At 37.3% G+C, this 1,153,433-nt stretch overlaps 2 protein-coding genes, 1 non-coding gene and 1 pseudogene across 4 annotated transcripts; 3 read left to right on the top strand and 1 right to left on the bottom strand.

The window, feature by feature from the left end:
- Positions 1-107,784: 107,784 nt before the first annotated feature.
- On the top strand, positions 107,785-107,877 carry LOC138989267 (small nucleolar RNA U3; annotated as a pseudogene).
- Positions 107,878-192,897: 85,020 nt separating this feature from the next.
- On the top strand, positions 192,898-812,290 carry PTPRK (protein tyrosine phosphatase receptor type K). Of its 2 annotated transcripts, none has more exons than XM_005897592.3 (30): positions 192,898-193,208; positions 336,309-336,431; positions 428,002-428,273; positions 514,235-514,316; positions 516,795-516,910; positions 538,515-538,689; positions 571,620-571,913; positions 682,955-683,257; positions 691,184-691,293; positions 692,516-692,717; positions 695,436-695,541; positions 703,064-703,337; positions 706,055-706,091; positions 766,689-766,824; positions 775,550-775,710; positions 781,902-782,086; positions 783,782-783,869; positions 784,984-785,060; positions 787,766-787,802; positions 789,799-789,896; positions 790,329-790,445; positions 797,238-797,392; positions 799,462-799,597; positions 799,813-799,962; positions 800,842-801,015; positions 804,209-804,340; positions 804,483-804,608; positions 807,341-807,504; positions 808,025-808,160; positions 811,305-812,290. In XM_005897592.3, exons 1-30 carry the CDS (start codon positions 193,112-193,114, stop codon positions 811,356-811,358), a joined length of 4,317 nt encoding a protein of 1,438 aa, XP_005897654.1. In that variant the 5' UTR covers positions 192,898-193,111; the 3' UTR covers positions 811,359-812,290. The 2 variants fall into 2 exon arrangements, with proteins under 2 accessions (XP_005897654.1, XP_005897653.1); XM_005897591.2 differs by having other exon boundaries at positions 192,899-193,208; positions 766,686-766,824.
- On the bottom strand, positions 485,755-485,862 carry LOC138989294 (U6 spliceosomal RNA). The gene has a single exon (XR_011465531.1). It is a non-coding gene; the product is annotated as a U6 spliceosomal RNA (small nuclear RNA).
- Positions 812,291-895,792: 83,502 nt separating the features above from the next.
- On the top strand, positions 895,793-1,093,728 carry THEMIS (thymocyte selection associated). The gene is made up of 6 exons (XM_005897593.2): positions 895,793-895,973; positions 934,028-934,186; positions 958,064-958,522; positions 982,844-983,892; positions 1,079,779-1,079,914; positions 1,091,808-1,093,728. The coding sequence occupies exons 1-6, from the start codon at positions 895,883-895,885 to the stop codon at positions 1,091,837-1,091,839; spliced, it is 1,926 nt and encodes a 641-aa protein (XP_005897655.1). The 5' UTR covers positions 895,793-895,882; the 3' UTR covers positions 1,091,840-1,093,728.
- The last annotated feature ends 59,705 nt before the right edge of the window (positions 1,093,729-1,153,433 follow it).

Below are 1,153,433 nucleotides of genomic sequence, written 5' to 3'. Positions count from 1 at the left end.
TGGGTTGCCATTTCCTTCTCCAATGCATGAAAGTGAAAAGTGAAAGTGAAGTCGCTCAGTCTTGTTCGACTCTTAGCGACCCCATGGACTGCGGCCCACCAGGCTCCTTCGTCCATGGGATTTTCCAGGCAAGAGTGCTGGCGTGGGGTGCCATTGCCTTCTCCGAGTGACTTGGCTAGTAGTTGTATTAAAACCCCAATAGGAAATTTGGGAGAAGACACTGGATGGTATAGGAAAAAAGATTACAAACTTAATCCTAAATATGTTACTGTACTATACTGAATGCCTAAGTACAATGCACGTCCAGTTGACTTTTTTAAAGTGCCAGATAGTTGGAAACTGAAAAATATTAATTCAGGAGTCTATTAAATGAGTATAATAATATCTACCTCACAAATTCATATTGAAAATTAAATATAACCATACAAACAAAAAGCCTTTAAAAATGGGAAGCCATTGATTTTTTTAAATAATTTTTCAGAGAAGAGAGAGTTGTAGTCCTGGGGGAAATGAGATTTTTGAGGTGTACTGTTTAACAGAGAACACAAAAGAGAGCACAAATATTAATATAACAATATTAATGTTATTATCACAATATAGAGGAGTGAAAAGAAATATTTTTAAAAGATTGAGCATTTATGGGATAAGAAGAGAAGAACTTGAGAATTGCAGAGCAATGTAATGCACTTTCCCAGAAGTCAAGGAAGCACAGTTTTAAAGAGTGAAATGCGTTAAAGATTTAAGTAGATTGAGAGTGAATAAATGGCTATTAAAGTTGACAATGAGTCGATCTTGAGATGGTGATCCCAACAGAATGAGAGAGAAGAAAAAAACAATTACATGAATTTAAGTCATGTGAATAGACCTGAAAGGCACACTGAAGACGTTCCTGTAAGATATTCAGCAGTAAAGGAAAAGAAGGAAAGAGGACTGTAGCCAGAGAGGGATGTGGGAACAGCTATGAACGTTAGAAAGGCTGTGTGATTCTAGTCTGGAAAAGAGTATCTGTAAGAATAATACTGCTTATGAAATTGAAAGAACTGGGTCAAGGACAAAGAGATGGTTTGGTTTTATAGTATAAAACCTCTCTTTCTCTTAAATTGAAAGGAATCACAAACTGACAAACAGAGAAAGAGGGAAAGCGTCCTGAATCTTTCCAAATAAATAGGAAGAACAATAATTTGATGAAGACTAAGAATGGAACTTGAGGAAGAAGAGACTGTGAAATTGGAAAGATAAAGGGAAAGAACAAAAAACCCACAGCAGTTATTCTTTTGAATATTTTGTTAGAGAACCATTAACAGGTAAATTAAAAAAAAAAAAAAGGCAGTGGTATGGACGCAGTTAAAATTGGCATGCAATTGCAGTAAGCAAGAGCTGAAAAATTCCTTGTGTTTTTCTCTCCTATAGAGTTGTGCAATTAGGGATAAGAATCAGATTACACAGGGAAAGCAAAACCCTGGTAAATAAAAAAATCAAGAGTGCTTCAACCCATTTTTTTCCCCTGCAAACAAAACAACACATTGAAGTTGTACTATAGAATTCTACACTTCAGCTTCATTATGAGATAAATAAACCAAGTTTGGAGATTGTTCTTGGACCAAATCCTACTCCTTTAATGTTGCTGTGGTGGGAAAATTACCTCCAAAATTTGTAAACCATGATATTATACATGAAAAATTTTTAAATCTCATTCATTAGTCATTGATTGCCTGTGCTAAAGAAGTTAATTTTTGACATAGACTGTTGAATAAGCAGTTGAAGAAACTAGTCATAATGTTTTCATACTTGCAGTTCCATAGCTGGAACACTGAGGAAAGAACCATAGGAAGATCTACTTGTAGCTATATTTCAAATTAAAATAAGTGAATATTGACATTTCTAGTAAGTAAGAAATTTTAAGGAAAGACTATGCCACAGAAATTCTGAACAGTTTAGTTTATTTCTGAAACTATGTAGAATTTGTATAAAATGTTAGGCAAAAGACAATATATTCAAATTTCTGTTTTAAATTTCCTTACAATAAAAACTTCTAAAACACAGAGACACACCACACACACCTTGCACTTGTAAAACTAAATGTAAGGACACTGGCATTCTAAAGATCTGCTCAGAGTACAAACGTTTCTTGTTAGTGTAAAAAAAAAAAAAAAATTGGTGGGTAAAAGGAGAGAAAAGACATAAGGTAATGATAAAGGAGAGGAGAAAAGAATAAAAGAGAAAGAAAATGAATAAAGGGAAACCAAAGATAAAAAATTATAGTTTAAAACATGTGTAACACTTGTCAAACACACACTAAGTTCAGTTTTGGCCATAATATTTATTTCATTTTTATTTTTTCCTCAAGTTTAGTTTGTTTCTAAGTAGTTCACTAACATTCCCACATTTTCCTGCCCCATACTTATTTTCCCAGGAAAGGTTGGGGGTAGGAGGGGAGGTTGGGGGGATACTTGATCACTAACATTCCCACATTTTCCTGCCCCATACTTATTTTCCCAGTAAAGGTTGGGGTAGGAGGGGAGGTTGGGGGGATACTTGAGTATAACTAGTTAGTCTATGGATATAGGCTTTTGAAAATTTAGCACATGTACTAGTATAAACCAGCAAGCTTATGCAGTACAAATATTAAGTATAAAGTTCTTTAAACCAGGCATAGTTCTAAAGTTTGAAGGTTTTTTAAAACATAAGCTCAGAACATTTTCTTAATTCAATTCTTATAATACTTATGTAACATACAACAAATAGAGAAACATTTCCTAAAGTGAAAAGAAGGAAAGAAGGGAAGGAGGCACGGGAAGAGAAGGATGGAGAGAGGGAGGAAAGAATGAAGGCAAAAGAAGGAGAAAGAAAAAACATACCCGAACCTTGGATTTTTAAAGGTTGCAGAATATAATGGAAGCCTTATGTACAAAATATTAACTATGAGTCCAATACTTCCTTTTAATCTCAGAAAAATCAAATATTTTAATTTAATAGCTTCCAGATAACTAGCTTATTAGCAAATGACATAAAAGTAAAAAGCTTCAGGCATACCCCCAAGCCTTCTCAAATGATACTTTCCTTTCAGATGGCTATTAACTCTGACCCAGATGTAGTTCTCAATTCAAATAAAGGAATCACTCTCACCATTTTCAGCTTTTTGGAAAATGATAATAAATTAATCTGGCATCCAGAAATGACAATGAAGCTTGTTTTTATTATAACAAGCTTACTCCTAGATTATGAAGTCTGATTGCCTTTAAGCTGTTGATATATGTTTTTAATCATATCAGCATTAAATTTTAAACAGGAAATTTTCTTTATTGCTTTATTTTATTTTACATCTCTTCATGCATATGTTTTAGGGGATGGATTGTTGGTAATTTAACAGCTTTAAACTCATAGTTAAGCAGCTATGATTTACCAAGACCACAAAATAAAGCACTTACTTGCAAAAACTAGCACTAAAGGAAAGCATATCTGTAAACACAAAATTCTCACCCTTAAAGTTTTATTTCTCTTAGTGTTTCTTTCACTTTTACTTTCTTTTTCTTTTGTATGGACAATTTCTGCCTCTCCTGGATGAAAACAATCTCTTCTCTACAATCACATATTGGACTGTCCACTTATTATCCTGTCACAGGGCTTGGCTGTTAAATGGAAAAATTCCAGTGGCACATCTATGAGCTAAAATAAAGGCTAGACATAAGAACGAGAATCTCAGAAGATGATGTTGCTTACACCTGATATGAGGAGCAATTACTCAAATGAGATAGCAGTCTTATCACTGTGCCCAGGTCTTGAATTGTGACTTACATTCTGCACATTCTTGCTAGTAGTAATAAGTTGATATTTAAACTTTCATCTATTTGAGAGAACTATATGTGCTTTAAAACTTTTATATATATTTATAAATTTATATATATGTAAGCTTATATCTTAAAGTTATACCATCATTCATACACTGCTTTATTTCAAAGATCACTTAAAATAAGCATTATATTTGAAGAGCTGAACTCCCTGTACATATTTAAACATTCAAATTTATAACGAAGTTTAGTCTGTTCAGTTTTCTAGTCCATTCACTTTTATTTTATGGTGAAGGCTTACTGTCTGACCAAAATGTATTAAAGTGAAAGTGAAAGTGTTAGTCGCTCAGCCATGTCTGATCTTTGTGACCCCATGGACTGGGGCCCACCAGGCTCCTCTGTCCATGGAATTTTCCAGGCAAGAATATTGGTGCGGGTTGCCATTTCCTTCTCCAAAAGATATTCCTGACCCAGGGATTGAACCCAGGTCTCCCACATTGCAGGCAGATCCTTTAACCATTGAGCCACCAAGGAAGCTCAAGTTTCTTGAGCTTTAAGGAACTTTAAGAAAAATTCATATTGCCCAATGAGTTTGCAAACTGGAAAGATAATTTTCAGTTATATTCCCATCATTTCTGTCATTAAAAAGAAGTCATGTATGTGTTGAGCTACACATTTTTTCTATGCAGTTATGAGACTTTCTTTTTTTTTTTTTTTTAAATTTTATTTTTAAAAAAAATCACATGCTCCCATCCTGAACCCTCCTCCTCCCAACCTCCCCATACCATCCCCTGGGCCTTCCCAGCGCACCAGCCCCAAGCATCCAGCATCGTGCACTGAACCTGGACTGGCATCTCGTTTCATACATGACATTTCACATGTTTCAATGACATTCTCCCAAATCTTCCCACCCTCTCCCTCTCCCACAGAGTCCATAAGACTGTTCTATACATCAGTGTCTCTTTTGCTGTCTCGTACACAGGGTTATCGTTACCATCTTTCTAAATTCCATATACATGCGTTAGTATACTGTATTTATGTTTTTCCTTCTGGCTTACTTCACTCTGTATAATAGTCTCCAGTTTCATCCACCTCATTAGAACTGATTCAAATGTATTCTTTTTAATGGCTGAGTAATACTCCATTGTGTATATGTACCACAGCTTTCTTATCCATTCATCTGCTGATGGACATCTAGGTTGCTTCCATGTCCTGGCTATTATAAACAGTGCTGCGATGAACATTGGGGTACACGTGTCTCTTTCCCTTCTGGTTTCCTCAGTGTTATGCCCAGCAGTGGGATTGCTGGATCATAAGGCAGTTCTATTTCCAGTTTTTAAGGAATCTCCACACTGTTCTCCATGTGGCTGTACTAGTTTGCATTCCCACCAACAGTGTAAGAGGGTTCCCTTTTCTCCACACCCTCTCCAGCATTTATTATTTGTAGACTTTTGGATCGCAGCCATTCTGACTGGTGTGAAATGGTACCTCATAGTGGTTTTGATTTGCATTTCTCTGATAAAGAGTGATGTTGAGCATCTTTTCAAGTGTTTGTTAGCCATCTGTATGTCTTCTTTGGAGAAATGTCTATTTAGATCTTTGGCCCATTTTTTGATTGGGTCATTTATTTTTCTGGAGTTGAGCTGTAGGAGTTGCTTGTATATTTTTGAGATTAGTTGTTTGTCGGTTGCTTCATTTGCTATTATTTTCTCCCATTCTGAAGGCTGTCTTTTCACCTTGCTAATAGTTTCCTTTGATGTGCAGAAGCTTTTAAGTTTAATTAGGTCCCATTTGTTTATTTTTGCTTTTATTTCCAATATTCTGGGAGGTGGGTCATAGAGGATCCTGCTGTGATGTATGTCAGAGAGTGTTTTGCCTATGTTCTCCTCTAGGAGTTTTATAGTTTCTGGTCTTATGTTGAGATCTTTAATCCATTTTGAGTGTATTTTTGTATATGGTGTTAGAAAGTGTTCTAGTTTCATTCTTTTTACAAGTGGTTGACCAGATTTCCCAGCACCACTTGTTAAAGAGATTGTCTTTAATCCACTGTATATTCTTGCCTCCTTTGTCAAAGATAAGCTGTCCATATGTGCGTGGATTTATCTCTGGGCTTTCTATTTTGTTCCATTGATCTATATTTCTGTCTTTGTGCCAGTACCATACTGTCTTGATAACTGTGGCTTTGTAGTAGAGCCTGAAGTCAGGTAGGTTGATTCCTCCAGTTCCATTTTTCTTTCTCAAGATCGCTTTGGCTATTCGAGGTTTTTTGTATTTCCATACAAATTGTGAAATTATTTGTTCTAGCTCTGTGAAGAATACTGTTGGTAGCTTGATAGGGATTGCATTGAATCTATAAATTGCTTTGGGTAGTATACTCATTTTCACTATATTGATTCTTCCAATCCATGAACATGGTATATTTCTCCATCTATTAGTGTCCTCTTTGATTTCTTTCACCAGTGTTTTATAGTTTTCTATATATATTGAAACTGTAATCAAAAATCTTCCAGCAAACAAAAGCCCAGGTCCAGACGGCTTCACAGCTGAATTCTACCAAAAATTTAGAGAAGAGCTAACACCTATCCTGCTCAAACTCTTCCAGAAAATTGCAGAGGAAGGTAAACTTCCAAACTCATTCTATGAGGCCACCATCACCCTAATACCAAAACCTGACAAAGATGCCACAAAAAAAAGGAGACTTTCATAATACATCCCTGACCCAAAGAAAAAGACCTAAAGGAAGGATCATTAACACCTTCTTTCAAATGACAGTGAACCTGGGCCTCATCCTGAACACTCTGCTGTCTTCTCCATTTCCTTCAATTACATATACAGAAATACTTAATACTTTGACATTTTAGTACCAGCTGTTCTCCTCTTAAACCTTGATTGTTCTTAAATGTTCTTTCATGTAACCTAGGCTTATATCTCTAACCCACTATACTTGGAAAATGGGCCAGACCACCAACATCAAGGGACCAAAAATGAGGTTTTTTTTCCCCGCATTTGTTCAATTGAAGATAAGGAAGTGGGAAGTGGAGATGATTGCTTTTACTGAAATATAAAAACATTTATGTTCTTTAAGGTTTAATTTAAAATCTAAAAGTAATAATATGTATGAAGGAAGGATTATGAAAAAACCTGAAACAAGGAAAAATGACTGTTCAAATTCCAAACTTTTAAACACTTAAAAAAATAAATGCATTATAATGAAAATATTGGTTATAATGAAAAATTTTTTCTTCATATTACATCTTTCTAATAAGAGGACTCTTACTGAAATCCCACAATAAATAATTTCTCTAAACTTAACTTCCAATCAATATATCCTATTAAATTATATGATTAAATATATCCTATTAAATATATCCTGAGTGATTTCTTAACATCCACAGTTTGGTAGTCAAATGACTTCAGAAAAATTAAAAGAAAAATTAAATCAAACTAATTGCTGTATGTTCAGTCAGTTCAGTTCAGTCACTCAGTCGTGTCCGACTCTTTGTGACCTCATGAACTGCAGCACGCCAGGCCTCCCTGTATATCACCAACTCCCAGACTCTACCCAAACCCATGTCCACTGAGTTGGTGATGCCATCCAACCATCTCATCCTCTGTCGTTCCCTTCTCCTCCTGCACTCAGTCTTTCCCAGCATCAGGGTCTTTTCAAATGGTCTTTGTATCAGGTGGGCAAAGTATTAGACTTCCTGCTTCAACATCAGTCCTTCCAATGAACACCCAGAACTGATCTCCTTTAGGATGGACTGGTTGGATCTCCTTGCAGTCCAAGGGACTCTCAAGAGTCTTCTCCAACACCACAGTTCAAAAGCAACAATTTTTCGGCACTCAGCTTTCTTCACAGTCCAACTCTCACATCCATACATGACCACTGGAAAAACCATAGCCTTGACTAGACGGACCTTTGTGGACAAAGTAATGTCTCTGCTTTTCAATATGCTATTTAGGTTGGTCATAACTTTCCTCCCAAGGAGTAAGCGTCTTTTATTTTCATGGCTGCAGTCACCATCTGCAGTGATTTTGGAGCCCAGAAAAATAAAGTCTGTCACTGTCTCCACTGTTTCCCCATCTATTTCCCATAGAGTGATGGGACCAGATGCCATGATCTTCGTTTTCTGAATGTTGAGCTTTAAGCCAACTTTTTCCCTCTCCTCTTTCACTTTCTTCAAGAGACTCTTTAGTTCTTCTACCCTTTCTGCCATAAGGATGGTGTCATCTGCATATCTGAGGTTATTGATATTTCTCCTGGCAATCTTGATTCCAGCTTGTGCTCCCTCCAGCCCAGCGTTTCTCATGATGTACTCTGCACAGAAGTTAGATAAGCAGGGTGACAATATACAGCCTTGACGTACTCCTTTTCCTATTTGGAACCAGTCTGTTGTTCCATGTCCAGTTCTAACTGTTGCTTCCTGACCTGCATACAGGTTTCTCAAGAGGCAGGTCAGATGTTCTGGTATTCCCATCTCCTTTAGAATTTTCCACAGTTTATTGTGACCACACAGTCAAAGCATAGTCAATAAAGCAGAAACAGATGTTTTTCTGGAACTCTCTTGCTTTTTCCATGATCCAGCAGATGTTGGCAATTTGATCTCTGGTTCCTCTGCCTTTTCTAAAACCAACTTGAACATCTGGAAGTTCATGGTTCACGTATTGCTGAAGCCTGACTTAGAGAATTTTAAGCATTACTTTACTAGCATGTGAGATGAGTACACCCACTCCAGTACTCTTGCCTGGAAAATCCCACAGACAGAGGAGCCTGGTAGGCTGCAGTCCATGGGGTCGCTAAGAGTTGGACACGACTGAGTGACTGCCCTTTCACTTTTCACTTCATGCATTGGAGAAGGAAATGGCAACCCATTCCAGTGTTTTTGCCTGGAGAATCCCAGGGACAGTGGAACCTGGTGGGCTGCTGTCTATGGGGTCGCACAGAGTCGGACACGACTGAAGTGACTTAGCAGCAGTAGCAGCAGCAGAGATGAGTGCAATTGTGCAGTAGTTTGAGCATTCATTGGAATTTCCTTTCTTTGGTATTGAAATGAAAACTGACCTTTTCCAGTCCTGTGGCCACTGCTGAGTTTTCCAAATTTGCTGGCATATTGAGTGCAGCACTTTCACAGCATCATCTTTCAGGATTTGAAATAGCTCAACTGGAATTCTGTCACCTCCACTAGCTTTGTTCATAGTGATGCTTCCTAAGGCCCACTTGACTTCACATTCCAGGATGTCTGGCTCTAGGTGAGTGATCACACCATCGTGATGATCTGGGTTGTGAAGATCTTTTTTGTACAGATTTGTGTATTCTTGCCACCTCTTCTTAATATCTTCTGCTTCTGTTATGTCCCTAACATTTCTGTTCGTCATTGAGCCTATCTTTGCATGAAATGTTTCCTTGATATCTCTAATTTTCTTGAAGAGATCTCTAGTCTTTCCCATTCTATTGTTTTCCTCTATTTCTTTGCATTGTTCCCTGAGGAAGGCTTTCTTATCTCTCCTTGGTATTCTTTGGAACTCTGCATTCAAATGGGTATATCTTTCCTTTTCTCCTTTGCTTTTCTATCCTCTTCTTTACACAGCTATTTGTAAGGCCTACTCAGACAGCCATTTTGCTTTTTTGCATTTCTTTTTCTTGGGGATGGTCTTGATTCCTGTCCCCTGTACAATGTCACGAACCTCTGTCCGTAGTTCATCAGGCATTCTGTCTGTCAGATCTAGTTCCTTAAATCTATTTCTCACTTCCACTGTATAGTCATAAGGGACTTGATTTAGGTCATACCTGAATGGTCTAGTGGTTTTCTCCACTTTCTTCAATTTAAGTCTGAATTTGCCAATTTAAGGAGTTCATGATCTGAGCCACAGTCAGCTCCTGGTCTTGTTTTTGTTGACTGTATAGAGCTCATCCATCTTTGGCTGCAAAGAATATAATCAATCTGATCTTGGTGTCAACCATCTGGTGATGTCCATGTGTAGAGTCTTCTCTTGTGTTGTTGGAAGAGGGTGTTTGCTATGACCAGTGTGTTCTCTTGGCAGAACTCTATTAGCCTTTGCCCTGCTTCATTCTGTACTCCAAGGCCAAATTTGCCTGTTACTCCAGGTGTTTCTTGACTTCCTTCTTTTGCATTCCAGTCCCCTATAATGAAAAAGACATCTTTTTTGGGTGTTAGTTCTAGAAGGTCTTGTAGGTCTTCATAGAACTGCTCAGCTTCTTCAGCGTTACTGGTTGGGGCATAGACTTGGATTACTGTGATATTGAATGGTTTGCCTTGGAAACGAACAGAGAACATTCTGTCGTTTTTGAGACTGCATCCAAGTACTGCATTTCGGACTCTTCTGTTGACCATGATGGCTACTCTATTTCTTCTAAGGGTTTCCTGCACACAGTAGTAGATATAATGGTCATCTGAGTTAAATTCACCCCTTCCAGTCCATCTTAGTTCTCTGATTCCTAGAATGTCGATGTTCATTCTTGTCATCTCCTGTTTGACCACTTCCAATTTGCCTTGACTCATGGACCTAACATTCCAGGTTCCTATGCAATATTGCTGTTTATACCATCGAATCTTGCTTCTATCACCAGTCCCATCCCTATGTTAGATTGACCAAAAATTGTATTTGAATGATTTCATGTTTTGTTAATATCCAAATTTATTATACACACATACATTAAGGTTTTCATCTTTAGTAAACCACATAAAACAAAATTAATAATATATAAACAATTCATAATAGTAATAAAAGACAAATAACAATTGTTAAAATGAACAAGAATCTGAATACACATTTTTCTAGAAGATATACAAATGGCCAACAAGTCCCTGAAAAGACATTCAAAATTGTCAGGAAAATGCAAATCAAAATCATAATGAGATATCACTTTATTCTCAGTAGGATGACTATAATAAAAAAGACAAATAAGACAGATGCTGGCAAGGATGTATACAAATCAGAACTTCATATGCCATTGGTAGGAATGTAAAATGGCACAACATAGCAGTTCCTCAAATGACTATCCATAGAATCACAATATGATCCAACAATTCCACTGCTAAGCATATACACAAGAGAAATGGAATATATACCCACTTCAAAGTTTTTACAGGAATGTTCATAGCAACATTGTAATAGCCAAAGAATAGAAACAACCCAAGTGAACTTCAGTCAATGAATAGATAAATAAAATGAGCTGCTAAGCTGCTAAGTTGCTTCAGTCGTGTCCGACTCTGTACAACCCCATAGACGGCAGCCCACCAGGCTCCCCCATCCCTGGGATTCTCTAGGCAAGAATACTGAAGTGAGTTGCCATTTCCTTCTCCAATGCATGAAAGTGAAAAGTGAAAGTGAAGTCGCTCAATCGTGTCCGACTCTTTGCAACCCCATGGGATCGCCTACCAGGCTCCTCCGTCCATGGGATTTTCCAGGCAAGAGTACTGGAGTGGGGTGCCATTGCCTTCTCAATAGAGTATTATTTGGCCTTAAAATGCTATGACATACTGATACATGCTACACACCATGGATAAACCTTGAAAACATTATGCTGAGTCAAAGACACTAGTCACGAAAAAAGACATATTTGATAATTCCAATTACATGAAATGTCCAGAAAAGGCTAATCTATATAAAGACAGAAGTTAAATTAGCTGTTGCTGAGGGTTAGAGGGGCTTTCCTGGTGGCTCATCGGTAAAGAATTTGACTGCCAACTCAGAGGCCGTGGTTCAAGCCCTGGCTCAAGAAGATCCCCTGGAGAAGGAAATGGCAACCCACTACAGTATTATTGCCTGGGAAATTCCATGTACAGAGGAGACTGGCAGGCTGCTACAGTCCATGGGGTCACAAAGAGTTGGATGTGACTTGGTGACCAAGCAACAACAACTAGGTTTAGGGTGGCAGAATGACGGTTGGGAGGAAGTGCAGAGTGATTGCAAACAGCTATGGGGTTTGTGACTGTAATTGTAAACAGCTATGGGAGGAAACGCAGTGACTGCAAACAGCTATGGGGTTTCTTTGGGGGATCATGAAAGTGTACTAAAGTTAATTCTGCTGATGGTTGCATAACTCTGTGACTAGATTAAAAGCCACTGAATTGTATACAAGTGGGTGAATTATAAGGTATGTGAATTATATATCAGTAAGACTGGAACAAAAAAATTATTAGAACGATAGTGGTTGAGAATAACACATCACTTAATATTCACAGAAAGGGATCTGGCTAGGTACAACACACTAAATAACAGTGTCATCCAGCACTCTTATTATTACCAATTTGGTGAACAATCCCTCTACTTCCAATAAGAAAACCAAAAGATAATGTTTAGAGCAACTTAAATTGAGTCCTGAAGTTGTTTACTTGCTCAGCTAGATAAACAAGAATTTTTTTTAACAAAAGCTTTAACTAGGCATCTCTTGTTTCAATAAAGTCCAACAGACAATTTAGTCTTTAACTTAGAGATTATTTGTAGTAGTAGAAATAAAATTTCTGCCCTGCATTGGTAAGTGTGACTTCAAACCAACACTCTCCAGTGTTATCTCTGATAAAGTAATTTGGGACATGGAACAAGATCAGAAACAAACATTTATTTAATAAACACATATTAAAGGGATATAAAATTTTATAATTGTTATAAAATTCCTCTAGCCTACTTTTCAGAATTCATGTGTGCACGATTAGTTTACTCCTATTACGATTAGTTCTTTATTTTAAATATTCAATATATCATTCACTTTTCTTACTAAATAGAGTGATGCTGTTTGGATTTCCTTCATCCAGCAAAAATCACAGTTTTACAATTTATGATGAAGTAAAGGAAACTTCGGAGAAGGCAATGGCACCCCACTCCAGTACTCTTGCCTGGAAAATCCCATGGATGGAGGAGCCTGGTGGGCTGCAGTCCATGGGGTCGCTAAGAGTCGGACCCTACTGAGTGACTTCCCTTTCACTTTTCACTTTCATGCATTGGAGAAGGAAATGGCAACCCACTCCAGTGTTCTTGCCTGGAGAATCCCAGGGACGGGGGAGCCTGGTGGGCTGCCGCCTATGGGGTCGCACAGAGTCGGACACGACTGAAGCGACTTAGCAGCAGCAGCAGGAAAGGAAACTTAATAAACAAAAACACAATGGACTTTTATTCTCTTTTTTCTTAAGAAATACTAACTAAGGAGACTAATGTCACAAATTTTTTTCACACTGTACGCAATTATTTTGATAGGAAGCAATTCATAGAAGACTATTAAATACATATCAATGTTTTATATTAAAACTGTGAGTTAATTTAAGTGACTAAAGTAATTTGCAAGAAAAAGTTAAAATTTTCACTCTGAGTAGTGTCAACTCTTATTAAGTTATATTAAAAATCACTTATCAACATTATCTTGGACATATCTGCCCTTTAATAACATACAGTTTATCTACCAGTAATATTTTATGCAAACTAGGCTTTGAAACAGTCTGAGAAATATTTGGCAAAAAAAAAAATCTAATTTTTAATTATTGTGATATAAGCAACTGAAACTGACTTGAAGTTATATTGTTGAGCTGTGAACTAGCAGAGATCTGTAGAGTTAAGTATAATGTGACAACTGAAAGAATATGAAAATTAAATTTTTGTAAAAAGTCACAAGGATCTATAGAAATTTTAAGTACACATTAACAAGGAACTGTAGTTTTCAGATGTCTGTGAATTTATTTAAATAACAACCTTTTCCCTTAAGAAATAATATAGCCTTTTTATTTTTATGCATTATGTACAATATAAGAAAGAAGTACTGTGCAGTGATGTGGTTGAAAGGTTATTATTACTCCAATGACAGAAACAAAAGTATATTATCACTTGGATGATGTCAATGAAAGGGTATCATTACTATTTCTGAGGAGAACATTTTGGTAAGTAAACACACAAGTACAGTATTTATTACATTTTAGTCTACATGTGTCTCCAAGGAAATAAAAAAGAAAAGCAATTAGTTTGTGTTGCTGGGGAAAAAATCTTTGGTTTCATTTGTTCAAGAAAAATCTCGGAATCAATTATACTTTTATCAACTTTTCCTTCCCATTCTAGCATTCTATTTTGCCATCCACTCTACAATTCTCACACATATCTATCTCAAAGTTAACTTATAAGGAAGAGTGAAAACAAAAATCCCAATTCTAAAAGAAAGCGTTTAAAGTTTTCAACGTTAAGTCTATTCACAGTTATGTATATTAAACAGAATCATATCTATTGCATCCTTATAAGCCTCTGAAAGTGAGGATATTTAAGATACGCAAATAAATTTTTCCAAAATTTAATTACTGTAAACTAAGATTAAGTTAATCTGTTATTTAAATGACTACTTATTAGCTCCTTAGAAATCAGTGCTCATTGTTCTTTGCATTTGTCCAAGTAAACGGTCAGGTGTAGAAACTTTTGAATACTATTAATGACATACAGATACAACAGATCACACCTAAAGCAATATATTTCAAAAGCAGAATTATCTTTGCAGAAAAAAAGATTGCAGCTGGAGTGTAACATATGCTAACACTACTGTTTCTCTCATCAAACTTTTCTCTTCAAATATAAATAATATTAACAAAGGAAAAAAACAGAAAGAAATTAGATACTCCAAAATCCACGGCCTGTTTTACCTCTATTGTCAGTCAGGTATATGGGATAAAATATGTAGTCTCTACATAAACAAAGCTTCCACCATGAAAGTAAAGGAAGATCCAGCTGGGGATGCTGGCTACGTGGCATTTTCTTGGCAAAATCACTTTATTGGCAATGATTTATATATGTTATATTACATAGCAGAGAACAAAAATTGTCAGATCATCCCATTTTACCAAATACTGAGACTGTCTACTTGGTTGGAGTGGTAACTGACAGATCTTTTCATACTAAAGGTATATTTTCCCTTTTGCAACTAGCAAGCAACCTGTGAAGTGATGACTTGTGTGTGCACACTCACTTCAGTTGTGTCCAACTCTGCGACGCCATAGACTGTAGTCCACCAGGCTCCTTTGTCCATGGAATTTCCCATGCGAGAATACTGGAGTAGGTTGTCACACCCTCCTCCACATATCTTCCTGAACCAGGGATTAAACTCGCATCTCTTGCATCCTCCTGCATTGGCAGGCAGATTCTTTAGCACTGTGCTACCTGGGAAGCCTTATCCTTTTCCACAGTGATGACTTACCACTGTGGAAAAAAATGTATGAAAGTTTAAATGGGAGTTAATAGATGAACAAGTCCAAACAACTATAATTATAGTATGTATACCAAGTATGTATACTAAGTATGTATACTCAGTTGCTCAGTCGTGTCTGACTCTTTGCAACCCCATGGACTGTAGCTTGCCAGGCTCCTTTGTCCATGGAATTCTCTAGGCAGGAATACTGGAGAGGGTTGCCATTGCCTTCTCCAGGGGTTTTTCCCAACTCAGGGACTGAACCTGTATCTCCTGCACTGCAGATAGTCTTCCACATTGCAGGTGGATTCTTTACTGCTAACCCACCAGGGAAGCCCCAGGGAAAACGCCAAAATTTGTTAGTCATCATAGAAATACACATGCTCAATTACCTTCCTCACTGGCACACATGTTTAAAGGGATATCTCTCTGACTCTTATGGATATGGAAGAAGAGATGCTCGGATCTTTGTTAGAAAAGTAAATTATCACATCTATTTCAGGAAGCAATCCAGCAACAATTATCAAAGTAAAACATAAACAAAGCCTTTGAGCCACAAATCATATTACTGTGCTTCAAGCTATAGATATAAAGGCACCATGGACTTCCTGGGTGGTACAGTGGATAAGAATCTGCCTGCCAATGCAGAGGACATAGGTTTGATCCCTGCACAGAAGATTCCACATGCCATGGAGCAACAATGCCACCACTGAGCCTGTGTACTCCAACTACTGAAGCCCGCGTGCCTAGAGTCTGTGCTCCGCAACAAAAGAAACCACCACAATAAGCCCATATTCTACAACAAAGAGCAGCCCGTGCTGGCCACAGCCAGAGACAGCCCACGTGCAGCAAAGAAAACACAGTGCAACCAAATATAAAAGAAATCAATTAATTTTAAAAAAGAAAGAGAGGCACCAGTACTTAGAATACATAGTTATGGGCATGGGTGTGGTTGTTGTTTTACTGGCTGTTATGAAGGGAAAAAAATAAACCTAGAAACAAACTGAACACTCATCAATGGGGAAATAAATGCCAAGGAATCGTAAGCAGTCATTAAAAGTAATGAATTAGAGCGAATGGAAGAAATTCCATGAGGTAACGTTGAGTGAGAAAATCAAAGTACTAAAAGTTGTGCAGAGTTAGATTTATTTAATAAAACCAAAAGACCAAATAAAATCTCTACATATGCACATGTGTATGGATACATATGGTTATATATCCGTGGCTTTAGGAAAACAAAAAGACAAGAAACAGGCTGAGAGAAAACATATGCAAGTTATACCTGATAAAAGTACTGTGTCCAGAATATAAAAAGAACTCTTACAATCCAATAATGAGTCTTTATATAAAAGGATATGCAAATATCTAATTAACCTCCCCAAAAAAGATCTTCAATGTAAGTAGCCATTAGTAAAACAGATACTTAACCACAATGTGATACCACTATATATCTACTACAGTGGCTATAATTAAAACAGCTGACAATCTCAGGTATTGGTAAAATGCAGTGAAACTGACATCTTGCATTTCTGGTCATCTTGTTGTTCATTCGTGTCCGACTCTTTGTGACCCCATGGACGGTAGCCTACCAGGCTCCTCCATCCATGGGATTTTCCAGGCAAGAGTACTGTAGTGGGTTGTCATTGCTTTCTCCAGGGGACCTTCCTGACCCAGGGATCAAACCCGTGTCTCCCTCATTGCAGGCAGACGCTTTACCCTCTAAGCCACATATAATGATACAGCTACTTTGGAAAACTGGTAGTTTTTAAGTTTGTTAAAAAGTAAAATGTATACTTACCATATAACCCAGAAATATGTATCTTATGTATCTACCCAAGAGAAATGAAAACATATTTACACAGATACTTGTAGGCAGATAAATACTATTTATATTCCTTTGCTTAGAATAATTCACAATAGCTAAAAACTAGAAACAATCCATACGTCCATAAACTGGTGAATGGAAAAATAAAATATGATATACTCAAACATGAAATATTGCTCAGCAATTAAAGGAACAAAGGTCAACATTATAGAGATAGAAAAAATATCAATGATTTTTCAGGGACTAGAGTAGGAGCAGAGGTTAACTGCAAAGAAGTACAAGGAAATTTTTTTAGTGATTAAATCTTATAAAACCAGACTGTGGTGATGACTTGCATAATTATATAAATTTACTAAGCTTCATTGAACTGTATACTTTAAATGAGTGAATTTTTATATGTAAATTATCCTTCAATGTTGCTGCTACTGCTAAGTCGCTTAAGTCTTGTCCGACTCTGTGCGACCCCATAGATGGCAGCCCACCAGGCTCCCCTGTCCCTGGGATTCTCCAGGCAAGAACACTGGAGTGGGTTGCCATTTCCTTCTCCAACGCATGAAAGTGAAAAGTGAAAGTGAAGTTGCTCAGTAGGGTCCGACTCTTAGCAACCCCATGGACTGCAGCTCGCCTGGCTCCTCCATCCATGGGATTCTCCAGGCAAGAGTACTGGAGTGGGGTGCCATTGCCTTCTCCCATCCTTCAATAAAGCCATTAAAATATTAGATATGTAAGTTACTGGGGAAAGGGAATGTGTTTGGTTATGTTATTGAATTGACGGAAAGAACGGTTGGGACAGCAATTGAAAAAGAAAAAGCTTGATGATAAAATTCATATCTTCAAAAAAGATGTTATATGATATCAATTTTTCAAATACTTATCTGAGTGCATCAGATATTAGGCAATATGAGAATTTTCTAATACTTTAAATTTTCAAAATAAAACAAAGTGAATAACAGACATTTCAAGAATCAGAAATGTATATTTTGGGCTAAAAATGTTATTTTTTTTTCAATTCTGTAACTTAAATAGACACTAGCCTGACCATAACTTTGTTATACAACCCATTATAATCCCTCAGAGGGACAATCTCAACATTAATTTAAAGGAAATGCGATTGGAAGAAATAATAAACGCCTTCCTAGTTTGGCCCATAGAAGAGAGTATCTCCTGATGGAAGGGAATCACTGGATCACTTTAACCATATTTTGTTCTGAGATTCACACTGGTTTTTTGTTTTGCTTATAGATTGTTGCTGTAATCACCATGCTAGCCAAGGAGGATCTTTTTTTTTTATATCAGGTTGGATAAATGAACATTTCTTGGTTCCCCACAGCACAGTTCAGACATAGTTAGAAAGTTCACAGAAGATTATTTAAAAAATCCTTGAAGAAAAGGGCCATATCTTATCATTTGTATATTTTTAGAACTGCTGGCAAGTATGCTGCCCAGTAAGTACAAATTAACTAAACAAAAAAAGAAAATATAAAGAGTATCATTATACAAGTTAAACTGGTTTGCATCAGATACATTTCCCCCCTCCTCTGGAGTGTAGACCTGTTTCATCCAAGTAGGACCTAGGACAAAGCTGAGATTTTACCAAAGTCTCCTTGTAGTCTCTGGTTTCTCTCCATGCGGTACACAAAATCCATCACAGATCCTTCTTAATGTAGAGATACTTTAAAGATCAAATGAAGGAGATAGACTCCCTGCTTCATTCTATTCAGGGTCTGACTTTGAAGTTCAAATTCCCTGTAAAAAGAATCACTTTTTCTCCAGTTAACTGACACAAGCAGTTACTTTTCCAATTAAACTGTCTCTGTTTATCGTCATCTCAAAAAAACTCTAATCTCAATATTCATGAGATAGACATGAGAGCTATAAAGGAATTGGGGTGTGGAGTTTTGTTTCTTTGCATCACGTTCTACATTTTCATTATCGTCTTTCTCTGAATATCTCACATTGGCCTTCTACACTATCATATCCAATAAGCTTCCAAGCATTATCATTTATACTAGCAGAATACCTTTTTCATTCTTGCATTCCCTGTCAATGCTAACTCTGAGCTATTATTTTGACCTCTTAAAGTACATCTTCATTTCTTGAGAATTAGAAAATAAAGAAAAACTTGAGGTTGTTGTTGTCGTTTACTCAGTGGTGTCCAGCTCTTTGTGAGGCCATGGACTGCAACACGCCAGGCTTCCCTGTCCTTCATCATCTCCCAGAGTTTGCTCAAACTCATGTCCATTGAGTTAGTGATGCCAACCAACCATCTCGTCCTCTGTTGTCCCTTCTCCTCCTGTCCCAGCATCAGGGTCTTTTCTAATTAGTCAGCTCTTTGCATCAGGTGACCAAAGTATTGGAGCTTCAGCTTCAGCATCAATCCTTCTAATGAATATTCAGCAATTAATTCCTTTAATATTGACTAGTTTGATCTCCTTGTAGTCCAAGGAACTCTCAAGAGTCCTCTCCTATACCACGGTTCAAAAGCATCAATTATTTGGCACTCAGTCTTCTTTATGGTCCAACTCTCATATCTGTACATGACTGCTGGAAATGCTATAGCTTTGACTATACAGACCTCTGTTGGCAAAGTAATGTCTCAGCTTTTTAGTACACTGTCTATCTAGATTGGTCATAGCTTTCCTTCTAAGGAGCAAGCATGTTTTAATTCCACGGCTGCGCTCACCATCCAGGGTCATTTTGGAGCCCAAGAAAATAAAATCTGTCACTGCTTCCACGTTTTCCCCTTCTATTTGCCATGAGATGATAGGACCAGATATCATGATCTTAGTTTTTTTATTGTTGAGCTTCAATCAGCTTTTTCACTCTCCTCTTTCACTCTCATCAAAAGGCTCTTTAGTTCACATAAAGAATATCAAAATGGTTCTGTGAAACAACTGAACCTTTGAGATATGACACACTTAAACAAACTAGTAAATAAGTTAATATGTACATTCTTCAATAGACTCTTTTGGACTCAAAAGTTTGGACTCCCAAACTTTTCTGGACTCTTTCCTTTGCAGAAGTCTTTTTGTCAGCAGCTACCAAATGACCATTACCCAAGTCATGTGTTTCATAAATAAAAATGAGGTCCTAGATGGGTAATATGAGCAAAGCTTAAAAAGGACTTTTATTAAGTGTAGATAGGCTCATAAAGAGAGATAGTGCAGAATCAAAAGGCTTGCAACAGGCTCAGGTCTGAAGGGGTTATGAAAGGGAGCAGTTATAGGAACTCAGAGAAAGTAGCTTTATGAGAAAGCCCATCTGAAAGGAGTTGGGGGCTTCAGTTGAGGGAGCAGCTAATCTGTGGTGACCGGGTTATCTCGAAAAGGAATAAACATCCTAAATACTTTCTCCTCTCACTCTCACCTTCTGAAAGTACATGTGTCCCAGATGGGCTAAATGTAACTGAAAGCAAACACAGGGGCTCTCAAGCATGGTACCCATAAACATGAGCATCCTGGACCTATGGAGCAGTGTGAGGAAGAGTGGAGAGTGAATCTGGAAGGGTCAACAAGGCATGTTTCCAACATATCACAGGTTGCTAATAATTATACAAAAGCAAAGAAAAGGTATGTTGGCAAAATAACTGCTTGCTAAAATTAAGTCAGATCCTAAGCATGGGAAGAATATAGTGTGTACTCTTTTCAAAACTTTAACTGAACAAATTTTAAAGACAATAGAATTGGTGTCTCACAGAAATCAAAATCAAAGATTCAGTAGAATCTTCATACAATCATTCATACAATGATTAGTATACCTGACTCTCTCCAGCTATCCTGTAAACTTGAGAGCAGAAACTTAATTATTTTTCTGTCCCCATTGCCTGAGATATATTTATTGAATGTATAAATGAATGAAAAGAATGAATCAACTCTATAGTCTAAACTAATACTCAAGGCTTGCCTAGTAACACTTTCCTTTTAAATTTATTTAACTCAAGTACAGTTGATATACAATATTATGTTAGTTTCAGGTATACAACATATTAATTTGATAATCAAATACATTATGAAATGATCATCACAATAAGTCTACTAACCATCACCATACAAATGATTATTGTATTAATAACTATTTAAATATTGAGACTAAAATGAAAGTTAATCACTCAGTCGTGTCCAGCTCTTTGTGATCCCAGGGACTGTATCCTGCCCGACTCCTCTGTCTATGGAATTCTCCAAGCAAGAGTACTGGAGTGGGTTGCCATTTCCTTCTCCAGGGCATCTTCCCTACCCAGGGATTGAACCCAGGTCTCCAGCATTGCTGGCAGATTCTTTACCAACTGAGCCACTGGAGAAGCCCAATAATTTCATTATTACCTACCTCTATTTCTCTACTCTTGTCAAACTAATTCCAAGTATCCTATTTTTTTTTCCATCTGATAACTTTGATAGCCTTGTGTTCTCTTCAAGAACAGAATTTCTCAAACCTGATTCTTGACAATAAGATCTGATTGTTATTATTATTTTGGAGGGGACTGTCCTGTACATTATAGGATGTTTAGCAGCATCCCACTAGGTGTCAGTAGCACTTCCCAAGTTGTGACAACCAAAAATCAAAAATGCCTCCAGATATTACTAAATGTAACCCTGGGGTGGGAGGAGGAGGTAGGAAAGTGGGATTGTCCCTCGTTGAACCACTGTTTTACAATACCATTTCTCCCTTTTTTTCCCCCAATAAAGCCACTTCTAAGATGCCACCTTTACAGAAATTTTATATTTCCTGAAACTATGTATCTCCCTTTCCTCAGCCATTATAATAATGACTTTTAATCTTATCCAGAGACCCTATCACTTTCCACCTTGAATTGGTTTGCCTGAATTCTTCTATTAAATGTAATTGCTATGAGAATGAGAACATTTCTATATTTTTCAATACAATTTATCTTTTGTAGTATAAATTCAATAAATATTTTTAAATGAATGGTTTTGTTTTTTCTATATGCAGAGTTACCATCAGATAGTCAGTTTCTCTTTGCAATTAAGTAAAGGGCTTTAGAGAAAGGTAAATCTTTGAGGCTCTAACATGGAAAATTTCTTTTCATAATAAGGAGTTAGGAGCAGTATTTACTCACTTCCTAGGGTATGAAAGAGGCTTATGACCATGAGAAAAACAAAATTTAGAAAAACTAACTATCCATGATTTCAAACATCAAAATTCAGTGCAGGATTTCAGATGCTTTTTATAAACGTTGTTTCTTTTTTAAGATTCCTAATTAACATAGGGGTCCAAATTAAGCATTTAAAAAGAAATTAAGTAGACCAAATGTGTGGTTTTCATTGGTTGATATTTACCATAAAAAATTACCTTTAATAATGAGGCCTATAAAGTTGTTTTCATCTTCAAAGTGCTTTAAGACATTAATTACTGTAAGACTCCTATGCAATGAATAATTAAGTATTATTATCTCTCTCTTTATTGATGGGAAAATGAAACAAAATTGTTTAAGAACTTTCTCCAACTTATTTAGGTCAGGTACAGTGTTAAATATGTAACTCTTTTCAGCACATCTTTTTTTACTTTAAAAATATGATTTAAGAATGATCTTTACAAAATATATTTTACAAAGTTTGGTAACAGAAAATCTCAAATAAGTTTTAATATCAGAGATATAAATAATAAACTCTCCTCTTCCACTAAATATTAAATCAAACTTCAATTTTCAGTGTTCCAGTTTGAACTATAAAACTTTAAAAAGTGGTAAGTGATTTCCAGAAATAATATTTCCATTCCTTCAGCATCACTATTAGTAATTGGATGAACATTTTCTTCAAGAAAATATGTAGTCTTTTAAAAATTCTAGCTCAAACAGATAATACAGTTCAAAACATAGTCCGATCATATTCCGGGATTTACAAACCTAGCACGTCCCTTGGGAGATAAATGACATGATATTTACTATGTTGTCGTATTTTATAATGTACTTGGAAATAAACTGTTGGAAAGTTTTGCATATTTCTGTCAATTTTGTGTTTGTGAATTTGCAGTTTCACATGAATTATAGGATATGTTCACAGATTTAGAGAAACAAACTGCTTGTCCTCTTCATTCCATAGAGTATGGATGTGTCTTTGTATGTGCACCACTTACTTATAATACAGGTATTCAAAATGACATCTATATCTGCCCAATATAAATTTATATTTCCTTGACACTGTTGACCATTTCTGTGCTTCTTTTCCAAAGTGGTCACTTAAGTAGCAACTTCTCAACAAAACACCCACTTTCTACAATCATACCTTGTTTTCTGCTGAGCAGTATTAATTTCTACACAAGAGGTCAACCTATAACTTCACTTCTTAAGAAAATACAAACATTTACCAGTTTTACAGTTGTATCCATTAGCTGCTTAATAGTTTAGGATTGCAATGCAGGAAGCATTTAGGAAAGGAAGGAAGCCAAGAGAGCCGATGGTGAGAGGAAATGTGTCAGTGTTTAACATTTCAAATAAAGGTTGTCTACTCAGTGTAAAGGAAGTGAAGGAGAAGAAGGAACATGATAGAGAAGTATTAGGAGTTTCTATAACAGCAGAAAGGAGAGATTCTAGGAGCAATCACTGTCAGTGCCATTATGCTGTCACTTTTAGCTGCCATCTCTGGGGTCGCACAGAGTTGGACACGACTGAAGCGACTTAGCAGCAGCAGCAGCAGCAGCAGAATGACTCAACTCATATCATGGAAGTCTGGAACTCCAGCAGGACAGAAATATGGTTAACCCCTGAAAAAACAGCCATTGAAAATGTTGCCCTGAAACAGCATTTTTCTTACTGTGTATACATTTTTTGGTATCTACATGCTTGTCACCATGACATTAATCAGAATGTGTGGGTGAGAGAAATCAAAAGAATAAGAAAATGCCTCTGAGAGGAAACAGAAAGCAGTCAATGCTAACATTTCTCCTAAATTCAAATGGAATATGCGAGTATAAAAATACAGTCAGACAGTGAAAGAGACACAGATGTAAAGAACAGACTTTTGGACTCTGTGGGAGAAGGCGAGGGTGGGATGATTTGAGAGAATAGCATTGAAACATGTATATTATCATATATGAAATAGATCGCCAGTCCAGGTTCAGTGCATGAGACAGGGTGCTGAGGGCTGGTGCACTGGGATGCCCCTGAGGGATGGGATGGGGAGGGAGGTGGGAGGGAGGGTCAGGATGGGGAACACATGCACACCCAGGACTGATTCATGTGCATGTATGGCAAAAACCACCACAATATTGTAAAGTAATTAGCCTCCAATTAAAATAAATAAATTCTAAAAATTACAGTCATGAATATTTCATTTGCTCCTTTGTTTTCTTGCAGAAGTTATTTGAGTCTCCAGTGATTGAATAAAAATTTGGCAAAATATGACTTAAGAGGTATATTAAGGTTAAACCTTAGATTAGGTTATGGTTGTCTTTATTAAAGTACAAACATTATTTTGAAGAGATGAAGGCAAAAAGGGAGCCATGGAAGGATGGATGAACATAAGAAAAAGGACATAAAAAATGTCTTCACTGACTACATACTACTCTGTAAGATGCACCTGTTAATCATTTTTACATGCATCATATTTAATTCTCACAGTATACCTATAACATGTGGATTTATATACTAATTTTTATAAATAAAAAAATCTATTGTTTCTATCCATTTTCTTTATCCATTCCTTTATCTCAAGGAATGGATAGAAAAGACTGGTATACATACACAATGAAATAATATTCAGCCATTAAAAATAATTAAATAATGTCATTTGCAGCAACATGGATGGGCCTAGAGAGTGTCATGCGAAGTAATTAAGTCAGACAGAGAAGGAGGAAAATATCATATTATACCCCTTATATGTGGAATCTAAAAAGAAATGATACAAATGAACTTACTTACAAAATAGAAATAAACTCACAGACTTAGAAAATAAACTTATGGTTGACAGAGGGAAAGCATAGTTAGGGATTTGGGAAGGTCATGTCACACTGCTATACTGCTATATTTAAAGTGGATAAACAACAAAGACCTCTGGTATAGCACATGGAACTCTGCTCAATTTTATGTGCCAGCCTGGATGGGAAGGGGGTTTGTGGGAGAATGGATACATGCATATGTATGGCTGAGTCCCTTCATGGCTCACCTGAAACTACCACAACATTGCTAATCTGCTACACTCCAATACAAAATGTTTTTGGTTTTAAAAAATTAAAATTAAAAAAAAAAATCTTCCAACAACAAGAGCCCAGGGGCAGATAGTTTCAGAGGTGAATTCCACCAAAAGTTTAAAGAGCTAACACCTACCCTGTTTAAACTCTTCCAGAAAATTGCAGAGGAAGGAAAATTCCCAAACCCATTCTATGTGGCCAGGATCACCCTGATACTAAAGCCAGATTAAAATGCCACACACACACAAAAAAAGAAAATTATAGGCCAATATCACTGATGAATATAAATGCAAAAATCCTCAACAAAATTCTAGCAAACAGAATCCAACAACATATTAAAAAGGTTATATATTATGATCATGCCAGTTTTATCCCAGCGATGCAAGGATTCTTCAATATACACAAATCAATCGATGTGATACAGCATATTAACAAATTGAAAGATAAAAACCGTATGATCATTTTAATAGATGCAAAGAAAGCCTTTGACAAAATTCAACATTCATTTACAATAAAAACTTTCCAGAAAGTAGGCACAGAAGGAACATACTTCAGCATAATAAAGGCCATGTATAACAAAGCCACAGAAAACATTATCCTCAATGGTGAAAAACTGAAAGCATTTCCTCTGAAATCAGGAACAAGAAAGGGTGCCCACTCTCACCACTATTATGCAACATAGTTTTGGAAGTCCTGGCCACACCAATCAGAGAAGATATAGAAATCAAATGAATCCAAATTGGAAAAGAAAAAAATGCTCACTGTTTGCAGATGACATGATTCTCTACATAGAAAACCCTAAAGATGTCACCAGACAATTACTAAAGCTAATCAATGAATACAATAAAGTGGTAGGATATAAAACTGATACACAGAAATACCTTTCATTACTATATATGCCAATAATGAAAAATAAGAGAGAGAAATTAAGGAATCAATCCCATTCACCATTGCAACAAAATAAATAAAATACTTAAGAATAAATTTACCTAAAGAGACAAAAGACTTGTATGCAGAAAACTAAGATACTGATGAAAGAAATCAAAGAAAACACAAACAGATGGAGAGATATAGCATGTTCTTGGATTGGAAGAATCAATGTGGTGAAAATGGTTATACTACCTAAATCAATCTACAGATTCAATGCAATCCCTATTAACAACCAATGGTATTTTTCTCAGAACTAAAACAAATAATTTTACAATGTTTATGGAAACTCAAAAGACCCCAAAGAGCCAAAGCAATCTTGAGAAAGAAATATGGAATTGGAAGAACCATCTTTCCTGACTTCAGACTATATTACAAAGCTACAGTCATCAAGACAGTATGGCACTGGTACAAAAACAGAAATATAAACAAATGGAACAAGACAGAAAGCCCAGAGAAAAATCCACGCGACTATGGACACTTTATCTTTGACAAAGAAGACAAACATGTACAATGGAGAAAAGACAGTCTCTTCAATAAGTGGTATTGGTTGGGAAAACTGGTCAACCACATGTAAAAGAATGAAATTAGAACATTTCTTAACACTATCCACAAAAATAAACTCAAAATGGATTAAAGATCTAAACGTAGGTCTTTAAAGAAACTATGTAGGTCAGAAACTATAAAACTTAGAAAAAAACATAGGCAGAACACTTTCTGACATAAATCACAGCAAGATCTTCTATGATCCACCTCTTAGAGTAGTGCAAATAAAAACAAAAATAAACAAATGGGAACTATTTAAACTTAAAAGTTTTAGCAAAATGAAGGAAACTATAAGCAAAATGAAAAGACAACCTTCAGAATGGGGGAAAATAATAGCAAATGAAACAACTGACAAAGAATTAATCTACAAAATATACAAGCAACTTATGCAGCTCAATATCAGAAAAACAAACAACCCAATTAAAAAATGGGAAAAGACCTAAACAGACATTTATCCCAAGAATACATACAGATAGCTAATAAGTACATGAAAAGATGATCACCATGGCTCATTATTAGAACAACACAAATCAAAAGTACAATGAAGTATCACCTCATATCACACAGGTCAAAATGACCATCATTATAAAGTCTACAAACAATAAATGCTGAGAGGGTGTGGAAAAAAGAGAACCCTCTTACATTGTTGGTAGAAATGCAAACTGATACAACCACTGTAGAGAACAGTATGGAGATTCCTTAGAAAACTAGGAATAAAACTACCATACAACCCAGCAATTGCACCACTGGGCATGTACTCTGAGGAAACCAGAATTGAAAAAGATACATGTATCCCAATGTTCATTGCAGCACTATTTACAATAACTAGGACATGGAAGAAACCTAGATGTCCATCAGCAGATGAATGGATAAGGAAGTTGTGGTACATATACACAATGGAATATTACTCAACTATAAAAAGGAACACATTTGAGTCCATTAAGTGAGGTGATGAACCTAAAGCCTTTTATACAGAGTGAAGTAAGTCAGAAAGAGAAAGACAAGTATCATATATTAATGCATATATATGGAATCTAGAAAGATAATACCAACAATCCTACATGCAGGGCAGCAAAGAAGACGTAGACATAAAGAACAGACTTCTGGACACATTGGGAGAAGGAGAGGCTGAGATGATGTGAGAGAATAGCACCGAAACATATACATGACTGTATATAAAATAGACAGCCAGTGGGAGCCTGATGTATGATACAGTGAACCCAAAGCTGGTGCTCTTAGACAACCTGGAGCGATGGGGTGGGGAGAAGGGTGGGAGGGGGGTTCAGGAGGGAGGGAACACATGTATGTCTATGGCCAATTCATGTTTATATACACCAGAGGCCATCACAATATTGTAAAGTAATTATCCTCCAGTGAGAATAAATAAATAACATTTTTAAAATTCTTAGGGAGTACAACAGTCTAACATATAACATATATTTATTTATTCACTGGTTAGAATACTATATAATATGATCCTTTCAGAAGACTAATAAAAATATAGTGAGAAAGATTTGACATAGACAGAAAAGACAGAGAAAGAGAAGAAAGAAAAAAAGGAGAACATCATAGCACAGACTTATTTCTGGATAGCTCTGCCAAAATTTAATGCAATGCCATTAATCTTACCATGTATTTATCATCAGACAGTTTTCAATTCATTCAATGCCACTCATATCTCAGCCATAATGACACAGTGCCAATTAAAATTAATTTTTCATATATTTCTTCAGATACTTTTAATGGTTTATTAAATTCCAGAAGCTACATATTACATCTACTGTCTTCTATTCTCAAAGTTTGTAATTCGACAGGAAGCTATCATTCTTAACATAATTTATCCTTTGTAAAACCATGTTACTTATTGTTCACTGATTCCAGTGCCCTCTAAAATTCCCAGATGCTATATATATATCAGTTTATAGGAAAAACTGGTTTATCAAAATCAATTAAAATTTCTTTATGATTACATACTCTTTCTACTTCACCTTCCACAGTATCTATATATTTCATATAAAGATCTAAAAGTGGAGTACTTTCTGTTTCTTTGCATGGTTATTTTCTAAAATATTGTTTCCTTAAACATTTAGAAAGTCAAAGAGGTTACTTGCTTTGCAGAAAGGAAAATAACCAAGAGCTCTAGCCTTTTTTTCTTGCTAAAATAGATTATAATTTTGAGTAGTTTGAGAATGACAAAAAGTCAGAGGTTACAAATTTTATTGATTTTTTTTTTTTGATGCTTTTGCTATCATGAAACTCTGATGTCTATCTGGAAAGAATGAGAAATATAAAGTATCAAATCTAGATTCATTGGGCTCTGGAGTTATTTGTGCTCAATGTGGGTATCCCTTCATATACAATTTAGGATTTGAACAGCTGCATAAGACAGAAAACAAAAATTACTAATGTCTTGAACAAAACCATAGTATAATTCTCTCTCGTGTAAAATAATTTTGGGGTAAGGCAGTCAAGAGATTTCAGAGACTTGTGCTTCCCATTCTAAAGGTCAATTATGGTTTGAAAAAAAAGGAGAGGAAGACAAAGAGCATATTTCCTCTTTTTAAAGAAGACTGCATAAATCCCACAAAAATGTCCACTTATATGAATGAAAAGAAGTCAGTCACATGATCAAACCCAACAATAAGATAGGAAACACTCTTTTAGCTGGTGAGAAAATCAGAATTCTGTCATAAAAGAAGCAAATGGACATTAGGAGGCAATTAAAAATCCATGACACAGCAGTGTTCCCTCTTTGTCCCTCATTTTTAAAAGCATTCTTTAAATACTTTTAAAATCATCAGCTATATTCTTTTCTTTGAGTAACGGCTTTCATTATCTAGTACCTAACTTATCAACTCTATGTAGTTGTCATTGTTTTCAAAGTTCTATTTATTATTCAGTTCTGTCTCTAAAGTTCTTAATTTCCAAATGACTACTGTCTTTTCTGGGGGACTTCCCTGGTGGCTCAGTAGCAAAGGATCCATCTGAGAATGCAGGAGACACGGGTTTGATTCCTGGGTTGGGAAGATACCCTGGAGGAGGAAATGGCAACCCACTCCAGTATTCTTGCCTGGGAAACCACATGGACAGAGGAGCCTAGCAGGCTAATTCATGGGGTTGCAAAAGAGTTGGACACAACTTAGCAACTAAACAATAACTGTCGTTTCTACTCGACTTTTCTACAGTGTGACAGACACACTGCTTTGCACTCATCTCACCAAACCCCTATTCTATTTGTTTGCAGGGGGATGCAAGGGGTGTACAGAAGACTATATTTACCAGTCTCCTTTACTATAAATTAAAACCATATGACTAAATTAAGGCCAATGGAATACTGAAAGAAGGGATATATTCTTAAAAGATCCCCTCTGATAGTTCACTCTTTCTCCTATATCTGAGACATGTGTGATGGAATCCAAGATGGCAGAGCTAAAGGTCTGAAGACGTCTACAGGTGTAAACCATATTTTAGAGATAAACAATCCAGGAAAAATTACTACACAAACCCCTATCAGACTTCCTGTTAAAATTATGAGATTTGCCATTATTTATTCCATAAAGCATTAATTATACTGATTAACACAAACAGGTATCAATAATTTTAAGGGTTTATTATATTTTCTAGTGAATCAAATACAGTTCATACCAGATTAGCTCTGTTATGTGGACGAATTGTGTTTAAAATGGTAGGTTTTCTTGATATCAACCAGACAGATTAAAATCCAAGGTTAATCAAATTATGAAAGAGGAATTATATATAATAGCATGAAGGAGAAAAATCACAATCAATTAGGGAAAATTCTGGAAACTCTTCAAATAAGTCTAATGATTTTGACTAGCATTCTTTCAATGCTATGTATACCCATTGTCTCTATGATCACAGCTGTTGTTTAATCTCTGTTTTAGCACAAACACAGAGCATCTTACTTTGTACAGAATAAGTGTTCCATTATAATGATGATAATGTTAATGATTAAAGTCACATGGAAGATGTATGATGAGAGGAATGAAGAGAAACTTTTACAAATACAATAGGACCCCTTCTAAAGTTTTTAGAAAACTTCAGTATATTGGGCTTCCATGATAGCTCAGTTGGTAAAGAATCCACCTGCAATGCAGGAGACTCTGGTTTGATTCCTGAGTGGGGGAAGATCTGCTGGAGAAGGGATATGCTACCCACTCCAGTATTCTTGGGCTTCCCTTGCAGCTTAGCTGGTAAAGAATCCGCCTGCAATGTGGGAGACCTGGGTTGGATCCCTAGGTTGGGAAGATCCCCTAGAGAAGGGAAAGGCTACCCACTCCAGTAGTCTGGTCTGGAGAATTCCATGGACTGGAGAGTCCATGGGGTGCAAAGAGTCTGAGCGATTTTTCACTATCACCAATGTTAATGAAGCTGATAGTAATAATGACAGTATTGATAAAGTTGAAGTAAAAACTGTACATTGGTGTCATTTTATTAAGACTAGCAATATATATAATACTTACTAGCATAGAAATACTTTCAAGTAGTGAGTTTGGAGATGGCGTAGTTAAAGTGATTCTCTCTTCATTTAATATTTCCCATTCCCAGTGCAGAGTTTCCAATAGTGCTAAATTCAGCTCTCTTTATTTTTTCCCTTTAATATCTGGTTGCCTTACATCTTGTAATAGGCGCCAAGATTTATCATATGGTCACTTTCACAGAAGTTTTCATTTTTGAGCTTTCTTCTACATATGTATTTGTGAAAATGAATCAACACATTTAAATCCTAATTGGCACCCTCACTTTTCACTAAAAATAAACTGTCCTCCTCTGAAATCCAAAAGTCAACACTCATTTTGTTCTCTGATGACACGTGAATATTTAGCCTTCCAATGCCTCCACACCTGAAAGAAGTCACAAGAAAGATTCTCTACCCAAATAAGACAGAATTTGAGTAAATAAGCAACAAGGCTGAGGTAAGGCTCCATCTACAGTTACTGAACACTTAAAACATGAATTGCAATATATGTAAATGTTTTTAGATGACAAAGTACAAGGACAGAGTCTTTCTCATGCTGTGTAGTCTGTGCAGAAATAATGATGATATTAATTCTAGTTGTTTGAGCAGAGGTCACATTAAAGTCATATGGAAGATGTATGATGAGAGGAATGAAGAGAGACTTTTATAAATATAATAGGACCCCTTCGAAAGTAGTTTTAGAAAAACTTCAGTAAAACTGGTACTGTTAATGATGACAAGACAAAAGAGAAGAAAGGGGGGGAAGGTATTCAAAAGAAAAAGAAAATTATGGACTACAGTTTTTTTTTTTAAGTAGTGCAGAAAAGAGAAAGAAAAAAATTATGAGATGCAACAAAGAGCACAAAATAACACAGGTTTATCCTACGCTACTTTCTTTCAATTTTCTCTGAAAAGAAAAAAATGGTCCTGACAACAGAAAAGAGACAGGGTTATCTCAGATGGGAAACCATCAGGAAACCATGTGGAGTACAATGACATCAACTATGGAAGAAGATTGTTGCAAGTACAAAGGAGAAAATAATCTGACTTATTTGATAACAGAAAACTTGCCCTCACCTCCCAAAAAGATTAAAAAAATTTTTTTCATACTTAAATAGAAATAGATTCAGATTACAAAGAATTGAAAAGGACTCAAAGTGCTTTTTTTGTGAATGTTTACATTTGTATTCATTTTCATGTCCTCATCCCCAGTCCCCAGCCTGAGCTCCCACCTTACAAAGAGTGTCTGGCACAGAATGAACTGTCATTAAATGTCTGATGAAATGTTCATGAATTCAAAGTGCTGTTCTACAGAAGGGTACAAAAGTGTTCTTTATGTCCAATGATGTTTTATATGTTAGAAACTGCACAGAACTTAATGTTACATTTATGTACTTAATTTTCACACCTTTGATGGAAACCCTTCTCTATCTTGGAAGGTATCTTTAAACTATCCAAGACTGCAGTTTGGTATTCTTATACAAAAGGAGCAGCAGAGGAGAAAGCAGATAACTAGAAAACAAATTAATTCACCAGATCTTCCTTAGTGATAAATGGACTGACAGATGTCAATGCCAAATTACCCTTATATCCATAGACTCTTAAGTGTTGCTTCTCAGGAGATGTGCTACTGCTAACAAAAAAAATATACAAATATTAAGGAACCTATTTAGATGTTTATAATACAATGACTTTTGACCTGAAGTGAGTGATCTGTAGGTAGGGAATAAATACCATGGTTGGCAATTGCAGCAAAAGAACCTACCAATTCTAATATAATATGTTTCTTAAAAACCTAGAATATCAGAACACTTACTGATCAGACATGGAGGAAGATAATAGGGAGCTGTAAAAATTTTTTTTCTTCCTGAAATAGATGATAATTTTGAGAGGCTTGAGAAATGATAAAAAGTCATGAGCTACCTCTTCTCTTGATTTGTTATGCTTCTGCTGTCAGGTACCTCTTTTGACTACTTGGAAAAACTCGGAAATATGCAATATCCAGTCGTGTTTTAGTGTGCCACAGAGCTAGGTTAAAGGAAATGTGTTTGTGTGTTTGTTCAGTCATGTCCAACTCTTTGCAACCCCATGGACTGTAACCCACCAAGATCCCTTGTCCATGGGATTCTCCAGGCAAGAATACTGGAGTGGGTTGCCATTTCCTTCTCCAGAGGATCTTCCTGACCTCAGGATTGAACCTGTGTCTCTTGCATCTCCTGCATTGCAGGCAGATTCTTTACCACTGCACCATCTGGGTTTATACAAAGGAAATGTAAGAGCTATAGAATTTAATCTTTAAATTTAGAAGAACAACGCATGCAGAATATAAACAGGAAAATGTGAGGAAAAGCATGAAGGAGTAGATAACAATATAGAATCACCTATTTTAAAAAGTAAGAAGGAACAAAATCTAAATCAACAAAGATCCCAGACATAGGCCTTAGGGGCTCCTCAACCTATCTGACTTTTAGAGAAGTCATCATTACCCACTGGAGAGATGATCTTGCTGTCCAAAAGAGCAGGGGAAACCTGAGGAAGGGAGATAGGCGAAATAATTTCTCTGAAAAAACAGATTAGAACTTAAAAAGGGGATTATTTCCACTGACTTGTGCTTCTATGAAAGGAGCTGAATCAGGACTTCCACTTCTGGTCCTATGTTGTGTCTTCTTGCCTATGACTTCTTAGGAAATTCTGCAGTCTGTTTCTATATCTACTATTCTACCGACCTGTACTAAAAATAAAAAAATATCTACTATAAAATGCTTTTGTGACATACTTGCAATAATAACCAAAGTATTGACCTTATCATAATAAAATCTGTATAACAATTTTGTTCTGCAAAGGATGTTCCTGGACCTAGTACTTTTAACTATTATCCTATAACACTGTGCAACTTAAATCTATATAATGTTTTTTTATTTTTCAAGGCTCTTCCATTTATATTGATTTCTTCTGTTCAGTTCAGTCACTCAGTCGTGTCCAACTCTTTGCAACCCCATGGACTGCAGCACGCCAGGCTTCCTTGTCTATCACCAACTCTTGGAGCTTGAATCAAACTCATGTCCATCGAGTTGGTGATGCATTCCAACCATCTTATCCTCTGTTGTCCCCTTATCCGCCCACCTTCAATCTTTCCCAGCAGGAGGGTCTTTCCAATGAGTCAGTTCTTTGTATCAGGTGGCCAAAATATTGGAGCTTCAGCTTCAGCATCAGTCCTTCCAATGAACACCCAGGACTGATCTCCTTTAGGATGGACTGGTTGGATCTCCTTGCAGTCCAAGGGACTCTCAAGAGTCTTCTCCAACACCACAGTTCAAAAGCATCAATTCTTCAGTGCTCAGCTTTCTTTATAGTCCAACTCTCACATCTATACATGACTACTGGAAAAACCATAGCTTTGACTAGACAGACCTTTGTTGGCAAAGTGGGGATCTGTTCTGTGAGATAAGACATAACTTCTGGCTTTGAAGATGAAGAAAACAAAGTATCAAAAGGTCACACAGCTAAATCTAAGTGCAAAACATACTTCACAAGTCCCAGCTCATTGAGAAAAGAAGTTAAATTCTCTGTCCTATATTTACCCTACCCCATATTGAGGTGTACACATATTTCAACACCTATTTAACCTAGTTTTTCATTAAATATTAGTGAGATATTTTAATTAATATCTTATTCCAAGAATAAGCTCCATAAGTCTCTTTTTGTTCATCATAACTCACACAAATCATGGTCCCCGGCACATTTGAGATATTCAATAGATTCTTATTGCAGGAATGGATGGATGATTTTCTTTTCATTAAATGGTACCTAATCTTTGTGCCTTCATTTAATTGTACTTCAACTATATCACTTGCAGCTCTCTGTTACACTTGGTTATCTCTGCATTTCCTTCTGCTAGATTGCAGATTCTTAATTATCTATGACCATCAAGACCTAGGAGAGATCTCTGTCCTGCTGTGGTAGCCAATAAGTGGTTGAGAAAATTTAATTTTTCTCCATGCAGTCTAGGAAGTTTGCTAGTATGATTTTTTAAGTGCCATGGTCATTTATTAGAGACAAGCCACCCATGCAGTAAGCCCTTGATGAATTTCAGGACTTACAACATTTTCCAAGTGAGTAAATAATTCTTTCTTGGTCCAGAGCCATGACACATATTATAGGAACCATGAATGGCTGCCTGACAATCCATGTAATATCACCTTTTTCTTTTAAAAGACAACCTTCTTAAGCCAGTATCAGAGAACAGGTAAAAACTGAACACTCAGACTAGCCATTTGAATTCTGACATTTCTTGCTAATATGTTAATATTGCCAGTAATTGCTCTCAGTTGGGGACCAAATTCCCTAAAACAGGTGGTAATTTTTTGTGGGTTCTGTTTCTTGTTTTTACATGAGCATCAAGCCCTTACCCTTGAATGTGAGGAATGCCAACGGTTAAAAAAATAATAATAATACTGACCTAACATTCTGTACAATTAGAAGCTGCACTTTGCCAAACTAGAAAACTAAACATTTTTAAAAGATTTCCTGCACATCTCACACCTAAAGGGAGAAGTGACATTTTCAGTTCTTGTGTCTCAATCAGGAATAAAGTTCTCCCAATTCAAGAAAGGAAACCAGCCATAATTCAGAGACATTTTAAAGGTCAGTAATATATGACATAGAGCTGAAGTCTGTGAAAAAAGTCACTACTTTTAAACGATGAAACTATCCACTCAACCTTCAAAAACACTAATTAAAATGATATCTTCATAAAGAAAAAATGCTAAGTCAGATATTTCACAAAATAAGAGCCCAGTTTCAATGAAATTCAACTTCATACAACCAAGAGGTTCTTATTAATAAATGTCATTCAGATCCCTACCCAAATGATATCCACAGTGACACAGAGACAATTTATTGATCATAATAATTCAAATCTCTGAATCTCCTTACTCATAACCTTTATTTAAGGATTAATTTTTGTTTCACTTATATGCCTTTGTAAGGGACAGCTAAAGGTCATCCCAGGTGGCACAGTAGTAAAGAATCAGCCTGCCAATGCAGGAGATGCAGGGGACACGGGTGTGGATGATCCCTAGGTCAGAAAGATCCCCTGGAGTAGGAAATGGCAACCTACTCCAGTATTCTTGCCTGGAAAATTCCATGGACAGAAGGAGCCTGGCAGGCTACTACCTATGGGGGTTGCAAAGAGTCAGACGTGTGTGAGCACAAGAGAGAATGGGAGAGAGGTCAACCGTTTCCTTAAGTTTCCTACAGAATTGCATTTATTTTCATACCTGAAAAATAGCTATCTGCCTGATCTATTTCTAGTTCTTAATCACTTGCTTTTGGTCTTTCTGTTTTTGCTCTTAGTTATCCCCAAAATAAGAAAAGTGTCTTAATTGTAAACTATGAAAGCCTGAGTTGAAAACCTGCCTGCAGAATTTTTGTAAATCATTTTAATTTTGTTTATTTCTCAACACATTTATTATCTCCAGTTTTGCCTTAATGATGCTTAAGATTTGGTTTTAATATAACATAAAAATTATAATTTATAAATACATCTAACATAAAAACAAACCCTTTCCAATCTGCTTTAGCCTCTAGAGAACACATCAGCTTGAACAAAAGACTCTGGGAACATAAGAATGGATGTCTGAGTTAGCTCTGGCCACTACAACAAGAGACCATAAGTTAAGTGTCTTATAAACAACAAAACTTTATTTCTTACAGTTATGGAGATGGGAAGTCCAAGATGAGGGTGCCAGCATGACTGAGTTCTGCAGAGAGGCCCCTCCTGGGTTGCACACTGTCAACTTCTTGTATCATCACACAGCAGAGAACAGAGAGAGAAAGCAAGCTCTCCTTTGACTCTTATAAGGGAACTAATCCCACTCATGATAGCTCTACCCTCATGACCTCATCAGCTCCTAAATATCTCCCAAAATCCCTACCTCCTAAAACATCATTTAGCGGGTAGGGTTTCAACACATGAATGTTGGGGGAACACAACATTCAGTCCTAACATGAAATATTGCTATATCATGTAGAATGTCAAAGGGGAATAGAATATGCCACTTCAACATATGTCATTTGGCATAAGAACTATTTTGAGCTGAAGGCAATAGAGAAGCAGCAGATATAAGTAGAACTCTCTGCACTTCCCCCTTTTTCCTAAAACAAAGCATAAATTTCCATCTGTAAATGTGTTCCCCTCTCCACAAAGAGGAAAACAATTATTTGCAGAACAAACCACACTCAATAACCCTTATCTACTATACATTTTCTAGTCATCTTCCCATAATTTACTACCCCCCGTAGTCCAAACTCCCTTTTCCTTTGTTAAAATGGTATATATGCCCTGAACCTAACTTTCTCTTTATGCTTTCTTTTTTTTATCTATGTGGGCTGCATACACATAAAATATTAATATCAATAAAGAAATATATTTCTTTCTCCCATTGATTTGTTTTTTGTCAATTTAATTTGCAGACTCTCAAACTTTGATTCTAAGAGGGAAGAGAAGTTTTTCTGTCCCAGCAATGCTTTTGGCTGCAAGAAAGAGAAAAGTCACTAAAACAAAACTGGCTTCAATAAAGACATTTGTTATGTCATATAGAGAGTTAATAGATATAGCAGGGTAGGAATGGTTAGTTTGTTAATCTTGTCAGTCCATTATATCATGAACAATTCAGGTTCTTTCCATCTCTTCCCTACTGCCATCATCTGAATGTAGACATATGTCCTTAAGCTTGTCTTCTCCTGATAATGAGATGGTTGCAGTAGCTTCAAACATTGCATCCTTACACAACAATATTCCAAAGCCAGAATGAACAGAGGACATATTTTCTTCTTCACGTCTCTAAATAGGAATGGCTAAAAGTGTCCCTAAAGCTGTCCAACTGATTTCCCTTTACATATCACTTGCCAAAATTCTGTCACATGCCCTGGCCAGAATGAATCACTTGGCAGGGTATGGAATTACCATAATTGGCTTGGACTAATCAAGCTTCACCCTTGGAGTTGGGGAGGAAGCCAAATTCTCTTGATACTCAACACCCCTGGGCAAAACATGAACAAAATCAGTGAATGTTTGCATGTAGGCCCCCACCTGACACTATCTGTCATGGTTTCTAACGCTATCTCTTTGTTCTGCTCATTCACTTCTTTTTCTTTTACTTTTACTGTATGCTTAAGATGCCTTACTTGTTTTATTTTTCACAACCCCAAGTTTGTAGCACCAATTTAAAGAGATTCCACTAGACAACTTTGTGGCATGTCTTATAAATAGGCTAACATTCAGTTCACTTACAGACACATTAAGAAATGCAATTGTCCATTAACCTTCCGAATCTTTGAAGATCACCAATATAATTCACTAAAGATACCTAGGCGGCAGGAAGTAACAACATCATTCAGCAGGTTCTATTACTTTAGTTCCTCGGACTCAAAGATCATGATGTTTGTGGAAACACAAACTCCTCAAGACCAAGACTGTCATATCCCACAGTGTTATATTATGGGCAGTTAATATTTATTAGCTAAATTAATAAGTTAGAATTATTCTTTTTGTGACTCTCTTCTAAAGTCTGACTAGATGAAGATTGCCTTTTAGAAGTTCATTAAACTTACCCTATCTATTTATGGTCTGATTCTCCTTCACCCCAGAGAATTTAGGTTCACCCTGCAAAAATGACCACTTGCTATACCTTAGACTACACCATTCTACTTCACTTCACATATTTGTGTTATTACTTGACATAAATGTATATTTAGGGATTATAATGACAGCATGATTTCTTCTCACATTATAGGGTTCAGAGGACTCAACAGAATGCTCGAATATGTGCTGGTGGGCAAGGCCTTTCAGCGGCTAGCCTTTGGCACAGTCCGGGGTCATGTCATGCCTTCTGACAACTCCGCCAATATTCTACCATTCAGTTTTCCATTTCTTGAGCATGCTCATCTTTATACCTCTTTAGTGCAATTGCCTGTAAAGTTTCCTATGACAGAAAAATATCCTTTCTCAATTGGTCAACCTTTGAGACATCTTGAGATTCACTCTTCGGGCATAGCTTGACAGATAACCTCAAGTAGAATTAGACATCCTTTTACTAAGCTCCTTTAATCATGTTTTGCTATAATTTTGTTATGGTTTGTTTGAACTTTTAACATGCTTGTTTCCCTATTTAGGTGGCAAATTTATTGAAGACAAATTCTCTATTTTATTCATTTTTTAAAAACTCCATTACCTTTTGCAGTACCTTGAACATAGAAAGTACTTATTAAATACTCGTTAAATTAAAATTTTGAATTTCACATAAATCTAAAACAACCAAAGAAATTTTCTGCTATCATTATAATGCCGAGGTCCTGTGTGAATTGTATAACTTACTGTCAGTCTTTTCTTAGACTATAAGTAGTCAGCCTCACTGACAGAAATACTCTCGAAGGAAATACATTCTCAGGCTTAAATCTCACTATTACAAACAGGAATGTAAACTGCCATATGTTGAAGATTTTTTGTTTTATACTATGTTTAATACCCAGTCAATTCAATGCTTCTCTCCAGCTATCCAAAGTACTTCAGATTTTTCCAATTCTTTTTCCTTCTTTCTTTTTTTTTCTTTTCTTTTTCCATTTCTGTCAGCTCATTGTAGAACTTTCAGCTAAAGTATAAGATGGTTCTGAAATGTTTAATTTAAATATTCTTCAGTTACCTTATTCCTTAGTTCAAATAGAATAGTAATGACATGTAATATTGTCTCTTTCAAATTCCAAGGAGCAAATTTCTTGTGTACTATTTTAGCACAAAAACTTAGAAATACTTCCACTGATTCGTAACGTTTCCCCTTTCACAACTAGCACTTTTTGGTGCCATAACTGTCCCATTCACTTAGGATTTCTGTATCATCCCCTAAAATGTAAACATCTCAGCAGTGGTAACGATGCTTTTTTCACTGATGTGTTTCAAATTTCTGGAACAGTGCTGGTTCATACCACAGGCACTCAGTCATTTCTGCGGGGGTGAATGAATGTATTTATAGCTCCTATATCCATGCACATATGGCTTCAAAGACCTTTCCAGGTCTGTTTTTATTTTCTCTCATCCTAATTTCTTCTTGTTCTTATTCCTATTAAATTTTACATAAACTAATATATGCAAGAAAACTAAAACCAACTTCATCTGTTTTCACTTCCCAGTCTGTTTTATACACCACAATCACCTTTAACTTACAAAAGTATTTGAAGATCCCATTCTACCAATAATATCTTAGTTGGAATCAAAAGACTTCTATAATTTGGCTTAACTTAATTCAGCTCTAATTCAATGTGGCTGCTTACTTATCATTTCTGAATAAATTTACTTTACATTTTCCTGCCTTGTGTCATCTCTTGTACTGTTGATCTCTCATAGAATGCTCTCCTTTTATACATATGTGTCTCCACCCACAGACATCTTACACAACTGTTAGGTGCTAAGTTTATCTTACTTCCTCCAAAACATCACCCCTGATTATTCCAACAAGTCCCCAACAATGAAAGTAATTATGGTTTCAGAAGTTTGAGGAGAAACTAATAGAATGTACAAATACTTTCTTCAGAGAACTATGAATATATACTTCCACACATGTATATGAATATTTACATCCTCTCCTAAGGAATCAAAAATGCTTTTGGTGGTCCTGTGCCACTCACAAGCTAGCTTATATCTTTAGGTATCAATATTTTTCTCTCCAACCAAGTTATAAAAACCTGAAGAGAATGTGTGTGTGTGTGTGTTCAGTCACTCAGTCATGTCCAACTCTCCGTGACCCAATGCACTACAAACCAATAGGCTCTTCTGTTCATGGAATTTTATAGGCAAAAATTACTGGAGCCTGTTGCCATTTATTTTACTCTAGGGGATCTTCCCAACCCAGGGATCAAACCCATATCTCCAGTGTATCCTGAATTGGCAGGCAGATTCTTTACCACTGAGCTACATGGGAAGTTCCTTGAAAACTATAAACAATGTTATAAATGTGTATTTGCTGTTGTTGTTCAATCAATAAGTCGTGTGATCTCTGTGATCTCATGCACTACAGTAAGCCAGGGTACCCTGTCCTTCACTATCTCCAAGAGTTTGCTCAGATTCATGGCCATTGAGTTGGTAATGCTATCTAACCATCTCATCCTCTACCACTCCTTCTCCTTTTACCTTCAGTCATCCCAGCATCAGGATCTTTTCAGATGAGTCAGACCTTCATATCAAGTAGACAAAGTATTGGAGCATCAACTTCAGCATCAGTCCTTCCAATGAATATTCAGGATTGGATTCCTTTAGGGTTGACAGGTTTGATCTCCTTGTTGTCCAAGGGACTCTCAAGAGTCTACTCCAATACCACAATTCAAAACATCAATTTTTTGGTGCTGAGTCTTCTTTATGGTCCAACTCTCACATCCATACATGATGACTAGAAAAACCATAGCTTTGACTGAATGGACCTTTGTCAGCTAACTAATGTCTCTGCTTTTTAATCCCCTGTCTAGGTTCACCACAGCTTTCCCTCCAAGGAGCAAGCGTCTTTTAATTTCCTGACTGCAGTCACCATCCATAGTGATTTTGGAGCCCAAGAAAAGAAAATATGCCACTGCTTCCATTTTTCTCCTTCTATTTGCCATGAAATGATGGGACCGGATGTGGTGATCGTAGCTTTTTGAATGTTGAGTTTAAGCCAGCTTTTTCACTCTCTTTCTCCCTCATCAAGAGACTCTAGTTTCTCTTTAGTTTCTGTCACCAGAGTGCTGTCATCTGCACATCTGAGGTTACTGATATTTCTCCTGGAAATCTTAATTCCAACTGGTAATTCACGAAGCCTGGCATTTTGCATGATTTACTCTGCAGAAGATAAATAAGTAGAGTGACATATACAGCCTGGACGTGCTCCTTTCTCAATTCTGAACCAGTCCATTGTTACATATTCGGTTCTAACTGTTGCTTCTCAACCCACACACAGGTTTCTCAGGAGCCAGGTGAGATGGTATGGCATTCCCATCCCTTTAAAAATTTTCCACAGTTTGCTGTAATCCACACAGTCAAAGGCTTTAGCATAGTCAATGAAACAGTAGATGTTTTTCTGGAATCCCCTTGCTTTCTCTGTGATCCATGAATGTTGGCAATTTGATCTCTGCCTTTTCAAAACCCAGCTTGTACATCTACAAGTTCTCAGTTCATGTACTGTTGAAGCCTAGCTTGAAGGATTTTGAGCATAATCTTGCTAGGATGTGAAATGAGCACATTTGTATACTAGTTTGAACATTCTTCAGCATAGCCCTACTTTGGGACTGGAATAAAAACTGACCTTTTCCAGTCCTGTGGCCACTGCTGAGTTTTCCAAATTTGCTAACATATTGAGTGTAGCACTTTAACCACATCATCTTTCAGAATTTGAAATAGCTCAGCTGGAATTCCATCACCTCCACTAGCTTAGTTTGTAGTAATGCTTCCTAAGGCCCACTTGACTTCACACTCCAAGATGTCTGGCTCTAGATGAGTGATCACACCATCCTGGTTATTCGGGTCATTGAGACCATTTTTGTACAGTTCTTCTGTGTATTCTTGCCACTTAATCTAAATCTCTTCTGCTTCTGTTAGGTCCTTATCGGTTTTGTCCTTTATCATGCCCATCTTTGCATGAAACGTTCTCTTCATATCTCCAATTTTCTTGTAGAGATCTCTAGTCTTCCCCATTCTATTTTTTTCCTCTGTTTCATCACACCATTCATTAAAGAAAGCCTTCTTATCTCTCCTTGCTCTTCTCTGTAACTCTGCTTTCAGTTGGGTATGTCTTTCCCTTTCTCCTTTGCCTTTTGCTTAACTATTTGTAAAGCCTCCTCAGACAACCACTTTGCCTTCTTGCATTTCTTTTTCTTTGGGATGGTTCTGGTCACTGCCTCCTATACAATGTTATAAATCTTCATCCATTGTTCTTTAGGCACTCTATCTGCCAGATGTAATCTCCTGAATCTATTTATCACCACCACTGTATAATCATAAGGGATTTGATTTAGGTCATACCTGAATGGTCTAGTGGTTTTCCCTAGTTTCTTCAATTTAAGCCTGAATTTTGCACTAAGGGGTTCATGATTTGAGCCACAGTCAGCTCTAGGTCTTGTTTTTGCTTACTGTATAGAGCTTCTCCATATTTGGCTACAAAGAATATAATCCATCTGATTTCAGTAATGACCATCTGGTCATGTCCATGTGTAGAATCGTCTCTTGTATTGCTGGAAGAAGGTATTTGCTATGACCAATGTGTTCTCCTGACAGAACTCTGTTAGCCTTTGCCCTGCTTTGTTTTGTACTCCAAGGCTAAATTTGCCTTTTACTCTAGGTATCTCTTGACATCCTACTTTTACATTCCAATCGCTTGTGATGAAAAGGACATTTTTTTTTTTTTTTTGGTGTTAGTTCTAGGAAGTCTTATAGGTCCTCACAGAAACGGTTAACTTCAGCCTCTTCAGCATCCATGGTTGGGGCACAGACTTGGATTACTGAGATACTGAATGGTTTGCCTTGGAAACAAACCAAAATCATTCTGTCATTTTTGAGACTGCACTCAAGTACTGCATTTCAGACTCTTGTTGACTATAAGGGCTACTCCAACTCTTTTAAGGGATTTTTGATCACAGTAGTAGATATAACGGTCATCTGAATTAAATTCTCCCATTCCTGTCCACTTTAGTCCACTGATTTCTAAGATGTCGATGTTCACTCTTGCCATCTCCTGCTTGAATATGTAGTGTTTACCTTGATTCACAGATATAACACTCCAATTTCCTATACAATACTTTTACCACTTTCAAAAGACTAAGATCATGGCATCTGATCCCATCATGTCATGGCAAATAGATCGGGGAAAAATGGAAACAGTGACAGACTATTTGCTTGGGCTACAAAATCATGGCTGTGACTGTAGACATGAAATTAAAAGACGATTGCTTCTTGGAAGGAAAGCTATGACAAACCTAGACAGCATATTAAAAAGCAGAGACATCACTTTGCCAACAAAAGTCCAACTAGTCAAAGTTATGGGCTTTTCCAGTAATCATGTATAGATGTGAAAACTGTACCATAAAGAAGGCTGAGAGCTGAAAAATTGATGCTTTTGAACTGTTGTACTGGAGAAGACTCTTGAAACTCCCTTGGAGAGCAAGGAGATAAAACCAGTCAATTCTAAAGGAAATCAACCCTGAATATTCATTGGAAGGACTGATGCTGAAACTGAAGCTCCAGTACTTTGGCTCCCTGATGCGAAGAGCCAACTCACTGGAAAAGACCTTGATGCTGGGAAAGATTGAGGGCAGAAGGAGAAGGGGGCAAGATGGTTGGACAGTATCACCAACTCAACAGACATGTGTTTGAGTGAACTCTGGGAGATAGTGAAGGACCAGGAAGCATACCAGCATACCAAGAATGGTATACTGCCATTCATGGGGTTGCAAAGAGTCAGACATGACTGAATGTCTGAACAACAATGCAATATTGTTTTCTATAGCATCTGACTTTACTTTCATCACCAGACGTATCTACAACTAAGCATCATTTCCACTTTGGCCCAGTGGCTTCATTCTTTCTGGAGCTACTGAATAACTGCCCTCTGTCCCTCCCCAGTAGCATCTGGACACCTTCTGACCTGTGGGCTCATCTTCCCAGTGTCATATCTTTTTGCCTTTTCATACTGTTCATGGGGTTCTTGAGGCAAGAATACTGGATTGGTTTGCCATTCCCTCCTCCAGCAGACCATATTTTTGTCAGAACTCTTCACTATGACCCGTCTGTCTTAAGTGGCCCTGCATGGCATGGCTCATAGCTTCATTGAGTTATGTGAGCCCCTTCACCATGACAAGACTGTGGTCCATGAACGGGTAAATGCATATATATTCTTATATAAGTTCCACAGTGTCTTGCTGCTGCTGCTGCTAAGCGGCTTCAGTCATGTCTGACTCTGTGCGACCCCAGAGACGACAGCCCACCAGGCTCCCCCTTCCCTGGGATTCTCCAGGCAAGAACACTGGAGTGGTTTGCCATTTCCCTCTCCAATGCATGAAAGTGGAAAGTGAAAGTGAAGCCGCTCAGCCACGCCCGACCCTCAGCGACCCCATGGACCGCAGCCTTCCAGGCTCCTCTGTCCATGGGATTTTCCAGGCAAGAGTACTGGAGTGGGGTGCCATTGCCTTCTCCGTCCACAGTGTCTTAATTAGAGCTAAAATTTTTTTTAATTTAAAAATCTCTGTTTTATTGAAGTCCATTTTATAAACAATTGTAATAAAAATTAATGACAACTAAGATTGTATAAATTTTCTACTCATGTTGCCTATTGCAAAATTGTTTATGCATGTACTCATAACTAGAGTTTAAAAAAAAAATCTCCAAAATTATTTAATAACATTCCAATTTGAGAAATTCCAAAAACCTAAATATAATTTTCATCACACTTTGATAATGTAAGAAGAAAAAAAAAGCAATTTTCCAGAGAATTTTGTGCCTTTGTTGCCCCATACATTCACTTTGCCCTACACTTTCTACTCCAAAATCAACCATCATATATATATTTCATAATGTATTTTATAACTATAATATACTGTGAAAACAATTGGATACCTCCCTTAAGTCAAAATTGTATTCAAATGTTTAAGTGCCAAAGTGCAAAAATGTGATAGAGGCCAGAGAAGAGACTCAGATGGAGAGAAAGTATCTCCAGGAAGGAGAAAAATAATTACATGCCTTTAAAAGTTTCATAGAAACATGCAGAGAAAATATATTTTCAAATCTCTAAATGGAGTTATTTTATGTTATGAAATACTCTTCTCTAGAAGAAACTAAAATCCCTTCTCTATTATAACTTGTTTCTACAATCTTATCTCTATTAAAAACATGAAATACTGTAGCTTTTTAATATACAGCATTCAATTTACAGAGAATTTTTACAATCAAAGATAAAGCCAATTTCAAAGGAATAGGTAACCATGTTAGGATTCTTCTGCAAGAATGTACTTGTTTCACTCAGTTCTCCAGAGGAAATAAACACATTTCGAATATACAAAGTACCATTCATCATTTTGTTAAAAGTATAAATAATCCACCAGGGGGAAATGTGGAGGGAAAACACCCAAGAGCAATATATGACTCTGGAATGCAAAATTAGCTTGGACAAATTATTAGAAAACATACTGTAAAGAATAATCCTTTGCTCTCCACAGGCTGAACAAAGTGACACAGAGAGAAATTCACATTTTTTTTTATCCAATAAAACACTCCCTCTAGAATAAGTGAAAATATGAGTCAACCTTTCAATAGTACAGGTAATCATGCCTAATTCTCATTGTTCTCCAGCTTCTGCAAATATCTTCACATTTTTAGGACTCTCTAAATGGGTATCACATGCATTCAAAGATGGAACAAGACTTTCAAATGTCAGAAAGTCCCAGGTGCTACCCAGAAAAACAAAAACAAAAAACATGCAAATCACAAAAACCAGCTATTCATTAATGCACAAGACTGGTATAATAAACAGCCTCTTAACCAGCTCTAAAATCCTTTCAGCCTTTGTGTTTGGCCTGTTTGTTCAGTCTGCAGACCCATGTAGACTGTGTGGTATGATATTTTTATCAGAAGCCCTGAAGTTTCTAAACCTGAAGACAAAATTAAGTCCCACGGAAAGAGAATTTTGATCCAAATTTTGCTAACTCAGGAGTGGATTTGGGAGTCTCAACAGCTCTTGTCTCTTCAAGTAAGAATTTGAAATCTTAGATTGTCTTTAATACTTACATGATTAAGCTCACAATACATCCAGGCTAACTTGGCATGTCTGGGCAAGAAATGGATTGTTCTTGTAAATAATCCAAAACAAGATTGTTCCATCTTTTAAACAATCCAAATGGATTGTTCTTGTAAACAGATAGATCACACTTCTAGTTCGAACCCTAATTACTTCGTATTTGCCTTTTTTCCCCTATAATGGTAGTACTTATAACTTGTTATGAGCTACTCATGCACACAGCCTTTATTAGATTTAATACATTTCTTTTAATTTCATAAAATAACATAATAAAATGTATTTTGACAACTACTTACTTTGGCCAGTTATTATCTTAATACAAGTATCATTTCAATTAATCCTCATTACAGTTCTATGAGGTGTGTACTACTGTTTTCATCATTTTAAAGATAAAGTACAAAGAAGTTAAATAATTTGCCCAAAGCCACATAATTTGTAAGTAATGAAGCTAAAATTTGAATCCAGGCAGCCTGACTTCAAAGTGCATGTTCTTAATCACTATGGTCTCTGAAATATTCTCCTTATACAAACATTTTTATTCTACACTTGCCATATTCCTTCCTTGAGAAAAAAGGAGAAAAAAAAAAAAAAAAAACAGCTAGCCAATCAGTTTAAATGAATACTCTTGACAAGGGCCCACTCTTTTCAGCCATCTCCACCATGGTACAATGCTAACCAATGAAAACAAGGGATTTGCTTTCTCTTATAGTGAATGTTTTCCTTGACAGCACAAGCCACTTACTTGTGCCATCTTCCTCCTTCAGTCCTTGCTTTTTCTGCACCATGCACCTTTCCCTCATCAGGTTCTGCTAAAAGACCATGTGAAGCTGTAATTTGTTTGCAGTTACCTTACCTGATTCTTCATCTAACAGAACCTCCCCCTGCTAGGCAGAACATGACCTCATGGCTACTAGAGGACAGTGGCTATAGGTTTCTTCTACAAACTGGACTTTGGACTTGATCCTAAAGAGCCAATTTTTCCCTGATATAGTCACTGCTCACTCATGATATCATCCCTTCAAAAAGTATGGCTCTTTTCTCCTTCAAATATTGCTTGAGACTAATCATAACAGTATTTTTAACCTAGACAGCATATTAAAAATCAGAGATATTAAATACTTTGCCAACAAAGGTCCATTTAGTCAAAGCTATGGGTTTTCCAGTAGTCATGTATGGATGTGAGAATTGGACTATAAAGAAAGCTAAGCACTGAAGACTTGATGCTTTTGAACTGTGGTGTTGGAGAAGACTCTTGAGAGTCCCTTGGACAATGAGGAGATCCAACCCGTCCATCCTAAAGAAAATCAGTCCTCAATATTCACTGGAAGGACTGATGCTGAAGCTGAAACTCTAATACTTTGACCACGTGATGCGAAGAACTGACTCATTTGAAAAGACCTTGATGCTGGGAAAGATTGAAGGTGGGAGGAGAGGGGACCACAGAGGATGAGATGGTTGGATGGCATCACCAACTCAATGGACATGAATTTGAGTAAACTCCAGGAGTTGGCAATGGACAGGAAGGCCTGGTGTGCTGCAGTCCATGGGGTCGCAAATAGTTGGACACAACTGAGCAACTGAACTGAATTGAACTTTTAATCTAAGAAATATCTGCATTTGTTTTTATGGCAACATTTTTGTCATTACACTAACACATTCTATACTCACTCAGTGAGCTCTCCATATACATTTGTGGAAGGAAAAGAAGTTAGGAGGAAGAAGTAATAATGGAAGTGGAAGTAGGCTGAGGGCAAGAAATGGCGAATAACATGAATTACTTATTTAAGGTATTGTTTCACTAAGTTGCTTCAGTAGTGTCTGACTCTCTGAAACCACATGGACTGTAGCCTACCAAGCTCCTCTGTCCGGGGGAATCTTCAGACAAGAATACTGGAGTGGGCTGCCATGCCCTCCTCTAGAGGATATTCCAAACCCAGGGCCTGAACCCACATCTCTCATGTCTCCTTCATTGGCAGGTGGGCTCTTTAACCACTAGCACCACCTGGGAAGCCCTAGGGTGGTTATTCAGTCACTCAGTCGTGTCCAGCTCTTTGCGACCCCATGGCCTGCAGCACATCAGGCTTCCCTGTCCATCACCATCTCCCAGAGCTTGCTCAAACTCATGTCCATTGAGTCGGTGATGCCATGCAAACATCTTATCCTCTGTGGTCCCCTTCTCCTCCCGCCTTCAATCTTTCCCAGCATCAGGGTCTTTTCTAGTGAATCAGCCAGCTCTTCACATCAGATAGCCAAAGTATTGGAGCTTCAGCTTCAGCATCAGTCCTTCCAATAAATATTCAGGATTGATTTCCTTCAGGATTGACTGGTCTGATCTTGCAGTCCAAAGGATTCTCAATAGTCTTCTTCAACACCACAATTCAAAAGCATCATTTCTTCGGTACTCAGCCTTATTTATGGTCCAGCTCTCATAATTTTAAAGCAAATTTCTTGTGCCTTTACATTTTGTAATCTAAACTTTAGCTTCCAAAAGACAATTATAACAATTAACTATTTAATTATATCTAGGGCATAGCAGACCAAAATAATATAAACTAGGATAATATATATACCAGCAGCCCCACCCATAAGACTTTATCTAATAACCTTGGATTTCATTTTTAAAGCCCAATCTTTTAAGTAAGGATTTATTTTTTATCATTCCTAAAAATGTTATTCCAGGGGGAAAATGAGATGCAAAAAGATAAATGTTAGCAATTAAAGTAGAATCTTCTATCTTATGCTAGATGGTACATTTATAAAGCCACAAAGAAAAATATGAATCATCTTTATGACAATTGTTAGAAGAATCATTAGTACTAGTCTTGCACTAAGTAAGGAAATAAATTGCTTTGCTCAAAATTTAATCTATTTCTTTACATATTTGCTAAAGTGAACAACACTTTATATGCTAGAAGGGCAGCTAAGGACACTAAACTTCAAGCAAACAATTAGTATGCTTTACTATTATAAAACATCTAATTGTTGATAGTATAATTAGACTAGATAAAATATAGAGGCTTGTTTTGATTGACCTGACTTGTGAAATGAAGTCAAAGCCATGAAATAATACTTGATATGGACAAATAATCACAGGCACATGAATCCCATTTCATAACCCATTACAGTAGGGATTTTGAACAGCATAAAAAAGAGAGTAGAATTTTAATATATATAGCAATAACAATAATCATTTTCACAGCAAGAGTTCCTACTTTTTAAAACCCATGACATCTTATCAACTATCAACTATACAAGAATTATATTCTGTTATGTTCCTTATTCACATACTTTCTACTTCTCTCATTAGCCAGAACCCTATTAGACATTTACCTAACAATTTACATTATATCTGCGTTTGAAGGAGAGTCAAGTAAAGGAGACAAAAGACAGATCAGTACCTTGTACTCTTGGATAACTGCAAAATATTGATAAAGGAAACAGATACTATTGTTTAAAAAAATAGTTTTGAGGGCTACCATGGAGTTAATTTGTCAGCCTGATGGACCTCTCCAGCAACATGTATCACTATCATTTCTGCATAATTGGCTCCACTGCATCTGTTCCTGTTTGGTATAATACTACCTCCACAAGTGTCACTTTTTAATTTTTTTTTTTTTTTACCAAAACCTACCCATTAATGTCAATCCTGTGCTTTAAAATGGTGCTCTCCATGCTTATAGAATAATTCTTTATCAATCCAACAATATTCTTAATAATTTGACCTTAGAGAGGTTCTAGTCCTTTATCCTTCTTCTCCATCTTGTTCTGTTACCCAACTCGATGAGCCTCAATCACTCAGCCTTCTCTTAATTCACTATAGTCTTTCATACCATTTTCATATCTCACAAAGTCTTATGCATTTGTCAGTGCCCACTATAAATGTTATCCCCTCTGTGAAATCATTACCTACTATTGAAGGAAGAGGAGGTTGCTTTCTCCTCTATTTTCCAAACAGATATTTATTCATAATTATTATATCACGTATGAAGTTAGGCCATGAATATTTGCTTACATGAGAGGTATTATGGTATACCGACAACAGTTTGGCATCTAGAGTCAGCCTGTTATCTCACTGGGTTTTTATATTAGACTACGTAGTTAAGTATTCAGTCCTTCACATGTGTTTTGTTAAATGAACAAGTAATAAAAAACTTTCACTTCTCTTTATATGAAGTGATAACCTATGGATATCCTTCAAATATATAAAATAATTTATTTTTAAATGAAGTGAAAAAAAGCACAAGAGTAATTATATGCCTTGGTTTTTTTACATGTTCAATGTTAATATCTATAAAGAAGGGCTTTCAAATTCCATATATTGACAGTAATGTCACAGAATTTAAAAGTATAACATGTCATCTCTAATGACTTTTTAAAAGTTTAAGGGTTAATAATGAGTCTTTCATTGACAATCTGAAGTCTCTTTTTAAATATACTTTTGCTTAGATTTTACATTTTGAATTTTGAATTCAGTCTTTTTTCAAAATCTATGATTTTGAATAAAAGGCAAGAAAAGCTATAAAACTAATAAAAAATGTGATTAGTATAAGAAATACTTGTTATTCCAGGGAAAAATTCCACAAGTGGCACTTTAAATTGAGTAATAAAAGGAGTACTAAGATAAGAAAAGACTAGGGTAAGCAGATGCAAAATACGCCATGTCCCTGAAAAAAGTGGACTGAAGTGTTCCAGAAAAACTACTACTAATTTAAATATTCAATATTTTTGGTTTCACAGATCCAGACGGAAATATAATCTTTACACAAATTCTTTTAATATGTATTTCCTGAACAATTTAGAAGTTTCTACTGTAGAGAACTGGGGGTGGGCAAATCTAACTTGTACGTGCAGGATAAATACATACTTTTCCCATAAATTATATTTGGATGGGGTTACATAATTAAAGCAACATCACTTGAAATAAATAGCAGAAAGCAGATTCTGTGTTTTGCAATAATTTTACAGTGACTGAAAAGCTATGAAGATTGGATCATAATCACTGAGACCTTGGGTAGAGCAGATGGATCATTATCTAAGCACACAGGCTGGAACAGTAGAGCTCAAGCATCTTTCGGTCCATGGAGCTTTACAGGCCTTGTTAAGTAGGCAAATTTTCTATATTATTCACAATAAAATGTCCTCACAAACAGCATTATAGAAAAGGACAAAATAGATGTGCACTTATATGTATATATTCTCTACATACAACATTGCAAATTTATTCCTTGCAAATCATTTAGAGAAAAACTATATTATAATTCCAGATGGCTGCTTAATTTTATCATGAAATTTATTTCAAAATATTCAAACATTTTACCACTGATATACTATATTGGCAAAGATATATGTGATTGATTAAAATTGATGTTTATAACAGGTGGTCAAATTACACAAATCTGCTTTGCTGTGAAGCTGTATTAAAAACACCACTCATAAAACTAATCTGCCATTTTAAGGAAACAGTTCAAGCCAATCCAGTAGCTGTTGCTTTTTAAAAAAAAAAAAAAAATTGACCATGCACTACCAATATGCTAATACCCATCTGGGACATAATCCATTAAAATAATCCAAAGATGCCAAATGAAATGATGACTAGACTCTCTCATGTGATGACTGAAAATAAGCTGAAAATATTCTGAAAGCTCTATTTTTCTCACTTATTTTATGTTGTTTTATATTATGTTGGAAATTTGTGAGCAAAATGTCATGCTGGGACACAGAAATATCTAAATTCTCTTGTATTAGGTTCTTGAGTAAGACAGGTGAATGTTTCCCAATACAGCATCTGCCTACTCTGTAGAACCCTACAGTATTTACAAAGATGATACCTAGGGGATAACTAAATCATGCAGATGATAATGACTGGAAAACAAATCACTCACGTTGACCATCTCATGTTTGGTAACAGTGTTGATGAGAAAAATGTAGTGGCAGGACTGGATAAGCAAGGTATGTCATCTACAGGTGGTTAGTAATATGCTGACATCAGCTGTGCCACGAGCACAACCAAGTGGATCATTTTGTTAGAAGTCATTACTAAAGATAAAATAAAAATAAATCAAAAGAAACTAAATAAAATAAATTGGTTTATATTTTAAGAATCACAGATCTGACTTCAAGGAATACTTAAAAAATCTGGATTCCTATCAGAAACTCGGATTGTTGGGGATAGAAGAAATGGGTGACCTATTTTTGAAATTAATTTTAGTTTAAATAAATTGAATTTTTAAAAAGAAAAAAACTCTAATGACATAATTTTTAAGTTTTCAAAATTTCATCTCATGGGATTTTTAAAAATCTAGTTAATACATGTGTATGCATAGCATTTATATATATAGCTATATATATTATTTTGGTGTATACATTTGCATGTATATTCTTAGATGGAATTTTGGGTTTAATCACTCTAGCAAAAGTTAATATTGTCACAACATTTGCTGGTATAATTTGAAGTCTTTAATGTTACAGAAAAATAAAATTGCTATTAGGCTTTGGGAAAGATGGATTGGTTACAGTTCATAGGATACCGAACTACCAAGTTTATTTCCAAATACAAGATGTTTTGAAATTTCTTTATCATTTATTTGACTAACTCCTTCCACTGCCTGGGCTTCCCTGATAGCTCAGTTGGTAAAGAATCCACCTGCAATGCAGGAGACCCCTATTCAATTCCTGGGTCGAGAAGATCTGCTGGAGAAGGGATAGGCTACCCACTCCAGTATTCTTGGGCTTCCCTTGTGGCTCAGCTGGTAAAGAATCTGCCTACAGTGTGGGAGACCTGGGTTGGATCCCTGGGTTGGAAAGATCCCCTGGAGAACGGAAAGGCTACCCATTCCAATATTCTGGCCTGGAGAAGTCCATGGAGTATATAGTCCATGGGGTTGCAAAGAGTTTCACATGACTGAGCAACTTTCACTTTCACTTTTCCACTGCCTGTGGGCAACTTCACATAAACTTAAATATGTACAATATTGAGTAGGATTTTCTCTTTAAGGCTAAAAAGTTGTTTTAGTTCTCATCCAAGAACTTGCAACTTTGCTATATCAAAAGAACTCTACCATTTCTGATCACAGAGTGGGAAACAATTTACACTCATGATATCTTCTTGGGACCTACAGCATGAAGATTCAAATCTTCTATTAGGTATTCAAGATTCTTTTTCATTCAGTCATTCAACATTCATTGCACAAAACTGTGTCTGTTACTATGCAAGACTATCTACAATATATCCAATTTTAATGACTCCTACTTTATTTTACACCAGATTCATAAACACACACAAACACAGCACTCAACTGGACTGTCTTGTCTACTCCCTCAAATACACTCTGCTCCTTCCCATTGTTTGTTGTTTTCCACACAGCATTTCAGGTAAGGATGACACTAAGCTAAAACACTCAGAATTCCTATCTTCAAGAAAACCACAAGTTTCTAAGGGTAGAGACTTTCTTTGTTAAACTCTTAAAATCACTCTCTCCATAGTTCTCATTATTTCTCAATTACTACTTATTGGAAGAAGAAATACTTACAATATATAAGATGATAAGAAGCTAATTTAATATGATGCATGGATATATTTAAATGAGCTCTTCTACATTATAGACCATGGTACTACTACATAAAAATATTTTGAGGGTTTATATAGCATAATACCCCTTTTGTTAAACTGATAAGAAAAGATACTATACTTAATTTTAGCCAAAAGACCAAAAAGCAATAAATAACGCCTAAATAGCAGTTGAAGTAACTGTTCTGAAAATTGCAAAATCCATAGGTTTTCACTGTCCGTGTTCATGAGATTATTTTTCATTGAAAAGAGTAAAATAGTCTTCAATGCACATTTTAAAAATTCTAAATTTGCTTAATGCCATGAGTAACTGTATAATCCAGCATCTCTAGTTTTAGGCCAAATCATTTCTCTGTGCTTCTAAAAGTCAAATCTCTCTGCTATCCCAGCATGATGAGTAACATCTATTAGTTTGGAAAGGGCAAAACTGCATATATAATAGTAGGCTCTGTTAAACATTCAGTATTCCCTTTGGCAAATAACCAACAGATCGGTTTATCTGGCTCGGAATATCAGATTCTGAAACACAGCAGTACATTGGAATGGCCATTACTTTTCCAAAGCAAGTCACTTCTCTTCTCTTAGCCCATCTGTACAGAGCACCCACAGGCCAGTACTCCTGAACCATATCTTAATCTGCTTACTGGTGCCCATTTTTGAGCCTCAGAAGGCAAGGAGAGAGTGTCAACAGAGATCTATATCCCTTAAAGTCAAAATTAGAAGAGATTAAGCAGAGTTTAAGAATAAAACCCTTTAAAAGACATATTTCTTTACCCTTTTTCTTTTGTTAAAAGAGGAATCCATGTAAGTTATGAATGAGGCAAGAGGGAAGAGGAAAGGAAAAGGATGCCTTCACCCTAGCTGTTTCTCTCAATGGCTGCTGCAAGTGCTTACTTGACCCAGACTCCCCAATGGCAACCTTATACAATGTTGTATAGCTTTCATGACAAAGTGTCTTACACCATCCAACTGCAAGACTGAAAATTTAATATAAAAATGCTCCAGAGGGAACGCAGAGTAGGGATGGGTGAGTTCCTGTGTGGGTGACAGGAAAAACAGGTACTGTTATAAAAAAAATATATCCGTGCAGTTTTAGGTTTAAATCCATCTATGGAACTTCTCTCACATTTCAGTAGGCCATTCTGTTGTTTTAAATCTCTGCCAGCAACTAATCTATAATCAGGATGTGTAAAAGTCAGGATGGCAGTTAGCTTTGGTGAGAAAGAAGGTACATAGTGACTGAACAGAGGAGTATGGGGTACCAGGCATGTTGTGTTTCTTGATTTGGGTGGTTGTTACACCAGTATGTTCACTTCGTAGGAATTCATCAAGCTTTTTGCTTGTGATTTGTGCAGTTTATGTGATATATATTTTTTAAGCTTTCTAAAAATAAAAAAATTAAATCTGCTACCAAGTTAAAACTCAACAATTTCCCTATTGTCAAATGACTTACAGCCTTCTCACCTTGACATTTTATTTGCCAGTACAGAAAAGGCCTTCACGCTAAATCCTGAGAAGAGAAACATGATGCAACAACTTGAAAATTAATAAGGAAAATAAGATACTGTCTGTCCTAGTGTTACAAATAGTATGTATCATCTAATATAATTAATGTCTAGAGTTATGAATTTATTTCTTTAAACTACCAGAATAGTATTATAATATCCCAGGATCTCATAAAAAGATTCCCCTCCAGGGAGAGGACTCAACTTTGGATATCACAGACCATGACTTTTCAGTGGGGCTATCTTTCTCTTATTCACTTCTTAGTTTAGCAAGAACAAGTGATTAGCATCCATTAGCCCTGCAACATTAGCCCTGCTACATGGAAAGAAGAAGGTAAAAAGGCAGCAATTTCTACACTAGCATTCCAATTGGGCAGCCTAGAAAGTAGAAGTGTCATTTTGTTCCTTTCTTTTTGCAACCTTCTGGGCTCTACTAAAGGATGTTGTTAGTGATCTCTCTTAAAAAGTATCAGTTTTTCACTGCTATTCACCATAGAAGAAATTCTAGTTTAAGTCCACCTTGTTCCCTAACAAAGGAGGGAAATATTTATTATTATGCTATCAGAAAATGAGAAATGACCCATGGTAGCCATTTGTGCAGCATGCCAGGCTGACTGGCTGGCCACTCATGCCTGCCTTCACTGCCCATTCTCAGGTGGTAAAGGCAAAAGGAAGTGGATTCTGGGTAGGATACTCACCATTTGAAATACAGAAGCACCCAAGCTCCTCTACTGGTATGGAAGTAAAACACATTACCTAGGACTGTTTTAGTTATGAGTAACGGAGAAAGGCAAGTCCTGGTGGCTTGTGGGAAAGAAAGGGGGTAAGTAATCTATAGGCTTAAGAAACTGAACACTCAATAGGTGCTAGATCCAGAGGCTCAAACTATATCAATAAGTAGCTGCTCTGTTCTCTCTGGTCTGGTTTTCTTGGCATGGACTTCATTTAATCAAGCTCATCCCAGGGAGTAACAAAACAGCTTCTAGCAGCTCCAGGCTACACGTTCTACTTTCAGAAACCACAGTGGAAAGAGCTCCTTCTTTACAGTAGTTCAACTCTAGGATTGCTCTGCCAAGTATGGTTCTCACCTCACCCCTCAGAGTTTAAGCTCCATAGGCACAGGAACTAAAGTCATTGTTTAGGCCTGGATCACAGCCATGTAAGGATCTAGGTAGGTGCTTATCTCTTTCAAAATATAAGCCCTAAAACAGGAAGCAGGATAGTTGTCCAAAGGGTGAAAAAAAAAAAAAGGAGAGAGAAAGGTAATGGGTTCTAGGTAAGCAAGAGAAATAGATATTCAGTAGTAGGTACATTCAGTAATAGTATTTTAAAATAAAATGTCAATATCCTAAGGACAGTAGAAAACACATGTATACCTGTGGCAGATTCATTTTGATATATGGCAAAACCAATACAATATTGTAAAGTTAAATAAAATAAAATTTAAAAATAAATAAATAAAATAATTACAGCTTTGTTCAGTGTCTTATGCCTGTCTGAACTAGGGTTCCCAGTTCACACTGTCTTTAATGAAGACACTAGTCTGCCTCTGTAAGAAGCCTCCTCTGAAGACAAAGTTCCATTTTTCTCTTATTAAACTCCCACTTAAACCCTTTCTCACTCAGCCCACAGTTTTCATCCAACCTTTATTCTACTATCATTCAAAATATTCTCCTTCATTATTTCTTCTAAGCTTTGTCTAAAGCCAAAAGGAGTGCTATGTAGAATATATAGATCTGGGTATACAAGCGTATACTTTAGATAAAATTAAGAAAGAAAATATACACAACACTTCAAAAGAATAAACACGTTCTCTTCTTCCCAAGGTCTATTAGTTAAAATTCTAGAATGACATGATAATAACATGGGCTGTTGACATCCTATGCTAGCAATATATTAAGAGAGACTTAGAAAAAGCATAATCTTTGAAAATGTATCTAAAAATAGCCTGCCAATCAGATGCTTTCTACAGAGCTTACAAAGGAAAGGTTATCGCCTCTCCTTGACAGAAGATTTTTAAGAACCAAAAGAGAAATGTTTTAGGTTAGTTTGAATGCTATTGGGCCTGGAGTCAGGAAAACAGACTCTCTATATGGCTTCCCAGGCTATAATTCACTGACAGTCAAACTACTCAATGATGGGAACACCTACAAACCAACTGTTATATAAAACATTCAGGAACAGGCTAAGTAAAAAACTTAAAGACAAATTACAGGGTAAAATCCTGGACTGCTAGAAGATGGAGTGTTTTATCCAATTTTACCTGTTGTTCTTGCTATTTTACTAGTTGTTATACGGTAGACTCTCTTTGAGGAAAAAAAATAATGTTCACTATAAAGTATTGCAAAAATAAAATGCTCCATAAAATCTGTATGGTGGTATCCTTATTTCTTTAGGGATCTAGACATTATAAGCTTTTAAACTTTTGTATGGTTTTCTAACATAAATGGCTTTCTAACCCTTTAAAACTGTGTCATTAAGATCTAGACTTCCTTTTTCCCCTATAATCTTTATATTCATCTTTTTGCCAAATTTCTGTTAATTTTAACTTTTACTTATCAATATTAAAAAATAATTTTTAGCCTCATTCTTGACTAATTTTCTATTTCTCAGATTGCTGTTGGATTTTGATTTTCCTAGAAAACAAACCGAGATTAAGGGTTTTTCCTCTCCTTTTATTCAAAAGAACTTGGTAAAAAATTCCCAGCCCAGCAACTGTCATCAAATGATTTAAATTATTTATTTTATTTACTATTAGCTAACATTTTAATTTCCTACTCCATCTGCTTGAGCCACTTTGTAAGCTTTGTTCAAATTATATTGCCCCTTAATTTTATAATATAAAAGCTACTATATGCATCAGTGCTCCATAAGACCGTATTACTTCCTGTACATTATTTCTAATGAGCAATACTGTGATTACTATTCATTTGACTTCCCAACTGTTACATAAATACTTTGAGGGTAGACACCGTGTCCAACTTGTTCACTGTGGAATACTGAGCTTTGGACATAGTTCCCAACATATTTAGTAGTATATATGCTCAATGAATATAATTTTCCTTAAACAAATTAATAAATAAATGAATGCATTAATATATGATTTCAGTGTTTGTCATAGTGTAGTATCTCAATCATTTGTTTAGCAAATGAAAGTGTTTTCTATATATGGAAAACAATTCAATTACCAGTATGTAATATAAATATCGTGGATGATATATGGGCAAATTATGGGCCCATATATGGGCAATGATATAGTGAGGTATCTCAGCAAGATATTAAAAATAAGAGGAAAAATGCCACCTGAGAATAACTATAAGCCAATTCATAACTGATTCAACTGACAAAGGAAACTAAAAGGAGAGTAACTCCAAAGTTGGCCAGTTTTGATAGGCATCTTGTTGAAAGTACCAATCCCCTGGTAACTCAGATGGTAAAGAATCCTCCTGCAATACAAGAGACATAAGAGACTCAGGTTTGACACCTGGGTTGAAAAGGTCCCCTGTATATTCTTGCCTCCTTTGTCAAAGATAAGGTGTCCATATGTGCGTGGATTTATCTCTGGGCTTTCTATTTTGTTCCATTGATCAATATTTCTGTCTTTGTGCCAGTACCATACTGTCTTGATAACTGGCTTTGTAATAGTAAATAGATTGTTAAAGACAATCTCTTTAACAAGTGGTGCTGGGAAAACTGGTCAACCACTTGTAAAAGAATGAAACTAGAACACTTTCTAACACCTTACACAAAAATAAACTCAAAATGGATTAAAGATCTAAACGTAAGACCAGAAACTATAAAACTCCTAGAGGAGAACATAGGTAAAACACTCTCTGACATACATCACAGCAGGATCCTCTATGACCCACCTCCCAGAATATTGGAAATAAAAGCAAAAATAAACAAATGGGACCTAATTAAACTCAAAAGCTTCTGCACAACAAAGGAAACTATTAGCAAGATGAAAAGGCAGCCTTCAGAATGGGAGAAAATAATAGCAAATGAAGCAATGGACAAACAACTAATCTCAAAAATATACAAGCAACTCCTACAGCTCAACTCCAGAAAAATAAATGACCCAATCAAAAAATGGGCCAAAGAACTAAATAGACATTTCTCCAAAGAAGACATACAGATGGCTAACAAACACATGAAAAGATGCTCAACATCACTCATTATCAGAGAAATGCAAATCAAAACCACTATGAGGTACCATTTCACGCCAGTCAGAATGGCTGCGATCCAAAAGTCTACAAGCAATAAATGCTGGAGAGGGTATGGAGAAAAGGGAACCCTCTTACACTGTTGGTGGGAATGCAAACTAGTACAGCCACTATGGAGAACAGTGTGGCGATTCCTTAAAAAACTGGAAATAGAACTGCCTTATGATCCAGCAATCCCACTGCTGGGCATACACACTGAGGAAACCAGAAGGGAAAGAGACACGTGTACCCCAATGTTCATCGCAGCACTGTTTATAATAGCCAGGACATGGAAGCAACCTAGATGCCCATCAGCAGATGAATGGATAAGAAAGCGGTGGTACATATACACAATGGAGTATTACTCAGCCATTAAAAAGAATACATTTGAATCAGTTCTAATGAGATGGATGAAACTGGAACCTATTATACAGAGTGAAGTAAGCCAGAAAGAAAAACACCAATACAGTATACTAACACATATATATGGAAATTAGAAAGATGGTAACAATAACCCTGTGTACGAGACAGCAAAAGAAAAAAAAAAAAAGAAGAAGAAGAAAAGGTCCCCTGGAGAAGGAAATGGCAACCCACTCCAGTATTCTGGCCTGGAGAATCCCATGGACAGAGGAGCCTGGCTGGCTACAGTACATGGGGTCTCAAAGCATTGGACATGACTGAACTACTAACTCTTCTTCTTCTCTTACTGAAAGTATTAATATATCAAAAGATGGGCCATCATAAGTGAGGATAATTAGGAATGTAACCCTAGAAAATGAAGTGTCTCGGAGACAAATACTGGCAGTGTTCATCTAGGTATTGTTCAGGAAGAAAATGATGGCTCAAAGATGTGACCTGCCCAATTCAAGTAGAAATATCCCTATTGTACAGATGGGTGCATCAGATTCTCCTTGTCAGATGCCGTTAAATATCATACTACATAACTCACTCTCTTGTCCAAGTCAAGTAAGTTCTTAAATTTCCCATACCACACTGGGATATGGTATCCAGAGAGTCCAAGATAGATATGGGGATTGAGCTGCAGTTTTTGAAAATAAAATAAGTCAGTTGAGAGGAAAAACTTCAGGGAAAAGGTAAAAAGAATGTCAAGTCAGACACCTGAGTAAACTGTCAATTAAAGGGGTTAAAGAAATGGGTTTGATCCCTGGATCAGGAAGATCCACTGGAGAAGGGCAAGGCAACCCACTCCAGTATTCTTGACTAGAGAATTCCCATGGACAGAGAGGCCTGATGGGCTACAGTCCGTGGGGTCACAAAGAGTTGGACACGACTGAAGTGACTTAGCACAAGCAAAAAGGAAGAATTAGAAAAGGGGCATAAAAGCAGTCTTGAGAAAGAAGAATGGAGCTGGAAGAATCAACCTTCCTGACTTCACACAATACTACAAAGCTACAGTCATCAAGACAGTATGGTACTGGCATAAAAACATAAATATAGACCTATGGAACAAAATAGAAACCCCAGAAATAAACCCACACACCTATGGGTACCTTATTTTTTGACAAAGAAGGCAAGAATATACAATAGGGCAAAGATAGCCTCTTCAGTCAGTGGTGCTGGGAAAACTGGACAGCTATGTGCAAAAGAAAGAAATTAGGGCACTTCCTAACACCATTCACAAAGATAAACTCAAAATGGATTAAAGACCTAAATGTAAGACCAGAAACTATAAAACTCTTAAAGGAAAACATAGGCAGAATACTCGATGAGTACACTTGATGAGAACAATTGTCCTGTGTACTTGAGGATGTGTGTTTGATGTGTGTTTCAGTATGGGCTCACTGCTTGACATTGATCTGTTCTTGATGTGTAATGAATCAGACATCCTTGCCTGAAATGAACAGACCTGCTGTGGTAATGACTGTATGATACAGTGCTGCCCTCTGGGTCAATAGCCAGAATATCCTTCTCTGACAGCAAGTCTCTGTGTCATCTCCTTTTTACCATAAAGGAAAATGGAGTCTAACTTTTGAAACTTTTTCACTGAACACTGATGATGCAATTAACTTTCTCCCTATTCTTTCTGAATCTTCCAACTTAAAATTTCTCAGTGACACAAAATTCACCCCAATACCTCCATGGCCTTCTCTGATGTAATGATATTAGGTGAAGGCAATCATCAGGAGAGGCTGCATGGAGAAGCACTATTAAAGGGAGTTTCTTTTAAAAGATCTAAACCCTGATTGACTTCCCTGGTGGCTTAGACGGTAAAGCGTCTGCCTACAATGCGGGAGACCCAGGTTCAGTCCCTCGGTTGGGAAGATCTCCTGGAGAAGGAAATGGCAACCCACTCCAGTGTTCTTGCCTGGAAAATCCCATGGACAGAGGAGCCTGGTAGGCTATAGTCCATGGGGTCGCAAAGAGTCGGACACGACTGAGCGACTTCACTTTCACTTTCTTTCAAACCCTGATTACATAAGAGGACTACCACAGGAGCTGGTAAATCCATTCTCTTCCAAGATGGTAACCTGCAAGACTGAACCATGGTCCAGAAGGAGCCTAACACTACAGCTATTTAATTTATCTAGACACCCAACCAGGAGAGTAATTCTGGGAGAGGGTGAGCACAGAGAAGTAGGCTCTCAGTAGGCACTCTTTTTCCTTTCTTTTTATAATTGTGGAAGGAATGCTTAATTTGGTTGAAGTTTGTAGTTGAGCTATGAAAATTTACAAATTAGTTAATGGTCAAAGAAGTCATTCTGCAAGAAAAAGTCATTTGTCACTATATTCCAGTAACCCATTCACCTCAACTTAGCAAAAGCAATGGAGAAAAATGTCAGAATGTTATTCCCTGCACTTGATATATTTATAAGAACTTTCTGATGGAAAGAAAAAACAAAAGCCCAAATCAATATACAATATTCTGTATGTAAACTCCTTGCTTTAGAATCTTGAACACTTTAACAAAATATGGTAAAAAGAAAAATAACAAAACAATGTTTCCAGTAATGAACTAGTGAAAAATAATTAGAAAATTCTTATTTGTACAGTGATACATAAAAAGAAGGCATAAAGCTAAAACATAACAGGCAGTTTATCTTTCCTCCAAAATATACCTTTCTTTATTCCCTTCTTCGGAGAAGGCGATGGCACCCCACTCCAGCACTCTTGCCTGGAAAATCCCGTGGATGGAGGAGCCTGGTAGGCTGCAGTCCATGGGGTCTCGAAGAGTCGGACATGATTGAGTGACTTCACTTTCACTTTTCACTTTCATGCATTGGAGAAGGAAATGGCAACCCACTCCAGTGTTCTTGCCTGGAGAATCCCAGGGACGGGGGAGCCTGGTGGGCTGCCATCTATGGGGTCGCACAGAGTCGGACACGACTGAAGCAACTTAGCAGCAGCAGCAGTAGCATTCCTGTCTTCTCATAAGAAAGAAGTTTTAGGGGAAACATTGTGTTCATCTAGATGAATATTGTTTAAATGTTGTTCATGCAGTACAGGTCTTTATGTAAACGTTTTTTGGAAATGTGATAAATTTTTCTTACAAGAAATTTAACTTAGTTCCAGTTCTAAATATACCACTTGAAAGTGGAATACAATCTCAAAATTCAAGAGAATAAATTGTTACTAGTTTGATACAGGAAGGAAAAAAAACCCCTCAATTTCAGTTTCAGCTCAGATAATAATATAAATGAATCTCACACTACAATCTTTTGAGATCATTTCTGCAACACAACTGCTTTAAAAAAAAATCCTATCTTTGCCATCAATCTCCTTAGCTTCTTATTTCTTCTGTCCTATTAATGCCTATTAATGGAGATAAACGTAATCAGCCCTGGGGACGTTTATCAAAACTTTTAAAATAATGGAAAGAAGTTAAAGCATATGTGCTTTTTACTTGATTATTTAAACCCATTTTATTTGTGGCTAATCTTTTCTGTTACATTTACTTTTTCATTTCAATCAGATTCAATACAAATACGGATACAGTACTGTGTTATTCACTGACTCAATGGACATGAGTCTGAGCAAACTTCAGGAGATAGTAAAGCACAGGGAAGCCTGGTGTGCTGCAGCTCATGCGGTCACAAAGAGTTGGACACAACTTAGCAACTGAACAATAACAAATTGGGTTATTTATATTATGCAAAAAATATAAAAGCTACACAAGTACTTTACTAGTTTCTTTACTAGTGGAAAAGCCATCCAATGACTGTGTGCATTAATATTTATTACCTCCATTATACAAATGACATAATGGAGACTAATAAAGAAATTATTTTGCCCAATATATATCCAAGCCTCTATGATTTCAAAGTCTTGTTACTGTGTTTGAGATTCTAAAGCAAAACAATAAAAAGTTTGAATGCTTTTAAAGTGTGAGAGGCTATTCTAATAATATTGTTAACATAACTGTTAAAATTTCACTTGTCTCAAAAACTGCATCCCCTTTTAAGCATCATCTCAGCTGCTATATTTCTTCCTTAACACTCCTCCCTTTCTTTTCATAATGATTTATACTTTGCTTCACTTTCTGTAATGCTATATTTTCAAAAACGTATCTTTATCCATTCTAATCTGTCCTTTCTACTTGAACATCCTTCATCCCCAGAAGCCGAATTTCTACCCACTATAATTTATATACCTTACCACTTGGTTAGGCTTGACCCTGTTTGTCACAATTTTTAAGAGGCCACAGATAATATTCATGTTGTGGTGCTCTGTAGCCAAGATAAAAATAGTTCAGAACTTCTTTAAGTCTGCTATGTGCAGTTTATGATGGTGTAGTACTGTATACACATAACCAAAAATCAATAGAAAGTTAATGGAAAGCAAATACCATAGGAAGAATCAGGCACTATACTTAATGTACTTACAGAGCAAGAAAGAAAACATTTCGAGCAAATGGATAAAAGCAAGTGTGGAAAGTTGAAGAAAAAACGGATCACTTGTTTTATATGATGCTTACCTTTCTTTAGGGGATCTATAACTTGGCCTTAGATTCAGTATGCTTTTACTTTCTCATCCTATAAAAAAATGTCTGTTTGGAACACCTTGAGGGAAACACCAGATTAAGATGATTCACCAGGGTATGCAAAGAGGTTCATATATCTTCTCATTTTTATAAGTCTAAGAAATGAACTCTCAAAGGCTTGAGTAGCTCTCAAAAGACAGATGTAATAAACAGCTAAAATATAAAAAGCCAAGCTCTAAGTTGCTCCAGCCACTGATACCTCTATTTAGGGAGGTAGAATAACTCCAGCCTCCTGAATATTTCTAATGACCAAAATGCTGCCCTTTAGAAAATTAAGAATTGGGTTCTAATAGAAAATGCAATTTATAATTTTAATATGAATTGTTCATAAGCATTTCCTGAGCACTTCATTTATGTTCCATGTGTACCTAGCTTAGTGTTGCATATCTCAATTATTCATTCAATGATTAATAAAAGAGGAGACTACAGTACAGTGGTTATGACTATAGGCTCTGGAGTAAGATAGAGCTTGATTCAAAACTGCCCTTGGCCTTCTGCTATAAAAGTCTAATTCATAGGTCGTGTGAGAACTAAAAAAAAAAAAAAAAATGAATATAGAGTATTTAACCAACTAGTTTGTGCACAGTATGTGAAAAATAATGTAACCCAATGTTATTATTTCTACCTGATAGTGTATATTAAGTTTACTGTTAACAATCACTGCAACAAATTACCATAAATTTAGTGACTTAAGTCATGCTGATTTATTATCTTAGAGTTCTGGAGGTCAGGAGTTTGAAATGGATCTCAGTAGCCTGAAATCTAGGTGTCAGCAAGGCTGCATTACATCTGAGGCTCTAGGGGAGAATCTGTTTTCTAGCTTTGCCAGCTTCTGGAGGCTGCCTGCATTCCTTGGCCCATGGCCCTCTTTCACGTTCAGAGCCAGGAATAGTCTGGCGAGTTTCTCACATCAAATCACTCTGACTCTAATCCTTCTGCTTACCTCTTCCATATTTAAGGGTCTTTATGGTTACTTTGTACCTATCCTGAAAATACAGGATAATTTCCTTATTCTAAACTCAGCTGATTTGCAGCCTTGATTCTATTTGCAACCTCTTTCCCCCTGGCCATGAAATAATTATGCCAACAATTTATTCATAGATTTGAGGATCAGCAGGTGACTGTCATGTGGGGGGAGGTAATTTTTCTGCTTACCGCATACTGAGTGGTATTTAAATATTATTTACTAACCATAGCATTTTTTAAACTTAGGCTTAATAGGAAAAGACTGATATTTACAAGATCTCTTTTCAAAATAACACAGTGACATTAGATAACAACAAAGTCAGTACACTGTAAATGTATTGTTCATTAAGCTAAACATATTTTATGATTCTTTTTATAAATTAAAAATTTCTGTAAGCAATAATCATATCCACTCTTAAACTATAGAAATGTAGAAGTATGTGATGATAAATGAAATCTCACTGGGAAATTTAATTTTTTATAATTTAAAGAGGCAACAATATATGTTATTCATGAACAAATTTTTTAACTAAACTTTAAGATTAAACCCTTGAGCTTGAAATGAAAAGGAGATACAAGAGGCATAAAAGAACTATGCCAGGACTTCTCTGGTGGTCCAGTAAATATGCTTGCGATGCAGGGGACGTAGGTTTGATTCCTGGTCAGGGAAGTAAGATCACACATGCCACAGGGCAACTAATGAGGCCACGGTCCAAAACAAGAGAAGCCCACATGCTGCAACTAGAGAAGCCTGGGCACCGCCATGAAGAGCTGCGTGCTGGGATGAAGACCCAGCAAAAAAAAAAAAAGAATAATGCATCCTGGAATTGTCTATCTGATCTGTAAGATAAGCCATCATTTCTCAAACCAGTAAGTAGCTTGTGAATCAGTTTATATTTAAGTACGTTAAGTTTCAAAACTACTTCCGGAGTGAGATCAATGTGGACTAGGTGTCAGGGACTAAGCAGGATTTTTGATCAGCTACTTAACAATTCTGACTCATTGTTTTCCCTTAAAGCTGGTAAATATTACAGACTCACTTCTCTTGCCCAACCCTGACTCTGAAATACAATTCTAAGCTTTCGTTGACCCTGTGAAGCCTATATACAAACACCAAATGTGTCCATAGGCTTGGTAAAAAAAGGTCTGTTCTATTAGAGAATTAGATATGATTAGACTGATCAGCAAAAAAATAGGTTTTCAAGGGCAAAGGAAACAGCCAGAAATGGCCAAGCACCTCCACAATCTGGCACAAAATTCATGCTAAATCTGGTAAATTTTCCTACCTTCTTTCTCCTCCCAGTGACTGAAGGTTTGGAGAAAGGTCTGAGCAATGTCAGTTGGGTGGAAGAAAGAAAATAAGTCTCACTGACACAGAATAAGGAAATATATATAACCAATGTAAAGTTGATTTGATAGTTAAAGCCTCACTTACAGTAGTAGATTTCTTAGGATAATTCTTTGCATTCACTGCATCCCGCTGACAAAGCCAGACAATGTGTATTATGCTCTGCATTTTAAGTCACAAGACTAACACTTATTTCAGGAAGAAAATTAATGTCAAAGGCATAAAAAAAACGCACTCGGAAATTTAAACCCATGCACTTTTACATGTATCCACTTTTTTATTACAAGTAATTATAAACTGATTTTTCTTCATTCCATGGGCCTATTGGAACAAGTCTGCCAGTTTAATATCTGGCTCATAAAATATATGCAGAAACAGTTTATTTCAGCTCCTTAAAGAATCAGTTCATGTATCCAGACTTGGTCAAGTCCCTTCTCTTAATGGTTCTCCTGAATAGCACTCATAGTAACAATGAAGTAAATGTGTAATTACATAATGTTTTTTTCTTCCCTCCCCAAAGAATATAAGTTCCATATGGAAAGGGTGGTGTCTGCCTTGGTTTCTGCTAGGTGTCCAGTACCTTCCACTGCCATAGCTGTCCTGTGAAAAAATTAATGAATAGCTCCTTTTCCTTGAGATTCATCTTAGATTAATTCTGCATGGATTACCTCACTGTCGTAACGTTTCTGCCAGCCTTCTTCTATCACCTGCTATCCTGCATGTGTCCCATCTCCATCTCTGGATACTGGTACTTAAACTTCCCCCAAAGAATTTTTTAAATCTAGATGAAGTCTAATCTTCTTAGAAATGGAATTTGATATAAATCTGCATTACCAGCCTCTGACTTGACCTTGGCATCTTTCTTCTGCAAACTACCTTTCATCTGCTGCCCAGAAGATGGTATACAGTTTATTCAGTTTAGGGTAGATGTTGGATAACATATCTGATAGTTTGTACCAAAACATTACAAAAAAAAAAAGTTAAATATTTTATAAGTTGAAACTGTAGCCTTACATGCATTATAAACTAAATTTAGCCTGATTAAACAAGAAAAAGAAGGAATTTATTATAAGGATATAGATATATTTCATTAGTGCCTAAGGACAGGAATGTAGGCTGATTTTAGAGAAACTCTGGGACAAGAAAAGTGGAAGACATCAAAAACCTGGAACCTTTCTCCTCCCCACTGCTTCCTGCTGAGTACTAACTTCATCTGTTCATCTCTCTCTGAAGGTTACAGAGATACAGTGAAGCAAGATGTCCATTCTACAGCATCCTGATTGCATCTTATCTATTCAAGTGGCTCCCCTACTTTTCAATTTTAACTTTGGGCCAAATCTAAAATCCCATGAATATCCATCTTGATCCAGGTGATGGGTAAACAAATTGGTTATGGGTAAACAAATTCAAAATAGATGGGGAAACAGTGGAAACAGTGTCAGACTTTATTTTGGGGGGCTCCAAAATCACTGCAGATGGTGATTGCAGCCATGAAATTAAAAGACGCTTACTCCTTGGAAGGAAAGTTATGACCAACCTAGATAGCATATTCAAAAGCAGAGAGATTACTTTGCCAACAAAGGTCTGTCTAGTCAAGGCTATGGTTTTTCCAGTGGTCATGTATGGATGTGAGAGTTGGACTGTGAAGAAAGCTGAGCACCAAATAATTGATGCTTTTGAACTGGTGCTGGAGAAGACTCTTGAGAGTCCCTTGAACTGCAAGGAGATCCAACTAGTCCATCCTAAAGGAGACCAGTCCTGGGTATTTATTGGAAGGACTGATGCTGAGGCTGAAACTCCAATACTTTGGCCACCTCATGCGAAGAGTTGACTCACTGGAAAAGACTCTGATACTGGGAGGGATTGGGGGCAGGAGGAGAAGGGGATGACAAAGGATGAGATGGCTGGATGGCATCACCAACTCGATGTACATGAGTTTGGGTGAACTCCGGGAGTTGGTGATGGACAGGGAGGCCTGGCATGCTGCAATTCATGGGGTCGCAAAGAGTCAGACACAACTGAGCAACTGAACTGAACTGAAACAAATTCTGGTATAGTCACACAATGAATACTGTGAAACAGAATGAACCATTGAAACATGCAGCAACATTAACAGATCTCAGAAAAAATTAGAGAGTGATATATATAAATGTCAGATCACTGTGTTTTATACCTGAAACTAATATAATATTTCATGTCAACTGTATTTCAATTAAAAAAAGAAAAAATATATTAGATGGTTAAATGAAAAAGTTATATAAAAATGAAATATAAATATATATAAATATACATATAATGTATACATATATTTATATAAATATATATTATAAATAAATATAAATATAAAAGTTAAAACGAAAAGTTATATAAAAGTCTATATACTGCTTGATTCTACTTATATGAAATTCTAGAAGAGCCCAAACTAATCCAAATTACAGTGTTTGTTTGGAAGGGAGGTTAAGTGGAAGTTTTGACTGCAAAGAGTCACAAGAATACTTTTGGGGTGAAGGAAATATTCTATATTTGTGGTTTTATAGAGGTTACAGTATACATAGTTTCCAAAATTCATCAAATTATGCATCAAATTATCCAGAAATGAATACATTTGTGTAAGTAAGTTAATGTATTCAATTGTTCACTTCTTCTTCAAAGAAATGGTTGGCTTAAACCATGAAAAATAAATAACAGGTTACCTGCTGCTAGGATTTTGAAAAAAATAAAGCATTTATTGTAAGACCTGAATAAGAACTGATAAGGGAATGAGTAAGAGTTTTAAATTATTTGTGCCCAAATAAATGTTCACAAACAGGCATCAACTGCAAAGAATGTCCCCAGTAATAAAGTGGAGAAAAGAACACTTTCTGTGGATATGAGCCACCCTCTCTCCCCAGCCACTCCCCGCTGGACCAATGGGCTCATGAACAAAGTACTCAAGGCATCAGTGATAGAGGCTATGCATGGGTTAAAAACCATAGTCTTCCCTTCAACAAGAATAATTCTGACTGTTATTATTGCTAAATACCTAGCATGCCATCAGCTGAATCTGATGTTAATCCTCTTTTGTGGCACTGTACCCAAGGAGATTAGCTAGCCAGGATGACCACCCCGTCATAGAGGAGGAAGCAACATGTCATGAGAATAAACACAGTAGATATGGCTGCACGTTCCCTGTCTGCACTATTTGGTAAGCACCAGGACTCACAGGTTAATGAAATTCCTGACTTTCAACCATGATAGCCACAAAACTGCTTTTAGTCAAAGAAAACATTTGCCAGCACAAAATGAGGAAAAGCTTCACACCCATGGAATTTATTGGTTTTATGATATGCCACATCACATCTCCTTGCCTGATACAAGTGGAATACCCTAGTAAGGACAAGTAATAATACCCTGTTCAGCTAGATGCTATCCTACAATATTTTGTGTGTTTTTAATCAGCAAACAACACTGTACTAGAACCAGAAGACACTGATCAAGGAACTAAAAATTGGGCGTCGGAGTGTTTCCTCTCACTGTTATTCTTAGGGACCCAATCATGAACGCTTGTCTTCCCATGTCCCATCTTTTAGCTTTATAGGTTTAGAGGACTTAATTCCTGAAGAATAAATGTTGCCCTAGTAGACCTAACCATGATTCCACTGAGCTTAAAGTTTAAACCTGAACTCTTCATGTCACAAAGCCAACAGGCAAAGAAGGGTTTACTACACTCACCAGAGTAATGGATCCTGATAGTTACTGCTACATAATTAAGGTAGAGAAGATTCAGGGGATTTTCCGGATTGTATCTTAGTTAGCACACATATGTACACATAAAAATGAAGTGTTACATCACCCCATCAGGTAAAGAACCATAACCAGCTAAGGTGCTAACTGAAGGCAAATGGAATGGATAGTAAGTGAAGGAAATTATAAACACTGACTATGCCCTCTTATTTACTTGTTAAAATGAGGCAGGTAGAATAAGCTAAGCCCATTTCCTTTTCTGATTTATGGTATACATATTTGCATATATCAGTCAGTTTGTTTACCAACCTTCCTTTTCTTCTGTTTAATATAAAGTGTATTAGTAGAGATTAACCTTACAGCTTAGTCTATAAGTTATAAGCTATCAAAAGAGAAATAAATTCAATTAGAAAAGGAATGTTTATCACCTACAGATAGATAGCGATTCATGGAATTATGTCCCCCAAAAGGAATTACCTTTTTGAGGAAAGGGTGAGCTATATAAGGCCAGATGTATATGTGGCTATATAAAGCAGAGTTCATGCTTCATGTAGAAGCATGAAGTTGAATGGTTGTTGTTTTTGAAATTAAAATATGAGTAGAAAGGCGTATGTAGACTTTGCGTTGACAAAGTGCAAACTATGCCAGACTGTGTTCAACTTGGCACCACTCCGGTTCTCACTTGCTCTGGACTGAGTACGTGCACCTGAAATTTGTGTGTTGAAGCTCTAATCAATGATGTGATGGTATTTGGATGGGTCCTTTGGGAAATAATCACAGTCGGATTAGGTCATGAGGGCCCTGCCCTGATAGGACTAAAGTCCTTATAAAAAAAAAAAGAGACATGAGATCTCTCTCATTGCCATGTGGGGACAGCATATGCAGAGGGCCATATGAAAACCAGGAAGAGCTCCCTCACCAGACACTGGATCTGCCAGCACCTTAATCCTGGACTTCCCAGCCTCCAAAACTGTGAGAAATAAATATTTTAAGTCACCAAGTCTAAGATATTTTTGCAATAGCACCCCAACTAAGACATCATTTTAACTTTTAACTGCTTAAAGGAGAAGAACTTGAAACTCCATTTCCCAGACCTCCTTTAGCTAGATGGTTCCAAGTTAGTCTGCAAAGGGCAAACAAGCATTACATGCAGAAGATAGTAAAGAAAAAAAGCGTTATTTCCTGGCAGCCCTTATAGAAATATGCATAGGTAGGCCCGGGATTCTATGATGAGAGCTTCAAAATCATCCACTTGGGGTGCCTCAAGCAACAGGAACATTAGTAGCCACTGCTTACAGGTTCTTAAGATTCACAGTGGTCAGATGAACTCTTGAAAATCCTCTCTAGGTCTACTGGCCACAGACTTGGCTTCACTACCCTCACTTACCAGCCATAACTATGGTTCTGTCCGTAACTGTTGTGTCAAACCCCTTCCTATTGAATAATCAGAGAGGTTTCTGCTTTTTAAACCTTTGAATCCAGGAAAATACCACAAGTTTGAGATGGTCAAAAAGTAATTGAGAAGTATTTTTTTAATTATGATATCAGTTCTGATGAAGTCATAGATCAGAAGATTTTGCTACACAATAGTCTAGCTTAAGGGCTACTTGTATGGGAACTAGCAGGGCTATTGTTATCTTCATTTACTACAAGAAATTTTTTATAGTAAATTTTTTTGCAGTTATGCATTTTTTGATAGGAAAAGGAGGAAACGTAGTTCACTGCATAACTGTGAACACAAAGCTTTAGTCAAAAGAATGAACCACCTTTTTGACTCTTACTCTCTAGGCAGGATAATCCTTCAAGGCAAATCTCTCACCCAGATTTAAGTTAATCTCAGTAAATTTATTAGAGGTGAGGTCATATTACTATACATATACAATATATCACATTTAACGTAACAATAGAATTGAAATATTTTGTAAATTACACAACTTTTTAGATCATTGAAAATATGGCATTTAGTACCAGAGGGCATCAAATGATGAATGAGTAAGTGCTCAAGGAAAACAAATTCCAGTTTCCTGCTCCAAGAAACATTTCATGTCAGTGACTAAAACTGGGGGTTTTGTTTCAAAATTAATCATAAAACTAATGATGATTCAGAGGAGATTCTTTTGCATGCAGCAGTTAATCTGAACAAAGGCTCACTTCTAAGTATTAAAAGTTCAAATTGAAAGCTCTCTTTGTTTGTGATTGTTACATTTAGCTTAAAAAAGATTACTCTCACTTAATAGAAAATACTTATGGTTGTCAAAAGAAACATAATGGTCGATTAATGCTGCTGGTAAAGAGCATTTAAATATTTCATTGTTACAGAGAACTCATCATTCAAATCACTGCATATTTATTCCTTTTTCATGTGTTAAAAACAAGGCTAAATTAAAGAAGTTATTCATTAAATATCTATTTAGCCTATAAGAACTAAATAAAACTTTTCCAACTAAAAATAATCCTTGCCTCTTGCTACAGTTTTAGCATGCTAGCAAATGACATACTGACATTCAAAGAGCTAGACAGCTACAGTGAACACAATGAGCTTTTGGCACAAAGTCAAACAACATTCTATCAAGCAACACTACTGTCTACTATATAATGTGACACCTAAATCTATCAGTAATATCATATCATATTACCTAGATACGTTTCACTGTTGACATGTTCCTCTTAGCATTCAGTGACAAGAGAAAGTGTCCAGTAAAAAGTTCTGAACTTCAGGCACTCTGGAAGCATGACAACCAAATCTACAGTCAACTAAGCAAAATGCTTACCAAAATGGTAAACTGATAAAAATGTAACAAGTGACAATCAATTGAGAAAGAAGTTGATTCTAAGGCAATTGCTCACAGGGCAGGATACCTGAAATGGTTCTAGAACATGTTACAATCCAATCTGAAACAATGCGTCAACAGGACAAGAGCCAGAAAGTGATAACAGCAGAGCAGCTACAGCTGTCAGAGATGGAGCAGCGGAGAAAATGTAAATTTAGGAAAGACTGAATAAAGCTACAATCTATAAATGATCTCCAAATAAGCAGCATTTTCTAAAGGACAGAAATTGGTACAGAAAAGACAAGAGTTAATTATTTTTAGGCAATACTGTTTAATCCTCTGACAATATAATGTTATTTATGAGAAAATGAAAATAGTTGCCATTTGTTGATACTTACTAGATGCCAGGCATTGTACCAGGCCCTATATTTCTTTATCTTATTTAATCCTGGTGATAACACTTTAAGATAGTCAGTATTATCTTCCTTTTATATATATAAGGAAAGCAAGGTTCAGAAGTTAAGCAACTTGCCCAAGATCACACAGCCAGCAACTAAAAAAGCCAAAATTTGATACCAAATTTATGGGGCTCAAAATCCAAGCTCTTTTCCTATTCAAAAAATTGTGAATCCTATATTTATCAATGCGATATACATATATAAACACATGTAGAGAATTTGAATATACATATTCTTGTATGTTGATATACATATTATCAAGAATTCTTATACAAGAATATACATATTCTTGTATACACGTACATCATACATGTATCTTAGGACACTTTGATAAATGTACTAGGTGCGAAAAGGGAGGAAAAAAAACGTATGCTGACCATTTCTCTGTTCATCCTACTCACTATCTGAAAGACTAAAATAGCATAAAATCATGGGGGGAAATGGAGACCTTTAAAGAAGAAATGGTAGTTAGCACTGGTTAAGAATACATTAAATTATTTTGGTCAATTTACTGGGATTTTTTGAAAAGAAACTTCTTAAAGAAGGTTAAATATTAAATATGTTTTTTATAAGATACAGAAATAAAGAGGCTTTCATAATGATTCTTTTAGAGGCAAAACCTTAGCATTCAGTGAAATTTCAGATATCTCAGAGAAAATTCAAAAATTCTTTTATATTATTTGCCATAAAATAAGCAGATTTAGGGTGCTACAAAGGATAGATTAGGAGGATGTAGAAATTGGCTAAAATGATTCAGAAACTGGAGGTTGATTTCGTAGAGAAAGAGCTAAAAATATATACTCCTGTATTAAACAAAGTTCCAGAGATTATAAATACTATATTGTAATCATGTTTTTTCCTCAAGTTTAAAAACTAGAATGCAGCCCTCTTCAATTAATTGAGACTGATAATTTAGTCATATGCTACCTTCTCCATATAATTTCCTCTCTCTCACTGTCTTCAGCTATTTTTAAATTTCCTTCCTTACTTTGTTTGAATCAACCTAATAGCAAACTAAGAAGATCTAGGATGTGTTTCCCTAGTGGTTTAACAGAAAATTCAGATTAATAAAATCATCTATAGGTGATGTAAGAGCAAACCAAGACCTTTTTCTAATTATTAACAGCTGTGCAAACGTCAACTCAATAGCTTTGTTTGTGCCTCATTTCCCTCCACCCTAAAGTAAGGCAACTGAACTGAACGACATCTAACAAATTTATCAGATCTATATTCTACATTTTTGTACAAGTTAACTCTTAACTGTGGCTGAGGAAAGGACATCCATGGGAATGTCTGCCTTTATGACAACTCTTGTTTGCTTTCCTTCTTAAATAATATGTAGTACTTTTGTAAACAAACATTACTACAGATTTTTTAATCCAATATTTTGTGATAATTGACATAACAGAATTAGCTCTATTATCTTTGGCAAATATCCACTAAGTGTCTTCTAGAAATAATCCTCTGTACACACATTTTAAATACGTAGCAGAGTATCCTCCACCCTTCCTCCTTTTACACTCAGGGGAGACTGATTTCATTGGTCCTCCCAGTAACTAAATACCCATTCTTTTCAATTTTTTCCTTTCTTTCCCAACTTTATTTTACATACTCTAACAAGTGACTTGACTGGGCCTCTCACACTATCTGACCAAACTCAGTATGACCTGAACTCTGAAAAGAAAACCTTTGCATTTCCCTTTTGATCGTTTTAAGGGTATGTCAATCTCTGACTATCACTCTCTTGTTCTAGCAAGAATAAGTCTGGCTGCCACTGCCAGGTCGTTATCAAATTTCTCTTGTTTTTGTGATAAGCGTTTGGGATTTCAACTAACTGAAGGAAGGTTCCCTGAGACTGGGGCTACAGCTGGATTCCCTGAATTATCTTCATCTGTCCCACATCTCTGTGCATCAGTGGAGCTAAAGCTTGACAGCTAGATTATAATGTTGCCTTTGTGTGACATGAAAAACCTTTGTCTGTCAAATGTAAATTTACTAGGTCTGGCATCCACAAGGTCATTCTGAGGAAAGAATGCTTTGGATTGGATCTATTTGAGTTTTGAAGCAGCAGTTGTTTTTGCTTTTTTTTTTTTTTTTTTTGACCAGTAATTTAAGCCATTTATTCAAAAGGAACTGTTCTTCAGGTCCAGAAAAAATGACTCAGGCAATTTTCCTTCTATTGCTTTCCTTACTGAAAAACTATAGCAAAGATCCTAGTTACATCATGCAATTTTTGAAGGATAATCCAGGACTTGGATTTTTTTAAACGCAGAGTATCTGTCACCATCCAGTACTGGATGAGAATACTCATCCAGTATTGTAACTAAAACAACTTCATCCCATCTAAGTGGTTAGATTTAATACTTCTTGCACTCAGAAAAGAGACCTTTTCCCTCTTATTCTCCCCTTGTTTCACACTCCAATTCTCTTACAACAAATGTGATTGCTGCCACTGTACTGCTAGACACCTCCCACACTGTCCACCTGCTTTTCAAATTTTACCTTTCACCATATTAAAAGCACATTTAGAATCTCATTTCTTCCCAACCAATTGCAAAGAGGATGTCCTCCAAGGTATGAGTTATTTTAGTTAATGTATTCATTTCTTGGGCTTCCCTGATGGCTCAGTGGTAAAGAATCCACCTGCAACGCAGAAGACAGAGTTCAATCCCTGAGTTGAGAAGATCTCCTGGAGATGGAAATGGCAACTCACTCCAGTATTTTCTTGCCAGGAAAATCCCATGGACAGAGGAGCCTGGTGGGCTACAGTCCATGGGCTTGCAAGAGTTGGACATGACTTAGTGACTAAACCTACACCACCATTCATTTGTTGGGTTGCAGCAGTGAAATGAAGTGGAGTGAAGTGAAAGTTGCTCAGTCGTGTCTGACCCTTTGCAATCTATGGACTGTATAGCCCATGGGAATTCTCTAGGCCACAATACTGGAGTGGGTAGCCTTTCCTTTCTCCAGGGGATCTTCCCAACCCAGGGATTGAACCCAGGTCTCCCACATTGCAGGCAGATTCTTTACCAACTGAGCCACAAGGGAATCCCTTGTGCTATTAGAAATTACCACAAATTTAGTGGACTAAAACAATAGGAATTTACTCTCATCCAGGTCTGAAGGCCAGAAGTTCAAACTCAAAGTGTCAGCAGAACTTTGTTCCCTTGGAAAGTTCTAGGAGAGTATCTTTCCTTGCTTTTTCCACCTACTGTGGCTCCAAGCATTTTCTTGGCTTGTGTACACATCACTCCAATCTTTGCCTCCACAGTTACCTTACCTTCTCTTTCACTTCAAGTCGAGGTAGAGTCTCCCTCTGTCTCTGTCTTATAAGAACACTTGTGATAGTATTTAGAGCCTGGAGGACAAGCCACAGTAATCTCCTTCTCTCACTATCCTTAATTTAGTCACATCTGCAAAGACTTTTCTTTCCAAAGTAACATTTATAAGTCTGAGAGATTAGGATTTCATACATTTCAATGATATCTGCCAGAGGGCCTGGGCCATAAGTAATTTTACTTCTTTGGATCCTAGGAAGAAATGTTCATAATTTATCTTGTTGAAGAGTTAATATCAAGTATCTCAATCTTCATTTATATAATATCAACCTATATTATTCTTTTAATTTTCCTTATCAACCTTTAATATTTGTTCCAAGATGGGGCACATGTCCCTAAACTATATCAGAATGATTTCTTTACCTCCTTCAAATGTCTTCTCTATCTTTAGTCTCTGAAAAATAACGTTTATTATTTTGATTAATAAAATAGTTATTATATTAAAGGTTACCTTTAACTCTCTCTGTATTCCTTTTTGTCACTTATTTCTTTATTCCCCATCATGTTCCAAGGTCTATGACAGCCACTGACTTTTAATCCCAAAGTTCCTTAGTTTTACCCAGGAATCACAAAGACTTACCAGTAATCTTCAAACTAGGCAGGCAGGTGTGTAGAAAAGGATGGCCAAGTCTCTGAGGACTGTAAAATACTCCCCACTAACATACCAAAATTTCAAGTACTTTTTGAGACATTCAATATATGCCCTAGAAGTTCTAACAGAGTACCTTCAATAAGGCATGAAGCCTGCCAGCATGTCAGTGAACAACTAAAGGTAGAATGGTATAATTTAACATTTCAAGCTGGAGATCCTTTAAGGGAGGTGCCATAATCAACAGCCTGCTATGGGGAGTGGTTTCTTAAAACAGAGAAAAGCTAAGCACTCAAAGGTCAGAAGAAAATACCTAGAGATCCAAAAGTTAGTCCAAGGAACTGTAATCTGAGTAGGAGATCCCACTGACAAGGTAGCTGGGGAGGGAATGAGATGAAAGGAATCTTCCTGTAGAGAAACCAGGAATTATATTGTCAGAAACTTTTCTAAGCTTGTTTTTCTAATTATAAACTTAATGTAAGCACGTGGAAAATTTGAAAAGTGCAGATATGCATTTTAAAAGACATAAAAATTATTCATAATTCCCATCACCCAGATAAAACCATAATTAATTTTTTTAAATACAGCAGACTTTATTTAGATTGATGAATTAGAAAATTCATAGGGAGACAATAAACAACTAATATTGCCATTGTTTATACATTTGTAGAGCTATTTTTCTTCTTTTTAACTTTTATTTATTTTAAATTTAAATTTATTTATTTTAATTGGAGGCTAATTACTTTACAATATTGTATTGGTTTTGCCATACATCAACATGAATCCACCACGGGTGTACACATGTTCCCCATCCTGAACCCCCCTCCCACCTCCCTCCCCATACCATCCCTCTGGGTCATCCCAGTGCACCAGCCCTAAGCATCCTATATCCTGCATCAAACGTGGACTGGCGATTCGTTTCTTATATGATATCATACATGTTTCAATGCCATTCTCCCAAATCATTCCCCGCTCTCCCTCTCCCATAGAGTCCAAAAGACTGTTCTATACATCAGTGTCTCTTTTGCTGTCTCACACACAGGGTTATCGTTACCATCTTTCTAAATTCCATATATTTGCTGTAATCCCTTTTTATAAAAATACATATTTATTGTAATATTAAAGTTATTATATATATATTATTTTGCCTCTTATTTTGGTTTTTTTCCTTAATATAGCATGTAGATCATTTTCCAATTTTATGCGTATTCTTTGCAAACATTATTCCAATGAGTGCATAATACCCCATCACGTAACTTCACCTAAGTATTCCTCATTGTTGGTCATTTGGTTTAGCTTCTATGCTATCATTTAAAAAATGCTTCAGAAAACATCTTACTGCATAATTCTTTACACAGATCATTGATTATTACTATTGTATAAGAACCTAGATGTAGAAATACCAGATCAAGAAAATTAACACTTTTAAGACTCCTGACACACAGTAAATAAAACCATATATATCAATGACTTAGTATAGTCCCTGACATAAAGTACTAATTAATGCTAATTTTTAATAACTTGCCATTCAAAAAATATTATATTTTATTTATATTCTTATTGTCATCCCCCTTTAACTAGAATTTTGTTAGAAAAATATCCTTACAAGAAACTCTACTCAATGTTATATGCCAGCCTGGATGGGAGAGGGGTTGAGGGGAGAATGGATCCATGCATAAGTCTGGCTGAGGCCCTTCACCATTCACCTGAAACTATCATAATGTTGTTAATCAGCCACACTCCAATATGAAATAGAAAGTTTAAAGGTTGAAAAAAATATCTCTGAATCTCCTTTGACACTTGAGGGTAGATCCCAAGTTCTGATTACCCAACACCACCAACTACGAACCTACCCAGGTTCTGTATTAGTTTCAGGTGGGGCACGTGTGATTTCTCATCTCTCTGCACTGAACATTCAGAAATGTTCCAAAGTTCAGGCAACCCCTCTCTAAACCACAGCCTTTAGTGCCATGCTGTGTGTGAAAGTGAAAGTCTTAGTCGCTCCGTCATGTCCAACTCTTCGGGATCCCGTGGACCATATAGCCCGCCAGGCTCCTCTGCCCATGGGATTCTCCAGGCAAGAATACCAGAGTGGGTTGCTGTTCCCATCTCCAGGAGATTGTCCCAATTCAGGGATAGAACAGGGGTTTCCCACACTGCAGGCAGATATTTTACCGTCTGAGCCACTGGGAAGCCCATGGCACACAGAGTGCCATGCTGCATGTAGTTTACATTTTCTGAATTTGGGGATAAGGTAAACTGACCTGATACCCAGAACTGAACAGATGGCACATATATTCACAACCAAATGAGAAACGTTCTACGTGGTTGGTATCCTTCAATGAATAAATTTCTACTTTATCCAAACCTTGCCAATAAGAAATTACCAATGTTATTTTTCTATTCCATAAGGCACTCAACATACTGTTACTGTGAGTATTTGCTTCTTTCTCCCCTATTTTGAAAGGCATTTTTGGTTTAATGCATAGAGTTGTATTATAGTTGCCTTGCACTTGAACATAGGGATGATTTATAAAGGTTTCTTACAAGTGTGTGCTATGCAATCTGAAAGGGCTGACCTTTTGTCACTCTTAAAATTGGGAAGGAATTAGCTCATTAAAAGGCAGTATCATATCCCTTATTCAGCTGTCATGAAGTTCAACTTGAAATACAATATATTTCAAGCCTAAGCATATATTCTCTCAAAGTATGAGTATAGTATCATACTTCATACTATTATAATAGTTCAATATGCTTTGTGTAATTCTATAAAATTCCACCCTAATGTTTCTTAATAATAGCAACGATTCAGCTGTACTACAAGAAAAATCATGTCCTCTCCCTTAAAGGTTCACCATGAATTCCTCTTGCTTTATTACTAAGTCTATATATGGCTATTATCCAAGTCCCTTAGCACCACTATTCCAAGCGAATTTTACTGTATAACATCATGAGCTACACACATAACATCGATTAGAATAGTCAATTCACTTCTGAGGTCAAGAGTGGGGTTTCTTCCCATTAGGACATAATTCTATACAGCTTGAGCCGTGTGTTCAGCGTCAGATTCATATTTTAGTTTGTGACAACTGAAATACTGCAAATGGTGAGTACTCAAGATAGAGTTGCTGTTGTTGTTGTTCAGTTGCTAGGTTGTGTCCAACTCTTTGAGATACCATGGATTGTATCACGCCAGGCTCCATGGGGTTCTCCAGGCAAGAGTCCTGGAGTGGGTTGTCATTTCCTTCTCCAGGGGATCTTCCCAGGCCAGGGATCAAACCCATGTCTCCTGCATTGGCAGGTGGATTCTCTACCACTGAGCCACCAGGGAAGCCCCAAGATAAATTAAGTAAAGACAAATATTAACCTATGATCCCAACACATATGGTCTGAGAACTTTCTTCAGGCAAAAAAAAAAAAACATCCTATTCATCACTATAAGTGCTTATCACAGGACACATAGTAGAGATGATTTTTGTAAAAGAAAAGGAAAGAGAGAAGAAGTTAAGGAAAAAGGAGGGAAGGAAGGGATGGAGGGAAGAAGGAAAGGGGATTGAAGTAATATACCACATGCAACAACTTGTACTTAAGTCCCCTACTCACATGTTTCTGGCCAATCGGCCCTCAAACTTTGGTGCCATCATTTATGCTGCTTATGACCACTATCATACTTGACCTTGGCGTAGTCACCTGGATTTGTTTCCTTTTATTGCTGATTTTGACTTTGTGATACAACCTTACTAGTTGTTTGTTGGACTGTGAACTCCAGGCACAATCACTACGCTAGTCTGCTGTTCAAATGGATTGCTTTATTTTGTTGTTCCAGGATCTTCTCTGGGTGTCGATGGTTTGGTTTGGAATTTTCTAAACTGGACCTTGGTTAAACCTGCTATTTAAGCAAGAAGAGCCAAATTTTCCTGTTCTTAATACTAATCTCACAAAAATTCTGACTGGTCCAGCTATCACAAGAGAATATACTCAGAACTCCATTTTCAGCAGTCCTGAAAGTAATTAGAAATATCTTTATAACTATATGGCAAGCAAACAATAGAACTCAAAAAGTATTCTTATGTACAATTTAAGAAGAACTTTAGATATGCACAAAGAATAATTAGCATGAAGATAATCTAACAGGAAGGACAACCAAATGCACAAACTCAAACTTTCTGGTTTCTCTCTTTCTGTCTCCCTATTACATATTTAACAGTTTTTAACTATCTAGTTTACCCTCTAATTTATTTTGAAATTTTTTCATTCATATTTTTTATTTCCAAAGAGCTATGACACAAATCCCAAGTTTCTCCATATCTTTAAGAGCACATAAAACCAGGGAATTTGAGGGTCAAAATACTTCAAAGGAATTCCAGAAAAACATCTACTTCTGCTTCACTGACTATGCTAAAGACTTTGACTGTGTGGATTACAACAAATCGTGAAAAATTCTTAAAGAGATGAGAATGCCAGGCCACCTTACCTATCTCCTGAGAAACCTGTAAACAAGTTAAGAAACAACAGTTAGAAGTGGACTTGGAACAATCAACTAGTTCCAAATTGGGAAAGGAGTACATCAGGCTGTATATTGTCACTCTGCTTATTTAACATCATGAGAAATGTCAGACTGGATGTATCACAAGCTGGAATTGAGATTGCCAGAAGAAATATCAACAATCTCAGATATGCAGATGATACTACTCTAATGGCAGAAAGTGAAGAGGAATAAAGAGCTTCTTCATCAGGGTGAAAGAGGAGAGTGAAAACGCTGGCTTAAAACTCAACATTCAAGAAACTAAGATGATGGCATCCAGTCCCATCACTTCATGGCAAATAGATGGGAAAAAAGTGAAAACAGAGACATTTTATTTTCTTGGGCTCCAAAATCACTTCGGATGGTGACCGCAGGCACTGCATAAATAAAGACGCTTCCTTCTTGGGAGGAAAGCTAAGATAAGCCTAGACAGCGTATTAAAAAGCAGAGGTATCATTTTGCCGACAAAGGTCAGTATAGTTAAAGCTGTGGCTTTTCCAGTAGTCATGTACAGATGTGAGAGGTGGGCCATAATAAAGAAGGCTGAGTACGGAAGAACTGATGCTTTTGAATTGTTGTGCTGGAGAAGGCTCTTGAGACTTCTTTGGACAACAAGGAGATCAAATCAGTCAATCCTAGAGGAAACCAACCCTAAATATTCATTGGAAGGACTGATGCTGAAGCTGAAGCTCTGATACTTTGGCCACATGATGCAAAGAGCCGACTCACTGAAAAAGACCCTGAGGCTGGGAAAGATTGAAGGCAAGAGGAGAAGAGGGTGGCAGAGGATGAAATGGTTAGACAGCATCACTGGCTTAATGGACATTAATTTGAGCCAACTCCAGGAGATAGTGAAGGACAGAGGAGCCTGGAGTGCTGTAGTCCAAGGGGTCAGAGTCTGACACAACTTAGTAACTGAACAACAACAACAATATGCGATTCCACCTTCAATATATTTGATTTCAGAGCAAATTTAAGATTTTGGAAAAGTGACATGGCTCAAAAAAAGGGAGCTTTATTGTGGCAGATAGATTACAAAAGAGCGAAGGAAGCAATGAGGCAAGGAGACCAACTGAGATGTGTAGTCAATTGTGTGCATGCTAAATTGCTTCAGTGGTGTCTGACTCTGTGCAGCCCTATAAACTTGTGCTGCCCACCAGGTTCCTCTGTCCATGGGATTCTCCAGGCAAGAATACTGGAGTGGGTTGCCATGCCCTTCTCCAGGGTATCTTCCCAACCCAGGGATCCAACCCACATCTCTTATGTCTCCTGCATTGGCAGGAGGGTTCTTTACCACTAGTGCCATCTGGGAAGCCTCGAGTAGGAGTAGCAGTTTAGTCCCTAAGTTGGGTCCGACTCTTTGAGACACCGTGGATGGTAGCCTGCCAGGCTCCTCTGTCCAGGATTTTCCAGGCAGGAATACTGGAGTGGGCTGCCATTTCCTTTTCCAGAGGATCTTCCCCACCCAGGGATCGAACCTGGGTCTCCTGCATTGCAGGCGGATCCTTCACCAGGAAAGTCACAAGACCAATTTATATTTTATTCTTCAAGCTTTTCTTTATTTTCTAATTCTTAAGAAATGAAGACATATTTTAAAAAGTCAAAATAATGACTCAGAGTTAGCACTGATAGAGAATGCAAGAATGAAAAAGGAATCACACTACGATGAGGACCTCTTCTCACAAACTGGATTAGAGGACATCGCAGCTCTGTGGATGTTCTGAAGGCCAAGAGTTCCAACTAGCTCTGCTAAATTCATTAAGAGAATAGAAATTCTCTTGATCAGTCTTGTCTTTGTCCCTTTCTGTGAACAACTGTGGAAGTAAGAACACAACTATATATTCACTAAGGGGACCTTGACTTAGGAAGTATTACATTTTATGGAACTTTTCTTTTAATTGCAGAGATTTTCTATTTATTGAAAAACATTTGCATTGACTTTGAATGAAATAAATAATCAATTTAATGTCTCTGAAATTCTTAACTACCTATATTGCAGGTCCTGTATATCTAGGAAAACACAATTCACACACTCCTGTTTCAGGAAGTGAATAGTCTTTTGGAAATATCCCAGCCTTGGTGGCACCGCTTTGTCCTGTGAGTGTCCACGCATGTCACCAAGTATAAAATGCATGTGGACTGCAGTGTGACCATCTCCTGAGCAGGCCTGAGGCTCTTTCCCCAACACCTGGGTACCTGAAGTTTAACTAGCCTCCTGAAAAATATTTCTTATCAGTTATCTACCTGGAAAAATTATTAACCATGTTCTTTAATATTTACTGAGATTTGTATTATAAACTGTATACCAATGTTCTTTTTGACATTGATTTCAAATGTCATGAGAGATATTTAAATGAAACATAATTAGAAGAGGCAAAATGAGGAAAAAAAAAAATTTCCAGCCTTCCCTAGGCCCAAAATGTTATTCCTACTGCCATTTTTCACCAGTTCTTTCTCATAACATTTCATCTTTGGTATCCAGTTCAGTACTTTCTCTGCTCTCCTGTACTGCTTAAGGAAGGCTATATTGAGCTTTTATCACTCTCTTTGAAATAGAAATTGACCTGCTGTTTACAACAGTACTGTTAAGTAATACAATTAAGTATTTGTATTCTCTCCTCTCTCCAGTCTTCATTGTCACCAAATAAAACTTCATACACAGTGTTTCCCATATTTAAGGGTTAAACTGGAAAACCTGAATCAGCTAGAAAGCAATCCAGCTCAGGGCATAAATTTTCCTTGGTACTTTTAGTTTATTTATTAACCTGGGAAAGTCTCTCTCTTGAGAGATTCTATGGATTAAAAAATAAAAATTAAATACTGTCTTAAATTCTTCCAATGTCAAGGTTAAATTTTACACTATATATATACAATGATCTGTTAGAACGGCTACTATTAAAAAGATAGAAGATAAATACTGGTGAGGACATAGAGAAAAGGAAATCCTTGTCCCCTTTGATGGGAATGTAAATTGGTATAGCCACTGTGGAAAATGGTATAGAGTTGCCTCAAAAAATTAAAAATAGAACTTCCATATGATCCAGCAATTTCACTTCTGGGTATATCCAAACACAATTAAATAACTATCTCCAAGAGATATATGCGTTCCTATGTTCACTGAAGCATTGTTTACAATAGTCAAGGAAACAACCTAAGTAACTATGGATGGATGAGTGGATAAAGAAAATGCAGTAATTACAGCTGACCCTTGAACAACATAGGTTTCAACTGTGCAGGTCCACGTATATGCAAATTTTTTCAATAAATACATACTACAGTACTACACAGTCTACAACTGGTTGAATTCAAAGATGCAGCACTAGGGACACGCAGTGCCAAGTGCCTGGAGAATCAGCATCCTTAACCCCTAGCTTGTTCAAGGCTCAATTTTATGTAAAATGAATATTAATCAGCCAAAGAAAAAAATCCCACCATTTGCAACAACATAGATGGAACCTATGAGCATTATGCTTCGTTCTAGAAGTCAGAGAAAGATAAATATTGTATGAGCTCACTTACATGTGGAATCTTAAAAAAAAAAAAAAAAATTGATGGCTGCAAGAGTTGAAATGAAGGTGAAAGTGAAGGTAGAAAAAGGAAAAAAATTTCCAGTTATCAGTGAATAAATTCTGGTGACCTAATGTACGGCATGGTGACTATAGTTAATAATGCCATATTATACACTTGAAAGTTACTCAGAGTATCTTAAAACTTCTCATCACACCCACAATAAAAGGTAACTGTGAGATGAATTATCATGCTGTACACCTTAAACTTACACAGTGTTATACGTCAATTATTTCTCAGTACAGCTAGAAAAAATGTCACATTATACCTACCTTATGAATTAGAACCATTAATGCTAGTCTAGAAAATAACACTCAGAATTACTATTTAAATTAATAAAAGAAATACAAACTAATACCATGAAAAGAAACAGAATCTGAGAGGCCAATTTTGTCATTTTTATTATATGGATTTACTAAAATCAACAATTCTCTGAACTATTAAGGATGTCGAAGCAGCAAATACAACTCACCTCCTTTTTTTCTTAAACAAAATGACCAAAGAGTCTGTAACATTTAGAAAACTAAGTAATTACTTTCATGGTATTAGAGTGGGTTTTGATTGATTTGATTTGTTTTTATCCTTCCAAGAGAAATTCTTTTGCTTAACAAAAATCCTTAAAATGTCACCTGAATTTTCACAAACAAGACAACAGCCACCTCTGACTTTTCAACTTTTAAACTAAATGAACATTTGTAGGTCTTACTTGACCTCTCAGCCACTTTTGACATGGTGACTATTTCCTCTACCTTGAAATTATTTCCTCCATCATCTTCCAAGATTCTTCTATCTTCGATTTATTCTTCTATGGTACTCTTTCCTAGCTTCCCTTAAGCTTTATCGTCCTCCTCTTCCCTGTAAATACAGTTTTTACCAAATTTCCTTCATTTATACACTTCTGATTCCTATTAACCCTTTGTCATGAAACATCTTAACCAATCTTGTGATTTCAACTACCATCTGTTCAGCAATGAGTTTCAAATCTATATTTGTCTCTCAGATCTCTATCCTAAGCTCCAACCCATATATCCATATGTTTATTATACATCGTTCATCTCTAAAGCAATAGATCCCCAACTGAACTTACCATTTTTCCCTTATATACCCATTCTGTCAAAACCCTCTAATGTGGATCATTACCTAACTATTAGGATGAGCCAGAAACTGAGCAATCAACTTTAACCATTCTATCATTTCCATCCAGTATTTAATTTTTCATCCTGTCCTAATGATCTAACCTCCTTAATAGATCTTTCACCAACCCCATTCTCTCAGTTCCTACCACTGCTACTTTAGCTCAGACACTCATCACCTCTTCCTTGCAATCAATCCCCAACAGCCTCTTAACAAGTCTCCCAAGTTTATTCTGAAACTTTTCTATCCCCATTTCATACTGATCCAAAGTTGTTATTCTTAACTGAGCAACTAAAAGCTTATATAAATGTTAGGGAAGGAGTAGGGTGAAAGAAGAGACTCTTCTTTAATTAAACAAATCATATTACTGATAAAGTAATTTGGAAATTTTACTGGAGAGTAATAAATTTTATGTTGAACTTAAGATCTTTTAAAGAAAACCACATTTCTATGTATATTGAAAAAGGGCGTGTATTTTAAAAAGAAAGAAGGGAAAAAACTATATTGCATAAGATTCTTTAGTGGGTCCATATTATCTTTAGAATAAAAAGCCATTTGTTTAGCATGTTTTATAAGGCTCTCGATGATCTGGCTCCTGTTGATCTCCCCCAGCTTCTCATCAGTGATCACTAAACATACTACTGCACAGAGCTACAGGTGATAAAAGGCTATTTTATGTCTTCATATCTTTGCACATGATATTTTCTCTATTTAAAATACTCATCCTATAGGCATGCACACACATACACACATATTTCCTTCTGGCTAGTATCTTCTTTTCTTCAAGAAACCCATCAAGTAAAACTGCCTTTAGAACATCTTTGACAACAAAATAAATTATTTCCAGTATTAAAAAAAAATGCCTCTCTCTGCTCTTATCTTTAAATATTGTGTGAATTCCTCTGTTATATTACTCATCACACTAGAATAAAATGCTTGCTTTTTTAATCTATATTGCCTTCTACACAGTGAGCTTCTTGAGAACAAAGATTACATTTTTCATCCCTATATCCCCAATAGCTAACCTACTATTTAATAAGTGTTTTCTGAAACCACTGAGACTTTTTTAATGTTCTGGTAAACAAAAAACAGTAAACAAATACCTTAACAGATTTTTTTTGAATAATTCATATTTGCAATCCTTTAGCTTATAATGTAATACTTAATATTAAGAGAATAATCACTATATGACTAATTGCATTCTACATATTATGTAACAGAGAAACTGAAGTCTAAAGTACTCAATGAAAGTCATTAAAGATAAAATAAGACATAAAATTCCATATTTTTTAATTCTGAAAAAGTAAAAGCTAGCCAGTTAGTCAAATAAATTAGGTTTAGTTCATTTGGTGATTTTCTCTTTAATTGGCTTTAAAACTCAAATTTATAAGCCTATTAACAAAAGAAGACAAATTGCTTCTAGTAGACAGAACATAAGGAAATTCGGTGACTGCAAACTAGCCTGAATAAATTGTATTGCAAATCATTTTTGGAGAAAAGTAGCCCAATTAAGGAAGATAAACTTGCTATTATTAGCTAAAATGATCCATTAATGTTTTTATTATTATGTGTATTAATTATTATGCAACCAACTAGTTAGGTCAGCTCTGATTTGTTCCAATTGAACATACAATTAACAGTTGAACATAAATTGAACAGAAAATTAACAGTTAAATTTGAGGAATCACAATAATGATGTATTCCTGACCACTGTGAAAATATGTTTAAAACATCTGACTGCCTGCCAAAGTTGTTTATCATCTTAAGCTAAAGAATTGCACAGGGAGTTGAAGAAATGAAAACAGCATTTGTTTACAGCTCACCTGGCCTGTTACACAATTACTGTATACACAGTGTGTGATCAGAATCCAGGTTAAGACAACAGCTTTACTGCCACCAACACAGTCAGAGAAAAGAGTCATCTCCAAGGTCTCACAATGCTCCCTGGCCATGGCCAACACCTGGACATTCAGGCCACTGGTACCCAATATGCTATAAATCAGGGGACAGAGCGTGGCACCTTTACTATCATTCCAGATCAACTCTGCTAACCTTCTGTGGTATCCCGGCCTTATTTCCTTCATTGTCTAACCCTCTAGTTATCCACTTGAATTATTCATTCTTCCATTCACTTATTCTTTCACAAAAAAATATATTAAGTTCTCACCTTGCACAGGCTCTGTGTATCATGCACAGTACACGGAGGATTCAAGATGAGGTTCCTGCCTTTATGTAAGATTTTATATTCCATCTGAGGAAATAAGCATTACTCACTTAAATACATATAATTCTTAACAAGCATCATAAGGAAAAAATATATAGGATAATGAAGATATGAAAAAGTGACAGAAGGATCTCTTTTAATTCCTCTTAGTCTTTCTTACTTCTCTGCTCAGTAATTGTCTAGTAGCTGTCCACTGACCAAAGCTTTCACACCTGAAACACGAAGATGTTTGAGAAATATTTTCAAGTGGCAGGGATATTCCTCAGATGTATCTAAATTTTTTTAATATTTTAAGTACATGCCTTTAAATTTCATATATATTTTCAGGTTGTGCAATTTCTTGGAGTAATATTTATCATAAGCTTATTATCTATTTTGTAAATGTAAGAAAGAGATCTTTTGGTCAGTGACTGGCCTTATAGGAGCTTTTGGGCCTAGTCCAAATGTCAAAGTTTTGATGGAGTTATCCAGAAATTAAGGTAAATGTGAAAAGTTAGCTAAGACTCCTTTTCATTAGAGTTGACAGGAGAGAAAAGAAAAAATAGTTTTTAAAAAATCTCATGGCTATCCTGTAGGATAATAATAAAGTTATCTTGTGAGAGACAGTTCATTACTATGCATTAAAAATGGCCCAACACTCACACTATCACACTTCTATGCCAAGGTAAGATTCAGCCATACCAGGACGGTATTTAAAGCATCAGAAACTGTAAATCAATATCCATGTTTAAAAACCTGAGCCTGACTGGTTTTGCATATGCAACGAATTCTGTAAAAACTATTAATTTGACAATTTTCAGTTCCACCTATTCAGAGTTAGTGTTACATAAACTGTCAACCATAGTCAGGTTGAAGAGAGGATGGATATACTCAGGGGAACCTATCTTATCAGTCTGCCCCGCATCATCTGTTTTAAAGAAAGGAGCTGACAAAGTCAAGGACAAAGTAAGGAAAGCTGCAGAGTTTACGAATCTCTCAGGTTAGGATTTTACTGCTTAAGTACAGATGCATCCTTGGCTTTAAGATCCCCCTTTCACTAACACAAACTCCACTCCACCTTTCCTAGCACCAAGGAATGATTTTACCACTGAGGGCAAAGATCAATAACATGTTCTAATTTGGGACACAAAGAATTTTCCTGGGGGACCAAAGATTATGATATTACTTTCAGGTAACAGGACTTTTTCCAGTTTTTTGAAAAATTCAGACATGAGAATACTGCTTCATAGGAAAGTAGGAAAGGCAAAGAAAACCAGAGCAGCCCTTAGTCAAAAAGATCTTAGAGGTCAGGCATCCCCTCTCAAGTGGCACAAGTTTTTGGAGCTTTTGTCATGCCTGCCTCTGCCCAACGCTGTCTGACCTACTTGACTTTGAGCCAGTTCAAGTCTTTCAGATCGAACCACCTGCTTAGTGCCTCCCCAGGACCTTGACTAGGCTGACTGCAGCTTCCCAGTAGCCTGCAACAGGCCTGACCAGCTCGTTAGCCAGAACTGGGACGCTGCGGGCTGATCCAATGCTCCCTCCTAACTCGTGCGGCTTCTCACCTACCAGAAGATGTCACAGCCATGGGCACAAGCTACTTCTAGCTTTGAAAACCGCAAACACATACACAGTCCCTGATTTTTGCAGAGCCTTACCCTGGGCATTCATACTTTATACTCTTTTGGATCAGCTCAAAACTTCTCCTGAAAGAGCTCCCAGTTTGTGTTTTGTACTTATTCTTCTTTCTGCCAAGGATACTTTTCTGCTGCGTCTCACCACATTACATCATTTTTATTGATTTATATTTCCCAACTCGGGGTGACGGTTTTCTACCTATTTAGATATCCTAAAAATTATTAATTACCTATGTACATCCTGTTTAACACAATGGTAGGTACCACAATAGCATCACTTGTTCGCTCAAAGAGTTTTGAGACTGTTACTTTGATCACCATATGAGAGTTAATACTGTGGTTTGGAGATGACAATGATAAAAATGCTATATATTTAGCAGATACAGCTTACTAAACCACATTCAAAATTGGAGAGTACCATACTAACCAGTGTAAAGTGTTACTTCCCTGCATGAGTGGCTATTTGCAAATATAGCTGATATACAATGTGGCAAACAAGAAAATGGGATGACATACGACAGTAGAGATGCTGCAAGAATTGCCATGCAGGCACTATACTGCTGTTCTCAAGTACTACCTACCATAAATTCTCACAAGATTAAACTGTCTACCAGAGGAAGCAATGGACCATTTTCTTTATGCTTCTTCCATTCTGCCAGAACTCTAAAATTAAAATAGGGGAAGTGAAAAAGAGCCTCTACTTTGAAATCAGAGTGGAGAGCACCAAAGAGCACATCTGTGACTGGTTCAAACTTTGGATGGACTTACGTGACCTTGGACAGGCCTTCTCAGGTGGCGCGAGTGGAAAAGAAACCCCCTGCCAATGCAGGAGATGCAAGAGATGCAGGTTCAATCTCTGGGTCAGGAAGATCCCCTGGAGGAGGGCATGGCAATTCGCTCCAGTACTCTTGCTTTGAGAATCCCATGGACAGAGGAACCTGGTAGGTTACAGTACATAGGGTCGCAAAGAGTCTGACATAGCTGAAGCAACTTACCATGCATGCACACATGTGACCTTGGACAAGACTGAATCTCAAAATTCTCAGTTGCTTTCTGCTTTTATTTTTATTTTTAAGGAATTATTATCTTATAATTATTATTATTATTAATATCTCTATTAATGTGAGGATATTATAAAACTTTCATGTGTCACTAAAAATGAAATATGTATGTGATAAAACTACATAATTTGACATGTGATATATAAAAAATTCGTTTGAAATGTCATAAAAGAAATACTGTGGATGCATATATATGGTTACTAGATACGCACAGCACAAGTGTGCCACCACTCCATTTCCTGATATTATGAGCTTCCTAATTATGCCTAAGAGAAGTTTCTTCAGTATTTACTATAAAACTGCCTTGGTGGTGCCAAATTCTCTTAGCGCTTACTTGTCTATAAAGCTTTTGATTTCTCTATCAAATCTGAATGAGAGCCTTGCTGAGTAGAGTATTCTTGGTTGTAAGCTTTTTGCTTTCGTCACCTTAATCATGCCACTCCCTTACAGCCTGCAGAGTCTCTACTGAATAATCAGCTGATAACTTAAAGGGTATTCCCTTGTATGTTATTTGTTGCTTTTAATATTCTTCTTTGTATTTAAATTTTTGTAAATTTTAAACCTCCAGTTCTTATATTCTAATTAACATGTAAGGAATGAAATAAAAATTCATATAAATTTTTAAGATATAAGAAGAAACTTCAAGAGAATTATCTTTCCAAACACTCCCCAAGTACATGCCTATGCATTCAACTTTCAAAGAGCACATAATTTAACTCTCCTCTGACTTTATTGAAACTGTAATCAAAAGTTTTGGGAACAGAACTTTGCAGTGTATATCTTAGCTTTGCAACTAAGTGGGTCTTTTTTTACCTTGAACAAATTATTTAAACTTTTTGAATCTCCATACCTCCATCTGTAAGATGGAGCTAATAATACCTCCTTGACAGATTTGCGAGCTTCCAACAGTAAAATGTTAACTCTTGTCTAAAAGAGAAGGTACTCAATAAAATTTCCCAGTTTCTCGCCTAGCATCCATGCTTCCCACTTTGTTAAAACCAAGCAAGAGAAAGGAAAACAAAAAAGTGTACTATATACATTTTTCCTTTTCACCCAAAACTACCTCATGAAAATTCTGCAAAGTATCTTGATATAGCTATAATACATTTTTATAACTGCATTATATGCAGCTAGCATAGTTCAACCATTATAATGGATATTCATTTTCCTCCCAATTTTTCTTTGCTTAATTAAACATCCTTATATATGCATACTTTAACTCTCTGGTTTAAATAACCAGAATGGGATTGATAGATCAAAGGGTATAAGGTATTTTCCTTTTTTATTATAATAACTGTCCTAACCCCCAAAAATAAGTAATTCATATATCTACTAGCAATTTTTGAAAATACAGTTTTCTTTATATCCCTGTAAGCAGTAGGAAGATTTCAGTCTCTTTTATTTTGGCTGATATAATAAGGCTATAATGACATCTTATTGTTAATTTAGTTTGCATTGCCCTGACTTTTAGTGAGTCTCATCATTTCATTTTTCTTTGTTGACCTTTAAGATTTGCTGTCCTATGAATTGCCTATTCATGTCCTTTGTCCAGTTTTTCAATTAGAAACATACCCTCAATGATTTTTTTTAGAGATACTTAGTATTTCATTATTTAGAAAAGAAATAGAGTCCATCTGTGTTTTTGGTAAATGAACTTTTAAAGCTTAATGTAGTCTTTTCTGGCTTGTTTAAAAAGTTTTGTTAGAAATCCATAAATTTACTCCCTTTAAGTTTGTTTTATAATAAATCATGTATTAAATTCTGGTGGCAGATTTCCTGATATTGAATCATCATTCATTCCTAAAATAAAATCTTTATCATAGTGTATTAATTATTTGATCAATTGTAAGATTCTTTTTCTAATATTGAATCCATTTTTCAACATATATGTTAAAATTTCAAATTGATCTAGAATATTTTCTCTACCTAAGGGATACAAAAATGTAACACTTATGATCATTTACATGTATATTTGTGTGTATATGTACATATACATAGTTTTTTTCAAAACAACTTTTCCCCTATCAAATCTATTCGAAATTGAAAATGGCATACTCAAGTTTCATTGTTAATGTAAATTCTAATAGATTTTATTTTCTAATAGATTTTAGCTTATATATTGAGTTGTATGTTTGGTACACAAAAGTTTATAATCAGCATATCTCCTTCATACTAGAAATTTTGTTATTATATACTCACTCTTCATCCCGATTAGTCATTATCTTTTAATTTCAACTTCTCTAATATAATTAATGTTATTCCTGCTATATTTTATTTAGATTTACCTTGCTTCTCTCTGCTCATATATTTGCTATAATGTGTTTCCTATAATGTTAGTACATGGCTGTGCTTTTTTTACTTCAATTTGATGATCTCTTTTTTTGTAAAGGGAGATTTCAATTAACATTTAATGTAATGACAGATATAACATTTCATTCCTTATGTTACATCAGTTCTGTGACAGTACTTATTTTAAAATAGGAATTTGTTCCAACATGACTGATATATTAGGGAAAAATGTGGACATAAAATAGATTTTATGCTACTAAGCAACCTAGATAGCATATTGAAAAGCAGAGACATTACTTTGCCAACAAAGGTCCATCTAGTCAAGGCTATGGCTTTTCCAGTCATCACGTATCGATGTGAGAGTTGGACTGTGAAGAAAGCTGAGTGTCGAAGAATTGATACTTTTGAACTGTGGTGTTGGAGAAGACTCTTGAGAGTCCCTTGGACTGCAAGGAGATCCAACCAGTCCATTCTAAAGGAGATCAGCCCTAGGATTTCTTTGGAAAGAATGATGCTAAAGCTGAAACTCCAGTACTTTGGCCACCTCATGCGAAGAGTTGACTCATTGGAAAAGACTCTGATGCTGGGAGGGATTGGAGGCAGGAGGAGAAGGGGACGACAGAGGATGAGATGAATGGATGGCATCACTGACTCGATGGATGTGAGTCTGAGTGAACTCCAGGAGTTGGTGATGGACAGGGAGGCCTGGCGTGCTGCTCTTCATGGGGTTGCAAAGAGTCAGACACGACTGAGCAACTGAACTGAACTGAAGCCCTCATGTCGCAGTTACTGAGCCTGTATGCTCTAGAGCCCACACACGGCAAATAAAGAAGCCCACGTGCCGCAATGAAGAGCCCACGTGCCACAACGAACCCTGGAAGCAGCTAAATAAATAAATAAATTTTGTCTGCTTATGAATTATTCATAAATATTTTCAAAAACCCTAAGTATAGGCAGACTACTGTACTGGCTGAACGAGCCATATAACTAACACATAAACACACCATGCTAACAACTGGGACATATGTTGGCTACCTCAGTCCACAGTATGTGTTATCCTACATGGTTCTGACTTCCTATTCTTTTGAATTAAGAACTTCTCCACATTAAAAAATACTCTTTTAACATTCCAAAGATGGCTAAGCATCCACGTTCAAAAACCTGTAAGTAGAGCCTATAAAAGAAAAGGTTTAAATATTGTAGAAAATCTCAAAATCAAGTGTTCTGAAGGAAATAAGGGAAAACATGTGTCTCCCAAGCAAGAAGCATAAGGGAATCCACATTGTGGATCATCAGAGACAATTTAGCAAAAATAAAGTCTATGCTGGGAATGGCTTCAAATGCTGTGAAAATAAAATATAAACAAAGTCTAAAGAAATAGAAAAAACTGAAAGATTGTTGAGTATATGAATTAGAGACCAAATAGCATAACAATTGAGAACAACCTTTCTCACAAACAGAAAGTACAATTTATATACTAAGACTTCATTCACTAAACACTGCAGCTCGTGATGGTTTGTACCTATTGTGGTGGGGCGGTGGGGGTGGGGGGTGGTAAATTAAAGGAAGTAAAATTAAGGACTTCCCTTGTGGTACAGTGGATAAGAATCTGCCTGCCAATGCAAGGGACACAGGTTCGATCCCTGGTCTGGGAAGATCCTACACGCTGCAGGGCAACTAAGCCCATGTGCCACAACTCCTGAAGCCTGTGCTCCTCGAGCCTGTGCTCCACAAGAAAAGCCACTGCAACGAGAAGCACACACAGTGAAACTAGAGAGTAGCCCCAACTCTCCACAACTCGAGAAAAGCCCAAGCAGCAATGAAGACCCACTGTAACCAAAAATAAATAAATAATTTTTTTAAAGAATGGAAGCACAGATGAGAAAGGAAGATTGAATAAGAGCATCTCTGTCAAGAGAAGGCTTGCCATTTAATTTTTAACAGTAGAGAGGTAAGAAAGATACGTATCTGATTAAGAGCCTCATTAACATAACTATTAAAAGTGGGAAAATACAGAATATACCAATTAATGTAAATAAATAATGAAATGAATCATAAGCCTCTAGCCAGTTGAAATAAGGAAAATGTAAAATGCAGTCAATTCTTTAACTCAACATATTAATTTCTAAAAATGACTGTCTTTTGCAAAATCATGCAATTGAAAGGCTTGTAGAAAAACTGGAGTTGGACGTATGACACTGAAAAATTTTGTCAGTGACACATTAATAAAAAGATTGTAACCTAATAAAAATGGGAGGGCAATTTTCTCTCTTTTATATGCCCCCAGATAAAACTATTTAAATGCTTTTACTTTTCTTCCTCTTATCCACTATAAACTCTCAGGTTTTGCTCAAACAGTGTACTTTAGGTTGTAGGCTAATATTCAGTCTTCATATATCCTTTTATTTTCAAGACTCCATAATTAACACTACATTAACAGTCCAAGCAGTAGGATATTATCATCCACATAGATTTAGCTCCAAATCCTTTTCTCCTCTCTGTGTCAGGGTGTCTCTTCTATTTTACTTGTGGTTTGAATATGTTGCTTTCTCAGTTCTTTTCTTCTAATGCAGCATATACTCCACCATTTGCATAATCATAAATATCTTTCCTACATTCTGAAATATGAGTATCTTTTGTGAGCACGTTAAGATTGCTGGCTTGAAGACTTTCTCCTTTCAAGACGATACTCCACTCTCTTCTATATTACCTTTTATAGATGAGAAATCCATTGACAAATTTCTCTTTCCTTTGTAAGAATATTTTTTGGATAAAAGTTTATGAGGATCTTTTAAAAAACATCCTACTATGAAATCCTTAGGTGTATGTATTTTCTCCTCAATTCTACTTGAACATCATTAAATTCTCTTAAGTCTCTCTTCATCTCTAGGAAGTTTTTTATTGTTGGTTTAATCATCTATCTGCTCTTTTTTCTCCTTCCAGAACTCCATTTCTTCACATATTAGTCATCTTCCAAAGTCCTAAAACTTCCATAAATCTATTTTTATAATGTATGCATTGAGATCTTTCTTTCCTTTGATCTTTCAAGCCACTAATTTTCAGGTCAACGTATTCATTAAGGTTATACTTAAGGCATAAGTATAAACTCAGTTGCTCAACACAATTGCAGTGTATTTCTTTTTTATTTTATTTATTTATTTATTTATCGCTATGCTGGCTCTTCGTTGCTGCGCTGGCTTTTCTCTAGTTGCAGCAAGCTGGAGCCACTCCCTAGTGGTGGTGTTCGGGCTTCTCATCGCACTGGCTTCTCTTGTGAGGCACAGGCTCTAGGGTGCTTGGGCTTCAGTAACTGCAGCTCCCAGGTTCCAGAGCACAGGTTCAGTAGTTGTGGCATTCAGGCTTAGCTGCTCCGCGGCATATGGGATCTTTCCAGATCAGGGATCGAACCTGTGTCTCCTGCATTGGCAGGCAGATTCTTTACCACTGAGCCGTGACAGAAGCACTGTAGTGTATTTCTTGATCCCATAAAGTGTAAGTGGTAAAAGTTAGGGGGAGTCTGCTGTGCTCAATCAAGCTTGTTTGGCAGAAACTTGTTATCTTCAACATAAGGTTTCCCAAATCACCTTAGATGTCTCCATTCAGCCAGCAAATGGGGAGAGATTAGACATCACCACTAGAAGTCTGTCAGTTCTGAGGCTGGTGCGCACATCACTTCTAGTCACACTCCATTAGCAAGAGCTCTAGTGAGGGTATTCATTAGGGTGAAAAGGGCTGGGGAATGTAATCCACCTACGTGGCCAGGACAAAGAAGGGCCAAGTTGTGTGGAACACATCACAGTCTCCGTTACCTTCAATTCTTCTGGTAAATTCTTCAATTAGAAAATCTTTTTTCTTTTTTAAAGGGAAACAATAGATTTTATTTTTGTTTGTTTCTTTGTTTTAGCTTCAAAAGACTTCTTGAAAAGTATCTGAATCTCCTTAGAACCCTAGATTTCAGTTCAAATTATTATCTATCTCATCCAGAAGTTCAATTCTGCCTGACTTGTGTCTTGTTTGTTCCGACCCATCTTCCTCTCTAGTTGCTGGACTCCTATACATGTTTTTGGCTTTGTTTCATTTTTCCTGCTCAGTGGCACTTAAAGCATACTACCAAAGTGGTGAAAGTGATACATATATTGGAGGCCCAACAGTATAGGAAGTCTTGCACCTGTCATTCTCTCCCAGACTTGGGTACATGAAAGACAATCTGAGGATGGTCCAATTCTCTTTTGCTTTATTATTTCTCTCTGGAAAATGTTATTTCCCCTTTGGAAACTAATGGAAACAACGCCTACAAATATGGTGATCTTCCACTAGGTTTCCACTAATTCTAAAGGGCCAAGATCTCTACAGATTACGGTGATTAACAATCTAGCCCAAGGCTCCTTTTAGTGGTGCTGGGCCACTTAGCCCATCAGAGTGGGAGAAATGAAGGCTTCATTTCCACCCAGCCGTTCCATGGGTTCTAGCAGCCATTTGAGTCAGGAAAGACAGTTTGGATGGAGTAGGTAGGTAGTGAAAAGGAAGAATACCCAGTTTAGTTTACCATCTTCCTAGAATCTCATGTTTTTAATCTTTGCACATTAACTTAGAGAGACATTTTTTTACCCAACAGCAAAAATGCAGTGTCAATCTTTTAAACTCTACCTGCTTATTCCTGTGTTATTTAATGAAGAAATATATGAACAAAATGCAAAACACAAAGATTCTATGATATGTTACAAGAAATATAGTTGCATCCACCCCAAAGATATATAGTAACATAAACTCAATTACTGATGAATCAAGATCTTATTATATGCACCTTGGTAAACAGCCATGATTCCAATGTAATTATCATTAACTCTATAAACAGAATTAGGCCTTTTTTTCCTTTTTTTTAAGTAACAAAATCTTCTAAACTTTCATTTTTTACCATCAATATTTTAAAATAGACAAAGTTTAAAATAAAATGCTTAATTTATCACAAATTTTAAAAGTTTGTCAATTCAAATTAATAAGATTTTATTCTGAAGACAAAATATAAAATAAGGTTCTATATAACAATAATATTCATGTGTCCTTATATTGGAATTTAGTAATCAGTACTTCCTAGATCTATTTGTACTTATTATTTTCTAGAATAATCATGAATAATAAAGGCATTTTCTATTCTCTATGATTTTAACAATCACTCATTATAATTAAAATGGCTTGAAAATATCTTATTTGCCCTGGAATGAAGAAAAAAACTTAGAACTAAAAGAGCTATTATTTTGACTTGAACAACAATTACCCTTTTGCTCCCATCACAACTCTTTCTTACTTTCAATCTGGGGTTTGGTAATTTGAAAAAAAAGAAAAGACAGGTAATGAAAAGAATTATATGAAACTACCTCTTCTTACCACCATTTCAAAACTTCAGTTTTAGAGGCCTAGTGACTGCAGTATTTATTATTCAATAAACTTGTAATTTCCAACAATGAAGCCAAATTTTATAACAATCAGGCCATTTGTTTTTCCCAGGAAACTTGCCATAATAGAATTACCTTTCAAATTGCATACTGTTATTATGGAGTAGTATTAAAACACTCCTACTGTGAGCATTAATTTGCACAAACCACCACTGTACTTGCTACTCATGGGAATACAAATAACAAATTACACTTTTGAAAACTACATCTGAATTTGAAAATATGACCAATATCACTTGTTATCCCAAACAAAAGGAATTGGCTGTGGTAACTGGGTAAAAATATGACTGCTAACATCCAATATGTTTTCCAATTAGAGGATTTCATGTGCAAAAAAAAAAAACAACAACCTAGTTAGTTATAATTATGAGGGTGTTTTTTTGAGCCACTCTCCACATTTCTCCTTTGCGTTCGTGGGTGCTCAGTCACGTCTAACTCTCTGTGACCCCATGCATTGTAGCTTGCCAGGCTCCTCTGTCCATGGTATTTTCCAGGCAAGAATACTGGAGTGGGTTGCCATACCCTTCTCCAGGGGATCTTCTCAACCCAGGGATGGAACCTGCATCTCCTGTATCTCCTACATTGGCAGGCATATTCTTTACTACTGAGCCACCTAGGAAGCCAAGATATCTTTGAGGCGTTCTTTAAACCAGCCCCATCTGAAAATGGAAAACAGTGTGGAGGATGTCAACTGGGAGGAATTTAGAATGAAGCTTAAGAGTACACACTGTTTCCATTCTCTTTCCATAGTGAATTCAGTTTCCATTTCAAACAAGTGAGGCTGAGCAGTTTCCTCACATGTCAGAAAGAAAAAGAAATGTGGTTGTTATTCTCCAGCAAAGTCTGCACACAAGCAGGGGAGTAAAAGGAAATTTCACAGGGATGTTAATTCTGCCACTAACTGTTCTGCTATCCACTTTCCAGGTAAACAATGAATTGCTAAGAACATGTGAGGCAGAAGGTAACAGCTTACGTAAAGGCAAAGAAACATGGAATCATCTGGATAATTGATGGAAGAGTAGGCTGTACCGAGTGGGTGCCATGTAGGAGGAAAAGGTACCAGGACATGAAACTGGAAAATCAGGGGCCAAATTACTTAGTTCATCTCCACAAAACATCCTGCATATTTAACTTCATATGCTTTTAGGATGTGAAATAAGGAAAAGCCTCATGCACACACACAAAAAATGGCTTCCAGTTCAATTACTTCATATGCTTTTAGGATTTGAAATAATGAAAAGCATAGAGGAAAAGCCTCATGCACATAAAAAAAATGGCTTCCAGTTCAATGGAGATAACAAGAAACTTGATTAAGAAAAAAGACAGACTCAAGACATATTTACGGGAAGAATCAAAAGGACTTTGTGTCTGATGAAAGGGACGTGGCAGGAAAGATAAAAGGAATAGGCTAGGATAAAAAGAGAAGTATAAAATGATTTTCAGTCTTCTCATTTGGAGACTGGGTAACTAGGAGGAGGAATGCAAGAACAGAAATGTATTTGAGAATGGGTAGGATGAATTAAAGAAATTAATTTTAAACTCTTTGAGCTCTTGGATATAGGACATTCACCTCAACACTAGCAAGTCTTATAATTCACATTCTGGGGACCTCCCTGGTGGTCCAGTGGTTAAGACTGCCTTCCAATGCAGCGGATGCGGGTTTGATTCCTGGTCAGGAAGCTAAGATCCCACACGCATTGCTGCCAAAAAACCAAAACATAAAACAGATGAAAATACTGTAACAAATTCAATAAAGACTTTAAAAACGGTCTACATTAAACAAAATTTTTGTAATAAAATAAAAATTAAAAAAAATTCACCTTCTGGGTGATTACAATTTGCTCAGTCATGGTGAAATACACCATGGAGGAGCAGGGATAGAACATCATTGAAAGTAGCCAGTGAGTTGCACTTGGAGATCTGCCTAAAGGACCAACAGGAGAGCCATACTTGCCTTCCTATCAAAAAATCCCACTCAAAATGCAGATTGGTTCAATCACTACGAAATTCCTCAAAAAGTAAAGTTCCTCAAAAAAACTAAAAACAGAGTTGACATGTGATCCCACAGTCCCACTCCTGGGATATATCCAGACAAAACTATAAAACAAAAAGATACGATACATGCACCCCTATGTTCACAGCAGCGCTATTTATAATAGCCAAGACCGGGAAACAAGGTAAGTGTCTGTTGACAGATGAATGGATAAAGACGATGTGGTACATATACACAATGGAATATTACTCAACCATAAAAAGAATAATATAATGCCATTTGCAGCAACACGGATGGACGTAGAGATTATCATACTAAGTGAAATAAATCAGAAAGAGAAATACAAACGTCATATGCTATCACTTACATGTGGAATCTCAAACATAATACAAATGAACTTATCTAGCAAATAGAAACAGGCTCAGAACAGACTTGTGGTTTTCAAGGGGGAGGGGGCCTAGGGAAATGGAAGGATTGGGAGTTTGGGATTAGCAGCTGCAAACTATTATACACGAATGGATAAACAACAAGGCCCTACTATATAGCACAGGGAAGTATATGCAATATACTGTGATAAACCGTAATGAAAAAGAATATATATGTATAACTGAAACATTTTGCTGAACAACAGAAATTAACAAGATAGTTAGTATCAATTATGCAGTGTGCTTCAAGTCACTTCAGTTCTGTCCAACTCTTTGCAATTCCATGGACTGTAGCCTGCCAGGCTCCTCTCTCCATGAGATTCTCCAGGCAAGAACCCTGGAGTGGTATGGTCCCCTCCAGGGGATCTTCCCAACCCAGGGATGGAACCTGCATGTCTTAGGTCTCCCGCAATGGCAGGCAGGGTTCTCTACCACTAGCGCCACCTGGGAAGCCAGTACCAACAAAAATCCCACCAGTCAGCTAGTACCCAGGATACCATCAGTGGAGTCCCCAAACAAGCAGAACAGTCTGTACAGGAAGGCACGGTCCTTCCTTAAATACTCGGTTGAGGACACTGACAAGGGCGAGGTGTCCGCTCGCCAAGAGCTCAAGTACTGAGGCTCTAAACCCAGCTAAGAAACATGAATGGGACCTGACCAAGGCTGGAAGGATGCAGGGTTTGGGCCCACCACCACCCGCCCCGTCACCCTCCCCAACATCATCAAGGACGCGCAGTACCTCAAGGGGAACAGAGCAGCATGGCGGTTGGCCTCCAGGAGCCGCCGAGCAGAACCACTAGACAAGGAGCACATGCAGGGCTTTGCGCCTCGACCCAGGGGTGGGGCACTGCGCGGATCCAGCCGGAGCGTCCGCACGCCCCACGCTGTCTCTACGCACGCTGGCCTCCTGCCCCGCCTGTGGAGCCCAGCTCCTTGTGGAAGTCCGTGTCTGCCCCAACCGCCACGTGGCACCTGAAGGGTCCTAAACAGGAAGCAGGGCCACGTAGTAGAAGAGGCGCGGTGGCCAGCACGCCCGTTTGTCGTGAAGGCCCCGTGGGTGAGTCCTTCTACTTCACCACCGCCCTGAGGTCCACACCTGTGGCCGGGCCGCGCGTGGGTGTCTGACCCAGAGCGACGCTGCAGGCAGATAGCTGCCCCAGGCAAGTCTCGGCGGAAACACGCAAGCACAAAGACCTGAAGGAAGGCGTCCCAGCTTCAGATAATTTCCAAAATTGGTTATAAGCAGCCTTCCAGTTCCTCTTCCCTGGCGCCCTAGTCCAGCGAGCAACCGACCGCAGCCAGGAGCTCTCGCGTCTTCCTCGCCACGCCTCGCCAGACTGTCCAGACCCATGTTGTCCCACCTGACAGATTTCAGGGCCCACTCCTGCCATCGCTCCATGTGAGTGATGCCTTTTCACTCGATGCCTTTTCTTTCCATATCTGTTTCAAGATTTCAGAGCAACACAAATGCCCTCGCAGCAGGTACTTATTTATCTGTCTGGTGGAAATGGCTTTAGCAGTGAGACCCAACACTTTTTCATTTTTTTCAGAGGGAAACTCAAATGCCCCAAATATTTTAAATTACTGCATTAAGAGGTTTACTGAGTACATTTTTTTTTCTTCTTCTCAATTTTAGCGGGCTAGAATCAGGCTCCATCCATTGTTTCTGTCCATTCTGTTTGTGGTATCTCCTACTCAAACTTCTTTCAAGTTAGTCAATAACACTTGACTTGATAATAGAAAAGCAGCCCTCCTAGAAAATACATCATCTAGCTATCACTGTCAGACAAAAGACTTAAAAAAAAAAAAGAAAACAAAGGAAAAGGCATTCCTCACTTTCTCTGTCCACTGTAGATTCCCATGCAATCTACAAGAGTGAAACTGCTTTCTTTAACGTATGCCTTGAGTGATATTCTAGTTGAGAAAACTGGTAGCTTCTTTATACCCAGCCTACCAGGAATATTTAAGAATGTGGCTTTTTCTGACTACATCCCTCCAATTAACACTATCTGCCACTTTGTGTGGCACTCTCTTGCCTTGTAAATACTAACCTCTGCTGCTATTCCAACATATGCAAAATTGTGATGATTGAAGCTGAGGTTCAGAATGTTTTGAAAAGTTTAGATAAGAAATCAGTTATAATAAACTCTCCTTTCACAATGGTTCTATGAAATCATGACCCTTTGACCAAGGCAGGCCGTTTACTCTCTGTCTGTGGAAACTTTAATACTTGTGATATGTGCAGCACCACTCTCTCCTGCAAGTCATGAAAACTCTCCTTTCCTCCTGTGGCTTGCCTGTCTCCCATTCTAGAGTTAGTGGTTGGGTACTATAGGACTAGAAATATGTTTTAGTTTGCTATGGTGGCCAAGACAAAGTACCAAAGACTAGATGGCTTAAACAGTAGAAATTTATTTTATCACAGTTTCAAAGGCTAGAAGTCCAGGATCAAAGTGTCAATAAGGTTGATTTCTTCTGAGGTCTTATTCTCTGGCTTGTAGGTGGCCATCTTCTCCCTATACCTTTATATGGTCTTCCTCTCTGTACACATCTACATCTAAATTTCCTCTTATAAAGAAACATGGCCATTTTGGATTAAGGCCCACCCTAATGACCTCATTTTAATTTTGTTGTTGTTCAGTAACTAAGTCATGTCTGAACTCTTTGTGACCCCATGGACTGCATGCAGCATGCCAGTCTCCTCTGTCCTTCACTATGTCCTGGAGTTTGTTCAGATTTATATCCATTGAGTCAGTGATGCTATCTAACCATCGGATCCTTCTCCTTTTGCCTTCAGTGTTTTCCAGCATCAGGGTCTTTTCCAATGAATTAGCTCTTTGCATCAGATGGCAAAAGAACTGGAGCTTCAATTTCAGTATCAGTCCTTCCTGTGAACATTCAGGGTTGGTTTCCTTTAGGGTTGATTGGTTTGATCTCCTTGCAGTCCAAGGAATTCTCCAGAGTCTTCTCCAGCACTGCAATTCAAAAGCATCAGTCCTTTGGTGCTTAGCCTTCTTTATGATCCAACTCTCACATGCATACATGACTACTGGAAAAACCATAGCTTTAAATATATGCACCTTTGTTGGCAAAGTGGCGTCTCTGCTTTTTAATACACTGTCTAGGTTTGTCATAGCTTTCTTTCCAAGGAGCAAGAGTCTTTTAATTCCATGACTACAGTCACGATTTGCAGTGATTTAAATACATCCTTGAAGAACAATTCCAAGAATACAGTAACATTCTGAGTTACTGGGGGTTAGCACTTCAGTATATGAGTCTGGGGAAAACACAACTTGGCCCATAACTGGATGAACCAAAGTTGGCCAATCAGTATATCACATATGCCTAAATAGAGAGGTTGGCCCCATTTGAAGATCTTTTCAAGCAAGATTAAGCAGTGTCTTTTTGAAGATTGGTAAGAATGTGGAAAAAAGATCATATTCTACTTTCTCAGATCCAGAGTTCCAAGAATGATACAGATTTGGAGTTTACCTTTAAGGTTATAAAGATTCTTTTTTTTTTTTTTTTTTTGCTAGGTAGAGAAAACTGTTAAGCATCAACATGAGGAAAACAGACATGAGAGAGAGATGGGGAGAAAGAGAACTATCCCTTTCTGATATTATAATATGCACATACATCCAGCATGTCTAAACTAGGGAGCTTCTGTAATATTTATAAGGCCATATGTTTTTCTTTTACTACTTAGCTTGGATCTGACACTTTCAATTGAAGTGTCATTTTCACTTCATTTTCAATTGAAAAGCCTAACTAACTAACCATGGAGAAATAGATACATTTGGTAACATAGGTTAGGTAGACCAATGGTTTATACTGCTGCAAATATGAATCAATCATAGATTACCAAGCACTGTTAACAGTCACTGTGTGTACATGCGTGCTAAGTCACCTCGGTTGTTTCCAACTTTTTGCAACCCTATGGGCTGTAGCCCTCCAGGCTCCTCTGTCCATGGTATTCTCCAGGCAAGAATCTTCCTGACCCAGGGATCAAACCCCATCTCTTGTGTCTCCTAGCATTGGGAGGTGAGATCTTTACCACTAGCGCCACCTGGGAAGCCCTAACAGTGAGTGCTCCTCCACAATTACTCCTGAGTCCTGGAGAAGCATCTCACTCAGACACCTGCATGGGTTTCAAGTTTCTTCAGCAGTTGTGGCCTGAGATTTTTTTATTACTGAAATGCTTGTGGTCTCACATTCATGTCGATCAGTTCAGAAAGTTAGATGATCACACAAGATAATCAAAACATGCACCTTTTAACCATTTAATTTGTTTCATAAATTAGTCTCTTTATTTTATGTAGGTCTCTCACCATGTGTAGGCTTTTGGTGACTAATTTCCTTTTCATATTCTTGACCTCTCAGCTTCTCGCCCGTGCCTCCCTCCTCAAGTCCAGCCATTTGTTTCATTTGTTTTTCAAACTATACTCTTTATATCTCTGGGGTAACTACATGAAGTCAGTGAGTTCTTTATGTTCCAAAGGTACCTTCATCACCCTAGAGTGGATAATATCACAAAACAATAACAAACCCTGGCCTGAATTTAATCTTCTGCCTGGCTTATATTTAACATGGTTCAATTTGTCTATCTCTCCTTCAAGTCTCCATCTACTCATTTTTTAAACATGTTCTCTAAGAACATAGGACTCTTCATACTGGCTATCCACCAGTAATAGCTTTGGCATCTCTAAACCCATCTCGGAGAAGGCAATGGCACCCCACTCCAGTACTCTTGCCTAGAAAATCCCATGGATGGAGGAGCCTGGTAGGCTGCAGTCCATGGGGTCGCTGAGGGTCGGACACGACTGAGCGACTTCACTTTCACTTTTCACTTTTATGCATTGGAGAAGGAAATGGCAACCCACTCCAGTGTTCTTGCCTGGAGAATCCCAGAGACGGCAGAACCTGGTGGGCTGCCGTCTATGGTGTCGCACAGAGTTGGACACGACTGAAGTGACAGCAGCAAACCCATCTAGCAATTCTTTGAAGAGTTTACACTGCTCCTCCTTTCTCACATCTGCTCAGATTTTCTGTAACTGTTTGATATCCCTCTCATAAGTATGATTGGAGTGAAAGTAAATGGATTCCAAAACCGTTCTTGCCTAGAAGCTGGGAATTAAGATGAATGATGTTAGTCATGCAGCCCAGTCCCAAATCTGCTTAAACTTCATCCAGCATCTAATCCAAATTAGAATGGGATCTTCAATCACATATCAAAAGAAGTTAAAAGTTTCAAAATTTACAATTTGAGCCTTGAGGCATTTCATTAGATTAACAGATGGTATGCTACATATTGGGCAATACAGGAGCTAAAAATGGGATTGGCAAGACTACACTCACAGGGATCATTTCTACAGTTTGTTACTAAAGAACTTTTCTTGCACATGTAGAGCAGTGATAATCACTGATAAACCAGTGATCTAGTAAGTTAGAAAAAATGGTGAAGGGACTGGCTATTGTGGATGTTTTGTGTTTTGTTTTAGAGGAACTCTTTGTCTACAAGATCAAGAACCTTTAAAATAACATAAAAAATTCCGGAATTTACTAGAATAGTTTAAAATTTTTTCAAGTGTAAACAGTACAGTAAGCTTGCTGATTGATTGAAATCAGGTGGTAGGTATGTTGCTGCCTTTTACGACCCTATGAACTCTTTGTGACCCCATGGACTGTGGCCCCCCAGGCTTCTCTGTCCATGGGATTCTCCAGACAAGAATACTGAAGTGGGTTGCCATGCCCTCCTCCAGAGAATCCTCCTGACCCAGGGTTGGAACCCACATCGCTTATGTCTCCTATATTGGTGGGGAGTTCTTTACCACTAGCACTGCCTAGGAAGCCAAACAGTTGAGTAAACTTACTAACTGATTGCAATCAGGTGGTAGGTGTGTTATATTAGTATCTATGTTTTTTGAATGTCTGAAATACTTCATGATGAACTATAGTAAAGAACTTTTAAACATGCCAACCTTGGACCCAACCAAGTACCAAGGTGTTTCATTTTGAAAAACTCTGGTTCCCCTTTCCCTCCCTAATTTGGAAACTGAGAAATAGATACAGAAATCAGATAATAATTATAACATCATCTTTATCATTTGTGAAGCCGCTTGGGTAATGTTGCTTTAGGTCTCGAGTCAAGTGCCTTGCTGACCCTGACCTCCAAACTGAGGCACTCACCCAAGCCCTGGCATGGTGGACACCTGCAGAAGCAGAGCCCTCCCTCGTGACAGCACTGGATGGAAGTGTGTCTTCTCCGCAGGCAGGAAGATGTGAAAATATAGGAACAAGTGGCTAAAATGAGTAGAAGGAGCCTGAGAGAGCGTCTTTGAGTACTTGAAATGTTCTATTTCTTGATCTGTACTGATTTTATAAATATTTAAAAATGAGAACATCTATCAAGCTATCAAATCTATTAAGATTTAAGGAGTTCTCCATATATGTTAGTCTATTAGGACTGACACCTCAGAATACCACAGACTGGGTGGCTTCAACAACTGAATCTATTTTTTTTTTTTTTCAGTTTTGGAAGGCCAGAAGTCCAAAATCAAGGTGCCAGCAATGTTCTCCTAAGGCCTCTCTTTTTAGCTTGCAGATGGCCATCTTCCTCCTGTTTCCTTATATGTTTTCATTTTTTCTATGCATACCCATGCTGGTATCTCTTTATCTTCTTATATAAAGAGGGCAGTCATACTGGAAAAGGACGCCACCCTTAGGACTTCATTTAACTTTAATTGCCTTTTTTAAAAGCACTGTCTCCAAATACAGTCACATTGGGGATTAAGGTATGATTGTGAGGGTTGAGGGGTACCATTCAAGCCATAGCACCCTATATCTGGTATACTTCAATAAGAAAGTTAAAAAGAAAAGCTGAAGCAAATTCCATAAAAAGGGAACACTTCAATGTAAACAAAGAGGCAGAATTCACTGTATGAATTTAAGACATCTCAAACTTTTTAGGAAAAATTTTTATAATGGAAGCAGGTGTGAAGGGAGAGATGGGAGGCAGATGGGGGTGGGTAACAGGAAGGAGGTAAGAGATAAACAGATGTGGAAAGGGAAGAGAAGGGGAGAGAAAGGGAACGATGGAAAGGGGGAAGAAAGAGAAAGGAGAGGAAAAGGAGAGAGAGAGAGAGGAAAAGAAAGAATAAATATGACTCTATAAGAGTCAAATATATGGCTTGATGATTAAATAAATGAACTCTAGAAGCTGACTGCCTGGGCTTATGTCTCAATACAGTCACTGAAGAACTATGTGACCATGGGGAAATCACTACTTCGTTGCATGAAGTAAAGAATATACCTACCTCATGTGATAATGGAGAAGGCAATGGCACCCCACTCCAGTACTCTTGTCTGGAAAATCCCATGGATGGAGGAGCCTGGTAGGCTGCAGTCCATGGGGTCACTAAGAGTCGGACATGACTGGGCGACTTCACTTTCACTTTTCACTTTCATGCATTGGAGAAGGAAATGGCAACCCACTCCAGTATTCTTGCCTGGAGAATCCCAGGGATGGGGGAGCCTGGTGGGCTGCCGTTTATGGGGTTGCACAGAGTCGGACACGACTAAAGTGACTTAGCAGCAGCATGTGATAATATACAGAATTAAAAGAAGTGATCCATGTGCAGCTTGGCATATGTTTAAGCAAGTACTGTATAAACATCTACTATTATCAGTCAAGTTTAAGACTTCCATCTGGGATCCAATGTATAAACAATAAATGAGGACCTACCTCCCTCTATGAAGACCCAAGGATGGTACACAGCTTGGGAAATAGACCATTCCCTTTTTCACTCCCATGCTCGCTCCTTCTGCTTGGGCCTAGGTTTGAATAATCACAGCCAGCTCTGAACATAGAACTAGACAGATTGTTCCACTGAACTGTGCTGAGGTGGCTGGAATGTACGCTATAGTTCTCGTGTGATTTTATTTACGTCTGATCTTTCCCAGCATAAATCTGATTTCCCATCTAGGAAGTGCTGATATCCTACCTTTCTATGATAAAGCTAAATGAGAAATCTGCAGTTCTCAAATGTAATTTTTTCGACATGGGTTATCTTGCTAAGTTTTTTTTTTTTTTCTTTTTTACATTGAAGCAACCAAACAAAACAACACCTCAGCAAAGGCCTTTTTATTCCCCTCTAGTTCACTGTGATACAGGTTGACAGAGCACACCAGCCCAGAGGAGAATCCTTGCTGAAAGATGAAAATGCTAGCATTTTGTTCATTTCCTACCCTGGCACTTCCGGAGGCTACAACAGCATGCTCTAACTGGGAGCTGGAAAACTGCAGGTAATGTTTACTGTGTCTGTTTATTAAAAGGTGTTAACAAGTAATTGCATGGCATCACCCACTTAGACACATCTGCAATGGTATTTTTACCCTAAGTCTGAGGAATGTTTCCTTGGCATAGATTTTTAAGAGCTTTTAGAAAGAATATGATTCTATAGTAGATGCCAAATTTGTGGCTTCATCCAGTGCAATTCAGATGGCAGACAGGATGTGGTTGAGCAGTTATGGGGGTTGCAGTGAGTCAGCTATGGAGACAAATGTTTCCATGGTGACCTTCCCCATTCATTCAGTATGAGGCCTCCTCACACCCATGAGAATTAATGACATGGCATTAACACTGATAATCATAATGAAGAGAGCTGTCTGACAGTGGGGCAACCCAACCCTGACGTTAGTGAGGAAATAAGATAGAGGAATTTAGCCAGTGTGTAGAGGAATAAAATATTGAACTGCAGCGAAAGGAAATCCATTTCTTTTTCTTTTATAGAACAGTTTTCCTGCCAGAATGGACCCTGCTGCTGACAGGCTTCTATAGTCTCCCCTCTGAGAATTATTTTAGTACTACAACCAAGTGGGGGTGGAAATAAATAACCCAAAGAAGTGATTCACTGGAGGTCAAAAGAAACAGGATGAGAGAATATAGAAGGGGCACAGACTTAAACTCCACTCAGTCGTCCCAGTTTGTTTGTTTGTTTGCTTGTTTAAATACTTTAAAATGTTCCTTAGGAGGTCCTTTTAGGAAAAAAATCTTTCTCCTGAAAAACTTACCTTTTTCTATAGCTTTGCAAAACTTTTGTTCCTTTCAGGGAAAAAGTGCTTTTCACCTTGTGCTAATAGCAGCACTTTACTTCTGTGTGCAGAGATGTGGGGCATTGTACAAACAAAGAATGTGAAACACTGGGAGTCTACCCTCTACCTCAGATGCCAGCCTGAGTAGAATTACAGACACAAGTTTTTCAGAGCAGGATGTAGATTTTTCACAGGCTCCTAGAGGACCGGGCCTGGTGATTGACTCCGTCAGTTGCATGGTTATCTCCTTTATGAAATTTTAAAATTCCATAGAGCAAAAACTTCATCTTACTCATCTTTGGCATCATAAGCCCCACTCCCAATGCACATGCACACATGCAAATACTTGTGCACACACAAACATTAATCTAGCATCCTTCTTTATGCACCACACACCACATTACTACATATCTATTCATGAGTGGATTTGATTAGCCCATAAAACCTCCGGTGAGGCAGTTAAGCAGTTTGTATATGAAGTTTTAGAAATCCATAGAGCTAAATTATGACAGTTTTTTAAACTGTGTAGCACTGTTTTGCTTTTTGAAATGTTTAGACAAGCAGATTTGACACAAATACAGTAAAGCCTGAGAGGTAGTAAATGAAAAACATGTGTGAAAAAAATCAAGACACTCTCAAGGCAGCTGGACTATTCAGATTGTTTAAATAACGTCTACAGAATGCTGATGCTGGACCTACCGTGACATTTATTAATCCATCAAATATTTATTGAGATCCTACTTTAATAGCTGTTTGCTCTGTGCCAAGCACCATTTTAAGTCCTTTATCCTTAGTAACGTATTTAATCTTCTCTAAGACGTAAACATTATTATTAAAACCTATCTTTCAAGCAAGTAAACTAAAATACAAGTAATTTAAGTAACTCATCAAAATTGACACAGATAGTAGAGGTGGAGTCATAAATTGAGCCAAGCAGCCAGGCTCCAGATCATAAGCTCTTCACCCCTCTGTGATACTGCTAATTCTTGGGCTGGGAAGTCAGAATAAAGCCATAATCAGGAGGTACGTCCTTTTTCGTTGTTTTCATAAAGCTTAGAGTTTTGAAAGAGAGACATGCTGAAAACAACCAATTACAGTCACAAGCAGCAAGTGCTATATGAGAGCCAAGGAAGAACTATAGGGACAGAGCAACATAAATCATCCTAACCTACGGACTATGAGGCTTCTCACAAAGAGGAAAAGATCCAGAGAGTAAATGAGGTGCCATTTCCATACCAACTTTGTTTCCTGATTGTTGTTGGTGATGAGGTATGAATGGCTGAGCCAGAGGGGTTGAGTCATGTTCAGGAGGGAATCTTTCCAAGTAATTCCTAAGGTCAACTGATGAGAGACACACCTCTGGTAAGTGTGTCACAGGACAGAAAGCATCTGACTAGACAGGGACCAGCATACCAGGCGAAACGTGTCAGCCTGGTTGACTCTTGGGAGGGAGTTGGGAGAGAGACTGTTGGGAGGGAAAATGTTTCCACAAAGCTAGAAGCATAGATGTGGACATTCTAGAAAACAGGGCAGTAATAATACTGAAAAGCTCTGCTAAGGTAAGAGAGAATGCCGTAGATGTGACAGATTTTGGGGAGCCAGGCACCTGCTAGAGAAAGTCCCTCTAAAAGTCAATCTAAATCCTGGCGATCATTACACATTTATATCCATCACCGTAATAGTACATACTGAGCAGTTTCTGTTTACCAGACTTTATGCTAAGACTAAGGGGAAACAATTATTATTACTATTGTTGTTGTTGTCATCATCATTGTTGTTGTTATCCTGATCAAAGTTATGACACAGGAGAGCTGAGGGCCTGACCCATGATCATCGCTCAACCCCAGAAGTTATTTGTCATTTATGGCTGCTGATTGCCACCTTTTTGACTCTGAAAGTTGATAGTCAAATCTAAGGGAATATATTGAAAAAAAAAATGACAGTTTTTTTGCTCACTTCAAAGTCTTTATGAATTTCAAGTATTGGTTGATTAGCTTCTTTCAGGCAACACTAATTACAGCAGATTATGTAGGACAGGGCACAGTGGAGGTCAGAAGAAACCCTAAAACTGGGGAAAAGTATATTTTAAAACATTAGGGAAACAAATAAAATAAAAAGAGTCAAGAGGACAAACATAAGTATTAGCACTCAGAACAAGCCAGGAGTTTTAGAGGCCCCAACAAACAGCTTCCAGATGATCAGCAGAAAAAGAAGGGGTAAAAGTAAAATGTGTGACCAAAGAGGCAGGCTATCTGAAAATTGCCAGGCAAGCCAGAGCAATGTAGAGACAAAGCCAGACTCATAGGACATGAAGCCAGGACCCCTGAGCCCAGGCTGCCTGCTTTCTTGCCCCTGCTTGTCGGGTTCCCTCCCATCCTGCTGAGAATGAATGAGCTTGCATGGAGACCCACATATGGGGAGAGCAGAAGCAATAACCATAAGGGAATCTGTAAGTGGGGGCAGGAGCTGCTACATCAGAGTTAGTTTAAATGGTTAATGGTCTTCCAGTGTTTCCTAGGTATACCTCAAGTGACTGAAGTGTTTAGACTAAAATATTCATTTTTAAGAAGTAAATGACTGAAAAATCATTCTTAAAACCTTATGAGATACGAGGGGCCTTATTTGGGAGCCACAGAATTTTAATGCTTTCCAGTACTTTCCTTCTGCAACTTTGCAATTGCCCTGTACTTTCCTTCTGCATCCTCTTCCTACCATCATCACTTCTAGGCTCTTCAAACAGACCAAAATGTGGCAAATGTGGAACATCATTTGAAGAGTGTATTGCTCCTGACACCCATGTTTAAAGGCATGTCTTTCATGCCCTTAATTGTACCTTTACATTTAATTATAATTATGGGGTTAGCCATGGAGAAGGCAATGGCACCCCACTCCAGCACTCTTGCCTGGAAAATCCCATGGACAGAGGAGCCTGGTAGGCTGCAGTCCATGTGGTTGCTAAGAGTCGGATACAACTGAGCGGCTTCACTTTCACTTTTCACTTTCACTTTTCACTTTCATGCATTGGAGAAGGAAATGGCAACCCACTCCAGCGTTCTTGCCTGGAGAGTCCCAGGGATGGGGGAGCCTGGTGGGCTGCCGTCTATGGGGTCTCACAGAGTCGGACACAACTGAAGTGACTTAGCAGTAGCATGGGCTTAACCAAAATGTTCATTAAGGTTTATCATAATCTTAGGAAAATCCCAATGAACTTTTTGGTCAACTCAATACTTTACAGGATATTTGTTCATCTTTCATGCATCATATCTAGGACTGCTAAATATTGGGAAAAGTGATTTGAACATATCCTTTATAAAATGCCAATGCTTAGATAAATGTATTTTCACTATCTAGGCACATAGTACTTAACTCTGTTATTCCTTTTTTAAAATACAGGTTCTACATAAGGTTATTGAATTCAAATAATAAATTCTTTGAAAATCTATACCTGAATGAGTTTCAAGGAGAGTCCTCAAAACCTAACCAGTTCACTAACATTGTGAACCAGGCAGTGACTTCCTTATTTCAACAATAGGAAGTATTTTTATGACCTATAGTACCTTGGGTGGTACTTTAGGGATATATGAAGCAAGAAGTTCCTTCCCTATTTGCAAACCTCTAGCTACAAATTATGCCCTTGGCTGACTGGCTTATTAAGGATTTGATGTATTGTCTTTTGTCCTTTGGCTCCTGTCACTGTCTTCACTTTCCTGTCCTTTTCGAGGTATCTACTCGATTCTGGAATCTCTTTTTGGTTGCCTTTTCTCCCTTGTACAAAATGTTGTCTTGTCTTCTCAGCATTTCAAAAGGTTTCCCCAGTGACTTGAATTTGAAGAAAGCTGCAGGGTCGTAGTTCAGTGGCAAGCTTAGAATGACAGTGAAATCCCTAAACAGGGACTACTCTTTCTGAATAAAGAAATCTAAAAATAAAAGCTGTCTGCAGCTGGGACTGTGTGCCAAGACAACTATCACTGAAACGCAGAAGAAATTGAAAGCATAAATAAAAAAACAACCTTGCTAGAAAGGACTAAGTTGTTAAATTGGTGCCAAGATAGAAAACTAGAAAAGGCCAATTTCATAGTAGGTGGTTTATCACTCACAGATAGTTTAATGTAGTGGAAGTTTGATTCATCCAAGAAACGTCAGCCCCGAGATCGAAAGGACACAGCAAAGAGACTCTAAGTCAGCCTGACTTCCTGAAAACAACTGGAGAAACTTCACGTTCCCAGGGCACCACTTGCTGCTTTTCTTCCTTCTACACAATGAACCCTGGTTATTTTATTGATTTCTTTTCCACCAAAGAGCTTCCTTGGGATGGCAAATTTTTAAAATCATCAGAACAAATCCCAAGTCTCCCTCTCACTAAACCCATTCATGCCTGGCATATGATTTCACAACATCCTAGTTTGGGGCTCCTATAAGCTCACTCTGACTGCTATTTCAGTGCACTTGACCTCCAGTTTTTCAATCCCTCCCTCTTAATTCTGCCTATCATCCCCATATAGTTTCACTTCCTTTTCTCCTGGAAAAGTTTAGACCACCCTCTTGGTTATCATTTGGTATCCATTAGTGAAGTCTCAAATCCCTATACCCACAACTGTGATAACACTTGAGGAAAAAGAAGTATACAATTATGCAGCTAGTGCTATTGGAAATGCGTGTTTGTCTTTTCAACTGGACCATCCATTGCTGCTCAGCAATCCGATGTGTTACTCTTTAAGCTCCTTCAACTATGAGCCACAAATATGACTTCAGATCTAAACCAAGCTTCGAAATCCTCTTTATTCTATATGTCCCATTTTTTCTAAAGAGATGATCTGTAATGGGGAAAAGTGGGGCTCTCTATGGCACACAAGACTACAAATTATTTCTATCTACATGGCATATCACATACTCTGTACCAGCATAATTGAAAAAGCACTTCTTCTAGAACTTTTTATTTGATCACCCACTTTTCTGGTTTTCCTTCAGATTATAAAATCGTGCTTATTTCTCTTAATTTAGAAGGAAAAAAAATGTCTCAAACCTGTGTTCCTTCTCTAGCTGTTTCCTGCATTCTCCATCCTTTTATTGTGAAGGGTAGCCTCTACCTACTGTCTTTACTCATTCACTCACTTTCTCACATTTCACTTATTTTAATGAATATCATTCTTTTACATCATCATTAAAATAATGCATGTACCCATTTTTAAGTGAAGAATAGTAATTTCCATACCTCCTACTGTCTACCTGCTGCTTTGACTATTCTTGGCCCCCTCTTTTAACACGTTAGGCTACCTAAATGCTACCATTTTAATACATCTCTTCACCAATGGATGTATTTTTTTTTCTTCCCTTATTTAATAGAGTAGGTTCTTCAGTTCTGACAGAGCTTTCTAAGTTCTTGTGTATCTGAAAATGTTGCTCTTCTACCCTCATGCTTGATTAATAGGTGGTTTGGGTGTTGAATTCTTTGTTGAAAAACAATTTCCCTCATAATTTTGAAGCCACTACCCTTCTATCTCTAGCATCAATTGAGAACTTCAATGTTATTGCAATTATTGTTCATTTTTTATAGTCAATTTTAAACTTCAAAAAAATTCTCAAACATAAGGAGAAGTGAATAAGTAGCACAAAGGATTTCTTTCCTGTTCCATGTGAAAATATATTGCCAATCTGAAGGCTCAATGCCCTGAATACTTAATCATATATCTCCTACAAAGACATTCAACATGCTCCTACATTTAAAAAAAAAAAAACAATACAGTCATCAAGATCAGAAAGTAAACATTGATGCAAAATTATCAGCTAACTGGTTTAACACTTTAGGCCACCACTTTGGACCCTATTCAAGTTTGCCAATTGTCCCAATAATGTTTATTAATATTTAAAGAATCCAGTTCAGAATCACCTCTCACAGGGATCTTTACTCTCCCTTCAGTTCAGTTCAGTTCAGTTCAGTCGCTCAGTCGTGTCCGACTCTTTGCAGCCCCATGAAGAGCAGCACGCCAGGCCTCCCTGTCCATCACCACTCCCGGAGTTCACTCAAACTCATGTCCATAGAGTTGGTGATGCCATCCATTCATCTCATCCTCTGTCGTCCCCTTCTCCTCCTGCCCCCAATCCCTCCAACCATCAGAGTCTTTTCCAATGAGTCAACTCTTCGCTTGAGGTGGCCAAAGTATTGGAGTTTCAGCTTTAGCATGAGTCCTTCCAATGAACACCCAGGACTGATCTCCTTTAGGATGGACTGGTTGGATCTCCTTGCAGTCCAAGGGACTCTCAAGAGTCCTCTCCAACACTACAGTTTAAAAGAATCAATTCTTCAGTGCTCAGCTTTCTTCACAGTCCAACTCTCACATCCATACATGACCACTGGAAAAACCATAGCCTTGACTAGACGAACCTTTGTTTGCAAAGTAATGTCTCTGCTTTTCAATATGCTATCTAGGTTGGTCATAACTTTCCTTCCAAGGAGTAAGCATTTTTTAATTTTATGGCTGCAATCACCATCTGCATGATTTTGGAGCCCCCAAAAATAAAGTCTGACACTGTTTCCACTGTTTCCCCATCTATCTGCCATGAAGTGATGGGACCAGATGCCATGATCTTCGTTTTCTGAATGTTGAGCTTTAAGCCAATTTTTTCAGTCTCCTCTTTCACTTTCATCAAGAGGCTTTTTAGTTCCTCTTCGCTTTCTGCCATTAGGGTAGTGTCATCTGCATATCTGAGGTTATTGATATTTCTCCCGGCAATCTTGATTCCATCTTGTTGCTTCTTCCAGCCCAGTGTTACTCTCTCTTAGTCTGGGCCAATTCTTCAGTTTTTGCTAGGCTTTTATAACTTTGACACTTTTGAAGAGGATGGGTCACCTATTTTGTGGGACAAATAAATGACCCTCTGATTGGGTTTGTCTTGTGATTAAATTCAGGGGATGCATTCTTGGCAAGACTATAACATAAGTGATGCTATATCTCTCTCAGTGAATCATAACAGCTTTATAATACATGGCTTCCCTGGTGGCTCAGAGGTTAAAGCGTCTGCCTGCAATGTGGGAGACCTGGGTTCGATCCCTGGGTCGGGAAGATCCCCTGGAGAAGGAAATGGCAACCCACTCCAGTATTCTTGCCTGGAGAATCCCATGGACAGAGGAGCCTGGTGAGCTACAGTCCACGGGGTCACAAAGAGTCGGACATGACTGAGCAACCTTTCTTTATAATGCATGATACATCTCTATCCATTCTTTAACTTTTAAACCTTTAAGCCTGTGTTATTATATTAAATATATATATCATGTAGACATGTAATTGAGGACTTCTTTATCTGTTCTGACAGTCTTTGCCTCTTAATTGGTACATTTAAATCATTTGAATTGATTTTGATAATCGATTTTGATAATTGATTTTGAATGAATTGATAATTATTGATACTGCTACTGCTAAGTCACTTCAGTTGTGTCTGACTCTGTGCGACCCCATAGACAGCAGCCCACCAGCCTCCCCCATCCCTGGGATTCTCCAGGCAAAAACACTGGAGTGGGTCGCCATTTCCTTCTCCAGTGCATGAAAGTGAAAAGTGAAAGTGAAATCGCTCAGTCCTATCCGACTCTTAGCGACCCCATGGACTGCAGCCTACCAGGCTCCTCCATCCATGGGATTTTCCAGGCAAGAGTACTGGAGTGGGGTGCCATTGCCTTCTCCAATAATAATTGATAGAGTTGCATTTAAGCCTACAAACTTACTATTGGTTTCTGTTTGTCCCATTTCTTTCTTGACTTTTTCCCTCTTTTGCTTCTTTTGGATCATATAATTGTCTTGTAGCATTCAATTTTTTTTCTCCACTGTTGGTTTATTAGCAATATCTATTTGTTATATATATATATATATAATTACTATTTATTTATTTATTTTTGGCCGCACTGGGCCTTCGTTGCTGCTTGAGGGCTTTCTCTAGTTGTGGGGAGGTGAGACTACTCTCTAGTTGAGGTATTCAGGTTTCTCATTGCCGTGGCTCTCCTGTTGAGGAGCACAGGCTTCTAGGCACGTGGGCTTCAGTAGTTGCAGTACTTGGCCTCAGTAGTTGTGGCTCACAGGCTCCAAAGTGCTGGCTGCGTGGTTGTGGCGCAGAGGCTTACTTGCTCCACGGCCATGGCATATGGGATCTTCCTGGACCAGGGATCAAATCCATACCCCCTGCATTGGCATGTGGATTCTTAACCACTGGACCACCAGAAAAGCCCCTGTTTTATATTTGTAGTGACTTCTCTACAAGTTACAATATGCCTGTCAACTTTTCACAATTTGCTTTTAAAATTATTAAATTATTTAAGCTATTTATTCTTGATATACCTCTTTATGTATAATGTGAGGACATTACAGTATAAACTTATATCTCTTGCACTTTGTACTCTTATCATATACTTTACTTCTATATATGTCATCAGTCACAAAATACTTTGTCATTATTTTTGCTTTAAATAGTGTAATATCATTTAAACATGTAAAAAATAAACAAAACAAAACAAAAAGAATTTTATGGAAGTTGAAAAAGTTCTGGAGATGGATGGCAATCATGTGAATGTACTTAGTATGAGTACATAGTGTGAATGTACTTAATACTACTGATCTGTACACTTAAATATTAAAATGGTAAATTTTATGTTATGTATATTTTATTATTTAAAAAGAATAAAATATTTTATATTTACTACTAATTTACCACTTCTGGCACTTTTGAGTCCTTTTTATACATATAGTTTTCCCTCAGGGAACATATACCTTCAACCTAAGAACTTTAATATTTTTTGTAGTTAATATCTGCTCACGATTCTTCCAGCTTTTGTTTCTCTAAAGAAGTCTTGCAACAAAAGCAAAAGTAAACAAGTAGGACTACAACTAACTAAAAAGCCTCTGCCACAAAACGAAAGGCAGCCTACTGAATAGGAGAAAATAATTACAGATCATACATCTGATAAGGAGGTAATAGCCAAAATATATGAAGAACTCATTCAAATCAGTATCAAAATACCATTAATTAGATTAAAAATGGGCAGACTATCGGAACATACATTTTTTCCCAAAGAACATGTACAGATAGCAAACAGGTGCATGAAAAAAAAATGCTTAAAATCACTAATCATCAGGGAAGTGAAAATCAAAACCACAGTGAGATATCTTCTCATGGCTGTTAGAATTTAAAAAATAAATAAATAAATAACAAGTGTTGCCAAGGTTGTGGAGAAAAGGGAAGCCTTGTACACTACTGGTAGAAATATAAATTGGTGCAGTCAGTATGGAAAACAGTATGGGTGTTCCTCAAAAATGTAAAAAAAGAACTACCATATCATCCAGCAATTTCATACTTGGGTATTTATCCAAAGAAAACAAAAATCTGAAAAAAAAATGTGCACTTCTATATTAATTGCAGCCAAGACATGGAAGCAAATCTAATTGTCCGTCAATGGAGGAACAGAAAAAGAAAATGTGACATATACATACCATGAAATATTATTCAGCCTTAAAAAAGAATGAAGTCTTGCCATCTGCAACAGCATGTGTGGACCTTAAGGGCATTAGGCCAAGTGAAATGTCAGACAGAGGAAGGAAAATGCTATATGGTCTCACTTATATGTGGAATTAAAAAATAAAAGACAAAACAGAGGTCATAAATACAGAGAACCGACTGGTAGATGCCAGAAACTGGAAGTGGGCAAGTAGGGAGGTGGGTAAAATGGATGAAGAGGATCAAAAGTTACAGACTTTCAGTTATAAAATAAATGAGTCCTGCGGCCATAATGTACAGCATGGTGACTATAATTAATAATACTATATTGCATATTTGAAAGTTACTAAGAGAGTAAACCAGTCAATCCTAAAGGAAATTAGTCCTGAATATTCATTGGAGAAGGAAATGGCAACCCACTCCAGTATTCTTGCCTGGAGAATCCCATGGACGGAGGAGCCTGGTGGGTCACAGTCCACGGGGTCGCAAAAAGTCGGACACAACTGAGCAATTTCACTCACTATTCATTGGAAGGACTGCTGCTGAAGCTGACTCCAAAATTTCGGCCACCTAATGCGAAGAACTGACTCATTAGAAAAGACCCTGATGCTGGGAAAGATTGAAGGCAGAAGGAGAAGGGGATGACAGAGGGTGAGATGGTTGGATGGCATCACTGACTTGATGGACATGAGTCTGAGCAAGCTCCAGGAGTTGGTGATGGACAGGGAAGCCTGGCTTGCTGCATGCAGTCCAGGGGGTCACAAAGAGTGGGACATGACTGAGCAACTGAATTGAGAGTAGATCTCAGAAGTTCTCATCACAACAAAAAAATTATAACTATGTATGGTGACAGATGTTAACTAGACTTATTGTCCTTATCATTCTGTAATATATGCAAATATTGAATCATATTGCACACAAGAAACTAATATACTGTTATATGCCAATTATATCTCAAAAATCTTTAAATTTAAAGCCTTTATTTGCCTGCTTTTTTGGAAAATATTTTGTTGGATATAAAAATTCTTTTAGCATTTTAAGAATACTGTTTCATTACTTTCTGACTTGCATGTTTCTGAAAAGCAGTCATCTTATTATGTGCTTATTTTGCCTGTGGCAGGTAGGACTTAACTCATTTGTTAAGGAACTACAGTGCTCTGCTATCTGTTGGCCAGTGTCTGAAAATAATTGTTTCATGTATTTGGTCCAGTTTTCTAATTGTTTGGAAGGTCATGTCCTATACCAGTTTCTCCCTCATGGATAAAACAGAATTTGCCATCTCAACTCACAAATTACGTTATTATGTAAATACATGTTTTCTTCCTATTAAAAGACAGATATTCTTCACCTGGATTTTAAAAAAAAATTTTTTTTAACCAAAATGAAACTATAACTTTCTATTTGTTTTCTATTTCTCTTATCTACATATTTGTTCCTGTCTTCTTTCTTGCTTTCCTTTTTCGAAATTAACCTGACTTCTTTCTTTTGAATGTGTCTGTTGGCTTTTCAAATGTACATTTTTACATTATTTTTAATGAATGTTTATGGGATTACAACATGCATTATTAATTTACCATGATCCACTTAGAGTTAATTATATAGCATTTTAAATGAAATCTAAGAAATATGCAAAATGAATTCCTTTTATCTACTTCTGTCCTTTTAGTTATTGCTGTTGTATATATTATTTCTACAAATATAGAGTTTGTAGTTTCAATCATATAATTTTTTTCTCAATCATAGGTTTATAGTTTTGCTTTTGTCATATGACTTTTATAGAAACTAACAGAATATAATTGTATATTTAGTTGTGTATTTACTGAACACTGGTGAAAGAGATGGAGTTAAGAATATACTTGGGTCCTCATATTCTGAGAATTCTGTAGTCTAGGCTTCTTGTCATTCCATAAAGGAAGGCCACTTCTCTCCATCTCTTCCATACTTCTGTTTTTATTTCACTGTAGTAAAGATTTTGTTAACCAGAAGCAAAAGCCAGACTCTGAAATGTTTCATCTCTATTTCTTCCAGTATCTGGTGTGTTCGCTGTAAAAGGAAAAAAAAAAAAAGTGTCAGTTTCTTTTGTCTTTTTCTTGCTACTTTGCTGACTCTTCCCCTGACCTTCTTTTGCTGTTTGAAGACCATATTCTGTCTTGGTATTATCCATTAAATGGGGTTTGACTTATGCCTTATGTCTCATTCTGCTTTAGCCAGGCTGAGCTCCTTGTTTCCTGAATTCACCCTGCTGTTTTCCCAGCCTGTTTTGTCTGTGGTTCTCCTTTGGAGGGACAGTACCTTCATCCATTGACCATCTGGAAAAACACCTTTGAACATTCAGGTCATGCATCTTCTGCACCCACAAGGCTTCTGTTTCATCTCCTCTCTCCCAGATGGTAAAAACCATACCTTCTTTTGGGCCTCCAGGGTGCCCTGCATATCCTCCTGCCTTTGTTCTCTTAACATTTAAATGTACTTGTTTGTTTATCTGGCCTTTACCAGTAGTTTTAGATCCTAGAACACACCTCTTTCCCTTTTGTTTCTAGCACTGTGTCAGCACTGGGAGTAGCTGAATGAAAAAATAACTAATTAACTGAACATATGAAGGAAGAAAATGGCAACCCACTCCAGTATTCTTGCCTGGAGAATCCTGTGGACAGCGGAGTCCGATGGGCTGCTGCCATGGAGTTGAACACGACTGAAGCGACTTAGCATCCATGCATGCATTGGAGAAGGAAATGGCAACCCACTCCAGTATTCCTGCCTGGAGAATCCCAGGGACAGAGGAGCCTGGTGGGCTGCCATGTATGGGGTCGCACAGAGTCGGACACAACTGAAGTGACTTAGCAGCAGCAGCAGCAGCAGCATGAAGGAAGGAATATAAGTTTGAATGTATTATGTTGTAATGGGTAATTTTAAGGTAATAAATATTTAAACAATAAAGCAGTATCATAAACTGAAGTTAAATTGAGAAGAAAATATAAAGATAATGTCACAAAGAAACAGTTAAGAATTGACCAAATCCTAGTTGAGATCTCTAAATATAACTTGGATCCCTGTGTACAAGTTTTTCCATTTTTTTCCTTGTGAAATGTAGATTGGCATGGAATCTATAGCTGATTGGCACAAGATGCTCACAGCATCTGACCAAGCATAAGAAGCCAGCATAAGAGAGTTCAAGAAAAAGAATGCCTTCCCTGGAAAGACAAAATACAAATGTGCTCAATCATTTTAGGAACTGGTAGAGGAATGGATTTAAAATTCTAAAAAAGTTAAGTCCAAGACAGAAAAAAAAAAAATTGTCTCTTAAAAATCAGTGTTTCAATGATGAACAATTTTGGCCAATTAAAGTTTAGAGTAATTGCTATGGTGATTTTGGAAAAGAATGAAGCTAATGAGTTTCTGAATGTCAACTGCAATTTTTGAGTACTTTTAATTTGCAATCTCTTTATTTAATGGAGAAAGCATTGAAGATTCAGTCTGGATGTATTCAAACTGCATTTTAGTCTTTACAGCTGTACTTTACCATAGGAATTAGGTTCTACTCTAAAATCCATTCAGTTTTTGGAAGTCAAGTCTTAGATATCCCCATTAAGAGTGTCAAATCATATACTGTGTCAGATTCCAAAAATAACTTTGCTCAGTGTTATACAGGATAAGAATCTGGCCTGATATACTAATCCTCTGATCTAGAGGAAAATAGTTGACAGATTGCTTGACCTAGCAAATCATTCAGATAACTCTGCTAGGAGCAATGGCCCTACCATTTTTTTTTAATATAAATTTTTGATTCCTATCAATTTCACTGAAGGAAACTTTAAGAAAAGGGTCCAAAGATTTTTTTTTAATTCACTGTACTTTAAATGTCTATTTCAAGTAGATAGAAAGCAATCCCCTGTCTTTCCTAGTTTTGCAGAGGCAATTGGAGGAAATAATAAGAGTGACAATTTGTCTTTTCCTTCCTTTTTTAGATATTAATTATGATAAATGTAAAAATACAGCCCAGACACCTACACATTTAAATCTACTTCAGCCTAGACATTTACCTGAAGATCAATAGCTTGAAAAGCCTCGTAAACCATGTGCATACATATAATTGGTCCTTTTCCTCTCACTTTAGAACTTTGCTTTTTATTTCCTAGTATTGATGTCTACAGAGAAAGGAATGAAATGACACTACAAAGTCTAATGTACCAATCACATGAGCCCCGTCATACAAAGAAGAGAAGTAATGAGCTGACTTTTCTCATTTTTCTACTTGCATTTTCCCCTCTTGATTTTTAGCACCAAGCTAATATTTGATATCAGAAAAAAAGCAACGAAATGAAAACACGAAAAGCCCAAAAAAGTTATCAGACCAAGGATGACTTTCTGTGCTTTTCAGATTCACACTGCCAATTATTTCAGGGATAAGAAACTCAAGAGACACAAAGATTACCTACTCCTACAAATACATTATTTTCCCCTTAGTTGTCAGGATGGCAGGCAACACAAAAACAAACATGAAAAATATCTGTTTTCAATGTTTTTATGTTCAGTTAGTGGTTTTCTAGTCCAACATTCACTAAAGCAAACTACTGTAGAAAAATGCCTGCCCTGTGGTTTCACTCTCTCTCCCTCTTGCAATTGAAGGTCTAATGAGAGATCCCCCTAGTTCTGAGGTTTTAGTTAACATGTGTAAGACTGATTTATGAGCTTTGACCTTTCCCTGATTAACTCAGGGCCATTGATCTTTGCTTTCCTTTTTTTTAAATTTCATTTTTTATTTTTTGTTAATATCATCCATTCTTTATTTTTTTAATTGAAATATAGTTGATGCTATGGTAATTTCTGCTGTATAGCAGTGATTCAGTTATAACATATATATTCTTTTTTAATGTTCATTTCCATTATTACTTATCCTGAATATTAAGTATAGTTCCCTGTGCTATATAGTAGGACCTTGCTGTTGATCCATTCTATTTATGCCTGCATTTAATAACCCCAAACTCCCTGATCTTTGAAGTAAGCTTTGATCAAGATAAACACACATACACAAATGAGGAGTTCAGTACAATTACTTAAGCCCTAGAGGACATTAAATTTTAACAAGTAATATGTAGGTAATGGTCCATGTTATCTACAGATCTATTAAGACATTATATCTAATTGTCTGTACTTTTGCAATAGACATTCTTATGCTCTTTTCTCCATCAGTATTTGATAAATTGTAAGCAAGAACTTGTACCCCTCTCCAGTAGTGGTCAATTGTCACAGCAATATTACATTTAAGTGATTTTTTTAGACTCTCTCAACATACTACTTTAGTGGGCCTTCAAAATATTTTTCTGTAAACAAATAACTTTTCAAAATCATACCATGGTATCTAAATAATTTAATAATATTTTAGAACTCTAAAGGCTTTAAAGGTTTTACAAAAAAAAAAGATTTCACAGACAAGCATCTTCCTTTGACATAAGAGATACAAAGCCCTGAGAGAGGAAATAATCTGATCAAGGTCAAACTTTGAGTTAGTGAACAAGTCAGAACTAGGAAACAAAGACTTGTCAAGTGTGAGATATCACTGAATAATGATAAGATGTCAGAACATTTCCATTATCTTTCTTTTTTCAGCTGTTTATATGTTTAAAAGCTGTTTTTAATGGGTTATTTCCTTACCAAGCCCCTAAAATATAACCTTTTATTTTCAAACTTTAGGGTTTTTTAAATTTAAAAATGTACTTTCTATTGAAGACTTAAGGATTTTGAAAGAATAACTTGGAATTTGAAAATGGACTTTAGACCTTTAGAAATGCTTGTCGCTTTATATGTCCCCTGAAAATCTATTTGGTATTCAAGATGTTTATTCACCAAGAATTTAGGGGGGTACTTCATTATTCACATGCATGATTGATAGCTATTTCTGATTTTTTCACATTTCTTACTTTAAACCCAGCTGGTATTTGGTGGCAAATAGAAGACTGAAAACTAAGTTAAGAAAAAAATTTTATAAATAGACAAGTTGAATAACTTTCATATTTCTTCAGGGAGATTTATAGGCTGTTTAAAGGAGTCACAAATTTGTATTTCTGGAAACTGACCCATTGAACTAATCATATTCTTTTTTTCTAATGTGAACATCTTTGCAAATCCTTTCCCTTTTTTTTTTTTAAGTTGCTATAAACAACTTTTATTTTTATTTTTTAAATTTTTAAATTTTTTTATTATTTTTTTTTTTTACTTTACAATATTGTATTGGTTTTGCCATACATCAACATGCATCCGCCACGGGTGTACACGTGTTCCCCATCCTGAACCCCCCTCCCACTTCCCTCCCCATACCATCCCTCTGGGTCATCCCAGTGCATCAGCCCCAAGTTTCCTGTATCCTGCATCGAACCTGGACTGGCGATTCGTTTCTTATATGATATTATGCATGTTTTAATGCCATTCTCCCAAATCATCCCCCTCCTCCCTCTCCCACAGAGTCCATAAGACTGTTCTATACATCTGTGTCTCTTTTGCTGTCTCACATACAGGGTTGTCGTTACCATCTTTCTAAATTCCATATATATGTGTTAGTATACTGTATTGGTGTTTTTCTTTCTGGCTTACTTCACTCTGTATAATAGGCTCCAGTTTCATCCACCTCATTAGAACTGATTCAAATGTATTGTTTTTAATGGCTGAGTAATACTCCATTGTGTATATGTACCACAGCTTTCTTATCCATTCATCTGCTGATGGACATCTAGGTTGCTTCCATGTCCTGGCTACCTTTTTTTTTTAAACCCTTTAATTTTGGAGAAGAGTATATTGCTCATTTTGTAGGACCTTGTATCTAATGAAGTAGCAGACATTAAGCAAATGTTACTGAAATTTATTTGAGACTATGGCCTGGGACTTTTTCGTTGTACAAAGTATAGTCTGATATTTTAAAATTATATTTATACATGTTAGTGCCTTACCACTTACTTAGTCACTAGTGAAAGAAATAGACTACAGATTTAAGAAGTCAAACCATAGGAGATCAACAAAGCCTTTAAAGGCTCCCAGTTAACAAATTTATTAATTAGTATTTTTATAACTGCTGTGTGTATGTGTATATATACTTTTATAAATGATTTAATTTCTATTCTCTTTGTTATAGATTAAGAAGTGATTTGACACTGCCCTGATGGTACAGTAGATAAGAATCTGCCTGCCGATGCAGGGGACATGGGTTCGATCCCTGGGCTAGGAGTATTCCACATGCCATGAGGTGACTAAGCTCCTGCACCACAACTACTGAGCCCTTGCTCTAATACACACACACACACACACACACACACACACACACGCCTGGTGCTCCTTGTCAAAAGATGTGCATGAGTTCTAAAGTGAGTAATTGTCTGTCCTGCCCTTATACAGTTTGTACCCAGCTGTTGCTCTGTGACAGAAGTTACTCTCTACGGGATATAGCTTTATATGTAGATCTCTAGTCTAACAGTTAAAATGATGCTTTTTATCATAACCACAAAGCACTTAATTGCACAGAGTAATTTAGGAAAGCAACTCTGGGTCAAGACAGATCGTAATCTAAGGCAGATAACACTGATGTAGAAAACGTTCAGGGTAGGCAGACAGCAAAATAATAAGCTATGAGTAATTACAAAGATAAAAATTAGCAGCTTCACTGTACTTTTGTTCAGGATAAATGCACTTCGGACAACTCACCTTTCATTGCTAAATTCTTTAAAGGGATTTCAGCAGCTATTATTTTCTCACTGAGCTGTCACTACTCCAGAAATCAAACTTTCAGAGCACTTTATCACTGGATAAAGGGATAAGGGATGGGATGAAGAATATGGCAAAAAATAATTAAGTTCAAAGAGTCATTTCTGTGCAACATCATTTGAGCCAATTGTTTTCACCCCATATACCATGTACATAGCTAATTACTAAAGATCATCCTCCTTCATACAAGGGATGACTATAATTATCAAGCACTTTTTTGTATTCCTTGATTAAAAACAATTTTTAAATTGATTAAAAACACAAGAAGAAAATTTATCTGGGGCTCAATTGCCTGGTATACTCAAATCTCAAATTGCAATTAAATGAAAGGAAATGATCCTATCAAGTACACAGGAAAACCAGAGGATAGTGTCAGTTGAAGGAATTGTTACACCAGGTCTCAGTTCAGTTCAGGTTAGTCGCTCAGTCATGTCCAACTCTTTGCGACCCCATGGACTGCAGCATGCCAACCCTCCCTCTCCATCACCAACTCCAGGAGATTACTCAAACTCATGTTCATTGAGTCGGTGATGCCATCCAACCATCTCATCCTCTGTCGTCCCCTTCTCCTCCCGCCTTCAGTCTTTCTCAGCATCGGGGTCTTTTCAAGTGAGTCAGTTCTTTGCATCAGGTGGCCAAAGTATTGGAGCTTCAGCTTTAGCATCAGTCCTTCCAATGAACACCCAGGACTGATTTCCTTTAGGATGGACTGGTTGGAACTCCTTGCAGTCCAAGGGACTCTCAAGAGTCTTCTCCAACACCAACAGTTCAAAAGCATCAATTCTTCAGTGCTCAGCTTTCTTCACAATCCAACTCTCACATCCATACATGACCACTGGAAAAACCATAGCCTTGACTAGACAAACCTTTGTTGGCAAAGTAATGTCTCTGCTTTTGAATATGCTATCTAGGTTGGTCATAACTTTCCTTCCAAGGAGTAAGCGTCTTTTAATTTCACAGCTGCAATCACCATCTGCAGTGATTTTGGAGCCCCAAAAAATAAAGTCTGACACTGTTTCCACTGTTTCCCCATCTATTTGCCATGAAGTGATGGGACCAAATGCCATGATCTTAGTTTTCTGAATGTTGAGCTTTAAGCCAACTTTTTCACTCTTCACTTTCACTTTCATCAAGAAGCTTTTAGTTCCTCTTCACTTTTTGCCATAAGGGTGGTGTCATCTGCATATCTGAGGTTATTGATATTTCTCCCAGCAATCTTGATTCCAGCTTGGGCTTCTTCCAGCCCAGCGTTTCTCATGATGTACTCTGCATATAAGTTAAATAAGCAGGGTGACAATATACAGCCTTGACGTACTCCTTTTCCTATTTGGAACCAGTCTGTTGTTCCATGTCCAGTTCTAACTGTTGCTTCCTGACCTGTATACAGATTTCTCAAGAGGTGGTCTGCTATTCCCATCTCTTGAAGAATTTTCCACAGTTTGTGGTGATCCACACAGTCAAAGGCTTTGGCATAGTCAATAAAGCAGAAATATAATTTTTTTCTGTAAGTGTCTTGCTTTTTTCATAATCCAACAGATGGCAATTTGATCTCTGGTTCAGCCTGGCTTGGAGAATTTTGAGCATTACTTTACTAGCGTGTGAGATGAGTGCAATTGTGTGGTAGTTTGAGCATTCTTTGGCATTGCCTTTCTTTGGGATTGGAATAAAAACTGACCTTTTCCAGTCCTGTGGCCACTGCTGAGTTTTCCAAATTTGCTGGCATATTGAGTGCAACATTTTCACAGCATCATCTTTCAGGATTTGAAATAGGTCAACTGGAATTCCATCACCTCCACTAGCTTTATTCGTAGTGATGCTTCCTAAGGCTCACTTGACTCGCATTCCAAGATGTCTGGCTCTAGGTGAGTGATCATACCATCATGATTATCTGGGTCATGAACATCTTTTTTATATAGTTCTGTGTATTCTTGCCACCTCTTCTGCTTCTGTTAGGTCCATACCATTTCTGTCCTTTATCGTGCCCATCTTTGCATGAAATGTTGCCTTGGTATCTCTAATTTTCTTGAAGAGATCTCTAGTCTTTCCCATTCTATTGTTTTCCTCTATTTCTTTGCACTTATCACTAAGGAAGGCTTTCTTATCTCTCGGTGCTATTCTTTGAAACTCTGCATTCAGATGCTTATATCTTTCCTTTTCTCCTTTGCTTTCACTTCTCTTCTTTTCACAGCTATTCGTAAGGCCTCCTCAGACAACCATTTTGCTTTTTTGCATTTCTTTTTCTTGGGGATTGTCTTGATCCCTGTCTCCTGTATAATGTCATGAACCTCCATCCATAGTTTGTCACGTACTCTGTCTATCAGATCTAATCCCTTGAATCTATTTCTCACTTCCACTGTAAAATCATAAGGGATTTGATTAGGTCATACCTGAATGGTCTAGTGGTTTTCCCTGCTTTCTTCAATTTAAGTCTGAATTTGGCAATAAGGAGTTCACAATCTGAGCAGTCAGCTCCCGGTCTTATTTTTGCTGACTGTATAGAGTTTTCCATCTTTGGCTGCAAAGAATATAATCAATCTGATTTTGGTACTGGCCATCTGGTGATGTCCATGTGTAGTGTCTTCTCTTGTATTGTTGGACAAGAGTGTTTGCTATGACCAGTGCATTCTCTTGACCAAACTCTGTTTTGCCTTTGCCCTGCTTCATTCTGTACTCCGTGGCCAAATGTGCCTGTTATTCCAGGTGTTTCTTGACTTCCCACTTTTGAATTCCAGTCCCCTATAATGAAAAGGACATCTTTTTTGGGTGTTAGTTCTAGAAGGTCTAGACCAGGACAGTGGTTCTCAAACTCTAAAATAATCTGAATCAACTGTGTTTTCTATTTTATGCAAGCACAGGAATGCTAAACTGCTTCAGTAGTGTCCGACTCTTTGCAACCTTATGGACTGTAGCCTGCCAGGCTCTTCTGTCCATGGGATTTTCCAGGCAAGAATAGTGAAGTGGGCTGCCATTTCCTCCTCCAGGTAATCTTCCCACCCAGGGATCAAACCCACGTCTCTTATGTCTGTCTCCTGCATAGACAGGTGGGTTCTTTACCAGTGGTGACACCTGGGAATCAACTACAGTGTTTGCTAAAACTCAGATTTGCCCACCCCCAGAGGTTTTGTTCCAGTATTTGCATTTCTAAAAAGTCCCAGGAGATGCTGATGCTACTGGCCTCCTCTAGGCCATGCTTTGGAAACACTTGATTAAAGCATCCTATCACTGAAAATGGTTGACAATATTGTGTCTCAGTATTTACCTAAAGGAGAAAAATCTCTTTACATCGTGGTTACCATTAAAAATGTGACTTTCTCATCAATAAGATCCCAATAACCTTCCTCTAACTTTCCTTGGCTTCCCACATAGATCAGTGGTAAAGAATCCACCTGCCAAGCAGAAGACACAGGTTCGATCCCTGGGTCAGGAAGGTCCCCTAGAGAAGGAAATCACAACCCACTCCAGTATTCTTGCCTGGGAAATCACATGGACAGGGGAACGTGGTGGGTTACAATCCATGGTGTCCCAAAGAGTCAGACACAGCTTAGCGACTAGAGAACAACAACTTTCCTTGTTCCACCATTCATGGAAAAATACAAACAAAAAGAAGAATAAAGATAAATGTAATGTTTAAGTTCATATGTTATGATGAGCATTTTGATTACAACCTACAAGTATTTGTCATTCTCCATTGTATAGAATCCATGCAGCTGGCCCCCTCCACCAATGAGCCTCGCTTAGAATAAGTCATTTAGGTTAAACTCATTCCTCCTGGGCATCCACGATTGACTCAGAGAAAAATTTAGAACTTCAATTCAGCAGTTTGGGAAGCAACGTTTGCTTTTCTCCAAATCTGAATTAAGAAACAGGTCACTCCAGAAGCTACTGGCAGCCACTTTATAACCATAAGGCAGGACAGACTGAGGGTGAAGCTGAAACTGTGGGGGCCCAGAGCCAGGAGAATTACAGAAAAATAGGGCTAGACTCCTCACTGAACAAAACCTGAAGCCCAGACTACTGCTAAAACGCTCATAATAAACTCTTCGTTTTCATAATAAAGTGAAGTAACTACTTTTAATCTTTAAGCCAGTTTAGGTTAGGTGTACTGTACTTTAACCAAAAATAACACAAATCAAAAGAAAAAAAAAAAAAGACTCCTACCTAAAGAGGTACAGACAATAGTAAGAAAAGACCAGAGTTACTGAGTAAACCAAGCAGTTAGCATATTGGAAGGATGCAAATTCTCCATAAAAATGTACTGATAAACATTCTACTTCAAGTGAACTTTGGCTATTCATACATTCAAGGATCAAGATCTTATTAGTAAGAATTCTGAGGGAAAAAAATTTCAATTGCAGGTAGTAGAGCCTGGAGAATTCCCGAAAAGGATCAAAGGAAAGAAAGCATCATCTTAGAAGAGTTAAATGTATAAGCTATTTCCATGGCCACCCTAGCTAAACTTAGATTATCTATCTAGAAAAGGAATGTAGTTTCCATTCATGAGTGCAGTTAGTCATTCTTAATAATTATTTTTGTCAACTTTACAAAGTCTGAAGTAGAGACTACTGACAATATACCAAGCTATTGTCACATATAGATATCTGGACTGAGTAGACTACCGATTATAGTGTTTTGAGCAGAGTGAGCCAATTCAAACTGTCTTACTTTCACTCAACTTACAAAATTTCACCTTAACCCAAATTTACTTCTGCCTAAATATGTTCCATTTTTACCAACAGAAAACAAAAACAGAGCCACGAAGAGTGAGCGATCCAAGGAGTCAAGAAAAATAATCTTAATTTGACAGTTTGCCAATCAGACGAGAGACCACTTTCACTTGGCCTAAGGACAGATTAAGCCCAGTAAACCCAATAGTAATTAGAAAGAAACTTTAGGGGTGAGAACATCTGTTGAAATCCTACCTCTGCTATTCAACTTTGGACAAGCTATTTAACGTTCTTGAATACTAGATTTATCATCTGTAAAATAGGGATAACATGTAATTCATAGAGGAACTTTTCTGGTGTGAAAAATCAAATAGGACAGCATGTGAAAAGCATCTCACAGTGCCTGATAGATGTGTGTGCATGTGTGCTCAGTCACTCAGTCATGTCCGATTCTTTGCGACCCCATGAACTGTAGCCCACCAGGCTCCTCTGTCCATGAGATTTTCCAGGCAAGAATACTGGAGCGGGTTGCCATTTCCTCCTCCAGAGGATCTTCCCAACCCAAGGATCAAACTTGAGTCTCTTGCATCTCAGGCATCTTCTGCATTGGCAGGCAGATTCTTTACCACTGTGCCACCTGGGAAGCCCAAATGCCTTCTGGATATTAGGTGCCTAACATATGATGGTTTCCTATTTTTCCCTTACCCTAAATAGCTCAATAGCCTCTTAAAACAAAATATAAAACCATTATATTTCACCAAATTCTTTAAACTCTTCATAGAGGAGGGCAATCTGAGCTCTGTTGACCATAGGTGCCCTGAGGGCATGGCTATACTGGAGGAGTTTTCATTTTGAGAGTCCTCTAAACAGTATTGGGCAAGGGGTGCCTACTGGCAAAGGAAATCATAATAATATCCAGGACAATGTTCAGGCATATACAAAAAAGATAACAATTAGTTCCATAGAAACCATAGAAATACAAAGTTTCCTACTAGCAAAAAGGCAGAAGTTCTTTATGTTCCACTTGACCAGCAACGTTAGCATTTGACATGACTGAGTACACACACACACAGTGTGACATGAGACCTAAGGACTGAGTTTGTCCATGGAAAGTAAGTCATCAGACAATGAAGCTGCAGGAAGATTGTGTAGCCTTTTAGGATTCATTTATAAACACAGCCTCCTGGAACACCTCTACAAAGCTGGTGAAATTGTGGTCCATTTTACTCCTGCTCACCAAACAGTAATAATCTCAAACTGCTGAGTTTAAGAAGAAAAAGGATACCTTACCAGCTTTTACATGTACCAATCCTGCTGATTTTTATGTACTAAAACCTGCACTATTGGAAATTCTATCCATCAGATGTAATGTACATTTCTAGGTCTATATTTACAAGGTATGTATTAATGGATGGGTGGCCAGAGTTTTGCTTTGTTTTTTTCTGGTTGTTTTAACATTATTTTTGTCACCTGCAATGTACTTTTTTAAAAACCTTGTCTGAATGATAGATTCACCTGAGAAAATTGTACAATATACTCTGAAAAACAGAATGTTTAGTATAATAGTTTTGTGATTTTGCTGCCTGCCACAGTCACCTCATTATTGAAAAGGTATACCTGAGTGTTATTCAGAAGATGTAGTGTTATAAGAAAATTTAATTTCATGGGATATTAATTTATAAAGCATTCAAAAATTTCTATCATATTTATGATGAATTTGTAGGACGCTGTTTGCCTAAAAGAATATAGAGAGATTAAAGAAAATATTTGTCTGGTGTCTAGCATACAGAGATGATTTTCTTCAATGAACATGGTTGGATTCCCAGTTCTGCCATTACCAGCTAGATGACCTTGAACAGATAACCTGACAATTCCACACACTCAGGAACTAAAATTAGAGAAGGATCAGTAAGTACCACAAAGATCACTGTGAAGAACAAATTAAATAATAAATATAAAAATATTTTCTAAATTTTAGAGTACTAAAGCAGTTTTGGAATACTAATTGTCTGTATTCAAGCACCTCAGCTACTTATACCTGTGTGACCTTGAGAAGTAATTTATTCTGCCTAAGAGCCTAAGTTTTGCATCTATACATTGCAGAAAAACAGTAACAACACCTATCTTCCCATCATATCTGCAGAATTCAAATGAAATTGTACTCTCTAAAAGAGCATTGTCAACTGTAAAATATTATAAAATTTTAAATGGATAGGTATTCTTGTCCCAGTTACATTAATGTGATTTCTTAAAACAGACAGTTTAGTTTAAAATATTAGATTATAAACTCCATGAAGTTAGTGATTCTGTTTTGTTCCTTGATGTATCTTGAACTCCTAAAACACTGCCTGATAAACAGGTGCTCAGTAAATACTTATTCAATAAATATTAACATAAATACATAGAAAAATATATGGTGAAGTTTCTATGTTAATAGGGACAGGTTGAAAAAAGGAGATTATGATTATTGTGCTACTAAGAAATGAAGTGCAAGCTTCCCTGATGACTCAGCATTAAAGAATCCACATGACAAAGCAGGAAATTTGGGTTCTATTCCTGGGTTGGGGAGATCCACTAGAGAAGGAAACGGCAACCCACTTCAGTATTCTTGCCTGTAAAATCTGATGGATAGAAAGGCCTGGCAGTCTATAGTCCTTGGGATCTCAAAACGTTGGACACAAATTGCAATTAAACCACCACCACAACACAAGACACCAACTAACAATGAGAAAGAAGAATTTTTTCTGGAGGGTAAGGAAATTATTTAAGAGAGGACCATGTACTTTTATTCCATGATTTACATTGGGAAAGAATAGTCATATTACAATCTCCTGGGGGCCAATAAATATATTGGTTTTCTTCCACATTTGTGAGGAAGAAAACAGATCAATGAAAATAAACTAAAAGCAAGCATTTGGCAATCTAGACATCTTTTCAAGAAAGAAAATGTGATGTACCTCTTCAAATTGATGTCCTTTTCTCCCTACACCCTAAGCTAAATTAAGTAATTACTGCTCATAACAGTGACTCTGAATTCTCAATGGAGTGATATCACATTTAGCGTTGTCCTTTCCAGTACAGGGAAATGTATGTTTCATAAATGTATCCCACAATAACAAAGAATCACTACTTTTTAAAGTTATGGTATTTACTTTTTTCCCTCCAAACATTTTAATTAAGCATCTACTATGTGTTGTGAATTGTAGATAGTTCAAAGAAAGAATAAATATGACCCATATTATAATGAACTTTGTAGCTCAGTGAAAGAAAAGAAAAATTTAACCTCTTTTTTGTTTAAATTACTTTATTCATTCAACCTATTTTCCTAGACAATTGATAAATATATATCAGGCTTATTTTCTGTAAAATTTAAAACAACTAATTCATATTAATATACACCTGGGTTGATATTCTGCATTTTCCTTTCCAGATAGCTTTGCTATTTACTATTAGTTTTTTGTTTGCTTTTGTGTATTTTTATGTGTGTGTAAGTGTACTAGTCAAGGTACAATATTGTTTTCCTGCATTACTTTCTGGCCGCTTCCAATGTATATTTCTATCCAAATATTCATCTGCAGTGTATTATAATTATTAATTTACTTGTCTGTCTCACCAACAGCTATTGTTATTATTGTTTAGTCACTAAGTCGAGTATGACTCTTCTGTGACCCCATGGACTGTAGCCTGCCAGGCTCCTCTGTCCTTGGGATTTCCCAAAAAGAATACTGGAGTGGGTTGCCACTTCCTTTTCCGGGGGATCTTCCCCACCCAAGGATCTAACCATCATCTCCTGGGCGGCAGGCAGATTCTTTACCACTGCACCATCCAGGAAGCCCACATAGCACAGTACCCAGGATATTATATACACGGATTAAATACAGAAGGATGGGACTTCCCTGGTGGTACAGTGGATAAGAACCCATCTGCTGATGCAGGAGACATGGTGTGATCCCCGATCCAGGAAGATTCTACATGCTGTGGACCAACTAAAGTCCATGTACCACACCACTGAGCCCAGCTCTAGAGACCGTGGCCACAACTGAAGCCTGTGTGCCTAGAACAGTGTTCCACAACAAGAGAAGCACCACCATGAGAAGCCTCTGCAGCACAAGAAAGAGTAGCCCCACTCACTGCAACTAGACAAAACCTGCGCACAGCAAAGGAAGACTGAGCACAACCCCCAAGAAAAGTAAAAAAAAAAAAAGTAATTTTTTTTAAATGTAGAAAGATGAAAGAAAAAAAGAAGGGAAGGAGGAAGAAGATAAACATAAATACATGTCGTGATTTATTCTAAGTGATCACATGATTTAAATAAACATGGAGAAGGTTTAACAAGTGAATATATTGATGCCAAATTACGCTAGAGATTTAAGAGCACACAAAAGCAAAAGAAACCAAGTCATAGGTGGTAAGTTTAGAATCAGGAATTAGAACATGTCTGTCTACATGTCCTAGTTAACCTTATACATTCTTTGTTGTCGTTCAGTTGCTAAGTCATTTCCAAATCTTTGAGACCTCATGAAGTGCAGCACTCCAGGCTTCCCTGTTCTTCACTATCTCCCACAGTTTGTTTAAACCCAGGGATCAAGGCCAGGTCCCCTTCATTGAAGGCAGATTCTTTACTGTCTGAGCCACCAGGGAAGCCCTATGTATTCTTTATGCTGCACAAAGAGAAGTCACAGCCTCCTCAGCTGGATGGGGTCTACTCTTGCAACACAAGTCACCTTGAGCCACCAGAGGTTCAGGTTTCAGTAGCCAGACTAAAGCAGAGCATTGCGGTTGTTACCTCAGTGACACAGCAGGAAGTAGAGGAAGCACTTAATCATCTCTTTATTTTTACCTTTTTGTCTAAACTACCTCGATAATTGGCTTACATGGAGGGCTGCCAGAGGAAATTTGCCCAGTCTTAACCCTTGGTACCAATTTCTTCATTATTACCCACCCCCACACTCTAAGTAAACAATGAGACAACTAGAAACTCACTGAGAAAAGTTCTGCCAAAATTACATGCCTGCTGCTTCCAGACTTGAGAAGCAAACTCAAAAGTGATTTGCAGGGAAACAAAAGCACAGATAAAAATCCAGTCTGGTGCAGTCCTACAAAGCAGGTTTTACTGGTAGAGTGGCAATCTCAGGACTACACAATGGGAATGCTCCGTGCTTCCACCCTAAGGGCATGCCCCAGGAATCTGGGATGGCTTCCCACCACCATCCTGTCCTCAAAGGACATTTCTCACTGGTATCTGTTAGGACACCTGGAAAGATAGTATTTTACCAAAATAAACTTTTTTTTTTTTATTAAAAGTTATGATTGCACCTGCAATACAGCCCAGCATGTGGCATGTCAGCTTTGTTGTATATTATTTTCTTGTTACTATTCCAGGAAAGATCTCTATCGGTGACTGCCCGTGGAGTAGGGAAAAAATCCGAAATGGAGTGTTATAACTTATAGCCTAGAGGATATACAGAGAAAAAAAGACCAACAACAACCTGAGATTCCATATCCTCCTTTCCCTTACAAAAGGGAAAGATTTACCTGATTTTGTATAGCTTAGTTCATACACGCTAGGATATTTTTTTTATAAGGCTATGAGAAAAGAAAGTGCTACATTCAAGCAAATTAAAAATGTTTTAAAAATGTGGACAGATATTGCCAAATTACACACCAAAAAATGCTTTACTTGTATGACCTTTCCAATCTTACCCAAACCCCAAGCAGTTCATCCTTCATGTTGGCTTGTGTGCAGGCTTGGGAGGCTGTATTTTTCTCCCTGTCCCATCCTTTGTCTTTCTAAAGATTTAGTTTAACTGGTCCCTACTCAGAGACGCTTTTCTTCCTACTGGCTTCCTTACGGGCTTTCTCTGTCAGAATTCTTACAAATTATTAATATTTAATCTATTTTCTTATTTATATCTATTTCCTTCAGGGGAATTTATGTTCCCAAATGACAAGTTCTTTCTCTGTCTTATAGATCATTGCATTATCAAAACCTAGCTCTCTGCTTGGCAGATATTAAATACTCAGATACTTTGCTGAATGAATTAATGAATTGTACAACCCGGTGTTAACCATATTTAGTTTATTGTCCTTGATATTTATTTAATGCATAATCTTAAGAGTTAATTTGTTGTTGTTGTTTAGTCACTAAGTCATGTCCGACTGTTTGCGATCCCATGGACTGTAGCCCTCCAGACTCCTCTATCGATGGGATTTCCCTGGCAAGAATACTGGAGTGGGTTGTCATTTCCTTCTCTAGGTGGGGGATCTTCCCAACCCAGGGATCAAACCGACATCTCATGCATTTTCTGCATTGGCAGGTAGATTCTTTACCACTGAGCCACCAGGAAAAAAACCCTAGGAGTTAATCAGATCAGATCAGTCACTCAGTCGTGTCCAACTCTTTGCCACCCCATGAATCGCAGCACGCCAGGCCTCCCTGTCCATCACCAACTCCCAGAGTTCACTCAGACTCATGTCCATTGAGTCAGTGATGCCATCCAGCCATCTCATCCTCTGTTGTCCCCTTCTCCTCTTGCCCCCAATCCCTCCCAGCATCAGAGTCTTTTCCAATGTGTCGACTCTTCGCATGAGGTGGCCAAAGTACTGGAGTTTCAGCTTTAGCATCATTCCTTCCAAAGAAATCCCAGGGCTGATCTCCTTCAGAATGGACTGGTTGGATCTCCTTGCAGTCCAAGGGACTCTCAAGAGTCTTCTCCAACACCACAGTTCAAAAGCATCAATTCTTCAGCGCTCAGCCTTCTTCACAGTCCAACTCTCACATCCATACATGACAACTGGAAAAACCACAGCCTTGACTAGACGAACCTTTGTTGGCAAAGTAATGTCTCTGCTTTTGAATATGCTATCTAGGTTGGTCATAACTTTCCTTTCAAGGAGTAGGCGTCTTTTAATTTCATGGCTGCAGTCACCATCTGCAGTGATTTTGGAGCCCAGAAAAATAAAGTCTGCCACTGTTTCCACTGTTTCCCCGTCTATTTTCCATGAAGTGATGGGACCGGATGCCATGATCTTCATTTTCTGAATGTTGAGCTTTAAGCCAACCCTTTTACTCTCCACTTTCACCTTCATCAAGAGGTTTTTTAGTTCCTCTTTACTTTCTGCCATAAGGGTGGTGTCATCTGCATATCTGAGGTTATTGATATTTCTCCCGGCAGTCTTGATTCCAGCTTGTGTTTCTTCCAGTCCAGCATTTCTCATGATGTACTCTGCATATAAGTTAAATAAGCAGGGTGACAATATACAGCCTTGACGTACTCCTTTTCCTATTTGGAACCAGTCTGTTGTTCCATGTCCAGTTCTAACTGTTGCTTCCTGACCTGCATACAAATTTCTCAAGAGGCAGATCAGGTGGTCTGGTATTCCCATCTCTTGAAGAATTTTCCACAGTTTGTGGTGATCCACACAGTCAAAGGCTTTGGCATAGTCAATAAAGCAGAAATAGATGCTTTTCTGGAACTCTCTTGCTTTTTCCATGATCCAGCGGATGTTGGCAATTTGACCCCTGGTTCCTCTGCCTTTTCTAAAACCAGCTTGAACATCAGAAAGTTCACAGTTCACATATTGCTGAAGCCTGGCTTGGAGAATTTTAAGCATTACTTTACTAGCGTGTGAGATGAGTGCAATTCCTCCCCTGAATATCTTTCTTTTTCCTTATTTTTTAGTTATAACCACATGGATTTGTGAGCATTAAATGAAATATTATGACTAAATAGTACCATATCTAACAAAAAAGAATTCAGAAGAGTAATCTGTTGTTATTGCCTAAATTAGAAAAGGGGCAAGCAGATAGGTGAATGGGTGTACCCAATCAGGCACTTATCGGGAATTATATATTCACTTATGACAAGTGGAGGCAATTTTGAGTTGTTGATTGGCAGTTTCATGAAGGCATAAGACCACTATCTACTGACCACAGTTTGGTTAGGAGGTGCACACATGCCTCTAGGAGGAAATCATTAAGGATACTTCTCCCTTAAGACAGTCAAGGGATAGGATTTCCACAACTTATTTTATTCAACTTCTTCTGGATACAGTGATGTCTTCTTTCTCTAGCTCAGCCCTGGAAGGAATCAACTGTGAAACGGCTGTGAGATGGATAAGGTTATCTCTGCCCATCACTACACAGCTAGAGAAAAGGAAAGGTCAGGAGAAAAAAATCTAAAGCAGAATACTGAGTCATTCTACTGTCTTTGTGAAGGAAGACAAACAAATTTGCTGGAGGCTCATGTTTGACTTGAAACATCAAAGATGAGATTTATTCAATTGAAAAATATGGTCAATTTTTTTAAAAACCTAAAATGTTCTACTTTGGTATATATTTGTGTACAAACTTTCTTACTTTCCCCATAGAAGTAAGGAATCTTCTGGTAATGAATTATAAATTCATTTATAAATCATAAAAGTGATTTCTACTTTATAAATCATATAAGCTAAGCTAAGTCACTTTAGTCATGTCCGACTCTGTGTGACCCCATAGACGGCAGCCCACCAGGCTCCCCTGTCCCTGGGATTCTCCAGGCAAGAACACTGGAGTGGCTTGCCATTTCCTTCTCCAATGCAGGAAAGTGAAAAGTGAAAGTGAAGTAGCTCAATCGTGTCTGACTCTTAGCGACCCCATGGACTGCAGCCCACCAGGCTCCTCCACCCATGGGATTCTCCAGACAAGAGTACTGGAGTGGGGTGCCATTGCCTTCTGAATTAAAAATGTCACAAAGAACAATACAATATTTATTCTAACTTTGAAAACGTGTGCACATTTACATTTGGTAGCCAACATAAAATCTATACATTTTAATTTTTACCTAAAATTTTTTTAAACTAGACCTTTTTTGGTTTGAATTATTTAATTTTTTAATCTTCTATTGCTTTGTAAAACCTTTAGCAAAGTGTATTATACAAACTCTATTTCATACTCTAGTCACAGGTCTACAAGAAGCTCTTTATATAACTAAAATAGATGACATACCAAGGTCAATATTTCCATTGACAGTGGGTCTAGATCTGCCTAAATATCCAAAGTATTTGAAGGTATGTGTTGGGAGTGGGTGGTGTTAGTATGGTTTTTTTGGATAGAGCACGTCCAAAAAAAGGTTTCAGTTTATTGTTCAAGGAGTCAACTTCCTACTTTTAACACAGTGACTCTCACTCTTGTGATATACAGCCTTCCCTTTTTATTATAATTATTTTGTTATAATCTTTTTATGATCCTGAAATAAAGTTATAGATTTTGTAACCTACTAACACACATAATTCAAAAAGGAAAGAAAGAATACTTGAACACTAAATTATAAACTCATCTAAAGAAAAGGATTTGTATTTCAAGAATTCTTTGGAAGTCCAGTGGCTAACTAAGCTTTCACTACCAAGAGCTGACTTTGACCCCTGGTCAGGGAACTAAACTCCAACAAACTTCATGGCGCAGCAAAAAAAGAAAGAAAAAAAGACTGTATTTCAACAGGTAGGGACTTAGGAACTAGCACACCAAAAGACATATTGAAATTGTTAGATGCTTGCACCTATGAAATGGCAACCCACTCCAGTGTTCTTGCCTGGAGAATCCCAGGGACGGCAGAGCCTGGTGGGCTGCCATCTATGGGATCGCAAAGAGTTGGACACGACTGAAGCGACTTAGCAACAGTAGCAGCATGTGAAATGAATTAGATATAATTTTGATAAGCAGAGTGAGATGAACTCATTTTGTGTAACTATAAGAAAATGAAAGAGGACAAATATACATAGATGTTAGAAAAAAACAAAACTGATTTTACAAAAAAAAGTATGTTAAGTGGAATAATGCTCCATCCTACCCCAAGATTCCACGTCTTCCCTGAAACATGTAAATATATATATATATTAAGGCATATGGCAAAGAGAAACGAAGGTGGACTACAGATTTCTAATAGGCAGATTATCCTGGATTGTTTGGGTAACATGAGGGCCCTTAAAAATAGAACAGAGTCAAAGTCAGAAGAGATGTGGAGACAAAATCAAGGTCAGAGTGATATGAGACGGACAAGGCTCACCTTCACTAGCTGTGAAGACGGAGGAGTAAAGGAGTGCTGGCAACCTTCAAAAGCTGGAAAAAGCAAGGAAATGATTCACCACCGCAGCCTCCAGAAAACACCACCGTCCTGTCAAAAACCTGAATTTAGCCCAGAGAGAACTGTGTCAGATGTCTAACTTATAGAACCACAAGATAAGCAATCTTTTCTTGTTTCAAGCCACCAAGTTTGTGGTAATCTGTTACAACAGCAATAGAAAATTATATAATACAACAAGTAAACATTCCAATCTTATATAAGAAAGGGGGACATAACCTTAATTGAAATAAAGATGATAAATAATGACAAATTACAAACTTTTATAAGGGAGAAGGAAAAGGAGGATATATCATACTCTCACAAAGAAACTATGCTTTATAGCGTCAAAATATTTTTTTATTTTATAGCATGGGATGACACACAGATATCAGAAAGTACACCTCACTTCCTGGTAGCCTACTACCTGTCAAGGCATATATTAGGCTCTGGTACTTAAAATTTGAAGTATATCCCTCTAATGGTTTGGGGAAATAAAGGATGAATTGGGAAGAAGTAAACAAGAAAACTTTATAAAGCAGTCTATAGAGAAGCTGTCCATCTGTCCTCCAGGGACAGTATCGAAGTCTGAATAACAACCCAAAATTATATAAATAATTTTCTTGTGCTTTTCTACAATAAATGTCTTACTATTAGATGATAGAATAATTTAAAATATGCAGATTGTAAATGTTATGGGCTAAACTGTGTTCCGTCAAACACAATTTTTTTGACCTGTATGGTTATAATTTTCTTCAAATTTGGAAAAAAATTTAGCCATTATTTCTTTAAATATTTTTTCTGCCTCTCCCACTCTGGAGACTTCAAATATGTGTACATTAGGCCACTTGAAATTGTCCCAGAGCTAGATGATGCTCCATTTGTTTTCTTTTTAAGTCTTTTTGCTACTTTTTTCATTTTTGATATTATATTCTTGTATCTATAGATTCAATAATCTTTTCCTCTGTAGTGCTTCAGTTCAGTTCAGTTCAGTCGCTCAGTCATGTCCTACTCTTTGCAACCCCATTAATCACAGCACGACAGGCCTCCCTGTCCATCACCAACTTCCGGAGTTCACTCAGACTCACATCCATCGAGTCAGTGATGCCATCCAGCCATCTCATCCTCTGTCGTCTCCTTCTCCTCCTGCCCCCAATCCCTCCCAGCAGCAGAGTCTTTTCCAATGAGTCAACTCTTCGCATGAGGTGGCCAAAGTACTGGAGCTTCAGCTTTAGCATCATTCCTTCCAAAGAAATCCCAGGGCTGATGTCCTCCAGAATGGACTGGTTGGATCTCCTTGCAGTCCAAGGGACTCTCAAGAGTCTTCTCCAACACCACAGTTCAAAAGCATCAATTCTTCGGCATTTAGCCTTCTTCACAGTCCAACTCTCACATCCATAGTCTCCTATTAATACCATTTAGTAAATATATATTTTTAAATCTCTGACTTTGTAGTTTTCATTCTTAGAAATTCTATTTGGTTCTCTGTTATATCTTCCAATGTTCTTACTATTACCTTCTATTTTGGGCTTCCCAGGTGGCTCAGTGGTAAAGAATCTGCCCACAAACACAGGAGACACAAAAGACGCAGGTTCAATCCTTGGGTCAGGAAGACTCCCTGGAGTAGAAAATGGCAACCAGCTACAGTATTCTTGCCTGAAAAATTCCATGGACAGAGGAGCCTGGTGGGCTACAGTTTCCATGGGGTCACAAAGAGTTGGACATGACTGAGCCACTGAGGACACACACACATGTTCAATCTTTCTCCTAGCTACTTTAACGTATAGAGTTACAAGTATTTATATAGAGTTATATTAAAGGATTTAAATATCCTTGTTTGCTATTTATCTTTTCTCACTGGCTCATTTTGATTGGCTGATTTTTCCCCTTATGATAAGTTGTGTTTCTTCCACTCTTTTTGTGTCTATAAAAATTTTATTAGACATCAGGCAATAAATATTTTACCTTGTACAGTGCTGGATATTTTGTATTATAAAAATATTTTGAGCTTTTTCTGAGATAATGTAGTCTGATCCTTTCGAGTCTAGCTTTTAAGATATGTTTATGCAAGACTATAGTCGTGTGTATTTTAGTTAAATATTCCCAGTGCCATGACTACACCCTACTACCCAGGGCTCTGTGAATTGTGTAGTTTTCTAGCTTGGCTGATATGTACATTCATTATTTCCCATTCTAAGTGTTCTCTTTTATTATTTTGGGTATTCTTTTCCCTCAGTTACTCTTAAGGTTATTTTCTCAAACGCATGTGCTGATCAGTATTTTGCTGACTGTAAGTGGGTGATTCTCAGTAGTTGTCCAGAATTTTATTTTCATGTAGCTATCTCTTTTTTGGTACTCTACCTGCCATGTGAACTTAAATTACTTTCTTGTCAGAATGTTGGGGCTTCCCTGAGAGCCCAGTTGGTAAGGAATCCGCCTACAATGCTGGAGACCTGGGTTCTATCCCTGGGTTGGGAAGATCCCCTGAAGAAGGGAAAGGTTACCCACTCCAGTATTCTGGCCTGGAGAATTCCATGGGGTCGCAAATAGTCAGACATGACTGAGTGACTTTCACTTTCTTTTCTCGGATCCTTAGCTCACTTTCCTCAAATTAGGAAGTCCACTGATCTCCACCTAAGTTTACCCTCCATATGGTCTGGACATTCTCTCAAGGTTGGCACAATCAGAGGGCTCACCTCATTACTTTCCTGTCTGCCAGAGATCACTGTTCTTTGTATTTGAGGGTAATGTCTTGAAAACTGTCCTTTCCTAATGTGTCCAGAGTTTTAGTTGTTTCAGATTGAAGGGTAGATTTTATTTTTCTTTTTCTAACTTGGCCACAAGTAAAGTCAGTGTGTCTTTTAAACTACATCTATATCTATCTATATGGATTTTTCACATATTCAGTTTTAAAATTGGAGTTTAAATTCACAGGTCTAATCTATTTACATTCATCATTATTGCTCATATGTATGAATGTTTCACCAATCTTTATTTTTGGTTAGTTTCTTTTTAATGCTTTCTCTCTTTAACAAAAAGTTTTCCTAAAGAAGATAAGAAATTAACAAATTCTTAGAATTCTTTAATTCTCCTTCACAGCAATTCAGTTCAGTTTGGTTGCTCAGTCATGTCCAACTCTTTGTGACCTCCTGGACAGCAGCATGCCAGGACTCCCTGTCCATCACCAATTCCTGGAACTTACTCAAACTCATGTCCATTGAGTCAGTGATGCCATCCAACCATCTCATCCTCTGTTGTCCCCTTCTCCTCCTGCCTTCAATCTTTCCCAGCATCAGAGTCTTTTCAAATGAGTCAATTCTTCACATCAGGTGGCCAAAGTATTGGAGTTTCAGCTTCAGCATCAGTCCTTCCAATGAATGTTCAGGACTGATTTCCTTTAGGATGACTGGTTTGATCTCCTCCAAGGGACTCTCAAGAGTCTTCAACACCACAGTTCAAAAGCATCAATTCTTCAGCACTCAGCTTTCTTTATAGTCCAACTATCACATCCACACTGGAAAAACCATAGCTTTGACTAGACAGACTTTTGTTGACAAAGTAATGTCTCTGCTTTTTAATATGCTATCTAGGTTGGTCATAACTTTCCTTCCAAGGAGTAAGTGTCTTTTAATTTCATGGCTGCAATCACCATCTGCAGTGATTTTGGAGCCCAAAAAAATAAAGTCTGACACTGTTTCCACTGTTTCCCCATCTATTTGCCATGAAGTGATTGGACCAGATGCCATGATCTTCGTTTTCTGAATGTTGTGCTTTAAGCCAACTTTTTCCACTCTCCTATTTCACTTTCATCAAGAGGCTTTTTAGTTCCTCTTCACTTTCTGCCATAAGGGTGGTGTCATCTGCATATCTGAGGTTATTGATATTTCTCCCAGCAATCTTGATTCCAGCTTGGGCTTCATGCAGCCTGGCATTTCACATGATGTACTCTGCATATAAGTTAAATAAGCAAGGTGACGATATGTAGCCTTGATGTACTCCTTTCCTCACAACAGTTCACATCATATAATTTTTTTCAAGATTTTTTTATTCTGGATTATTGTGGATGTATTTCTTCTTTTTATTTGGTCTTAAATGGCTACAATAAGAGCCAACTTCACCAAGTCAGTCACCTTTAATTCATGTATCTTCTGCAGCAACTGTTGGATTTTTCTCTAATTTTATTTTATTTAAAACTGTAGTCTCTGTGAGTCATTGCATAGCAATTCTCTTGAGGCTTTCTGTGTCTTTGAATTTTTTTTTATTATGCTGGCATATTTGAAAACTCTTTAAATTATTTTTCTTTAGTACTTTTAAAATATCCATTTATTATCTTCTTATATATGTTTATTGACCAATCTGATATCAATCTAGTTTTAGAGTCTTTGTTAGTGTTCTGCCCTGGAAATCTTTATATACATATGTGTGTGAATTTGGCTAGCCACACTCTTGTCTACCTAATTTGGCTTTTTTTTTTTTTTAATATAGCTTCCATAATTTTAAATTCACAATCTGTTTCTACGGCTATCTGTAATCCAGAAATTCCTTTTATAATGGCTGTGCTCCTCAAGTGTCCTGCTATATAGTTCTGTGAGCTCTTTTTCACCAGAGCTAGTTCCTAAGGTTTGCTGCCCATTAAAATCACCTGTCAAGGTCCAACCTAGATAGCATATTAAAAGCAGAGACATTATTTCGCCAACAAAGGTCCGTCTAGTCAAGGCTATGGTTTTTCCAGTGGTCATGTATGGATGTGAGAGTTGGACTGTGAAGAAGGCTGAGCGCCAAAGAATTGACGCTTTTGAACTGTGGTGTTGGAGAAGAGTCTTGAGAGTCCCTTGGACTGCAAGGAGATCCAACCAGTCCATTCTAAAGGAAATCAGTCCTGGGTATTCATTGGAAGGACTGATGCTAAAGCTGAAACTCCAATACTTTGGCCACCTCATGCGAAGAGTTGACTCATTGGAAAAGACTCTGATGCTGGGAGGGATTGGGGGCAGGAGGAGAAGGGGACAACAGAGGATGAGATGGCTGGATGGCATCACTGACTCGATGGACATGAGTCTGAGTGAACTCTGGGAGTTGGTGATGGACAGGGAGGCCTGGCGTGCTGCGATTCATGGGGTCGCAGAGTTGGACACGACTGAGTGACTGAACTGAACTGAACTGACTGAAGATCACCTGTGGATTTTTAGAACTCCCAAAGTCGAGTCCCACTTCATAGCAATTAGATCAGCATTCTAGGAAAGGGAACATGTTAGTATTATTTAACATTTCCAGGTGATTTCAACACGCAACAAATTTGGGAAACAGTGTTCTAGAAGTATCATCCATGCTATCGAGTAGTGTTTGCCCAATGTGCCGGCTCAGTGAGTCAGGTAGTGCATGTGAGGTGGGGTTGGTGACTCCTAAGCTGAAGAGCTCCAAATACCAGAAAAGTCTCTCCTATTCCAAAAAATCTCAGATCCATGCTTCACCTTTCACCACCCTTGGCAGTATCAGCATTAGAAGGAGATATTCCTTGTATTATAATTCTTTAGTACTGAACTGTATAGAGAACCACTTAATCAACGGGCCACACCCTACACCAATAAAATCTGAAGCTGTTGGGGGTGGGACCTAGGCATTAGTATCTCTTAAAGTTCCATAGATAATTCCATTGTGCAGATAAAAACTGAGTACCACTCTCCCAAGAACTTGGAGAATGGAGTGGAGACACAATTGCCTGAAGACAGATTGTCTCCACCTATTTTTCTTAGATTCTTACAAAGAATTAGCTGTTTTGTTTTATAGCTCAAATTTGACCCTTTAGATATTCGGACAAGAGTTCTGAGCAGGGATTTGGAGCAGGTGTTAATTGCAGCAAGATAATGGGGGACAGAGAAGCAAAAATAAAACTATGCTATCCCAACAGGAATATGCATACATACCAATTGCTGAAAGAACAACAGAGAGGTGATAACCCAGATTTCTCTCACAGTGCTCTTCATTTTCCTGTTCTGGTTGCTGAAGGTTGAAAGTAAAAGAGGATTCTAGCAGTTCGGCTAATTTAGTATCTTGGCTGAAATTAGCATCAAAATCAGTATATATTAAAACCACTTCAAAAAATTAAATAAAATAAAAGCTTTGTACATAATGAAAAAACAGAGTTAGACTCTGGGTTCAGATGACATTTTGAACATCTTGTGGGCATATGAACATCATGCCAGATTTCTTGTTATATAATTCCTTGTTATGTAGACCTGCCCTGCACATTGCAGGACATCAGTCATCTCTGGCTCCTGTTTTTCCCTCCAAATAATAATCGTATGTTGTTTTTCAGTCCCTACATTTGTGTTTGACTCTTTGCAAACCCATGGACTATAGCACAACAGGCTCCTCTGTCCTTCAGCATCTCCTAGAGTTTGCTCAAATTCATGTCCACCAAGTCAGGGATGCTATCTAACCATCTCACCCTCTGCCACCCCCTTCTTCTTTTGCCTTCAATCTTTCCTAGCAACAAGATCTTTTCCAGTGAGTCAGCTGTTTGCACCAGGACTGGCACTTCAGCTTCAGCATCAGTCCTTCCAAAGAATATTGAGGGTTGATTTCCTTTAGGACTGACTGGTTTGATCTTGCAGTCCAAGGGACTCTAAAGAGTCTTCTCCACCACCACATTTCGAAAGCATCAATTCTTTAGCAATCAGACTTCTTTATGCTCCAACTCTCTCATCCGTGCATGACTACTGGAAAAACCATATCTTTGACTATTATGGATCTTTGTCAGCAAACTGATGTCTCTGCTTTTTAATACACTGTCTAGGTTTGTCATAATATATTGTGCCAAAATGTGAAGAGTCCTACAAGCCCTGAAAAATCTGAACCTTATCCTAAAAGTCACTGGAATATGTTAAGGTTTTTTTTTGTTTGTTTGTTTGTTTTTAAGAAAGGAAAATACAAAGTTTAACTGAACAGTAATGAAGTAGACCAGGCTATCAGTTCCTTAAAGGAAGCATCACTTTGTGCCTTGACTACACCAGGGTTTAGTCAAGAGTATGGAAACAGTAGATAATAAATAGATAGGTAGACAGATGGATTTAGACAGATGGATGTTTGGAAATAAAGAGAAATAGACAGGGACAGAGACAGAGAGAAGAACAAAAGAAGCAGGAAGACCAGTTAGAGGGGGCTAATATAGTTATTTATTAAAGTAGCAAATTAAAGTAATAATGAGGGAATAATAGCCAAATAGATGAGAAAATTTTGAAGAAATAGTCAATAGTTCCTGTGGAATAGTGTGATATAGTCAGAACAAGAATTCTGTAGCCCAGACATAACCACTGATTTAGGTAATAATTCCTTTTTTTAATTATTATTTTTTCTCTATGTGGTTCATTCATGTTTTGTTTTTCTGGCCATGCTGTGCGACTTTCAGGATCTCAGTTCCCTGATCAGGAATTGAACCCCATGCTACGGCAGTGAAAGCCCAAATCCTGACCCTTCAGCCACCAGGAAACTCCCAGTAATTTTTTTAAGCACAGAGAAAGCACAGTAATATGAGAGGCCCAAAGACAGAGCTACTAAATTGTTCATTTCTGTAGAATATGCATAGTTTCTCAAACTCATCTATATTTTTTCATATCATGTCACAGCATACTCAGGTATATTGTAAAACTTCAATAAATACTTGCTGAATTTATATAAATAAGCAAGACTGTCTTATTCATGTAATCAAGCTGCTCAAATTTCCGTCACTTGCAGCTTCAACAATGGGTCTCTCTGATGTTAGCTGTGATCAAATGAGCAGGGTTTGGTGCACATGTACAACCATTTTTTAATTGTTCGTCTAATTTTATACTTTATAGTTGTGGATTTATGCCAGTTCTTTTTGGAGTGATCATATTTTAAAAATACCTACTCACATAGCATTAATTATCAAAACCAGTAATATGCATATTTAAAGGAAAGATTAGGGTGTGGCAGAGGAATTTGAAGGGTGTTGCTTCCCTGGTGGCTCAGAAGATAAACCGTCTGCCTGCAATGCAGGAGACTTGGGTTCGATCCCTGGGTTGGGAAGATCCCCTGGAGAAGGAAATGGCAACCCACTCCAGTATTCTTGCTGGAAAATTCCATGGATGGAGGAGCCTGATGGGCTATAGTCCATGGGGTTGCAAAGAGTTGGACACAACTGAGCAACTTCACTGGTTCACCTGTAAGAGATATACCTTACTAATGTAGAAGTGAAGTTAACAAATGTGGCAGTTTATGAGAGAATAAAATCAATGGGAATGTGGGAGATAAATTAGGAAAAAAAAGCAAAAGGCAAGAAAATTTAGAGAGAGGAGGTCATGGATGTCAGTGCAAAGAAGAGGAAGCCTCTGACAAATAGAGTGCAAAGGGTTAACACTAAGTGCAGGATAGAGAAAAGCAGAGTAGAGTAGATTATAGAGAGCTTAAAAAAGAGAGAAGAACATGAATGAGGAATGGCTTGGTTGTTGATTGATTGAGATAACTTGGAACACCTTACAGAAAGATATAAAGAAGAGGGGGTTAGTGAGGAGAACAAAAAAAATTAAACACAAAAAAATTTTGCAGCATTACTTACAAGGTATTATCGTAAGATATGGAAACAACCTGTGTCAATCAACAGATGAATGGATAAAGAAGTAGCAAATACATACAATGAAATATTATTCAGCCATGAGAAAGAAGGAATGCTACCATTTGATCTTGAAGGCATTATGCTAAATAAGCCAGAGAAAATATTGTATGATCAGTTACATGTAATGTGTGATCTAAAGAAGCTGAACTCATAAAAACAGATAATTTAATGGTGGTTATCAGGGATTGGGTTGGGGTAGGACAGGACTGGAGAGATGTTGGTGAAAGAGCAGGAGAAAAAAAGCTACAAAATACAGTAAGAAGAAAACAAGTAACCAAAGGCACTTTAGTAAAATTAAAGTCACCGTGTTAAAGTTATTAAGTGAAACAACAGAACTGAGGTTGCTGCAGTAAAATTAAAGGCTGCACTGCTGCTGTTAAAGGTGTCCAACTAAGTGAAACAAGCCCAGGCTCCCCGTCCCTGGGATTCTCCAGGCAAGAACTGGAGGTTGCCATTTCCTTCTCAAGGCATGAAAGTGAAAAGTGAAAGTGAACACTCAGTCCTGTCTGAGAAGGTTCTGCTCTGCTGCTGCTAAGTCGCTTCAGTCGTGTCCAACTCTGTGCGACCCCATAGATGGCAGCCCACCAGGCTCTGCCGTCTGGGATTCTCCAGGCAAGAACACTGGAGTGGGTTGCCATTTCCTTCTCAATGCATGAAAGTGAAAAGTGAAAGTGAAGTCGCTCAGTCGTGTCCGACTCTTTGTGACCCCATGGACTGCAGCCTACCAGGCTCTTCCGTCCATGAGATTTTCCAGGCAAGAGTACTGGAGTGGGGTGCCATCTTTTAGATAAGAGAAGTCAAACTGCAATAAAACACAAAAGGAAAACACAAGTGTTTATAAGTGTTTCATATCATGTTTCCAATTAGCAAATTTGTTTATTATATCTGACTGCAGAACAAAAAATAAGCTTTCAAGGGTGTCAGAGAAAAAGTATACCTGGGAGGATATTGAAGAGGGCAACCTACCTGTGCTCTCAAATCTAACATAGAGAAACTAAATTACAAAAACAGATGAGAACTAACTGTTGAATATTCAATAATTATGGCAAAGTCTTGGACACAGAGACAATCAGAGCACCTGTGGTTAGCAAGACCATCAAAATGACAAGGTGGTTTGTTCCCAGTTCCTCATGTGTTAATCTTCCTTTTCAGTCCATCTAATTAACCTCCCATGTTCTTTGCCTTCTGAAGGCCTTATCTCTCTTCCCCAGGGTCTGCCATTGGATAAGCATGGATAATTGCCATTAAAATGTTAGTTGATAATAGATTAAGGTGTTTTGCATTTAAACAGAAAACACTTGTACAAATCCTTTCAGACAAGTAGAAGAAGACAGGTAGCACTGTTTGTTTAAAAAATGACTGAGAGAAGTCCGAGATGTCAAGACTGCGGGTCTCCCCTAGGCCCTTAGATACACATTTTTTGGGCATGTCTATAAAGAAATATACATTTGCCATGCCGTCCCAAAGAAATATTTTATATCCCCAAAATCTAAATGAAATTAAAGAAATTTGAATTAAACTTAATATTCATCATCCTTCATGCCCATATTTGCCTTGATGGAATTATAAGTAGTGGGGAAAATTTTAACAAAATGGGCAGGATTTTACGCAACAGAAGGAAAAAATGACTTAAAAAGAGAAATGTGGTAGTACAGATTAATGTGGGTGGTGAAAATCTACATTTTCAAAGTTAATAGTGCTTTAAACGATGTTGAAGGCTAAGATAGCAGTCAGAGTGGGTAAAATGGAATATAATTGGAATAAAGGAGAAAAAAGCATAGGTAGCAGAAAGGCATATAGGATAGTATAACCTTACAATGATATATATTTCTTAATAACTTACGGCAAATCTTGATAAATTGTAAACTATTTCTCCCACTCCATTGTCTTTTTACATACTTTGTGACTCTTACCTATTCACAGCAGCAGATGAACTTCTTCTCATCATAAGAGTAACTGAATGTGAATACAGTCTGAACAGAGTAGTCTTTCTGAAGAAAGCTGTTGTATTCTTTATTGGCAGATACTGTCTCACACACACAGTGCATACACAGATCTCTGATAATATTTTACACCCCATTTTGTGAAAATAAAGTATTTTATAAACACTAATTAAATATCATAGAAGCTCCTATTAACAACATCTAAAAGAATACAGTGAACCTACCAGTTCCACAGAATGAAAACCACAATTACAGAAATTTAATCAAACTGATTACATGGATCACAGCTTTGTCTAGCTCAATGCGACTATGAGCCATGCCATCCATGTAGGGCCACCCAAGACAGATGGGTCATGGTGGAGAGTTCTGACAAAACATGGTCCACTGGAGGAGGAATGGCAAACCACTTCAGTATTCTTGCCTTGAACACTATGGCAACAGAGAACAGAGAACCCCATGAACAGTACAAAAAAGCAAAAAGATAAGATACTGAAAGATGAACTCCCCAGGTCGCTAGGTGCCCACTATGCTACTGTAGAACAGTATAGAAATAGCCCCAGAAAGAATAAAGAGGCTGAGCCAAAGCAAAAACAATGCCCAGTTATGGATGTGACTGGTGATGAAACTCTGATGCTGTAAGAACAATATTGCATAGGAACCTGGAATGTTAGGTCCATGAATCAGGGTAAATTAAAAATGCTCAAAAAGGAGATGACAAGAGTGAACATCGACGTTTTAGGAATCAGTGAGCTAAAATGGACCAGAATGGGGGAATTTAATTCACATGACCCTTATATCAACTACTGTGGGCAAGAATCCCTTAGAAGAAATGGAGTAGCCATCATGGTCAACAAGAGTCTGAAATGCAGTACTTGGATGTGATCTCCAAAATGACAGCAGGAGGAGAAGGGGACACCAAAGGATGAGGTGGTTGCACGGCATCACCAACTCAATGTACATGAGTTTCAGCAGGCTCCGAGAGTTGGTGATGGACAGGGAGGCCTGGCGTCCTACAGTCCATGGGGTAGCAAAGAGTCAGACAGGACTGAGCAACTGAACTGAACTGAACTGAACCAGTCCTGCAATTATTGGACAAGCATGCAGAACACAAATTCAAGAAGAGTGTTGTGACCTCCAGATATCTATTCTCTTCATGGTTCTGGGAAATCTATTACAAACCTCTCTTATCATATATCCGATCAAAAATAAGCTGTATTTACGTGATTATTTAGTAGTTGTTTTGAATCAAACTATCATATTGTAAAGATATTTGTCAAGTTCAGTTCAGTTGTGTTGTTCAGTCATATCCGACTCTTTGCGACCCCATGAACTGCAGCACGCCAGGCCTCCATGTCCATCACCAGCTCCCGGAGTTTACCCAAACTCATGTCAATTGAGTTAGTGATGCCATCTAACCATCTCATCCTCTGTTGTCCCCTTCTTCTCCAGCCTTCAATCTTTCCCAAATTCATGGTCTTTTCAAATGAGTCAGCTCTTCGCATCTGGTGGCCAAAATATTGGAGTTTCAGCTTCAACATCAGTCCTTCCAATGAACACCCAGGACTGATTTCCTTTAGGATGGACTGGTTGGATCTCCTTGCAGTCCAAGGGACTCACAAGAGTCTTCTCCAACACCACAGTTCAAAAGCATCAATTCTTTGGCTCTCAGATTTCTTTATGGTCCAACTCTCACATCCATGCATGACTACTGGAAAAACCACAGCCTTGACTAGATGGACTTTTGAAGGCAAAGTAATGTCTCTGTTTTTTAATATGCTGTCTAGGTTGGTCATGGTATCTGGTCCCATCACTTCATGGCAAGTAGATGGGGAAACAGTGGAAACAGTGTCAGACTTTATTTTTGGGGGGCTCTAAAATCACTGCAGATGGTGATTGCAGCCATGAAATTAAAAGACGCTTACTCCTTGGAAGGAAACTTATGACCAACCTAGATAGCATATTCAAAAGCAGAGACATTACTTTGTCAACAAAGGTCTGTCTAGTCAAGGCTATGGTTTTTCCAGTAGTCATGTATGGATGTGAGAGTTGGACTGTGAAGAAAGCTGAGCGCTGAAGAATTGATACTTTCGAATTGTGGTGTTGGAGAAGACTCTTGAGAGTCCCTTGGACTGCAAGGAGATCCAACCAGTCCATCCTAAAGGAGATCAGTCCTGGGTGTTCATTGGAAGGACTGATGCTAAAGCTGAAACTCGAATACTTTGGCCGCCTCATGCGAAGAGTAGACTCATTGGAAAAGACTCTGATGCTGGGAGGGATTGGGGGCAGAAGGAGAAGGGGATGACAGAGGATGAGATGGCTGGATGGCATCACTGACTCGATGGATGTGTCTGAGTGAACTCTGGGAGTTGGTGATGGACGGGGAGGCCTGGCGTGCTGCAATTCATGGGGTCGCAAAGAGTCAGACACGACTGAGTGACTGAACTGAACTGAGGTTGGTCATAACTTTCCTTCCAAGGAGTAAGGGTCTTTTAGTTTCATGGCTGCAATCACCATCTGCAGTGATTTTGGAGCCCAGAAAAATAAAGTCTGACACTGTTTCTACTGTTTCCCCATCTATTTGCCCTAAAGTGATGGGACTGGATGCCATGATCTTCGTTTTCTGAATGTTGAGCTTTAAGCCAACTTTTTCACTCTCCTCTTTCATTTTCATCAAGAGGCTCTTTAGTTGTTCTTTACTTTCTGCCTTAAGGGTGGTGTCATCTGCATATCTGAGGTTATTGATATTTCTCCCAGCAATCTTGATTCTAGCTTGTGCTTCATCCAGCCCAGTGTTTCTCATGATGTACTCTGCATATAAGTTAAATAAGCAGGGTGACAATATACAGCCTTGATGTACTCCTTTTCCTATTTGGAACCAGTCTGTTGTTCCATGTACAGTTCTAACTGTTGCTTCCTGACCTGCATGTAGGTTTCTCAAGAGGCAGGTCAGGTGGTCTGGTATTCCCATCTCTTTGAGAATTTTCCACAGTTTATTGTGATCCACACAGTCAAAGGCTTTGGCATAGTCAATAAAGCAGAAATAGATGTTTTTCTGGAACTCTCTTGCTTTTTCAATGATCCAGCGAATGTTGGCAATTTGATCTCTGGTTATTTATGAAGAGGTAATCTTATATACTATTCTAAAATGTTGCCCTCAAATGCAGTTTAGGTTATTTTTTTTCTATCTCTAATATTGTTTCAAGCTTTTTTGTTTTTACAGTGCACTGTTTCTGATTCTTCCTTTCTCCTACTTCCTTTTCAGTATTTATTTCCTCTCAATATAATGTGCCATCTTTTAGTGATTTTGTGTTCAGTCCATCTGTTAAAGTTCTGTTTCTGTATTTTTCTTCCATTCTCTCAATCTAGTAATTATCTTCTCTGGATCATCTGTTTTCTCAGCATTAGGGGATTCCTCGTATTTGCAAGTCGGAGAAGGCAATAGCACCCTACTCCAGTACTCTTGCCTGGAAAATCCCATGGATGGAGGAGCCTGGTGGGCTGCAGTTCATGGGGTCGCTATGAGTTGGACATGACTGAGTGACTTCACTTTCACTTTTCCCTTTCATGCATTGGAGAAGGAAATGGCAACCCACTCCAGTGTTCTTGCCTGGAGAATCCCAGGGACGGGGGAGCCTTGTGGGCTGCTGTCTATGGGGTCGCACAAAGTCGGACATGACTGAAGTGACTTAGCAGCAGCAATATTTGCAAGTAATATTGAAAGTTGATAGTAGATCATAATAAGCCAGGCCCAAAATACAGAAAGAAAAGGACTAGAGAAAGAGGCCAACAGAAGAGTAAGTAGACTGGGTCATTGCGAAGACTTCCAGTTTTAAAATTATTTGAAATTTTCACTTATTGGTCTGTTTTTATTTGAAAATTTTTCTCTGTGATAGTCACTCAAAAAATATGTTTAAAAGAGAAAATAAACTATGTTAAGTAGTTGATAAAGTGATGGTGCACACACTATTTTTTCCTTTTTGGAATGTCAGTATCTGAAGAACATCCGAATGTGTTCTATTAGTATAGTATAGCTTGTTGACTTCATCAGTTAGATGTAGGTATCTTCCTCTTGTAATTGTTTACAAAAGCAGTTTATGATTTGTCATCTTTCCTGCAAACTGTCCTTTGGCAATGCCTGCACTTCCAGCCAAATCATGTGGTATGATTAAGGTTTGAAGGGCCCTAATAAATAGTAGAATCTCCTTGATTAGGAGTTATCTCACTTATCTGGAGGATATTGTGTTAGTTTCCCAGGACTGCTGTAAGAAAGTGTCATAAACTCTGTGACTCAAGACAGTAAAAATGTGTTATCTCACAGTTCTGAAGCCATAAAGTCTGAAATCAAGATGTCAGCAAAGCCGTACTCTCTCTGAATGCTTTAGCAGAGGATCCTTCCTTGCCTGGCGGTAGCTGGCAGTCCTTGGGTTCCTTGGCTTGTGGCAGAATAGCTCTAATCTCTGCCTGTGTTCACATGGCGTTCTTTCTGTGTGTGCGTCTGTGTCTCTTTTTCTCTTCTTGTAAGGAACCCAGGCATTGGATTATGGTCCACTTAAATCCAGTATCACCTTGTCTTAGCTTGATTATTTATGCAAAGATCCTATTTCCAAGTAAGGGTTAAGACTTCCACACATGTTCTTTGTTGACACAATGCACTGCATACCAGATGCCTTTCCTTATGTTTCCCCATGTGAAATCACATTGATGAATTATCTAATATGATACTATATATAATGGAGATGTTTAATTCACTTGATTTGATTTTAATTTCTACACATAAAATGCTGTTTACCATTAGTTAAATTGGTGGTATGGGTCTTAAGAAAATTGCCAATGAAAAGGATTTTCTGTTCTCATCTGTGAAAACAGGTTGAAATGAAAGTTTGGTAATGACATGTTATTGGATATTTTATATATTGGTCAAGTAATATTTTTGCTTTCATTTTTAATACATTCTTTAGAAACACAAAATCCTTTTAAAAATAAATCAAACTGTGCTAAAATATCCAGGAGTAAACACAGAGTTTATTATTACAAAATAAACTGCTGCTGCTGCTGCTAAGTCCCTTCAGTCCTGTCCAACTCTATGCGACCCCATAGATGGCAGCCCACCAGGCTCCCCTGTCCCTGGGATTCTCCAGGCAAGAACACTGGAATGGGTTGCCATTTCCTTCTCCAATGCATGAAAGTGAAAAGTGAAAGGGAAGTCGCTCAGTTGTGTCCAACTCTTCGTGACCCCATGGGCTGCAGCCTACCAGGCTGCCCTGTCCATGGGATTTTCCAGGCAAGAGTACTGGAGTGGGATGCCATTGCCTTCTCCAAAAAAATAAACTAGGACTACTTTAAAACAAAGTAAGGTGACTCAGGCTTCACTTGAATGGAGAGCAGATGTAAGATCTGAATATTCAATAACTACTGAGCAGAAAGAGTGAACCTCTATTTTTTGTTTGTTACAGTTAATTATACTAATTAAAATTAGAACTTCCACCATTAAAATTACCCACAGCTGTATGGTTCTTGCTGCTATTGTTGGTGCACACTGAAAATATTCCAACAGAGGGCACCAGGAATTGTCTGTGATTAACATACCCACACATTCTTGTCACTTTGGAAAGATTGCAGACAGCATAACTAATAAAGTTATTGTGTTCTTGTGAAAGAATAATAGCATGTTTGAAGAGACTGTATTAACCCTGTTGTAAAGTATTGCCTGCACTCTGTATTAAAGGAAATGAAATAACAAAGATAAAGTGTTTTTAATTCTTACACTGTTTGCTCTTGCTTGTTTTATTCCATTTCAATTTACACCTATATTCAAGAACACACAAAAAATGTATCACCCACCTCAAAGGCAGTTTTATTTTTCCTACACACTTTTGTAACAATTTGATGCTTTAAAGAACAAATGTATAATTTAGCTTAAAAAGTGATGAATAAGAAACATTGTCCAATCTCAAAAACTGTGAACTCAATTTGCTATGTTTACTATTATAAAAGAAAAAAAAAAAAAAAAGGAGGGAAGATGGAAGGGAGGGGGAGGAAAGACAGGAATAAGAGAGAGAAGAGTTTTGTTATTTTGTTTTCCTTTGTTGACCTTCTGAAATTTCTATTTACTGGATAATAGTATTGATAACAGGTTATATCATGGCTGTAAACTCCTAGAGAATATAATAATAAGCAAACAATCAGTATTTCTAAAATCCCAAGCTCGAAATTAGAAAATTTTAATATCAGACTGATCATTATTAAGGCCATTAATGCCAACAGTATGTTCACAAACATGAATAGTCATCCAGACCAACAACCTCTATATATAATGAAGAAATTCTTTGAAAGGAGGATAGTGTGAGATACAGAAATTATGGAAATTATTTGAATATTTCGCTATTTTGTGATAGCTTAAAACAGGAAAGGGAATTACTGAAATTTTAGACTACAGAATTTATATTTACAACATTGCTGCTACTCCTTTGTCATATTACTTACCTACGATAAAGTTATGCCTGAAAATAAGTAATATTTACATATTGATTGCTTCTCTATTCATTGTGGTGTAACAAATCTTCAGAGTGTAGCTCATGAGTATTGATGTATGAAAATAAATTGGATTCCAAACAAATTTTTTAAATGTTCAAAGTTAAAAATTTGAAATTTTTTTTAATGAAAAAAAAATCAGAACAAGATGAAGCTCCAAGGTCCTGAGTGGCAGCTGATGGCCAGTTCAGGCATTATTTATTAGATATGATCCAATACTTAAAAATCAGATCAAATTCTCTTTTATTCTTAATGGATATCATTTGAAATCATCCTTGTGTGGTGATCTAGTAAATATAAAATCAGTTACCTTTTTGAACAACTTCTTTTAAGAGCAGAGTTCTATTGCATTCCCATCTCTCTCTCTTTCTTTCTAAGATGTATCTGTAAAGACATTGGCTTCTCATCAGCAAAAACAGCAGCTGGAGAAAGGCCTTCCTACGTATTCTGTCAGGGGAACTGCAAGGTTAGGTGAGGTTGTAATAGACATAAAGGATTTACTGACATAACATAGATTGCATGCTTTCATTCTCTCTGTTATTTGCTCCTTTCTCTTTTAATGGAAATGAAAACAATTATAGAGCAGAAAAGATAAAGCTCTCCTCTGAGAGTACTGTATTATGGTCCATAAAGAGGTATAAACTGACAAATACACGTATAAGGTAGGTATTTACACATCAGATGACACTAAACTTAATTGCTATTTTCAAATTTTGTAGGAAACAGCTGTGAAAATCAACCCAAGCCAACAAATCAATAATAGTCTATATAAGTTAAGGAAGGTTTTATTACTACTCTTTATTTCAATTCACATGCTTTCTGAAACTGCTATCAATTATCTGGCATTCTGATATTTCAAACGTTGTTAGTAAATTGTTTCTTTCATAAATTTACCACAATTTGGACTTTCAAAATGATATTGGTCTTCCCTGGTGGCACAGTGCATAAGAATCCACCCGCCAGTGCAGGGGACACTGGTTCGATCCGTGGTCAGGGAAGATTCCATGTGCAACTCAACAGACAACTAAAGCCCATTAGCCACAACTACTGAAGTCTGTGTGCCTAGAACCTGTGCTCCGCAACAAACAGAAGCCACCCCAATGAGAAGCCTGTGAACTGCAACTAGGGAGAAGCTCCTGCTCCCCGAAACTAGAGAAAGCCCACACACAGAAACAAAGACCTAGCACAACCAATAAATAAATAATAAAAATAAAATTAAAAAAATTCTCATTAGACAAAATTCCCTGAATCTAGCCTTGAAGATTTCCTTTACAGTGTGCTGACAGTTCAGTATGTAAACCCCATCCTATGTCCTGTGGTACTATATCAATCAAAAATTGTTCAGCAAATTGAGTCTCAAATCTCAATCTAAAAATGAAAATAGAACTGTAAAAATATACTTGATAGGGCTGTGTTTAATATATGGGATGCAAACATTATGAAACTGACTCTGTTTGATTCATACTTAATGAAAGAATCATATAGAAGTATGGAAGTGGCCTCATCTGTCAAATTCAACATTCATTTTAAAGTAACATTTTTAACTTAAAAATTGAATCATATTTCTTGCAGTAATTTTAGGAAACAGACTTCATTAAAGCACCATAGATTGAACTCTTGTGTTTATTTCCACTCCCTCTAGAAATGAAAGAAATGGAAGTCATGGAATTGTAATGATAATAAATGAATTAACCCTCGAGGACAAAGAGAATTAGAAAGAGGACAATAGCAAGTCAAAGATGGGGACACATTTTTGAAAATAAAAAGCAGGAGAGAATAATCAAAATGGCAGAGCTAAATGAAGATGAAATCTAGGCCTGCAAAGGAGAATTTTGAAGATTAGCTAGCAGACTCACTCCCTCAGAATCCCAGAAAATCTAGGACAGAAGCTCTCAGGACTGGTTCAGGCAGAGGCGTGCCCTGGATCCATGGACCCTCAGATCAGCTTCCGACTCCAGCAGAGGGCCTGAGGTTTAATCAGGGATACTGAGGCATTGTACTCACAAAAGAAATACATTAAATGAAAGACTAAATGCTGAATATAGGCATAGCTCATTTTATTGCACTCTGCATTATTGTGCTTCATAGATAGTGAGGTGTTTTTTTCTTTTTTCTTTTTTAACAAATTGCATGTTTGTGGCAATCCAGTGTCAAAGCAAGTTCATAGGCATCATTTTCCCAACACTCATTTACTCACTTCTCGGTACACAATTCTCACAATATTTCAAATTTTTTCATTATTATTATATTTGTTATGGTAACGGGGGTCTTTGATGTTATTATTGTAATTGTTTCTGGGGTACCACCAACTGCACCCGTGTGTGCTTGTGCTAAGTCACCTTAGTCATGTCCAACTCTTAGCAACCCCATGGACTGCAGCCCGCCAGGCTCCTCTGTCCATGGGATTTTCCAGGCAAGAATACTGGAATGTGTTGCCATTTCCTTCTCCAGGGGATCTTTTCAACCCAGGGATTGAACCCATGTCTCATATGTTTCCTGCCTTAACAAGAGGGTTCTTTGCCACTAGTGAACAGCAAACAACTGATAAATGTGTCTGTCCTGACTGCTTCCAGAACCAGCTGTCCCCTCATCACTCTCTCTCTCCTTGGGTCTCCCTATTGCCTAAGACAACCAGATCAGATCAGATCAGATCAATCGCTCAGTCGTGTCCGACTCTTTGCGACCCCTTGAATCGTAGCACGCCAGGCCTCCCTGTCCATCACCAACTCCCAGAGTTCACTCAGACTCACGTCCATCGAGTCAATGATGCCATCTAGCCATCTCATCCTCTGTTGTCCCCTTCTCCTCTTGCCCCCAATCCCTCCCAGCATCAGAGTCTTTTCCAATGAGTCAACTCTTCACATGAGGTGGCCAAAGTACTGGACTTTCAGCTTTAGCATCATTCCTTCCAAAGAAATCCCAGGGCTGATCTCCTTCAGAATGGACTGGTTGGATCTCCTTGCAGTCCAAGGGACTCTCAAGAGTCTTCTCCAACACCACAGTTCAAAAGCATCAATTCTTCGGTGCTCAGCCTTCTTCACAGTCCAACTCTCACATCGATACACGACCACAGAAAAACCATAGCCTCGACTAGACGAACCTTTGTTGGCAAAGTAATGTCTCTGCTTTTGAATATGCTATCTAGGTTGGTCATAACTTTCCTTCCAAGGAGTAAGTGTCTTTTAATTTCATGGCTGCAGTCACCATCTGCAGTGATTTTGGAGCCCAGAAAAATAAAGTCTGCCACTGTTTCCACTGTTTCCCCATCTATTTCCCATGAAGGGATGGGACCGGATGCCATGATCTTCGTTTTCTGAATGTTGAGCTTTAAGACAACAATAGTGAAATTAAATCTTTCATGACCCTAAAATGGCCTCTTAAATGTTCAAGTAAAAGGAAGAGTCATATGTCTCTCATTTTAAACCTTAAGCTAAAAATGATTAAGCTTAGTGAGGAAGGCATGTTAAAGCCAAGGTAGGCTGAACAAGGTAGGCATTTTGTGCCAAGCAATTAGCCGAGTTGTGAACGCAAAGAAAAAGGTCTTGACGTAAATGAGAAGTGCTATTCCAGTGAACACACAAATGATCAGAAAGTGAAACAGCCTTATCTCACCAGCCACAACATTACCTTAAACCAAAACGTCATCCAGAGCAAGTTCCTGACTCTTTTCAATGCTGTGAAGACTAGGTGAGGGAGGAAGCTGTGGACGAAAAGTTTGAAACTAGCATAGGTTGATTCATGAGGTTTAAGGAAAGGAGACATCTCCATAAAAGTGCCAGGTCAAGCAGCAGGTACTAATGCAGAAACCACAGCAAGTTATTCAGAGAATGTACCTAAGATAATAAAGGTGGCTATACTAAAGAACAGATTTTCAGTGTATATTAAGTAGCCTTCTATTGGAAAAAAAGATGCCAGCTAGGACTTCCATAGCTAGAGAAGAGAAGTCAGTGTCTGGCTTCAAAGCTTCAAGAGACAGGTTGATTCTCTTGTTGAAGGATTGATGTAGTTGTTAACTTTGAAGTTGAATCCAATGCTCATTTACAGTTTCAAAAATCTCGGACCCCTTAAGGATTATGTTCAATCTAATCTGCCTGTGCTTTATAAATGGAAGAGCAAAGCCTAGATGACAGTACTTCTGTTGATAACATGATTTACTGAATATCTTAAGCTCACTGTTGAAACCTACTGCTCAGAAATAAAGATTTCTTTCAAAATATTACTGCTCATTGACATTGCAGCTGGTCACCCAAGATCTCTGATGGAGTATACAAGGAGATTCATGTTGTAGTCATGCTTGCTAACACATCTATTCTGCAGCCCAGGAATCAAGGAGTAATTTCAACTTCCAAGTCTTATTATTTAAGAAATACATTTCTCAAGGTTATAACTGTCATAGATAGTGATTCCTCTGATGGATTTGGGCAAAATAAATTGAAAATTATCTGGAAAGGATTCACCATTCTAGATAGCTCTGTATTTCAAGAGAAGGGCTTTGTGCTGCATCAGATTTCTTAAAGATAATATTCATTTGGGGGAAGAAAGGGCAAATAAGAGGGAAGCAGGGAAGAAAAGGAGGAAAGGAATAAGGGACAGAGAGAAGGAAAGAAGGAAGAAAGGAAGAGAAAGACCAAACATAGGCAAAAATACCTATCTTTTGCATTAATAACTTGAGTTCAGAATTCCCATATATAGAAAACATAAAATGTTTTCTTTCATCATCAAAAAAGGAAATATAAATATTCTGGGTATATATGAGATATAGTACTAAGTGAAAGTGAAATGGACCAGTACAGTAAACAGTTACATGATTCACAGAGCAAGGTGGCAGAGCACCAAGGGCCATCTATCAAAAACTTTGAAAATAGTTGGATTATAGCAGATAATCATGGGACTCTTAACAGTTAGTATACAGTGGCAGGCATCACTTTTTGAGATGTGTTGATAAAATGAAATTTCTACATTTAAATAATTTTACCTAGAATTTAGCATTCTATCTCCCATCATGATAAGGAATCATATCTTTTTGTTTGTTGGTTTTCAAATGGATACCCCAATAACATCTAGTGTTCTCCCCTGTTTTCTAATAGGAATCATTTCAATTCCACTTTTAATAGCTCACAAAAGAGGCTCTGATTTATTAACCCCTGATCAATTTTTAAATGCAGCTGACCTTTAGTTTAATCCAAGTTTATTGAATTTTTACAAAATAAAAATAAAGGAGAAAAGTTGAGAGTCAATATAACAAGAGCAATTCTAAAGGAAATTCACATCTACAATGTCTTTCCTGAAATTCATGGAGCAAGCTATGTATCAAAGTTAAGAAGTTTCAGAATTTTAAAACAGTGAAGTCATACACACACCCTATATCACATTCTTCTATAGGTCATATGTAGAAGAACTGTAATCAAATGCTATTGTTGCAGGGAAATGTGTTAACATTGATAAGTGTGTAAAATAGAGATCATAAATTACCTCGTGTTCAGCTAGGTTCTGCCATCATGTGAGTTTCAGAGCATCTTTTGGTATTCAGATTATTTTGGATTTCAGATGTGCAGGAAAAGCATGATGGACCTGTAATTCCAATATGTTGAGAAGAAGAAAAGAAAATGGTGGCATTAAACAGGAGAAGAAAGCCTTCAATATGAAAAAAAAGCATATGCACACATTTTAACAGATTCCCATTAAACTTCAAAGCACTGATAAAATAGATATATGGTTGGTAGATTTCAATTACTGTATTTCAATTCATTTTTCTGGAATTTTAATAAAATAGCTGTGCATTTTCTGTGAAATGTAGCTATGGATCATGTAGTCAATGTTGTTTTTAGAGGAAAAAACTCAAGGATTATGAATGATGGTATGGTAGGCAGAACCATAGAAATTACAATATACATATTTAAGATAGCATACTTAAGATATATTCATATATACTTATATTAAAGATAGCAATTTATGTTCCTATTACATTGGAACATCATTATGATACTATCATTAAGTCTGTGTAGAACAACCTTATAGATAAGACTATCACAGTGACGTCTTTCACATATAAAATGTAGTACATTGAGACTGAGAGCAAACTGACTTCTGCTTTCTTTTAAATGAGAGAAAACAAGAAAGCAGGAAAGGAATAAGAGAAAAAAGGAAGAAAGGGAGGGAGGGAGAAGGTATATTTCATTCTGGTGAATAATGTATTAGATATTTCATGTATGATGGTAGAAATTGTTAGCTCAAGTTTCCTGCTTAAATTAAAATATGCAGTTAATTTCAGCATGGTTTTTGTATGCAATTTTGCTTTTTAGAAACTTGATTTTTATTCAAATTAAATTGGACTTTGATAAGTTGAAAAGAAATTGGGTGCACAAAGTAGCCTGAGTACTTATGAAGTTGATACTATTAAATGCCATGTGCCCATTCCTGCTGCTGCTGCTAAGTTGCTTCAGTCGTGTCCGACTCTGTGCGACCCCATAGACGGCAGCCCACCAGGCTCCCCCATCCCTGGGATTCTCCAGGCAAGAACACTGGAGTGGGTTGCCATTTCCTTCTCCAATGCAGGAAAGTGAAAAGTGAAAGTGAAGTCGCTCAGTCGTGTCCGACTCTTAGCATCCCCATGGACTGCAGCCTACCAGGCTCCTCCGTCCATGGGATTTTCCAGGCAAGAGTACTGCAGTGGGGTGCCATTTCCTTCTCCAGTGCATAAAAGTGAAAAGTGAAAGTGAAGTCGCTCAGTCGTGTCCGACTCTTAGCACCCCCATGGACTGCAGCCCACCAGGCTCCTCCATCCATGGGATTTTCCAGGCAAGAGTACTGGAGTGGGGTGCCATTGCCTTCTCCGGTGCCCATTCCTACTCCTAAGCAAATATAAACTCTACTGTTACTCTGTAAATCATCTAATGAGTAAGTCTTTTCATTTCTTTAACACTGTCTCCCTTAAATTCCAGAATGTTAAGCCATATAAAAAATTATTGTAATTAATTTCAAAATATAGTAGAAATAGCTTTGTATTAGGCATGGTCATTTAAGCCTAGTTGAGACTAGATGAAAGAAGAAAAGGATAACTATTTAAACAACAAAAAACCATTCTGCTGCAGGCCCCATGAGAAGTCATGTCACAAATGTTAGTATTATTTAACCTTCATCATAACACCCTCATATGTATACTATTGTATATTTTATAGATAAAGAGATTTATCCAAGTCACAAGTGTTACCGGTTTTTCTGTCTCTGGATTGGTAGCCTTTTCTTAATATCAGACTAGCACTTCTTTTTGTCCTCAGTCTGAAAAAGGTTTAATCTACAGAGCCATGTAAATATTTTCCTGATGCTAGGAGCTTAGTAGAATTCTCAATTAAATTCTCCCACTAAAACATCAAACCATACAGGTTCTCCCCCAAAGTTTCTGGCAACAAGCCTATCGAATCACTTCGGAGCTACACAGAGTGTAAGAAATTGAATCAGGAGCTCAAGTGCTTAATTTGTGCTATTATCCCCACACATCCAGGCTACTACTTGTTTTTAGCTTCACATATTCCCTAATCTGCACTCTGGGGCTCTCAATGCCTGTCATCCTTGTATCTCTCTATTAGACTGGGGCATTTTAGATTGAAGGAAATTAGACATGCTTCAAAAACAGCATCTCTGAAATATTATTATGGCCTCTTGCAACCTACATTTCTGTCTCTTTGTCCAGAATGTTCAGGAAACTTCAAGTAGTGCCCAGATGTTTTGAGACATTTGATTAGCAGGAGTTATTTCTCTGAAAGTGTGAGGGATTTATTTTGAGATGTGTGCTGTTACTCTGACTGCTGCTATAAAGCAGTGGGTTGTTCTTTCCTTTTTGCCATAGGAGTACTTTATAATTTCAGTAAGATTCTCTCTGCATGAAATAATGTGCTTTAATGTGGATTTCCTGCAGCAATCCACAAATACTTCTCTGTGGGACTTTATGTTTCAACCAATTCAATGTACTCATATCACTTTTAAATTCATTTTTACTTACATTTTTATAATGTTCACCTTGACTAGTAATTTTAGCTTTATCATAGATATTTTTGGTCATATTCTCTCTAAATCTTAAAGCCCTAGAACTCTGAACCACGAGGCAAAAAGGTTTTTTTTTTTTTTTTTTCCTCTTGGAACTCCTTTCTCATATGGAATGACAAGTTTTAGGTCATAAAATATTAAATAAAAATGAAAAATTTCCTCAATGTTAACATGATTAGATTGGATTAAAAAAAATAAAAGAGTCTGGCTTTTGATAACTTGCATTACAGTTTGGCCAAGTTAAAACAACATTCTTATTTGGGTATATTGTACATATATATATTTTTCCAACCTCTGGACTGGTTCTTTTGGTTTAAGCTTTATAATTCCATTTCCAATTTCAATAAACTTTATTGGCATGGCAAGGAATGCAAGCATGGTTAGAATCCATAAATTATGTTTGTGACTTTAGGGCAGCAGGTTTCACAGAGGAAATGGGATTTTTTCCTTGCATCTTCATTTTCCATTAAGTAAGGGAAATGGAAGAGAATATTTCAGTCCTAGTAAGACAGAGCAGGAGAAGGAAAAAAATGAACTTCTCAGAAGGACTGCTTTTTGCAATGAGCCATGAACCAGAAGCAAACATTGTCTTTAAAGGAATAAAAGAAATACCAATTTAATATTTTATATCAAAATAAAATGTATATACAGTAAAATATGCAGATTCTGTGAGACCTGAAATTTAATACAATTTTGTGGACCCTACTTAAGAAAAAAAATTACAAGCAAAATTTAATTAGATTTAAGATGATAAAAAAAGCACAATAACAGTGTATTTTTAAAAAACTGACAAAGATCACAAAATTCAAGAATTATTAATGTTGCTAATTAATGATAATAATTAACTGCTCATCATACCTGTATAATATTTTTTTCTTTATGTGATAATTTCTAGGAGAGAAAAATATATGGTGTATTTACAATTGTATATGCTGTGTTATTTAGTATGTTTCCTCCAGAAGAGGATTTCTGTTTTTTGCAGGCAGCCTCCCATTACTTTCAAGTGTTTTATATTTGGAAAAATTCTCACTAGCTTCTGGGTTCACACATTTCAGAACTTCCTTCTCCTCCACAACCTACCTATATACTTTAGTGTCGATTACTGTCGAGCAGGTCATATACAATTTTTACTCTTCCATCTTCATGTCATGATACTGGGGAGTCAGCACAGTACATCCATGGAGGCCATTTCTACACCTGGACAACCAGGAATAACTTACCATGAATGTGATTGCAAACCACAAAAATGTATTTCACTAAACCAGGATTTCTCAGCCTGGCGCTACTGACATTTTGGGCCCAATAAATCTTTGTTGGTGGGAGGGAGGGGCATTCTTTGAATTCCAGTGTTTGGCAGCCTCCCTGGCTTCTCTATGCCAGTAACATTTCCACCTTCCAACCCAGTTGTGATGCCCAAAAATGTTTCCAGACATTGCTGAATATCTCTTGATGGGCAAAATTATCCCCAGCTGATAATCAATGCATTAGATAATCCATTGTGTTTCCAATGCATCTACTTAACTGAATACCAAAAACTTAACCACTACCTAGTATCTCTCAGTAGAACCAAACATGGAACAGGAAAAGATGAAGAGGAAAGACACAAAATCATAACCAATTGCATATATAATATCTTTTTTCCCACAAATTTTACAAAAAGCTTATGCTTATAGGAATACTTTATTAGGGGCCTCGCATGGTATTGGAAGGGTGGTCAACGCAAGGGGCATTATAAATCAGGGGTCATTCACTTTACTAAATCAGTTTCTGTTTGTACTTGAGACTGGAAAGAAAATAACTTTTGATACTTTTATATTTTATTATTCAACGTTTCCCTGAACTTAGATAAAATGTTCCTAAGAGGCAGTGGTTGTTTAAATTGTACTGAATAGGGAAAAGGCTGGGTTTCCTCATTCATTATTACTTGCCTGGGTCTCTAGGGTGATGTGGCTGAAGGTCTGTTAGTGAAAAACATGTGTAGTGTTCAAATAATAAGGAACTGAGCATTAAGTTAAATAAGTTTCTTGCCTGCAGTGTGATGTTTTTCAAGCATAGTTGGCAACAAAGCCTGTTTTCATGGAACACTCATTATCTCACCAGACACTCGTTATCATTTGGAAAAGAGTTTGATAAATGATGGTGTTGTGGTAAGAAGGGTTAGAAGATGGCATTTGGCACGAGAGAGTTTGGGGTTCAAATCTTGGCACAGCTTTTTACTGCAATATGATCATTACAAAGACAATTAACCTCCCCAAGTCTCTGAAATCTTATCGGCAAAACTGGAATCAAAAGACCTGCCCTACTGCATTTTGTGAGATTTAAAGATAGCCTATAGAAAGTACATTATACACTGCCGGACACATGGTACATGTCCCATAAATTACACCTCCTATTAATGTTTGAATGTGCTCCTTCAAAGCACTTTAAGGAAGCATTAATCTGAAATCATAGGGAAGACATTTGTATGGAGTTGTAATTCTATTAGTTTTTACTGAACGTAGATTGATTCACTTTCTAGGGAGAATGAAATCTGCGTGGATTTGTTGAACCCCATGAAATGTTCAATAGTTATTTGTGTAAAACTCTCAGCTCTAGATGAACCAAACAGCTTTTTCTAGTAGAGAATGATTCATTGTTAATTTAATACAGGCTTACATGAAATAATAGTATTCTTAGTAAGGTTATACGCCAAGTATCAAGCATGGTTGTGTCTAAGTGGGTAGGGATTGTAATGTTTAACAGTTTTCTTCTTTCTAATTTTTCTGTAATCAACGTGTATTATTTTTATAATGAGGAGATAAGTTATTTTTAAAACTTAAAATAGTAACCCCCTGAGTTTTTTGGTGCTAATATTCTGGTAATGCTTATGATCCTAGTAGGAAGAGGATATATCTATTTAGGTAGTGCTAACAGCAACAACAGATAGAAAATACAGTTCTTCCAAGACCTAAAAATAATCATAGCCTTTAAAACTAAAATTGATCTTTAGGATCATCTTTCCCTGTACTTTCCTGTGAAATATGAAAAAATGGATTCCTGGAAGCTTAGAGTACTTGCAAGCAGTTAGTTAATGACAGAACCCGGACTCGTGTGCTTTTCAACACATTTCTGTGTAAGAAAATAATGCAGATCCAAGGTGACAGGAAGAAGTGTTGATTAAAAGGAATGTTGATGATTCATGGCTGTCAGTTCCATAATTCATGTTTTAATTCAAATTGCCCTACTAGTAGAATCCCAACTGCCTTGTTTCTTTGCCTCTTAAAACGAACTCTTAACAGCAAAAGTCTAAAATAGTCACAGACTGTCTTATGATCTACCCCAATCCCCATCTCCCTTTTAGCAGTTTCTCCCTGGTTGTGAATCTACTTCTTCTCCCCTCTCCACTGTCTTACATTATTCCTGGTTGCTAGAAGTCTCTATCCTGGCCTTCACTCAAAATCTCCCCATTTCAAAATATTTAAAAGGATCCCAGTTTTTTCCCACCTTCCCTACCTCCGGTTACTTGTTAACTCCAACTTAAGCTTCAAGATTTACCTCAAATCTGTGTTCCTGTCTCTCAAGCCTACACCCAGTTCCTAAAGAAGCATTGTGTTTTTCCGTACAGTTTTCATTTATTAAAATTGTGGTGCATTTCTTTCCCCAACTGGCATATGAGTCAGACAAGTCTTCTCCATTTTTGTAACAAGTTAACCTGAAATAGGTTGCTAAATAAATAGTGCCTGAATAAGTGGATTAGTCTCGCTGAGGTAGTGTGTGACTGCTACATGTTTAGGGGACAAGGATATTATAAAAATAATTCAAAATGAAGTGTGAATGACTGATAGATCTTCCACTCTACCCTCACAGAAACATCTGAATGCTTGATAAGATACCATAAAATGATGGCATTTTAGACAAAGTGACTCTGGAGAGGTCCTGTAAATTCGTAACATATCAGCAACCAGGTTGCCTGTTTCATAGATTGTACTTGATGTACACAGTGACTAGAATAGTCTGGTACAAGAATCTACTGGAGCAAAACACTGGGAAATCCTAGCAAGGCATTGGAAAGTTGGAAGGAGAGGAAGAAATGAGAACACACTGCTCAAACAACTGGTATTGCAGGTCTTAGAGCAGAAATGGACCACAGAAACCTATGTTCCTCATAGAGGTTTGGTCACCAAACTGCTCTTTCACTATATTAAATTAAATACACCCTCTTCTATGTTGACATCGGAATAAATTTCCTCCTCCAGTTAAACATTTTAGTAGCAGAACCTGACAACCCAGATCCCAAATTGTCCCCATTAAAAGTGAGAGAACCATATGGGAGGGAAATAAGCTGAGAGAAGATATTTTGTCTGGAAAATGACAGAAATTAATTGCTTCTCTATGTTTTCACAGGGGGCTTTTTTTAAACCTCAATTGTGCCTCTCATTTTTGCCTTTACTCCTCGTTCTTTCTCACATATCATCCTTCACATGCCCACACTTATCATTAGATGATAACAAGTTCTTGGAGGTATGGGACCCTGTGCATTATCTCCTTACCCCTCAATGTCCAGTATAGAGCATTAGATATAGGAAGAAAGGGAGAGGGAAGGAGGGAGGGAAAGCTGCAGAGAGGAATTGCCCTGTTAGTAAAGTACTGATTGTGGGTATATGGGGTGAACGGGTCGCTGTTGGGGAGTGGAGGTAACTGGATGAGCTGCAGTTGGCAAAATGGAGGTTGAAGATCAAAAGGAAGAAAAAAGGAGATGGAGTTGATGGACCAATTGCAAAATTAGTTTCAAATTCAATTGTATTTTCTGTGATTACTACTAAGAGTTTTGCAGCCTGGTGTCTCAATTTGTATTGAAATGCATGTGTGCATGCTAAGTCACTCCAGTTGTGTCCGACTCTTTGCAACCCCATGGACTGTAGCCTGCCAAGCTCCTCTGTCCATGAGATTCTCCAGGCAAGAATACTGGAGTGGATTGCCATGCCCTCCTCCAGGGGATCTTCCTGATCCAGGGATCAAACCCATGTCTCTTAGCATCTCCTCCATTGTTAGGTGGGTTCTTTAACACTAGTGCCATCTGAGAAGCCCCTGTACTGAAATAGTTAAGGCCAAATTTTCAATTTATTCTACTGCTAAATAACTAATCTTCCCCTGGGCTCCTTAGTAAACTCATCAGCAGCCATATTACTACTGGACAAAATAGCTCTGTGATAGCTCTCAGTTCAGTTCAGTTCAGTTCTTTCACTCAGTTGTGTTCGACTCTTTGCAACCCCATGAATCGCAGCACACCAGGCCTCCCTGTCCATGACCAACTCCCGGAGTTCACTCAAACTCATGTCCATCGAGTCGGTGATGCCATCCAGCCATCTCATCCTCTGTCATCCCCTTCTTCTCCTGCCCCTAATCCCTCCCAGCATCAGTCTTTTCCAATGAGTCAACTCTTCGCATGAGGTGGCCAAAGTACTAGAGTTTCAGCTTTAGCATCACTCCTTCTGAAGAACACCCAGGACTGATCTCCTTTAGAATGGACTGGTTGGATCTCCATGCAGTCCAAGGGACTCTCAAGAATCTTCTCCAAGACAAAAGCATCAATTCTTTGGCGCTCAGCTTTCTTCACAGTCCAACTCTCACATCCATACATGACTACTGGAAAAACCATAGTCTTGACTAGATGGACCTTTGTTGTCAAAGAAATGTCTCTGCTTTTGAATATGCTATCTAGGTTGGTCATAAGTTTCCTTCCAAGGAGTAAGTGTCTTTTAATTTCATGGCTGCAATCACCATCTGCAGTGATTTTGGAGCCCCCAAAAATAAAGTCTGACACTGTTTCCACTGTTTCCCCATCTATTTCACTTGCCAACTCAGGTGTAATTTTTCTTCACTGAGAAATCATACCTTTTGTATCTGAATCATGCACTTTCTAAGGCAGAATAGGCTGAAATTAAAGGCATTTATAATGTCTTACCTTGTCTCCTCAAACATGTCTATTTTCTAAGATTTATAGATTCTGTACCAAGATTTATTTTCTTGATTGTTCTATCAAAAATTTGGAAGACCTGGTTGGGTCATCCTTATCGCTTTCTCTCACCATTATCCAAGGATAACTGGCAGAATGTCACGTAGAGGAGATAGAAACTTAAAAGCTACTAGAATTCTGTGATTTAGAGATGAATAAACTTAGACCAACTCTTTGCGAAGTTGCTCAGTCGTGTCCAACTCTTTGCGACCCCATGGACTGTAGCCTACCAGGCTCCGCGGTCCATGGGATTTTCCAGGCAAGAATACTGGAGTGGGCTGCCATTTTCTTATCCAGGGGATCTTCCCAACCCAGGGATCGAACCCGGGTCTTCTGTATTGCAGACAGATGCTTTACCGTCTGAGCTACTGCTGCTGCTGCTACTGCTGCTAAGTCGCTTCAGTCGTGTCCGATTCTGTGCGACCCCATAGACGGCAGCCCACGATGCTCCCCCGTCCCTGGGATACTCCAGGCAAGAACACTGGAGTGGGTTGCCATTTCCTTCTCCAATGCATGAAAGTGAAAGTGAAGTCGCTGAGTCTCGTCTGAATCTTAGCGACCCCATGGACTTCGGCCCACCAGGCTCCTCTAGGAGAAGGCAATGGCAACCCACTCCAGTACTCTTGCCTGGAAAATCCCATGGATGGAGGAGCCTGGTAGGCTGCAGTCCATGGGGTCGCTAAGGGTCGGACACGACTGAGCGACTTCACTTTCACTTTCAAACTTAGACCAGATTTTAACCAATAGCTTTTATGGTAATGCATGGTACTTTTCCGGAGAAGACAATGGCAACCCACTTCAATACTCTTGCCTGGAAAGTCCCATGGACAGACGAGCCTGGTAGGCTGCAGTCCATGGGGGCGCAAAGAGTCAGACAGGACTGAGTGACTTCACTTTCACTTTTCACTCTCATCCATTGGAGAAGGAAATGGCAATCCACTCCAGTGGTCTTGCCTGGAGAATCCTAGGGACGGCGAAGCCTGATGGGCTGCCGTCTATGGGGTTGCACAGAGTCGGACACGACTGAAACGACTTAGCAGCAGCAGCAGAAGCAGCAGCAGCAGAAGCAGCAGCAGCAGCAGCCTGGTACTTTTCAATGGTAATCCCTGGAAACACTCACCCAGACAAGTGGTTAATTAGCACATGCTTGAGTATGTACTATTAAATCTTAAGGCATTTTAGCTTTCTGCAACTTTGCATTTTTCATCTAAAAAGTTTTAAGAAGCAGGGAATGGAACCTCTTAACCTATTTTACGAATCTACAAAGCTTGAGTACCCATTCTCCTGGGACAGTTTTGTTCATTTATTGGGAGACTTAACTCTTGGTTTACAAAAATGAAACCAATACATTAAAATATAAATAAGTAAATGAATCAAGGAAAAAGGAAAACCAGGGTAGAGTAATACAATGATACCACTGGAAATTGAGTATATAACTATGAAGACCAGTAAAATGTACATAACTGTTAAATAAAGACCACAAATTTAGCAGAGTTCCCCAGCATCCAAAATAAAAAGGGAAACCCAGAGAGTTACACAATTATTTATAAAATATAAGTAGACAAGTTTCAAAGAAAACATTTTTTATCTATCAGACAATCTTTTCTTATACTGAGTCAAAATTTTAATTTCGGTAACACTATCCCCAAAATGAATTGAACACAATCTTGGTTTCAAATGCAAAATACAATAAAATTATTTATTTTGTTATATTTTTGAGAGATTACAATATAAACTATAATGATGGCAGTTATCTCTTGGCCATCTATATGTTTTGCTTGTTTATCATCCATCTCCCTCTGCTAGAATATAAACACAGAGATTTTTGCCTACTTTGCCCCATTTGCTTAAGGAGAATTGTGCCCAGCACCATGACGCACACAGTGAATATTTATTAAATAAATGAAGAAAATAATCAAGTTGTGTGGGACAGACTTGCAGGAGAGGTGTCTGAGTCACACCACCCTATTTAAGGGTGTAAGCCAGTAACTAGGTCCTATGCTGTCAACCTGACTGCAATTTATTTACTGAGGTATTTTACAATGGAAAGACAACATTCTGAATATGAGGTTATCAACTTAGCTTTCCCTTCTTGATGCTATCTAGAAAGGGAGGAAATCCTCAAACACTCAGGTCTAAGATGAAGTAACCAGCTCTAAGCTTCCCATGTGGCATTAGTGGTAAAGAATCCGCCTGACAATGCAGGAGACATAAGAGACACGAGTTCAATCCCTCAGTGGGGAAGATCCTCTGGAGGAGGGCATAGCAACCCACTCCAGTATTCTTGCCTGGAGAATTCCATGGATAGAGGAGCCTGGTGGGCTACAGTCCATAGGGTCACACAGAGTCAGACATGACTTAGTGCAACCAACTATTTTAGAGGGCAATCTCACTTTACCCAGGACACCTTGGATTTAGAATAACAGCTCTCATTGCTGCAATAGTAACTGAGCTTTGAGTATCATATGATGAGTTGTAAACCTAAAACTTCAATATCTCTGGGTGTAAGTAAGTGAGATTGATACCTATTTATTATGCACAGAAGAAAATATTTCATTAGTAGGAAGACCATAAAAAGAAGTAAACTAATTAAGTCTGCATTCTTGATCAGTATTGTAATTATAAAAAATGTATTAGAAATGAAATAAAGGCAAAAAATGGGCTTCAATATCTTGCATCAGAATAATACTTTTAAACCCCAATGTCTGTACAAGTCAAGATTTTCTTACTCTGTTTTGTTGTTCTTAAACCTTCTCTCCAGGGGTTTGTTCTCTCATTATCTCAGAATTCTACATCTTTTCCTGCCAGACTATAAAGCTATTTGACCTTGAAAGGTCTTTTCATTCATCCATTCATTCATTCCTCAACTCCATCCATCCATTCATTTTTTCCTCAACTATCATTAATTGAACAACTATGAGATTAATTATTTCATGGGTGGAGATAAAATGATAAACAACACACAGTCATTGTTGATGTGTGTATTGTTTGACTTCTGTAATATTAGAGTGACAGCCTATGCACCAATGAAGCAAAAATTTGGTTTCTAAGAAGGCAATGATCCCCAGAGTTAATGACCAACTGATTCACATAAAAAAGATTCAGATAAGTGGGTATGATGTCATTGTCTGTGGGCCTTCTGGAAAATAGAAGAAATATATTCTCAGCCATTTCAATAGTTTATAATCCATAGAAGACAGGACAGTGAAAGTTACCACAGGAAATATACCAAATGGAAATGACGGTTAATCTTCAAGATAGCTATGATAAAGGCTGTTTCCTAGTTTATGTGTTCCTCTGACTGAAGAATATAGTTATACCAAAAAAGAATGTGATTGCTAGCATTTACAGTAAATGATTTGTAACAGGTTAACAAGTGTATTCATTGTAAATACAGAAAATTACAAGTATATTTTAAAAATTTTATAAAATTTCTATCACAAGTGAATCTTTGTATGGTAATTCAATATATTTTTGTCATTCCAAATCAGAAGGTTTTTTTAATTTGGAGGAAGTTTATTTTATTTTTTCCAGTTTTATTGAATATAATTGACATATAGCACTGTATAAATTTAAGGTCCATAGTATAATGATTTGAGTTATATATGTCATAGGATTACCATAATAAATTTGGTGAACATCCATGGTGTTGGAGAAGACTCCTGAGAGTCCCTTGGACTGCAAGGAGATCCAACCAGTCCATCCTAAAGGAGATCAGTCCTGGGTGTTCATTGGAAGGACTGATGTTGAAGCTGAAACTCCAACACTTTGGCCACCTGATGGGAAGAGCTGACTCATTTGAAAAGACCCTGATGCTGGGAAAGATTGAGGGCAGGAGGAGAAGGGGACGACAGAGGATGAGATGGTTGGATGGCATCATCAACTCAATGGACATGGGTTTGGTGGACTCTGGGAGTTGGTGATGGACAGAGAGGCCTGGCGTGCTGCAGTTCACGGGGTTGCACAGAGTCAGACATGACTGAGCGACTGAACTGAATATCATCTTATATAGATACAAATAAAAAAAAGAAAAATATTTTTTCCTTGTGATGAGAACTGAGGAGTTACTCTCTCAGTTACTTTCATATGTAACTTACAGCAGTGCTCATTACATTAATCATGTTGCTTATTACATCTCTAGTATTTATTTATCTTATATCTAAAAGTTTGTACCTTTTGACCACCTTCATCCAACTCCCTGTGATCCTCCTCTTGTAATCACAAGTATGATCTCTTTTTCTATGAGTTGGTTTGTTTTAAAGTGTAATTGATCTACAACACTATGTTAGTTCCTAGTGTACAATGGAGCGTGATTTAATGTTTCTATACATTTCAAAATGATCACCGTGACGATTCTAGTTACCATCTGTCACCAAATAAAGATATTACATTATTGTTGACTATATTCCCCATGCTATACATTTCATCCCATGATTCATTTATTTTGTAACTAGAAGTTTGTACCTCTTAATTTCTCTCATTTATGTCTCTCATCCTACACTCCTGCCTCTTCTGGCAACTACCTGTTTGTTCTTTATAGCTATGAGATTGCTTCTGTTTTGTTGTTTGTTCATTTCTTTTTTTAGACTCTACACATAAAAGTCAAAGCATATAGTATTTGTCTTTCTTTGTCTGACTTAGCTCACTTAGCATAACATCATCTATGTCTGTCCATGTCATCACAGAAGGCAGGATTTCATTCTTTTTATGACTGAGTAATATTCCATTGTATTTAATATTCCACTGTGTGTGTGTGTATATATATATATTGCATCTTCTTTTTTGAATTCAACTGTTGATGCCCACTGAGGTGCTTCCATATCTTGGTTACTGTAAATAATGCTACAATGAGCATGGAGTGCAATATCTTTTTGAATTAAAGTTTTTGATTTCTTCAGAAAAATATCCAGGAGCAGATTTGCTGGATTGTATGGTAGTTCTATTTCTGATTTTTTGGAGGAACTGCCATTATTCTCTATAGTGGCTGCACCATTTACATTCCCACAAACAGTATATGAGGGTTCCCTTTTCTTAACATCCTCACTGACATTTGTTATTTCCTGTCATTTTTTACATTTGCTTTTTATTATTTATTCATTTTTGGCTGTACTGGGCCTTCGCTGCTGCTTGGACTTTTCTCTAGTTGCTCCTCTCTAGTTGCGGTGCGCAGGCTTCTCGTTGCAGTGCTTTCTCTTTGTTGTGGAACACAAGCTCTAGGGTTCACAAGATTCCGTGGTTGTGGTGCATGGGCTTAGTGGCTCTGTGGCATGTGGATTTTCCCAGACTGGCGATTGAAGCTATATTTGCTCCATTGGCAGGCGGACTTTTTACCACTGAGCCACAAGGGAAGCCCTATTTCATGTCTTTTTGATAAAAGGCATTCTGACAGGTGTGATGAGAACTCACTGTGGTCAAAACAAATGCTTTGAAATGGCGTATTTCTTTAACTCTGGAGACTGGGGCCAGAGTGCCTGGATTTGTGCTTTAACTCACCACTTACTTAAACAAATTGCTTGATATACTTGAGCATCAGTTTTCTTATTTTTTATTTGAGTTTGTACCATGGGCATAATAACTTAAAAGATCAATTGGGATAACCCATGTGTATTAAGGTTTCCATCTATGCTGAGAAATCTGTATGCAGATCAAGAAGTAATAGTTAGAACCGGATATGGAACAACAGATTGGTTTCAAATTGGGAAAAGGGTACGTCAAGGCTGTATATTGTCACCTTGCTTATTTAACTGATATGCAGGGTACATCATGTGAAAAGCTGGGCTGGATGAAGCACAAGCCGGAATCAAGATTGTCGAGAGAAATAACCTCAGATATGCAGATGATACCACCCTTATGGCAGAAAGTGAAGAGGAACTAAAAAGCTTCTTGATGAAAATGAAAGAGGAGAGTGAAGAAACTGGCTTAAAACTCAATATTCAAAAAATGAATATCATAGCATCTGGTCCCATCACTTCACAACAACTAGATGGGAAATAATGGAAATAGTGAGAGATTTTATTTTCTTGGGCTCCAAAATCACTGCAGATGATGACTGCAGCCATGAAATTAAAAGGCGCTTGCTCCTTGGAAGAAAAGCTATGAGAAACCTAGACAGCATATTAAAAAGCAAGAGACATTACTGACAAAGGTCTATCTAATCAAAGCAACAGTTTCTCCAGTGGTCATGTATGGATGTGAAAGTTGGACCATAAAGAAAGCTGAATGCCAAAGAATTGATGCTTTTGAACTGTGGTTTTGGAGAAGACTCTTGAGAGTCCCTTGGACTGCAAGGAGATCCAACCAGTCAATCCTAAAGGAAATCAGTCCTGAGTGTTCATTGGAAGGACTGATGCTGAAGCTGAAACTCCAATACTTTGGCCACCTGATGTGAAAAACTGGCTCATTGGAAAAGACCCTGATGTTGGGAAAGATTGAGGGCAGGAGGAGAAGGGGACAACAGAGGATGAGATGGTTGGATGGCATCACCGACTCGATGGACATGAGTTTGAGTAAACTCTGGGAGTTGGTTGGTGATGGACAGGAAGGCCTGGTGTGCTGCAGTCCATGGAGTCGCAAGGAGTCAGACACGACAGAGCTATTGAATTGAACTGAACTGAACCATGCTATAACAAATTATTACAAACTTAGTAGCTAAAAATTATACAAATTTGTTATCTTACAGTTCTGGAGGTCAGAGAAGTGGACTTGAGTAGACGAAAATGAAGGTATCAGTAGGGCTGCATCCCATGTGGAGGCTCTAGAGGAGAATCCATTCATTTGACTTTCCCAGCTTCTGGAAACTACTTTCATTCCTTGGTTCCTGGTCTCCTTCTCTGTCTTCAAATATAGTAGTGTAGCATTTTCTCTCCTCTCTCATTTCTGCTTCCATTTCTCCATCTTTTCTCTCTTACTTTACTGCTTCTGTTTTATAAGGATCCTGTGAATTACTTTGAGCCTATCCAGATATTCTGGGCTTCTCTGGTGGCTCAGAATCTACCCGCAATGCAGGAGACCCTGGTTCAATCCCTGGATAGAGAAGATCCCTTGGAGTAGGAATGGAAACCCACTCCAGTAGGAATAGAGAACCCCTTGAACAGAGGAGCCTGGCAGGCTACAGTCCATAGGATCACAAAGAGGTTGGCATGACTGAATGACTAACACACACAAAAAAATGTTCCAGAATAATATTGCCATCTCAAGACCCTTAACTTAATCACATCTATAACATCTCTTTGGCTATGTAGGACTTCCTAGTGGCTCAGACAGTAAAGTGTCTGCCTACAATGCACGAGACCTGGGTTCAATCCCTGGGTCAGGAAGATTCCCTGGAGAAGGAAATGGCAACCCACTCCAGTACTCTTGCCTGGAAAATCTCATGGATGGAGGAGCCTGGTAGACTACAGTCCATGGGGCTGCAAAGAGTCGGACACGACTGAGCGACTTCACTTTTGGTTATGTAAGGGAATGTCTTCATGTATTCACAGGGTCCAGGGATTTTTTGGGAGGGGAGTGAGCTTGTCATTATTCCACTTATGAACTCACACAAAGTGTTTCTTCAGTTAGCTAATATTATTATTTCTGGGGGCTTCCCTAGTAGCTCAGTTAGTAAAGAATCCACCTGCAATGCAGGAGACCTGGGTTCCATCTCTGGGTTGGGAAGATACCCTGGAGAAGGAATGGCTACCCACTCCAGTATTCTGGCCTGAAGAATTCCATGGACTGTGTAGTCCATGGAGTTACAAAGAGTCACTCACGACTGAGTGATTTTCACTTTCACTTTAATTATTTCTGGGGCTTCTCTGGCAGCTCAGATGGTAAAGAATCTGCCTGCAATGCAGGAGACTCGGGTTTCATTTTATGCACATTTCCACTGGCAACCAGCTTTCTCTAAAGTTTGTAGAAATTAGTTAAGTGACAATTTTCCATTATGCAGAAACTGAAATAAAACTAGGCTTTGATCAACTCAGCCTCTGATTCTTTTCCCAAACAATTGTAGTTTGTCATCTTTTGACTTTCTGCTGAGATGAGTGGACCATTGCTTTTTACAAACAGTATTTGTCAACAAGTAAAGAGCTAATTGACTATTTTATCATGGGCCCAAAGAAATTACATGTGATTTTAATACTCCACTGTGTTTGCATGCCTATTTTGTAATGAACTCTTCTTTACATTTATTTAATTTAGGCAGTTGTGAAGATTTAGAAGCATATAAATATTACAACATAAAGTTATTTTATATGTCCTCCAACAAGTCTTCTCAGGTGATTTGAAAACATTCAACAATGAAATGAGAACTTATTTCCATGATAAAACAGGTATTGCAGTTATTGAGAGGAACATCTTAGCAAACTACTTCACAGAAAGCCTGTTCAAGGAAGTTCAAGCACAAAATAGTAGTTTATATCTCATGCCTTTTTTCCCCATGCCAGTCACAACTATCATTTTCTTCAAATATAGGTTAAAACTAGTCATCCCTGAAAGCTTTTCTCTCCAACTGCAGTTCACCAGGACCTAATACTTTGCTTTCTGTTTCTTCACATTTTGAATATATTATGTATTACACACACACATCCACACGCATATGGCTTTTTCCCCACCTCTCTCTTTCTCTATTTTTTTGGTTTGTTAATCTCAAATGTAAATGGCTAATTCCTCTGTATCCCTGTAGAGTAACTAGCACTGTGTTGTACACTTAATCAGTTCAATTCAGTCTCTCAGTTGTGTCTGGCTCTTTGTGACCCCATGACTGCAGCACGCCAGGCTTCCCTGTCCATCGTCAGCTCACAGAGCTAGCTCAAACTCATGTCCATCGAGTCGGTGATGCCATCAAACCATCTCATCCCCTGTTGTCTCCTTCTCTTGCCTTCAGTCTGTCCCAGCATCAGGGTCTTTTCCAATGAGTCAGTTCTTCACATCAGGTGGCCAAAGTATTGGAGTTTTAGGTTCAGCATCAGTCTTTCCAATGAACACTCAGAACTGACTTCCTTTAGGATTGACTGGTTGGATCTCCTTGCAGTTCAAGGGACTCTCAAGAGTCTTCTCCAACACCACAGTTCAAAAGCATCAATTCTTCAGCATCAGCTTTCCTTATAGTCCAACTCTCACATCCATACATGACTCCTGGAAAAACCATAGCTTTGACTAGACGGACTTTTCTTGGGAAAGCAATGTCTCTGCTTTTTAATATGCTGTCTAGGTTAGTCATAACTTTTCTTCCAAGGAGCAAGCATCTTTTAATTTCATGGCTGCAGTCACCATCTGCAGTGATTTTGGAGCCCCAAAACATAAAGTCTCTCACTGTTTCCATCATTTCCCCATCTATTTGCCATGAAGTGATGGGACTGGATGCCATGATCTTAGTTTTCTGAATGTTGAGTTTTAAGCCAGCTTTTGCACTCCCCTCTTTCACTTTCATCAAGAGGCTCTTTAGTTATTCTTCATTTTCTGCCATAAGGGTGGTGTCATCTGCATATCTGAGGTTATTGATATTTCTCCCAGCAATCTTGATTCTAGCTTGTGCTTCATCCAGCCCAGTGTTTCTCATGATGTACTCTGCATATAAGTTAAATAAGCAGGGTGACAATATACAGCCTTGATGTACTCCTTTCCTGATTTGGAACCAGTCTGTTGTTCCATGTCCAGTTCTAACTGTTGTTTCTTGACCTGGATACAGATTTCTCAGGAGGCAGGTCAGGTGGTCTGGTATTCCCATCTCTTTCGGAATTTCCTACAGTTTGTTGTGATCCACACAGTCAAAGGCTTTGTAGTCAATAAGGCAAAAGTAGACATTTTTCTGGAACTTTCATGCATTTTCAATGATCCAGCGGATGTTGGAAATTTGATCTCTGGTTCCTCTGCCTTTTCTAAATCCAGCTTGTACATCTGGATGTTCATGGTTCATGTTCTGTTGAAGCCTTGCTCGGAGGATTTTGACACTTTACTAGCATGTGAGATGAGTGCAATTGTGCAGTAGTTTGAACATTCTTTGGCATTGCCTTTCATTGGGATTGGAATGAAAACTGACCTTTTCCAGTCCTGTGGCCATTGCTGAGTTTTCCAAATTTGCTGGCATATTGAGTGTAGCACTTTCTCAGCATCATCTTTCAGGATTTGAAATAGCTCAACTGGAATTCCATCACCTCCACTAGCTTTGTTCCTAGTGATGCTTCCTAAGGCCCACTTGACTTCACATTCTAGGATGTCTGGCTCTAGGTGAGTGATCACACCATCATGGTTATCTGGGTCAAGATCTTTTTTGTATAGTTCTTCTGTGTATTCTTGCCACCTCTTCTTAATATCTTCTGCTTCTGTTAGGTCTATACCATTTCCATCCTTTATTGAGCCCATCTTTGCATGAAATGTTCCCTTGATATCTCTAATTTTCTTGAAGAGATCTCTAGTCTTTTCCATTCTATTGTTTTCCTCTATTTCTTTGCATTTCACACTTAATAAATGCTTGCAAATGACAAAATGAATTCTTTGCTTTGGTTAAAGAGGACTTCGGCACTAAAATGAGCCCCTATGTTTGTGTGTAGGTTTCAGTGGTTCATTTTCTTGTCAGGCTTCCCCTGGTTATGAATTTAGTGGCAGTGCCAACAGCGTAAAGGGAGGATTTTATTGGAGAACATTTGGAGGATTAGAAAAATCTCCAGAGCTTTGGAAGCACCACATTTTGTGTTCAGATTTCTATTGCATTCTGTCTCAAGACCAGAATAAGCAGAGACGAAAGATGGCAAGATCCACAGGGTTCCATATGTGAAGCCAGCCCCTCCAAAGTGAGTGGGAGGAAGGAAAGAACATGATCATTAGAGAATTTCTCATTCATCTGTATTAATTCTCCCCAGGCTGCAACTTTGCAAATAAGCTTTTAACCCTGCAAAATGTGTTATGGAATACAGGATATATTTGATTAGTTTGAAGAGTTATCATCTTTCCTGGATTTTACTAAAATAAAAAACAAGCAAACAAACAAATACCCCAGGATAATTTGTCCATTCACACCATAATCATTCAAACAGGATTCAAAGAGATTCTATACAGCTAGTGCCCTGTATGTCTTTTTTTTTATTTTTTTATAGTGAGCCATGGGGAAAATAAATACTTTTTTTGGCATGGAAATTACTTACTAGATAAAGGGTGAATAAGACACCATATAGTATCCCAGAAAAGGTAATTTATCAAACACATAGGGTATCAAGAAGACCAAACATTTTTTCCCCTCAGAGTTCCATCTTTTATTAATATCGTTTAGTTGTCTGCTGCTGCTGCTGTTGCTAAGTCGCTTCAGTCGTGTCCGACTCTGTGAGACCCCATAGGCGGCAGCCCACCAGGCTCTCCCATCCCTGGGATTCTCCAGGCAAGAACACTGGAGTGGGTTGCCATTTCCTTCTCCAATGCATGAAAGTGAAGTTGCTCAGTCGTGTCCAACTCTTCATGACCCCATGGACTGCAGCCTACCAGGCTCCTCCGCCCATGGGATTTTCCAGGCAAGAGTATTAGAGTGGGTTGCCATTGCCTTCTCTGTCATTTAGTCTAGGCTTTTTGAAAATGGGAAGAGACACTGAAGTCAGAATACACCAGCTCTGGAAGTGACTGTCACCGTACCATCCCTCTACGTGCATGCCAAGTTGCTCAGTTGTGTCTGATTTTTTTTTTTTTTGCAACCCCATGGACTGTTCCCAACCTGGCTTCTCTGACCACAAGTTTCTCCAGGCAAGCATACCGGAGTGGGTTGCTGTGCCCTTCTCCAGGGATCTTCCCGACCCAGGGATGGAACTGGGAAATAGCCCCCATCCCTCCACCTCAATCCAATTCACACTTGTATGATTGGCTTCCTTTTTGACCCATGCTTGTTAATTATATCCAGCTGTAGGCAAATTGTTCTTCCAAATTGGCAACACTGAGCTCTCTGCTGCTACTGCTGCTACGTTGCTTCGTGTCTGATTCTGTGTGACCCCATAGACCGCAGCCCACCAGGCTCCCCCGTCCCTGGGATTCTCCAGGCAAGAACACTGGAATGGGTTGCCATTGCCTTCTCCAATGCAGGAAAGTGAAAAGTGAAAGTGAAGTCACCCAGTCATGTCTAACTCTTCGAGACCTCATGGACTGCAGCCTACCAGGCTCCTCCATCCATGGGATTTTCCAGGCAAGAGTACTGGAGTGGGGTGCCATTGCCTTCTCCGGAAACCTTTGGAACATGCACTATTTTGACTAGTGTTTCCTGAACTAATCCTCAGTTATGGATATTTCAAAAGGTTCAAGGGACTTTCAAAATAACTCTGGGTTTGAGTACAGTGCATTTCTTTCCATTTGATCCCAAATTACCTAAGAACATACAGAGAGGAGAATTTCCCTAGAGACAGGCACATAGCAATCACAATTCCATTTGTTTCTGGATCCTCTGGTGTCAAGATCTCAGTAGTAACTGGCTAGGTCCCAGCACTAATCCTGGGATCACAGGGCTTTGCTCTATAGTCTCCAACACTCACCCAGAACAATATCTTTCAAAGGCATAACAGACACTTTTTTTTTTTTCCTGGAAGTGTCTGTTCTCTTGAAGGGCTTTATTGTCAGAAATTCCCTTCCCCTCCCTTCCTGGAGGACTCTACTGATAGCATACATACCCATGCAAGGCTGTGACTGTAAGGAAGTGTTTCTAGTACCCACCCATCCCCCCCACCACCATTCAAAGAGGAAATAGAAGCGTATTTTCATCCAGCAGCTAAGAAGCTCTATCTGATGAGTTGGTATTGAGAATTTTGGCACCTGATTCAAATGAACATTTTTAGAGATGAGAATTAGGTACATAGCCATGGAGGAGGGTGGAGGGAAAATAAGATTCAGAATTAGAATACGCAGGTCAGTGTGACAGCTCTGCTACTGACCAGCGTCAAACTGGCCAAGTATTTTAATCCCTCTAAACTTTGGTTTTCCTTATTAGTTAAGTGAAATTAATGCTACCTGCTCTACCTGCTTCACAGGGTTGGAGTGAGGATAGGTTGAGATCATGTGAATAGGCATTACAAACAGAAAGAATCATATAAGCAATCAATTGTTATTAACAAACAGAATATTATCTAGTTGCTTATCAATGCATGCTGTGAGTATACTTGTGATCTGTCATTGGGTAAATAAAACCTTGCTTCTTCTGGGTATAGGTTTGTCCATAATCCTTAAGTGAAACAAGAGAAAGAGAAGAACATTTACTCAGCATTTAATATCATCTGGGCCCTTCATATCCATTCCTATAAATAATTTTATACCTAAACAGTTTATATATATTAAAATATACTATATTTCATTCAGTCCTCTGAAAAATCTGATTGATTAGCTGCTGCTGCTGCTGCTAAGTCGCTTCAGTCGTGTCCGACTCTGTGCGACCCCATAGACGGCAGCCTACCAGGCTCCCTGGTCCCTGGGATTCTCCAGGCAAGAACACTGGAGTGGGTTGCCATTGCCTTCTCCAATGCAGGAAAGTGAAAAGTGAAAGTGAAGTCACTCAGTCGTGTCCGACTCTTCGAGACCCCGTGGACTGCAGCCTACCAGGCTCCTCTGCCCATGGGAGTTTCCAGGCAAGAGTACTAGAGTGGGGTGCCATAGCCTCAGCCCTTAAAAGGTACTTAAAGCAGTGCTTCCCAAATTTTGTTCCTTGGAAGCGTAGTCCTGAGAAACACTTCTCTTTTAGAGTTATATAGTCCAAAACTTTGAGAAACAATGTATTCTCTTCCTCCCTCTAGCAGATGCATTTTGTCCAATAGCATCCTGGTAACTATGGAAAAGTTCTACAAGAGAAAATCTAGCTCTAGTAAAGGAATCTGTTTAACTTTGCTCAATCCAGAGTTCTCCAAGCTTATTTGATCTGGAGACCCTTATTTTCCAATTATACTTGCTAAATTTTGATAGAACTGAGATTCTACAGAAAACACTTTGGCAAGCATAGATCTAAATTCATGATTACCGTTCAGTTCTGTTCGGTTCAGTCGTTCAGTCGTGTCCGACTCTTTGCGACCCCATGAATCGCAGCACGCCAGGCCTCCCTGTCCACCACCAACTCCCGGAGTTCACTCAGACTCACGTCCATCGAGTCAGTGATGCCATCCAGCCATCTCATCCTCTGTCGTCCCCTTCTCCTCCTGCCCCCAATCCCTCCCAGCATCAGAGTCTTTTCCAATGAGTCAACTTTTTGCATGAGGTGGCCAAAGTACTGGAGTTTCAGCTTCAGCATACTATTACTCTGTGGCAAATCTGCAATCAGAATGCAAACCTGTCTTCTTTAAAAGGACACACTAAAACTATATATCAAAAAGGGTTGGAAAATAGGGAAGGACAGTCATAAAATTTCATTAGCCTACATTTACTTCTAATTATATCAGCATTATAGTTTTTGGGTTTTTTTCAGCCTCCCCCCTCCCCTTAGTTGTAATCTGTATATGTTGACTTTGTCTTCTGATTATTTACATACAGTAAAACACGTACAACATAAAAATGATCACTTTAGCCATTGTTAAGTGCACAGTTTCATGGCATTCTGTACTTTTTACACTGTTGTGCACCGATTGCCACCGTTCATCTCCAGAACATTTTCATCTCCCCAAACGGAAGATATATCTGTATTGTCTTCTGATCTTTTTTACTTAATATTTTATCAGAAACATTTTTCCACTTTGCAACTTACTCTTTTTTTTTGCAACTTACTCTTTAAAAAAAAAAAAGAAAAAAAATTTCATTTCTAAAGGCCGTGAAATATTCAATCCAGATAATACTTATCTGCCTATGGTTGGGGAAAGTGAAGGTGAAAGTCGCTCAGTTGTGGCTGACTCTTTGAGACCCATGGACGGAATTCTCCAGGCCAGAATACTGGAGTGGGTAGCCTTTCCCTTCTCTAGGGAATGTTTCCAACCCAGGGATCAAACCCAGGTCTTCTGCGTTGCAGGCGGATTCTTTACTAGCTGAGTCACAGGGAAGCTCAAGAATACTGGAGTGGGTAGCCCATCCCTTCGCCAGCAGATCTTCCCAACCCAGAAATCAAAGTGCGGTCTCCTGCATTCAGGCAGATTCTTTATTTTTATTTTTAGGGCAGATTCTTTACTAACTGAGCTATGACGGAAGCCCACCACTTTTGTATTATTTCTAGTTTTCTCTCTTGTAAATGATAAATAACTGTGTCTATAACATTTACCATATTTTGGATTATTTAGAATAGCTAGTAGATTAAAGAATATGAACATTTTCGTTTTTGGACATGTTGACCATCTTTTTTTTTCCTGTTATACCAAGTTTACACTTTTATTGTTTGATGGCCATATTCACCCATTCTTTCAAATGAACAAAGACCTAGTAAATTCCTAATATTTGCTGAGTAATGTGTGAAAGGTACACATATCTTTTACTCAAATCATTTCAATATACTGTAGACAGCATTAGGTATTGTGGCCAGCATTAGTGACAACTAAGGGCAAAAGTACTGATGATTTGCCCACAAGTCTTACTGCATTTCTTTGATTTTTAGTGAGAGGCATCCTTGCTAGTTTGCTGATTCTATTTGAGGATTTCCTTCTCTGTCTTTGTTTTCCCTTGCCCACTTCTTACTCATGTATGTACTGTTGGACAAATTACTTAATCTCTAACTTTGTTTCCTCATTTCAGTGGTGCTGCTGCTGCTGCTAAGTCGTTTCAGTTGTGTCCGACTCTGTGCGACCCCATAGACAGCAGCCCACCAGGCTCCCCCATCCCTGGGATTCTCCAGGCAAAAATCCTAGAGTGGGTTGCCATTTCCTTCTCCAATGCATGAAAGTGAAAAGTGAAAGTGAAGTAGCTCTAGTGGTAAATAATTCACCTGCCAACGCAGGAGACACAGAAGACACGGGTTCAAGACTTGGGTTGAGAAGATCCCCTGGAGTGGGAAACGGCAACCTACTCCAGTATTCTTGCTTGAAAAATTCCATGGGCAGAGGAGCCTGGCAGGATACAGTCCATGGGGCCAAAAGAGTTGGACATGAATGAGCACTGAGCATGCACGCATGCATAGGATTATTGTCTGAACTCAAGTAGACTTTGTATATCTTAATGTCTCAATGAGATATTGTATGTCTTAAACCAGTGCCTAGTACATTACAAGCACTCTGTAAACATGATCTGTTACTGTTATTACTTCTAAGATGGAGAAAGTGAGATGAATGCTCTATTAGTTGACTCAAGGAGTGGGCAAGTGCACTTTGCCCTGGCACTGTATGTCAATTTTTAAACAAGCTTTCTCTGTGTTTAAACAAACCTACTGAGTCATGAACTTCCTTCATCTTTCTTTCAGGAATAGAAGAAGAGATTAATTAGTATATGGATGGTGGTGGTGCTGGGACATTTGTTTTTCCTGAGACACATTGCTGCTAAGTTTTACAAAGTTCTGCTAAGTCCTTTAAAAGAAAAATATATGTCCTTCAGTTTTTTGTTATCTAATATTCAGGAATATTCTTCAATCAAAGTAATAGGAACATTGATGTGCTAGGAGTTATAGGTTGATGACTTAAAAGATTATACGTTGCACCCTAAAGAAGAATGAACTTAATGCTGAATTGAATTGACAAGGGTCAACGTGCCAAGAAGCTAGCTATACAATGCCCAATTATGTTTAATCAAGCATCTATCCATATCAAATTTTTAAAGAAGCTATTTTTCTTGCTGATATATTTTCCTTGCTTTATATGTATATAAAATGAGCTCTATCATAAGTTTGGTCTTTAATAGAAGAGAAGAGAGAAGCGGGCATGCTCAGTCATGTCTGACTCTGCAATCCCTGTAGCCCGCCAGGCTTCTTTGTCCATGGAATTTTCCAGGTAAGAATACTGGAACAGGTTGCCATTTCCTCCTTCCGGGACTCTTTCCAACACAGGGTTGGAAGCTGTGTCTCTTGAGTCTCTCACATTGGAAGGAGGATTCTTTACCACTGCACCACCTGGGAAGAATGGGGTCTTTAACTGCATATACTTAATCTGAATAAAGGAATATGTGTCCTGGCAAATTGTGTGAATGTTATATTAAACTGAACATCACACTGTCTTGATTTACAAAAGCTAAAGATGTCTAAGTAACTGACAGATGTCAATCAACAGATTCCATTGTTCTAGGAATGGTATATATGACATCAAAATTCTGAATAAAAATTGTTTCTTCAATTGTGACCAGATCTATTTTATTTGCTATTTTACAAAAATGAATACAGTATACTCTATACAGTCTTTTCATAGAAGTAAGTAAGTGTGGCATATGGTGAAACCACTTCAAGCTGCTGAAGAAGCAGCAAACTGTAAAATACTTTACTGTCATAATATAGCATTATTTTTCTGCGTACGAAATCTTTCGTTGCTGTTTTCATTGTCCCCATTAAGTTCTTTCGCGAAATAATTAACGTCTTAAATAGTTCTTAGATATTAAAAACAAAACAGAAACCATTTCCCACTCCAGCAGACCCTGTGAAAGGCAAGGATAATAAGCCTTGCAGTTCTTAGGTTCTTCCAGAGGGAAGAAGTGGAAAGAGGCCGAAGGTTTCAGAAGTACAAGCAAAGTCAGTGAAGCAGAGAGTAAATTATTCGGCAAATGATAAACCAGAAAAAAAGACACGCCAGCTGTTCACACTGGAAAGTTACTGAACGTTTATTTTGGTTCAAGTTTTATTTTTATATGAGGAAGGAACAATAAGTTTTCTACGGGGGTGGGGTGTCTTATTCCTTATGACATCAATAGGGAACAGGGTTTGCGATGCAGGTGGGTGTTTCCTCTGGGCGCTTTCCTCTACGAGTGTAGACTCGTCCTTCTTGCCGGCCACCGCTCCGCTGGGACCTCTGTCTTGGGGACAGAACCCCGAGACGCCTCTGCGTGGGCGACGGGGTGTCTCTGCGATCGCCCCCTGGGGCTCGGCCACGCTGCTTTCCCAACTCCCGCTTTTCAAACTGCAATTTCTGTAACAGGGCAGCCAACGGCGCGGGTCCCCTTTCCCGCCAGCTACCCGCGAGCGGCGGCGGGCGGCCGGGCTCGGGCGGCGAACAAAGGCGGCGCGGAGCGCGGGCGCGCGGCCGGGGTTGGCGCGTGTCTCTCCGGCAGGAGGCGGCGGCGGCGCCGCGCCCGAGCCTGCATTCCTCAGAAGCGCCCGGAGCCCGCGGGGCGACGTCACCCCCGGCTCCGCCCCCGTCCCTCCCCGAGCAAAGTAACTCTTGACTAACAGGAGCAGCCTCTGTCGAGCATGGAGAGCAGCCGCCGCGACCGGCCGGCGACGCGGGCGACGCTGGCGCCCCAGAGGTAGTTTGGCTCCCGCCGAGCAGGAAAAAGTGCGGGCGCGCGGCTATCCACTCCCGGCGCTTACCCCGCCAGGCCCGGCTGGCCCCTCAGCGGTGGGTTTCGCTGCGAGCCTCCCGGCAGCTCTTTGCAAAGCGGCTTGAAACTTCTCCCAAAGTCGACATGGATACGGCGGCGGCGGCGCTGCCCGCTTTTGTGGCGCTCTTGCTTCTCTCCCCCTGGCCGCTCCTGGGGTCGGCCCAAGGCCAGTTCTCCGCAGGTGAGTGGCCGAGGGGGCGTCCGGAGCCCCGATGAGTGCCCCCGACCTGAGGCTTGCCCGGGGAGGGATCGGATTCCTCTCCAGGACCGGTGGGCAGAGGTTTGGGGGGCGGGGGGAACGGGCAGACGGAGAGAGGTCCCCCGACTTTGTGCCAGGTGGGACTCGGGGTGCCCGACTGGGCGCCGTGGCGCAGGTAACTTTCCTCGTTGCGCCCCATTGTTCCCGGCGGAGGCTCGCCCCGGGCGCAGGCGGGCCGGGCGGTGCGGGAGTGCGGGCGGCAGTGCTTTTCTTGGGAAACGCGGAGCCTCGGCGTGTCGCGCTGACTGCACCGCGCCGGGGAAGAGAGAAAGAAAAAGTAGTAAACGACTCTGGGGACGGCTACTCTGTTGCTCGTGGTGCGGGCTTGTAGCTCTCCGCCGTTAGAACATTAAAAAAAATTTTTTTTTCCCCTCGGGAAGCCATTGTCAGAAAGGTGGAGACTCGAAGGGACCGACCTCGGCGCGCTTTGCCAGGTGCTTTTTGTCCTGGGAATAACCTCCCCTGACTATTGTCTAACTACTTCCCCGTCCCTCCCCCAGTCCTTTTCTCGTTCTCTAGCGCGGGGCTGCTCGTTGGGCTCGCCCCGTGGGTTAGGGCACCGCGCGCAGCAGGTTCCGTGTGTGTGTTGGCAGAGCCTGTAGGATGTTTTGAAACATGATTCTGAGGAGCCACACCGAGCGGTTCTGGGCAGCGAGGTTTGGGCGCCGGGTCGGGGAAGCCTGACCCGCGCGAGGTGGGAGCCCGTTCCTCCCGCAGAGCCACCGCGAAGCTGGCGTAGCTCCTCCCGGAGCCGGCCTGCCTGCTGGGGGTTGTGAACGACTGCCGCCCGCCGCCAAGAGAACCCCAAAGGAGGCGTGCAGTGAGGTCTCGCCAGTTAGCCCTTTTGGGTTCTAGTGGGTTCTGGTAAAACCACTTCGACAAGTCCGTGAAACCCCATTTCGCCCAGTCTCGTCCTCCGTTCCCTGCCAGTTTTGTCATCCTTCCTGTCGGTGGTTTCTTTCGTTCTCTCCTCTGGGGGCTCTGAAGTTTCACCAGGTGGACGCTGAGGAGCAGGCTCCCGGGCGATCGTCTGCCTCCCGCCGGTCTAGACAACTTTTCTGGCCTGTCCACCCTGCTCAGCTTGGCTGGCGAGCGCGTCTGCTGCCTTGGTTCTCAGTGCAGATGGAGACGCAGAGGTGGCCGAGGAAGCTGCAGAAGACGCGGGAAGCGGCAGCCGCGCTCCTGGCTGAGGCCATGGGACGCGGAGAACGGACGAACTTTGCACTGTCGGTTTCTCTCCTTGTTGTGGCTGCCTGGTTTCCTGGAAATAAACTCAGATTGTTGGTTTCCGGAGTAATGTTTATTTCTCTTGCGTTCTCTTTCGGCCTTCCCGCCCCCTTTTAGAACTCTATAAAAGGAGTTGGACAACAGATTCAGATGGCAGCATGTGATGTGTACTCAGGCAGATTATGAAATGCAGGGAGTACAGGGAAAGTTATGTATACAGGTGATGTTTGCAGAGGACTACAGCTCTGTGCAATGAGTGAACCGATAGCTTAATTTTAATTCTTTCTGGAGTAAGCATTAGTGCAAGCGTCTCTGACAGGTAGTGCTGGTTAGTATTGGAAGCGTGCTTGATGTAAGACTTTGTATGTAGGCAAGTTGGAAGTGGGTATTGATTTCTGCACAGTGTTTGTCAGTGCACGCAGAGCTTACCCTTGAAAAGGCATGTAGTTTGTTAATTGAAAGTTGGAATTCTACCAGTTGCATGATGAAACTTACATGTATTCCAAATTTGCAACTATTAATGTTTGAATAGCTGATGGATATGTTTTTATCAGTGAAGAAACTTTCCCTTTTTCTCCTTTCATATGTTATTTACTCTTTACTGACCAAATAAATATTAGATTTCCTCCAGCAGAATGTATAGATGAGCTTTTCTGATCCTTGGAGTTCAGGTATCTCTAATGAACAGTTGTGTTCTTAGACGTCCAGTTTTAAGTAATTTAAATAAGCCTGGCTTTTCTTTATTGACAAAGCAAAACACTTGACTTTATATTTAAGTAAAAGAATGTGCAAGCCTAGTAAATGCAATTCTGGCAGGACTATATCTCAAAATTTTACTCTTCAGGATTTGTCTATATGCCCAGAAAAGAATGCCTTTTATTCCCAGAGTTCAGATTGTGGATCTGCCTTTCTCCATAAATTAAAAATTTGTTTTTTTTAAAAATTTCTATTTTCTGCCTCTCCTAAGTCATTTGTTATTCCACTGTCATCAGATTTTATGGCAATCAGATTTGTTGCAAAAACATAGAGTCAGAGATTGCAAGTGTATTCTTTGTTGCATTTTTTTCTTACTTTCTACTTTAAATGATGAACTTTTATTTCATTCCAGAAATTTAAATAAAAATGCTTTGAAAGTGTAAAACAAATACATGTTCAGAATTGTAAACTCTCCTGTTAAATATATTTTAAAAATCACACTATTTAGGCCAGTTTTCACTTTTAGATATTATCATGTGGTTCCTAATGTAGTGATAAGCTTCAAAAGCAAAATTTGAAAGACTACAGACCCTTAGATCTTTGATATATCATGTGCTCAATCTGGTCTGCTTTGTTTAGGCCACAGTTTTAGGAATGTTTTCATCATTTGTGACTTTTCCCTTAGCTGTTGGAGTTAAGGTGTAGAAATGCTACGTGGTGACCCTCTTGAAAATCTAAACTTCTAGAGCTTCCTGTAAATCTCAACTTGTGTTCTTTCAATTTGATCACTCACTTAAAACAGCACCTAAAAACGTGTCATATCTGTGTTATATCTGGGGAAATTGAGGCATGGAAGCACAAAAATGTACTGAAGTTTTTTCATTGGGTGTATAGGTGTTATCTCTTGATATCACAATGTAAGAACGTTTTCTGTATTAGGACTCAGATGGCTGACAAAACCAGTCACAGATGAGGTAACTGGAGACTCAGCTTTTTCATCTGCAAAATGGGGATAATGATACCTGTTCTGACCTTTCCACATGGTTTTTACGAGGATGGGGTGAAATAATTTATGTGAGCTGGCCCTGTACATTGTCAAGCTTCATGTAGCTATCTGGGATGTAATCATCATATATTAAGGTAGCTAACTGCCTTGACTTCAATCTTTTCTTGCTCCCACATTCTCCCCCGTAAGTTCAGGATGGTGTGTGTGTGTGTGTGTGTGTGTGTGTGTGTGTGTGTATTTGTGTGTTTCACTCGGCCAGTCATTCATTTTAATTGTTGTTGAACATAAACATCCCAGATTGGCCAGACCATAATTTTATCAGCACAGTGAGAGAAATTATCTTTTATTTATTTATTTTGAACTTACCTCCTGTAAATCCTTACTTGAGTTGAACCTGTAGAAGAGTCACTATTAACATTCGTAGTATTCCAACTATAGAAGAAATTTATTTTTAGTCAGTTTCTTTAACTGTCTGTTTACCTATTGGCTATTCAGCCTGTTCATCTCAGTGGGAGAAAAATGCAGCTTTTTAGATGCAGTCTTATCTGTGACCTAGAGAGGGACTGTTGTCTCTCTAGTGTGATGTGAGCCTGGAAATGCAACTCCAGAGCCTGCCTTGGATATAGTTCCTGGCATGTCACACTGTAAGTGTTTACTCACTTGATCCCTTAGAACCTTGCAACTCATCTAAGCAGAGCCACTTTCTCAGTGTCTCATTCCTTACTGTTCCATATGTGAGTTAAATTTCTCTTATACTTAATATCTGTACTGGCAAGATCCATTAGAGACAGCTTTTTAAAGGGTTGCCTGTCAGTTTTCTGGTTTTGATTGGCCAGAATCTCGATCCCTCAATTATTAAAACTGCAAGTTCTAAACTATTATTAATATGTAACCATACATTTCTGGGACTGGTTTTTCTTTCACTAGTCTCCATATATCTGATTCTGTTGATTTTGCCTAGATTGCAAGATGTTGTTTTGTGTCTGGCCAATCCAGACGGGAAGAGGCAGGTCTGGCTGCTGTTTGGGCTTTGGCATATGTGCTCCTGACAGCTCTTCTCTTTATATTCATAAATATGAATTTGAAAAATAAATCAACCCCTCTGCCACTCTACCCCTCTCCCACGCTTCTTCCCCCTCCCCTCTAGCAACAACAAAGCCCACATGCACATCTACAAAATCACAGCCTTTTTGTTTTCACCACATATCTTTTGGTGCTGATCGTGTTCTTAAAAACTGGAACTATGACTCAACCATTACCCGGAGCAAACACCAGTCCTCCTACCTGATCTTATATTTCAGGCAGTCATGGTTTACTACATGTTTTTATGGCCTTTAACAAACATTTGATTTATGTGGTATGGCCCTATATAGAGAAACTAGGTTGTTTCCTTCTAATGCTTCTGAAGTGCTGTGTTCTAGGTCTGCTCAAGGTGGTGATACAGACAGCGTAAGTCATGCTAAATGTGGATCTGCTTCTCTGAGGCATGGAAAATGCTGTCCTTCTCTGCCTGCGCGCTTCTTATTTCCCTTCCTTGTTCTTCACTGAGGGCAGGAAGAGGAATACTGGAAGACTGAGAGCAGGAAATCATCAAGGGAGTTTGCAGATTGTTCTTAAAGACAAAGCAAAGAACACTGGGATCTTGTGTGCGCGTGTTAATCTTTCATTTAATTTTCTAAAGGGAAAAAAAGCCCTATTTTTTAATTTGTTTATTGGAATCAGCCTTTGCCTTTGTCCAAACACATTCATTTCTTATTCTGTGGATATGAAAACTTCCCCCTGTGTATTCCTCTCAGACTTTACCCTTTGATCATGTGTCTGTTTTGTGTCCCTTTATCAAATGGTATTTCTTTTTGCCTAAAAAGGTTGTAATTGCTTGTGAATGTGTTTTCTTTTTTTTCCATCAAAACTCATGTTGTTTGTCATAGTTCTGAATAATAGTATTTTATCAATTCATGATATCTTGAGTATTTGATATCAAAGTAAGTACATCAATCAGGCTAATTTTTATTTCAGTTGAAGGTAGAAATAAGCTTGTAAATCCATGAAATAATCTTTTAATGTTGCAGAGTATTTGTGCTTGTATGTCTGTAGAAGTAAGAGAGACTTTGAGTTCCTTTTTGTAAATGGGGATAGAAAACATTTGAGTACCATACTGCCCATTATTTTGAGATAAGTGACATATATCTAGGCTTTGGAAAACTTTAAAAGTTATGTTTGGATGTGTGATATCAATGAGAACTGTAGAGGTAGATAGTTTACAAGGTTCAAATTTCATCTTAGTGGAAATGTGTTTTTATGAAAAATGCTCTTAAACAAACATAGTTTCACATGAAAAGTTTTATTAGTTCCATGAAGTTCTGTTGGGAGGGATATGTTTATTTTTCTGTAAATATTCTTATGGAGATTCTTTTGATTTGTTGTTAGTATTTTAGTAATAAAAACTTGACCTTACATAATTAAAAAAGTTTTGTGAGGTTTTGCAGATTGTTGAGCTTCTGGGAAACACTGGGCTTGGGGTGTAAGAATCACATTGATCCTATTGTGGAACATTGCCATTTCCCCACTTAACTCTAGTTGAATTTTCTGGCATTCTCTTCTGTATGTTGCTAATCCATCAAAATTACACGTGGCTTATCATGTCACTTGCAGTTGTTTAGGAGCAAATTAAGTGGTCTTGAATGAAATAATCCATGTTTCTACTTTATATGATCATAGACAGAGCTCTGTTAATAAAAATGATGAACAGAGCAGTGCTGACTAAATCCTTTTACAGGTGTCATTCTAGGAGTTATTTTCAAAAGAACCCAGATAGAAATAAATCCAAATAAAATAGTGTTTAGAATTACCGTGTGCATTTATTTTGTTGAGAAAGTTGAAAGATGTAAATATGTTCTTATGTATATATGTTCATACATACACACACATATCTTAACAATGATAGAACATCATTGTCCAAAGGTTCAAGTGAGAAGGAAACCAAGGGTATCTACAGATGGAATCAAATTCCTATACTTATATTCTAGATAGAGTATTTTTAAAAAGAGTGATTTGTTTTTATTTATTTCATTTATGGCTCACTGGGTCTTTGTTGCTGTGCAAGGGCTTTCTCTAGTTGTGGAGAATGGAGGCTCCTCTCTAGTTGGGGTTCATGGGCTTCTCATTGCAGTGGCTTTTCTTTTTGTGGAGCACAGGAGCCCTGACTCACAAGTGGCACGTGGGCTCAGTAGTTGCTCAATAGTTGTGGTGCCCGGGCTTAGTTGCTTGTGAGATCTTTTTGGAAAGTGAAGTGAAAGTGAAAGTTGCTCAGTCGTGTCAGACTCTTTGCGACCTCATGGACTATAGAGTCCATGAAATTCTCTAGGCCAGAATACTGGAGTGGGTAGCCTTTCCCTTCTCCAGGGGATGTTCCCAACCCAGAGATTGAACCCAGGTCTCCCACATCACAGGCGGAGTCTTCACCCGCTGAACCACAAGGGAAGGCTAAGAATACTGGAGTGGGTAGCCTATCCCTTCCAGCGGATCCTCCTGACCCAGGAATCAAACCAGGGTCTCCCTGAATTGCAGGTGGATTCTTTACCAGCTAAGTTATGAGGGAAGCCCGGGTTCTTTCTGGACCAGAGATCAATCAATGTCTCCTGCATTGGTAGGTGGATTCTTTACCACTGAACCACCTGGGGAGCCCTAGATTATTGAGTGTAGAGAACTATTTTGTCTATTGTGTAGATGAAGAAACTGAAATGGAAAATATAGGAACTATGTAATATAGAATAGACTGCCCTATGCTGCTGCTGCTGCTAAGTCGCTTCAGTCGTGTCCGACTCTGTGCGACCCCATAGACGGCAGCCCACGAGGCTCCCCCGTCCCTGGGATTCTCCAGGCAAGAACACTAGAGTGGGTTGCCATTTCCTTCTCCAATGCATGAAAGTGAAAAGGGAAAGTGAAGTCGCTCAGTCGTGTCCGACTCCTAGCAACCCCATGGATTGCAGCCTACCAGGCTTCTCTGTCCATGGGATTTGCCAGGCAGGAGTACTGGAGTGGGTTGCCATTGCCTTCTCCAAGACTGCCCTATTCCATACTTTAAAGGAGAAACTAAGAAACCTAACTCCAGATTGGTGTCTATTTATATAAACTCTTGCCTATGCAGCCTGCTTCTTAACCAGATGCTTGCAGGCTGATTCTCCAAACCCAGTCCAGGGCAGCAGCTGATGAGCTGCAAAAATTCCCCTAATCCTTGTCGGGTGGTAGGGTGACATGGCAGCTGCTTAAGTGGACGGCTGGCCACAGCTTCTTGATATGACTCGACTTAGGTCATTTGACAAATTCAAGAGTAGAGAGAGGAAGACTTTCTAATGTCCTCACTGCCCATTTAAGGAACGATGGCTGATTGCTTCATGGTCATTGGATTTGTCAGTGGCAAGATGCCCTAGAATATAGCTACCTGAATTATGGTCCATGAACTGGCAGCATCAGCATCACCTGGGAACTTGCAATGATTTTGTGATCACATAACAGAGCCCACGGCAGACCTACCAATTGAGAATCTGCATTTTAACAAAATCCCCAGGTGATTTGCTTGAACAGTTAATTTTTGAGAAACCCTGCTCTAAGACAAAGAAAGCTCAGCTTGAAAAGATGTACCACATGCACCTCACTGTAGAATTGTAAGAGTACTGTGAAAGGATTAATTACAACATGAAATAAATTTCCCTGGAATTATATTTCTGATCAGTATTACTTAATTATAATTTATCACCCAGACACATCAAAACAACAAAACTATTCAGGTTTTAAGAAAGCTGTGGTACATATACACAATGGAGTATTACTCAGCCATTAAAAAGAATACATTTGAATCAGTTCTAATGAGGTGGATGAAACTGGAGCCTATTATACAGAGTGAAGTAAGCCAGAAGGAAAAACATAAATACAGTATACTAACGCATATATATGGAATTTAGAAAGATGGTAACGATAACCCTGTATACGAGACAGCAAAAGAGACACTGATGTATAGAACAGTTTTATGGACTCTGTGGGAGAGGGAGAGGGTGGGAAGATTTGGGAGAATGGCATTGAAACATGTGAAATGTCATGTATGAAACGAGATGCCAGTCCAGGTTCAGTGCATGATGCTGGATGCTTGGGGCTGGTGCGCTGGGACGGCCCAGGGGGATGGTATGGGGAGGGGGGAGGGAGGAGGGTTCAGGATGGGGAGCATGAAAAAAAAAAAAAAAAAAAAAAAAGAATACTCAGACAATTTTGAAAGAAATATTCCATAAGAGAATAAAAATAAGACTAAATAGGTTTGATTATGAATGTATTATATAATATTCGAGGGTAAACATATTATCTGAGGAACCAAGCATGATAAATGCCAATCATTTTTACATTGCACATTGACATATTGATATAGAAGACAGTATTCCCTCTTTTTTTTTTTTTTACCAGTGGCTGCAGTTTCTTGTTTTATATTTCTCTTTTTCTTCTAAGTGTAGTTTAAGGATCTTTGTAATAAGGAGCTCATTTATAGGATAGTCAAATTTAATGAATAGGAGTTAGGTAGAATGCATTAACTATCACTGATATTCTTTTTACTATCTTTTGTGCTCATATTTAAGAACAGAGATTCTTGTCAGTTTTCTCCAGAGAAAAATTATGATGTAATAGACAGTGTACGCTATTCATGTCAAAACACAATTTTACTTGCATTTTATAGCTTGCTTTAGCATTCTTTGAGAAAATGAATTTTCCCAGAAGACCTAATTGCCTTCTTATTAATAAGCCTGTAAGTGTGTTTTATTATCCAGTTACTATTCTAAATGTGTCTACTTTTGCTGGCTGTTTGAACAGTGAAGTCTCTGATTAAATCACAACTGCTCTATTTGTTTTTGCCATTCACAAGTGACTCAGAAAATACTGGCATAATGACCTGGTTATGGCAGAAACTAATGGAAAACAAGAGATATAAATTAATGTTAACCCATGATAGTTGGTTGTATTGTGATATCAGGAGGTGGGGTTTGGCTCAGTATACAGCAGAATTCTCTACATGTTTGATACTGTAAGTGAAAGTTTGCTTAACCTTTATTGTTTTAAATACACAAATATAGTTGCTAGATTAATGTATAAACTACAAATCAGTGATTGCCACATTTATTCGACTTAGACACTAGTGTTCTATGGAAAAGGTTTAATTCTGGACGGATCAGGGTTAGGGGAGAGCTTGATGATGGAGAGAAACTCTGACAAGTACTCGCATGCATCTTGAAGAATTTTAGTCTGAAGTCTCTGATTTGTTACCTTTTCTAGTTGTACACCAAAGTCTAGAGCTTGCTGTTCATACTCGTTCTACTTTTATTCTTGTCAGCAAAAATTAGGTCCATTTATTCCCTCATTCACTGGAGAGGAGAGAACAAAAGCAGTTGCCAAAACAAAAATAGAAAAAAAAAACAATAGGAACTTCCATCTACTGAGTGCCTGCAGCCTGGTAGGCCTTATGGTCAGTATTTTACATAATTTAAAATCCTCACTGTAATCCTTTAAGATTGGAGTCATCTCTGTTTTGCAAACTTCAGCCTAGAGAGATTAAGTATTAACTTGCCTTGGGTAACAGTGTGAGGACTAGGAGAGCCAAGATTCATTATTGAATATATACACAGATGTAATAGTCAGTGGTAGAAAATGCAACCTAGACTGCTTGCAACAAAAGGGGAATTTATTGTCTCTCCTGACAGTTCAGGTGGAGCTTTACTTAGGAGTTCATATAATTGTTTTGGGATATGATCCTTCTCTGTCTACTCAATGTAGTTTTGGGGTGTTCTAGAACTTTGGTCTTAGGCTCCCTGTAGAGGTGAGGTGGTGGCTTTGGCAGCTCCCAGATTCTGGTCCGTTAGGATTGTGTGAACTATGTGCTGGGTCTCTGAAGGGGCTCTGAGGGTCACTGGAATGGGCTTCAGTCAATCCTGTGTCCAGCTCCTAAGGGGAAGTATGTAGATTGGCTTAGTTTACTAGGATTCTGGACTCAGCCCTAGATCCCCCAACCAGGTCATGGGAGACTGTGGATCGAACCATGAGTTGTCAACAAATCGAGGAATAGGTTCTGGAAAAGCAGCCAAACTGCAATGTGGTTGCTTGAGATAGAATTAAGTAAGCTGTGAGCAGTGAAAGTTGAGAGGGGTGCGCCTGTCCTGTGTGTGTATTTGTAGTCCTTCTGAGCGGGGTGAAAGGAGGTGCTGGAGAAAAGACAGTTGGAGCTCCCTGATCTGGACTCCTAGGTGGTAACATCAGGGAGCCATGGTGGCCTAAGCCTTAGCCTCTAAGGGGAAGGGAATAGGTCAGGAAGAGAAGATTAGAGGCAGTCTGCTTCTAGCAGATTTGTGTGTTGCAAATCAGCTAGCTGTTCATCATTTAGGGAGTGTTTCTTTGGGGTCCTTAAGCCCTACTTTAAAGCATGCATATTATTATTTTCACGATTGTATTCTCTTTGCCTTAGTATTGAATAGGTCCAATATTAAAATTTGACAGAATTTTGAGTTAAGTTTTGAGTCAAGTAAAGCTGGCCCTGAGTGAGGATCAGGGGCCCAAATGTGACTGTGCCGGTTTAGAGCAGTGTGCCCTCTCTTCTCTGGCCAGGGCAGCTGGCCTGGCACTTAGGGGTGAAGGCGGTGCTTGTGGAGGAAGTGTACTGACTGCTGTGTGTTCAGCATGCTTCCTTTTGTCACTGGAGGTCTACCTTCACACTCCTTTGTCTTATCTTAAAGAACTTAATGAATTGTTATTTTCTTCCCTGTCCATTGGCTGCTTGCTTCATGACTCGTTTTTACCCCTGAGTATATCTTCATCAGATGTGATAACTGTGACTCTTGTATGGTGAAGTAACACTTTGCCTGACAGCCTGGTTGTTTGAAGCAGATTGCTGTATAGTCTTGACCCATTTTTGCCCCTTTATCTAAACTGACATTTAAGTACTTAGGAGGTATAGGAGGTGAAAGATTTAGCAGTGATCTATTCAGAAAGAACAGGATGCTTTGGGTTCTTTGGAGGTTTCTGTACAGAAAATTTTAGTACACAGAGAACTGATTTCTGTAAGACTGTATTCCACTCTGAGCTCTGTCACTTTCTGGCTTTGAGGTTTGGAGTAATTCCTTTCAGTTTGACCTTAACTTCCTTATCACTAAAATTGGATTATTACAATAAAGTGATTTTATTAACTTCTCTGGTTACTCAATAGGACACTTTTAAAGGTAAAATGAATAATATATGTGAAAGTACTTTTCTGATTAGAAAGTACCATAAATTTTTTTTGGGGGGGAATATAAACTTGGGTAATGAAGATATTATTGTTGTTGAAGGCATAGAATACATGGTGAAAATGGAAATGAAAACAATAATGAGATGAAAACTTTGTATATTTGTATATCTAAGTTATGGGTTGCCATCTAAGTTGTTTGCATATCTAAGTTTTATCTTGGAGAAAGTGGTATGGAAAAGGAGTCTGTAAGGTTCTTGTGAACAAGAAATTTTGTTATGTATCATGAAACTTAGCCACCAAATTTATTTTCACATATATGTATTTCATATATATGTATACAAATTACTCTCTAATGCTCCAAAAGACATTTTTTCCCACTAGATATGTTAATAAAGATTGTGTGTATGTGTGCGCTCAGTCACTCAGCTGCATACTACTCTTTGTGACCCCATGGGCTGTAGTCTGCCAGGCTGCTCTGTCCATGGAATTTTCCAGGCAAGAATACTGGAGTGGGTTGCCATTTCCTCCTCCAAGGAATCTTCCCAGCCCATGGATGGAACCTGCGTGTCTTGCGTCTCCTGGGTCTCCTGCATTGCAGGCAGATTCTTCACCCTGCACTATCATCACCCTAATACAGATTGTGTGATTATAAAATATTTTTACTGGTAATTTTTGAGCGTACGTTTTAAGGACTGTTCTCTTATATGGCAAGTTTTGTGTATAGTTTTTCTTTTTGAACATTTTTTATGAAGAGAGAAAAAATATTCTTGCTCTCTGAGCTGGCCTAATTGGTGAGAGCATGATTTTAAGGTTTGCATTGATGTATTTACTTAACCACTCCACAGTTCTTTGAGCATATCTACTATGTGTTCGTGCCATGGCAGAGGCTGGGTACACTGGTGGGCACAGATATGACTATTATGACAATTAAGGAGCAGCAGTCTTTGCATAGCTCCACATTTAGCAACTTAGGGGTGAAGCCATGTCTGTTTTGTGACTGACCTTACCCCTGTGGCTTGGCAAGTCTCAAAGCCGAAGCCTGCCTCTTACAGTTTGTGGGTCCACAATGCAGTGTGTCAGCAGTCTTTCCATATCCTTGAGTGTACACACAAAAGACTAGAAAGAAGCCTACCAAAGAAGAACTATGCAGAGATATTCCACAATGATAGTAATATCCCACCAAGTGGAAATTCCCAGAAGTTGAGTAATTGGAAGTGTAAACAAGTTGGGTAGAGGAGGGAGCATGTTTATTTTTTGGAAGCTCACTTTTTTTCTTTTGGAAGCAGAGGGTTGGGAGATGTCCTCATAGAGGACAGTGTATGGAAATATGCCCACACAACCTCAGCATCGTGTGCAGAGGCTCTGGTTTTTGGCCACAGATTTGTATTGGCCGCAACCTACAGCTGCTTATCAACGGCTCTTGGTGCCGAGTCTAATCTGCCTCCTCTCTGCTGCTTCAGTGGAGCTCTTTGTCCTGAGTAGTGGGCAGCCACTAGGTAGGGGATCTGGAGAGGGAGCCAGGAATCGGGGTGGACCTTGACCATCACCCAAACTGCCCCACACCTGCATCCTGGAAGCAGAGCAAATTCTATTCCCGGCTCTTGGGTCAATCATTTTGAAGGGGAGCAACAGTTTTGTCGTTTCAATATACCTATTGCCCTACTAGAAAATGGAGATTCCAAAAATATCTGTTAAACAGGGTACACAGCACTTGTAGTGAGAGAATTAAGCAGAAAAGTAATTTTAGAGGTGTGTAAACTTTTTTGAAGCAAAGTCAAAATTGCCAAGTTACAAAGACCCAAGCTTCAAAAATAGAAATTTAGGAAACTGTTTAAGTCAAGTCACTAACATTTTATGCCCATTTCATATTTAAGCAAAGGATATTCATTGACTATATAGCATAATATTTAAGATTACCCACTTTGGAAACTGATTGCCTGAGTGTCAATACTAGTTCTAACACTTTCTTGATGGCCCAACCACATTCCTTCAGTTTCCCCATCTGGTGGGATGATTCAAATAGTGTCTGGCATACTAAAAAAAAAAAAAAAATTCACCTTAGCTTTTATTATTGTCATCATCATCATCAGTTTTTTTTTTTGGAGCAGAGAAATATTATTGCAGGGCCAAGCAAGAGGAACGGGTGGCTTATACCCCAAAACCCCAAACTCCCCGATGCTTTTTAGGGAGAAGTTTTTGTAGGTGTAATTTGGGTGTGTGACTGTCCTTTGATTGGCTTGTGATGAGGTCAGAGGGCAGTGTTCCAGGAATCTTGTGCTCAGCCTTAAGTTACCATCCTCCATCTTGGTTTGGGCCTTAGTTTCAGCTCTCAGGACTTAATGAAGCACAAGTTCTTGATGTCTTGTCACAGAATTCAGTCAGAGACAAAGTGATAGGTAAGAAGTGGTCTTATTTAGAGAGATACACACTCCATAGACAGAATATGGCCTGTCTCAGAAGGCAAAGGACCTGGGGAGGGAAGCACACTCCACAGAGAGAGTGTGTGGGCCAACTCAGAAGGCCAGAAGCCATCATCAGCATTATTACTGAACTGAATTAAACAATGTTTGCAGAATATCCTGACCCGTGCTGTTATCTTTTAAAATTTCTAACTGCATTTTCTTTTACTTCAAAATAAAACAAGCAGAGAGTACATAATAGAATGCCTAAAATAGATCAGCATGTCTGCTGATTAACAAAGACCACGGCAAGCACTATAAAGAATATAATTCAGTGTTTATGAAAACAAGAGAAAAGATACATTGATTCCTAAGAATCAGAATCTTAGGATGAATGACAAAAACAAAAACCAAAACACTATGAAAGTGAGGGGGGAGGTGGGAGCTAGAGTGAATGTGTGAAAAGGATTCAGTTTTTAGTATAAAATACCTAAAACAATCTGTGGAAAATGCATTTAACATTTTTTAGGGATCTTGGAAGCAAACTGTGGAATAGTTCCTAAAGAGATGGGAATACCAGATCACCTTACCTGCCTCCTGAGAAATCTGTATGCAGGTCAAGAAGCAACAGTTAGAACTGGACTTTGAACAACAGATTGGTTCCAAATTGGGAAAGGAGTACATCAAGGCTGTATATTATCACCTTGTTTATTTAACTTATGTGCAAAGTACATCATGCAAAATGCTGAGCTGGATGAAGCACAAGCTGGAATCAAGATTGCCAGGAGAAATATCAATAACTTCAATATGCAGATGATACCACCCTTATGGCAGAAAGTGAAGAGGAACTAAAAAGCCTCTTGATGAAAGTGAAAGAGGAGAGTGAAAAGGCTGGCTTAAAACTCAACATTCAAAAAATGAAGAATATGGCATCTGGTCTCATTACTTCATGGCAAATAGATGGTGAAACAATGGAAACAGTAACAGACTTTGTTTTCCTGGGCTCTAAAATCACTGCAGATGGTGACTGCATCCATGAAATTAAAAGGCGCTTGCTCCTTGGAAGAAAAGCTATGACCAACCTAGATAGCATATTAAAAAGCAGAGACTTTATTTTGCCTTCAAAGGTCCGTCTAGTCAAAGCTATGGTTTTTCCAGTAGTCACGTATGGATGAGAGAGTTGGACTATAAAAAAAGCTGAGCGCTGAAGAATTGATGGTTTTGAACTGTGGTATTGGAGAAGACTCTTGAGAGTCCCTTGGACTGCAAGGAGATCCAACCAGTCCATCCTAAAGGAATTCAGTCCTGTATATTCATTGGAAGGACTGATGCTGAAGCTGAAGTATCTGTTCTTTGGCCACCTGATGCAAAGAACTGACTTACTGGAAAAGACCCTGATGCTGGGGAAGATTGAAGCAGGAGGAGAAGGGGACGACAGAGGACAAGATGGTTGGATGGCATCATGGACTGAATGGACATGAATTTGAGCAAGCTCCAGGAGTTGGTGATGGACAGGGAATCCTGGCATGCTGTAGTCCATGGGGTCGCAATGAGTCAGACCTGACTGAGCAACTGAACTGACTGAGGGAACTTGGAGGAGTTGGGGAATTTGGGGGCATTGGTGAAACAGCTTAACTCCTAGAGAGATTTAATCTCAATTAAAATATGAAAACTCTAATTTGAGAATGAGATTAAAGTGAGAATTGACCAGAAAGTTGGAGAATGTGATCTATACCCTCAATAAGTGTCCAATCCAGTGAGACTTGGTAATGTCTTGTCTTGGAGTAGCAGTCAGATATGGAAATGAGATCATTAGAACTAAAGACTCCTAAAGAATGTTTTCTGCCTAAAGGATATAGAAAAGGAAATCTGTACTGCTTCATCTGCATTTGATGCATGTTAAGTAAATGCATTGCTGCCACTTAGAATAGTGATTTACCTATGAATTTTAGATAACATTTTTTGTTTTCTTTTTGTTGATGTTTAGTTCTCCTCTGCCTAGGTAGTTTCAAATCTGTTTAAACCCCTAGGCTTTTTCAAGCCCTTGTCAACAGGGTTAAGGCCTTTTAGAGTCCTGTTGTACAGAGCATGGGGCTCCTTGAAATGTTCTCAACTGTTAGCTCACTTGCAGAATTGCCCTTTGGCTAGTCAGTGCAAAGGAAAGCCTTCTAAACTTGAGCAGGGATTTCACGTCCAGTTTAAGGTTTGGATCTCGTTCTCTTTCACCTTATTCTAGCTTTAATTGAAATAAACTTCCCTTTTCCATGGGTTATACCTGTGAAAATATTTGTTCTACAGATATAATTAAACATTCTTCTCAACTCTCAGAGAAGCTGTTTGTACTGCAGGGTTGAAGCTTGCAGAAATAAGTGTTCATATAACTATAATAATAATGCAGTTATTTTGTCCTGACTGGATGCTTCTACTGACATGGGTCTTTGTGATTCTAATGGCAGCAAGTGTCTTCATAAGCTCCTCTCCATTTACAAAATAAGTTTTTTGAGATGTTGTCATTTTGCTGCACTGTTTGACCAGCTTCATGTCTTAATAAAAGGGAACTTTAGAAAACAAGCTTTTATAGCACGTGCAATCTTAAATACAGATCCATTCAAAAAAGGGGATGTGTACCTTGACTGCCCTCTGCTCCAAAATCATGACCAGGTTATTTGGAAAGCAGATTGACCCTTATATATTTCACAACAAACATATAAGGGATATTCAATCAGAAAAAGATTATTAATTAAGAATGGCAGAACTATGTATAATAGACCATATACTTAAATGTATACAGGAACTATAAGTTTTAGCTAGTGTGGTTGCAACTGTGGCTTCCAGTCTTCTTGCCTGAGGGAATTGGACAAACCCATAACCAGGTGCAGATATTTCTTGAAGAACCAGGTGCTCTGACTCCTTGCTCTTAAGGCAAAGTCTCTTGGATTCTGAGTGTAGATTGTGTCCTTTCCTAGTCAATTCTTATCAGGAATGCAGATCCTAGGGTAGGCCTGCTTTTAAATATGCTGTCTAGGTTGGTCATAGCTTTTCTTCCAAGGAGCAAACGTCTTGTAATTTCATGGCTGCAGTCACCATCTGCAGTGACTTTGGAGCCCCCAAAAATAAAGTCTCTCATTGTTTCACCATTTATTTGCCATGAAGTGATGGGACCGGATGACATGATCTTAGTTTTCTGAATGTTGAGTTTTAAGCCAATTTTTCACTCTCCTCTTTCACTTTCATCAAGAAGCTTTTTAGTTCCTCTTCACTTTTTGCCATAAGGGTGGTGTCATCTGCATATCTGAGGTTATTGATATTTCTCCTAGCAGTCTTGATTCTAGCTGGTGCTTCATTCAGCCCAGCATTTCTCATGATGTACTCTGCATATAAGTTAAATAAGCAGGGTGACAATATACAGCCTTGATGTACTCCTTTCCCGATTTGGAACCAGTCTGTTTGCCGACCAAGGTCTGTCTAGTCAAAGCTTTGGTTTTTCCAGTAATCATGTATCATGTGAGAGTTGGCCTTTAAAGAAAGCTGAGTGCTGAAGAATTGATGGTGAGAGTTGGACTATAAAGAAAGCTGATGCTGAAGAATTGACACTTTTGAACTGTGGTGTTGGAGAAGACTCTTGAGAGTCCCTTTGACTGCAAGGAGATCCAACCAGTCAATCCTAAAGGAATTCAGTTCTTAATATTCATTGGAAGGACTGATGCTAAAGCTGAAACTCCAATACTTTGGCCACCTGATGCGAAGAACTCACTCACTGGAAAAGACCCTAATACTGGGAAAGATTGAAGTCAGGAGGAGAAGGGGATGACCGAGGATGAGATGGTTGGGATGGCATCACTGACTTGATGGACATGAGTTTGAGGAAGCTCTGGGAGTTGATGATGGACAGGGAAGTCTGGCGTGCTGCAGTCCACGGGGTCGCAAAATGTTGGACAGGACTGAACGACTGAACTGAACTGAGCGGAGGCCTGGGAATTGCTTGGAGGGCTGTTGTTCACTTCTTAGTGAAGAAAAGTACATAGGGCGGTGCTTTGGATTTCCCACAAGTACATGCTGTTCACTGAAGTATCTATTTAAGATCTTCCCTCTTCTCTGGGCAGTTTACTCTCAGCTTGGAGTCTGGACAGTAGTAGATAGAAGCACTCTATCCAACCCCATCACTCATTCATAATTACACCACAAGCTTCTGTGGTTGCTAGCACGTTTTAGAAAAACACGTAATTTTATTGAGTGTCTCATGTTGCTTTCAAATATAGTCAAGTAAAGAGGAGGAGAGAAGCGAGTGGCAGGATGTCATATCAGTGTTTATTTTTTCAGGTGCTAATTCCTTGAAAGCAGTGAGAAGTTTCCTTTGAGGTGGAGACTTATAGTTGTTGACATCCTCATCTATTGTTGGGATTACAGGCCTACCAAGCGTTGTCTTTTATGTGAGCAGTGTCAAAAAGGATATATCTATTCTGTACATTATGGCAAGAGACTTAAACTTTAATGACAGCATGTCAAAGATAATATCCTTTTGAGGTTGTTAAAATAGGAGATACCAGTCTAAATTATTAGCCCTTTACTTTCAGCAGTACCTTGCTGGGGCAGGCAGCATTTCTGTGTGCATTCATATGCTTGATTAAGATCCCTTTTAGAGCCGGTGAGCAAGGGGCCTCTTCATTCACCAAGATGTCTATGGGCAGAACTTGTATCAGTTCTTTCCTGTTAATTTGGTTAAGTTCACCAAGCATTTAGTACCTGTCCGTTTTGTGTCAGTCAGTGTTTTTAACCCAGAAAGCAAAAAGATGAAAACGTTGACTACACAAGGATCTAGAGAAGTGAAAGTGAAAGTTACTCAGTCGTGTCCGACTCTTTTCAACCCGATGGACTATATACAGTCCATGGAATTCTCCAGGTCAGAATACTGGAGTGAGAGCCTTTCCCTTCTCCAGGAGATCTTCCCAACCCAGGGACTGAACCCAGGTCTCCCACATTGCAGGTGGATTCTTTACCAGTTGAGCCACCAGGGAAACCCAAGAATACTGGAGTGGGCAGCCTGTCCCTTCTCCAAAGGATCTTCCTGATCCAGGAATTGAACTAGGGTCTCCTGCATTGCAGGTGGATTCTTTACCAGATGAGTTACCAGGGAAGCCCTTAAGATATGATTCAGAGTAGGGGATACAGTGAGAGATGGACAAGGGGAAAGGACAGTCACTTACTCTTGGGGTAATTAGTTAGATCTTTCCGGATCAGAATGATAACCATGGCAAAATTCCCTAAAATGAGCACACAGTGCTCATGGAAAAATGAGGAAGTAGTGGTGTTGATTGTAAATGTTTAACCATGAACTCCCCCCACTCCCAAAAAGAAAAGAACCCACCAAAGTTACAATTCTAGCATTTGCCGGTTTCCACCTTGTATATAGTCCCCACTATGGCTGATTTCAAATACTAATATGATATTACAGACACAGAGTTGGGAAGAGGTGCATGGGAGCATAGCACTGAATAGTATTTGCACCATATAGATACAGGAGAAAGAAATACCCTTGAAAGATAAATATGGTATTAATAGTAAAGTATAGTAAAATAATTAGGAGGTGAAAAGTTTTAATACTTCTGTTTTAAATATAATTTATTCAAATGTAAGTTTTTATGATTTCATTTTAAATGGCTGTAAGGAACAATTGGCTTGCAAACTTGCTGAAAAATTTAACTGTTAAGTACTGGTATGGGCTTGCTCCAGCATACTACTCAGTGTGTTATAATCTTGGATATGGGTGTGAGGGACACAGTGAGTGACTCTTCTTTAATTATGGAGCCTTTATAGAACACTCTTTCCAAACAACATAATTCAATTTTTCATTTTATTTAAAAAAATTTAATTGGTGGATAATTTCTTAATGATGTTGAGTTGGTTTCTGTTGTACAATGTCATGAATCAGCCATGTGAAAGTGTTAGACACTCAGTCATGTGTGACTCTGTGACCCAACGGGCTGTAACCAGCCAGGCTCCCCTGTCCATGGAATTTTCCAGGCAAGAATACATGTATCCCCTCCTTCTTGAGCCTCCCTCCCACCCCCGATCCCACCCCTCTAGGTCATCACAGAGCACCAGGCTGAGTTCCCCGTGTTACATAGCGGCTTCCCACTAGCTGGCTGTTTAACACATGGTAATGTATACATGTCTGTGCTACTGTCCCAGTTCATCTCACACCATTCTTCCCCTGCTGTGCCCACAAGTCCGTTCTCTACCTGCATCTCTATTTCTGCCCTGCACACAGGTTCATCAGTATCATTTGTCTATATTCCATATATATGCGTTAATATGTGATATTTGTTTTTCTCTTTCCCAAACTAGAATTTAGTGTGAGAAAGACTAGTCCATCTTGAAACCCTTTTAGTGAGGATTTGGTTATCAACAAGGTTTAGGTTCCTCAATGTAAAATGCTGATGTCAGAGGCTTTGGAATGTCTACTGTGGAGCCTAATTTCAGGAAGAGTCCTGAGAAGACTGTGTTTCTGCTTAACTCAAGTTTCCTTACTGTCCAGGGTACACATCTTTAGTGGTAGGTGTTGGTGTCAGTTCAGACTCTCCTTAAGAGACTGTTGCTACTGCTGCTGCTAAGTTGCTTCAGTCATGTCCGACTCTGTGTGACCCCATAGACGGCAGCCCACCAGGCTCCCCATCCCTGGGATTCTCCAGGCAAGAACACTGGAGTGGGTTGCCATTTCCTTCTCCAATGCATGAAGGTGAAAAGTGAAAGTGAAGAGACAGTTAGAGTCCTGCTAATCTACTTAAAGAGTGAGCTTTTCAATGCCTTTGAATTATGTACATTTTCATGCTAAGCATAATCTTTTCCAGAATATTACACAGTAGATAGTGGGTTTCCAGCCACTATGGCTTGAAAATTATTATATAATCCTGGTAATAACACACTGCTTGTGGCCTCTCCAGCAATTGTGTTACTCAGAAATATTTGGAGAATAAATATCAGGGACAGTGAATGGATTTGTATCACATTCTGCTGTACATTGTTGTACAGTAAATTGGTAAATTTTTTTTTAATGTATATGAAATTAACATCTACAAAATCTATCTTTTTATATAAAATATATATCTGTTAATTTATTTGAGGTCTCGGTTTAATGATCTCTTTTGTTATTATTATTTCTTATTGAATTATATAGTTTAGCTTAAGTTACTTTTCTGGTTCTTTGGTTTAAACATTTTTTCATTAAATTAATTTCTACCAGTGTCACACAAATGAAATGTTTTAACATATGCTCTTTTATATTTATTTCTATAAGCAAGAATATTCCATGTTCTAAAAAATGTCCCATAGGTTAATCCTGCTAAATGAAAATTCCTGCGCATTCCTGTCTGCTTTTGTTAGGCTCTGCCCACAATGAATTTAGTGTTTAAAAGTAAGATATGCATACTTTAGAGTACATTGCAAGATATTTTTTATGACATTGGCAGATCGTGAATATATTGTGTATATATATATATATTTTTTTTTTTTTTTTTTGGTGGGACACTGTGTATGTTTGTATGTGTGTGAGTTTTGATTGAGTTTTGTAATATATAGCAAAGTACCAACAGTGCCCAAGTGACTTATTTTGGCAAAATTGATTTCTCTCTGTACATCTTATCTAAAATCTTTCATCTCATATCTGGGGAAAATCTATCTTCCCTCCTACAGGACAATTTCAAGAACTTGGAAGCATTCCAAACTTAACAATTTGAAACTAATAACAAAATTCTTCCAGTTTGTTCAGAAGAAAATACAAATTTTAATTCTTCTCAATTAGTAGTCTCTCATTCTTGAATAAACAAAGTGAGAAAAAAGAGACAAATATTATTCAGTATTATAAATGTGTACAGGTATACCTCAGATACTATCCATTTGCTTCCAAACCTCTGCAATAAACTGAACAGTGAAATAGAGAATCACATGAATTTTTTTGTTGCTCAATGCATATGAAAGTTATGTTTATACTATACTGGAGTCTATTAAGTGTGCAGTAGCAGCATGTCTAAAAAAACAGTGTACATACCTTAATTAACAAATATTTGATTGCTAAAAAATTCTGATCATCTTCTGAACCTTCAGTGAGCTTCAGTGATGTAGTAGTAACATCGAAGATCACTGATCCCAGATCATCATACGTATAATAATAATGAAAAAAAATTGGAAATATTATGAGAATTACCAAAATGTGACATAATGGCATGAAGTAAGTAAATACTGTTGGAAAATGGCGCTGAAAGATTTGCTCAATACAGCATTGTCAGAAACCTTTAGGTTGTAAAAAAAAATCTCAATATCTGACAAGTACAGTAAAGTGCAGTAAAATAAGTTATGCCTATAGTACATAATTGAAACTTTGCTTTTTGCACTTACAGGGTCATAGAAAAGAGGCATATGTTAATATAAACTCTCAGGGATTTACTTTATAAAATCAATTTATGCTGTATGACCTGGGATCAGTAGACTTTAAACTCAATCTCTTATCTTTATGCCTAGAATACTCTAGCAATTAATTGTTATTCACAAAGATGACTGACTTAGCTGTACAATCAAAGATTTAATTATGCTAGATATATTGCAATTCAGAAGGTTGGAAAGCTTACCACTAGTGGTCACGGTGATTCATGGTGATTAAAATTAAAGACTCCCTCCCCTCCTAATTCTGAGTTAACCACATGATTGTATAACTTGGGACAACTCATTTCACAGCATCTGTTTTTGAGAGACAACTTCCACTTTGTTATTTTATATCTCAACAATGTTTATGCAGCAGGACCTGATAAAGATCTGTAATTCATTTCTCCCTGTATTTAGCCACTTTTTCAATGAAGCCTCATAACGTGACACAACAATTTTTATCTGAGCATCAGGAATTTACCTGATTCTGTGTCAGTAACTGAAGCCTTTGCTGTGTATTTCTCTGGGCTGTTTATGTGTCCAGTCTAGATTTTGATTTCGAGGGCAAAAAAAGAGCCGTTTTAATGTTTTAGGTCCATTATCCTAGGATGACATTTATAGGAAGTATTATTTTCAATAACTAATATTTTAGTGTTTACTGGGTCTAGCTCTGAGCTAAGAACTTTATTATAAGCCTCAGCTTAGTAGTTTCAAAATGCACGTAACCGCTCATTTTGTGAGTACCAAATTCAATGTAGTTGGTAGCAACCAGTGTTTTACAAAATAAAGTAGAAGCGAATATAACAACTATAGTAAAAATAAGCATGCATCTCATAGAGGAAGTATTGTTTCATGAAACTTTGGTTTTAATTAAATAGATTTATTTATCTTTATGTTTCTGTGTATAATACGAGAGACCAAAAAAATTGGGAAAGCCTCTACATTTTTTTCATATAATGCTCACTACAATCCTATGAAGTAATGCAAAGTCTGTGATGCGTCCCAGGTCAAGGGTTTATAAACTCCAGGGTCATTCTTTAGCTGTTATGTTCCGGCACTTCTAGTTGATTGCAAGAGCACAGGTTTTGCTTAATTTGGTAAATTACTGATTTAACTTACCTGGGCCTCTTCCCTTGTCCTCCCTTTGGGAATAATGCCACCACTTCCACCGTAATTCTTTACGGGTTGAAAGTGTCAAATAAGGTAATTTATATAAATATGCTTTTTTAACCTTAAAGGAGCTACAAAATAAGGTATTATTATTACTTCGGTAACTTGCTCTCTGGCTCTTCAAATGCTTATTTGACTGCCAGGTTTGACTAGAGATGATTGGATTTGAGTGCCTCTTAAAGTAGTCTACAATTCATTGTTTCGAGTTGAGATCATTCCTGTTGAGTACTTTTTATAGTTTTTTGACAAGATGTTGTGAATAAAGTAGCTATGATGTTTATTTACCGTTTCTTTTCCTATTTTGGCATTACTCTGTATAAAACAACAGAAGGCAAATAAACTTTGGACATACCTATACAAGCTCATTATCCACATTTGTCTTCAAATAAGCCTGCATCTTGGTTTTAAAGGAAAAATAACACTGTGCAAATAAAACTTGATTTTCAACAAAAGTTTTAAATACCAATGGGTGATAGTCAATGGAAGATCTAAAAAGTTCTAAAAGAAAGATGTCTACGACCTATAGAAATACAACAGCAATGGAACAGAAAGCAAATGTAAAACCTCTAATTGATAGTAAAACTTTTGAGTGGAGGTGATTTAATAAATAAAAGTAGCCAGTAAAGTAGCTAGTTGTCTCCTGCCTGTCTCCCCTCCTTCTGTCTCCATCTCTTTCTTTTTCACTCTTTTTCTTTCTCTCACTCTCTCCTCCAAGTCTTCTGTCTTTCTATCTATGTGGCCCTCTGATCAAACTTCTTATTAAGATGTATGTTTTTGTTGTTTAGTTGCTAAGTCGCATCTGACTCTTGTGACCCCAACGACTGTAGCCCGCCAGGCTCCTCTGTCCATGGGATTCTCCAGGCAAGGATATTGGAGTGGGTTGCCATTTCCTTCTCTAGGGGACCTTCCCCTCCCAGGGATTGACCTGAGTCACCTGCATTAGCAGGAAGGTTCTTTTTCACTCTGTATTTACCTTGTGGCCTAATTTTAGAATATAATGATAAAAACTTACATATTTTACATTTTACACATTAGTATGGAATAACCTCATAACAGTATACATTCGGAGCCTTAGAGTTATGAACGTTATCGTCCTTAAACAGATTTCTCAGCATTTGGAGGAACCGGCAGATATCTGGACAGAGGAGCATTCATGCTTCTCTTCTCTGCAGTCCCTTAGTCTAGTATTAACTAAAAGAATAGGAGGATATTGGGATGCAAATTAGCCAGAGGATGGCTCTTTGCCAAGTGTTGTTTATTGAGCTGAGTAAACATCTCCCGAGTGGGTTGGAGGGAGGTGTTAGTTTAAGTGCGCAGGAGGAGCCCCCATACTCCAAGTGCTGAGCTTTCTCAAAGAAATACCCTAAATGTACATTCCTGGGCTCCTGAAGGGAGGGGCAAGCCTTCTGGAACTGTCCTTAAATTGGAAGTCGGGATCCTTCGAATGTAAGTGTGGCTATGATTTATCTTTTTACAAATTGAGAAAAAGAAAATTTTAAGGAAATAGGATAACTGCAGTTGCAGGGGATTTATTTACAGTTCCTAAGAGAACTAATTGTTTTACTTTCTCACACTTCAGCTATAAACGGTATGCTAATAGCAAAGTACCCATACCTATTCATGAGAAAAATCCTCTAGAGAACTTAGGCTAGTCAACATGTTAAAAAACACTTATAAAAAATACTTCAAAGTCTAAAGAAAAGTTTCTTTTTTCTCTTTTGGCCGTGCCATAGGTCATGTGGGATCTTAGTTCCCCAACCAGGAATTGAACCCACACCCCCTGCATTGACAGTGCAGAGCTTAACCACTGGAATGCCAGAGAAGTCACCAAATTTTTTTCTGAAGTATTCAGCAATTCATATTTTAAAATGATTATTCACAAAGTCCCCTCATACCACATCCAGTTGCTGAGATTTTACTCTTGAGTTAGTTAGATCTGAAAGAAGCTGAAGCTCCAATACTTTGGCCACCTGATACTAAGAACTGACTCACTGGAAAAGACCCTGATGCTGGGAAAGATAGAAGGCAGGAGGAGACGGGGACGACAGAGGATGAGATGATTGGATGGCATCTCTGACTCGATGAATATGAGTTTGAGCAAGCTCCGGGAGTTGGTGATAGACAGGGAAGCCTGGCATGCTGCATGCAGTCCGTGGGGCTGCAAAAAGTCGGGTGCGTCTGAACTGAACTGAACTGATAGAAAGGGAGGATTGAGTTAGTTAGATCTGATAGAAAGGGAGGATTGAGTTAGTTAGATCTGATAGAAAGGGAGGGGAAAAAAGTCTTATGATAAGTGACCATCACTTAAACTTTGGGTCTAAACTAATAGAAGAGGGCTCATCAAAATATGCATGAATTCATCCTGTGAGAGAATGTGTAATAAGAGTGATGGGATAATGAGAAAGGACAGGAAATGGAAGAATTCAGTTAAAACAAGAAAGCCATAGGATTTAAGCCTATGACTCTCATTTTTTATGTTACTTGGTTAAGTGTGAAATTTTACATTTACTTGTTTCAAAGCAAGATAAAAATCTCAAGTATTTAGAGCAATTTTATTTCCGTCTACTTTATGGTAAAAGTTTTATTTTTTCAATGTATAGCCAGGGATTATTAAGTTAAAAAATATTTTAAAAAGGCATTCACTTTAACTCCTTTCCTGGCAGCTTAAAGCTATTAAGATTAATGTTCTGTTATTGATTAGCACTTACATGTTTATTTGGTACCTCTGAGGTGAAAATTTACTTTACTGCTGATAGCTAGAATAGTCATCTCCAATTTTGACAATTTCTATAAGGCAATTTTATAAGTGATTAGTCCCATGCTGTTGTGTGTGTGGGAGGGATATAGCATAGAGTTATTTTGTTACCCTTTTGGGATATTATCCTTTTTAGTTTATAAGTAATCTAATATTTGTTACCTTTAATGTTTTACTGATTCAAGAGTCATGCTGGCCTTCTTTAGTTTACTGTGATGCCAAGCATTATAAACATATTCTGAGTAAAAATTTCTGAGAGGAACTATATTCTCCATTTATAAAGAATTTTTTTTAATAATATGAGAGCAATTCCACAAGTCACAGCTGAAAATACCATGTTACATTCATTATCATTAGCTCATTATCCTACCTTGCGTAACATTTATTTAAAAACAGAGTTAGTTTATACAGTGTTTATTTGTTTAGAAGATTTTGAATTTCATAGGATAATAATAATTTTAAAGGCTGTGTAAGTGTTACTAGTGGTCAAGCTAAAGAAAATGACATTATTTCAAATATTGCTGCTTTAGGATCTTCTGGAGAAGGCAATGGCACCCCACTCCAGTACTCTTGCCTGGAAAATCCCATGGACAGAGGAGCCTGGTAGGCTGCAGTCCATGGGGTCGCTAAGAGTCAGACACGACTGAGCGACTTCACTTTCATTTTCACTTTCATGTATTGGAGAAGGAAATGGCAACCCAATCCAGTGTTCTTGCCTGGAGAATCCCAGGGATGGGGAGCCTGGTGGGCTGCCGTCTATGGGGTCGCACAGAGTCGGACATGACTGAAGTGACTTAGTAGTAGCAGCAGCAGCAGCAGCAGGATCTTCTAGGACAAGGCTATGTAAGGATTAAATCTGGACTTGGTCTCAAAACCCCAAATATATTTCATTTTGACTTTGATATTTTATATTAAGAATAGTAATTTATTAAGTACTAATTATGTGTATAGCATTTAGTTAGAAACTGTCAAGCAAAGTATATGATAAATTCCTTACTAGATGAAGTATATAACAATCATAGGAAGACTTACATATTCTTTGTTTTCTACTTCACTACTGGATAGGATTTTATGACTTAGCTTCCTCTCTGTCTGACCTACTTTTCATCCTGAGGACTTAAGGAAATGTTTTTTTTTTTTTTTTTCCAGCCATCAACATTACTGGAATCTAAGATGAGACTTCCTTATTAGGCCTATTTCTCCCAAGGTTTTGGAGGACTCTCCATGAATCTTTAAATAGACATTGAACATTTTCACTGTGGCATGTTTTAGGGACTGAGGACATGGTCCTTTACATCATGGACCTTTCATCATGGTCCTTACAATCTAGGGTAGACTGATGTTAAACAGACTTATAAATCATTAAGTAACCATAAGGTTGTTAAATTCTATAAAGCAGGGGTTTCCAGCTTCCTGGATCTAATGCCTGATGATCTGAGGTGGAGCTGATGTAATAGTAACAGAAATAAAGTGAACAATAAGTTTAATGTACTTGAATCATCCTGAGACCATCTCAACCATCCCTCTTCTCCTCCCACCCCCCACCCCGCCACACCACACCCCTCAGTCTGTGGAAAAATAAGTCCTCCATGAAACTGGTCCCTGGTACCAAAAAAACATTTGGGACCACTGCTGTAAAGAATTGTAGGGAGAAATATAAGGAGAAGTTCTCTCAGGAATACTGCCCTTGCCTTGGAGTCATTGAGAACCCAAGAGTGAACAGGAATTTTTGACTTGAAGAAAGCTGGATGAAAGATACCAAGTACAGAGCACAGTCTGCATGAAGTCATGGAGACTGGAGAGAAGATGGCATTTTGCAGCAAGCAGCTGACAGAAGCCCACTATGGTTGGAGGGGAGACTGTAAAGAGGAGCTTGGCTCTAAGAAGTTGTGATGATTTTCTTGAAAGGAAAAAGGGAAACCAAAGTGGGAGAAAGACATGATCAGATTTTCATTTTATAAGGATCATTGTGAGCACAGGTGTGAAAAATGGTTTGGATAGGACAAATGGATTTGGGGGAGACAAGTTAGGAGGAAATTCTTGTAATCTCAGGAATGATAGTGGTCTAGTTGTAGGTAGGATGGGAGAATAGATAGGTAGGAACAGTTAACATTTACTGATAGATTTGTGGGGACTTAGAGGGAAGGATAGAGAAGGCAATGGCACCCCACTCTAGTACTCTTGCCTGGAAAATCCCATGGACGGAGGGGCCTGGTAGGCTCTAGTCCATGGGGTCGCTAAGAGTCGGGCACCACTGAGTGACTTCACTTTCACTTTTCACTTTCATGCATTGGAGAAGGAAATGGCAACCCACTCCAGTGTTCTTGCCTGGAGAATCCCAGGGACAGAGGAGCCTAGTGAGCTGCCGTCTATGGGGTCACACAGAGTCGGACACGACTGAAGCGACTTAGCAGCAGCAGCAGTAGAGGGAAGGATGAGAGATGGTGCCCAAGCACTTGATTTGAACTGTAACATTTACCAAGACAGGAAACTTTAAAGTTGGATATTTTGGATCTTTGCCTCCCAGAAAATTTAAAAACAAATTTGCATGTTACTTTCCCCCTGCATAATTCTGTTTTATGCATCATGACTGCATATTCTTTTCAATATTGTTTCCCTTTCTACTATGGTATGTGTGTTAGTATATGTGCATGTGTGTATGTTGAAAACTTAGTCATTAAAAATTACCCCTTTCAGTTCCAAACAGCTGGTTCCTTACCCCTGCATGGGGAGATGTTGATTCTTTCTCCTTTATACTTTAGCTTCCTTGAGAGATAACCTTGACTCTTTCTGAAGTTCTTCCTTTGTTACCTTTGTCTTTTTTAGAGCATATGCAAACACATATAGATGTCTGTGTATGCCCCAACCCATCCACACATACACAGTTTCTTTTAGATTGCATGGAGTTGATATATAATAAGATACAGAAAAGGAAGAAAACTTAAAAAAAAAAATTGTTTCCTCTAATGAGTTGTCTTAGAAAATGCACACATACTAGAAGGCTGAGAACTGAGAATTGTTTTTTTTTTTTTTTTTTGAGGGGAGGCAATAGCAAAGATTTTGTTATATAAATAAATATATAGTACCATTTGGCTGCTTACTAAAGTCAGAAAAATAGGAGTTCAACTCTTATTTTTCCCCACATACTTTCAGGGCATTATAACAGTTTTAATGTGAATTGTAAAATGTAGGAGGTAGACTCTAATTCCCTTTCACACACATAAATCAAGTTTCAGGTTCTTTCGGAAATGTTTACTAGAAAACATCATGGGCAGACTTTAAAATGCTTTTGGATTGCATGACGGCATGGTGCTGCTTCGATTGAAGGCTTGTAATATTTTATTTTCTTTCCCAAAGAGTCAAGATAAATCCTGTAAACGTTTTTTCTTGTTTTGTTGTTTCTGTGTACCATTGTATTTGGCCCTAACCTTTTACCCCCCAGGAAACAAAAGTGTTTTCTTACTCTGGGTGCCTGCTGAGTCCTCCAGCTGTTGGGCAGTGGTTTCAAAGCTGTTCCTTATTTACACACTGTAATTTTGGCTTGTCAGAAAACTTCCCGAGTCTTGTCTGCTGTTCCCAAGTCTTGTCTGCAGAGTAATACTATGAACAGTAAAGGATGTGTTTTGAAGGGGAAATCTCTGTCAAAACTTACTAGAATGCAGCTTGTTTTATTATTTAACACAAAATCTCATATAATTAAATTATTTTATTGTTGTTGTTTAGTCGCTAAGTTGTGTCCAACTCTTTGTGACCCCATGGACTATAGCTTGCCAGACTCCTTTGTCCATGGGATTTCCCAGACAAGAATACTGGAGTGGGTTGCCCTTTCTTTCTCTAGGGAATCTCCTGACCCAGAACCCGGGTCTCCTGCATTGGTAGGCAGATTCTTTACCCCAGAGACACCAGGGAAGGCACATAATTAGATTATTGTATGCTTTTAAAAAACTGGTCATGATGAAATTCAACATAAAACCTAGTCTACAAAAACTCAAGCAAATTAATGAATAGCCTGTTCCAGTATCTACTCCTTATCCCTTCACCATTAACAGGAAACATGTTAAGCCATGAGTATATGCTAGGCACTGTTTTGGGGTCTATTTAGACTCTGTCCTCCAGGAACTTCAGTCTGTTGAAGGAAATAGACATGTAGAGAAATATTCTAACCCTTTTAGGAATGAAATGCTGAGAGAGGACAGATTGGAGAGAAACTGGCTTTCCCTGGAAAAGTTGAGAAATGTGTCACAGATGAGGGAACAGTTGTGTTAAGTCTTACTCTTGGAATTTCCAGATGAAGAGCAGGGGAGTGGCTTAAATATTTACAGTATTTACCAGTTTGATAAATTTGATTATCGTGTTGGGTCTTGGCATTGTGAGAACATACTGAAGAGACAAATTACTCTATTGAGGAGTGGATGGATGGATGGAGTTTACCTAGTAAGTGATAGCAGTTTTGAGATCTAAAGATGTGCAGGAATTAGAAGGATAAGAGAGAGCCAAGTAGGATTTTCTAGGCACAGGGAGTAGCCTGTGAAGAGGCCAGAGATAAAGCAGTAAGAACTGCATCTGGTGTTTTGAAGACAGAGATGAATGTGGCAGTTTGTGGGGGCTAGAGTGAGTCAGAAAACTCTTGGGTCTTGTTCCAAGGGGTGTTGGAGACAACCTCATACATTGAAGGATTTTAGGCAGGGGAGCGATAGGATCAGACTCCTGTAATAAAAGGACCATGTTAAATTCATTTAAAAAATTGGGAACATTGTGAATCAATTCACAGGGGACGCTTTATCACCTAGAACTCTTCCTGTCTTGATGCTCAATACTTAGGCTCTTAGTCAGTTATGCTTAGGCTTTGGTTAGCTTTTGTCATCCTTTGTGTGTGATAATTTGGCTACCCTTGTCCTTTCTGCTATCAGCCATTCTCTTCCATATTCATCATGTTTGTGGTAGACAGAGCCCTGGCCAGGATGAAGGGCAATTGAGAAGATAATAAGATAACAAATTATATATTAATATAAGCCTAATGTATAAGTTGGTGGTACGTTTCGTGTTCACATGAGTACTTGAGTCTGTCTAAATTAATCTGATGTTCTCATCCCTGTTTTCCAGCTCAAGAATCAAATGCAGGTAAAATAATTGGAAATTATTGGTATAATCCAAACTACATTACAGTTGTCAAGTGTGGTTACATGGGAGCCAGGCTGCTTTTGTGTGCTTCCTCATAAACATTCTTTCCGTATTCTTTATCAGCACATAATCCTGAGACACAAAAATCTATTGTGTCCCACTGGGAATATGAGAAAATCAAACCTATATGTTGGCTTTGCTCTCATTTTGCTCCTGGTTAGGAACTACTAACATTTCTATATTAATCACCCTGGTTTTGAACTGAGATAAATGTTTTCAGCAAGATGTGTCCTACATTTTCCTCAAATATATCACTGTACCCATACAAGATTATTTTAAATACAGATTACAAATAGATGTCTGTTTTCATGCGCCTGATGCTATGCTTTGTGGGTACTTGTTAGAAATGTTAATTTGATAGATATTAGCCTAATATTTCAGAGAAGGCAATGGCAACCCACTCTAGTACCCTTGCCTGGAAAATCCCATGGACGGAGGGGCCGGTGGGCTGCAGTCCATGGGGTCGCTAGGAGTCAGACACGACTGAGCGACTTCACTTTCACTTTTCACTTTCATGCATTGGAGAAGGAAATGGCAACCCACTCCAGTGTTCTTGCCTGGAGAATCCCAGGGACGGGGGAGTCTGGTGGGCTGCCGTCTGTGGGGTCGCACAGAGTTGGACACGACTGAAGTGATTTAGCAGCATATGATGCAGTGAAGATAAAATGTGTTAACTTATATAAAATATCTGGCAAATGGGGAAGTGGTATGTACATACTTAAATATTAGGCTGCTGCTGCCGCTAAGTCACTTCAGTCATGTCCGACTCTGTACAACCCCATAGACGGCAGCCCACCAGGCTCCCCCGTCCCTGGGATTCTCCAGGCAAGAACACTGGAGTGGGTTGCCATTTCCTTCTCAATGCATGAAAGTGAAAAGTGAAAGCAAAGTCACTCAGTCGTATCCGACTCTTCACGACCCCATGGACTGTAGCCTACCAGGCTCCTCTGTCCATGGGATTTTCCAGGCAAGAGTACTGGAGTGGGGTGCCATTTCCTTCTCCACATCATATGAGAAAGGTATTATTGTTATACACTCTTAAGAAGTGAATCCTGGTCCCCCTCCCCCATTCATGTTGAAGTCCTAACCCTTAATTTGACCATATTTGAAGGTAGAACCTTTAATGAGCTGATTAAAGATAAAAGAGATCGTAAGGATGGGGCCCTAATCCAATAGGACTGCTGTCCTTACAAGAAGAGAAAGACACCAGGGATGCAGGTGCACACAGAAAAAGCCACTTGAGGACACAGGAGAAGGCAGCCGTCCGCCAACCAAGGGGTGATGCCTCAGGAGAACCTTGCGATCACTCTGATCTTGGACTTCCAGCTTCCAGAACTTCAAGAAAATAAATATGTTGTTTAGGTCATCTAGTATGTGGTGTATTGTAATGGTGGCCCTTACATGTTAACACACAGATTTTTGCATATGAAGAAATAGAGGCACAGAGAAATTAAACAACTGACTCAAGGTCATACAGCTAGAAAATTACCTAGTCAGGGTTCATGGAAAGTGTGATTATTTAATCAGTGTAGTTAACCACTCTGCTGTACTGGTTCTCAAGCAGACAGAGCCTCCCACTGCCTGGGCCTGGCTTGTGTGACTCCATCCTGCCTCTGGCATTTTCCCTTCCCTCCTTTCCTCTGCCCAGCTCTTTGCTTTCTGGTGCACAGTATCCATGGCATGTTTGCTTTGGGCCGTACTGTACAGGAATGATAGATCTGCAGAATCCCTTACTTTTATCATGGTTAGTAATTTGTGTGGCTCAAGCAATTTCATGGTTCAGAATGAGCAGGGTCAGCAACACTGTTGACATTTTTCTTGTCATGCATTAACTTTTCAAATGATAGCAAAGCTCACCTTCATTTTCTCCCCCAGCATTAGTCTCATTGTTTCTATTACAGGATGCCTTCATACTATATCCTTGCCATCTTTTGAAAGGAATTTCTTTCCAAGGACAAGAGGGAAAGGGAGAAATTAGAGGAGAATTTGTTTGAATTAAAGTGTCCATGTTAATACCCAAGACTGGTCTAACTGATGAATTGAGCACTTTTTAATTATTTTAAAGTATGTTTAAAATAAAAATATTTTGAAGTATTTAAAGTACTTTTGTTTAAAGTAAACAAAAGTAAACATATGTTAACATGTTGCATGTTTTAAAATGGTCTTTAAAATACGATAGTGTTTTTGGTAGATGCTAATGTCTCATTAAACATAAATAAATAGTGCCGTTATAAAAATGCAGTGACCACTGAGGGTATGTTGTGGGATCTTGTCTGAAAATACATATAGAATGAACCATATACAAAGCTACCTTGGGATTGGTCTGGGAAATAATCAGTTTATTTCTGAGATTATTAACTATTTCCTATGAATTTGCAAATGTGTAGGTTGTATAGGAAAGCAAAATTAATAAATGAATACTTGAATTCTTGTCCTGATTCTCCTTTTAAGATGTAATTAAAGGAAGACTACTTTGTGTACTTTGTCAAGGGCCTTTCATATCCATATAATTTAGACATAGATGAGAAAAATAAAATTACACCATAGTGATTAATGTTTAGATTTTATATTTTACTTACTTTTATATGATTGACTATTACATGATAAACAGAGTTTAATTTCTGAAACTATCTTCATATCACTTCACTTTTTGTTATGATAGATTAGAAGAAACAAGAAGAGGTATTGTGCTTTACTCTAAGTGTGAAATTTTAAACATAAATTGCCTTAGAATGATTTATGATGTATTTTTTTCTATCATAGAATCACTTTGTTATCTCTGTATTTCTATTTATAATTTCAATAGAAAATATATTTTATTTTTAAAATAAGACATTTGACTTTATTATACAGTTACTTTATTTAATACCTGAATGTGCCCTCAGTTTTATGTCACTGAAATTGGTTGCTGTGGAAATATTTTCAAAACACTATGCTTATGATTTGTGGAAAGTATATTAGAGAATTGTTCTTTTTTTTTAAAGTGCAGTCTTTTCTCAAGCCTACTCACAATAAAAATAAAAGGATATAATTTATGAGAAAAAGAAACAGGAGAGTTTTTTTCCTTCCCATTAGAGGTCAATGATTTTATGTCTTAGTGTAAATTTTGTTTATGTCTGTAAACTTGGGGATTTTATTTGCTAGTGACAGATAAAAGAAAGTAATTACTGCATTTTTTCATTGTAGATGAAACTCACTTTTAAGAATTTTAATCAGATTTTAAAGAATTAATTGACATTTAAGTTTATTTATTGAAAAACTTCAATACCACTATAATAATATAAATATAATGATTTTCTTCATGAACCATATTCCCACAATACTCACTCTCAGAAATGCTAAATCTGGGCTACCTACTGGCAAAACTAACTCTGTAAATAGGATATTTTTTTTCTCTGCATTCAAGCAGTTTTAACATGGACTTATCTAACATGACTCTGATATTAACACCAATTCCAATGCACATTTTTTTTTCCAACACCACCAAGGAGTTTATTCAGTTCTTACACTGTTTACCTGGGAGATGACATCAGACTCTGGCTCAGTGTGTAAAGAATCCACCTGCAATGCGGGAGACACAGAAGACAAAGGTTTGACCCCTGGGTTGGGAAGATCCCCAGGAGAAGGAAATGGCAACCCACTCCAGTATTCTTGCTTGAAAAATCCCATAGACAGAAAAGTCTGGTGGGCTGCAGTCCAGTGGGTCACAAAGTGTTGGACACAATTGAGCAACTAAGCGCCACAGTTTAAAGGCTCAGTGCTGTAAGGCTGTTCCTCTTCCTTCAGATGCCAATTGCAAGTCCAGGGTGTCACCTCTGTTTCTGATAGACTGTAGATTGCTGGTTTCTACATCCTCCTTGGTTTCAGTTAATATGCTAGAGTGGCTCACAGAACTCAGAGAAACATTTTACGTAGTAAATCACTGGTTTATTATAAAAGGATATAATTCAGAAATAGCCAAGTGGAATAGATGAACATGGGAAGGTATAGGGAAAGGGCTCAGGGCTTCCATGCCATTTCCAGGCACCCCACTCTCTCCCAGTCTTCATGTGTTCACCAAACCAGAAGATCTGTGAAACCCATTCTTACTGAGTTTTATGAAAGCTTCATTAAAGGAGCGTGCATGCTCAATCGTGTCTGACTCTTTGCGACCACATGGACTGTAGCCTACCAGGCTCCTCTGTTCATGGGATTGTTCTGGTTAGAATACTGGAGTGGGTTTCCATTTCCTCCTCCAGGGGATCTTCCTACCCTGGGATCGAACCTGCATTTCCTGCATTGGCAGTCAGATTCTTTACCACTGAACTACATCACCACAGGGATAAGATTGATTAAATCATTTGCTCTTGGCAATCAAGTCAACCTCCAGCCTCTCTTCTCTCCCCAGAGGTGTGTGTGTTTTGAGGGGTAGGACTGAAAGTTCCAACCCGCTTGTCATGTGATTGGTTCCCATGGCAACCAGCCCCTCCTTCTGTGTCCCTCTCCTGCTTTTCAAAGGTCATCTTCTTTGCATAAACTCAGGTATGGTTGAAAGGTATTTGTTATGAATATCAAGACCTTTATTGCTCTGTTCACTTAGAAAATGCCAAGGGTTTTAGGAGCTTGTACTAGAAAGAAGGATGAAGACCAATATATATTTCATGTTATAAATGACAATATCACAGTGCTCAGTTTGCAAGGTGAGATGAAACCCTTGTTTCAAGGATAATTATCTGCTATTGTTTAGGTTCCAAAATGTTCTTTTGAATCCTAGAGTAGGCAACTGGTTTGTGAATGTCCTGCATCTATCTATTCCCCATTCTCACTACCAAGTATAATATTAAGCAGGCCTGACCCTGCTTAGCTTCTGAAATCAGACGCGATTAGGCATGTTCAGGATGGTATAGATGTAGACCATTCCCCGTTCTGACAGCAGCATCCAGACTTTGGATTGTGAAAGTATACCTCCATATTATGTTAATATGTAGTCTTGGAGGAACTTTTAGTTAAGGTGTCCTTTATTCAAAGATGGGTAACTAAGACACCCTAGGGAAATAAGAGTCCTACCCTAGAATTTCTTGAAGTGAGACAATAAAGCTAACAGCTGCTGAAATTTGTAAGATTTAAAGAGTGAGAACCCATGGTACCCATCTTACCTGCCTTGTGGAGAAAACAGAACTGAACTGAACAGAGAGAGCAACTGAACATTTCCCACCATGTTGAAAATCCCTGGTTCCAATTATTAAAACTAAGGCCCAACAAGCCCAGAATGGAGTTGCTTATTCTAAGCCTCAGGTCACCAAACCAAGATTTAATTACAGTTTTATCTCCCCAAAGTAGAATTAAACTAGTCTATCAGGAATCACCTGATCAGCTGTAATTAGGTAGTCTGTCTGATAGAGCCTAAGGAAAATAACAGTGCAATAACCATTCTTTCTTTTTGGCCTAGTGTTCCTTGTTTCTGCTAGGAACTATAAATGTCTTTCATTTTGTACAGTTCCTTAGAACTGTTATCTGTCTGCTAGATTGGGTACTGCTTGATTGGTGAACTATTGAATAAAGTCGATAAGATCTCCAAAATTTATTCAGTTGAATTTTGTTTTTTTAACTCAACTGTTTATGAGAACTAGCTCTTCCCTTGCATATCCTATGATATATCATTCAACATTTCCTTTGCTTCCACAAGTCAATACATTTCTCCTTTTGCTTAAGCTAATTTGGGTTCAGTTTCTATCACAACCAAACTGATAATCAAATAGTTTTCTTCTGTGTTCATATTTTATCTCTTTAATTCATAGATTATTTTCAGTAGTTATAAGCATAGCACACATAGTTTTGATTCAAGCTTTTTTCCAATTAATATGTGTAATAACACATTTTTCTTAAATATTTTCTTTGTTTTTGTCAGAAAAACATGTATGCTATATTAATTCATACTATACCTTGTCATTTAACCCAGGTTAAATATTTATTTTTTTCACACCTTAAATATTTTTTTCTTTGCAATTAAAGATTACAAGGAACTTTGTGCATTTTTACTAGTGTTCTCTGGGTTAACTTCTAAAAGCTTGATTCTTGAAAAAAAGATGAAACTATTTAAATGCTTAACTTCATTTTGGATTCCTGAATGAATATTCTACATTTGTATTGACAGCAGTAGATGTTTACATTATTTACCTACAACTGTACCAGCTTTCGGAGAAGGCAGTGGCACCCCTCTCCAGTACTCTTGCCTGGAAAATCCCATGGACAGAGGAGCCTGGTAGGTGGCAGTCCATGGGGTCGCACAGAGTCGGACACGACTGAGCAACTTCACTTTCACTTTTCCCTTTCATGCATTGGAGAAGGAAATGGCAACCCACTCCAGTGTTCTGGCCTGGAGAATCCTAGGGATGGGGAAGCCTGGTGGGCTGCTGTCTATGGGGTCGCACATAGTCAGACACAACTGAAGTGACTTAGCAGCAGCAGTACCAGCTTTATTATAATTTTAAAAAATTAACACATTTTAATAATATATTCTGTATTTAATTGCTTATTGAATCCTAAGTAGTTTTTGTTTAGACTCTATGATCTCTCTCATAATTTTTAATACTTTCACCCTATTTCAGTCCTTTATTAATTTACTCATCATTATGGGAATACATTCCTAGCTGACATTTAGTGTATTCAGTCCTCCCATTGCCACTCATATTTCATCTCCTTCACTTATTAAGTGAATCACCTTGAGCAAATATTAAATTATCAATTCATTAATCTAGATGGGGCTAACATTGTTACCTATCTTGGAATGCATAATACATGTGGAGTACTTAGCATGGTTTCTGGCACTTAGGATGTAAGATAATTATAAAAAATTTATGCTTCCCTTGAAATCAGTAGAATTTGCCTACTCTAGGGTATTTGTCTTTGTGGGCTTATAACTGGTTTCATTATTCCTGGGAGTATCTTTTCTCTTTATGAGCTATCCTTACATAGCTTCTTTCCCTTTTTTGGGTATACCTGGTTCACAGTTACTTGGAGGATAAAGATTATTGACAAAGAGAATATAGATTATGAGGCAAGTATTAAATTTTTAGATTGCTTAAAATTCTAATAGTCTGACAGAGTCCAGTTACTCACATTAGGTGTGCGTTGTCCCCAAAGAAATGTTGACTTTAGAGAGAAAAATCAAATGTGTGGTATAGCAGTGTCAGAGTTGGGATGCAGGCACTTAATGATATATATTTTTTAACCACACTGTACCATATGTGGAACTTCCGAACCACGGACTAAACCAGTGCCCCTGCACTGGAAGCACAGTCTCCACCTGGAAAGTCTGGTACTTGCTTTTTTTTTTCCTCACAGAAATCAGAATAATGAAAGAGCATGGAATTTGATGGTGGTGGTCTAGTTGCTAAGTCGTGTCCAACTCTTGGGACCGCATGGACTGTAGCCTGCCAGGCTCCTCTGTCCATTGGATTTTCCAGGCAAGAATACTGGAGTGGGTTGCCATTTCCTTCTCCAGGATATCTTCCCAACTCAGGAATCGAACCCAGGTCATCTCCTGCACTGCAGGCTGATTCTTTCCCAACTGAGCTACAAGGGAACCTTTTTGGTGCTCAAATAAAACTGAATACAGATCCTCTGCCAGTTGCTAGTTACTTTAGTCCAACCATTGTTTGACTTCTTCTTGGTTCAATATGAAGATTAAACATACCTGTTTATGCCTCTGTTATAAAGAGTAAATGAAAAACTGTTACCTAGATTTTCTTTAAAGTATATTCAACCCTTGAGGAAAACTGGTGTTAGTCTTCATTCTTAGAAAGTGTTTTCCATGACTGCTTTTCTGATTATTGTTAACTTATTCTTTAATAATATGTTTCCAGCAGGAGCACCATTCTGTTTCTTCTTGGATCCTGTCAACTTTCCTCCTCTGCTTCTACATCCTCTCTGTGGTGATTGCTTCTAACTTTGGTCCTGGTGGAAGATTGCTCCCCAACTGCTACCTGGGATCTCCCTTTGTTCACTAGCATCCCTCACTGTGAAAGCAATTGTAGCTCAAATGATTCTCTTTCCTTTTCTTGCCTTTTGCGTCTTTGTTTCACTTCTTTTTTATTATGGCCACACAAGTTATCTCTGTGTCTCTTCTCCACGAACGGGACTTTGTATTTAAGGTATACAACATGATTTGATAAGCGTATACATAGTGAAACGATCACTACAGTTCAACTAATTTTAACATGTCATTTCCTCAATAATTACATTTGTGTGTGTGTGTGTCATGAGTGCACCTGAGATCTACTTCCTTAGCGTATTTCCAGTGTTCAAGACAGTATTGTTAAGTATCTGTGTCATTTTCAATGAATAATTTGTTAGATAAAGCATTTTAATGATACAGATCTTATACGATTATGTTAGTATTGGCTGTTAAGCAAGCTTTCCCCTCTCTATTTTTCCCCCCCAATAAAGGGAATTGTTAGAAATTTGATGGCAGCCTAACTGAGTGAAGATTTAATAGCACAAGCACTAGTTACTTGCATAGAACCTGACAACAAATAGTAGTATGTGGCATTATAAACAGTTGTTCTGTATTTATTTATTTATTTATTTTTCTGTATTTAGAATGTTACTACTTAAGTTGTTTTTTAAAATGTGATCATGGGTTGATTGCAACAAAGCAATAAAAAAAAATACTAGGTACTTCTGATAATTTTCTTAATGATATAGTTGAGCTGTAATTATACAGCTTGTATATATTTGTGGATAGCATTAAAACTTCACATGATTGAGATTGTTATGTGTAGATCATTATTGTATGTAGACCATTTTATTGTAGGTTCAGAGACTTCACTCTAATGCTTTGAATCCTATGAGCATCCTGTTGAGATTGCCTGCTAGATAAAATGGAAATTTAATTTTTATGGGGTTTGTATGTGTTTTGATATTATGGCAGTTAAGGTTGTGAATTTGATTTACATCTTCTGAAAGAAAGGAACAATTGACTTTTAAAATGTGATTTTATTTGAAGAAACTCTACTTAATAAATTTATTTTTGAGGACAGTATTCAAAGACAAAATATAGATGGGGATAATTTCCTATTGCCCCTCTACATTTCTGAAGTATAACAATATTTTCTTAACATTTTGATTTTTCAATAGAGCTTTAACAAAAAAGTCATTAACAAATGCCTTATTTGCATTTTAAAACTTTACAAAGCATTACTCAGGAAACGTTTTCTTCCCTAGTTTACTTTTGACTCTGGGAACAAATAGTATTAGTATTATCATTTGATAGCTGGCTCCACAACAATGAAAATAGCATCACAGATTCAGTTTTACTCAAATTTGTTGAAGCTGGTATTAGATAGTTTAACTTGTTAAAACTTGGAGACAGATGTTGATTGATGGTTAATAATTCACTTGAAGATATAGTTAACAATATACACAGAATTTAAGATAACCTGTAAAACATTACTTTTTGAGAAGATTTAGATTTCATTTTTACTCTTAGGAGTGTCAAAATGTTTCTAAGCCTTTACTCTTAGGGCTTCTTAGGTGGCTCAGTGGGTGAAGAATCTACCTGCAATGCAGGACATGTAGGAGACGAGGGTTCAATCCCTGGGTGGGGAAGATCCCCTGGAGGAGGGCATGGCAACCCACTCCAGTGTTCCTGCCTGGAGAATCTCATGGACAGAGTAGCCTGGTGGGCTATATTCCATGGGGGTTGCAAGGAATCGGACATGACTGAAGAAGCATTTACTATTAAGGCTTCTATAAAAAGTTGTAGAAAGAAGAATTAGTGGAACTGAAACCCACTATTCTTGGGAAAATTTAGCTTTGATAAAAGATTACTGCTTATTTAACCTGTTTTATACTGTCTTGGAAATAATTTAAGACCAAGAGTTATGGATAAGCCCATGAATGCCACATAAAAAAAAAAAAAAAAAAACGCTTTTTCTTTTTTGTATTTGTTTGATAAACATGATCATTGTAACATGTGTATCATTAATTCCAATATTTGAAGAACACTTTGGTCAGTAGTCAGGGGATGTTTCTGAGGAATCAAGGGACATTGGGGCTATATAACAAAACCATGAAGAGGAGAAAATACATTGAAAAGGAAATGACTGACTCTGGAAATTACCAGGACATCCTGCCCAGGATGTCATTACCAAAACTGTTCCATTATTTTCATAAAAAGATAAAATCTATACACACCAGAGGACAATAGCAAACTGAGACATAATTGGCCTGCGATAATCAAGGACATTTCATATTGCATTAGACTAGTACTTTTAATTAGAGTTTCAGTTTAATTAGAGTATAATTCTCAACTATTTGTAGGCACTATCTGATGATAAGAGTATAGAAGTTTTATTTAAGACTTCATAGCATGGCAACCCACTCCAGTATTCTTGCCTGGAGAATCCCATGGACAGAGGAGCCTGGCAGGCTGCAGTCCATTGGGTCGCACAGATTTGGACACGACTGAAGTGACTTAGCACACACACATCAAGTGATAGCCACAATTGCATGCAGAGTAACATTGAATGCACAGCATTGTACAATAGGGAAATGTGTGGTTTCCTTTTCCACATTAGATTTACATTTCTGTGCTGTTTTTTCTCCCCTTGTTCATCTTTATAAGTAAATAGTTACTCAAAAAGAGAGCCAGGCTCGATATTACTATACTTAAACTATTCTTATTCATAATATATGAGGAAAAGAAGATGAGAAGAAAAGGAAATAAAAAATCAGAATTGTTATTTTTGAATTATATTTCTTTCATGAAAGGCTTTTTTTTTTTTCTTTTAAACAGTCAGAGTAGCAGAAAATAGATGTAAATGAGTCAATAGGATAAAATGTGTTGGCAGAAAAAAATCCCTCTCTTCGAGGCCTTGATATTGTAATGTATTATTCAAGCATTTAAAAATGAATAAATAGAAAAATTACTGGGCCTAATGTTGGTGGTATTACTGCACTTCTCAGAGCCCATGTCTAAATACTAAATAATTAGATATTCAGATTCATAAAGTTTTATTTTATCAAGAATCCTGCATCTAAGGAAGTTCGTCCTAACTTGGCTCAGTTAGGAAAACTGGGTAGTGTCGGCGCATCAAGGGCTTTTATGAGCAGGATACCACCTGGTTCCTCCTTGCTCTGACTTCATTTGTTGTTGTCTGGGATAATGAGAACTGTTCATTGGCTTAATGCCCTAACTTGTAAGAGACAGATGCTATCAGATCCCTTCTGTCAGAAGGATTCCCAGAATAAGCCATTCAACCAAGAACAATCGGTGTCTTGTTGATTGCAAACAGTAGGGAATTCTCTGTATTTTCTTGTACCTTGCTTTTTCTATTTGTGTTTGTCCATTGGAAGCAGAAACTGTTCACTGACTGACTAAATGAAGGGGCACATCAGTGGCTTTTTCCTGACTTGGCTGTTCTTTATCACCATAATGTAACCACTCAGTATCTGAAAATGTCCACATTGCCAGTACATGTTTAGGGTTTCTGTGGAGCTTATCTTCTGGTGTGTGTTTCTATTTGTCTCTTCTGCTATATACATCTTGTTTTAAACAGATCTCTATTTATAGTCCTTTTTCTTTTTCCACCTCCTCCTGTTTCTTACTGTATGATCATGCGTCATTCACAGTCAAGATTTTCTTTTGTTCTGTTCCCATTAGAGTAGTTTAAGCCATACATTGAGGCTGAAAACAAACCCAGTGAAGTATAATGTAAATGAGGAGAGGAGATAGATAGAGCCAGACCACAAAGAATGTTTTTGACTTCACATTTTGGTGAGGATAGGCTTTATAGCTCTAGCTATTTCACTTGGTACTTCACCTCTTTGGAGGGATGGAGAATATTGTTCAGCATTGTCTAGGTCTTATTTGGACTCTTCAGTCACTCTTTCTTTCTTGAATACAGCAAGAACATGCTTACTGTCACTAGGAGTGAGGGTTAAAAACAAGCAAACAACAGCACAAAAAGAAACCCTGTAAACTGCTAATTTGTATTAAATGCGTGGGATCCGTGCAGCAGGATTTATATATTCGTTCATTTATTTATATATTTTATGTTTTGATTAGATTAGAATAAAATTATATTCTGAGAAGAAAATGCACAGCAGCCAGATGGTCCATTTTAGAACCACTCTTGAGTTAGTTAACAAGCCTTTAATGAGCATTTGTGTTCTGGGAAATAGTATGCTGTATAGTTCTGGAAGAGGTAAAAGACCTATAAGACCTTTTAGTTTTGTAAATCTTGTTGGAGACTCTTGAAATTATATTCAAAAAATTCTTGGTAGAAACTGAAGACAAGCTCACATGAAGTTAACAACGTTAGCAGTTTAAAACAAATGAGTGGAAGGGATGTAATGTGATCAAAATATGAGGAAACTGAGGAATGATATGTGAATCTGATCAAGAAAAAAGGAAATAGATTTAGAACTGGAAGAGAAAAAGGTATGAAAGTGTTTCTTAATAAAGGGAGCCTTGATACCACAATTTTTGCAGTACAATGTTGCAGATGTTGCATGGGGAAATAGGAAAATAACTCAAAAAGTGAATCACCATTCGCACACTCTCTCAAGATCTAGATTAGTTAGTCTTTTGGCAGAAAAGACTTAACATTGTTGTAGCTTCTAAGTATGTTGTTGTTCAGTCGCCTAGTCATGTCTGACTTTTGTGACCCCATGGACTGCAGCACGCCTGGCCTCCCTTCCTTCACCATCTCCCAAAGTTTGCTCAAGTTCATGTCCATTGCATTGGTGATGCAATCCAACTATCTCATCCTCTGATGCCTTCTTCTCCTTCTGTCCTCAAGCTTTCCCAGCATCAGCTTGTAAGGATTCAATACTATAAAGTGAAGTCGCTCAGTTGTGTCTGACTCTTTGCAACCCCATGGGCTGTAGCCTACAAGGCTCCTCCATCCATGGAATTTTCCAGGCAAGAGTCCTGGAGTGGGTTGCCATATCCTCCTCCAGGGGATCTTCACTACCCAGGGATTGAACCCAGATCTCCCGCATTGGAAGCAGACGCTTTTACCATCTGAGCCACCAGGGAAGCTCCAACACTATAAAGCAGTATAAATACAAAGTATTTGGTATGCAAAATTGCAAAACATTAAAAAGATAAAGGATCTCATGTTCTAAATCTTGACAAAATCATTAGTGTATGAGATGAGGTGAGTGACCAGTTAATTGAATTTTAGTAATTGGTTATATATTTAGTTTTTATGGTAGAACAAAGTTGAATACATTATATATGAGGTGATGAAAATGCATATTCAAAATTACTTCAAAAGATAAAGTGTAATTAGGAGTTTTAAATAATTTTGCTCTTTGAAATTGGAATTGGAAATGCAAGCCTGTTTGAGTCCCATGTCTATATTCAAACTGTTGTGAGGACTCAACAATGAGTAAAAAATAGAGGATTGTCTTTCCAGTGTATTGTATGTACTGACCCAGCAATGGGGGTTACACATTTCATTGATGAACATGACTAAAAGAGTGACTTAGAGAAGAGGGATATAATGGTGAGTAATGAGAAGTGAGTTTGGAGAAGTAGTGGAAATATTATTAAGGGCTAACATCAACCCCTGTAAGGTTTTAGGCCTTGTATAGTGTGATGCATTAAGACTCAGAGTTGGCCTTGGTGATTGATGTGATTTGGGGAAGCGTCCTGGTACAGAGGGTAGAACATTGGACTAGAAGTTGTGAACCCTGTGTTCTGTAGCTTCTGCTCCATCTCCCAACTAGATATGTAAACATAGGAAGTTACTTCACCAATTTGAGCCTTTGTTTTTCATCAGGAAAACATAGATCATGATACAGATCATAGATATGATCATAGATCACCTGACATAGGTCAGGTGTCCTTGGTACTTGGTAAAGGTCATTCTAACAATTCAGTTATAAGAAGAAACTGAAGGTGTATGGAGGAACTAGAGACATAATCATTAATTCACGTGTGAGGAGTAGGGGCTTGGGCTAGAATGACATTTCAGGATGAAGAAAGGAGAGATCAGGGAGATATGGTCGTGGTAGAAATGACAGAGTTTGCAGACAGCTTGAAGTTTGAGGATGAAGAAGAGGGAAAGAGACAAAAATAACTACATTTTGGAGCTAGGGGATTGGGAGGACTATGAACACTGAATGAACCCTGCTGACAGTTAAGGGAAATTTGCGAACACTTGCTTATTGTTGGGGGAAGAAGACGAGCTCAGGTTTTCACACGTCAAATTGTAGTTGACATCTGAGTGAGATGCCCTGGAGGCATTTGGAAGTATCTCAGTGAAGGAGGAATGGGAGCAGTCAGGTGTGGTGGTGGCTCCTGGGTGTCAGCCACAGACTCTTCAGAACTAAAAGTGAACGAGCTCATTGAGGAAGGAACGGGAAGGAAAAAAGAGTAGGGACCTAAGGTTGGAGGGAGAGTGATGGAAAATTCTTTGTGTAATTTACAGCCAGTGTGTGAAAGTTAAGGCGGGTAACAAATTAGAGAAATGGGGGCCAAGGAGACCCAAGAGATCGAGAAAGCCTGTGATAATAGGTGACCTGAAGTAGTCTCCTTGTACTATTTCCAGGCTATGGGGGTGGCAGAGGATGACATGGTTAGATAGCATCACTAACTCAATGAACACGAAATCTGAGCAAACGCTGGGAGATAGTGGAGGACAAGGGAGCTGGGCATGCTGCAGTCCATGGGGTCGCAGAGTTGGACATGACTTAGCAACTGAACAACAACAGCAAAGTATAAGAAAGAATTTTTTGGAAGAAGTAGAAATTACAATTATCCCCTATTTTAACCACAGGACAGAATATAGAAATTCTAAGCAGGAAAATAAACAGTATGAAGTAAAATTCAAGACACTCAATTTAGTGTGCCAAGAGAGAAGAAAAATATCCTCCCTCACCCTGAAGTCTGTCTTCAGTGAGCAATTAACAATCCCTTCTAATGCTTTTTTCAAATCTTACCTAAGCTGCACTACCCTTTACCCAAACAAAGCATATCCCTTGCAGCAAGATAGAAAACCTCTGTGTCACATCCTCACTTCCTTAACTACTGCGATTAAAAATATACCCCTTCCCAATCTGTTCACTACAAAGAGGCCGTGGACTAGCATTGTTTGATCACGCCTCATCTGTAAACACTGTGTGTAAGTTCAAATGGATTTTGTTACAGTGGAATTTGGACAGTGGGATTGAGTCAGTACAGGACTTTATGATGCTGTTTAGTTTGTAAATAAGAACTTGAAGTAGAACTTTCGGTAACATCTACCCGAGGATGGCAAAGATTACTCTCTTACTCCCGCTCCCCAGCTAATTTCCATTGTTGTGATCATATCAGAAATCAAGAGCAGATTTTTTTTTTTTTTTTTTTAATCTGAGACATCTAGTCAGTTTCAGTAACTTGGCACTGGAACTGTATATTTTATTGAGGCTGGGGAGGTAAAGCACTGGTGAACATCTGGACTATTGAGTACACCACTAAAATTGCCGCAGGACCAGAGGTTCTCTGGATCTCAGATGGGCTAGTCCCTGAGCAGTATTTTTTTTTTTCAGCTAGAACAATACCACGTCCAGTCTGGTATAGTCAGTGTTTGCTTAGGAGTCTGTACCCCTGCCTCAGTCCCTTCCCTTCTACCCATTGAGAACTCGTGGCTTTCTCTGTAGCTCTTTTGAAAGGAATGGGAATCCTTCTATCTTGGGCGAGGAAGATAAAGCTGGCAGGATGCTGAAAATGGGGGTGACGGAGAGCTGAATACTCAACTCGCTTAGTCCAGGGAGAGGAATGTCTGCTGACTTTTGTATACTAGGAATTTTATTCTGAACAGTATATCTCATTCTACAACTGAATGCACTTCTTAATTTGCTTGCAAATTAGCAAAACTTTTGCAATATTTTTTTACTACTTTTTTTCCCTAGCTATACTTCTTTTCTTTGATGTGGCAGAACTATGAAAATGTTCTGCTAAGTAACATAAACCCAAGGCATGCTTATCTTTCCTTTGGTTGAAAAACAAAGCAGTGCCCCACATGTATTTGAGGTCATGTCTCTTCTAGAAGCGGCAAAAGCATCATAAAAACACAAAATGGCCTATATCCACATTCTTATTTTGCAGTATTATTCTGTTTGCCTTTGTCAGGATAAAGGTCATGTTAGGTTTCCCTGAAAACGTGTATTCCACTTTCCAGAGGAGATAGGTGACCAACGGCATGTGAGAGCTGTTCCAGTATTAGTAAGTAAAAGTACCAAGCAGTACTTCAGGTAGGGGGCAGTTCACAGGGAGGGAGAATAAACCACTGCAAGCATCTGCCTCTGACATGTGGATGCATCCCATTGCAGCCACCAAGGCTCAGACATAATAATGGTTCTGGACTGGATCCAGCGAGGAGGGAAAAAGTGAGGTTCTTATGTGTACGCTGATTTCACTATCAGAGAATAAAGTGTGGGGAGGAGAGATGTGGGGAAGGTGGGAAGGAATCCATGAACCACAGCAGAATTGTGCCAGTTCTTAAATTCTTTGGTCTTTGTTTTGTTCTTTTTTTCATTGAAGATTAATATCAAAACAGTCTCTCCAGAGATTTCCTATGTTCATTAATTCAAGTCGAGAAGAATGCCTTGCCTCTTCTTTCAATTACTTTATTTAAATAGCATCAACACATCCCTCTACATGTAGTGCCTCATTCTTTCTCTGATTTAACGGTAGTGACAATGGCATATGGAGAATGACGCCAGGGCGTGAAGCTGTTAATGCCTCAGAGTTGAGCTCCGCCTCTTCTCAGACCTGTGAAATGAAGGTGGTTTTTGAATAGGAACTTTATTATCATCAACTTTGCTCTATTCTTCATGGAAAAAAATGCCACTGTTAAACTGGTACATTTGAATATGTTCTGTATGTGCCAAGTTTACATCACAAATATTAGCTGCTTTTTTACACAAAAGAATTGTTCTTTTCTGGGTGTTTTAGAAAGCACTAGGTAAGTGTGTTCTTTTCTTTAGTGCTTTTAAATAAGATTAGTTGATTTATGGTAGTTACTTCTCTTGAAGTTTAGCTTTTAGACTTTAATGTATAAGTTACAAAAAAGAGATGGCAGTTTATGGTAAATGTTGACTATAACGGTGAAAGTAATGGTGCTACCTTTTTTCCCTCTCTGGTACAATATATCTGCAAGAGATTCCTAAATGTAACTGTGTGTATTTTTTTTTTTTTTAACAGAATTTTTTAGCTTCCTGAATTAAACTTGGCTTGCTTTATTTGGCAATAAGTATGTGATCTTTTCAAATATTTAATTCAAGGTAATTTCACATCAAAGTGGTTAAATATTTTTATTCTGTGTGGCATTCTTAACTGTTCTGCTTCTTAAAATCACGTTTTAACTTTTTATTGCCTCTTTATTAAATATTTGGAAAATCAAACATATGTAGGCATTCCTTTTTATGTAAGAGTGGTAACTAACAACTTATTGATAGTAAAATTTGATTGTTTTTAAAATTTCAAGGTTGATTTTTTTTGAAAAGCAGTTTAGAAATAACCTATATTTATTTACATTTATCATTATCTAGACCTTAATATCACATGGTCTAAATTCCTCAGTAATTAATTGCAGATTTCTAGGACTTAAATAAGAAATAAAATATAAACCTCAAAAATACTCAGGAATTTGTTGAATCGAATCAAAATGAAGTTATGTTTTTTTAGCCACGAGTGAAAACAATTATTTTCAGAGGTCTACCAAGTCATAGTAAAGATAGTGTTGAAATAAAATTGAATCTACATATTTTATACACTTGTGAAATGAAACCTGCTTTATTAAAATAGCTTTATGATTTTCTAGTGTGTTATTTATCTAAAGATTAACACCTACATGACAATGCTGCTTACATAGTTTGAATGAGTTGACCTCAGACAGAAAGGATGCTCTCCAATGCACAGGATGTACTGGACATATTCATAGTCAGGTACTATGTGAGATGTTTTTGAGGGTCTGTTTACATGACCCCGATACAAACAAAATTTCTTCTTACTATGAGAGGAAATGGTGCTGGTGAACACAAGGATTGTTATGGAAAGAAGTAGATCATGGGCAGCAGAATTAGGTCTGCCAATTGCCCTCTTTGGGGAACTGCAGAATAAGATAATGAATAAAATGTAACAGAAAAACCTATGTTGGGAAAACATCCTTTCTAATCTTTTGATCTGTCTGTCACAACCAGTGCTAATTTTGAATAATTGATGCAATGTTGATGAAATGGCATTAGTGTAAGTATGAAACACCTTACAGAGAAACTGAACATGGTACTAGCATGTGGCTGTAAACCCTCTCTTTTATTTGGAAGTGCCATCTGTTTCCTCCAAAAGAAATTTAAGCTGTTTTTCCCGTCAGTGAAATATGGTTGACCGTTTACTCAAAATGGTGTTCCAGCTCAGTCCTTACCTCTGTGCTTTAGATCTATTTAAGGCAGTAACCACAGGGGTGCCCAGGAGTGTATCTTAATCTCAACATTTTTATAAGCAGCTGTGTCATTTGCTCACACATGCTTCATACCAGTCCTTCAGAGTTCCAGTTACCCAGATGATTCTCTTTCCTTCCTGACACCCAAATCTCTACTGTCTCTTTAAAATTTCCCATACCTGTACCTCCTGGCTATTCCAGTTGCTTTAGCTAAAGCCCTCAGAATATCTTTTTTGGACTATTGCAATAGGCTCCTTATCTGCTCTCCTGCCTTGGCTGTATAAATGACCTGCTCTAACCAATCCATCTTTCACTGCACTCTGAAAGTGATTTGTCTGACACAAAAATCTGATCATGTGGGTTCTTTCTTAAATGTTCACTGCTTCCCTGTGGCCAAAGGAATATAGCTTTACATCTTAAATGATTTCAATGTATGAGACAAGCTTTAAATAAATTATCTTGTATAATCCTCACAGCAAGTAAATGAGGTACTTTGCTAACCCTTATTATCTCCATTTTACAAATAAGGAAACAGACACACAGAGTTAAAGTGTCTGGCCCAAGGTCACGTAGCTGATAATGACAGGGCCTGAATCTGGCCCAGGGAGCCTGTCTGTAAAACTATGCTATGATGCTTCTAACTTCTTAACTTTTCATAAAGGCAAGGTTTGAAACCCAGAGTGGATGGAGAGAGGTCGTACTCATTTTATATCTTCTATACTGTGTGTGTGTGGCCTGCCTTGCCACTCACTTCCTAAAAAAGCGATTGTTTACAATTTTTACCATATAAAATTAATGTGGAAGGGTAATAGTTCTTGGTCTGAGAACTGGTGTATCATAAATCTTAATAGTTCTTAAGATATCATGTTCATTGTATGGCTTAAATTTTAGTTGAGCTCATAGACATTTTTAAGTGTACTTACAATACTCATACATGCTCTTTATTTTTTGGGGGGGTAGTGTCTCTTTCTGTCTTTGTGTAGTTGACAGTTTGGGGTATACATTTTGCTCCAGAGAGAAATATAATGACACTGAGCCTTGGTATAAAGATTCTTCACTTCTTGCTCCAGCCTGAGGCAATCATGAGTTTTCAGTTGTTGCAGAAGTTCAGAAAACTTAAATTTTGATAGACAGAGCCATTGAAAACTTTTTGTCTTAAAGTTTGATTTGAGAAAAGGAATATACAAATACAAATAGCCTCATTTTACCAACTCCTTCTCATTCTTTCAATTTGCAGTTTATTCTAAGCATTTATTCAGTCTTCTGAGGTCATTGATTTTTCCTTCTAGTGTCAGATAAGTTAGAAAGACTATTTTTTCCATTGAAAAATGTATTATTTCTTGGTCATAGTTTAAACTTCTGTGAATGACTCCAAACAGGTCAATGTCTAGTCTATCTTCCATATGCGAATCCTTCATCTATTTGATGAGGGCCAGCCTTTCTCCCTGTGTCACCTCTCCTTTAAATAATTATTCAGCTTCCTCCCACAATACGACTTTCAGGTTTGTTTGTTTGGTTTTTTTTGCCATCATGGTCCCACTTTGAATTTGAAGACCCAAGTATATTATAAATAGATATGGTTTAGTGTCATCTAGCCCGGAGAAGGCAATGGCACCCCACTCCAGTACTCCTGCCTGGAAAATCCCAGGGATAGAGGAGCCTGGTGGGCTGCAGTCCATGGGGTCGCTAGGAGTTGGACACGACTGAGCGACTTCACTTTCACTTTTCACTTTCATGCATTGGAGAAGGAAATGGCAACCCACTCCAGTGTTCTTGCCTGGAGAATCCCAGGGATGGGGGAGCCTGGTGGGCTGCCGTCTATGGGGTCGCACAGAGTCGGACATGACTGAAGTGACTCAGCAGCAGCAGTGTCATCTAGAATATCAGATATCTTAAATAGAACCTCATTGTTGGTCCCTGTTATGGCTGAATTGTGTCCCCTCAAAATTCATGTGTTGAAGTCCTAACTCTTAGTATCTCAGAACATGACTGTATTTGGAGATACTGCCTTTAAAGAGACACTAATGTAAAATGAGATTATGAATGGGCCCTAATCCAGTGCACCTGGTGTCCTCATAAGAAGAGGTTAGGAAAGGAAAAAGAAAATGAAGAAATTAGGGCACAGTCAAGTATAGAGGGAAGTCCATGCAAGGACACGGTGAGAATCTGCCCATGTGTAAGCCAGAGAGAGAGGCCTTTTAAGAAACCAGATCTGCCAACACCTGGATCTTGGACTTCTAACCCCAGAATTGTAAGAAAAAAAAAAAAAAATATATATATATATATTTCCAGTCACCTAGTCTGTGGTATTTTGTTAGGGCAGGGTTCATAAACTAGTATAGTCCCTAAACTTTGTACCCTAATTCCTCAAGCCCAAGATGATTATTGAATCATGTGGCCCTGGTAGGTTAAGTGAAAAGGAATGATTTATGCACAAACTCACAAATGAGATTGTACAAAATGTGAGGCTTTGTTTTTGTGTTATTTTGTCTTGAATGTCTGTTTTCTACTTTGAACTGCATAGTGAGAGACAGCAGAGAATCTGCCTGCTGAGCAAGAGACGTGGGTTTGATCCCTGGGTCAGGAAGATCCCCTGGAGAAGGGAATGGCAACCCACTCCAGTATTCTTGCCTGGAGAATCCCATGGACAGAGGAGCTTGGTGAGCTACAGTCCACGGGGTCTCGAAGACTCAGACACAACTGAGTGAATAACACACACACACACTGTAAAAATAAGTGTTCATTTTTGAGTGAAAACAGTGGAAGTTAAAAAATATGGCTTTTAAACGTAACTGGTAACTTCACAGGATAGGTTTTGTATAACGTAAATGGGAGCTTCACGAGATAGCTTTTGTGTGCTGATGAGCAAGGTATTCTAATTATTTGAATCTTGAGAACATTTGCTTGAGTTGGTGTTCTGGAGCTTGAGAGATTTTAGGACCATCAAAGATTAAGAGTTTTAGAAGTTCTAAAATTCTCCAAGAGCTCCTTGAAAAATAACTAGCAACAGATGAGTCATTTAATATTTCTGAACACCTTGATTTCTGATCATAAACTGGTACCATCATGGATTCTGTGATATATAAACAGATTATGAAATTACCATTTGTATCCATCATAGTAAACATTGACTTGGGAAAGAATCATTAGTGGATGTTACATTGGGGGCCGAACCATTTTGATGGAGAGTAGAATATTTGCCTGGTCTTAAAGCATCACTCTACAGATTTTTACTAACTGTAAGGGCAAAAAAGAGTACTTGTATAGTGGAGAACAGACTTAAACATCATTAAGGTGGGGCACAAAGATACCATGTGCATCTGGGTATAATATGATAAGAGAAACAAAATTATTTTTGTTATGTTCTGATTATGAGTAAGTTACCTGAATCTGATCATGAGGAAACATCAGATAAACCCAAATAGAGGAATATTCTTAAAAAAAAGAAAAACACCTGGCTTGACTTCTTCAAAATGAAAATGTCATGAAATACAAAAAAAACTGAGAAATTGTTTTGGATTAAAGAAGTCTGAGAGATGTGAAAATTAAATGCATGATCCTGGGTTGACTCCAAGACTGGGAAATATAGGTGAAAAAATGTTATTGAGACAACTTACAATGGAACATGAACCATGAATTATATCAGGGATCAGAAAAACCTTTTATCCTGTAGTTCAGTTCAGTTCAGTTCAGTCCCTCAGTCGTGTCCGAGTCTTTGCAACCCCATGAATCGCAGCACACTGGGCCTCCCTGTCTATCACCAACTCCCGGAGTTCACTCAGACTCACGTCCATCGAGTCAGTGATGCCATCCAGCCATCTCATCCTCTGTCGTCCCCTTCTCCTCCTGCCCCCAATCCCTCCCAGCATCAGAGTCTTTTCCAGTGAGTCAACTCTTTGCATGAGGTGGCCAAAGTACTGGAGTTTCAGCTTTCGCATCATTCCTTCCAAAGAAATCCCAGGGCTGATCTCCTTCAGAATGGACTGGCTGGATCTCCTTGCAGTCCAAAGGACTCTCAAGAGTCTTCTCCAACACCACAGTTCAAAAGCATCAATTCTTCGGTGCTCAGGCTTCTTCCCAGTCCAACTCACACATCCATACATGACCACTGGAAAAACTATAACCTTGACTAGATGGACCTTTGTTGGCAAAGTAATGTCTCTGCTTTTGAATATGCTATCCAGGTTGGTCATAACTTTTCTTCCAAGGAGTAAGCGTCTTTTAATTTCATGGCTGCAGTCACCATCTGTAGTGATTTTGGAGCCCAAAAAAATAAAGTCTGACACTGTTTCCACTGTTTCCCCATCTATTTCCCATGAAGTGATGGGACTGGATGCCATGATCTTCGTTTTCTGAATGTTGAACTTTAAGCCAACTTTTTCACTCTCCACTTTCACTTAAGGGACCAAATAGTAAAATTTTTAGGCTTTGCGGGCCATAGTATCTCTTTTGAAACAACTACCTAACCCTGCCCTTGTTCGCTTTGTTGCCATGGACAAAACAGAAAATGGGCATGGCTCAGTTCCAGTAAAATTTTATTTACAAAATCACTTGTGGGTCACGTTCAGCCCAAGAATTTGCTGAACTCTGTGTTATGTAATCATATTGTATCAATTTTAAAGTTTCTGAATGTGGTAATAGTATTGTGGTTATAAGAGTATTCTTGTGGTTTGGAAACACACACCATGGAAATACTGATGGGTAAAGTGCGTGCTATGTGCAACCAACTGCTATTGTTTAGGAAATATAACTAAATTGTATAGAGTTACATAGAATAAATATTGTGGAAAGGGAAAAAAACAAATGTGACAAAAAACGTTGAAAATTCCTGTATTTGATTAATAGAGGATGTGCAGGAGTTCTTTGTATTATATTTGCAACATTTATGTAAGTTTGAAATTACTTCAAAATAAAAATATAAAAGCAAATTAACAAAGCTCCAGATACTGAAAGGAGGTAAAGAAACAAAAAACAAAAGTAACAGTCAACACACACGTGCACGTACACCCACTTCCAGTGTGTTTGGGTGTGTTGCACCATCTGTGACATGCAGAGCCATGTGAATAAACAGAAGCTACAAAACCAGGCTTCTAGGGGACTATTCAAATCAAAGGCAGAATTCATGAAGGGGGTGGGGGCGGGAAAGAATGGAATTAAGAACAAAGGCTCAGCAGAACCTCCTGATTTCACAGGGCTTTTATGTTCTCTTGAGGGACCAAGCCTTGTGGAGAAAGCAAGGGTAGCTTCTGCTTTTGTCTGCTTTCCTTCTCCTCCTCCCAGTTTCTGTGTCTCTTTCCTGTTCTCTGTACATCCCTCTTCAGCCCTTGTGTTTCAGTTATTGGTCTGTTTTTTAGTCGTATTCTTCTACTTTTCACCTCCCCTCTCATAATTTGCTTCTGATATGTTCTTATACATTAACTCTGTTACAAAAACTCTTATAAGAGAAACATCATCAATACAACTGTGTTCAGAGCCTTTGAAACCCAGCCCCCAAACTGCAGTGAAAATATCCAATATTAACCTCACATGCATTCGCAGATATCCACTGGACCTCTAGCTTGTGAATAAAAATAGGAAGGAATGCGGCTCATCTGTGAGTCCATTAGCTTGGTCCATTTCACAGTCAGGCCACTGTCTCTTTATTGATTGGCCTGCTTTTGGTGTGTGTGTTTGTATTTTGGAGGTTGTTTTATATCTATTATGTGCATTTCTGATTTCCATTTTTCACTTGTGATTGTTTCCCTTTGAAAGTGAAGTCGCTCAGTGGTGTCCGACTCTTTACAATCCCATGGATGGTAGCCCTCCAGGCTCCTCCCATGGGCTTTTCCAGGCAAGAATACTGGAGTGGGTTGCCATTTCTTTCTCCAGGGGATCTTCCCCACCCAGGAATTGAACCCAGGTCTCCTGCATGGCAGGCAGACTCTACCATGTGAGCCACCAGGGAATCCTTTAATCCTTTTGTTTCCCTTTAAGACCTCTCTTTTCCCCACTGATTTACTCTCCCTATCTAATGAAGCGACTTGCAGCAGCAGCAGCAGCAGCAGCATACTCCCTATCATGTCTCTATTGTCCCATTTGCACCTTGCCCCAAACTCTTCTTGATAGCTGTTTTTCCTTTTTTGTTGCATATAAAAAAGTATTTTATATGTTAAAGATATGTATGTGATGACTTAATATATGTACACATTGTGAAATGAGAACCATAATCAACTAATATATTCACCATCTCACATAAGTTACCATGTTTAGTGTGTGTGTGGTGATAACACTTAAGATCTTCTCCCTTGGCAAATTTCAAGTGTACAATTCAGTATTGTACAGCAACTCTACATCATCACCGTGTTGTACATTAAATCCATAAAATGTATTCATCTTATAACTGAAAGTATGTACACTTTGACCAGCACCTCCCCATTTCCACCCTCCCCACCACCCCCACCAGTTCCTGGAGACCACTCCTATTCTCTGGTTCCATGAGTTTGACTCCCCCCGCCCCACCCCAATCATATTGTTTTTCTTCTGGAACAAGATTGTTCCATCCTTTTCTACTTTTATTTCATAATATCTAAACTTCTCTGCCCAACTCATTTTCATCTATTCATTTCCTGCTCCAGTTTTTGCTTCTAAATGTATTGAAAATCAAACACTTTAATTTGTTCAGTAAAATTTTACACACACATAAAATCACATAGTTAACTAGAAAACTGAATATTCTGCAGATGCTTTTTAGGCATATTTATGATAGTGGTTGGGCTTCCCAGGTGGCTCTTGTCTTCCAAGCAGGAGACCGCAGGTTTGATCCCTGTGTTGGGAGGATCCCCTGGAGACGGAAATGGCAACCCACTCCAGTATTCTTGCCTAGAGAATCCCATGGAAAGAGGAGCCTGGTGGGCTATAGTCCATGGGGTCGCAAAAGAGTCAAACATGACTGAGTGGCTAAACAGCAGTAACAGCAGCAGTGTGATAGTGTTTGGGAAAATGTTGCATATATGTGCTCTGAATGTTTTTATCTACTGGTTTCAATTGTCAGTTACTCTCAGGCATACTAAACTCATTCAAGCTGAGAGAACACTGTTGAATAAAATTTATTTTTAAATGTGCTTCAGTGGTATTTGTTGAAGGCACTATCATGTATTCTAACAATAGGATATTTTGACTTTCCAATTAAAAGAGACATAGTGTTAGTCGCTCAGTCTTGTTTGACTCTTTGCGACCCCTTAGACAGTAGCCCACCAGGTTCCACTGTCCATGAGATTTCCCAGGCAAGACTACTGGAGTGGGTTGCCATTTCCTTCTCCAGGAGACCTTTCTGACCCAGGGATTGAACCTGTTACCTCCTACACTGGCAGGTGGAGTTTTTACCATTGAGCCACAAGGGAAGCCCTAAAAAGAAGCTCATTATAGATTAACAAAATGATTTCATAGAAAAGAAAGCAAAGCTCAAACAGCAATTCGTAATTAGCATTCATGAAACAGAGAAACAGCTTTAGAGCTCAGAGGAATCTTAGTCATTTAGTTGGGTCCTACTCTTTGCAACCCCATGGACTGCAGCCCGACAGGCTCCTTTGTCCATGGAATTATCCAGGCAAGAATACTGGAGTGGGTTGCCTTTCCTTCTCCAGGGGATCTTCCTGACCCAGGGATCAAACCCATGTCTCTTGCTTTGCAGGCAGGTTCTTTGCCATCTGAACCACCAATGAAGCCCCAAAGGAATCTTAGAACAGTTCAATGAACTCCATTATACAAAAATAAGGAAACTGAGGCCCAAGGAGAAGTAACTTAACTGTTTTAGTGAGGTCTGAAGGAGATCACTGAAGTAGATTGCCGGGAGAAATATCAATAACCTCAGATATGCAGATGACACCACCCTTATGACAGAAAGTGAAGAGGAACTAAAAAGCCTCCTGATGAAGGTGAAAGAGGAGAGTGAAAAAGTTGGCTTAAAACTCAACATTCAGAAAACGAAGATCATGGCATCTGGTCCCATCACTTCATGGGAAATAGATGGGGAAACAGTGGAAACAGTGTCAGACTTTATTTTTTTGGGCTCCAAAATCACTGCAGATGGTGATTGCAGCCATGAAATTAAAAGACGCTTACTCCTTGGAAGAAAAGTTATGATCAACCTAGATAGCATATTCAAAAGCAGAGACATTACTTTGCCAACAAAGGTCCATCTAGTCAAGGCTATGGTTTTTCCAGTCGTCATGTATAGATGTGAGAGTTGGACTGTGAAGAAAGCTGAGCACCGAAGAATTGATGCTTTTGAACTATGGTGTTGGAGAAGACTCTTGAGAGTCCCTTGGACTGCAAGGAGATCCAACCAGTCCATTCTGAAGGAGATCAGCCCTGGGATTTCTTTGGAAGGAATGATGCTAAAGCTGAAACTCCAGTACTTTGGCCACCTCATGCAAAGACTCTGATGCTCATTGGAAAAGACTCTGATGCTGGGAGGGATTGGGGGCAGGAGGAGAAGGGGACGACAGAGGATGAGATGGCTGGATGGCATCACTGACTCGATGGACATGAGTCTGAGTGAAGTCTGGGAGTTGGTGATGGACAGGGAGGCCTGGAGTGCTGCGATTCATGGGGTTGCAAAGAGTCGGACACGACTGAGTGACTGAACTGAACTGAACTGAACTGAAGTAGATCATGAGTTTTGCTTTTTTTCTTAACTGCATGGGATTGTTAGTTTACCCTTATGCTTAGGAATGAGATTTTATAAAATATTTTGTTAGTTGCAAAGTTTTTATTGTATTAGTTTTTTATGGCTGTTGCAACAAATTGCAACAAAGTCAGTGGCTTAAAGATGACAAAATTTATTAATTTGTATTTTTAGAAGTTAGAGGGATCTCACTGGGCTAAAATCAAGGCAGGTCCTGATTTCTTCTGGAAGCTTTAGAGTGGACCCATTTCCTTACCTTTTCCTGCTTCTGGAGGGCACCTATCTTCTGTGGCTCCTGGTTCCCTTTGTCTGTTTTTAAAGTCAGCATGGTCAGGCCACACCCTTGTCACAGTGCTCTCTCTCAGGTTCTCTTCTGCTTCCTCTTCCATGTTTAAAGATACTCATGATTACATTGGGTTTACCAGGTAATTCAGGATAATCTCCTCCACTCAAAGCCAGTTGATAACAGCCTTAATTCCATCTGCAACCTTAAGCCCACTTTGTCACATAATCTAACATATTCACAGTTTCCAGAGATTATATTGTCTGGCTGCTATATTAGGATATAGACACTTCTGGGCTGGGTTGCGATTATTCCATCACAAGTGCTAGTCTAAGTATTTGTGTTAAAATAAAAATGAGAATAGAAACACATTTGTTTGGAGGCACAGATATAGACTTATTTGATTGTTTAATGTTCCGATTTCTTCCATATGGAAGAAATATCCTTAACCCTTATGTTAGGGCATTTCCTTAAAGGTACTATAGGATGTTAATAAATAACAACAGTATAAGAAATGGCCAGTGTTTTGTTTCATTGGATTTGAAGTGGCTTTCTGGGTGAGGATATAAATTATTTTGGAGGTATTTTCAAGTTATTGGAAGTTGAGCAACTCAGGCATGCTCTCCTTGTGCACATTCTTAGCTTAATAATTTATAACAACAACTTCCCTTAGCATATATATCCAGCTAACCACAAAGATAACCTTTTGTTTCTTGATAGATGGCTTAATATATGCTTTCTAGCTAGATAAAATAAATGGAGGAAAGCACTCATTTATAGTGGTCAGTTCTATTTTGTTCAAGGTTAGATACTGGTCTGGTTTTGTTAATCTTGCCATGGATATTGTGATCTTATTTTTCTACAACTCTGAAAAGTACATTTATTATTGCTATCAACAAACTACCTTGTTTCGAGTTTGTGAGATTTATTTATCATAGGGAGCTTCCATGAGAAAGGAACTTGTGTTGATGAAATCAGATACATTACTCTTTTTGGGGGGGAAAAGTTGTATATGTTGAATTTCTCTAGCTTGAGGCAGTGTTTCTGTTTGGTACAGAGGTTTCAGAAAATTATTTCTGATTGAGATAGAATTGCAAATCTGTGATTAAAGGAAAGTGAAAAAACACTAATTAGGTGGGAGATAGGAGAAAATAGTACTAGTAACAGTCTGTGTCTTTGTGGGGAGTAGGAGTGGACATAAATATAAATGGATGGCCAAGGCAGAGGTTTAGATGCTGTCCATGGAAATTATGGAATTCCTGGTGGGTTTGTTAGGAAATCCTTTTCTTTAAATCTATCTCCATGATAATTTTGTAATCATAAAATTTTATGGTCAGAGATATAGATTCAACAGTATTATAAACTTGAGCACTGAAAAGAATGTCAGTCTAAATAGAGACAAAGTACATTATCTGAAAATAAACTTTATATAATAAGAAATATCCAGTGGTGCTATTGACAGGCAGTTAAATGAGGGTCCTAATAAACTCCTGCTGAAGAGTGTAGTTAACTAAAAGCTTGGAATTCAAGATATGTGTGATGTTGCCAGAATGAAATTTGTTCAAGATTGTGTGTGCTTTATGTATATATTTGTAAACAGAGAAATATCAGCTTCTTAATATTTGGAGAAACAGTGAATTCCAAATTAGTTAGTCCTGATGACTCAATCACCAATAAAAAAGACTTGTCTTCTTTGTTGTCAGGTAAGATTTCTCAGATTAGAATGGTCTTTGTTTGATGAGAACTTGAATGTCTACTAATTGCCTGGTATGCTAGATGGCATCACTGACTCAATGGAAATGAGTTTGAACATGCTCTGGGAGATGGTGGAGGACAGGGAAGCCTGGCACATTGCAATCCATGGGGTCACAAAGAGTCGGACATGACTGAGCAACTGAACAACAGCAATTCGAGGTGGTGGCATTCCCTGATGGCTCAGCAGTAAAGAATCCACCTGCGATGCAGGAGACTTGGATTTGATTCCTGGGTCAGGAAGATCCCATGGAGGAGGGCATGGCAATCCACTCCAGTATTCTTGCCTGGAGAATCCCATGGACAGAGGAGCCTGACAGACTGCAGTCCAAAGAGTCACAAAGAGTTGGACACGACTGAAGCGACTGAGCATGCACACATAGCATGCTAGGTGGTCAACAGAGGATACTGAATATAAGCAAATTTAGCCCTTGACCTCGTGGACATTATAGTCTCGTGAGGAAGATAAATATTAAGTAATTTACACGCTGCTATGAGTATATTGGAAAGCTTCTCCCAAAAAAGTAAATTTTGATTTGAGGGACAAATAACAAATAATCAAGCAATGAACTAGAGGAGGGCACAGAGTTCAATCTGAGGGAACTACATTTGCCAAGCCACCAGGGCTTCCTTGGTGGCTTAGACAATAAAGAATTCACCTGCAATGTGCGAGACCGGGATTCAATCCCTCGGTTGGGAAGATCTCCTGGAGAAGGGAATGGCCACCCACTCTGATATTCTGGCCTGGAGAATTCAATGGACAGAGGAGCCTGGTGGGCTATCATCCATGGAGTCACAAAGAGTTGGACACAACTGAGCGACTTTCATTCTCCGCTCTACAAGGACTGTGTGACTAAAGGTGCTGGAAACCATAAGAGTACAGAGTGGAAGAGTGTGTTGAGTGAGATGAAGATGGAGAGGAACGTGATGCTGAGGTTAGGGATAGACAACAGGAAGTCATTCAAGGGATGTAAGAAGGGGTAGTAATGGTGGTGATAAAATTGCATTTCTGTTTCAGAAGATCATTTTGTCTGCAGTGTAGAAACTAGAATGGAAACAAGTAGGAATGGCATCATAAAAGGAGTTGAGACCTTTGTAGTTAGACAGGTGAGAGAAGTTGATAACTTGGTTTTCTTAGAATATGGAAAGAAGTGGATGGATTTGAAAGAAAGTTAAGAAGGTAGAAATCTCAAGATTTGATGATGGATTTGATGGGAGATGAGAGAGAAGGTGGAGTTATGATTGTATCCTTTTTTTTTTTTTCTTGGTAAATCTAAATGATAGGAATATTATTTGCTGAGAGAGGGAGCCCTGGAAGTGGACCACATTTGATGGTGAGGGGGGATGTAGATCATAAGCTTAGATACAGATATGTTACAAATGCCTTTGTGACAAACAAGTTGAGAGATCAATTAGGCCGTTGGATATATAGGTCTAGAGTGCAAAGGGAATGTTTGGGTTAGAGAACTTTATGAGACATCTGCTTAGCTTGTAATTGAAGCTTTTACTGCTAAGAGATTCCAACATTTAATAGCCAATGAGAGGACAGTGAATCTGCAAAGGAAACTTAGGAGTGGCCAGAAAAGTTGGAAGAAATATTAGCTACACATCATGGAAAGCAAAAATGTGAAGAGAATGGAGAGGTCATCAGTATTAAATTCTGCTGAAACATCAAGAAGAGTGAAGGCTGAAAAATGTGCATTGCATGGGTGATGTGAAAGTTACCTGTGACTTTTAGTCAAAGTGTAATCAGTGGTATGAACTGGCAAGGTTTCTTATGGTGGGTCATAATTCTTCTTGGAATGGATACTTAAACTTTCCAGAAGTGGTCATTTGCTGTTTTATAGAGTTCTCATCTGTATGCAGGGCTTTCTTTCTTCTTCTTTCTCTCCCTTCTTCATTTACTTTACCCTCTCAGAACCAGAATAGGATTTGCCATTGTCAACAATACACTGTTTGCCCTGCTATGAACACAGCTTTTCTTTGTTCCTCTTATCTAAAATCCAAAATAAAATAGTAAAAGCTTCTTTTGTTATTTTTAGTACCTCTCAGGAATCTTAATTCATTCTCAACTTTAGTCTGCCAACATTGAGAGCATGTTTCGTTTGTGTAATTTTATTCTCTTAGTCTTACTTAAATTTTTTGTATATTAAATACTTTGGCTCAAAGAAAGTACTGTTTGTATTGCTTTAAGTATACCCTACCTTTTCTATCTCATATTCAATTGTTTGTTTGTTAGAATGATCCATATTTCCTTTACTCTGTACTTGCAAAATCATTAATAGTGTTTTCCTATCCCCAGTGAAAAACAATTTATTTTTAAAATGTCTATATACATGACTATGTAACTATTGTTCCCCTTCCTGGTTATTAGGAAGGAACCTAATTCTTTCCCATGTTTTTAGTCACTTTGCATTTCAAAGATTTTCAAAAATTTAAAAATTTCTAGTCATTTTATGCATTTCAAAGGCTTGAAATGGAGCTACTGCCAGTTGTTACCCTAGGGCCAATAGGAGTCTTGTACATTATGCATAGGAAACTTTTCAACTGTAATTGTTTTATTCTTTAGATTAAAAAAAAACCTGTTGGTATACTTGCCACTCTTGCTCATACTATTGTCTTCTTTAATGTCAAGACTAACTTGCACTGCAATTTGTATGAATTGTCTGACACATGAATTAATAGGTACGATATTGAATATCCAGTGTATTTTTCTTCTTGTGAGGTTTCTCCTGTTTGTAATTGTAGCATTGATAAAGACTTGGAAGTAGTTATTATGAGACAGATTGAATCAAGTAAAGTGGCAGTAACCTACCACAAAGACAAGCTCAGTAATTTTTTCACTTACTCTGAATCACAATTGTCAGGGCTTACTGCATGGGCAGGCAAGTTGTACAGTCACATGGAGCCTCAAATTCAGAAGGGAATACACGCTTGGGGTTTAATGGCCTGTGATTGCTGTCTTGAAATTTGTATTAATTTTATCTTTGAGTTTTGTAAATGGAACCCCATGGAAAAATGGAGCAGGAAATTAAGACTTGGGCCCTCAACTCACATGTGGTCCACCTCCCGTTGCCTCTTGCCGCTTTGAGATGGGTTCTTGGCCACCTGTTCCACTGCCACCCAGTCCAGTGGGCTTCACCCTCTGTCCCTGGAAGGGAGCTTGGGTGCTGGTGTGGGGAGAGTTAAATCTCAGTGTGTGCTTCCTGCTTATTGAGTTGCAGTAAAGGGGCCCAGACACTTTTGAGAGGTTGTAATCACCCCTTGAGTATTTATATGTCCAAGAGAGCTTAACATTAAATAGCAAATAAAATATATTATGATGAATTGAACACTGTGAAAGAAAGGTATTGACTATCTGGTGATGTCCATGTGTAGAGTCTTCTCTTGTATTGTTGGAAGAGGGTGTTTTCTATGATCAGTGCATTCTCTTGGCAGAACTCTATTAGCCTTTGCCCTGCTTCATTCTGTACTCCAAAGCCGAATTTGCCTGTTACTCCAAGTGTTTCTTGCTTTCCTACTTTTGCATTCCAGTCCCCTATAATGAAAAGGACATCTTTTTTGGGTGTTAGTTCTAGAAGGTCTTCATAGGACTTCATAGGACTGTTCAACTTCAGCTTCTTCAGCATTACTGGTTGGGGCATAGACTTGGATTACTGTGATATGGCATGGTTTGCCTTGGAAACGAACAGAGATCATTTTGTCAAATGATCAAAGATGAGCCAAAGATGGAGAAGCTCTATACAGTCAGCAAAAACAAGACTGGGAGCTGACGGTGGTTCAGATCTGCTGCTGCTAAGTCGCTCCAGTCGTGTCTGACTCTGTGCGACCCCATAGATGGCAACCCACCAGGCTTCCCCGTCCCTGGGATTCTCCAGGCAAGAACACTGGAGTGGGTTGCCATTTCCTTCTCCAATGCATGAAAGTAAAAAGTGAAAATGAAGTCGCTCAGTCATGTCCGACTCTTAGTGACTCTTAGCGACCCCATGGACTGCAGCCTATCAGGCTCCTCTGTCCATGGATTTTCCAGGCAAGAGTACTGCAGTGGGTTGCCATTGCCTTCTCTGTGGTTCAGATCATGAACTCCTTATTGCAAAATTCAGACTGAAATTTAAGAAAGTGAAGAAAACCACTAACCATTCAGATATGACCTAAATCAAATCCCTTATGATTATACAGTGGAAGTGAGAAATAGATTTAAGGGACTAGATCTGATAGACAGAGTACCTGATGAACTATGGACGGAGGTTCGTGAGGAGATAGGTTCGTACAGGAGATAGGAGTCAAGACCATCTTCAAGAAAAAGAAATGCAAAAAAGCAAAATGGCTGTCTGAGGAGGCCTTACAAATAGCTGTGAAAAGAAGAGAAGCGAAAAGCAAAGGAGTAAAGGAAAGATATACCCATTTGAATGCAGAGTTCCAAAGAATAGCAAAGAGAGATAAGAAAGCCTTCCTCAATGATCAATGCAAAGAAATAGAGGAAAACAATAGAATGGGAAAGACTAGAGATCTTTTCAAGATAATTAGAGATACCAAGCGAACATTTCATGCAAAGATGGGCTCAATAAAGGACAGAAATGGTAGGGACCTAACAGAAGCAGAAGACATTAAGAAGACGTGGCAAGAATACACAGAAGAACTGTACAAATAAGATCTTCATGACCCAGATAATGACGATGGTGATCACTCACCTTGAGCCAGACATCCTTGTATGTGAAGTCAAGTGGGCCTTAGGGAGCATCACTATGAACAAAACTAGTGGAGGTGATGGAATTCCAGTTGAGCTCTTTCAAATCCTGAAAGATGATGCTGTGAAAGTGCTGCACTCAATATGTCAGCAAATCTGGAAAACTCAGCAGTGGCCACAGGACTGGAAAAGGTCAGCTTTCATTCCAATCCCAAAGGCAATGCCAAAGAATGCTTGAACTAACGCACAATTGCACTCATCTCACATGCTAGTAAAGTAATGCTCAAGATTCTCCAAGCCAGGCTTCAGCAATACATGAACCGTGAACTTCCAGATATTCAAGGTGGTTTTAGAAAAGGCAAAGGAACCAGAGATCAAATTACCAACGTCTGCTGGATCATGGAAAAAGAAGAGAGTTCCAGAAAAACATCTATTTCTGCTTTATTGACTATGCCAAAGCCTTTAACTGTGTGGATCACAATAAACTGTGAAAATTCTGAGAGAGATGGGAATACCAGACCACCTGACCTGCCTCTTGAGAAACCTGTATGCAGGTCAGGAAGCAACAGTTAGAACTGGACATGAAACAACAGACTGGTTCCCAATAGGAAAAGGAGTACGTCAAGGCTGTATATTGTCACCCTGCTTATTCAACTTATATGCAGAGTACATCATGAGAAATGCTGGGCTGGAGGAAGCACAAGCTGGAATCAAGATTGCCGGGAGAAATATCAATAACCTCAGATATGCAGATGACACCACCCTTATGGCAGAAAGTGAAGAGGAACTAAAAAGCCTCTTGGTGAAAGTGAAAGAGGAGAGTGAAAAAGTTGGCTTAAAACTCAACATTCAGGAAACGAAGATCATGGCATCTAGTCCCATCACTTCATGGCAAATAGATGGGGAAACAGTGTCAGACTTTATTTTGGAGGGCTCCAAAATCACTGCAGATGGTGATTGCAGCCATGAAATTAAAAGACGCTTACTCTTTGGAAGGAAAGTTATGGCCAACGTAGACAGCATATTTAAAAGCAGAGACATTACTTTGCCAATAAAGGTCCGTGTAGTCAAGGCTATGGTTTTTCCAGTGGTCATATATGGATGTGAGAGTTGGACTGTGAAGAAAGCTGAGCGCTGAAGAATTGATGGTTTTGAACTGTGGTGTTGGAGAAGACTCTTGAGAGTCCCTTGGACTGCAAGGAGATCCAACCAGTTCACCCTAAAGGAGATCAGTCCTGGGTGTTCATTGGTAGGACTGATTTTGAAGCTGAAACTCCAACACTTTGGCCATCTGATGTGAAGAGCTGACTCACTTGAAAAGACCCTGATGCTGGGAAAGATTGAGGGCAGGAGGAGAAGGGGTTGACAGAGGATGAGATGGTTGGATGGCATCACTGACTCAATGGACATGGGTTTGGGTGGACTCCGGGAGTTGGTGATGGACAGGGAGGCCTGGCGTGCTTTGGTTCTTGGGGTTGCAAAGAGTCGGACATGACTGAGCAACTGAACTGAACTGAAAGAAAGGTAAAAGCAATGTTTCCTGAGTTTTGAACAAGGATCCTGCATTTTCATTTTGCTTTGATCAAATTATATAGTTGGCCCTGATAACTGTTAATAGTGAACTAAAGCCCAGAAACAAACTTCACCTTTGCAATTTACTGATAGTGTTACAAGATTAGAGATGAGATGAAACATTTTCAAAATGTTTAGTTTTTTTTGAAACATGGTATAGGAATGATTTCATTGTTCTTAGAGCCCAATTGTTTTATGATAGTAGTTGTCTTTCCACAGGGCATGCTACTAGTCTTTCAATTTATGTTTCATTTAAAAAATACTTGAAATTGAGCTATCTGTACTCTCACAATAGTAACAAAAGGAATTTGAATTTAAAATATGGATTTTCAAAATTAATTTCAAATATTGTACAATTATATTTATTCTTTTTTGAAAAATAAGCTGCTTGTTAGTAATTGTTTAATAATAAGTCTTCTTCAAGATCTTTTTTAAAATCATGATTGCATTTCATGACAGTGTTGGGTGACTTATTTTTAAGTTGAGCACAATCATTCATTACCTTTCTCTGGCTCCCACTGTGCATTTCAACCATTCTTTTATCCTCAGTTCACTTAAGTTACCATACTGCTTTTGTTGGACAATATAAGTTTTATTTGTTTTACTGATGGTCATGTTTGCTTTGGACAAGGCCTTTTGATACATAAGAGTAGTGAAGGGCTGCCCATGGCAAATTCTCAAACCTCTTTTCAACATTAAAATGAAACCCAAGAGAAAGAATAAATTTGATTTAATTTTTCCATCTATAACATGTGTGACCTCTGTTATTCCCACTCCTGTAGAACAGCAATGTGTTTGTTGTTTTATTTTTATCTTAAAAAAAACACAAAAAACCTCAGTGACTTTATTTCTAAATTAAAAAAATTGATGTTTATTGTAAATTTTCGGTATAGCTTTTACTTTTTTTGCTTTCAGAGATATGCTTTGTTGATTTTATACAAATCAACTTTTAGCTTTCTTTAATGTCTGCTAAGGCAGAGCACACAAACGGACATTTTGGGCTATTAATGCGCGCCTGTCTTAAAAGCTGGGCATGGCAACCCACTACGGTATTCTTGCCTGGAGAATGCCATGGACAAAGGAGCCTGATGGGCTATGGTCCATAGGTTCTCAAAAAGTCGAACATGAGTGAAGTGACTTAGCAGACACGCTATGCCAATATTTATCTATTTTATGACTTAGCATTTTCTTATCTAAGTGAAGTCACTCAGTTGTGCCCGACTCTTTGCGACCCCATGGATAGTAGCCTGCACCAAGCTCCTTGGTCCATGGGATTTTCAAGGCAAGAGTACTGGAGTTGCCATTTCCTCTCTAGAGGTTAAATTTACCCTTTGACTTAATATGTGATTTTTCAAATGATTTCACCATTGAAACAATTGTTTATCTAAATAAAGATGCAAAAAGCTTTTGTGTTGATTGTAATTTGGCTTTTTGCCTAAAATATTATGCAAATAGGTGCTTGCATACTAGCCAGCTATGTAGTTTTTCCTCTAAGTTTGTCATGGAATTTAAAGGTGAAATCTTTGATTTAAAAGTAAAGTTTCACTTTATTATAGAGAAGACTGAATTATCTTATGGGAATTATAATAAAATTTGAATTAAAATGCTTCAAATTTTGCTTTTATTAGCTACCTTAATTTTATGTTGTAGTTATCTAAAAAGGGACATTATTTAACATTAATGTAAAAATTTGTTTTATATAAAACTAATTAAAAAGTGTGTGTTAGTTGCTCAGTTGTGTCCGACTCTTTGTGACCCCCTGGACTGTAGCCCGCCAGACTCCTCTGTTCATGGAATTCTCCAGGCAAGAATACTAGAGTGGATTGTCATTTCCTTCTCCAGGGAATCTTCCCAACCTAGGGATCCAACCCAGGTCTCCTGCGCTGCAGGTGGATTCTTTACCATCTGAGACACCAGGGAAGCCCAGTGATGTAGAACTATATACCAATAAGAATTCTTAGAGTGGCTGGTGGATGTTGGCTAGGTATGATGTGAAGGTATAGTTTGCAGGTAAATTGAGGCTTTCATGATTTGAAGAAGTGAATGTATATCACGGACACGAAACGTATGTAAGTAAGCAGAGCTCCAAATCTTAAACTGGTTATTAACCCTCAGAAACACAGGTTACTGGGTGGCGAGTACACTAACTATTCGTTTTGACTGTTTTGATACCGTCAGTTCAAGTGTGAAAGAGCACAGGGTGAGGCCTGGGCAAACGTGGAAGAGCACTGCTGGGGTCTCCCGGTTGTGAATAAGTTCCGTCACCTCTAAACCGTTTCCCAGGGCTTCCCTGGTGGTGCTTGTGACAAAGAACCCGCCTGCCAATGCAGGAGACATTACGAGATGGGATTCGATCCTTGGGTTGGGAAGATCCTCTGGAGAAGGAAATGACAGCCCACTCTAGTATTCTTGCCTGGAGAATCACGGACAGAGGAGCCTGGCGGACTACAGTCCATAGGGTCACAAAAAGTCGAACACGACTGAAGTGACTTGTTAGCAACATTTCCAATTACTCTATTTGCCGCATAGGGGCATCACTGTTTAGAGTTTTAAAAATGTTTCTCCCTCTTTTGTGGTGATATTTTATTGAGGACAGGTGTGTACTGTACTTTCTCCCCAGTAAGCCAGTTACTCAGTTACTCCTCCCACGTGGCATACACGGTGGTACGTGCCATAGGTGTGGGACTCAAAAAATGTTTCGTTTAGAATTAAAATATGCTGTGTTTTCCTTTGATAGTCTTCCATTCTTCCCCTGTTTTCATTTTGCATTCTTTATTTCTCATTCTAACTATTCTCTTTTGTTTCTAATGTCCCTCTCCTGTTACTCTCTAAATCTGTCCTGTCCAAATGGTAGCCAACTAGCTAAATGTTACGTTTAGCCCTTAAAATGTGGCTAGTCTAAATTGAGATCTGAGATAAATGTAAGTTGCATAATGGATATGTTATGAAGAAAAGAATGAAAAATATGCGCATTTTTATGTTGGTCACATATTGAAGTGATAATATTTTGGATATATTGCATTAAATATTATCAAAATTAATGTCATCTGATTTTTACTTTATTAAATGCAGCTAACTAGGAAATTTAGAGTTATGTTTATGGGTGTAATTATATTTCTTTTGGAATGTGCTTCTCTGGATCCTTTTATTGATTTTTTTACTTGTCCTCCTTGAACAACTTCCTTCCTGTTTTATCCTCATTGCCCCTTCCCAAAATTTTTAGAGGTCAGAAATTAGAAAAAATGTTTACTCTCCTGAAACTGTCTTTAAAAATAAACATTAGATTACATATTTAGCAACAACAAGCCATGGAGTATTAACACATGCTACCACATGGATGGACCTCAAAAATATTATGCTAAAAAAAAATATTATGCTAAGTGAAAGAAGCCAGTCACAATAGAACATGCACTAAATGAGTTCCCTTATATGCAGTGTGTAAAAGCTCTCTAGAGACAAAATACATCAGTGTTTACCTAAGGTAGGGGGGAAGGGGTTGTGAGGAATGACTACTGGTAGGTAGTAGGTTTTTAAGAGAGAAGAGCTGTAAAATAATGGTGATATTCGAGCAACAATGAATATACCAAAAACCACTTTAACAGAGTGAATTTTGTGGTATGTGAATTATATATCAGTAAAGCTGTTAAGGGCTTCCCTGGTGGCTCAGAAGATAAAGAATCTGCTTGCAGTGCAGGAAACCTGGATTCAATACCTGGGTTGGGACGATCCTCTGGAGAAGGAAATAGCAACCCACTCCAGTATTCTTGCCTGGAAAATCCCACGGACAGAGGAGTCTGGTGGGCTACCATTCATGGGATTGCAAAGAATTGGACACGACTGAGCAACTAACACTTTCATTTCAAAGCTGTTAAAATAATACTAGATCATGCTCATCACATCCAAGTGTCATTCAGTTAGTCTTTTTGGTGCTCTGCTTTCCTTTTTGTGCCTCTTAGGGCAAGTTTGCCTTATTCTTTACAAATCAGTTTAGCCTTCTTAGAAATTAAGTGTCTTTGTTAATGTTAGTAGTAGTGGTTAGGTACTTTTGTTTTAACAAAGGAAAACAGAGGTCAATATGTGTTGGAACTTTTGTAAGCATTTACAATCCCTTTTTCAGATTGATGTGTGTTCAGAACATATTTTAATGCCATTTCCCCTAAGGGGACTTGTGAGGCAAATGTATTTAAGTGTCATTTTAATGCCTTTTTATAGCTTTTATTTATTCCTTTACACCTCCATGATGTTCCAACATCTGATGAATTGTGGCTTTTCATTAGGACTTCTGGATTTCTTATGTATAAAAACAGAATAATAAAAGAGAAAAAAAATCTTTTCTTCCAAGATGGTTATACATATCTATTTATATTACAAGTGGATAAATATGTATTTTTTCTAAAAATTCTGGACAATACATGCATCTGTGTAGTGAAGAGAAACATTTCGATTAAATCAGTCCATTATTAAAAAAAAAGAAAAAGGATTAGTGTCAAAATTATTTTTAAACAATTTCTTTCAAGCTTCATTTTATTTTTTTCCAGCTTAATTTTTCTTTCACCATTTTCATTTAAAGATGGCTGCAAATTATAAAAGCTTATGAAAATATTATTTTATATTTATATCTATAAATGTTCACTATTTTAATCTGTCCTCCATTTTGAGGTGCTTGCTTTTCTAACCTTCAAAGTAAGTACCTAAGTATGTGTGTGTGCTCAGCCATGTCCAACTCTTTGTGACCCCATGGACCATAACCTGCCAGGCTCCTCTGTCCATGGAATTCTCCAGGCAAGAATACTGGAGGGGGCTCCCATTTCCTACTCTGGATATATGTAAATAAACATTTATAAAACTAATATAAATTTTGACAGATGCTACTTTGAGTCTCTGTGTTGATTTTGGTAATTTTTACAATATTTCTAAGTTTTTCATTGTGATTGTATCTGTTATGTGCTCCATGATCATTAATCTCTGATATTATTATGCATGCTGGAGACTTAGATATTGGTTGGGATTTTTTTAGCAGAAAAGTATTTTAAATTAAGATATATATATATATATATGTATATATTTTAGACATATTGCATTCTTAATAATTGACTACAGTTTGGTGTAACATAACATTTATATGTACTGGGAAACCAAAAAAATTGTGACTTGCTTTATTGCAGTGTTTACTTTATCGCAGTGTTCTGGGACCGAACTTGTGGTATCTCTTGGAGGTATGCCTGTGCTAGCAGCTTCTTTTAGTCCATAGAGGGTGGACTTTGCTTTGGGGGCCATTGCTTCCTCACTGGTTCAGATGACTTTGTTGTTCCTGTGAGTTTCAGGTAGTCTTTTAATAGCAGCTCTGGGTACAAAGGTTTCAAAGTCATCTTTTCAGAGAACTCACATGGGGAATGGCTTATATCATTTGGCTCCAAGGGGGAACATGGTGAGGTGGAAGGAGATGCCCTGAGGGTTGTGAGCTTCTTTTCCTTTGTTCTTTTTTCCCATTGTAACAATGGATGGTAAACTTTGCCACATCATGAAAAGTGAAAGTGAAAGTCGTTCAGTCGTGTCTGACTCTTTACGACCCTATGGACTATAGTCTATGGAATTCTCCAGGCCAGAATACTGGAGTGGGTAGCCTATCCCTTCTCCAGTGGATCTTCCTAACCCAGGAATCAAACCAGGGTCTCCTGCATTGCAGGTGGATTCTTTACCCACTGAGCTATAAGGGACACTCTGCCACATCTTGGTACCTGACTTGTAGAAACTGTGAATATTACTTAGTGTGAGAATCTACTGACAAGGAGGTTTTGATTTATTGGAAATTAAAACTCTGAGGAACATATAATTAATGATTTTCCAGATGAGAAGTCTACCAAAGATCCCACCACACCTAGTATCCCCTTTCTTCCTTTCTAATATACGCTAGGTAAATTTAATGCATAGTACCCATCTTTAAAGGGGCTTCTCTGGTAGCTCAGTCAGTAAAGAATCTGCCTGCAGTTCAGGAGACCTGGGTTCAATCCCTGGGTCAGGAAGATTCCCTGGAGAAGGAAATGGCAAACCACTCTAGTATCCTTGCCTGGAAAATCCCATGGACAGAGGAGCCTGGTGGGCTGCAGTTCTTGGGGTTACACGATTGAGTGACTAACACTTTCATCCATCTTTAAAATCCTAAAAATTCCCATTCAAAACCCTAAAAGATGATGCCATCAAAGTGTTACACTCAATATGTCAGCAAATCTGGAAGACCCAGCAGTGGCCACAGGATTGGAAAAGATCAGTCTTCATTCCAGTTCCCAAGAAGGGCAGTACTAAACCATCAAACAGTTGCACTGATCTTCCATGCTAGTAAGGTCATGCTTAAAATATTGCATGCTAGGCTTCAATTACGCAAACCAAGAACTTCCAGACATCCAAGCTGGGTTTAGAAAAGGCAGAGGAACCAGAGATCAAATTGCCAGCATTCGCTGGATCATAGAGAGAATTCCCTTGGAATTTGCAAGGGAATTCCAGAAAAACATCCACTTCTGTTTTATCCAATGTGCTAAAGCCTTTGACTGTGTGGATCATAACAAACTTTAGAAAGCTCTTAAAGAGATGGAAATATCAGACCATCTTACCTTTCTCCCGAGAAACCTGTGTGTGAGGCAACAAGCAACAGTTAGAACCCTGTATGGAACAACAGATTGGTTCTCAGGATTGAGAAAGTAGTATGACAGGGCTGTGTGTGGTCACCTTATTTATTTAACTAATACACTGAGCACGTCATGAGAAATGCTGGGTTGGATGAGTTAGAAGCTGGAATCAAGATAGGCGGGACAAACATCAACAACCTCAGGGATGCAGATGATACTATTATAATGGCAGAAAGTGAAGAGGATCTAAAGAACCTCTTGATGAGAGCAAAGGAGAGTGAAAAAGCTGGCTTAAAACTCAACATTCAGAAAAGTAAGATCATGGCCCCCAGGCCTATTACTTCATTGAAAACATAAGGGGGAAAGGTGGAAGCAGTGACAGATTTCCTCTTCTTGGGCTCTCAAATCACTGTGGATGGTTACTGGAGCCATGAAATCAGAAGACGATTACTTCTTGGCAGGAAGGCTATGACAAACCTAGACATCATGTTGAAAAGCAGAGACATCACTCACTCTGCTGACAAACGTCTGCATGTTGAAGGTTATGGTCTTCCCAGTGGTCACAGATGATTGTGAGAGCTGGACCGTAAAGAAGGCAGAGCACCAAAGAATTGATGCCTTTGAACTGTGGTGCTGGAGAAGACTTTTGAGAGTCCCTTGGACCGTGAGGAGATCAAACCAGTTAATTTTAAAGGAAATTGACCTTGAATACTCACTGGAAGGACTGATGCCTAAGCTGAAGCTCTGGTATTTTGGTCATCTGATGTGAACAGCTGACTCATTGGAAAAGTCCCTGATGCTGGAAAGATTGAGGGCAGAAGGAGAAGAAGGCGCCAGAGGATGAGATGGCTGGGTGGCATCACCGAGGCAATGGACATGAATTTGGGCAAACTCCGAGAGATGGTGAGGGACGGGGAGGTCTGGTGTTGCTGCAGTCCATGGGTTTGCAGAGTTGGATGATTCTGTGACTGAAGAGCAACACCCATCTTTAAGGGCTTCCCTGGGGCTCAGACTTCCCTGCAGGCTTCCCTGCAGGCTGCAGACAGCCTGCAATTTGGCAGACCTGGGTTTGATCTCTGAGTTGGGAAGATTCTTTGGAGAAGGAAATGGCTACCCACTCCAGTATTCTTGCCTGGAAAATTCCATGGATAGAGAAGCCTTACAGGCTTCAGTCCATGGGGTGGCAAAAAGTTGGACACGACTGAGTGATAAACACAGACACACACACACACACACACACACACACCCATCTTTAAATGTTCCAGTTTTCAAACTATGAGGATGAATTTTTTATCTGCATATAATTTTAAGACAAACACATGTATTTTCAAAATTCAGTTGGTTTTAGTAATCAAAGGATTTTTTTATTATTTAATGACCATGAGAATAGTTATTGATCAATTTGTGTTTGCCTTTTTATTGGTAATAAAGATGGGTGTAGGGAACAGGAAGAAGAAGAAGAATATAATGGATTTTTTTCATATGTTTAACAAAGAATTACATTTAAAAATGGTCTTGTTCTTTCAAGTGGTATTTTTTTTTTATTGTGAACAGTTTAAATGAGATAACCATTTATTTCTAGTCACCCTTGAGATATCTAGTGTATGATCTTTTCTGAGGTATTTTACATTTCTTAGTATAGAGTTTATCTATCTTGCACGTGTTTTGCTATGTATCCTTAATCTGTGAGAAGATTTATAGCTTTTTATTAACTTTATTTTGTCTTTGTTTTATAATGAAGATGAAACACTGGTTGGCTTAATTTCAAGGATAAGCCCTGCCTGTCAGATGAGTTACTCTTCATCTCCCTTTCCTGGCTTTGTTTCCATCTGTTCCCCAAAACATTTACATCTTTTCCAATTTTTAGTTTTAGTGAGGGAAAGGGACTGATTTTGTTGTTGTCGTGTACCTTTACAACTCACACCATCAGATTCAGGTAAGATAGCTGGAAATCTGCCCGTATGGAAAGTATAGTGTTACCCCAGTAGAGAAAGTTGAGAATAGGAATCAGGTTTTTTGGCCTTATCGACTGCTTGTACATTTGACAGTACAAGGTATTTGAGGGCAGTGCATGTGGAAGTGTTAAGGAGTTAACATTAATAGTCCTGTGGCTAAACAGATGGTGTAATTAGCCCACAATGGGAAGAGCAGCATTTTCATGTTTGGATAAAAAGGGCTCACTGTGGGTGGTAGAGTTAAGAGGTTCCAAATGACAATATCTTATAAAGATAAGGACAGTGACGCTTTCATACTTCATGGTTTAGGCGTTCATGTACATATATATAAACTCTCAGCCTGTTTTATTTAAGTATACTAACTCTTGTTACATTTAGGAATAATTCTCTGTAAGTGAATTCAGCTTAGTCCAGGAGATATGGCCAAGTACTGTGGAGGATTCAGAAAAGAATTTGGTCTTTGTACTCAAATAGCCAATTTTCTGGAACGTGTTCATAGGTTAGTGGCAAATAGAGGACCTGACAGATATTTTTATAGCAAAAGTATATTGTAAATGATTAGTTCTATGAGTTACTTATCCAAGTTCAATATTCCTCAGAAGGAAAATATTTTCAATAAGATAGTGGAAAGTAGTTCAAGGACTGTGTGTCTCTTCATCATCTAATAGCGTCATTGCTTTTCTATGTGAAATAGTTTGCTTTTGTCAAATGTCATCTATTCCAAACTATATATATTTTTATGTGATACAAAAATGATACAATAAGCAAGAAAATACACTCAAATGGATAAAAGGGCCATGGCAAGCCCTTCTGTCTGTATAATGTGAACATGTTTTCCTCAATAAAAATTTAGAAGTTGACACTGGTTGTATTTCGTTCCAATTGATTTTACTCAAATTTTTTAATAATGTAAATTTAAGATAATATCAGATACTTTGGTTAATTATTAGAGAGATATTTGGAAAGACTTTTTTTTTTCCCTTGTCAGCCCATCTGCTCCTTTGGTACAATCATAATGCAGAAACATTGACATCTCAATTATTTCCATGGCAACAAATTGATGTCAGGATCTCACATTTGACTTCACTGCAGGACCAAATATAATTTGGATTACAGGGATGGATTGGGAGTTCTTATTGAAGCACAGGTCTTTAAGAAAGAAGATTAAATATCTTTGGGAAATAATTTTAAGCCTTTAAAAAATGTAAGTGTACTTTTAAAGAGAAAAGTATGAGTATACCCAAAGTATATGAATACTCTTCTATCTTTCTGTGTATACAAAGCCATGAGGAAAGGCATTTACTGTCTGACATTTGCAAGTAAGAGTTTGCATCTGATTTATTGTTTACTCAAAAACTTAGAAAAATAGAAACTTAGGCAGTTGTCTGTAGCACCCAGAATAGTAAAGGTCCAGAACCATCTTGCTTTTAGTGAAGTAGTATATATAAACTATCAGTATATGGTAGCTCTGCCTTAAATGATATACCCTGTTTTTGATTGAGGATATCATAACGATAGATGATCCTGCACACTGTATGGATGGCATAGCTTTGGAAGATTGTGTGGTACTTTGCCTTCCTTCTTGTCTCGTTTTGTGCTCCAGTGAAGAATATTTAGTATTTTACTATTTATTCCAGTTATGAGTTCTGTCCATTCTTTATTGCTAATGCTCAGGGGAAACAGTTAGATTTGATTCCTATGAAGAAACTTCTGTATTGAATCTAAGTTATTTCTGACCCTGTTCCATAGCCCTTGGTGTATAATTTTTAAGTTCGTATTCAAGCTCATGAGGGCTTCTGCCCTCTCTGACTATATATTGAAGGCAGACACCATGTCTTTATACTCTCAGTGTCTGGCACATAGTGGGTACTTTGTTGAAAAATACATGTGATCTCATGGATTGTCAGGGTATTACAAATTCTCTGAACCTTGGCAGTGTCACTCCATGCCACATATTGTGTTTTGCAGGTTTAAAATTTTGGTTTAATCTGTTTTTAGGAGACTGATTCATTATAAGTAAACTGAAAAGAAACTGACTCATAATGTATGCTTGGAGATAATTTCCTGATTCTATCTATTAATTTCTTTTAATAAAAGTCAGTGAAAGAGATAACATTATAGATTAGATGGTTTCTAGGTGAACCCACCCTACTCCAGTACTTTTGCCTAGAAAATCCCATGGACGGAGGAGCCTGGTAGGCTGCAGTCATTGGTGACGCTAGAGTCGGACACGACGGAGTGACTTCACTTTCACTTTTCACTTTCATGCATTGGAGAAGGAAATGGCAACCCACTCCAGTGTTCTTGCCTGGAGAATCCCAGGGACGGGAAGCCTGGTGGGCTGCCGTCTATGGGGTCACACAGAGTTGGACACGACTGAAGCGACGCAGCAGCAGCAGCAGCAGGTGAACCAGTCCTGCAACTTGATGACAGCTGAGGGAGCCAGGTGCCCAGGACCCAGCTGGCCCTCAGGCCCTTCATTTAACCTAGAGAGAATAATTGTATAGGATCAATAGGAAAGCATGTTCTCACAAGTACCAACCAGGTGAATTCCCAGCTCACAATAATTATCCCTCTTTGAGAACAGCCCAACCACAGAGGTGGACCTGAAAAAATGATATGCAGTGTCCTTGGCACTTATCCCTGACCTCTGGCCACCTCTTAGGGGTAGACGACTAATCTAAACTGTACAGGTTTTGAGATGGGAATGGGGAGGCTGAAGCTGGCTGAAACTCTTACCTTAATGGCAGTGTCCATATATTCCAGTTGCTGAAGTCTCTGTGGATGGTGACCCATGGAGACTGCTGCTGCTGGTAGATCTCCGAGGTGGGGATGGGGAGAAGTTCAGTGCTGTTTTGAGGCCTGGACCCACAGTGGGCAGCCATGACGAGGGCTCTGGTGCTCTGGGAACACACTTGTCCCTGGGCCCCCAGGTCACCTGCCGGCCCCAGGCTAGAGGGCTTAGAGGGCCTTGGGGAGAAGCTGAGATCTGCCTCTCATCGCTCTCTAGGCCTCGAGGACCACCTCAAGGCTCACTGTTGGTGGAGCAGGGCTTCTAACTCGCGCTGCGTCAACGGTCGCGCTATGCCAACTGAGCCAACGGTTGCGTGCTCAGTAGTTACAACCTTGGCCTCCTGATTCTCAGGCCTTTAAACTCAAACTGAATTGTACCACTGGCTTTCCTGCTTTTCCAGCTTGCAGACAGCACATCATGGGACTTCTCGGCCTCCATAATCTTGTGAGCCAATTCCTGTAATAAGTATGTATGTATATGTATATACACACACACATATATATATATGTTATTAGTTACACGTATATAATATATAAATTACAATATGTATCCCTCTTGGTTCTGTTTCTGTGGAGAAGCCTGAGTCATACGACAACCAGCAATTATGTTCTTCTCTTCCCCTAAAATGACTTGCACATTTTCGCCCTTTCTCTAATTATTGCTTCAGACAATAGAGTATGAGTAAACTTGCAATGCTTCACTTGTGTATCATGTTCTCATTTCCCGGAGAATACACTCTGGGGCTCTGTGATGATGACGGCCCTTGTATGTCAAAGGTTTACTTTGTACCTGTTGTTGTGCTGAGTTCTTTATTACACTATCACGTTCAAATTATTTTAATAACCTGGGCGATAACTACTCTTGCTTTCCTATGTGACAGAGTGGGGAAAAGAGGTAGAGAAATGTGCAGTAACTTGCCTCAAACTACATCCTGGAATAAGTGGACAAGCTGGGAGTTGAATCTGATTCTGGAATCAGGACACTTGCAATTGGGCTCATATCCAGATGGATAGATTTTTTTAAAAATGTGGATATGGGGATTTCCAGGTCACTCAAGTGGTAAAGAATCTGTCTGCTAATGCAGGAGCCACAAGAGTTGCAGGTTCAGTTCCTGGGTCGGGAAGATCCCCTGGAGCAGGAAATGGCAGTCCACTCCACAGAGGAGCCTGGCGGGCTGCAGTCCACGGGGTCAGAAAGAATAAGACACGACCGAGCACGCAAGCAAAGCACAGTGCTGCCTTCTAATTTTTATTATTTTCAGTATTGGAAGGTGAGCTTGTTTCCAAATCCTGAGAAAGTCTCACTATAGTCACAGCCTGAGTGGGAATGGTAGTTTCCTGTCTGCAGTATCCCTGCTTTCAAGGTCGCAGAAGCAGAGAATTGGCATGAGGCTGAAAAGAAAATGAGTGTACTTAATGATAAGAATTTTAATGAGATTTCAAATGAGCAAATATACCCATTTTGGGATCATTTAATTTTTTTTTTCCACGCAGCTTAATAGCATTGCAATAAAAACTTACTAATTTAAGAATTGTGGGCAACACCTGTCTGAATTAACAAAGTCTAAATTGTAAAATAATTTTGTAGAAATTAAGTTTTATTATTTTTCTGATACCTATAATTAGCTTGTCAATTAGGAGCTGAGAAAACTAAGCTTCTGAGTTACTAGTTCATTTTACATTAGTACTCTTATCTTCAATCTTCTTTATGCTATTAATTGCCTTTTAAATTACACTAATATTTTCTACAGAGAGATCAGTTCTTTGTAAAAGGCTTTCATATGTAGCATTATGTTTAATACTCACAAGAACCCCTACTTTTTAGACTAGTCAGTTTGATGTGAAAGGAGAACAGAGATGGTTTCTTCAGGACAACATGGCTGGTTAGCCAGTGCCTGGTTGGAACCTGTGTCATTTGAGGCATTTTATTAATATTACCAACACACAAATATTTACTGTTTAGACAATCATTTTTGAATTATCATCAAAGTTTGTTTAACAGCATCTGAATTTGTGTTTTTCCCTCCTCTTTCCTTACCTGCCCTTCCTTTTTTCCTTGCTTTTCTCCCCTTTCCATCTATCCGTCAATCCTGATTTATGTCTACGAAATATGCAAAGAATGTGTTTGTGTTAAGCAGATTTTTCAGCTTTTCGATTTTTTTGGTGGTCATTTAAAATTTTCACTAAATTCTTATTACAATTCAAATTTATTCTCATTGGATCAGATCATTTTAGAATGTGGTTAAGTTATTGATTGAATTTGTTTTCTAGTGTTTTGTTATTTGGAATATCTATCTAGAACTAATTTGAAATAGTCTCTGTAATTGACTATTGTAGTGTTTTAGGATAAGAATAAAGTAGATCCGTCTTCTGTCCTCTATAGTCTACTTGTATTCAGAGCTCTGAAGATTTTAAGTAATAGAATTGGCACTGTTTATTTTGAACAAAGAAACCAAAATCATTGTAAGGACAGTGCTGTGCCTAGTTGGTATGGGACAAAATCATGTCCCTTAGTAATCAACTAGAGTCAGAAGCTTATATCTGTCTTCATTCCAATGAAGATAGACATAAAATGGAGACTTCCTTACTATATTGTTCCTTTTCAATGTATAATCTAGAATTATTTTCTATAGAAAAAATGTTTTTAACCTGCTAGGGCTGTTTGGTTTTCTTGAAATACAGTTCATAATGGGAAGGTGGCACAGTTCTCTTCCTTATGCATCAGTTAGCAGCATACTAAGTTGGATTCTCAGTGTGCATTGTATTTTAAAAAAATTTCTCCCGATGATTCTTATGTGCAACCAGGGTTGAGAAGCACTAATCTAGAGCTTGGACATAGCTCAAATACCAAAGTTTTATTGCTTATTATAAAAGCAAAATTACAAGGTAACTATTGTTTTTACTACTGATATATTCTTTTGCCAAACTTTATTGCAGCATATGGATTTCATTCAAAGCAATTTATTTAGGCGTGTTCTGGGAGGTACTTGTTTATCTTTGTTAAATTAAAAACTAAAGTAAATGTATCATACAGGAAGCACTCTAAAGGCAACCTAAAAATAATACACTAACATTTCTTCAAGGCTTATTCTATGCTCAGTTTTGTGCTTAGCCCTATTATAGTCTTTAGTCCATTTAAATCCTCCTAACACCTTATAGAAAATCTAATACTTCATGCAATGGAAGAGGAACCAGAAGCTGAAATTTTATCTGCTTGTCTAAAGTCATGGAATAAGTAAAGGGTGGGGCAGGGGCTGATGGGTGCAAACAGTTGGGAGACCCAGAGACTGTGCAGTAAATCCCAGTTCTCTGCTTCTCTCAGAGTGAGACGTGTTTAATCCCATCCCATCCTTTGTGTGAAATGTTTTTCTACTTTTATTGTGCAGCAAAGAAGTGGAATGACTCTGGGTTTTTAATCTTCAGATTCTGCCATAGAATCTTTAAATAAAATGGTCAAATCTATTATTTGTGATGGTTAGAATTTTTATTAGACCATTATATAGTGACTAGCATTTTTTGAATGGTTAAAATGTGGTTACTTAACTTTATGATATCATTCAATCATGAAGTCTACAGGTTAGTTGTTTTTAGCTATTCTGTATGCTTGAGGAAATAGGCTTAAGGACCTTAAGTGTCACAGTGAACTTTGAACCAAGGCTCCTCGCAGTGTTTATTCTTAACCACCTTTTGCCTATGAGGTAGCGGAAATGTTAATAGAAATTAAAGAGTGCCTTGGAGAATAGCATATAACCTTCTCCAGAAGCTTTTTAAAGTTGTATCTCAGTCAATACAAGAGACTTAGCTAGCAACGAACACCATGAATTAACTTTCTCAATGTCAGAACTTGGTCATATCTCTTTAATCTGTTTTCATTTTTTTACTTACTTCCTAGTGTTAAACAGTGAAGGAATAAGATGTTCACTAATCATGACCAGTTCACAATTTTGCTGTGGTTTTTCAGTATGTTTTGCTCATTATTTGGAAAGTGAAAGTTGCTCAGTCATGTCCGACTCTGCGACCCCATAGACTATATAGTCCATGGAATTCTACAGGCCAGAATACTGGAGTGGGTGGTCTTTCCCTTCTTCAGGGGATCTTTCCAACCCAGGGATCAAACCCAGGATTGGAAATGGGCCCTCAAAAGAAATCTTGTTGTATTTTATCCTTTTGTGGCTTGCTTCATTATAGATGTAGAATTTAAACTTAAGAAAATATGCTCGTATTATTATATTCTCCAGTGATTAAAGCTTAGGTTTTAGAAGAGGTACATAATTTTACCTTATCTAAAATTTTTAAAATATGGAAGCTCATAAAGAGAATACAGTGAATCCCTACAATACTTTGGTAGTAAAGACACAATGAATAACCAGCAACACATTAACTCGGGGGAAAATGTGATTTTAAGGTTATATCAAACATACTTGAATATACTTAAAGTGAAAAATTGGAAAACTTATATGGATGGCCTTTCTTATTTAAAAGGCAGAGGGGCTTTTATGTGAGAGTTAGAAAATCCAGAAAAAGTGATGGGAGACCCAAACAGACAAACACAGGAAATATGATAAGCCCAGACTTGATAGTGGCAGCGTGAACTGGTGACGAGCATTCTGAACTGACCGAACACTGATGCTGACTTTGAGAGTGGGTTCACGCTGCCACGCGTCCTGTCCTCAAATAGTCCTGGGATCACTAGGACATCTCCTTGTGAGACTGTAAGCAACTTGAGAACAAGAACTAAGCACTTTCTTCTTGTATCCTGAGGAATTAACATAGTGCTTGGCATTTGTAGGCTCTGTTAAGTGTGCATCAGTTCAGTCAGTTCAGTTGCTCAGTTGTGTCTGACTCTTTGCGACTCCATGAATAGCAGCATGCCAGGCCTCCCTGTCCATCACCAACTCCCGGAGTTCACTCAAACTCATGTCCATCGAGTCAGTGATGCTATCCAGCCATCTCATCCTCTGTCATCCCCTTCTCCTCCTGCCCCTGATCCCTCCCAGCATCAGGGTCTTTTCCAATGAGTCAACTCTTCGCATGAGGTGGCCAAAGTATTGGAGTTTCAGCTTTAGCATCAGTCCTTCCAGTGAACACCCAGGACTGATCTCCTTTAGAATGGACTGGTTGGATCTCCTTGCAGTCCAAGGGACTCTCAAGAGTCTTCTCCAACACCACAGTTCAAAAGCATCAAATCTTTGGCACTCAGCTTTCTTCACAGTCCAACTCTCATATCCATACATGACCACTGGAAAAACCGTAGCCTTGACTAGATGGACCTTTGTTGGCAAAGTAATGTCTCTGCTTTTTAATATGCTATCTAGGTTGGTCATAACTTTCCTTCCAAGGATTAAGCGTCTTTTAATTTCATGGCTGCAATTAGGACACATAATTAAGAATATATCTTAATTTTATTAAGAGTTTAATAAAAATCCTATTGAGAATCATGTTACAGTAGATAATGAGCCTTTAATTCAGGTCAGTGGTTCTTAAACTTTTTGGATCCATAAGGATCCCTTTATGATTTTTAAAATTATTGAGAACACAAAAGAACTTTATGTGGGTTCTATTTACTGATATATCCCATCTACCATGTAAGAAAACTGAGAAGTTTAAAAAATAATAATTAAAAAGTTCATTACTTGTTAACATAAAACATACTTTTGTGGGAAAAAAACCCTGCATTTGCAGAACAAAAAATTTAATGAGAAGACTGGCATTTATGTACATCTTTTATGATTCGCTTTGATTTTCTAGTTCATTAGAAGACAGTTAGGTTTTTATATCTGCTTCTTCATTGTCTTTTGTAATATGTTCTTTTGGTGTAATATATGAGATAAAAGGGAGGTGTATTTTAATAGAGGATGTTCTTTGATACTGCACTAATATGCTACAGATTGTAATTTCTTAAAAGTTAGTTTCATTGAAGAATTGAAACATCTACATTGAACATTTTGTACCTTGTTACAGTAAAATATGTTTTGCTGTTTGTATAGATTTTTACCTATGCATGATTTTATAGCATCATGTATTGATCAATTGGGAAATATCAGTTCTCTAAGTTAAGCAGATCTGGATGTGGACATATTTTATTAAGTGACTAGTCAAGCAATAACATTTCTTAATGTCAGAAGATGTTTTAAGTGTTGGAAAGCTCTCAGGCTCAGGCTGGTGGATTAAATTTTCAAGATACTGCTACTGCTACTGCTAAGTCATGTCAGTCATGTCCGATTCTGTGTGACCCCATAGACGGCAGCCCACCAGGCTCCTCCGTCCCTGGGATTCTCCAGGCAAGAACACTGGAGTGGGTTGCCGTTTCCTTCTCCAAAGCAGGAAATTGAAAGTGAAAGTGAAGTCACTCAGTCGTGTCCGACTCTTAGCAATCCCATGGAATGTAGCCTAGCAGGCTCCTCCGTCCATGGAAGTTTCCAGGCAAGAGTCCTGGAGTGGGTCGCCAGTGCCTTCTCCATTTCAAGATACTAATTTTCACTTAAAATTTCAATTTTTATCAATTTTTATCATTGGCAACAGACACTGTCAGTTATTTTCCTTGAAGTGACAGGTTCACTTGCTCTTTCCTCCCCAAAATGTCAGTCATACCCAATTCTGAATAGGTTGTCTTCAGTCATTCATTCAAGTAAAACACAGTGTTTTGTGGAAAGAGTGGCTAGTTCACCGCATATCTCAGTCTCATAAGTGCTTTTTGTTTGAGACGGTTATCCCATTGTATTTTGATATGCAGTGGAAATGCTTTATCCATTTTTCCTTCCTTTACTGTATAGGATATTAAAATGGCATGTACTCAAGGATTGTGATTTTAAAAATTAATTAATTTTACTGGTTTATTAAAGACCTTCTTAAGTGAAACTGCACTTTATTTATTGCGATTGCATGTCTCTGAATGTCTGCTAGTAAAATTTGGTGTCTCTGTTTTGATTTATGCTAATGACATTCACAGCTTGACTCAACATTGCTTTTGCACCATCAGTGAGAAAGATAATAGTGTCTTAGTATCATTATGAAAACAGTTTTGACGTCATGATTCCTAGAAGGGTCCTAGGGAACTCATACTTTGTGTAGCATTGGTTTAGGGGAGTGGTTGTCATGTAGATGTAAAGTAATTGTTCTTTATGTAAAAAAAAAATTATCTTGATACTATCACAAGTAGAATTTCTTCCATGTATTAGAATAAATGGTTTTGTTTAATTGGTTCAATAACAGCTTGAAAAAATTAAATTGCTATTACTGAGAAGAGGATAATTTGTTTTTAATTTTCAAGTAAATCAAGTACAATAATGCCTCACAGTGCATTTCTTAATAGTGATCTCGCTTATCATTACAACTATATATGTATCCTGAGAACCAAATGCTGTTTGAACGTGTGACATACTTCTTTACTGTCAACGTATTAATTGTTTCTCTGCTTATAGAGTTTTTGATTTGAGTTTTATTCTCCTACAGATAGATTTCACACAGTAAGTATATGGACAAAAATAAGTTAAGGGTAAATGTGTTTTTTTCTTCAGTTATTGCATTCACATAATCTACACAAAAGTATTAAATATTTATTCCTAATTTTGGTTAACAGTCAATTTAAAAAATTGTACCATGAGGGAAAAACCTATATATTTTAACCTGGGATCAGAGACCAGAGTATATAAATCTTTCTAGTATTTTCTGGTTTTTTTTTTTCCCCCCTCCTTTTCTTTCATGTTTCCCCTGTGGGGAATAAAAGCAACACTAAAGTATGAGCTCAAACAATGAGAGAAGTGTCCTTCTAACAGTGATAATGCTTAAAATGCATTTTCTTTTCAAGTTTTATGAAAACTTAAAACAGTTTCCATAGATTGATAATCAAACACCAGGAATGACCAAAATAGTAAATTCTAATGAAATAATGAAATATAGGTATAAGTCTGTGTTTTCATAATACAAAGTTATGTAGATAAAGGAATCATTTAATAAGTGTTGTATAGGAACCTGTTTTCAACTGTGTGCTGTATGAGATTTTGTGAACCCTCTCTTGATTCATGTGCATGGTTATTTTTAAAAGTTACTCAGTACATTTAAACACAATTTTTAAACCTGGAAGGCTGTCAGAAAGGAATGCACGAGAAGTTGATGTGATCTTTGCCACTTAACACATGGCTAAATATTTTGTTAGGGGCCCACTTTTGAATGTTGTCTTGGTTAATATTTTTGTGGGCTAGGTTAATGATTACAGTTTGGATTGTAAATGATATTTGTAATTTCTTGCCCCTACCCCACTCCAAACATACAGAGTGAAACACCTTTGATTCCTGATGGCAAAGAGCTAGGACCTTAAAGAGCTGCACACATAAATACTTTATTTCCAATCATTATTTAGTGCCTCAAATATGCCATGCTCTGCGCTGGGGCTAAAGATAAAAGAGTAACAGGATAAGGTCTTTATAGTCTAACAGAGGGAGACAGTAGGGAATGTAAGTAAGAAAAGTGTTATGAACTCTAGAATAGGAATAGATACAGGGGGTTCAGTAAAAGCTTAGTTTTATGGAGAAGTTCTTGTTGTTTATCACTCCATTGTGCCTAACTCTGTCCCCATGGACTGTAGCCCACCAGGCTCCTCTGTCCATGGAATTCTCCCGGCAAGAATACTGGAATGGATTGCCATTTCTTTTTCCAGGGGATTGTGTCAACCCAGGGGTCGAAGCTGGGGCTTCTGCATTGGCTGGTGGATTCTTTACCGCTGAGCTACCAGGAAAGCCTTATGGAGAAGACAGTATGTGAAATGAAAAGACCAGAAAAGTCTGTGTAGAACAAGTGACCAACTGCAATTATATGTACCCAAATGATGTAATCCTTATAAATAGCAATCATATATTGATTCTTTAGGTCTCTGGAACCAAAGTTGTTAAAAAATGAATAGTTCTTAGTTTAGTCCACAAAAATTTATGAAGCATCTATTTGGGTTTTGGTGAGCATTTAATGAAATAACCTGTATACAGTGCTTAGCATGGTGCCTGGCATATGGTAGATGCTTGTTTTATGTCAGCCATTGTTATTTTGTCTTAAACTGCTTTAACAAATCTCATGGGAGTTAAACCTCAAAATAACTCAAAAAATAAACTTTCTTATTTCCCAGTTAGGTGGAAATCTTGGCTTTCTTGCCTAGCCCTGTGCTCCTAACCAGGAGAAGCTTGCCTACTCAAGCTAGTGTTGATACTGATTTCGTAGAAAGTAATGCTGTCCAACTCTTTTCCTTTAAAGTGGGATAATAAATATTTTCTAATCCCACACTGTGTACACAGTGCTGTGCTGTGTTTTAGAGGTAAGAAACTCGAAACTGAAATTATATTTGTCCTTAAGGAGCTTACATTTTATCATCATAAGAAAGATAAATATTTAAATAACTAGGCATAGAACACACAGTTTAAAAAAAAAAGAGGATTGATTATTACTTAGCTTTGTCTCATTTAAGCTTTAGATTTTCTGAGGGGTAAAAAACCATAAGATTGTAGTTGTTAGAAAAGACCTTTGTTAAAAAGATGTTTTGAGCATTTCCCCCTACTGTTTTCCTTAGTTTTATTTGCAAGCCAGAGCAGGTATTAAAGATGAAGTGTTCTGGTGGGAGCGGTAGCCCGGAGCGCTTGAAGCATTGCTAATTTCAAACCTTGTAATTTAGTTAAATTGAAACATAACTGCATTTAGATGAATGGGCCGCTAGTTTTCCTTCCCAAAGCAAACATGCCAACCTTTCATTACTTCTTGTCTGCGCTATGGCTTCTGTGTAATTCCGATCTGCTCATTTACACATAATTGACATGTTATGGTGGTGCAAATTTTTTTATTTTGAAAAAAAAAAGCTTCAAAAAAATTAGGGATGCTTTCTATAGCATACTGCATCAATCATTTTACATTTTGAAGTGAAAATGAGGGAGTGATTCCAGGTAACTTAGTGTTCCTGTGGAAGGTGGTTTGGCTCAAGCGTTTTTAAACCGGGAAATGAATAAGTGACACAGTAGGTCTGATTACAAACACAGTTTATCTTCATTTGGAATCCATGACTTCTATTAAATTTAATTACTTCCCCCGTGGCTTCTATTAAATTTAATTAATTTCCCCTGCAGCTGGCATGGTGGAGGTGCTGCTGCTAAATGAAGGTGATTGCTAATTGAGGGAGTTTTCTGTAAGAGGTTTTTTACCCATTTTCTCTTGTTTATTTGAAAATCTCTTATCCAGCCAGATAACTCAGGACATTATTCAGAAGTTACAGGTTGCAAAGTCATACATGAGTTCATCAGCATTACTTAGATCTGTGGGGCTTTTTTGTTTTGTTTTCTGTTCTGATCCTTCAGTTAACATGTCTTTTTGGTGAGAGGCCAGCCTAGGATTCTAAGTAAGGGAAATGTGCCCAGTCTTAACCTAGACAAGATGGGATCTGTTAGGCCAATCTTCACGTGGAGGTTTCTGGCAGCTATTCCAAGGTCAACTGCTGTTCAATTTCGAAACACGGAGGAAGAGAGGCAAAGCATTCTGCATTTGTGGACAGTGTATTACCTAACAATTATTATTTGGGGAACTCTCTCAAATTAGACAATCTTATTATTAATATGATTTTCTCACTAGGGAGTTGCATGATAATATAAACATCAGTATATATTCCTAAGGCAAAGCCAAAAATTTCAAAACATTTTTTAAAATCAGGATATTAAATGTTATATACCTGTTGTGTTTGGTTTCTACAAGTTGGCCACATGTTAGGGGAAAAAAATGTATAATGTAAATAGATCAATATTCATTTCATGCATTTTTATTCTTAGCCTTTCAGTTTTTATTAGAAAAGAGCTTTTATTTTTGAGCATCAGTGTGTGCCAGAAATTATATATACATTGTATATACATATATATATATACACACACATAAGTCATATATATGTATATATGTATGTGGTGGTGATGGTTTAGTCACTGTCATGTCCAACTCTTGTGTGTATACATATTTTATATATATAATATATACACATTTACACACACATGTGTATATATGGGCTTGCCTGATGGCTCAGCGGTAAAGAATCTGTCTGCAAAGCAGGAGATGCGGGTTCCATTGCTGTGTCAGGAAAATCTCCCAGAGGAGGGCATGGCCGCCCACTCTAGTATCCTTGTCTGGAGAATCCCACGGACAGGGGAGCCTGGTGGTCTACAGTCCATAGGCTTGCAAAGAGTCAGACATGATTGAAGTGACTAAGCACACACACATACACACATATATATATATATATAAATTAGCAGTCCAGCAGAATATTCTTTACACATGTAAAATTGAAGTTCAAGTTCTTGTTTTTTCTGTCAATAATTAAATGCCCATTTAAGTGGTATGTGAAAGTCCTGGCTTTGGAGGAAATTCTGTTCTTTGAGTAGACAGTACTTGGGTAATACTCCTTTATCAACAAGCTCTTTTGAAAGCTATTTTCTGAGTTTTTCATTATCTCATTCTCTTTTTATTCTCCTGCTTTCCTGGCCACATCTGCTTAACTCAAACTGGGAAGGCCATTATCTCTTCAAATTTAAATTTTAGTTTAATGTCCTTGGGCATTCATACTGTCCATGTTTAACTCAACTGTGGTGTTTATCCATGACTTAGACTGAGCTTATTAAAATACAAAGTACAAAATATAAATTATCTGTTGTTTTTTTTTTTTAGAATGACCAAAATGTTTTGCTCTGCCACCATTTTAAAGAAATTAATTTATTTGCTTCTTTTAAAACTGTTTACTTATTTTGCTGCACAGGTGTTGGTTGTGGCACTCAGGTTCTTTAGTTATAGTGTGCAAACTCTTAGTTGTGGCACTAATTACCTGATCAGGGATCGAGTCTTAGCCACTGGATCACCAGAGAAGTCCCTCGATTTGTTTCTTATATTTTTCCTTTGTGAGATGTAGCTTTTCTTGCTATGTTATGATGTAATTATAATTCGATTTGCCATCTTTATTTTAAAATTGTAACCGACTTCTGAAGTTTCAAGCTTTAGAATTCTGCTAAAAATATACATTTGTGTACTATTTACCAATACTATCAGAATTTGAATTGCTTTTCCAATAAATCTTGAGTTTTCTTCTCAATTAGTCATTAAGCGCCTGATCGTTACTTCTTAGACACTGTGTTAATGTACTGGCTTTACTAATTAGAGCCATGAAAATGCAAAAGTCAATCAATGAATAAATTAGTGCTCTTTGGTAACCCTTTATGTGCCTGTGACTATCTTCGGTTATTCTGTTCTGTACATAGTAAGAGATGGCCCTACCATTTTGGCACAGTTTTTGTTCAAATGCATTTTTTTGCTATGTATGAAGACACACTTTTATTGCTTGAAATCTCATCATTGCATAGGAGAAATGATATAGGTGGTTGGTAGGGTGCAAGTATCTGGGATTAGAAACAGCTAGGTGTGTTTAATGGGCACCGTTGGCCCTGTTTCTACAAGGAAGAGACTTACGGGTGGCCATGTGGTTGTGGGCGGGAGGCCAAAGGGCTTGTTACGAAGCTGCGTTTGATAACAAGCACATGTTTATTTACTTGAAATGTTGCTTAATTGAGGTGATTTGGGAGGCCTTAGAAAAGGAGGGAGGGAGGTTGTTAAACTATATTCCTTGCACACTGTGGTCCCACCAATGTTGAAGGAACGAGAGATAAACAACCGAGATAAAATAATGGAAGAGAGAGTTACAAAAGTCATATAGTACAAGAAGGGGTAGACAGTATTCAGAAAGTGAGGTGACTGTGGCAGTAAGGGTAGAAGGATTTTATCCGGCAGGAAAGAGGATTTAGTGAGGGAAATCCACCTGCTTAGCCTTTTACAAATCTGCATCTCTATTCAGAATTGTAAATAGCATGTTAGTCGCTCAGTTGTGTCGGACTATTTGTGACTCCATGGACTGTAGTTTGCCAGGCTTCTCCGTCTGTGGGATTCTCCAGGCAAGAATACTGGAGTGGTTTGCCATTTCCTTCTCCAAGGGATCTTCCTGACCCAGGGATTGAACCCAAGTCTCCTGCACTGCAGGAGGATTCTTCACCATCTGAGCTACCAGGGAAGCTTGTAAATAGCATAGTAGTATCGTCAAGTATTCTGAGGACATGTCTATTAGTATTCATCTTTGTCTTTTTTGCTATTTGTTCAAATAACTTTTTAGGACCTGAGATTTGACTTTTGATTATTCTTTGGTTGATCTGGATATGGAAATCTGAGGAATGAAGGGTTAGTTATGCTTGTTATTTGGATGTGAGTAGCTACTGAGTGTTAGTGGTGGCTGTAGTATCTTTTGAACTGAGTTACTAGATATTCTTTTCTGCTGGTTTCTCTTTAGGATGCTGATGCAGATCATTTGTGCTTTCTTAACCTGTTCTTATTACTGTGATAGTGAATAAAACTAGCTGCCTAGCTTTCATGTGTAACCACCCTATACATGTCTACTTAAATTGCTAATCTGTGATTACCTTTTAGGAGGTCAATATTAGTGAATCTATCTTGTTAACCTTTTCTAGGGAGAAACTGATTATATTATACATTAATTATTTTGTCTTTTTTCATGGAACATAGTTCCGATTCCTAAGCTAACATAGATTAATGCTTTTCTGGGTTGTCTAGAGGAGATAGGTAAGGTCTTAACGTAGGGAGGCCAACAATGGTCTTTGGAAGGACCCTTGAGTGTGAACGCCATTCCTTCCTGGCATGAAAACAAGTTCAGTTCAGTTCACTTCAATCACTCAGTCGTGTCCAACTCTTTGTGACTCCATGAACCCCAGCATGCCAGGCTTCTCTGTCCATCACCAACTCCCGGAGTTTACCCAAACGCATGTCCATTGAGTCAGTGATGTCATCCAACCATCTCATCCTCTGTCTCCCCTTCTCCTCCTGCCCTCAATCTTTCCCAGCATCAGAATCTTTTCAAATGAGTCAGCTCTTCGCATCAGGTGGCCAAAGTATTGGCGTTTCAGCTTCTGCATCAGTCCTTCCAGTGAACACCTGGGACTGATCTCCTTTAGGATGGACTGGTTGGATGTTCTTGCAGTTCAAGGGACTCTCAAGAGTCTTCTCCAACACCACAGTTCAAAAGCATCAATTCTTCAGTGCTCAGCTTTCTTTATAGTCCAGCTCTCACATCCATACATGACCACTGGAAAAACCATACCTTGACTAGACGGACCTTTGTTGGCAAAGTAATGTCTCTGCTTTTTAATATGCTGTCTAGGTTGGTCATAACTTTCCTTCTAAGGAGTAAGCGTCTTTTAATTTCATGGCTGCAATCACCATCTGCAGTGATTTTGGAGCCCCAAAAAATAAAGTCAGCCACTGTTTCCCCATTTATTTCCCATGAAGTGATGGGACCAGATGCCATGATCTTAGTTTTCTGAATGTTGAGCTTTAAGCCAACTTTTTCACTCTCCTCTTTTACTTTCATCAAGAGGCTTTTTAGTTCCTCTTCACTTTCTGCCTTAAGGGTGGTGTCATCTGCATATCTGAGGATGCTGATATTTCTCCCGGCAATCTTGATTCCAGCTTGTGCTTCTTCCTTCCAGTCCAGCATTTCTCATGATGTACTCTGCATATAAGTTAAATAAGCAGGCTGACAATATACAGCCTTGACGAACTCTTTTTCCTATTTGAAACCAGTCTGTTGTTTCACATAGAGTTCTGTTGCTTCCTGACCTTCATACAGGTTTCTTAAGAGGCAGGTTAGGTGGTCTGGTATTCCCATCTCTTTCAGAATTTTCCACAGTTTATTGTGATCCACACAGTCAAAGGCTTTGACAAGGTCAATAAAGCAGAAATAGATGTTTTTCTGGAACTCTCTTGCTTTTTCCATGATCCAGCGAATGTTGGCAATTTGATCTCTGGTTCCTCTGCCTTTTCTAAAACCAGCTTGAACATCTGAAAGTTCATAGTTCACGTATTGCTGAAGCCTGGCTTGGAGAATTTTGTGCATTACTTTGCTAGCATGTTGGAGAAGGCAATGGCACCCCACTCCAGTATTCTTGCCTGGAAAATTCCATGGATGGAGGAGCCTGGTGGGCTGCAGTCCATGGGGTCACTAAGAGTCGGACACGACTGAGCGACTTCACTTTCACTTTTCACTTTCCTGCATTGGAGAAGGAAATGGCAACCCACTCCAGTGTTTTTGCCTGGAGAATCCCAGGGACAGCGGAGCCTGGTGGGCTGCTGTCTATGGGGTCGCACAGAGTCGGACACGACTGAAGTGGCTTAGCAGTTGCTAGCATGTGAGATGAGTGCAATTGTGTGGAAGTTTGAGCATTCTTTGGCATTGTCTTTCTTTGGGATTGGAATGAAAACTGACCTTTTCCAGTCTTGTTGCCACTGCTGAGTTTTCCAGATTTGCTGGCATATTGAGTGCAGCACTTTCACAGCATCATCTTTCAGGATTTGAAATAGCTCAACTGGAATTCCATCACCTCCACTAGCTTTGTTCGTAGTGATGCTCCCTAAGGCCCACTTGACTTCACATTCCAGGATGTCTGGCTCTAGGTGAGTGATCACACTGTTGTAATAATCTGGGTCATGAAGATCTTTTATGTACAGTTCTTTTGTGTATTCTTGCCATCTCTTCTTAATGTCTTCTGCTTCTGTTAGGTCCATACCATTTCTGTCCTTTATTGAGCCCATCTCTGCATGAAATGTTCCCTTGGTACCTCTAATTTTCTTGAAGAGATCTCTAGTCTTTCCCATTCTGTTGTTTTCCTCTATTTCTTTGCATTGATGCTAAGGAAGGCTTTCTTATCTCTCCTTGCTATTCTTTGCAACTCTGCATTCAAATAAGTATATCTTTCCTTTTCTCCTTTGTTTTTCGCTTCTCTTCTTTTCACAGCTATTTGCAAAGCTTCCTCAGATAGCCTTTTGCTTTTTTGCATTTCTTTACCATGGGGATGGTTTTGGTCCTTGTCTCTTGTACTACATCACAAACCTCATTCCATAGTTCATCAGGCACTCTGTCTATCAGATCTAGTCCCTTAAATCTATTTCTCACTTCCACTGTATAGTCATAAGGGATTTGATTTAGGTCATACCTGAATGGTATAGTGGTTTTCTCCACTTTCTTCAATTTCAGTCTGAATTGGGCAATAAGGAGTTCATGATCTGAGCCACAGTCAGCTCCCGGTCTTGTTTTTGCTGACTGTGTAGAGCTTCTCCATCTTTGGATGCAATGAATATAATCAGTCTGATTTCGGTGTTGACCATCTGGTGATATCCATATGTAGAGTCTTCTTCTCTTGTGTTGTTGGAAGAGGGTGTTTGTGATGACCAGTGCATTCTCTTGGAAAATCTCTATCAGCCTTTGCCCTGCTTCATTCTGTACTCCAAGGCCAAATTTGCCTGTTACTCCAGGTGTTTCTTGGTTTTCTACTTTTGCATTCCAGTCCCGTATAATGAAAAGGACATCTTTTTTTGGTGTTGGTTCTAAAAGGTCTTGTAGTTTTTCATAGAACCATTAGCTTCTTCAGCGTTACTGGTCGGGGCATAGACTTGGATGAACAGTATGGAACAGTATGAACAGTATGAAAATAAGTACTTTTTATCAGTTGAGTTAATTTTCTAATCTTTGGTTTTCTTATTCATGAAAGAGCACTTCAGAACATCGAGGACAGCCTGACTTAGCTCTTTGTTGATACTTCTGCCCAGTGACATGTTCTCCCTGCACTGCTGAAGTTTATTTCATTCTTTCATGTTTTCTGAAATGCACCACTTAAGGACTAATGTGGGTGATTCTCTCCTTTAAAAAACATCAAATGCTTTCAGGGATTTAAGTGGCTACCCAAAATTCCTATTGTAAGTAGGATGTGAATAAACTCTTTATTGAAAAAGAAATACAAATTTTAAATAAATGAAAAGATGCCCAGTTACCCTTATAATAAAGAAATGCAAATTAAAAGTATAGAGAGATGCTACTTTTTTCACCCATCAGATTGGCAGATGTCCTTTGCTTTGTTAGCAAAAGTTTTGGAAGCAGACGTTTCCTTACATGTGGTTGTTTGGTTTGCGAGTTGGAACATATACCATGGAGGATAATTTCACTATGCCCATCAAATACAGATGTGTCGTGTGTGTGCTTTCAGTCGCCCAGGCCTGTCCAACTCTTTGTGACCCTGTGGACTATAGCCTGCCGGGCTCCTCTGTCTATGGAATTTTCCAGGCAAAAATATTGAAGTGAGTTGCCGTTTCCTACTCATGAGGATCTTCCTGACCCAGAGACTGAACCTGAGTCTCTTGTGTCTCTTGCATTGGCGGGTGGATTCTTTACCACTGTGCCATCTGGGAAGCCCCTGATACAGATGGGTATATCCAACAACAGCTCCCCTGAGAATTTATTAAAATTATGTATGTACAAGGTGTTCATTGCAGTATGTTTTAATAATGAAAGACTGAAAAGCAGCTAAATGTCTAACAATAGTGAGCTGCTTGATTCAATTATAGTCCGTTCATACAGTGGGAATATTTCCCAATTGTTAAAAAAATGAAATAATGAGGCAGTCCATTATATACTAATATGGAAAGGTGTTCAAGACGTTTTATTAAAGATAATTTTTTTTAAAAGGTGCCTCACACCATGTATAGTTTGTTGGCTTTTCTATTAGACAGAAAACAAAGTGTATTCCCATTTGCTTTCATACACACATACATACATATAAAAATTGTTTTTTTAGGAAGAATCCATAAGTAAATGATTGCAGTTACCTGTGAAAGAGGAAATTTTCACTATATTCAAAATTTAAAGATAATTTTGGAACATGCATATGTATCCTCTATTTTATTGTTTTTTGTTCAGTTGCTAAGTCATATCCAACTGTTTGCAACCCCATGGACTGCAGAATGCCAGGCTTCCCTGACTTCCATTGTCTTCTGGAGTTTGTTCAAGTTCATGTCCATTGAGTGGGTGATGCTGTCTAACCATCTCATCCTCTGCTGCCCTTTTCTCCTTTTTGCCTGCAATCTTTCCCAGCATCAGCATCTTTTCCAGTGAGGCGGATCTTCACATCAGGTGGCCGAAGTATTGGTAGTGTCCTCTGTTTTAAGTGAATATCTTAAGAGTCCCTTGGACTGCAAGGAGATCAAACCAATCCTAAAGGATATCAACCCTGAATATTCATTGGAAGGACTGATGCTGAAGCTCCAATACTTTGGGATGAGTTAATTCTATTACAGTGTTTCCTTCTTAACACTTAGGTGAAATGAGTTGCCCTAAGGTGAGGGAGAAGTTTTGCATCAGAAGGAAGAAGGAATATGGCAGTTGCCTACCATTCAGTCCTCAGAGAAGCAGGACATTACCCATTCCCTACAGAGGGGATGTCTTGGAGCCCTTGGGATATCTGAAAATTAGGTAGTAGGAGCTTTGCAAGGAAATGGAGGTAAAAGGATGCCAAAGGCTAGTTTAAATTACTTTGAAAATTTGCCTACAGCCTAGTAACTCCAAGCAAAGCAAAAGATAGAATGGGGACATTTTTCTTATTCTTTCTTCTGCTTCTCATGTGAATCAGAATTTAAATCAGATTCAGAACCACAGTTTAAAGCAAAGCTTTGAATTAGCACATGGTTGAGGTATATTACAGGCCAAATATATTTAATTATCTACTCTGGGAACCTTAATGTTTAGAGTCTGGTTGCAATGGGTTTTTACTTTCAACAGACTAATACTCAAACATTTGTAAGACTAATTAGGAACAGCATGTAATCATTTGCACGCTCCTAGACCCTGTCATTCAGTGTGTACTTTACTCTTTGCTGTTTGGCTTTTTTTTTTTAATACTTTCTCTTTACCCTAAAGCATAGATTTTTTAAAAATCCTGAAATCATACTAGAAATCAAAAGATGTTAAAGGAGAATCTATTACTGTAAACCTATTATAATTCTTTCAAGGTTGAATTAGCCCTACGTACTAAGGCTGATGGTTTTAAATTATATCACTGTGAACAGTTTTTCATTTTTCTTAATTTTTTATTAAAAAATATGCTACTTGCCATGGGTAGAATTTATCATGGCTCTGGGAATTCACTGGTTAATCAGAGTTTTGGTGCTGTTTAATTTGTAGTTTTATAGAAAAAGATGTTTATCTACTTTGTTCCTTCATAACCGCCTCCCCATGCCCTTTGGCAATTTAATTGTAAAATATTGTGAAGTAGGAGGATAGTGGAAAGATACATAATTGCTCAACTGTTGTTTCTCTCTTAGTCAATTTATGTTTAGTAAAGAACTTTACCACCATTTATTGGAGTCTTGATCTCTTAGGAAATATTTCTTATTTTTAAAATAAGAATTAAAATTAAAAATAATTCCTTGATTGATGCTAAGAATTTTGTAAGCAAATCTCAGCGTGCCCCATGTAGTATAAACATGTCATTGTGATGCTGAAAGCTCAGCTTCTCTGTACACTGGTGCTGAATCAAAACTTGGAAACAGGGTTTTGGATGAGGTAGGAAAGGATATTTTTATTGCTTTGTCAGGCAAAGGGGGACACAGTGGGCTGATGCCCTTGAAACCAGGTGTCTCAACTTGGGGAAGATAGTGACAAGTTTTATAGTAAAAGAGGGCATGATCAGCTCACGGACATTCTTCTGATGGGTTGGTGGTGAGGTAAGTAGGAGTCAGCACTATCAACCTTCAGGTTTAACTAGTCTGGGATCTGCTAGCTTGTGGGCAGTATACCATAACTTCTTCCACCTGGAGGGGCTTACAGTATCTGCAGAACAAATCAAAGATACTGTTGTGTTCATCCATTGATGCCCCAAGGCTGCTGTTGACTCTTTCTTCCTGGTCTCACATCCTATCCCTTTCGTAATTAACACTTGCTTGAATCTGCCCATTGGAATTTAGGGAAGGTCATTGAGGTGAATGAACGCAGTTACTTATAAGTAAAGAAATGCAGGGCACAGGAAGGCCATGTGCACAGGAGCCCCACAGGGCTCTGCATGGCATCAGTTGTATACTGGAAAGAACTTAAGATTTGGAGATCTGATTGGAATACTGACCCATAGCTTCCTAATTATACAGCCATATTTAAGTTATTTTTCTTTTGAGGTGTTTATTGTATACCCAGCATAAAGTAGAAGCTCTGTAAATGCTAGCCATTATTTAATTATTAATTCAAAAGCAGCTGGTTGATCACTAAGAGCTTGAGATGGTACTTGTATTTGGTAATTTGCTCACATTTCAGTTTCAGAGCCGTAAGTTGCAGGAAAGAGAGCAGGGTGGGAGAGGATATTCATATCCCACGTATCAGGTAAGTCTCTGGGATGGCCACCAAGAGTGGGTTCTTGGTTTTTTGTGGGAAAAAATTCAAGAGCAAGCCACAGTAAAGTGAAAGTTTTATTCAGAGAGATACACACTCCGTAGACAGAGTGTGGGCCATCTTGGAAGGCAAGAGGCAGCAGGATATGGGGTTGTCAGTAAATTTTATAAGGGTGACTAATTTCAACAATACATAGAAGAACTATACAAGAAAGATCTTCATGACCCAGATAACCATGATGCTGTAATCACTCACCTAGAGCCAGACATCCTGGAATACGAAGTCAAGTGGGCCTTAGGAAGCATCACTACGAACAAAGCTAATGGAGGTGATGAAATTCCAGTTGAGCTATTTCAAATCCTAAAAGATGATACTGTTAAAGTGCTGCACTCAATATGCCAGCACATTTAGACTCAGCAGTGGTCACAGGACTGGAAAAGGTCAGTTTCATTCCAATCCCAAAGAAAGGCAATGCCAAAGAATACTCGAACTACCGCACAATTGCACTCATCTCACACACAAGCAAAATAATGCTCAAAATTCTCCAAGCCAGCCTTCAACAGTACATGAACCATGAACTTCCAGATGTTCAAGCTGGATTTAGAAAAGGCAGAGGAACCAGAGATCAAATTGCCAACATCTAGTGGTTCATGGAAAAAGCAAGAGAGTTCCAGAAAAACATCTATTTCTGCTTTATTGACTATGCCAAAGACACTGACAATGTGGATCACCACAAGCTGTGAAAAATTCTTCAAGAGATGGGAATGCCAGACCACCTGACCTGCCTCTTGAGAAATCTATATGCAGGTCAGGAAGCAACAGTTAGAACTGGACATGGAACAACAGACTGGTTCCAAATTGGGAAAGCAGTACATCAAGGCTGTATATTGTCACCCTGCTTGTTTAACTTATATGCAGAGTACATCATGAGAAATATTGGGCTGGATGAAACACAAGCTGGAATCAAGATTGCCGGGAGAAATATCAATAACCTCAGATATGCGATGACACCACCCTTATGGCAGAAAGGGAAGAACTAAAGAGCTTCTTGATGAAAGTGAAAGAGGAGAGTGAAAAAATTGGCTTAAAGCTCAACATTCAGAAAACGAAGATCATGGCACCTGGTCCCATCACTTCATGGCAAATAGATGGGGAAACAACGGAAGCAATGAGAGACTTTATTTTTTGGGGCTTCCAAATCACTGCAGATGGTGACTGCAGCCATGAAATTAAAAGATGCTTGCTCCTTGGAAAAAAAGTTATGACCAACCTAGACAGCATATTAAAAATCAGAGACATTACTTGGCCAACAAAGGTCCGTCTAGTCAAAGCTATGGTTTTTCAAGTAGTCATTTGTGGATACGAGAGATGGACTAAAGAAAGCTGAGTGCTGAGGAATTGATGCTTTTGAACTGTGGTGTTGGAGAAGACTCTTGAGAGTCTCTTGGACTGCAGTGAGATAGAACCAGTCCATCCTGAAGGAAATCAGTCATGAATATTCATTGGAAGGACTGATGCAGAAGCTGAAACTCCAATACTTTGGCCACCTGATTGGAAGAACTAACTTATTTGAAAAGACCCTGTTGCTGGGAAAGATTGAAGGCAGGAAGGGAAGGGGACAACAGAGGATGAGATGTTTGGATGGCATCACCAACTTGATGGACATGAGTTTGAGAAAGCTCCAGAGTTGGTGATGGATAGGGAAGCCTGGCATTCTGCAGTCCATGGGGTTGCAAAGAGTGGGACATTACTGAGAGACTGAACTTAAGTGAATTTCCTAGGGTAATGAGTGGGAAGGGTATTCCAGCTATTTTGGGGAAGGGGTTGACATTTTCAGGAATTTGGCCACTGTCCACTTTTTGACCTTTATGGTCGGCTTTGGAGATGTAACGGGGCCTGGAGGGGTGTCATTTAGCTCTCTGATGTGTAGCAGTGAGCTTTTACTTGGTCTCAAGGTCTAGTGGAAGTCCCCTCCTCTGCTATTTTGAACCTGTTTGGTTTAATCAGTTTATGTCATGTCTTCGGGCTATGTCATTCTTTTAAAGGTTTTGCCCTGCTCCCTTCCTGTTTCAATATGTCCTTTTTCTTCAGACTTTTCTCAGGCTAATTTGGTACCTGGGGCAGCCTTCATTCACTGTTTATATATCTTTGTAAATTGATAATGCATTGCATCTGAGGTGGGGCAACAGCTCTCTGACTTGATCCCCAAATCAAAGGAGGTAAGATAAAAGGCAGATGGAGAGAGCTAGTAGTAGTTAGCTGGATAGAGGCAGAGAGACAAATGCTGACTGGTTCTGTGTTCTCTGTTCCTGCCCGTGGCAGGCAGCCAGCTGTTTCCTTAATTCCAACTTCTCTGTGCCCTGGCAGTGATACAGCACATTCTTCTTAGAGAAATCCCTTCTGGCAATGGCATTTCAAAGAAGAAACTTAAGAGGAGAAGAATCATTTTGATTTAGACTGTTAATGTGTGTGTAAGAGTAGGTAGTGAAGAGCCAGGGATTGGCAGCCAGTTAAAAATGGCATGCTAAATCTTCGTTTATTCTTTCACTCCTATGCAGAGGTTGGAGTGTCAGTGGGGGTCACCCAGAGACAAGCCTGTCTTTCAAGTCCCGTGAGGTGACATGGTTTATACAGTAAATCAGCCCCAACATATTATTAATACATTCCTTTGAACCCCGCACTTCTAGGAATAGCGACACCTCCTGGCCAATGGTGGGATTTTTTTTTTTTTTTTACGTTCCACTCATTGGCTCTCCTTAGGGCGCTTGTTCTACAAGGATGCAGCACCACCCAATTGGGAAGAGCACTGCCTGTACTGTTGCTTTGGGTGGACCTTCGTTATTTCCCCACCTGCCTCTCATTTAATTTTACCTCATTCAGTTTCTTTCTAGCAAGGGTTTCTCTATCTCCATTCTTTTCTCACAACTTTTTGGCCAACTAAATTTTAGGAAAATCATTCACAAAAGCAACATAGCGTACCAGTTAAGGCTGTGGAGTGCCATGCCTGGATTTTTGATTCCTGTTCCTATCTGGTGGTCTTGGACAAGTTAGCTGGTACTCTGTGCCCTTGCTTTCTATAAAATGGGGAAAAATAATACCTATCTTACAGGCTTGTTTTGAGGCTAAGAAAAAAAATGATGTATGTGAAGTTCTCAGCATATCCTTTTATGCAAAAACATTATTGATTGTTTGCTTTTATTATTTAGCTGCCACTGTGCCCTTTCATTTATGTACCTTTCATTTATGTATAATTTCAGTTGATACAATTAGTGTCAGTATATTGTCTTTTTTTTTTTTTTTTTTCTGGCAAGCCAATTAGTTGGCTTATCTTCTTAAACTACATTCAGTCCTAATGCCAAAATATTTTATTTCTGGTTCGGCTTATGTGAGAGCTCAATCGGATGACTGGAAACGCAGGTTGTTTTCCCTAGTTTCTCAGTACTGACTCTTCTGGCAATACTTGGTCCAGCTTCACAAAATGGCCAAGCAATATTCCAATACGAAAGGGGTTTACTACTTCTTCTCAAAAAATCATGATTGCTGTCCTGCCCTTGGTCCATCAGCTCTTTGTGATTTGTACCTTGAGAATAATCTCTAATGATTGTTTGGGTCAGCATCTCTCTTTCAAGTAACAGACAAGGAAGTGCTTTAAAATCACCTACTAGCAAGAGAGAAAACTATCATTTTCCTTTACTTTCATCAGCTGACCCAGGCTGTTCTGTATGATTCTTGGTCTTTGCCCAGCTTCTTCCTGGGTGCTGTAATAAAATCAGACCTAAACCGCTGGCTAGTTATATTGAGATCATTCCCACACCAGGAAAATTGTTAATTATCATTATTGATGATAGATGTACATTCTACATTCAGTTGGTTTTTAGTCCCGTTGATTTTTAAGAGAAGCTATTTAAACATTTTGTGGGACTCAAAATATTAGACCCCTGTCATGATGGCTATTGCATGCTCAATTTTTGGAAGGTTTAAACTTTGGAATTGTTTTAAACAACTGAGGAACCTATTTGACAGAATTTCAGCCATAGGCATTTAAAAAATTATAAAAAAGACACATGAGGTTTACACATGAGGAATATTTAAATTCCTTTCTTGAAGTGAAGTAATTCTGTTTATTCAAGTTTTTTTTTTTTGGAATGAGCTTGCATAAGAGGGGGCTTTCGTGGTGGCTCAGATGGTGAAGAATCTGCCTGGAATATGGGAGCCCTGGGTTCGATCCCTGAGTTGGGACGATCTCTTGGAGGAGGACATGGCAACCACTCCAGTATTCTTGCCTGGACCATCTCCTTGGACAGAGGAGCCTGGCAGGCTATAGTCTATGGGTCGCAGAGTCACACGACTGAGTGCCTATGCCCGGAATGGCACAGCATAAGAGGAATTCTGGTACGTTGATTTTTTAAAAAAATAAACTAGATAACATTTCCTGAGTTTTTGAAGTGTCAATCATACTGCATGTGCACAATCTCACTTAACACAATGCTTTCATATATATATATACATACACACATATGTATATGTGTGTATATATATACCTGTTAAGTTCTATACCTGATTCATATAGCAAGTAAATAAATTGAGATTTCAGCAAGTGAAGCGGTTTGCTCAGGGTCACATAGCTATTAGTGGTAAATCTACCCTACTCTTGCTTACAAATTTGTTCTACTATATTATACGTCTGTCCAGGTTCAGAAGTATCTCCTTACACACTAGTATGAGTAGTTTTGAACTAAGTAAAACACCCTTCTTAACCTGTATGCTTTCTTGTCTATCCTGGCTGCTTTACTCAGGAGAAAAAGCCACATCTTGTAATTGTGCTCAGAGACTGGGTTTTAGTACATCTACCTGCCTTCTCAGAGATGTTGTGAACTGTCCCAGAGACAAAACAGTATTGTTGCTTCAATTCATCTGGGTTGTTTTGTAGGCTAGTTTGTCATCCTCCTGAAGGAGTGATTTTACTTGTGTGATTCCTAGACTGTTGTTTAACTGGATTAAAAAGTACACATGTCAGGTACTACTGGCTAATGATGGTTGGGATCACATTCTCCAGGACCGTCTGGGAGATCTCTTCCTTGGGACCTGGGTGGCTCTGTACAGAACTCAAAAGAAAGCTGTCCTTCTGTCTTCTCTGTTATGACTTTCTGAATTGTGTTCCTGTGACATTATCTGCTCTGCTCTAGTGCGTTCCTCCTATCTGTTCAAAAGAGGGTGGAAGTTTCTTTACAAATGTCTTAAAAAAAAAAAAAAAAGGAAAGGTTAGAAAATGCTATAGAAATTAAATAATTAAAGAATGAAAGATAAAATAGTTAAAATAGTAAACTCAGAATAAATAAAACTATAAAATCAGTTAAATGAATACATTTATTAAGGAAAGAAAATTTAAAGTAACAAGACAAATGCTAAGTAAAAATATAAAAGTTAAGGTGAGTAAAGCACATTGCTTTAAATATGTGTGTGTGTGTGTGTGTGTGTGTGTTTTTTGACACAACATACCTGTATGCTAGAATTAACATCGGTTGAGACTAATCTCATGTTTCATGCTTTTGGTTACATGACTTAACCAAGCCCTTTGAGAGAATATTAGACTTTGGAAATCTTGATGACCACCTAAAATAGCTTCATCTTGGGAGGGAAATAGGGACGTAAGAATGTTTTTGTATGGTTCAGATGAGAGCTAATAATCTTGTGGTTTGTAATGGATCTAAATGGTTCTACAGTTTTTCTCTAGTCACTATTTTAAAAACAATTTATTTATTTTTTAACTGAAGGATAATTGCTCTACAAAATTTTGTTGTTTTCTGTCAAACATCAACATGAATCAGCTGTAGGTTCCCTCCCTCAAAATGGTCCTACAGTTTTATATAGACCATGTTAAATTATGGCTTTTTGCTATATAACTATAGTTCTACAATAATAATAACTAGCATTAGTTTAGCCCTTTGTCTCTGAGAACTGCTCTCAATTACCTTATTGTATTTGCAAATGTATTTTGATTTTACATATTGCGGTTGTTCAGTTGCTCAGGCATGTCTGACTCTTTGCGACTCCATGGACTGCAGCACTCCAGTCTTCCCTGTCCTTCACCATCTCCTGGTTGTTACAGTAGTAATATCCTGTATATCCCGGATATTACAGTAGTAATTCCTAAAAGGTTGAGTTTATGTCAGCAGCCTTTTTTTCCCTGTAAGACTGAATCCTATTTAAGATATACCAGGGTATGCATACAATAATATTATCACAATTTACCTGCTTTGTAAATGAGGAAGCAGTGTTTCTCGTCCTTCCTTGTATCGAAGGTAAGAAAATGCATAGTACATTTTCCTACTATTTCTACAAAGATTGGTGGTATAAAACAGTAATTTTTTTCTTGAAAATGCCAGGCTACCATGGGTACCCTGTTCTTGCTTGTGCTCAGTTGCTTCAGTCGTGTCTGACTCTTTGCAACCCCAAGGACAGTAACCCAACAGGCTCCTCTAACCCAGGCAAGAATACTGGAGTGGGTTGCCCTGCCCTCCTCTAGGGATTGAACCTGTGTCTCCTGTGGCTCCTGCATTGCAGGTGGATTCTTTAGTGTTGAGCCTCCTTGGAAGCCCCTACCCTGTCCTTAGGCCAAGTCTTATTCATTTGAGTATGTCCCTTGGCTTTACAAGGAAGCAGTTTTACTGTTGAGTATCTGTGATTTAAAAGGAGAGCTCATGTTAAGTTTTACTGTGCACTTAAATGAGGTTTTATAAGAGATACTAGCTTCATTAAAAAAGAAAGAAAGAAAAACAAGCAATTACGTCCAGTAGGATGCTAGACTATTAGATGGTTTAACAAGAGCATGTCTTGAACTTTTCCAGTTCAAAGTGAGGATTGCGTTTTAGTTGATATGTTCTTGATGTTATTTGTAGCATCTGATAAATTTGAAAGCATATTTAAAAAATGATTTTATTCTGATATCATCAGACCTGACCACTAGTTGAGCAGAGAGATTAGGATCTTAGTTATTTATTAAATGAAACATTTTTCAGACTGCTTATAAGACTGCTCATAAGATACCGATAGTTTGTATTTTTTTCAAAATGTGTTTAAGATATAATAGACATTTGTGTTTTAAGACAACACAAACATATTTAAATAAACATACTTATTTAACACAACACATTTATTTAAAATTTATAAAGAACCTCTCTAAAGAGCATCTCTAACATAATACAAAATTTGAATATTTGCATAATAGTGAATAATATTTTTTAAAATTACCATGTTGATTAATATTTATTTTTGTCTGGGAGTGTGTGATAGACATTGCAGAGGGAGTGCCCAGTATGTACTTGCTCTTTCTGGAAGATGCCATGTATGTTCGTATATCCAGACCTCTGCTTAAGCATCCTTGGTGCCAGTCCAGGGCCTGGTACACTCTAGGCTGTTTAATCAATATTTACTGAATTAATATCTGCTTTTTCCCACTGTGGCCTTTCTTGTCTTTTTCCCATGGCAAATTTCTGCGTATATTTCAAGGTCAAATCTAAAAGTCGCCTCTTTGTGGTTTCCCATCCTTTTTTCAACAGAATTAATTCTGTGCCTGTTTTGTTACACTCTCATAATAGTATCTAATATGCTACATTGGCTATTGTGTTCTTTCTGTCTTTTTTACTATCATTAAAAGCGTGTAACATGTTTTAGTTAGCATTACATCACAAGGTTTTAAAATACTCCTTGATAAAATAGGCACTCAATACATGCTTGTTGATTATAATAAAATATAACAGGGTTTGAAGGAGGGTGATTTGGGAAGGAACTCACATGCATTGATTGCCTAGTGTATGGTAAGCTCTTCATTAGTTACTTGAAAATTCAATGCCCTGTAATAGTTCAGATAATCTTGGAAGAGAGGAGGTGCTGTCTTTATTTTCCATCTTTTACCTTCAGTGAGGGAACTGCATGGCTGACAAGTACGGAACTAGACTTTCTCTTCTTTCATCTCATATCAAAGCTGTATTAAACTGTCTCCTGAGATTTTTTTTTTTACAGGGTTTTTTTTTCCCTTCTTAAGTCATTGCTAAGCTTGAATGGTAGAGTCTACTATTTTCAAATCTAAGTTTCTTCACTTAAGTTGCTCATATTATAAAAACATACCCAATTTCATGCTCATTTTTCATGGAGACTCCATTCTTCCGACAAGTAACATTTTCATCATTACAATCAGATGCAAAATCTCTTACAAACTACTGTGATTTGAATTCGGATCCTTTATGACTAAAATTGGAGAAGGCAATGGCACCCCACTCCAGTACTCTTGCCTGGAAAATCCCATGGATGGAGGAGCCTAGTAGGCTGCAGTCCATGGGGTCGCTAAGAGTCGGGACACGACTGAGCAACTTCACTTTCACTTTTCACTTTCATGCATTGGAGAAGGAAATGGCAACCCACTCCAGTGTTCTTGCCTGGAGAAGCCCAGGGACCGCAGAGCCTGGTGGGCTGCCATCTCTGGGGTTGCACAGAGTCAGACACGACTGAAGTGACTTAGCAGCAGTAGCATGACTAAAATACCTTGGGAGTGAATTAAAAAATGAAAACAACACCCATAATTTAAAATGAAATGTATATAGCATTGAAAGTTATGTAGACATATCTCATGATAGTGGATATTCTCACTTGTATTCGATCTCTATTACTTTAAGTCTTTCAAAATAATTCATTCATAATAATACACAATGCATTGTGTAGAGTAAATTTATGTTCTCAATCACTAAGGCAAACCTCTGGAAGAGCCTATGCTATATATAAACATTTACATATATGCACTTATATTGACTTATTTACAGTGATGCCTATTTCTTTAAAACACTCTTCTGCCCCTGTTTCTCACCACTAGATTGCATTGAAATGCATTGTAAGGAGTATATTCTATAGCTGAATTGGATGGAGATTTGCTTTTAGTTACCAAGCATTAGTTTGATATCACTTTGGAAGTGGTACGGTTACCTTTCTTTCATTATAGTCTAACCTTTGCTGTTAAAAAGGGAAGTTTAATGCCCTATTTCCGTATTACTACTTTTTAATTAATAGGACATTATCAGGGAATATGAATATTTTTATCAGGAACCTTAGGAAGTTTTGAAGAAAGTGAAAGTCGCTCAATCGTGTACAACTCTTTGCTACCCCATGGACTGTAGCCTGCCAGGCTCCTCTGTCCATGAAGTTCTCCAGGCCAGAATACTCGAGTGGGTAGCTGTTCCCTTCTCCAAGGGATCTTCCCAACCCCAGTATTGAACCCAGGTCTCCCACATTGCAGGTGGATTCTTTACCATCTGAGCCACCAGGTAAGCCCAAGAATACTGGAGTGGGTAGCCTATCCCTTCTCCAGGGGATCTGCCCGATCTAGGAATCAAACTGGCGTCTCCGGCATTACAGGTGGATTCTTTACTAGGTGAACTACATTGGTAATTGGCTCAGGTTCTTGGAATAAAATAGTAGTTTATTTGAAGCCATAGGTTTGATACCTCGTGGACCACGTGGTGGTTCCCAAAAGGTTGCTTCTACCTCAGGCATTTTGAACTTGATATTTGCATTTGCTCTACCTGGAATGACTCTTTGCTGCAGGTCTTCACACTGGAATCCTTCATCCGGTCATTCCAGTTCCTCTGATGGGAGCATGCATACCCACTGTTCTGCCTTACATTCTCAAATTTATCTGCCATTGCTTGTAGAGTGTAGATTCTGAATATTTCATTGTGTTGTTGCATTCCAAATGCTCAAAACAGTGCCTGGCATTTAATAAATATTTACAGAACAAACTGGAAGTTTGTATAGATAATTGGGCCCACGATCTTTCTAGTAGTCTACTAATGATCTGCATCTTTTGAGTGCTAGAATGGCTTCCCCTTAGCTTAGGGGTATGATGCTCAGTGATAGGGTAGTCCTGCTGTAGAATTCCGAGCAGCTTCAGTGGATGAATAGACTCAGTATGAGCCCTGAGCAAGGGAATCCTTAGAAAGAAGATTCATCAGTTCACATTGTCTACAGATTCTTACATGATTTCTTATATCACTGTATATGGATAGGACAGTGCTAAGTGATTGTCTCTTGTCTTGCTAGCTGATAGTGGTGGTTGGTACTGGAAGTGGGGAGGTTGGTGAAGGGAGAGGTTAAGGAGAAAGGACTAATTCTGGTGTGACAGTCATCTAGGATGGAGAAGACAATGGCACCCCACTCCAGTATTCTTGCCTGGAAAATCTCATGGGCGGAGGAGCCTGGTGGGCTGCAGTCCATGGGATCACTAAAAGTCGGACACAACTGAGCGAATTCCCTTTCACTTTTCACTTTCATGCATTGGAGAAGGAAATGGCAACTCACTCCAGTGTTCTTGCCTGGAGAATCCCAGGGACAGGGGAACCTGTTGGGCTGCCGTCTATGGGGTCGCACAGAGTTGGACACGACTGAAGTGATTTAGCAGCAGCAGCAGTCATCTAGGAACTGACAGAAGTTTTAAAATTTTACTTTGAGGAACACAGAGGTAATTAATAAATTGATTAAATCAATTTAAGTAATCTCTAAGTAAATTAATTACATCATGAAAGTTTTGAAAAGCGTCTTAGTATTTTTACACTGTCTTCTTCCTGGCGAACACATTTCACTTGTCTAGGGTTGAGTACAGCGATTATTTTCCAGGATATTGATGTACCTTCCCACTGTCAGTAATGGCAGGAAGTGTGCTGGCTGAGAGGAGTGGCTCTGCGACCATGAATGTAATTGCAGAGCATTTCTTGTGTGCTTTATAGAAAGCAGTTGGGAGAGGATGGTGGCTAAGAGTTTGGGTTCTAGAGTCAGATTACCTGGATTCAAGTCCTGGAACTGTCCTTAGTATCCAAGCTGTTTAAACTTGATTGAATTATGTAAAACCTTCCTAGATTTTGTTATTTGTGAAGATAATGATAATGCTTTCTTCATAGAGCTGTGACAAGGATTAAATGAGACAATGCATGTGAAACACATAAGCATTCTCTGGCACATTGTGAGTGGCAGTAACTGTTATTATTAATACAATCAGTGCTAGTTCTATATCTTTAACGTGTGCCTGTTCAGTACTGATGCACATTACAACACATTATCAGTTCAGTGCAGTTGCTCAGTTGTGTCCAACTCTTTGTGACCCCATGGACCATAGCATGCCAGGCTTCCCTGTCCATCATCAACTCCCAGAGCTTGCTCAAACTCATGTGCATTGAGTTGGTGATGCCATCCAACCATCTCATCCTCTGTCATCCCCTTCTTCTCCTGCCTTCAATCTTTCCCAGCATCAGGGTCTTTTCCAATGAGTCAGTTCTTCGCATCAGGCAGCCAAAGGATTGGAGCTTCAGTTTCAGCATAGTCCTTCCAAGGGCCTCCCTGGTAGCTCAGTCTGTAAAGAATCTACCTGCAGTGCAGGAGACCCAGGTTCGATTCCTGGGTTGGGAAGATCCCGGAGAAGGAAATGGCAGCCCACTCCAGTATTCTTGCCTGGAGAATCCCATGGACAGAAGATCCTGGCAGGCTATAGTCCATGGGGTCACAAGAGTTGGACACAACTTAATGACTAAATCACTACCAGTGAATATTCAGGACTGATTTCCTTTAGGATTGAATACATCATGGGTAAATGCAGTAGAGGATGGTCATAGTCCTTCAATTTATTTATGTTTTATGTTTTGAAAGGAGAACTTGTGCTTCAACAGTTACAATGCTCGCTAAGTGGAAGACACCCTATGGAAGGTTGAAATTAATGAATACCTAAAAATCTCAAAGCTCTGAAGTCTTCAGAGTGTTTTCAGTTTATTAAAAAAAAGAAAAAAATTTCCTTGACAGTTCTAATTTGAAATAGGAACACTGTGTATTTAATTTCAGGTAAATCAAGAAAAAATGGCTTTAGAAGGTTATCTTATGCAGGAACAAAAGTTTTCCTTTGTTTTCACCTCCTTCCCCCGTGGGGGAAGGCCTTTTTAGTTACAGATGACAAGATGTAGTGACAAAATGTTCAGTAAAACTTTAAAACTATAGCTCTTTCTTTTGAAAGTGTTAGATTTCATTCCTATATAATTTTAAAGAAAAAGTGAGTATTGAACGTGCTGACTCTATTCATTTTCTCAAAGCAGAAAGCACTTGTAGGAGCATGGTGTGTGATAGGGGTCATAGGGAGTTATAAGAAGTTATAAGGATTAGGCTACATTTGAATTTTTCACTTAAGAAATAATTAAAACCCACTGTTGGGTGCTGAAAAGAATAAGAAGGTGAATAAGGCCCAGATGCTGCTTTCAAAGGGATTATAATGATTGAATAAAATACTAGAAAAATGGCTTTAATAGAAAGTATAAGGTGGTATAATGAAAGAAGAGTAGAATCAGCGTTTTGGGATGTATTTCTTCCAGGTAGAGACCTCAAGAAGAGCTTTAAAATAAGCTGGTGTTTGAACTGGATTTGGAACTGATAAATACCGGTATACATTGGAAGCCATGAAGGGGAAAAGCATCCTTGATAAAGGGCCTGGAATGTGCAAGGACTAGACTGAAATCAGAGGATTATATATGGGAAGTAGTGCGTTATGGTTTATTTCTCCAAGAATACTAGTCAGAAGAGATAACATGCACAAAGAGGTTTCTATGGTGAAATTGTTATTGAACTGATTTCATGTACCCAATGCACAGTGAAACCAAATAAAGCAAAATGTCAGAGTGTGGAGCACAGAAAAGTTTATTGTGGGGCCAAGCAAGGAGAACAAGTGACTCATGTTCAAAAGTTCTGAACTTCCTGAATTTTTCCCAAACTTTTTTTTTCTGAGAAGAAAAATTTTTATAGGCAAAATTTGAGGTGAAGGCTGTAGGGTGTGTGGCTTTCTTCTGGTTGGTTGGTGGTGAGGTAGCAGGGGATGCTCCTGGATCTTGCCCTCAACCTGAAGTTGCCATCATCTGAAGACCCTGATGCTGGGAAAGACTGAGGGCAAGAAGGGAAGGGGGCAACAGAGGATGAGATGATTAGATGCCGTTATCAACTCAGTAGACATATGTGTGTCAGTCGCTCAGTCACGTCCGACCCTTTGAGACCTCATGGACTGTAGCCCTCCAGGCTCCTCTGTCCATGGAATTCCCTGGCAAGAAAACCAGAGTGGGTTGCCATTTCCTTCTTCAGGGGACCTTCCTGACCCAAGAATCGAAGCCTGGTCTCCCGCATTGCAGATTCTTTACCATTTGAGCCACAGTGGACATGAGTTTGAGGAAACTCTGGGAGATAGTGAAGGACAGGGAAGCCTGGTGTGCTGTAATTCATGGGGTCAGATACAAGTTAGCAACTGAACTACAATGAACAACCTGGGTGGGAGCTTTTAGTTCTGCAGAAGAGCTAAAAAATATTGCATTTATATTACTTCAGGGTGAATCAGGACCCTGCCCCAAGGCTGCACTAGTGTTTCTTAGTTCAGTCAGTTCGGTTCAATCACTCAGTCCTGTCTGACTCTTTGCGACCCCATAGACTGCAGCATGCCAGGTGTCCTGTCCATCACTAACTCCTGGAGCTTGCTCAAACCCATGTCCATCAAGTTGGTGATGCCATCCAACCATCTCATCCTCTGTCATCCCCTTCTTCTCCTGCCTTCAGTCTTTCCCAGCATCACGGTCTTTTCCAATTAGCCAGTTCTTTGCATCAGGTAGCCAAAGAATTGGAGCTTCAGCTTCAGCATCAGTTCTTCCAATGCATATTCAGGACTGATTTCTTTTAGGATTGACTGGTTTGATCTCCTTACTGTCCAAGGGACTCTCAAGAGTCTTCTCCAACACCACAGTCAAAAGCATCAATTCTTTGGTGCTCAGCTTTCTTTATAGTCTAACTCTTACATCCATACTTGACTACTGGAAAAACCATAGCTTTTACTAGATAGGTCTTTGTTGGCAAAACAATGTCTCTGCTTTTTAATATGCTGTCTAGGTTGGTCATGGCTCAGACAGTAAAGCGTCTGCCTACAATGTGGGAGACCTGGGTTTGATCCCTGGGTCCGGAAGATCCTCTGGAGAAGGAAATGACAACCCATTCTAGTACTCTTGCCTGGAAAATCCCATGGACGGAGGAGCCTGGTAGGCTATAGTCCACGGGGTCGCAAAGAGTCGGACACGACTGAGCGACTAAACTTTCAACTTTACTTTCTAGGTTGGTCATAGCTTTTCTTCCAAGGAGCAAGTGTCTTTTAATTTTCATGGCTTCAGTCACTATCTGCAATGATATTAGAGCCCCCCAAAATAAAGTCTCTCCCTGTTTCCATTGTTTCCCCATCTATTTGCCATGAAGTGATGGGACCAGATGCCATAATCTTGATTTTTTGAATGTTGAGTTTTAAGCGAACTTTTTCACTCTCCTCTTTCACTTTCATTAAAGGGTTCTTTAGTTCCTTTTTGCTTTCTGCCATAAGGGTGGTGACAGCTGCATATCTGAGGTTGTTGATATTTCCCCTGGCAATCTTGATTCCAGCTTGTGCTTCATTCTGCCTGGCATTAAGCATGATGTACTCTGCATATAAGTTACATAAGCAAGGTGACAATATACAGCCTATCGTACTCCTTTCCCAATTTGAAACTAGTCCATTTTTCATGTCTAGTTCTAACTGATACTTCTTGACCTGCATGCAGATTTCTCAGGAGGCAGGTCAGGTGATCTGGTATTCCCGTCTCTTTAAGAATTTTCCACAGTTTGTTATGATCCACACAGTCAAAGGCTTTGGCGTAGTCAATAAAGCAGAAATAGATGTTTTTCTGGAACGCTCTTGCTTTTTCGATGATCTAGTGGATGTTGGCAATTTGATCTCTGGTTCCTCTGCCTTTTCTAAACCCAGCTTGAACATCTGGGAATTCATGGTTCATGTACTGTTGAAGGCTGGCTTGGAGAATTTTGAACATTACTTTGCTAGCATGTAGAAGTAAAGTATTTTAGAGATGAGTGCAATAGTGTGGTAGTTTGAACATTCTTTGGTATTGTCTTTCTTTGGGATTGGAATGAAAACTGACATTTTCCAGTCCCATGGCCACTGCTGAGTTTTCCAAATTTGCTGGCATATTGAGTACAGCACTTTCACAGCATCATCTTATAGGATTTGAAATATCTCAACTGGAATTCCATCACCTCCACTAGCTTTGTTCGTAGTGGAGGCCCACTTGACTTTGCGTTTCAAGATGTCTGGCTCTAGTTGTGTGATCACACCATCGTGGTTATCTGGGTCATGAAGATCTTTTTTGTATATTTCTTCTGTATATTCTTGCCACCTCTTCTTTTGTATCTTCTGCTTTTATTAGGTCCATACCATTTCTCTCCTTTATTGTGCCCGTGTTTGCATGAAATGTTCCCTTGGTATCTCTCATTTTCTTGAAGAGATCTCTAGTCTTTCCCATTCTGTTGTTTTCCTTTATTTCTTTGCATTGATCACTGAGGAAGGTTTCATCTCTCCTTGCTGTTCTTTGAAACTCTACATTCAGATGGGTATATCTTTCATTTTCTCCTTTGCTTTTAGTTTCTCTTCTTTTCTCAGCTATTTGTAAGGCCTCCTCAGACAACCATTTTGCCTTTTTGCATTTCTTTTTCTTGGGGATGGTCTTGATCACTGCCTTCTGTATAATGTCATGAATCTCTGTCCATAGTTCTTTAGGCACTCTGTCTATCAGATCTAATTCCTATTTTTCATTTCCACTGTATAATCATAAGGGATTGATTTAGGTCATAGCTGAATAGTCTGGTGGTTTTCCCTACTTTGTTCAATTTAAGCCTGAATTTGACAATAAGTAGTTCATGATCTGACCCACAGTCAGCTCCTGGTCTTGTTTTTGCTGACTCTATATGGCATCTCCATCTTTGGCTGGAAAGAATATAATCAGTCTGATTTCAGTGTTGACCATCCGGTGATGTCCATGTGTAGCATAGTCTCTTGTGTTGTTGGAAGAGGGTGTCTGCTATGAACAGCGCATTCTCTTGGCAAAACTGTGTTAGCCTTTTCTCTGGTGCAAACTTGCCTTGATTTACTCCTCCCTTGTTTCTGGATTACTCCTCCCTTGTTTCTGGATTACTCCTCCCTTGTTTCTGGATTACTCCTCCCTTGTTTTTGTTTTCCCTGCTTTCCCTCATTAGTAGCTGTTTGAATCTGCCCTTTGGAACTCAGGGAAGGTCTGGTAGGCTAAATGAAGCCTATGTCCTACAGACAAGAAATAGGGAATACAGAAAGGATTTGTATTTAGGAACCCCACAGGGTCCTGCTCAGTTTCAATGTTCTCTATTCCTTTTTGGAAGAGAGAGGACACCAGAAGAGTACTCCAGTGGTTTAGGCCTAAAGAAATGCAGATTTGATTGAGAGAGAAGAAGTGGCTGGGCATCAACCAGGATTCTTTCAGGACTTGTAAAAGAAGGAATCCTTCTGAACTGCCACAGGTATCCGTTACTTATTTACTTTCTAAGCCCTATCAACCCCGAATATTCATTGGAAGGACAACACTGAAGCCGAATCTCCAACACTTTGGCCACCTGATATGAACAGCTGACTCACTGGAAAAGACCCATGTGCTGGAAAAGATTGAGGACAGGGGGAGAAGAGGAGGAAAGAGGATGAGATGGTTGGATGGCATCAGCAACTCAATGGACTTAAGTTTGAGCAAACTCCAGGAGATTGTGAAGGGCAGGGAAGCCACGTGTGCTGCAGTCCTTTGATTCACAAAGAGTTGGAGAAGACTTAGCAACTGAACAGAGAAGGCAATGGCACCCCACTCCAGTACTCTTGCCTGGAAAATCCCATGGACGGAGGAGCCTGGTAGGCTGCAGTCCATGGGGTCGCTAGGAGTTGGACACGACTGAGCGACTTCACTTTCACTTTTCACTTTCATGTATTGGAGGAGGAAATGGCAACCCACTCCAGTGTTCTTGCCTGGAGAATCCCAGGGACGGGGAAGCCTGGTGGGCTGCCGTCTGTGGGGTCGCACAGAGTCGGACACGACTGAAGTGACTTAGTAGTAGTAGTAGCAACTGAACAACAACAAGCCCTATTTTATTCAGGCATTGTGAGAAGTGTACCTTGAGGTCAAATGCTGCATTTTTGAGAGCCATAGACCTTATCTTAATTCTTATGGATATTAACTTGACAAGATAAGCAGGCTTAAACTTCCTGTCTCAAAATGATTTTTCAGTAGTCATTCTTTCCCTTCTGAAGATCTTTACTTTCTTGCTATAAAAATGAAAATTTTATCCACATTTTATTTCTGTAGTTCTCTGAAGAGTAATTTAGTGTCTTATTTTTCCTTAAGATTTAAATAAATTAAAATCTATGTTCACTGCTCTACATTCTAGTCTGAAGAACTCAAGAAATGTTTATTGAAAACACTGACCATCCCATCTCAAATAGAAATATTGATCCAGTAAATTATTATGAAAAGACATAAGGTTTGTTCAATATATAATATTTAAATTGCTCTGAAATATATCATTTGACTCTATATACTGGCATAAATGTTATGAAACTCATGGTTATATTTTTTCTTTCTCCTTCTCTGCTGTCTCTGACATCTCAATGAAACTACAACAGAAACTATTAAAGTTCCAGAAGTTGTCCATAATGATTCGTTTAGTCACTTTATAAAATGTTAAACTTTTCTTTTGCCTTTTATAATTTTTAGGTTGATGGTATTCCTAGGTCATGAGAAGAACTGAAAATAGTTTTTATTTATTGTTAGCCACACAGCTGTTATTACTAACCAGTGATCACATCCTCATTTACAAAAAAACAAAAAAGAGAAAAAACTCAGTTTTCTTTTTATAAATCAGAAGAGCTGGACTTCCCAAAGTTTTTCAGCCAGACATTTTAATTTGATCTTAGGTGCTCAGAAAAGAATACACCCAGCTTTACACATCAAAGGGTTTTTAACTGCCAGAGAAAGCTGAACTTGTTTTAAGATGACTGTTGTGAGTTTGGCCACATAGATTAGGGAACACACAAGAGTAATTTTGAGAACTTTTATTTTAGCACAGTATTTTATTTTACCACACAGTATTTATTTTACCACTGATTTCCCAGGTTATTATGTTAGTCACTTTAAGCTTTTAGCCTCTGTTTTCTAACATTTCTACAGATCAGAAATGCTCAAGTTTATTTTTTCTAAAAACATCTGTGATATGTTATAAACTATTTTGAGATCTTTGGGAAAAAAGCATTCACCCATGCTATAATGAATGGGACCAATAATTTGTTAGTTAAGAATCTTTCGCTTTTAGGCAAAGGTCTGACTGAGGAGGAAAGGAATGTGTTAGAAACTTACATGGGAATTTAATGATGTCCAAGGATAAATTGAATAATAAACAAGTCATGGGGTGGTCAAGAATGCAGTCTGACCTCTGGAACAAGTAGAACAGGGACACAGAAACCCTTAGGGTGCTATCTTCATTTCACTTCTCTATGTCACTGTGCTTTGGCTTCATTTTTCTTTCTTTGAGGAACACTTCTTTTTTCCCCCTACACAATAGTACGACTACTGAGAATTCTCAAATTTTATATCCTAATTTCCATCTGTGGAGTGAGTCTTGGTGGTGGTTTAAGTCACTAAGTCGTGTATGACTCTAGTGACTCCCTGGACTGCAGCCTGCCAGGCTCCCCTGTCCGTGGAATTCTCTAGGCAAGAATACTGGAGCGGGTTGCCATTTCCTTCTCCAAGGGATCTTCCTGATCCAGGGATCGAACCTATATTCTCATGCATTGCAGTCTCCTGCCTTGCAGATGAATTCTTTACTGACTGACCCACCAGGGAACCAGGTCCAAAATTCTAGGCAGAAAATTCTGATGTGTTGTGTTTGGTTCCACCGTGGTGCCAATTCACTATGGTAAGGGAATGGTTAGAGGAACGGACATTGCAGTTTCCTGAATAACCGTGTTGATTAGGAGTAAGGCTGCTGTAAAACCTTCAGATAGATGCTGTGCAAAAATCCTATGTGTGGCAATGCCAAAAATAATGATATGCATGTGTTACTTGATTTGAAGTTTCCTTAAAAAATTACCAGTAATTGTATCTGTATGAATTATCCTAGTGGCACATGTTTTATTTTTCAGAGTGTAAGACAGTTTTGTGGTACTTCAGATCTAGAAAGTGGAGAGGAATAAATTTTTATTTCAGAATGATTATAAGGTATTGACATCAATTTATACACACACACATGCATGGACACACACAAGAACTACAGCATTAAAGTCATACCTTAAATAGCATTAAAAATGTATGAATGGGGAAAAAGAATGCATCATGAAAAATTAAACTTTATCTTTTATCAATACACTTAGAAAGACTACAACATGAAAAAGGGGTTGCAGGCAGAGGGTTCTTGGAATAGAGTTACAAAGCAGCTCTGTTGGCTCCTAGTTTCTGGCTTGGGCTCTAAAGTGGGTGAGACTTTGTATGTTGCTTAGCAATGTGTGTTTTTTCTTTAAATGGATCTCGCCTCATGAATCATGAATTGTTAGTTTACAACAGTAAGGTGTTCTTGCAAGCCTGCCAAAACAGTAACCAAACCCAGGCCCATTTTTGTATCAGAAGGATTTTAAGAACAGAATTTTAGCTTCTCAGTTTTATTGTGGAACTTGAAATATTATCTACTGATCATTCTGTTATTATAATTATCCTCTCACTGTGCCTTTTTTTTTTTTTAACGGAGATCTTTGTGATTCCAGTTGAAAGCAAACAACAGTGCTGATTAATTCCACTATTTAGCAACTCATTTGGGGTTTATTGTGTGAAGTGGGAAGCAAAGAGGTGCTCCCTGGTTTAGTTACGGAGTCCTTCCTTCCTGAAATGGATTGTAAATCTGGAAGTGTGAGTATTCGAGAAGATAGTCTTGAGTGCTTTGTAAAAAATCTCATTCATCCTATTCAACAAGTTTTGAATCTCTCAGAAGAGTGTTCTGTTTGATTGAAAAAAAAAAGATGAAAAAACTCAATCAAACAATAAACACTCCCCCCCCCCCACTCTATTTCCACTAAAAAAGAGAGAATCTTTTTTTTTTTTAAATCCTTTCATCCAGATAGGATAAAACACTAATATCTTCTACCATAAACACCAGCGTTCTTTTTCAATACTAATGGGATGGTTTCTGACAACCAGCCCCCCTCTTTTGTTTCTATACCCTCATTTGTTCCCACCTTTACAAACTAATAAACTCAAAAATTGTATTTTCCAATTTTATTTTATGTGGTGAGATCCCCTCCAAAGGACACTTTCTTGCTTTTATCATTTTCAATACAAAGTATTTTAATAGTTTTCTTTACCAGTTAATGTACTAAACGTACAGTAAATTTTCTTTGTTTAACGATGACAAGTGGGGAAAAATAAACTTACTGGATTGCCTGAATATTGGTTTAAAATGCTCTGAGAGTGAATGCATGTGTGTATATGAGCAACTGGAAGCTGATGTCTGAGAGGCAGATGGGCCATTGATGCAGGAAGGTAGGTTTTCTCACCTGGGCACAGACAGTCTCTTTCAAATACCAACACTAGATTTTATCAGTTTCGCTAGAGTTGAACATGATTTATACTAAGAACAGCCATCTCATCTCTGTCTTCATCTGGTTCAGATACGCACACACTGTGGCTTTCTGTCCTATGCTGTTCACAGTCTGAATGTGCTACTTCAGTGCTAGTTGGCTGATCTTTTCATGGCTTAGTCTTGGTGCTGCTATTTCCGTAAAATCCTGACTGTAAGTGGCAAATATGAAAGTGTCTCTGCTTTCTTCTGAGCACTACATAATTCTGCTTGTACTTTCTGTTGTAATTACCACAGATCACTCTGTGTTGTTTTATGTTCTTGACCAGCCTTCTCCATGCAACTCTCTCTGTAGGTATGTACAAGGTCTCATTCACCAAAATAAGACTTACACAGTGTAGGGTCTTCTGTTTGCGTGTTTGCTTAGTCCCTCAGTTGTGTCCGACTGTTTTTTGTGACCCTATGGACTGTAGCCCTCCAGGTTCCTCTGTTCATGGGATTCTCCAGGTAAGAATGTGGAGTGGGTTGCCATTTCCTCCTCCAGTGGATCTTCTCAACCCAGGGATTGAAACTGAGTCTCCAGCTTCTCTTGCATTGGAAGGCAGATTCTTTACCACTGAGCCACCTGGGAAGCCCCAGGGTTTTGGATTTCTTAGGTGGTAATTAAACAGTTATTGATTTAAAACAACAATTGATTCACAGATCAAAGAAGGAAAAAAAAATAATACATTTTAGCTTTTTACTAGGAAGACTTTCAGGCAAATTTGTGCAGATTTAAGTTTTGTATTTATGTTAATGATTACTTTCACTCTGTGTAGGAAAAAAGACCATCCTCAGAATTCCAGCCTCATTGATTGAGACAGTTTATATTTTTATCTTTCAATCTGATTTCATCATTTAGGATGACTATTTTTCTCTGTAGTCTTTATAGCTAAATAAAGCCCTTTCCTTTTTCAGGGAGAATGAACAGTGATATTTTAAATAATAGGCAAAGTAGACTGAGTATGCATGAACAGTATTTGGAAATGTATTGGCATAAACTCATGACAAAATAGATCTTATACATACATGTTCAGTGTATGATCATTCCTTTGCTGTATTCATTGGGCTTCTTTACTAAGCATCTACTGAAGCCAACCTCCTGGGTTATCACAAGAGGAAGGGGGCCATTCTCTGGTGGGCTAGTGGTTAGGCTTCTGGGCTCTCAGTGCTGTTCAGTTGCTTGTGGGGGAATTGAGATCCAGCAAGCCGTGTGGTGTAGCCAAAAGCAAAAGAATTTGGAAAAGAATATATACATATATGTATATGCATAACTGAATCACTGCTGTATACCAGAAACTAACACAGCATTGTAAATCAACTATACTTGAGTTAAAAAAAATAAGGATATGAAAAGTGAATAGTGTAGGCAAAAGGGTGGTCGGATGAAAAGGTCACAGACGCTGTGCAACATTTGAAATTTGGCACAAGCTGTGATGCGTCAGGTTAGTTACCTGCTGCTGGTCTTTGGTAGGGTTCTGGTAACGAGGAGGAGACAGACTGGTTCCGAAGTGACAGGTTTGCAAGGCATGGGAGCTGCAGACCCGTGCTTGTAGTGATCCTTTAGGACTTGCAGAAAACGTCTAATAGGGACTGTGGTCTTTGGTTCAAGCCACATTTGTTCCGAATGGAAAAAACTTTGTTTGGAATGTTTGGAATTTTGAGGAGGGAGAGTTTGAAGGAACTATGTTAAGAAAGTGGCACCTAATCAGTTTTAAATGGTCGTTACTTTATAATAAATAGAATTCATTAAATGTAGTATTGGTAAAATGCATTTTAATTATTTTTTTTCTGACAAGATACAGTGTCTTCTGGAATGTTAGCATCTATCTTGTGTGTGTGTTTTTCAATAAAAACCTTAATTAAAAAGCACACTCACTTGCACCTGATCTCCTTTTACTTCCGTTTTCGTCCCCTGGATATGGGTAGAAAGTAATGCAGTACATTATCTCAGACTGAGAAGAATTGCTCAGCATGTCTCTGGGAATTAGAGATGAAAAGGCCATGTTCTTCTTGGCTTTTTCACACCTCAGATCAATGAGATTTACTGTGGAATGCAGTTTGTTCCTCAGGGAGGAAAGGTGAACTCTGACTTCATGACACTATTATTAGGAATGAGAAAATTAAGGAAGAGGGACTGGGTGACAAAAATACTACTGTGATAAAAGAAATATGCAGTGTTGTTGCCTAATTATTAAATATTTGTTTGTTAAGTGAAGAAATGAAGTTGGAGTGATTTATAATAGTGATAAGTCCAGAAACAACATCTAATGGTGCACCCACAGATTAGTTGCTTGTATTACAGTGATCTGTGCCTGTTAGCATTAGTAAATGACTCCCATGTTTTCCATTATAATATTATTGTTTTTTGAGTTTGCATTATTCACCATTATGTGTTTTCTATGTATAAACAGTGTATAAACTTCTCTTTGGAGGTGCTTTGGATATTTAATAGCCTGTCCTTGTGTGAGGTTCAGGGAGAACTGTTATCCCTAGAGCAATTTAGAAATTAGAGTTAACTCTTTATTATCCTCCTATATAAGACCTTCGAAATGGCTCATATTATCTTAAAATGTTAACTCCTAGGCTCTCTTCAGAGAAGGCAATGGCACCCCACTCCAGTACTCTTGCCTGGAAAATCCCATGGACGGAGGAGCCTGGTAGGCTGCAGTCCATGGGGTCACTAAGAGTCGGACATGACTGAGCGACTTCACTTTCACTTTTCACTTTAATGCATTGGAGAAGGAAATGGCAACCCACAGTGTTCTTGCCTCGAGAATCCCAGGGATGGAGGAGCCTGGTGGGCTGCTGTCTGTGGGGTCGCACAGAGTCGGACACCACTGAAGTGATTTCGCAGCAGCAGCAGCAGGCTCTCTTACCTCTCACAACTGCCACATCTTTAATCTTGGACCACTTCTTAAACCTAACTAGTTTGTTTTCTGGAAATATAAACATTAACCCAAGGGGGGAAAATAGAATTACTTTTCCATTGCATAATCAGAGTATATACAAAAATAAGAGGAAAATATAAAATTTAAATAAAGTTTTCTGCTTCACAGGATTTATATCCATATATGACATAAGTAAATATGTGATTTGTCCTTAGTAAATATCTGTTGAATGATGACAACATTCTCATTTGTTTTAAATTTTTTAAAATTAGCTTAGAGAGTGAAAAGAATAAATATATAAAATCTTTAAGACATAGGAGTTCATACTAAGGAATTTAAAAAATAGAAAGCTTGTAACCCCACTAGTCTGAAAGAAATATTACAATTTTGGGGGAACCTATCCTTTCCATCTTTTTTTACATGCATGTCTTTATGCATGCATAGTAGGTATGTTTTTTGTGTATCCATGCATCCTCCTTGCTTTTTCATCCTAGAGGAAAGCCAAGCTATATTGAATCTGTAAACTTGTTAATTGAAAAATCAGTTCAGTTCAGTTCAGTCGCTCAGTCGTGTCCGACTCTTTGCAACCCCATGAATCGCAGCACGCCAGGCCTCCCTGTCCATCACCAACTCCTGGAGTTTACTCAGACTCACGTCCATCGAGTCAGTGATGCCATCCAGCCATCTCATCCTCTGTCCTCCCCTTCTCCTCCCGCCCCCAAGCCCTCCCAGCATCAGAGTCTTTTCCAATGAGTCAACTCTTCGCATGAGGTGGCCAGAATTTCAGCTTTAGCATCATTCCTTCCAAAGAAATCCCAGGGCTGATCGCCTTCAGAATGGACTGGTTGGATCTCCTTGCAGTCCAAGGGACTCTCAAGAGTCTTCTCCAACCCCACAGTTCAAAAGCATCAATTCTTCAGCGCTCAGCCTTCTTCATAGTCCAACTCTCACATCCATACATGACCACAGGAAAAATCATAGCCTTGACTAGACGGACCATTTATAGTTTTATTTTCCCCAGTCACTTGGAAAAAAGAAACATCTGTATACCACTGTAGTAACAGTAGATCTGGTTTTAAACCTCGTTTGGTTCAGACCTTCACCACTGTCACCCAGGCTATTGCAATCACTTCCTCACATACTGTCTTTCTCCTTTGTGGGTGGCCCTCTACAATCTGTCCATTGCAGTTCTGCTAACCTGGTCTTTCTAAAACAAATTTCATTGGTATCCCTCACCTGTAAGGTAGGTCTTGGGATACTTGGCATGGCATACAATGCCAGTCGTTACTGAGCACTGTTGACCTCTCCAGCTATTCTCTTAGGACCCTTCTTTAAACCCGATACTCCCCGAAAACAAAGTTAATCCAATTTTAGTCATTCTTGTTTGTGTACCTGCTGTTTTCTTTGTGTGATGGTCTTCATTCTATCTTCAAAACTTAGTTCATATGTCAGATTTTCTGGGAAGTCTTTGTTAACTACCTTCCAGAGTATAGTGTTTATTAATCACTTGTCTACTTGCTATACACAAACTGTGGTTTTCTCATACTGTAATTGCTTACTTATTTCTCCAGCTCCCTTTATGGCAGCCACTTTTTTGTTTCTGTATGTCCATTATCTAGTGCAGTACTGGTACTACTGGTACTGAAATCAGTGTTTATTGATTTTAATTATTTACTGGTGACTGGATTCATTGAGCTCTGATATCACCTAAGACATTATCAGCTCCAAATATTTAATTCCAGTCATCACAGACTTAACATAGCCAAGCTTTTTAAAAATCATACATATAATAATAAAGTTTTTCATTTTATATTTTAAATTATTTTCAATGGTTTTCATTAAAGCCTTCCTATGTTTCTTATACCTAGCTATATTCACACAGTCTACTGTGATTGAGGGAATAAAGTCGAGTTTCTTATAGGTGGAGATTTAATGTTATTGTAATTGTAACAGTTGTTGGATTTTGCTTCATTTTTGTATGATGTTATTTTCTACAAGGCTCTCTTGCTGCCTCTTGGGCTCAGGTGCAACTCCTCAGCTCAAGTCTGTTCTCTCAGAAGAGAAGGGGACTTGACAACTGGAAATTATCCTCAAGAGTCATCGCTGCCAAAGTGGTTTGTGAGAGTGATTTGTGAAAAGAATGTGTTTTTTTTTTTCCCTCCCTTCACTACTGTACATATCAAATGGAGCCTTTTTTTTTTTTTTACTACTGAAATACGAATGCAGTGTTTTGTGTTTATTAAAATAGTAAACCATTATTTATTAAAAGGAAAAACTTTTTTAAATTGTGGTAATTGTCTTATGCCCTTGGGCATTAAGCACAATTTTTTTATAGGATGCCTCATCCAGGTTTTTCTCAAGATTGAAAAGAAAAATTCTTAGAGAAAAATCTCCTTTCCTTTTATTTTTCACATAGCAGCCTTGGCATTGGAGAATTCTAAGGTTGTTGAGGAGATTTGGAAGATGACATGCAGAGAATAGCTCTTCCAGGTTATGCTGACCCTTGAATCATGTGAGCAAGTGAGCAGAAGTTAAAGAAATGTTATCAAAGAAAAAGCAAGATTACCTGCTTTAATAACACCTAAGCCCAACTGTGTGCTTATGAACAGTTCTTGCGGTTTCCTCATTCTGCTGTATGTCGTCAGGACTCCAGTTGCTTTTGTTTTTCACATGGATTGAAGGATATACAAGCTTTTGAATGAAAGAGAAACAGGTTTTAATTTACCAATTATTAGTTATATGACCTTGGCCAAATTGAATTGTTCTGTATCTAAGTTTTCTGAACTAAGAAAACTGAAAGGAAAAAAAAAAAAAGAGGGAACAAAAATGGCTAAAAGTTAATAGGCCCCTAAAGGAAGCAGAAACCACAGTAACTGAGATTCTAATGCCCTTGGGTCACTACTTGGGAAAAAAAAGAAACTGGTTCCATTCAGTTTTCTCTTCTAAAAAAGAGAACATTTTCATTGACTCTATTTTTAAATATGAAATGACATTAAATATTCATATTAAATGAAAAATGGAAGTTAATGTTTGTAAATATTAAATTAAATAATATAAAATTAAAAACCTGTACATTTTAGAGTAGTGCTACTTATAGGATTTGACACATGTGAATTTACAAAAAATACTTAGGTTTCTTTCTTTTTGCAAAATGTGATCCTTTTTAGAGCAGTTTTGTTTTTCATTTTCTAAGCCACGTTTAGAAATGCTTGCAGATGACTTTATTACATTAGGTCAGCTGGACAGAGCAATGAAGAACTATTCTCTAGAAGAGGAAGTTTTGAAAATAAGTTGTAGGAAAGCAAAGCAATCCAACTTCTTTTTTGATTCATTTTTTTAAAATTAGGTGAATGATATACAATGTTGCTATCTAAAAAATCTTTTATTCTGAGGAAATTTCATTTGTGCACACTAGCTAAGAAAAAAAAATTAGAAAGTTAAATTGACTGATGAAGGCAAGCTGAATAATAAACATTGCAGGAGGATGGTATGTAATAGAGAAAAAAGAACTGCTTCACAAGGAGAAAGGGGACCTAGGATAGAGATTCTCTTTCATCATTTACTGAGTCTGGGAAAGTCAATTAACCTTAGAGAGTCCCCAGTGTAAAAGGAAGCTGAGTGACCTTTCCTACCTAGAGATAGGGGTCCGATTCAATTAAAATATTGATACTCCTTTTCTTTCTTGTATTTATATACTTGGAGAAAATGGAGTGTTTTTCTGTGAGCTTTCGTTTCATATAATATTACAAATATATTTAGTACAGATAGGCTTGTTCCTTAGAATTTGGGAAATATCAAATAGAATGTTTTTCTCCACGTGCAGTTTCTTTTAAAGGCTGAATGGATCTAGTTTCTTTTTTTTCCCAATTAACGCCCACGGGTCACCAGAATCTCAGTACTCTCTGCTTCCTTTAAGGACCTATTGACTTTTATTAGTCTTTTTATTTTTTTTTTGGATCAGGGTTTTAAGGTCAATTCAATAGGATAGAAAGAGAAAAATTAGGAAATAAACATCAGTTTGAATATGAAAAAGTCAACAGAAATGAAGCTTTGTTTTGGCAAGTTGGTTCAGTAGGGCAGTCCTCATACAGTGATCATTCAAGGCTCAGCTTCACTTGTATCCACATATAGATGTCCTACCCTCACTAAATTGTAGTCTAGGTTAAACAAAAAGTAACCTATGCTTAAATGATCCTTAAAGTCTTTTCCAATTCTGAAGTCTAACGGTTCTGTTACACACAATAGGGTGTAGTCTTTGGGAAGATGAAATTCCTCAAATGTGTCATATCATTCCATCTGAATTGTCAAGTGAGTTCAAAGCCATCTTAACGCAATACTGTTGATACCACAGAGGTCCTGTCTTGAGATGAAGGGTGTGAAAATATCCAAGCATATGCTGAGGCCAACTGTCCTGAGACTCTAGAGGACATTCCTGTACTGGGTGGAGAATTGTGCTCAATGGGCTTGAGGGTCTATTGCAACTCCATAGATGCTCAAATTTTTTCATTTTAAATAAATGAACATTTAAAGTGGATCCCTGCATTTTCCTAGAAAACTAGGGAGGACTTCATTGAGCTAAGGGGCGAATTAATGTTTTTTTTAATACACTGGTCTGAGCAGCACTCCATGCTGATAGGTACTTGGCAGGTAACTCTGATATTTAGTTTGTCTGTCTTTATGGGATTGCTTTGAGCTCTATTAGGAGTCAGGTTAGAATGTCCATGCCTTGTCCTGCTTCAGTGGTATGTAGGCGGGCTTAAATACAGTCACCATCCTCAAATAGTTGGTTCTAGTAAATTAAAAGCCCTCTACTACTGAGGAAATACATGGGTTGTAGATGCCGAAATAAACTGGGTTAAAAATAATTGTTACACAAAAGAGATGCTAACTGAAAGAGGCACGTATCCTTGCTCTCCCAGCAATTTCTCACTTGTAAATGGCATCTCTGAAGGGACTTCCAAATTCCTGGTGCGGGCATGGAAAGTAGACAGCTGAGTCACAGCTGCTAAAATCAGACGATGCCTCTGTCCCCATCTCCAAGGGAGGAAATCAAGAAAGAGATGAAAGAGAACTTGCGCCAATATCTTACTTAAAATTCAAGGGTTTCAGAAGTCTATGTGATTCTTAGGCTGAGAGGAAGCCATTACTTGAATAAATGGGAGTGTTGGAACATGAAATCTGCTTTTCCTAAGGGACCTCTTGTAATTGGTCATAGTTTGTGCAAAAATGTATCCCATTTCTCCAGAGATCTTTCCTGTGCTTGTAGGAATGCCTGTGGTAGCTGGCTCATGGCTTAGGGCTGCTTGTTTAGTTTGCATTTTCACTTGGTAATACCTTGCTTGCTTGTTGGCTTTTCTCAAGTTGAATGCCACTCTTTCCTTTGAAAAGCTTATTCCCATCCCTTTGAGGAAAGCTCAGAAGTGCCAACTTTGCTTGGATTTGGATCCTGGATTGGTGCCTTACTAGCAATGTGACCTTGAACAAATTGCTTAAGCTCAGATAAACTAAGCTTATGTTAATTTCTTCATCTTTAAAATGGAAGTAATTTTTTTTTTTTTAGTTGCTCAGTTGTGTCCAACTCTTTGCAACCCCATGGTCTGTCCAGGGAACTCTCTAGGCAAGAATAAAATGGAAGTGATGTTAGTATCCACTTTTCTTAGGTTACTAGGAGGATTAAATGATTTACTTCATGTAAAGCATTGAGAACAGTACCTCACCCACAGTAACCACTCAGCCATTGTTAGCTGCAATTACTGTATTGCTGTTGCTGCAGTTTCTTTTCTACTATAGTCACATCTCTTTCTTTTACTACTCCGGACACTTTTATACTTCTGCTGCTGCTACTTTTACCCTGTACCTAAAGAATATCCCCTTATGAAAATAGCATTGAAGATGAGTACAGGGAGATGCTAATCTACCAAAAAAGTTAACACTCTAGCTAGAGGAAGAGCAGTAACAAATCAACATTTGTTCAGCATCGCCATTATAAATATTGTTTTAGAAATTCCTGTGAGTTTAATAATTATACATACACTTACACACAAAGGAGAACAAATGTAGCATTATATAGACATTATGAATGTAGGCTTTGGCTTCCTTGGTGGATCAGTTGGTATAGAATCTGCCTGTAATGCAAGAGACCCTGATTCGATCCCTGGGTCAGTAAGATCCCCTGGAAAAGGAAATGGCAACCCACTCCAGTATTCTTGTCTGGGAAATCCCACAGACAGAGGAGCCTGGAGGGCTACAGACCATAGTCCATGGGATGAAAGACTTGGATGCAACTTAGATAGCATCACCAACACAGTGGACATGAATTTGAGTAAACTCTGAGAGATAGTGAAGAACAGGGAAGCCTGGTGTGTTGCAGTCCATGGAGTCAAAAAGAGTCAGACACAACTGAGCGACTGCTCAACAACGATACTTTGAAGCCCTGGTACCATGAATCGTAACTTTATTTTATTTACAGCATTAGCAAAATGGCTGGGTACTATAAATTTTAGGAAACTAGTAGCTATCCTAAATCTTCAGTTCAGTTCAGTCTCTCAGTCATGTCCAACTCTTTGCGACCCCATGAATTGCAGCACGCCAGGCCTCCCTGTCCATCGCCAACTCCCGGAGATCACTCAAACTCATGTCCATCGAGTCGGTGATGCCATCCAGCCATCTCATCCTCTGTCGTCCCCTTCTCCTCCTGTCCCAATCTCTCCCAGCGTCAGAGTCTTTTCCAATGAGTCAACTCTTCACAGGAGGTGGCCAAAGTACTGGAGTTTCAGCTTTAGCATCATTCCTTCCAAAGAACACCCAGTACTGATCTCCTTTAGAATGGACTGGTTGGATCTCCTTGCAGTCCAAGGGACTCTCAAGAGTCTTCTCTGACACCACAGTTCAAAAGCATCAATTCTTCAGCGCTCAGCTTTCTTCACAGTTCAACTCTCTCATCCATACGTAACCACTGGAAAAACCATAGCCTTGACTAAACGAACCTTTGTTGGCAAAGTAATGTCTCTGCTTTTGAATATGCTAATTAGATTGGTCATAACTTTCTTTCCAAGGAGTAAGAGTCTTTTAATTTCATGGCTGCAATCACCATCTGCAGTGATTTTGGAGCCCCAAATCTTAGCAATATGTAATAAGAAAATATAATGTGGGAAAGCCTAGAAAGAAATATACACCAAAATGTTTGCACTGATTCTTTCTGGTTGGTAGGAATATGTGTGAATTTTTAATTAAAAAAAAAAAAAAAGACAAAAATCTGATGTGTATTAGTGCTTACTCTGTGTTGTGAAGGCTTCCCTGGTGGCTCAGCGGCAAAGAATCTACCTGCAAGGCAGGAGACACAGGTTCTATCCCTGGTTGGGAAGAACCCCTCGAGGAGGGCATGGCAACCCACTCCAGTATTCTTGCCTGGAGAGTCCCATGGACAAAGGAGCCTGGTGGGCTACAGTCCCCTGGGTCACAAAGAGTCAGACATAACTGTAGTGACTTAACATGCCTGCACGCATGTGCTGTGAACTGTGTTAAATATTTTATTTCATGTTAACAATAACTGTTGGCTTTACACTTTGTATTCTTACCAAATATTTTCATTCATCCCTTCTGAGATCCATAAAGCCTTTCTGAGTTTGTGAATTCTAATGCATCTAAAGATTGCAATTGCAAAAATGCATATCAAATTGTGCATATAGTAATTTCCTGTTACTGATATCTGCTTGAAGCTATCAATATGTAGAGAATAGTTTTGATCATAGGACTGAAATAAAGCTGCTCTCAATTTTGGAGTGGAAACTTGAACAGTCTCCTCCTTTCTCTGTAAGAAAATACATGTTTATATATTCTGGTGTATAATGTATACAATCATGTTGACTGGTTTAGGTCTGACTTTTCTCCATGGTAACATTGAGCTTTGAGGGGAAAAAAGATATGCCTGACATCCTGGGTCCTTAGAGAGATTTACTTTGTGTCTTAAATGTTTGAGAAGAGGAGTGTGTTCATTGGTTTTCTTTGGAGGCTGTGGTTGTTATTGTGATTATAAATTTAAGTCTGGGAAGAAAGTTTTACCACTGAAGTCTCAGCCAAGTTAGTGATTGGGCAGGAAGTCAGCTCTCCTGCCTTCAATTACTTACTCTGCAGTTCCCTTCCCCTGCGACTTCTACATCAGTGTTTTATAGTACTATAAAATTTTATTCTTTGACTCACACAATTCTCACTTCACCCTTGGAGGTGTAATTAATGCCATTGGGTCAGATTCAATAGTCTTTCACTCATTGAGCTTTTGTGGTCTTTAAAGAAATCAAAGATATCCAGTTCAAGACTGCATTTTGTAGACATTGCTGCAGACTGAGGCAAGGCCACATGCCAAGTCACTAGCTTTTAATGACTTTTAATGTTTTGGTAGAAATAATTTTTCTTGAAAACATGGCTGTGTTATAGCCAATATTTCCACAGCAAAAACAAGTGTTTTGTTCTGTGTTTACAAGATGCTTCAAATACATGAAAAGCACATTGCAGTATGCAACCTAGGCAATCCCTTTTATGGACTACTGAAGGGAGGGTAAGGATGGGATGCAGAATCTTATACATGGATTATGCTCATCATGTGGGGGGATTCTTGGTTATAGATATAATCACAGCAAGGAGAAGGTTCCTAGTCTCATACATTTCCCTTTAGATGTGGCAGTTAACAGGTTAGAGGTTAAAACTTGTTGATAAAGAATCTGAATGCTTCTTACTTGTGTTAAAACCTCCTGTGTATATATCTGGGCAAATCTTACAGTGATACAACCTCATATGATACATGGTATCATGAATGGTTGGCCACTTGATATGACTGCCACTTAAATTGAGTAGGGTACAGATTCCACTATTATATCCATGCAGGCCTCACCTTAGTGGTCTCTGCCACTGCATCCCTCAGCTCTTCCTTTGGACTTTCAAGCTCTTAGTCTTTAGTACAGCTCCCCCACTTCCACTGCTCCCCCAAGTTGCTTCTGTTTCTTCCCCAAGAGATGCTTTCATTCCTCTGAGTCTCTGTCACACGGTGTCTGCAGCCCAACAGCCCTTCTCCCTGTTATAACTCACTCTATGGAGCATTTCCTGAAAGAATTGTAGTCAAATACACCTACTTGGAGTATCAGCTGATTGCTTGCTCTAAACCATGATTGTCATGCCTCAGTTCCTCCAGCTCTACTTCCTCCATGCATCATCTTGGTTTAACTAGAATACATGTTAACATCTAACTTGTAGACTAAAATTAAACACAAAATTGAGAGATAAGATCAGGGGTTTGAAAGGTACTTGAAGTTGGAAGATATTTTCCTATTTCTTCTAATAAGGTTATCATGTGATTTCACTAGTTGATTGAATTATATTCCACTAGTTAAAAATGCTGTTTCTTGAAATAGATTTTATTTGACTAATATCAGATTATTAGAAGAATATAATATTAAAAGTAGTAGCCAGATAGTTATAATCATAATCCGAGCATTTCATATGGAAATACTTATATGTCTGCATTCTCTGACAAAGTTATCAACCCATCCTTTGAAGATAAAGTAGCATCAAAAATGCTTTTGACATGTTTAGCTCTCTATTACGTTGTAATCTGTTTTGCAAACTGGTTGTATCTTCAGGTGAGGCCTGAACTTACTAAAGTGGTAAGTGGAAAGGATCTATGTTTTATTATTAGATGTCAGGAGAATACTAGAAAGTTATACTCAAAGCTATTCTTTTAGATAATTTTATTTTGGACTGATTTACAATGCTATTGCTGCAATCAATCTTTTCCTGAATGGTTTATCATAAACTGTTTCTTCTTATAAGCAGTTTTTCTTTGTTTTCCCAATCTGGATAAATAGCCAGTTGAAAGAACTGGTGGTTATGGCAGGATACTTTTATATCCTTCATTGCCTGTGACCCCAGTTCTTCTTCCCATTTGTCCACTGATTCAACATTTTTTTTTTACCTCTATCTTTGAATCTTTTTATTGTCTTAACATTTGCCAAATAATTGCTAGATTATGTATTGCCTCTTAAAATGTACTCTGTCTTTATCTTCATAAGTTGATAGTATTGAACATTTATGATTTTCATGTGAATTAAGTAATAAAATACCTTACTTGTGCTCATTAGTGAAAAGTTTCTGGTTTTAGTTGTGAATAATTTTTCTGTAAATGCCCTCCAAATTTGAAGGTAATCTTTATTGTCTTTGGATGTTATTGAAAAGACCCATACATAATTTGTTTCACTCTTTTGGAAGTTGGTTGCCCTAGCTTGTTTTGATATTATAGAACTCAGGAGGACTGCACATATGTGAACATTTTTGTAGGGTAGATTTCAAGAAGTGTTATTGCTGAATTGAAAGGCAAGTGATTAAAAACCAAATTGCACCCCCCTTCCCCCACCAAAACAGTGCCATTTGCCCTCCTATTTTTAACCCATGCAATGTCAACAACAGAAGAGCCTGGTGGGGCTACAATCCATGGGGTAGCAAGAGTTGGACATGACTTAGCAACTAAACCACCACCACCAAGTATTATTAATCCTTGAAGATTTTGCAAATGATATGGAGAAAAAATTCTCAGTTTTGTTGCAATTTGCCTTTACTCAAATAGTGAGGATGGCAAACTTTTCTTAAGTTTACTGAGACATTGATTAGGGGCAATTTGTTTTTATGAATTATTTGCTAGGATAACCATGTCCTTGTTAGCTTTACATTGTAATAATGTCTTTTATTTTATCTATTTTTAGAGCTTTGACAGTTTCAAAATACAAGCTACGGCTTGAGGTGAGAAGTGAGGCAGTAAAGCTGTCCTCCTGCACAGCAGATACCAGACTTCAGATGCTATCTCCATACTGTCACTGCTTTTAATCTATTATTCAGATCTGTATGCCAGCTCTTCACCCCCTCATATTTGAAAATAAAAATTTTCCAGATTTTTTATGGTTCATTGTGAAGAAGTGTGTTTGCCTTTTATCTGTAAACTGTATAGTTCAATGGTCATTTACAGTTTAAAGTTGGTCATTACATTATAGAGCAAAAACTGGAAGGAAAATTAAATATGTTAAGTAAATGAGATATAATGCTTCAGTCAATCATGTGAATTTGATGAGACAAGGATATTTCAGGTCTGTAGGTATTTTTATACCTACTATTCTTGGAAGCCAAGAGCCCCTAATACCAATGGAGTCTGCAACAAAAGTTAACTTCCCTGTATGAAATTATTCTTCCCGGTCCTTTCTGTACTGAAGCATTTTTTTTATATTTTTGAATTTCATCTGAAATTCTAATATAGGCAGAGTCAACATCTTTAAAATATTTTTATTATATAAGAATAGTTGAATTGTGGTTGTTTACATTTTAGAAGTTCTACTAGGGAGTAGAATCAGTGGTGGTATGAATTTTTGACATATAATGGAATTTTTTTTTTTATCATATAAGCTGCTTTATCTTTTTCACAAAGGCCGAGGAATGATAGGATATTGTTGTAAGCTTGTCTGTTTTCTAATCCTTCAAATTTTGGTCATGTTACTTTAAAAGTATCCTGTAAATATAAAACAATAACAGGAATCTCAGATGTTTTCCTTACTGAAACCCTAACTTAATGATGCCTTAAATGTGTATAGCATGTGGATTTACTATTCACAGGATATTGTGGAGAGATTTTCAGAATTAATTGGCACAGTATTCCTATGTAGTAGGTGGAAGTAGAAGCCAAACTGGCTTTTTTTTTTTTTTTTTTTTTTTAATTGAAATGAGAGAATAAGGATATAGGCAGGCCTGAATCTCACTTGGTAAAGCCCTATGTAAAAACCTTATTCATCGTTCTCCCAATTATGACTCTCTTCATTAGGTTAGAATGACAATTGACTTACACGTCGCTTAAATGTCTGTGTTGAGCATTGGTTTTTGCTGGTTGAGAGATCTTTACTTTATGTGGTGATTCCTCTAAATGGTTGCCGTATGCACTGTCCTGATAAAGAAAATTTGAGCAGAGAAATTCATTGTAATACAGGCCTCAACACTGACTTGGTCAGAAGTTGATATATTTAAAGGCTAGTGAAAGTCTCAGCACAACATTGGTTAAAGCCCAGATAGCTTCCTTTATGGGAAAGGGGCAGAGATCTCTGACAAGGTCTCTTAACATCACTCAGTATTAATATAAAGATTGCTTGTGTTTGGGTGAGTGGCTTGTTTGCTGGGAACCTGGTAAAAGGCCAGACTGACTGTTTATATGATGCTTAGAATGAGAGAACTGGTTAATACATTGGAAATCAGTAATTAACATACTGACTGAAATGATGATATCCAGCTTTTTAAAATTCTAAATAAAGGAAATGGCAGAAAGAACCATAAGTCTTTGCTCCTTAGAATGTTTTAAGAATGGTGGAAAATCCAACATTCACTTGTACAACTTCTCTAGTACACCAAGTCTAGAAAGATTTCAGTAGTTAAAGGGCTTCGTATTAATGAAAAAGAGAAAGTTTTCTTTTTACTTTCAGGATGCATTTTAATTACTAAATTTGTTGGTTATCTTTTCTTCAAAGTTTATTTCTGCCTTACACAACTGAATTGTTAAACTTCTTCAACTGAGAATATTTAAGATTCCTTTGCCAATATGATAAAAAAATTTAATTCAAGGCCATAAGGCAGATCTTTGCTCTTCCTCTAGAAGGTTGGGTTATGGAGTTCCGTTTTACATGGCTTCAGCATTTTGCAGAACTCCCTTCATAAATGAAAAATGATCCATCACCCATCATGCTTGAGCTGAGTCAGGAGCCACTGCTGAAATAAGCCAGAATGTGTCTGATATGGGTGAAGTGTAGCCTACCAGGAATCCCTCCCTGAGAAACAAAACAAAGAAATGTTTAAATGTGAGCTTGGATGGTTTCCAATTTTACCAAAGTGTAACTGTGGCTTCAGTTGTGAATTGTATTTTTCAGTACATTTACTCTCTATTACTTTGTTCACTGAGTTTGTCTAGATTGTGTATCTAACACTAAACAAAAAAGATGAGATTTTACTAGGAGAGAAAAATTTTTACTGGATAAAAAATAGGAGAAGAAACTTGGGTAAATACATTAATATGTTTTGCAAAAACACCTGGTTTCTTACCCTAGAATTCCTGTAAGGGCTACTGCAAAAATTGCCAGAACAAATTGCTTTTGATTTATTTTAATGTTTTTAAAGAAGAAAAGTCACTTGTTTATACATGTTTTACGGAAGATGAGGTGAAAGTGAAGGTTGCCAAGCGAGAGTGATAGGATAGTATCATATACTTTCTCAGGCGTCAGTCGCTGTATTGAAATAAAATTCTTTGCTGAAGTTACTAGTTAATCAGACTTCTCTGATAGCTCAGTTGGTAAACAATCTGCCTGCAGTGCAGGAGACCTCGGTTCAATTCCTGGGTCAGAAAGATCCACTGGGGAAGGCATAGGCTACTCACTCCTGTATTGTTGGGCTTCTCTTGTGACTCAGCTGGTAACGAATCCACCTGCAATGTGGGAGACCTGGGTTCAATCCCTGGGCTGGGAAGATCCCCTGGAGAAGGGAAAGGCTACCCACTCTACTATTCTTGCCTGGAGAATTCCATGGACAGAGGACACCACTGAGCAACTAACACTAGTAAGGAGTCTTTCCTATTGCTAGCATCAAGCCTAAGGGACTTTGATATGTAATGTGGTTCTAAGTTTACTACATTTTATCCATAAAGGTTGTAGCACCGCCACACCATTACATGGGTAGGAAGGGTAGGTGCTGCTCTCTTTGTTGAGTAATGGCTTGAGGTTGTGCTGAAAATATCTAACAACTCTTCATTTTGAGAAGCCATTTATTTTCATGGTTGAGAGTAAAGAACCTGTATTCAAACCTGTGTTCAAATCCTGACTCTGATATTTATTTGCTTTGTAACCCTGGGCAATTTTATTTTTCTCTACTAAGAGGTACTTTTCATTAATATGTTCCTTTTACATTTTAATAAAGCTCTTTTCATCTGTGAAATCATTTCTATGGCTGTTTGGCATGTAATCATCCATTAGCTCCATAATGAGGTTGGACGAAGTCACATATGTACTGTCAGGGCTGCCCAGGTCTCCAAGGCTTATTTTTGGAACTTCAACTTGTACCTGAGACCTGAAAATTAGGAATGAAGACTTGGATTATGCAAGTCTGACTTCTGGGTACCCTTCCACAATGGACATGTGCTTGGGTATGTTTGAGACAGAGGATTGGAATCCTGTTTTCTTTTATCTACTTCCTTGATTCACACAATTACTTTTAATTTTATTTCATTTATAGAAAAAGCACCAGACCAGTGATCCATAAGAGGAGATAACAAATGATTGAGTGAATAAATGTATTTGGGTTCACACACATTATGTGTTTAAATATTTGCATGCAGGTATGCATGAATATGATGGGTCATAATGTAAAATATATTTCCTTTTGTCATCTTAAAACCTTGAAGCCCAGAAAGGACCTTGAAAGTGTTTTCAGCTCTTGAATATTCTCACTTTCTGATTTAAACCACTGTCCAGCCAGACAGTCTGATTTGCTTTTAGACATAGTACTGTCATTCAGACCCCATTTCCAGCTTCAGTTTCTTGGCTGCTGCCTACTTGGTATAAGGGAAAGAAAATCAGGTCATATGGAAGTGAGCAGGTCTTTGGAGGAGAAATCAAAGATCTTTGGTTGAAAGCTTTAAACCAGACTGTGTACTACCTGTAATTTTCAAGAATATTTAAGATCAGAGTGATCTAATCCAGGTGTTGATGAACTATGGCCTGCAGGCCAAATCCAGCATGCCAACTGTTTTTATACCTTTTTTTCTTAATTGAGAAAAAAATTTTTTTTTGGCTACTTCTTGTGGCATGTATATTCTTAGTTCCCCTGCCGTGGGTTGAACCTGTGCCCCCTGCAGTGGAAGCACAGAGTCTTTACTGGACCATCAGGGAAGTCCTGCTGTCTGTTTTTGTAATAACAGTTTTGTTTGAATACAGCTGTACCTATTTGTTAGGTAGTCTCTGTGGCTACTTTTTGCTGCAGTGACAACAGTTATGTAGTTGTCACAGAAATGATATGGCCTGCATAACCTAAAATATTTATTAATTGGCTTTTGATAGACGAAGTTTGCTGTCTTAATCTAAAGGAAGGTTATTTCCTTACTGAAAACATATCTGATGAATATTCAGAGAAAACTGGTTATGGTAATATAATATTTTCTTTATGGGGACTCTCTTTAGTCTTTCTGGGTAAACTGTGTAGAAACCATAAGTTTCTTTCTTCTGCTGTTTAATATGTGCAGGATTTTGCCTCTGTATAGTGTATATACAGAATACATTGTTAAGAATGGAACATAAAAAAATAAGGGCGCTGTTAAAAAACTTGTTGAATGTTAGGGGGTTTATGTGTATTATCACTAATCCTCATACAACTGTACTGTAACTATTATTATCTTGATTTTATTGGGAAGGAAATTGAAACTCAAAAAAATCAGATAGCAAAGCTGTGTATGTGCTCAGCCGTCTCAGTATGCTTCATCTAGAAATGCTGTCTCTTCTTCTACCGCATCATGACAGTATATGCCAATTTGTTAAATTCCTCGTGTGTGCGCGCGCGCGTGTGTGTGTGTTCAGTCACTCAGTCATGTCCAGCTTTTTGCGACATCATATAGAGTGTAGACTGCCAGGGTCTTCCGACCTTGGGACTTTTTCAGGCAAGACTATTGCAGTGGGTCGCCGTTTCCTTCTCCAGGGGATCTTCCTGACCCAGGAGTGGAACCTGTGTCTCTTGTGTCTCCTGCCTTGGCAGGTAGATTCTTTACCACTGTGCCACCTGGGAAGCCTTGAAGTTGAGGAGATTTTAATATTGCTTCTCTGCAAAGATGGAGGGAAGTAAAATTGGACTTATTTTTCTATTCTGGTTAATTTAGTCTTATTAAAGGAAGATTATTTGGCTAGTAGTATAGCATTTGCTTCAAAACAGACAATTTGAATAAAAGTCTTACTAGCTAAATAATCTTGGATTATATATATTATACATGTATTCTTGGCTTGAAGTGGTATTAGATAATTTATGGGTGTGTTTGAAATGAGCTCTTGAATCATCATTGAGTCATTTATATCTATCAATAAATGATGGGTTTGAATTTCCATAAATGTATTTCAAGTTCCTTTTCCTTTATGGAAGAGCTAGGCTGAAATAATATTTTCTTATACTAATTAACTACTAGCAGGGCAAAATACATGTTTTTCTGGATCTGAAGTTATTACCTTTAACCTTTTTTCATAAATTGTCTTTAGATCCTCTTTGTTATTGAACCAGAGCAATGTGTTAAGTATAAGTGACTCATACTTATGAGCTCGAAGATATTCATCCTTTTCATCTATTTGGATTTTTTTTCCTATTTGAATTTCTGTACGTAAATTGAGAACAAGCATTGCTTACCCTTAGGTTGGAGATAAACTTCCTAAACACTGATTATGATGTGTTGATTCTTATTTTGTACCTTCAATATTCCAAAAAGTTGAACGGGAAAAACAATCTATTAAGATATCCCAGTAGGTTTCAGAGGAAATATGAACTTTATTTAAAAGCATCAATTTTTATACTTTTCCAATAATCTGTTTTTCTGGAAATAGACAATGTTGCCTCAGATTATAAGTGGAATTACATTTAAGATATTCAGTAACAAGTTACTTTTCTGTTCTTCTGAATTTTTTTTTTCTGTGAAACATATTGGCTTCTTTGTAATGCATTTTGGGGCTATACCAGTAAAAATATATTATGGTTTTGATTAGCATAGATACAGATCATCTATTCAAAGCTAGTTTGATTTAGTATTGCATGTGACCTAATGTGACACATATTACCCTTTCTTTGGAGGATAGATTGTTTCTTAATGGAGGAAAGATTATTTCTTAATGGAGGGTTGATTATTTCAAAGTTGGTGGTCACTTACATGAGCAAATTTGTGTATCACAGTTTAATTCACAATTGGAAAATATTAATTTGTCCATTTTTGAGGGTCATAAACAACAGTATTTATAATATTGCATTTTGCCAACATATTTTATCTAGAACTTTTTCTCTTTTCAGAACCCTGTGTATTCCAACTTAAGAAAATAAAAATTAAAATGGCCTCTATCTTTAGCTAAATGAGGCTTTTTCTTTACAAATAGTAAAGAACCATGAAATATAATTCTATATGTTTCTTGCTATTTACTTCAGTCAGAAAATTAAGACTTCATAGATGCTTTGAAGGGGTGGATGTGGAAGGTCATAGTATAATGGCTTTTGAAAAAATGTCCTCCATAAAATGTTCAGAGTTGTCTGGGGGACTACTGACTTTTTATTTTTCTCCAACTCAACTTGGTTCTAAATTAACCTGACCCTGAGTTTTATGGAAAGTTTTGATATCAGAAAGTATTTGACTTTAATATTCCTACTCTCACGCTTCCCCGGTGGCACTAGTGGTAAATAACCTGCCCGCCAATGCAGGAAACGTAGGAGATGCAGTTCAGTCCTGGAGTCAGGAAGATCCCCTGGCGGAGGACATGGCAACCCACTCCAGTGTTCTTGCTTGGAGAATCCCATGGACAGAGAAGCTTGGCAGGCTACAGTCCATAGGGTCACACAGAGTTGGACACGACTGAAGTGACTTAGCACACACACTTTGATTCTTATACGATTTCACAGAAAGGGTCTCTGTTTCCATACTGCCTCATAGAGCCATCACCATCTGTTTAAATAAACACTCAAGAATCTCTCTAAATTCTAGATGTTTAGGCAATATAATTTTCCAGAGAGGAATATTTTAATTTTTTATATTTTTGTATTTAATGTTAGTACACATCCTTTCAGTGGGAATGGAAAGAAATTTAGGCAAGTCTAGATTAGCTTGATTTTTATTTTCAGAGGAACAGCTTGCAATGCCCCACAAATGGGTTGTGCCAGTGGAAGCAGGCCATTGTGTGACACATCTGTACACTAGCTGGCTGACTGGCATAGAGGAATTAGCAATCTGTGAAATGGCTCTTCAGAAGTAATTTTCCTCCGAGGGTTGAGGAACTTGCGGTTGTCATTTCACTGAAATGGTTTTGCTTCTACTCGCAGTCCTGTCACCAGCAGCAAACACAAAAACCGAGAATGTAAGGTGTTTCCTTGTTCATTTTTCATCCTCTCTGCCTAAGTAAATTTCTTTTTTTTTTTTTTTTCTAAGTAAATTTCTTGAACATCATTTCAGTGTTGCCTCCTTTTGTCTAGCTCAGTGGAGCTTTGAGTTTGTACGTTAGGTTTTATTTATGAATTAGAGCCTTGCTAAGATCTCTCTTTTAAATAGGTCATAATACTATATATAAAAATGTCTTAAACAGAGGGACATGTGTGTAGAAGACGATGTATTAAAGAAGACTTTGTTTTTAGTCTAGTGAGCCTTAAAGGTAAACTAAGGTTATGCAAAGTTAGCTCTAGTTACATTAAGTGCTGTTTGTTGTAAGGTTAAACCAAGTTATCTACAGACATTTTCCCCCATTACTCTTTAAACTTCACATAGCTTCTGGAGTGTTATTTTTGTTATCATTATTATTAATGTGCCTTGAACTGGATCATACTCCTGGATGAAACCCTTTAATGACTTCATACAATGATAGACTAAACCCTAAATATTTTACGGTGTCTGAAAATCTCATATTTAGTTTTTTGTCCCTGAATGCTTTTCATTCTCATTACACAGAATTGAGATTCTTCAGCATCTCCTGTTCCTTTAGATTTGTTATGCCCTTGCTTTTGCTTTTTCTCTAATTGCATTCTGGCCTGGCACATCCTTACTCATTTTTATAGGCATGAAGCCTTCCGAAACCAACTCAGGTATAGGCAGCCAATTCATTTGTCATTTGTGTTCTTTGTGGCTTTGGTCATACTGTTATGATCCCTTGTTGTTGTTCTTTAGTTGCTGTCATGGCCAACTCTTTTGCGACCCCATGGACTTTAGCCTGCTAGTCTCCTCTGTCCATGGGAATTCCCAGTCAAGAATTCTGGAGTGGGTTGCCATTGTGTTCTCCAGGGGATCTTCCCCACCCAGGAATTGAACCTGCATCTCCTGTATTGACAGATGGATTCTTTACCACCGGGCCACCAGGGAAACCCATGATCCCTTGTAACATACTGTATTTTATATATATACACTTTCCCACTCATGTCCATCCATTCCATTCATCAGGCCAGGAATAGTGTTTTTGGTATTTCTTGTTATCTAGTCCAGTATACTGTATTAGTTCTTAACCTTGAACTTCAAAATTCTTTACAAAAAGATTGATAAACATCTTTTGCTGCTGCTAAGTTGCTGCTAAGTAGCTTCAGTTGTGTCCAACTCTGTGCAACCCCAGAGACGGCAGCCCACCAGGCTCCCCCGTCCCTAGGATTCTCCAGGCAAGAACACTGGAGTGGGTTGCCATTTCCTTCTCCAATAAACATCTTTTACCAAAGATTAATTCCTATGCTACCTATGTAATGCATAGATATATTGTACTTCTTAGATTAGAACTTATTGTAAATTACAAAATAAAAAATTATCTTAAAGACAATTCTTTTATCACCCAAGTCAGATGGACCAGGAACTTTTCCTAAGATTCTTGACTTATATGGCAGTGATGTGCAACAAATAACAAGGGTTGACCCACTTATTTTGTATAGCTACACTTAGTTGTTATTGCTAATAAGAATCCTGGAGGCTAAAATTAACAATGGCCATGAAGGACAGCAATTAAGGCCATTTGTCTTCTAAATGTGCCAATGTAGGTTCCACTGGTAGTTTAAATTTATATATGGAAGTCACTCATACTATTATAATGGGCAGTGAAGGCCCTGAAGGTATGTGTTGCAAAGCAGTAAGTCATTTTAGGGTCATGATAGCAAATTATATTTGAGACAAACTTTCCCATTGCTATGGAAAGATTCATTTCCTAACAACCTCTTTTCACTGATTAATTTTAAATTAAAAAGTACATCATTTTTCATGACAGCATTTATATAAAGGCTATTTTAGGCGTATTTAAATGACAGTATTAAGACTTCAACCTGCTGAAATTTTGTTATTGTAAAGGATTGATGTGGCCATAAGAGTGATTTGGGGATACCCAAGTCATATTCCACTTTTGATAAAGATTGCTCAGGCCATAGTGTGATCTGAACATTTCTGACTGCGTTTTTTGCCTATAACACTGGCTTGTCTCTGTCATTGGTGAGAAATATAACTTTTATTCTCAAATTGATAAACTTTTGATGAGGGAAATGAATTCTTCATTTACTGAGAATTTATAGGCCTAAAGTTTAACGGCCCCCCTAGCCTGCTTTTAGTCAGAGAATTCAGAGTTTCTTCACAAGGATCCCCATGGAAACTAAACAAAAAAGCTACTTGAAAGGAGACAGGTTATTGGTTTTTCTCATTAAATCCACTGCTGGATTTTCATTAGTTCTAATCCATTTTCATTCAAGATTAGATATATAGGCCAGTTCTGATTTTCATGAATTGAATAAGTGAAATATGTTGAGTTGTGTCTGCCTGTATATGCAGTCTGAGATGCAAAAGTAATTATTCTTCTGCCATGAAATTACCCCAGAAAATAAAGCCAGGAAAAATGACTGATGTAAAGGGGAAAGGCCACCTCCATTTTTTAAAAAAGAGGTTATTAAATAAAGTGAAGGTGCTGAGAGGGATGGTAGGCTAATCTGATCCGGTTTATGCTTCATTCAGTTTTTCCCCACTTTTGTGTCATAATTGTGTATGAAAGTAATCTAAATAAAGTATGGAAGCGTGTTTCACTGACCACAAGCACTTTAGACCTTATAAAAGTTTAAGTATTTCGTTTGCTATTATGACTAGATTTCAAAGTGTTCTTTTAAAGCAAGAAATTTGGTAAAACTTAGATATTGTGGGACTTCCCAGGTAGCTCAGGTGATAAAGAATCTGCCTGCCAGTGCAGGAGCCACAGGAGACCCGGGTTCGATCCCTGGGTGGAGAAGATCCCCTGAAGAAGAAAATGTATACTGGAGGCAACTCACTCCAGTATTCTTGCCTCAAAAATTCCATAGACAGAGGAGTCTGTCAGGCTACAGTCCCTGGGGAACTTGCCTTATAAAGACAATTTTCACTCTTTTCCTTCCTTCCCTTCCCCTTGATAAAGCTGTTAAAAATTATTTAGATTCCTGGTGGTTTATATAGTTAAATGTATCTTCTATTATTCATATTTAAAAATCTGTGCCTCAGCCTTACTTCTGAGGCTCAAATCAATCTCTTATTCAAACAAGATACTGATAGAAGTTTCAATGTATGTGAACATTTAATGAAAGTAGTAATAGATAGAAATACTGTTTACTATTAAATTTATGAGTACCACAATGTACATTGCAATCTAAGGTGTTTTCTAGCACATCTACTGTTTAGAATATAACAGTAATTCTTCTTTTCTCCTTTAAGGTGGCTGTACTTTTGATGATGGTCCTGGAGCTTGTGATTACCACCAGGATTTATATGATGACTTTGAATGGGTACATGTTAGTGCTCAAGAACCTCATTATCTGCCACCAGAGATGCCTCAAGGTAAGAGTCATTCTGCTTACTGAGGTTGGAAAAGCCCTTTGGAATATGTAGCATTTTCTTATATTAGGTTATAATATAATAATTTGTTATAACAAACTACTGTGGTCAAACTACTTGACCCCATCAAAGACCCTCAATGGATTCTTTGCCTTTTCTTGAATAACTTTATCTAATCCTTTGCACCTCAAGAAAATTCACTGTAATCTTCGTTATCTCTGACCCTGAAAAAAGGTAAGTATTAGTGCTTATTTTCCTGTTTAATAAAAAAGCAAAATGGAAATACAACCAAACATAAAAAAATAAAAAGAACATCCAAAATCCTTTCAAAACTGTCTACATTGTGAGATCAGCTCACTTACTACCTCTTCTATTAAATCATGAGATTTGATGTAATCAGACCACTTTAATGGCAGAAAGCAAAGAAGAACTAAAGAACCTCTTGATGAGGGTGAAGGAGGAGAGTGGAAAAGCTGGCTTAAAAACTAAATGTTGAACAACTAAGATCATGGCATCCGGCCCCATTACTTCATGGCAAATAGAAGGGGAAAAGGTGGAAGTAGTGACAAATTTCCTCTTCCTGGGGTCTAAAATCACTGCAGATGGTGACCAGAGCCATGAAATCAGAAGACAGCTGCTTCTTGACAGGAACCTAGATAAACGTAGACAGCGTGTTGAGAAGCAGAGACATCGCTCTACCAACAAAGGTCCATATAGTCAAGGCTTTCCCAGTGGTTGGTTGTGAGAGCTGGACCATAGAGTAGGCAGAGTACCAAAGAATTGTTGCCTTTGAACTGTGATGCTGGAGAAGACTCCTGAGAGTCCCTTGGACACCAAGGAGGTCCAACCGGTCCATCCTAAAGGAAATCAGTCCTAAATATTCATTGGAAAGACTGATGCTGAAGCTGAAACTCCAATGTTTTGGTCACCTGATGAGAACAGCTAACTCATTGGAAAAGTCCCTGATGCTGGGAAGGATTGAGAGCAGAAGGAGAAGAGGGTGTCAGAGGATGAGGTGGCTGGATGGCATCACCGAGGCAATGGCTGTTGAATGTGGGCAAACTCCGAGAGATGGTGAGGGACAGAGAGGCCTGATGTGCTGCAGTCATGGGGTCACAAAGAGTTGGACGCAACTTGGCGACTAAACAACAGCAACAACCAGACTGGAGAAACTTTCTTGTTTCATGGTAGGGAGAGAGCTTATCTCATGCCATTGGCTCTCAGGAGAGACAGGCTAGACAGAGAGAGAGATGGAGAGGACTTTTGTGAGTTGACTGTAGAAAAATAAGGCTGAATCCTGCTTTCTTTACCTTGATCCTGTTACATCCTTTGCATTTTGGTTTTGTGAAATAGTACATCTTCTTATTGTTTAAGCCAGTTCAAATTGTGTTTTCCCTTAATTATTAATAACATAGGATCTTAACATATACATACCATTTTGTACACTGCTGCTGCTGCTAAGTCACTTCAGTCGTGTCCAGCTCTGTGCGACCCCATAGACGGCAGCCCACCAGGCTCCCCCGTCCCTGGGATTCTCCAGGCAAGAACACCGGAGTGGGTTGCCATTTCCTTCTCCAATGCATGAAAGTGAAAAGTGAAAGGGAAGTCGCTCAGTCGTGTCCGACTCTTAGTGACCCCATGGGCTGCAGCCTACCAGGCTCCTCCGTCCATGGGATTTTCCAGGCAAGAGTACTGGAGTGGGGTGCCATCGCCTTCTCTGATTTTATATACCAGCAGGCTAATATTTGTGTCTTCATTTCCAGACTAGTTTGGAATTAATGTCAACCTCTGTGTGTATATTATTAAATTGAAAAATTGAAACTGCAAATAGAAATTTTAAAATACTTTACTAAAGAGAGTAAATTACTTTCCTATTACTTAGAAATAAAATATGGAATATAATTATGTATAATCACATATATAATATACAATATACTGATATTTAATAATGTAATATATTAATATACTATGCAATAATACATCATCATTGTTTTATAGTATATTATATGTGTTTGATGAGATATTTGCCTCTTAGTAGTAATTTAAATTTTAAAATATAGTTTCAGTGTTTTAATCATAATATTATACACTTCAATTTTTCTTACTGTTTCACCCCATGGTGTACTCTTTGAGAGTAGTGTGAATTAAATCTGCTTTCTACTCTAAATTGTCACTTTTCATGGGTGGGTAGACAAATGGATACTTCTGTAGCTGAGCTGAGCCATAATTTCCAGAGGAATAAATTGGTACTAGGCAACTAGTACTCTTTTCTTCTCATATTTGACCCTTATGTTGTCAGCAGACTTATTTATTTATTTTTGCATTCTTTATGATTTCCTTTATTTAAATATTAAAACAAAACAGGTAAAACAATAAAATAGAAGCCATGATAATGTTTTATTTGGTGTAGTTAATGACTATAAGGAGGTTTCAAAGAGTCTTCTTAGCTTGCTGCTAATATTCTATGTATGACCTGGGTAGCATGTTCACTTCATGAAAATCCATCCAAGCTATGCTTAAAATTTACTTTTTATTTTTTTTTAATTTTAATTTTACATTGAAATATAGTTGATACACAATATTGAGTTAATTTCAGGTGTACAACAAAGTGATTTAGTTGTACATACACAAATATCTATTCTTATTTAGATTCTTTTTCCATATAAGTTATAACAGAATACTGAGTAGAGTTCCCTGTATTGAAGAGTAGGTCTTTGTTAATTATCTATTTTATATTTAGTAATATATATATGTTAATCCCAAGCTCCTAATTTACTGCCCCCCCCACCCCCACACACACTTTACCCTTTGGTAACAGCAAGTTTGTTTTCTGAGGCTGTGAGTCTGTTTTTGTTTTGTAAATAAGTTCATTTGCAACATTGTTCTTTATATTCCACATATAAGTGACATCATATGTTATTTGTCTTTCTCTGTCTTACTTCACTTAGTATGATAACCTCTAGGTCCATTTATGTTGTTGCAAATGGCATTATTTCATTTTTGTGGTTGAGTACTATTCCATTGTACATATATACCACATCTTCTTTACCTATTCATTTCTTGATGAAAATTTAGCTTGGCTATTGTAAATAATGCTGCAGTGAACATTGGGGTTGCGTGTGTCTTTTCGAATTATGGTTTTACCTGGATGTATTTCCAGGAGTGGGATTGCTGGATCAAATGGTGGTTCTGTTTTTAGTTTTTTAAAGAACCTCTGTACTGTTCTCCATAGTGGCTGTACCAGTTTGCATTAGTGTATGAGGGTTCCCTTTTCTCTAAACTCTCTCTAGTATTTGTTGTTTGTGGACTTTTTGATGATAGCCATTCTGACTGGTGTGAGGTGATACCTCACAGTAGTTTTGATTGCATTTCTATAATTAGCGATGCTGAGCATTTTTTCAGGTGCTTTTTGACAGTTTGTCTTCGTTGGGGAAATGTCTATTTAGATCTTCTGCCCATTTTTTGATTGGGTTATTTGTTCTAGACTCATTTAGTTGTGTATTGTAGGTTTGTATTTTCCCTCAAAGGTACATAACCTTATTTTCCTGGTACATTTTAGTTAAAGAAACTTCTGTAATATTTTATCTGTGCTTTCTCTGAGATATATTTAGACTGAATTTTTATATAAAAGTAGAAGGGGTGGGCTGGGATGCACATATTTTGACTGTTTATCATCAGAGAACAATCAGAAAGATGTTGATTTATGGAAATGTTACCATTGTTAATTACCATTGAAGATGGGTAATGAATAGCTGAAGAGTTACTGCTCAGATGACCTTGTTGGTTCACCTTTGATGAGCAGCTTAATCGGTGGTTACAGTACAGGATGATGTGCACAGAAAATGAAAGTGTTTGAAATTCAGCCACATCTTTCAATTAATAGGACATTAAGTAATTAATCATGCAGAGGAGGGAAAAAGGTCATGGCCATTTTATTTTTGCAAATGCAATTTGTATTTGGTTTTTGTAGATGTTGAAGGAAAGTATCTATGTATCGGTTCTTCTTTTTCTGTTCTCTTTTTATCATCTACACCACTTTTTTTTTCATTTTCCGTCTGATATTCCTTTAAAATACTCACTGAACATTATTCATAATTTGGAAAAAAGGAGATACTTAGATTTAGCCTATTAAAATTTTATAAATGATCCATTTATTTTAAAATAGACATGTTTATTTTTCTCACTTATTAAAAATGAGAAAACTCAAACATATAGCAGCCCAAAAGTAAGGCTGAGTCTCTGATGCAAACATTTTTTTTCCCCATGGAACTATTTAAAACATTAAAAAAAAAAAAATAGAGTACAGTTGATTTCCAATGTTGAGTTAGTTTCAGGTATATAGCTAAGTGAATCAGTTATACATATTCTGGATTGGCCAAAAAATTAGTTTTTGGGTGTTTCTGTAAGATGCCTAGTTAGCGCAGTGGTGAAGAATCCACTTGCCAATGCAGGAGACATCCCTGGGTTGGCAAGATCCCCTGGAGGAGGAAATGGCAACCCACTCCAGTATTCTTGCTTGGAAAATTCCATGGAGAGGGGAGTCTGGAGGGCTGCAAAGAGTCAGACATGTCTTAGCAACTGAGTGTGCGTGCTACAGAAAAATCCAAATGAACTTTTTGTCCAACTCAGCGTATATACATTTCCATTCACATATACATATACATGTACATATGGCTTCCCAGGTGGTGCTAGTGGTAAAGAACCTGCCTGTCATTGCAGAAGATGTAAAAAGAGATGTGGGTTCGATTCCCAGGTCAAAAAGATCCCCTGGAGGAGGGCATGGTAACCCACTCCAGTATTGTCTGGAGAATCCCATGGACAGAGGAGCCTGGTGGACTACAGTCAGTAGGGCCCCAAAGAGTTGTATACCACTGAAACAATGGTATTTAGCATGCATGCACGCATACATGTACATATATTCAGTCTTTTTTAGATTCTTTTCCCACATAGACCATTACAGAGTATTGATAAAAGTTCCCTGCGCTATACAACTATTTTATAAATATAATGTGTGTATATCAACCCCAGTCTCCCAATTTATCCTTCCCTCTCTTACGCACTTTGTTTTCTACACCTGTAACTCTTTTTCTGTTTTGATACATGTTTATTTGTACCCTTTTTTTAGTTTCAGATATGAACAATATTATATTTGTCTTTGTCTGAATTCTTCACTCTGTATGATAATCCCTATCTAGGTCCATCCATTGTGCTGCAGATGACACTATTTTGTTTTTATTCACTGAAAAATATTCCACTGAATATGTTTGATGATAGCCATTCTGACTGGTGTGAGGTGATACCTCACAGTAGTTTTGATTGCATTTCTATAATTAGCGATGCTGAGCATTTTTTCAGGTGCTTTTTGACAGTTTGTCTTCGTTGGGGAAATGTCTATTTAGATCTTCTGCCCATTTTTTGATTGGGTTATTTGTTCTAGACTCATTTAGTTGTGTATTGTAGGTTTGTATTTTCCCTCAAAGGTACATAACCTTATTTTCCTGGTACATTTTAGTTAAAGAAACTTCTGTAATATTTTATCTGTGCTTTCTCTGAGATATATTTAGACTGAATTTTTATATAAAAGTAGAAGGGGTGGGCTGGGATGCACATATTTTGACTGTTTATCATCAGAGAACAATCAGAAAGATGTTGATTTATGGAAATGTTACCATTGTTAATTACCATTGAAGATGGGTAATGAATAGCTGAAGAGTTACTGCTCAGATGACCTTGTTGGTTCACCTTTGATGAGCAGCTTAATCGGTGGTTACAGTACAGGATGATGTGCACAGAAAATGAAAGTGTTTGAAATTCAGCCACATCTTTCAATTAATAGGACATTAAGTAATTAATCATGCAGAGGAGGGAAAAAGGTCATGGCCATTTTATTTTTGCAAATGCAATTTGTATTTGGTTTTTGTAGATGTTGAAGGAAAGTATCTATGTATCGGTTCTTCTTTTTCTGTTCTCTTTTTATCATCTACACCACTTTTTTTTTCATTTTCCGTCTGATATTCCTTTAAAATACTCACTGAACATTATTCATAATTTGGAAAAAAGGAGATACTTAGATTTAGCCTATTAAAATTTTATAAATGATCCATTTATTTTAAAATAGACATGTTTATTTTTCTCACTTATTAAAAATGAGAAAACTCAAACATATAGCAGCCCAAAAGTAAGGCTGAGTCTCTGATGCAAACATTTTTTTTCCCCATGGAACTATTTAAAACATTAAAAAAAAAATAGAGTACAGTTGATTTCCAATGTTGAGTTAGTTTCAGGTATATAGCTAAGTGAATCAGTTATACATATTCTGGATTGGCCAAAAAATTAGTTTTTGGGTGTTTCTGTAAGATGCCTAGTTAGCGCAGTGGTGAAGAATCCACTTGCCAATGCAGGAGACATCCCTGGGTTGGCAAGATCCCCTGGAGGAGGAAATGGCAACCCACTCCAGTATTCTTGCTTGGAAAATTCCATGGAGAGGGGAGTCTGGAGGGCTGCAAAGAGTCAGACATGTCTTAGCAACTGAGTGTGCGTGCTACAGAAAAATCCAAATGAACTTTTTGTCCAACTCAGTGTATATACATTTCCATTCACATATACATATACATGTACATATGGCTTCCCAGGTGGTGCTAGTGGTAAAGAACCTGCCTGTCATTGCAGAAGATGTAAAAAGAGATGTGGGTTCGATTCCCAGGTCAAAAAGATCCCCTGGAGGAGGGCATGGTAACCCACTCCAGTATTGTCTGGAGAATCCCATGGACAGAGGAGCCTGGTGGACTACAGTCAGTAGGGCCCCAAAGAGTTGTATACCACTGAAACAATGGTATTTAGCATGCATGCACGCATACATGTACATATATTCAGTCTTTTTTAGATTCTTTTCCCACATAGACCATTACAGAGTATTGATAAAAGTTCCCTGCGCTATACAACTATTTTATAAATATAATGTGTGTATATCAACCCCAGTCTCCCAATTTATCCTTCCCTCTCTTACGCACTTTGTTTTCTACACCTGTAACTCTTTTTCTGTTTTGATACATGTTTATTTGTACCCTTTTTTAGGTTTCAGATATGAACAATATTATATTTGTCTTTGTCTGAATTCTTCACTCTGTATGATAATCCCTATCTAGGTCCATCCATTGTGCTGCAGATGACACTATTTTGTTTTTATTCACTGAAAAATATTCCACTGAATATGTGCCACATCTTCTTTATCCATTCCTCTGTTGACTGATGGGCATTTAGGTTATTTCCATGTCCTGGCTATTGTAAGTAGCACTGCAGTGAGCATTGTGGTGCGTGTATCTTTCTAAATTATTATTTTCTCAAGGTATATGCTAAAGAGTGGGATTGCTGGATCATATAGTAGCTTTATTTTCTGTTTTTTTTAAGGAACTTCCATATCGTTCTCCATAGTGACTATACCAATTTACATTCCCACCAACAGTGTAGGAGGGTTCCCTTCTTTTCACACCCTCTCCATCATTTATTGCGTGTAGATTTATTGACGATGGCCATTCTGACTGGTGTGAGGTAATACCTTTTTGCAGTTTTGATTTTAATTTCTCCACTAATTATTGATGTTGAGAATCTTTTCATGTGCTTTTTAGTTATCTGTATGTCTTCTTTGGACAAACGTCTATTTAGAACTTCTGGCCATTTTTTTTTTTTTTTATTGGATCATTTGTTTTTTAAATATTGAGCTGCATGAGTTGTTTGCATATTTTGGAAATTAATCCCTTGTCAACAATCTTGTTATTGGACTCTCTTTACAATACTTGGACATTGTTAATTGGCATCTGTTTGTTGATCTTTTTGTCATAAAAAGGTAGCAGGGAAGAGATAAGAGAGAATAAATAGATTAGATACTAAAAGAATGAAGATGAGTAGAAAAGAAAATTAGTTCTTTTTGTTTGAAGACATAATGCTGTTAATGATTGCTTAAAGTGTTCTTCAGCAAAGCTGCCTTTGTCAGCTGATAATGATGGTGATTGAAAGGCCAGTGTAGGACATTTAAAATAGCATGCAAAAAAATGAGTATATCCTAATGGCCAAAAATCATATGAAAATGAGAGTACCTGCTCAACTCTTACATCAAAGGAATACAAATTAAAGCCACAACACGAAGAAGCTACAACACATGGAGCAAGAGGATGAAAATTAAAATTTCAAGTGTTGGTGAGAGTATGGAGCAAGTGAAAGTCTTCATGTACTGAACTTTGGTCAAGTATCAATCTGTATAACCATTTTGTACAGCCTAATTTCCCGGAAGACCCATTATGGAGTATCAGCCCAGCAGGACTCAGTACACATGTTTTCTAAATAACGTGTACAAGAGCACTTACAGCATTAGTATCCAAAATAGTCTGAAACTGAAAACAATTCAAATGTCTGTCAACAGTGCAATGAATAAAATCCTGATAAATCCACATAATGTTGCAATGTAAATGAACAAACTGTTGCTATATATGATATGAATGAATTTTACACACATAATCTTGAGGGAAAGAAACTAAACACAAAAGGGTATGTACTTTTATTTATGTAAATTTCAAAAACAGGCAAAACAAATTGATGATATTAGAAGTCAGGATATTATTTACCTAACAGAAGGACCTGGAGGGGTGGGGAGTGGTTAGTGCTTGGAAGGTGACAGGAAGGGGATTTCTGGATACTGGTAACACAATCTTTCTTGATCTAGATGGTTTATTCACAGATAAGCTGAAATTGAAAAATCATTGAAGTGTATAATTATGAGTTGTGTTCTTTTCTCTATATGTCTTATATGTTAATAGAAAATGCCAAGAAGTAGAATAAATAAAATCACAGCTCACAAGGATACTTTGGGGAAACTAGACAAAGAATTAAAAGATGTTACAGATTAGAATGAAAATATATAATAGGATACCTCAAATGGGTTCAAACTCCTTTTTTTTTTCCCTCACCAACCTTTATCCCTTCTCCCACATTCAAAGATAATATGCTCTTTGACATCTCTGAGCCTTTGTATTAATATGTTTCCTTTCCTCTGTTTAGGCAATTATCTGTTTATCCATTTATCAGACTCCTACCCATTCTTACTATGTCTGCTCAAGTTCTATCTGCTTTGGGAAGATTCTCCTGGCTGGCATAGAGTTTTTATATATTTCTTCTGTCCTCACTTTTCAGATATGCTGTCCACTGTACCTGGTACATGCTTCAATTGCAGGCTGTTATAATACTTTAAAATATCTCCTTTTCTCCACCAAACTATAATGTCCTCATGAACATAAATCATATTTTTCATCTTTGGTTTTCCAAGACACTATTTCATTTTACTTAGGGAAAATGTCAACTTATATAATGTGGTTTAAAATATTTTGGTCAAGCATTAAACAAAAAACGTCTCCCTCTTGCTTTAAAATTAATTGAATTAAAAATACCTTACTTCTCAATCATTACATTCAGTTCAGATTTTAATGTAATTAGAAGATCTTCATATACTTAATAATATTTAGCTTTTGCTTTCATAAATGATTTCATCTATTTATTTTGGTTTTAATTTTAAATATTATTAATACTACCAAGAAGGAGCTCGTTTTAAGGATCTCTCTCTTTTTCTTTTGTCTTTTACTAGTCAAATTAATTCCAATCTCCTACTCCTTAAAAATCTAGGCTATAAAAATCTAATCCATAAAGAATGAGAGGTGTTGCAGGGAAGTAGAAATTGTTCTTCGATCTCAAATACATCTGTATTCTTGACCTTGTCAGATGTTCCTGTCTACTTATGACATCATGAAATGAATTCACTGGACCATTTTGCTACATGTTCTGACCTAGATCCGAGCATAGACATTGTGATTGACATCTCAATAAATTTATCTTCATCTGTAATTATGACTCCTTTTTCCTTTTAACAGGTTTTGTAAAATGACTAATTAAATTTTAGTTTAGAGTCTCTAGAGTACTCATCTGACAGTTTAAAATTATGCTATGCTGTATTCTACCTTCAGTCTAGTACTTTTCCCCGATGATAATGTAAATCACTATGCAGAGTCCCTTCTGTAAAATGCACACATTCTGTCTATCTAAGTATCTGTTTATGTCTGTCTATCACAAAAATAAAAGCCCTTTGTTAATAAATTAATCTGAAGGTTGAAGAAAGAAACCATTCCTCCTAGGTTATAAAGCTTAGTGAGGTTGTGATTCAATAGTTTAAAAGCCCAACTAAGTATCAATTCTGCCCCCTTGTCAAATCCTCAGACTGAAATTTAGAGAGCAAATGGCATTACACAGAGAAGAATGAATACTGAACAATACTAATAAATGTGCCTGTAAATTCATTTATTATTTTTGAACAGTGTATCTTTTTTTTTATTTCTTTTATCCAAGAGTTTATAAATACAAATAATTAGCCAGGTTGTTAAAATAAGTTTTGTCTTCTTCACATATTTATTTGAAGAGACTAAATGTTTTTTGTATTCAATAGTGAGCATGCATAGGTCTCATGATTTTGTGCCTGGTTTTCTTCTGACATTGTATCATATAGGGAAAAACAAATGAAATATTATATTTAAATAATAATATTTGCTAAGTAACACAATTTCAGCTAGATTTTTCTATATAGCAATAGTCCTTTAGTTTTCTAGGTAAAGACTTACTCACAACTTACTAAATAATACTAGTTATTCAGTATATCACATTTTAATATATCTAAGAAATTTCAAGGGAGTTTTTGTGTTGTCTTACTGTTTGTAGTCGATAGTCTGTCTCATTGGGAACCTTAATCACTCATTAAAATGAGTGGGTAGCCTTGCAATCACCCTCTTATGACAGTTGATAATAAGGCATGTGTTTCTACAAGATCATAATTGCTAAATTCTCACATATCTGAGTTAACAGAATTATTTGATATCAAATCTGTCAGAGTCAAAATATGGCAGAAAGTGGTAGAATAAAGTTATGTGCATGTAATGTTGGTTAAGTGTTACAGCTAGTTTTGTTTATGTTAGAGGATAAAGCAAATCAGGCCAAAATGTTGGTTTATTCTGTTTGCCGTCTAGTTATTATTGTCTGTTAATACTAGCAAAGATACTGTGTTGTGGACCTTGCAGTTGTCTTAAGCACCACTTGAGAGATGGTTTATAGTGGAGAGAAGAAGGGTAGGGTGGCAAGGAGAGAGAAGGAAAGGATAAGAGAATAACTTAACATTAGTTCATTAAAACAGATGGAAATACTGTAAGTATTGAATACAGGCAATAGAGTCTAAGAAGGGGACAGAGCCTAAAACCCTCAGTTTAAAACTAGAAGGCTATGCATCAAAATCATTTGATTTTTAGATTTAAAAAAAAAATAGTAGAGTTCTCTTTTTGAAAGCAGTACTTCTCAGCACTCAAATATGTAAAATTGATAACTAAGAGCCACTGGTCCCAGAACTTGCTTGCTTTGTACTCCCTAACATCCCTACCCTACCCCTTTCTCCACCACCCAGTTCCATCAAAATGGCTTCTCCAAGAAATACTTACGGAAGTAACATTCCAAAGGACAGCTTTAAATAGTTAAATGCACATTCAGCACTTCAGATAAGCCTGCTCCCATTGGCTATGACTTATTGGTAGTTTACTGGGTTCCTACTATACCAGGGATATGATATATATTTTTAATCCTCATGTGGACCCTGCAAAATTAGTGACAGTTTAGAGATAAGTGGAGTGAATAACTTGCTTAAAGCTGCTTAGGGATCAAATTTGAAGTTGGGTCTATCTGTCTAATATCACAATTATTCTTGCTACAGTGCTATCCTTCTTGATAAATTGTGGTGTAGCTGATGTATTTTCTTCACTTGGTCTTGCATCTTTAAATCCCCTATAAAAGGAGCTATGTATTAGGTTTATTCCACAATGTTTTCCTACAACTTCGTCTAGGTCCTGTTTTTTCCCAAAATTTAAAAGCTTGAAATGACTGTCTCTTAATCTTCACATGAAGTGGAGTCTGAGACTTGCTGTTTGGAATTGCAGTTGAGCTTTGGGATTTCCTCATGGTATTCTCACCCACTAGTAAGAGGAGCTGACCTTTCTTTGACTTACCTGTATGTTATTTTTAGTTATTTGATGAACACTTGCTGCATGGCTGTCTAAGCAAAACCTTGGAAACATATATATTATCTGCTGTCTCATTAGAGCATTTATGGTAGAAGGAAAAATTTTGGACTAAAGAACTCAGACTAAAAATTAGGGTTTGAAAATAGTTTTAAGACATTGTTTGCAATAGGATATTTTCGGACCTGAATTATGGGCTTATTTCAACATGCTCTTCCAAACCATATTATCATGTGTCTGTTGGTGCTTTTGCCCTCAGCACAGAGAAGATAGTTTACCACATTTGAGTTGCTTATTAAAAACAGTAGGAATCGGAGGCAGTGCAGGGTCAGAGAGTGAAAGGCTGTAATGGACCCTGTGAAGGGTGAGCTACTTCATGAGGGCAGGTTTTTAATGTAAGTACTGTTACCCTTGTGCACATAAATGCAGCGTGAAGAATGTCTAAATTACAGTGGACAGAAGTGGCATGCTGAGACAGGAATATTTTCCTGTTATTTCAGGTACGTAATGTATCTGAGTTAGATATGTCTCTGTATATCTCAGGGGGAGAAAACAGGTCAGTATTTAAAAAAAAGAAAAGAAATTAATATTGGTGTCAGTGTTAGAGAACTTCCAATCTCCTAAATGAATTAGGGGTACGAATACAGAGTAATTTCAAAGACTATCCAGTCATCTTTAACATGTGCCTTAAAATCAATACATGGTCTAAGGAAACAAAATTACTTTTCCTTGGAGGGGAGAAAGACTGAAAGTACAGTTATGACCTTATCCGTCCCTCTCCAAAAATAAACTTGTCTCATGATGGCTAAAGAACTCTTTTAGACATTCTCAGCTTCAAAGCTTTGTCTTCAAACATTAGAATGCCAGGGGAAACAAATTACACACAAAAAAGCAATGAAATCTAAGTGATTAAATTAGAGGTTATTTAAAGATATGTGATGTTAATTTTCTCCTATAGTTAATGTTGTAAAAAATACAGAGCTATGTGTATATATTTATCATTACATTAAAAAGATGCTTTGAATATCTTCGAAGATTGTCAGTTTTCAACCTTGTAAATGTCGAGAGTATGTTGACAGACCTTTCCCCCTCCTTGAAAGAGGAAATTATTGATTATTTAGTTATTATAATAATTAAATTATTATTCCCTTGTTATAATAGAAGTGAGATGTTTTATACATTAAGAGCACGTGACAACTTATAAATGCCAGCAGCATCATGAAATCTTCACCTGGGGATGTAGATGAAAAAGATACACTGACTTGCTTCTTGTAGTTTATGGACTAAGGTAGGACAATTCTACAAATTTTATCAAGTAAATTATATATTTCTGTTCCTCTCTTCCTCCCCTAGTTCTGAAATAGTTGGTGGATTAAATAGAAAAGTGGAATGGCAAATATGGCTATTAAAAAAAAATTATATTTTGAGTGCATGGTTTTTATCCAAGCTAGGGTAGACTTAATGGATAATTTTTAAAAAATGCTCTTCTGACCACTTAGGCATTTTTACATGTCATTTCACTTAAATTCCATAAAAGCCTTTCTAGGTATGTATTAACACATCTTTTAGATGAGGGAACTGAGGTTCAGCGAGGCCAAGTAAATTTTCAGAGGTTTCATGTCTTGGGAAACTCAAGACTGGGAATTCAAGTATAAACAGATATAGCATAAAGATCTCACTTTTGACCTCTCTGTAAACAAACTGGAGTACAGATCCTTCCTTTAGAGACTACAGAAGAAAAAAAGCTTCAGGGCTGACTTGAAAGTATGGCAAAGCTTCTCTCTCATGTTTTCTCCAGCTCCAGATGGTAGACAGCCCAAGTCAAAATGTCTTTGAATCATAAATAAAGAAAGCTGCTTTCACACAAGAGGAAGACCAGGATTGCTAATTAAGTGATGTCCTTGAGGTTCCAGGTTCTTTTGTCTCTCAGTTCCTCTACTCTTAAGGTTATCTTTTAACCTCAGGCTTGCTCCCCTCATGGGTATAAGATCTGTAGCTATTCTAGGTATTAATTTCAGACACTGAAAAAAGAGGTTGTCTCTTCATTATGTCTGTTTTTTTGTTTTTTAATCAGCATAAAGAACTTTTCTGAGATGCCCATCAACAGATTTATCTTCTTGTCTAATTGGCCAAAATCATGTCCCATACGTATGTCTAAACCAACCAGTGGTGAGCAGAGTAAAACATGATTGAGTGATACTTTCAAGCCTGTACTCCTCTCCAAGATGGAGCAGAGGTTGAAATTAGTGCCAGCTTCTTCTGATCTTGTTGCTGCTGCTGCTGCTGCTAAGTCGCTCAGTTGTGTCCGACTCTGTGCAACCCCAGAGACGGCAGCCCACCAGGCTCCCCCGTCCCTGGGATTCTCAAGGCAAGAACACTGGAGTGGGTTGCCATTTCCTTCTCCAATGCAGGAAAGTGAAAAGTGAAAGGGAAGTCGCTCAGTCGTGTCCGACTCTTAGTGACCCCATGGACTGCAGCCCACCAGACTTCTCCATCCATGGGATTTTCCAGGCAAGAGTACTTGGAGTGGGGTGTCATTGCCTTCTCTGGATCTTGTTGCTAGACAGGTTGTAATGGAATAAAGATGGGGAGGATACTGGGTAGGTAACAACAATGCCATTACAGAACTATTTGATGCAGATATAGTAGGAAAGGAATATAGGTAGTAGAATTCAGAAGCTGTGAGATTTAGAAGAGTGGACAAATAAAGCAATTATCATAGCAACATGATATTCTCTAATGCATTGAGAGCCTAGTGTCAGTTTTTCCTTGATTTCAAAGCATTTACTGTATCTGTAACTTGAGAAGTGGAAAATCTTCCTGCCCTATTTCAGTTATCTGGGCTTTACTTGTGGCTCAGCTGGTAAAGAATTCGCCTGCAATGCGGGAGACCTGGGTTGGATCCCTGGGTTGGGAAGATCCCCTGGAGAAAGGAAAGGCTACCCACTCCAGTAGTCTGGCGTGAAGAATTCCATGGACTAGTTCATGGGGTCGCAAAGAGTCGGACTGCAATATTCTCTCTTGTTTTCTTATGACATAGAAGAAATAAATTAATATACTTTATAAAAACTCAAAAGTTATAATGTAGATGAACATATGCTAAAGATATATTTAATTGATTAATGTAGAAGCCAGGAGGATGGTAAGGCTTGTTCAAAAGATTTTAGGAACAAGGGAAGCATTTATAGGCATGAAAAGAGTGCTGTAGTAAGATTCCTAATTTTATACTAAATAAGTTAATGTCTAACAGGGTAATACATCTGAAACCTTTGAGGTTATCTTTACTACCAAACAGAAATCATATGCTACTCTACTAGACAAAATTTATTTGCTCTTTTAAATCTCATTTGTATTGCCATGAGCTTTCTGCAAGTTAACATCTTCTCTCACAGATTTATAAAATGTCTTAATCAATAATGAATAGTGAATCGGACAAAAGTACATACAGTTAAAAAATTAGCTGCTCCTTGAGTGAAGGATATGTAGTCATTCTTTTGCCTAGTTTTTTTAACTTTTTTTTTTTTTTAAACCAATTCCCCGTTATGAACATACTCTCCAAAGGTAATTCTTGTTAAAAAGAACAATAGAAAAAATAGCTAAAATGTATGGAGCATGCCAAACAATTATTTTTAGTTTCTATGGTCTCACAAATTAAGGGAACAAATCTTTGTGTTTGTGCAAAGTCCTTTTGGCAGCAGCAGTAAAGAGCCTGCCTACCAACGTGGGAGACTTCGGAGATGCAGGTTCGATCCCTGGGTTGGGAAGATCCCCTGGAAGAGGGCACGGCAACCCACTCCAGTAGCCTTGCCAGCAGAATCCCTGGGACAGAGAAGCCTGGTGGGCTATGGTTCATAGAATTGCAAAGAGTTGGACACAGCTGAAGCCATTTGGCATAGCACAAAGCCCTTTAGGAAACTTCACAGTTTATGAGCAAAGGTTTTTTGAAATTTTTATTTTTCTGAATTCAGAGTCTTAGCATGCAGGCAGAATCTAAAGAATTAATGCAGATTAGTCACTTAACTAGGGCTTCCCTAGTGGCTCAGAAGGTAAAGAATCTGCCTGCAATGCAGGAGACCTGGGTTTGATCCTTGGGTAGGGACGATCCCCTGGAGGAGGGCATGGCAACCCACTCCAGTATTCTTACCTGGAGAATCTGCATGGACAGAGGCTACAGTCCATGGGATTGCAAAGAGTTGGACACGACTGACTGACTGAGCACAGCACTTGACTAAGATAGCAGCATAGGTGACTGAGGACAAGGGATAATATCAATATTTTAATATTACATATATTAATATTTATTACCATAATATTTATATTGATTTCTATTAATATTTAGTATTTAAAAATAAAAATAGATTCTATGAAGTTGTGTTTGTTTTTAATATCAAAACCATAATAAAATCAGTTTAATGCACCAAAGAAATTACCTGAAGAGATACAAAATCTCTGCTAAATTACACAGAAAGTTAGGAATAATTTTACAACCTGTTGTTAAGAGGAGATTGAAACTGCTAAGATCAATGTGTTTTTTAATATAAGGAAAACGTACTTCCAGTCTGTCATTCATGTGATATTTGGCAGTAAAAGCGAAGGAAAAAATCACAAAAAAGCCTATCAAAATTGAGTCAAAGTTTTCAACACAGTTTATTGCTTCTTTTTGGGACTCATTATTTGCAGGTATTTAGTTCAGTTCAGTTCAGTCACTCAGTCATGTCTGACTCTTTGTGACCCCATGAATCGCAGCACGCCAGGCCTCCCTGTCCATCACCAACTCCTGGAGTTTACCCAAACTCATGTGCATCGAGTCGGTGATGTCATCCAGCCATCTCATCCTCCTTCATCTCCTTTTCCTCCTGCCCACAATCCCTCCCAGCATCAGGGTCTTTTGCAATGAGTCAACTTTTCACATGAGGGGGACAAAGTATTGGAGTTTCAGCTTCAAAATCAGTCCTTCCAAAGAACACCCAGGACTGATCTCCTTTAGGATGGACTGGTTGGATCTCCTTGCAGTCCAAGGGACTCTCAGGAGTCTTCTCCAACACCACAGTTCAAAAGCATCAATTCTTTGGCACTCAGCTTTCTTCACAGTCCAACTCTCATATCCATACATGACCACTGGAAAAACCATAGCCTTGACTAGATGGACCTTTGTTGGCAAAGTAATGTCCCTGCTTTTCAATATGCTATCTAGGTTGGTCATAACTTTTCTTCCAAGGAGTAAGCGTCTTTTAATTTCATGGCTGCAATCACCATCTGCAGTGATTTTGGAGCCCCCAAAAATGACAGTTTCCACTGTTTCCCCATCTATTTCCCATGAAGTGATGGAACCAGATGCCATGATCTTAGTTTTCTAAATGTTGAGCTTTAAGCCAACTTTTCCACTCTCCTCTTCCACTCTCATCAGGAGGCTTTTTAGTTCCTCTTCACTTCCTGCCATAAGGGTGGTGTCATCTGCATATCTGAGGTTATTGATATTTCTCCTGGCAGTCTTGATTCTAGCTTGTTCTTGTTCCAGCCCAGCGTTTCTCATGATGTACTCTGCATATAAGTTAAATAAGCAGGGTGACAATATACAGCCTTGACATACTCCTTTGCAGGTATTATACTTTAAAAATATCCAAAATAAATTTTTCTCTGCAAGCTTGTTACAGTTTCTTATGTCCACTGAAGTTTTACCTGGACTACTTTGTTTCAAAGTTCTGAAATAATCATACTTATTTTTTCCTTGAAGACAAAATTACTGTCTTTTCCCTGGTACATAATTGGTCATCCCTTGGTTCATGGGCAACTCCACTTAATGTCAAAAGTCTGTTTCAGAAAAGCAGATATTCTATGTGAGATTGCTATATAACAAGAAGTCAATTTCCTATTATTTTAAATGAGAAAAATTTTAATGTGTCACATTGCTAACCAAAATGCCTGATCTGTTAATTAAAACATAATGAAAAGACAGCAAATGTAATAAGTTATCAAAGTAGGTGGTATAATGCTTGTTGGAGATGTTTGGATGGCATTACTGACTCGACGGACTTGAGTTTGAGCAAGCTTCGGGAGTTGGTGATGGACAGGGAGGCCTGGCATGCTGCAGTCTGGGGTCGCGAAGAGTCAGACATGACCGATCGACTGAACTGAACAACTGACAATGCTTGAATTTTTTTTCCTCATCCAAACAATTAATATGATTCAAATAATTAAATATATTAGAGTTTCTTTGTATGGAATAGATTGCTTTGTATTCATTATATCTGCACACATACCACCTGTAGTCACACTGAACTTTTCAAAATAGTCACACAATTCTGATGTTTCAGTCAGTTCAGTTCAGTTCAGCCTCTCAGTTGTGTCCGACCCTTTGCGGCCCCATGGACTGCAGCATGCCAGGACTCCCTGTCCATTACCAACGTTGGTGATGCCATGATGCCATCCAACCACCTCATACTCTGTCGTCCCCTTCTCCTCCTGCCTTCAATCTTCCCCAGCATCACAGGCTTTTCCAATGCGTTGGTTCTTCGCATTAGGTGGCCAAAGTATTGGAACTTCAGCTTCAGCATCAGTCCTTCTAGTGAATATTCAGGACTGATTTCCTTTAGGATTGACTGGTTTGATCTCCTTACAGTCCAAGGGACTCTCAAGAGTCTTCTCCAACACCACAGTTCAAAAGCATCAGTTCTTTAGTGCTCTGCTTTCTTTATAGTCCAACTCTCACATTCATACATGACTACTGGAAAAACCATAGCTTTGACTAGATGGACCTTTTTTAGCAAAGTAATGTCTCTGCTTTTTTCTTAGTTTTATTTACATGCTATATTGATTTTTTGTGTGTGTGTGTGACATAAGTAAAAATATTTTTTAAGGAAAAAATAATGGCAAAAACCTTTGTTTTGAGAGATATCTTTATTAAGTTGGATATTAAAACAAAAATTATGCTACTGAAAAAAATGTTAACAAGGGAAACCTTTTGTGGGAACACCTGTGGATGGAATGCGTCAGAAGTTCACCTGAAGCTAGTTGTCAGGACAAAGGATTTTTTTTTAATTTATTTTTTATTGAGATAAAATTAATTGATAACATTATATGTTTCGTGTGTACACCATTATATTTCTACTTCTATTTACACTAGCGTGTGCTCACCACCAAACATTTATTTTCTATCCATCTCTGTACAGTTGATCCCCTTTGTCCATTTCGTGACCCCTGACCCCCAGGCTCTTCCCATCTGGTGACCACTGTCCTGTTCTCTGTATCTGCTTCTTTGTTAAGACAAAGGTATAATTTTTTAAAAAGAAAAAATGTTAATTTGAAATTCTTGATTCAGTTGTTGGTAAAGAGTAAGCTTGTTAGGGTATGAGTATACTTTCTAAATTAGTAGCTGCTTCAACAAATATATGATTCTTCTCTGAAATGTTTAAGAAATAAATTCAGTATTAACTACATATTACATTTGGTATCCAATTTGTCTCCTGGTTCTAGTGTTTTACTCTGTTCCATACAGGGCTAAGAAGTAACAGAATTTTTAGAAAGTAAAAACCTGTTTAAACTGTAAAAGACTTGTGAATGTAACCCTATTGCTGATTTTGATTTTCAGTTTTGTAGCTTAAAACACTGATATCTAAAATGATGCTAAAGGATATGGCAGTGTTCATAAAGTGATATAGTTCTTGAAAATAAAGAGACTGATGCTTAAAGTTAAGAATAAAGTGAAAAAAATACTACCATTAACTTTCATGCACCGTGTTTGGTACATAGACCTGCAATAAGTAATTGTTGAATGAATGACTCAATATGAATGAACTTTTCTCGACTTTTTTTCTTGAAAGTGTATTATTATCTCGAAATTAAAATTATTTTTTCCTGAATAAAATGAAAGGTGATAATACTGATAAAAAAGAGAAAAGGGGGTGCTTTAATATATTCTACTGCTCAACTGGCCTCTTAAAATATTTCTATGTAGATGAATGGAGTGGGTCTGGGTCTGAGTGGTTTTCCAACCCTGTTGTGTTTCCTCCTTTTTCTATATGGAGAAATGATCTTTGGTACTTATCTAGTCATTTTTGTACCATTTTCTCATGGTTAACACTATAATAATATTTTATTGTGTTATGTGTATGCTATGTGAAAGTTTTGGAGTTTTCGATCTTTGCAGCAGTTTTGAAAGATGGTATTTCATATTGTTTTATTATTTAACTTGGCTCAGTTTAGTTCAGTTGCTCAGTCATGTTTTACTCCTTGTGACCCTATGGACTACAGTATGCCAAGCTTCCCTGTCCTTCACCATATCCTGGAGCTTGCTCAAACTCATGTGTATTGAGTTGGTGATGCCATCCAACCATCTCATCCTCTGTTTTCCCCTTCTTCTCCTGCCTTCAATCTTTCCCAGCATCAGTGTCTTTTCCAGTGATTTGGTACTTCTGTTCAGGTTGTCAAAGTATTGGAGCTTCATCTTCAGCCTCAGTCCATGTAATGAATATTCAGGGTTAATGATTTCCTTTAGGATTGACTGGTTTGATCTCCTTGCAGTCCAAGGGACTCAGTTTTAGAAGATGATGTTTCATATTATGTTTTATTGTTTAATTTGGCTACTGAGAGTATAATTGTGACAACAAAACCTTGCTTGATGTCATAGGCACTGCTTTTTAATTTTTTTTGTTTGAATTACTCAGGTAGATTCATTGCCAGTGAAATTGAGACAGGGACTCCTTAGCTTGGTAGAGGTGACTATTTCTTCTGTTCTCTTTTACTCAAAACTAAAATCAATGAAGACAATAAGCCAGTGGGAAGAGAGGACTATTGCTCTTGTATGTCACATTCCTCATCATAAAGTCCAGGTTTCTCTCTAGTCACAGTGTTTTATAGAAACCATTTGTACTGAAATCCGTTTAAAAAAATAGGACAGCTTTCATGTTTCACTCTTGTTGCAGGCTGAGCAATTTTTTTTACTGAACCAATGGCAGTGATCTAGATGTTGTTTGGAATTTCAAATGCTCGATATCTGAGTTTAGAAAGTGGATACCTACAGGCCCCAAGAAATTGTTTGAGTGGAAAAATAAAGAGAAATGAGTTGTCAACAAAATGATTTATAATTTTTATATGCTGCTTTTAAATATTCACTACCCTTTTTTTGTACACTTGACTATATGTGCTTCTACTATAATACTATACTGTAATAATATAATAATGCTAGTATACCATAAAAGGCATTTTCCCTTTGTGCTCAATTTTTCTTGTATTTTGACACTTGAAACCCCTAGATTCAGTTATTGTAAAAACTGTTTGGGTAGTAGCACCAGGCTAGTACCCTTAGTTCATCAAAACGAGTTTCCATTTAATCCAAAAGAGACTTCATAGATTATCTCTAGACCAACTTTTTATTTTACAAATAGAATACTGTAGGAATAGGTGAACTGACACAGAAATTAGAGTCACGTGAATTCAGATACAGCTTTTATTGCTTGCTATTTTGTCATGATACAGAACCTTTTTGAGCTTCCATTTTCTCATTTGGAATAATAAAACTCTCTCTCTCTCCATCCCTACTTCCCTCCCTCAGTTTTTCTGTTCCAATGAAAGGAAATGTTTCTGCAGCATTTGGTAGTATCTAGCATGTAGTTGATACTTACTAAATATTATCTCTCCTCTTCCCTCTGGCCCAAGGTGACATGGCTGGTTAGTAATCTCATTAATCTGTAAGAAATTGATTTGAATTTCTTTCACTTACCTTTTTTTTAGGAAGGAATAAATTGCCTTTCCCCATTATACTTTTTCAGCAGCTCATTAGGAATTATTTTATGTCCAGTTCAGAAAATTACCTTTCCTACATAACTGTTCACTGAATGTAGGTGCTTTGCACTATGACACATAATGATATCTGAAAATGATTTCCATAGAACAGTATTGTGGGTGAACTTGAACATCTCAAATATTATTCTTAACTAGGATAGGTTATTTAAGATATGAAAGAATTTGGGGAAAGGTTTATTTTTTCTCAGTTTATTAAGACTTTCTACATAATTATTTTTCTATTTGGCTTACTGAAGTGCTCTGTGATTATTCTTAACACTTTAAAAATGAAATACATCATGTAACTTTGAATTTTATTTAGTGTTGAAAGCAGCTGCAGCCTCTGACATCATAAAGACATAGAAAGAAGATGTATAACAGCATTTGAAATATTGAGAAACTGGAAACATTTTTTTTTAAATGCCTTATTCTACCAAAGCTGTGTCTGTTAGTATACAGATATCATCAAGCAAACACTCGTAAATATCTAGAATTGAAAAATTGCCTCTGAAACTGTCTGATATGGTTTATTGTTATTATTTTTGAAATCTGAATTTTCTATCATGCAAACTGATTTTTGGTTTTATAGCTTAAAGTAAATCTTGTGTATATACTTATGTAGCATCTACATATTTAGGACAAATTTTAATTTTTTATCAGAGACCAGAGATATGCCCAGGTTGTTAGTTGTAAGTTCTTGTTCTAATGAGTAAATAGATTTTGTTGGCTCTTTTGATATCTTGATTTCCTTTTTTGAAAAATGAGAGAAAGGTAAGTTCAACTCCTCTGCTGTTTATATATCACATCTACATATTGTGTTAATAATGAATTTTCATGGGAGATATGAACCTTTCGAAATGTCATATTGTATATGTGGTGTTTGTGTCTGTGTGTAGGTATGAATGTAAAGTTTCCAGGGAAATATTAGATGCTGAATATCAGACAAAGTCACACAGAAGAGCACAGAATTCGTTAGAGTCCAAAATTCGACGGTTCTGTAAGAGGAAATTTGAGTTTTTAATGGGGAACAGAACTCGCACTTTGCTCATCTCCTGGTCTGTTATTTTGTACTTACTCAATCAAAGATGATGTCTTTCTACAAAGTCTCCCCTATGTCCTTTTAATTTTATCTCAACAGCTTCAAAGGGAGTCATATCTAGAGTTTAAAGGATTTAAAAATTTTTTATTTTCAAAGGATTTTTCTGTGAAACTTTCTTACTGTTAAGAATGTAATGTTAATTTTGTTGCTAGATGAACCCATTTTTTGATGTTCTTCTTGCCACACAGTATTGAGACTGAAGCCGTATTTTCAGGACTTTACAACCGGATGAACATGAGTTAGAAAGTCCCTTCCTTACTTTGTCTTCCAAGTACGTGTTCATGGGACAGCTTAGATAAATTGCTTCAGTGTGTTCTCTACTTTTTGCAACTCACTGTTGATTGTTTCATTTAAAACTATAAGTAAAAGCAAGCAGAATAAATAAGAACAAAACATTATTAAACAGAAAAATAAAGACTGAGGGGATTTACTCTCCACTTTATGAAGTGAACACCGTGGATTCACTTACCTTAGACTCAAAACTTTTTCTCCTTGAGTTAGCTAACTAATGTTCAGTTCAGTTCAGTTCAGTCGCTCAGTCATGTCCAACTCTTTGCGACCCCACGAATCGCAGCATGCCAGGCCTCCCTGTTCATCACCAACTCCTGGAGTTCACCCAAACTCATGTGCATCGGAGTCAGTGATGACATCCAGCCATCTCATCCTCTGTCATCCCCTTCTCCTCCTGTTCCCAATCCCTCCCAGCATCAGGGTCTTTTCCAATAAGTCAACTCATCACATGAGGTGGCCAAAGTATTGGCGCTTCAGCCTCAGCATAGTCCTTCCAATGAACACCCAGGACTGATCTCCTTTAGGATGGACTCTTTGGATCTCCTTGCAGTCCAAGGGACTCTCAAGAGTCTTCTCCAATACCACAATTCAAAAGCATCAATTCTTCGGTGCTCAGCTTTCTTCATAGTCCAACTCTCACATCCATATATGACCACTGGAAAAACCATAGCCTTGACTAAATGGACCTTTGTTGGCAAAGTAATATCTCTGCTTTTGAATATGCTATCTAGGTTGGACATAACTTTCCTTCCAAGGAGTAAGCGTCTTTTAATTTCATGGCTGCAATCACCATCTGCAGTGATTTTGGAGCCCCCCAAAATAAAGTCTGACACTGTTTCTACTATTTCCCTATCTATTTCCCATGAAGTGACGGGACCAGATGCCATGATCTTCGTTTTCTGAATGTTGAGCTTTAAGCCAACTTTTTCACTCTCCTCTTTCACTTTCATCAAGAGGCTTTTTAGTTCCTCTTCACTTTCTGCCATAAGGGTGGTGTCATCTGCATATCTGAGGTTATTGATATTTCTCCCGGCAATCTTGATTCCACCTTGTGCTTCTTCCAGTCCAGTGTTTCTCATGATGTACTCTGCGTACGAATTAAATCAGCAGGGTGACAATATACAGCCTTGACGGACTCCTTTTCCTATTTGGAACCAGTCTGTTGTTCCATGTCCAGTTCTAACTGTTGCTTCCTGACCTGCATATAGGTTTCTCAAAAGGTAGATCAGGTGGTCTGGAATTCCCATCTCTTTCAGAATTTTCCACAGGTTATTGTGATCCACACAGTCAAAGGCTTTGGCATAGTCAGTAAAGCAGAAACAGATGTTTAGAGAGAACCAAATGACCTTCAGTTCAGTTCAGTTCAGTCACTCAGTCGTGTTCAACTCTTTGCGACCCCATGAATTGCAGCACGCCAGGCCTCCCTGTCTATCACCAACTCCCGGAGTTCACTCAGACTCATGTCCATCGAGTCAGTGATGCCATCCAGCCATCTCATCCTCTGTCGTCCCCTTCTCCTCCTGCCCCCAATCCCTCCCAGCATCAGAATCTTTTCCAATGAGTCAGCTCTTCGCATCAGGTGGCCAAAGTACTGGAGTTTCAGCTTTAGCATCATTCCTTCCAAAGAACACCCGGGACTGATCTCCTTTAGAATGGACTGGTTGGATCTCCTTGCAGTCCAAGGGACTCTCAAGAGTCTTCTCCAACACCACATTTCAAAAGCATCAATTCTTCAGCGTTCAGTTTTCTCACAGTCCAACTCTCACATCCATACATGACCACTGGAAAAACCATAGCCTTGACTAGATGGACCTTTAGGAATCTGCAAATATCTTCAAACTGTAAAAGATTTAATGGTATGAGGAAATATAGCCAATGCCTTATGAGAGAAAGGAAATGATCAAAGCATTTCTTTACTATGAGCTTGTTGTTTTGGAAGATGGAGGCTTTAGGTTCTAACACTTATGACTTGGAAATAAATCCACTTGATTTGGACAAAAGGTCCTATCTTTAAATATAAAATCAGGACATTAATAGTTGCCCTTTATTTCCCAAATGCTAATGTAAGGAACAATATAATACATGGTTGTGAACATACTTTGGAAACAGTGAATGTAGATTTTAATAATCCCAACAAGTACCTCGGGTATCATGTTGGTAATGACATGGATTGGCCTTGTGTCTCTAGTTATTCCATGTCATTTCAGTAGCCAGTACTTCAAAAGAGAGAATTATATGTATGGTTCATAGAAGTGCATCACACATCATGTAATTGATTCATGGCATTTTATCCTATGACTGTAAGTAGCAATGGCAGAGTATAAAGAGAGAGTGGGAAGCAAGAACCTGGTACCCTGGAGTGTGTGGAAATAAACTGGCTGAAATAAGAGTTGACTGAGTTCCGAGAAGAACAGGGTAGAGCTTTAGTCAGAAACTATAGAATCTACAAGAAGAATTTCATGGAACTGAGGCAAGTGGCCAATAATTAGGTACTATATTTTACTTTCTTTTCCTAATAGTGCCTACAGTTGTACTTTACTGTGATAAATATTCAGTAATTAAAATAGATTCTTGCAGTTTAGTTTCTGAGGTCATTTTAGTTATAACAAATGGCTCATTGTTTTATTTTGTTATTTTCAATCTTATTTGAACTTTACATAATGTAACAACAGTACTGGAATGGAGGTAAAGATAGAAGATAGTTATATGTAGGTAGCTGCTGCTGCTTCTGCTGCTGCTGCTAAGTTACTTCAGTCGTGTCTGACTCTGTGCGACCCCATAGACGGCAGCCCACCAGGCTCCGCCGTCCCTGGGATTCTCCAGGCAAGAACACTGGAGTGGGTTGCCATTTCCTTCTCCAATGCATGAATGTGAAAAGTGAAAGTGAAGTCACTCAGTTGTGTCCGACTCTTCTCGACCCCATGGACTGCAGCCTACCAGGCTCCTCCATCCATGGGATTTTCTAGGCAAAAGTACCGGAGTGGGGTGCCATTGCCTTCTCCATATAGGTAGGACTAGCATTTAAAAAAAGAAAATGGAACATACCAGGAAGTGACAGTATTCTGCCCTGTAAAATTTCCCCCAGAGTGAAATACATATAATTTTTTTGTTGTATAGCACATTTCATGAGATTATTTGGACTTCTTTAAAAAAGAGAGAGATTCTATGTATGTATTAAAAGTAATTATTTTAATTAATAAGCCAACAATTGTTAATTATTTTAATAATAAAAAATTAATTACTTTAATTATTTAATTAGTGGTTGAGACTTCACTTTCCTGAGGGGGCATGGGTTCCATTTCTGGTTGGGGAACTAAGGTTACACATGCTGTGGTATGTGGACAAAGAATGAAAATAAAAATAAACTAGTAATTATTTTGGAGAATATTCTTCGTTTTCAGTTTCCTGAAAGGTGTTTTTCTCAACATTTCTTCTTTATATTTTCAGTGGAGATTTGTCATGCTTATTTTTGTTCTTCGATTTTATAACTAATATATGCATAGCGTACAAAAAGGTAAATAACACAGAAGATGGTTTAAAATCACAAATAAGTCTCATAAACAAAAGAAAATCACTATCAATATTTGATGTTATTTTTATTTTGCTCCCAGTGAGAATTTATATGTACATTATATTAGTATTGGAGAAGGAAATGGCAGCCCACTACAGTATTCTTGCCTCGGCAATCCCATGGAGAGAGGAGCGTGGAAGGCTATAGTCTGTGCTAAGTCACTTCAGTCATATCTGTCTCTTTGTGACCTCATGGACTGGTGCCTGCCAGGCTCCCCTCACCATGGGATTCTCCAGGCAAGAATACTGGAGTGAGTTGCCATTTCCTTCTCCAGGGAATCTTCCTGACCTAGGAATCTAATCCTTGTATCTTAGATCTCCTGTCCTCCATTGGCAGGCAGGTTCTTTACCACTAGCACCTGGATGGGGTTGCAAAAAATTGGACATGACTTAGTGGCTAAACAACGCTGTGTTAGTATAGTCTTTATGTGTTCATCTCTGTGTATGTATATGTATGTTTACATGATGATGTAATGACTACATAGGATAAAAGATTCTTTTTTTTTGGTTAAGTGTTAGTCACTCAGTTGTGCCTGACTCTTTGTGACCCCACGGACTACAGGCTCCTCCGTCCTCAGTCCATGGGATTTTCCAGGCAAGGATACCGGAGCGGGTTGCCATTTCCTTCTCCAGGGGATCTTCCCAACCCACGGATCAGAACCCCTGGGTTTCCTGCACTGCAGGCAGATTCTTTACTGACTGAGCTATAAGGGAAGCCCTTTTTTTTTGGTTACCTAATATATTATCTGTATGTCCTCATGTTGCAAGATATTTTGGGGATGGGTAACGTACAAAGATTCTTAATCATGTGAAAGTGATATACATTTTAAAATATTTCCACAATACTAGGCATATATATTTTTCCTTCTTTTTTATTATACTTAATGCTGCAATAAATACCCCAAATTTTATAGTTTATAATTGTTATCTCTGAGCAGGGTGGTTCAGTGGGAATTACTCAGTCTTGTCCAGAAGTGCAGCACAGCTTGTGCTTTGTTTACCTTACTTTACTATATGTATTCCCTACTATGTAAATGCAATAATTTCTATATATATAAATAAATGTAACTTATAGTTCATACTTATTGAAAATTTAACTTTCACTTCAATATGTGTAGTTAATTTGTTGTATTTCTGTAAATATTTGTGAAGCCCCAGATCCTCAAAACATATTATATCCACAGATTAAATCTAAAACATATTTCTTGACTGCATTGGAGTTAAACAGAGCAAAGAACAAGTCTTCTTTTTCACATTAAGAAAGGAAAAGTTTTAATGTATTTAAAATGCAACTTGATTTATATGCTTATAACGGTTCTGAAGTTGATTAAAGTCGGTGGAGTGAATGAAAATTTCGTGTAGTTCTCATTTTACTTGACCTTCCATGTTAATTAGGACATTTTTCCCATTTATTTTGGAGCTAAGTATATTTTCTTTGTCTAGTAAATCGCTTTGATTCTACTTTTTTGGCTTCCTCTTGCTTTATGAAGTTGATCACTTTCAGATCCCCTTTGACTTTCCTCAAGGTTTTAGGTAACACTAAAGTACCATGATGAAGATAATGCAGCCAGTTCTAGTGACCGTCTACTACTTACCAGCTTGTTCATTCATTCACTTTACAAATAGTCATTTAATGTGTGCCAGATATTCTTCCTGGCACTTGGGTTAAATTCATGAACAAAATAGATGAAGTTTCTTTACCATCAAGGAGCTTATGTTTTGATGAGATGAACGATAATAAAAAGTTAGAAGTAAAATATACAGTGCTCTTGAGTGCTATGGAGAGGACTTAAAAGACTGTGACAGAGAAAGCCATGCAGATATCCAGGGAAAAAAGCATTCCAGGCAGAGGGATCAGCCAGTGGGAAGTCTGAAGGAGGAGGGTGTCCACATATGGTCTTAAGAAAAGTGAGCGTGAAGGAGTGTAGCAGAAGATGAAGTTGCAGCAGAAATGGTGATTGTATAAGCCATTAAGAGGACTTTGCAAGGTTTTAAGTGGAATGATGTGATTTAACTTGTGTCTTGATGGAGTCAAACTGACTAAATGATGTGAAGAGTGGACACTGGGATGGAGCAAGAGTAGAAACAGAGAGACCAGTTAGGAGCCTGTTGTGATAATCTAAGTGAGAGAAGATTGTGTCTTCGGACTAGGGTATGGTCAAAGGAGGTATTTAAACATTAGGGTTAGTGGAACTGGGTGACAGATTGGATTTGTGGTGTCAAGTGTGAATAAAAAGTGTTTTGGCCTGAGTACTTTGAAGGATGAACTGAGATGATGATGAATGTGGGCAGGGCAGATACTTGGAGAAGTACACAAGTTAGGTCTAAGAGATGTTGAATTTGAAATACCTACTTGTTTTCCAACTCTGTTATTTAGGGGAGAAGAGTACATACTTCTAGAGTCTTCAGAATGTAGATGATAACTTGAAACCATGAAAACCAGATGAGCTCACAATAGTAGGTATGATTAGGGAACAGAAGGGCTCCAAGGACTGCACCAAGGATTACTCCAGTGAGTACGCATCAAAGATGAGGAGAAATATGCAAAGGGAACTGAGCAGTAGTAGCCTGTGCCATCAGAGGAATATGCCCCTTATTGACAAATACAGCAACAATTACTGAGAATGATGCAAGTGAATTTGGAGTGGAAGAGAATTATAAAAATATGTCTGCTGTTCTATCTTTATCAATAAAAGAAGGAAAATGATATGAAGCAAGGTTTGAAATTAATATTAAAATGTACACTGGAGAGGTCTGGGAAAATTGGAAGATAGGGACATTTTTGTTTCTGTGGCTGTTTCTGTCTTTTTTATGTAGCAGGTAAAATAATGAAATACAATTAATTGAAATATGATAAAAGATAATCATACATGCAGTAGAAATATTTTTGCTACTGAAGAGATAGTTTTTGTACTGAGACCAAGGGATACCCATAAGTCTGCACAAGCATTGTCTCATAAATGAACTTGGAGTGACCACTAACACAGGAAGAACTGAATGGTGAAAACCCCACATTCTTGATCATTGTTCTTCAACATGCATTTATTATATAATTGCTTTAATAATTTGTACTGTGCTCAGTTGCTTAGTCATGTCCAACTCTTTACAACCCTGTGGACTGTAGTCTTCCATGCTCCTCTGTCCATGGGATTTCCCAGGCAAGAATACTAAAATGGGTTGCCATTTCCTCCTCCAGGGGATTTTCCCAACCCAAGGAACAACAGTGTCTCCTCTGTTGGCAAACACTTTACCACTTTACCACTCTTTGCCACTTTACCTCTTTACCACTCAGTGGCTCTTTACCACTGAGCCACCTGGGAAGCCCCAGTGCTGTATTATTATTAGCATAATGGAATAATAGGGTAGTAGATCTAGAAGAGAAGATAATTTCAAGTAACATTTAGGGAAGGCTTTAAAACAATTATTGAATTCATGTTTTTAAAACTGTCTGCATTTTAGAATAAATGGGGATTCTTTATAAAGGACCATTGCCACATCCTCAGAAGCTCTTGTTATAACTGGTTTGAGTTCAGGCCAGGGCATAGATACTTATTTCAAGTCTCCCAGGAGGTTCCAATGTATAACATCAAACAGTAAACTTTAAGTAATGAAAGAAAAGAACATGTTTACCTGTGTATGTTTTGTGTAAACCATTTCCAGCATTTTGTGTTACAGTGCTTTATCCTGTTTTGTTTATAGATGTATTAAATATGGAATCAATGCCTGACTGATATATATGTTCAGTTCAGTTCAGTTCAGTTGCTCAGTCGTGTCTGACTCTTTGCGACCCCATGAATCACAGCACGCCAGGCCTCCCTGTCCATCACCAACTCCCGGAGTTCACCCAGACCCACGTCCGTCGAGTCAGTGATGCCATCCAGCCATCTCATCCTCTGTCGTCTCCTTCTCCTGCCCGGATTCCCTCCCAGCATCAGAGTCTTTTTCAATGAGTCAACTCTTCACGTGAGGTGGCCAAAGTACTGGAGTTTCAGCTTTAGCATCATTCCTTCCAAAGAAATCCCAGGGCTGATCTCCTTCAGAATGGACTGATTGGATCTCCTTGCAGTCCAAGGGACTCTCAAGACTCTTCTCCAGCACCACAGTTCAAAAGCATCAATTCTTCGGTGCTCAGCCTTCTTCACAGTCCAACTCTCACATCCATACATGACCACAGGAAAAACCATAGCCTTGACTAGATGAACCTTTGTTGGCAAAGTAATGTTTCTGCTTTTCAATATGCTGTCTAGGTTGGTCATAACTTTCCTTCCAAGGAGTAAGCGTCTTTTAATTTCATGGCTGCAATCACCATCTGCAGTGATTTTGGAGCCCAAAAAAATAAAGTCTGACACTGTTTCTACTGTTTCCCCATCTATTTCCCATAAAGTGATGGGACCAGAATGCCATGATCTTCGTTTTCTGAATGTTGAGCTTTAAGCCAACTTTTTCACTCTCCACCGTCACTTTCATCAAGAGGCTTTTTAGTTCCTCTTCACTTTCTGCCATAAGGGTGGTGTCATCTGCATATCTGAGGTTATTGATATTTCTCCTGGCAGTCTTGATTCCAGCTTGTGTTTCTTCCAGTCCAGCGTTTCTCATGATGCATTCTGCATATAAGTTAAATAATCAGGGTGACAATATACAGCCTTGACGTACTCCTTTTCCTATTTGGAACCAGTCTGTTGTTCCATGTCCAGTTCTAACTGTTGCTTCCTGACCTGCATATAGATTTCTCAAAAGGCAGGTCAGGTGGTCTGGAATTGCCATCTCTTTCAGAATTTTCCACAGTTTATTGTGATCCACACAGTCAAAGGCTTTGGCATAGTCAATAAAGCAGAAATAGATGTTTTTCTGGAACTCTCTTGCTTTTTCCATGATCCAGCAGATGTTGGCAATTTGATCTCTGGTTCCTCTGCCTTTTCTAAATCCAGCTTGAACATCTGGATGTTCACGGTTCACATATTGCTGAAGCCTGGCTTGGAGAATTTTGAGCATTACTTTACTAGCGTGTGAGATGAGTGCAATTGTGCGGTAGTTCAAGCATTCTTTGGCATTGCCTTTCTTTGGGATTGGAATGAAAACTGACCTTTTCCAGTCCTGTGGCCACTGCTGAGTTTTCCAAATTTGCTGGCATATTGAGTGCAGCACTTTCACAGCATCATCTTTCAGGATTTGAAAGAGCTCAACTGGAATTCCATCACCTCCACTAGCTTTGTTCGTAGTGATGCTTTCTAAGGCCCACTTGACTTCACACCAGGATGTCTGGCTCTAGGTCAGTGATCACACCATTGTGATTATCTGGGTTGTGAAGATCTTTTTTGTACAGTTCTTCTGTGTATTCTTGCCATCTCTTCTTAATATCTTCTGCTTCTGTTAGGTCCATACCATTTCTGTCCTTTATCGAGCCCATCTTTGCATGAAATGTTCCCTTAGTATCTCTGATTTTCTTGAAGAGATCTCTAGTCTTTCCCATTCTGTTGTTTTCCTCTATTTCTTTGCATTGATCACTGAAGAAGGCTTTCTTATCTCTTCTTGCTATTCTTTGGAACTCTGCATTCAGATGTTTATATCTTTTCTTTTCTCCTTTGCTTTTTGCTTCTCTTCTTTTCACAGCTATTTGTAAGGCCTCCCCAGACAGCCATTTTGCTTTTTTGCTTTTCTTTTCCACGGAGATGGTCTTGATCCCTGTCTCCTGTACAATGTAATGAACCTCATTCCATAGTTCATCAGGCACTCTATCTAGGCCCTTAAATCTATTTCTCACTTCCACTGTATAATCATAAGGGATTTGATTTAGGTCATACCCGTATGGTCTAGTGATTTTCCCTACTTTCTTCAATTTAAGTCTGAATTTCACAATAAGGAGTTCATGATCTGAGCCACAGTCAGCTCCTGGTCTTGTTTTTGCTGACTGTATAGAGCTCATCCATCTTTGGCTGCAAAGAATATAATCAATCTGATTTCGGTGTTGACCATGTAAATTGATGTAGACGTGTATGGCATAAAGTCAGGGAATGAAGTTTAAGGCCTAAGCCTTGAAATTGTATTTAAGTGTAACGTCATTGGATGAAATATTCTGAAAATAACATGTGAACACTAGGAACAAGTTGAGTTGGTTGACTAGCAGTTCAGTGGTAAAGAATCTGCCTGCCAATGCAGGAGACATGGGTTTGACCCATTCTAGGAAGATTCCAGGGGCCACGGAGCAACTAAACCCGTACGCCACAGCTATTGAGCCTGTACTCTGGGGTCAGGGAGCCTCAGCTGCTGAGCCCACACACCTCAGCTGTGAGACCTGTGTGCCCTAAGAGCCTGTGCTCCCCAACAAGAGAAGCCATGGCAATGAGAAGCCTGTGCACTGCCACTAGAGGTAGCCTCCATTCTCCACAACTAGAGCAAGGCTGTGCAGGAACAAAGACCCAGCAGAGACAAAAATAAATTAATATGTAAATTTTAGAAAAATTACAAAACAATAACAATGAAAAAACAGTTAAAAATATACATATTGGGATATTTCCAATCTTAGATTACCATTTCCTGTCTTGAAATTGCTTGTTTTACTTTCCAATGTTTACCGTGTGTGGTGCATTCACATGGGACCATGCTACATACCCAAAGTCATATATACATATGTACCGGTCTTTTCTTTTCATTTTCCCATTCCATATTCTATTCAGAATTTTGCAAGGGGGCAATTGGAACAATTTATGACATTGACTTATTAGAAGTGTCTTTGTGAAATACCAAGAAGTTAGATACACTCCTTTGAGAGCAGGGTAAGGATGTATCTATGTCCCATGGAGTAGTTATTTGTATCCATCATGTGTGAGCACTTAAAATACAGCCTAACTAAAATGGTCTGTCCTAATTATCATTATCTATCTTCAGTAACTTAAAGTCAACTAAAAAGGACCCACTCCAGATAGCCTTTATTTGTCTTTAGGTCTCTGACTTACTCTTTAACTCTTTGGAAATTCGAGGATTAAATGAACAATGTATGCAGTGTGCTTACTGTACCTCTGTCATTTTTCTCTTGGCTTTCCTGGATATATTTAATGTGGGAATGGATTGAAACCTAATATTGCTTACTTCTCTTGTTTTTGCATGATGCTGTGGATGTGTGCATGAACCACATCCAAAGCAAAAATCTTCTTTATAGACTCTTCCTCTGTTTTACTTCTTTATTTCTAATTTGTGTTTATCACCATTCATTACCTAGTATTCTTGTACCTTGCCTCTGAAGTCCATTCCTTTATTATGATGTAAGCGCCTGGTAGCAGGGATATTCCTAGAAAACCTTATTTGGCAGTTTAAAAGTTCTGTGGTCATAGCTTGTGTATAGAATAAGAGAAATGGGGCTTAAGACTATGTAGACCAGTTAATTTGTCCTAGAGAAAGGCGTGCTAATTGGATAGTCCCAAAATAAAAGGGATAAACCTAAGATACTAGGACAGTGTTCATTCTATACAGTTGTGTGTAATCTGTAAGCATCTTTCCTCACAATAAAATTCCATTAACTCATAGCTTAAACAGTTTTATCAAAGAACTGAGAATTTGGGATGAAGAGTGAAATCTAAAATGGCCTGTCTTCTTGAGATTAAATACACATTTACTTGTTATTCAGGGAAGCAAGAATTTGATTTAGTGGTTACAGTGTTCCAGGTATCCCATTTTGACCTTTTGGATAGGAGGAGGCTGACTAAGCAAAGAGATGAGCTGGGATGGAGGTATGCTGATGGGATGTGAGAAGGACAGTGGCAGATTGTGGAGGATTTGGAAATGTTACAAGTTGTTACAGTAACTACCATTCAGATCTATAAGAGTAATAACAAAATTATAACAGTAGTAAAAATGTAAATAGATTGCATTAAAATATTTTTATGAGACTGTATAAAATTAACATGTGTTAAGAAGCTATGCAATGTGGTTTAGAAATGCTTTGCAATGAGTGCTATTTCATGTGATTGATATAGAAGTAGCCATTTATTTTACCAACTCCACATTACAGTACAGAGAGAGTCCAAACTGATTAAACAGAGGTGACTAATAGAATGAATTGGCAGGATAATAATGGAGAGGGGGAAAAATCAAAGAGAAATCAAGTGTTTCTTAAGTCTGTTGTTGGTGGGGGCAGTGGGAGCGGCAGAGTGTGGAAGAACATGGTATAATTCATAGACAAATCCCAGTATTTATGTTTATTCAGTTTCAATTCACTGAGTTGTCTGATTATAATTGAGTTGTTCATATTGTGCTCTTGAAATGTTTTGAGGCAAATGAAATCTTCTAAGAATTCAATTATATTGAAACAATAGCCATGAGACATTATAAAGTTATTGCCCATGCTAACAAAGGGCAGAATGGGAAAACATCATGTGTATTTAGTAGTGTTGCTGTGATGGCCTTGAACCAGATACTTAAAATTGTTTTCAAGGTATACAGACTTTAATAGTGATGTTTTGGTAGTAAATCATGAAGATAATCTTTTTATCCTTAAAGTAGTAAGGTAAAAGTTCACTTTAATGATGTCAGTGGATTCTTTTATTTTTTAAATATAGTAAGACACGTCTGAAACTGGTTTACACAATGATGATTTTCCGGGTGGTACTTTTTTAATAGAAATTTGAAATGTTTAGGTGAAATTTTATTTTTTTACCAGATTTTTTTAATACAGATCATTGTTTATGCTTTGGAAATGTGATAGGCAAATTAATAAACCATCTAATTGCATTTTTTATTTATTTTTCTACTGCATACTGAGTTGCTTCAGTCCTCTCTGATTCTTTGCAGCCCTGTAGACTATAGCCTGCTAGACACCCTTGTCCGTGGGAGTCTTCAGGCAAGAATATTGGGGTGGGTTGATGTGCTGTCCTCCAGGGGATCTTCCTGACCCAGGGATGGAACCCATACCTCTTATGTCTCCTGCATTGACAGGCAGATTCTTTACTACTAGCACCGCCTGGGAAGGCAGCCAACCTTTTTTCTATTGTCAATTTATTTTTATTTTTAAAATAGAGATAACACTGAGTTGTAAGATTATGTAAGCTTTGTGTGTACACAGTATTTCTACTTCTGTGAACCCAACACTGTGCTCACTACCAAAAATTTAGTTTTCGTTTGTCACCAATCAGTTGATCCCCTTTGCTGACATCACACCACCTTCTTCTCCACACCTTCCCCTCTGGTAACCACTACTCTATTCTTTGTATCTATGTGTTTGGTTTGTTCATTTATTTTGTTGTTTATTAGGTTTTTTTTTTTATATATATATTACATGAGTGAAATTGTACCGCATTTGTATTTTTTTCACCTGACTTATTTTCAGGTGATAATCTTGAATTTAAAACTTGAGTTTTCTTGAGTGGGAAATTTTCATCAGAAAAAAAAATAATGTCCATTTAAATAGGTTTTAAAGTACAAAAATGCAAACTTGATATGATTAATTATCTTAATGTTAAAAAGGCACTGCTTCATGAATAATATTACTATGAAAAAACTAAATAAGACCCCTAAGACCTATAAAAGAGAAATATTTTATTTAGAAAATGAAAAAAAAAAATATCTGGAGCAATAGCTTAGGGAACTGTGAATTCCATTCCCTACTTAACTGTTAATTCTGTAGCTGTGAGCAACTAATTTAACTTTCCAAAACCGTTTCCTCATTTGGGTAAAGGATGAATAATACTTTCCAGCCACATCAATAACAGGGATGCCCTGTTGGATGATGATGTTTATTTAGTACATTAAGCTCTGTAAGTGGGAGGGCAAGTACTGCAATATGAGCTCAAACTGTTACTATTGATGCTTGTTTTCTTTTTTTTTTTATGTTTATATAGGAAGATATTTATTTTGCATCTGCTACGTGCAAGAGGCTAAACTACATGTCCTTCCTGATAGATTCTAAGCCCCTGATGTTGTTTCCATTTTTTTACTTATTATTATAGCTTGTCTAAGATCTCGTTTCGAATCTTCTACGTGGAAGTAGTCAGCAAATATTTATTTAGGCCATAAATATGAATGATATAATTTTATAAACATACCTTAAGACATAAAGTGTGTGTATGTGTGTGTGTAGGGGGGAGACAAACTGAATTAGGAGGGATTTTTTTTTATTTGAACAAGAGCTCTAAACTTTATTTGCCTTCACTGTTAATTTCCTTCATGATTAAAGTGTGCTTTGTCTTCAGTTTTTCAGTCTCTTATGTGCTTTTGTTTTACTCTCGGTCTTTGTTGTTTCTGATTTTGAATGGTTTGTCTGTTTACCAAATTGTTGGCTTTAAAGGAAAGGGACTCATGTTCCCTACTTTTTGGTTAGTATTTATCTTCCTTCAGTGGAACAAAGTGCACAATTCTGGAGCAGATTTCAGAAACATGACACCCATATCTCTATGGCATAGGCCACACTAGGTGTGCACTGAAATGCAAGACAAGAGCTATAACTTAAAAACATTTTTAAGAATTTCTAAAGCTTTTTAAAAAATTGAATAAATTTTCACAATCTGTACAGTTCTCAAAAAATATATGTTGAGCTTGGAAGAAGGTAATTTCTATTAAATTTAATCTACTAAATGTAATTATTTGGACATGCAGTACAACTAAATTTCTTTTAAATATCTACCTCTATGTCAAGAATTTAAGGATAAAGAATAGTTTTCACCTATAGCATTTTATTTTACAAGGTGAAAGGCAAAATTAAATCTAGACTTATCAGATCAGGGCCTGATGTATTTTGAATATCTTACAGATGTTTATCCATAGTGTGCTTTCTACTGAGGTTTTACTTAGAATGTTCAATCTTTGAACCTTATTTACATACAGAACCTTTCATTTTCTCTTCAGAGCTCTTTGAAGTTAAACTGTACTTTGGAAAGATCCTACTTTATAAAATCATTATTATTGCACTTCTGAAAACTGCATCTCTTCAGGGATATATAAGTAGGAAATGATTCAGTGAAACTTCAGTTAAGAGTGGTGGGACAGTGATGAGGCAAAAATCAGTATATAAATGTAGTTTCACGACAACTTTTTTTTCCCTTGGTGAAATGCCTGCTATATCTTAAAGGCTGAAAGCTTGACTTGTGAAGTGGTGGTGGAATTTAAATTGCATGCAATGTCAAGGCTCTTTTAAAGAAAGTGAATTAAGCCAACTATGCAGTTTAGCTCTTTGGTGATTTTTGTTCTTTTGGAAAGAAGTGAAGAGTTTTATTTTTATATATTCTCTGAATAATGGAAAGATTTTCTGGTATCTGAATTTTAAATAGCATTATTGTAGTCTGTAATCTTATATAGTACTTTGGACTAGGGAGTGCTTTAGAAACCTAGCTCAACTTCCTTCCTTTACAGATATGATAATTTTAGTCCCAGAGAATTTGCCATACTTGCTTGGTGAAGAGCGTAGAGCTACTTAAAGTTAGGTTATAATAGGGATGGCTGGTACCTCACTTTGTTCCTGTGACTCTAAAGAGTTAAAGAAAAGGACTTCTGACTCAGTGCTCCTCATTCCAGTTACTAGGAATCTTGGGTCAGTAGCACGCACTTTGTGTTAAAAATAAATTGGAAGTAACTTGAAAATAAAGATAAAGCTTCATGGGGGAAAATTAGGAATACTCAAAGGAAGCTACAACTAGTCAGAGGAAGCAACTGGTACAGACAGGATCTTGCTCACTGGCCTTGTCACAGATTTGCCTGTGTTTTTGTTTTAATTTTTTTTAGCAGGAGTTAATTATTAAGGTCCCTCTCTCCCTCTATTGGAATTGCTCTAACACTAATTGATTTTGTTTTGTTTGTTTAATTAGAGTAAGTGTGGATCATGGCCCTGCCTTTTTCTTTTCATTCCAGATCCCACTTCAATGTATTTTCTTTGCTGTCACTCTAAATTCAGTAATTCTCTCCTTCAGTCTCTGCTTCCTATTTCCCTGCTTATCCCCAACACCCTTCCTTTTCCATGTCTGAATTTCAGTGAAATTGATTTTATAATTTCCTGACATTTGTAGATTTAATACCAATGACTTATAAAATAAACTCAACAATTCTAGAATGAGATGACATCTGTGCATTTTGCATTATTTTTGATTGTGGAAGTGGGGAAGGCTATAGATGTGCATTAGAGAGTAAAATCTTAAAAATTAGTTGCTGGATTCACTTTATTTTAATTGCTTTATAAAATTGAACTCACATTGTAACTCATTAAGAATCTTTTTTTCTCAAAGGTTCTCTCCAACTCTCAAGTAGGGCATTACCTTGTATTTTTTATAGTAGTTAATGGTTTCCATTTTAGTGCTGTTATTATGTTCTAAGAGACCTGTATTTGATGTAGAGCTCTAGTATTAATGAGGCCCAAGTTACGGATCTGATTTATATGTGAAACAAACTTGAAGGAGAGACACTTTTTATTGCCATACTTACTATTATCATTTGTTTTAATATGGGCCTCTGTCAATATGACTCAGAGATTCAGCAAAGGGCAGTGGTAATCAAACTTGCCTACTTAGACTCTGAGGAAGCTTAGAAAAATACCTGTGCTTGTTCCACCTGAGAAGAATTAAATTTAACTTCAGGGATATGGCAAGAGTGTTGGTTTTTTTAGAAGCATTGCAATATATCTCAGGGTGGAGAGTGTTGGATACACTAAGAGGATCTCTGAATTCACCAGGATTTGGCTTTGAGAAGTTAACTGTTTTTGGCCCAAGTGGGTATTCTCATGAGTGTGTTACAGAGCTCTAAAATTTCTAGAATCCTGTGATATCTTGGTAATCTTTCTTTAAGTTAATGTTGTCAAACTGGATAAAATCAATGATAGAAGGGCCCTGGATAATTCGGTACTGCTTATTGGCAATGCTGGAAAAACAGCAAGACTACCACCTACAGTAGAATTGCATTTAATTTAACCATACATCATATCAACAAATATTTATTTAGGGCCTGCTGTGTATCAGACATGGGATTAGAGAAGTGGACAAGAAAGCAAACTATTTTGCTCCTATGGAGTTTAGATCCTGAGGAAGATGCCACATAACAACGACCAAAGTACTCTCTCTTTTTTTGGCCACACCAGGATATGTAGGATCTTAAAGTGTGGAGTCTTCCACACTTGTTCCACAGCTGGACATCCAGAGAAGTCCTGGAAATCCCATTTAGTAGGTACCACACAGCTCCTGTCCTCCATGCATCCATACCCAGCGTGACTAGTGTCGAACAGTTGAGCATCAGATGAATAGTTGCCTTGGAGTTAGAAGTCTGCTTCTGTGAAGACAGGTATCATCTGACAGTGGAGTCATGCTCTGCATCTAAAGAAGCTGATACTGTGAGCTGGAGGAAAGAAACGACAAGATGAAGGGAGTAGCAAGTCCATGTTTATTATCTCTCATGCATGTTCACTGAGTCTAAAAGCAGGCAAACTGCTTTTAGATTATGGTGATTCTAATTCACTCTCTTATGCTTGCTTCGGCAGCACATATACTAATTCACTCTCTTTTCTGGTTCTTGAAATTGATTTGATATAATTTAAGCATGCACATGAGCTGCCTCCATATTGTCATGGTATATTATTATTGCTGTAAAGGTGCAAGGCACTGTGGACACAAAAGCTCTGGGGTTGGAAAGACTTGCTTGATTTTTCAACTTTATCTCCTATTGTTATTAAGTTACCCTATATTTCTTTTGGCCTTTATTCAGTCATCAGGTTGATAAAATAATGTCCACTTTGTAGGGACATTGTCCAGGTTTGATATATGCAAACCCCTTAGTCTGGTACTTGGTGTATATATACAGATGCTTGTTGTTGTTTTAGTTGCTAAGTCATGTCTGACTCTTTTTCGACCCACCGGGCTCCTCTGTCAATGGAATTCTCCAGGCAAGAATATGGGAATGGGTTGCCATTTCCTTCTGCAGGGGCTCTTCCTGATGCAGGGATCGAACTCATGTCTCCTGCATTGGCAGGTGGATTCTTTACCACCGAGCCATCAGGGAAGCCCATATAGATGCTTAGTGAGCAGAAATATTTGCATTATTATGGAAAGGAGCAGCAGTTTTTATTTAATACTTGAAATCAAGAAATAGAGCCATTATAAGAACTTCAATATACCACAGCAGAAGAGGTGTGTGACATAATTTGTGTAAATCCTTTGGTTTAAGGTTGGAGTGTTTTAACTAAATCTGTTGGATTTCTTAGAACTGCTTTGGATAGCTACAGTGTTTTTGCCCAAGTGATTCAAGCTTTCTTTTTTACAGACTTTTCCAAAAAAGTGCCCCAGCATCTGTAATTTACCAGCTAGAGAGGTGGTGTTAGTGGTAAATAACCTGCCTGCCAATGCAGGAAATGTAAGAGACACATGTTCAGTTGCTGGGTGGGGAAGATATCCTGAAGAGGGGCATGGAAACCCACTCCAGTATTCATGCCTAGAGAATCCCATGGAGAGAGGAGCCTGGTGGGCTATGGTCCATGGGGTCACAAAGAGTCAGACATGACTGAAGCAACTTCAGTCACACGCACAAAGAACTGGTCAGAGTCGTAAACTACACAGAAGCATCTAGGATTCATTTCCTTTCTGCGCTTATCTTAGGCTTCTTTGTTTGACCTCTTTGTGTGTTAGTTGCTCAGTCATGTCCAACTCTTTGTTATCCCATGGACTGCAGCCCGCCAGGCTCCTCTGTCCATGGGATTTTCCAGACAAGAAAACTGGAGTGGGTTGCCATTTCCTTCTCCAGGGGTTCTCCCTGACCCAGGGATCGAACCTGGGTCTCCTGCATTGCAGGCAGACTCTTTCCATCTGAGCCAGCAGGGAAGTGGGTCTTTGACCTCTATACTGACAAGTTTTTCTAATGGTAAAGGGCCAGTTCATCAGGTGTACTCTGTGGAAGGGCTTATCTGTCTACTACTCAAATAACTCCAATCTTCTGACTGATTCGATCATAGAGGAAATCTCCTGGCTTAGTTCTTCCCATAATGTTTGGCAAAAAGATTCAGAAACTTGGAAAGCACTACTTTCTGTGGCTTGAGATATGGTGACAGGTATCACAGCTGTAAAACTACTGATAGTTTCTTTTAGAGTACTTATGGATAGCTTGGAATTTGGATACCAAATCCTGATTAGGGTTTAAACCAATCTTATCAGGTTTTCCTTGTTCTTGATTTAACTTAAACATACAGAACTATTGTCTTGGAGAATACCCAACCTTGGAGCTAGGAAAGGGGCCTGTTCTCTTTGTTCTAAAAGACTGATATTGACAGGTTATGTAACAAACACATAATCACAGTCCCAGAGTGCCAAAACGCTCTTAGTAGGTGAAGTAGGCCCACCACAGTAGTGGTTATGTACCATTGAAGAGCTCGTACACATGAACGTCAATAGTCACTGACCAGAATAAAAGCCATTTCCACTTCAGGTCAGTTTAAGACTTTGGAAGAACTTTCATCATCTAAATTTTAATCCTCTGAAAATATTTTCATTTTGCCAATAAATTTGTTCTTAGATAAATAATACCTAAATTTTCCTTTCACCTCTACTTCTATTCAAGTGAAATAAAGCCTCAAATAACACATTAGACCTTTAAACTTTTAACTCAGAAATGACTTTTAAACTGAGTATCTTTGATTGTTTCAGGCTCTGGATACAATTGTTAGAAAAAATAAAATTGAGCTTGTGGATTATACCCAAATTAGAGCTTGAATTATGCCTATGATGCCTACAAGATTTTGTTCATGTCTGTGTGTACTTCCTGTAGCCTGTTTTGCTAGGTTCTACAAGACTTCCAGGACATTGGAAATTGGTTTGAATCACATTATTTATTAGACATTGTTTGTCATTTTTGAAATATATTTAATGCAGATATATGCAGATACAGTGTGTTTATAATAACCTGTTCTCAAATTGGCCACTAGCAATACAGAAATGTAGTTCATTATAATCACACGATGACTAGGAAAAGATGAAGTCATTGATTCCATCACAGCAGTACCGTTTAATAAACTCGGACTTGGATACATGAGACAACAGGAAAATGAAAGTTTTTTTAAAAAATGGATTCAGAATATTAAAGACATTAAAAAGCCTATGGGTCACCCTAAAAGGAAAGCCAGTATGTGGTAGAAATGATGTGACTATTTATTATGCATTTAAATGAAAATGTAGATGTGTAAACTGTACTTACATAGGTGAATTGAATAAGTGAGATAACTAATTCTTATCCATATACTTTACAGTAAATGATCTAGGCATTGTTGCTCAGGAAGTGTTGTTTGTTTAATTTGTTTTGAAGAAGTCAGTGATCATTATTGACTATTGAACAGCCTAATAATGCTTCCACTTTTCTTTTTCGAATGTTTTCAATAGCTTATCAAGATTTGTGAGATGTTTGTGAGAATAAATTGAACCTGTTTTCATGCAGGTGACAATCTGTTATGTGTTTCTAATGATATGTTTTTATAGTCATTCAGTATTTTACTGCACAATATTTGTTGAATCCAGTAAAAGTAACGCAGACTTCTGTAACTGTCTGGCAAGTTTATGTATGGATCATTTTTCCCCCATAATAGGACAAGAAGTAAAATGTAATTGTTTGAATGCCATTGCTTCTAAGAAATATATAAAAATATGAAACTTAGCATTGAGAATGTTTAAGAAAATTAAGCCTTGAACTCCATATCACAATCTGTTAGACTTTAATTATATAACAGTACAAAATAAGTTTCCACGTTTGAGTTACTATAACTATATAATAATGCAATGATAAAATTTGAATATGATCTGTTTATTGCATAAATTGCTAGATATCTAATTTGGAGATTACAGAAACACCAAAATGTTTACATTTTTGTTCCGTTAATTACTTGCTCAGGGCTTTGGTTTCCTTATTTTTGTAATGGAAGGGGGAATGAGTAAATAATTTCCTTCTATTTCTGAAATGCTGCAAATTTGATAAGGTAATGAACCATGAGTGTGAGTATGGGGGTATCGTTGGTAGGGTGTTGGTTTTTGAAAAGTAGCATTTACAGACTTAAATTCTGGGCCTAAAGGAAACACATAGGAAATTCTCCAGATTTACCAAAGGGGAACATCCTCCTTGATAAGTTTTCTGGAACTGTTTGAATTATATCCCCTGGAGAAGGGAAAGGCTGCCCACTCCAGTATTCTGGCCAGGAGAATTCCATGGGCTGTATAGTTCATGGGGTTGCGAAGATTCAGACACAACTGAGTGACTTTCACTTTCACTTTGAATTGTATTGTGAATATTTTTATTTCACCATGATTGACCAAGCATCAGTGGTAAAAGTAATAGAAATGAGTGGTCAGGAAACTGATCCCCATATAAAGAAGATGCAATGTTTATGCCTATTTCTAGTGAGACTGGAAGTTATGAACCCCAGTATAGGGAGGGACCTGATGGAGGCCTCCAAATGTTCAGATAGGAATGGACGCAGTTACTTATTATACCAAGCAGTTTAGAACAGTCCATTGTTGGGACTATCTTTTTGATTTTGGAGGATCTTTTTGTTGAGCTAGACTAGATTATGTTATAGTTTATTTCTTACAAATTACATGTCTATAACAGTTCGTTGGGAACTTTGTATTGATACCCAAGAGATCCATTCTGACTGAGGCTCTGCATTTTTTGTAGTTAGACCATTTGGATCACTGAACTTTCTGTATCTCAGTGATAAGAGAAGACAGTGACTAGAAAAATATCCTTTCAGCTGCTTTTTTCATTGATCAGAAAAGTCACATTACATCTTCTAGCTGCAAGTAGGGTAGGAAAATGTGGACAGCAGATGGAATGCTTGATGCTCATCACTGCTGTGACACAAAGATGCCACAGAAGCAGGTTGCCTGCGTCTTTTTAAGTCAATATAGTTGTATTAACTAAAACAAATTTGACTTTTAATAGTGGATTTGCAATGATTCTTCTCCTTTTTATCTTGGCTTCTCTTTTTGGTACCAGTTCTCTTTGATTTATGATGCCTATTTCATGATAGTTCATTTTCCAATTTACACTGTCATCTCTGTTTGAGGGGAAAGTATATGTACATTTACTGTGTACATTAAAATTATAGTCTTTACCTCTGGTATTCTTTTAATAAAAATTTGCACACATATATATGTTTATGTATATTTATACACACATATATATGTTTATATATTTATACTCTGTAATTTTTCTCTTTGCAATTCTGGCATTAAGTATGGTTTCTACCTCTATTTATAAATGTAATTTTGTTTGATACTGGCTGTTTTAAATTTTTAATTCAACATTTAAAATTCATTTCAGTAAGCTTGGTAATTCAGGGGTTCTTAATCTGTCTTTTATATATAGAAACCAAGACTGCCATTATTCTTTAGCAAAAATTGCACATTCTTTTCCTTAATTCTTCTCAGAGGTTAATGAGGAATTGGAGTTGTGTTTAATAAGTGACTGAGTATAATTTCAATGGTGTTTATAAATTCTTTTCAGAATAGTATATACTTAAAAGGACCTGATTATATCTATATTCTCAAGTTTACAAATTATGTGCACATAAGATTCTGTTCTGTGCTCTAAAATATGAGAGATGGATTTATTTTAATAAAATCTGGTTTATATCTTACTGTGTTAAAATGTCGAGATAATGTATGAGTGGGTGGGAATGAGCTGAAAACTATAAAATTTGTTATTTGCAGGGCATTTATTTGGCAAAATTTTCTTTATTTAGATGAATTAAACAATTTAATGTTATTTAAATATGAAAAATGTTCCATATTTATTGAAAATTATACTTAAAGTATAATTCACTGTGCTTAGTGGCTCTTGTAGAATAAACTCTGTGTTATGAAAAATTAAAACAAAATAGTGGATAGTAGCTAGATCCTGTTTTTGTTGTTGTTGTTGTTATTTATTTTGTTTTTAAATGGAAATAGAAGTTTAGTTTCATGGAGGAAGACTGATAACCATTCCTAGGCACAAAATGGGAGAACAGACTTTCTCATAGGTAAATATTTTTCTCTCTTGAGATAGTAATTTTATGTGTATGTTTTGTCCACAACTACCCATATGTAGAATTAAAAATTGTATTGTTGAAATAAATTCTGGAATCCTAATAAACTGTGTTAGTTATAAAACATTCTAAGTAACTGGAGAGCTAGTCCTTATAGATTTATATACTTGACATTTGGCTATGTTCATTTCAAGTAGTTAATGGTACCGAATATGCTCTGAATTCTTAAGTGTAGGAAAGAAATAATAGGGGTAGTGTATGTTCTAGTCCCATTTTCAATATTTCTAAAAAAGTTTAAAGGCTGTTATATATTTATCTTGCAAATTTGTTCATTCTAGCAAAATATTGAAAGCCTTGGATATTTATTAAAATTGTATAATTTAGAATTGTGAAATAAATTATTTCATGTTACTCAGAGCTCTCAGTAGACAACATGTTATTCAGAACTTTGAATTGTCCGTATTTATGTATCTGAAAGAGTTCCAGAAAAACATCTATTTCTGCTTTATTGACTATGCCAAAACCTTTGACTGTGTGGATCACAATAAACTGTGAAAAATTCTGAAAGAGATGGGAATGCCAGACCACCTGACCTGCCTCTTGAGAAACCTATATGCAGGTCAGGAAGCAACAGTTAGAACTGGACATGGAACAACAGACTGGTTCCAAATAGGAAAAGGAGTACGTCAAGGCTGTATATTGTCACCCTGCTTATTTAACTTCTATGCAGAGTACATCATGAGAAACGCTGGGCTGGAAGAAACACAAGGTGGAATCAAGATTGCCGGGAGAAATATCAATAACCTCAGATATGCAGATGACACCACCCTTATGGCAGAAAGTGAAGAGGAACTAAAAAGCCTCTTGATGAAAGTGAAAGAGGAGAGTGAAAAAGTTGGTTTAAAACTCAACATTCAGAAAACGAAGATCATGGCATCTGGTCCCGTCACTTCATGGGAAATAGGGAAATAGTGGAAACAGTGTCAGACTTTATTTTTCTGGGCTCCAAAATCACTGCAGATGGTGATTGCAGCCATGAAATTAAAAGACGCTTACTCCTTGGAAGAAAAGTTATGACCAACCTAGATAGCATATTGAAAAGCAGAGACATTACTTTGCCAACAAAGGTCCGTCTAGTCAAGGCTATGGTTTTTCCAGTGGTCATGTATGGATGTGAGAGTTGGACTGTGAAGAAAGCTGAGTGCCTAAGAATTGATGCTTTTGAACTGCGATGTTGGAGAAGACTCTTGAGAGTCCCTTGGACTGCAAGGAGATCCAACCAGTCCATTCTGAAGGAGATCAGCCCTGGGATTTCTTTGGAAGGAATGATGCTGAAGCTGAAACTCTAGTACTTTGGCTACCTCATTTGAAGAGTTGACTCATTGGAAAAGACTGATGCTGGGAGGGATTAAGGGCAGGAGGAGAAGGGGACGACAGAGGATGAGATGGCTGGATGGCATCACTGACTCGATGGACGTGAGTCTCAGTGAACTCTGGGAGTTGGTGATGGACAGGGAGGCCTGGAGTGTTGCGATTCATGGGGTCACAAAGAGTCAGACACGACTGAGCAACTGAACTGAACTGATATATCTGAGACTAAAAAATACTGAGTACAGAAATGTTATATTAACAACAAGCTCAGGCTAATTTTGGTCATACATTGCTATCCAACCCAGCTTGGTTTCTAAGATGTTAGTTTCATCAATGTTTGTCTAAAAGCATAGACAAGCACACTGAAGTTTTATTGATGCTTAGGTCAACATTAAGAGAATCACATGGGATCCAAGAGATTATGAACATTTTGGAGAAGTAGTCTAGGATTTCTGCCAAGGAAAATAGAAGATAGAATAAATTCGGAGGTGAGTAACTGGCTTCATACTTAACATCCATATTAGGTTAATACTCGATGTGTTTCTCAAATGCTAATTAGTGATTCACATTGACATTATGTAATAGGAGCTGTCATCATGTCTTAATGTTCTCTGATTGATGAAATTTCAAGAAGATGGTGTTGAATAGGTCAAAATTTTGGAGTCTTGTCTATACCGCTTACTGGCTCTTGATTTTAAGGCATTGCTTCCTCATCTTGAATACAAAGATTAAGTGAGGGTTAAATGAAATAATATATGGCAGGGCTATGCAGATGACACTACCCTTATGGCAGAAAGTGAAGAAGAACTAAAGAGCCTCCTGATGAAAGTGAAAGAGGAGAGTGAAAAATATTGGCTTAAAGCTCAACATTCAGAAAACTAAGATTACGTCATCCAGTCGCATCACTTCATGGCAAATAGATGGGGAAACAGTGGAAACAGTGTCTGACTTTATTTTTTCGGGCTCCAAAATCACTGCACATGGTGATTGCAGCCATGAAATTAGAAGACCTTACTCCTTGGCAGGAAAGTTATGACCAGCCTAGACAGCATATTAAGAAGCAGAGACATTACTTAGTCAATAAAGTTCCGTCTGGTCAAGGCTATGGTTTTTCCAGTGGTCATGTATGGATGTGAGAGTTGGACTATAAAGAAAGCTGAACACCTAAGAATTGATGCTTTTGAACTGTGGTGTTGGAGAAGACTCTTGAGAGTTCCTTGGACAGTAAGGAGATCCAACCAGTTCATCCTAAAAGAGACCAGTCCTGAGTGTTCATTGGTAGGACTGATGTTGAAGCTGAAACTCCAATACTTTGGCCATCTGATGTGAAGAGCTGACTCATTGGAAAAGACCCTGATGCTGGGAAAGATTGAAGGCAGGAGAAGAAGGGGATGGCCGAGGATGAGATGGTTGGATGGCATCCCCCACTCAATGGACATGAGTTTGAGTAGACTCCGGGAGTTGGTGATAGACAGGGAGGCCTGGCATGCTGCAGTCCATGGGGTTGCAAAGAGTCAGACACGACTGAGTGACTGAACTGAACTGAACGGAACTGGGCTTCACAGTCTGGTCTTATACATATTAGGAGATCAATTACTGTTGCTTGTTTTTCTGATAGTAAAATGAACAAGACCTGGGAAATAAGAGGAGTTTATTTTTTTAAAACTTCATTAGATTAATGTTAAAATCATTGGAATTTTAAGAGATGTTCTTTTAAACATTTTTATTCTTAAAAGATCATGCATATCTCAAACAACTTTTCTATTATAAAAACTTTGTAGGATCTAACTTTGAGCAACAAGGTGATAAGCATGGTTATAAGCAGGAATATATGCATGACTATAAACATGCTTATATTTGAAGGGAAATAAGCCATTTCTGTTTATTTTGGATAAATGTATGTTAATGAAGAAGGCTTTCCCTTACTTTGAAGCACTCAGGAAGCAGTGGATTTAACCACAATAGAAAATGTCTGTGAAAGACACCAGCCTTCTCTTGAGTCTAGACTAAATGATAATTCTAGTTGAGCAATTTACTGAAGTATTACTGTGTAGCCTATGGCTAATGCCTCACTCATGAGTTGGGTAGTAAGCAGACAGTCACAGATCTGTTTCAGATATTTTTGTTGACTTCCAAACACACACGTTTTTGCTTTTGGATGGATAATAAATGTTATAAAAATTGTATTCTTTAGGGAAAATTGCATTACACCATTATATAGAGAATAATATTAAATTTACTCAGATAGAAAATATGCTTTTTAAATCAAATAAAATGAAAACATTAACAAATTTATAGAGTATAAGTACTATTACAAATTTAAAACAAGAATTTTTGCAGTCTATTGAAATGCATGATTCTTAAATATTTTATCTTGTGCACAAAATACAGTATAGTAATCCATGAGGCACAAAATGTAAGCATAAAATAAATGAAATAATATCATGTGGCAATCAAACTGGAAAATGGAAACAATTTCTTAAAATTAACTGTTTCCTACTTGATAAAGCACTCAGGTTCAGCAAGGCAGTGATTTTTCTAGTGTTATATAAAGCTTCCCTTAAATTATTCACCATTTGTTTTCTTGGACTGCCAGGGATGGAGCAGGTATAGAGTACTGGGAAATCATGTTGTTCTTTTTCAAAGTGTGACCCAAGGGTCCCCTACATCAGAATTTTTTTGGGTGCTTATTTTAAAAGGGAGACTTCTGGGCCCAAACTTCAGAAATTGTGCTTATTGCTGAGCACAACCATTGTGTTGGGTGGTTGCCCTCCAATTAGAATCCTAAGCCACACTTGAGTGCCGATACCATGGGAAGTCTGTACGTTAGTGAGGCAAAGGTAGATAGTGTGTGGTGTGCATCACACATCCTTCCTAACTAGCATGATTCCCACATGATGAAAATCATGGTGACTCAGATGGTAAAGAATCTGCCTGCAATGCAGGAGATCTGGGTTCGCTCCCTGGGTCAGGAAGATTGCCTGGAAAAGGAAATGGCTACCCACTCCAGTATTCTTGCCTAGAGAATTCAATGGACTGAGATTCCTGGTGGAAATCTGGTAGCCCTGGTGGGCTACAATCCATGGGGTTTGCAAAGAGTCAGACATGACTGAGCGACTAACACACAAAGACTTTTATCCATGCGTGTATCACTCTTCCCACTTTTCTCCTGCCTTCAGATCTGAGCAGTCGATTATATTTTCAGGAACTGCTCTTCCCATCAGAGATTTGTTACTGCTTTCTAGCTTCTACCTGCAGCAACTTAAAAATTGAAACAAGCAATTCACTTCGTATTATCTTTCTGCCTACCCATGTGCTGAGATGATGTGCTGGATATTTTTGTCATTCAAATGAACAAGAGTTCTATTTGCATGACTTATCAAGATTATTGTTTGCTTTGAAACAGCAGACTGAATGTCACTTCCAGATAATCTGCTACTAAGGACAGTTTAGTGCCTTTGAGTTAGTCCACTGTCCGGTGACAATCTCTGGTAGAGTAAACTTCCCAGTCTTTGGAAAATGTGCCAGAGCTGTGCTCGAGGTTACTTCTTTCATCTTTTTCTTATTCTTCTGCTGTGGCTGAAACTTAGGGATGTACAACCCCTTCTACTAATATTTCTTTGTGGTTGGAGCAGTGTTTTCATTCAACTGCTCACACCTGGGTTATTCTGAAGAGATCGCAGGTATTGAACTCTTCAGGTGCCACAGAAGCCTCGAGGTATGGTGCAGGAAGAGGAAGGAACAAGTTGCATAGAGATGTATGAGAGAAACCCTCTCCATTGATGGTGTCTGAATAGGATTGTAGGTTCTGGCCTGAATCTGCCCTTTCAGGGCTAAGGACCATTACAGTAAACCGAGATTATCATGGATCAAGTGAAATTCAGTCTCTGCTTTGTTACAGCTGCTTAGATTATCACTGGCTGCTCTTACCACTCAACTTCTGAATAAGTAAACCTCTTTTGATGTATTTGAATATTTAAGGTTATAAAAACACACTGAATTTAACTTTCAGAAAAGTTTACAATTCTGAAATAGATTCTTAATTGATGCAGGCTCTTTGAGTGGGCCGGTTCTCTATGAGTGGCTTCCAGGTGGCGCAAGTGGTAAAGAATACATCTGCCAGTGCAAGAGACTCAGGGTTTGATCCCTGGGTCGGGAAGGTCCCTGGAGAAGGAAATGGCAACCCACTCCAGTATCCTTGCCTGGAAAATTCCATGGACAGAGGAGCCTGGCAGGAGTCCATGGGCTTGTAAAGAGTTGGATGCGACCAAAAACACACACATAAGTGACATTTCCTATTATCATTCATGTATTTCACAGAAATTTCATGAGTGTAGGCATGGCAAAGAAAGATGATTGTATGGCTATATAACATCACTACTAGTTATTATTAAAACTTATAAGTACTTTCAGTTCAGTTCAGTTCAGTCGCTCAGTCGTGTCCGATTCTTTGTGACCCCATGAATCACAGCACGCCAGGCCTCCCTGTCCATCACCAACTCCTGGAGTTCACTCAAACTCATGTCCATCGAGTCAGTGATGCCATCCAGCCATCTCATCCTCTGTCGTCCCCTTCTCTTCCTGCCCCCAATCCCTCCCAGGATCAGGGTCTTTTCCAATGAGTTAACTCTTCTCATGAGGGGGACAAAGTATTGGAGTTTCAGCTTCAGCATAAGTACTTTATATATTCCTAAATGTGATGCTGCATCTTAAATTTCTAAAAAAAAATGCACTGATAATAGAGGTTTATAATCAAGTTAGGCAGACAGACATAAAGTATAATTTCAGTATAAGATGTATTACCAGTATAATATGATCAATAATAAGTTAATTATAGTAAAGTACTTGAATGGAAATATTGTATCATTTTTCTCTCATTTTGAAAAATAAAGACAGTTGCTCTTGAATATTTATAATTTGTAATTATAATTATGAATGATAATTATGAATATTTATAATTATCTAAGGATGCATATTTATCATCATTTGGGTTGTGCTGCTCTCTTTTTCTGGTTACAGAAAGCTATTCTGTAAATACAAGTAGGCTCAGGCTGGGAACAGTGTGTACTGTGACAGTGTCCAGAGATGCTGAATTCTTATCACACGTGGCGGGACTAGGTGTCTGCCTGCTGAGGCTCCCCACATAGGCTGTAAGAGATTTCCGTCTCTCCTTGCTCCTTTCCTACTCCTGCCTTCCTTGCCTTCTAGGGGAAGTGACTCCTTAGATCATGTTATACTCTTCGTAAAGGGCAGTTAGAGATCAGAGGTCCGTGATCTCTATTTTGCCTTTTTTCTACTGCTTAATATTGTGATATCAAATGAGAATATTAAAATATGAACTCTGATCCATGGCTGGTTAAATAGTTTCTAAGTAACAACTACAGAATGAACACATTTAGAGTCCAGATTTAATAGCATGAGAGATGCTGCCTTGCATTGTTTTATTCTATAATTGCAGATAAAGGAAAAGAAAATATGGAAGATGAAAAATGTCTCAGTTCTTAGTTTATGAGGGATGGATCCTTGTACCCTACCTTTCTCTCAACACTTCTGGGCTCCATCTCATTTGTAAATTGTGTCTAGAAATTTTCCAAGTCCCAGCTTCACCATAAAGTACTACTCTTATGGGAAGTACTGAAATTCACATTTCTTTTATTCTTTCTTTGAAGTTTAGCATTTCTTCCCTTTTAGATTCAGAAAAACTATGTACCATGTTAGAAAATGCATGAGGCTAAAGTGGAGTCAGGAGTCATAGTTTATAATTTCAACTCTGATCTTGGTTATTATCTTTGTGACACGGAACCAACTGAAGTATTTCTAGACTTACATTGTGCATATGACTTTGTAAAGCGATCTGAAGTAGAAATATGGATTCAGGTATCATCAGCACAAATTGATGGCTGAAGCCATGTTTGTGTGGAAGATTGACCATGAAACATTGCAATTTCTATTGTGAATAAAAGACACTCAGATGAAAATCTTTAATTGAGGGATCAGCAGAGAAAGGAGCGGCCTTAAGGAAATTGAGGAGGATCATCAGAGAGGTAACAGGAAAAATAGCAATAGTTGTGTCAGAAGTACAAGAATTTCAATAACAGAAGAAGGTAAATTCCTCCTGTTTCTATGGAAAGATGTACAAAAATGAGAAACACCCTATATGCATGCTAAATTGCTTCAGTCATGTCTGTCTCTGTGCAGTCCTATAGACTGCAGCCCGCCAGGCTCCTCTGTCCATGGGATTCTCTTGGCAAGAATACTGCAGTGGGTTGCTTTGCTCTCCTCCAGATCTTCCCCACCCAGGGATTGAACCCTCATCTCTTATGTCTCCTGCATTGGCGAGCTGGTTCTTTACCAAGAGCACCACCTGGGGAGCTCCAATAGATTCATTATTAAGGACTCAGTGATCATGGTGGCACTAGTTTCACCCAGAGAAGTGGACAAAGAAGCAAGGTTGCGGTGAAGTGTGCTCACTGTGCAAGTGAACGTGTGCCTTCAAGAAGCTTAGGTGCAAACTGGGAGAAAAACAGGAGATAGACAGGAATCTGGACTGAAATGAGGGGCTGTTGTGGAAATGGAGGAGGTTGTATGCAGGGGCTAATCGGTGGAGAAGGATAGACTAAAGATAGAAGAGAGAATGGGTAGAACTGTTGGAGGAGAGAATGGGGAAGGAAGTGAGGTCCTGCATCTGGAGAGAAGGCTTAGCCTTGAGCAGTATGAGTAACACCTGTGGGTTAGGTGTTTCTCCCTTTGGCTCAGTTAAACACATTGTATGGACTGATTCTCCTGTATTGACTTTGCCCAAGCTATGTGCCTTTTAGTTGACTCACCGATTTTTATCATCTTGAGAGCAGATGGTTTGAGAGTGACTAGGGAAAAAATAAGCAATAGTCTCACCCACAATATGAGATTACAGCAGAAAAAAATGTTTATGTCTAGAAAAATTTGGAACTTAAGTGAAAATATGTTTTTAAAATTTCCTTACATTCTTTTTCTTTCTTTTCCAGTTGTTATAATTTTACAATATGATACGTACACATACACACTCACACCTTATTACTGGTGGAGAGAGGCTGCTCTGCACACACTCAGTTCAGTTTAGTCAGTTCAGTCACTCAGTCGTGTCCGACTCTTTGTGACCCCATGAACAGCAGCACGTCAGGCCTCCCTGTCCATCACCAACTCCCGGAGTTCACTCAAACTGATGTCCATCGAGTCGGTGATGCCATCCAGCCAGCTCATCCTCTGTTGTCCCCTTCTCCTCCTGCCCCCTAGGCCCTCTATAAATATGTGTGGATTGTGCCTTATGAAAGGCATTAGAAAATCTTTCTTGGATAAAATTGGAATGAGAAAATACAAGACTGACAGTGTCCCATTTTAAGTATTTCAATTCTGCTATTTTAAATTTTAAATAATTTGGACATCATGGATATAAATGTACTTTTCTGTAGTCTTTGGTAAAATGGTTTGCTTAGCAGCTTCAGCCTATACTGTTTCACTTTTCTATACAACATAATTTACTGAACTCAATTGTTCTGAGTGTAGGTGTAGGAAAACTCTTTCATTTCACAACATAACATTTCCAGGGTAAACGCTGCTAAAGAGAGAATGTTTAAGCAGTGTACAATAATGAAGTCAATATACCTTTAAGAATTTCAGAGTTAGCTGTTACTATAAGGAAAAAGTATTTTTTTGTTCCCTCCAGTAAAGTGTTAAACTCATTAAAATGTCTGCTATGCTTAATTTCTATTAAATATTTGCCAGTGAAATAGCTATACTTGTTTTAAAACATGCTATAATTTGGACTTAATTAATTCAGACTGACCTTGACTGGGTAAGGGCTCACCATTAGAGACTGAAAGCATGTAATTAAAGGGCAGTTCAGATGAAAATAGTTTGGGCTTGAATCTGAGCTCCATCGTATACATCAGCTATGTAGTCTTTTGTTAGTTTAACTGTCTAGGATTCATGTTTCATATGAAACAGGAATTTTTACCTGCACATGGAATGAGTTAAAATTTATGAAGCGCTTAGCACATTGCCTTACTCTTTCTAATGATGGTAGTCATTCTGGTTGCTGTTTATATTGATTCCTGTGTTAGATAGTAAAAGAAAACTGAATAAAAACCATAACACATCCAAAATATATTATGTAAAGAAGTGCACTCTATAAGAATGAGTATCTTAGGAATCTCATTTTGTTCAGAGGAAAACCATTTCTATACGTAGAAAAAACAAATATGTTAAAATGTAAGTAAACAGTGATTATCTCTGGGTGGTATGGTTATAAGTGCTTTTAATTTTAAATTTTTTTGCATTTTTTCATATTTTCTGCAAGTAATGTGTATTACTTTTGTAAGATGTATGCAGCAAATTGTTATAATACAGATCATTCTAAATATGAAATATTTAGAGATTAAATGCAAAGTTTACAAGAGTATAAGATGAATCTTTTTATATTTGGGATGCAATTCCCTTCAAAAAAATGAAGTACTTTCTGGATTTAATCAATGAACATGGTAATTAACTGGGCATTTTTAGCAGATTTTACATTCTGGGATAAGATTCTTTTGCCACCCTGCAGCACACTTTTGAGATGGCTCATTGTTAGTCAGTGAGTGTTTATTCAAGTGTTTATTCATGTCTTGAAAACCAGCATTTTAGCATGGAAATTGCTGGGTAAAGAAGGGTAAAATTAAAATAAGACAAAAACCAAACCAGACTTCACCAAATCATGTACAAATTATTTCTGGAAGGTTTTTTGTCTCTTACTTTATTAACAGTAGATCATCATGAGATGATTTCAAACTCCAGCATGTGGGTAGTGTTCTTTCACTAGAGTTCAGTATAAACATGGTTATTAATATCATTATGACTGTGTTTTGTGGTTCCTTTTCATGCTTATGTTTTTTTTATCTTGAGAATTCACATTTATTGGGAACATGTGTCACAGTCTCTCTCAATAACTAGTTAAGGAGGGAAAAAGGATGAAGAATTTTTTGGCAAGAATGCCTAAAGTAGAGGATCACATACTAGCTGGAATAAGTTCAGGCAGTCTTTTCTTGTACAACTGTTCAGCAGTCCACTGGCCACATGGTCAAATTTGTTACTCCGGTTTATTAATTGTAATTGCATAAAACACAAAGTTTACTTAGGTGGTCAGCCCACAAATCACTATGTAAGTAACATATGTGTATCATGATCAGTGACAATCTTTTCCCTTCTTTCAAAATCTGTTGGTGAGCCATTGCTGCTCATTTGTTTTGGTTCAAGTACACGGCAAGTAGGTAAGTTAGGTTGTCTCCTTGTCTCCCTCTGGCCAACCTACATGACATTTTATATAAGTGGGTTATTTAAGAGTAAATTGTCTGGCAAAGATGAAAGCGCAGTGAAGAAATAGAAAGTGATAGTGCTGAAAGTAAAGTTTGAATCGAAACTAAATGGAGTTAATAGAAAAAATTGCTGACCATGGAAATGTTGACCTTCCGGCTCTTTAGGAGACCAGATATGTGGCTGAAGGAGAATATTTTGTCATAAATGAGAAAAGAGATTGTGACAATAGAGGAAAAGATGTCCCAGATGTGATACCAGCAAAATACTCAGATTAAAGGAATTCTTGCAGTTATTTCACTGACATCGCAGGTAGATTCTTCACCAGCTGAGCTACCAGTTTCTGACACCAACAAATTATGATGATATCAATCATACATTGTGAAAACAAACAAAAAATGAAAAGTTATTAATATACAAATATAATCATTTTAGGGCTTCTCTTGGTAGCTCAGCTGGTAAAGAATCTGCCTGCAATGCAGGAGACCCCGGTTCGATTCCTGGGTTGGAAAGCTCTGCTGAAGAAGGGACAGGCTACCCACTCCAGTATTCTTGGGCTTCTCTAGTAGCTCAGACGATAAAGCATCTGCCTGCAGTGAAGGAGACCTGGGTTCTATCCCTGGGTCAGGAAGATCGCCTGGAAAAGGAAATGGTAACCCACTCCAGTGTTCTTGCCTGGAGAATTCCATGGACAGAGGACCCTGGTGGGCTGCAGTCCATGGGGTTGCAAAGAGTCGGGCACAACTGAGCGACTACCACACAACACATGACGCTTTATGGAGGCATAAATACTTGTTAGCTCCATCTGTTGGAGAAGGCAATGGCACCCCAATCCAGTATTCTTGCCTGGAAAATCCCATGGATATAGAGCCTGGTGGGTTACAGTCCGTGAGGTTGCTAAGAGTCGGACACGACTGAGCGACTTCACTTTCACTTTTCACTCTTATGCATTGGAGAAGGAAATGGCAACTCCAGTGTTCTTGCCTTGAGAATCCCAGGGACGGGGGAGCCTGGTGGGCTGCTGTCTATGGGGTCACACAGAGTCCGACACGACTGAAGCGACCTAGCAGCAGCAGCAGCAGCAGCAGCAGCTCCATCTGTAAGATTTATGAAGAAAACAAGCACTGTTTAAACTACTTTTAATAGTTTTACAGTTCAGTTTTAATTTTGAGATAATTGTAGATTCTCGGGAAATTTCAAGAAATAATAAAGCTCTTTTGTGTTTTTCATTCATTTCATCTTGATGATACCCTCTTACATTGTTTGTATCTATGGTATAGTAGCACAACCTGAAAAATTACATTGACACAATCTGACCTTATTCAGATTTCACCAGTGTGAAATGAACTTACATGAACTTATATATATGTGTGTGTGTGTATATGTTCATGTGTGTGTCTGTATGAACTGTGTAATTTTATCACATGTGTATATTCGTATAACCATCACCATGGTCAAGAGATATTGAACAGTTTTGTCATAACAAGGATCCTACAGGCCAACCTTTTATAGTCATATCTACTTCTCCCTGACCCTTCATCAATACCCACTGGAAACTGCTAATCATTTGGCTTCACTAATTTTGTCATTTCTAGAATGTTATTGCGTATGTATGCATGTAGTTATCGTGTGTGTGTGTGTACTCTGTATTTTTGAGGTAAACTTTATTTCACTTTGCATAATTTCCTTGAGATCCATGCATATGACTGAGTGTGTCTGTAGTTTCTTTTTATTGCTGAGTAGAATTCCATAGTATTTCTGTGCCAGTGTTTCATTAACCATTCTCTCACTGCAAGACATTGTTGTTGTTTGCTATTTGGTGTTATGAATAAAGCCACTAAAAACACTTCTCTACATGATTTTGTATAAGTGTAAATTTCTGTTTTTTTTTTTTAATATAAATACTTGAGTGCAGTTGCTGGATAGCAGGGTGGATGCATGTTTAGTTTTGTAAAAAATGGTCGATCCATTTTACAAAGTATCTGAGAAATTTTGTATTCCCACCAGTAGTACACAAGAGTTGATATTTCGTAGCATCCTCTCCAGCACTGGGTGTTAGCACTATTTTTTAATTTTAGTCATTCTGATTGTTATTTACTGATCTCATTGTGGTTTAAATTTGCATTTCTCTGATGGTTGAAAATACTATTTTTCATGTGTTTATTTGCTGTCTCTAAAATGTCTTCAGTGGGGTGTCTCTTTCCCCTTTTTAAATTGGATTCTTTTTTAAGTGTTGAGTTTTTCATGTCCTTTACAAATTTTCTCAACAAAATTTAGCATTTTATATTTGAGTGTAGTAAGTAATTATTAGTTTTACTTTTTAAATTTGGCTGTAAATTTATGACTGAAAATAAGAACAGAGTTTTGACAAAAGTTTTTAAGAACCTCTGAACAAACATAAATTTCCTTGTTGATGATAAGGATCTATTTGGACATATTTAGGTTCAGTTCACTTCAGTTCATTTGCTCAGTCATGTCTGACTCTTTCAACCCATGAACTGCAGCATGTCAGTCCTCCCTGTCCATCACCAACTCCCGGAGTCCACTCAAACCCAAGTCCATTGAGTAGGGAATGCCTTCCAACCATCTCATCCTCTGTCGTCCCCTTCTCCTCCTGCCCTGAATCTTTCCCAGCATCAGGGTCTTTTCCAGTGAGTCAGCTCTTCCCATCAGGTGGCCAAAGTATTGGAGTTTCAGCTTCAACATCAGTCCTACCAATGAACACCCAGGACTAATCTCCTTTAGAATCGACTGGTTGGATCTCCTTGCAGTCCAAGGGACTCTCAAGAGTCTTCTCCAACACCATAGTTCAAAGCATCAAATCTTCAGCACTCAGCTTTCTTTATAGTCCAACTCTCACATCCATACATGACCACTGGAAAAACCATAGCCTTGACTAGACGGACCTTTGTTGGCAAAGTAATATCTCTGCTTTTTAATATGTTATCTAGGTTGGTCATAACATTCCTTCCAAGGAGTATTTTTTAATTTCATGGCTGCAGTCACCATCTGCAGTGATTTTGGAGCCCAGTAAAATAAAGTCAGCCACTGTTTCCACTGTTTCCCCATCTATTTGCCATGAAGTGATGGGACCAGAGGCCATGATCTTAGTTTTGTGAATGTTGAGCTTTAAGCCAACTTTTCCCCTCTCCTCTTTCACTTTCATCAAATGGCTCTTAGTTCTTCTTCACTTTCTGCCATAAGGGTGGTGTCATCTACATATCTGAGGTTATTGATATTTCTCCCAGCAATCTTGATTCCAGCTTGTGCTTCCTCCAGCCCAGCGTTTCTCATGATGTACTCTGCATATAAGTTAAATAAGCAGGGTGACAATATACAGCCTTGATGTACTCCTTTTCCTATTTGGAACCAGTCTGTTGTTCCATGTCCAGTTGTACCTGTTGCTTCCTGACCTGCATACATATTTCTCAGGAGGCAGGTCAGGTGGTCTAGTGTTCCCATCTCTCTCAGAATTTTCCACAGTTTATTGTGATCCACACAGTCAAAGGTTTTGGCATAGTCAATAAAGCAGAAATAGATGTTTTTCTGGAACTCTCTTGCTTTTTGATGATCCAGTGGATGTTGGCAATTTGATCTCTGGTTCCTCTGCCTTTTCTAAAACCAGCTTGAACATCTGGAAGTTCATGTTTCACGTATTGCTGAAGCCTGGCTTGGAGAATTTTGAGCATTACTTTACTAGCGTGTGAGATGAGTGCAGTTGCGTGGTAGTTCGAGCATTCTTTGGTATTGCCTTTCTTAGGGATTGGAATGAACACTGACCTTTTCCAGTCCTGTGGCCACTGCTGAGTTTTCCAAATTTGTTGGCATATTGAATGCAGCACTTTCACAGCATCGTCTTCCAGGATTTGAAATAGCTCAACTGGAATTCCATCACTTCCACTAGCTTTGTTTGTAGTGATGCTTTCTAAGGCCCACTTGACTTTGCATTCCAGGATGTCTGGCTCTAGGTGAGTGATCACACCATCGTGATTATCTGGGTCGTGAAGAATTTTTTGTACAGTTCTTCCTTGTATTCTTGCCACCTCTTCTTAATATCTTCTGCTTCTGTTAGGTCCATACCATTTCTGTCCTTTATTGAGCCCATCTTTGCATAAAATGTTCCCTTGGTACCTCTAATTTTCTTGAAGAGATCTCTAGTCTTTCCCATTCTATTGTTTTCCCCTATTTCTTTTCACTGATCGCTGAGGAAGGCTTTCTTTTCTCTCCTTGCCATACATTGGAACTCTGCATTCAAATGGGTATATCTTTCTTTTCCCCTTTGCTTTTCGCTTCCCTTCTTTTCACAGCTATTTGTAAGACCTCCTCAGACAGCCGTTTTGCTTTAAGCATTTCTTTTTCTTGGGGACGGACTTGATTCCTGTCTTCTTTACAATGTCATGAACCTCCGTCCATAGTTCATCAGGCACTCTGTCTCTCAGATCTAGTCCCTTAAATCTATTTCTCACTTCCACTGTATAGTCATAAGGGATTTGATTTAGGTCATACCTGAATGGTCTAGTGGTTTTCTCTACTTTCTTCAATTTCAGTCTGAATTTGGCAATAAAGATTTCATGATCTGAGCCACAGTCAGCTCCCGGCCTTATTTTTGCTGACTGTATAGAGCTTCTCCATCTTTGGCTGCAATGAATATATTCAGTCTGATTTAGGTGTCGACCATCTGATGATGTTCATGTGTAGAGTTCTCTCTTGTGTTGTTGGAAGAGGGTGTTTGCAATGACCAGTGCGTTCTCTTGGCAGAACTCTATTAGCCTTTGCCCTGCTTCATTCTGTATTCCAAGGCCAAATTTGCCTGTTACTCCAGGTGTTTCTTGACTTCCTACTTTTGCATTCCCATCCCCTATAATGAAAAGGATATCTATTTTGGGTGTTAGTTCTAGAAGGTCTTATAGATCTTCATAGGACTGTTCAACTTCAGCTTCTTCAGTGTTACTGGTCAGGGCATAGACTTGGATTACTGTGATATTGAATGGTTTGCCTTGGAAATGAACAGAGATCATTCTGTCTTTTTTGAGATTGCATCCAAGTCCTGCATTTTGGACTCTTTTGTTGATTATCATGTCTACTCCATTTCTTCTAAGGGATTCCTGTCCACAGTAGTAGACATAATGGTCATCTCAGTTAAATTTACCCATTCCAGTCCATCTTAGCTCGCTGATTCCTAGAATGTCAGTGTTCATTCTTGTCAGCTCCTGTTTGACCGCTTCCAATTTGCCTTGATTCGTGGACTTAACATTCCAGGTTCCTATGCAGTATTGCTCTTTACAGCATTGAACCTTGCTTCTATCACTAGTCACATCCACAGCTGGGTATTGTTTTTGATTTGGCTCCATCCCTTCATTCTTTCTGGAGTTATTTCTCCACTGATCTCCAGTAGCATATTGCGTACCTACCAACCTGAGGAGTTCGTCTTTCTGCGTCGTGTCTTTTTGCATGCTCAGTTTTATAGCCCCACACTGCTAAGCAAAGTGAGGACTATCTTTAGCATTATGACTGATACATACTTTGTTAGGAGGGATATGCAGGATGCTGTAGAAGCTCACAGCCGTTGAGAATGTGTTGGCTCATTCAGTATCTGTATATGAATAGAAGGTAGCCAGGCAGAGATAGGTGGAAAGGCTACCTTTCAGGCAGAGAGAACTTTATATGCAAACAGTTAGAGTTATGAGACATGGCAGTTTAGAGGAAATAAAAAGTTCAGTATGGATGAAACATGATGCAAGGAGGGATGGAGAGAAGCTGCAAAGAAAGGAGGAGACAGGGCCAGAAAAATATCGTAATATGTGTTAAAACACATGGTCTTTGTACTGTGGTCATGGGAGAGACCTAGTTAAAACAGATTCACAGAGATCCCTTTGACCACAGTATGGAAAATGAATTGTAGGACAATACAGCTAGAATATTTAATACTTTAAAGAAATGTTTTACATTCAAATGTAAATGTTTTGATATGTGTGTGTTTAGTGGATGATTTTTATTTGCAGACTAATTTAAATAATTATGTACTAACTTAAAGCCCCAATATCAAAATGTATAAGTGCACATAAGTTGAGCTACTCTGTTTAAAATTGAGATGGATGGTCCAGACTCTAGAGCATCATCTGATTCTCCTTTCCTATCTCATCATATCTTGACTGCATTTTTTAAATCTCAAGTAGTGTCCCTTGTAGGCTAGAGTGCATGGCAGAGAGGCCCCTTATCATTTCAATCATGACATTTTAGCTTTTACTTGTTTTGTGTAAGTTTCACTGCATGATTTCATTTTTATAAAAAATCTCCCTGAGAACATATTCAAAAATCCTTACTCTAAGGGCTCTGGAAATTTAAATTGGTAAATTCTGATTTAGAGAAGGAAAAGTTTAAACCCTGGGATATATTTTTAGTAAGAACTAGATGAGAAAGCAAAATTTGAGAAATTTTATTTATTCAATTTGACTTGTGAAAATTATGTGAAAAGCTGATGATCTGTCCTCAGAGATATTTTTTATTTTTGAGGTTTATTTCCAACATACTTAACAGTTATCTTTCAAATTTTTCAGATCTTTAAGGGATTATACTGAGTTTTCTGTATCCTGTCTGTCTGAACATGTTGTGTTTAAATTTGCATTTCATTTTCTGTGGTATAAAACTCACCAATCCCCTCACATAAAATAGGAATACTGTTGTGTTTGGATTTGCAGATGTTTTCGTTTTATATCAAGTCACCACTCATTTTGACATAGTGGTGTTATCTTTTACTTCCTTCATGTTCTGAGATCCTTACTCTTGATCAGATTCCTCATTCTTCAGGCCACTGGACTTCTTCTAGTAGGATGTGGTAGAAGTTACTATTTTGAAATTGAATATGTCATTTTTCGAACATTTTTAGAATCCTTGCTGATTTTAGGATTTGCCTCAGTGGTGTAATTCAATACCTAGCAAAACATCACACATTCTTGTGTTTACATCAGTTCAGTTCAGTTCATTCGCTCAGTCGTGTCCAACTGTTTGCGACCCCGTGAATCGCAGCATGCCAGGCCTCCCTGTCCATCACCAACTCCCGGAGTTCACTCAGACTCATGTCCATCGAGTCAGTGATGCCATCCAGCCATCTCATCCTCTGTCGTCCCCTTCTCCTCCTGCCCCCAATCCGTCCCAGCATCAGAGTCTTTTCCAATGAGTCAACTCTTCGCATGAGGTGGCCAAAGTACTGGAGTTTCAGCTTTAGCATCATTCCTTCCAAAGAAATCCCAGGGCTGATGTCCTTCAGAATGGACTGGTTGGATCTCCTTGCAGTCCAAGGGACTCTCAAGAGTCTTCTCCAACACCACAGTTCAAAAGCATCAATTCTTCGGCGCTCAGCTTTCTTCACAGTCCAACTCTCACATCCATACATGACCACTGGAAAAACCATAGCCTTGACTAGATGGACCTTTGTTGGCAAAGTAATGTCTCTGCGCTTGAATATGCTATCTAGGTTGGTCAAAACTTTCCTCCCAAGGAGTAAGCGTCTTTTAATTTCATGGCTGCAGTCACCATCTGCAGCGATTTTGGAGCCCCCCAAAATAAAGTCTGACAGTGTTTCCACTGTTTCCCCATCTATTTCCCATGAAGTGATGGGACAAGATGCCATTATCTTCGTTTTCTGAATGTTGAGTTTTAAGGCAAGTTTTTCACTCTCCTTTTTCACCTTCGTCAAGAGGCTTTTGGTCTCTTAAAATTGAAAAAATAGAGGTGAAGCTATCTTTCTTTCTTTTTTAAAAATTTTAGGTTAGAAAATAGGAGCAAAAGAATACTGCATTAACTGGAGATAAAAACTATCTTTCTGGCTCCTAAGGAGTTAGTGTGGTTTGGAAATTCAAAGATCTATTAGGCCAATAGGTAATAAGAGTTTAGTGATAATTTTTTTTTCTATTTTAAGTTTAAATATTAAAGAAAATTTTGATCCCACAGGATTTTTTTTTTTTTTTTGCCATGCTGAAATATAGGTACAATGTTTGTATTTCTTTCAGTTATTCCAGAGAAGGTAGAAATCTCAATTTTTATATTAGCTTCTTCTTTTAAAAAAGTTGACTTAAATGTTCATAAAATACTCTACTGACTGCAGAAAACAGTTCTCTGGATACTGTGTATCCTTTGAAAACTTTGATCCAGAATATGCATTTCTGGATTTTATCAATGTTAGTTTAATGGATGAATACTTCTGGGTACTCATCCTTACCGTGTGTCGTCTTTTTATTTTAGAGCATTTTGATACTGTGGATAAATCTACCTGTCCTTAAGTTTTATCTAAGTTCTTATCCTGCCCACTGTCCCCCTTTGCAGTCCCAACACCTGTAATATCTGCTGACTCTTTTTTTTACAACAGGCTGAAGCTTTTGAAGTTTAAGAACATTTTTATATCTGACCCCTATTGGTACCTTCAGTACCTTCTTACTTGACTGTGAGCTAGCACCTTAGAATCCAGTAAAGATTTAGTGTCTTTGATCATCTAGCTGTTCATTCTGGCCTGTTATTTTTGGCTCTTCTTCTGCTGCCTGGAGTTCTTAGTTCTTACTTTCTGACATCGCTATCAATTGCATGCATGTAAGTCACTTACATGGACTTGGTACATGGTTTTCTCTCAGTACTGGCCACAAAGAAAATTCTGCTTCTTGTTCTGGAACTGGTGAGTAGATTTCCCATTTGTCCTGATTTTCCTGGGATGGTCCTGGTTTGTACTAGTTACCTGGGCACAATTATTTATAGTACACGTTTCACCCTGTGTTTTCATTTGGAGGAAGACTTAAATGGTCACCTCGGGTCTGTCGTTACTGGAGTTTTCATTGTTGGAAACCTAGCCCAAACCTCAAGTAGGTTTCAAATGTATAAAATTTTATTATTGCTCAAATAAAACAAAGCAGGCTATAACACCTATGTCTTTTCATCAAAATTCTGCATGTATTTTACAACTAAAGCCTATGATGTGCACTGACTTTTGTTGAGTAGTGTGAAACTATAGTTGTGTTACCTTTCCCTCTTAGCAGAATCAGCTTCTGAAGATATGCTTATTTGTTGTTTACTAAGGCAGTAAAACAGCAGAAGCTCTTTACCTAAATTGTCTCAGTGGGCCTCTCACCGCGTTTCATTTATTCATTTATTTATATTTGATACAATAAAACAAAGATAAGAAGGCAGAGATCATGAAAGGATAAAGCTAGAATGAATTTCTGTTTTTTCCTGTTGATAAAATCTCTCATTCGTCTTCAATCGTTCATTCAATTATAAACCACTATCCCAGGGATTTAATTCTTGGGAAACAATTCCACTGGGGAATACTCACGAGCAAATTTATTTCTAATTTTGTTTCCTGCTTACATTTGACTAAGTGAAAGAGCCTAAGAGGTATGAAGAATAGCGACATCACATGTTTTAAGTTTTGCTGGAGTACTTCCCATTGCCCTTGGTTGACTGTGAAATGTTTTTTTTTTTTTTTGTCGTTTCTCTGGATTTTGCTCTTGAGTTCTTTGGGACTCTCACAAGAATTTTCTATTATACCATATTCATATTTCTTTTCATGATTTCTCATTTACCGTCATTTCTTTTTTTACCTGTAATTGCCTTCTTGTGTAGTATAAGGGAGGGTGGGTATGGTATGGAAATCTCTGTTTGCAAAAGCCCACAGCAATTACTAGCATTCTTAGATAGTTGGGTTTTCATTTACTTTTTTATTTAATAAGGACACAGTCATTCCTATGCTGTGGTGCCACATATTTTTATTCATTGGTAGCCAAATTAGTGATTATTTTTCTTATCAGTGCTCAACAGGATGTTTGATTTGCTCCACCTCCAATTTAGAAGTTAAACAAATTACAGACCTTCCAAGTTTTCATACATGACTTATTAAAGGCATAGCTAAAAATACTTAATAACTAACTGAAAACTAATTCTCTTCAATTTGACTGCTAGGATTATATTTTTGTAAAACTTCTCATATAATGCAAGAAGGAAAAAAATAAGAAGTGATTGTATATTTTTAAAAAATAGATTGAAGTATTTCAATTGAAAAATAGATATTTGGGTTGTAATTCTGATAGAAAATTTTTGTAAATTGTTATGGCTGGAATACTTACTATGAATAAAATACAATAAACATAAGTCTTAACTGCAAACATATGTAAAGATTTAAGGGAGGGGTTTTGGTATGTTCTTCCTCCTGGAGGAGGCAACACAGCCCACTCCATTATCCTTTTGATATGTTCTTTCTCCTGGAGAAGGAAATGACAACCCATTCCATTATTCTTACCTGGGAAATCCCATGGACAGAGGAGCCTGGCGGTCTACAGTCCATGGGGATTGCAGAGTCAGACACAACTGAGTGAATAACACTTTGATATGTTAAGAAGCATTTCAATATATTGAACAACCATTTTATTTGGAAGTGTATGGTTTTTTTTACTGGCGTACAGATGGTAGGTTTGGAATTAAAAACTCTAGAAGTCTTCATCAGTATTTGACTAAATAACTCATTTTTGGCATAGTTTATACTTAGGGTTTTCTTTAATCAGATGTATTAGTTAGTAGTGCATTCTATTTTATATGGGCTTCCCTTGTGGCTCAGCTAGTAAAGAATCCGCCTGCAGTGCGGGAGACCTGGGTTCTATCCCTGGGTTGGGAAGATCCCCTGGAGAAGGGAAAGGCTACCCACTCCAGTATTCTGGCCTGGAGAATTCCATGGACTATACAGTCCATGGGTTCGCAAAATGAGTTAATTGGATATATATTTAGAAATAATGTAGCTTAATTTGATATTTTTATCCTAATACTGCTATAGTGACTTTTGATTATTACTGTTCATCACAGCCTTTTTTTTTTTAACCAAAGCATTTATGTTCGTGTGAAATCTGTAATAGATGGCCTCTGCTGAGAGCCTTGTCTTAATGTGTGTGTGTGTGTGAGTTGCTTAGTCATGTCCAACTCTTTGCAACCCCATGGACTGTAGCCTGCTAGGCTCCTCTGCCCATGGAATTCTCCGGGCAAGAATACTGGAGTGGGTTGTCATTCTCTTTTCCAGGGGTTCTTACTCAGGGATTGAACCTGGGTCTCCCACACTGTAGGCAGATTCTTTACCATCTGAGCCACCTGGAAAGCCCATGTCTATGGGTAGGGCAAAAAGTTCATTTGGATTTTTTCATACTATCTATGGAAAAATCCGAATAAACTTTTTTGGTCAGCCTAATATTTTTTGTCATGTTTGGGTTATTGACATAATCAAATTTCTATGGGTACTGTATTTCTGACAAAGGAAGATTTCACGAATTTTGAATAAACTTTTTGAGCAAAAATGATAACAGCTATTTCATGTTTCTAAAAAGTAAAATGAAGTTGCTCAGTCATGAGCCTTGTCTTAATGTGTGTGTGTGTGTGTGTGTGTGTATGAGTTGCTCAGTCATGTCCAACTCTTTGCAACCCCATGGACTGTAGCCTATCAGGCACCTCTGTCCATGGGATTTTCCAGGCAAGAGTACTGGAGCGGGTTGCCATTTCCTTCTCCAGGGGATCTTCCCAATCCAGGGATCGAACCCAGGCCTCCCGCATTGCAGGCAGATGCTTTACCCTCTGAGCCACCAGGAAAACCACCATGTTCCTAAGTCATAGAATATTATGTTTCAATGCTCGGCTGCACTTTTAAATTTCAATGAAAATGTAGAAATTGAAGTATTGTTAATACATAAATGTAGGAAACTTTTAAATTTCTTAAAGTGTTTGTTTTCAGAAAATGGAATTTACTATCTGAATTTGTCCTGGCTAAATATAGTGTACATATACTTACATATTTTGTGCAAGAACAATAATCGAAACATGTATGAGGTGTGAGATTGCTTTACCTTTATATGCATCTGCCGCCCCTTCCATCTCACATGCTTATTCATATAGAGACTTACGGATTTAATGAAAAACCTAAAGTTCTGTGATATAGGGTGGACTTCTTGGACTTTCCAGATGACACCAGTGGTAAAGAATCCATCTGCAAATGCAGGAGATGTAAGAGACACTGCTTTAATCCCTAGGTTGGGAAGATCCCCTGGAGGAGAAATTGGCAACCCACTCCAGTATTCTTGCCTGGAAAATCCCATGTAAAGAGGAGCCTCGTGGGCTACAGTCTTTGAGGTCACAAAGAGTCCAACACTATGGAGCATGCACACACTGTATGCTTGTGCTTCTTAAAAACATATAAGCAGACAAATGAAAAATAATCTCAATGTTTTACATTGACTTTTCTTGACTATAGATTTAATTCCAGTTCTATAAATTTAGAGATACCTCAGAATGGTAGATATTGGCTTTGCAGTGAATTAGTCCATCTTTCAGTTGCCTGAATTAGCAACATTTTTAAGGTACCATTTTGACAAGGCAGAAGGTATAAACAATGTATTGATGATATTCTCATTAGCTCAAGGAGAAAATGTCAGAATTCCCCTGAGTCACCAAAGAAAGCCACTGTGATAATAAATGATCCGTCTTCTCACCTCTCCTCCCCATTATTCTCGCCGTCCCACCAAGCTTGCTGATAAGTGTGACTAAGACTTTTTTTCACAGTGACAGATCAGAGATTAAAGAGTAATTTATATTATTGTTTCTAGTGAGATTGTAATAGTGACATTGTAATTGTCATTTGTTAGGAAGCCTCATTTACTGTTTAATGTGCTTGAGAGTCAAAGTATTATCACTTAAGGTTAGATTTTTGATGCATGCAAATTCATATTTTTTTCATTCCTTTACTATTATTAATAGGGTAGCAAGTATGTGGTTCTCATTTGTCATAGATCTGCTGTGTGCCAAGCCTCATACCGAGTGCTTTGTTGATACTTCCCCATATTCTGCATGCCAGACCTGTGAGGCTGGGTATGTTATCCCTATTGGATAGGTAAAGGACCTGTGTTTTAGAAAAGAGAAAATAATGTACTGAAGATCACATACTGACATGTATTGAAGTGAGTTGGACTGACCCCGTCCGAATTGTTGGGAATCACTTTAAGCTTTATAAGTGTTTTATCTTTCCCTAAGGTCTGTCTGCTTATTGAAAACTAGAATCTGCCCTATATTAATTTGTCAGGCAGCTAAAAAGAAAAAATTCTATTTATGTAATTTATGAAATGTTTTAGATTGGGACTTTACAGCAGACTATCTATTAATAAGATCATTATACTCAGGAAATTAATTGACGTTTTTATTATACTATAGGATGTATCAGAAAATTGGCTAAAACCTCCAATGTTTTTTTTAATAACAGGATTACTCGCTGTCAGGCAAAAAAAAAAAGACTGCTCCTCAGTGTTCATCTTTTTGTTTTCCTTTGCTTCCTTGATTATTTAAAATATTTGTCATTTAGGTACATCTTTCAAATTCAGTGTTTTTCAAACTTTTAATGTATAAAACACATGGCGAAATGAAATGATCTCTAAAGTTTTTAAAACCTCAGAACTTTGTGAGGCTGTAGCCACTCAGCAGCCTGACAGGGCAATATCAGCACTATAATACCCTTGTCTCTCCCTTTTCTTTTCTGCTTCTGGTTGTTATTCATTGGGATATTTTTGAGACAGCAGGTGTATACTAAGGTGAAAGTACATTTTTACTGCTATTCACTAGAAAGACAAAGGTAGATAAATAAAACATTTATTGCCTGATTTATATATCCTTTTAAAGTGTAACTTTAAAAAAATAGGTAAAGTAAGATTAAAAAAAGAACACCAACCACTTTCCTTTGTAGTTAAAATTGAGTGCTTCTATTTTGAGGATTTGATATATATAATTCTAATGGAAATAAAGCTTATACATTGAGATTCATTATCTCGGAGCATTTGGTATAGCAGACAAGGTTGTATTAAACACCTTCATGGTAATAAGATGTATCAGTGAGAAGGGATACAAATGCAGATAGTGTATTCTTCCCCTGCGTGGTGATTAGCACATATATTATCTCTCCAGTCTGAGTTATGTACTGAAGAGAAATCCTAGATAGTGTTGGAGGAGAAATAAATTGGAAAACATTCTTGTTTCTCCTGAAGCTGAGCTTCACATCATAACTTAATTATTTGTGTCTCAGATGTTGGGATTTTCTCAAATGTCAGTGATTCAATTAGCCGATACTTATTGATTCCTGACCCCTTCTTTAGTACAATGCTGGATGCTGTGGTTTGAAGCAGTATAGAATATTGTCATCAGCAAGATGGCTTGTCTTCTTGAGGAGATGGCAGACACACACAGAATAATTAAAGAATAGACAACAGGATGAAAGCAGCTACCATTCACTCGATATTTCCTTTGTGCTTGTCTCAAAGTTCAGTGTTTCATGTATATAATGGGAACTAAAATGCATCTTCTTGTCCATACCTGAAGGCTCAATTCCCTTTGGTTTCACATCAAAGAGAAGCATATATTCAATATCAAAAAACATTTAAAATAGTATGCATGCATTCACTGAAGACTCCCGCAGATTTATGTGTGAGTGTATGTGTGTGTGTATGTTTCAATGTTTGTGTGTATGATGTATATCATGATAAGTGGAAAAATTGCTTTTAAAACTATCTCTTTATATGGCTCCTCAAAGGTCCCCGTCACTAATTTTGGCTCTAATTTTATCTCTGAAAAATATATTATTTATATTGGCTTTATATTTAGAAACCTACCTTTTAACCCCCATTCTTCTACATTCAGGGTCATTGTTTTCTGTTGCCCAGATAACTTTCTGTCCTTTATTAAAATAAAAAATATAGTTTCTCTGCTGCTGCTGCTGAGTCACTTCAGTCGTGTCAGACTCTGAGCGACTCCATAGACGGCAGCCCACCAGGCTCCCCCGTCCCTGGGATTCTCCAGGCAAGAACACTGGAGTGGGTTGCCATTTCCTTCTCCAATGCATGAAAGGGAAAAGTGAAATTGAAGTCACTCAGTTGTGTCTGACCCTCCGCGACCCCATGGATTGCAGCCTACCAGGCTCCTCTGTCCATGGGATTTTCCAGGCAAGAGTACTGGAGTGGGGTGCCATTGCCTTCTCCGATAGTTTCTCTAGATTAATTTAAAAAATTTCCCCTCTATTCTCCTTGTCCACAGGGGTATGACAAAAACTGAGGAATATAAACAAAAGTCCTCCTTAGAAATGAAGGATGGTTGAAGAGAGTGGAAGAAAGACTGACAATAATAGTTTTATTTTTCTGAGGCTGACTGCATATCTTCTGCACTGTGGGGTATCACCTTGTGTTTTACAATATTTTGGAAAACACAAATCTCCCGTTGGTAGAAAATTCAGGATAAGGAACCTGATGTAGGTTGAGTTTAATTTTGAGAGACGTGTGTGATTTCTTAGGCTGAGTGGTGATGTGAGGGTTTCTGAGAGAGGGAGCAGCATCAGTGGATGCAAGAAGGGTGATGACATAAGAGAAATATTCCCCCTGGTACTGTTGATCAGATATAATTGTTGACTTGTTTACAACAAAGAATCAGTGTGAGGGATTTGAGCTTTGTGGGGAGGAGTGGTAAGAAGAATGATGAAGTATTTTTGATATAAGAGGCCAAAGCATAGAAATTTGTTGGTTTTTCAGATATTTCTATGCAATCTCTGAAACATTTAAAGGGATAAATCTGTTCCATTGTATGAGTCCCCAAATTGCTATAATTCAGGTGGTGTTATCCCTGTTTTGCAGATAATAAGCCCAGTTCTCTATAAGGGGAAGCGAGTTGTGAAAATCACTTAAATTTCAAGCCATAGAGCCAGGATTTGAACCAAGTTTGATCTCACTTCAGAATTCATTCTTTTAACTGTATGCGTAAAAATATAGACAACATTGCAGATGTTGCTTAATCTGTCCTGTTTATTTCAACTAAACTTGGGAGAAATAATAACTTTGTCCTTATGTATTTTGTTAAGCAGCTAAAAATGCAAACAACTCTTTCACATAATTTATGAAATGTTTTTGGATAAAGAAGGTAACAGCTGAATTTCTATTTAAAATTTTTATTTCAAAGGATTTGTTAATAGAAGTTTTATCATACTATAGAAGTAGCCTATATGAAATACCTTTTTGTGTAAATTAGGTCATCTTCTATTTCTTTATTGTATTGTATTATTTAAATGTTAGAAAACCTTGTATTCTTTTCATTAATGATAATATCTATTGATTTAAAAAAATGTTTTATCTAGACATACGTCATCTGTCTTACTGTATTGTTCAGATATCCAAAACAATGTTCTTTAGAAAGATAGGGGACATTTTCCTGCATTTCTGAGTTTAAAAAGAGTATTTTTGAATTTTTACCAATCAAAAAATGATGATTGATGTATGTTTTGTTAGCTGTGCTTTTGAAGATAGGAAAGATTTCTTCTAATTAAGAGACTTCTTGTTTGAAAATTTGCTAGAATGAACTTGTTAAAAAGATGATTTTTTTAAAGTTTTCTTTGAAATTATAACAACTTTTTCCTGTGGTTTTCCCATTTAAATTTTGTTCTCAATTTGAATTTTCTGCTTTAAGTGGGAATAAATTTATAGTTTATAATACATTTTAATACAATTGATAATACCCTCTTCTACAGTCAGCACGTTGCTACTCAAGGGTGCAGAGATGATGTTGGGGAAGAGATATAACTACACGATGGCTTTTTTTTTTCTTGATGTAACTGCACTAAATTTTAATATTGAGATAAGTGGCCAGTCAGTGGTTATACTTCTTAGATTAGTTTTGTAGGCAATCAGAATTGACTATCTTCTCCATTCACAATTTTATATAGATTTGGTTTTGGGGCTTCTGGCAAAGTGCTATAGGCATGAATGGAAAACTTTACCTTAGTAACAAGTCAGAACTATCTTCATTTACTCATCATTCATTATTTAATTTATACTTTCATATAACTTTCACTGTTACGTAGATAATTAGACTTACGTCTAAGATCCCTGGCTTGGAAAGATCCCCTGGAGATGAAAATGGGTACCCACTCCAGTATTCTTGCCTGGAGAATTTCATGGACAGAGGGGCCTGGTGGGCTACAGTCTAGGACATCGCCATGAGTTGGACAGGACTGAGAAACTAACACTTTTACCTTTTTCACCTCTAAGATACTCAATTGGTGAAGATAACTAAGGAGAAAAGACTCCTGCTGCCTAGGAATGCAAATATGATTATAAAATCAAGTTCACAACCAATAAACCTAGATTTCCTAGTCACTGAGGCCTATATTACCATTCTAGTTGAACTTCAAATTATATGCAAGCTTCCTGGCACCAACTTGAAAAGGAAATACATAATTAGTTGTTTAGTTTTAACTACTTCCGCAGAAAGAAAAGCCCTCCCTAGTATTAGATTCTAAGGCTGAAGGCAAAGAGGAAGCCATATAACATAAAGTGATGGTTCTCATTTTACGGACATGACTCTGAGTAAAATGTTTTTCTTTAGAAAAAGAAAGTATTTTCCTCCAAGAAAATGAATTTACGTTTGTACACAATTTTGCTCCAGTGTGCTTCTACTTGTTTTCTCACTGTGTAGCTGTCTGTATTATAAATGATAAGTCTTCTTTGAGGGTGAGTATTATTAAATGAGCTAGGCATTGCTTCTCAACCTATAGTCTATAGGTACTTTCTCTGAGTCCTATGAAAGTTTAAAATTTTCTATGTTTTTTGAGTCTAAAATTAATACTATACACATTTAAGATAATATGGGTGGTTAAGAAATAATTCAAAGGCATTATTTGCATTTGTGTTCATGTTGTAGCTTTGTTAAAGGAAAGTACAAATTGCATCTTGGTTTAGGGCACAAATGAAGGTTTTAACAGCAGTTCACATAGGGAAAAGTGATGGAAACCTTTAGCTACTGTGTGGCAGAAAATAAATGTATAAGATTGAGAAATTATAGTAAATTAGACATTTTATTAGCTTGAAAAAAGTCATTAACAGTAAATATAGTAAATAATCAGAAAAGTAATGTTTATAAACAACTTTAAGTTTTTCCTATTATTGTATTTTGGGACACACTATTAAATTATTGGTCCAACAAAAGCATGAATCAGTGGCTAAAAATCACTATCAAAGAAAAATAACAATGATGTATTAATAGTGACTCAAATGATGTTTCATTTTGATCAAAATCAAAAGAAGAATCAAATCCAAAGTGAAATATACAATACAGTATATATGTTTTCACATAGTGTTCACTATATAATATTTGCAGTGTTGATTCTACAAAACATAATTTATGACATTAAATTAGTATTAATTTAAGTTTTACTGATTTTTACATTTGTGTGGATAAGAGTATGATAAACTCTTGTTATAATAAGTTAATACTCAGAGATTATCTGTGCATAATGTAAATTAACACTGAGGTCCATGAGAAAGTTTTCCTTTTTAAAGATTAGTATTTTCTCGGGTTTAAGAAACACTGAATCAGGTTATTTCTAAACTGTTTGCTGCCCATAGGGACTTAAACCATGCTTTCTTGCACATTTAAGTTGATTAAAGTAAAAGTCATAATGCTTACTCATTGCTGGGTCTGCTAGAATGAGGGGATTCCTTTCCTTGTGTGACTGACATACTGAGACTGGTGCTTGAAACAAATGTTTATCAACAGAGTAAGTCTTGAAACCCTATCTGGTTGCCATGTTTACGTTATGAGCCATATGGGTTTACTCTGACAGTTCAGACCAATGAACTCTTAGCTATTTTTACTGGTTTGATAGAGAACCAAGAAATAGTTTATGCTTAGTTGAAATGCCATATTTTAGGAGGAAATTCTAGCCACTGGAGACTTTTTACCCTTCTTGTAGGTCATCCAAATGAATCTATTTAGTTGGTCTGAGAATTAGATTCCTCAGGCATCTGCATCTCTCCTTTGCTCACCTCCTGAACAGTCGGCATCTCTCACCATCACCCTTTTTATCTCATTTTCTATTGGATGGCAAAATTTTGGATTTTGTATTGTTGGGGTAGTAATTTTGATTTTTGGATTTCATCCTACATATGATGCTGGGCAACTGGAAAGGTAGGTGGAACCACTCTTTCCATTACTACCTTAAAGAACTTGATCATGAAGTCATTTCTATCTGTAAAAGGAGAATCAGAGACCCTGTGGTCAGACTTAGTGCCCCCTGTAGAGGGAAGTCTTGAACCTCCCCGCCAACCCAACCCAAGGCCAAGATTGATATCAGAGTGAATTTCTTCATTCAGCAAATGTCAGTGCAGCTAGTTTATCCATGAAGTTGTTTGTTTCATTTATTTATTTATTTTCATGTTTTCAGGTATACAAGGACACTTATGTGCTTTTCTGGGTTCCAGGAAGCAATTTTAGGCCAAAACTACTGTGGAGACAATAGTCACACTAGTGTTTCAATCACCATTAGTTCCAATTTTTCCTCTCTGATACATTTGTCTGTTTTCAGTATCTTCTCAGTTTTTTCTTCCCCAGAACACATTGTCTTTTAAATTGAATGCTGCTCAGGATAAATATACAGCACACTCAACCGGGAATTTTGGTTTTGTATTTGAAAAAAATAAATCAGGAGACAACTGTTCGGATTCGGAGATGTGCTTAGTGAAGATCAAGAGGTGAATATACTCGAGATACCCAAACTAGTCATGTGTGCTTGTGAGTGCAAGATTAAGTAGCTTTCATCCAGCTGTAGACAGAGTCTGTTGTGAGGTCTTGGAAATCACCCAAATTATTAATTGCTATTGAAATAATACTTCAGTAAAAGATAGTAAAAACATTTGGAGTTATCAGAGATAGCCATGTAAGTTAAAAGTTTAGAGTGAATTTCTTTGGAAGTATTTCTGTCAGTATTAGGGATAAATGGTTTGCAGTTAGATTGTTGTGTTCCATGTCCCATAATAATATATGGAGTGACATTAACTTGATTAAATCTAATCTGTAGTACCATATTTATAAAATATTTGAGATTTTGTTGAAAAGTTTATGAAAAGCAAAAAACACAGTAAGGTTGTGGAATTTGCTTCAGTTCAGTTCAGTTGCTCAGTCGTGTCTGACTCTTTGCGACCCCATGAATCGCAGCACGCCAGGCCTCCCTGTCCATCACCAACTCCTGGAGTTTACCCAGACTCATGTGCATCGAGTCAGTGATGCCATGCAGCCATCTCATCCTCTGTCGTCCCCTTCTCCTCCTGCCCCCAGTCCCTCCCAGCATCAGAGTCTTTTCCAATGAGTCAACTCTTCGCATGAGGTGGCCAAAGTACTGGAGTTTCAGCTTTAGCATCATTCCTTCCAAAGAAATCCCAGGGCTGATGTCCTTCAGAATGGACTGGTTGGATCTCCTTGCAGTCCAAGGGACTCTCAAGAGTCTTCTCCAACACCACAGTTCAAAAGCATCAATTCTTCGGCGCTCAGCCTTCTTCACAGTCCAACTCTCACATCCATACATGACCACTGGAAAAACCATAGCCTTGACTAGATGGACCTTTGTTGGCAAAGTAATGTCTCTGCTTTTCAATATTCTATCTAGGTTGGTCAAAACTTTCCTCCCAAGGAGTAAGCGTCTTTTAATTTCATGGCTGCAATCACCATCTGTAAAATGTATGTGGAGATGATTCACAAATGTGTTTATAATAAGCTAAGCTCTTTTCTCTAAGATACAGAATCATACATCCAATAGCCTACTTGACATGTTCTGTGGTATGTTTCAATAAAATTAATGCCCCTTCTTCCTTAGGTGATATTTATTATTCTTTTTGGCAGTCTTTCCTATATTTGGTGAATTTCTTACCTTACAAGTTCTCATGACTTCAGAAAGAAGTCCAACACCTTTAAGCCATCCCTGTAGCCAGGATATTAATGGGTGACCAAATCTCCACCTCAGACCACTTAAATGAAGTTTGATTAGGAAGCCATTGTCTGCAGAAAAAAGACATCATGAGGATTTCCTTCTGCAAAGAGCTGAAGCATAGACATCCACGGTCAGCAAAATATAGGACTCAGCCTGGGTTCTAGGAGGAGTGTTTGTACTCAGTGATGGGTCTCCACTAATATTTTGGTTATTGTTTGGGCTTTTTAGTTTTCTTTTTAAGTATGTTTCTTTTTTGTTGAAAATGATGTAGTAGCTTCTGTTGTTTACAATAAAAAACTTGAACTGAACTTTCCTCCCAAACTGATCTCTGTCCAGTATGCCAAGACTCAGGAAATTGTACCACTGTCTATTTGGGTATATGAGCAAGAAACATAGTGGTACATTCTGGACCCCTGTCTATTCTTCACTTCTGTTTCTCATTCACATCAGTTCTCGTTGATTTTTTTACCTCTTGTGTAGGTTTTAGATGATTGCTTCATATTATCTTTGTCATCTGCTATCATAATTAAATACAGAATTCTCTATGAGAATGCTGTTACTATTTCCTAACTGGTCTACACACGGCAGGCAAAGTGATTTTCCAAAATTTAAATCTGATTTAGGACAGCAGTTTCTGCTTCCCCCAGCTTAATGCTTTTCTGTGTCTTTCTATAAACGGTGAAGATGAAAGCAAAGGTCCTTATTTTGTTTACAAGGCCATCTTGGTCTGTTCACGTCCTTCATCTCTGCTTCATCTCCCCCATTTTCTCCAAGCAATTAAAAAATTTAAGTTATGTGTTACCTTTGTAAACTGAATTTTTTATCCACTTTGATGGCAGTATAATATACAGACTAAAGAAGATGGATTTAGTATTAGATTTGGATTGACTTCTAAGCAAGCTACTTTTTTTAAACCCCACATTCTTCCGTATCATATTAAACACTTACATATTTGATATCTTTCTCACTAGAATGTTGGATGAATTAAATAAGATATTTTAACTGTTTTACACTGTTCCGTTAGTAACTTTCCACTTAGCCTTCACCATCAGTTCCATTAAATGTGACATCTGCTCTGTGTAGATCACTATGCCTAATCTTGGCAGTAGCCCCTAAGACCTTTCCTTTTTTGAGCTTGGAAGATTCTATGCCTTATAGACTCGAAGGTAGGAAATGTAAAATTTGTAACTCACCTAAAAAGGTTCATCGGAATTTCCTAGAGAAGGTAGAAATTAGGCTTTCAGGGGAGAAAAGGAGACCACAAGTCTTTCAAGCAAAAAGGAGGGGTAAAACAAGGCAAAAAATACATGTCTATCATTATGAATTGTGAACTATGAGTTCATGCTGATGATTCATTGCAAATAACACATTGCAATGTTCATATGAACTATACTCGTGAGGATTCTGGGTACCAGGTAAAATGCATGGTATTATCTGTGTCTGTGCATACACTTGGTTGCATTTAGTGGATGTGTATGTATCACCATGATTAGAGTACTTGTAGAGTTTAGTCACTACTTGTAGGACTATTTAAAAAGCAATCCCTTTTTTAAAAAAGTTAGGTAAACAGTTCTTAGGGAGATATTTGATAATATTATAGTTAGAAGGAAAAAAAAAATGTTGGAGACATAACCCTGCTTCTGGTTATTCCCAAGGGAGAAAAACTTGATCCTATAATGGATGCTTAAGGTGTTTACACTTACGAATGTTACTGAAATCCTAAAGTACATCTCAATAGTAGAGAGAGTCAAAAATTTGAAGTTACTCAAAGTTCCCTCTTCCCTTCTCCATATTCTCCCTTTTGTGGGGAGGGGGTTGTGGGTTGGGAAACCCCTGTACTTGATTGTTGGTCAGAGTTCCCACTGCTACTTGTTTTTTGGCTGAAACTATTTTCTATTTTAGCTTCTACAGTACATCCCAGAGGGAAGCTTTACAAAGTTAGTGTGGGAACAGAAATGCAACAGTTTCTCAATGTTTGTGTTCACGCATTGAGCCTTAAGTTAGCATTCATGAAAACAAAGTTTAATCCTTAGCTGCTCTCTGGACAGCAAGAGCCCTGTTGGAATGGAGGCCATTTGCACACTTGCAGCATGCAGTTTTTGTGGATATATTTAAAAGGAATGTTTTCTTGGAGGAATAGCCTTGGGTGATTGTATTTGCTAAGAGGAAGTTGAATAAATTGTCCACAGTCAGAGGAGTATTTGCACACTCTTTCTTTCCTCACCAGTGGTCGATATGGTACTTCACAATTGACCAGGTATGTTTTAGGGGTGTCTTTTCTTTCTGCTTCTTCCTTTTTTGTTTTGTTTTTTTTCCTTCTGTTTTTGTGTTTGATTGTTTTTAAATAATAGCTGGATTGGCAGCATTGGAGAGATGGATTAGCTTATCTTAGAAAACATTATTATGCTTTATTCTAGTATTGGGAACCACTAATTCCACTACAGCTATCAAAATTAATGTAGGCTCAGAAGACTTCTAAGGGGTCTTGGATTTTTTTTTTTAAATTGTATTATGTCCTTGAATTATAGAAGATTAATCATCTTGTGGCCAAAAGCAACAATCTTAACATTTGAAGTGAAAATATCATTCTCTTTTGCTTTTATGTTTCCTAGGACTTTGGTTTCTTTTGTCATATTTGGATGGTTTATGAAGATACCTGGGGAGACAGAAAATAAACATAAATCTGATTTTATTTTCCACTATGTGTTTCCCTCTTTTCTTTTGTCTTTCCAAATTTTGCATTTAAAGTGGAGGCACTTCATTCCTCTCTTTTTTTCATCTTGCTTGGACCCTCTATTTCTCCATACTCAATTTCTCATTTTTCTCTCATGTTTTGTGTTCTCATTCTCTTTGCCCCACCCTCTCCCCTCATCAGTTTGTATTATCAGGCAGGCACTGTTTTCAAAAACAAGCAGATAGATTTTTGGTTTAAATAATATTTTGTAAGTAAAAAAGTTAAAATACATTTTTACTTAGTTCCCATTTCTGTAATCCCTATAACAATCCTCTCAAATAGTAATTTATTATATCTATGACATTTACTTTTTCTGGGACTGACTTTCATTAGTTAAGTGGTAGAGGAGAGGTGGATGGTTTGAAGTGGGTGGTATCAGCACCAGGCTGCAGAATCAGGTCTTTGACTTCAGAGTATGACTTTTTTTCTTTTTTGGCCATTTCATAGATAGGAACATGATTTCCTTGGGATGAGAGTAGAATAAATCTTATTCCTTTTTTTCAAATCTTTTATAAACTGTCTCCTATTGTGATTTCACTTTGAAAGTGAAAGTCGCTCAGTCATGTCCGACTCTTTGTGACCCTATGACTATTCAGGCCATGGAATTCTCCAGGCCGGAATACTGGAGTGGGTAGCTAGTCCCTTCGCCAGGGGATCTTCCCAACCCAGGGATCGAACCCAGGTCTCCCACACTGCAGGCAGATTCTTTACCACCTGAGCCACCATGGAAGCCCAAGAACACCGGAGTGGGTAGCCTATCCCTTCTCCAGCAGATCTTCCTAACCTAGAATCGAACTCGGAATCCTGCATTGCAGGTGGATTCTTTACCAACTGAGCTACCAGGGAAATTTAGAACTTTAGAATTTAATAAAAGAAGCAACTTGGAACTCTTGTAGACTGATTATCCTTGAACCTGAGAACTCAGCTGAGAAATCTCACTCAACCTGAGTTCTTCTCTAATTGATCATCTTTTGCCATTTGCTTATTCAGGAGTAGTTGTTGACTCATTACTAATTTTGAGTCAAAATAAAGCCTTGTTCTCCTGATATATGGCGTATTAAAATTTTTAAATAGATTTTTGGTACCCTTTAGGCACACAGTGACTACTGAGGGAAGTACTTTGTCTTTGGGAATATCCATTTATATGGAAATAAATAAATACTGCACACTCATTCTGGACTGACCTTAAGTTCTGGTCTTTTATTATTAATAGAATTAAGGTATATCCAGACAACAGGCTGAACTTGATAATATGATACTTAGGCAGTTTCCAGAGACTTCTACCTTCTCATACCTTTCAGTGTTCTTTCTAGTCTCAATTCCTTTGAGAAGGAAAGTGATGATGACAAAATTGGCTCTAGAATAAAAACTCTCTTGCCTTTTGGGGTAAATGCAACTCTGTTCATTCTCTCTGAAGTTGCTTTTCATTTTAGCAGCTACTTCTCAAAACATTTCAGTACTACATAATACAGAAGCTCCACAGCTTGGAGAGCCATGGCAGGAGTGCCAGAATTTCAGAAATTGGAGAAATCTTCCAACATGTGTGGGTGTGTGCTCAGTTGTGTTCAGCTGTTTGCAACCCCAGGAACTGCAGCCTGCCAGGCTCCTCTGTCCTTGGAATTCTCCAGGCAAGAATATTGGAGTGGGTTGCCATTCCCTTCTCCAGGGGAATCTTCCTGACCTAGGATTTGAACCTGTCTCCTGAGTCTCCTGCATTGGTGGGCAGATTCTCTACCATTGTGCTACCTGGGAAGCCCAATTTTAGTACAAGAAATCTTAAACTTATTTATCCTTTTATAACTGTTGCTAAGGTTAGGTGTGTATATGTGTTTCCAGTGTGTATTTACCAGATTTTAAAGATAATAAGAGTGAAAGGGGAGGATTAGAAAGAAATAGAAAGGTGAGAGCTGGGAAGGAGGGTTGATTCACAGGGGATAAAAAGGGTTAGGTGGAGTTGTGATGGGAAGGGTGGAGAAAGGTTTGGCTGTCTCTGTATTGGAAGTTTTTAAGTTTACTACTCGTTAGCATTATCTCATTTTTAACCTTTGAAAATGTTCTTTCATACATTTTCCAGTATGATTCTCTGAACTATTTAACAGAGAAAGGAATGAATATGACTGAAGGAACACCTATTAAGGATCTGCCTAATCAGTGTGGTTTAGTACATCATAGACACAATCTCATTTGGTCCTGACAGCGTACCCTAAAGGCTTTAGGCATTTCAAGACAAAGAAACCGAGACAGAGAAAGGTTTAATTATTTGCCCAAGCTAGAGAGTTGAAGAGATGGGTTATGTGGGTAGGGGAAACTGGCATCCTAAAAAATCCTGATGAGAAAAGTACAGCAGGTTGTAAAATTTGCCTGCCTTTAAGGGGGGCAGGGGGGCGGGTAGGTAGTAATTAATTCACACTTTTAATAGTAGATTGCACAGATTTTCTGTATAATAGAGGTGAAAATTAAAATTCAGGTGGTCAAAGGGCTAGTTGGGTTCATGCTTTTGCTTTCTAAGATGTAGTAGGGGAAGGAGATAAAACTGTAGTACAGTGTTTGGCCCAGTTTCTAGATCTTAATGTGTAGCAGGTAAACTTCCTGAGGTGACTAGTCTCCCAAGAAGGAAATGTTGTGCTCATTTCATCTGAAATCTTCGTACAATTCTGTGTTTTATGAACATGTTAGATGCTGTTCTTGAAGATAAAATACATTTTATTTTCAAATGTAAGATAGCTACCTAGAACAAACACAAAGCCCTTACTCAGGAATTAAGAGAAATTTTATTCCTGCATAATGTGGATAAAAAAGTTCAGACAATGAAATAGACAGAGCTTCCCTGGTGGCTCAGACAGTAAAGAATCCGCCTGCAATATGGGAGACCTGGGTTTGATCACTGGGCTGGGAGGATCCCCTACAGGAGGGCATGGCAGCCCACGCCAGTATTCTTGCCTGGAGAATCCCCATGGACAGAGGAGCCTGTTGGGCACAGTCCATTGGTTTCACAAAGAGTTGGACATGACAGAGCGACTGAGCACACACACACACAAAGTTGTTGGACTAGAATCCTGTGAAGTTGCAAGTTTAGTTCTTTTGTGTTGGAGCTTGGGAGACAAATGTAATTTTTAAAAATGTGTGCCTCATTCTGTCTTTTAGAAACAAACTTAGTGGAAGGCATTATCTTAAGTAATAGAATGGGGGGAAGGAATAGTTAGGGATATTGGGATCGACATGTACACTGTACTGTATTTAAAATGGATAACCAGCAAGGTTCTACTACTGTACAGCTCATGGAACTCTGCTCAATGTTATATGGCACCATGAAAGGAAGGGGATTTTGGGGAGAATGGATACATGTATATGTATGGCTGAGTCTCTTGACTGTTCACCTGAAACTATCACAACATTGTTAATTGACTATGTATCAATACAAAGTAAAAAGTTTAAAAAAATGAAATAATAGAAGTTAGATGTTTGAAGAAAATAATAACAGACTGCAACAAAAGTGAGGGCACATCCTTCAACCTTACCAAAATCATGGGACCTCTGGAGGGAAATGTCAGTATTGAAAACATTGTTTTGTTTTTAAGAACATTGTTTAAAGTTATTTCAGATTTACTGTTTTTCTCCCTTCTTGTCTTTGGAAAAACAGTACTGCTATAACTTTTGAAATTCTTCATCTTTTTGCTTGCTTTTTTCCCCCTTCTTCTTCTTTTTTTTTTTTTTTTTGCTTTAGTTGAGTTCACTTAGACTTTACCTGTGCAGAATTCCTCTGTTAAGTGCTAGGAGGAAAAAGAGGTTTCTGATCTTGAAAAGACTGCATGAGAGCTGGGGGGGTGCTCTGATCGATACGGTACATTTGTTACGTATGAGAGCATTATGGAAGTGCTGCAGACATGTGAGCAGAAGGCACAAATAGGCGGTTGCAAGATGTCATAAATTTTCCGCTCTGTGCTGAAGGCTCCTGACATTATTCTAGAGTTTTGAATGAACAAGATAAAGTATGATTTTAATGTGTGTGTGTGGAGTTTTTCAATCAGATAAACAAAGTGGATTCAGTAAATGGCAAGGGCTATGAAGGCAATAACAAAGAATAGCATGTTAGAAGGAATCTTGGAAGGAACTACTTTGTTAACAGACCAGGGAATGCTTCACTGATAGGTGGTATTTGAGCTGAGACCTGAACGATAAAAATAAGCCAGCTGAGGAGAGATTATTCCAGGCAGAGGAAAACCCAGTGTAAAAACACTGATAAGAGATGTAAACTTGGATTTTTAAAAAGCAGAAGTCCACTGTAGCTGGAGCAGGCTGAGGAAGAGAAGGTAGGAGATAATGTGAGAGAGGAAGGCAGGGGCCAGGTTGTACCAAAGCTGATAGGTTAGAGTGAAGAGTTTGGGTTTAATTCTCACTACATTGTGGAGATGAGAAAAGATGAATTGTTTTGGGAAAATCTGGCTGCCTGTAGAAAACTGTTGTAGGACTGCTAATATAGAATTCATGAAGCCTGTTAGGAGTCTATTCTAGTTGTGTTCCTGAGAAATGATGGGAGCTGGGTGAACCAGCTAAGGCGAAGAAATGTTGGGTGGATTGAGGAGACACTTTGGAGGCAATACAGATTGTTAGTGACATACAAGAGGAGAGTGAGGGAAAGATCGACCTGCTTTCTAGGTTCTTAGTTTTAGTAACTTGCTATATTATGTTGCCACCTAATCAGATGAAGCAAAATGGGATGAGGAGAAGAAGCTTGATGAAAGGAAATGAGAAGCTGAAAAATATTGTGAAAAGCAAGACATTGCCTTCAGTTTAGTAATGGCAACATAAATGCTTAGGGATATTAATCTTAAACAACAAAGAAAAAAAAAAAGTCATCCCTGATGGATTGGGAGCCAAATTGTGATTTCGGTTGTCACTGTTCTCTTTCTTGTGGTCCTGATTATGGCTTCTGAAGCTGGCTGGGCACGAAACTGTATTAGTGTTCAGCGTCTTTAGTTTTTTCCCATCAACAGTTTCTGGCATGTTTTTTGTTTCTACTGAGAAAACCTCACTCACTGCCAAGAACTAACTGTTTTGCACAGTGTGTTGGTGCTTTGGTAGCTTTTGATAACTCTTCAAAATGATCTTCAGAACACACAAACATGCTTTTCTTATTAAGATAGAACATTACTTAGATTTTGGACTTGGGCTAGAACTATACAGTTGGCTCTTCCTGGGTCTGTTCTTCTCAGCCTCTGTAATCACATGAGCCAGTTCTTTCCAATAAACCTTTTTGTGTGTGTGCGTGTGTGTGTATCTATTTCTTTCTCTCATGAACCTTGATTAATACACCCTTTATACTGGTGTAAAAATATTCAACTTTTTCAATTTTTATTCTCCAGACATCCAACATCTCAGTAAAGACTTTTGTTTCGTAAAGAACGTCTATATACCATGCAGCAACTGAATGAGTAGATTCAGTATAAATATGTACACTGATAAGGTTCTCATTATAGGATGGAGTTGAAAAGAATTATGCATGTTAAAATATAGTGATTCTTCACATGTACTCCAGGGACTGCTGTGGGTCCCCAAGACCATGTCAGAGCATCTGTGAGGTCAAAACTACTGTCATAATGACACTGTTTTTCTTCTCATTTCTCATGAGTGTATGGTATAATTTCTCAGAGGCCACATGATATTTGATACTACAACAGATTGAATGAAGAAGATATCTTCTGTTAAGTCATAAATTAAAGAGATTTGCAAAAATATGCCTCCTTTTATACCATTTTTTGGGCAAAATGTAATTTTTCATAAAAATATTTTATTTGGGTTAATATATAATGGATTTATTATTGTTAATATTAACTGAATTGACAATTTTTTTTGAAATTTCTTAGTTTGAATTTCTACTATGGTCAATATTGATAGAATTCACAGGAACAAAGGCTCTTTGATATTCTCAATATTTTTAAGACTGGAAAAGTGATCCTAAGACTAACATGTTTGAGAACCATTGCTCTAATAGAAGGTTTTATATATATAGTCAAGAGTGACTCTGATCAAAATGTTAAGTGTGTACTTCCAAATATTATATACTCTTTTCATCAAATGATTCTGTTTGGAAGCAATATAAATCAGTTCCAGTTGTTTGCTTTATTTTTGTTGTTGTTCTGAGGTTTTCTGATAATTTATCTCACATATAAGTAGAGTTGGCACACTCTCAACAGTTATATTTTAAGAGCTAGTCTCTTTGTCTCCTCATTCATCCAGTCATTCAACTAACCAACCAACTAGTATTCACTGAATTTCTATATGCTAGGTCCTTGCCAGATGTTGTGTCAGTTCATTGCTGAGCAGTGCTAAACTATCCTTTATTATCTGCTCTGTAAGAGTGCAGCTTGACTCTTTAAGCATTTCTCCTTTGAAACTAGCACAGTGTTAGCTTTGTCAGTAGAGGGCCCCAAGGGGGCATTTCAGTGGAAAGGAGCTTTTAACTCTTGATTGAGCTGTATTTCTATTTTAGTTTCTTCTTGATGGTCCCACAGGGCTAAAAGTTTCCCAGTGCTTGCAGTGTCTCAGAGATCTTACAGCCCTGGTGCTGGCCTGGTGACCACCTTTCTGTGGCTCTCCCCAGCATTCACACAGCTCACCCCAAACCTGCAAGTGTTTCCTGCTTGGCGGCAGGTGTGGAACAGCTCTAGCCTGAGTGACTTAGCCAAGTCTTCACCACCCAGGGGGCTGCAACCACATCTAAGCGAGTCTGATTTTCAGCAGTCTCTCTCCCTGTTCCACATTTTTGTTCCTTGGGTATTGCGGTTATCCTTTAGGGTTCTCTTTATACCTTTAAAATCCCTATACTCTTGGATGAAATGATTGGATGGCATTGTCGACTCAATGGACATGAGTTTGAGCAAACTCCAGAAGATAGTAAAGGACAAGGACCTGGTATACTGCAATTCATGGGGTCGCAAAGAGTCGGATATGACTGAGCAACTGATCAACAACATCACCCTCTTATAGTTAATAATTCTTTATATTGTACTTTTGCTGTTTCATTTTTTTGCATGGCTTTTCTCTTTTGATTGGACTCTTGAATGAATCATGTACTTTCTAAGAGAATATTATTACTCTTTTGCAGGATATACATATTCCTATGTAAATTATTTAAGATTTGTGTAAAGGCAGTGTATAATTAAGGGATAGAACAAGAAAGGCTGAAACTGTATAGCAAAGGCAGGGAAAGGTCAAGGTGGGCTGGGGCTGAAGAAGAATAGTGTAATAATTGACTAGGGGCTAAGATGAGGGGAGGCTTTCTTATAAGAGATTGAACCCATTCTGGAGAAGGAAACTGGCGTGATATGTGGGGAGAACAGTGAGTGCTCTGTCAGGTTGGTGAAGCTGGTTTGTGAAGAGAAGTAGTGAAAGGTAAGGTAGATGTAGTACTTTGGGTAAGATCATGGAACGTGGTTAGTACTAAGCAGAGAAGTGGAAATTTCTCTCTGCTTACTTTACAGGGAAAATACAATGGATTTTGAATAAGAGCTGACAATGAAAATATTGTTAGTGTTCAGAAAGTTATATATATATATATATATATAAAATGAAGGAAGTTTAGGATGAAGTGTAGAAACCTATTTATCATTCATTATTTTCTTAGCAGTTAATCCTATTTTCTCTGTTACTATGTTTTTTTCCTAGAAGTATAGCATAAAGATAAAGTTTTCATTAATACAGAAAATTCATAGGACATTGTTTGTTTATCTAGATTTTGGACTGTGGTGTTTATTAATATGGAATTTGTTTTCTTTGGCTTTCTAAGTAAAAGCTGCTAAGTACTTGCAGCCTCTCTTTTTAATGAATTGAAGTAAATAAGAAGGTCCTAGTTTTTGTATTTTTTTTTTGAAAGCCAAGAAGCTGTTAATCTGTGGGATACAAATAGGATTAATTTTTAAAAGGCAAAAAAACAAAACAAAACAAATTCCGTGTTTATTTCCTAAGTATTTATCATTATCCTTTTGATGGTCCTCATGTAAGATGGCATTCATGTAGTCTTTCTTTCTTTAAAGTACAAATCGATTGCACACCTACTATAGAACATTCAGTGAATATGTGTGAACGAAAATAAAACAGAAGACAAAGTACAGCACCCCTCTGCCCTGATAATACAGTTGACATTTTGTATGCATTTTTGTTTCTTTCAATTGTATCTACGTGTTTATGTGTTCATATATGAATACACCCACTCACTTATACCAATGCTTTTATTTAATATAAATATATATTTTCATAAGTGAGTATAATATTTTATAACCTGTTTATTTTACCTAACATATTGTATTTTCCATTAAATGTTTTTAATAATATAATTTTTAATGACTGCATAAGTGTTCATCAAACTTTTATCATAATTTTACAAATTGTCTATTATTGGAATTTTAAATACTTTTTTTCTCTTATTTTAATGAGGAAAATGAGAATTTTTTTTTGCCTTTATCTTTGTACATACACGTGATTATCTAGTGTACCTTCCTAGATTTGGAATTGCCAGAGCAGAAGGCATATAACTTTTGAAAGATTTTTGATTCTCATTGGCAACTTGCTTTCCAGAAAGCTTATACTTTTTAAAAGTTTTAATTATAAGCATTTATGTTTTCTTCCTCTGTCTTAAATGATATATTTGAGAACTCTGTTGCTCAAGAGACTGTAAGGAATATTTGTAAGGCCACACTAAAGAAGTCACGTTTATTAAAATTAGTACATTATATCTACGTGCACACAGATGTTTCATTATTAAGCCTTGAGATAGCTAAATTACAGCTGAATAGAACTAAACTCATTAGAAATCTGAGGGATTAGTTAGCTGATAACTAAACAATAGTAAATATGCTTAAATTACAACGTGAAGAATGAGGAAGTGCAGACTGTAGACTTTGTTGATTCTATGTCTTGGTAGCCAGTTATTCTGGGAGACTGTGGAAGTAATTTTTAGAAGTTGATAAGAATAACATAGTGTTCTCTGTGTTTGGGATGATGGAAGGGAATCTTGGGTCGAACAGGTAGCTACCTCCATGGTGCCTACAGGGCAAATTGCCACTAATAGGAAGTCAGATGGCAGAAGGATTTAGATGGCTTTTTGATGCTACTGCTTGTTTCCTCCTTTTTGGAACTGTGAAATAAATGCATGATACTCCATAGCACTCTGAAAATGTAGCAATAGTCAGGCTACATTGAAAGAAGTTCATTTAGCAGAAACATTTTATAAAAATGAAATATCAACACTTGTAAAACTTTATTTAGCCTGCATTGAATGTCCTTGAAATGCTGAAACAATTTGGCAAGGTTTTATTTTGTGACTTCTAATGATCAAATTGGTATTCCTACAAATTAATATACTTTGCTTATCCCATTTTCTTAATAAGAAAATTATTGTAGCTTAAAAGTGCAACTGGCTGAAAATGGCTAAATGGTCTTAATGGTAAATATCATAGTATATAAATAAAATGTGAGACAAAATATTTTATTTCAAAGTTTATTTCATAATGGAAGAAAATAATTATTTGAAAGCCTATAAGTCATTTAGAGAGCACTATTTGAAAATTGACAGAAGTCATAATTGATGCAGAGTTGTAAAAATAATTTAAATCTACTAATGCCATAATGTGTCATTGAAAAAATACTGATAGCCATGGAGAAATAGGTCACAACGTTTGTGAAGAAGCTGAGGCCCAATAACACTAAGTCGCTTATCTAAGATCTCAGATCTGGTCCTTCTTAAAAGCCATAATTGATCTGTTCTGCTGTGGTGAATCTGAAAGACATCTTTGTAGTTCAGCCATGGACTGTAGAATGTGAGTATAACCAAGAACAGAAGCATCCTGCTTCTATAAATTGGTTTGGGATCCAGAATATCTTATTTGAAAGAAAAGGACAAAATTTCTTCAAAACATACAAGGATAGTTTATTCTATGAATGTGCAATCTGTGAAAATCGGGAGCGGGGGGTTACAAGAAAAGAGAACTGAGAAAAATTAAGGGAAAGTAATGTCAATGATGATCACTATAGTAAGCTTATTCTGTCCTTGGCTTAAATAACTAACAGTGTTATCACTTGAAATCTTCACAAAAGTTCTGAACTATATAATACCCATTGACCAGGAATTGGTCAGACTTGAAATCTTGAAATTCTGGTTTCGTAAATAGTTGAAGCCCTCCTATGTGCTATGATTTGAACTTGTAAATTGAGGGTTAATTGAACTGGGTTGACGGGTAGTCAATGAGTGGTTAGTGTGCCATGGAAACAGTTACTATGTTTTAAGGAGGAGACACAGAGGGTTGATTAATTCCTCAGGTTTGTCAAGAAGAGAAGTCAAAGTGTAACCCTTGTGGGTTCTGTAACACTACATGTAATACATTTTGGCGGGGAGTGTTAAAATTACACCCTAGGGAAAAATATTTTACAATAAAATTTGTGTTCTACCTTAAGTGTGATAAATGGGTATCATTACTTGAAATGTAAATATTTACATTTTTGTAATATATGACTTTGTTAACATCCACAGGGACATGAGAAAAACTGGTTGTTGTTTTTTTTTAAAGCTCCTTGGACTAATATCAGCAGTTAATGTTCAAATCCCATTTTTACACTTAGCTCTGTATGACTTTGCTTGCCACACAAAGAGTGTGTGTTTGAGGGTGGAAGTATGAGGAACTGGGAGGCTGAGATTCTTTATGTTCTTTTCCTCCTCCTGTTAGATTTCCAAATGAATATTCATTAAGCCAAAGGTAGTGGAGTAGATTAGTGATTTCAAACCAGGTATCTGGAAGCTCTATAAGACCATAGAGACTATTGCAGATTCAAGGACAATATAAGTGGTGATTAGCTGTCAACTTAGTGGCAGAGGCTCCAAGTAGGTGAATCTGCTTTGTGTCAGATTCTCAGTTCTAGAAATTTTGGCATTTTTACACTTCAGTCCTCACACTTACACTGCAAAGTATCCTTATTCCTTGAGCAAGTCCAGAATTCTTAGTACATTGCAAAAGGTCACACAACTTGCTTACATGATGATCCTGGAATCTGAGATCAGAAATTGATTCTGATCTGTACTAGTAGCCCCTCTCTGAGTTAAAATTATGAATGGGGAAAGAATAATACACTCCCTCTGTAAATCAGGCCAATAATACATTTCTTTGATTGTTTGCTAAAAGACCTTTGTTTAGCAAGAGTAGAGATAATTTAGGGTGGGAATTTGGATTGAACCCGGCTCTGCATGATCTGTTTGACTTTAAGTTACTAATTGTGCCTCAGTTTCCTAATCTGTAAAATAAGAATAACTGATTATTGTGGAGAGTAAATTAATTTGTACATGTTATGTACTTTAAACAATGTCTGTTACCCCCTATGAATTCAGTTCATCTATTCACTTGTTTGATATCTTTCTATATCTCTGTTCTGGAAGACATAGTCTTTTTAAATTAAATTTAATACTCAGAATACATTGGTATCATTTTTAGCTTTATTTCTGTTATTATATTTTCCCTTTTGCTTATATATCTATTTGGTCTTATTTTATGTGATGTCATTTCAGGTTCCTATATGATAGTGGACTCTTCAGATCATGACCCTGGAGAAAAAGCCAGACTCCAGCTGCCTACAATGAAGGAGAACGACACTCATTGTATTGACTTCAGTTACCTGTTATACAGCCAGAAAGGGCTGAATCCTGGCACTTTGAACATATTGGTTAGGGTGAATAAAGGACCTCTTGCCAATCCAATTTGGAATGTGACTGGATTCACGGGTAGAGATTGGCTTCGGGCTGAGCTAGCAGTGAGCACCTTTTGGCCCAATGAATATCAGGTAATCATCTGTTCTTTTCTAGTTCATGATTTGATGTCCTTGGATCTCACTGTGTATATAATATTTAGAGGTAAATACTAGCTTCATAGGGATGAGAGATGATTTCTTTAGTCCTCCTCCACCACTGTTCTGGAGAATATGTTTAAATACATTGGCACAAAATCTTCAAAGTACAGAAGATATTTCAACATATGGCAAAAGGTAGTTTAGGTACAAAATTTGTTGGTTGTTTGGTGAAGAGCTGCTTACTGATAGATGTATTTCTGTATCTCTGTTCTGGAAGAAATAGTCTTATTGAGTTGAGCATAATATTCAGACCAGATTGGTTCAATAACTTCCTGAAAATAATATTCAAAAAATAAACATGAAATAGGGCTTCATGAAATGTGTTATCTAAGGAGAGGCATCTTCAATAATTTTAAAGTATTTTGTCAGTTACATAAAGTTAAAAGCAAACAAAACCTCACCAAGAATTTGAGTTCTGGCTTCAAGGTAAAACTAAAGGATTTGGTAAGAGTTTAGAGTCTTCATTCTAGTGACTAAGTGACTGCTTCATTCTATCCCATTGCCACTTGACTGTCTAATTACTCATTATGACTCGAAAGTCTCTCTGTACATGACCTATCAGGGCTTTTCCAGCCCAACCATTAAAAAAAAACAATCAACAAAAAACGTGGTCCATATGTTGGACCAACCAAACGTGGCCTTTGGATTCCACTCCCCACAAATGCTTGATGTAATTATGAGTAAACTGGACAATGAATAGTGTCAGCACCTACATTGTGAGTTGTGTGACTGTTTATATGGTTTAACCAAAAAAGTCCATTTACCAGTTTGGAAAGTTGTTAAGTAATCTTCATGTGAGGTTCAGTACCTGGTAACAGAAAGTTACCTCTCCTGAAAATTCACTTCTGTGCTAGATCTTGGAATTTAAACTTTTAAAAGGTTTGCCTATTTGTATCTTATTATAGAGCTTAACAGAGATGGGTTATGTAAAAGTGTATTTTTATTAACATCAGTGAATAATTTGTAAGGTAATAACAGTTTTATTTCTGCTTTTAAAAAAAGCATATTAAGCTTTTCTTTATTCCTGGGAAGAGGCATGAGGGAATCAATCCATTGTTTTAATCGCTTTGTTTTTGAATTGATTTTTTGTTTGTTTGTTTTATTAAAAGTCTCTTACTTCATAGTTATAGTTCTAAAGGTAAGGTTCTCCATTTAGGGTTATGTGTCTATGAAGATTTCAGTGGATTCTTATTAGGTGCTAGTTGATTCCATTATTCCTGAGCAGAAGGATGTTTCTCAGCAATCCTGGAGAGCCATTTGCTTCTTCAGGGCGCACAGCTCTGGGAGGGCTGCGTATGTGGTAGGTGAGTAGATGGAGCTGTGTAAAACTAATGCTAAGAGCACTGAAGCAAGATTAATGGGCTCATCTCTGACAACAGTGGGCTGATGGCTGTCATTGCTGGGTCAACCTCACAGCACATTGTTTTTATACTAATTTCTTTATAATCTGTTACTAGAGCTTAACACAACATTGAAAAGAAAAAGCTCTGATTCAGCAAAATATAGCTGCCAAAGAATTCAGCCTCCTTAAAATAAGTTAAAGCTCAGATAACAAATCTAGCAGAAATATTAAAAATTTGGATTCTAGAGTCCAGTTGCTTATATTCAACCCTGATTTTTGTTTGCTACCTGCATAGACAGTTCAAAAGAATGAAACTGTTAGTTATATCTTTGGAAATAAAAACCCATAGAGGTAGATTTTGGTAAATTCAACAAATAATGTATCTGTGGTATCATACTGCTGATCTTTTGTAACTTAGAAATAGAATACATTATGCTTTCTCCTATTTTTTGGTAAGATCTATCTTTGAATCATTGATAAAACATTTTCTTTCTCTCTCTCTCTCTTTTTTTTTTTTTTTTTACCAACTTGTAATTTCTATTTTATTTTGTTATTTTTAATTGAAATATAGTTGATTTACAATGTTATGTTAATTTCTGCTGTACAGCAAAATGATTCAGTTATACATATATATTTATCTTTTTAATATTCATTTCCATCATGGTTTGTCACACTTTACTGAACATAGTTCCACAGTAGGACCTTGTTGTTTATCCATTCTATTTGTAATAGTTTGCATTTGCTAATTCCAAACTCCCAGTCCATCCCTCCTTCCCCCAGCCCCTCCCCCCATAACATTTCCTTATGGTGCAGATTTCTGTAATGTTACTTTTAATGTTGAGTTATAATACCAAGAACTGGATAAATGTTTCTTTGTTCAGTCTCATTTTTCATGACAGAGCTGCCTAGGTTACTTCTACCTGCGGTACTTTCAATAAAACTGTGCAAAAGGAACCTGTGCAAGTTTCAACCCGGCCAGTGAGATCTTTTTGCGGATCTCTTTGAGAAAATGATTGCTAAATACATAGAACCTGTGGGTAAATGTCTCTTTGTTGCAGACTAAAATTTGAGCAATTTCTTACGTGATTACTTCCACATCCTTTTCCTTAACCTGCAAAGCTTAACAATCAATGAGAGAAAATAACAGAGTAGAATATTTTTTATTCATGTGTTTAGTGCTCAGTAAATTACTTGATTGATGTTTTCATCAATTTTTGTCATTCAGATACTAGTAGTATCTGTATATCAGTTATTAGAAACAACTATATTTATGTAGGATTTTTGCTATTAGGAAATAACATGAAAAACTTTTGACTATTGTTTAATGCAGAAACTTTATGTATTTTTAAAATTAAAATATAGCCATTGCAATGTGCCATTTTACAAATCTACTCTTTATTCTTAAAAAAATACCATTTATTTTTAATTTTTCCAGACTCTAGGTTAAGTAGAATTGTGATATTCTTAGAAATTGATCTCCTTGGTTCCACAATTTTCTCAACTTCTCTTCTCCGGAGATCTTACACTCTCTGGACTTCTTTAACCTTTTTTGTTTGTTTGTTTTAACTTTCTCATTTTTCTAACTGCCTTTTCTTTTGTTTGTCTGGTGAAGACGCCTATCTTTCTTTGCTTGAACCATTCTGTATCTGACCACCCATCTTGTACAACCCCTTTTCACCCAACTTTAATAATAACAACAGAAGCAATCAAAAATAGGCTGAGAATACTACTACTTTTAATTATTAATAGTATGGGATAACCTTTGTATAAAAATCACAATCCTGGAAGTGAAAACAAATGGTCCTTACAAGCCAGTCCTTCTCTTTTCCATTTTTCTGTTGAACTAAATATCTGAAAAAGATACAATATATCTTTGGTATGGTTTTCCCTTCCCACAGATTCCATCTTATCAGATGCCTAAAGAGAAGATTGATGTGGTAATTTGATTACTAGTTTTCAACCTCAAGAAACCTCAGATTTGAAAAAAAGTACATGAAATTGTGAAATAAAGGCAAAAGTGATTCTTTGAATAATGAATTTTGGTTATCTGGAAGATTAGGATAAGGGCCCATGGACTCTGGGGCCAGCACTTCCTAGGCGAATCTTGACTCTACTATTTAGCAGATGTACAGCCTTGGGGCTGTTCTTTAATCTCTTTTACTGTAGTTTCCTCATCTGAAACATGAGGATCACAACAGTACCTGTCTCACTGGGTTTTCTAAGTATTAAATGAGTTAATACATACAGAGTGTTTAGAACACTCTATCGTAGGTGTTTATACTAGTAAACTACTCTTACAGTGGTGTTTATCATAAATTAGGTTAACATTATGTTGAATAAGTAAAAAATAACTCTATTGGATTTAATAACTGCTCAGCATTTTTCTTTAATTGTGAAACATACTGTATATTTTTTAAATAGCAGATTTAGGTTCATAGTCAATTTGAGAGGAAGGTATAGAGACATCCTTATGTATCCCTGGTTCCCACACATGCATAGCCTCCCCCATTATCAACTCCTACAAGAGAGGTGTGATTGATGAACCTGTGTTGGTTATGATAGATGAACCTGTATTGACACATCATAGTCACTCAAGGGCCTTCCCCAGTGACGCTAGAAGGAAAGAACCTGCCTGCCAATGCAGGAAACATAAAAGACTCAGGTTCAATCCCTGGGTTCGGAAGATCTCCTGGAGGAGGGCACGGCAATCTATTCCAGTATTCTTGCCTGGAGAATCCCATGGACAGAGGAGCTACAGTCCATAGGGTCTCAAAGGGTCAGACATGACTGAAGCGACATAGCACAGCACAGCACAATCACTCGAAGTCTATAGTTAATGTTAGAATTCACTCTTGGTGTTATATATTCTAAGACTTTAGACAAATATATAATGACATGTATTCATCATTATAGAATCAGAGTATTTTCACTGCCTGAAAAGTCCTTTGTGTTACACCTCCTCTCTCCACCCCACTCTCTTTTTTTCTGGTTTTTAATTTATTAAAATGTCTAATTTTTTACACATTATTAACACATCATGCTAACTTCTGGAGATACACGGGTAAAATCCCTCTTTTCCTGAGGCTTACAGTCTAGCTTGGCCCTTTAAAAATGTAAAGATAAATAAATGTAAAGATAAAAATGTTAATCAGAGGTGGGGTCTGCCTTTAAGGAGCCTCGTCCAGATGGGCATGTGAGATATGCGTAGATAAAACTTTGAAACAATATATATTTAATAGCAATTATTAAATGACTTAAGAGGGATAGATATAAAATGAGGTGGGAAAAATGAAAACAAAAGAATTGTTTCCAAAGTAATTTGAGACAGAAATGGAACTAGAATTCTTGCCTCTTGATTTCTCTGTTCCTTGATTAGTTTGCTTTCTAGCGTATCTGTTTTGGTTAACCAGCACTGTCTATAGTGAAACAGGACGAGCAAATGTGAATTAATTTCTGACATAAGTGTTGCAGTGATACAATAATGCATAAGGAATTATTTCTCACCTGTGTCTTCAGAACAATAGATGTCTTTTTAGCTTAGTGTACTAATTACAGAAAGTAGCATATTACATGCATTTTTTTTGCCATGGTTACAAGTTGCTATTTCCTCCTATTTTTATCGACCTTAAGTAAGTACTGTAAATTTTTAAATTGCTCGCTAAACAGAAGCAAAAATAAAGAAAACAAAAAACAACCCAAATATCATGAGGTATTATCTTAGTGTTGAATCTGAACTGAAGAATAGCACACCTCTAAGAATATAATTTTCTCCACTCTGGAAATCTGACCTGTCTTGAATGTGTAAAACTAAATTCTGCTTTGGGATTAAACCCATTAGTTTCTTACTGAACAGTGAGGTTGTTACCAAATGAGGCAGACAGACATAACTTCCAAACCTATTAGTGGAAACCTAATCTGCTGTTTTCCATTAACTGGGTGCACATCATTAATCACAAACATGATGCGTGATGAAAACTACAGGGGTTTGGCCTGAAATTGGAAAGTGATAATATAGCAGAATGTGCCTTTTTTTTCTCACCCCCGAATTCACTGAGAAATAAACACTAAACTTTTGCAAGCCATTTTCTTCTTAACATTTTCCACTGGTTTAAAAAAAAAAAAAAAAAAAAAAACTGTAAGAACTGGACAAGCATGGGGTCTTTTATTTTTGTTTCCATTTTAAAGGTTTATGTTAACATGTACTGCACTGATATTTTGGCAGTGGAATGTTTGTTGCACTCCAGAGATACTGCTGCTTTGGATCCAAGAAGATTGGGACTTAAACCAAATGACTGTTTACATAAATAAAAAGTCTCTAAAAGATTACTCTTGAAGGAGAGGGGCTGAAATAAGAGCATGCTCATGAACCATCCATGCAAAGCATGAGGAAAAGAGGATAGCACTCCTGTGCCATAGCTCTTGGGATGCTTCCAATGTTTATTGGTCTTTAGCCAACCTTGTAGAGCACCACGGAAGAAAGGAGGTTAGCAGTATTTTTCTTTCCTAGATGGATTTTCTTTCCTAGTCTGCTTGAGGCACCATAACAAAATACTACAGACCAAGTGACTTAAACAACAGAAATTTATTTCCCTTACGGTGTGAAGGCCAAAGATCAAAGTGCTGGTGTATTTGTTTCCTGGGGAGAGCTCTCTTCTTGGTTTGCAGATGCCTACCTTCTCCCTGTGACCTCACATAATAAAGAGAGAGTGCTCTGGTGTCTTGTCCTCTTCTCCTACAGGCACCAGGCCAATCGGATTAGGGTCCCACTCTTTTGAGCTCGTGCTAAGTCATTTCAGTCATGTCCTACTCTTGCGACCCTATGGACTATAGCCTTCCAGGCTCCTCTGTCCATGGGATTCTCCAGGCAAGAATAGTAGAGTGGGTTGCCACGCCCTTCTCAAGGGGATCTTCCCCACCCAAGGATCGAACCTCAGATGCCTCCTGCATTGGAGGCAGGTTCTCTACCACTAGCACTACCTGGGTTCTTAATTACCCCCTAAAGGCACAGTCTCCAAATACAATCACATTGGCAGTTAGGATTTCAGCATATGAATTTGGTGAGGTGTTGTAGGGGACACAATTCAGTCCATAACACTAGGTATATCTTATAGGTGTAATGTCGTCATTTACAGCCATTATAAGTGACTCTGGCTCATTATTTTATATGACAGTATTGCAGATATTATGAATTTTTCTGTTCAGTAGTCATTCTACTCACTTTCCCCAACTTACTTTGCAGATAGGAGTGGCACAGCACGAGCCAATGAGTTATGATGGAAAGTCAGCTGGGAGACTTCTGGGAAAGATGTTATTCTCTGATTAAAAAGAGATCCATGTTGTTGCATGAAAACATGACGCTTGGCCCAACTGTAATTATTTTGTAACTCAGAGAAAGAAGATAACAAATTGAGGGTAGCAGAAGAAAGTATGGAAGGATCCAGGGTCCTACTCTCAGACAACAACAAGAGCAATAAAAATAGTATTATAGCAATTTTTAGTTGAGTATTCTCCCATGCAGTTTAAGACATCCTATTATATCATGTCATATCTTTCTTGAACTTTCAGACACTCCCACCTCTCAACACATTGTTTGTAGATAGCACAAGTCAGATATATGGCAAAATTAAAAGTATTTGTATCTATCTATGAATGAAGCAGTTAATATTTTTCAGTCCAGTTGCAGAGAGAAGACAAAGCTATATACCTGAAAATGTAAATAGGACTATGATAGAATGAATCAATGATTGAAAGGAATAGAAAGAAAGGAAGGAAGGATAATTTGTTGAGATTCTACTATGTATAAAACACTGAACTGGATACTTCCATATATGTCACCTTTACCTTATTTTAATACTTGATCAAGTGTTAAGTGAATGTTTATTATCTTCATGAGCATGGACTCAGTTGCTGATTATGAAGTGGTCAAAATTATTCCCCTTTTCTTCTTTACTAGTTCAGTTTTGTTTTAAAAAATTTAGACTTCAGCCATATCAGTGACATCTGAAGTTAATCATAACTAGGCTTGTTTAAGTTCTGGTAACAGTATTTGCCTAACATGGGCATTCTGGCTCATTTTTACAGTAGCACCATACCTTCTGTTTGATGGGCTGTTAACAAAACAGCTTTCTGCTGCTCATTTTTACTCTTAGTGACTCCCTGTTTGTTTCACTGAAAGTACTCCCAATAGATTTGACAAAACTTCCACATTATTATTGTCATTGTTTTTCTTTAAAATTATCATCCTGCCAGGGTGACTTCTCTCTGGTTGTGTCAGTGATTTGCCTTTATTATAAAACACCTGCTTTACTTTCCCTTTGGACTCTGTTTGCTTTGATTCATTGATGAAAGTTACAGTGTGTAAACAAATTAAGAAAAGAGTCCTAGTAACACAATTACTATTGCAAGTATATGACAGAAGTCTCTTGTTATTCTACTATATCATACTTGTTTTCATTTAGTATAACAGGAACTGCCAAGTATCTCTTCACTAATTTTTTGAGAAATATCTCCATGAATTAATGCACTTCCCATTTAACAGATTGGAAAAATAATGAGCAGTAAGCAGAATTAGGCAGTATTGTTCAGTTGATGACTCTTCTTAGGAGTTTATTTCATCCAAGGGGACTGAGGAAGACAGATGTTCCAAAGAGTGGAATAGATGCCCATATTTCTCTTGCTCACTCACTTGTGTTCAGCTCAGCTTGTTGATTCCAGATTAATGCAGTTCTGATTCCTTGTTTTCCATGCCTCTTTATCCATCCACTCCAATATTCTTGCCTGGAGAATCCCATGGACAGAGGAGCCTGGTGGGCTGCTGTTGATAGGGTCACAAAGAGTTGGCAACTGAGCACCCACAAATGGGCTGATCTTCATTTACCAAGATGAACAAAGTATATATCCTACTGGGGGAAATTGATTATATTCTTTGCAGCCAAAGATGGAGAAGCTCTACACAGTCAGCAAAAACAAGACCTGGAGCTGACTATGGCTCAGATCATGAACTCCTTATTGCCAAATTCAGACTTAAATTGAAGAAAGTAGGGAAAAACACTAGATCATTCAGGTATGACGTAAGTCAAATCTTTTACGATTATACAGTGGAAGTGAGAAATTGATTCAAGGGATTAGATCTGATAGAATGCCTGAAGAACTAAGGACGGAGATTCGTGACATTGTTTAGGAAGCAGTGATCAAGATCATCCCCAAGAAAAAGAAATGCAGAAAGGCAAAATGGTTGTCTGAGGAGGCCTTACAAATAGTTGAGAAAAGAAGGGAAGTGAAAGGCAAAGGAGAAAAGGAAAGATACACCCATTTGAATCCAGAGTTCCAAAGAATGGCAAGGAGAGATAAGAAAGCCTTCCTCACTGATCAATGCAAAGAAATAGAGGAAAACAGTAGAATGGGAAAGACAGAGATCTCTTCAAGAAAATTAGAGATACCAAGGGAACATTTCATGCAAAGATGGGCACAGTAAAGGACAGAAGTGGTATGGACCCAACAGAAGCAGAAGATACTAAGAAGAGGTGGCAAGAATATACAAAAGAACTGTACAAAAAAGACCTTCATGACCCAGATCACCACGATGGTGTAATCAGTCACCTATAGCCAGACATCCTGGAATGTGAAGTCAAGTGGTCTTAGGAAGCATCACTACGAACAAAGCTAGTGGAGGTGATGGAATTCCAGTTGAGCTATTTCAAATCCTAAAAGATGATGCTGTGAAAGTGCTGCACTCAATATGCCAGCAAATTTGGAAAGCTCAGCAGTGGCCACAGGACTGGAAAAGGTCAGTTTTCATTCCAGTCCCAAAGAAAGGCAATGCCAAAGAATGCCCAAACTACTGCACAATTGCACTCATCTCACAGGCAGCAGGAGCTGCATGGGCTGGTAAAGTAGTGCTCAAAATTCTCCAAGCCAGGCTTCAGCAATACGTGAACCGTGAACTTCCAGATGTTCAAGCTGGTTTTAGAAAAGGCAGAGAAGCCAGAGATCAAATTTCCAACATCCACTGGATCATCAAGAAAACAAGAGAGTTCCAGAAAAACATCTATTTCTGCTTTATTGACTATACCAAAGCCTTTGACTCTGTGGATCACATCAAACTGTGGAAAATTTTTGAAGAGATGGGAATACCAGACCACCTGACCTGCCTCTTGAGAAATCTGTATGCAGGTCAGGAAGCAACAGTTAGAGCTGGATATGGAACAACAGACTCGTTCTAAATAGGAAAAGGAGAAAGTCAAGGCTGTATATTGTCACCCTGCTTATTTAACTTATATGCAGTGTTCTCAGTATCATGAGAAACACTGGGCTGGATGAAGCACAAGCTAGAATGAAAGTTGCCAGGAGAAATATCAATAACCTCAGATATGCAGATGACACCGCCCTTATGGCAGAAAGTGAAGAAGAACTAAAGAGCCTCTTGATGAAAGTGAAAGAGGGGAGTGAAAAGAGTAGGCTTAAAACTTGACATTCAGAAAACTAAGAGCATGATATCTGGTTCCATCACTTTCTGGCAAACAGATGGGGAAACAGTGACACATTTTATTTTTGGGGGCTCCAAGATCACTGCAGATGGTGAATGCAGCCATGAAATTAAAAGATGCTTGCTCCTTGGAAGAAAAGTTATGACCAATCCAAACAGCATATTAAAAAGGAGAGATGTTACTTTGCCAACAAAGGTCTGTCTAGTCAAAGCTATGGTTTTTCCAGTAGTCATGTATGGATGTGAGAGTTGGACTATGAAGAAAACTGAGCACTCAAGATTTGATGCTTTTGAACTGTGGTGTTGGAGAAGACTCTTGAGAGTCCCTTGGACTGCAAGGAGATCCAACCAGTCCATCCTAAAGGAGATCAGTCCTGAGTATTCATTGGAAGGACTGATGCTGAAGCTGAAACTCCAGTACTTTGGCCACCTGATGCAAAGAACTGACTCATTAGAAAAGACCCTGATGCTGAGGATGATTGAAGGTGTGAGGAGAATTGGACTCCAGAGGATGAGATGGTTGGATGGCATCACCAACTCAATGGACATGAGTTTGAGTAAACTCCGGGAATTGGTGATGGACAGGGAGGCCCAGCGTGCTGCAGTGCGTGGGATGCAAAAGAGTCGGACACAACTGAGCAACTGAACTGAACTGGGACAGAATCCCTAGGCAAACACAAAAATACAAGATACAAGAATCATTTCCTTCTAATCCATTTAATCTGACAATGCTATACCATTTATAATTACAATATCATATCAGTAAGAAAATTATAGATAACAGGTTAAAATCAGTTCCTCCTCAGGTATATTGTCTGCTTACTTTGATGGTTAATTAGAATTGGTGGTTGTTTCCATAGGCTTTCGAGTTTCTGTACAACTTTAATTTCTGTGCTTCCTCTGTCCATTTTCTTGTCAAAGACTGATTTTTCTTTATTTTAGACTGCATGTGGTATGTAACAAAATATTGCCTCATCAAGGGAAAAACAAAACTAAATTGGGTGACAGTATGTTTTTATCTAAAATTTCATTTTTTTACTGTGGTGATTTCAGTTTCCATTCTTAGCACATAATGGAAAAAGGAAGGGTTGTAATTATGTCTTTTAGTATAAGCTTTTCAACTGAATGAATGTAGTTGGTAGAAAATACAAAGGAAATGTCAGACATATTTGTAGTTTCTATCTATTTTACCATTCCTTTTGATAATGTATAGAATAATTATTCTGTTGTTAGTAATACAAGTGGGAAATTAAAGGAAAATAAACTTTGGACTTTGTAAATTAAAACATCCACTTATGTAATCTCGTAGACAATTTGTGGTTTATTTTAGCTGTCTTGATTTTCAAAAGGAATTTTTAAAGCTGTCATTATAAAACTAGCTACTACATGTTATTTCTGCATTTAGTTATATAAATAACCATTGCACACACCACTGGAATTCCCTGATGAGATTTAGATTCCTAATATTCTTTGAATGATTTTTTAAAAAATCATTCTTCTCAGGTTTCTCAAAGCAGTAAATCAATTCTCATTTTATGTTTAAAAATAAGATGTATAGTCATAAATTTATACCAGGTAATGATTCAATAAAGTAATAAAGAGTTGAAAATTCTATCAAAGAGTTGAAAATTCAATCAAAGATTGGTTCAAACTTAAACATCTTTAGATCCTGGAGTTTTGCAACAACAGCACAAATATAATACTTGGAAATAGATATAGCTATTCTCTGGGTTAATATTTATTAAGACACTTTTGGTTTGGCTGTGAACTTTGACTAGTTAAACATATGAAGAGGTGAAGCCAGTTTAGGTCCATAAGTATTGGAGTGAATTTCTACCCTGTTTTGTTTTGGTTGCTGTTCATTTTATTTTATGTTTTTCTCTCTTGTTATCTACCGCCTTGTTTTGGGGAGGGGACAGGTTGTAAGCAAAACATTAAACACTTAAACAAGTAACTATTTTTTGAGTATGTCTATAATGTTAAATATTGTGACATGATGCATGAGAATTAGAAGGAGATGGGGTCTCTCTCTCTCTCTCTCTTTTTTTAATCTCAGTAGAGAATAAAGGTGAAGGCATTTTATATATTGGGTAAAGTTTTAAACTAGAAGTTTTTCAGTCTTTGTTCAATCCCAGGTCAATTGATCATTAGGTTCTTGTTCACTGAGTGACTACTTTGTGTGATCTTTTGAATTTTAGTTGCTAAGATATGGGGCAATAGCTAGTCTACTAATTATGCATCTGTTTTATGAGGTAATGAAAGCCTCAAAGTATTCTGTTTAAAGCTCTTATTTACAAATGAAAGACACCAACTAAAACCAGCAGAGACAAAGATGGAATTGGAAAGATTTGGGATTCTCTTACAGCATGTTAGGGAAGTGGAATATCTAACCCTGAGGAAGGTAAGTGTCTCAGAATAGCAACAACAACATTGTCTTTCTCTCTGTAGGTCACTGTGAATGACTCATTAATTTATCTCTTCCACAAGTATTTATCAAGCAATCTAGTCTCTGCCAAGCACTGTTCTGGCTGCTGGGAATATATAGTTCTGAATAAGTGTCAAGGTTCCTGTTCGCCCAGGAATTCTACTCTAGTGGTGGGAGGGAGGAAAAGAGATGAATAAGTAAATGAGCAAAATGTCAAATGGAGTAAGTGCCGAGAAGATAATATGAGAGCTGGAGTTCTAGAAAACATCTTGGAGTAGGTAGTTCAGGAAGAACCATTGGAGAAAGTGAGTTTCACCTGGAGATTTGAATGGCAGAAGGGACCCAGGCTTGCAAAGACCAGGGAAATGGTGCAAAAACAGAGCAAGCAGCAAATAAAGGCCCTAAATTTGGGGAGATTGGCATCGTCGTTGAACAGAGGACAGGTGGTTGTTACTGCACAGTCACTAAGTTGTATCCAACTCTTTGCGACCCCATGGACTGCAGCAGGCTAGGCTTCCCTGACCTTCGCTGTCTCCCAGAATTTGCTCAAGTTCATGTCCATTGAGTTGATAATGCCATCTAACTGCCTCAACTTCTGTGCAGAGGGTGACATGGATGAGGGGACAGTCGGAGCAGTGGTCAAAGGAGACCTCTTCTAGAATGAGATGCATCTAATTTTAGTTCTGTGGAGCTCTGCCATCCAAGAAACAGTTTGAACACTTTTAGAAGATTTTTGTCAAGGGATTCTGTTTACTCATTTTTGGTCTTATCTTGTACATCTACCAGATTTATATTCTTCTTTAGTCTTTTTCACTGCTTGCTCTCTAGTCACAGCCCTGCTTGCATATCATCTTGATAATGGTTCCCTGACTGTTTTCCCTTGCCTTAAATTCTGTTATAAATCAGTTACATTTGGACAGATGCTATTTCGGTGATATTGACCTCAGATTTTGTCAGTGTTTCCTTTAAAGTCAAAATGTTTAGCCTTCATTTGAGGGGCTTCATAATTTAGCCTCAGGCAATTACTTCAATCTCTCTACTAATTATTTTTTACACACACCTTCTGCTTTAGTCTGAAACGTGCTTTAGTTGTTCTTTGGTCAATTTGGGCACTTTGTGTGAATTTAAACATTATATATATATATACACACATATATATATAATGCTTATCTATATCTTAATATGTATAATAAATACCTATATAGAATATGTCTACCTTACATATAATATTACATATATGCCTATTTATAATTATATGTTATATATATAAATATATGTGTTATATATTATCATGCTAAATAGCTTCAGTCATGTCCAACTTTCTGCAATCCTATGGACTATAGCCCTCCAGGCTCTTCTGTCCATGGGATTCTCCAGGCAAGAATACTGGAGTGGGTTGACATTTTCTTCTCTAGGGGATCTTCCCAACTCAGGGATCAAACCTGCTCTTCTAGCGCAGGGGTCAAACTGGCGTCTCTATGTCTCCTGAATTGGCAGCCGGGTTCTTTACCACTAGTGCCGCCTGGGATGACATTGTATATTATACGTGAAAGTGAAAGTCACTCAGTTGTGTCTGACTGTTTGTGACTCCATAGACTGTACAGCCCATGGAATTCTCCAGGCCAGAATACTGGAGTGGGTAGCTGTCTCCAGGCCAGAATACTGGAGTGGGTAGCCATTTCCTTCGCCAGGAGATCTTCCCAGGGATTGAACCCAGGTCTCCCACATTTCAGGCGGATTCTTTAGCAGCTGAGCTACTAGGGAAGCCCAAAATATATATCTTCTAAAATGCCTTTGATTTTTCCTTTCTCTTGTCTAAGTTCTGTTTTTGCTTTTAGACCCAACTTTATGCTCACTTCCACCATGAGGGCTGTGCTTTGCCACTTCATTTCTCCTCGTTATCTGTATTGCTTCCATTGCTATTTAGATATATAGCTTATAATGTTTCAGAGAGTCTTGTATTTTGTGCCCCTTGTGAATTATAGAACCTCTTTGAAAAGGGACTGGGTTTGCCATAAAGACAGTTTAATATTTACATCGTGCTTTGTATTTTGAAGGCAGTTTGACGACTTAAAAAAGTTATCTGCTCAGTAGCATTGAAAGGTCATTAAAAGTAGGACTACTTTTATTTTAGAGATGAAGACTGAGAAAGGATAATTGCCTTATTTAAGGTCATGTTGCTAGCTAGGATTGCGTTGGATTTCCTAGAGGTAAATTCTAGTTCCTTTCTAGTGTGCCAGGGTGTGTCTTTGTTGATAATGATTTTTCAGCCTTGGTCTCAAAGGACAATTTGATTTTCTGATTGTATATTAAGTGATGGTATAAGAGTAAGGTTATAATTATTTCACTTCCATATACCACTTCAGGAAGTTTTTTCTTATTATTATTTGCTAATATTTCTTTAGAAACATTGAATGATTTTATGGTTTGTCTATTAAGAATTGATTGGCTGAAGTAAGCTGAACACTTAAGGGCCGGTCTAGAACTTTGGTGGACTGGATTTCATTTCTACAAGCAAGTGTTTATTTTGTTGTTATTGCATGCTTTGCTCTAATCTAGGCTCTGAAATCGGAGAAGGCAATGGCACCCACTCCAGTACTCTTGCCTTGGAAAATCCCATGGACGGAGGAGCCTGGTAGGCTGCAGTCCATGGCGTCGCTAAGAGTTGGACACGACTGAGCGACTTCACTTTCACTTTTCACTTTCATGCGTTGGAGAAGGAAATGACAACCCACTCCAATGTTCTTGCCTGGAGAATCCCAGGGACGGGGGAGCCTGGTGAGCTGCCGTCTATGGGGTCGCACAGAGTCGGACACAACTGAAGCAACTTAGCAGCAGCAGCAGGCTCTGAAATAAAACAAGTATGGAAATAATTTCATACCTTTTTTTAGGGAATATAAAGTCCACTCAGGAAACTGGTTATGTGCTGACAAGTTTTGGTGGTAGGTGATGCTTAAATGGGGTTCTGTTGTACATTTATCTCATGATTAAATGGGGTTCTGTTATACATTTTTCTCTGATTTTGCATATATTTGCAAATGCCATAATACTGGAGTGGGTAGCAATTCCCTTCTCCAGAGGATCTTCCTGACCTAGGGATCGAACCTAGATCTCCTGCACTGCAGTCAGTTTCTTCACCATCTGAGCCACCAGGGAAGCCCAATAAAACAACAGGAAGAAACAAAAGTCTTCTGAGGGAGATAAACATCAGTATTGGCTCTCGTATGAGCTCCAATAGGGGAGCAATACACAGGCTCTGTGGTCAGAAAAAATGGAGTGGCATCTGGGTATGCATAGCAGGAGTGAAAAGGAGTTTGTTTCCCCATGATGAGGCATAGACAGTGCCCCCAGCAGTCCGAAATGGGAATGATCATATTGTGTGAGGGGACAGACACTGCTAAGTCGCTTCAGTCGTGTCCGACTCTGTGTGACCCCATAGATGGCGGCCCCCCAGGCTCCCCCGTCCCTGGGATTCTCCAGGCAAGAACACTGGAGTGGGTTGCCATTTCCTTCTCCAATGCATGAAAGGGAAAAGTGAAAGTGAAGTCGCTCAGTCGTGTCCGACTCTTCTCGACCCCATGGTCTGCAGCCTACCAGGCTCCTCCATCCATGGGATTTTCCAGGCAAGAGTACTGGAGTGGGGTGCCATTGCCTTCTCCAGGGGACAGCCACATTCATCTGCTGAAGTGGAGGGTTTTGACATGAAGAGGAATGAAAGATGACATTGAGTTGGTTAGACTTTGTTATTTAGAAGTTTCCAAATTCAGGTCATGAGATTTGTTAATCTGATTCCTAAATGTTTGTGAACCACTCAGAAGAGTTAATCAGTGGAGCAGTGTGATAACAGTGATGATTTTTGAAAGTCATTCTTTTGAAGGCTGAACTCAGCAGATCAAAGGTAGACCTCAACTCAGCGTTTGCTGGTAATCCCCATACTGCTATTCTTCAAGCTTCATCTGTTCAAACGAGACTCTTGAAGTTGTGACATTCAACGTTTTTGGATGAAAACCTGTGGGGGGCAAGGGATATTTTTGTTATTTAGTTCCCTTTCTGCTAGGTAGAGATTTATTTATTATGAAAGGTAATCAGGTTTTGCAGACAAATTCACATTTTTTTTAAAAAAAGTCTATTCAGGGATTCTGCCTTTGTCAACAGAATTACTAAATTTTGTTCATTTAAGCTTATTCTTTCCACTGAGATCATCGGGGAACTTTCTTTTATTATAAAGGATGAAGGCTGTCCAGGTGATGCTCTTCTCCTCCATCTGCCCATTAAATCCTTAATCTCCTACACCTGGGTGGCTTCTAATCCTTTATTTGCTTTATGTACCAGTGGTTTCAAGTTGGACAAGTTCTGTGTCAAATATGCCAACAGAGTTAAGTTTCCTTGTGCCATAAAAGGGTATGCTATGCCCCAAGATCTCCTGGAAAGTAAAGTAGATTGTTGTTCACAAATGGATCTGCTGGTTTTAATGCAGCCCAGTTAGTAAATGGCATTCACTCACCATACAACCAGGAGTGCCGTATTGATTGGCAACAGGAAGCTCCTTGTTCATGTTGAGAGTTCCTTTTGCTGGGTTGCTTGCCTCTGAGAATTGTCAATGTGCTGCCTTTGTAATGCAGTAAAAGGTCCTTTCTGCCTTTTTTCTTTTTTTGCTATTTGCTTCTCTGTTTGGAGCCCACTGATGGACTTGAGTTATAAAGCCCAGAAGTTTTACATGAGTTTGTTTTTGGATGTTGTTTGGTCAGGGTTCTGTTTGGAAGAAAGTCAGGAAAATAATACAGGAGGCAAAGTTATCCACTGCTTCTTAGTTATCACTGTACTACCTTAAATTCAGTGGGCTACCTTGTCAAGAGTTCATGCCCTGAATTGAATTTCAGGCTTGAACCCCACTCTAGTTCAGAGACAGCTCATATTGCAGAAACAGTCTGCTCAGTTCAGTTACATAAACCTTCCTCACAAATCATCTCTATACCAGTGAGAGTTTGTATCCATCAGCTCACCTTGTGGGATAACTGGGAATCAGGACAGGCACAACCCATTTCCTCTGTTCTTCAAGTAAAACCCTATAAAGAATATAACTAACTTGATAAAAGACAGTGCTTCTTAAGCCAAGACAGGGTATATCTCACTTAACTTTAAAAAAAAAAAAAAAAAAGGGAAGGAAAAAAAGCATTTTTCCTCGTCCAGTACTTTTGGGTCTCTGTTTAGCTGTCATATAAATGTATGGCATTGGTTTGTAGAAGCAGAGGCTGCAACATTTTATTTTTTCATTTCCATTGCTAAAAAGACAGAAGATAGGGAGATTATTTAAACCATAATTTGTGCTGGCATTGCCTGGAGGAGGTGAACTGGTATCAGCCTATTTGAAAATGGAAAAATTTTCCATAAAAATGGTGTTAGTTAACTTTGAGAAGTTTTTTAAAATTATGAATGTTTTAATTTGGAGGGAATCACATGCATTAAGAGTGACACTTGGACTTTTTAATTACAACCTGACCACATAAAATTGCTTTAATTCTTAACTGTTATCAAGGTTCTCTCCTTCAGCAATACAAAGTGGTTAGGACCCTGAGAAGTTAATTATAGCTTCTGGCAGCACTTGCAGTGCGAGAAGTTTCAAGCTGTTTTTCTGAGCAGCCCCCGCATCCTGGTTTCTTGTTGCTTTGGATAGGGTTTGAGATCCTCGCTAATGGACCTGTGCTTCCACATCTGGTCTCTGACATTTCCCTACTGTTTGGATCTTTCCCAAAGACACCTGACTCTTCCTGGACTCCGGATTTTCCCACCCTTCTCTGCCTTCAGTTTTGCTTCTAAGGCCTCTTTATGGAGACTGAAAAAAACTGGAGATCTCAGAAAAACATAGAATCTGTCATTTTCTTAAGAAATGATGCAAAAATTTTTTAAATCCAACTCCCCAAATCAAATTTTAAAAACTCACCCAACCTTAAAAAACTGGAAATAGAACTGCCATATGACCCAGCAATCCCACTGCTGGGCATACACACCGAGGAAAGCAAAACTGAAAGAGACACGTGTACCCCAGTGTTCATCACAGCACTGTTTATAATAGCCAGAACATGGAAGCAACCTAGATGTCCATCAGCAGATGAATGGATAAGAAACCTGTGGTACATATACACAATGGAGTATTACCCAGCTCTTAAAAAGAATACATTTGAATCAGTTCTAATGAGGTGGATGAAACTGGAGCCTATAATACAGAGTAAAGTAAGCCAGAAAGAAAAACACCAACACAGTATCAGTTCAGTTCAGTTGAGTTGCTCAGTCGTGTCCGACTCTTCGTGACCACATGAATTGCAGCACGCCAGGCCTCCCTGTCCATCACCAACTCCCGGAGTTCACTCAGACTCACGTCCATCGAGTCAGTGATGCCATCCAGCCATCTCATCCTCTGTCATCCCCTTCTCCTCCTGCCCCCAATCCCTCCCAGCATCAGAGTCTTTTCCAATGAGTCAATTCTTCACATTAGGTGGTGAAAGTACTGGAATTTCAGCTTCAGCATCATTCCCTCCAAAGAAATCCCAGGGCTGATTTCCTTCAGAATGGACTGGTTGGATCTCCTTGCAGTCTAAGGGACTCTCAAGAGTCTTCTCCAACACCACAGTTCAAAAGCATCAGTTGTTCGGCGCTCAGCCTTCTTCACAGTCCAACTCTCACATCCATACATGACCACAGGAAAAACCATAGCCTTGACTAGACGGACCTTTGTTGGCAAAGTAATGTCTCTGCTTTTGAATATGTTATCTAGGTTGGTTATAACTTTCCTTCCAAAGAGTAAGCGTCTTTTAATTTCATGGCTGTAGTCACCATCTGCAGTGATTTTGGAGCCCCCCAAAATAAAGTTTGACACTGTTTCCACTGTTTCCCCATCTATTTCCCATGAAGTGATGGGACCGGGTGCCATGATCTTTGTTTTCTGAATGTTGAGCTTTAAGCCTACTTTTTCACTCTCCTCTTTTACTTTTATCAAGAGGCTCTTTACTTGAATTATCCAGGCCACAATTATGGAGTGGGTAGCTGTTGCCTTCTCCAGGGGATCTTCCCAACCCAAGGATCGAACCCAGGTCTCTTGCATTGCAGGTAGATTCGTTACCAGCTGAGCTACCAGGGATGCGTTAAAAACAGTCTTAAGTACTAGTGAACAGGGAAGCCCTATAAACAGTCTACCTACTAGTGAAAAATGCCTAAACTAACTATTAAAGACAGATAGAGGAGAAAAGGAAACTTTAAATCCTCTAAATTACTAATAATGTAGACTAATAGTGCATCTAGTATTTTGGGTGATTCATGCAAGATAGGAAAAAAGAAAAAGGGAAGTCTGTTCAAGTCTCTCCATTAGTCAGTTTTATTTCAGCTGTTAATTGTTCTGCACCAAAATGACAGTGATAAATCAATGAAACAGTGGATCTGGGGTTCTTAAAAATGTACTGAAAGGCATATTAACCTTTCTTTTTTCAAACTTGCAAACAGTTAACTCTCCTCTAAAGCAATCAGGAAGAAAATGCTTAGAAGTCAAGGTAGAATAAAGAATTATTTTTATGTTCAGGAACATTTTCATTTAAGAGAAGAAATACAGAAATAGCAAGATAGACACAATGCTGTGATATTAAACTGCTATGAATAGAATGTTTCATTTCTTGTAAGTTTTGTTTTATAAAGCGTGTTTCTTACCTTTTTCCTTTTTAGATTGTCAACCTGTTACTATCATCTTAGAAGGACCTGGGAACACATACTGATTGTGTGTTGAAATGAATTCTCTGGGAATTTAATGTTCTTCTCAATTCTCTTGAGCAAATGAATCTTGAAATGGTTTTTTAAAATGCACTGTCACAAATAGACATAAAGATGGCTTTTAAACTTAGTAATTGGTAGATTTACACATGTTTTCAGCTGAAAGGCTTTAATGATTATTTTATCCAAGCCCCTGATTTTGGAAACTCATTGAGGCTACATGATCTCTGTGCCATAAAGAGAAAAGTGTCTGGGTGGGCCAGGACTTCCTTTCTGTTCAGTTTCAAGATAACTAATCATTTAAAGTATTTTACAATCACATACCTTCTTCCCTTTAAAGTGAAAGATTGTTTTGTGTATTTTTATCATTTGTATCCCTTGAAATTACTGGTTCTATACAATATATCCAGAGAAGGCAATGGCACCCGCTCCAGTACTCTTGCCTGGAAAATCCCATGGACGGAGAAGACTGGTAGGCTGTAGTCCATGGGGTCGCTGAGGGTCGGACTCGACTGAGCGACTTCAATTTCACTTTTCACTTTCATGCATTGGAGAAGGAAATAGCAACCCACTCCAGTGTTTTTGCCTGGAGAATCCCAGGGACGGGGGAGCCTGGTGGGCTGCCGTCTATGGGGTCGCACAAGAGTCAGACACGACTGAAGCGACTTAGCAGCAGCAGCAGCAGCATACAATATATCACAGATAGTTAAACAAGTTAAAATATCTGTAATGTTTTGTTTCCCTGGTGTTGAATGCTGCTACCTTCAGCATTGACATAAATTAAAGAAAATATTACTCTGAGTGTTATCCTAATTTTTTTTTTTCATGAAGAAGCGTGGTCCTTGTTCTTAGTATTATACTTTGGTTGTGCTTGGCATGATTATGTGGAAAGAGCTCTTACCTCACCCCATTTACTACTGAAGAGCAAAAAGCACCAGTGGGGCTCTCTTACTGTTTTTTAAGTAAACTACCGGCAAAATATGGAACATGCTTCACAGTAGTTTTTATGCTCTAGAATTGCATGAGTCATGGGCTGTGATAGGATCTTCCAGGATCTATTTTATTCTGACCACAGGGCAGCTTTTGTTTTTTGACTGTACACGCCTCTATTATTTCAACAGGTATTAAGACTTCAAATAATTGTTAAGTGAGTGTTGTAATTGAGATAATCGACTCTTGGAACTGTAATAACAGTAGAAATCTTTTGCTCTTTAAATTCTGTGTAAAAGTAGTCCAAGCATTTTAAAGAAAAACTCTCTGTTTTAGAAAGAGAAATTTGGTTCAACAATTTATTTTAATGGAATAAAATTAAATAATAAGTCTTCATGCCACAACTTTAACTTAAGTCTTCCAGCTTAAAAAGAAAATCATTTTATAGGAGGGATTATGTTAACCTGTTGAAGTAGTACAGAGTCACTTTTACTTAAAGACTACATGATTTATAATAGAATAATATGAGTGAACATTGAATGGTATTCCACCCATATTTAAACACCCGGACAGTGGCATGGAAGAGAATTAATGAAAAATATAATAGGGCAATTACCCTTATGGATATGATCTCCAAGTATTTATTCCTATCTCCCTCTTCAGCCATAGGCACACCTTCATCCCTATCCCCCTCCACCAACCAAGGACATCTTCCTATAGACTGACAGCTGTTTTAACTCCTTAAAGGAAGAGCAGTAATGGGGTTCATAATGAAATAATCTCATGTACACAGAGTTCAGTGGATAAAAACGGGGAGTAACTTTGAAAGATCTGGTTGGAGCAGAACTGATGGGGTATTGGAATTAGCTTACTAACTTAGAAGACTCTTTCAGTAGTTTAGGTCAGAGATAGAAATGGAAATAGGATGAGACTGATAGTGCAGACTTGAGTGAAATTAATTAATTTTCCAGAAATGGTTCGGAGACGGAATTGTTTGGAGTTAAAGTTTGATTTTGCATGTTAGAGAAAGAAGGCAGAGGTGATACCATGATTTCTAATTGTGCAAGCATAGTGGAGTGTGATGCGATTTATTTTGATATTGGTTATTTAAGAGGAAGCACATCAGTGTATTTGTGTATGTGTGTGTGTGTGTCCTGTGGGTTGTGGATCTGGATGATGCTCATTTAGTTGGCTATGAGTCATCTGTGTGAGGCTGACTCATAGTTTATCCTGGGCTTCCTGGTGGCTCAGACCATAAAGAATCTGCCTGCAATGCAGGAGACCTGGATTCGTTCCCTGGGTTGGGAAAATCCTCTGGAGAAGGGAATGACTCCAGTATTCTTGCCTGGAGAATCCCCATGGACAGAGGAGTCTATTGGGCTACAGTTCAGGGGGTTGCAAAGAGTCAAACAGGACTGAGTGACTAACACTTTCACCTTTTTTAGGGATATTTTTAAAAAGTCAGGAGAAAGATTTTAACTAGAAAACAGATTTGGAAGTCATCAGCATGAAGATGCAGATAAAAATCAGAGGAAGCTAGTATTACCCAGGATGAATAAATTGAGTGTGAACAGAGTTTCATAGACATTATTAATCTGTAGAAGAGTCCAGCAAGTCAAGTCTGAAAAGGAGAAAGAAGGGAAATACAAAGAAGAGAAAACCATGAAACTGAGTGACAGGAAATTGGAGGGTAGAGAACATTCAAGGAGGGTAAAGATAATATCAAATTATGCACAAATCTCAAAGAAGATAAAAGGGGTTTATTGACTTTAATATGAAAGACTTTACTTTTCATTTCTTAATACAGGTTTTGAGTAAATAGAGTGAATAAAGCAAAAGGAGGGTAAACAGGTCTGGGGCAGAGAATATTCCTCCCCACCCCCACTCCCAGCATCTTATAAAAATGTTTTTTTTTTTTTTCCTCCTTTGGTTTATTTAGTTTGCTTTTTATTTTTGCTTGTTCACAATTGTTAATTTACTGGTAGGAATTTAAATGAATGAAACGCTCCCTAAGATCTGCTGTTCTTAGTAGATGTTTCTGAATGTGTTACAAAGTAACCTACCCTATGTAAGCAAGACAATAAATGTAAATGATTTTACATTTTGTATATCTATTTTAGGTTAGCTAGATCATTGAGATCATATCCTTATCCTAAAAGAATAAAATAATAATAGTTTTCCAGCAGTAAAAACAAAGCATTCCAATTATCAAAGAATATAGCAGCAGTGATGCTTCTTTTTAAAGACTATGTATATTAAGACAGAATTCTATAAACTGTATTTATTATAGTTCGATGTGAATTGTAGAATAAAAGTTTCTTCTAAAATGAAGAAAACATAATTTTTGCCTTTACATCGCCCCCAGAGGCTCTGATTTCATCAGTATAGAGTGGGGCCTGAGACTCTGAATTCCACTCTCTAATGAACTAGATCAAGCCAGGACACAGAATGAGGACCTTTTGCAGCACTGCCCTGAAGTGGTTCTTCTTGAATTTAATGCCTATCTTACCTAAACTTCTCCTGTCCTACAACCTTTAACCAGTTTTGGTGGAAGAAGTTGGAAGGGGTTTTCTTTGGTGAGCCTTAAAGCAGCCTGTTTCTTTAAGCAGCAGACCTAATCCAAACTTACTGAATCTTAGAAATTTGTGCACACTGTGTACTGTACTCTTAGCGTTTATCTGTGTGTTTTAGTGTAGCAACACGTATCTGTGTACTTTAATATAGCTTCCATTCCTTCTTTCCTCCTCTGTCCTTCCCACATAAAATCTTCTGTATCCTCTTCATTTACCCTGACACATGAAAGGAGGTTTACAGAAACCTCCTAATTGTCTTATATAAATGAGTGTGCTAAACTGAATGGTTAATTACATTAATGGTGTTTTACATTTTATTTTTCTGAATTATCTCATATTTCTTGGATGGTCAAGGCCTCTTTTATCTTTTAATTAGTGAAAACAAATCAGTGCCATAAGTCTCTATTAAATTATTTTAAATTTGAAGGATAGTAGTTTAGAATATTCATATGGTGACACATAGTTTATTGTATATTCTATTTCTCAACTGCAAGCTAATCATGATGTGGTTAATTTGTGAAGGAAAATTCAATATTCATAACCTAAGGATTTCCATATAGTATAATAAAATCGCATATTCAGTTATATACCTGCTTATGTAGGATATTATATACTTCCTGTTCCATACTATAATTTGCCCAAATGTATTTTTTTGCATTACATTACATTAATGCTCTGGCTGTATTCTCAGAGGTATATGATTTCTTTTTGAGTTGGTCAGCCCTCTGTCATATTTTCACATTTGCAGGATTATAATAATTTCTATAGCCATGAGTTATTTAATAAAAATTAAATCTAAGATAAAGCAGAGGCAGGATATATATCATACAAATACATTTAGCATATCTTAAGCCATCACAGTGGATAAGCAAAAATTAGGCTCCTAGGCTGTGTGATTTTTAGCTAAAAGTTTTGTTGGTTACTGCAAGTTTACCTCAAGTTCAAATATACTGTCTGTTTACCAAAATGACAGAGATGAAATGTACTTAGCATTATCTCTTGTCCTAAAACTTTAATAAATTGACTTAATAGCACTCAGTATGTCAAATGCAAGCAGAGAACTGAGTCTGTCTTCTGTTATGTCCTTTTTGCACTTAAGTTCTCTGTGCTACTCAGTCACAAAAGGATTGCTGAAATGAATCAAATTCTATAATCAGTCACTCCTCTTTCCTCAGATGGTTTAATTATTATTGTTATTTAATTTTAGCTGACCAAACAACCTGTAATTCAGATAATTTCTGGAGAAATATTATGATCTATTGTATTGCTGTGGAAGAGGTCTGAGTTTTACTTTCCCTAAATTTTATTGGCTACTTTAATTCTGTCATACACAGGCTGGTAAATGATGTTTGCTACTTCTGGTAAGGTTTTAGAAATCTCAGCCAGGTGAAACAAAGAATAGCTTAAGACAGTCTGGAAGACAGAATTATTTTTGTAACCACAAGCTACCTCTAGTTGCTTTATACTGCTGTCTTTACTTGCGTCATCTATTTTGACATTCGCAACTGGATGAAGTGAAATATCATGTCCAATTTATAAAGGAAGAAACTAAAAACTTGGTGAATTTTATTTAACCAGGGTCACAATGGTAGAAAATTTCACTTGTGTATTAAACCCCAAACTGTCTCACTCCAATTGCTATTCTTTAACCACCAAGACATTTTTTTTTTTTCTTTAATAAAGGTTTCTGGAATTCCTTCTGACAGCTAGGCATTCTTTTAGATGTTGAAATAAAAATATGAATAACTCAGTACTGTTACTTTAGTTTCCTGTCTTTTGGGGATACTGGAAACAAATGTCATATTAAAGGATTTATGTTTGAAACATATGGCATAATTCTTATGAGAAATGTATGGATTACAATCATGAAGTCAACACACAATTATATAAAAACTTATTTATATATGTGTTACTAGTATTTGTTTTATTTTTATTGTGAATATTTATTTTACTTATAAGAAAAATGAAATAAATCCTATAGTGTATATTAATGTATATCTTTATATATACTCAACTACTTCTATATATATATACTTTATTCTATATATATATACTTTATATATACTCAACTACTTCTACTTCTTGTAGATTTATAAAATATATAGTACTTATTCTTATGGGCACGGACCAACTTTTTAATTCAGAATTTTGTAGTATCTTGTTAGTAGTCAATGCTAGCCTCTACTAAGAATGCCACATAGTTGTTTTCCTCACTAACAATGGTGTATTTTATTTCTCTCTCATGCTACATTGCAGTGGCATGAACTTCTAAAATCATAGATTTTACCTAAGTAGTGAAAGGAATTAAAAGTTCTGGTGAGAGGACCTTGCTCTTTATCTATAACAACAGAAGTAAAAACAAATGACTATCAGGGCCAAGTTGTGTGAACTGGACCAGTTGCAAGAAAATTGAAAGAACCAGAGAACGAGGGAGAATATTCTTTTAATAAAACACTGTGTCAGTCAGTCACAACACATATGCAAGTTGATTTCAGGGAAAGGACCCCTGATGGGTGATCCCGACTGGGAAAGAGTATAGTACTCCTGAAGAGATTGATAATTGTAACCAGAGCAGCATTAGAAGTATCTGTATGATGTAGGAGCTATTGTTAATAAATGCTAGCTATCAACAGATATTGATGGTAAAATAACATGACTGTATGGAGCGTCTCTGAGTTCAAATTCCGTAGCTCAGCCTCTTCCAAGTGACGTGGCTTTGAATATGTTGTTTACTGTTTTAGTTTTCTCTTGCTGCCATAATAGATCAGCCACAAATTTAGTGACTTAAAACTCCCAAGTGCATAATCTTAGAGTTCTGTGGGTCAGAAGTCCGATGTGGTCTCAGTGGGCTAAAATCAAGATATGTGTAGCAGCGTGTTTCTTTCCAGAGTTTCTTGGAGGGAGTATTTCCTTGGCTTTTCTAGCTTCAAGAGGCTACCCACATGCATTAGCCCTTTGTCATTTACCTCTTCAGAAACTATAGCAGCAGGTTGAACCCTTCAACATGGCATCACTCAGATTTCTTCTGAAGTTACATGCCTCTCACTTTCATCTCCCTCTTCCACTTTTGAGAACTCCTTATGATTATATTGGGCCTACTTGAGTAATCCAGGGTACTTTCCCCATCTTAAGGCCAGCTGATTAGAAACCCCTTAAGTCCCTTTGCAAGCTTAATTATATCTGCAACTTTAATTCCCCTTCGCCATACAACATCATAAGCACAGTTTTTGGGGATTAGCATGTGGATATTTTCTGGGACCATTATTCTGTCTACAATACTCATCTTTTATTTTTAGTTCCTTCACTTGTAAATGAGACTGTTGTGAAGATTAACAGTGAAAACAGTAAATTGTACTAAGTGCCTTTGCTGCTGCTGCTGCTGCTGCTGCTGCTAAGTCACTTCAGTCATGTCCGACTGAAGTGTGTGACCCCGTAGACGGCAGCCCATCAGGCTCCCCCATCCCTAGGATTCTCCAGGCAAGAATACTGGAGTGGGTTGCCATTTCCTTCTCCAATGCATGAAAGTGAAAAGTGAAAGGGAAGTCGCTCAGTCGTGTCCGACTCTTAGCAACCCCATGGACTGCAGCCCACCAGGCTCCTCCATCCATGGGATTTTCCAGGCAAGAGTACTGGAGTGGGGTGCCATTGCCTTCTCCGAAGAGCCTTATCCAATGACTGGTATATAGTGGTTAGCATTCAATAAGTGGTATCTGCTGTTACTTCTTGCTTTCTGCATTGCCTTTCCTATTATGCTCCCACTTCTTATTCTGTATTTCAGAAATCAATCTTTATAGGTTTTCTCTGGTGATCAGAAGTTTCAGATGTGTTGCCTTCATACCGATAAGCATATGAAAGTGAAAGTCTTAGTCGCTCAGTCGTGCCCAGCTCGTTGTGACCCCATGGACTGTAGCCTGCCAGGCTCCTCTGTCCTTGGGATTCTCTAGGCGAGAATATTGGAGTGGGGTGCCATTCCCTTCTCCATGGGATCTTCCCAACGGGGACTGAACTGGGGTTCCCCACACTGGGGCCAGATTCTTTACCATCTGAGCCACCAAGGAAGTCCAACTACTAAGCCTACTGAGAGGCTTAAATAAGTTAGAAATTTTGAGAGCTTAAAAAAATTAAATTGCTTATATGTAGAATCCTTTAAAGCACCCTCTAATTCTCTATCCTATATCCTAATTCTTCCATTCCATGAAACTACATCAATGTTTTCAAACTTGAGCAGGTGTCAGAATACCTGAAAGGTTTGGTAAACTTAGATTTTTGGGCCCAATCCACAGAGCAGGCTCTTTAGGACTAGAGAGATTAAATTTCCAGTGTCCCAGGGGGTATTGAATGCTGTTGGTGTGGAACCACTGTCCTTTGAGAACCACTGTTCTAGAAATAACCGTGAAGACAGTGTGGTTTATTTGGCTTTCTTCCTGTGTTCAATTAAGTGTATCTCTTTGTTTTCTCTTTTGCTTTGGTTGTTAGCTCTTTAAATACTGATAAGACTTGGGTAGTGGTAGAAAGTGTTAATTTTTAATGGAAATGTATAAGCATTTTTTAAAAATCCCAGAATGCAAATATTGTCTCTAAAACATTGTATTTGAAGTGAAGCAAATTATAACCACTGAGTAGATATAAAAAATTGGAGCTTAGATATAAAAAAATAGCCAAGGAAGTCTATCTTTCATGTGGATTTTTTTCCTTATTTCCCATCTTTTTTTCAGTCAGTTAAGCAGGCAGTTTTTCAATTGTGAAAATCATAAAACTGAATGGTTCTCCATCTAATTGTGTTACTGCTTCACAAATCAAGTGCCTTTTTAATAATACTGTCTTGAAGTTAATAAACATAGTGCTATTATTTTGCAACATGACATTTATGCATGAAAAATAAAATGTTAAATTAATAATGTTGTTTGACACATCCTTGAAATTGTCCTTGAGTTATAGTACTATAAAATACCTAACAATTTGTGGCATGTTTAATCTTAGATTTACTTTGCTGTAGAACCCTAAAATAAGTTTCTGAAACTTATTTCATCTCCATAAAGTATATTGTGATGGCACAGGTCAAATTTTCTGTGTTTATCTGTGTGGTAGAGACTGATATCTTAAAGGGAGGAAAAAGACGTCAGAAACATTTCCTTAAAAACTTCAAAGTTGTTAAAAAAGTTCAGCTGTATAGAATCAAGTGTTCTTTTTAAATTAATATTCTTTTAAAGAAATTTAGGGTCATTTCATTGATTAGACAATAACAGAGAATCAAATATACTGTTGAAATACTTTGAACTTTTGAGTGACTTAAACTCCTCAAGTCAAACATTATCAATACTTTTTTAATAAACTTAAAATGGAGTTGGATTTTATAAATTCAATTTGTGGCTCGTTTCCTAGAAGACTATCCCTTAAAATAGACATTAATTCATTGCTAATGAGTTATATTTGTTGTAAAATTAATGTTGATTGATAGATCTTAGTGAGACACAGCTCCCAGAAGTCTGATATCCACAAGAATCTCTAGAATTTAGGGTCTACACTGGTAGTTTGTAAATGTTCAAGGGCCTAAGAATGATTTGATTTGCTTCTTAAAAATCCAGGCCCAAAGGATCCCACTGTGCAGAGAGTATGACTCACTAGATCTTCAGTAGAGTCTAGAAATTCTCATTTATAGCATTTATTTTGGGTGGTTCAAAACAAATTATTCAGGGATCCCACTCTGGGAAGCACTGGTGTAGGTTATAGCAATGGTGGGCATAGATTTGATGGGAGAAAGAGTGGATCATTTAAGATGGAAAATGGACAAAGGGCAATATATTGATGAAAAGGAAGAAGAAAAGTGAAGAACCTGACCTAGAAAGTGTGTGTGTGTGTGCATGTATATATACATATATATACATAGTGAAAGGTGTTAGGGAAGGCCAAGAAATGAGTCTCGAGTAACACTGATGATTATGAAATAAATAAAATGAGCCCCCAAATTAGAATGGCCAGTGAGTATACAGTGAACTCGAAACTTTCACTGAACTAGTAGAGCCAAGGCAGTTTACTGTCAAGAAGCAAGCCAGGCACCTAAAGAATGACTTTTGTGTCTAATAATTAGCCTGTTTCAATGAAAAAGGCTCTGATAGAGTTTTGAGTGAAGAAGCCATATCTCAGTGGGTTTGTAAGTTACTTAGATATTATAAAATACAGGAAGTAAGTAGACAGTAGAAATTTGGATGAGAAGAGTAGATTTGGACAGTAGCCATGGGATAATCATGATCCAGTGAAGGGTTCTTAAAAATGAGAGGAACTACTTGAGTATATTTATAAAAGGCTAAGAAATGAGCAGAAGACACAGAAGAAATTGATGACAGATGAAATGAGATTCCAGGAAGGCAAGCAGTAAAAGCAGTGAGTTGGCCATGAAAAGGTGAGGTGAACTCCTCGTTCAAGAATGATGGAAAGCAGTAGCAATATTGGTATGCACAGAAATTTATAGCTTGGCAATAAGTTAAAGGAAGTGGTGTCCGATTTCATTTTTTTATTTATTGATAAAGTTTGAGGCTTTGATAAAGTGAAGAGGTTTACTGTATATGTGAGTCTGAAGAATAGACAGTGCAAAGGAATCAAAGTTACAAGTAAGAGAGGAACTTAGATTATCCACTGTGATAAAGTGTTAGCTCAATGGAGCATTCTCTAAGGTGCAAAAGCAGAAGAGGAGAAGGAATTTGAAATTATCATCCTTGGGAGAAATTCTGCTTTTGTCCATGAAAGATTAACTGTTGTAGGAGTTGTTCTCCTGGGCAAGTTTTTAGGTGTTGGACATCAGGCAATACAGTATTGTAATCTCCGAGAGATGAGAAACAAGTGAGATGACCTTCTGATTGTCCCAGTTTATAACCTGGAAGTAGTATCCAAGCCTGGCACAGGGAGGGGACCTAACCAGAATCCAGCACTTTCACTGAGATCTTTATTCTCTTAGGAAACTGAGATCAGAGTTGAGGGGCTGAAGTGGTGAGAATTGGTAGGGCAGGGAAGTGTAGAGAAAGATGCACAAATAGAGAGCTCCAAAGATTTGCAGAAAGATCCTTGCATATACACCAGTGAAACTGCAAGAGGCAGGATAAAGAATCCCTGGAAAGCAGCAGGACAAACAATTCTCAGAATTCACCCAGAGTTGAGGCTGATTTGCATTTCCACCAGTCAGGGTGGACAGCCTTCATTATACATAGAGTATTACCTAATGCTCCACCTAGAGTTCTCAGAATGACATTGTCTTACTGAACGAGTAAACTGGCCTTATTTTAAAGGCCAAGGCTTAAAAACAACGCTTCAGAGGGTTATATTGAATCATATATAATGGTGTGCGACACCTGCCTCCTCCCCACCGCCACAAAAGCTCAAGACTCTTTAAAGAGATACAACAAAATCCAGCACCAAACAACATAAAACCTACAATGCTTCAGTTCAGTTCAGCCGCGCAGTCCTGTCTGACTCTTTGCAACCCCATGAATTGCAGCACGCTAGGCCTCCCTGTCCATCACCAACTCCTGGAGTTTACTCAAACTCATTTCCATTGAGTTGGTGATGCCATCCAGCCATCTCATCCTCTGCCGTCCCTTTCTCCTCCTGCCCCCAATCCCTCCCAGCATCAGGGTCTTTTCCAATGAATCATCTCTTCACATTAGGTGGCCAAAGTATTGGAGTTTCAGCCTCAGCATCAGTCCTTCCAATGAACATCCAGGACTGATCTCCTTTAGAATGGACTGGTTGGATCTCCTTGCAGTCCAAGGGACTCACAAGAGTCTTCTCCAACACCACAGTTCAAAAGCATCAATTCTTCAGAGCTCAGCTTTCTTTATAGTCCAACTCTCACATCCATACAGGACCACTGGAAAAACCATAGCCTTGACTAGACGGACCTTTGTTGGCAAAGTAATGTCTCTGCTTTTGAATATGCTATCTAGGTTGGTCATAACAATGTTTAGCATTCAATAAAAAAATTATCTTGCATGCAAAGAGGCAGGAAATGATGAACTATAAGTAGTAGTTGGAAAAAATAATCAAAGAAACATACCCTGGAAAGACACAGATGATGAAATTTGCAAACAAAGTTGTTAAACAACTATTATATCCTTATGTGCCATATGCTGAAGAGACAAAAGAAAATTGTGAGCATGAGAAGGAAAGAAATGGAAGATACAAAATTGATCCAAATGGAGCTTCTAGGGATATTCCTATTGCTATGAAGTCATAGCCATAGAAAGTATCAAAACTGAAACAAAAAGAGAAAAAAATGTGAAAAAAGAAGAACAGAATCTCAGTGAGCTGTGGGTCAGTATCAAAGAGTCTAATGTGTAATTGGGGTCCCACAGTACAAGAGAAGGAAACCGAAAAATATTTATAAAAATAATGGTTCAATATTTTCTAAATTTGTTGAAAACCATAAACCCACAGATCCAAGAGGACAATGAATTCCAAACAGAATGAATGGAAATTAAACCACACCAAGGTACAATCATAATGAAGTAACTGAATACCAGTGATAAAGAGAAAAACTTAAAAGCAGTAGAGGAAAAAGGCATAGCCCCACACTCTTCTGTGGAAGAGAATGTTCATAATAGAGGCTGACTAGACTCTAGTTTCACCTTGGGGTGGGTAGAGACAGCCAGCAGCATTCAGAGCTTGTTGATTGGGTCCCACTCAAAGGGGAATTTTGCAATGGCAGAGGTCTTCCAGAGGGCAGATGGAAGAGCATTTGGGGGAATTAGGGAGAGGGAAGGGAGTCATCGAGTAGAACTCTGAAACTAAGAGGGACCCTCTGGTTTCTGAGGATTACCAGGATTGTAAGGAACAGCATTAGTGTTCTTGCCTTGATTTATGACATTCTGATGTTAGAAGTAGCTGAGAATCTCAGATAGTAACCAGTGTGGCTTCAGGACAACCATATGCTTCACTGCAACATTTGCACAGGGCTGGCAGAAATCACTTTTTAGCTGTTCTTGTAAAATTTTGGTAGAAAAAAGAATTGTCTTCCTCTTCATATTGTGTATGAGTACAGAATATTGGTATGTAAACCTAGTAAAACATAAGAATATTCAACTTTATGTATTCATGGCAAAGCACAGTGCCTGGCCCATAACTTGGGATTTAATAAGATATTTAATGGACTTGTCCATGCTCTCTTAATTGGTGGCATCTATTTAACCAGAAACAAACTGAGATTTAAAAAAATCCACAACAAACTCCACATTTTACTTAACAGCCAAGCAGAATCACAGTGGCCTGAAGTTACACAATTGTATGGCAGAGCCTTATGGAAATATTAGTTGCAGTCTCTGTTCCTGAACTTTGAAGGGAAGATGATGCTTCTGACCTACTTTGTATGTTATTATGAACAATAATTATAAAACTTCATGTACTTTATAAAATGTTCTGTAAATGCATCTCTTCTATAAATATCACGCTGACTTTTAAATGTAGGGCATTCAGTTTTGGTCCTCCCAAAGTCGAATAAAATTGAGAAAAATCTTCAAGAGTCTTGTTGAAAAGTAGAAATGTCCATTGTAACATTCTATACCATTCATTGAGTGCACATTTTAAGCAGGGGCCATATGAGGCCCAGAGTTGTAGAGGATAGAGTTTCTGTCCTTTCAGAACAAATATGGGTCAGTATTGATGGTCAGTATTGATGGTCACATCAGTATATGAAAAGTAGCATGTGATTAGCATGTGTTATGTACTGTGGCTGTGAACTGAGGAGGCTGAGTATGGAGGTGGGCATCTAATCAACATGATGTAGAAAAGATTTCCCTGGTGGTTCAGTGGTAAAGAATCCACCTCCCAATGTAGGAGATGTGGGTTTGATCCCTGGGTTTGGAAGATGCTCTAGAGGAAGGAATGGCAACCCATGAGAAATCCCATGGACAGAAATGCCTGGTGGGCTACAGTGCATGGGGTTGCCAAAGAGTTAGACAGGACTTAGTGACTAAACAACGACAAGAAGAACAAATACTAAAGATTTTAAGGATTTTAAGGAGGGATTTGAATGGTTAGGATTTACTCCTGGAAACAGGGAATGGCATTTAAAACTGTTAGGGAGTTGAGAAATGGGCTTTTTCAATGAATTGGAGAAGTCCAAACCAATAGAATTTAGGATTGGTTTTGGAACAGAGAGCAAGAATGGCTTCACAATGGAACCAGACTGTGAAGACCTGTGAATGCCAGACTAACTAGTTTGAGCTGCATCCAGGAAAAAAACAGAAAACTACTCTGAAGTGATGAATTTACCTGTGATGAGTAGCTTCAGAGCCTTGCTTTAGGACAGTTTAAGTTTTTGCCATTTCAGGAAGATCCCCTGGAGAAGGAAATGGCGACCCAATCCAGTATCCTTGCCTGGAAAATCTCATGGACAGAGGAGCCTGGTGGGCTGCAGTCCACAGGGTTGCGAAGAGTCGGGCACGACTGAGCGACTAACACGCAATGCGTGTCACTGGCAGCTTTACAGAGTCAGTTATCCTTGTTAGTGGGCTATTGTAGTAGTCCAGGTATAGAGGGCTAATGGCCTACAGAGTGGAATGCAGTGTGAAAGAGAAACGAAGGGGGGATATGAGAAATATTGCTAGGAAGTGTTTATACTGTACAACACAATGAGTGAATCCTTAGATTAATGAGTTGCTGCTTTGTTGTTTCCTTCAAGAGCAGTTTAATTATTTCTATAGCTAGTTACTTTCCTAATAAATGTTATTAATTTTAATTTTAGTGTAAATGTGCATATTGTTTCCATTTCTATTGTTTTTCTGTCTATATTACTGTATCAGAAAATGATCATTTAGGAATGATAAATTTATGGAGTAGAACACTGAAAATTATTTCACCTACTCGGCAATGTTTATGAATTTATAATAATAATGATTTGCATATAAAACTTTTACATGGTTACACAGTTGTGAAACTCATCTCATAAATCAAGCAGGTACTCATTGTATTTTTCTTTCCTGAGCAAGTTTTACTTCTAGGTTACTGTTTCGGACTCCTGTTTGCTGACTAGACTGGGCTCTACTGCAGGGCTTCTCCGTTTTGGTTCCTTGTCATCCTTGTCATTTTCTAAATTGATGGGGGCTCCCCGGGAGGAAATGGTCTTTGAAGGACATCTGTGCACTCAGGACTCTGTAGCAAGGGCAGGTCAGGAGGGAGCCTAGGGGTGAATACAAAGCTGGGTTCTGGCTGTACTTGCCTTCCGCAAAGAATGGGGCGCTTTGTCCAGGGTAAGTGTGGCTTGTTTTAACTAAGCGCTTATGGTGGGCTTGCTTACTGAAATGCCCATGTAATAAGTACCAGCCTTTGGTGTACTTACTTGTAGGACTAGTATACTCATATTTATTATGTTAATTTTGCCTCTAATCTCTTTCAGCAGTTATCTCATTCATTTTGATCCCAACTGCCATTTCTTTTTATTCTCATAGCTGTATTATTGTCTCGTTTTTCTTTTCTGGTATAGTGAATATGGCTTCCCTGGTGGCTCATTGGTAAAAAAATCCACTTGCCAATGTAAAAGACATAGGTTTGATCCCTGGATCAGGAAGATCCCCTGGAGAAGATGGCAACCCACTCCAGTATTCTTGCTTGGGAAATCCCATGAATAGAAGAACTTGGCCAGCTAGAGTCCATGGGGTTGCAAGAGTCGGACACAACTCAGCAACTAAACAACAGCAACAGTATAGTGAATACATGACGTTGTAAGATACTTTTGGAAAAGAACTCATAGTATTTTCTGGAGGTCTCTACTAATTAAACTTTACAGAATACCTGTGAGGTAGATAGGACTGGATAAGGATATTCAGCATACGATTCACTGGAACACGTTGTCTCTCTGTTATGACAGAAGATTATTATTATGTTAAAATGTTTATACACTGAGTACATAAATTTGTTGAGATTGATGTAAATCCAATCCCTTAAAAAATATGAACAATATGAAAAATGGACAATAATTAAAGAATTATTTCAGATCCACACACTGATCATCTTTTGGATAGGTTTGTTTCCTTTATCTTGCTTCTTAGGGAGCCATGTAGGGTGAGAGCAGTGAGCTACAGAACTGGGATTCCAACAACTGAAAAGCTCTGGTTCTTGATAGCATGATTCAAAAATTATAGCAAGCTCCTCGACCATGTGTGTGACTCATATGCATGTATGTAATAGCTTAATTGACTTATATAATTAGTATTTATCTGTTGATATCCTGACAATGTTTGTTGAAACTAAGGCAGGAATTTATGCTTTGGTAGAGCTTGATGTGGCTCATCTGGATTACTTTTTTTTTTTTTGAAATGTAATTATGCTAAAGAATTTCTGACTTAAGTGAAGAAGCTTCACTATGTTTCTTAGTTGAAAGCAAGATCTAGTCCTAATGTGCCTTAATATTTCCCCCACTTTATCATATGGATTCTCTGGGAGATAGTGAGTAAGTGACATAGAAAGGGAAAACTGGCAAGGGAGGTTTTCCTGTCTCTTTCTCTTTTTGCTCAATTTATGCATGCTACCTTTCTCTTCCCACTCCTCCTACTTCCTGCAACTGTTGAACAAGTAAGAAAGTTCCAGTCTTAGATTCCCATTCTATCTATACACATAACGATAGAAGATTAATTCTGGTGGAGATTCTTGAGTGTATCAGAGAAGCTTAGGAGTTGAAAGAACATTTAGTCTGTGTCAGCACATGGTGGCTACTCTGAACCTCTCTGTGTTCTATCAGGATTACAATAAAGAGGGATGTATGGTGGGCTTGGAATCCAAAGAATGACAAGTGCAGATAAAGGTTGTTTTAATGTGTAGACATATGGACTCTGGGCTTCCCAGGTGGCGCTAGTGGTAAAGAACCCACCTGCCAATACAGGAGACATAAGAGACACAGGTTCGATCCCTGGGTTGGGGAGATCCCCTGGAGGAAGGAAAGGCAAACCATTCCAGTATTCTTGCCTGGAGAATCCCATGGATAGAGGAGCCTGGTGGGCTATAATCCATAGCGTAACAAAGAGTTGGATATGACTGAAGCAGCTTAGCACACAACGTGCATGCATGCATATGGGCTCTGGGTTGATGGGAGGTGTTCTCTTATTGCTGCTATTTAAGGCAAGTACTCCTTCCTGGGAAGGACTTATGGGAAATAGAATTCTAACAATAATATTATATAAAGTCCTGATTCTGGACCTCAAGTGCCAAGCATAAGGGACTTCTTAGCGGCTGGTAAGATGGAGAGTGAGGTAGTAAAAGTGAAATTAAAGGAAAACTAACATGTCAACCATTTAGCCTCAGAGAGCCTTCCTTTGGGGCTCCAGAAATCTGATTCACATGCATTTAGAGGGAATGGTTAGGGGGTGGGTAATGGAGGTTATCTTCTTTGTATGCTTAACATACAGATTATTTCTGAACAGACAGAAGACTAAAGATTGTTTTCTTTGCCATTAGACCCAAAAGCTCAATCCTGACCTCCTGTCTTTGCCTTGTTTGGAGAACCTTAGCCTGGACAGGCCTGTTCTCAGGTCATTCCCCCAACTCCCTATGTGGCCCCAACCTCCGCGGCCGCCTTGGCTTTGGATGGCCATTTGATCCCTGACCAGCTCTGCAGGGTTCTGCAGAGTGGATCCAGTTAGTGGGGTCAGACGATGTCAAACTGTCTTTTTGTGTTGATGTAGAGAAATAATTGCTGTGTTGTGCCGTAAAATTTGGCTGAATATTTGCAAGTGTAGATTTCTCTTGCCAACTCTAATTGTGTTAAAGTTTCAAAGTATGAAATCACTATTATAAATTTTTTCTTGAAAGTTTGATTTGCTTAAGTAGCAGAGTATTTTTTTTTTGAAAAGAAGCATTCAAGTAATTTGCTATAAAAAGTATGAAAAATAGATTTTGAAATTACTGTAAAGTCCTAAACATCTAACATGACTATGATGACTATATTAGCATTTTCTAGATTTTTCTAAGTATGTTTTATAGTTGTAATCATAGTATAAATAAGCTTTCATTTCCAGTTTAAAAGTCTAGATATTTTACTATAATAAAGTTTTCCCATTTCATTTTGACTTTTTGTGTGTGTGTGATTATAATTTAAGACTAGAAATTATATTTGAGAAAATGTTATAGTTAACTTAGTAATTCAGTTGATTTTGTATTTTTTTCCTCTTAAGGTTTGTGTAAGTGAAGTGAAGTGTTAATCACTCAGTTGTGTCCGACTTTTTGTGACCTCATGGTCTGTAGCCTGTCAGGTTCCTCTGTCCATGGGATTCTCCAGGCAAGAATGGTGGAGCAGGTAGCCATTCCCTTCTCCAGAGAATCTTTCTGACCCAGAGATCAAACCCAGGTCTCCTACATTGCAGGCAGATTCTTTACCAACTGAGTCACCCAGGAAGCCCTAAATTTTGCATATATAGTTTTAATTTTATCATATTTTATTTTATGTCCTTACACCTTAATTCCCTCAAGATGACATTTGACCTCAAAAAAGATGACTCATGAGCTGCATTACTGTTAAACTGCTTTCTAAAAATATTGTCACCAAAAGTTATTTTTTAAACTTCTGTTTTATTAGGTAGTATTATTTTATTTTCTTTGGTAACATTTCCTGGTAGTCCATGCATAAAGAGGAGAAGGGTAGTGATGACCACTAAGGTTAGATATAAAAGTGCTTTAAAATGTGCTCACTGACACTGAGAAGCTGCTATTTTCTATCGCTGTGGTAGCTGCCAGACCTCTGGGGATGGATCTGCAGAGTCTTGCCCCCAGTCCTCTAAACCCAGAGGAACACTGGCCAGAGGAGACTGATTTAAGAAGTGCAGATGTGGGTGATTTTTTTTTAAACCTTGATATTTTCATAAATCCATGATTTTTAAAATGTTACTCCTGCTAATAAAGGTAAACAACAAAAGCTTTTCTTTCTTTCTGTGTCTGTTTCTCTGTTTCTGACTCTGTCTCTCTGTCTCTATGTCTCCTTGTCTGTATGTCTCTGACTCTCTCTCTGAGTCTCTTCTAGCAAGTCAGTAATTAACAGACACTTTACTGCCTCATCACTTCTTTTTCTAGTCTGCAGGTAACTATTATTTACAAGTATATTGATAGTGAGATGCTTAGAGATGACTGGTGATGGAATTTGAGAACTGGTTAATAATAAAAGCATTAGCGTTTACCATGAATTTTTTCCTCCAACCACTGAGTAAAATTTGGGAGGGAAATGTGTAGTAGAAATCATATATAACTATTCTTAAAATACAATAAATAACATTTTAGTAGTCATTTTGGTGATGCAGTTTTGCATTCCTTTTCACGCCTATCTGAAATGTTTCAGAAGAAACTTGATGAGAGTACTTTCTTCCATTGTTTTCAATTAAAGAAAGGGAAAAAACCCAAATAGCTTTCTGGTTTACTGCTAAAGTATATCTACTTGGCTTCCAACTGCATTGATCCCTATTGAAGTGGCTGTTGCTATAACAGATTTACCTGATAAGCAATTCTGTAGTCTACTAAGGAAAACCATTCTTTGGGGAATGAGTCCATTTACTTTGTGTTTTTAATTAAAGTTGTCTAGTGCTGGAGTGCCTGTTGCTTTTATATTTTTCAAACATCACAAGTCAATTCTCTTTTTTTAAAATTTTTCTTAATGTAGGGTCTGATTTACATTATTTTTTTTTGTCATTGTTAATTGGAATCAGGCTGTAACACATTCAAAGAACAGACTTAAGCACTAAGCGGTTTTTCCAGGCAGCTTTTATAAATCTGTCCTCAGTAGAAATTTGGGAGAATTGTTCCTCCAGGGACTGGTGTGATTTCCAGCTCTGAGTTCTGTTATATTCAACATATAATGGCTCACAGTGTGAGCTACTTCTAGTCTAAATAAGTGCTTAAGACATATCTCAGGGTGATTAATGACTTTGTGGGAAAGGTAAACACAGCATTTTGTAGATTGAAGACCAGGACAAACCAGTCTGATTCTGTTCCCTTCCCTGGCCTTCTGGCCCTGGTCCCCTTCCTGGATTATTCTTGTTGCTGATTAGAAGTCTCCATGCTTTTTTCTGTAGAGTATGTTGGGGTGTAACAGCAGCACTGACCTGAAATCAGGAGGTTTGTATTGGAACCAAGGATAGTACATTGTCTCTAATACGTTTTGATGTATTATTAGATGTTATTATTATTATGTTAGATGTATCTCATTATCACAGCCTGTAAAGAATTTTTTCCCCCATGTTTTTCTCAGCCAGTGTATTAGATACTGTCTGCAATCTTTTGTATGTTTGGTAAGTATTAGACAGTGATGTTCTCTTTCAGGTGTTTGATAATCATAAAGAATAGACTAAAGCTCAAGACCGAGCTCTGTGGCTTTGTGCAGGATGGCTTCTTTCTGCTTGATAGCAATGCATTTATCACCTCTTTTTCCAGTATAGAGGTGAGACTAGTCAGAAAGTGACATCATTATGTTATTTTCTATCCCTCAATTCTGCACATTGCCCATAAAGGTAGTACAATAGATTTTACAAAAAATGCTTTAATGAATTATGGGCAAATTATGAACTGCATCATTTCCTTTATCTATTATTCTTGTACTTCTAGCTTTTCTTTGGAATTACTCAGAAAATATTCTTTTAAATATTAATAGAATTTCACTGAGGACTTAGAAGCATTGATTTGGAGGGCTTTTTAACTCAATTTGTTAAGTTTGTCAAGTAATGGGACTGTGTTTGTCCTTGTGTTCGTGTATTACGCTCATTTTTATTATTCTCAGTGTCAGCAAATAGCACATGGGATCATTCAGCTGTTCATTCAACAAATAGTTTTAAGTACTAGAATGGAAATCATATACTTCTCCAAGTTTTCTCCATAACTTAAGGGTATAATTTATTTGGACTAGGGGGCTGGAATTAATTCAAGATTGCTATTAATTTAAGCCTAAGCTATTGACTGAGGTCATTTCATAAATCATGGTACAGTGTTATTCTAACCACACAGAAACTAATGTCTGTTCTTTCCTCAACCTTCACTCCTTTGGCCAGGAGTCTGTTATGAGCTAGCTGCCAAAGCTCAACATCAACTTTCCACCCTAGTTATTGATCTCATTTCAGAATCAGTCTCTGTATTACTATTGCTAGTCAGGGTCAGCAGGAATATTGTTTTGAGAGAGCTGGTCACACATTTCATTAGGTAAAATACGATTGTTCTGACCACTTTTCTTTTTAAATTGATTCGCAGTGTTTTGCCAGAGCTCTTGCAAGCCTGTTCTCTAATAGAGGACAAAAGATAACCATTTTCTTAGATAGTTTTTCATCATTTTGTTATCTCAATCTGAAAGTGGCATGCATTGACAGCTGCTCCTACTGTTAATGTGTTATTTTCTTTTGTCAATGTACTGAGACTGACTTTTATTTGAAGGGCTCATGCAAGTGACCTTGGATTAGACTTCACAGGTTGTATTTCTTAAACTTAGCTCCAAGGTAAACTTCCTATGTTTCCTTTACTGAGTTACTTATTTTCCCCCTCAATCAACTGAAGCAGACGGCTGTTTTCACCTTAGTGAAACTCTTCTTTCAGGTTCACACTCTTGTGCCATACTGTAAGAAATAGACTTTCCAGGCAGCAGATTATGCACTGTCTTTCAGTTAGAGAAGATTAAAAAAAAAACTTTTCTAAAGAAATCTCTATTCCTGTGGTATTATTGCCCTCTGCAACGAAGGGGTACCCAAGTGGACATGGTCAGATCTTTTTAAGGCAATAGTCCTTAATTCTTATTAAAGTATATAGGCTCCTTATACACAATTTCTTAAAATTTAGAGTTGTTGAAACATGTGTGTGTGTGCATTTAAATGGCATTGTTGAATAGTTTTATGCCATAGTCCTTTTCAGGAAGGGAACAGTCTTGAACTCATTGGAGCCCATGATTTGGACAAATAATATTTGAGGAAGATTGCTTAAAAGGTAACTGATCCTTTTTATCTCTAGGTTCCCATATTATCTAAAATCTATCTCCAAATCAAACCAGATCTTCAGAGACTAGCACAGGAACACATCAGTTTTTCTCCCAAAGAAATTGTTTTATTGAATTAAATTACACTGGGAACTGCATGTTGCATTTATTGCTAGAAAGCTGAGAACCAATTTATGGCTCTCTAATATGAAGTATATAAATTTTATGGTAAAAATATATGAGCTTTATTTCTGGCTCTAACTGATATCTTTATTCTCATTTTTCTCTTTCCCTCTGATTTTACACTTGTGGAGTTTTCTTGTGGCTAATGTATCCTTTCAGCTACTTTTAGTCTTTTCTAGAAAAGAAAGGAGACAGATCTAAATAAATACATATAAAACATCTGTAAGTGGAAAAGAATAGTTATGAAAGAAATAAATTTGTTTTCTTTTTGAACTTCTCTTGAACTTCTGTGTTTAAATACAGTATTTTTGCTGCCTTAAATAAGATGTACTGGTAAATGCTGTTAGTAGACATAAGTAAATTTGTGTTTAAATTACTCACAGATATCATAAAACTTTACATATGTTGCCTTGAGCAGAATCTTATGCACTTGTGTATTCAATAATTTAGTACATTGGCATTTGTAATTAAGATGTAGTATCTCATAATAACAAATTATTTTAATATTTATTTAATATTTAATTGATGCTAATTGAATATTTAATATAGTTTTAAAGGTTTACGTGTATTATTACACTGGTTAAATTCTACAAAGGAGACATTGCTTATATATAATATCCCCATTTTGGAAGCTTGATTGGTTTTGGTTTGTCTGAAAGAACAAAGAAAAATATATCGTGTGCAAAGAAAAATACAATACTTAATCTGGAAAGAACCTGGAGCATTGCTTATAATATGTCAGATATAGCAAGTTGTCGTTTTAGCCCAATGAAAAATTAATACTTAAGGGTACCTTAGAAAGCATTTTGTCCAGCCAGCTTTCTCCTTTTATAGGTGAAAACAATTTGGGGCCTAAATTTGCCACATTTGTGATATTGTACAATGAATTAGTAACAGTGGGATTTAAAGTCCTAACTTTCAATAATAAGTGCCCTTTGTATTGTGTCATGTCTCCCATTGTTGTGGTTTATTTTCATTCCAGAACATTCGGATATTAAGTCCCCATGTAAAGTCTACTCATTGAACCATGCTTACCTCCTGCCATAGAGTTGAGTAATCTAATCCTATTCCCTGTGATTACCATCAGAAATGTCAACTCCTGGTTTAGTATTTTTCTCCTTTCAGTCCCTCACTATTGTAACCATTCCTAAAATTAATGCACTGCCCTCACTTACCAATTTATTAGTTCTTTTCTCTTTACAAACAAATACAGATGGGGGCTATAGGTACTTGAACCCTTCTTTACCCTTTTTAGGTAACATTATGGAACTTAACCGTTGGTTATAAACAAAGACACAAAAATTCCACAGATAAATAAAAATATACAGTAAACCATCTTAGGGCTATGAACATTCTGCTTCACATTAAAAAAAGTAAACAGAAATATATATAGAAACAATTCTTGCAGTGTTGCATGCAAAGTAAGAGCACAGGCTTCAGAACCATTTGAGTTCATTTACTGAGCTCTATGATATTAGTCCTGAGTTTGATCTCTGGGTTGGGAAGATCCCCTGTGGGAGGGCACGGCAACCCACTCTAGTATTCTTGCCTAGAGAATCCCCATGGACAGAGGAGCCTGGCGGGCTACAGTCTGTGGGGTCACAAAGAGTTAGAGACGACTGAGTGACGAAGCATAGCACAGCACAGCACGTGAAATTAGTCAACATTTGTGAAGCTTAGTATCTTAACCTCCAAAATAGATTTAATACCTGCATCTTAAGTGTGTTGTTAGAAAATAAAATGAAGCAGTGTCACGTACTGCACACGCTATTGAAACGCATAGTAATGTAGATGGTAAGTTTTCACACTAGTGTCTGATGTATTGCAGTCACACAGATTTACTTATTCTTCATTGGGGAAACAGGAGCATAAGAGAGCTTATGGTGTAAATGAATTGATAGTATTCCAACGTGCTTTCAAATGTGATTCTGTTGAATAATTTTAGTTATCAGACCTCAGCATCAACAAAAGGGCCAAGTTCACTCATACTGCTTTTGTTGGTTAGCTTAAACCAGAAATTTGCCTTTTAACTTTTTTCATGATAATTGAAAATGATAAAGACAGATATTTACTTTATCTAAGTGAAATCAGGCTATTTCACTTACTACTCTTTCCATGAGCTGGCCTACAAATTTAATGGTGAGACAAGCTACTTGTGACTTTTAGAAGGTATTTCTGAATCATCTGTTTGGACCCAGAATAAAATGCTTTCAAATCTATTTCTGTGGTGACCAGTGGAACAACCTGGGCTTTTTATTTGAGTGTGAATGCCAGTGATTTCCTCTGCAGACCTATCTGCCAATGGGACAGACATAATTTTAAATTTATTTAGGGGAATTGTAAGCCCCAGTAAGAGTTCACTATGGCTGGATAGTAAATTTGAAAATGATCAAGAATTTTCAAGTTATGTTTTTAATAATTACTGAGATGTCTTTATAGGGTCATAGTAATAATTTACTTAACGAAGTATTTGATTATAGTTGTAGTTTTCTGATTTTTGTAAAATGACAGTTTCTTTAGGCGATGAAAAATGTTTCATTTATCAGAGACAAAGTCTAGGCAGGGAGAATATACCCTCTGGTATCCTAGGAATGCACTTCTTTTAGGAAAATAAAACAGTAACAATTTGGTAATGCAATTTAAAACATCTTATTTATTTGAGATTGTAGGTCATTATTATTTGAAATAGTGGGTCTATTCTATTGGCCAACATTTTAAAAATTATAATTGTATTGTAAATTAAAGTGAAGTCGCTTAGTTGTGTCCTACTCTTAGCGACCCCATGGACTGTAGCCTACCAGGCTCTGAGGAGCCTCTCAGTCCATGGAATTTTCCAGGCAAGAGTACCGGAGTGGGTTGCCATTTCCTTCTCCAGGGGATCTTCCCAACCCAGGGATCGAACCTGGGTATCCCGCACTGCAGGCAGATGCTTTACCGTCTGAGCCACCAGGGAAGCCTATAATTGTATTGTAAAAGTAGAATTTAAACATCAAGCAGAGTACATCATGTGAAATTTAAACGTCATGGAGAATGCATTATGTGAAATGCTGGGATGGATGAAGTACAAGCTAGAATAAAGATTGCTGGGAGAAATATCAATAACCTCAGATATGCAGATGATACCACCCTATGGCAGTAAGTGAAGAACTAAAGAGCTTCTTGATGAAAGTAAAAGAGGAAAGTGAAAAAGCTGGCTTAGAACTCAACATTTAAAAGACTAAGATCATGGCATCCAGTCTCATCCCTTTATGGCAAATAGATTGGAAAACAGTGGAAAGTGACAGACTTTATTTTCTTGGGCTCCGAAATCACTGCAGATGATAACTGCAGCCATAAAATTAAAATACACTCGCTTCTTGGAAGAAAAGCTATGACCAACCTGGACAGCATATTAAAAAGCATAGACGTTACTTTGCTGACAAAGGTCCATCTAGTCAAAACTATGGTTTTTCCAGTAGTCATGTGTGGATGTGAGAGTTGGACTGTAAAGAAAGCTGAACACCGAAGAATTGATGATTTTGAATTGTGGTGTTGGAAAAGACTCTTGAGAGTCCCTTGGACTGTGAGGAGATCCAACCAGTCAATCCTAAAGGAAATCAGTCATGAATATTCATTGGAAAGACTGATGCTGATGCTGAAACTCTCAGTATTTTGGCCACCTGATGCAAAGAACTGACTGGAAAAGACCCTGATGCTGAGAAAGACTGAAGGCAGGAAGAGAAGGGGATGACAGAGGATGAGATGGTTAGATGACATCACCGACTCGATGGACATGAGTTTGAGTAAGCTCTGGGAGTTGGTGATGGACAGGGAAATCTGGCATGCTGCAGTCCATGGCTTTGCAAAGAGTCGGACACAACTGAGCGAATGACATGAGACGTTAAACATTTGCCTTTTACAAAATAGGAGCTTGATTTTTAGTGGTTTATGTTGTTTTTACTCTTACTGTAATATATTCAATAAACTATGTTCACTAATAATTTAAAAAGGAACCGTGGCTTATCTGTATATATAAGTTTATAATAATAGTTTTAAATTTTATTCACTGCATTATTGTTATTCATTTTGACAGTGAGAAGAAAGCTTGTAAAGTTCATACTATTGTGGGGCTCTTGAGACATTACAGTAGTAAATTGCTTCTTTTGCATTGATTAATATTTCATGTATCCTTACTAGAATTCTTCTTAACTGGGTATTCCATGAGTGTATTCAAGGGAGATGATTCTAGATAGTCTTGTATCCGAAATGCATGACTGTTTTTCCATTTCACACAGACATCCTTTGGTCTAGAGTTCAATATTAAAAGTGATTATAGCCGAAGACAGTGCATGTTAGATTGTAAATTTGAAGGAGTTGTGAAGACTCAGGTTTAAAATCTGGGTTCTTTGTATAACTAAGTTGTCCAATTTTGATCTTCTGCTGCTTGTAAATTTAATTTTACATACTTCATTAAGGTAGAGAATGTATGATTTTGAAACAGTGAGATTTGGGACTTCACAAAGATGAAATACTACTGCTTCCTGAAATACTTGAGATATTCTTTAATGTCATACTAAAATTCCATTGTTTATTATTTTTAACTTATATTTTCATGATTAATCCATGTGTGGTTAAATCCCTTATAATCAACATATGCAAAACTTTATGATTGATTTTAGAGTTCTTGTTTTAAAAGACTGAATTGTTAATATAATTAAGGGTGCTGTTAATATTCCAATACTTATTTCCCTAATAAACTTGCAATTAAACCTCTCAGTTTGATATTAAGTTTAAGTGCATTTGTTCCATCTTTCCATCAAATAGAATGAATAAACATGTGAAGTTTGCTAAAAGCACACAGCATTGGCCAGAGATTATATAATAATAGTCTTGGAAGAGAACCAGAGATATTATAATCACAGTTCACTGACTATGAGTAATGATTTCTTCAAAGTTGAGAACATGGTGTGCTAGTGTTTTTTGAATCCTTAGACTTTGATCGAGGAGGGGGGCTTCAGAGCTTAGGCCAAGGTGCCAATAGAGATTTGCACCTGATCAGACCTTTCTTTCTTTTTTTGTTTTGAGTAGATAATAGGTGCTTCTGCCAGAAAACCAGATGAAAGCCTAGCAGGGGAGATTACTACATTAGTTTTATCAGCTACCTTTCAGCTATGGCTATTATAAAGCTGATAACAGGGTGGGGGTGAATGAAATCATCTGTTTTCAACCTCCCTGTGGTGCTTTCATCATGATTTGTTTAAGTACCAGGAGGACCATGTCTACAGTTAGGACACCTGGTCGGGCCCCCTCTCCATCGCTGTCAAAGTTTAAAGCGCTTAACTAGTAATCACTGCTCTGAGTCTAAGGCAATAGGGTACCATGTTTCGTTTGGTTTTAACTTGGCAGCTGCTGTGGCTTCTTTGGCACCTGGTCCTCTGCCAGCCATCTCAGTTACCTTGGATTAACTTCAGATGAGTTTTTTTTTTTTTTTTTTGAAATTTGTCTTTCTCCCACTGTTATCAAGGCAAAAGGTTGCAGTTTCTGTTCTCTTCCTCCATAGACTGTAACACTAAGGCAGCCTTGTGTGTGTGTATGTGTTTTCTTTATAATTTCTTTCAAGGCTGTCCTTGATGATAAGGATTTGAATGAAGGATGTCTTCCTTGCCACAAGTTGACAAGGGCCACCTGATGCAAAGAACCAGCTTATTGGAAAAGATCCTAATGCTGGGAAAGATTGAGAACAGGAGAAGAGGGTGACAGAAAATGAAATGGCTGGATAGCATCACTGACTCAATGGACATAAGTCTGGGAGATAATGAAAGACAGGAAAGGCTGGTGTGCTGCAGTCCATGGGGTCGCAAAGAGTTGGACATGACTTAGCGCCTGAACAACAATAAAAAACAAAGCAAGAGCTGGTTTCTTTGTTGCCTGACTGGTTCAGTGATTCCTGTATGACAAGATTTGTTTTGTATGACAAATTTGTTTTATATGACAAAGCCATTTGTATGACAATGGCTACATTTAAACAGAATGCTTCCTGGGATGGTTTTACTTCTATTTTTTGAGTGCAGAAATAAATTAAAAATTTCCTTAGTAGCATTTTAAATAAATGTGTACTGTTTAAATACTCTTTAACTACTCTTCAAAAGCGCATTCTAAAAGTTAAGACTCCTGGGTGTTCATATTATACATTCCATAGAGACATGTGTATATATGATGTTTTTGAGTTTTCTGGCATCTGTACCATATGTGGAAATGCACAGAATGCCTCTCTGATGTGAAGTGCGTTTAGTTTGTAGCATGTTGGCTCTTCTATTAGTGTTTACTAATTACTTATGCTCATTGCATATAGTTTTGTAAAGTAGGGGAATGAATGTTAAGTATATTGATCTTTGAGCCAGTTGAACTCAAAGTTGTAATACTGAAATCTTTTGAATCCAGTTTAACCTATATGCTTCTCTTTATTTTTTATCTGAGAAAAATATGATGTTGCAATTTAGACATTTTCTAAGGTTTCCTCAGTACTGAAATTTTAGATGACTTGAAATATAATTTTACTATTTAAAAGGATTATGCTGTGTGCTGTGCTTAGTCGCTCAGTCATGTCTGACTCTTTGCGACTCCATGGACTGTAAGCCACCAGACTTCTCTGTCCATGGGGATTCTCCAGGCAAGACTACTAGAGTGGGTTGCCATGCCCTGTTCTAGGGCATTTTCCCAGCCCAGAGATCGAACCTAGGTCTCCTGCATTGGAGTCTTTACTGTCTGATTCTCCAGGGAAGCCCAAGAATACTGGGGTGGGTAGCCTGTCCCTTCTCCAGGGGAACTTCCTAACCCAGGAATCTAACCAGGGTCTCCTGCATTGCAGGCAGATTATTTACCACTGAGCTACCCAGGTAGTCCTAAAATGATTATATTTATACAGTAATAAGTTTGCATTTTTTTTCATAATGTATGATTGACATCATCATGATTTGTTGGTGTCAGAAACTACCCAACTTACAGCATCATTCCTATGGGAAAGCCTAATGCTCTTTACAGCTATCTGTAAGATGTGGTTTCTGGGAAACCCATCATGGGCCAAAAGTAAAGGCTGCCTGCTATGGGTTAAAGATAATTGACTAGAAAGTAGATTCAGTGGAAGGGAAAGTTAATTCATTTAAAGACTTTTCTTGTTGCCACCGAGAATGCTAAATTGATTTTGCCTTATTGCATAGAAAAACTGCATCACATTCATTATACCGGAGGAGTTACTTTTGGAGAATATATTGCCTTTTAGTTGCTACATCAATGATTTTAAGATACTTAAAAAACAACGATCCCAAATTTAACATCTGCCCATTCTTTTTTTTTTTTCATCTGCCCATTCTAATCCCTAGGACTTATGCAGGTGGTAAAAGAAATGTAAATAAAGAAAGATTTTGCATAACTGTAGCTGGCTACTTTATACTTTCAGTTATCAATAGTTTAGGTCTTAACTGTTTATATTTACTCTTTACACTCCAACTGTGTCCAATTTTTGTGTTTATATCAGTACCACATCATTCTCATAATTTCTCTAGTTGGAAATGTTGCAGTTGAAACTGACTCAACTTTGTCATAACCCAAACTACTCTTCATTTTTTCATGATAGAATCAGTTTTTGAATTGCATTGTCTTTGTCATGTTTCATGTCTGGGTTACATTCTTTATTTCCACCATTACCTAGATTTCTATATGTCATTCTCTTGATTAACTGGCCTATCTGGCATCAATATCCACATTAGGGCATCCTGCAAACTGGCTTTGAAGCATCAAAACTGTATGCCTGTTTTTCTGGCCCCTCTAATCATACCCTTTGCTTTTGAACTGTGGTGTTGGAGAAGACTCTTGAGAGTCCCTTGGACTGCAAGGAGATCCAACCAGTCCATTCTGAAGGAGATCAGCCCTGGGATTTCTTTGGAAGGAATGATGCTAAAGCTGAAACTCCAGTACTTTGGCCACCTCATGTGAAGAGTTGACTCATTGGAAAAGACTGATGCTGGGAGGGATGGGGGCAGGAGGAAAAGGGGACGACAGAGGATGAGATGGCTGGATGGCATCACTGACTCAATGGACGTGAGTCTGAGTGAACTCTGGGAGTTGGTGATGGACAGGGAGGCCTGGCGTGCTGTGATTCATGGAGTCACAAAGAGTTGGACACGACTGAGCGACTGAACTGAACTGAACTGAATCATACCCTTTAATTGTCACCTTCTTTTGAGCCATTCCAGCCTCACCTCTGTGTTTCAACATATCTATGTAGCTACATCTACATAACCCACATAATGTCTTTTTGTACCTTCTCCCTGTACCTTCTTTTTGTACCTTCTCTTTGTACCTTCTTCTCTTTTTGTGTTTCACCCTGTCTCTGGCTTCTTGATTGTTGAGTGAATGAGTGATAGTGGCTCCGTAGTGTCTGATTGTTTGCGACCCCATGCGCTGTAGCCCGCCAGGCTCCTCTGTCCATGTAATTCTCCAGGCAAGAATACTTGAGTGGTTTGTCATTTCCTTTATTGGTGGGATTGTCTGTATTTTAGGTTTGTAGCCAAATGTCCTGCTGTATTGCCTGATGTTATAGATAGGTACTTTTCAAATTTATTTTTTCTTCTGTTGAGCACAGGATTCATGTTTTCTACTGTAACCTGTCTTCCCCCTATTGTCTTGCTCATTGCTGGGCACAGAATTAGTTGCTAAAATTAGGAATTGCTGCTTAAACCCTTAACTTAAAGTACTTATATATTTTTTATTTATGCTATCTAATGATATTTGTTTCACAGATATTTACCTATTCAGAACATTCTTAGTTTTAGTAGTTAAAATATCACATAATACTTTTTATACATGTAATTTAGAAATTTAGTTTTCATGTATTTTCAGTGACAGGTTTACAGCATTTACTTGTAGCTGTTGGCTTACAATTAGTCAATTTCATTCTTATTCTAATAATGAAGAAATTAATGAATTTAATGAATGGACTAGTTACAAATTTTTGCAGGACAGCAATATTCCAATTTTATTTTTTTTTGAAATAAAATTGACAGACTCCGGGATTTTAGAGTTGAATATTAGAGGGCATTTTACTAAACTTCCTTTGTTTTATCAAAGGAATAAATCCCTACCCTCTGGAACTTTTCTGGAACTAATTAACCCTGAGCTTGTGAGCTTAAGACACTTACCACATTACACCTGTCTGGTTCTAACTTGACAATGAAATTACTGATTGGTATGGTCTCTTTTTTTCTGTCTGTAACATCAGAGAGATAGCTTGTACATATGATTTTCATGAGTGTAGAAGTACAAAAAATGACTGAAGAAGATCAAAGATAAATGTCACAAGTCATCTTCAGTGACTTCATATTTATATTTTATTGGTGGAAAGAAAATGAAAATACTAATGACTGTTTCCCTCAGGAATGTTAACATACAGTTCTCTCTTTCCTGTCAAGGTAAGGAAAGAAATCTGAAAAGTATCTCTCAAGGCAGTACATTAAATCTTTTACTTTTGTTTTTCAAGTCATTAATAAACATTTGAATTATCTTATTTTGTCTTTAGAAAATACATAGGTAGCAAAAAAATGAAATAGTAAGAATAGATTGAATATACTGAAAATATTTTGCTTTAGATGACATTTATATTTAAAGAGGACTTAGGACTCCAGATAAAGGACTGATTTAGGGGTAGATGATCATATTATTGTACTACAGTAATTTAACTAGAGCCATTATGTTTTGGAGATTGTAAAACAAATGAATTGTTAAAAATAATTTTACTGTTCACTGGGGCACAGTGATTATTACAGAATAACGATAGTTTCTATCCGTAATGCAGTTGGCAAACACAAGTCAATTGCTTTATCCTTTGCATGTCTCTGATGCTTTGCCTTTCTGTATATGGACCCTGATTCCCAGGAAGACTGAAATCAAGTATTTCTAACAGTTCTCTGTCTTATATAAACTTTAATTAATGATTCTCTCACTTTCTTTGTGTTTTTTGCTTCCTCTTATGTAAGAAATATGTCTTTTTGTGTTCAATAATGGATGACCCTTGAAATTTAGTGACAAATGTGGGTTAATTTAAGTCATCATCATCAATTTAACGGGCACCTCTAGCAATACGTTTTTCATTTTTAAAAAATTGTAGCATGAAGCAAAACATGTTTCTCTGGGGAACAGCAATGATTATTAGATAATCACACACCTCTGGGCACAAGACTGGAAAGGTATAAACAAATGTATCCATTCCTTTGACACAGTGATTATTTCATAGCAACTGAGTACTTCATTCCAGTCTTCCCTGCCACTACTATCTCATTTTCCTGTTACTCTATTAGACTGAAAGAGGAAGAATAGAAATTTTCTAAGGTGCTAAAACACGATGCTGATAGTTTTATGATGGTTCAGTGTATATTTCAGCCGAACTGTACATTTCCTTATAATCACAAGAAAATCAGAATGGTCCATTAACCCAAGTAGTCTGAAAATAGATCTATTTAAGCTCTTTTATTTTATTTATTTATTTAACCTCGTTTCTAGTTAGACTTACCAGATCTATTTTCATAAATCTCAATTTTTAACTTATATACTATTGCTATTGACAGCTTTGATGTGCACTCTTGCGTGTGTATATTTGCACCATCCTTAGGATATTTAAGCAAGAAATGAATATTTTACTTAATGTTTCAGAGTCTGTACATAGACATGGTTCCAAGACCACAGACAAGGGAGTTTTATATGTTTTTTCTACTAACTGTGGAGTCTTGTGGGTTGTTTGGTCAACTGTTCAGTACAAACTTTTCAGGGGAAGATGTTTTGTGACTTGTAGGTAGTAGCTATATGTTGGAGGAAGAGTTATACACTTTTAATGAGCATGGACTTTGGGATTAAATCTAGTTAGAGTAAAATCCCAGCTGAATCACTTGCTTTCTCTTTGCTTATACAACTTATTTATTGTGTCTAGACCTCAAATTTGTTCAAAAGTGCCTAAGGTACTGTCTGGCAAATAAGTGTTCAGTGAGTAGTAGTTCTTTGTTTTTCTGTCTCGTGTTTGCCATCATGTTCGTAACTTTGGTTGGACTATGTGCTTTGGATGGTTAGGTGGGTCGGATGTAGTGGTTAACAGCTTTGTAGAGAGACAAAAATAAAGACACCCAGGCATTGTTCTATCCCTGTGGATAACATGAATTGATCAAGAGATTCCTGAAATCCTGAAAGGTCATTGTAAATGTTTCTTGTCAGCATATTGGAGGTCTTTCCTGAGAGCTGTAGGAAGCCTCACTGAAGCCATGACCTTTCTTAACTGGACTCTAATCAGAAGTAAAGAATGTAATGAATGCCTATTCCATGTTAGAATAGTTCACATGTTATCATGAGATCTCCTTCAAATCAGCTCTGTGTTTGAGAGAATGAATAAGGCATATGAGAGGTTCATGAATTCTCACATAGTAAAATCATGACCCAGGACCCCAGCTTAGGTGGGTCAAGGCTGAATTATAAACCTAGTCATGGCTTTCTTGGGTTTGTGTGTTTTACATATATGTGGCCACATGTTTTTATTTTCTGTTTTTATTATGGATGTGAAAAACAAATATAAATAAAGGAGAGAGATCTTTGCTCCTTTGAAAGGCGTAAGTTTTAAATAATACAGTAGTTAATAGGTTTTGGTGCAGTAATCAATTATAGAAGAATAAGGGAGAGAGAGAACATAAAATATTTCATACTTTATTGACTGACCTAAGTAACTTCCATTCTTATAAATTGGTTTTAGAAATGCATCACAGTTTTGCCTGTTCAAAGATGCATTTATGGCATGTAGATGAATCAGAGACTTTCTTCCTTTTACCATTTACTTTGTAAAGACTCATCACTGATATTGATTTGTTATTTTCTGGGTATGCATTAATCTGTGGATATTTTGTTTCTGCTTGTTCCTGAAAGCCTGTATATCAAAAGTATCATTTAATTAGCTGTACTGTTATAATATTAATAACATAATAGCCAATCTTATAATAAATTATAAAATGTTTCATTTTGCTATTTGATAATCTCTAGAACAGAGTGCGATCTAATTTTCAGGTGAACTGCTTAGCAATTCTGCCCCCAACCTCAATTACAGTCTTCTGTATACCTTCATATGCTACTTTAATTTCATGTTTTCACTTAAATCCACAGGCAAGCCCTGTTGGTTAAACAAACTTGGAAATGCTTGGAAGCATTGTTTGAAGGAAGCATATAAAAGGTTCTGTGTTGAGACCTGGTTTAGTACAAGATTATTTTATTTCTTGCACTCTGTATGCCTTGCCTAAATTCTTCCCTTTAGTATCATTTTGTTCTTACTTGTGTAATCACTACCCTGGTCTTCCAGACATGTTGCCTTCCCTCCTGGTGAAACAGAATCATAATTCTAGAGAGACGTTACAGATATTACAGTTCAATGATTTAATTTTATAGGAGAAAACATTATGACCCAGAGAGAGTGACCCAATATCACCTGTCAGTGGCATAATCAGGATTAGATCCTGGCTCTGATTTCTGAAACCAGTGTTCTTTAGCTCATATATAACTGTATAGACCTTTTGAGTGTATTTAAGTTTTGACTGTTAGGCGAGCACATTATTTAATTTTTCTCAGCTTCAAGATATGACTATTAATAACTGTGCTACCTACCTTGCAGCTCTTTTGTGTGGAACAAATAAAAGAAAGTGCATTGAGGTACTCTATGTTATGGTTCTTAGCAATGATGACTTGCAAATTTAGTGCACTTTATAGCCCTTCAAGTTTGCTGTTAATCTGTGGTAGAGAAAAGATGCCCTTATGGAAAGAGCAGGACAGCGTATATCACCATTTATATGATATCATTGTTTAAAATACCAGGTTGTTTTTCTATAAAGGAAAGATTATTTCTTTAATCTTGGTTTTTTAAAATTCATTTTATTTATTGTAATTGGAGGCTAATTACTTTACAATATTGTGGTAGTTTTTGCCATACATCAACATGAATCAGCCATGGGTGCGCATGTGTCTTCCCGTCCTGAAACCCCCCAGTCACGTCCACAACTGGGTGTTGCTTTGGCTCCATCTCTTCATTCTTTCTGGAGTTATTTCTCCACTGATGTCCAGTAGCATATTGGGCACCTACTGACCTGGGGAGTTCATCTTTCAGTGTCCTATCTTTTTGCCTTTTCATACTGTTCATGGGGTTCTCAACACAAGAATACTGAAGTGGTTTGCCATTCACTTCTCCAGTGGACCACATTTTGTCAGAACTCTCCACCATGATCTGAGCCACAGGGGCTGACTGTGGCTCAGATCATGAACTCCTTATTGCCAAATTCAGACTTAAATTGAAGAAAGTAGGGAAAACCACTAGACCATTCAGGTATGACCTAAATCAAATCCCTTGATTATACAGTGGAAGTGAGAAATAGATTTAAGGGCCTAGATCTGATAGATAGAGTGCCTGATGAACTATGGAATGAGGTTCGTGACATTGTACAGGAGACAGGGATCAAGACCATTCCCATGGAAAAGAAATGCAAAAAAGCATAATGGCTGTCTGGGGAGGCTTTACAAATAGCTGTGAAAAGAAGAGAAGTGAAAAGCAAAGGAGAAAAGGAAAAATATAAGCATCTGAAAGCAGAGTTCCAAAGAATAGCAAGAAGAGATAAGAAAGCCTTCCTCAGCGATCAATGCAAAGAAATAGAGGAAATCAACAGAATGGGAAAGACTAGAGATCTCTTCGAGAAAATTAGAGATACCAAGGGAACATTTCATGCAAAGATGGGCTCGATAAAGGACAGAAATGGTATGGACCTAACAGAAGCAGAAGATATTAAGAAGAGGTGGCAAGAATACACAGAAGAACTGTACAAGAAAGATCTTCACGACCCAGATAATCACGATGGTGTGATCACTGACCTAGAGCCAGACATCCTGGAATGTGAAGTCAAGTGGGCCTTAGAAAGCAGCACTACGAACAAAGCTAGGGGAGGTGATGGAATTCCAGTTGAGCTATTTCAAATCCTGAAAGATGATGCTGTGAAAGTGCTGCACTCAATATGCCAGCAAATTTGGAAAACTCAGCAGTGGCAACAAGACTGGAAAAGGTCAGTTTTCATTCCAATCCCAAAGAAAGACAGTGCCAAAGAATGCTCAAACTACTGCACAATTGCACTCATCTCACATGCTAGTAAAGTAATGCTCAAAATTCTCCAAGCCAGGCTTCAGCAATACGTGAATGGTGAGCTTCCAGCTATTCAACCTGGCTTTAGAAAAGGCAGAGGAACCAGAGATCAAATTGCCAACATCCGCTGGATCATCAAAAAAGCAAGAGAGTTCCAGAAAAACATCTATTTCTGCTTTATTGACTATGCCAAAGCCTTTGACTGTGTGGATCACAATAAACTGTGGAAAATTCTGAAAGAGATGCCTCTTGAGAAATCTGTATGCAGGTCAGGAAGCAACAGTTAGAACTGGACATGGAACAACAGACTGGTTCCAAATAGGAAAAGGAGTTCATCAAGGCTGTATATTGTCACCCTGCTTATTTAACTTATATGCAGAGTACATCATGAGAAATGCTGTGCTGGAAGAAGCACAAGCTGAAATCAAGATTGCTGGGAGAAATATCAATAACCTCAAATATGCAGATGACATCACCCTTATGGCACAAAGCGAAGAAGAACTAAAGAGCCTCTTGATGAAAGTGAAAGAGGAGAGTGAAAAAGTTGGCTTAAAGCTCAACATTTAGAAAACAAAGATCAAGGCATCCAGTCCCATCACTTCATGGCAAATAGATGGGGAAACAGTGGACACAGTGGCAGACTTCATTTTTTGGGGCTCCAAAATCACTGCAAATGGTTACTACAGCCATGAAATTAAAAGACTCTTGCTTCTTGGAAGGATGGTTATGACCAACCTAGACAACATATTAAAAAGTGGAGACATTACTTTGCCAATAAAGGTCCCTTGGGTCAAGGCTTGTTTTTTCCAGTGGTCATGTATGGGTGTGAGAGTTGGACTATATAAACAGCTGAGCACTGAAGAATTGATGCTTTTGAACTGTGGTGTTGGAAAAGACTCTTGAGTGTCCTTTGGACAGCAAGGATAATCCAGCAAGTCCATCCTAAAAGAGATCAGTCCTGAATATTCATTGGAAGGACTGATGTTGAACCTGAAACTCCAATACTTTGGCCACATGATGCAAAGAACTGACTTATTGGAAAAGACCCCGATGCTGGGAAGGATTGAAGGCAGGAGGAGAAGGGGATGACAGAGAATGAGATGGTTGGATAGCATCACCGACTCAATGGACATCAGTTTGAGTAAACTCCAGGAGCTGGTTATGAACAGGGAGGCCTGGCATGCTGCTGTCCATGGGGTTGCAGAGTCGGACATGCCTGAGCGATGGAACTGAACTGGACATCTAGGTTGCTTCCATGTCCTAGCTATTGTGAACAGTGCTGAAATGAACATTGAGGTACATAGGTCTCTTTCAGTTTTGGCTTCCTCAATGTGGACAGCAATGGGATTGCTGGGTTGTATGGCAGTTCTATTTCCAGTTTTTTAAGATATCTCCCCCTGTTCTCCAGTGACTGTACTAGTTTGCATTCCCACCAATGGTATTAGAGGTTTCTCTTTTCTTTACACTGTCTCCAGTGTTTATTGTTGTAGACTTCTTGATGGCAGTCATTCTGATCAATGAGAGATGGTACCTCATTGTGGCTTTGATTTGCATTTCTCTAATAAAGAGTGATGTTGAGCATTTTTCATGTGTTTGTTAGTCATCTGTATGTCTTTGGAGAAATGTCTGAAAAATATGGAATGCTTCATGAATTTGCATGGCAGTCATCCTTGTGCAGGGGCCATGCTAGCTTCTGTATTGTTCCAGTTTTAGTTTATGTGCTGCCCCAGTGAGCACTAAATCTTGGTTTTCTTGTTAGCAGTGGATAACTAGCTTGGTATTCCAATATTGCCACCGTAAGCATATTTGTCCAGTTGGAAGAGAAGTTTCAGGAAACCACCAACCATTATTTTCATTTATACTTTAACTCACTCTTCCCTGATTCTTCACAACATGTTGGACAGATTTCATAATTTGTGATCATTTTCAGTTATTAAAATCCCGGTCAGTCCACTTTAAGTGTGCGTGCTCAAATTTTGCCTCCCTCCCCTCCACTCATTCTCACCTAGACTTGCAGTTGAGCTTTCAAAGGAGAGAAGTCAGTACACAGTTAACTGTTTCTTTTGTCTTCTTGCCAGTACATGGTTGGAAGTGGACACAAAGGAGGCAGAGATCTTTTTCCTTAGTTGGACCTATGTTAGCTGTCAGGAGCAACCCTTGATTTTACTCTGAGTTTGTTTCTTTTATAGCTGTGCAAAAACTGCCTTGTACTGGCTCACACAGGCTGATTGTTAAATATTCAGAAATTTTGTGATCTTGCTGTTAAAGTAACCATTACTAATTGTGTTATATAAGTGAATTATGTTAAAAAAGAAAATTATAAATACTTAAAACTGATCACTTCCTAATTAACTTGCTTCATTTTATTGTCTATACTCTTGATGTTTATCTTTTTGTGGTACAAAATACCATATAGATGGTAATATGCTACTGCATGTCTCTTCCCACTCTGCATTCAGTAACTTAGCATTTGTAGCTTGAGATTGGCCATGGTGTGAGTATTTTCACCACTGAAATAATACGTGTCACAAACCAGAATCTGTCGTCTTTCCTGCTTTCCCAGTAAATTGTGGAAAATTTACCAACATACTACTGGGGTCACCAAATTATGGTTCTTTCTGGTCCCTTCTGTTACCACCACAGCGAGTGTCTCTCCACTAACAGTCTCCTCTTCATTCTTAGGTGATTTTTTCCAAATTCTTCTGACAGCTTCTTCATAAAGCATTAACCTCCCCCCAGCCACCCTTGGAGCCATTTGCCTTCTAACAGGTACTCCCAGTACTGATGAGTGATTCCTCTAGAACCTTCTTTCTATTTGGCCTTGGAAAAGTTCCCATGGAGTAAGCCCCTGCTTCTCCTGCCTCACAGAGGTAGGAGTGCCCATTATGGACTATAGTACATTACTCTCCCTTGTGAGATCAGCTGGGGGTCAAGGTAGTAGGCCCTATAAAGCTGGACCTACCACTGCTCAGCAAACCCTGAAGGAAGATAGGCTGTAATTGTTTATGAATTATCTAGAATGCTGTGTACTTTAGGACATTTTTTGCCTTTGGCTTAGGACAGTTACAACTTCATGCAAAACAAAGAAGTACCAGTTAATCTCCTATTGTATAAAGACTAAATGAGCCAAAGTATTTTGTATTTTTTTGTTATTTCACAAAATAGACTGTTGATGTTGATGTTTCATATTGACATGCAAACTAAATGAAGTAAAACGTGGATATTCCTATCATAGGCCCTGCTCTTAAACTGATTATCTAAAGCAACTGGCAGTTTAGATGATTTGGGGTAAAGTATCTGTTTCTGTTTTCTTCTCTGGCATGCCACCCTCATAGCCAATAAGTAGGAATAGTTTTATCTTTTTTAAAGGAAAACTCAAACACTATCATTTCTTTTCCTTGGGAAGTTAGTATTCTCTTTGTACATGGATATTTAATGTTTCTCAAAGTATTCACTGCTATAAAAAAGGGTTCAAAAATTTAGGATTGTTAAGACATTGATATTGATGATTGACATCTGTATTTTAGCTTAAGACTTAGACTCTAAATCGGATTCCCTTAAGATAAAATCCCCTTTAAAGGGGATATAATTTATAATACATTTTTACTGCATGAACTTACTTGGTTTCAAAAATTTAATCTTGAGTTTGTCTCACATGAACCTGGGGGAAAGCATGGAAAGTGGACATAAAATTGGTGTATCAACAATTTTGCATTGTAGTATAACTTTCACCCTTGCTCCTTAGTTTGTCATCATAAACTTGGGATAATATCTGAACCTGGAAAGTAATATTTGACTCTGATAGCAAACCACATGGTATGGCATGATCCAGATAAAGCACCTTGACTGGCTTTGTCATTTGTACACATAGAGAGGCTTTTCTCAGGCTGAGTAACTACTGGTGTGGGAGCCTAGGTTTAATCATGTTACTCTTGATTGTTAGTGCCATGAAATAATTAGTCCACCATGTAAGGGCCCAACTCAATGCTTTCCTTAAGAGTAGAGCCTACATTCTTGATTCTTATGGAATTTGTATTGCTTTTTATATGAAAATTTACTCTGACTGTCCATTTGTATCTTTTTTACTTTTGATTTCACTATCATTAATATGCCTCCTAAATGCTAGTCTCCAGATTTGTTGAAATGCATATTTCAGAGCTCTGCTGTCCAATGAGATAGTGACTAGGTAGATGTTGTTATTTAAATTTAATCCAAGCTAAATGGCAGCCTAAGTGCCCATTGATGGATGAATGGATAAAGAAACTATGGATAAATGGATAAAGAAACTAGATAGACAATGAACTATTACTTAGCCATAAAAAAGAAAGATAGCTTACCATTTGTGACAGCGTGGGTGGACCTAAAGAGTATTATGTTAAGTGTAATAAGTTATACATAGACAAATGCCATGTTCACTTACATATGGACTCTGAAAAGCAAAATAAATGAGCAAATACAATCAAGATATATACAGTCATAGATACAGAGAACATAAAAGTAGCTGTCAGAAGGGGTCGGAGGGATGAGAGAAATAGGAGAGGAAGACTAAGGGGTACAAATTTACAAAATAAATGAGTCGTGGGGATGAAATATACAGAGTAGGAAATATAGTTAATGAGAATGTAATATTTTTGTATGGTGACAGATGGTGACTAGATTTACCTTGGTGATGACTCTGTAATGTATAGAACTATTGAATCACTTTGTTATGCTTTGGGAACTAACTTAGTGCTGTGGGTCAATTGTACTTCAAAAAAATAAACAATCTCGTAGAAAAAGGGATCATATTTGTGATTACCAGAGGTGGGGGTGGGGTGGGGAAGGGAAATTGAATGAAGGCGGTCCAAAGGTACAGACTTCTAGTAAATAACGTAAATAAGGTACATAAGGACGAGGGATGCAATGTAAACTGTGATAAATGAGTTATCACTGTTGTAAGTAATATATAAAAGCTATTAAGAGAGTAAATCCTAAGAGTTGTCATCACAAGGAAAAATATTTTTTTCTTTATCTATAAGGAATGATGGATGTTCAGCAGACTTACTGTGGTAATCATTTCATGATTTATTTGAGTCATTATGCCTTACACCTTAAACTTATATAGTACTGTATATCACTTATATCTCAGTACAACTGGAAGGTAAAAATTAAAACAAATACTTCTTTGTTTAAAAAGAAAAATACATTTTCTCAGTCACACATTTCAAGTGCTGAATGCCCACATGTTGCTGGGCCACTATGTAGGATGAATAGATACAAGTTTCCATGTGGAACAGAGCTCTGTCGGATGGTATTGCTCTAGACTCTGAATCTCCCTTTATAGTACCCATCCTTTAATAGCTGTAGACATGTGGCTAGATTGTATTGTAAACATTTTGCTAATTCAAAAATCAAGATAAAATGTACCTTATAAAGAATCTATAATGATAAGCCTATGATAAAGGCAGGAGGAGAAGGGGGTGACAGAAGATGAGATGGTTGGATGGCATCACTGACTCAGTGAACATGAATTTTAGCAAAGTCCAGGAGATCTGAAGGACAGGGAAGCCTGGTATGCTGTAGTTCATGGGGTTGCAAAGAGTCTGACATGACTTGGCAACTCAACAACAATAACAAAAGATTGCATGGTGTTTTACCTATATAATGGAGTAAAATAATTTAAGGGCTAGCTTGTAAAATTGACTGTTACTTATTTGTAACAATACTTTTCTCCTTTAGAAACATTATCTTCAAATTTCAAATCCATACAACCCATTGAAAAGTCTTTGTGAATATTGATTTCTCTTTTTATATCTTTGATCATGTGAGCAACAGGATATAAAACAGTGCATCATCTAATATGTTGGAACAGAAATTGAGGTTTTGTTTTCAATTTCTAATTTTAAGCATTGGGTTTGAGATAGAGTGAAAAGTAAAGATAAGGTAGGACTTATATTTATACAAGTGAAATAGAAAATGAAGTTCAGAGCTGGATCGAGTGACAGATCAAGTCAGGTAAAAAAGAAATTATGGCTAAACAGGCTCCGGATGAAAACTGATTAGATCCCTCAGACTGTAACTAAAGAGAGAAGTGGAAAAGCTAAGAGAATGCAAATCAGTTTTGTAATTTCTTTGGTTAAATTTTTCCCCAGATTTTAAAGAGGAACTACACAATTAAATGTTAAGCTGTTAAAGGAATGTTTCTTAAGGGTCTTTAGAGAACTTGTTACTACATTTGATTTTTTTTTTTTTTTGTAATATCATCTAATTTACTTGAAATTTCTGTGACAGCATACTTTATTTTTTTCAACTTTTTTATATTTGAGTATAATTGACTAACAATGTTGTGTTGGTTTCAGGTGTACAATAAAGAGATTCAGTTATATGTGTATCTATTCTTTTTCAAATTCTTTTCCCAGTTATGCTGTTACAGAGTACTGAGTTGAGTTCCTAGTGCTATATAGTAGGTTCTTGCTGGTTATCCATTTTAAATACAGCAGTGTGTACAAGCGACAGAATACTTTAATAGTGGAGTTGGAATGAGAAAGAGTTTTGTTCAGAGTATATTTTTAAAATTCAGATCAGTCATTTATTCGTGTCTGACTGTGGAACTCCATGGACTGCAGCACGCCAGGCTTCCCTGTCCATCACCAACTTCCAGAGCTTGCTCAAACTCATGTTCATCGAGTTGGTGATTTTTAAAATTGTGGTTATATAAATCTTTAATTGCTTAGGAGATTGCTAAACTGCTTTCAGAAATGGATGTTACACAAGTATTTACAAGGAAAATATTCCTATCTCTCTAATCCAAATTAGAGAAGTGATACATTACAGCCCTATGACTGGCTGGCCTCCCTAACTCTCATTTCTATTTTTCTTACCTGAAAATCTGTGTATGGAAGGCACACTTCATGCCACTTGCTGCGCTAGGGACATTGAAGGTGGCAAAGATAAGGGCCATTTTTTCCATTTCCTCAGCCATCCCCATAGTTAATACCATTGTCACCCTTTCCTTGAGTAACTGCAGTGATCCCCTTAATAATGCTTCTGCTTCTGGCTCTTTCTCTCTCACAAACCACTTCTCCTCACATTTGTCACCACCAGTTTCTTTAGATCATAATTCAGATTATGTCTTTCCTCTGCTAAGCCTGTTCTACTACATTTAGAATAAAATCCAATCTCTTTTTTAAAAAATGGATTTTAAAATATATTTTTGAGGAAGCCAATGTCATGAAAAATATAGTTCAGAGAATAATAATATAATCTTTGGCCTAAGAAAGAGTTTCTAAGTTACATCAGTAAAACCAATCCTAAAAGTTCAAATACCAAAAGTTGAAAAAGTAAAAAGTGAAACTCTCCACCCAACCCCTCCCTCAAGGTAACTACCGCTGGTTGGGTCTATATACTTTAAGACTTTTTTCTATGAAGTTACAGTCCTGATTTTACCTTCTCAGAGACTTCCCCTGATCCTGTGTCTTACTCTTTTTCTTTTATTATGTGCCTCCTTAGCACGTTGTCACCATACTATATATTCATTTATTGTCTTTCTTCTGTATTAGTATTTTTTTAATGAAAGCACCAGCTTTTTTTATGTTGTTCACCTTTTGTACACTTTATGCGTTCAGTAGATAGTTACATAATGTTCAAATGTATATGCTATGCTAAAAAGGGCATAAACATGGAAATCAGTATTTTAACTCCATAGTTATCTCCTTTACTTCCTTTTTCCCATTTCCTTGGATTTCTCTGAGCAGTTAGCTCTTGTATTAGCATGGGTACTTCAAGAAGAGGTGAAAGAAAATATGAAATCAAGACCTCATTAATCTATTAACCAATTAAACCATGCATGATTAACTCTGTGGTATCATTGCATGTGTAAAATATTTTGATCTTTTAAACAGAATCATATGAAAGCTTTAATTATTACCTTGCTTAATTTAACTTTATGTAGTGGTCTTATTATAGAAATTTTAAGAGGTTTCCTTTAACTTTTTAAAGAAGAAAATAGGTACAAATAGTATAGATATAAGTAAACTCATTTTTTAAATGAATGTATCTATAGTGTAAGTAAAAAGCAAATGATTTTATTTCCTATAAATTCCCCCCAACATATCTCTTCAAAATATCGTACTTAAGTAGTTGTTAGTGGTCCTAATTGATTTTTCAATTAAAAAAATACAGTCTGACATTTTTTCTTTCTATCAGACTTATCACTAGTAAATTTTAGGCCTATTTAAAAATCAGAGACCTCTCTGATTTTTGAGTCTGAAGTTCAAATTAGTTTAGTAAGCTGTTCGTTTTTTGATGACATATAGTATAGGAAAAATTAAAGATGAATTTTCACCCATCTCCTGTCTATGAAAACTGAATTTAATATAGATTGAAATAAATAAAAATTTGCAATTTATTACAGCAATGCAATAAATGTACTTACTATTACTAATGCAATAAATTGTACTTACAATAAATTCACTTCCAATTTTATAAGTCTCAGAGTAAAGACAGTGTTATGACATTATTTTCAGTCTCATATTAAATTTAAGTAAATTCTCTTCTCTATGATAATTTACCTTAAACACTGATGCTTTGGTAGTAAAATTTTGGATTAACCAAAAAACGGACAAACCACACACACACACACACACACATTTTCCTGAAGATATAATAATATATACTTGCTCTCTTCATAAATATGTATATGAATGTAGGGATAAAATTTTCTCACATCATTTTACATGTGTACAATAGGTATTTCTTGATTTGCTGAGTAATATCCAAACATGTTTAAGTGTAATTTTAGATATTTTGTTCTTTCTGGTAAGATTCCAAGCCTTCATTCTGGTGGTTGTTACCAGTGTCCTTTTTTAGGTACAGATCAATCACATCATCTCATTTGTAAAACTCTTCAAAGGCATGATACTGTTAGGCTAAAGGGCAGACTCCCGCTTCTGGCATAAATGTCTCTGCAAGGTAAGGTCATGGCCTCCTATTTCCCAGCCTCATCTCCTTGTTCTCATCTTCCTGGGTGTGTGCTCAGTCATGTCTGACTCTTTTCGACACCATGGACTGTAGCCCTCCAGGCTCCTCTGTTCATGGGGTTCTCCTCTCCAGGAAATCTTCCCAACCCAGGGATTGAACTCGTGTCTCCTGCACAGGCAGGTGGATTCTTTATTTCTGAGCCACCTGGGAAACCCTTCTCTTCTTCCTGTGTGCTGTGCTGCACTTAGTCGCTCAGTAATATCTGACTCTTTTTGACCCCTTGGACTGTAGCCTGCCAGGCTCCTCTGTCCATGGGAATTCTCCAGGCAAGAATACTGGAGTGTGTTGCCATGCCCTCCTGCAGGGGATCTTCCCAACTTAAGGATTGAACCCAGGTCTCCCGCATTGTAGGTAGATACTTTACCCTCTGAGCCACCAGGGAAGCCCAAGAATACTGGAGTGGGTTGCCTATCCCTTCTCCAGGGGATCTTGCCAACCCAGGGGTCGCCTGCATTCCAGGTGAATTCTACCAGCTGAGCCACGTGGGAAGCCCTTTTCTTCCTGCTGCTGCTACTGCTGCTAAGTCGCTTCAGTCGTGTCCAACTCTGTGCGACCCCATAGAATACCCTATCCCTGGGATTCTCCAGGAAAGAACACTGGAGTGGGTTGCCATTTCCTTCTCCAGTGCATGGAAGTGAAAAGTGAAAGTGAAGTCGCTTAGTCGTGTCTGACTCTTCACGACCCCATGGACTGCAGCCTACCAGGCTCCTCAGCCCATGGGATTTTCCAGGCAAGAGTACTGAAGTGGGGTGCCATTGCCTTCTCCGCCTCTGCTTAAGTATCCCTAAAAGTTCTATAGATTGCTTAGGCCAGTACATCAGGAAGTTCCTATTTTTGCAAGTGATCTTTGTTTACTCTGATACTTTGTTTCTTCTTCATTTTATGTTTTAAAACTACCCTGAAATCATTTCCTGTTTGAATCATTGCTTTCCCATATAGAAAATAATTCATCAATCTTTCTCTTGTTGTATGTCATTGCTCTGCATAAGTCATAGATCTTTTCTTCCTAGAGGTTGTGGCTCTGTCTTTTATCCATCTTTACAGCCCCAGGGGCTGGCATGCTTAGTGTGTGCTCACTAAGAGCTCAGGGATACAGATGATCCCTCTGACCAGAGAATCTCTCAGAGAGATCTTCTGAAGTCTCTTGCTCTTCCTCCAGGTGGAGGAATTCTCTCCTTCCTCTGAACTCTTAGATCTCTAACTCTGCTGTTCTTTTTGACAATGCCACATTTCTTTTTAAAATTTTTATTATTTATTTTGAGCTGTGCTGAGTTTTCGTTGCTGTGCAGGCTTTTCTCTAGTTGTGGTGAGCGGGGGCTGCTCACTCTCTAGTCGTGGTGCTCAGGGTTCTCACTGCAGTGGATTCTCTTGTCGCAGAGCACGGGCTGTAGGGCGCACAGGTTTCAGTACTTGTGGCACATGGGCTCTAGAGCACAGGCTCAATAGTTGTGGCACATGGGTTTAAGTTGCTCCGTGGCATGTGGGATCTTCCTGAATCAGGGATCTAACCCACGTCTCCTATGTTGACAGTCAGATTCTTTACCACGTAGCCACCAGGGAAGCCCCTACATTTAGTTCTTAACATGTCCATCTCTTTCTGCCACGTTGTGACTCTTTTGAAGTCAGCGTTTAAAAATTAGGTGCTTCTTTCTTTCTAGCGACTATCAAATATTATGCACTACATTTTTGGATGCATAAATGAGTAGCCAGTGGTTTAAACTTTACAAACTTAGTATTTTTCTTAATATATATATATTATTGAAGTACAGTTGACTTACAGTGTTTCAGGGGCACAGCAAGGTGATTCAGTTCACAGAGCATTCATATATTTTAAGTGTAGTGGGTTGTCTGAAAAAAAGAAAATCTATAACTCTAACCATGAATTGATTTTCCATGCAAAGAGAACGATGCTGAAGCAAGGAGACTAGTTTTTAGAATGAGCTCTTCCATTAGTAATTGTAGGACCAAGACAAAGACTTCTAGCTGTTTCTTTATCTCTAAACCAAGGTAGATCAGTTTAGATGAGTGGTTCTCAGATTTTATCCTGCATGAGTATCACCTGAAGAAACTTTGTGCCTGAGAGTTTAGCACTTCTATCAGATCTGCAGATGCTTCTGGTGCCAGAACCACATGTCAATTTTTGACTTGGTCTTTCTAAGGTATTTTTCAATCTTCAATATGATTTACTGATATATTAATGTCATTATGCACAACCAGTGCAAAGTTTCAGTAGGTTAAGTATTTTCGGATGTCTCTGGAAAAGGCCTTTGCTTTTCAGCAATTTCTAATCTACTTTAGATTCATTTGAGTGACTCAAATTTAGGTGATTCAAGTCATCTAAATCACTCTAGTTGTTTCCTATTGTTTATGCTGTTCATTGAACAGCATACTTTGCCATTATAGTGTCTGTCACATTCCCTTACCTATAACCAAATCCTTCCAATAAACTAAGCCTTTTCCTCCTTTTTCATTCTCCATTCTCAGTAAAGATAGAGCTTATCGCTCACTGTCTATCTTTGAAGACCAATTTTATTCCATTCTTTTTGTCTGCTGTAGGTAACAAAAATGGTTTATGAATCAATCACATTTTTATATAGTTTTAGGCTTTTGTAATTGTACATAGAGTTCCAAGGATTTCTTTCTCATCAGTATTGTAATTTCTAAAATTCTGTGCCTCAGATAACCCATTTTTTATTGATAGCCAGACACCCAGAGCAGTTATGAATGTTCTTCAAAAATAATATTGATTTTATTATATAGAAAAGGATGTCCATTTTCCTTCTTTTTTGACTGAGATTTCAGACTTCAGTTCTTGTTAACTTCAGACCTCTGAATAGTCTAGGTAACAGCTTTTTGTCTTACAGTTTTATCAAGAAAGATTCTTAAGCTATGACTGTGTCCTTCCCTGATGTATGACACGATTTTTATTAACTATGTCACTGAATATTTTAGTTGATATTCTGAAAATAACTAATTGAATGTGTGTGCATGCTTGTGTGTGTGCACCCATTTTTCAGGAATGCTGAGATATCTAGTGTTATTGTGGTGCTAGGATTTCTTCTAAAGTTTTCCACTAATATCTTAAATTATATAATAGGTATATCTGTACTCTTTCATCTTTGCAGTCAAAGATATCACTGTTCTTGCAAATTTAAATGTAAAATAAAATGGGAAAAAATTCATGGAGTTATTTATCCTTGCATTCAACTAAGTGCACAGATTGGTTACACTAATTGTATAAAAATCTCTCTCTACCCTGATCTGAAGCTATTTTTTCAAGAGGAAATGGTAACATATAGTACCTTTGAAATTGCTTAATTCTTAAGCCAATATGATGAAAATAAAGAGTTCTCTTTTTACATGTGGTCTTAACAAAATAATTACTTATTAATATGTTTGCATCTGTGATGTGAGGGCTCAAATTTAGCATCCAGATGAACTTTGCTTTGATGGTGACTAATCTGTTATACTACCTGTGGAATGGCATTTAATTACCTGGTTCACTTAAAGCTTGCTTTTCTCTTTGATATAAGTGCATGACATTGACAGATTTTGTATGTTAATTTTGTATATAATTTTTAATGTGATAGTGCACATACATTCTCTGCTCATTTTAATTTTCTTAATTGAGTTCCATGAGTATAGATTAGAGTTCTTGAGAGTCAGATAAGTTTGGTGAGAAACAGACTTACTGTGTTAGTTTGAGAGCACTTTATTTTCAGATATAGTTGTGCAAGTGAAGTGATCTGCTATGTGTGAGATTGGACTGTTGGTGCTAAAATTTAAAAGGTTCTGCCTGTGGATTGTAAGAAGACAAATGGCACATCTTTAGAAGCAAGGAAAAATAGTACTGTAATTCAGTGTCATGTTGATAGAAATAGCAACCTTAACCAGTCATCTTTTATTTTTGGCTCCGACAACTAACCATAAAATATAACCCAGATGGTGGAGCTATGATAGTAAAGATACAGAGATGACATTTTGCTGATGAATTTGCTACCCTTTGCTTCTCCACTTTCAGTTTTATACTAAATCTTTATGATGTAAGTTGCTTGCTTATGTATTTAAGGACAGACCCATAGGATTAAAAATGTGATGAATGGCATTTTTAGATCTTGGATTATTTCCGTTAACTTTGTTTAATTTCCCTCTTCTCATAATTTTTTTGACTTTTTCTCTCTTTTGCCAAATTCTTACTCTAACATAAATTAGGCTGTGCCATGAACAAGTGGGTCCTATTTCAATTTATTTCTGAATACATATTTAAAGACATATTATAGTATTATGCCTAGTCTGTCTGCTTATTTTAGAACTGGGGATTCTAAGGAATGAAGGGAGTTGGACACATTATACTGTGGTTTCTATTCTCAGTCAGCTTTAGCATAGAAGACCCCAAATTGAGATGAAAAGGGTTAGGTAAGGGTACCTTAGTGATGTTGGTGTAGTATTGTTCAAAACTTTTTTTTTTTTTTTTCGCGTTAGAGATTAGGAATGGGTAAGGTAGTGGGTGTGTTGCTGTGGCACTAAAGACTTTAGAGTTACCTCACGGCCGGCAGCATCCATGCCACTGAGGTTTACCTTGTCGCCTGGTTTCTCAAAGGCTGGGGTCTTAAAACAGTGCCTGTATTGAATCAGTCCCTGGAGCACGACAGGAAAGGGAGTAAAGGGTGAATATTTATGGAGAATCTTCTAAACACATATAATCTCTTTTTTAAAATATAAATTTATTTATTTTAATTGGAGGCTAATTACTTTACAATATGGTATTGGTTTGGGGAACACATGTATACCTGTGGCGGATTCATTTTGATATTTGGCAAAACTAATACAATTATGTAAAGTTTAAAAATAAAATAAAATTGGAAGCATGTTGGGCCCATATAATCTCTTTGAATCCTCACAGTGACCCCTTGAGGTCAGCACAGGATTTGAGTTGAGGTCTGTGACTGTTGAGTTTGGGCTCTGCCTGACACTGCTGCTGCTGCTGCTAAGTTGCTTCAGTCGTGTCTGACTCTGCGACCCCGACCGGTAGATGGCAGCCCACCAGGCTCCCCCATCCCTGGGATCCTCCGGGCAAGAATACTGGAGTGAGCTGCCATTTCCTTCTCCAATGCATGAAAGGGAAAAGGGAAAGTGAAGTTGCTCACTAGTGTGCCCTTATCTCTGTGGTGTGAATGTTTTCATTATCATAAGAGACATATCAAAACCTTATTGAGAAAGCAATATGTGCCTTCCTCCTCCCCAAATGCATCTTAATAATATAGAGAATATGCAGATAACACAAAAATTCCCCTTGCATTTATTTTGTAAATATTATTTATTCTTGATTCAAGTTTTAAGTTTATCTATTTTCAGAGATGGAATTTTTCTGGGTGTCTCTTAACTATATTATGGAGTCATGTGTTGTTCTATGCATATGAATCTATTCTATATTATTCTGTATTCTATGCATATGAATCTATAATAGAATCAATATCTATTCTAATTAAAAAGACCAGTGACAGTTTCTTACAAGTATATGTTTAAGGAATGATAATTAATTGAAGTAACTAATGGAACTAATGGACTATTATTATGAGCTTAAACATTCTGGCTTCAGCTCTAAAAATTATTCTTATTAGGTCCTTTACTTAGATCTTTGAGATACTTTTGGTGATTATGTTAGAGATAAGCCAACTCCTTGGGCTAGTTTGAAACATAGGAATGTACTTTGCTTGCATATTCGTTTTAGTGTGGAGACTTCTCAGACAGCCTTCTTTGGCCTTTTATTTTGTAGAGTCTTCTGTGGAGTGAAATCTTTTCGGTTTTATTTTCTCTTTTTGATCTGTGGTCCTGGAGTTTTACTATTGCTTGGACACTGGCATGTGCTTTGATTGATGTCCTGTTGTTTATCAGGCAAATACAATACCACCCTGGCAAGGGTTGCATTTGGATGGATGTTGTAGTTTTTTTGATGCAAGTGCAGTCTTATTGTACCTACTGTTGTCTTCCATGTTAGATGATGTAGCAGTTCCTCTCATCACTTAGGCAATTTAAATCCCAGGGTTTTCTGGTAACATTGAGTTTTATTCAAGAATACTTGGCTACACTATACACAGAATTTGCATTCAAAAATCTACTTAAGTCACATATTATTAAAATTGTGTGTGGATAGATAGGGTTTTGCGCATGCACCTTTATGTGTGTGAGTGTGTGTGTGTGTGTCTGTGTGTGTTTCTGTTGCATGATTGACATTGTAACTATACAAAAACCCTGCATGTATTCAGGTAATAGTGTAGGTTTTAGGATCTCTGGAACTCTCATTACTCTTTTTAGAAAACGAATTCCTGTATCATGCATCGAACCTGGACTGGCGATTCGTTTCACATATGATATTATACATGTTTCAATGCCATTTTCCCAAATCATCCCACCCTCTCCCTCTCCCACAGAGTCCAAAAGACTGTTCTATACATCTGTGTCTCTTTTGCTGTCTCGCTTGATGGTACAGGTAGGGAGGGGGGTTCAGGATGGGGAACACGTGTATACCTGTGGCGGATTCATGTTGATGTGTGGCAAAACCAATACAATATTGTAAAGTAATTAACCTCCAATTAAAATAAATAAATTCATATATATATATATATATATATATATATAAAGAAAATGAATTCCTAATGTTCAGTCTTGACAAGACTGGTCCTCCAGAGAAACAGGCCATATTTAATCTCAGGATATCTTAAGGAAAATAACTGACTGATTTTGAGTTTTTGCATACCTTTAAGTCGTGAAGGTGCTAAGGATAGCTAAAATATGAAATGTGAAATGGTTTTAGATGAAGAATCAATTGCAAAAGAATTGAACATGACTTAGCGACTAAACAACAACGTATGTCTTAAGTGCCTTCCATATTTAGTAGGCATTATATTAGAATCCTCTAATTGCTCTCTCAAGCAGCTTTACAACCAAAGAATATACCAGTATATCTTTTGCTTAAATAGTTTATCTAGGTACCTTTTGCAATTGTAGGTATTTTTCAGGAGTTAAACAAACAAGTAAGCAACCAATGTCAAGGACTGTTAAGAATGCATTCGTTTCAGAAAGCCTCCAGGCCTTTACTAAAGACATTTTCACATGTTAGACTCTTAGAAACCAACTATTACATGACTCAATAGGCAAGCCAGCCTGGCCTGCAGGGGTCTAACAGGGTGAAGCTCCTAATTCTATACTTTCAGTGAAACTTTATTGAGAGAGCAGAACCCCAGACTGACAATAGCTCTATGAAAAGAGCTATTGTGGGTGACTGCTTTTTCACACTGGACTTCTGTTATCACCTGCCAGTTACATGCATATTAATTTTTAACTATGAACAGAAATACAATATTTTTACACTTGAAAACAAACTGGATTCTATATTTTAAAGTTGCCACATAGTTATTTGGTTTATTCAGTATAAGATCTTCTGGGGCCTGTAAGCAGAAATTTATTCCTCACAGCATTATTTAACTATTCAAGGGAAGTAATTATGTTTTCATGGTTTCTAAATTAGCTTGGGAAAATTATCTGGAACTTTCTCAAGGGAGAATCATTTTATTATGTCAACAAAATTTTGAGTTAGGTAAAACTGAATTAAACACCTTACCCCCATAATTCCCCTGAAGGCAAAACTTATTAACTAGAATAATCTAATACATGGTTGTTTTCTGTAACATGTTGGAACTCTTTCCAAGTCCCAATTGTCAACAGGATTCTTGTGTTTCACTGATGCTGTGGGGAATAACCAAGTCACTGCCCTCAATGAGCTTATATTTTAGTAGGGAAGATAAACCTTGAAAATTTATTTAGATAATTAATTATGTTATAATAATCATGGTCTGTTGTAGCTCCGCACTTAGGATGTGTGTGTGCTCAGTCGCTTCAGTCGTGTCCGTCTCTTTGGGACCCCATGGACTGTAGCCCACCAGATTCATCTGTCCATGGGATTCTCTAGGCAAGAATACTGGAGTGGGTTGCCATGCCCTCCTCCAGGGGATCTCCCAGACCCAGGGATCGAACTCACGTCTTGTGCGTCTCCCACACTGCAGATGTGTTCTTTACCCACTGAGCCACCTTGGAAGCCCACACTGCGGATATGTTTTCCCAAACAGCCTCTAAAAGGGCAGATATTAACACCCTGCAGCTTAGAATCAGGTTAGTGGGTAGGAATCACCGTTGTCCCTTTGAATTCTTTCCTTTCAACCATGACATCATCCTTCTGAGTGAAGTCACTTTCTTCTATCCATCCTGAACTTTAATACTGGTGTCAGGCTTGCTTTCTTCACTTCCAGGGCCCACCATTGTCCTGATGGCTTCAGGATCATTGAGGGAAGCCCCTTGGTAGTTCCTTCATCTCTTCATCTATAAAAATCACCTTCCATATTTTACCCATCTGTGAAAATCATTTACCTTGTTTTAATCCGCTGCTTATTAAACACATCTTGTAATATCTCACAGTGTTCTGACTTTACATGTAAGCATCTCACTTTCTGACCATAACATAAATTCATTTCTTTCTACTTGATTAATTTTACCGAAGTCATCCATCAGCCTCATGGGGAGCACTTGTCCATCAAACCATCTGTCTTTTGCTAATTCATCAACTTGCTTATTATATCAAAACTTTATTTTTTAGTAATCTTTTTGTCACATTTTCTATTTCCATAAACTCCTGGATTCCTTTTTTTTTGCTTTCTGTCTACTTTTTATGGGCTTAAGATCAAGCAAATTCTACTTTCAATAGAACCATGCTCCATGGTAGATCAGGATCAGTAGAAATTCTCAGTCACCAGCTTCAAATGGGCCCACAATACTCCTGGATATCCTATCACATTTTTCTTTTCAATTCCCTTTCTCCTCTCCTCTCCATTCTGCTCCATTTGATTCTCTCAAAACTCCAGCCATTCCTCCTACCCTCCTACTCACCTACCCATCCCTTGTAGCTGAGAAAACCGAGACCATGCAACAGAAACTCCCCTATCTACCAATTCTACAGATTTACTTGTATTGTTTTTCCTTCTTTCCTCATGTTATAAATAGAGTGCCTCCACTGACCTGGAATTTGGATCCTGTGCTTTCCTATCTCATACTAACAGTTATCATTTCTCTCATGTATGCTCAGACTTACCCTATCAAGTTGAATTATCCTCATCAACTTCTAAATCGCTAAGTGTTTTCTGTCCTAAAAATGATAATAAAAAGTTGAACACTTCCCTTGACCCTACGTCTTCTTCCATTCTTGGTTAGATTTCTCCAGAAATTCAGGGAAACTACCTGTAAGAGAATTATAGACATCTCCACTCCCCTGCTCTGTTCATCATTGTCCAATAGGTTTCCATTGTCCCATTTCTGTTACTTCATACAGATGGTTCTTCCTTTGATCACTCTTAATCTCAACATTACCTGTAAGAAGTGATTTTGTTCCAGGTTTATTGAGATATAATTGACATGTAACATTATGTAAGTTTAAGATATATAGTGTTTTGATTTGATACAAGGATGCATTGCAGAGTGATTACCACTACAGTATTAGCTAACACCAGCATGTCACATAATTTCCATTTCTTTTTTGTGGTGGGAACGTTTAAGATATACTGTCTTAGCAACTTTCAAATATGTGGTACAGCAGCATTAAGTATAGTCACCATGCTATACCTAACCTGCTTCCTGTATGCAGGTCAAGAAGCAACAATTAGAACCAGGCATGGAACAATGGACTGGTTCAAAATTGGGAAAGGAGTACGTCAAGGCTGTACATTGTCACCCTGCTTATTTAACTTATATGAAGAGTACATCATGCGAAATGACAGGCTGGATGAAGCACAAGCTAGAATCAAGACTGCTGAGGGAAATATCAATAACCTCAGATATGCAGATGACACCACCCTTATGGCAGAAAGCAAAGAGGAACTAAAGATCCTCTTGATGAAAGTGAAAGAAGAGAGTGAAAGTTCAGTTCAGTTCAGTTCATTCGCTCAGTCGTGTCCCATTCTTTGCAACCCCATGAATCGCAGCATGCCAGGCCTCCCTGTCCATCACCAACTCCCGGAGTTCACCCAGACTCACGTCCATCGAGTCAGTGATGCCATCCAGCCATCTCATCCTCTGTCGACCCCTTCTCCTCCTGCCCCCAATCCCTCCAAGTATCAGAGTCTTTTCCAATGAGTCAACGCTTCGCATGAGGTGGCCAAAGTACTGGAGTTTCAGCTTTAGCATCATTCTTTCCAAAGAAACCCCAGGGCTGATCTCCTTCAGAATGGACTGGTTGGATCTCCTTGCAGTCCAAGGGACTCTCAAGAGTCTTCTCCAACACCACAGTTCAAAAGCATCAATTCTTCGGCGTTCAGCCTTCTTCACAGTCCAACTCTCACATCCATACATGACCACAGGAAAAACCATAGCCTTGACTAGATGGACCTTTGTTGGCAAAGTAATGTCTCTGCTTTTCAGTATGCTATCTAGGTTGGTCATAACTTTCCTTCCAAGGAGTAAGCGTCTTTTAATTTCATGGCTGCAGTCACCATCTGCAGTGATTTTTTGAGCCCCCAAAAATAAAGTCTGACACTGTTTCCACTGTTTCCCCATCTATTTCCCATGAGGTGATGGGAGCAGATGCTATGATCTTCGTTTTCTGAATGTTGAGCTTTAAGCCAACTTTTTCACTCTCCTCTTTCACTTTCATCAGGAGGCTTTTTAGTTCCTCTTCACTTTCTGCCATAAGGGTGGTGTCATCTGCATATCTGAGGTTATTGATATTTCTCCTGGCAATCTTGATTCCAGCTTGTGCTTCTTCCAGCCCAGCGTTTCTCATGATGTACTCTGCATATAAGTTAAATAAGCAGGGCAACAATATACAGCCTTGACGTACTCCTTTCCCTATTTGGAACCAGTCTGTGGTTCCATGTCCAGTTCTAACTGTTGCTTCCTGACCTGAATATAGGTTTCTCAAGAGGCAGGTCAGGTGGTCTGGTATTCCCATCTCTTTCATAATTTTCCACAGTTTATTGTGATCCACACAGTCAAAGGCTTTGGCATAGTCAATAAAGCAGAAATAGATGTTTTTCTGGAACTCTCTTGCTTTTTCCATGAACCAGCGGATGTTGGCAATTTGATCTCTGGTTCCTCTGCCTTTTCTAAAACCAGCTTGAATATCAGGAAGTTCACGGTTCACGTATTGCTGAAGCCTGGCTTGGAGAATTTTGAGCATTACTTTACTAGCATGTGAGATGAGTGCAATTGTGTGGTAGTTTGAACATTCTTTGGCATTGCCCTTCTTTGGGATTGGAATGAAAACTGACCTTTTCCAGTCCTGTGGCCACTGCTGAGTTTTCCAAATTTGCTGGCATATTGAGTGCAACACTTTCACAGCATCATCTTTCAGGATTTGAAATGAGAATGAGAAAGGAGAGTGAAAACCTGGCTTAAAACTCAACATTCAGAAAACTAAGATCATGGCATCCGGTCCTATCACTACATGGCAAATAGAATGGGAAACAGTGGCTGACTTTATTTTCTTGGGCTCCAAAATCACTGCAGATGGTGACTGCAACCATGAAATTAAAAGTTGCTTGTTCCTTGGAAGAAAAACTATGACCAACTTAAACAGCATATTAATAAGCAGTGACATTACTTTGCCAACAAATGTGCATATAGTCAAGGCTATGGTTTTTCCAGTAGTCATGTATGGATGTGAGAGTTGGACCATAAAGAAGACTGAGTGCCAAAGAATTGATGTTTTTGAACTGTGGTGTTGGAGAAGACTCTTGAGAGTCCCTTGGACTGCAAGGAGATCAAGCCAGTCAGTCCTGAATGAAATCAACCTTAAATATTCATTGGAAGGATTAATGCTTAAGCTGAAACTCCAATACTTTGGCCACCTGATGTGAAGAGCCGACTCACTAGAAAAGACCCTGATGCTGGGAACCATTGAAGGCAGTAGAAGAAGGGGATGACAGAGGATGAGATGGTCGTATGGTATGATCGACTCCATGGACAATGGTTGAACAGGCTCTGGGAGATAGTGAAGGACAGGGAAGCCTGGTGTGCTGCAGTCCATGGGGTTGCAAAGAGTCAGACATGACTCAGCGACTGAACAACAACCATTCTACACATTAGATCCACGGAGTTTATTCATCTTGTAAGTGGATATTTGTGTTCTCTGGTAAGACATCATTTATATGTGGAATCTTGAAAAAAGAAAGAAACAGAGACTCGAATGGTGGACATCAGAGTCCTGTGTTTGGTTGAAATGGGAACATGTTCATCATAGTGTTCAAGCTTCTTGTTATAAAATATGCATGAAGGTATTTTTAATCTCTGTCTTAGTGCTTGATCAGCATTTGGTCCTGCAATCTCCCCTTCAAATATTGTCTTATTGGCTTTTGTGATACCATTTCTCTTTTATATTTTTATGCATTTTATTTTTTCCTCAATTTCCTCTTTAATTTTTATAGGCTTATCTTCCTTTGTCCTATCAGGGTGAACTGTAAGGCAAAAATGGAGAAGGTAGCCTGGAATGGATCCTTGAGAATCCAATGCTTAGGCTTCACATGAGAAAAAAAGAGAAGTCAATTATATTTAATGATGTTAACATACTTTTGTTCATGTATTTCATACATTGTGTGTACGTATATGCTGTGTTTATTGCTTAGTTGTGTCTGACTCTTTGCAACCCCAGGGACTGTAGTCTGCCAGGCCCCTCTGTCCATGGAATTCTCCTGGCAAGAGTACCGAAGTGGGTTGCCATGCCCTTCTCCAGGGGATCTTCCCAACCCAGGGATCCAACCCAGGTCTCTAGCATTGCAGGCAGATTCTTTACTGTGTGAGCCACTGTCTATATATAATTTGTTACTGTTGTTATTCAGCTAGCATTTGTGAATGTCGCTTATGTGCCAGATACTGTGAATAAGCTCTGTGGACATAAAGTTGAGTCAAGCACAGCTTCTGACTTTGAGGCCTCACATATACGTATACATATCATATACATATCACATGTACATATCAGAGATGTAGATGTATATGGTTTACTAGCACTGATACAGATAGACCTGAAGCCTTGGTCATCTTGACTAAAATGACTATTTTATTCATTATCCAAATTTGGGCAGGGATATATAGAAATCAACCTATTTTCTATTTCTTTAAGTTTTGTTTCTGGTACATTTATTCTTTGAAGGTGAGTGGGTAATTTACTTTAAACTTTAACTATAATCAATGTTTAAAAATTCAAATCACAGAAAACATATTTGAGAAGGTTTATGGGCGTGCTGCAATTCATGGGGTCGCAAAGAGTCGGACACGACTGAGCGACTGAACTGAACTGAACTGATGGGAATACAATACTAGTTTATCCTAAGGGTTTTTTTTTTTCTCCCAAATACATGACAGGGAGTTAAGTTTTTTGAAAAAAGAGGAGATAATGAGAATAAATTTCATTTTAGTACCTGTGTTCTTTACAGATGTTTTTTCCCGTCATGGCAATGGTGCTCCTTAACCTAGAACACTGACCCTGTGCCAGGAGCTGTTGTTAAATGGTTCAGGTGTGTTAGCTCATTTAATCCTCCTTTAACCCTGAGGTGGATAGTCACAGTTTTGTTTTGAAAGAAAAGAAACATGGCTTTAGATTGTATATCAGTTGAAGTTACACAGTAACTTTACATATGTTTTTCTATAAGGCAAAGTTAATACTTAAAGAATATGAACGAAATGTATCTAACTTTGGAGCCCACACTTGAAAAAAACATTGGCATATAACTGCTTTTCAGTGTTGTGTTGGTTTCTGCTGTGAAATGAACTGAATCAGCTATATGTACACATATATCCTCTCCCTCTTTCCTCCCGCACCCCAGCCTTCTAGTTCATCGCAGAGCACCACGTTGAGTGCCCTGTGCTATATAGCAGGTTTCCTCTAGCAGTCTGTTTTATACATGATAGTGTATTATGTCAAACCCAAACTCCCAGTTCATCACACCATCTCCTTGCCCCTGTGTCCACATATCTGTTCTCTACATCTGCGTTTCTATCCCTGTCACATGGAAACACCCTAAATGTCCATCAACAGATCAATGGATAAAGAAGATGTGCTTCATGTATATAACAGAATATTACTCAGCCATAAAAATAAATGAAATTGGGTCATTTATAGGGATGTGGATGTACCTGGAGTCTATCAAACAGGGTGAAGTAAGTCAGAAAGAAAATGAAAGTGTTAATCACTCAGTTGTGTCCAACTCTTGCGATCCTATGGACTGTAGCCCACCAGGCTCCTCTGACTATAGGATTTCAGAGGCAAGAATACTGGAGTGGGTTGCCATTCCCTTCTCCAGGAGATCTTCCCAACCCAGGGATCAAGCCTGGATCTCCCGCATCACAGGCAGATACTTTACCATCTGAGTCACCTGGGAAGCCCAAGTCAGAAAGAGAAGAGCAAAGATTAATGCATTAATGCATACATGTGGAATCTAGAAAAATGGTACAGTGTAACACTGTGAAATATTGAAAGAAAATTAAGTTCAATTTAGGGTTAGATTTCTCGAATCCATAATACCTTGTCTTACATGGCATTTCGTATATCATTTAATCATTATATATATATCATTTAATCATTTCACATAAACCATTCAATATTCATAAGAAACTTCAATATGGACAAGGCCAGTGTTGTCGATCTGAGGCTGTGAAGACACAGTTAAATAAATCGCATGGGTTCCATGTGATAGCAGACCAACAGCTAGAGCCCAGTCTCCTTACTTGGAGTTGAGCTTCCCCTTATATGCGGCATTTCTTCTGCATTAATTGTTTGCCAAAGGATAATGTCAGTCTTGTTCTTTCATTTTCTCCCCTCCTTCAGTTCGACTTTACTTCATTTATTTAGTTAATAATCCAAGAGTGTTGCTAGAGTAGCAAAATTTTGATTAGAATCATCCCCTTCAGTATTTCAGGTAATGGAATGGAGTGGAAATAGCACGAAAAGCGGAGCCCTTCCATTCTGTTCTCAGGTTGGCCTCTTGGGTGGGTTCAGGTTGACATAGGGTATGGCTTCCCTTGCTCTCTTCCCCTGGGAAGCCCTCGTTGACTATTTGACACCAAGCATTAGCTCTGACCTGAACATTAGCCCGAGCAAGTTTTGCGTAATTAAGCTATTGAGATTGGTTTTCCTTGAGTGGACAGGAGAGCCTTACAAGGTAAGGGCTCTGCTGAAGTGATAAAGCTGATTAGATCTTTAGCAATAAAGGAATCTGCTCTTAGAAATTTTCTCTTGGTCACGTTAATGAGGCAGAGACAACACTTAGCAGGGGAAATGAGGTCACTGAAAAGAGAAACATTTTTTTTTCTTTTTCTTTACTAAAGAACCAATTCTTTCACTCCATTTTAAATCAAGGCCTAAATTTATTGTCCAGAATAAAGGCCAATTTAAATGAACAGATAAGAAACTTTTCTTCAGGGATGTAGTAAACATGTTTAAACTTATCACCTACATGAAGCAAAGGAAGTAAAACAATTCAAGAAAGTAAAACTAAGATAAGCCTAGAATTGAAATAATTTAATTAATGCTAATTGTAACAAAACTGAAATAATGAACTGATTATTCAGCTGCATAGTCTATTCATAACAATGTATTTTTTTCCAGAAATAATTTTCTCATTTTTTCTTTCTGTGCCTTCCCTCCTTCCCTTTCCTTAAACTACCATCAACCATTCAAGCAAATAAAGCTTGTTTTCCTGGGATACACTTATATAAATGTCATTTATTAACAATGTGTATCATCTTACCTTTTCATTTATATAGTACTTTTACAGATGCTACTATTTAAGTTTCATGGAACTTTATAATGAAAGCTGCGTTATCTCCAAATGAGACTTGGCTCTAAAAGGTTATGTGATTTGCTCAGTGATTTGTATACAGGAAAAGTGGGTGTCAATAACAAATTTTCTCATCCCCGAGAATGTGACCTGTACCACAACTGCTTCAAATTATATTTTTAAAGTTTCTGAGTCTCTCTTCTGTTTCTTGCTAAGTCTTTGTTCCAATATTTAGAAAATGACATAACAGTTGTATCAAAACCTTCACAGGAAATGCAGATTGTGTACACACACACACTCACACATGCACTCACATATATTTCTGTCTTTATAGATTAGCCCTTCTTTCATCATGAAGCAATTGTCTTCCCACAGAAATCTCTTTGACTTCACAACTTCAGCTTATTCCAGGGAAATTAATAGTCATACAGTACAGACTTAATGTAGAAGAGAATTAGCATAGGAGACAGTTTATGGTGGGAGTGATTGAAGAGGGGGTGAATCATCCATGCAGCCTGCTGTGTCACACTGTCTGGCTTTGGGGTGGATATTGGTATGGTATGAGAATGGAAAGGGTGTCATGCTCGTGATACTGCTATTTAGTCAGTATAATACCTGACTAGTTTGCTATTTAAAATGACACTTTATAAATTTAACATATTAGACTTTTAAAGGAAATTTAAAGCTTATTTAAAGGAATGTTCTACTGTGTTTGTGTCTCTGACTTGAGAGGAAATATAGTGAAGTTGATAGATTAGAACCTGGAGGTTGGCTTGGGTTCATTCTTGGCTCTAAGACTTGTTAGCTGTTAGACTTTGGTGCAGCCACTTAACTCTTCTTTAAAATGAGGATAAAAGTAATATCTACCTCGTGTGATTCTAATTAAGATAATATTTGTATGTGTGCAGAGAGGTAAAGAGAGAAGAGGGAAACAAAAGTAGATGTGAGCATGAATGAACATGCTCAATTTGAATAGTCTCGAGTATAGTTCAGTTCAATTCAGTCACTCAGTTGTGTCCGACTCTTTGCGACCCCATGAATCGCAGCATGCCAGGCCTCCCTGTCCATCACCAACTCCCGGAGTTCACTCAAACTCACGTCCATCGAGTCGGTGATGCCATCCAGCCATCTCATCCTCTGTCGTCCCCTTCTCCTCCTGTACCCAATCCCTCCCAGCATCAGAGTCTTTTCCAATGAGTCAACTCTTCCCATGAGGTGGCCAAAGTACTGGAGTTTCAGCTTTAGCATCATTCCTTCCAAAGAACACCCAGGACTGATCTCCTTTAGGATGGACTGGTTGGATCTCCTCACAGTCCAAGGGACTCTCAAGAGTCTTCTCCAACACCACAGTTCAAAAGCATCAATTCTTCGGCGCTCAGCTTTCTTCACAGTCCAACTCTCACATCCATACATGACCACGGGAAAAACCATAGCCTTGACTAGATGGACCTTTGTTAGCAAAGTAATGTCTCTGCTTTTTAATATGCTGTCTACGTTGGTCATAACTTTCCTTCCAAGGAGTAAGCGTCTTTAATTTCATGGCTGCAGTCACCATCTGCAGTGATTTTTGGAGCCCCCCAAAATAAAGTCTGACACTGTTTCCACATCTATTTCCCATGAAGTGATGGGACCAGATGCCATGATCTTCGTTTTCTGAATGTTGAGCTTTAAGCCAACTTTTTCACTCTCCTCTTTCACTTTCATCAAGAGGCTTTTTAGTTTCTCCTCATTTTCTGCCATAAGGGTGGTGTCATCTGCATATCTGAGGTTATTGATATTTCTCCCGGCAATCTTGATTCCAGCTTGTGCTTCTTCCAACCCAGCATTTCTCATGATGTACTCTGCATAGAAGTTAAATAGGTAGGGTGACAGTATACAGCCTTGACGGACTCCTTTTCCTATTTGGAACCCGTCTGTTGTTCCATGTCCAGTTCTAACTGTTGCTTCCTGACCTGCATATAGGTTTCTCAAGAGGTAGGTCAGGTGGTCTGGTATTCCCATCTCTTTCAGAATTTTCCACAGTGTATTGTGATCCACACAGTCAAAGGCTTTGGCGTAGTCAATCAAGCAGAAATCGATGTTTTTCTGGAACTCTCTTGCTCTTTCGATGATCCAGCGGATGTTGGCAATGTTCCTCTGCCTTTTCTAAAACCAGCTTGAACGTCTGGAAGTTCATGGTTCATGTATTGCTGAAGCCTGACTTGGAGAATTTTGAGCATTACTTTACTAGCTGTGAGATGAGTGCAATTGTGCGGTAGTTTGAGCATTCTTTGGCATTGCCTTTCTTTGGGATTGGAATGAACACTGACCTTTTCCAGTCCTGTGGCCACTGCTGAGTTTTCCAAATTTGCTGGCATATTGAGTGCAGCACTTTCACAGCATCATCTTTCAGGATTTGAAATAACTCAACTGAAATTCCATCACCTCCACTAACTTTGTTCGTAGTGATGCCTTCTAAGGCCCACTTGACTTCACATTCCAGGATGTCTGGCTCTAGGTCAGTGATCACACCATCATGATTATCTAAGGCTTATCTATTGAGCATAGTAAGTACTCAATAAAAATTCTCCTCCACTTCAGTAATACTATCTGTCTCAAACATTACCAGAAGACTCTTAATGGCTAACTTTAATTGATTCTTTTTTAGTTTTCCTTGAGCTCTCTCCTGTGTTTTGTGCTTTTTGCTGTGACCTGTGCTTGCATGCTAAGTCTTCAGTCTTGTCCGACTCTGTGGCACTATTGCCTGTAGCCAGCCAGCCTCCCCTGTTCATGGGGTTCTCCAGGCAAGAATACTGGGTGCGTTGCATGCCCTTCTCTTGGGAATCTTCCCTATTCAGGGATGGAACCCACATCTTTTAAGTCTCTTGCAGTGGCAGAAGGATTCTGTCCCACTAGTGCCACCTGGGAAGCCCTCATCTGTTTATTCAGACTCTCAAATTTCTAGTTTATTGTTCTCTTTTTGTGCTGTTACTGCAAGCTTCGTGTTTTCACTTTCTCGCATAGAGGTCCTAAGTCTGTCCTAGAACCACAGCCTGATTCCAGAATTGGCAAATATTCCCATGAGAAATGAGAATCCTGGGATCACATTGGAGAGATCCTGTACTTCAACATTTGTGCCCCTTTGGATGCCGTTGTCTATGCAGATATCTGATGTTTTAAAATTATAGTTATTATAATTTATTTGGCCTTTTTAAATCCTTTTGGTGGGAGTGTTGACCTGCCTGAAACCTCCTGATCCTTCTCTTCCTTCCTCAACTGTTAGGTCTGAAATGTACTTTGCTGACCTTACTTCTGCTGGCTGTCTTGCCTTCCATTTCAGTGGTTTACTCCTCTTTATCTTCCTATGCCATATTACTCACCTTTAACTTTCAAATCTATAGCTTACTCACTGCCATGATGATGACTTTCAAATCTATAACTTTATTCTAACTTTATTTCTTCACTCTGAGATATATCTGTAGTTATCGCCTAAACATTTACTCCATAGGAATTTTAGGCTTAGTGAATCTATTATGTCTGCAATGTACTTAGTTATTTTCTTCCTCAAATCTGTACCTTTTTCTGCATCACATGTTCTAGCTAGGGATCCTGATAATGTTGGGATATGGGGTAGGCTGCCCCAATTATGCCTTAATGATATACTGATTATTTTGAATTGAAGTTACTTAGCAATGGCCAATGCAGGAGGGCTACTCTGATCGTCCTTTCCATCTCCCTGAAAGCAGAGAGTGAGTCTCTCATGTGAAATCTGTACCCCCTGCCTCTGGGTGTAGAAAGACACCCTTAACACTGGAGGTAGAGAATTTGAAGCTGAAAAACCTGTGTGAAAAAACATGTTACTTCTCTGATTTACTGCCCCAGGTCCAAACTCTGTTTAGGTTCTTCACTAATTGTGCACAAAGTTTCATTGCCCTGTCACTTCCCCACAAATTTAGTGTTTCTTTGTCTAGAAAGCATAAAAGCTCCCTGCTTTGGCCATTTCTTAGGTCCCATTTCTATGAGGTCTCCCTGTACCTGATTAAAGTTTGATGTTTTTCTCTTGTTAATCGGTCTTGTGCCCATTTTATTATTAGTCCAGACACAACAGCTCAGGAAGGAGAGAAGGGAAAATTTCCTCCTTCTTGTCAATAGACAATATAGTGCAGTACAGTCCCTAGGGACCCAAGCCAGAAATCAGAATTGTCCTATTATTTCTCTACAACTAATGAATTAATATTTTCTATTTTTTAATATTTCCTTAGCATTATTTATCTTTCCTTTTTCATCTCATCTTTCTATTTTCACTGCTACTAGAATCTTTTGGTTTCTAGTCTTTCTTTGGGGCCATCCTTCAACTTTGAAGCAAATATATTTCTAGTAGACCAATTTGATTGTATTTTATTCCTGTTTTAAACATCAATTTCCAATGTGTTTCCTAAAATATTTTGCAAAATACTTCTATGATGACCCATATATCTCCATAAATAAAGGAGCGCATCATAAAATAAAATGTTGAAACATGGCATGCTAAATCTATTTTCTCTTGAAAAGTAACAGCACACGTTATTAAGGTTAAGGGAAAGTCTATTAAGTAAGTTCTATTGTTGACTATAACAACATTCTATAACACGAGCTTATATTTGAACACTGATTTTTAAAAATATATTTATTAAAATGTTTATTAATACATACATATATATATTTTAAAATTGATTAACCATTTTCAGGATATACTCCTTGTCTTCACTCCTGTGGTATTCAAAGTCTTCCATGCCTAGTTCTCTGATTTCATCTCTTCTGTCTTGAGTTTTACTAGCCATACAGATTATGTTCATTTGGTTTCTATTTTATGTGGTTGCTCTTACCTGGCATAATTTCTATCTAATGACCTCTTTCGTTGAAAATTCAGCTACTGTATTTAAAAGCTTAGATCAGTTGATATCTTAGCTGGTTTAGCATTCTGCTTCAAGTTGATGCTCAATGTATGTGAAATAAATTTAAAAAATGGAAAAAGTCAGTAAGGGAAAATTTAGGGATAATGGATTTTTTATATCTGCCTATATATTACCCATTCAGGAAATCAATGATATTTGCTTAAAAAAATTTGAGAGTTGCTGACCTCAATAATTTAATTGTTCTTCAAAAAATATTTTGTTTTCCTGTACAGACACCATTTTAATTTTTATAGGACAAAAATTAAATTTTAATTTTCTTAAGTGTGTTACAGCTATTCTTCCTTAACTGTGAAAATTCCTGAAAAACGATTGTTGTAAATGTTTTCTGTTTCTTCCTGACAGGTAATATTTGAAGCTGAAGTCTCAGGAGGGAGAAGTGGTTATATTGCCATTGATGACATTCAAGTCCTGAGTTATCCTTGTGGTAGGTTGTGATTAAGAATTATATTTTTCTACCTCCTTTCAAGACTTGTCTTATATTGGTAGTGACTGTTGATTGTTTATCTCTTGGTCATTGCTGTCTCTTTTGTTGTTGTTATTCCTAGTTTTCTGTTCAGTTTAAAAAGATCACTGAGGTATTTCTAGAGTTTTTGAACCAAATGTTTTTCAGACTTGTGCACATGTTAAAAGATTCTTTTAATTGTTCAATTAATGTTCAAAAGAAAACCACAGTCTCAAAATGGTATCATTATACCTGATCTAATTACAGTTTCAGCCTCTTCCAAAAACTTAATCCTAATTGACTTGTCTTGATTTTATGGTCAAGCAACAGTAAGAAAATTTGTCCTGTGATCCTTCTCTATGCCCCAGAGGAAGAAGAGGTGATCTGAATCATAAAACTCTTGCTGTTCCTTTTCTTCTTCAAGAAGAAAAATAAATAATAATTTCTTTTCTTTCTGTTAATAGCTCCCTTGTCCCACCCTTCTTGTAAAAACTTTCCATTTGTATAACCCCTTGAATCTGTCTTCCAGTTGATAGATAAAATGTTGCCTCATTCATGAATCTCCTAACAAAGCTGATTAGATCTTCAATTTATGTAGTTGATGTTATTTTTGACAGAAGAAAATAAAAATCAAGGGACTCATTCCATCTTTTGACTTTATTAAATTGCCTAGGAAAACAAAGAATAACAAATCAGAGTTCAGTGAAAAGATAATAAAAAAGAAGCTTTATTAACTTATGTGATCTAAGTTGAAATTCGGAATGAAATGAAGAAAATGAATTAATTCATCTTATTCTTAATTTAGGACTAATTTTTTCATGTCATAGTAAGTATCTGGCTAATTCATAATAAACAACAAGACAATAGAAAGCATACAAAACAAGAAACTGCATTTATTTACACATCATTTGATGTGTCCTTAGATGCACATTAGTTGGTCTTCAGACGGGGAAACTAAATTTGTGTTTACATCACATACCCTGAAAGACAATTATTGCACACATTCAGTAGAGCCAGACATAAAGCAGTTCATACTTCAGCTATATCTCCCAACAGCAGCATTTTTTAGGGCCCATGAATTCTAGGTGATCTGTTCAGTAATCCTCCTGATGGAAATTCTCTAATAATTTGTAAGCAGCATGCACAAAGGCTGCCATTGCCAGAGGCCAGGGCTAATACTCCTGCTAACTGGTTGTCAAACTCTGGTGTGCATCAGAATTGCCACCAGGATGTGGCAAAAATCATAGGTTGCCTGGGCCCTCCTCTGGTTTTCATTGTTCTCAGGAGATACTAATGCTGCTGGTCTTTTGTTCCCAAGTCATGAACACTGTTCTAGCTTGTGTTCTAGTGCAAGCATTGCTTTTTTGAAGCACCTACTGAGATGAGGCCCTAGGGAAAGATGAAGCAGGCAAGAGTTAAATGATTGTGGTGTATCCTAAGAAATACATGTAGTCAAATACATCTGATGTAATCTAAGAAAAAGGGGAACGAAATTATCTCACTCAAAGTTCAAGTTGGCTTACTAAACTCTTTCAGTCCATTCATATATGAGAACCATGTTTCCATCTATTGTTCATTTACATGTCTTTTGAAAGAAGATATTGAAGAACGACTTTCACGAGTTAACCAAATTTTTAAAAAATATTTAAATTGAGCACAACAGTAGTTTCATTGTGATATGGTCCTCCATGCTCTGTCTTTACTCACTGAGGATTAGCTTTTCCTGTTTATAGTTCCTTTCAGTTGAAAACGTACATAACTTCAGCTTTAAAAGGTAATTATAAGAGAATGCTTGTTTGACAGTCATATAACTCATGTATATTTTGATTGCAGTCATTAGTGTTTTGTTGGTCTAATATTTCTTTCAGGTAATTTTCTTAGGACCATAAAGCAATAGGAAGTGGATTTAACAACAGTTAAATTAATACTCTGTTTGAGAGAAGGAAGAACAGTCCCTTGTTCTTTGAAGTACCAGAGGATTATGCAGCAGTTATTGAAAGTTTTAAAAAAGGGAAAGAAAGCGTTAAGCGCTTCAAGTGTGATTTAATAGTTCAGTGGCCATGTATATGTCCAGTTTTGAGCTATCATTCTATGTTTTCACTATATCTTTCTATTATGCCATGCTTTGTGCCTGTTTGATCTCTTTTGCTTGCTTTGATACGTAACTTTTATTGTCACCTGTGTGCAACCATCTGCCGGGGTCCTCAAGCAGTAATTGTTGGGTGCTCATTCTGTATAGAATTGCTCTATCAATTATGGTGAAATACGCAATAGAGCTACTGAGCTAAAGAGAACTGACACTGAGAGATGCAGCGTTGTCTTTCAGCACTGAGAAAACTTCCATATGACATTAGTCTTGGCCAAAGCTGTAAAAGTATTAACAACATTACTCTGTTGGGAAAAAATAACAAGGCGTGTTTTCTTCATGTGAAAGAAAATAATTTTTTCTTGCCTTCACAGATAAATCTCCTCATTTCCTCCGTCTGGGGGACGTAGAGGTCAATGCAGGACAGAATGCTACTTTTCAGTGTATTGCTACAGGGAGAGATGCTGTGCATAACAAGTTATGGCTGCAGGTAAGGCCACACTGGCAGCTGAGCTAAAGAGTACACTTGATTAAAAAAAAAAAATCACAAATTATTTTTCCTTGTATGTGTGAGGTGGTCATGGGAGGATGGAGTGTAGTGAGTATATGGGTGGGACAGGTTGTCTTTTCTGTAGGTTTAATTTAATTGGCTACAGATTAATTTCCGATCCAGTTTTGGAATATGAATAACAGTGTATAATTAATAAGTGTTTGGGTTAGTTCCTTGTGAAACCTAATGATTCTCTAATGTTATGTCCAAACTGTAAAAACAGTTTTTCTAGAGTCATTCAAAAATAGGGGAAAAAAACCTAAAATTTAATATTTAATATTTTGAAAGCTCAGCTTACAAGAGCATAGTCCTTAAGTAGGAACTATCATACTCTGATAAATTTTTTCAAAAGTGTTTTAAAAAGCCTTGGGAATGTTTCTGGAAATGTGAATTGGAAGAGAGCCAACTAAAGTATTTTCAGGATTTTTTTGTGTAGGGGTTAATCACAGACCCGAGGACAAGATGTTTGCTGTGCACATATTAAATTTGCAGTAAATGGTATATAGTGAATAGCAGTTTAGCATACCTGTTGGGGAAATGTAAATGGTGCATATAAAGAACTTTAAAAGAATCTGTGAGAAAACAGTGACTAAGGAATGTGCCATGCCTTCAGAGAGTTATCTGTCAATCCTGGGGCAGAGATTGGTGGGAGGAGCTAAGAGCAGCAGTTCTAAAGCCTTGAGGCTGGACTCAGGACTGATGATTGTTGATCTAAATATTTGAAGCTAGAATGTAAGTAATTTCCTCTGAGAACCTTTATTATTGTTATTATTATTTAATTCTAATTGCATCAGAATGAGGAAAGGGATTTAATTAGTTAGAATTTTAAATTCCTGAGAATGTCAGTAGAGACCAAAAAGGAAAATCATTAGCTTACTTTCTTGAACATAGACATCAGGCTTTATTTTATGATACCTTTAGAGAGGTAATATTAGTGTTGTGAGTCATCATTAGTGTTGAGGTAACATTAGTGTTGAGGGTTGCGGGAGGTTGGAGTAATGATTATAAGAAATAATTATTAAAATCATACCTAGTATAATGCCTGGTGTTGTACTGGGTGTTATAAATGTGTTTTTTCATTCAATTCACACATCCACTCTAATGTTAATAACAGATGTATTTCATATAAATCTAATTATCACTTTTGTCATTTATTTGATATGTGGGTATTAGGATAGCATCCTGAATATGTGTAAAGGAAATAAAGTCTCTCCTTTTTTTTAACCTTGTGATTATGCTAATTTCCCCCACAGATACTGAAGTATGAGATAATTCTTCCTGTAGAGTGTACTATATAATGTGCAACCTGTTTTATTATCTAAACATCAAATCACAATCCTTCTTACTTTCTCTCTCAGCCTAAATAGTGTTAAGAATGTGTTTAGATATATTTTCTAATTATTTTGCTATTTGTTTTTCATTTAGTTAGGAGTATTCTTGGCATTTGATTTTAATTGTGATCTGTATACTCTTGTCTTGGAGAACCAGAAACTCTGTAGTCTGCCCCTGGTTTTATGCTCCAGGATTTAATGTGACATTGAAATAAAAAGGGTTTTGTATACTTTGTACCAGTTGCCTTGTGGCAACAAAGACTTTCTGGCCCTCCTGGTCTGAGTGGGTTGCAGTAAAAATACTTCTCATTTATTATTTTTTAGATTGACTCATTTCGTTATAGTTTTAATAAATTTTCTTCTTGTCCTTTTTCAAATAAAGATGAAAGATAAAAATACTGTTTGATTTCTATTCGACTTTCTCTTTTCTCTTCTTTCTCTTTACATTTTCCAAGGTGAATTTGTGCATTTCTTGTCTATTTTGACATTGCCCAATTCTACAGTAGTTTATATACTTATTCATGAAAAAGCTTTTCTGCCTTTTTCAATAATAGACCAGTTAAATTACCTTAACTTATTCTCTCAAATCATTCTCTGTATTTAAGATATATTGAAAATTATGAATTGCCTAGTTTAGGAATGTTTTCAAATAAACAAGATTGAACTGTAGAGATAAAATTGTAGATGTATACATATAATTGATATCTGTATCTGTATAGAGTAAGTGCATCAAAAAGTGGCCAATGATTTTTTAAAAAATGATCCATCTTTTGCAAAAGTAGTAGAATCATAATAAAGGAGGAAGAAACTTGATTCCACAGTGAATCTACACCCAACACATAGAAACAGATGTCAAGTTATTTTTGCTTGATGTAGAAAAACTTTTTAAGGTCGGGAGGCCCAGTTCTTAATTCTAACTCTTTAATTCTTATAACCCAGTTAATCGTGTGTGCTTAGAGAATTCATTAAGCTTTTCCAGGCCTCAGTTATGTATAAAAGGAGATGTGGATAGAGATCAAAATCACTTTCAGCCATAAGATGAAAACCAGGTCTTTATATTATTTTTGATAGTCTGAAACATGGTCTTAATCATTTGTTTTTCTGTTGTTGTTTGAAGAAGCAATGTAAAATTTTTAAGTTATTAGTTTTGTATGGGGAAAACAGTGGAAATGAAATTGAAGTTGCTCAGTTGTGTCTGATTCTTTGCGACCGCATGGATTGTAGCCTAGGAGGCTCCTCCGTCCGTGGAATTGTACTGGAGTGGGTCGCCATTTCTCTCTCCATGGGGAAAAAACCATGCCTTAAGTTAAATATCACTGTGAGAACAATTCTGCTTAGAGTCTCTGCTGACTGCTATGAATGTCTGAAATGACTCAGAAGAAAGGCCTTTGCATTCTGTTGCAAATTAATGGAATAATGGAGTAGCTATAGTATACCTGTCATGGTCAGGGTTAAAAAAAGTCAGCCATCAACTTATTGTGTCCTCCAAATCATCTATATTATGTAACGTGTGTGCTTGCTCTGTTGCTCAGGATGTCTGACTCTTTGTGACCCCTAGACTGTAGCCTGCCAGGTTCCTCTGTCCGTGGAAATTTCCTGGCAAGAACACTGAAGTGGGTTGCCATCTCCTACTCCAAGGGATCTTCCCGACCCAGGGATGGAACCCATGTCTCTTGCATCTCTCACATTGGCAGGCAGATTCTTAGCACAGCCTCCACTGCACTGCCTAGAAAGCCCATACCATATAATATATTGAGCTGCAATTGTTAAATGTTTGAATATGGGGTAAAAGAACAAAAACTAGAAAAGCTTCCAATTTTCTACTTTTAAATGAAAAATGATACACAACAACTGCCATGAATACATGATCAATTCAGTTCAGTTCTTGCTGTTCTTTGCAACTCTGCATTCAAATGGGTATATCTTTCCTTTTCTCCTTTGCCTTTCCCTTCCCTTTTCATAGCTATTTGTAAGGCCCCCTCAGACAACCATTTTGGTTTTTTTTGCATTTGTTTTTCATGGGGATCGTCTTTATCACTGCCTCCTGTACAATGTCACGAACCTCTGTTCATATTTCTTCAGGCACTCTGTCTATCAGAGCTATTCCCTTGAATCTTATTTGTTACTTTCACTGTATAAATATAAGGGATTTGATTTAGGTCATACCTGAATGGTCAAGTGGTTATCACCACTTTCTTCAATTTAAGTCTGAATTTGGCAATAAGGAGTTCATGATCTGAGCCACAGTCAGCTCCTGGTCTTGTTTTTGCTGACTGTGTAGTGCTTCTCCATCTTTGGCTGCAAAGAATATAATCAATCTGATTTCAGTATTGACCATCTGGTGAGGTCCATGTGTAGAGTCTTCTTTTGTGTTGTTGGAAGAGGGTGTTTGCTATGGCCAGTGCATTCTCTTGGCAGAACTCTATTAGCCTTTGCCCTCCTTCATTCTGTACTCCAAGGCCAAATTTGCCTGTTACTCCAGGTGTTTCTTGACTTCCTACTTTTGCATTCCAATCCCCTATATGAAAAGGATATCTTTTTTGGATGTTAGTTCTAGAAGGTTTTGTAGGTCTTCATAGAACCATTCAACTTCAGCTTCAGCAGTATTGGTTGGGGCATAGACTTGGATTACTGTGATACTGAATGGTTTGCCCTGTAAACGAACAGCAATCATTCTATTGTTTATGAGATTGCATCCAAATACTGCATTTCGGACTCTTTTGTTGACTATGATGGCTACTCCATTTCTTCTAAGGGATTCTTGCCCACAATAATAGATATAACGACCATCTGAGTTAAGTTCACCCATTCCAGTCCATTTTAGTTTGCTGATTCCTAAAGTGTTGATTTCACTCTTGCCATCTCCTGTTTGACCTCTTCCAATTTACCTTTATTCATAGACCTAAAATTTCAGGTTCCTATACAGTATTGCTCTTTACAGCATCGAACTTTGCTCCCATCACCAGTCATATCCACAACTGGGTGTTGTTTTTGCTTTGGTTCCATCTCTTCGTTCTTTCTGGAGTTATTTCTCCACTGATATCCAGTAGCATATTCAGCACCTACTGACCTGGGGAGTTTGTCTTTCAGTGTCCTATCTTTTTGCTTTTCCATACTGTTCATGAGGTTCTTATGGCAAGAATACTGAAGTGGTTTGCCATTCCCTTCTCCAGTGGACCACGTTTTGTCAGAACTCTCCACCATGACCCGCCCATCTTGGGTGGCCCTACACGGCATGGCTCATAGTTTTGTTGAGTTAGACAAGGCTGTGGTCCATGTTACCAGATTGGTTGTGCCTTTCAAGAACTCCAAATATGATTCTGAGTGCAGAAGGCCACTGTAAGTCTATGAGGAAGTCAAGCAATGATTTACAAACACTCCTCATTTCTCTTTCCTCTTTCCATTCCAGTCAAAGAGAACTCCAACCATGGTGGCGCTGGGAGGTGATAGCACTGATACGATATTTAAGGTAGTTTTATGTATACAAGGACTTCCTTTGGTGGCTCAGACGGTAAAGCGTCTGCCTACAATGCAGGAGGCCCGGATTCAATCCCTGGGTCAGGAAGATCTCCTGGAGAAGGAAATGGCAACCCACTCCAGTATTCTTACCTGGAAAATTCTATGGACGGAGGAGCCTTGTAGACTACAGTGCATGGGGTCCCAAAGAGTTGGACACGACTGAGTGACTTCACTTTCTTTACTTTCCTGGTGGCTCAGACGGTAAAGCATCTGCCTGCAATGCAGGAGACCCAGGTTCAATCCCTAGGTTGGGAAGATCTCCTGGAGAAGGAAATGGCAACCCACACCAGTATTTTTGCCTGGAAAATTCCATGGATGGTAGGATGTAACCTGGTAGGCTACATGTAATCAGCATGTAACCTGGTAGGCTACAGTCCATGGGGTTGCAAAGAGTCAGACACGACTGAGCGACTTCACTTTCACTTATGTATACAAATACATGTAGAAAATAACTTCTCTCCATTTTTTAATCCTGTAGATCTCATATTTTATTTTTATTTTTAAAATTAGCTTACAATTGCTATTTCAGTCATTTTATTGTTTAAAACGACATACCAATTAGGTAAAAAATGGAGCACAAAAAGAAGATGCAATGAGTTACCTGAGATAATCTGGGATAATCCATAAGGCATATCATAGTGGTTTTGCTGTGTCTTTAATGTGGTTCTTTCCTGCACTGTCTCAGCTATAATATTAGTCTTAGAAGTAGGTCATTCACTCCAGCAATTTGGAAAACAATGACAAGATATAGAAGCCAAATTAACCTCAGTAGTTCAGACACTACTACTGAACTACTGATGCATGAAGCAATATGGATGGATGTTTTTGAAAGTCCACTGAGTGTCAGCAAGCTATAAATCTAGTGAAATCATGGGGCTTTATAGAACATCATTTTTAAAAGTATGTTATGCAGTTCATTGACGTTGGATAAGGGAATTAGGATAAAATCTTTAGTTGCTCCTAGAGAACTTTCAAATTCCTTTTCTTTCGTAAAGCTCGGTGAAGTTGCTTTCATTCTAGATGTGAATACCACTTCCTTTACAGCTTATAACTTTCAGTTTTTCCTATATAAATAGCTTTTTTAAATGTGTGCAACAAGTTTTAGAACTATGCCTACTTTGTGTTCCTGAGAAACCCCAAGTGGTAAAGAATTTGTGGATCGTCACTAAAGGCTTATGGTAAAATCCAGATTATGAGAAACAAGATCACAAGTGAAATTTTAATGTACAATGAAATAAAATAATAAAAGTGGGTGGTTATATTCCTGAGAGGCATCAGATAATTTTTTCACAGGAAAGATACAAAAATAGGTTATATATTTTTGTGGGTTAAAAATTATAGTCATGTCCTGTTTATTTTATCCCAATCCAATAACATGGATAATAGATAAAGTGATGGCAGGAAAACGTGAATATGTAAGGAAATAATAACATGACACAGTAGTTCCAAGTATTTACATAAGAGAAATAAAAGCACATGTTCACAAAAAGATTTGTGGAAGAACATGTATAACAGCTTTATTCATTATATAACCAGTAATGTGAAGAACCCAAATGCTCATTAAGTGGAGAATGAATTAACAATTTGTGGTTCATTCACGCTACTCATCAATGAGAAAGAATGCACCACCGATATATGCACCAGTGTATATAAAGCTGAGCAACGTTATGTTTTCAGAAAGACAAGAGACACACAAGACTGCATGTCATGTATGTCTTTATTTATATTATGTTCCAGAATGGACGATATTAATCTATCATGATAGAAGTCAGAATAGTATTTGACTGTAGAGGGTGAGGATCAACTGGGAATGAGCAGGAAAACTTTTTGAGATAATGTAAACGTTATATGGCTTTGTTGGGGTTTTGTGTCTATGGGTACATATACATTTGTCAAAACTTAAGGTTTAACCAGTTCACTGTATGTAGGTTACCTTAATAAGCCATGAATGAGGAAAAAGTGAGTATATGAAACATTTTATCTAATAACCAAATCACTGGCAGTGCTAATCAAGCTGTAGATGGCAATAGCCTACAAACCTTACCTGCATTTGTGTCCATTTTATCTGTTTGAAACCATTTGATTAGGTTCAAAAGTAATTTTTAATTGTCACTGTAAACCAAAGTATAGACTAAAGCATGTTCTGAGTGTTCTGTTATCAGAACGTATTATAACATTCAAGGATGTGAAAGAGTTGAAACAGGGGTTGGACTGTAACTTATAAATGAGTATTCTTTCTTGAGAGTCCAGTGTGTAAGTGGACACCTACATGGCAAATCAAATAGAGCCCATTGCTGGAACATCTGTCAGGCCATATGCTTTGGCCTCAGGTTCAGTGTAGAAACTAAAATGCTAATGACTCCATCCATCATTACAGAGCTTGGTGGGCATGCATCGTTTGGTTGGACAGAGAAAATGCACCAGCAAAGTTACTGAAAGCAGGGAATTGTGTGGGGAGATTTGGTGGCACCATTTGTTTTGGTGAATTGAAATGGGGCTGTTTAACGTGTGACGGGTAATCCTATGCAGATTGCCATGAAAGCAGTGGCAATTGGGCCAATCTGTCAGTAATCTCCCCAGGTGCTGGCAGTGTGCCTTCTGAGTGGGGCTGCCAAAACAGGCAAGCCAGCCATCTCTTTGCCCTTGGTGAGGCTCATCACTGCTAATGTAGTGTGATACAGCTAGTTTCTCAGCCAAAGGAAATGTCATTCCTTCTGCAGCAATGGATAATTTAAGCAATAGATTGAGAGTAGAATTAGTACAATGAGATGCAAATTGCTCTAAAAAACAACCAGCGAGAGGCTGACCTTTTGCGGTACCAACTGTTGTCAGCTGAGGTTCATTGAAAATGGTTGCTGTGAAACTTCTGGCCACATAGTGTTTTATCTGTCCGGGCAAATGTAGTCTTGTTCTTATGTGGCATGTGAACATCATCACATAGCACTGGAAATTAGAAGCGTGATTTTAAAAAATGAATAATTTGAAAAGTACAGAAATTTTATCTGGTGAAATGTATCACCATGATGTTTCAAATGCCAACTTGATTGTTGCTTACAAAGCTCTTCTTGATGCTGCCATACTATAATATTGTCTTATAGTATAAATATATGTCTATTTATACTATGATAAAAAGTGCCTGTATCATACTTAATTTACACATGGAATTTTACTATCCCTGAAACTATTTCTTTCTGAGAAAAAAAAATCTGGTAATTTTTCATTTGTCATAATAAATGGAAAATCTTGGAAGAAATTAATCTATTCCTAGAAACATACAGTTTATAGCGGGCAATTAATTGAGAAGGAATTTGAGAGGACTATTTCAAAGCCAAACTGATTAAATATTTAACATGTGATTAATTCACATTGGGTACCATGGGGATAGGGGGAGAAAGGAATGAAATATGGTGAAATTGTACTAATGTCTGGATTTGGTGATAGTTCTGACATTATCTTGGTGAAAGTTCTAACATTTTATAGATTATTGGCCCTGTGGCTGACACATATCTGAAATATTAGAATAACAAAAAGCAGTATATAATTACCAGAACCATTAGTAAAGTCAGAGAAATTATGTCAGAATTGCTAAAGGTACATTGTTATCTTGAGACTGGGAGAATGGATACATTTCTTCAAATAGTAGAATACTAGGGACACAGAAGAGGCATTTAATTTGTTTTTTTTTTATAGATACTAAAGTACAGTAATAACCAGTGGTTTCAAGCTATTTGGTGAAAGATATAAGCTGATTATAAGGAAGACCGTTGTAATTGCAGGGCTGTTGAAACCTAGAATGAGCTACTGTAGGAGGCAGTAAAATTAACAATTAGTGAAAGTAGCCAAGCATAATCTGGATAAGCATTTGCTAGAGATGTCGAGGACATTTAAGCATGAGCCTGAATACTTTTTAAAGCTCCTTTCGCCCTGAGAGATACTGGTATAACTGAGTAAGAGATCATATGGAATCTAAGTCCTGTGCTATTTCAGAGTTGAGAGAGCACTCCAAAGATTGGAGTAAGTTTAATGAAATCGTTAAGGAAAATTTCATTGAGTCTTTAAAGGGCAAAAACAGGAGATGCAGTTTCAATCCCTGTGTTGGGAAGATTCCCTGGAGGGGGAAATGGCAAGCCATTCGTCTTCTTGTCTGGAAAATCCCCTGGACAGAGGAGCCTGGAGGGTTACAGTCAATGGGATTGGAAACAGGACTGAGCAACTGAGCACACACACACTGAAAGACATACAGGACATGGATAAGCAAGGATTAAGTGGGCATGCTCATCACTGCAGTTTAGTGTGTGTGTGTGTGTGTGTGTATTGGGTGGAAATATCAAGAGATGAATCTTCTTACAGTGGAAGGTTCACAATGGGAAGTAGAGGTAAATACAGTTTATGGAAGAGATGGGACAAGGCCATGGTGGGGACAAAAGCAAGAAAGAAACTACTGCTGGCACTACAGATATCGCGTAGTGAGAGCCTAGGATTGGACTGTGCCATTGAATTTTGAAAAAAAATGTGAGTAGAGAAGGAGAAGGACCCATGAAAGAAGACTGTTGAGTTTGGATCAGGTTGATACCAGGTGAAAGAGTTTGGGAAGATGTGAGTGAAATAATAAAGACAGATTACTAGAATATTATAGAGTAATAAAGATTTTTAAATTGCCTTAAGCATTTATTTTTGACAGTCTGTGAATTTGTTTTCTCATTTTCTGTCTGGGAATTAATTTGCCTGTTCGACCCAATCATTTACTTGTTTCCCCTTCTACCTTGATAATTGCATGTGAGTTTTCCTAAATAGAAGTGAAAAATGGGGAAACATTTTCATTCCTTTTCACTCTTTTTAGCCTCAAAAAAGCTTACCAAGACAGTCTGAAGCTTGTGGCCAAATTAAATCTCTGGGTGTTCCTGATTTCACTTAGGAGAGTTCATCTAAGAAAAGGCTGTTGGTGCTACCCACCTTGCCTCCTGTATCCTGTGGCTCACAGAGCAGGACTAGCATTAGAGAAGAGTATCAGACATGTCTATTGTACTTTCCTGACTCCTTGTAAACTGATAGATGATCACTAGCCTGCTGCTTAATTCTAATTTTCTCTGTTTATCCTATTTAAGTATTGAAGTGAAGTGTTAGTCACTCAGTCATGTCTGACTCTTTGCGACCCCATGGACTGTACCCTGCTAGGCTCCTCTGTCCATGGAATTCTCCAGGCAAGAATACTGGAGTGGGTTGCCATTTCCTTCTCCAGTTTGATTTACAGTTAATTCTACTCCACTTAAAAGACCGTGATCTATTTGGTAGCTAATAGCTATGATTCTTGTCAGTCCTGTTTTTCCTCAGGACATTGATTTATTTGAGTTCATGGCGTTATATCTTCCCTCTTGACTTCATGTAAAGAATTATAATCATTGGTCTTGAAGTAAAATCACTGACCAAGTATCATGGATTATGTTTATCTTTTACCCTTTCCATTTTGGGTGTATATATGTATGTAACAAAGACCATCAGAAAGTGTAATCATATTTAATTTTTAGAATTGCTAAATATTCCTGAGGTCATTTTGGTTGGCTTTGTGTGGCTTTCTACCATCAAAAGTTCAATGCCTCAAAGTTATAACGCATTCTTTTCTTTCTTTGATTATTCACAAACTCTGAATTTGTTGTCTGCAGATTACACAATTGACTATAAATGAATAATGTGTGGAATATTGTTTGTCTTGTTTATCCCTTGAACATATCTGTAAAAGCCTGGCAGTGTAGAAGCTCAAGGATTTCTTCATATCAATATCGATAAATAACAATTGACTGCTCTTTCTGTACAAGAGTGATACACTCTCCTACTGCTGACAGAAGATTCCTTTCAGTGTGTTTCTCAGGTGTGTCATGTCAAGCACGTTACAACTTTTAACAGAGCTCCTGTGACCAGTGTTACAGTATGGGGCTCTGGCAGTGGGCTGGGTCTCTTCTTAATGAAAAGCAGTCTGATTTAAATATCTAATATTTATAAAATTATTTTATTTTAGAATTAAACATAGAGAAACCTCACAAGAAGTGAAAACTATGACTCAGTGAAGTTTTATAAGATACCCACCACACAGATCATGAAAAAGACTACCAGCCATCCTAGAGGCTCTTTTCAAGTTCTCCATCTCAGACACAACTGAGTCATCTCCCTACCCCTATAAATAGTAATTATCATGACTTTTAGCCTTTGTTTTTCTTATGGTTTTTGTCATATATATACTCTCCTTAGACACTATAGATTAATCTTGTCTATTTTTAAAAATATATCTTTTAAAGTCCTGTTAATCTCTGTATTTTTCCTGTGCCCTTTTTTCCTTCCCAATTTATCTGTTGAGCAACCCAGGCCATTTGACTTGTAGTTTTCACACAGTCTGCGTTCTACTGATTGCATACAAATGTCCTCTTCAGTTCATGTTCCTTTGAATTTCCTGAAAATTGGCAGCCAGATCTAGATTCAGGTTTGATTCTCTGGCAGTACTAGAGGTGGTACATAGTGTGATTACCAGAGGCACAAAACATCTCATTTCTTTTTTTTTTTCAATCCTGATACCAATTGGTGCTTAATGCCTATATTCATTCCTGGAGGTTGTCAGTTATGATATTCTGATTTTATTATTTCTTTTGTGTTTTGCTTAATTAATGAAGACATGCTTCTCATCATCTACTATTTGACTACACAATGACACAGTTCATTTAAAGAAAGGGATGGTAGCTTCTCAACTCTTTCTTTAATTATTGGTTTTCAGTATAATTGGTTGGTTCCTATCATCATCAAAGACGACAGATTCTTCTTTTTTCTTTTTATTATCATGAACTCATGGATTTATACATATTTAATGGACTTCAATGTACTGCAATTGCTACTGTTTTTTTAAACTCAAATCATACCACTTTTTGCTGGTGGTTGGCTCCTGAATCCTTTTGATATGCCTTCAGTCGTCTTTGATAGCTTTATTGTTGCAAGGAATTGTTTTATGTGATTGTGGAACCTGGGTAGGCAAGTTAAAGTCTATAAGTCAAGCACTTGCAGAGGGCAGACTGGAATACTCAGCCACAGACTAAAGTTGCTATTCATAGGTGGAATTTCTTCTACTTCAGGGAGGCCTCTGATCTACTCTTAAGTAAGATTATCTAGGATATTCTCGCTTACCTAATGTTGGTTGGTTATGGACTTTAATCCCATCTACAAAATACCTTAGTAGAGACAAATAATTAGTTAATGTATTAATTGAATAACTTGGGACTGTAGCCTTGTCAGGTTGATACATTAAAAGAGCATCACAATTATCAAATATATTATTCACTTAGATATTGTTTTATCTTCATAATATTGCTATTATTAGAATTTGCAGTTAGAACTTTTACACAGTTATCTCACCTATTATTCTCAGTATCTCTGTTGAATAAACCTTTACAAAATTGATGTCCCCATTTTTAGATGAAAAGGCAGAGACTTGAGAAGTAATGAGAAATTGTGAAGCTAATAAGTAGTCATTTCAAGACTAGACCATAGGAGTCATCTCCTATAGTTCTGTCTATTTACTCATGACCTCTTTGTGTGGTTCCTCATATTGATCGCCTTGTCCTCACATCGCAAAGATGCCTTTGCTTCTTAGGTTAAAATTCATTTTCGTGTTTGATAACTGACTTTATTTTTTGTTAAGCTTGGCTAATGTTCCTGATTTTCCAGCACATTTCCTGCCTTATTGTCAGAATTACAATATTTGCATCCTTTTTTCCTGTGTCAAATATCATTTACCTTGTTCAGTCTTTTCATTGCCATATAGTAAATAGGTGGTGAACTTAGGATTATAATTTTAGTGTAATTTCTCCTAAAGGAACATTATTTCCTCATTGTTTAATCTACTGAAGTCAGTATGATTTATAATGGATATAAATGAGTGCTTTTCTCAAAATAGTAACAATTTTTTTCTAATTTTTTAAATTTATAAATGTCTAAATCTTTGTTTGTCGTGATACTCTTTCATGTTTCTAAAATTCTGTGATTTAATTGTTCAATAATAATGCTGCTGCTGATAGCTTTATCTCTATGATATCTATGAGAAAGAAAAAAAAAATTCATATGGCAGACAAGTCCCAGGAAGAAATCCTCAGGTCCTTGGCTGGATTGTTATATGATTCACTGATTCACAACAACCTTAATTTTAGTGGGTAAATTTAAACAGATTAGTTTTGTAAAGAGCACTGGTATTGAAAAATTATATGCAGTCCCCTAAATATTCTATAGGAATTTAAATGCAAAACATAGAAAAACAATCACTTGCCCTTTTTCCAGCTCTTAAGAGGATGGAGGAGACACATATCATTATGAAAGGTAGTGAAAAAGAAAGCAATAAATGTAATTTAATTTTTCTTCATGTCAGTAGAGTGAAATAATCTCTGCAAGTGTTCTATGTACCACATTATTTAATTTAAAATTAAATCGGATTAATTTTATTCCTCAAGTTTTGAAAAGAGAGACTGAAGTAAACTATTCCATATTTTAACCATAGCATATTAACCTTTAGGATTTCAAGCTGAAAGTAACAGAGAACCAAATGTGTTATATCATTAACAGGAAATCCAGAAATAGGGGGGCTATAAGAACTGTTGACATCATTTCATTTTAAAATTTTAAAAATTTTTCTCAAGAGAGTAAAGTGAGGATTTATTAAATGGTATTACATCCACGGGGTGAGAGTGGGCAGACTTGGGTGAGAAGCTTCGGGCACCATTTAGATACATAATCAAGAACCTGATTCTGTTTTTCTCCTTAATGTGACATCCTCATCATTTTATTCATGACATTGAGAAAAAGAAGAGGACCCACTGTGCTTTCTCTAGAAGTGAGGATATCTTTCTGGAAATAACATGGCTTATTCCTATTATTTCTCATTGGCCAGGATCACACCCATTTTTAGACCTGTCAACTGTTCATAGGAACTGGACCTCCATGATTGTTTTTGACCAATTGTCTCAAGCTGAAATATCTTGATTCATAACCTATGGATCTTGAAAAAATATAGATTTTGATTCAGTAGATCTAAAGTGATCTCTCTAAACTTTGCATTTGTAATAATCTGACAGGTGATCCTAATGCTAATGCAATAATAAATACTGGGAAATAACCAATATTACCACTCTACTTTATGCCAGGAATTGAACTTGACAAATAAATACTGCATGCAACCTGCACGATGAAGCTTACTTAGTTTAATTAGAGGACTGATAATAGTCAGCAATTCCAGTGACTTGCCTAGAGTTACTTGGTAAGCGATGAGTCTCAACAACCTATACTAGAGACTAAATAAGAAAGCATGACAAGGATCTGGGGTGGGCGGGGGAAAGAAGAGGAATGAAGACAGCAAAGTGCTAGGTTATAATCCTTGGATCATATAATTTTGTGGTTCTTAGTATTTCTCAGAGTTGGGGATTTTGCAATGGAGAAATCACATAAAAATCTCCAAGCAGAATAAAGAGCCTGGAAATGAAGATTATAAAGGCAGAAAACTATACGTGAACACTGCTGCGTAGGGATAAAATTACCATTACTTCTTTCCGTCTTTCATAGCCCTGCCTACTCTGCTAAATTGATACCTTGTAGGCAGGCAAAGATCTATTATTTTAGATTATAAAATAAAAAGTTATCATTATTTTTGAATTCTGAAATGTAAATGCCATAAACTGCTCCTTTTAACTTTAATGCATTACTTGAAGTAAATAAAATGCATTACTTGAAGCAAATAAAGTACATAAAGCAATGTCTAGTGTAGTAGGCTACATTTTCTCATTGATAAAATGCATTGATCAAGACTTAACAACAAATAATCAACTCATTTGACTGGACCTGTGATACAAATGAAGTAAAAACAGCTCTGGTTTATTTTAGAGGAAATATTACTAAATTTTGCATCTTTAAACCTAGTTTTGAGTTTTAATCCTGCTACTAACAGGCTATATATGTATCACATTTCTAATCTTTCTGGATTTTGATTTTATAATCTATAAATTAAAATGACTATCACAGAAAATTTGAATTAGAGAACAGTGATAGAATCAGGATAACAGCTAATATAACATGAGGGACATGGAGGGGCTTATTAAGTGATTTTTGAAGAAAAATCTGAAATTATGACTACAATTATTTTATTGTTATTTTGAGAGATAATTAGCACCTAAGTGTACTATACTCATTAATTATATCAACAATATGTATCCTATATAAGCATATACATGTTATCGCTTTATTAGTATAATAAAAATCATGTACAAACACAGTGTAATGAACTTAGTGATCTCCGGATGGGATCACCTTAAGTAGAGCCCTCAGCAACTCTAAGTTGTGGCTTAGCTCAGAAAGAACTTTGTATAAATGATCTCTAGATGTCCTTGAGGTTCTATATGTCTGTAGCTTCCCTTTAGTATTCATTTTAATTAATGATTATTATATATTTTGCTATAATAACTTATGAAAGCCTCAGGAAGTTTTACATGACTCTTACCTTTAAAAATATCATGTGTATGAATTTAGTACATTTTAACAAAGAACTTTTTCCACAAAATAATAATATATTGCATAATATGATGCTGTGGAAGAAAAAAATGCAAGATTTGAAACCCTACCTTCAGGATGATTTCAGTACACAAAAAGGTAAAAGGGCATCCAGATATAGAATATGTTATAGAAGTGATTCAAGGTAGAAATGCGGGTTACATTTTTATGATAATCTCTGAGTTTCTGAGACCCTATTCATGACAGTTTCAGTGGGGATGGCAGGTAGAAGGGTATGTTTAAATTGATGAAATGTGAGCTCGAGGCTGAGAGGACATTGTTTGTCTTCATAGCTTATGTCATTATGGGCCTCATCTAGGAATACCTAAGAGTTGTTGGTGTCCATTGTGGGGTAATTCAGATTTTTCACAAGAGCAAATGACTGATTCCAGCAGAAGTCAGTAGTGGTCTTATAACTGTTGCAGAGAAATAGAGTAGATCCTATATTGGCAGTACAGAAACAATGGAAAGTTTTTAAAAATTTGGAATTCTTCCAGGCTAGTGAAAATGTCTGAAATCACTGCTTATAAAGTAAATTAGGGTCAGAAAGTGAGGTCTCACTAACAATGCAAAAGACTGAAGGACTAGGAGACAATGTCAGCAGCAACTGTGATTCAGATTGAGAAAGCTGTTTTAGCACAGGAACCAGGTAGTAGTGAAGGCTGTTGAGCATTGCGGAGGCCTACGTGAATTTTGGGATCATGAGAATATTCACAGAACTATGGTGGAGAGGATAATTTGACCTGGTAGATAATTGACTGGAAGTCGTTGCAGAGGCTGGGAATTCCAGAAGTTAAGAGGTTATTTGAGTGGGATTGTGAAAGAGCGATATGCAAGTGAGAAACTGGGATAGAGGATAAAGTAGAAGACACTGTGCCATCCTTTGGGAAAAGTTTGGAGGAAAGTGTTACTGTGAGATGAATGACAACGAAGATGGAAAGATGAAATAATCATTATTGAGAGTAAAACATTAAGGGTATACTTATAAACTCATCACAGAAGATCATGGATTTTGAAATCCATCTTGAAAGTGCTAAAAGATGTGAGTGTGTTTGTGCAGAGTAAGATAATTTAGAAGGCAAGTAGGAAGTGGGAGTTGATTGGTCTTGCCAAAGGAAGAACTGAGAACTATAAATGGTAGTAAGAAAGGTGGTGGAAGATGGAGAGCACCACTGGAGGTGTAAATTGGGGGAGATGAGGTGAGGGCATGTAGCTGTATGAGTGCTGAGTCATGGTCTGCCTTCTCATTGGAAAATTAATATTAAATAATGTGATAACTGAAAAAATGCAGGTTGAGATTTACATGCATAAAGTTTTTTTGTTTGTTATGTGATTATAGGGAAAGAGAATTCAGGCTGCATTTTATGAATTTATATTTTAGGGCTGGTGAGTATAAGCTGCTCTTACTCTTTGTGGGTTAGGAACAAAGAATTAACAAAACACTCAATGAATGAAAAATGCCAATGTTAAATTTTGGACTTTTTATCTGCAGGTATATATAAGTATATATACGTATATATATGTCAGGTCCATGGATCAAGGCAAATATTTATATGGAATGTCAGGTCCATGAATCAAGGCAAATTGGAAGTGGTCAAACAAGAGATGGCAAGAGTGAATGTCGACATTCTAGGAATCAGAGAACTGAAATGGACTGGAATGGGTGATTTAATACAGATGACCATTATATCTACTACTGCAGGCAGGAATCCCTCAGAAGAAATGGAGTAGCCATCATGGTCAACAAAAGAGTCCAAAATGTAGTACTTGGACGCAGTCTCAAAAATGACAAAATGATCTCTGTTTGTTTCCAAAGCGAACCATTCAATATCACAGTAATCCAAGTCTATGCTCCAACCAGTAACGCTGAAGAAGCTAAAGTTGAACGGTTCTATGAAGACCTACAAGATCTTTTAGAACTAACGCCCAAAAAAGATGTCCTTTTCATTATAGGGGACTGGAATGCAAAAGTAGGAAATCAAGAAACACCTGGAGTAACAGGCAAATTTGGCCTTGGAATACGGAATGAAGCAGGGCAAAGACTAATAGAGTTTTGCCAAGAAAATGCACCGGTCATAAAAAACACCCTCTTCCAACAACACAAGAGAAGACGCTATACATGGACATCACCAGATGGTCAACACCGAAATCAGATTGATTATATTCTTTGCAGCCAAAGATGGAGAAGCTCTATACAGTCAGCAAAAACAAAGACCAGGAGCTGACTGTGGGTCAGACCATGAACTCCTTATTGCCAAATTCAGATTTAAATTGAAGAAAGTAGGGAAAACCACTAGACCATTCAGGTATGACCTAAATCAAATCCCTTATGATTATACAGTGGAAGTGAGAAATAGATTTAAGGGCCTAGATCTGATAGATAGAGTGCCTAATGAAATATGGAATGAGGTTCGTGACATTGTATAGGAGACAGGGATCAAGACCATCCCCATGGAAAAGAAATGCAAAAAAGCAAAATGGCTGTCTGGGGAGGCCTTACAAATAGCCGTGAAAAGAAGAGAAGCGAAAAGCAAAGGAGAAAAGGAAAGATATAAACATCTGAATGCAGAGTTCCAAAGAATAGCAAGAAGAGATAAGAAAGCCTTCTTCAGCAATCAATGCAAAGAAATAGGGGAAAACAACAGAATGGGAAAGACTAGAGATCTCTTCAAGAAAATCAGAGATACCAAAGGAAAATTTCATGCAAAGATGGGCTCGATAAAGGACAGAAATGGTATGGACCTAACAAAATCAGAAAATATTAAGAATGGATGGCAAGAATACACAGAAGAACTGTACAAAAAAGATCTTCATGACCCAGATAATCATGATGGTGTGATCACTGACCTAGAGCCAGACATCCTGGAATGTGAAGTCAAGTGGGCCTTAGAAAGCATTACTAGGGACAAAGCTAGTGGAGGTGATGGAATTCCAGTTGAGCTATTCCAAATCCTGAAAGATGATGCTGTGAAAGTGCTGCACTCAATATGCCAGCAAATTTGGAAAACTCAGCAGTGGCCACAGGACTGGAAAAGGTCAGTTTTCATCCCAATCCCAAAGAAAAGCAAATGCCAAAGAATGCTCAAACTACCACACAATTGCACTCATCTCACACGCTAGTAAAGTAATGCTCAAAATTCTCCAAGCCAGGCTTCAGCAATATGTGAACTGGGAACTTCCTGATGTTCAAGCTGGTTTTAGAAAAGGCAGAGGAACCAGAGATCATTTTGCCAACATATGCTGGATCATGGAAAAAGCAAGAGAGTTCCAGAAAAACATCTATTTCTGCTTTATTGACTATGCCAAAGCCTTTGACTGTGTGGATCACAATAAACTGTGGAAAATTCTGAAAGAGATGGGAATACCAGACCACCTGACCTGCCTCTTGAGAATCTGTATGCAGGTCAGGAAGCAACAGTTAGAACTGGACATGGAACAACAGACTGGTTCCAAATAGGAAAAGGAGTACGTCAAGGCTGTATATTGTCACCCTGTTTATTTAACTTATATGCAGAGTACATCATGAGAAACACTGGACTGGAAGAAACACAAGCTGGAATCAAGATTGCTGGGAGAAATATCAATAACCTCAGATATGCAGATGACACCACCCTTATGGCAGAAAGTGAAGAGGAACTCAAAAGCCTCTTGATGAAAATGAAAGAGGAGAGTGAAAAAGTTGGCTTAAAGCTCAACATTCAGAAAATGAAGATCACGGCATCTGGTCCCATCACTTCATGGGAAATAGATGGGGAAACAGTGGAAACAGTGTCAGACTTTATTTTTCTGGGCTCCAAAATCACTGCAGATGGTGATTGCAGCCATGAAATTAAAGGACGCTTACTCCTTGGAAGGAAAGTCATGACCAACCTAGATAGCATATTCAAAAGCAGAGACATTACTTTGCCAACAAAGATCTGTCTAGTCAAGGCTATGGTTTTTCCAGTGGTCGTGTATGGATGTGAGAGTTGGACTGTGAAGATGGCTGAAGGTGGAAGAGTTGATGCTTTTGAACTGTGGTGTTGGAGAAGAGTCTTGAGAGTCCCTTGGACTGCAAGGAGATCCAACCAGTCCATTCTGAAGGAGATCAGCCCTGGGATTTCTTTGGAAGGAATGATACTAAAGCTGAAACTCCATTACTTTGGCCACCTCATGCGAAGAGTTGACTCATTGGAAAAGACTCTGATGCTTGGAGGGTTTGGGGGCAGGAGGAGAAGGGGACGACAGAGGATGAGATGGCTGGATGGCATCACTGACTTGATGGACGTGAGTCTGAGTGAACTCCGGGAGTTGGAGATGGACAGGGAGGCCTGGCGTGCTGTGATTCATGGGGTTGCAAAGAGTCGGACACAACTGAGCGACTGATCTGATCTGATATATAAGTATATAGACACATGCATATATACAAGATAATATGCATGTACATATCATTTCAGATATAGAGAAGGGTGTTAAAGATACAGTAGATTTTAACATTTTAAAACTTATTAAAGTAATTAATTCCTTTATTATTTACTAGTTTAAAAATGCAAAGTATTTCAAACATTCAAAAAAATTTATAAAAAAAGCAAAAATTAACCACTAATATGCCCAACACTCTAATTTAATAGAAACTGATACTTTGCTTTTTTGTCCTAATTTTTCTAAACAACTTTTTCCCTAAGATTTAAACATATTTCAGAGGAATATAGGAGATGTTGTGCATTTACCAGGACTGTACTGGTTTTAGTTTGCTTAGTTTAACTGCCATGTTGAATTTTACTGATTGGATAAATCTCAGTTCATTTATCCACTACTCAGGTATATTTTATGGGATCTTTCCCATACTTAACTATTAGAAATGATTCTGAGTTGAGCATTCTTGTACATATGTGTGATCACACATGAAAGGGTGATCCAAATGTAGAAATGGAACTATTGGGTTCTATGTTTTATGCATCTTCAGCTTTACTAGATAGTAGCAAATAATTGTCTAACATGACTGTAACCATTTACACTTCCATAGGTAATTTTACTAGTCTGTTTTACACTATTTGATGAGATGATACATCAAATAATGTAAAAGGATACCAGGAATACTTAGCATTTTACGTACCAGACGTGAGAATGAGGATCATGGCCATTTATCTTTCATAGTTGTGGCTTTCCTTTGCCCTTTGTGCTATCTTTGATATAAAGAATTTTTAAATTTGGGCTGAGGATCTCTTTTCATGGTTATTATACATACACACTTTCTCTCTTTATAGCCTCTCCATTTGTTGACAGGATTATTTGTCTTTTTCCTTATTGAACTGTAGAAGAATTTTATATAACCTGACTATTTATCTTTGATGGCTTTTTTCATGACAAATAATCTTATCATGGTTTGTGGCTTGCTTTTTTCACTTTATATATGATATCTTTCAATATATAGAAGTTAGCAATTTTATTGTAGTTGAATTTGTCAACCACATTCTTTATGGTCTTGTGTGAGGCATCCTGATATTATAAATACATTTTCCAATAGTTCATTTTGAAAGTTGACAGATATGCTTTTAACTTTTAGGTTCCTTTGATTACTTCTTTTAAACGGTATAAATTGGCTGTCATTAATGCCAAAGAGATAAAAGTTTGCAAAGAGTACACATTTTGGCTTGACTGTAAATTATTCATTGGTATTTTATAGTCATCCTGTCATGATCGCATGCTATGCATTTAGAATACTGAGATGCATTGACCATGGTCTCAGTCTCCTGAAAGGGACAAATCTAATAAGCACATGCAGTGCAGTATAAGGGCTAAAAGAAGACTTTACATATATAAAACCTGGGAGAAGGGAGATGGCAGTGAATTATTTGCCAAGAAGCCATTATCTGTCCTGCTAATTCATATACTCTGGGCTAATAGAAATTTTATGGAAAACTGAGATTACTATTATAGTTTAGCACTACACCCCTTAAGGGAAACCAATATTAACTTACATCCTTTTTCTGATTGAAAGACAATAGTGAAAATTTGTGGGGCTACACGAATATTTTCCTCCTAATTTTAACAAATAATAAGTTATCACAGATGTTGTTTGCCAGGATGCTTTAAATTTCTGGAAATGTTAAAACCCTGTTTTATAAAAGATTGGTTTTTGTTTACAGAGACGAAATGGTGAAGATATACCTGTGGCTCAGACTAAGAACATCAATCACAGAAGATTTGCTGCTTCCTTTAGATTGCAAGAAGTGACAAAAACTGATCAGGATTTGTATCGCTGTGTAACTCAGTCAGAACGAGGTTCTGGTGTGTCCAATTTTGCTCAACTTATTGTAAGAGGTAAAGTAAAATTGCTTTCACTTCATGAAATTGCATGGCTTCATTAGAACAAAAGCGACTTTTGTAGATATTTGGATTGATTTTTAAATCTAGTGCTGTTTATCTCAAATTACTGCAAAAACCATATCATTATAAAAGTTCTGAAAATATCTTAAGGTCAAATTAAGATTGTTGTTATATGGTGTTTCCGATAAGGGTTCAGTAAGTGATTTTTATCAAAAGGAATCTATTTAATACTCGAACAGGGCTAAACATACATAAAATACTTTATTTTGCCATCAATTTAAAGCTACCAGAGGAATTGGTGAGGGATTATGATACATCGGTACTTTTCTTTAGTGGATACTGGAAAAACAAGTACAAGTGCATGTACAAGTACAAGTATAAGTATAAGTATAGTATAAGTAAGTATAAGCATAGTACTTATACTTGTAGAAGTACAAGTACAATGTATATTACATTCACTGAAAATTGACTGAGTCCCTATATAATTCACTCTTCTAGGTTGTGGAGATACAATGGTTAGTAAAATACAAAGACCCTCCCCTGTGTATGTAGGGCTTCCCTGGTGGCTCAGATGGTAAAGAGTCTGCCTGCAGTGCAGGAGACCCAGGTTTGATCCCTGGGTCAGGTAGATCCCCTGGAGAAGGAAATGGCAACCAACTCCAGTATTCTTGCCTGGAAAAATCCCATGGATGGAGGAGCCTGGCAGGCTATATAGTCCATGAGGTCGCAAAGAGTTGGACATGACTGAGCAACTTCACTTTCTTTTCCCTATGTAGCTTAACACTGAGGTATAATAGGCGCATCATATATAAAATTGTAGTATCGCATCAAGGGATGTGTTATGAATAAAAATAAATACACAAAATGAGGGGGATTGATGGCTTAATTAAGATGATCTGGAAGGCCTCTTTGTGAACATGACAACTGAGCTGAATCCTTCAAAAATGAGGACGTCAGCCATGTGAAAATTTAGAGGAAAAGCAACTTTTGATGAATAGACTATCATGTATCAGTTGTTTATAATAACAAATGAAAATAATTATAAACCATATAAGTCTCTTCAAGAAGAAGTTTGGCAGATTTTAACAAAAACATTTCATCTGGACTGAGATTTGTCAGAGGTGTCAGGGAAGGCCTTTGTCATTGACTTTCTTTGAGATAGAATCTGAAAGTTGAGAAAAAGTTGCTCAGATGAAGGTTGTAGTTTTGAGGGGCAGGGGTAAGAAAAAGAAGGATCAGCAAGCAGAGAGCAAGGCAAGTGTCAATGCTTAGAGGCTAGAAGGAGAAAATGAGATAATCCACATTCAAGTTAATACATTTTATAATGCTTAACATCAAATGTCTTTTACATGTATTATTTCATTGTTAGATTTACTTGATTTTAATACTTTAACCTTTAGTACTTTCAGAAGAAAATTGAAATTCAGACTATTTGATAATTGCCCAAGGCCACAAAGATCTAATAACTGGCTGAGCCAGAATTTAATTCCATGTTTCTTAACTCCTGGAGCTGGGCTCATTCTTTTCCACCAAAGCTTTATCTCACATTAACATTATTAAATAATGCTATTAGCTGCTTATAATGCTTTTGTCTTGAGAGATTCTGTGGCTCATTAAAAAAGAGAAGTTTATCTTTGTAAATTGAATAGAACTCTATTATAAATAAAACTTTGCTTATAGCTCCAGAGTCACCTTATATAGCACGTGCTTTAGTTCATGAAATCACAGCCCCAGTTCATTGACTAACAAGAAAATATGGTAATATTTAACTCCAGTGTTTAGGTAAACAAGTTAACATATATTCATATATGTTTGTATATTTATCTTTGGTGAGCCCTTTGCCTACATCTTTCTCACCTGAGCCTGACGGTATCTTTGAAAAGCCTGAAGGTGTCCTTGGGTAATCTTCAGAGTAATTAATATGCTATGGATACAAGAAGGTGGGTGTGCTCTTGAGTCATCATGCTCGCTGTTTCTCCACGGGGCTGTATGTGCATTCATGATGTGCAGCCGCTGAAGGAGACAGTAGCTTTTAATAATGCAACTAGAGTGCTTTTGACTAACCTACCGTTTTATATATGTGTGTGTGTGTGTGTGTGTGTGTGTGTGCGCTCAGTTGCTCAGTTGTGTCTGAGTCTTTGTGGCCCCAGGGACTGTAGCCCTCCAGGATCCTCTGCCCATGAAATTTTCCAGGCAAGAATACTGGAGTTGGGTACAATTTCCTATTCCAGGGTATCATCCTGACCCATATATATAAAAGGATCATCCAGACCCATATATATATAAAGAGAGAGAGGCATAAATATAGATCTATAGATATAAAAATTTTTGAAGAAGTAGCCCCTGATGTATTCAACAGTTATAAAAGGCAGAGTTGAAGCCTTAGCTAGTTGCTCCCTTTAAATGTAAATTTCCTTCTTTCAGATAGCCATGTAGTGCCTGTTTATTTTAAAAGAGATTTATTTTGGATTATTAGATCTTCCTTGTTTATCTGAATTGAAAAGTAGATTTTATCAGAGCTTGCTTTTCTTTGCTTAGAGAATCTATATTATGGCTATTCCAGGAGTGCTACTTGAGAAGTAACTAATTATTTCAATAACATTTATAAAAGGAAACTCTGAATTTCATAGAAAATCTTAGCTATTTTTCTTTCCCCTTTTTTCCTTTTTGTTTTTTTATGATGTTCCTGCCATTTAACCTATATTTGGTTTTACATTTTATATTGTACTTGTTGGGTAAAGACATGATGGTGCTGTGAATGTACTATCCAGAATCTGTTTACATTTTAGAAATATATTTTGATAGTTTGGCACTGTTCTTTTTCTTTTTCATGTATTTTACTTTGATGTATATTTAACACTTACAGGTGATACTTTGCTTGCAGTTTGATTTGAAAACTAATATGAAACAATACATTCTCTTGTTTGTTCAGTAAGCACCAAATAAATATTGGTACCCACAAAATACACCCTTTGGGGTCAGCTCTCCTGGTGTTGAAATAGTGCTGAGAATTAACTATGGTGACAAGTCTTGTCTCTCATTGGCACTTTCAAAGCTGACATCCTGTTACATGGATACAAAAGATGGTAATTTTAAAGGAAATTTTGGGGGCAGTGATATGAATAGTTTTTAATAAGATCTGGCATAGTATTGCCTGTTGTCAAAGATGACCCAAGGGTAAGAGTTTATTAGTGCATTTTCTCCTAAACTGAAAGTGACAGGGCATGCTTAAGGCTTTTTGGGTGCTGTTTGTTACAAATGAAAATTTCCCTGCAGAATTCTCATGTTGAAGAGTATTGATCTCTGTGTTCCCACAGCCAGAGGAAGAAAAAAAATGCTGAAATAGACTTTATCATGATTTTAGCTTTGCTTCCAGATCATTTTGAGTAGTGATAACATTTTCAGTTTGTGGAAGCCAATCTTTATTGACAAAGAAGGTTTTACAGAGATGAAATGAAGAGCAGATGTTTTGCTCAGTGTTTCTACAAGATAGAAGTATAAAAAATGTGAGATACACATTGAAATGTTTATAAACTTCAGATGAAAAGCACCACCTGTAGTCTGTTATATTATAGATTCTCATTCTTTTAAAAAAAAATTTTAATTGAAAGATAATTGCTTTACAATACTGTGTTGGTTTCTGCCATGTGGTACATATACACAATGGAATGCTCAGTTCAGTTCAGTTTGGTTGCTCAGTCGTGTCCAACTCTTTGCGACCCCGTGGACTGCAGCATGCCAGTCCTCTCTGTCCATAAGCAATTCCCAGAGCTTACTCAAACTCATGTCCATTGAGTCGGTGATGCCATCAAACCATTTTATCCTCTGTCGTCCCCTTCTCCTTCTGCCTTCAATCTTTCCCAGCATAAGGGTCTTTTCTAATGAGGCGGTTCTTCACATCAGGTGGCCAAAGTATTTGAGTTTCAGCTTTAGCATCAGTCCTTCCAGTGAATATTCAGGACTGATTTAGGATGGACTGGTTGGATCTCCTTGCAGTCCAAGGGACTCTCAAGAGTCTTCTCCAACACCACAGTTCAAAAACATCAGTTCTTCCGCACTCAGCTTTCTTTATAGTCCAACTCTCACATCCCTACATGACTACTGGAAAAACCATAGCTTTGACTAGACAGACCTTTGTTGGCAAAGTAATGTCTCTGCTTTTTAATGTGCTGTCTAGGTTGGTCATAGCTTTTCTTACAAGGAGCAAGCATCTTTTAATTTCATGGCTGCAGTCACCATCTGCAGTGATTTTGGAGCCCCCCAAAATAAAAGTCTCTCACTGTTTCCATTGTTTCCCCATCTATTTGCCATGAAGTGATGGGACCCGATGCCATGATCTTAGTTTTCTGAATGTTGAGTTTTAAGTCAAGTTTTTCACTCTCCTCTTTCACTTTCATTAAGAGGCTCTTTAGTTCTTCTTTGCCTTTTGCCATAAGGGTGGTGTCATCTGCATATCTGAGGTTATTGATATTTTCCCCAGCATGTTGATTCCAGTTTGTGCTGCATCCAGCCTGGCATTTCACATAATGTGTTCTGCATATAAGTTAAATATGCAGGGTGACAATGTACTGCTGCTGCTGCTGCTACTAAGTTGCTTCAGTCGTGTCCGACTCTGTGCGACCCCATAGACAGCGGCCCACCAGGCTCCCCCGTCCCTGGGATTCTCCAGGCAAGAACACTGGAGTGGGTTGCCATTTCCTTCTCCAATCCATGAAAGTGAAAATTGAAAGTGGAAAGTGAAAGTGAAATCACTCAGTCGTGTCTGACTCTTACTGACCCCATGGACTGCACCCTACTGGGCTCCTCCATCCATGGGATTTTCCAGGCAAGAGTCCTGGAGAGGGGTGCCATTGCCTTCTCCATCAAATGGGTATATCTTTCCTTTTATCATTGCCTTTAGCTTCTCTTCCTTTCTCAGCTATTTGTAAGGCCTCCTTAGACATAAAGTAGATTCTCATTCTTGATCTCCTTTCTTTTCCACCTGGCTGAATCAAAGATGCAACTAAATTTCTAGCCAACCGACCCACAATAAACTTTTATAAAATTCTGATTGCTACAACTGACACTCAATTTCTATTCCCATTTGTTAACTATGCTTTTGTATTATTCCTTCTGTGAAACTCTTAATTACATTTTTGAAGTTCTTTAATGTGAAAGGCATAGTCTTTTCTTTGTCTTTGTTGTTGCTTAGACAACATTTCAGAAGGCAATGGCACCCCACTCCATTACTCTTGCCTGGGAAATCCCATGGATGGAGGAGCCTGGTAGGCTACAGTCCATGGGGTCACGAAGAGTCGGACTTGACTGAGCGACTTCACTTTCACTTTTCACTTTCATGCATTGGAGAAGGAAATGGCAACCCACTCCAGTATTGTTGCCTGGGGAATCCCAGGGACGGGAGCCTGGTGGGCTGCCGTCTATGGGGTCGCACAGAGTCGGACACGACTGACGTGACTTAGCGGTAGTAGCAGACAACATTTCAGTGGTGTATAATAGCCATTATCAAAATTCTCTGAACATACATATTCAATTAATTTTGTTATCTATTCCTAATGACTACCACTGACCTCTAGCTGTAAAATGAAGTGAATGTCAACACATGTACCAGTGGAGGTGGCCCTGTAAAGCAAATTTCAGTGTTAGAATCATAAGGACTTTGGATTGTTGTTGGTATTTGCCTTTGCAGGACAATACAAATTAAGGGTAAGTGTATTTGCTGGCTTTTATAACTGAAAGGTGCAGAGATAGGCTTCAGGGTTGGTTCATTTAGTCATGAAAGATCCATGTTCTTTCCAGTTCTTCCTTCTAAAGTTCATAGTTTTGACTAAGTCAAGGTCCCTTAATGGTCACAGGATAGCCATATGGCTATACACTTCTTTGGTCTCATCCACATGAGGATAGAAAGGTTACCACCTCTCACATGTATCAAAAATTGCATGACTGCATATGGAGAGACAACTGGAATGGCCAGTAGAGGACTTTTGTAAGTGGGACTACAGAGCATATCATTGTTATTCAGAGGGAGTCTACTCACATAAAAGAGGAACTGAGGATGTTTTTCACAAAAGGTACAACTTTACCTTGAAGGACATGCAGAGTTTGGAACTTGGTAATGTCGGAGAAGGGCGTTATCATAATAAGTCAGGTAACAGTACAAAGTGGGACTTTGTGGGGAATGACGCACTGTTAATGGAGTTGCTTGTAGTTATTGTACAACTTACCCACTATACCTGTGAAGGAAAGCTGTCCCAACTAACACTAAGTTTGCATTTGAACCTTTCAGATTCTACCCTTATTGTAATCATATGTAGTTTATATTCCATTAGAGTCTGTCTAGTCCGTTGTTAAGAGTTGGACAAGACTGAGCGACTTCACTTTCACTTTTCACTTTCACGCATTGGAGAAGGAAATGGCAACCCACTCAAGTGTTCTTGCCTGGAGAATCCCAGGGACGGGGGAGCCTGGTGGGCTGCCGTCTATGGGGTCGCACAATGTCAGACACGACGGAAGTGACTTAGCAGCAGCAGCAGCAGTCCGTCTTTGTTTGCTACAGCATTTGGCATATTTTTTACATAAATACAACTGATACTATTCTAAAAATTCATAAATAAAATGTAGCTGAAGTCAGAGCAGTGGGGCTGACTCTTAAAGATATAAGGAATGAATGATGAACTACATCCCTCCCTTACCTGGGATTAATGGAGGGAAGATTACTGGGATAGAGGAAAAGATGATGGCTGTTTGTTTTTTGTTGTATATGAACCAGTTTTATATGAACTAGGAGGGTGACTTTTTGTTTAGAATGAATTTTTTCTCACTTGAAAAACAATCTTGATTTAACTAACTTGTTGTAGTCTTTTGTATATATCAGTTAAAAATCATATCTGACTCTCATTTTAGTGTTTTTATAATAGAAACAAGGGCACTTGAGAAGTGCAAAACACACATTCTAATACTCTTGTTAGCTGGTGGTTGAAAAGCCATGAAATTTCTAGCTTGCGTCCTTTAGCATTCTCTTTAATACCACACACTATTGATTGTTAGCTAGTTTTCATAGCACAGCTGGTTTTCATTCAAGCTGATTCTTGAATTAATGTATAGATTCTTTTTCTAACAGTGACTTAAAAATCCCTTTTCTTTGCTTCTCTTGTAAAAACTGATCATCTTGATAGCAAATTTAGAGTTATCTTGCAGAATTCAATTTAAGCATTTGTTTTACAAAATCTGAAGTATAAGAACATAAGTATAAACCACATACAAATTTCCCCCAACTACCCCTACGTTAGGAAAATGCCTGCAGTCAGTCAAGGGATACCAAATGTGTCAAATTTGGAGGAGACCACAAATGTGGCATATGTAAAAATGCTATATTGGTACCCTTGAGTATGGTAAAAGGAACATTTGGAGTCTCCTCTCATCCATAGGAGCTGCTTGTAATTCAGGTGATTCCATTCAATGTACAAGATGTCTGGTACATTTTTAAACTCTAAATGAGCAAAAAGATACTGGATGTCCTTTATTTTATTACTGAAACACTGTTCTATCCACTATTGTGCTCCATTATTCCAAATAATTTTTCCTATTAATTTTCTCCTGTTTTGTGTTCCCTTATGCTCTTTGATGAAAGTGATAGAGTACAGCACTTGTCTCACTAGAGCAGTGATTTTCATGCTATTTATTTTCTTGTTTGTTTTAAAAATGAAAATGCAGTCAGAGTTCTTTCTGGAAGAATTTCTGAGTGTATTTGCATAGGTGAATCTCATGTAATGTTTAGCAGTTGAGGCACTGATCATGGTTTTTTTGGAATGCGTCTTTGAGGACTTTGCTTTTGTTGGAGCTTTCTACTTACGAATTTAAGAAGGATCAAAGAGGACACAGAATGATCTGCATGCCAAATAATTCCTTCTGTTGAACTCAGTGTCCTTAGTTGCTCAGTCATGTCCGACTCTTTGCAGACCCATGGACTGTAGCCCACCAAGCTCCTCTGTCCATGGGGATTCTCTAGGCAAGAATACTGGAATGGGTTGCCATGCCCTTCTCCAGAGGATCTTCCCAACCCAGGGACTGAACCCAGGTCTCCTGCATTGCAGGCAGATTCTTTCCCATCTGAGTCATCAGGGAAGCCCCCTGTTGAACCCTAGGGAATTTGATTTCAGAGCACTGATGATAGGTCTACACTTTTCTTCTGAGCCTCTCAATTCTATTTTCTTGGAGTTCATGATAAATATTTCTTCTGAAGGATCTATGTCAACTTCCCAGATTTTGTAATTTATATTCCCCTCCATGCTCATTCTTTTTCTTTCTCTTAGCCCAAACCAAAAAGGAGGCAATGAAGTCAATTTGTAACTTCATTGAAAAATCAACTAACAGCCTTTATTGAGTACTTAAAATGGTAAGGGGCTTCCCTCATAGCTGAGTTGGTAAAGAATCCACCTGTAGTGTAAGAGACCCCGGTTCGACTTCTGGGCCAGGAAGATCCACAGGAGAAAGGATAGGCTACCCACTTTACTATTCTTGGGCTTCTCTTGTGGCTCAGCTGGTAAAGAATCTGCCTGCAATGCGGTAGACCTGGGTTCAAACCCTGGTAGCTCCCTGGAGCTACCCACTTCAGTATTCTGGCCTAGAGAATTCCATGGACTGTATATATAGTCCATGGGGTCACAAAGAGTCAGATATGATTGAGCGACTTTCACTGGCACTTCACTTTCACTAAATTGGTTATAATAGGCATCAGGAAATTACAAAGTAACCTCAGACATAATCTCAGCTCTCAAGCAATTTATAATTTAATTAATTGTATAGGAGATTGTTGAATTCTTGAATATTTGGGCACAGAATTTTGACTTTGATTTTGATCAGATCTTTAATTTATAGAGGGAAAAATAATATCCTCCAATAAGTAGAAAATATACCAATGGATATTTAGCAAACTTATTAAGCACTTTTTTGGTCTATAATGTGGTATATAATTTGTACTATGAGAGTCTTATCAAATGTGAAACTGAAGCTCTATAGCTGATAGACTGGAGTAAATCATCAAAGCAGAGAGAGAATTCATAGTTTTCAGCTGTATGTGTGTGCTGATGGTGGCGTAAGTGTTGTGGTTGGACTGGACTCCATTAATTGTAGATCTTGAATTTCTTCCACTTTTTCACCACTTCAATCTTCTAGAGTCGGTAATAGCAGACTTCCCAACCAGTGTATGATTGACAGGTGTTTCAGTGTTAAGCTTTTTTTCAGTTAACATAAACTATTTTCAAGTTAGATGTTGACATCTTTTTAAAAACTAGCTAATCCACATTCTGCTTACTAGTGAAATGGCATCAGGAACCTGACTTTCTAAGCACAAACTAGGAAATACACAGAAACAGAAACTACTGATGCCATGTTAAGTGGAAGTAAATATCAGGTAAATCAGTCAAAACCAACTTATTCAGCAAAGTTTATCATATTTTTACCGTAGAAAGAACTTTCCATTTGGGTTCATATAAATCATGTTATTTCCTTTTCTGAGAAACATTTGAATTAGTAAGAAATAAAAACAGTCAAAGGTCAACACAAATAAGTACAGATAAACATTTATATTCTCTTAATCCTGTGCATGGATTGTGTTTAGTTCATAGTTAACTAGTTTTTATAAAAAAGAAAAAAATTATAACATTTTCATGTTGAACATGAGGATTTGGAGGCTGAGGACTAGACAGAGATTAAATAATTGTAGCAAAGTATGAGCAGCTTTTCTCAGTGCATAAATCCATTACTACCTCTCCTTATCCAGCTTTCACTTACCTCTGATGTTCATTTTAGAGAAATTATGGCCTACAGAGGTGGTCTTATCTCTCATGGGCTGTAGGACAGGGTTGTATTTAACTTTAGGATATCATTTAGAAGGTAACTTTGTTTTGCTTTGTTTTCTGCCTTCTGAGCCCTCAACTAAGAACATACTTTGTTGTCTTTTCTGTAGTGTTGTGCAATTCAGAATTAGATTTAGTTGTGATGGCACAGAATCTGTCCTTGTGTTAAAACAACAAAGAAACAACAAATGAATAATTACCTGTACCTCTGTTAGGAAGAAATTTTACCCACATGGTTATTTACATTTTCCTAATTGCCACTTGGATTTCCTATGGTCTTCTTATGCATATGGAAGGAACCATTACTGTTCTTATTTTACCTGCTACCCCCTCCAGTGAATTTCCTTCACATTAGTGAAAAAGAAAAATCACAGTGCTTTTCTGGTCCAAAGAATTTAAATGAAATATGCTCTGAGTACCACTCACAATTTCTTTTCTATCACTCACCTCCTTAATCCACAGCAAGCATCCTCCTGCCATTATACTATTATAGTTGTTATTTCCTCCACCTGGATTTTCTTTTTTTCCCCTCAAATAAATGCATATTTTCACATTCTTATCTTATTCAGGTTTCTCTCAGTTTTTTCCCCAAATACTTAAAAGTCAAATGATAGTTATTTTCTAGTACAAAATAAAATTCATTGATTTTGTTTTATAATATTTTTTCTCCAGAGTTATTTAGCTCTAAGCTTTCAAAAGATCTTTATGTAACACCTACTATTAGTATGTGCAGAACAAATATTTGTACAAGACAGTGGTCTGAAATATACTCACATTGTTGGGTGAAATATAGCAGCTAGAAATACATATGTTAATAGGCTGTTTCTTTCATTTTCTGAATTTTATTACGTATCCTTGAGTGCTCAGAACTTTCTTTGCCTTCAGTGCCATTGCTTTCATCCCTATTACCATTGTATTTTTACTGTACTTTTTACTTTTTTTAAATTAAGAAAAAAATTTCTATGTGCTGAGACTATTTTTATTGAGGTTTAATTGATTTATAATATTATATTAGTTACAGGTGTACAACATAATGATTCAATACTTTTATAGATTATACTCCATTTAAAGTTATTACAAAATAATGGCTTTATTTACCTGTGTAGTACAATATAGCTTTGTTACTTATTTTATACATAATAGTTTGTATCTCTTAATCCCATATGCCTGTCTTGCCCTTCCCCCTCCCATCTCCAGACTGGTATTCACTGAAAGTGAAAGTTGCTCTTTGTGACCCCACTGACTATACATACAGTCCATGGAATTCTCTAGGCCTGAACACTGGAGTTGGGTAGCCTTTCCCTTCTCCAGGGGATCTTCCCAATCCAGGGATTGAACCCAGGTCTCCCTCAATGCAGGCGGATTCTTTATCAGCTGAGCCAGAAGGGAGCCCAAGAATACTGGAGTGGTAGCCTATCCCTTCTCGAGCGGATCTTCCTGACCCAGGAATTGAACTGGGGTCTCCTGCATTGCAGGCAGACTCTTTACTAACTGAGCTCTCGGGTAATCACTAGTTGCTCTCTGTATCTGTGAGCTTTTTACTATGCTTTGTAAAGAGTGCTCACTGGTCTCCCTCCATCAGTACTTGCCTCCTCTGAGTCCGTCTTCACACAATAGCTGACAGACTGACTGCTCTTCTGATTCTGATGGCTTCTTGGTTAGGCAGTATTAGTCCAGATGTCTCATCGCAGTCTCCAAGACCCATTGTCATCTGGCTCTGCCCACCTTCCCAGTCCAGATTCTCCTTTACTCACCAAACTCTAGCAGCACTGACTTGCTTTCACTAGATCATGCTCTCTTCAACCTTAGGGCCTAGGCATTTTATGTCCACAGTGCATCTTCACATTTCTTCAATATATTATTGCATTCCTAACATCTGCCTCCACCTCTCAATTAACTAAGTTAAGGACTCTTCCCATTGCTTGTTTACTATTCTATTTCTATAGCCAGGACCATGGCCAATACCCAGCTGATATAATCAAGTAATTGTTCAAGAAACAAAAACAGCATAGATTGTAAAGTGCCATATGAATGGCATGGTCTTAAGGTGTAGGACAGAAGAGGCAGCCTCATTCTTGACTTTACCAGTTGGGGAATGAGCTGTGGAAGAGGCAGACATCCATCTTACCAGTGATGGATGGATAGGATTTGGACAGTTGAAAATAAATATGGGCATTTTAAGCAGAGGGTGTGATATAGGAAAAGATATGTTCTTGAGGGCTATTGTTACATATAGACCACGGCACAGTGTTTCACAGGGAAGTCTGATGTGACCCTGAAATTGTACTTTGAGGCCTAACTGTGGAGCAATTTGAAAGCCTGACTAAGGAATATGAAAAATTATATCATTTGATCTGGGAACTTTTGGGAGTTTTACAGTAGGTTACTCATGTCTTCATATCTGATTCAGAAAACTAGGATGAGAGATGATTTGGAGAATAATGAGTTTTCAGGGAGTAAGTTTAGGGGGCCCTAAAAATCTTAAACACTTGAGATGGTAAGACATCCTTAGGGAGGGTTGTGTTGGAAAGGACAAGTCAAAGTTGAGAGATTATGGTGGAAATACTGTTAAGAATATTGTGAAATGACCAGAGATGGAATAGTCAGCCTGGGATACTAGGTGAAATATAGTATTATGGACAAAAGTTTGGAATGCTTGTAGAACTTACTTGAGAGCATAGGTGTTCATTTGAGTTGTAAATTCTTGCTTGGGTCACTGGAGAGATAGGTTTTAAATCTTTGGGCATATGGAAAAGGCTTCAGCTAGTTGAAGGTTATTAACAGAGATTCAACACAAGATAAATAGACACTAAGTGTAGAGAAATTCTAGTGTATAGACATTCTTTTGGAAGCTTCCATTTCAGAATCCTTAGCCAATGTTATTAGAATTTTTCATGTTGCTAAACTTAGGATAAAAGTAGATGTATGCAATTTGGAAAGAGAGTCCTGACATGGTTAAATATAATGTCTTTCTTTACTCTTGACATTATTCATATACGAAATAAACACATGTGAGATATAGCATGTGTAAATATTTTCTCCTTGCTGCTTTATGTAGATTGCTTTTTTGGGGTTTGAGTTAAGTGAAAATCTGTTAAGTGAAAATCTTCCTGTACTTTGTGCTTCATAGAAATAAAGCAAGCTCTCCAAAGACTTTTCCACTTTTTCTGCTCTTCAGAATTTGAGTGGCCCTGATAATAATGCTCCTAGATATGTTTTTTTCTTACATCAATTTTTTAAGGCATTGAAAGGAAGGCGGTTTTTCTTTCTAAGGCTCCTGTTCAAGAGCATTTCTCAGTCCTCAAAGAATGACACTCACTCCATCAGGTCATTTAAAAATATTTACTTAAGGATAAAGAGTTCCCACCTGCCATTAATTGTTCTATGTTAAAACCCCCACCAGGTTTGACATTTCTTTGTATTGTGCAGGGTTGTTAAAAAGTAGTTACCATGACCAGACTGGTTGATACATCACAATGATGAAAAGCGAGCTGTTTGGGATTCAACATGGATGGTGGAAATGCAAGATGTCAGAGGAGCCATATATTAAAGAGAATTTGAATTGGAAACCGAATCCCAATCTGCCACTGGGAACATTTTGATCATTTTGATTTATTAAACTTTTATAACAGCATTCAGATAGAGTGGAATTAAAACCCTTTAGTCCTGATAGTTTATTGTACACCAACCACTATGTAGCTGGTATCATTTTTGAAGGTTCTCTTAGCAATCAGTGAAGAAGGAAAAAAATGTGTTGGTGAGAGACTTAATTTAAAAGGCAGTTTTCACAGATATTCTTGCATCTAACTTTTAATCCCTTTTATTTGCATTGGGTCAAGTTTGAAAACAGATCTTGCAGTTTTAACCTACCAAGTACCTTAAAGTTCTGATTTTTACTGTAAAGTTTATTTGGAACTCTGATTACTGGTTTTCATATTAAAGTATTGTATTTATGGACATATCATAGGCTATCATTTCTTTCTGGCTCATGTACTTTGCACTCAGAGATATCTATTTTCTGTCTATATCTAAGTTTGTGTTTCTGAGTGTTATGAATAAATATTCAAGTGGAAATACTAATACAATTCTGAAGGCTAACTTGCAACAGAAAACAAAATAATGTATTTTCCTGCAATTACTGGAATTCCGTAACTTGGATCTTTTCAAAATCATCTTTCGGCATCAGCAAGCATGGGTTTTCTTTTCTGAACAGTGGCTCTGTAATAAAGGGAAATCAATTACTATTAGAGAGGCACTATAGGTTAAAGGCATTACAGGTTCACACTTGGTTTTGCAGCTGGGACAGGGTACTTAGCTGTGAATCAGGAATGATGCCAAAGATGGATGAGACAGAGTTCAAGGAGCAGTAATGTGAGGGTCCAGGACTATCGTTTCAAGCTGTCTGCACAGTAATGATTGATGGGTTGGTGGTAAGAAGTAATAATACCAGATGATGAAAGATGCATCTCAGCCTCTGGAGCCACAGCATACCAGCTACCTGTTGGAGTTCTGGGGCATAATGATTCCTGATTTGCAACCAAACGGTTTTGCTGCATTTAGCAACCTAGATTTTTGGCAGCTGTGAAGGAAGCAAGCAGCATATCAAACACTCCTGCACATTGTAAATTTAATTACCTCATATTTATGCATAGTAGTTGTTGACAGGATCTTATAAGCTATGCTAATACGGTAGGTAATTTGTTACCTCCAGAAATCACTTTCCATGTGTCTTCTGATCATTATCATGAAACATGATAAATGATCTAGCCCATGAGGTATAAATGAAAATGAAATGGATAATTGGATTCTATGTCTAAATTGTGGCTGGAATAGTCACAGCAATTATAATTGAATTTATCTCATAAAAATGTGTTTGGCCCTATGTTAGTGACCTTTCATCATCTTGAGCCTGTGATGTTATATGAAACTATTCATAAGATAATTATAAGAAGTTTATCACAATTGTATAAAAAATTCTCTAACACTTTAAATTTTCTCTGTTTTTGCTTTATTTGCCTATAACTTGAAGTATTCAGTATTATACTGTTTATCTACAATGGATTTAAGCAGCTGATACTGATAATCTTTTGATACTGAAAATGTTCTGTTGTTACCAATGCCTTGATTGAACAATTTAGGAATATTGCAAGATATAATTGACAGTATTTTTATGAATATCTTTTGTTATTAGCAGCACGTTTCTTTCTGTGGAATGTTAGAAGTGTATCTTCTTAATGAATGTGTGTAGTTTCTTTGATTCTTATGAGAGAATTTCTCTGAAATAATAAAAGAGAACTTATTTCAAGTATCATCAGACTTATATTCTTTCTCACATCTCTTCAATTCATTTTAAATAACAAATATTATTTTATTATAAACATTAAAAACTCCAATTCATTGATTTGATTGACATTTTTGAACAGTTACATAGGCTGATCATTGTAATTTTTGCTAATAAAAATAACTAAGATACATGATCTTTAGGGTCTTATAATTCTGTTTTTATAGTAGCTGCATGGATATCTAGTCTTTAAATTATAACATATTATTATACTTATTCTTTGTGCGTGATAATACTAAAATTCCTTTCTCATTTCTAGTTTCTTTCAATAATCGTCCAAGAAGCCAACATGTTCACTCAACCTAGATTCCAGCAAGTCTTGGATGGCTTTTTTAGAATCTAGGCAGAATCCTGTACATCTGTGGTCTGTGAAAAGCTAAGAAACCTAACTATCCTGATAATCCTTCTGCATTCTTCCTCCCTTCTTTCCTGAACATTCTTCTTGGATTTTAAACCAAGAATTATGAATTGACTCTGTAGCTTTATGAAGATTTTGGAAATATTTTATGACTCTGATAAGATTCTCTGGATTTCAAAAGTTCCTTGATTATCAAAAAAGTATATTATTCAGAATTCAATAGCCTGTCTTCTATTTGAGGGCATAGTGCTTGGTAATAAAACAAAGTCCATCAGCTCTTATCCTTAATTTCACTAGAATATTAAACTCTAGGCAGCTTCCTGGTGGTACTCAGCAAGGTGGATTTTTGTTTGATCTAGTCACCTTTGATAAAATCAGATGAAAATCTGAAGACTCTCTGGCTTTTTTTTTTAACTTCTTTCTTTATAGACTACCATTATTGTCTTATTTTCAGCTTCTTGAAGCAGGATTTAGAAAAGTTTTAATACATGCTCTGGAGGAAGTTTTCTCCTCCACTTACTCTATTTTTGTATTCAAGGTAGGGACATGCTCCGAGTAACTCTTCACATTGAAAGTCAAATCATGAGTCACATTCTCTTCAAATTATTCACTTGCAGGGTAGCTCTATTTCTGTGTTTGCTGAGTAGAAATCCAGAGAGATGCTATGAGATGGGCTCACAGAGTTTTTTCTGTGAACAAACAGAGGCAGTCCAATCGAAGTTCAAATAATGTTGACATTATTGAACTTAAATCGGCATGATTCCAGAATAATGTTAAATAATTATTTAACATTTCAGTAGAGACTTTCAAAAGAGAGATGTTATGGGAAATGTAAACATCTAGCTCTGCTTCATTGACTATGCTGAAACTTTGGACTGTATAGATCACAACAAACTGGAAAACTCTTAAAGACATGGAAATACCAGACCACTTTACCTGCATCCTGAGAAACCTGTATGCAGGTCAAGAAGCAACAGTTAGAACCGGACATGAAACAGTGGACTGGCTCCAAATTGGGAAAGGAGTACGTCAAAGCTGTATATTGTCTTATTTAACTTATATACAGAGTACAAAATGCAAAATGCTGGGCTGGGTGAAACTCAAGCAGGAATCAAGATTGCTGGGAGAAGTATCAAAAGCCTCAGAAATGCCGATGACACACCCTGATGGCAGAAAGTGAAGAAGAGCCTCTTGATGAAAGTAAAAGAGGAGAGTGACAAAGCTGACTTAAAACTCAACTTAAAACTAAGATCATGGCATCCAGTCCCATTATTTCCTAGCAAATAGATGGGGAAACGGTAGAAGCAGTGACAGACTTTATTTTCTTGGGCTCCAAAATCACTGCAGATGGTAACTGCAGCCATGAAATTAAAAGACACTTGCTTCTTGGAGGAAAAACTATGATAAACCTAGACAGTGTATTAAAAAACAGCAACATCACTTTGTTGACAAAGGTCCGTATAGTCAAAGCTATGTATGATCTTCCCAGTAGTCGTGTACAGATGTGAGAGTTGGACCATAAAGATGGCTGAGCACCAAAGAATTTTTGCTTTTGAACTGTGATGTTGGAGAAGACTCTTGAGAGTCCCTTGGACTGCAAGGAGATCCAACCAGTCCATTCTGAAGGAAACCAACCCTGAATGTTATTGGAAGGACTGATGCTGAAGCTCCTGTCCTTTTGTCACCTGATGTGAAGCGCTGACTCACTGGAAAAGACCTTTATGCTGGGGAAGATTGAGGGCAGGAGAAGTGGTTAACAGATTATGAGATGGTTGGATGGGATCATCAACTCAAGGGAAATAAGTTTGAGCAAACTTCAGGAAATAGGGAAGGACAGGGAAGCCAGGCGTGCTACTGTCTGTGGGTTTGCAAAAAGGCACACACTACTGAGAGATTGCAGAACAACAAATGGGAAATATACGAACTGTGTAAGAGTAGTGTATCATATATAGATGTATTCAAGTAAGTAATTTTCAAGAACATATATTTGTGAAGCAGAAAAAAAATCACTTGATACTTGTATATGATGTAGATACTTCATAATATCAATATATTTATTATACATAGGTGACTATAGAACTCAACTGTTCCCTCTGAGATGCAGATTTACTCAAAGACAGGAAGATTTTAATGCCCAAACTTGCAGATAAACATACTTCTTGTTTCTTTTGAATTTGGAGATTTTCACATTTTGCAAGTCAAAAAAGCTGATACAATGATGTATATAAGAAAAAATATATATATGAACTCGTTGGACTTCCTGGTGGCTCAGACGGTAAAGCGTCTGTCTACAATGCGGGAGATCTGGGTTTGATCCCTGGGTTGGGAAGATCCCTTGGAGAAGGAAATGGCAATCCACTCCAGTATTATTGCCTGGAAAATCCCATGGACAGAGGAGCCTGGTAGGCTACAGTCCATGGGGTCGCAGAGTTGGACACGACTGAGTGACTTCACTTCACTTTGTGACTGATTTAACAATTTTGAAGAGAAATTTTGACCTAATTAGATTTTTGCTGTAAATACTGACTTTAAATTTCAAACTCAAGATGAGATTCTAACTGTATTGTATTGACTTTTATGTGTGTAGGGGGCATATCTGAGCAAGAGTCAGGGACTAATTAGTATAGAACCATCCTTTCCTTATTTTTAAAATTTCTTAATTAAACATAGTGTAGATATGCAGAAAAGTATGCATTAAATATATAGCTTGATAAATGTATAGCTTGATGAATTTTCAGAAACTGAAAATATATACAGTCAACAATGAAAAAATACAATATTACCAAGCACCCCAGAAGTCCCCATCACTCCCCTGCAGTCACTAACCCATTGTTCCTGGCTTCTAACAGTAATAAATAGCTTAAGTAAATGGAATTCTGTAGTTTATGCTCTTTCATCTGGCTTCTTTCTCCAACTTTGTGAAATTCATTCATATTTTTGCATGTATCTGTACATCATTTGACATCATTGTTGTAAAATATTCTAACTGATGAGATTGCCACAATTTTTCCAGTTTACTGATTGTAGGCATTTGAGTTTTGGGGGAACATCTACCTGGAAGTGGAAATGCTAGGTAATAGCATATGCTTATGTTCAGCTTAAGTAAGTATGGCAGCTTTTTGAATTTATTGCATCAATTTATATTCCACCATGCAGTTTTAAGGTTCTAGTTTTCCATATCCTCACCAATAGTATGTATTATCCTACCTTAAATTACCTTTTTATGTTCATTCTTTTCATTTGTTCATAAATGCATTCTTTAAACAATCATCATTTGATTGCCTAATGTGCTAAGTATTGAAGTCGGAAGTCACAAACTTAGAGACAAATAAAATGTGTGTCTTTTAGGAGCTCAATAACTAAAGAGACAGAGAAAAAAATATATGGGTAAATCTTCTACAGGAAAAGGTACATTTATTTTAGGTTAGAGAGGGTGTGCTTAGGAAGGCTTCTCAGAGGCAGTGATAAATGAGCTGGGATTTGAAGATGAATGGTTTTGCTAAGTCTATAAATGGTAAAAGAGCACTTCAAGCAGCCTATAAAGGATGAAGGTGGATGAAGATAAAAGAAAGAATTCCCATAGAAAATACAAATTATTATATATGAACAGGTGATTGGTATTGAAGAGTGGTAAGATGTGAGACTGAACAGGTAAGCAGGAGACCGATCATGGTAGAGCAGTATTTTTATGTGCAGAAGTTTGCAACTTTCATCAAGGTTTCATGAAGATTTTCCTTCAATCTTGTTAATAAGACATAATTTTCCATTTATTAACTGCTGCAAAATGAAATACTTCTAAACTTACAGGCATAAAACAGCAACTGACCTATAATGCTCACAACTTCTAGGAACCAATAATTCAGAAATGCATAGAGGGGGTGAGTTTTTCCTGTTCCAGGAATTTTGTATCCTCAGTCAGAAACACTCAAATTGACTCAGTCAGTTCAGTTCAGTCGCTCAGTTGTGTCCGACTCTTTGCGACCCCATGAATCGCAGCATGCCAGGCCTCCCTGTCCATCACCAACTCCCGGAGTTCACTCAGACTCACGTCCATCAAGTCAGTGATGCCATCCAGCCATCTCATCCTCTGTCGTCCCCTTTTCCTCCTGCCCCCAATCCCTCCCAGCATCAGAGACTTTTCCAAAGAGTCAACTCTTCGCATGAGGTGGCCAAAGTACTGGAGTTTCAGCTGTAGCATCAGTCCTTCCAAAGAAATCCCAGGGCTGATCTCCTTCAGAATGGACTGGTTGACTAGCTGAAGTTAATTCAAACTCCTGGAGGTGAGAATCATCTGGAAACTTCTTCATGCACATGTCTGACGCCTGGACTAGGATAACTCCATCTGCTAACTGAACCGAGCCCTGGTGGCTCAGGGCTCCAAGGGCGGATGATCCAGCGTCCACTGAACAGAGGGGAAGTGCATGGTCTTCTGTGACCTAGCATCATTCCACCACTTCTCTGGGCTGTATATATTTAGGCAGGTCTAAGGTCTCCCAGATTCAAGAGGCTAGAACATGGACTCAAGCTCTCAATAGGAACACTCACAAAAAATTCATGCCCATGTTTTCAAACCACTACAGTGTCTGTATTATTTTATGCCTTTTTTCATTTTCCTGTGTGTTGTCTATAATACCATGATAGTAACAAAAGCTGTCTAGTTTCCCCTGCCCTAGCCATTCTGTCTGTAATGTGAATATCCCCCGGTTGGGTACCATGGTTTAGAGCACATAGATTTTACCTTTGACCCCTTTCTCATCATCTAATTAACATTTGATTTTATTAAGAAGAGAAAGTACATTTATCATCAATAAAGGATTCATTTAACATAGTTTGGATTTATGTATTAAAATAACTTTTGAAACAAGATAAACATATACAGGCACAAATTAGTTCCTTTACATTTTAAATGTATCTTAATGCCTTACAGGAGTAACACATCTATAGCTCTGTGATTCATGAATATCTTTCTTAACCTTTGCCCAGTGTCAAATTCTTAATTTTAAACTTGAACATGTACATAGACATACATTTAAAAATATAAGTGTATTGCAGCTTTGGGATAAGAAATGGTATACTTTGGGTGCAACAGGAAGATCTCTCAGCGGTATCAACTTTTATAAGTGTAACATTTTACAAAAATGCATGCCAAAGAAGCGTGGTAGTTTTTCCTTCTTTTTATAATACTGAAAATAGTAGGCCTCCTTACCCATTTTTAATCATATTTTCACTGATAGAGGTACTGTTTGTAAGATTCTTTGGTACCTATGAAAATGTTTGCACATTTTACTTATGTTTGTTTTCTTCCCCCTAGCAAGTTTTCAGTTGATCTGGCTAACATTGCAAAAGGGTGGGGAATTTGAAGTTCACAGAAAGACTATATGAACAGTTTGGGTCAGTAGCCATTTCATGCCCTTATTTGTAAAAGGCATGATATTTATCAAAATAGAAAAGGGAGGTTTCTTGTCAGTAGCAGTGGCCATGGAAGAAGAGCCCAACGCTACTGCATTACTTATGGACTTAACACCCTTTGTTTTACTCTTAGAAACTTTCTCTAGCTCTGCACTGATGGTTTACAACTTGGACCGCCTTCTAATACTTCATGTTGAGACGATATACTTTATTTTGGTATTCGAATGTCTACCTACCCCCATTATGGTGTGGAAATAGGGGTGGTTGAATGGAATGGAAATTAAAGGTCTCTTGCTGGCTGAGCTGTCACACTAGTCTTTAAAGTGTCATTATCTCGTTACTTTATCACATCTGTAATTATTCTTGTCTGCCCCCTATTTCCATCTGTTTATAAAAGTAGGTGTGGTAATTGTATTTTTGATGGCACTTTGACTGATGGAGATGGGGTATTGGGCCCCTTAAGGAATGTTAATAGCACTGGATGATTAAAATATTTATTTAAAAGTCCATGTGTTAATAAGGATGGTGATCACATTGATGGCTCTGTTTTTATGGCACTCCCTTCTGTTCGTCATTGTACCTATACACTCGAGTTACCTATAAAACCTACTTTTCTTAGTTCAAAGACTAGGTTCAGAAATCTGGCCTTTGGTCCCCTTTTCAAATCCCCTGACCCTTATCCTAGTTGACATCAGGGATAGTCCATCTGAAGTCACTGACCACATTATGTTAAAGCTTTGCTTTCTTCTCATTTAATCAAGGGCATCTACCTCCATAGGACACATAATTGTTTTTTGTTTTGTTTAACATAAAAATTGAAGAAATGTTCCATAATTGCTAATTTGTATCATTTGTCCTTTTAAATGAATGTATACTGGGAATCTTTACACTACAAAATTGACTGAAGTCTGTGTTAGCTAATGAATGACAGTTTCTTTGATGTGAAGACTTTGAAAGTCTCTGACAGTTTATGCTTTTTGAACTGAAAAGCATCCTAAAATTATGACTATGCTGGAGCTAGTAGTGAATTCATAAAGCCTATTATCTAGAGGAACTGTCTATAGCACTGAAGTCTTATTTAATGTTTTTACTATGTCATCACAAATTGTTTTTCATAAAGTAACTATATCACATGTACACTGGAATATGCCTGGCTGAAAAATGGCACACTGTACCTTCCAGAGTCATGTGGAAATAATGGGTAAATATTAATAAGGGTAAATAAAGTCAGATTTTACAGTCATTGAGTGAAGGGACTGAATGGTATCTCTGATTTTTTTACTTGACTAAGTCATTACATGAAAAAAGTAGACATCCGTTGCTGGCTACATATGCATAAAAACTTCATACATCATTTTGAATTGTCTTGAAATAATCACAAGGTTCATGAGAACATAAGAAGCATATACTTATTATGTGTTATATTACAGTTAGTCAACACAACAGAATATTTAAATCCAAGGATCAAGATGGCCGACTTACATTTGTTGTTTGGTTATAATTAAATATTGGAATATTCTAATTTCATAAGTTTTAAAATTTTTATTAGATTCACGAGATTAAAAAAATTTAATATTCTAGATTTGGAATATAAATGGCGTTACTCCAAATCCTTTGGCCTGTTTGAATCCTAGGCATATATAACGTGTTACTGGGACATACATGTATTATCATTGCTGAACACAGTTCCCCTCCTTTCTCCTACCATATATTTTTTTATTGTCTTATCTCGTAAAGCTGACTGATGGTGATGTGATTACCTGTTTACGACCCTAGACTTGAGGGAGCCAAAGAGTTGAAGACTCTCCCAGTTTTACTACTGACCTGATTGTTATTCTTGAAATCAGCTGGATGTTCTTTCCCTGAAACACATGAACAGTTTGAGCTCTGATCAGGCTGAAATGAGAGATTAAACGGCCATAAGAGAAATATTCTGTATTAGTTTATGACTCAATCAAATGGATCTATAATTTCCATCATAACATATGTGGCTTGCTCCCATGCCATACAGATTGTGGTACTGATGGAATCTTTTGTAAAGTTGTTGAATTATTGCAGTAATTCATAATTCTGAACCAATTCATTGCATAGATATTAATTATAGTTTGTGGACAAAAGGAAATAAAAATTATAGTTATTTCACGGTTTTAGGTTACATAGGCTAAAAAGCAAATAAACTTTACTTTTAAAAATCCTTTCACCTTTTCTTATACCCTAAATATGAACCTAACTTTCTTTTTAGTTTCTGCTGGCAGATCTCAAACAGGGTGTTGCTGCTGTGCCTTTTTAGGTCAAGCAGGTAATAAAGTTATCAGCAGTGTTTTCAAATCTAGATGAATAAAATGCCATGGTAATATACAGGATATGAAATTCAGTATGCAAAATTTGCAGTTTTGCTGCTGAAATGATTCTTCTTATTTCAGCACTTTAGGCAGCAGGAAAGAGCCATGTCATTGAGATTAAATACTGTAATTCCACAGACCTTGCAGTTAAAAAAAAATGAATGCAAAATCACATAGGGATTGAAAGACAAAATAACTTTCATGTGAGGAGTGGCATATTTAGTATCAAAATGTGTTCCTACCCTGAATTAAATTTTTGCTCAAGAAACTCAAGTTATTGGTACACATTCTGGTATTATTAGTGCAACTGTATATTTGATAAAGTATTTTATATTCAAATTTGTATATATACATATGAATTTTTTCTTCACATGGAAAATCTTTTTTTAAAAGTTTACTTGATTTGACTAAAAGACAAAAAAGAATTATTATATAGGTTTGCAGCTATGCCTTTTTTTTTTTTTTACAAGGTGGATAAATCATTTGATGCCACTTGGTCACTAAACAATTGCCTAGAAAGCCTTCTTTTGTTCCAGTCAACAAACTCCTTTAATTAAATAGTAACATTTTGTAGGTGTCATGTATCATTGTCAGAGCAATTGGTTAGCTACCTGGTTCAGAGCTCAAGGTGGTAAATCTTACGTTTTGAGGACTTCATTTCATTATCCAAAAATAAATTAAGCAAATTTATAAATAAACATACAAAGTTTTACTATTGCCAACTCCAAATTATGGTTCTGACACTGAAGTGGCAGTCTGTGTCTTTTGGTATGGAACAGACAGAATTTATGTGGATAATTTTTTCTTACAGTGACATGGATGACTTTTTTTCAAGGTGTTCTTAAGTCAACCACTCATTCTGTAGCGAATTACTGAACTTAGGCACTGCAACAGAGACTGGGAATGTAACGGTGAAAAAGTTTGATGAGCATGTTACAAAATTTATTGGAAAATAGAGGAAAAAGAAAGAGCAAGACCACTTGTGGTCTCATAGTTCCCTAATCACTGTTATTAGCTGTTTGGTGTATTTCCTTATGGTAGTAGTGGTTAGTGGTTTTCTTTTCTCTGTCTCTTTCTTTAATTAATAGGAATATAGTTTTTAACTTTTAAAATGAAAGCTTAAATAAACTAAACATTCAAATGTCACCTGACATTTGTTGTATAATCTTCACAACTTGTGTTCTTGAAGTATATGATGGAATGCTACTGAAATACCATAATTTGTGTCATCATTTACCTATTGTAGAATATTTTGATTGCTTAATTTTTTGCTCTTTAGATATAGGTTTAATTGTCTCTTTCCATTAAATTTCCAGAAGTGGGATTACTTTAGTCTGTTAACACATTGTTACTTCTTGATATACGGCTTTCCAAAAATGTCAGTTCAGTTGTTGATGAGTAAGTTGCATACTCACATGCCCATTTAACTGTGCCTCATTGACGATGGTCAAGCCTGTGTGAATAAATGATCACATGTTTAGTGTTTGCACACTCTTCAAAATACTGCTCCAGTACTCTTTTGAGAAATGTAAATGTAAAAGTGTGCTTAGTCACTCAGTCATGTCCCACCCTTTATGACCCCGTAGCCCACTAGGCTCCTCTATCTATGGTATTCTCCAGGCAAGAACACTGGAGTGGGGTTCCTTCTCCAGGGGATCTTCCCAACCTAGAGAATGAACCCGGTTCTCCTGCATTTCAGGTGGATTCTTTACCATCTGAACCACCAGAAATGAAACAATGTAAATATAAATGATGTAATTTTAGGTAAGTATAACCCCTGGATTTGTGAGGGGGAATTATTTTTCACATTGTAGTGTTTCTCTAGGGGAGTCTATAGTATTTTGGGCTGGAGGATTTTTCATTTTGTGGGACTATCCTGTGAATTTCATGATCAAGTAATCTTGCTGCTACTGCTGCTGCTAAGTCGCTTCAGTCGTGTCTGACTCTGTGTGACCCCATAGACAGCAGCCCACCAGGCTTCCCCATCCCTGGGATTCTCCAGGCAAGAACACTGGAGTGGGTTGCCATTTCCTTCTCCAATGCATGAAAGTGAAAAGTGAAAGTGAAGTCGCGCAGTCGTGTACGACTCTTTGCGACCCCATGGACTGCAGCCTACCAAGATCCTCTGTCCATGGGATTTTCCAGGCAAGAGTGCTGGAGTGGGGTGCCATTGCCTTCTCCGAAGTAATCTTGGCTCTAGCCAATTCAAAGCAAGTAACACTCCTCAATCATTAGAACAATTACTATTAGTGAAAAACCGCTGGGGGAGAATGAAGAAAGTCTTGTTTAGATAGATATAAGTAATGATGATTTAAAAATACATAGTAAAAATAAATATATATATATATCATTAAAAAAGGGCTTTTTTGTTCAATTGCATTTTTTTCATTCTAAAATATTACTGCCTACTTATAGCTGTGAAATCATGGGTGTTTATTTCACACTTCTCAGGATTTTTTGTGTATGTGAAATTTTATAAGGGTGGGCAGTGGGGCACAGCACACACTTTTTCCATAGCCTCAGTTCAGTTCGGTTCAGTTCAGTTGCTCAGTCGTGTCCGACTCTTTGCGACCCCATGGACTGCAGCACGCCAGGCCTCCCTGTCCATCACCAACTCCCGGAGTCTGCCCAAACCAATGTCCTTTGAATCAGTGATGCCATCCAATCATCTCATCCTCTGTCGTCCCCTGCTCCTCCTGCCCTCAATTTTTCCCAGCATCAGGGTCTTTTTTAATGAGTCAGCTCTTCACATCAGGTGGTCTAAGTATTGGAATTTCAGGTTCAACATCAGTCCTTCCAGTGAATATTCAGGACTGATTTCCTTTAGGATGGACTGGCTGGATCTCCTTGTGGTCCAAGGGACTCTCAAGAGTCTTCTCCAACACCACAGTTCAAAAGCATCAATTCTTCGGTGCTCAGCTTTCATTATAGTCCAACTCTCACATCCATACATGACTACTGGAAAAACCACAGCCTTGACCTGAGGGATCTTTATTGGCAAAGTAATGTCTCTGCTTTTTAATATGCTATCTAGGTTGGTCGTAACTTTCCTTCCAAGGAGTAAGCATCTTTTAATTTCATGGCTGCAATCACTATCTGCAGTGATTTTGGAGCCCAGAAAAATAAAGTCAGCCACTGTTTCCCCATCCATTTGCCATGAAGTGATGGGACTGGATGCCATGATCTTAGTTTTCTGAATGTTGAGCTTTAAGCCAACTTTTTCACTCTCCTCTTTCACTGTCATCAAGAGGCTCTTTAGTTCTTCACTCTCTGCCATAAGGGTGGTGTCATCTGTATATCTGTGGTTATTGATATTTCCCCCCACAATCTTGATTCCAGCTTGTGCTTCCTCCAGCCCAGCGTTTCTCAGGATGTACTCTGCATATAAGTTAAATAAGCATGATGACAATATACAGCCTTGATGTACTCCTTTCCTATCATACGTGTAATTTCCATGGAGATGATAATAGGTAACAACAACCTCTTTTGATTGATACGTGGTCTAGATGCTGGCATAGGAACCTCATATTTAGCAGCATCCAAACTTTGTGATGTCTGAGCATTAATTTTATTTGACCAGTTCAAGCTTATGAGCCACCTGAATGATAGGATTTGAAGAAAACATCTATCATTAGATTGTTGGATTTAAAAGGATTTTAATATATTAAATAAAATTTTTTTACTTTCTCAATGCACAAATATGTCAACATAATTAAAATGGTGCTTTATCTGAAAAATGATTCATAGAATTTACTGACTACATAATTGATATGGGCAAATATCATGAGATAGTAGTCCAAAGAGTGAATCGAGAGGTATTCAGCTACCTAAGGAATTCGTTAGGATTGGAAATCTGAGGTATCAGTGATAAGAGCAAAAATCATTAAAGAACTATTAATCTTCTCTAAATATATTTTCATTACAGTTTATAAAATGTGACTGCATGAGAAACTTTGTTACATCTTATACATCAAAACACTTTCAACTGTTTACTTCATGTTTTTATATCTTAGGAGAAAATTAGACAAATTATGTTGCCATTTATGTGATATCAAATGCCCCCTAGAAATGCTTTTATTATCTGTAACCTGCTTTCCATTTCTTATGGAAGGAAAGGCCATCTTCTGTTCATCAGTGTTATTTCAAATTTCTTGAAACAGTCAATACCATTAAATTATATTGTTATCCTTTTGAGGCATAATTTAAGATCATTTAAAACTGTCATAGGGTAACTGATAAATAAAAGCTTGAGTTATTTTGTATATTGATGTTATTCTTCCTGCATTTGTCGTTAATGTTCTTTTCCATTTACTTGAGCATTTAATAGGTGATGTGGAAGAAAATTAGACAAAATGAAGCACGAACTAGTAAAGTTTTCTTTTTAAACTATAACTGGGTCAAAATTTTAATAAGAGGAATGATAAAGGAGTAGAATAATATTGATTTGAATTGATTCATTCATTTAAGTAAACAAATGATAGCAAATAAATAACTCCAAGGCAAATATTCTAATTGTATTTTTATAGGAATTTAGACATAGAAAGGGAACATTGACTCTTGTAGCCATTTCCAGTAATAATTTTCATCCTCTATATTTTCATTTCCTTTAAAAAATAAATAGCAAGGAAAAAGCAATGTGGATAAATTATTGCCTCTTACAAATAATTTTGACTGTTCTGAACATAGCTAGGAAATATCCTAGGAGAATTATTTTGCTAGCTTCCTACCATCTAGATTAAAGGTAGAGTCGTGATGTCTCCCAGGAGTAAGAATGAGTTCATAATCCATGTCTGTGATAGGCTGAAAATGATACCAAAAATCTAAGATCCTAATCTCTGGAACCCATGACTACTTTGAGCAAACTCTGGGAGATGGTGAAGGACAGGGAAGCCTGATGTGCTGCAGTCCAAAGAGTCGGACACAACTGAGCGACTGAACAACGACGACTATTACCGTATTTGGATAAACTGTCTTTGGGGATGTGTTTAAGCCAAAAGTCTTGAGATGGAGATAGTATTTTGTATTATTCATGTGGACCCTGCATGTGGATATAATCACAAATACCTTCCCTGCAGGCTCAGACGGTAATGAATCTGCCTGCAATGCAGGAGACCTGGGTTAGATTCCTGAGTCAGGAAGATTGCCTGGAGAAGGGAATGGCAACCCAATCCATTATTCTTGCCTGGGAAATCCCTTATAAGTAGAGGATTGGAGGGATTTGGCTACAGAGAGAAGAGGAAAAGGCAGTGTGAACTGTGAAATAGAGACTGTTGTAATGTGGCCAAAAGCCACCGGATACCAGCTGCTAGGAGATACTAGAAAAGGCAAGGTACTGATTCTCCCCTAGAGCCTTTGGAGGAAGTATGTCCTGGTACCACCTTGATTCCGACCCAGTGATTCTGATTTGGAACACCTGGCCTCCAGAATCATGAGAGAATAAATTTCAGTTATTTTAAACCCACACTTTTTTGGTAATTTGTTACAACAGTCTTAAGAGACAAAGGCATTTTTATTGCCTGCTTCTATAATGAGAAGGCTTATCTCAAGATACTTTTTATCAAGCCTTCTCTGACAAGTAAACAAAACAATGTGGAAGGATATAGGATTGAGAGGTATTTAATGTATTTATTTGAAAGGACAAATGTAGAAGTGTCATTTGCTTTGATATTTACTTTGTTGAGTGACTTTTTCTGGCTTCATAGCTTCAACTTCTGATTTTGCATTTTATTAACTCAGTGTTGATAAGTGACATGTCTGTTTGTAAATAGCATTGTAATAGGAATAATTGAATGAGAATATTCTTTCATAATGAGTTACTTTGATTCCAAGACACTTTTAAAAATTATTTGAAATAAAACAAATAAAGCAATTTGAATGTATAATTGCAATTTTATAATAGGTTTAGCTCTAGAATAATGAATATAAGTCATTAATTGAAAGTTAATTGGTAACATTGGCAAAGTTTATCTTGTATTTTGGGGATTGCACGCTTCAGTTGATACCTAGTGTACAATTGGGATTTATTCACACCACACCTCTGGGTCTGATAGTGTATTAAGTTATGAAGAATATTAATATTGTTCTGCAGAACAATTACTTGTTCATTTGCTAACTGATTAAAATTCATGCATAATTTATTGAAATGAATAGAGATTTTATAAATAAGCCTCCTTGTTCTCAAGGGGCTAAAACCAAAATGCATATGCTAATATGAGGCAACTTTTTACCTCCAACATAAAATTTAATATGTATTGGTATATTAGTCTCATTAATGTTAGGTTTCACTTATAATCATGCTCTTAATCAATGTATATGTTTTTAAGCCTCTCTGAATATTGCCACAGTTCCGAATTTGAGCTAGTGCTTTGATTACTGGACTGCCCTTTTGTTGACTTGACCATAGTAAGTGAGATGTAACACTGATGAGAGTGAATTATTGGCCTCTTTGGTCCAAGAACCTGATTACAGCAAACTCAGTTCTTCATGTACACAAAACACTAGTGTTGAATACTAATTTTCAGGTTTAAAATTTATATGCTCCTTGGCAGAAACAAAAAAGCAAAACAGCATCAAATATAGGGCTTGTTGACATGCCTTAGAAATGTAAAGTCTTTTAAAATTCTTAAAATTATGCCTAGTGTGCCAATGAGGAAATTATAATAATAACATGTGCAGGTCTACTCAGCTAATAGTGTATGCATTTTAAAAACTAGATCTCTTGACTTTAAATTTCATTTTCTTGTACATGTCATTTCTTTAAAGGTAGAAATGATAGAAGAAACATTGTGCTTTACTTTTTCACTTGTTTCTAATATATGTTTTGTTGTAGCTTTCCTCTTCTGTTCTCCTCTTTTGTTTTCTCCTTTATTTCCATGACAATAATATGCAGAGTTGTGATGGTTGAGGTTTTATATTCAATGTACACTTATTAGGTCAGGTTTCACCCTACCCATAAATTTATAGATTAATCCCAATGTTTGTTATGTATGATTAATTTGGCAAATTATTCCAATGTAAAATATCAGACCTCTGCACGTTATTGTTCAGCTGTGATATGAGTGAGGCATTGCTGCTCTGGGTTAGAATCCCAGCAAGCTGTGAATTTAGTATCATTTCCTACTTAAATTAGTCAGTACATGAGCCATCTGGAATGAAAACAAACATTACAGATATGAGGCAGCTCAGTTTATTCGCAAAATACAGACTGCTTCTTAAAATATGTGCAACATTTAGATAGTCTGGGAAGATATTTGCATTTTTTCTATTACATTCATTTCTCTATTCAGTTTCATTTTAGTTTAAGATTTAGAAAATATATCAACTCTCTCTTTGTCTACCAAAACTTTTATAAACTTGAAATATAAAAGTTGTTAGACTAGTTGCTGAAATTTCATGGTATGAATTGTCCAGCTTTATTTTGTTTAGCTGATACATGAGAATTCTAAACTATTTTGGTATTATTTAGACTTTTTCTTCTGTAGCTTCTCAATGTAATTCAGCTGTGAATTTATAAATATTAGTTCACCCTATACCCAATTTTGAATATATGCTGTTGAAAAGAATTTTCAAACCATTAGAGATTTTGTACTTAAAATTTATAAATCAGGTGTTAAGCACTACCTTTCTATAAGAAATAGTGATAATTTTAAATGTAAGCAGTTTACAAAGCTCATGGTCCCAGGTGGCTCAGACCGTAAAGCATCTTCCTGCAAGGCAGGAGAGCCAGGTTCAATTCCTGGGTTGGGAAGATCCCCTAGAGAAGAGAATGGCAACCCGTTCCAGTATTCTTGCCTGGAAAATTCCATGGACAGAGGAGCCTGGCAGGCTACAGTCCATGGGGTTGCAAAGAGTCAGACATGACTAAGTGACTACACTACAATACTAGTTTATATAGAATATAGATAATCTTAATCTGAGCTTTATTTTCACTTTAAACAGGAGCAGTAGTGAAGCACAAGTTTATATGATTTTACTGATAACTAGTTTGAAAGCTGTTGTGTAATGATGATTCTTGATGTGACTGACTTTATATTCTTCAAGTCATTTGGGCAGAAAAAAAACTAGTATTACTCACTAGGTACCTCTCCCTCCAACGTCTGATATTTTTAATCTCAGTATCTATTTTCTACATAACTCTCAATTTAAAATGATGAATTTGCTGATTTATTATTTCTCCCTTGCCATGTTATATGAATACCCAATGTGTAGAATAGCTTTGCAGTTAGTAATTACTCAATAAATATTTGTCATATGAATTTTGGAGGAAGATTCTTGAAAATTAACCTGTATAGAGATTTAGTCCAGCTTGATTTATTCCTCATGTTAGGGATGTTTTTAAGACAAGGGTTCATAAGGTGGAAACTACACATTGGAGTTTAAAAGCAAATTCTGGGCTACAACTGGAAATCTGTACCAGAAGTATACGTTTTTTGTTTTTGTTTTTTCCAGTGTTGTATTATAAGCATTCATTGCCATTAAAATAGGAAATCCAGTTTAAAAAAACATCAGCTGTATTTTCTTGTTTCTATCTGCATCTTCTCCTTGAGATGAAGGTGTGGACTCCAAGAGGATTGTGTGGTTGCATTTAATAGCTTTTCTTCATATAATTTGCTTTAACTTTAAAAAAAAAAAACACCTTTGAAACAATAGATTAACACTTTCCCTTAAAGTCTTTTGGATCCCCAAGAAATGTTCTTTCTGAGACTTAAAGAAGCTTCCACCTGATCGCAATGTAATAATTAGAATTCATATGGACAGAGCTAAAGCTATGGGATCTTTCATAAAGTTCAGTATCAGATTTCACCTGTATTGTTGTTGAGGGGAAATAGTTCCCTAATTCATTATTTATCATATTCATAAGTTCAACAATTGATATATTGTTTCCCAAAGTTTCTTTCTAAGGTATTCAAGATTAAATTGCAGTGTACCTTTGACATTTGAGTTTAATCTTTGATGCATTGCTTTATCACATGCTCCTCCCAAAGGCCAGTGATATGTAATGATTTGTGATTTTGCCTCACTGTCAATTTCAGTTTATTATATTGAGAGATAGATGTATGGAAACAAGTCATCATTCGGCATCAGCTCCTGAGTTCAACGTTGCTATGCTTTCTTTTCATTTCATCTGCAAGAAGTCTGCAGAAGTTAAAGAAAAAAAAAAAACAGCAGGAACAAAAACATGACTTGGACATATTTTATGAACAAAATAATTAGTTATAGCAGTATTCATTAATTTGGAGATTTGTCAAGATCCTAGTTCCTCAAGAATGTTAATGTGTACTGTGTTTAGTAGTTAATCAGAGCTATCTATCTCTAAATATTTTCTTTTTATTTCCCTTGGTTACTGTGTCTTAACAAATTTATCTCCTGAAGAGGCATGTTTTCAATTAAAAAAAAAAAAACAAACTTGTGGTAAAAGGGTCATATCCCATCTTGAAAGTATTTGCTCTTTAAAAGTAGAGTTTCCAGACCACTCATTCCCAGTTTTCTTTTAAATATTTATTATGAACTCCTAAATAGAATAGGCCTTAAACCTTTAGAGTTCAAGAGATATAAGTATATCTATGCATTATAGTCTTTTGGGTTTTTAGCTAATGAGATTGTTCATCTGTCTCTCCTAGAACCACCGAGACCCATTGCTCCTCCCCAGCTACTAGGTGTTGGGCCTACATACTTGCTGATTCAGCTAAATGCCAACTCCATCATTGGGGATGGTCCTATTATTCTGAAAGAAGTGGAGTACCGAATGACATCAGGGTCCTGGACAGAAACCCATGCAGTCAATGCGCCAACTTATAAATTATGGCATTTGGATCCAGATACCGAATATGAGATCCGTGTTCTGCTTACAAGACCAGGTGAAGGTGGAACGGGGCTTCCAGGACCTCCACTAATCACCAGAACCAAATGTGCAGGTAAGACTGAAGAGCAGGCTACTCGGCCTAGTGAAGGAATCTAGCATAAGACATAATATTCTTCCAATATTAAAAATTCTAATTATTTGTTACATGATTAGTCATATTATTCTAAGATTTCCAGAGTATTGGTAAATTGTAGCCTTAATTATGTCATAAATTTGACTGATTTAAGGGCAGTGTGAATGTTTCTTTATTATTATTGTTATGAATCTACAGTCTTTTCTTGCATGGTAATTTTGCTCAGCTTTCTTGTATTTAGCCCAAAATCTCTGATTGATGCCAGTGAACCTATTATTGAGAAAGAAAACCTTCACAGTTTAAGCAAGTGTTGAGTACCTTTCTACTATGTGCAAATTGTCTGTCTTGATAATTTTGTTATGGTCAGTGCAGAGGCTGTATCTGATAATACACATAAGAAAAGTTACTTTGAGTCAATCCTCAATAAAGTCTATTCAGAAAATTCTGTTGGGGATTAACACAGCAGCTGGAAACCCAGCTTTAAAATACAGGGGCTTTTCTTAAGTCTTTAAAGCTTGTGTTGTCTTCCTCATGCCTAAAACAGAGTGGTGAAAATAATAGCATATGGAGAAAACAATAAGAAATGACGAAAAGTGAAATAAAAAGTACTGTATAAACATGCATCCTGTTCCTTATTGCAACGTATTATTATAATGAGAAAAATCATTAGCTATTTATTAAATCCACTGATAAGTTTTATTATCTAATTTATTGGGTGCACTTTTATTATACTATTTATTTTATTGTTTTATTGTTGAAAATAGTTTAATTTTTTAATTTAGTTGAAAGAGTTTTTTTTTAATGTAAATCATTATGTTGAAACACCTGCAGAGTTAATTCATAGGTCTGTATGTCTTGAACATTTAAAGATTTAGATTCTGAAAATTGAAAACTAAGACCATAGGGATATATGAAAATGTAAATGCCTGTAATGTGTCTTTTGTTTCTTTGACATCTGTTTAACAGTTACAATATTCTGAGGCTACCCACCAAGAGTACTGATCTAACATTAAAGTAAAATTCATGCAATTACCTAATGTATTGTCATCCCTAAAAATATTTTATTCTGACTCATTTTATATATTCATATTTACATATTTCCTATATAAATATTTAAAGATGCTCACTAGTAGGAAGCTTCACTGCTGAATTTTTAGTCTCAGATTTAGACAATAGACAGTTTTCTAATTTGCTGATTGTGTCGTATGTTTATCTTGTGGTTGGAAAATAGCTTAATCCTGAAGACATTAGGTAAGTCTCTGAGGCTCAGCCTAAATCACACAATTTGCTTTTCACATTTTCAGTACAGCTAAGTCTTTTCATTTTAAGTAATGTGACAAATTATTCTTATTGTAGTAGATGAATTTCCTGTGGGGAAAAGCAAGTTGACTCTACAACCTCAACTAGTCAGAGAAATAATTTAAAAAGGAAGCAATATGGAAACTGAGAAGTGACTCACTCTTCCAAAATTAACATCCAGTGGTAACATAAAATGAGGAACGGTGGGGTCTGTTTTATTGGAGAAATTATCCACACATATTTTCTGATAAAATTACCTTTCTCTCCCTTTACATTTAATCCTTACAAGGTATATACAAACAAAAGTAATACATGTTAATTTACTATTCAAGTGAGCTTCCTCTTGATTTCTGGGCCCAGACTTCTTTCTTTTAAATATCTCATCTGCCTTATTTTTTACCAAAATAGATCCTTAAAAATTAGCAGTACCACACAATGATTTGTTAATATAATGTAATTTTTAAACTAGAAATTATTTGAAATTGGTCATTGGTCTAAAGGCCAATGGAAATTGAAAATAAATGAAATTGTGTTTTGGGGCTAGTTATGCTGTATTAAGTGGATGGAAACAACATTTTGAGGAACATTGATTTATCCCTGTTAAATGCTTATGTTCAGAATGCCTATTGAGCTGAAATAAGTAAAAATATGACTGTAAAGTGCTTTGAGGTATTTTACTTTGAGAATAACCTTATCTTTGTGGGAGGGGACAGAGTAAAAATAACTTATGCTCATAGGTGCTTTCAAATTTATAAATGTCTTGACATTTTTAAATTATATTGGTCTATTTTTGATATGTGAAAAACATTTAATTTGTGGGTTCTGTGGCATAAAATGGTATGAAGCTCATTCATTTGCAGTTTTACTTCCAACCATAAAACAGTTTTTGAAACTATCTTTCACATGTGGTGAGTCTTTGTCACATATCTTTATTAATTTATTAATGTTCTCATAGGTGTGTTTGATGTAGGTTTTATGGTAAAAAATGCTTATAGACTAGATTTTCAAGTACATTGTAGACTGGAGAGAAACTATGGTTACTGTTTTATAGGAATGTCTACTAATTATGCTCTCTTATTAGCAAAAGAGGGAAAACTTACGGAATTAGATGTTCTATTAGCTTTTAAATCTCTGAAAAGCAGAAGTTGGGTATAACTGATGAACATCACATATCTAAATACAGTCAGTATAGGTTAAAATTATGACGTCCGTCTACTTCCCCTCTTCAAGAGTTCTTTCCCGAGTTTAAGATCCTTCAGACCCTACCAGCGTGAGTATCATCACTGGCCTCAGTCTGGTGTTTTATAGCAACGAACAGAACACAACTTATGCTGACTATGATATTCTCTGATATTTAGTACAAAAATTCTTCATAATCTGGGAAAATAATCCCTTTGAGATGACAAAGATAACTTTTGGAGAGGTTCTCATCTAATTCTATTAAATTGTGTAAACTCTGAATATTGTTTCTGTAAACCATTCCATTTTAAGAAATACTAGTCGGATGCCATGTTGTAGGGTAATGTTTTACCATTAGTATCATCTGGTTGAATATTTTTGTTTTGAAATAGCTATTTTAATGCATTCTACGTGTTAGACCACCAAGAAGCCTTGAAGATAAGTATAATTTTTTTTAGCTCTGTGTGTGTGTCTGATATCAATTTCACATGAATTTTTTATAAGTAACAAATAGGGTGATGATGACTTCCTGCCTCTCAGAAATTCTTATTTTTTTATTTTGGTTTATCACAAAGGAAAAATCCTTGACTACTAGATACCTATCAGAGAGTAATTAGTTTATATTTACTGTCTTAAAAACTCCATTTTAATGTAGTGAAGCCTTTTAAATTTTACTTCTGGCAATAGTAATTTTTTTTTCTTGGCAGAAATCTGCCAATAAATAATTTTACAGCAAGTTAATGAGTTGGCTTTATTTATGTGTGTTAATGAGTAAGTTTTATATTTTAAATGCAAATGTACATTTTCATAATACAGTATTGATTGATGTTGCCTTATAATTACTTGGATATTATTATCCCAGTTTTGTAGCTGGTGAATGTAAGACTTAGGAAAAACAAAGTAAAAAATAATGATTTGTCTAATCTTCAGTCAACTGGGCAACCGGGGCTCATACCTATTTTCTGGTACTTGAAAAACTGAATTCTTTCCCTCTTGCTCCTACTATGGGCATTTCTTTTCCCCCCTTCAGAAGAATGTAGCATGGATATATGAAAGTATGGTATCTGGGAGGGGTGTACATTTTTATAAAATAGAATCTGCATGGCTGAATTATTCCTTGAGAAAACATAGCTTAATATTTGCAATTTCAGTTTTATTGAAAGCACAATTGATTAGTGTGCTTAACACTCAAGTATACACTCTTTGAAATATTTTAGACAGGTAAAGAAGTGTAAAATATGTTTTACTCTATCCTTTTCTGAAAATGTTCTGCCTAGTTGCCAAAGCATTTCTTTGTTTTCCTTCTGAAGTACATTAAAATCATTTGGTAAGTACGATTACCTGCTTCAGGGTCACTCAAGTTAGGAGAGGTGGTAATTACAGCCTCTGGTGGCTGTAGCCAGCTCTGCTTGCCTCTTGCTTCTCTTTGTGCCTGAGGGTATGATTCCTTCACTGTTAGCTTACAGCCTGACCCATGTTATTGTTCACATAATGCTTTTTCAAGCATTTTATACATTTTAAAAAATGTGTAAATGTGAAGTTGTCTTAAATGGGAAGTAATTCAAAAACTCCATTGAACAATCAAAGACAGCACACTTGTTTTTTCAGTGTGTCTATTTCCCCTGGGTATGCCATCTGGTATAGAAGCTGAGAAAATACAGTTTTCTCTTTCTCTTATTAAATGGAAATAAAATATGCCATCATCAGAAATTGTCTGCATTGCATGTTTTGGCAATTGCATGTTAAAATTGCTCTTTTAAATTGCCTTCTGCTTCTGGGTAACCCATTGTGGCCCTGCTTTATGATTAACTGACATTTTAGAAGCATCTCCTTTATAGGGAAGGTCAAGAGTTCAGGGTGTCCATAACGTAATATATTTACACAGTTGGGAAAGCTACTCTCTACTCTTATATTGAAGTTCAGTGCTCTTGGCAGTTTTCATTGAAACATGTAGATCTATGAAGCGGTGAAAAAAGAGTGTGTCGTATTTTAAATGTAAGCATTTACTCAAACTGCTTTTTCTCTCCTAAGTCCAAAATGGAAGAAAACAAAACAATACTCAGGCATACACCAGAAACAGCAAAGTATGGAATTAAATTTTGGCCTTTTGGCTGTGGTATCATCAGCAAAATGGAACCATATGTTGATTTTTATTGTGGTCAAAGATAGTTACCAGTCACAGCTATTCATCACTGAACCTCAGCCTTGCAGTTACACAAAAACTAAATTAAATAAACAACTCTGTAAGAATTGGTATGGTTTATCAGTGTAAGGATGCCATACTATTTTATTTCAACTAAAGATTTTTATCATGGTTTGTTTTAAAATTTTTTGAAATTTATTGATTTCTTATATATGATCTTTATATGAATTCTTTATTATTTTTGAATTTTAAAAGGTTATTATTATTGAAGTCAAATAATACAAAGATAAAAAGCCATAAGAAAAGTAATAGAAAACAACATTTCTTCCATTTTCTTAAAAATCTAAAAGGGTAAAACCCTTACAAAAAATTTTTTTTCTCTTTTAGTAAGTAATAAGTGATACCATTTTTCAGATTCTATAGGGAATATTTGTTTGAAAGACATTTATCTATTCAGAGAAAATTCTGTTGGCTTTTTTGTTTGTTAACAACATTGGGTTATATACTAAGTCTTCTAAGCTATACAAGCAGTTCCTTGCACTTCAGTTCCCAGCAGTCACAAGGGACAGCCTCATAAACAAAGAGTAAAATGCAAAGTGAAAGGACTTTAGAGGAAGAATTTCTTCCTCCTTTTCAAGAAAGTGTTTTAGAGAAGCTATCACCAGGAAAGGATGGCTTTTAAGCTGGATCTTAAAAATTGACTATGAGTTTTTAAAGCAGAAACAACAGAAAATAGACAAAAAAAATGGAGGAATCACATGTTTATCCCAGTTATAAACATTGCTGAGTTTTGGGGGGTTCTGAAAATAGATGGAGCATTGGCTGACTCTGAGCTGTGGTAGAATTGAAGCTCTGGGTGGGATGTGGCCAGGGTTAACATAACCCAGACTGCTCTTCTGTTGTTTTTAAGAAGCAGACTGACACGACTGGATTTGCTTTTAGAAAGATCTTTTCATCTCTGTGGAAGAGGAGTTAGAGCTTAGGAAAGACTGGGAGTAGAAACAGCATGAACACATGCTTATAATCTTAATTATACTGACTGTAATCTGCTCTACAAGCATGTCTCTCTTATTTTAGATCAGAAATGAAAAATCTATAAACTCCTAGAAAATATTATTGTTTCTAATAATCAAGAAAGTTCTTTTCATTAAAGGGATTTTAAAAACTAGCTTACTTTAATTGTTTGATTTACTTTTCAAGTATGCGGGCCAACCACTCCAGTACTCTTGCCTGGAAAATCCCATGGGCGGAGGAGCCTGGTAGGTTACAGTCCATGGGATCACAAAGAGTCGGACACAACTGAGCGACTTCACTTTCACTTTTCACTTTCATGCACTGGAGAAGGAAATGGCAACCCACTCCAGTGTTCTTGCCTGGAGAATCCCAGGAATGGCTGCCGTCTTTGGGGTCACACAGAGTCGGACATGACTGAAGCGACTTAGCAGCAGCAGCAGTGCTTTAATACACATGCAGAATCCATGGTATAACACATTATTTTAGGGGAGAAAAATTTTGACAGATTAGAGAGAAATTCAAGACCTATTGTGTATTTGATGGCATATTTGTTCATTTCATTAATTTTTTGAGGTCAGAGTTGCATACATAGCCACACTGAAGACTGCAAAAGATACAGTATTAATAAGACAGGATTCCTACTCTTCAGGAACTGCCTGTCTAGTGTTAGGACCATAATGACAATAAAAGCATACTAAGTGATATAATAAAAATACAAAGCACTTTGGAACTCCAGAGATGCGAAGATTAATTTTTGACCCCAAAACAATTTTTCTCAAGCAATAAGTTTGAAAACACTATCACTGTTTTTTAAACACAGCTGGATTAACACTTCTCTAAGCCTTACCCCTAATTCCTTAACTGTGAAATAATGCATAAAACAATGTTAGGCCAGTAGTCACCATAAGGACAATTTGCCTTCTCTTTTTCCTGTTCTGTTAACACATAGGAACTATATGTACAGATGGAGGTATTATATTGAAAATATAATTCACGTTCCTAATTCAAGTTATCAAAGTATTTGTTGTGTTGTTGCTTTTGATTCTCTGTGTTTCATGGATTATAGAAATGTTAAATTTCCAGGGAGAGAGAGATTAACATAATATCATCAACTTCTGTTAACTCTGCTAATGGTCTATAATGCTGGGAACCCCCAGCCTAAAACTGATGAAAGTTGAACAAATATGAAATGCTCTTTTCCACTGCCCATCTTGGTTCTTCTCAGGCATGGGATCTACCATTAACTATACATACTTCATGGCACATTTTCTTCTAGCTGTGTCATTAACTAAATAGAGTTGGGTTGCTTGCAGCTTGAAATTGTCTTCTTTTGACTTATATGGCTGCTAGAAAGCATTTGGTAACCAGTAAAAATGACCACTTTTAGTTTATCTACAGTACTTTACTACATGCTGTCTGTCAACAGTGTCACTGAGTACTCTTTATTGACTTCATTTGTTTTTATTGAATTATGCAATAAAGCTGACAAGTGGAAATGATTTGAGTAACAGCATCAGTTCTATTAAATATCCTGGATATCCCCTCTGGTCCTAGGTCTTTTAGTTGATATTAGGAAGTAGAAATAGAAGTAAAAATGTATTAATAGTGTCAAATGATAATAAAGGTAAGAACGTCTGAAGAACAAACCAGTGCAGGTAGAGTTAAGAAACTGTGGATCATGTTGGTCTTCAGTGGTGCCATTGTGGTTACACTGGTGTGTAGAATTGTTCTTGGTTTTATTCCTTTTTAACTTGATTTTCTTTCTCTGTCTTCAGTTGTCACTGTCTGTTTAATTCCTTCTTTGAATTATAATTTTTTTTCCTTTGGAATAAAAAGTAAAATTTTTAAAATCAGGATTTGGCAAAAAAAATTGCAGCCACATTTTCCTTGGGGATGTTTGATGGGGAGGAGTACTGATTATTGTTTTGGGAATTCACTTATTTTGAATCATTCTAGTTTTAATTACCATTTTTGAAGAGTGTTGGTCATTCTATATAATATCACAAATGGAAAAAATTACTTTATAAAGGTGTATCTCATTATTTTCTTATTTTAACTTTACTCTTAAGAAAATCTAAAATCATCTTAGAATTTCACATTTTGATCTTAAATGTCTTCATACAAGATACGGCCTTATAGCTAATAATTACTATAAGGGTGATTTTTTCCATCCGTTTCTATTTCCACCAACCTGTGTATAAACCACAGGCTTCCCCAGTGGTCAGCAGTAAAGAATCTGCTGTAATACAGGAGACTCAGGAGAAGCAGATTCGATCCCTGGGTTGGGAAAATACCCTGGAGGTTCTTGCCTAGAGAATCCCATGGACTGAGGAGTCTGGTGGGCTACAATCCATAGGGTCACAAAGAGATGGACAGGACTGAAGTGACTGAACACACAGGCATGCACGCATACAGAGGAGAAAAAAAGCATAATCAAAGGAAAGATAATGAGTGAATTTTAATCTCAGATATTGTAAGTAACATTATACTATGTGAATCCAATAAAAAATGAACTTCAAAGGGCAGAAATTCATGCCTTTCATGTCATCCTAAGCAAGATATGTGCAAATTCAGCTGTCACTGCATATGATATGGCCTAGAAATCATTGAGTGATGTCCATTTTAATTGTCTCAGCCAAATAATATGAGCCAAGTTTGAATTTAAATAGCTTATCTTTTATTCTCTGGCTTTGTTACTCTTTCCCACCTCTATGTAGTCGTTCATGAGTAAAGAATAATAATCAAGCAAAAAAAGTTTATTTTTACCTGATACTTTATTTTTAAGAAGGTACTGTTAAAATATATGAACATCATATTTTTGTACTAATGTTACATGTGATTCTATAATACTTTTGTATTTATAATACAAAACACATACCTTTAACACACACACACACACACACACACACACACACACACACATATATATATAATAGACTCCTCTTTTAAAAGTAAATATAGAGGAAAGTGAAATAACTAGTGTGCCAATTATTAAGGATTTCTTAATAGCACCATATGCATAGATGCTTGCTCAAAATTCAGGTCACATTTACTGGAAGTCATATCGCTTTGCTAGACATTTTTCTTCTCGAAGATATATCTTACAGGTAAACAGAGGTATGGATATCTAGTTTTGAAGTATACATGGCAGTAATCTTTGCAAAGTTTGTTTATATGCTTTTATGAATTTGCAACTCTATTTGCCATCCAGTAAATTATAACACTAAAAGAAGTTTAAGAATATATTTTAGATGTTTAATTTCTCCAATACTAACCAATATAATTCTAAAGTATTATTCATTTTATCACCTTTATATATAGCATTTTAAAGCATTTGGAAAAACTTAATGTAACTTAAAAACAAATCGGCATATTGATGAATCTGTGAACTTGGACAGATATTGGAGCTCTACCTAGTAGTTAAAGAACTACAATATGAAAATAGCAATAGCTGTTCCCTCACCACGCATTATCATGAAATCATATTGCTGTAGGCCATGATATTTTTATACACTAATTAATATACATCAGATTATTAGCATAGATTCTCTGATGGTTTGGGCCAGCAATTGTGTTTTCCTTGATTTAGTCATTAAATTTTGAGCTCCTACCAGCACTGTGAAAGCTGGGCTTAAAGTAATGAAGAGATGGCAACTTTTCTCACCTATCTTACTTTTAAAAGAAAAATTAACAGGTAATTTAGTTAACTTCTTATAACAAGTGACAATGTAGAAACTGACTCATCATTCTATGTAATTTTCTTAAATAGATTTTTTCCTATGTATTTCTACATCACGTAAAATACATCAGTAGAATACAGAACTCTGCTTATTTTTGAAAGCAACAGGGAGAAAAGTTCTTCTCTGAATCCTTCTCTCTGGATCAGATTAATTCTTTAATTTCTGCTTCCTTTTTATTTCTGGTTTACTGTTCACCAAAGGAGAAACTCATTTTTGTAAGGCTAAGCTCCAGCAATGAACCAGTTACTTTTACAAAAGGTCAGCTCATTGAATTAAATTAATACTTGATTTTCTCAGCTTAAAGGAACCAGTTTAGGTTTTCTTTTAACATTTTTACAGTCAATTTCAACAATTTGGGTGCCATCTTTAGAAATTATATAACTAAGGGATACTAAAAAGCAGAATTATTGTTCCCGAGTTCCCTTTTGTGTTTCTCCATTCTCTCCTCTGGTGAATTCTGCATCATAGGTATGTGTGTACACTCTGCACGTGTCTGCTCTCTAATACAACCAACTTTGCTCTGCTTAGAAGCAGAAAATGTGACAAGGGAGCACTAACTATCCCTAAGCTTAAGATTTTGGGAGGTTCTTTACTACAGTCCCAGATTTTGTGAAGACTTCATTAGAATTTACCCACTAAAATAGTTTTTATAAATTATACATAAGAAAGCATCCCACTAAATTTCACAAATAGAATTTTCTTTAAAAGCACTCTTTTTCTTATTTATTGCTATTGAAGTATAGTTATTTTACAATGTTGTTAACTCTTGTGTTAAACACCGAAGTGTTTCAGTTATACATTATACATGTGTGCATTCTAAGTCGCTTCAGTAGTGTCCAGCTCTTTGCAACCCCAAGGACTGTAGCCTGCCAGGCTCCTCTGTCCATGGAATTCTTCAGGTAGGAATACTGGAGTGGTTTGCCATGCCCTCCTCCAGGGGATCTTCCTGACGCAGGGATGGAACCCACGTCTCTTGTGTGTTCTGCATTGGTAGGCGGGTTCTTTACCTCTAGCTCCACTTGGGAAGCCCACACTTTATATATACTTTCTTTTTAAAATTTTCTTTTCCATTATGGTTTATCATAGCATTTTTTAAATTGGAGGATAATTGCTTTCAATGTTGTTTTAGTTTCTGGTGTACGGCACTGTGAATCACCTATAAGTATACATATATCCCTTGTTGAGCCCAACAGTGTCTATACATTTTTGTCATTTTTGTCAATACAGTATTACTCTTCTCTACGCTCATGCTTTTTCTTTAAGATATAAACGTTAAGATATATACAATTTATTTTACATTCTATTTTATTTACCATGACATTAACTGATTTCCTTGTTTCTACAGGACATTCGAACCATCATCTTTAATGATTGCTTAATATTCTATTGAATATATGTGCTAGAATATATTTAACCATCCTATTAGTGAAAGAAAGCTTAGGCTAACACCAGTGATTGGCTATTGTGAATGTTACAATGAGGATTGTGCATTTGCTTTTTTCTACATGATTGAAAAGTTCTTGACACATACTCTTCAATTTCTCTGTAAGTACTGTATTAATGCACTTTACTGGATCAGCAAGGGCATGCATGCCATTTTAGCACAAGAAAGTACTTTATAATTAATCAAGTCCATGTCCCCCATTTATCACTGTTCTGGGCACTGGGACTCAGTGAGGTGATCTGACCAATATTTTACTATTATTAGATAAGAAAACCAAGACTGTCATTCAGATTGCATTTCTTGTCTTTTGCATGAGTGTCTCCTACAGGTCAGACAATACCTTAACTGCTGGTCATACTAAAATGAAAATTCTGCTCTGTAGCCACTCAAAATCTGGGGAATCATGTTCATAGTAATTCCCATGCATTGAGTACTTACTATGCATGATGCACTAGTGTAAAGTCTTAGATTCAGATCCCGGCTGCCTTGAATGCATTTCTTTGCTGAGCTACCTAGAGAGGTTATCAGATTGACTTATGGGTAAATAATTAGACAAATAAGTGGCATGAGAGATATGCTTTTAGTCTATGGAAGCATAAAGGAGCCTTGAATTTGAAGTAGGAGTAGAATTTCATGAGGCAGCAGATCATGAGAATTAGCAAATATCAATTGAGATTTGTGAGTCAGTAAAATCTAGATTGAATGCTGGCTCTAATATTTACTGATAGGCAAGTAATAGTCTCTCCAATATTTCATATTGTCATGTATAAAAATAATGATGTATAATTGTACCTGCCCAACTTGCCATTTGTGAGATAATCAGCCAAGTGTTAAAACTGAGAAATGATTGTTAAATTTTCAGGAATTTTGCCAGTGGTTTTAAAATTATTATTAAAAAATAAATCACACAAACTTTTACAGATATATCAATTATCCTTTAAATAAAAGTAATACGTACTCAAAGCTTCCTAATTATTTTAACATATTGAATTATTATCTGTATTCTTGAGAAATTGATGTCTATTTTATCTGTATGTTGGAGATATAATGACACACTAATGCTCATCTCTTACGGTTCTGTCTTGAGAAGCTTAAAACTATAGTTGGAGTATTTGAGCGTGGAGACTCACAAATGCTACAGATCACGGCTTTGTCCCTCACCATCTCCTCTGCTTTCTAGAGAGCCAAAATCATGTTGAAAATGTTAGACATTTTCCAGCACACTGCTAGAGATAATGTGTGTAAAGTGCTTCCTTAGCACAGATGCAGCAGCCCATAGTAAATATTAGCCTTTTTTACTTAACAAGCCATTACATTAAAATACATTTTTTCTGAGATTTAAAATGATTATAAACATGTAGACTATCTGAAAGAATTATGAACTGAATACCCATATATCCACCACTACGTTTTCTTTCATTGTATTTGCTATCTCACACATCTATTCACCTTTCCAACTTTTTCTTTGTCCATCTTAACCTTATAACATTATTTTAATATATTAGAATATTTTGCTCAAGGGAGTGATTTTAAAGATTGGTTAGTTTGAATGTTTTTATTAAAATGGAATGGTTTGGCTTTTAGAAATATTTCTCTAGTGGTAGTTTGGGAAAAGGATTGAAAGGAAATTTCAGGACATTTAGAGGTTTCAGAAGGAAATGGCAACCCACTCCAGTGTTCTTGCCTGGAGAATCCCAGGGATTGGGGAGCCTGGTGGCTGCTGTCTATGGGGTCGCACAGAGTCGGACACGACTGAAGCGACTTAGCAGCAGCAGCAGCAATATCATTCTAGGCAAAAATTGATCAGTGCTTGAACTGAAACAGTACAAACAAGGATTCCGGTACTGAGGCAGAGTTGAAAGAGATTGAGAGATGCAATCTGTAGAATTTTGAGACATTGGAAGGAATTCTGGCTTGAAAAATTAAGGTATAGTGACAAGTTTTAACTTGATGAGGTAAAACTTTGGGAAAGTGTTAGAAGGGAGGTTGCTCTGTTTAGGTATAGTCATGGGTCCACAGTTCAGTAGAGAGGAAAAAGAACAGGATTTATAGATTGGGCATCATCACCATTTCATTTTGTGATTTTGGAGTCATGGGTATGCTTTCCTTGAATTAAGCATTCAAGTAAATTTTGTTCAACCATTTTTAAAAAACCATACTCTTTTTCAGGGAGTTGAATTATACTGGATAACTTAGTATCTTTTTGGATTACTGAAGCTGTTAAATGATTTTTATGTAGAACCAATAAAAACATATAAAGTGACTATTTTTTATTTACAAATGCATTAAACTCGATCAGTATATACTTTAAAAAGACTGGTCAGTTTGTCAAATTGTGAATTCCATAGTTGCTTTTTTAAGTGTTCCCCATAATGGTTAGCTTAGAGCATTATGCTAAAGACAGAATAAAAATGTGGTTTCATGTTGGTTTTTGTCAGCTGATCCTTGGTGAACTTGCCAAGGATCTGTTCTGTGCACTTTTGTCTCCTTTCTCATCTGCTCTCTTACCTCCTTTGACACCTCATCTCAAAGATTCATGATGCTTTTATGCAGAAGGCATGCCCATTAGGTATCTCCACACCTTGACAGGAGAGGGTCATGAATATATGTGGGAGGGATTAGTCTCAGAGGGTGCATGGTCATTCTTAGGGTTTCTAGTATGGCTAAATAGTTAGGTAAACACTGATACTCTATTAGAACTTTGAGCTATAAGAACTTACTTTTTTCAATTTTGTATCAAAGTCTATGCCTGAGTGCTTTGAGAATCAACTAAAATAATTATTCTGATTCTTTAAAAACTCAGTTCAGGAACCTCTGTAGGACAGATTTAAATAACTAGACTTTTCAAGGATTTCACCAGAACAGATGAAATAAAGTACCTATTTATTTCAGCAAAGAGCAGAAAGTAAGTGTTTCTTTGTCAGATTTTAGTGGAATGTTCTTATAATCTAAAAAGTAGGTCAGCAAGACTGAGATTGTATTATAAAACAGCAGTACAAATATCTTCTTAAGGAAATGACTTTACAATTACCTATTATTAAGACAAAAATGTAGAATTTTTAGTGATTTATCCCTTAAACTGTTCCGTAGTCTTTGAATATAATGCTAATTATATGGGTTAGGTTAACTGGATTTCTACTTTTTTTTTTAAGCTGATCACTTTTTCTCTGTTACAATATTTTATAATTTTGTGAATAATCAGTAAGCCTTTCTTAAAGCTCTGTTTGCTCTAATTATTTATGTAAAAGGATTTCACATGAATTACAATTTCAGTGAAAGGATTCTCAAAATACATTCTAAAATTGATTAATAATTCTTTTATTATCTTTTAAGAAGATAAGTTGGTATCACCTCTACTATGAAATTGACTCTGAGAAAAAGTTTCAAAGTTGGAAATCTATTAAACTTCTAGAAATATATTTTGACAGAAACATATATACATATACTTGTAACAATAAAATTAGAAAGTGGGTAATATTACTACTATTTTAAATTTAGAATCAAGAATTGATCTGATGAAAATTTGGGAGTTAGAAATATTTTTTTTCTTAATACAGTATAATCACAGCCTTTTAGTATACCTGTCATCAAAAGTCTGGATAATAGAGAAATGCATACAAGCCTGCATGCAGCAGAACAGTGGAACAGACACAATGCTCCCATATTACAAACAGTACACAGTATTTTCGTTTCATGGGACGAGTAAGGCGCTTATTGTATTAAGGTTGTTAGCAATGAATAGTGCATATGTGTTCAGTTAAAAATAGATCCTCAGCTTGGACAGGTGATATTTAAGGAGTTGGAGTGAGAAATGGTTTGGCAGTGTAACAAGGCATGCACCTACCTTGAAAGGAAAGAAGGAGAGATAGACATTTCCCATTACTACCTACTGTTAAGGTGCTCACATTATCCCCTAAACAACCTCATGCTTGTGGCAATAATCATGCACTGTCATTCCCTGTACTAATATAAAAGTGCTGTTCAATCTTTTTGACAAAAACTGCATCACCTCTAGCTTGGCAAATTTTCATCACTCAGGCCCAGTTGATGTATATATAGGTTGTGACACTCTGCCTTAAGTGACTTTGGACTAACTGTATTGAGGAAAGTAAAATTTTACTTAAAGTGTTACTTTTTTGTTCTGTTTTCCTTTGCTTCTCTCCCCACTGCAGCCTACCCTCACTATTGCCCAGAGTTCAAATTCATTCTACTTCCTTGTTCCTTTGTAAGCTATATCATTATATCCAGAAAGCATCATAGTGAAACTGAAGGAAACTCTCCATGGCTATATGTTGTTGTTCAGTTCCTAAGTCCTATCCAACTCTTTTAGACCTCATGAGCTGCAGTACACCAGGCTTCCCTGTCTTTTATTATCTCCCATGTTTGCTCAGACTTACATCCACAGAGTCAGTAATGCCATCCGATCATCTTATCCTCTGTTGTTCCCTTCTTCTCCTGCCCTCAATCTTTCCCAACATCAGGGTCTTTTCCAATAAGTTGTCTCTTCATATCAGGTGGCAAAGTATTGGAGCTTCTGCTTCAGCATGAGTCCTGCCAAAGAAAATTCACGGTTGATTTCATTTGGGATTGACTGGTTTGATCTCCTTGTTGTCAAAGGGACTCTCAAGAGTCTTCTCCAGTGCCACAGTCCAAATCATCAATTCTTCAGCACTCAGCCTTCTTTATGGTCCAACTCTCATATCCATACATGACTACTGGAAAAACCATAACTTTGACTATATGGATCTTTGTTGGCAATGTGATATTTCTGCTTTTTAATATACTGTCTAGATTTGTCATAGCTTTTCTTCCAAGGAGCAAGCATCTTTTAATATCATGGCTGCAGTCACCATCTGCAGTGATTTTGGAGGCCAAGAAAATAAAATCTGTCACAGCTTTCACTTTTTCCCCTTCTATTTGCCTTGACTTGATGGGATTGGATGTTGCTTTTTTGGTTTTGTGAATGTTGAATGAATGTGTGTAATTTGCTTCTTTGTTTATATATTTTGTCCGTTGTGTGTGTGCATCTGTGTCCACATGCAACTGTATACAATCAAAGGGATTCACAGAAGTTTTGCTTTCTTACTATGGCTCTATATCTAAAAAGACCTATTGTATAGCTTCTATAACCTTAGCCTCTTAGAGTCCTTTATGGTCAAACAAAGCCTTTTTGCTTTGATGATTTTATATTACAAGTTTTATACTCCTAAAATGTCCTTTGCAATCATGCCTGATTTAGAAATAGTTTTCTTACTTTTTCTCTTCTTTAGTTGCCTCATCTGTATCTCTCACAGAGAGAAAACGAAAGGTTTATTACATTATTACTTTAAAAAATGACACACGAATTCTCAGTGCTAACTCCCAAAATGGCACTCCTGAAAAAGAGGTCATTGCTCTGGTTACTTAATATACCAGGTAAGATATGTTTGCATTTTAAATAAAGTACTGAGTTAGGAAACTTTAAACATATTACCTTTAAAAATGTTGACTAAAATCAATAGTTTTTCTAAACTATTTTAGAAACATACAAAATTGCAAAGGAAATATCCTTGTCTTTAGTCTCCTTGTCATTCTTTCACAGTGAGGTAGCCTATGTTGACTAAATGCATAACAAGAATAACAATTAGAAAAATAATTTTATATGTGATTTTTATGTAATTTAGAAATTAATGATCACACTCTTTTTTCATAGCAAAGTGAAAGCGAAGTCACTCAGTTGTGTCCAACTCTTTGTGACCAATAATTAAGTTTTGGGGAAAAATTTTTGGTATTGTTCTTAATTTAAACTTCTGTGTTTAAGATTTATTTCATTTGATGGAGTGCTTGCTATCAAAAACTATATTAATGTAATGCAAAGTCAAGTGGGGCTTAGGAAGCTACACTACTACTACACTACTACACTACTACAAACAAAGCTAGTGGAGGTGAGGGAATTCCAGTTGAGTTACTTCAAATCCTAAAAGATGATGTTGTGAAAGTGCTGCACTCAATATGCCAGCAACTTTGGAAAATTCAGCAGTGGACACAAGACTGGAAAAGGTCAGTTTTCATTTCAAACCCAAAGAAAAGCAATGCCAAAGAATGCTCAAACTACCACTAATTGCACTCATCTCACATGCTAGCAAAGTAATGCTCATAATTCTCCAAGCCAGGCTTCAACAGTATGTGAACCATACGTGAACAGTATGTGAACTTCCAGATGTTCAAGCTGGTTTTAGAAAAGGCAGAGGAACCAAAGATGAAGTTACCAACATCTGTTGGATCATCAAAAAAGCAAGAGAGTTCCAAAAAAACATCTACTTCTACTTTATTGAAAATGCCAAAGCCTTTGACTGTGTGGACCACAACAAACTCTGGAAAATTCTTAAAGAAATGGGAATACCAGACCACCTGACCTGCCTCTTGAGAAACCTGTATGCAGGTCAGGAAGCAATCGTTAGAACTGGACACAGAACAACAGACTGGTTCCAAATCGGTAAAGAAGAACGTCAAGGCTGTATATTGTCACCCTGCTTATTTAACTTATATGCAATCATGGGAAACCCTGGGCTGGAAGAAGCACAAGCTAGAATCAAGATTGCCTGGAGAAATATCAATAACCTCAGATATGCAGATGACACCATGCTTATAGCAGAAGCAAAGAACTAAAGAGCTTCTTGATGAAAGTGAAAGAGGAGCATGAAAAAGTTGGCTTAAAACTCAACTTTCAGAAGACTAAGATCATGGCATCTGGTCCCATCACTTCATGGGAAATAGATGGGGAAACAGTGGAAACAGTGACAAATTTTATTTTGGGGGGCTTCAAAATCACCGCAAATGGTGACTGCAACCATGAAATTAAAAGACGATTACTCCTTGGAAGAACAGTTATGACCAACCTAGACAGCATATTAAAAAGCAGAGACATTACTTTGTCAGCAAAGGTCTGCCTAGTCAAGGCTATGGTTTTTCCAGTAGTCATGTATGGGTGTGAGAGTTGGACTGTAAAGAAAGCTTAGCACCGAAGAATTGATGGTTTTGAACTGTGGTGTTGGAGAAGACTCTTGAGAGTCCCTTGGACTGCAAGGAGATCCAACCAGACCATCCTAAAGGAAATCGGTCCTGAATATTCATTGGAAGGACTGATTGTTGAAGCTGAAACTCCAATACTTTGGCCACTTGATGCAAAGAACTGACTCATTAGAAGAGATCATGATACTGGGTAATATTCAGGGTGGTAGGAGAAGGGGATGACAGAGGATGAGATGGTTGGATGACATCACTGACTCAATGGACGTGAGTTTGAGTCAACTCTGGGAATTGGTGATGGACAGGGAGGCCTGGCATGCTGCAGTCTGTGGGGTCATAGAGTCAGACATGACTGAGTGACTGAACTTAACTGAAGTATAAAAATTAAATTTTTTTTCCTTCCTATGTACCTAATTCTGTCATTTTGCTTTCTCACCAATTGTGTTGTGATGAAGTTTGAACATATATTCATTTATAAAGTTTGAACATATATTTATTAATAAATACATATATATATTACTTATATTATTATGTGTAATATTATGCTTGTAGTCTTATACACAGAGCACAGGCTATATGTCTCATGGTAAACACTAGACTGATTTTAGAGTATATAAAACATTATTGAAAGGGTCTTTATTTTATTATTTATATATTTACAAATGATTATATGTGTTATTTATATCCTTTTTATCTTCAAAAACAATATGAGATGGTTTACTGGAACATACATGATTGAATAGAACAACAAAAATTGATAAGTAACTTGGGGGTTAAAGGATACTAGGGGAAAAGAACAGATAGATTTAGGGGGGTAATAAAAGTAAATAAACATTTATGTCATAGAATCTGGTGTTATTAGGGAGGCCATATTTGGTTCTGAATTTATTAGTAGTAAAAGTAAAGTCAACTATGGTATTACTTATAATAAAAATCCCATTTATCAATCACTTATAACATTCTAAGAACTGTTCTCAATATTTGACTCATAATTGTGTTATTTAATTATTGCAGTACACTACAAAGTGGTGGTTTGTTAAGTTTTACCTTTGCCAGAAAGGAGTCTCAGAGAATTTAAGAGTTTTGTCTCAGGTCACACAGCTATTAATTTGTTGAGTTGGGATGTGAATCTGGATACTTCCGACTCCAAGATAACATAGTCTTATCCATAGAAGTCATAGGTTTCATAAGATAAAATAAGTTAGTTGCTTCAGAAAAATATACCTTGTCTTAATTTTGAAGATAAGAAAAAAAAAAATAGCTTCTCAGGAGCTCAGCCTTGATTTAAGGATAAAATGGAATCTGTCTAGAGGACTGTCTTTAATGCATATCCTGCAGGCAATCGTTTTGAGTATCTCTTTCCTCTTGTTGCTACCAAATTATTTTGTCTTGAGGCTATGAGTAAATTGATTTTCTAAAAGCTATGTCTCCTATGAGCAGTTGATATTAAAGCCACAGGAAAACTCGCCAGTCAGAATTTTAGTAACTTTCTCCTCATCACAGTATAGAAAAAATACTCATATAATGGAGAACTAACTTAGAAATTCATCTGTCACACAGAATTTTGATAAATATCCAATGCTATATTAAATAGTTTTAAACCATTTTCTCATAGGTGTTTTGCTTTTCTATCATCTGTTACCTCTTAAAGTATAATTGTTCTATTTCACAAACTTTTACAAAGATGATAAATTAGATTTTAGTTTCATTAATTTTTAATACTTGAATATTTATTCATATAGTGCCATATGAGTTTATAATAAATTTTATTGCTTATTTTATGAAACTGGAGATATTTCTGAGAGTTTGTCTTCGTGAAAGCAATGCAAAAAAATGTAAAAATCATCTAACTAGTAGTTCTGAGTCTCAGTTATTTACTTGCCTAGTCGTGTGTGCATTTTGGGTCTGCTTTGTATTACTTTATGTAGATATTTTAAAAATAAGGTTAGTATTTCCTAGTTTATTTTTCTATTGAATTTCTATCATAGTTTGAAAGGTTGAAATCAAGTGTGCAAAAAAAAAAGAAAGCAAAATCACCTAAATGTTATGTTATGCAGGAAAAAGTTATCGATTATTAACTTTTGGTGAATTTCATTTTATGCATCACTTTCTATGTGTATGTATGTATATTTGTGTAAAGAGGAAAAAGATAGGGGAAGGGTTAATGGTTGGATAAAATAATTTGTAAAGTGTGTTCCATATGTACTAGTTTTTAACAATAAATAGTTAATTATATATATTAAAATAGGAAACTAGGCAAAACTAAAATAATGACTGACAGCTAGGTAAAATTTCCCCATCACAAGTGTTTATTTCTTTCTGTTCTTTCTTTGACTTTTTTCTTCATGTAAGGTTTGTTTAATGTAATGCACCAAAAAGTCCTGGGTGATTTTATCTATAGCAGTTCTAAAAATAAGCTTGCATATATAGAATTTACACGATATCCATGAAAACATGTAGAACCACACCTGTGAGATTTGAATGAGTGTTATGTTTGTTATTATGTGGGGAAAACAAATCTAGTCAATGAGGTCAAGTATGTTTTAAAGATCCCAGAAAGTAAGAAAATGGATTACAGTAAATATTAAGTCATCAGAATCATTTTTGGAAATTCAGTATTGGATGGCAACTTGACTTTTTGCTATAAACATGAATATCCCACCTTACTGGCACTAATTAATAATTAATAACATCTTATAAACATTGTTATTTTACTTTGTGATATTATGCAACGTTTGTATTGCATTTTGTAGTTGTAATTCTTACTGCTCTTTCATACTACTTCCAAATCTAAGTGTTTAAAACCAGTCATTTTACCATGATTTATCTACTCCTTTTCCATTTGATATATCACTTTTGAGTGGAATTTTCCCAGTAGATTGTTTTGGAGAATGTGGTATTTTAAGGTTTTTTTTTTTTTTTAACATATATTAATTATACGAACAAATATATCAAATCATCTTTTGTCTTAGTTTCTCTTTTTATTATTATCCATAGAGCCCAGGTGGCAGAGTAGTAAAGAACCTGCCTACCAATACAGGAGGCACTGGAGACACAGGTTCGAACCCTGGGTTGGAAGATCCTCTGAGTAAGGAAATGGCAACCCCCGCCAGTATTCTTGCCTGGAAAATTCCATTGACAGCAGAACCTAGTGGCCTACAATCCAGGGGGTCGCAATAAGATGGACATGACTGGGTGACTGACAGGCACGTGCAGAGTCACATTAATCCAGTTTAGTAGCTCATGGCTGAAAAATTATTCCACTCTGTGATTTGTCATTTAGTATCATTCTTCCACAGATGATCATTTAAATTATTTCCGGGTTCTTTTCAATTATAAGCAATGCTGTAATGGATATTTTTTGTATATGTCATCTTTAAGAATATAGAAGTTTTCCTGTAGTATATTACTAAAATTGGAATGCTAATGTCATATGGTATGTCCATATTGGCTTTTATCAGAAATTGTGAAATTGCATTCCAAAGTATTATATTTGGTAATGCTTTCACTGTCAATTATTAAGTCCCAGCTTCTATGTATCTTCTCTAGTATTTAAATCATCAGGCTTTAATTTTTGGCAGCCTGAGTGGAAAACAGAAATTTAAGTTTTTTATTTATATTTACATATTTTGGTTAATTACCTAATTACCCCAAGCTTGAACTTCTTCTTACTTAGTCACTTGTATTTCCTTCTTGGTGAATTGTGGCAACTTAATTTTCACTTCCTTTTCTTTTATAGCCCCTTCTTTGAACTTTAAATATTTACAATTAGAACAGTTTTATTCTCCAAAGTATTTTTGAAAATATGGAAAACACTTGAATGTTTTCCTGTGTTTCATCAGCTAATTTCATTTTTATGTATATTGTCTGCCTTTTGTCAGATGTTCATTTTTTCTGGCCTTTCTCCCACCTTCAGTGATTTGCTAAATGTTGTTAGTCTTCTACCATTCCCAACTTTATCAGTATTTTATGCTTTTTTAAACTAGTATCTATTAAATGCACATCAGCAAACTAGTTCATTCCAGCTAATGATTAGAATGCAGAAATTAACTTATATCTAGTTCTGTATCTAATAACTTTGTAAGATACAGATATTAACTATATTAATGGTTGCAAGCTGACTCATATTTTTATCATAAATTAGAGGTGCTGGAGATTTGTAGTTTCACCAGAATAAACCATAATATACTAGTCAGCCAATTTCATGTAATATCATATACAAAGCTCAGTTAAACTTTAAAGCTGTTAATAATCCGTTACAACCAGTGGGTAAAGATTTTCTTTCATGGAGAAAGTAACTGAGAGATAAACATAGGGTCATAACTGGTAATGACTAAGATTATAGGATCATGCTTTATTTTAGAACAGATGCCATAGTTTGTTCATGATGAGAGCTATACCTCTGAATTTAAACAGTTGTCTCAGAGCATTACCTCTGTTTCTGATCATCATTAATGCTCCTTTTCAAATATCTGGATATCTATATATTGGGTTTCCCAGGTGGTGCTAGAGATACAGAACTCACCTGCCCAGACAGGAGACATAAGAGGCGTGAGTTCAATCGCTGGGCCGGGAACATCCCCTACAGGAGGGCAACCCAATCCAGTATTCTTAATATTCTTGCCTGGAGTGTCCCATGAACAGAGGGTCCTGGCGGGCTATAGTCCATAAAGTCACAAAGAGTTGGACGTGACTGAAGTGACTTAGCACTCATGCATGCACGTCTATATATTTAGGTATCAGATGTGCCATGTAGTAGCTTCAGTGATGGCCACTACTGGGAGGTGTATAGAGTTGGTCATGGAGTGTCCTCTAAAGATAATGGTTGAAGATATTGATGAAGGATTTGTGTGTCTGATGAGAGGGAGCTGTAAGGGAAGATGATGGAGCAGACTGGAAAGTATCCCTTTGAAACAGAGGTTCTTAACCTTATTATTTTAGATTTGAACTCACCATGGGAGAATTTATACATGAAAAAAAATTACATCTTATTTCCTCTAATTTTCAACTCTAATTGAGTATTTCCTTTACTTGTGAATAAACACTATAACCTGTGATAGTATTAGTAACATTGATGACTTTGTTTCTAACAGACTTCACAGATATTTTTATATCACTGTTACAGATGTTGTAGAAAGCTTAAAATATCACTTACTACTACTTTTAAATTACAGTATTTTATAGGCCTGTCTCCATTTAAAGCATTACTAAATAAACATATTTATTACTATATTGCGTGTTTAAAAGATAATGTGATACCTGTTCAGATCAGATCGGATCAGTCGCTCAGTCGTGTCCAACTCTTTGCGACCCCATGAATCGCAGCACGCCAGACCTCCCTGTCCATCACCATCTCCCGGAGTTCACTGAGACTCACGTCTATCGAGTCAGTGATGCCATCCAGCCATTTCACCCTCTGTCTTCCCCTTCTCCTCCTGCCCCCAATCCCTCCCAGCATCAGAGTCTTTTACAATAAGTCAACTCTTCACATCAGGTGGCCAAAGTCCTGGAGTTTCAGCTTTAGCATCATTCCTTCCAAAGAAATCCCAGGGCTGATGTCCTTCAGAATGGACTGGTTGGATCTCCTTGCAGTCCAAGGGACTCTCAAGAGTCTTCTCCAGCACCACAGTTCAAAAGCATCAATTCTTTGGCCTTCTTCACAGTCCAACTCTCACATCCATACATGACCACAGGAAAAACCATAGCCTTGACTAGACGAACCTTTGTTGGCAAGGTAATGTCTCTGCTTTTGAATATGCTATCTAAGTTAGTCATAACTTTCCTTCCAAGGAGTAAGCATCTTTTAATTTCATGGCTGCAGTCACCATCTGTAGTGATTTTGGAGCCCAGAAAAATAAAGTCTGACACTGTTTCCACTGTTTCCCCATCTATTTCCCATGAAATGATGGGGCCAGATGCCATGATCTTCATTTTCTGAATGTTGAGCTTTAAGCCAACTTTTTCACTCTCCTCTTTCACTTTCATCAAGAGGTTTTTGAGTTCCTCTTCACTTTCTGCCATAAGGGTGGTGTCATCTGCATATCTGAGGTTATTGATATTTCTCCCAGCAATCTTGATTCCAGCTTGTATTTCTTCCAGTCCAGCATTTCTCATGATGTACCCTGCATATAAGTTAAATAAACATGGTGACAATATACAGCCTTGACGAACTCCTTTTCCTATTTGGAACCATTCTGTTGTTCCATGTCCAGTTCTAACTGTTGCTTCCTGACCTGCATACAAATTTCTCAAGAGGCAGATCAGGTGGTCTGGTATTCCCATCTCTTTCAGAATTTTCCACAGTTTATTGTGATCCACACAGTCAAAGGCTTATTCATTCTAACTCATTTCCAATGCAACTCTGTATTTTATGCATTTGTGAAACAACTTCTTATAAGAAGACTGGACTTTAGTAGGCTGCCAAAGGGAGTCATGGCATAAAAATTGTGTAAGAAACCTTTGCTAAAAGTGGTTAGCTAGCTCAGTTTGCCTTTAACCTTTTTTCTTTTTTTGGACATATGACAGCATCTCTTCTTTTTCTCTTCCATCAAGCATAAAGTTCTAAGGGAAAGTGAGAAATATTTTTTTATCAAGCTGTTTGTCACATTGTTTTATATTTATGGCATAAATGCACCCCCAGTTAATAGGGAAAAGACAAATTGGTAACTTATTTATGTTTGTTCCAGCCCAAAGAAACTTAAAACATCACAGTGGAGAAAAAGCATGATGATAACTGTACTTTAAAAATTTCTTGTTAAAAGGATTTAGCTTTAACAAATGATGGCATAGAAACATCATGGGTCTGTTCCTTAATAGTCTTATATTTTATTTTGATGTTTAAAATGATTCTAAGAATTACTAATACAGTGATAAAGTAATAAGAACGTCTAAAGGTGTGCTAGTCACATAGAAAAGAAACCAGAAAGGCATGTCATTCCTGATGTCCACATAATATTTTTTCTGAGGTCTTGATCACCATCTCTGAGGACACCGTGCAGATCTTGTTAATATTTGCAGCTTTCTGTAAGTTGTTTCAGTGCTCAAGTTTGAAAATTAATGGACCTCACCCAGATAGAGTTAACTGGCAGGAAAGACTTTCTTTGACTTATTGAACATATACTAACGTATTTGGCTTATTTTTAATTGAAATATAGCCTATACTCAGGATTTGACAATTAATTATTTCTAAATATAATTGGATCTGTTGCTTTTACCTCAGGCTCTTTATATGTAACAAGTTTAAGACAGTTTAGTGAGTGTGTTATCTGTGCCTACATTCTGGTTTTTCTACCACAGATAGACTTGGTAAAGCTTAAGTAGATCTAGACCATTATCTTTTCTCCTTTTTCTCTCTTTTACAAACTCACAAACATACTGAAGATAAAATGAGTAAAATTAGAAACAAACAAAGTTGAGATTCAGTTGATTGGTAATTGTATTATATATCATACATTTTTATTCACATGTAAAATCTGTGTTTTAAATAATATTAAATTTTAGTGAAAAGGCTTATAAAACATCAAAGTCATACAATCCTGCATAACAGATAAACATCAAACCTAATATCTCCATTATGTTGTAAAATAGAATATTTTCACTTACTGTTATTTAAATGTCATCCCCATTTCCTTTTTGTAGTGCTGATGTTAACCTTGTGAGCTCTAAATTGTCTGGAAGTTAATGGTCTGTTATATAATAGTTCTTAGTGAAAGAATATTGGATTATATGATGCAGTTTGAAATGCAACTTGATCTCTATCTTGTAATGGTAAATAATGACAGTCTTGCTTGAAATTAGCGACATTTGTTTTTTTCTGCTGATGGTGTACTTAGTATAAAAGAAGGATTTTTTTTTTTTAATCTTGATAAACATTTATTTGCCCATCATCACACCTTGGTTCAGGGCAAAAAATAAGAGAATGAAAATGAGCATACTGCTAAAGGGTAAAGATTTCTTTGTGAAAATAAAAATTTGAAGATTATTATGTTAAAGTTAGTAAATTTAGAAGCATTATGTTCTGTCAGGTCTCATATATGCCCTTGTCAAGCTTTTTGAGAGTTTTATTTTTTTAATTTTGTAAGAGTTAAATTTGAATTGAAGCTAATGTAACTGACAAGAGGGAAATAGAAGCAATTGGCTTGCACTAAACAAGTTTGAATGGTTGTTAATGTGAATGACTTTCAGGCAGTGAATGTCAGAGAACAGTAGATTACTTTCTTTACCTCAGGCATTTTAAGCTATCTCCTGTGGTAGACTGACATAATTTCTCTTCCTCTCTCTTGAATCTAGGAAGCAAAGTAATTGGACTCTGGTTAATTTTGGCCTATGGCTGATGAAGATAAATCATAACGAGCTATGGAATATACACTGACAATTCACATAGGGCTACTAGAACATGAACTTTCAGTAATGCACTAATAAAATATTGTTTTCTTCTGTTGTATACTCAAGAAATCCCTGGAATTGTTAATTATGAATGCAATCATCATTTGTTATTTTTGACAGAATTTTATAGACAAAACAAATTGTCTAAACGTAAGCTACTATGTTTTTTAGAACATGGGCTAGAGTTTCATCCTACCCATTGTATCCATTATATATAGCTTTAAAGTAGCATGTTTAACACAAACTATTTGAGGTCTGAAAATAATAGATGTGGAAGAGAATTCAAGGCCATCTGGTCTAGCCCCTTTGCTTAAGGCTCGTGAATGTATAAATCATCTTGAGCAGATGGAGGTGTAGTTACCTAAAATTTTTTAGAAATAGAACTTCTAAAGCTTCCTTCAATAACTCATTTCTGAATTTGATCACCCTGCTGAGGGACTATTTTATATTCAAACTATTTTTTTTTAAATAGTCTTCTTATGTCATTTTCTAGGCTTTTGGGGACTAATAAATCACCTCAGTGTTTCACGTGGTCAATATAAATTTGTTAAACTATGCATTTATTAATATTTAAAAGTGTTATATTGATTCTTTTCAGTGCGTTAGACACTGTACTAAGTATTCATTTACATTATTGCATTCTGTTCAACAAAGGGTAACAATGTGAGCAAGACACAACGTCTAATGAAAACTTGATCTATAACTTTAATCCAGAGTTTTCTGACTCTGGATTAAAGAAGTGTGAGAGCCCACACTTCTTCCCACTTTGAGTCAGATTTCTGTGGATTTGTGATTCCTGCACTTTATATCATGTTACTGACTCCTTTCCTTAGTTACTGGGGGAATAATCAATGTTGCCCAACAACTTTCTCATTGTGACCTACTCCACTCAGAGCCATTTTATAATTCTGCAAATACACTGTATACCTGTTTATGTGCTGTATAAATATGTATCTTATATTTATATATTTATAAATAAATATATCTCTTTTATCTGCTCCAAGAACCAGTTTTCACCCTCTTGGAGGTGCAGTTTCTGCTCTTCAAAATGAAGGCAGTGTATCTCTATTACTCTACCTTTTGGATTGTATAAGTGTACAATTCTTTTACTCAGAAGTAATGACATGTTTATTTGTTGAATAACGAGGAATAATAAATTGGCAGTAATCCTTCTGTGTGTGTTAGTTGCTGAGTCATTTCTGACTCTTTGCAACCCTACAGACTATAGCCCACCAGGCTCCTCTGTCCGTGGTATTCTCCAGGTAAGAATACTAGAGTAGGTTGCCATTCCCTTCTTCAGGGAATTTTCCCAACCCAGTGATGGCCCTGGGTCTCCTGCACAGCAGGAGGATTTTTTGCCATCTGAGCCACCAGGGAAAACCTTTAGTAATCCTTATGTTTTCAGTTTAAATGAGCTTTTCAGTGTCTTGAAGTAAGAATAATAATTTAAATAATTGTATAAACATCAGAGCATAAGTGAAAAGTGATACTTAACAATATATAATTTGTGCTACTGGGGGAAAAAAACAAACAAAAAAAACAAGATATAAGTAAATGCAATCTGGCTGGTTTTGTCTATTCTGTAGACCTTACTCCAAATTTTGTGCTTATCTACAGACATCCCATTCTTACTATAAATCTGTATTTTTCCTTGTTTTGACATCACAATCTATTCCCATAGAAATGATTAATACCTTACATTTATTTTTCTGTCTTCACAACAGGTTCATAAGGAGATTGTCGGGGGGAAAAATAGACTTTATTGGCACCAACAAACTTTTAAAGATGATGAACATCATTTTATGTTCATCTTCATTTTCCTTTAAATTCAAGAGTTATAAATTGGTGCTTTAGAAAGTGTATATGTGAACTTTGCTTTTCATTGTGATTTCTTTCAAAAACCATATTGGAGTATGATTGTTTTATAAAGAATTCAAATAATGGGTTTTACACAATTTTAGTTTTATACCTTAAATATAAAATTAGCTCACACCACTGGCTAAGGAAGTGTACTAACTGAACACAGCCAGCTTTATCATGTTCTGTAGGAATATAGCAGTTAGGAGTAAGCCTCGCTGGTAGCTTATTATACTGGGCAAGGAAGTGGAAGAGGATGGAAGTTATTTGGATTTTCCAAATGTAGTCTGTGACTTTGGTCTACCTCACTGGATCAAAAAAGTGAAAAGTTGAATCCTGAAATATTTTCATACCTTTTTGGAGGTAAAGTCTATATGCAATTATTCACATAGATGAAAATGACAATTTAGGCTTAAAAATCTCTTCCTTTTATGATAGTATCAATTTCTTTTTTTTTATGAAAGATTTTTGTTCGATACTGAATTTTACAACCCTTCAGATCTATGGGGGCCATTTCAGTAGTGTTATCTGTCACCTAAAAACTAAGTTTGACCTCGTTGATGACCTCATTAATGTTTAGAAATTAAAAAGAATGCCATATAATACACTGAGAGCCATACATTTGGCCCTGGAAATGATTTTCATGTATATTAATCCTGAGAAGTTCAAAGAAACTTCAGAAATTATCACCTGGGAGGGGAGACTTTTGCCAACCATGACATTTTCCAGCTACACATAGAAAAGAAGGATAATATATATCTAAGTGAATGAAATAGAAGAATCAAACAGGTTTCCAGTAAAGACTGAGAGAAAGGGGGAAAAAAACCTACAATTAATGACTGTTTGATAAAGGTCTTAGAAGTAGAGAGAGAAATATGAAGTGTCCACTGCAGATATGTTTTGAGTTACTTAAAAAGTCAGGTAATTGTGGCTGATTCGTGTTGATGACAGACGAGCCTGGTGAGCTACAGTCCATGGGATCGCAAGACTTGGACATAACTTAGCAACTAAACCACCACCACCACCATAGCAGAAACCAGCACAATATTGTAAAGCAATTATCTTCCAATAATTTTTTTTAAAGTCAGTTATTTGAGAGCACTAGTGCTTGATGTGGATTTAGATGAAGAATAAGAGTGAAAAATGGGAAACTGAAACTGGGAAGTTTATGTAGACGTCTGTAATTTAACTCCTGGTGATTTATGTTGAAATGTCAGTATGTTGTGGATAAAGCACTCAGGCTTCCCTCAGTAGCCTTGTCTCTCTACAGTTAAATGTGTTCACGTCCCAAGGTAAACTCAGCTCAGTCAATAAGAGCTAAAGGGAGAGGCCATTCACTGAAGTGTTTTCATTTTACCATGGATGCTTTAAAATTTATTTTCCTTGGGTATTTATATTTAATGCCTTTGGATGAGAAAATTAGGTAGTTAAGTGATTGTGGAATGTTTTTGACCATTCACGAATTGCATAACAATCTGAAATCTAGTCACTGATATTAGAAAAGTATTATGATTTGTAGTGCTTTTTCATTTAGTCAACTGTGATGTACTTTGTATGTTTATTTTATGTGTGTGCTGTGTGCTCAGTTAGTCATGTCTGACTCTGCAACCCTATGGACTGCAGACTGCCAGTCTCCCCTGTCCATGGGGTTTCCACCAATTAATATAATAAATATATATATATATATCAAAAATGATAATAAAGAATATACTATAAAAAAGAACATAGTTTGTGTGTTTTAAGAAGTGAGATAATCCTGAAACATCTTGAAGTACCTTTCCCATTTAAAAAGAAAAAATGATTGATGGTGTCGAAAGGATGAGATAATGTACAAAGGGTTTAAGGAGACTGAAAATCCATAGTCTATGCTCAGACATGAAAACATAGTAACTCTCCAGTGGGCACTAGAGCAACATTCTGTGATCACACACATTAATACCACTGCAGAAAAATCAAGGGGGATGATCAAAAAACTATAAGTTGTTTCATCATAGTTCAGAGTTTGGGTAAACAATTACAGGCCTATGTTAACTCATGTAAATTCTCACAATATCAGGGTGAGGTATTATCCTCATTTTAAAGGCAAATAAACTAAAACGAAGAAGAAGTAGTTGAGTTCTTTTTAGTCACACAGTTATTAAAAGAAGGAACTAGAATTTAAACCACGGCAGCCTGGCTCCAACAGTTCTTTGTAACAATGGTGCTATAGTGCTTCTCTGATATGTGTACATGCATAGGTGCATGCGTGTGCACAGACAGGGACACTTGCCCATAAGCAAACAATTATTTAAGGACAATTTAGAGGTGGGTCCTAAAAATTCTAATCATTTGTATCCTTGAAATGATAACTATTTTTTGTTGTATTTAATTTTGTTGCTAATGGATATTAACTAAGTTTTTAATACTCTGTTTTAATAAATATTAAAACTTATTAATAAACATAACTTAGTTTACTTTTCTTGCCATTCCACATTTGGTGTTTCATTTTCCTTTAAAATTCATAATGTATGAGTTTATGCTAGGCATTGCAATTTTGTGACAGCTTACAAAAAATACTTAGATGACCAAACACTGAACAAGATTTGAATACATCAACTAATAATTATTGAAGCTAGGGACATGAGGCCTTGTTACATTATTCTACTTTGCCATATGTTTGAAATTTTTCATAATAAACAAAAATGAAATGTAACTTCTGGCATCTAATTGTATTTTCATCTTGTATCACTACCCAAGTAACAAGTTATGCAAATTTATAATGCCTGGAAATTGGGTTTTCATTTTCATTATTTTTGAAATTATCTCTAATTGCATTTTTATTTCCTCTTTGATGAAGTAATTCCTTAGGTGAATCATTTTTTCAAATATCCAGTTAGTTTTAATTAGGTGTACTGCATTGTGGTCAGACAATTAGATGGTGTAATTTATGCCTTTTCAGAATTTATTAAGCTTTTTTTCATTAACCAAGTAAATTATCACTTTTTTTGCATAGATACATGTATTGTTAAATGTAAGCATTCTTTTTAAAAATGTGTTATTTCACTATAATTTAGTCTTATTGTCATTATATTATTAAAGTCAGTTATGTCGCTTATGGTTACAGGAATCTTTTAGACATGCTAATAATAGAATGATCAATAAAATAAATTTTGATTGTTTTCTCCTTTTTATAACTAATATTTTTTCTGTTACTATTCTAATACCATAGTCTTAAATACATACATTTTTGCAATTTAACAGTCATTTATTATGAATTATCTGTGTCATTATACAGTACCTCATTTAAATTATTAGTTATTCATATATTGGTTATTTAGTAGCAAATGCTTATAAAAGATATGGCATGCAAATGGGATCACTAAATTATACAGAACAATTGTGACTCATTTGTTCAATCTAAGCAGATAATCCTGTCTTAGCTTTTTCTCTTTCCTTCTTATGGAATTTTTCTGTCATACTCGTGGCCTGTTACAGTCATAAATCACTTCTTAGCTAAAGAATACATGCTTCCAAATTCCTAATCTTCCATCATCATTATTGATGGTATTTATGGTGTTTTACTTTTTTTCTTGGGACCAGGGAAAGTGAAGCTTATTTTGATAAATTTAGGCCCTAACTACCCCTTTATATTGGTTGTCATAAACCCTTTATGGCTATTTTAATATTTAGAAGAAAAGGCCATTTTTTTCCATAGGAATATTGAATGAATACATTTCCATCAAATGAAATGATTAACAAGGTCTTGCTGAATTTTGTGTTTTTCACTTAGTGGGCATGGCAGATAGAATGTTGTCATTGTCTGTCAGAAAACTGATGTAATGCCTTTACCTTAAATTCCTTCTAAACTGGCTGATTCTTAAAGGGGAGTGCAGTGTTTTTACTTACATAGTCATTGTCGCCTGAAAGATGGATTTCAATCTGTAGAACTGTGGTAAAAATGTAATGCTAATTGTAGTTTGAGTGGTTCAGTCACCTTCTGATAATACAGTTTTACACCCAAGTAATTTAAATCAAATTCTAGAAAAAAAATTTTCTTTCTTCTGATAGTAAATATATAATATGCTCTAACAAATAGGAGAACCCACATGCTAGAGAAAGATGAACATGATTAAATAGATGTAATTATTTTTCTTATACTGTGTACTAATAGCTTTCTCGACCATGTCGCAGCAGTAACAGCACATTGTGCTGTGCACCTTACTGAGAAAACTGTCCCAATTTATTGGTCTTCACCATCTTGCCTTTTTTCACCTTTGCCATTTTAACTCATTGCAATTATGTTTTCCTCATGTCTAAGATCTTCTTTTGATTTGATTTCAATTATGTTTCTCATGTCTATGATCTTCTTTTCATTTGATTTCACATATAATATGCACCAGTTATTTGTGTTCTGTTTTGTAAATCAACTAATTTCTTCATGAATTTTATTTTATTTTTCCCAAACACATTCTGTGCTCCTTGAAGGAAAAACTGTCCTATTTCTAGGCCATATTTCGTATTGTATTCAGTTTTAGAGAGGTGGAAGCCACGTGATCAATTCTAGTTTGAGTTGTTTAATTTTAACAAGAGCAGTTGGTGTTCTGAGGGTCAATATTCAGATGTGTTTGAGTCCTGGCCTGTCTCAGGTAGTTTACTAAGTTCTTCCCCTCAGACTCAGGTGATGCCTGGTAATTCTATCACCTTCTCTCTTTCATGACTTGCTCCCTCTATGTACATCACAACTTATAAATGCTACTCTCTTCTGTCATGATCCTCCAGCTCTCAGCAGGCCTTTTTGTTTTTGATCACCACTTTGCCATCTAGGTCATGCTTTCTCCACATTTCATTCTACCACCCCATAGGTACCTTAACAAGCCATAGGTAACTCATTTCTTACTTTCTTTTGAAATGAATCCATGCTTGCATTTCTCAGTTCAGTTCAGTTAACTCGCTCAGTCGTGTCCAACCCTTTGCAACCCCATGGACTGCAGCACTCCAGGCTTTCCTATCTATTACCAACTCCCGGAGCTTGCTCAAACTCATGTCCATTGAGTCGGTGATGCCATCCAACCATCTCATCCTCTGTCATCCCCTTCTCCTTCTGCTTTCAATCTTCCCCAGTATCAGGGTCTTTTCCAAGGAGTCAGTTCTTCTCATCAGGTGGCCAAAGTATTGAAGTTTCAGCTTCAGCATCATTCCTTCCAATGAATATTGAGGACTGATTTCTTTAAGGATGGATTGGTTGGATCTCCTTGCACACCAAGGGACTGTCAAGAATTTTCTCCAACCCTGCAGTTCAAAAATATCAATTCTATGGTGCTCAGCTTTCTTTATAGTCCAACTCTCACATCCATACATGAATAATGGAAAAACCATAGCTTTGACTAGACGGACCTTTGTCAGCAAAGTAATGTCTCTGCTTTTTAATATGCTGTCTAGATTGGTCATAGCTTTTCTTCCAAGGAGCAACTTTTAATTTCATAGCTGCAGTCACCATCTTGCATTTCTCAGACGCTTTGATTTCTAGCATTATACTTAAACCTATTCAACATTCCTCTGCACTGCTCTCATTCTATTTTTTTCTAGTCTCCTTATAAACTCCAATTCTTCAGTCTCTCTCAGCTCATTCACAACCTGCCCCACCTCCACCCCACACACAAACACACCCCTCAGATTCTGTTCCTTATTTATTTTACCACTTTACTCACCCTGGGCTAGGTTGAGTAACGTTCATGGCTCCCCCTTCATGATGCCAAGTGATGAGATGTCTTTTCACTGTACTGACTGGCTTTAGTACTCGCCCAGTTTACCATCAGGACTTTCATTCGTCTCTATTCAACCCATTTCTGAAAGCAGATGCTGACCCTAATAATGTCTCTTTCTTTCAAACACCTAACTACTCTTAACTCTCATTTGAAAATCTTACCTTCAATTTTAGTGAGAAAAATCAAAGCCATCAGCTCTCAACTCTACAATTTTTTTAAATTTTTTATATTTGTTTTAAAATTTTTTTTAAAGTATGATAACACATTTATGGGAGACTTGGAAAATGCAGAGTTGATTATTCTTCCTTTTCTTTTCTGAACACAACCAGTTTTCCAGAATTTGCTACTTCCTGCTTTCCTCCCAATCTGATGGCAAGTTCATCCTATGTCTTTTTCAAGTATGATAACCCTTTTCCAAGTGCACTTAATCTTAGCTTGTTTTTCTTTCCAGAAACTCTTTCCTTCAAGTACTTTGTCTTATGTCTTTCTCTTCACCCATTACTTTGATTCTTTCAAACAGCCTACAAATATTCATATTCTTAAGGGTCTTTTTTTTTCTTTTTTTTACTTTACAAATTTATATTGGTTTTGCTATACGTCAACATGCATCCGCCACGGGTTTACACGTGTTCCCCATCCTGAACCCCCCTCCCACTTCCCTCCCCATACCATCCCTCTGGGTCATCCCAGTGCACCAGCCCCAAGCTTCCTGTATCCTGCATCGAACCTGGACTGGTGATTCGTTTCTTATATGATATTATACATGTTTTAATGCCATTCTCCCAAATCATCCCACCCTCCCTCTCCCACAGAGTCCAAAAGACTGTTCTATACAGCTGTGTCTCTTTTGCTGTCTTGCATGCAGGGTTGTCGTTACCATCTTTCTAAATTCCATATATATGCGTTAGTATACTGTACTGGTGTTTTTCTTTCTGGCTTACTTCACTCTGTATAATAGGCTCCAGTTTCATCCACCTCATTAGAACTGATTCAAATGCATTCTTTTTAATGGCTGAGTAATACTCCATTGTGTATATGTACCACAGCTTTCTTATCCATTCATCTGCTGATGGACATCTAGGTTGCTTCCATGTCCTGGCTATTATATACAGTGCTGCGATGAACATTGGGGTACATGTGTCTCTTTCCCTTCTGGTTTCCTCAGTGTGTATGCCCAGCAGTGGGATTGCTGGGTCGTATGGCAGTTCTATTTCCAGTTTTTTAAGGAATCTCCACACTATTCTCCATGGTGGCTGTACTAGTTTGCATTTCCACCAACAGTGTAAGAGGGTTCCCTTTTCTCCACACCCTCTCCAGCATTTATTGCTTGTAGACTTTTGGATCGCAGCCATTCTGACTGGCGTGAAATGGTACCTCACTGTGGTTTTGATTTGCATTTCTCTGATAATGAGTGATGTTGAGCATCTTTTCATGTGTTTGTTAGCCATCTGTATGTCTTCTTTGGAGAAATGTCTGTTTAGTTCTTTGGCCCATTTTTTGATTGGGTCGTTTATTTTTCTGGAATTGAGCTGCAGGAGTTGCTTGTATATTTTTGAGATTAGTTGTTTGTCAGTTGCTTCATTTGCTATTATTTTCTCCCATTCTGAAGGCTGTCTTTTCACCTTGCTTATAGTTTCTTTTGTTGTGCAGAAGCTTTTAATTTTAATTAGATCCCACTTGTTTATTTTTGCTTTTATTTCCAATATTCTGGGAGGTGGGTCATAGAGGATCCTGCTGTGATGTATGTCGGAGAGTGTTTTGCCTATATTTTCCTCTAAGAGTTTTATAGTTTCTGGTCTTATGTTTAGATCTTTAATCCATTTTGAGTTTATTTTTGTGTATGGTGTTCAAAAGTGTTCTAGTTTCATTCTTTTACAAGTGGTTGACCAGTTTTCCCAGGACCACCTGTTAAAGAGATTGTCTTTTCTCCATTGTATATCCTTCCCTCCTTTGTCAAAGATAAGGTGTCCATATGTGCATGGGTTTATCTCTGGGCTTCTATTTTGTTCCATTGATCTATGTTTCTGTCTTTGTGCCAGTACCATACTTCTTGATGACTGTGGCTTTGTAGTAGAGCCTGAAGTCAGGCAGATTGATTCCTCCAATTCCATTCTTCTTTCTCAAGATTGCTTTGGCTATTCAATTAAGAGTCTTTATCAAAGAAAAGACACTGTTAAGATCCCCTGGAGAAGGGAAAGGCTACCCACTCCAGTATTCTGGCCTGGAGAATTCTAATGGCTCTATAGTCCGTGGGGTTGCAAAGAGTTGGACACGACTGAGTGACTTTCACTTTCACTTTTCATTTTGACCTAGTGGTCTCTTTTCCCTTCACTAATAAAGTTCTCAAAAGAATATTATACTTTCTGTCCCTATAGTATTTACTCACACATTAATCATCTGTTATTCAGTTTATTTGAATATTCTATTGAAGCTTCTCTTTTAAAAGTTTGTAATAACTTTCTAATAGCAAACAAGTCAATCCTCTTATATACTGTGTACAGAAAAAAATTTTGTGTAAAATATAAGCATAAATTTATAGAATATGCATATCACTTGCATACATTTTTGCTACATCTGAATATATACATATTTTAAAATTTGATTTACATTTCCTCTATGAAGAACTTACTGTCTTTTCTACTACTTGTTCGAGATTAGCTTATTAGATGAGTGTTGATCTCTCTCTGGGTTCTTTAACCATTTATGCTTCCTTCTCATATCTAATATAACAAAATAACCTATTAAAGTGATGCCTATAGCTAAATATTAGAATGAAACACTTTCTTTAAAAATGCCTTAATTTGTTCTCTCATCCCTTTCCTCTGTTGCTGAGTATTTTTTTCCATAAAATGAAATAGTCGAGTAAGCATATCAGATATTCTTGAATTGTTATCATCAGAATACCAGGCAAATGTACAGAAATAAAACTGAAATTCATAAGACTGGGAAAAAATATCTTCCTCCCTATTTTAGCTTTTCAAAATTTTATCTGTCCTTTAATTCCCAGCTCAATTTGCAACAGATCATGAAATTCAAGTCAATATAACAAATATTTGACATGCTTCATATTTCTCATATCTTAATCAAAATTATTTTTACCTTGTATTACTTTAGCATTTTGTTTTTCTACTACCAAAACACTTGTCACATGATATTCTTTATTTGAGCTATTGACAATATAATAATAAGAACAGACATTTTAACGTACTTCTTTCTCCCAAATACTGTGCTAATCACATGACCTACCTTATATCTCATCTCCAGTGAAAACCTGAAAAGTTGATGTTATTGTTCTCATGTAGTAATGAATAAACAGGAAGTTTGTCTTTTCTCCCAGATCATATAGACACAGTCTGGGCTTGACATTGAATTTGCCCCCTTTTTAAAATAACCTGTATTTCCTTTCTCCCATATTTGTATGTTTATAAACTTGTGACTCCTCAGTAAAACTGTGAGATCAAGGAAGGAAGAAAGCAACAGATAAACAGATGTTTATGGTATAATGATAACGGGGCACATTTTCAAAGCTTTGATAGCAGTCAACTGTTTGAAAGTTTCAGGGAAAGCTAACAGAAGGAGTGACAGTTGGGATGCCTCTGGAAAAATGAGCAAGGCAGTCAGGGGTCAGAGGGGGTGTCACATTCCCTGAGAAAGGGATTGGGGAGTGCAAAGTACAGCCCTTTCCCAGTCCAGTGAACCTAGAATATAGGGCATATACCAATTCACTTGTTTTGGGTTGTTTGCTTCATAAACACTGAATGGTTTACTAGCTCCTCGCTCACATCCAGAGACCAGAGACTGAGTGTTTTCTGTTGAACACTCAGTTTGTTTGGCCTATTGCCTGGTATGTATTTGTGTAAGTCAAAAGAATAAATTCAGAAATGATTTTACATGATATTAAAAACTTTAAAAAGCAGCGCCAGGCCTAGTACAGTAATTATAGATCTGTTACCTCATTTTCATCCCAACCCTGGGGGCTTTATTTTTTGGCTTGCTGTCACAGTGATGGTAGCAAAAATTACAGCCAAATGCAGTGAACTTTCTGGCATGTCCTGTAACCTAAATTGATACTAATGAATGTTGTAAGACTACATCTTGCTTCTACCCCAGGAGCATGCTTTCTGGCTCTTTGACCTAGTGGAATGATAAGAATCACTTAAGGTTGTGGTTACTGAGGAAGATCCTGTAATTTTTATGAAATCCTGGCATGTCATAACTCCCAGACACCATTTCATAAAACAAACATCTACAATTACCTGAAAGTGATCTGTTTTAAAAGCATTTAGCAATGAATATTTCTTCTCTTACCTGCATTTATTTGCACACAAATCCAAAGCTGATTTAGTTTTGGCAGAATGAAGGAAAGAGAGAGGAATGATGAGCATAATAAAAATGGGCTTCAATATCACAAAATAGGAAGTTAGTTATGCTCCCAACACTGTATAATCTTCTATTTACTGAGATTTTGCCCCTCTCCTCCTTACTGAGATTTACAAAGTGCTAGAATTTTCATCAAATATCTGCATGCTCTATTTTAATTCTCACAGCTACCGAGGATGTACATATCCTTAACTCCACTTAAAATAAGTGAAGCTATAACCTTGGATTAGGCAAATGTCACACAGCGGATCCTAGATTGAGACTGAACTTCATGCTCTTAATGTTCCAAAACTATCTGCTGCATGTGTACAACACTGTATTGTTACTGTAATATAAACAGTATTAAAAATTTAAAACATTGTTCTTAAGTCAGATAAACCTTAAACATCATTATAGCACATTTCACATTTCTTATATTTATTCTATTTTCATGTTAGTATTGTCTTCAGTGTATTATTATTTTATTAGCTATGCTATGTCATAAAGATTGTGTTTGATATTCAATGACAGCCTACACCATAATATGAAACAGGCTGATTCAATTTGTGGTTCCCTTTGATTAAAATGCATCAGTCATTTATGTAAGATATGGTAGACAAATTCCTCTTGGAATCATGGAAACAGGTAATTAAATTCTGTCATTTCCCCAAACTTTGGCTTTGTTCTTTTTCTGGAAAGACATTATATAATCTTAGAGTAAACCAGGTCTCGTTCCCCTAAAGTTAATTAACATGCAAATAAATTTCTTACACACTAGTGATTGTTCTAAGTAAATCAGTGTAGCTAGAAACACTTTTAATCAAAACTTTAAAGCATTTTTTCATAACTAAAATGTTTTGGAAGTTTTGCAAAGATAGGAAATGGAAAGCTAATGCATTTTTTTCCCCATAATCAGTCAATTCTTGGTTTTTACTCTGATGGGTACACTGAAGAAGTGATAATAATATATTGAAAACCTGTTAAGGAATATCAGGTCTTCTCAGGAAATGAATAACAAAATGCTAATGGTTATCATTAAACATTTGATCCAGAATGGATCATAGAGGAATGTTTGTGTATATATATATTCTCCCTACTAAGGGAGTGTAGCCACCTTTATTCCTGTATTATTCCTGTATTATCCAACACAGGAATTACCAGTACCTTCTAGATCATTTCTGGAGTAGAAATTCTTTGAAGGAAGAATTTTTTTGTTACTGTTATTAACTTTAATTCCATATGCCTTGCATAATCTTTTGTATAGTATAGCTATACATAATAATATATGGTAATGAAATTTCTGAATGAATATTTTTAAATTATCAGGATTTTCTACCTCACAAAGCACTCTTTTATTTTTAGACAGTACCTACCTACTTAAGAAAATGTGTTCTCATTCACCCTTCTGGCACTCACAACACCCTAAATTATTCTTCCATGATGTTCTGCAGATGTTTGAACAAGTTGCTCAGAGTCCTCCTTAAAATAGACACTGGTGGGGTTGTCCCAGTGCACCAGCTTTGAGTGCCCTGTTTCATGCATCAAACTTGGACAGGTGATCTATTTCACATATGATAATATACATGTTTCAATGCTGTTCTCTCAAATTACCCCACCCTCGCCTTCTCCCACAGAGTCCAAAAGTCTGTTCTTTATATCTGTGTCTCTTTTGCTGTCTCGCATATAGGTTCATTGTTACCAATTTCTAAATTCCATTTATATGCGTTAATATACTGTATTGGTGTTTCTCTTTCTGTATATATATTGGTGTTTCTCTTACTTCACTCTGTATAATAGGCTCCGGTTTCATCCACCTCATTAGAACTGACTCAAATGTGTTCCTTTTAATAGCTGAGTAACATTGCATTGTGTATGTGTACCACAACTTTCTTATCCATTCATCTGCCGATGGACATCTAGGTTGCTTCCATGTCCTATCTATTGTAAACAGTGCTGTGATGAACATTGAAGTACACGTGTCTCTTTCAATTCTGGTTTCCTCAGTGTGTATGCCCAGCAGTGGGATTGCTGGGTCATATGGCCATTCTATTTCCAGTTTTTTAAGGAATCTCTACACTGTTCTGCATAGTGGCTGTACTAGTTTGTATTCCCCCAACAGTGTAAGAGGGTTCCCTGTTCTCCACACCCTTTCCAGCATTTATTGTTTGTAGACTTTTGGATAGCAGCCATTCTAACCGGCGTGAGATGGTACCTCATTGTGGTTTTGATTTGCATTTTTCTGATAATGAGTGATGTTGAGCATCTTTTCAAGAGTTTGTTAGCCATCTGTATGTCTTCTTTGGAGAAATGTCTGTTTAGTTCTTTGGCCCATTTTTTGATTGGGTCGTTTATTTTTTCTGGAATTGAGCTGCATGAGCTGCATGAGCTGCTTGTATATTTCTGAGATTAATTCTTTGTCAGTTGCTGCGTTTGCTATTATTTTCTCCCATTCTGAAGGTTGTCTTTTCACCTTGCTTATAATTTCCTTTGTTGTGCAAAAGCTTTTAAGTTTAATTATGTCCCATTTGTTTATTATTGCTTTTCTTTCCATTACTCTGGGAGTTGGGTCATAGAGGATCCTGCTGTGATTTGTGTCAGAGAGTATTTTGCCTATGTTTTCCTCTAGGAGTTTTATAGTTTCTGGTCTTACATTTAGATCTTTAATCTATTTTGAGTTTATTTTTGTGTATGGTGTTAGAAAGGGTTCTAGTTTCATTGTTTTACAGGTGGTTGACTGGTTTTCCCAGCACCACTTGTTATAGAGACTGTCTTTTCTCCATTGTATATTTTGACTCATTTGTCAAAGGTAAGGTGTCCATAGGTGTGTGGATTTATCTCTGGGCTTTCTGTTTTGCTTCTTTGATCTATATTTCTGTCTTTCATCAAGACAGTAGCTTTGTAGTATAGTCTGAAGTCAGGTAGGTTTATTCCTCCAGTTCCTTTCTTCTTTCTCAAGTTTGCTTTGGATATTCAAGGTTTTTTGTATTTCCATACAAATTGTGAAATTATTTGTTTTAGTTCTGTGAAAAATACCATTGGTAGCTTGATAGGGATTGCATTGAATCTCTAGATTGCTTTGGGTTGTATACTCATTTTCACTATATTTATTCTTCTGATCCATGAACATGGCATATTTCTCCATCTATTTGTGTCATCTTTGACATTTTAGTTTTCTATATATAGGTTTTTTGTTTCTTTAGGTAGATTTATTCCTAAGTATTTTATTCTTTTCTTTGCAGTGGTGAATGGGCTTGTTTCCTTAATTTCTCTCTCTGTTTTTTCATCGTTAATATATAGGAATGCAAGAGATTTCTGTGTATTAATTTTATATCCTGCAACTTTACTATATTAATTGATTAGCTATAGTAATTTTCCAGTGTTGTCTTTAGGGTTTTCTATGTAGAAGATCATGTCATTTGCACACAGTGATAGTTTTACTTCTTTTCCAATCTGGATTCCTTTTATTTCTTTTTCTTCTCTGATTGCTGTGGCTAAAACTTCCAAAACTATCTTGAATACTTTTTGAAAGTGGGCACCATTATCTTGTTCCTGACTTTAGAGGAAAGCTCTCAATTTTCCGTCATTGAGGATAATGTTTGCTGTGGGTTTATCATATATGGCTTTTATTATGTTGAAGTATGTTCCTTCTTTGCCTGCTTTCTGGAGGGTTTTTATCATAAATGGATGTTGAATTTTGTCAAAGGCTTTCTCTGCATTTATTGAGATAATCATATGGGTTTTATCTTTCAATTTGTTAATATGGTGTATCACATTGATTGAATTGAAAATATTGAAGAATCCTTGCATCCCTGGGATAAAGGCAACTTGGTCATGATATATGATCTTTTTAATATGTTGTTGGATTCTGATTGCTAGAATTTTGTTAAGGATTTTTGCATCTATGTTCATCAGTGATATTGGCCTGTAGGTTTTTTTTTTTTGATGGCATCTTTGTCTGATTTGGTATTAGGGTGATGGTAGCCTCATAGATGAGTTTGGGAATTTACCTTCCTCTGCAATTTTCTGGAAGAGTTTGAGTAGGCAGGTGTTATCTCTTCTCTAAATTTTTGGTGGAATTCACTTGTGAAGCCATCTTGTCCAGGGTTTTTGTTTGTTGGAAGATATTTTATTACAGTTTTGATTTCCATGCTTGTGATGGCTCTGTAAAGATTTTCTGTTTCTTCCTGGTTCAGTTTTGGAAGGTTATACTTTTCTAAGAATTCATCCATTTTTTCCAAGTTGTCCATTTCATTGGCATATCATTGCTGATGATAGTCTCTTATGATCCTTTGTATTTTTGTGTTGTCTGTTGTGATCTCTCCATTTTAATTTCTAATTTTGTTGATTTGACTCTTCTCCCTTTTTTTCTTGATGAGTCTGGCTAATGGTTTGTCTATTTTATTTATCGTCTCAAAGAACCAGCTTTTAGTTTTGTTGATTTTTGTTATAGTCCCCTTGTTTCTTTTTCAATTATTTCTCCTCTGATTTTTATGATTTCTTTCCTTCTACTAACCCTGGGATTCTTCATTTCTTCTTTTTCAAGTTCTTTTAGGTGTAAAGTTAGACTATTTGATTTTTGTATTGTTTCTTGAGGTAAGTTGGTATTGCTATGAACCTTCCCCTTAGCACTGCTTTTACTGAATCCCATAGATTTTGCATTATTGTGTTTTCATTTTCATTCGTTTCTATGCATATTTTGATTTCCTTTTTTATTTCTCCCATGATTTGTTGGTTATTCAGAAGTGTGTTGTTTGGCCTCCATATGTTTGTATTTTAAATAGTTTTTTTTCCCCTGCAGTTGACATCTAATCTTACCGCATTGTGATCAGAAAAGATTTCAATTTTTTTTGAATATACCAAGGCTATATTTATGGCCCAGGATGTAATCTATCTTGGAGAATGTTCCATGTGCACTTGAGAAAAAGGTGAAATTCTTTGTTTTGGGGTGAAATGTCCTATCTATGTCAATTAGGTCTAACTGGTCGATTGTATCATTTAAAGTTTGTGTTTCCTTGCTAATTTTCTGTTTGGTTGATCTATCCAAAGGTGTGAGTGAGGTATTAAAGTCTCCCACTTTATTGTGTTACTGTTAATTTCCCCATTTATACTTGTTAGCATTTGCCTTATATATTGAGGTGCTCCTATGTTGGGTGCATATATATTTATAATTTTTATATCTTCTTCTTAGATTGATCCTTTGATCATTATTTAGTGTCATTCTTTGTCTCTTTTCACAGCCTTTATTCAAAGTCTATTTTATCTGATGTGAGTATTGCTACTCCTGCTTTCTTTTGGTCTCCATTTGCATGAAATATCTTTTTGTAGTCCTTCACTTTCAGTCTGTATGTGTCCCTTGGTTTGAGGTGGGTCTCTTGTAGACAGAATGTAAGGGGTCTTGTTTTTGTATCCATTCATCCAGTCTTTGTCTTTTGGTTGGGGCATTCAACCCATTTGTATTTAAGGTAATTATTGATAAGTATGATCCTGTTGCCATTTATTTTGTTCTTTGGGGTTTGAGTTTCTAAACCTTTTCTGTGTTTCCTTTCTAGAGAAGATCCTTTGGCATGTGTTGAAGAGCTGGTTTGGTGGTACTGAATTCTCCCAGGTTTTTCTTGTCTGTAAAGCTTCTGATTTCTCCTTCATATTTGAATGAGATCCTTGCTGCTTATAGTAATCTCGGCTGTACATTTTTTCTCTTTCATCACTTTAAGTATGGCCTGCCATTCCCTTCTGGCCTGAAGAGTTTTTATTAAAAGATAAGCTGTTATCCTTATGGGGATCCCCTTATGTGGATTTGTTACTTTTCCTTGCTGCTTTTAATATTTGCTCTTTGTGTTTGATCTTTGTTAGTTTGATTAATGTGTGTCTTGAGGTGTTTCACCTTGGGTTTATCCTGTTTGGGACTCTCTGGGTTTCTTGGATGTGGGTGGCTATTTCCTTCCACATTTTAGGGAAGTTTTCAGCCATTATCTCCTCAAGTATTTTCTCATGGCCTTTCTTTTTGTCTTCTTCTTCTGGGACTCCTATGATTTGAATGTTGGGTTGTTTAACATTGTCCCAGAGGTCTCTGATGTTGTCCTCATTTCTTTTAATTCTTTTCTCTTTTTTCCTCTCTTCTTCATTTGTTTTCACCATTCTATCTTACACCTCACTTATCCTATCTTCTGCCTCAGTTCTTCTACTGTTGGTTCCCTCCAGAGTATTTTTGATCTCAGTTATTTCATTATTCATTATTGATTGACGCTTCTTGATTTCTTCCAGGTCCTTGTTAAACATTCTTGAATCTTCTGAATCCTTGTCTCTAGTCTATTTATCTGTAACTGCATTTTGTTTTCAAGATTTTGGATCATCTTTACTATCATTATTCTGAATTTTTTTCATGTAGACTCCATATCTCTTCCTCTTTTGTTTGGTTGGGTGGTCATTTATCTTGTTCCTTTACCTGCTGAATATTTCTCTGCCTTTTCATTGTGTTTAGATTGCTTTGTTTGGGGTGCCCTTTCTGTAGCCTTGAAGTTTGTGGTTCCTCTTTATTAGGGAGCCTACTCCCTGTGGGTGGGGTTGGACTAGAGGCTTGTCAAGGTTTCCTTATTAGGGGAGCTTGCGTCTATGTTGTGGTTATTGGTGCTGGATCTCTTCTCTCTGAAGTGCAATGAAATTTCCAGTAGTGAGTTGTGGGGTGTCTATGGGTTTGGGCAGTCTGTCTTTTAATGCTCAGAGCTGTGTTCCTGCTTTGCTGGAGAGTTAGCCTGGTGGTCTTGCTCTGGAACTTGTTTGCTCTTGGGTGGAGCTCAGTTTCAGTGTAGGTATGGAGGCTTTTGGATGAGCTCTTGTCTATTAATGTTCCCTGGAATCAGGAGTTCTCTGATGTTCTCAAGTTCTGGAATTAAGCCTCCTGCGTCTGGTTTTCAGTCTGATTCTTACAGTAGCCTCAAGACTTATCCATCCACACAGCATGAATGATAAAACATCTAGGTTAATGGTGAAACAATTCTCCACAGCGAGGGACATCCAGAGAGGTTCACAGAGTTACATGGAGAAGAGAAGAGGGAGGAGGGAGATTGAGATGACCAGGAGGAGAATATGGGAGTCAAAATGGGAGAGACCAATCTAGCCAGTAATCAGTTCCCTAAGTGTTTTCCACAGCCCAGAACACCCAGAGAGATTCACAAATTTAAATAGAGAAGAGAAGGGCAGAGGGAGGAGATAGAGGTGACCTGGGGGAGAGAAGGGAGAGTCAAAGAAGGAGAGAGTGATCAAGCCAGTAATCACACCCCTAAGTGAAAATGGGTACTGAAGATTAGATCCTTAAAGGTACAAAACTGATAACAAATACCAAAAAGCAAAGATTAAAAATCTAGAGTAGAGGTTAGACTTTCACAAATACAATATTAAAAATATAAAACAAAATCACAAAAATTATAAACATATATATGAAATTTGCTTTAAAAATAGGGTCTTTTTTTGCAAGGTAATAGGTTATAAAAATGAAACTTAAAGGAGTAATAACTTAAATTTTAAAATTTAAAAAGTGGTAATAGTAAAAATATATCTTGGAATGTCTCTGGAACTGTTGTGGGCAGTGTGGGGAAAGTTCAGTTTCAGGTAATTCCTTGTTCCAGCTTGTACTTGTTCTCAAGGTCTATAGGCCCCCTCCAGTGCTTAGTCAGTGTTAACTACAGAGTTTTAATCTGTTGCACCTGTCACTTCCAGAGCAGTTCCCTCTTCTTTATTTTGGCTTCCTCTGTTTGCAAGTATCTTTGGTATCTAATTTCTGCCCTGACACAAGGGGGTGAAGGTAGTCACTTATTTAGGCTCACTTGTTCAGTTGTGTTGTGGGGAGGGAGGAACACTGCAAACAAATGTCGCTGGCGTATGTGGGGAGTGCTTGCAGTGTATGGACCAAGCTGGGTTTGCTCCAGCTCGTGGTGTGTGCCTTCTGGCTCCAGGGTGCTCTGCTGGAGCACCATCCAAAGCGGGGTCTGTGTTTCGTGCACTTCCCAGGTCTAAGCCACTCAGGTTCAGCTCATGTGTTTTGTGCCCTTCCCAGGTCCAAGCAGCTCAATCGACCAGGTGCTTGGCAAGCACACTGTCCCAGGTGGGCCCTGTGTCTTAATCACCTCCCCAGTCCCAGCTGCTCAGTTTCTCAGGTGTGCCATGAGAGCACCATCTCAGCTGTCCCGTTTGTCTCCTCTGGGGAGCTGATCTCAGGCTATGATCCCCCTGGCAGATGTCAACCATCCAGGATCCCAGGAAGACGTGGTTAGCAACTGGGAGCCTGCTCACAGTTTGGTGGAGGATGCCTGTCTCTGGGGCTGAGATTGTGCCTTGCCTTCCGGCTCTGGCTGTCACATGCCTGCCTCTCTGCCTCCGGTGGGGTGGAGGGGCCTGTATGCAGCCGGCTAGCTCTCCTCTGGTATTCACTCAGTCCTTTGTTTTGTGAGTGGGCCAGGCTGCACGTTAGAGCCTTCCGCGGGAAAGTTCTCTGTTTTTTGTCTCTCTCTGACAATCCCACAGTTTGGGTTCCTACCTCCTGTTAGCTCCCTCTGACTGCCCTTAGGGCATTCAGGCCTGGTCCTTAGCCCAAGCTCCAGCAATGCAGCCCGCGCCTCCCTGTCCAGCTTCCACTCGCTGGCGGCAGCCGTGATCATCTCGGCTACTTCTCTGCTGGCAGTTGTGGTTAGGAGCATATCCTGTGGTTTTTATTTTTTTTTTCTCCCTGTTATGTTGCCCTCTCAGATTCCAAAACTCCCCACAAACCTGCCTGTGAGAGGGATTCCTATTGTTCAGAAACTTCTCCTTCAGGACTCCCTCATCAGGACAGGTTTCCATCCCTAACTCTTTTGTCTCTCTTTTTGTCTTTTATGTTTTGTCCTACCTTCTTTTGAAGAGAATGGGCTGCCTTTCTGGGTGCCTGGTGTCCTCCGCCAGCATTCAGAAGTTGTTTGTAGAAGTTGCTCAGCATTCAAATGATCTTTTGATGAATAAGTGGGGGAGAAAGTGGTCTCCCAGTCCTATTCCTCTGCCATCTTTAAACATGCCTCCTGCAATGAGCTTTTCCCTTCCCTTTTTCTGGTCACAGAGATTACATTGCAATGCTTGGCAGACTGATGACCAATCAATTCAAATTCCTATGTGTTTTTTTTCTTGTTTCTCTCCATCATATAATTATTAGATCAATGACCTTTAACCTTCTCTGCCACAAGGAAAACGTCATACACTGTAGGAGCAGTGAATTGGGGGTAAATTGAGCAGGCCAGTCTTCACCTGAGTGGATGTAGGGAGGAAGGACAACTATAAACTTACATTCTTAGTTTTGGTCCATCATATATTTTCTTATGCGGAACACTGTCTCATTTCTCAGGTTTTAGTTTGTTTTTTATTTTATGTTATTTTCATATGAACTGTTGTTGAACCAGGGCATACACTCATTCATTTGTATGAGACTTTAAAACAAAGGCTTTAAAACAAAGGCTTTAAAACAAAACTGAAGTGCTCCGTGTTGAACCCTCACCGCCAATGAAGATTTCTCTGTTTGAACATCAAAAACTATTGACTTTTATTTTGTGCATCCATTTTCTTTTTAAGGTTTGGTGTTTATCTCTAATGATATTATGTTTTTGTCAAATGTACAGTCTTAAGAATCTACAAAATGTATAGGCACTTGGAAATAGCTCTCTCCTGGAAGAGAGGCACTAGTATACCTGCTTGAATGATGAACATCTGAAAGACTATCCTGAAAAAAGAATTAAGGCTTTGCTGTTTAGTGCCAGAAGGATGAGTGGTTTCTCTGAAAACAAAGCGCCCCTGGTTTCTTATAATTTTAAGTACAAAAACTATAGAAAAGTGTTAGCTGTTTTGCCTTAAGTAGATTATTACTTTACTAGAAGGTTTAAGTATTTCTAAATGTTGTCATTTGTATTAATAAATGTTTCCTATATCTATTTGCATAAATCATGTGTGAATGTTCTACACAGCATAGTTTTATATTAATAAATGTGGTAAAAACCAGTATATTTGCTACTTAAATAAATAGTTAAATGGAAGCAATAGTCTTTTTATATGAAGCAATACCTCAGAAGATAACAGGAGAGCAGACTGAGGTAGAAGAATGAGCTAATTATATTGGAATAGGAGAAATGTTCCCACTTTAGTTCTCAATTGCCTATTTTTTCAAGCTATTCATTTGTATTAAAACATGTTCCAAATTAAAGTGATTATATGATGCTTATAGATTGTGTAAATGAGGTATACAATTGTCGAGCATTATACACTGCTCCACAGAATGATATTTAAGTATTAATTTTAATACCTTGTCATGGCCTTTTATATCATTTTTGTAGGATAGGCTGCAGAAAAAATATCATTTTGCTGACTTGGTCTGTATATTAAAACCACATGGTAGAACAGACTCCAACAAACAAATTATGTAAAGCAGTACCTTGGAATTTTAAAATTTTAAATCAAGGTAATTGAGGTATAATTTAAATAGATTAAAATTTACCCTTCCAACACACAGGCATATGAGTTATCAGAAACCACATAATCAAGTTATAAAACATCTCCACTACTCCTAAAGTTTTCTTCACGTCCCCTTTGCAGTCACGTTTCAGTGTCAGTAGTTTTAGCGCCTCCATTCTCATAGACCTACAAACAGGAAGGGAGTCAGCCTCTAACCTCTGATTTAGTGGAAGTAGCTGAACTAGGGGGCCACCCTTCCATACATAACTATGTGTGGAAGGGTCAGGGTACCACACCTGACCCAGCTGCAGCCAAGGCTGGATTTATGAGAAGATGGAACACTCATCAAACCAAATCAGTGAAAGCATTTCCAGGAAAACTTGTTGTCTTCCCAAAGGCACGGGCTTCCAGTGCTAGGAACATAACATATTGAGTGTCTATTTATAATACTTATTTGGTTAAAAAATAATTAACTTGTTACCAAAGAGTTACAATTAATTATTTTAAATAGGAAAGAATTTTAATTTGCTAACTATAAGATATCTAGATTGAAAGGTAATAGAATACATTATGTATCTAATGTTAAAGGAAATTTATACATGGTGCCAGTATAATCTGAAATAATTTATATTTATTATTTTTTTAAAAAGGGTAATCTTTTGATCATGTTCAATGCTTTGAAATAAAATAGATTTTTAACTCTTGCTTCTTTACCTCAAAAATAAGAATTGTATGACTTTTAATTTCTGAAAATATTTCAAATCTCACCTAAGTATGTTTGTTATTCAGTGTCATGTGTGCACAGTAAAATCAGCTTTGAACCAAAGTCAGAGACACAGGTTCCTTCATAAGTAAAGGAGCAATAATCTGATGAATTGACTTCTAGTTTTCTTGAAAGTCAATGTGATTTAATTGCTCATGATTTCATTTCATTAGGCGATTCTTCTGTATAAAAGCTTGTTACAGGTGATTGCATTCCAAATATCTTAAAGTAATTGTAGACACTTGTTTTTGCATAGCTTTTGTGAAATAAATTTAAACAACATGTCTAACAGTTAAAACTTCATTTCTGACACCACAGTACTGCCTTTTCTGAGAGATGGAGCTCACACCTTCTGTTTTTTCCCTAACTTCGGAACACATGGTAAAGAAGCATTAAAAGTATAATTTGAAAAGATACATGCATCCCAGTGTTCATAGCAGCAATATTTATAATAGCCAAGATATGGAAACAACCCAAGTGCCCATCAACAGAGGATAATTGGCTTAAGAAGATGTGGTCTGTGTGTGTGTGTGTGTGTGTGTGTGTGTGTGTGTGTGTATAATGGAATATAACTCAGACGCAAAAAGAATGAAATGTTGCCATTTACATTACTTTTATATTTACATTATTTAGTGCATAAGTCAGACAAAGTAAAATATCTTACAATGTCGCTTATATGTGGAATCTAAAAATAATACAAGCAAGTCTATTTACAAAACAGAAACAGAGTCACAGACATACAAAACAGTCTCATGGTTATCCAAAGGAGCAATGGAGGGACAATCTCAGGGTATAGCAGTAACAGGTACTAACTAAATATTATGCATAAATTAGTAGCAAGGATTTATTTTATACTATTGGGAGTTACTGGAGAAGGAAATGGCAAACCACTCTAGTATTCTTGCCTTGGAAATCCTGTGGGCAGGGGAGCCTGATGGGCTACAGTCCATGAGGTCACAAAGAGTCAGATACGACTGGGCAACTTTCACTTTCACCTACATTGGGAGTTATATTCAATATATTATAATAACTTTTAATGGAATATAATCAGTAAAGCAAATAGCTGAATCAGTGTGCTGTACATCTGAAATTAACACAATATTGTAAATCAACTATACTTTATTTTGGTTAAAATGTATAATTGTGAGAGAAACTGCACATCTCTGTTTACAAAACCACAGAAACCTTCCACCATTATCCAAATACTTGTGAGAGTTCCATGCCAGTTATCTTGGTTATATATCTGGTAAAATGCATACATTAATTCAATGCCATTGAATACCTATTATGTGCCAGGTAGAATTTAAATGCTGGGAACTCAGAAAATAAAATCATAGACTTCATGGAACTGAACTTGTATTGAGAGAAGAAACAATAAAAGAATAATCGTGTAGGAATGCTAAGTAAAATATAAAGGCTAGGGAGAAAAAATAATGCAAGGGGATGGAAAGTGTTGGCAAGGTTTTATTTTGATAGATAACATGAAATGGTTAGGAAAGTTTTCTCAGAGATGGTGACATCAGAGCTAAAGTGTAAAAGATGAAGAGCAAGCCATGTGGCTTTCTGGGGAAGAATGTTTCAGCAAGGGAAACAACCAGATCTAGGCCTCAAAAGGTTAGTGGTACTCAAAAGTGTGAACATGAGGCTGGTGCCCGAAATAAGCTATTTATCACCAACGTAAAAATAAGACAGAACTTGAGAGTGAGCTTTTTTAGCAATTTGATATGGTAATTGTGTGTGCTGAATCTAGTATTTGGTTTATGGTACATGTGTTTGCTTTTTTATTTCAGTGTTAGTCATTTATTTTATTGTATTTCATAGAAGTTTAGGTTTCCATTAGATTGGGGTATAGGGGCTGGTCCTACCTCTGAGATCATTTAAGAAGTACTGTGTTAGAGGCAAGAGAAAGGACCTTGATTTAAGGAGGGAGGACCTTGTATCACTGAACTTCTATAGGACAATGAAGAGGTTCTCCTGAGTGAAAAAACCAAGCTAGGCAGTTAAGAGTGAGAGTGGGGATAGAAAAGATGTGAGGAGTGAGATATGAAATAGTCCTCCCAGGGAGGTGAGTAAATTGGGAAATAGAATAGTTGGCTGGCTGTGCTGAGGACCCACCTCAGGTTTGTGGTCAAAAATTGAATGTGAAACCAGGCATCATGGTTATGCAGTTTGTTTGTTTGTTTGTAAATTTTATTCTTGAGCAAATTTCAGCTACTTCATTAGAAGTGCAGAATAGGCAGAGAATGGAATTTAACTGTGAGTTAGGATTTCTCCAGGAAAATATTAAGAGCAACAAAATAGTTGAGAATTTATGGAGGGATGTGATTATAATGATGTGATTGGAATCCAAGCTGGGCAAGGAGGGGCTAGAGGTCACAAGAGTATGATGATGGTTTGGACTGGAAGTCCTAGTAAGGTCAAAAAAATCCTGTTAAACAGGGTGTATTGGAGAGCATGACCTGAAAGCTGAGAATCGTTAGTCAGTGAGAGGGATGTCAAAACTGGTGTTTTGGAAATGTTGCAATTATTAGTAATAATTGAAGTGGAAAAGAGGTAACAGTGATTATGGTAATATGCTAAGATACTAATGGAGAAACTTATTTTTTCAGTCTCATGTAGGACAACATAGCATTACACTACCATGGTTTACATGAAGTTGTCACTGTGAAAAAGAATATTATTCTTGTTCCAATGACATTTGGAACAAGATTGTTCCGTGGAACACATGTGTTCCATTGGAACACATGTGTTCCAATGACATTCAGTGTTTCAAATCAAATCATTAAAAAGGTTTTCAGCAAATGCTTCTTTTAATTCGGTGTATAGTTCCCTTCCATGTCTGTGTCTTGTGAGAGGTTAACTTAATTCTTCGGTATAAGTCGATATACTGAAAGAAAGGGAGAGAGGGTGAGGAGTTGAGTTATAATCTTTGTGTCTGCTATCATATAGTTTAATACCAACCTCTTGCTTTTTCCTGTAGCTTCGCTGTGTCTGGGAGCTGGAGAGGAGGCATTTATAGTGGAGGGATCTGCATGATAGGAGAGAAAGCGGGAGGGGGTGGTTAATACATTTTAGGACCAATCAACTTTGGAAAAATAATATTGAACGTTTTGAATCATCATTAATGTGGATAGGTTTTGAAAAGCATGTAAGAATAAGTCAGTATTTTATTAGATCAGAGACTATAAATATCTTGGAGAGTTATATTACAATAATATAAAATTATATTTAAAAGCAATGTACCAAATTATATTTTGCTGTGGCTTAATATATGATAATACCAATGTCTTCGTGTGTGTGAAATGTGCATTTATATGTATAATATCAGGATACTTAGATGATGAGGTATTGCATGAACAGAAGCGTATTTGTGCTTTATTAGACCTTATTTTTTATTGAAAGTTAAGATTTACTGGTATTTTCTTCTTGAGTCCACTGCTCTAAAAAAAAAAAAAAAAACACTTCAACAGTTTTCTCTATGTTTCCATCTCTATAAGAAATATAGTTTTATTTAGAAGACATATGTCTGTGAAAGCAATATATTAATATATGTGTGGTGGTATTTATATTCATAACTTCCAATGGAATGTTATATTCATAACTTTCAATGTACTCCCCATGTTTGACTTGCCTGGATGAGAGTTGTGGAGGATTTGTTCACCTTAGATGATATTTACTCCTTTTACTTCATTACACATATCCACCTGTGCAAGATCTTAAGGCCCACAGTAGACTTTATACTCTACTAGACAGCTTATCAGCTTCTCTGCAGGCTCTCAATTTGAATTTTAAAGTAAAAATGAATGAATTTATGTTGCTTGTTGAGCCTGTGTTCTGAGCTACGTCAGCTCTCTGGTTCTGGAATGATAACTAAAGAATCGAAAACAAGTTCATGATTCTCATTTACAATGATTCTATTATATCTATATGGTTATATATATATATATGCACACACATATACATTTATATATATACACACTTATATGTTTATATACACACATTAATGCATAACTATATGCACACATATATGGTAGTATTTCTTTGGGGTATTTAAGGAGAAGAGCTGGTTATTTGTTATCGGAAAGAATTTGATTCTTGGAAGAAGAAATTGACCTCAATTTGGATGTACAATACATTGTACCTTCTACTTAAAAAGTGAGCAGTCTTATAAAAGTAAAGGTAATGCTGGAAAACACTGAAATGTTTTTCTTCTGGCTTCTGTACGAATTAAGGTTTAAACAAATCCCAGTACATAAAAAAAGCCCAAAGTATCAAAAACCCAAGGCCAAGGTTAGTGGTAACCATTTTATAATCAAAGCCAATATAAAATCTTTTGCAGCCAAGGTTGAATTAATACTGTTGTTTTAGTACATAAGGAAGCTTTTTAAAAGGTAGTAATAGTTGCTCAGTCATGTCTGACTCTTTGCAACCCCATGGACTGTAGCCTACCAGGCTCCTCAGTCCATGGAATTTTCCAGGCAAGAGTACTGGAGTGGGTTGCCATTTCCTTCTCCAGGGGATCTTCCCAACCCAGGGATCGAACCCAGGTCTCCTGCACTGCAGGCAGATGCTTTACTGTCTGAGCCACCAGGGAAGCCTTTTTTTAAAAGGCTTTTTTAAAAGGTGGTCAAAGGCTTTTCCTTAGGTTTGTACTCATATAGGTATCTTTCTCATATTGCTTTTAGCTATTCCAAGAGTCCATATTCCAAAACTCCATGGGATTTTAGTAGAGGAGTTTTGTTTGTTTGTTTGTTTTAGGCATGCTTTTATTTTTCTGAAGTATATATTAAGCTCTAAAAGTATTTTAGAATCATCTCACATTTATTTTCTTTTAGGAGAGCTTATTATTTAATATGCTCTTTGGAACTTTTCTGGTAGTAGTTGAATATATAAGAATCTGTCCAATGTTTTTTCAATATATACCTTTTTATCAACATATATAGAAGAATATTATCTTTGGAGATATGGCAATATTAGTCAATAGTATACATGGGAAGTTTAAGTTTCTTTCTCAAGGTTGCTCCCTTGAACCATAAACAAATTTGTACTACTGTAACAGAGTAAAATGTTAATTATATATTTTCAAAGTTCTTTTATGGTACAATAAACTGACATGCTATTTAATAAAATATTGCATGAAATAAAATAATATAGCTCTTCCTTTGCAGTTTAATTTCATCAAGAATCAAGCATTCATGTGATTAAATTTTCTCACCAATCAAGAAGTCAAGTTATGTTTGATAGGTGATCAAAATGCATTGAGTGTGAAAATGCAAGTTAACAGGCTTACTGGAAAAAAGTGACAGACACCAAAACAGGCTTCAAGCCATGAGAACAATTCTCTTTTATGATCCTTGCTTCTGAATGCAGTCTTCTGCTATGTGGTAAAAACAAAATGCTGTGTCTTTTTTATATAACTAATCTTCATACTTAAGGAGTATAGATCGTTTCTGCAAATACAAAACTATTTTGTTTAAAATGAAAACTGAGCTTTTGGGTGAATTTTAACGTACTTTGAAATGCAGAAGCCAAGAAAAAATTAAACCTGTAAGACTAATTATATATATCTACCTACTTGATTTGTTTCTGTTTTTTCCTTTTGAAAATGTTTACCTGTAAAATGAACATCCTAAATTCTAATCATAGTACTTCTTGAGAGTATATTCAGTAGCTCAAATAATCAATTTAGTTGTTTTGGAAAAAAAATCATTTTTCCCCACAAATCACTTAAAAATTACTTGTATAAGACACAGTAGTCAGTGTATTCAAATGATGCTTATTGCAAGCATCATGAAACCAAAAGACACCATAGCCATAATTCAGGCTGGGGATGGGACTTGTAAATTAGAGATTTCATAGGCAAGCTCTTGACATTTATACTTTGAGTTATTTATTTTAAAGTTAGTATTTAAAATTAAAGGTAAATATGCTTATATTTTTTTTAATTTGCCAATTTCAGAGGCCTCTTGTACAAATTATATGTCATCCCTCTAGCATTATAATTCTCATTTTGTTTGTCTGATTCTAAATGATGTCTTATATTTAGGGTTCTTCTTCAAAGTGGTGTGAACAATATTTTAGCTGTTAGAGATGTTACTCATATACGTCCAGATTACCAGGTATGCAGTGAATTCTACGTACTGCCAGTGTTGAAGAGCCAGGAAGCAACGTGTGCATTTGGATGGAAGAAAAGGGTACAATAGCATTTTGAATATGAAATGAGAGAATGTTTTCCTTCGCTGCAGAAAAGGAGATGGTAGGATGATGGTGTCTGAGTAGTCAGGTTGTTCACAGCATTTGTTGGAGTTCTGCTTTCTCTTCTCTCAATCTTAATTTTAATTACTCAATTATTTATTGGAGCTTAAAATAAAATGTTGCTAGGGAAATAAAAGCAAAATCACTGTGTCCTTAAGTGTGGAATTAAAACTAAGGGATTGGTACTGACATCAGTTGAATTTGGAGAACTAAAGCAGTTTACTAATTCTTTAGTACTCTGTAGTTGACCCAGAGCTCCTGGATGTTGATTCTGAACTCCAGAAACTGTCAGTGAAGAATGACCTTCAAAAGCAGAGACATTACTTTGCCAACAAAGGTTCGTCTAGTCAAGGCTATGGTTTTTCCTATGGTCATGTATGGATGTGAGAGTTGGACTGTGAAGAAGGTTGAGCGCCTAAGAATTGATGCTTTTGAACTGTGGTGTTGGAGAAGACTCTTGAGCATCCCTTGGACTGCAAGGAGATCCAACCAGTCCATTCTGAAGGACATCAGCCCTGGGATTTCTTTGGAAGGAATGATGCTAAAGCTGAAACTCCAGTACTTTGGCCACCTGATGCAAAGAGTTGACTCATTGGAAAAGACTCTGATGCTGGGAGGGATTGGGGGCAAGGGGAGAAGGGGACTTCAGAGAATGAGATGGCTGGATGGCATCACTGACTCAATGGACGTGAGTCTGAGCGAACTCCGGGAGTTGGTGATGGACAGGGAGGCCTGGCGTGCTGCGATTCATGGGGTCGCAGAGAGTCGGACACGACTGAGCGACTGATCTGATCTGATCTGATATTAGGAACAATGCTAAAACGAGAGACAGAGCAGAAATGGATAGGAGAAGAGAGAGATTTATTGACTGCATTAAGTTTGTGTTCAAAAGGAATCCTAATAATCATTCAGAAAGACTCCCCCAAAGTATTAGTGTAAAAACCCATTTTCCTAACTGCAATGCTCTCAATAGAGACCTTTGAGAGCAAAAAGAAGATAGGAGCTCTTTAAACTATAGTTTCATAAAATTCCAATTTTCACATGTTAGTGATATGTCTTTTTTGTGACATTTTATTGATAAAATATCTGTGATAACTATAAAGGTATTTGAGCTGTCATCACTTCACATAGGGATCAGGGTAGCTGCTTCCAAGATGACCTATCTTTACCCAGGCTTTCCTATTCAATCTATTCTATACACCAACAGATTTTTTTTCTTATACTTTTTTTTTTAATTGTCATACTTGATTTCCATGCTCTCAACTTGCAAAGGCTTAGGACTCTTTGCAGGAAGTCCAAATTCTTCACCCAGTATTTAAGATTCTCAATAATGTGTCTGTTCTCCATGTAATTTTACCTCCCACGGGTCCCTGACCAGAGCCTAAGTTCCCACTGGATACATTTTCTTCCTTCTGCCCTGTCCTCTGACCACAAGTTTGGTTCATGCTGTTTTCTCCAGTCTGTTCCAGCTCACGTGACTCTCCCTTTCTCGGAACTTTCACTGGTAAATATCCCTGCATGAGTTCCATTTGATTGAAGTCTCTTGGGGAGACAAAAACCCTGTCATTTCTTTTGTATTTCCCACATCGCTGCTGTGATGAGGAAGACTGTCTGCAGAGAAAGCACTCAGGTGATTATAGAATATGTCCATTAAGTCTCCCTGGTGCAAGACCCTTACTTTATCTCCCATTATGCTTCCACGCTGAAAACTAAACAGAGGATCTGAAAAGCTCAGGATTGCAGGTGCTGCAAGGACCGAGTGTCTAATTTCCTGAACTCCTGAATAATGGGTGGGGAGAATTATTGTTTCAGTATAAAAATGAAATTGATTAGCAAATAAAATGATAATAAAGAAAAATGAGGATGATTTCTCTTAATTGAAAGAGAGGTAAAAATAATCAAAACTAGTACTTTCAAATAAAAAAAGTCAAAATGGCAAAAGCATCAAGAAGAATTTAAGAAGTTTTAGATAAGTCAGTTGGGCAATTGTCTCTAAGATGTAGAGAAAACATCTAATCATTTTGAATATGAAGTGAAATTATGGAAACATCCAAGAAAATGAGGTTTCATGTGGTTTCTTCATCCTTGCTGATCACTGCTCAGGCATCTGTCTGCAGTGCAAGAGATCCAAGTTCAATCTCTCAGTTGGGAAGATCCCTTGTAGAAGGAAATGGCAACCCACTCCAGTATTCTTGCCTGGAGAACTCCAGGGACAGAGGATCTTGGTGGGCTACAGTCCATGGGGTCACAAAGAGTCGGATATGACTGAGTGACTAACACACACACACACACACACACACACATACACACATGGTTTGCATACCTATTTTATATTCATCTGAATTTGGGCAAAAAACAATCTCTAGTGGGCATGATAAAATTATTCTAGCCAGTCTGGTATTTATGAGGATAGTACATACTAAACATCTCTTTCATATTTCCTAACATCTAAAAATCAAAATGTAGGTGATTTCCATTTTTAATTTGAGGACTGAGTATATATTAGCTGTTTCAAAGAAAAGTAATTTGGCCCAGATCCAGAAAGACATCTGCCCTTGATAATAATAAGCCTTTGTTTTTATAAAGCTATATATGTTGAAAATGAAATACTTGTTGCTTAATGAATTTGTAGCAGGTGTTTATGTTTCAACTGGGCAAGAAAAAGCTGAAGGGGGAGAAACCAATTCTGTGAGATGATCCTCCTTTGTTTTTCTTGATTAATACTTGATATTTTTACAAATAATTCACAAGAGATATATAATCTTTGCATTCACTGCTTGGAAAGTTTCATATGACCTACTAAATATTGCATTGTTATATTATTTCAGCTTCTGGGGACATTTAGTATAATTGCTTTGGCTGTTCTTCATTAGATTGTGAGCCTCCCTTTGCTTCAAAAAGAATATCTTGGATACTGTTTGGGTTCAGCAAATAGATATTTGTTACTCTTAAGAGATATTGAGATTTCTGTGTTAAATGGTGTTTGGCTACCAACCCTGGACATAACAACTCTAAACTTCCCACCAAGTTGACTATAAAGACCCAGAGAAAGGTGACATTTCACAATATAGAAAACAGACTGAAGGCCAACTTGCTGCTGGAATTTGGGAGGAATTCTGGATTTTTTCCCTGTATTTAGTTTCAGACAACTTCAAAAATACAGCAGCTGAAGTAATATCATAGTGAATACCTGTGTACTAACCACCTCCATTGTGTTACCACCATGTTACTCTACTTGCTTTGTCATACACGTATCCATAGCTCTGTTGTTGGAACTATATTTTTAAATGCAGCTGATGGGTTACATGTGCTATTCTTCTGAATAAAGCTAAGTAAGCAGCAGCAAGCTTCCTTGAAGCAGGAAGTAAAAACTATATTGAATCTGACTTAAAAGTTTTTCTCAATGTGAAAAGCTGGTCAACTAGTCCTATATTGTAGAAATTTTGCTTTTCAAAGTAATCCCCATCTTCAAGTACCCCCACTTATTGGTTTAAAAATCCATGCAAGAAAGTAACTGAGAGTATCAAAGAGAAATAGAGCAGAGAGAATATGTGATTACATTTTGCACCTTGCAGAGTACAGTGCCCGCAAGTTGGACACTAAAAGTGAAAGAGGACAATTGTAGGTAACAGTTTACGCTGGAGCTTCTCATTTTTGGGTTATTCAAGTTATTCTGAATGTTAGACTTCTGGGAATGGGAGAAGAATAAGATCCAGCTCAGGGATGTGGAGCTTCACCAGAGATAGTCTGCTAGATTCTAGAGCTTGAAAAGGAACCATGTACATCAATTAGCCGTGAGATCAGCTGTCACAATGCAGCAAAGAGCAAAGGATGCATTGTTTTTGTTAGTTATCATCCCAAGTTCAGTCTAGCTCCAGGCTTGTCCAAAAATACACAAACAAAAAAGTAGCATAGGAACTTCGTTTTTAATAAAAACACTACAGAATTAGGTATTTAGAAGTAAATACCTAAAGAAAATACAACCGCATTTAGTGGTTTGAGGAAAAGTAGTGAGTCAAGAATTTTATAGCAGTCTAATTAACATTCATATGAGAAGGACACAAAAAGACATTTTTTATTAAACAGAAGTTTAGATAATACACCCTCATGCAACTTGCATGAATAAAGAGCTTGAAGGGGCCATGGCATTCAATTAGTTTGACATTTCAGTTTTTGGACATTTCAAAGGAAAAATTTAGTTTTCCTTTTCACATTTGGATCCCAGATCTGAGGAACTTGGGGTGCATGTTTGATAGGTAAAGCCAAGGAAAACTTGAAGTGCTATCTGTAATGCCTTTCTCCAGTGTTCTACTATTTCCTCATTTCCTGGTGCCATATGTATGAGTCTGCCAAGGCTGCCATAACAAAATACCAGAGATTTCGTGTTTTAGACAACATAAACTTGTTGGCTAGAAGTTTGAAGATCAAGGTGCCGGTAAGTGCTTCTTCCCGAGGCCTCTCTCGTTGGCTTGCAGACGGCAGCCTTCTAGCTGTGTTCTCACATGGTCTTTCCTTTGTGATGTCTCTCTGTGTGTCAAAATTTCCTTTTCTTACTAAACCCAGGGCTCACCGTTAGGGACCCTATCTTAACATGGTCACCTTTTTAAAGGCCAAATACCATTACATTCTGAAATACTGGGGTTTAAATACAAGTTTGAGGGGAAGGAGGGGAAATTCAGCCCATAACTCCATGTTTATTCAGGTATCTGATTACCTCTCAAAACTCTACCAGATGCTATTCTTTCTTGAGCACTCAATAACGTGGCCAACTTCTTTATGTGAGAGTACCACTCAGGGGCAGACACAGAGCACATCGATAGACTTGATTTCACTACTGCAATACACAGGTGCTTGAAGATTAGCAGAACAGAAAGACACTGGAATCACAGCAATATCCCAGATGCAAAGTTCACTAAAAAGGCCTTGCTCCTAAAAGAAAGTGGCTGGTGCAGAGCCTTGTGTGATTCCACTAGTGTCCACTTTGAAAGTGTATTAGGATTGTAGCAGCCAGATGGGCATCACATCATTCAGAGTCACTTCCTAGGCAGAATCTCAACAGCACTGAAAAACAGTTCTGAGAAACCCTGGCTTCACATGACTGTGTAATACAAAGTCAACAGGGCCTTTTTGTTGTGGAGCAGCGGGTAGCTAAAAGTTAGCAATGGCTTCCACCTAGGGAAGCCTAAGCCATAGTGAAAGGTAGACCCTAGCATGTGCCTTCACGAAACCAAGAACTCCAGCTCTTCATCAATAGCCCTCCAACTTGTTAAGAAACAGAGTTCAACAGAAGTTTCCACAAACAGTGATGGTGACAAGAGGAGACTGCATGGGCTTTGTGAATACATATCAATCATGGTTAGACCTTGCTCCTCATCTTGAAGGCTAAATAAAGAAGAAAATTTTAAAATGTGGGGATGTTTTAGTCAGGGTTCCCTAGAGAAACAGAACAATCTGAGTTAGTGAAGGGGAGTGGATAAAAAGAAAAGAGATTTTTTTAAAGGAGTTGACTCATGGAGCTATTGAAGGCTTGTAAGTGCAGAATTCACAGGACAGACTTAAAGGCTAAAAGATGTGGCAGGAGACAATGTTGCCATGTTGAGTCCAGAGGCTGTCTGGGAGCAGAATTCTTTGAAAGTTATTTGTCATTTCTCTTAGGGTCTTCAGCTGATTGGATGGCACCCACCCATAAAATGAAGGTTAATCTGCTTTACCCAAAGTCTACTGATTAAATGTTAATTGCATCTAAACATCTTCCTTTACAGCAACATCAAGGGTGGTGTTTGCTACACAACATGGCACCAGGGCAGTATAGCTAGGTTGATACTTAACATTAACCAGCACAGGTGACTAGGAAAGGTTTGCAAATTTGATGAATGAAGAATACACTTATACTGGAGGAAGAGAGCATAATGTTGATAATATTGTAGAAAACAAAAAACAAAACTTCAGAACATATATATTGTATTCTTAGTACAACTTTTAAAAAATAAGACCTCTGAGATGAGAGCAACTAGAATTCAAGAATATTTTTCACGTTATTCATGCATGTTGACATCAGTCAATGTCATGTCCAACTCTGTGACCCCATGTACTGCAGCATGCCAGGCTTCTCTGCCCTTCACTGTCTCCTTTAGTTTGCTCAAACTCATATCCATTGAGTCAGTGATGCCATTCAACCATATCATCCTTTGTCACCCCCTGTCTCCTCCTACCTTAGGTCTTTCCAAGCACCAGGGTCTTTTCCATTGAGTCAGCTCTTCACATCAGGTAGCTACAATATTTTCAGTTTCAGCATCAGTTCTTCCAATGAATATTCAGGATTGATCTCCTTTAAGATTGACTGGTTGGTCTCCATGTGGTCCAAGGGACTCTCATGAGTCTTCTCAAGCACCAGTTTGAAAACATCCGTTCTTTAGTGCTCAACATTCTTTATGGCTTCCTTTTCCTTCCAACTCTCACATCTGTACATGACTACTAGAAAAACCATACCTTTGGCTATATGGACCTTAGTTGGCAAAATGATGTCTCTGCTTTTTAATATGCTGTTTGGTTTGTCATAGTTTTTCTTCTAAGGAGCAAGTGTTTTTAGTTTCATGGCTACAATCAGTGTCCACAGTAATTTTGGAGACCAAGAAAATAAAATCTGCCACTGTTTCCACTTTTACCCCTTCTACTAGTTATAAAGTGATTGAACCACATGCCATGATCTTACCATTTTGGATATTGAATTTTAAGTCAGCTTTTTCACTGTCTCTTTCAACCTCATCAAGAGGCTCTTCAGTTCCTCTTCACTTAGAGAAGCTATAAATGTGTATGTATGTTTGTTTTGGCATCTTAGAGATGCATTTGGCTGCAGGAATGGAAATATCTGCATAACCACAAATACAGTTTACTCTGCTAATCAGTAGTAAATAGATTTACTAATGAGTATTGTGATAATATTGTAATTGGAACCATTCACAGTTTAAAAAAAATTAGAACTCATGGTTTTCTAAACCTTTTTCCAATTTGGTTGCAGGGGGCAGTGTTTGAATCTTAAAATATTTGGAATTTTATACAATTCTAGTGATTTATACTTAGAAAAGCTAGAATATTTTGCATGGGGACCATTCTGGAAAATAGAGAACATAGAGTTTACTATAAGTATTTGAGATCCACAGCAGCCAATGTATTATTTTTTACTTTGAAGATTTTCCTTTAGTCATTATTCTGTACAGATGGTGATGAAAGTATTACTGTTTTATCCTTGCTTGCGGCATTGCCCTTTAACAGCATACTCACTAAGGTATCCAATTTGAGTTTTTACATTGTGATATGCATTTCCTCAAAGTATAAACTCTTATCTTTTTATCCTCCAAAAGAAGTTTACAAATGTTATCTCAGATAAAATTTTTTCATCAATTGTGTGTGTATATATATATATATATAATCATATATAATCCCTTCAAAAGGATATTTCAAAGTTAAAAATAAAAGTCCAAAGTCATGCCATGTTTTGTTTTTAAAATTTTGTCCAGGCAAATGAGAAATATCGAGATTCCTAATATTCTTAAGTTTAGTCATCATCTGTGTGTGTCATATACAAAAATATGTTTTGGTTCTGATATCTATGTTAGATCTCAGAATGATACAAATTTTAAAGTGGAAGAGTTCTTAGAGATTGATTGTCAGGGTCATATTTTAAAAATCACACAGTTCTATTCATATTGTCCAAAGGAAAGTTATTATATAGAGCAAGGGGTATCAAACTAGTTTGTAAATTACATGCTAATTTCTAAATGTTCATTTCAAACATTTGATATTAAGTAGTTGGCTTTAGGGTTCTCCCAGTGGCTCAGTGGTCAAGAATCCACCTGTAGTGCAGGAGATGCAGAGATCCAGGTTCAGTCCTTGGATTGGGAAGACTCCCTGGAGGAGGAAATGGCAACCCACTCCAGTAAACTTGCCCAGAAGATTCAATAGACAGAGGAGCCTGGCGGGCTGCAGTCCATGGGGTTGCAAAAGAATCAGACACAACTGAGCAACTAAACAACAAAAAGCTGTTTTTAATCTGTTCCTACATAAGTAATCTGAGCTAAAATTTTCAGCATATTCCTCTCTTCCTTAAGATTGAATTTTTGACCGTTGAAACCTTGTTAGATAGGTTTCTGTTCTACTTCATTTTGTAACCGATATGATAATGAGTCAATCTCTGACCGTTTCAGTAGCTTTTGAGTGTGTCTCTCTGTAGAGTTGCTCCCTTAACTGGAATGAAAGATGTTGACATCCAGCTGTTCAGATCTGGCTCATGGGAAAATCATTATTCTCTAGTTTATGTGTCATCAAGCTTTACAAAATGGTGTGAAAATAGCTGTAATAGTTATTAGTATTTGCTAGTTCATCAATTAGACTTGCAGCAGCATAGGGAGAACTTAGGTTGTATGTGGTGGGAAATTTTTGTGGAAGATAGAATGAATATGATAGTCATATAAAAATGAAAAGCAAATATGCTATGATCTTAACTCATGTCACTGTCCATGTAGTAATTGCATCATCTGTTGTGATTCTGGAAAAATCTATGGTAAAGATTGATACTAGTGATTTTCTCCAGAATCGGGGAAGTAACTATAACTGATGACACTGGTTCTTGTTTTAATTGTACAACCTGTAACAATTTCTATTTTTGATCTTTTATCTTTTATTTCTAGTGTGTGCTTCGTCTCATTGCTTCAGTTGTAGATATAGAACATTTTGTAGTATGTGTGTGTATGTGTGCTAAGTCGCTTCAATTGTGTTTGACCCTTTGTGACCCTAAGGATTGTAGCCCACCAGGCTCCTCTGTCCATGGAATTCTCCAGACAAGAATACTGACATGGGTAGCCATTTCCTTCTCCAGGGGATCTTCCTCACCCAGGGATTGAACACACGTCTTCTGTCTCCTGCATTGGCAGGTGGGTTCTTTACCATTAGCACCACCAGAGAAGCCCATTTTGTAGCACGATGGTTTATAGATACTTGTCTGAGAAAAGTATTTAGCCTTTGAGGGCAACTGTGGGAATAATTATTTAAATATTTTGTATGCAGATTATTAACCAGTATCATATTTTTCTTCAGTGTAGATATCAGAGCTAATTTTTTTTTAAAAGCTAATGACAATTTACAAATTTTGAATCACATTATCATAGCATTAGTTGTTTGTAACTTAACATTATTAAATAAAAATAATGAAAAAAATTCTAGAAGAGTTAGTCATGCTTTCTTGTAAACTGTGAGATGGTAGTTTAGAGACATCCCTTTTAAAACTTAGTCTCATTAAAAGACAAAAAGAAGGACCATTATAAAACTTCACTTGACCTGAAGGAGGGCATTTTATTCAGCAGATGTCCTAATTTTACTTCTGGCTCGAGGGGCACTGGAAGGTTTTCAGCCCAAATAGCAGTGAGATTGGATATCTCTTCTGTACTGAGATGCTGAGATGCCTGGGAACAGAGAAGAGCTAATTTTACTGTTGAGCAGTAGTTAATAGCCTACCCGTGTCTAAATGCACACCTGTCATCCTCTCACAAGCAGATGCAGACTAGCGTGCGCTTAGTGGTGGTCTCTCACCTGACGTGGCTCCCCATAGATTTTTATTAGGTCATGTGTCCTCTATTCAATCCCCACCTGATCACCCATGTTTTGCTACCAAGAAGCAGTTTTTCAAGCAACACACAACTGAGATTTGGAAGATAGCCAAAGTCACAATTGCTGCTCTATCTTCCAGTGACTTTGAAAGAAAACCACTGCATGAATTGAATGCTCAAAACTCTGTCCCTGCACAATCTATAGTATGTTATTTCAGTTCTACTTTTTACTGCCTCTTAGGGAATTGATTTTTCTTTTCAGTGTTATACCCTCCCCTCAATTGTCTTCTCTTAAAGAAAGAATGAAAAAAAAAAAACTTATTGCACAAGGTGTTTGGAAAGAGGAGCAGACAATAGGCATTTATAATCCCATGAGAATATGAATTGGATTGAAATTATAAACAGAAAACAATAATTGCTCTTTCATGCAACAGCAGATTACATAACTCTGGAGTGGAAGACTCACCCCAAAACCTTGTAGCTTTCAAACCAGCTTCCTTAAAATGTAATTCAATTATTCACTTGTTTGTGTTTCATATGGATTGTTTCCTTATTAGTTAGTCTGTTTCCAGAATCTTGAGTTTCTAAATTAGAGGTGAAATCTCCCCTTTTTCATGTATTTTGCATACCAATGCCATCCTTTTGTTTGTGGATATACAGTTTAGTGTTCAAACAGTCCCCAAGCATTTAATCGCCAAATGAATTTTCATAATTTTGACGTAGTAAGTTAAAATGACAGTAAACATGTTCAGTGCTCAACAAGATTTACAGTAAATAACCGATTTAATTTATTTAACCTAGCATTTCTTAAATTAGAAAACAAATTTAAAAAACTTTTATCCCATGATGCCTGTTTTTTCCTCACTATCTGGATTAACGTGTAGATAAGAGAATTGCACAGATTCAAAAGACGGAAAAGAATAGCTAGGACTTGAAGAGGCAGGGATAGACAGATAAGGTGAGCCAGATTTTTAGGTCTCCAACTGGTAACTAGTGGAGAATGGTACACCTCACTGAGATGGGACACTGGCGTATGTCACGACATTCATGTATGTCCTGGCAATAAAGTGGGCCCATTGTTTTTGTTCTATTGTCCTTGTTTTGAAAGCATGTCAGTCAGTGCATTGCAAGATTTACTGTTGAGAGCACATCCTTGGAAATAATGTAATTTTTGCAGAAAATAAATATGGTATTCTAGCTCTGTGAGGAAATAGAATTTAAATGAGTGAGTTAGAAAACTACAGAGAAAATAAACAGAACAAATTGTATTCCACATTAAGTTGCCTTAATCTTTTGATCCAAGTAGTTATTTAATTTCTGCATTATTGTCATCAAAAAATATTCCCTGATTTTGACAAAATATACCATATCATAACTCTTTCTTTATTCTCTTAAATCTTCTCACTCAACAATAGAAGCCGAGTTGTGCATTCTGAGCTGGCAAGATGATTGTCTGAATGTGACATTATCTGATGACACTCAGAAAGCCTTTAAACATAAAAGATATAGAGAAATGCTTCATTGCTTTCCTTGGATGGAATTTTTTTTTCCTTTAAGCCTAAGCAAGATTAATGTTTGCAACTGACATGATGACACATCTAGTCATGAAATGACAATAAAATGTATACAAAATGGGAGTAGGGACATGCCTAATAAAATGCACTACCTTAATTTTTTCTAAATACTATTAGTTTGAGATTGTTCTGAAGGTAATGATGTTCAACTTGTAAATGGGTTGAATATGCCATTATGTTTTTACATTTATGTGCATGCACTGATTTTGTTAGCTGTGATAGATCACCTCACTTCTGCCTTGACTCTTGTGTCTCAGAAAAGTGATGGCATTTCTTATTCCCTTCAGTTCAATTTAGCAAACATTTATTGAGTAATTTCTCTATTTAAGGTACTATGAAACTGCCTCTTGTATGAGTATCACAGAAAGGAAGAGAAGAATCTGAGAGCATCAACTTCATTTAGACAAATATTTAATTCCTGGTGATTAAAACTAATCAGTGATTGAATGAAAAAAGTAACTAGCAGTATTACATTGAAGCACTGGATTCTAGTTTGATTAGAAAAGCTTTTTTAAGTTTTTATACAAGCCAATTTATTACTGAAAACATGTATGTATAATACTGGTGAATATTATATCTTGAATATCTGTGATAAAAAGGATTACTCTGACAGGTATGGAGAAATTATTTGTGGAGACATTGAGCAAGGTGTGGAATAATCAGAATTACAAGAAATAAATAGATGTAGGAAAAGTCATAAGCCAACTTAAACAGGTAAAGGATAAATCAAGTTAAGGCAAATTGTGTATTTTCAAAGCAAGAATGAAGACCTGTATTCAGTCAATATCTCTGGCGCTACAAATCCTAAGTCTGTGCAGCTAGTGGGGGTATTTCCTGCTACAATCAGTTCACGTTTACCTCACTTTTCAAAATGGACACTAGTTACACCTTTGATAGAAAGAACTCTTGTTGCAGTACTTGGATGGAGTATTGAAGTATTAAGTTTGTGTCATTTCTGTGGCTTATTTAGTTTTCATTTGTCATGCATTCCAAGAACATCTTTTTGGTACTTTACATTAGCTTGCAAATGTACTAAAGTAATTCAGTCATCCGACTTTTCCATCGAAGAACTCTGGCATTAGAGACGGTCGGTGAACCACAACTTCTGGAAAAGCCTGACTCCTTCATCTCCAATAGGACAATTCCCTTGAAAGTTTTGACTGTCTTTTAAAAATTCATGTGAATTTTCTATTTTTCTTCTAGCATTTTAGCATAATTTCTTCCCTAAGTTTTTGGAATCCAGGGAATGTTGGCCATTGTTAACTTGTGGTTTCTCCTGTTTCTTATGTACACATACACCTTCATTTGAGATACAGTATCATACAGATGCTTTTAAGGACTTTACCATGAGGATGTGAAACATTTGTTCCAGGTACTATGAGAATTCTAGGAAAGGAAATGATGGCTGGGCCTGTGTCTGTTGAGAAGGGAACTTTTCAGCAGGGCCTTGAACGATAGGAGTGCTTTTGGTAACTTGAGAACTTGAGAAAAAGAAAAGCAGAAGACCTTCCAATTTGAAAGAAGGTGCCAGCACTTGCATAAGCTGTGTGGACAATGGAGTGAGTATCTAAAGATAAAGACAGAAGAATGAAGAGATCACCTTTTTGGCTTACTTTGAAAACTAAGGATTTTGGTCCACAGATAGTAAGTTCCTCTTTATCAGTTCAGTTCAGTTCAGTTCAGTCACTCAGTTGTGTCCAACTCTTTGTGACCCCATAGACTGCAGCACACCAGGCCTTCCTGTCCATTGCCAGCTCCTGGAGTTTACTCAAACTCATGTCCATTGAGTCAGTGATGCCATCCAACCATCTCATCCTGTCATCCCCTTCTCCTCCTGCCTTCAGTCTTGCCCAGCATCATGGTCTTTTCAGATGAGTCAGTTCTTCGCATCAGGTGGCCAAAGTATTGGAGTTTCAGCTTCAGCATCAGTCCTTCCAATGAATATTCAGGACTGATTTCCTTTCAGATGGACTGGTTGGATCTCCTTGCAGTCCAAGGGACTCTCAAGAGTCTTCTCCAACACCATAGTTCAAAAGCATCAATCCTCTTTATCATTGAAAGTCATTAAAAAAATTAAATCAGTGTAAAAGCCCAACAGATACTTGTATAAATATATATTTATTTCAAAATATATAAATTTATAAACCAAGAATATTTTGATAAAAACAAAAATTGAACTCTGTTGTTTTAAGATGAGATCTGCTGTCTTACTGGCCTCAACATCTAGTTGATTTCTGCATTTTGTTTTGGTTTCATGGTGTCAGGAAAATCTCAGTTCATGTGGATAATTCACGTAACTGAAAAAAAAGTGCATTTTAGTAGTTTGCTTTGAATCTCAGGATAATCTCTTATAAAGCTGATCCAGAGGCTTAAAAGAATAATTGGAGGTTGTTATTTTAGTTCAAAGTCACTAAGAGCATTCAACTGCTGTACACAATGTTCAGCAAAGAGTTCAGTTTGGGTGAAGCAAACTGAAATGCTGTGGAGTACTATTTAAAAACAGTCTCAGTTACATCAAGGTTCTACTGAATCAGATATTCAGTACAAGTTTGCAAAGTCATTTTTTATCTTACTTTGTATGTTGAGTCTGAACAGCAAGTTTTAGTTTCATCAAAGACATATTCCATGCAGGTAGCATTTTGACCCTGCATCAAGAAAGTGAGTTTGTTCAGCTGAATAAAATCCTAAGCCAAAACATTGCCTCTCTATCCTAGTTGAGATATTTATCTAAAAAGATCTCCTCAGCAGCAAAAATTAAAAAGTAATTATTCCTCTCATTTCCAGTTGTTGATTAACAACATGCCTCATGACCAACAGTGAGCTTTGGTTTCTTTGGTAAGAAGAAATTCTGAAAGTCCCTGCTGTAATTTATTTAAACTCCATTCATGAATATGAAATACAAGTTTTAGGCCATTATCTCACAGTGTTTGGGAAGATGCTATCCTTACTAAATAGCATGCTCTTGGCAGTACAGCACATCAGGGCTGCCGATATGTAGTTCAACCTTCACTTTTGTTCAAGCTGCTACTGCGCTTGCTCTCACCAATCCCATAGCATTTTCCAAGGTGCTGGAGAATGTGGCCCTGGACAAATGAGTAGACCTCTCTATACCTCAGTTCCTTTATTGAAAATATCATATTCCTGGTACTATTTCATAATCCTAAGACTATTTGGGGGAAGGAAATGTCAACCCACTCCAGTATTCTTGCCTGGAGAATTCCAGGGACAGAGGAACCTGGTGGGCTAAAGTCCTTGGGGTCACAAAGACTCATACACGACTGAGAGACTAATACACACACAGTGCTGTTTTATCATAATAGTCGTGAGAAAAGAATATCTGTTAAATAATTAGCCTTTTGCTTGGCAGATAGTAGGTTATAAAGGGTTCAATTGTGTTCCTTCATAAGATAGGTTGAAGTCCTAATTCCTATTACCAGTGACTGTGACCTTATTTGGAAATAGTATCTTTGAATATTAATTAAGATGAGGTCATGCTGAATTAAAGTAGAGCCTCAATCCAATCACTGATATACTTGTAGGAGGAGAGCAGAAACAGGCAAGATGGCCATGTGAAAGTAGAGACGGAGATCGGCGTTATGCTGACACAAACCGAGGTAAAATTACCAAGGATTGCTGCCAGCTGCCAGAGATTAAGAGAAAGGCACAGGAGAGTTTCATTTTCAGAGACTTTAGAAGAAACCAACTCGGACACTTTGATTTCAGATTTCTAGCCGTTACTACAAAAATGTACATTTCTGTTCTTTTAAGCTATCCATTTAGTGGTAATTTGTTATAGCAGTCCTAGAAACTAGTACAGTAAGTAATCAATGTGTCGTCACTCAGTCGTGTCCGACTCTTTGTGACCCCGTGGACTGTAGCCTACGAGGCTCCTCTATCCATGGGATTTTCCAGGCAAGAATATTGAAGTGGGTTGCCATGTCCTTCTCCAGAGGATCTTCCCGACCCAGGGATTGAACCTAGGTCTCCTGCATTGCAGGCAGACGCTTTACCCTCTAAGCCACCAGGCAAGGGGCCACTGTTTTTAAAACTAAGTACACATTTAATGTCAGACATAAATTCTCTTGTTTTTTTTGTAACATGGCATTATAGAATATATGCTAAAACAAACTCAGAGCTTTGTTTTGTGCCATGTAATGTTGTAATTTCATTTCTCCATGAAATAGTTTTGCAGATTTCACTGCATTCTACACACTGAAGTGTCATATGCTTGTTATTGCCACAGGTAGTGAAACCAGATGACAGGAAATAATCATACAATTGTCCATGTTAGATGAACTTCTGCTTCTGAGTGATAATTTTGGAAATACTGCTTTTATACTTTTGTCAATATTGTTTACAGAAGTTGAAAAATTACATTGTCCAAATATGACCTGTCACTTATTTTTGATCCTTACAATTTTGACTTTTCTAACATCAGTTTCTTCAGAAATTTTCTTAGTAGTATTAATTTCAAATGAGGTGAAATGTTTTAGTATTAAAATTTAAATAAGCAATCCCCACAACTGAGGTCAAGAAGACAAAATTCATTCTAAAGTTATTTACTGGCTCCCACCTGTGTGCCAGAAAGTCATTCAAAGTATGTGGAACATGTTAGTAGACAAAACAATGATCTCTGCCCTTTGTGGGGGAAGGGCAGTGATATAGTAAATGAGTCAATTATATAAGTTGGAAAGTAAAAATTAGGGAAAAAGTCTTCATCATGACATGAACATGAGCCAAAGATACATATTTCAGCTTGGTTTGAAATTTAACTGAATGCATTGAGCATATATAAAAGTAATATCCTTACCTTAGGATTGAAAATAAGGAAAAATGCCCTTTATCACCAATCTCATTTAACAATATACAGCTGCTGCTAAGTCGCTTAAGTCGTGTCCGACTCTCTGCGACCCCATAGACGGCAGCCCACCAGGCTCCCCCGTCCCTGGGATTCTCCAGGTAAGAACACTGGAGTGGGTTGCCATTTCCTTCTCCAATGCATGAAAGTGAAAAGTGAAAGTGAAGTCACTCAGTCTTGTCCGACTCTTAGAGCCCCATGGACTGCAGCCTCCCAGGCTCCTCCGTATTGGGATTTTCCAGGGAGGAGTACTGGAGTGGGATGCCATGGCCTTCTCCAAACAACATACAGCAGTGCTCCCTTATTCATGGGGGTATATATTCCAAAACGCCCGGTGGATACCTGACACCAAGGATAGTACAGAACTCTATATGCATTGTTGTTGTTCAGTCACTCAGTCACATCCAGTCTCTTTGCAGCTCCATGGACTGCAGCATGCCAAGTTTCTCTGTCCATCACCATCTCCCAGAGTTAGCTCAAACTCATGTCCATTGAGTAGGTGATGCCATCCAACATTCTCGTCCTCTGTCATCCCTTTCCCCTCTTGCCTTCAATCTTTCCCAGCATCAGGGTCATTTCCATTGAGTTGTCTCCTCATATCAGGTGGCCAGAGTGTTGGAGCTTCAGCATCAGTCCTTCCAATGAATATTCAGAACTGATTTCCTTTGGGATTGACTGGTTTGATCTCCTTTCAGTCCAAGGGACTCTCAAGAGTCTTCTCCAACACCACAGTTCAAAAGCATCATCTTCAGCACTCAGCCTTCTTTATGGTACAACTCTCACATCCATACATGACTACAGGAAAAACCATAACTTTGACTATATGGACCTTTGCCAGCAAAGTACTGTCTCCGATTTTTAATATACTAAGTTTGTCATAGCTTTTCTTCCAAGAAGCAAGTGTCTTTTAATTTCGTGGCTGAAGTCACTATTCCCAGTGATTTTGAAGTTCAAGAAATTAAAATCTTTCACTGTTTCCATTATTCCCCTACCTATATGGCATGAAGTGATGGGAACAGATGCCATCATCTTACTTTTTTGAATGTTGAGTTTTAAACCAGCTTTTTCACTCTCCTTTTTCACCTTCATCAAGGGGCTCTTTAGTTCCTCTTCACTTTCAGCCATAAGGGTGGTGTCATCTGCATATCAGAGGTTGTTGATATTTCTCTTCACTGCTGAGTTTCCCAAATTTACTGACATATTGAATGAAGCACTTTAAAATCATCATCTTTTACGATTTGAAATAGCTCAGCTGGAATTCCATCACCTCCCGTAGCTTTGTTTGTAGTGGTGCTTCCTAAGGCCCACTTGACTTCACACTCATCTGGCTCTAGGTGAGTGTTATTATCATCATGGTTATCCGGGTCACTAAGATCTTTTTTGTATAGGTCTTCTGTGTATTCTTGACACCTGTTCCTAATATCTTCTGATTCTGTTAGATCCATACCATTTCTGTCTTTTATTGTGCCCATATTACATGAAATGTTCCCTTGGTATCTCTAATTTTCTTGAAGAGATCTCTAGTGTTTCCCATTCTATTGTTTTCCTCTATTTCTTTGCATTGATCACTGAGGAAGGTTTTTTTTTTTTTTTTAATCTCTCTTTGGTATTCTTTGGAACTCTGCATTCAGATAAGTGTATCTTTTCTCCTTTGCCTTTAGCTTCTCTTCTTTTGCCAGCTATTGTAAGCCCTCATTTGCGTTTTTGCATTTCTTTTTCTTGGGGATGGTTTTGATCACCACCTCCTGTACAGTGTTGTAAACCTTTGTCCATAGTTCTTCAGGCACTCTATCAAATCTAATACCTTGAATCTGTCACTTCCACTATATAATTTTAAGGGATTTGATTTATTTCATACCTGAATGTACTAGTGGTTTCCCCTACTTTCTTCAATATAAGTCTGAATTTGGCAATAAGGAGTTTATGATCTGAGCCACAGTCAGCTCCCTGTCTTGTTTTTACTGACTTTATAGACCTTCTCCATCTTTGGCTGCAAAGAATATGATCTATATGATTTCGTTTATTGACCATCTGGTGATGTCCATGTATAGAGTTGTCTCTTGTATTGTTGGAAGAGGGTGCTTGCCATGAACAGTGCATTCTCAGCAAAACTCTGGTAGCCTTTGCCTTGCTTTGCTTTGTACCCCAAGGCCAAACTTGCCTTGAAGATACTCCAGGTATCTCATGACTTCCTACTTTTGATTCCTGTCACCTATGATGAAAAGAACATATTTGAGGGTGTTAGTTCTAGAAGGTCTTGTACGTCTTCATATAACCCTTCAACTTCAGCTTCTTCAGCATTATTGATTGGGGCATAGACTTGGATTGCTGTGATATTGAATGGATTACCTTGGAAAGAAACTGAGATCATTCTGTTGTTTTTGAGACTGCACCTAAGTACTGCATTTTGAACTCTTTTGTTGACTGTGAGGGCTACCCCATTTCTTCTAAGGGATTCCTGCCCGGTAGTAGATATAATGGTGATCTGAATTCAGTTTGCCATTCCAGTCCATTTTAATTCACTGATTTCTAAAATGTTGATGTTCACTCTTTCCATCTCCTGTTTGACCACTTCCAATTTATCTTGACTCATAGACCTAACATTTCCAGGTTCCTATTAAATATTGATCTTTACAGTATTGGACTTTACTACAGACCTGGGGAGTTCATCTGTCTGTGTCCTATGGTCTTGCCTTTTTATACTCTTCATTGGGGTTCTCAACGCAAGAATGCTGAAGTGGTTTTCCATTCTTTTCTCCAGTGGACCACATTTTGTCAGAAGTCTCCACCATGTCCTGTCTGTCTTGGGTGGCCCTACATGGCATGGCTTATAGTTTCATTGAGTTAGACAAGGCTGTGATTCATGTAATCAGTTTGGTTAGTTTTCTGTGATTGTGGATTTCATTGTCTCCCCTCTGATGGATGAGGACAAGAGGCTTGTGGAAGCGTCCTGATGGGAGGGACTGGTTATGATTAATGGAGGAATGCTGTACTAGAGATCCTAGTTAGTGCAGTAAAGCAAGAAAATGTGAAAACCTATAAGCAGATTTTAAAGGAAGAAAGAACACTGTGCTTACTCAAAGATAATATAATTGTTTGTGTCTGAAAGCCCAAATAACCTACTAAAAATCTCATGAAAATAATAGCAAGCATAAAATTTCACATGATACAAAGTGAATATTGCTTTTTTCTATAGCATCTATAATTGGAATTTCAAGTTCAAAAAGCATCCTCCCCAAATTATACTCTTAGATATATAAATCTAATATAACATATACAGAATCTGCATTTGAAGAACTACAAAGCACTAATAAAAGAAGTTTTTAAGAATCTGAATAAATGTAGAGACATTCTATGTGTATGGAATAGAAGATTCAATATTGTTAAGATGTCAGTTCTTCCTAACCTGATTTATTGGTTCAGCACAATCCCAATCTAAATCTCTGCAAGTTATTTTTTAGATGCTGATAAACTGATATTAAAGTTTATATAGAAAGGCTGCTCCTACTGCTAAGTCGCTTCAGTCGTGTCCGACTCTGTGCAACCCCACAGATAGCAGCCCACCAGGCTCCTCCGTCCCTGGGAATTCTCCAGGCAAGAACACTGGAGTGGGTTGCCATTTCCTTCTCCAATTCATGAAAGGGAAAAGGGAAAGTGACACGACTCTTAGCGACCCCATGGACTGCAGCCTACTAGACTCCTCTGTCCATAGGATTTTACAGGCAAGAGTACTGGAGTGGGGTGTGCCATTGCCTTCTCCGATATAGAAAGGCAGAAGACCTCAAAAAGTCAGCATAGTTCTGAAAAAGTTAAAGAAAGTTAGAGGACTAATACTATCCAACTTCAAGAATTATTTTTAAGATATAATAGTCAAGACTATGTTGTATTAGAGGAAGAATAAATACATAGATTGGTAAAATAAAATAAGAGAATCCAGAAATAGACCCTCCCAATACCATCAACTGCTTCTTGAGACAATTCAGTAGAGAAGACATAATCCTTTTCAACAACTAATTCAACAGTGAGATACGACTACTCACCTATTAAAATGGCTAATATCCACTAAAAAATGAAAGTACCAATTGCTAGCAAGGATGTGGAACAGCAGGAAGTTTCATTCATTTCTATTGAGAATTCAAGTTGGTACACTGGTACTTTGGAAGACAGTTTGGCTTTTTTTACAAAGTTAGACACAGTCTTACCATGCTATCCATTGTTTATACTGTTACTTATTTGATTCAAAAGCTTACACCTGCACGAAAAATTACATGCAAATGTTTATAATACCTGTATTGCTAATCACACAAAATTGGAAACAACCAAAATTCCCTTCAAAGTTTGAATAAATAAAGAGACTGTGGTACGTCCATGCAATGGAATACTGCTTGGCAATAAAAGGGACTAGCTGTCAGACCACACACAGACAGCTGGATCTTAAATTTATGTTGTTCAGTGAAAATGATCAGAACTGTTTTTAAATGATAGTTACAAAAATAGTAAGTAATCATTTTTGAGCTCTAGCTGTTTGCTAGGCACTGACTGTGATTGCTGTATACATGTATCTCTCTTAAGCTTCATACTTCACTTATTCTTGATTTATAAATGATGAAAATGGGGCACTGAGAAAAGAAGAAACTTGCCTTAAGTCCCACAGTTAATAAATTCAGCCCTGTGTTAATAACATTTATTGCAGTTAAAATACTGCAAATACAGTGTATATTAAATATTTATACAAGTTCTGAATCCCTCTGTGGAACATGAGGATTCCAGTTTGTCTTAAAGCCTGGAGGGCTTTGAATGTTTTTTCCACTGCTTGATATAAAATTTATCAATCTGTTTTTCTGGAATTTCCTCGTGACAGAGATCAAAAGTGCTTTTTGTGAATTTATATGATTTTATGTAGGATTTCATCTCAGTTATCTAGCAATTTTCCAGTCAACTCTTCCCTACTAAATTCATATTTCCCAGTGAAAATGACTTACTCTCTTATTTGGATTTCCCTCTCACTAGTATAATTTTCTTTTTCCTTGTACATCCACACTTATATGTTTATTTATTTATTTAATTTGTGTCCTCACCCCATAACTTAAAAATTCCATCTTAATGATGTAAAGACATAAACTCTACTATAAGCCTCTTTCCAGAGGCTAGTAAAAGTAGGTACATGCCAAGTATATGTATATGAAGAAATAAGTAATTCAAATAGAACAATTAACAGATGGTAGGAACAATTATATATTCATGTTCCTGGCCAACAGCATTTGGTAGCTATAATTACCTTACAGGTGTTAACTGCCCTTCTATCATGGAATGAGACATCTTGAAACACTAGAGAGGCACAGCTAAATGACTGATGGCCACAAATTAGTAAAAATTCTTTTGGCTCATTTTTTTAGACATGTATCAGAAAGCTAAATGCAGTTCTTGCAGTCTAGTGCTAAGTTCAGGAAAAAAGTGAAACTTAAACAGGAGAGCAGGTGTGATGTAATCTTAATGTTGATTGCTGGGGTGGGAAAAAAGAAAAAACCTGAGCACTAAAAGATATTTAAAATTCACTCAACATTTGGAAGGTACAGAGTCTACATGGCAATCATTTAGGGAAAAGGAAGCAGCTGTTATGAATTATTCCTTTGAGTTTTAAAAATTTAGCTGAGTTTCATATGCAAATATACTATTTTCAGAAGAAGGTTCTGTGTAGATGTTTATATATATTTCATTATATACTTAAAAGTATTATACTAGAATGAAAATGTGATTTTTAATGCTGTTAATGTTCTAATCATTTTGACCAGATATTGTGAAAATGAAGACAAGCACATGCATACTCGTTAGGTTGATCTAGCATTGTGATTTTTATTTTATTTTTGTATTGTGAAGAATAAATATTTGATACTTCTATTCAACATTTTTATCAGTTGTAGCTCTCCACCCAAGGAGGTGTTAAATGAATCTCACTCACTACCAGGAATGATAGTGTCTGATTAAAATTTGGACACTTCCTACTTCAATTCTACAGTTTAGTCAACACTGAATCTCTGAATTTGAGCTATTTTCATCAGCAGCATTTAGTGCTTATTTATATTACTGTCATTTATTTTTTCAAGTTTTGTGTTTTTAATTGTTGGTTTTATTGTTTTACAAAGTAATAGTTTTGACCACTCTTTTGTAAAGTCCTGAACATAAATACAGCTCATCTCAGTTATCTTTTTTATTGCTGAGTGATAGTTGTTACTCAATAAATATTTTGATTGGTTGATAAAACATCCTAAATAAACTTTTTTATTGTATTTCTTCTCTTTAAATTCTGTAGAAGAAAAATAGAATGAAATTTTTTTCTGTAAAAATTAGGGGGAAATGGTCTTTTAATTAATTTATTACTGTAAAGTGTATTTTTTTGGTAACATTTTTAAAGTTAAGTTGTTCATCTAATGTACAGAGGTAGATTATTATGGGGGAAAGTATTTATTGTGCTATATTCTCACAATGAAAAGTTTGATTTTTTAGTAATATAAATGTTATTTTTTTGAAATACTTCATGATTTTCCTTTACCATTGTATTTCCTATGATAACAGTTGAAATCAAATATTGGTTGAAATCTTTTTAAAAAAATTAAATTGAAAAGCAGATTTTGACTTCTCAACAAACCTGATACTTTAAATTTTTCCTCTTTCTTGTGCAGTTAAAGATATCATACTTTTCTGCCTTGCTTCATATTAAATAGTCAATAAGTAAACCTTTTTTTTTTATTTTATTTTATTTTTAAACTTTACATAATTGTATTAGTTTTGCCAAATATCAAAATGAATCCGCCACAGGTATACATGTGTTCCCCATCCTGAACCCTCCTCCCTCCTCCCTCCCCATACCATCCCTCTGGGTCGTCCTAATGCACTAGCCCCAAGCATCCAGTATCGTGCATCGAACCAAACCTTTTTAAAAGCAAATATATAAAATACATTCATTAGCGCACACACATAGTGTCCAGGCTATCCGTTTTGTAATACATTAGCATGAAAAGATTGTCACTCCACCTACATGGCAATGTGCAGCTAGTGTCTTTTTGACAGGTTCCAAACATAGTGGAATTACTGTATTCAAGATAAATAATCTGAAATTGAGATAAAGATTTACTTTGGTGACACTTGTTTTAGGTTGGAAACAGCTCAGAAGTTTCTGAGTTGAAAATGTCTATCAAAAATACATCAGAAGCTTTTCTAATAAACATTATAGTTACTGATTTTCCATTATACTTAAGGCCACAGCATTGCAAAATTCATATGAAAACAGGCAAAAAACATGATTGAGAAACATATAAAACTGAGGGATTTATCTTTTGGGATAAAGTCCATTTGATTTTTTTAGCAAATTCACTTTTCTAGCTATTATCTTCTCATAGACAGCTTTAGCTTATTTCTGGAAATAATTGGCAAAGTCACCAGCACTATTAGAAATAAATCCTTTGAGAAAATACTTTCAAGCCACTATTATATAGTTCTAAATTTTTAAAATATATATAGAAGTTTGTGAAATATTTTTAGCAAGAAGACTTTTATATTTTAAGAGACTGTATTCTTCATTTGGAGAATAAAGTTGATACTTAAGTAACAATTCAACTAAAATAGAATGCCATTTTGATCTTTGAAAATTGGAAGGAATAACAATCAAAAAGTATATGTTTTTAACATATCCTCAGCTTGCCATTTTTTTGTTTAGTTATGTTTTCATGATAAAATTTTTTAAAATATGTTTTTATTACTAAAGAGAATCAAGCCCAAATAAGTATGCTTTACTACATTTTAGATTTCATTTAGTTAATGGATTATGTATGAGTCTAACAGATGGATGATATTTAAATTTACTCCTGTCACTTTAATTTTTTTGCCTGACTTTTTCAAAACAGCTGATATATACTGTTAGAGTATTTAAATGTTTCTAACTGTTCTGTTCAAGACTAAATAGACCCTTGAAACGTGTAACTCACTCAGTCGTTTCAGACTCTTTGCAACCCCATGTACTATACAGTCCATGGAATTCTCCAGGCCAGAATACTGGAGTAGGTAGTCGTTCCCCTCCAAGGGATCTTCCCAACCTTACCTGAGAGAAATCCAAGAAATGAAGTGCACTGACAAAATTATGTATGGGGAATGCTTTTGTGGTTCTGAACTTCTGAAAATGTTCTTTACAAGACAAAGCTAAGGAAAGCTGATGACTAAGGATTAACAAGGAAATTTCCTTCTCATATTTAAAATTGTATAGTTGATAGAAAGCAAGGCCAGAAATAAATGGCTGGGTTCTCAAGTGGAAAGAGGTTAATAGTGGGTGCCCTCAGGATCAATTTTAGTACTGATGGTATTAAATCTATTAGTGATTTGGAAGACAAGATGGAAAAGTTTTGCTAATGTCATGATTCTATTTATTTTAGTAAAAACAGGGAAAGATTAAAAACATTGCTAATAGCAAAAGTACATTTAAAACATTAATAGTTCATTATAAACATAATAGTTAAAAGAGTGATTTGGCTATCCTTATATATGCATGTTAATCACTCAAAGTAAAGTGATGGGGGTAGTTTTTTCAAGCTTTACTGTTAACCTAAGAGAAGTGATGTGTAGTTCAGTTTTCTACTTGCTTTTCTGAATTCTGTTTTCCCTATTCATCAAAAAAGGTTTCCGTATTAGAGGGAAATAAAGCAAGGAAAAATAACACATACATATATATATATATATATATATATATTTATAAACCAAAACTATACTTAGAGCCAACTGCTTGTTTTTACTAATTTGAGAATTGGAACTAGATAGAAGGCAATGGCACCCCACTCCAGTACTCTTTCCTGAAAAATCCCATGCATGGAGGAGCATGGTAGGCTGCAGTCCATGGGGTCTCTGGGAGTCGGACACGACTGAGCGCCTTCACTTTCATTTTTCATTTTAATGCATTGGAGGAGGAAATGGCAACCCACTGCAGTGTTCTTGCCTGGAGAATCCCAGGGACAGCGGGGCCTGGTGCTCTGCTGTCTATGGGGTCGCACAGAGTCGGACACAACTGAAGCGACTTAGCAGCAGCAGCAGCAGCAGCAGCAGCAGCAGCTAACACCAGTGCCATGGTATTTGCTCAACAGTCATGTCACGATGCAAGTCCCTGATAATCTAAATTTATTGCCATTGGACACAAATCACATCAGATTTTATTGTAAAATCTGATGGATGGAAGAATAAATTGAGTTATTTTAAACAATAGGTCACTATGATTTTTAGTTATTAGCACCGTTTTTCTTTGCATATGAATGCTGTAATGAGAAAACCTTTGGATGGTACCTGGATCACTTTCTCCTCTGAGGCAGCCTCCTTGTGGAATTTGTCTATTTTCTGGCTCTTTGATCATATTTACTCAATCACAAATAAGTAGCTTAATTACGGAAACAGGAGAATCATTAGAACTTTAGAACAAGAATATAGATACTTATATCCCCCAAACTAGACAACTTTACAAAAGAAGCTGTGAAGATCTTAATGGATCAAAATAAATTAGATTGGAGATTTAAAATACAAAAAGCTCCAGAAGGTAAGTATAATATAAAATGTCATCTTTAGGAAATGCCAATTTCTATAGACAGTGCAGTCACACATTAATTTGAGATCCTTCCTTCTAAAGCATGAAGGTCTGCACAACTGAGAATGTTATACTCTTTTCCTAAGTATTACCTAATCAATTTGTTTTTGCTCAATTGTAATTGAATATATAGTGATCGTTATCCCAAGTTACAATCACACAAAGCTTAGTACGGAAAATTGGTTTTCAAACTGCATTTTATAGAACTGTCTTCCAGGAGGAACTTTAGTAGATCACAAATACTGTCACCCATAATTCTGGAATTCAGAATTGTTCTTCAAAACAGCTTTGCTTTCTGCCACACTTACCTGTTTCTCTTTGTTTATGCTGTATATTACCTGTTCCCAGATATAATGATTAATATAGTAACATCTTCTTGTAGCATCACCTTTACAAACCTTTACATAAATCAGTTAGCTTGATGTTTTACATAGAGATCAGATAATGTTGCTACTACATTTCTAAGATTAAGGATATAAAACATTAATTAATTATAAATTGAATAAGGGAAAACAAGACATATGTAAAACTTATAAGAGGTTATGGATTCTAAATCTATATTTAGATAGTTCTATATTCCTCTTAATCTTAATCGTCTGTCACCAGTTAACAGATACTGTAGGTAGATTTGACAGATTAAGACATCAAGTATCAAGGATAGAATTAAAAGCATCATAGATTCCCTTAAAAACATAACAAAAATAGAAAAAATGTTATGAAAAGCAACAGATCATTGAGATAAACTGTACAGAGAGTGAGACAAGCTGTGATTTGCAAATATGTTAACAGTAGTTTTTAAGGTAAGACTTGTTCAGTATAAAAGCATGTGAGTATTCAGATTTTTAATTTTAACCTCAAATCCTTTTCCATATATATTGTTTAATGTCATAACCATGTCAGCCTTGAGAGCTCTTGCAAAATAGGTATTAATATTCTCATTTTACTAGCAGAAAAAACCTTCTATAGAATTGTAGTATGAAATTTTGCTTTCACTCTTTTAATTAATCTTAAATGGTTTTGTTATTTACCAGATACTTCCATGAGTATTTTTATAATCAATTTTTCTTGATAAATAATTTTCTTGTAGCTCTATGCATACATATGTATATATGTATATGCATATATGTGTGTGCATACATATATGTGTGTATATATGCATATATATATATATATATATATACAGGCATTCTGCACATTTTAACCTAAGCATATTTTGAATTGTGCCAGGGAAACACACATGGGGAAATAGAGCCATGGTGGAGAATCCTAATTTATACATGAGTCCATGGGGTCACATAGAGTTGTTCACAACTGAGGCCCTGAGCACAGGACAGAGGTTACATTGCCTGGAAAACTTACTGGGACCTTAGTTCTGATTGTCCTACATGTATGAGCCAGAGGATCTTGGGAGGCAAGTGTGTTTGACTCAGAGACAGAGAGAGGATGTGATTGTGTTCAGTCACTGAGCCATTCAGGTTGGCTGGAGTCCAGCATGACTGTGGGTTTGGTGAGAGGTGCAGGCCCAAAGTCAGAACATGCCTAGAAAGCAGAGTGTGTGTGTGCTTTCAGAGCTATTTGTCATTATCCTGAATGTGACAGGGAGTAGAAGACTGACATGGTGGCATTACATATTAGGAATATTACTCCTGAGAACAGTATTTTCATTTGTTTTTTTCAATCCCGGAGTTAGGGCACATGCACAAACAGACTGGTGATTGCAGGAAAACATAAAGACTGTATTCTTTTTATCTGGGCCACAACTTGATATGGGCACCACCTCTTTCATAAGCCTCATCACCTGTACTTTCCACTCCTGTATCTTGATTGTCACCACACCTGCCTTTATTTCCATGGCTTCTCTAGTCTGCCCTGTGCTCTGCCTCTGTGCCTTCAAGCTGAGCAGCCTGGATGGAATACCCCTCCTACAACTCTGATTAATCAATTCTCCTGCCCCTGGAGGATGTTACTGACATCTCTCTTCTTCAGGGGAGCTTTCTTGGTGCTTTATTATCAACTGAAGCTCCCTTATTGTATGTTGTCATAATTTCTTGCTGTTTTTCTTTAAAACAGCAATCACAAATTTAATTAAACAATATTTCTTACCATTAGGATATATGTGTTAGTCACTCAGTTGTGTCTGAAACTTTGTGACCCCATGGACTGTAGCCCACTGGGCTCCTCTGTCCATGGGATTCTCCAGGTAAAAATACTGGAGTGGGTTGCCCATTCTGTCTTCAGGAGATATTCCTGACCCAGGGACCAAACTCAGGTCTCCTGCATTGCAGGCATATACTATCTGAGCCACCAGGGAAGCCATTAAGATATATATATATATATATCATACAGTATGTATGTGTGTGTTTTTATATGTACATATATATGCATATCTGTTATTGTGTGTGCAGAGAGAATAGTTAATGACCCTTTGTAATTTTTTTCTATATTTCTCTTAACTCTGTGTACATAATATGTATTGTATCTGGGTGTAGTTAATCAAAGCAATGCCATAGAAACGTTTTGTATCCATCATTGTATGACTATAAACTCAAAGTATAATTGTGATTATAAACAAAAGAAGGCAGACCTGGAGGTAAGGAGATTAATTAGGAGGCTCTTTCATTGTTCTAAGTGATAGCTGGAGGTAATAACAAAGGGATGAATTTTAGAGTAACAAATAGTAAGATCTGAAACTTGATTTGATGTGAATGTATGGAAGATAGGAAAAATTAGTTTATACAGGATGACTCTTGGGTTTGAGCAAAATGGTGGGCGATATAGGAAGAAGAACCAGTTTGGAAAGAGAAATAGGGGGAAAAAATGATGAGTTCAGTTACTGACATGAGTTTAAGTTGCTTGTAAGAAATCAAACTGCATTTACTCAGTGAATTAAACTACTTTAATTCACCACTAAAGTGAAAGCTAATGAATATGGACTTTGAACTCAGTGTGCTAAACTGCAATTTAGGTACCTTGTTTTTTAAAAAAAGCTTAGTGAATTATTAAAGGAGGTTATGACTCCTCTTCCCCTGGAGGTACTTTTTAAGTACACAGAAGCATTTCTCTGCTGTGTTTTGAAAATGATCTTGCCAAGGCAAGGGAATTGCCAGTCCAGATAACCTGTCAAGAACTCTCACACCCCAGAGCTTTGAATCTGTGATATAGACAGATAGATAGATAGAGAGTCATCACTCAGTCGTGTCCAACTCTTTGCAAGCCCATGGACTATAGCCTACCAGGCTTCTCCGTCCATGAAATTTTCCAGGCAAGAGTACCGGAGTGGGTTGCAATCTGTGATATACTTATCTTTATATTTACTCTCTCACATGCTTCTAGTATACCAGTTTTCATAAACAAATGCTTTCCTTTTGTTAAGCCAATCAAAATTCATTGTAATTTACTAAAATATGTTCTTTCCATCATAAAATTAAAGTCAAGATCTCATGTTAATTTAAAAAGTACTAACTCTTCAATACCTTGGATTTCTTTTTAATGAGTCTTCATCTAGGAAAATTATATGCTTCAAATGGCGCTAGTGGTAAAGAACTTGCCTGCCAATGCAAGAGACATAAGAGATGCTGGTTCCATTCCATCATCCCTCCAGGGAAGATCCCCTGGAGGAGGGCATGACAACCCACTCCAGTATTCTTGCCTGGAGAATTCCATGGACGGAGGAGCCTGGCAGGCTACAATCCATAGGGTTGCAAAGAGTCGAACATGACTGAGGCAACTTAGCATTCACGTACACAGTCTTAAATGCAATTATTTTGTATTTTTTCATGATTCTCTTCATTGAATTGAGTCCAAGCCAAGTGCAAAAAGCAAGGGCTTAGTGGCATTTAAAAAATAGAAGTTAAATTGTTGTATTAAAAAGTTTGAATATTAAGTTAAAGTCAATTTATAAAAGTACATTTTTGGTTAATCACATCTGTAACTCATTATAACCATCCATCTGGTTCACCAAGATTTTCTTCACCTTGCTCAATCACGGATAGTAGTGAATAGAGGCACACATTTATTGAAGCTATGAAAACCTTCACCATTACCCTCACCTCTATTTTACAGGTAAAACTAAGCATTCAATTGTAAGTCATTGTTTGATATACCTACTGTGTATTAGATATTCATTAGATTCTGAAAATGTAAAAATAAAGAAGAAATTAGAGTTGTATACATTTTAGTAGTAGAGATAAATATACACACTGATCATTTAAAAGTGTAAGTTTCATGATATCAGTGTCACAATGCATTATAAATGCAGCTAACTGAGGAAGAAGGGAATGTGGGATTAGGAAAATTTTCCTAGAGAACATCTAAGCTCATATGAAAATAAGATACCTAGTATTGAGCTAGGTGATATTGAAAAATGGCGGGGAGTAGTTAGGCAGGTGGGTTTTGAATGACAGAGGGGCAGTCAGAGAGGGGAGTATACTGAGGGACACAGCAACAACAGAATTATGGAGGTAAGAAAGATGCATGTGATATGAACTGCAGATAGCTTGGTATTCCAGCAACATTCAGAGGGAGAAAGTGGTGAGAAAACAGTGAGGAGGTACATAGAGCCTGAATCTACAAGAGTATTGTATACTTTGCCAAGGAATTTCAAATTTACCTGCTAGGTCAGTGTTACTAACAACTTTGGTATCTACAGATGGCATGAGTGGGTGAGTGAAAGTCACTCAGTCATCTCCAGCTCCTTGCGACCCCATGGACTGTACAGTCCATGGAATTCTCCAGGCCAGAATACTGGAGTGGGTAGCCTTTCCCTTCCCCAGGGGATCTTCCCAACCCAGGAATCGAACCCAGGTCTCACATTGCAGGCAGATTCTTTGCCAGCTTTGCTACAATGGAAGCCCACAGATGGCATCTGGAAGTTTAATTCAATTTAGAAAATACAGGTAATTTTTTAAATACAACTTTATTATAATTTAGTGATACTGTTTCATATTAAAAAATATCATTAATTGCAACTTTGCTTGTTACTTATATGTAGTTTTAAGATGAATATTCTGAGAAACATCTTAAGTTCTAAATCCACTCTGTATTTTCTCTCTTCTTTATTTTCTCTAAGTTAGTAAGTGCAACTCTTAATTATCAGATCAGATCAGATCAGTCGCTCAGTCATGTCCTACTCTCTGCGACCCCATGAATCGCAGCACGCCAGGCCTCCCTGTCCATCACCAACTCCCGGAGTTCGCTCAGACTCACATCCATCGAGTCAGTGATGCCATCCAGCCATCTCATCCTCTGTCGTCCCCTTCTCCTCCTGCCCCCAATCCCTCCCAGCATCAGAGTCTTTTCCAATGAGTCAACTCTTTGCATCAGGTGGCCAAAGTACTGGAGTTTCAGCTTTAGCATCATTCCTTCCAAAGAAATCCCAGGGCTGATCTCCTTCAGAATGGACTGGTTGGATCTCCTTGCAGTCCAAGGGACTCTCAAGAGTCTTCTCCAGCACCACAGTTCAAAAGCATCAATTCTTCGGCGCTCAGCCTTCTTCACAGTCCAACTCTCACATCCATACATGACCACAGGAAAAACCATAGCCTTGACTAGACGAACCTTTGTTGGCAAAGTAATGTCTCTGCTTTTGAATATACTATCTAGGTATTATAGGTCAATGGAAATGATCTCTACCGAGTCTTTAGTCTGTCAGTTCTGGATGTTTAGAGCTAGCATGGAGCCAGAGATGGTGATAGATATTTTATTGGAAAATACTTTTAACAAATTGTGTGAGTCTTAGGTTGACAGAAGCAAGACAGCTAAACAAGCAAGGGATAGGGTGAGAAGGGATGGGGGAGAGGGGTTTAGGATGTGGCGGACACATGTATACCTGTGGCTAATTCATGTTGATGTATGGCAAAAGCCATCACAATATTGTTAAGTAATAATCCTCCAATTTAATTAATAAATTTTAAAAAGTGTTTTAACGACATAATGATAAATTGGTTTTAATATACTCCTTTGTTGTATTCAGTACTAGCAATTTTTTCATGTTTTGTTTTAGCATTATATATATTTTAAAATATATATACCAAAAGAGCACCAACCTCTGTCTCCTCTGTCTCTAAAAATATTTAAAAAGAATTATGTATTGAACAAGATTAAAGTTGCAGCAGTTGTATTGTTGTTTTGCTACTCAGTCATTTTAATAAGTCTTTCTGATCCTCAGTATTAAATATGTTGATATTTTGTCTCTGATATGATAGATTTAGACTATTTAATAAATTCAATATATTGTCAAAATTGGGCCCTTTTGGCTTGCCACTTAAAATCATTGAAATGGTCTTTAATAGCATAATCAGTGGAGGAAGAAATGTGTTTATTGCATCCTTCGTTTTGACGACCTATGTGAGCTTCTTTCCCACTGATAGGATACAACAGTATGGCAGAACAGTTTTGTATTCACTGCCCATTTCTTCATTCAGTACACAGAAAATCAAACTGAATATGTTCCCCATTTTATTATTTCCTTAAACACTGAATCAAGATCTGACAGCATTATGCTTCACTCTTGACTGTTCTCAATCAATAAAATACCTGTACTGACATATGAGTTTTATTTAATTCTCTATTCAAAGTGCTAACTTTCCCCTCTACTTACTTGGCTGTGTTCTACCAGTGTTTAATTCACTGCCTTGTTCCTGTATCTGTGTGTAGTCCTGGTTGTGGGTGGCAACTGGTACCGAAATTTATGGAACATTGTGCTCTGAAGTTTATTCCACACAGCCATCAAGGGTACATCCTCCACACATCAGTGATTTGTTCAACTGTTGAATGGAATGTCTACTACTACTTCCAAGAGACAAGCATTGCTCTTTCACATCATATAGTTCCTCCATGACATTATGCAGTGTTGTAGGCTGCAGCCCATGGGGTCGAGAAGAGTCGGACACAACTGAGCGACTTCACTTTCACTTTTCACTTTCATGCATTGGAGAAGGAAATGGCAACCCACTGCAGTGTTCTTGCCTGGAGAATCCCAGGGATGGGGGAGCCTGGTGGGCTGCCATCTATGGGGTCGCACAAAGTATGACACGACTGAAGCGACTTAGCAGCAGCAGCAGAAACAACAATATTTACTAGTGTAGACATTCTGTCAATAGTTTTTTCTGACTTTTGAGTGTATAATATATATCTTTCATTGTCTCAGTGGCTTTGTGAAACTCCCAGAAATAGTGTGACTTTAAGTCTCTTTTGGTCCCTTCTTTTCCCTGGTGGCTCAGATGGTAAAGCGCCTGCCTACAATGTGGGAGACCCAGGTTCAGTCCCTGGGTCGGGAAGATCCTCTGGAGAAGGAAATGGCAACCCATTCCAGTACTCTTGCCTGGAAAATTCCATGGGTGGAGGAACATGGTAGGCTACAGTCCATGGGGTCGCAAAGAGTCAGACACAACTGAGCGATATAAAGGGACCATGTTTGCTGACTAAGTTGTCTACTTTGTCATGGAAAGCATTATTTTGCTCTTATTCTATAAAATCTTGTTTGATTTAATGTGGAGTTTATTGATTTTGTTTTAAAAATGCTGTCCAAAGATCTATTTGACAGTATTTTATTATAGACAGTATAATGGGATCTAGAGATGAATGGATCACTAATATAAGACAATGCAAGTTTCAAGAACTTAAGTTGTCCTTCCCTTTTGGGGGGCTTTTTAACATCTGTGTCCTAGCACAAAAAGATTTACATTACATTTTGATGCTTGAATCTTGTTCATTCTTTATGTTAAGGACCTGGATATGTTGTTCATTACTGTTTTGGGGTTTTGATAAACCACTTCTGAAATATTAATACTTTTTAATTGTTGCCATTTAAAAAAAATAACAATTTAATAACAAATTTAACATGTGTGAATAATAGCACACACAGCTTGAAAATAAATTAGATGAGAGAACTGGTCCAAAAATCTTTTATGGCAGATGTGTTCCATTAATAATGTAACAATTAATAAGAATATGTGAGTTACACTAAAAATCATAATTAATCTTACATTTGAAACTTTTGACATGTGAAAAAGAGCAAGGATGGAAAGGATAATCTAATTTAGGAGGCTAGTTTTACTATTCATTTGTGTTTAGCTACTCTGATGTTATTTAAAGAGCTATGGTCACAATAGTATAAATTAAATGTAAGTACTGGGGCTTAGTAGGTATTTTACATTTTAATACTGTTGCAGTAAATTGTAATCCCTTTCTATGGAAAACTTTCTACATATTATTATTTATATTTTCTGGATTCCTTAATACAAATTCACTAACAGTATGTACACTGTTAGTATTGTTCTTGAGTTTGCCATAATTAGATTTGAATTCTGGCTGAACTATCAATAAGTTACTCAACTCACTTCTAGTCTCAATTTCATGTTTTATAAAATTTGAGAGGAAAATGCCTACCTTTCAGAGTTTTGTGAGCATTAAATGATTTTTTTTTAACTTAAAGCTTTTCCATGGCATGCAGCAGGTATTTAATGCTTAGATGCCTCCACTTTTTAACTTTTTCTGTGCTCTATAGCCACATCAAAAATTTTCTTTTTTTTTTGCTTCTTTTGTCACTTTAGTGGGTTTTTACTGACAGTGTTTAATTGCTTTGTTGTTCGGTCGCTAAGTCCTGTCTGACTCTTTGCAACCCCATGGACTGCAGCATGCTAGGCTTCCCTGTCCTTCACTATCTCCTGGAGTTTGTTCAAAATCATTTCCATAGATTCGGTGATGCCATCCAACTATCTCATCTTCTGTCGTCCCCTTCTCCTCCTGCCTTCAATCTTTCCCAGCCTCAGGGTCTTTTCCAATGAGTCAGTTCTTCGCATCAGGTGGCCAAAGTATTGGAGTTTCAGCTTCAGCATCAGTCCTTCCAATGAATAGTCAGGACTGATTTCCTTTAGGATGGACTTGTTGGCTGTCCTTGCATTCCAAGGGACTCTCAAGAGTCTTCTCCAACACCACAGTTCAAAAGCATCAATTCTTTGGCGCTCAAGTCCAGCTCTCACATTCATGCATGACTACTGGAAAAACCATAGCCTGACTAGACGGACCTTTGTTGGCAAATTGAAACCACTACATAAATTCAAAAGTCGGATATGTGTCATCAATATCTTGAAGCAATAAATTTCTTATACTTTTGAACAATCTATTATTGGCATTTAAACAATACTAGCTTTTAAGACGGAGAAGGCAATGGCACCCCACTCCAGTACTCTTGCCTAGAATATCCCATGGACGGAGGAGCCTGGTGCGCTGCAGTCCGTGGGGTCGCTAAGAGTTGGACACGAATGAGCGACTTCACTTTCACTTTTCACTTTCATGCATTGGAGAAGGAAATGGCAACCCACTCCAGTGTTCTTGCCTGGAGAATCCCAGGGATGGGGGAGCCTGGTGGGTTGCTGTCTATAGGGTCACACAGAGTCGGACACGACTGAAGTGACTTAGCAGCAGCAGCTTTTAAGAATGTACTCAGGAGTAACTAATTTTGACTGATGTGTGTTTTTGCTGTTTAGGGCTTTGGTATGGTTTTGACATGGCCTGGTGACATAATGAAGCAGTTGAGAGATCATTTTCAACTTCATGTAAAATTAAAAGAAAATTGCAGGGGTGAGATGGTTGATAAGTGAAAAGAAATACGATTGTGTCAAAGAGAAAGTAGAGGCCTCTTGCTGCAGGGTCTTTGGCCTGTGCCCCAGAAGGGGACTGCTGTCTCGCTCAGTAGGAAATGCCATCTCGATTATGCTTCTCAACGTGAGTCCTTACTCCATGATGCAGAGCCTCACTGAGGAAACCACACATTCTACTGGAGAAACTTGAAAGCCTTTCTTTTTCCAGTTGTCACAAGTATTATTCTTCAATACAGATATTTTCCTCATATTTTCAAAAGAAACATGATGAAATAATATGTATGTAATATAAGGCAATTTGATATACAATTAACAGTTGTTTTCTTTTTTGCTTCAGTCTTTGATAACAAAACATGATTATTTTATTTAAAATTTTATATATATATATATATTTTTTTTTTTACTTGAACATAAAGCTTAAAGGTGTTGAATAAATACCATTTATTTCCCCATCACTTTTTGCATTATACTACTGGCACCCCACTCCAGTACTCTTGCCTGGAAAATCCCATGGATGGAGAAGTCTCATGGGCTGCAGTCCATGAGATCGCTGAGGGTCGGACACAACTGAGTGACTTCACTTTCACTTTTCACTTTCATGCATTGGAGAAGGAAATGGCAACCCACTCCAGTGTTCTTGCCTGGAGAATCCCAGGGACGGGGGAGCCTGGTGGGCTGCCGTCTATGGGGTCGCACAGAGCCGGAGACGACTGAAGTGACTTAGCAGCAGCAACTGTGGGCTTCCCTGGTGGCTCAAACCACCAGTGAAGAGTCTGCCTGCAGTGTGGGACACCCAGGTTCAGTCCCCGGGTCAGGAAGATCCCCTGGAGAAGAAAATGGCAGCCTACTCTGGTATTCTTGCCTGGAAAATCCCATGGATGGAGGAGCCTGGCAGGCACAGTCCATGGGGTCGCAAAGAGTCAGATGCAACTGAGCGACTTCACTTTCACTTTCACTTTGGGCTAGAGGTTCTGTTACATGCTTTTGCTCACGCGAGGGATATCAGTCAAAAAGATGAGATGGTTGTCTTTAAATATAACAGATTTAATGTGTTAATTACTGCAAGTTTTTCATTGTTTCATTCAATGGGTTAAATTTTAAAGAAGCCTTTACTATGTGACATTGTGTTCTAATCCTTGATGGAGTCAAAGAAATATGGCATAACTCATGTCTTCACAAAATGTTCCCTTGGAAGAGAGAGGAGGACATTCTAAAAGTCCAACATATATTGAAATTAGAGAGTATTAACTTCACCAGGAGAGTAACAGCCACAATGATGAGCTTGAATAATTGTTTTAGTTAATATTTTCAATATAGAGTGTTTAGGATATCTGGAAAATATGGACGACATTTTTTGAAAAAGATTCCCTAAATGGTTATAATAATCAAACTGGGACTATTTTAAGAAAAATGTTTCAAAATGTCTTTAAAATATATATTTCTGATGTACTTCATTCCATGATGAGCCAGGGAAATGCATTATGCTTTACTTCAGAAAATGCACACAAAAATGCATTCTCAATGTATATAAAAGAAAAAAAGGAGAATGAGATGGAATTGCCAAACCTCAGTTGTTGAGTATAACATTTTAGTGGTTTTCTTAAGGCCTTTCCCTTTTGATGTAATTTTAAAAAAAGAGAGAGAGAAATCTTACATGCTAGTGAAGTTCCGTAACCTTAGTTGTTGAAATATAATTATTTGAATTTTTATATGGTTTAATCATGGGAATGTATTAGTACAGAACTAGATATATTGTCCTGTATTCAAGGTAAGTTATTATAATTTCAGAAGAATCCAAAAATTAATCACTTGGATATTCTTTAAGTTAAATCCAGTTTTAAAGAATTCATAGTAATGTACCTTTTGTTAGTTGCTCTGATAGTTTGGGCTTGCCAAGTATTTTTTTTTTTTTTTTACTTATACAAAAAGGCATGCTAAAGTGTTCCAAGAAAGCATTACTGTTTATTAGAGTATTATAAATAGCTAAAGGTTGATCATGACATTTGCTTGATGGAGATGTCCCTACCCAACCATTCAGATAGATAAATAAACAGCAAAACCTCTTAAACAACTCTCCCTATGGCTTTGCATTCAAAATAAGAATTCTTGAAATTTTCAATTCTAATGTTTAATGATTTATTGTAAACTTCACTTATAGAGAAAAAGAGTTTGTATTTACATGTAAGAAATGAGTGAGTAGGCTCAAAGGATTCAGTTTCTGTTCAGCAGCATTATCTATCCTTTTGTAGAGGTCTCTGTTAGATTCCTGTTAGATTTTAGGACTGTTTTTATTCTCATCGATATGTTACTTAATACTTTACATGCATATTCTCCAAGAACCTGAAAATGGGCCATGTAATCCAGAAATCACTTTAAAAAGTTTATTTAGTTGACATTTTGAAAATTATAAATGAATGCTTTTACCTTCTGCTTGGAGAATGAAAGATGAATAAGTAGCCATAGATGACAGGTGATCCAGTTTGGGGTAGGGGTGGGTAGGGGTAGAGACTTCTTCCCAAACTTCTCTAGGATTTTATTCTTACAAGTGATAATGTTTTAGATAGATCATCAGTATAAAATTACAATAAAATTAATAGCCACATTTTATTTATAAAATGTGCCAGGTATTTTCTTAAGTACTTTATATATAGCATCTTATTTTATTCATACTACTTACTGTTGTCTGAGGTAGGTACTATTTTTTCCCGTTTTGTGGATTTGAGAATGATGCATATGGATGTTAAGTAAGCACTATAGTAACCAAAAGTCCGATTCCACAATCCATTCCCTTTAATCTATTTCTTACACATGTATTGTCTATCCACGAGCTGACATCTCTGCTCTCCTAATGTGGCTACATTCAATAAATTAAGAAGTGTACCACAAGTAAAAACACATAGAGGCTAGGGAATAGGGTTGTGAAATTTGTTTTAGGTCGCTAAAATAAACAGACTAGTATAAATATAAACAGTGCCCAAAGGAACTTGGCCCCAGAAATCAGAGCACATGACTGACAGTAAACTCATGGTAAACAGTTCTGATGCAGGCTCTAATTATAGAACTAATTCTTTAGGTCTCTATGCAAATAAAAGAGATGTTTAATATGTGTTCAATGACAGCAGCTGTTCTACAGTGGAATCTAAAACAGAGGCAATTATTTATGAATTAAGCTCAATTTATAGAGAACATCTAATTTTTAAGCTGAAATATCAGATAATGTAGATACCAAAAGTTTATTCTTCTTATTCTTAGGTTTTGAAAATAATATCCATTAATTTCAAGAATTTTTTTTCTGTCTTGATGAGGTTTATTTTGATATGTAATGTTCAAATCTCTTAGATTTCATAACATCTCCTTTTGGGTAAATTTCCTTAAAGTTAATATATTCATTGCTCTCTTATTCTATGCTTAGCACTGAATAAGAAATAAGTGAAGTGGTAAATGTGTTCCTTGCCCTAGAGAAACTTGCTCCCTAGTGGAGAAAATAAGAAAAATACTTGAAAGATCAATAACAATAAAAAGCAGTTCAAAATGAATATCACTAAACCAGCCTGATAGTCATTATAAATAAAATGTTAAAGTACTTTTCAAGTTTCTGACATTAAATGAACACCTCCTTCTGTCAAAGATATTCCACCTTAGTTTATTTTTATTTAATTTTTTTAATTGAAGGGTAATGGCTTTACAGAATTGTGTTGTTTTCTGCCAAATATCATCGTGAATCAGCCATACGTATATGTATGCCCCCTCCCTCGTGAACCTCTCTCCCATCTCCCTCCCCATCCTACCCTTCTAGTTTATTACAGACCCCTGTTTGAGTTCCTGAATCATACAGCAAATTCCATTGGCTGGCTTTTACATATGGTAATATAAGTTTCCATGTTGCTCTTTTCATACATCTCACCTTCTCCTTCCTCCTCCCCCAAACCATGTCCATAAGTCTGTTCTCTATGTCTGTTTCTCTATTCCTGCCCTGGAAATAATTTCATTGGTACCATTTTCTAGATTCCATATATATGCATTAGTGTACAATATTATCTTTCTCCTTCTGACTTACTTTCAGTTCAGTTCAGTCGCTCAGTCATGTCCGACTCTTTGAGACCCCATGAATCGCAGCACGCCAGGCCTCCTTGTCCATCACCAACTCCCGGAGTTCACTCAGACTCACATCCATTGAGTCAGTGATGCCATCCAGCCATCTCATCCTCTGTCGTCCCCTTCTCCTCCTGCCCCCAATCCCTCCCAGCACCAGAGTCTTTTCCAATGAGTCAACTCTTCACATGAGGTGGCCAAAGTACTGGAGTTTCAGCTTCAGCATCATTCCTTCCAAAGAAATCCCAGGGCTGATCTTCAGAATGGACTGGTTGGATCTCCTTGCAGTCCAAGGCGCTCTCAAGAGTCTTCTCTAACACCACAGTTCAAAAGCATCAATTCTTCAGCGCTCAGCCTTCTTCACAGTCCAAACTCTCACATCCATACATGACCACAGGAAAAACCATAGCCTTGACTAGATGGACCTTTGTTAGCAAAGTAATGTCTCTGCTTTTTAATATGCTATCTAGGTTGGTCATAACTTCCTTCCAAGGAGTAAGCGTCTTTTAATTTCATGGCTGCAGTCACCGTCTGCAGTGATTTTGGGGCCCAAAAAAATAAAGTCTGACACTGTTTCCACTGTTTCCCCATCTATTTCCCATGAAGTGATGGGACTGGATGCCATGATCTTAATTTTCTGAATGTTGAGCTTTAAGCCTACTTTTTCACTCTCCACTTGCACTTTCATCAAGACGCTTTTTAGTTCTTCTTCACTTTCTGCCATAAGGGTGGTGTCATCTGCATTTCTGAGGTTATTGATGTTTCTCCCGGCAATCTTAATTCCAGCTTGTGTTTCTTCCAGTCCAGCGTTTCTCATGATGTACTTTTACTGTCTATAATAAGGCTCTAGGTCCATCCACCTCATTAGAACTGACTCAAATGTGTTCCCTTTTATGGCTGAGTAGTATTCCATTGTATATATGTACCACAGCTTCTTTATCCACTCATCTGTCAATGGACATCTAAAAAATTTTGATTTTTTTTTAAATTCTGTAAAATTTATTGTAAATAATGCTGCAAGGAAATTGAGGTACATGTGTCTTTTTCAGTTTTCGTTTCCTCGGGGAATATGCCTTGGAGTTGGGATTGCTGGGTCATATGGTGGTTTTATTAAAAGAATCTCCCTACCATCTTCCAAAGTAGCTGTATCAATTTGCATTCCCACAAAGAGTGCAACAGGGATCCCTTTTCTACCAATCTTCTCCAGTATTTACTGTTTATAGACTTTTTGCTGATGGCCCTTCTGACTGGTGTGAGGTGATATCTCGTTGTTGTTTTGATTTTCATTTCTTTAATAATGAGTGATGTTTAGCATCTTTTCATGTGTTTGTTAGCCATCTGTATGTCTTCTTTGGAGAAATGTCTGTTTATGTCCATTACTCTAGGAGGTGGGTCATAAAGGATCTTACTTTGATTTATATCATTGAGTGTTCCTCTATGTCTTCCTCTAAGAGTTTTATAGTTTCTGGTCTTATATTTAGGTCTTTAATCCATTTTGAGTTTATCTTTGGCGAATATAGTCTCCTCAGTAAGTGGTGCTGGTTAAACTGACAGCTACATGTAAACTAATGAAATTAGAACACTTCCTAACACCATCCACCTTAGTGTTTCAAAGGTCTACAGTAACCTTTTCCCCTCCTGTCACTTGAATTCTCCCAGGAATTTCACATTTTTATCATTCAAATTGAATCTTGTCTTTGCTTCTTAAGCATGAAAACATGTTAAGGCTATTTCTAGAGGATACATGTGGTCAGTAGTTTAAATTTCATTTTATAAATAAATTTAAAGGTAGAATTTTAATGGTGACTTTTCTGTTATTAAAAGTTACCTTCAATCAGCCAAAATTTGTAGCTCATTTATTATGTGCTAGGAACTTACTGACTGCAGAAGATAGAAAGATCCATTAGTTCATCATTCATTCACTCATTCAATCATCAAGCTAAATATTTATTGAAAAATGATTATGCACCAAGCATTGTAGTATTGAAACAGGGAATAATAAAATAAAATATAGATGATATTAGATGACAGTAAGTGTTAGGGAGAAAAATGAAGCAGTAAACAAACAATAGATTTTAAATAATGTTAATACAGAAAGTTTCAGTAATATATGACATTTGATTAAAGCCCTGTAGCAGCAGATGGCGTAAGAAAAATGGCTATCTGGGAGGATATTCTAGGCAAAAGATAGAGGAAGTGCAAAGGCCCTGCCAGAGGCAAAAGTGTGCCCTGAATACTTAAGTGGCATCTGATATGCAGATTGGGTATCCCAGGTGGCTCAGTGGTTGCAGGAAACACGGGTTCAATCCCTGGGTCAGGAAGATCTCCCAGAGGAGGAGATGGCAACCCATTCTAGTATTCTTGCCTGGAAAGTCCCATGAATTGAGGAGCCTGGTGGGATACAGTCGATGAGGTCACAAAAGAGTTAGACACTGCCTAACAGCTAAACAACAATGTGTAGATTAGACAGAGTAGAGGAAGATGAGGCCAGACAGGGAGCAAGGGTGGGGATGGGGTGGGTAGGAGAACACGCTGTACCTAGAAGCCCATTGTGATGACTGAATTTCACTCTTCCTCTGACTTAGGTGGGCATCACTGGAGGGTTTTTAGGGTCCTTCTGACAACTAAGAGGAGCAAAAGTAGAAGCAGATGTTCATTCCAGTGTAGTCTGAGTTCAATTTCACTAATTGCAGTCCTGGGGTGATAGTGGCTAAGATCAAAGAAGTAGCAGTGCTAGAAGTAGTGATAAGTGGTCAGAAGCTAAACATACATTGTAGAGAGGATGGGTAAAATTGTTGATCAAATGCATGTATAGTGTGCATTTGTCCTGGATACCTAGAATGTGGAGTTATTCTACGGAGATGGGAAAGACTTTCAAAAGTATTTAATGATAAATAGGCTGAAGAATAGCAGTAGCTTAGTTTTGCTGATTTTGTTTGAGATGCCCTTTAGCCCACTCAGTTGAGATGACTGGAGGGCAATTGGATATATGAATCCAGAGTTCAGGGAGAGAACCAGCTGGAGATTCTATTCAGAAGTGTCTGCCTTCCCAATGTATATTTTGCTCCTCCCTACATGGATGAATACACTGATAGAAAAGTACTGAAAGTGTGGCTAGAGTTCTTCCCTGTCCAAAATGGCAACCAGGATTCTCTGCAACCCTGGTATTGTTTGTTTCTGAAGGCCCTTCATATCCACTCCCTTCACTGTGAAAACATCTAATCATCCAAACGGAGCTTGATCATTACTACTATGGTGAAACAGCTTATTGTTCCTACCATTGAAGTTGTACAGTTTCATCCGCCTCTTCAGCCCAAGTGTTATTTGTATCACAGTAAGATACAGCTTACCTGTGTGTGGACTTGTACCTCTCCACACTGTGAGTTGTACAGGGAAAGGGAGTCGTGTCTTATTTATTTATTTTTTTATCCTAAAGAACTAGTCTGGCCCATTTGTATTATCTGCTAGATATTTGTTAAAATTATCCTAGTAGGAGTTAGCTCTGGAGTTTATGCTGTGTTATAAAAGTGGGCTCTATATGGCAAATGTATTAGCCAATGAATTATTCTAACATTTATATAGTTAGCATTGTTTCTTCAAGGCCTGTTTTATATGTACTATTTATTTCTATAATGGGTATATTTTCTGATTTCAAGTTTCCATATTAATATAGGAAACCTGAACACAGAGTTTCTTTTCTTTTTTTTTTTTTTTACAGTCACTCTGCTCTTTAATTCAATTCACAGAAGTGCTGAAAAAGTAGACATTTCTATCTAAAAGGAGAAAAAAGGGTTTGTATAGAAGGTATTTCTGTTATACAAGTATATTACACAGCCTGGGGCAGTACACACAGTTTCTTAAAAGATTTTAAGGTAGGAATATTCAGACCTTAAAACATGGACATAAAATATAGCACAGTTCCTTAAGAGTTTTTGAAACAGGAATATTCATAAAGCAGATTTGGTTATGAATTTTATATTCACTAGGTTATTTGCTAACTTTAAAATGATTGTATTTATTTTTCTAGTAATTAAGTTTGTCCTCGTTCCTTTATCTTAAAAAAGATTGTGAATCTTCCATTTTAATATAGGCTCAGATTTTCCCAAGTGTGAGTTAAGGAGTTCATTATTCTTATCTCTGTCAATTTCCTAAGTTACAAATGAGCTGAAGCAATTAATTCTTTCAAGTCTCCTGTAATTATTAAAGTGTGAGGCAGGTTTCCTTGTGGTTTTGTAATTCTTTGTGTCACATTTTCACTGTGTTGACTATCTCGACTTGACGCTTGTTGACATGCTGATTCATGTTTTAGTGTACTGGATGGATTCTTTTCATCTGGAGGAATGCGCACAAAGAGGTCACATCTTATCATCACACTGGCATTTCTAGTATGTGTCAGCCATATATCTCCTTTTAATTTAATCTCTGAAAAATGTACAGGGATTTCTGCAGCTAAGCTGTACAAATCGATAAAATTTATAATCAAGGCTTCCTAATCTCTAAACCTAATATAAAACTTCACAACTATTGATTACATGTGAAGGATCTGCAAGCTGTTAATCATGCATGAAAGCATAGAATAAGTGGTGGCTTCAGAAATGGAAATGGACTAATAATTATCACCCCTACAGTCATCTGTCTTTTTGTTCCCCTGAAGCAAGCATGTTACCAGACACTTGCATTTTATTAAATTAAATGATGTGTTCCAGTATGTCAATAGCTACTATCTCTTTCAAAATTTGTATTACTAGCATTTTTTTCTCTTATCATTTAGAAATTTTCTTATCTTTCTTCAGAAATGTGATCCAAAGCAAAGTAGTCTGTTTTGTAAGTTTTCAGAAGGACTGAGAGCAGGATCTAAGTTAATGTATTAAAATTCTGATTTTTGTAAGGAGTGAAATGAGCCATACATACTTGGAATATCATTATAATGTAATCGTTGTAGTTTATTTTAGGGGGCTTAAAGGACTTCATGTCATAAGATAGCTTCACTTAAAATGAGCCCTCTTAACTTTTCATTTACTACTGTTGGAGTTATGTAGTTGAGGAAAACATGTACTATTTCTTTTTTTAATTTATTTATCTTAATTGGAGGCTAATTACTTTACAATATTGTAGTGGTTTTTGCCATACATTGACATGAATCAGCCATGGGTGTACATGTGTTCCCCATCCTGAACCCCCTCCCACCTCCCTCCCCATCCCATCCCTCTGGGTCATCCCAGTGCACCAGCCCTGAGCACCCTGTCTCGTGCATCAGACAAAGCAGTGTTAGAGGGATTTGGATAATGTGAAAGAAAGTGAAGTTGTTCAGTCGTGTCCGACTCTTCGGTACCCCATGGACTGTAGCCTACCAGGCTCCTCCATCCATGGAATTTTCCAGGCAAGAATACTGAAGTGGGTTGCCATTTCCTTCTCCAGGGGATCTTCCTGACCCCGGGAGTGAACCTGGGACTCCCGCATTGTGGGCAGATGCTTTACCAGCTGAGCCACAAGGATAAAAATATATATAAATGTGTTTTTTTCTGTTAGACCTAGCCACTCAAAAGTAAAGAAATTTAGACTATATTCCTGATTCACTTTATATCTACCTATAAACATATTGATGTAAAAGTTAAAATATTTAGATTTATGTCTCAGTGAGGGATTAGGGTGCTAGAAACTGACTCTTAATTTTATTATAGCTTAGAATAAAGTATTGCATGTCTTATGTCTCATAGAATTATTAGGCCTATGTTAAATAAATTAGTATCTGTGAGAGCATAGTGAAGAAATGAACCTACTCTCAAAGAGCATACAGGAAATAAAGACAAAAATAAATTCATTTAAAGTCTTTTTTACATCATATATCATACTGCCATGATATCTGGCACATGTCAAGCCCTTAATAAATGTTTATTTCAAAAGAAAAAGAATATAAATAAGTACATAGTGGCTCAGCACAATTCCGTTTTAGAGAAATAAAATTTGTTAAGTACTGTTCTATGCAGGGATCACTAATGTAATCTTCACACAAATGTTAAGGTAATTTACCACATGAGATTAGCTGAAGCTCCAATACTCTGGTCACCTGATGCAAAGAGACGTCTCATTGGAGACCCTGATGCTGGGAAAGATTGAAGGCAAAAGGAGAAGAGGGCAGCAGAGGACGAAATGGTTGGATAGCATCACTGACTCAATGGCCATGAATCTGAGCAAACTCCAGGAGATAGTGAAAGACAGGGAAGCCTGGCTTGCTGCAGTTCATGGTGTCTCAGAGTTCGACACAGCTTAGTGACTAAATAGCAACAGAGATTAAGGTGGAGCTTATATCAAAATGCTGAGCGATGTTTAGCCGCAAAATCTCATCATTGGCAGAAAGCCTCCAATGATCATGTCTGGCTCACAGATCTGCTGGTGGACTAGCTATTGGCTGATCTAGACAACCTTCGCTTGTACAACGAGGTGACTAACTCAGCTGTGCTCCATATGCATCTCTTAGTCCAGAAGTGATGGTGGAGCTCACAGGACTCCTTGAGATATAGGCTGAAAATCAGCACAACACCACTTTTGCCTCATTCTGTTGACCAAAGCAAGTCACGAGGCAAGTACCAAATCAAAAGTTGGCAAATAGACTCCACATCTTTGGTGCTAAGAGTTGTAAAGTCACATGGTCAACAGTATGGATACAAAGAGAGGTGAAGAATTGGAGACATCACACACAGAATTGAGTTCTTAAGTTCTATTTTCATTAGCTCTTGAACGCAAAACATATTAAAATTAGTTGCTTTATTTTTCAGGAAATAAATGTTCCAAACATGTACTATGGGACCAACCACTTTGCTTGGTATACAAAATATTTACATCTTTTAGTTCAATGGAAGAGGTCACTTATCTTCTTTTTAGGAGTGGAGAAAGCACTGAAAATTCCCTCTAAAGTTTTGTTTGTCTTTTCCTCACTTTGTTTATTTTACATTAATTTTTAACTGGGGTGGGGGTTGCTTTATAGTGTTGTGTTGGTTTCTGCTGTACAACGGCACAAATCAGCCATAATTATACATCCAACGCTTCCCACTTGGGCCTCCCTCCCCTCCCTCCATCCCACTCCTGTAGGTCATCACAGAGCGTCAGGCTGGTTCCCTGTTTTGTCATAGCTGTATGCAGTACCTCTCTAGTCATCTTGTTTTATACACTGTATGTTATGAAGTAGTGTTTTACATAATAATTTTTTAAGATAATATGCAATCACTATATTTTGTGTCTGAAAAATGTTTTTGGTAAACATTTTTATGAAAAATAAAGTTTATATTATGGTAGGAGATTGTTCTTTTTTTCTTCAATAAATATTTTAAAATGCCTTTTCTTTTTCTATTTCATGTATTATCCACGTATATGTGCTTTATGTTTTAGTCTTAAGTGTTGTTTAAAGTATAACACATAAGCAGAATATGTAATATCAGAGATGAATTAAAGTGGGTTCACTGATTGTAGTTACATGTCTCTTCCAACACAGTCTAATATTATTAGATAAAAATTTAAGTGAAAAATATTAAAGAGTCCCCAAATTTTCAAGTCCCCATATTTTGAGAATTAGATTTAATAAGACAAACATTAGGATTTAACTTTTGGAAAAAGTAGTTATTTTTGTCTTTTTCTTTGTCCCTTTATGAGTATGTATTTTTGAAAAGCAAACAACTTGCTTATCATTATTGTAGAGAGGATGCAAATGTTGCTAGAATTATCTGATGAGCTTCTGTCAGGCTCTTGAGAGCAGTGAAGACATATTTTGGTTTAATTTGATGCTGTGCTTAGTATTATTCTGATGGTACTGGGTAAGTATTTCTGTGACTCTGTAGGAGAGCTGAGTGAACCATGCACCCCCTGTCATTCTATATCCCCTGAGTCCAAGCATGTCATTTCAACAACACAGCCAGAAAGCCAAAAGAGCTGACAGTTGGTTTGTGATTATTCCTGGACCTGAGGCTCCCTCATGTTACAGTACTAATCAAGTCATCTCACCAACTTATCATTAACTCAATTTGACCCGTGGGAGCAGAGATGAAATCTTTTTGGCAAGACTAATGATGCTGTAAGATTGAAAAGATGTGCAGTGTAAAACCTTGATTATTCTCAGTCATTACCATGAGGAAAAGAATAAAAATACAAAGCATCAAATGGCGAAAGTAAAGACAGTGTCTTCCAGAGCACTTAAGCATTTTCCTCCCCCATGGTATGCCAATGTTTCCTTCCTTTTTTTTTTTTTTTTTTTTAGAAAGTCACCTTTGTTCAGACACTTCATCTCAATTATTTTTTACACTAACAAATATTTTCTCTGGCAGTCAAGAAATTCACTTCTCTTTTATTTGTTTTGATAAATGGAATGGAAATTGTACTTTGCAGTCAGCTTCTAAGCTTTCTCAGGAAAAAGCAGCCAGGAACACGGAGCTCCCTGTCATGCTTCAGCGTTTTTAGTTCATGACATCTTCGACAAGATCTTCCTTTTCTTCTTGGCATGAGCTTTGGGATAGCTTCTATTTCTCTCTGACTGACAGCTGGATAATAAGTTTTATCACTAAAAGCTGATTCTAGGGAAATGTGATCCCTGCCCTCGATTCTCTTGTATTTGTTAAAGCTTTTGTTTTCACAACTCTTTCAGAATAACCAGAGATTATCACTACAGAAGCACCTGGATATTGACCTGTCCTGGCAGGTGCTATTCAGCAAATACCACAATTTGAATTTCCTTTTAAATGTTATTTAGAACCACTTATTAACTATCCCCGTCTTTTAGTTCTTGGCACTGGGTGGAAGTACTTAATGGCTCAACTTAGGGGCTGTTGGACGAATACATGTCCTCAAATGAGGGTCGTTTGTTCTGTGAAGAATAAGAGGCACTTTACAGAACCACTTGCTGTTGAGAAGTGACTCAAAGTAAGCACGCTTTGTCGACCCGTGTCTTAATTTTTCTTAATGTTTAGAGAGTTATTAAGTAGGTTTTCATTTTGTCCTATCAAATTGTATTAAATATTTGCCACAAAAACTATTACAGACATAAATCCCATACTCAATCTGTTTAGAATTTAAGTAAGGGCAGTGATGTTATACTTCCTTCTTTATCTGCTAATTGTACATTACTGGTCATAGATTTGATATGCCAATTTTCTGCTATATCTGTTTATTTTTTCTTGATTTCATGTCACCTTTCTCACTGTAGCAACTAGGAAATAGGTGAACAATACAAGGGAAGTGGAATGGGAAAAGTTGGTAACCCTAGCTGATCAACATTTGGCAGAAAAGATAAAGAAAACCATAGTCTACTGAAGTCACACTTCGTGGCCTCTTGCTCTCCACATTGCAGTGTTTGGATATCTCCACTTCCATTGACGGCACCATTGACCCAACCCCCAACTTTATTTTTCTAAAGCAACTAGTTCACTGTGTTAATTTCCTGCTCTGTTACTATTTATTAGGTATAGATGAGGTTACTTTTTGTCATGACATTCAAAATTTTTCTAATCTGTTTTCAATAAATATTTCCTATATAATCTCCTATTAGATAACTTGTATAGCAACCAAATGGGATTGCATATTTTTCCAGTTTCCTCTACATATTTATGCATCTTATTTCCTCTTCATTTGTATTATTTATCCAAACTAGTCTATAGATCTTCTTGCATTATTCATTGAGACCTAATCCAAATGTCTCTTCCATTTGACAGGTGGAAGGTTTTTCTTTCTTAAATTCCTGTAGTATCTTATTCCATTCACATACATTTCTATCATATTGTTTCAACGCTTTATCTTTTTCTTAGTTTATCACCTTTACTAAATAAGTGTTAGGCTCCTTGAAGTCTATTATTGTTTTATTCACTTCAGAATCCTCCACAGTGTCTTGTATCATATACTTACATAGTAGGCAACCCATTTTTTGTTTCATAATAAATGGATGGCTTGTTCAAAATATTTTAATATGATCCTTTGCTTCCTGAAGATCACTACCTTCCTATATTTCTTCCCAAGTTTCTGCCAAAATTTTGCTCCACAACTTTTATCAAATCCTTGTTTCTTTCCCAAATTTCATTTTGCTAGAAAAGCAAAATGAGAGAGAGAGAACATGTATGGAATACATAATAGAAATTTGAAAGTAGAAAGTTAAAAATTGGAAAGAAGAAAGAACGTTTAGTAAATTTCAAAACACTGAACAGATAATGCATTAATAAGTGGGATCCCCATTGTTTTATCATCATTGTGGTGACCAGTGATGATTGTTATAAATATTAACTACTGTGATGTCTCTACATACCATTCACCACACAAACTCATTTCTTTAAATTACTTAATCCTTTAAAAAGCACTTATGCTCAGCTTTATGCAACATAGCGCCACCGCCGCCGCCAAGTCGCTTCAGTCGTGTCCGACTCTGTGCGACCCCACGGACTGCAGCCTACCAGGCTTCTCTGTCCATGGGATTCTCCAGGCGAGAACACTGGAGTGGGTTGCCATTTCCTTCTCCAAGTAACATATTGAGTCCTGAGCAATATCCTGCTTCCATTTATTCTATAAAAATTAATTGTTTCAATTTTAAAGGTTAACATTTTTATTTATGCATTCATATCTCAGAAATAAATGCTATTATTGATAAGCCATAAGAATAATGGATCAGGGTGAGAAATTTATGTAATTTCATTGTCAAATTCTCTGATAGAATTTACTTTGAATGGATTTCATAGTAGTAGAACATTATCACGTCTCTACTGTTTATATTCTGATGTTTTTAAAAAACCTATGTACACATGGTTGTCAAACCATGTCAGAGTTAACAGACTTCAGAGTTGTTGCATGGCAGAGTGCCTGTTTTATGTGTATATGTATGTGCATGTGTTAATACATGTATATGTGTATGTATACATAAATGTACACACGTGAGCACATATATAACATGTATGTAAATATAGCTCAGAATGTCCAACTTCAATAAAAACTGGAAAAAATAAAGAATATGTCAATTAAGAAAAAGTTTAATTAGAGAGTGACTTCCTCTGAGTTATTGCAGATGCCTTAGAGCTCAAAGTAATTGAGTTTTGACTTTAGATGTGCTTCTGTATGTGTGTGTGTGTGTTTTTACTTTGTTGTATGTGGGTTTCTGAATATTGCCCTGGGTTAGAGTAAAATTACATTTTAAGTCACTATGTTAGTAGTAACAATTTGTTTTGCAGCATTTATTCAAGTCATTGTGAAAAATATAGATTTTAAATACCATATTGACCGTGTAGAAAGATTCTTTGCTTATTAGAAAGGTATTTCTTTTCACAAATTTTCACTTTTTATACCAGTTAATAAAGTATTCACTACTGGTATTATGATTGTGGTTTTTGCACATATGTATAGGATTTGTTAACCTACCTTTTCCAGATTTTGACTTAGAGTTTTAAAATCTAATTTATATTAGTGTCAAAGTAAGCAGCATTTAAGTAGACCAAAACAAAATTCTCAAAGTGAACTCTGTATTTTTTTACATATTACATAATAAATATGTCTTTGTTCAATTCTTAAAAATGAATAATTGAGTATGTAAAGTTGTGTCTTTAAGATTGTCTGGATGTACTTTTATTTTAAAAATTAAAAAATTGAAATAGAATAAAATGTGGGGAGGAGTGAGTTATTTCTGCTTTTGACAGTGAGTCCTTCAGTGCGCACACATTTGCATCTCTTCTTGCTCTTCCATGCCTAGAGAAATGCCAGGCTCCTGCAAACTCTGACTTGCTCTAGGGCTCTTCAGAATGTGAAGCAGTTCTAATAGGCAGTCAGCTAGTTGCAGCAGCTGAGCAGACCTCGAATAGCACGTACATTTCCTATTTTCAGTACTCCATAAAGTGGTTGAATAAGGGAAGCCAGAAGGCAAAAGAAATTGGATATAATGAGATTAGTTAGAAGGAAATTTCTATTTATTTTTGTAGATATTTAAGTTTATAAATAGAGAAATTAATTTTTAAAATTATTTTATGATTATCTTGGGGGAAAAATGTTAATATGTAGTCAGTAATATAACAGGAAAATTTTAGTCTATGACGTATTAAGTAGTTTTTATTTTTTACCATTTTGCATGTCTACTTTTTCATACTCATATATACGCTTTATTATTTCTTTCTTTTTTAAAAAGGATGCATATATGCATCTAAATTGGCTGTTCAGAAACATGGTCTCTCTATGATGACTACACCCTAAAGTCTTGTGTAACCTTTAAACCATTCCTATGATTATCTGCTTTTTTTGTTTTTTGTTCTTTGTTTTGGGGGGGGTGGCGTTTATTGGCCTTATAGTTTCTACTCATTGCCAAAGTTAGTTAGGTAAAAATTTCTTCCTCTCCTACCAAAGAAGTTGTGTCATACATCTGTAAAACAGATTCCTTTTAAAGTTTTATTTCATTGTATTTTTTAATATATTTATACCCCTTTAACTCATTTCTCTGACACCTCATCCACTGCTTTTGGCAAATGTCAATCTGTTCTCTGTAACTAATCTATGATCTTTTGGGGGAGTTATTTTTCATTTTTGTTTTTAAGACCACACATGTTAGAGACATTATGTGGTATTTGTTTTTCGCTGTCTGATTTATTTCACTTAGCATAATACCCTGGAAATCTATCCATGTTGTTGCAAAAGCCAAGGTTTCGTTCTTTTTCGTGGCTTAGTAGTGTTCTATTATACATATGCATATTTGCATATATATGCATAAATATATAGGAAATATATTTTCTTTACATATTCATCCCATGATGGATACTTGAGTTGTTTCCTTGTAAGATAGCTGCACTGAACATGGGGATGCATATATCTTTTTGAGTTAATGTTTTTATTTTCTTCAGGTATATACCCAGAATTGGAATTGCTAAATCATTTGGTAGTTCTATTTTAATTGTTTGAGGAACTTTAATGCTATTTTCTATAATGGCTGCACCAATTTACACTCCCAACAGTGCACAATGCGTCCCTGTTGTCAACATCCTCAGCAACACTTCCTATTTCTTGTCTTTTTGATAACAGCCATTCTGATACATATGAGGTGATATCTTATTGTACTTTTGGTTTGTATCTCCCTGATGATTAATGATATTGAACATGGTTTCATGTACATGTTGACCATCTGAATGTCTTCTTTGGAAAATATCTATTTGGATGTTCTGGCTATTTTTTAATCATTTTTTTTTATCTTTTGAATTATAGGAGTTATTTATGTATTTTGGATGTTAACTACTTATCAGATATATGATTTGTGAATAATTTCTCCCCTTGAGGTGGTTACTTTTTCAGTTTTTTAAGTTTGATGTAGTCTCACTTTTTTTTTTTTTTTTTTTGTTGCCTTTGTTTTTGGTGTCAGATTCAAAAAAATCATTGCCCAGAACCTGTGTCAAAAAGCTTACTGCCTATGATTTTTTCCTAAAAGTTTTATGGTTTCAGGTCTTACTGTCATATATTTAGTTCATTTTGATTAATTTTTGAATATGGCATAAAAGAGTGGTCGTGTTTCATTCTTTTGCATATGACTAATTTTCCCAACATCATTTAATGAAGAGATAGTTCTTTCTCCATTGTATATTCTTGACTCCTTTGTCATAAGTTAGTTGACCAGATATGTATGCATATATTTCTATGGTCTCTATTGTGTTTCTTTGATTTATGTTTCTGTTTTAATACAAGTATCATACTGTTTTAATTGTTATAACTTTGTAATATAGTTTGAAATCAGGGATCATGTTGCCTCCAGCTTTGTTCTTTCTCAAGATTGCTTTGGCTATTTGGGTTTGTGTGTGTGAGTGTGGCCCCATACAAATTTTAGTATTATTTGTTTTATTTTTTTGAAAAAAAAAATGCCATTGAAATTTTGATAGAGGTGAAAATTGACTCTGTAGATCACTTTGGTAGTATGGCCATTTTAGCAATATTGATTTTTCCAATCCATGAGCATTGAATATCCTTCATTTGTATCTTCTTCAACTTCTCTTATGCTTTTCTTAGTCTTTTAAAGTTGTATTGGAATGCAGGGTAAGGGCAAATTGAATAGTGAAATAAAATGAAAAGGTGTGTGAGAGTGAGTGATCACTTGGAGAAAGAGAAATTTGTAAAGGATAAAATGTCAGATTCAAAATGAGGGGTATATGAAAAAAAAATATATAGCTACTAGACCTAAAAAATTAAAACTGAGAAATAAATACTTATTGGTATTATCTCTTATTGCTGTATGAGATATTTTCATTATATATGCCAGGTATTTTCTGGAAAAATCTTACTTTTCATTCTGTATACTTTTCAAATAAACTATGGACTAACTGCAACAGGGTCATTCAGTTTCATGTGATTGTTACAACAATATCACAATTTATCTGGGAAATTTTGGATGATCCTATGTATGAGTGCCTGGCCAGTTTGTGGACAGTGGTGCCAAAGACTGTGTTTTCAGTCTAACTAGATGGAAATGAAAGTGTCATCATCTCACTCTTGTGCCTGGCAGGAAAAACGGTAACATAGCAGTAGACATATAAAGAGACTTTTTTTTTAATGATTAAAAACCACGTCTTTGTTCTAGCCTATTTAACATGCTAAAGAGAAACACTGAAGCAAAAGTGATAAAATAGGGAGACTGGATATTGTAAACAGTCAGAAGATCAGCAGACAGAATTTAAATCCTAAACTTTGAATTCTATCAAAAGTTTATATGTATATTTGTGTGTATATATATATATATATATATATATATATATATAGTCTTATGGTTTTAAATTAAATGGCCACCAGAGTGTAATTTAGGCTTGCCATCTGTGCACTATGCTGATTATTTTTACACAACTAAGATTTTAATCTTAAAAAATGAAAATTTATAAAAACACTCATGTTGGACTTTTTGGATTTTTTATTATTTTTCTTTGCTTTTTTCCTACTCATTTCTATTTTGCAAGAGCACTAACTAACAATCCCTAATGAGTTAACAGAGGCACCAACAAAGCCGTGACCTTCACCTTGACTTTGATCTCTTTGTCAAATCAATGTATTAAAGTTTTGGTGTGTATTTGTTTGTTTAGTATGTAGATTTTGCCATGGCCATGACTTTCATAGAGCAATTATTTTTATTAAGTTAGACGATTAAAGTTAGTCTTGCATGAGAAAAGTATACACTTGGGAAGCAGTGATGGATGGACTCGAGTCTTCAGAGTGTTTAGCTCTGCCAGAATTTTCCAGTTGAATGGAAATTCACCTCCAAGTTTGGTTTGGGTGACACTCTATGGATTGTCAAACCTGAGTGTTTCCTAGAGAAAGACAAAAAGAGATCAAAAAGGATAGATGACAGTGTGAATATCCACATGTGTTCTTGCAATTTTTCTCAGATATTTTTCTGCTTTGATGAACAACATCATTACTGAAATAATAAATGTTAATTAATATCTGCGTCATTCTTGTAAATGGTAGTTTAGTGATACAATTAGACTAATTAGTATACAGCATAGCTTGGTGACATGATAAATCATAGAGCAGAACATGTTGACTCTTATCCATTATGATGTATTAGCTAATTCACTTGCTCAATAATGACAAAAGATGGGGAACAGGGCAGTAACAATAGAAACAACTATAAAAGTGTCATGGCCACATTTTCAGGTTTTCATTTTTCTACCATGTTCCTGAGAACTATGGACTATGGACCTTTTACATTTTTTTCCTTTTCTTTTTGCATTGGTAAATCATACCCCTGAAAGAAACCTTCAAGAACAAAATCATGAGGAACTTCCCTGGTGGTCAAAGTTAAAACTCTGCTGTTCCACTGCAGGGGTTACAGGTTCAACAGGTTCAACCCTTGGTTGGGGACCTAAGATTCCATGTGCCACATGGCGTGGCCCCCCAAATAAAATAAGATCATGAGTAAATAAAGAAACAATAAACAATGACTTTCCAACTGTCCTAGGTTCACACATGTTGTGTTATGTGCAGTGTTATACTTTTTCAAGATGATTCATGGTAAAGCTGACAGCCATCTGCATATCTGATTAATTTTTCAGAACCTATGCGAACCCCAAAGACTTTAAAGATTGCTGAAATACAAGCAAGACGCATCGCTGTGGACTGGGAATCCTTGGGTTACAACATCACTCGGTGCCACACTTTTAATGTCACTATCTGCTACCATTACTTCCGTGGTCACAATGAGAGCAAGGCAGACTGCTTGGACATGGACCCCAAAGCCCCTCAGCATGTTGTGAACCATCTGCCACCTTATACAAATGTCAGCCTCAAGATGATCCTAACAAATCCAGAAGGCAGGAAGGAGAGTGAAGAGACGATTATTCAAACTGATGAGGATGGTATGGTCATACTTCTTTACTTTTTAAAGGGGAGATTATATCACAGGATTATGCACACTCTTACAGTTTTGCCTAGAGTTCCCAAAATTGAAGTGGATCCTAAAATCTGCTAAATACTCTTAACAGGGTTAACTTTGAAAATAGTTGGTCTTAAACAAAAACCTTAATATTCTTCACAGTAGCATCAAATACTAGATGAACTCTTCCTTTACTGTTTTGTCTTTATACGGTGTTAGAAAATTGACAACTGTACTAAAAGTCTAAATATAGATTATATTAAATGTTCAAAAATAATTTTTATTGTTTGTGGCACCATATCGATTACCTATTGGGGAAATGCCCTTAACTAAAAATTTAGTTTTTTGCATTTTACAGACCAATAGTAATAGTTTTCATTTCCTTTAGATTTGAAAGCAATATTGTTTACCTGTTATATTCATTTTTAGATAGTTTTATTTAATTATAAATATAAAAGAAAGTCAAAGTTTATATTTTTAAGTCTGAATAAAGGTCTGTATCAGATATTGGCAAGCTATCATCTTTTATTTATTACCACCCAAGTAATTGAATTATAATTTGCCCAACTTCTGTGTGTATTACTTCTAAATTATTAAATACTAGGAAGAAACATTTATATTAATATTATGAATTATACACACTTTTACTATAGCATATCATTAATATGAGTATGAATACAATTGTCTATTTTAAAAAATGTATCTTAGACAAAAGCAATATAATAAAAACACTATATGCTTCCAAAGTAAGACATTTCATTTTCAAACCTTCCTTTTATGAATGAAAGTATGCAAGAAGGAAAAAAAGTATGCTATATAGTGAATTGAGGCAAACCTGAATTGGGAGTCAGGAACGTGAGTTTTCAATCCTGGCTCAAATAACACATGTAACCTTAGTAAGTCCTTTCACCCCTCTAATTCTCTACTTCTCAGCTCTATATGAAAAGTTTAAATTAGATGATCTCTAAGGGTCCATCCTGTTCTAAAATGTTCCTTGAATAGCTTGTTAGGATGGCTACATTTTTATTTGGGTTTCAGAAAACAGGATGTATTTCATACCCTAGTGTTCCCAATTTCCCCAGATTCTGAACTTTAGTCTCAGATGTATATTTTGATGCCTACAAGTATGAGATTGCCATAAAATAGGTCAATAATACCAAAATTTCTAGAAATTCTCCTTATTACTTTAAACATTTTCACTCTGAAAAATGAAAATGATCTTGTATTGTTTTGCTGTTTTTGTTGAAATAAAGGGAAGCAAAAGCCTTTAAACTTCATTTAGCTCACTCAGATTTTCAAGGAAACAATCTTGTCCTAAAATTATACATATTCCTAAAATTTCAAAGACTTATTCATGATAAATGTGCTTTTGTCATTTTTGAAATAATAGAACAGATTCACCTGAAATAATTCACAGATTCATGTTTGAACTTGCACTTAATCAAAACATTAACTAGATTATAAAGAACAAACCCTATTCTAACATATAAACACATAAACATTTGTATTGCCTCCCCCACAACACACATACAACACATATGCTTATGAAAGAAAGAATGGTTGAGTGTAGCTGTTTCATAGGTAGAGAATCAAAATGGGAAGTCTAAGCATGGATTCAAAAGCTCTGAAAAAATGTCTATCTCATTTCATAAAATGCAATAATACTATGTCTGATTACACTAGAGATTAAGTAAAGTTTGTTTACCATATTTTGTTAGTTTCAGGTGTACAGCAATGTGATTCAGATTGTTTTTTAACATTATATTCCATTATATTTTATTTGGTAGCTTCCCTGATAGCTCAGATGGTAAAAAATGTGCCTGCAATGTGGGAGACCAGGGTTCATTGCCTGGCTCAGGAAGATGCCCTAGAGCATAGTTAAAGATCAGTTCGGTCGCTCAATCATGTCCAGCTCTTTGTGATCCCATGGACTGCAGCACGCCATGTTTTCCTGTCCATCACTAATTCCAGGAGCTTGCTCAAACTCATGTCCATTGAGTTGGTGATGTCATCCTACCATCTCATCCTCTGTCATCCCCTTCTCCTCCAGCCTTCAATCTTTCCCAGCATCAGGGTCTTTTCCAAAGATTCCGTTCTTCATATCATGTGGCCAAAGTATTGGAGTTTCAGCTTCAGCATCAGTCCTTCCAATGAATATCCAGGACTGATTTTGATTGACTGGTTGGATATCCTTGCTTTCCAAGGGACTCTCTAGAGTCTTCTCCGATACCACAGTTTAAAAGCATCAATTCTAACACATGTGTACCTGTGGTGGATTCATTTTGATATTTGGCAAAACTAATACAATTATGTAAAGTTTAAAAATTAAATAAAATTTTTAAAAAAAGCATCAATTCTTCAGCACTCAGCTTTCTTTATGGCCCAACTCTCACATCCATACATGACTACTGGAAAAACCATAGCTTTGACTAGACGGTCTTTTGTTGGCAAAGTAATATCTCTGCTTTTTAATATGCTGTCTAGGTTGGTTATAACTTTCCTTCCAAGGAGCAAGTGTCTTCTAATTTCATGGTTGCAGTCACCATCTGTGGTGATTTTGGAGCCCAAGAAAATAGTCTGTCATTGTTTCCATTGTTTCCCTATGTATATGCCACGAAGTGATGGGACAGATTCCATGATGTTCATTTTTTGAATGTTGAGTTTGAAGCCAAGTTTTTCACTCTCCTCTTTCACTTTCATCAAGAGGCACTTTAGTTCCTCTTTGCTTTCTGCCATAAAGGTGGTGCCATCTGCATATCTGAGGTTATTGATATTTCTCCCTGCAAACTTGATTCCAGCTTGCACTTCATCCAGCCCAGTTTTTCACATGACGCACTCTGCATATAATTTAAATAAGCAGGATGACAATATACAGCCTTAACATTTTCGTTTCCCAGTTTGGAGCCAGTTCATTGTAAAATACTGAATATAATTCCCTGTGCTATGCAGTAGATTCTTGCTGCTTATCTATTTTATGTATAGTAGTCTGTACCCATTAATCCCATACTCTTACTTTGTCTCTCCCTCCCTCCATTTCCCCGTTAATAACTAAGACTCTTTCTGTTTGTATATAGATTCATTTGTGCTGTTTTTAGATTCCACATGTAAGTGATACCATATAGTATATGTCTTTCTGTGTCTGACTTCACTAATTGAAGTATTCTATAAATCCATCCATGTTGCTGTAAATGACAATATTTCATTCTTTTTATGATTGAGTAATATTTCGTTGTACGTATATTTACGTGTGTATGTGTATGTTTATACCACACCTGCTTAAGTCAGATGAATCAGTGGTAAAGAATTCACCTGCAGATGGAAGAGCCGCAGGAGATGCGGGTTCAATCTCTGGGTCAGAAAGATCTCTTTGAGAAGGGAATGTCTACCCACTCCAGTATTCTTGCCTGGAGAATTCCATGGACAGAGGAGCCTGGTGGGCTACAGTCCCTGGGATCGCAAAGAGTCAGACACGACTGAGCACTCACTCACTTTCCTTAAGCCAGTTGTCTGTTGAAGGGTACTTGAGTTTGTTTCCATATCTTGGCTACTGTAAATAGTGCTGCTATGAACCTTGGGATCCATGCATCTCTGAATTAGAGTTTTGTCTTTTCTGGATATATAACCAGAAGTGAGATTGCTGGATCATGTGATTATTCTATTTTTAGTTTTTTAAGGAACCTCCATATTGTTCTCCATAGTGGCTACACCAGTTTACATTCCCACCAACAGTGTGTGAGGATTCCCTTTTCTTCACATCCTTGCCAAGATTTAGTATTTGTAAACTTTTGCTGATGGCCATTCTGACACATGTGAGGTGATACATCCTTTTGGGTTTGATTTGCATTTCTCTCATAATTAGGATGCTGAGCATCATGTCATGTGCCAGTTGGTCATCGGTATGTCCTCTTCAGCAGAATGTCTGTTTAGGTCTTCTGCCCATTTCCTGACTGGGTTGTTTGGTTTTTTTGACATTCAGTTGTACAGGCTGTTTGTATATTTGGACATTAACCCCTTGCCATTTGCATTGTTTGCAAATACTTTCGTCCATTCTCCAAGCTATCAATTAGTTTTGCCGATGGTTTCCTTTGCTGTACAAAAGGTTTTAAGTTTGATTAGGTCTCACCTATTCATTGTAGACTATACATTTTATAACTTCTGAGTTAAGTAAAAAGAATGTACTCACATGTTTTATTGCCTACACTTAAAAATGAAAAAAACATATATTTTCTTAATTGATATTAAGTCTCCGTTATACAAGTTTTATGCTTCTTTAGTCAGTCATAGGGACTTCCCTGGGTGTTCAGAGAGTAAGGAATCTGCCTGCGATGTGGGAGACCTGGGTTAGATCCCTGAGTGGGGAAGATCCCCTGGAGAATGAAATAGCAGCCCACTCCAGTATTCTTGCCTGGAGAATTCCATGGACAGAGGATCCTTGCAGGCTACAGTCAGTCCATGGGGTCGCAAAGAATTGGACATGACTAAGCAACTGACACTTCACTTCACTTAGTCATTCTCTAAAAATATAATTTATTTTGATGGTATTATTTGGTTTGAGTTTTTAGTCTGCTTTTCTTTCCACAAACCAAAGAATGCTGTAAGGCTTATTAAATTCCTTTTTCATATTGCATTCAATTTTTTAATTTATTTTTTATACATATATGACTAGATTACTAGTTAAGAAGAGAATTGCCATGGAAATTTAAGTTATGTCCTAAAGTTGATCAAACTCATGACTATTCTATTTATTTTATCTAAAAAAATTTTTGTAAAAGTAAAATGGAACTATTTAGCCTAATTTCAATATTATTTTTTACCCTCCTTTTAACCTCTTTTGAAGAATGTTTTTATTATTTGTAATGATATTGAGTTGTATATTATTATTTCATGGTAGTAGAGTTGCAAAGTAATTCCTTCTGCTATAAAGTTTTTTTTTTTTTTTTTTTAAGTTTTGCTTTATATGTAAGACTAGATGAAGTTCAAGCTTTCTATGAAGTATTTGCAAATAATTCAGTCTTCAGATCAGAGCTCCAGTTTCTACATAGGGTATTTGATGTGTTTCAATGTTCCTGAATTGGGGGCACAGAATATCTAAATCACAATCTATTGTTGGAAGATGGATGGGTTGTGATGATCTAATTAAGTCAGTCTTACTAAATTATTGCTGCCCCATATACATAGAAAAATAATAAATTTTCAGTCATCTAGTTAAAGAATATAATTTCATGAATAGAATTCTGGGGACATCCATAAATCATGAGAGCAAAGCTAGAATGATTTCCCACCAGAACCCTAAAGTAGAAGTTATATTTAATTTATTGTATGCTTTTTTTAATGCATAGGTAGAATTTTTTGTATGAGATTTTGTTTTCATTTTTTATTCTTGCATTCATAAAAATCAATATTGTTAAGTTAACCCTGCAGGAAAACCTGGTTTGGGAATATTTTTTGGCTAATATAAAGCTTTCTTTTAATGTGTATTTATTATATTTTAAAGGCTGTTATGCTTATTTAATATTAGCCTACCCCACTCACATTTCATTCTCCTCTCTTCCACTTTGAGAATTACATTTTAAAGGATTTTCTTATGTGAAAAAAATTTTTTTAGCTGAAGCAGCTCCCAAATAAATTACAAGCAGGGGAATAAAAGTCAGCATTCTGTTTCCATTAAAAGTTGTTGATGTGGAAATGTGAGGTGACAGTTCCTGCAATATAAAGACTGCAGTGGTGATGGTCTTAGTAACTTCATGTTGTATTTGCACAGATCATGTGTACATATAGATGTTTTTTGTATGTAGAACTATCTTCCTTCAAATGTAGAAATTATTGAACGTACTCTGTGCCCACACTCCTTTCCCTACATGTTTCATGTGTGTGTTCTCCTCTGTGTAATTCTTGCTCTCATTCACCATACTGGCCCCAGTACAAGGGCAGTAATTAGAACACTCTCGGCAATCATCTTCTCACAAACTTTTCCGTAAATGTATGAAGTGAATCCCGTTGACAGAGTAGTACATGTATAAGAAGAGCAGAAAAATACACCAATTCTGGGAAGGCTACTTTCTAATTCTACTGTTCTCTGTTCAATGCAGAATTTACTAACATTTAAAATGATCCCTATTTGTGAACAATTTGACACATCCATGCCATTTCGTTTTGTTGTTGTTGTTGTTGTTGTTGTTGTCAAATCATGTTTGGTGAATGCCTATAGTAATTATAATACCATCAAATAAACATTTACTCACGAACTGGGGCTTTCCCTCCACCTCCTCCCAATAGCCACCCTCTATGAGAGGTGGGAAAAGGTGAATAAAAGCTTTCCCTTAAGTTACAGTTGTAAGCTTATTTCATTTGGGTGAAATAGAAACAATAGATATTCTCTTGCAGAACAAACTGATGCCCTTGGTAGCCTCAGCAGATGCCACAGATTACACACAGGGGCCATCACAGCCCCTCTACCTTGATAACTGCATAGCATGTGCCAGTAGTGGCCCTGGGAGTGAACAGGAGTGGATGCCTTTGGTTAACTTTCCCCCAAGCCCTCGGTTATTAGATGCATAAACATATCTTGTAGAGTTTAGTCCCGGCATCTTTTCTGTTTACTGTGGGTTTTTTCCTTCATGAATTCATTATTAATGTGCCAAATTATGATGGCTGTCCCAGAGGTCATAACATCATTCATTGTCTCCTTCTGGATTGAAATAAATCTTACTCCTTTGACATATCATTCAGAATTTCTTGATGCTGCTGGCCACATTGCAATGCATTCCCTTTGATCCAGTGATTTTTAATTTATTTCCATCCTCACAAAATTGCTGTAGACTCTGAAACTACATTTCTAGATAATGTCATGTGTGAAGTTTCATGTGTAACGTTTCACTGAAACGTTAGATTAAGGAAAAATATTAATTAAAAAACTGGGTTGATATTTTCAAGAGAAAGCATACTTTCAAGCAAAGTAGGATGGATAGGATATATTTTTAAACATTAAGGGAACAAAAATGCTGGATATTTATGTAAATAAATAGCAACTAAATCTTTAAATAAAATACATAAAAGGAAAAACACAATAGTAAAGGATTTTGTATTTTGTCAATAGAAGCTGACACATCATTCATTGTTGCCACCGGGTATTGTCAGTTATATGACATTTGCAAATAAGGCCTGGAATGGTTTCTCACGTCTTGTCATACCTGGGGACACTTCAAAACTAGTTATGCTGATTGTTGAGTTCTAAAGAAGTCTGATGTTGTAAAGTGGTTTGATTCTTTGCTTTGAAAAAGGGAATTTCATTTAAAAGACTGAAGCAACAATTTTGAACCTATTCATCTAAAAGAGGTTTTTATACATTGCAATAATGCTCTTTTTTTTAAAATTATAGAAATGTAATAAATGTAGCTATGAAAGACTGACTATTAATGAGCATGTTAATTCAGTACCGTATGGTTTGGCTTTTGAGTCTAAGGAGCATTAATTATTATTATTACTTATTATTTTATGAACATTGTTTATAGAGATACTTTAGGGGCTTATAATAATCTTCAAAAAATCATTCAGGGAAATCTTTCAGGGCAAGCTCTGTTCTTGAACCAAATTACAAATGAGCCTTCACATTATTAGAGGGATACAACAGAGAGAACTAGACTACACTATTTAGCTCTCTGAGGTGATAGAAAATTCTGTTGAATAAAAATAACTTTGCAGTTGTACATAATCTGCATTAGAAGCTTAGAGATTTATTTTAAATTCATATGTATTCCCACATAGTAAAAGCTTGTCATACAGCTTCTTTTCTTAGGGACACATTTTTATTTATTTTATTTACTTTTAACCTGTTTATCCAGCTTACATGTTTACTTTTTTATGTTTCTGATATAAGGATCCTTATAACCAATAATGTATTTATATGTAGTGCCTGGCCCTGTACCAGTCAATTCTCTTCAAGGAACCTCTTTTGAAAATAAGATTTTCCTGAACTGGAAAGAACCTTTGGATCCAAATGGAATCATCACTCAATATGAGGTACTGGGAGAATAGGAAGTTTAATGAAATGTGCATTGAAGGGGAGAACCAAAGAAAATGTTACAGAGAAATAATGGAAAAGAAGTAAATGAGAATTAGAGGATTAAAATCACTATTAGTTCTTCTCTGTTTTAATTTATAAATTCCTCTAAGTATCAAAATGAATATTATATGGTACCTAGACTTTTCATATTCTTAAGTAAATATTGTTTTAAAGAAGTAGGATGGAATTTGCCAACAGACTTACTGGTGGTTGTAAAAAGAATAAATTTTTACAAAATTAAGAAATTCATATTTCATACTATGAGTTAGGGAAAACCATTGAATGAAGTTGCTTTTAGGGTAGGGGAAAACACCTGAAAAGCAAAATATATCATAAACCTCTCTATTCCAGAGCTTCATCTCAACTTTGAATATAAATCATTATCTTATTTGTACATGTGAAAAGATGAAAATAAAATGTCCTTTTAATTGCACAGATATGTGATCTGTTCTTGGGTACTCAGTGTTGTTTCCAGTATAAAATACGTTTTAGTGGCCACAGAGTGCATTATGAAAATGGAGAATTTTGCTTTTTTTCACTTTTAGTGATTGGTCTATTCAAAGTATTTTTCTTGATTCAGTTTTGGTGGGAATTTCTTGTGTTTCACATGCATTACATTATATATGACCATAAGATTTTATATAAATATGTATTCATATTTATGGCTTCCCTGGTGGCTCAGTGGTAAAGAATCTGCCTGCCAATTCAGGAGACACGGGTTCAATCCCTGGGTCAGGAAGATCCCCTGGAGAAAGAAATAGCAACCCACTCTGATATTCTTGCTTGGGAAATCCTGTGGACAGAGGATCCTGATGGGCTTCAGTCCATGGGGTCACAAAAGAGTCAGACACGACTTAGTGACTAAAAGAACAACAACATTCATATTTAATTATATTGATTTATCTTTTGATGGAAGAAAATAGATGTATATTGATCCAGTCAGATAACTCTAGGTTTATCTGTAGATAAATAGATAGAGATGGACAGACAAACAGATAATAGATACAGAATAACAGTGAAATAACCATATCAAAATGAGAAAGAAAAGAAGGGGAAAAAAATGTGATTCACTCCACACAGATGCCCTTGAGTGCTATCTTATTTAAAGGGTTTTTTTTTTTTAGAATGTATTATGATATGTTTTGGATATGTAATAGGAAATAATATTTCTTAAAACAGGTCAGTTACAGCAGCATAAGATCATTTGATCCTGCAGTTCCTGTGGCTGGACCTCCCCAGACTGTATCAAATTTATGGAACAGTACACACCATGTCTTCATGCATCTCCATCCTGGGACCACCTACCAGTTTTTCATAAGAGCCAGCACTGTCAAAGGTTTTGGGCCAGCCACAGCCATCAATGTGACCACCAATATCTCAGGTATGAAATGAATAAAGTGCAAACAGAATTGGTTTGTAATAGCATATCCTAAAGAATCACAAATACACTGAGTGTAATTCATGTCATTTTTTGAATCTTTAATATAGTTAGTCATGATTGAAATCAAAAGTTTATAAATTCTTTTTGTTCTTCCATGTTCATTTTTATTATAATTCTACGGAGCAAAACAATTCAGTACATGGATATTTGGTTTGAACTTTAAAACTTGGTTACAATCACTATATCTTGGGAACACATAATAATCAAGCTAAGGCTAATGAAATTTATGGTTAGTGTGGTTCCCAGGTGTACTTGAACTTTTAAAGTAATTTATCCCTTGAGTCTAGTAATTCTATCCTTTAGCAATTTAAAAACAATTTAGAGTGAAATTGAGGTATTGGAGGCATGATGCTTCTCAGTATGATTTATGCATATGTGTGTGTATGTATAGTGCACATATGATATACACACATATGTAATATAATACTCATATACATTTGTACCTATTTAATCTGTTTATTCTACTTCCTAAATAACTCCCAGATGACTTGCCTCTTTCTCATGTCACCATTTCTACCTCTCCATCTGGATTGTATTTAAAGCTATCATTGACATATCTTTCTAAGTAGCACTCTTGCCTTTAGACTTATCTTGCTCCTGTGTTTTTTTTGTTTTTCTATTGATCTCTGTACAACATTTCTTTCTTTCTTAATTTTTTTCAAAATCTAATATATAATATTTACTGTATTATGCCTACTATGATATTTTTACATGATTAGCATTTGTGGCACTTCATTTTATGGCCCTTTTCATCCTTTTCTCCTATCCATGGGCTTCCCTGGTGGCTCAGAGGGTAAAGCGTCTGCCTGCAATGCAGGAGACCCGGGTTCAATCCCTGGGTTGGGAAGATCCCCTGGAGAAGGCGATAGCACCCCACTCCAGTATTCTTGCCTGGAGAATCCCATGGACAGAGGAGCCTGGTGGGCTACAGTCCACGGGATCGCAGAGTCGGACATGACTGAGCGACTTCACTTTCATTCCTATCCATAAATCCAAAGTTCCAGTCACAGCAAACTATTATATTGTCCGTGTCCTTTCACATAATGGTATCTTCATATATTCTGTTTTTTTATCTCTGGTATATTTTTCCCATGTTCTCTCTTTCTGATGAGCTTTTACTCTTCTTTTAATATTCAGCTTAAGCACTGCCTAAATAGTGAAGTCCTCTCTGTTTTATCTTCCAGGTTCCCAGCACTAGTTTAGAAGAGTGTGGTCCCCCAGCATCAACTTCAAATTAAAATGTCCTAGAAATGTACATTATCAGGTCCCTCCCCAGACTTTCTGAATCAGAAACGGTAGACAAATGGGACAGCATTCTGCATTTTTATTTTAAGAGCTCTCCAGAAGTTTCTGATCTCCCTAGTCTGAGAACCACTGTCTAACTGTCTCCTATTTTGGTCACCTAAATTCTTCTATAATTTTTTGGTGTTTATGAGACTGTCACTCTTGATAAATCTGAATACCTACTTTTAACTCTATAAATGTCAAAAACCATGCTTCATTTACTTCTATATTTATAGCACTTCTTGTAAAGTTTAACACATAGTAAGTATTCAGTAAATGTTCAATGAGTGAATGCAATACTTTAAACTTTTTATTAGATACCATTTGTTCATAGTTTTTCTGGTAATGTACATATTTCACTGGTCATATCCTCCCTTAAACGTCTTTCTGCATGGAAATGATCAAAAGCCATTTAAGGTTATTCACCCAGTTCAGGATTAGGAAGCCTCCTTACCCCCCAAAATTATCAAATATTTTGAAAAAATTTAGATTTCTTCTTTTTAAGAATCTGACAACGAGGGCTCTAATTCTTGGAAATTAACAGCCAAAGTGCTCATTTCCGTTCAGCATACTTTCTAGATATGTCTCTATTGTGACCACAGTGGTGAAAGTGATCAAGATCAATGCTAGGTCATTCCACAACCTTTAGGTCGAAGCAGCACCACCTCCCCAGGCAGCCTTTTACCTAACTTCCTGCCATTTCTGTCTCCACATCTCCATGTGCAACTCCATTACCGGAACTCCCCAGAGTCTATGCTATTAACACCTTCCTCCCATCCCATCAATGCTGGTTTCAAGATCTCAGGAACCTAGAAGTTAAAACATATTCATAAAATGTTTGGAGTGTGTGTCACAAGTTGCAGATTATAATTTAAAATTTAACAAGTCTTCTTATCTTCTGCTGCTTTAGGTTCTCAGAGTTAACATTCAGTGGCATTTGTTAAGGTATAGTTTAATTTCAAGCATTAAATTGATTTTTTTCCTTCATTCAGTTCAGTCGCTCAGTCGCCTGTCCGACACTTTGTGACCCCATGGACTGCAGCACACCAGGCCTCCCTGTCCATGACTAACTCCTGGAGTTTACTCAAACTCATGCCCATCACCGATGCCATCCAACTATCTCATCCTCTGTCATCCCCTTCTCCTCCCACCTTCAGTCTTTCCCAGCCTCAGGGTCTTTTCAAATGAGTCAGCTCTTCTCATCAGGTGACCAAAGTATTGGAGCTTCAGCTTCAGCATCAGTCCTTCCAATGAAAATTCAGGACTTATTTCCTTTAGGATGGACTGGTTGGATCAGGATCATTTATTCAGTTTGAACTATGATATATTCTTGTTTATTGATTGAAACTTTCCCCCTCATTAATCATTTATCAGCTCCAACTTTACCTGACTACGAAGGAATTGATGCCTCTCTCAATGAAACTGCCACCACGATAACAGTCTTGTTGAGGCCAGCACAGGCGAAAGGTGCACCTATCAGGTAAGAGGGGAAAACCGTAGTCAGAGGGAAAACAGCCAGGAGAACAGATGTTTTCTCACAGCCATTCAGCAGCCAATATAGTGGTTCATCTTTAAGAGAAGTTCATTTGACAGCTCGTATCAGAATGGTTTTATTTTTGTTTTGTTTGTGTTTGTTTGTTTTTTTGGTCAAACCTATGAAGAGATTTTTAAGAGTAAAATTCTAAGGGGATTTTGAGATATTCATGAACTGAACCATTCACCTCTCTGTACTGTTTGATTTAAGAGCATTGTTCTTTGAATTTTTTCTTTCTCTAGCCCCATTTCGTTTCCCTTCCTCTGTTGGTATCTGTGGTATACGAGCTTTGAAGGTATTTGTCAAGAATAGAGTGAGAAAATAACCCCTGTCCGTTGTATTAAATCTGTTATGAATAAATTCCACATGAGTGAAATTATTGATTGAATAATAATATAGATTGCTATGCTATGCTATGCTAAGTCACTTCAGTCGTGTCCGACTCTGTGTGACCCCATAGACGGCAGCCACCAGGCTCCCCCATCCCTGGGATTCTCCAGGCAAGAACACTGGAGTGGGTTGCCATTTCCTTCTCCAATGCATGAAAGTGAAAAGTGAAAGTGAAGTCGCTCAGTCGTGTCCGACTCTTCGCGACCCCATGGACTGCAGCCTACCAGGCTCCTCCATCCATGGGATTTTCCAGCAAAAGTACTGGAGTAGGGTGCCATTGCCTTCTCCGAATAATATAGATTACATAATAATAATATATTTTCATAAATATGATTGAAAAATAGGAAACTTTTAGGAAATAAAAGGAGAATAGTTAAAATGAATGTGGCTTATGTAACCTTTTAATTCCTAAATTGTTGCTTATTGGAAATTTCATAGTAAATATTAAAATTCAATTTGCCATTTAACTTAACTATCTAGTATTAAAACCTCCCACATATTATCCTCATCTTGAAGAAATTATGAGCCATGTTAGTTTCACGGATTGAGTGAAATTATTTCAATGATTTTAATTCCTGTGTATTTGTAATTAGATAAATGTACAAAACTTTAGTAGGTTTCCATTTGAAACTTGTAGATTTGTTGGGTATTTTTGTTTATATCCTTTTCTGGAGAAATAAATCAAGGCACAGAAACCATTGCAGGTATATCATAATTGAGTCATCTCAAGTTGTTTACATATTCATAAAATATTAATCTTTGTGCATTATATGACACACTTGACCTTATGGGCACATATTAACCATGTAAATAATCCTGTATCACTGGAAAGGAAGAAATATGTTTGTTAATTAAAAAAGAAAATATTGATAAAGGAACCTGAGTCCATAAAGGAAACCCTTACCTCATATCTGGCTAAAAGTCACAGTAATACCACAGCAGAGCAAAAAGAGATGATCGGATACATTTGTAATAGAGGCACTGGATACTTGAAAATGCAAAGTCTATAATATTCTTCATGAATGAGTGATCTGTGAGGAACTCTGATTTCTGATCCAAAGAAGAATGAGAAAATGTCTGCATTCAACATCTTTTACTATTGACAAGTAATCAGAGTTATTCACATCTTCTACCTGTGATAAAATTTACTTTATACTTGTTCAGTTCTACTACTGTTGTTTAAATGAGCTGCCTTTTTAGAGTTATATTTGAGTGAACTCAGCTCTACTTAATGTAAGTTGCACACATAGTATATTATTATTATTACACAATAGTGCCACATAATGTAGCCTAAGCTCTTTATTAATTTAATGAAATTATTATACAAATATTAATTGACCATGTATTATGTGCAAGGCACTGTGCTAAGCATTGTAAACCAAATAAAACAATCGCAACAGAGCACAGACCTTTGCCCAGATTTGTCATGGACAATCTGTGTCTGCAATGAGAGGGGTCTTCATCCTTGTAAATCTTTTTGCTCATAGTTGATGTTCACGGACTTTGTTGAATTTTTGAATATATGTATCTAAGTCACAAGTCTTTCTTTGACTTTATTTGCATTTACTTACCATTATATTTGCATTATATTTGTGAACAAATAATGTATACCCCAGTGAAAAGTCTTGTCCTAAATAATGCAGAACTTAGTATCACCAACCACTTTATTCTTCAGTATTCATTAAGACTGTGTCCATACACTAAAGTAAAATTTGTATAGTGCAGTTCTAACAAGTGTGATTCTTTGACAAAATTAATTTTTGAATATATATTATTCTAATGGGCTTCCCTGGTGGCTGAGACAGTAAAGAATTTGCCTGCAATGCAGGAGACCTAGGTTCAATCACTGGGTTGGGAAAATCCCCTGGAGAAGAGAATGGCCACCCACTCCAGTATTTTTGCCTAGAGAATCCCATGGACAGAGGAGCCTGGTGGTCTACAGTCCACTGGGTCACAAAAATTCGGACACAAATGAACGACAAGCACAATCATTCTAAAGCTTGAAAGTTGCTGCTTGACTTAACTAGTCCTTTGAATCTCCTCACTAACTTTTTGAGATCTAGCCTTAAAACTGTCATTACTTGACAATCATTACTATGATTCAAAATTAATATTACCAACATTTGGAATCATTTCCCTAGAATGCATAATTTATTTTTTTCTAAAGCATTTTATATATTTCTGAAATGAATTCAGATTTTAACCTGAGTAGATATAATTATAAATTAGAATTCATAGAATGTCCCAGTTATTAAAAGACTGACCCAATGTAGCTGTGTTTTCAAATAATGAAAATAGCAGTGAAATGTTGCAAAAGCACAAGAGAAGAGTTCCTCAGTGGTGAATTCAGTTTGTTGTAAGATGTAATAAATGAATATGTGTTTTATCACACCTTTTTCCAAATATAAGCTCAGCCAGTTTTAAGCTGGCAAGAAACTATCTATTCTAAGGTATAACTAAATGTTTATTTTGTAGGCAAAACCTATTCTTGCATTTTAGAATATTAAGTACCATATATTTTAAGTTAGATAATTAGGACATAGTCATGAAATGCCATCAAAACCATCATTTTCCCCACAATTATATTAGAAAAAGAAATTATCTGATGCTCAGTGATAGCTTAATGGGCTTCCCAGGTGGTGCCAGTGGTAAAAATCCCACCTGCCAGTGCAGGAGGCATAAGAGATGTGGATTTGATCCCTGGGTCAGGAAGATCCTCTGGAGGAGGGCATGGCAACCCACTGCAGTATCCTTGCCTGGAGAGTCATGGACAGAGGAGCCTGGCAGGCTACAGTCCATGGGGTCACAAAGAGTCAGACAGAACTGAAGTGGCTTAGCACTCAAGATAGCTTAACAGGAATACAGATCAAAATACAGAACTGGGTTTAGCTGGAGTTCAAACCTTGTATATTAGAGTTACTCCCTGGGTCAGCTGGTCACTTATACACAAGTTGAAACATTATGACTACCCTCTTCGTTCATCTGCAGAATATTTCATTTCATCCCAGAATTTTAAAGAGATTAAATAATTGCACCTGAATTTTCCCACCAGTGTCACACAAGAAAACTTATTTGAATTCCAGATAAAAATGCTTTGAAATTTAAGCAAAGATGGACATAGCACTTTTCCCCCATTTCATGAGTACACAGGTCTTATGGTCCAAGTAGAATCAAATAGATGTTGTCTTAACTTAATGTTTATTTTGCAAATGTTTAGGTAACAATGGTGACACAAGTTTGAATTGGATAATGTGTATTTGAAGGTAGTGAGAGCAAGATGGAGATAGAAGAATGTGGTAAGGTATTAACCCCAGTATAATGAGTACAGATTTTGACAGTGGGAGAGCATCACATAATTTTGACAAAATAGAATGTTAGAGAAATGTAGTTAATGTTCAAAGTGGTGTTTGAGCAAAATATCAGCAGTATTGAAAATAATGCTCTTTTGCCTTCTCCATGGACGCTCATGGTGTATAGAGAATATTCAAAAAATAACTGACTGAATGGGTGGCTAGATAGGTGGGTGCCTAGATTACATGATGGAGAAAGGAAGGCAAGGAAACTAGGCCGTAACATGATCATAAAGTTATCAATACTTCCCTAAGGATGGAAGCAATTGAGATGAGAAGAAATCGTATATTGCAAGGGAGCTAGAACATGATTTAAAATAAAATTTGTTAACATTAATGCCAACATTTTGAACTTTGTTGATTCTTAAACTAGTAGTTCCTCTTACAGAAATAGGAAAGTCGTGAGAGACCTGCTTTGCACGGTTAAGAAGTGAAGAGATGGGGAGCAGGAAATGTAACGGACATCAAAATGATAATTATGTAAAGCAACTATACTCCAATAAAAATTAATTTTAAAATATGGTAATTAAGCCTTTACTCTAAAAAAAAAAAAGTCTTTACTCTGTGGATTATCAGAATGTTGGCACTGGGGCAGTCAATAGGAATGATGGTGGCTATGAGATCTGGGAGGTTTGTTGGTTAGAGGAATTGTAAAACATTGGAGCTAGGGAATTTCTCCTAAAGCTTTAAGGAGACATTTTCAATTAAAAAATGAGGAAGTATACATTGTATACTTTGTGACTTGGTATCACCTAGAAATCATATAAGCTAAAACTTAAATCAGAATCACAGAGGGTTTACTTACTAATGGGTTAAAAAAAAATCCATGGAAGGCAAAGGTGACTTTGCGTTCATATCCAACATTTTTAAGCGTTAAATCAGGAAGAATATCTACCATGTCTATCATATAATTGCTTTGAGTTAATGGCAAAAATCCTTATAAAGTCTTACAGCTGAAGGGAAGTTGTGTGAAAGAAGTCATTATGTAGCCTCCTAAAAAACTAAAAATGATGCCATACCAATGTTTAATCAAATTAAAGTATAGTATAATGAAATCATCCTTAGTTTTTTACCATAAAGAAATCATATTTTGAGTGTTGAGTAGATTCATGATGTCAGTATATTGATTTTAACCTAATTATAGAAATATTTTTAAAATGTAATTAAGAAGAATGGGGAAATATGAAATATAGGAAGAGTGAATAAAATTATTCATGTGGCTTTGGAATATTTAAAATTGCCAGAGTACTAAACTCAAGTAATATTTAGATCTAGTTAGACTTAAGTACCATTAGGTAATTAGACACCACAAGAATGAAAGAGCATAGGCCAATTTCATGTAATCAGTCAAATAACTTTTAATTTGATTTCTTATTTCTTACTTTCTGCCCTTTAATTAATTTGTAGTGATAAATAAGTATCAGGGAAAAAACAACTTTAGAAAAATGAGGAGTATATGGTTAAAGAACAGCCTACTCAGACAAATTGAACAAGGAAGATAAGAAAATTTATTTTAAAAATGAACTTTATAATTTTAGTTTGGAGCTCCATCTCAAGTTCAATGAGATCTTTCCCAAAGAGCAGACTTGTCTTCTCTTATTCCTCTCCAACATCAGCAGTTTGCTTTTGTTCTTAATAGATCTGAAGAGACAAGCTGTCGTTTGTGAAGTTCTTTAATTTGGATTGTACAACCTGTGTCAGTTTAATAGAATTAGTTAAGACTGAATGTTCACTAGATGTTCTGGATTTTTCTAGAGATGTGGGCTAATTAACAAGGAATTTATTTTTAAAGATTAAGTTAAAGATTAACAAGGTTGGGTAATTATCAATATTGTCCATTAGGATAAGAATATAAGGTTAGATTTATTCGAGTAGTATGCATATGTGAGTTTATCCATATATATGAATGTATCCATAGGATATACAGATGTATAACATATAAATATGGATTCTAAATTGAAAATAAGCAGAAAAAGAAAAGACTAGGCTTGCTTAACATAACATGTGTCAGCTATGATCTTCTCTCTCTCTCGCTCTCCAAGGGCTATGCTTATGTTTCCCCGTATTTTAAAATTGACAAGTGCCTGCTCCACATACCCCTCAGAGAGCATGTATCTTGTCAATAGCATTCCTTGGAGCTTAGAGACCCAACTTGGCAGAGGTATACGGAAATAATTTCAAATAACATAGAATTCTGCCTTAGTTAACTTTCTCAAATCTCAATTTCTGACATTAGTACAATTTCTGTCCTATTTCTAAAGGAAAGGAGATTGATACCAACCTGCCTATTTCTTAGCACAGTTTTAATGGAAAATGGGAACTTAAATAATTAGGAGGAAAAGAAAATCTTTAATATACAAATCTCCTTTCTCTTAATCTGTGCAACTTTCCTGTTTGTAAGTATGACGGAGTGTGTATTAAGTTAAACTTTTATACTCGATTCTAAACTAGCATAGAATTTAATGTTTATTGTCTTAGATGCAACTTTTATCTCTCTCTTTCTCTCTCCTTTATTTTTTGGAAGTTCATTAAAGAAAATGTTCTATTACTGCTGGCGATTCATTGAATAGCAACTATTTTCTCTATATAGAATGATCTAATTTGCCTGGAAACTCAAGATTCAAACATACAGCCCTACACACAGCCGATTTATTTTTAATTTATATGTGACCATAGTACTTTCTCTCATAATTGTCAGAATTTAAATTACATATTTTTTACAAATTTATTATATATATATGTAATATACAATAAAACAACAATATATTAATAATGTCCATTTTCTCACATGTACATTACCTTCAAATTTTGTACATTACCTAAAAAATGTATATTTTCCTAAAGAATGTCCTACAGAGAAAATTATTAATATACCAGTTTCAGAAATAGAATTAAAATTTTAATTAGTGGTGAGATAGATATTACTTTAAAGTTCAATTATTTTCTCTCCTTTCCTCTGTAAAAGACTAGCTATTAGAGAAAAGTTTTAAGACTTTTAAGAAAGGTATTAGAAGCTTTAGGTTTGAGCTTTAATAGGCCAAATACCATCTGTTTCTACAATTTGTAACATTTTATTATTAACAACTCTAGAAGAAGGAGGCAGTCTATTTCAGTGGCGAGGACAGATTTCTGTCCATCTGTGCCCGTATTGCAGCATGTCACTTGTGCTTTAGATCTGCATAGCTCTGAGCCAGTGTTGATGCCATGGCAAGGTCAAGAGGTGGAGAAGCCTGTCAGCACATCCTGTCTCTAGCGTGATGACAACCACAAGCTGTGCTTCAAGCCCCGCCCTGAGGCAGTCACTCTGTTGAGCCTTGGAGCGAGGCCTTCCACACTATGATTTCAAAGGAAAATGTTAACTTTAAACATTTTAAAATATCAGACAAAAAACTTAATGTATGATATGTCTCTGGTTAATGTCAGGTTCCTTATTAAGGGATCTCATCTCTCAACATTTAAAAATGTGCAGAGTTCTATGGTGATTTTTCTTTTCTTTCTTTTTTTTCAGGTCCTTAGTGATTATATTGGGGTTGGGGGAAGCAGAATCCATGTGAAATGCTATTTTACTGCAAAAAAGCTTGAAAATCAGAATACAGGAGATTAAGACTGACTTTAAAGACTGAAACATTGCATGTTGATATTAAACACCCCATTCCTTTTTTTGAGAAAGCTCAGTATCTAGAATCTCTAATTGTGTGCTTCGTTTTTCCTTTTCTTTTTCCAAAAAGTGCCTATCAGATTGTTGTGGAGGAACTGCATCCCCACCGAACCAAGAGAGAAACCGGAGCCATGGAATGCTACCAGGTTCCTGTCACGTACCAGAACGCCATGAGTGGGGGTGCACCATACTACTTTGCTGCCGAACTGCCCCCAGGGAATCTTCCGGAACCTGCCCCATTCACAGTGGGCGATAACAGAACCTATCAGGGCTTTTGGAACCCCCCTTTGGCTCCACGCAAAGGATACAACATCTATTTCCAAGCCATGAGTAGTGTGGAGAAGGTGAGCGTCCTCCAAGATTTTGCTTTTTCACTGCCCTGAGGATTAGCCACAGTCAAATGTTATAAATACTCAGTAACATTTGTCAGGGGAAGAAAAAAAAAATTCAGTGTGTAGGGGGTGTTGTTTCTGTTCCTAGCAGCATGCACGGTTTGGGGCCTACTGTAGGGGAGGGGCTCCATGCCAGTTATATTGCACAGGATTCCTGTTTCCTAGTAACTGCTTCTCTTTGAGCCCTCTTCAGGAAAGCCCACAAGAGCAATTGTGAGTAAAATGATTTGAAAAGATGGGTGTACTATTGCCAGGCCTCCAGCCCCTGTAAACATAGGGCATTGTTCTGTCTTTTTTGCTCAATAGTGGCACACTTCAGGAGATTAAATTTACTACAGGATAAACAGAATGCTTGTTCCACAGCAGGCTAATAAACCCTTATAAAGTTTTCAGGGGGTACAAGCCAAATAGTAAATAACTGGTAACAATCCTCTGATTACAAAGTAATAGGGCGCCTGTGGTAGATCTGACAGAACCTAAACAGAAGGCAGCCTGGCGATGGCGGGATGCTGTGCGGTTAGAGAAGTCTGTTTTCTGTTCCCTGGCGGCCCCTCCTTTTCCCATTTTGGACACAGTTGTTTTTGAACACTGCCACGGCTCCCAAATGAATATTGAAGAGGGAAAAACAACAGAAAGTTAGAAACTACCAGCGGTTCCATATGTAGGGAAATAACCTGGGCTTTCATGTCTCATGCTGTTCTCCTGAAAGATTTTCTTTCCTAAAGCATATTTTATTTATTTATTTTTTGCAGGGAGGTATAGAAAAAAAATTGAGAATGGAAACCTTCTACAACTTAAAATTCAATAGAAGAATGACAATATTATGTACTTTGTAGCTATATAGGAAATTGTTGGGTTTGAGGAATTGAGTCCCTGAGACGGGTACCTGGGAGATGATGTGGAATATCCAATTGCAGCAGTCCTATTATATCCTGGAATCATTTCATTGCACGACATAGTAATCTATTTGCATTTCTGTAAGGGATCGTGAGAACTTAGGGTATTGACTGGGTGCTTTTGAATGAAAACTTAATCTTTGTGCTTACTTGTATGGTTGGATTACAGTATAAGGAAAGGAAAATGTCCCAGCATCTTCTAAGATGTACTTCAAAGCCAGAGGCTGCTCATGATTAAAAATGCTCTTCTCATCTTCTAGTTTATTTTTATGTAAGTAGGAGTCAGCTGCCTACTTTCTACCCACACATCATTCCGTACCGCTGCCATGATGGGGCTGCTCAAATAAGAGACAACCACAGAAGTTTTATTCCATTCTGGGTATAAAGTAGCATAGTTCTGTGTTTGGGTATTCATCTTTAGAGAGGTGAGAGATTCCAAATTAACTTTTGTAACTTGGTCTGTGGTATGAGAAAAGTGTTAATGAATGTCTGTTACTTATAAAGAATTTTCTCTGGCACTCTTTAAAAGCTTTGATATGAATTTTCTCTTCTAATTGTTAATATATCTACATGTGGTTTAACCAAAGTACAGAATAGCAATAGTATGTTTCACAATTATCTTGGAAAAAAAGTATTAAAATTGACATGGCTTCTACCAACAGAGACTGGTAATCCTGATGGAGTTAACAGCAATTGCTTTTAAGAAATCAAAATTCCTTTGAGCCTTTATGGTACTCTGAAATAGTCTCTTGGAGTGTACTGTGAAGGCTTTAGGTCAAAGTTAAATAATAAAAGTGCAGATTTTCATTTTTAATTACTAATTTTTACCTCAATGCTTTACTTTAATTTAAAAATAACAAATGCTTAGGAGGAAAGTATATAAAGTCTTGGTTTATCTGTCTATAAAACTACCCAAGATGGAGTTACATACACATCTTGAAAACAAATAGCCTCTGTTCTGTTCACCGCCTTTAACATCCCATCCAACCTCTTGGATTCAAGGATATATATTCAAAGATATAAACTGAATGAACTAAATTTTGGAGGAGCAAACTGCAGACCTCGAAGTGTGTTTCACCCTCCTACTACCAGTCCACAACATTTAAAAACAAAAGGAAGAGAAAAGATTTTTTAAATTCTGAAATGTCTTGTCCTTTCCCATTTCTCCTTCAACTTCCTGATCTCATCTGTCTAGCAAGAGGAAGAAAAATAATCCCACCAAAAAATATTTAATCCCTAACACCTAAATTAAAAAAGAAAAAAGAGCAGATGAAATATACTGCAACTGTGATGCAATTTTATGACTTTCATCATTTAGCTCCTTAGTCATGCTAGAATCAAAGCAAAACTGTCTAGTATTCAGCTTTGGTCTGAATCTACAGGTATGAAATGAACAAGAAATTTATATTTGGGTCTGATTTGTATTAGCTTTGCAAATATATTTTTCTTTATGATCATTCAAAAAGTACAATAAATTCAAATAGAATGCTGGATTGTTTGTCCTAGCAAGATATCCTGTTTCATTACAAGGTAAACAGAGATACCTAAGTCTTTAGAAAATACTAGTTTTTTAAAGTTATTTTACATTTTTTAGAAATCTCTGTGAAAACATCTAAAAAATAGTGTCTTTAATGCTGTGATTCTATTCCTTGGAAACCTAATTTATAACCCCAGATTAATCTTCATACTAGTTGTAGTTTATGAAATAGGAAACATTACCTATAACTGACTATTTTCATTTTTTTATAACTGACTTTTTTTTTATTCCGTCAGGAAACTAAAACCCAATGTGTACGAATTGCCACCAAAGGTAAGAGGTTTGCTTTTTTTTTTCCCCCAAATTCCATTTGCCAACTTTCTAAAATGAAAGAGCTTTGTTCCCTGCTTCAGGGCTAATTAAATGTGGCACTTCTATTACAGAGTATTTGTAGTTGTGCCCAGGTAAACTGCCAGCCAAGGTTTTTGACTCACTTGGGTGTCTTTAACAAGTAATGGTGTGCTACTTTTTATCCCCGGTACTTGACTGGAGGAATCTTGTTATGACAATAAGAAGGATTTAGAAAACTTCAGAAGGGTTTGTTTCTGCCATTTTAGTGTCTGAGAGGTCTTGTGCTGCTGATTAGCTGCTAATTAAAACCTCAGCAATATCTGCTCAAAACAGCAAATGTCTTATTTAACAACCTCTGTTACTTTTGGTTGTAGACAATTAAACACAAAAGACTGAGCTAGTCTAGGCATATGTAACGGTAAGGATGGAAACAGGTCCATATCAGTAGAATAGATGGATTGAAGATTTTTTCCTTTTTTATTTAAAAAAATTTTTTAATCCAACTATTGCCAAGAAATTAGGTCTGGGAACAGCCAGGGCTATTTCTCCTGACACTGCATATTATAGTTTAGTTGTGTTGTTTCTTTAAGAGACAGCATTTTCATCTTTGAATGAGTATTTAGAGTTCAGAGTGGGAGAAAGTCTCCTGTATTCCACTATGTTTATAATCCTTCATTTAAGAGTTATGTAACTGTGCCAACAGGGAAAGAGAGCTACTTGGTGTATTCTAGCAAGAGAAATGAGAAAAAGCTGTCCGCACACAGACATAGGGCTCCGCAGAGGGTTGAGGCTCTGGGTGGTTTGCTGCCAGAATTAGTATTAGGTCCCCATTCATAGCAGTAGTTGATTCATTTAGAGGAAAAAATGAATGGCCATATTCTGTTTGTGCTGGCATCTTTCCTTTCATCATTTTTCTCCATCTAATCATCAATCTGCTCAATTAAGCGTTTGTTTTATACTCTTGATTTGTAAAGGCAATAACAAAAGACTTTTCCCTTGACTCATGAGGAGTAATAAAAAAGCTTCACAGAAGAGAAAGTAATATACACTTTTCAATTCAAATACTAGGATTCCTCATGATATTTTTAAAAATAAAGCAAACTTAAATGAAGGAAAAGAGAATGCATACATAGATGCATGAAGTGTATAGGCATTTTATTTTAAAAACTTGGCATATGTATCAAGAGTTAAAATTGAAATTTTTAGAATATAATAGCAGAAGGCATTTAACTCCTAAGTTTTTCAGATTTAAAACAAAACCAGAAATGTAAAATGGTCTCATATCAGCCTTCAGGAAGTTTTTTAAATATGCATATTAGTGTTAGTCACTCTGTCCGACTCTGCAGCCCTATGGATTGCACCCCATCAGGCTCCTCTGTCCATGGGATTTTCCAGGTAAGAATACTAGAGTGGATAGCCATTCCATTTTCCAGGGGATTTTCCTGACCCAGGGATTAAACTTGCATCTCCTGCATTGCAGGCTGATTCTTTACCATCTGAACCATAAATGATTCTAAAATTTTAAGTTTTTTTGTTCAGCTATTTGGATTTATATATGCTTAAGTGTTATTTTGTCCCTCACTCATACAAATAAAATTATGATGACCAATAGCATATGATATTTTGACTTCAGGAGAATTGAAATTTTGGAAATCAGATTTACCATGTGGCAGAATATTTGCCAGCGACTCAGAGGTAATAAGATATAGTCCATTTATGGGAATTTCTTCTTTGCCTGGAAATCCAACCCTGCTGTGCTTCTGGGTCTTAGGTTGACAGTGTTGTTTCTTGAGTGAAAGAAATCTGGCCTTTGCCCCTTCTTACTGTTCTTTTAAGTTGAACAAAATAAAATAAAATTCTCATTCTAAAAATAATAATGTTAGAGTACCTCAGTTCAGCTGAGTCGCTCAGTCATGTCCAACTCTTTCCTACCCCATGAATCACAGCACGCCAAGCCTCCCTGTCCATCACCAGCTCCCGAAGTTCACCCACACTCATGTGCATCGAGTCGGTGATGCCATTCAGCTATCTCATCCTCCGTCGTTCCCTTCTCTTCCTGCCCCGACTCCCTCCCAGCATCAGGGTCTTTTCCAATGAGTCAGCTCTTCACATGAAGTGGCCAAAGTATTGGAGTTTCAGCTTCAGCATAAGTCCTTCCAATGAACACCCAGGACTAGTCTCCTTTAGGATGGACTGGTTGGATCTCCTTGCAGTCCAAGGGACTCCGGAGAGTCTTCTCCAACACCACAGTTCAAAAGCATCAATTCTTTGGTGCTCAGCTTCCTTCACAGTCCAACTCTCACATCCATACATGACCACAGGGAAAACCATAGCCTTGACTAGACAGACCTTTGTTGGCAAAGTAATGCCTCTGCTTTTGAATATGCTATCTAGGTTGGTCATAACTTTCCTTCCAAGGAGTAAGCGTCTTTTAATTTCATGGCTGCAGTCACCATCTGCAGTGATTTGGGAGCCCAGAAAAATAAAGTCTGATACTGTTTCCACTGTTTCCCCATTTGTTTCCCATGAAGTGATGGGACCAGATGCCATGATCTTAGTTTTCTGAATGTTGAGCTTTAAGCCAACTTTTTCACTCTCCTCTTTCACTTTCATCAAGAGGCTTTTGAGTTCCTCTTCACTTTCTGCCATAAGGGTGGTGTCATCTGCATATCCGAGGTTATTGATATTTCTCCCAGCAATCTTGATTCCAGCTTGTGCTTCTTCCAGCCCAGCATTTCTCATGATGTACTCTGCATATAAGTTAAATAAGCAGGGTGACAATATGCAGCCTTGACGTACTCCTTTTCCTATTTGGAAGTCTGTAGTTCCATGTCCAGTTCTAACTGTTGCTTCCTGATCTGCATATAGGTTTCTCAAGAGGCAGGTCAGGTGGTCTGGTATTCCCATCTCTTTGAGAATTTTCCACAGTTTATTGTGATCCACACCGTCAAAGGCTTTGGCATAGTCAATAAAGCAGAAATAGATGTTTTTCTGGAACTCTCTTGCTTTTTCCATGATCCAGCAGAGGCTGGCAATTTGATCTCTGGCTCCTCTTCCTTTTCTAAATCCAGCTTAAACATCTGGAAGTTCACAGTTCACATATTACTGAAGCCTGGCTTGGAGAATTTTGAGCATTACTTTTCTAGCATGTGAGATGAGTGCAATTGTGCAGTAGTTTGAGCATTCTTTGGCCTTGCCTTTCTTTGGGATTGGAATGAAAACTGACCTTTTCCAGTCCTGTGGCCACTGCTGAGTTTTCCAAATTTGCTGGCATATTGAGTGCAGCACTTTCACAGCACCATCTTTCAGGATTTGAAAGAGCTCAACTGGAATTCCATCACCTCCACTAGCTTTGTTCATATTGATGCTTTCTAAGGCCCACTTGACTTCACATTCCAGGATGTCTACCCCTTACTATTATTGTGAAGATTAAAGTAGTGTGTATATATGAAATGCCTAAATTGCACTTAGTGTAACTATGAGTTAAGAGTTAACTGATCACCATAATTACTATATTCATTTAGCATTTTTTGCATGGAAAGAAAACACACTATTAAGGTAAAATTAACTTACCTGACTATGTTTTTATTATTATTAGAGAATAATTGCTTTACAATGTTGTATTGGTTTCTGCCATAAAACCATGCAAATCAGCCATAAATATACCTGTGTCCCCTTCCTCTTGAATCTCCCTGTCACCCTCCAACTCATCCCAACCCTCTAGATTTTCACAGATTACCAGGTTGATCTCCCTGTGTTATCCAGCCACTTCCCACTAGCTATCTATTTTGCATGTGATAATATATATGTTTCAATGCTGCTTTCTCAGTTTGTTCCACTCTCTCCTTCCCCTGCTGTGTCCGTAAGTCCATTCTCTATGTCTGTGTCTCTATTCCTGCCCTGCAGAGTTTCACAGCGTACAAGTATAGTCACCTATGGTATATAAAACTTTTCAGTATGAAAACTAAAACTTTTGCTGCAGGGCATTTTGAAGATACACTTACTAAATGACATAACCATATTGATTAGGGAGGGATGAAGGAACCTTCTGGGCAAGGGATGATTGGATATTTCACAGGTATCTAGTATATATATGCAAAAACCTATTAAATTATATACTTAAAATTGTGTGCACTATACTGACTTAGGGCACTGAAAATTCTTTTGCGAAATGTGAAAGAATTTAAAAGCCAAGAGCCACGCACCTATGGACACCTTATCTTTGACAAAAGAGGCAAAAATATACAATAGATTAACGACAATCTCTTTAACAAGTGGTTCTGGGAAAACTGGTCAACCACCTGTAAAAGAATGAAACTAGAACACTTTCTAACACCGTACACAAAAATAAACTCAAAATGGATTAAAGATCTAAACATAAGACCAGAAACTATAAAACTACTATAAAACTCCTAGAGGAGAACATAGGCAAAACACTCTCCAACATACATCACAGCAGGATCCTCTATGACCCACCTCCCAGAATATTGGAAATAAAAGCAAAAATAAACAAATGGGACCTAATTAAACTTAAAAGCTTCTGCACAACAAAGGAAACTATAAGCAAGGTGAAAAGACAGCCTTCAGAATGGGAGAAAATAATAGCAAATGAAGCAACTGACAAACAACTAATCTCAAAAATATACAAGCAACTCCTGCAGCTCAATTCCAGAAAAATAAACGACCCAATCAAAAAATGGGCCAAAGAACAAAATAGATATTTCTCCAAAGAAGACATACAGATGGCTAACAAACACATGAAAGATGCTCAACATCACTCATTATCAGAGAAATGCAAATCAAAACCACAATGAGGTATCATTTCACTCCAGTCAGAATGGCTGCGATCCAAAAGCCTACAAGCAATAAATGCTGGAAAGGGTGTGGAGAAAAGGGAACCCTCTTACACTGTTGGTGGGAATGCGAACTAGTACAGCCACTATGGAGAACAGTGTGGAGATTCCTTAAAAAACAAAGTAGAACTGCCTTATGACCCAGCAATCCCACTTCTGGGCGTACACACCGAGGAAACCAGAAGGGAAAGAGATACGTGTACCCCAGTGTTCATCACAGCACTGTTTATAATAGTCAGGACATGGAAGCAACCTAGATGTGCATCAACAGATGAATGGATAAGAAAGCTGTGGTATATATACACAATGGAGTATTACTCAGCCATTAAAAAGAATACATTTGAATCAGTTTTAATGAGGTGGATGAAACCTGAGCCGATTATACAGAGTGAAGAAAGCCAGAAAGAAAAACACCAGTACAGTACACTAACACATATATATGGAATTTAGAAAGATGGTAACGATAACCCTGTATGCGAGACAGCAAAAGAGACACAGATGTATAGAACAGTCTTTTGGACTCTGTGGGAGAGGAGAGGGTGGGATGATTTGGGAGAATGGCATTGAAACTTGTATAATATCATATATGAAATGAATTGCCAGTCCAGGTTCGATGCATGATATTGGATGCTTGGGGCTGGTGCACTGGGATGACCCAGAGGGATGGTACAGGGAGGGAGGTGGGAGAGGGGTTCAGGATAGGGAACACATGTATACCTGTGGCAGATTCATGTTGATGTATGGCAAAACCAATACAATATTGTAAAGTAATTAACCTCCAATTAAAATAAATAAATTTATATTTAGAGGAAAGTAGAAAAAATAAATAAATAAAAGCCAAGAGCAAATAGTCCATACACTAGAACAGCACGATCATTTTGAAAATATTTTAACCTGTGAAAATTATCTAAAAATCGTCCTGTGTTTCCTGCTTTCTCGGAAGTCACATCTGAAAGCAACACATAAAGAGAAAACAGGTGTTTATTTGACTAGTAGAGAAAACATGTATAATCAATGTCATAATTTCTAAAATAAATAGTGATATGAATATATATTATGAGACAAAAGAAGTGTTCTGGGAGTTAGGGTCATTGATGTTGGGATCATTGATCCTGCTCTCTGACTCACATTTATATTAAGAAGTCTTTGAGACATATGTGTCAGGAATGGAGTGGAAGCATTTAATATAAATTGCGCTGGAAATCATGAAAGTCATAAACTGTTTATAAAATAGCATATCCAAAGCCAAAACTATGAACATACAAAAAGGAATTTAGTCCAGTGTTATCTTTGAAAAGCAAAAAGGAGAATAAGTCTCAGGAAAGGTTCTTGTGGTACATTAAGAAAAGGAGGCAACCTTAAAAAGTCACTTGTCCAGTGAAGAGCACTGTGCAACCTGGATACTCAGCATGTATAGGCAGAAGTCTCTCGGATCACTGAAACATCACTGTTTTAGGCTACTATCAGTTTGCTTTCTGTCTTTTTACTTATAATTACCTATAATGGTCTAAATTGGTATACACCCACAAAATTATTTTTAAATTAGCAGCTAAGAATCTGGTGCCATGGTACCATAAAGAATATATACCATGATAATTTTATTTTTGTTTCTCAAGGAAATTATGCTGTGAGTGATATTCTAATAGTCAGATTTAAATGTGAAAATAATATACAAATTATAATAGAAATCACTCAATGGATTTTAAAAAGTACTTCTCTGGAAATATGTTTTATCTGTGTTTAACACTAGAATATTATATCATTTAAAATGTTCTCAATATGAAATAATCATTTATGTAACCATGTACTCATTTACATAAAATTATTCTACAGGCAAGCAAGCATTGATGAGTAATCAAGATATCAAATAATTCCCTAGAATAAAACCAAGAAATAAGACCAATAGTATATGAAATTGAAAGTATTATCATCTGTTTATATAAGTAATTTGATTTACACTTTGAACCTATATTTTGTTCAGTTTTCCCTCAGATGAATTTCTGGTTTTCTAAAAGAAAACTGGCAACTTAAATTTTTAATTTCATGGTGGTTTCTATGTTGATTAAATCTGTCCATTCCAATAAAAAGTATCAAATCTGATAAAACAGAAAAGTGTAGTATAAGTAAATTTATTGGAACAGAGCATTTAAGGTGAGAAAGGAGTTTCTTTTCTTAAGTTACTGAAATACAGCTATTTTTTTACGTTATCACAAACACAAGTTTTCCGGTCAGAAATGATTTTATTCCAGATCTCCATTTGTAAGTAGTTTGCTTTGGCAAACTGCTGTTTGTCTACCCATTAACCATTCTTTGACTTATTCCAATTTCATTTGGATGTCAATATGCCAGCCATATATCTAGCATTTATCTAATACCTGTTATACACCAAAAATTCTAGGTTCTGGGGACAGAGCAGTGAATAAATATAGACAAAGTCCTAACTTCTGTGAACTTAAATTCCAGTAGAGGGAAACACACCAGACAGAAACACATATGTGATATGGTGAGGGTAGGGGATGAGGAAACATGTGTCTAGGGCATTGCTATTTTGTGTACGTTTATCAGAGAAAGAGGGACAACAGAGGAAGAGGTGATTGGATGGTATCACCAACTCAATGGACATGAGTTTAAGCAAGCTCTGGGAGATGGTGAAGGACAGTGAAGCCTCATGCCCTGTGTAGTCCATGGGGTCTCAAAGAATCGGACACAACTGAGAGATTGAACAACAACAACAACATCAGAGAAAGACACTCTGTTAAGGTGAAGGAAACAAGGGAGGGACCCATGCAGGGGAGAGTCCTCACAGCAGAGGGAAGGTGGCCTCAGCCTCAGGGGATGAATCAGACTGGTCCTAATTAGTGATTGCCAACAAAGGTCCATATAATCAAAGCTATGGTTTTTCCAGTAGTCATATATGGAGGTGAGAGTTGGAACATAAAGGAGGCTGAGCACCGAAGAATTGATGCTTTTGAACTGTGGTGTTGGAGAAGACTCTTAAGAGTCCCTTGGACTGCAAGCAGATCAAACTAGCCCATCCTAAAGGAAATCAGTCCTGAATATTCATTGGAAGGACTGATTCTGAAACTCCCATACTTTGGCCACCTGATGCGAAGAACCACCTCATTAGAAAAGACCCTGTTGCTGGGAAAGATTGAAGGCAGGAGGAGAAGAGGACGACAGAGACTGTTGGATGGTATCACCGACTCGATGGACATGAGTTTGAGCAAGCTCTGGGAGGTGGTGAAGGACAGGGAAGCCTGACATGCTGCGGTCCATAGGGTCTCAAAGAGTCGGACATGAATGAGCACTGAACAACAACAACAACAACATACTTTAGCTTAGTCAGAACAACCTGGAGGGCTTCGAAAAATGGATTGTTGGGCATCAGCTCCAGAGTTTCTGAATTAGTAGGCCTGGAGAGAGGCCCAAGAATGTGCATTTCTCACAGGCTTATGCCGACACTGATTCTACTACTACTCAGATGATCATGCTTTGAGATCAATCACTGGGCTTCTAAGAAAATGTTTTCTTCCTGAATTTTAGAAGGAGAGATGGCAAAGACAACCACCAACTCATCCATCTTATCATGAGCATTATGTTGTAAGGATTTGATATTTAAAAAATGGAGAGCCAAATTGGCTAACAAGAGGAGAACAGCAAAGAAAACAAGCCAACTCGGAGACCTAACAACTCTGAGCTGAGCAAGCCATTGCTGGAACTCCTTAAACTGTATATTTAAATGTGAAACAAATAAATGTCCTTATTATCAAAACCACTAGTGGTGGGTAATCTGTTACCTGCAGCAGGTATTGTCTAAACTGATGTTTGGTTTTTATTTTCCCTTAGTAGTGAAAAATAAAATTGACATTTAAAAATATGGAATCTCTTATTAGGTATCAGTCTAGAGTATCAGTTTAGTTCAGTTCAGTCACTCAGTCATGTCCAACTCTTTGTGACCCCATGGACTGAAACACACCAGGCCTCCCTATCCATCACCAACTCCCGGAGTTTACTCAAACTCATTTCCATTGAGTCGGTGATGCCATCCAACCATCTCATCCTCTATTGTCCCCTTCTCCTCCTGCCTTCAATCTTTCCCAGCATTGGGGTCTTTTCAAATGAGTCAGTTCTTCACATCAGGTGACTAAAGTATTGGAGTTTCAGCTTCAGCATCAGTCCTTCCAATGAATACCCAGGACTGATCTCCTTTAGGACGGACTGGTTGGATCTCCTTGCAGTCCAAGGGACTCTCAAGAGTCTTCTCCAACACCACAGTTCAAAAGCATCAAATATTTGGCACTCAGCTTTCTTTATAGAGTATCAGGAATCCATTTGCCTCTTGGATGTAGGGACTTTGATAGGATTTATCCTAAGTCCCTGAGAGCTGGGAAGGAAGAACCAACATGGTTCTCCGAGAAGCCAAGGGAAGAGAATTCCAACCACTGAATTATTCATATCTCCATTCACCCATTTATTTAGTATCAGCTTATTTATTCTTTTGATAAACCCAAGGTTGACCTGTAATTGTGAAAGGTGTTCGTTTAACTCTTGTAAGTTCCCATCCCAGGAATGGTCTAAATCAGATCATTATTAATTCAGAGTATTACTAATGTTAAACAATGATGATATAGATCTTTGCCAATCCCTCAAAATAATGTGACTTCAGTGCTAGCATACATTTTAAGTGTGCATTCCAATATTAAGAAAAATTTACTTGTCACAAAGGTGTAGGTGTGGATAGATTTTATTAATAATATATGACAAAACATATAAATTCTGGTGATATTTTATTTACTTTATTCTTTCTTCCCTCCTTTGCTATCTTTCCTCTAATTACTGGATAAGATTAGTTTTTTAAAAAAAGAATTTGCTTTATAGTTTTAATTTTGTCTTATGCTGCTTTTGTCAAATTTTTCATTGGTGCCCTTTTCTCTGAGTGTGCAGATGGGTAAAAGTTCTTTTTTAAGTGATCAGGCATTCAGAAATAACAAGCATGAGAAGAAAAAGAACTCTAAGTCTGTCAAGAAGTTACAGTAATACCATAGAAGCTCCATTTGGTTGTACCATGTGTGTGGAATCTTTCTGACTGAATTCATTCCCACCATATTTATCACAGATGAACTTGAGTGCATCTCAACAATCTTGGCTCTTAAATTGCACTCTTGTGCTGTTTTTACAACTGCAACAAAGGGGGATTTGAAAGTAGGAGTGAGGTCTGAAGAAAAAAATATATTTAATTGGGTCTCAGGCTCTAAAATCTTAACCCTAGTTTCTTAAATTGTGCAAAGATGCTTTATATTTTGCCAGGTATATGTGGAAGGAAATGGTAAAGCATCAGAAAGAAATTTTCAGATCTGCTTACACTGCTTTTTATACTGATGGAGGGGCTTCCCTGGTGGTGCTCATGTGAAGAATCTGCCTTCCAGTGCAGGAGTTGCAAGGGATGTGGGTTCAATCCCTGGGTTGGGATGACCCCTGGAGTAGGAAAGGCACTCCACTCCAGTATTCTTGCCTGGAAAATTCCATGGACAGAGGAGTCTGGCCGTCTACAGTTCAGGGGGCCATAAAGAGTCAAACATAACTGAGCAACTGAGCACATACTGGTCAGTCTAAGGTCAACTGTGATAGTTCAGTTTGGCTAGTAAGAAATTCTGGATGGGGTCGGGCTTTTATTGGTCCCTAGGATTGAATTATCTTTGAGAAAGCTGCCAGCTCTTCTGAAAATTTGTAATCAGTGAGAATAATTTTATTGTTCTTCCTCTCAATGCCTAAGTACTCCTGCTGGTACTCATACTCCTTTGTCTTGCAAGGGAGAAAAACTGTACATCATTTTTCCAGCCAATTGTATGTCTGTCCTCGTTTTCAAAAATTAGTCTAATTTGAGGTTTCATTCTTCTTCAACAGAGAAGGGAGGGAATTGCAAGAAAGTATATTGGTAATAGACTACAGCCTGAGGAAAATGAAATTATGTCTATGTGAAACCAAGCAGGGAACAAGTACACTTTTAATAAAGCTTAAATCAGTGGTTCATAGCTTGGAACTAACTTCTGTTAGGCAGCAGTATTTCCTTGTGCTCTGTCAAAGACCTTATCATTGTAAATTTTTTCTTTCAATATAGAGCAAGTTACTAAAAATTCGCAGCTAGTAGATTTTTTCAACTTATTTGCAAAACTAAAATATCCCTTTGCTTTAAAAAAAACTATAGTAGAATGAAAATGTAATATTTCTACAGTGAAGTTAAAGGCTAATGATTCTCCAAATTATATATTATCCAGAAATCTCTTAGGATAAAGACCTGTCTAGATCAACTGTAAGGTTTATGAGAGTAAGGGCGGTATCTGGTTATATTTATGAAGTCCATGCCTGATATTTAATACAAATGCAATCTTTTTGGAATGAATGTTGTTGTTTTCTAGAATTATTCCACTTTTCAGTGCCTTTAAGATGTATTGGTCATGTTTTTTTACTACGTTTTTATTAATATACTTTAGACATAATTTGAAGTATTTGATTTCTTTATGAATAAAAACTTTGTCCTCTTGGTAGTCTTGTCAGTTTTTGCTTCCCTTCCATCTAAATTATGCTACACTATTAGAATGGGAAAAAAATGTAAAAAGAAAAATTTTGCTTGAGTGACTAATATCATTATTTCAAATATTAATTTTCACCTTTATTCTTTAGGAGAAAAATAGGTTTAAAAAGTGAAGACTACAAAAAATAGAATAAAAATTGTGTATGTAGTGTAAGTATGTATGCTATATAAGTATTCTAAAGTAATGGGAAGCTTTCAAAAACTGCAAAGTTACTGATGGGAAGTTTCTGGCCAGTGATGATTTTTAATCTAAGAAGCCAATTGAACTTTATTTACTTATTATTATATTTATTTTATTATAACTTTAGCAATTGTATATTAAGAATATTAGTAGACATTATAGAAATTTGAAAAGCATTTACTCTATTTTTTAATAAACTATTTTTTTAAATTGAAAATAATGCTAGCATACACAACTTTGTTATATGTAGAATATTAACATAAGCCAAGGAATGCAGGTGGCCTCAGGAAACTAGAAAAAGCAAGAAAAACAATTTTCCCCTTTGAATCTCCAGAAGGAACACAGGCCTGCCAAATCTTAATTTCAGTATTGTATGATTCATTTATGGGCTTCCCAAGTAGCACTAGTGGTAAAGAACTCATCTGCCAATCCTGGAAACATAAGATAGGTGGGTTTGATTCCTGGGTCAGGAAGATCCCTTGGAGGAGGGCATGGCAACCCCATCCAGTATTCTTGCCTGGAGAATCCCATGGACAGATAAGCCGACAGGCTATAGTACATAGGGTCACAACGAACTGGACATGATTGAAGTGACTTAGCACACAAGATTCATTTAGGACTTCTAACTGCTAGAACCATAAATAATAAATTTGTGCTTTTTTAGCACACAAATGTATGGCAATTTGTTACAGCATAAAAAGTAACTAATACAATTTTGGTACCTGGAAGATGAGTCTTACTGAAACAATTACCGAAAAATATGGACATGAGTTTGGAATTGAGCAGAGGTTTGGAAAAATTTTGAGGAGCAAGACAGGAAAAGCTTGGATTGCCTTTAACAGACTGTCAGTAGAAATATGAATATTGGGGAAGAGTCAAGATGACAGAATAGGAGGACATGGAATTTACATCTCCTCACAACTATATCAAGAATACATCTACGAACGAAACAGTTATCACAGAACACCTGCTAAACCCTAGCAGAAGATCAGACACCTAAAAGAACAAGAAGAATCCCCAAGCAACCAGGTAGGATGAAAGAAAGAAAAAACAAAAAGAGGAAACAGGAAGGGACCAGCACCCCTGGAGGGGAACTGAAAGTGAAGAGAGGTTCCCACACTCAGAAAAGCCCATTCACAGTGGGGAAATCAGCTAGGGCAGAAAGAGGATTGGTGAGAAATGCTGCAACTGGTCTGTGAAAGGCAGGACACAGTAAGAACTGTGCCCATGATCTGTGCTGCTGCCTGCATACCCCAGCCTGAGTCCGGTGTCTCCTGGTGCGGACAGGGGCTGAGTGATGGAAAGTGGTGTTTGAAGAATGGACCCAGGGAGGGGACAACTGCTGGCTGTGAAAAGACAGCATGAAGGGATAGGAGTAAGGAGTTCCACAACTGGGAATGTTTTCAGAAGAAGCTACACAAACATTCTGACTTTTCTAGAAGAAACTATAGAAGCACTTCTCTGGGTCACCATAGAAGCAAGGTACCATTGCTGAGTGGCATGCAAGGGGCCTCCACAGCAACCTCCTTCCCTCCCAACCAGCCTCATGGCTCCATGGGCGCTAGGAGGGGCACCCGATCTAAGCATGCTTGTCCACTTCTAAGCCAAGGAATCCTCTGTCCACACAAGCTCCAGAGACCACCAACAAATACAAAAGACCATAAGAGACTACATGCCCCCCAAAATGACCAACCTAGAATAATGGACACATTTTTAGGAAAGTGCAACCTTCCAAGACTGAACCAGGAAGAAACATGAAAATATGAACAAACCCATCATAAATAATGAAATTGAAACTGTGATTAAAAATCTTCTGGCAAACAAAAAGTCCAGGACCAGATGGCTTCACTAGTGAATTCTATCAAACATTTAGAGAAGAGCTACAACCTATCTTTCTCAAAATCTTCCCAAAAATTGCAGAGGGAGGAATACTCCCAAACTCATTCTATGAGTCCACCATGATTCTAATACCAAAACCATACGAAGATATCTCACACAGAAAAGAATATTACAGGCCATTAATCACTGATGAATATAGACACAAAAACCCTCAACAAAATACTAACAGACAGAATTCATTAAAGGAACACACACATTAAAAGGACAATACACCACAATCAAGTGGGATTTAACCCAGGGATGCAAGGATTCTTTACACAAATCAGTCAATGTGATACACCATATTAACTGAAGAATGAATATGATAATCTCAATAGACACAGAAAAAGCTTTTGACAAAATTCAGCACTCATTTATGGTAAAAACTCAGGAAGTGGGCATAGAGGGACCCTACATCAACATAATAAAACTTGTACACGACAGACCCACAGCAAACAACATTCTCAGTGGTGAAAAATTGAAAGCATTTCCTCTCAGGTCAGAAACAAGACAAGGATGTCTACTCTTACCACTTTTATTCATCATAGTTTTGGAAATTCTAGCCCTGGTAATCAGAGAAGAAAAAGAAATGAAAGGAATCCAAATTAAAGAAAAGAAGTAAAATTGAAACTGTTTGCAAATGACATTACACATAGAAAATCCTAAAAATACCATCAGAAAAACTACTACAGCTCTTCAATGAATTGGTGAAGTTTCAGGTTATAAAATTAATACACAGAAATCTGCATTTCTTTATACTCCTGAACAATGAAAAATCAGAGAAATTAAGGAAGCTATCTGATTTACCATCGCAACAAAAAGAATACCTAGGAATAAACCTACCTAGAGAGGCAAAGGATCTGTACTCAGAAAACTATAAGATACTGATGAAAGAAATCAAAGATGATGCAAACACATGGAGAGATATACCATGTCCTTGGATTGGAAAAATCAATATTGTGAAAATAATGATACTACCCAAAGCAATCTACAGATTCAAGGCAATCTTTATCACATCACCAAGAGCATTTTCACAGAATTATAACACTTAAATGTACCATTTGTATGGAAACTCAAAAGACCCCCACATAGCTAAAGCAATCTTGCAAAAGAAAAATGGAGCTGGAGGAAATCAGGCTCCTTGACTTCAGACTATATTACAAAGCTACAGTGATCGTGACAGCATAGTACTGGCACAAAAACAGAAATATAGATTGATAGAATAGGTAGACAGCCCAGAGATAAACTCGTGCAGCTGTGGTCACCTAATCTAATCCAGAGGCTAGAACATACACTGGTGAAAAAACAGTCTCTTCAGGGAGCGGTGCTGGGAAAACTTGACAGCTCCGTGTGAAAAGAATGAAATTAGGAATGAACATTCCCTAACACCATACACACATAAAAAAAAACCTCAAAATGGACTGACATGTAAGGCTGAACACTATAAACCTCTTAGAGGAAAGCATAGAACACTTTGACATTAATCACAACAAGATCTTTTTTGACCTATCTCCTCCTTTTCATAATCTTCTAGAGTAATGAAAATAAAACAAAAGTAAACAAATGGGACCTAATTAAACTTGAAAGATTTTGCACAGCAAAGGAAACCATAAACAAGACAAAAAGATAGCCCTCAGAATGGGAGAAAATATTTGCAAACAAAGCAAGGCAGTACTGATTCCCTATTTTAATCCTTTGTTGAAAAAGGCAAATGCTGAGTGATAGAAAATTAAATTATTTTTATTCTTAGCAATTAAAAACAGGTCTTTAGAGTGAATCCCCACATCAAAAGGATTGCATTATTTTTATTGCAGTGTTATGGTAACATGAACTCTGCCTCTCTTTTTTTTCTGTATTTATCCTATTGCAGGAATAAAAGATTAAAATCCAGTTTGGCCTCATTGAAACACATTTACAGAGTGTTATAGAGAATTGGTTTATGATTATTATCCCATAATAGACAAAGTATCCTTTATCCTCTATCAGTTTAGTGTCTGAAATTATGCATTCTATTCATTTTTTAATGAAATGTGGATTAAAGATTCTCTAATTTAATAAACGGCATAAGAGTCAAAAGTTAATTGGATCTTTGTTGAATGAGCAGTGACCACTGTGTGTGATTGATGGGAGGAAAAGTCAGTGAATTACATTTTTAATTTGTTTTATGTATTTAAAACTTTTAGATTAGTAAAATGTGTATTTTTTTATCAGTTTTCTCAAGTAAATTATGTAGCACTAATTATTCTTATAAAAATCATGGTAAAATCCTAATTTCTTTCAAAAATAAAAATTTCTCAGATTCTGCAAATCCGAGATATAAAAAATGCCACATGCTTGAGTACATTTGAGTATACATTGAGTACATTGAGTATAGTTTATTATGTTTTCATTTTAAAGACAGAAAATGAATGTTATTACCAAGACATATAAACAGTTCTAGATTTGTCTCCTGCTGTTTTTTATGAGTTTCAAACAAACTTTAAAGTTTGCAATCTTGTTTAATTCTTACCTTGTGGCTCAGATGGTAAAGCATCTGCCTGCAGTGCGGGAGACCTGGGTTCGATCCCTGGGTTGGGAAGATCCCCTGGAGAAGGAAATGGCAACCCACTCCAGCACTCTTGCCTGGAAAATCCCATGGATGGAGGAGCCTGGAAGGCTACAGTCCATGGGGTCACAAAGAGTCGGACACGACTGAGCGACTTCACTTTTCACTTTCTATTCTTTATTCTTAGAGCTCCTGCTGAATTTACTGGGAAAGAGGTTACCATCTCCAAGCGCTTGTTTTAGGAAATGCAGAAATTCACATTTGCAAATACCATGGTGAAGGTGACAAAGTGATTGTCACCACATTTTGCATAACCCTGGTGGTAGCAGAAGGAATTTTACAATTTAAGTATCACTGACCTTTCATGAAATATACAGATTGTCCTTTTAAACCTCTTGGTGATAGATGTTTGTGTGTGCAGACTTGCCTTCCATATTGTAAATTCAAAAGGACAGTGTATTCATTGCTGTCCATTGCTGTTACATAAGTTCCCTATATGCAAACCTTCAACTTGCAAACTTTCAAAGACCTGAACATATGTTTGCATATCCAGTCCCGTACGTGTAGTTCACATGTCTGACGTACATCATATGTGTGCATCCTCTACAAGCAGTTGTGCTTTTGTGTACTTTTTGTACAATACTGTAAAGAGTACAGTAGTACAGTATGTTTATTTCAATCCTAAGATGTCTAGATGGAGAAGACAATGGCATCCCACTCCAGTACTCTTGCCTGGAAAATCCCATGGACGGAAGAGCCTGGTAGGCTGCAGTCCATGAGGTCGCTAAGAGTCGGACACGACTGAGCGACTTCACTTTGACTTTTCACTTTCACGCATTGGAGAAGGAAATGGCAACCCACTCCAGTATTCTTGCCTGGAGAATCCCAGGGACGGGGCAGCCTGGTGGGCTGCCGTCTATGGGGTCGCACAGAGTCGGACACGACTGAAGCGACTTAGCAGCAGCAGCAGCAAGGTGTCTAGAAACAAGCATAAAAGCAGTGGTAATATTGTTGGAACTGCCAGCAGCCCCAACAGGGAGGCCTGGCGTGCTGCGATTCATGGGGTCACAAAGAGTCAGACACGACTGAGTGACTGAACTGACTGACTGTACTTTTCAAGGTACTTTTAAGATTTAGTGTTTTCTCTATTTTTTGCTATGTGTTTGTTTTTTATGTACTTTTTTTGTGTGTGAAAAGTATTGAAACCTTTACAGTACAGTACTATATAGCCGACTGTGTTGTTTGAGCACCTAGGCTGACTTTGTTGGACTTAGGAATAAATTGGACTTAGGAACATACTCTTGGAACAGAACTTGTTTATATGTAGGGGGCTTACCTGGTGGCTCAGGTGGTAAAGAATCTGCCTGTAATGCAGGAGACCCTTGTTCAATCCCTGGGTCAGGCAGATCCCCTGGAGAAGGGAATGGCTACCCACTCTGATATTCTTGCCTGGAGAATTCTATGGATAGAGGAGCCTGGCAGGCTACAGTCCATGGGGTCTTAGAGAGTTGGACACTGCTGAGCGACTAACACTTTCACACTTTCACTACCATATTTATAACACCTGTGCCTCTTAAAGTCCCAGTCTTTGCCGTTAAGGGAACCATCAGTTCTTAATACCTCCTGCTCTCTTGGTCTCTTTGCTGCTATCTTCCCAGGTGAAAATTCACCTGGGCTGTGCCTTTGAGGTAGGGTTTCACTGTATTGGTAAAGCTTTCCTCTGCTCTCCCTGTTAACCATCATCTCAGTTCTGACTTCTTTATAAAAAGTTGCTTTGTATTGGCCAGGTATTCTGCCGACATGTCCAGCCAGTAGGGAAGATAGTTTGAAGTAAATGTGGTTCATTGGTGGTGATCTGACAGTGCACTAAAGATAAGAGCAAGTAAGAAAGTTGTTGTTGTTTTTTTGTGTGTGTGAAGAAATAAAGAAGAAAGAAAACTAAAGGTCCTAAGAAATATGTAGCTAACACTTCACCTCACATAATTCAGTTTTTCTCAAGGCTGGCTACTGGGCTTCCCAGGTGATGTTAACAATAAAGAATCCACCTGCCAATGCAGGAGACCAGGAGGAGGGCATGGCAATCCACTCCAGTCTTCTTGCCTGGAGAATCCCGTGGAGAGAGGAGCCCAGCGGTCTGTGGTTCATAGTGTCACAAAGAGTAGGGCATGACTGCAGTGACTTCACACACATGCTAGGCTTCCACCATACCAATTTTTAGAAGTGATCATGGTAGCAACTACTTTGTTAACCTGTGATTTAAAAAAGAAAAATTGTTTTACATCATCATTGTGAACAGTACTCATCCCTTGATTACATCTTTGTCCATTGCTTACTTCCCTACACCTACCTGTTCCACCAGCTGTTAAACACTGACAATTTGGTCATCCATCTGCATTGTTTATTGTCTGCCTACTCTCTTGTCAGGCACTAAGCCTGATGTTGAACTTCAAGGGAGCCAGGCATGGGATGCAGGGCAGGACACCTGTATGCAGTTACTATGCAGAGCAGATTTGGGGTACAAATAGTCATTGGCCACATCTGTCTTAAATCACGAGCTATTATCTTCCTCATGGAGATTCCTCAACTCTACCAACATCTGTTCTTGGAAATAAAATCCTCCCCTTTTCATTTTGGTAGGATAGTTACAGTCTATGTTATATAGTTGCTATAATCTGGATTTAGCTCATAACTTCCATTTAAACAAATATCTTCCCATCTGAAAACTATGGACGTGTTTCTGTTCAGATTTTAGAAAACAAATCACCAATCTAATTTGTGTGTTTTAGACACAAAATTGTACATATTTACCTAATGTGGGGATTTTTTTTGAGACTTATTTATGATCATAGAGGCATACCTATATTTCTCTATATTTGACCTAGAGATAGATTTTTTTAAATGCCATCATCCTAAGATAGTGGTCTGAAGCTTACATTTTTTAACTTCAAACATTTTGGACATATTTTCCAGTTAGAAAATACAGATATTTCATTGTGTGAATGTATTTTTAATTCTTCACCTTTTGAGAGACAGGCATCACCAACATGGCATCACCAAAGCAGTGGACATGAGTTTGAGTAGACTCCAGGAGTTGGTGAGGGACAGGGAAGCCTAACATGCTGCAGTCCATGGGGTCACAGAGTCAGACACGACTGAGCAACTGAACTGAACTGAAAAGCCTTGTGTTGCATGCAATTATGAATTAAACATTGTCTGTCATAGGACAAATTCCTAAAAGTGGTATTTCTAAGTTTTATACATATATATTATATAGTATATTTATTTAATATATATTTTAATATTTTAAAATATATTTACTATATTAAATATTAATATATAACATATACATATATATTTTAAAATATTACAGCCAAATTACACTCAAAAAGAATTATACAAATTTATATTTCAAACTATACTAGAATCCTGCTTTCTCTATACCTTTATTACTACTAACTGAAATCAGTCTTTAAGATTTTGCTTATCTAATCAGTTCAGTTCAATCACTCAGTCCTGTCCAACTTTTTGCGATGCCATGCACTGCAGCATGCCAGGCCTCCCTGTCCATCACCAACTCCCAAAGTCTACTCAAACTCATGTCCATTGCGTAGGTGATGCCATCCAACCATCTCATCCTCTTTTGTCCCCTTCTCCTCCTCCCCTCAATCTTTCCCAGCATCAGGGTCTTTCCAAATGAGTCAGTTCTTCGCATCAGGTGGCCAAAGTATTGGAGTTTAAGCTTCAGCATCTGTTCTTTCAGTGAATATTCAGGACTGATTTCCTTTAGGATGGACTGGTTGGATCTCCTTGCAGTCCAAGGGACGCTCAAGAGCCTTCTCCAACACCACAGTTCAAAAGTTTCAATTCTTTGGCACTCAGCTTTGTTTATAGTCCAACTCTCACATCCATACATGACTACTGGAAAAAACCATAGCTTTGACTAGACAGACCTTTGTTGGCAAAGTAATATCTCTGCTTTTTAATATGCTGCCTAGGTTGGTCATAGCTTTTCTTCCAAGGAGCAAGCATCTTTTAATTTCATGGCTGCAGTCACTATGTGCAGTGATTTTGGAGCCCCCAAAAATAAAGTCTGTCACCATTTCCATTGTTTCCCCGTCTATTTGCCACGAAGTGCTGGGACTGGATGCCATGATCTTCATTTTCTGAATGTTGAGTATTAAGCCAACTTTTTCACTCTTCTCTTTCACTTTCATCAAGAGGCTCTTTAGTTCCTCTTCGCTTTCTGCCATAAGGGTGGTGTCATCTGCGTATCTGAGGTTATCTAATGGACAATGTTTTATTGTATTATAATGAGATCCACATAATGATACCACTGATAGTTTTTTTAAAATCATCCAGTGAAGAATGAAGACATGACCACATGAACACAGTTAACTATTCAATTTATGTGATGCATTTTGTTTCAAGTTGATGAATGAAAAAAGTTAACAAATATTCCAAACTCTTATTTTGAAGTCTACTACTTTGGGAAAGCCTGGAAATACTTCAGAATATTTCAAGTGCATAGTGGTGTTGTCACGTTTCCCAAGCTACAGTAGATTTAAAATCGTCTTGAAATATGATATGCTTTTATTAATCACTGATAGTCTGATTTCCAAGTTCTTCAGACATTCTTTCATTGACTGAGGCAATATTCGTAGAAGTTGTGAAAACTACACTTTTTATTCTTTAAAAGCAAATAAGGCGTGTCAAAAAATAACCAAAGTCGAGGAAATTATGAGGAACCACAAGAATAAGTTGGGGTTCATCAAGTAAGACTGTTGGCAGAAGCAAATGTGCAGAATGTTTTTAAATTCACTGCTAAGAAATCTTTTTAAATCCAGTTTTGAGTATTTGAAAGTCACATAATACTTCGCAGAATGACAACAAGACAAATGTCACAATAATCACAAAAATACATAAAGTACATTCTTATTTTAAATTTCTCCTTTAAAAGAGTTATATAACCCAGGCAAAAAAAAAAAGTTAAAACAATATGCACATCACCAGCTAAGTTCAGTTTGACTTCTGTTTACCAGATGTTTTGATAGAAATCTTCTTCAGTGTTCAATATAATAATGTCTTTGAAACATTGCTGTGAAACTTCTAAGCCATATATCCTGTTTGTTGATAAGGAATATATGGATTGGGGAATCAGTGTTAAGACCACACGGACATTTATTGTAAAACAAAAATTAAAGTATTACTCTCAATATAATAATTGTTTTAAGAGTCTTAATAAATAAAGACAAATTTCAACATGATATATACAGTCATCTAGAGCAATATAGTATGGAGAAAATAGAAGAATATTTCCCCTTGCTGAACTGTGGATTACTTCTGCTTTAGTTTCGGAGGAATTCAGTTTTAGAACTGACCTATGAGGTGCTCATGTCCTTACTCTATTGCCATGATCACAAGATTATTTATTTACCAAAATGATGCTAAAAATCTTTGTAGATGTCTTATACATGACTGCCTTCTCTCTAATTTTCTTTACATAAAGACATCAATGAAATAAATATGTAGTGAAATCCTGATTATGCTAGACTTAAATGTGTTTTTTAAATATGCCTTCTTAAGCCTTGATAGGCCAGGGTCTAGGAGACTCCACTGGAGAACTCTCAAAGGCCTGACTTGCCCCATATTTTGTCATGCTTTTATTTGGATTCATTCACAATAACAGCTGCTCATCATGCAGGGTATTGGAGAATGACCTAAATTAACTTTTCTGCAGGAAGTAAAGGGACCTCAGGATAGGAGACTGCAGTTTCAAATTTCCCCTGAGATGTAAATTAATTCAGTCTTTATCTGGGATGACTTAAAGGACTTCGTATATAATGTCTCTTGTTTCTCTCAAAGAGGATCTATCAGCATCAGACACCTAGGTCGAGTCATCAAATACACAGGTCTACTTACTGAGAAAAATCTGATTAGTTCAGAATAAAACGGTGAGGGGAGAGGCACTGTGAACAAGACTCACTTCCAAAAAGAATGGGTTAGGAAGAAGACTAAAAGAAATCAGGTCATTTATTTAGGGGGTTAAAAAAAAAAAACATGGATGATTAGCAGTCCCTTTTAAGGAAACTTTATAATTTTATGAGGTACTTTTCTTTGCCATTTTGTTAATTCTTTATTTCCAAAATTTATTTCAATATGTTATTAAGAACTTGTCATCCTGTATATTAAGTATAAACAATCTCAGGAGAACAAGGATGAATAAAATATGTTTATTGATCAGTAGGCACTCACATGCTACTTTTCTACATTCATTTTCTTGCCGTTTTCCATTGATGAAGGCTATTTATCTTCTCTTTTTTTTTTGGCTTGTAACTATAATTTCTGCTCTTAAATTTTTTGGTTTTTTGATAATCATTTCTTAGGGCTTTCCAGGTGGCACAGCGGCAAAGGCTCCACCTGCCAGTGCAGGAGACACAGAAGACCTAGGTTCAGTCCCTGGGTCGAGAAGATGCCTGGAGTAGGAAATGGCAACCCACTCCAGTATCCTTGCCTGGAAAATTGCATGGAGCGAGGAGCCTGGTGGGCTACAGTCCGTGGGGTCGAAAAGGGTCAGACACAACTGAACAACTGAGCATAAAGTCATTTCTTAACCTATAAAGTTAGTGTTCTTTACACAGCTGTTACTGTCTTAGAGTTTGCTTATCTGAAAGATTAAATGTCTCCAAAGATCTCCTGAACAGAGCTGCTCCCAGGACTATGATGTGGCCGCTACAAAAAATAAGATCTTATAAAACTCAATGGTTTTGTTGGACTTGTTATCCTCTGGCTCTTGCATTCCCTGTGCCTTGATTGGCAGGGACTCTTTTTGTTCATATTTTGAGGAATTTTTATGGAGCAGAGATTCCTAAACATAGTTTTCAAAACAATAACTCGTCCTCAAAATAACAACTATTTTGTAAAACCTTTACTGTCATGAAATAAAATCCATTTAGTGTACCAACATACATAATTCTTTAAAGTCCCCAACCCTAATATATAAAAGAGCTAAAGGAAATAAAATAAAATGTACTTCATTACCTAAATGACTGAACTCAACCATTTAACAGACACACCGAATACTGATGCTTATTGCTATTCTTAGAATCACAGAATACAACATGTATTAAAGCAGACCACCCTGCCCTCCCCCAAATAAATTTTATAGATCCTCGGCTCTAATCATTGGGAGACTCAAATGTCTCTACACATTTCCTAGACGCTTCCAGAAGTCACTAGCTGCCTTATTGAGAACCAGTTATAGAACATAACCTTCAGTGCATATTTTTGATGTGTGTTTCTATTTGTTTGCTCCAAGGAAGGCTATGTTGTGAAGCTTCTGTGAGCATAGAATCATAGCGTATTTTCTTTTTCGAGTCACTGAAATAGAACCCAGACATGCCACACATGGGCCTGATATATTTTAGTAAATATATCTTCAAGTGGTATATCGTAAATTGAAAATCTGAATTTCCTAGTATGATCACTGTGTTGCCATCATGGGTCAAGATGAATTGGCAGAAACCACTTACTGAAGGATTTGATAATGTTTCATGAAAAGAGAATTAATATGATTGTTTTTAATAAGTAATGTCCTATGAGTGGCAAGATAGCATTTTACAGGGCAAAAAAAAAAAAATGTGAACTCCCCAAATTTTTTAACCAACACAAACATTAACTAGTTTCAAAATCATGTCTATTTCACTTTCATCTTTCTCCTTGCTACTATTTCTTTGTCACACAGCTCATACATCCATGAAACACAACTTTTTATAGCCATAAAACAATTTCCTTCACATACGTGCTTCTTCACCAAATTTTTCACTGTATAACACTTCAAGTTCATTTTACTCAAATGAATCCACAAATATTAAGGACTTAGTTAGTACTTTACATAACTCCAGTTCATGTTTCAACATATCTTGCCCATCTACTTTTGATTTCCCCGTCCCTTTTCTTCAGATTAAAAACAAAATAAAAATAACATCTGACACAACTACTCTACTCTCCAAAGAGGAATTGTAAAGTGTAAAACTTTAACAGTTTTAAATGCTGAAACTGTTAACATTTTAAAATGTTAAAACCTTTTTTGATGGTCTGTTTTAAAATCTGTGGAGCCTATAGTTTTCACAAAACTCAGATCCTTTGTCTTCTTTGTTATCAAGCTCTGTATCACCTTATTTACTTTATAGTATCCTGAATATTTATTATTTTTGCACCAGCTCCATGAACGAATGAGTGAGTGAATGAATAGAACATGTTTGTTAAACATGCAAATATAAAATCTAAACAAGTAAATATATTTATTCAGTCAAGATTTTAATGATTCTTCTCCTTTACCAAAGGGAAGCTTGTACCAAACACCTTGGTTGAAATACTGCTGATCACAAACAGGCCCCATCATTTTGAATGTATGTCATAGCTTTGTTGTTGGATTATTTTCTGAAAACCTAAGAAGTGGATTAGCTTCCTTCCTTAGCTGCTTTTCTCTATAGTGAGGCGCATTTAGACTTTAATTGCTCTAACAACGTCTATAGTTTTTTTTTTTTTTTTAAATGCACTACCCTTTGTATATCGGAGAAGTCAATGACACCCCACTCCAGTACTCTTGCCTGGAAAATCCCATGGACGGAGGAGCCTGGTGGGCTGCAGTCCATGGGGTCGCTAAGAGTCAGACACGACTGAGAGACTTCACTTTCACTTTTCACTTTCATGCATTGGAAAAGGAAATGGCAACCCACTCCAGTGTTCTTGCCTGGAGAATCCCAGGGAAGGGGGAGCCTGGTGGGCTGCTGTCTCTGGGGTCGCACAGAGTCAGACACGACTGAAGCGACTTAGCAACAGCAGCAGCTTTGTATATATAAAAAAAATAGTATGCATAACATAATTTTGAAAATGATTTACTTACCATGTCTACATTTTGACCAGGACATAGCTTGTATTGGAGAACGTACCTGGATTCAAGAAACAGGTCATATGTGTAAAAGAGTATTTCTTTTTCTGCGAAGACATGTGATACCTGAGGGGTTCAAGTTCTTGTTGGCATTTTTAGGACCCTACTCAGGTCCAATATTGTGTATAATATTATTCATGACTTGTGAAATTGACCTTTAATCACCAGTGCTACTTTACAATACAAAATCTTTCATTAAATGTATAACCACCATTTCATTTAACTTCTAACTCTGTATGTCAGTAAAATAAAACAAAAATTTAGCTTAATGCAGTAATAGCACACATATGCTGTTCTATTCTAAAATCCTCAGAAATCTGGCAAGGTGAAAATTGGGAACATAGCTATGATCTCATGAAGTTTGAATACAGTCCTAAACGTTTTGGAAAGACTTGCCAGCTGGATTTTCATGCTCTAAGTCTGACTTCAATAATTGCTATTTTCTACCACAGTTTAGCCAGTATACCTCAGTATCTCCAGACATTCCCACCAAAACCCACTTTAAAACTAAGCACAGCTCTGGCATCTATGCTTCCATCGTGTACCAAACTCAATAGTTCTTTTCTGTGCTACTAATCAAGTTATGCAAACAACTGGAAACAATTTAGAAATACTGGAAATATGTTCTGTCTTTTCGTAACTTCTTCATACCTCCTACTTCCTCTGCTTCTCAAAAGCCCCATGTTATCTCCACCCACATTCCCATCAGTTGTTCAGACAGAAAAACTCAGGTGCTTTCTTTCTGGGAAGAAACATAGCCTAGAACTGGTTCAAGGTACACCTCTGGGTTACCAAAATCAATCTTTAAAAAAATACTTATCAACCCGAATAAGACCTGTTGTCAAGTGCAGAAATTCCATCCTGGCTGTGCTTTTGCTTCTCACATGGTGAACCTCACTGCCGACAACATTCCTTCAGCAGCCAGACCTACATCTGCACCAGGAGTGATTGACTCCTTTCTCCATGGGACTGATTTAAAATTAAAAAAAAAAAAACTGTAGATCCTACATAACCTTCCAACTCTTGGAAATAAGAATTACTGCATTTATTCATCCTCTTAAAGAGGTGAATGTTTTCACCCTGATAGTTTGACTGTTTGTATTTGATGCTTGATTTTTTAAGTTTAATTATAATCAGTTTATAGGCGCGTAAGACATTATAATAATGGCCTTTATATTTCGTTGAAAATTTCATGTATTATAATCAGAGTTTAGAATTACTGTCCTAGAAGTATGACTTGATGAAGCTATTGGAGCAGTGACCTTTACAAACTTTTAACAAAATAGTGAAACTCCTGTTTGTTGTTGTTGTTCAGTTGCTAAACTGTGTCAGACTCTTTAAAATCCCGTGGACTGCAGCACACCAGGCTTCCCTGCCCTTCATTATTTTCTGGAATTTGCTCAAACTCATGTCCATTGAGTCGGTGATGCAAGTTTACATGCTGGAGGTGAGAGGCAGCAGCCAGAGGAAGCCACCAAAGTCTGTCTTCTGCAGAAACTGGTAATTAGGAACAGGTCAGAGGTCAAAAGCAGATAGGATTTTCAGATAAGAACAGGCAAAACAAGGAAGAAACACTTGAACTTCTGCTCTTGTGACTGCTGCTAGACTGCCCCCTGCTGGAGGCTGAAGCAGTGCAGCTTGCCAGCTTGTCACCTGACCCTAAAGGTCCTTGTGTGTTAGTTGCTCAGTTGTGTCCCACTCTTTGCGACCCCATGGACTTTAGACCACCAGGCCCCTCTGTCCATGAGATTCTCCAGGCAAGAATACTGGAATGGGTTGACATTTCCTTCTCCAGGGGAAAGATGCAGCCAAAGACAGGGCCTGACCTTGAGTGCTTTAATTCAAACAGGTCACTAGACCAACAGGTCAGGTGCTTTTCTTATAGAAAAGAAAGTAAGTGGGTGACACATCTCTTAGTCACTTTGAATTTTAGTATTTCTTAAGCTATCTTAAAGAGCTTCGCATATGGCTCAGTGGTAAAGAATCCACCGGCAATGCAGGAGCCGCAGGATCAAACACAGGAGTTTGATCCCCACTCCAGTATTCTTGCCTAGGAAATCCCATGGACAGAGGAGGGTGTTGGGCAATATTCTGCAGGGTCCTAAGAATTGGATGTAACTGAAGTGACTTAGCATGCACCAGCACAAGCTATCTTAGTTCAAAATCTACAAACTGAAATACAAAGGAAAAGATAAGGAAAATGAGAAAAGAAAGAAAGGCTCAATGTTTCTGATTGCAGAAACATTTAGGGGAATGGGTTATTGGAGAACAGAAGCATTGGTGATTTTTAAAAATGAAAATAAAGGTTTGATTACTTGGCTTTTTCTCATTATCTGTCTCCTCCTTGCAAAACCCCCCACAAAAAAGGTAATTACCACAGTCTAGTCTTACATAGAACATTCAGAAATTTTATACTGACACTGAAGTTACTTCATTAGTTTTTTTCTGAGAGTGACTCAGGAGAGTTCAGTTTCACATCTCTCCTCTTCTGAAGTTCCACCATTTAGTCTGCAGCATTTGTATAGTGTTATCGTCACACAACTTGTATTATCTTTTTGTGCATTTTATTTCCAGACAAGTGGCAAAGTTTCAGAAGACAAAAGCCATATCTTTAAGCTGTAATGTGGGAAAAAAAAATGCACCAGGCTTTGGAATCAGGCAATCCGAGTTTTACAAATCAAGTTGTGTGGCTCTAGCCAAATCACCAGTCAACAGCATTACCTAAACTTTAAATTCAGTTAGATAAGTGGTTTTTAAGGATGTGGGGCAAGATGAAGTTAAAGAGCATTCAAAGCTTAGCTTCCTTATCACTACTTCAGCTACTGTGTCTGCTCTCTCATTTATTTCCTTTCTTGGGTTTCTACATCAGATTTTTAATTTTTTTTATTTTTAATTTTTTTTTTAATTCCTTGCTATTAAAAGTTTTTATGATTTGGCAGTGTATAATATAAGTTCCAAATCTGGACTTTCATTTCATCTGCCAGACATATATTTAGTGTCTTTCTTTACCTAATGAGTGTCCAGTAAATATTTGTTAGGGGATAAAAATGACTGCTGAAATTCAGCTATTCAATCATGCAGTGTCCAGGTGTTTATAACAATTTCCATGCAAAAATTTTAGTACAGCCTATAACAAATGACATTTTCAGCTTTTGAAGAGAACTCCTTTCATGTCAGTTTGAAATTCTTCTTGAATTTGATCTCTGAGTTATGGAAATAAGAAGCAGACCTGATGTGCACATGCTTTGTGCAGAGAATGAGCTGCTTTTAAGTGAATACTTTTAGCCACTATCTGATCAACCATGTAGGACTGATTCTGTGGAAATGGAGAAACTTTCCTTTCTCGTCTGAGTCACACATATGAAGGCTTTGATAAGATTAAAATAATCCAAGGAAGCAATTTCAAGATGCACAGCTAGAAACAGGAGCTAAGAAACATCCATGTCTCACATGACACAATCACCTAAGGGAAGAATCAGGTTTTAAGGACCGTCTACAGATAACGTCAGGATATACAGATAAATATGAACAGCTTCTGGCTGAGCTGGAAACACTACTGGCTAACTAAGGAATCTCAAGATGTGTATCATTCAAAATATCTCTTGCTGCTTTAGAGTCTGTGTTTTAAAGAGCCGGTTATGCTGTCATTTGAAGGTTGTACTTTTTTGTGACTCTTCTCACTTTGCGTGCTTTGTCTTTCACCAAGCCTGTGGACCCATTCCCCAGTTTCTGTGAGTGTTAGCTGCCTGTGGCTCACAACTCCCCTCTGCCCTCAAAATCATTTCTGGTTCCAAAGCACTTGCATTTCCAAGGGCTTTATGTGCTCACCTCTCAACTCTGGCAGCCTATTGGCAGCAACTAACTGACATGGAGGTAGAGAAGCCAGCTCCCTCATTTCAAGGTGAAGTCAACTTTAGGGGCAGTTCACGCTCCTCACCCCTCTCCCCAGTGGGAGCAGGCTAAAGTTAGACTCCAGCTGAGACCACAGTCTTACCCAGCTTCTTTCCCTGTCTGATCCTGCTTTCCTCTCCTTTTCTCCTGAAAGCACTCATTTAAGTCATGTGTACCCAAATCCTTGTCCCAGGCTCTGCTTCTCAGGAATCTAACATAGTGCAAGTGATACACTGGAGGGCACAAATCCTGTTTTCTTTATCCCTTCTTCTCAGTATCAGCACTTCTGGAACACAATGCTCACAAGTATTTTGAAGAGTGGGCAAAGTTTAAAAAATTGACCCTCTGCTGGCCACGTTCTCATGGTGAAATATGGATAATTGAAGTCACAAGTAGTCTTACACAATTCTAACCTTATTTTAAGTTGGAAATCTTAGCTCACTAAAGATTTAGGAAGTTGGCAGAATAGGGGAGCAGAATGATAATGTCAAAATGAAATCCAGTTACCATCCTCATCTGCCATCAGAAACTATCAAGACATCATGTCAAAAGAGCAAACATTCTCACTTATGGAAGTATATAAGAATATTTAATTAACATAATTATGTTGCACACCTACTCTCTGCCACATTGAAAAATAAAATAAGATGTGGCTCATACTCTCAGTGGATTGTGAATAGGGAGAGAGCCTGACAAATGAGCCAATAATTATGACAGAATTTGCCAAGACAAAAAGCAGAGTGCTGTGCAAAATGACACTTCAGCTGGTTGAAAGACCAGAGACCTTTTCTAAAATAGGGATCAGTATAAGCAAAGTTAATGAAATGTTTAGGGAGGAATATGTAGAGAAATTAGGCTAAAAGGTATGTTGATGCAGAGTTATGAAAGGATTATACTCTTCCATAGTCCTTTAAGAGTCAGGATTAAACTTAATCTTGAGAGTGGGGGTCAGCTATCAATAATTCTTCAGGGTTTCATTTTCTCCTCTGCTTTAAAAATTATTAAAACAGCTTATTAATAAAAAGTGTCTTGAAACAATATCCTTAAACAACTATTATCATTTTTGCTTGTTTCCTTTCTCTGATCAAATGCTTACATATTTTCCAAAATTGTAGCAGTTGTGATTTCTCATTACTTTTACTTATTGTTGAATCATGAGTTTCTCCCATATGATATATTTTCCTTTTAGGTGGCTAAATACTGTTATTTACTTTAAATTACATTATCATTTTCATTTTCCCTGAAAATTTTGTAGATATTAAACAGGCCAATAGTAGGATCATATTTGGGTTTTAGAAAAGCCACACGTGAATGCTGGAGATAGATCAAGATAAGCAGAACTTGGAATCAGAAACTTCAGTAAGGGAAGCACTACCAGATAGACCAGGGAAGAGGTGATGCCATCCTCTGTGACTTATCCTCATCTGTAAATAAAGATACAAATATCTGCCTTACCAGCCTTGTAGGTTCTTGTGAAAGTTAGTTGAAATAATATATTAAAAGAACTTAGCATTTATGAAGCTCTTAAGTAATCATTCATTCAACAGAGGAAGTTGCTTAAAAAAATTGTTTTAAAGGTCTCTATGACTTTTGGGCACACAATATCCTGGAAAACACATTGAAGGCAGGTGCTTTCTTACTCATTTTCATGTGGCTAACTATGCCATTTGACCTATATTTTTACCCGGTGTACATATTTCTTCAGTGAATAAACTAATGAACAGTCAGACAATAATTACCTGTTTCTACATGGACAAACAGTTCTGTCTATGGGGAATCATGGTTTTCTTAGAATCTGCTTCTAAGAAAAATGATGTATGCATTATTCCAAGAAACCATGAATAAGTGAAAATGCTTTAGTCATCACATGGTGATAGTTCAATGTTTTCTTCTGTCTTAAGTGAAAGTGGGTATTAGCTGTGTGCATTAGTGGGACCACACAAGTGATTGGTGTAAATTGTGAAACAAGTGGTGAGAACCTTCAAGAATCCAGAGTTCTCTGGGTGCCGTGAAATATATGGCAAGGCTGGAGAAGAAGTGAATCGTTTATTCCTTTGTGGCACTGAACTCAGTTACAATTTTTTGTGTAATGTCTACCTCCTCTTCTGGACTGCAGGCTCCATGAGAGCAGAGCTTCAGTCACCCTGAGTTTGCCCTCAGCGGCTGTCACAGCAGGTACCCAAAACTATTTATTAAATGAATTAACAAATACAAACTGAATGAGTGAAATGGGGCAATGTTTAGAGTGTCGGGTAAGCCACAGTTTCACTGTGAGGATGTGTTTATTTATTGCAGTGGGAAGGGAAGCAATATAAGATGATTAATACCTTCCTCATCTACTACTGAATCCCTGCTTCATTCTAAAAATAGTTTTTAAAAGGTTTGCATGAGACATTCTATGTAAAAAAATGCTGACAATATTCTTTCAAAATTATATAGTCTTACCAAACTGTATTATGTGTTGCAACTGCATGTCAGTATCTTTTTTACTCCATAATATTAATACTTAATGTAAGTTCCATATACATGCAAAGCACTTCCAGATATATATTCAGTGATCTAAATGTATATTCAGTGATCTTCAAAACAAACCTGGAGAAGATTTATCCCAAGTTGAGAAAACTGGGTCTCAACAAAACAGAATAACTTGCCCAGAGTACATGGCAATTTTTCCTGCTGCCTTTTTGATGTGTAAAACGATGTCATATTTGATTCTTTGGCTATTCTAATAACAGCAGAACAAGTCTGTAAAGTTATTCTAAGATATTTAGATAGAGATCTCTTAAAAATACAAACTAGACATAATATGATTTTCATCATTATAATACACAACCACATATGTAGATGAAAGTTTCATGGACCATAAACTTTCAGAGAACTATTGATAAATTATCAACTGCTTTATCAACTTTTCCCCCAAAATTCTCCTTGTCAATTTCTAGTTGCTATCTGTAAGTGGATTATAAGCTTTAGATATATCATACTTAGTAACTCTTTATTCAGTGCATGACATTTAAAATAATATATATATTATTTCTATTAACAAAGGAATTAAGTCTTTTTTACAGTCTGAAAATGTCCGAATAAGCCAAATAAACATGTCCCTTACCCTCTAGTTCTCAGACTGAAAAATAACAATTAAAAATAACCTTTGAGTAAATACTTCCCCTGTTTATCCAAACTTAGAACAGGACTAAGCCAAGAGTTTTGCTTTCCTTGGCTTCTTCCATAATAACCAACTATCGCGGTTGGTTAGGTTTTCTATTTTTTTTCATCCACAATTTCTTAGCATGTTTTGTTAGCTTTTCCTCCTTTTTTGGTGTTTCTTGGGGCTTGGATAATGGCCTGTCTTCTCTTCTTACTTGTATTCACTGTACAAGACTTTACCATAGCTGCAATCATGCTCAGTTTTAAGATGGCTTTCAGACCTGTATCTCTTAGATATCTCTTCTGAATTACAGCCCTGTAGCTGTCATATCTTTCTCGCTGGCACATAGACTCAAGGTCAAAACTAACCTGATTCCGCCCCCCCCACCACTAAAATCTGCCCCTAGTCCAGTGTTCTTTATCTCAGTTTCTATCACTACTATCCACTGAGTGCCTCAGATACTTGGTTTTTTTCTCTTCCTAACATCCCCTATCCAGCCAATTACCAAGCACAATTAGTCCACTGCCTACACTTCTGGAATCTGCCTGCTTTTCTTCCCCAGGTCCACTGCGGCTAGTTCAAAGCTACTCTCATCTCTTGCTTGAAGCACTATAGTATCACTGCAGCTGGTCCTTCCAATATGCCACTGCCTTCTTCCTACTGACTCTTCATATGATAGGCAGAGAGAGCATGGAAAAATACAGATCTGTTTATGACACTTTAAAATACTTGTTTTGGTTTCCAAATGCTGTTAAAATAAAGGTTAAAGCCTTTAATCTGCCCTACAAAGCCATGCATTATCTGGTTGTAACCTAGTGTTAAACTGTGGCCTGTGTCACTTACTACTAATTAGCCACACTAAGCTGTCTTGAATTTCTTGTTGCAAGAAGGCCTTTGAACCTGCCCGAAATGCTTACCCAACATGTTACCTTCATTTTTAATCACTACTCAGGGCTTGGACCTGGGCTGCCTTCCCCATACTCTTGCTAGAAGATTTCAGTACAGCTGCAATCATTATACTGTGCTACACTACAATGCTATACTAGGATGCCTTGAAAACCTGTTTCTTCTATGTCAGGCCCTCTTCAGAGCTGCAGCCCTATGACTGCAGTATCATCTTTGTCTCACTGGCACGTACCCTGAGGCCTCAGTATAATTATCCTTTCCTTATTCCCCAAACTAGATTAGAGTGTTCTTATGATATCCTGTTTTTTATGTCAGAAGATTGATCACAGTTAGTTGTGTACTCTTTTGTCCTTTAAGCTAAAAAGCTGAGTTCTAGATCTTACAGGCTGATACACCCCCAACAACTACCCAGTGCCTGGCATGTAAAACCATGTAGGTATTTGTTGAGTAAATAAAGATGCCATATTGCTTGGTTTGGATAACATAAATTTATCTATGATCTTTTATATTTTGAAACTTTTAAAATGGTGTGCTATTTTAAGAGTATGTATTATTTGAATATGCACTTTAAAAGACTGTTGTTTTCCCAGAGAAATTATATATTTGAAAGAAATTATATCATTTGAAAGACTATAATGGACTACTTTAACAGTTATTGCTCTTCTTTGAAATGATAATTTTTATTCTGGGTAGTTATTTTAAAATAACCAATTTCCAGTATAAAAACTTGCCCTCTTTAGTCATTCAAACCCTTAAGAACTATATGTAAATATTATATATATATATATATATATAAAATGCTAACTAACAGTATCATTGTAACTATCCTTTTTACTAAGAAGAGGTAATCTTTCTCCTTTTTAATTTGACTGGGGAAGCAAAGTCATATAGTCAGAACTACTTTATCCAAAGAGAACAAGCTTAGTCAGTTGAACAGTTATAGAACCTCAGCACTATGAAAGTCTCTCTAGCAAGATGTGGATGGGGAGAGATGGGGAACAGGTGAGAGAACATTAGTCCTGAATAAGACAGCCCTTCCTTGCCTTTACAGAGCTTATAGTGTAATGGGGAACACACACATATATTTAACTAAGTATGAATCAAATAGTAATCAAGACCATTTAAAAAAAGACTATGAGATTCTAATTTTAAGAAGATATTTTTAAAAGATCATGAGATTTTCATACATAAAGTGTTAATTTGTTACCAGGCAAGTGGTGAAAGCATTTATAGAAACATGGATTGGAGGTAGACATTGAAGGAACAAAGGCCTTGCAACAAAAAGACGAGGCAGGACAGCAGCTCGAAATGTGTATGTTTGGAACATATCAGAAAGCATGAGGAAGTGAGGTATTGGATTCCTTTCATTATATTAAGGACTTTGTGAAAATAAGGTTGGAGCACATGAATGATTCTCAGATTTTTTCCAAATACAGCCCTTCATCTGTTGAGAAATAGCTATATGCCTGGATTGTGTTATCTTACCTGATTTAAAGGAAAGACGATTTTGGTTCATATACATATAGAATAATAAAGTTTTGAAGCACATTGCAGGCCCTTATCTCTTTAGGTACTATGTGTATGAATATGTTTCCAATGAGGAGAGGTTCTGTTAGCAATAGAAACAAATAACTAACAATGGGAATTAAGAGAAGCAGACCCGCGACAGGAACTGTCAAAGGTGGTAAATGATCATCTCTGTCTTCTCGGTTCCCTTCGACTCAGCATTATCACTTTGATTTCTTTCCCGTGGGATTCCCTTGTTTACTTAACACGTGTGTCTTGAAAAATGCTGTTTAAAATACATTGGAAAGCATATTGATTTTATTAGGCTGAACAATGTGTGCTCAGTCACTTCTGTTGTGTCCGACTCTTCGCAAACTTATGAACCATAGCCTGCCAGGCTCCTCTGTCCACAGGATTCTCCAGGCAAGAATACCAGAGTGAGTTGCCATGCCCTTCTGCAGGGGATTTTCCCAACCTAGGGATCGAACTTGCATCTCTCGTGTCTCCTGCATTGCAGGTAGATTCTTCACTCACTGAGCTAAGCTGAATAGCCACCTAAAAATATCAAGTTTTTATCTCTGGAACCTGTAAATGTTACCTCATAAGCAAAAAGAATATCTGAAGATTTGAGTAAGTTAAGCCTCTGAACAGGAGGAGATTATCTATATTAACTGGGTGTCTATTATAAGAAGGAGGGAAAGTAAAGACTTAACATACAGAAAAGAAGACAGTGTGACCACACAGGCTGAGATTGGAAGTGATGTGATGCTAACTGTCAGCAAAGTTGGAAGAGACAAGGAACCTCTTCTCCCCTAGAGCCTTTGAAGAGATCATAGCCAGGCCAGTACTTTGATTTTGACCCAGTTATACTGCTTTTGTACTTCCGGGCCCCAGACCTATGAGAGAATGAATGGGTGTTGTCTTAAGACACCAAGTCTGTGGTATAGCAGCAGTTGGAAACAGGTATGTAGATGGGAAATTACTCTATGAACTTTTCTCTTAGATGTGGCTGTTTGGTCAGCATTTTATCTTACCTGAGGATGTACTCAGGGATTTTCTAAACTACAAACCTTTGATTTTCATCTTTATTTAAATGTGTTTATGTTTTCTTTCTCTATAGGGTACAACAGTTTTGCAAAAGATTTATAAGAATGTCTTGTCTCCTTTGAGGTTCAGCTTAGATACCTTTGATATCGTAAAAGTTGGGGAAAACAATCTGTCTACATCAGAGACTTTGGAATATTAATTCATAGAAACTAATGAAAAAAAACCAAAACTTGGCCTCATGGGGATAGAATGTCTTATGCAAATCTTTGTTGTCAGCCAAGTTCACATACGCAGAATACAAAACTCTGTTTCACTGTTTATTGGGGATTTGGAAATAGCTTGAGATAATCTAAAGGGGCTGGTAAATTCCTCTAGCTTTGTAGAATTTATTCCACACATGTCACAGATATATGTGTACTTGGTATACTGCGAAATAAACTAGCACCTTGTACTAGTTTGAAAAGGTAAATATTGCTGTTACATTTTGTTCTCTCATATTCCTTTTATTGGTACATGTTAGTGAACTGCAAAAATGTACTGGTAATACTGCAAAGTATACTGGTAAATTCTTGGAATTATCAGAGATTAGTCCAAACAAAGCTCTACTTTTATATACTACAAAACTATTAAATTATTCATTTCTACTCCTGCTACTGAATTTATATCTTTGGTCAGTGCAAACTTATGTAATAGAAATTATTAATACTTTCTTTTCTCTTAAAAATGTTCAAGGTGGACAAGAGGGTTTGTAAAATCGTGGTTTACTGATGCCATAGCAACATGATCTTATATTGAGAACATCATCTGTTACATTGCAGGTGGTTGTGGTCATGTGCTTAGATTAGACTTTCAGTTCTAAAGTACATGGTGATACAATAGGATAAGATTTATCCGGATGTTTATACAGCACTTACAAGGAAATATTTTCACATGTTCATATGGGTTGAAATGTCATATACTTAAAGGACTGAGTTACTGTTATGAATTGGAATATTTATGTAGCTTTGAACTTCAGGTGTAGGTTAAAATGCTTATTTTGCAAAGAAAAATATGGGTAGATAGAAACCAAAATCTGTGAACAATCTGATTGCTGAAGAGATGATCTCTAATGGCAAAAATAAGAGATTAAGTGATTCTCTTTTAAAATATACTACATGAGAAGTGATTGTTTCTTTATTTTTATCATATTTTTCAAAAAGAATATTTCCCAGCAGAGTCTTAATAGGAAACCAGAGCAAAATATAGAACATTCAAACACATTGGGGGCAAATTCAGTGCTGGAAATAGTGACTGGCTGCATATTACTCAGAGTTCTCCAGAGATATGAAACCAGTAAGAAATTAGTAGGGAAGGAATTCTGAACAGATGAGTGGGTCTGAGGTTGTCTGATCCTCTCTAAAGAGTGGGTACTAGATTCACCTAAATACACGTTTAGGTCATAAAGATTCCCAAGTGAGCGGTACCCACTGATGTCTCAGAAACTCCCACCTTCCTCTCAGTTCTTGGTTGCAACACCAAGGCACCAATAGCTGGGCACCCTGTCTGTTCCTCTCCATGAGTCCCTTCCCTTAGCTATGCAGTCCAATATGCTTACTTTTATCATGATGTTCTGCATAAAATTCCCTGTAAATTCTCTGATAAATTCTAGTAGTTTTCAGAAATTAGTTAAAATGTGGTTCTAGTTTTGTGTCTTATGAAAATAACACATTTTAAAATTTGATACTAAATTTATACATTTATTGTATTGCAAACATAATAGGGAATTATTAATCTTGTCTTTTTCCTTTAAAATGTGACTGGAAAACAAGAAGATTTATAAGGTCATAGTTTGCTGACCAATTTTAAAAACCAGCTGGCTTTCCAGAGTAAGTCAGGCACATCCCTTCTCACCCATGTACCCACCCCGTTTTGTTCCACCAGATTAAATGATTCAAATAGCAGCATGGTTAGCCAAGGTCCCGTCCAGAAGGAAGACTGTAATGGTGAAGAAGGGATAGATAGAGGAATTTTATTTGACCTAAGTATACTTAGTTCCTTTACCATCAGTGAGATGCATGCTTCTAAACTTAGGCCTTCCATAAGGGATTTTCCTTAAGGACACTCCTCTTCCTTCCTTCCCTATGTCTTCCTTCTTAAAGCTATCCTGAGAGTCTGCAGACTCTCACTCCTTCTTTCAGAAGCCATCAAATGTACTCTCAAAAGAATATGTCACACTTGGCATCCTTTCACGCTACAAACAGGAGCCCTAAGTCATCAGTCAGATATTCTGCTTCTTCAGGTGTGTGAGGTTAGACATACTGAGAGGATAAATTGAGGTGGATTATAATATCATGCAGAGAAGGCAATGGCACCCCACTCCAGTACTCTTGCCTGGAAAATCCCATGGACGGAGGAGCCTGGTAGACTGCAGTCCATGGGTTCGAGAAGACTGAGCGACTTCACTTTCACTTTCCACTTTCATGCATTGGAGAAGGAAATGGCAACCCACTCCAGTGTTCTTGCCTGGAGAATCCCAGGGACGGGGGAGCCTGGTGGGCTGCCGTCTATGGGGTCACACAGAGTCAGACACGACTGAAGCAACTTAGCAGCAGCAGCAGCATAATATCATGACTAGAAGGATTTCCTTTCCCGGGAGAGTTGTGTCATAATTGGTTCCTTTTATGAAATCCCTTGTGATGTAAGGGCACCTTGGAAAGAAAAGAATATTCTTTCTTTGAATACAGCATGGTTGAAACCCAGGACAGTTTATCTCCTATCAGCATGTTTTGGGGCTCACCATTTAGTAAAATCAGATCTACCCATTCCCACTGTCCATGGGCATCAGGTAAATATGTCTATAATTGTGCAAAAAATTTGCACTGCCTGAGAACTGCCTGTTCACAAGAGTATTTACATTCCTTGTCAAGGCTCATTCATTTTGCCACCAGAAAGGAACAGGACCAGCTTTCTTATGTGGATTTGGATTGAAATCCTTTTGACTCTGAGTTCACTTCTGATGAAAGAGTGGTGGGTGGACTTTTGCCAGCTCACCCGCTGTAAATGCGGCTTGGAAATCACTGATGCAGCACGGATGTGCAGCTGAGAGTGTAGAGCTTGTTTGAGGCACTCGCACATATCCTGCTCTTGTTTCCTGCAGATTCAAGACTCGATTGTTGGAGACAACTCACAGGTCCAGCATGGATCTGGAAAGGAGATGGGAAGCAAGCCAAATGAACCTAATCTAGGGAAATGAAAGGAAGAAAAGTTGAAAGGAGGAAATAAAAGAATTAGAGTAGAGGCTTATCTTTATTTTTGCAAAATAGAAGGAATTATTATGTTGCAAAAACCAATAAGAAAAACAGGGTGGAGCCTGTGTTTACCTGACACTTCACTTGTAATTTCACCTTTTTTTTTTTTTTTTTTTTGGTCAAAGCAATTAGAAATCAATCTTCAGTTAAGAATCTTGGGATAATTAATATGCACATGATGTTGTTAATAACTTATTGACTATTTTTGAGGATCACAGTTTCTCAAATTATACTTGATTATCCAGATTTTAGTCTTTGCTTTACCTGTGTTGGCCTTTTCCTGGCTTCTGCTGACCCCACAACTCAGTTCTCTACAGGTCAGAAAAGTTCAGTAGTCTTAAAGAAGAAAAATGTATTGAGGGTGGGATTTCATGATGTAGATTTGTAATCTCTGTGTCAGCGCATGTTGGTTTATGTAGTGATCTCCAGCAGTCAAGATTAGGCAGGATCTAGCACATAATCTGCCGTCTATGGGGTCGCACACAGTCGGACACGACTAAAGTGACTTAGCAGTAGCAGCACATGATCTACCAAGTATGTGTACACTTTGTAGAAGAGCACAGTTGTCCTTTGAAATGTTTGGTTTTCTATATCTCCGAAACATGAAAATGTGTTAGTTTGTGAGGACTGAAAAATAATATGTTTATAAAGTCTAAGGCTTAGCAAAGCCCATGGGAAAGAGTAAGTTCACCTTGAGATTAATAGAAGAAGAGTTGATCAGTGTCGTCCAAGACCAGCAGTTCTGCCAGGGAGTATTGAGGACTGGGAACGTAATGTGGGCTCTGTGATACTGGGGCACATGGCCTCAGAGATCTCTTCGGAATAAATGAATGTTTTTCTTTTTCTCCATAAGCCAGGAGTCCCTGACTGTAGCAGGACTCACTTGGAATGAGGTGCTTAGAAACCAGCTCTAAGGAATTCAAAACAGTAAGTGGAAAAAGTATGTGAGCAGTGGATTCCGTGAGCTTGGAGGTCACTGAAAAAGCAAATATACTAAAGGTCGAAGGAAAATGAGACCACTTGTTTGAGGGCTCTGAGAATTAGAATTTAAGGGAAGAAAAGTAAAGGACCAAAAGTTGGGATGTCGAAAAAGTGAAAAGATAAAACAAACAGACAAAAAACTCTCAGTGGTTTAAAAGTTAGTCACCGTGCAGGACTGGAAAAGGTCAGTTTTCATTCCAATCCCAAAGAAAGGCAATGCCAAAGAATGCTCAAACTACCACACAATTGCACTCATCTCACACACTAGTAAAGTAATGCTCAAAATTCTTCAAGCCAGGCTTCAGCAATATGTGAACCATGAACTTCCCGATGTTCAAGCTCGTTTTAGAAAAGGCAGAGGAATTAGAGATCAAATTGCCAACATCTGCTGGATCATAGAAAAAGCAAGAGAGTTCCAGAAAAACATCTATTTCTGCTTTATTGACTATGCCAAAGCCTTTGTGTGGATCACAATAAACTGTGGAAAATTCTGAAAGTGATGGGAATACCAGACCACCTGACCTGCCTCTTGAGAAATTTGTATGCAGGTCAGGAAGCAACAGTTAGAACTGGACATGGAACAACAGACTGGTCCCAAATAGGAAAAGGAGTTCGTCAAGGCTGTATATTGTCACCCTGTTTATTTAACTTCTATGCAGAGTACATCATGAGAAACGCTGGGCTGGAAGAAGCACAAGCTGGAATCAAGATTGCCGGGAGAAATGTCAATAACCTCAGATATGCAGATGACACCACCCTTATGCCAGAAAGTGAAGAGGAACTCAAAAGCCTCTTGATGAAAGGTGAAAGTGGAGAGTGAAAAAGTTGGCTTAAAGCTCAACATTCAGAAAACGAAGATCATGGCATCCGGTCCCACCACTTCGTGGGAAATAGATGGGGAAACAGTGGAAACAGTGTCAAACTTTATTTTTCTGGGCTCCAAAATAACTGCAGATGGTGACTGCAGCCATGAAATTAAAAGACGCTTACTCCTTGGAAGGAAAGTTATGATCAACCTAGATAGCATATTCAAAAGCAAAGACATTACTTTGCCAACAAAGGTTCGTCTAGTCAAGGCTATGGTTTTTCCAGTGGTCATGTATGGATGTGAGAGTTGGACTATGAAGAAGGCTGAGCACCGAAGAATTGATGCTTTTCAACTGTGGTGTTGGAGAAGACTCTTGAGAGTCCCTTGGACTGCAAGGAGATCCAACCAGTCCATTCTGAAGGAGATCAGCCCTGGGATTTCTTTGGAAGCAATGATGCTAAAGCTGAAACTCCAGTACTTTGGCCACCTGATGCGAAGAGTTGACTCATTGGAAAAGACTCTGATGCTGGGAGGGATTGGGGGCAGGAGGAGAAGGGGACGACAGAGGATGAGATGGCTGGATGGCATCACTGACTCGATGGACGTGAGTCTGAGTGAACTCCTGGAGTTGGTGATGGACAGGGAGGCCTGACGTGCTGCGATTCATGGGGTCACAAAGAGTCAGACACGACTGAGTGACTGATCTGATCTGATCTGAAAGGAGAAAAGGATATTTCTCAGGGTATGGGAAAGCTGAAGGCACCACCGATGGACATTCTTCTGAGAATGAATTTTTACCAAGCACATACCTTTAAAAATAGTGGGCAAAAAGTTAAGTAGGCTATTTGCATTTACACTATAAAACTCTATCTCACAAGCAATGTCCTGTAGATTGTTGGTGGTTAAATCTGTGACACATGTGAGGGATTTGGAGATCAAGCATTTCCTGATTCCCTGCAGTTTTTGAGAGAGGGAGATGCTGATGTATGCCCATGAAGAAGAAAAGATACACACACCTAGGAAACACACATAGGAAACAAACCTTAATGAGCCTTCTTTAAGGTTATCTCATTTACTCTTTCAGTTCAGTTCAGTTCAGGCCCTCAGTCGTGTCCGACTTTTTACAACCCCATGAATCGCAGCACACCAGGCCTCCCTGTCCATCACCCATTCCCGAAGTTTACTCAAACACATGTCGGTGATGCCATCCAGCCATCTCATCCTCTGTCGTCCCCTTCTCCTCCTGCCCCCAATCCCTCCCAGCATCAGAGTCTTTTCCAATGAGTCAACTCTTCGCATGAGGTGGCCAAAATATTGGAGTTTCAGCTTTAGCATCAGTCCTTCCAAAGAACATCCAGGACTGATCTCCTTTAGGATGGACTAGTTGGACCTCCTTGCAGTCCAAGAAACTCTCAAGAGTCTTCTCCAACACCACAGTTCAAAAGCATCAATTCTTTGGCGATCAGCTTTCTTCACAGTCCAACTCTCACATCCATACATGACCACATTTACTCTTTAATATGTATGAAAATAGGCTTCCCTTGTAGCCCAGCTGGTAAAGAATCTACCTGCAATGCTGGACACCCTGGTTCAATTCCTGGGTTGGGAAGTTCCCCTAGAGAAGGGATAGGCTGTGCATTCCAGTACTGGGCTTCCCTGGTGGCTCAGATGGTAAAGAATCCGCCTGCAGTGCAGGAAACCTGGGTTTGATCCCTAGGTTCGGAAGATGCCCTGGAGGAGGGAATGGCAACCCACTCCAGTATTGTTGCCTGGAGATTCGCCATGGACAGAAGAGCCTAGCAGGCTACAGACCAGAGGGTCGGAAAGAGTTGGATGTGACTAAGCACAGCACAGCACATGTATAAAAATATTATTGCCCTGTTTCATAAAAGAAATTGATATTCACAGAAGATATCTAACCTCTCCAAGTTCATATAATCAGTGAATTTAACCTGTTGTTTAGCTGCTCAGTCGTGTCCAACACTTTGTGACCCCATGGACTGTAGCCCAACAGACATCTCTGTCCATGGGATTTCCCAACCAAGAATACTTGAGTGTGTTGTTATTTCCTTCTACAAATATTGATCTCACTCCTCCTCAAACTCCACCATACTTCCATTAGGCTGTGACTTACAGTACAGGTAAGAAACAGCCTGTAAGTGTGTAGAAATTCAGAAGCAGGTGAGACTGAAGAACAGAGGAAAGCCTCACTAAAGTGACAGAAGTTTGCTATTGAAAGGGTCCTATTTAAACAAGGGAAGGGCTTTGAGTGTAAAAAAAAAAAAACTTTACTATCTAGAAGTGGACCAAATGTAGTCAATTAAGTATCTTGAGTGTAAGTGTTTGCTAGATATTTTGAGATATTTCATAGAAATTGTGAAATATAGCCAGTGCTTAGGTAATTTTCAATGATCAAGAAACATTTAAAAATGTGACTCCTATCTGTTCACTCACAGCCAAAAGATATTTTAGGATTAAAACCAATCTCAAGTTCTAAAACATTTATTAATAATTTAGACTTTATACTAAATTATCTTGGAATAGCTGGAACTCAAATAAAATCACTTTTTAATCTGGCTCCTCTGTGCAATATTAAGGCAGTCTCTAATTTAGTAAATAAACACCTGAGAAAATTGCACTGCAACCTCTATTAATATGATTTAAAGCATGTTGTGTGTTCTTCTGAGATATGCCAGATTAATGAATTTTCCAAGCCTTGGTGGAAAATGACCTGCTGAAAATGAAAGTGGAATTCATAAGTAAAAGCAGCCGAAAGCAGCTAATCTTAACCCATTTTACAAATAAGGAAAGTGGAAATAGGTTAAAAGTAGGTCATATTTATTTTGGGTTATGTCACATCTTTATAATTTGAGCACTAATAAAGGTTTTGTTTGGTTTCTACTTCTTTCTCTATTTTTTTAAAGTATATTACATTCATGTGTGTGTGTGTGTGCCCTGTTTGTGTTGTAACTGGCATATTTGGATGACTGGCCCAGATCTGGCATTTTGAGTTCTGTGCCAACAAAAATGTCAAGTGCATTTGCCTTTTAATTAAATGTAATGCCTGGATTTTAATATTCCATTTTTTTCCCCTGAAGAAGAGACTTTCCTGATCTTGTAGTTTATAGGAGGAAAAAAAAAAAATCACTGACATTATCATGAAGCGATTTCCCCCAACAACTCCAGATATCCACGTTATCACTTCGTAAACATTTTACATTAAGGTTCAGATTTTAGTTCTCTAGCCTACTTTGCTGTAAACACTGTGTGTGGATACATGATCCGGCATTGTCTGTTTTAATGTATTTTCCTTATTTCTCAGTAATACTTAGCTCACTCTATTTTACTCTTAATAGGGCACTACTGCTTGAATGTCCCACATGTAATAATCAGTATGCAGAAAATGTAGTTCCTTATTTTACACTTGACTTTCCACTTCCTGTACTTTTGGTATAAATGTGGTCTTTCTTATTATTCCCCAGGGCCATAGCATTATATTATTTGCCTTCTTATTTTTTTACTTCCCCAAGTAAGTCATTTTTAATTCACTCTGTTGTTATTCTCTGATCACCTTTATTACTTGAGGTTTAAAGAAAACCCTTTTTTTAAATCAAGTAGACAGCTCTAAAATCTCTGAACCCCATTCGTTACCCAGTTGATAGACAAGGCAGGGCTTCCCTGGTGGTTCAGATGGTAAAGAATCTGCCTGTTGTTCAGGAATCTGTTTGAATCATTGGGTCAGGAAGATGCCCTGGAGAAGGAAATGGCAACCTACTCCAGCATTCTTGTTTGGAGAATACCATGAACAGAGGAGCCTGGTGGGCTACAATCTATGGGATCACAGAGTCAGACATGATGCAGTGACTAACACTTTGACTTTCTAGATAAGGCATTTGATACATTTTGCTACTGATATGATACACTCGTCCTTTTCTCAGTAAAAAGCCACGCTGTCTACCTCTAGGTTGTTCAGAGAAATCTTCCTTCACCTTTGAATCTAAAGAGTCACTGTGGTCTTCTGTCTCACCCCGTATTTCAATTCTCAGTGTAGAACTTCTCACTATCAGATGATGCTTATTTACTTATATCTTACATCTTCACAACATGAATGTAAATTGCATGAGCGCAGAGATATTATCTGTCTTATTCAGTGATGAATGTTTGTGTGTGTGTCCTGTCATGTCTGACTCTGTGACCCCATGGACTGTAACCCGACAGGCTTCTCTGTCCATGGGATTTTCCAGGCAAGAATACTGGAGTGGGTTGCCATTTCCTTCTCCAGGGGATCTTCTCGACCCAGGGATCAAACCCATGTCTCCTATGCATCTCCTGCATTGCAGGCAGATTCTTTACTGCTGGGCCACCAAAGAAGCCTGGATGAATCTTAAGAGGCTGGAATTGTTTCAGGAACATGCCAGGAACAACAGTTAATTATTTATTAAAGGAAGGAAACACATACCTTCTTCATGGATATAAGATTCCATTCATCCATGTATCTCCTCATGACTGCTTTTTCTAGAAAGAATTTTATCTGACTGCCATTTTATTGGTATTTTTATTTCTCCAACTTTACTCCTTTTTTTATGTTTGTGATTAGACTTCTCTTGATTTGATGCTCTTTATTTGAACACATACTAGCTGTGGTTCAAAACTCTAGATTTGTAAAAAGAGTTATTTGAATTTAATTCTGTTTTATAGAGTTATTACACTTACTGAGGTCTTATATACCAAGATTTGTCCTGAGGACTTTATGTATTTTAGCAGATGTATCTTTCCTTCAACCTGGAACCTAGGTACCTATATCATTTCTTTTTTTACTGATAAGAAAACTGAGGAAAGCTGTGGTTAAATAACTTCCTCAAGTTTACCCAGCTAGTGAGCAGCAGAGCTGGGACTGAAACCCAGATCAATATCTTTGTTATAAAAATATGGAGCTGATCCTCTTAAGGGATGCAGAGGCAGTCCATGTCCTGTGTCACCTCATGATTACTGGCAGAAGCTGATGCAGGTTCTCTTTTTTAGGTGAAGGCATGATCAATCTAGGTCTGAAGCATTCTCACAGACTAACCTAAAGCAATTAACTCACAAGCAAAGGTCACCAATCATTCATGAAAGTAATCACTGTGAAGTATAGCAAAAAAAAAAAAAAAGCAGATCTTAATTCTCAAAGGACTGCAGGGATTGGGTTGTTGGGTACAGAATACGAAAGAACTAAGAGCTCTGTACAAATTATTTAGAGAAACAAAAAATGCAAACCACAAAGATTAGCAAGATGCTATCAAGAGTAACTAAACAAAGAACCATTTGCAAAAAGATCAAATGGAATGTTTCCACAGTTTTGAAATTTAGAAATAACTCCTTGGCTGGATTACTTTGACAGCAGAATTGACAGAAGTGAGGGGATCATTTATCAGCCAAACTTTAACCTGAAGAAGTTATCCATAGCAAAATATAAAGACCAGCCAAGATACTTCAGAAGGAGAGGACTACACATGGAAACATGCCCATGATATATCATAACATATTATAGAGCTATACTAACCTAAAACAATGTTATATCAGCACACAGTATTTCCTTTTGGGAAATAATGGAAAATCTGTAAACTGAATTCCTGCATTTACGTAATTTAGATGTAAGACATAAGTGGTTTTGTAGATCATTGGATCAATTGAAAAGTTGTCCACAGAAACTGGATGTTTATTTAAGGTGGAGGGGACTGAAATACCTTCCTACTGTATATTATACTCAGGAAGCAATTCCATATAGATCCAGGGTTAAATATTAAGTGCACAGTTTTAAAACTTTTAGAGAAAAAAAGAAGACATTGTTTTTATTAATTCAAATAAGTGATTAGTATATTTGACTTCATTAAAATTAAGAACTGCTGTATCAAGATATTCTATATATAAAGTAAAAGAAACATCACCCAATGGAAGGTATTTGCAGCACATATAACTAGCAAAGAATTAGTGTACACACATAAAATATTACTGTAAATCAATAAGAAAAAGATGAAAACCAAATGGAAAAAATAAATGGGTCAAAGTTGTACACCAAGCATTTCAGAAAAGTAATAGGTATAAATACTTCAAATAAGTATCTCAAAGATGATTTGAGTAATCAAAGGCATAATAGATATCATTTTCTAGCCCTAAATTGGCAAAAATTACAAAATTCTGATAATGCAAAATATTAAGGTGTAATTTAAACAGGGATACACTGCTGCTGCTGCTGCTAAGTCACATCAGTCGTGTCCAACTCTGTGTGACCCCACAGACAGCAGCCCACCAGGCTCCTCTGTCCCTGGGATTCTTCAGGCAAGAATACTGGAGTGGGTTGCCATTTCCTTCTCCAATACGTGCATGCTAAGTCGCTGCTGTGAGTATGTTAAATTGGTAACAATTTGGCATTATCTTATAAAGTTGAATATTTGCAATCATGTAATAGTTACAGTCAAAATCTGCTGGATGCATTCTATGGGGCCACAGTTTGCCAACCCCTGGAATAAGATCAAGGAGTATTTTGGGTATTTGAGGAATGGCTGAAGCTTTTAATTGATTCTGGTTTAAGATACCCTAAAGTGATTGTCAGCAGATGAGATCAAAAAGGTTGATTAGAGCTTCATTTTGAAAGGCCTTATATGTCATACCAAGAACTTCTGCCATTCCTCTTGAATAGAAAGCAGTTAAAGGACTCATTTAATCACCTTTGCATTTTCAAAAACTCATTTTGGTGGCAATGTAGAGGATAAATCTGAAGAGGCCTACATGGGAAGCAGAAAGGCTTAGTGAAAAAGCAAGATGACTGAGTCTTGATCTGAGTTAGTGAGAAGATGCAATCAAGAATTAATGACAGATTTCAGAGGTAACATAGGAGACAGACTCAATTGTGTTTAAGAAGAGAACACCTAAATCTGTATTTTACCCAACTGATTAAATTGAAATGGGAAGCTTAATGAAAAATCCATAGGTAAAATTAAATTTGCCCTTCATTGAATACTATGAAGTGAAAAATAATATTTTATGTAGTTTTTGACCCTTAAGTACTTTTCTGAAATGTATTACTTATTTCTTTTGCTTTTACAAAAAGTATTTCTATTATTTCTTCAGGATTTTATGTAACATTTTGAACTATGGGTTTAAAAACAAATTTAGAGAGTGTAAGACTTCAAAAAGATGCCTTAAGCAGTGTGAAATTAATTTAAAATATTTGTAATATTAATCTATACTTCTATATCATAGTTGTTTAAAGCCTCCATAGACTTCTTCACTGTTATTTTCCACATTAGAAATTTTGAGATAATGTCCATATCTTTATTAAGCAAAAACAAAACTATATTCTTGTTTTCATTTTTTAAAAAAGGTGTGACACATAGCCATGTTCACTTTTCACCAATATAAAACTCTGATAGACCCTGTTTTTTAATCAATAATCTAAGACTAGACAAGTTTCATAAAATCATATGACATGATGAAGCAAGTGACTTCAAAGGATCACTGAGTTAAATAATGCATGATTCAAGATGCCCTTAAGGCTTAGCCGTCCACTGTGGCGGACTATTTAATTAATTACGTGTACTTTACAAAACTCATCATTATATATTTATACAATAGACTGCTAAGATTTTTTAAAAACTGTTTTTCAGTAATATCAGTTCCCCTATTCATAACTTTTAATTTTTTATATGATAGACCCAAAGGGCTAATATCTAGGCTGTCTCCATCCAAAGCAGCAGAATGTATTAATACTTCTACTTTCCACTACACATGCTTCAGTTTATAAAAAAAAAACTTTCCCCATCATTACGATTTGTGTGTGTGTATGCTCAGTCACATCCAACTCTGTGACACCATGGACTGTAGACCACCAGGCTTATCTGGCCATGGAATTTTCCAAGCAAGAATAATGGAGTGGGTTGCCATTTCCTACTTCAGGAGATCTTCCTAACCCGGGGATCAAACCTGCATCTCTTGTGTCTTCTGTACTGGCAAGTGAATTCCTTACCAGTAGCGCACCTGGGAAGCCACGTTATGTCACTTACTATCCCTAAAAACCATATAAGAAGTTCATCTTATGCCAATACTCAAAAACCAGCCCCCCCCCCAAAAAAAAACAACAACATATATGCCTGGTCATATATATCCTTGTGTTTTTTTAAGCCAACTGATTTTCTTTGTATCATTATAATCAACCGTAGGCAAGTTTAGTTTTATCCTTTTATTTATTCAACCAATATTTTGTACTATTACACCCTTCCAGGTCCTATTAGAAATATGGTGGTAAGCAAAATAATACATGGTCCCTGCTTTCATGGACTTAGCCACAATGGGAAGCCTTGGAGAGTTCTAGTTGACATGATCTAGTGACATGATACAGTTGAAGTCTTAGAAAGACTTTGTGCTGCAATGTAGGTTTTGATGTGGATTAGGCAGAGAATGCAGTCAGGGAGCAGACAAGGCAATGGCACCCCACTCCATTACTCTTACCTGGAAAATCCCATGGATGGAGGAGCCTAGTAGGCTGCAGTCCATGGGGTCGCAAAGAGTCAGACACAACTGAGCGACTTCACTTTCACTTTTCACTTTCATGGAAGAAAGGAAGAAGGAAATGGAGAAGGAAATGGCAACCCACTCCAGTATTCTTGCCTGGAGAATCCCAGGGACGGGGGAGCCTGGTGGGCTGCCATCTATGGGGTCGCACAAAGTCGGACATGACTGAAATGACTTAGCAGCAGTGGCAGCAGCAGTCAGAGAGATAAAACATGTGGCTTCTGTGTAATCGGGGTAAAGGGTGATGTTGACCAGAGTTAAGTAGTAGTCAGACATGACTGAAGTGACTTAGCAGCAGCAGCAGCAGTAGCAGTGGAGATAGAAAAACTAGAGACAGGGGATACTTTTTTTTTTTTTTTTAAATTGGAGGCTAATTACAATATTGTGGCGGTTTTTGCCATACATTAACATGAATCAGCTATGGGTGTACATGCGTCCCCCATCCTGAACCCCCTTCCCACCTCCCACCCCATCCCATCCCTTAGGATCATCCCAGTGCACAGGCCCTGAGCGCCCGAGACAGAAGATACTTAAGTGGTAGTACTCTGCAGTTAATTGTATGAGGGGAAAAATGTCAAGTGATCATGCATGCCAGTTTGCCCAGGACAATTCTAGTTTTTGCCTTTTGTTCTGTCATAATTATTGAGTATCCCCCTTCACTTTCCAACGCATTCCAATTGAATGATAAATTAGATGTTAATCCTAGATATAAGGAAAGAGAGGAACATTCAAAAATGATGCTCAGCTTTCTGTTTGAATGCTGTATAGAAAGTTGTGTCTTCTGAAAGTGTAGATACACTAGGGAGGAACTGATATAAGGGTAAGATTATGAGTTCAGATTTGGATATGGTGTGTTGAAAGTGACTTTCCTACATTGAATGCAGACATATAAAAGAATACAATGACTACATGGGTCAGGAACTCAGATTGGTGTCCTTGGTTAGAGATATGTGAATGTGGTATATATCTCTTTCTCAAAATATCTTATGGCATATACCCTTCTTCTTGCAATGATGTGAGGTGATAAGATGCCTGCTTGATAAGGTGAGGCAAGATAAATGACATAAACATTGTGTCTTAGCATTAGGCTACTGTTGACCTTCTAGTGATGTGTCAGAAGGAGGATCATCTGCTTAGGATGATCCTGAGTCATGCAGCCATGATGAGGCTGATGGTTGGATGTCAGGAGCTGATGATGTGATGGTTAGGGTTTCTGAGTGGGATGGATTGGGAAGGTGCAAAATTTCATCATGCTACTCAGTGTGCAAGTTAAAATTTATCAATCATTTATTTCTGGAATTTTCCATTTAATATTTTTGGATGACAGTGTGCTACAGGTAACTGAAACAGTAGAAAATGAAACTGAATTGGAAGGAGGGGGCTACTGTATATTGATCTGAGAGTGATCAGCATGGATAGCAACTGAAGTGATAGAAGCAGATGAAATCACCAAGCCAAAAGTATGGAAACCTGTGTCAGAAGGTTCAGGTCATCACTGAGGAACTCAAAGCAGCATCTATGTTCTAAAGGAAATGAGGGAGGGACTCACAATGGAGATTTGGAAAGAAAAAGCCTGCGTCATAGGAAAATTGGGAGATGATCAAATAATGGAAGCCCCAGGAAGGAATGTTTCAGGAAAATAGAGTAGACAGCAGTGTCAGATGCTATCAAGAGGTTGCGTGAAATAAGTATACATTGAACTCAGTAACTAGTCTGTCATTAGAGATGTTGGTGATGGTGGATTGGTGCCACTGGGGGACATCAGCCTGGTTATAAGTAATAAGTAATAACTGGGAAGTTAAGTATGAACAATTTTCCAGAATTATAACTGAAGAGGAGAGAAAGCATTATTGAAATACCTGGAGGATTTGCAGTATGATGGTGTCTCTAAAGACACTATGAGATCACCTAATATATTGTACTTAGAGGCTTCTATCTTTAATATCCCTCATGAAAATGGATTGTACTTGTATGATTGCCGCTACTGTGTAATTTTCTTAATTAAATTTATGTATTTTTTAGGTATTTGTATGTTTTTTACCTAAGTAAAGTTACTTCAACTATTTTTGCCCCCAAAAAATGCATCTCATAAATTTGTTCCATAAACATAAAATACTGCCTTAGTTATTTTCCTGCTGTCCAGAGAATGATGCTGCTCTTGGCTTCAGAACACTGGGGACTCTTGGAATATCCTTTGGCAGATAAGAAAGGTGAAGATTTATGGCAAAGGAAAGCGTTTCTGAAAAAGGTGCTCCACATTGCCTTTGTGTATGTGCAGAAATTATAAACGGGGCTCAGGGGTGCAGTCACTGTAATAGCTTTTTGCTCTCTTTGAAGAAAATAGAAAATGCTCACTTAGGGGCTACTGCTTGTGTTTCCATTAATGAATCTTCTAAGCTTGAATGATTTTAAATAGAATATTTATGTTCCTTGGTTTAGTAGGGCAAAAACTTGGAGAAATGCATGGGATTAAGTATGTAATGTAATAAATTTATGCAGACATTTCATAAAAAATGCTGTTGGTAATAATAAGTCATAACTAAAGACTTTGAGGAGGATTCACAATCAGTGGAAAATAACCACCAAATCATATCTTCCTGAAGAATTTGATTACCTTCTCCACTCAAGATTTAAACTGATTTGAAGCATTGAAACAGTGTCAGACTTTATTTTTGGGTGGCTCCAAAATTACTGCAGATAGTGATTGCAGCCATGAAATTAAAAGACGCTTACTCCTTGGAAGGAAAGTTATGACCAACCTAGATAGCATATTCAAAAGCAGAGACATTACTTTGCCAACAAAGGTCCATCTAGTCAAGGCTATGGTTTTTCCAGTGGTCATGTATGGATGTGAGAGTTGGACTGTGAAGAAAGCTGAGCGCTGAAGAATTGGTGCTTTTGAAGTGTGGTGTTGGAGAAGACTCTTGAGAGTCCCTTGGGCTACAAGGAGATCCAACCAGTCCATCCTAAAGGAGATCAGTCCTGGGTGTTCACTGGAAGGACTGATGCTGAAGATGAAACGCCAATACTTTGGCCACCTCATGCGAAGAGTTGACTCATTGGAAAAGACCCTGATGCTAGGAAGGATTGGGGGCAGGAGGAGAAGGGGACGACAGAGGATGAGATGGCTGGATGGCATCACCGACTCGATGGATATGAGTTTGGGTGAACTCTGGGAGTTGGTGATGGACAGGGAGGCCTGGCGTGCTGCAATTCATGGGGTTGCAGAGTCGGATATGACTGATCGACTGAACTGAACTGAACTGAAGCATTGACAAACAACTCTTTTGCACAAGACTTGTAATCATGACAAACAAGCTGTCTTACCCAACTCAGATGAAGAAGCTTTGTTTTTTGTTTTTTGTTTTTGTTTTTTTCTTAGCTGCTTGGTTAATATTAATTGAAGTCCAGTGTTTTATAAGGACATATATTCTATGACTTTAAAGTAGTAACACTGTTTTACATAATAAATTATAAATGTTTCACTACTTTGCACCCTGAATACACCTGCAGGGTTTCAGTATCTTTGGTCAGAAGTTTACTTTTAGATTTGACTATTATTTCTGGAAATATGTTTAGATTAACTCATGAGAAAATCAGTGTTATTAAATGAAACTTCTAAAACTTTTCAGTCTTCTGTATTTGAAATTATTTAGCCATCACCTGCATGTCACTTTTGTTATATAATTACTAATCGCAGTTAGTATTAAGGCTGGCTGTTCATACTGTGTATATGGTGAGAGATGTCTACCTTTGGATGATCCTAGTAGTTCTGAAGATTCTTATGAAATATAACATGTGCTACTTAAAGCATAATATCCTTGTAAGTTTATCTCATAATAGCATTTGTTTAATTGAATTAAAATGCTATATTAAAAATAGATTTACCTCATTAAACAAGAAATAATCTTCCAAAGCATTGCAAAAAGATTAATTCTGGGAGTTACGGCAGAAAATCACAAAGGAATTATGCATACCCTCTGAAAGACATGTGTCGGAGAAGGCAATGGCACCCCACTCCAGTACTCTTGCCTGTAAAATCCCATGGACGGAGGAGCCTGGTAGGCTGCAGTCCCTGGTGTCGCTAAGAGTCGGACACGACTGAGTGACTTCACTTTCACTTCTCACTTTCATGCATTGGAGAAGGAAATGGCAACCCACTCCAGTGTTCTTGCCTGGAGAATCCCAGGGACGGGGGAGCCTGGTGGGCTACTGTCTATGGGGTCGCACAGAGTCGGACACGACTGAAGTGACTTAGCAGCAGCAGCAGCAGCAGCTGAAAGGCATGTATAACATAGAACCTTATTAGAGAAAGCTTTAAATCGTGAATCATGATGATTTGTTGCATGCCCTAAAGTTTATTCTAGAGATTTCTACATCAAACATTCTGTCTCCCTATCTCAAGCAGTAACTGTGTCAAGCCAATCCAATTTGACAAACAATTTATTGCAAACAATAAATATATTCCTTTTAGTTTTATATCCAACTTTGAAATATACTCCCCCTGCTTTTATTGAATATCTATGTATATGTAGATAAATATGTAAATATAGTTACATAAACATGCACAGTGACATACGTGTGCATTCCTGACGTGGCTGTTGGGAAAGAAGAGATCTCCAATATATTTAATGCATGTTTTGATGAATTGATGAACCTTAACATGTAGTTTGAAATGTGGTAAGAAATTCAGTCTGAGTCAGACTTGCCTGTGGATCTCCAGGAGGTGAGGGTCGACAGTTTGGCCTCAAGCCAAACAACAGGGAGGAACACAGCCCCAACCATCAACAGAAAATTAGATTAAAGATTAACTGAGCATGGCCCCACACATCAGAACAAGACCCAGTTTCCCATACAGTCAGTTTCCCATCAGGAATCTTCCATAAGCCTCTTATCCTTATCCATCAAAGGACAGACAGAATGAAAACCACAGTCAGAGAACACTAACCAAACTGATCACATGGACCACAGCCTTGTCTCACTCAATGAAACTATGAGCCATGCAATATAGGGCCAACTAAGACTGATGGGTCATGGTGGAGAGTTCTGACAAAATGTGGTCCACTGGAGAAGGGAATGGCAAACCACTTCAGTATTCTTGCCTTGAGAACCCCATGAACAGTATGAAAAGGCAAAAAGATAGGACACTGAAAGATGAACTCCCCAGATCAGTAGGTCCCCATTATGCTACTGGAGAAGAGTGGAGAAATAACTCTAGAAAGAATGAAGAGACAGAAACAAAGCAAAAACAACGCCCAGTTGTGGATATGACTGGTGATGGAAGGAAAGTCTGATGCTATAAAGAACAATATTGCATAGGAACCTGAAATGTTAGGTCCATGAATCAAGGCAAATTGGAAGTGGTCAAACAGGAGATGGCAAGAGTGAACATTGACATTTTAGGAATCAGTGAACTAAAATGGACTGGAATGGGTGAATTTATTCAGATGACCATTATATCTACTACTGAGGGCGAGAATCCCTTAGAAGAAATGGAGTAGCCCTCATAGTCAACAAAAGAGTCTGAAATGCAGTACTTGGGTGCAATCTCAAAAATGACAGAATGATCTCTGTTTATTTCCAAGGCAAACCATTCAATATCACAGTAATCCAAGTATATGCCCCAACTGCTAATGTTGAAGAAGCTGAAGTTGAACGATTCTGTGATAACCTACAAGACCTTGTAAAATTAACACCAAAAAGATGTCCTTTTCATCATAGGGGACTGGAATGCAAAGGTAGGAAGTCAAGAGATACCTGGAGTAACAGGCAAGTTTGGCCTTGGAGTACAAAATGAAGCAAGGGCTAACAGAGTTTTGCCAAGAGAACACACTGGTCATAGCAAACACCCTCTTCCAACAACACAAGAGATGATTTTACACATGGACATCACCAAATGGCCAATACTGAAATCAGATTGATTATATTCTTTGCAGCTGAAGATGGAGAAGCTCTATAGAGTCAGCAAAAAACAAGACCTGGAGCTGACTGTGGCTCAGATCCTGAATTCCTTATTGCAAAATTCAGAGTTAAACTGAAGTAGGGAAAATCACTAGACCATTCAGGTATGACCTAAATCAAATCCCTAAACGATTATACAGTGGGAGTGACAGATAGATTCAAGGGATTAAATCTGATAGACAGAGTGCCTGAAGAACTATGGACAGAGGTTTGTGACATTGTACAGGAAACAGTGATCAAGACCATCCCCAAGAAAAAAAAATGCAGAAAGGCAAAATGGTTGTCTGAGAAGACCTTACAAATAGCTGAGAAACGAAGAGAAGTGAAAGGCAAAGGAGAAAAGGAAAGATATACCCATTTGAATGCAGAGTTACAAAGAATAGCAAGGGAGATAAGAAAGCCTTCCTCAGTGATCAATACAAAGAAGTAGAGGAAAACAGTAGAATGGGAAAGACTAGAGATCCTTCAAGAAAATTAGAGATACCAAGGAAACATTTCATGCAAAGATGAGCACAATAAGACAGAAATGGTATGGACCTAACAGAAGCAGAAGATATTAAGAAAAGGTGGCAAGAAAACACAGAAGAACTGTACAAAAAAGATCTTCACAACCCAGATAATCACGATGGTGTGATCACTCACCTAGAGCTGGACATCCTGGAATGCGAAGTCAAGTGCCCTTAGGAAGCATCACTACGAACAAAGCTAGAGGAGGTGATAGAATTCCAGTTGAGCTATTTCAAATCCTAAAAGATGATGCTGTGAAAGTGTTGCACTTTGCACATATGCCAGCACATTTGGAAAACTCAGGAGTGACCACAGGACTAGAAAAGGTCAGTTTTCATTCCAATCCCAAAGAAAGACAATGCCAAATAGTGTTCAAACTACTGCACAATTGCACTCATCGCACACGCTAGTAAAGTAATGCTTAAAATTCTCCAAGCCAGACTTAAGCAATACGTGAACCATGAACTTCCAGATGTTCAAACTGTTTTTAGAAAAGGCAGGGGAACCAGACATCAAATTACCAACATTCATTGGATCATAGAAAAAGCAAGAGTTGCAGAAAAACATCTACTTTTGCTTTATTGACTACACCAAGGCCTTTGACTGTGTGGATCACAACAAACTGTGGAAAATTCTTCAAGAGATGGGAATACCAGACCACCTTACCTGCCTCCTGAGAAATATGTATGCAGGTCAAGAAGCAACAATTAGAACCAGACATGGAACAAAGGACTGGCTCCAAATTGAGAAAGGAGTACATCAAAGCTGTATATTGTTACCTTGGTTATTTATCTTATATGCAAAGTATATCATACGAAGTGCCGGGCTTGATGAAGCACAAGCTGGAATCCAGAATGCCAGGAGAAATATCAATAACCTCAGATATGCAAATGACACCACCCTTAGGACAGAAAGCAAAAAGGAACTGAAGAGCCTCTTGATGAAAGTGGAAGAGGAGAGTGAAAAAGCAGGCTTAAAACTCAACATTCAAAAAACTAAGATCATGGCATCCATTCCCATCACTTCATAGCTAATAGGTGGGAAAACAATGGAAACAGTGACAGACTTTATTTTCTTAGGCTCCAAAATCACTGCAGATGGTGACTGCAGCCATGAAATTAAAAGATGTTTGCTCCTTGGGGAAAAAAAAAGCTATGGCCAATCTAGATAGCATATTTAAAAGCAGAGACATTACTTTGCCGACAAAAGTCCACTAGTCAAAGCTATGGTTTTTCTAACAGTCATGTACAGATGTGAGAGTTGGACTATAAAGAAAGCTGAGCACCGAAGAATTGATGCTTTTAAACTGTGGTATTGCAGAAGACTCTTTAGAGTCCCTTGGACTGCATGGAGATCAAACCAGTCAATCCTGGAAGGAAATCAGTCCTGAATATTCATTGGAAAGACTGATGCTGAAACTGAAACTGCATACTTTGGCCACCTAATGCAAAGTATTGACTCACTGGAAAAGCCCCTGATACTGTGAAAGATTGAAGGCAGGAGAAGGGGATGACAGAGGATGAGATGGTTGGATGGCATCACTGAATCAATGGGCATGAGTTTGAGCAAGCTGTGGGAGTTCATGATGGACAGGGAAGCGTGGCGTGCTGCAGTCCGAGGGGGTCTCAGAGTCAGAAGCGACTGAGCGAATGAACTGAACTGAACTTCTAGTTGAGATTGGAAATTCCCTGAAGGCTGGATACATGGCAAGTGTCGTCAGAAAGGATAACTCCCTTGCTTAATGAAGAAACAACTGAAGGCTTGCTTTTCTTTTTTGAGAATTATAATTATCAGATACTGGTCCATGGGGAATTTTATCCTATCCAATCAAAATAATATGTTAAGATGGTTATAGTGAATTACTTTGGAGAGTTAACTGTGTTATCTGTAACACTTTTCTTCAAACTATGTTTCCTACTGATTTACCTTTAAATTGCCATTTTATGAAATGATACTGATACTGGATTTATTTGTTCTTTTTCATTTACTCCTTGGATAAATTAAAAGTTAACCTGTGTCAGTCCCCTTTGGGAGGAGACTGTGTCTAGTTGAAACACTGGAGCAGATATTTAAATGTGTGAGTTTGTAGAGAAAGAAGAGGTTGGAAGTAGAAGCCAAGAGAGAAAAGCTAAAGAAGAAAGGATTGAATATAGAAAAATGGATACTTGTTAAAACGGAATTTAATTATCCACTAGAAAGGTCTGAGATCAGATATAGGGATCCCCTTGTTTGTTCATTCAGCCATCATCTCTTGACACTGCTTTAAGGCAGTTTCCTAATGTGCGTAATTCTAAGAATCACCTGTTCTCTTGTCACATCGATTCTTAGCAAGAAGGGGCCATGGACCTGAAACATTGAGAAATGCTGCTTTAGAAGATGTGTTAGATTTTGTCTCTGTTCTTGAGGAATTTACAATTTATTCCGTATCTCTAAGCCTCAGGTTTTTTTTTTTTTAATCTGTAAAATGTAGATAATAATGTTTTCCTTGCCAGTTTTCAAGGCAAATAAAAGAAAAATGTCTTCAGAGGTCTACTGGAGCTTGTAGATTGTTTAAGATTTGTAATATTAATTGTTTTTGTATGTGAGAAACGGTGGTTGCTTTGAGAAAGAAAGAAAGTGAGGAGATACAAAGAATTAAAAAAAAACTTTAATCTTCTCAATGTTCTGTTTTTCAAGTTTATATTCTGGATTTTATTTGTTAAGAGGATGTGAAATATTCCTTGACAAATTTGTTTTCCATTGGTTATTCTTGTCTTCCTCCAAACCAGCAATTTATTTCAAATCTTTTAAATCATATCATAAACTCACACCTCCAGCACTTACACTGTAATCCCTTGTGTCCCAGATAAATGCCATTGGCACTACCTTAATGGGTCATGCATGGCACCTTGCAGCTGAGCAGAGAAGGACTTGTTGAATGAAGTGGTAAAAGAATGAATCTCTAAATCCAACCGCATCTCTTTCCACTATACTCATGGCTAAAAATCCTGTGTCCTTACTTTTAAGGACACTTGAAGAAAAATAGTTCATCATTCCTTTTATTTTTTTTATGTTAACAACATCCCTTTTCAAAAAACACTTCCCTTAACCTTAAATCGCTCATGTTGGAGTTTAGCATGCTACCATATTTATATTTTCAAGTTACTTTTTTTTTTTTTTTCAAGTAATATTTTAATGCAAAATTTACAAAATTTAAGTAAAAATAAATCCATCTGTGATAACAAAATATCAATCTTTCAAAGAAAGATGTGTAGTATTATTGACTTTTCCTTTTTTTTTTTTTTTTATTCTTCCAATTTTATTTTATTTTTAAACTTTACATAATTGTATTAGTTTTGCCAAATATCAAAATGAATCCGCCACAGGTATACATGTGTTCCCCATCCCGAACCCTCCTCCCTCCTCCCTCCCCATACCATCCCTCTGGGCCGTCCCAGTGCACCAGCCCCAAGCATCCAGCATCATGCATCGAACCTGGACTGGCAACTCGTTTCCTACATGATATTTTACATGTTTCATTGCCATTCTCCCAAATCTTCCCACCCTCTCCCTCTCCCACAGAGTCCATAAGACTGTTCTATACATCAGTGTCTCTTTTGCTGTCTCAACCGGGTTATTGTTACCATCTTTCTAAATTCCATATATGTGCGTTAGTATACTGTATTTATGTTTTTCCTTCTGGCTTACTTCACTCTGTATAATAGGCTCCAGTTTCATCCACCTCATTAGAACTGATTCAAATGTATTCTTTTTAATGGCTGAGTAATACTCCATTGTGTATATGTACCACAGCTTTCTTATCCATTCATCTGCTGATGGACATCTAGGTTGCTTCCATGTCTTGGCTATTATAAACAGTGCTGCGATGAACATTGGGGTACACGTGTCTCTTTCCCTTCTGGTTTCCTCAGTGTGTATGCCCAGCAGTGGGGTTGCTGGATCATAAGGCAGTTCTATTTCCAGTTTTTAAGGAATCTCCACACTGTTCTCCATAGTGGCTGTACTAGTTTGCATTCCCACCAACAGTGTAAGAGAGTTCCCTTTTCTCCACACCCTCTCAGCATTTATTATTTGTAGACTTTTGGATCGCAGCCATTCTGACTGGTGTGAAATGGTACCTCATAGTGGTTTTGATTTGCATTTCTCTGATAATGAGTGATGTTGAGCATCTTTTCATGTGTTTGTTAGCCATCTGTATGTCTTTTTTGGAGAAATGTCTATTTAGTTCTTTGGCCCATTTTTGATTGGGTCGTTTATTTTTCTGGAGTTGAGCTGTAGGAGTTGCTTATATATTTTTGAGATTAGTTGTTTGTCGGTTGCTTCATTTGCTATTATTTTCTCCCATTCTGAAGGCTGTCTTTTCACCTTGCTAATAGTTTCCTTTGATGTGCAGAAGCTTTTAAGGTTAATTAGGTCCCATTTGTTTATTTTTGCTTTTATTTCCAATATTCTGGGAGGTGGGTCATAGAGATCCTGCTGTGATGTATGTCGGAGAGTGTTTTGCCTATGTTCTCCTCTAGGAGTTTTATAGTTTCTGGTCTTACGTTTAGATCTTTAATCCATTTTGAGTTTATTTTTGTGTATGGTGTTAGAAAGTGTTCTAGTTTCATTCTTTTACAAGTGGTTGACCAGATTTCCCAGCACCACTTGTTAAAGAGATTGTCTTTAATCCATTGTATATTCTTGCCTCCTTTGTCGAAGATAAGGTGTCCATATGTGCGTGGATTTATCTCTGGGCTTTCTATTTTATTCCATTGATCAATAATTCTGTCTTTGTGCCAGTACCATACTGTCTTGATAACTGTGGCTTTGTAGTAGAGCCTGAAGTCAGGTAGGTTGATTCCTCCAGTTCCATTCTTCTTATTTTCAAGTTACTTTTATTCAAATAAAATAAATTGTCTTTCTGTAGTAATCTTTAGCTGGGAATAATTTTCCTTTCTGTGATAATTAGCTGCTTTCAGTAATTTATTTTTTGATTCATTTAGCAGCAGCAACAGAAGAACCAGAAGTGATTCCAGACCCAGCCAAGCAGACTGACAGAGTAGTGAAAATCGCAGGAATTAGTGCTGGGATTTTGGTGTTCATCCTCCTGCTCCTAGTAGTCATATTAATTGTAAAAAAGAGGTAAGACCTGATTTTGTTCTGTCCCACTCATTCACTGTTTATGTCATGGTTACTAGTTTTCAGACACTTCTTTGTTTCCCTGAGCTCTTTTTAAATGAGAATAAACAGCAGAATTGAATTTTAGCAATATTGCCAGCATCTAAGTATATTTCTCCTGCTTGGAAAATAAATTCTAATTGGTTATTTGCAGTTTAATTTTGGATATAAAATTTGCTTTTGTCAATTTAACCTTGAAATCAATGTATGAATTAAATTCCGCAAATGCTTGAGATATTAATGTATCTTATATTTTGAAGTTTTTTTTATTACACATGGCAAAATAAGAGTTTCTTATGATATTTGGTCTATGAATTATTTTGCACTTTTACTGTTTTTCTAAATGTTGACTACAAATAAGATATGAGAAATATGAACATTATTTTATGAAGTTGTATATTAATATTCACTGACTAAATACTTTAGCACTTTAATATGAAGAACCAAATTTTTAAATTGAGCATTAGTGTGTTATACTATATCAACGAATATCGCCATCTTCTGGAATTATATGAAGATATTAAGACCTACAGGAATTTAAATTGAATTATATTTGGTACATTAAGGTATACATCTACCAGAAAGCATTTCAAAGAATACAGTTTTTATAATTTGAACTTTTTCTTATTCTATAAAATATCATTATCTGTAAGGCATTTCTTTAGAAATTAATGGAACTCTCCAATCCTTCCAATCATATGTTTTAAACAATATTACAATCTGGAAGGATTACTAAAAAACCTTTGCTAAGTATAGTTCTAAAATATTGGTGTATAGATGTATTTCTCATTCATTAATTATATTGAATATAATAAAAGATGTTGCTTACTTTATACTAAATCATATAATATACTATTTTGATTGTTATTTTGTACTCAAAATAAATCATGAATAATATAGATGACTCATACTACATGTTTAATGATTCCATAAGAGTTTATTTTAATGTATTGCCTCTTTACAATTACCCCCTGGAGATATATATGTTGGAGAAGACACATCTGCATTAGAAACATTAGGTATGCATTATAGTGTTTTGTGTTAAATTAGCTACATACGTGCTTTCCCCAATAGTGCTTTCTCTTTTTGCTGTTGTCTACCTCTGTGGTTGGAAATTATATCATATTTGAGACAGGAAGGTTTAAACATTTTACTAATAAATTTGCCAATCAAGATCAATAAAATCATTGAATACAACTTTCAGATCTTATGTTTCTACTTAGTTTAAATTTATATTTGGAGAGTTAAACTAAACTCTTTATATTTAGAGAGTTAACTGTGCTTTAGAGTTAAAAGTATTTCAGCTACTTCAGGCTGGATATGAAAACATGAAAATGGCCTCTGGTTTTGTCTTAGTTAAAATTGGGTTAATACTGGTTTTATGGGTTAATTATTTGAAAACACTTATTTGTTGTGGTAGCCTTTCTAATCTGTGGCTGTTTGTTTCAAAAATAACCAAAAACGAAACATAAATTTTCTAAAGTACATCAAAACAATCTCTAAGCATGATTTTTTGGTGTGGTTAAAATGTTCTGACAACTCTCTAAAACTGCCTAATGCATCAAATTCTTTCCTGGTTCATATTTTAAATGGTTGGATAAATGAGCCTCTCTATTAAAATGTTTAATGTTTGAGTTTTCATAATTATGCTTTAATTGATTGTCTCCTACTAGGAAGTATGCTAGGGTTTTTGTTTTTTTATTTTCTCTTCCTCATCACTACCTCTAGGACTAGAGAAGTTGCAATTTTATAGGTAGATAAAGTTACATGCTTAGGTATATTATCTTCTGTATAATATAACCAAGAATCCCTTACGTATCTAAGAAACCTCATAATAACTTTTAGTTATATGTAGTATATCACACATATACTGTGTATGATTTAATCATAAATATGTTTGTTATACATACACAAAAGTATAGGTATTATAACAATGTTAGATAGCATCAAAGTTAACAATTTTAGTATATCATGTAGTCTCCCTATATGATATGCTAATATACAAATTTATAATAAAAATAATGGAAAAGTAAATCATTTTAGCCTTGCATTATCTTTACTTTTATGGGAAATTGTTAATTTTAAGAGACTTTATCTCTTACTAGGAGTAATATATATAGGTATATTTCTCACGTTGAAAAAAATTTCTGTGTATTTTTGGTTGTTATATAAAGAAATGGTTTGGAATTTAGTAAAATTCTGCAGTGAAGGGTATATATAAAGTAAGTTTTTAGGCTAAGAAAAGGGATATTGCATCTTTCAAAACGCAAAGTCATTTTAATTTAATCACTGTTGAATTATTTCCAAATGTATGCCATTTTTTCATTGGTTATGTATTATTTTAAATTTGCAGCATGAATACATTAATAATTCCAAACATAAATTTGAAATTATGTTTCAGTACAGTAAATGTATATGATATCATGGTCACATACATCTGCTGTAGAAATGCCTTTGTGCATATATAGTATATGGTGCATATGTATATTCACATAATATATGTATGTACCTGTGTATTAATAAGATATAATGACTTATTTATAGAAATTAATGTGTCATTCTGCATAGATTCTATATTAACCTGATAGATCTTTATGTTTTGTATTTAAAGAAAAATAGTCAATTTAGTGTAGAAGTTCTATACACAGCTATTCCATCTGTCATGACATTTAGATGGTAATGGATGATATTATGCTTAACTGCATGTTAAAAATACACAATCCATTTAATTTTTCAATTTTTTTGGCTATAGAAAAGTCAGCATGTTATTTTTTCCAAATTATGTATTTTAAATTTTATTTTCTATTGCGTATCTGTCTGTTTAATTGCATGGCGAAAGATATCTAACCAATGCATGAGCAAATTGAAATCCAAACAACAACAACAAAAAAACATGAATTTTATTTTATTTTATTTTACTTTTTAACGCACATTTTTCTGCTTTATTGAATGTGACAGAGTCACGCTTTTCATTCACCATTGCTTCTCTTTTTCCACTGTCTGTGATTTGCTTGCCAGGAGGAGCTACTATTCTTACTCCTACTACCTGTAAGTAGAAAATGGGTGATATACGACTTTACATGTGTTAAAGATGCAGTATCCCTTTTCAAAAAAAAACAACAAACCAAAAAACAGAATGTTTGCAATTTTGATGACTGCAAAAAAAGTATTTTTCTGGACTCTAAAGCTATAAAGTTTACTTATTAACCTATTTTATTAATAGGTTATTTTTAAAAAGGGATATTGTATTTCTGTATGTTCAGCTACTTTTAATTTTTATTTACGATTTTCCATAAGTAGTCATAGTCTATAGCCCAAAGCATCATTTACATACTTAAGTCAAACCTGTACATTATCAATATGATATCTCACTCATCCGGTAGAGATAGTGGTTGCAATTCACTAATACCTATTTTTACATGTGTGTGCTTTAGTTGCTCAGTCGTGTCCGACTCTTTGCAATCCCATGGACTGTAGTCCGCCAGGCTCATCTGTCCATAGGGATTCTCCAGGCAAGAATACTGGAGTGGGTTGCCTTGCCCTCTTCCAGGGGATCTTCCCAACCCAGGGCTCAAACCCAAGTCTCCCCCATTGCAGGCGGATTCTTTACCGTCCGAGCCACACTGTTATATCTGAAAAAAATGACCCAACTGATGTATTCATAGAAGAACATTCAAAATGCCTTCACAGAATGCAAATCAGGTCAGGTCTGACTGTGATAACTTCTCTCCACATTTCCAGGAATCCGGGATGGGTTGTGACTTCAGAACACCTTTGGTTTAGCTATGTAGGCAATCAGTATGCTCTGGTGAAAACGAATGGATAAAAATTATAATGTGGCAGTGATAAATAAAAAAATATTTTTAGAGAAGAAATTTCGAGTTTATTTATTATGACTTAAATAGGACAATGATTTTGTAAAACCAAGATGGAAAAAGAAAGGCTGTCAACCTAAACAAAACATAATAGGTGTTACATATCCTTTTTTGTGCTCCAAAGTTTTAGCTCTTCCTATGCTTAAGTATGACATGCTACTCTTGATGAGGAAGGAGAGTGTTGTCCAGTCTGTTTCAATAATCATTCTCAGCTTATTACCTTAAATTCCAGCGTATACATTCAGTCCAAAGGAATGATGCAACAGAGTATTCTTGGTCATTGCTTGATCAATATTTGATCCACCAAATTTTGAGAGTCAAGGATTTTGATTAAGTATTTGGTGCACATATCCCACAGTATTTACTTCACTAAGTAAATTTAAGTTAGCTTTACAGAAAGATTTGGTGAGAGTCTCAATGACTGTAACAGAATTCTGCCAACAGTTTAAATATTATAAACATTTGGCTTTTCAAAATCTGATAAAATAAGCAGGTGTAAAGTAACAGTGCTCCTAGCTTATTGTGATGGATCATAATACCCTTGTTAAATCATGTTTGATGAAGCCAAAGGTAATTAAATGTACCGTTTCATACAATGATGGAGCACTTTTCCTCTTTATAGCCCACCCATATATCCACCTGCAGAAGTTTATGCTGTTGGCTGCTTTGATAATGAAAGTCATTTGCACATCTGTCAAACTCAAGTAGTTGCAAAATGATCTGCTTAACTGTCCTGAAGCGTACATTATATATGCTGGTTTCTCAGATGGAGACAAAATATCAAACATGCAGGAATCAATAAATATTTAATTATGAGAACATCAATAAGGTTACCATTAGTCATCCATTTATCTATAATATTAGGATTAGATTGCCTTTTTATAGACGTGTGGCATTTCTGTATTCTAGACTATGTATTAGGCTTTGATACTGTTACTGAAGTACTTAGGGTTCCTGGCATTATCAATCATAATTAGAAAAAAGTTTAACAGACTTATGTTTTTAAAAGCTGCTTAAACAGATCTAGTGAAGCAAATCTAAATTAGACAGTTTTTAAAAGAAATGTAGAAATAAATTATAGTAAAATTTAAAAGAAAACCAGATGTAATCTTTGAAGTAAAAATTCATTGGCATCATCATAGTAACTGTCAGTTCTTGATCAAAGCACTTAACTCTAGTGATAATATTTATTTCTTTTGTAATAACCTGAATTAAAGCCTACCTCACAGGGTTGTTGTGAGGATTAAGGTATAAAAAAAAGCTGACAATACATGGTTGGCAGATATCAACAAAGGTTTTATATATATTCTCTCATAATCTATCTACTAACAAAGGTTTGTGAATCTGAAAAGTAAAAGTCCTTCATTGCTATGAAATCTTTTACCTGTCATGCATTTGACAAGTTCATTACTTCTTATTTTTTCTCAATCATAAAATGTTTAAATTATATATTTTAAGGTAAAGCCTCAAAATTTAAACGTCTTTACCATTTGCTTCAATCTATCTGTCTTCAAATTTTTACATTGTTTTTAATCCAAATTTCAAGTTGTCTTATTTTTAGCCACGTCAATCTCTCAGAATTTTTGAGGAATGAATTTATTCTTTCTTCTTATCCAAGAAACAAAGACTGAAAGTTATTTCTTCAACTCTTTTTTAAACTTTAAAATGGCAAAGCATTTGTGCTACATCCACATTCTTCTCAAATTTATAACAACTAATCTTTAACTCTTAGAGCAGTGACTGCTTCATATTATAATACACATGGTAATGTGACAATTAAAAAAAAGTAACTGGATATAGTATAAGGGCTTAGGCCTTGGAACCAGGTCATTCTTTACTGCATATTAGATTAATAACCTTGGGCAAGATATTTAACTTGTAAGCCTCAGTGAACTCATCTATACAATTAGAAATCTCATGCCTCCTTCAGTTCATTGATTTGAGAATTAATTGAGTTAACAAATGACAAGTGCCGAGCATATAAGAGACCTAATTCATCCATTCGATCAAGTATTTAGTGAGTGTCTGCTATGTGCCGGACACTGCTCGGAGTGCTAGGGCTATACAGAGGGTTCTTCCCTTCATGGAACACACAGTGGGAAAAACAAAAGGATCCTTGCAATGATAATGTGATAAGTATTATTATAGGCAGAAAACATGGTGCTTTAAAAATACCTACCAGGGAAACCTAGTCTGAGAAAGGTTGTATATGCTCAGTTAGAGAAGTCTCCCTGATGAGGCAAGACAGAATTGGAAGTTAACCAGATATTAGAGGTAAAAGAACAATGTAGGCCGAAGAACAAATAGCCTATAGGCAAGTTTGGAACTATCCTAGAGGTAAGTTTGAAAAGTGAAGGCTGTAGAATAACCTATGACCTACTGATGTATAATTTGCCCCATCAGTTCAGTTCAGTTCAGTCGCTCAATCGTGTCCGACTCTTTGCGACCCCATGAATCGCAGCACGCTAGGCCTCCCTGTCCATCACAAACTCCCGGAGTTCACTCAGACTCATGTCCATAGAGTCAGTGATGCCATCCAGCCATCTCATCCTCTGTCGTCCCCTTCTCCTCCTGCCCCCAATCCCTCCCAGCGTCAGAGTCTTTTCCAATGAGTCAACTCTTCTCATGAGGTGGCGAAAGTACTGGAGTTTCAGCTTTAGCATCATTCCTTCCAAAGAAATCCCAGGGCTGATCTCCTTTAGGATGGACTGATTGGATCTCCTTGCAGTCCAAGGGACTCTTAAGAGTCTTCTCCAACACCACAGTTGAAAAGCATCAATTCTTTGGCGCTCAGCCTTCCTCACAGTCCAACTCTCGCATCCATACATGACCACAGGAAAAACCATAGCCTTGACTAGACAGACATTTGTTGGCAAACTAATGTCTCTGCTTTTGAATATACTATCTAGGTTGGTCATAACTTTCCTTCCAAGGAGTAAGCGTCTTTTAATTTCACATACACTCTTCCAAAAAATAGGACCACTTGAAAGAATAAGAAAATATACATATTTAGATTTGTGACTTCTCTTCAAAAATAATTTTAAAATTAGAAACTACTCTGGGATCAAGTGCCAATGTTCACTTAGGTAATTTGCCCCCTAAATTACTCTCCAATTCCCCACAATCCCCACCCTTCTTTGTGCTGTCTCACTATGGGAAGCAACACTTTTATATTCCCTGTCTAAAACCTGTTAGGAGTTTTACAGAGCTTTTGCCCACTAGCCTAGAAAAAAAAGGTAAGAGATCTTTCAATGAATAGAGCAAATATTGCTGCTAAATAATGGTGGTGGTGACGTGGTTGTGACGATGTAGTGGTCGTGGTAGTGGTGGTGGTAGTTTTTGTTATACTTTTGTCATTGTTTTATTATTGATAATACTATCCTTATCATTGTTATTATTTCTAAAATGTATGCCATTTCCATCTCTAAAGCTTAGTTTATGACTATCTTAGGTGTCATATATGCTATGTCAATATATTGGATATTGTTGGGTATGTATGCTTGAGGCTAAGGACTATAATTCTCAGAGAAAAATGTCCTACACATGAGTAGCTATCAAATTAATAGATTAATTTTCTAAAGGAAAAGCTTTTGGACATAAACACAACTACTAAATAAATAACTTTTTTTAACATATTTGTAGTATATCAGTATATTTATTCTAGTACAGATACTAATGAGAATCAGAAAAATTTACCCTAGTTAATAATCCAGCTGAGAAATGGTATTCTTAAAATAACTAAAATATATTTCCAAGGCCTCTAAACTGCTGCCATAAACTTAGAACATAATCTGGCAAACTGTAGGCATTGAGAGTCCCTTTCTTTTTATTAATATGAGATGAATTTTATATACCTTAAATAGTTTTTTAATTGCATGTTTCATGTGTAACATTCACAACGAACCAGATTGTATTTAACATCCTTGGTATGTAAGATAAAGATGTCAGTGTCTGAGGAGCTCAAAAGTCTAACTCTGCTCATTTCCAAATCTCCTGTGTCATTTATGTAGCTGCATCTGTGAGGCCATTTGTAGTTGGCACTCTGCCATGGGGTTCTGAAACATATTTTTAGGATCTGACCATGTTTATTATTCAATATTATGATCATTTGCATAATACCTCTACACAGCATTTTCCAAACTCTTCTCAAAGTACTTTTCTTATAAAGTACATAATTTCCCCATATATTCCTGAGTATTTGCCTTGTATCAAGCTGCAGTTGATTCTACAAATTTCCTGATTAGGTTTGGATTAATGTTATATAAATATATTTAAAAGTGTTAATTCTACACACTGCACTTTTACTGAACAAAAAGACAAAGAGTGAAGAATAGAGTTTGTCTATTTTAACTGGATGACTGTAATAAAATAAACTTGAAAAAGTAGTCATGTTATTTCCACAGAACATCTTCTGAAATTTTGATCAAGCGTGTTAATCACCCAGAAGGAAAACCAAAATTTAGCATTAACTTTTCTTTGAACAACACTACTAAGGAAGCATTTACTTACTGTTTTAATAAAGTATAGTTATGCTTTATGATAATTTATTGTAATGATAAAATACAAGAAGTGATGAGACATTTGGGTTGACAGCTTGAATGTTAAAATATCCATATGACAAATAAAACAGTTTTATAGCAATCAACAGATATTGTTTGGATGTCAAACTTAATTCCTGAAATTATGACATATTCTTAGAGTTTCTAAACCAAATCTATATCTTTACCCTCGGGCTTTCCTGAACTACTTACTGCTGGTGTCAGTTCTCCTTCAAGCCTCACACTAAGGTTTCCCTTTCGTATTTGTTTTGGCAGCAAGCTTGCTAAGAAACGCAAAGATGCTATGGGGAACACCCGGCAGGAAATGACACACATGGTAAATGCTATGGATCGAAGCTATGCTGATCAAAGCACTCTGCATGCAGAAGACCCTCTTTCCATCACCTTCATGGACCAACATAATTTTAGTCCAAGATGTAAGTTCTTTACCAAAATTTTGATCAATGACTTTTAAAGCTATTTAATTTCTCTCGAATTCAACACATTAGCTTTTGAATAGTGAGGGGAAATAAGACAGAGAGTGGAAGAAGAAACTGGAAATAGAAAAAGTGATATGGAATAAACGAGTTTATCAGAAGACTTCAGTCTTGATATTTGATTTAGTTTAACTTCAAACTGTATGAATTTTATTACTATAAGAGACATTCATACACCACTCAGACCAAATCTTATTGCTTTAAGTTAAAATAGATTGCCTACATAAAATTAGCTCATGTCAGAATTTATAATTGTTTTGTATTTGAATCTTCCATTGTGTAAGGGTAAGTCTTTGAGATATGAGATATCATAATTCTTTCTGGGAATTATTGGCATGGGAAGTCATTCTATTTAATTATTCTATAGATGCCTCAAGAGTTTCAGTAATAAAAAGTTAACCAGAGAAAAAAGAAATCTACATACTGTTAAGTATCTGGTGTGAAGTCCAAAAATTTACTTGAACTGAGGGATTGACAGGGAATGGTGAAATCCATCTATTCACTCATCTATGTTAAGAATTGCAAATGTTTATCTGTGGAGGCATATCTTTTAAAACAGTTCCTCTGAAGTATTGTTTAATGCCCCATGATCAGTATTACTGTTTATCGTCAAATTTTCTAGAATTTTGTTTATCCCATTCCGTAGCACTATGTTTATTTTGTTACTTAAAATTAAGTTCAATTACCTGACTGTCTCTTCAAATAAATAAGTGAAATTGGTACTTGAGGAAAGCAAATTGTGTTTATCCTTGGCCTTGTGTTCACAGAGGCATTTGCCACAGATCCCAGTTTGGGAAAAACTGTATAAGGAAAGAAGTAAACAATAGAAGTGTTATTTTTGATACAGATTATAAAAATATGTAGTGGTAAGACTGAGAAAATAAAGTATTTGTAGGTTTATGCATTTATGGCTTTTCAAAAGGGGATGTTTTTTCTGAAATGTTCAGCTTGGTGCAAACTTTTTAAAAATTATTGGCCATGATTTTCCCTGATATGTACCTATATCACATTAGTAGTTAAGGATATTATAATGAGTCATTTTGGAATTTAGTTTTCATAGTGATAAGGACTTTCTGATCTGTTCTATTTTTTTTTCACTGTAAGATAAATAATAGAGAAAAACATAAAACGTTGCTATTGAAAGTTTTGCTAAAAGTATAGATGTATCATTTCTCTAACCACTTGATTTAAAATTAATCAATTAAAGATTTGAAAGAATTTTTGTTTCCAAAGCTTTTCTATCTAATGCCTATATACCTTATTATGAAGTTTGAATTTAGAAGTATATCTATAAATATACACTTATGAACTTGGAGAAAGGATTAAATCTATTTTCCAAAGTTAGCTAAAGTGGAATGAATATAATTACCTCTCTAAGTACCTCTCACTGGATAGATCTAAATGCATTTTTCCCCCTAATTTTATAATCTTTATAAATTGAAGTTGAATCTTCTTGGTTTTTAAAATTGGACTGACTACTGAACTATAATTATAGATGTACCTTTCCTGATATTTTGAGGTAACCCAAGTTGAGAAAGAGAATGGTCCCTTTGCAGGTTATAGTAATAAAGAAAGTTTAATATTTATATTTCTTAAGAAATGATAAATCTATTTTAAAGGAAAAAAGACTATGAAATACAACTTTAGGGCAATATATTCCTTCATGAGCTTTGTTTTCCTGCAGTGCCCAATGATCCACTTGTGCCGACCGCTGTGTTAGGTGAGGCCCTAATTCTTTGTCATCTTTTTTTGCATGGATCACACCTCCTTGCATGGGTTACAGCTTTGTCTACACAGTATTTACAGGGCAGAAGCAGTTTGATTTTGAAAATGTAGTCCTGATTTTATCAAAGAGAGCAATTGTGATCAACCCAATTAGATCTAGTGCATTTCAAATTAGTTGGGTATACTTTTTAAAAACAACTTATCCTTTAATTCTTGGTTCTGTTAGATTTGGAGTGAGTACAAGGACCCTTAATATGAATATATAACTAATGTTTATATTTGCAAGTTAGTAGAATGAATCCAAATGTACACATTTCAGGGGCCAGTGCTACCAGAATCGCTAGTATATATATATAAAATATACCTGATTTAAAGGGATTTTTCTAAATCCTCCTAATTTTATAACAACTAAAGAATGCATTTCCAAGTAAACATTTGGCATTTGTGCATTTGCTTTAGTTTTGTCTTAGTTAAGAATTTATAAATGCAGGTAAAATTGCTATAGTATTAATAATGGAGTTTTGCATTCTATATGCACTTTACATGATAAGTGTTATCTGTCAAAAAATTTACATTAAGCCAAGATTTACCACCACACTGGAGAAGGAAATGGCCCACTCCAGAATTCTTGGCTGGAGAATTTCATGAACAGAGAAGCCTGGCGGCCTACAGTCCATGGAGTCGCAAAGAGTTGGCCACGACTGAGCAATTAACACTACCAGTGCATAACATCTAAGACAGCTAGTATTGCTAGTAATAAATAAGACCTTTTCAGCTGTAAAATTAAATAAATCTTTAACAATATATTTAAGAATGCAATGGGTTTCATTTCGATTTGTGCTCTATCCCTTGACTAATTACACAGCAATGATTCATGACCAGCTGGCTTGTATGTTCACAAGTCGTCTTATCAGTTTGTCCCCCGTGCTTCTAATATTTAAGATTTAATCAGAGAAATGTAGAAATTGCCAGATAAATGTACCTTTAAAATTCCCAGTTCTCATGTTTTATATTTAAATTTCTTTGAACATAAGACATCAGTTTACACATATTTTTATTATCAACATATTTAATGTTTAATTATATTTTCAAAATATGTTAGGACAATACAACTAACTCAGTTAAGTAAAATATACCTTTTTGACTAAAATAGTTATTAAAAGCTAAAATTTTAAAATACAAGGGTATATTCTAAAAGAATCTGTAAGTCAGTGTTTTCTGTCTCTGACTGCACTCTCCCTTTGATATTCCCACCAATAAGGTCAGGGAAGTGAGCTGGGGAATTTGCCCCAAAGGATGGCCTGATCATATAGGGAGGAGCCAGGAATTATGGTCTTTGAGAGGCATCAAATTCCTCTGAAAATGTCATCTTCTGTTGAGCACTGTAGAATAAGGTCAGCATCAAGCTCATAAGTTAAATTCAATGAAGTTATTAAAAATTCAAGGAAAAAGATAGTTACCTGTTAAAATTTCATTATGGTAATATTCAAAGACATGTAAAATTGGGTCTAATAAGTCTCAGTCCGCCTGTGAACTCACAAATATGAACTCACGAAAATATTCATGAAAAATGTCTTTGCTTCCTCTTCAATAAAATGATATAATAATTCTTACCATACCTTCTCCACAGAGCTTAGTAAAGAGAAAATGAGATAATATATAAAGTTTAAAATATTATTGTAATAATTTTCCCATGAAAGAGGATATTTATTTTTAAGGAAGGCTAGAGTTAACACAATAGAATTATAAATCTATTCATTTAAAAAATCATTGTGCATTTTATTTCATTTTGTAAGTCAAGCTGGTTGATATTTTTTATATTTCTTCTTTGAAAGCTAAATAGCTTGTTAATCATACCAAATTTAGAAATGATTTGTTGCATTCTTCATCATTCTTGGAATCACCGTGTTTATAGTTGTTTTACATCAGTTGATTTTGTATTTATAAAGCAATTTTTGAAATCACTTCAAATATTGCTTGATATTAATATCTGCTTACTGATTTAAAAAGAAGTCAGAAACTTTTGTATTGATTCATATTTTTGTTTTCTTGTGTTTTACTGCTGCATTGGGTTAAAGTCCCTATTACTGGTAAGTGTATTGCAAAGAACTATAGAGGACCTTTCCATCAAAGAAATATTTAAAGTTATTCTTAAATGTGTAGTAAGGATAATAATTAGTACATGTACTCTTGCTTCTAGTCGCATTGTTAGGTAATTCAATGAGGTGAGGTAGAAATGTATAGATATTAATAATTCATATGTAATTATTTAAAAAAAATACTGCTCATTGTACTACTGTATTAAAGCCTAATGCAAAGCAAAAGGCACTGTCTACCTCATCTTGAGACGTAATCATGTAAGATCTGGAATACGGATGAATCCTCTGTTTCTTACTGAGCCTTTTACAAATGTAAATATTCCACTGCTCCAGCAAGTACAATGTGAGCTCAGGTCTGCTTCACAGAGCACTGACTACCTTTATTCCAGCTTGGGTGATTGCATTTTGCCTTCCTGACATTCTGTTCTCTTTACCTCTTATCCTAATCTGTATATTCTGTGATAGTGCCCCAATCAGTGGCTTCTGGATTTAATTTTACAGGGGAGATGTATATTTCTTTATGTCAGTCTATTGATTGCAGTATTTTAGCAAAGGCAGACCAATTGAGTGTCATCTCATAGAAAAAATACCAAACGCTCATGAATCATGGTTGCTAGCAAATGTTTGTGTGTAGAGGGGTGGGAAACCAGAGTAAAAAGTGTCAATTCTTTTGGGTATTTTTAGGTCACAACAGAATCCAACAGAATTTTTTTTTTTTTTTAATTCAATGTGGAGTTTTAGAAGTAAATACAAAAGAAAAAACTACGTTCAGTCTAGTAAGAGAAAATAAAGTAAATGCAATCAAGCTAAATTATAGAAGCACACAAATCTGATTGTGGGGTTCTTTTTTTTTTTTTTTTTTTTTTTCCTTCTCCAGGAAGAAAAAATGTTTATCATGGGGACAACAATTCATTTTTTGCCATATCCTATTTGTAGAGTTGGTGATAGAACAGGCAAATGTACCAGCACTTGAAATATGTTTAACTGTTAACTAAATATCGTTCTCTACAGTATGCAGTATCATTAAAACAAAAGTTCCCCTAAGAGTGTACTTTCTCTTCTGTTAATGAGTATGGCAGTATAATGTTTGCCAAAGTAACACCCCTTAAAACATTTGTTTTTTTTTAAAGATGGTAAGTTTAAATGTGATCATTATAAGCATGCTTCTTCTCGTTGTAATGATTAGCACTATGGTCATTAAAATAATATTTATTTTTCAGAGGTAAAATGTTCTTGTTCTTTTCTTCCTTCTTATGACAGAGACTTAAGAGTTTCTTTTCATTTTAAGCTAACAACACAGTTGGGATGGGGCCTGCACTTAAATGTGGGTGGTGAGGGATTTAATGGATTTGTAACTAATTGATTCATTGAAATATTGAAATATTTATTGAGTGACTGCTTTTACCAGGCATTAAGAATAAAAAGAAAAATATGACTCTTGTCTCTACATGCTAAGCATTTAGAGTTTAGTTAGAAAAAGAGATCAAGAAATAAATGATTAAAATATATTGTAAGTGAAATGAATGTAGGAGAACAGAAGGCCATGGGAATGTAAAGCAGGCGCTGTGTAACTCAGCCAAGATGGGCCATGGAGGAATTCCAGAAAAAGTATCTAAATATTTTGTCCCAGAGACAAACCAAGGTTTCTTGTACACAGTAACCAGAAGAGTCAAAATGTATCAGCAATAAAAAACAGCAATAATAGTAAACCAAGGGAGTAGAGATGAAGTGTAAATGCACATGTAACCTGGCTGGCAGACATAGTGGGCTGTGGGCAGATTCTGTAAATGTTCAAGTTTATGGGTCTGGAGTATTTCATGGTAAAAAGTCCCAGGTGGAAGGGCATAGTAGGACCACAGTGGGGATGGGTTGCCTATATAGGGAGGTTGGGATATGGGTGGGAAAGAATTTGTTCAATTCAATCAACAATGAAAACACCTGTCCAATTGACAACTTGATCTTCTGGTCTCACAATATACTACTATGACTGCAGATACAAGAAAAAAGTCAAAACAGCAAAATCTCCCACTTATACTTCTTTAAAGTGGATCAGCTGTTTCTCTACATCTCACAGCATCTGTTGTCTTGCTTGTATACACATATTAATAATATTCCCTGACCTCCTACCTGGAGCTGAAGTAAAAGGCTTTGTCTTTATAGGGATGCTGCCCGAGGTCTGTACTATATTTCTTTCTTCCTCCTATTATCAGAAAGATCATAAGATCTTAAAATCTGCTTTGCATAGATATATATTAAACAAGGTAACTTTGTCTTTTTTTTAATCTTCTGGAATCTGAAACATGGCAGATGAGAACCACAGTGCTACAGCAGAATCCAGTCGTCTTCTTGATGTACCTCGCTACCTGTGTGAGGGGACAGAATCCCCTTACCAGACGGGACAGCTGCACCCAGCCATCAGGGTAGCCGACTTACTACAGCACATTAATCTCATGAAGACATCAGACAGCTATGGGTTCAAAGAGGAATATGAGGTGAAAGTTTCAATACTATGTTGAATCTTACTTCTAACCATGATACTCAGCAGAATTTAGCAGCTTTTCCTCCCATTTACATAGCAAGCACTGGAATACTCTGTAGACCCTCTAATCCTTTGTCTATGAACAATCTAGTGGGCATTTGAGGAGAAGGATGTAGATGATTGAAAAAAGGATACTTCCTGGAGGTATAGCTGGGTCAAAATTCATTTTAATAAAAAATATTGGATTCCATAATTTATTTTACTATGCTACTTAGAGACCAGTTTGTTAGACCTTATGTTTTCCCCACTCAAAAATCCATAGCAGAATATCTTGAGTCCTAGTGTACCTTTGCAGTTTCTGCCATTTGAATGACCTAAGCAGTGGATACTTGTCTGCCTCTTTGCGTGTTGACCCTCTGTTGAAAATAAGATCAAGCTATGGGTGTTAAATGTGTTACTTGTCACTCTGAGTTTTGTTTTGAGGATTATAGGTTGAGGGTGGCTGGGAAGAAAAACAGAGTACTGCAAATTCAGACAACAAAAAGCAGCCCAAAAAAGGGTGTGGGAAGTTCTTTCATCCTTATTTCCCCTTCCTACCCAAAGTAAAACAGCAAGATTATACTACAGAGGAAGTTATTTAACTAAACATCCCAATGTACATAATATAGCAAAAAGGAAATAGTTCTTTTGCTACTTTTCACTTATGAGAAATGTCACTCGGGTGTAGATGTACCTCCACCACCAAACACACACAGTTAAAATGAAAGAAGCCAAGGGGTACCTTACTTTGAAAGACCACCTAAAATATAATACCTTTAACTTCATAAGGAATCTTCTAAACATCGCCTTTTATTCACAGATTACTTGTTATACCTTAGTTTGGGAGTGAATGAAATTATTTTTGAATTTTGAATGTTGGTTTTAGATATAGGCTGGAAACACTATGCTGTGGTGACAAAATAGCACAAGGAATTACAATATTCTGTCAGAACTATTTGTTGTTGTTGTTCATTGCATGTGTATTCCTGTGTACCTCACTTCAAAGACCATTGGCTCTTTGAAGACCCCCTTTCTTGTGTTGAGCAAAGTTTTTAAGTTTTTCTGCAAAAAGATATCTATACCCATATTTTAAATTGCTGCATATGGTAATTAAACCAATCAACAAATTCATCCGTTCCAAGATTCTTGGAGATGGTGACTCTTTTTAATTTTCATATGGTCTCTTGTTGTGGAGACTGAGTCCTTTTCATGATCTTCAAAGAAACTAAAATGTGATGTATTGCACATGATTTAATGAATAATTATGGGAGAAAACAGGTTTTCTTTGTCCTGTTAGAAATGCTAAAGGAAGCATATTTTTGAAAGATGCTCATTAAAAGTAGTTTTGAAGTCTCTGATGCTTTCTCTACTTCCGTCTCACAAAGCTGCAGTGATGTTAAATTTGAAATACTTTTAAGGCTCCCCGCCCCCCTGCTTTTTTCCCTAAAGTTGTTTCTTGTCCTCAATTTGAACTCAGTCCAATCCAAGATGAACAAGTATGAGTCCAACAAACAAGCTTTGAGGTCTGAAAATTGATCTTGTTCACTGCTGTAGGACTCCCTTCCTCCCTGAGAAAGTGGCTTTTACTATTTTAGTCTTTAAAACAGACAGACTTGATTCAAGGAAAGGAATTAAATTCAGTGTGCTTGTTAATTGTGCTTTTTTCTAGAGCTTCTTTGAAGGACAGTCAGCATCTTGGGATGTAGCTAAAAAAGATCAAAATAGAGCAAAAAACAGATATGGAAACATTATAGCATGTAAGTTCTCTTATGAGTCTTGATAAATGTAAAAACCAGGTGTAGAAGATAAAGGGTAAATTTTCAGTTACTCCTTCTATGGTTTTAAACTTTAAAAACAATCCCAGAGGATGGCGATCTGTATGAAGTAAGCTTTTTAATATTATAATAGCATTGGATATTGGCAGCAATTCTGAAATTGTCATCATTCTCATTAATTGACTCAGATTCTTCATCTTGTGGTGATAATGTGCTGCTGGATTTTATGTTTGCACATAAATGCCTGGAGGTGTCATTAACAACTGAAAATATTAGGATAATGAATATGAAGGATTTTTTTCATGCTAAATTACTATAACTGTTCCACCAAATACATTCAAGGTGGGAGTGTTATTCCTTCCATATACCTTGTTTCCTTTCTTGGAGCCAGTGCCTGAATCCCATTTGCTCCAAGTTATTTATCATTAGGGACTTCCTCCTGATTAAGTCTTCAAGGTGTATTCATGAGATAAATAAATTGATTTTATTCATATGAAACCGTAGGAGCAGTAAGAAAAGTGACAGATAGTTTAGCTTGTAACTAGCTGCTGATTTTACTTAGACTACTTTATTCTCAATTTAAATTATTTTACACTCTCTTTTGAATACATCAGAGTTTAACCTTTGTGAGAGTAACCATAACTCTCACAAAATAAGAAGTTGAGAGTAGGGTTTCGAAATTCACTCCCTAATTCTGTGGCCCATTTGCTGTAAAGTACAGGGAGAAAAGATCCCACCCATTTAAAATCATGCCTAACAAGCAAAATTAGGAGTTAAGGCAAGTTTAGTAATTCAGAAAAATTTATGACTGAAATGATGATTTATCAGACATTACTATCATGTCTACTAAAAATTTCCTAACTATGAAGATGCTAGTCATTGAAGCTTTCTTAACAAAATATTATCATCAAAATAAGTAATGAGTTCATTAAAGTTCTTGCATTTTTTCAAATGACTGGTATCCAATGAAATTTTGAAAGTATATTATGGATAATCTGTTGTTAACCACTGAATTATGTTAAGTTTCTACTAGGGTCATTGTCTCAAAACAGGGGGGAATTTTAATAGCTTTTATTTTATCCTTTAAAAATCTCAGATGATCACTCCAGAGTAATTTTGCAACCTGTTGAGGACGATCCTTCTTCAGATTACATTAATGCCAACTATATAGATGTAAGTATTTTTATCCTGCAGTATGCCCAATTTATTGGCTTATATATATATGTATATATAAAAATCTTTTCCTTGTTATTACCTATAAAGTGATTGCTAGCTTTTTAAAATAAAGAACAAACTGTACACTTTTCTTTGTTCTGCGTCCTAGTACTTACTGACGTTGTTGTGCTTTCTTTCACACCTGACTTTGGTTTGGGCTGTAGATTTGGCTGTACAGGGATGTAAGTACCACTATATGTAAATAACAGCACCCTATTATAAATACTTAATGTAACTACTCTTAACTACAGTTTTTCCTAATGCTTACTACTAGTTCTCTCTGCATGCTTCACCTAACTAGCCTCATACAGTATATCTATGTTCATTTTTCTGTAACTCCTTTACATGTGTAAAGATCTATTTTACCTCCCTCCCTTTTCTATGTTTAGAAAAGCAGGATCATTTTTAGCTTTTGACAATTTATTATGTACTCGAGTTTTATTTGTTGATGGTTTCTGTTTCTGGCTTTTATCCTACCCTTCCCTAAACATATGTGAGAAGCTGGATAGTATGATGTGTATTAGTGTTTCTGAAATTTTACCTTTTTACATTTGACTTCTGATGTTAAAAATGGGTAGGGAGACTATTTTGTGGTGTGTGGTATTGGTTTGTAAAGTATTAAAATTACCCAGGCAAAATAATTATAAAATTGCATTTATAAAATACACATATCACACATATATATTGAATCATAAAAATGAAAGTTTGTTTTAATATACATTCCACTGTTCAGTGTTGGTTAAGACATATGTACATGCAAATCCTTTGTTTAATGCAAGTAATTATCAAATAAAATAAAATATTAAGGATGCAGTATACTACATCCAAGAAGGACAGGCTCTGTTCATATTTCTTGGTTCAAAATCACACTGGAAATTGCAAGAATTAATTCATCCCTCTGTCCCTCACTTTCCTCATCTTTACAATGGGGATAATAACAATACCACTAACCTCATCATTTTATTGTGAGAATTAAATGAAGTAATTCATGTTGATCATTTAGCACAATGCCTAGCACATATTAAGCACTCATTAAACTTCACTATTTAAAAAAATAGTTCAGGCATACTGAAATGAATTAATTCTAAATTTGTATTACTTGTAAGGCAAAAGATAGAAATATCAACAACTGCAGCATATATGATACATTTATAGATATGCAAAATATATGTATGATTAGGATCTAACTTTTTATAATTTCTATAAATAAGAAATAATTTTATCACATTTATTAAGTTCATGTTTTATAGTTATTTTGTGACTTGTCATTATTTATATATTTGAATTAATGAATTTTATTAACTATAGTCTTTGAGTATATTGGTTAAATTTTTGATCATTATTTTACTCTCATTCAATATGGAAAACTAAACAGTCTACTCTCTAGAATAAAAATATCAACAGTTCTCTGACAAATTCGTACTTGTTCTTACCTGTTTAGTTTAACCTTGGTTTTCTGCCAAGACCCTGGCAGGACATTTGGTCCTATCCAAAACATCCGTTAAAGACATTTGGTCCATACCAAAACATCCTTGATTTTTGCTCCTTTCCAAAATGTCCATGGAGACATTTGGTCTATGCCACAAGTCCTTGATATTTGGTGCCATCCAATACTATCTGGCATGGACCAAGTATGCTTATGGACATTTTGGATAGGAACAATTTTTAAGGACCTTTTGGCATGGACCAAATGTCTTATGGACATTTTGGGCACAACCGAGGGTCCTATAAATATCAACAATTTTTGGTATGCACCAAATGTCTTACAGATGTTTTGGATAGGACCAGATGGTCTGCTAACTCAGGCTTTTACTAAAGCCCTTTGCTGAAGACACAACAAAGACAAAGCTTAACCCTATTAACATTTTTGCTACTAATGATCTATTGAAATTTAAATCAATTGAAAGCAACTGACAACTTATCTTTTATTTGGAGTAATTTCTTTATGGAACAATATCAAGTGCTTAACTATATAAAACTCTTGGCACACTATAAAAAGAAAGAAAAAAGTACTAAACGTTTTGTTCAGGATAAGATGCATTTTTTAAAAGATTTTTTTCCCTATATATGTGTGTACCTATAATTATGTGTGTGTAAATTAATATTATCAGCACATACAAAATAGTTTTGGCAGATTCCTGAACATATTATCAAATAGAAGTATTCTCTAAAAAAAATCTCAGCAGGACTTTGACTTGATGCACACATGCATTGTCCAGCTCTAACATTGGAATGTTCTGTTATTTTTTTATGGTTCTAATATGTCGTTGTCCATCTGTAATGCAGTGTGTTGTACTTTTGGATGATAAAATAAGAATTAATATTTTTGGACACAGTTTTGCCAGGAATGAAACTAAAGATTAACATGAAGGCATAAACATTGTAGTGAAACCAAACAAAATCTATAAAGTTATTTTCCAGCAAGCAAAACTCAATTGTGCAATATTTATTCTAATCAGACCCCTTAAAATATTTAATTTTTGTTTTATTTTTACCTTTCAGATAACCTAGGTTTGAGAAGTGAACTATGAGTTCACTACTCATTTCTGGACTTTTTACTATAACTTAATCTTAACAGGTGGTTGTCTTCATCTTTTTATGCCTTCATTCATTTATTTCTGACACTGATATAAAATGATGACCACTTTGTTCTCCTATTTTAGGGCTACCAGAGACCAAGCCACTACATTGCAACTCAAGGTAAAACTTTGCCTTTTTAAATACAGTAGAATAACCAAATGATAATAGAGTAGAATAATCAAATGATAACAGAGTAATCAAACTTGCTTAATTCATCTATATGATGTTTTCTTGAAATTTGATCTGAGTTAAAAAAAAAATCAGCTCTTCCAGTTAACACTGTTCTTTATTCATCTGTATAATACAGATTGTTTTATCTCTTTAACATGTATATAAATTAAACCTTGGTTTACTTTTTTAATTAAAAGTAAAATAGAACCTGCTGGTAGTCTTTGAGATTTGGTTCTTGGTATCTGGATGTCCCAGAGCACTAGTAAACAGTGCTGGGCAGAGAAATTACTTATTTTTGATGAAAGCAACTGAGATCTCATCTTATATAAGGTGCCTGTTTCCTTGCAACAGAGTTTGTTGGCCTGGCATGTAATAGTACCCAAGGCCAACATTGCTATAATGAGATGTTGGACTGTCTTGCAACAGTTTTTTTTTTTCAAGTCAAGACTAAGACATAGAAAAGGGCTGAAGGGAACTTATTTGAGTTCATTCTTCGTGGAAAAGTAGAAGAAAGTGAAGAAATCTTGTTAGAGTGGCACACTGGAGAATAAAAGTATCCTAACGACCATACCAAGACCACCTCTAGTTATCTCCCCAAACTGACCACTGACCATCAGATAAGAAAACTGCACATCTTCTTTTATAAAAAAGGAAAGTAAAACAAAAGTTAATTTGCTGTTTTTACAGAGGTTATTTTCTAAGTGTTTTTCACATATCTTTGGAGTTACTGAGTTTAATTAATTATAAACTCTTTAAAGTTAGAAAGATCATCCATGGTGAATGATATTCTTGTTTCATGCTATAGGGTAAAGTTTAGCCCAGTAGATGCTTTTGCAGCTCAGAGATGATACCATAAATTAGAACATGTCCTTATGTATCTGATCAGAGAAGGTGATGGCACCCCACTCCAGTACTCTTGCCTGGAAAATCCCATGGACGTAGGAGCCTGGTAGGCTGCAATCCATGGGGTCGCGAAGAGTCGGACACGACTGCGCGACTTCACTTTATATATCTGATAGTTCTTCATTAACCCCTAAACTTCACTGTTTATAAATGATGTGTGTATATTTAATTAGTAATGTGTGCTGTTTGGTTGATGGTGGCATAAGACTTCCTATTTTCCCATTTACAAGAAGATGAATTAAAGTAACTTAGAGAGAGATATGGAGAAGGCAATGGCATCCCACTCCAGTACTTTTGCCTGGAAAATCCCATGGACAGAGGAGTCTGGTGGGCTGCAGTCCATGGGGTTGCTAGAGTTTGACACGACTGAGTGACTGCACTTTCACTTTTCACTTTCATGCATTGGAGAAGGAAATGGCAACCCACTCCAGTGTTCTTGCCTGGAGAATCCCAAGGACAGGGGAGCCTGGTGGGCTGCCATCTATGGGGTCGCACAGAGTTGGACACGACTGAAGCGACTTAGCAGCAGCAGCAGAGACAGATATAGCCCCTGCTTCCCTGGTGGCTCAGTGAATAAAGAATCTGCCTGCTAATGCAAGAGACACAAGTTTGATCACTGGGTCAGGAAGATCCCCTGGAGAAGAAATGGCAACCCACTTCAGTATTCTTGCCTGGGAAATCCCATGATCAGAAGAGCCTAGTGGGCTATTGTCCATGGGGTTGCAAAGAGTTGGACATGACTGAGTGGCCTATACAACAACAACAGAGACAGATATAAGTACCCTAAAAATTAGTGGTGTCTTCTGAATTTGAAAACACAGAAGGCAAACTGAAGCAAACAAACTTGTATATATCTATTTTTTTGCCTTTAGTGTGAATTTAGATATGAATTGAATTGAAATACTTTTAATGACATTTTGTGCTAGGCCTTTATGTTTTCTACTTTGGTTCATTTAGTTTATATTGTCCTTTTTCTTATCTACACTTCTTTTTAACTACAAAATTTCTCTGATAACATACTATTCAAATTCATTTTTTATAGGCCCAGTTCATGAAACAGTGTATGATTTCTGGAGAATGATCTGGCAAGAACAGTCTGCATGCATTGTGATGGTCACAAATTTAGTTGAAGTTGGCCGGGTAAGAGGCAAAAAACACCCTGTGTATGATAAAATATGAGTATAAGTTGAACAGCAATCCATAACACACTTAGAATAGAATACCATTCAATTGTTTGAAAAACTTTCTTAGGCATAGCATTTCAACTGAGTGCTCCTAAGTGAGTCTTTGATTGCTAAGAAATTATTTGATTTCTCATTTATTAAAGTAAATAAACTTTGATTTTATGTTAGAATCTAGTTGCATTGTCAGGCTTGTATGTTTTTATGAGATTACACAAAATCTTTCTATCTGTTGTGTTACAGATTATTTTATTTATGTATTTTTTTATTATTTATGGATTTTTAAACTGTCTTTTAACTATGACCTGAAGAGTTATCACTGAAATTAAATCATCTTGGTTAATGTGTATTATATATTCAGGTTGACCTATATATACTTTTTGTCATTTAGGTTAAATGCTATAAGTATTGGCCTGATGATACCGAAGTTTATGGTGACTTCAAAGTAACTTGTGTAGAAATGGAACCACTGGCTGAATATGTAGTTAGGACATTCACCCTGGAAAGGGTAAGTACCCTAACGTTCTACAATATTAAGTATATTGAAATTGTTTCTTTTTTTTTCTTTTTTTAAAATATAAACTTATTTATTTTAATTGGAGGTTAATTACTTTACAATATTGTATTGGTTTTGCCATACATCCCTGTCAAGAGTTGTTTTAAGGATGCTATAAAATCCATCTATTTATTTATTCATTTCACAAGTATTTATTTGAGAGCATAACACGTACCAGGCATGTTTCTGAACCTTAAGACACATTAAACCCTTTCTTTTGTGGAGCTTATAATCTGTTGAGGGGAAAAAGGCAGTAAAAGTTAATAAATAAATACATCATATAGTTTGAAAAGTACCATGTATAAAAATAATGTTGGGAATGGAAACAGGGAACATTGCTGAGGTAGAGGAAGGAATAGTTTACAGTTTTAAAAGAATGATCGGGAAAGGAGTAGTTGAAAAAGTAACATGTGATAAAGGCTTGAAGGAAGTGAGGGAAAGAGTAATATATCCCATGGAAGGATTATATCCCAGGGTGAGTGTCCCTGGCAGAATATTCCTGATGGAGGGAACTGTGATTTCATAGACCTAGAGGCATGATATTCCTGTCGCAGTGAGAAATATACTGGAGTCTAGGGTATTGAGAGATAGGTAAATGAAAGGGAAAGAAATGTGATTTAAAGTCAGGGAAATTACAGAGCCAGATAAGTGAGGTCTTGTGAGCCACTATGATGATTTTAGTTTGTATGAAAGGTAAAAGTAGCCGGCCATTGGAGGGTTTGAGCCCAGGAGTAATACAATCTGACTTTTTTTTTTAAATAGGTTCAGAAAGACTAAAGCTAGTGGGCAGTGTGAGAGGACTAAAGTAAGACATAAAAGCAATAACATACATTGTTACAGAAAAGTTTAATAAATTTGACCACACAAAAGTATAAAATTATCTGTATCAAAATAATTAATTAAAAGATGCACACACAACAAAGAAATTGTGATTATTTACTATTCTTAACTCATAGCTTTAATATAAATATAAAGGAAATACTAGAATCTCTGCCCCACAAAAAAGCAACTGCTAACATGCCTATTGAAAATGTTTAACCTCATGTGCTGATATACCATTTTTTTCCTTTTTTTTTAATAAAAATTTATTTATTTTAATTGGAGGTTAATCATTTTACAATATTGTATTGGTTTTGCCATACATCAAAATGAATCCACCACAGGTATACACGTGTTCCCCATCCCGAACAGCAAGCACTTTTAGAAAAATAATAATAATTCGGATTGATTTTAAGAGTATGATGAGACATATTTTCATGTGTTGCTGATCATATTTAAATTGCCATAAACCCTGTGGCTTTCCAGGTGACACTAGTGGGAAAGAACATGCCTGCCAGTACAGGAGACATAAGGGACATGGATTCAATCCCTGGGTCGGGAAGATCCCCTAGAGAAGGGCATGGCAACCCACTCCAGTATTCCTTCCTGGAAAATCCCATGGACAGAGGAGCCTGGCAGGCTATAGTCCATAGGGTCGCACAGAGTTGGACACAACTGAAGCAACTTAGCACACATGCACACAAGCTCTCCGTAAATCAGTAAAGCAATTTATCTACAGAATTTTAAAATATTGATATCATTTGACCACTAATTTTACCTTCCATGCACCTATCCTAAGAAATTTATTTAAACTACAATTGACTTCATGGGCTTCCCTAATTGTTCGGTTGGTAAAGAACCCATCTGCAATGAGGGAGATCCGGGTTCCATTCCTGGGTTGGGAAGATCTCCTGGAGAAGGGAAAGGCTACCCACTCCAGTATTCTGGCCTGGAGAATTCCATGGACTGTAGAGCCCACAGGGTCGCAAAAAGTCAGACACGGATGAGCGACTTTGACTTTCAGTTCACAATGACTTCATATATAGTCGTAGATATTTTACATAGCCGTAAATGTCCACAATAAAGTTATACATCCATGATCTAGAAATACCACTCTTTATAAATGATATTTAAAAGTAATTTTACAAACATAAAAAATAATTAGGGGAAATATTAAGTGGAAAATTACCAGTATACAGAGCAATATAATTATGATTATCACATTTATAAAGTATGTATGAGAATTTCTTAGACAAATCAAGCAAAATAAGCAAAGATGTAGGAGATTTCAAGAAAAGAACCATCAAACATGATTTAATGAATAGCTAGATTCCATTATCATCAAAAGAATTTGGAATATATATTCTTCTTATAACTTCATTTAAGCTTATGAAAAGTCAATCATGCCTTTGCTGTCCACCTGGAACTATCATAACACTGTTCATCGGCTCTGCGTGCATGCTAAGTCGCATCAGTGGTGTCCGAGTCTCTGTGGCCATATGGGCTGTAGCCTGCCAGTCTCTTCTGTTCATGGGATTCTGCAGGCAACAAAATGAAGTGGGTTGCCATGCCCTCCTCCAGGAGGTCCTCCCCACCCAGGGATTGATCCCACCTCTCTTATGTCTCCTGCATTGGCAGACAGGTTCTTTACCACTAGCGCTACCTGGGAAGCCCCTCATTGGCTATACTCCAATATAAAATAAAGAGTTAAAAAGAAATCAATCACAAACTTAGTTATAAAGGAAACTTAAATACATAATAAAAATTCAAAATGTTTCCAAAATCCAGTGGAAAACAACAACAAATCACTGACCAGCAACTCCCTAAATTAGACTCAGAAATCACCAAAGTCCTCTTGTGAATAATCTTTGAATGAACTATTGCCTTCTGATGCAAAGAGCCGACTCATTAGAAAAGACCCTGATGCTGGGAAAGATTGAAGGCAGGAGGAGAAGGTGATGACAGAGGATGAGATGGTTGGATAGCATCACTGACTCAATGGACATGAGTTTGAGCAGGCTCCGGGAGATGGTGAAGGACAGGGAAGCCTGGCATGCTTCAGTCCATGGGGTCGCAAAGAGTCAGACACGACTGAGTGACTGAACAACAATTGCCTCAGAACTAAAATTATATTATGAAGATAAATAATTTTATATCAAAATATTCTACAAGTTAGGAGAAAAATATATAATCAAGAGTGATTTCTATTTTGAAAAATAGTCTAAAATCTTTAAAAAAAAAAACAGTTAAACTAGAATATCAGGAAAAAAGTCAATAACACAAAGGGAAAAATAAATATAAAAATGCTGCTGCTGCTGCTAAGTCGCTTCAGTCATGTCCGACTCTGTGCGACCCCAGAGACGGCAGCCCACAAGGCTCCCCCGTCCCTGGGATTCTCCAGGCAAGAACACTGGAGTGGGTTGCCATTTCCTTCTCCAATGCGTGAAAGTGAAAAGTGAAAGTGAAGTCTCTCAGTTGTGTCCCACTCTTAGCGACCCCACAGACTGCAGCCTACCAGGTTCCTCCATCCATGGGATTTTCCAGGCAAGAGTACTGGAGTGGGGTGCCATTGCCTTCTCCGATATAAAAATGAGACACTGACAAAAAAGAATAAATTTAATAAAAAATCTATTTCCTTGAAAAGATCGATAAAGTAACTAAACTACTTGTCAATTCCAAATGAAGAGCAATCAAAACAAAATATGTGACAAAAGGGACAGAGCTCTAGCTATACCTGCTATTAAGAAAGTTATATTATGTGTGAACTTAGAGACAGATCTTAGTCTAGATACAATGAAATCCTAGGAAATAATAATTTCCAGTATTTAACCCAAGGAGAGATCGGTATCTGAACAGCTGGTAAAAGAAAATAAGAGTGTTGAAATTTGCCATTAAAATTGCATTATGGGTTCATAATTGAGGTGTCTTTAATCTCTAAAGAATAACTAAGGAATAGCTAATGCCTAAGTTAATCAAACTATTTAGGCCATAGAAAAACCATTAAAACCAACTAAATATATTTTAAAAGCAAGCAGAACTGTGATGACAGAACCACATAAAGATAGGACTCTCTCAAGCTCTTCTCTGTCTCTCTTTTTAGATCTCTGCCTGTTTCTCTTTCTCAAGTATGCACACATACATACATTGCAGACCAGTTTAATTCAGGATATACTGAAAATGTGAATCCAGGACTGAATTAAGATCACTACATGATTTATCATGATTATTTTTTTAAGAATTCAAGGATTTTACAACTGTGGTAGGAAATCTAGAAGAATATTTCATTATCTCAGTGCATTAAAGGAACAAAATCCTGTGATTTCATTAATAAATATTGTAATGCACTTAGTTTTATTTAAAAGTCATTTATAGTAATACTCTAATTATATTAGAAAGAATAAGGAGACTCCCTAAACATGATAAAGCTGTTTCAACAATAACCAGTAGCACACATATTACGGAGTGAAAAACTAGAGGCATTGAAGTTATTAATATAATCAGAGATGTAATGTGGATAATCATGCTCACTAGTGTCCAACATTTTTGGAAGCTCTAGGAAATTAAATAAGACAACAAAAGGAATAAATGGCAAAACTATTAAAAAGGGTGAAATTATTTTAAGGTGTAATGATTTTATACAAAAAAAAAAGCTAGTTAGAAAATTTAAAAAAGAAAATCAAAATTAATTAAGTGACTAATTCAAGATATATTTCATTATATTATTAATAAAGATATAGATTTTTAAAAATCTTTCATAATAACAAAAATTCTTAAGTATCTGTTCTTGTTGTTGTCCAATTCTTTGTGACCTCATAGACTATAGCCCACCAGGCTCCTCTGTCCATGGAATTATCGAGGCAAGAATACTGGAGTGGGTTGCCATTTCCTTCTACAGGGGAGCATTGCAACACAGGGATTGCACCTACATCTCCTGTATTGCAGGCAGATTCTTCACCACTGAGAAACCTGAGAAGCCCTCTGAAGTATCTAGAAATATATTTAGCAAGAAAAAAAACAGGTCCTAAGTGAATAAAACCATTACAAATGTGTTGAAGGACACAAAGATATGAATAAATGGAGACATGCCCCATGTCACAAAATGGGAATACTTGGCATTAATACCTCCTTATGGAGTTGATACAATACTAATTATAACATTCAGTTCAGTTCAGTCGCTCAGTCGTGTCCGACTCTTTGCGACCCCATGAATCACAGCACGCCATGCCTCCCTGTCCATCACCAACTCCCGGAGTTCACTCAGACTCACGTCCATCTAGTCAGTGATGCCATCCAGCCATCTCATCCTCTGTCGTCCCCTTCTCCTCCTGCCCCCAATCCCTCCCAGCATCAGAGTCTTTTCCAATGAGTCAACTCTTCGCATGAGGTGGCCAAAGTACTGGAGTTTCAGCCTTAGCATCATTCCTTCCAAAGAAATCCCAGGGCTGATCTCCTTCAGAATGGACTGGTTGGATCTCCTTGCAGTCCAAGGGACTCTCAAGAGTCTTCTCCAACACCACAGTTCAAAAGCATCAATTCTTCGGCGCTCAGCCTTCTTCACAGTGCAACTCTCACATTCATACATGACCACAGGAAAAACCGTAGCCTCATTACTAGGGTTTATTTTTAATTTATTTTCCTCATATAAAAAACACTGGAAAAGAGTAATTTTTTAAAAAACCATATATTTGAAAATTACTCAGGAAAGTTTAAGTAAAATGAACAATAAGAAAACATGCACTGCCAGATATTAAAATTTTCTAAAAAGAGCAATACCCTTACAGCAACTCCAGCAAAAGAATCAATGCTGAGGAGATGATCTTTGAACAATGTATGGCCTTCCTCAGTAAAGTTGACTTTAAAAGTACTTAAGAAAGTGATTTTACTTGTATGATTCCATAGTGATGTTTATCATTGTTACTGTTATACTTATTTGTTGAGCCCTGCTTTGTGTGGGGTTTTGTACTTGGAACAGAAAAGAAAAAGAATTATAAGATGTGATCTCTGGCTTCCAAGGCTTTGGTGATATTTAGGATAGAATCTAAAGATAAAATTTCTCATTTAGTTCATTTATTTCATGCAATTTTTTCTACCTTTTCTGAGGAACAAGTGAGATTGAGATTTCACAGAGTTCATAGTAGAGTTGTAAATATATAGACTATAGTGGTGCTTGAGGGGCCACAAATGTGGATTCTTAAAAATAAACTCTGCAGCATCTCATCTGAATTTTCCAAGTGCTGTTCATACAATCTATGGGCTTCTTTTAACAAAAAGGAAGGGAAAAGTTTGAAATGTGCATTTAAATGTCTCTCTAAAAATTAACCCAATAGGAGAAAGGCACAGCGATGGATGTTTGCTTCTTTCAGTTTGTGTTTTTGTTGCTATAAATAATCCTTTGTGTGCTGATTTATTTCACAGAGTTAAGAAAATAGGCTGGCCAAAGAACAGTTTAGCTGTCTGTATATTTTTACAAACCCATCTAGAGTAGCACTGTTCTGGAAAATCCCTACATGCCATGCTTCAAAACCATTTTCAACATGGATAAGCAAAGCATTAAAATCTCTTTGTGAGGTGAGAAGCAGAAAGTTGCTTTTATACACCACTTGAGAACTCAGTGCGTTGGGTCAACAGGGCAGCATTTTAACTTCCCGTTTCTTCCTTTTCCCCTAATCATTTTATGTGTTGTCATTCCAAATAAGGAACAGACTGTCAGGGTAAATAAAATTTACCCAGACTTACAGAACTGAGCAAGACTTCTTATTTTCTTTCTTTGGCAGTTGTCTGAAAATAAAGGTAAGCTCGTAGGCCATGTCAGCATCCTTTTTCAGCAAAAGCAGTATTTTTGATAAATTTCTTATGTTTTTTCATTGTCAGTCAGGTCTCGTACCCATGGTTGTCTTTAATGGCTCTATTTTGGTCCTTGCACAGAGGGGATACAATGAGATCCGTGAAGTTAAACAGTTCCATTTCACTGGCTGGCCTGACCATGGCGTGCCCTACCATGCTACTGGCCTCCTGTCCTTCATCCGGCGGGTCAAATTCTCCAACCCTCCCAGCGCTGGTCCCATCGTTGTGCATTGCAGGTGAGTGGTGGTCCAATCGACATTGACTTTGTGCAGCCAGCTTTTTTAAAGTATCCAAACAAGGCTTGTAAACACAAAAACTAATGCATGCTTACAAGGTTCCAGTTTGCAAGTATAACAGATAAGGTAAAACAGCAATAAAATAAAAGTTAGCTCCTAAGGAGGCTATAAAAGAAACTTCAGAAATAAATGCATTCATCTTAATGTGTGTAGTATTGTCCATAATTGCGAATGTAGAAACTCTGCCTTTTAGTGGCAACATCTGCATATGTGTTGTGGATTTTTTTGATCACTTTTGCAAAGCCTATATAGTGTGGAATAGTAGGTGAAGCCAGAGAGTTCTTGCCAATGTAGTAAATTCCTAATAGAATCCCAGCTTTTAGAACTATATTTGAGGCATACAAAGTTATTAATTGGCCTAAATTACAAGAATTTGTGCTGTAAAACATCTACTTCAAGAATTTTTTAAAAGCCATCCCTCAGAGGACCTTGAAAACTACATTAGTAAAATCCAGCATATATATGCCAGAAAAATGTGAATATTATCCAGACTTTCTTTTGATTAGAAACTTCTCTTAAAACAAGTACCCAGAGACACTAAAAGCAAATTACATGGCCTCATTTTAAGATATGAATAGAAAAATATATACTGAATCTGAAAAGCTTTTCCTAAATGCTGCACACCATTCTCAAATACTATCCTTTCCAAGGTACATAATAGGTTGTGCTTAAGCATTTTTCTTTCCCTGAAAGTCCAGCCTATTCAGTATTTAAATGACCACATATGAAAGGGGAAAAATAAAACAACAGAGAATGAAATAAAAGTAAGGCGTCTCATTAGGATCAGATACTGTGTACCTTGAAAAAAAAAATCTACAATTCAATCCTCCTCAACAAATCTGATGTACTCTTCAATTACTTTCCTGTCTCAAACCCTGGGAACAGTGACTGAGAAGATGGTAGGCAAGAAAAAAAAACAGAGATAGCCACAATACCTTTGACTTAAATTTCTTAAAGAACAATTAAGTTTAAGAGAAATGACCAAATCCAGACTTCAAAGAAATAATGTTAATAGTCTATCTATGCATTTAGAAAATGAGATAAATGGGTTTTCAATTATGTAGTGTCTTGACTTATCATAGAGTTTTCCTTTCCTGTGAATTGCCTGCTTCAGTAGTGCTCCAACAGTCTCAGATATGCTCTCGAAACACAAGTGTCATTTTCTACTTCCACTTGGGCATCTGAACTTACGGAAGAGAGGGAGCTGACTACAAAGTGATTTTTCCATAAAAATCCAAACTATACCTTTTTGCTCCATTGACTTATACGTATAAAACTGGAGAAATCTTCCCAATGGGTAAAATAATCAACAGTATATTATGATTCGACTACTGAATTAAATACAGGAAGATAGTATTATCTTTGTGACCTGTTAAGAATTATATTTCATACTTAACAATTTATTTTCATTTTTTCTTTGGATCACCATGTAAATATTCTTTCTACTGTTGGTCTCCTCCCCAGTAATAACGAACATTTTCATCCCCACCCTCACTATTAACACTTCCCCTGAAATGTGACTCCTCAGATTTTCCATTTAAAGGTTTTAGATTAATGTTCTTTTGCCTTGACCAGAAACTGTCTTCCTAAGACAGCACCGCTGCATTTTGCTAGAGTGCCCACAACGACATCAGTATGAGTCTTTCTATCTCAGATGAAATTTTAAAGCATAAATCCATTCCTTGATCAATTCTATGAGCTTGAAATTTTTGTAAAATGAAGACTGTGTATAAGAGCTATGAAACTTCAGTGCCATCTGTACATGATTTTCAAAACACAATTTGATTTACAAAGTTTATATTTTTAATTTGTTCCAGTCCTCAGTTTACACCAAAGTAGGTTCTCTACATTGAAGCTATTTGTTCATTAACAAGCATTTACACAGTACATACAAATTATGTCTTATACTTTGTTGAATCAATTTGATTCCACTTATTTGAAAATCGGATGGGTCTTTCAATTTGTATAGACATGCTTCCTGCAATTCTTTAGATCTGCTTATTTTTCAGTGCTGGTGCTGGACGAACTGGTTGTTACATTGTGATTGACATCATGCTGGACATGGCTGAAAGAGAGGGTGTTGTTGACATCTACAACTGTGTCAAAGCCTTAAGATCTCGTCGTATCAATATGGTCCAGACAGAGGTGTGTTGATTGTTGATTAACCTCAGGTGGTCTTTCTTGGTTTGCTTTCCAACATTTATCAAACTAAATAGTAGGTATTTGTCCCATAGCATCAATAGTAACTCATCAAGTCATAGAAAAAATACTGGTATTTTTATTAATATTTTTATATAGAGAAAATTCTTTGATGATAGGAAACTTGTATTAAAATATGAAAATTTTCTTTCTTTTGATAGGAACAGTACATTTTTATTCATGATGCCATTTTAGAGGCCTGCTTATGTGGAGAAACTGCCATACCTGTCTGTGAATTTAAAGCTGCATATTTTGATATGATTAGAATAGACTCCCAGACAAACTCTTCACATCTCAAAGATGAATTCCAGGTATTTATTATTTCTAGAGACTTTTATGAGTAACTTATTACAAGTTGTCCTGTACATTCCTAATTCTTCCAAGGAATGTCTTTCAAGTCAAATTTGTAACCTTTGACCCTATTTTAAGTATAATATAATACGTGTCTCTTTCATTATACAGTTATACAAAGTTATAGAGTCAACTTTAGTATTAATGAGCTCATATCATATCTGCTGTATTTTGAAGGACGAATGAATTCAGACTCAGGGAAAAGTATGGGGAAAAGCTACCATAAAAGTCAAATTTAGTGATAATTTGTGTGTATTTACAATCTTTTTTAAAATGCAGTCTTATGGATTTTGACCTTCTGTGTCACTCAAGCACGTTAATAATAATAGCTGGAGTTTGTGTAAAACATCATCTCTAAATAATCCCAAATGTTTTCACTGCCCTTAAAACATCCCCAAAACTGTTGACTATGAAATCAAGAATAACTCTAAAAACCTAATACTTTGATTCTTTGCCCAGTGCTCTTGGCCATAGCGTGTCCTCAAATCTGGAACATTAAAATGTTATTACAAATTATAAATTTGATGATGGGCATCATCATGGGCTGCTCTGACTGCATTTTCTTTGGTTAGACAATACCTTTCGCAGGTTGCTGTGTTGTTTAGCATCCCTTTCCCTTTCAAGGAGAGGTACATTGAACAATGTGTATATTGTATCTTTGTCACTTCTCAGGCTTTAGGAACTTTAACTATGAAGTCTGTCAGCCTGTCATCATGGCAAATGTCATTGACTTGCACAAATCCTTTTCTTTCTACTTGGCCTCCTAAATGCCTGATAGATCTGTGTTATGCTATGAAATGGGTCACTGTCTTTTAACCTGGGTTCCCTTTTCTTTCCAGACCTTGAATTCAGTCACCCCTCGACTACAAGCTGAGGACTGCAGTATAGCATGCCTGCCAAGGAACCATGACAAGAACCGTTTTATGGACATGCTGCCACCTGACAGATGTCTGCCTTTTTTAATTACAATTGATGGGGAGAGTAGTAACTACATCAATGCTGCTCTTATGGATGTAAGAGACTGCTCTCTTTGTTAGTGTAAAATGTAATGAAAAGCTGCAAAATTGATGAACACTGGCTAGGTTCACTTTTCAAGAAAATTTAAATGGCCTAAAAAGGAAAAGTAGAAACATTCATTGTAATACAAAATTTTTTGGACAATGATTTTGAATTTCCCTTACAATGGTTCTTAGGCACTATAAATTTTAGGCTTGACTATAAGTTTGACAGTTGATTTTCAATTGTTATAAAATTTTTGTACAAGAAATATCTGCAGGTGATAGTTTTCATCCTGGTTATTTTCAGGAAAGAGAGTCATGCTTATCTAGTTTGAATATAGTTGGGAATGAATTTTTTAAATCACAGAGTGTCATATTCTACTGAAATTGTGTTAATTTGGAAACTTTCATCTCTGACACTAATAATTTATAGCTAACTAATAATTATTCCAATAATTTATAGCTAACTTGTTTCATTTATTATTAATTAATAAGATATAAGCGAAGGCATGGAAGATACCATGTTAACACATCAATCATCATGAAAAGAACTCTCTTGCCCTACTCCAGTCTTTGTATTGTAGATGGTACAGCATGTACTCACATGTCAGCATTCCAAAGACACACCAATATGGAAATGGAATTTTAAAGTAGTCTTTTTCCATCTTGTTTTGCTTACCTTGGGAAGAAGCAAGAAGGGTTTTAAGTTCAGCATCCTTTTGGTTTATCACCTTCCTTCATAGGCATCTCTAGTTTTTGCCCTTTAGACTATGGAGCCTTAATAAGGAGAAACCAGAGTCAGGGTTCATTCTTGGGTGATGAATAATGAAGCTTTCTAAGTTATTGCTCCTACTGAGTTCTGCAAAATTAGTTTCTGATAGTAGAGGCTTGTCAAAGCCTATGTGCCACTTCTAATTTTCACCCAGTTACTTTGCTCTTCTTTATTCTACAGAGCAGAATAGTTTAAAGGTAAGCTCAAGTGGAAAGCTACTACTCTTGCTGTGACCAGAGTCTTGCCTAGTTATTACTCTTGTCCCCTGAAGTCACACTAGATCCTCATTATACTTTTTCTTGCCTTTTAATCATCTGCAAAGTCAAACATACTAAATATAGAGAAAACACACAGACCTTTTTTTTTTTTCTGAGTCAGTCTATGTTTAGAATGAAAAAGGGTGAGAAAAAGAAAATAACATTAGGAAAGATATTTAGGCATTTTTTGTCTTTGACATCTCTTTTAAATTTTTTAATTTCCAGGTGGTTTTCTGGTCAGTATGAAGACAGAACCTTGTATTCTATGTGTTCCTATCTTCTGTTTAACTCACTGTGATTCAACACATATATTTTATAGTTGAAACTGCCCTGTGGATTTGGTAGTGTGGTTGGGACTACAGAAAAGTTAGGTTTGGTTTGGCTTATAAGAACGGGGCTCATTGTTCAACACTCTCACCTTCCCTTCCTCTCTACCCCATTGTAAGTGTCGTACACCCTTCGTCATGCCTGTGAAGATTATGAGGTATGGCCAAGAATCATGTGATATCAAACCCTTAGATGTACTCTTGCACTTAAAGAGGAAAGAAATAGGAAATCTTCAGTCTTCTCTCATATCGTCTTCTCTTCTTCTTCTCCCCACCCCTATGACTCAAAAAAGGAATAAAAGGCTTTTCATCTCCCTTGACTTACTTTCCTATGGAGCAGACATTTAATTGGAAGGAAAGTTTATTTCTTTCTTCTGATCCTTTCTCATAAGCCTTCATATCTTCCTTAGGAGGGCACTCACCCCAGCTCCAGGTGTGACTTTTTGAGGTCTTAAGGTCAAGTAGAAGCTGTTGGTGAATTACTGTCTCCCCAGATTTATCCTGCAGTCATCCATGGAGTGAAATGCTATGGTTAGCAGCATTTCCCAAATGGTGATAGGATCTATGAAGCTCAAAGGTCAGTTTCTACACTAGTGTTGAGACACCTGAAGGACTTAAAGAGTAATATGATACAACTGAGTTAGCAGATCACTGACAATTTTTATCAGCATTAAAGAAATCTATCTCAGGCAGCTGTCTAGTTATATTTTTACAAATCCTTAGTTTATTACATAGAAATATATATTTCTGTTTCAGTGTAGATCATTAGTCTGTAGAATGACAGATTATCTGGCCAGATCAATCTATCCTCTTTCTGGGAAGAGAGAATGCATTGTGTCCCAATCAGGGGGCCTTGGGTCAATAAGGAGTCATTCCCTCTTACCTGGGGCCAGGGAATGCATTAGTTTTACTCTGTGGCACTTGAAAAATCTTTTTATTTATTTATTTATTTTAATTGGAGACTAATTACTTTACAATATTGTAGTGGTTTTGCCATACACTGACAAAAATCAACCATAGGTGTACATGTGTTCCCCATCCCCAACCCCCCTCCCTCCTCCCTCCCCATCCCATCCTTTAGGGTCATCCCAGTGCACCAGCTCTGAGCACCCTGTCTCATGCATTGAACCTGGACTGGCGATCTGTTTCACATATGATAATATACATGTTTCAATGCTATTCTCTCAGATCATCCCACCCTCACTTAAATGATTGAAACTATCATTCTGATCATTGATATACATTAGAAATTCCCAGAAAACTATGGGATGTGAATTGCCTACAAGATGTGTTGATAATGTCAATATAATATAAAAGCACATGAGTTTGAGGCACATGTGGTTTTTTCTTATTTGGAGTGGAGAAGAGCCAGCCAGACAGTTCTATAACAGTTGATAGCTGATAGACATATATTCATAGACAGACACACACACAGAAATTTTATGTCTTTGGAAGACTAAGAGCCTTCTAAACTTAGTCTTCTAGACTAAGACTAAAACAGCCCAACAGGTACCTCACAAAGGATCTTAGCCTCAAGAAGTTTTTGGTTGTTTTTTTTTTTGTTTTTTTTTTGGTATTTGTCGTATATTTACTTTTATCAACAAAATTAATTCTTGGCTTGAATTGCTGCTGAGGCATCAAAGGCATACTATCAGACTGACTACTTACTAGTTGCAGTATGTTTCAGTGGTCCAAATCTGTTATTCCACGGCTGGAGCAGAAGGCTGACTTCATCTCCATATGAAGATGTTGAGTCTCCCCAGCCCTACCTTGAAGTGTATTGAATCTGCTTGTACAACTGATTATTCATTCTAAGTTATTATTTTTCCCTGTCTACCTTGTTTTTTTCACAGAGCTACAGGCAACCAGCTGCTTTCATCGTCACACAATACCCTCTGCCAAACACTGTGAAAGATTTCTGGAGATTAGTGTATGATTATGGCTGTACCTCCATTGTGATGTTAAATGAAGTCGACTTGTCCCAGGTTAATGGTTATGGGTTTCTTTTGTATACTTACACATGACTTAATAAAGTAGTAATAAAATGCTAACATCTGCTTTATGCTATCCTAATTAGAAAAAAAATAAGGCTCATTTTATTTTTCTTTCAAAAATATTCACATCTAGGGCTGCCCTCAGTACTGGCCAGAAGAAGGGACACTACGATATGGTCCTATCCAAGTGGAATGTATGTCTTGTTCAATGGATTGTGATGTAATAAACCGGATTTTTAGGATATGCAATCTAACAAGAGTAAGTCATTAATGCTTTTAACTGAATTGATCGAGAACAGGTGATTACAAACATAGTGTGGTACATTTCCTTTCAGACAAAAGAGAGAGTAAAATTAATAGAAATTATATAATCAATCCCAAAGCTACTAATCATCTTATGATTTAGAACGGCAATAAAAATGCATTCTAAAGACAGGAAATCAGAAATGCTGGAAGCTAGGTTTCTGGGTCAGTTACTAGCCTATTGTATTCTATGTGGAAATCAAAATGCAGATTCCCTGGTTCAGTTGAGTTTGATTGTCTGGGCCTGGCCTCTGAGTATATGTAGATTTATCTCAACGTTAACGTCAAGTCTTATTAGCATTAATATCCAGCCCAGAAGAGGTATGCAATTGAAAAACAGGAATATAATATTGATGACAGGAGAAAGTGACGTGTTGGATCAGCCATTACAGAAGGGATCTGTGTCACTATTCCAGTTCTGCTTAAATCACATATGTCCCTGACTCTCCTCCTACAACTCATCTACAATTTCATCGCTCTGAATGGCTCAGCCTCTGGCTCTGCCCAGATATGTAGCTCGATGCAGTGCTGCTAGCCCTTGCCTTTTCCCAGCAGCAAAGTAGCAACTGTCCTTCGGGAACCTTTCTTTCCTTGACATTTCCTGTGTTTTGCCATCAGTGACAAACTGCCTGGGGTCTCTCCTTCAAAAGACCAAAAAGTACTAATAAAATCTGTCTAGATTATGTAACCACATAGCAAGGAGAATTTGAAAAGAAATCAGTAGTACCTCCCATGGAATTATGGAATTTTCTCTCTTTTTAAAGACAAAGAGTACTCTTTTCTAGAGCAGCAGTTCTATGTACGTGTATTATTTTAAGTGTGTAATTAAAATTGTCATGTTACAGTGTTCCTCACATCAAAATGACTATATGTGCTTCTGATTAATGTCTATATGTGTATAAGTAGAGAATAAAATCATATCCAGTTCTATTGTTCATTTCAGTGGGGGAAGAAAAGGATAACTTCAATCATGTCATAATACTCATGCATATCTTAGATGTTAATTTAAAGAATCTCATTATGTCTGCACATCTGTTACATTATGGTTCTACTAATATTTTAGCTGAGAAACTGTAGCTACTAAACTAAGAAAGTAAAACCTACCTGTTAATCGAACTGTTTATATGAAAAATACTCTAGGAACAGGAACTGAAATTTGTTTTACTTTTTTTGGGGGGGTCAGCATGTTTATTTTCATCTATATTTGGTACTCAAGCACTTATTAGTGTGTGATTTTTCTTTCTTTTCCTATTACCATTATTTAATATCATTCACCTCACCATATATTTAGTATATGCCAACTAGAGGTTGGGTGCTAAACTCGGTAGTTCCTTGTCCCACCAAAGGATGTATGAACCTTGCATGTGGAGCTTCAGGTCTGATGCCTTATGATATGGCTCACTTGTACATACAAATTCTTCCTTATATTTTCACTTGAGGGTTTAATGTCTTGATTCATTTATTCAACAATACTATTACTTGGAAAGTAGTTTTGCTAGGTTCTAGTGATAAGAGATTTTAAGGGAAAAAGAGGTTTTCTTGTCCTTAAAGAATTTATATTTTATCAGGGAAGATAAACATTAAACAACTTGTACAATCATTTATCTACAAATAAATGAAATTTTTGTAGGGAAAAAGTACAAAATACAGAGGCTTTGGGTGATCTAACAAAGCTGGATGATCAGAGAAGACTTCTTTGAGGCCATGATATTTAAGACAAAATTTGAAAAATTAGTAGGAGCTATTTGGGCATGGGATAGTCAGCTACCTTGGTTTATACAGGACAGAAAGTTTTCCTAGAATACATGAATTTAGGCACAAAGACCAGAAAAGTCCAAGGCAAACCTAAAGCAAGTTGATCACTCTGTTTGGGACTGAGAAAGGCAAAGGGTTCCGTATATGCAAAGTTCCCAAGATAAGAAATGACTTGGTAAATAGATTAAGAGAAGGCAAATGTGTCTAGACCTTGACTAGCTTATTAGAATAAAGGGAAATTGAAGGAAGAAGTGGAGCCTTATCTTACAGGTATTTTTAAATGATGGCAGCAGTTTGGGTTTTATGCTAAGATCATTTGGAAGATATTAAATCAAGAAGTGACATGATCATATTTGCATTTAAATCATGATGTCTACAATAAGAATGGTTTGAAAGGATATCAAAGTTTGTTCAAGGAGATCAACTAGGAAGTAATTATTATGATTTGTGATTTGAGAATACAATGATATCAGTGGCAATAAAGAAAAGATGAATTTGAAAGTTATTTAAGTATAATCATAGTAATTGATTATTGAATATGGAGTATCAGGGAGAATCTTATATGAAGATAATTCTCATGTAATTTAGAATCTTCCTGCCCTGGCATGTACATATTTTGGACTTTCATTAGCTAGATTCAGTCTAATGTGTCATTTATGTCATAGTGTAAATTGGTATGAAACTTGTTTGCACTCTCAGTCTCTAAGTCGTGTCTGACTCTGTGTGACCTCATAGACTATAGTCTGCCAGACTGGAGTGAATTGCCATTTCCTCCTCCAGGGATCTTCCTGACCCAGGGATCAAACCAGCATCTTCTGCATTGGAAGGTGGATTCTTTATGACTGACCCACCTGGGAAGCCATGAACCTTTTACTTTCTAGTAAAAATTCTAGCCCTAACTTATTTACATAGAAATATTTTTTCCCTCAACAGCCACAAGAAGGTTATCTGATGGTGCAGCAGTTTCAATATCTAGGCTGGGCTTCTCATCGAGAAGTGCCTGGCTCCAAACGGTCATTTTTGAAGCTGATCCTGCAGGTGGAAAAATGGCAGGAGGAATGTGAGGAAGGGGAGGGCCGGACGATCATCCACTGCCTGTGAGTATGGCGTCTTGGCTGGGCCATTCAGGGGGCCGTGGTGCTCGTTCCATCATTAGCCTTCTTTTTTTCCTCTGCTAAAGAGTAACTCCCATCTTACAGACCTCAACTAGATATTCTTCTAAAACAATCTTCCTGTTTCACAATTCTATAATTCACTACTACAACTTTTGTATTTTTCAAACTGATTTTATATAGTTATCATATAAACTCTTGAACACTACTCTAAGTAACTTTTCTGATTTACACTATGCACAAATCTATAAAAATCTCAAAGTATCTAGCTTGCAGCAATCTATGCCTATAGCGTGTCCCGGCCCTAAGCATAAGCTGTTAATACCATCCTCAAGTATCTTCCTCTCTGCCCTCCACACAAACATGTACACATGTGAAGCAAAATTAAAACACAAGGGGGAAATTAAAAACATAATATTTTCTTTTCCAAAACATATATGATTGTGTGACCTATGGTCACCAAAAACGTCCATCTAGAAAACACCTTTGTTTTCTTTGCTTTCAGAAATGGTGGCGGGCGAAGTGGCATGTTCTGTGCTATAGGCATTGTTGTTGAAATGGTGAAACGCCAAAATGTTGTTGACGTGTTCCATGCAGTCAAGACACTAAGGAACAGCAAGCCAAACATGGTGGAGGCCCCGGTGAGTCACGGTCTTGGATGCTGAAGTGGGGGGTAGAGGTTAATCAGCCATATACCTACTTGTTGATCTGACTTCATTCCCAGGGAATGAAATGTGTAAATGAGTCTTTGTGGGGACCTTCCTGCTCTAACTGATGAATTGCCAAGTAACTCCTTCTACACCCATAAGCTTAGTCACATATTGTATAAACTGCTAATGATGAAAACTAATTTCATTTAACTTGGAAAATGTATAGGATTTTTTTTTTATTTTGAGCAATAAATATTTGTTACAGTAAACTTCGATAAATGGTTCTGTAATAAGAAAAATCCTGTCATCTCGGTTTTATTCTTGGTATTTCTTAAAGCATATTGAGTTAACTGGTAAAACATTTTGAGGGATATACTTCTAGATTGTATCTAGCGCTTTAGACACCCAGTGTTTTTAAAGGGCAAATGCAATTTATTTTAGTCATTATCTATAATTCCTCCTTTCTGGTCAAATTATAATTTTTTAAACTATTGCCATTGATAGTTTTCACCTTTTACCAATTTTAGATTGTAGTCATGTGATTTTACTTGAATTAGCCATGGCTCATAAAATCAGAATTCAGATTACAAAATAAGAGCAGGGAGGTGTTAATATGTGTATGTAGGAACTCATCTGTTTGAAGCTATGTGCAGAGGAAGAAAGCAAGTTAAACTTTTAGCATGTTCAACGTCTAAAGCGATGTCTGTGAGTTATACATATGTGAATGGTGGGAATAGGTCAGGAGCAGCTGTGTAGTTTATGCTCACAGAGAAGTAAACCAGAAAAACCAAGACATCATTGTTGCTTGCCCTACATTTATCAAGATGATCAGATAACTAAAATGAGCAATTCAATAAACCTTTAAAGTATTTTCACCACTTCCTGCTCATGGATTGTTCACACAAGTGGTACGTTGCTTCCTGAGACAAAATCTGAAGAGTTACATTTATACGGTTTCATTTTTAAGAGCAAGTCACAGACTTCTTCCCCTTTGACAAGTCTTCAAAGCCCCTGTCTTCCAGCTCATACCTTAGGTATTGCTGGTATCCCAGTAAGATGGTAATGGCTTTGACCGGGGTGTTGGCAATGGAGATGGAGGAAGGCGGATAGATTTGAGGGATTTTTAGGTGAAACTCTGAGGTCTGTTTACAAAATGGGCTGGTAATGGTTAGGTCTTTAAACTCTCTGCCTTCTGAATATTTTTTCATATAAGTCTGCTTCTGTCTCTCAGATCAAGTCTTCCTAAAATCATCAGCAAGATCACTTCTGGCCTCAGAATTCAAATTATACTTCCAAATTTAACTGATTTCTTACTGTTCCTTAAAAAAAAAAAAAAAAAGCCTATGATTAAACTCTGCCATTCTAGAACCTTCTTGCTGCTAAGTCACTTCAGTCGTGTCCGACTCTGTGTGACCCCAGGGACGGCAGCCCACCAGGCTCCCCTGTCCCTGGGGTTCTCCAGGCAAGAACACTGGAGTGGGTTGCCATTTCCTTCTCCATTGCATGAAAGTGAAAAGTGATAGTGAAGTCGCTCAGTCATGTCTGACTCCTAGCGACCCCATGGACTGCAGCCTACCAGGCTTCTCCATCCATGGGATTTTCCAGGCAAGAGTACTGGCGTGGGGTGCCATTTCCTTCTCCCAGAACCTTCTTAAGAGTTACTATTTACCTTTACACTCATGTCCCATGAATCTTGTCTAAACACCCAGTCCTTTGATTTGTTTTTAATCAAGGTTAATGATTAGTTCCTTGTGATGCTGAATTGAACTGACGAGTTTGGTAAGAAAATACAGAATGTAAACCAATTTGCTAGAGACTGATTAAAGAGATGTAACTATTCACAAGCACTTTTTGGTTCTTGAGGTGTACTTGCCACAGTGGTAGGCTAATTTAAATCACACCTACTTGATAATTAGGGTAGGATTGATAATAGGGTAGGATTGCTTGGGGAAATTTTTTACTTCCCTCTTTTATTGCTCAAGATACCCAAAAGTTCTCTTTTGAAATAGCATGAGTTTTAGATTGTTTTCTAATTCAGCCTAAATTTTACCCACTTGGACTGAATTGAGAAGATTTTACTACATGTTACAAGTCATAATTTGTAATGCAGTCTCCGAATTTTTCTAAATTCTTCATAACGGAGCAGCATATAGATGGACTGAGAGGAAAAGCGGTTTTAACTCAAAAAAGTTTTATTGTCAGCCAAGTTATCTTAAATAAAGGCAGCAGAAATAATTTTTCTGATAAAAGTAGGCTGAGAAAAAGTTAGGAACCACTAACCATTTTTGAAACTTTTAATTAAATACTCTGATGGAACAAAAACTATGTCAAAAATTAAGAATTTAGATATTCACATATGTAAGTCAAATCATTATGCTGTACACCTTAAACATAAACAGTGCTATATATCAATTACATCTCAATAAAACTGGAAGAAGAAATTAAGAATGTGGAATTGTGGAATGGCAGTTTGAAATAACTGGCTTATTTATACCACTAAGGAAAATACATAAAGTGTGAAGAAAAATTACTTGCAAGTTCACTCTAGGATTATTTAAAATTAATAAAAAATAAATGTCATCTTATAGTCAATCCATATATTGGACTTTTATGTATATTAAAAGAGGTGTTAAATAACATGAGAAAAAATATATAACAATGCTAAACAACAGAAAATAAAATATAAAATCATATCCTCAAATATAGGTATGCAATTATATTTACTCTAAAATACTGTTTCAAGCATGCATAAAAATGGTCTGAAGCTAAGGTAGTATTTTAAAACAGTTATTTCTGATAATAGATTTATAGAAACTTTTTCTGATTTGTAGTCTTTCTATACTTGGAAATTTTTCTGTACTGATCAGGTATTACTGTTATAATCAAATAAGCAATACTGATGTTTTTTTAATTTGATACAGAATATGAGGCAAAGACAATATATATTTTTACATCAACTTCCTTTTTCTTAAACAGCAATCATTAGACTCAAATGTAAAATAGTATATGCCTTGATGTTAAACTTGTCTATGGAAAAAAAAGTTCGTAATTCTTGAATAATCTAAATTGAATGTGTTCTCCATTCTTTGCCTTTTTCTTGACTTCAGTCCACCTTTCTGTTTTAACATCTTTCAGGAGCAGTACCGTTTCTGCTATGACGTGGCTTTGGAGTACCTGGAGTCGTCTTAGTTGGAGACTTCAGAGTGCATCCCAACAGAACCCATTCATCTGTTGAGCCAGCAGCTGTTGTACCTGTCACACCTGTGCAGAAAGATTTTAATGTGGGGGGGTGGGGGTGGGAGACTTTTACATTTGAGAGGTAAAAGTATTTTTCTTATGAAGTTGTGTATCTTAATAAAAAGGACTCACTCAATTAGTTTCTATTACTGTATGAGAACATCAACATTTCATGCCACATAAATTATATTTCATAAGCAGCAGATTCACATGAAAACTTATCAGTGTTTGTACAGTGAATAGGCAGCGTTTTCTCTCCTGGTTTTGGTACAGCAGCCAACACGTGTTGCATGAATTAATACTTCCTTTGTGGCATTTTTCTCCCTTTTTCAGATAAAAGATGTTAAAACTTTCAAGGAAGAAGAAAGAAAAGCTGTGCAAATTCATAGGAAAGTTCATTTTTTATATGTTTCAAGTGTAGCAGATCTCTATATAAATATATAAATATATATAACTGGCTTATTTTCTTTTAATGTGCAATGATGGATGGATCATTTAAAGTTCTTTCTTAAAAAAACAAAAAACCATAAGCCAAAGACTCAAGTGTAAATATGTCTATATGGAGAAAGCACATTATATTTATTGGTTACTTACATTCCTTTTTTGATGGCTAAAATACTACCACCACACAATCTTTTTTTTTTTTTTTTTTTGAAGAAAGGTTTTTCTTTCACTAAAATCAATTGTAAACAATTTTTGTAGATTATTTTTTGTATGTTTAGTGTAAGTAGAGGATAAACTTTTTAATTCATAAATCAGGAAGCAATGTTCTTTAAAGTGATTCTCTTGTGTACTTGCTTGTGAATTAAATTTATGTAAAACACCTTGGCATTTGGGTCTTTTAATGTAGGACCAAATTAAAACATTTTGCTGAAAATATATAATTTTTCATTATTTCCTTAGGTCAGTATGGTTTGGTAATCATTATGAGAACTGCCCACATTCAAAGGCCTTGCTGATGACTTGTGTAATGTTGAACATAACCTTTAAGCATCATTTAAATTTTAAAGGGATTGGTCTTTTCAGCCTATGACCAAGCACTGGTCAAAAAATCAAAACTGCAACATTTATGCTTCTGCAGTCAAGTGTTAGCAAACTGTAAACTGTCAAGGTGATCCAGTGTTTCTTTTGATGTTTACATGCACAAGCTTTGAGTTCTGAGCAAAGTGTGAACGAATCGATGCCAGATTCCTATTTTGTGCATCATCATGGGATTCTCAAGTGAACCTTTTTAAATGTGATCTTGTACACTTGCTCCGTGTAGCTGTAATTTCACATCATCAGCTTGCAGTTTGTTATTGACTAAAGCATTCTAGTATCCTCTTTTTAGATTGCCAGTTCATGACATGGTGCTTATGAAGATTTAATTAAAGTAAGAGTGAAATAAAACTTTTATAATTACAGCAGTTATTGTTTACACATCATTTTCTCCCCTTAATTTTCATGCCTTCACTCCCAAATAAATACCCTATTCTCAGTGACAAAAGTAGACAACATGAAATCTATTAAAAATAAAACTGATGTCCAGATACAAATTTCTTTCATTTTTACTCTTTAACTTGAATTTCCAAAATTCCAAATGAGTGGAGAGAAAAAAAGGACAGGGAATTAACACCAACTTTTTTTTTTTTAAGTTACTGTATGTTTATGTCACTACCATTTTATGTAATATAAATTTCCTTATTTCTCCATATAACACAAATAGCAATTGTCATCCCAATTTTACCAGTGATAAAATTGAATCTGAGAGGGTAAATGTTTTGTCAACAGATGTAAATCTGAGTCTGAGGCTTCCCTAAAGACTCAGTGGTATCCACGTGCCAGTGCAGAAGACATGGGTTTGATCCCTGATCCAGTAAGATCCCATGTGTCACTTAGCAACTAAGCCTGTTGAGCCTGTACTCTAGAGCCTGGGAACCACAACTACTGAGCCCATGCACCATAGAGCCCGTGCTCCCAAACAAGAGAAGCCACTGCAATGAGAAGCCCACACATAGCAACTAGAGAATAGTCCCCACTCACCACAACCAGAGAAAAGCCCGTGCAGCAATGAAGACCCAGCACAGCCAAAGAAAAAAGAAAAAAATCTGAATCTGATAAATTACTCTCTTCCACTGAACACATTGCTTCCCCGATGGCATGGCAAGGAAAATTTGGCACTTCATTCTTACTGTTCCTCATTAATTGATTTTCTCATAAAGCATTATCATTATGGCCATCTTCCATTTGCTGTGTACATTATTAAAACATTTGTGACATTCATTAGTAAGAATTTAGATAAGGGAACTCATCTTTTCCTAGGGAGACTAATTTTCATTTAAACACAATGCATTTAACAAAAAAATTACAAACTCACCCAAGATTGGGTTTCCCAGTAATGTTCAATGTTAATTGAAGGATTCTGCTTTGCTACATGACCCTGATTTCCTTTCTAGTCACAGGATTAAACTCACACCTAACCAAAGTCACCAAGAATACTACTGACCACAAAGCTCAGAGGTCTGTGTGGCCTCCAAAGTTCAAGCAAAGAACAAAAGGAGTTCTTCTTGTCTCCAACAGGAAATAAAAATGTCATGCTTGCTCTGTACGGGCACCACCACAGAGGCCAGTTCATCCAGAGACACTTGGATTGGGGAGAAGGATGGGACACTAAATCTGTTTTTTATTTTAATACTCTTATTCAAAATTGATACTTTATACTATTGTGGAGTTCCCTGTGGAGTCCATGTCCATGGCCATGTCCCACTCAGCTGTGTCCTAAGCAGGAGATGTCTTGGTAGAATTCTTAAAAAGTGACCATGCTTTTCACAATTAAAGGCCTCCTATGTCCATGTCAGTAACTTCTTAAATGGCTGTCATGATATGGAATTTTATAGATCCCTTTCCCATGTATTATCACTAGGGAAATGTTGGAAGTGGATGGGCAGAGACACACAGCAACTGAGAATTTGAGTTCTAACCTTAAAAATAAGTTTTCACCTTCTTGTCTGAGCTGCCTAGCCTTTTTTCTAATATTTAGTCTTTAAAGAAAGAAAAGGATTTTGCATGAATGTGTTGCTGTTTTGCAAACAAATGGTCTCTAACATTGGGAGATACACAAAAAGGAAGGTATTTCTACCTGGATCAGGAGAGAGAAAAGACATGTTTGCCTCTCTACTGATGAGCTCATTTACTATTCACCTGGAGATCTCTTGGGTTCCAGGTCCTTACGTAATAAGCTTAGAAGTCAGACATCAACAGTTGCTCCCTCTCAACTCTGCTCTGTTGCCAGAAAATGGTGTACCTAAAGTTCTCAGGATCTAAAAAGCCTTACTAGACACCTACAAATGTTAAAATGCAAGAGAGAAATATCTGTAGCCCAGCTACAGATAGGAGATAGTCTGTTAGCTTTGCAAGACAATTCTTGATATATGCCTAACTTTCATAGGGGAGTGACAATTATATATGTATATTTTATTTCTATGCACTCGAGTAAGCATTTTTTATACCAAAATAGCCAGAAATTAATATACTGTCCCATACCTTGTGTAATATGTAGAATATTTACTCTATAAGATATTTCCATAGGCAGACATGCCACAACCTTCCTAAATTCATTTCAGTGTTTTAAGAAACACCCCTATTTAATGTAAGGGTGATAAGCTATTTTTATCAACACTGTCATAAGTGAAGATAGAAGATAGCTGACTGGGCCTCCTGTTAGGATTTCTACTTACCTATTATTTCAGAAAGTCTTCCCACAGCTTAGGGAGGCTTGGAGTGGGAGAGATATTATCTTAATTTGTTCACAACTCTGCTCTATTCAAGCGGTCTGCAGAGTATTAGATTATCTCTCTGAAGCAAAAAAGGAAAGCTCTGTCTTGAAATCTGCTTTAAGTAAGCTATAAGTGGCTTCTAGAATATAAATTATCCAAAAATCAATGGAAATATGGTAGATATATGACACTTCTGAACTTCCAGCTTTTTCCAAAGTGAACTAAAATGCTAACCTGGAAGATAACAAACACCATAGAGATACTGTTATCAAATTCTGAAAAAAAAAGCAATGGAACTGATTTCTAAACTGTTGAAGCAACATAAAGTCACTATGGAATATCAGCAAGCTTTCTTTAATGTTAAGATCTGCTCAGGGAGGGAGTGGTAGGGAGATTTTATGACAGGTACCATCTCTTTATCATGCACTTGCCAATTGTAGAAAGGCAGTTACAATACTTGAAATCTAACCCAGAAACTTGTGTGCTGATTTGATCTGATGTCGTGTTCATTTCAACTTAGTCTTATATGTTTTATCAATCTTAAATCAGATAGGGGATATATAGCATTTAGGACAAAAATACAAACCCTCAGTATGGATGAACCTATAAACCTATTATACAGAGTGAAGTTGGTAAGAGAAAAACAAATATTGTATATTAACGCATATATATGTTATCTAGAAAAATGGTACTGAGGAACTGATTTGCAGGGCAAGAATAGAGACACAGACATAGAGAATGGATTTGTGAACACAGTGGGTGAAGGAGACGTGGGGCCAATTGAGAGAGTAGCACTGACACATACACATTACCTTGTGTAAATAGCTTCCTTCCCTCCCCACCCCTCCAGGTCCTCACAGAGTACCAGTCTGAGCTCCCTGTGTTATAGAGCAGCTTCCCATTAGCTATCTGTTTTACACATGGCAATGTGTATGTGTCAGCCTCATTGCTGATTAGCTCAGTTGGTTAGACCATGTGTAAAATAGATAGCTAATGGGAAGCTGCTGTATAACACAGGAAGCTCAGACTGGTACTCTGTGAGGACCTGAAAGGGGGTGGCAAGGGAAGGGAGTGGGAGGGAGAGGCTATATGGATACTTATGGCGGATTAGTTTCCTCCCTAACAACAACGGAATTTTTATAATGTCTGAAAACTGAGGGGACTTCCCTGGTGGCTCAGACAGTAAAGAATCCACCTGCAATGCAGGAAATGTGAGTTCGATCCCTGGGTCAGGAAGATCCCCTGGAGAAGGAAATGGCAGCCCTCTCCAGTACTCTTGCCTGGAGAATCGCTTGGACAGAGGAGCCTGGTGGGCTACAGTCCATGTGGTCGCAAGAGTCGGATGCGGCTGAGGGACTGACACACACATGGCTGATTAACGTACGACAAACCAACACAACATTGTAAAGCAATTATCCTCCAATTAAAAATAAATTTTAACAAAGCAGCATAAAAATATACAAACCCTCAGTACTCAGATGCAATCTAAGTAGATGCAGAATATGAAAAGCAAACATATCTAAACTGAATCACCAATGAGTTATTTTCTTAAATAGATGTTAGAATACACAGATGAACAAAGGCCATGCACTCCCACTATGTTGCATGGTCTAAGAGACAAAATCAAACTGGGAAAGTAAAGAAAACAAGATCGTTATGGCCCCCACTTGTTATTTTTGAGAAAGAGGAGATGCCTGCAGAGCCAGCAGGGTACTCTGAGTGAGATAAATAGGCCAGGTATATCATTGCGGTTGTATTATTACAGCAGACATCTTTAGCGTATGCATTTTTGTAGGGACTGTTTTCATCTCTACAAAAATATATCTGCCTCCATTTTTATATTAAAACACATATTCCTTCTGTTCATTTTGCATTTCCTTCCTTTCAGTTGAAAAATGGATAGTACATATTCTGCCATCTTCAGCTCTGCTACAAGAAGCACAATACCATGAAACTGATGATAAACTGTTGCTTGACATGGGGACCAGAGGGAACGATGTGAGGAGGCCGACTCCCACTTGGACGTGAAAGTGGACCTGGACAAATGCCCAAAGAGAAAGGCATTCATCTCCCAGCAGTTTGTTGCATGGGGATATGGGCCCTACAGTGTCTCCTCTCTCAAGAGGGTGTGGAACTCTAAACCTTTGTGTGGATGCTTAAAATTTTTGAATATTAGAGACCAATTAAATTCAAAACCAAAAATATGCCTCCAGCCCAACTCTGTAAAAAACAAAATTTGTCAGGAGGTTTCCTCTGGTTGTCTGTTGTGACCTCCACTGTAGAATAGCTATTATTTTACTTTGAATTTTTTTAAATGTATTTTAAAGAAACATGAGTTTTGGTTGTCTTTAAGTAGCTATCAGAACTATTTTTCATACCTGTTCTTGGTTTCTATTTACCTTATTTTCTCACATATTTTTCTGTTTTAAAAATATCTGTAGTTGAGTCTTGACTCTAAAGATGAAAAAAAAAAAAAAATGAATGTCAGTGTCTCTGGTCCCTTCTACCTGGACTAAATTCAGAAGAACATATTTCAGAGAGTAATTCACACATTTCACCTAACAAAAAGCCCCAAAATGATGACTAGAAGATAATTCTTCTGGAAATAATAATATTGAAAGCTCAAAAGGGGAGCCCTTGTTCTGTGAGCCGTGGGATGGCCTGACCTTAGTCACAAGTGCAGTAAACCATCTGTGGAAGCGCCACCCTCCAGATTGTGATGGTACACGCTGACTTCCAAGGCAGGTGCAAAACAGTGTGGGCTCCTGCCAGCCCACAGTGGGGACCTGAACTCCAGTTCCATAAATCTAATTATCTGAAGCACAGTCAACAGACTGGAATTGATTTCTCTTCACCTTCATGTTATAATCTTGGCATGATAAAGTAAGTATTTGTTAATCACTTGCTTTCCAGTGTTAAATTCTGTATTGCCAGAGTGTTCAAATGTGGTTACTGAATAACTTCACATAAGAAACCTTCATGAAATCGTGGAAGTATGAGAGAGATTACAGATGATCAAATCCAAAGTCCTTAGGATTTAGCCCTGCTAAATTTAAGAAATTAAAGCTAACAGGAGTCATGTGTATTAGTAAAGGATAAGATAAAAAATATTTTAAGTTTGCTCACCATTAGTCTTCATTACCTTTGTTATTGCTGCTCCTGCTGCTAAGTCGCTTCATTCATGTCCGACTCTGTGCAACCCCATAGACGGCAGCCCACCAGCCTCCCCCATCCCTGGGATTCTCCAGGCAAGAACACTGGAGCGTGTTGCCATTCCCTTCTCCAATGCATGAAAGTGAAAAGTGAAAGTGAAGTCACTCAGTCGTGTCCGACTCTTCGCAACCCCATGGACTGCAGCCTACCAGGCTCCTCTGTCCGTGGGATTTTCCAGGCAAGAGTACTGGAGTGGGGTGCCATTGCCTTCTCCGACCTTGGTTATTAGACCTCCCTTAAAGAATGATTAAAGGACATTCTTCAAACAAAAAAAAGAAATAATAAAAAAGGAAATTTCCAGCATCAAAAAGGTAGAAAGGACAATGCAAGAGCAGAATTATGGGCATATACAATAGAATATTCCTTTCCTCATGCATATGTTTTATAAATTACATTTGATGATTGAAAAAAAAATTACAATGCCATCTGACATTCAAGAAAATAATATTTTGAAGTGGGAAAGAACAAGGAATATAAATAAAAGTAAGATTTCCATACTTTACTGAAAGTGGTAAAATAATGACGCCATTAGTTTATAATAAGTCACATACTGTTACACCCAGAGAAACCACTGGGAAAACTACACCAAGAGATACGCTAAAAACATTATAAATGAATGAAGATGAAATCTTAAAACCTGTTTAAACAACACAAGGAATTAAGAGAAGAAAAACTGGGGTAAGAACCAGAGAAAATAAGACTTAAGTGCTAACATGCCAAACTTGAAAAAGACAATACAAAAATGTTAAATTACAGACAATATATCTCATGAATTTTACATAAAAATATTAATAAAATATTAGCAAACTGAATCCAACATAGTATAAAGAAATTATGTACATAACCAAGTGGGATGATTTTTATGTATGTAAGGCTATGTATGATTGATTTGAAAATCAATCAATGTTATATACCATATATCAACAAACTAAAGAAAAACAAAAGCATGTGATTATACTTAGAAAAAGCATTTAATAAAATCCACCACTTATTCATGATTAAAATCTCTCTAGTGGGGAACTTCCCCAACTTGATAAAATTCTCTAAACTTGATCTAAAAAAATCTGTGGTTAACTTCATAGTAAATGGTCTAAAACTGAATGCTTTCTCCCTCATCCGAGGGACAAGCAAAGATGTCCTCTCTCACTACTTTATTCAACATGTACTGGAATTTCTAGTTTTCAATAAAGCAAGAAAAAGAAACAAAAGTTATACAAATTTTAAGTATAAAACTTTTCCTGTTTGCAGATGGCATGATTATCTATGTAGAAAATCCCAAAGAACCTATAAAAAGTCCTAACAAAAATAAGTGAATTAAATAAGTTCACATGATAAAAATCAACACAAAAATGTTGATTGCATTCCTATATGTTAAAAATAAATATGATGAACTGAAAAACACAGTGTCATTTAAAACTGGTAACAAAATGAAATACTTAGATATGTATTTATCCAAACATGTACAGGATTTACCTGCTGAAATTACAAAATTCTGATAAAAGGAATCAAATTATACCTAGACAAATGGAAATATATATAAGTTTAGGGATTAGAAGATTCAAGATAGTAAAAATGCCTGTTCTTTCCAACTGATCTATAGGTTCAGTGTAATTTCTATAAAAATAACAATAAGAATTTTTTTTAGAATTTTACAAGCTTATTGTAAAATTCATATCGAAGGACATAGGCACTAACTAAAATAATTTTAACTAAGAATAAAAAATGAAGGGAATCACTCCATCCAGTATTGAGGCTTCCATATTACTATATTAATCATAAGAGTACAATATTAGTTTTAGAAAAAAAACAGAAGGATTTCTGGATTTAGGCATAAACAGTATTCTTAGATTTAGCCACCAAAGTATGATCCCTTAAAACTAAAAATTGCTAATCTGAACCTCATCACGATTAAAGTCTTTTGCTCTGTGAAAACCCAAGTGAAGAGGATGAAAGACAAGATTACAAGAAAATATTTACAAATTATATATCCAATAAAAAGACCAGCATCTAGAATACATAAAGAACTCTCAAAACTTAGCAGCCAAAAAAAAAAAAAAAAAAATGTGCCTAAGACAAAAACAGACATCTCACTGAAGAGGATATGACAAGCTTATTGAAAAACTGTTTAGCATTGGTATCTGTTAGGAAAATGAGCACTACTACACATGCATCTGAATGGCTAAGATAAAAATGACAACTGCTGCTAAGTCGCTTCAGTCGTGTCCGACTCTGTGAGACCCCATAGACGGCAGCCCACCAGGCTCCTCTGTCCGTGGGATTCTCCAGGCAAGAACACTGGAGTGGGTTGCCATTTCCTTCTCCAATGCAGGAAAGTGAAAAGTGAAAGTGAAGTTGCTCAGTCGTGTCCAACTCTTGCAGCCTACCAGGCTCCTCTGTCTGTGGGATTTTCCAGGCAAGAGTACTGGAGTGGGGTGCCATCACCTTCTCCAAAAAATGACAACACCAAACATCAAATGCTGGTGAGGATGCAGAGAAACTGGACCAGCATACATTGCTGGCAGAATAACAGGGCCATTCTGTGAGAGCATGATAGATGGCAGGGCCAGTCTATGAGAGCCTGACAGATTCTTATAAAACTTAACATGCTATAACATACAACCCAGAAATTGTGTTCTAGGCATTTATCCCTCCCCAAGTGAAAACTTAATGTTCACACAAAAATCTGCACATGCATTTTCATAGCAACCTTACTTGAAAAAACCCCAAACTGGTAAGAGCCTAAGGTCCTACACCAGGTAAATGGTTAAACAAACTGCGGTACATCAGTACTATGGAACACAACTCAGCAATTTAAAAAATAACTACTGATTTAGGCAATGACTTGATAGAATCTCCAGGGAATTATACTAAGTGAAAAAAGCCAATCCTGATAAGGCATATGCTCTTTGACCCTTTATATAACTTAAGGACAGAATTTTAGCAATGGAGAATAGTTGTTGCCAGGGATTAGGAACGTGGGTTGGTGGGTGAATGAGGGGTGAGTGTAGCTATAAAAGAGAAACATAAAGGATCCTTGTGGTGATGGAACCATTGAGTGTCTCGGCTGTAGTGGTGTATGCATGAACCTACACAATGTGACAAAACCGCAAAGAATTAAACACACACACACACAAATGAGTAAATGCAAAACTGGACAAGTCTGAATAAGATTAGTGCGTTGTATCACTGGATGTCATATTGTACTTTAGTTCGGAAAAGACTTTAAGCTTCCCTAGAAGATGAGATTCAACAAGAGAGATTACTCTTCTGACCAAAGATATGCCACAGCACACACATCACCTACCAGTGATCCAACCTACAATAATAAAATGTTTTAACCACTCCTCAGGGGCAAATAATCCAAAGCCATCTCCCCGTTTATTAAATCTAGCAGGAAATATTAGGTAGTCACTAACTCCTGAGCCCATAATCTCTTCTTCGAATGTAAAAAGTACCCATTTCTAGCCCATTTCTTTTCTTATTGTTGCATTGGTAATAGCATCAAAAAGAAAGAGAATACAAAACCGGATTTTAATCCACATCTTAAGTTTGTCCAGAATCATGTTCAAAAGAGTGAAATTAGATAGAAAAGACAAAATATAGAAAGCAAATAAACAGTAAAAAAAAATGCCTATTGATATGTGCTCTGTAGAGGATTACAATGGATGATTTTTCAACAAATTTAGCTAAAGCTGCAGATAAGAGAGAATTCTTTCAGTCCACGGCCCCAGAATAGGAAGAAGCTGAATGTGTACAAGAAAGAGAAAGTGGCCAGTGAGATTGGCGCCCCCCGGGCAAAGTAGTACAATGTGAAATTAGCAAGAGTGGTCCACGGCATGTGGGTTTAGTACACCAGAGCCAAGAGTTTGAATATGTTACTCATTTTGGCCCTTCACTCTCTCCACCCTCGCAATGTAAAATTCAGGCCTTAACACATTGTATCATACATGGTAGATTTCAATAAATGTTTATTAGATGTAATTCAAGCCAGACTTAGAATCTAAGCCTCTTTTTTCTTCTGTTTTCCTCACAACACCACACAGTGTTTTTGATTTAAAAAAAAAAAAACGGACAAATAAATGAAACCCACAGACATCTGCTTCTGGGAATCTTCCAGGATTTTCCTTTGAGTACACTGGTTGTTCTTTCCCCTAAGTACTTTGGCAATTCATATATAGTATTCATGAATTCAATGAGCTGTTTAGCGAGTCATTTGACTCTGGAGCACGAGAAACAAAAAATAAATCTGGGTCTAAGGAGATTATGGCAATCCATCCAGTTCACTATCACTGATGAAATATAAGCAAAATCTTTCTCCATTCTAGTCCAAACACAAAAATGACAGTAACATATAAACCTAAAAACATAGAGCCTATATAAAAACTGGAAATGAAATCTCAGCAATCAGAGTGTGGAGGCTTTCTTCAAAAGCATATGGAACCCTGCAGCAATGAGGGGGCTGAACAGTGTAACCTCGGGTGTCAGGGAAGATAGGCTAGCCCCAAACCGAAGTCACAGGACTGACTGTGGGTTCTTGGACACCACTGTGTCTACATTGTATCAGGACCCCATTGGAGCCTAAATTGTATCAGGGTAGGAGAAAAACATACTGCCCTTGATTGAAAGATGTCATCGCCACTTGAACCTATTGGGAACTCACAGTCTAGAAGCATGGTACTTACTCTGGGTAAGAATCCTGAAATGGTACTAGATTCTTAGGGCTTCTGTAGTAAATTACTACAAACCATGTAGCTTAGAACAACAGAAATTTATTGTTTTAGTTCTGGAAGCTAGAAGTCTGAAATCTAGGTGCAGGCCCGGTCACATGCTCTTTGACATCTACAATCTATGGGGAGAATTCTCTAGGTATTCTAGCTTCTGGTGGGTTACCAGCAATCCTTAACATTCTTTGTCTTGCAATTCCATGACTTTATAATCTCTATGTTCATCTTCATATGGTGTTTCTCCTGTGTCTCTTCTCCTCTTAGGATACCAGTCCTGTTGGATTAAGGGCCCACCCTATACATTATGGCCTCATTCTAATGTAGCTAATTGCATCTGCAATGATCCTATTTCCTAATAAGTTCATATTCTGAGATACTGGAGGGTAGGACTGCAACGTGTCTTTTGGAGGACACAGTTCAAGCCACAGCACACAGCATTAGACAAGACATCCAATCAGACTCCGCAAGTGTGAGGAGAGAATGAAGATATTTTCAGAAACAGTCATCCCCTAACAGTGATATATACAGAACTGCATCCTCCATGGTTACTGCTACAGTATCCCCTTTCTCCATATTTATGCATCCATAAAATATGGTTTTACTGGATTTTAAATGTTATATAAATGTTACAGTGTGGGTATCCTGCTGCTGCTTCCTGTTTTCACTTGTTATATTTTTGAATTTAGTTACTTTGTAAAGCAAGTCCAGTTTTTAAAATTTTATATGGTATTTAATTGTAGAGATATAACTTACTTTATCAAAATTTTCTCTCGTGGAGGACTGTATGTTATCCCCTAGTCTCCTTTCAAAAGTGCATAGTTTTCTCTACTGGTCTTTTCAGAGTCATCCCCTGCCCTTCTCTGCCTGGCTGTGTGTACTGGGAGGCTGACCTCTAGGCTTGCATCACTGGAACTCCCTGGCTGTCTGACTTAGCGCTGGGTGTGGCCAAGGCCAGGCACCAATGGGAGGTCAGCTGGCAGGAAGACATGGTGGTGGTGCTTTCCCCCTGGTCCACATTTTTTATAGTGGCTGCATTCCTCACCAATCGTTCAGCTCTGACTTTAGCTCCCCAAATTCCAGTAACACTGCTTCATCCTTTGGATCTCAGCTGACAATGACTGTCATCCCTTGCCACTTCCTGGGTGTTTAAGCAATCTTTATTGGTCCCTCAAACTTGCTAAATTTGTAAATAATATATTTTTCTAATCCCTCAATTTACTGGTTTGAGTACCATCATCCATCTCTTGTCAAAATCTGGACCAATACACTAACTGATTCCAGAAGTTGTCCTAACACTGGATCCATCAAATTGGATTAAGGATTAGGTTATTTATATATCTGAGGAGTGTATGGATGATCTCTTTGCCTATGGGAAATGGGCCCTTGGTAATCTGAGGCAAGCGATAGCTGGTATCTTTACTAAAACAAATCTGCCTCTGGCAAGTGTATGTGCCTACTGCCCCAGCAAATGCTTTTCTTTTAGTTTTCATCAGTTAGTAAAACCTGAAACATCTCACCCTTGCCCAGCAGTTCAGCAGTGCACCTTTGCTGTCTTTTATCAAAGCTCTGTCTGATCTCTGTCATATTAGAGTCTAGACTAGAGCAGTGATCCTCACCCAGTGTCATTTGTGAACTGGTTTCTGGCCCCTGTTTCTTCCTTGTCCCCAGTGAATTAGGAAGCTTGTGCCAGAATGTGAACTATGGCATTAAGTACATTGTTCTGTTCAGCTGACAATGTTTTTTAGCAAGACTTTTTTTTTGTTTTCATAAGGGAGCAGCACCTTGATTTACATTCTGGTGTAAGCTCTTTTCCTCATTGTTACAGACAAGGGTTTTGAATAGCTGATATTCTGGTCTGGGTTGGCAGAGGGGGTTGATTACCTTGACATGCAACAGAATATCATGTTGGGGCACCAGGAAGAAACTAACAAACAGATGCCTTAGGAAGACAGCACAGTTGAGGGAGGGCAGAACCCACGTAAAAGGCTCCCAGACCTCTGATGTTATGAAGTTCCTAGTAGGACAATGGTACAAAAACACCAATACACTCCCTCTTAAATGAGAGACAAGTTGCTTCACTTTGCAGAGCCCACAGCAGAAGGAGCCCGAGGACTTAGTTTACCTAAGGCTTTATATTTGGGTATACGGCTCTGATCCATCTACTCGGTAACCCATAAGGCTCCTGTTTAAAGAGATATGTGGAGCAAGAGAAGATCTGCAGTAGATCCAGGCTTTTGCACAGGTAACCTGTCACTTAGACCTGTGACCCAACAGATTGAGTGGTACTTGACAAAATATATGGAGGAACTGAATGAAGTATGTGCCAGCAATAGTAACATCACAAAGCAGATTCCTGAGGTTTTGGAAAGAAGACTATTTCCTCTTCTGTCAACCACTATTTTCCAGTGGCAGATTTGCTTTGTGTTTGCTACCAAGCTACAACAGAAAAGGAACAACCCAATATAGTATGAAATACCACATGACTCTAAGAATGGACTATAAGTGTGTCTACCATCAACTGAAGACATTAGGAAGTTGGATGCATGCAACAGCATTCATTCCCCCATGAAATATGATTGGTATGCATGTGTGTGTAAGACTGAGCCTGAGCAAGTCAAGAAACCACAAGTAAATTTCAGTAGTGATGGCCCAGCACCCCCTTACATGTGCTGCTACTGTTCACTTTCTCTTCCCTAACTTTTCTGGCCGTATTGAGATCCTAAAATCCTTGTGGTCTTATTAGGTAGTGACCAGATTGTCCGTTGGTATATCAGCACCATATGTAGCCTTCCGGCTTTGCAGGGTCTATGATAAAGGTTGGCAAACAACTACCTCTAGCCTAAATTCAGCCTGCCACCTGCTTCATACCGCTAAGAGCTGAGAATGGTTTTTACAACTGTAAATGGTTTGGGGGAAAAAAATCAAAAGAAAAACATGAGCTTATAACATGTAAACACTATCTGAGATTCAAATTTCAGTGTCTATGTATATACTTACTTCTCACACTACGATGACAAAGCCTAAAATATTCACCATCTGGTGTGTGATAGAAAAATTGTGTTGATCCTGATTTGGAAGCCTAGAAATTATATTGTCCCAAATTCCTAGTAGATTAGATTCCACTAATGGGAGGTTCTCATGGGAGATTCAGAAATAAGAAAAGAAGCGGAAGGCAGTTTTCTCCTACAAGGGGTAAGGAAACTTCACGAGCTGTGGCAAACAGCTGATAGGTGTCACCAGCAGTTTCTAGGCTTTCCCTTGTGAATTAGCCACAAAAGTAGAAGAGAGATCCCAAGTGACTCCTGTACTTTATCATGTCTTGATTTCAAATGGCATTTTCCCTAGGTTTCACTCTTCCCACTCTTCCAAAGTCTTGTGTGGGCTTTGCATTCTCCTATTGAATTCCTTATTCCTAGAAATACCTACATTTTTATTTCTGGTCTTCTGTGCAAACCTCTACGGACCCAAAAAGAAAAGCACAGAATCACTGAATGAAAGAGAGTAACTAGCACATCAGTTCAGGTCAGTTCAGTTGCTCAGTTGTGTCCAACTCGTTGTGACCCCATGGACTGCAGCACATCAGGTCTCCCTGTCTATCACCAACTCCTGGAGTTTACCCAAACTCAAGTACACTGAATTGGTGATGCCATCCAACCATCTCATCCTCTGTCATCCCCTTCTCCTCCCACCTTCAATCTTTCCCAGCATCTTGGTCTTTTCAAATGAGTCAGTTCTTCGCATCAGGTGGCCAAAGTATTGGAGTTTCAGCTTCAGCATCAATTCTTCCAATGAATATTTAGGACTGATTTCCTTTAGGATGGACTGGTTTGATCTCCTTGCTGTCCAAAGGACTCTCAAGAGTCTTCTTCTACACCACAGTCAAAAGCATCAATTCTTCAGCACTCAGCTTTCTTTATGGTCCAACTCTCACATCCATACATGACTACAGGAAAAACCATAGTTTTTACTAGACGGATCATTGTTGGCAAAGTAATGTCTCTGCTTTTTAATATGTTGTCTAGGTTGGTCATAGGAGCAACCTATGATCAAGTAGCAGGCGTCTTTTAATTTCATGGCTGCAGTCACCATCTGCAATGATTTTGGAGCCCAGAAAAATAAAGTCTCTCACTGTTTTCCCATCTATTTGCCATGAAATAATGGGACCAGATGCCATGATCTTAGCTTTCTGAATGTTGAGCTTTAAGCCAACTTTTCCACTCTCCTCTTTCACTTTGATCAAGAGGCTCCTTAGTCCTTCACTTTCTGCCATAAGGATGGTGTCATCTGCATGTCTGAGGTTATTCATATTTCTCCTGGCAATCTTGATTCCAGCTTGTGCTTCATCTAGCCCAGCATTTCCCATGATGTACTCTGCATATAAGTTAAATAAACAGTGTGACAATATACAGCCTATCCATATTTGGAACAGTCTGTTGTTCCATGTCCAGTTCTAACTGTTGCTTCCTGACCTGCATACAGATTTCTCAAGAGGCAGGTCAGGTGGTCTGGTATTCCTATCTCTTTAAAAATTTTCCACATTTATTGTGATCCACAGTCAAAAGCTTTGGTGTAGTCAATAAAGCTGAAGTAGATGTTTTTCTGGAACTCTCTTGCTTTTTCCATGATCCAACTGATGTTGGCAATTTGATCTCTAGTTCCTCTTCCTTTTCTAAATCCAGCTTGAACATTTGGAAGTTCACAGTTCACGTACTGTTGAAGCCTGGCTTGGAGAATTTTGAGCATTACTTTGCTAGCATGTGAGATGAGTGCAATTGTGCGGTAGTTTGAACATTGCTTGGCATTGCCTTTCTTTGGGATTGGAATGAAAATGGACCTTTTCCAGCCTTGTGCACAATGCTGAGTTTTTCCAAATTTGCTGGCATATTGAGTGCAGCACTTTCACAGCATCATCTTTTAGGATTTGAAATAGCTCAACTATAATTCCATCACCCCCACTAGCTTCCTTCATAGTGATGCTTCCTAAGGCCCACTTGACTTCACATTCCAGGATGTCTGGAATGTGAGTGATCATACCATTGTGATTATCTGGGTTGTGAAGATCTTTTCTGTATAGTTCTTCTGTGTATTCTTGCCACCTTTTCTTAATATCTTCTGCTTCTGTTAGGTCCGTACCATTTCTGTCCTTTATTGTGCCCATCTTTGCATGAAATATTCCTTTGGTATCTCTAATTTTCTTGAAAACTCTCTAGTCTTTCCCATTCTATTGTTTTCCTCTATTTCTTTGCATTGATCACTGATCACTAGCACATAGCTGCTGCCATAACTGAAACGGCATGTCTTGTGAGAAAATGAAAAAAAGGAGTTCTTACCTATTCTGAGAAATCAGGTAAAGTTGACCTGAGGAAGTGAAGACTCATCTTAGGTCTGAAAGAATAAGAATTAACCAGGCAAAGAGCTGAAATTTTCAGGCCAGAGGAAGTGTTATAGGAATGGGTAGAGGTGGAGGTTAAGTCACTAAGTCGTGTCTGACTCTTGCGACCCCATGGACTGTAGTCTGCCAGGCTCCTTTGTCCATGGGATTCTCCAGGCAAGAGTACTGGAGTGGGTTGCCATTTCTTTCTCCAGGGGATCTTCCTGACCCCGGAATCGAACCCGGGTCTTCTGCATTGCAGTCAGATTCTTTACCGACTGAGCTATAAGGACATAGCATAGAAATGGGACTGGTGTGTGAATAACCCTTAGGAAGAAGAATATGGTGCTATAAAGGGGGATATGCCCTTGGGATGAAATCTCCAGAGCAACATGCAAGATAAAGCAAGAAAGAGAGAGAAAGGCCATAGAATGCAGAAGCTTTTTAGGCTGTGTTAAGGATTAGGGTCTTTCTCCCATGAGCTATGGGAAATATTTTCATGACCTCTGTAGATCATAAAAACTTTATGGAAGCAATGACATGAGAGATGTGATGGACCAGTGGGTAGAAGAGAGGAGGGCATTCAAAATAGGACAAGAAAGGTTAGTGAGTTGTGTATTAGCCAGTGTAGCTGGAATAGAGTTGAGTGGGGATTAATTTAAAGACAAAGTAAAGAACCTAACATGGCAAGAGTTTGGATTTTATTTTGTTGTCAATCAAACGTTATTCGGGCAACCATAACCACATTTCTGGAGATGGTTTTTGTAGTAAACTTAAACTGAAATATCAAATTCAAATTTAGGTTGAGAAATACTGTTGGCTTTGTTAATGACTGTTTTTGTGGTTCTTAAAATGAGACAAAGAGGCTTAAAGATACAGGAAATTGGTGGCTTTGGTAAAGACTTTACATTGTTTTATATTTTTAAAAAGATCCGCTGCAGAGAGTAGGGTGTTCCTTATGCCAGGGCTGTAGAAATAAAGGAAATAGATTACTGTACTTTTTAATAATCGATGAGTATGTGAACTCCTAGGCTGTGTTTTCAGTACCCAGCTCTGGCAATCTTATCTCACAAAGAAGGCAAGGAAAGGATGCTAACTGAAATTTGACATGCAGGTCTTTGAAAGACATGAAAGAATCACTTAAGTATATATTTAAAATTATCATTTCTTGTTTAGAAAGAATGACTTCAACAACATAATTTTGTGCACATTTACAACAGCTAGCTAAGACAAAACAATTATCATTTTAACAGAGTTAGGAAATGTTGCAGACCAGTTTCCCTGACAAGAGACCCTGAATTGGAGACTGGCTTGCAAGCAAGCAGTTTATTTGGAAGTGGTCTTGAGAACAGCACATGAGAAGGGTGAGGAACACAGGATTGGAAAGAGGGAAAAGTTTAATGATGATACAGCAGCAACAGAGCTGGGATGGATCTTCAGAGTTGCAGGTCACCCCCACTGAGGCAGAGGTCAGTTTTCCTAACTGCGTATCAACCGGTCACTGGTGGCAGTCTACCCAGAGAAGCTTCCACAAACCAAGTGTAGTTCTTAGAGAAGGGCTCAGCTGAGAGCCGTCAATAGTCAACACCTCTGACAGCTGGGGTATAGGCACATGGGCTCCAAGGAGGGACCTGTGAGGTACACCATAGCATTTATTACAGTTCACCCCTGGTGTCTGTTAGATCCATTGACTTCACATGATTTCTCCCATCTGAAATCAGCTCTTCCAAGATTCTGGTTGGTCTCTATTACCAGAAAAAAAAAAAAAAAATGCGTGAGGACAGTTAACAGTACAAACTGAAGAACCCACTGCTGCAGCTAATTTCAGGGATACACATGACCTTCCTCCTCTACTACTTATTCTAGATTTGCCTCATCCTTGACTAGCTCTCTGTAGGTCTTGATGGCTTGTGTGTTTGAGGGATGCAGACTCTTACCCATAAGGGATGAAAGTCCCTAGTCCTGTGCATTTCCCAAGAAATAGCTGCTGTTCTTGACTACTTACTCTCAATAATGGATATAGGAGAACCAACAGATGACCCAGTGGACCAACTGGCTGCCAAATGAACTCTTCCCTGTCCCTGTTGTATACCAGCGGCCTTGCCTCCCCAGGAATATCAAAATCAATTATACCTGCCATGAAGGTGCTAACATTGCTTACCTGCTGAATTCTGGGTACAAGAAGTTTGAAGTGTCCAGGAATCAATTTTGACTTAAAATTTGGTGGGACTCCTACTGTGTCTTCTGACAGAGGGGTTCTCTGTTTGGAAACCAGAATATCCAGAGCCATGGAGCCTAGAGTTAAAGGTGTAGGAAGCAAAACTACAAGTAGGTCACTGAGACTGATGATCACTAGAGCCACTCTTATTTGCACCCCTTAGTTCTTGTGCCCATGTGAGTGTATGTTGGTGACCCGAAATAATGCAACAGATATTGATTTGGGGTGTGTTTTATATCACCAGGGATGGTGCCCCATTATCCAAGCTGGCGTCTCATCTGCACCTTCCATCACCCCACCAAGTTGGTAGTTTCTGGGTAATACAGAATGTAACAGGATCAATGGAACGCATGAGCATGTGCTCATGGCTGAATCACTTTTGCTTTAAAATAGTTTCTCTGGCTTTGTTTGTTGTTTTGAGGAATCCCATATTGGTAGATCAAAACTCTATAATTGGATAGTGGTAATAGTTGAGGTCCTGAAATCAATAAAGGTAAACCATACCCAGAATAACTGTTGGTTCCAGTCAACATAAATCACTGGTTTTTGCAGTGTATAAGGAATCCAATGTACTCAACTTGCCACCAAATGACTGGTTCATCTCCTCAAGGGATTTTACCATATTGGAGGCTCAGCACTGGTCTCAGTTGCTGTCAGATTAGACATTTGCCAGTGTCTAAAGACACAGGCTGTGTAAGCATCAGTTAACTGTTGTATTCTGTCCACTTGGTTGCATGGATATTCTCTGGTATTAGCATACAATACAAGGATCTTCATACTCCATATCCTCTCTGATACATGTTGCCAATACATCTTTTCCAAATTTCCTTGCCTGAAATCTTCCAACTTTTCTCATACCAGGACCCCAAAGAAATAGCCAAACCATTCATCACTGTCCATGAATCAGTGTATTAATATATCCATACATGACTATTTTTCTTTCCATAAAATGTCAATGACCAGGAGCACTGCTCAAAACTTGATTAAGTGCTATAGCTTTCTCTAACCACTTTCTTTCAAGGCCACCACTAAGCAGGGTTATAGTGAAATAGCAGTTTATTTCCAGCTTATACCCATATACTGAGTCAACCAATTCATGAATTTAACTTGGCCTTTTCTCTCCCAATTTTAACTGGTCACTTCTCCCTTAGCTATTACTAGTTGATGAGAGAAGAGTACTTGTGCAACAGTAATAGGTGACATGGTGGTCTGCACTAGTTCACCAATATCTCATTACAATTCAATATTGGTAAAAATTCTAAGAATTGCACAGCAAATGATGAAGTCCTTATTGCCAGATGGCCAGCTGTGGATCTGGCTCCAAAATCACATTACTGAGTTTGCTTCCTAGGCATACTTCTAGCACCAAATTTCTTAGGTCAAATTCCCCAGTAAGCAAACTCTAAGACACCAGGATTTGCTTGCAGGTTTATCAAGGACTGCCTTTACTGGGGAACAACAAGGGTGAGCAATGAGGAAGGCAAAATAGGGCAGAGGATGAAATTGAATTGTGATTAGTTGCAACAGAGGCCTCACCTGATCCTATGGAGATTTCTGAAACTGGGATAGTCTTTCAGAATTATCTCAACTGAGCCAAGAGGATCAAAAACTTTGTACCATAACTCTGACTACCCAGTAAGTTCCAGCTGGCCTCAAAGAAGTGTTTTAATATTAACTGAGGCTACTTCTTTCAACTGAGGATAATTTCCAGAGATGAACTCAATTAAGAGTCCCTGGCAGCAACACTCCTAGTAGCTAAGAGAATGAATGCACTAGTTTTGAGCCTTTAACATTTATTTCAGCTGAAGTTTTACTAAAGTAATAATCAAAAGTATGAAACCAATATATATTTGGGCTTTTTAAAAGGAAAAATATGCAGAAATGTGTAATCTTGTCATATTTGTATTACAAGAAGTAAGTGGAAAGATAAAAGAACAGAGGCAGTAAGCCTTTGGGGCCCATCCACCTTTAATGATTAATATTTTCCTCCAGCTAAATTTGACTTTAAAGAAATCCCTGCCCACTATACTGAGTTTGTAGACCAAGAAAAGACAAGCACAGAGAAATTTATAATAATGCTACAATCAACTTTGGGCAGAGGAAAATTTTTAAAACCGACACCTCTGACACTAGTAGTTCCGGTTCTTAGTGAAACACAGGGGAACTCTCTTTTAATTTCATAAGTACTTTTAAAGAATTTTGACTAGTTCTGTTTTGCCACTTGAGACATCTCTTTTACATAAAAATTAGAAGAAACATAGACAGTATCCAAAACGCTTGGTTTCAAGTCTTGTCTGCTACCTAACAGCTGGATGACAAATGAGTTTTTAAATCTCTCTATGCCTCAGTTTTCTCATATTTAAATGTATGGGGATGATAATGAACCTGTGTCATAGGTTAAGAAGTACTTTGTATAGTGACTGACATTACTCCATCAATGACTATGGTTATTATTTTGTCATCTAAGCATATGTTTTGCTATCCCTTCACACATAATCTTGATAATTTATGGTCTCTTAGCAGAAAGTCTTTGTTGTGTTGTGTTGATCTTTATTGTATATTTCAGATTCCATATATGGCTGCTGGAGCAAATGCAAACTGGTTCACTGAGATTAATTGTGGAATCTGTGTCAAAAAATAATCCATTAATGCCAAGACTAACACTACAAATCAAGACCCTTGGTGCCAAACTAGGAATGGATTCCTAGCCCAGATTTTGCCATATTTTTTAGAGATAATTAAGATTATACTATATTCCTTTTAATTATTTATTTTTGGATATATTAAGGCTAAATAAAGTATAAGTGTTATCAATATTACTTTTTTACAGAATAATCCAATCTTGATAGGGTACAAACAGGAAAGTTTAATTTTTCTTCACTACTGCTTTCAACCTGTTTGCTTTGATGTACCCTTCTTCATCCCTTGATGATATCTAGAGCAGACAGATATCATAGCTCCCGTACAACTTTCAATTGAAAGAAGTTTACGTGTTATAAATTCCATGACAGACTACAACATGACTAACATCTTAATCCAGTTTTTAAAAACAGCTTCCTTCCCTGTCCTAACTCATGCTGACCTGGAGTTTGTGGACTTGAATTAGTGGGGGATCTATTTATTTATTCCTCTACTTCCTTTTGTATGTATGTGTGTGTATGTTTGGTAGGTTTATTCCACAGTCTATCAGTTTTGAGCTTCTACTACCAGCAGTCCATCTTCATAAATGAGGAACTTCAACGTGGATTCATCCTGGCTCTGTCACACCAAACTATTGGGAGTTTTGGCTGTTTATAGCTCCCTGCCTTCAGGCCCTGCAAAAGGGGCTGCTTCAGTTAGCTTTAGCCTTATCCAGATAAGAGGTAGATATCTAATTCTATGTCCATGAATGCTCCTGAACTCCAGAGGACACAGGTGAAGCTATTGAGTGTTCTCTCTCTGCACCCCACCTTGGTTCAGTGAGCTCAAAGGTCTATAAGTTTCTGAAGCTCAGCAAGTATGGGAGTGAGATAATCATCTTTGGATTCTTTTCTTGGGGAGAATAGCTTTCGAGTGGAAGGGACATGTGAAAAGGATAAAGGCGTATAGGAAAAGCCACAGTCCTTTCCTTTAATCTAATAATGACTATTGATAATGACTAATAATAAAAAAAAAAATCACAGTAAAAATCAAACACCGTACCTGCCAGAGATGCTTGGAGGGATCAAACAAAACCTGTACACAATAGGAGACCCCACAGAGACTGAGTCAGACTTGCCTTTGAGTGTTTGAGTGTCTCCTGCAGAGGTATGGGTCAGCAATGGCCTGTCCATAGGGGAAGGGGTTCTGGGTGCAGCACATCTGGGTATGGCATAAGCCCTCTTGGAGGAGGTTGCCATTAACCCCACCATAGAGATGCCAGAACTTACACAGGACTGGGGAAACAGACTCTTGGAGGGCACAAACAAAACCTTGAACCAGGACCCAGGAGTAAGGAGCAGTGACCCAACAAGAGACTGACCCAGACTTGCCAGTGAGTGTCCAGGAGTCTCTGGCAGAGGCATGGGTCAGCAATGGCCTGCTATAGGGTCAGAGGCACGGAATGTGGCAACGCCTTTTGAAGGATTATCTTCATTACCTCCAACATAGTTGGGCCTCAGGTCAAACAACGGGGAGGGAACACAGTCCCATTCATCAAAAGAAATTTGGATTAAAGATTTACTGAGCATGGCCCTGCCCATCAGAAAAAGACCTGGATTCTCCTTCAGTCAGTCTCTCCCATCAGGAAGTTTCCTTAAGCCTTTTGTCCTTGTCCATCGGAGGGAAGAGAGAATGAAAACCACAATCACAGAAAATTAATCATACTGAGCACATGGACCACAGCTTTGTCTAACTCAATGAAACTATGAGCCATGCTGTGTAGGGCTACCCAAGATGGATGGGTCATGGTGGAGAGTTCTGACAAAACATGGTCCACTGGAGAAGTGAATGGCAAACCACTTCAGTATCCTTGCCTTGAGAACCCCAGGAACAATATGAAAAAGCAAAAAGATAGGAGACTGAAAGATGAACTCCCCAGGTCAGTAGGTCCCCAATATACTACTGGAGAAGAGTGGAGAAATAACTCTAAAAAGAATGAAGAGACAGAAACAAAACAAAAACAACTCCCAGTTGTGGATGTGACTGGTAATGGAACCAACGTCCAATACTGTAAAAAACAATATTGCATAGGAACCTGGAATGTTAGGTTTATGAATCAAGGTGAGTTGGAAGTGGTCAAAGAGGAGATGGCAAGAGTGAACATCAACATTTTAGGAATGTTTATATCAGTGAACTAAAATGGACTGGAATGGGTGAATTTAATTCAGATGACCATTATATCTACTACTGAGGGCAAGAATCCCTTAGAAGAAATGGAGTAGCCCTCATAGTCAACAAAAGAGTCTGAAATGCAGTGCTAAGTTGCTTCAGTTGTGTCCGACTCTGTGCGACCCCATAGATGGCAGCCCACCAGGCTCCCCTGTCCCTGGGATTCTCCAGGCAAGAACACTAGAGTGGGTTGCCATTTCCTTCTCCAATGCGTGAAAGTGAAAAGTGAAAGCGAAGTCGCTCAGTCGTGTCTGACTCTTCGCGACCCCATGGACTGCAGCCCACCAGGCTCCTCCGTCCATGGGATTTTCCAGGCAAGAGTACTGGAGTGGGGTGCCATTGCCTTCTCCATGAAATGCAGTACTTGGGTGCAATCTCAAAAATGACAGAATGATCTCTGTTCATTTCCAAGGCAAACCATTCAATATCACAGTAATCCCAGTCCATGCCCTAACCAATAATGCTTAAGATGCTGAAGTTGAATGGTTCTATGAAGACCTACAAGACTGTCTAGGCTAGCAACCAAAAAAGGTGTCCTTTTCATTATAGGGGATTTGAATGCAAAAGTAGAAAGTCAAGAGATACTTGAAGAAGAGAGAAATTTGGCCTTGGAGTACAAAATGAAGTAGGGCAAAATCTAACCCAAGAGAACACACTGGTCATAGCAAACACCCTCTTCCAACAACACAAGAGAAGACTCTTCACCTGGACATCATCAGATGGTCAATACTGAAATCAGATTGATTATATTCTTTGCAGCCAAAGATGGAGAACCTCTATAGAGTCAGCCAAAACAAGACTGGGAGCTGACTGTGGCTCAGACCATGAACTCCTTTTGCAATATTCAGACTTAGATTGAGGAAGTAGGGAAAACCATTAGACCATCGAGGTATGACCTAAATCAAATCCCTTAATGATTATACAGTGGAAGTAACAGAGAGATTCAAGGGATTATTTCTGATAGACAGAAAGTCTGAAGAACTATAGACAGAGGTTTCTGACATTGTACAGGAGGCAGTGATCAAGACCATCCCCAAGAAAAAGAAATGCAAAAGAAAGGCAAAATGGTTGTCTGAGGAGGCCTTACAAATAGCTGAGAAAAGAAGAGAAGCAAAAGGCCAAGGAGAAAAGGAAAGATACACCCATTTGCATGCAGGGTACCAACGAATAGGAAGGAGAGATAAGAAAGCCTTCCTCAATGATCAAGGCAAAGATATAGAGGAAATGGAATAGAATGGGAAAGACTAGAGAGCTCTTCAAGAAAATCAGAGATACCAAGGGAACATTTCATGCAACAATGGGCACAATAAAGGACAGAAATGTTAAGCACCTAACAGAAGAAGATGATATTAGTAAGAGGTGGCAAGAATACACAGAAGAACTATACAAAAAAGATCTTCACGACCTAGATAACCACAATGGTATCATCACTCATCTAGAGCCAGATACCCTGTAATGTGAAGTCAAGCGGGCCTTAGGAAGCATCACTGTGAACAAAGCTAGTGGAGGTGACGGAATTCCAGTTGAGCTACTTCAAATCCTAAAAGATGATGCTGTGAACGTGCTGCATTCAGTATGCCAGCAAATTTGGAAAAACTCAGCAGTGTGCACAGGACTGGAAAAGGTCAGTTTTCATTCCAATCCCAAAGAAAGGCAATGCCAAGGAATGTTCAAACTACCACACAATTGCACTCATCTCACATGCTAGCAAGGACTTCCCTGGTGGCTCAGATGGTAAAGCATCTGCCTACAATGCAGGAGACCTGGGTTCAATCCCTGGGTCGGGAAGATCCCCTGGAGAAGGAAATGGCAACCCACTCCAGTACTCTTGCCTGGAGAATCCCATGGATGGAGGAGCCTGGTGGGCTACAGTGCATGGGCTTGCAAAGAGTCGGATACAACGAGAGACTTCACTTTCACATGCTAGCAAAGTAATGCTCAAAATTCTCCAAGCCAGGCTTCAACAGTATGTGAACCGTGAACTTCCAGATATTCAAGCTAGATTTAGAAAAGGCAGAGGAACCAGAGATCAAATTGCCAACACCCGTTGGATCATCGAAAAACCAAGAGTTCCAGAAAAACATCTACTTCTGCTTGATTGACTATGCCAAAGCCTTTGACTATTCCTTGGAAGAAAAGCTATGACCAACTTGGACAGCATATTAAAAAACAGAGACATTATTTGACAATAAAGGTCTGTCTAGTCAAAGCTATGGTTTTTGCAGTAGTCGTGTATGGATGTGAGAGCTGGACTATAAAGAAAGCTTAGTACTGAAGAATTGATGGTTTTGAACTGTGGTATTGGAAAAGACTCTTGAGAGTCCCTTGGACAGCAAGGAGATCAAACCAGTCCATCCTAAATGAAATCAATCCTAAATATTCATTGGAAGGACTGATGCTGAAGCTGAAACTCCAATAGTTTGGCCACCTGATGGGAAGAACTGACTCTTTGGAAAAGACCTTGATGCTGGGAAAGATGGATGGCGGGAGGAGAAGAGAATGACAGAGGATGAGATGGTTGGATGGCATCACCCACTCGATGGACATGAGTTTGAGTAAGCTCCTGGAATTGGTGATGGACAGGGAAGCCTGGCATGCTGCAGTCCATGGGGTCGTAGGATCAGACATGACTGAACGACTGAACTGAACTGAATAATGACTCTCTGAAATGACAACTGTTTTACTTCCAGAAAACCCTTTCCAAGCTTTCAGTCTTTCCGTTATATACTCTGGACATGTGTGACAGTCTGATGATGGTAGGATTGTTTGGCATATCTTCAAAAGGTCCCTCAGATGTGTGTATTAATAATTAACTCTTCTTTAGGCTAAGTGGGTCCCTATCCTTTCTGTTTTACAAGTTTGGTGTTTAGCCAAAATTCTAGAAGACCTAAAAAAAAATGTTCAGACTCAGGGGTATGCTGGATGATTCATCTCTTTGTTCTTTAGTGTTATAATTTTCAAAAGGGATAATAGTGCCTACAAAGAGAGTTGTTGTGAAACTTAAATAGGTAATCCATGTAAAATCTACAGATATTTAGCACAGTTTTTTGTTTTTTGTTTCTTTTTCTTTTAAACAAAGCAGATGTAAAAACAAAAAGGCAAACAAATCCAGCAAACCTAGCCCCTGCCTGGGCTGCACTGTGTCGGCAGGAGCCCTTCCTGAACTCAGGGATGAGCAGTGGCCTGCACCAGTGGGTATGGCTGTGCCTGTATGATCACTGGCAGCCTTGGCGGCCTGCTCACGTTCGGCATGACACACTTCACTGTCCACTAGATAGATGCCTTCCCTCAGCCTTTGCCCCCTGAGGGCCAAGTGGGTGGGTATCGAGCTGTCATTCTTGCAGAATTTGGAGATGCAGTCTGAATGCAGTCTAGATGTTGCAGTTAGACAAATCGATACATCCTGCCTGCTGGCCGGAATCAGGATGGGGACATCATTCAGCGCCTCACTCAAGACCATCTTCTCCAGTGCTTGGACTCAGACTGTCCCTCCTGGCTGTGTCTCTCCTCGGACAGCCTCTCTTCTCTATGGACTCCATAATGTGCAGGAGCCGTGGGCCTCGGCTTGGCCTTGTCCCACAAATACTGCAGTTATTCCTGCCTCCTCTGGAGCACGAGGCAAGCATTTCTTGCGGTCACATAGCCGATGTTTAGACCCACGGTTGTGGTGATTTGGGGCAGACTCATTCTTCTGGAGTTACTGGTAAACCAGGTGTTTGACCGCTCCAAGAAGACAGTCCTCTTCTGGCAACGTCTAGAAATGCAGGATCAGGATGCAGTAGTGGCCCTGAAGAAGCATGTCCTTGTACAAGTTTGCAGTCCGTGTGTCCCTCTGTGCCTGCACCACCAGGGCTGCCACGTTCCTGGCCTGCTGACCCCACGGTGACCTCGCACTGACCTCACGTGGGGCTGGATGGGATGCTTGCAAGGGCCTAGCACAGCTCTTAGTACAGGGTGAGAATTTAGGCAATCTTACAGTCTGGTATCTTTATTTCTCTATAAATAAATGTTTGTGACGTGTTTATTTATTCATTTACTTAACACGTATTTGTTGTCGATTTGGCGCCATTGTTGTTCAGTTGCCCAGTTGTGTGTGACTCTTGCCCACTCTATGGACTGTACCCGCCCAGTCTCCTCTGTCCGTAGGAATTCTCCAGGCAAGAATACTGGACTGAGTTGCCATTTCCTTCTCCCAGGAGGTCTTCCTGACCGAGGGATCCAACCCAAGTCTCTTATGCCTCCTGCATTGGCAGGTGGATTCTTTACCACTAGCACTGCCTGGGAAGCCCAACATATATTTAGCAAACACTTAATTGTCAGAGGCACTTTGGGCAGGGGTGGGTAATTAACAAACAAGACAGATGTCATGAATCTTACATTATCGACAGGGGAGGCAAAAAATAAACACTCGAGTAAGATTTTCTAGCAGATCACTTGCAGAAGGGAATGGCAACCCACTCCAGTGTTCTTGCCTGGAGAATCCCAAAGACAGACGAGCCTGGCCGGCTACAGTTCATGGGGCTGCAAAGACTCAGACACAACTGAGCCATTAATGCTTTCACTTTCAAGATTTATAATGTGTCAGGTGAACACATATATCCTACAAAGAAATATAAACAGGGAAAGTGGATCAGGAGTGTGGAGAAGTGCTGCTATTTTAAGTGCTGTAGGGACTCATGACTGAAGTGACTTTGCAGCAGCAGCAGCAGCAGGGACTCATTGATGAGGTGACATTTGAGCAGAGATCTGAGATAAAGAATATTATTCAGTATGTTGGCAGAAAATGTGTTAATTAAATTCAGGATAACAATCTCCAAAAGTTTGATATTATTTACAACTCAAAGGGGTAACTAAGTCTTATGCCCAATGAAGAAAAATATTACCTGGAATTGAGTAGATTAATTCAGTTCTTCAGAAGATAGTTTATATTAAAAATATTTATTGGTCCAACCTGAAAATCTTCCTTTCTCTTTCCTTTAGCTTTCCTTGTGATTTTTTTGTTTGTTTGTTTAAGATCAGGCATGAACTAATAGGAATTGTAAACAGGCTCTAGTGTGAAGTTCTGTGTTCCTCTGGCTAGAAGCTGAGCTGTGTTTAATGTTTGCTCTAGCCATAGGTGCCACTGGCTTTAGATTCCTGAAGTGTCCTAGCTTTTGTCTCCCTCTTTTTGGAAGTTTCCCTAAGAACTCCTCCTTAGATAAAGTCTGCATATTGCAGCTCTTTCATTATTACCATTGTTTTCATTGCTATTACACTGAGTCCTGTTGGTGTGATAGAAAGGTGTGGCAGAGGAAAAGTAATCTATAATTTTATGACGTAAAGTCATTTAATGTACCTATGTCCCCAATTTTTGACTTTGACTCTTCTTTGCTTTCTTCTTTCCCTCTTAGGTGAAACAGGAAGGCTAGAGGGACCTGAAGTTGGGTGAAGGCCCTTCCCTTTACATAGACTAAGGTGCTGGTAGAGTCTTTTCCCTTGGACAGTAGGCCTTTGCTAACAGAGAATGCTCTGGATGTATTTCAGAATGGTTACTTTTCCTCCCCCTGCTAGAGGCAAGATGGAATAATTCATAGCTCTTCACTAAAAGCCTGGATGGGTCCCAGAAACCCATGAAAACATAGGGGCAAGAGCTTATTAAAAAAATTAAAAAGAATTATTGAGGTAAAGCTTATGTGGTTTCTTAGGTGGTGCAGTGGTAAACAATCTGTCTGCCAGTGCAGGAAACGTGTGTTTGATCCCTTTGTCAGGAAGATCCCCTGGAGAAGACAATGGCAACCCACTCCAGTATTCTTACCTGAAAAATCCCATGGACAGAGGAGCCTGGCAGGCTATAGTCCATGGGGTCAAAAAGAGTCAGACACGACTGATAAGCTTAGCTTATATAGAGATATGTACACATCATAATTATACAGCTCAATACATTTCCAACAAGAAAAAATACCCATGTAACCAGCACCTGATCAAGAAATACAATTTTGGCAGCATCCCAGAACCCCACGAATAACAACTTGCAGTCACTGTGCTCACAAAGTAATCATTATCCTAACTTCTCATAGCATAGATTAATTTTGCCCATTTTTAAACTTTATATAAATGGAATAAAAAAAGAATGGATTATTTGTGTTTGGCTTTATTTCAATCAATATAATGTTTGTAAGATTAAACTGTGCAATTGCATGAAGAAGTAGTTCATCACTCTCATTACTGCATTTATTCATTCATTCTGCCTTGTTGAACGTTTGAATTGTTTCTTGTTTTACTCTATTAAGTATATGCTGCTATGCACTAGTGTACTTGCCTTTTTTCATGAGCATATATAGTTATTTCTGCTAAATGTATACCCAAGTTTATATCTAAGAGTAGAATATATGCATTTGTTACTAGTGGATATTGAGTGCCAAATAGATGTGCAGGTGGCTATAACACTTTAAACCTCTGAGCGTTTGAGTCACTCCACATGTTTACCAATACTTGTTATGATCAGTCTTTTTTAATGTAGCCATTTTTGTGGATGTGATGTGAGAAGAGCAGCTGATAAAATATAAAGCCTATCTGTTAATTTTGAAGATTGCCGTGTGGCAGTCTTGAACTCTTGAGTTTTATCTCTTCAGCACCTTGATATTTTCACAAGTTTTCTGTGGGTTCCTTGCCTTTTTGCAAGTGTCTCCTGACTAGACCCATTATCCAGAATCTTGGTCTCTCACTGTGCTCCATCAATTGGCAGATTTCCTGAAGAAAGTATGTTTTCCATCTCTCCTTTTATTGTCTTTCTTTCTGTGGCTTGAAACAACAATCTTGACTTTGTTATTGATCACACTTTCTGTGAGTAAAAAATTTGGAGAGATTCAGCTCAGGGTATTCCATGATGTTGCAGTCAGTGATGTGGAGCTGAGACAGTGGGTGCTGGAGCAGCTGGGGACAGGCTCTTCATGGAATGCTGGGGCCTCTTTTTCAGGTAGTTTTGAGTATCTCCATCTGGATTCTACATGTGGTCTAGTTTGGGCTTCTTACAGCATGGTGTCCTCAGTGCAGTTGGACTGCTTATGTAGTGGCAGTAGAACTTGACTTCTTAAGTTCTGTGCTTCACCAGTACTCCAACACTGTCAAAATTATATCAGTTCAGTTCAGTTCAGTCACTCAGTTGTGTCCGACTCTTTGCGATCCCATGAATTGCAGCATGCCAGGCCTCCCTGTCCATCATCAACTCTTGGAGTTTACCCAAACTCATGTCCATCGAGTTGGTGATGCCATTCAGGCATCTCATCCTCTGTCATCCCCTTCTCCTCCTGCCCCCAATCCCTCCCAGCATCAGGGTCTTTTCCAATGAGTCGACTCTTCGCATGAGGTGACCAAAGTATTGGAGTTTCAGCCTCAGCATCAGTCCTGCCAATGAACACACAAGACTGGTCTCCTTTAGGATGGACTGGTTGGATCTCCTTGCAGTCCAAGGGACATGCAAGAGTCTTAGTATGAATATGTACATATATTTTTGTATGTATATATCATACATCATAAACAGAGGTAGAAATAGAAGTCGTATTTGATGAAATCTTATTTATCTGTTCTTAGAAACACTTGCAAGGGTTTCTCTGAAACAAAAAATGACTTTTACTGTTTTGTTTGTTTGCTTATTTTTTAAGGGAGAAAATTTTAGCCAGCATAGTCTCTGAACACCACGTCTCTTCCACAGGAGACTCAATATAGAATAAGCTACTCTGAAATTTGTGGATTTCTAATTCTAAATAGAGTGTCATGAATTCATGCTTAAAGCTTTTGATATAACCCATTTTCAGAAGTGTTGAGGACAGCTCTTATAATCCACAGTATACATCAAATACCCTATGTTGATCTACATTTAGATAGTGGAAACGCAGATGGATAAAAACATTGACATCATTTTGCCATCCACAAACGTACCACTAAATGTATTTCTGAGAGGATTGAAATGAGTAGTTCATACTGTCATTTTATGAAATGTACTGTATTTGTGTTAAGAATTGATGGCAAAAGAAGAAAATAATCCACTGTGATTTCTGGTTATTATCAGAAATCTGGGTTTTTCTTAAAAGAGCAAGAAACAGTAAAGTAGGTGCCTCAAGGTCACAACACTCAAAGAAGTAGTGAGTCAACAAGACAAAATTAAGATAAATAATGAGGAGCAAGAAAATGTTGAAAGACAAATATTGAATTATTTTTGTTCTTTTGGTTTTTTATTTTTCCAAATATTAATGTTATTGAACCTCAGTTTTATCATAGCCATGGTAACAGTTATGATCAAATGTTGATGAATGGCTCATTAATAATATATAAAAATGCCTAGTATGTAGTGGAGACTATATTATTTGTACTTGTCAATGGAAGTAATAACAGTAATAATCATAATAGTTCAGTTCAGTTGCTCAGTCATGTCCGACTCATTGCTACTCCATGAATTGCAGCATGCCAGGTCTCCCTGTCCATCAACAGCTTCCGGAGTTTACCCAAACTCATGTCCATCAAGTCGGTGATGGCATCCAGCCATCTCATCCTCTGTTGTCCCCTTCTCCTCCTGCCCTCAAACCCTCCCAGCATCAGGGTCTTTTCCAATGAGTCAACTCTTCGCATGAGGTGCCCAAAGTATTGGAGTTTCAGCTTCAACATCAGTCCTTCAATGAACACCAAGGACTGATCTCCTTTAGGATGGACTGGTTGAATCTCCTTGCAGTCCAAGGGACTCTCAAGAGTCTTCTCCAACACCGCAGTTCAAAAGCATCAATTCTTCGGCACTCAGCTTTCTTCACAGTCCAACTCTCACATCCATACATGACCACTGGAAAAACCATAATCTTGACTACAGTGACTTGACTGTAATCTTGACTACTTTGTAGTCAATTATGTAATCTTGACATAATCTTGACTACTTTGTTGGCAAAATAATGTCTCTGCTTTTTAATATGCTGTCCACATTGGTCATAACTTTCCTTCCAAGGAGTAAGCGTCCTTTAATTTCATGGCTGAAGTCACCATCTGCAGTGATTTTGGAGCCCAAAAAAATAAAGTCTGACACTGTTTCCACTGTTTCCCCATCTATTTCCCATGAAGTGATGGGACCAGATACCATGATCTTTGTTTTCCGAATGTTGAGCTTTAAGCCAACTATTTCACTCTCCTCTTTCACTTTCAACAAGAGGTTTTTTAGTTCCTCTTCACTTTCTGCTGTAGGGTGGTGTCATCTGCATATCTGAGGTTATTGATATTTCTCCAAGCAATCTTGATTCCAGCTTGTGCTTCTTCCAGTCCAGCGTTTCTCATGATGTACTCTGCATAGAAGTTAAATAAGCAGGGTGACGATATACAGCCTTGACGTACTCCTTTTCCTATTTGGAACCAGTCTGTTGTTCCATGTCCAGTTCTAACTGTTGCTTCCTGCCCTGCATACAGATTTCTCAAGAGGCAGGTCATGTGCTCTGGTATTCCCATCTCTTTCAGAATTTTCCACAGTTTATTGTGATCCACACAGTCAAAGGCTTTGGCATAGTCAATAAAGCAGAAATAGATGTTTTTCTGGAACTCTCTTGCTTTTTCCATGATCCAGCGAATGTAGACAATTTGACCTCTGGTTCCTCTGCCTTTTCTAAAACCAGCTTGAACATCTGAAACCATAATTACAGAAAACTAGCTAATCTGATCACATGGACTTGTCTAACTCAATGAAACTAAGCCATGCCATGTAGAGCCACCCAAGACGAATGGGTCATGGTGGAGAGGTCTGACAGAATGTAGTCCACTGAAGAAGGGAATGGAAAACTACTTCAGTATTCTTGCCTTGAGAACCCCATGAATAGTATGAAAAGGCACAATGATAGGATACTGAAAGAGGAACTCCCCAGGTCGGTAACTGCCCAATATGCTACTGGAGATCAGTGGAGAAAGAACTCCAGAAAGAATGAAGGGATGGAGCCAAAGCAAAAATAATACCCACTTGTGGATGTGACTGGTATTAGAAGCAAGGTCCAATGCTGTAAAGAGCAATATTGCATAGGAACCTGGAATGTTAGGTCCATGAATCAAGGCAAATTGGAAGTGCTCGAACAGGGGATGGTAAGAGTGAACGTCAACATTATAGGAATCAGCGAACTAAAATGGACTGGAATGGGTGAGTTTAATTCAGATGACCATTATATCTACTACTACGGGCAGGAATCCCTTAGAAGAAATGAAGTAGCCATCATGCTCAACAAAAGAGTCCGAAATGCAGTACTTAGATGCAATCTCAAAATGACAGAATGATCTCTGTTCATTTCCAAGGCAAACCATTCAATGTTATGGTAATCCAAGCCTATGCCCCAATCAGTAACACTGAAGAAGCTGAAGTTGAACGGTTCTATGAAGACCTACAAGACCTTTTAGAACTAACACCCAAAAAAGATGTCCTTTTCATTATAGGGGACTGGAATGCAAAAGTAGGAAGTCAAGAAACACATGGAATAACAGGCAAATTTGGCCTTGGAGTATGGAATGAAGCAGGGCAAAGGCTAACAGTTTTGCCAAGAGAATGCAGTGGTCATAGCAAACACCCTCTTCCAACAACACAACAGAAGACTCTACACATGGACATCACCATATGGTCAACACTGGAATCAGATTGATTATATGCTTTGCAGCCAAATATGGAAAAGCTCTATACAGTCAGCAAAAAAAGACTGGGAGCTGACTGTGGCTCAGATCATGAACTCCTTATTGCCAAATTCAGACTTAAATTGAATAAAGTAGGGAAAACCACTAGACCATTCAGGTATGATGTAAATCAAATAATAATAGTAACTAACATTTATTCAACACTACTGCTAAGGACTACGCATGTATTAAAACATTTCATCTTCTCTGTAAGTTCTTGAGGTAGATAAACAATTATTTTTATTTCAAAGATAAGACAAATGAAGCACAGGAAGTCATACAGCCAGTGTATGTTCAAAACAGGATTAAACATTATGCCACAGTGTCTTTCCTCTATACACCATTTAGAAAGAATAATTTTAGACCGACTAGTGTGACTTGCAGCAGTATTTGGTGGCAGTTGAAGATCAAAGATGATCAAAAGAACTTTAGTGTGATAAGCAGTAGCATAACTCTGGACTCCTTTACCATCACAGGCAAGCAGAACTAACTTGGCAGAGTTACTAGTCTTTCAGTTACATCTTGGAGAAGGCAATGGCACCCCACTCCAGTACTCTTGCCGGGAAAATCCCATGGATGGAGAAGTCTGGTGGGCTGCAGTCCATGGGGTCGCTAAGAGTCGGACACGACTGAGAGACTTCACTTTCACTTCTTTCGTGCATTGGAGAAGGAAATGGCAACCCATTCCAGTGTTCTTGCCTGGAGAATCCCAGGGACTGCGGGGCCTGGTGGGCTGCTGTCTATGGGGTCACACAGAGTCGGACATGACTGAAGCGACTTAGCAGCAGCAGCAGTTACATCTTGAGATGCAGATGCTTACCATTACTACTGCTGCTATTGCTGATGCTGCTGATAGTAATAACAATAAAAGCTAATACTTACTGATCATTTACCATGGGCCAGACCATATTCTAAGCATTTTATATGATTAATCTATTTAATCCTGAGAAGATTGGTGATGGACAGGGATGCCTGGCGTGCTGCAGTCCATGGAGTCGCAAAGAGTCAGACACGACTGAGTGACTGAACTGAACTGTACTGAACTAAAAATTTATAAATAAGGAAACTGATAATTTAAATAATTCACATAGTGCAACTCACCTGTCTTTTTTCTTCAACAACGAACGCTTAGAAAACCTAACCTGGGCTATAATTAATCATTCATTCCACTATGTTCCTATATAATTAGTCACTTTTAAACTACTTCTCATAATGTTAATTAAAAGTGTTCTACTTTTCTCTAGAGAAAGGGATTCTTGTTTTACTTTTCCCGGTATCCTCCCAGCATTCTACATTGGATATAGTTATTCTGGCTATCTGTTGCTATGTAATATTTCATTCCAAAACTTGGTTAAAATAACAATATCTTTTATCTTGTCTGTGTTGACAGCTCAGTGGCTGATTGTTTCTTAGGGTCATTCTTGTGGTTACAATCTGATGGCTTGTGGCTGGAGTCATCAAACACATGTCTGTCACTTGGGCTGATTCGCCATCTTTCTCACATAGCTTCTGTGTGTGGTTAGCCTGGGCTTTCTCATACTGTGGTAGATTCAGGGGCATTCAACCTCTCACAAGGTAACTGATTTTTCCCCAGAACAGGGATTTCAAAAAATAAGTAGTAAAATCTCCCAGTTTTTTAAGGCCTGTCTCAAAAAGGAACAGCATTCATTCTGCCTGGCCAATTCTAATTAATTGGGGCTTTTGCAGAGCCCATCTAGATTCAAAAGGAAGAGAACTAGACCCCTCCACCCCCTATCTCAATTTGAGAAATGTCAAAGAATGTGTGACCATCTTTAATCTACCATACTGGTGTTTCTCCGTAGGTGTTGGATAGATAGATCAATGGATGGATAAATGAAAAATATCTAGGCCAAAGAAAGCACATAGATAAGAAGTGAGGGGTAAAGATTAAAAATATTTATGAAGAATACTAAAGTTTACAAGTACTTGGGAATATGTGTCATGTTCTTGATATTGCAATGGAAGTTATATTGGTAAAATATATAATACATGTATCTGTTCATCGTGTGTGTGTATTAGGCAGTCATGTCCAACTCGTTTCTACCCCATGGACTGTAGCCCACCAGGTTCCTCTATCCGTGGAATTCTCCAGACAAAAATACTGGAATGCGTACCTGTTCTCTTCTCCAGCGGATCTTCCCAACCCAGCGAATGAACCCTGGTCTCCTGCATTGTAGGCAGATTCTTTACTGTCTGCTGCTACTACTGCTAAGTCACTTTAGTCGTGTCCGACTCTGTGCGATCCCATAGACGGCAGCCCACCAGGCTCCCCTGTCCCTGGGATTCTCCAGGCAAGAACACTGGAGTGGGTTGCCATTTCCTTCTCCAGTGCATGAAAGTGAAAAGTGAAAGTGAAGTCACTCAGTCTTGTCTGACTCTTAGCGACCCCATGGACTTCAGCCTACCAGGCTCCTCCGCCCATGGGATTTTCCAGGCAAGAGTACTGGAGTGGGGTACCAGGAAAGCCCAATAAAGACAGACTGTTGTTGAGTTGCTAAGTGGTGTCCAACTCTTTTATGACCCCATGGACTATAGCCCACCAGGCTCCTCTGTCCATGGGATTTCCAGGCAAGAATATTGGAATGGGTTGCCATTTCCTCCTCTAGGGGATTTTCTGGACCCAGGGTTCAAACCTGTGTCTCCTGCATTGCAGACAGATTCTTTACCATTGAGCCACTGGGGAAGGCACATATATATGTTAACTAGATGCTTCCTAATTATTCAATATGAGCTTCCCAGATGGCTCAGTGGTAAAGAATATGCCTGCCAATGCAGGAGATGCAAGAGACATGGGTTCGATACCTGGGTTGGGAAGATTCCCTGGAGGAGGAATGACAACCCACTCCAATATTCTTGCCTGTAAAATTGCATGGACAGAGGAGCCTGGCAAGTTACAGTCCATGGGGTCGCAGAGTCGGACATGACAGTGCGTGCGCGTGTGCACACACGCGCACACACACACACAGACACAATTGCTCAATAGTAAAGAATCCATCTTCAGGGCAGGAAACATGTTTTCGCTCCCTAGGTCGGCAAGGTCCCCTGGAGGTGGAAATAACAACCCACTCCAGTTTCCCTGAAAAAGTCCCATGGACAGAGGAGCCTGGTGGGTTATAGTCCATGGCATTGCAAAGAGTTGGACACAACTGAGTGACTAAGAACATATACACACATATGCTAATTAGATATGCCACAGGTTTTTCCTTTTCATGCTATTACAGCAGAATAGAGGTGTTTGAAAAATTTTATTAGATATAATGGCTCTTGGCATTGCCTTTTGATCAGGTTGGCTTATTCTCTCCTGTTTTCATTTAAGTGTTTCTTCTCCACTTAACAGATTTGACACTTGAAAATTCAGAGACTTGGAGTACTCTGCCTTTTCCCCTCCATGGTTTTCCTATTCTTTTGCATAAAAAATCTCAAATAATGTAGTGGTTTTATCATTTTTTTTCCTAAATGCTGAAAGTGATTCTAGACCTTAGCTTCTATCTTATTTTGCAGTCTTCTACGCAACTCAGATAGCATATTCAAAAGCAGAGACATTTACTTTGCCAACAAAGGTCCGTCTAGTCAAGGCTATGGTTTTTTCCAGTAGTCATGTATGGATGTGAGAGTTGGACTGTGAAGAAAGCTGAGTGCCGAAGAATTGATGCTTTTGAACTGCAGTGTTGGAGAAGACCCTTGCGAGTCCCTTGGACTGCAAGGAGATCCAACCAGTCCATTCTAAAGGAGATTAGTCCTGGGTGTTCTTTGGAAGGAATGATGCTAAAGCTGAAACTCCAGTACTTTGGCCACCTCATGTGAAGAGTTGACTCATTGGAAAAGACTGATGCTGGGAGGGATTGGGGGCAGGAGGAGAAGGGGATGACAGAGGATGAGATGGCTGGATAGCATCACTGACTCAATGGACGTGGGTTTGTGTGAACTCTGGGAGTTGGTGATGGACAGGGAGGCCTGGTGTGCTGCAATTCATGGGGTCACAAGGAGTCGAACATGATTGAGTGACTGAACTAACTGACGTAGTAGGCAGAAGAATTCAGTCATTTCATAGCCATCAAAACCAGAACAAACTTCCTTAACTCCTGATGTCTTCATCGATGCTTCTGTCTCAAACCCTCTTCTGTCCCCATCACTTAGAAATTGCTTTTTATACTCACACAAATTATTTCAGCTTCCTCACTGCTTCCTAGAAGAGTAGAGAAAAATATGGGACATGAACAGGGACATAATGAGAGAGTAAAAACCACCAGTACTTTAAAAGTTAAAATCAGCAAAATATGCAAAATGCCTTGAGGCAATGTAATATCACTGTCTCACAGAAGGCAGAAAATTACTAGGAGAAATTTAAATGATGTGCTGGAGAATGTCAACTGCATTCGGAATGGAGCTTTGGATTTTTATAGGAATTGAATACACATTTCAGTCATTAAAATGAAACACTCTGAAACTGCTTCAGATTGAACTTTACATAGGCAGAGGAGGAAATTACAATTAAATATATCATGCCACGTTTTTAATTTATGAAATGAGACATGGAGTATTCTGAAAAAGGAAATAAAATGAAAGTTTGCCTCTAGAACCCCTTCAGTTCCTCAAGTGTCAAAGTTGGGGACCAAAATTTTACCTCCATAACCACCCTGTTAAAACTCTGTGGGAAATAATGTAGATGTGACCTTCAGAGGCTTCTAGAGAGTGACTTATAACCAGAGGCAAACAGATAATACATCCTTTTATCACTGATTTTTTTTGGAGAGTTTCTTCTTAATAGCCACAGAACAAAAAATCACAGTCTCCCTCTCCCACTTCACTGTAGCCTTCATTGCTGGGGTTGTGGGCTTTACTTGGTTACCACATTCTGCTTTTTATTTCTGATCTCATTATATTTCTATTTTGTTAATGCTGTTTCTCCTTAGATGTGAATATCTGAGTTTCTAACCTAAATGCACTTCCTCACTGCCTGTTGAATTGATAATATGGATATGGCATCCTTGACCTTAGACAGTAACTAGTTGAACTCCTCAGTTAACCAAAGGGGCCCAGACTCTTTCTGAGGAGTCTCCTGAGACTCACTCATGAACTGGGCCTCTGTGTCCTCTGCCTAGAAATATGCAAAATCTCAAAGGAACTACTAGATATACCACCCCCTTTGCCGCAGATGGCAGGGGCTTCCAACCAGCCAGACAAGAATAATCCTCTGAGAATCACAGGTGACACCAGGGATCTTGACTGAGGTGACATGACATTTTATATACAACTCTCCTTCTAAGACACCATGTCTTAAAAATCACTTCCTGAATACTCCTGTCAACTTTGTTATTCCCACTGGTCCCCACCAAACTTTGCTACCTTGGGTTGTTTTTAGAGTCTACTCAGCATATTGCTGTTGTTGCTTTTAAACATCCTTTTGTTTCCCGTATTACAACCCACCAACAACAATTAGAGATCTTTCTTCAATTGGGGAAGATGGATCATTTTTTCAGTTAAAAAGGTGTAGTTAATCACACAAATATGACATTAAAATCTGGGCTCTTTTAAAATAATAGCTGTGCTTCAGAAAGAACTTAATTCTTTCTGTGCATCTTCCTTTTCTCAGTTCTGTCATTCTTATCTCACACCTCAAAGATCCAGTATACTTGTTTTCATTTCCTTGTTCTGATTGGAAAGATTTGAAAACTATATCAAGAGAAATTTAGCAACATGGAAATTTTCTCTGTGCAATAAAAATCTGGCAGTAGGTAATCCTGTATTGGTGTAGCAACCCTGTCATGCCCTAAGGATGATCCAGTTTCTTTAATTCATTTTCTTTTAAATAAACCTTTTATTTTAGAATAGTTTTAGATTTACAGAAAAATTATCAAGATTGTTGTAAAGAAATTATAAGGAAAATTGTTATGTATGTTCAATTTCCTCTCTTATTAACATCTTGCATCTTACGTTCATTTGTCACAATTAACAAGTCAATACAGATATACAATTGTTAACTAAACTCAACTTTATTCAGATTTTATTAGTTTTCTAATGTTACTTTATTTAAGTTATATGCAGAGTACATCATGAGAAATGCTGGGCTGGAGGAAGCACAAGCTGTAATCAAGATTGCCAGGAGAAATATCAATAACCTCAGATATGCATATGACACCACCCTTATGGCAGAAAGTGAAGAGGAACTAAAAAGCCTCTTGATGAAAGTGAAAGAGGAGAGTGAAAAAGTTGGCTTAAAACTCAACATTCAGAAAACTAAGATCATGGCATCTGGTCCCATCACTTCATGGCAAATAGATGGGGAAACAGTGGAAACAGCGTCAGACTTTATTTTTTTGGGCTCCAAAATCACTGCAGATGGTGATTACAGCCATTAAATTAAAAGATGCTTACTCCTTGAAAGGAAAGTTATGACCAACCTAGACAGTATATTAAAAAGCAAAGATATTACTTTGTCCACAAAGGTCTGTCTAGTCAAGGCTATGGTTTTTCCAGTGGTCATGTATGGATGTGAGAGTTGGACTGTGAACAAAGCTGAGCACTGAAGAATTGATGCTTTTGAACTGTGTTGTTGGAGAAGACTCTTGAGAGTCCCTTGGACTGCAAGGAGATCCAACCAGTCCATCCTAAAGGAGATCAGTCCTGGGTATTCACTGAAGGACTGATGTTGAAGCTGAAACTCCAATACTTTGGCCACCTGATGCGAAGAGCTGACTCATTTGAAAGGACCCTGATGCTGAGAGGGATTAAGGGCAGGAGGAGAAGGGGATGAGAGGTTGGATGCCATCACCAACTCGATGGACATGAGTTTGGGTAGACTCCGGGAGTTGGTGATAGACAGGGAGGACTGGCATGCCTTGGGTCATGGGGTTGCAAAGGGTCGGACACGACTGAGTGACTGAACTGAACTGAACTGAATGTTATTTTACTGTGCCAGAATGCCATCAAGGATACCATATTACATTTACTTGTGACATCTTCTTCAGCTTCTCTTGGCTGTGACAGTTTATTAGACTTACCCTGTTTTTAATTACCTTGACAATTTTGAGGGGTATTGGTCAGATATTTTGTAGAATGTCCTTCAATTGTGGTTTGTCTGACGTTCTTCTCGTTGTTAAACTAGAGCTATAGGTTTGGGGAAGGAAAACTCCTAAGGTGAAGTGCTATTAGTGTTGCATCATATCGAAGGTACATGTGATCAACATGACATCACTGTTGATGTTGACTTTGATTACCAAGTAAAGGCAGTGTTTGTTACGTTTCTCAACTGTACAGTTGACATTTCCATCTTTCCAAAGTATACTTTTTGGAAGGAAGTCATTATATACATGACACAAAATTTGGGGAATTATGCTTCACCTCCTGGGGTAGGAGAATGGAGAATATCTGTATAAATTTTTTTGGAATTATTCTGCATATTTGTGTTTTATTTCATTTGTTTATTTATTCAAGTGTTTGTTTTTATCAGTGAAAGTGAAAGTCGCTCAGTCATGTCTGACTCTTTGCAACCCCATGGACTGTACAGGCCTTGGAATTCTCCAGGCCAGAATGCTGGAGTGGGTAGCCTTTCCCTTCACCAGGGGATCTTCCCAACCCAGGGATCAAACCCAGGTCTCCCACATTGCAGACGGATTGTTTACCAGCTGAGCCAAAAGGGAAGCCCGTTATATCAGTATGAACTCATGAATACTTATTTTTTACTTCGGGTTGTAATAGAATATTCTTTTTAGTTTGCTTATAGATTTGGCCATTGAGATTCTTTCAGTTGTATCCCTTTGAAATTCCCTATCAGACTGTGTATACGTGTGTTTTGTTCCTTTCTGGCACAGTGAAATACTCCAGGTTCATCCTGTATAGTTCCTGCTTCAGCCCTAACATTAGTCATCCATTTACTTAATTATTCAATACCAGTATACTCTTGCCTGGAAAATCGCATGGACGGAGGAGCCTGGTAGGCTGCAGTCCATGGGGTCGCTAAGAGTCGGACACGACTGAGCGACTTCACTTTCACTTTTCACTTTCATGCATTGGAGAAGGAAATGGCAACCCACTCCAGTGTTCTTGCCTGGAGAATCCCAGGGATGGGGCAGCCTGGTGGGCTGCCGTCTATGGGGTCATACAGAGTCGGACACGACTGAGGTGACTTAGCAGCAGCAGCAGACATGTATAGCAATGTTAGAATTGTAACCCATACCCCCGTGGGAAAAAAACTAAATGGATGGTGGTTATAAAAACCACTCTCTCACTGTTGCTGTCAGAGTTTAGAAATAAGCAAAGGGAGGAAGCAAGAATGATCCATGTAGTAATAAATTAGCATTAAAGAGATCACTGTGAACTCATGTTTAGCTTAATGTAAATACAGATATATAGAGATAAATATTTATAAATATGCATATATATGCAAGATTCTATACACATAGATATATTTCCTTGTTCTGTTATCTGAGAAAACCTAGAAACAGTGACATCTCAGAGGCAATGAGTACACCAAGTACTCAGATCTTGGCTTCTAGTACCATCCTCCAATAAATGGAATTAAGTTTTCTTGGAGAAGTGACTGTAGGGTTGGAAATAGAATACAGGAAGTGACTGTAGGTAGGAAATATAAGATGAGTCTGTATTTGCATTTGATTAGTTTTCTTATCTTGCTTTCAATCTTTGAAAATTGAAAGGCAAAGCCCTCTTAATTTTTAATATTCTCAAATATATCTTTTTAAAAATATTATAGGCTTCTTGTGTATTAATCTGATTTAATTCATTAGACAAAAGCCACACCCAGAGATATCTTCAAGGTACGCCCTTTCTACTTTCACTGTACCTCTGAGGTTGCTAAGGTTCTTAAGGTTCTCAAAGTTCACAGAAACCCTTTTGTTTAACTGAAAGGCATTGCTTTAAAGTCTTTTTTGCCTTTTTATCTGTCTGAAAGGTGGCATGAAGCCCTGCCTTAGGTTTTTCTGATAATCCTTAGTCACATTTTGGATTTGATCTTTGGCTTGAGACCCTTTCTTAGTTTGGGAGGCTTTTGCTAGCTGAAAAAACTGTTTCAGGGGCCTTTGCACACTCTTCAAATCCCATTCGAAACCTGAATAATTGCATTTTAGTTCATCTCTTCTCTCATTTTACCATAGGCAGCTCAAAGAAACCAGGCAGCTCTCTCAACACTCTGCCTATAAATTTCCTTAGCTCTATCACCAAGTTCACCAGGTACATTTTCTAATTTCCATGTTACTTCAGATGACAGCTTTGTTCAATTTTCTATTACTATATAAAAGAATCTCCTTTCCTTAATCTTCTAGTATTTTCCATACTTTCCTTCAAGCTTCCATTAATCCTCTGCCAAAAGCAATGATTTCTCCTGAAGAATGTTGATTGCTATATAATATTGTGAAGATACTCAATGCACAGCATTGTGAAGTGTGCACTTAAAAATGGTTAAAAATAGTAAATGTTATGTTGTGTACATTTTACTACAGTACCTCAAGACAGTTTCCTTGAGGTCTTTCAAACTTCACTAATTTTTTTCTCCATGCCTCTTAGGCTTTCCTAGATACTCTTTTCAAGGCCCTTCTAGTTTTTGCCTGGTTTTAAATCCAGCTTCACATATTTTTAGTTTTTATTATGGTACCGACTTTAAGGTATTAAATTCTGTTCTAGTTCTCTATTGCTGCATTACAATTTATGGGTCAAAGTCAACAACAATCATTTTGGTTCTGCGCCTCATGCAGTCGCAGTGAGTGACTGGGGCTGGAGAAGCTGAGGGCTGCATCTCTGTCTTCCTGTGATCGTAGGGCTTCTCTGTTGGTCTCCCTGTGTGGGTTGTTTTGGGCTTTCTTACAGCATAGTGGCCTCAGGGTAGTTGGGCTACCTTTGTGGTAGTTGAGGGAGCCAGCGTGAGAGTCTGAGCAAGCAGGAAAGAAGGTAAATTGCATTTAGCCATCTATCCTCCCAATTTTTACAGCATGGTACCTCCCATATTCAGTTTGTTTCAAGAGGGACCCTGTACATTCATAGGGAAATTACATTCTGTCTTTTGAAGGAGAAGAGAAAAGGTAAAAAGGCAAATTTTTATTTTATGTACCTGTGATTACTACGAAAAGCCTCTGCCTTTGGCATGCAATGATACAGAGGTGGAGGACCTATTGGAAAAAGAAGGCCAGGGCCCTCTGCGAAGCAAGCCTCCTCTGCTGCCTAGAAATAAAAGTTATAGATAAATATTTTTTTTATTAAAACGTATACAACATAACATTTACCATTTTAAATAATTTTTAAGTGCACGTTTCACAATTATGTGCATTGAGTATCTTCACAATGTTACATAACGATCACCACTCTTCAAGAGACATCATTGCTTTTGGCAGAGGGCCAGTTCATGATGACCTGAACCAAGTTCAGTGACAAGGGAAAAAAATCACAACTTCTAAAGAGGAACCGTGCTAAAACAGAAAGATTTGGGGCTTGTTGTGGAGGGCTTAACCAGGTGCTTATGTATCACCCGGGTTTCCCAGGTGACTTAGACAGTAAAGAATCTGCGTGCAATGTTAGAGACCCAAGTTTGATCCCTGGGTCAGAAGATCCCCTGGAGAAGGGAATGGTTACCCACTCCAGTATTCTTGCCTGGAGAATTCCATGGACAGAAGAGACTGGAGGCCTACAGTCCATGGGTTCCCAGGAGTCAGACACAACTGAGGACTTTCACTATGGATCACCCAGACACCCTGCTGTTAGCAGCTATGATGGCTGATGCTGGACTTTTGAGAAGAGTAGAAAAGCAGTTAGCAAAATGAAGCAAATGTGACTATATTTTCTCTAATTTTGTATAACTCATCATACCTGTTGCTTAGAGTTAAGACTGCATATATTAATCTTCAAAAACTGGAAAAAGTTGACTTTGAATTTAACTTTCAGCTTAATATATTCTTAGCAACTGTGTTTGCTAGAGTGGGGGTTATTTCATTTCTGACTCCTAGTAACTCAGACATTAGAACAGATAAGGTAAGTGACAAATCCGTTTTCATTCTAGTATTATTATAGCTCTTTGCTGTCAGGAAAGCCAGGCTGTTTTGCTTCCTTTCTGTAGGAAATTGTCAGTTGATAGGCAAAACTTCAAGAATAATTAAAAAAATAGGCTATGTTCACTCCCTTGGGAAAATCAATCTTTTGCAAATGTATTTAAATGAATTCAGTATCCTTTCCTTTTAATAGTGCTTATCTGGGCAAAAACATTTATTTTAGATTTTATTATGGCACCCAGAAAACTATGATGCTTCTTTAAAAATAAATTATAGTGTAAAAGTAAAGAGGAAGCTGATTAAAAAAAAAAAAAGAGCCTCAGGTACATTCCCTGTGTATCTCCCACTGTGTTATGTGCACTTAAAGTATGCCAAATAAATCTCACAACACTTCCTGTGACCTGAGACTACCTTGAAGTGTCTCAGTAAATGTTTAATGCATCTGTCCCTTAGCATGCCAGGAGGAGAAAGTTTTAGGCAGAGGTAGGTTTTGACAAATATCACAGGTTAATTCAGCAGGTGCTGTTGCATCTGTGTAAATCAAGGTTTCACAGTTGCCCAGAAATACTGGGAATTTCTCCTGGCCATTCTCTTTGGGAAACCAGACTTTGACACGTGGCTTAGGTCACACACGAGTGTCACTTCATCTGTTTATCTCACTTCTTCCTCCATAAAAACATTAAAAATTTGTTTTCATCAATACAAATACTTCTGCTTTGAGAATGCTAAAGGCCATGGTGTTTGTGTTTAGAAATGGAGATGAGATGGCAGAGCTGTCTGGGGGATTGACGTGGGAAAAGAGATACTAAAAGCTCTAGTACCATAGGAAGGTTCACTATGTGCGTGGTGCACTGTGGGAATGCGCAGTGGGTCCTTTCCCTTTTATGGTAATACACCGCGGGTGATACGGTTACATTGTTTTAAAGATGAGAAAGCCAGGAGTTGGAGAGTTTAAATGACTTGCCTAGGATCTGTCTGGTGAGGTGCAGAACAGAAACAATATGACTTCATGGTCAATGACACCACCTATCATACTGTGTTGGAAGAGAGGCAGAAAGGAGAGAGGAAGGAAATATGTGGGCTTCCATGCGGCTGTTTAACTTCATTTGATATGTATCCATTCAGTGTAGTTTACTAATTGTAAAATATGGAAGGTGTTAGATGTACATAGCTGATTATAGTTGCCTTTAAAACAGAGAGTAAAGTGAAGTAGAAAATTGCTCAAAACCAGAAATCAAAGATTTCAATTTCGGTACCACCTCTATTACAAACTAGCTGAGTGAACACGGCGGGGGCGGGGCGGGGGGGGGGTGGTGTGTGGCGGCGGGTGTTACTTAGACTCTTTTTGTGACATGCAGAGAAAATAAAAATAAAAGATGGAGAGAGAACACTTTAAGTTCCAGATGGCTTTTTGATTTGTGGTTCCAGTTTTTACCTGATCCCCAGCTGTAAGCTTGCCTTTAAACAATTCTGAACGTTTATAATAATTTTACTCTTCATATTAATCTAACTGGAATTGGCCGCTGTTACTGTCAGCTAACACAGCAGGAAATACCTGAGTCTGGTCCAGTCTGAGTTTAAAAATCACATGAAGATTTAAGAGCTCTACCCTGCTTTCTAGATACACCAGGTTCACAAATCAAGCATTATGAGGACTCCAGGTTTATATTTATCTTTACAAGGTTTATGTTTATGTTGGTCTCTTTTGCTGGTGTGCGTGGGTCCCTTTATGACACCCTTCTCCTTGCAGTAAAGGAGAAGACCTAGGCTGCTCCAGTGCCTTTATATAGATAATAATGCTTAGCATCAGCCTTTTGTGATCAAGTGTACAGCTCTTTGCAGAATAATACCTTCTGCATAAGACTTTTGAGGGCTGTAGTTATCACAAGTTATAAATATATAGTCTCAGGATTTTCTTCCTTCAAGTAGCCAATTCAAGTATCCAGGCATAGTTTACATGAGAATTTCTTAAAAAAAAAAAAAAATTACCATTATGGTCAGGTTAATAATCCTTCTCTTTCTTTAGCATTAAAATGCTGATTATAGAGTATGTGTTATAGGTTTATTCATTTATTTTTAATGGTGGGAGTCTGTCCTTTGGAGTGTTAATTGCCAGTTTGGAATTAATGATGAGGCACTGTCTATACTGCCATTAGGACCCGACTAGCAAAATGGCCAATGGATAATGACTTCTCAGTTTAGTCAAGTCACGCAATATTCTTAAAAAACACCACTGAACCATACAGTGAGGACTTTTAACAACATAGTAGTTTGTGTTCTCTCAGATATCAGTGAGATAAGCTGAGTCATGCTAACTTCAGCAGAAAGGAGAAATGTGTTAGAAGCATTTTATGGTACCTCATAGAATCAAAGGAAATGTTAAACCATTAGACATTTGAAATGTGGAAACCAGGAAAAGCAGATCTCAGAAGCAGGAGTTTGTGACTAGTTTTGAAAAATTTTTGTCTTTAATGACACTTAATTCACAATTTTCAAATTCTAAAATTCTGGGGAAAAGCATCTGATTGCCCTTGCTCATCTCAAGTCCCTTCTCAGTCAACTATGGTCCAGAAAGTGATCTTACAGTACAAATATGGCTAGGGCAATCTGAAACAATTGCCTGATAGTATGTTATTTAAGGTCCTTGGCTATAAGCAACAGAAATTGAATATGGTTTAAGTAGAAAGCAAATTTATTTTAAGCATAAGAGAGTTCACTGACTGCTGGGCGGTAAAATGATCAGATTTAGAATCTTAAAATGCAGCAGGAAGTAATTATCTTGTCTTAGCATTGCTAACCACTGAAACGAAAGTACTTTATTTATTTTATTTTTCTTACTTTCTTTATCATATTGTTCTCAACATTTAAGTTTCCCACAGAGAGGATATAGTTCAACTTTGGTCATCTTTCTGACTTTTCCCCTAGGTTTATTTTTTTTTTTCAATAAAACAATTTAATTGTAATGTTAAAAAAGTAGAAATTCTTTCTAACACTTTATTTAGGTTTCAAAGTATGAAATAATTTTTAAACAAATATAAAGCTAATTTTCTGACTTTTATTTCCATAAAATTAAGAACCTCTTCAATCTATTTTAAATGCTGGAAAACAGTTTTACTATTCATCTTCCTTACCTGCTCCTTCCATAGGAAAAACTCCTTTTCTGGTGAAACTGGGATAAAGGTTCTTGTATGGTTTAATCTTTCTTTCTCTCTCTCCTGCCCACAGGAGGACTACTTTATCTTTCTCTGTCCTGGTTTTTATTAGTAAGCATTAGCAAATCAGAGTCCAAGGCCTGTTTTCTAGAGATAGGCCAGAAAACATGACTTGTGAAGGAAGTTGTGAATTTTTTAAAGTGTAGAATATGGAACTCTCTCAACTGTCAGTTACAAGCTGTGAACTTGGAAGAAGGTGGTTGGAGGCTCTAATTTTAGCTGATATTCACAGATCTATTATTTACCCTAACTGTACCAAACAACAAATAGATAACATATTGAGAGAGTTAATTCTTAGGTAGGTTGATAAGGAGTCTAAGGCCCTCAAGGAGGAGAAAGGGGTACAGGGCTCTTGAGGAGAAAGGGACAAACGTTTTTACTTTCCTGCATCTCAGTCACATTAAACGGTGTTTGTTTTTTTCTTTAAGCCCAGAGCTAATGATTACACAACAAAACAACTTGTCCTGCTCAAGGGTATGTTTATCCTTAAGCTCTGTACTATTGATTCATTTCAGTTGCTGGGTCATGTCTGAATCTTCGTGACCCCAAGGACTGCTGCATGCCAGGCTTCCCTGTCCATCACCAATGCCCAGAGCTTGCTCAGACTCATGTCTATCAAGTTGGAGATGCCATCTAACCATCTGTTGTCCCTTCTCTTCCTGCCTTCAATCTTTTCAAGCATCAGAGTCTGATACAATGAGTCAGTTCTTTGCATCAGGTGGCCAAATTATTGGAGTTTCAGCTTCAACATCAGTCTCTCCAATGAATATTCAGGACTGACTTCCTTTAGGATAGACTGGTTTGATCTCCTTGCCATCCAAGGGACTCTCAGGAGTCTTCTCCAACACCACAGTTCAAAAGCATCAGTTCTTTGGCACTCAGCTTTCTTTATAGTCCAACATCCATATATGACTATTGGAAAAACCATAGTTTTGACTTGATGGACTTTTGTTGGCAAAATAATGTCTGCTTTGTAATATTGTCTGGGTTGGTCATAGCTTTTCTTTCAAGGAGCAAGTGACTTTTAATTTCATGGCTGCAGTCACCATCTGCAGTGATTTTGGAGCCCAGAAAAATAAAGTCAGCCACTGTTTCCATTGTTTCCCCATCTGTTTGCCATGAAGTGATAGGACTGGATGCCATGATCTTAGTTTTTGAATCTTGAGCTTTAAGCCAGTTTTTCCACTCTCCTCTTTCACTTTCACCAAGACTCTCTTTAGTTCTTCTTTGCTTTCTGCCATCAGATCAGATCAGATCAGATCAGTTGCTCAGTCGTGTCTGACTCTTGGTGACCCCATGAATTGCAGCACACCAGGCCTCCCTGTCCATCACCAACTCCCGGAGTTCACTCAGACTCACGTCCATCGAGTCAGTGATGCCATCCAGCCATCTCATCCTCTGTTGTCCCCTTCTCCTCTTGCCCCCAATCCCTCCCAGCATCAGAGTCTTTTCCAATGAGTCAACTCTTCGCATAAGGTGGCCAAAGTACTGGAGTTTCAGCTTTAGCATCATTGCTTCCAAAGAAATCCCAGGGCTGATCTCCTTCAGAATGGACTGGTTGGATCTCCTTGCAGTCCAAGGGACACTCAAGAGTCTTCTCCAACACCACAGTTCAAAGCATCAATTCTTCGGTGCTCAGCCTTCTTCACAGTCCAACTCTCACATCCATACATGACCACAGGAAAAACCATAGCTTTAACTAGACGAACCTTTGTTGGCAAAGTAATGTCTCTGCTTTTGAATATACTATCTGGGTTGGTCATAACTTTCCTTCCAAGGAGTAAGCGTCTTTTAATTTCATGGCTGCAGTCACCATCTGTAGTGATTTTGGAGCCCAGAAAAATAAAGTCTGATACTGTTTCCACTGTTTCCCCATCTATTTCCCATGAAGGGATGGGACCGGATGCCATGATCTTCATTTTCTAAATGTTAATCTTTAAGCCAACTTTTTCACTCTCCACTTTCACTTTTATCAAGAGGCTTTTTAGTTCCTCTTCACTTTCTGCCATAAGGGTGGTGTCATCAGCATATCTGAGGTTATTGATATTCTCCCAGCAATCTTGATTGCAGCCTGTGCTTCACCCAGCCCAGCATTTCCAATGATGTCCTCTGCATATACATTAAATAAGCAAGGTGACAATATACAGCCTTGATGTACTCCTTCCCAATTTGGAGCCAGTCTGTTGTTCCATGTCTGGTTCTAACTGTTGTTTCTTGACCTGCCTACAGATTTCTCCAGAGGCAGGTAAGGCAGTCTGGTATTCTCATCTCTTTAGGAATTTTTCACAGTCTGTTGTGATCTACACAGTTAAAGGCTTGGCATAGTCAATAAAGCAGAAGTAGATGTTTTTCTGGAATTCTCTTTTTCTATGATCCAACAGATATTGGCAATTTGATCTCTGGTTCCTCTGCCTTTTCTAAATCCAACTTGAACATACGGAAGTTCACAGTTCACATATTGTTGAAGCCTGGCTTAGAGAATTTTGAGCATTACTTTACTAGTGTATGAGATGAATGCAGTTGTGTGGTAATTTGAACATTCTCTGGCATTGCCCTTCTTTGGGATTGGAATGAAAACTGACCTTTTCCAGTCCCATGGTCATTGCTGAGTTTTCCAAGTTCGCTGGCATATTGAGTGCAACAGTTTCACAGCATCATCTTTTAGGATTTGAAATAGCTCAGCTGGAATTCCATCACTTCTGCTAGCTTTGTTCATAGTGATTGACTTCACATTGCAGAATGTCTGGCTCTAGGTGAATGACCATACCATCGTGGTTATCTGGGTCATAAAGAGCTTTTTTGTATAGTTCTTCTGTGTATTCTTGCCACCTCTTACTAATATAATCTGCTTCTGTTAGGTCCATACCATATCTGTCCTTTATTGTGCCCATCTTTGCATGAAATGTTCTCTTGGTGTCTCTAATTTTCTTGAAGAGCTCTCTAGTCTTTCCCATTCTATTGTTTTACTCTATTTCTTTGCATTGATCACTGAGGAAGGCTTTCTTATCTCTATTTGCCGTTCTTTGGAACTCTGCATTCAAATAGATATATCCTTTCCTTTTGCTAATGATTGTATGTACTAATGATTATATAATAACAATATATCTTGCTCAAGAGCTTGTTTCTCCTTCTTAATAAGAACCTCTGACTAATCTTGTTATTAAGACATATGTTGTGGGAGTGGGTCTGGTAAGACCTTTCTATTGTTAGTTCTAATCTTGTTAATTTAAATGTATATTGTAGGAGTAGGTCTGGTCAAAGTATATAAGGCACTCTCTGTTTGCCTTCTGATGTCTATGTCAGAAGCTTTGTCTTTTTCACTGTAATAAAACTGCCACACAAAAGCTCTGAGTGATCAAGCCTGGTCCCTGATCCTGAAGCTGAGTCTTCAGAGATCCAGAATCCAGTATCGTTCACCATGAGCTATCAATATTGCCATCATCACTGTGTTTCTTATGGTTGCTTTCAGTTTTGTTTGTTCCTAAGTGGGAGGTACAGTAAACACATTCAACATCCAAACAAAAGCTTTAAAACGATTTTCTGTGATTCTTCTAAAGCTACATTTTCTAGCAACTTTCCTGGAAGTCCAGTGATTGCAACTTCACCTTCCAATGCAGGGAGTGTACATTTGGTCTCTGGTCAAGGAGCTAAGATCCCACATGCCTCTCTGCAAAAAAGAAATAAAAGAAAAGAAACCAGGACATAAACCAGAAGCAATATTGTGACAAATTCAATAAAGACTTTAAAAATGGTCCACAGGGGGAAAAAATATCTTATAAAAATTAAAAGTACATTTTCTATAAATAGGGGAAAAGATGGATCCACCAGTAATGTAGTTATATTAGGACTTTAGTAAGTGAAAAATAATTAAAATAGTTGAGAGTAGAATGTTGAGGGAAAAAAATTAACCAAGGGATTGAAAGATTTGTACACTGAACACTATGAAATATTGATGAAAGAAACTTGAAGACACACGTAAATGGAGAGATAGCTTGTGTTCATGGATTGGAGAATTAATATTGTTAAACTGTCTTCTACCCAAAGCAGTCCGCAAATAAAATGCAATCCCCATACAACCTCTAGTGTGGCATTTTTTTACAGAACTAGTAAAAACAATCTTAAAATTTGTATGGGAATACAAAACATCCCAAATAGCAAAAGCAATCCTGAACAGGAACAAAGCTGGAAACATTACACTTCTTGATTTAAAATGATATTATAAAGATATAATAATCAAAACAGTATTGTTGGTGCTTGTATAAAATAAACAGGCCCATAACAGTGGAACAGAATAGAGAACCCAGAAATTAACCCACACATATACAGTTAGCTAATTTTTGGCAGAGGAGCCATGAATGCAAAATGGAGAAAGGACGGTCTTTTGTCAATAAGTGCTGTTGGGAAGAGTGATCGGACCCTTACCTTACAAAAAAAAAAAAAAAGACCCTCAAACACAAAATGAGTTAAAGATTTAAACATAAGGCCTAGGGCTTCCCTAATAGCTCAGTGGTAATGATTCCCCCTGCCAATGCAGGAGACATGGGCTCAATCCCTAGTCCAAGAAAATCCCACACGCCACAGAGCATGTGTACCACCACTGTTGAGCCTGGACTCTAGAGCCCAGGAACCACAACTACTGAGCCCACATGCTGCAACTGAAGCCAGTGCCCTAGAGCCCACACTCTGCAACAAGACAACCCACCACAATGAGAAGCCTGTCACTGCAATGAAGAGTAGCCTCTGCTTGCCACAACTAGAGAAAAGCCTGCACAGCAGTGAAGACCCAGCATAGCCAAAAATAAATAAATAAAATTATAAACATATAAGGCCTAAAAGAAGGAAACATCAGGAAAAGACTCCTTGATATTGGTCTTGTCAGTGATTTTTTTTTTTTTTTTTGATCTGATCTAACATCATGGGCAACACAAGCAAAAAACAAACAAGTGGACTACATTAAACTAAAATGTTTCCTTGCTGCAAAAGAAACCATCAACAAAAATGAAAATGGAGCCTATGGAATTGGAGAAAATACTTGCAAAATGTCTATAGGAGAAGGGGTTAATATCCAAAATATATAAGACAACTCAGATAACTCATAACTAAAGCAAAACCAAATAACCCAATTTAAAAAATGGGCAAATGATCTAAATAGTCATTTTTCCCAAGAAGACATACAAATGGACAGCAAGTCTATGAAAAGATACTGAACATCACTATCACCAAAAAATGAAAATTAAGACCACGATGAGATATCACTTCAAACCTTAGAACAACTACTACTAGGCCCCGCAGCAGACTTCCCAACCTGGGGATCTGGCAAAGGGACTGGGAATCCCAGGAACCTGACTTGGAAGGTTAGCAGAATTTGATTACAGAACTTCCACAGGACTGGGGGAACAGAGACTTGGGGTGGCACAAACAAAACCTTGTGTGCACTGGGACCCAGGGGAAAGGAGCAGTGACCCCACAAGAGGCTGAGCCAGACCTGCCTGTGAATGTTTAAGAGTATTCTGCAGAGACATGGGTCAGCAGTGACCTGCTGCGGGGACAGGGGCACTGGTAACAGTAGTCCTGGAAGGTGTGGTGTGTCGGCATAAATCCTCTTAGAGGAGGTCACGATTTAGCCCCACCAAAAATCCTGTAGCTTACCATAGAGCTGCTGGGCAGGTGACCCACAAACTAGAGAACAGTCATACCAGAAACGTTCACACACTGTTTCAAAGGTTCTAGACTCCACATCAGACTTCTCAATATGGGGATCCAGCAAAGGAATTGGGAATCCCTGAGCCTTCCAAGTCTGTAGATTTCCAATATACTCTTGGGAAAAAGTGGAGAAATAGCTGCCAAAAAGAATGAGGAGGCTGTCAAAGAGGAAACTATGCCCAGTTGTGGATGTGTCTGGTGGTGAAAGTAAAGTCTGATGCTGTAAATAGCAATATTGCATAGGAACCTGGAATGTTAGGTCCATGAATCAAGGTAAATTGGATGTGGTCAAACAGGAGATGGCAAGAGTAAACACTGACATTTTTAGGAATCAGTGAACTAAAATGGAAGGAAATGGGCAAATTTAATTGAGATGACCATTATACTTACTATTGTGGGCAAGAATTCTTCAGAAGAAATGGAGAAGCCTTCATAGTCAACATAAGAGTTTGAAATGCAGGACTTGGATGCAGTCTCAAAAATGACAGAATGATCTCTCTTCATTTCTGAGGCAAACCATTCAATATCACAGTAATCCAAGTCTATGCCTCAACCACTAATGCCAAAGAAGCCGAAGCTGAATGGTTCTGTGAAGACCTATAAGACCACCTAGAACTAACACCCCAAAAAGTTGTCCTTTTCATCACAGGGGATTGGAATGCAAAAGTAGGAAGTCAAAAGATAACCCAGAATAACAGGCAAGTTTGGCTTTAGAGTATAAAATGAAGCAGGGCAAAGGCTAACAGTTTTGCCAAGAGAACACACTGGTTATAGCAAACACCCACTTCAAACAACAACCCAAAAGATGACTCTACACATGGACATCACCAGATGGTCAATACTGAAAACAGATTGATTATATTTTTTACAGGGAAAGATGGGAGAAGCTCTATTCAGTCAGAAAAAACAAGACCTGGAGCTGACTGTGGCTCATATCTTGAGCTCCTTATTGCAAAATGCAGACTTAAATTGAATAAAGTAGGGAAAACCACTAAGCCATTCAGATAAGACATAAATCAAATCTCTTACGATTATACAGAGGAAGTAACAAATAGAGTCAAGGGATTAGATCTGATAAGAGTGTCTGAAGAAGTATGGATGGAGGTTGTAACACTGTACAGGAGGCAGTGACCAAAACCATCCCCAAGAAAAGAAATGCAAAAACGTAAAATGGCTGTCTGATAAGGCCTTGCAAGTAGCTGAGAAAAGAAGAGAAGCAAAAGGCAATCAGTAGAAAGGGAAAGATATACCAAACTCAGTGCAGAGTTCCAAAGAATAGCAAGGAGAGATAAGAAAGCTTTTTTTAAGTGAGCAATGCAAAGAAATAGAGAAAAGCAATGCAGTGGGAAAGACTAGAGTCCTCTTTAAGAAAATTGAAGTTACCATGGGAACATTTCATACAAAGACAGGTACAATGAAGGACAAAAATGGCAAGGACTTAACAGAAGTAGAAGATATTAAGAAGAGGGGGCAGCAAGGATATACAGAAGAACTCTACACAAAAGCTCTTAATGACCCAGTTAACCACAGTGATGGGGTCACTCACCTAGAGCCAGACATCTTGGATTGTGAAGTCAGGTGGGCCTTAGGAAGCATTACTACAAACAAAGCTAGTGGAGGTGATGGAATTCCAGCTGAGCTGTTTCAAATCTTAGAAGATGATGCTATGAAAGTGCTGCATTCAGAATGCCAGCAAATTTGGAAAACTCAGGAGTGACCACAAGACTGGCAAAGGTCAGTTTTCATTCTAATCCCAAAGAAAAGCAATGCTAAAGAATGTTCAAGACAGTATGGTACTGGCACGAAGACAGAAATATAGATCAATGGAACAAAATAGAAAGCCTAGAGATAAATCCATGCACATATGGACACCTTATCTTTGACAAAGGAGGCAAGGATAGACAATGGATTAAAGACAATCTCTTTAACAAGTGGTGTTGGGGAAACTGGTCAACCACTTGTAAAAGAATGAAACTAGAACACTTTCTAACACCATACACAAAAATAAACTCAAAATGGATTAAAGATCTAAACGTAAGACCAGAAACTATAAAACTCCTAGAGGAGAACATAGGCAAAACACTCTCTGACATACATCACAGCAGGATCCTCTATGATCCACCTCCCAGAATATTGGAAATAAAAGCAAAAATAAACAAATGGGACCTAATTAAACTTAAAAGCTTCTGCACAACAAAGGAAACTATAAGCAAGGTGAAAAGACAGCCTTCAGAATGGGAGAAAATAATAGCAAATGAAGCAACTGACAAACAACTAATCTCAAAAATATACAAGCAACTCCTACAGCTCAACTCCAGAAAAATAAATGACCCAATCAAAAAATGGGCCAAAGAACTAAATAGACATTTCTCCAAAGAAGACATACAGATGGCTAACAAACACATGAAAAGATGCTCAACATCACTCATTATCAGAGAAATGCAAATCAAAACCACTATGAGGTACCATTTCACGCCAGTCAGAATGGCTGCGATCCAAAAGTCTACAAGAAATAAATGCTGGAGAGGGTGTGGAGAAAAAGGAACCCTCTTACACTGTTGGTGGGAATGCAAACTAGTACAGCCACTATGGAGAACAGTGTGGAGATTCCTTAAAAAACTGGAAATAGAACTGCCTTATGATCCAGCAATCCCACTGCTGGGCATACACACTGAGGAAACCAGAAGGGAAAGAGACACATGTACCCCAATGTTCATCGCAGCACTGTTTATAATAGCCAGGACATGGAAGCAACCTAGATGTCCATCTGCAGATGAATGGATAAGAAAGCTGTGGTACATATACACAATGGAGTATTACTCAGCCATTAAAAAGAATACATTTGAATCAGTTCTAATGAGGTGGATGAAACTGGAGCCTATTATACAGAGTGAAGTATGCCAGAAAGAAAAACACCAATATAGGATACTAATGCATATATATGGAATTTAGAAAGATGATAACAATAACCCTGTATACAAGACAGCAAAAGAGACACTGATGTATAGAACAGTCTTTTGGACTCTGTGGGAGAGGGAGAGGGTGGGATGATTTGGGAGAATGGCATTGAAACATGTATAATATCATATTTGAAATGAGTCGCCAGTCCAGGTTTGATGCATGATATTGGATGCTTGGGGTTGGTGCACTGGGATGACCCAGAGGGATGGTATGGGGAGGGAGGAGGGAGGAGGGTTCAGGATGGGGAACACATGTATACCTGTGGTGGATTCATTTTGATATATGGCAAAACCAATACAATATTGTAAAGTTAAAAAATAAATTAAATTAAAATTTAAAAAAGAACTACTGAAAAACTAAAACTAAAATAAAATAAAATAAATTCCATATCCTAAAAAAAAAGAATGTTCAAATTACTATACAATTGCACTCATTTCACATGTCAACAAAATTATGTTCAAAATTCTTAAAGCTAGGGTTCAGCAGTACATGAACTGTGAACTTCTACATGTTCAAGCTGGATTTAGAAAAGGCAGAGGAACCAGAGATTAAATTGCCAACATATGCTATATCATAGAAAAAGTAAAAGAATTCCAGAAAAGCATCTACTTCTGCTTTATTGACTATGCTGAAGCCTTTAACTGTGTGTATCACAGTTAACTGTGGAAAACTCTTAAAGAGATGGGGATACCAGACCACCTTACCTGCCTCCTGAGAAACCTATATGCAGGTCAAGAAGCAGCAGTTAGAATCAAACATGGAACAATAGTCTGATTCAAAATTGAGAAAGAACTTCATCAAGGCTGTATATTGTCACCCTGCTTATTTAAAGTATATGCGAATACATCATGCAAAGTGCTGGGATGGATTAATCACAATCTGGAATCAAGATTGTTGGGAGAAATATCAACAACCTTAGATATGCAGATGATAGCACACTAAAGGCAGAAAGTGAAGAGGAACCAAAGAGCTTCTTGATGAAGAAAAAAGAAAATGAAAAAGCTGGCTTAAAGCTCAACACTCAAAAAACGAAGATCATGGCATCTGGTCCCATCACTTCATGGCAAATAGACAGGAAAACAATGGAAACAGTGACAGAATTTAAATCACTGTGGATGGTGACTGCAGCTTAGAAGATGCTTGCTCCTTGGGAGAAAAGCAATGACAAATCCTGACAGTGTATTAACAAACAAAGAGATAACTTTGCCTGCAAAAGTTCATATAATCAAAGCTGTGGTTTTTCCAGTAGTCATGTACAGATATGAGAGCTGGACCATGAAGTAGGCTGAACCCCAAAGAATTAATGCTTTTGAAATGTGGTTTGGAGAGAGTCCCTTGTGCAGAAAGGCGATCAAACCAGTCAATCCTAAAGGAAATCAACCCTGAATATCCACTGGGAGAACGGATGCTGAAGCTGAAGCTCCAATACTTTGGCCACCTGATGCAAAGAACTTACTCATTGGAAAAGACCCTGATGCTGGGAAAGATTGAGGGCAGTAGGAGAAGGGAGTGACAAAGAATGAGATGGTTGGATGGCAACACCAACTCAATGGATGGTGTTTGAGCAAGCTCTGGGAGATGGTGAAGGACAGGGAAATTTGGCATGCTACAGTCCATGGGGTTGCAAAGAGTCAAACAGGACTTGGTGACCGAACAACAACAAGAGTAATTATCAAAAAGTCAAAAGATAACAAGCCCTGCTGAGTATATGAGGCAGGAGATAGATGGGCTCCAGACTGAGCAGCTGGGTTTAACCCCTGTGAACAGATACTCCAGCATGAAGATAATAGCAGGAGAGAGGAGGAGCTGAGCCCTGCCAGTATAAGAAATGAGAGATGAAGAGACCATGTATTTCTCATTCTTGAGGTCAAGGAGACCTTCCCAACTATGCATGCACAGAAGCCTCCTCTAGGGTCAAAGAAGGAGGGGCCACTACCCCATAATAGGCGATGTCAGCCTACCTATAGACCTTTTCACTAGACTTCATCTTGGCTAAGAGATGTGCATGCACACAGGGAGAACCCTGAGACAAACCAAATATGGACTGAGCCAGGCAAACAAGATGACTGACCAGAGGAAACCTATAAGAAATGCCCTATGATTCAAACTCGATAAAGGACAGAAATGGTATGGACCTAACAGAAGCAGAAGATACTAAGAAGAGGTGACAAGAATACACAGAAGAACTGTACAAAAAAGATATCCACAACCCAGATAATCATGATGGTGTGATCACTCACCTAGAGCCAGATATCCTGGAATGTGAAGTCAAGTGGGCCTTAGAAAGCATCACTACGAACAAAGCTAGTGGAGGTGATGGAATTCCAGTTGAGCTCTTTCAAATCCTGAAAGATGATGCTGTGAAAGTGCTGCACTCAATATACCAGCAAATTTGGAAAACTCAGCAGTGGCCACAGGACTGGAAAGGGTCAGTTTTCATTCCAATCCCAAAGAAAGGAAATGCCAAAGAATGTTTACTACTGCACAATTGCACTCATCTCACATGCTAGTAATGCTCAAAATTCTCCAAACCAGGTTTCAGCAGTATGTTAACTGTGATCTTCCAGATGTTCAAGCTAGTTTTACAAAAGGCAGAAGAACCAGAGATCAAATTGCCAACATCTGCTGGATCAGGAAAAAGCAAGAGAGTTCCAGAAAAACATCTATTTCTGCTTTATTAACTATGCCAAAGCCTTTGACTGTGTGGATCACAATAAACTGTGGAAAATTCTTCCACAATTGGGAGAGAAGGGAGTACCAGACCACCTGACCTGCCTCTTGAGAAATCTGTATGCAGGTTAGGAAGCAACGGTTAGAACTGGACATGGAACAACAGACTGGTTCCAAATAGAAAAAGGAGTACGTAAAGGCTGTATATTGTCACCCTGTTTATTTAACTTATATGCAGAGTACATCATGAGAAATGCTGGGCTGGAAGAAGCACAAGCTGGAATCAAGATTGCCGGGAGAAATATCAATAACCTCAGATATGCAGATGACACCACCCTTATGGCAGAAAGTGAAGAGGAACTAAAAAGCCTCTTGTTGAAAGTGAAAGAGGAGAGTGAAATAGTTGGCTTAAAGCTCAACATTCAGAAAACAAAGATCATGGCATCCAGTCCAATCACTTCATGGGAAATAGATAGGGAAACAGTGGAAACAGTGGCAGACTTTATTTTTCTGGGCTCCAAAATCACTGCAGATGGTGATTACAGCCATTAAATTAAAAGACGCTTACTGCTTGGAAGGAAAGTTATGACCAACCTAGATAGCATATTCAAAAGCAGAGACATAATTTGCTAACAAAGGTCCGTCTAGTCAAGGCTGTGGTTCTTCCAGTGGTCGTGTATGGATGTGAGAGTTGGACTGTGAAGAAGGCTGAGCGCCGAAGAATTGGTGTTTTTGAACTGTGGTGTTGGAGAAGACTCTTGAGAGTCCCTTGGACTGCAAGGAGATCCAACCGGTCCATTCTGAAGGAGATCAGCCCTGGGATTTCTTTGGAAGGAATGATGCTAAGGCTGAAACTCCAGTACTTTGGCCACCTCATGGGAAGAGTTGACTCATTGGAAAAGACTCTGATGCTGGGAGGGATTGGGGGCAGGAGGAAGAGGGGACGACAGAGGATGAGATGGCTGGATGGCATCACTGACTCGATGGACGTGAGTTTGAGTGAACTCCAGGAGCTGGTGATGGACAGGGAGGCCTGGTGTGCTGCGATTCATGGGGTCACAAAGAGTCGGACACGACTGAGCGACTGAACTGAACTGAAAAACAATATTTTGAGGTTCCTCAAAAAACTTAAAAATAGAACTATCACATGATCCAGCAATCCCAGAGGATTGGGTATATAGCCAGAGGAAATGGAAACAGGATCTTGAAGATGTATGTGTGCTTCCAGCATTATTCACAGTAGAAAAGATATGGAATCAGCATAAGTATAGCTTAGTGGATGTGTGGATAAAGAAAATGTGCTATATATAGTGGAATATGATTCAGCCTTAAAAAAGAAGGAAATCTTGCCATTAGTGATAAAATGGATGGATCTGGAGGACATTGAATAAGTCAGACACAGATATAAAAATATCATGTAATCTCATATATGGAATAAAAAAAAAAAGAAAGTCAGAATCATCATAACAGAAAATAAAATGATGGTTAGAAGTTCAAGGGTGGGGATAATGGGGGATATTAAGCAAATGGTGCAAACTTTCCCTTATAGTATGAGTAAGTTCTAGAGGTCTAATGTACAGAACAGTAATTATATTTAATAGTAATGTATACTTGAAATTTGCCAAGACAGTAGATCTCAAGTGTTCTCGCCACAAAAAAAATTTTAAAACATAACTATTTGAGGTGATAGATATGTCTGTGATTATGGTCATGACTATAGTAATCATTTCACAGTGCATATATTTATCAAAAATCCTATTGTACACTGTACTTTTTTATTTCTTGATTATACTTCAATAAAGCTGAAAAAATATAATATGGAGTTGATTCTGAAAATGTTTCAAGACTAACAATTAGCATCTCTTTGAGTTCACTGGTTAGGTAAAGTCAAGCTAAGTTTCAAGTCGGTTCTTCTGATAACCAACTGCTGCTACTGCTGCTAAGTCGCTTCAATCGTGTCCGACTCTGTGTGACCCCAGAGACGGCAGACCACCAGGCTCCCCCATCCCTGGGATTCTCCAGGCAAGAACACTGGAGTGGGTTGCCATTTCCTTCTCCAGTGCATGAAAGTGAAAAGTGAAAGTGAAGTCGCTCAGTCATGCCTGATTCTTAGAGACCCCATGGACTGCAGCCCACCAGGCTCCTCCATCCATGGGATTATCCAGGCAAGAGTACTGGAGTGGGGTGCCATTGCCTTCTCCACTGATAACCAAAGCAAGGGCATTTATAAAATATAGTACTTAGAATTTTCTTTGTAATACGGCTTATCAAACCACATAGAACTTTCTAGAGATTATGCAATTATGCCCTGACTTGGCTGTGCCAAGGATCCTTTCACTTTTAAAATTATGTCCTTATATAAAATGATATATAGCATAAGGGATTCATGCCATAGGGATTTCCAAAGTGACAAGAAAAAGGAATGTAAGTTTTTCTTAGTATCTTCACAGTTATATTCTTATAGAAATAATAGTATAAGACTTAACATCTACTGTTCAGTAAGGGATATGAGAGCAAGACTTCATCCAGATTAGGTCCTAGGAAACATGCAATCCTTGATTGCCACCACCTATTCAAAGCTGGTAGTCTTGGAATATGGTCCATGTGACCGAATTCTAGGGTATGGGCTACAAAGTCTTATTCAGAACAAACATGTTTAGCCTCTTACTGAGGTTGATATTTGCTTAAAAGGCAGATGAAATAACGCATTGGGGATTCAAAGCCTGAATTTCTAGTCCTACTTAGTTGACAATTGAGAGTCTTTTGATGATACAGATGTCCTAGCATTGGCCTGTGGCCAGGTGTGGTCATGACCTTACTCTGTCACCTTGAGGAAAAGAAGAGGAGGGTGTACTAGAACTTAATCTGCTTCAGTTTTGTTAATTCAATTAAATGCATATATGTGAAAGTTGTTCATTTGTTCTTTTAGAAAATATTTTTAAGCACACTTCTTGGAACAACGAAGCACACAGCTGAATTAGAAGCAAATTAACAATCCAGAAACAGAAAAAAGCATGCAAAACCACTTAATAAGAGATGTTCAGCTAATGAGACTCCTATGAAAGGAGAATTCTGAAAATGATTGAATGATCAGCAAAGGCTTCATAGAGCTAAAGGAATTAGAGATAAACCTGAAAAGATGAGTGTAAGAGACATTATTGTTTTGTTTTGTTTTTTTTTCACCCAGCATCTCTTTGCCTTTCTCTGAGGGAGGAATCACTTCCTACTTCACTCTCTATCGAGGTGTTTTGTGTTGTGTTAGAATAGGCCTCCAACCTAACCTAGCCAGTCAGAGCATTACAGCCACCTGGCTGTTGCGGTTGTTCAGGGATGAATGCATAATCCAGCCAGGCTGCTGAGAAAAGCACATGATAATGATCTTTTTCCTATTAGATTAACTGCATGTTCGTAGAACAGTAAGTGGTTCTGTGCATGGATTAATGTGTCTGAAGCCTCTGTACATATATACTGGGATTGAACAAGGAACTAATTGGATGGCAGGTAGTGGGAGGCAGATGTCTCCTATTAGGAGTAGAAGGTTACAAATGAGCAAGGGGAGAAGTTTAGAATAAACTAGAAATACTGGTTTAGAGTTAGAGATATCAGATTGAACTCATGTCTAGCTTAATGTAGATATATAGAAATATTTATAGATATGTATATATACAATGGTCAAAGCTGGAACAATTTGAGCTACAAAATGTAAAAACAGAGTGGTGTTAGAGCATAACCAGAAGCTTAAAATAAATATCCATAAATCCATACTGATTTAAATACATGAGTGAATCAATAAATGAGAGAGAAGACACAGATCTCTCATTCAGCAGAATTACAAAGTATTTATGTAGCTACTTCCCCCTCAAGGAGCTAGAACATAAATTCCCACCCCTTACAGGTTCAATTCACTCACTTAGTTGTGTCTGACTCTTTGCGACCCCATGGACTGCAGCATGCCAGGCTTCCCTGTCCATCATCACCAGCTCCCAGAGCTTGCTCAAACTCATGTCTATCAAGTCAGTGATGCCATCCAACCATCTCATCCTTTGTTATCCCCTTCTCCTTCTGCCTTCAATCTATCCCAGCAATAGGGTCCTATTTACCCTTAAGAATAGACTATGCTAATTACTTGCTTCCAAAGAGAATAGCTTATATGCAGAGTACATCATGAGAAACGCTGGACTGGAAGAAACACAAGCTGGAATCAAGACTGCCGGGAGAAATATCAATAACCTCAGATATGCAAATGACACCACCCTTATGGCAGAAAGTGAAGAGGAACTCAAAAGCCTCTTGATGAACGTGAAAGTGGAGAGTGAAAAAGTTGGCTTAAAGCTCAACATTCAGAAAACAAAGATCACGGCATCCGGTCCCGTCACTTCATGGGAAATAGATGGGGAAACAGTGGAAACAGTGTCAGACTTTATTTTTCTGGGCTCCAAAATCACTACAGATGGTGACTGCAGCCATGAAATTAAAAGATGCTTACTCCTTGGAAGAAAAGTTATGACCAACCTAGATAGCATATTCAAAAGCAGAAACATTACTTTGCCAACAAAGGTTCATCTAGTCAAGGCTATGGTTTTTCCTGTGGTCATGTATGGATGTGAGAGTTGGACTGTGAAGAAGGCTGAGTGCCGAAGAATTGATGCTTTTGACTTGTGGTGTTGGAGAAGACTCTTGAGAGTCCCTTGGACTGCAAGGAGATCCAACCAGTCCATTCTGAAGGAGATCAGCCCTGGGATTTCTTTGGAAGGAATGATGCTAAGGCTGAAACTCCAGTACTTTGGCCACCTCATGGGAAGAGTTGACTCATTGGAAAAGACTCTGATGCTGGGAGGGCTTGGGGGCAGGAGGAGAAGGGGATGACAGAGGATGAGATGGCTAGATGGCATCACTGACTCGATGGACGTGAGTCTGAGTGAACTCCGGGAGTTGGTGATGGACAGGGAGGCCTGGCATGCTGCGATTCATGGGGTAGCAAAAAGTCAGACACGACTGAGCGACTGATCTGATCTGAAAGAGAATAGTATGAAGGGAAAGGAAATGTAAATTGGCTTTGGAGAACACTTTGGTAAACACTCTTACCTTGAGATGATGAAAGTTATCATCATCAGTGACACGTCATGTTAACAGCATAAATCCTTGACATGATGAAATGGGAATAGTATTTCGTCTTTCTCCCCAAGCTTATAACCTCAGTCTAACAATGAGAAAAACATCAGGCAAACCCTAATGGAGGGACACTCTACGAAATACCTGACCAGTACTCCTCAAATTGCAAGGTCATTAAAAACAAGGAATGTCTGAGAAATTGTCACAGCTTAAGCAGCCTAGGGAATCATGGCAACTAAATGTGAGTAGGTATCTTGGATAGGATTCTGGAACAGGAAAAGGATGTTAGTAAAATGTAATAAAATTCTAATTAAGTACTGACTTTAGTTAATTTCAATATTGGTTTCTGACTTGTGACAAAAGGACCACAGTAGTGTAAAACGTTAGCAGTAGGGGAAATGGGTGTGGAGCGTACAGGAAACCTCTGTACTAACTTTGCAGCTTTTTGTAAATCTACAACCTATTCTAAAATTAATTATTTAAATATAAAAAGAAAAAAGATTGCCGCTCTACTTTATAAGCTCCATTTTGAATGTGAAGTCCTCTAATGATCTTCTTTGCAGCATGGTGATAGTAGGAACTGGCTCCCCACACCTCATTCTGTTCAGACGCCTTTGCTCTAGGAATAGTGTTGCAGGAAATAGATTAACAATATTACATTACTTTTGAATACATACCATCAGAAAACAAATACTTATATAATGTGGTTGTTGCTATTTATGATGTCAAGAGTTATCTTCCCTGATAAAATAAATATGTCTTCTAAAACAATAAGCTCACAAAATGATGAGGCTGGTTGCAATGCTCTCAGAGTTTAATTGGAAAACATAGTCACTGAGAAGGTAATTTGAACTATAACTATAAATCTTTGTGAAGAATCATCATCTATAACTAGCCTTTTACTTCATTTATTCTTAGCTATTCCATGTATACAAAATAAATTCTTAAAGAAATTGGATGCACTAGAAAGTAATGAAATTTAAAGTCATTCTTTTTGTAGAAAGTGAATCTGTAAACCTCTCCTGTTACTACCCTTTCAGTCTTTTTTTGAGATTTTTATTTGGTGGAGTGGGATGAAGGAATGTAGTTTCCAAACAAATTTGTTTCTTTCCATAAGGAGTTTCTGCCCTGGGTTTTCTTGTCACTAAAATTTATAACTTTTCCAACTTTGAAAATGATTCCAGTCAAATTGTGTATCATGTGCTTACTTTACAAAATAGAGGGACTTTGAGAAGCACAGAGATCTCAGTTATGTATTGCTTATCTGTCAAAGGAGAAAGTTAAGTTCTTCAGTTTTTAAAATACTTTAGAAAATAGGAATCCTGGATCATTCTTTCTTCAGCATACATATATGCAAAAAATAATATAGTTTTACTAGTGGTTGTTATTTTATGTTTGTATGTTTTTGTTATTTTTATTACATTCCCTATAATCAATCTGCTATTGATACTACAGTTGTGGTCACCGCTTACCTCCCAACATTAATCCTGTAGAGTGAGGTACAAAAAAGAAGTTGTTTATAAATAATAATTTCAGTGAAGTGAACAGTTTGTACTCAAAAAACTGACTTGGGTTAAACAAATAAATAAGTTAAATTTACCAAACTAAATAATTTACATTTAATGTGTATTTTAATATTTTATTTTGATAATTCATTTTATTTTTACCATACAATGATATTTTAGTACATTCTTTAATTTTAGGTCTGAATTTTAAAAAGTCCTGACATTTTAAAGAGGTTGGCAACCTATCAGTGTTTGTTTCAAAAATTATTTTTAAAATTTGATTTTTTTTTAAATTTTATTTTATTTTTAAACTTTACATAATTGTATTAGTTTTGCCAAATATCAAAATGAATCCACCACAGGTATACATGTGTTCCCCATCCTGAACCCTCCTCCCACCTCCCTCCCCATACCATCCCTCTGGGTGGCTTAGGACTGAATTGTTTCTCAGAGAGTGTATTACCACACTAAAATATGAATGACATCCTTGATGATCTATCAGATATAAGAAATTGGTGAAAAAGAGAGAATTACTGTTAAAAGTCTGAAAATCCTTTCTACAAGCATATTGCAGTTAAGTTTTAAAATAATGTTAGAGTTACAGCATAGAACCTTCTACCATTTGGAGAGAGGAAATGGAGTCTCTTTTATTAGTGAAGGGATTTTATTTTTTTATTAGTCATTATGGCTCTGAGGAGAGGGATTGAGGTCAATGGCAAGGCAAAATGGCAGCACAGAATTCATAGGATGATGCCAACATCCACATCATTCCTCTCCCCAAGATTAGTTTTTCACTTTGTATCTTCTCTGCACTGTCTGGCAACAGGCAGAACCCCGTGCAAAGAAATCCATCCTTGTGAATAAATCCTTCTCAAGGTGAGCAGGTTTAGCTACCTAACTGCTGCTTAAGCTCAGGAACACTCTCCCTAGAGAAACCGTCTTAAATCTTCAGGTCTCTTGGATTTGGTATCCTTCTTAGGCATTCCCATAAAGTAGTCTGCTCATCCCTATGGAGAGCTTCCAGAGCTTTTTACAACTTTATACACTGGCTTGTGATTTTTAAATTGTGTGCATGATCTGCTAAAATGTAATTTAAGGGCTTATTTATATTCTCAGTGCCTTATGTAACCACAGGCACAGAGGAAGGGTCAACAAATGTTTGCTGAAAAAACAATTAAGCATAAGGATAGAAAACAGGATGACCAGAATGATAAACCTACTTGGGAAGAACTGTCAGCTCTACCTTGAACTTCATCCAAAAAGAGGATAAAAATGCTTGGAGGCATAAGTTTCTTTGAAAGTGGGGCCACAATGAAGGCTGTGACACAGTCACTGGGGAAAGTGAAAGATTTTAATTTAGCAATCCTTTTAAAGATGTGCAGTTTTAAAGATACCCATGTGGATTTTGACAAGACAAATAGGTTGTTTCATAGCAGATTTTAATTTTCTTTCTCGATGATTAAAATAATTCATACTTATTCCTCTAAATTAAAAATGTACATAATTACATCTCCAATTGGAGATGGAAGAGCAAGGTGCTCACAATACTGCAGACAGGGATCCATTTAGCGCACTGGTAACACTTATGATAGACATCTATGATTTTGCCCATCAAATATTGATTTCTCGTATTTTTGGTAATAGCACACTGATTTTCCTTTGAGTCTTATCTCCCATCTTGGTGTTTGTGATTTACCTGGGGCAACTGCCTAATAAAATATGAAGTGAAGCACATGAGCCAGATCTGGGCAACTAGCATATTCCATTTTCTCAGTCGCAATAATTGGCTGAGAGATAGACACGCAAACCAAGTTGAATTAATCAAAACTTATCCTGGGACTTTTCCTGATATAAAGAGAAGATACATTCAGTCCTCTATATCCACAGGTCTATCATCCACAGTTGGTTGAATCTGTGAATGAGAAACCTGCAGTTATGGAGGGCCGCTTATATTCATTGTATTATGCCATTTTACATAAGAGATTTGAACATCCGATTTGGGTATGGCAGGTGGGGCTTCTGGAACCAATCCCCTGCTAATACTGAGGGATGATTATAGTTTCTTCCCCTTGCACTTGGACCTATGGACATCTTGAGATGCTAGGGGTCAACACAATCACATGATGTCCCTGAAGTGCAATCCATGCAGCAGGAAACTGAGCCTGATGCCCTGGTAATATTGTGCAGCTGTCCAGAAGCAGCTATTGGTAGGTAGAATTACTTCTTACCTCATCAGTGACTTGAACTAATAAATTCCACATTTTGAGCAAAAATCAGGGAGTGATTCCTCTTTTCTAGACAAGACCAAATTTTTTATTTTTCAAAATAAACAATGAAGAGAAAGCTTTATAAAATGAAGAGATTTAGCTACCAGTGAAAATATTCTCTAAGGTTTAGTTTTCACTCAAAGGAATATTGTCATATTCAGATATTAAAATACTGCTTTGTAGTTTATGTAGTGAGGGGATTTTGTTTGTTTTTTAGTATTCAAGTAGTTCTGCTCAAATTTCAACAAAGTAGATACACAGAGATTAGCAAAGGAATGGACATTTTATACAAAGCCTATTTTTAGCATTTTTTGTTTTTTTCCATTACTTTTCTTTTCTTTTTTTTTTTTCTCTTTTATCCAACATGGCTTTCTTAGGGCAGAAATCATTGGCAGTGATTACACTAGTTATACCTGTGTGTGTTAGTTGTTCAGTGGTGTCTGACTCTTTGCGACCACATAGGTTGTAGGCCACCAGGCTCCTCTGTCCATGAAATTCTCCATGCAAGAATATTGGAGCAGGTTGCCCTTCCCTTCTCCAGAAGATCTTCCTGACTCAGGGACTGAACCCAGGTCTCCTTCATTGCAGACAGATTCTTTACCATCTGAGCTCTGAGGGGGGCTACAATTATAACTCTAGTATCAACTTTGAGGTTTATTGATGGGCAGGTCCATCTCTATTCTTTAGTAAAAGCATTGTGCAGCGAGCTCAGAGAGTTTTCTCAACAGAAACAGATTTTTTTCAAAAGGAACTTTTGAAGCATATTTGAATTATTATAGTGATGGGAAATGCATCTTTTAAAAATTTATTTCTTTTTAATTGAAGGATAATTGCTTTACAGTGTTGTGTTGGTTTCTACCAAACATGAATGTGAATCAGCCATAGGTTTACCCATGTGTCCTCCCACTTGAACATCCTTCCCACATCCCTCCCCATCCCACCCCTCTAGGTTGTTACCAAGCCCTGGTTTGAATTCCCTGAGTCATACAGAAAATTCCCTTTGGCTATCTATTTTACAACTGGTACTGTGTTTCCATATTACTCGCTCTATACATTCCACCCTCTCCTTCCTCCCCAACTCCACCAGCCATGTCTGTAAATCTGTTCTCTGTGTCTGTGTCTCCATTGTTGCTTTGCAAATAGGTTAATCAGTACCATCGCTATAGATTACATATATATACGTTAGTACACGATATTTGTTTTTCTCTTTCTGACTTACTTCACTTTGTATAATAGGCTCAAGTTCATCCACTTCATTAGGGTTGACTCGAATGCATTCCTTTTAATGGCTGAGTAATATTCTACTCTATAAATGTTCCACATCTGTCAATAGACATCTCAGTTCAGCTCAGTTCAGTTCAGTCGCTCAGTTGTGTCTGACTCGTTGCGACCCCATGAACCGCAACACGACAGGCCTCCCTATCCATCACCAACTCCTGGAGTCTAACCAAACCCATGTCCATTGAATCGCTGATGCCATCCAACCATCTCATCCTCTGTCATCCCCTTCTCCTCTTGCCCTCAATCTTTCCCAGCATCAGGGTCTTTTCAAATGAGTCAGCTCTTTGCATCAGATGGCCAAAGTATTGGAGTTTCAGCTTCAACATCAGTCCTTCCAATGAACACCCAGGACTGATCTCCTTTAAGATGGACTGGTTGGATCTCCTTGCAGTCCAAGGGACTCTCAAGAGTCTTCTCCAACACCACAGTTCAAAATCATCAATTCTTTGGTGCTCAGCTTTCTTTATAGTCCAACTCTCACATCCATACATGACCACTGGAAAAACCATAGCCTTGACTAGATGGACTTTTGTTGGCAAAGTAATGTCTCTGCTTTTTAATATGCTCTCTAGGTTGGTCATAACTTTCCTTCCAAGGAGTAAACATCTTTTAATTTCATGGCTGCAATCACCATCTGCAGTGATTTTGGAGCCCAGAAAAATAAAGTCAGCCACTGTTCCCACTGTTTCCCCATCTAGGTTGCTTCCATATCCTAGCTATTGTAAATAGAGCTTCAATAACATTGGGTTACATGTGTCTTTTTCAAATTTGGTTTCCTCAGGTTATATGTTTAGTAGTGGGATTGCTGGGTCATATGGTGATTTCAAAGACTACATGAACAAATGCAGAGATATTCCATCCCAGATATTCCTGGGTTGGAAGAATCAATATTGTGAAACTGACTATACTACCAAATGTAATCTACAGATTCAGTGCTGCTGCTGCTTCTGCTAAGTTGCTTCAGTTGTGTCCGGCTCTATGCGACCCCATAGATGGCAGCCCACAAGGCTCTGCTGTCCCTGGGATTCTCCAGGCAAGAACACTGAAGTGGGTTGCCATTTCCTTCTCTAATGCATGAAAATGAAAAGTGAAGGTGAAGTTGCTCAGTCGTGTTCGACTCTTAGCAGCAGGACAAAAAAAAAAATCTCACAATTCATATGGAAACACAAAAGACTCTGAATAGTCAAAGAAATCTTGACAAAGAAGAATGGAGTTGGAGGAATTAAACTTCCTGACTTTAGATTATACTGCAAAGCTATAGTCATCAAGACAGTATGGTACTGGCACAAAAACAGAAATATGGCCAATGGAACAAGATACAAAGCCCAGAGATAAACCCATGCACCTAAAAGTACCTTATTTTTTACAAAGGAGGCAAGAATATATAATGGGGCAAAGATAGTCTCTTCAATTAACGCTTCAGGGAAAACTGGACAGCTACATATAAAAGAATGGAATTAGAACACTTCCTAACACCATGAAAGTGAAAGTGTTAGGCACTCAGTTGTGTCCAACTCTTTGCAGCTCCACAGAGTCTAGCCAGCCAGGCTCCTCTGTCCGTGGGATTCCCCAGGCCAGAATATTGGAGTGGGTTGCTATTTCCTTCTCCAGGAGATATTCCCAACCCAGGGATTGAATCCAGGTCTCCTGTATTGCAGGCAGATTCTTTACCATCTGAGCCACCAGGGAAGCCCCTGTGTAAAGGAATGAAATTAAAACACTTCCTAACACCATACACAAAAATAAACTCAAAATGGATTAAAGATCTAAACATAAGACCAGAAACTATAAAACTCTTAGAGGAAAACATAGGCAGAACACTTTATGACATAAATTACAGCAAGAACCTCTATGACTTAGCTCCTAGAGTAATGGAAATAAAAGCAAAAATAAACAATTAATTAAATGTAAAAGCATTTGCACAGCAAAGGAAACTATAGACAAGGTAAAAAGACAACCCTCAGAATGGGAAAAAATAATGGCAAATGAAACAACTGACAAAGGATTAATTTCAAAAATATACAAGTGGCTTATACAAATTAATACCAGAAAAACAAACAAACCATTCGAAAAGTGGAATAAAGACCTAAACAGACATTTCTCCAAAGATGACATACAGATGGCTAATAAACACATGAAAAGATGCTCAACATCACTCTTTATTAGAGAAATGCAGATCAAAACTACAATGAGATATCATGTCACACCAGTCAGAAATGGCCATTATTAAAACAATTTAAAAATAATAAATGGTGGAGAGGGTTTTGAAAAAAGGGAACCCTTTTGTACTGTTGGTGAGATTGTAAATTGATACAACCACTATGGAGTTTGGAGTGGAATTCCAAAGGAAACAGTATGGAGTTTCCTTAAAAAGTAGGAATAAATGAAATGAATCTTTCTAGGAGAAATGCCATTAGACATTTCTGCTTATTGTTGTTGTTTAGTTACTAAATTATGTCCAACTCTTTTGCGATCCCATGGACCATAGCCTACCAGAGTCCTCTGTCTATGGGATTTCCCAGGCAAGAATACTGGAGTGAGTTGCCAGTTCCTTCTCCAGGGGATCTTCCTGACTAAGGGATTCTTTACCAATTAGCCACCAGGAGGCCTTACCCAAGGACAAAAGCTTTCAGTCACAAGTATTTATTCATTCTTTTCCTAAAAGTAAAGGACCAAATTTCAAGCACAGGATGCTTTGTCTATAAAGGGGTCAGTTTTGGCCACATGTCCTATGGAGCAGACTGTAAGAGTTCCTATAGCTTGCAATTTATTTATTGCAGGGGAGATAATAACCACTGAAGAATAAGCTTCCAAAAGAGTTGTAATAAGGAGAATGACTTAGTCAGATTCATACTTTAGAATGATTGTGTGTGTGTGTGTGTGTGTGTGTGTGTTAGTCACACACTCATGTCTGACTCTTTGCAACTCCATGGACGGTAGCCCACCAAACTCCTCTGTCCATGGAATTCTCTAGGCAAGAATGCTGGAGTTGGGTTAACATTCTCTTTTCCAGAGGATCTTCCTGACCCAGGGATTGAACCCCTGGGTCCTGCTTGGCAGGCAGATTCTTTAGTACTGTGCCACCTGGAAAGCTCATACCAGTTGAATGGAGTCGCAGTCCATGGGATCCCAAAGAGTCAGACATGACTAAGTGACTAACACTACACTAACAGTGAGGAAGGAGGTTTTAAACATTTGATAGTCTGAGAGCTTTTACCTTAATATTGGAGAGGGTTGGGTGGTGGCCTTCATCACATAGGCTCAGTAAGCCTGGGGAGAGGTAGCAGACTTGAGAAATGTCCCAACAGTAGACCTGGATTCCCTCAGTAATCATTTGGTTGAGCGGATGGCAGAGAGGAAAGTATCATTAATAAGACCTAGGATTTTGGCTTGGAGAGTTGGATGGAGAGTGGTGTTATTTACTGAAATAGAAAATATAGAAAGAGGAGACAGATTGTGAATGGGGGTGGGGTGGAAATGGGGACAGCAAAAGGAATTAAATATTCAATTTGGGGCATGCTTAATTTAAGGTTTGAAAATTATCCAAAAGGTTTTATATAGATCTGAATCTCAGAATTTGAGGACAGAGACACAAATTTAGAAGCCATCACTATACCAGTACAGATCAAAGCATCAAAGGTCATAATGGGAAACCCTTTGATCTACTTATTTTTGGCTAGCATTACCTTTTCTGAGAATATTTAGTATAGATCAAGTAATTCATAAAAATTATAATGTGGTCATCATTTTTTTAAATGAGTATTAGTTGCAGATATATAAAGGTATTTCACACAAAAAAAGCATTATCTTAAATTTTTCTTGAAAATATTGAAAAACCAGTACCTTTGGGCTTACTTTCTTTCCTGACAAAAACTGGCTGGAGATGTAACACTTAAAATTTGCATTTGAATACTCAAGACAGATGTTCTGAGTGAGAGCAAAAGAACCAAGATGTGGAAGGTAGAAAAACAGGAAAATGAGGAAAGCCATAAAAAAGTATTTAGGAAAAGGGCATAACTATGAATATGAAGGTAAGATAAGGAATAAAAAAAAATCCACAGGATATAATAAAGAGGAACAGGGCAATATGTGGCTTCGGTGAAAACTGTGCAAAGAAGGTGATAAAAACCACAGAATTAAAAAAAAAATCTGTTTGTCAAGAGGAAAAACATCTTTTGTCGTTCATTGACTTTGATCTTTAATTTTTTTTCTTCTAAAAACACACACTCTAAAAATTAAAATAAAAACACACATTCATACACATTAGGAATATAAACTTTGGTACCTAATCTATATTTTTTCTATGCTGCTCTCCTCTCTCCTCAATTTTTAATATAGTTAGCATTTTTCATAACAGAGTTTTCTTTGAAAAAATTTTTTGTAGTGGCATAGTGTAGTCAGTCATGTGGATAATTGATGTAAATATTTCTCCATTCTTTTTTTTTTTTTTTTTTTTTTACTGAAGCAAGTAAAGTATTTATTAGGAGGAAAAAGAATAGTACATGTGGATAGACACACGGGGAGACTCTGAGAGACAGTCTCTGAGCACGCACTTGTGGTGGTTTGAATTGCTTTCACGGAGCATTTCTTCCAAGTTTCCTTTGGCCAATCATTTTCATTTGCCTGGTTCACAGTCCATATTTGGTACATCTCAGGATTCTCTCATGTGTGCTCACACGACTCTTAGCAAAGATGGATTCTACCCAAAAGGCTTATCGGTATAGCATTCCTTGACATCACTCCCCCTTTGAACTCCACGGAGCCTTTCTGAGCATATGTGGTCAGGGAGGTCTCTTGACTTTGAGAATGAGAAATAGTGGTCTGGGCAGGGCCCAGACTCCTGCCTTAATTATCCAGCTGTTCTTGTCTTCGAGTTTCAGTCCACATGGAATGAATCTCCAATCACTTTACCCTGGGGTGTTGGGGGCATCTACCTCCTGCCTCAAATGCCCCCTGAGAGATGTAAACTCAAAAAATCTTTATTGGGAAGATCAAGGGCTGTCTGTCTTTCATAATTTCTTCAGGCTGACAAAGGGCTCATCAGTTCAGTTCAGTTCAGTTGCTCAGTCGTGTCCTACTCTTTGCGACCCCATGAACTGCAGCACGCCAGGCCTCCCTGTCCATCACCAACTCCTGGAGTTCACTCAGACTCACATCCATCGAGTCAGTGATGCCATCCAGCCATCTCATCCTCTGTCATCCCCTTCTCCTCCTGCCCCCAAGCCCTCCCAGCATCAGAGTCTTTTCCAATGAGTCAACCTCTTCACATGAGGTGGCCAAAGTACTGGAGTTTCAGCTTCAGCATCATTCCTTCCAAAGAAATCCCAGGGCTGATCTCCTTCAGAATGGACTGGTTGGATCTCCTTGCAGTCCAAGGGACTCTCAAGAGTCTTCTCCAACACCACAGTTCAAAAGCATCAATTCTTCCACGCTCAGCCTTCTTCACAGTCCAACTCTCACATCCATACATGACCACTGGAAAAACCATAGCCTTGACTAGACTGACCTTTGTTGGCAAAGTAATGTCTCTGCTTTTCAATATGCTATCTAGGTTGGTCATAACTTTCCTTCCAAGGAGTAAGCGTCTTTTAATTTCATGGCTGCAGTCACCATCTGCAGTGATTTTGGAGCCCCCCAAAAATAAAGTCTGACACTGTTTCCACTGCTCATAGGCCCTACCTAATTGTGGTCCCAGAGCTCTTACCTGTCTCATTAAAGGGGCCCCTGGGTGACTTCTGCTATTGTTTCCACAGAATTGCTGTGGGGGATGGTTTTAGTCCCTGCATCACCATTGTCCTGTGATGCCCTAGAGAAAACAAACTAAATAATTGGAGAAAAAAGGGCTAAAAAAATTAGTATAAAATTATTCTTCTGTTGCTAGGGGGAGGATTGGGCAAGAGACATTAGAATTTTCTTCAGTAGGAAAATGAACAATTCTGACCTTGTGCATTACTGTTCTGAGGCTTGGGCTTCCGGTAGAAGACCATTTTTCCATCAGAAACTTGGCTAAAATTCCTTATGGAATGGGCAAGGGATTGCCATGGCCCATGATACACTTACCTCAGAGTAAACAAATCCAGCATTCTGTCAACAGAATACTTCTCCGTTCTTATTTTTTTTCTCCCGTTTTTGGCCATTAAAAATAGAAAGTGCTTCAGTGGATGGTATAAATAAATCTTTGGTTGTATCTGATTATACTAGATCAAACTGATTTAAATATAAAGTTAGATTTCAAGATAGATCACATCAGTTTTCAGTATATGTGAGTAAGTATCATTAGCCCTGTGGATTTCATGAGTTAAATATTTGGTGGTTCTAACAGCTGTTGAACGTATGTGTAAATGTTTCTTACTCTGAGGGTGGATTCTTTGTCTTCATTTAGTTAATTTTTCTTTAGATACTTTGAAGCTGTGTTATTGGGTTCATTACAGATTTAGGGCTGACGACTTCCTTGTGAGTTGATCACTTTTTCATTATTAAGTACTTTTATGTCCAATAATCGGAGAAGGCAATGGCACCCCACTCCAGTATTCTTGCTTGGAAAATCCCATGGACGGACGAGCCTGTTAGGCTGCAATCCATGGGGTCACTAAGAGTCGGACACGACTGAGCGACTTCACTTTGACTTTTCACTTTCATGTGTTGGAGAAGGAAATGGCAGCCCACTCCAGTGTTCTTTCCTGGAGAATCCCAGGGACGGGGGAGCCTGGTGGGCTGCCGTCTATGGGGTCGCACAGAGTTGGACACGACTGAAGTGACTTAGCATAGCATAGCATGTCTAATAATGGTTTTTGTGCTTAAATCTACATTATCTGATATAGGTGTAGTTTCCTGAGCTTTCTTTTATTTAATATTGTCTTGTAGATTTTTCTACCCCTTTGGCTTTAGATTTTCTGTGTACTTAAAGTATATTTTTTTAAGTAATATATATTTTCAGAATACATTTTGCCAATATTAGTTTATTACTCAGATTATTAGCTAATATTTATTTTTTTATTAATTCAAATTAATTCAATAAACAATATAGTTGAGTTTATGCTACCACCTTATTATTTTTCCAGCTAATTTAAGGTTCCTTTTCTTTCCTTCCTTGCCTTTTTTTCTGAGTTAATTTAAAAAAACTCGATTATTCCACTTATTGTGTTTTAGTGGTTTTCCTAGAAATTATAACACACATTCTTATTTCAGTCCAATGCTAACAAGTACTTTTACAACTTCTCTAGAAGGCCAGAAACTTGGAACATTTAAATTCATTTACTAGTATCTTTAGATACTTGTATTAGTATTATCATTTTTTTTTGCATTATCGTTTAGCTATAAATAGTTTGCATATATTTTAAATTTTTAAATCATTAAAATTATTGTTTTGTACAGTCAACATTTATCCAGTTAACCCATGTATTTGCCCTCTTCATTACTCCTTGTATTTTTGGTTTTTGGTCTGAGATCATTTTTTTTTGTCTGAAAAGCACCCTTTAGTATTTGTTTTAGTGCAGGCCTACTAAAGACAAACTATTTTGTTTTTTTGTCTGAAAATATTTCCTTTAACTTTTGTAGATTATTTTCTCTGGAAGTAGAATTTTAAATTGGTAGTTATTTTCTCAGGATTTTAATGATTCTGTGTATTCTGGCTTTATTGGTTTTTGTTAATAAGTCAGCTTTTGTCTTACTGTTAATACTTTGAAGATGATGATTTTTTTCCCATGTATTGCATTTAAGATATTCTCTCTGACTTTGCTTTTTAAATGTTTTAATATGTTGTTCTTTGGTATGTTTTTCTTTGTATTTATCCTCTTTGGTATTCTTGGCAATTCTTTAAGTATCAAAGTCTTTTTTAGCTTTGGAGAATCTTCAACCACTGTTTCTTGAAATGTTGCTTTTCCCTCTATTCTCTTTCTTCTTTTATGTTATGACTCAGTTTCAGATCAGATCAGATCAGTCGCTCAGTCGTGTCCGACTCTTTGCAACCCCATGAATCGCAGCATGCCAGGCCTCCCTGTCCATCACCAACTCCCGGAGTTCACTCAGACTCACATCCATTGAGTCAGTGATGCCATCCAGCCATCTCATCCTCTGTCGTCCCCTTCTCCTCTTGCCCTCAATCCCTCCCAGCATCAGAGTCTTTTCCAATGAGTCAACTCTTCACATGAGGTGGCCAAAGTACTGGAGTTTCAGCTTTAGCATCATTCCTTCCAAAGAAATCCCAGGGCTGATCTCTTCAGAATGGAAATCTCCAGGGCTGATCTTCCTTCAAAATGGACTTTGGCGCTCAGCCTTCTTCACAGTCCAACTCTCACATCCGTCCACAGGAAAAACCATAGCCTTGACTAGACGGACCTTTTGGCAAAGTAATGTCTCTGCTTTTGAATATGCTATCTAGGTTGGTCATAACACCTTCAGGTAAATCTTTTAATTTCATGGCTGCAGTCACCATCTGTAGTGACTTTCCCCAAAAAATAAAGTCTGACACTGTTTCCACTGTTTCCCCATCTATTTCCCATGAAGGGATGGGACTGGAATGATCTGAGCTTTCTGAATGTTGAGCTTTAACTTTTTTTCACTCCCCACTTTCACGTTCATCAAGAGGCTTTTGAGTTCCTCTTCACTTTCTGCCATAAGGGTGGTGTCATCTGCATATCTGAGGTTATTGATATTTCTCCCAGCAATCTTGATTCCAGCTTGTGTTTCTTCCAGTCCAGCGTTTCTCATGATGTACTCTGTATAGAAGTTAAATAAACAGGGTGACAATATACAGCCTTGACGAACTCCTTTTCCTATTTGGAACCAGTCTGTTGTTCCATGTTCAGTTCTAACTGTTGCTTCCTGACCTGCATACAAATTTCTCAAGAAGCAGATCAGGTGTTCTGATATTCCCATCTCTTTCAGAATTTTCCACAGTTTATTGTGATCCACACAGTCAAAGGCTTTGGCATAGTCAATAAAGCAGAAATAGATGTTTTTCTGGAACTCTCTTGCTTCTTCCATGATCTAGCAGATGTCGGCAATTTGATCTCTGGTTCCTCTGCCTTTTCTAAAACCAGCTTGAACATCGGGAAGTTCACGGTTCACATATTGACTCAGTTTACACATAAGTAAAAACCTTTTCAATATGGCTGAACTGTCCCTTATATCCTATTCTTAATAGTTCATTTTTTTTTCTTTTATTTTATTTTTAAACTTTACATAATTGTATTAGTTTTGCCAAATATCAATAGTTCATTTTTTATATCTCTCTGAATGGCAATCCGCTCCAGTACTATTGCCTGGAAAATCCCATGGACAGAGGAGCCTGGTAGACTACAGTCCATGGGGTTGCAAAGATTCGGACACGTCTAAGCAATCTTTACCAAAGATAGTGTAGATATTTTCTACACTCCCTATTTCCAGTTCAACAGTTTTCTCTTACTATATGTCCACACTGCTGTTAAATCACTGTTGAATTCTTAATTTTAGCTGTATTGCATTTTCAACTCTAGAATGTTCATTGAATAGCTTTTATAAATGGCAATTATCTTCAGAAATTCTCCTTCTTATCTTAAAGTTTTGAACATATTAACAGAAATTATTTAAAATTGCACACCCAATAATTCCTATATCTAAGACTCCCATGGGTTTTTTTTAATGGCCTCTTCTTTTTTTTTCTTTGTCCTGTTTTCTGGCATCCTTATTTTCTCTCTCCTTCCTTCATTCACTTTCCTTCTTCCCTTCTTTCCTTCTTTCTCTCCTTCCCTAGATGTTATCTTGAAAAAATTTTAGAAATTCTGGAGTTCTGGTTGTTTTTCTCCTAAGAAAGCTTTCATATGGAACTAAAATGGGCAGTTTACCTTAATCCAATCAGGAATTGAATGAAATTTAGTCTGATCTTCAATTTTTGTGAGGCCTATTTTGTTTACAGTCAACACTGTCTTTTAGGGAGCAGTCTTCAGGGTCCTGCTGAAGGCAAGGGATATTTACTGGAGCTCCTTCCTCCTCCTTGGCAGGCCCTGTTTTCCCGTCTCTATGAGATTCTGAAAAGCACTTCTGGCTTCTGCAGCTTCTTACAGAAGAAGCTTTCTAACTACTCTCTCAGACAGTCAACCATGTTCTGCTTTTGAACAGACCATATCTTGAAGGGGAAACATGGCGCTGAACAACTCATTTCTTTGAGTTTCCCTGGATACCTTGCTGAGCTTCCCCAGTGGCTCAGTGGTAAAGAATCCGTATGCACTGCAGAACATGAAGGAGACATGGGTTAGATCCCTGAGTTGGGAAGATCCCCTGGAGGAGGGCATGGCAACCCACTCCAACATTCTTGCCTGGAGAATCCCATGGAGAGAGGAACCTGGAGGACTACAGTCCTTGAGGTCACAAAGAGTTGGATAGGACTGAAGTGGCTTAGCACGCACAGATGCCTTGCTAGCCCCAAGTCCCAATTTTTGTCTCCCTAGCTATGTGCAACTGCTAAGACTCAGCTCTGCTTCTTTCCTCTTTTACTAGCACATTTTCTTTGCTTCTCAGTCTCTCTTGGTGCCCACTATTAATCCACAAATGGCTTGAGGGGAAAAGAAGTGTAGAATACTGGATTTCCCTTACTTTGTATTTCCCTGCCTTTCAAGATCTTGACTCTTAAGTCCCAACTGCCCTGATGACTCTCCTGTTCCTTAAAACAGATTTTGAAAAACTATCCATTTCTCAAGTTGTCATAGGTAGAAGAGTTGGTCAACTCCAAACTCAGCCAGAAGCAGAAGTCCTTAAATATTCTTATTTTGTGTGAATAATAAGTGATCTTCATAGATCCAGGACATTAATTCTTTATGTAAAATATTTTTTCTATTTTTTAAAGCTCATTTTTTATTTATAGAAGTGTTTTATATGTCTGTTGTCAAATTTATTAGTCTTTTCCTTTAAGACTTCCATTGATGTTAAGAAATAATTCTCTCCTTACCTTCTTCAGACATTTTCCCTTTTGGTTTGCTACTGTTTAGTCACTAAGTTGTGTCTGATTCTTGCAATGCTATGGACTGTAGCCTGTCAAGCTCCTCTGTGCATGGGATTTCCCAGGAAAGAATTGAGTAGATTGCCATTTCCTTCTCCAGGAGATCTTTCAGACCCAGAGATTGAGCCCATGTCTCTTGCACTGGCAGAAGGATTCTTTACCACTGAGCCACCAGGGAAACACTTTCCTTGCAATTAATTTTGTTGCATGGAATTTTGGGAAAATTTTATTTAAAAATTATTTAAAATTATTTGTTGAATGAATTTTCCCCTACTGCTTTAAAATTTCATCTTTTTCGTATAGAATTATTATTTATACTGTTGACTGAAATAAAAATGAAAAATGTGAGAGCTGTGGGTTTCAGTTTTATTTGAGCACTTACTGAGAACTGTAGCCCAGGAGAAGCCTTTCAGAGAACTCTGAAGAATTGATCAGAAGAGGTGTGGGGTGGAGATTTTGGAGAAGTGGTGGTGGGGGTAGATTTTGGAGAAGGGGTGTGTGCAATCAAGCACACACCTCAGTGGAGGGTTGCTGCTAGTCATGAAGAATAGCCATCTCAGTTAATGATGTTAGTGCTTTTCTATGAATGAGAACATGCAAGACAATGAGTTCTTAAAATTTTCTCCAGAGAGTATCTAATTATCTGAAGCCCTGTTCTACCAGTTTTCCCAGAGCACAGAGTGCCTTATTCCTGATCTCTGTCCTAAACTTTCAGGATATCAGCAACCAAGGTGGCTAATGACTCAGTTCTTGTAGAACTGGGTAATGAAGCACCATCTTTACTTGGCAATGCTTTGATTTTTTTCTGCATTCTCATTGATCAGGCTCTTATTACACCTGTAATCTACTGTTTCAGTTATTAAACTTTAAGCATTTATTTTACTACCTGGTGGTTCAATACTCTCTTAATATTCTTATTTATAGTCAATTTTATCTCAGCTGTTTATGTCAGGATTTCTTTGCCTAAAGTGTCAGAAGTGATAATGGTCTGAACTGAAGTGGTAGTAGTGGAGAATATAGAGCAAGAAAAAGGTGAGTGATATTGATTATTGCTGCCTATAGTGCTTGAGGGATTTGGAGGCAGGACATGGCATCTCTCACGATGCAGCCTTCAGGCTTGATAAACTGAGGCAGTGGTAGTGTCATTAACTAAGACTGAGAATATAAAAGAAGGAGAATGTAACAGAAAAGGAGGTTCATCTGTTCCTAGAGCAAAAGCAGGAGAAGCAAAGACTATTGTAAAAGATTGATAATACTTTGAAATGGCTTTGTTGACTAGTAGGATAAAAAGTTGATGTGGGAAAATTTTTTAAAAAATCAAGTGAAGTCCAGTTTGAGTTAGATATCAAACGAGATTTGCTATAGTACCACTTCTAACCGATACATGATTTTCAAGGAGCAGTCCACAGCAGCCCTTTCCAGATACTCAACCATGTGAGAAGCAAGCTGTAAACAATGTTTGCAGTCTATTTGAAGGGCCTAAGCTTGGGAAAAGGGGTGCAGAAGGCAGACTGATCAAATTTAGGAGGATCTTGAGCAAAAACAAAACAAAACAAAACAACTGCAAATGAAAAAGTACTTAGAAGCTACAGGTGAAAAAACTATTGACGTGACCTTATAAAATTTAGTTTTGTAAAGAAAGAATTGAAGCCAGGCAGACTATTGCAAATATCAAGTATGATTTTAAGAGTTAAAAGAGTTTTATAAGGCCTTGTTTTTATTTTCTTAGGTTATTTACATAATGAACGCACCCTGGCCCTCTCTGTCTGGCTATGCTCTTTGCAGCTTAAGGCTAAAACAATTTCTAGACAGGGAACATGGAGTCCAATTTATAAGTATAATACACAGATTCTTAGTTTCTTTTGCTGTGTTTGTATCAACCAGTCTTCTTTTAGTCACCTTTATAGAGACTTGGAAAATGTCACCTTGAATTGTATACTCTAGCTCTAAAATATTGTCTCACTCAAATGCAAAGGCTAGGAAGGAAGAAGATTTTTTAGAGATTTGTTTTTAATGAGGCTTCTTTTGCTTCCTTTGACTTTGGTCATTCCCAACCCTCACCATTTCAAATTTGGACCCCACGATCAGAGTTGTAGAATTTTGGCCTTGTAAGAAATCTGTACAATTTATTAGGCTCTAACTTTTTCTCTATTAAATAAATGAGACAAATCAGGGACAGAGAACATAAGGCTGATGTCACTGGTAAGTCAAAGGCAGAGCTAACCCCAGGAAATTCAGATTTCTTAACAACAGATTTAGATACTTTCACTATAGTGTGGTGACTAGAAAATTCATATTGATTTACTGTATCACTTTGCATAGTGTACCCCTCCCCCACTCTCCTTTAATATTCAGCAAAATTTTTAATGTGGAAAAATAAAAAGGGGTTTCTGATCCTCCCCCTCCAGAGTATCAGATTTCTGAAAAGAGCTGACATAAAGCACTTTTGTAACCTAATTTTGTATAAAAGCCCTGAGAATATGCAAATAAGGCACAGAGCCAAACTTTAGAAGTGAAGTGAAGAGACAAAGAATTGATACAGTGCCCTTTTTAAGATTATACTCTAGTCCTGAATTTCTGTTCTTTCCTGGTTGACAAGCCACAAACAACTCTGACCTCAGACAGCCTGGCCCGTGCTGAAGATGCACACCTGGACCAGCAGCAGATGAACACAGCTACTTGCCAGTTCTCATTTTTTTGGCAGTGTCTGTTCAGACATTCTCACCACACCTCCATCCTGTTCTACTTCAGTGTTAGAAGGAAATGAAGCCACAATGAGAACTAAAAAGAGCTGTAACACCCTTTGTCCCCTGCCTGCCTCTTTCCTCCCTTCTCACTCCCCTCCCCACATAGAGTTACTCCACCCCAAGCAGGCTCCGGTGTGACACTCTGATAAAGGAATGATGAGCTGGGACTGTAGCTGCAGACAAGTGACATTCAGAAGCCAAAAGCTTCTGTAAGTACCAGGTCTGCACAAGATCCAAACCAAAGCAATGGCATTGTCCCTGGAAGAATTCATCCACTCCCTTGACCTCAGGACCCTCCCCAGGGTCCTAGAAATCCAGTCAGGCTTCTATTTTGAAGGTAAGCACCTTCCTATCTCTTGATTGGCTAGAAGATGCTCATAAAGAATATACTGTTAGGAATTTTAGTGCAAATTTTTAAACAGAGAATATATGAGTTCTCGTAAAGGAAAGGTCATTATCAGAGAAAGTAATTGAGAAATTGTCGAGACTTAATAGTGTTGAAGAAGGGAGAAACTGGATAAGACTCTGGTGTGGATAGGGGCTAGGAATTGAGTGAAGCTTCTTGAACTTTTTGTAGGGCTTTAAATAGTTCAACATGAATTATTCCTGTCTTTCCTTTGAAATTGGTTGTAATTCAAGTGAAAAGTTATCTGTTTCTATGTTTCTAGAACATAAAATACAGATTTTTGGAACTATTAAAAGCACAGCATTTAGGAAGAAAATTTCACCAAAATCTTAACCACTTCTAAATGTTACTTATATCAATGCTTCTCTCCCTCTTTCTAATTTCTTTTCTTTAATAATGGCATTCATATTTAAAGGTATAGAAGTTCACATTTACTAAATACAGGATAATTTTTATAGAACCTATGTCAGAGTTCTAAAATCAGAGCCCAACTAAGACTCTTGAATAAGTTAGTGTGCTTTAGTGTAACTGTATTACTTCAGAAAAAGCATTAAGACTTACAACATATACAATACATACCCTCAATTTTTTTAAGCAGTGGTTTGAATATACGTGAAGACAGAGTCATTTTCTGGGGAAATATATATTTCTGGTTCCAAGGGTGGTAGAATTGAGCCAGTAGTACAATTAAGTCCAGAAAAAGTACCGGGAAGATAAAAAACTGTTGGTGGGCAAATCTTCCCCATTTATAGACAAAATAATTTTTTAGATATTATGAAATAAAAAACTATTGATGAATGTCAGACCCAGTTCACACACACACAAACACACACTTGCACACCTGTGAGTCTGTGCTCGAGAGCCTGGGAGCTGCAGCTACTGACGCCAGAGTGCTCAAGAGCCCGTGCTCCACAACGAGAAGCCACCACAGTGAGAAGCTCTTGCTCCGCTTCTAGAGAGTAGCACCCACTCACCATAACTAGAGAAATCCCGCAGGCAGCAATGAAGACCCAGTGCAGCCAAAACTAAATAAATAAAACAAAATCACTTTATAGGAGAGATTAACTTAACCTCTTGAGGTAGTACAGAGTGACTTTTACTAAGGCTGTATGATTTATAACAGAATAGAATGAGTGAATGTGGGCTTCCCAGGTGGCACAGTAGTAAAGAATCCACCTGCAGTGTAGGAGATGCGGCAGACACGGGTTTGATGCCTGAGTCAGGAAGATCCCCTGGAATAGAAATGGCAGCCCCCTCCAGTATGCTTACCCGTGGACAGAGAAACCTGGTGGACTACAGTCCATGGGGTCACAAAGAGTCGGATATGACTGAACGACTGAGCACGCATGCACAGGCAATGAATTGGTGTAGGCAGCCATCAGTTTTAGTATAGACCATTTTGTTTAATTCATTTGTAAATTGATTATTTTGAAGCAGACCATATTTTTCCATATATATAATACTGTGAAATCTATCTTTGTCCCTAAGCTGTCCCCAAGTCATTTTTTTGGTCTCATGGTTTGTGCTTTTAAGATTTCACATTAGGAAGTTCTTCCTCATGTTTCATTTACAAAGATATTTTCTTATGCTATTTTAAATCAACTTTGCAGCTTTATATTTCATATTTAAATTTTAACTATGCCATGAAGTGCAGAGGAATCCAATTTTATTTTTTTTCCATATAGTAACAGCAATTTTCTAGCACCATTTACTAAGATAGCTATCATTTTCCCTCTGATTTGTGTTGTTGTCTTTAAGTTATATGCTCATAACTGGGTTGGTTTGTCTCTTAAATATCTCTTCTGTTCATTAGTCTGTGTTTTCTCAATTGTGTTCAAGCATTGTTTTTGTAACTATGGCTTTGGTATAAGCATAGTTCACATATAAACCAATCTCTTTGCTCCTTTTGTAGCTATTCACAGACCTTTCAAACATGTCTTTAAATAAATCAATTGATTACTTTAAAAATCCAACTGGAATTTGTATTAGAGTATGTTGATTTTATAGATTAACTTGGGAAGAATTGAAATTTTTGCTTTAAATCTTGCAAAAGAACAGACTGTGTCCATGTGTTCAGACTATCTTCATCCTTTAATACTTTACTATTATGTTATACTTCACTTAAGAGAAAAAAGCATACATCTTGATGAATTTTCACAAATTAAGTATATTCGTGTAACCACCATCATGGTCAAGAAATGGAAAATTGCAAGTATTTTGGAAGTTACATCTTGTGCTCTTTCTCAATCATTATCTACTATTTTCCCAAGAAGTAACCCTTATCAGACTTTTGCCCACTTATGAACTTTATATTAATGAAACATTATAATAGTATCCTTTTATGTTTGGCATATATGTTCAACATTATCTTTATAAAATTAATCTATACTGTTCTATATAGGCTATTCATTCCAGTGTGTGTAATATTCCAGTAGATGAATATATTGCAATTTATTTATCCATTCCACTACTAATATGTATTTGAATTATTTCCAGTTTGAAGATGTCTGTTGACGTTGTCATAAACATTCTTATTTATGTGTGTTCACACATGTATAATATTCAATTGTGTATATAAAGGAGTGGAATTGCCACATCTCACAGGATGCATATGTTTAGTTTGGGTAGGTAACAGAAAACAAGTTTCTTAAGTAGTTATACTACTTTACCTTCCTACCAGCACAACATGAGAGTTCTAATTAATCCATATTCTTGATAACACTTGATATCAGTCTTTTTAAGATAATTGAGACTAATTTAGATATAATATCATATATTTTCAAGTGTACAAAATTATGATTCATTATTTGTACATATAGCAAAATGATCACCACTATAAATCTAGTTAACATTTATTACCACACATAATTACAGTTTTTCTTTTCTTGTGATAAGAACTTTTAAAATTTACTTTCTTAACAAGTTTCAGAATCTGGTCTCTCCAGAAAAGACTAGGATTTAATTTGTAAGTGATAAGGCATCAGTTTTTTAAAAATCTCCCTGATGATTAAAAATGAAGCCAAATTTGAGAACTAGTATTGTGAAACTAGTTCTCCCAATTTTTTTATTAGCAGTTCATTGGTTTATAGAGAATTGACATGATTTTTAAATGAAGTCTTCTTCTGAACCATTAACCTAGTTTATCTGTCTAGTTATATGAATAGATATCTTTTCACTTCTGTCGATAACATTTAATAATTTTTATTTGTGAAGTTCTTACACTTCTATTTCAGATTTATTCTTAGTTGCCTGATTGATTTTTAAAATTCCATTATAAGTGGTATCTTTTGAAGTTTTCATTTTTTCTTTGTGTGTTTGAATTCTAAGAATATATCTTTAGATTATTTTATATTTGTTATATACATATTTACATTTTCTGTAAATGTTGATAGGTTCTTATTCTTTCCAATGATTATACTCTATTTTCCTTCAGTTAAGTATTAGCTAGTGTTTCTATCAATAGTATAATATCAAATAAGAGTAATGATTTACTCATTATTTAATTGTTTCACTCACCTCACAACCATAGAGAGAAAGTTTTAATAATTTATCATTAAATATAATGTTTGCTTTAATTTAAAGAAGTTTCTAGTTTTCTACTAGTTTTTTAAGTCATAAAGGTATGTTTACTTATCAAACTTTTAAATAACTTCTGTGATGATAATATGATTTTTTTACATTGATTTTTTTAAAAATCTTAAGTCATTTATTTGTGGAATAAGATAAGTTTGGTTATATATCATTGAATTCAGTTTATTAGTTTTAAAGAACTTTTGTATTTCTTTTAGGGTATGAAATTGGCTTATAATTTTAATCTTGTATGACATCCTACCCAGGTTTTTGTATTGAGTTATGTTGAGCTTATAGAATTTCTTGGGTAGAGTCTTTTTTCTTCTTCTAAAGATATTATATAAATTAGATGTAATTTCTTATTTAAATATTTAGTAAAATTTCAAAAAAGCCATTCTGAGCTGGGATTTCTAATGTAGATATGTTTTTTGATTATGACTTCAGTTTTTAAATAGTAAGGTCTTTCCATCCATTAGCATAGGTTATCTCTCATTAAAAAACAAACAAACCAAAAATTCGTCTTTCTGATCATGTATCAGAATTAAAAAAAAATGTCTCCATAGAGATCCTGTGTATTCTAAAGCTAGTTCCTAGAATGCAGACACATGCATGTGTTATATTGCTATATTGACTGATATCATATTTCCTCTGTTCTCACCAATTACTACTGAAGTGGAAATGTAAGTACATATTACTATGATACTGATGAATTTATTAATTCTAACAATTTATTTTTTATTTCTCTGATTTTCCTAAATATTGATATCATTAGAAAACATCGAGTTGTGTCTCTTCCCTAATATGTTTTGCAACTGTTCATTTTTCCTTATCTTGATAGTATGGTCCAGAGCCTCCAGTACTGTGTTAAAAAATGAGAATTCTGAATTATAAATAAAATGTGTTTAAAATTCCTTCATTAAGTACAATATTCTAGAACTGGTGTTTCAGTTCAGTTCAGTTCAGTCTCTCAGTCGTGTCCGACTCTTTGCAACCCCATGAATCGCAGCACGCCAGGCCTCCCTGTCCATCACCAACTCCCGGAGTTCACTCAGACTCACGTCCATCGAGTCAGTGATGCCATCCAGCCATCTCATCCTCTGTCGTCCCCTTCTCCTCCTGCCCCCAATCCCTCCCAGCATCAGGGTCTTTTCCAATGAGTCAACTCTTCACATGAGATGGCCAAAGTATTTAGTCATCACTAAATTAAGGAAGTTCCTGTCTATTTCTTGCTTTCTAGGTGGTTTGGTTTCTTTGGTCTGCTAATGAAATTACCTTTAAAAGATTTTTCAAATTGAAGAATCTTTTAATGTAGTATTTATAATAATATTTACTAACATTTGAAATACAAAGTAGGAGTTTGATATATTTAAAGATTTTTGCGTTTGATCACAACTAAAATGAGCTAATAGACTCATTTATAATTTTAGATTCAAGATAACACTAGCTTTCTAAAATTAACTACATAGATTTTGTTTTCTTTTTCTTGAGGTATTTGAAAAGAGAGAAATGGGCCTTAAACTCTTTAATTTGGTAGAATTCTCTTATAAGAATAACTGGATGTGAAATTTTGGGGTGGGAATTCAGAATTTGGTTTGGTAAAATCCTCTGTTGTTTTGCTTCTCTCCTTGATTTCTGACTCTATTATTTTCTCATGTCCTTTGCTCTCTTGCTCCTTTTCTGGCTTCCTGGTATAAATCACAGTCATTTTAAAAACATTTCTTGCTTCTTGGTATGTATGCTTAAACCTATATTTTTCTCTAGATACTTCTTTCTTTCCCATACATTTTGCCTTGTAATATTTTCACTTTTACTCAGTTCTGAGTACATGTTTTTCCTTTTAAATAAAATGGCTATTTATTTTCTGATAATATAAAATTGTCTTTAGCTGTTCTTTGCTTTTAATTACTAGTTTTATTGTATGTTGTTAGAGAACAGTAGTCTATATTGTATTATATTACTGTTTCTTTGAAATCGATTCAGGCTTCCTTTATGACATGAAACATGAAACATCAAGTGAGTCTCAGCATGGACTAGCTTATATAAAATACAATAACACATTATTAGGCATTGTTCAAAAGGCTAGAATCATGGAAGAGAGTGGGGAAGCCTCTACCCTATTGGGACTTATATTCCAGTGGCTGGAACAAATGACAAACAACCGACAGATTTGATATATACACAAGTACCATGAAGAACTAAATAGGTAGAGAGCAAAGCAAGAGGGGGAGATGATCTTTTGCTAGGGCAATCAGGGCAGTTAGCTTTGCGGAGATGATATTTGAGCAGAGGCCAGAATAAACTGAGGAAATGAGTCTCACATATTTCTGGAAGAACATTTCTGCTGAGGACAGAGCAAGTGTAAACCATATAACAGATCTCTTCATCTAATTAAGACGCAAAAAGGAGACGAGTGAGGATAAAGCAGAGCAACTGAGGGGAAACTTAGTGGAAATGAGGCTGAGGACATAGGGATGCACAAATTTTGTAGGCCTTAAAAGCCATATAATACATAATTTGCTACAGAGTGGGGCTGGGGAAGTGAGTGGGGACCAGTAAGATAAAATGATCAGTGAAGTTTTCTCTAAAGAGCTGGCTTAGTAGCAGAGACCTGAATGCTGAGAAGGAATCAGACAAGAAAATATCCTGGAGGTGAGTGTTCCAAACAGAGTGAATGGCTAGACCAAAAGGGGCTTAGTCTGTTTGAAGAAGAGAAAAATATCCTTGTACCTCAAACGTATAAGACAAAAAAGAGAGGAAAGTCATATGAGAAGGAGATTCAAGGAATGGGCAAGAGCATTTCAAGGAGTTTAGATTTTATAGCTGGTAATGACCAATTCGCAGCAGGAGACTGACAGGACTTGATCACCATTTTAGGCGGGGCAAAACTGGGTTGAGACACTTTAGGACTGTGTGATAATCCAGAAGAGAGTTCATGTTACCTTGATTCAGTTGGAAGAGAAATGACCAATTTAGTGCATACTTTGGAGGTAGAAATGTCAGGACTTGCTGATAGATTTGATAAGGGTGTGAGATAGAAGAAGACTAAATGATGCATGGGAGGACTTTGACCTAAACCATTAGATGTTTGCACCTTTGACAGAGTTGTGAAGACCTTGGCAGGGTAGAGGTTTGATGGAGAAAGCAAAAGCTGTTTTGGACATGTTAAATCTGTTATTCACCCAAATGGAAATTTCAAGTAGACAATTGAAAAAAATAAATTTTGACCACACATTGAAATAATGACTGGAATGCCCCATCCATGAGCTAATTGATCAGGACTTTATTCAATCAAAAACCTTGTAGGCCAAAAACAAAAAAAAATGAGCACATACGTTAAAATTCAATTTCTTTATTGTTATTTATGGTAATTCTAAAGCATATACAGAAATAAAAATTGTAAGAGGATAAAGATGAAATTAATAATGTTTTAAACAATTTAAATTTTTATTAATAATTTAATAATTTAATTTTTATTAATAATAAACCCTTTTTCTCTCATAAAAGTTAAATTGTTATATTAACTATTATTGAACATTATTGAAAGTATTAAATATTTCCATTATTGAATACTTCAGTATTTGAAAAAATGTTGATTCAATACCATGTGATAGGGTGATTCAAAGACATAGCTGTAATGTATTTATTTAAGTACTTGTTTTAAATAATAGCCCTTAAAGATACCTTGTAAAGGTCCAGTATACATCATGTACACACCATATAAAATATACATTTAAGGAAGATTTATCTTAATGTTGGTGGCCATCAATCCATATGTGAAATAATTTTCTTCATAAATCTGATTTTGGCAGTTTCACCAATTGTACGTAGCTGATGACAAGTTCGTACTAGGAATAGAAGTGTCACTCTGTCATTCTCTTCTTGATAGGTTCTACAATTTTCAATTCTGAAATGTCTTTGTAGGCATCTTACAAAGTTATTGTCTATTTTGTGGAGAGTAGAAAATAGATTATAATAATTCTTAACTTGATCTGTATAAAATCTATTATATGGAAGTATTGCAAGAAAATAAGTGAATGAAGACAATTGTTTTAATTGATATTTTTGGAATTCTGAAACTGTCTCAATATATTGTGAACTATACATGTCATGTGACCATCTGGTATAGGAATACATTAAATTTTTTATAATTAAATACTAATAGAGTTTAAAATTAAATTTTAGAAAATCTTTAGAGTAAATATTAGTATAGTTTAATTTTATTTTTATATAAAAATTAATACAAATTGAAGCTCTACTATTTCTTCTTTTATCTCCCTTCTCATAATAATAATTATCATAGATTTTCCTCTTTGAATTTTGAGTACATCATAGAATTGGACTTCCTGACTCTTTTGTGACCATAGGACATGGGACTTGCATTAGCCAATGTAATGAGAGCAGAAGTAAGGTGCATCATTTTGAACAGATGCTTTAAGAACCAGTTCATAATTTAACATATTTTATCCCGGTGGATCATGTCAAAACGAAGCCTTCAACAGTCTGGATCTCTAAGTAACTATGATTATTAGAGACCCTGCCCTCACTCATTTGAATTGGACGCATAGTGAAATGAAAAATATACGTTTATTATTTAAATCTCTGAGAATTTGAAGTTGTTTGTTGTCTCAGCATATGTGTGTGTGTGTGTACATGTGCTCACATGCATGTGCACACACGAGCATGCTCATTCATGTCCAAATCTTTGTGACCCTACGGCCTGTAGCCCACCAATCTCCTCTGTCCATGGGATTTTCTTTGCAAGAATACTGGAGCGGGTTGCCATTTCCTCCTCCAAGGGATCTTCCTTACTCAGGTATCAAACTCACATTTCCGGTGTCTCCTGAATTGGCAGATGGATTCTTTACCACTGAGCCACCCGGGAAGCCCTATTTCAACATAATACTTTCCTTACTGATACAAGTTATATTCATTAAACTAGAACTGCATTTATTACCAACTAAAAAAAAAAAACAACTAGATATTAGACAAACTCTGGAGAGAGTTACACAATCCCAGGAAAGTTAGTTGATAATAATGTTACCACATATTTATGGAAAAGTGAGTTCACCACTCTGTATTCAGGAAATATTTGTTGCTTGACTATTCAGCATATTGCTAATATTACCATTTATCACTGATTACTTCATATATGTAGCCAGTTTGATGTTGACTTAAAATTTTGGCAAAAACAAAGTTTGTTTGTATTATGATCTTGCTCAATTAACTGGATGTTGAAAAAATGGTTTTTCTCTATAGAAATAATATGTGCACATGGCTAGAAAATTGGAAAATATAGAAGCATAAATATTCAATACTTTCATCAAATATAAAGAAATATGATTAACACTTTGATGTATTAACTTCTAATTTTTACAAAAGTATGAATTAACTTTTAAAAGGAGAAAAATTTATGCCAATTTCTCCACCATGCTTTATCCAGAATATCGCCACTCACTGTGACCTCTATCTACCCCCTTGGTGGGTTCAAATCATCATAACATACTGCCAGGATTATCAAAATAGCCACCTAAGTTGTCTCCCTACTTCTCTTTCACTCTTGAAGTTTAGTCTCATAGCATCCAGAGTCATGCTTGTAAGTGGTATGTCAGATTATGCTGCTTCTCTGTTAAAATATCTCCAATGGATTTCCAATTTTTTTCAAAATAAGGACCTTCCAATGGGTAATAGGCTTTTATTTTTCTCTTTTTACTCTCACTATTTATCTGACTTTATTGTTTACAAATCTTTTCCTTCTAACCCCATTGACCTCCTTATTGTTCCTCAAACTTGGGATATGCTCCTGCCTTAAAACTTTGCTCCCACTTTTTCCTTGAGTTGGCAAACTCTTCAACTAGATGTCAACTTGTGAGGCTCATCTGACCACCCTATTTATTACTGCAAAATTTTTGTTCCCTCTTCCCTATATTTCCTGTACTCACTATTAAATTCTTCATTGTTTTGGAATCAAAACACTATCTTCTTATATATCATGTAGGTTATTTATTGTTTATTTTTCTATCTTTTCCCATTAGATTTTTCTTACAGTTTAAATGAGGTATTAATTTTCTAAACCATAAAATTCATCCCTTACAGGTATACAATTCAATGATTTTTAGTAAATTTATAGAGTTGTGCAACCACCACCAATGTTAGACCATTTCCATCACCCCAAAGAAGTCCCTTGAGCTATTTGTCAATCATTATTGCTTACATTTCCAGCCCCAAGCAACCACTGCTCTCCTTTCTGTCTATAAATTTGCCTTTCCTATACATTTCATATGAAATAAATCATACAGTATGTACTGTTTTGAAACTAACCTTTTACTTAGCTTAATGTTTTCAAGGTTCATCTATGTTGTAGCATATATTACTATTCTGGTGTGTTTTTTGTTGCTAAATATTTTTGTGTGTATGGATATACCACATTTTGTTTATTCAACACCAAAGGCCATTTGTATCATCTCCCTTTTGGAGATAATATGAAATAATGTACCATTTTAATTTCCCATTTACAATGAATTTGGATTCCAGTTTCTACAAATTCTTGCTAAAACTTGTGTATCTTTTGTTTTATAATCAATGGTATCTCACTGTAGTTTTAATTTCATTTCCTTAATGACAAGTGATGTTGAACATTTTTGCCTGTGCTTAGTAGCAATTTATTTGCCTTTTTTTGAAATAACATCTCTTCAATTTTTTTGCCCTTTGTCCTCTTGTTATTGAGCTGTAAGACTTATCTCTGTATTTTGGATATTTGATTTGCAAATATTTTCAGATATATAATTGAAAATATTTTCTTCTGTTCTATGGCTTGTGTTCATTTCCATAATATTATCTTTTGAAACAAAAAGATTTTAAATTTATAGTCAAGATGTGTCATACATTTTTTTATCATGTTACCTAAACCAAAGTTACAAGAATTTCCTCCTATTTTGCGTTGGGGGTCCACCAGATCACTCCTGGTCTTGCTGATTTTCTAGAAATACAGAACTCAGAGAAGCTGTTAAACTGAGTTACGGTTTACCACAGGGAACAAAGAAAAATTAAAGCCAGTAAAGAAAAAGGCATATATACAACAGGGTCTATGAGAAAACAAATCGCCAGTTATCCTCTCCCAGTGAAGATACATGATATTTAATTCTCCTAGCAATGATTGTCACAATAAGGACAAATTATTTCCAATTAGGGAAGCTCATCTGTGCCTTTGTATCCAAGGTTTTTATTGGGGCAATTACACAGGCATTAAGGATTTGTGTGACTGACCTCAAATCCTGGGTCTCCAGACCCTCTAGAGATCAAGTGGTGTGGTATGGTCCAGGACCCCAAATAAACCCTAAAAGGCATTCACCATAAATTACATTGTTAGCATAAATTACTGGTGTGGCCCAAGATCCCAGACATACAAAAGCACTCTTATCTGACAGGATATTCCAAGGGCTCAGATGTTTTCTCTCCAGAACCAGTTAAGGGGTAGTCCTTTCTTTGATATGTGCAGGGTTTGAGCACCCTAAGTAATAGTTAACCCTCTACTGCACAGTTTTATTTTTTTATACACAAGTTTTACCTCTTATCTCTAGGTCTAAGATCCATTTGCACTAGCTAGAATTTTCTAAAGCCTTAATTCCAAGTAACTTAAGAATTAATCAACTATCTACACAGCTATGAAACATGCTGGGAATGACTCAGGTACAAGCAGCTCTCTCTGGCTGAGAGAGGTGAGGGAGTTAACCAAACTGATATCTGGTGAATGGCTTTCCAAGTTGCGAGAATATCTTTAGCCAAGTACTACGGTGAGAGTATGCTGGTGTATTTCAGAAAAAGTGAGAAACCACTAAGGCCAGAAGGAGGAGGAGAGTGAACAGAAATAATATCAGAGGGGAAATAGTGCAGAACCATATGCAGTCCTTTTGAATATTATAAGAGTTTTACTTTTAGAATTGGGAACTTGGAGGTACCGATCTAAATTAGCAAAAGCAACTAAAACAATGCAAGGACTTTCCTCATCACTTTGAATATAGATTCTATTAGCCATTTCTTCTGTTTACCAAAATGAATATTGATGAAAGCACACATACATTTGCAGAAGGGAGAGCATAGTTTTGCTTAAATAAGCCCATAAATATAATGTTCAAAAGTGTTTTTTATAGCAATTTTTAAATACCATGAAAATGTTTTCCCTCTTGGGGAAAGTAAGATTTAGAGGAGATAAGATTTTTAAATATTGTGTTTTGAATATATTAAGTATCATATTTCTTTTTCCTGCCAAAATATGTTAAAATTATGGAAATTAGTCCTTAAATTGTATCTGCCTCCCTGCATTTCTTCTCTCTATCCTTCTTTCTACAAAATGAATAGAGTATGATTCTTGTCCTTAAGGACTCTTTAGGCCAGTAAAAGAAGATGGATTAAAAAAAAATCAATACATGTGCTATATTGTGAAATGTATTTTAATGAACTGTTTTGAGAACACTGAGAATTTACCACACAAAAAGCTTACCAAGAGGTGATGATATTTTTCTGCAGCCTATATAGAAAATGAGCAAGCAAATAAGAAAATTTCAGAATGAGAAAAAAATCTTTAGATCATTATACAAGTTTGAAAATTCAAAATATGATCCAAGAACAGCTCAGAGAATAATAGGTGATCAGGTTATTTGTGGTCATATCTTAAGTGGCTTCTGAGCTATAATAAGGATATTGAATTTATGCTATAATCAGTAGTAACTTATAAAAGGATATTATTTTCATATCTGATTATAAAAGTAAATCATGTTGATGGTAAATTTGAAAATCATAGAAAAAGCTAAAGAATTTCTGAGATTTTAAGGCAAAAAAAAAAAAAAACAACCCTCAGATGAGTAGATTAGACATCTATTGCAGTAGAGGTTTACTAGATAAATATGAGACAAACTGCAAGGAGCTAATAGCAGCTACAGATAGAAAAGACAGGATCTGTGGTCTTTTTGGGTCAAACATTCTGAACTTCACAATTTATGAGCTGTGAGCAAGAGGGAGGAGTTGATGACAGATCAGAGGTTTCTGGACTAAGGAAACATGGTAGGTGATAATATTACTTGAAAGATTTGCCACAAGAGCAGCAGTTGTTTTGGAGATGGAGGCATGATTCAGTTACATTCCAATGAACAAGAGCTCCTGTAGGACATTCAGATGCAGATGAACGTTAGCCCACCAAAGATGTATTCTGAAGTAAAAAGAGTAGTAGGCTTACAAGATTTAATATATCAGAATTGTAAGTGGGTGAAAGAAGCCTTATTATTTCAGGATTGCCCTGTAGTGCATGCGTCAGGTCAGAAATATGTGGATCTCAAAGAACAACGTGGAAAGTGTGGATAGAGGAGGAGTTGGTCAAGCTGACAAAGAATAAAGGGAAAAAAGTCTCTGTTGAAGGAGAAATAGGAGAAAGTGGGCTGGTTTGTCAATCAAAATAAATGAACATAAAGCATTAGAATGAAAGTGTCAGATATAACATTTGCTATTAGCACATAATTTATGATAGATTATTGACTATGATAGCTCTATATACTGAAGGATTATTATGGGTTGGGTATCTTTGTATATAGATTTGGGTGTGTAAGCATATGTAATGAGTGTATAAATGTATTTTGCATATGTATGTCTATACATAAATATATGTGACTATATCTAATACAACACATATAATTAAATAATATTTTATTCTCATCTATACACAAATTTAGTACCTGTATGCATATATATATAATCTTATTAAATTTTTTATATTTATAAGTACATTTAATCCTTGGTGTTAGCTGCTGAAATTATTATTATGATTTCCATTTTCAAGTCACCTATTTGCCTATTTGCCCCAGAGATAAAACTTGTAAAGTTTATTCTTGCTCTTCCTACATGAAGAATTTATGATATTCTGTAGTGAATCCTATCTTTATAAAATCATCAACATTTTTAGAAATTTTATAACTATTTACTGTTTGACTATACAATTGGGTAACAGACAAACACAAGAAATAGCTTGTATTGGATACACATTTGTTTTGTCTTTTAGGGCTTTCTTGGTGGCTCAGTGGTAAAGAACCTGGCTATCTGTGGGGAGACAAGAGATGTGGGTTTGATCCCTGTGTTGGAAAGATACCCTTCCAGGGCATCTCACTCCAGTATTCTTACCTGGAGAATCCCATGGTCAGAGGAGCCTAGAGGGCTACTGTTCATGGGATCACAAAGAGTCAGACATGACTGAAGTGATTTAGTATGCACAGGCATGCATATTCTACTACTGATTACAATTTCAATAAGTATGATGTTAAAAATTAACTTGAATTGGTTAAATGCATTGAATAATGATACACAGTGAATTATGAACTATATGAACATGACTTTTATTAATTTGACACATGTATGAGTTCATATGACAAAAAATTGTGCCTATTTTAATACTTACATAATTCTTTTATGGCTAATTGACTTTAACTTTTTTAAGGTTTAATTTAATCAGCTAGGGATATGATAGTAAAATCAGGGAAAATTTGAAAATTATAGCATTGTATTCAACTTGTGTTTATTCATATTTCATAAATTTTAAATATTAGGGCAAAAGAAATTTTTTTTTTCACTTTTTAATATGAGTTCACAATATTGATATTGGTTCATACAGACTCAAAAGAAATAAAATTGTGTAAAGGCTAATGAAATATGTCCTGTCACATATTTAGGAAATAATTTCTGTTAAATGAAAACAGAGCACCAGTATTTCTCTACATGAGCTTATATTCATAATAATGCATTAAAGATGAACATTACATTTCTAAAGTAGAATTTTCTAAATATTTACAACATATTCTGTTGAGCTTCATAGGTTTAAAACTGCTCTTGATTCACGAAGACCTAAGTTTGCAGACAGTGAAAGTTGAACACTTTCAATATCTAAGCTTTACAATTCAGTAAAACTTATTATATCCCAATATTTGAAATTGATCATAGGATTAATTAAACAAATATAAATTTGGTCTATTTGTGTCAGTGTCATATAGTTGGACACTAAAATAACTATCAGAATAGAATTTGGCAAACCTAAACATTCAATTTTATTTGAAAAATGTTGATTTGGTAATACACAAAATTTACATTTATTAAAGCACAATATTATTTGAAATGATGTTAAATGTTTTCCTATAAAAACCTTGGAATCATATTTTATCTAAGGCTTAACACTTCAGCTACTATATATCTTGACTCTTAGATTGGTTCTAGGCCATACACTACAGATCAATGAGTTCCCCTTTTAGTGTAATTAAACATTACATTTTAAAAAATAAAATCAAAATATTTGAAAATATAAAAGAATTTTTAAAGTGTGTGGCATTTTTGTGTTTGTACTTGAATGGAACACATTTTTTTCCTAAAACAGCTCAAGCAGAACTTATTTTAGGAAAAAGTCCTAAAATAGAAACATTAAAAACAAGCAAAAGAAACTCAGGTAAGAGTAATATCAGTTGTTTTATTTTCAAAAGCTATAGAGGAAAATAACTGCCAGGAAGATTTTTGTGTTTAACTTAAGTGGAAATGTCCCAAAATGAGGGCATTTTTATACAATGGTACACACTGTTCACATCTATTGTAGAATATTCATACTTTAAAAATTCAACTTATTTGTTAAATGTCAAGCTTGACTATGCAATATAAAGATGAAAAAAAATGGAAAGCTAGCATATGTTTTCACATATACTCATATAGAGATTATTCATATGCTTCCTTCATTTTATAAGTATAAAGAAGTGACTAAGCAATAAATTAAGTAAAAATTGTGTTTCTTATTGGCTTCTACGTTTTCAAATACTGTGAAATGGATGATTTGTTTAGGGTTATTAATTACCAAATTCCTTTGAATAAGTACAAATTATTCATCAATTATTTAACATTGAAAAACATTTTCTAAAGAAAATGAAAAAGCTTTGGCTTTATGTGTAGTAGTTTATACTTTTGTATACTATGATACCAGCAAATTTTTTAGGCCCTGCTAAATAACTGGAGAGTAAGCACTGAGAATGGGAGAAAAGGTAATTTCAAGTAAGGTGTTAAAAATTCTAAAAAATCATTTTTAAAAACGTCTATCTTTGATGCAATATTTAAGGTCCGAATTTTTTTAAATTGCACTTTAGTTGGGGCATCTACTTTGTTCTACTTCTAATAAATATTTGAAACCATTGTACCTTTTTAAAGCAGATTTTAGCAAAAGCCATAAGATGAAATTTACTTAAATGAAACAAAATTTTTCACATGAAATATTTTTAAATGGCAAGGACATTATTTGAAAATTTTGTTGTTATTTTAATGAAAAATAATTTATTAGGAAATGGGGAAGGTTTTCACTAATTTATGTAATGAAATTAAATTTCTGATTTTCCGTTTTACTCTAGGTTAGAAGGGTTGGGCTTAGTGATTCAGCACTTAATGTCAGTTAAGGAAAGAACACCTGCCCTGTAAACGATGTATAAATTCTAACCACAGACTAAAAGGCATTTTTTTTTTTACTTCTTTGTTGACATCAGGAAAAGCCTAAAACAGATTTAAAATATTTTTTCCCAGAACTTGTGAAATCAAATCTTGAGTTTTTAATTAACTATTCATTATCAGAGGCCACTCTGATTTTGAATATTACTAACATAGTTACTGATTTAAATATATTCCAATTTAAATATAGTGTATGTATTTATTCCAGTAGTTTAAGGAAAAAAAGCAATCATTTAGAATGTTCAGAGAGATTATAGAAACTTGACAGTAATGAAAATTTGAACTTGTTTTAGAACAGACACAGGCTGGACCTTCCTCCACTTTCCTTCCCTGCCTGCCTCCCTTCCATTCTCCTTTGCACTTCAGTCAGATGAGACTGGATACATTTACTGATACTCTTGGACAGCAGTATACTTGGAATAGCAGTCTTGTGCTGCAGTAAAACAGGAAGAGGGGCGGGCGTATAAAATAAAACACTGCGATCAAGATTTTCACTCAAAGAAAGGACAGATAATAAAGAGGATAATAATAGAGGTGACACCTGAAAAAATTCCAGGTCGACTGTACACGCATTGCATGCTTAAAAAAAAAAATCAAGATTAGGAGGTGTCTGTGACTCTAGTGACCCGGGCTGTAAGCTGGCACTGGGGTGGGTGTAAATCAGGGCTGCCGGAGAAGGGTTAATGCACGCTCAGCTCCTGTTGATAGGAAAAAATGCCGAGGTAGAGCCGGCCTGGAAAGGGAGGGTTGTAAATCCTGAAATACAAGCTTAGCAGAGGCGTCGGATAGGAAACAGACAGGGCAGCTCCCGGTTTGAAAAGGCAGCCGCAGGCTGTGCGGTTGCGATGCTGCCAACCCACTCCAGTGGCCTCGGTCTGGTCTCTCTCAGTGCATCAGAGTCGCGACAGCAGAAGCAGCTGCTGACAGCCCCAAGGATCCATTTTTTTTTTTTTTAAATCTCGCTTAATCCTGCCTTCTTGGAATTTGTCCATTTAAAACAAACAAAAGTTATTTTCTTCATTTCTAGTAAATCTACACTTTTTAGAATAAGACAGTATTCCAAATCAACAAAACTAACCTCCTCCTTTTAGAGGGGCAGACTTGTCCACAAAGTCTTTGTACAAGACTTCCATTCACTGATTATTAATGAAGAGAGGAAGAAAACTTTCTTTTTCCAATAACAGGATCAACAATTATCTTTCTTAATGATATTTAACAAAGGAAAACAAATGATTAAATAAATCTCCAAGAATATCCATTTATTGAGCTAATACTCTACATGACTGGTAATACCTGGCAGTATGCTGAATTTGCAGTAACAAAGCTCATTAAATCACCATAGATCTCCCTAAGAAGACTCCTCATGAAATCAGACATAACAGCTACAGAAGTGTGTCCTGTCCATCTCTACACTAACAAATGCTTACAATTATGTGGTCACTCCTGGATTGGTATATGATGGAGTTTTGATCAACTGCTGATTAGAACATTGGCATTTTCTGATAATATACCTAAGGAAACTTTTTTGTATAGAAATAACATTATTGTGAAGATTTTTTAAAATAGTACATTGAGTAAACTACTTCTTATGGCAACACACTTTAAATGAGTGCTTTAAACCACTGAAGATAGAAGTAAGTATGGAATTTTTGATTTCTGCTGTTAAGAACATTCTCTTCTTACTTGGAACAATAAGCCTTTTGTTTATCAGTTGTCATTAAAAATTTGACAGTGATATTGTCTACTGATAGATGCCATTCACCTGACCGGTGACCTGCAACATTGTATTTTTACTGTTGGGCTCCATGCTAGTTGGTTTTCTAACTCAGATGTCTTTTGAAAAGAAAACATAATTATTCAAGGGAGTATCATGTTTTAAAAACCCACAAGCTCAATGCTCAGCAAAATTTAGCAGCTCTCATTTGTTGAAATAAGCCCATGGTGTTATTAATTTCATTCTATTTATTAAGAGTGTGTGTGCTCGGTTACTCAGTCACATCTGACTCTTTGCCACCCCATGGACTGTAGCCCGCCAGGCTCCTCTGTGCATGAGATTTCCCAGGCAAGAATGCTCGAGTGGGTTGCCATTTCCTCCTCCACGGGATTTTCCTGACCCAAGAATCGAACCTGTGTCTCCTTCATTGGCAGGTTACCAATGCACCACCTGGGAATCTCATTTATTAAGAATAACTGATAAAAAAAAGGCCATGCCAAACTTCCTGGAGAAAATGACTTTAGTTTCAAACTGACTAAGAATTGATGTCACCATTCACCTTTACTAGGTTATTTTTTGTATGTTGTTAGCCTTCAGTCCTTAGAAGCATATGGTCTCATAAAATGAAATTTTATCAAATGTAGAATGTTTATTTGCAAACAGACATCAAAATACTTATATGACCTGTGTGTCAGCTTGATGTAGTCTAAACTATTTGTCTTTTTAAATACTCTGACAGCACCTTCCATGAAAGGCTCGTTAGAGACTTCTGCAGCAATATTCCAGCTATCTTTCTGGTTAGATGACAAAGTTGCTTTGCCAAACCAGGATTGTGAAGCCCAGGACCTATATTGGGCTCACTTAATTCTACCCCTTTTCAAGAAGAGGAGTGTCTGTGTTACATTTGAAACTAATTTTGAATACCACTCATTTTTGGCTCAGATGATAAAGCATCTACCTGCAACGGAGGATACCTGGGTTCAATCCCTGGGTCAGGAAGATTCCCTGGAGAAGGAAATGGCTACCACTCCAGTATTCTTGCCTAGAGAATTCCATGGACAGGGGAGCCTGGTGGGCCATAGTCCATGGGGTGGCAAAGAGTCAAACACAAACTGAGTGACTAACACTTTCACTACCAATAAAGCCATCTTAATACTAATATCCATTATTCTAATTTAAAAAACTGTGTTAATAGGAGATAAATGTAGACGACACTTATGGGAGTTGTTTTGAGAATATGAGCTTCTGATTAATTTTGGAGGGGGTTAACTAGTTTATACTTGGGTTCTATATTTCTGATTAGTGTACTTCAAATACAGACATTTTTTATCCCTTACCCAGGCCTATAAGTTAAACATATTGGACACATACGTGTGTATCTCATTGTCTGTGTTGAAGTATATTCAGTTCAGTTCAGTTCAGTTCAGTCGCTCAGTCATGTCCGACTCTTTGCGACCCCATGAATCGCAGCATGCCAGGCCTCCCTGTCCATCACCAACTCCCAGAGTTCACTCAAAGTCACGTCCATTGAGTCAGTGATGCCATCCAACCATCTCATCCTCTGTCGTCCCCTTCTCCTCCTGCCCCCAATCCCTCCCAGCATCAGAGTCTTTTCCAATGAGTCAACTCTTCGCATCAGGTGGCCAAAGTACTGGAGTTTCAGCTTTAGCATCATTCCCTCCAAAGAAATCCCAGGGCTGATCTCCTTCAGAATGGACTGGTTGGATCTCCTTGCAGTCCAAGGGACTCTCAAGAGTCTTCTCCAACACCACAGTTCAAAAGCTTCAATTCTTTGGCGCTCAGCCTTCTTCACAGTCCAACTCTCACATCCATACATGACCACAGGAAAAACCATAGCCTTGACTAGACGGACCTTTGTTGGCAAAGTAATGTCTCTGCTTTTGAATATGCTATCTAGGTTGGTCATAACTTTCCTTCCAAGGAGTTGCTGCTGCTACTGCTAAGTCGCTTCAGTCGTGTCTGACTTTGCGACCCCATAGACGGCAGCCCAGTCCCTGGGATTCTCCAGGCAAGAACACTGGAGTGGGTTGCCATTTCCTTCTCCAATGCATGAAAGTGAAAAGTGAAAATGAAGTCGCTCAGTCATGTCCGACTCTTAGCGACCTCATGGACTGCAGCCTACCAGGCTCCTCTGCCCATGGGATTTTCCAGGCAAAAGTATTGGAGTGGGGTGCCATTGCCTTCTCTGACAACTCACTACAGAGCCCCCCAAAAAGTCATGTACGGCCTTACCTACTTGTGACCTTCTCTCCTGTGAGCCCTTTTCCTGGAAGGCCAGCCCCCCTAGGAGTAAGCGTCTTTTAATTTCATGGCTGCAGTCACCATCTGCAGTGATTTTGAAGTATATTAAGTAATAACATTAAATATTTGTCTTTGCACATGTCCTAGATACTCTATTCTTGCTCTCAGTGGAGGAGATCTATCCAGAGTTGCTTGTGTCTTGTTTTCATTCTTGTAGTTTTAACTAACTCCCAAATTTGTATCATTTCCCAGGTTGACATATGTACTGATTTTCTTTTACTTTTTTTCCATGATTTGTAACAGTATCTCTCAAACCTAAGTAAACTTTGGAATATACTAGGGAACTTTAAAAAAACAAAAACATCTTCCTGGATTCTACCCTGGAAAATCTGATTTAGAATTTTTGGAGTAAGCCCTAGAATCTTTATTTTAAAGTGTTCTCCAATTAATTCTGGTGCAGCCTGCTGCCAAGCAGTTGTTCAAGAGGAACTAGAGAGGACTATTGCTACTTAAGTATGACCATTTGATGGCAGAAAAATATATTAGGAACTGAGCATGGTGTTTCCTTTCCAGTTTTTCCACATTTTAATACACCAGCTTTCTCTTAGTGCCCCAGCATCGTGGTCTGGAAGTCACTTTGGCCACATTGTTCTGTTTTTGTTTCACCAGTTTGTGGAGGGCCATTTCAGTATTTGTGGCCACCAGTCTATTCTGGCTCTCCTCACCGAATACTTAATGGCACCTGGTAACTTCTCCTTGCCTCTCCTGTCTTGCTCTTGCTCCTAAGAGCAAGCAGCCCTTAGGAGAACTTTCTTAGAAACATAGCAATCAATATATTGCCTACAGTTCAAATCCACTCTTCATACGTTCTCTTCAACCGATTTGTATTGTAATCAGATCATCTTGAAAAGACACTGCTGCTGCTAAGTCGCTTCAGTTGTGTCCGACTCTGTGCGACCCCATAGACGGCAGCCCACCAGGCTCCCCCGTCCCTGGGATTCTCCAGGCAAGAACACTGGAGTGGGTTGCCATTTCCTTCTCCAATGCATGAAAGTGAAAAGTGAAAGTGAATGCCATATAATTGTTTAATATGTATTAATTTCTTTAAATCTGAAAAGTGCTGTTTTAACTTTCTGGAATGCCTATCCCTTAATATTAATAACTAGCCTTCCAGATTGACCCCATTTGGCCATAATCATACATCACCTACTACATGTGTAAGAGACTATACTTTAAGTTGTTTGTGGCTGATTTCATTAGCATAAGAGGACAATCAAGGTGATACAAGAACACCCAAATTACCCAAGTTCTGAAGCACTTTACCAGTAGCAGAACCTAGGCTCTCATATAAGCTTTTTTTTTTCCCTTCCAAAAGATGCTACTGTTCAATACAGTGGCCACTAGCCATTCTGTGGCAATTTAAATTGAATACGTTTTTAAATTGGGTTCCTCAGTTACATTAGTTACATTTGAAGTGCTCCTGAGCCCTTTGTGGCTGTTAGGTGCAGTACTGGGAAGCTCAAATTATATGTCCATTTTTGCAGAAAGTTTGAATGGACAAACTGCTGCTGCTCTGAGTCCCTCTGGGACCATCTGGGTGTCCCAAAGGTAGGAAGAAACTCACATTTTTTCCAGTATCAATGTAACCCACAGCCTCTATTGCTGTTATCATGACTCTCCTAAGGACTTAGTGCAGTTAGGGGTTATCCATTTTCCTCAGGCTCCTTCTACTGCTTCACTTTGTCTCCCTATGTTCATGTGCTTGACTGAGGCTTTCTTAGTCTGCCACTGATGTGAGAAGTTGCACGGCACCACAGGCATGATACACACACACACACACACACATGTGCACACACACACACATATGTTTAAATTAAACCCTTTATTTGAGATGACTATGGGCCTGTGAAATTGCAGTAATAATACAGAGAAACCCCATGTAACCTTCATCTAGTTTCTAATGGTTGTCACGTGTTACAAAACTAAGGTGCATCTCAGCCAGGATATTGGCATTGATACAGTGAAGGTGCAGAGCATTTCTGTCCTCATGTCGCTCCTGTGGCCTTTTTATAGCCACACCGACTTCCTTCCCACTCCCCCCATCTCCTACTTAACCCCTTTTAACCATTATTCTGTTCAGCATTTCGATAATTTTTTCATTTCAAAAGTGTTATGTAAAGAGAAACATGCAGCATATAACCTTTTGGAATTGACCTTTTCACTCAGCATAATTCTCTGAAGATTAATACAGATTTTTGGATGAATTAATAGTTCTTTTTTTCCTGCTGAGGGGTATCCATAGTACGGATGTACCACAACTTATTTAGCTATTCACATGTTAAAGGATATTTGGCATGTTTCCAGTTTGGGGCTATTCTAAAAAAAGCTGCTGCAAACATTTGTAGACAGGATTTTATGTGAAAATAATTTTTTTATTTCTCTGGGATTAATGCCCAAGAGTGAAATACTGGTAGTTACATGTTTAGTTATGTTTTTAAGAAACTGCCAAACTGTGTTTTCCTGTGACTCTACCATTTTACATTCTCTTCCAACAATGTACAAGTATTTCAGCTTTTCTGCATCCTCACCAGAATTTGTTGTTGTGACTTTTTTTGTTTTAGCTATTTTGAGAAGTATGTAGTGATTCTCATTGTGCTTTTAATTTGCACTCAGTAATGGCTAACAATGTGCTCATCTGCCATCTGTGTTTCTTCCTCAATGAAATGATTGCTCATGTCTTTTGCCCATTTTCTAATGGGATTGTTTGATCTTTTACTATTTGATTTAATTCTCTGTAAATTCTATATACATGGATTGCAAATGTTTTCTTCTAATCTGTAGCTTGTCTTTTCATTTTTTTCACATTGGCTTTTACATAGAGTTCTTTTTATTAAAATTATTTTGAATGTGTGTTAAATTTTGTCAAATGCTTTTTCTATATCAATTTAGATGGTCATATGCTTTTCCTTCTCTAGCCTATTTAATATAGAGGATTGTACTGGTTGGTTTTGAATATATGAACCAACCTTGTATCTTTGGGATTAACCACACTTAGTTAATATATAGTTTTTAAATATATTGCTGTATTCTATTAGCTAAAATTTTGTGAATGATTTTTTTGTCTATATTGGTAGAAGTATTGGTCTGCAATTTTCTTTCTTGTGATGTCTGTCTGATTTTGGTAGTATTAGAATCATAAAATAAATTGGTACATATTCTCCCTTCTCCTTTCTGAAAGAAATTGTATAGAATTGGTGAAAATACTTCCGTTTAAGTTTGATAGAATTCTGTAGTGAAACAACCAGGGGCTGGAGTTTTCTTTTATAGGACTTTGTAATTATTAATCAATTATCAGAATAAAGAACTGAAACAATTATTTATTTTGTTTTGGGTGAGTTGTGGTATATTGTGGTTTTTGAGGAACTGGTTCATTTCACCTTAGTTGTTGAATTATGCAGGTTAAGTTGTTTGTAGGATTCTCTTTTTTCCTTTTTGCCATCTGGAGGGTCTGTAGTGATTATCTTCTCATTTATTCCTCTTATTTGAAATGTATCTTCTTTCTTTTTCAGAGTTTCTAATGGTTGAAATCTTTATTGATCTTTTCAAGGAATCATCTTTCATTGATTTTTCTCTCTATATTATTTTCTTTCCAAGTTCTTAATGAAAAGGCTTAGAATATTTACTTGAGATTTTTCTCTTTTTTAATATCATCATTTAGTAATATACATTTCCCCTCTGTACTTCCTTATCCTTGTCAAAATTTGTGGTTGCAATTGTTGCAATTTTCTTTAGGCCTACAGATTATTTGGAGGTATGGCATTAGGTTTTTAAGTGTTTGGAGAATTTTTGTTATCTTTCTGTTATTTATTTTAGTTTAATTCATTGTAATCAGAGAATACTATGATTCAGTTCTTTAAATTTGTTGAGGTTTGTTTCATGGTTCAGAATATCTCAGAACGGATGGGCACTTGAAAGCAATCTTCTTTTTTTTTTTTTTTTTTTATTTTATTTTTAAACTTTACATAATTGTATTAGTTTTGCCAAATATCAAAATGAATCTGCCACAGGTATGCATGTGTTCCCCATCCTGAACCCTCCTCCCTCCTCCCTCCCCATACCATCCCTCGTTAGATAGATTATCAGTAAGGATATAGAAGATTGCTTTCAATCTTCTATATCCTTACTGATAATATAATGTTTTGTCGGTTGTGGAGTGATGGATGTTGAAGTCTCCAACTATAACTGTGGATTTGTCTATTTCTCCTTTCAGTTGAATCAGTTTTTGTTGACATATTTTGTAGCTCCCTTGTTTGATATATACATATTTAAGATTGCTGTATTTTCTTGGTATATTGACCCTTTTATCATTACATAATATATATCCCTGTCCTTAGCAATTTTCTTCAATCTGAAGTTTACTGTATTTGATGTTAATATAGCTCCTCCTGCTTTCCTTTGATAGATTTTTGCGTGATATATCTTTTTCCATCCATTTTCTTTTAGCCTGTCTATATTGTTATATTTGAAGTATTTTATAGATAGCATATTTTTGGGTCATTTTTTTTTCTACTCCACTCTATCAAACTCTTTTAATTGATGTATTTAGACTGTTTACATTTAATGTAACTATTGTTATGTCAAAGCTTAAGTCTGTTATATATTTAGTTTTCTGTTTGGTTTCTGATTTTTATTTCTCCAACAGGAGATGAGATGCATTGCCTCGTTATTGCTAGGTGGGGTTAGAAGCCCAGGTTCTCCTTTCAGCCTCTTTTGACACCCAAAGGAGAAGGGCTCCTTCTTACTGCTGGTCACAGTGGGACTACTGACTCCTCGAGTTTTTCACTGATACCACTCTTGATAGGAGGGATAATAGTGCCTCATTACTCTTGTGAGTAATGGTCTCTTGTGGTGAGGGGGTGCCTAATTACATTGGGCAGTAGTGGAAATCCTGATATTTCACTGACATCCTCTGATTTCACTGCAAGGGGGAGGAGTTGGAAGTCTAGACTCCTCACTTGGTTTCCCTGAAAGAAAATGGGAATTTATTACTTAGTCTTACAAAGATATAAGTCTCATCTCTCAATTCTGCCTTTTCTGACACCACCTCAGCAAGGGGTGGGTGAACTTCTTACTACACTCACTGAGGGTGCAATTCTAATAACTCTACCCAGCCTTTTCTGGTGTAGGTGGTTGTGAAACTAACCATTTTTCTGTGGTGTTTGGCTTGAGTAGAGTGATCATTGTCAAAAAGCTTTCTATTTTACTAGGCTGTTCCTTTCCTGACTTTTTGGCTAGAAAGAACAGAATTTATTGGAGTTTTTTTTGTCTGTACACATTGGCATTTCTAGGTTGCCAGCATCTTTAGTTGCAAGTCTGGAGTATATGAGGTTAGGAAAATGTATGTCTACTTCATCTTTCCAGAAACAGAAGTCTCAGCTGAAGCACCTTTTAATAAGACTTTAAACTTGAGATAAATACTCCTAGGACTCAATAAATATTTGTTAAGTGGTCTTATAAATTTAATACAGATATCCTATTCATAGAGCCCAAACCCAGGCCCTTTCTCCTAGTACATGTTGTTTTTTTTCATAGTAATTATCTTTTTATAATCATATATTTGTATGGTTCTTTGATTAATGCCTTTTATTTCAGTATATTAAATGTTTCATGAAGGTTAAGGTCATACATCATTTATATCATTATAAATGATATTATATCGCTAGTAATATATCAGGTCACCATTATATCAGTAGTACTTATCATAGTTATTTTGCTTGGCACATAGCATGTATTCAGTTAATTTGTTGATTAGATTAATGTGGAACCACAGATACAGAGGGCTGACTGTATAGTATATGCAGATTTTCAGCCACCTGGAAGGTGGCACCCAAACCCTGCAATGTTCAAGAGTCAACTGTATTTGTTTGGATGGGGTAAACAGACAAGGTAATTTTCAACCAGAGCCACCAGCCGAAGCCACTAGTCGTCCCAGACCTATCTTAGTTGATCACCTCAAAGAAGACGAATTTCAATATGCTGGTATACTTGTAACCCATTTGTGGCAAACTAAGATGCTTACTCCTTGGAAGGAAAGTTATGACCAACCTAGACAGCATATTCAAAAGCAGAGACATTACTTTGCCAACAAAGGTTCGTCTAGTTAAGGCTATGGTTTTTCCTGTGGTCATGTATGGATGTGAAAGTTGGACTGTGAAGAAGGCTGAGTGCTGAAGAATTGATGCTTTTGAACTGTGGTGTTAGAGAAGACTCTTGAGAGTCCCTTGGACTGCAAGGAGATCCAACCAGTCCATTCTGAAGGAGATCAGCCCTGGGATTTCTTTGGAGGGAATGATGCTGAAGCTGAAACTCCAGTACTTTGGCCACCTCATGTGAAGAGTTGACTCATTGGAAAAGACTCTGATGCTGGGAGGAATTGGGGGCAGGAGGAGAAGGGGATGACAGAGGATGAGATGGCTGGATGGCATCACTGACTCGATGGACGTGAGTCTGGATGAACTCTGGGAGTTGGTGATGGACAGGGAGGCCTGGCGTGCTGCGATTCATGGGGTTGCAAAGAGTTGGACACGACTGAGCGACTGAACTGAACTGAACTGAAGGTTCCTTGGTACAGGGTGGAAAAAAAATTTACCTTTGATGTATGCTTCTTGATTCCCAGCCCAAGTCTGTCTTTTCAAGTTTCTGTTTTCACTTCCGTAATTTTCTCTTTTTAGAATGACAAGAAAATAACATTTTTTTATTCAGGAGAACCCCCATGCCTATCTATAGGAAGTCATTCATCTTTCATCTTAACCAAGAAAATCACACCAGTTTACAATAGTATAACATTATATTGAGTTATTTTGTCTTAAACAACATCATATGAAATAATAATAATGACACCAATGATGGCTAATGTTTCAGTTCAGTTCAGTCAGTCTGTCTATTGAGCCCTAAATAGGTGCCAGTTCTGGGTTGTACACTTAAAAATTGATTTTCTATTCAAAGCAACTATCTGAGGTAAAATTGCTATCCTCATTTTAAAGATAAATAAATTGAGGTACTAGCCCATTTTACAGAAGTTATTGCCTGAAGTCACATATTTATCAAATGTAGGTTCTATTTTGACACTGACTAGAGAAGGCACTTTTACCTGTGATTTAGAATGAGTACAGAGAGGAAATTGTGCATGTGTGTATTCCACAGTTGTATCTCTTAATAGAGATAAAGTTCAACCCTGAAATTTCATCCTTCAGTCTCAATGCCAGCAACAAACCTATCTTTTGTGTTTCAAATAAAAATGTACATTTTTTCTTCATAAGACAATGTAAATTTTATAGGCACATGAAGCCTAATTTAAATCCTGAAATATGCATAAATTTTCCTTACCATTTGAGAGACTATTAACTGTCCCGGTACCTGTATCTGTTCTCTCGGTCTTCTATGGTAACAGAGATTTCAGCTGTGAACACAGCTGCCTGGTTAAAGATACCCATCTCTTGAAGCTTAAAGTAGCCACTTGATTATGCTTTAGCTAATGGACTGAGATAGTAGGTGACATTTGAAATTTCTATTGCATGCCACTGAAACAAAAAGAATGTTTCCTTCTCTTCATCTCTCTTTCTCACTAGTTGAAATTCAAACATGGTGGTAGGTGCTGAAGCAGCCACCTTAGAACATCCCCACAGGCACTATCAAACCTTTTCTGGAACAGTCAGTGGCATGTGTGTTTTTGAGGGGCATGATGCCTTGTTGCAGAACTGCACAAATGCCATTGACATCCAAGTAAGTTGTGCTTCAGGTACTTTTATAATGGGCAACCTATGCTGTAAGCAGTGGCCCTGAACATATTTCCATCATTGGACAGATTGATTTGTTTTAAAGAACAATGGGTTATGACTATCTTCAGACATTTTAAGGCTGCTATATATGAGAATTAAATAACTGTTTTCTGTATGATTCCAAGGATAAGCATAGTTCTCAGTGTCTCTATACCCTATAGGAACACATATTACACTTAAAATGCAGAGCTTTTAACAATAAGAATTTCTCAAAAGCATGCATGCACACCAAGTGTGTCACACTAAAATAATTGGAATTCCACCATTGAAAGTATTCAAATATAGTTTAGACAACCAGTTGGTAGAGATATTGTATAAAGACTCAGTCATTTTAATATATTAGTAGGATGTGATGGTATTTAAGCTCCTGACACTAAGACTAGTGATTCAAGAGATCATTAGAAATAATGGCACTTGGCTGAGAAATAAAAATGAAACTGAAAGTCATCCTATGGCTGCCATTGGGCTATATATAGTTGTGATTATTATCAAGTTAGATGTTTTATGCCTTAATTCAGGCAGCCACCTGAAAAAAAAAAAATGATGGATGAAGAGTCTGTATTCTGCCAGATTTCTTTTAACTAAGCCTTTGAGAGTAAATTAGCCAAAACGGACAACTAAAATCTTTAAAAATAAATATCTCCCAAGGGGGCTTAAAGAAAGCAAGAAAAGTCAGAGTACAGGACTGGGCTCAGAATAATTTATACCTGGCATGCCATCTTCAATTGATGGATAGTCACTTGGAAATTTATGTTGAGGCAGATTATTAGGCTTCATCTTGATTCAGCTGGAAATGTGCCATGGATGATTATTGATGGGAAGGGAGAATGGAAGAATATAGTTTAGATATTTGCCATTTCTCTCATTGAGAATACCTGGCACACTAGCCAGATAGAACTCACAAAGTTCATCTCTTAGGGGATTTCACATGCTCCTGGCTTTGTTCCTTAGCTGTGTAGATGCAGCAGTTCAAAGTGTCCAGGTTCAGTTAGGTTCAAGCACTGTCTCATACAACTCAGAAGAGTATAATGTACAAATCAGAATGCCAGTGTGATAGTTTGCAATTAGAACTATTACTGTCAAGTTGATTAAAATTCCTGTGTCTTTCAGTCAGGGCACTCAGGCCACTGGTGATATTGAGATAGATGAGTTAATAATACTGATTTTGTATATTACATTATAACTTTCCCTTTTCTAGTATATTCAGATTTTTCTCTAACTCTAACTCCCTGAGACTACATCCTGGTTCCCTGCACAGACTGACTGTGGTCATATTTGTACTTAACAGTTTAGAGAAGTGCCTCTGAAACTACCTGTAGTGAAGGTCCAGTTTATTTTCTTTGCCCAATCCATTATAAATGGGTAATTTAATACAAATGAATTATTATAAAAAAATAAAAAATAAAGGCATTTAAATTCAAGTATATATATCTTTATTATTTAATTCCATGGATATAAATTAATTTCAACATTCATATTTTGTAAGCAAAATAGTTAATGAAGTATTCAGTGCTAATGAACTTAGGGTAAATTATAATATAGTGAAGTTTTATCTTGTACGCATGGAGTAAATACATTATAGTACATTGGAACCCATGTATAAACAATTCAACCAATGTACTGATATTCTTTAATCAATATGGATATGGGATATGGAGAACAAGTTTATGATTTTAAATGGCTATGGAGGACTACAGCAGCTTTATTTAACATTTAGGATATAATACATAGGCAAATGTATTGAAGTATATAAAATGTACTTGAAATCAAGTCATTCCTAAGATAATAAACCAACTCTGAATGCAACATTGTTCATATAATTATATGAACATATGATTATGACATTATTTATGATGTAATTTTGAGAATTAAAATCTGGGTAAAGCCAGGGGAATATTTGGTCAATAATAATATTGGGAGATACAAACTATTGATTTGCTCCATCATCATAGGGAAATGTTTCATAGCTATGTAGGAGGGATACTCATTTCATACACCCTGAGTTCCCTTGTTCTGATACTTGTTGCCACAAAGAGCCATGATGATGACTTCTATGGTTACACCAACTTACAAACCCTCTAAGCACGATTTTATTTAATCTGCTAAATTGATTCTACCATTAAACAAACTTTAGATTTTTAGCTGGTGCATGACACTGAATCTTTCTCCATCAACTACTAAAACCTGATTGTCTAAATGCTGCATATTTTACTCAGAGTAGTTGAAAAGTTAGATATTTTCTGGCCTCACTATGATTTTAATCTGCTTTATTGACTCTTGATTCCATCATTTTCAACCTATTGTGGTTTTCATTGCTTCCATGTTCAGACTTTTTAAGACTCACCAACATTCACTATAGTTTCTAGTGTATTTCTGTCTTTAAACTTGATTTCTCAGTTAACACTTAAACCTAAAATTCACCAGAAAAAAACCCCATATTGGTAGAAGTAAGAGAGATTATACCTTAGCTCTCTTTGGTATTGGTCATCATTTGCCTTAATACTTGGTGCCACTGTTTTGCCCTCCTCATATTGATAGTTTGGCAGAAGGAATGAGAGTCTCTATGATCTTGAAAGATCATTTCCTATTAATATTCAGATGTTACCTCTCAGTGGTACACCTCTCAGATATACCTGATATCCAGCTGGTGGAATCCATCCCTAGTAAAGCTGCAAGCTTGCTGTTTTATGCTTACTTATTTGCAAACTACATTCGTATATCATATTCATCTATTTTTAGATATATTCTTCATGTCGTGGGTGGGAATGACTTTGTCTATGCCATACGGGGGATGGAGACAGTTCTCTTTATGGAAGACTGGCTATGTAAGAATAATAACAAAGAATAACTTTGTCACAACTGTTTATGAGTAGCAATGATAAATCTCTACTAACAAGCCTAATCCATAGATAGTGTCATACGATATCAGTCTGACTTTACAGAGTAAATTAAATCAAACTTAGATCATTTTATGAACCTCATCCTCAAGTCCAGCAATATAAAAATGATAAACATAATGGAAAAACAGAAAATTTAGCCCCAGAGATTCATATTATAGAATTACTTGCTCTTAATATTCGCTGTCTAGGGAATTCACAAGGTGACCAGCTAATCTCACATATACTTGTACATTTGTTATTAGAGATATAATCCATGCCAAAGCCTTGGGTTCAGTTCAGTTCAGTTTAGTTGCTCAGTTGTGTCCGACTCTTTGCGACCCCGTGAATCACAGCACGCCAGGCCTCCCTGTCCATCACCAACTCCCGGAGTTCACTCAGACTCACGTCCATCGAGTCAGTGATGCCATCCAGCCATCTCATCCTCTGTCGTCCCCTTCTCCTCCTGCCCCCAATCCCTCCCAGCATCAGAGTGTTTTCCAATGAGTCAACTCTTCGCACGAGGTGGCCAAAGTACTGGAGTTTCAGCTTCAGCATCATTCCCTCCAAAGAAATCCCAGGGCTGATCTCCTTCAGAATGGACTGGTTGGATCTCCTTGCAGTCCAAGGGACTCTCAAGAGTCTTCTCCAACACCACAGTTCAAAAGCATCAATTCTTTGGCTCTCAGCCTTCTTCACAGTCCAACTCTCACATCCACACATGACCACAGGAAAAACCATAGCCTTGACTAGACTGACCTTTGTTGGCAAAGTAATGTCTCTGCTTTTGAATATGCTATCTAGGTTGGACATAACTTTCCTTCCAAGGAATAAGCATCTTTTAATTTCATGGCTGTAGTCACCATCTGCAGTGATTTTGGAGCCCCCCAAAATAAAGTCTGCCACTGTTTCCACTGTTTCCCCATCTATTTCACATGAAGTGATGGGACCAGATGCCATGATCTTCGTTTTCTGAATGTTGAGCTTTAAGCCAACTTTTTCACTCTCCACTTTCACGTTCATCAAGAAGATTTTGAGTTCCTCTTCACTTTCTGGCATAAGGGTGGTGTCATCTGCATATCTGAGGTTATTGATATTTCTCCCGGCAGTCTTGATTCCAGCTTGTGCTTCTTCCAGTCCAGCGTTTCTCATGGTGTACTCTGCATAGAAGTTAAATAAGCAGGGTGACAATATACAGCCTTGACGTACTCCTTTTCCTATTTGGAACCAGTCTGTTGTTCCATGTCCAGTTCTAACTATTGCTTCCTGACCTGCATACAGCCTTGGGTTAACTATGTTTTAAACTGTTGATGGAGAAAGACTTCTACTCTATTCCCAGTAACTTGTTGTCGTTTTACAGTAAAGCTAAGTTATAATTTAACATTCACTAAGGATCTAAATACTAATCAACAAAAGAGGTGCAATTATCTGTGCACATGTGAGGAGGGGTATAAATATAGTTAAGATGATATTTTTCTTTAGGAAAGCATAGAAAATTCTAATGTATTTATATATATCAATGGTCAGAAAATAATACCACAACTGCAGGCTGTGATAATGATCACACAGCGGTTATAATGGAGATACATGTTATCCTGCTTATTTAACTTCTATGCAGAGTACACCATGAGAAACGCTGGGCTGGAGGAAGCACAAGCTGGGATCAAGATTACCAGGAGAAATATCAATAACCTCAGATATGCAGATGACACCACCCTTATGGCAGAAAGTGAAGAGGAACTCAAAAGCCTCTTGATGAAAGTGAAAGTGGAGAGTGAAAAAGTTGGCTTAAAGCTCAACATTTAGAAAACGAAGATCATGGCATCTGGTCCCATCACTTCATGGCAAATAGATGGGGAAACAGTGGAAACCATGGCTGACTTTATTTTTCTGGGCTCCAAAATCACTGCAGATGGTAACTGCAGCCATGAAATTAAAAAATGCTAACTCCTTGGAAGGAAAGTTATGATCAACCTAGACAGCATATTAAAAAGCAGAGACATTACTTTGTCCACAAAGGTCCATCTAGTCAAGGCTATGGTTTTTCCAGTGGTCATGTATGGATGTGAGAGTTGGACTACAAAGAAACCTGAGCACCGAACAATCAATGCTTTTGAACTGCGGTGTTGGAGAAGACTCTTGAGAGTCCCTTGGACTGCAAGGAGATCCAACAAGTCCATCCTAAAGGAGATCAGTCCTGGGTGTTCATTGGAAGGACTGATGTTGAAGCTGAAACTCCAATACTTTGGCCACCTGATGTGAAGAGCTGACTCATTTGAAAGGACCTGACAGCTGGGAAAGATTGAGGACAGAAGGAGAAGGGGATGACAGAGGATGAGATGGTTGGATGGCATCACTAACTCAATGGACATGGGTTTGGATGGATTCCGGGATTTGGTGATGGACAGGGAGGCCTGGCGTGCTGCCGTTAATGGAGTTGCAAAGAGTCGGACACAACTGAGTCACTGAACTGAACTGACATGAAAGTACTATTAGAGCACAGAGTAAAGAATTAATTCTTAGGTGGAAATAAAGGAAGGCTTTGAAGAAGACAATGAATGAGCTAAATTTTTAGGGTTGGTTGAACTTAGACAGACTGATGATGGAATGAGTGGTTGGCATGGCAGGGCTGAGAAGTGATGGCAAGGGGAATGGAGGAAAGGATTACATGCTGAGTAAAGGAAAAAAAGGCCTCTAACAAGTTTCCTCTTTCCTGACTGCCACACATTTTCAACTTTGTAAAAGAAAAGGAAGAAAAGCTTTGGAACCAATTTTTTTTTTTCCCTGTGTGATCCCAGCATTGCTTATGTGGATTGTCAAATAAGGGATGGACTCATAAAAGGATATTAATGTGTCATTTTTATTGAGCAAAGTAGCATTACAGAACAGGTGATTTCAAAGGCACATGACTCTTTCATTACAGCCTTCAGGGGCAATGTTTGATCACTGAAAACAGGCTGCTTTGTTCCAGCTTTCTCTGATGTTTGGCATTATCCTGAATACATATGCTCTGACTTGGAAAGAATCAGTCTGTAAAGATTTAATAGATTTGAGATTTGCATATTGAAAATGCATGTCTTGTGGTTAAAAATGAAATGAAAACTATTTTTATATCTATATACACACAACACATTATTCAGACACACATCTCAGCAATTTTTTTAAGGCAATTAGGCACATTATAATGTGCTTGTTCTGAGATTATGAGTGTTGGCTGTTTTTTAAATTAACCATTTTATATTTTCACTGAGGAAAAATGTATTTTAAGAGACATAATAATGATAACAATGTACAAGAACTCTTCAAGTTTCAGGAGTTTGTGATTTGCTGTATTTCCTGTCACCTATCATGGACATAACTTTCTAGAGTTGGGTATCACTGACTTCTCTCTTTATTAAAAATGAGTTCATAGCTTTCTTACTTAGAGAAAATCGCAAGTCACAAAGAATTAAAGACAAGTATTAAAGATTAACATTCTCATGAGGCTCTTTTCCTTGTATGACTGAAAAAAAAGGGGGGAGGGATTTTCTTTTTCCAAAAGAAAAGGGATGATTAGAAAGAGACCTGAAGTGGCAAAAGGTTTTTGTATGGTGACAAAAACTCATAGAATTTTCTCTTAGAATTTTGACTTCTGTCCCCTATGAGTTGATGTGTAATCTCACACAAACTCATCTTTTAATTTTGAATTCCGGTGGAACCTTTGCAAAAGAGGTGACATTCCAAGTGAGTCAGTTTGCTATACATTACATCTGCAATTAGACATTCATTGCGTTGAAGTTAAGCCAGACTTCTGCTGAAATGGGAAAGATCAAATTATATTCCATTTCATGTGACAAAAATCTTACCATGTCACTTTGCTATTTTAAATCCTTCCCTTTCCATATCCCCACTGACACATCCTCTGCCTCAGTGACACTGAATGCTTCCTGTACCTGACATGTCCTTCTCTCTGCTGAGTCTTGCTACAATCTCAGAACAGAGACTATTTCAATTATACATTTGTTGTCTAGATCAGTGCTTTCCAGACCTTAATGTACTTATGAATCATCTGGGGATCTTGTTAAAAATGCAGGTTCTGATTCAGCAGGTCTGGGGTCTGGCTAAGATCCTAACAAGCTCCCAGGTGATGCAGCAGTCCACACTTTGGATAGCAAGTGCCTAGATATGTATGACCTCTCATTAAATTGGTATTAGTTCCTGAACCCTGATAACTGAAAATGTAAATTCTCTGACTCTGAGGTTGCTTCAGACTTTAACTGTTTTCTTGTTGTTGTTTATTGGTAATTTTATAAACACACTGCATGATCTGGATTCCCTCTAATTCTCCAGTCTCCTGTCTTACCAGTTACCACTTCTTACTTATATTTGAGACATAAAATATTATGTGAAGTTTCCAGAATGTATCAGACTCTTTCACACTTCACTGCCTTTTCAAATACTATATCCTCTCCTGCCCTAACATCTTGTGAGGTTTCCTTTAAAACTCAGCTAGGCTGTCGTCTCCTGCATAATTCTTTCTCTAATCTCTCTACCATGTAATTGCTTAGTTAAATTCTGCCAATTTACTCCCACAATGCCCTGTATTTTCTGTATTATAGCGTTCTTATAATCTGCTGCAATTGTTTGCTTACTTGTCTCTTCCCTTCAAAACAGTGCTTCTATGGAGAAAACATATGCATTGGACCTCTAATGCATGCGTGTGTGCTCAGTTACTTCAGCTGTGTTTGACTCTTTGTGACCCTATGGACTGTAAGCCACCAGTGTCCTCTGTCCATGGCATTATTCCAGCAAGAATACTGGAGTGGCTTGCCATTTCTTCCTCCAGCGGATCTTTCTGACTCAGGGATCAAACTCACGTCTCCTGCAGCTCCTGCATTGGCAAAGGAACTCTTTACCACTGAGCCACCTGGGAAGCCTCTATATCTCTAATTACAATATCAATTAGATTACTGCCAATTACAATGTCTGACACATAGTAAGTGTTCATTAAAGATTGCTCAATAAATGAGGAAGGGAGGTTGATGTGTTGGTAGATATACAATAATATAATGCAGCATTTTTTTCATGAAGCTTAAAATTAAATTGGGAGTAATAGAAACTAAAGTCATAAAAAGTTAAGTACAGGATGAGATAATACTGTAAAAGTAAAATGCTACTGTGAGATTAATTGCCAAATGAGAATCAGCAAATAACTATTCTGAGCTCACTGGAAGAAAATGTCACTGTGGATTTATTATTATTATTTAATATCCCAGTGTGTTCCATAAGGGATTTGAGATGGCCAACAACACAATGTATTGAAGTTAATGAAAAGTAATGAACATATGTGTTTGTAGTTAAGGGAATAATGTGAGAAAAGAAGCAAGTTTTAGAAGGATACGAGGAGTGCATACACTAGCTTGTCTGCAAAAATGACCCTCATTTTTGGACAATAAGATTGGTGTGCTAGATTTCATTTCCATTCTGCCTGGAAGGCTGACTCCTGTGGAGTCAGCAGCTCCATTGTCCTCTAGCTTCTGGCTGAACTGGGGTGCACTGGCTTATGATCCAGTGGAGGAAGAGTGAGATCAGGACATTTATGTTCTCATGTTTTTTAGAACTGGCTGTGCTTGTGTGTAAATTGCCCCTTTGTTGAAACCTCTGTGTTGTTGTTCAGTTGCCCAGTTGTGTCCTTTTCTTTCCCACCCCATGGACTGTAGCACACCAGGCCACTCCATCCCTCACCGTCTCCCAAAATTTGCCCAAGTTCATGTCCATTGCATCAGTATCCATTGCCCAAGTTCATGCCTATTGCATCCATTGCACACATGAGTCATGCTGTGTAAGGCCATCCAAGATGGACCAGGTCATAGTAGAGAGTTCTGACAAAACGTGATCCACTGGAGGAGGGAATGGCAAACCACCCCAGAATACTTGCTCTGAGAACCTCATGAATTGTGTAAAACCTCCTTAAATCATTCTGATTTGCATATGTCCCCTGCTCCCTGTTGAGACTGATACAATCACAGAATTGTTTAAAGCTAGATTAAATGCCATTTCCTTCTGCAGAGGATCTTCCTGACCCAGGGATTGAACCTGGGTCTCTTGCATTGCAGGCAAATTCTTTACAGTTTGAGCTACAGGATAGACCTAGATTAAATGCTGGGCTTAGTAGCTTTCATAATAACCATTAATGCTATAAAAATGTTTTAGATACCTGCTATATCTGTGAGAAAGGGTCTCATAAGAGAAAAATTCAGAAAACCAACCAACTAACCTAAAATCTTATGCTCTTATTGTTCATATTTTAGTGTGGTAAAGAGGATTTAAATCATATTGGAGGAAAGGAAATTGATATATTTTAAAATCCCACAGTTCTGCAATGTTTATTTATATCAACCTCTAGTTTCCTGTTTTATTGTAAAGTGACAGTATCACAGAGATGTAGTTTGGGGGTTGTTTCCTGTTCACTGAGGGTAGGTTATCCAGAACTTTTGCTTCTCCTGTTTCCTGTTGCTCATCTTTTACTTATTTCACTGTTCAATGTTTATCCATCAGGAGATATAAAAGAAAACTTAAATAGATGAAAAATTTAGGTTTGACATCTATGGTAAAAGGTTTCTTAGGAAGAAGACCGAAATCCTGAACTAAAATGAAGCTTTTCAGTTTGCCTGGATTGGTCTGCCCTCTATTGCCATCAGATATTGAGAATTGTTTCCAGCTTGTCAAAAACAAGAGAAAAAGTGGGCAAAATGTTATATTCATGATGATGAAAAGAACTAGGTATTATAAATAGATGTAATGCTCTTAATATGAAACCCAGGTATACAAACCCTCTGTCTTTGGAGATTAGATTGTATTACAACCTTGTTTGCAGTGTTTACTTAGATCATTATTGACTCATGTGGGTTTCACTCTGTGACCTAGCAAAAAAATATCATCAATTCCAGCAGGGAAGACATGGCTGAGCTTGACCTTGGAAAGTTGAGCTAGGGGTACTGAAGAAACCATAAATTCAATTTACAATAATAGCTAAAATAAGATTGTTTACACTTTGCCAGTGGATGAAGTGAAAAATCTAATCTTTTTCCTAGCACATGTTGTACATTTTGCCATGCTTGATTAAATTCCTGTTTAGCAGGGGTCTAAGAGAAGAACTGAATAAAAACGCTTCATATGAGGATTTTGATTCCTACTTTGGTCTTCATTATTGAATTCTTTTTTTCATCCTCTTTTCAGGTTCTATTTATGAAATGTTTGGAAATGAATGCTGTTTGTCAACAGGAGAAGTTATTAAAATTACTGACCTCAAAATTAAGAAAATCATGGCTGAAATTTGTGAGCACGTTGAGGGTTGTGTGTCTCCACAATCATTTGAACTGCCTATGAATTTTCCAGGTACATATTTTGCAACCATTTCTCATTTGTAAAACTGTATTGTTAAATGTTATATAATCTCTACAACTGAAAACAATGAAAAAATGGTATTTTTTGTTTTATTCTAGGGTAGTGGGTGAAAAACTCAAGTCTTATAGTTCAGTGATTTTTAAGGACTAACAGAAGGCAAATATTTTCTTGCCTTTTCAGTAAACATGTTTTACTTAGGAATTAATATTTTCTGCTAAGAGATATTTGTGAGTTCAACTATATGCACCATTAGTTGAGCTAGATAGTGGGAATGAAGAAATTACAGATATATTTTCATAATTTATGTAGAACTAATTAATCTTTCTTAATCATAGTTGCACTCTTTATTCCTAGCTCCCTGGATCACTGCTAAACTTCATTTTCTGGCCTTACTGACAAGTTTGGCTTCTCTTCTTTGTCTAGATAACTCTGTCATCAAAAATTAGCTTAGATATTATGCCTCCTAGAAAACTTTTGCTGACTTTGTAATTCAATCTAGATATCACTCTTCTATGTTACCATAGTATCTTGGGCACCATACTATACACCTTCAGTTCAGTTCAGTTCAGTTCAGTCGCTCAACGTGTCCGACTCTTTGCAACCCCATGAATCGCAGCACACAAGGCCTCTCTGTCCATCACCATCTCCCAGAGTTCACTCAAACTCACATCCATCGAGTCGGTGATGTCACCCAGCCATCTCATCCTCTGTCATCCCCTTCTCCTCCTGCCCCCAATCCCTCCCAGCATCAGAGTCTTTTCCAATGAGTCAAGTCTTTGCATGAGGTGGCCAAAGTACTGGAGTTTCAGCTTTAGCATCAGTCCTTCCAAAGAACACTCAGGGCTGATCTCCTTCAGAATGGACTGGTTGGATCTCCTTGCAGTCCAAGGGACTCTCAAGAGTCTTCTCCAACACCACAGTTCAAAGCGTCAATTCTTTGGCGCTCAGCTTTCTTCACAGTCCAGCTCTCCCATCCATACATGACCACTGGAAAAACCATATCCTTGCCTAGACAGATCTTTGTTGGCAAATTAATGTCTCTGCTTTTCAATATGCTATCTAGGTTGGTCATAACTTTTCTTCCAAGGAGTAAGTGTCTTTTAATTTCATGGCTTCAGTCACCATCTGCAGTGATTTTGGAGCCCCCAAAATCAAAGTCTGACACTATTTCCACTGTTTCCCCATCTATTTCCCATGAAGTGATGGGACCAGATGCCATGATCTTCGTTTTCTGAATACTGAGCTTTAAGCCAACTTTTTCACTCTCCTCTTTCACTTTCATTAAGAGGCTTTTGAGTTCCTCTTCACTTTCTGGCATAAGGGTGGTGTCATCTGCATATCTGAGGTTATTGATATTTCTCCCTGCAATCTTGATTCCAGCTTGCTTCTATCAGCCCAGTGTTTCTCATGATGTACTCTGCATATATGTTAAATAATCAGGGTGACAATATACAGCCTTGACGTACTCCTTTTTGTCTTATTCTTTAGACCAGAGTTGGCAGGCTTTTTTTGTAAAGGACCAGATGGTAAATATTTAAGACTTCACTTGCCAAATAGTCTTCATAACAACTACTCCACTCTGATGTTGTTACATGAAAGAAGCTACAGACACTACTTAAGCCAGTGGTTGTGGTTCCATATAAATTTATTTCAAAATCAGGGGTTGGCAGATTTTGACCTGTGAACTATAGTTTGGTGAACTCTGCCTAAGAATAAAACCCATATAGGAGACATCAGAGACACAAGTTCGATCTCTGGGTTGGGAAGACCACTGGAGGAGGTCATGGCAACCCACTGCAGTATTCTTGCCTGGAGAATCCCATGGACAGAGAAGACTGGCAGACTACAGTCCATAGTGTCGCAGAGTTGGACACAACTGAAAAGACTTGTCATGCACGCATGCAATGTGGCAGTAAGGTGTGGCAGGGGTAGAAACATTCTCTAGTCCTATGATTATGTTATAATATTTTTGTGAACTTGTGCCTCTGAATTGTGAACTTCACGAGTGCTTCTTGGTCCCCTTCCCCACATCCTTAGTTGGGACAGTATGGCTAGAGTGGGTTGGAGTTGGGTATTTCCCTTCTCCCTCATGGAAAACCAGTGCAGGCTAAAGCTGGGTATTTCCCTTTCCCCAAGTGGAAAGGCGAGAGTGGGCTTTCTTGTGTATTTTCCCGAAGTTGAAAGCTAGAGTGGGTGTTAGCTGTGTATTTTCATCCCTCCAGGTCAGTGACTCTTAATAAAGCACAGATTAAGAACAGAATGCTCTGGTCTGTTTCAAAAAGGGTTTTTCTACCTTCCCTCTATGAGAAGCATGAGGGGATTTTTCTTTGATATTTACTGTGAGAGCTAGGTTGAGTTTTTGGTGGTAGAACTTAAAAAATTTGGTCCCTCCCTATGACTAGATCTCCCTGAAGGTTTTTTACTCTCATACTTGTCCACTGTAAGCCTCCAGCAATTTGTTGACTGCAGTTCAGATTTGTATACGCTGGTACTGGTTTTTGTAGCAGTTTCTTCTCTAGTAAATTGTGATTCTCTGTACTTGCCTGTAGGTCTCTCCAGTTGTGGAGGCAGTACTTTGTCCTCTGATCTCACTTCTCTAATGTACCTAAGAATAGTTATTGAATTTTTCAGTTTGTTCAGATTTCACTTTTCTTTTGGACAGAGGGATATCTGCCAAATTCCTTGTATGCCAGACTAGAAACCAGAAGTCTGGTGCTTTTTTTAAAAAAATATCTAATTATCAGATCAGATCAGATCAGTCTCTCAGTCATGTCCGACTCTTTGCGACCTCACGAATCGCAGCACGCCAGGCTTCCCTGTCCATCACCTACTCCCAGAGTTCACTCAAAGTCACGTCCATCGAGTCAGTTATGCCACCCAGCCATCTCATCCTCTGTCGTCCCCTTTTCCTCCTACCCCCAATCCCTCCCAGCATCAGAGTCTTTTCCAATGAGTCAACTCTTAGCATAAGGTGGCCAAAGTACTGGAGTTTCAGCTTTAGCATCATTCCTTCCAAAGAAATCCCAGGACTGATCTCCTTCAGGATGGACTGGTTGGATCTCCTTGCAGTCCAAGGGACTCTCAAGAGTCTTCTCCAACACCACAGTTCAAAAGCATCAATTCTTCGGCACTCAGCCTTCTTCTCAGTCCAACTCTCACATCCATACATGACCACAGGAAAAACCATAGCCTTGACTAGATGGACCTTTGTTGGCAAAGTAATGTCTCTGCTTTTGAATATGCTATCTAGGTTGGTCATAACTTTCCTTCCAAGGAGTGAGCGTCATTTAATTTCATGGCTGCAGTCACCATCTGTAGTGATTTTGGAGCCCAGAAAAATAAAGTCTGACACTGTTTCCACCATTTCCCCATCTATTTCCCATGAAGGGATGGGACCGGATGCCATGATCTTCGTTTTCTGAATGTTGAGATTTAAGCCAACTTTTTCACTCTCCACTTTCACTTTCATCAAGAGGCTTTTGAGTTCCTCTTAACTTTCTGCCATAAGGGTGGTGTCATCTGCATATCTGAGGTTATTGATATTTCTCCCTGCAATCTTGATTCCAGCTTGTGTTTCTTCCAGTCCAGCATTTCTCATGATGTACTCTGCATATAAGTTAAATAAACAGGGTGACAATATACAGCCTTGACGAACTCCTTTTCCTCTTTGGAACCAGTCTGTTGTTCCATGTCCAGTTCTAACTGTTGCTTCCTGACCTGCATACAAATTTCTCAAGAGGCAGATCAGGTGTTCTGGTATTCCCATCTCTTTCAGAATTTTCCACAGTTTATTGTGATCCACACAGTCAAAGGCTTTGGCATAGTCAATAAAGCAGAAATAGATGTTTTTCTGGAATTCTCTTGCTTTTTCCATGATCCAGCGGATGTTGGCAATTTGATCTCTGGTTCCTCTGCCTTTTCTATAACCAGCTTGAACATAAGGAAGTTCACAGTTCACATATTGCTGAAGCCTGGCTTGGAGAATTTTGAGCATTACCTTAGTAGCGTGTGAGATGAGTGCAATTGTGCGGTAGTTTGAGCATTCTTTGGCATTACCTTTCTTTGGGATTGGAATGAAAACTGACCTTTTATATGTGTGTATATTTAGTGATTTTTTCAGTATTAGTCCAGGGATTACAATTAATGTCTTAATTTTTAGCAATCTAGTTTGGATTAGCCAATCTAATTTCAATGGTATAAAAATTTGGCTCCCATATAGCTCTGTTTCTTACTCCTTGGTTCAGTTCAGTTCAGTTGCTCAGTCATGTCCAGCTTTTTGCAACCCCATGAACTGCAGCACTCCGGGCCTCCCTGTCCATCACCAACTCCTGGACTCTACCCATTGAGTCAGTGATGCCATCCAACCATCTCATCCTCTGTCGGCCCCTTCTCCTCCTACCCTCAATCTTTCCCAGCATCAGGATCTTTTCAAATGAGTCAGCTCTTTGAATCAGGTGGCCAAAGTATTGGAGTTTCAGCTTCAACATCAGTCCTTCCAATGAACACCCAGGACTGATCTCCTTTAGGATGGACTGGTTGGATCTCCTTGCAGTCCAAAGGACTCTCAGAGTCTTCTCCAACACCACAGATCAAAAGCATCAGTTCTGCGGCACTCAGCTTTCTTTTTAGTCCAATTCTCACATCCATAAATGACTACTGGAAAAACCATAGCCTTGACTAGATGGACCGTTGTTGGCAAAGTAATGTCTCTCTGCTTTTTACTATGCTGTCTAGGTTGGTCATAACTTTCCTTCCAAGGAGCAAGAGTCTTTTAATTTCATGGCTGCAATCACCATTTACAGTGATTTTGGAGCCCCTCCAAATAAAGTCAGCCATTGTTTCCACTGTTTCCCCATCTATTTGCCATGAAGTGATGGGACCGGATGCCATGATCTTAGTTTTCGAATGTTGAGCTTTAAGTCAACTTTTTCAGTCTCCTCTTTCACTTTCATCAAGAGGCTCTTTAGTTCCTCTTCACTTTCTGCCATAAGGGTGGTATCATCTGCATATCTGAGGTTATTGATATTTCTCCTGGCAATCTTGATTCCAGCTTGTACTTCTTCCAGCCCAGAGTTTCTCATGATGTACTCTGCTTATGGTGTTTTTATTATTATAAAAATCATATCTTATACATTGTGTGCCCATCAGCACAGATTGTGACTTTTTTATGCAGCTTTTTTTTTTTAATAAGCTAGGAGGAAAAAAAAATGAAAGCAAAGCATTCATTTAAATGTCTTTTACTTTTGTAGTTACCTTTATTGATAACTCTTATTTCTTCACATACACTAGAGTCACTGATTTGTGTCCTCTCATGTCAGCCTGAAGTACCCCCTTGAGTGTTTTCTTGTATGGAAGGTTTGGTAGTGATAAATTCTCTCAATTTTTGTTTATCTGGAAATGTCTTAATATTTTCTTTATTTTTACAGGATTTTTTTTTTTTTCTGGACAGAGAATTTTTGGTTGATAGTCCTTTTCTTTCAGCACTTTAAGTATGTCATCCCAGTGATTTCTGTCCTCCATGGTTTCTAGTAGAAATTAGCTTTTAATTTTATGAGAAACCCTTGTACATGATGAATCTTTTATTTTCTCCTCCACCCCCACCCCCCCCACCAAATTCTCTATTTGTTTTTACTTTTCAACAGTTTAATTATGATGTGTCTAGCCATGGATCTCTGAGTTTATTCTATGTGGAATATGTTGAGTTTCTTAAAGTGTAGATTAATGTTTTTCATCAAATTTTGGAAGTTTTTACCATCATTTCCTCAAATATTCTTTCTACACTTTTTTCTCTTTCTTCCGAGATATTCATTTTTCACATATTGATATGCTTGATGATGTATCACAGGTCTTTGAAGCTCTGTTTGTTTTCTTCATACTTTTTGTTTCTTAGAATGTATAATCTCAGTTGACCTACTTTCAAATTTGACTTATATTCTCTATTTGCTAAGACTTGATTTCATACTTCCTTTTCATCCTGTAGACACAGTTTCTTTCGTTTCTTTGAATATATTTAACATAGCTGTTTGAATTCTTTCTCCAGGAACTCTAGTGTCTGGGCTTCCTCAGAAACAGTTTCTGTTGATTGAATTTTTTCCCCTTGCTTATGAGCCAGACGTTCTTATTCTTTTGCCTGTCTTGCAATTTAATGTCGAAAATTGCATATTTTCAACAATATAATGTATCAACTCTAGAAGTTGGATTCTCTTCCCTCCTCAGGTCTTCTTATTGCTGATTGTTTAGTGATTCTTCTGAACTAAGTCTGCAAAGTTTACATTCTCTGTTACATACAGCCATTGAAGTGACTGTATAGAAGTCACTTCACTTCACTTCTGCTATAGAAGTCATTGCTTGGAGGGCAATGAAAGTATGGACAGAGATTTCCTTAAACAACTGGAACCAAGAAGTTTCCCAATCTTTGAAGAGATTCTGTGTTTACTTGGAGATGCATTCAAACACTCAACCAAGCAGTTGAAAACTCTTGCTTAACTTTTATTTCCTGCTCATATAAAGCTTCAAAGTCAACCAAAATTGAAAGTTTATGGACTTCTCAGGTCTTTCTTGAGCATGCACACAGTTTTGGGCATGTGCATGGTCATATACATTTATGTGGCCCTCTAGATTTCCAGGAATGTGTTAGAACTTCTCAGTGTCCTTATGGACACCTCATTCCTGAGCTTTTCATTTTAGGCTTTTTGGTTAACCTTCCTCCTCCCCAACTGTTACACACCACAAAAATTAAATAATTGCCTCTTATTGTTTTTGACAAATGCCATGAGGAAAAGTCTTTTCCCCCTCACTGAACTCAAAATAGACCAAATAGAGGCAGCATTACAAACAGAATCTTCCACGGAGTCACCAGACATGTCAAATAATAAGTATTTTTGAGAATGAGATTTGAAGGAACTCCAGCTTCTGCCCCATCTTATGACTGCTGGCTTTGCTATGATTGTAGGCTGTTGGTTTTCAAGCTACTATGAAGTTGAAGAGGGTAGGAAGAGTGGGAATACAAGCAAGTTAAAATGCCACAAAGTTTGCTGTTCTTAAAAAGATTCAGCTCTTAATATTTTTCCATTAATAAATTTTCTCCAGATTGCTGTAATTCTTTGATTAGTTTCCAGAGTTCTGAAAAAATTAATCCTGGTGATTTTTTTTTTTAAACCAGTTTCTCTATTGCTTTTATGGAGGAGACAATTTTCAAAGGCCCTTTTTCCACCATCCCTTTGACATCATCCACTCTTCTGTATTGAAGTAAAGTATACAAATGTAGATTCTTAATTTCTTGTTGATAATTCAAAAGTTTGGATGAAGATGACCATAACATTGACAATGGTATGCATGGTACCCTTTCTTTGCAAATAAAGACACCTACTGAAGAAAGATATATAGCTTTTAATCAGTAAATATAGCTGTATAGATGCAACTCCAGCAAATGAAAACTCAAGCAACAATTAAGAAAGAAAAGCTTTGTAGTGAGTTGGCAAGGACTCTTTAAGGGAACAAACTGAAAGCTGATTTTTTGCTAAAATGTGAGTGGGAAATTAAGCTTGCAATATACATAGCTGATTACATCACATATCAATGTTATGTTTCTAGATATATTTATTATGTTACCTAAAAAATCTTCAATATAGTAAAGGAAATAAAAAGCAATCACTTCAACTGTTTATGGAAATAAACATATTGTATTAGAAGCATAATTTGTTTTTTTATTAAGACAGCCCACTTGGTTAAGTCCTTTTATGAGCTAGAAAACATGTCATTCTTGTCAAATACAACAAAAATACATTCTGATATTTGGTAGTCGATTGCATTCTCCACATACACCAGTAAATCATGTAAAGTTTGGGTTATAGTAAAGTTCCAATCTAGATTACTTCTTGGAAATATTTGTTTCTCCTTCACAGTGTTATTAAACATGTGCAATAAATGCTTTCTCTTTAGACATAAGAAGTATCCTAAGTTTCAGTATACTTTTTTTTTCTGATGGTAAAAGTTTATTTCCAAGCAGCAAACTTACTTAATATCTCTAAACCGTATGTTCAAGAAAGGCTGTGGTTGCATCTGTAGATTCACCATTAAAATTACATGGTTAGATTGAAGACATTTTTCTGTTTGAATTTTTAGATCATATTTTATGAATTTTATTATTGTGGAAGAATACTGTTGTGTAGGTGTGTGGAAGTGTGGTAGTAGAACTTAGATATGGAACATTCTCTGCTACCCTACACTCTATCCTGCCCACATCACAGTCTCAAATGAGAATCCCAATGATGTGTCAGACACTGTTCTAAATACTTATACATGTAAAACTGTTCTAAACACTTTTATGTATATATGGGTTACTAATTGAATTCACATTTTGCATATAAGGAAACAGAGTTACAGAAAGGCTAAGTAACTTACCCAAGATCACATAGTCAAGTAAGTGGTTATGTTAAATCTACCTTGGTGGTGGTGGTTTATTGCTAAGTCGTAACTGACTCTTGTGACCCCACAGACTGTAGCCCTCCAGGCTTCTCTGATTTCCCAGGCAAGAACACTGGAGTGGGTTGCCTTTTCCTTCTCCAGGGAATCGTCCTGACCCAGCAATTGAACCTGTGTCTTCTGCATTGTAGGGGGTCTCCTGCATTGCAGGCAGATTCTTTACCGCTGAGCCGCCAGGGAAGCCCCTAACTCTACACTAGCACTGCCCAGTAGACATTTAATATGCTTTTTCATCAAACATTTATGTGGCTATCCGAGAAAGCTTCATTTCTTCTACTCTTGGGTTTCTCCTAAGTGATCTAAGCAAGCCCAAAATGGAAATCATAGTCTTCTATAACCTAATCTCAGTAGTGACATACCATCATTACTGCTATATTTTTTGATCACACAGGTGAATACTGGTGATCTGGGTGGGGACTACACAAAGATGTGACAACCAGGAGGTAGGGCAGGAATCACTGGGACCTATCTGGGAGGTTACCAAACACAAATATTTTTAAAAGTTAAAAAAAAAGTGAATTAATTTTACAAATATATTTTATTTAAAACTCTGTGTCTAAAGTATTGGGGCATCCCATCTGCCTGCAATGCAGGAGTATTGGGTTCAATCCCTGGGTCAGGAAGATCTCCCAGAGAAGGGAATGGCTATCCACTCCAGTATTCTTGCCTGGAGAATTCCATGGACAGAAGAGCCTGGAAGGCTGCCATCTATGGGGTCACAAAGAGTTGGACATGGCTGAGAGACTAATATACTTTCACTTTCACCTAAAATATTATTCTTTTTATATCTAATCAGTATAAAATTATTGAGATATTTTACATTATTTTCATGTCAAGCATGAATTTTTAATACATTAAAACCAAGCATATATTTTCCACTTATAGCACATATCAAGTCTGGTCATGCAAATTTCATGTGGCCATATTTCAAATGCTCAATGCAGTGCTCCAGCTGTGGTACTGTATTGGAGAGCTACAGTATAGATCCAAACCATTCCAGAGTCTGTGCTCTGGAGCACTTCTTTCTTAATCATAGAAAAGAGTAAAGTAGTCTTTCTGTCAACCAGCATCAGTGTTATACTGAGGATCTGCAAACAAAATAAAAAATTAAGAAAACACAAAAAAGAACAAAAATTAAACAAACAAAAAATTATGAGGATCTACAAATCCCCCAGATACATGGCATTCTTTCTAACTTTTCTGTTATATGCAGTAAGCCTTGTAATGTTTCTAAATTAATGCTACTCTTAAATAACATAAAATAGGAATTTTAAATGAATGTTGGAAATTCATTAACTATGAAATTTCTTTCATATGTTTAATGGACTTGAGTCATGCTTTAAAGACAAACTTTAGACAGTGCTTCCTACATAAATTAATTGCTACCAGATAAGTGGATAAATGGATTTCATTTGTCAAGAGGTCAAGCCATCTTTAAGTAGCCTTGTAGCTGCCAAGCTGACTTGCCATGCTTCATAAATTAGATCAGTCATGAAACAATAAGCCCATATGAATGCAGCAGTTAATTTCTCATGGCACAGCTGACAGCGTGAGCAACATGCTTTAGTGGTTCCCCTTGAGTCCCATCTCCCACAGGTAAGATGGGACTGAGCCAGGTGGATGTCTAATCTACAGTGGAGAAATATTGAGTTCAGGAAATCTCCAAAGTGTAATGGGTGCTTCCCAACCTGCCATTCTTTGCCCTTGAAGAAAATGCTGCCTTTATTACCTGGAATGTAAGAAAATATCTTGGGAAAGAGGAGGGAGACTTTAGGATCCTAGAATGTCTCTCAGGAGGGAGATACTCTCTACTATTTCCATACTGGTCAGGAAACAAATCTTTTACCTCCAGTTTCTGAGGCATGTGAAATGCTATGGAGAATTATCCTTTAACGTATCTGTATTACTTAATAGTAAAACTCTTTCTAAAATCATTTTAATTATAAATGTGAAAATTATAGGAAAGTAGTAATAATCAGTGACAAAATTGGATGAGTAATAACAGTATTTCTTCATGAAATTGATTAAGGTTAAATGATTAAAATTTATGAAACTTGCTCCTTTATGCATGGGTACTAAAACACCTAATACATTGACATTTTTCAAAATGAATTTCTCATTGTTTTATTTGGGAAAATATATACTTAATTGATAGAAAACGTAACACTACATTCAGTGGTGATTTATTATGTTTCATGTACCATTAGAATGACTAAATCTTTTATGTTTAGCCATTTTATGATTGTAGCTATAATTTTTTACTATAATATCAGTTTATAAAGGGACCTGATAGGAAAATTGTGTGAAAATATTTAAAATATACTTAATAGCTTTATAATACATGAATAACAGCTTGTCTTCATTTTTTAAATGACTTACATTAAAAGAAGCAATCTATACACCAGAATTTGCTGTTATTTTTCCATCTGGATGTTATGATGACACGTGATTCAGAAAAGCCCTACTTAGGGCTCCCCGATTTCTGGACTATTTTCTATTTCAGGAATCATGGGCCATTCTTCCAGGTTTTGTGGGTCAACTTCTCTTAAGACATTTCTTCCCCTCTGTGCTCACTTAAGCAAAATAGATTCATCTCTGTCTCTTACACGAAATATTTTCCTAGACTGGTCATCTTATACCACACAAGAAAATGTGAAGTCATCTAAATGCTCAAAAATTAAGACTTTTACAATAATTTTTAGCTCCATTTTTTTCCCTGTGTTTTCTTCTCTGTAGTACGTGATCAGATTCCTTTTCCTAATCTTTGGTCTTTGAATAACTAAAGTATATATTATCTGAAAGACAAATAGACCAGCAGTTCTAGTTCAAAATGTTCTCTTTGCCCAGCTGTGTACCTCTTAGAATTAGACTGGAATTCTGTCAGAAAGATGATCTTAAAATAGACTCTTTTACAACTGGCACTATTCTATAAGTTCTCATAATATTAATATTGTAAGCACTTCTTCAAAAAATCTATGTCATCACTTTTTGCTCTTACCATCTCCTTCTTTTTCATGAACAATTCCTTCAAAGCTCCTTATGGTGTTGCCTCAGCAGTACCAACATGGACTCTTATGAGAGGAACCGGACTGGACTGTCCACCCAAATTGTCTACTCAGGGCTTCATTTCTTGAAGTAGATGTTGCTAAAGAACATTGCTGTACTTATATTTAGTTATATATCAGAGATTTAGAGTTTATGTCATTGAAGAAAAGATTTTTAATATTTTGTTTTTTAGAGCAATTTTAGGTTTTCACAACACAACTTGACATGAAGTACAGAGATGTCCCACATACACCCTGCCTCTGCATAGACCTAGCCTCCTCGATCTCCTCCCAGAGTGGTACACTGGTTACAATTGGCACATCATACTTGACACATCACAATCATTGAGGTTCATGGTTTACATTGTGCTTTACTCTTTGTGCTGTGTGTCCTAAGGGCTTAAAAAAATGATATGTATTCACCATTATGTAATCATATTAGAGTATTTTCACTGCCCTAACGATCCTCTGTGTCTGGTCTCTTCATCTCTTCCCCCAAACCTCTGGCAACCATTGTTTTTTTTTTTCACTGTTTCCATGTGTGCTATGCGCTCAGTCTCTCAGTCATGTCCTACTCTTTGCAACCCCATGGACTATGGCCCATCAGGATCATCTATCCATGGAGTTTTCTAGGCAAGAATACTGGGGTGGGCTGCCATTTCCTACTCCAGACAATCTTCCCAACCCAGGGATTGAATTCACATCTTTTGCATCTCCTGCATTGGCAGGTGGATTCTTTATCACTGCACAACCTGGGAAGCCCAAATGAAAGTCAAAAAAGGGAACAGTGTGTGTGTGTGTGTGTGTGTGTGTGTGTGTGTGTGTGTCTACTCAGTTGTGTCCGACTCTTTGTGACCTCATAGACTGTGACCTGCCAGGCTCTTCTCTCCATGGGATTTCCCAGGCAAGAATACTGGAGTGGGTTGCCATTTCCTACTCCAAGAGGTCTTCAGGATCCAGAGATTGAACTCACATCTCTTGTGTCTCCTGCATTGGCAGGCAGATTCTTCACCACTACACTGTATTCATACTTTTGCCTTTTCCAAAATATCATACAGTTGAAATAGTGGAGTATGTAGTCTTTTCAGATTGGTTACTTTCACTTAGTAATATACATTTGAGGTTCCTCTATGTCTTTTTGTGTCTTTATAGCTCATTTCTCTTTAGCACTGAATAATATTACATTGTCTGGTTGTACCATAGTTTATATATCCATTCACTTACTGAAGGACATCTTAGTTGCTTTTAAGTTTTGACAACTATAACTAAAGCTGCTATAAATTTCATGAGAGTATTTGTAGGAACATAAGGAATCAGTTCAGTTCAGTTCAGCCGCTCAGTCGTATCCGAATCTGTGCGACCCCATGAACCACAGCATGCCAGGCCTCCCTGTCCATCACTAACTCCCGGAGTCCACCCAAACCCATGTCCATTGTATTGGTGATGCCATCCAACCATAAGGAATACAACTTTTTAAAGTTATAAAATATACTGATTTCTTCTAACTTTGCAGATGCCACATATATCTTGTAGAAACTTAGAAAATGGAAGAAAATGCAAAGAAGTAAATGTAGAAAATGGAAGAAAATTCAGGGAGCTATAGTCTCATCATCACTAGAGCTATTTAGCATTAATATGTAGTGCATTCCCTTCCATTGTTTACAAGTGCATTGTACACCTACACACATATAGACACATGTTTTCATATGAAAAATAAACATATTTGTGAGGACTTGCCAATGTCATTAAATATTCTTCAAAACATGATTTTTATTTTCTATATAATGGTCCATCATGTGGCTATACCATAATAAATCCATTCCAAACATGATCATTTATGCAATTTCATTAGAACAGTCTTCTGGCTAAAGTTTTGTCTGCACTTGTGATTATTATGATTTCATATACATAAAATTATGACTTCAAAAGTAAAAATGTTTTTAAAGTTTTGATGCATATTGCCAAATCACATTCAATAAAACTTCTGCCAATTACATTCCACTGCACCAAAGAATTGATGCTTTTGAACTGTGGTGTTGGAGAAGACTCTTGAGAGGCCCTTGGACTGCAAGAAGATCCAACCAGTCCATTCTAAAGGAGATCAGTCCTGGGTGTTCTTTGGAAGGAATGATGCTAAAGCTGAAACTCCAGTACTTTGGCCACCTCATGCGAAGAGTTGACTCATTGGAAAAGACTCTGATGCTGGGAGGGATTGGGGGCAGGAGGAGAAGGGGATGACAGAGGATGAGATGGCTGGATGGCATCACTGACTCGATGGACATGAGTTTGTGTGAACTCTGGGAGTTGATGATGGACAGGGAGGCCTGGTGTACTGTGATTCATGGGGTCGCAAAGAGTCGGATACAACTGAGAGATTGAACTGAACTGACTGAGAAACTAATAAGCGAAGAAGGCAATGGCACCCCACTCCAGTACTCTTGCCTGGAAAATCCCATGGATGGAGGAGCCTGGCAGGCTGCAGTCCATGGGGTCACCAAGAGTCGAACATGGCTGAAGCGACTTAGCAGCAGCAGCAGCCGCAAAAACTAATAAGAGGCCCAATTTGACTGCTTTTTTTGAAGTAGGGGAGTTGGTCTGTTACACTTAGTTTTTGATGATGAGGTTAATTTTCATCTTTTTTCTAACATACTCTGTGCCTTTTTGCATTACTTTATTGGGAAGTTAGAGACGGTCATGTCTAGGCTGCTAGACAATCGACATTTAAATCCCTCTCAGTCAGATATAAAACATATGGAGCTCCAGTTTGTTTATCTGCAGTGTCTAAAGTGATCATCAACAGCAAATCCAGTCTCTCTGATCTCTTTTGCAAATTATTTTCAGGGCCAAAATCTGAATAGTCTGAACTAGTTTCAAAGGTGTTAAGCCTTGCCAGATCTCCCAGCACTCTAACGAGGTTCATCTCAAAAACTGCTCATGAGCTCTTGCTGACCAGGTACCAGGTCAGATCTTTTGTATGAGGTTCAGGAAAAATTTTCAGAGCCAATCCAGTGGGAATTATGGTGGTATTCCCAACTGAAGAGCCATTGCCAATTTCAGGTGGGATTTTCAAATTTATGTTATTTGAGTTAGTTTTTTGGTTGCCTGCTAATATGGGATCAAGAGGATGTGCTTAGGAAGAAAATATTCCTTTATACATGCTGGTGAATTTAGAAAAAAATGTTTGGTTTTCTTTATTGTGCAAATCAAAATCTATTTAAATCATAAGCTCTGAAATCCATTTAGAACTTACGGTTACATTGGAAAACTATATCTCTTCCTAATTTGAATTTAATGTAAACTGATTTTTAATTGTTTTGTATAACCATGGATAACAGATTTTTTTGAACACTGCATGGTAAAAATCAGCAAATATGTCAGAAAAAGCACAACATTAAAGGAAACACCACAGCATATGTTGACAGTTATAGAAGAATTGCTGCTGTTTTCACCCTTCACACCAGAATAATTTTTTCAATATTTACCTCCCATGTGTAGAGAGGGAAACATATGGGGCTTTACATAATCATAAGCATAAACAGGTGGCTACTTAGGTACATTTAATTTGCAAGCAGCATCAATACTGAACAACACAATCAGCACCACATAGCTCCCAAACTCTTTCCATTAGCAAAATTAAGATCATTAAAATAGAGGGAGGGTATACTCCTCCCTCAATTGGCTTCAACTACCCTTCAGAGCCATGAATAAAACACATTTTCAAAAATGCCTTGGCATTTTGCTGCTTCTTTTCTTCAAGGGAACTTCAGCAACTGTGTATAATGTATACCTTGTGAATAGCTACAACCAGCGCAATATTTGCATTTAAAATGTGCTTACATCTCCCTATAATCAGCTTATTATGAGCATAATATTATGATGGTTAAATTCTAAGCAAATTTATCGAAGCATGGAGTCAGACAGACTCCTCAAAGCCACCTGGAAATATTTCCCCAAAGGCAGTCCAGCTAAAGAAGTCACCTGAGGCGCTTTTCCATAAATAAACACTCTGGCATAATCTACAATGGTTGCTGGGAATTAGTTTTACTCGGCCTGTGTCACTTACTACTGAATTGTGGATTCTGCATATTTTGTCTCATCTAATTTGACCCAAACTGAAATACCTAGTGTGTAGTCTTTTGCCCTATAAGTGTTAGTCTCTCTGATGTTATAACCATCCTACAATGGCTTAGAACTCCAGAGTGAAAGAAAATGAGGTGAAAGAATAGCTATTATTTTTTTGTTTTTTTCCTTTTTTGGTGCTTGCTATGTATTAAGTGCTATCTAAGTGTGTTACATGTATTGACTCATTTAATCATCAGAATGACTTTATGAGGAGGATGATACAATATTCTCCATTTTACAGAAAAGGAAATTATAACTTGAGAATCTAAGTTCTCAACTTTACACAGTGGGGAAGGACTGAGGTCAAAATTAAACTGTTTGAATCAAAAATTCCTACTCTGACTACTTTACTTTACTGTTGGAATAGTAGTATGTTGCTGGCCCTGAAAATGCTAGTGCCTGAAATCACCAAGGGCCAGAAATAGTAAATCTGTAATATTTCGACTATCCTCCTAATAAAGCCTTATGAAAGATTTGAGGGGACTAATTGTCTATGGGGGTTCTTTCCAGTCCTGAAGCCTCTTTGTGTGTGTATTCTTATAATAAAAGGGGCAGTGCTCTGCAGAACTGCAAGAGTCCAGAGAACTGTGCTCTTGTCAAAATTCATGAAAAGAAAAATTTCTCACATCTTCTCACTTCATCCTAGGTCTATTACTCATTCTCACTGCTTAGTAGAGACAAAGTTTTAACATGAACAAGGATATATGGTACTTTTATTAATAAAGTCATGATTATAACAGAGTTTTAGGCATAGACATAAAATTATATCATTTTATTTTAGAATCTAACATTATTTACATGAGTTATTTGCTAAATATCTCAAATGTGTTAGATATGCATAGTCAAACCTTTTAAGGACTTAGTGGGAAAATAAGAGTTTTTTTCATGTGGTGTTTGAACCATTAAAGTAAAAATGAATCAAAAGATTTTATGATTTATTATTTTTTACCCCCAAGTAAAAGAACTATTAAAAACCATTAATAGCTATTATAGATAATTCTGATTTCATTATACATGTAAAGACATTCAAACATAGGAATCTACATCCTCACTTAGCATTTAACATTTAACAGACTTGGTCACCATCTAGATATGTCTTCTCCCCCCCTAAATACCCCATTAAATTCCTATGCAAAATTTTCTTACGAACTTTGACTTTCCATGCGTTCCTTTTTTGCTACTCTTAGAGACTTCTGTCAAGATTGTTAGAATCACTTATCAGTTGATGATTTTCAATAATCCTATAATTGACTCTGAGAAATCTGAAAAAGTTTTTTACAGCTTGGATGTTAATATTATTACATTTCATTACTTTGCCCAAGAATTTTGTGGGGTTTTTTGCTTTGATAGGGTATTTCATGCATCTCATTAAATCTGAAATTAAGTAGAGATAATTGAACTAAAATTTCTAGTCAAAATACCAAATTTGGGGTAGTATTGAAGAAGATAGTTTTTGTAGGATATCCTGACTTAAGAATTACCTTGGAAATATAACAAATAATAGGAAAATGCAGAATAAAAAACTTACATAAGCAAGTATAAAATAACAGGGATCCTTAAGAATTTGATAAGTTCTTTTTTTTATGTCTTCATACATTATATCTTCTTTTTTTTAAAATTTTATTTTATTTTTAAAGTTTACATAATTGTATTAGTTTTGCCAAATATCAAAATGAATCCTCCACAGGCATACATGTGTTCCCCATCCTGAACCCTCCTCCCTCCTCCCTCCCCACACCATCCCTCTGGGTCGTCCCAATGTTCATTGCAGCACTGTTTATAATAGCCAGAATTTGATAAGTTCTAATGAGGTGGATGAAACTGGAGCCTATTATACAGAGTGAAGTAAGCCAGAAGGAAAAACACCAATACAGTATACCAATGCATATATATGGAATTTAGAAAGATGGTAACAATAACCCGGTGTATGAGACAGCAAAAGAGACACTGATGTATAGAACAGTCTTATGGACTCTGTGGGAGAGGGAGAGGGTGGGACAATTTGGGAGAATGGCATTGAAACATGTAAAATATCATGTAAGAAACGAGTTGCCAGTCCAGGTTCGATGCACGATACTGGATGCTTGGGGCTAGTGCACTGGGACGACCCAGAGGGATGGTATGGGGAGGGAGGAGGGAGGAGGGTTCAGGATGGGGAACACATGTATACCTGTGGCGGATTCATTTTGATATTTGACAAAACTAATACAATTATGTAAAGTTTAAAAATAAAATAAAATAAAAAAATAAAAAAGAATTTGATTGCAGGACAAAGTGCCATTTTAAGAGGCAGAGGCATATACCCTCACAAAAATAAGTGAAATACAGTTTGCTTTACTGGCAAAGAGACTGTACTGGCAGAGAGACAAGACACAAGACAAAAAGTACATCATATCTTTTGTACAACAAACACTTTTGATTTGTCTCTAAATGTTCTTCTTCACATAGATCAGTCCATTGGAAAGTTTTGAGCAGTATCTCAAATATATATGTATTTATTTAAAATTATGTGCTTGCATATATATTTTATGTATTGTTAACCTATATCTCTGGAGAAGGCAATGGCACCCCACTCCAGTACTCTTGCCTGGAAAATCCCATGGACAGAGGAGCCTGGTAGGCTGCAGTCCATGGGATCGCACAGAGTTAGACACGACTGAGTGACTTCACTTTCACTTTTCACTTTCATGCATTGAAGAAGGAAATGGCAACCCACTCCAGTGTTCTGGCCTGGAGAATCCCAGGGATGGGGGAGCCTGGTGGGCTGCCGTCTATGGGGTTGCACAGAGTCGGACACGACTGAAGCGACTTAGCAGCAGCAGCAGCAGCAACCTATATCTCAAAGGCTAATTTCTCTATGATGATAATGGATATAAATCTACATTTTGACAACTTTAAAGTGCTAAAGAAATTTCAGCCACCTTTCATATTTTATTAGACTGGAGTGTCATTGTTTTATTTCATAATATGGCTAAAGAAAAACTTGAGTGAGAGTAGAAATGTCAGCTTCATCATTTTTTGCTCCTTGTTTGTGTTGTATTAGTTTTTATTTTCAATACACAATTTTTTTTGCAAGAAGTGTGTGAAGTCGTTTATCCATTTGGTGAGATTTATTTTATTTAAAAACGGTGATAGTATATTCTGGAAACCCACTTAACATATGGCCAGGTGATCTGCTGCACACTCAGAGTACATGATCTGATAGGCAGTGTTGTCAGCCCCATCAGCTTGTTCAGTTCCCTGGACTCCCACATGCCTACACCTACAGGCATGTGGCCACCTGATATATGAAGAGATGAAACTAGTGCCAATCAATGTCTTAAATATCAGTAAGTTCACTTTCTCATCTTGCTTGTTTTAAGAAGTTCTAAGAATTTCTGCACCCAAAAGGAGAGTGAAAAGCTAGACAAACAATTTATGGCTCCAAATAATAATGAAAGGTTTAAATGTGTAACCTTATGATTAAGCCCTCGAGCTTTAGAGACACAGAATCCTACTGTGTATTTTACGTGCTGTGAGATGATAGAGAATTTATGGTATCTCTTTAGACTTTCCTGTGCTGACTTGTGAAGTGTTTGTTTTTTATTTCTAGCTACTTCATATTATTATTCAGAAAATTGAATTCTATCATGAGGGAAATTTCCAGCATATTCTAAGCTGCTAATATATTAATATCCTAATTTTGAAGGTATGAGAAGAAAATGAGAATTAGTTCATAAAGTTCACTCTAGGATTCCTTTTCTCAGAGTTGGAGGGATATGTTTGGTTGGAACTGTGAAAGCAAGCTAGAGATTCAGTTCAGTTCATTTCAGTTCAGTCCCTCAGTCGTGTCTGACTCTTTGCAACCCCATGGACTGCAGCATGCCAGGCTTCCCTGTCCATCACCAATTCCTGGAGTTTACTCAAGCTCATGTCCATTGAGTTGGTGATGCCATCCAACCATCTCATCCTCTGTTACCCCTTCTCCTCCTGCCTTCAATCTTTCCCAGTATCAGGGTCTTTTCAAATGAGTCAGGTCTTCACATCAGGTGGCCAAAGTATTGGAGTTTCAGCTTCAACATTAGTCTTACCAATGAATATTCAGGACTTGATTTCCTTTAGGATGGACTGGTTGGATCTCCTTGCTGTCCAAGGGACTTTCAGGAGTCTTCTCTAACACCACAGTTCAAAAGAATCAGTTCTTCAGCACTCAGCTTTCTTTATAGTCCAACTCTCACATCTGTACATGATTACTGGAAAAACCATACCTTTGACTAGATAGACCTTTGCTGGCAAAGTAATGTCTCTGCTTCTTAATATGATGTCTAGTTTGGTCATAGCCTTTCTTCAAGGAGCAAGCGTCTTGTAATTTCATGGCTGTAGTCACCATCTGCAGTGCTTTTGGAGCCCCCCAAAATAAACTCTGTCACTGTTTCCACTGTTTGCCCATCTATTTGCTATGAAGTGATGGGATCAGATGCCATGATTCTGGCTTTCTGAATGTTGAGCTCCAAGCCAACTTTTTCACTCTCCTCCTTCACTTTCATCAAGAGGCTCTTTAGTTCTTCACTTTCTGCCATAGGGATGGTGTCATCAGCTTATCTGAGCTAGAGATTAGATGAGGAAAAAAGATTGTGAACTCTTCACAGTGATCTTATGTGAATATACAATTGGAATATAAATAGTATTGTAGTATACAGTTGGAAATTTTGTGTTTTAAAAAATTTCTCCCTATTTGTATGAGAATTGATGAGGTAAAGGAAAAAGTAGGAAAAAGTCTGATAAGTGTAAATTCTGCACGGTGAACCAGGAATTTATTTTAGCTCTTTTCATATTGGAGGGTCTAGAAAGGCTGATCAGTGGAAAACAAGGGCCTACTTGTAAGATCATATACATTTTTTTGTGAACTGGAATAAATATGTTTTCATAGACAGTGTCCTTGTAAGTCATTTGTGCAAAAGGGAGGTAGCCTGGTGTGTAGGTAAGATTATGACATTTGGATTTCAAAGGTCTGAGTTGAGATTCTATAGCCATGACTGAGAAAATCATGACTTTTTATATTCCTTGGTAGTATTTATTTTACTGTTCTTAAAAGATTATAAATGATGCATATGAAAAAAATTGTTCAAATTTGTTACTTTTTAAGCAAATTTCAGTTGTTACCATTAATAATAATGATTGCAGATCATTAAGAATTAGATAAAAATATAAACTTCCCCAAAGCCTAAGATTCAGGATTAAGATCTCAAAGACTAAATTTACTTACTGACTAATTTTCAACAGACCAGCTGATTACATTTCCTTATAATTTTTGTTTCTCAAGAGACACACCATATGAGTGATTTCTCCTAAGTAAAATAAGAGTAGTATCCTTTTTGCATGTGTGCTAAATTGATTCAGTAGTGTACAACTCTTTGCAACCCTATGGACTGTAGCCTACCAGGCTCCTCTATCCATGGGAATTCTCCAGGCAAGAACACTGGAGTGGATTGCCTTCCCCTCCTCCAAAGGATCTTTCCAACCCGGGAATTGAACTCATGTCTCTTGTGTCTCCTGCACTGGCAAGTGAGTTCTTTACCAGTAGTGCCACCTGGGAAGCCCATCCATTTTAATAGGTGACAATCAAATTTGGAATAGAAATCTATTTTCTTTCTGCTTTTTAACTTAAAGTGTTAAGATTATATATTGTCTTATTTTATTATCACTGTAATTATCACCCAGCTCCTGAAATATGTTTTGTTTTGTTTTGAAAAAATAATAGATTATATTTTCTCCACTATAAAACTATATTGCTTTAGTTTATTATGAAATTATAGTTCCAGTATTATATAATTCATATATATATGTATGTGTAGGGCTTCCCTCATGACTCAGTTGGTAAAGAATCTGCCTGCAATGCAGGAGGACCCTGGTTCAATTCCTGGGCTGGGAAGATCCACTGGAGAAGAGAAAGGCTACCCACTCCAGTATTCTGGCCTGGAGAATTTCATGGCCTGTATAGTCAGTCCATGGGGTGGCAAACAGTCGGCACAACTGAGTGACTTTCACTTTCACTTTCATATGTATGTGTATAGATATATATTTCTATATACTTGAAACTAGTATATATGATATTGAATGGATGTTTATAAGGAGAGACTCTTGGACTGGCTTCAATAATATATAAAGAAACAAGTTAATAAAATATTTTAATATACTCTGCCATTTAGTATGCTAAACTGTGTCCTTAATCATCTTCTAAGGGAAAACACACAAATTTCTTAGATAGATTTTTCTTGCAATAGAAACATCCAACAAGACAGCTCTGAAATGTGTGATTAACTTGAAATAATAGTGGCCCTAGGGTTTCAGGCTTTTCTACTTCATAACATTTTGGGTCTGTTATTACCTTAGGTGAACCCAATTCCCCAGGAAAGAAGATGCTGAATTAATTCTTCTGTGACTTATGTCATCAATACAGCTAGGATAGAAATAAAACTATATTTCTCTACGCTTATGAGATTCTAGGTAGCTATTATTTAAACTTATTTCAGAAAAACTGCTAAATTTTTTATACCCTTATAATGCCTGTGGACGCTTAGAAATAAATCTTCCCATGGAGACAAATAAGACTAAACATGCACATACACTTGCACACAGATGCACACACACACACACATTCAGTTACTGCGGGGAATTCAAGAGTACTGTTTTATTGGATTTTCCCTGATACAAGACATAACAAAATAAGAAGCTCCTTCAAAGTAAATGTTTTTTCCCTTACTGTCTTCAAGCACACCATGCAGAGGATGAACACTATTTGATCTATAAAAGTTTTCAGGACAGATTGCACATGCTATCTTCCTCAGTCTTAGGATTGCATCACATACTTTTTCAGAACATTTATATTTAAAAACAATCAAAATCCTGTAGTTTTTTTCTTTGAGTAAAATAGCAACATAAATCTTTGTACCCTAACCCAAAATACATGTAAAAAACATTTTAATCTGGTTAATAATAATTGGATATAAAGATAAATTTAACTGGACTGTATTTTTGACTAAGTGACGAAATAACTTTTCTAGGCTATATCATTCTTCTAGGGTTCTTTAGATGCTGCCTTCTAAGTGGATGCTATTATGTAATATTTTCTTAATTTACTTTGGAGTTAAGCAAGCAGTTACCTAATTTTTCCTTTGTCCTTACTTTCTTTGGAATTTAATGAAATTTATTCAGTAATTAAATTTCTGGTAGTGTTACAAAACAGATGTGCCTATGAAATAAATGCAAAATAATTGAAAGAGAAGAATTAAATTTCAACTTGCAAACATAAAAAGCTGTGTTACTTGACTGTCCCAATAGTACTGGAAGAAAAAATTTGAAATAGTGAAAGTGTGAAAAAATTAGAGCAGTAACAGAAAGAATGAATGATATATAATCAAGAGATTTCAATCCAGAACAACTTCCTAACCTGGTATTTCCCAATGAGAGTTATGTGGGTAACTAATATATATGATATACTGTTTTGTAATTTATTAATGAATGTTTCTCTAAGAGTTTTATGATGAAAGAAATTTGGGAAATTCTTCATGTTATATTCCTCTCTTATGAGTCATAGTGCATCTAAAGTTTCTGAGAAATTTCAAATTACTTGGAAAAAGGTAGATACTTTTTCTTATGGTAAAATATGCATAGCATACCACTTTAAAGTGTACAATTTAGTGTCATTAAGTTCATTCATGATGTTATACAGTCATCAGCATGGTCAAGTTCCAGGTAATAGCTTTGCAATTGTTAACTTGACCATGAAACAGTTTCCTACTGGAATATCTTTTAATTTTGGTGTTTCCAGAGAATATATATGGAAATACTCATCTAATCTAGACCTTTCATTTTAAAAGTTAAAAATGTGATCTTGAGAGATTAAGTGCCTTGCTTAAGATCACACATGTAGTTAGGAGAGAGCCAGTATTTCATGCAGATTTAATTTTCAAGAAGTGCATCTTTCCTATTTCAAAATATTTTCCCCTTGTTTCCATCTATGAGACCCGTCTGGATCTGACAATCCAGCCTACAGATAATACATTAAGATATACCCTAGAAGAATTCAGGGTTAAAACAACTATCTCTAATTTTTCAAAAAAGGTACATTACTTTTAAATGCTATGTTTTACTTGCTTTATAACTCTCTCACTGTGATTTACTTATGAGAACTTTCATTGTTAAGAACTCTTTTTAATTCACAGAATTCTGTTCTCAGGTCTTTTTAAGATTGTGGCTGATACAACTCCATACCTCACTATGGAAGAGATTACAAAAGCCAACCATATTAGACCAAGTAGACTGAATCATCCTGGCTTCTATCATCAGAAGGATATAAAACTAGAGAATCTCATCATAAAGAAAGGTGAGCGAATCATGCTCAACTCAGTGGAAGAGATCAATGGAGAAATAATGGTAAACTGTAGTGTGCTAAGGAATCATCAAAATCACTCATTTACTTTGCCTTTGTCACAAGAAGGAGAGTTCTATGAGTGTGAAGATGAACATATTTATACCCTAAAGGAAATTATCCAATGGAAGATCCCCAAGAACAGAACACGAACTGTGATACTTACAGGTTTTTCAGCTAAGTGGGACTCAACAAATCCATTCCCTAGAGGCTTTTATGGCGCTGTGATTCTCAAGCCTGTTTATGAAATTCAAGCTGTGATGAAATGTAAGTATCTACTGAGAATGATGCTTTATGAGCAAGTTTGTAGGGTTTGGGAAAGAGGAAGATTTTAGTCTAAAGAATGAAACTCTGTCCCTACTTATCCATTAAGCCCATTGAGAGTTAGATTCTCATCTGTAAATAAGCAAGTCATGTATTTGTTTCAAGAATTAAATTCAATAATGCATTTAAATGAATATTTTAAATTGTGTAATGCTATCCAAATATACATCATGAGAAACACTGGGCTGGAAGAAGCACAAGCTGGAATCAAGATTGCCAGGAGAAATATCAGTAACCTCAGATATGCAGATGACACCACCCTTATGGCAGAAAGTGAAGAGGAACTCAAAAGCCTCTTGTGAAAGAGGAGAGTGAAAAAGTTGGCTTAAAGCTCAACATTCAGAAAACTAAGATCATGGCATCCGGTCCCATCACTTCATGGGAAATAGATGGGGAAACAGTGCAAACAGTGTCAGATTTTATTTTGGTGGGGCTCCAAAATCACTGCAGATGGTGATGGCAGCCATGAAATTAAAAGACGCTTACTTCTTGGAAGGAAAGTTATGACCAACCTAGACAGCATATTAAAAAGCAGAGACAACTTTGTTCACAAAGGTCTGTCTAGTCAAGGCTATGGTTTTTCCAGTGGTTATGTATGGACGTGAGAGTTGGACTGTGAAGAAAGGTGAGCGCTGAAGAACGGATGCTTTTGAACTGTGGTGTTGGAGAAGACTCTTGAGAATCCCTTGGACTGCAAGGAGATCCAACCAGTCCATCCTAAAGGAGACCAGTCCTGGGTGTTCATTGAAAGAACTGATGCTGAGGCTGAAACTCCGATACTTTGGCCACCTCATGCGAAGAGTTGACTCATTGGAAAAGACCCTGATGCTGGGAGGGATTGGGGGCAGGAGGAGAAGGGGACGACAGAGGATGAGATGGCTGGATGGCATCACTGACTCGATGGACGTGAGTCTGAGTGAACTCCAGGAGTCGGTGATGGACAGGGAGGCCTGGCGTGCTGCAATTCATGGGGTGGCAAAGAGTCGGACACGACTGAGTGACTGAACTGAACTGATCCAAATGTAAAATGCTGTAATTGTTAGGTACAGACAGATTAAAATATTGATTTATTTTTATCACTGCCAGTTAAACACGGTAAAAAAAAAAAGAGTTACGTTTTAGAACACTGCATAGTTGGTTAGAAATAAGCTTTCTTATATTGTTATTGTTGTTGTTGTTGTTCAATCACTAAGTTGTGTCTGACTGTTTGTGACCCCGTGAACTGCAGCACACCAGGCTTCCCTGTCCCTCAATATCTCCCAGAGTTTTCCCAAACTCATGTCATGGAGTCAGTGATGCCTTCCAACCATTTCATTCTCTCTTGCCCCCTTCTCCTACCCTCAGTCTTTCCCAGCATCAGGGGCTTTTCCAATGAGTCAACTCTTCATATCAGTGACTAAAATATTGGAGCTTCAGCACCAGTCCTTCTAATGAATATTTAGGGTTGATTTCCTTTAGTATTGACTGCTTTGGCCTCCTGGCTGTCCAAGGGACCCTCAAGAGTCTTCTACAACACCACAGTTCAAAAGCACTTATTCTTCGGTGCTCAGCTTTCTTTATAGTCCAACTCTCACATCCATACATGACTACTGGAAAAAGCATAGTGTTGACTATGTTGACAAAATGATGTCTCTGCTTTTTAATATGCTATCTAGGTTTGTCATAGCTTTCCTTCCAAGGAGCAAACATCTTTTAATTGCATGTCTGCAGTCACTGTGCACAGTGATTTTGGAACCCAAGAAAATAAAATCTGTCACTGTTCACACTTTTCCCCATCCGTGTGCCATGAAGTGATGGGATTGAATGCCATGATCTTAGTTTTTTGAATGTTGAGTTTTAAGCCAGCTTTTTCACTTTGCTCTTTCACCCTCATCAAGAGGTTCTTTAGTTCCTCTTCATTTTCTGCCTTTAGAGTGGTATCCTATGTATATCTGAGGTTGTTCATATTTCTCCTGGCAATCTTGATTCCAGCTTGTGATTCATCCAGCTTTGCATTTTGCATTATGTACTCTGCATATAATTTTAAAAAGCAGGGTGACAATATACAGCCTTGACGTACTCTTTTCCCAATTTTGAACTAGTCCGTTGTTCCATGAGCAGGTCTAACTGTTGCTTCTTGTCTACATATAGGTTTCACAGGAGACAGGTAAAGTGGTCTGGTATCCTCATCTCTTTAAGAATTTTCCAATTGTGATCCACACAAAGACTTTATCATGGTCAATGAAGCAGAATAGATAATTTTTTGGAATTCTGTTGTTTTTTTATATGATCCAATGGATGTTGGCAATTTGATTTCTGGTTCCTCCGCCTTTTCTAAATTCAGCTTATACATCTGGAAGTTCTCAGTTCACACACTGTTGAAGCCTAGTTTGAAGGATTTTGAGTGTTACCTTGCTAGCATGTGAAATGAGTGCAACTGTATGGTAGTTTGAACATTCTTTGGCATTGCCTCTCTTTGGGATTGAAATGAAAACTGGCCTCTTCCAGTTCTGTGGCCACTGCTGAGTTTTCCAAATTTGCTGGCATATTGAGTGCAGCACTTTAACAGCATCATCTTTTAGGATTTTATATAGCTTTCTTGTATGGAGATGGTCAAAAGTGATAAGGATGCAAAGTTACCTTAATGTGTCCCTTACCCTTATTTTATGAGAGCCTTTTTTCTTTTTTTTTTTAGCCATCCATTACTGGTCATAAATCTTCCTATCAGCTGAGAGTTCCTCTGACTTAAGGGAAAATAATGTGACAAATTAATTCACACAAAAGTGTGGGTTAAATATTGAAATATATTTGATAATGTTAGCTTTAGGTGTACAGCATAGTGATTCAGTATTTTATAGATTATACCACCTTTAGAGTTATTACAAAATTAAGGCTGTACTTCCCTGTGCTGTACAATATATTTTGTTGCTTACCTATTTTATATATAGTAGTTTGTATATCTTAATCCCATATCCTTATCCTGCCACTCTCCTTTCTGTCTTCCCATGTGAATGTATTTTTGTATGTAACCTTCATAATATTTTTAAAATCGTGTTTTTTAACTTTTTATTTTATGTTGGAGCATAGCTGATTAACAATATTGTGGTAGTTTCAGATTGACAGCAAAAGGACTCAACTATATGTGTATGTGTGTGTGTGTGTGTGTGTATATATATATTCTCCAAACTCCTCTCCCATCCAGGCTGCCACATTACATTGAGCAGAGTTCCCTGTGTTATACAGTAGGTCCTTGTTGGTTATCCATTTTAAATATAGCAGTGTGTATAGATTTAGCCCAAACTCCCTATCTATCCCTCCCCATGATCCTTTCCCCCTGGCAACTGTAAGTTCTCATTCACTAAGTCTGTGAGTCTGTTTTGTAAATAAGTTCATTTGTATAATTTCTTTTTAGATTCTGCATATAAGGGATGTCATAAATACTTTTCCTTCTCTGTCTGACCTACGTCACTCAATGTGACAATCTCCAGGTCCATTCATATTGCTGCAAATGGCATAATCTTCCTAAGATTTTTGCATTTTAAAATAGGAATAGCTGTATAGAGCCTTGTAATCCTTGACACCTTTTTAAGATTATGGCACATAGCAGGGCAAGTATGGAGCAAAGAGTTCTGTATTTTCAGTCAGAAGTCCTGGATTCTAACTCTTGTCAATAACTGGTCAATATGACAAAAAATTGAGATCACAGTAAACTTTAGACCTTACATTAGTGTTCTGGCAGCTTTCACAAAATGTAAAATCAAAATTGGTAATTGGATTTTCCTCAATTTTCATAAATAATGGGTAGCATTTTCTCATTTTAAAATTGGTTGTTTTTCTAAAACCATTGGCAGCTCCTATAATGCAGATGCAAATGAAGGTGAACCCAGAACCTAAATATATGAACAAGATAGCTAAAATATTTAATGAATTTATGTTAGGTATCACAAAAGCCTTCACTGAGGAAATGACATGTAAACTGAGATCTGAAGGCTGACTAGGAGATGGGCAGGTAGAGAAAGAGAGGACAACGTTGGAGGAAGCAGATGCGGCTTACAGGAAAGGAGATAAGCAAGAGATTGTGGTTCTAGTGCAGCTGGCATGAGAAAAGAGAAGAGAAGGTAGGTTGAGACAGTCATCAAAACATGCAATGGAGGAGTAGAATCAGGCATGGTGGGTATTGAAATATATGGGTTAAATAAGGGATTAAATAGGGATTCAGATCAGATCAGATCAGATCAGTCACTCAGTCCTGTCTGATTCTTTGCGACCCCATGAATCGCAGCACGCCAGGCCTCCCTGTCCATCACCAACACCAGGAGTTCACACAGACTCACTTCCATCGAGTCAGTGATGCCATCCAGCCATCTCATCCTCTGTCGTCCCCTTCTCCTCCTACCCCCAATCCCTCCCAGCATCAGAGTCTTTTCCAATGAGTCAACTCTTTGCATGAGGTGGCCAAAGTACTGGAGTTTCAGCTTTAGCATCATTCCTTCCAAAGAAATCCCAGGACTGATCTCCTTTAGAATGGACTGGTTGGAACTCCTTGCAGTCCAAGGGACTCTCAAGAGTCTTTTCCAACACCACAGTTCAAAAGCATCAATTCTTCGGCACTCAGCCTTCTTCACAGTCCAACTCTCACATCCATACATGACCACAGGAAAAACCATAGCCTTGACTAGATGGACCTTTGTTGGCAAAGTAATGTCTCTGCTTTTGAATATGCTATCTAGGTTGGTCATAACTTTCCTTCCAAGGAGTAAGTGTCTTTTAATTTCATGGCTGCAGTCACCATCTGCAGTGATTTTGGAGCCCAGAAAAATAAAGTCTGACACTGTTTCCACTGTTTCCCCATCTATTTCCCATGAAGTGGTGGGACCGGATGCCATGATCTTCGTTTTCTGAATGTTGAGCTTTAAGCCAACTTTTTCACTCTCCACTTTCACTTTCATCAAGGGGCTTTTGAGTTCCTCTTCACTTTCTGCCATAAGGGTGGTGTCATCTGCATATCTGAGGTTATTGATATTTCTCCCTGCAATCTTGATTCCAGTTTGTGTTTCTTCCAGTCCAGCGTTTCTCATGATGTACTCTGCATATAAGTTAAATAAGCAGGGTGACAATATACAGCCTTGACGAACTCCTTTTCCTATTTGGAACCAATCTGTTGTTCCATGTCCAGTTCTAACTGTTGCTTCCTGATCTGCATACAAATTTCTCAAGAGGCAGATCAGGTGGTCTGGTATTCCCATCTCTTTCAGAATTTCCCACAGTTTATTGTGATCCACACGGTCACAGGCTTTGGCATAGTCAATAAAGCAGAAATAGATGTTTTTCTGGAACTCTTTTGCTTTTTCTATGATCCAGCGGATGTTGGCAATTTGATCTCTGGTTCCTCTGCCTTTTCTAAAACCAGCTTGAACATCAGGCAGTTACGGTTCACATATTGCTGAAGCCTGGCTTGGAGAATTTTGAGCATTACCTTACTAGAATGTGAGATGAGTGCAATTGTGTGGTAGTTTGAGCATTCTTTGGCATTGCCTTTCTTTGGGATTGGAATGAAAACTGACCTTTTCCAGTCCTGTGGCCACTGCTGAGTTCTCCAAATTTGCTGGCATATTGAGTGCAGCACTTTCACAGCATCATCTTTCAGGATTTGGAATAGCTCAACTCGAATTCCATCACCTCCACTAGCTTTGTTCGTAGTGATGCTTTCTAAGGCCCACTTGACTTCACATTCCAGGATGTCTGGCTCTAGGTCAGTGATCACACCATCGTGATTATCTGAGTTGTGAAGATCTTTTTTGTACAGTTCTTCTGTGTATTCTTGCCATCTCTTCTTAATATCTTCTGCTTCTGTTAGGTCCATACCATTTCTGTCCTTTATTGAGCCCATCTTTGCATGAAATGTTCCTTTGGTATCTCTGATTTTCTGGAAGAGATGCCTAGCCTTGCCCATTCTGTTGTTTTCCTCTATTTCTTTGCATTGATCGCTGAGGAAGGCTTTCTTATCTCTTCTTGCTATTCTTTGGAACTCTGCATTCAGATGTTTATATCTTTCCTTTTTTCCTTTGCTTTTTGCTTCTCTTCTTTTCACAGCTATTTGTAAGGCCTCCCCAGACAGCCATTTTGCTTTTTTGCTTTTCTTTTCTATGGGAATGGTCTTGATCCCTGTCTCCTGTACAATGTCACGAACCTCATTCCATAGTTCATCAGGCACTCTATCTATCAGATCTAGGCCCTTAAATCTATTTCTCACTTCCACTGTATAATCATAAGGGATTTAGATTTAGGTCATACCTGAATGGTCTAGTGGTTTCTCCCTACTTTCTTCAATTTCAGTCTGAATTTGGCAATAAGGAGTTCATGGTCTGAGCCACAGTCAGCTTCTGGTCTTGTTTTTGCTGACTGTATAGAGCTTCTCCATCTTTGGCTGCAAAGAATATAATCAATCTGATTTCGGTGTTGACCATCTGGTGATGTTCATGTGTAGATTCTTCTCTTGTGTTGTTGGAAGAGGGTGTTTGTTATAAGCAGTGCATTTTCTTGGCAAAACTCTATTAGTCTTTGCCCTGCTTCATTCTGGATTCCAAGGCCAAATTTGCCTGTTAATCCAGGTGTTTCTTGACTTCCTACTTTTGCATTCCAGTCCCCTATAATGAAAAGGACATCTTTTTGGGTGTTAGTTCTAAAAGATCTTGTAGGTCTTCATGGAACCGTTCAACTTCAGCTTCTTCAGCATTACTGGTTGGGGCATAGACTTGGATTACTGTGATATTGAATGGTTTGCCTTGGAAACGAACAGAGATCATTCTGTCGTTTTTGAGATTGCATCCAAGTACTGCATTTTGGACTCTTTTGTTGACCATGATGGCCACTCCATTTCTTCTGAGGGATTCCTGCCCGCAGTAGTAGATATAATGGTCATATGAGTTAAATTCACCCATTCCAGTCCATTTCAGTTCACTGATTCCTAGAATGTCGACATTCACTCTTGCCATCTCTTGTTTGACCACTTCCAATTTGCCTTGATTCATGGACCTGATATTCCAGGTTCCTATGCAATATTGCTCTTTACAGCATCGGACCTTGCTTCTATCACCAGTCACATCCACAGCTAGGTATTGCTTTTGCTTTGGTTCCATCCCTTCATTCTTTCTGGAGTTCTTTCTCCACTGATCTCCAGTAGCATATTGGACACCTACTGACCCGGGGAGTTTCTCTTTCAGTATCCTATCATTTTGCCTTTTCATACTGTTCATGGGGTTCTAAAGGCAAGAATACTGAAGTGGTTTGCCATTCCCTTCTCCAGTGGACCACATTCTGTCAGATCTCTCCACCATGACCCACTCGTCTTGGGTTGCCCCACGGACATGGCTTAGTTTCATTGAGTTAGACAAGGCTGTGGTCCTAGTGTGATTAGATTGACTAGTGATCTGTGAGTATGGCTGCAGTGTGTTTGCCCTGATGCCCTCTTGCAACACCTACCATCTTACTTGGGTTTCTGTTACCTTGGGCGTGGGGTATCTCTTCACGACTGCACCAGCAAAGTGCCGTCATTGCTCCTTACGTTGGACAAGGGGTATCTCCTCACCGCCGCCCTTCCTGACCTTCAATGTGGGATAGCTCCTCTAGGCCCTCCTGTGCCCGTGCAGCCTTTTGTCCAAAGGGCAAATTAAGAGATTTTCTAGCTGGATAAACAAGATAGAAGTGTAGTGAGGCTGCTTATTCTATGGCAGAGTACTAATATAGTGGTAACCTAAGAAGGACAGCTGTTCTTAATGGGTATTTCAGAACATTCAACCAGAGCTCAAGGTCTATTGGAAGTGGAAAGAAGTTAATCTCATTTCCAAGCTTCTGGCTTGATTTGCTGGCTGAATAGTGGTGCTGTTTAGTAAATATTAACATTGACAAAGAGCAAGGGATATTAACTGAATTGTTTAGATGGACTTAAATATGATTTCATACTAATAACTAAGGTCCCAGAAGAAATTGCCTTTGGATAAACTAAAATCCTTCCCACAAGGTTTTAATCCAATTTCTATTCTTTAATAATATTAAAATTGGATTTTGATTTTAATTATTCTGGATCTTTAATTTTTAGGGATTATTTTAAGCATTAGCTCTATTGTATAGAAATTTCAGGATTCTGGATTCTGTATGAGACTGTTTTATCTGTATACTGACTGCAGAGTATTGGATGCTGGGTGTTCAACACAAAAAGTCCAATTTTAAAAATTGTTATTATGGGTATTTTTCTTCTAAAGATAAAATGTAGACTTTAAATTTTATTTTCAATTTACTTTTAAAAATGTTATTGGAGTACAGTTGATTTATAATGTTATGCTAGTTTCAGGTATACAGCAAAGTGAGTCAGTTATACATATATCCACTCTTTTTCAGACCATTTTCTATTAGAGTATTGAGTAGAGGTCCTTGTACTATACAGTAGGTCCTTATTAGTTATCTATTTTATATCTAGTTGTGTGTGTATGTCAATCTTGATCTTCCAATTTATCCCTCCTCCTTCTTACCCCTTAGTAACCGTAAGTTTGTTTTCTACGTCTGTAATTCTGTTTATTTTTATACATAATTATTTAGACTGTTTTTTAATTAACTGTGGTCTTTTTTTACATCATTATTATTTTTTTTATATTTAAGAGTTAAGCTTGCCTTGAAGTCATGGGTATGTGGTCTGCTAAGTTATTTTTCAATGGCTTTGAGTGTCCAGCATAGTTCAAACTCCTCTTGAATCCTTTTCTGAAGTGACAAGAAAAAGAATAGATCTGGGTTAGGAACAGGGAACCTTAGAGAAACCTTACAGCAAAAAGCAAAATGAAAAATATTGAGAACTATAGGAAGCTATGAAATTATTGATTTGTTGAAAAGAGAACATAGCAAGTAAATAGAGAAAAGAGAAATGTAAGATATTCTACTCCAGGTGCTAGTTTTTAACATTATTAACGGGAAAATTTAGACTTCACTAAAATAGAAAAGTATCCGAAAGTGTTTAAATGAAATATTTGTTTCTGGAAATTCTTGGTTGTATTTCCATTATAGGCCAAACCTCTCTAACTCTTACCACACATTTAATGATTTTTTAAAAAACTAAATCTCTTTGGGAAAGAGATATAAATAACCACCTAAGACCTCTAACTACAGGTTTCATATAAGTCATAGCAAAATCAGTTTGTGCCTTTAACAAGAAGATAGAATTCATACTAGTATAACAGATGGAATGAATAATATTTCCAAATGAAAAATGGAAGCGGCCATTTAAAATTGCTTCAAAAAACTAGAAATCTTGATCGTTAAAACTTTTTAATGAAGTTATGTTTTGATGTATTGATTGATAGTTGTTTCTTTACTAGTGGAAATTTTACAAGTTATAAAGTTGCATTTTGCTTTAAGAGAAACCTTAGTGCCTTTCAAAATCTGGGGAAAGGTTTCCACTCAAATATATGATATATTAGTTCATTTATGAACACAGAGGGCTGAAATCATACAAGCAAAATGGTGTTATCAGAAAGACAGTATCTGAATATTGTATAATAGGTGACAGAAGAAAAAAATGAAGGAAAAAATGCCTCAACCTTTCAGTATTCTGAGACTCTTTTCTCTCATTTATTAAAAAAAATTCCATTTTTATCAAATCAGAAATATCACATAGTGGTAAAAAGACAAAGTTATCAGCAAACCCATATTCTTGATCATTCCCAAATTTCCCCTACATTCTGCAACTCTGAAGTAACTTCTTTAAATATTTTGCTCCTGCTTTCTTGTATTGCCATTCACATTTCCAAATAATATATGATATTGCTATTTTTCAAGCGATCAATTTTAGACATAAACTACTGACTTTCACTTGTGATCTGAAGATTTAATGGTCTTATATTCCTACTTTCTCTTCTCTTTCTCCTTTCTCTCATTTTATGGTAAGTTATGGTTAAGTAGTTTCATTTCTGTGACAATTCATTGCTGAATCAGGTGGTAGATAATGACCATAATTCCACTTCTCTATAACTTTATTTTTTTATAATAATGACCTTACGATTTCATTGCTTAATTTTCCTCAGTCTTCTCCTAAGACTTGAAGTATGTTCCAACATCTTTGTTAAAAAAACAACAACAAACTATTCTCTACAATTTTCCAGAGCCCAAACTGTCAGGAGATCTACATCTTTTATTTTTAACCCTGCTGGAACTCTCCAACCTCACGCTCCAATCTGTATCTGTGGATCTCTAGAACTAATGCATAGGTTCTTGGCTTAGGTTGGGATGCTATAATTAAAAAATACTGTAAACTGGGGGTTTATAAGCAACAGGCATTTGTTTCTTACAGTTCTGGAGGCTGAAAGTCTGAGATTAGGTTGCCAGCACAGTCGAATTCTGAAGAGGAACTCTTGCAGGTTGCATGCTGACAATATCCTCACACAGTTCAGAGCAGAGATGGAAAGGAAACTCTGGTGACATTTCTTTTCTTTTCTTTTGGCTGCACCACATGGCATGCGGAACTTCCCCCACCAGGGATCGAATCCATGCCCCTTACAGTGGAAGCACAGAGTCTTTACCAGTGGACCCCTGTGGAAGTCTCCCTCTAGCGACTTTTGCAGCTTCGGTTGCTTGGTCATGTCTCTTTGCGACCCCATGGACTGTAGCCAGCCAGGCTCCTCTGTCCATGGTATTTTCTAGGCAAGTATACTGGAGTGGGTTACCATTTCCTCCTCCAGGGCATCTTCCCTACCCAGGGATCGAACCCATGTCTCCTGCATCTCCTGCATTGAAGGTGGGTTCTTTATCACTGCACGACCTAGGAAAACCCTCTGGTGACTTTCATAAGGGCTCTAATCTCATTTATGAGGGCTCCATGATTTTATCTATCCTTATGACTTTAATTCTAATCACCTCCCAAAGGTGCCGCCATCTGTATCCCTACATTGGGAGTCAGTTTCAACATATGAATACTGGGGGACACAAACATTTAGTCCATAACAGCATTGTACTGGAACTTCCATTTAACACCATCCTGGCGGTTATCTTCAAATTGCTTCTGTGTTTACTAGCAATTTCTTAACTCAAATAACATTCTTTTCTGGTTTTCTTTAGTTTTGTGGAGCCCATACTCTACTTGTTTCCTAAGAAATGTGCTGCTGCTAAGTCGCTTCAGTCGTGTCCGACTCTGTGCGACCCCATAGACGGCAGCACACCAGGCTCCCCGTCCCTGGGATTCTCCAGGCAAGAACATTGGAGTGGGTTGCCATTTCCTTCTCCAATGCATGAAAATGAAAAGTGAAAGGGAAGTCGCTCAGTCGTGTCCGACCCACAGCGACCCCATGGACTGCAGCCTTCCAGGCTCCTCCGTCCATGGGATTTTCCAGGCAAGAGTACTGGAGTGGAGTGCCATTGCCTTCTCCAAAGAAAGGTGCAGAGGATATTAATTAGTTGATTACAAGACCTGCTTGTTTGAAAATATCTTTATTTTACGCTCAAATAAGATGGATAGTTTGATTATTTCTAGAATTCCCAGTTGAAAACTACTTCTCAGAATTTTGAAAGCTTTGCTCCCTTATCATCTACCTTCCAGTTTTGCCTTTGAGAGATTATCCATAGTATTCAGAAACTGCACAGCAATGGACTTTGTGGTAGGTCTGTTCTTTCATTGTGAGGGAAGTTTTCAAGTTGGAAATTCAAGTGCTTCATTTCTGGGATAAATTCTCTGGTAATTGCCTTTCAACTATTTTTTCTATTTTTTCATTCTGTAACTTCTAATCTCATGTTGAAGCTCCCATACCGATGTAGAACTATTTTCTTTGTGTTTTTTGTCTTTGGTTTACCTTCAGGGAACATTTCTTAACTACATTTCCAACTGTTTTAATGAATTTTTAATCTCAGCTGTCATATTTTTAATTTCTAAGAGTTATTTCTTACATCATTTTTTAACTGTTACCATATTCTTGTTTTAAGGACGCAATATCTTATCTCACTGAGAAAATACTATTTCTTAAAGTTTTCTGCATTTCCTTGCATTTTATCTGCCTCTTCCAGTCTTTTCTTAGTTTTAGTCTGTCATTCTTTTTTTTTTCCTAGTCTGTCATTCTTGTTAAATGTTCTTTCTCAAATGCTTAGTAATTATTTGCCATTTGTTCCTATTTGCATGTGAGATAAAATTTTAATTTAATTTACAAGTGAGGTACTGTTTATATACAAGCTCTTTGCTTTGAATTTAAAGTTTAAATTTTTTTGGCGTTTTCTTTGGAGAATTCCTTAAATTCAGATCCTGTGAGTCTTTCCTCCAGGACTTGTTCAGTTTCATCTGAAAAGAATGTTCTTGATACCGCGTGGGGCTTATGAAACTATTGTAATTGAGTGGGGAAGTTGCTGAGGGTTTCACCGTTCCCTCAGAGATTGAGACTTCTCTTTTTTGATTTCAGTCCCACACTTCGCTGCTCACCTATGCTCACTTTCCAGATTCTGGGACCCTGTATTGTTTGCTGCAGTGAGAGAGGTTGGAGGGGTTGTCAGCCACCTTCCCCAAATTAGAATTGAAGATCTGGATTTAATCAGGCTTCAAACCTTCACATAATCCCCTTCTTTTGTCCTCTACCTTCTCCACCTTCAGAGGGGCCTTATGCCATCAATTCCAGAGAAGGCATTGGCACCCCACTCCAGTACTCTTGCCTAGAAAATCCCATGGGCAGAGGAGCCTGGTAGGCTGCAGTCCATGGGGTCGCTAAGAGTCAGACACGACTGAGCAACTTCACTTTCACTTTTCACTTGCATGCATTGGAAAAGGAAATGGCAACCCATTCCAGTATTCTTGCCTAGAGAATCCCAGGGATGGAGGAGCCTGGTGGGCTGTTGTCTATGGGGTCGCACAGAGTCAGACACGACTGAAGCGACTTAGCAGCAGCAGTAGCAGATTGGTTATAACTTTTCTTCCAAGGAGTAAGCGTCTTTTAATTTTTAGTAATTTTTTAAACTTTCTTAGTCAATTTCTCATGTGTTTATCTTCTCAATGCTGGAGATAGTTATTTCATTGCTATATTGTATCCAACTCTTTTTCGACCCCATGGACTGTAGCTCACCAGGCTCCTCTGTCTATGAGATTTCCCAGGCAAGAATACTGGAGTGGGTTGCCATTTCCTCCTTCAGTGGATCTTCCCAACCGGGGATTGAACCCGCATCTCCTGCATCTCCTGCATGGGCAGGCAGATTCTTTACCATTGAGCTACCAGGAAAGCCCCAATAAAGTAAATGTTTATTATTCAATAAATTAAATACTTGAACGAATGAATGAAGCAACTAAAATAATTGTTTCTGTCTATGGATATTGTACAGTACAAAGATCCTGTTTAGGTAGAAGAGGATTTTCTCACGTACCATATCCAGATTTGATTTGTTGCAATGACATATTTATGAACTTAATAGCTAAGGAGAATGAATATTCACTTCATGGCACCAAAGTTAGTGTCAGTTATATATCAGTTATATAACTATAAATGATACTAACTTTGGTGCCATGAAGTGAATATTCATTCTCCTTTTATAGTCATATAACAGGCTTCCCAGGTGACCCAGCAGTAAAGAATCTGCCTGCACTTCAGGAGCTTCAAGAAGCATGGGTTCAATCCCTGGGTGAGGAAGATCCCCTGGAAGAGGGCATGGCAACCCACTCAAGTATTCTTGCCTGGGAAATCCCGTGGATAGAGTAGTCTGGTGAGCTACAGTCCATAGGGTCGCAAAGAGTTGGACATGACTGAAGCAATTTAGTATGCACACATAGTCATTTAACAAGTTCAGTTTTTATTAGTGATGTTTTTCCTGATGTGTCCATGAAAATATTGTGACATAACATGATCTCTAAAACCCATGAATACTCTAGCCAGCTTCCATTTCACTGTCTTCCTTTAGGCAGAAATCTTACTACTAATATAAACATCAAACAGCAAGCAGAGGAAAGTACAGTTTTTACTGCATTTGTGTGTGTGTGTGTGTGTGTTTATTTATTCTTAAACTACCAATAATTATGTTTATTTATTCTTAAACTACCAATAATTAACATTTTATCAGTTAGGGTTCTCCAGAGAAACAGTATACAATTTTATATAAATCAATATTATATATTATATATAATTATATGTATATGTATAGTTATATGCTATTTAAATATTTAATTCATTTTAAGGTCTTGGCTAATGTAATTATGGGGTGGAGGGCAGTGGCTAATAAGTTCTATGTCAATCAGACAGGCTGGCACCCTGGAAACATAGGCAGAAGTTTATGCTGCATTCTTGAGGCAGAGTTTTTTCTCTGGGAAACCTTTGTTTTTCAGCTGATTGGATGAGGCTCATCCACATATTGAGAGCAACATCCTTTATTTAAAGTCAAGTGATTTGGATGACAACCACATCTACAAAATACCTTCATGACAACAGCTAGATCAGTGTTTGATTAAATAACTGGCTACAACAGGCCAGGCAAGTTGACATATCAAATGAAGAAAATATGTTAATTGTATCATTAAATATAAGAAAATGGCTCTTCACTTTTCTTAGCTTTTATGAGTTAAATGAAAATGTAAAAGACAGAGTAGTGTTACAAGATAAAGCCATATCAAATGCAAGATTTCTCAAGGGCAGTCATGATGATATTTTTCCTGCTACAAATGTTGGAGAGTGATCCAAAAGGAACTATATCTGTTTGTAAATATAAACAGAAGTAGAACCAGAGGAGGACACCCAACAAAATGGAAATTCATTGTATAGCTTCTCTTAAGTTGAAATGAAACTGAATAATTGGGAAAAAATTAAGTCACAGAATATAAAGGAAATTGAGATCAAATAGATGAATGATAAATCAAATTTTAATTTAAATGTCTATAATGAGGCAAGCTCAGAAATTATTAGCGCATCTAATAATCATTGCATAATAAAGAGTAGGCTGTGATGCAAAAATGCAACCAATTCACTGAATAAATGAGAGTTGGAGACAAAATTTATGAAAGGACTTTAGAGAAATATAAGTGTAGACTTAAAGTAAATAACAACAACAAAAAAATCAAACTTAGAAAGTGAAAATTTCCCCAAAATACATGGACTATTTAACCATAATAATATAGGAGAAACTAAAAATTGAGAAAAACTGCAGGCTAAAATTTACAAAATTTAAGATAAAAATATGTCAAAACAACCATCTTGCCTTCCAGACTTGAATAAGATTGTCTCAGTAGATTTCTAACCATGTACTGCTAATTCAGGTCTAATTGCAAAGGATGGGTCCCTGAATGCTGAGTTGAGACCAAGAGTATTCTAGAATATTAGCTGTCCAAGGATTCACATATTGTCTAATATTAGTCAAGCTTAAATATATACCTGTATTTTCTCTTTAAAGATAATTTTTAGTGCAGTCCCCCAAATTCGTACTTAGGTAAAAGAGTTGTTGCAGTGGGTAATGCAGAAAAGCATCACATTATGATTAACATTAGCCCTAACTGTAAAAGGGACTTTCCCTGAAAGAATAAGCAGAAAGACAGAATTTAATGAAATGACTCAGAAGCAGAGGGAGGAAACCAATGCTACCTTTTTTAGAGAAAATGGAATGGAAGTTTTTTTCTTAATAGCTCCCTTTGGAAAACCAGAAATGTACCCAATAATTCATGTTTACCCAGGAAGAAAATTTGGAAAGTGTTAATTGAGGTTGTGTGAATATATATTGTTTTTACTTCAGATTAATTTGAAACTGGAAAATTTGTAATAAACACTTTCAGGAATGCTTCTCATGCTCTGGGTTGGTGCCTTCTTATCTCTTTATCAGTTTTTTGTGAAGATAACTTTTTTGGGAAATTTTCTAGTTTAGCTCCCTCACTGTAACCATTTTCATTTTTGGTGATGACAGAGAGTATTACATTTTTCCAGTTATAAGTTAAAAATGCTTATTTAAAGATATGTAATACACACACACACACACACACACACACACTGGAATTATATATACCAAATGTAAGCAGTGGTAGTCTAAAGCTAATAAAGATTGTAATGTGATATCTCCCCTCTTATTTTTTAAAAAATATTTTGCAACAGCATAAAACCATCTATTTTGTAAGAAAAACAGCAGAAATGTTGATTTATCTTTCTCTTGACACATACTTAGATATAATAAAATTTGTCATGAAAGTATTTCAGTTTGAAAACTTAAGTATATCATATCCAAATTCTAGGAAACTTAAAACTATATGTTATTATTTTAACTTTTGGCTATGGAGAACTTTTAAAATCCTAAAAGATGATGCTGTTAAAGTGTTGCACTCAATATGTCAGCAAATTTGGAAAACTCAGCAAGAGGCACAAGATTGAAAAAGGTCAGTTTTTATTCCAATCCCAAAGAAGGACAATGCCAAAGTATGCTCAAGCTACTGTACAATTGCACTCATTTCACATGCTACCAAGATAATGCTCAAAATCCTTCGAGTTAGGCTTCAGCAATACATGAACTGAGAATTTCCAGATGTACAAGCTGGATTTAGAAAAGGCAGAGGAACCAGAGATCAAATTGCCAACATCTGTTGGATCATAGAAAAAGCAAGGGAATTCCAGAAAAACATCTACTTCTGCTTTATTGATTATGCCAAAGCCTTTGACTGTGTAGATCACAACAAACTGTGGAAAATTCTTCAAGAGATGGGAATACCAGACCACCTTACATGCCTCCTGTGAAATCTGTATGCAGGTCAAGAAGCAACAGTTAGAACTGGGCATGGAACAACAGACTTGTTCTAAATTGGAGTACGCCAAGGCTGTATATTGTCACCCTGCTTATTTAACTTATATGCAGAGTACATCATGTGAAATGCTGGGCTGAATGAAGCACAATCTAGAATCAAGATTGCCAGGAGACATATTAATAACCTCAAATACACAGAACGTGGCAGAAATGGCAGAAAGTGAAGATGATCTAAAGAGCCTCTTGAAAGTGAAAGAGGAGAGTGAAAAAGCTGGCTTAAAACTCAACATTCAAAAAATGAAGATCATGGCATCTGGTCCCATCCCTTCATGGTGAGGTGCTTGGATGGCATCGTTGACACAATGGACATGAATTTGAGCAAACTCCAGGAAATAGTAAAGGACAGAGAAGCTTGTTGTGTTGCAGTCCATGGGGTCACAAAGAGTTGGACTCAACTTAGTGACTGAACAACAGTGGAGAACTTAAAACATGCAAGAGTAAAGAGAATATTATAAACAATAACAAGGATTTTGTTTTAATGTATTATCTAACAAAATGGTAAAATATATAAAATTTGAAGTTGATGCAACAGCAATTAGATGGAGTGAGTTGTCAGTAAAGTGACTATCTGTGGGCTTCATGGCACTTAGTAGAGATAGACAAATGATCAATTTCAGCTTCTCTTCCAAACGTACTGTCAAATTAATCTGCCAGAATTCTATTTAATTTGGTCATTATTAACCTCAAATATTCCAGGGACAGATCCATCTTCAGACATAGTCTTACTTTCAACAGGTCTCTTCTCCAAACTCCCTGCTCTCATTTAAAATCCTGAGACTGGATTACATGTTGATCACTGACCATATCCTTTTAGTCTGCTTCCTTATCTATAATTGTGGTTTTCTTAGGGTGTTCCTTCTCCTATCCTCTCTTGGCTTGTAATTTCTCCCCATCCTTAAAGACTGATGTTGTGGCCACATCTTTTCTAATATCTATCTTTGGCCCCATCCAAAAAAACTAGATGTGTTATTCCACTCTTTTTCTGTCTACTGTAGTTTTAATTGAGCCTTTTACATGATTCCATGTTCTTTCTTCCTCAGCATATCAGCTTTACTTCAAAAATATTTTTAGTCATTACCTTAGAGTTTGAAATGTGCACGTATAATTTAAGTCTACTTTCAACTAACACTATACCATTTCATGACAAGTGCAGGTAACGTATAACAGAGTATGCCCACTTACTCTTTCCTGTCTCTTTATACAGTGCTGTCATTTATTTCATTATCAATGTGCTGTAATCATCCAATATGTTGTTGCAGTTTTTATTTTGAACAAACTGTTATCTGTTCTATCAATTAAAAATAAGAAAAATAAAACATTTTACTTTGCTTTCATTTATTTCTTCTCTAATATTCTTCTTTCTTCATGTAGATCTGAGTTTATGACATGTAATTTTCTTTTTTTAAATTTAAATTTATTTAATTTAATTGGAGGCTAATTACTTTACAATATTGTATTGGTTTTGCTGTACATCAACATGAATCCGCCACGGGTGTACAAGTGCTCCCCATCCTGAACCTCCCTCCCACCTCCCTCCCTGTACCATCCCTCTGGGTCATCCCATTGCACCAGCCCCAAGCATCCTGTATTCTGCATGGAACCTGGACTGGCGATTCGTTTCTTATATGATATTATACATGTTTCAATGCCATTCTCCCTAATCATCCCCACCTTTCCCTCTCCCACAGAGTCCAAAAACTGTTCTATACATCTGTGTCTCTTTTGCTGTCTCGCATACAGGGTTATCATTACCATCTTTCTAAATTACATATACATGCGTTAGTATACTGTATTGGTGTTTTTCTTTCTGGCTTACTTCGCTCTGTATAATAGGCTCCAGTTTCATCCACCTCATTAGAACTGATTCAAATGTATTCTTTTTAATGGCTGAGTAATCCTGCATTGTGTATATGTACCACAGCTTTCTTATCCATTCATCTGCTGATGGACATCTAGGTTGCTTCCATGTCCTGGATATTATAAACAGTGCTGTGATGAACATTGGGGTACACATGTCTCTTTCCCTTCTGGTTTCCTCGGTGTGTATGCCCAGCAGTGGGATTGCTGGGTCATAAGGAAGTTCTATTTTCATTTTTTTGAGGAATCTCCACACTGTTCTCCATAGTGGCTGTACTAGTTTGCATTCCCACCAACAGTGTAAGAGGGTTCCCTTTTCTCCACACCCTCTCCAGTATTTACTGCTTGTAACAAAATAGAAAGCCCAGAGACAAATCCACACACCTATGGACACCTTATCTTTGATAAAGGAGGCAAGAATATACAATGGAAGAAAGACAATCTCTTTAACAAGTGGTGCTGGGAAAATTGGTCAACCACTTGTAAAAGAATGAAACTAGAACACTTCCTAACACCATACACCAAAATAAACTCAAAATGGATTAAAGATCTAAATGTAAGACCAGAAACTATAAAACTTCTAGAGGAGAACATAGGCAAAACACTCTCCGACATACATCACAGCAGGATCCTCTATGACCCACCTCCCAGAATATTGGAAATAAAAGCAAAAATAAACAAATGGGACCTAGTTAAAGTTAAAAGCTTCTGCACCACAAAGGAAACTATAAGCAAGGTGAAAAGACAGCCTTCAGAATGGGAGAAAATAATAGCAAATGAAGCAACTGACAAAGAACTAATCTCAAAAATATACAAGCAACTTCTGCAGCTCAATTCCAGAAAAATAAATGACCCAATCAAAAAATGGGCCAAAGAACTAAATAGACATTTCTCCAAAGAAGACATACAGATGGCTAACAAACACATGAAAAGATTCTCAACATCTCTCATTATCAGAGAAATGCAAATCAAAACCACAATGAGGTACCATTTCACGCCAGTCAGAATGGCTTCGATCCGAAAGTCTACAAGTAATTTTCTTTTCTCTGAAGAACTTCTTTTATGTTCCTTGCAAGTCAAGTCTACTGTTGACATAGTTTATCATTTTTGTTTGTCTGAGAAAGTCTTTATCTCTCCTTCACTTTTGTAGGGAAGGTAAAATTTCACCTTTACCCTCTTAGAGTTTTTTGGCTGGAGCTGAGGATTAAACTGATCTTAGATTAACAGGAGAAAAACATACAAATTTGCATAAGTTTGACATGGGAGTCCTCATAAGAAAATGAAGACCCAAAGAAATGGTGAAACCTGCAGCTTTTAAATTGGGTTGAACAACTGAGACTTCTGTGGGAAAGTATACTATAAGGAGAAGCTAAAGGAAGATAAAAATTCTTTTGACGAGGTCTGTTTATCCAGAATTATCTTGGCTTTGACTCCCTGTTAAAATGTTTTCTTTCTTCTGGTATGGAGGACAACTTTAGCATGGAGTTTTAATCTCCTGTTTTCAGGAAGAAAGGGGAGATTAGCATGTTCTTGAATCTGCTACTTTTAAAGTACATTTAGCTCAAAATAATCCTTAAACCAAAGAGATATTTTGAGATAGCATCTTCTTCCACCTTGACTTTTGAAGGCTAATTTTTCTACATACAAAATTCTAGGTTGGTATTTTTTGCCTCTTTCAATACTTTAATATGCTGTTTACTATCTTTCTGCTTTTCTGAAGAGAAGTCCAGTGTAGTTCTTAGCTTCTTTCATCCAAAGGTCAAATGGTTTGTTTGTTTTTCCTTTTGGCTTCTTTAAGTTTTCTCTTTTCTTTGATTTTCTGTAGTTTGAATATGATATGTTTAGGTGTCAATGTTTTGTGTTTACTAACTTCATTAATTTTGGAAAATTCCCAGCCATTATAATGTCATGATTGTGCCTTTTCTCTCCTTTTTTCCTTCTGGCATTCCTCTGATGTGTGTATTACACCTTTGGAATTGTCCTACTGGTCTTTGAAATTCTCAGTTGTTTTTTTCATTCTTTTTCTTTTCAGTTTGGGAAGTTTTTATTGAGATCTTCAGACTCACTGATTCTTTCCTTAGCCATATATAGTTTATTAATGAACACATCAAAGGTATTCTTTAATTCTTTTCCCGTGTTTTTAATTTCTAGCATTTCTTTGTGGTTATTTCCAAGAGTTTCCATCTCTTTGCTTACATTAGCTGTCTTTTCTTATATTTTCTTCCATTAGAGCCCTTAGTATAGTAATTATATTTAAATTGCCCCATCTGATAATTCCAAAATCTCTTCCATATCTGAGTCTAGTACTGATGCTTCGTATTGTGTATGCAGGCTGTTGTTTGCCTTTTAACGTACCTTGGAATTTTTTGTTGAAAGCTAAGCATGATGTATAGGATAAAAGAAATTGAGGTAATAGGTCCTTAGTGTGAGCTTTTAAAATAGGAATTAGGCTGTGTTTGTTGGTTACTGTACCTGTAGGAGTCAGAAACTAACATTTTATGTAGTGTTCTAGCTTATTATTTCCCCTGTTGTCTTTCTCGAGACCCCTACTTAAATAGGGTCATAAATGCCATTCTTTCCATTGTAATCTTCTGCTGTTATATATGTCTCCTTGATATGGTTGGTCAAGTGCAGGGGAGCGGAAGCATTCTATAATCCTGTAATTAAGTCTAAGTCTTTTACTGATCTTGTTTCTCAGCTTTTTTCCTCACATCTCTTTAGTGAGATAGAATGGTCATTGGGGACTGGAGTTTGGTAATTCCCTTCTCACATCAGTTAGACTCTGTAAAACCCAAGCTGGCTGGGCTGTAGCAAAATAGATTTTCTTAGCTCAGGCTTGTTTTTTAAGAAGTGAATCATCTGGATGTATTTCAAAATGGTTACTTTTCTCCTCACCCTGCCTAAAGCATGAGAGGAGTTTTCTAAGAAGAATGAGCAACAGATAGATTAGGTTTGGGTTGGGAAGATCAGAATTTCAGTTTAAACGTGTTAATTTTGAGACATCTTTTAGACATCCAAGTGGAGAGCTTAAGTAGATATTTGGAGTGCAGGAGAATTATTTGGCTAGAGATACACATTGGAGAATCATCAGCATACAGATGAGACTTAAAGACAGATGTGAGACTGTGTAAGATCATGTGGGTGTGAGTGTGGACAAAGAAAGGAGCAGAACCAAGAAACATTAAAAGGTATGTGTGTGGGTGGGGGGGAGTGGGTGGTGTGTACAGGAGAAGGAACCAGCAAAAAAGTTGAGAAGAATTATAAGAAGGAAATAAGTGAGAAAATTATATAGCAAAGAGTCAAATCTACTCTGTCAAATGCTGCTGGTATTACAAGTAGGATCAGATAAGCTAGCATATCTTCAGTGGATTTGGTACAGAAGCATTGAATATAGGTCAGGAATTGGATACATAAAAATTGAACAGAAGTTAGGTAGCCTGGCCCATAGGCTTTCTCTGGCAATAAAATCATCCTAAAGTAAGACTCTGATGCTGGGAGGGATGGGGCAGGAGAAAAAGGGGAAGACAGAGGATGAGAAGGCTGGATGGCATCACCAACTCGATGGACATAAGTTTGAGTGAACTCTGGGAGTTGGTGATGGACAGGGAGGCCTGGCGTGCTGTGATTCATGGGGTCGCAAAGAGTCGGGCACAACTGAGCGACTGAACTGAAGTGAACTGAAAGTATTAAGACAGTTCTTTCCCCACCGTACTCATTGTGCCCAAATGCAGATTGTGATCTAGCTTGTATTATGGTCTTTATGTTCAATTTAGAATCCTCAGAAACTCCTTAGTGGCATCTATTCTACCAGTGTCAAGCTGTGCCCTCAACTTGAGAAATGACGTGAGTCTATGAACCCATCTAGTATAATTCTTAAACAGTGTTCATTTCGATTGAAATAAGTGTGATTTTAAAGTTTCTAAAATTACCTTGGGTTTCAGGGAAACCTATGGCAACAATTTCAAAAGTTTGAGTTTACCAAATTTTATAAAATGAACTGATAAACCTTTTCTTTTTTTTAACACTTCTCCCCTTTTCTTTTTTAATGGAAAATCTTTGCAGTTTTTACTGACCTTAAACTTATAGACAACCATTGATTCTTTTTCTTTTTTATGTTGAAGAAAATAAAATAATACAATGTCACACTGTGTGTTTTTAGGAATTCTCTTATGCAGCGTGTACAAGTAATATGACACAAATTAGTTTTCAGATGATGCATAAACAGTAATACAAAACATATTAATATAGGTAATGTTTTATAAGAGAAAAATTCTGTCTTCCAAATATTCCAAATTATGCAATTACAAAAGCATACAGGGAAAAAGAATATTGACAGAAGGGTGGCTAGATATACTGGAAAACAATGGTAGATCATAGAAAGGCTACAAAACACTTTTGGGAAATTTTCAAGAAAATACAAACCATTATAAAATCCTTTTAATATTAATGTAAAACTTTATTTTTTTGATGCAAGACCATCCGTAAGGATACTGTGTGGAACAGTATATGGAGAGCAGATGATTTCAGGGCAATATTTTAAGTCTTTCTGTAGTCTCAAAGAAAGACTTCTGAGACAGTGGGCTCTTGGGAAAAATAAAGAGATTCATTATTCCCAGTGACACATTGGCAGAGAATACACTGGTAAGCACTCTGCCAGCAAACCTAGAATTCCTGAGTGGTCTTTTGACTGTAACTTTCTGTACTACTCCTTATCTATCTAGGTGTTAAGGTAGCAACAGCAAAGAAAGGAATAGTTTTCACGTTGGAAAAAGAGTGCCTTTTGGTATCCATTTCCACATATTAATTAATCCTGAGTACTTTATATCCCATGATTTTGCAAAACAGTTATACCCCATAGGATAGAATTTTGTATATAGAATGTATGTCTTGAGACTTATGCAGGAAGAATCTTACGTAAAATACCCAAACTTTCCTCTAAGATGATTTTACATATGCTATCTGGACCACAAAAACATGACCTAAAATGATATAATAAATTTTCTGGAAAAACACACATATGTTTAAACACATGTACATACATTCATGTATGTTATGTATGATAAAATTACAAAAAAAAACACAAAACCCAATGGAATAGTTAACACCAAAATCAGAGGAATGACTACTCTTAGGTTAAAGTGAGGATATGATTTTGGTGACTTTTGTAGGGCTCCAAGATACTAGTTAATGTCCATTTCTAAAACTAGGCAGATTTATGGATGTTGGTTTTATTTACAGTCTATTTCATTTTTAAATATAAAAAAGGGAAAGTCATGTATAAGCAATGTTATATCATAAGCATCTGAGATTTTCTAATAAATTTATTTGTGTTACCTGGACTGAGTTTTTTAACTTTCTTTGAAGTGAAGTCACTCATTTGTATCCAACTCTTTGTGACCCCATGGACTGAAGTCTGCCAGGCTCCTCCATCCATGGGATTTTTCAGGCAAGAGTACTGGAGTGGGTTGCCATTTCCCTAGAATATTTATTTCATTAGAGTACAGTTGCTTTACAAGGGTGTGTTAATTTCTGCTGTACAGCAAAGTGAATCAGCCACATATATACATATTTCCCCTCTTCCTTGGATTTCCTGGAGTGATTTTAATACTATTCCAGAGCAACATTTTGATGCAAAAAATGTCTTTTCTTTTTCAGTCCGAAAGGATATAGTCCGTATCCTCCCCAGTTTAGATGTTGAAGTCAAAGACATTACCGACAGCTATGATGCCAACTGGTTTCTTCAGGTGTTATCTACACAAGATCTTTATGAAATGGCCAATAAACAGTTCCCCATAGTAGCTGAAGTCATAGAAGCACCCCAAGGAAACCAGCTACCCATAAGCATTTTACAGCCTGGGAAAACCATTGTGATCCACAAAAAGTGCCAGGCATCAAAGATCTTGGCTTCAGAAATTAGAAGCAATTCCTCTAAAAGACACTTCTTGATCCCCACCAGCTATAAAGGCAAATTCAAGCGGCGACCTCGAGAGTTCCCGACCGCCTATGACCTTGAGATAGCAAAGAGTGAAAAGGAGCCTCTGCACGTGGTGGCTACCAAAGCCTTTCATTCCCCCTTTGAGGAGCTGTCATCTGTCTCTGTCGGGGATGAGTTTCTAGTGCATCACTCACAGACAACTGAAGTCCTCTGTGAAGGAATTAAAAAAGTGATGGATGGTCTGGCTTGTGAGAAAATCCTCACAAATTCCCGTGAGGTAGCACTGCTCCCTTTGTGCATGGATGGAGGCTTTGTAGAGGTGATCCACGACAAGAAACTCTACCAGATTTCCGAGCTTTGCTCACAGTTTCGCCTGCCCTTCAATGTGAAGGTGTCTGTGAGAGATCTTTTTATTGAAAAAGACATTTTGGCTGCTATACCAGGACTACAGTTGGAGGAATCTATCACTAACTCTTATCTCCTCATAAGTGACTTTGCCAACCCCAAGAAATGCTGGGAAATTCCTGTTGGCCGCGTGAATATGACTGTTCAGTTAGTTAATAATTTTTCTGGGGATACAGGATCATTTCTAGTCAGTACTCTGGTCGAAGAGATCACTGAAGAACAGTATTACCTGATACGGAGATATGAAAAGTCCTTCTTGCACCCTCCACCTCGCCCTCCGAAACATCCCTCAGTGGAAAAAATAGAGTTAACTCCGCTAAGCCTAGCAAAACAAAAGACAGTGAATCTGCCCAAGTCTCCCAAGGTAAGGCTATGATTTTGCAGTTTTTCCTCTTGAGCGTTTTCCTGGAGGCAGTTTATTTCAAGTCTTTTCTGAATCTGGTTTTTGCTTACTTCTCTTCCTTTCATGCCATATTTGAAATGAGCCTTTCTGATGCACAGTAATGATTGAACATCAACAGAGCATAAGCTGTTACAGCATTTTGTATTTTGATGCTTCACCAGTAGATGTGACAAGAAGTTTAAGAATTAAAAATAGCAGGGATGGCACTTGATTATGATGACCCAAATTGCTGTTTCAATGGGTTTTGTTAATTAGGAATGGTTTATAAGGTGCTTCAGAAGCAAATCTCTTTTATTTTGGAAGAGCTGTTCATTTTTTTCTAGGTGGAGTTGTTTTAATATTACATCCAGGAAATGAGCACACAATAAACCCCCTTCTTCTGGGGTGGGGTACTAGTAGCATGCGTCTATGACACATGTCTTCATTTTGTTTTATGTGCAGAAAGATGCAAAAGTGTCTTGGCAGAACTGTGTGAGAATATGGGCATCTGCCCACATTCAGCCTGTCTGAGAATTGTCATCTTTAACAGTTCTTTTGAAAAACAAAATCAATAAAACTGCAGACAGTATGAGATCATTATAGAATTAACAACTCCATAACCACTCTAAAGATTTGGGAGGGGAGGGGTTTCAGCTTTATTTTCTCTGAAAGTTTTTGCCTCTTGGAAACCACCTGCTGAGTGCCTGGAAATCACTTACCCCTACACCAGGGAGCTCAGGTCCTTCATCTGGCCAGCAGTAGTTAGTTCTCTGGTGTGCAGAGAGAGTGCATTCTGGCCTGGCAGATGTTGAGCTGGCAGCTTGGGGAAACAAAGCAATTAGTAAAACAAAGAGAGATGCTGTGTTTATTCTCTATACTCAGGAATGATAGCAGCCTCAGGCTTCAAGGATGTGGGTATGGAAATACTTTTACTTCTACATTTCAAAGATTGCATTCTGATTGTTTGCTGGGGAAATCCAATAAAGATCTTCAAACTCATCTTCAGGAAAAGATAAAACCAGCAGAAGTTTCCTTTCCAGAAAATCAATTTTGAAGGAGTCATTTTGAAATTAAACTGTTTCCAAATAATGTTGATTAACAGGCTGCTAAACATGGAGGGTGTCTGGCTTCTCCTGTTTAATATATTTTTATTACTGAATCAAATGTGAGAGATGGAATGCTGTTCTCATTTTTAGTGGGAAGCAGAAGAAAGTCCCATCTACCACCACCCTCTCACCCTCTATGCCTATGCCTATATCTGTGCCTAAGCCTCCAGAACTGTTGAATACACTACATTGGAAAGCAAAAGAGACTTGGCACATGTTCTTAAAATTAAGGACATTGAGATGAGATTATCCTGGATCATTCAGGTGGGTCCAAGTTAATCACAAGAGTCCTTAAAATACCTTTTTCACTTGAGGTCAGGGTCAGAGAGAGATGTGACTACAGAAGAACTTTAGAGAGGTGGAGCATTTCTGCCCTGGTAGATGGAGTCAGAAATCATTGAGGCAAGGAATGCGGATGGTCTCTAGAAGCTAGAAAGACAAGAGAGCTTTCTTCCCTAGAGCTTCCAAAAAGTTTCGTAACTGGTTAAAGTAAATAGGGGTTTCCCTGAGTTCTGTGAGCCACTCTAGCAAAGTAATAAACCCAAGGATGGGATTCTGGGGACCTCTGATTTGTAACCGTCAGACAGAAGCTATCAATAACCTGGGGACCTACTACTTGCAACTGGCATCTCAAATGGGCAGCAGTCCTATGGGACTGAGCCTTTAAACTGTGTTGTTTTGCTGGCAAAATGGTTTATCCCTTCCTTTTTCCTTTTAATGAACATATGAATTCATGTATCTTTGGAGAACTTAAGGGTACACTAGGATTCAGGGGTGATTAGAGATAGGATGTAGAACACAGCCAGAGCGGGCCTCCGTTTTCATCAAACATTGGGCATGACTTGTGACAGTTCCTGCATCTCGTAGTTTCATCACTAGAGAAGAATGTAATTTCTTTGTTTGGTTCCAATTTTTAAAAGAAGGAGGAGTTTGGATCACATGCCCATCTCCTGTTTCAATCAACTCATTGGTCATCCCAACTACAGCCAGGATTGGTGGGGAAGGGAATGACAACTAGTTGTCTCAAATAATAGAAATATGGGAGCAGTATGTGAAGGTCCAGAGATATAAAAGAGTAGGTGCCTATTACAAGTAGGAGGGAAAAGACCAAAAATCCCTAAACTACTAAGAAAGCATTTGTAGAAAAAAATAAATTAAAAAAAATTTAAATGCCCTTTGAAAGAATGTCAAATGAAAATGATCTATATGCTTTATTAGGAAAGAAACATAAAGCCATAATGTTGTGTCTAGGTTACTGCTTAGAAAACCTTCCAGTCCTCCTCCTATGTTTCTTAAAGGATATGATATAGGATACTGATGAACAGTCAGATAAAGGTCTGGAAGGGTCAGGAATTTCTGGGGTGTACAGTACTATCCTTCTGGTGTGTGGATGTGTCCACTAAACTGAAAGTTCTCTGAACTCTGTACCTTTGGGAATTTTATGGACTTTTCCTCTTGTAAGCATGAACAATTACTAACTCCTCTTCCAGTCCCCCTCCTCTAGAGAATGGGGGTTAGGCCTGAAAAATTCCAAGCTTCTAATTATGGCTTGGTGTTTCTGGTGACAAGCCCCCATTCAAGAGCCATCTGAGAATCTACCCAGAGTCACCTTATTAGAACAAAAGGCACCCCTATTGATAACTTATGGTGAAGGATATGAAATTCGTGACCTCCAAAGAAGAAAATTTAGCTTTGGGACCAGGGACCAAGCTTGATCATTCAGGCTCTTGTGTGGCAGAAGTTTATTACAGTGAAAAAGGACAGAGAACACTTCTGCCATAGACATCAGAAGGGGAACAGAGAGTGCCCTCTCGCTTCCCACAAGATAGATCTTAAATTAACAAGATTAGAACTAACAATAGAAAGGTCTTACCAGACCCACTCCTACAAGGTAACAAGATTAGTCAGAAGGTTCTTGTAAGGAGGAGAAACAATATACATTGTTATTATATAATCATTAGAAGTGAAGTGAAAGTCACTCAGTCATGTCCAACTCTTTGCAACTTCATGGAAGTCTCCAGGACAGAATACTACAGTGTGTAGCCATTCCCTTCTCCAGGAGATCTTCCCAACCCAGGGATCAACCCAGGTCTCCTGCATTGCAGGCAGATTCTTTACCAGCTGAGACACAAGGTAAGCTCATTAATACAGAGCATTCTGAAAGAGATGGGAATACCAGACCACCTGATCTGCCTCTTGAGAAACCTATATGCAGGTCAGGAAGCAACAGTTAGAACTGGACATGGAACAACAGACTGGTTCCAAATAGGAAAAGGAGTATGTCAAGGTTGTATATTGTTACCCTGCTTATTTAACTTCTATGCAGAGTACATCATGAGAAACGCTGGGCTGGAAGAAGCACAAGCTGGAATCAAGATTGCCAGGAGAAATATCAATAACCTCAGATATGCAGATGACACCACCCTTATGCCAGAAAGCGAAGAGGAACTAAAAAGCCTCTTGATGAAAGTGAAAGAGGAGAGTGAAAAAGTTGGCTTAAAGCTCAACATTCAGAAAATGAAGATCATGGCATCTGGTCCCATCACTTCATGGGAAATAGATGTGGAAACAGTGGAAATAGTGTCAGACTTTATTTTTTGGGGCTCCAAAATCACTGCAGATGGTGATTGCAGCCATGAAATTAAAAGATGCTTACTCCTTGGAAGGAAAGTTATGACCAACCTAGATAGCATATTCAAAAGCAGAGACATTACTTTGCCAACAAAGGTCCATCTAGTCAAGGCTATGGTTTTTCCTGTGGTCATGTATGGATGTGAGAGTTGGACTGTGAAGAAGGCTGAGTGCTGAAGAATTGATGCTTTTGAACTGTGGTGTTGGAGAAGACTCTTGAGAGTCCCTTGGACTGCAAGGAGATCCAACCAGTCCATTCTGAAGGAGATCAGCCCTGGGATTTCTTTGGAAGGACTGATGCTAAAGCTGAAACTCCAGTACTTTGGCCACCTCATGCGAAGAGTTGACTCATTGGAAAAGACTCTGATGCTGGGAGGGATTGGGGGCAGGAGGAAAAGGGGACGACAGAGGATAAGATGGCTGGATGGTATCACCAACTCGATGGACATGAGTTTGAGTAAACTCCTGGAGTTAGTGATGGACAGGGAAGCCTGGTGTGCTGTGATTCACGGGGTCGCAAAGAGTTGGACATGACTGAGCAACTGAACTGAACTGAATGGGCTTAAAGAAAATAATGTCTTATGTGACTAAGACAAACCAATGTAGAAAAAAAAAAAGTTTTTTCTTTTCTCCTCCTTGAGAGACCCTCCTTTCTACTCCTCGAGGGTCTCAGACTCATTCCTCCTTGAGGGCCTGGGACTCTCTATCAACCTACCTAAAAATTAACTCTCTCACTATCACACAGAAAATTCCAGGGGATTTAGAAACCCTGTGTTAGGAGCTGGGATCAAAGACCAAATCTTAGAAAATTAGATGTTCCTAGTATCTTTTCCCCTAGGAATTTACAAGGACTTCAGGAGCTCTGTGCCAAGAACTAGGGACAGAGATCAGTGCATGTATTTTCTTTTATCACCAGATGCTAAACTAAAACAAATGATATCTTCGATTAAATTCATACATGTAGGATTCCAGATCAAATTAATAATTCCTAACTGTTTATTTGGGGCTTCCCTGGTGGCTTAGAGGGTAAAGCGTCTGCCTGCAATGCAGGAGACCCAGGTTCAATCCCTGGGTCGGGAAGATCCCCTGGAGAAGGCAATGGCAACCCACTCCAGTACTCTTGCCTGGAAAATCCCATGGATGGAGGAGCCTCGTAGGCTACAGTCCACAGGGTCACAAAGAGTCGGACACGACTGAGGGACATTTTCAGACCCCACATCGACTCTGTGTCTAGTTCTGAGTCAACTTCTAAACAATGTTGATTAACTGAACTTTGTTAAGATGTTAAGAGTTATTTGTTAAGATGTTAAAAGGTCCACGAGTCATTTTGTTCTGTGAATGATTAGGGAAACTGAGTGATAGTCTAAACTTGAATGACTTAGTGCTAGATGATGTTAGTTATTTTATATTTGAAAGAGCTGTTTTGTAGCAACAGTGCATTCTTATTTTCCATTGTGACATTGGTTGAGAGTGAAAGGAAGGACATTTTTGGTGTAATACATTGGAACTTATTTCTTGGCCCTGAAAAGGGTTCAGCAGAAGCTAGGAAACCCTAGGTCAGTGGTGTTATCAAGAGATACCTGCTTGATGGAAAGTTTATCAGAATTGAGAGTCTATAATTCTTCATGATTAGTTTCATCATTTCTGGTGTGGTCAATAAAGAGCTATATTTTCTCTGAAATCAGTTTAAAATGCCAGAGTATGCTCTAATTTACCTGTTTTCAGATCTACTGACTGCCTCATATTCAACATTTTTTCTCACCATGAAGATAGGACTTTATTCAGTATTTTTGGAATTTAAACAGAAACTCTGTCAGTTTCTTCATAATGTACTTGAAAAATCTTGCAACCAACCATTTTTTATCACAATGTCATCCTTTCAAATATTTCTTTCATATTTCTTCTGATATCTGCATTAAAGCTCTTCTATGTATGCTTTTGAAGGGATTGAATAAGATTTAAAAAAAAAAAAGTTTGTAGGCAGAAAGCAGCCATTGAAAGGAAGCCTCGAAGATTTTGGATTGTATGCGGAATAGTGTCTTAAATTCAGATAATAATTTGTAAGGGTTATTTGGAGCTTAACTACTCAAACTGACTTGACTCATGAAAATACCATATTAAGGGAAGAATATCAGATCCTTCATTGTATAGTTTACTTTTGCCTTCCCTTGGTCCTTAGCTTTACAAGATCATTTCTTGTACTGTTAATAATAGAATAGTTGTATAGGCTGTCTTGGAGAAGGCACTGGCGACCCACTCCAGTACTCTTGCCTGGAAACTCCCATGGACGGAGGAGCCTGGTAGGCTGCAGTCCATGGGGTCGCTAAGAGTCGGACACGACTGAGCGACTTCCCTTTCACTTTTCACTTTCATGCATTGGGGAAGGAAATGGCAACCCACTCCAGTGTTCTTGCCTGGAGAATCCCAGGGATGGGAGAGCCTGGTGGGCTGCCATCTACGGGGTCGCACAGAGTCGGACACGACTGACGTGACTTAGCAACTTAGCAATAGGCTGTCTAATAGAAATTAAATATACACAGTGTTAATCAGATTCACTTGTGATAGGTATCAATTGTCAGTTATGAACTCCACACTTCACCTAAGAAGTTTAGAAATTAAGACTCTCTTAGGATAGGTTATAAGAGCTAGAATATTATAGAATTGTTTCCCAAAGTGAGATTGTCAACTGTTCTCTAATACCTAACTAAGAAAGCACTCAACTGTAGTAGAAATTTGAGAATTGTGGTTTGGGTGTAAGCTGGGCAGATGAGTTGGGGGATGGATTTCAATAGAGATGACAGCACATCTCCAGGCCCATGAAGTTACACTGGAAGATTCTGTTGTTGTTTTTTAAATGTGATAGTTCAGTGTTTGGAAGAATAAGGTTTGGAGTCTGGGAAAAAAAAAAAAAGGGGATAAGAATGCACCAAGCAACCTTTCAAATTTCCTCTTAGGTTTATATCATTTAAAAATAGTCTTTAATATTTGTGCATTCTGATACTTAATCAGATGAAAACAATGTTATAAAATGATTAAATGTTATAAAGTGATTAAATAAATTAAGCTGGGCCTAAAATTCTGTTCTAAATAAGAGTGTTGTAGAGTAAACTCTCCTTCTCTGATGGTTAGTTTCTCTGTCAGAAGTAGTTTCAGATAGTTTGAAAGAGCATATCCTCACTGGGGTTTTTGCCTGTCCTGAATATATATGGCTATGACTTCTGAGTGCCACATAGGAGAAATGTAACTTCTATATTCTGATGAAAAAGCCTATAACCAGATAGAAAAACAAACCTTTGGTTGAAAGATGAGATATTCCACTCCTTTGGAGACTACATCTGGGACCAGAAACCTTGCATTTCACTAACTCTGTTTGGCCATTTAATGCCCAAGTGTCCACTTTGCTGCCAGAATGTCTAGATTTCTGTCGGACAAGAACACCCATAGGAGACATTAAGGCAAAGAGCAGGGGAGGCAGTTATGGCAAGGTACTATGAACTGAGCAGAAAACAAACCCTGTACCAGAATTAGAGTGAGAGCTGAAAAAGGCAGAAGGAAAGCAATCGTTTCTGGGAGTTGCAGAGAGAGAACACTTCAACAGCTGCTGCTGGGTACAGAGACTCATTTCTGATCTGGAGTGACAGAGTGGCTGAAAAGTGTTAAAGAAACCCACACTCTTAGGCTAAATCTAGATCTTTAGAGACATCCACTCATTTGTCATCTGTAGGATTTAGTCACAAAGGATGTGATTTGTTTTTGTTTTTGTTAAGCTGATGTGGTGTAAAGACATTGAGTGGATTTGTAACCAACTCTGAACTTCTAAAGACTGATGCCTTAGTGTGTCCTCTTGTTCTAACATAGAAGCTTTAAGTCTATTTTGCTGTGAATAGAGAAAATTAATGTGTCAGCCATTTTCAAAGACCCAAAGCAAGTAATGTGAAATATAGACATACTTAAGAAATTGGGGATTTAAACTGAATAACAAGGAAAATAAAGGGAATCTATGGTCTTTCTTTAAAAAGACAAATTTTAACTGTGAGATACAGTTTTAGCATATGTTAGCAGATATTTGAGCTTTTATTAGGGCCAGATAACATACAGATTAGTACATGATGGTTTTTGAGTTCCCTGCAGTTTGTAGTTTAGTAAATGGGTTTAGCCTGTAAATAGCCAACTATAGTAGGAAAAAGTGAAAAAGATGGGAAAATCAGGCAAAGAATGAATAAACGAAGTGCTGGGTTGAAAATGAGCCAAACCCAATTTCCAGCTGAAACCTTGCAGGTAGAAATCTGTGCCCAATGGGTAGCACAGAATATTTATAAGTACTTTTTGTGCTGTTGGACGTGGGAGAGTAATCAGAACTTTTAAAACTTTCCTCTAGTTATGACACATGAATACTTCTAGCCAAATAGCCAAAGAATGGTTTAAATAAATTTTAAATGAAAAGTAATTGGTTAAAGTAAGACATTAGAAAACATTGTCCAATTTTAAGGGAATTGCAAGCAAAAAATGAGCAAGCTGTAAAACTAATAGTAAAATACTATTTTTTTCTAAGGAGTTTTTGTCCAGAGAACATTATTTGCATTCCAGGATGATTGAAGTACACTCCTGCTTAGAAATACCTGAACAAACCAAAAATTTGGCCATCTTTGAGCTTTCTGCCAACTGAGAATGCTCTCACTGGGTGAATGAGAAAGAGCTGATGAGAAACACTGATTAATACTGTTCCTTGCTTCTCTCTCCCATCTGTGGAGTCAAGAAGTAAAATACCACCAAATAGGTGATCATTATATTTTCAGTGTTAGTATTAAAGTTCCACAAAAATATAAATTAAAAAATATTTATTTTTCCAGTAGATTTGCAAAACGATTAAATGAAATTTGGAATAAATTGTTTCACTTTAGATTTTTGGCATTTACAAAGGCTTTTCACTTTCTTAAATGTCAATAACCTGGATATCCCTATTTAGAAATGAGCAACCTTAGGAGAAGAATCAGCAGTTTGGAATGTTCAGTGCACAGTTTGTATAAAGGGAAGGCATTTGAATTGCCAACTTCCTATAATTTCTGTAGTGAGTTTAGTGCCTGGAATCATTGAGTTATGTGTGGGCTCACTAGATAGTTAACTGTTGCTTTTTGAGTTTGCTACATTCATTTTCTTCTAAAATTTAAAAAAATCCAAAGAGCAGGTGGAGAAATCTAGAGAGGGTAAGTTCCAAATGATTTTGCAATTTCCAAAATGGATTCATATGATTTTTTTTCATTACTGTATTTATCAGTTCTGAATTTATTTTAGAATAAAAACCTTGCCTAGAAAAAATTGATAAAGCATAAGCTATATATTTGAGCAAATACATTTTTTGCAAGTCAACCATTACTTTTAATCGCTGATGTAAGACCTACATAAATAAGGACATATGCTTTGCTTTGCAAACCAAATTTCCTGCGTAAATGTTGATAGAAAATGAGCATAAGATGGTTCTGAAAGAATGCATAAAAATAGGCTTCCCAAAAATTAGTATTTTTCTAAAAATTTATAGAGAAGGAAATGATTCATACAAATGCATTTTTAAAGGACAGACTTTCAACCAGGCTTTTGCAGCATTAATTCTTTTACATTATACTTCATCCAGACTCTAGCTTCAATATGTCATAGTCATGATCATTATGATGAAAAATACTTCTAAAAACACAAGTTGCTTTTAGCTATCTTGTAGGACACACCATTAAGATGTTTACCATGACCAATTACATAACTAATTTTAAATCTGATGAGAAGAGGAAAATATTAGGGGAAATCTTATAAAATCAGAAGGCCATTGACTAAAAATTAGCCAAATGGAGTAATTTTATATATCAAAGACCACAAGAACTATATAATAAGTCTATAGCTATTTGTTGTTATTGTTTTGTAGCTAAATCATGTCTGACTCTTTGTGACCCCATGGACTATAGCCCGCCAGGCTCCTCTGTCCTTGGGATTTCTCGGGCAAGAATACTGGAGTGAGTTGCTATTTCCTTCTCCAGGGGATCTTCCTGATCCAGGGATCAAACCCATGTCTCCTGCATTGGCAGATGGATTCCTTACCACTGAGCCAGCAGGGAAGCCCACCTATAGATATTTATGCAGATACAAAATGTAAAAGGGTTGATTGTAAAATTATGGAGTTAGACAATATATTGTGTAGGAGATAAGAATGGAATTTTAACTTGTGACATTATGCTTATTTAGCTCACTGAACTTTATATACCATTTGTCCTTAAGAGAAGTTTGTTTTGTTTTCAAATGCTTTCCAAATATTAACTAATGTTTAAAAAGTGTGCAGTCACCAGTTATGAGATAGGATAAAACACAAAGTTTTATCCTTTGAGAAGTGTGTTCCTTTAACTGTTATCCAAGGATAGGAATTGCCCTACCACACTATTTTTCTCCTCATTGTCTCTGGTTCCAGCTTCTTCTCTGAGCTATAATCATTTCTTCTTTTTCCAGTCATGCTAGACACTTCAGCCAAATTCTCTCACATGGTTGTCAAGCATACTGTATTCAGGCGGTCTATGTTATAGACAACCTCAGTCTGTATCAATAATTTAAAAAACCTCCTGCTTACACCTCTATTGCTGGCATTATGCTAGGTGTATTTTCTCATTTAGTCCGTCACACTTTTTCATGAAATGAGTCTTGATATTTTTTGCAGGGGAGGTAATTGATACTGAGAAGTATGTAATGATTGTGGTTCCAAGTGGTATTCAGGTTGCCAAATTTTATGGTCAATCTTTACTGCTCTTATTATTTAGATACTAAGCAGTAAATGTCACAGTTCAATACCCCCTACTTTTTGGAATCTTTCTTCATTTTCTGGAAAGGCATACACTACTAGTTTTCTTATGCTGCAGGGGTCGAATTTTCTTTTGAGGTCCTTGCTGGTTCTTCCTCTGGTCTTCACATCTAAGTGTTCAAGTGCCTTGGAACTCAATTCTTACTCTCTTCTCTATCCATGCTCAGTCTTTAAGTTCCTTATGATACTCACAATTTATTTTATACATATAAAATGACTCTCAGTAAAATCACTCATATATATGGATTTATTAAAGAAAGAAACTAGAAATGATCTCCTATTTTTTTTTAATTTATTTAAATGTGCTTGGATATCAGCTTTTTTTTTTTTTAATTTTACTGTGCTTTGCTTTAGTGAACTTTATAGATACATGTTTGTTTGTTTTTTTCCTTGTTAATTTTCTGTTTAGTTGATCTATCCATAGGTGTGAGTGGGGTATTAAAGTCTCCCACTATTATTGTGTTATTGTTAATTTCTCCTTTCATACTTGTTAGCATTTGTCTTACATACGGTGGTGCTCCCATGTTGGGTGGATATATATTTATAATTGTTATATCTTCTTCTTGGATTGATCCTTTGATCATTATGTAGTGACCTTCTTTGTCTCTTTTCACAGCCTTTGTTTTAAAGTCTAATTTATCTGATACGAGTATTGTGACTCCTGCTTTCTTTTGGTCCCTATTTGCATGGAAAATCTTTTTCCAGCCCTTCACTTTCAGGATATCAGCTTTTTAAGGAAAGTTCATTCTTTGAGAGATGCCAGCTTCTACCAATGTGTCTGGTCTGTAGCAATTATACTCTTTTCATGTACCTCTAAAAGACATCAAAGGACAAGAAAGTGGTGACATGAGGAAAGACACTTCCTTCTAGCATTTTATTCTTATAAATATGGGTTTACCATGCTCAGAATTTTTCTTTACTGATCCAGTAATGAGAAAAAGCTGGAGAATACCTTAAGCTATTTGAGATAGAAATTTAGGGAAGACCTAAGGCCATTACTGGCATAATCAGAAAGTTCTTTGGTGACAATTCAGATTTAGCTGAAATAAATTTCAGGAACTAGAATGAAGACTAGGACTCGAATTAGGAATTTTGAAATTTCCCATCAAGTTGGTGATAACACAGATACAGAGAGAATAGGAAGCCTTTTATTCATTAAGAGAGCTATGGACCTATACAAAGAAGAAGACTAGTGAGGATTAATGAGTTATGGATCTCAAAAAATGAACATATTCTTCATAAGTCAAGGAAAATCAGAGCATATTACAGATGCATAGAGAAAAACTAAAACTATATAATTGCAATTAAAGATTGAGGAGAAAGATTTAAAAATCTATTGATTTGAATTTCTTTAAATATTACTTTAATTGTACATTGTGCATACAGTGTTTTAAAATTATTTATATCAATAATTATTCTAAAATATTTAAAATAATTTTTATAATTGTTTATAGTTATTTTAGTTCCATAGATATAAAACCTTAGCTATGTGCCATTTACTATGATCAGCAAATGGAGACGATCAGGTGAATGAAATATAGTATCTGTGCTCAGTGGACTTTCTGTACAATGAATTAGACATAGGAAAACAGACAATTACAGTATGGAAATTGAAAAGTCTTGTTTCCAGGTTAGTATTGGGATTTGGAAGACAACTTATTAAAATCTCTCGAAATGTGGGCTCCCCAGGTGGCTCAGTGGTAAAGAATTCCCCTGCCATTGAAGGAGACGGAGGAGACGTGAGTTCGATCCTTGTGACTGGAAGATCCCCTGGGAGGATATGGCAACCCGTTACAGTATTCTTGCCTGGAAAATCCCATGGACAGGAGCGTGGTGGGCAGTCCATGGAGTCAGAGTCGGACACAACTTAGTGACTGAGCACATACACACAATGAAATGTGGGACTGAGCTCAGAAAGGATATTTAATGACTCAGTTGAAATATGTAAGTTTGGACATGTAGAAACAGTCAGATGTCAAGTGATGTTTAGAGTGATTTAGCCAAAAAAAAAAAAATCCTGTGTTGGCTATAGTGTGGGGACGTAACCTTATCAAGATCTGTTGTTGTTCAGTCACTCAGGTGTGTCAGACTCTTTGCGACCCCATGGACTGCAGCATGCCAGGCTTCCTTGTCCTTCACTATATCCCAGATTTGCTCAAACTCATGTCCATTGAGTTGTCTCCTGGATCCTCATATCAGGATCTAGGAGAAGCTTAAAATGTCTGTAGCACAGTGTAATAATATGAGGGTAGAAGACCAAAGAGGGTTAGGATATAAAAGGTGAATCATTACCAAGTTTCTTAGGTCAGGGCTCCAAAGTTGTTCAGTTCATTTCTTTATCACTCTGCCACAGATGGGGAATGAGACTTTCTCAGAATCAGCATGTTAGATTTCCTGTCACACTGCATGTTCCCAAAGGTCAGAACTCAGTTTTCATGTTACTTGACCTACCCTTTGCCTGTTTCTGTCATCAGGTCCACATGATTGTGGACCCCTTTCTTCATACCGAATTTCCTAAGAATTGTTCCTATGTTCTTACAAACCTTGCCACCATTCCTTAACTCTCCTACCTTTAGTCTTTTTTTTTGTTTGTTTTGTTTTGTTTTTCCAAGAGGTACTTCATTTTGTTATTTTCAAGTCTCCTTTCACAATAACCTTTGGTGCCCATTAAACCCACAGCTTCAACTTTTAGCTTAGGATTCGAAACAAACTATTTCTCATTTTCTCCTTATCTTCTTAACTTTAAAAAAAAAAAAATACTATACTTCGGTGTTTTAGTACACCAAAAAAATGAAGGAAAAAAAATCAGTTGTATTCCACACTAAAAATAAGACTTGTTCTTTCTAAACTGCTCTGTTTTTTAAGGAAAGTGGATTTTCTAAAAAGAAATAAATGGAGGCTATTGTAGCCTCCCCAGGTGGGAAATAACAATAAAATTTCTATTTTAGATACAAAACATCTAGAAAAGACAAGTTTATAGAGACAAAAAACAGAGAAATTGTCGCCTAGGGTGGTGGGTAGGAATAGAAATGAAATGCAAACAGCATAAGGTAACTTTCTGGGTGATGAAAAAGTTCTAAAACTGGATTTTGGCAATAGTTGCACAACTCTATAAATTTAGTAAACTCATTGAACTGTACACTTATAAAGTGAGGAGGGTTTTCTATTTGTTTGTTGGCTGCATGGCACGTGGGATCTTAGTTCCCTGACGAGGGATTGAACCCACATTCTCTGCCTTGGAAGCATGGAGTCTTAACCACTGAACTAAGAGTAACAACATCAACAGATATATATATATATATGGCTGAATCTTTTCACTGTTCACCTGAAACTATCACAACATTGTTAATCAGCTATACCACGATACAAAATAAAAATAATTTTAAAAACTGCATCTCATAAAGTTATTCAATTGTCTAGTTTAGAAAAATACTCTAATTATAAAGCAGATAATCCATTCAAATAGAGGCAAGGATACCAATTAGAAAGCTTAAAATACTAATATGAGAGAGATAAGATAATTGCCTCTGCGACTGAAAAAGAAATATTCAGAACAATTTTAGGTGATGCTATTTGTAGGATGTGTGACTGATGAAGTGTAGGGAGTAAAAAAGCACTGTATAAAGAAGATATCCAGACTTCTGACATAAGCATCAGAATGGATGGTGATGAAACTCATTAAATCAAGAACACAGGACATGGAGGGATGGTTTTGCAAGCAAAAAGGAAGAGTCTATTTTAAAGTATGCTCAGTTTGAAATATCTGTGAGATGTCTGAGCTGAGGTGTCTGGTTAGAAGTTAACAGTCTGTAGTTTGGGAAAGAATTCCAGGATGAAGTTGATGATTCAAGTGTCAGGAAATATAAATGGTAGATGAAGTTCTGGGAGAGGATTAGATGAAACTGGAGAGTGTGTAGCTCATGAGAAAGAATGATGGAATTCTGTGAGGAAATCCAAAATATAAGGGAAAAAAGAGGTACATAAAAAGCCTAAAAATAAGCAATTGGAGAACTTTATTAACTCAATGCTTACAATGAATCAGTCAGTACTCTAAGCTTTCTTACCTGTGTAAACTCATCTAACTCTCACAAAATCCAATAAAGGTAGTCTCAAATTTATTACCTCAATTCTAAGGTGATTAAGGCTGCTCAACGTTGTATAATTTTCCAAGACCAAAAGTCTGAAAAAAAAAAAAGTCTGGATTATAGACCTTCAGATAGATATAATGAACAATATTTAAAGGGACTCAGTGCCACTCAGAATACTTGTGATTTTAGAATCAAAATTCAAGCTGTGGCTAACTGATGCTTTTATTTTTCCTCATAAAAAATGATAGAACTCATCAATGTTCTCAATGTGTGTGGGACTTAAAATTTCATGGAATTTTAAGTTGTCAAAGGAGAATTTTTTTTGAAGCATGGCATCCTGTATTAAGGACCTATATCAACGGAAACTCCCTTTTCTGGAACATGGAGGGTTGTCATTGTGTGGATAGAGAATAGTGAACTGGAAATAATGCAGTAATGATAAATCTCTAGCTCTAGCTCTATCCACTACACTTACTTAATTAGCCAAAGAAAAGTGTAGTCCCTGTATAACGGGATGAGAAAGTGTAACCTTCCTTTATGCCTGGATGTAGAAGGAAATCTGATACTAGTGAACAACACAAGGACTACTCCACTGTCTTTAAAAACATTAATCACATTTAATCTTTCTTCTGTATTTCTTATCTTTCTAAATGCTGTATACTGAGTAACTTAAACCAGGCACCTAGGAACAATCCGTTTTTGTGTTTTTTTTTTTTTAAATTTTTTTACTCTTCCCATTTGTTAATTTTTAAATTCTATAGATTCTATTTATTAACATCTCTTGAATATATACCTCCTCACTTCAGGTCGCCATTATTTCTTGGATGGATTATTGAGACCATCTTCTAAGTACAGCTGACTCTTGAACAACACAAGTTTGAATTAAGTGCATCCATTTATATGCAAACTTTTTCAATAAATGTGTAGCCTTTATTTCTGGTCATACTATATTCAAATACATTCTACACATCACTGACATATTGATCTATTGTAAAAGGAAACTCTTACTGTGTAGTCTCTTGCTAAAAATCTATGTAGTTTTCCTTTGAATTTTTTTTTTATCATCTGTCCCTTATGTATTTCTAAAGCCTTCCTTCTCTGCATATCTTTCTTCACATTTATACTTCAACTAGACTAAATGTGTAATTCGCAAAGACTTGATTCTTTCCTCAGTTCCCAATCTTTGAAAGGAATTTTGTTATTTTTATCTGTTCACTGGTGACTTACTAAATTTCAAATAACTAAATAATTCTCATTAAATCCTTTTAGTGTCCCTATGAGTGTTACTAGGCTTTCCAGGTGCCTCAGTGATAAAGAATCTGCCTGCTAATGCAGGAGTCACAGGAGACGTGCGTTTGATCCCTGGGATGGGAAAATCCCTTGGAGGAGGAATTGGCAACCCACTCCAGTGTATTGGGCGATCCATCCCAGGGGCAGAGGAGCCAGCAGGCTACAGTCCATAGGGGTTGTAAAGAGTTGGACATGACTGAGTGACTGAGCACACACAGGCATGTTACTATTATTCCCAATTTATAGGAAAGGAAACTGAAACTCAGAGAATAATTGCCCAAGGAAAGAGAGCTACCAATAAGAGTTAGAGCTAGAATTCTAAACCATCTTTTATGTTTCATGTAAGCGACTCTATGTTTTCACCTGTCCTAAGGAAATTTCCCAGCACTCCTGCACCTCCCAACCTTCAGCCCACACATATGTTTGGTACTCCTAAATGGGTTTCTGTAACAAGCCTTATGAAATTACTATTGCAGCACTTAAAGTGTTATAATGGTTTTTACCTTTCTATCATAATAATTAGACTTTATGATTCTTTAGGCTAGGGACTATGTGTATTTACTTCCTTAGTGTTATTAAAGTTCCTGGTATAGAGAAATAACTCAATAAATGTTTGTGATAGGGAGAAAGAAAGAAAGGAAACTTTACCTTATTTCATTTTGTTTTATTTTTCTCTAAATTAATTCCTTTGAAAGCCATATATTAGAAACAGTCTTCAAATTTGTCACATTTGGGGTATTTCCAGACTAGTGGTTCTTAGTATTTCTATGTGAAAGTATTAAATTCTTATACACCCAAACCGGTTCATTTCATTTGTGCCTACTTGTATTGCTTTTAAATTTATCCCCATTCCAGTGACCTAATACATGTTGATCAATCCCATTTAGTTCTAATTTTTTTTAAAAACTTGATTTCATATACACTTAAAATATATAATCACATATATGCATGCATAGAGATGTGTGCTCTGCATACATGTATGTGTGCACACATGTGTATGTGCATAGGTTATATATTATTGAACTCACCTGATATTATGAAGGTGATTTCAAAATATCTAAATACTATTCATTAAGAAATTCTTCTTAATTTTCTATAGCTTTTTTATCACATAATAAATTTCTTTAAAGTCTGCTTCTGGATTGTTCATCCTTTTTCAGTGATTATTTTATTATTGAACTATGATCCTACCTTTAAAATAAAATCCACTGTTCTATGTTTATATAAAAATATACTTTTTAAGTGATTTTAAGAATAAGGCATGACATTTTAGGAAGCAGAAGGACAAAAGAAGAAAATAAAATCACCAGTTATCACGTTAAATTTTTTTCTGGTAAATACTGTATTTCCATTATTAATACACATATAGGCTCAGGCACACATATATGTGTGGATCTGTATTTATCTGTGATAAAGTGATATAAAAATATAGGTGCATATGTATGCATAGGTACACATGTGTATAGTCTAACAGATTATTACATTTTACTCATTGCCCTGAAATTACACCAGAGCATTGCTCCAAACCTGAGACTAAATGTGGCCCAATGAACCCCACATAGTTTAAAGTGAGCTGCTAGACTGTATATGCAGGACTTGGAACATGAAGTCCTGCAAGCTCTGGCAACAGAGATAGCCAGTGCTGTATCTTGGAAGCCAAAGGAAACTTGATACTAGTGAAGTCAGAAGCAAGTGTTCTTTAAGTGCTGGAGCATTTCATCTCACTTCAGGTTGAGAAAGAGGAAGATTGAGAAGTTAGCAAGGGGAGGAGAGATTTATTTTTCTGAAAGTTGACCACATCCTCTGAGTTTTCTGCCTCCAACATTATGAGTAAAGGTAGTTGGGCTCTTCTTTCTCACCTCAGGTATTGTGATGAGATTTTCAGGTAATTCATTTGGAGATCATGGCATTGGGCTGTGGGAGTTTGAGTAAAATAGGGACTAGTATTTGACATATATCTACAAAGTCAAAAAGTAGGAGGTTATGATGGAAGAAGCTCTCCGCCTGGGGTGAGTGATACTGGGAATAAACTACATTTCCGTCAATGACTCAGCGTGTATGTGGGTTCTCTGCAGACAAGATATGAACTTGAGGGAGGAGAAGGGAACGTGACTAATCGGTGTATTTTCTGAAGCCCAAGAGCTGAAGGCAATAGTTGTAAGTGGCTAGCCTTTGGCAAGGAAACTGCAATATCATTCGTAATTAGGATGTTTCTAAGTAATATGCAGAAGTATTCCATGAATGAATGGGTCAGTGTTTAACTTTTGCCACATCTAAATTACAGAGATATCAGCAACGCAAGACAGTGTATGTACTTCTCCTTATCCCCTTTTCTTCCTGGACCCTCTGCTAAAGTGAAAAAGAAAATTTAGTGGGTAGGGGAAGGAGACACAGAGAGTTAGTAATTAAAAAGTCAACAATACTTTCTGTTTCTCTGTTATAAACTTGGAAGCCTCTTTAGGGCTTTAGCAGTTCAGTTCAGCTCTGTCCAGTTCAGTAGCTCAGTCATGTCTGACTCTTTGCGACCCCATGGACTGTAGCTCACCAGGCTTCCCTGTCCATCACCAATACATGGAGCTTGCTCAAACTCATGTCCATGGAGTCTGTGATGCCATCCAACCATCTCATCCTCTGACATCTCTTTCTCCTCCTGCCCTCAATCTTTCCCAGCATCAAGGTCTTTTCCAAGGAGTCAGTTCTTCACATCAGGTGGCCAAAGTATTGAAGCTTCAGCTTCAGAATCAGTCCTTCCAATGAATATTCAGGATTGATTTCCTTTAGGATTGACTGGTTTGATCTCCTTGCAGTCCAAAGGAATCTCAAGAGTCTCCTCCAACACCACAGATCAAAAGCATCAATTCTTTGGTGCTCAGCTACCTTTACGGTCCAACTCTAACATCCCCATACATGACTACTGGAAAAACCATAGCTTTGACTAGATGGACCTTTGTTGACAAAGTAATATCTCTGCTTTTTAATATGCTGGCTAAGTTTGTTGTAGTTTTTCTTCCAAGGAGCGAGTGTCTTTTAATTTCATGGCTGCAGTCATTATCTGCAATGATTTTTGAGCCCAGGAAAATAGTTTCTCACTGGTTCCATTGTTTCCCCATCTACTTGCCATGAAGTGATGGGAATGGATGCCAAGATCTTAGTTTTCTGAATGTTGAGTTTTAAGCCAACTTATTCACTCTCATCTTTCACTTTCATTGAGAGGCTCTTTAGTTCTTCTTCACTTCCTGCCATAAGGGTGGTGTCCTCTGCATATCTGAGGTTATTGATATTTCTCCCAGCAATCTTGATTCCAGGTTGTGCTTCATCCAGCCTGGCATTTCTCATATGTACTCTGCATATAAGTTAAATAAGCAAGGTAACAATATACAGCCTTGACGTACTCCCTTCCAGATTTGGAACCAGTCTGTTGTTCCATGTCCAATTCTAACTATTGCTTCTTGACCTGCATACATCTCAGAAGGCAGGTCATGTGGTCTGGTATTCCCATCACTTTAAGAATTTTCCACAGTTTGTTGTGATCCACACAATCAAAGTCTTTAGCATAGTAATGAAGCAGAGGTAAATGTTTTTCTGGAATTCTCTTGTTTTTCTATGATCCAGGAGATGTTGCTAGTTTGATCTCTGGTTCCTCTGCCTTTTCTCCAGCTTGAACATCTGGACATTCTTGGTTCACTAACTATTGAAGCCTTGCTTCGAGAATTTTGAGCATTACTTTGCTAGCATGTGTGATGAATGCAATTGTGCAGCAGTTTGAACATTCTTTGGCATTGCCTTTCTTTGGGATTGAAATGAAAACTGAAATTTTCCAGTCCTGTGGTCACTGCTGAGTTTTCCAAATTTGCTGGCATATTGAGTGCAGCATCTTTAACAGCATCATCTTTTAGGATTTAAAATAGTTCAGCTGGCATTCCATCACCTCCACTGGCTTTGTCATAGAGCTGCTTCCTAAGGTCCACCATTGAGCCACCAAGCAGATGACCTACAAACCGGAGAACAATTATACCAAAGAAGTTCTTGTACTGTTTCAAAAGTTCTAGGACCCACAACATATTTCCCAACCTGGTGATCCACCAAAGGTACTGAAAACCCCCAGGGAATTTTACTTTGAAGTCCAGTGTGATTTGATTACAGAATTTCCACATGACTGGGGAAACAGACTCTTGGAGGGCACAAAAAAACCTTGTGCACATCAGGACCTGGGAGTAAGACCCCACAAGAGACTGAGCCAGATTTTCCTGTGAATGTCTAGGAGTCTCCAGTGGAGGCGTGCATCAACAGTGGCCCTCCATGGGATCAGGGGCACTGAATACAACAATCCTGGGAGATCAAGCATGCTGGTATAAGTCCTTTTAAAGAGGGCCGCCATTACTGGAGGGAACACTGTCCTGCCCATCAACAGAATATTGGATTAAAGGTTTACTGAGCATGGCCCCACACAAAGAAAGACCCAGATTCCCCCACAGGAACTCTCAACCATCAGGAAGCTTCCACAAGCCTATTATTTTTATCCATCAGAAGGCAGGCAGAATGAAAACCACAATCACAGAAAATGAACCAAACTGATCATATGGATCACAGCCTTGTCTAACTCAATGAAAGTATGAGCCATGCCATGTAGGGCCACCCAAGATGGATGGGTCATGGTGGAGACTTCTGACAAAATGTGGTCCAATGGAAATGAGAATGGTAAACCACTTCAGTATTCTTGCCTTGAGACTCCCATGAATAGTATGAAAAGGCAAAAAGATATGACACTGAAAGATGAACTCCCCAGATCGGTAGGTGCCCAATATACTACTGGAGAAGAGTGGAGAAATAACTCCAGAAAGAATGAAGAGACTGAGCCAAAGTGAAAACAACACCCAGTCATGGATGTGACTGGTGATGAAAGTAAAGTCTGATGCTGTAAAGAACAATATTGCATAGGAACCTGGCATGTGAGGTCCATGAATCAAGGCAAATTGAAAGTGGTCAAAAAGGAGATGGCAAGTGTGATCATCAACATTTTAGGAATCAGTGAGCTAAAATGGACAGGAATGGGTGAATTTAATTCACATAACCATTATATCTACTACTGTGGGCAAGAGTCCCTTAGAAGAATAGAGTAGTCCTCATAGTCAACAATAGAGTCCAAAATACAGTAACTTGGGTGCAATCTCAAGAATGACAGAATGATCTCTGTTCATTTCCAAGGCAAACCATTCTATATCACAGTAATCCAAGTCTATGCCCCAACCACTAATGCCAAAGACACTGAAGTTGAATGGTTCTATGAAGACCTACAAGACCTTCTAGAACTAAGACCAAAAAAAAAAAAAAAAAAGCTATCCTTTTTATTATAGGGACTGGAATGCAAAAGTAGGTAGTCAAGAGATATCTGGAGTCATGGGCAAGTTTGACCTTGGAGTACAAAATGAAGCAGAGCAAAGGCTAACAGTTTTGCCTAGAGAATGCACTGGTCATAGCAAACACCCTCTTCCAACCACACAAGAAATGACTCCACATGGACATCACCAGATGGTCAACACTGAAATCAGATTGATTATATTCTTTGCAGCTGAAGATGGAGCTCTATACAGTCAGCCAAAACAAGACCAGGAGCTGATTGTGCCTCAGATATGAACTCCTTATTGAAAAATTCACACTTAAATTGAATAAAGTAGGGAAAACCACTAGACCATTCAGGTATGACCTAAATCAAATCCCTTACAATTATTCAGTGGAAGTGACAAATAGATTCAAGGGATTAGATCTGATAGACAGAGTTACTGAAGAACTATGGGTGGAGGTTCATAACACTGTACAGGAGTTGGTGATCAAGACCATCCCCGAGAAAAAGAAATGCAAAAGGGCAAAATGGTTGTCTGGGGAGGCCTTGCAAATAGCTGAGAAAAGAAGAGAAGCAAAAGGCCAAGGAGAAAAGGAACAATACATCCATCTGAGTACAGAGTTCCAAAGAATAGCAAGGAGAGATAAGAAAGCCTTCCTAAGTGATCAGTGCAAATAAATAGAGGAAAACAATAGAATGGGAAAGACTAGAGATCTATTCAAGAGAATTGGAGAAACCAAGGGAACATCTCATGCAAAGATGGGCTCAATAAAGGACAGAAACGATATGGACGCAACAGAAGCAGAAGATATTAAGAAGAGGTGGCAAGAATATACAGAAGAACTATACAAAAAAGATTTTATTGACCCAGATAACCACGATGGTGTGATCACTCACCTAGAGCCAGACATCCTGGAGTGTGAAGTCAAGAGGGCTTCAGGCAACTACAGGACAAAACCTCAAACTAGGAAAGGACTCTGAGGTTTGGTTTTTATACTAAGTTGGCCTGGAGTTTAGTGGTTATTCTACAGATGTGGATTTTTATGAATTATTTGATTACTGAAAGCTATGGGATTTCTCCAAGATTTTATGCAGAGTTAGAACAACTAATAGTTCATAGAGATTTGAAGGGATATAAAAGAACAAGCATGAAGTTGGTTCTGGTCATATCCTATCAAATCCAACTTGCTCAATAAGTTGTTTATAACTGTATGTGTGTTTGCATACCATGTGTGCATATCTCGTGTACAAATATATATGTTTGCAAATGTGCAATGCATTTATTGCCTCCTTTTGAATATCAAGTATTTTTAATGTCCAAATATAAGCAAATATGTTATCCGTTTCATATAATTTTTGTCATACCAGTGCCCCACTCCTTTTATTTCCTAAAATTTATGTTGAGGTGTTTGTTTTCTCCTTTAAATTTTCTTTGCTTTCATGCTTGTTACTCTTTATTCCTGTATTTTACCATTTTGTTTTATATTTTTTGATATAAAAAAATTGTGCACAATGAACATATATAGTTTGCCGAGTTTGGTCATAAGTCTACACCCATGAAAGCATCAGCACAGTCTGTGTCAGAAACCTCATTCATCACCTCCAAAAGTTTTCTTCCACCCTCTTTATTATTGTTGCTCACTCTTTCTTAAATCACGTTTCGTTTTCAGTCACCCTAAGTCATTGGAGAATTCCATGGACAGAGGGGCCTGGAGGGCTACAGTCCATGGGGTTTCAAAGAGTTGAACATGACTGGGTGACCTAACACTTTCACACCCACTTTAGCTCATCTCACTTCAGTTGCATCAGATTGCTCTGATCTTTAGTGCCTCACCCCAGTGTATGAATTCAGTTTGTTCTCTCCAATTTTTCAAGGAAACACTAGCAGTGCACCCTTGGGTAAACATGAATTTGCTGAAGGTCTAGTAATAATAGCTGGGAACAGGAAGTGAAAGCTCTAAATCCTCATGTTTAATGATTAATTCTTGACCCTTAACCCTCTTCACGGAGAAGGCAATGGCACCCCACTCTAGTACTCTTGCCTGGAAAATCCCATGCACGGAGGAGCCTGGTGGGCTGCAGTCCATGGGGTCGCACAGAGTTGGACACGACTGAAGCAACTTAGCAGCAGCAGCAGCAGCAACCCTCTTCAGGTTTTATCATTACATAAAATCAATGCTTTTCTATCCAGGATTGTCTCGTATTGGTTGTTGCTTAACAACAATAAAAAGAGTGATAATAAAAACAAACTATGAATTTAAGTAATAAATAATTGAACTAAGTTATTAATTTAATGAATTCAAAATCTCATTCTCATAGTTTAGGTATGTAGTTTTAAGCTTGGAAGGCCTGACCTGCCTTGAAGTAAGATCCACTTATAATTTATTCTGTATCTTTATTTGTTTTCTTATTTAACTCTCTATTCCATGAGGAATTTATTTTGTGCATTGCATAAGATGAGGATCAAACTTTATAAAAACTGGTCCATATATTTCTCAGTACTATATATTTGCTAGACTATTCTTTACCCATCTGTATTGGAGGCAGTTTCTCAATTTTTTATTCTATTTCTTTGGTTTACCTGAGTCGTCTTAATGCAAAATCAGTAACTCACAATGCAGTATTTTCTAATACATCTTTTTTTTTTTAATTTTTTTTTTGTTAAAGGATAATTGCTTTACAGAATTTTGTTGTTTTCTGTCAAACCTCAACGTGAATCAGCCATAGGTATACATATATCCCCTTCCTTTTGAACCTCCCTCCTGTCTGCCTCTCCATCCCACCCCTCTAGGTTGATACAGAGCCCCTGTTTGAGTTTCCTGAGCCATACAGCAAATTCCCTTTGGCTATCTATTCTACATATGGTAATGTAAATTTCCGTGTTACTCTTTCCGTACATCTCACCCTCTCCTCCCCTCTCCCCATGTCCATAAGTCTATGTCTGTTTCTCCATTGCTGCCCTGTAAATAAATTCTTCAGAACCATTTTTATAGATTCCATTCTAATACATCTTAACACTGACATATATTTTTCTTTTTATCAATAATTGTTGAAGTTCTTGTCTTATTCTTTCAAATTAATTTTTAAAACCATATTAATTTCTATATATACATCTGATGGGGCTTTTGACTGAAATTATGTTGAACTTAAATATTAATTTGGGAGAATATAAATTTTTTGATACTGAGATTTCCCAACTTGATAAATCATTTGATATTCCATTTAGTTAAATCTTCTCATTAAAATCATGTATCTTTCTAACAATTTTTCATGCAGTTGTGATGTTTCATCACATTAGAGGCCCTTCCTTGAGATTTAGAAATATTCAGCACTGTGGTACTTTCTCTGGTGTAGGATTTACGTATTTGTGTGGGGCTTCCTAGGTGGTGCAAGTGGGAAAAAATCGGTCTGCCAATGAAGGAGACAAAAGAAATATGGGTTTGATCACTAGGTCAGAAAGATCCCTTGGAAGAGGAAATGGCAACACACTCCAGTATTCTTGCCTGGAATATTTGATGGACAGAGGAGCCTGGCGGGCTATAGTCCATGGAGTCACAGAGTCGAACGTGACTGAGCACAAACACACACATTTGAGTAAACTAGAGGGTATGTCTTTTAACATGGTGATCTTCTTTTAGTCAAGTCTCTCAATCAGGAAACATTCCTTTATTGTTATGTTCTAAGTACTATTTTAAGTACTGCATATAAATCAGTAGCAAAACATCTTGGTGAATGTTTTGATACCACATTTAATATTATATTCTGGTAGGAGTAAATGATATAGAATGTTAGAGCATGGTAAGTGCTACGAAAAAAAAGAATAAAGCAAAATGTGTGTGTTTGTGTGCTCAGTCACACCCGACCCTTTGCCACCCCATAAACTGTAGCCTGCCAGGCTCCTCTGTCCATAGAATTTTTCAGGCGAGAATTCAGGAGTGGGTTGCCATTTCCTCCTCCAGGGGATCTTCCCCACCCAGGATCAAATCCACTGTCTCCTGCCCTGGCAGGGAGATCTCTTACCACTAGTGCCACCTAGGAAGCCCCATAAGAAAGATTAAGAGTATGAGAGGAATAAAATAATTTTAAATAGGGTGGTCATAGTATGCCTTACTGAAAAGACAGCACTTTTCCAAAGACTTGAGTGGGTAAGAGGAAATACGCAGAGACCAGGGACAAGTGTTCCAGGCCATGGAGAGAGATGGTACAAATCCTGAGACAGGAATGTCCCTGATGTGCTTGAGAGTCAGCTGGACAGCCAGAATAGTTAGAATATAGTGAGTGAAGGAGACAAAGGGGATGAGATCAGAGGAAATGAGGAAGCCATTTGTTAGTTCTTCGTAGGTCATTGTAGTGATTTTCACTTAACTTTTCATGAGATGTGAAACAACTGGAGGATTGAGTAGGGGAATGAGGTAAACCATCTTACATCTTAAACTCATTATGACTTTTGTGATGCTTTAAGACAGTAAGGGAGTAAGCATGGAAAACAGGGGAACCAACTGGGGTCTTGCCCACATAATACTGTCCTGAGCCAGGGTGGTAGCAATGGAGGTAATAAGAAATGGTAAGTTCCAAAAGTATTTTGAATGCAAAGTTTAAAATATTTCTTCTGGATTGCATTTTTTCTTCTACTTTCAATAAGGGATCTTCATTTTATAATTTCTTTACTGCTGACTTTTTAAATTTAGCTTATTTCTAGTTGGGTTCTCTTAATATAATTTTCTTCCCTTGGACTTTCAGTTCAGTTCAGTTGCTCAGTCATGTCCGACTCTTTGCGACCCCATGGACTGTAGCACACCAGGCATCCTTGTCCATCACCAACTCCCAGAGCCTACTCAAACTCATGTCCATTGAGTCTGTGATGCCATCCAACCATCTCATCCTCTGTCATCCCCTTCTCCTCCCGCCTTCAATCTTTCCCAGCATCAGGATCTTTTCCGATGAGTCAGTTCTTCACATCAGGTGGCCGAAGTATTGGAGTTTTGGCTTCAGCATCAGTCCTTCTAGGGAACATTCAGGACTGATTTCCTTTAGGATGGACTGGTTTGATCTCTTTGCTGTCCCTTGGACTTTATATGGGTGTAGTTCTCTTTTTAAAATATTGAAATTTTAATTTTAGCTATGATTAAAAAAATGAAAAAAAATCTGTAAACTTGGAGAACATAATTCTTTTCCTGGCTCTGTTACTAGTTGGCATGTAATCTGGGATAATTTTAGCATCCTTGACTATAAAATAAAGTTGGAGTTAATAATTAGTACTATTTCTTTGAACTTAAGTATTCTACAAATCTCTGATCCCATATTTATGCAATGGTCAGTAAAGAGTTAAAAGTAACAGAAATATCTTCATTTGAGTTGCATGAAATATCAACATGTTGCTTAGCCATAGCTGAATAATTTTAAAGAGATGAAACAGAAGTATCCAAAAAATAAGCTTTTGGTACTTTGGGGCAAAGTCCTTATCTATAATATTTGATTGAATGTGGCCTGTTTTGGCTTCTTAATTCTGCACTTCATAGGATTTGGCCCATTTTCTCTTATCTCTTTTCATGCTTCTCTGGAAAGACTTTCCCAGGAACTGCCTCTTTTCAAAATCACCCTTTCCTATTTCAAGCCTGCTGTTCCAAAGCTTGTTTTATTGTGGTTGTGTCATTCCATTAGATGTGCACGCAAAAATATCCCCATAACCTTTTTATCATCTTCATCTTAAAATTTCCCTGTACTTGATGCCTTTCTTGAAATTTATTTCTAGAGCTACCGATTCCTTCCCTATGTTGCCACTGAAACCCATTCGTCATGTGTAACTTTCTCTTCTCACCTAGATCATGCAATACATTTGTTTCTGTGCAGTGGTGCAGCTCAGTCCTTCCAGAAGCTAACTCAATTTGTTTTCAAAGGAATATAACAATATTGTTTTCCCCATCTAAAGGGTGTTACATTTGTGACTCTATTTGGCACTGAGAGACCAGAATTAAAATACTAAGAGGCTATGGAATGAAAGGCAGAAACAACTTGTTCTTGCAAATGGAAAGAAATTTACTCCCATTTAGCTAAAAGTACAAGACCTTTTAATCAAACATTTAACATCATGACCAAGCCAGGAAAAAAGTGTACTTGCTCAGTTATAATTGGTTCAACTCACAGAAGTGGATTTCTCATTGTCTGAGCAGCTACAGGAAATATGGCTAATAAAAGCAAATGTCAACCTGACTGAAGCTGTTCTATAAAGCCCTGCCAGACCACTCTGTACAATTGTTATTTCCTATTATGAAACTAAATCTTGAGTCATGGTTAAAAGGTAATCAGTGTTCAAGAGAGTGGTCTGTAGAGGTAAGCAGTAATTCAGATTTGATTGGCAGCATAGGCTTTTCAGGGAATAGTTCAAAATAAGGAGCACTTTGAGAAAGCCAGAAACACAATCCAAAATGAAAATTGTCAGAATTTTCCTAACATTGGGTTATCGATAAATATGCTACAAAATTTTCAAGTTGTGTCTTTCCTAGCAGCTATAATTAAAAATACAGCTATAATTTTAAAAAATGGTTTTGTGCACTCCATCTCATTTGAGCCCTATAACACAACCTTGTGTTATGGGCATGATTATCACTATTTTATACCTAAGAAGACTTGCTCAAAGTTCCCAGGTTTGCAGTAAGTATCAGGGTGAATATTCTCCATGCTCTCCTGCCAGCAGAGCCCCTGAGCTTCTTAGGATCCCAGATGCCTCCTGGAAAGGTAGTATATGAATGATTCTATCAGTTTTATGCTCTATTGTTCCTTGTAAGGAATCCATGTTTATTGTTTCCATCATTGGCCAGAGTGATTGCACCTTCATCACAGGGGGGTTATAAAGACAAAATGCCCAAATAACACATGTCTAAAAATGAACATATCACAAGGGAATTAGAAAGGCTCAATTTCTCCTGTTTTATATGCAGATTTCATGATTTGAGATAAAGTTGTTTCCTTTAGGTCAAAGATATTGTGATAAGGTACATCAGTAACGTAAATTTAGAAGCAAATGCATATTTATTTTTATATAAAAATGGTGTTGTTACATATTGTTGCAGAGACATGTTGTAAACCATTTTCCTTTTTGGATCTGTACTGTTTCTGTAGTTCTGTGTGTTAACCAGATGAACAAAGATTGTGGTAAGCTAATACACTTGGACTGTTTATTGGCATTGTTTCTAACTTTCCTTCAAACTTTATAAAATTAATGTCTCTCTGTTTCTGTTCTGTCTTCCTTCTGAGATAGAGCAGATCTGAGTTTCTGGATATTCCTCACTTTACTTAGGAGAATTTTCCAGTTTGGAATAAGTAATGAAGTTATCATGACCATAGTTCCCTTGGAATTCCTTAGAATTTTATTTTTAATTTTACCACCTTATTTGCTAAAATTAATATTGATGTACATATCCCTTTTGTTAGACTGGAATAATCTGTGCACTAAATACCATATTTCAAAGTGTCTATGACTACCCTCAAAAGATGCTAAATAAGTCTTTGTCTGGAGTTGAAAAAGAGAACAAATTTTCAAGACACTTAAAAAAAATCTTTCATAGGCAAAAAATTGAATTATACACCAAACTCCTGTAGTTTCAATGCAAAGCTAAATCACTTTAGAACTTACTTCTAAACTACATGCTAGTTCCAGTTCAGTCGCTCAGTCATGTCTGACTCTCTGCGACCCCATGAACTGCAGCATGCCAGGCCTCCCTGTCCATCACTAACTTCCAGAGTCTACCCAAACCCATGTCCATTGAGTCGGTGATGCCATCCAACCATTTCATCCTCTGTGTCCCCTTCTCCTCCTGCCCTCAATCTTTCTCAGTATCAGGGTCTTTTCAAATGAGTCAGCTCTTCGCATCAGGTGGCCAAAATATTGGAGTTTCAGCTTCAACATCAGTCCTTCCAATGAACATCCAGGACTGATCTCCTTTAGGATGGAATGGTTGGATCTCCTTGCAGTCCAAGGGACTCAGAGTCTTTTCCAAAACCACAGATCAAAAGCATCGATTCTTCAGTGCTCAGCTTTCTTTATAGTCCAACTCTCACATCCATACATGACAACTGGAAAAACCATAGCCTTGACTAGATGAACCTTTGTGACAAAGTTGTCTCTGCTTTTTAATATGCTGTCTAGGTTAGTCATAACTTTCCTTCCAAGGAGTAAGCGTCTTTTAATTTCATGGCTGCAATCACCATCTGCAGTGATTTTGGAGCCCAAAAAAGAAAGTTTGCCACTGTTTACACAGTTTCCCCATCTATTTGCCATGAGGTGATGAGACCGGATGCCATGATCTAAGTTTTCTGAATGTTGAGCTTTAAGCCCACTTTTTCACTCTCCTCTGTCACTTTCATCAGAGGCTCTTCAGTTCTTCTTCACTTTCTGGCATAAGGGTGGTGTCATCTGCATATCTGAGGTTATTGATATTTTTCCTGGCAATCTTGATTCCAGCTTGTGCTTCCTCCAGCCCAGCGTTTCTCACTATGTACTCTGCATATAAGTTAAATAAGCAGGGTGACAATATACAGCCGTGACGTACTCCTTTTCCTATTTGAAACCAGTCTGTTGTTCCATGTCCAGTTCTAACTGTTGATTCCTGACCTGCATACAGGTTTCTCAAGAGGCAAGTCAGGTTGTCTGGTATGCCCATCTCTTTCAGAATTTTCCACAGTTTATTGTGATCCACACAGTCAAAGGCTTTGGCATAGTCAATAAAGCAGAAATAGATGTTTTTTCTGGATATCTCTTGCTTTTTGGTGATCCAGCAAATGTTAGCAATTTGATCTCTGGTTCCTCTGCCTTTTCTGAAACTAGCTTGAACATCTGGAATTCATGGTTCACATATTGCTAAAGCCTGGCTTGGAGAATTTTGAGCATTATTTAGCATGTAGTTGCTAATCATACTCAATTGATTATCAAACTGTGTATCAGTTGGTTGGGATATGTAGATAAGGCAAAACAAAACCAACACACGAGAAAAAAAAGCAACCATAACCTAGAATGGTCAGGCCATGTGGATTATTACAGGCTATTGAAAGGACTTTATTCTTCTGCAACTTCTATAGGGAACCACTGAAGGGTAAAGAGCAGAGATGTGTTATGATATGACTTAACACTTTAAAAGAATCACTATGGTCCTAAGTGGGTCATAAATTATTAACATTGGCAATTGTCAAGACACTGAAACTTTGTTTCTAGAATGTGACCCAGATATTGCAACCATTTTATTATACTTTTGAAATTTATTTGAAAATATTTTTACTATATCAAAATGAAGCCTATTTTATTTCTGTAATACTTTGTCATATTCAGGGCAAGGTAGAGGATAATGAGGATTAAGTGAGGTAACAGTGTGAACAGAATTTGTAAGATACAAAAAATATATTGCCTATTCAGTGACATAAAGGGTGGATCTCGGCTGGAGTTATTATTTTTGTTGTGTCTTTTCAAGAAAAGATATAGGAATAAAATGTTAAGAAAACTTATTTTCAATTAGGATACTGCAGTCTAAAATGTATTTTAGTATCATGTTACTGCCAGTAAATGATTACTTTTAAAAAAGTTCAGACAGTTCAAAGGCAATAATTATAAATATCATTGATTTCTTTAATGAACATGTCAATAATGATGAAGAACCATTTTACTTTTCCCCCTTTAGACTTCCAACCTTTCATTATTAAATAATAGAGAATTGTAGAATAAATCAGGAAAGGTCACTAGACTGCTTAGCCTCAGCACCTAAATCTGACTACTGGAAGGCAATTCTCTGTGAATGTAGTTCTGTTAACCCAGAGTCCAAACTTTATGAGGAAAGACCATTGTTCTTGGTTAAAGGATGACTAAAGAGCAACCATGTCCTGGAATATAGAAATAATATATTGCTTCAGAGGGATTTTGAGACTTATTTCTCTTGTAGATATTAACATATATCCCAGAGTAAAAGTCTCTCCTTATTCAAAGAGGAGGATGGGCCACTGTCAGCCAAACCGCTGAGTGTCATGCTTTTGTGAGTCTGTGAAACAACCCCTCTGTATGGGTAGAGTATTATCATGTTGCCATAACCTTGCCAGTAATGAGATGCTCTGTGAATGATAAACTGTGTTCTGATCTGTAGACTTTGTGTTTCTTGTTAGAATATCTATCGATTGATTGATTTATCAAACGAACAATCAATCAACCTATCTACCTACCTATCCATTTACCTACCATCTACCTGTCTACCTATCTATCACCTGGGTAGTCTGATTTCTCATCTTCTAAGTGATGTCTCAGATCCTTCACAATTTCAGATTAAATACTGATATATTCTTTCATGAGGCTCATGCCATAGTGACGTTTGTATTGAGAAATGGGATTTGCTTTGTGATACTCAGTTCAGTCGCTCAGTCGTGTCTGACTCTTTGCAATCCCATGAATCCCAGCACTCCAGGCCTCGCTGTCTATCACCAACTCCCGGAATTCACTCAGACTCATGTCCATCGAGTCAGTGATGCCATCCAGCCATCTCATCCTCTGTCGTCCCTTTCTCCTCCTGCCCCCAATCCCTCCCAACATCAGAGTCTTTTCCAATGAGTCAACTCTTTGCATGACGTGGCCAAAGTACTGGAGTTTCAGCTTCAGCATCATTCCCTCCAAGGAATTCCCAGGACTGATCTCCTTCAGAATGGACAGGTTGGATCTCCTTGCAGTCCAAGGGACTCTCGAGAGTCTTCTCCAACACCACAGTTCAAAAGCATCAGTTCTTTGGCCCTCAGCCTTCTTCACAGTCCAACTCACTTCCATACATGACCACTGGAAAAACCATAGCCTTCACTAGATGGACCTTTGTTGGCAAAGTAATGTCTCTGCTTTTCAATATGCTATCTAGGTGGGTCATAACTTTTCTTCTAAGGAATAAGCATCTTTTAATTTCATGGCTGCAATCACCATCTGCAGTGATTTTGGAGCCCCAAAAAATAAAGTCTGACACTATTTCCCCATCTATTTCCCATGAAGTGATGGGACCAGATGCCATGATCTTTGTTTTCTGAATGTTGAGCTTTAAGCCCACTTTTTCACTCTCCTCTTTCACTTTCATCAAGAGGCTTTTGAGTTCCTCTTCACTTTCTGCCATAAAGGTGGTGTCATCTGCATATCTGAGGTTATTGATATTTCTCCTGGCAATCTTGATTCCAGCTTGTGCTTCTTCCAGCCCAGCGTTTCTCATGATGTACTCTGCATAGAAGTTAAATAAGCAGGGTAACAATATACAGCCTTGACGTACTCCTTTTCCTATTTGGAACCAGTCTGTTGTTCCATGTCCAGTTCTATCTGTTGCTTCCTGACCTGCATACAAATTTCTTAAGAGGCAGGTCAGGTGGTCTGGTATTCCCATCTCTTTCAGAATTTTCCACAGTTTATTGTGATCCACACAGTCAAAGGCTTTGGCATAGTCAATAAAGCAGAAATAGATGTTTTTCTGGAACTCTTTGCTTTTTCCATGATCCAGCGGATATTGGCAATTTGGTCTCTGGTTCATCTGCCTTTTCTAAAACCAGCTTGAACATCAGGAAGTTCATGGTTCATGTATTGCTGAAGTCTGGCTTGGAGAATTTTGATCATTACTTTACTAGCATGTGAGATGAGTGCAATTGTGCAGTAGTTTGAGAATTCTTTGGCATTGCCTTTCTTTGGGATTGGAATGAAAACTGACCTTTTCCAGTCCTGTGGCCACTGCTGAGTTTTCCAAATTTGCTGGCATATTGAGTGCAGCACTTTCACAACATCATCTTTCAGGATTTGGAATACCTCAACTGGAATTCCATCACCTCCACTAGCTTTGTTCGTAGTGATGCTTTCTAAGGCCCACTTGACTTCACATTCCAGGATGTCTGGCTCTAGGTGAGTGATCACACAGTCATGATTATCTGAGTCATGAAGATCTTTTTTGTATAGTCCTTCTGTGTATTCTTGCCACCTCTTCTTGATATCTTCTGCTTCTGTTAGGTCCATATCATTTCTGTCCTTTATCGAGCCCATCTTTGCATGAAATGTTCCCTTGGTATCTCTAATTTTCTTGAAGAGATCTCTAGTCTTTCCCATTCTGTTGTTTTCCTCTATTTCTTTGCATTGATCGCTGAGGAAGGCTTTCTTATCTCTTTTTGCTATTCTTTGGAACTCTGCATTTTGATGCTTATATCTTTCCTTTTCTCCTTTGCTTTTCGCTTCTCTTCTTTTCACAGCTATTTGTAAGGCCTCCCCAGACAGCCATTTTGCTTTTTTGCATTCCTTTCCCTATGGGATGGTCTTGATCCCTGTCTCCTGTACAATTTCACGAACCTCATTCCATAGTTCATCAGGCGCTCTATCTATCAGATCTTGTCCCTTAAATCTATTTCTCACTTCCACTATATAATCATAAGGGATTTAATTTAGGTCATACCTGAATGGTCTAGTGGTTTAAGTCTGAATTTGGCAATAAGGAGTTCATGATCTGAGCCACAGTCAGCTCCTGGTCTTGTTTTTGTTGACTGTATACAGCTTCTCCATCTTTGGCTGCAAAGAATATAATCAATCTGATTTTGGTATTGACCATCTGGTGATGTTCATGTGTAGAGTCTTCTCTTGTGTTGTTGGAAGAGGGTATTTTCTATGACCAGTGCATTTTCTTGGCAAAACTCTTTTAGTCTTTGCCCTGCTTCATTCCATATTCCAAGGCCAAATTTGCCTGTTAATCCAGGTGTTTCTTGACTTCCTACTTTTGTATTCCAGTCCCCTATAATGAAAAGGACATCTTTTTGGGTGTTAGTTCTAAAAGGTCTTGTAGGTCTTCATAGAACCGTTCGACTTCAGCTTCTTCAGCATTACTGGTTGGGCCATAGACTTGGATTACTGTGATATTGAATGGTTTGCCTTGGAAACGAACAGAGATCATTCTGTCGTTTTTGAGATTGCATCCAAGTACTGCATTTCGAACTCTTTTGTTGACCATTATGGCTACTCCATTTCTTCTGTGGGATCCCTGCCTGCCGTAGTAGATATAATGGTCATTTGAGTTAAATTCACCCATTCCAGTCCATTTTAGTTTGCTGATTTATAGAATGTCGATGTTCACTCTTGCCATCTCTTGTTTGACCACTACCAAATTGCCTTGATTCATGGACCTGACATTCCAGGTTCTTATGCAATATTGCTCTTTATAGCATCGGACCTTGCTTCTATCACCAGTCACATCCACAGATGGGTATTGTTTTTGCTTTGGCTCCATCCCTTCATTCTTTCTGGAGTTCTTTCTCCACTGATCTCCAGTAGCATATTGGGCACCTACTGGCCTGGGGAGTTCCTCTTTCAGTATCCTATCATTTTGCCTTTTCATACTGTTCATGGGATTCTCAAGGCAAGAATACTAAAGTTGTTTGCCATTCCCTTCTCCAGTGGACCACATTCTGTCAGACCATGACCCGCCAGTCTTGGGTGGCCCCACGGGAATGGCTTAGTTTCATTGAGTTAGACAAGGCTGTGGTCCTAGTGTGATTAGATTGACTAGTTTTCTGTGAGTATGGTTTCAGTGTGTCTGCCCTCTGATGTCCTCTTGCAACACCTACCGTCTTACTTACCAAGCGCAGCCGCTGCTCCTTACCTGCTCCTTACCCCTACCTTGGAGGGGTATCTCCTCACCACCGCCCCTCCTGACCTTGAAAGTGGAAATGCTCCTCTAGGCCCTCCTGCGCCCGGGCAACCACCACTCCTTGGAGGTGGGTTTGCTCCTCCTGGCCGCCACTCTTGGCCTCGGACTTGGGGTAGCTCCTCTCAGCCGCACTAAGTGCGCCGGTTGCAGCTGCCTGCACTAAATGATATTAGTTATTTGTGATAGTAGTTGTCAAGATATTCTGTCATTTGTTCTCTATGATACATTCAAAATAGAGATGAAATAATGTGTGTGTGAATATCTTCTTCACACACACACACACACTTTCAGGTTTGTTGATATGTATAGGTAAAGCACTTCCCTGGCTGAGATGATGACTTTGAATATCATTGAAACATAAGTTTAAATACGATGTCATATAGAGAACATGGTGACATGAGTGCTGCAGAATGTCATGCTGACATAGCAGATTGGTGATCTCTTTTTCTTCTTCGCGTAAGTAGCTATGCAGGGTTTTTGCTTTCTGGTTAAGGAACAAGAAGATGATGTGGTATACATTTGTGTATGTGTGTGTGGTGTGTGCATGCATGTACATGTGTGCCTGTGTCTCTGCATGCAAGGGTGATGGAGAAAGGCGGAGGGTAAATGAAACAAAAAAGTTAGGAGATTTAGAATATGAAAAGGATAACCTGATATTTTATATTTTGACTGCCACAGCTGGTGTCACAGCTTTAGGAAGATGTGATGAGTAATTGCTGAATGATTTTCAATAAATGGCCTAGATATAGGACTATTCCCAGAAAGTATGTGGAGTCAGGTCAAGGAATGGAAAATCCAACTAAAGGAGCTTTTCAGGGAGCTGCCAGATTGATGTAACAGTGTCAATGCTCAAAAATGAGGCTATTTCTTTTAAAAACAATTGTTTTATTGTGTAAAGAATGCTTAACAAGAAAGCTAGCCTATTAACATATTTTAAATGTATCTTTGTGTGAATCACAATAAACTGGAAAATTCTGAAAGAGAAGGGAATACCAGACCACCTGACCTGCCTCTTGAGAAATCTGTATGCAGGCCAAGAAGCAACAGTTAGAACTGGACATGGAACAACAGACTGGTTCCAAATAGGAAAAGGAGTACATCAAGGCTGTGTATTGTCACTGTGCTTGTTTAAATTATATGCAGAGTACATCATGAGAAACGCTGGGCTGAATGAAACACAAGCTAGAATCAAGACTGCTGGGAGAAATATCAATAACCTCAGATATGCAGATGACACCACCCTATAGCAGAAAATGAAGAAGAACTAAGAGCCTCTTGATGAAAGTAAAAGAGGAAAGTGAAAAAGTGGGCTTAAAGCTCAACATTCAGAAAACAAAGATCATGGCATCTGGTCCCATCACTTCATGGCAAATAGATGGAGAAACTGTGGAAACAGTGGCAGACTTTATTTTTTTGGGCTCCAAATCACTGCAGATGGTGACTTCAGCCATGAAATTAAAAGACAATTACTCCTTGGAAGAAAATTATGACCAACCTAGACAGCATAGTAAAAAGCAGAGACATTACTTTGTCAACAAAGGTTCATCTAGTCAAGGCTATGGTTTTTCCAGTAGTCATGTATAGATGTGACAGTTGGACTATAAAGAAAGCTGAGCAGCGAAGAATTGATGCTTTTGAACTGTGATGTTGGAGAAAACTCCTGAGATTCCCTTGGACTGCAAGAAGATCCAACCAGTCCATCTAAAGGAAATCAGTCCTGAATGTTCATTGGAAGGACTGATGTTGAAGCTGAAACTCCAATACTTTGGCCACCTGATATGAAGAGCTGACTCACTGAAAAGACCCTGACGGTGGGAAGGATTGAAGGCGGGAGGAGAAGGGGACAACAGAGGATGAGATGGTTGGATGGCATCACTGACTCAATGGACATGAGCTTGAGTAAACTCCAGGAGCTGGTGATGGACAGGGGAGGCCTGGCCTGCTGCAGTCCATGGGGTCACAAAGAGGTGGACGTGACTGAGAGACTGAACTGAACTGAACTGAAGTGTATAATACAATATTGTTTAAAACAGGTGCTATATCATACAACAGCTCTCTAGAACTTATTAATCTTGCTTAACTGAAATTTATGTCCACTGATTAGTTATTCCCATTTTCCCATCCTTCTAGCAACCACCATTCCACTCTTTGACTCTATGAATTTGATTACTTCAGATACTTCATAAACATGGAACAATGAGGATTATGTCCTTGTGCCTGACATTTCCCTAAGCATAATGTCTTTCAGGTCTATCCATGTTGTCACATTTCATTGGATTTCCTTATTTTTAAAGGCTGAACAGTATTACACTGTATGTATATACTATATTTTCCTTATCCACTTATCTATCAATGGACATTTAGCTTGTTCTTGCCTCGACTATATGAATAGTGTTAAAATGGATATGAGAGTGCGTATGTCACTTTGAGATCTTAATTTCAATTCTTCTGGATAAATACCTAAAAGTGGCATTGATGGATCATATGTAGTTCTATTTTTAATTTTTTCAGGCACTAAAAACCCTGCATGCCTCTCTGATGGCTACAGGGTTACTGGTTTTCACAGCTACTATAATTGCAAGGCTGCTGGTTTTCAAGAGAGAGTAGGACTAAAGCAAGTAAGACCCTACAAAGCATACTGTCCTCATCAAGATTCAGTCATTTTTCTTGAATAAAAGATCTCAGATTCTTGCAAATATTTAATTAATCTCTGGAGTTTTTAGAAAGTTGATTCTGATGATTTTTCCCAGTGTTCATTGCTATTTTGGAGGTCCTTAGTCCACAATTCACAACTGTTCATCTTGGGAAAATTAATTAAAATCCTTCCTCTCAGTTTTCACATTTGTGAAACAGGGATAATAACATATCTCAGAAAAGTTGTGAGTATTAGACAATTCTATTGAGGAAAATCACTGAGAATGGTACCTGGCACATAACACCCAATAAACACTGGCCAACATGATCGTTTACATTCATTTTAAATCTGTAAGCTCAGATATTAACAAACTTATCTTTTAAAAAAATTAGTTTTATATTTACAACATAAGTCACATTTTATTTTTTCTGAATTCATTTATCTGGGTAGATGGATTTATAGATTATATTATACAAAGTTTCAGATCACAGCAGTTGGTAATGTTTTATATTCCATTACATTGAGTATTCCCTAAAGCTTTTTGAAACAATATGAGATGGCCAACCTGTTGGAGATATTATGCTTATCCTTACTGTTCAAGTATGTAGGCTGAAAAAAATCACACTAAAACAGGGTACTTTTGTTACTTCAGAAAAATAAGCCTGTTACTTTTTTTTATGTACTTTTTAAAATGCATTTACAAAATTGCACTTTTTGAAAGGACTGTCTCAGGAAGAAAATGTAAAATTTATAATATTTTATGAGGTACCTAGAGTTACAAAGTCATTAAGTTTTTATGAAATATTTTAAATTTTAATAACAAGCAAAGATGCTTCCTTAAGATATCTTCCCAAAGGTGAGTGGATGTTAGAAGATGAGGCTATTCCAGTGCCTTAAATGTCAGCAAGCTTGAGCCTGTCAGTGAATGGGATTAGTACATAATCAAAATGGATAACTTGGAATACTTAAAAATAATAATTAGGTATGAAAAATCATTATTTTTTCCCCTCTCTTTTGTAAATATATTGAGCATAATATTCATGTAAATATTCACTTCAGGTTTTCTTTGGGGATTTATTTTTTTAGTTAGTGTTCTCAAGGTTCTGATTTTTGAATAAGCAAGCAAAGATGTTGGTTTACCAGCTGTTCTTCTTCTCTAAGACTCAACTGATATATTTCAATTATTATAATTTTGAATATTTTGATATATTAAAGATTACATCAAATTAGATCTAAGAGAGATAAATATACTTCACATAAAACCTTCTAATCATTCTGAAAAAAACTTATTTCTTAAGAATCAGCATTTTTACTTAACTTCATATAATCTTTTCATGTATACAATGAATATTTTATATATATGTTGACAGTGTGACTGCCTTTGCTATCTGATGTTTTGGAAAGAAAATGCTTTCATAGGTAAGCCCTATGACAATTAGACTCTTTCAGTTGTTATTACCAAAAACTCATCCCAGACTAGCTTTAGTCTCTTTCTGTCTTCTCACCTCTGTATGTGTATATGTTGGTCACTCAGTCATGTCCTATTCTTTGTGACCCCATGGACTGTAGTCTGCCTGGCTCCTCTGTCCATGAAATACTCCAGATGAGAATTCTGGAATAGGTTTCTATTCCCTTCTCCAGGGTATCTTCCCAACCAAGGGATCAAATCCTGGTCTCCCACATTGAAGGCAGATTTACCTGAATCTGAGCCACCATGGCTCAGCCACCTGAGCTTTCCCTAGTCTGAGCCACTAGGGGAGCTCCCTCACCTCTGTAGTAGACTTAAGAACTAGTAGCCTTGCAAAACACAGTATCTGTGAAAACAAGCAACCTTACAGCCATCAAAGGATCACGTTGAAAATAAAGGGATGGAAAAAGATATTCCAAGCAAACTGGAACCAAAAAGAGCAGAAGTGACTCTACCTATATCTGTGCTGTGCTTAGTCACTCAGTTGTGTCTGACTTTTTGTGACCCCATGGACTATAGTCTGCCAGGCTCCTCTGTCAATGGGGATTCTCCAGGCAAGAATACTGGAATGGGTTTCCAAGCCCTCCTCCAGGGGATCTTTCCAACCCAGGAATCAAACCCAGGTCTCCTGCATTGCAGGCAAATTCTTTACTGTTTGAGATAAATACTTATATCACACAGATATATTTATCTGAACTTGTATATCACAAAATTAGACATTAAGTAAAAATTGCTGCAGGAGATCAAGAAGATCATTACATAATAATAAAAAGATCCATTAAACAGGAAGATAAAACAATTACAAATATACATACACTGAATAGCAAAGCATTTATATATGTAAAGCAAACACTGGCAGATCTGAGGGTAGCAATAGACAGCAATAAAATGAAAATAGGAGACTTAAATAATCCACTTTAAATAATGGATAGATTACTCAGACAGAAAGTCACTAAGGAAACAAGACCTGAACAATATTAAATACCAAACAAACCTAATAGACATATACAGAACTTTCTACCCAACAGCAAGCTGTCTGCACATTCTTTTCAAGTGCATATGGAACATCTAAGATCACACGTTAGGTTATAAAGTAAGTCTTAAGAAATTCAAGAAGAGTGAAATGATCTCAATTATATTTTCAGATCACAATGGAAATTAACTAGAAATCAATAATAAAAGAAAATTTGAAAATTGCATGAATAAATGGAAAATAAAGAATACACTTGAGCAATTATTGGGTCAAAGAATAAATAAAAAGAGAAATTAAAAAATATCTTAGACAGACAAAAATGAAAGCACACCAAAATGAGATACAGCAAAAAACAATACTAAGAAGGAGTCTAAAAACACCTATACAATGTAGATCTCAAACAAGGAAGATCTAGAATAAACCATTCAATTTTATACCTCAAGAAATATAAAAATGACCAACTAAGCCACAATTAGCACAAAGAAGGAAATAATGAAGATTAGAACAGAAATTAGTTAGATAATTGGAGAATGATACAAAAAGCAATAAAAACAAGTATTATTAAAAAGAAAACAAAACTGATGAACCCTTAGCTAGACTAGGAATAAATCAGTGATGACGCAAATAAAATCAGAATTAAAAGAGAAGATATTACAAATAATGACGCTGAAATAAAAGTCATAAGGGATAATTGTGAACAACTGTGAGCTAGCAAGGTGGACAACTTATAGGAAATGGATAAATTGCTAGAAACATACAACCTACTAACACTGATTTAAAAGAAATAGAAAGCCTGAACAGCTAAATAACAGGGAGATTGCATCAGTAATCAAAAAACTCCCTACAAAAAAAAAAGCAAGTACTAACTAAGGATAACATAGCAGGTGAATTTCAGTTCAGTTCAGTCGCTCAGTTGTGTCTGACTCTTTGTGACCCCATGGACTGTAACACGCCATGCCTCCCTGTCGATCACCAACTCCCGGAGCTTACTCAAGCTCATGTCCATTGAGTTGGTGATGCCATCCAACCATCTCATCCTCTGTCGTGCCCTTCTCCTCCCCCCTTCAATCTTTCCCAGTGTCAGGGTCTTTTCAAATGAGTCAGTTCTTCACATCAGGTGGCCAAAATATTGGAGTTTCAGCTTCAACATCAGTCCTTCCAATGAATATTCAGGACTGATCTCCTTTAGAATGGTCTGGTTGGATCTCCTTGCAGTCCAAGGGACTCTCAAGAGTCCTCTCCAACAACAGAGTTCAAATGCATCAATTCTTCGGTGCTCAGCTTTCTTCACAGTCCAACTCTCACATCCATACATGACCACTGGAAAAACCATAGCTTTGACTAGATGGACCTCTGTTGGCAAAGTAATGTCTCTGCTTCTTAATAAGCTGTCTAGGTTGATGATAACTTTTCTTCCAAGGAGAAAACATTTTTAATTTCATGGCTGCAGTCACCATCTGGAGTGATTTTGGAGCCCAAGAAAATAGAGTCAGCCACTGTTTCTGCTATTTCCCCATCCATTTGCCATGAAGTGATGGGACCAGATGCCGTGATCTTAGTTTTCTGAATGTTGAATTTTAAGCCAGCTTTTTCACTCTTCTCTTTCATTTTCATCCAGAGGCTCTTTAGTTCTTCTTCACTTCCTGCCATAAGGGTGGTGTCATCTGAATATCTGAGGTTATTGATATTTCTCCCGGCAATCTTGATTCCAGCTTGTGCTTCATCCAGTCCAGCATTTCTCATGATGTACTTTACATATAAGTTAAATAAGCAGGATAACAATATACAGCCTTGTCATACTCCCTTCCTGATTTGGAACCAGTCTGTTGTTCCATGTTCAGTTCTAACTGTTGCTTCTTGACCTGCATACAGAATTCTCAAGAGTCAGGTCAGGTGGTCTAGTATTCCCATTTCTTTAAGAATTTTCCACAGTTTGTGGTGATCCACACAGTCAAAGGCTTTGGCATAGTCAATAAAACAGAAGTAGATGTTTTATCAAATACTTAAAAGAAATATTCATATTAGTCTTTTTTAAAGTCCTCTAATAAATCAGAGAGGGAACACCTCCAAACTCATTTTATGAGACCAGCATTACCATGATACCAATGCCAAAGAAAGACACCACAAGAAAAGTAAACTTCAAGCAAATAGCCCTGATGAACATGGATGCCAAAAGCCTCAACAAAATATTAGCACAACAAATTCAACAGCACTTTTTAAAAAGGATCATGTGCCATGACCAAGTCGGATTTATCCCTAGAATACCAGAATGGGTCAACCCATGCCAGTCAATCAATGTGATATAGGAAAATGAAGGAGCAAAAATTATATAATAATCTCAAATATTTCAGAAAAAAGCATTGGCAATATTCAAGACACTTTTATGACAAAATTCTCAGAAAATTAAGTATAGTCAATTAACACAAAAAAGACCATATATGAAAAACCCATGGCTAACATACTCAGTGGTGAAAACAAAAACCTTTCTCTGAGATCTGGAAAGAAGGCAAGATTGCCTACTCTTCAACACACAGTGCTGGGAAAACTGCATATCTGCATGCAAAAATTAAATAGAGTCAGATGCGTTAGCGACTAAACCACAACAAAACCTTATACCATACACAAAAATTAACTCAAACTGGATTAAAGAGTGACACATAAGATCTGAAACTCCTAAAAGAAAGCATGGAGGAAAAGTTTCTTGACATTAGTCTTGGCAATGATTTCTTGGATACGATATCAAAGGCAACAAAAGCAAAAATAGATACACAATAAAGTGAGACTACATTAAACTAAAAAGTAGCTGCACAGCAAGGAAAACTTTCTACAGAATAAAAAGGCAACTTATGGAATGGGAGAAAATATTTGCAAGCTATATATCTGATAAGAGCTTAATTTCCAAAATATATAAAGAACTACAACTCAATAGTAAAAAAAAAAACAAACTTGATTTTATTTTTTATTTATTTATTTTTTAAAACCTTGATTTTAAAAATGAGTGAAGGACTTGAGTAAAGATTGTTCCATAGAAGACACACCGATGGTCAATTGATACATGAAAAGGTGCTCACATCAATAATCATCATGAAAATGCCAATCAAAATTACAGTGAGATATCATCCTCTTTTTAGGGTGACTATTTTGAAAAAGGAAAAGTATTATGTATTTGAAGTTATGGAGACGTTGGAGCCCTTGTACACCATAGTGAGAATGTAAAATATAGCTGTTATGGAAAACATTATGGAGTTTCCTCAAAAAATTTAAAACTATCATGTGATCCAGCAGTTTTACTTTTGTGTAGGTATCCAAAGAAAATGAAATCAGGATGTCACAGAGATATCTGCATTCCCATTTTTATTGCAGTATTGTTCTTAATAACCAGGATATGGAAACAATGCAAACATCCACTGACAGATGAATGGATGAAGAAGATATAAAATATCCATACAGTGAAATATTATTCAACCTTAAAATAGATGGAAAGCCTATGAATTTGTGACAATATGGATGGTCCTTGAAGACATTATAAAAAGTGAAATAAGTCAGTCAAAAAAAGACAAATACTCTTGATTCCTCTTTTGAGGCATCTAAAATAGTTAAATATATCAGATCAGATCAGATTAGATCAGTCGCTCAGTCGTGTCCGACTCTTTGCGACCCCATGAATCGCAGCATGCCAGGCCTCCCTGTCCATCACCAACTCCAGGAGTTCATGTGATGCCATCCAGCCATCTCATCCTCTGTTGTCCCCTTCTCCTCCTGCCCCCAATCTCTCCCAGCATCAGTCTTTTCCAATAAGTCAACTCTTTGGATGAAGTGGCCAAAGTACTGGAGTTTCAGCTTCAGCATCATTCCTTCCAAAGAAATCCCAGGGCTGATCTCTTTCAGAATGGACTGGTTGGATCTCCTTGCAGTCCAAGGGACTCTCAAGAGTCTTCTTCAACACCACAGTTCAAAAGCATCAATGCTTCAGTGCTCAGCCTTCTTCACAGTCCAACTCTCACATCCATACATGACCACAGGAAAAACCATAGCCTTGACTAGATGAACCTTTGTTGGCAAAGTAATGTCTCTGCTTTTTAATATACTATCTAGGTTGGTCATAACTTTCTTTCCAAGGAGTGTCTTTTAACTTCATGGCTGCAGTCACCATCTGCAGTGATTTTGGAGCCCCCCAAAATAAAGTCTGACACTGTTTCCACTGTTTCCCCATCTATTTCCCATGAAGTGATGGGACCGGATGCCATGATCTTCGTTTTCTGAATGTTGAGCTTTAAGCCCACTTTTTCACTCTCCACTTTCACTTTCATCAAGAGGCTTTTGAGTTTCTCTTCACTTTCTGCCATAAGGGTGGTGTCATCTGCATATCTGAGGTTATTGATATTTCTCCCGGCAATCTTGATTCCAGCTTGTGCTTCCTCCAGCCCAGCGTTTCTCATGATGTACTCTACATATAAGTTAAATAAACAGTGTGACAATATACAGCCTTGACAAACTCCTTTTCCTATTTGGAACCAGTCTTTGGTTCCATGGCCAGTTCTAACTGTTGCTTCCTGACCTGCATATGAATTTCTCAAGAGGCAGATCAGGTGGTCTGGTATTCCCATCTCTTTCAGAATTTTCCACAGTTTATTGTGACCCACACAGTCAAAGGCTTTGGCATACTCAATAAAGCACAAATCGATGTTTTTCTGGAACTCTCTTGCTTTTTTCATGATCCAGCAGATGTTGGCAATTTGATCTCTGGTTCCTCTGCCTTTTCTAAAACCAGCTTGAAAATCTGGAAGTTCACGGTTCACATATTGCTGAAGCCTGGCTTGGAGAATTTTGAGCATTACTTTCCTAGCGTGTGAGGTGAGTGCAATTGTGCGGTCATTTGAGCATTCTTTGGCATTGACTTTCTTTGGGATTGGAATGAAAACTGACCTTTTCCAGTCCTGTGGCCACTGCTGAGTTTTCCAAATCTGCTGGCATATTGAGTGCAGCACTTTCACAGCATCATCTTTCAGGATTTGGAATAGCTCAACTGGAATTCCATCACCTCCACTAGCTTTGTTCACAGTGATGCTTTCTAAGGCCCACTTGACTTCACATTCCAGGATGTCTGGCTCTAAGTCAGTGATCACACCATCGTGATTATCTGGGTCGTGAAGATCTTTTTTGTACAGTTCTGTGTATTCTTGCCATCTCTTCTTGATATCTTCTGCTTCTCTTAGGTCCATACCATTTCTGTCCTTTATCGAGCCCATCTTTGCATGAAATGTTCTCTTGGTATCTCTGATTTTCTTGAAGAGATCCCTAGCCTTGCCCATTCTGTTGTTTTCCTCTATTTCTTTGCATTGATCACTGAAGAAGGCTGTCTTATCTCTTCTTGCTATTTTTTGGAACTCTGCATTCAGATGTTTATATCTTTCCTTTTCTCCTTTGCTTTTCGCTTCTCTTCTTTTCACAGCTATTTGTAAGGCCTCCCCAGACAGCCATTTTGCTTTTTTGCATTTCTTTTTCTTGGGGATGGTCTTGATCCCTGTCTCCTGTATAATGTCACAAACCTCATTCCATAGTTCATCAGGCACTCTATCTATCAGATCTAGGCCCTTAAATCTATTTCTCACATCCACTGTATAATCATAAGGGATTTGATTTAGGTCATACCTGAATGGTCTAGTAATTTTTCCCTACTTTCTTCAATTTAAATCTGAATTTGGCAATAAGGAATTCATGTTCTGAGCCACAGTCAGCTCCTGGTCTTGTTTTTGCTGACTGTATAGAGCTTCTCCATCTTTGGCTGCAAAGAATATAATCAATCTGATTTCTGTGTTGGCTATCTGGTGATGTCCATGTATAGAGCTATCCCACGTTGAAGGTCAGGAAGGGCAGCAGTGAGGAGATACCCCTCGTCCAAGGTAAGGAGCAATGGCTGTGCTTTGCTGGAGCAGCCGTGAAGAGATACCCCACGCCCAAGGTAAGAGAAACCCAAGTAAGACGGTAGGCGTTGCAAGAGGGCATCAGAGGGCAGACACACTGAAACCATACTCACAGAAAACTAGTCAATCTAATCACACTAGGACCACAACCTTGTCTAACTCAATGAAACTAAGCCATGCCCGTGGGGCAAGATGGGCGGGTCATGGTGGAGAGATCTGACAGAATGTGGTCCACTGGAGAAGGGAATGGCAAACCACTTCAGTATTCTTGCCTGGAGAACCCCATGAACAGTATGAAAAGGCAAAATGATTGGATACTAAGAGACACTCTCCAGGTCAGTAGGTGCCCAATATGCTACTGGAGATCAGTGGAGAAATAACTCCAGAAAGAATGAAGGGATGGAGCTAAAGCAAAAAGAATACCCAGCTGTGGATGTGACTGGTGATAGAAGCAAGGTCCGATGCTGTAAAGAGCAATATTGCATAGGAACCTGGAATATCAGGTCCATGAATCAAGGCAAATTGGAAATGGTCAAACAAGAGATGGCAAGAGTGAATGTCGACATTCTAGGAATCAGCAAACTGAAATGGACTGGAATGGGTGAATTTAACTCAGATGACCATTATATCTACTACTGCGGGCAGGAATCCCTCAGAAGAAATGGAGTAGCCATTCTGGTCAACAAAAGAGTCCGAAATGCAGGACTTGGATGCAATCTCAAAAGCGACAGAATGATCTCTATTCATTTCCAAGGCAAACCATTCAATATCACAGTAATCCAGGTCTATGCCCCAACCAGTAACGCTGAAGAAGCTGAAGTTGAATGGTTCTATGAAGACCTACAAGACCTTTTAGAACTAACACCCCAAAAAGATGCTCTTTTCATTATAGGGGACTGGAATACAAAAGTAGGAAGTCAAGAAACACCTGGATTAACAGGCAAATTTGGCCTTGGAATACAGAATGAAGCAGGGCAAAGACTAATAGAGTTAAATATATAGATATACATAATAGAATAGTAGTTACCCAGTGATAAAGGGAGGGGAATATATGGAGTTGTTCTATGGGTAAAAATTAAACCAGATGAGTAATCTTGAAATTAATGTACAATATAATGCCTATAGTTAACAATGAAGTATTTACTTCAAAACTGTCTTAAGAGGATAGATAACATGTTAAGTGGTCTTATCACAAAACAACAACAAAAACAGAGTCCCAAGGAAATTTTTGGAGATGACAAGTATGTTTAAATAAACATTTGTTAGGTTGAGTCATAGTTTGTCAGTGAGCTGAGGTTCAGGAGAAGACTGCAAGAGAATTAAGACTGAAAATTGAGTACTCACAGGTCCTGGAGAAAGTACATGACAAGCCTGGGGGGTCCACATAGCCAAGTCAAGGATGCAACAGAGACCTGGCAGGAATAGGGGCACATGCCTTTATTGGGGTCCCGATGGGGTACTTTGGGGTTCCTGACCTAAGCCTAGATTGATCAATTCAGACCATAAAAGAGGTTTTAGTAAGCTCTGTGGAGTGTGTAAAGGGAAGACCCTGGGAGACAAAGGAGATTTTGTCACAAGGGCTTTTGGGGAAGTCATATTAGAAACTTACATTTACTTGTGACTCTGCAGGTTGTCATCTAGAACACACTCTTACATGAAGGGCTGGTATTAGTTTAAGGTCTTCAGGGTGCTTGGCTAAACCAAATAAATGCCAAGACAGCAATACTCTGGAGTTGATTAGCTAGACAGCGCCCAATGAGCCACACCTCCTGGTCTTCCAACTAAATGTAGTATATGTGTCACTGAGCCAGTTCTTGGTCTAAATCTGAAGAAGTCTTGGTAGGTTCTACTTTGCATTCTAAGAGAGCCCTGAGCTGCCATGTACAAAAATCGACTCTTATTGAAGAGCCTGTTGGGATACTCAAATCATCACGACATCCCAGCGGAACCCAGAATTTTCCACCAAAGTGTCAGGCACATAGTACACCATCTTGGATGCTGTAGACCCAGATGACGTTAATAGAGCTGAACTCAGTTGATTCACACAGTGGTGGAGATAATAAGATGGTGTTGTTTTAAACCACTAAATTTGGGGGTGATTTGTAGTTCATTGATAGGTAACTGAGACTCTCATAAGTCACTAAAAATAGATTATATGGAATAAAAATGAATGAATTGCCTAATTATGATTTCCTCACTTTGAAATTGAGTTAAGGTTAACTCTTTTTCTCTGACATATAATTACATAGCCAGTATTATTAGAGTTTTGTATAGCTGTTGTATTAATTACTATACTTTTGGTTGCTTAAATTCTTTCTGAAGTTTGTTTTTTTTCCCCATAGTTAAATGAAAGTTAAGCCACTTATAGATTTGGCAGTAAAGAAGATACCAGATGTCACATATGTGATGAAAGTATTCTTAATTTTCCTGTTGTCATTAAAAAAAAATCTTTTAAAATCCTTTAGTGGAAGTTTGGATTTGTATCTGCTTATCAGTCATAGGAAAATATAATTTTTTTAAATACATAAAATACTTTAAAGAAATTGCCGAGTATTTTTAATAGTGTCCTCATTTTAATGATGGGAAATAGGATAAAGAGGCTCAAACGTGTTCTAAAAATATAAATTTTTCTTTTGAAAGTTTCTAGCTTAGAACTTGGCATACTAGTCATGCTGAAATATATTTGGAGTATGTGTGTTAATCAGAAATAGTGATTCTTTAATAAGCTGGTACTTCAAAAATATTTTGATAGGTCTCAATGCTTCCACATTGTTTGATTATATGAGACCATTACAAAAAGCTACATTCATTGCCTTACTCCCAAAGGAACTGCATTTCAGGCCAAAGTTTTATTCTCTTATCAGCAAAATCTTGGGATTACCTCTAGATTCTTAACCATTTTTCATCCTCAAAACCATGAAAAAAGTAACTTAGAGAATTTTTGTGTTTAGTTTGAATCAGTGTATCTTTATACACACATAGACGTTGAACTCTGGAATATATCTAGTTCTATCATCTTGACTTAGCATGACTTGATTTTTATGCTAAGAGCTCATGACAGGCAGAGCCAATAGAATTCTAATATACAAATTTTATTTTTATAAAATAAGAATTTCTTAGTTATGGAGTATTTTCCAACCTCCTCCCTTAAGTGAGCTACAACTAAATGAAAAGGTTGGACTTCTAAATTATTCAGTAGAACTTTTTACATTTTTAGACTTCTCTGAGAGTGTAAACATCATAATAACATTAGATTTAAAAGTTATTGCTCTTATTTCCAGGAAAAAACCGTAACAATTATAATCTGCTGGCAAGTTCTCTTACTAAAGAGAAGAATGGAATTATAAAAACAAGAAAATATTTGAATGATTCTGGCTTTACAGAAATGAACCATAACATCCAAGTTTTTTTTCAGAGGATAACCTCTAAAGTTTAATCTTTAGACAATTCAATTATAAAGAAACTTTTTTTAGTTCAAATATAAGGACTCTTCCTTAAAAATCCCTAGTGAACAGGTGAACACTCTCTCTGAAAAGTGAGCAGATGATATGAATAGAAAATTTATAGAAATCCAGATGACATGAAATAAGTGAAACACTGCTTAATCTCACTAAAAATCACAAATATACAAGTTTTAAAATAAGATATTTGAATTCACTAGGGGAAAAGAAAGGTAATAAGATAATCAAAAAGTTTGAGCTAACAGGTTCCCTTATACCCTGTATGAATATTTTTGACCTAGCATTTCCAGTTAACATTATGTGACCTATAAAATGCCTCCATAGGTGCATTCAAAAGCATAACCATTGTCGCATTGATTCAAATAATGAACATATGGAAGCAATATAAATATCTATTAATAGGAGAGATTCTATAATCTAAGAATATCCATAATGCATTTTATTTATTTATTTAAAAAATTTTTACATTTTTTCTTCAGTGTATAGCTGATTTGCAATGTTGTGTTACTTACAGGTGTACAACAAAGTGATTACTTTTACATATGTATGTGTCTATTCTTTCAGATTCTTTTCCCTTATAGGATATTAAAAAACTTTGAGTATAGTTCTTTGTGCTATAAATTCCTTTTTGATAATCTATTTTATATGTGGTAGTGTGTATATGTTAATCCCAAACTCTTAATTTATCCCTCTCTCCCCCTTCCCCCTATGGTAACCATAAATTTGTTTTCTATGTCTGTGGACGTACTTCTCTTTTGTATATATTAATAAGTTTGTTTCTATCATTTCAGCTTCCATGTATAAGCAATATCATATATTTGTCTTTCTCTGTCTGGCTTACTTCACTTAGTACAATAATCTCTAGGACCATCCTTGTTGCTGCAAATTGCATTTTAAGAGTGGGACAGATTTAGATGTATTATAAAATAAAAGTATTCAAGATATATTATTACATGAAAAAAGCTATGCTGAGTACAGTGACCCTGAGGAAAAAGGGGAAAATAATGAGATAAGAGATATGCATATATTAATTTTGTATTTATGTAGAAATAAAAAGAATGGGAAAAATTTAAGGTACAACTTGAAAGAATCTCATCTTTGGTTTTAAATTGTGCTTAGGTAAACCATATATAATCAAATAATTTCATAGTTCCAACTTTCAAAGTGAGGTTAGTGATTGCTATGGAATATAAAGGTAATTTTTAAGTTCCATTATCTAATGGGGTATAGATAAAATCTTTGTAATCCAGAACAATAAGAATGATTGACTGTAGACACAAAGCCTGAGTTTATGGACTGAGTGATACTGAACATGTTGCTTCACCTCTGTTCCTCTCTTTCCTTACTTGTAAAATGAATCTAGTAAGTTCCTGGGGGAGATCAAAGAAGATATTATAGGAAAATATTTCATATGCTGCCAAGCACATAAGTCTTCAGAAATGAATATTTTAATGTATTCATAATAAAATAAACTAAAAAATTTAAAACAGCATCTTAAATCACTGATTAGAACAAAGTAAAGACAGTTAACTTAAATGATTAACCCAATTTAATGGAATCCTTAAAAGCATTAGTTTTATTCAAGTTTATTTCTTTCCTCATTAAATTTATCATTTGAAATGTAGCTTTAGAAATTCAAATAATTCTTCTTAATATAAGTAATGTTTCCATGTCCCTATAGAGTCATAAACTGACCAGAATTTAGAATGTCACCTGGTAAAGAAAGGTCTGCAAAGTAAATTAGAAATGAATGTTGTCTTGGATGTGTTTGAAACACTGTAATACTTGGATTTTAGATTGAGCTCAACTTTGTGTTGTTTAAGGTTAAAAGATTCTTTCAGATTAGCCATATGATAAGCAAGAAAGTCTGATCCTATGCTAAGGGATAGGATTAAAAAATTTTTTAAAGAAAAGTCTTTATGAATCACAGCATTTCATTCTGAGTTAAATTGCTGAAAACTGATGACCATGTCACTTTGGTATTTTATAGAGTAATGTTCTTTATGGAGATTTACTGACACTGAAATATCTCAAAGTGTATTTATTTATGAAGGTTAATTCACAATAGTCTTACTAAGGTAAACTATTTTAAAACAAATTAAATCACTACTAAGTGATTTAATCACTAAGACCAGGTCTGCAAAAACTATTAGAACCTGATAGCAGACAGCAAAGCCAATATAATAAACCCAAAGTGGTACTTCTACATTCAACAATGAGCTTTACCTAGGTAACTGTGTAGAAATGATGAGTAACCTGGGAACTTTTGTTTAGAAACATATTATTGAGACTGTTAAAATTCTAATCTGAATAATTGTCTGAATGCATAAATAATTCAGCTTATAATTGTATTGTGTAATTATAATATTCTGAATTTTTAAAATGTAATTAATACTGTTTGAAGCTCTTTTTCACATTTAGCCTTTATTCTTTCAAGAAAAGTAAGTCCCCTGTCTTTCTTCTTTTTGAAGAAGAGGCATGCATATTTTAAAATAAAGTGGTGATAAGTATCCCTATTCTCTTGTCTTTATTGGAAAGTATGGTTCCTTTTTAGGTAAGCCAAGTCTCACTACAAATGACAAATTTGATGATGAAGCAAAAACATTCACACTTTGAAGTTAGAAGAAACAGCTTGCTGGGTTGACAGAGGCAAATGGAGGGAAATGTGCCTAGAGTTGTTAACGAACCCAGAAGCACAGCGTGGCATTTAAGTTAGTTAGAAGGGATGGAAGATGAATCCCTGGAATACAAATAATGTTAGTTAATATTTATTTAGCTTTGAAAGTACATTTCTTTAATTAAATAAAAGAAGCATCATATTCCTCTACCAACTTATAATCTGTATGAATGGAGAAATCATTAAGTAGCTAAGCTCAGAACTAGATAAACTATTGTGTATCTGCACGGCTCAGAGAAAGAGATTGTAAGAGGAAAGAAAATGCATTTATGGACATTTTATCATAAATCATTGATAAATAACTCATGAATGTATTGGACCTATTGAATAAATTTTACATTTTTATTTAGCTGAGGAAGGGAATTCTCTGATTTCTGGAAGTAGAATAGAAAAGAGGCTAACTATGTATTAAGAGCTACTATTTTTTACTTATAAATTAAGCATTCCTTCTGTGAAAATAAACATTCAAACTGTGGAAAATTCTTAAAAAGAAGGGACTACCAGACCACCTTACATTCTTCCTGAGAAATCTGTATGCAGGTCAAGAAGCAGCAGTTAGAACAGGACATGGAACAACAAACTGGTTCAAAATCAGGAAAGGAGTATGTCAAGGCTGTATATTATCACCCTGCTTATTTAGCTAATGTGCAGGGTACATCATGAGAAATGCCAGGCTGGATGAAACACAAGCTGGAATCAAGATTGCTGGGAGAAATATCAACAACCTCAGATATGCAGATGACACCACCCTTATAGCAGAAAGTGAAGAGAAACTAAAAAGCCTTTTGATGAACTGAATGAAGAGAGTGAAAAAGCTGGCTTAAAACTCAGCATTCAGAAAACTAAGATCATATCATCTGGTCCCATCACTTCATGGCAAATAGATGGGGAAAAAATGACAACAGTGACAGACTTTGTTTTCTTGAGCTCCAAGATCACGGTGACTGCAGCCATGAAACAAAAGACGCTTGCTCCTTGGAAGAAAAGCTATGACAAATCTAGACAGCATATTAAAAAGCAGAGACATTGCCAACAAAGGTCTGTCTAGTCGAAGCTGTGGTTTTTCTAGTAGTCATGTATGGGGATGTGAAAATTGGACAATTAAGAAAGGCGAGTACCGAAGAATTGATGCTTTTGAACTGTGGTGTTGGAGGAGACTCTTGAGAGTTCCTTGGACTGCAAGGAGATCCAACCAGTCCATTCTAAAAGAAATCAGTCCTGAATATTCATTAGAAGGACTGTTGCTGAAGCTGAAGTTCCAATACTTTGACCACCTGATGCAAAGAACTGATTCATTTGAAAAGACCCTGATGCTGGGAATGATTGAAAGCAAAAGGAGAAGGGGACAACAGAGGATGAGATGGTTGGAAGGCATCACCGACTCAATGGGACATGAGTTTGAGCAAACTCTAGGAGATAGTGAAGGACCAGGGAGCCTGGCATGCTGCAGTCCATGGGGTCTCAGAGTTGGACACGACTTGGCAACTGAACAGCAGCAACAATAAATGACTGTTTTAAGCTGCAGAGTCAGAACTCAGATGATTGCTTGTACTCTACTACTTCTTGGCTTGTAACTCCTTCCCATCCCAGTAAGTCTTACATCTACACAATATTTAGACACAATAGTATGTGATAATTTGCAGTTTACAAATGAAATTGAGTCTCTTATGCTTTGAAGCTAATGTGCTGGAGTTAGATTCACCATACATCTCAACTTGGGCTTTTATTTTTCTCTCTTCATCATCTTCTATACAGCTACACTCATGACATGGTGAAAATTTTGTTGCTTTGTGATAAATTTCCAGAATATAGCCAACTGATGATGTTGGTGAGTAGTAAAGAGACCTAAGAGAGTAGCAATTCTTATTCCTCAAATAGCTTTATATATGATTTTGGCCTTGTGTTTGTAAGACCATTAAGAGTTAGACGAAACTACTTACCTTCTTTTTCACTCTGTATTTCTGAATTTTTAAGGAAGAAATTATGAACTATAATAGTATTTTTGACTTTGAAAATTCTTGAAAGTCTCAGGGAGTATCTCTTGAGAATGCTAGGGTCTCCAGTAGCAGGATTTATAGGACACTTGTAGTTTACAAGAAGCTTTGAAATTCAAAGTTAATGAGGTTTCCCCCATGGTGGCCTATACAAATGGAGATGTCAGAACAAAATGAAGCATAAACTCCTACTGGAGTTGAGGGTGGTCTAATTTTATTATAATGTGGAAGGAAAGAGAGAGGGCAGAACAAATAATAACATTTATATTCATCTCTTCAGGTAAAGCAGAGTTGGAACAACTTCTGGAAGCATTAAGTAAGAAGTAAGGAAATATAGCTATCAGAAATTAAATTAGGGAATGTGCAAAGTGAGAAAATACACAAGCTGCTGCTGAGTTACAGTGTGATTATCAGTGTTCTCATTGCCTTTGAGTAAAGCCACCATGTAATATGTCTCCTGAATCCTTACCAAGGGCATTATTTTATTTTATTTTTAGAATTAATTTTTTATTGGAGTATAGTTGCTTTACAGTGTTGTGTTACTTGCTGCTGCTGCTGCTGCTGCTGCTGCTAAGTCACTTCAGTCGTGTCCGACTCTGTGCAGCCCAACAGGCCCCACCGTCCCTGGGATTCTCCAGGCAAGAACACTGGAGTGGGTTGCCATTTCCTTCTCCAGTGCATGAAAGTGAAAAGTGAAAGTAAAGTCGCTCAGTTGTATCTGACTCTTAGCGACTCCATGAACTGCAGCCTACCAGGCTCCTCCATCCATGGGATTTTCCAGGCAAGAGTACTGGAGTGGAGTGTTACTTGCTACCATATAGCAAAGTGAATCAGTTGCACATATACATAATTCATTGATAGATATATGAGACAGAGTTCCAAAGAATAGCAAGGAGAGATAAGAAAGACTTCCTCAGTGATCAGTGCAAAGAAATAGAGGAAAACAATAGAATGGGAAAGACTAGAGAGCTCTTCAAGAAAATTAGAGATACCAAGGGAACATTTCATGCACAGATGGGCACAATAAAGGACAGAAACAGGATAGAACTAACAGAAGCAGAAGGTATTAAGAAGAGGTGGCAAGAATACACAGAAGAACTGTACAAAAAAGATCTTCATGACCCAGATAACCATGATGGTGTGATCACTCACCTAGAGCCAGACATCCTGGAATGTGAAGTCAAGTGGGCCTTAGGAAGCATCACTACAAACAAAGCTAGTAGAGGTGATGGAATTCCAGTGGAGCTATTTCAAATCCTGAAAGATGATGCTGTGAAAGTGTCAAACTCAGTATGCCAGCAAATTTGGAAAACTCAGCAGTGGCCACAGGACTGGAAAAGGTCAGTTTTCATTCCAATCCCAAAGAAGGGCAATGCCAAATAATGTTCAAATTACTGCACAATTGTACTCATCTCACTCGCTAGCAAAGTAATGCTCAAAATTCTCCAAGCCAGGCTTCAGCAGTACATGATCCATGAACTTTCAGATGTTCAAGCTGGTTTTAGAAAAGGCAGAGGAACCAGAGATCAAATTGCCAACATCTGCTAGATCATCTAAAAAGGAAGAGAGTTCCAGAAAAACATCTGCTTCTGCTTTATTGACTATGCCAAAGCCTTTGACTGTGTGGATCACAACAGACTGTGGAAAATTCTTCAAGAGATGGGAACACCAGACCAATTACCTGCCTCCTGAGAAATCTGTATGCAGGTCAAGAAGCAACAGTTAGAACTGGACATGGAACAACAGACTGATTCCAAATCGGGGAAGGAGTACATCAAGGCTGTATATTGTCATGCTGCTTATTTGACTTCTATGCAGAGTACATTATGACAAACGCCAGGCTGGATGAAGCACAAGCTGGAATCAAGATTGCCAGGAGAAATATCAATAACCTCAGATATGCAGACGGCACCACTCTTATGGCAGAGAGTGAAGAACTAAAGAGCCTCTTGATGAAAGTGAAAGAGGAGAGTGAAAAAGCTGGTTTAAAATTCAACATTCAGAAAACTAAGATCTTGGCATCTGGTCCCATCACGTCATGGCAAATAGATAGGGAAACAATGGAAACAGTGAGAGACTATTTTTGGGGGCTCCAAAATCACTGCAGATGGTGACTGTAGCCATGAAATTAAGACACTTGCTCCTTGGAAGAAAAGCTATGACCAACCTAGACAGCATATTAAAAAGCAGAGACATTACTCTGCCAACAAAGATCTGTATAGTCAAGCGATGGTTTTTCCAAAAGTCATTTATGGATGTGGGAGTGGGACTATAAAAAAAAGCTGTGCACTGAGGAATTGATGCTTTTGAACTGTGGTGTTGGAGAAGACTCTTGAGAGTCCCTTGGACTGCAAGGAGATCCAACCAGTCCATCCTAAAGGAGATCAGTCCTGGGTGTTCATTGGAAACACTGATGCTGAAGCTGAAGCTCCAATACTTTGGCCACCTGATGGGAAGAACTGACTCATTTGAAAAGACCCTGGTGCTGGGAAAGATTGAGGGCAGGAGGAGAAGGGGATGACAGAGGATGAGCTGGTTGGATGGCATCACCAATTCAATGGACATGAGTTTGAGCAAGTTACAGGAGTCGTTGATAGACAGAGAAGCCTGGAGTGCTGCAGTCCATGGGATCACAAAGAGTTGGACACGAATGAGAGACTGAACTGAATTTAGCTGACACAGAGTCAAGGAGGACACCAAGGTTGTTAATTTGAGAAGTTGGAAGAAATAACTTGCCATTTACTGAGATAGAGACGATTGGTAAGGAATCATGATTGAGAATAAATGAATGTGCCCATCACTCAGTCATGTCTGACTCTTTGTGACCCTGTAGACTGTAGCCTGCCATATTCCTCTCTCCATGGAATTTTCTCAGCAAGAATATTGGAATGGATTGCCATTTCTTCATCTGTAGGATCTTTCTGTCCCAGCAATCAACCCCATGTCTCCTGTGTCTCCTGAATTGCAGTCAGATTCTTTTCCTCTGAGCCACCTCTTTCCTCTGAAGCCCAACATGATTGAGAGAAGGGGAGTAATTAAGTTTTAGATATAAGTTTAAAATGCCTTGCACATACAACTATACCCATTGGAGGATAGTTGAATATATATTATATATTTAAGTTCAGTGATGAGGGAAGAGATTATAGGTGGAGATGTAATTTTGATTATCTTCAGTCTATGATAACTGAGCAAATCTCAAAGGTTATTTATAAATATTACTCATTGAATAATTCAATTAAAATTTATGAGAGTACTATGCCATGTTCTATTTAATAATGATAAACAGAAATTTATTTGTAATCAAACTCCCTTATTTTAAAGTACTGTAATTAATTTAATCATCCTATGTCCAGTAATACTTATATATTAAGCACCTTTTTTTTAGCATTTTTTAATGTGGACCATTTTTAATGTCTTTGTTGAATTTGTTATAGTATTACTTCTGTTTTATGTTTTGTTTTTTGGCCAAGAGGCATGTGGGATTGAACCTGCACCCTCTGCATCAGAAGGTGAACTCAACCAATGGACCACCAGTGAATGCCCTTAAACTCCTTTTTTTAACTAATTAAAATAAGGACACTCTTCCTAAATTCTGAAAATATAACCATTTTCTGTACATAACACTATGACTTCAGTCTTTTAGTATCTTTTTCAATATTCTTTGAATCTCTAGAATTGAGTTCTTTTGTTAAGCATTATAAGTCCTTCAATTGTGCATAGAATTGCACCAACTACCTACGTACCTGCTTAAAAATATTAAACAGATTGAAAAGTCTCATAATCCTTTATTATAATTTTGATCATTACCCAATAAAGAGCCAGTTTCATTTTTCATGGAAATGGTCCAAGAATACTTTCTTTCAAGAATGCTTACCTAAATAATCTGTAGTCCATTCATTCTTCAATATACTCCAAATTTTTTGTGTGTATCAAATTACACAATTATCCATATACTTCCCTTCTTGTAAAAGATATTCTCTGTTATTGAGCTCTTTCTTCTAAGTGACTTTTTGAGTTTCTGCTATAGGAAACTCGACATTCCTGTTATTTTTAAAATTCAACAAACATCTATTGAAAGCCTGATAGGCATTGAGTTCTTTATTTAGTATAGTGATATATATTATAATATGTATTTATTTCAAGGTAATTAAGAAATAAGTTTTTTTCATTATCATACAGAATTTTCATAAATTCTATTAATAAAAGCCATATTTCTCTAAGAAATGGATTTATTTTCCTCTTAAGATTAATATAAGTGTTAGAATTGATAATGTAGCCATCATTTGGCATACTAGGAAGTCTGCAATTCAGCTCTCTCAACTGTAAAGGACCTATGGTTTGATTTTTGTATACTCTCCGTTTTGATTCTAATTTTGTTGTGTTCTCAATTCTTTATTTTTTGTAATCTGTTGGTTTTATATATAATTATAATTGATGCATATCTTTTTTGTAATGAGGCTGAGTATATATATATGTATACATACACATAAATGCATAGATTGTGGCTATATCTCTCTATATTTGTATATGTATATATATGTGCGATATGTGGCTATATATATATCTATGGAGAATAAGTTGTATTATTGTAAAAATATTTGCTGCCCTTATCTATCTGATTTTTCTTTACTAGGTTATTCTTGAAGATAGATAATATTTTTGTTACCATTGATATCAAACTGGTCCATGTGTCTTGACTTAGCTGATGAAATGTGACTCATACGACACATGCCACTTCCAAGAAGAAGCTTTAGATCCTGTGCTTGGTTCCACCATTGTTCTCAAGAATTAAGTTCTAGATAGTAGCCACTTCTTCAATTTGGTCTCAGATCTTAGCTACAGCTGAACTATGACAAGCATATAACAGGAATAACAAATAAACCTATATTATAACCCATTAAGAGTTGGTGATTGTTGATACTAAACTAATTAATTATAAGCTATTACAGTTTATTCATATATATTATTCTGTATTACCTACCTATGTAGCTATGTAAGTGAATTAATTTCTCTTTACATACAAACCACCTAAACATATTAGTCCCTTTAGAGACTCTTACATTTTAAGTACATTTTTGTCTATTCAAGAATCTATATATTTCCCTAAGGTTTAAATACATCATCAGTAACTCAAATTATAATTGTAGAAACAAGTAACATATTACTTCATGACTAATATGGTCACTAGCCATGGGGGCTACTTAAAATTAAATTAACTAAAGTAAAAATAGAGTTTCTTAGTTCAACTAGTCACATTTCAGGAGAAGAAAATGGCAACCCACTTCGGTATTCTTGCCTGGAGAATCCCAGGGACAGAGGAGCCTGGTGGGCTGCCATCTATGGGGTCACACAGAGTCAGACACGACTGATGCGACTTAGCAGCAGCAGCAGCAGTCACATTTTAAGTGTTCAAATAACTGCATGTGGCCACTGACTAGTGTAATGGATAACACAGATATAGAATATTTCTCTCATTCCAGAAGGTTCTACTGGAAAGTTCTATTACCATATAAAAGAATGTTCTTTTGACTTTGCTGTACAGATATTTTTTATTTCCTACTTTTCTTTCTAAATAAAGTAGTGGCCATTTTTTGATCATGACACTATTTTGTTATGATTTTTTGCCACAAAAAAAAATCACAAATTGGTAGGAACATTCTAATGAGGAAAAATCTCAATTGAAAAGTCATTATATGCTGTTCACTTAATAGGAGAAAAACCCAGTGTTATGGCATTTTCTATTAGGATATAAATAATTAGACTGCAGAGAAGGCACATTTCAAAGTTCAAAGTGACATTACCACTCCCTCATAAAAGCTAAGCAGTGAGTCACTCTGATGAAACTCACTTTTGGAATTAATTTGACTAGCATATCAAAATACTACAAAATACACTATCACTCTAAACTTTATTTCTTCAGCTAAATAAAGTAGCTATCATTTTAGTAAATAGTTAATAATTAGGGAAAATTCTAGATGATGCAGTTGAGTGACAATGAAAGGACTCAGAGGAAAAAGCCAAAAGCCTCATTTAAAAGTTCCAGAATGCTTTCTGAAATGTTTTGTATACTGATCATTCTGATCCGATTGTTTTTATTATCATTTTGTCAAAAGTAGCCATTAGAGGCAATGGGCATTCATGTTGAATAAAATTGAATTTGTTCATGGAGATATTCTGTTAGAGAATGTCACACAATAGTTTCCATCTTTTGTGCTTCTTTCTTTATGCTTCTACAAATGTGAAATTGATTCATAATAATCTTAGATATGGTAAAATGTGTCCAAGATTTCATAGTTGCATTTGAGGCATTGATCTACCTCAGTTAGTGAAAAGTTAGTGAGATTTTTGTTGCTATCTTTTTAACCATACAGCAACTCTGTACAGTTGTTCTTATAAAGTCATACAAATTAGTAGCTGCTTGGTACCTACTACATATTGGTAGTTTTACATATAGATTTTTAGGAAGTTACACTGAACAGTGTTGAAATGAAATTTCTAGTTTTTTAAAGATAATGATGATAAAGTCTTTCTTTTTCAAAAAGGAATATTATTTAATGACATTTCCTAGTTACATACCATGTATCTTTTTCCATACTTGGATGAATTAATGTTGACTACTGCTGCTGCTGCTAAGTCGCTTCAGTCGTGTCCGACTCTGTGCAACCCCATAGACTGCAGCACACCAGGCTCCCCTGTCCCTGGGATTCTCCAGGCAAGAACACTGGAGTGGGTTGCCATTTCCTTCTCCAATGCATGAAAGTGAAAAGTGAAAAATGAAAGGGAAGTCACTCAGTCGTGTCCGACTCTTCACGACCCCATGGACTGCAGCCTGCCAGGCTCCTCCATCCATGGGATTTTCCAGGCAAGAGTACTGGAGTGGGGTGCCATTGCCTTCTCCATAATGTTGACTATTGATTACTAAATCATGACATGTGATTACTAAATCATGATATGTAGGATGAGAATATTGCAAATTTTATGATACTGCTTTGATTGTGGAGGATGTTTATACAAATACATATTTAAAAGTTATGGTAAGTTGATATTAAAGTAAAAAAAAACATATATAATGTTATCTTGATATGCCAGATGGTTTCTTCCAGCATTCTCTAAGGTGTTGGAAAAAAATGTTTATTTTGGATAAAAATATGAAGTGTTAAACATTTTATTGAAAACCTCACAATTCTTGTTCATTGACATCTCAGTATAAATCCAAAACGTGCTTAGACTAGGAAGTTGAACTAACCAGTCTTTTACAACATTTCCTTTGAAAAGGATAGCCTGGTGACTCTGATGGTAAAGAATTTGCTTCTAATGTGGAAGAGCAGGTGCAATCCCTGGGTCAGGAAGATCCCCTGGAGAAGGGAATGGCAACCCCTTTCAGTATTCCTGCCTTGAGAATTCCATGGACAAAGGTACTGTTCATGGGGTCACAAAGAGTCGGACATGACTGAGCAACTAACACTTTGAAAAGTATTTGTAGTTCTTTACACTCTGTTGTGTCTGACTCTTTGTGACCACATGGACTGCAGCACACCAGACTTCCCTTGTCCTTCACTATCTCTGGGAGTTTGCTCAAACTCATGCCCATTGAGTCAATGATGCCATCCAATCATCTCATCCTCTGTCACCCTCTTCTCCTACTGCCCTCAATCTTTCTCAACATCAGGGTCTTTTCCAATGACTAGGCTCTTTGCATCAGGTGGCCAAAGTATTGGAGCTTTAGCTTCAGTGTCAGTCCTTCCAGTGAATATTCAGGGTTCATTTCCTTTAGGATTGAGTGGTTTGATCTCCTTGCAGTTCAAGAGATTCTCAAGAGTCCTCTCCAGCACCAGAGTTCAAACACATCAATTCTTCGGTGCTTAGCCTTCTTTATGGTTCACTCTCATATCCATACATGACTACTGGAAAAACCATAGCCTTGACTAGATGGACTTTTGTTGACAATGTAATGTCTCTGCTTTTTAATATGCTGTCTAGGTTGGTCATCACTTTCCTTCCAAGGAATAAGTGTCTTTTATTTTCAGGCTGCAGTCACCATCTGCATTTATATTGGAGCCCAAGAAAATAATGTCTTTCAATGTTTCAATTTTTTTCCTCATCTATTTGCCATGAAGTGAAGGGACTGGGTGCCATGATCTTTGTTTTTTGAATGTTCAGTTTTAAGCCAGCTTTTTCACTCTCCTCTTTCACTTTCATCAAGAGGCTCTTTAGTTCCTCTTCACTTTCTGCCATAAGGGTGGTATCATTTGCATATCTGAGGTTGTTGATATTTCTCAGGGCAAAGTTGATTCCAGCTTGAGCTTCATCCAGCCCAGCATTTCTCATAGTGTACTATCCATATAAGTTAAATAAGCAGGGTGACAATATACAGCCTTGACGTACTCCTTTTCCTATTTGGAATCAGTCTGTTGTTCCATGTCCAGTTCTAACTGTTGTTTCCTGACCTGCATACAGGTTTCTCAAGAAGCAGATCAGGTGGTCTGGTACTCCCATCTCTTTCAGAATTTCCCCATTTATTGTGATCCACACAGTCAAAGGCTATGGTATAGCCAATAAAGCAGAAATAGATGTTTTTCTGGAACTCTCTTGCGTTTTCAATGATCCAGCGGATGTTGGCAATTTAATCTCTGGTTCATCTGCCTTTTCTAAAACCAGCTTGAACATCAGGAAGTTCACGGTTCACATATTGCTGAAGCCTGGCTTGGAGAATTTTGATCATTACTTTACTAGCATGTGAGATGAGTGCAATTGTGCAGTAGTTTGAGCATTCTTTGGCATTACCTTTCTTTGGGATTGGAATGAAAAGTGACCTTTTCCAGTCCTGTGGACACTCTTGAGTTTTCCAAATTTGCTGGCATATTGAATGCAGCACTTTCACAGCGTCCTCTCTCAGGATTTGAAATAGCTCAACTGGTATTCCATTACCTCCACTAGCTTTGTTCATAGTGATGCTTCCTAAGGCCCACTTGACTTCACATTCCAGGATGTCTGGCTCTAGGTGAGTGATCACACCATTGTGATTATCTGGGTCGTGAAGATCTTTTTTGTACAGTTTTTCTGTGTATTCTTGCCATCTCTTCTTAATATCTTCTGCTTCTGTTAGGTCCATACCATTTCTGTCCTTTATTGAGCCTATCTTTCATGAAATGTTCCCTTGATATCTCTAATTTTCCTGCAGAGATCTCTAGTCTTTCCCATTCTGTTGTCTTCCTCTATTTCTTTGCATTGATCGCTGAGGAAGGCTTTTTTATCTCTCCTTGTTAGTCTGCATTCAGACGCTTATATCTTTTCTTTTCTCCTTTGCTTTTGCTTCCCCTCTTTTCACAGCTGTTTGTAAGGCCACCTCAGACATCATTTTGCCTTTTTGCATTTCTCTTTCTTGAGGATGGTCTTGATCCCTGTCTCCTGTTCAATGTCACCAACCTCCGTTCATAGTTCATCAGGGACTCTGTCTATCAGTCTACTCCCTTAAATCTATTTCTCACTTCCACTGTATAATCTTAAGGGATTTGGTTTAGGTCATAGCTGAATGGTCTAGTGGTTTTTCCCACTTTACTCAATTTAAGTCTGAATTTGGCAATAAGGAGTTCATGATCTGAGCCACAGTGAGCTCCTTGTCTTGTTTTTGCTGACTATATACAGCTTTTCTATCTTTGGCTGCAAAGAATATAATAAATCTGATTTTAGTGTTGGCCATCTGGTGATATCCATGTGTAGAGTCTCCTCTTGTGTTGTTGGAAGGGGTGTTTGCTATGACCAGTGCATTCCCTTGGCAAAACTCTATTAGCCTTTGCCCTGCTTCATTCCGTACTCCAAGGCCAAATTTACCTGTTACTCCAGGTGTTTCTTGACTTTCTACTTTTGTATTCCGATCCCCTATAATGAAAAGTACATCTTTTTTGGTGTTAGTTCTAAAAGGTCTTGTAGGTCTTCATAGAACCGTTCAACTTCAGACCATTCAGGTATGACCTAAATCAAATCCCTTATGATTATACAGTGGAAATTAGAAATAGATTTAGGGTCTAGATCTGATAGACAGAGTGCCTGATGAACTATGGATGGAGGTTTGTGACATTGTACAGGAGATAGGGATAAACCATCCCTAAGTAAAAGAAATGCAAGAAAGCAAATGGCTGTCTGAGGAGGCCTTATAAATAGCTGTGAAAAGAAAAGAAATGAAAAGCAAAGGAGAAAAGGAAAGATATACCCATTTCAATGCAGATATCCAAAGAATAACAAGGAGAGATAAGAAAGCCATCCTCAGTGATCAGTGCAAAGAAATAGAGGAAGACAACAGAATGGGAAAGACTAGAGATCTCTGCAGGAAAATTAGAGATATCAAGGGAACATTTCATGAAAGATAGGCTCGATAAAGGACAGAAATGGCATGGACCTAACAGGAGCAGAAGATATTAAGAAGAGGTGGCAAGAATACACAGAAGAACTATACAAAAAAGATCTTCATGACCCAGATAATCATGATGGTGTGATCACTCACCTAGAGCCAGACATCCTGGAATGTGAAGTCAAGTGGGCCTTAGGAAGCATCACTATGAACAAAGCTAGTGGAGGTGATGGAATTCCAGTTGACCTCTTTCAAATCCTAAAAGATGATGCTGCATTCAATATGCCAGCAAATTTGGAACACTCAGCAGTGGCCACAGGACCGGAAAATATCAGTTCTCATTCCAATCCCAAAGACAGGCAATGCCAAAGAATGCTCAAACTACTGCACAATTGCACTCATCACATGCTAGTATAGTAATGCTCAAAATTCTCCAAGCCAGGCTTCAGCAACACGTGAACTGTGAACTTCCAGATGTTGAAGCTGGTTTTAGAAAAGGCAAAGGAACCAGAGATCAAATTGCCAACATCTGCTGGATCATCAAAAAAACTAGAAAGTTCCAAAAAAAACATTTATTTCTGCTTTATTGGCTATACCATAGCCTTTGACCATGTGGATCACAGTAAAGTGTGGAAAATTTTTCAAGAGATGGAAATACCAGACCACCTGACCTGCATCTTGAGAAATCTGTATGCCGGTCAGGAAGCAACAGTTAGAACTGGACATGGAACAACAGACTGGTTCCAAATAGGAAAAAGAGTACCTCAAGGCTGTATATTGTCACCCTGCTTATTTAACTTATATGCAGAGTACATCATGAGAATCACTGGGCTGGAAGAAGCACAAGCTGGAATCAAGATTGCCGGGAGAAATATCAATAACCTCAGATATGCAGATGACACCACCCTTATAGCAGAAAGTGAAGAAGAACTAAAGAGCCTCTTGATAAAAGTGAAAGAGGAGAGTGAAAAAGTTGGCTTAAAGCTCAACATTCAGAAAACGAAGATTATGGCATCTGGTCCCATCACTTCATGGGAAATAGATGGGGAAACAGTGGAAATGGTGGCAAACTTTATTTTTTGGGGCTCCAAAATCACTGCAGATGCTGATTGCAGCCATGAAATTAAAAGAGCTAACTCCTTGGAAGGAAAGTTATGATCAACCTAGACAGCATATTAAAAAGCAGAGACATTACTTTGCCAACAAAGGTCCGTCTAGTCAAGGCTATGGTTTTTCCAGTGGTCATGTGTGGACGTGAGAGTTAGACTATAGAGAAAGCTGAGTGCAGAAGAATTGATGCTTTTGAACTGTGGTGTTGGAGAAGACTCTTGAGAGTACCTTGGACTGTAAGGAGATCCAACCAGTCCATCCTAAAGGAGATCAGTCCTGGGTGTTTACTGGAAGGAATGATGTTGAAGCTGAAGCTCCAATCGTTTGGCTACCTGATGTGAAAACTTGACTCATCTGAAAAGACCCTGAGGCTGGGAAAGATTGAAGGCAGGAGGAGAAGGGGATGACAGAGGATGAGATGATTGGATGGCATGTTCGACTCAATGGACTTAAGTTTGGGTAAACTCAGGGAGTTGATGATTGACAGGGAGGCCTGGCATGCTGCAGACCATGGAATCACAAAGAGTCAGACATGACTGTGCAACTGAACTGAACTGAACATAGCCAAGGGCTTTAGCATAATCAATGAAGCAGAAGTAGATGTTTTTCTGGAATTCCCTTGGTTTTTCTATGATCCAAGAATATGGGCAATTTGACCTCTGGTTCCTCTGCTTTTCCTAAATCTAACTTGTACATTGAAGTTCTCAGTTCACGTACTGTTGAAGCCTAGTTTGAAGAATTTTGAGTGTTACTTTGTTAGCATGTGAAATGAGTGCGATTGTTCCATAGTTTGAACATTCTTTGGCATTGTCCTTCTTTGAGATTGGAATGAAAACTGGCCTTTTCCAGCCCTGTGGCCACTGCTGAGTTTTCCAAATTTGCTGGCATATTGAGTGTAGCACTTTAACAGCATCATCTCTTAGGATTTGAAATAGTATTTAGGTCCTTTTCATTTAGAGAGTCAATGCCTCTCATGTGCTTTATCCTTGGATTCTTTTGCCTGTGTCTAATTAGTGATGATGATGCTAATGCCAGGTATAGTTTTGGAGCATTATGTGTTTTTGGAAGAAATGTGTTCTGTAGATACTTGCAGTTTTAGAAGATAAAGGCCTCACCCATCAGCAGAGTGAGACTTTTGCTTAAAGAATCTATTACCAAAATAACAAGGTGTCACATAATTTTTTAAGGAGGAGGTCTTTTGAAAATAATGAATGTGATAAAGTTTTAAGATAACTTGATTTCTTGGGAGATTTTTCCAATTAGCTACAATATTTTCTAGAAGCATAGTCCTACATGCATGTTTCATTATGGACATTATAAAAATTTCCCAGGTTATCAGTAGGTAATTTATAAACAATTCACTAATTTGAACAGTTGCCACAAATCACCACTCTCTCTTCATCCAATTTTATTGCCCCAAATCTGTCTTTCCCAGATTGTAAAGCAGCATTCAAAATGCCCAGAATGCACTGCTGTCCTCCTTCTTCCTAATATAACCCTTTTTCAAAAACCTCTGTTCCAGTCTTCAAGGTTATTTTATGATTCACTTGATGCAGTTTTCCTATCAACCATGATTGGTTTGGAGACGGTCACAGGATCCAAGATTGCCTAGTTGAGACCAAAGAGAGCAAGTATATTCTTAGTTGAGTAGAGATGTTTCTGTCTTACAGTGGATGTGAACAAAGAAACATTTTTTGGAGTTGCTGCTAGCAGTCATCTTGTGGCTATGACCAGAGTTGAAAAGTTGACAGAATTGACATGCTAAGAATGACAAAGTGGAGTGAAGCAAGAATCTAGGTCCATAATAACATCATTGGGCCACGGCATCATAAGTTGCAGCTTCATACACATTTCACTATAAAAATTATATATTAAATCAGCTTGAAAATATTATTTGTATTAAAGTTAAGCTACATTGAAACAACTGTTATGAGAAAGTCCAGAAGCTTAGACATATGGTTGAGAAAATTTATAGAAAATTCTCTCAATAACTTTATCCAAGTGTAGGAATATGGTCCCTTGTAAATTGAGGACTGCTTGTATAATCTATGCCTTGTAAAGCATTTAAATAATATGAAATGAATATTAAGTTGCTTTTTTATATCATGTTTTAACTTTCCCATAAATCTCAACCATTAACTTTAAATTGTGTAAGTAATTATCCAGTCTGGGAACAAACAGATTTTTCCTGCCTTAAATCAGATAAAAAGATTGAGTTTTACCATATTTTTTTTTCTATTGTTTGAGTATCTAAATCCAAACATTTACTAAGAGGATAGCTCTTATATTAATGATGCATTAACATTCTAATTTAGAATTTGTGATTAGGCATAAAGAAGCTGTTGCCCATAATTAGCGAGTTGTTTTGTGTTTTCTTTTTTGGGTTGACCATACAAAATACTATATGAGGTATATATAAAATCAAATAAACAAATTCAATACTGAAATATATATGAAGTGATAACTTTCCATGCTGGTCAAGGCTATGAGGAGAAACTATAATTGACCCATAAAGATAATATATAAATGATGAGATGTCCTTATTTAATTTTCACTTAAGAGATAGTTATTTTTCAACTGCAGTTGATCAGCATATGCTTCACTTGGAACAGGATACCAATAATTCCTTCTCTGCCCTGCAAGGACAGCTTTCTCATTACAGCTCAGGTCCCACAAAGTTAGTTGACTGAGACCTGGACAGAAGTGTGATAATATTCCCATAATAAACAATGATTGTAATGAGACCAATGACATTTTATTTGTATAGAACATTTTTTACAAGCATTTCCAAGTGCTCTGGGAGATAGTGCTCCCATTTTATAAAGAAGTGAGCAGAGGTTAGGAATGGCTTTTATTAGTATCCCAGAAAAGATCAACAAAATGCCTTTTTAATTAATATTTTGATCCACTCAAAATTCTGAATCTATCCCTATATTCTGCAGTACTCGAGACATGGGGTTATTATGGTCATTGGAGCCGGCTACAATTCTCTATGATGTATTATGCTCCAATAAACTTCCAGTTCAAAGTCCAGAGAATAAGGCCTATTTTACAGCTTAAACCTCACCTTCAATCTAGTAAGGTCCAGGAACTTTTAACCTTATGGCCGGGTAATGCTTTGTCGGGATCTTATACAATAAGATTACTTAATTGGAGTCTTAACCTCCTTTCAAAAAGTCTCTAAAAAAAATCTCTGGTCCTAAGGTATCTACTTCAGACTCACCTGTGGGTTTACTGCTACATTTGAGATGCCACTTCCTGTAAAAGCATATTGGACATGCAACAAAAATCCAAAGAATTGAAAATGTGATACAGCCTTTTTATGAATATAAATCATTCTTCTCTGTTTCAAATATTCTTTCAAAATAAGCTGCTGATGTGCAATGCTTCATATGTAGTTTCATGAAGACTTTTCCTCCCCATTAACTTGACATAGAGAGCATCAATCCTGGAGTTTGAATAAATATTGAGTTCACTTGCTTGCTTACAGTCAGTTTATAATCACTACTTATCTTTATGCTCTTGTCATATTTGAACAATGGAAACTAAAGAATTTGCTCACACTGTGAGGGGCATAGACTGAATAATTACGTGCTTTTCCAGATAAAGGAAAATAGCTTTTACCATGCAGTGAGCTCTAGACTCAACGAGGCATAATATCCTCAGGGCTAGATCAGGTTTTACATATGAGGAAATTTTTTGCCAATAGCAATATTCTGACATATGAAATTGTTATAGGGGCCATATTGAAAGAATCATGGAATGTTAAATGGAGTGAGACCTTAAAGTTCATCTTATGCTACTATTTCACGTGTAGGTATGCTATTCCTAATACATTGCCTAGCCTAGAATCAATTAAAAAGTTAGGAGTCAAACTGGGAATGACATTTAATCTCCTGACTTTCAATTTAGGCTGTTTTCACTATGAAATAATTTGAAGTATGAATATGGCTCAGACAGTAAAGAATCCACCTGCAATGCAAGAGACTGGGATTTGATCCCTAGGTTCAGAAGATGCCCTGAAGAAGGAAATGGCTACCCACTCTAGTATTCTTGCCTGGAGAATTTCATGGACAAAGGACACTGGAAGGCTAGAGTCCATGCATTTACAAAGAATTGGACACAACTGAGCTACTGACACTTTCATTTTCACAAAGCATTTCATAATTATATTATTATAGGTTAACATGGAGTTTCTGAGAAAGTGTGACTTTCTCAATGTTATGTAGTAGTAACAGAACTATGATTAACATCCTTGTTTCTTTTTTTTAAATAATAAATGTATAATTGACATATAACGTATTATTTCATAATAATTTTGTATTTCTGTATTTGTATACTTTGTGAAATGATCAACACAGTAAGTCTAGTTAAAATCTGTTATAGTACATAGTCAAAAATTTTTTTTCTTGTGATGAGAATTTTTAAGATTTACCCCCTTAGCAACTTTCAAACATGAAACAGCATTATTAACAATAGTCACCATGCTGTTTATTACATAACTATGTCATATTTATATTTTACTTATAAATGTATACCTTTTGACTCCTTCACTCATTTTGCCCTCTTGTAACCCCCAGCTTCTGGCAACCACAATTTGTTCTCTGTGTCTCTGAGCTTTTTGTTTGTTTTTAAGAACTGAGATCATATAATATTTGTATTTTCCTATCCTATTATTTCACATAACATAATATCCCTAACTACTTACAGTTTGACACGGTAGTACAGGTACATTGTATAACACACCTGTATCTTTTTGTTATTTTCCGTATAAAATTATAGCATAAAGATATTGTAGGTTGTCTTTTTAAATGACTTTAAATATCTACTTTATATGAATTCACCACAGTTTCCCTACTGTTATCCTGTATTTTTTGGAATTTTAATTGTCATTTTAATGACCATTTTCAATATTTCTCTATAAAATTGTTTATATTTAAAATTAGTTACTTAGGCTTTTTTCTCACAAGTAGAATTACTGGTCAAGGGTATAATAATGTTTAAAAAGTCTTGATATATATTTCCAAGTGACTTTCTGTAAGATCTGGGGAATAATTTATGCTCTCTCAATTTAGATACATCTAAGAGTGCTGTTTTTCGTCACCTTGCTTTGATTGCTTTATGAAGTTAAAGAGAGGATTTTGTTTAAACATCTCTGAAGCTCAGGAGCCATTTTAGCATAAGTTCCACTGTGTTTTCTTTCTTTATATTAGTCTTTTCTCTCATACTTTTCCATTGTACATTTAAAACAGTATGAAGGATCTGGGGTAATATAAGGATATTAAAGGGAGATGGGAAATGGAAGGTGGGATAATGAGGAAAAAGAGACTACCAAAGACAAATTTTGTTTCTGCTGAAAATTTCCAAAGGATAAACCACACTTTAACTTCCTGAGCTAAGTCAGCAGATGATTCTGGCAAACTCAATAAGGACATTTTCAGCTTCTGTAACTTATTGAAGAATAATTGCCGAGAGCGGGCAGTAAAAAGTCTGTTCTAGGGGCAACTCTGATTATTGCATATGATATAAAATTTTGGTAAGTTGGTCAATTTCAGTGATTTAATAAAAGTTTTATGTACAGATCTCAGTTATTTATCTTTACTATCTAGTCTTTTTTTCATGGCCAAAAGCAATTTTCCAAAGGTAACATTAAATTGTTGAAAGTAAAACCTAGTGAGCTGTTGTACTTTTACCTAAGGAAACACCTATAGGCATAATACAGAAATGACTATAATAATATTGAGAAACATAGACTAGCTTTTCAATACTTATTCATGTTTTCAACATAACTTATTCTAAATACAAGATTTGCTTTTGTGATACATTATGTACCTGAGAAATTTGGGTTAAGGTTTATGAAAGGAATTGAGTTCATCACCATCTTCTTCATCCTTGCATACATGTCAGGCAGCCTGGGGCACAATAAGATGTCCAGAATTGTTTGAATTTAGCTTCTGCCCACAAAGCTAATAACATAGCAACTAAAAAATACTTGTAGACATTTTTCTTAATAGAGTCTAATTTAAGAAACCTTTATACTTTATCCGCATTACATTTAAAGACTAGAAAACTTATCCTCTGAGCATTACCGTTTTGTCCTGCTCTTTTCCCAGATATCTCATTCTTTAATTCCTCTTAAACACCAAGCATATTTCTAATATGAACTTCTTTTCTTCGTTCCATACATATCCATTAATTTCTAAATGTCAACCTGACTTTTGCATTGAATTTACCTTTGGGTAAGATAAAACTTGAAGCTTAGGCTTCATATCTGGAGTGTTTGATACCCAGATTAGCACACAAGTGACAAATTTGAAATTAAGAGACTCTATGCAAAAGCTATCAGGACTTCCCTGATAGCCCAGTTGGTAAAGAATCTGCCTGCAATGCAGGAGACCCCAGTTTGATTCCTGGATCGGGAAGATCTGCTGAAGAAGGGATAGGCTACCCACTATTCTTGGGCTTTCCTTGTGACTCAGGTGGTAAAGAATCCACCTGCAATGCAGGACACCTGGGTTCTATCCCTGGGTTGGGAAGATCCCCTGGAGAAGGGAAAGGCTACGCACTCCAGTATTCTGGCCTGGAGAATTTCATGGACTGTATAGTCCATGGGGTTGCAAAAAGTCAAATATGACTGAACAACTTGCAAAAAAAAAAAAAGCAAAACTAGCCAAGAGAAGACAGTCACCTAAGTGGTGCTTCTTGCCCTTCAGTCTCCTGTGGACCACTTATTTGGATGCTTACCTTCCTCAAGAGAATAGCCACTTTTTCGTTTATGAATCATCTTTTAGCATGCTATATATCATTATAAGAATAATTTGATCTTTTATTTGTTAGCCTTTTCAACAAATTATTTTTAAGCAGGAAGAAATACTCTTAATAACATTTTTATTGTGATGAAAAATACATGATGTAAATTTACCATTTCAATTGATTTTTAGGAATACAATTCAGTGAGATTAAGTATATTCATATTGTTATACAACTGTCACCACAATCCATTTCAGGAACGTTTTCATATGCCCAAATTGAAACTTTATACCCATTAAACAGTAAGATCCATTACCCCCACTGACTGGCAACCAGCATTCCGCTTTTCATCGCTATGATTTTGACTACTCTAGGTAACTCATATAAGTGAAACCATACTATATTTGTTCTTTGGAGTCTGGCTTATTTCACTTAGCATAATAACTTTAAAATTTCTTCATGTTGTAGCATGTGTCACAATTCCTTTTCTAAGGCTGAATAATATTCTACATTTTGTTTATCCATGCTTCTGTCAGTAGACATGTGGTTTGTTTTCATCTTTGCCTATTGTGAATATTGATATACAACCATCTGAGTCCCTGTTTTCTATGCTTTTGGATGTATATCCAGAAGTTACATTGCCAGGTCATATAGTAATTCTGTGTTTAATTGCTTTAGGAACCACAATATTGTTCCCCACAATGATCCATATCCTTTTCTCCCCTGAATTTCATGTAATTCTATTGACTGCTCTGCAAAGATCTGGTTTAAATTGTTTTCATTTACTCATTCTACAGTAACCACTTCTTTTGTCATTTTTCACTGGTGTTAATTATTTGCATGGGGATCAACTGTCACCTGATGGGAAGGTACCTGTGTTCCAATGATTTCTTCTGTGTTCTGTCAAGCCTGAACACCTCGTGTAACCTTGACCATTATCTTGGTCAACCAGTAACTATAATTCCCATTTTGTGGATTGAGATATTGATTAGATGAGCATGTCTGTTATGAGAATGAGTTGGCATAGCAAAGGATTAACTGAAAAGCAGAGTAACCACAAACAACTTCCACAGGTTACTTAGGGATTTGAAGAAGCTGGTGGTAAAATCAATTTCTAAATTCCTAGCTGAATACTTTCTGCTGTGTCTCTAGACTTTTGTTTGCTTTAAGGCTTAAAATTTTATTCTAGAAATGTTGCAAATCTTTAATTGGCTTATCTTCCTCAATGCTCCATTTGGCATTTTTATTTTATTATGGAAAAGAGAGCATAATATATCTGGCAGATTCTTCCAACTTTAGTAATTCTAATTCTATAATATTGCAAATGAAGTTTGATAAACAACAGCAAACAGTGGTATTTTAGGAGTTATTTTCAAAATCAGAAGAAATTCCAAAAGAAATAAAAAAACATAATTTTATATAAATTAAGGTATAGGTTCAGTTCAGTTCAGTTCAGTCACTCAGTCATGTCCGACTTTTTGCAACCCTATGAACTGCAGCATGCCAGGCCTCCCTGTCCATCACCAACTGCCAGAGTCTATGTAAACCCATGTCCATTGAGTTGGTGATGCCATCCAACCATCTCATCCTCTGTTGTTCCCTTCTCCTCCTGCCCTCAATCTTTCCCAGCATCAGGGTCTTTTGAAATGAGTCAGCTCTTCGCACTGGGTGGCCAAAGTATTGGAGTTTCAGCTTCAACATCAGTCTTTCCAATGAACACCCAGGACTGATCTCCTTTAGGATGGACTGGTTGGATCTCCTTGCAGTCCAAGGGACTCTCAAGTCTTCTCCAACACCACAGTTCAAAAGCATCAATTCTTCGGCACTCAGCTTTCTTTATAGTCTAACTCTCACATCTATACATGATGACTGGAAAAACCATAGCCTTGACTAGACAGACCTTTGTTGGCAAAGTAATGTCTCTGCTTTTGAATATGCTATCTAGGCTGGTCATAACTTTCCTTCCAAGGAGTAAGCATCTTTTAATTTCATGGCTGCAGTCACCATTTGCAGTGATTTTGGAGCCCCCAAAAATAAAGTCTGACACTGTTTCCACTGTTTCCCCATCTATTTCCCATGAAATGGTGGGACCAGATGCCATGATCTTCGTTTTCTGAATGTTGAGCTTTAAGCCAACTTTTTCACTCTCCACTTTCACTTTCATCAAGAGGCTCTTTAGTTCTTCTTCAATTTCTGCCATAACGATGGTGTCATCTTCATATCTGAGGTTATTGATATTTCTCCCGGCAATTTTGATTTCAGCGTGTGTTTCCTCCAGCCCAGTATTTCTCATGATGTACTCTGCATAGAAGTTAAATAAGCAGGGTGACAATATACAGCCTTGACGTACTCCTTTTCCTATTTGGAACCAGTCTGTTGTTCCATGTCCAGTTCTAACTGTTGCTTCTTGACCTACATACAGATTTCTCAAGAGGCAGGTCAGGTGGTCTGGTAGTCCCATCTCTTAAAGAATTTCCCACAGTTTATTGTGATCCACACAGTCAAAGACTTTGGCATAATCAATAAAGCAGAAACAGATGTTTTTTTGAAGCTCTCTTGCTTGCATAGGTTACTGACCCTTAATACTGAAAACACACTAGAAAACTTAATAGACAAGTTTAAAGAAATTGGTAAGCTTATTCATATTTTTATAATTCATGTATTTTGGACTGTTATCTTTCACTGTTCTGTGTCTATTAACCACACGCTTACTGAGAAGTGGTGAGGTTAGATAGTATATTTACAAATTTAAAGCTGATTTTTCTATAGAACTGCAGTATTTGTAGAGTTTTATTGGTTCGCATAGATGGTATCTATAAAATTTAAGAACTTTTAAGATGTGGGCAAGAAAACATGTCATATGTATATATATATATATATATATATATATATACATATATATACACAATGAGGGGAAAAGAAAGTAAAAATATTTTCAAACATGATTACAAAGGCAAAATTTTTTAAAAAGCTTTTGATTTTTAGTTAGAACACTTGCTGATAATATAAAAAATATATATGTATACACAGATACATATATATATCATAAAATGCCTACTAAATTCTTATTTCTTTTTTCATAAAAATTATTGCAGGAAATAGTTTATAGTTTGTATTTTGGAATCCTAGTAACTCATAAATGCTCTCTGGAGGTCTGATGCTATGTCCATCACAGATGCTTCAGTAAATAATTTCTCCCTTTTCCACAGCCATTTGTAACCATATACTATCTCTTTTTTTAAGTAGTAAAAGAAAAAAAAAAAAAAACTGGTCAGGTTGTTTATGCCTTCATGTCTTTATATAGCAATAGCAGAATGAAGCTGACCTTGCATATAGTCATCAATTTCACATTCCACTCAGAAGTTTTAGGCCAATTAAGAGGCACTTTGTGGAAAATCAGTTGGATTGGCCATGCAATTGAGTTTTTTAAAAATCACCTTTTAATCTTTTGTTCAACTTTTTTTAAACTACTGGGCTATGACTATGAACAGTTTGAAATTTATATCCATTAAAAAGTTTTAGCAATGTTCGAATACTCTAGAGGGCTCCAAACTTCTGTAGTATTTGTCTGACAAGATACTGTCATTAAACAGGGTCAAAAACTGGTAACTGCACTCTCCCCTCCACCTCCCAAAGTCAGTCACAATTATGCTCCTTATTGTTTTTTCTGTTTTCCATTTTCAGCCCTACTTCATGGGCTTTGAAGGTGTTTGAGTTACCAGCACCTAATTTCATGGATATTTTAAATGATTTTAGGTGTTCTTTGTGATAAGATATTCCCAGCTTCCCAGAAAAGACCCATAAAATAGGGGGGGAAACCCAATTAGGTTCCTACTGCCAAAGTTCTAATCATTTTTCTATCTCTTTCCCTGGAGGAATTGGGGTAGAATCTCTATCCTGAGGTCCAAGTGTCCCTTCTCCAGTGGTTCTTTTTCCAACTCTGTCTTGACATGACCATGCATATGATTAGATGATACTGAAGAAAATGGACGCGGGCACTGACCTAGAACCATGCCTTATTTGAGAAGAGATGCTGGTCTGCTTGGTACCAGTGCATATCAACTGAATGTGAGCCCTTTAATCAATGATATTAAAGCTACCGTAAGCTTTTAATAATTAGTATAACAGAGTCATAGCATACAAGAATAATGGCAAAGTGGTTGAGTGCAGATTTACATAAAGTCTCATTTTAGTTCCGAAGAGCTTGTTAGGTTTACAGCATTAAGTAGGCTGCCCAGGCCCTCTGTATTTCACATACCACCGTCTTCTCACACTGGTGCTTCTTTTTTTTTTTTTTTTTTTCTTTATTCTTAACCCTTGGAAGTAATTGGAAGTAGTGAAGTGAATATCTCAGTCATGTCTGACTCTTTGTGACCCCATGGACTGTAGTCTACCAGGCTCCTCCATCCATGGGATTTTCCAGGCAAGAGTACTGGAGTGGGTTGTCATTTCCTTCTCCAGGAGATCTTCCCAACCCAGGGATTGAATCTGGGTCTCCCACATTGTAGGCAGATGCTTTACCATCTGAGCCACCAGGGAAGTAGTAACTGTCATTTATTTTTACCCCACAGTTTGCTCACTCTTGCTCTCTCAACTCTTTTGTTCTTTGGAAATGAAAATTTGTTTTTCGACTTGGGCTTCTTATCCATCTTTTGGAAAGTGAAAAAGTGAAATTGAAATTGCTCAATCATGTCTGATTCTTTGTGACCCCGTGGACTTTAGCCTACCAGGCTCCTCTGTCCATGGGATTTTCCAGGCAAAAGTACTGGAATGGGTTGCCATTTCCTTCTCCAGAGGCTCTTCCTGACCCAGGGATCGAACCCAGATCTCCCACATTGTAGGCAGATGTTTACTGTCGGAGCTACCGGGGAACTATCTAGCTCCCAAATACTTCTCTTTGGATGGCGTGTATTTGAGGTCTCCATCCCCAGATATTCACAGTACTGGCCTGTCCAATAGACAGGACTAAAAGGCATTGATCAGGTCTGTCTCCTGAGGTACTCTTTTATCACCAGGGTCTTCTTCAGTTTAGTCACTGCATCCTCATGTTCTTTGGGAGGTGTCGGTTCATTTACAGCTCACTTAGCAATAGCAGTTCATCTGGGTGCTATATCTAAGAGTTCCTCTTCAGAGCTATAGAAACATCTAGGGTTAGGTCTATCCAAGAAAACACTGCATTTGTGATAGATACTCTGAATTCAGTTTGGACTTTGTATCCTCATGTGGTTAATTATTTACTCTCAGGTTGTGGTGGGCTAGATAGAGTACCTTAAAGTGTCTACATCTTGGTCACATGAAAATCTAACTCTTATCTTGTATGACGAAAGAACGAGTATGTCCTTATATGGCAAGGATGTGATTAAGTTAAAGATTTTGAAAGGAAAAGATTATCATGGATTAACAGGTAAACCGTAAATGACATCATATACATCTTATAGGACAAAAAGTGAGAAATTTTAGGCACACAAAACCACAGTGGAAAAGGCAATGAGGCCAATACTGAAATGAAGCAGCCATGAGCCATGGAACACCAAGAAATGTCAACAGCCACCAGAAGATGTCAAAAATGCTTCTTCTCCAGAGCCTCCAAAGAGAACAGAGCCATGCTTACACCTTGATTTCAAACTTCTGACCTCCAGAACTTTTAGAGAATAGATTTCTGCTGTTTAAGCCAACCAGTTTAAAGAAGTTTGCTACAACAGGAATAAATATCAGACCGAGGTATCTCAAGTCTTCCCAGAGAACCATGGATAGGCATTTATTTCCCAGGCATTTTAAAATTTTACAGAAATAGCCTAGTCAGAAGGCCAACCATGAGTTAATAATTGATTAACTAATCCACCATGCAGGTATTAAGAACCCACTGGAAATTTCAAAGGTGAACAAGCAGAGAGACTGCCAGGAGCACACTGTGTGGTGGGGTGGACGCGAAAGAAAGCAAAGTCAGGGCCTGCTCATGTAATTGCAAAGTATAGAAGAGGAGGCATTAAATGGGGCTAAGAAATAATCCTAAGGGTCACAGAAGGTGGTCTAGAGTTTGTCCTTTGGGCTATAGCATAGCATTTAAATTTTAAATACCAGAGAAATTAAATCGAAAACTCTAATTTTATATGATAAACCTAAAACTCTTTGCTGTTGAAATAAAATAGAAATGTCTCTGTTTTCAACTCTCATGAACAATACCAGAGCCTCCACTAGTTGCCTTGTTTCCCTATGTGATTCAGTCCCCAATGCTCCATCCATAGAAAATTTTCCTTTCCCATGCATGATTGTATCCACATATGCTACATTGTTAGGCAACTGGATTATAGCCCCATTCTCTGTGAATGACTGTGAATTTAGTTCTGGATAATGAGGTGTTTTTTTTTTAACTTAAATTTATACTGAATTCTAACACTTGCTTTATATTATGCATATGAAAAATAGTTTGTATTCTCTAGATGTGCAGCAGACTGTTGTGTGAAGTAGGGTGACAGGGAGAGAATGAGAATCTGGGGGCAGGGTGGGACTTCCATAGCTTTGTTCCATAGCTGAGCTTTTCTCTGGTAGATGTGAATAGTGTGAGTGAAGTGAGTGAAGTTGCTCAGTCATGTCCAGCTCTTTGTGACCCCATGGACTATAGCCCACCAGGCTCCTCCATCCATGGGATTATCCAGGCAAGAATACTGGAGTAGGTTGCCATTTCCTTCTCCAGGGGATCTTCCCGACCCAGGGATTGAACCCAGGTATCCCGCATTGCAGGCAGATGCTTTAACCTCTGAGCCACCAGGGAAGTTATTTTTCCTTCTACCCTTCTGGGTTCTTGGTTGAGACCCTTGTAATAAAAGACAGATTACCAAAAGGAAAGCAGAGGTTTATTAACATGTAGACCTCATGTACTGGGGAAGGAAATGGCAACCCACTCCAGTGTTCTTGCCTAGAGAATCCCAGGGACGGGGGAGCCTGGTGGGTTGCTGTCTATGGGGTCGCACAGAGTCGGACACAACTGAAGCGACTTAGCAGCAGCAACAGCAGCAGACCTCATGTATAAATGAGAGTAACCCTGGTAACACCTAGGGTAACTGAGTATCCCAAAGAGATAGCTTTAGAATTTAAGTTTAAATACCATCTTAATCAGGAAAGGGTAGGGGAACATAGGCCCTTTAGAGGGGAATCAATGATTTTTAGGAAACATGTTGTTGTTCCATCACTAAGTCATGTTCAACTCTTTTATGACCCCATGAACTGCAGCACACCAGGCTTCCCTATCCTTCACTATCTCCTGGAGTTTGCTCAAACTCATGTCCATTGAGTCAGTGATGCCATCCATTCATCTCATCCTCTATCGCCTCCTTCTCCTCCTGTCCTCAGTCTTTCCCAGCATCAGGATCTTTTCCAATGAGTCAGCTCTTTGCATCAGGTGGCCAAAGTATTGGAGCTTCAACTTCAGCATCAGTCCTTCCAATGAATATTTAGGATTGATTTCCTTTAGGATTGCCTGGTTTGTTCTTTTTGTGTCCAAGGGACTCTCACGAGTCTTCTCCATCGCCACAGTTTGAAAGCATCAATTCTTAAGTGCTCAGCCTTCTTTATGGCTCAACTCTCTCATCCATACATAACTACTGGAAAAACCATAGCTTTGATTAGATGGACCTTTGTTGGCAAAGTGATGTCTCTGCTTTTTAATATGCTGTCTAGGTTTGTCATAGCTTTTCTTCCAAGGAGCAAGCATTTTTTAATTTCATGGCTGCAGTCACCATCCTAGTGATTTTGTAGCTCAAGAAAATAAAGTTTGTCATTATTTCCACTGTTTCCCCTTCTATTTGCCATGAAGTGATGGGACCAGATGCCATGATTTTATTTTCTCTTTGAATGTTCAATGTTAAGCCAGTTTTTTCACTCTCCTCTTTCATCCTCATCGAAATCTTTCATCCTTATCGAGAAAGAAGAAGAGATCCTTAGAAAAAAGATAAGAGCTATGATAGTTTGTGACAAAGTCTGTCTGAATGTGGTGTTGACTTCTGGTCTTTTCTGTGATAAGAGCCAACCAATCTCAACCTGAAACCACCAGGGAGGAGATCTATGACAACTGAGTTTTGGAAGATCTATCTTTTAATCAGATAAGGGGAGTCCAGAGGCAGACTCTCCCTGCATTTGCTATTTTCCAAGTACCTACAGCTCAAAATAATCAATATACTAAGGCAACATATTTTGAGGTGGCATGCCCTAAACTCCTGTAGTCATATTTTGAAATTATATGTTCTGCTATCTGTCAGTACTCCCTCAGTCACCATCACACCCTTGACTAAGAAGATTCTTTTCACAAGGCCCCTGTGAGAATATTCCTAATTTATCCCCCCTATATAAAATAGAGGGGTTTGTGAATTTCCCTATTGAATAAATAGTTACTAGTACTGATCCCTGTCAGGGATATGAATTTGTTATAGGTAAAAATAAAAAATAATTAAATTTGAAAATGCAGTGACATTCTCTCCAACATTGCAAAGATAGATAAATTCTCAATTGGAAATGTCACTGATCATTGAGACAAGCCTTTTCTTCTAGAATTAGTTTATGATCTATTCATGCACATGTAGTTGGAGAGTAAAATTCTCAAACCTAACACATTAGTCAAAATATCTCAAGGACATATGTATAAAAGAGGTAAAATTGAATGTATTTACGTAGCTCTTTGCCAAGAAAATGAAAATGTTTTAAGTAAACACTCTAGGAGCTGAGATTAGATGAGAATACTTGAGATACGGGTGGCATTTGAATTCTTCTTACTTGGCTCTGCTTGGAGAAATACAATACTCTGAAACCTTCTCTGGTGCATTTACCAGCCTGTTGGCATCCTGATCATCAAGAAAAGGTGCCAAATGTGATCCTGAGAAACTCAGTGTAAGCCTAGAGTTTATGTAAATAGCCGTTGTCCCAGAGATATACATATCATTTGAAAAACTAAAAACCTCTGCCGTGGAAGTCTCTTTTCAAAGAGATATTTAATCCTGGAGCCATGGAGTTCTGGCAGGTTTCCAATATTCTATCCGAGTACACGGATGTAATCTCACTGCTTTGCAAGCAATGAACAGCTAGATTCTGCAAGGTACCTGCGAAGAGTCAGGGAAGACTGCCATCTGGTGGGAATGTAAAATTACTACTGAAATACAGTCACAACCTCACTGTTGCTATTTGCTTACAACCTAACTTTTAAAGCAAAAATGAAACGACGTTTTACTTTATTTTCTTAAGAGCTAAAATTTTAAGGCTTTTTTTTTTCAAATTTTTATTGGAGTATAGTTGATTTGCAACGTTATGTTAGTTTCAGGTATACATCAAAGTGAATCAGTTATACATAACACATATATCCACACTTTTATTTTTTACAGTTTTTTTTTTATGTGAACCTTTTTTAAAGTATTTATTTAATTGGTTACAATACTGTTTCTGTTTCCTATTTTGGTTTTTTGGCCACAAGGCACGTGGGATCTTAGCTTCCTGATTAGGGATTGAATCCACTCCTCATGCATTAGAAGGCCAAGTCTTAACCACTGAACTGCCAGGGAAAGGCCCTATAGATACTCTTTTAGATTTTCCCACATAGGCCATTATGCACCAAATATTTCAGTGGGTATCTCTAAAAGATATAGATTCTTAAACAATATTGTTATATTCTTGACAACATTAGAAATAAGGCCTAAATGTTATTATCAAGTTAGAATTCAAATTTGCCTGGCTGTCTATTAAATGTTTTTTCTAAATAAGATGTAAAGATTACAATTGAATGACATGTTTTAAAGTCTCTTTTAATCTATAGATTTCTTTCTGTTTTTTCTCAGTTTGTTTGAGAAACTGGATTAATTCTATAGTTTTCTACAGCAAAAATTTTACCAGTCGTATCCCTGTGGTTTCAGGAGTGGAAATGCTCTTCTTTTGCCAGTTAAATAGATCAGTTGTGTAGAAACTGAAATTAACTGTGATATTTTAGTTGTTTACCAAACACCTTCTCTTTTTAGATTTCTTGTACTTCACATAGGATTTCTGTGTATCAGTTTTTTCCTTGGTCTACCACATGCCATATACTCTTGTTGTTGCTGTTCAGTGTGACTCTGCGACCCCATGGACTACAGCATGCCAGGCTTCCCTACCTTCATTATCTCCCAGAGTTTGCTCAAACACATGTGCATTGAGTCAATGATGCCATCCAACTATCTCATCCTCTGCCACCCTCTTCTCCTCCTGCCCTCAGTCTTTTCCAGCATCAGGCTCTATTCCAATGAATCGGCTCTTCACGTCAGGAGGCCAAAGTATTGGAGTTTCAACTTCAGCAATCAGTCCTTCTAATATTCAAGGATATTTTCCTTTAGGATTGACTGGTTTGATCTCCTTGCTGTCCAAGGGACTCTCAAGAGTCTTCTCCAGCACCACAGTTCAAACCCATCAATTCTTCAGTGCTCAGCCTTCTTTATGGTCTGTCTCTCACATCCATATATGACTACTGGAAAAACCATAGCTTTGTGTATATGGAACATTGTCTGCAAAGTGATGTCTCTGCTTTTCAATAAACTGTCCAGGTTTTTAATACACTGTCATAGCTTTTCTTCCAAGGAGCAAGCATCTTTAAGTTTCATGGCTGCAATGATTTTGGAGCCCAAGAAAATAAAATCTGTCACTGTTTCCACTTTTTCTCCATCCATTTGCCATGAAGTGATGGGACCAGATGTCATGATTTTAGTTTTTTGTATGTTGAATGTTAAGCCAGCTTTTTCACTCTGCTCTTTCACTTTCACCAAGAGACTCTTTCATTCTTCTTTGCTTTCTGCCATATAATCTAGATGAAATATATTGTAGATGTCATGCATTCTAAGATTGCTTTGCCTGTGAGTTCACTTCCTTTGAAGATGTTCTTCTGACATGTTTTCTTATCTCCCAGAGTTTGCTCAAATACATGTCCATTGAGTCAATTGACTCTTGAAGCTTGGAAGATTCAGATTTGATTTTTTGGAAGGACTATTCCATAAAGAGTGCTGTGTATTTCTATCAGGAGGTACATAACATCTGGTTGTCTTTTGTTTTTATTTATTAAAAAAATTTTTATTAGAGTATATCTGCTTTACAATGTTGTTATTAGTTTATACTGTATAGCAAAACAAATCAGATATATGTTTAAATAGCCTTTCTTTTTTGGATTTCTTCCCATTTAGGTCACCACAGAGCATTGAGTAGAATTCCCTCTGCTGTATAGTAGGTTTTGGTTTGTTTTTATAAAGTTGGCAGCTGTTGATGATCATTGTCAACTCAAATTATAGAGCAGTTCTGGGTCACTGGGTCCTGCTTCTGATTTAAGAGATTGGATATCCTAAGATGGGACTCTGCCCAGGTACATGGTGGCACCCTGGATTTCAGGGAATTGCACTGCACTGCAGACTTGATAAACCCAATCAAGGTGTTTGAAAACTTTGTTTTCTAGTTTAAATAAAATCAGACCTCACAAAATGGACAATCTTTTTTAATTACAGAAAAAAACTGTCGATTTAAGAATCCATCTGCCAATGCAGGAAATGCAAGTGCTGCAGGGTCAATCCCTAAGCTAGGAAAATCCCCTGGAATAGGGGATGGCAACCTGCTCCAGTATATTGCCTGGAAAGTTCCATGGAGAGAGGAGCCCGTTGGGCTGCAGTCCATGTGGTTGCAAAGAGTCAGATGTGACTGAGAACACACATAATACAAAATAAAGATTATATTACAAAGGACACTGTTAAGAGAGTGAAAAGATAAGGTACAGAGAAGGGAAGACTATTTATAAAATAAATAAGGAATATTAAAAAAAAACTTGTATTCAGAGTATATAAAACTTACCAGTCAATGACAAAATTACAGACAGCACAATACAGAAAATGGGCAGAACAATTGAATGGTTGTTACTCGCAAAGTACTAACAGTTGCTTCACAGTGACCAGTATAACACTGAAGAGAGAGTTAATTTCACTAGTCACCTGGGAAATGTAAATTAAAACCACAGTGAGGTAACACTATAGATTCATAGAGTGGTTAAATAAAAAGACAGACAGTATCAAATCTTAGCAAGAATATGAAAAAACTGAATCTCACATACTCTGTGAGACTATAGTCTGGAAAATTGTTTTGCAGGATCTACTAAAGCTAGGCGTATACATCCCCTATGACCTAACAATTTTGAGCCTACAGAAATGTATGCATATGTGCACCAGAAATAAATGTATATACATGTGTACAAAAAGACATGCATTAGAATATTTATAGCAGTGTCATTTGTAATAGCTAAAACCTGGAAACAACTCCGGTCTTCTTCAGTAGTAGAGTATATTAATAAATTTTGGTATATTTGTACAATGGAATTCTTTCTGAACTTTTGGATAAGAAGAAAGAATCCAGACACAAAAGAGAATATGCTCTGTTATCCAAAATATGAAAAGTTTCCAAACAAAAAATAAAACTGAACTATGCTATCAGAAGTCAAGGTAGTGGTTAGCTTTGGGGAAGAGGAATTGAAAATGTGAGTGGGTTGAGGCATGAGAGAGTTACTAAGCTGCTATTAATACTCTATTATACTTCTAGTATTTCTCCATCAGCCACATTAAAAGGAAAAAAAATTAACTAGTCAAACCCATCAAGATGTCAGACAAAAAGCTGAAATTATCAAAAAGGTTGAAATAAGGGTTTACAAACACTCTGACAGCAAATTTCACCGTATTTTATACTGTGCTATATGACATTAGCAACTGAGAAAATGAAACCTTAGTGATTAACAATATATTTTAAAACTAAGCAATAAGAATATGAAGACATAGTTTTTCAGTGCTGTTTATAATTATGTTATTCTAAATCTAGTACTTCACTGTACTTAAAAGTCACTGTCATTAATGTTAACTTGAGTTTTTCTAATAGTAGTAAGGAAAAAAATTACATATTATTGTGTAAACTAGTTCTTCCTAAAAATGGCTAATGTAACACAAAGAAGCAATATGGTGACAAATTAAAACCATTTCTTTTTATGAAAATAACCTTATAAGATGTATAGAAAAAAGCTTAAGATTTTAACATGCTAGTATATGTAAAAGGCATAAAATATGGTGCCTGACACTTGGCAAGCACTACATAAATGTTAGCTATTATTATTATTTATCCAAACAAATGACTCAGTGAGGGAGATTTTCTATAAAGCTGTGCGAGAGTTCAATTTTTCCTGACAACATGTATGTTCATTTGTTTTGCTAGATTGTGCCTCAATAATGGAACCCATGAAATATTGTTTAATGCACTGGAGAAGCCATGATTCTCTCCCTTAATGATTTCTTTAGTAAAAGTATTGCTTTATGGGTGAATGAAGTTCAGCTAGTTGATAGAGGAGCTCCCTTATCTAGAATTTTTAAAGTGATCCTACAGGAGGCTTAGAGTGGTGAATCCACATATGAAATGTACTCCCAGTGTCATTATATGCAAGTTACTATAGCAAAGAAATTGTAGCCAGGAGTTTACAAAGTTCTACAGGATGTTTTGGATATGGTTAATTTATACAAACAAAAGTAAAGTATGTAGTTGGATCCTCAACTCACTACACTTTGTGAGGCGGGAATGATTATGGCATTCTTTTGTGCGATATAAAGATTTATTTATAAATTATCTGACAGCAAGTTATTTTTTCCCAAACTGAAGATTTATTATTAAGATTTATTTTACAATAAGTCAAGTGTTCAAATTTGCCTACCTAATTCATGATTCCAATTGCTTGTTGGTTGTCTATAGCTTAGAGCTATACATACATACACATTTGAGCTAGCCTTTCAATAAAAAGGACAAAAGATAACTAAAAAATCACTTATAAGGAATATTTTTTAAAGGGTGGTTTAAAAATATTTCCGATACTATGAGCTTTAATTCCTGAAAACAGCATACAACATATAAAACCTCTCATCTTACAAACTTTAAAAACTTAGAAACAAAAATTTTAATCATTTACAAACGCTTCCAAAGAATTTCAGTGGGTTTTGAACACAGTATTTAAAATCTTAATTAATTGACAACTCAAATCTGTTTGGGTTTTAAAAAACAGTTGTATGTTAGGAAAGATAAGGTATTACTAGCTGTACTACATTACTTTGTACTACATTATCTTTGCAAAATCAGTAGACTTTGTTGAAATATAAGCATCATGATTTAGTGAGAGCAATTAACAATGTACTTTTTCCATTTAGATCAATGTATTTTTGTGAAGCGCTACTTTTCATTGGTGACACCCACTTAAACTCAGTCTATAAATCAACTTAATTATGAAGGAAACAATTGAATTGCTGTATCACAAAGTGTTAAATCAAGATTTAAAAAATAATGACAACTATTCCATTTTTCTCTGTATTATTAATAAATGAAATAAAATTTTGCTTAAAATATTTTTACTTCCACTTTATTAAATTTCCTACTTTGTTTTATAATCGTATGTTGTATAGTAAATATACACACATTCATATATATTAGTAGAGTACATATGTAAAATTTTGTGTATTTGTGCATGCATCCCCTGGAGAAGGAAATGGCAACCCACTCTAGTATTTTTGCCTGGAGAATCCCAGGAACAGAGGAGCCTGGCAGACGGCAGTCCACAGGGCCACATAGAGTCAGGCATGACTTAGCAACTGAATGACAACAACAAAACACATGCATCACATTTATGTTTTATGCTTAAATTTTTTATTATTAAAAACATGCAGTCAGAAAGGTTTAGAGATCACTGATTTAGAGGTTGGCAGGAAAGAGAAAAGATGATGAAAGAGATGAGTGAATGAGGATCCAAGAGAGAAGAGAGTACAGTGTTTCTGGAGACTGAGGGGAAAACATTTTTTAAAAAATGATGAGGTTGGTAACAGAGTTATGTGCAGCAGAAAGCTCGGGAACCATGAGGTCTGAGGAAAGGCCATGGGATTTATGACTGATGATTAGAAAGTTATTGGTGAAAATATTTTTAGTCAAGTGGCAGGCACAGAAACCAGATTCTATGCAGTAAATATCAGTTAATACATGAGTAGGAGAAAAGGAAAAGGAGCAATAAGAATAGTCCACTCTCGCTAAAGTTTGGCAGAAAATGAACAAAGCAGTGGAGAGGCAGAGTCAGAGAATAGTGTGGAAGTGGGCATAGTAATTGAGACAAGGGAAAGGTGGGAAAGAAAGGGTCACAGAGAAACAGGGTCAAAGCGAAAGAGGCACATACTTTAGAAAGTAGACAGGACATTTTGCAAGTCAATGTGAAAGAAGAGAGATTAACTGACTTTCTGAAAAAAGACAAGGAAAGCTGTGGAAATTGATTTCAAATAGCCATGATCTCATTGAATTAACTGATTAAATATGATTGAGGAAACCAGGTTGCAACTTCAGCTTGATAAAGGAGGGGAAGATTTTGAAACATCATCTATGCATGCCTCACAAGGAACTGAAGTGGCGATCCTCAGATTGCTGAGCAATACTGAGGACCCGATGTCACCAGGCAACGTGAACTTATGTCAGAGACAAATGGGAAAGTTACAAGACTTTAAAAACAACAACAACAACAACTAACAGCAATGAGCCACCTTTCAGGAAGTGAGAGAACAGAAAGTGACTTCTAGGAATTAGCAAAACGAGTGGAATAGAAAATGAAAATCTTAACAACCACAATGCGAAAACTGTTAACGTGGGTTCCAAGGATCCCTTGGGTGGGAAAACAAGTGAGATAAGGAGGAAGCTAGAAGGAAAAAGTGAACTGAAGACTGAGAGGGCAGAACAGGGCTAAGTAAGAGTGTGTGCAGAGGAGAATGCTGGACCCAAGACCTGGATGATGGAGAAACTCTGAGGGACAGTGAGATCCAATTCTAACTGTACTTTGCACTTACAAGAGACTTAAAAATGAGCAGAAAATAAAGTGCTACAGAGGCATGAAATGTTAAATCCTTTGATGTCATTTTGGTACAGGAATGGCAAAGAGCTGGACACAAGCTAAAAAAACCATTGTGAGCAAAGTGGGAGAGGATCCTAGAGATGATGGAGGGATCATGCCAAGATTGTGTAAGGAATTTAGAGACGTTGTTGGATGGTGGTATGAGAGCATGCTTTATAAAGGGCATGGAGAATGGGGTGTATGAGCAGAAAGAGGTCAGAAAGCAGCCTTATGGGGAACGGGTTTCACAGAAGTGTGGCCAGGCTTGAGGTGAGGAGGTGGGAAGCAGCCTTTGAGGATGACATCCTGTGTTGGGCACTCCTTCACAAGAACAGGAGAGTTTTGCATTTTAGCAGCACTTTAGTGGCAAGAGTGCCATTTAGCATTTCATAGAATGCAAATACCTGAAGAAATAGATGAATCATACTCATCAAAGTTGTTGATGACTCAATTCATAGTATAGCAATGTTTTAAATCAGGTTGCCAGGATGGATGTCTTTCAAAGACCCATGTGAAAGCCTGCATTTTAATACCCAGAAGGTTAAAATGGTTTCAAATGTAATTTTTAAGAAATGAATTTTAAATTCTTTTTCTAGATACAGAACTATTATATGGTAGACTGCAGTTCCCATCTGCCATCTGCAGCAAGCGTTGCTCTGCTGGACATTTTTCAAATGCTATTCGTATGTCCACTGATTCAAAACTAATTTCACCAAAACTAATCTAAACAAAAAATGTGTCACATAATTTATGTTGCTAGAATTTCTGTTTCTCTAATTCAAATTAAGATTAATTTTCCTGCCCTTTGGCCACAGGTTGCCCTTACAAAGTCTAAGAGTTAGGATTTTCCAATTAAAATAGGAGCCATGAAAGTTATAATAACCATATGAATTAATGATCTTAAAACTTTCAGGAAGGCCAAATAATGAAAAAGAAGAAAATATATTTCTACACAAAGAGCTATTCCTGTGTTCATAATAGTAACACTGTAAGTAAGCCAACTGCTGTATTTTATAGGGAATGCAGTTGTCACAGCCCCTCTAAAACAGCAAACACTTTTACATGCCTGTCCATGATCTAATAAGTCTAACATCTTTTGAGGGCAGCCAGACTTCTCATTTATTTCCTTAAGAATAACAAATGTACAGAGTAGCTGTCTCTTCTGACCTTATTTTAAAATAAAGGTATGTTGGTCAAGCATTACCTCAAGTTTCCATTTCATCTTCGGCTTAATTCATAGAAAATTAGAGTGGCAAGAAGTAGATTGAATTGAGCTTGACAGAACAGTGTGAAGAGGTTCTCTGCCCTGAGAATCTGGAGGAAAATTCTTAAATTTCTTTCAATCAAAGTGTATTATTATTTTGAGTTCTTCTTATACCTATAAACTAGGATTTGATTTTTTTTTTTTGCCAAGACAGTGGTCAAATAAACATCAAATTAAGATGGTGGGATTTGTAGATGTCAAATTGTCTAGTTGCCAGTTTTCAGCAGAGGAAAGAGAGAACGATGCAATGCAATATATGAGTACTTGTTAACTTTCTTTGGTACATAATATGTTCTGGAAACAGGTCTTTGAAAGTAGGCTTAAAGGTTTAAAGTAGGCTTAGTAATAACTGAAGGGTTTCTTTCCCAGAAAGCATGGTGTGATTTGTGATATATGATGCATGATAAAATCTCTAATCATAGTTGCAAGAGGGATAGTCTCCTTTGGATCTGGCCCCAGCAAGTCCAGCTGGAAGTGGAGGGCCCTGAAGGGCAGAGATGGAAGACTCTCATCTCTTATCAGGGCAGCTAGGGAAGCAGATACAGGCATCTTTATTTCCCATGGGCCAGTTGTCTCTTTTCTGACCCAAGGGAAAGGACAAGGCAAATAGAAAATCCCAGCTCTTGCAAATGTCTAAGCTTCTGGGCAGTTGGGCAGTCCTTGGAGCAGGCTGGGATAAGAGGGCTTGGTCCCACCTGTTAACCACAATTAGGCCCAATAGCATCTAAGTGTCAAGCCACATGTGTGCATACACCTGGGATTGTTGCTGAGGCCCCCAGTCAGCTGCCAGCTCAGAGTCTGGCCAGTGTTATCCCAGGGCGCAAAGAAGGTGTGTAATGGTAGAGGAGGGAAGAGCCCTGGCTGAGGAGGGTGAGCGATGCCAGCAAAGGCTCTCAGAAAGGCCAGAGAGGCCATAGCCTGAAGCTCTGGGAATGGAAAGGAAGGTGGGCTTCCAATGGGCTTCCAATGGGCATGCATATCACAGGTCTGGGCAACCTGCTTGCAAACAACCTAAGGCTGGAAGGGACTGAAAATGTTTCAGAGATGGTTTGTCTTTGGAATCGGACAGAGCAAGCTCAAAAGCATTCTCTTTCAATTGGTACAGAGAATGTTTTCTTTGCAGAAAAGACAGTTAATTTGTGTAAATGGATGATTGTATGAAACCTCAAATTATTGTATGAAACAGAGGACTGTTTATATGGATGATCAACTTTAGATTGCTTTTCAGTTGATATTCTTGCTTATTTAAATATTTTCCTCAGGAAAAAAACCAAACATTTGTCTCCATTTAATTAAATCTTTATAGTGCACAATGAGAAATTTATTACTTTTTCCAAACCACTTGATAACCTTCTACATTATTTATGGTGATTCAACCATAAATGAACCAAAGAGAACACACACATACTAGAACACAGACTACATAGAGAATCACATGTTCTCCTGGAGTGATAATTTGAATGTGCAGAGCAAACCTATATTTCTTGTGATTAGATTTTGGTCTTTGCTTGTTTATTTTAATGTATAAGCTCGAATTATTGTTGCCTTTTTGTTTTAAGTAGAATTTAATTCCAAAGAATAAAGTTCATGAGAAATTTTTCCCTGAATATTTCACATTTGAAATTTCTTCTCAAGTATCCCTTGAATTCAGTACCTGAAATGAAAAAGTACAGGCAGTATAAAAGAGAAGTTATTTATATAAGCAGAGAAGGAGGTCACTTTTGTAAGTCTGTTAAGAGAGTGATTGATTTTTTGCAAAATAAAAAGTAAAGTACATTAACTGGAATATTTCACATTATTTTAAAAGTGGATGATGTTTAGTTCCTGGACCAAGAAGTCCCTATGTGGCTTTCTAAGGAAAAGCAAGCGTTATTTGTCCTTGGGGAGAAAAGATACAAGTGAATATAATCACAAAATGGGAATCTCAATGAATTGTTTGGAAAAGGGTAATTTTTACCCAACAACATGGCCTAAGGTATGAGACGAAAGATAGATTTGAAAAAGTCTTTCAATTTTTTTTCCATGGCTATCTGAGTTAACTTTTTTGGGACAATGTTTATTTGCTCCTTTCTTTGTGCATGAGAAAAATATCCAATATCTTGTAATTGGATCATTGCTTTCAGCAGGAACACTAAAAGCAGTATTTAAACTGCAAGCCAAGAATAACATGACAAATAATTTAATAGTCATTTTATATTAGCAGACAGGATGCTAATGACTCATTTCTAATGACAAGTTAAATGGAAGTTACACAAAATGAACAGGATCTGTTTTTGAAGTACTATAGAGTGGTCACAAAGGCCCAATGACTGCCAGTTCAGGTTTATCTGCGTTCCTCTCTATTCTTTGCACACATCTTATTTTTCTCATTTTTCTCGGACTTGATCTTCAGGTTAAAAGCTTGATATCACTGCAGCAGTGCCAAACAGAGGGTTTTATTTCTTCTATTATTGTTAGGCCACAATTTCATGCCTTGGGAATATGGGGCCACTGTTTATACATACTCAGTTCTCAGGTTCTCACTTTCCCTGACATCACCATTATTTGATTTATAATTTCCATAGGTAGTGACTATCTAACGTGAATCAGAGAAATATGTGAGATGTTACATGACATAGTGTTTGCAATGATTGCAACAGTAATTTAAAAGCACGGGATTTGTGATGTGTTTTTTTGATGGATAAAAGAAGTTAAAATATGTGTGCCTTTCAACTATATAAGTTTTACTATTAAGAGCGAGTGGCTATCACTCTTAACATGTGAACATGTGACTGTGTCTTGGCCATTGATAAGCTGGCCTCTTTTTTTTAAAGTCATAAAAATTGTCTGTATTTTATTCATGCATTTCTTTGTTTAATTTACAGTTATTCAATACTATATTTAAACGCCAAAATAAGGTCTAAAACTAGTATAAACATCATCTTTATTTTCAGTGGATTTCTGTTTTAATCAGAAGATAGATATTAATTAAACACGAAGCTAACTAACTATTGTTTAATTGTATTTGTGAAAATTGCATTTCAGTAGAAGTACAAGTTTCTCAAAGACTTGGAAAAAATGTTGCTAGCTAAAGACTACATGGTGTTGAAAACTGTGTAGGAACTCCAGACTTAGTAAAATTAATGAGGAAGCATTTGTGAAGAACATTCTAGATGAATGAAATAGCAGAGTCACATGGAGCAAAGTTCTGAAGGCACAGTGGAAGAACTTGAGAGATAGGAAAGAAGGAGAGAAAGCCACGGGGCAGAGCAAGAGGTAGAGGGTGGGGGGTGGGGTGGGGAACTGGTGCTCAATGAAGAGAAATTGGCACTGAAAAATGGAGCATTATGGGAATTTTACTGTAGCACAAAATCAATACCTGGGGATGGTTTGAAGACTCAGGGACCTGGAGGGAAGGGCTAAGTGAACAGGGTTTAGAGGACGTCATGGCAGGGTTAGTAGCTTAAGAGATGAGTACCTCCCTTTTCATTGGCTGTAGTAACTAAAGCAAAGAAGAGCTTGAAAGCTTCACTGAGCTTCACTAGAAGAGATCAAAATGTGGGTACTGTCTCTAGCAAAGTGGGGTTCTTAATTGTTGAAATGCTGATATATAAAATGTTCAACCTGCCCAGAGGTTTACACCAAGAAGCTCCAGGCTTTTGTAATAATTGAACCATTCTGATCAAGAGCTCATTTTCTTTCCTCAGCCTTTCATGTTAAGCTTTCAGGTTTAAGAATTTTATTTAAATTCTTCATTCTTCTCTGAAGTCTGGGATATACATTAGTTACATAATTTGCATGAACTTTTATAACATTTTCTCCTCAGTGTTTTAATGTCATCAATTGAATTTGGTATGAAAAAGCAGGAAACTGCATTCCTTTTGAACTTAATTTACTTCTTAGTACTTCTAAGTACTAAGTACCATGATTTAATACTCATCTAATAACTTGAGATAATAATATATTTTCCTAAGTATCTAATTCAAAATCAGGAAAATATTTTTTTTCAAAGCTATGAGGTACTACACACTTGAAAATAATTTTAAAAATTCATATCAAATGATGGACTTAGCTTTTATGGGCTGTGGATGAGTCAAATATAAACAAGTACAGTGGCTTAATAAATATCAACAAGTACAGTTCTAGGTAATAAATATCGATATTCAAGCTTTGATCTTTTGAGTTGTCCCCATAGTACCATCAGGATTCCATCTTTTGTCATTACATTGGCCAGGCTTTTTGGCAAAGGCTTTGGCCAGTGTCAGCGTCAGGAACCTCATCTACAACGTAGGACCTGGTGGACCAGACCCAGAAGGAGGTCCAGCCCCATCCACCACTGCTGCCCCTACTGAGGGAAAGAAGTAGAAGCAAAGATAGAAGAATCTGAAGAGTCTGATGATGACAAGAGCTTTGGTCTTTTTGACTAAACCTCTTTAGTAACACATTCAATACAAAGCAGAGCTCTTAAAAAAAAGAAGGAATTTAAGAATTATCAACAAATGGCTTCTGTACTCTTCTACTGTACTCTTCTAATTCTCTGCCTAAATAGTTGGCAGAGATCTAAACATGGATCCCCAACTTCCGGGATCTAATGTCTGATGATCTGAGGTGGAGCTGATGTAATAATAATAGGAATAAAGTACACAATAAATGTAATGCCCTTTCATCATCCTGAAACCACTCCCCCTCACCCTGGTCCATGGAAAAATTGTCTCCTGGTGACAAAAAAGTTGGGGATCACTGGTTTAAGAAATTATAATTGAACAACTTAGAGTCTGAGGCTATTTATATTTATGTTTATATTCTCCCAATGTTCCCAGTATCTGGGATACTAAATATAAATGGTTGTTGGATGTACCAGTTATCTATTGTCACACAATGCTGTTCATTCATCAGAAAAACTTAGTGGCATCCAGATAAAAACGTATTTTTCATGAGGCTCTGAAGTGCAGCTGACCTAAGTTAGTTTCAGCTGATCTGGTTGGGTTTGACCAAGTATTTAGGACTCTTCTAGCCATTAGTTGTCTCAACCAGGATGACTGGGGTAGCCTGACTCTAATTTCTGTCCTGTTCAACCTGCAGAAGTCTAGTCTGGGCATGTTCTCACGATGTAGGGGAAGGACACCAATGAGTAAAACCAACTGTGCAAGCATTTTCAACTGTGTGTCACATGTGTCAATTTCCTGTTGGTCTAGCAAAAGTCACATGGACAAATCAAAAGTCAGAGTAAGAAGGCAGTGCAAAATCATACAGGAAGGACATGGATACAGAGAGGAGCAAGAACTGGGGCCATTGGTACAACTGGTCCATTGAGTGAATACATAGATCAATAAGTGATGGAAGAGCACTGGACTAAGGGTTGGGAGACATATCCCTGAGGCTTGGCACTGTTCATTCTGTTAATCTGGGTATATTGTTTAATTATGATGGACCCTAATTTCCTTATTGGCTCTTCCCAAACTTTAAAAGCCTTTGATTCAAGCTTTTAATGACGTTTTAATGAATTTAATGCTGTATAGAGTCTATAAGAGAAACCTAAGGAAAGTTGTTCATTATCCTACTCTTTAGTGAACCAAAATGGCTAGTGTGGATGGCCAAAATTGATTGGCTACTTTTGACTCCATGAATCTCTGAATATTTTGTAATCATATCCAAACTGAAAAACTTCTAATCTGAATTTCAGTAAGGAGCAATGTGCTGAAAATTCAATTTCTTATTTAAATTGAAAATTCAATTTAGTGCTTGCTCCTCTCTGATGATTCTTTTGAAGCATACAGTATGTCAGGGCAACATCAGACACTATGACATTTCTTATACGTGAGATGTGTTTTAGAGTCCATTGATGTTTTACTTTAATAATTCATTGTTATGATGAATTACCATTCTAAAATTGACTACAGGAGCTTTGTCATACTTGGATAATGTTGATAAAAATGTGGGTTATTTTAAAGTAAATATTGTGATTAGTTTTATAATATAAAAGGTGTAGATAATAACAGAAGTGAAACCTGTTCTTTATTATACAATAAATAATTATGTAACATATAATGAAAGTCTGTATTACTAAATTATTAAGAATAAAAATGAAGCAAACAATATTTTATAAGCTTCATAAGAAAGTAATGTACACAAATGGGTTTTGAAGATAATATTCTGTGTCTGAGAGGACTTGTTACTTGAATCACTTAGATTGCCTCAAAAATTCAACACCTAGATTACCAAAGTATATTGTTGAAGATATAATCTGTAACCCACTTTGACATATGGACTGTTTGATTTCAGATATACAGAAATAACTCGCCATATGATAAGTATCCTTGTCATACACTGGGTAGCATTTATTTTGGACTGATAATTTACTCATAAAATCAATCACTCTGGTTTGTGTCATTTCAGAGTGTCCACGTAGACAGATCCAAGAAACTGTACTCAAATCAAGCTGGTCTGGACTCAAAAGTACCAGCTGGTTGTCAAAATGATTTGGCTGATCTGGAGAAAGAGAAGAGAAAGACTGAGGCAACTGCAGTAACAGGTACCAATGCAACCACCGGTTGGTTAAGCCTGTGATACTGGTTTTAACTGCCTTTATGACAAAGGCAAAATGTACAGATTCTTATTACCATTTTGTTTGGAATATATGACTCGATCAAAGCAACAGCCCAGACCTGTGAATCTCACTGAAATTTAGTTTTAAGTGAAGCATAATATTAAACACTCACATTGACAAAAGATCTGTTCATTGTTTGCTGTTGTTAGATTTTTCTTCTCATTTATGATTTTCATGCCCAAGGAAGTGTTTTTATTCTAATACTGCTTGTATTATCATGACAATAATATTGCTATATGTTTGCTAGATTTAACAAGAAGGATTAATAGCTTGAGAAGAGGTCAAGATAATTGAGATGCTTTTAATTTTAGAAAGTGTCAGATGGGTAGCCTAATGCAGACTTGAATTATAATAGTTTAGTTTATAGAGACAGTGTTCTGATATTTTTCATCTCTACTAAAAGCAAAACAAGAGCAAATGGACTTGTCAAGAAGTTGATAACATTCAATTAAGTTACCCAGACTAACTTCCATATTGTGGAAATCTGGGATAAGTTAGCAAGGGAAATGAGAATTTTCTTTCTTGGCAATATTTTTAAACACACCAAAGAAGCTCAATTTCTATTACACTTTATCTTTGAAACTTCACATTTCGTTTGTAGAAAAATTGAAACTGTAATTATGCTTAAGCATATGGTTTGTTCTTTTTCCCTCCTTATTTGATTTTGTAGCCAGCACTCTTTTTTCCTCCAAGGGCATGTAAAAGTCAAAATACTAGATATAAAGTCTCTGAAGTGTTTCTGCTCAAACTCTGACTGTGCAATCTGGGTTCTTTCATGTAGTTAACTTACTGGCTTCTGACACTCCTATAAAAATATCCCATAGAGCTTTTCTTATTACCTTTTCATTGACTCTTTCTGAATGATAAAAATGAAATTCTGTAAAGGGCTTTGAAAACCATGCATATTGCAATTCCTCCAAATTTCAAATACTAACCAAGTGTGACTATAAAAGAAACAACTACTGCAGTGAAAATTGGCTGCAGTGTGCTGAGTCTCAGGCTATTATTAATTCATCGGAAACTATTTTTTTCCTTAAGATTATGGATCCTAAAAAGTACAAGATAACACAATTGCTGAGATCAAAGTTTTTGTTTCAATCATTGGAAAACTTATTATCTGATCTTCCCCTGTATGTGAATCTTCCTGGGATGCTATATGAGAGTTCCAGGTTTGTGCTGTGAATGAATCAGTGCAGAGTATGATACAGACCAGGGTAGGAACTGCTTTGAACCTATTGCCTGTTAGTGATGGTTTAAGAAAAAAGAGGACCTGGAATTAAAGTGATGGTCCTAGGCAAGTGAGACTTACTAACTTTACTCAAGAGAGTAAAATGAAATCTGCTTTATTACATTAATTTCAACAAGAATTTATTTAAAAACTACACAGTATGTGTCTGGGCAATATTTGCAATTGCTTTCCCATTTGAAATTACAATAAATTGTAGAGTCTATCTTCATTGTGAATTATAATTGTATGACAGTTCCATAATAAGAATACAAAAGTAAAGCAGAAATATAATTCTTCAAAATTCACTTTTGTGAAACTTCATATATTTTCTTCATTAAAAAGAGGCTCTTTAATCTATGTGTGTGTTGATAGCTCAGACGTATCCAACTCTTGCTACCCCGTGGACTATAGTCCACCAGGCTTCTCTGTCCATGGGATTCTCCAGGCAAGAATACTGGAGTGGGTTGCCATCTCCTTCTCCAGGGGATCTTCCCAATGCAGGTATCAAACCCAGGTGTCCTGTATTGCAAGGAGATTCTTTACCATCTAAGCCACCAGGGAAGCCCCTTTGGATCTATACTTAACATTTACTGTACTTTGAATGAGTAGCTCATCTGTGAATATTCATTAACTACCTGATAGTTCAGGATGGACAAATCATACTCCTTCTGAGTTTTCTCCTCTTTTTAAATTTTAGACACAAGTCAGTCATTTCCTAAATTCTCTTCGGGTGAGAATGGCAGTTTTAGAGTCTCTGCAGCGTATCGCAGAGAAAACAAAGCAAAACCAAACAAAACCTTATTAAGACAGGGGAGCTGCTTCTCCAGTTTTGCTCCTTCTGGACACCCAGACCTTCTTCTTTCAGTTAGATGAAGTGGAACCATTTCAGATCTGTATCTAATAATTATACTGAAGGGAATTATTTATTTTGAAATTCACTACAGACGACTAGAAGATTCGCTCTAAATGGCTGAACACATAGTGTAATGAGAGTTTGCTCTGTTGTGGCCGGGAGCACAGGAAATTCTGCCACAGGATCGGTGCTGTCAGTCCCAGCTCCTCTTCACTTAAGAAGCTGATGAAAATACCACACCAGATCTCAAGGGTGACCTTCCTCTCTGGATCCTCGATTCGCTCTGGCTGTTCGACAAGGCCCATATCTTATTTAGGGAACATCATTATTAAGTCTGCACATTGTTTTGTCCATAAATTACCAAAAGAACAGTTCTCTGAAAGTAGGATGATTACGTAGTTAACTTTTGGATTCTGAACCTAAGACTAAACGTTAAACGTTGGCTACTGCATTTACCAGCTGTGTACCACAGACAATTTGCTAACATCTCTATCTCTTTATTTGTAAAGTTGGGTTAATAATAGTGCTATACTACAGGCTATTTCAATGACTACATTAGATAAAATAGGTTAAAATTAGTATGTCTGCATGCTAAGCCGCTTCAGTTGTATCTGACTATTTGCAATGCTATGGACAGTAGCTGGCCAGGCTCCTCTGTCCGTGGGATTTTCCAGGCAAGAATACTGGAGTGGATTGCCATGCTCTCCTCCAGGGGATCTTCCAAATCCAGGGACTGAACCCGCATCTCTTAAGTCTCTTGCATTGGCAGGCAGGTTCTTTACCACTAGCACCACCTGAGAAGCCCAAAGTTAGTATAGTACATAATACACTCCAGTTGAATTATGGCTATTATAATTAGTGTCTGCATATTTATGAGTTGATAGCTAAGGAAAATTTTGCCTCCTGACTGTATATTTTGCAAAGTCCTGGCTCTGACCGCTTGATATGTCTCTTATAGTCTCTGAGTTTCTGTCCATAGTATTTCCCTTTGAGAATTCTATCCTCTTGGGAATTTCATGGCCTCTATGAATCTTATGTACATGAAAAGTGATTAGAAATCTTTTGGAGATGTGTCACTGAATCCTCTGAATCTTTGAAGCAATGCGATCCTACAGAGACATGGAAGCCTTGAGCCTCCCTTAAGGACCCCTCCGCCTCCTTACCTCAGCTGCAGTAGCTCAAGAAGAGCACAGTTTCCATGGTTAATCAGTGACAGCACTATTTTTGAAGAGATGACATGTGTTAAGTGCAAGTGTTTGTTTTGAGCTACTTGTTTCACATCCAGTTTCCAGGGTAGACTTGCATATGGAAAGTTTATTGAGAAGTGTTTTGTGGAACAGCACATAGGTTGAGGAATGAAAGCAGGTCTGGACAGACAGAGAAGTGAAATCATAATGGAGTCACAAGAAAGACCTCAGCTGATGGCACAGGGCACTGTGGAACTGGTGTGGCTCTTCTGAGTTGTCCTGCGTTAGGACCAGGGGGCCAGGTTTTCATGGCCCCCGCTTCAGTCCATCATTGGGTTCGGCTGCCTTTGGAAAGGGGACATGACCGTGGGCAAGTGGCTTCCTTCATCCCAGGGCAAAGTTGTTTGGTACCAGAGGATTATCATATAGTTGTGAGAAGGATCTGGTTATTGTGTAGGTCACACATTAATTGCAGAGATTTCTTCTGGTGATCTGACTGGCTAAACAGAAGAACGGTTTTCTTTTTTCCTCTTTATATATTTGGTTTTACCCTACGTAAATGTTCTCTATTGAGTAAATTTTATACTCTTCTGATCAACATTCTCTAATGAAATTTCCTTGCTTTTGAAGCTCCAACTATATTCTAATTATCCTATATCTTTATATTAAACCCAAGCCACGACTCACCCTCCATTAGTTAGACTTGTTGAGTAGTGAGAAGATCCCTGGACCAGAAAACAAAATGCAGGGACAGTAAGGTCTAGGTCCAGTGCTGTACATGCTAGCTGCACAGCCTTTCACAGGGCATTCCATTTTTCTGAATTATATTTTCCTCATCAAAATATGAGATGCCCCAGGTAATTTTGATGTCCTTTCAGTTCTAAAAGCATGTGATTAGATGGCCTTTTTTGATATCATAGAGTCATGACACTATGATAAGTTAAGACTTTCATCTCTAAGTTAAGATTCACTTAGAAACAATTCACCACATCTAGAAACATACTTACGGTAAATTAAACAGATAAGAGGAAACAAGTTTCATGGAAAAGGTTTTCATTAAGGTCATGGCAGAAGGTAAAAAGAAAGAATGGATTTATAAGAAGATAAAGAATTCTTTATACTGAGCTTTAATTCAATGTTAATGTTTACTCTAAACTTCAGATTTTACTTATATGTTGGGAATCAAAGCATAGGAACTTCTCTATAAAACTGTTTGAGAATTAAATAAGGTGAGGGTTCCATTTTAAAGACCTTGACTTAATGACTGAATATATGTTATTTAAAGGTAGGCACTTTAGAAATAATAAAATATATCCTTGTTTTTCAGTTTTATTAAATGCAGACTTCAATAATTCATTGTTATTCTAGATAATATGTAATTTTAAGCTCAATAATTACTTTTACTCCTAATGACAAGAAAATCATTGTTTAAGATAGCGAATAATTTCAAACTGATAATCCAAAAATCTGGTATATCTTTTGTCCTTCTACTTAACATCAGTGCAGATTTTTCATAATATAAACAAAATAATGACACCAGTAGAAAATCTCACATTTCCAGGGAATACTGTTTTCAGTTTAGAAATACTGACAGCCTAAAGTAAAACATTATAAGTCTGCTCTTCCTTTTATAGCAACCTATTAATATTTCCCTCTTTTTGGAAGGTTTAAATGTTGAAGAATATCCTGGAAGGAGAACCCACAGTCATTTCTTTCTTTGAACAATTCTGAAACATCATTTCCTATTAGGCAGTTGTGTGAGTACTGACAGCCTTGCCCCTCTTCTTCCCTAGAGATTAATTTATTTCCTGCAGTGCTTGCTCTTCATGGAAAATCTGACTTGTCAGCCTTCACCAATGGGAGATCTCATCAGCAGAATGTTAATTATAAAAGCAAAACTATATACCATATTGAAAGGGAAAAACAGTTCTCCAGGCAATTCAACCTTTTTGTTTTCTTTTCTCTCCACTTCATCCTCTCCTCAGACTGTGCCTCAGTAGGAACATTATCTACTGGGGAAACATTCTGCGAGATGGTGGGGTATAGAGGAAATGTGTAGGCTTTGCCACCAGACAGACTCAAGACTGAATTCTAATTCAAAGAATGTTGAATTTCTTTGGGATTTGGTTTCTTTATCTGAAAAATAAACATAAAAACGCCTGCCTCATATGAAATTATATAATGAGACTGGCAGAGAGTAGACGCTAGAAAATTATTCGTATTACCATAGTCTTTGTTTAGCATCTACTGCATATTGACTGGTGTGGCATAATAGTAACCATGTCACATGTTAATCTATTAGAGATTTGAAGAAATATATCTTTCAGCTTTAGGTGTTAGGCATATGAGATGAAGACACCTTATTGAGATGGCCTGTTTGAAACTTTACTCTTCATTTCCTTTCTCTTCTCATCACCACTCACACTTTTCATAATGCTCACTAGATACTTATAAACTTTTTTTTTCAAAAGTCAGTTCTTAAAAAATTAAAAGGTGTTTGCTAATAGTTTTAGACCTATCTATTCAGGTTGGAAACTGTGTTTGAGTTTACTAAAAGTTATTTCTCTAAAATTGTCAGTTTCTGCTTGCTTACATCTCAGAAACAAAGTTTTGGTGAATTAAGTCTTGAGACAAAGAAGATTGTCAGCAAAGGCGGTGGCAGCAAAGTAGAGATAAAGTTGAGAGATACAAAATGAAGAAACAAAATAAATTACTTTAAGTCCAGGATGATCACTCTTTCAGTAGTATGATTACAATTAACAAATCTGTTTAAGTATATTCACTTTTTTATTGTTGCCCCCACATGGTTTTATAATTTGTGTATAACACTAGAAAGAAAACCAATTAAAGCAAGTGTATCATTTTCTGTGATAAAATAGGAAAAAGATGTCACAATGTAAACTCATAATAAGTGAGACCTGCTACAGGGCTCCTACAGCAGACAGGAGTTCTGTGCACAGAGCAAAGAAAAGTGCTATTCTTTCACATGGCAAAGTAATATTTTTCTTAATGACCAGTGACAGTATTTTAACTTGGGTAGAACAAGGGATTGGATCTGTATGTTGATCTTTGCCTTTGACCTTTATAGAGTCATATGCACATCATTAATTGATCCTTTTTAATGGTAAATGCATTTTTTGAAACTATAGAGTTTTCTTAAAAATAATGAGCTTTTGAGCCTCTCCCCAATTTCCTAATTTTCCTTATTAATAACTTCTAATCTTATCATTTTAAATTTCCTTTCCCTTTTTTTCCTAACCTTTTTTTTCTTATTGGCAAAGGACTTTCTTTTACCTATTATTTCAATCAATTCTGTTTTTTATTTTATTCACAAGGCCCATCTTTAATTTGGCCAATAAATTAAGCAAAGCAAAAAGGAACAGATAACTTTGAAAATTTGTCTCAGTGAGTCTCTAAGTTCTTGTACATAAAATGGTCATTTAATGAGCATGTTAAAAATACATATTCTTGGGATTTTTTCTCTCTAGTAGTGTTGACAACCTCTGGTGGGTTATATGCATCCCATTGCCTGTTATTGTACTGCCCTCAAGCTAAGAATATTTGTCTTTTTTATTTTTCAACCACTTAAAAATATTTTAAGATATTTAAGATAAAATACATATTTAAAATAAAATATTTATCAGATATTTTCTGACACATGAAAATTTACCTGAAATTCAAATTTAAATTTTTATATAAAGTATTACTGCAACAGAGCCACACTTATTCATGTGCACATTGTCTGTAGCTGCTTTTGTGCTTTATCAGCAGAATTGAGTAGTTTTGACCAAGACCATATGTAAAGCCTAAAATTTTTACGATTTGGCCCTCTAGAAGGAAACTTTGCTAACCCCTGCTCTAGAGAGTCTGATTCAGAAGTTCTCAAGAAAGAACAGTAATTGAATTGATTTCAACATGTGTTTAGGTGATTGTAATACTGAGGTCTGACGACACTTTGAAAGGTAATACAGTAGGAAAATTATGAACAACCTGTCTCTTCTTCTCCCCTTCTCATCACCTACTCCATCAGCAATTCCTATTGGCTTTATCCTCAAACAGTATCTAGAATTTATCTTTTTTGTTTTTTCACCTAGTTCACTGCCATCAACTTTGTCCAAGCCATCATCATCTTTCATCTGGATTCTTGTATTAGCTTCCTAACTAGTCAATCTGCTTCTGCCCTTGCCTCAGTATCCTCCATTCTCAACAGGCCAGCCAGAGTGAATGTGTTAAAACCTAAATCTGATCATGTAACTCTTTTCTTCAGAATCCTCCAGGGATCTCTCCACTTCTGTCTACCTTGGCCTCCCAGCTGCGTCTCAGAAACCCTAGGGGCACTCCATCCTCAACACACCACAGGCTATTTTCTCTAAGTGGCATAGTCTTTCCCCTAGAAATTTGCATGTTTTTTGAGATTTTTTTTTAACTTTACATAATTGTATTAGTTTTGCCAAATATCAAAATGAATCCACCACAGGTATACATGTGTTCCCCATCCTGAACCCTCCTTCTTCCTCCCTCCCCATACCATCCCTCTGGGTGGTCCCAGTGCACTAGCCCCAAGCATCCAGTACCGTGCATTGAGCCTGGACTGGCATCTCGTTTCATACATGATATTTTACATGTTTCAATGCCATTCTCCCAAATCTTCCCACCCTCTCCCTCTCCCACAGAGTCCATAAGACTGTTCTATACATCAGTGTCTCTTTTGCTGTCTCGTACACAGGGTTATTGTTACCATCTTTCTAAATTCCATATATATGCGTTAGTATACTGTATTGGTGTTTTTCCTTCTGCATGTCTTTTATCTTTGTCTCATTTAGGTCTCTCCTTAGCCCTTACCTTCTTGGCAATTCCTTTCATGAACACCTTATTTGAAATTGTAATCTCTTCATAGGGGTCTACTGATCTCCTTTATGCCATCTCACATGCTGCACACCTTGCTTCGTTATTTTGATTATGGGCCATCTTCCCCACATGTGGGCTCCATGAGGATAGGAATTTTTATCCATTTGCTCTGTCCTTAGATTTAAAAGAGTTCCTGGCTTACTGCCAGTTCTCAATAAATATTTCTTGAATAGAGAAATGAAGCCCAGACTCCCATTCTGTTTGACAGATTATGTGTGACAACTATCAAAATGCAAAAACAATTGCCAGGAGTATAAGTCTCGTCTTTGAAAACTGACATAATATCTTGTAACCACCACAGATGAGAAGAAGAATAAATTTGTATCATTTGCTTTTTTCCCTCTCAACCAGTAACTTAGACAAAAGATGCTAAAGGAAAGTAAGTAGAGGAAGGGTACATGGGTGAAAATTCAGTTGAAGATGTTTGAAAGAGATTCTACAAAGTTTCACAAAAAAGTGCTTCTTAGAGCAGGTAGATGTGGTTACTGCAAGTTTTACTTTTCAACATAAGGTTGAGCAGTTTGAGGAAAAGGACACTCAAAGTTCTCAAAAGGGAAAATTCAGGGCATGACTAGCCTTGGTTCAGTTAACTGTTTGGGAAAAATCAGCTTTATAAGAGAATGTAAAGTTGGTGATGGACGGGGAGGCCTGGCGTGCTGCAGTTCATGGTGTCACAAAGAGTTGGACACTACTGAGTGACTGAACTGAACTGAACTGAAAGCATTTTTAGATATACCTGAACTGGATTCCTCAAAAATCAGATGAAATGGAGATTTTCTTTGACTTTAATACTCTCATTCAAAAAATATCTCATCTAATCTTACATATTTTTAAACCTTCATTTTGTGGATTAAACAGTCATCTGTTCTCACATAGATGTTGACTATTGAAGAACTATTCTGACTATTGAAGAACACATTTTTGAGAGGAAAACAAAACAAAACTTCATTCTGTTTCTGTTCTTCTGTGGATGAAGTATTTGGCTTGAACTCTCAGGAACTGAGTGTACATGATTCCACAGCCTTCAGTTAACATCATCATCTAAGTAATTGTGAATTTTCAAAAATAGTATTCAATTCAAGGTAAGAAACATCACCTCCAAATTAATTTGGTGACATTTTCCAAAGGAGTGGTCGATGAATGCCAAAAGGTTTGATAGCTTTAAATCAATTTGAATTTTAAAACCTAAATAATTGTCAGAAAAATCAGTTCCTTCACATTTTGAGAATTCTTGCAACTTAATTCAATAAAGAATAAAGTTTCTATTCAACATGAAATCAGCTGTGTCTTAACTTCAGCTGGCCATTAAAGCACAGGCATCATTGAGGGGATCCCCGCCCTGGGTGGAAGAAGGGGCTAATTCAGGCAGAGAGAGGCAACTTATAAGGTCCCTTCCAAAACTAAGATTGTTGAAATCCTATTATTTTACATTGAGATAATTTAATTATTTTAATTCCTCCCCTCCCATGTTTCTGCTTAACTCTGTACTATCTTAAATCAATTTATTGACAAGGGAAAGTAAGACTAATAACTGTCAAGATGACAGATTGAACTTTCAAGCTACAGGTTTGTGTGACTATGAGATAGTAATAGCAAGTAATATTTCTGTTGCACTTTACATTTTACAAAGCACTTGCAGGTCCGTTATTGCATTTGATGTTTCCTCAATGCTATGATTCTGTTATTGCTACCAAAACTTACTCACTTGTAAGAAAATGGAATTCAGAGATTTCTCAAGACACACAGCCAGTAAATCTTAGAATCAGGATTCAGATCGAGTTCTTCAGATTGTTTCTCTGTACTGCAGTGTATCTGTTTCATTTGCCCTCCCCAGCCTCTCCCCTTAGGAAAAGCTATGCTGTCAGGGAGAAATTTGGTTGTTATCCCTTTTTGCAGATAAAGTCACAAAGATAGTCTGTGGTGGAAGTGGGGATTATATCTGGGCATACTGCCTAAGAATCCTGTGTTCTTTTATCTATAATGTATATTCCACAGTATGTAGTTTTATTGCTGTTTGTGATAAAAGGAAGACATGAAAATCTAAAGGCAGCAGTTGGGGATGGTGGATGATGAGGAGAGTGAAATCAAAGACAGCATGGGGTCTAGACGATCTTTCTCTCATCCTACCCCACCTTCCAGCCCCCAGCCTCACTTAGCACTGAGGGGGAGTTGATGGGAGAAAATAAATTTAGGCCGTTAGGGGAATTAGCATGATGTGTGGAGAAATTCCACTTTTTTCTGCTTTGACATCCCCTTTCTTTTTTCCCAGTAAGTCTGTGAACTCCTCAGAGATCACAGACTGTATGTTTTGTCCTTATATTTTACACAGATAGTAAAACTAGGTAACAGTTGATGAAACAGTAAAACTCTTTATTGCAAAATATAAAACTTTTACATTTATTGACTCATTTGATCTTTGTCATAACCCTGTAAGATAGGCATTATTGTCCCTTCCCCTGACCTTGTTTTCAAAGATGAGGAAATAAGGTACACAAAGGTTAAGTAACTTCCTTAAGGTTATAGAGCCAGTGTGTAGTAGAAAAGGAAGGAAGAAAGAAGGAATGAAGGGAAGAAGAGGAAGAGGGAGGAGAGGAGAGAGGAAGGCAAGAAGGAAGGGAGGAAGAAAGGAAGGAAGCAGAGGAGAAGGGAGGCAGGAAGGGAGGTAGGGAGGAAGTCATAGGCTAATGAACGCTCAGGGGCAACAACCTCAGAGAGTTCCTCTCCAGGTCCACGAGGCTAAGCACTTACTAGTAGATCATTAGTGCAATGAGGAGTGCACAAGTGAAAGAAATGATCAGTTTTCTGTCCTGTTTGACCATTATAGTTCACGCCATTAGAATTTTTTTTTTACGCCCCATGCTCCACAAAGCCATAATGCAAAGAAGCGTCCATCTTCCCTGAACACAGAGTGCAGGGTAGCTTTCTTTCCTTGAGAATGTGACATGATGTCTTTTTTAAAAAAATTAATTTATTTTAATTGGAGGCTAGTTACTTTACAATATTGTAGTGGTTTTTGCCATACATTGACATGAATCAGCCATGGGTGTATATGATGTCTTAACGTCAAGTCTGTGCACATGTTTATTAGAAACTCGAGATTGTACAGCTTTTGCTTGAGACCTGTTGGCTTTTTTCATTTAACATTATAGGTACCCTTTTCTCCTCCACTAGATTTGAACTCCAGTGCATAGCCATTGTGTCACAGCTGAGGTGATAGGTCTGCAATTGGACATTTTTTAGAGCACAATCAAGCTCTAGCCTCTTACTAGCTGTGTGATTGCTAGGCAAGTCTCTTAACTTCACCTTGGAGTCAGGTTTTTGCTTTACATTACCAGATAAAAGAGTTTTTATAAGCATAAACTAAAACACAAAGAAAAGCACATTGTAAACTGAAAGACACTTAACAAATTTAATGTATTATCTCACAGAAATATCTACTTTGTTTTTGAAGGGTTAACGTTAGTTCCTGGAGTTTGGGGTTTTTTGTTTGTTTTGTTTTGGTTCTTATTTTGTTCTCAGTTCTCAAAAAATTTACAGGCAGGTGAGTGTCCTACAAACAGTACTTGAAAGCAAGTAGTTTCTTTCTTGACTATTTCTAATACATGTTTCTGATGGACCCCTCTTAATCTTTTTTTCTTACAGAAATCTTCAAAACTGAAGAACATAAAAAATAACGAGATGTGACAGAAGCCACTTGGGCAGTGAACATAAATGTTGCAATGTAAAAGCAAACCTAGCCTTCTAGCTGAAAAAATAGCCCCGAAAGGAGTCTGGGCCATTGCAAAGGCAAAGACAACATTAAAAGTTTTAACAGATAAAACTTAAAGAGCAACATAGGATATAAAATTCACAGTCTATTCTGCTGTGCTAAAATCTACATGTATTTTTTTTATTGTTTCTTGGGACATGTTTATTTAATGTGCACATTTTTTTGTGGTTTCTATTCCCACTACTGACAATTAAGCAATTGAAAATTACTTTTATACTTTAGTTTCTTAGTGAAAAATTTTAAAATAGGATAAAAGCTCACCAAATATCTTCACTTTCCTTAGAATTTGTTTTGCCATTTTTTAGTGTTATCATTATTGTTAAAAATAACAAAAAAATTATATGAGAGTGATCTAAAATAACTAGGTTTCAAGTCAATATATGGCAAAACCAATACAATATTATAAAGTAAAATAAATAAATTAATTAAAAATAAATAAATTTTTTAAATTTTTAATAAATAAATAAAATAACCAGGTTTCTTATGTGATTCCCTTGGAGCTGTGGAAATAAGTTTAACTTCACATTTTCATTTAGTTTTAGAAACATATAGTGAAAAATGTGTTTGACACTTGACAGTCAAAACACTGTGAGTTACAGGAAGTTCCCATAACTTTTTCGCCTGTGCCTTAATAACCAGAGTTCATTACTGCAATATCACCAAAGACCTGATAATATGCTTTATTAATTTAGGTACTGTACACTAGATAACCCTTTAGATACATGTTTATTAGGATTGTATGGAAGCCAATTCATTTATATATCATTTATGTAGTAAGTATACAGGGACAACATTGTTTTGCCTCTAACAAAATGACATGACAGAGAATTGTACAGGAATTATGCATGTGTGCTGTTTTGTTCAATTCTTGTGACCCCATGGACTATAGCCTGCCAGGCTCCTCTGCCATGGAATTTTCCAAGCAAGAATTTTCCTGGGGTGGTTTGCCATTTACTCCTTCAGTGGATCTTCCCGATCCAGGGATCAAACCCGTGTCTCCTGCATCTCCTGCATTGGCAGACAGATTCTTGAGCACTGAGCTACCTGGGAAGCCATACAGGTATTATACAGGAATTTAATTGCCAACTTTGGACTTGGTGCATAGATCGTGCTGTAGACAAAAATATAGGTAATCTCATATCTCCTAATTATTTTATATTATGTATAGAAATTATTCACTCTTTTAGTACTAGTTTATGAAGACAAATCATGAAACAACTTTTCAACAGAAAAAAAATTACAATGAGAAATTTTTCATAAATGCTTATATTCTGACTTAACTTGCTTCTCTGTACCTTTTTTTCCTTCCTTTTTAAGTGGAAATGGATCCTGATTTCCAGTACCCTAAGGATTATTGGGTATGATTTGATATGGTAATATTTGTTATTTATGATTTCTGAATTTTTCTGATGCTTCACTTTTAAGTATTTTCATTGTTTGTGCACATAAAAACAAAAACTTTTAAAAAGATTATGTCCCCACATTTGATTATTGAAGTCCACTGAGAATCCTTTCTCAACAACTTTGGCAAATTCTTGAAACTCACAAACCAGTTTGTTAATTTTCAAATAATAATGGTTAGTATTTTTATATGTTATATGAGAACAGTTAAGTCTGTACTTTTAGTAAGTATAATTCTTTGATTAGAAATTCAAGAGAATGCATGTCTTAGTTCAGTTGTAAATCATCAAGAGCTATCTAGTGGAAATCATATATAACATTTCTAATAATGCAAGTCCTTTTATGTACTGTGTTTCTGGCTTTCTTGAATTTGAAAGATGTAATATACTTCATGATCACCTATGGAAGATTTTGGGAGACTGAAAATAAAGTTTGTTTTGCATGTGTGTATGTTCTCTGTCATGTTTAACAACTATCATCTTGTAAAAAATAAAATATTCTTTAACTAGGATTGAAATCAGTTCTTCAAGGAAAAGTTTACCTGGGTTGACATCCCAGGTGGCACTGCGGTAAAGACCACCGGCCAACACAGGAGATGCAAGAGATACAGGTTCCATCCCTGGGTCAGGGAGATCCTCTGGAGTAGGAAATAGCAACCCACTTCAGTATTCATGGCCAGGAAAATTCCCTGGACAAAGGAGCCTGGCAGGCTACAGTCCATGGGGTCACAAAGAGTCAGACACGAGTACACAAACATGCTTGAAACATGTTTACCTGTGTTAAAGAAGCCAGGAGAAGTGAGGTAATTACTCCTCACTCTGCCACCCACAACCAAGGACCTATAGGCCTGAGCTCAGCCATGTCTAACTCTTGGAGACCCCATAGACTGTTGCCCAACAGGTTTCTGTGTCCATAGGATTAACCCAGCAAGAATACTGGACTGGGTTGCCATTTCCTAATCCGAGGGATCTTCGCCCAGAGATAGAACCCACATTTCCTGCAGCTCTTGCATTGCAGGCCATTTCTTTATCACTGAGCCATCTGGGAAGCCCATAGTGCTGAGCACAATGATCAAATTTCACAGTATGATGGGGCTGCATAGATAGATGCCAAGACCTCCAATAATCAATGCTGCCTTCTTGCTAACTGAATTAAACAATCTGGGGAAGGGAATGGAAAGGGGGTGAGAAATGAAGAAAGAAAGGTGTTCTTTGAGACATGTTTGGTTTTTATAACCAAGACTTTAATATAAAAAGTATTTGTTTTAAGATCAAAGTCAGTATTAATGAGACTTTTGAATGTTTATCCAAAGGCCTAAGTTACAACCTTCTTCTAAAAGGAAAAGGGTATGTAAAACCCCTGGGAAGAAAGAGTCAGAATCCAAATATATCCCCAAAGTCTGGAATACTAGAAACTCAAGCCCAAGAGAATGAAAACTGTTTTATGATCAAAAATTTGCAGTTTGACTCTTTACTGCTTCTACTGCTACCACTGAGACCCACTTTCCATCATCTTTTCTTGGTTTTCTGCAGTAACCTTGTAACCGTTCTCACCTTTCCTGTTTCAGTTCAGTTTAGTTGCTCAGTCATGTCCAACTCTTTGCGACCTCGTGAATTGCAGCACGCCAGGCCTCCCTGTCCATCACCAACTCCCAGAATTCACTCAAATTCACGTCCATTGAGTCCGTGATGCCACCCAGCCATCTCATCCTCTGTCGTCCCCTTCTCCTCCTGCCCCCAATCCCTCGCAGCATCAGAGTCTTTTCCAATGAGTCAACTCTTCGCATGAGGTAGCCAAAGTACTGGAGTTTCAGCTTTAGCATCAGTCCTTTCAAAGAACACCCAGGACTGATCTCCTTTAGAATGGACTGGTTGGATCTCCTTGCAGTCCAAGGGACTCTCAAGAGTCTTCTCCAACACCACAGTTCAAAAGCATCAGTTCTTCGGCACTCAGCTTTCTTCACAGTCCAACTCTCACATCCATACATGACCACTGGAAAAACCATAGCCTTGACTAGACGGACCTTTGTTGGCAAAGTAATGTCTTTGCTTTTGAATATGCTATCTAGGTTGGTCATAACTTTCCTTCCAAGGAGTAAGTATCTTTTAATTTCATGGCTGCAATCACCATCATTTAACACAGTACTAAGACTGAACTCATTAGAACATATTATTTCACACCACAGTCGCTTCCCACCTCACTCAGAGTAAAACCCAAAATTCCTGAAATGATCTGCAAAGCCCTACGAAATCTGTTCCTGTTACTTCTCTGACCTCTTGTCCTCTCACTCACTGTGCTTAAGTCATGCTGGCCACCTCACTGTTCATCCAACAGGACTGGGCGGTCTTACCTCCAGGCCTTTTCCTTTGCTTTCTTTCCACCAGGAAAAGCTCTTTGCTCAGATAGCCATACAGGCCAGTCTCTCACTTCCGTCAGGTTTCATCGTACAAATGCCTGCCCTGACCACACTTCCTCATAGTGGAACCCCAAACCCAACCCCACCTGGTTCTTCCTGTCTCCTTCCCATTTTCTTTTTCTCCCAAGTAATTTTTTTCTATCTAACATGCTGTGTGTCATCCTGAAATCTTTGAGAGTGGCATTGACTTCTGCCAGTACACTGAGATACAATATTGTTTTATGATCACCATATTGGCCAGAAGTAAGTGAAGATGTTTTTCAGGGATTTGGTTCAGCTGTTTCTACTCCATGAGCCCTTTGCCACAGTCCAAAGGACCATTGCTGTGGCTTTAAGAGCCACTATGTCTATGTGTTTTGATTATAACTTGAGAAATGAAGACATGACTGCTAGCAGGGTCTGTGGAATCAGGGTACCCACTGGGAGAAAGAACGGACCTAGAAGACTTTATTTATTACTTGACCTACTCAGAGCAGAGTTGCCTGCTGGTTCAGATGGCAAAGAATCTGCCTGCAGTGAGGGAGACCTGGGTTCAATCCCTGGGTCGGGAAGATCCCCTGGAGAACGAAATGGCAACTTCTTGCCTGGGAAATCCCAAGGATGGAGGAGCCTGGCAGACTACAGTCCGTGGGGTCGCGAACAGTCAGAATCAACTGAGCGACTTCACTTTCACTTTTTCACTTTAAGAGGACTTGTACTATTTTTAAATCTAAGCACAATATCCATGACTGCCACAGTTGTTTATTATGTATGTGTGTGTGTGCACAGTCACTCAATGATGTCTGAATCTTCTGTGACCCCATTTAGCCCACCGGGCTTCTCTGTCCTTGGGACTTTTCTGGCAAGAATACTGGAGTGGGATCCTGACCCAGTAATTGAATCTCCATCTCCTGTGGTTCCTGCATTGATAGGTGATTCTTTAACACTGAGCCACCAGGGAAGCCCAAATATTTTATTAAGAGTGTAAAATTAAAACTCTTTATAAGTATTGTGGGAACAGTATATTGACAAAGACTCAATACCTACTGTACTGTACAACTGAAAAAGAAATAAATTCATTCAACTACAAACAGTGTTTACTGACATCTACTGGATTGTTTTACTTATAACTTTATAAATTTTGAAAAATTTAAAATACATTATAGTCTGGACTGAATCAAGTGTACTTTATTAAGTTTCTTTGGTAAGTAGAAGTTTATTACACACTCTGTTTATTATATATATTATATACTCTAATGTACTGGAGCCACACCAAAGAATGCCCTTTAGGTAACCAAGGTGAGGGTCTTTAGTCTCTGTAGCTTCCCTATGCTGATATGACTCATACTTTTAATGTGTTTTGTCATTTCTTGATCCCAGTGCTATGACAGTGCACATGAGATACTGCCAGGATTCTCCTGCTCTGCATCATGCTTTTTACCCCTCACTAAGCTATGCAAACTTGATGCTGGGTAAGCCTAATGTGTCTTGTATATTGGTTGACAGTCTGAAACAGAAACTTATGCTAATGTTCTTGTCCTTGTAAGAATATAAAATAAACATTTAAAATATTAGAAAAACAGTTACGGCGCAACAGGAGAGAAGGTTGTAGGGATAGTAGTAATTAAGTCATCACCCAAAATGCAACAAAAAAGACAAAATGAAGTATAAAAGAGATATTAAAAGACATTCAGATGAGTTTTAGAAGGCATAATATTTATTATAGAGAAGGAAATGGCAACCTACTCCAATATTCTTCCCTTGAAAATCCCATGGACAGAGGAGCCTGGCAGGCTACAGTCCATGGGGTCTCAAAAGAGTTGGACACAACTTAGCGACTAAACAACAACAATACTTATTTAATTAGAGTTAGAACAAGAGAAATTGGGAGACTGGCGCTCGGCTGAGGTAAGGCAATATTCAAAGAGGTGATACAGAGAACTCTCTGGAATTAGTAGATAAAACCAGTTCTCATTAAAGTACAGAATATCTCAAGAAGGACAAAAAACCCAATTTCCCAACAGATGATATAAGTGAAATTTGAGAAGATGGCTACCAAGTTAAGGCTGGGCAAACAATAAACTTTACCAAGACCAAAAGAGAAGCTGGAAGCAAGGGTTCTGGGGGAGACACTCTTAACATCCATGAAACAATGATTTTTAAAAGTAGGAATAAAGAAACTTTTACAAGTAAACAAAAACAGGGAAGACTTACAATCAGTTGACTTCTCAGAACAAAACTATATAAAGGATGTACTTCAAGAAAGAAAATAAATCCAGAAGTGAAGATCTGAGAACCAAGAAAGAATGATACATTAAAAGAGAATTCACTGAATGGGAGACAATATTTGCCATATACACATCTGACAAAAGAATTGTATCCAGAAAATATAAAAATAACTCCAACTTCCCCGGTGCTCAAGTAGTAAAGAATCTGCTGGCATTGCAGGAGACCTGGGTTCGATCCCTGGGTTGGGAAGATCCCCTGGAGAAGGGAATGTCTACCCACTCTACTATTCTTGCCTGGAGAATTCCATGGATACAGGAGATTGAATGGCTGCAGTCCATGTATTGCAAAGAGTCGGGCACAACTGAGTGATTAACACTTTCACAAATCGTTAGGTAAAATGCTGATAGCTTAATTTTAAAAAAGGATAGAGGACGTAAGTGAGCATTTCATAAACAATTATATCCAAATTTATAATGGGCATATGTAAATGTGCTCAGAAACGGCAATCTTTAGGAAAATGCAAAGTAGAGCCATGATGACATATACCATTACAAATTCAGCAGATGTCTAAGATTTTCTTTTAATGACAAAAACAAGTATGAAGAACTTGTAGAGCAATCAGTTGCACATATTGCTGGTGGGAGGTTTTTCTTTCTTAATATTTATTTATTTATTTGGCAGTGTCGGGTCTTAGTTGTAGCATACCAGATCTTTGCTGTGTCATATGAGGCATGCGGGCTCTCTAGTTGTGGAATGCACACCTAGTTGCTGTGAGGTATGTGGGAATCTTAGTTCCCCAACCAAGCATTAAACCCATGTCCCCTGCATTGCAAGGTGGAACTTTAACCACCGGATCACCAGGGAAGTCCCACTGGTGAGAGTTTAAACTGATACATCTACTTTGGAAAACTACAGTATCTACTAAAGACAAACAAATATCTACTCTATGACTCAGCATTTCCACTCCTAGGTATAAATCAAACTCCAATTAAATTAATTAAAAAGAAACTGAGTACATCAACCTAGCAAAGGACATGTAAAAAAGATGTTTGTAGCAGCCGTATTCACAATAGCTTCAAGCCAAGCATGGTCTATAGCCATGAGCCATAGAACAGACAACTAAACTGTGATGCAGCAACATGAATGTGATGATACATACAACAATGAATATATTTCAAAACCATGATGTTGAATGATAGAATTCAGACACAGGAATAGTATATGCTACATGATTCTTTTTTGTTACATTTACAAGATGTCAACCCTGTTTTATGCTAATGGAAGGAAGTCTGTGGTTTGCATTTGGGTTGGTAATGACCAAGAAAAAGTCATGGCACTTGTGGGTGTGTCATTTAGAATATGCTAATATATTACAATGAATATATAATAAGGCTCAAGGTCTACTGGAAGTCAAATCCTGGATTTGGAATTGAACCCATGTCCTCTGCATTGGCAGGCAGTATCTTAACCACTGGACCACGAGGGAAGTCCCCTGACATTTTACACGATTGGATAATCCAAAGAGGGTATCAAAAAAGCCAGCCAAAATGAAAATGTAGCAAATCAATGAACTGTGATAACAGGGACAGTGAAAGGGGAATCAAAACAAGAACGGAGTTGTGGAAGAACAGCTGATTGGGAGAATGTTGACACTGCTGCCATTTGAGAGACTTTAAGTACGCACAGTCAGAAGAATCTACTGCTGCTAAGTCACTTCAGTCGTGTCCGACTCTGTGTGACCCCATAGACGGCAGCCCACGAGGCTCCCCCGTACCTGGGATTCTCTAGGCAAGAACACTGGAGTGGGTTGCCATTTCCTTCTCCAATGCGTGAAAGTGAAAAGTGAGAGTGAAGTCGCTCAGTCGTGTCCGACTCTTAGCGACCCCATGGACTGCAGCCCACCAGGCTCCTCTGTCCATGGGATTTTCCAGGCAAGAGTATGGGAGTGGGTTGCCATTGCCTTCTCCATAGAGGAATCTGATGAAGGCATAAATGAAGAAAGTGGGTGTGAGGATGAAGAGGCCTCCAAAAAGGTGGTGACAGCACAAATGTTCATATTACAGGGACCTTCTGAGATATTTCACAACATTGCAAGAGTAGAATGCTGGATGCTGATCCAAACTTAGAAAAAAAGTATGACAATTCACCAAGGTATACTTGCTCTTTATTATAAGATATATGATGAGAAGAAGGAAGGGACTGTTTGTACTATTTCAGATGTGTTTTACCAAGAGACATGGCACTCAGTTCTCAATGGTTTCCAGTTTTAAATTATAGTGTACTAGATAAATATTAGTTTTACTATTTTTTGTTTGCTTGTACATTTATAAATGACAGTTTTGAGGCTTCCCAGATGGCCGTAGTGGTAAAGAACACCTCTGCCAATGCAAGAGACCTAAGAGATGCCAGTTTGATACCTGGATCAGAAAGATGCCCTGGAGGAGGGGATGGCAGCTGACTCCAGTATTCTTGCCTGGAGAATCACATGGACAGAGGAGCCCGGTGGGCTACAGTCCATGGGGTCCCAGAGTCAGACACAACTGAAGCGACTTAACACACGTACATAGCAGACATGATTCTTTAATGTTTAGACAGAATTTTTAAAGACCATGAAGCAGTTTTAATAGCTCCCATTGACTCTTAAGAGCACTTTGTACAATGTCAGCTTGCACAGTCATTTTTATGGTCACCTACTTACTACTGTGTAAAGCGGAGTGAGGGAAAAAGTATAGAGGTATATAGTTTGATGTTTTCGCAATAAATATATTACAGTTTTAAAAATTGCTAAGAGAAAATGTTGCAACTGTATTATATAGTAATTGTTATCAAAATAAGAAGCACATAATTAATGACTTTTGGGAATGGTGTCAGGCAGAGAAACTTCAATTCAGTTCAGTCGCTCAGTCGTGTCCAACTCTTTGTGACCCCATGAATTGCGCACGCCAGGCCTCCCTGTCCGTCACCAACTCCCGGTGTTCACTCAAACTCACATCCATCGAGTCGGTGATGCCATCCAGCCATCTCATCCTCTGTTGTCCCCTTCTCCCCCTGCCCCCAATCCCTCCCAGCATCAGAGTCTTTTCCAATGAGTCAACTCTTCGCATGAGGTGGCCAAAGTACTGGAGTTTCAGCTTTAGCATCATTCCTTCCAAAGAACACCCGGGACTGATCTCCTTTGGAATGGATTGGTTGGATTGCCTTGCAGTCCAAGGGACTCTCAGGAAGTCTTCTCCAACACCACAGTTCAAAAGCATTAATTCTTCAGCGCTCAGCTTTCTTCACAGTACAACTCTCAAATCCATACATGACCACTGGAAAAACTATAGCCTTGACTAGATGGACCTTTGTTGGCAAAGTAATGTCTCTGCTTTTGAACATGCTATCTAGGTTGGTCATAACTTTCCTTCCAAGGAGTAAGCATCGTTTAATTTCATGGTTGCAATCACCATCTGCAGTGATTTTGGAGCCCCCCGAAATAAAGTCTGACACTGTTTCCACTGTTTCCCCATCTATTTCCCATGAAGTGATGGGACCAGATGCCATCTTCGTTTTCTGAATGTTGAGCTTTAAGCCAACTTTTTCACTCTCCTCTTTAACTTTCATCAAGAGGCTTTTGAGTTCCTCTTCACTTTCTGCCATAAGGGTGGTGTCATCTGCATATCTGAGTTTATTAATATTTCTCCCAGCAATCTTGATTCCAGCTTGTGCTTCTTCCAGCCCAGCGTTTCTCATGATGTACTCTGCATAGAAGTTAAATAAACATGGTGACCATATATAGTCTTGACATAGTCCTTTTCCTATTTGGAACCAGTCTGTTGTTTCCATGTCCAGTTCTAACTGTTGCTTCCAGAAGCAGAAGATATTAAGCAGAGGTGGCAAGAATACACAGAAGAACTGTACAAAAAAGATCTTCATGACCAAGATAATAAGCATGATGGTGTGATCACTGACCTAGAGCCAGACATCCTGGAATATGAAGGCAAGTGAGCCTTAGAAAGCATCACTGCGAACAAAGCTAGTGGAGTTGATGGAATTCCAGTTAAGCTATTTCAAATCCTAGAAGATGATGCTGTGAAAGTGCTGCACTCAATATGCCAGCAAATTTGGAAAACTCAGCAGTGGTCACAGGACTGAAAAAATCAGTTCTCATTCCAATCCCAAAGAAAGGCAATGCCAAAGAATGCTCAAACTATTGCACAATTGCACTTATCTCACACGCTAGTAAAGTAATGCTCAAAATTCTCCAAGCCAGACTTCAGCAATACGTGAACTGTGAACTTCCAGATGTTCAAGCTGGTTTTAGAAAAGGCAGATGAACCAGAGATCAAATTGCCAACATCTGCTGGATCATGGAAAAAGCAAGAGAGTTCCAGAAAAACATCTCTTTCTGCTTTATTGACTATGCCAAAGCCTTTGACTGTGTGGATCACAATAAACTGTGGAAAATTCTGAAAGAGGTAGGAATACCAGACCATGTGACCTGCCTCTTGAAAAACCTGTCAGGTTAGACCAGTTAATGTGCAAGAATCAATAGCTTCTCCTCACACCAGACTCTCCTGCAATCTGGTGATGGTGCGTATTTCCCATTATTCTAAGGCCATAGGGGGGTCATTACCCTTATTTCTTTCTAAACGTGGCTCATGCCCATCTACTGCTTTCCATCTCTTTCTTGCCTTTACATGGACTCCTTTTCCTAACTGGCATGATCTTCCATCGCACCTCAATGAACTCAAGTGAATGGCAGTGTTCAAACATTTCCTCTGTGAGTGCTGAAAGATTCACTCAAGCAGACACCACTATCCCCACTTCTCCTCTACTACTATAGTTCATAAGACAGAATTCAGTGTTGTGAATATTTGTTTGCATGTATTTTCACCGAATTCCTGGTATTCAGGCAGTTTGTGTCATTTGTCTTTGTGTTTGGACTGGCACACTGCAGGTATGTAATACATGATTTTTGAATGAATAAATCTTTAATGCTGTATAAATTCAGTTTACTATGCTGTCTTCAACATAGATTGTTATTTTAAACTTTATCTAGTCTCATGAGGACATAATAGTTAAATAAATGCGTGAAATGAAAGACTTTGTTCACTGATGAGTAAAAGTGAGACTTGACCAGTGGGGTATCTTTCAAGACACACCCCGGAGCCATTTTTTCCAGGGCTTACAAAACATTTAGAAGACTTAAATAAAACACTAATACCATATGTAATGCTTTTTGGGCAGGGTATAAATTTAGCACACACACACACACACACACACATATATATATATAATGATTTGATAAGCACTGAGAGCATTGATTTTGGAGTCAAGTTGACCTGAATTCAAACCTAGATTTGTCACGTACTGGTTGAGTGATCAAAGAAATGGGACTTCATCTCATTATTCATAAAATAGGGTGGAGGGGGCAGCAAATGACGTCTGTCTCTTGAATTATCATGGAGATGAAGTATGATGACAGAGGCTCATGGAGCACCACCCAGTGTCTGGCACTTGATATGAGCATAACTTAACAATCTCTTTCCCCCATTTCTTTCGTCTTTTTTTCAGATTGCAATATTGTTGATGTTTTCACTATCCATACTGTATATTATATTATTGTTTTATTTGAAATAATCTTTTTGAGCATTTGAATTATGTCAATAGAAATAATCTATTTTCTTTTTTAAGATTGAATTATAATTGGTTTACAGGGACTTCCCAGGTGGTGCTAGTGGTAAAGACCCGCCTGCAAATGCAGGAAACATAAGATATGAGGGTTCGATCCCTGGGTCGGGAATATCCCCTGAAGGAGAAAAAGGCAACCCACTCTGGTATTCTTGCCTGGAGAATCCCACGGACAGAGGAGCCATCAAAGTGATTCATATATGTATGTATGTACATATGTCTGTCTGTGTGTATATATATATGTATATTTTTTTTCAGATTCCATTATCAATTATTACTCCACTTTAAATATGGTTCCCTGTGATATACGATAGGACCTTGTTGCTTATATATTTTATTTATAGTAGTATTTATCTGTTAATTCCAAGCTCCTAATTTATCCCTCCCCTCATTTCCTCTTTGGTAACCATAAGCTTATCATCTATGCCTGTGAGTCTATTTCTATTTTGTAAATAAGTACATTTATATCATTTTTTTAGATTCATGTAAGTGATATCATATGGTATTTGTCTTTCTTTGTCTGACTTCACTTAGTATGATAATCTCTAGGTCCATCCATGTGGCTGCAAATAACCTTATTCGTTCTTTTTATGACTAATATTCCATTGTATTGCATCTTCTTTACTCATTCATCTGTTGATGGACACAGGCTGTTCCCTTGTCTTGGTTATTGTAAGTAGTTTCACAATGAATATTGGGGTGCATGTATCTTTTCAAATTAGAGTTTTATCTGGATATATGCCCAGGAATGGGATTGCTGGATCATATGGTAACTCTATTTTTAGTTTTTGAGGAACCTCCATTCTGTTCTCCATAGTGGCAGCACTAATTTACATTCCCACCAACAGTGTAGGTGGGTTCCCTTTCAATACTCTCTCCAGGATTTATTATTTGTAGACTTTTTGAAGAAAGCCATTCTGACTGGTATGAGGTGATACCTCTATGTAGTTTTAATTTGCTTTTCTCTAACAGCAATATTGAGCATCTTTTCATGTGCCTTTTAGCCATCTGTACGTCTTCTTTGGAGAAATGTCTATTTAGATCTGCTGCCAATTATTTTTTATATTGAGCTGCATTATCTGTTTGTATGTTTTGGAAATTAAGCCCTTGTCGGTTGTATCATTTGCAAATATTTTCTCCAAGGAATTGTCTATTTGTGATTTTTTTTTAAGTCTGTATTCAACTCTTGTTTATTCATTTGTAAACTTGCCATGAAAAATTTGAAAAAACACAAGCAAGCTTTATTTTGTCCCAAGTAACAATTAGCTATTATTTCTTTACATGTATACCAGCCCTTACTGCCATGATATGTGTATCCAAGGACTAAAATCTGTTTTTCTTATCTGATTTCAAACATTTGAGTAAAATAAATATTGGTAAATCTATGCCAGTTCTATCAATTAAATATCAATTTAACTTTTAAGGATAAAATGGGTAAAAGTAAGTCCTGTATCTTGTGTATAGGGAAATTTTGTCCTCCTTATGGGTAAAGCAGTTGAACACTGTTTAAGGCTCAACATATTAAATCCTATTTTTCATAAACCGAAGAGTTGTGAATAACATTGTGTATTTCATTTTTATATTATGTAAACATTAGAACTAATGCTTAGATTTCAGTTTATATTGTTTTCTGTGTTTATTTTACTTTAACCTAATTTAAAATATCTGATAAAAAATTTGGCATGTGACTGAATTCTAACATTGGAAATGAAGAGAATGGTTCATCATATGGATGACCACTAGATGGTGTTGGTTGCCTAATGTATAAATATAAGCCATTTTTCTCAAACGTTTGCTCTCCCTTGTTTTCACTGATGTTTTCCAAATACAATATCTTATTCATGCTGTCAGTAAAATTGGAGCTTATAAAAACCTAAATTTGGAACATCCAAGTTATTTATAAAATGCTTCTGACTCCCCACTCAATCTTTTTTCTTCATGTCCTAAAAAATAAGAGATAGTTTATAACTTTCAAACCTAGAACTTAGTTATAATATCTAAATAGTTATTTTCAACATAATTAAAAATGCATAAACTGCCTCCTTCCATGTCCTCATTAATTTAGATATTTTTACTGTTAAGAGTACAAATGATTCAATTATGGTATAACTTGGTTCAGCAAGACACTTTTATTATCGAACTAGGCTGAAAGGTTAACTGTCAAATTTTCTATTATAAAGTGTTTCTTCTTTCTCAACATAACATAGGAGCTAGAGAAGGGCCAAAGCAGGTTCAGAACACTAGAAGTTGGGGAAAAAATTTTTGGTTATGTCTGAAATCCACAGAACTGAAAGGGCAAAATTCTGGTAAGGCAGTTTAAATATTTGTTTCCATTAATCTGGCAGGCTTTCATGTTTAATTTTTTTTTTTAATGTTCAAAAGCACTTAAGAAAACAGAAGTAATGCAACCCAGGAAAGGAATAGAGAGGCTACATATTACCTCCAGGTCAGTCAAAGAACATGTTGCAAAGGACACGTAGAGAGGTCAGGCCAGTTGTGGGAAAGCCATAAAGGTGTCCCGTTAAGTGTTGTTGCAGAAACATTGGATGAAATATCTAGAAGTCACACTTCCTTTCTTGATCATGCATTGTGATGGCTTATATCTATGACTGAACTTATAATGCTTTGTCTAGCCATACTATATAAGGTAAAAATCAGAGAATTTGTAGAACCTATAGAATAAGCTTCCCAGGTGATATTAGTGGTAAAGAACCAGCCTGTCAGTGAAAGAAACATAAGAGACACAGGTTCAATCTCTGCGTTGAGAAGATCCCCTGGAGAAGGGCATGGCAACCCACTCCAATATTCTTGCCTAGAAGATCCCATGGACAGAGGAGCCTGTCCTAAAGGCAAGAATGTAGGGATTCACTATGCTTAACATACATTGTTCTCACTCTGGGTAGTTGATGGCTTTAGATTATGTCACTTATTAATACTCAGTCTTTTGTTGTATTTTATTTATTTGTTTAAATGCATTTGCTTCTTTTAATTGGAACACTCAGTTTTGATGGCACACACTTCTGGTATTATATGTTAACAAGAGGTTTTATGTTGTGTTTATATACAGAATGTTAGGCAGTGATGGTCTAGTTAACCTCGTTTTGCGCTTATGCATTGCCTCCTTTGTCATATCATACTGCTAGTTGTTTTTATTCAGGAGTGTTCTGATTATGTGTAGTTCTGTGGTTCAAATATGCAGATATGAAGATATTTACTTTCCATTACATTTTTAAGAGTTATAGGCAGAAATTGGTAGTACGTTAGCTTTTAGAAAACGTCCTTGCAAATTTTTTGCTTTGGGAGGGAGGGTCCATGACTTTTTTTTCACACATTATTTTCTATTTTAATTTATAAACACAATATAATATTTTCAGGCTTTGTTTCCTCAGTGATTATTATATTAATAAAATAGAAAATTTAATGGCATTTCTGGAGGAAAAATATGAGACTGAAAGTGTGTTTTAACATCAAGTAGAAATGATGATTTGAAGTAGTAAGACTCTAATATTACTCATCATTTAAAATATCGCCAGCAACTTTCAGGAACAAGCCATATGCTTGTTCAATCCATGAGTTCTTCACTAAACCAACAAAATTACTGGAAGATGCCTGTGCATTCACACCTACCTAAGAGGAAGGATCTTATTAATATTTAGGCAACAGTAAAATCACTCCAAAAATCGATTTTATTTATGCATGTAATTTTACAGTCTTATAAATGAGGGAAGAACTCTGTGGTTGTTAAATATATGTAAAGCCTTTCATGCTTAAAATGCAGGAAAAAGCTTAGGCAATATTGGGAGGAGCCTGGTGGGCTATAGTCCGCGGGGTTGCAAAGAGTAAAAAACGGCTGAACAACTGAGCAAGCACACACCCGGTGTTAGATATGCATCTGGAATGGACTGAAGAGCTTTCAAAGTGTATCATATTCATAATGGCTAGAATCAGATTTGTAGTATATGCTTATGCGTTAGTTTTTTTGTTAGAATGAGAACTGAGGAAAAATACAGCATTTAATGTAATAACATCTAAAAAATAAACTGGTTTATAAAAGTATAACAAACCTGTGTTTTCCATAATCAAATTTAAACCATGTCTGCTCTCTACAATAAGCCTTACATTTGGCCAACAAATGTTCAATTTTAAGAACCACAAAATTGTTTCTGATCAACTCTGCAAAAACTGCTTCCACAGTTATATCTACACAGAGAGTTTTCATAAATTTGAAATTTCGGTTAACTAAATCCCTCCATCTCCATCCTTCAAGATGTTGTAGTTTTATCTTTAATTTAGCTTCTAAAGAAAGGACTAGATAAGTATTCATCAATACTTTGTTGAAGAGAATTGAGCATGATACTTCACACTATAGTAAAATTATTATGACAATACTACACTTTCATTATAGGAGTCTCAATTCTTAGAACAATGTAAAGTTCAACATACCAAATATCTTACCTATTTTTAAAACAATATATTGCCCTTTTATACCCCAAAATAGTTAAAATTCAAGAAGAGAAGTAGCAGCCCTTATTCTTCTCTAACACATGTAGGAGATATTTAGGCAGGTTGCATAACAGACTCTGGGAATTAACCTATGAAAAACCTGCTTCAAAACTGAAAGTATCTGAGAATATTAAAAATATAGAACTATATATTTTCACCCTCCTGATTTCCTGGATTCAGTGACAGTTTTCCATGAGCTGTGTTCCTTCAGCCCTAAAAATAACTCATCAGTCACCTCAGTTCAGTTCAGTTCATTCACTCAGTCGTGTCCGACTCTTTGAGACCCCATGCACTGCAGCACACCAGGCCTCCCTGTCCATCACCAACTCCCAGAGTTCACTCAAACTCACATCCATCAAGTCGGTGATGCCATCCAGCCATCTCATCCTCTGTCGTCCCCTTCTCCTCCTGCCCCCAATCCCTCCCAGCATCAGAGTCTTTTCCAATGAGTCAACTCTTCACATGAGGTGGCCAAAGTACTGGAGTTTCAGCTTTAGAATCATTCCTTCCAAAGAACACCCAGGACTGATCTCCTTTAGAATGGACTAGTTGGATCTCTTTGCAGTCCAAGGGACTCTCAAGAGTCTTCCTCAACACCACAGTTCAAAAGCAAGGAGTAAGCATCTTTAATTTCATGGTTTTTAATTTCATGGATGCAATCACCATCTGCAGATATTTTTGAGCCCCCCAAAATAAAGTCTGACACTGTTTCTACTGTTTCCACATCTATTTCCCAAGAATTGATGGGACCAGATGCCAATCATCTTCGTTCTCTGAATGTTGAGTTTTAAGCCAACTTTTTCACTCTCCTCTTTCACTTTCATCAAGAGGCTTTTGAGTTCCTCTTCACTTTCTGCCATAAAGGTGGTGTCATCTGCATATCTGAGGTGATTGATATTTCTCCCGGCAATCTTGATTCCAGCTTGTGCTTCCTCCAGCCCAACGTTTCTTATGATGTACTGTACATATAAGTTAAATAAACAGGGTGACAATATACAGCCTTGATGTACTCCTTTTCCTATTTGGAACCAGTCTGTTGTTCCATGTCCAGTTCTAACTGTTGCTTCCTGACCTGCATATAGGTTTCTCAAAAGGCAGGTCAGGTGGTCTGGTATTCCCATCTCTTTCAGAATTTTCCAGTTTATTGTGATTCACACAGTCAAAGGCTTTGGCATACTCAATAAAGCAGAAATAGATGTTTTTCTGGAACTCTCTTGCTTTTTCCGTGATCCAGAGGATGTTGGCAATTTGATCTCTGCTTCCTCTGCCTTTTCTAAAACCAGCCTGAACATCTGGAAGTTCACGGTTCATGTACTGCTGAAGCCTGGCTTGCAGAATTTTGAGCATTACTTTACTAGCAGATGAGACAAGTGCAATTGTGTGGTAGTTTGAGCATTCTTTGGCATTGCCTCTCTTTGGACTCGAATGAAAACTGACATTTTCCAGTCCTGTGGCCACTGCTGAGTTTTCCAAATTTGCTGGCATATTGAGTTCAGCACTTTCACAGCATCATCTTTCAGCATTTGAAATAGCTCAACTGGAATTCCATCACCTACACTAGCTTTGTTCGTAGTGATGCTTTCTAAGGCCCACTTGACTTCACATTCCAGGATGTCTGTCTCTAGGTCAGTGATCACACCATTGTGATTATCTGGGTCATGAAAATCTTTTTCTACAGTTTTTCTGTGTATTCTTGCCACCTCTTCTTAATATCGTCTGCTTCTGTTAGGTCCATACCATTTCTGTCCTTTACTGAGCCCATCTTTGCATGAAATGTTCCCTTGGTATCTCTGATTTTCTTGAAGAGATCTCTAGTCTTTCCCATTCTGTTGTTTTCCTCTATTTCTTTGCACTGATCACTGAGGAAGGCTTTCTTATCTCTCTTTGCTATTCTTTGAAACTCTGCATTCAGATGCTTATATCTTTCCTTTTCTCCTTTGCTTTTTGCTTCTCTTCTTTTCACAGCTATTTGAAAGGCCTTCTCAGACAGCCATTTTGCTTTTTTCATTTCTTTTCTATGGGATGGTCTTGATCCCTGTCTCCTGTACAATGTCATGAACCTCCATCCATAGTTCATCAGGCACTCTATCAGATCTAGTCCCTTAAATCTATTTCTCACTTCCACTGTATAATCATAAGGGATTTGATTTAGGTCATACCTGAATGGTCTAGTAGTTTTCCCTACTTTCTTCAATTTAAGTTTGAATTTGGCAGTAAGGAGTTCATGATCTGAGCCACAGTCAGCTTCTGGTCTTGTTTTTGCTGACTGTATAGAGCTTCTCCATCTTTGGCTGCAAAGAATATAATCAATCTGATTTCAGTGTTGACCATCTGGTGATGTCCATGTGTAGAATCTTCTGTTGTGTTATTAGAAGAGGGTGTTTGCTATGACCAGTGCGTTCTCTTGGCAAAACTCTATTGGCCTTTGCCCTGCTTCATTCTGGATTCCAAGGCCAAATTTGCCTGTTACTCTAGGTGTTTCTTGACTTCCTACTTTTGCATTCCAGTCCCCTATAATGAAAAGGACATCATTTTTGGGTGTTAGTTCTGAAAGGTCTTGTAGGTCTTCATAGAACCGTTCAACTTCAGCTTCTTCAGTGTTACTGGTTGGAACATAGGCTTGGATTACTGTGATATTGAATGGTTTGCCTTAGAAACAAACAGAGATGTTCTGTCGTTTGTGAGATTGCATCCAAGTACTGCATTTCTGACTCTTTAGTTGACTGTGATGGCTACTCCATTTCTTCTAAGGGATTCCTGCCCACCATAGTAGATATAATGGTCATCTGAGTTAAATTCACCCATTCCAGTCCATTTTCGTTTGCTGATTCCTAGAATGTTGACATTCACTCTTGCCATCTCCTGTTTGACCACTTCCAATTTGCCTTGATTCATGGACCTAACATTCTAGTTTCCTATGCAGTATTGCTCTTACAGCATTGGATCTTGCTTCTATCACCAGTCACATCCACAACTGGGTATTGTTTTTGCTTTGGCTCCATCCCTTCATTCTTTCTGGAGTTATTTCTCCACTGATCTCCAGTAGCATATTGGGCCCCTACCGACCTAGGGAGTTCCTCTTTTAGTATCCTATCATTTTGCCTTTTCATACTGTTCATGGGGTTCTCAAGGCAAGAATCTGAAGTGGTTTGCTGTTCTCTTCTCCAGTGGACCACATTCTGTCAGACCTCTCCACTATGACCCGCCCATCTTGGGTGGCCCCACACGGCATGGCTTAGTTTCACTGAGTTAGACAAGGCTGTGGTCCGCGTGATTAGATCGACTAGCTTCCTGTGATTATGGTTTCAGTGCATCTGCCCTCTGATGCCCTCTCGCAATACCTACCGTCTTACTTGGGTTTCTCTTACCTTGGACGCAGGGTATCTCCTCACTAACACGCCTCCTGACCTTTAACGTGGAGTAGCTCCTCTCAGCCCTCCTGTGCCTGTGCAGCCACTGCTCCTTGGTCGTGGGGTTTCTCCTCTCAGCCTAACTTCAGTCACCTAAGTTGTGTTAATATTTCTGCCTGCAACGAGAGTGGTTACTGTTTTGCTGACTAATTTCTGATTGACGTCTGTCAATCAGACACATGTTCCAGACTACATTCTGCCACAAACACGTAGACTTCATTTTTAGAGAACAGTACTCTCTTGTATATGTATGTGTAACTTTGTTATATGAAAGCATATATTTGTGCTAGTAATAATATATAACTTTTCTCAACTTAGTTTTTATTCAGCACAGTTTTTCTCTCAGTTAAATGTTAGAGATAATCAGTTTAAATTATAAATCTTAAACTTAATGGCAGTTATGTATTTTAAGAAAACACCCTGTTAGAATCAAATAAAGATCAAATTAATACTATTTTAGAATAAGATGTTAAGTGAAGTGCTATTCAATATGCTTATTATACAGAATGGTTTCAGAGTAAGTTCCAAGGAAGAAAAGCATAGCAGTCGGTATTGTTGGTGTAAGATAGTCCTCATGTTTTTTAGGTGGTGGGGCAGAGTGCACAGTATGTAATATTTGCAATAAAAATGAGGTTTCTTTTATCTGCTCTTCACCTCTTTAGTCTAGAATCCGTCCACCTGATACAAGATGACTTTCGTTCATTTTACGTTTACATTCCAGTTGACAGGAATGAAGGATAAGTTCCTAAAATCTTGAAAGATACGTTTGAAAATTCTACACATGAGTCTGCTCATGTGTAGGTAGAATCTGCTCGTATTCCACTCGGCACGTCACTGGGCTGTATCTAGTCAACAGAGATGCTGAAAAATAGAGGCGTTGTTCAAAGTATGTATATGGAAGGACAAACGATGCAGTGAGTATTATGTATAAAAAAATATTGAGTTATATTACTGTGAGAGAAGGGAGAAAGTGAACATGGAGAAGAGTTAGTGGTCTTGGTTGCCAGCTGTATTCCTATCACTCTCATAGAGGCATCTGTACTTTCCCCACAAGTCTAACAGTCTTGCCAATTCCTTCTTTGAACAAAGCCAACCTAAATCCTTGTACCTGCTGGTTAACTTAAAACTCAGTGTTTAGAGTTTTAAGTGCTGTGCGGTCCTGCCAATCTGATCCAGGTGAACTCTTCATATTAGAATTACTGATAAATGGGAAAAAAAAAAAACTTTTTATCTGTTCCTACTAAATGATATGCAATATAAAGAACATATCTAATTTAAAACTTTCCTTCTGAAAATGAATGCATGGAAAGGTCCCAAATTACCTGGGTTTTGGTCACTGTGTATTATGAATTCAAGGCAGAGAGTGCTTCCTGGAGCAGAGGGGTAGTCTCTTATAACTCTGCTTACAGATTGGCTACATTCAGTTTAAATCCCTCTCTTTCATAGGAATTTGAATTTAACAAATGCCAAAATTTTGAAAATTTTAGTCATTTCTTCTAATGTCGCAACTTTTCTTTGAACAAGAAAAGTTAGTCTGTTATATACCTGGCAATAATTTATACAAATATTTTGCCAGAGCAGACCAAGGATCACTAGGTTTATAGACTGAAACACCTAGCTATTTCTCACTTTCCCCACAAATGCTTACACAAAGTCAAAGCCACAAAAATTGGACACTTCTTCCTACCTTATTTTTTTCTTTTTTTAAAAGAATTATACCAGACTTGAACCATTGGTTCCAATTTGGGAAATGCATACGTCAAGGCTGTATATTGTCACCTTGCTTATTTAACTTCTGTGTAGACTACATCATGAGAAACGCTGGGCTGGATGAAGCACAAGCTGGAATCAAGATTACTGGGAGAAATATCAATAACCTCAGATACACCACCTACAGATGACACCACCCTTATGGCAGAAAGTCAAGAAGAACTAAAGAGTGCCGGGAGCCGGCATATTGCATATTGAGTGCATATTGCATATTACATATTGAGTGCGGCACTTTCCACAGCATCATCTTTCAGGATCTGGAATAGCTCAACTGGAATTCTATCACTGCTGGGAGCCAGCATGAGGAACTCCGCCCATGACAAAGGTCATGGGAAGGAGGCTCGGCATATGCAAAGGCGGGATCAAGCTTCAGGAGTCCCCCTGGAAATTCTCGAGCATCTACCCCCAAAACCAGAGTCTGCCTACTTTCTGCTTTGTGCTTTCACCTACACCTCTGACTTTATGGGGGGCTGTCCCCCACTACCTCTCTCTGAAAAAAGAGTTAGCTTACAGTTCCAGTTAATAATTCCTGGGTGTGACAGTGTTTAACCTACAAACTCCTTTGGAAATCCTCTAGCCTGCCTGAATAGGTTTTTCCGGCCACATGTGATTGTTCAGAGCCTCCCAACTGTGAGAGGCAGGAGATGTTCTAAACTGTCTAAACACAGATTCTTTTGAGTAGTTAAAAGATTGATTAGAAATTGTATTGGTGAATGGATTTTCACTTGTTGGGCCATTGTTTGCTGCTAAGTTTCCATATCCCTTACCTGCTGTGTCCCTGGCAGTGTACTGATTAATATAATTGGTGTAAGTAGTAGCTTTAATATTTGTAACCTGGGACCCTTGAGTTAATTCTTTTTCTTGTTATAGCCCACCACACCTTTGCTCTGTTGGAATGCAACTTTATCTAATGCTTTTGGAGGGTGGCTCCTGACCAGTCACCTTTAGAGAAAAATAAGTTTTCTGAAGAAAGGGTCTTAAAATGTTAACAGGCCTCCGGGCCAGAAGATGATGCAAATCACCTAAACTTTTGCATATGGTAAGTTTGCAGGAAGAAAGCCTGGCTTGCTGCATGACTCTACCCCATTATCCTCTACGCATAACTTAAGGTATAAAAACTACTTTGGAAAATAAAGTGCGGGCCTTGTTCTCCGAAACTTGGTCTCACCATGTCGTTCTTTCTCTTACCTTCTGGCTGAATTATTCAGCCTCTTTTCTCCACTGAATTTCTTCACTGAGCTATCCTTATTTCAGCCTCTTTTCTCCACTGAATTTCCTCACTGAGCTATCCTCATTCTATTACTCTTTATATCTTTGATAAATATTTAAATAAATAGGTCGCCTATGCTGTCTCTCCTTCGAATACCCTGGATCAGCCGGGGCTGGACCCCGGCAGGTGGAGCCCGAGACAGGTGTTTTCGTAGGTAAGCTCCCCAAAGCAATCAGGGTCATCAGCCCTATTGCTCCCCGTTCTTGGAACAACTGGGTCATCAGCCCTCTTGTTCCTCCATGGAGCAGTTTGGGTCATCAGCCTAGTGTTCCTCCCTCGGAACAATCTGGGTCATCAGCCCTATTGTTCTTCCAGTGTTCGGGACGGCTAGGACCCCACTCAAGGGTGCCGCGGACCCCCTGTAGGATAGACAGGGCCAGAAGAGTGGGAAGTGTTGAAAGTGTTAAAGAGTTAGACTTAGAGAGAGAAAACGGTTTCTAAAGTTAAAAGGCCAAAGAAAAGCCTGATCTTTTAAAAGCTAAAAGCTTTATCTTCTATTATACTTAATTTTCTGACATGGGTAACACTGAAACTAAGAATGGCAACTCTTTATACAAGTAATCTTCAAACTCTTAAAGAGGCTACTGTTAATTTAGATACTTGGGTGAAGGTAAAAAACAACTAAAAACTTAACCTATAAATATGATTAAAAATGTTCTGGACCCTCATCAGGAGGCTGTGGGATAGCCTATGAGAGAGGCTATAGTGGTGGATGGTAGTGGGTCTCCACCTTCTGCGCAGATCATATTTTCTGCCATTGACGAAGAAAAGGAGGGAGACTGTGCTCTACTTCCCGAGGAAGGAGAGGGCTTACATGACGCTGCGGCCGGGCGCCCTGGCAAGCCCCCTCCCTCTCTACACAAACCTTTAAAAATTTATCCAACAATTTCTGATTTAAGGCGACTACTCCACCTCTGCTTGCACCTCCCAGGGCCTAAAAATTCCCCAGTTTACATCCAAAGTCTCCCAGAACATTGCCTAAAGCTGAAAAAGATAAAAAAGATTTCTTTTAAACAAAGGAGCTTTTAAAAAATACACAATATACAGAGCCTGCTCCTTGCAGAAAACCCCCTCAGGGGGGCCTCACCCAAGCAAAAAAAAAAGAGAGAGAGAGAGAAAAATTTTTTAAAAAGTGAAAAAGAAAAAGAAAAAAGGAAAGAAAATAGAGAAAGATCTAAAGATAGAGAAAGAGCTAAAGAGTGAAAAGGAGAGAGGAACAGAGAAGGAAGGAATCAGGGAATGCAGCAAGATTGAGAAAGGAAGAAAGGAAGTTAGAAAAAGAGATATAGAGAGAAAGAGAAAGAGAGAGAGAGACTGTAAGAGACGCTGGGACCAGGCGCCCTGGCGAGCTCCCTCCCCCTCTGTGCAAACCTTTAAAAACAAAAACAAAACAAAACAAAAAAAACTTATCCACCACTTTCTGATTTAAGGCGATCACCGCTGCCTCCTTTGCGATTTCCAGGGCCCAAGAGTTCCTCACTTTGCCCCCAAAGCCTCTCAAAGTGTTGCGTAAGCCTGAGGAAGATAAAAGTTTTTTGAACAGTGGAGATTTTAAAACAGACTGCGTGCACAATATGCAGAGCTGTGCTCTTTGGAGAAAACCCCCTCAGGGGGGTCTCACCTAGGCTAAGAAAAAAGAGGACCGGTAAGGGGATTTAGCAACAATATCAACCCCTGACTTGCCCGTTGCTCCGATTCCAATGGGAGTGGCTGGCCCCCTGCCTGAGGGCATTGTAGGACTTGTGCTAGGGCGTAGCTCGCTTTCTTTTCAAGGAATTTCGGTGGTGCATGGTGTACTAGATTCTGATTATATTGAGAAATTAAAGTTTTGATCTCGCCGCCTACCAAAACTGTGCAAATTAATAAAGGCCCAAGAGTAACACAGCTCTTGCTTTTACCTTACTATCAGACAAGAAAAAACCTGACTTCTCAAGCTAAGAGCCACAGAGTGTTTAGATCTAGCGGTCTAGCCTTTTGGGTGCAGGAAATTACAGCTCCAAGGCCTTTAAAAGATCTTTTAATTCAAGAAAATAAAATGTCAGGGCTATTAGACACAGGAACAGACGTCTCTTAACATTTATGGGAAAGACTGACCCAGCTCCTGGCCAACACATACTACTGAAAATGAGTTGGTGGGATAAGTATGCGGGGTGGGAATGCTGTAGAGAAAAAGGTGAGGGAGAGTTTAAAACCTTGAAAAGTAGTGAGTTCCCTGTTGCTGGAAGTATTCAAGCAAAGATTAGATGGTTGCTTGTCATCTAAAAAGCTATAGACCAGATTTGGTTTACAAAACGATAACTGGAGAAGCTTATAAACATGTTGTGCAACACCTGTTTACTTGCTTCTCATATTTAGGTCTGCCAAAACTTTTGAAAACTGATAATGCCCCTTTGAAGCTGCGGAGAGATTGTTTACTAACTTTAAGTGATTTCCAAAAATTATTAGGGGACATTAATTGGATACGCCCACATTTAAAACTGACTACTGTAGATTTAAAGCCTTTGTTTGATTGCTTAAAAAGCGATCCTAATTCCAGTTCTAAGAGAAAGTTGACTAATAAGACAGACAGCTCTTGTTAAAGTAGATGAGACTTTAAATGATCAGTTAATTAGGATTAATATTACCAAAAGATGAGATTAAATTATTCTTGCCATAAAACACACCTACAGGGTGATTGTGACAAAAAGGCCTATTGGTTCCATCTACCAGTGACCCCAAGAAAAATAGTGTTATCTTATCCCAGCTCAGTGGCACAATTAATTATAAAAGGAGGAAAAAAGAAGTGTGGAACTTTTTAGAAAAGAAGTAACAAATATAATAATTTCACTCAATAAGGATCAACTGCAAGTCTTTTACAAAATAGTGATAATTGGCAAGTTGCCCTGATAGATTTCAGGGGTCAAATTTTGTTTCATTTGCCCTCAAGCCCCTACAGTAGTTAAAAGTTCAAAAATGTTAGATTGGCAGTTTGAGGATACCTGTGGAACTTTCCAACCCTATGTAGTTCCTACACTCCCCTTTACCCTATGGGGGAGGGACGTGCTGTCTCAAATAGGAGATACTCAGAGAAGGGTTTTCTCAATTTCTTAGTTATCAACAGGTGGTACAATTAACAATACTTTATATAGTGTTATAAATACGTAATATAAATATATTTGCCTAATTACAGTTTGCCTAATTAGGTATGGGTATAAATAAAACATAATAAAGGTATATCTAATTCTATTTATAGATCTATACTTAATCAATTTGTATATAAATTAATGTGTATACTATGTATGCATATTATATATATACTGTATAATTAAATATATATTGCAGTAATATAATGTGTGTGTGGCTGATATTAATTGGTATGGATTGATGTGCTCTGATGATATATGTTTTATATACTGTAAAATTATGTATGTGTGACATGTATTATTGCAGTACATTGGTCTGTGTTGGTTGGTATTAGCTGTGTACGTGTTGTATTGCTGTAATATATATTAATTAATATATTAATTATAAAGATTAATTCAAGCATATTGATTTATATACATTATATGTCAATAAGTTTATACTTGTTGCCATATATAAATACATATATAAATACATTTTGCATTTAGGTATATCTGTATACCAAAATGAGATAAGGAGGTTATACATTTATTATTTAAATTTATACAGAGACCTAAACTAAACATTACACCTAAATTAACATATCCCTAAATTTATGTTGTTAAAATGTAAATTTAAAAAATTTTAAAAATTAAATTGACAACTGCTTGACAATTCCTTTGCCATAAAACCCCCATAGGTGTAATTGAGGTGGCCAGACAAAAAATTGGTTTTATAGCAAAACGGCTCCCTAGAGTGGGTCCATCTTCCCGCTCAAACTAAAAAAGTAGCGGCTTCTTATCCAGGATTGACAGCTACTTTGATATTAAAGGAAAAAAGCGGAACATTGAATTATTTGGTAAAGAGCCATCAGAAATTGTAATTCCATATAATAAGGAACAACTTGGTGCTCTTCTAATGTTTGATAAAAATTGGCAGATTGTTATAGGAAACTATTTTGGTCAAAATTTTACATCATTTACCCTCGCATGTTTTGCTGAATTTTATATCCAGACATCCAGTTATTTTTCCTGTCAGATGTAAACAATCTCCTATTCCAAATGCTCAGATAGTTTTTACTGATGGGTCAGTAAACGGTAAAGCCTCCATAGTTACTAAAAAATCACCAAAAGGTTTTAGAAACACAGGAAAACTTCAGCTCAGAGCACTGAAATAACAAGTCATAAAGGCTTTTGCTATGTTTGCAGATGAGGAATTTAACCTTTATTCTGATTCTCAGTATATTGTCAGGTTGTTTCCACACACTGAAACTGCGGTTTTTGTCTGAAAATAAAACTACCATATTTCATTTGTTAACTAAATTACAGCAACAAGTTTGGAAAAGAAATAAAATATTTTTCATTGGACACATTCGGGCTCATTCCAGATTGCCCGGCCCTTAAAATGCCTTTAATGATTTGGCTAACTTGTTAACCAGAAATACAGTGGCTACTGTGATTGAGGAGGCCAGAGCCTCTCACTCACTTCATCAATACACTACTGCTTTAAGATATCAATTCCAAATTCCCAGAGAGACTGCTCAAGAAATTGTGTGTTCTTGCTTATATTGCCCCACTGTTTATAATAGTCTACCTATGGGAATTAATCCTCGTGGTCTCAAACCTAACGTACTCTGGCAAATGGATCTAACTCATGTTTCTTCATTTGGAAAACTGTCCTTTGTTCTTTAACTGTAGACACCTTTTCTCATGTTATTATTGCAACTGCTCGTACAGGGGAAGCAATTAAAGATGTAATACAACATCTCTTTACTTGTTTTTCATATTTGAGCCTGCCAAAAGCTTTGAAAACTGACAATGCTCCTGCTTACACTTCTAAGTCTTTTCAGGAATTTTGTATAAAGTTTCAAATTAAACATAATACTGTCATCCCTTATAATCCCCAGGGACAGGCCATTGTTGAAAGAGCACATCAAACATTAAAAATCCAAATTCAAAAACTAAAAGAAGGGGAGTTTAAGTATAGCTGTCCCCATCAAATCTTGCAACATGCTCTTTTTGTAATAAATATTTGCTCTTTTCGTAATAAATATTCTAAATACTGATCTGGCTGGAACTACTGCAATGCTTCATCATTGGTGCCTGGAGCAATTAAATGCAAAACCATTAGTTAAATGGAAGGACCTCCTCTCAGGACAATGGAAAGGTCCTGACCCATTATTAACTAGCGGTGGAGGATGTGCTTGTATTTTTCCACAGGATGCAGATTCTCCAATTTACATCCGGGACAGGCTGATTCGATGTATTGCAGTCCCCCAGACATCCAGTTCCCCCATTGCTTCGATCACAAAAGAGGAGCCCGCAAGAAGGGGAGGCAAGATAAACATCGAGATCCCGGCGACACTGACGGGGCTGCTGCAGTGCGAACTCCAACCAGAAAATAATTCTACTTATTCTGTTTTGGCTTGTCTACCCTCTCCTTATGTTTTTCTCTTTACCAGTGATTCTGGAAAACTTAATGTACATGTGACTTTCACTGGTGGAACCAATGCAGTGACTTGTGAACAATGCATGCTCTCATCTTGTTTAAACCCTCAATATAATGTTTGCTCCTTTGTAATGTTACAATGTCCACCTTATCTTATGATGTAACCACTTATTGATATAACTATAGTCTTGCTGTGTTACAACAACTACAAGATTTAATGTGATCGCGACGATTTGTGGGCTTATTTATTTTAGGAATATCAGCTTTGATAGCAGCAATTACTTCTGTTACTGCTGCAGCAATATCATTGACTCAACAGGTGCTTACTGCCCAATATGTTGATACTATGTCTAAAAACATCTCTTTAACTCTAGCAACACAGGAAGCTATAGATAGAAAGTTGGAGATGAGAGTAGATGCCTTGAAAGAGGCAATAATGCATATTGGGACTGAGTTACAGGCTTTAAAAGTGAAAATGGCTCTGTCTTGCCACGCTGATTACCAGTGGATATGCGTGACATCTTTAAAGGTAAACGAGACAGATTATAAATGGGAAAAAAATTACAAATCATATTTCAGGTGTTTGGAACAGCTCTGACATTGGCCTGGACTTAGGGAAACTTCATAATCAAATACAGACCCTGGAACACTCTCGACTGGATTTTACCGCCGCTGGAGCAGCTAATGACTTATTTCACACCTTCTCTGACTTTATTTCTGGAAAAAACATTCTGTCTAATATATTTAGTTCTAATTTTGCTTCTCATAATCATTCTTCCTTGTATTGTCAGGATTCTTCGGCAGAACATTCAAAAGCTCGCGACTGAGCTGCATCTGGCTGTTTTAAGAAATAAAAAAGGGGGAGATGCCAGGAGCTGGCATATTGCATATTGAGTGCATATTGCATATTACATATTGAGTGCAGCACTTTCCACAGCATCATCTTTCAGGATCTGGAATAGCTCAACTGGAATTCTATCACTGCTGGGAGCCAGCGTGAGGAACTCCGCCCATGACAAAAGTCATGAGGAAGGAGGCTCAGCATATGCAAAGGCGGGATCAAGCTTCAGGAGTCCCCCTGGAAATTCTCGAGCATCTACCCCCAAAACCAGAGTCTGCCTACTTTCTGCTTTGTGCTTTCACCTACACCTCTGACTTTATGGGGGGCTGTCCCCCACTACCTCTCTCTGAAAAAAGAGTTAGCTTACAGTTCCAGTTAATAATTCCGGGGTGTGACAGTGTTTAACCTACAAACTCCTTTGGAAATCCTCTAGCCTGCCTGAATAGGTTTTTCCGGCCACATGTGATTGTTCAGAGCCTCCCAACTGTGAGAGGCAGGAGATGTTCTAAACTGTCTAAACACAGATTCTTTTGAGTAGTTAAAAGATTGATTAGAAATTGTATTGGTGAAGGGATTTTCACTTGTTGGGCCAATGTTTGCTGCTAAGTTTCCATATCCCTTACCTGCTGTGTCCCTGGCAGTGTACTGATTAATATAATTGGTGTAAGTAGTAGCTTTAATGTTTGTAACCTGGGACTCTTGAGTTAATTCTTTTTCTTGTTATAGCCCACCACACCTTTGCTCTGTAGGAATGCAACTTTATCTAATGCTTTTGGAGGGTGGCTCCTGACCAGTCACCTTTAGAGAAAAATAAGTTTTCTGAAGAAAGGGTCTTAAAATGTTAACAGGCCTCCGGGCCAGAAGATGATGCAAATCACCTAAGCTTTTGCATATGGTAAGTTTGCAGGAAGAAAGCCTGGCTTGCTGCATGACTCTACCCCTTCCCCCATTATCCTCTACGCATAACTTAAGGTATAAAAACTACTTTGGAAAATAAAGTGCGGGCCTTGTTCTCCGAAACTTGGTCTCCCCATGTCATTCTTTCTCTTACCTTCTGGCTGAATTATTCAGCCTCTTTTCTCCACTGAATTTCCTCACTGAGCTATCCTCATTCTATTACTCTTTATATCTTTGATAAATATTTAAATAAACAGGTCGCCTATGCCATCTCTCCTTCGAATACTCTGGATCAGCCGGGGCTGGACCCCAGCAAAAGAGCCTCAATGAAAGTGAAAGAGGAGAGTGAAAAAGTTGACTTAAAAGCTCAACATTCAGAAAACTAAGATCATGGCAACTGGTCCCATCACTTCATGGCAAATAGATGGGGAAACAATGGAAACAGTGGCAGACTTTATTTTTTGGAGCTCCAAAATCACTGCAGATGGTGACTGCAGCCATGAAATTTAAAGATGTTTACTCCTTGGAAGAAAAGCTATGACCAACCTAGACAGCATATTAAAAAGCAGAGACATTACTTTGCCAATGAAGATCCAAATAGTCATAGCTATGGTTTTTCCAGTAGTCATGTATGGATGTGAGAGCTGGACCATAAAGAAAGTTGAGCACCAAAGAATTGGTGCTTTTGAACTGTGGTGTTGGAGAAGACTCTTGAGAGTCCCTTGGACAACAAGGAGATCCAACCAATTCATCCTAAAGGAAATCAGTCCTGAATATTCATTGGAAGGACTGATACTGAAGCTGAAACTCCAATACTTTTGCCACCTGATGTGAAGAACTGACTCATTTGAAAAGACCCTGATGCTGAAAAAGATTGAAGGCAGGAGAAGAAGGGGACGACAGAGGATGAGATGGTTGGATGGCATCACAAACACTCAACGGACATGAGTTGAGTCATCTCCAAGAGTTAATGATGGACGGGGAGGCCTGGCATGCTGCAGTCCAATGGGCCACAAAGAGTCGGACATGACTCAATGACTGAACTGACTGACTGACCCACTTTTAACATCAAATGCTTTATGACACCTATCTTATAACCAGTAATTGAAAATTACAGAAAATATAACATACCTATATACTAATGAAAATATATCAGGATGCTCCAATGAAACATGAAAGAGAAATTGAAGTAAATTAATAATAATCAAATATGAATTTTATTGTGTAAATGGTCAATCACATTATTCCTATAAGGGAGTAACCTAAATAAAGCAGTTACAAATCTATACTCACTTATATGTTTTTAAAGCAGGAATAAAAAAACTTTGAATGGTTTTCACATTAATGATGTCATTCTCCACCAAGATAAACTATTAATCACCTAACAAAGTATTATAACAACCTTTCCTAGAGTTACCTCCTCATGATATTTAAGTGAATATTAAACATGCAAAAATATACTGTTTACAAATTTAATGAAATTAAGACCTAGACTTAAATAATTATAAACAGATTTTTCAACTATATAAATCGTCAACTGGACATGGATATATGACATTTTTTCCTTCTGGTTGATATCTCTGTAATTTGTCCAGAAGACTTTTACTTTATCTTCCCCCTTCCTCTTTCTCTCCTCCCATCCCACACTAAATGCTATTATTTCCCTGTCCTAGGGAAGAGTAGCATCTAGGTGGGGAATGAGGTCCTTTCAAAACCATATGACTGTAATATAAGAAATACTCCTGACTCTCCTTTCCAGCTGTGTTGCCCTCTACATTTTCATGGTACTCTGTACTTACAATAGCTTTCATTGTATAAGCTATGGTCACTTATCCGCTTATCAGTATTTTTACAGACTGAGCTCCAAGTATCAGGAACAATGTCTTTTTCAATATTATAGTCCTAGTGTCTAGCACAATGCCTGCTTCCTTTGTTTTGTTGGGTTTTTTCCTACTTTATTTTTATTGGAGTATAATTGTTTTTCAATGCTGTGTTAGTCTCTGCTGTACAATGAAGTGAATCAGCTGTATGTGTCCATATATCCCTTCCTTCTTAGATCTCCATCCCACCCCACTCCATCCCACACATGTAATCATAAGAGAGCACCAATCTGAGCTCCCTGTGCTTTATAGCAAGTTCCCATTAGCTATCTATTTTATACATGGTAGTATATATATGTCAATCCCAATCTCCCAATTTATCACATCCTGCCCCCGTGTCCATATATCCATTTCCTACATCTGCATCTCTATTCTTGCCCTGGAAATGGTTTCATCTGTACCATTTTTCTAAAATATTTTCATTTATATATGATATTTGTTTTTCTCTTTCTGACTTACTTTACTCTGTATGACAGACTCTAGGTCCAACTTCATCTCTACAAATGACCTAATTTTGTTACTAATATTATGCTAAGTAATATTCCTTTGTATATATGTACCACATCTTCTTTATTCATTCAAGTGTCTTTGGACATTTAGGTTGTTTCCATGTCTTGACTATTGTAAACAGAGTTACAATGAACATTGGGGTACATGTCTCCTTTTGAGTTACAGTTTTCTCAGGGTATGTGTCCAACGTGAGTTTGCTGGCTCATATGGTAGTTCTATGTTTAGCTTTTTAAGGAACCTCCATACTTCTCTCCACAGTGGCTGTATCAATTTACATTCCCATCAACAGTGCATGAGGGTTCCCTTTTCTCCACACCCTGTCCAGCATTTAGTGTTTGTAGATTTTTTGCTGATGGCCATTCTGATCAGTGTGAGGTGATACCTCATTGTAGTTTTGATTTGCATTTCTCTAATAATTACTAAGGAGAAGGCAACGATGTTGAGCATTTCATGTGCCTCTTGGCCATCTGTATGTGTTCTTAGGAGAAATGTTTAGGTCTTCCACCTATTTTTTAACTGGCTTGTTTGGTTTTGTTTTTTGTTTTTTTGATTGAACTCTATAGTTGTTTGGGGGCTTCCCCAGTGACCTGGGGTAAAGAAGCCACCGGCAGTGCAGAAGCTGCAGGAGACCTGGTTTTGATTCCTGGGTCAGGAAGATCCCCTGGAGGAGGGCATGCATCTCTATTGTTCTTGCCTGGAAATGGACTAAGATCCTGGTGGGCATTTTTCATAGGGTCACAAGGAGTTTCATTAATACCTGCATTTGTTTTTGTATATTTTGGAGATTAATCCTTTGTCCATTTCTTCATTTGCAAGTATTTTCTCCCATTCTTAACAATCAAAAAATGTCAGCTGACTTATTGGAAAATGTAATGAATAATTTTAGAACATGTTTTAGAAATGAAGGGCTTCCTAAACTAGCTCATCTTATTGAAGATCTTGAGTTCATCTTTGTAGACATGTAGACACAGAACATTAACTTTGTTCCTGTGCCCAACATTGTCAGAACTCCAGCAATTCATTTACATTAACTAAGTCCAAGATAAGCTCATTTAAAAGAAGGAACACTTTTATCTATTTACAATAGAGATGCCAACTTGGCTGTACATTCATGCTTTCAACACATGGCATTTGGCCCTGCAGAGGAATCTACTGAAGAAGCCAGATTACTCAATAAAATCTGTACTGGAGAAATCAACTGTTTGGGTTTAAGGGCTTGAATCATTAACTGTTTGGGCTTAGGGGCTTCATTCTGATGAATCAAGCCTTTGAAGATAGAGTAATAGGAGTACTGTTACATTTCTCTGGTCTTATTAGGCTACAAGACAGAGTATTTATTTTCTCTGAAGTTATTAAGAAAAAGTTTCATGTGCTGTTAACACAACTCTTCAAACTATTATAAACTTTCTTTTTATTTTTGACATAGTTACATAGTGTACACTTTTGTGGAGTTTTATTCTTTTGCATGTAGCCCTTCAGTTTTTCAAACACCATTTTTTGAAGAAGCTATCTTTCCCCATTGTATATTCTTGCTTCTTTTATCATAAATTAAGTGACATATGAGTGTGGACTTATCTGTGGATGTTCTAGTCTGTTTCATGAACTCTGTATCTGTTTTGGGGCCAGTGCCATACTGTTTTGAGAATCGCAGCTTTGTCATGTATTTTGAAAATGGGGCAACATTGTTCTTCTTTCTTAAGGCTGCTTTGGTTATTTGAGGTCTTTTTTGGTTCCATACATGTTTTAAGATTTATTCTAGTTCTGTGGGAAAATGCCTTGAGTATTTTCACCGGTACTGCTTTGGATCTTTAGATTGCCTTGGATAGTATTGTCATTTTGACAATATTGACTCTTCTAATCTAAGAACACCATATATCTTTCCATCTGCTTGTGTCATCTTCAGTTTCTTTAATCAACGTTTTCTAGTTTTCAGAGTATGAGTCTTTTGCTCCCTACATGTGTGTGTGCTAAGTCACTTCAATTGTGTTGAACTCTTTGCAACCCCATGGACGGTAGTTGTCTGGCACCCCGTCCATGGGATTTTCCAGGCAAGAATACTGGAGTGGGTTGTCATACCCTCCTCCAGGGAATCTTCCCAACCCAGAGATCAAACCCAAGTCTCCTGTACCTCCTGAATTGCAGGTGGATTCTTTACCACTGAGCCACCAGGGAAGCCCTTAACCTCCTTGGTATTTTACTCTTTTTAATGCGATGGTAAATGGGATTGTTTTGTTAATATCTCTTTCTGATCTTTTGCTGTTGGTATACAGAAATGAAACATGAAAGATGATTTTTTGCAACACTTTGTAGTAGCAAAAAGTGAATATGGTATTATTGAATGTACATTAAGACAGTATAAACCATGGTATATATTAAACAATATCCACAATCCAGGAAGTTTTACTATGTTTATTTTATATCCTTTATTTACCTTCAGATTATATATATATGTGTGTGTGTGTGTGTGTGTGGAATATATAAACACACATACATATACAAGAAGGGACTATGATTTATATATATATTAAATGAACAGTCTGAGCAATCACAGCAAATTAATACCAGAATTACTTTTAATTCAATCTTATTTGAAACAAGGTTGTTTGAATGAGGCACACTATTGAAATGTCAGTGATGAATTAGTGGAGATGGCTAGTTATGAGGTGAGAAGAAGTGGGAAATTTTTTCCTATGAAATTGAATGTGTACATCTTGTTGGCAAATATACCTGGGTTACTCTAGTGATAATCATAATTTGTCTCTTTTTCCTCTAAAGTCATTTAGTCATAATGAGAAGTCACCATGGGAAAGAAGTTAGAAACATCTATTCCTGCCACATGGCTATTTCACTTCCAGTTCACACTTCTGAACTCATGAGAGTCTCTCATTTCAGATGATGTAGAAAGAGGAAGGGAAAAAATCTCTCCACATTGCCTGCATACCTGTTAGTTTTGCATATTACACTGGCAAAAACTGGAAATAGACTCCCATAATCTTCAAGTACAGACCTGATGGAAAATGGAAGGGGAGGAATATTCCAGTGGGAAGAACTTTAAATAATGCATCTGCTTCTTCACTTTGCTTAGATGGCCATAGGTACAGATATACACTACCTCAATGTCAGTAGTCAGAGACTTAAAAAGGACATCAGTGGTGAAGATGACTTGGGGGATATCAAGCAAATATTTCAGCAACTTAATTTTCCTCTAACCAAAGCTGATCTGAATATTACTTCTGCTGAATCAGTTCAGCGCATTTGCTGAGTTAGGAATACAACCCAATGGGTTGCAGCATGCCAGGCCTTCCTGTCCTTCACCAACTTCTAGAACTTGCTCAAAATTAAATCCAGCGAGTCAGTCATGCCATCCAACCATCTCATCCTCTGTCATCCCTGGCTCAGCCTGCCTTCAATCTTTCCCAGTATTAGGGTATTTTTCCAGTGAGTTGGTTCTTTGCATCAGATAGCCAAAGTATTGGAGTTTCAGCTTCAGCATCAGTCTTTCCAATGAATATTCAGGACTGATTTCCTTTAAGATGGAATGGTTGGATCTCCTATCAGTCCAAGGGACTCTCAAGAGTCTTCTCCAACACCACAGTTCAAAAGCATCAATTCTTCAGTGCTCAGCTTTCTTCATAGTGCTCACATCCATACATGACTGCTGGAAAAACCATAACACTGACTATATGGACCCTTGTCAGCAAAGCAATATCTGTGCTTCTTGATATGCTGTCTAGGTTGGTGATAGCTTTTCTTCCAAGGAGCTTTTCTTCCATGTGTATCTTTTAATTTCATGGCTGCAATCATCATCGGCAGTGGTTTCGGAGCCCAAGAAAATAAAGTCTGTCACTATTTCCATTGTTTCCCCATCTATTTGCCATGAAATGATGGGAACAGATGCCATGATCTTAGTTTTTTGAATGTTGAGCTCTTAGCTTTTTCAGGTGCTTTTTCCTTTCATCAAGAGGCTTTTAGATCCTCTTCACTTTACTAGTTCTGTGGGAAAATGGTATCATCTGTATATTTGAGGTTATTGATATTTCTCCCAGCAATTTTGGCTCTAGATTGTGCTTTTTGATCCATATTGACTTTGTACTCTAATCTAAATAACACCAATTTACAGCCTTGACATCTGTTTGTTTGGAACCAGTCTTTCCATGTTTTCTTTTATCAGCATTTTTAGAGATTTCTCAGGAGGCAGGTAAGGTGGTCTGCTGAATGCTCAACCAGAAAATAAGCAGACATTTATAAGTCACTTCAGTTGTGTCACAGTATCACCAGATTTCCTGCTAGCCAGTGAATTGCAATAGCTTCCTTCCATCATAAAAGGTGCAGGAGTTTATACTCATTGAAAATAGAACCACATTCTGTTAAGTGCATTTGCTTTCCCCAGTTAAAATCTTCTGCCAATACCATCTTTGTAGATTTGTGTAATGCCCTAATTATTAGTATAACAGTTCACTTTGCATTGTTTCTGATAAAGGTGTTTTTTTTACTGGTAAATATCCAAGGGATTCACTGTCTTCACCAGAAAAAACAAACATGATATAACTGTAAAAGAGCTTATATCCTGTTTAAACCTTATCTCATACAGTTAAGGTGATAGCCTAGGCACCACATAATATAATATAAATCAATTTTATTAAGTGGTGACTTTTCTCTCATCAGAATTCTCAGCCTGTGAACCAAGTGATAGAGAATGGAAGTGATTAACTTTTAATTTAACCACTTAACATCTCCTCTAATGGGCTACACACATACATTTTCTCTTCTCATGCCTTCAGTTTTGTGCTCTGTTGATTTAAATGTTGTAGGTCTCAAGCTCTATTGAACCAAAAGAAGTACTGCTATTCAGTAATTTTGGACTCTTATATTTCTTAATCACCAAAAAAAAAAGTGTATTGTTGTATTTCCTAGGTGAATGATATTCATTGTCCAGGGGAGTTAAGATTGCTGCTACAAGGAATGAGGAGAAATGTGTCTGTTTTCCAGGTGACTATCTAGGTATCTTTTTAGTACTTTTAAAACTAGTGGCAATAATTAATAGGAGAGTTCTGCAAGCCAATACTACTACAGTAGAGACACTTCAAGAATACAAGGTTGAGTTATTCCCAGTTATACAACCAAGACCAGAATTTGAATGAGTATGGAAAAAGCAAATTTTAACTTTCCCATGACCAGTTTCAATAATGCTACTATAAAAACTAGGCGTATTTTTCCTTGTTAGACTATTTATATATTTTTGTATTTTAATTGGTTTCTCCCGGGTTCCATCTCCTATTATTTCTTGGAAGTTTGACCTGAAATACTAGTCGTTGTGTCACAGAATGTCAAAGGAGGAATTTTAATGAACTGGAAGGGGAGCGATCTTTAACCAACCATAGACGGGTACAGAAACTGAATGACAAAACTTGGATTTCCCACCATCTGGAGAGTGGAATAACCCAATTCTTTTGTAAGAGAGTTGTTGCCATCATGTTTGATCATGAAGCTGTTTTTATAGGTATTTGAAAGGATAGGAGGATGTTACATATGCTGAACTGACAAATATATGGACTGTACAAATGTGTTGCATGTTGTTGATTCATCATCATCTTTATCCCTTAAACTGGCAGGGAACTACATCTCCTTGATTTTCTTGTTAGGAGAGTTCTGGGTTTGATCACCACAAAAAGTAAACATGTAATTTTTGTAATGTGGAAGAGAAGAGACCCTTATTTTTCTCTGACAACTGTAGCTAGTCATTTGGGAAGTTTGCAGTGAAGGTTGCATCAGAATTCTCTGATAAAAAACCTGTTTCAATATCAAAGATACTTTAAGTCATAGGTGGCATTTTTATATTTGTAGCCTCCTGAGCAAGACACCTGAGGTTGCGCTTTAGGGTCCAGGAAGAGGGCCACACCCTAACCCATAAAACCTGTGGATATATTTATTACCTCAAATTATACAGAAATTAAGGTTGCAGATGGAATTAAGTGTACAGACATTTAGATGGGTAGATTATACTGACTTATTCTTGTGGGTCAAGTCTAACCACATGAGCCTTTAAAATCAGAGAACCTTGCCTGGCTAGGTTAGAGAGAAGTGAGGACAGAAGAAGCATCAGATAGATGCATGCACCTTGAAAAGGACTCTACCTGCAATTCCTGCATTTGAAAATGTTGGACACACTATTAAAGAAATGATATTGATATAGTTAGATATTTGCTCTTGTAAATCAAGTCACATGACTGTGAAAACTACTAATTAAGCCTGATAAATTAGTAGTTTCCTAACAAATGAAATATCATGGGAAGTATTGCCTTTAGTGACACCATTTTCGAACATGTTAAAAATATACAATTCTGAATAGAAGTATGCACATTTTTTCCTTTGGAACATGAGGTCATTATACTTTTGGAAAACTAAGGTCGTATTTAAGATACAGGGAGCTTCCCTGGTGATCCAATGGAAGCCTGGACCAAGAATCAGCCTTGCAATGCATAGGGCACCAGTTCAATCCCTGGTCCAGGAAGATTCCACATGCCAGGAAGCAACTAAGCCCATGCCCCACAACAGATGAGCCCCTGGTTTAGAACCCAGGAACCCTAACTACTGAGCCCATGTGCTACAACTGTTGAAGCCTGCACACCTAGAGACTGTGTTCCCCAACAAGAGTAGTCACTACAATGAGAAGCCTGCACACAACAATGAAGAGTAGCTGCCACCGGCTGCAACTACAGAAAGCCCACATGCCAGCAATGAAGACCCATCACAGCCAAAAAGTAAAATAAATAACTAAATAAATCCTTTTAAAAAGTAAAGTGCAAAAATGTTTTATGTAGAGAGATAATTACTCTCTAGACTCAGGAAACATGGAAAAGAAATCAAAAGAAATAAAAATAAAAATGCATTTTAGTATGTCAATGTTGAAGCAAATCACACCACTTATTTAAGTATAATCATTGAAATATGACAGCTGTAAATGCAGACCCATATACATATATATGTATATTATATATGTTTTTACTAGAAGTAAAAATGCCATTAATGACTTTTCTATCATGATTTCTGTTTTTTAACATTATAAAAACCCCACCACTCAACAAAATATTGAAGTAACCCTCTCTTGAATTACCTCATAGTGGCATTTATAGAAAATTAAATGAATATTTAATGTACAACAGATCATTTCTCCTTAATGGGATTAAGAGCTAGGCTCATCCAGTGTTGAAAACAGTATTGAGGTTCCTCGGGACACTGAAAATAGAATCACTAGATAGCCAAAGCTACAATTCAAAAAGATTTATGCACCCCTCTGTTCATAGCAGCACTATTCACAATAGTCAATGCATGGAAACAACTCAAATGTCAATTGACAGAGGAATGGATAAACAAGATTTGGTACATATATACTATAGAATACTACTCAGTCATACAAAAGAATGAAATAAGACTATTTTAAAGCAACATGGATGCACCTAGAGATTATCATACCAAGTTAAATTTCAGAAAAAAAACAAATATCATACAATATCACTTATACATGGAATCTAAAGTATCACACAAATGAACCTAGCTATGAAATAGAAGCAGAATCACAGACATAGAGAAGAAACTGGTAGTTGCCAAAGGGGAAGTGTTTGGGGAGAGATGGAGCAGGAGTTTGAAGTTAGCAAATGTATGTTTTTACATATAGCATGGATAAACAACAAGGTCCTACTGTATAGCACAGAAAGAACCATATTCAATATCCAATGATAAACCGTAATGCAGAAGAATATGTATATATGCGTATGTGTATATGTATAACTGAATCACGTTGCTATACAGAAATAATAAACAAAACATTGTAAATCAACTATACTTCAATTTTAAAAAAGACCTAGGCTCAGAAACTTCTTATTTTCCACTACATGAGTGCTTAGCTGAGTATAGACATAGATCATTTTTCTTTGTGTAGATTTCTCTCTATCTCTCTGGAAGTCTCTCACTCATCCTTCCCTCTGTGCTACATGACTTTAGCATCCCACCCTAGGCAAGAGCAGCACCCTCAGCAAGGACCCCCTTCCTTTCAAGTTTGTGTAGCTATAAATTGGGAATTAGTTCTTGTCTTTCCTTTCCTACTAAAATGCTTTTACTCTGTGTTCTCAGAAGACTCTGAACTCACACGTATGTAAGCATTTACAATGTGAGCCTTGTTCACTTATCTACTTTCTTCAACTGGACATAGCACCACAATCGAACAAGCTATGTCTTTTTCAATTTTTAGTGACCTTGACCACAGAGGAAGTGACCTTCCTTAGGTAAAATTTTCTGTCCTTGCCCAGGATCTGCTGTTCCTTTTCATGAACACAAAGTTTACTTGTTTTTTTTGCTCAACATTGATGGCACTTACATACTTGGTTCACATTAATCAAGCCAAACAAAACAAAGTTTTATTTTAAACACAGGGCTTGTTTATATATTTACAATAGATAGGCAAACATGGCTGTACACTCATGCTCTTAAGATAGGAACTTTTGTCCCCACAGAGAACTCTCCAAAGAAAGTCAAATCCCATGTTCACAAAACCTGGGCAAGTTAACAGCTTGAACCCACAGGCTAGTATCATTAAACTAAGGTTTTCTGATGCATTCTTATTTCCTTAATGATCAGTTAATAAGAGTACAGCATTTCTCTCTGCCCTATTTAGAACAGGAGACATACTGATTACTGTTTTTCAAAATTATTCTATGTACAGTCTCATCTTCTATTAACACAGTCCTTCAAACTTTAGGATGACCTCCCGAAATAGAGATCTGATGTATATGAGTTATCATTGAGTTTAAAGGTCTTTTGCTAATGTCACTAATCTTATATGATCAGAGCTGTCTACTAAATCAGCAAAAGTTTCTTAACAACTAACAATTGGTGAGACACTCCACTGTGCTTTCATTTTCTTTTTACATTCTCCTAGCATTAGACTCCAATGATATTGACACAGTCTCCTCCAAAGAACTTGAGTGATTTTCACATTGTGAACTCTTGACTGAAGACCTCAGCATTTTTGTCATATGTATCCCAGGGGAGGCCTTATTTTCTTTATTCATTTAGGCAAAATACTGTTTTACAAAGTTATTCAGGTGATCTTTCAACCTCATACTTTTCAGTGTCTGTGACATACAGATAGATTTGTTGCAGTCCACATTTCATCTTGTAGTACATCCTATCAAAATTTTACAGAATTTGCGCACAGTGAAATCCACTCTTTCTCATATACAGATCTATGGATTTTGAAAAATGCATAGAGTCATGTACCCAGCACATTCCCGATGGCTCAAGTGGTAAAGAATCTGCCTGCAGTGCAGGAGACACAGGAAATTCAGATTTGATACCTGGAGCAGGAAGATCCCCTGGAGGAGGGCACAGCAGCCCACTTTAGTATTCTTACCTGGAAAATCCCATGGACAAAGGAGCCTGGTGGGCTACAGTACAGAGGATTTCAAAGAGTCAGACATGGATAAGCACGCACACATGTGTTCCCAGCACCATAGTATCACATACATCAATTCTATCACAGAAATATTTACCCATTCCTACTACCCTTTGGTACTCAACCTTTTCTCCAGACCCAGTCACTGGCAATGACAGATGTGGCTTTCATCCTATATTTTTGTCTTTTCTATAATGTCATATGAAGAGCATCACACCCCATGTAGCTCTTGCCTCTTTGTTGTTTAACAAAATGCACTTGACTCATTTTTGATTCCTGAATCAATAATTTGTTTTTTTATGATTGACTAGATTTCCATTATGATAAACTATACACTATAGTTTATCCATTCACCTGTTCAACAACTTCGGGATTGTTTTCCATTTTCAGTTTATTTCTTGTGTGTGTGTGTTAGTTGCTCAGTCGTGCCTGACTTTTTGTGACCCCCATGGACATAGCCCACCAAGCTCCTCTGTCCATCGGATTCTCCAGGCAAGAATAATGGAGTGGCTAGCCCTTCCCTTTTCCAGGGGATCTTTCTGACCCAGGGATCAAACCTGGGTCTCCCACATCACAGGCAGACTCTTTACCATCTGAGTCACCAGGGAAGTTCAGTTTTATTTTAGCAACACCAGACCACCTGACCTGCCTCTTGAGAAACCTATATGCAGGTCAGAAAGCAAAAGTTAGAATTGGACATGGAACAACAGACTGGTTCCAAATAGGAAAAGGAGTATGTCAAGGCTGTATATTGTCACCCTGCTTATTTAACTTATATGCAGAGTACATTATGAGAAACATCGGGCTGGAAGAAGCACAAGCTGGAATCAAGATTGCTGGGCTAAATACCAATAACCTCAGATATGCAGATGACACCACCATTATGGCAGAAACCAAAAAGGAACTAAAAAGTCTCTTGATGAAAGTGAAAGAGGAGAGTGAAAGAGTTGGCTTAAAACTCAACATTCAGAAAACTAAGATCATGGCATCTGGTCCCATCACTTCATGGGAAATAGACGAGGAAACAATGGAAACAGTGTCAGCCTTTACTTTGGGGGGCTCCAAAATCACTGCAGATGGTGACTGCAGCCATGAAGTTAAAAGACGCTTACTCCTTGGAAGGAAAGTTATGACCAACCTAGATAACATACTAAAAAGCGGAGACATTACTTTGCCAACCAAGGTCCATCTAGTCAAGGATTTGGTTTTTCCAGTGGTCATGTATGGATGTGAGAGTTGGACTGTGAAGAAAGCTGAACACCAAAGAATTGATGCTTTTCAACTGTGGTATTGGAGAAGACTCTTGAGAGTCCCTTGGACTGCAAGGAGATCCAACCAGTCCATCCTAAAGGAGATCAGTCCTGGGTGTTCACTGGAAGCACTGATGCTGAAGCTGAAACTCCAATACTTTGGCCACCTCATGCGAAAAGTTGACTCATTGGAAAAGACTCTGATGCTGGGAGGGATTAGGGGCAGGAGGAGAAGGGGACAACAGAGGATGAGATGGCTGGGTGGCATCACTGACTTGATGGACATGAGTTTGGGTAAACTCCAGGAGTTGGTGATGGACAGAGAGGCCTGGTGTGCTACAATTCATGGGTTCGCAAAAAATCGGACCCAACTGAGCTGAACTGAATTGAACTGAAAGTTTCTATTGATGTACAAAGATCTGTTTAGTCAAAGCTATGGTTTTTCCAGTAGTCATGTACAGATGTGAGAGTTGGACCATAAAGAAGGGTGAAAACCAAAGAACTGATGCTTTTGAACTGTGGTGTTGGAGAAGGCTCTTGAGAGCCCCTTGGAGTGCAAGGAGATCAAACTAGTCAATCCTAAAGGAAATCAATCCTCAATATTATTAGAAGGACTGATGCTGAAGCTGAAACTCCAGTATTTTGGCCACCTGATGCAAAGAGCCAACTCATTAGAAAAGACCTTGGTGCTGGGAAAGATTGAGGGCAGGAAAAGAAAGGGACGACAGAAGATGAGATGGTTGGATGGCATCATCGACTCAATGGACATGAGTTTGAGCAAGCTCTAGAAGATGGTGAAGGACAGGGAAGCCTGGCATGCTGCAGTCCATGGCGTCACAAACAGTTGCACATGACTGAGTGACTGAACAACAGCAACATTGATATACAGGAATTTTTTTCTTTTTTGAAGTAAATTTTCAAATCACTTGGGACAGTATCTAGATTAAAAAATATCACTTGGGTCATATATAAGCCTATGTTTAATTTTATAAGAAATGGACAAACTATTTTCCAACAAAACTCTACTGTTTTGCATGTCCATTAGCAATAAATGACAGTTTCTGTTGCTACCCATTCTGGCCAGCATTTATTGTTGTCAGTTTTTTTCCCCTCAACATTAATGATTGAAATAGGTGTGCTTTGGTATTTTGTTGTGGTATTAACTTACATTTTCCTGACAAATTATATTGAAGATCTTTTTCTGCGTTTGTTTGTGAATCATATTTCTTATTTGATGAGATATCTGTTCAAACCCTTTGTCTGTGTCTGTTAATTGCTGAATCGTGTCCTACTGTTTGCAACCCCATGGATTCCCAGGTTCCTCTGTCCATGGAATCCTCCAGGCAAGAATACTAGAGTGGGTTGCAATTTCCTTCTTCAGGGCACCTTCTGGATCCAAGATTGACCCCAGCTCTCCTGCACTGGCAAGCAGATTCTTTACCACCTGAGCCCCCAGGGAATCCCTTTTACCCATTTTTAATTGAGTGTTCAGTTCAGTTTAGTCACTCAGTCATGTCCGACTCTTTGCAATCCCACTGAATCACAGCATGCCAGGCCTCCCTGTCCATCACCAACTCCTGGAGTTTACCCAAACTCATGTCCATCGAGTCAGTGATGCCATCCAGCCATCTCATCCTCTGTCATCCCCTTCTCCTCCTGACCTCAATCTTTCCCAGCATCAGGGTCTTTTCAAATGAATCAGCCCTTTGCATCAGGTGGCCAAAGGATTGGAGTTTCAGCTTCAATGTCAGTCCTTCCAATGAACACCCAGGACTGATCTCCTTTAGGATGGGCTGGTTGGATCTCCTTGCAGTCCAAGGGACTCTCAAGAATCTACTCAACAACACAATTCAAAAGCATCAATTCTTAGGCACTCAGCTTTCTTAATTATTTTCTAAAACTTAAGTTTTACAAATTCCTTAAGTATTGTAGATATAAGACCTAAAATAGCTACATTATTTGCATATAGTTTCTGTTAGTGACTTATCTTTTTATTCTCTTAACAGTGTCTTTTGCTGAGCAAAAATTTTAATTTTGGTAAAATCTCTGTCTGTCTTCCTATCTACATATATGTGCTTTTTTTTTGGGGGGGGGGATTGTGCTTTTGGTGTTATGTCTCAAAACCACTAAAATCAAGGTCACAGAGATTTTTTCCTGTGTTTTCTTCTGAAAGTTTTAGTTCTGCAGTTTTTAAGTATGTCAGTAATCCATTTTGAGCTAATTTATATACAAACTGGGAGGCATATGCCAGGATTTATATTTTGCATATGGATAAAAGCTAGTGGAGGTGATGGAATTCGAATTGAGCTATTCCAAATCCTAAAAGATGATGCTGTGAAAGTGCTGCACTCAATATGCCAGCAAATTTGGAAAACTCAGCAGTGGCCACAGGACTGGAAAAGGTCAGTTTTCATTCCAATCCCAAAGAAAGGCAATGCCAAAGAATGCTCAAACTACCGCACAATTGCACTCATCTCACATGCTAGCAAAGTAATGCTCAAAATTCTCCAAGCCAGGCTTCAGCAATACATGAACCGTGAACTTCCAGATGTTCAAGCTGGTTTTAGAAAAGGCAGAGGAACCAGAGATCAAATTGCCAACATCTGCTGCTCATTGAAAAAGCAAGAGAATTCCAGAAAAACATCTATTTCTGCTTTATTGACTACGCCAAAGCCTTTGACTGTGTGGATCACAATAAACTGTGGACAATTCTGAAAGAGATGGGAATACCAGACCACCTGATCTGCCTCTTGAGAAATTTGTATGCAGGTCAGGAAGCAAGAGTTAGAACTGGACATGGAACAACAGACTGGTTCCAAATAGGAAAAGGAGTATGTCAAGGCTGTATATTGTCACCCTGCTTATTTAACTTATATGCAGAGGACATCATGAGAAACGCTGGGCTGGAAGAAACACAAGGTGGAATCAAGATTGCCTGGAGAAATATCAATAACCTCAGATATGCAGATGACACCACCCTTATGGCAGAAAGTGAAGAGGAACTAAAAAGCCTCTTGATGAAAGTAAAAGAGGAGAGTGAAAGGGTTGGCTTAAAGTTCAGAAAACTAAGATCATGGCATCTGGTCCCATCACTTCATGGGAAATAGATGGGGAAACAGTGAAAACAGTGTCAGACTTTTTTGGGAGGGGGGCCTCCAAAATCACTGCAGATGGTGATTGCAGCCATGAAATTAAAAGACGCTTATTCCTTGGAAGGAAAATTATGACCAACCAAGATAGCATATTCAAAAGCAGAGACATTACTTTACCAACAAAGGTCCATCTAATCAAGGCTATGGTTTTTCCTGTGGTCATGTATGGATGTGAGAGTTGGACTGTGAAGAAAGCTGAGTACCTAAGAACTGATGCTTTTGAACTGTGATGTTGGAGAAGACTCTTGAGAGTCCAGTGGACTGAAAGGACATCAAATCAGTCAATCCCAAAAGAAGTCAGTTCTGACTATTCATTAGAAGGACTGATGCTGAAGCTGAAATTCCGATACTTTGGCCACTTGATGCGAAGAACCGACTCATTGGAAAAGACTCTGATGCTGGGAAAGATTGAAGGCAGGAAGAGAAGGGAACGACAGAAGATAAGGTGGATGGATGGCATCACCAACTCAATGGACATGAGTTTGAGCAAGCTCCAGGAGTTGGTGATGGACATGGAAGCCTGGTGTGCTGCAGTTTACGGGGTTGGAAAGAGTTGGACACGACAGCAACTGAACTGACTGACTGTAGAAAAAGAGCGCATACTTGTGGTTACCAGAAGAGGCAGTTGGGAGGATAGAGAACAGAAGGAAACTGGTCAGAAAGTACAAACTTTCAGTTACAAGATAAGTATTCAGGATGTAATGTACAACAAGATAACTATAGCTAACACTGCTATATAATATATTAAAAAATTGTGAAGACAGTAAATCCTAACAGTTCTCATCACAAGAAAAGTGTTTTCCCTTTTTGTCTTTCTTTTCTTTTTATTGTATTTAGGTGGGAGGATGGATGATAGCTGAAGCTATTGTGATAATCATTTTACAATACGTGTAAATCAAACTATAATGTTGTATGCTTAAATTTAGGTAATGATGTATGCCAATTGTTTTTCAATAAAACTGGAAAACAATGAAAGAATTTGGGTTAAATTTAATACAATGTTTTAGAAAAACTGACAATGTTTAGGTAATTTAAGCCACAGGAAATAATTGTCTATCAGCAAAAAATTAATCTCTGCAAACAATTTATTTGAAGTGTTTTTAATGGCCTGTAACAGTTTTAATTACTAAATCTATATTGGCAGATGCTCATTTATTTGCTTATTAATTCAGATTCTAGTTGGTCAACCTGCTCAGGTATTCATCATTCTCTAATTGGCCCAAGGACTTCCTCCCGTCTGCTATATAACTTGCTTTTGTTTGAGACTTACGCTTAAGTACAACAGGCAGTGAGAGGATGTGGTCTTCTTTGGTGATCCCCATTTTTCTTTTCCTGAGCTTTTCTTCTGTGGGATTGGCCCCAGATCCAGGGTCAACCACCCATGAAAATGACAACTACCCACCTTTTGGGGACCAAATTGATGGAGACATAGCAGAATTTCCAGTGCAGAATAACAAGATAATTGTTGATCCCTGAAATATATGGATCGACTAAGAATATTTAAGATCCTTATAACAGAATCAAACAAATATTTTGCTTCATTTGGAAAAAACAATACAGGCAATGTGTTTTGGGCATTGACTTTATTTTATGGAAGGCTATTTAAAACAGGTATGTACATTTGAATTATTCCCAGGAAAATTGCTTTTCTCTTTCTTTGATGCTAGGAGTGGCATTACAGCTAATCTATTTAAGTGTTACTGTCTGAATGTTCATGCATTCAGTCAATATAACCAATGCAGTCAATATAATCATTTATCTTTAAGTACTCAGACTTTTGTAATACCTAATCAAATACTTCTTTTGAATTAGTAAAGTTATTTGTCACACCTTTGTTTTACATTTTATAGACTTTCTGGTTTAAACATAAAATTCCTGCAGCTTTTAAAATAAATTCCTGTAAACTGAAAAAGCTTATTGTTTGAAGAAGAAATGTCCCCTTCTAGATTAAAAAAAAATCTTTTTTTTTTTTTTAAAGCCTGACAGGCCTCTCAGATAAATGTGACACTATAAATATCTCTGTTTCATTGGGTGAGATTATTATAGGAAATAAGACAGAATTTCTTTTAGCTATGAAATCCAAAGTGAGGTTTCACACAAACTAAGGTAAGGAACATATTTTCCCTTAAAAGCCTGGGCTTTGCCTCATAAATATTAGTGGAAAGAGTAATAAGATATGGCCCTCACTGCACAGTCTCTTTCCTGTTAGTTGTTAGGTTCAAGCAGAAAAAAAGGGCTGAAAACAGGGAAGAACTGGTCCAGAATGCAGCATGCTCTTCCTGCACTTAAACAAGTAGGATGGGGAGTCAAGTGTGATGTTCAAAACTCAGCATCCTCTCTGAGAAAGGGAGAAAGCTTCTCTCTTTTCTGCCTCAGTTGGGGTGAATTTCTCCATCTGTATTTTGCTCTCACTACTTCTTCAATCAATTATCTTGGTATTGAGATTCTGGAACTGAATCAGCTTTCCATTCTCATCAAATTCTTTTTTAAATTGTCTTCTTTGGATGTTACTAGATGGAGTCTGGAATGAAACAAGGACTAGAATGTGGTGCCTTCATGTAGGAAAAAAAAAAAAAAAAAAAAACAACTTTGCACATTTGAATTATTGCAATGAAGTCTTTGATTGATTTAGGAAGAAAAGAAGGACCCACAGAGACTGCCTTGTGAAACACTCTGCAGATCCAGCTTAGTCAAGAAAGAGTTGGTAAAGAAAATAAATATGGTATAAAGAAAATAATAAAGAAAAATAAAAAAATAGAAAAAAATTCAAGAAAGGGTCTGTACAGGCTGGAATTTCTAAGAAGCTTTGAGCTCTCAAAGTGAATGAAATGCTATTCATATGAATGGACCATATCATTAACAGGCATAACCCTCTTCTTACTCTTTTGGGGGAGCATATGAGTCTTTTCCTCTCTTATGACTTTCTATTCAAGGTTTAACTCTTTTCACCTACCCTGTTTACTCTGTAGATAGATTTTCAGAGCCTCCCAATAGTTCACGGTGTGCTTATGGGTCTGGAGTCTCTAGCTGCACATCTATCAACAGTGGCTGGGGAGGTAAGTGTTATATTTCACCATGCTTTTCTTTATTGATCTGTGGTTGTGGGCCTTGCTACCTCTGCTTTTCTATGGATAGGCTAAGTTGGGTTAAATCTCAATATTTCCTTTGTAAACATATACAATTTTCTGTGCAATCTCCCAGGAAATGATTAATTAAAAAAAAAAACATGAATGATAAATCTGCTATGCTGCTGCTGCTAAGTTGCTTGGGAGATGATTAATTAAAAAAAAACACACATGAATGATAACTCTGCTATGCTGCTGCTGCTAAGTTGCTTCAGTCGTGTCCGACTCTGTCAGATTCTCCATGTTGCCATTTCCTTCTCAATGCATGAAGGTAAAAGTGAAAGTGAAGTCGCTCAGTCATGTCCGACTCTTAGAGGCCCCGTGGACTGCAGCCCACCAGGCTCCTCCATCCATGGGATTTTCCAGGCAAGAGTACTGGAGTGGGGTGCCATTGCCTTCTCCGAACTCTGCTAATGTGATATCTAAACTAATAATGTACATTACATTGTCATCTTGTGTCAGACATGTCGGCATGTGCTCAGTCGTGTCCAACTCTTTGAGATGTCATGGACTGTAGCCCACCAGGCTTCTCTGTCCAAGCAAGAATACTGGAATGGATTTCCATTTCCTACTCCAGGGAATCTTCCTGACCCAGGGATTGAACCCCCATCTCTTGGCATCTCCTGCATTGGCAGGCGGGTCCTTTACCACTGTACCACCTGGGATACCATTGTTCATTTTAGATATATACTAAAGAAGAAAATGATACTTTCAAGTACCTAGTATTTCAAATTTTCTATTGCATATTCCAACCACTCCTAGTTCCTTCTACAACTAGCTACTATTTATTTCACACTTACACATTCTAGAAACTTTAGGCATTTAGAGAGAGTTAATTCAACTATTGTCATGATCTTAAATTAATATTCTCATAATACAGATAATCAAGCAGAAGCTGAGAGAGGTTGAGTAATTTGCTTATCACAAAGCTAGTAATAGAAAGTCTAAACATTCATCTTTCTCTCTCAATTCATTTCCTTAATCACTTAAGTTTTCCTCCCTAAACCCCTAATTTGAAAAAGCTGCAAGAACTTAGTAATGATTAATTATTTTCAACTGCAAAACATTTCAGTCCATTTCACTAAAGGGACCAGCCTTCTGGGTTTATTTGTCTTCAAGGAAAAGTTTTGGAAAAGTGAATTTATAAATGTACCTTTCAAAATAAAGGTTGTACTTGGCAATGAACAAAACTCTTCTAGTCCAAAGTAAAGTTTGTACTTAGGATCATCCCCTCAAAGGTGAAAATTAATGCTAAAAGTAGAAATAAGTGAAATGAGGTCAACTTGGTTTCAAAATGACTCATCAAAAGAAAATATTCCTTGCTGGGAGGTATTGTAGGGTTCTCTTAGGAGGAATGTGGACATGTGCTTTATTAGAGAATGAGATCTGGCTGGATGGCATCACTGGCTCTCTGGACAAGATGAACCGAGAGTAAATGTCCAAAGATGGAATATACTAGAGTGAGGACTTGGTTGAAATGAATTAGCATCAAGAACCAGAAGAAAGTCAAACTGAAAATCAGAAAATGTTTTCAAGGTTGTTTGGGAAGAGATTTGGTTGGGATTTAGAACCATCCTTAAGAGAGCTGAGATAGAACAAGATGGTTATATCAAAATCTCTTCCTCAGTCTAGGCAGAGAATCTCCACAAATATCGTCTACATATATACCCAAACTGAAGTAAATATTTTCCTGAGCCAAATCTGATCATTTGCTTCCTATGTAAGGGGTAAATAGATATAGGACATAAATAATTTGGAACTGGATTGAACTAAGTAGATTCATATACAAATTTCTGTATCCAGAATGTGCCTCTAATGGAAACTTTCCTGACTGAGATTAACCCTAAATTTTCATAATCATATGAATTTCCTAGAGCCAACAAATTCAACATGATAGTTTGGAGAACAAAGAAGATAAATATAGATTAAGCATTAGTCATTTGGTTAACTCCTACTTTGTATAGACAGTTAATGGCTCCAGATGTCTTTGTCTTATTTTTTACAGGCATTAGCTACTATGTGGTTATGATGTATTTCCTTGCTGCAATTGAATCTGAGTTTTTGGGTAATTTGCCATTTGAGGTAGAGTTACTACCTCGAGAGGAGTACAGATCTAACTTCTGTTATTCAGTTGAGGAATGCCATGCAGCCTATCCACAAATTATGGATATAGCCAACAGGTTTTATAAGGTAAAAGAATGTAATGATATTTTTATGAATGGAATGAATGAAAACACTGAATGAAGTTCTTCTGTTGGGATTTAAGATTTAAAAATAGACTAAACTTCACATTTATAATTATTTGAAATTATGTTAGAGTTTTGTCCCTCCCCTCTAATCATTCTACTTAGTATCCTGAAGTGATCCTAAATAGTTAATAGCAAATTGGCATAATTGTATTTATAAAAACATTTTTTCAATAGAATTCAGGTAATAATCACAAATTATGTTTGCCTCTGCAAACAGAACAGCATAAATCTTTCTACAAAGCAAAAAAGTTAAATGATATCTTTAAGTGTTAAAATCTATTCTGAAAATAAATTTCATTTCTAAACAATCAGCTAGATGAGGATGTCACATGTTCTTTTCAGGAATTCATGATACTGGTAATTAAATGTATTTTAATTTACTTTAAAATATTTTAATGACATAAATCTTATTCATTCTACAGTATCTGCAATCCAGAAAGATAGTTTCCACTACCAGCAGTATTCCTCAGTATGACACAGATGAGGACACAGCGATCTTTAAGATGTGGGTGGCCCATCAAGCTGCCATTGATGTGGCAAAACCGATGTTCAGTGATGTGTAAGAGAATTGCTTTATGTGATGTAATTAAACTCTGTTTGTTTGTTTTTTTCTGGCATAGTAAAATATAATGTTTAAGTTTTGGTTGCCTCAAATGTTCATTGCTCATATTTTCCATAATATCAGGAAACAGTTTTTCCATTTTTATTTGCAGTTCATCTAAGAGTCACATATCACATATCTTGAATGTAGCTTTTCTTAGTTTATACTTGTCAGTTCACTCTTTCAATGATGTCTCCTTAATTTGAAAATGTTTTCAGTGTAGACCAATTTCTTAATTTTTTTTCCTTTAATATTTAATTATTTTTCTGGTTTAAAAAAAAAACCTACCCAGTGATTTTCAATGGACTGGTTTTTTTTTTTTTTGTATGTTTCTCTGTGTGTGTAGAGTCCTATTTATTAATAGTTCATCACTAACTGTGATGTTTCTTCTCTCACTCTACAATGTTATCAAAGACTCTTCTCATCATGTCAACATTAGAGCAATACCTCTCAAAATCAATCATTGCCTTGAGTCTTCCCCTCTTATTAGGAACTTGGGCTGCCATCACCAAATACTATAAATTAGTTGGTTTACATCACAGAAATTTATTTTCTCACAGTTCTGGAGGCTGTAAGTTCAGAACTAGGGTGCCAGCATGGTCAACCTCAGCTGAGGGCCCTCTTTCTAGCTTGCAGATGACTGCCTTCTTGCATCATAGCATCTGTGTCTTCACATGGAGAAGAGAGAGAGAGAATCTGCACTCTAGTCTCTCTTCCTCTTTAATATGAACTTCAACATGTAAATTTTCAAAATATCATACCTTTTTTCTTAAATTTTGAATTCATGATTTCTCAGTATTGTTGTCCACTCTGACATCATAGAACATGTTTTTAATATTTTATTCAGTTTTTATGGTTGTTTTCTGCAAGAGAGAATTGAGCATGCCTTTTAAGTCTTTAAATTAAATGAACTCAAGAGAAACCATCTGTTGTTTGTTTGTCCCCTGCCCTTGGCCCCTGTTATGTCCTATTCAAGAAGGTGATTTGATTACAATGGCAAATTTCTAGTCCACTTCTTATTTCCTAGGAATTAGAAGCAATTATATAAGCATATACACACAATAAACATGAGTCAATGATGTATGTTGTTGAAGAATTTTCAGAAATTTTTAATTTTATTTTTTAACTTTACAATATTGTATTGGTTTTGCCAATATCAAAATGAATCTTGGTATACATGTGTTCCCCAAACCCTCCCCTTCTTCCTCCCCATGGATCCCTCTGGAGGTGCACCAGCCCCAAGCCCACTATTGTACATTGTGGGCTGCATCCATGGGGCCATTCTCCCAAATCATCCCACTGTCTTCAAGACCCACAGAGTCCACAAGACAACTCTATACATCTATTTTCACTATTTACACCTTTCTAAATTCCATATATTGGATTAAGTATTGGTGTTTTTTCTGGCTTACCTCACTGGCAGTTTCATCCACCTCATTAGAACTGATTCAAATGTATTCTTTTTAATGCTGAGTAATACTCCTTTGTGTATATGTACCATAGCTTTCTTATCCTTTCATCCGCTAATGGACATCTAGGAGGATATTATAAACAGTGTGGGCTGCTGTGTCTCTTTCAATTCTGGTTTCCTCAGGGTGTATGCCCACAGAGGGATTGGGACACCACTGGCAGTGACTCTTGCCTGGAAAAGTAGCAGGAGCCTATAAGCATATACACAGTCAATAAACATGAGTCAATGATGTTGGAGTTGTTTCTTGCCTGGAGAATCCCAGGATTTTCAGAAATTACTATTAGATAACCTATCTGTTATACTGGCTTATAGTATCCAACCCCTGAACTGTGTTTGTGGAAAACAAGTGATGTTAGACATTAGTGGCACAGAAATTAGATATAGGAGAAACACAATGAGAAAGCACCAAGAGTAAATCTAGTGGAAGTAAGAGTTGGTTAAGATGCTACAATTTTTTAAAGTTGTGATTCAAAGTTTTGCTGTCTCTGCTGCTATGTAATAGATTCTTCCCTGTGGCTCAGAGGGTAAAACATCTGCCTGTATCCAGGAGATGAGGGTTTGCCCACTGGGTGGGAAAGATCCCCTGGAGAAGGAAGTGGCAGCCCACTCCAGTAACCTTGCCTGGAAAATCCCATGGAGGAAGGAGCCTGGTAGGCTACAGTCCTTTGGGGTAGCAAAGACTCGAACATTACCGAGTGACTTCACTTTCACTTAGATTCTTCAGCTAATGTAGGCACAATGTAGAAGATAGTGTGAGGAATAATTACAATATAATGAAACTGTAGGTTTGGTTCAGGCAACTATTTAATAAATAGCATAAAATTCCTAAGGAACATGGGAGAAAAGACACATTTAGAATTTAATTTGCGTTTAAATGAAGTATTTTGTCACTCATGCAGCTAACTTTGTGTCCTTCCTTTAGCTCATTCTATTCTTCTGAAACTGAATGAGACTTCACCATGGACTTTCTACTGGCCACAGAATTTTTTGAGGCAGCATTATATCGCCCATACTTTGAAAGTTCAGCAGAATTCCTAGTGGGTTTCCCACACAGGCTACTCACAGATCAGGATCGCAATGTTCTCATGAGTAACTTCAGCAGACAGGAAAAAGCATTGATTACTGTAGCAAAACTCACTACAAAAATAAATAAAAGCACAGGTATGATTATGAGTTATACTATCCATGAAGCCTAAATGAACCAAAGTCATTTGAGAACAAAATATATTTAATAATCCGTTAAACAGGAATGATTATACTGCTATATTATAAATATATTGAGTAATATTACGACAGTTACTAAAAACTACCCTTCCAGGACCTCACATATCATGTAGCTTCTGAAATAGTGACAGTTTTAAAATCGACACTTTTATATGTCTCTTCCTAAAATTCTTATTGCTATCCCCAAAATATTCTGGGTTCTTGCTTAGGATTCAAAATTGCTAGTCTGTGAAAATCTGGCTCTTCATTATTGTTGTGTCATTCTCCCTAGTGTAAAGTGTGCTCATCCACCAAGACAGAGAAGATAAGAAACAGAGATGGTTGGGCTGGAAGTAGGAAGACTGGGTGCAGACAGACAGTTATATAAAATTTTTGAGCATCAATTAAATAATGGATATTAAGCTTTCTGTCTTCACACATCATTTTATTTTTTGTCCTTAGGTACAGTATGAAATTTCATAACATTGTTTACATTTTTAAAGAAAAAGTTCATTTGACATTAAATAACATGTCCAAAATGATATACTTTGTAAGTAGCTGAAGCAAACTTAAACTACAGCTTGTTTAAATTTAGTTTTTGAGGTTTTCATTTTTCTTCACTATCTAATATAACCTGCATTGAAAATATGAAAGTTTTGATGAACTAGTAAATCTTACCATTTAAATCTCAATCATTTAGAATTAGAACTGTGGAGTCTTTTCAGTTCCAGCCCATTTTTTCATGGATTAATCCTAAAGATCAGGGAAGCTAAGTTGCAAATATCACTTAGTTTTAGGGACAGTTGAACAGCAACCAGGTCTCCTTCCTCGCAGGAAAAGGTTCACTCTAGAAACAAAACATTACAAACAAGAGTAAGAAAGGAGTTATGATGGGTCTCAACAATTTGTGCTTAACTTATTCCATAAAATATTGTGGTTATTACATTGTGTGAGAATTTTTTGAATACATCTCATTCTCAAATAAGGGAAACAGCTCATCATTTATTATATATGCTGCCAAATGAGCAGAAGAGAAATAGCCCTTCTTTTATGCTGTTAGATTGTCCAACACAATGCATTTCCCTGTATCCTTTGACAAGCCTAATGGTCAGACAGTGTTACTAATATATTACAAGTCCTGTAATTAGGATTTTTATCTTATTTTGTATATTTTTAGATTTCAAAGTTGCATTCATAATTTTACTAACTGGAAACATAAATGTTTTGATTTTCACAGGAGGTTTATTATTAACAATTTGGAAGAAGCTCATGACTTCAAAATTTGCTCGAGCTACGGGACGTTTCTTCATTAAAAGGCTACTCTTAATACCAATTGAGTAGCCTAAATTTATGTTATTATGTGTAGATTAGTTTAATTCTATGAATAAAAGCAATCAAATGTTATAATGACTGCGAAAAGTTTGTTATTCTTATTATCCCTGCTTCATCTTTGTATTTTCAAAGTACCAGCCAATAATCCCCCTGCCAACCTCCCCTCAGAATTGAGCTACCAACCTGGTTGAAGCTAATTAGTTTCATAGAATGCCTGAGTTACACATGAATAGGTCAATATCTGTGCCAAAGACAGGTTACACTATTCATATTTAAGATTTTGATACTATCTTCAACGCTCATTCATAGATTGCCAGGTAAGCAGGGAAAATTCTCCTCCAAGAGATTATTCTTATAAGATACAACTTTGGGCATTGAAGACACATTTTAAGTAATTTATATTCTAGGACTGAACTCCAAGTACATTGCCATATGAGCACATTTATCAATTCATGTAATGAATGAGGCTACTGTTTTAGTGTCTGAGCACATGGAGAAATCATTTCACCATCAAGTAGAAAATTTCTGAGCTACTCTAGTGTAAGACCCAGTTCCCCCCTCAGTCAGTCTCTCCAGTGAGGGAGCTTCCATAAGTCTCTTATCCTTCTCTATCAGAGGGCAGACATACTGAAAACCACAATCACAGAAAACTAACCAATTTGATCACATGGACCACAGCCTGTGTTAATGAAACTATGAGCCATGCCATGTAGGGTCACCCAAGATGGATGGGTCATGGTGGAGACTTTGAAAAAATGTGGTCCACTGGAAAATCAAATGGCAAACCACTTCAGTAATCTTGCCTTGAGAACCCCAAGAACAGAATGAAAAGGCAAAAACATAAAACACTGAAAGATGAACACCCAGGTTAGTACATGCCAAATATGTTATTGCAAATCAGTGGAAAAATAACTCCAGAAAGAATAAAGAGACAGATTCAAAGCAAAAACAACACCCAGCTGTGGATGTGACTGGTGATGGAAGTAAGGTCCAATGCTGCAAAGAGCAATATTAGGTCCATGAATCAAGGCAAATTGGAAGCGGTCAAACAGGAGATGGCAAGAGTGAACATCAACATTTTAGGAATCAGCGAACATGGACTGGAATGGGTGAATTTAACTCAGATAGTCATTATATGTACACTGTGGGCAAGAATCCCTTAGAAGAAATGGAGTAGCCATCATAGTCAACAAAAGAGCCTGAAATTCAGTACTTGGATGCAATCTCACAAACGACAGAACATCTCTGTTTGTTTCCAAGGCAAACCACTCAGTATCACAGTAATCCAAGTCTATGCTCCAAACAGTAATGCTGAAGACACTAGAGCTGAATGGTTCTATGAAGACCTATAAGACCTTCCAGAACTAATACTCCCCCCCAAATATCCTTTTCATTATAGGGGACTGGAATGCAAAAGTAAGAAATCAAGAAATACCTGGTGTAACAGGCAAATTTGGCCTTGGAGTACAGAATGAAGCAGGGTAAAGGCTAATTAGAGTTTTGCCAAGAGTATGAACTGGTCATAACAAACACCCTCTTTCAACAGCACAAGAGAAGACTACACATGGACATCACCAGATGGTCAACACCGAAATCAGATTCATTATATTCTTTGCAGTCAAAGATGGAGAAGCTCTATACAGTCAGCAAAAATAAGACCAGGAGCTGACTGTGGCTCAGATCATGAAACCTATATTGCTGAATTCAGACTTAAGTTGAAGAAAGTAGGGAAAACCACTAGACCATTGAGGTATGACCTAAATCAAATCCATTATAATTATACAGTGGAAATGAGAGATAGATTCAAAGGATTACATCTGATAGACAGAGTGCCTGAAGAACTATGGATGGAGGTTCATGACATTGTATAGGAGGCAGGGATCAAGACCATCCCCAAGAAAAAGAAATACAAAAAGGTAAAATGTTTATCTGAGGAGGTCTTGCAAATGACTGTGAAGAAGAAGAGAATTGAAAGGCAAAGGTGAAAAGGAAAGATATACCCATTTGAATGCAGACTTCCAAAGAATAACAAGGAGAGATAAGAAAGCCTTTTCAGTGATCAATGCAAAGAAATAGAGGAAAAGTATAGAATGGGAAAGACTAGAGATCTCTTCAAGAAAATTAGAGATACCAAGACAACATTTCCTGCAAAAATGGGCACAATAAAGGACAGTAATGGTATGGACCTAACACAAGCAGAAGATATTAAAAAGAGGTGGCAAGGATACACAGAACTACTATACAAAAAAGATCTTCACGACCAAGATAATCACAATGGTGTGATCACTCACCTAGAGCCAGACGTCCTGGAATGTGAAATCAAGTGGACCTTAGGAAGCCTCACTACGAACAAAGATAGTGGAGGTGATGGAATTTCAGTGGAGCTATTTCAAATCCTGAAAGATGATGCTGTGAAAGTGATGCATTCAATATGCCAGCAAATCTGGAAAACTCAGCAGTGTTCACAGGACTAGAAAAGTTTAGATTTCATTTCAATCCCAAAGAAAGGCAATGCCAAAGAATGCACAAGTCCACTCATCTCACACACTAGTAAAGTAATGCTCAGAATTTTCCAAGCCAGGCTTCAACAGTAGATGAACCATGAAATTCCAGATGTTCAGGCTGGATTTAGAAAAGGCAGAGGAACCAGAGATCAAATTGCCAACATCTGTTGGATCATCAAAAAACCAAGAGAGTTCCAGAAAAACATCTATTTCTGCTTTATTGACTATGCCAAAGCCTGTAATATGTGGAATATAACAAACTGGAAAATTCTTAAAGAGAAAGAAACACAAGACCACCTGACCTGCCTCATGAGACACCTGTATGCAGGTCAGGAAGCAACAGTTAGAACTGGAAAAGGAAAAATAGACTGGTTTCAAATGCAAAAGGAGTACATCAGGGCTGTAAATTGTCACCCTGATTATCAAACTGATATGCAGAATACATCATGAGAAATGCTGGGCTGGATGAAGCACAAGCTTGAGTCAAGATTGCAGGGAGAAATATCAATAACCTCAATATGCAGATGACACCACCATTATGGCAGAAAATGAAAAAGAACTAAAGAGCCTCTTGATGAAAGTGAAAAAGAGAGTGGAAAAAGTTGGCTTAAAAATCAGCATTCAGAAAATGAAGATCATGGCATCTGGTCCCATCACTTCATGGCAAATAGATGGGGAAAGAGGGGAAACAGTGGCAGACTATTTTTACTTTGGCTCCAAAATCACTGTAGATGGTGACTGAAACCATGAAATTAACAGATGCTTGCTCTTTGGAAGAAAAGCTATGACCACCTTAGCATATTAAAAAGCAGAGACATTACTTTGCCAAAAAAGGTCCATCTAGTCAAACCTATGGTTTTTCCAGTAGTCATGTATGGATGTGAGATTTGGACAATAAAGAAAGCTGAGTGCCAAAGAATTGATGCTTTTAAACTGTGGTGTTGGAGAAAACTCTTGAGAGTCCCTTGAACTGAAAGGAGATACATCCAGTCCATCCCGAAAGAAATCACTCCTGAATATTTATTGGAAGGACTGATGCTGAAGCTGAAACTCCAATACATTGGCCACCTGATGTGAAGAACTGACTCATTGGAAAATACCCTGATGCTGGGAAAGATTGAAGGCAGGAGGAAAAGGGTGACAGAGGATGAGATGATTAGATGGCATCACCAACTCAATGGACCTGAGTTGAGTTAAATCTGGGAGTTGATGATGGACAGGGAGGGCTGATGTGCTGCAGTCCATGGGGTCACAAAGAGCTGGACACGACTGAGCAAATGAATTGAACTGAACTGATGCTGAGAAAGTTTGAATGCTGGAAGAGAAGGGAATGCCAGAGGATGAGATGGTTGGATGGCATCACCTACTCAATGGACATGAGTTTGAGTAAACTCCGGGAGTTGCTGATGGATAGGGAGGCTTGGTGTGCTGCAGTCCATGGGGTTGCAAAGAGTCAGACATGACTGAGCAACTGAACTGAACTGAACTCTAGTGTAAACTAAACAAAACTAAAAATTTCCTTTTAAATATAATTTTTGTTATAATTGGAGCCCTTAAATGAAAAATGCACATAATAAAAATGAGTTCAAATTATCTGAAACTCACCATATTTAAATCAATGCTAATGGCACTAATCAAACTATGTAGGCTAATTATCTTCTGGTGTTTCTGACCACCTGTCACACCTTTTCCCAATATTGTGCCACTTTTTAATTTCCCTTCAAAACCCAGTATTCCTTAACTACCTCTCCACCAAAGCGGCCTCCTATGAAAATAAATGATGTTTTATATTATCTGTTGTTCCCCATGAGAAGGACATATTAAGCAAAAGCCACTTTTTGAAAGTCAAAATAGGTTTATCAATGTCTCAATACAAGTGAGATATCTTTGAAAGTGAGAGTGAAAGTGAAGTCGCCAGTCGAACTCTACTCTAAACTAAAGGTCAAAAGGCTCAAAATCCATTTCTTTTCCAGGCAAGATATAATTTTCTCTGTTAACAGTGGCTTGGCACATTATAAATGAAAACAGGCTTAGTGCCCTAACAAAAACGAGTAAAAATTAGCTCCCCAGGTAGCAAACTCTGGATCTCCTGGGTTTAAATCACTGTAATAATGCGCATTAATCAAACTATCGTTGAGGAAGGAGTTCAATTATCTTCCCATGGCCTTGGACCACCTGTCAGATGGACTTTTCCCAACCTTGTACCACTTTTAATTCTCCTTGCAGCTGCACTTGCAGTATTCCTTCTTTTGGGCCTTGGTCACAGCTTTTTAGATATCTTTTGAAAAATAAAACTAATAACTGAAGTGACAAAATGTATCAAACCCTAAAAATACCCAAATCACTTTTTGAAAAGAAGAAAAATAGGTTTATCAATTTAAAACTATAAACTGAAATCAGTAGTGAGATATCCTTTAAATAAAAATAAAATCCCAAAGAAGGACAATGCCAAAGAATGTCAAAACCTAAAAATCACCTTTTCAAATCACTAAAATACTTCAGTCATGTCCGAAAAAGGTGGAAAACAGCCCATTTTCTCCCTGTTAAAGTTCTAAAGGCAAGAAATCAGGAGTGGGCCACATTTCCTTCTCAATGCATGAAATGAAAAGTGAAAGTGAAGTCGCTCAGTCCTGTCCCCCTCAGTGACCCAAACTGCAGCCTTCCAGGCTCATCCATGGGATTTTCCAAAGAATACTGGAAACTGCCATTGCCTTCTCTGCATTTCATATGCTAGCAAGTCAATATTCAAAATCCTTCAAGATAGGCTTCAACAGTATATGAACTGAGAACTTCCAGATGTATAAGCTGGGTTTACAAAAACAGATGAACCAGAGA

The sequence above is a fragment of the Bos mutus genome, chromosome 9 (assembly GCF_027580195.1).
Source record: "Bos mutus isolate GX-2022 chromosome 9, NWIPB_WYAK_1.1, whole genome shotgun sequence".
Taxonomy (NCBI): Eukaryota; Metazoa; Chordata; class Mammalia; order Artiodactyla; family Bovidae; genus Bos; species Bos mutus.
The sequence above is the reverse complement of the archived record's forward strand: the minus strand, read 5'-3'. Positions and strand labels throughout refer to the sequence as shown.

Bases quoted from the DNA above. Each gene is read 5' to 3' on its own strand.
- PTPRK (XM_005897591.2), top strand. From the start codon at position 193,112: ATGGATACGGCGGCGGCGGCGCTGCCCGCTTTTGTGGCGCTCTTGCTT. The intron at 428,274-514,234 runs GTAATCATCTGT...TCTTCCTGACAG, and splicing joins TTTGGCCCAATGAATATCAG to GTAATATTTGAAGCTGAAGT. The intron at 807,505-808,024 runs GTGAGTATGGCG...CTTTGCTTTCAG, and splicing joins CGGACGATCATCCACTGCCT to AAATGGTGGCGGGCGAAGTG.
- THEMIS (XM_005897593.2), top strand. From the start codon at position 895,883: ATGGCATTGTCCCTGGAAGAATTCATCCACTCCCTTGACCTCAGGACC. The intron at 934,187-958,063 runs GTACATATTTTG...TTCTGTTCTCAG, and splicing joins ACTGCCTATGAATTTTCCAG to GTCTTTTTAAGATTGTGGCT. The intron at 983,893-1,079,778 runs GTAAGGCTATGA...GTGTCATTTCAG, and splicing joins ATCTGCCCAAGTCTCCCAAG to AGTGTCCACGTAGACAGATC.